Below are 1,153,433 nucleotides of genomic sequence, written 5' to 3' on the forward strand. Positions count from 1 at the left end.
TAGTATAATTGATCAACTTTTGCCTGCAAAAGGCTTCATGCATCATAAGTTGCCACAAGTGCAGTGTACAACAACATTACATTAAGTAGTGTGAAACTCCTAGAACATACCTTCTAAGGACACATAGGTGTTCATTACGTCATTGATGGTAAATCCCGCTTACTGCCGCGGTGACGGCCGCCAACATACCGTTGCAGAAGCGAACATCCGTTCGCCATATTATGACCCACACACCAAACCAACAGACAGAATACTGCCACAAACTCAAATCCACCAGATCAATGGTAAGTGTTAAACTGTCAGTACGAACACCCACACCGTCACGCCAACAAAACAACACTCTCCACATTGTGCCCCCAAATCACCATGGCGGACATTCAACGGTGGTAAACCATATGTGGTACACACCGGCGTGGTCAGAATGGCCACCCAAATACAAAACAACACAACATTGGCCAATACCGAAAACACACACCTAACACTAATACACACACCACACCCACCCACCAACAGCACTATAAAACGCACTCCCACATTACCCAAAACCCTTTACGAACACGAAAAATAGCCACAAGACAGACACGCAAATCACAGACACAACTACACACATCACTAGCACCCGGCAATCCATCAAGCACCTCACACCCCACCACATTATTCAACATGCACTGCACAACATATACCACACAACACCCGTGTCCCCACAAAGGCACCCTCATTTCACCGATAAGGAGTTGAGAGTCATGGTGGAGGAAATAGTCAGGGTAGAGCCACAGCTGTTTGGAGCACAGGTTCAGCAAATATTCATTGCCAGGAAGATGGAGTTATGGCAGATAATTGTGCACCGGGTGATTTGCCATGGGACAGCATCCTAGAACAAGGGACGACATCAGGAAGAGGGGGAACGACCAACGGGGGAAGGTAGGTTCCATGGCAGCATGGCACCAGCTCGCCATCCAGAGAACTGGCGGTGGACACCCACCTCCTCCCCCACAGCTGACAGCATGGGAGGAGCAAGTCTTGGCAATACTGCATCCTGAGGCGAGGAGGTGCCACGGCTACCCAGTCCCCCAGCAGAAGATGCCCCTGGTGATGACAGTAACTCTGGACATCTGGATGAACTTCGTGGCTCACCAGGGACCACTGGTCAGTCTGCCACCACAGCCCACTCCCAGTCCACCACAGAGCCTCCCCCCCTCAGTTTCCAACACCACAGCACCCACACAACTTCCCCACATCTCTGTCCTCAGGACACGCCAATCAGCAGTGCGCCCATATGTACAGGGACCCCAGTCCACACCTCATAGGTAAGACAGTCAGGGTCCTGGGGTCAATGGCAGTGGGCACACCGTTCAGGGGACACAGGCACAGGGGGACAGGGACACTGAGAGGACAGCTGTGCGCCAGGGGGAGGTCAGGCTCAGTGAACCGACTGTCCAGGAGGCTCTCACTAATGTACTAGGGGCTTACCAAAAATCCCAGGACAAAATGGGCCAGATTCTTGACATCATGCAGGAGAACCAGCGGCTGCAGGAGGTAACCCATCAGAAGATCAGGAAAGATTTGCAGGCCATCAACACCACCATGGTCTCCATAGCTGGGGTGCTGGCTGACATGGCCAACATAATGAGGGAATATACAGCAAACCAGTGGGCCCCTTCCACTAGCCGGTCAACTGAACAGCCCACCACATCTGCTGTAGCTAGTAGACAAGAAGCCCTGCCACAGGACCCACTGGCCACCAGAACCCCTCCCCCTGCAGAAGGTGGACCACCCCGCAAACGGTCCCTGTGACCCAGACAGATGCCATAGACACTTGCTAAGACCAAGACCACAGCCAGGAAATTAGACCCTCCTGAATGACCCCCTTGTGTCCCACTCTGTCACCTTGTCCACTATGAACTGCCTTTGTTCCCCTTCCTATGGCCTCTTGGACACTGGGCCTGTGCTACAAACATACTGGACCAATACCCTGGGCTTACCTCTACCATCACCCCCATTCCATTGCACTATTCTGTCTATTAATTTCACTACAATAAACACCCTCGGACACAACTTGAGTGATAGTGTTTTCTGTGAAGAAAATGTGCAATTATAATAACAGTTACATCTTGTGCAATGACCTGAACTCTGTGAGAGCATACAAATAATAACATGTAGCTGTCTGTAGTCATCACATCAGCACATAGTAGTTATAACACCAACATCTGCAAAATGAGAAGGCATAGGTGACAGTCAGTTGAGATGCAAAGGAATTTACTGCCATCATGCTACAGCCACACTGAAAGAATAAATAATCAGAGGAATCGTCAGTTCCACTGTCTCACCAGTGTGTCATTGTAAGTACTGCTGTATAACTGATGCTCTGTTGTCCACATCCTCATCCTCTGCCTCCTCATCCTCACTGTCCTCAGGGACCACTGCTGCCACAGGGCCATTTCCAATATCCTCCTCCTGCATATAAGGCACTTGTTGTCTGAGGGCCAGGTTGTGCAACATGCAGCATGCTACAACTATCTGGCAAACCTTCTCAGGGGGGTAGCGCTGGGATCCACCTGTCAGATGGAGGCACCTGAACCTGGCCTTCAGGAGTCCGAAGGTACGTTCTATGATCCGCCTGCTCATCCATGTGCATCATAATACTGATTCTCAGCCCCTGTCCGGGCATTCCTCACAGGGGTCAGGAGCCACAATAGGTTTGTGTAGCCAAAGTCACCTGCAAGTATTGAGGGACAAACATTAGCCTAATACAATGGTGTGAGGGATGACTCCTGAAGGCATACACTGACATACAGTGGGTGGGGACTCTACTCATCTATTAGCCACATCCTGTGTCTTAGTATTTATGCCATCACATTTGGGATGCTGCTGTTCCTCAGGACAAAGGCATCATGCACCGACCCAGGGTACTTGGGAGTGACGTGCGACATGTACTTGTCAGCCAGGCACACCGCTTGCACATTGAGTGAGTGGAAACTCTTCTGATTCCTGAATACCTGTTCATTGTGCCGAGGGGGGAACAAATGCAATATGTGTTCCGTCAATTGCCCCAATAATATTTGGTACCTGTCCCATTGCATAGAATCCAGCCTTCACAGTGCCCAAATCTTCCACTTGGGGGAAAGCGATGTAGCTGCACATGTGTTTTACCAAGGCAGACAAAACCCTTGCCAGCACTATTGAGAACATTGGCTAGGACATGCCTGCTGCCAAGCACACTGTCGCTTGGAAATAAACAGTTGCCAGGAAATGGAGCACTGATAGAACTTGCATAAGTTGGAGGATCCCAATGGGATGATGGATAGATGATATCAGATCCGGATCCAATTGAGTACACAGCTCTGTGATTGTGGCCCTCTCCAGTCTATAGTTCAGTACTATGTGCCTGTCCTCCAGTGTAGCCAAGTCCACAAGGGGTCTGTAGACCGGGTCTTGTCTCCTCCTCCTTTTCCTCCGCAGTGGTAGGTATCTAAGAGACACAAGAGTGAGTAGGGTGTCGCAATCTGAACAATGGAACCACCACCTCAGTGTACATAGAGCATTTATGTAATCGGAAAATGTGAATGGCAATGTATGTGCAATTTATAGCAATGACACAGTTTACTATTTCTGAATGTTGTCCACCATCATTAACTAGTGACTGCCTGTCCTGTAAGTATTGACAGGTGGAAGTGGTGTAACTCCGCTGGCGTTGGGCAACATGGTGAAGGCGCCATGCTATTCCTCATTGGCTAAAATGGGGGTCTATGGAGTACACTGTCCAATGGGGATCACCGGTGGCGGTGACGGTGTACACCGCTGCAGACGTGACTGCCATTTTCTGTCTAAAACCTCACTTGATTCCTGACTTTTTGCAGGACAACACCTACACTGCATGTGCTGTGACCTGTGTCTGGATCCTGCCATGGGCAGTGTGACAGGGGAAAGGTCCCCTGCCTTCACTTCAGAGGAGTAAGAGCACCTGGTGGATAGGGTCCTACCCCTGTATGGACAGCTGTATGGGCTTCCAGACCAACTGGTGAGTACACCATGGGCATGATGCATGTGACAAGTTGCATGGAGGTGTGTGAGCTAGCAGTGTGTAATTTGGGTGTGGGTATTTCTGGTGGTAGTGTACATGCAGTGCTTCCAGTGATGTGATGAATAATGGAGAAGTAAATTGTATTTTTGGGCCATATGTATGAGAGGCTGGATTGTATGGTTAATGGTGCCCTCCTGTCTGTATTACCTCTGCAGGTCAGCGCCCATCATAAGAAGGGATTGTGGTGTGCCATCACCAAGGACGTGCGGATTCTGGGGGTCTATAGCAGGCGGAGCACCCACTGTAGGAAAAGTTGGGAGACGCCTGGCCCGGAATACCGTGGAGGCCCAGCTGGGGATGGCCTCCCAATGAGGGTGGGGTGCCCGTCGGAACCTGACCACCCAGATGGCCCGTATGCTGGCAGTGGCCTACCCAGATGTGGATGGGCACTTGAGGGCAGCATGGAAGCCACAAGGGAGTGAGTACAGTGAGCGTGACAACAATTATGTTTGGGTGGCCTGGGATCCTGGTGGTGGGTTTCAGTTAGTGGGTGCCCCTTAATGCCAGCTCAACCATTGCTACATGATCCAGCTCAAGGTAAATGGGTGTATAGCAAAATCTGGTAACCTAGATAGGTAGCATTCCATGTCAGACAGGGTTTAGTGGGTCCTATGAGGGGTGCAGTTGGTGGTGGTTGGCTCTCATCTTGCCGTGGCCAATGTAATGCCAGTACGATGTATAGTGCTCAATCCTGATCCCTGTGTGTGATGGTAATGTGGTATTGTTGCTGTAATTGACCCAGTGCTCCCTTTCCTTCTACCCCATTATCTTCTGTCATCCTGACCATGCGTGCATTAGTATCATCTGGTGGAGTAGCAGGGGCCCCCATGACTGAGGGAGCTGCATCCCACAGGACCCAGGAGGCAGAGTCAACCGACGCCGAGGGGAGCAGTGGGATGGAGGGCAAGGGGAGCACCATGGTGGAGACAGGAGGTGACAACACTGACTCTGATTCCTCCTTCGATGGAAGCTCCCTGGTTGTGGTGGACACCTCTGGAACCACCCCAGCAACAGGTACTGCTGCCACCCCCCATACCAGCACTGCCCTCCCAGTAGCCCTTCACCAGGTTGCCCATGCCCGCTCACCCAGGAGGATGGGCATCTCCTTCGCCCTAGGCAACTCAGGCCCTGCCCCAGTGAGCCCTGCTGCCCTCAGTGAGGAGGCTATTGACCTCCTGAGATTCATACCTGTAGGGCAGTCAACCAAAGTGAATGCCATCCAGGGGCTGGCACCACAGATGCAGTAATGCATACCTGGAGGGCATCCATGGTGGGTTGGCGGCCCTACATAGATCGTTTCAGGCTCTGGCCTCCTCTCTGATGGCAGCCAGTGTCCCTGTTCCTACCGTCCCCCCTCTGACTACCACTTCCCAGTCCCAATCTCCTCAATCCCAACCCATCCAAGGCACAGATAAACACAAGCCTGCACACAAAACATCACACAAGAGTAGCACATTCAAACACAGGCAGTACACTTCAGGCCACATGCACTCACACAAACAACAGACACTTCCACGCACAACCACATCCACTGCCTCCACTGTCTCCTCCTCCTACTCCTCCCTCACAGTCACATCCGCACTCACACCTGCATGCACTGCATCAACAGCCACCATCACCATATCATGCAGCACACACACCTCACTTACAGACACCTCCAAAACATCAATCCACGTGTCCCCTTTGTCCTCTCCCACCCTGTCTGCCCCCTCCTAAGAGATGCAAACGCACGCACACGGACACCCAACTGACATTCACCTCACACATGCACACTGTCCATGCACCTGCACCTAAGTCCGCAGATGTACACCTCCGACAACCACTACCTCAACCTCTACTCCCATCCCTTCTCCCACATCCCAGCCCAACACCCCTAAGAAGCTTTTCCTTGCACGTCTTGACCTCTTCCCTAACCCTTCACCCCCCAGTCCTGCAGGTAAGAGCAGGGTCCCAACGACCCAGCCCAGCACCTTAGCCAAACAGTCTGCCATGCTCCCATCAAATCATCAGCTGCTGGCACAAAGGGGCCCCAGAGTGTGACGGCTGCCCCTCCTACTAAGAGCACACCTCCGGCTCAGAAAGGGAGGACTAAGGCGGTGAAAAGCATGGGACATGAGACGGGACTGTGGAGGCACCTCCTAGTCCTGGAGGCAAAGACAGAAGTGACATGTCTGAGGTCAAGGGGACCTGTCAAAAGAGGGGACACGTGGATCCCCCTCCACCACCAATGAAAGTGAAGGTTCCCACTCCACCACCAATAAAAATGGAGGTTCCCACTCAACCACCAATGAAAGGCAAGAGGCCCACTCCACCAGTAGAGAGCAAGGAGCCTTTACCTCCAGCAGAGACACAGCAGCCCTCACCTCCATCATAGGGCATGTAGGCCACCCTCAAAGGGACTGTTTTACAAGGAGCCCCCTCCAGAACCAGTGGGCAAGTTCCCCACTTCTGAGACTGTGGCCTTGAACTCCCCAGCAAATACAAATGGGAATGGAGCCCCCTCCAGAAACAGTGGGGAAGTTCCCCACTTCAGTGACTGTGGCCTTTTACTCCCCAGCAAAGACAAATGGGCATGGGCCCCTCCAGAAACAGTTGGCAAGTTCCCCACTTCAGTGACTGTGACCTTGCACTCCCCAGCAAAGACAAATGTGCATGGAGCCCCCTCCAGAACCAGTGGGCAAGATCCCCACTTCGGAGACTGTGGCCTTGCACTCCCCAGCAAAGACAAATGGGCATTGAGTCCTCTCCAGAACAAGTGGGCAAGTTCCCCACTTCAGTGAGCAAGATCCCCACTTCAGAGACTGTGGCCTTGCGCTCCCCAGCAAAAACAAATGGGCATGGAGCCCCCTCCAAAACCAGTGGGCAAGGTCCCCACTTCAGCTGAGCTGCACTCTCACCCCTCCCCCTTCCCCTTAAGGTGCCTGCCAATATCCAACATGATGCCCCTGAACAGTAGATTCCGGAAGTTGTCAGGAGTCAAGTTGGGCCTTGGACTGTGCCCTGTGGCCACGTGGCACTTTTGTACTTTGGAATGGCCATTGGCCCATTCTGAACATTGTCACCTGCATTTGGAATCGAATGGACAATATGGTGGCTGTTGGCATCAAAGTACAGTGTCTGCTGATTCACATAGCTGTCCTTGTTTTATTTTAACGTGTGTCCTGTGATATTGGTTTAACTCTGCAGCTGGTTCTGTGTATGGTGTGTGTGTGAATGGTGTGTGTTGTGCGTGTGTGTGTGTGTGTCACTCTCCTTTTCCTCCCTCCCTCCCTTGTGTGCTAGGTGGCTGTACTCACCATTGTTGTCTTCATCAGCGTTGGTGTTCCATGAGGGCCATGGCGTAGAATAGCATCGGAAAGACTTGAAGTTCCGGTTCCATGGTGGCGGCGGAGTCCTCTGTGTACCTGTTGGTTAGTCTTTTCATTTCTGTGTTCTGTTTCCGCCAGGCTTTTGATGGTGTTGGTGCCATCCCGGAAATCGTGGCGGTTTGCTATGTCATAATATAGTGGGCTTTTGATGGCTACCGCCGTGGTCAGAGGTGTTATGCCCTGGCGGTTGGTGTGGTACGTTGCCTGTCTATGGGAGGTATCACCGCCATTGTCAGAATTTGGCGGTATTTGCCACCACTTTATCACTCACCACCAATGTCATAATGACCAAAATAGTGCCAAATTTAGGAAAAGTGGTGCTGGTTTATATGCAGCGCCACTTTTCTTATGCCCCTTAGCACCCCCCTAACACCACCATGTGTGTGCTGTATTAAACAGACAGCACACTATGGCGGAGGTTACGGACAATAGCGTCAACATTTTTGGACCAATTTTTGGACTATTGCACCAAAAATGTTGGTGCTAATTCTGCAAAGTACATGAAGACCCATTATAAATAATGGTGTGCCTCCTTTTAACACCTGCTCTGTGCAGGCATGAAAAATGCAGCAAAAAATGGTGCAGTGGAATCTCATAGATTTCACTGTGCCATTTTTGCGGTCACCCTAATGGGGGAATGACTCCCTTGCATACATTATGCCTGGCGCAGGCATGATGTGGCGCAAGGGGTCACAAAGTGGCCCAGTGCATGCTTTACGCCACTTTGTAAATATGACGCAGTGAATTTGGCCTCAATGAGCCAAATTAGCGTCATAAAAAATTATGCTACTGTGGCGCAAGGAGATACTAGGCCCTCTTAAATGTGGGGCATAGAGCGGTGTGACATAGTGCAGGGTGAAAAACAAAAGCCCAAAAAAACAGGCACTGAAAATAGACACGAGTCATGGGGTGTCAGATTGTATCATTCTTCTATTTGCATCATATATATAATTATTTTGATAGTTGCACATATTAAGTGAGTCGCCCAGAGACAGTTGTTCATATGAGTGAATATTGTACTGGATTGTACTCAATAGCTATAAGGAAGTGAGTTATTAATTGGAGTAGAAGTGGGCCCACCACAAGGAAGCAGACCACAAACAGGCTTAACTTAGAAACATTTTTAAACAGAAACAAAGCAGTTAACAATGTAAAATACAACAAACTAAAAAAGCCACAACCAATTTAGAAACATAGAGAACAGTGGAATGAGTAAAATAACATCAAAAAGACAAAAATCCAATTAGGGGAACTAGAGATATGATTGTCTAAAGATTTAAGGCAAAAAGCACCAAGAAAAAGTAAAGCATCAATCAGTAGTCACTGTTGACTGTTGACTGTAACTTTGACAGGATTTCAGGGATTTTAGGGCGAACCCGATGGAGCCCTGGTTGAATACATCAAGTGAGTTTGTCTTGGTTAAAGATTTTACCTTCTGACTTAGAGCCTGATTTAGATATTGGCGGACGCATTACTCTTGCACAACTGTGACAGACATCCCATCCGCAAAAATCTAAATCCCATTGTTTTCTATGGGATTTAGATTTCGGTGGACAGGTATCCGTCACCGTTGATTGAGTAATCCCTCCGCCAATATCTAAATCAGGCCCTTACTCTTTTTATAGATCTCTAAATCCTTCAGCTGGACAAGCCTTTGTTGCAAGGGTCCTGCTAACATTCCAAAGATCATGGAAGTCCAAAACGTTTCTAAGTACCAGCTTTTCAGAGTTTCTGGGGCAGCTCCTATTGGTCACTTTTGAGGCTTCCGGGAACACAATGACAGCACTTAGGGGGCAGTACTCTCACCAGTATCCAGTGGTCACTGGCTAGCTAGGTGATTCAGAAAAAAGACCTGTAGCTACACAGGAGGTTAGCTATATGAACCCTGGAGTCCACTTCATAGTCCTGGATACAAGTGGGAGCAGGTCAAGTCCTTTGGGTCTCCACAAAGATCCCAAACAGCAGGGACAATCCTCTTCTGTTCTTCCAAAGATCCACAGAGTGCTCTGAAGAGCTGCAGATGAGGTGCTAGCTTTGTAGGTTTCACTAGCCACTGGGTAGGAGTGACTCCTTGATACACCATAAAAAATGACAACAAAGTTACCAGAGGCAACCCTGCTAACTTTTCAAGAGATCCTGTTTGCTTTATTGCAAACTATACCACATTGCATCAGTGCTTAATTTGTAAAATGATAAGTGCCAGTTCCTTTTCAGGAAGCCACAGTAAATGGCAGCACCCATTGGTGCAATTGCAGCACCCATTGGCACTGTAAATTTCACCACCCGTTGGCTCCTGCCAGCACTGCCAACAGCAGTACCAGCACAACTACTAACCATCACACTCCTTCAAGTGTGACAATCCAGACTATTCTATGCCATCTGAAGGTTTGAGTGGTCAGGAATTAGTCAATTTTAATGTACACTGAAATAATACACCCGTTGTTGTGTTCATTTATGAATTAGACAAATAGTGCCACCATGGGGTAGACTGTTATAAGTTTCCGTGTTGATAGTTAAGTGCCGCGCTGAGCACCAGAAACCACTGGCCCAAATTAAGCACTGCATTGCACTATTCTGAGGCAAATCCAACTTAGCAGAATCTTTATGCCCCTGGAGGGGGCTTGTGTACCAGCAGGGATGTGTTAAGGAAATGAGCAGTTCCCTCCTCTTCAGCTACAGCAAACAGGTTTTGGAGCCAGCTCTACTTCCTACAATTCTGGTGCCAAACCAATGATAGATGGCCCAGGAACAAAAAACATCCATTTCTCAGGACCCTTTAAACTAAAATATGAATGGGCACATCTGTACCTTTTAACTTAATGAAGTCCTGGACCCTGTCCTACTGTCCTTCCTGGGTATAGGAATCATATTCCTCACCCCACACCTTCTTGTTAAAAGGCCTAAGCCTTTTGTCCTACTCTGGGAGCAGTTTATATTCATTGCAATTATGGGAAACACTGACAGGGCCCAGCAGCTGGCTAATGCCAATTAGCCTACTGGAGGTTCAGGCAGTTATATTTACGAGATACAGTGCATTTGTGTCCTTTCATCCACTGCTGGCATACAATTTGCTGCCTAGTGCCAACACAGGCACCCTTGCACCATGGTGCAAGGGTGTCTGCGTTGTTGGCAGGATTGTTTTTATGCAGAAAGGGACACCTTCCTGTAGAAAAACAATCCATGGAGGCGTTTACCTTTATCTAGGTGTACTGCAGAATGCTGCGCAGATTAAAAGAGGAAAAAATGAGGAGAAAAAAAGATATTTCTCCTTGTCGCGCCTCTCCTGTGGAGGTGTACAGTTTTGAACTCATTCCCAGGTTTACATTGCCTTGTAAATCTGGGAATGCATCAAAACCTATGAGTGTTGCATGGGAAAACCCACTACAATGCCCATGGAACGCCCCCTGATGCAGTGTAAGGCAGCAGAGCAACTTGCGCTGGGATGCCTTACACCATATTTACGAGGCCATGAAAGGCAGCCCAAAGTGGGCTTTGTTTGGCTTCCTACATATGAGTCTGCACTCTCCTGATGGAGCATCATAAAAAAAGATGCACCGGCGACGCAAGCAGCTTGTAAAAAAGATTTTTAGCAAATATATAAAAATAGTGGTTTCATTTCTTCTGTAGCTTATTTCAATCCAAAGTCAGCACACATATTTTTATTCTGAACTTTTTTTCTGAAAGGAAGGCTACAGCCCTTTAAAGTGAGAACAGGTTTTGGAGTCTAGTCACTGTAGGTATATGCTAACATTACATTCTTGCATCTATTAAGTTTAATAACTAAGCATGGCACCTTTGGTATACATGCCCTTCATGGGGTGACATTCAATATTCAAAAGCGGTGTTTTTCGTGTCAAAAGGGTTATTTTGACAGGCCTACCTGCAGATTTAGAAGCTGCAGGAATCAGGCTACCAAGGTAGGTAAGCCTAAAGCCATGTTTTTATCCCACTCTAGTGAATGGCACAACAAGTGCTGTAGTCCGCAGGTAACATTTAACTTTTCATGTTATTGGTGTAGACTCCTCCACAATGTATATGGCCTTGCAGTAAAGTTAAATAGATCAATTGAAGTTAGCCAATTTTATCATGTTTTAGGCGCTAGAACACATGCACTGGGCAGCAGTGCCCCAGTGTTCAGAGTTCAAAAAAGTAATAAAAGTCAGCAAAAAATGGGGTTGTCTACCCAAAAGGTTACTTTATCACATTAACTTACAATATTGAACTTAGCATTACACAAGCACCTATCTGGGAAACCAAAGCAGTTATTCACAGCTAGGGCCTGGTGGTTTATAGTATGACAGCTGTAGAGGTTGAAAAGATGCATGTTATGCTCTCAGTAGGTATTAAATATATTTGAGCTCATTTTGAATCCCTCTGCCATTTGTCTCTACACAATGACAGAAGGGCCAGTCGTTTTCATTATTTTAAATCAGCAAATGGCCAGGCTTCTGTGTGCCAACTGCGTTGCATTTCTCGTGCCATATGCAGAAAATGCTGTTTACAAAATATGGGTCCTTTGGAATAGCTATAACCTTAAATGTCCTGCAAGGTTTGCATTCAAGTAGAAACGTCTGTGGCAGCCCACTTACTCACCTGTTAGGGCCCATTTCTCTTTATCTGTCTACTACCTATTGCCTTATACAAACTGGAAAGCACAACTTATTTTTTTCATGTTCTTGCATGGCCTCTGAGAGCAGAGTTTTCTGTGGATGTGATAGTTCCTTCCTCTACTCTTTGCAGAATGAATATGAGAGGTACCATTGTCTCCTCTTTCCGTCCTATCCATTGTATAATTCTGCTGAGACCTTATATACAACACAATGTCAATATTAGACAAGCATTTGCAATGCAACGGGTCTTGCGTTTGCTCATGTTAGAGCTGATCGCGTTGTAAACTCCTAACCCGACTTTTCACCTATCGGCCAAAAGTGCATTTATGTACATAACCCAAAAAAGTGAAATTCACTATGTAAAGCGATCGACTTCTGCCAAGCGAGATCACGCTCTTAAATTAGAGAAAAAGGAGTCCACGGGCCCGATGGAAAAGAAGCGAGCCTCGCATGTTTTCTGTACTTGGTTGCTGAGCTCGAGGAGGGCTAGCCACCAGAAAAGGCATGACGTATGCGTGCCTTCGACTAATGAAAGCAAGCAGATTTTATTAGGCAAGCCCAAGAACCAATAAAAAATACTGGTGTGAAGTTGACAGGGCTCCGAACCCTTTTCTAAATACTAAAGCGTCTCGCTACGATACGCATGCGCGAGCGCATGCAACGCAGGCTCGACCCTAATAAAAACGATGCTACTGAACAACTTTGATGGGTGTAGTATAAACAAATGTACACATTGGTAACTGTTTGCATACTTTATGTAAGCCATCACTCATACACACTAGAGTCTGATAGCTTCCCTTTAGATCGTGTGAGTGATTTTGTGTATGATTAATTGGACGGCTATGGTTCCATTTTGCTCCTTAAACAGTTGTTTTATATATGGTCCTTTCAACTTTGTCAATGAGAGGTACACAGGACAAACTCAGTGTTTTATAAAAGAAAACCCACACTGGCTTTCATTTTAAACACCAAAATAAATAATCCATCTTCGGTTCAAAAACTCTACCTCAGGTCTCCTTCTCGTTTGGAGCTGAAGATCGTAAGCCCCACCCTACCGAATTATACACGTCTGAACCCACTAAATCATCAATTCAGAAAATTCATACAAAAATATCTATGTAATAATTGTACATTAAAACACCCTGAAGCAACAAAGCAACGCAATGTGCCCTGTAAACTAACTCAATCACTGCATCACCGCTTGACACACAGACAAGAAAGGGCTAACAGGGTTCGCTGGCAAAGTGCTATGCAAATTTGAGATGCTATAAAAAGTGTTATATATAGTGCAAGAGCTTTCCGTTTTTCGCTTATTCTGTTTTGCGGCAGTCAGTGCGGTTTTGTGGCAGTAAATATCAATATCATTTTTGTCTACTAAGGCCGTAGAAGTAAGCAAGTTTGCGGCTGTGTAAAATGAAAGCTGTGGAGTAATGTCTATGGGCCAGATGTATCACCACGGCACATTGCGATTCGGTAAGAGCGATTTTTAAGAAATCGCTATTACCGACTCGCAAAGGGCCATGTATCACATTTATGAATCGGTAATAGCGATTTCTTAAAAATCTCAAATGCTATTACCGAATCGCAAATTGCGATACCGGCCCCATTCGCAGCTATGGGCCTGTTGGCCCATAGCTGCGAATTTTTTGCATTTCCAAAATTGTGATTTCTGAACCAGAAATCACAATTTTGCAAATGCAAAATGCCAGGGTGCTAGGGGCCTAAGGTCCCCTCTCCTGCACCCCAAAATCATTTTTTTCAACATGTAAGGTACACACATGCCAAAAGGGCATGTGTGCTTTACATGTTCAATTTAAAAATGCAGTTTTACTGCATTTTTTAATTTTGCACCAGGTTACCACCTGGTTGCATATCATGGTATTTTGCTAATGCAAAATGCCATTTTTGGAAAAATCGCAATTTGTGATTTTTTCCAGCATAGCCTTGCGACCTGGAAATTGCAAATCGCAAATTGCGACTCGCAATTTTCAGGTCGCAACTCAAGAAATCACTATTTTCGCGATTTCTTATTTGTGGTCTGCGAATGCATTTCATGCATCTCAGCCCACTGTTTTGCACTCGCAAACGGCCGAATTTACCGATTCGCACCGTTTGCGAGTGCAAAACTTTTTAAAACATCTGGCCCTAAGTTTCTAGACCATAGAATCTGAGCACATGGCTTCTAATCCTGGCTTTGGCAATTGACCAACCAATAGGCTGATTTTAGGCAAATCGCTTTGCCATCCTGTCTCTTATTGTGAGCACATGCTAGTTAAATGTGTGTGTTAATTTGTGTAATGCGAAAATGAATCTTTGCATGTCCTTTTTTTGTTGTCTCAATAATAACGTCTAACCTTGTTCTCCATAAAACAGTGTTGTTTTTTTTACCTTGACCTAAGAAGACCCAACAAACACAATACTTTTATTTCGCCCCTTCATGTTCAGTACCTCCTGCTTCTATTGACACGATTTCTGTACGGGTGACTCACTATTATCTGAAGCCAGGTTCACACCATTTCAAATACCTAAAATAAAACGAGAAACATTTGTCAGGAAAGGAGGCAACCGCTAATTGTTTTTGACATACTTTAATACATTGCGAACCTAGCACAAGGAACCAAGGGATTACTTTGCCCAGGTGATTACTTTTGCAATAGTGTTATCTCAAACACAAGGTGCTCTACCTGGAGAAACATAGGTACAGGCACTTGCTACAAGTCTGTAGCACATTATCTGACTTTAAAGAACAATACCAGAACACACTAGAAAGTGCTTTCGTTCCTGGTTTATGGGTAGGAAAGCACTATCAAAATACTGCAATGCAATACATTAGTGTGGAGTATATTTGAAATCATTGTGCGAAAGGAGTGTTTTGGGAGAATATCATCTGGACATTACATAAGGGATAAAGTACCCCCTGCCTTACAGTAGAAGGATATTGCAAGTCACAGAGGGGTCCCTGTATAAAATTAGGGACCTCCGAGGTGGCTTGCAATGTCCTCATCATGTACGCCAGGGTTAATTTATCCCATTTAATGCAGGGTCACACTATCACCTTTACTACAAACTGTTTTAACCTTGGTGCCTAGCTCTTTCATATGAAAGAGTGAGCATGTTTGCAAACATGAAGAACCAAAATAAAACCTGTAGTGCAAAATTAAACACATTAAAAATCTGTTTGCTAATTGTTGCAAATAGATATTAGAAAACGTTCAATAGAAGTCAGTTTAAAAAAAAAAAAAGCTACACTAGCTCGGAATGTGTACAAATATGCAGAAAAATTCTAGCTTTCTTTGTCTGAGGAGTTAAAAAAATAAACATTTCTTCTCTGCTTGCCATTGTAAGCTAAATAAAATAGGGCAGAAGAGTTCTGTGTTTGTTGCTTTAAACAGCTGCTTCAATTATGCTCTGTGACCTGGCCTACCTTTCACGTCGACTGCTGGCTCTGGCAGCAGGCATTGCGATGTCAGAAACCGATTGCAATAACTTATAATAGTCCAGTTCAGACGTCTTTTCTTTGTAATAGGTGACTCGGTGCATCACAAGTCGCAGATTATAAAGATATTAGAGACTGGTATTTATACAGAAACTATAGAATCCCATGAATTATAAAATAATGTGCTTCTATTGAACAGGCTGAGCTCTCAAATGATGTAGTTGAGAGCATGTGGTGTGGTAGGTATGAAAGATGATACAGGAAAGTAAATATGTATATTTCTTTTTTATTTATATATATATATATATATATATAGATAGATAGATATTTATTCTCAAGTTCAAATGATCCCTTATTTTACACAAACGTATTTTTACATCTGGAAGCTTTTTGCATTCCTTGGGCACACCAGCATTTACATTTTTTTACAATTTTTTTGGGGTGCTGCTGTAACTCAAAGACACTTTTCTACATATAAGATAACAATTTCTTCATTGTGATACTTTGAGCCAAAATATGTGCAAGCGTAACAGAAATGTTGCCCTGCCCAAGCGCAGTATGCATGCTGTCCAAAGATAGAGGGTACTCGCTTATTCCACATATCTGGATTTGGGTCATGATGCACAAAATGGCATCATACTAATTCTCAGAGCTCCCTAAGGCCAACTGATCCCCAAGTACCATCACTACCAGATGCCAACTTTTCCCTGTCGTCTAATAAAGGCCTTGTCTGATACAAGTCAATAATACTGAAGCTCTTTACAAGAATGTCACAATACTCAATCTTCTCTAACAAGTCATATGCACTGCACCCAGTTTTAATTTTGTGAAAAATATGAGTTGTACCTAAAGTACAAAAAGGGCTCGCTTTGATTGACACTCCTGCTCCTACCAATGCCTTTTTTCCTGTCACTCTTCTACAGTGGTGGAACAGCCTCACAATAACTCTGCATTGGCTCAGTTTCTCTGACTATACCTATTTAAATACGGCTAACGGTAGTCCATGAGCTGTACATCTGATCCATAGAAGTGCACGGGCCTTCTATAGTGACTCATACATCTATACACATCTGTTTACTTCTGGTAAATCTACAAAGATTTTGCCCAACGTTTCCTCAAGTTTTCCATCAGAAATCAAATATGTCATTTTCAGCCACAATTTCCCTTTTCCTGACATATCAAGTTTTTATGAATATTTTTTCTTAAAAGTTGCTAGCACAAAAATGAATTAATTTGCTGGCGGCTATGAATTAAAACCAGACAACACCCAAAAATAGACATTATACTGAAACATAGGGCAATGCAAGTGAGAGGAAATCAAAAAAGCCAAAACAGCATGCAGATTTTGTCCTGTGAAACTCACGTTTCCCTTTTGAAATTCGGAAAGTATAAATAAACTAAGAAAATGTTAGGTGTCAGGTAGCATTGTCTTTTTACTGGAGGATTCCTGGAGTTTGCTGGGGGATAGAGGATTAACTCCAATTGCTGGAGACCCCAACTACACAAAGGGATCTTGGCATCTTTAAATCTACCTTACTGTGAATACAGCTATCATAGCTTTCAGTTTAGAAAAAACAATAATTTATCTGCTCAAAAACAATCAGCTATGCCAGACTTAATAATGGAGTCTGGCTGCGCCTTGAGATGTCCCAACAGATCAGGTTGTAAGTTAGACACATTCCCGTTTTTTTACTTTATAAGTTTTACACCTGTAACCGGAAGGTACAATAGCACTTATAAAGAACAATTGCACGTGAAATTAGGGGAAAGCAAATATTGGACAAAGAGCACAAAGTGTATAAAACAATAAGAGGAGATGGAATCATAATAAATATAAGGATGATCAAAAGAGACATGAATTGTTTTTCTTTTTTCTTTTTTGTAAGGCACCAGATAACCCTATGCCAGACCTTTACCTTTATTAAAATATTGAGTCTGCTTGATGGTAGTGAAATCATGCTCCATTTGATTTTTTATCAAAGACAAGCAGCCTGCGGAAAGTTGAAGCTGAAGACTTCTTTAAACATCAGTCGATAAAAATGCAGAAAAGCGCAGCAAAATGGGCCTACTGCGCGATTGCTTTCTTATAATATCCGGCTGGGATATTGGAGCTAATTTTCCACGTCCATTGGATCCAAGAAGGACTTTATTCCCTAATTATGCTCCCTGAAAGGAATTTGGTTCAGTGCAAGATTATCCCAGTGATATGCTAATCCCCTTTTCTGCTTGGAGCTGCCTGGAGCCTGTGTCTAACATTTGTTTTTCAACTGCAGGACAATACGAGTTGTGGCAACAAAAGGAATAAATGGGTAGCCAAAGGAGGAAGAGCTGCAGCACATGGCAGGGCAATTTGCTCCTCTCCTTCTGGCTGCTCTTTTGTCAACGCCAGTTTGGGATTCCCAAGTCAATAGCTGAAATCCAGCCACTTTAGCAACTTGCTCTGACACCCAAGGCCCCTTTGCTTCGTATTCATGAATAGTCAGCAAGCAGCGGACAAAACAGAACTAATCTTTTTTGACAGATTTGCTCAGTTTTGGAGACAGCGCTTTTGAGTCGCTCACACTCGCGCGCAAGGAGAAACGACAAGGGGTGCAATCATGTTTCACAAAACAGTACTGTGAGAGGACAAATGACAAAAAATCATATTTTGAAGTGAAACTAACATAAATAAGATGAATGACTCCTCAAATCCATTGGGAGTGACCAAAGGCTCTCTGGAAGCTAAACAAAGAATAACTTTCAATTCCCTCTAGCGATCCCTGTCCATTTATTTCAAATTCTAATCTTAATTTTTTCTAACAATGTAATTGACTATTGATACTGCAATCATGTTTTCAAACATGATCTAAGTAAAACCAAGAAAAGTTACCTCCTTCCTGGTGTGCCATAAAGAAACCATGCACTATGTATACAAAGAGATATGTTTTTTGTGGATAGGTTTCTTAGGACCGAAGCAATATATAGTGACATTTATACCTCATATTAAAAATAGTACCTATGTAACTTGGGACCAAAATCACACTATTATGTCACCATTAACTTTGACAAACCCATAGTTTGGTCGGGATCAGGGTGGGGGTGAGTTGCAGCAGGTACAGCCTTCTTCCAATGCAGGAAACTTGTATTAGCATAAATATGAAAATGCTTCCTGAAATGGTACTCTAATTATGTGGGAACTGCCAACATAATCTGATGTCTACACAAGATGGATAGATGTGTGGAACACACAAGCCTATTAATATGTTCAATATATGACCTATTGTAAACACTCGATGGTGGATCTCTACATCAGTGCCTAATGTGCCTGTGCACTACATCTTCATGTCAAAGTTGGTACATAATTGTTTGGCACTAGATCCAGCTTCTATGTGCTGTTAGAACGCTTGAAGTGGCCTGATCAATGCTCAACACCGATCACAAATTAGTCACTACTGTTGTTGCCTAAATATAACTTTTCAAGCACATTCAACACAAATTCATTTGTAACCCACCCTTAATGTGTGTTGTTAGTGGAGATACAGGCCTTGCCGATTAACGCAGTGATAACTAACCATAGTTTGGGAGGAGGATCGAGACGGTCGTATAAATATACCCGCTTTCTGGGCTAAAGGAGAGGCGAGCAGCGGCGTCCATGCAGCTGCAGAGTTGCATTTAAAATTCAGTTGCTCATAGGAAGAGGGCTAATCCTGCCCCCGTAATTCCCTACAGCCAAAACGCAGCCCCCCTCCCCGAGTGACAGTCCAATGCAAAGACACAAGCACGCTTATCTTGCCGAACCAGATGGCCGGCTTGGATCAATGCACACACGCCACGATCAACGGGAGCGATAAAGAATTAGGAAAACAGTGGTACATGCTCCCAGAAAGCTCGCGCGATGCATAATTATTTCATGATTCTACACATTGCTACATGTGATACTAAAGTTGACTGGCAAAGGATAATTAGAGTGCCAGGAAGACTTCTGTACTGTACTACACTCCGCCGGCTCACTGCGCCGCCAGTGATATAATGAGTGGCGGTCGGGGCCGATGAATTTATAGTGTAAAGCGCCAATGGTTGGGTAGGTTTTGTGTTCTATAAATACAAGCACGACTAAGTGTGTGGAAATGAAAGCAGCACTGCAGTGGAATAGCGCTAAATTATACTCCGTCTTTAAAGGACGTCGTGTTCGCAAAGGACACAGCGTCCACCTCAAGAATGTATGAGGAGTAGATTGCACAAACAACGTTTTTAGTAGAGTAGTGTGTGCTCAATAAAATAGATGCGATAGTGGAATGTTCTATGAAGTTCAAAAAAGTCCATACCAGCCCTTCCCTCCTGCCCTCAAGGCTGCAGAATGTTTGCTACAATGTTTCTAATATCCCCTTCTTCACTAGTTCTCCGGGATATACTGAAATAATGAACCCAATCTTTGACAATTCCAGCTATTTAATGAGGACGATACCATATTGCATGTGTCACACTGACAACAGTCTTCCTTGTGCCTCTCTTTAAAAAAAAATATATTTGCAAAATAAATCTTTTTAGCTTTTTGTGTTTTAAAATATTAGAACATACATGCATCCAAGGTTGTTTCCTTTAATGTTTTTTTCTGCTCATATTTCCTGTTTGCTCACTCTCGTCTGCCCAGCGCTTTCAAGCACAGGGCACTCTATTATTTTGATGGAATGGGCTTGGTGACCCCGCCCCCTTTACCGGCTGTACAGTACCAATATAGACAGCCGCTGATATCTCACCTCACATGGTGCTGATGATTTGAATCACGGGAGAGCTTTATTGCCACCCCATTCTCTTTCTCCTCTCATCTCACTACGGCTCCTCATTCCTTCTTATCTTTTTTCTCCCTTTTCAGCCCTGTTCTCCATCCCCTTGCCCTGGTCGATATGGCGAAGGCTATTTCATTTGTTATGGATAGTCATTTAAACTCTGAGCTCTCCTGTAGAATAAGAGCTATGCTCCCAATCGTGTATTAGTGAGATATCACATATGCAATATTATGATGTTAGTGTTGGCTCGACATTGACCCATCAAGAGTCAGTTAAACAAAATCATTTGTATCTCTTGTTAAGTTTAGCCCTCCGTGGTGTTTATGTTGTACAGATCCGCGCAGGCAGTGCACCTAAAGTGTGTTTATGGTGGTTGGTGGAGGGGCATCCAGCTTTAAACATGCCTGTTGCTCCGTTTTGGGACTGAGGTGGCCACAAGCAGGATGTTTTGGGGCAAAGGTGGTGACATAGTACGTGTATTAAACCCTTTTTAAATCATTTATGTTGTCCACAACGTCATAGGATTCAAGGACACTTTACAAAGGGAAGAATGGGTTCCCATCCCTCATGGGGAAATACCTATTTTAATTCTCTGTTCTGTAGCAACAAAGGATGCATTAACTAACGTATTGAAGAGGCAGCTACGCTGAAAATACAGGTGCTCCCAGTCGTTTGCATTTGTCTGGGCTTCCCATTGCTGGTCTTTATCATCACATACTCCTAAAAAAGATTTCTGGCCTCGCTCTGCATTAACCACAGTAGCAAAGTTATTATTACAAGTTTCTCATTCCTACTGCAGATCAACAGGTTGGTGTGCAAAAAAATGCTTAATTTTCTTTTGCATAAATATGTGAAATATAGATCAAATGATGTGACATTGTGCATAACTATGCGAAAAATGGAATTTTGCACAAAAAATGTATACAATAACACAGGTTATTATTATTATTCAGATTTGTAGAGTGCATGGCTACCAAACTAATGTTTTTCCAGTGCAAGATCACGGTATAGGTACCCATAGACATTCTGAGGGCTGCTCTTCAATCCCATGATTAGAACAACCAGGATTTAGACCTCTTATGGAAGATTGAGAGCGACCTAAATGCTCTCAGAACAAGGGGGGGAGAGTTCCACTGCTTTGGGCCTAGGAGGCTTGGCCTCCTTCCCTGGATCTTGTAACTCTGGTAACTGCAGCTAGATCGACGATATTCGAATGCAAGGATCAGTTGGATGTGTAGAGTTACACCAATGATCTTAAGTATGAGAGGCCAGAGTTTGAAAGACATTTATGTACATAGCATAGTGCCCTGAATCGAACTTGATGCTCAATTGGGAGCCAGTGCAGCTCAAGGAGCAGGCTGGCAGTGGGATGAAATTTGGGGGGGCGAGGTAGGAGTCCAGCAGCTGCATTCTCCACTACCTGGAGTCACCAAAGAAGGTACTTTGAAACACCTAAGTAGAGAATGTTTCCCTAATCAAGCCTTGAGATGACCAGGGCCTGGCTAACTTTTCGCTGGGCCAAGTACTGAAGATGCCCTAGAATTTTTCTAAGCCACCTTAAGATGCCGCCGCAAGTGGCAGACACTTTAGTGATTTGATGTTTCATGAAAAGGTTATCATCCAGCTAGACTCCAATATTCTTGACTACTGCAGCCAGGGGTGGTAAAGTACCCATCACATCTGGCCATAGATGTGGACCCCATGGGTGGCAAAGGTTGCCTAGCAATAGAACCTCTGTCTTCTGTCCGTTTAGCTTCAACAAGTGTGTGTTCATCCAGGTGCAGACTTGTTTGAGGCAGCTATTCAGTGCCTCTGCACTGTAGTTCTCCTGGGAAGATAGGGACACAAAGATCTGAGTATCACCTGCATAAGAAAGTAGAGTGAGGCCACATGTTTCTACAATGTCTACAAGTGGCCTTACATACAAATTGAAAAGAGTTGGTCTGAGAGTGGAACCCTTAGGGACCCCAGATGGTAACTGGTGTGGCTCAGAACAATCCTGATGGGTGTGAACTTGAAAGACACGGTCCCTAAGTAGTTATCAGTGCAGCTGTACCACCATTGTCAAGTTGTTGCCTTTGACATTCTGTTACGGCCAGTAAGGAAGGCTCTGTACTACAGCCGTCTCTAAAGCCTGATTGTTAGAGATGGAGCAGGCCATTGAGGTCTGTGTCCATTGTGAGTTGCTTGTTCTCATGGTTTTCTAGGGCTTTAGACAGGGTGGGCAAGAGAGAAATTGTTCTGTAGTTTGCCCAGATGGAGGGTCTTAGGCTTGTATTTTTGAGTAAGGGCTTGACCATTGCATGATTCCTTCCCCTAGTGACCATTCCCCCTGAAAGTGAGGCATTAAGAAGCTGTGTGAGAAGGGGCATCATAGACGATTCCAATTTGCCAAACAATGAGGGAGGACAGGGTTCAAGAGGTGAGCCCAACTTAATAGAGGTGAGTAGGGATTTGAGAGTTGGGAGGTCCATGAGTTGAAATGAGCTCACTGAGTAGGTGCTGTCATAGAGGACCTGTTGCTAAATATATTCTACTGTGCAATAGGTAGTGACAACACTGTCTGCCAAATTATGATCTGATGTAGAAGAGAGAGTGGTTTGAATATCTGCGACTCCTTTTTAAAAGAAAGAGACTAGAATGTCACCCTGCGGTTGTGAGAGAGAGACCACAAGGGCTATAGTTGCAGGATCAGAAAGTGTTTTGACGATTTAAAATAGCATTTTCGGGCAGGTTTGGCCCGCGCTAATGTTATCAGAGAAGTCGGAGGCTCTAGCAATGTAACACCTTTTTGTGGTGTTCTTATACTTTGCTTTATTGTCTACGCTATAGGATTTATGCCAAACTCCCCCAAGAGATTTGCAATTATTTTTACTATTTCGGAGTATCATTAAACCAGGAAGCTGGTAGAAGGTGGCACAAATAGCAGCCTATCACAATCTGGCTGTACATGTTCCTATATGCACATGCTACATTTTAGTTGCAAACAGTGTAAATACAGAATATGGCATAATAACGAAAATTCCGAATTTCATGTACAAAGACTAAAGCAAAATTATTGAAACTATACAAGATGACGCGTGGGAGATGGACATTTTGCCCTTGCCTGATACTAAATCATAACTGCCTCCTCAATACATGCATGACAAATAGCAAAGGCACATTGCAAAACAAGCAAAACCCTGGTGCAAGAGCCATACATGCTCTGCAAGAATGATCCCAACACTTTTTTTCACATATCCATCATTCGTCTGGCTTGGCCCTGTTCTGTTGGAGCTAACCATGCTGTGGTCTTCCCACACTCAGTTAGTCAAAAATGAATTTACATTTTCACATGGCCATGGTGACTGTGGGCCTTGCCTCGCTAGAGCTCAATGCAGCTCATAATGTTGGCAATAGTGATGTTGCAAGTAGCAGCTAGTGGCACTACCAGATCCTTTGCAAGGTGTCAGACCTAACCAGCTGCTATAGCTGCTGGACCGACACAGGCATGCGCAAGAAACTACTCCTAGTCATGTCACATTTGGAAGGTGTTGATTACCTCTAAGCCTGATATCACCAGCATTAATAGTGATGATGGAGCACTAAGAATTGCTTGGGCAATTAACACACTTTTCCCAGTCTGACTTACATTTTCCCTGGCCTGCCTTGTTTTAGTTAGCAGGGCATGGTATGGATGGAGAGAAGCATGCCCTATACCACCAGTCTGTGGGGACATGGCTAGGGGAGGACTGCAGTCACCGCAGGCTAACTCAAGTTCTCAATTTCCAGCCTCATCCCACCATAGAATCAGGGTTATTGTAGGGACTGCTATTAGCCCATTACTCTGTCAGCAGCATTATGATCTGATCCAGAAGTCCCTGTAGGCAGTGATGCTTTCCATACCAGACCGGTCACAACCTCTGCAACCCACTTATGCTGAGCCCAGAGCAAGGCACATGAGATTTGCAGGTAGAGGGGAGTACTGTCCAAGTGTTCTGTTTTCAAAAAACGAGATCACTGTTTTACTGTAGTCATGCATGCTCACAGAGGCCTCCACTCCATTGTGCCACAAGCACCTGGCTGCAAGACAAACTGCAGATATCAGCAAAAAGCAACAAAAATGAGTGTATATTCCTCAACCAGCTCTTGAATAAATGTACTACTATTTACTTAAGGTCCCCTGCACCTCAGCGTATAATTTTTACAATGCTCTGTAAATTAGTGTCTACCGGTTCAGATGTCAAAGGCACCTCTTGCTTGCTGCCCTGCCTCTAAAATATTAAAATGTGCCACCAATGTGCCTTCAAACTGTTCGTCGCCCTCAAGTAGCTCAGCCAGATGATGCGCAGCACACAGTTTGAGGGCTTCAAGTAGCCTTCAGGGGAACATTTTATTTCAATATTTGACCACAGCTCTCCTTTTATTCTAGAGGTGAGTGAAATTCAACTAATTTTCTTTGTGTAAATTGCATGAAATTTCAGAAAAATTAGGTGAAATTATGCAAAATGGAAATCCAGTGTTTAGGACCCCATTACGAGTTTGGCTGTCCCATGACCCCCATGTTGGCGGTGGCGGTCCGACCGCTAAAATTATGTTTGGCGGTGGTCCACACAGAATACCGCCAGCGTTCCGCCAGCGCCGACAGCCAGCACAGCCAGAACAGGTCATCTGGAGGCACAAACAGTCCAGCTGAGACCATGTTTATGCCCGACCTATTAGGAGGTTGCACAGCGCTAATGTGACCGCAGCGATCTAACCACCATGGAGGAACAGGCAGAAATGAACAGTATAAAAAGAGGCACTCACCTCTAGGAAGCCATACACGTCCGAGGCCGCCATGGAACCAGAACTTGAGGTCATCCCGATGCTTCTGGTCACCGAAAGACAACCTAATCATTGCCGACGAGGACGACAACAACCGCAAGTACACACACTCATCTGTTATATTTGTAAAATGCATACATTTGTAAAGTTACATAACATACCATAGGGACACAGTGACACACAAACTCACATACTGCATGAAGGACACCCACACATACACATCAAGCATACTTCAGCCAGCAAACACACACTGTAGTGTAGCCATTTGTACTATAGCTTCATGCACGCTAGTTTAACACACTAGGCCGCTGTGCACTTTGCCCTAGATATATTTTATTCAGCTTCGCACTGTTATTTTACAACAAACAGTTTCACGGTCTCGTTTTAATTTCTTCTATCACACTGTTTAGCGTAGTTCAGCACTGTGTTCTCAAATAATGCATTCTTGATCGCTCTGTGCTTCAGTCAAGGCTACGGTCTGGTACATTGCCGGTAAACGTGGTAGAAGTTTATTCTCCAGTATTCGTAGAAGATACACATCCTTACGTAGGGATATTTTCTTAGAACATCTGCGTGTTAGTTATAAAAACACTGCCTCGTCCTAGTATAGGTCAAGAGGGAGAGTCCGGCCAGGAACCTACAACTAGATGCTGAATGCCCTGTTGCAGATGCTGATGTAGATTACAGGCCTTTGCTCAGGTATGAGGGTTGATGTCCTCCCGGGGGAACCTGAAAGGCAGGCTTAGAGCTTCACATGCTATGCTCGAAATATAACTTAGAGAGAAAATAATCTAGTGGCACTATGATAGCCTTATTCTTGTGCTTCACTCTCATCGTTACTATTTTAATCTTACTGTGCTGTGTAGTTCTGGTTATTGCAGCTCACGCTTTGCTTTCTAAAATGCAGTCGTTTTATTAAACCAATCTTTAAAACTTAAACTGCTTTTGTCATTTATATATGAGACCGTACTGTGTATGAGAGACCCGGTTGTGACCTGAGTGACCACGACTTCTCTGGGAAGTGCTAAGATGTCATGCGCTCGGCTGCCCAATTGTCTCTTCCATTTGGGAAAGATGAGGCACTGCTAGTTAGCCGGAGCAAAACCCGGATTTAGAGTGACAAGGGTCCTCCACCGTGGGTCAGACTTAGTCCCCCACACTGTGAACGATCTTGCTGCTCAAAATCCAGTAGTCTCATTAGGATAATGAGAGCCTACGCGACATGGCGCCCAATGTTTGGTAAGGCTCTAATTTTCGGGTCCACCGGCATATCTCGGTCTCATATTTATATTATGACCCCTCAGTTCCGTATACGGAGACGTCCGTGGTACTGAGGATTTCCACCACCGCCGTATAGGTAATCCTATTTTTACAGGGGGTGGTTGTTCAAGCTTCAACCTTAAAAGGAAAAAAAACATCTTGGTGTGCCTTCTCTGAACTCTTAGTGCCTTTATAATGGCGAATCCCCAGGCTGTACAAATAGCTCTTAACATGAGACAACCACTTATGACACATTTACTAGCACATGGTCTTCCAGCACAGGGAGGTCCTGTCACATTTGTGGTGGACGCTCACGCACCCTATAGAACAGAGCAGTTTTACTCTTGGGTTACATTTCCAGCAGTTGATGGGAGCACAAATACTTTTCATACATATGCAGTTGCGAACGTGCCTGGGCAGTACAGGGCGTATGCATACTTAGAGATACCTCTATCTTATCAAGAACATAATAATTGGCTTGATGGTGCCCTACCCCATACAATATTACCAGTAAGGTTAGGTCCACTAAGTAATGATAGTCCTACCTGGCCTTTATTGGCCAGATATACACCTCATCCTGTGGTTGAGAATTTGGTGGTAGCTGAGGTTCGATGCTTATATATTGAATTAACAGCAATATATAGACGATTAGTACAATTTGTGATGCAGACACTAAATACAAATCCAGCACGTGCTGCTCCAGCACAACCACATGCAGTAACACCAGGTATAAATCCAGTGACTGTACACTCTATTATGGGTAAAGTCCCAGCCAAATGAGAGGAAACTCCGTTTTGGCTAGCACAAAAAATGAATACGTTGGAGGCAGTATTTCCCCATACGGGACCTCAGGATAAACATAGAATATTAACTATGTGCTTGCCCTTTGGGATGGTTCCTACAGTTGAACACTGTAATACATGGGGCACGGTATTTGCAGCGCTCTATACAACGGCACACGGTACACCGACGATAGCCAACCTACCGGAAATGCTTAAACAAATTCAAGATGAATACTGGGCTGCCCCGGCCCTGGACTTGGGAATGCAACTGATGGGCAACTTTGCCACCGTTTCTTCAATTATCCTAAGTAACCTTAAAGGGGAAGCAGTTGCACTTGCAGTGTGCATGCGTCTGCATGACGTTCCGCAAAAGATCAGTAGCGAGAACTGCCTAAAATAATAGCGGAAACATATTCCAGTATCGGTCGAGATAGCCTTGGGGCTAGACCACAAAAACCTTAATTTCAGGGTAAAATTAATGAAGAAAATACTAAACAACAACCTGAGGGTAATAAGAAACGCTGGGAGAAAAAAACAACAAACGCCTAAAAAAGAATGGGGAGAATCTCCACACACGGAGACCCCACAGAATAGGTATAATCTCAGAAATAGAGAGAATATAAAAATGCCTCATAGATATCAATATACTGATACACGCCAATCTCGTTCCTTTCAGGACTCATCGGAAAAGAGAAATGAGAGAGGTGGGCGATCAGAGCGGAGACCAGAGTACATGAAACCGAGACAGGAATCACAACGCTCTTCAGAGGTTTCTGTTAAGAAGGAAGAGAAACTGGTACAACAAAAACAACAATTTAAAAAGAAAAAAGTGGCAGCTGTCTCAGTTAGACATGCCACTCAGGAAGAGGGTTCTCTTGAAGAACAAGAAATGGTCTCTAGCACTGCTAGACAGCGCGGCAGAGGTCACAATAGTTCGCCGGAATCTTCTAGAGCATCTGGAGGTGAAAGCAACTGATGACTTCATACAAGTAGAAACAGCAGATATGCGTGTTTCAGAACCCGATAGGGTGTATAGAGTAACTCTACAATTAGAAGAAGACATTGAACGCCCAAACAAGCAATCTTCTGGGATCGTGTAGTTAAAATATATGACATTTTGTTGGCTGAACAAGATTGGCCCCCTGATTTTGTCCGCACCTGCCCATATGGAGAGGAGGTTATTAAACCTTCCTTCTCGCCCCTTGTTCTAGAGGAACTTGCTGAGTCCTATTCCATAGAATGGGCTCTAGCACAAGCACCTGCGTTATATAGAAATCACGTAAGGTGGGATAGGGATTCTCCATACCATGTAATTCCCATTAAAGGTGAACCTCAGGCACAACCACAGTGTCCAATAAAGCATGAAGCAAGGGCACTGGTGAGAGAGATACTTACGCAATTAGAATACCAGGGGGTGATTGAACCCTGTGTCTCACCGATGAATAACCCATTATTCCCTGTAGCTAAACCGGACCATTCATACAGAATAGTCTTAGACTACAGACATTTAAACTGACATACACGTACATATGCTATACAAAATTTGCATAGCACAGAACTAATGAGCAACATTGTGCTGAAAAAATATAAAACGACTTTAGATATCTCGAATGGATTTTGCCTCCAGAATATAGCGCCTGAAAGTAGAGATTTAACAAGCTTTAGCGCACTAGGCTCTCAGAAAAATTCTGTTGTTTGCCTCAAGGGTATAAGAACAGCCCAGGACTGTTTGCAGCTTGTGTGACTGCTATTTTACACGAGATAGACCCTGAAGCACTGTCATACATGGACGATATATATCTCACGGATGACGAGTTACTACAACATTTAAAACGGGTAGCCTGCATTGTTGTAGGGTTTGCCGAACTCGGCTACAAATTTAATTAAAAAAAAATCAAAAATTGCCTTCCTCAGCGTCCTGTTCCTGGGATAGGAGCTGTTGAATGAAGGGAAGAGCCTAGCGCCACAATTAAAAAAAAAAAAAAAAACACAATTGCAACCACCGAATACAATTAAAAAACTACAATCATTGTTGGGTTTTCTAAATTTTGGCAGAACATACATTCCTGATTATGCTACATGCATAAAACCTTTATATGAAATAATACGTCCTGATTTTTCAAGCAAATACTGGACAATTGAACACACACATACTGTTCGAGAGTTACAAGCAGACATGCTAGCAGCAAAACACTTACACACACGGGACAATAAGACACATTTGGTCATCAGGGTGATAGCTGGGGCCATTGGTTTTACACATGTCACCTTTAATGAAGGTGAGACAGTCCCGATTGCATACAAATCACACCTGTATTCCGCTGCAAAACAACGCTTTGCACCCACGGAGAAAATTCTCACTGCTGTCCAGATGGCTGTTATTAAAGAAAGACCTCTTGCCCAAGGAATACGCATCATTGTCGTTTCTCCTATTCCGGCCCTTGAGGCTGTTACAAAAGCTAGCGTCCCGAATGCAAAAGCACTTCATTCACGTTGGATACAATGGGCTACGTCTTTAACAGCCACTGATGTAGACTACATCTTCGACCCAAAGTTACAAACTCAAGAATTTCTACAATATGAAGTAGAATATCCAGTTCCCGATGACACCTTGCCTATTGATCAATAACATGTAGTCATGTACACTGATGGCTCTGCGCAACCAGCGATTGGAACCAAACATCAATATTCTGCTGCATGTGCGGTCGTGAGCGGCTATATGGAGGGGGAGAAATTCTGTCCCCAACATACCTATACACAGACCTTAGGGGATTGTACAGCACAATTGGCTGAGCTAAAGGCTCTACTAATCGCACTAGAACACATAGATCCGACACAGTTCACACTGGTGGTTTGTGATTTTTATTATTGCGTCCAGTCTTTTAATGAATACCTGCATTACTGGCGCTTGGATGGGTTCAGAGATTCTAAAGGCAACACCATAAAACACAGACTCCTGTGGGGGAAGGTAGCAGACCTGAAAGAGACGCTACCCAAAGTCCATGTTGTGCATACACTTGGACACCAGCGCGTTGGGATACACGTTGCTGGAAATACTTTGGTTGATGAAGCCGCAAAGTCGGCAGTGGCAGTTGCCACTGTAGCTGCAGTGACTCATTCGAGTTCCAAACCAGACACAGACATTATGGCTGCTGTAAAAGCTACGGTTGATGGTAAGCCTTATCCTAAAGGATTTCCTCATAAATATCAATACTTGATGGGAAGTATGCGGAGCGCTGAAGTTAAAATTCCAGGCGTAGGCGTACGTAACATCCCCAATAAAGATGTAAGATCACAGTTGATTAAAGCAGCGCATGAGGGGGTGGCATCTGCACATGCTGGCGTGGCTGCTACAATTTCACTCTTGCAGGCCTGTTATTGGTGGCCTGGACTCTATAAATAGACTAAGCAGTATGTCCTTTGTTGTGACATCTGTAAACAAATTAAAGTTTCCACAGCTAAGCGCCCGCCGCAGATACCCCTCTTAATCTCAAATAGACCATCACAATGTGTGTACTTGGATCATTGCGGTCCATTAACACCTGATAGTGCATACAAATATATACTAGTAGCTGTTGATTCTTGCTCCAGATTTGTGTGGGTGTGGCCATAACGCTCGGCTGACGCTCGGACTGTTATTAAAGATTTGCGAGTCTTTGTCTGTACATATGCAGTTGCGGCATTCCATTCAGACCAGGGCCCTGCTTTTGCCTCAAGGGCATTCAAGGACACCATGGCTTCATTGGGGGTTCAGCTCCAGTACTCGTCTCCATTTCATCTCAAGGGAAATTCTATCGAGGAGCAATTAAACCGCGATTTAAAGCAATCCTGAATGCCCAGAGTCTTAGGTACGGGTCCTAGGTGGCTAACCCACCTGTATGGAGTTCAGAGAGCACGAAATAACCTGCCTAGAAGGTCCCTGGGGGGGTCGTACTTCATATGAGTGCCTGTTCGGAACACAAATGTTTGTTCCGAATCTTGATGGTCCTGGTGTGGAGGCGGCAGAAACACCTTTTGACATAAATGATCGTGTCACTGTTTTACAGGAATTACAGCAGTTCAGTGAAGATAACTCTTCTAAAAGTGCTGCCTCCCCAGGAATTAAGGATGTGCCAGTAACACCTAACGGTTGGATTCCCAGAGTTGGGGATCTTGTGCGTGAAAAGGTCGCAGTGAAAAAATAATTTGGCCCTTTTTATCGAGCACCAGTCCCTGTGTTGGGGACACACGGTACCAGAACTGTTATTCTACCACCGTTGCCAGGTGCCAAAGAAAACCGCTTTGTTTCCATTGACAATGTCAAGCTACAACATGTGGCCGATTCTACACAGCCGACCAAGAGGAACATCCAGTAGTTCCCGAATCCCTCTCACTACTGGAGAAGAAGTTCTGCTTCAAGTTGTGTACACCAACGCTGATGCCTCTCGGAGCTTGGGGAGGGTGGATGATGATGATCTTACATTGGTTCCACTAACAACAAGCAACTTAGAAACATTTGATCAAGTCACTATGACTACAAGCCAGATGGATGGTGCTATCTACAGTGTACCACCACAGGAAACATCAACTCCTCCACTGACTACGGCAACGCCTTTTGCACAAACTGCCTCTGGTTACTTTCCTGACTACAACGACTGTCTATCGGACTCATTTGCCTCCTCGACTGCTGAACTGTCAGGTGCACGTAAGCTGATACATTGGCTTAAAGATACGTATTTCATTTTTCCATGGAACTATGGTGGTCATTACAACATTGGCGGTAAAAGCCGCTTACCGGCGTGCAGAAGACTGCCAACACACTGCCGCAGCCGCGGAATTCCGCCACAGTTATTATGACCCACAGCTCGAAATCCGACAAAACTCAGACACCCACACAAGTCCGCCACACCAAAGGTCAGTGATAAACTGGCGAAAACAAAACCTCCACCGTCACGCCAACAGAAATACGCCCACGCTATCACGACCCACGAATCCACGGGGCGGTCTTTCAACCGCGGTATTCCATTGGCGGTACACACCGCCGCGCTCAAAATACACACAAATCCCCAAAACGCCGCCACATTGGACAATTCGAAATACACACACCTGATACACATACACACACCACACCCACACACCCAATACAATATAAAACACACACCCACATCACCCACAAACCCCTACTACCACAAATTCAGAAAGAAGGCCAGAGAGAGACACCACCTTCCACAAACTAGCAGCCACAGGCACCCAACACCATCACCCATACAACGTCCACGCACAAAACACCACACACCATTACATATCACCACACTTATCACCACACACATCACCCCACACATCACCCACACCACCCCATGGCACGGCAAAGACACCCCAGGTTCTCGGAGGAGGAGCTCAGGGTCATGGTGGAGGAAATCGTCCGGGTAGAGCCACAGCTATTTGGATCCCAGGTGCAGCACACTTCCATAGCTAGGAAGATGGAGCTATGGCAAAGAATAGTCGACAGGGTCAATGCAGTGGGACAGCACCCAAGAAATTGGGACGACATCAGGAAGAGGTGGAACGACCTACGGGGGAAAGTCCGTTCCGTGGTCTCAAGACACCACATCGCGGTACAGCGGACTGGCAGCGGATCCCCACCTCCTCCCCCACAACTAACAACATGAGAGGAGCAGGTCTGGGCGATTATGCATCCTGAGGGCCTCGCAGGAGTCGGTGGAGGAATGGACTCTGGTAAGTCAAACCTTTAACTATCATATCCCCCACCCTACCTGCATGCTATCACAGACCCCCACCCTCGCCCCCTCCCCTATCACTCCAACTCCTCACAAATGTACTAATAACACAAACCACACATCCCAACACCAAGCCCTGCATGACACAACAAAGCATGGACACCCATCACTAAAGCATGCCCAGTGCACATACCCATAACACCCCCCTCAACCATCATCACACAAGCCCCCACACAGGAATGCTAGCACTGGGGTACACGGTCACTCACCCTTTGCACACCATGACACACACAGATGCAATAATCATGCTTTTACACCCCTGCAGGACCACTACCCAACGTCACCAGACAGGAGGGTCCAGCCATCTCCACCCCACCCACAGAAGAGGCCCACAGTGATGACAGCAGCTCTGTCCAACTGGATCTAGATTACCAGGCCAGACCATCGTGGGCCTCGGGACAGTCGGTTCCCCTCACACAGGCACAGCCCACCACAGACCTTCCACCCTCTGGTAACACCAGCACAGCACCCACCCAGCGGGCCCATACCTCCGTCCCCAGGACACGTCAATCAGCTGTGTGTCCACCACTACAGGGAACCCAGGATAACCCACCACCCCAACAACAACAGGGACCTGGGGGCAGTGGCAGTGGGCACACGGTCCAGGGGACGGAGGCACAGGAACACAGGGGAACTGGGAGGGCTGCCGTGAGACAGGGGGCGGACAGGCCAAGGGAACCCACTCTCCACGAGGCCCTCTCCTCCATCATGGGAGCATACCACCACTCCCAGGAGACGATGGCAACGGTCCTGGCCAGGTTTCAGGAGACCCAGCGCATGCAGGAGGAACAGTATTTGTGGTTCAAGGAGGAACTCAGAACCATCAGCTCCGCCCTGGGCACCATCGTAGGGGTGCTGAAGGAAATACTTAACACCAGGAGGGACACTGTGGCACTACAAGGAGCCCCTGACACTAGCATGGACGATGAACTGCCCACCACCTCCGCCGGCGCTAGTGGACAGGAGGCACCGCCACAGGACCACCACACCAGCACCCCCCCCTGCAGACGGAGAACCACCCCGCAAGCGGTCCCTGAGATCCAGGAACAAGACAGAGCACGATGCCAAGACCCCCGCCAAGAAATGAGACCACCCTGATTGTCAAGCCACTGTCCCACTTTGTAACCCTGTCTATATTGGAACTGCCCCAGCTCTACTTCCGATGCCCATATGGGAAATGCACCTGTGAGACTAATAGACTGGACTCTGCCATGGACATTCCTCCACCATCCCCCCCTCACCAGTTTACTACCCCCTCCAATATTGAGTACTTCAATAAACACCCTTGTAGCACAAAACAATCTGGAGTCAGTCTGTGATTTCGAAATTGTGTATTAGCAATGACAGTGACAAAATGCTTTTTCAAATGTAATGTCAACATACCTATGTCACACATCTCAAGTCCATGAGGAATCTAAGCAGATGACACATGTTGGAAACCACACCTGTGAAACCGTAAGGGAAAAGGACAACTCAGTGACCATACACTGGTTGAAATCAACAGACAGGTTAGAGGTAGAAGTGTTAAAGTACTTGTAGTAGGCAGGAATGTTTTCTCACCTGTGTGTCACTGGAAATATTGCTGGATGACCGAGTCCCTGTTGTCAATGTCTTCTTCCTCTGCTTCCTCCTCATCACTGTCCACAGGCTCCACAGCTGCCACAACACCGCCATCTGGACCATCCTCCTGCAGAAAAGGCACCTGTCGTCGCAAAGCCAAGTTGTGAAGCATACAGCAGGCTACGATGATCTGGTGAGTAGAATAGGGAACCACCTGTCATATGGAGGCACCTGAACCTGGCCTTTAGGAGGCCGAAGGTGCGTTCGATCACCCTCCTAGTCCGCCCATGGGCCTCATTGTAGCGTTCCTCTGCTCTGGTCCTGGGATTCCTCACTGGGGTCAGTAGCCATGACAGGTTGGGGTAACCAGAGTCCCCTAATAGCCACACCCGGTGCCTCTGGAGTTGACCCATCACATAAGGGATGCTGCTATTCCGCAGGATGTAGGCGTCATGCACAGAGCCAGGGAACATAGCATTTACCTGGGAGATGTACTGGTCTGCCAAACATACCATCTGTACATTCATCGAATGATAACTCTTCCGGTTCCTGTACACCTGTTCACTCCTGTGGGGGGGGGGACCAAAGCTACATGGGTCCCATCAATGGCATCTATGATGTTGGGGATATGTCCAAGGGCATAGAAGTCACCTTTCACTATAGGCAAGTCCTCCACCTGAGGGAAAACGATATAGCTCCGCATGTGTTTCAGAAGGGCAGACAACACTCTGGACAACACGTTGGAAAACATAGGCTGGGACATCCCTGATGCCATGGCCACTGTTGTTTGAAATGACCCACTTGCAAGGAAATGGAGCACTGATAGCACCTGCACTTGAGGGGGGATTTCTGTGGGATGGCGGATTGCTGACATCAGGTCAGGCTCAAACTGGGTACACAGTTCCTGGATGGTGGCACGGTCAAACCTGTAGGTGATGATCAAACTTCTTTCCTCCATTGTCGACAGGTGCACCAGTGGTCGGTACACCGGAGGATGCCTCCATCTCCTCACATGTCCCAGCGGACGGTGCCTATGAAGGACAACAGCGACCACAGAGTCAAACAACTCAGAGGTATGTACCCACAGTCTACACAGAACACCATTCATACACAAAATGTGGCCTGTATTTATGTTGTGAGACAAGGCCTAGGTATGTGTGACGCAGTTGGTAATTAGGCTATGTGGGCCCTTGAAATGGCAGCTGCCTGACCTCTAAAGTGGGACAATGGGATGTGAGGTAACGGCGCTGGCGTTGTACACCGTTGCGGTAGGCGGTCGAAGACCGCGGCGCAATGCTGCATTGGTTAACATTGGACCCTATGGGTCCCAGGAGCCAATGACGATGTACGCCGGCAGTGATGGTACGCACCGCCGCGGATGTGACCGCCGCGGAAGTGACCGCCATTTTCTAGCTGTTGAATCACTCAATACTTGATCTTCGACAGGAGAGGACCTACACTGCAAGTGCTGCTGTGACCTCGGTCTGGAAGAGACAATGGCTCGTGCGTCTGGGGAAAGGGCCCCTGCCTTCACTGCAGAGGACTTGGAGAAGCTCGTCGATGGGGTACATGCTACTCTACGGTCCTCCAGACCAACAGGTAGGTACACAGAGAGCATGTTGTATGGGCTATGCCTGTGTGGAGAGGGCTGTTTGTAAGAAGGAAGGGGGCAGAGTTCTGCGTGCATGAAGGACTGTGAATGCATGTGCCACATGGCAAGGGTAGGGATGTGGGCCACTCACTTTGACGGTGCAGTTGGTATTGACTTCTCTTCTTCCCCTGTACATGTCATGTAGGTCAGCGCCCACCAGAAGAAGGATATTTGGCGTGCTATGGGGGTCCACCACAGACGGAGCACCCACTGCCGGAAAAGATGGGAGGACATTCGCCGCTGGAGCAAGAAGACGGCGGAGGCTCAGCTGGGGATGGCCTCCCAACGTGGGAGGGGTGCCCGTCGAACCATGACCCCCCTGATGTTCAGGATCCTGGCGGTGGCCTACCCTGAGTTGGATGGGCGCTTGAGGGCATCACAGCAGACACAAGGGGGTGAGTACACTCTCATTCTGCTGACTTTGCGCGCAGTGAAGGTGTCTGGGTGGGGGAGGAGGGCTGTGGGTTTCCCTAGGCCAGGGCGGGTTCAGTAGGCTAGGCCCCTCCGTAAGGCAGGCCATGTGGCACCCCATCCCACCTCTGTAGAGTGCCAAATACAGGTATTCATGCCCCTGTGTCATCTATGTGTGCAGATGTTGTCCATAGCCTTGTAGGCCATTTCCCAGGAATTGCATCTGTAGAGCCCAACAGCGCGACGTAGTGCAGGGGGCTGCTGTGTGTGTATTGTCTGCCAATGCTAGTGGTAAGCCATGCACTCAACCTGTCTTTCTTCTGTCCCCCCCCCCTTTTTGTGGTCTCCCTGTTCTTGTGTTCATTAGCATCATCAGGCGGAGGTACAGTGGCACTGCAGCACAAGGGAGCTGCATCCCATATGGCCATGGAGGACCACACTACGGACTCAGAATACACCAGTGGGACGGAGGGCGAGGGGAGCACCACGGCGGTCACAGGATCTGCAACCAGCGACACGGACTCATCCTCCGATGGGAGCTCACTTGTGGTGGCGGCAACATCTGTGCCCCCCACTTCTACAGGTACAGCCGCCACCCCCCCTACCAGCACTGCCCTCCCAGCAGCCCCTCAGCCTTCGCCCCGTGCCCGCTCGCCCAGGAGGGTGGGCATCACCTTCGCCCCAGGCACCTCAGCCCCTGCCCCTGTCACCTCTGCTGCCCTCAGTGAGGAGGCCATTGACCTCCTCAGGTCCCTCACTGTTGGGCAGTCTACCATTTTGAATGCCATCCAGGGTGTAGAAAGGGAGTTGCAACACACAAATGCATTCCTGGAGGGCATTCATTCTGGTCAGGCTGCCCTTCATCGAACCCTTCAAACTCTGGCCTCAGCACTGATGGCAGCCATTGTCCCTGTGTCTAGCCTCCCCCCTCCAACTTCCTCCACCCAGACCCAATCCCCTGTACCTCTGCCTATCCCAAGCACACCATCAGACCAGCCTGCACACACCTCACCACACAAGGGAAGCTCAGGCAAACATAAGCACCACACATCCCACAGGCACTCACGCAAGCATCACACACATACAGACACACCAACAGCCACTGCCTCCACTGTGTCCCCCTCCTCCTCGACTCCCTCCTCCCTCCCAGTCTCGTCTACACTCACACCTGCATGCACTACCACTACAGCCACTGCGTCCCGCACCAGCACACCCACCACCACACCCCGCTCACGTGCACTCACCATCCCCACTACCATTTCCACGTCCCCTGTGTCCTCTCCCAGTGTGTCTGTAATGCCCCCTCCGAAGATACACAAACGCAGGCACACACCCACCCAACAGCCATCCACCTCACGAGAGCCTCCAGCCCATGCACCTGCACCCAAATCCACAAAAGTTACACCTCCTACAACCAACACCTCTTTCTCCACTCCCAAACCCCCTCCAGCTACCCGTCCCAGTGTCTCCCAAAAACTTTTCCTGTCCACCCTTAACCTATTTCCCACCACCCCCCGTCCAACTCATAGGTCCCGTTCTAGCACCTCAGCCAAAAAATCTCCGGGACCAGTGGTGCTTGTTGTTACAGGTATGTGGAGTGCACCAGCCACCAGGCCAGCCAGTGTATCATGGAGCCACAGCACAGCCAGGCCCCCCCCCTGTGAAGCACCAGAAGTTGGACAGTGTCCGGCGGGAGAGGAGGAAGACTCCAGCCAGCAAAGCCGCTCACAGGGGTCTCGGGGGGAGTGTCGACTCAGCTGTGACTCCTCCCAAGGTGGGGAAGGGGCAGAAGAAATCTCCAAAGTCTGGGAGGAGCAGCACGGCGGAGAAGACCGCCATCATCCCCGCTGGCCAAGAGGCCACCGCCAGCCCCATCGTCACTGCCTAGGAGGCCACCGCCAGCCTCATCGTCACTGCCCAGGAGGCCACCGCCAGAGTCACTGCCCGGGAGGCCACCGCCAGCCCCATCGTCACTGCCCAGGAGGCCACCGCCAGCCTCATCGTCACTGCCCAGGAGGCCACCACCAGAGTCACTGCCCAGGAGGCCACCGCCAGCCCCATCATCACTGCCCAGGAGGCCACCGCCAGAGTCACTGCCCAGGAGGCCACCGCCAGAGTCACTGCCCAGGAGGCCACCGCCAGCCCCATCGTCACTGCCCAGGAGGCCACCGCCAGCCTCATCGTCACTGCCCAGGAGGCCACCGCCAGCCTCATCGTCACTGCCCAGCAGGCCACCGCCAGAGTCACTGCCCAGGAGGCCACCGCCAGCCCCATCGTCACTGCCCAGGAGGCCACCGCCAGCCACAGCCCAGCTGGCCAGGAGGGCCCCGCAAGCCATAGCCCAGCTGACCCATGAAGGACCGCCAGCCACAGCCCTGCTGGGCAATGAAGGACCGCCTTGGCAAGGACCGCTGAACAGGGCAAAGACTGCCATGGAAAGCACCGCTGAACAGGTCTGACACTGGCAACTCAAGCACCGCTGAACAGGCCAAGGACCGCTGAACAGGGCAAAGACCGCCATGGAAAGCACCGCTGAACAGGTCTGACACTGGCAACTCAAGCACCGCTGAACAGGCCAAGGACCGCTGAACAGGGCAATGACCACCATGGAAAGCACCGCTAGCCCATTTGCGGCAGGGCCAGTGACGCAACTGGGACCGTCACGGGGTGTGTGCTGCACTCTGGGCACCAGTCCCCCTCCAGAACTAGTGGAGAACAGCATCCACTCCGTCTGTCCTTGGCAGGATGAAGCACTCTGGGCACCAGTCGCCCTCCAGAACCAGTGGAGAACAGCATCCACTCCGTCTGTCCTTGGCAGGATGAAGCACTCTGGGCACCAGTCCCCCTCCAGAACCAGTGGAGATTTACATCCGCTCTGTCTGTCCTTGGCAGGATGAAGCACTCTGGGCACCAGTCCCCCTCCAGAATCAGTGGAGAACAGCATCCACTCCGTCTGTCCTGCACAGGATGAAGCACTCTGGGCACCAGTCCCCCTCCAGAACCAGTGGAGATTTACATCCACTCCGTCTGTCTTTGGCAGGATGAAGCACTCTGGGCACCAGTCCCCCTCCAGAACCAGTGGAGAACAGCATCCACTCCGTCTGTCCTGCACAGGATGAAGCACTCTGGGCACCAGTCCCCCTCCAGAACCAGTGGAGATTTACATCCACTCCGTCTGTCCTTGGCAGGATGAAACACTCTGGGCACCAGTTCCCCTCCAGAACCAGTGGAGAACAGCATCCACTCCGTCTGTCCTGCACAGGATGAAGCACTCTGGGCACCAGTCCCCCTCCAGAACCAGTGGAGAACAGCATCCACTCTGTCTGTCCTGTACAGGATGAAGCACTCTGGGCACTAGTCCCCCTCCAGAACCAGTGGAGAACAGCATCCACTTGAGAGACTGTGGCTTTGCACTCCCCAGGATGGTACAGTGGGCAAGCCACCCACTTTAGAGACTTGAGAGACTGTGGCTTTGCACTCCCCAGGATGGTACAGTGGGCAAGCCACCCACTGTAGAGACTTGAGAGACTGTGGCTTTGCACTCCCCAGGATACATCAATGGGCATGGAGCCCCCTCGTGGATCTGGCGTAGTGCACTCATCCGGCTGAGGTGCCCCCCTTCCCTTCCCCCTGAGGTGCCTGTTGTATTTCGATCTGATGCCCCTGCAGTGTTCTCTCTGTTTGGATTGGGTATCTTGTGTGGGCCTCGCCCATGCATTTTGGGCCCAGTGGTCCACGGACTATGAATGGTGCAATACCTGCACTACTAATCGTGGTGTATATTTTGTTTATTTTGTGTATATATATATGTATATATTTGCTTACTGTATTTTGATATATTAAAATGGTTCCGCTCATTTCCTTTTGTCTTTGCATTCTTCCGGAGGGGGTTGGGGGGTGTTACTATAATGTATAGATATGCATCTCCGCAAGATCATCAACCTTTCCTTCAACACCGCTACCTTCCCGGACAGCTGGAAGCACGCAGAAATCCAACCCCTCCTCAAGAAACCTAAGGCTGACCTCAACGACCTCAAAAACTTCCGACCGATCTCCCTCCTCCCTTTCCCAGCGAAAGTCATCGAGAAGATCGTCAACGCATAGCTCTCCCACAACCTCGAAGACAACTCCATCCTAGACCCTTCCCAACCCGGTTTCAGACGCAACCACAGCACAGAGACTGCACTCCTCGCCGCCACAGATGACATCAGGCAACAAATGGACAACGGCGAAACCTCAGCCCTCATCCTCCTAGACCTCTCCGCTGCCTTCGACTCGGTCTGCCACCGCACCCTACTAAATTGCCTCCACGAAGCTGGTATCCAAGACAAAGCCCTCAACTGGATCTCCTCTTTTCTCTCCGGCAGAACCCAGAGAGTCCGACTCTCACCCTTCCGCTGCGAAGCCACCAACCTCATCTGCAGCGTCCCCCAAGGCTCCTCACTAAGCCCAATGCTGTTCAACGTCTACATGGCTCCCCTCGCACAACTGGCCTGCCAGCACAACCTCAGCATCCTCTCCTACGCCGACGACACCCAGCTCATCCTCTCCCTGACCAAAGATCCTCTCACCGCCAAAGCCAACCTCCACGAGGGACTGAAATCCATTGCCGAATGGATGAGCAACAGCCGCCTGAAACTTAACTCCGACAAGATGGAAGTCCTCATCCTTGGTCGCACCCCCTCGGCCTGGAACGACTCTTGGTGGCCCACCGCCCTGGGCCCCCCACCCACCCCAGACAGCCACGCACGAAACCTCGGCTTCATCCTCGACTCTGCTCTCACCATGTCCAAAGAGGTCACCACTGTCTCCTCTTCCTGTTTTAACACCCTCCGCAGGATCTTCAAGTGGATTCCAACAGGAACCAGAAAGATGGTGACCCAAGCCCTCGTCAGTAGCAGACTAGACTACGGCAACGCACTCTACACAGACATCCCAACAAAAGACATCAAACGACTCCAACGCATCCGCCCGCCTGATCCTCGACATACCCCGCCGATGTCACATCTCCCACCACCTGAAGGACCTCCACTGGCTCCCCGTGGACAAAAGGATCACCTTTAAACTCCTCACCCACGCACACAAGGCACTACACGACACCGGACCCACCTACCTGAACACCAGACTCAACTTCTACGTTCCCTCACGCCAACTACGCTCTGCCAACCTTGCCCTCGCCATCGTCCCCCGAATCCAGCGAAAGACCTCTGGCGGCAGATCCTTCTCCCACCTCGCAGCCAAGACCTGGAACTCACTCCCGACCTCACTACGCCAGACCCAGGACCTCCTCACCTTCAGGAGACTCCTCAAGACATGGCTCTTCGAACGATAGCAGCGACCCCCCACTCTCCCCCCCCAAGCGCCTCGAAACCCTAACGGGTACACAGCGCGCTTTATAAATTTAATGATTGATTGATTGATTGATTGATTGTGTTGTAGTGGGTGAGGGTCGGGTGGGGTTTGGGGTGTTGAGTGTGTGTGTCCCTGGGTTTTTGCCTCCCCCCTCCCCTATGTCGTAGGTGCAGTACTCACCGGCATTGATGATCCTCGTAGAGGAGCAGGAAGACTAGCGATGGCAGAATATGGAGTTCCGGCTCCATGGTGCCCTCCTTCCTCGTGGAGTGTGTAGAGGTGAGCGTTTTCCCTTTGAAATGGCTGTTTCCGCCGTGATTTTATCCGCGGTGAAAAGGTGGCGGATTGGTAGGTTGTGATACTGTGGGCAGTACATTGTCTTCCGCCTGTCTGTTGGCGGTGACCGCTGCGCTGTTTGTTTATACCGCCGTGGCGGTCGGAGTGTTAAAGTGTCTGTCTTTGTTGGCTGTTTCCACCATGATCATAATTGCAATTTTTTTACCGCCGGCCTGTTGGCGGTCTTACCGCCACTTTAACACCGTCCGTCAGGGTTGTAATAACCCCCTAAGTGTGGCTTTCCTTGACTGTCCTAGCCTTTTTTCTTTGGATTGGGTTTGTTATTACTTTTTTTATGTTAACACATGGTCATTTTCTTCCCGAGAGATCAGCGGTTGAACAGCTGGAGGAGGTATTGAAACCACATTTTTCATCACATAAGGTTCGAAGAGACTTGTCCTTTGTGAACATTTCTGCAGTGCCAATTCCGGATGGGATTGTGTGGGATAAAGTAGTGTTTGATACATATGGTCCCACTGAAATAATTCAAATACCGTATGTGTTAAAGTTATCTATGAACGATATAGTAATACCAGGCATTGTATCTGATGATTGGGATGTGAAAACAGTTGATTCAATGATGACAGAATTGCAATATTATACTGTCTATGAAAACGAAGATGTTTACCAGTTTAATTATGGTGACTTGTTTTGCTATAATTATTATGGGCACCACTTCATACATAAAGTGAGCAGTCCAAAAACGATATTTGATTATGCACAATGGGATCATTGCCCAACTCCCCCCACAAGGGAGTTCAAAAACTTATTTTGAAAAATTTGCGTATTTTTCTGGGCACCATCAAAAAAATGCTGAATCATATTATTTTAAGATTACTCAGACTAGGGATAAACAAATGTTGTTGACCAACACAAAATTTATGTATTCGGACTCCTTTGTTTCCTGGTTATCAATTGAAGGTTATGAATATTGGTTAAAAAATGTTGATGTGAAAAGTGTTTGGGGAACAAAAAATTGGCAGACCAAGGGTAGAGAAACATTGTTTAGAACATGTCTCATCCCCGTTCAAGTGATTTTTTTAAATGAAACAGTACAACAGACCAGTTGCTTAGGCTTAGCTACAATTAGAGAATTAAACATGCCCAGTATACCTGCCCCTGCAAAATTTAATAACTGGCAAAAGTACACAAATGCTACTTTTAGTGAGCTTAATGAGTGGGTCCAGAATGGTACGTTTAATGCTTCACTGAAACGTCCAGGCGGGTGGGTATTGTGGCCAATAGATACCAACGGGTGTCATCAACATTTTGTCACCTCCTCGGGGGGTTTCCGAACAAGTAGGTCAGACCCTCGCTATATATCACCAGAACAGGCTGAAATAATTACAACATATAGTGTAGGAAAATTGTGCCAACAGTGGCTAAAATCATCCTCATTAGATGCGGTTAAAACACACCTCAGTCTCCTGTCTAACGACACTGACTTACAAGATTTTTTGTCAGGCCCAAAGATACCACGTAGGAAGCGTTTCTTGTATGAGTTATACAATGAAATATGGAAACTTTCCCCAAAAGAGGCTGCAGCCCGGTGAAGGCAGATAGATCAGGAAAATCTGAAAAAGGCATTAGCTGTTGTGGATAATGGGATTCACACCTTGCCCAACCGGATATATACAATTAACAACATTTTTTCTTCTGCTATAGACATTATAAGATCGGATATGTCTTCTTTATATCATGGACAGAGTCAGACCAGGTCCATTATGCAGCTGGGTTGGACACTTCAGACACTGATGGCGGGTCGCGTTCCTTTGCAGCACATCAGTGCCAGGGAAATATTTTTTTCCTTTAATTTGATGCAACAACAACAACTAATGGCTAAAAAGGAAGCGACTTATGTCATGCTTAACATTGACAGACAGGGATGGTATTCGAGTGGTCCCCAATGGGACCACCACCACTAGGGAGTGGCCACTGGAGGACGACTCAGGTGAAGATGTAGGAGATCCGGTCTTCTCTGTAGCACTCTCCTTGCCCTCTGAACACCGGGTCCCTCGGTGTCTGTGGTGTTGTGACTGGAGGTCCCGTGGCCAAAAGCTTTCAGACAACTGTGCTCCATCACCTTCGCTTGCCGGTGCTGATGCTGAAAATATATAGTGAAGTAGAGTCATCACATACACATGATAACACTCCGATCACAAATCAGACAGAAATCACATACCATCATGTCAACTGACCCTCTGCAGGAAGTGCCAGTAAAGTGCCAACATCATATAACAACACAATACTATGGATGTTCCTCAGTTTCACAACTGTCACACACCAGCAAAGCAAGCTAACAGTACCATGAATAAAGTAGACAAATCACACAGACCATACCATGACTAGGTGACTATTCCACTTCATACAGGTGCCCTATTCAGAACAATATAGTCAACCAGTAGACAAGCAATGAATTCCCGTTGTAAGTTAGCTTAACAAATGCACAGACCCAGTCCTTACCACACAAATACATTACCCTGATATCATATACCAGGCAATAACATATGTTGCCAAGTAAAGGCAGGCAACCCTGGTGCAAACAAGCCATACCTTCATCAAGTGACATAGGCCCTCATTACGACCCTGGCGGTCGGTCTTAAAGCGGCGGTTATACAGCCAACAGGACGGCGGTAAAAAAAATGGGATTTGGACCATGGCGGTTACCGCCATCCAAAACCGCCACTTTAACACACCGACCGCCAGGGTGGTAATGGCCGCTGAGCTGGAGACTTCGGTCTTCAGCCCGGCGGCTGCCACAATCCCCCCCTCGGGATTATGACCCAGCCTATTGCCATGGTTTTCGTGACAAACATGCCGCCAAAAAAACATTGCAGTAGGCACCATCAGTGCCAGGGAATCCCTTCCCTAGCACTGATAGAGGTCTCCCCCGGCCCCCTCCCCCTCCCAGGAGTACTCTCCCTCCCTCCCTCTCCCGCTCCTGCCCCCCTCACAAATACACACCCACACTCGCTCCTATATACACACATGCACACACGCATACCCACCACCACCCATGTATGCCCACAGACATACCCACACACTGCAACACACACCAACATACCTTGTCACACACATGCATTCACAAAACACACTTACAATCACTCATTCACGCATGCATCCTAAGCGACTCACACCCGCATGCACGCATACCACTACATACACACTCACCCCGCATACAACACCCCCAACCCCCTCTCCGGTTGGAGAACCTGACTTACCTGCTTGCAGGGGGTCCTCTGGCTGGAAACGGTCCGCGGCGCTGCTGTCAGCAGCAGCATCTGCCAGCAAAACACCGCCAGACCGTATCCTTGCTCCTGATACGGTCGGCAGTGTTTTGCTGGCGTGGCGGTGCTGCTGTCAGCAGCGCCGCCTTACCGCCGCCGCCATGAACGTCAGCGGTGTTCCGATAGAATTCTGCTGCAATACCGTCGGTGGTCACGATACCGGTAGACGGCTGGTAGCCACGGCATGTTGGCAGCCGTCACCATGGCGGTAGGCGGTCGATACCGCCAATGTTGAAATGAGGGCCATAGATTCAACCATATCACTTGCGGACACACACATCATATGACATATCAACATGTCACACCTGCCAACTTTTGGTCAAGGAGGTAGTAGGCATGTCACACACATACACCCTTTGTGATGTAGCAAGGAGTGACAATGAACCCAGGTTCAAGCTATCTATGAAAAATGTCTCCAGAAGACAAATAATAATAGTAATGTAAGGAGCAAGTAAGCTCACACCAATGTCCCACACAATTAGATGTTTACCATATTGTGTATGTCTGAAATAGGCTACTGTACTCTGCAGGAAGGAGGGAAGCAGACCTTGCTAATCCTAACATGAGTCAACCAATTTGGCACAGGATGAGAACCAACATCACTACCCACTCAGCAGACAAGGCAAGCCTGGCATCTGTCTGTGGTGGATTCACAGACGCAGAGCATAATTGATGCCAACATAACTGGTACAACACCATGATGCAAGCCAACAGTCAGGTCACACTTACCAACCTACACACAGGTGTTTATGAACTGCCACAACTGCACCACAAGTGTTATCAAACATGAATTTCCCAAACCCCCTGGCCTCATTTGTCATATCATTCATAGCTACAGCAGGTACATACAATACATTTCAACAGTGAGGCATGACATTTGTCTTCAAAATACACATGATGTTGACACAGTACTGTCTTGTCAATAGCTGTGAGTGGAAAACCATTACCTAGGTATCATACCTATACAAGTATACTTTGGACAAAATAGGTTTCAAATTTCTGCTATCAGGACATCAGCATGGCAAACACATTCTTACATCTGATATCAACATATGTGTCCCTTTGGAAATGTAGCATAGCCACACTGGTAAGCACCATGCATAATGTCAACTCTGATGGGACATCACACATGGGATTGTTCATTCCTCACTTACCAAGGGGAATTACCTTGCAACAGGTGTGAAGATGTTAGCTATTTATGTCATGTGATGTGTCTGCTAGACACCATTGCATCACAGAATGCTGTGACACATCAGAAACCAACAAACACTGTAGATGACTTGCCCCTACCTGACTTCAATTCACACATAGACATACCCCCTGATACATAGCAGAGGACAGAGAGCAAGAACCGACCCACCTTTCTACTGTGACATTAGGGGGGAGTGATCTGTGAACACAGAACAATTATTAACAAGAATTAGGGGGGAGTGATCTGTGAACACAGAAGATCTGTGACACATTACACTTACCACACTGTCAGAGCTAACATCCTGTCCTTCACTCAATCACCTGTTAAAGGGATAAACAAGTGTTTGGTATGTACTTACTCCCTTGTGACTGCTGTGTTGCCCTCAAACGCCCATCCAACTCAGGGTAGGCCACCGCCAAAATGCGGGCCATTTATGGGGGTCATCGTCAGATGGGCAGCCCGTCCTCGTTGGGAGGACAGCCCCTCTTCTGGGCCCAGCATCTCAGGTTCTCCCATCTCTTCTGACAGTGGGCAGTCCACCAGCTGGGGACACCCAGGGACCGCACCTTCTTGGCAATGGCACACCAAATCCCTTTCTTCTGATGGGCATTGACCTGTATGGATGCAAAAGACACGCCAGAAAATCATGTACACAAGTCCCACACAAGAACAGGCAGAATTTATTGCAAGTCAGTCCAACAAGCCAATGACAAACTATCTTTTCCATCCTGTCCACCTATGGCACATAGCGGACACTGGATAGGGGGACATTACTGCTAGCACTCCCCACAAGGGTACCCATCACAACCATCAGCTCAGCCCCTGCACTGACCAGGTACGAGAACAGTGTGTTTTGTGTGACATGAGCAATCCACATGACATTGACCAGGAATATGATATAACATATCACACAAGCTGGCAGCTGACAGCTACACCAAATAGCAAACTTTGCTCACATCCATCCATAAACCCTGACGATCACAAACTGCATATGGACCCCACAGGACACAGCCAGGCTACAGACAGTCCAATATTGCCAGGACAACATACAAGGGGGTCACATGTTGTGCACACAAACATGCAAGCCACTCCACCTATGCACATACAAATGCACTCACATGCCACTTCTGGAAGTGGCAGTCTTTGTGTCATTCCAAACAATTTGTACTATACATCCAAAACATGTATGCACACAAAAACTATGTCTCAGAAAGATGCACCTATCCTTGCATTTGACATGATCCACATCATGTCCAATACACTGGGTCAAATGTCATGGAACATCAGTTCACAACACACTGTTTGTGGAAGTTCAATGCCCAATAAAATAGGAGCATGTACCTTACGCATCACAGCTGGATTAAGGAGCCAACAGGGCAGTGTGATCATGGGACGTTTCAATGACATGTAACACAAATGGTCAGAGTTGTTATGAGCACATCTGTCACAGCTCTCCACCATGCCCCAATGCCATAACAATGGTGAACACTGGGCATAGGCTGAAGTCGATGAACCTTAATAGTGAGGCATGATTTTTAACCATCACATGCTGTATATAAATACAGGGTGGGGCTACAGGCTCACATTTGCAGTGCAAAAGCTATACAATAGTAGTCCAGATGGTAATATTTACAAAACGTGGCAATTGAAAGGCAACTTTCTATGCATGCAGACCACACACATCAACAAAACTACCATGTCCCAAAAGGTAAGATGCATTACAATACTTCATGTATCCATAGCCAATTGGCAAGGGCTGTCATTGTGCAGAGCTTAGGACCATATAGTGTCATTAGCTGGCTTCAATACAACATTACAACAATGCCAGATGTGGCCACACATGTACGTTCAGATACAGTGAGGGCACAAGTATGGTGAGAAACCGGCAAACAAGATGCATCAACACCTCCTGCTGTCATGTTAGCACATATGTCCACACGTCAAGCACATCTGATGTTGGGATTTAGCTGGTAGTGGCTGGCATTACACCTCAGCTCTCCATGTGCAACAATCACAAAGTGGGACAAGGAACACTCATTGCACACTCTCCACAATGTCTCAGGACTCTAAACCTGCCACTTCACATAGGTACATGCCCAGAAACTCAATCATTTAAGCACACTGATAGTCCCAACAGGGCTTTAAGGACACATTCTGACATATTGCCCATAAGCCTAGGGTAAACAAAACAAACCTCAGTCTTAGCTAAAGAAACATATGTGGACATGGTACTCTTATCTACTCCTCTAGTGCACCATAGAGTTGTTCATACATGGGTATGCCCACATCCACCAGCTTCTCCAGCTCTTCTGGTGAGAAGGAAGGTGCCCTTTCACCTGTGGGACGTGGCATGATTGCTCCCAGAGGCAGTACACAGCAGCTCAGGTTGTGGAGGTCTTGCCAGAAGTGTCAGGAGTCAAGTGAGAGATTCATCAGGAAATGGGGGTCATGTCTGCCACATACACGACCGTCACCGACAGTAGACACTGCCATTGGGTCAAGACCGCCACAGGCAGCAATGTGTTCCAATGGCAATGTCTGCCCCGGTAGCATCTACCTACCACCATGATGACTTCCCCCGGTGGCTGCGGTCTTTTCCTATTATCCAGTGTAGTATGTCAGGCAGTAACCATTTTAAAGCCTTTCGATGGTCAGAAAAGTTAAATGTATGATGCGTCACAATGTGGGAAACATTTATAATGCATAATCTTCAGTGCTGGCATTGCCCAAAGATGTACATTTGTCCAGATTGAAGGAACATTGTGTCATGTTGTCCTGCTAAATTTCAGAAATCTTTGGTGGCACAGTCACCACCCTCTCAGCCAAGGGCAAAAATGTACTTTGAGCTTTTATTCATAGGCATTGTTCGATGTCAGTATCACATAGTCTCACTGACACATCCATTTCTATATACATATCTTCACTGAGGCAAGGGGATGACATTTCAATATTGTGCCACTTTTACCATTGGTATGTGCTGTGTATCATGTTTTCACTGTATCAATTGGTGTGTCACATTTTTTATGTGACATATGTAGTGTCACTTACAAGGGACACAATGAGGGAAAGACATAGCTTCTTATTTTCTCTCACATAGTTTCTCTGGAATGAGAGGGTGAGACAACCTCCTGTGTACCATCCACTAGCAGACTTGCAGACCATGGAGGATAGGCATGTCATTCAGATCTTCCACCGTGATAGGCAGACAATCAAGGATCTCTGTCGTCAGTTGGAGCCAGATCTGATGACTGCCATTCGTCACCCAGACAGCATACCACCTATTGTACAAGTCATGTCAGTGCTGCACTTCCTGGACACCGGCTCCTTCCAAAATACAGTGGCACTAACTGCAGGGATGTCCCAGCCTAAGTTCAGTCTGGTCTTGAAAGCTGTATTGTCTGCATTACTGAAACACCTGGACAGCTACATACGATTTCCACAGCGTGAGGATTTCTATGGTTTGGCACACATTCCACATGTAGTGGAAGCCATTGATGGTAACCGTGCAGCCTTGGATCCCCCACATGGCAATGCACAGGTCTGTTGGAATAGAAAGAACTTCCACTCCATAAATGTCCAAGTAGTCTAATTGGCAGACCTCTACATTTCCCGAGTATGTGCACAGTACCCATGTTCAGTCCATAATGCCTTCATCATGCCGAACAGCACTATCCCATAGCTGATGACACAACAGTACTCCGAGAGGGCCTGGCTGGTTGGTAATGTGTGCTTGGATGCTATATCTGCTGCCAAATATGATGACACCCTGGACTCATGTTTGCACATGTCATGATTCCTTACAGGGGACTCTGTCTACCCAAACCATCCCTGGTTGTTGACACCAGTGAGGAATCCAACCAGGCCAGGGGATGTCCACTTCAACGAGGCCCATGGAATGACATGGCGTGGCGTGGAGCAGGCTTTTGGGCTCCTGAAGGAAAGATTCAGCAGCATCGATAAGTCTGGTGGAGCCCTCCTCCACTGATCCGCTAAAGTTTGTCAGATCATTGTGGCCTGCTGCATGCAGGTTGTCTTGCCCTGAGGCGGCGGATCCCATACATCCCAGATGAGGAGGAGCTAGCAGTTCCATTGGGTGAGAATGCAGAAATGCCAAGTGTGGAGGACAGAGAAGTAGGAGACATGTAGCCAGATCTCATCAATCAGTACTTCACCTGGGTGGAAGTATATGATGGTCTGGAATTTCACTGATTCCATGGGGTAGTGTGGGGGTCATGATTGAGAAGTGACTCTGTGTGACCATCAGACAGGTCATTTGATGCTTTGCAGTGTACAGCTCAGGTTCTCAGGCAAGTATAGACTTGATGAGTCATGACTTTTGTGAGGATCTCCTTTGTTTGGGGCAGTCAAAGTACACAATCTGAGAGAGTACAACATTTGCTACAGATTTTTCTAGGTTATGTACGCCCTTATGGCCTAAACTACTTGTTTACCACTTTTTCCTTCGAGGACTCTTAATGCCATCCTTATGTGGACATTTCCGAGTTGTGTCAATGGCAGGTGGCTTTAGCTGGTCTGACATGTGAGGTGGACATGAATTGATACAGCTACTGTGTTACATATTTTGGGGTGTGTGAGTCCCATGCCCAGGCTGTTAGGACAGTGGGATCACAGAGATCTGTTCTACACAGTTGGCTTGTTTATCATGGTATGTTGGTCCAGTGGTGTTGTGTGTGTGATCATGTGTCTGACAAAAGTCATCCTGTGCAATCCATTCACTCAACCTTCACATTGTATTGACAATGATCCTGTTTGACATGTATATAGCTGTCATTGTGTTTCCTCACTGCAGGCCACTGTGGATGTGTGTCAACACAGACATAGGTGAGTAACATGCATGCAGATGCATGATCTTTGGAAGTGGGAGGTTATCTGACTTGGGACTGTTGTACTGTCCTCTGCCTGTATTATGTGGCATGCTGATTTGGTAGGCATGGTATAGATATGTGATAAGGGTTTAGCTGATGAAAATTTCTACCAATATGTAAGCCTATTTGGAGGGACACAGTCTGACATGTTACTTACTGCAGTGGTCAGTGGGATGTTACTTACAAACATCTAGGCAGAAGCAATACATGTTTAGACATACTTGACTATGACATTCCTGACATTTGGTCAGCCTAGGTGATGCACAGTGTAATAAATAGAGATTGGTGTTTGTCCGCTTGTGTCATTCTTTTGGTATTGATTCCCAGCAGGACACTACCTATGACATGTCCCTATGACATGTCCCTCCTCACATTTCCTTCTTATGAGTCAATAATGAGCATGAAATATATATCAGATGAAACTACTAACATAGATGGAAAATTACTATCATACTTAGATAGTGTATTAGTTGTGTTTATTTCACATGTGCAAAGGAGATTAGGATGAATGTGAGCAAAGAAATAATGTTCAAACAGTGAAAGGATCAGTCATGATGGATGTTATCAGTAGGGTAGCTCCCACAACATTTTAAGTCTCAAGTCCAGTGTCCTGCTATCCTGGTAAATTGAAAAGTGGTTGTAGAAATATCAACCGGATGCAACTGAGGCACCGAAAGGGAATCTATCAGTTGGGGGTTACTTTCTGGCAGTGGTTGTTGTCTTGCCATCTGCGCCTCCTGGTTGTTTGGGTGGACGTCCACGCTTGGGGGGGGTTCTTCAGCTATAGAGGCAGGGGTGTCTGAGGCATGTCCTTCCCCTGGCAGAGACTCCATTCCACTGGCTGCCACAGATGTTGAAGGGGCTGGTGTAACTTGACCAATGGAAGGGGTCTGGTGTTGTGGATGCTCAGGGTGGTGTTGATGTCTCTCAGCACCCCTGTTATGGCAGCCAGCTGGTCATTATGGACCTCCCACTGTTGCATGACTTCCTGGTAGTTGTCCCTCTGCAGCTGACTGATCTCCCAAATCATGGGCAAGTATCTGGCCCATCATGTCTTGGGATTGTTGGTAATCTCGCAAGACCTGGGAGATGGTGTCCTGGCCACAACTATCCCTAGCAGCCTCACGCCACTAGCCCACTCTATCCCTCCTACGCATCCTACCCCCACATGTCTGTGCCCTTGGCACAGTTTGCCGACTGCCACTAGTGTCAGGTCAATCATTGTCAGTGATTTCGAGTTGTGACTCTGGTACCTGGACTGGGTGGCCCATAATGGTTGTTACTGTCCTTGGGACACAGGTTTGGGGGCACATGGTTGCCTGGGATGTAGATGCAACAGGGCTGGTAGGAGTTGATGTGGGCAGGATGAGGCTGATAGTTGTCATCTGACCAGATTGCCAAGATGAGCCAGAGCCATCCTCAACGTTCACACACCCAGGAGTGCTCTTCTCACTGAGGGTGTCATCCAGGGGGGAGTGGCTGTCTCAGGGGTTCTTTCCATGGTCCCAGTGGCAGGTAGACCTTTTGAAATTGGGGAACAGACAGTTACAGGTTGTTATGTTACATGCATCACGTAGATAAGTATATAAGTTTTGGGCCATGTACAGTTTGACTTTGCTTGACCCCCTTATATGACAGTGACACCTGCTTTCAATTATGAAGATCTGACATTTAGAGTACAGACCATTCCTTTTTAAGTCACCATGCTACAGGATGCCAGAGTATCTTGGCACTTGGATGTCTGTTCATTGACTCATACCTTGGCAACAGTGTAGCATTATATGTTTCATGGTACCGCCCAGTTAGCAATTCTTCATTGTTGAGTAAACAGACAGCTGCACAACGTCATGTGGACACTGACCTGGCCATCAGATTTGGAGTAACCATTCTACCTGGCCATATGTGACGGGTTGCACCAAGTATAGCACACTGCATATATGTGAGATCCCCCCAGGTGAGTAGTGTCCAATAGATGATGGGAGGTAGGAGAGACAGAGTAGCAGAGGACACAGTTGTAGCTGTGTGTGTGGGGTATGTCAGTGGCAGCTGTCCTTGGCATTCCTGTCAATAGCTGTTCTATGGCAACGAACTATACTATTGTTCTCATCCAGGTGAATACAGTTCTATAGGGGATGGGAGGTAGAAGGGGCAGTTTAGAAGAGGACATAGTGTTAGTGTTATTGTACTAGCAGATGTCCATAGCATTGCTGTCATTCCCACAGACTGTACAGTTGTGAAGCATCCAGGTGAGTATTCTCCATTGTTCAGTTTACATGCAAGGCTATTTTCAATATGGTACACTGTTCTGATTTTCTTAATGGTAGAACAGAGCCTACTGGGAATTTTAGTGCTGTCAGTCCCTGTACTACCCACACCATACATAGATGCTGTGCCCCCAGGTGAGTTAAACTTCACATGTGAGATGCCAGACAGGGGTATTCGGACAGCTGGGCTCAGGGGTGGTAAATGGGTTGACTGTTAAGGTGGCAAAAGGTGCTCAGTAAGCATGCATGACAATACATATTTGTGGCTTTATTGGTGTAGTCACTTACCCTTCCTGATTCACCAAGGTATTCCTGTCAAGCCCTCAGGATGCAGAATGGCCAAGACCTTCTCCTCTCGTGATGTGAACTATGGGGGTGGAGGTGGGAGGCCACCGCCAGACTTGAGTACCTCTAGCTGGTGCCTGGCTGACATGGATGCACCTTCCCCTGAGGTCTTTCCACCTCTTCCTGAAATCCTCCCTTGTGCGTGGGTAGCTGGCTACGGAATTCACCCTGTCAGCTATTCTTTGCCACATTTCCATTTTTCTCGCAATTGTGGTATGCTGGAATTGGGCTCCAAATAAGTGGGGGCTCTTCTCTGATAATTTCATCCACCATGACTCGTCGTCTGTGAAACAGGGATGTTTTTGTGGTGACATTGTGTTGGTGGACAACATTGTAAAAGGATGATGGGATGTAGAAGCTATGTGGTGATGGGGTGATGGTTAGAAAATGATGTGTAGAGGTGCTATTTTGTGTGTTATATGGGGGTGGGATAGTTGCCATGTCAAAGTTGGAGGGGCTCCGAATCTGTGGTACTGTTTCTGATTTTGGGCTCTGGCTTCCATGTGTGGCGTTGTAGATGCAAAGGATTGTGGTGTGTAAAGGGGTGTGTTTTATAGTGCAGTTTGTAGGTGTGTCGGGTGTGTGGATGTGTGTCAGCTGTGTGGATGGATTTTTAATCTATCCAATGTGGTGTTGTATATTACTGCAGTGACCACCAACCGCCATTGTATGACTACCATGGAAGAACTGCCATTGTGATTTGTGAGTCGTAATAAGTTCGGTGGTTGGTTGACGGGCTGGCATTGCTGGTGGTAGGACCGCCTATTTTCCACACTCCAGAGTCCTGGCGGTGTTGATGTTTTAGGTGGGTTTTGGTGGTCCTAGCTGTGTAGGTCGTAATACGATAGTCTGTGAGACTGCCAACATGGCTGTCTTTTGGCAGCTGCCACCATGGCGGTCTGGCATTCAGACCCCCAAACTCGTAATGACCCCCTCAGTACTATATTTTAGTGTGAAATTTATCCTTGTATCTGGTTTGGACTCAAGAATGCATTTCACTCTAATTAAACAGCGCTAAAAACACTAGTATTGCGACAAACGTCCATATGCATTTGAGTCATTTGCATTAATCCCCATTTGGGTTGTTGGTTGAGTGGGGTGTTAAACTTGCTCAAGCAACAGCCATGATCCCTGTCAGGGTGAACCACAAAAGTCACTAAATTAACCAGTGCTTAACCCTCTGGTAGCTTGACACAAAAGCAGTCAGGCTTAACTTAGAAGCAATGGGTAAAGTATTTATGCATCACACAAACAGCAGCAATGTAAAAACACAAACAAGATAAATCCCACACCCATTTAGAAAAATATAGTAATAATTAATAACTTATTTGCCACCAAAATGACAGAAATCCAGTTAGTAGCACTGGAGTTATGAATGTTAAAACTTTAAGGTAAAAACTAGCAACTAAAAGAGCAAAGAACCAACCACAGACATCTAGTCGTGCCAGAAAAGTTCAAAGCTAGAAAATATGGCTGACCTCATTGGGGTGCAGATCGGATACAAAGAGTAGATTGGGCCCGCCACTGCTTATCTTTAAAAAATCTCTGATAAGTTAAAGTTCAGTCAGGCAAAGCTGTAGGCAGTGTCTGAGGAGGAGACATTGTTGTCTGGGAGTCGGTGAATGAAGTCATGGTGAACATTTCTACATTCAGACTTATAGCCAGATTTAGATTTTGGAAGATGGGTTACTCCATCACAACAGTGACGGATATTCCATCTGATGAAATATAAATACCATTATTTCCTATTGGATTTATATTTTGGCGGATGGTGAAATATGTCACCGTTATGATGGAGTAACCCGCCCAAAGAAATCTAAACCAGTCCCCTAGTCTCTTTTTTGGAAGTCAAAAATCTCCAGCAGCACGAGGCACCACCATCAAGGGTCAAGAACTGGAGGGTACCCGCTTGGGGGATAATGGTTCACTCAGGCTTAGTCCAGGTGTGGGTTCAAGATGATTCAAGCTTTTTCTGTCCCTGAAGCTCTGATCAGAAGGACAGCAAACAAGCCCTTGGAGTCACTCTGGATTAAATTAGTTGAACAGAGCTCAGGCAGCACAGCAGGCATCTGAGGGTTTAAGGCAGGTTCCAGGAAGCAAAACAGTCCTTCCAGGTGCAAGAAAGAAGTCTTGTGGAGTGCACAGGAGGCCACAGCAGCAGGCAGTCTTTTGAGAGTCCTTCGGCAGGTCCGGAAACTGAAATGAAGAATATGTTTGAGGGTCTTCATTTTTATACCCGGTGCCTTCCTTGAAGTAAGAGAAGCTTCTAGAGAATTCCCTTTGAAGTGATTGAAGTTTCCTGCTTCTGCTGCCCTGGCTCTTGGCTGTCTGCATGAACAATACATGTGTGACAAGTCCTTTGTGTGAAGGCAGGGCACAGCCTATTTAGTTGTAAGTGGGACTGTGCCCAGCTCCGCCCTCCCCATCCTGTCAGTGATAGCCCATCCAGGCACACCTAATTTCTCTGTTCTGTGGCTGTCTGGGAGGGATAAACAATGTTCATCTGCCAACCACATCCAGCCATGTGAACCAGGAACAGGGTGCAGGCACCAAATAGTTAGGGCCGGAAAATGCCAACTTTCTAAAAGTGGCATTTTCAAAATTGTAAGTTAAAATCTGACTTTACCATTAAAGAGGGGTTTAAATTACAATTTCTTAGGCAAAAGGCAAAAAGTTTGAACAAAGACCTCCCTAAGGCTGACAAGCCTAGCAAGGATTTTTCCACAGTCTCGAATTTCACGACTAGGCATAATGATGTAAATTCTGAAATTTCAAGCTGAACAAGTGCAATGCCAAATGCTGGAATTTAAAAGAGAGTATACCAGTGCAAAAAGAATTTCACACAAGTCTACTTTTTGCCTTAGAGAGATATGCATTGCAGATCCTGGCCTATGTTTAACTGTATGTTCTGAAACCTGAAGCCATGTTTTAACCACAAAAGCAACTACCCAGAATAAATAGTAAAAACAGAAATAGACAAACTATTCACAGCTTTCCTAGGAAATGTACTGAGCTATCATTGGAGGTCCATGACATTATTGAGGTTTCATACTGATGTAGGCAAACATTTACCTTGACATTATAATGTACAAATGGGTGTACATTATCCCATATGTAAATGAGCAACTCTAGTTACAGTGCCTAGGAATAGCACAAGAATTGCAGATAAGAGGGGGCGCTAATGCATGTTTTTGTGTCCAAATTCGAGTACTGAGACACTCTATTTGAAGTATCTAAGGCAGCTAGTTTAATTATCTTACTACATACAGTACTATTATTCTCTCTCAACTCAATAATTAGGACCAAGCAGGTTAAAGATGACTACTTTGCTCATAACAGTATATTTCTTATATTAATCGTCCAATGGATGCCGCAAAAAGTATTCACATTCCGTCCTCTTTTTGTTTTTTACTCAAATGTAAATTGTTGTGTTCTCATAATTTTAGGGAGTGCATGGACAAACAACATGCTCCTATTTTTTATCTGCTAGCACTGAACTTTGTCGTGTGATAGTACAAGTCTGAAAAGAGCCCTGAATTTGCCATTTTAATAGGTATTTATTTGATTCCAAGATGTCCAAGATGCCGAAGACTGACACACCCTCAAACAATTGTAGTTAATTTCTGTTTTAAATTTTCATTCATATGTATTGGCAGAAAGCATCATTAAAAAATGCACAAATCGTAGATTAAGCATACACTTCAAGCTTCACAATTAACTATCTAATCTCACATATATTATTTACCAAAACAAAACCACAATTTTCCCACATACGCACAATTTTACATATTGGCATTCTATCGCAGTTTGTCAAATTTGCTGTTGCAACTCTAGGGGCCTATTCGCAAAGGCATTTTGGAGTATACAAAGTAGTTCTCATGTTGAACACTTTCAGTACTTTTACTTGCCTATTGAATCATATTTAGACAGCGAAAATGGGATTCAAGTGTGAATAATCATGCAATACTCATGAAATTAGTAAAAAAGAATAGATCGGACCCTCCGCACTTTGGTGATAGTGCTTTGACTTTATGGGCCAATACATAGAGGCTTGTAAGAGTACATAAAAAGTACTTATGTTGTATGAACTATTACTTACACTACTCATAAATGCTTTTGTGGCTTGGCCACTTAGAGAGTAGCTTTTAAGCATGTCCTAAATAGGCCTGGGAGAAACATTTTGTTCCACCAACATAATCTTGTGTGGTTTATAGTATTTCACATTAAACTTGGTATGCAAAATTCCAGAAATTATGCCTCCTCACGCAGTTCCAAGGTTTTTTGAGTAAAAATCCTACCACAGGAACAAAGTGAAAAAACGGAACGTCAGGGCAATTAATCATGAGACATTGTACATTTTTTTGCCCTAAAATTCAGATTTGCCTTTCACATAGTTTTGCATAATAATTATTAATTTTTCAAAATTTTGCATGATTATGCAAAATAAATTTGCTCTAATTTCTCAAACCCCCATCTTAAAAAGGCATCAAAGATATTTAATTTATTTAGTGGTTTGCCAAATACTGATTCCACTTTCCGACGAGTAATTTAGCGGCCAGTAAATAATTTTTAAAAAACGTATGTATTAATAGGTTAGTTCTTAAAATTCCAAAACGTAGGGGGATCTGACATTCAACATGGAAATTAACAGTATTAAACCAGAATCCATTCAGAATCCCATTTCATGAGTTGTAAAAAAAAACTTTTCGCACTCCTAAAATGGGATTAATACAAAAGAAAAAGCAATTTAATGTTTGAAATGCCGAATTGGGGCATTTGGGACGGTTAAAATGCATAGTACATCTGACCACTAAATCCCAAATAAAGACCTTTGTGTTCCAAATTATTCTATCCCTTTTCGTTGTTCATGATTGTTTGAATGCTTTTTTTTTTGTTTCATAGTGACACAGTAAAAATGATCAGGCTCTCCAATGCATGCCCTGATAGTTTTCCTTTGTCTTCTATCTGATATTTGGAGCAATACATTTCTCTAACCTATAACTCAATGGCGTTTTACTTTCATTATTTACTAACTAATATGCCGTTGGGTATGAAGTGTTATATTTTAATAAATGTGATTTGTTAGCTGTGTTGTACTGATGATTTGCATGCAGTAACTTTCAGCAGTAGAGCTTCATGTCGGCTTTTAGAATTCATCTTTCATCAAATTCTTTCTGCATCACACACACAGCTGTAAATTTAAGGGAGCAGAAATGCATCTTGTCATCTCTTAGGTGTATGACTTTTAGGCATTCACAAAAGAAGCATCGACAAAGCCAAGAGGCGTGGTCGTTGGCTGGGTCAAAAACAATAAGTTGTCCTACATGCACATAGAACAGCATATCTACAGACAATAACTTCCAAAAAATACAAACAAAAACCCATGTGAGGGACCAACAAACATCGAGTCACAAATGTACAAAGAACAATAGTCATAGGTGCTTTGCTACATACAACACAATATGGAGTGTACCAGGGGAACACTAAGGCCCATATTTATACTTTTTTTGCGCCGCATTTCCGTCATTTTATGACGCAAAAACGGCACAAACGTACAAAAAATAATTGTATTTTCTATGTTTGCGCCGCTTTTGAGTAAAAAAATGTCGCAAATGCGGCGCAAAAAAGGTGTAAATATATGCCTAAATTCTGTGCATCAGGGGGCCAATGAGTATATGTATATAATGAAATACAAATTTGAATAGAGAGTCAGACATCAAGCCAGTTTTTTTATACATTTTTCAGTCTCCTTCATAGACTTTCATCCCTTATACATTTGACTGAAAGATAACTTTCTGGGATTTCTCGCAGGCTGAATGCCCATCTTCCTGCTAAAAACATCAGTAACCTGAAGTTGTTTTTCAAATATCATTATGGACAGCTATTGACACTTAATGCAATGTATTGGAGAAAAGGACCACCAGCCCCTCTTCTGAACCTCGCTCCCGGCGCCTTTGAAGTGTTTTTAAGGGGCCTCAAAGCATGAACGCTACAGATAAATCCTAATTGAATTAATACATGACCGAACAAAGGGCATTGGCAGCCTGGCCTAGGTTCGCCTAATGTTGAAAAATTGGAGCTGAAAGGAAGTGTGAGCGCAGATATGACTCACACGAGGTCTCGAACTCAACCATGCAATAAGCAGAATTATACACTGGAGCTCAATGATCCACTGCTAGTGACTCATTTTTTTTATTTTTTATTTGCTATGTCCCTCGGATTCTTTGACCAAGGGTTCGAAATGTGTTAACCTGTAACTGAATTCTCTTCGGGGCGAGGGAATCATTTGTATGCCTGTAGATATAATCAGCACATGTAAAATAGTCTGTATGCAAATGTGAAATCCAATGTGGTCAATTTTTTCAGTATAAGTACTTTTAAAAAAAGCACTGGGAACAGAAGAGGAAGTGGTGGCATTCCGGGACTTTTAGGCCCATATTTATACTTTTTGATGCAAACCAGCTCCGGCGCTGGTTTGCGTCAAAAAATTTACCGCCGGCTAACACCATTCCTACGCACCATGCGGGCGCCTTATTTAAGGATTGACGTTAGCCGGCGCTGCGGGCTGGTCAGAGTAAAAAAAAATGACTCAAACCAGGCAGTGCCGGCGTATGGGAAAATGGGGGTTGTGCGTCAAAAAATGGTGGAAGTCAGGTTTGAGTCAAAAATCATGGCTCAAACCGGACTTGTGCAATTTTTTGACGCACAACCCCCATTGAAATGACTCCTGTCTTAGCAAAGACAGGAGTCATGCCCCATTGCCCAATGGCCATGCCCAGGGGAAAAATTAAAAAATAATACTTACCTCAACTTACCTGTACTTACATGGGATGGGTCCCCCATCCATGGGTGTCCTCTTGGGGTGGGCGAAGGTGGCAGGGGGTGTCTCTGTGTGCAGAGAAGGGCACCTCTGGACTACTTCCATGATCTGAGACCATGGAAGTGAGCCCGCAGGTCCCTTAACGCCTGCCCTCACCCAGGCGTAAAAAAACGGCACACATCAGGCTGTGTGCCGTTTTTAAGGACCGCCCTCCCCTGTGCGTCAAAATGACGCAGGAGTATAATTAAGGCGCACAGGCCTTAAAGTCATTTTTTGGACGGAAATATCTACCTTGCATGTCATTAACGCAAGGCTGTTTCCCGCATCCCCAAAATTACGCACACAGAGGTTTTTGTACGTCCGCTAGATCTGGTGTCATAGTTTAAATATGGGGCAAGGTTTGCGCCGAATGTGCGTCAAAATGTTTGACGCACATTCGGCACAAACAGAGTATAAATATGCCGAGGAGTTTCACACACACTCCTGAGACCTTACTCCGTGTCTCTTCTATACCTTATACCTCTAGCTTAATTATCTGGGAGCATGACACAGCATCCCCAACACAAGAATTTACCCAAAAGAACTGTTTTGTTTATAGATCGCACCGTAAAAGATTTTGGATCCATACGTGCTGACTTATGAGTACTCCCTTGTGAAGACTCATAGATAATAGTGTTTTGCCCCCGTCAAGTGATTCCCACTACTCTTTCTCTATTGATCGTACATTATCTTGAAGAGTTTTACTTGATTAGGATAAGCCATCTATTCATGTTAACACCTTACTTATATTTTGCCCTGAGGAAGTCAATGAGATTAATTTCTCGGAGACGAAACACGTGTTGGCTGTTGGATGTTGTTGTGATGACCACATATGGAATCTTTCTGATGTGATGAAGATGTATGAAAACCTCGCACAAGAATAAAGACACTGAACTTAAACTCTGTTTGGATTATATATTGATTTTCCGAAGACCAAGAACCTAACTGTACAGACTCTTATCTTATTTCATACGAGTGCCCTGGCCTTTTAAATCAGTTTGTTTTTTCCTATTGGAGAAACACTGGAGGTGCTGGGAGGACCCTCCATTCGGGACCACCGTATTTACTATCTATGTCACGGTTTCGGGAGGGTCTGATCAGGACTTTGGTTGGGACACCCCTTGAGGTCACCGAATATCCTAAAGAGGTAGTACACTGGGGCAGAGGAGCAGCTAAAGGCATACACGGAAAGGACAGCAATGGATAGGCACAGGAAACAGGAAAGTAAAAGCAGAGCAACCCTTGTGTGAACAAACAGGAAACGGATTACCAGTGGACAAACACGCTGGGGTTGTACACAGAGTAAGGTGCAGAACCTCCCACAGTGACAGGGAATCTCAATGCCTCTGTGCAGTTTGCTCTTACAGATAGTCACCCTGCCAGCCCCATAGAAAGGAGGCAGCAGAAGTGATTCTGTCTCTGGACCCTAGAGCACAAACAAGGATAGTACTTACATACACAGGACACGCTCTTGTGGGTCCAGCTCGAAACACAGTGGCGATCCCTGAGAAAACAGCAATAGCACACTGTCACTGTTAGGCACGAAATACAACGTATAACACTGGACAAGGATGGGGGCTGGAATTGCCTCCTGGAAACCAGGAGCCAACCCCAGTACACAGGAGGACACGTATACACTGGTGAAGACTGATAGAACACTTACCAGACACAAAGAACCAAGAAGAAACAGGAACAGAAGGGAACAAACAAAGAGGCAGAGGCAAGAACTAGGAACAGGCTCAGACTGAAGCAAAGGCGGGTCTAGGACTTGAAAACAGGGCGCAAACTTCTGGCTGGAACAGACAGAGACAGGACTGGGAAAGTGAGAACAGGCTCTGGCTGGAACAGGACAGGACTGGAATACAGGGAGTAGGAAATGAGCAGTAAACAGGACTGGGAAACAGAGAGAAGGTTCAGGCTGAAACAAGGCAGGAGCAGGGCAGAGAAACAGGGAGCAGGCTTTGGAAGAAACAAACAGGTACAAGGCTAAGAAGTAGGGAGCAGACTCTGGCTGGAACAATCAGGAGCAGGGCAGAGAAACAGGAAACAGGATCAGGCTGGAATAGAACAGGAACAAAACTGGAACACCATCAAACAAGGGGTCTGTAACACAAAGGAATTGAAGTCAGATGCACGACGGGGAGCTTGAGGAAATGGCTGCTTATAAGCAGTTCCAAGCTGGGCTGCACAGGAGAGGTTTCAGGTGTGTGTGGTTTCGGACACTTGCAAGTCCTGGAGGAGAGGATCCAGTGAAAAGGAGCAACTGGACTTCTCCCATTGAAAACAATGGGAAACAGAATCCGGGTTTTCCTGACTACCAAGCTGTGCATTATGGGATTTGCAGTCCCAAGAAGCAAATGTAGTCCTACACAAGTGTAACATGGAGAAAAGAGAAACAAACAGGAGTCAGCAAGGGACTCTAGATAGGTGTTCAAGGTGATTCCCAGGCTTCTGACAGTCCCCTTACAGCGCCCCCTGGAAATGGGACGACCGAGTCATAACAGTATACCCCCTCCCACCAGTCTGCTCAAGAAGAGAAGGCGATCCTTTGGCTGAAAAAAGTTGAAGAGGAACAGCCACAGCAAGAAAATCCAACACCAACCTTGGTGGATAAGTTTACAGTCCTGCCATAGGTAAAACTTCCAATGAGCAAAGCATGTATTAATACCCATATGGGCTCCGATGTCTTTCCTCTCTATTGTTCGATTGATATGGGAGGAGTGCATGGAGTTGGTTTCTGGTGAAGTAGATTCAGGAGCAAGGAGATCTGGAATGGCATTACGGGCAGTTATCTTTATGACATTAGTTTCCAGTTCAATACTTTCCTCTTTGGAGGAGCTGATTGGTGTATTAGTAACTGTCAGGTCTGTAACACCTTCTGACAAGCAGGATTTGTCTATTTCTGCAGCAGTATTTACATTGATTGTGGTCTGAGGCTTGCAAAGCATAGAGACTTGGGAAACATGGGTAACTGGTGTTCTCAAAGTAAACATGATAAAGTCAGAATTTTCTTTCGTCTTGGATGACTTCGGAGTATCAAGTTCAGGAGCAACAAGAGTTTTTAAGTCTTTAGAAACTGGATTAACATCTGAAAATGTAGAAGTTCCACAAACTAATTCTTTAGGGTGATCTTCAGACAAGACTGGGATTTCTTCATTGCAAGTGCTCTGTGGTGTGTTCGTGGTATCAGAAATGGTTTATTTGCAAGGCGTTTCTCCTACAGGTAGTTGATCTTCAACTCTGTTAACACTGAAAGGTTGTTCTTTGGAAAGAAATGGAACCGGAGTCTCTTAAGAAATCGCCTTTACATTGGTATCTAAATTTTCAGCTCTTGCCTTTGAATTGATGATTGTTTCTTGCAATAAAACACTAAGAACAGTACTTATCATCAGATCTTCGAATACAAGATTCAAATTCAAGTCTTTAGTTTTAGTGGGACATATATCTTTCAGTACTTGAGCTTCAGTTTCAGATTGCTGGTTTTCAGGAGTCTTTAATTTCAGAGACACAGCAGGTGGCATTGGTGTGGCTGATTTTACATCAAAATCAGATACCGGTAGATCAGAGATCTGTTCTTCACTAATCGTGGAGCTGGAAACAGGATACACATTGGCAGGGATCAGCAGGTCAGGATCAGTGGTTGAGGCTGCAACTGTGTCCAGTTCTAGGAGAAGGCTCTCATTTCTTATGACAGGCTGTTTAGTTTCAGATTGCTGGCTTTCTTCCTTGTCTGAAATCTCCACGGTTTGCTTTGACACAGAAGAGATTTTTAAAGTTTCTGAGAAGTCCATTACATTCTCAGTAATTGCGGGTATTTCTTCACAGTCAGAAAAATCCATTAGTTCACTTGAAACAGGAACTGTCTCTTCCTTATCTGAAAATTCTATGATATTGTTTGAAAGGGCATGAGTATCCCCACAATCTGAAAATTCTGGTGTGTGCGCCATTTGAACAGCACTATCTGCAGGTTTGTTCACGGCAAGGCAGGAACCACTGTCATCACTAGATTCAGATTCTTCAACACTGTTGCACAACTTGCCATTAATCTCCAGAAAAGTCATATCTGGGTTTCTTAAGGTGCAGCTATTGGAATCTGTATCATGACTCTCTTCTTCCTTTAGCTTTATTTGTTCTGTTAGAGGGGCTGAGACACTTCCTTCTGAAGACTCTGATCCATCCTTTGAATCAAGAGGTGTCAAATCTCTCAGAGATTCAGTCAATTGTACAGGGATATTCTCTGGAAAACTACTAGCTGAGAGAGATTCCGAAGAAGAGGCTGATATATTTATAACTGGAGCAGTCTTTTGACATTCATTCATAGCAGGGAAAATCTGCTCTATAGTAGTCTTTGGAGAGGCACACAAAGTAGCATACTGTTCTTTCAGCCAAAGCTGGTGATCATTTTCTTTTTTCAGGTTTTCAAATTGCCTTGCAGTAGTTTCCATCATCTGCTCTGTTACTTTTTCTACCTTACAGATAAACAGAATGTCTGGTTCTGGCAACAGTGAAATATGTATTGATGAAAAGAGCCCACGTGCACAATTTCTTGTGTATGTTACAACATATTCATCATAGAAGTCCAATATCTGCCTTTTAATCTGCCAAAACTGCTCTTTTAGTGTGTGTATGTCCATATTGTTATCAAACCCACTCAGAATAGAAAAGGGTTTAGCAGAGCTTTTAGGGATTGCGACTGGTGTATTATCATCCAGTTTGGGAAGAGCACAAGCCTTTTGAGTGGAACTAAGGAATCCCACAGTCTTTACTGATCCATTTGATACAGGTTCTATCCTGCTCACTTGAAAGCACTGAGGGACTGGTAGATCTTTACACGAGTCAGCACAACACTTAGGAATTGAGACTGATGTACTGTCATCCAATTTGGGAGGAGCACAAGCCATTTGAGTTGAACTAAGGAATCCCACAGTCTGTACTGATCCCTTAGATACAGGGTCTAGCCTGCTGACTTGAAAACTCTGAGGGACTGATAGGTCTTTATAAGAGTCAGCACTGCACTTTAAATTCTGAGAAACTGGCCTAGATGGGCTGAAGCACTCAACAGAAAACAAGGGAATCGGTAGTGTGGCTTCTTGAACAGTGTCAGGGTTCTTTGTTTTGGCAGAGTGCTGGAAGTGGTCTTGGGATGCACTAGCATGAGGCAAGGAATTAACCGTCTTTTCTTGAGAGTAAATGTCTTGTGCAGAGGTAGCAAAAGCACTTCCACGGTTACGAACATTCTTACTGGCTTCAGCTAATAGATACTGCAAAAACTCATTATGTCCTTGTAATTCTTCTACAGACAGGGACTGGGGGTCATAGCCACAAATAACAGAATAGTCTATCATTGAAAGATTAGCAAGCCACTCAGTATAGTACTGAACTTGCAAGTTATGGTTTTCTTTAACAAGTCTATCCTTTAAACTAAGGTCTTTTTTAGAGGATTTCAGAGAATGTATAGGCTTAGAAAGGGGTGTCTTAACATGATAGGAAAGCCCTTTAGGTTTGTGTGTGCCTTTACTGCCAGGGGAGCTTGAAATGTTTGGGTCGTGCATTCTGTCACGGTTTCGGGAGGGTCTGATCAGGACTTTGGTTGGGACACCCCTTGAGGTCACCGAATATCCTAAAGAGGTAGTACACTGGGGCAGAGGAGGAGCTAAAGGCATACACGGAAAGGACAGCAATGGATAGTCACAGGAAACAGGAAAGTAAAAGCAGAGCAACCCTTGTGTGAACAAACAGGAAACGGATTACCAGTGGACAAACACGCTGGGGTTGTACACAAAGTAAGGCGCAGAACCTCCCACAGTGACAGGGAATCTCAATGCCTCTGTGCAGTTTGCTCTTACAGATAGTCACCCTGCCAGCCCCATAGAAAGGAGGCAGCAGAAGTGATTCTGTCTCTGGACCCTAGAGCACAAACAAGGATAGTACTTACATACACAGGACACGCTCTTGTGGGTCCAGCTCGAAACACAGTGGCGATCCCTGAGAAAACAGCAATAGCACACTGTCACTGTTAGGCACGAAATACAACGTATAACACTGGACAAGGATGGGGGCTGGAATTGCCTCCTGGAAACCAGGAGCCAACCCCAGTACACAGGAGGACACGCATACACTGGTGAAGACTGATAGAACACTTACCAGACACAAAGAACCAAGAAGAAACAGGAACAGAAGGGAACAAACAAAGAGGCAGAGGCAAGAACTAGGAACAGGCTCAGACTGAAGCAAAGGCGGGTCTAGGACTTGAAAACAGGGTGCAAACTTCTGGCTGGGACAGACAGAGACAGGACTGGGAAAGTGAGAACAGGCTCTGGCTGGAACAGGACAGGACTGGAATACAGGGAGTAGGAAATGAGCAGTAAACAGGACTGGGAAACAGAGAGAAGGTTCAGGCTGAAACAAGGCAGGAGCAGGGCAGAGAAACAGGGAGCAGGCTTTGGAAGAAACAAACAGGTACAAGGCTAAGAAGTAGGGAGCAGACTCTGGCTGGAACAATCAGGAGCAGGGCAGAGAAACAGGAAACAGGATCAGGCTGGAATAGAACAGGAACAAACTGGAACACCATCCGACAAGGGGTCTGTAACACAAAGGAATTGAAGTCAGATGCACGACGGGGAGCTTGAGGAAATGGCTGCTTTTAAGCAGTTCCAAGCTGGGCTGCACAGGAGAGGTTTCAGGTGTGTGTGGTTTCGGACACTTGCAAGTCCTGGAGGAGAGGATCCAGTGAAAAGGAGCAACTGGACTTCTCCCATTGAAAACAATGGGAAACAGAATCCGGGTTTCCCTGACTACCAAGCTGTGCATTATGGGATTTGCAGTCCCAAGAAGCAAATGTAGTCCTACACAAGTGTAACATGGAGAAAAGAGAAACAAACAGGAGTCAGCAAGGGACTCTAGATAGGTCTTCAAGGTGATTCCCAGGCTTCTGACAGTCCCCTTACAGCGCCCCCTGGAAATGGGACGACCGAGTCGTAACAATCTATTGTTAAAGAAATGTTTTGGTGATATTCTGTTAGCGCCTATCCCTATAATTTCCCCCCCTTTTCTTCACAACTTTAGAGTAAAAATATGCCCCCTAGTTTTGCTATCTTCTTATAAACATATGTTTAAAAACCTCGATATCCAAAATGATGCCGACCAAAAACACCTAGACCTGGCTGAAGGTGTCACACATGACATGGGATACAATGTTGTGTTCGCCTAATTTTGCATCAACAGGTGCCCAATTATACCTCATCTGCCACTAAAGCATGCATGCAAAGTGCCAATCATATGCCCCTGAATTTATAATCACCCAGCGCTCCCCATATTCTCAGGTTCACCTTAAGAACCTAACACAGTCCTGAACTGATTCACCGCACCGGGATGCTCCAGTGAGGCACATTATTATTTCACATGCCTTGCTGGGAACAGTGTAGCATTGCCCTTAACTGGGCGACAACATGTAGTTTGCTGGAGGGGGAAGTAATTGTTCACCCCTCACTAACTGAACCCTAATGGTTGGATTGATGCAATGTCAGCCAAATAGTATAAAATGACCTTGTGGGAAACAGACGGGGTCTTTAGAGCGGAGCAAGATACAGTGCAATAAAGTGTTTTCCCTGAACTACGGTGTCCGCGTAGTTATACTGGGTCCACTCTACAGGTAGTGGAATACTTTATGGTCCAAACTATGAAAACAATGAGCATATTATATATCAAGAAATTAGAAGAGATGGAGCAATTGACACAGGCGAGACACATAAATAATCATTAATAGATGAATGGGATCTTCACAAGGTTGTTAGAAATTGAAAGCATATTTGTAAATTGTTATGTCTCGGTACTAAGAATCCTTGTAAATAAAAGTAATAACATAGCAAAGCAAATTTGAACAGGCAGGTTTTCCATAGACTTAAAGAGTTAGGGCCTGATTAGGGGAGGAGGCATTTCTGTCAAAATATATCAAAGCGTGCCAGTGTTTACAAACTGCTGGAGGATGTTTCACAAAGATTCACAGTTTTTTAGGTATGGATTCCAACATCACGGGAATTAAATAGTCCTAAAGCTAACAAAACACAGAGTGGGCTTTGGGTCTACTCCTTTCAACTAATGACTGTTTTCAATCAATCTCTTTCAGTTATTGGTTTGAGACTTTGTCAATCCAGTTTTGGCTCTTCCCAATGGAGTATTCATCCTTCACCTGACATTGTTGGGTGTTTCGGTGCGTACTTCTGCCTCCACTTGACTGTTTCCATTGAACTGTATGAGAGGCTTTTCACCAACGAGAGTACTCGGTGTTCAATTCTGCTGGCTCTCTTCTGTAACGTACTAACTCTGCACTCAGTAGCACATTAGCATTCATATTAATAACAAAAGTACAATAAATGATTTAAGAACATTGATTTATGTGGTGATTAACATACCATATATCTCTAATTGCATACACAAGTTTAATGCAGCTGGGCTATGTCAAGGTCTTTCAATTTCCATTAGTGGTTTCAATTTGAATCTAACCATATGCTGGAGAATCTGCAATTGCTGCCCCTGCAATTATTTAATTAAAAAATGTTTCTGCTTCTATTTTACTCAGTGTTACACTGTGTTAACTCACTGCACTAGTCCATGGCCTTGTGAGGATTTCCATAATGTGGTAATACCCATCTTTGTCAGAAATAGTGCCATATCAGTAAATCTATTGCCTATTTTCCTCTTGCTAGGAGGATGGAAGAGGCCCAGCATGCAAAACTGGGGTTTTAAAAGGTCATGTCTACCAGTCACTCTCTCTACCACTGACACTACCTACCTACTTCCAATAATCCCTTAATAGTGAGCATATTGTGGTAAAGTGGAAGAAACTCACCCACTCTTCTTTACACCTCAGGCATAGAGTGCATTTGCACCTTCAGTGCCCTTGAGCAGGCCTACTACCCTTATGTTATTTCTATGGGATCCCTCTTAAGAGTCCTCTGCCCATTCCATCAGGAAACTAATCCTGTCTGCAAGTTCTTTCACCATAACACGTTATTGGGCCATCCGAGGAAATAGTTGTTCCAGTTGACCCTCCATTACCTTAATTCGGCCTGCAATTTTCTTAGTCATCACTGAGTAGGTATATGTCAACCATATAAGGATATAAGCTTTTTGCAGGTTCCCCTTACCCCACATTTGCCCCCATTTGGACTATTAGCTGCTGTTTTTTCAATTCTGAGAGTGCAGTGAGGCCTGCTGTCCAGACCTTTGAAGAGTAAATGATGATAACACTCAAGAGAAGGCTGCCTTTTGCTCCTGTAGACAGGTTGGAGACAGGACAGAGTCGGAAACCCATGTCCAGCACTGTTTTTCCCCTGGGGGCAAGCCCTTAGGAAGCCACACCTCTGGGGTTGGCTACCATGCTCCTGACAAACAAGGAAAGGTTATGCCATCTTAAAAGGGGCAAGAATGTTGCACTCTTGGATAGCCAGATGCTACATCAAACGTGAACCTCATCATCCAAGAGGAGGGGACCCACTAGCCATTGGCTACTAACTGGTTTGTCCCCCCTCTGGGAACTTTCCTGGGATAAATGTGGCACCCTGGCACCCACGATTTCAGTACACCGTGGATTTGGAGAAAGCACCAAAGAAGGACCATCCTGCTGGCATTGAAAGTGCACAAAGAAATGCTGCACTGTCTAAAGAACAGCACCTCCTGCACTTTGGTCTAGTAAAGTTTAGATCTTGTCCGTGGCTCCTGGCTTGAGGAAAAGTTGATTCTCAGCCCCACACTGAAGCAGTGATGCCAAGGGTCAGTCGACTGGCCCATTGGAACAGCACCAGGGGCATTAAAGCTGGAGGAGCCCAAATCGTCAAGTTGATAGCCACCACAGATGTTTTGCCACTACTGGACACCAGGTACTTCAAGAGACTTATCAGAGATAGTCAAAAGTTGCTCCTGTGTCTGCTGGACCTGTGGGTGTTGTCTGTTCTCAGATTCATCACCCAAGAGGGACATTAACCTCCACCAAAGTTTAGCAGCCTGATCGCTGTGTCGCAAGATCCAAAGGCCTGCCAAAGCAGTTGTTTTACCATTGAAAGAGGAATTCATGAGACCCCAAGATCCACGATCAAAGTCACTCCAACTCACCCATGGACCGAGGACTCACCCAGAATTGACCCCCATTAACCGCACAGCATCAGTAGCATCCTTGAGCATCCTTTGCCTGCATCCCTCAGCATCACGACCACTCCATTATGGTCTATGGCAGTTTCCCCGTAAAGTCTGGATTTTGCTTCAAAGATGCTTTGGTGGGCAGGCAAATGTTCAAAGTATCCTTACTGTCCTCCTAGACCTCTGCCCTGTTGGGATCGTTGCCCAACTCGGGTTGGGGGTTGCCAGACTAACTGTTTCAATCTTTTCAAAAGTTTACAAACTTTTTGATGGCCAATATTTGTTGATATAAAAGTTATCTAATGCATCCCTCTGGTGGACTTTGATAATCAAGGACTCCAAAAATTAATCAGAATATGCTCTATTTTTAAATATTGTTGTTGCATCTCTTTCTTGTTTTGTGACTTTCTCATTCTGTTGTTTGGTGCTGTTAAATGCTTTGCACTCTGTTCCTTTGCCAAGACTTAGTGGTCAAAGCCACAGCTACCCAGGATTGAGTTTAAGATTAAGTAAACATACTTGACTGGACCCACAATGGCATTTGAGAGTGTATTTCATGATAAGGCCCTATAGCCATATGAAATAATACACCCACATCCTCACAAACCAACACTGCACCTATCTTCCTTTCGAGTGCCTGCCTGGTGACAGTGATCACAATTAGCACCTGATCCAGTTTCTCATGAATATAATTGCTCTACATGCACCTTCAGAGATCATGGGGTCTGCAGCGCAATCCCTGGTAAATCACTGCTGTCCCCCACCTTTTCAGTCAGTTTTCAGTCTGCCCTTTATGCTACAATTCTTGCACTTCATGAGGTTTGGGTGGTACGTGCTGTATAATACATACTTTGCCCTATACAAGGGGAATTGTTTGTTAGTCTGCAAGTTAAATCAAGTGACCCAGATACATTGTGATTTCACAGAGCTTAGGAGCAGAACATTGTTAGGTAGCTTTGGTGTTTGAGGTTATTTTGCCCTTCTAGACTAAGTATCAGTACATGGGTCAGGAATGATCTACTGGATTGTCCGCTTTACTCATCTTGGGGCATCACATGTGGGTGGTGTCGCTTGTGACCCCTCTAACTCAGGACTCGTTGTCACTGCAAGTCCAGGATAGCCTTCTCATGGGGCATTCATAGGCCTCACACTAGAAATTAATTTGCAAGTTTTTCACTATCAGGACATGTATAACTTAAAAGTACACGTCCAACATTTTAGTTAGAATGCACCCTGTCCTATTGACTGTCTAGGGCCTAACTAACGGGTGACTGTAATAAAAAGGAAGTTTTAGACTTGGCAAGAGGGTTACTTTGCCAAGTCAAATTGGGAGTTTAAACCTGCATACAGGCTTCAAAGGCTGGCCTGAGACATGTTTTAAGGGGCTGCTAAAGAAGCAGTGGCACAATACGTCTTGCAGGCCCACTAGTAGCATTTAATTAATCAGCCCTGCATATATGATATTTCACTTTTCTAGGGATTTATATGTATATTAAATACGCCATTCAGGTGTAAGCCAATCTTTCCATATTTTAGCAAGTACAAGCACATTAGCAGTCCACAAAGTCCAACAAGCCAACAAAAATAGTTTCAGAAAACAGGAGGGGTGAAGGCTAAAAGTTTGCCGGTGACCCTGAAAAGAGGGCCAAGTCTAATTTACCGTATAACTAGGGGATGTCTGTTAGTTTCTAGGATGAAAATTCATGAACTGACATTCAAACTCTCCAGCAGCTCCCTGTTTTAGTGAAATGGTGGACCCTTCATGAATGGAATTACAGAGGGAGGAAAGAGCTTCCTTAATGTTTCTTCTTTGCAAATGCCAATCTTCTTTGCAGGTAGGAAGAGAATCATACAGCCACATTACTTAACCATGCGATTGGCAAGAATGAAGAGGACTGCTCATAATCAACCGTATCAAAAGCAACATAGAAATTCAGAAATAAGCACTTAGTCATGCAAAAAGAGATCCTCAAAGACTAAAGCTCAAAAAGCATCATCCACCCCCTGAACTGTAACATCCTCAGTGCTGTATAATGTGTTAAATAATGGCACTCATAAACTTTTATAGAGTACTGCGGGTTTTCCAATACAGAGAAGATGTATAATGAGGTAAAATGTGTTGTGGTGTTTCTGGTTAGAACAGAGGTGTTGTTTTAGTAACGAAAGGTAAAATAAAGGTCTTATACAGTTTTATTTGAGTTTTTGTAAAGTCATTTTTCAGTGGTGTGTGAACAGCACTAGTGTTTTTAAATTGCCACCGCTGAGTTTTATAAAAATTTAAATAAGAGTTCAAATGAGTTTAGTTTTGCTTTGTGATCTCTAGTGGATGATGACATGCCAGTTTCATATATAGTTTGCAAATCTGAAGTGTTTGCAGTGTGGTGACAGATGAAATACTCTTCAGTTTAACATATAAAATGTCCACAAGACATTGTTTTAATTGTTGGCCCCGATGTCTAAAGGTGTAAAGATTTTGTGTTAACCAGACTTTCAAAAAGTGGAGAATGGTACAGAAAAAAAAGCAATGTGGAGAGATCCACCAAATTAAATAAGAGAATTATCCCAATAACATTTGTTTGTAGTGTTGGTCAATGGTATGTAGGTATAAAAAAGAAGAATGATTGAAATCATTGCGGAACTCAATCTGCAAATTGATCCGAGGAAAAATCTTTCATGGCCAGCTGGCAATGCAAGAGGTGAATTTGGTCACTCATCATAAAGAATGAGGAAAAATACATTCTACACTGATCCTGTATCATGGATTTAATGACACAATTAAAGCAGGCTTCTAGTTGGTCAAGCAATTTTTATAGGAAGTTAGGGCTTTTGTCTTGTTTGATATTATAAGTACTTACCAGTAAGTTAATTACTTTGAGTCTCCTTTTTTATCCCAGTTCTCACAATCTAAGATGATGTCACACCAATAGACATGACCTGAACTGCAAGACCAAGGGCCTGATTTAGATTTTGGCAGAATCAGTCCAGCCTCCGATTTGCTATTGGACATTCCGCCCGCCGCCTTGGCAGTCTGCCCGCTCAATTTAGATGTTGACTGTCCCATAAACTAAAGTCCTTTGGCGACCATTGTCACTGCCAGTAGTGTATACCCCCATCAACGGTGCCATTGGGAAAGTGGCTGACGGCGTACATTAGTACTGGACAAGTGCATGTTTAAACATACTTGCAAGCAATAATGCAACAATATGCAGTGCATATGTGTGTAATGTGGTATTTTAAAAAACTTAAAGAAATATTCCTCTACATATTATTCACAATCAGAAATTTGGTACAAACTGCCTTCATGCTAATGACACCTGCACAAAAAGGTACATTAATTCCTAATTTGAAATGTGTCCATACAAGTCTGTGCAATAATTTTCCTTAAACTACCATATCAGATATATAAGCAGTACACATCAATGTAATTACAAAAATCCAATATAATGTTGTAATTGCACTACACAATGCAACATGTGTTAAAACAAAATGTACATCCAATGTCACCTCTAACCTTTAAACATGTCATAAATGTATTAAAGTCACATTTTCCCTTGTCTTGTGCAATTTCTGTTAACCATTAGATTTAATCGAACTTTTTAAAGTTTTATTTTCCCTATGTGATGAATATGTATGTATTATTAACACATATCATGTTCAAATAAACACACCTGCGTTCACAAGTTACAAAATATAAACATGTATAATTTTGGTGTAAGTGTCCAGTATCAAGGTTGAACACTTGCATCAAAATTAACATGTTCATTACAAATATCCAACACTAATGGAGACACCATATAAATATGTCAAAAATAAAACCACCTGTGGTTGTCACTGTCAGAAATGAAAATAAGTGCATGTCACACACATCTGCATAAATAACATTGTGACAAATCAATGACCAATAAGTTAAAATTAATGACAGGACAAAGTTAGCGAAAATAAATGCAAATGTATTCAAACAATGAGATATGTCTCACTTCATTTAAATTAAAAAAAGGTAATTGTCTATTGAGTCCAGGAATGGACATGTGGGCTTCAGGCCTAGAACTTGCCCCTTATGACACTGCCAAGTACAACCTCCTCAGTAAGAGGTATCGAGTGGGCAGAGCAGGTTCCATCAATGATCTTTCTTGCAAGTGACAGGTTTGGATTTGGCAGGGGTCAGGGAGAAGGCAAGAGTAAAAGCATCTGGAGTAGAAGGGATAAAAGGGGTGGGAAAGGATGGGGTTTGAGAGGTAGAAGGAACTGGAGTGGGTGTTGTGAGTGTTTTTGTCTGTTGTGCAGGTGCATGTGGGTTTGGTGTGTCTGGTGCATGTTTAGGTGTGCATGTCTTGGAATGCGTGTGGTGTTCAGGTGGGCATGTGCATTGGCATTAGGTGGGTGTTAAGGTGTATATGCCTTTCTGTGAGTGTTTATGTTTGGATGGGTGTGGTCTGGCAGGTGTACTGTGGGAAGGTGATTGTGAGTGAGTGCGTCTGGTATGCGTTGTTTTCCATGTAGGTGTGTGTATGGTTGAGTGTGTGTTTGGATGTGTGAAATGTAGAGGTGGATGTTGTGATTGTGGGGCCTGTGGGTGTGGTGGTGGTTGGGGTTGAAGTGATGGTGGTGGGAGTGCATGTGTCTGTGGTGATGGGTGTTGTGGTTGTGAGTGTGGTGGTTGTTTCAGTGGTAGTGGGTGCTGTGTTTGTGGGTGTGCTGGTTGTGTCTGTAGTGGTGGGTGTTGTGGTGATTGTGTCTGTGGTGCTGGGTGTTGTAGTTGTAGTTGTGGGTGATGTGGTGGGTGTTATGATGCCTATGGGTGGACTGTCATTAGTGTGTGTCTGTCACATGGGTGTATGCTTGAGTTTTTTGGTGTGTTTTTGTTTATGTGTGTGTGCTGCCTTGGTCTGTTGGAGTGGGTGCAGGCAAGAAAGTGAGTGTGCTTGTATTTGGGGTAGGAGGTGGGATTTGGGTTGAGGAAGGGATAGGAGTAGGGCCACAAGGTGGGGCCAGTTGGGGGTCTGCAGTAAGTGCAGAGGTGATCTTCGCAAGTGATCCCTGCATTCCAGACATGAAACTATGAATGGCATCTGAGAATGCAACCATTTGTTGCATTTGGGAACAAAGCCCCTGGATGCCATTCACAATTGCTGTCTGGCTTACAGAGATGGTGTGTAAGAGGTCAAAAACCTCTTCAGTGAGCGCTGCCGGTGGAACGGGGCGGGGGAGGTGCATGCAGCACAGGAGACGCCACCCCTCTTAGGGGGGCTGGTTTTCACCAACTGCAGGGGAGCAAGAGGGAGGGTGGAGATGGTAATATGAGTGTCAGAGAAAGGATGCAGATATTAAGGCCCATATTTATACTTTTTTAGCGCCGCATTTGCGCCGCTTTTTGACCCAAAAACGGCGCAAACGTACAAAATACAATTGTATTTTGTTAGTTTGCCTCGTTTTTGCAGCAAAAAGCGGCGCAAATGTGGCGCTAAAAAAGTATAAATATGGGCCTAAATGTTCTGTCAGGTCTGCCCCCACTAGGAACTGGTCTTTTGTGGAGGCCTTTGAAGAAAATGTGTCGCTGGTAGCCTCCGTGCCTGTCTCCTCAGCCTCCAAACCACTGTGCCCGTCTGTGTCTGATGTTTCTGCACCTGAAACACAGCATTCAGCTGCTTCCCTTTCTTCATGGCCAATGTCTTGTTTGCCTGCTCCTGATGATGCTGAAAGACACAGACAACATTTTTGGGTGTGTTTTGAAAGTGGATTATTGGTAAGGGCAGGTAAGTACCTACACTTAGCAATTAGCCACAAACCCCTACTAGGTCCAGTCAACATCTCAATAAATTAATCCTGGCTCAACATTGATAGCTTTGACACAAGCAGTGAGGCTTAATTTAGGAGACAGGATTCAGAGCATTTAATATCATAAAAATAGTAAATAAGAAAAAACAAAAAACACAATAAAAATCCAACACCAATTCATAACTATAGAGTTATTCTTATCTTTAAAATGACACCAAAACCACAAAATTCCAAAAGAGGGAACTGGAGATGTGAATTTTTAACGATTAAGGCCCATATTTATACTTTTTTTTGTGCCGCTTTTGCATCATTTTTTGATGCAAAAGCGGTGCAAGCTTACAAAATACAATTATATTTTGTAAGTTTGAGCCACTTTTGCATCAAAAAATTACGCAAATGTGGTGCAAAAAAAGTATAAATATGGGCCTAAATGTTTTCTAGCACCTAGAAATCAAAAGCTCCACTCTGGACATCTGGTCGCGCTTGAGCAGGGCAAAATCAAAAGTTGATGCCAACCACGATGGAGCTCTGCTTGGCTACACAGAGCAGGAGGCCTCGGTTAAAGTTTTACCTTCACACTTAGTCGTTTTCTTGAAGATTTTTCCTCAACCGGGACGAAGTCACAAGGTGAGGCTGACCTTGCTGGAGCCCTCTTCTGATATGCTGTGTGGAAGGCCTTGGTCAGGTTTTCTTTGTGCGGACATAAAAACTTTTTTCAGGTCGGAATCCTTCGTCCAGGACCAAGTCGAAAGTAGAAGCCAATCACGCTGGAGCCCTCCTCGGATACACTGCGCGGAGGCCTCCGTCAAACCTTTACCTTCGGACTTCGAATCTTTTCTGGAGCTTTTCTTCCCGATGTCAGATGACCCTCCTCAGAAGCTGATTTCGATGGGATGTCATCAGAGTGCCTTTCCACGAGCCTCCGGTAAAATCCTGGAAGCCTAGGGTGCTGGAGCTTTTCAGCAAACTAACCTGTAAGTCAGTCTGGGTTGTGGTCCAAGTTGCCAGCTTGACTTACAACGTTGGGTCAGACTACTTATGGAGCTATTTTCCAAAGTTGCTCCAAACTTCTCCGAACTTCTGGATCTTCTTCCACAAGTACTTTTAAAGTTCTTCTGGTGTCCACAACTCACCCCAAGGTTCCAGAAGCTCTGAATTGCTCCTTGTGGGTTAGTACTTCAACTCCCAGAGTGCACCTGGTCCTACTCCTAAATTGACTACTAGCCACTGGTCAGCTGGGCTATTTTTGCAGGACCTGATGAAGGGGACTCTGGTCAGCTCCTTTCTACCTGTAACTTACAGGGAATCCATTCTTGAACTGGTAGAAGTAAGGCAGTGTCCTTTTCTTGGTGAAGCCCAAAGTGTGCAGCTGGTGCAGTCCTTCTGAGTGCAGTGTCCAGGTGCAGTCCAGGGGTCCAGCAGAGCAGTCCTTCTTCTTCTTGTCTTGTTCCAGTAGGGATCAGAAGTGGGGTGCAGCTCTGCCACATTTCTCCTTGCTCCTGGAATGGAAATCAGGGAGGTGTTCCTGTCCAATCACATGCAGACTACCATCCTCTTTAGTGACCACTTCCTGGGAAGTGTGTCAAAAATCAATCCCAGGGAGCAACATTCCTCCAAAATCCAAGATGGCACAAATTCAATTTAAGAGTTTAGATATGACTGAGCCCTCCACTGGTGTGGCCACGTTTCCCTTAACACATCCCTTGCCAGCCGTCTCTTAATTTAATCAAGAGCTGCATGAAATAAAGAGAGGTCCAGTTGCTGTCCCAATTGCCCTTTCCTCCTTGAAGTCCAGTTTGGCTGTTTCGCTGCTCTCCACCACCCTGTTCTACCATCTGCTGAGGCAGATCTCCTCCCACCAGATACTCCCTTTTTTCAGCCCAGGCCACTTCACACCCCATGAAGGCAGTCTGGCTCAGACTACCAGAGGCTGACCAATCAGAAAAGGGCAAGTTGTTGGATTTATTATAACTTTTATTGTGATACTAAACTTGTGATATTTATCTCCTTCTTATGGAAAATAAGACTTTAATATTTTAAAATAAAGCCTCTCCATGTTACCCTATGGAGCACATTCACTTCAATGGGGAATAATACATTTGGCTATGTTTCCCTCACCAGGACTTATAAAACATCTTTTATAAAGCCCTGCTTGTAGGTACACTGCACCCAACCCTGGGGCACTTATGGCATACCATAGGGTGGCTTATATGTAACAATAAGGTACCTTCTAGTTCCAAAGTCGAATTTGGGGTTAACTTGAACTTAAAAGCAGCAAGGAAGGCAGGTCTGCTTTCAGAATGACATTGGGCACCACAGCAGTTCACCCATGGGTGTACTATCTTTGCGGGGGGTTCCTAAACCTACATGCCCTACCATATTCTAGGGAATTATAGGTAGGTTGGCACAGCCAATTATAATTAACCTAATTTGAATATTTATTTTTACAGAGAACACTGGCTCTGGGACTGGTTAGCACTGTCCAAGGCACAGTCAGAGTCAATAACCCCCAATGTCAGTCAAAATGTTTGGGCGTGACCAGGGCGAAAAGGAGGACTTTCCTACATAGTATATCTGTCCAAATAAAAATTATCATGAGGTTCGTTAAGAAAACATTCCACACCTTTGTTGTTTCACCTGCTGCAATACATTAAAAATTCATCCTATGCAAATTGAGAACATATCATGGACCCATTTGCTTACAGTTTTGCAAATTATCATCACTACTCCCACCTCATTTTAGATCAATTCAATTAAACACTTCAAATTGTTCACAGAATAGTACATTGCCACTGAATGGGTCAGTAGTTTGTTTTCAATAGAGACCACTTGTCACAAAATTAAATATCAAGCAAGAAAGCTTTGTAACATGTACATTGCCCATCTGCAGAAGTCCCTTTCAATAAACTTTTTCCTTCAATGTTGATTCTTCATCTGGACATAACAAAGGGAACAAAAATGTTGTTTGGGGTATGGGTCACTCTGTCACCAATATGTACACATTCCTGTCCGTTTCAGTTAAAAATGTTTGCCTGCTAAATTAATGTTTGTTGAAACAGACTGGCCTATGTGCACATTTGTGAAGAGTTAAGGCATCATGCCAATCTGGTACTCTCAACATGAACTGGCTTGAATCTTGCAGGGAAAACATTTTTGTCAAATGTGTTTCCTGAGAAATGTTGCCATTGTACTCATGTTTTTAGTCATTTTTGACCAGATGCTTAATATTGTTTGGTCATAATAACAACTCACCAATGTGAAATTAGAAACATACACTGTATCATAAGTGCACTGTATGGCATGTCACCTGTAATATGGTCAAAATGACATAGTCACAATTGTGATGAAGCATCACACCTTACAGAATCCTCAATTGGGGCTTTTGTGGTATAACTGCCCTTCACAACATTGACAAAACATTCAGGTACCTTTTTGTTCTTAGGCAGGGATGTGTCTGCTCAAGACAGTGCCTTGGTTGTGATAAGGAATCCAGTGTCATCTTTAACATAAATCAATCCATGAAACACTTTATCATGCATCCTATGCAAAACCTATGGCTTCTAGGAATCCTCTTGTGTCTTGGATGTGTATCAGCCTTTATGCTGATCCCATAAATCATTGCTGTAACAAAAATAGTTAAGTAACAATAAACTCTCAGTAGACTAACTTACACCCATGACGCTGCTGCTGTTGGGCTCTCAACTGCCCATCAAGGACCAGATAGGCTACTAGGAGGGATCGGGATGCAGTGCATGCACTTCCTACATTGGGAGGACCAGTCAAGCTTGACTCAGTTGACTTACGGGTCCTCCGTCATAGGTCCTCCCACCTCTTGCAACAGTGACACCGCACCTTCTTGGTGATGGACTTCCATAGCTCCCCCTTCTTCTGATGGGCATTGAACTGTATGGGTATGAAAAGTGAAAGAAAAATCTGTTTTGTCAGGTTTAGTTTGTCAATATTGCTTTGACAGAATTTTGTAACATCTCTCACAAGCATTTCTAAAACGTTAGATCAGATTGTTTACCAACTTTTTGATTTTTCTAGGAAATGATAATTTGTAGTGACCTGTTGAGTACCCTCAACACTTTCAAAGTCCTCATGTTACTCATCCAGGCCACAAACATCATCTAGGTCAGGTGTCTGAAACATTCCTGTATTGGGAGATACTTCTGAGCAGTACAAATCATTGAGAGCTACTGAAGGCTAAACAACTTGTACATTACTAGCACACACCCCAATGCACAGCTACATTTGCTTAATGCCTAATGTTTTAGGTCCAGATACTATGGTTTGAACCACTTACAATGACTAAGGAAAGTATGGAAGGGCTGCCATGCGTGTCAGTGATAGTATGGTAGGAAAGGGACATACTGGTATGGGTGATTGAGAGCCTGTGTCATTTGTACTTGCAGCACAGGATAATACTTTTTCCATATGTGGCACAATGCAATGAGTAAAACATACAGATACTCATTTTTCTGAAAATGAGATAAATTTAAAGTGAAAAACATATTCCGACAAGTCCATAATTTGAAAGCTTTTTCTTGCACTTTACATTTCTCTCATTTCAAAATATGACTGTGTTTTTCACTTATGTTACAGTGTCTTCTGACCACTGAAAGTAATGGGCATGCAGTCTGTGAATTGAAATCTTGACTTGTGAGTAAATAGAAATGAAAAGTCACCCTATCCATTCAGATGACTTTTCATTTCAATGTAAATACATTTTAACTATTAGTAAACATCATTATGTCCCCTGTCAAATTATTGAGTTCACCACACTCCAGTCACAACACTTCACTAAGGAACTAAAAGGGAAAAATAAGCCTGTGCATTAAAAAGATTACTTATAAATACAGTTTCTAATCAAACATGTACCTGTTCCTCTATGTTCCTATACAGCTGGCTGAACATGGATAGGACCTCTGTGGTGAGGAGTTCCAATTCCTCACTTGCTTTGCCCGGCATCCTGGCTCCCAGAGTTCAATAATCGCAGCAAAAGTTAGGAGGTGTTGTTGGCTGCAATGTTATGAGCCAAGTTAATTTTTTTCTTAATGCCACATACATGTACGGGAAGTGCACGATCGGTGGCAGAGACTGACATAGCCATTGGCTTTCGTGTATAGCTGTCACACACACTAGCTTATGGCTGTATCAATCATTGAGTGTAACACCTGCTATGCGGTCAACTTCCGCCAGACAGCTGTCAGATTTCCGATGACCTGTTGACAAGGTCAGGTGGTCACCATTTAAGGATGTGAGCCAGTCTATTTTTAAATATTAACTGCACTCAAAATAGTGGTTAGTTTTGTTACTAATGTAAATCAATGATCAATTTAACACATTATAATGTAATGCGTTACCGTTTTTAAAATCAATAGTGACGCTGTGTATTTTATACATCTGTTGATGCAATTTTAGAAATAATAATCAAAATAAATAATGTGTAAATAATACATTTCAAATGTATTTTTTAAACATTATTGTAAAACAAGAGAAATCAGACATGTAAAAACATATATCCTAAGCTGCAACATCAATCTAAAATTGATGTGTCACAAAAACATATGTAATTTTACAAAGACACCAGATGTATATTGATTAACAAAGTTTTGTATGACAAATTTTAATTATTAATTTATTTTTCTTAAATGCAGATATATGACCTCCAAGGAGAGGAAGAAGACGACAGCCTCAAGTGTTCAGACCTTTTCAAGACTTTGCCACCATGGAAGAAAGGGATATAATAAAAAATCAGCTTGAATAGGCAAACTATTCTGGATTTATGCCATGAACTGGAACAAGATCTTCTGCCTCACCGTAGGATTCCCACAGCAATAGCACCAATAGTGAAATTCATGACAGTACTCCATTGTGTGGCCACAGGATCCTTCCAATGCACAGCAGAATTATCTGGAGGCTTGACAGAATCAATTTTCAGTGGTGTTTTACAAGAAGTTCTTTCTTCAATGATGAGACACATCAACAGCTTCATCTAGTTTCCATGACATGAGGATTTTGCAAATGTGAAGGAAATTTGTATGCTTTGGGTGGCATACCACATGTGATTGGAGCACTTGATGGCACACATATTGCCTTGGTGCCACCACACCGAGGATGCTTGTTTCTAATCCAGGGGGGACCTGGACTGGCAGTTCGGGCTGGACTGTTTCCATGGGGAGTGGAGTCAAGACTGATTTGCATATAGCTGGGGCCAAACTGGGGTGGCATGGTGAGCAAAAGAACAATGGATTTGATCATAATCTGTGACTGAGGGTGAGTGTCTGAAAAGTTTCAGCACTCCGTCCTTCATCTTGTTGTGTTGCTCAACATACCTCTGCAATGGAATATCCAAGACATCGCAGAAGATGGAGATCATGAAGAGCCACCAGGTGAGGGTGTTGAAATGGCAAATGAAGATGACCGTGGTGAATAGGAAGGAATTAACATATGTCAAGATGTCATTGACCACTTCTTTGCATGAGTGTATTTATACATAAAGTTACATTCACTGTCAGAACAATTTTTAATGTGATGAGCATATCAGTCTGTTCTGAACAATTTTTAGGAATGGTTAGGTTTGGAAAATTCCCAGGCAAGGCTGTTTGTTGATCAAAGGTTTGATACAATGACTACTGTGTTCATGTACATTGATTATCTCTGATTGATCTAAGTGATTGTGTCCTCATATAATATTATTTGTGAGGTGTCTATTTTTTCAGGAAAAAAAACAATTTCTTCTTGCTCTACTGTTTTAGGATTCTTCACCAAGTTATCTTCATTTGGACGGTTCAATGTCGTGACATTTGTTGTTATGTGCTGCTGTTGTCAAGTGCAAAGGGAACATGTGTTGATCCTGTGAAAGACACACACACTTTGGATGTACAAATCTTGTTCAGCGACAACTTGCACATTGATTGTGTAGGAGTTTTTGGTATTGCAATATTGCATTAGATTTGTTTCATGTTGTATGCTGCCATGAACGAAATATGTGCTGCTTCACTTGCTCTAACTAAATGTGTGATTAGAACTATAGCATACTTAACTCTTTTCACAATTGCTAAATACTCATTCTTTGTTAAATGTATGAGGCTGTTGATGTGCCTCATCACTGTAGGATGAACTTCTTGTAGCACACCACTTTAAGTTGATTGTGATATTTCACCAGTATTGGATCGGTCCTGTGTCCACAAAACTTAGGCCCAGATATACAAGAATGTGGCACATCAGTACTGATGCACCAGATTTCTTGCCCCCCCAACGCCCCCTATCGACACCATGGGTGCGCCATATTTACAATACTGTGCATACAATACTGCTTACGTTAGGCCAATAGCATCAAATTTTTTATGTTCTTGTGGCACTTTGCTCCACTAGCGCCAAACATTTTGACGCTAGTGGAGCAGATTGCAAGCAGGCCCATTGATTTCAATGGGTTCGTCCTTTTAACGTCTGCTTTGAGCAGGCGTTGCAAATGATGCCAAAAATGGTGCAATGAAATCTTGTAGGTTTCATTTGTGCCATTTTTGCGGGCCTCCTAATGCCAGGACATTCCCCTTGCATATATTATGCCTGGCGCAGGCATATTGTGGCACAAGGGGTCGCAGAGTGGCACAATGAATGTAATGTGCCACTTTGTAAATATGGTGCGCTGATTTTTGCCTTGTTGAGCCACATTAGCATCAAAGAATGACACTAATGTGGCACAAAGAGGCACTAGGGCCTTGTTGATCTGGCCCTTGGCTCTGCCATAATTTTGACTATTGGTGTTATTGATGTGGGATTATCTTGTGAGTCAGGATTTCTGGCTCCAGCTGATGAAATAAATCAAGATTCGTTTTCCTATGGAATTTGTTTTGTTGTATCAAATTCCTTTCTTCTTTTGTGTCAAGATCTGGAACTGTGTGTGTAATACTGGCACAGACGATTAGGTTCATAGCAAAATTGTACTTTATTTTATTTTAGTTTGACCAACAAATCTTTATTGCAAATGGATGTAATTGATACATCAAGATTTGTGCTGATGATAATTATGTTACATGTTTGGAAATGGGAGAAACATTACATAAATGTAGCAATTTGTTTCAAATTATCTTTTTTTCTGATTTGTCCCAAAAATGATAGAAGTAAAAATAATGAAAAATATTATACCACAAGAAAAACAACACCAGTCTTTGAATGCGTTTGTAAAGTTTTCATTTTATAAACACACATCAACTCAAACATGATGAAAACAATATACAAATGAAAACCAAAAACAAAACAATTAGTCAAGGAGAATGGAACTATTTTTAAAGAGACAAAATTGTTTGAAGTCCAATGTGCAGAGTACAACTGTCCTCAAAAAGGTAAATGTGCCCACAAACAGTCCACAGAGTGAATGGTAGTCCCACACTGGAGGAAATTAGGTTCTGTGTCGCTTGGTGGTTGTGGTGAAGGTCTTGCCATCCTCTCCTGGTGGTCAAGATCACTGTCCCCTTCTGGGGGTTGTGGGGAGTGGTTTCCACATTTGTAGAGACTGAGTTGGTTGCACGTGTTTCTGCATGTGGCAGGGCTTCCCTTTCTGTGGCTGAGGAGGGTCAAATGTTGTAGGGCCACAGAAAGGGGTAGATGGTGAAGGGAAAGCCCTGCACGCATGGCAGTAAATGTCAAACATAACCCCAGTCAGGGAGCTTGTGTTGAAGTTGTGATTCTGCATTTCTAAATGTGCCCCCTCCCTCTGCAACTGCTTCATGTCCCACAGGTCTGTGGTGACCTGGACAATCATGTCTTGAGACTGATGCATGGCTCCTAAGACTTGGTCAATGGTACTCTGCATGACAGTGTACCCAGTGGTCTCACAGATTTCCTCCCATGACCCCTACGCCTACTACCCAGTGCCCTTGAGCCAGGGTGCCCTATCCCAGTGGGTCCTGGCTGAACTGGAGGTGGTGGTGGTCAGCAGCAGCCAGGATGGGAGGGCCACAATATTTGTCTGATATTACTTTAGACACAGGAAACGGAGTTATCCATCAGCAGAGGTGTTATAACAGCTGGGGTGAGGTTGTAGGTGTGAGCCTAGTAAGACTATCTGGAGCTGTCTGTCGAGACACACTAGATGGACTACGCATCTCACCATCATCCGGATTCGCAGAAGTGGAGTCCTCACTGTAGGTTTGACCCTGGTCTGGAGTGCGGCTGATGGTTGGCCACGTACTGTGGGTGTAGGTCCTAAGATGAACTGCAGGAAATCATGTTGTAAGATTCAGGATTTTTAATGAAATTGCTTTTGAGCTACATATGAAGCAACCAGAAGGGACACCGTTTAACAAATAATGGTATGATTGGACCTTTCGGTGTTTTTGGCAATTTACAAACACATTACAAATTACACTCATGCAAACTTCGGAAAATAACTACATCTGAAGAAATTTTCTGGAAAGTAATACTTACGTAGGAAGGTGACATGTGATATACCACACAGACAACCCAACTCACTACTGAGGGGAAATTAAGGTGAAGGACACCATTCTAAGTCCTGGACTATCATACAACCTGGTAGGATTTCTGGCATTAGTCATCGTATGAACTTTGGTAGGTACAATTACTATCATTGCAAAGTAGGTTCTGCATGCAACATGACTTGTAAGAAAACCTTTTATTCAGCATACTTTGATTTGTGAGACCAATTGCATCAATTCAATGTACTGACAAGCAAGAGACAACATACAATATTGGAAATTATGCCATTTTTATTCATTGCATCCAGTGGGATTTGTCTAATGCATGAGACTTTAACACAGGTTCATATATGTTAAAAAAAAGAGGATTGGAAACATCACAGTGAAAACATGATTTCTAGATACAGAAGCAAAGTGCCATGGTAGTTGTTTAGCATTTTAGCATTACCAACACATTGAAAAATGTTAATTGAACATTCCTAGTGAAATATATGATGTGTAGATGTACACAAATATACAAAAGAATACCAATTGTGCAATATGTTGGTAGCTGAAAAAGCACTTAAAATAACAATACTTTCATGATCTAATAGATGGAGTTTGGAACCTGTAATCCTAAAGTAGAGCAAATACATTCAAACAAACAAACAAACAAGCAATCACATCCAAGTAATGATCAATGAAGAACAACCCACATATTGTCCGCACATATTGCCCGGTAGTAAAACGAGAGATAGTGTCATACTGCTACTATTTTGATGATAACATTAGATTTGTGAATTAAAAATTTGGGCTTATTTGTTTTACAAAGTTGGAAAACACATTGTCAACAGCTAACTTAGGATCAAACACTACATTTCGGTATCTTGAGCCATTGAGAAGTGTAACTTACCAATCTCCAATCCACCATGGATTCCTGTCAAGCTTCAGGATGTAGGACCTGCAAGACCTTCTCCTCCCAGGGAAAACGATGTATGGGGGCCTGGTAGAATCCCCACCACTCCTGGGCCTCCAGGTGATGCTTAGAGGCCAGGGAACACACTGTCCCTTCGGGTAATTCAGCCTCTTCCTCATTTCCTCCTGTGTGCACAGGTTACTACCTACAGCATTCACATCTGTCAAGTATCAGAAATAACCTGACATCTGCGTGGCAAATTCAGCAGCAAAATGGTGTTCTGCAGTAGAATGGCAAAAATCATGGTCTGAAATGGAGTCGGTTCTATAGTGTGATTTGCAGGTGTTCACAATTGGCCAATATAAATCGGGTTTATGCTACTTGCATCCATCCAATAACCACAGCCATTGTACAATATTGAGCGGGTCCTGCAATGGACTCCAACTATAAGGTATCCAACACCAGAACAGCGCCAAAATGGCTGTTAAACCTAAATATACTCAATGCAATCCGCCGCCCTGAAGGTGACGGAGTACAGTTAGCCAGTATTGGAGTCCACCGCGTCGGCAGCGGTAGACCACTTACACAGAGAACTCTACTGTGTTTAAGTGGATGGGGGTTCAGCTGCGATAGATCTAAATATAGCAGTACTTGAAATGCCCGTCAATGCAGGATGACAGATCTCCTGTCATGATCTAAATTAGGCCTACTAGTCTTTTTTCTTTGGATCTGGGAGGAGCATAAAGCATATATTGAACCTTGAATTCCTACTGTGTTAACTACAAGCTGCAATTCAAAGCACCTGAGTTATCCAGTGGTGAGTTCTGTGATGAGGAAGTTGTCTCAAGTGATGAGATTAGCAGTTGGTATTAATCATAACATTAATTTCCTTCTTGCTGTCCTATGTCAACCCAAACTTCCCATCTGAGGACATAAATAACCCACTATATTGTCAGAGGTCTCCTACTAAACCACACTTAAAACAATTTGAATTGCAAAAAAAAAATCACTCACAGGTTTTAATCCCAACCAACTATCTAATTTGACCTATGATTCTAAAGATAGGACTGTGATTCCAAACATTCCTCTGCATCCCCTATCGCTAATCTAAAATAAGATACAAAGATGGAGGCCCTACTTACAGCTTTCCTCTTTGCACAAGTGTGAAGGGCCCAGCCTTAGAAGTGAAACACCTCTGGTGGAAGAGCCTTGTACAATGGACCAGCCTGTCCCATTGTGAGCCATCGGGATGAGGACTGCCTCCATGGCCAAATCTGGAACATTTGTCTGGATCAAAAAAAGCATCCCAAGATTCTGACTGACATGGACAAGAGTGTTACACAGAGCACCTTGGAGAGCCTCAAAATACCATGGCTAGCAGAGTTATAGTCCATTTACAAAGACGTCTTCAGTCTTCATCTCAGTAGAGATGCTGGAGAGCTTACATTTAGAAAGAATTAACCTTCTTTGTCATATTTTGATGTCCAGGAAGGCAATAATCTACATCTAGGTACAATCGAAGACAAGATAGCTTCCATCTTTGCTTGCAAAAAGCTTCCGATGTATCAGACCCACAATATGACAAATCACCTCATGCATGGTGAACTTGCACAGCGCTGATGTGATCATGTTTCCAAGATTTGTTGAAGTACAGAGCTGATATATTCCAGTTTGGCTTTCTAGTCTTTTTTAATGAGAACTGAGAGACAATACAATTCAATAATAATTAAAGAAGTCAGCAAACAGTTGAGACAGTTATGAAATTACAAAAATGTCTCCCCCATGCAAACCAATCAGCAATATTACACCAGAACATGTACAGAATGAATTTATAGCACACAATAGCATAAATAAAACTAACCAAAAGAAATAAATAAATACCTGCATAAAAAATGAAGGTAAATACGTTAAGGCATAAAATGCACCAAACGCTGAGGCATTAACTGAAAATAACTGCAAGGAACATACGAAGCACCTTTCTGATATCAATCAATCTTTGTTAAAAAAAAATACAGAACAAGCACATTTATTCTATGTGTAATAATGAATTATATATTATTCACAGCTCATTGGTCAAATTGCATTCATCTATGTACACAAGAAAACTTCATCCTACAGACATAGAGATTCACAGTATATTCAACAACATAAGTGTATTTTCCAAAAATTATCGGCTACAGACTAAGTGCATTAATAACACAATAATGCTGTTATGCCAGAAGTTTTAAGACACTGTGGACCATATTTATACTTTTTTTAGTGCCGCATTTGCGTCATTTTTTTACTCAAAAGCGGCGCAAAATTACTTTATTTTGTATTTTTGTGCCGCTTTTGCATTAAAAAATGACGCAAATACGGCGCTAAAAAAATATAAATATGGGCCTGTGTATAAATCAAATAAGTACCACAATTGTTTCACATCTCATCTGGCTCAAACAAAAACAATATACATTGTCCTGAGCCATACAAAACAAAAAGCTACCCATAGAAAAAAAAACTTTGAGTTTGCTTTAAAACTCTTCATGAAGTCCCAAATAACCCAATGAAGGGTGGATTTTGCACATACATTCCCATTTCCATTAAAGTCAGTCCTCTTATTCTCTAAGAACTTGTAATTCGATCTCTTTATAGATGTTTAAATGGCCACTCCACCTCCCTCGTGGAACTTTGCCCACACGTTTCGACCATAAAGATATGGGTTCAATTCTTTATAAGAGGTGATCATGAGGGCCTACTATCATTTACCACGTCTGGACACTAAATTTGGCTCATTATTTTCTTATGGGCAGTTCTTTATTTCAAGAAGCAGCCCGCTCCTCGTCTCCTCTGCGCTTGAGACAAAGATGAACACGGATGGACGCAGCTTGTCGGGCTTTCATTCTCTTCACACATGCGATAGATGCCACACGTTATGATCTTGTTTAATCTTCTATTTTCCATACATCAAACTATGGTTCCATTTGACTTGAGATCCGGGCGTATGGGGCTTTCACTTTGCCTACTAGACTTGGGGATAATCCTCATTACCAGCATCTCCATGACGTTTCACTTGTTGTCCATCAGGACTTCAGCTGGAGGGATACGAGGGCAGTCGTCACCAGTGTCCATGTCACACACGTTCATGTGAGAGTTTGGATAGTAATGGCTTAGCAAAGTTTGGATGGCTTATTTCACTGTTTCACATTGTCTTCCTTGAAAATACATATTTATACCATTTTGAAATATTTCCTAGTATGCTTTTGAAGGATGTCTCCCTACTCAATCTCTGTCCAAACCATGCGATGAATCATATAAAAATGTTGAAATTCCAATTAACGATTCTGTGATTTTCTCAGGAAATTACTCTGACATTTATATAAATAGCCCTCATTTGTACTGGATTCTTATTTCAATATATTCACATTTATATTGTTGCCTTACATTCACTTATATTAATCAAAGAATTAAAATCAATCGAAAAATAAAAACAATGTGCGTGATTCATATAAATCCATCATTATCATTATTACATGACTAGCGCATTTATTATTCAAACTGCAAAAAGTGGTTTCTTTAAGGGTCCCATTTGCTCCATCCATTGTCTCAATGCATTTCGTATATTGCATGCTACATTTTCAGGAGTATACATTAACATCTATTGCTCTGTGCTTTACATACAGTCTTTCTCATTTTCCTTCATTCCTTCATTTGGTACTTTTACTTATTACTTTTATAGATGCCCTGTTTGACATCAATGTTTGAGGCTGTCATTTGTTTTGTACAATACCCTAATTGCTGCTTATAAAAAAAGTGGTGTACTTTACACAGATTGCTTATCTCATCTCTTAGAAGGCTCAAGAAGGTGTCCTTAAATGTGTGGAGCAGTGTCTGAAATTTCCTAGTATAAGATTTAATCAACTTCTTGGTGTTTTAAACAGATTTCGATTCAAGTCCCAGCCTAGCTAAGATGTGATCTTGAACCTCTTCTAAGTCCCTTTGACCGCAGACAACCAGAACTTCATTAACAGGTCACTTTTAGCACTTGGTAATATTCACATGGTGTGTGTTGTGAGCTGTAAGCTTGGCTTCAATTGTCAACACATAGTTGATGGTACTAATCTTCTTCTGTGCTGTCCCAGCTACTTGCATATTGTCCAACCCCAGGGGAGTTTATGGGGACCATTACCCAGACCTCTTAACGCTCCTTATATATACTGCCATGAGAATGGTAGTCATATCACAAATCCATTCTCCACTGAGCAAGTAGTTCACTGACAAACAATGTGCACTTCTGGTGTTCCTCCCTGATGGTCAAGATATTGAAAACTAATACATTTGGAAAGCAGGGTCATTCTTTATGAGGAAGGTTTTATTTAGCTTAATGGCACACTGCCTGTCATATCAGCATTCAATTAGCCCAGACGTGTTGTGGTAAATGCAATGCATGATAGTACTCACTTTAGATGAAAGTCTTTAGTATTCACTGTTGTTGGTGCAGGCAGTGATGTGCAGCTTTAGACACATTTCAGGGTCATTGCTTTCTTCAGTACGAGAAACATGTGAAATTTGAGGGTGCAAACATAGCTGTTCACAGTATTTTCAGGTTTCTGTACCACTCTTAGAGAGCTGGGGCATCCCACAGCTGGTCAGCCCAAAAACTCAAAAAGAGGCCACTCACAAAAGGGGGAGGATCACACTGCCTGGCATACCAGCACACAATTAGCCCATATGCACTGTGGTGAATTGGGATTCACCTGTACTCTGGGAGTTTTACAGAAAACCTAGAAGGCTGTGAGCAGCATTGCCAGCACCCCTACATTTTAACTTTTATTTTCAACTGAAGAAGGACAAACATCCTGAAGCACATGTCTAGAGATACACAGAGGTTGCTGCACCAACAAAGGTGAAAACGTAAGACTTTCAACTGAAGTGGGAGTTATCAAGCACTGCATTTACCGCAGTGCATTTGGGCTAATAGTGTGCTGGTATGCTAGGCAGTTTGTTCCCTCCCCCCTTGTTTAGATTGGCTCCTTGCTGAGGTATTGGGCTAAGGAGCTTATAGTAATGCTCTTGCACTCTTGGAGTGGGACAGAACCCCAAGACGACTGCAACCAGCTGTAAGAAATTGGTTTATTGGTTGAGAGTCAGGGAAGACCCACTCGGGCAGCACAAAAGTCACTAAATTAACCCGTGCTTATCTTAGAGGCAATATGTAGAGTATTTAAGCAGCACAAAAACAATACTAAATTGAAAAGACTACACAAGAAAAACCACAAACCTATTTAGAAAAATAGAGTTGTTTTATTACACCAAAATGAACAGAATCCAATCAGTAGAACTGGAGATATTGAATGTTAAAGTTTATTTTGGCAAAATAGCAACAGGAAGCAGAAAGCACCATTCATGGTTATCTGATCATGTTAGAATGGATGAAAGTCACACGTTCAGGCTGACCGTGATGGAGCGCAGGCCAGATGAAGCAACCAGATTATTCCTGCTGAGAAGCTACCTTCTTAAGTCTGGCGTGAAGAGTTCCATTTGTGATAGGCGAGGCCACAGGGTGGGTTTTGGCACAAAGAGCAGGTAAAGCATCTGTGGTTGTCACTGTTGCATGATAACCTGGTCAAGAGTCTCAGGCAGCCATTGCAGTAGAGGGAAGATCTGGTCATCACTGACCTTTGCACTAGTGATTGCTTTGAGTTGTCGTTGCTTAGCACAAAGGGTAGGTCTCGTGTTGTCAGTCATTGTGGACGGTTGCTGTCGGCACAAAGAGCATGTCTTGTTAGAACTTTGCATTGGTGATTGTCATGAGCGTCAGGGTCTTGGCACAAACTAGCCCACTCATGGTCATAAAAGGCCTTAATTTCAGGATTTTCAGGAGTTGGGCACTCTGATTACAACCAAAGGTCCAGGACCTGAGAGGCACCTCTTGGGAATCAGGATTCACTCCACCAGATGCCAGCAACACAGCTCACACAGGTCCTGGCAGGCCAGGGCATCTTCAGTTGCTGATGGTCAGCTGGTCAGTGGCAGGGAGGCTTCTGGATGCTTGTTCAGAAAGTTCAGCAAACAAGAGAGGTGAAGACAGAGGGGGTTATTCCAACTTTGGAGGAGGTGTTAATCCGTCCCAAAAGTGACGGTAAAGTGACGGATATACCACCAGCTGTATTACGAGTTCCATAGGATATAATGGACTCGTAATACGGCTGGTGGTAAATCCGTCACTTTTCCGTCACTTTTGGGACGGATTAACAAAGCCTCCAAAGTTGGAATAACCCCCAGAATGTTTTAGGACTACAAACTAAGGGTATCATGTCTGAAAACAGCAATGCAAGCATCCCTTCATTTGAATTATTACTCTCTACCGAAGAAGAGCAAACATCCTGAAACATATGACTAGAGATACACAAAAAGGTACTGCACTACCAATGGTGAAAACTAAACACTTTCAACTAAAGTGAGTGTTATCAGGCACTGCATCTAAGGCAGTGCATTTGGCCAATTGTGTGTTGGTATGCCAAGATGCGTACTCCTCCCCTCTAGTTTCCATCTTTAAACACATTGAACATTAGCTAGGCCCAGCACAGATTAGTAGAAACGAGAATAAAAATACAATATTCTCCATTTACGGAATGCCTAGGATCATCCTTCCTCAATTCCCTAACTGGTCTCCTATCTTTTCTAAAAAATCATGGCTTACCCATTTCATCCTCTTACTGTGAAAACATTGAGATATCAAATGTAGGATCTTGTTAAACTGTGTACTATCAATATTTAAAGTGCAACACTGGGTGTTGATTACCTTGTGGACCCCACCTTCCTTTGCAATAATCATATCAATCTCCTTCGGTTCTGCAAACTCATGCTGTGCATTGCAATTATTTCTTCAGTAATGTTAACTAAAGTAGTAATGGTGTCAATAGCCAGTCCCCCTTTTAATTGAGCTTGCTTTATTATTCTTACCATGTTTATTGCTGCCCTTGCTGGTAGAACCATCAATAAGAAAAGGTCTAAAATGTCTTCCCCAACATCCCTCCTTTGGCAATAGAAATGTATCTTCTTTAGCTGTTTAGTGGGATAAATAAGTGGAGATAATAGAGCTAGATAACAGGAGCCTACTGACCAAATCGAAATGATAAGTAGGTCGCCTTTCCAGGCAGAGAAATATAGGGCAATGATGGGAAGATCTGCCCAGTGTAAAACACACCTCAAGGTGATAGTTGCCTATTATCACCAACACAACAAACCTCTACAAAAATAGAAAAATGCAGTTTAGTGATATGTCCAAGTAATTTCTTGCTTATTGCTATTATTTTCCTTTTTTTGTTTTGTCTAACACCATTCCTTTTCCCGGTGCAAACAAAAACAAAATGTTTTGACATTGCAAAATGTATTTATACATTATTATCATAAAGTAATTTATTGATAACAAATCCACAAATTCTTAATATGGACAAAGCCACAGCAGTCTTTCTTTAAAACAAATAGAAAGAAAAAACCTTGCTGTGAGAAAAGAAAGGAAAATAACATATGAACATATGACAATAGAAAAGAAAATGGCTTTTGTGCATATGTAGCTTCTTCAGTCAAGGAGATAGGCATATGACTGCACACCCAACAGTAGGACACATTCATATTTGAAAAGTAAGTTTGGATCAGCTGGACTTATCTGTTTGCTCAATACTTGTTTTGGCAATGAGAATGCATTTCTTTTTCATTATTTTCTTTCATCATTTGAAGCATTGCTGGGGAGTGGGGTCTACTGTTTTTAAATGAATGGATCATTTGCATCAGCAATACCAGGATCAGTCCGATTGTGCAGGTGGCAAAAGCGGACCCCCATTATGATCAAAGCTGTTGGGAATGGCCATCTTTTGTGTGGTATACCACAAGATTTTTGCCTGAATACATTATATTGGTTTGGGGACTCTGTCCAATTTATTTCTAACATTAGAAACGTGCTGTGCACTCCCTTAAAAGGGCATAAATTAGCATGCACCCAATTGGCACATTTAATTTAGTTTTAAGTCTCTAGGATATGATACTACAAGTACCCATGGCCTGCAAATTAAACACTACAAATGGGCTGCAGCATTCATTGTGCCACCCATTACAGTTGTACTGTAAAGCATATTTTCATTCCTGCCTCTGCAACCTAGCTGTGCACTTTTTAAACTGCCAATTCAACAGGTCAAAATCACAGTTTTAACAGACTTAAACTGCAATTGTAAATATTTATTTCACCCACAAGAAGGGCCTATCGCCTAATAGGGCACGGTGCATGGTGGTAAATCTTACACCTGTCCAGGTTCAGCACAATCTGTTGCCCACGGTTGGTGCTTCATACTTTTTAATCATATTTTTAAATACAAACTTCAAAAAATCATAACTCAGGTTCTACTTAATGAGACGTTTGTTATTTTACTGTCATCTTATTTATTAAAATATTCTCTATTTTTCTAAATTGATTACAGATTGTTCTTGTATTGTGTTTTCATTTTATTACTGTTTGAGTACTGCATAAATACTTTACATATTGCCTGTAAGTTAAATTTGGCTGTTGTGTACCATAGCTACCACAGGGAGTTGAGCACAAGTTTATTTAGTGACTTTTGTGTGTTACCGTGACAAGGCTTGTGATTATTACTTGAGTTGTGTTCTCACCCCCTCAACTAATTAAATTAGTTCTTACAAGAACTAGTTTCTAGCCCAGACCCCTTTCTTTCCTTCGTTGACTTGTTTCAATGCCCTCTTCCTGTTGGCTTCTTGAGATTCAGCCACTTGCCTTGCTTGTCATTTCCGGCAGTGATCACAGACAGTGGCATCTCATCTTTGAAGTCGCTGGAACTTTGTCACCTTCCTCTGGTGCTTTCAATTTTGTAGTGTGGGATGCTTGTACCGAAGCCGGCATTTCTTCATATTTCGCAGCTTTTTTGTTACCAGTAGGACCTGGTAGGCCTCCTTCCAACAGGGATGTAGAAAGCTTTTACAGATATGATTTTTCACTGGGATCAAGGCCCTCTTTACTAGTTTGGCGGTCGGACCGCCAGACCACTGTTGTGGCGGTAGACAAAAGACAGCCATATTGGCTGTCTTACAGACTGCCGTATTACGAGTTACACAGGCAGGACCACCAACTGCCAGCCAAAAATGCCAGAGTGCCAGCATCATGGAGGGCGGGAAATAGGACGTCCGACCTCCAGCACCGACATCCCATTGACCAACTGTATTACGAGTTCAAAGTCACAGTGGTGGCCACTAATCACATTAATTTGCACTTCCCAACTTCATAAACTCACCGTCATCTGTTTCTTACTATTTTTTAGGATTGCCATGTCACCCCTGACAAATCCCCGTTTCAATGAAGATGAGTTAAGAATCATGGTGGATGAAATCATAGAGTAGAGCCACATTTATTTGGAGTTCAAGTCCAGCACACTACTATTGACAGGAAAATGGATCTGTAGCAAAGGGTAGTCGACAGAGTGAATTCTGTAGGCTCCACACCACACACAAGGAAGGACATCAGGAAGAGGTGAAATTACCTCAGGGGGAAGGTCCATTCCATGGAATCCAGGCACAAGAGTTAGGTCCAGAAGACTGGCGGTGCCCCCCCTCCACCCTTACAACTCGCATCCTGTGAGGAGAAGGTCTTGACCATCCAGAATCCACAGGGCTTGATAGGAATACCTGGGGAAGTGGAGTCTGGTAGGTCACAACACAAAAATATGTCACCAAAATGTATTTTAGTGCATGCTCACTGCTCACCTTTTGTCACCTTCACTGTCACTCCACTCATCACCCCAGTGTCCACCCACCCATAGACCCCTGTCTGTCATCTCACATGTGAAGTGGACTCACCTGAAGGCACAACATCTGTGTATGTTGTGTGTATTACATGACATGAAAAAAAACAAAATCCATTATGCATGCACTTGTTTTTACTCCCTCTTCCCATTTTCCCCCTCCCCTCCATTTCTACCCATAATATGGAAAAACAGGTTTGGCAAATATGCTCGTACCTGTAGAAGCCACTTCCCTCCTGGGAGGTGACGGGTGATGTTGGCGTTTTCGTCGTTGGAGGCGGCTCCGGTGGAGGACTCTGGTTCCCGAGTCCTCTCCGTTGCGGTCGTAGTGGTCTCCTCTGTCCTCCATTCATTGATCCCCTCTATTCCTGGTTCGCTGTCTCCCTCCTCCTCCGCAGACCTCCCTCTTCCTGTTTCTTCACCCATACTTCTGTTTCCTGGAGTCCTCATGCAACCCTCTACTTCTGGGTTTGCGCACTCTACGAGGAAAGGGAGACTATTCCAAGTGCCCCCGGGGTACTCGCTCATTGGCCCCCTTCGAGTGGTGGGGTTGATCGTAACAGCCAACGTATACGCCTCCCCTGGAAGAGGGCTGATCGAGGCCTGACTTCAAAGGATTTCTAGAAAAACAATCTGTGGTGACCAAGTCCTTCCCTAGGCGATGTTGTACCTGAAACAAAAAAGGTTGCAATTCCACAAACCATCTTAAGATCCTCGAGTTCTCATCCTTATTTTTGGCCAGCCATGTAAGAGGAGCATGATCGGTGATAAGAACAAAGGGATGTCCAAGCAAGTAATATTGTAGGGATTCAATGGCCCATTTGCTAGCTAAAAATTCCTTCTCAATTGTTGGATAGTGCATTTCGCGAGGTAATAATTTTCTGCTGATACAGACAATAGGATGATTCATCCCGTCATCATCCTTTTGGGATAATACAGCACCAATATCCACATCAGAAGCATTGGTTTTTCGAAAAATCAGGGCACTGTAACACTGGTTGAGTAGTAAGGCTTTGTTTCAAAGATTCATAACTTTTCAGTTGTGTGGTTGTGAACCCTCTAATTTTAGTGGGTTGCTCTTTTTTAGGAGATTTGTCAAGGGGGTGGCCATGGTGGAATAGTTAGGAATAAATCTGCTGTAGTAACCGACCAATCCCAGAAACAATCAAATGTCTTTTTTCATTTGTGGGGGCGGTACCTTGAGAATAGCCTCTCCTATTTCAAGTTGTGGTAGTATACAACCCCTTTCGATGATATAGCCAAGGTATGAGATGGACTATTTGGCAAGATTACATTTCTCTGGACTTGCAGTTAAACCTGCATCTATCATGGTATGAAAAACTTCCGATAGATGATGTACACGGTCTTTCCAGGTCTCACTATATATGACGATGTCATCTAAATAGGCAGATGCATATCCTGTATGTCCATGTAATAGCTTGTCCATTAGGCATTGGTACGTAGCCGGAGCCCTGTGTAAACCGAATGGGAGAACTGTGAAGTGGAATAATCCTGATGTTGTAGAAAAGGCTGTCTTTTCCTTATCTGTGGGGTTTAAGGGTTTTTGCCAGTACCCTTTTGTTAAGTCTAAAGTGGACATACATCGGGCTTTCCCTAGACGTTCAATTAATTGATCCACTCTGGGTATTGGGTACGTATCAAAGTCAGAGATGTTATTTAATTGCCTAAAATCATTACAAAAATGAACGGTCCCGTTTGGTTTGGAACTAATAACACCAGGGACTGGTGGATGGCTCAATGATACACATTTGTAACATAGATTGTTAATCTTGTTCTACCACTTTTCTACGTGCCTCAGGAATACGATAAGGCCTAAGACTCACCAATTTCCCTTCTTTTGTTTTGATTTTGTGATATATCAAAGAAGTTTTACCAGGTTTTAAGGAAAATAACCTTTTATTCTGCTCAAGGATCTTTAATAATTGTTCTTGTTGTTCAGGGGATGTGTGGGGATTGATGTAAGGAAGCCAATTTTCTGATGTATCTGGCTGGGGACATAAGGTTATGTCTAAGGGTTCTATTTTATTTATACAATACCCAGTGCCTAAACGTGGGAAAGAAATATCTGGTTCCTCCCATTTCTTCAATAGGTTGATATGATAGATCTGGGTTTTCCCAGGCGACTTGGAAATTTTAAGGCGATATGTAACTGGATTTATCTGTTCTATTATTTCATAGGGGCCTTGCCATCTTGCTAAGAGCTTGTTGTCAGAACTAGGTAATAGTACAAGTACCTTCTCTCCCACTTTAATTTCTCGTAATGATGTTCCTTGATTGTAATACTTCTTCTGTCTATCTTGGGCTTCCTCTAGATGTATTCAGACATCCCCCCACACTGTTTGTATTTGACCTTTTAATTGTTGTGTATATTCTAGAATATCTTTATCTTCTGTCTCTTTCTCTTCCCAATGCTCAGCAGCCATATCTAATAAGGTTCGGGGTTGTCGGCCAAAAACAAGTTCAGAGGGACTATGTCCGGTTGAAGCTTGTACGTGTGTTCTTATGGCATATAACAATAGTGGTAGCTTTTTATCCCAGTCACTCCCAAGTGGGTAATGGATTTTTTTAAATATTGTTTTAATGGTTCGGTTGTACCTTTCTACTAAACCATCTGTTTGTGGATGGTATACTGATGTGTGAAGATGTTTTACTCCCAATAGTTGGCATATTTGGGTCATTAGTCAAGACATAAATGGGGTACCCTGATCTGTTAATAATTCTTGGGGAAACCCAACTCAGGAGAAAAACCCGATCATAGCATGTGCCACGTTCTTGGTCGTCATACTGGAAAGAGGGACTGCTTCAGGGTACCTAGTTGCATAATCTACTAACACAAGAATATACATACTTCCCTTTGATGACAGTGTTAAGGGTCCTACAAGATCTATGCCCACTCGGGAAAAAGGGATATCAATGATAGGTAATGGATGTAAGGGAGCTTTCTTGACTGTTCAGGGATTGACTAGTTGACACTTTGGACAGCAAGCACAAAACTTACGGATATCTGAAAAAACTCCAGGCCAATAAAAATGTCTAAGGAAATACTCTTCCATCTTTTCCCTCCCATAATGTCCACCCCCTACTTGACTATGGGCCAAGTGTAATACCTGAGTACGATGATGGGTGGGTACTACTAATCGTTTCCTCTCTTGATCATCATGATGGGTTACTCTATTTAATAACCGTTTTGGGTGATAAAATGTGGACCTACCTGTCTGGTTTTCTCTGTCATTGCTGAGACCCAGGCATTTTGTAAAGTGAGATCATCTCTTTGGCTAGCTCGGAAGGTTGGTAATGTAGCTAGGACTGGTCTCTCTGTCGGGAAAGAAGGCACAGGGGTTAAATGATGTATTCTCTTTTGTTCTCTTTTTTCAGACCTGGATAACTTCACCTTGTATTTGCCTCCCTTAATACTTAACTGACTGAAGGGGGCTTCTATTAGCCATGAATGTAACACTTCTGTTTGTGTTATGTTATTTAATAAATCATAAAAAGCACTGTATTCTGTTCCAATAATCATCTCTTCTACCAGATGTAGTATGACTCCTACTATGAGAGATTCTTCTGTTCCCCTCCATTCTACTTGAACTTCAGCCAGGGGATATGGTCGCATGTCTCCAATAATACAACAGATTGAAACGAGTTCATCAGCTTTTATTTGTTCAGGGTTTACTAAATCCGCTTTAATTTCCGATTGGCTACAGCCAGAGTCAATTACAGCCCTAACATTTCTCTGGTTCACTATCATGTCTTTCATAAAGCGAGTTGTTCCTCGGGCTATACATAGTACCCTTCCCCAGGTAATACCGATTTCCATTGGTTCAGATTTAGACATTTTATGGGGACAATTACGAGCTATATGGCCCCACCCTGCACAATTATAACATTGGGGTGCCTGGTTAGGTTCTTTATCTGGGACAAGTAGACTAGTGTTTTCTTCTGTTTCTTTCATTACCCGTATTTTGAATGAGGGTTTCCCTCCAAGTGAGGGACCCTTTTGATGAATGCCCTTAAATTCTAGAGCTGTATGAAATGCGCAAGCCAGGTCTATGGCTGTGGTGGTATTGATGCTGGGATGTTGTTTTATCCAATTACGCGTTTGTAGGGAAGGGCCTGTAGGTATTGTTCTAATAAAATAATTTGTATGACCTCTTCCCTATCGGTAGCCATTTTAACCCTAGGTCCTGCAATCGATAATAAAGAACCCTCGGGTTTTCCATGGGTATCCACTTTGTTTTGCGGAATTTAATTCTATATTATTCTGTATCATAATCCACTCTAGAATAGCTTTTTTTGATGTCTGTGCAGGGGATTGTACCTCCAGGATTCACAGCCTGGTACGCGGACTGTAAAGTCCTTGTCAAAAGGGGGGCTATATATTGGCTCCATCGCTCTTGGGGACTGTTTGCTGAAGAAGCAACCCTTTCAAAATTAGTAAAAAACACATTGGATCTTCCCTTTCTTGAAATCTTTGTAATACTGAGCTGGGTACATTGGGGTGTACTCTAGTAGTGGCAATGGTGTCTGTGAGCTTTTGTAGAGCACTTTCATGTACCAATTGGTTGTTAGCAATTATGGTTGCTTGACTCTTTAATGCGTTTTGTAGGGTTTCTCTATCACTCTGAGCTTCACAAACTTGTTCTTCCCATACCATCTGAAGATGCCTTTGTTCTTTTGCCAATTGTTGTATCATGTCTTCCAGGGTAGGCTTGGTATCCATATTCATTGTTTTCCTGCGTCTAATGTCCCACTTCTGACACCAATATGTTTTGGGTGTATGTCTGGATTAGAGTCTTAGGGGGTCATTCTGACCCTGGCGGTAAATACCGCCAGGGCCGGGGTCGGCGGTAGCACCGCCAACAGGCTGGCGGTGCTCCGCCGGGCATTCTGACCGCGGCGGTACAGCCACGGCCAGAAGCGGAAAGCCGGCGGTGTACCGCCGACTTTCCGCTGCCCATGTGAATCCGCCATGGCGGCGCAGCTTGCTGCGCCGCCATGGGGATTCTGACACCCCATACCGCCATCCTGTTCCTGGCGGTTCGCCCGCCAGGAACAGGATGGCGGTATGGGGTGTCGTGGGGCACCTGGGGGCCCCTGCAGTGCCCATGCCAATGGCATGGGCACTGCAGGGGCCCCCGTAAGAGGGCCCCACAAAGAATTTCAGTGTCTGCTTTGCAGACACTGAAATTCGCAACGGGTGCAACTGCACCCGTCGCACCTTTCCACTCCGCCGGCTCCATTCGGAGCCGGCTTCCTCGTGGGAAGGGTGTTTCCCACTGGGCTGGCGGGCGGCCTTTTGGCGGTCGCCCGCCAGCCCAGTGGGAAACCCAGAATGACCGCTGCGGTCTTTTGACCGCGGTACGGTCTTCTGGCGGTTCCCGCTTGGCGGGCGGCTCCCGCCGCCCGCCAAGCTTAGAATCAGGGCCTTAGTTTGGGAAAACAGAAATCAAGCACGGCTTTTACTAAATACATTTTTAGTTTTCTTAATTGATCTTGAAGTTTTTGCTTATTTCACTAATTTCGTTGTTCTTCCTTCTTTACAGGCTCTCTTCCTTCTTTTCTTTGCCTCTTTATTCCTGCCAGTCTTTATTTTCCCTCCTAGGTTTCTCTTTCTTTCTTTCTCTCTTTCTCGCTCTCTGTCTCCTACAGTTGTCCTCTCCTGTTATTCATTTTTGATTCTTTTCTCTCTTCTTTCTTACAGGTTCCTCCACTGTAAGCACAATCCTCAGGGGTATGATAAAGGAAAAGAAGGTAGGGAACAGGTAAGTATATAGGATTTAACTTGTATTTTTTTGTATCTGCGGGGGCAGGGGTGTGAGGTTGTGCCTAAGGGTGCAGCTTTTGAGTTTACAGTTTGAGTGTGAAAGTGCTCATGAAAAAAAACAAAATCCTTTATGCATGCACTTGTTTTTACTCCCTCTTCCCTTGTCTTCTTTGCTAGGCTTTCTCCCCTTCCCCTCCCTTTCTACCCATAATATGGTAAAACAGGTTTGGCAAATATGCCTGTACCTGTAGAAGCCATGTCCATCCTGGGATGTGGCGGGTGATGTTGGCGTTTTTGTCCTTGATGGCGGCTCCTGCAGAGGACTATGGTTCCCGAGTCCTCTCCATTGCGCTTGTAGTGGTTTCCTCCGTCCTCCGCTCGTCGGTCCCTACTATTCCCGGTTGGGCGTCTCCTTCCTCTTCCTCCGATGACCTCCCTCTTCCTGTTTCTTCGCACGTACTTCTGTTTCCCATTGTCCTCACGCAACCCTCTACTTCCGGGTTTGCGCACTCTACAAGGGACAGAAGAATATTCCAAGTGCCCCAGGGGTACTCGCTCATCGACCTCTCTTGAGTGGTGGGGTTGATCATAACAGCCAGCCTGTTACAGTTCCTTACCTCTTACATTGTATGTCTGGGCACAGTGGGGATGGTCAATACTGGCTACTGTGTCCGCAAAATTATATCCTCTCTGTACTTTGTCTGACACTCCTAGATATGCTGCACACTTCACAACTGCTATCTAAGATTGCATTTGTAGAACTCACCACAGATAAAATACTCAGAGGCCATTGCATATTGGAGTACCAGTTGATATCATAAACCCATCTGTGACCAAAGCTGCTCATAATCATTCACCACATGAAACACATGGCAAAAACCAGTATAAAATGTTCTCATTTACATTTCTTGTTTTGACCACATGCTGTACGGAGAGCAATCAATTCTGGAAATTGTGCTGACTCCCCATTTGCTAACGTAGGGGCTTCAGGTATTCTTTTGGTGGTGCACACGGCAAATGCAGCCCTTACATGTCCTGCATTATCTCTTAAACATGACTGTTGTGAATGGCCTTTCTGCAGGGTCACCCCCAAACTTTTTGCCTTCCTCCTTCTCTTTTTCTGACCTCATTTTTGCTGGCTTTAGGACTCTGCGCACTTTACCACTGCTAATCAGTGCTAAAGTACATATGCTCTCTCCTTAAAACAAGGTGACATCGGCTCATACCCAATTGGCTTATTTAATTTACTTGTAAGTCCCTAGTCAAGTGTACTACATGTGCCCAGGGCCTGTAAATTAAATGTTACTAGTGGGCTGCAGCATTGGTTGTTCCACCCATATAAGTAGCCTCCTAACCATGTCTCAGGCCTGCCACTGCAGTGCCTGTGTGTGCAGTTTCACTGCCACTTCGACTTGGCATTTAAAAGTACTTGCCAAGCCTTAAACTCCCCTTTTTCTACATATAAGTCACCCCTAAGGTAGGCCCTAGGTAGCCCATAGGGCAGGGTGCTATGTAGGTAAATGGCAGGACATGAACATGTGTGTTCTATATGTCCTGGTAGTGTAAAACTCCTAAATTCATTTTACACTGCTGTGAGGCCTGCTCCATTCATAGAATAGCATTAGGGCTACCCTCATACATTGTTTGAGTGGTAGATCGTGATCTGAAAGGAGTAGCCAGGTCATGTTTAGTGTGGCCAGAACGGTAATACAAAATCCTGTTTAATGGTGAAGTTGGATTTTATATTACTAGTTTAGAAATGCTACTTTTAGAAAGTGAGCATTTCTCTACGCGTAAATCCTTCTGTGCCTTCAAATCCACATCTGGCTAGGTTTAGTTGACAGCTCCCTTGTGCATTCACTCAGACAACCCCAAACACAGGATGCTCAGTCCCACTTGCACACATTTGCATATTGAATGGGTCTTCCTGGGCAGGGAGGGTGGAGGGCCTGACACTTGCATGTCAAAGGACAGTAGCCTGCCCTCACACAAAGGACTGCCACACTCCCTACTGGGACCTTGGCAGACAGGATGGAACTGAAAGGGGACCTTGTGCACTTCTAAGCCACTCTTTGAAGTCTTCCCCACTTCAAAGGCACAATTGGGTATTCAAGTAGGGTCTCTGATCCCACCAGCTCAGACACTTCTGAGGTAGACACTTCTGCTTCACAGACACTTTTGGACAAGATACCACTGGTGAAGAATCCCTGAACTAGAACCTGTAAACTGCCAAGAAGAACTGCCTGGCTGCCCAAAGGACTCACCTGACTGCTTTTCTGCAAAGGACTGCTGCCCTGCTATTGTCCTGCTTCCTTGCTGTCTTCTGCCTGTGCTGTGAAGTGCTCTCCAAGGGCTTGGATAGAGCTTACCTCCTGTTCCCTGCTGTCTTAGGACCAAAAAGACTTCATCTCGGCAGAAGAACTCCTTGTGTGGTGAAAATCAACGCACAACCCGCCTTGCAGTGAGAAAATCACCACACGCTGAACCGGAATGACGTAGCCCGACTTCATGATGAGGAGATCGACGCAGCGCCAGCGTTGCGACCAGAAATTTGATGCACGGCCCACTGGATCGAGGCAAAGCCGAGCCGGAACAATGCAGCCCAACTTCCTGAGAGGAATGGACGCTGCACTTGCCTTGTAGCAGAAATTTCCATGCATCACCCACCGGATTGACGCAGCCCCTGTGACTTCATCCTGCACGCCCAGGATTTTAACGCTGTCCTCTTCTTTCTGGCTGAACCAGGATGGAAGATGGCCAATATGCCCCCCACCTTTGTCCCCCAGATTGCATAGTTTGAATTAGGTTGCCAGTATTTGCAAACGTGGTGCGTTTTGCATCATGAGTATTGGTATTCTTAGCCGAGTGCTCCAATTTTTTATCAGCAGCAGTGGTGTCAGTCGGGTAGTCAAAGTCTTTTCTAATTTCAAGAATTTAGACTAATTTCCTCTAGTCTACGTTTTTGCATGTGGGCAATACTGTTCTGTGTCTTGTCTCACAGTAGCACATTTCAAGCAACCAAGAGAATCATTGGAGAATCAACTGTTTCCTCATTCTCCTTAAAATACATCATAGAGTCAGCCCTGATCTCTGCCCAGATCACCAGATCTCTCAATTCCCAAGCACTTAGTTTCCAACCCCTTCTTCTCTAGTCCCCCTCCCCACTGTCATAGTGAGGGGTGGGTGATCTGAGATCTCCATTCCTAAGAAATATAGCCCTCTCAATGGAGGAATTTTTCCATTTGGATAAATGTGTAGTCTAATTCGGAGTATATTCTGTGTGCCCCAAAGAATTACGAGTATTGTTGTTTGCTGGGGTGATTCAGCCTAAGCATATTAATGAGTTCCATGGCCCGGATGAATTGTGAGTTGTGTGTAGCATGAGGCAAGCTCTACCATTGTGCTAGTTTTCCTGTCTTCATCTGGCGTCATACTATTGTTGAGGTCCCCTACCAGTGGAACAATGACACGATATTGATGCACACAATATTAATTCACAAATATTGGAAAATAAATATTTTTTGCAAATATATCAACTTCTTATGCTTAATAAGCAAAACACAAATGTCGCCAACAAAAATATTGCTGTCATAAATATAGGTTTTTACTAAAATCAATAACAAAAATATCTGAAACAAAATGTTTTTACCTTTAAATGAACATAAGTAAAAATAGTTCAAAATATTGACTACATTAATATTGCCATAATAATAATATTATAAAACAATAAAATAGCAACTTTTTACATCAAATGAAATACGAAAATAAACATTAAACAGCACATTAAATTACTAAAGTAAATATAAATGACCCATAATAAAACTAAGTACATCACTAAATTAATGAAAAATAATATTTGTAATAACTACAAACATTTAAACAATATTTTTATTTTTATATAGATAGATAGATAGATAGATAGATAGATAGATAGATAGATAGATAGATAGATAGATAGATAGATAACCTAGTGGCGGTCGCCACTAGGAAGTTATACTTAGTACCATGTTTCCATAGAAAAAGCATTTTTTGACTTGCTTATATCTTTGGCACTGTTTGATGAATCTTCACAAACTTTTCCCCCAAAAAAGTGTCCTGGTGATTCTTGATGGTCATTGAAAGTTTCGGGGTGAGCCATAAATCGGGGGCCGAGATAAAGGAGGGGTCAAAAAAGTTGCGTTTCCCATGTCAATTTCCACAGGACCTTTAGATACGACTACAGCCCAAACCGCTGGGTGGAATGACTCAAAATTTAGCAGAAAGCTAACTTTTGGTATGCAGATTACCCTTTCGCTTATTTGGTGTAAATCCGTTCAGTAATTTAGGAGATATTGAAGGGAAAACAAATTTGTATAGTTAGGGCAGCAGATCCTTCGCAACGATTTCACAGTGATCGCGGCTAATTTGCAAATGCACGTGACAACAGGAATGCTGTGATTGGCTGGCAGCAACCTGACTAGAAAGTTGCAGCCGCCATCTTAGGGAACGGGTTTACGGCCGGGCAAACCGTCATTTAGTCCCACTATTGCTTTCTTTTCAGAAAAATAAACCGCACTCCAAAGTTGTTATATAATTTTCAAGTTTTAATGCTGAACTCCATTAAACCGTGCAATGACAATTTCCAACCGCCTAACGCGTTTCGGTCATCCTGACCTTGTTCACAGGCATATATATATATATATATATATATATATATATATATATATATATATATATATATATATATATATATATGTGTGTGTAATTATATATATGTATACATATATATATAGATATAGATATAGATATAGATATATACAATACACTACACATATATTTTCACACACTATATAAATATATATATATACAAATATATATATACAGTATATATATATATCTATATATATATATAGACATGCAACTTTAAAATACAAAGTTCATTGCAGTACTGCCAACATCAATGTGACATAGAACCCTAAAACATTCATTAAAAAGGATTAAAAAGGAAAAAGAGAATGCAATACATAGTACTTCGGTGCTGTGACAATTAACATATAGACAAAAACCTCAAAAAGAGTCCTGGAAATGAACTCAAAAAGGGTCCGCTATGCTATTCAGGAGAGCACTGTTAAGACTCAGTAAAGTAAAAAGCGGCTTCGGAAATTATCTTTCTTTGTAAAAATTAAAGTGCATAGTGCACTAAAACACAATTAAAACACAACCCTAAGATTGTTTATTTATTAACAGCAAGCCTGGATCTAGAATGCCAGACTGACTGCAAATAACTTGAAATGGAATAGATATTGCTACTCCTATTGTCTGTCTTACAAATTCTCAGTGCATCATGGGCATGAGAAGCCGGCAAAGGGGGGCAATGCAGCGAGGACACTGCTGTGCATAGGCGCAACAAAAAACAGTAAATGCTCCTCATTCTCAACAGCATGACAGCCCATGGGACATACATTAGCACAATTATCGCTTCTGTTCCATGTGCAGGTAAAAGATGCTATGGGCAAAATCTCTAACCTAAATTTAATGAATCGGGCTCTTGTCTGGGAGAGTACCATATTCCATGAATCCTTCAAATTGCGGGAAACACTTTAAGGACAAAAAAGAATCTACAAGACTACCTGAAGACACAGCAGTGTATCTGGCACTTAAAACACTATTTTAATAACAAGACTTTACAGTTTCTCTGTCCCATTTTGGTATTGCTGTGGGATGCAAGTAGTAATTACACAATTCTAATCCAGTCAAAAAGGCCTTTATGCGGGATAGCCAGGAGATTGTGTGGACAAGTGGTTAGCTAGTATCCCCCTAAGACAGTCTTTTTAAGGTGACAATTCCTCTGTTGTTCACAGCCTGATCCAATATAAAATAGGGTTTAAGCTAGATATATTTGAGATCAGTTTTAATCAAAATCAAACCTAAGTGGAGATAGTGGAGCACTGGTGGGAAGTCTCAATAAAGGATTAAGGAAGGAGTTTTCACTTCTCTCAAGTGAATCAAGCTTACAAAAGCAACACAATTCTGACCCATATAAAGATGCCAGCATGCTTGTACCATGTAAATGTCCAGAGCCAGTGAAATCGGAAATGAGGAATCCTGGTTTTGTAAACCTAATGATGATCCCAGCTCTATGCTTTGAAGTCAGTGAGCTTTTCTTAATCTGGACGGTCCATCTCTGGGGGTCATTGAGCCTCACTGCAGATAGTCAAATTCATAGACCTTTTCCAGTATGGAACCTTCTAGGACTACGTTACCCTTAGCTTTTTCACAAGGACAGATATTTCGTTTTCCGACCATTTATTTCCAGGCCATGCACTTTGGAGAAGAGAGTAAACTTTTCCAAAAGGGTAAACAGCCCCTCGGAGTTTTTAAAAGGAGAAGTTTAATGTCTGCAAATAGTAAACCTGGAGCTTTTAGTCCAGCCATTTTGGGGGAATTGTTCTTGCATTCTGAGAGGTACGTAATACAGTCATTGATGAATAACAAAAAGGGTGTGGGTGCCATGACGCAATCCTGATGAGCACCTCTTCTGACAGGGATGTCCTCCATGTTTTCCCCACCGGGTCCCCACCTCACTCTAGCAAAATTATATGTGTATAGTTGCTGGATCCCAAAGAGTAGACCAGCAGGGACCCCTGTTTAAACTAGTGCCTCCCAAAGTTTTGCCTTTGGGTCAAGGTCAAAAGCAGCTTGTAAATCCACAAATGCCACAAATAGGGAGCTCAGATCTATTTCAACAGCTTTCCATTTTATGGTCAGGAACCATAGAACCTGATTGATCATGCTTATCTTAGCTTTGAGCCCCGCAGGAGGTACGATAGCACGTTCTTTGGAAATAACCACTCCCATACAGTAGTTTTGTCAGGAGTTGCTTACTATAGATCTTCTGGATATTGTCAATTGGGGCATATAGGCCAATAATTACCTGGGGCTCAACTAGTTACCTTTTTGAAGATCGGTATGATTTCAGCACCCTTTCCAGGAATGAGAGATAGGGGCCCCTGCAGCTATGGCATTGGACAGATTGTCTAAGTAAGGTCCCCAGATCAATGGTTCTAAACGATACAGATCAGAGGGATCTTTTCCAGCTTTTTGGGCGTGGATTCCACTTAGGGTTCCTTCCAAGGTGAATACCACTGGGTTTTTTCTATGCCCTTGATGGCAAGGGGGGGATTGTTGTGTTTTTGTTGACCTTCGTGGGGTTTAGATCTGCACAAAGAGGGGGAAAATAATTGTCCTACTCAGCAGCGGAAATATGGCATTCTGGACTAGCATGGTACCTACGTCCATCATGTGTGACCAGATGCCAAAACCCTCTATTATCCTTTCCCTTTGTCGCTTCCAACAGATCCTCCCATAGCTTGGCCTCCCACTGGGACTTACTGACTTTGATCACCTTGGCATATTTTGTCTCCATCTAATGATGTCAGATCTCAATTTGTTTTTTATGGCTTTTGCAAGAACAGTTTTGGCCTCTCTACATAAGTGTTTAAACCATTCATGCTTTTCAGAGAGGTTTTTGTGATTTTCAACATCTTTCACAAAGAGTTTTCTGAAACTTGAGGACAGCTCTCCATGAACAACCAAGATCTGAGGAAGTGTGCAGTACTGGTCCTCTCTGCAGTCAGTGCAGCACTTATAGTTCTATTCACTGAAAAAAAAAAAAACGCTATAGAGATGTTATAGTTAGAAAATAGAATTAAAAAAATAAAAATTCACTTAAAAAAACAAAGGTTACAGGGACGTTATAGTTAGGCTCAACGTTTAAATGTACAAAACCATAGAAATTCACCAGTTATAGTTATAGTAACCTTAAGTAACTATAACTCGTGCACTAAGGTAACTATAACTCGTGCCCCCGCCATGCACAGTTTTTTCATCAAAACTTTTACTGCAAATATTACATTAATATTTTAAATGATGTTATCAAAGATGTCATGAGTGTCGTAATTTGTATGGTGTTTAGCAGTGCATGGCGAGGGTGCGAGTTATAATGACCTTAGTGCATGGCAAGCCCCTTTTGTTTTGTTTTTTAATTACTTTTTTGAGGGGCTCCCAACAGGACTGACAACACTTCCTTGTTGAAGTGTTGTAAGCCATTCAGATCTCAGCACAAGGTCGGTAGGTGTCACAAATCCTATATTTATATGTATATATATATATATATATACAAATTTGGATTTTCTTTAATTTCTCAAAAACTACTGAACGGATTTACACCAAATAATAAAATGAGCTCTTTCTGGACTAAGAGCTACCTTTCTGCCAATTTTGGTGCAAATCAGTCCAGTGGTTTTGGCGCTGTCGCTGTTCAATTCTTCCTATGGAAATTAACTTTGGAAATGCTCTAAATTTCACCCCCCCTTTATGTCAGCCCGCACTTGATGAATCACCCTGAAACTTTGCAGACAGCAGCTCACATGACTGTTGAACTTTTGGGGAAATTTTCGTGAAGATTCGTCAAGTGGCGCCAAAGATATAGGCAAGTAAAATAAACACCTTTTTCTATAGAAATTAGGCCTAACTATAACTACCTAGTGGCAAGAGCCACTAGGCAATATGGTGGTCATTCTGACCCTGGCGGTCTTTGACCGCCAGGGCGGAGGACAGCGGGAGCACCGCCGACAGGCCGGCGGTGCTCCAATGGGGATTCCGACCGCGGCGGTAAAGCCGCGGTCGGACCGGCACCACTGGCGGGGTCCCGCCAGTGTACCGCGGCCCCATTGAATCCTCCGCGGCGGCGCAGCTTGCTGCACCGCCGCGGGGATTCCGACCCCCCCTACCGCCATCCAGATCCCGGCGGTCGGACCGCCGAGATCCGGATGGCGGTAGGGGGGGTCGCGGGGCCCCTGGGGGCCCCTGCAGTGCCCATGCCACTGGCATGGGCATTGCAGGGGCCCCCGTAAGAGGGCCCCTACATGTATTTCACTGTCTGCTGTGCAGACAGTGAAATACGCGACGGGTGCAACTGCACCCGTCGCACAGCTTCCACTCCGCCGGCTCGATTCCGAGCCGGCTTCATCGTGGAAGCCTCTTTCCCGCTGGGCTGGCTGGCGGTCTGAAGGAGACCGCCCGCCAGCCCAGCGGGAAAGTCAGAATTACCGCTGCGGTCTTTCGACCGCGGAACGGTAACCTGACGGCGGGACTTTGGCGGGCGGCCTCCGCCGCCCGCCAAGGTCAGAATGAGGGCCTATATCTCTTTGAAGACATTCTCAGAGTGGGATATATCCACCCATCTCACATTATGTCCATTGTTTGTCAAGACTGTTAAATTTGATGCTAGAGTCTCAGGCCATGTTCTATCCCTGATTTGGGACCCCTTTAATTCAAGTGTGAGAGAGAGATGGTCACTTTCCTGGCAATCAATGACCATCAATTCGGTCATTTTATGCCGGATCCTGACATTGATATATAATCACCCCTTTCAAAGGTCGGTTTGGCTCTAAGATCTGAGATTGAGCGGCCATTGCCCGCCCTTAGGTCATTGGACAGACCTATATCTACTACATGTAAAGCAACCATATTCATCATAATGTTTTTCCTTGAGTTGGATAAGGATGAAACCCCCCCAATCACTCATCCTCAACTCTATTCAGCTCTAAGATTGGAGGGTAGGGCTCAAAATGAGTGTTGAAGTCTCCCGTTATAACCACATGATGCCCTACTTAATCAACTTCTAAGAGTGTATTCAAGACTTTTAGCATCGGAGAGGCCTTATTATGAAGGGACGACCTATTGAAGATATTTACCAAGAAGTAGGGGGTCCCTGACTTCGCGGTCGGCTTATGAACAAGAAGATCTAGAGAGTCAGATGCTATAGTTTCATTACTATACGTAAAATCTGCTTACAGACTTTATTGACAGCCTAGGTTTCTTGAAAAAGGCAAATATGAAATTTGTCAATAAATCCTCCCCAATCCTTGTCATCTAGTTTGCTTCTAATTCCAGCTAAATTCCACTTTACTAATTCTATGTTGGTTACCAAAAGACTAAATTAAGGTTTGCACTCAAGTGTGTATCAAACATATTTGGAACAGTTTTGGGGGCCAGATTGTCTTCTCCAAGGTTGTTCGGGTTACAGAGCTTTGCCACCTTATCAGGGGAAATAGTTGCCTCACTTCCCCCAGTAAACCAATAATTGCCAGGGGCGAAAGCTACAGGGGCTTTTGCTGTCAATTGGTAAGAGGGAGGGTTTTGCATTCAATCAACCTGAACTAGACCACCGTCTACTAGATGAGCTCTGAGGGCTACGGCCTTTGGACCATAATGGCTCCTGCCTGCAGTATTGCCAAAACACTCATCATCATCAGAGACACTTAAAGCACATTTCAGACCCCTCATGAGGGGAGGTTTGCTGGTTTAACATTATCAGGCCCTTTGCCATTTCAGAAGCTACAAGCTTCAGCCCAATGGGCTACAATTGCTCCACATACATAGTATGACATCTTACATGCACAATGTCTGAGTAAACAATCAAATGGCAATGTCTAATATTAATGATCCAATGTAAAACCTTATTTTTCAATGATTCTGTGCCTTCAATGGAGCCAGAATGTCCTATTTGTGATCGTGAGGTGCTCGGTCCAACCATCAGATTATGATCCTGGTGGTCAGACTGCCAGCAGGCCGCTGCCACCGCTAGGATCATGGATCTAGATGGGTTGGCGGCAGTCAAAGTTATGGCCAGCCACGGCAGTGCCTAGTTCAGCACCACCGTGCTGATCACAACTTCTCTTTCCACCAGACTTTTCATGGCGGGCTCCCGCCATGAAAAGGCTGGCAGAAAGTCAGTGCAAAGGGCCTTCCTGCCAGCACCCTCGGAATGTTCACTGTCTGCCAATGCAGAGAGTGTACATTCCGAGGTGCTGTGTGTGACAGTACGAGGCCAATGCCGCCTCACTGTTTGTACCTGCCTAACTGGCAGAAACGTTGTAATATGACGTTTCCGGTCATCAGCCCGGTGGAAACATCATAATCTGACAGGGATGGGGCCACTGGCTTGACGGCAGCCTAATCCCTGCCCTACTGGCGGTCTCTGCAGCAATGCCACCAAGATAGTAATCAGGCCCTAAGTGTATAATATGCTACAAACAGTAAATTTGCCTTCAAAATAAAAAAATATTGCTCAAGCCTTTGTCCCTGTCTCAGAGATAGCTAACCACTACAATTTACTTAAACAAAGGCCTTTATATTAACAAATTTACCCTAAACTATGCCCCCTAGTTGATTGTTTTGAAGGCCATTTGGTTGGCAGACTGATTCGCTCTGGACATAGATGTCACCCCAAATTCCAAATAAGATTGTGGAATGTCTATGATAGCATCATAGCAGAGGAAGTAAAAACAAACAACGTATGCAAGGATGGCACAATGCCTTCTAATCCACACTAGGCAGAATCTAACCTACACTTTATAAATTTATAGAAGCCCTACAAAAAGAATAAAGCTACCAACAGCTTTGAGTGGAACAATCAGTAATCTAAATTAGCCCAGAAATGAGCAAATAAAACACTAGAATTTATGAAGTGCTATTATATAAATTAAAACTCTTTATAAACAAAGGAATACACTCCTTAGAACCAATAGCCAAAACCCTGTTGTAAAATAAATAATAACCTACAAAACCCACAAAAAATGAAAAACAATCCAAACCAGAATAACAAAATAATTTTCAAATAAATAATATAGATATTAATTCAAACATAGCCAAAAAACATAAAGGAAACTACAAGGCTGATGAATATAGATTTTATGTATACTATTTCTGTTAAACATATCAATCTCGCCAACCACAAACCTCAAATAAGACTTAAAGGCCCTCATTATAACATTGGCGGTATATCCCACTTACCGCTACGCCGACTGCTGCCAACATACTGCCGCAGCGGCGGATATCAGTTCACCATATTATGACACACAAACACCAATCCGTCACTATTCAGCCACATACACAATTTCGCCACACCAAAGGTCAGTGTTAAACTGGCGGTATCAAAACTCACACCGTTACGCCAACAGAACAACGCCCACCACATAATGACCCACGAATCACCACAGCAGACATTCAATGGTGGTAAACCATTGGCGGTACATACCGCTGCGCTCAAAATACACACACACAATCAAAGCAACACACATTGGACAATTCAAACAACACACACCTGACACCCATACACACACCACACCCAACCTTTCATACCACTATAAATAACACCCACCCACATTACCCACAACCCTTTACCATTACAAACAATTGCCACCACAGAGAGACAGCAAGACCACAGACACAACCAGAGCCACACACTACTCACACCTGTACACCATTCACGTACCCCACAACACACACCCCAACACATTTCCCAACACACCCTCACCTACACACCTCACACAACACCCATGGCACCACAAAGACACCTCCGATTCACAGAGGATGAGCTAAGGGTCATGGTGGAGGAAATCATCAGGGTAGGGCCTCAGCTATTTGGTGCACAGGTGTAGCAGATATTGATAGCTACGAAGATGGAGCTATGGTGGAGAATCATGGACAGGGACAACGCCGTGGGACAGCACCCTAGAACTAGGGATGACATCAGGAAGTGGTAGATCGACCTACGGGGGAAGGTATGTTCCATAGCAGCAAGACACCAGCTCCCTGCACAGAGGACTGGAGGTGAACCCCCTCCTCCTTCCCCACAACTCACAGCATGGGAGGAGCAAGTCTTGGCAATCATGCATCCTGAGGGCCTGGCCAGAGTAGGAGGAGGACTGGACTCTAATAAGTCAACTCATTACTGCTACTACCCCCCTATCTGCATTCCATCACATACCCCCACCCTCACCCTCACTCCCATGACTCCACCACGTCCCACACACCCCAACATCAAATCTCACTCATCCCAATGCCAAGCCCTTCTTGCCATACCAATGCATGGACACCACTCACAGCCCTGCATGGACACCTATCACTAAAGCATGCACACTAGAGAGAATCAGCTAGCCCACCACATAGCAACTTACACAAGTGAAAGCTGCCAGGGCAAATGCATCCAAAGAGGGCAAGCCATGGATGTACAATATGTCAGACACAGAAACAATAACACATAATTTACATCCCCACAGGCACCCCAGCCAATGTCACCGGAGAGGAGGGGCCAGCACTATCCAGTCCCCCAAATGAAGAGGTCCACAGTGATGACAGCAACTCTGGTCTTCTGAATCTGGATGACCAACCTCGCCCATCAGGGACCTCTGGACAGTCGGTTATCCAGGCCCAGTCACACACCACCACAGATCCTCCCCCATGTGGAAACACCACCAGAGCACCCACCGAGTGTACCCACACCTCTGTCCCCAGGACACATCAATTAGCAGTGTGTCCACCTCTAGAGGGACCCCAGGCCACACCTCATACCCAAGACAATCAGGGAACTGGGGTCAGTGGCAGTGGGCACACGGTTCAGGGGACAGAGGCACAGGCCAACAGGGAAACTGGGAGGACTGCTATGCACCAGGGGGAGGGAAGGCCCAGGGAACCGACTCTCCAGGAGGCACTTGCAGAGATCCTGGGAGCCTATCAACATTCCCAGGACACGATGGGACAGATCCTGGACAATGTGCAGGAGAATAGGCGGCTGCAGGAGGGACAGTACCAGGGGATCAGGAAGGACTTGCAGGCCATCAACACCACCCTGGTCTCCATAGCAGGGGTGCTGGCAGACATGGCCAATATTATGAGGAAGGCAGTAACACAACAGCGGGCCCCTGCCACTAGCCAGACATCTGAACTGACTTCCACCTCTGCTGCCGCTAGTGGACAGGAGGCCCCGTCACAGGACCAATAGGCCACCAGCACCCCTCCCCCTGTAGAAGGAGAACCACCCTGCAAATGTTCCCTGCGATCCAGACAGAAGCCAGAGACACTTGCCAAGACCCCCACCAGGAAATGAGACTCTCCTGATTGTCACCCTTGTGACCCACTCTGTCACCCTATCCATCTTGAACTGCCATTGCTCCCCTACCTATGTCCCCTTGGACAATTTCCTCCATCATCACCCCATCACATTGCACTTGCCCCTCAAAATTTTAGCACTTCAATAAACACCCTTGAAAAAAATAGAAGTATGGAGTATGTCAAATTTTTTAAGTATGTATTTGTTTAACCAGGTTCGAACATTGCAATTCAACTGTACAGTAAATGAGCATATATTAATGACCTGTTGCTGGCTGCAGAGATCACACCAGGAACTATTGTGAGGCACCAACATCTGTAAAATGAATTGCCAAAGGGTACAGTAAGTGGGCATAGAAGTGGGAATTCAAAATAATGACAATGAAATGTGAAGTAACACGGTCTCACCTGTGTGTCATTGGAAGTATTGTCTGATGACTGCTGTTCTGTTGTCCTCATCCTCATCCTCTGCCTCCTCATCCTCACTGTCCATAGGGTCCACTGCTACCACACGGGCATCTCCAGCCTCTTCCTCCTACAGAAAAGGCACATGGAGTCTCAGGGCGTTTGTGTAACATGCAGCATGCAACTATTATCTGGAAGACCTTCTTGGGTGAATAGCACAGGGATCTACCTGTTAGATGGAGGCACCTGAACCTGGCCTTCAGGTCTATAATCCTTCTGGTTTGCCCATGTGCCTCATTGTAATGCTCTTCTGCCGTTGTCCTGGCATTCCTCACAGGGGTAGCTGCCAAGATAGTTTGGGGTAACCAGTCACCTGCAATATTGAGGGACAACATTTAGCCACACACTCTCCCATATGGCCCACACCATACCCATACACCAACATATACTGGGAGGGGACCAGGGCTCACCTATTAACCACACCCTGTGCCTCTATAGTTGGCCCATCGCATTGGGGATGCTGCTATTGCTCGGGACAAAGGCATCATTCACCGACCCAGGATACGTAGAATTGATGTGGGAGATGTACTGGTCCACCAAGCACACCATCTTTACATTCATTGAGTGGAAACTCTTACGCTTTCTGAACACCTGTTCATTTTGACCGGGGAGGGCAAATGCAATATGGGTTCCAACAATCGTCCCAATTATTTCAGGGATATGTCCTATTGCATAGAAGTCAGCCTTCACTATGGCCAGATCTTCAACCTGGGGAAATACAATGTAGCTGCACATGTGTTTACTCAGTGCAGACAACACTCTAGTGAGCACGTTTGAGAACATTGGCTGTGACATTCCTACTGCCAAGCCCACTGTCACTTGGAAAGAACCAGTTTCCAGGAAATGGAGCACAGATAGAACTTGCACAGGAGGCGTTGTGCGCCGTTGCGGGAGGCGGTCGGGAACCGCCGTGCAACTCCTCATTGGTTATAATTGGGCACTAAGGGTTACAGTGGCCAATGGTGATGTACGCCGGCGGTGACGGTATGCTTCGCCTCTGACGTGACCGCCATCTTATATCTGATTCCTCACTTGCTACCTGACCTTCAACAGGAGAGGACCTGTACTGCATGTGCTGCTGTGACCTGTGTCTGGAACACACCATGGCCCGTGTGAGTGGGGAAAGGGCCCCAGCCTTCACTTCGGAAGAATTGGAGAGACTGGTGGATGGGGTCCTACCCCAGTAAAGACTGCTGTATGGGCCTCCAGCCCAATAGGTGAGTACACTGTGGGCACCATGCATGTGGCATGAACGCATGGAGAGGTGTGTGAAGGCCTTGTGTAAGGGGAGTGGGTGGATGTCCTCTGGGCGGCGTATAGGTTGTGTGATGGGCCATGTCTGTGGAAATGGTGATGTGAAGGGGTATGGTGGGCCATAAGTGTAACAGGCAGGACTGTCTGACTAATACTATTTTCCTGTGTGTATTTCCTCTGCAGGTTAGCCCCCATCAAAAGAAGGGTATATGGTGTGTCATCACCAAGGACATGCAGACCCTGGGGGTCTATGACAGGCGGAGCACCCACTGTCGGAAACGGTGGGAGGACCTGAGACGCTGGGCACGGGAGACGGCAGAGGCCCAGCTGGGGATGGCCTCCCAGCGAGGAAGGGGTGCCCGTCAAACCTTGACCCTGCTGATGGCCCACATGCGGGTGGTGGCCTGTCCAGAGCTGGATGGGTGCTTGAGGGCATCACAGCAGCCACAAGGGGGTGAATACAGTGCTCATAATTACTACTAATGCCTGGTGGAGTGGTGTCCAGGTGGTGGATGTGTGTCAGTGGGTGCCCCTAGGCCAGGCCTAACATTGCAGCGTAGGTCCCCTGGTGGCTAGGGTTCTGAAGGGATAATCCTGCTGCCTAGCTCGTAGGCATCCACTACTGGTCAGGGCTGCGTGGGTCCCAGGTGTGCTGGATTTGCCGGTATGTGCCCCTCCCCATGCCTTGGTGGCTAGCAATCTCACTGGTAGTGCAATGCACAGTGCGGAGACCTGTTCCCTGTGTGTGAGGGTGCTGTGTACGCCAACGGTGGTGTTGGTGCAGCCGTTGATCAAGTGTATCCTTTGTCTCTTCCCCCCTTCTGGTTTTGTCACCCTGTCCTTATGTGCATTAGCATCATCTGGTGGAGGAGCAGAGGCACTGGCAACGGAGGGAGCTGCATCTCACAGGACTCAGGAGGCGGAGTTCACCGACGGTGAGGGCACCAGTGGGACGGAGGTTGAGGGGAGCACCACGGTGGACACTGGAGGGGACAGTTCAGACACAGGTATCTCTTCTGATGGAAGCTCCCTGGTACAGGTACAGCCGCCACCCAAATACCAGCAGCGCCCTCCCAGCAGTCCTTCATCGAGTTGCCCGTGCCCGCTCACCCAGGAGGGTGGGCATCTCCTTTGCCCCAGGCACCTCAGGCCCTGCCTCAGTGAGCCCTGCTGCCCTGGGTGACGAGGCTATTGACCTTCTGAGATCCATCCCTGTAGGGCAAGCAACCATTGTGAATGCCATCCAGGGGCTGGCAGCCCAGATGCAACAGACCAATGCATTCCTGGAGGGCATTCAAACTGGCTTGGCAGCCCAACAGAGATCGATCCAGGCTCTGGCCTCCTCTCTGATGGCAGCCATTGTCCCTGTTTCCACCCTCCAACTTCTTCTTCTCAATCCAATTCTCCTCAACCCCAACCTATCCCTAGCACACAGGCAGACGAGCATGCACACAAGACAACACACAAGAGTGGCACAGGCAAACACAAGCACCACACTTCATCCCACAGGCACTCACACAAACACCATCCAGATGCAGACATACCAACATCCACAATTTCCACTGCCTCCCCCTCCTCCTCCTCCTCCTCTTCCACCTCCTTCCCAGTTCCATCTACACTCACACCTGCATGCACTACACCATCATCCACTACCAGCATCACCACCACACCTAGCAGAACACACACCTCACTGGCGGACACCTCCACAACAGCCATGCACAAGCCCCCTGTGTCCTCTCCTGTTGTGTCTGTCCCCCCTCCCAAGATACACAAACGCAAGCACACAGACACCAAACAGCCATCCACCTCACAACTGCATCCAGCCCATTCACCTGCACCCAAAATCAGCCGACAGATACCTCCTACAACCACTCCCTCTTCTTCCACTCCCAAACCTTCTCCCTCTTCCCACCTCAATGTCCCTAAACATCTTTTCCTATCCACCTTTGACCTCTTCCCTACAACCGCACCCTGTACGTCTGGCCAGGGTGGGAAGAACACAGCCAAGCACCTGAGCCACCCAGTCCCCGGGCCAGTCGTCACCAGACCCACCCGTGGTGGAAAAGGATCCAGGGCACATCTCCTGAGGGTGAAGGAGCCTGCACCAGGCAGCCTCAAGGGAAAGGAGCCTGCCACATCTGCTGCCAGGAAGACAAAAGAGCCCACCCCAGCTGATGCCAGGAAGACTAAGGAGCATGACCGAGCTGCCAGGAAGAGCGAGGAGCCAGCACCAGCAGGCAGGAAGGAGCCTGGAGCAGGAACTGTGACGGAGCCCCCACCACCAACCATGTTGTGCTGCCATCCAAGGTTGCAGGGGATGGCCAGGAGCTTCCCCCCACCAGCAGCACCACCACCTCCAGTGGGCAGCCGTCCAAGGCTGCAGGGGATGGGCAGGAGCCTCCCCCTTAGCAGCAGCACCACCACCCTTGAGCAGCTGTCAGCACCGGTGGACAGTATGTAATCCTGCCTCCATGGGCTGCTGTGCAGCCTGCCCCCTGCTAATCCAGTGGGTATGACACCCACCTGAGAGACTGTGACCTTGCACTCCCCTGGATCAAGAGCACAGGGCACGATGCCCCCTGCAGAACCAGTAAGTAAGACACCCACCTACCCCAGCCTCCCCAGGATAAGAGCACAGGGTACGATGCCCCGCCCAGAACCATTGGGTAAGACACCCACCTACCCCAGCCTCCCCAGGATGAAGAGCACAGGGCACAATGCCCCTCTAGAACCAGTGGGGAAGACACCCATTCGAGAGACTGTGGCCTTGCACTCCCCAGGACCAAGCACAGGGCAATTTGCCCCCTCCAGAACAAGTGGAGAAGACAACCACTCGAGAGACTATGGCCTTGCACTCCCCAGGACCAAGCACAGGGCATGTTGCCCCCTCCAGAACATGTGGGCAAGTCACCCACTTGAGAGACTGTGGCCTTGCACTCCCCAGGACCAAGCACAGGGCATGTTGCCCCCTCCAGAGCATGCGGGCAAGTCACCCACTTGAGAGACTGTGGCCTTGCACTCCCTAGGACCAAGCAGAGGGCATGTTGACCCCTCCAGAACCAGTGGTCTTGTTCCATCTGCCGGCTGAGGTGCCCCCCATCTCCCATCCCCCTGAGGTGCCTGCCTATTTCCCAACTGAAGCCCCGGCAGTGTTCTCTCCGTGTTGAGGCTTGTGCCATGTGTGGCCTTGGAATTTGCCATGTGGCCATGTGGACAACGTACATTGTGGACTGGGCTGTGTCCCTTTTTACGTACATATGTATATATCTATTATCATGCCTCACTTATTTATCTTGATGTGTTGCTCTCATTACATTCACTTTTTCTAAAAGGTTTTGTCCTTGCATTATTCATCCGAGGTACGGGGTAAATATGTTTTAGTACTGTAGCTGATTGTGTGTATGTTGTTGGGGGGATGTGTGTGTTGCGTGTGCATGTCACTCTCTTTTTCCTCCCCCTTCCCTTGTGTGCTAGGCGGCTGTACTCACCGTCGTCGTCTTCGCCTGCATTGGTGTTCGTGGCAGAGCAGCTCATAGAAGACCATGGGAAGACATGCAACTCGGGCTCCATGGTGGCACGGTTCTTCTCTGTGTCTCCAATGGTGAGTTGTTTCACCCCTGAGCTCCGTTTCCACCAGGCTTTTGATGTCATTGGTACCGCCCCAGAAAAGATGGCGGTTTCCTAGGTCATTATATGGTGGGCGGAGCATTGACTTCCGCCTGGTTGTAGACGGCTACCGCCGTGGTGCCTGTTGCTTCCGCCCTGGCAGTCGGTGTGGTTAATTGGCTGTCTATCGGAGATCTTTCCACCACGGTCATAATTTGGCAGTAATTACCGCCAGCCTGTTGGCCGTATTACCGCCACTTTTACACCAACTGCCAGTGTTGTAACGAGGGCCAAAATGTATTGCTAAAATTAATTACAACACATAAAATATATTTTAACAAATATCAATCACATCAAACTGTCATATTTAAAAAAACTATAATATTTCCCACCCAGAAAAAATTACTTAGATTGTACTTCTGGCCTTATTACGACATTGAAGGTCCATGGGCTGCCAATGCTGTGGTGGTTGGCCACGGCAGTTTCGGCATTCTGACCACCACATTGCAAGGCTTGGCGGGCAGACCCCCCAACCTACCACAGCCCCGCCAGGATCTTCAATCCTGATGGGCTGATAGCAGTTGCAGGTTGTAATCATCCAGGGCGGTGCTGAAGTCAGCGCCGCCTTGCTGATTACAACCTTGTTCTCTGCCAGTCTTTTCATGGAAGTTAACACCGCCATGAAAACGGTTGGTGGAGAACAGGTGCAGGGGTCTCCCTGACAGGCACCCTCAAAATGTGCACTGTCTGCTGTGCAGACAGTGAGCATTTCGAGGCTGCTGGTGCACCCTGCGTTCAGCAGCATTGCTGCCGGCTCAATTATGACCTTGGTTTCCGCCGGTCAGCCCAGTGGGAAAGTCATAATGGGGCCAGCAGAAAGGTAGCCTGCATGGTGGCCACCACCCCGTCAGAAGTTTGGTGGATGGGTATTCCCATTCGCCAAACTCATAATCAGCCTTTTGGTGTTCAGTAACTACAAATCCTCCTCCATATCCATGTACTCAAAATATATAATCCCCCAAAAATGGAAAAAGAATCTCGAAGAAGTCCAAAAGATTGCAGAAAGAAACTAGTCCAATAGAGATCCATCAAAGCAAAGGCAATCAAAGTACAAAATATTGGATTACTACAAACCAAAATTGAATTCCTTAAAAAATAGCTAACTCCAAATGTCCATAAAAGACATTAGCATTTGAAGACCTGCAAAGTAAAACACAAGGGCCTCATTATGGCTTTGGCGGTCTTTTGTAAAGACCACTGAAGCCACGGGTGCCAGAAGACCACCAATGCTGGCGGTCTTCCGCCCACCATATTATGAGTACTTCAGGATTTCAGCCACATTTTGGGTGGAAATCCTGCAGTAGTCCTGCTGGCAGTCAGAGATGCATGGGCTGTTCCATCACTGGCCCCCCCACCAGAAGGACTCCACCACCTGTATTACAAACTGTAATATGGACAGGCAGTATCCTGATAGCAGGGCACTGCCGGTGGTGGAAGTGACCTTTCCAGTTCCCTGCCGGACTACCTCCTCGCCAGATAATAAGCTGGGCGTCCGACAGGGGAGGAGGCTGGGAACTTAGGGGGGTGTTGTGTGTGCATGTGTGAGTGAGTGCATGTCTGTGTGTGTGTGCATGTATGTGTGAATGCATGTGAGTATGGGTGTTTGTATGGGTGTGTGTATGTATGTGGATATGGGTGTGTGCATGCGTGATTGAATGCGTGTATGAATGTTGAAGTGAATGCATGTATGTCAGTGTTGGTGAATGAGTGTATGCAGGGTGCATGTGGGTGTCTGTTGGCATGTGTGTGTATGCAGGGGACGCTGTACCAGAAAGGAGGGTGGGGGCACTGTACTAGAAGAAGGCATGGGGGTGCTGTACCAGAAGTGGTGTGGGGGAGCAGGCACTGTAACAGGAGGGGCTGGGGGGGCTCTGTAACAGAAGGGGGGTTCTGGTATGAAGGCGGAGTGGGGGTATTGTGCTTGCTGGGGGTTAGTGGGGGAGTCATCTGCCGGTGACAGGGAAGAAATTCCCTGTCACCGGTGGCCTTTCCGCCTAGGTTTTCGTGGCGGTGCTACCGCCGCGGAAACCCAGGTGGAATGCCGGCTCATAATACCGCCGGCGGTGTTCTTGGGACCTCAGGTCAGAGATGCTCAACTATCCTGGCGGTCTGAGCAGGGATGTGGCGGGTTGGCAGAGGCCAACCCACCACACTCATAATGTGGCAGTCTTCACCGCTAGCCTGTTGGCAGTGGGACCGCCAGACTCGTAAAGAAGGCCAATATCCACCTGCAAAATGCGGTGACTTGAAAAATAACATACAAATCACACTTAGGGCCCTAATATGAGTTTGGAGGACTGAGAACCGCCACGCCTTCGGTGGTGATCTCACCGGCTCACTGTTAAGAGTCCAACCACCAGATTACAACACTTGCTGTCAGAACCTCAGAGGACCATCGCCACCACCAGGATTCTTGGATTCTGGTGGGGTGGCGGCAGTTGGAGTCATGGTCAGCCACAACGGTGCCGACCTCTGACCCTGCTTTGAGCAGGTAGGTCGCTTCCTCGCTGCTGCCAGCTGCCTTTTCTTGCCGCCAGTGTCCTGTTTTGGTTCTCCCCGCGCTTCTGGTATTTTTTTCCCATAGCCGCTGCATCACTGCGGCCCCGCTCCCTCCCTCCTCGAGTTTCTCTCCTCCCCTGTGGTTTCCCGCCTGTAGCCCGGCTGCCCCGCCCACCCTGCCCTGCTATTAGTTAATTCCACCCCCTCCTCCCAGCTGCCACTCCCTCCCACCTCCCCTCTTATGCCGGCCACAGCGCAGCGAGGACAGCGACCTCTGACCCTGCTTTGAGCAGGTAGGTCGCTTCCTCGCTCCCTCGCTGCTGCCAGCTGCCTTTTCATGCCGCCAGTGTCCTGTTTTGGTTCTCCCCGCGCTTCTGGTATTTTTTCCCGTAGCCACTGCGCCCCTCTGGCCCACCCCCTCCCTCCTCGAGTTTCTTTTCTCCCCTGTGGTTTCCTGCCTGGAGCCCGGCTGCCCCGCCCCCCCCCTGCTATTGGTTCCTTCCACCCCCTCCTCCCAGCTGCCACTCCCTCCCAACTCCCCTCTTATGCCGGCCGCAGCGCGGCGAGGACAGCGACCTCTGACCCTGCTTTGAGCAGGTAAGTCACTTCCTCGCTCCCTCGATGCTGCCAGCTGCCTTTTCTTGCCGCCAGTGTCCTGTTTTGGTTCTCCCCGCGTTTCTGGTATTTTTTACTGTAGCCGCTGCGGCCCTCTGGCCCCCCCCCTCCCTCCTCGAGTTTCTTTCCTCCCTGTGGTTTCCCGCCTGCCCCGCCCCCCCCTGCTATTGGTTCCTTCCACCCCCTCCTCCCCGCTGCCACTCCATCTCAACTCCCCTCTTATGCCAGCCGCAGCACGGCGAGGACAGCGACCTCTGACCCTGCTTTTGAGCAGGTAGGTCGCTTCCTCGCTCCCTTGCTGCTGCCAGCTGCCTTTTCTTGCTGCCAGTGTCCTGTTTTGTTTCTCCCCGCGCTTCTGGTATTTTTTCCCGTAGCTGCTGCATCCCTGCGGCCCGCCCCCCTCCCTCCTCGAGTTTCTTTCCTCCCCCGTGGTTTCCCGCCTGGAGCCCGGCAGCCCCCGCCCTGCTATTGGTTCCTTCCACCCCCTCTTCCCAGCTGCCACTTCCTCCCACCTCCCCTCTTACGCCGGCCACAGCGCGGCAAGGACAGCGACCTCTGACCCTGCTTTGAGCAGGTAGGTCGCTTCCTCGCTCCCTCGCTGCTGCCAGCTGCCTTTTCTTTCCGCCGGTGTCCTGTTTTGGTTCTCCCCGTGCTTCTGGCATTTTTTCCCATAGCTGCTGCGTCCCTGCGGTCCGCCCCCCTCCCTCCTTGAGTTTCTTTCCTCCTCCGTGGTTTCCTGCCTGGAGCCCGGCTGCCCCGCCCCCCCTGCACTGCTATTGGTTCCTTCCACCCCCTCCTCCCAGCTGCCACTCCCTCCCACCTCCCCTCTTATGCCGGCCGCAGCACGGACGCACGCAGCGGGTGCGCCACTGGCACGCCGGAGGCGCACCAAAGGCAAGCCCGTCTGCGCCCGTCCGTGCCAAGACTGTGCCCAGTGCCAGACCCCTGGCCAACATGCCCCCGCGCCACCATTCACCTAAACCCAGGACGCTCCTCTATCTGCTTCCAGTCCACACCAACACGCACCAGAGGACCCTTCTCCTGCAAAGCCTGCAACTTCACCTGCAACCTAACCACGAACACCATATCAAAACAACAGACAGCCTCCTAAGATGCATCCTGCTGAACACCCGCTCCGTCTACAAACATGCAATTGAACTCTGGGACTTGCTGACCACACACTCGACCGAAATCGCATTCCTCACCGAAACCTGGAACAACCCGGCCTCGGAACCAGCCATAGACATAGCTATACAAGAAAACTACAAGATCACCAGAAGAGACCACAACAACAAACCAGGAGGAGGAATCGCCATAGTCCACAAAAACACCATAAGAGTCTCCACCAACTCCGATGACATCTTCAAGTCCGCCGAGCACCTCCACTTCACAATCTACATTAATGCCAACAACACACTCAGAAGAACACTGGTCTACAGACCCCCTGGCCCTAGACCACAGTTCTGCGATGACATCGCTGATACCATCAGCTCCCAAGCCCTCGCCTCAACGGACTACATCCTCCTCGGCGACCTGAACTTCCACCTGGAGATTAACAACAATACCAACACCACCAACCTAATCGACAACCTCGCCAACCTCGGCCTCAAGCAACTCGTCACTTCACCGACCCACTCCGCAGGCCACACACTCGATCCCATCTTCTCAGCCAGCAACCACATCTCCTTCAGCCACACCACCGAACTCTACTGGACAGACCACCGATGAATCCATTTCTCCTACCAGAAACCAGTCACTCACCACCACCGCACACAACCTCCCTGACGCAACTGGAGCTAAATATCTACGGACCAACTGATCTCCACCCTCGCTCGGACCCCCCCCCACGGGACCCCGGACCCCAACACAGCCGCCACCAACCTGCATCACTGGATAGAAGACTGCACCAACACCCTTGCACCGCTCCAAAAACACCTAAACACCCCCAACAGAATCAAGGCCAGCTGGTTCACCCCAGATCTACAGGAATCCAAACGACTATTCCGCAGAATGGAAAAAACCTGGCACCATGACCATACCATCTCCAATTGCATCGCCTTCAAGGATGCCCTACGCAGACATCACCAACTGATCTGCACCGCCAAAAGGACCCACTTCAAAAACTGCATTGACACCAACGCTCACAACAGCAAAGAGCTCTTCGGCATCATTAAAGAGCTCTCCACCCCCAGGGCCTGCTCCAACGAACCCGCACGATCACAGGAGCCCTGCAACTCACTCGCAACCCACTTCCGTTGAAAGATAAAAGAAATCCACAACAGCTTCAACTCCCAGACCCACCAGCTAGCTACAAACACCTACGAACCCTACGCTCAAAGCAACACCCACCTCCTCCACACCTGGACCCCTGTCAACACAGAAGACAGCGCCAGCACCATGGCCTCCATCCACTCCGGATCACCATCGGACCCCTGCCCACACCATATCTTCAACAAAGCTAACACCATCATCGCTCCCCATCTCTGCAACACCATCAACAGCTCCTTCGAATCAGCCACCTTCCCAGAGAGATGAAAGCACGCAGAAATCAACGCCCTTCTAAAGAAACCAAAGGCAGACCCTGACGACCCCAAGCACTACCGACCGATCTCCCTCCTCCCCTTCCCAGCCAAGGTCATCGACAAAATCGTGAACAATCAACTATCCCGGTTCTTGGAAGACAGCAAGGCACTCGACCCCTCCCAAACCGGATTCCGCAAAAACCACAGCACCGAGACCGCACTCATTGCTGCCACAGACGACATCAGGACCATGCTCGACAAAGGAGAAACAGCAGCACTCTTCCTCCTGTACCTCTCCGCAGCTTTCGACACGGTATGTCATCACACTCTCTGTACACGCCTCCACAACGCTGGAATCCGCGACAAAGCACTGGACTGGATCTCGTCATTTCTCACGGGCAGAACCCAGAGAGTCCGCCTCCCGCCGCTCCTGTCAGAAGCCTCCGGAATCACCTGTGGCGTCCCTCAAGGATCTTCGCTCAGCCCCACACTTTTCAATGTTTACATTGCCCCCCTCACCAACATCGCACAAACATACCATATCAACATAGTCTCCTACGCTGACGATACTCAGCTCATCATTTCCCTCATGAAAGACCCCACTACTGCAAAGGACAACTTCCACAACGGACTCCACGCCATCGCCAGCTGGATGGAATCAAGCCACCTCAGGTTAAACACAGACAAGACAGAAATACTCATCTTCGGCACCAACCCTTCAGCTTGGAACGACTCCTGGTGGCCCACCTCCCTAGGATCCGCACCCTCACCCAGGACCCAGCACGCAACTTGGGCTTCATCTTGAATTCCACACTCAGCATGACTCAGCAGGTCAATGCCATCTCCTCTTCCTGCTACAACACCCTCCGCCTGCTCCGCAAAATCTTCAAGTGGATTCCCATCGAAACCAGGAAAACTGTCACCCATGCCTTGGTCAGTAGCCGATTGGCTACGGAAACACCCTATATGCAGGAATAACAAACAAACTCCAAACAAAGCTGCAAAGAATCCAGAAAGCGCCCGCCCCCCTCATTCTAGACGTCCCACGCTGTGACCACATCTCACCCCACCTCAGAGACCTACACTGGCTACCAGTATCGAAGAGGATCACCTTCAAAATCCTCATCCACGCACACGAGGCCCTCCACAACACAGGTCCTGCCTACCTCAACGACAGACTCACCTTTCACACCCCCACCCACAACCTTCGCTCCGCCAACCGCCCCTCGCCTACGTTCCCCGCATCCGTCGCACCACCGCCGGAGGAAGATCATTCTCTCACCTAGCCGCTAAGACCTGGAACTCCCTATCGCTCCACCTCCGCCTGACCCAAGACCTTCTATCATTCAGGAAACACCTCAAGACTTGGCTTTTCGACCAGTAGCTCTCCCACCCCCCTAGCGCCTTGAGACCCTACCGGGTGAGTTGTGCGCTCTATAAATCCCTGATTGATTGATTGGTTGATTGCTGAGTTCAGCACTGCCTTGTTGATCACAAGTTCCCTTTTCCCCAGCCTTTTCATAGCAGGGTCCACGCCATGAAAAGTCTGGCAGTGCTGGGAGCCACATGGTTGTGGGGATTGCAGGGGCCCCCTGCCCAGCACCCTTGGAAAGCGCAGTGTCTGCTATGGAAGACAGTATGCATTCCGAGGGTGTTGGGGGCATCCTCTGTGCAACGGAATTGGCCTTGGCTCTAAGAGGAGCCGAAGCCAATGCCGCCTTGCCTTTTCCACTGGGCTGATTGGCGGAAACCTCCAAATACTGAGATTTCCAACGGTCAGCCCAGTGAAAACATTGTAATTGGGCCGGGGGGGGGAGACCACCAGCTCCGCAGCGGTCTCCTACTGACAGGACTGGCCGGCTGATGGTCAGCCTGCCAGTCTCGTTATGAGGCCCTTAATCATCAAAAAGCATATTACAGAATATAATGTAACATAACATAACAATATATCACTATCAAACTCTACATACCCCTAGGCCAACACACTAGTGAACGACATTACAAATCTACGAAAATACTAAATGCAACACTATAACTAAAGTTCACAACTCCCCTTATATCCCTACTACTCTCAAAACCCTAAAGAAAACCGTTAAAATGGTTTTGCCTTTTCCAACGAACAGCAGAACCTTCTTGCAACCTCCTTCCACAAAAATAGACTAAAACTGAGACACATAGTGGCTGATTACAAGTTGGCCAGTCTCGTGACAATCATGTTGGCAGAAGCGGTCCGACCGCCAACAGTCAGGTGGAGCAGACGGCCATATTATGAGTTTGGCAGTGTAGCTAACAGAAGACCACCAGCGGTCCGCCACCATCGCCAGGCAGCACAGATCGCTGCAGCCTCTTGGAGGTACAAACAGGCCAGCGGAGATCATGTTTTGGCCAGACCAATTACGAAGTTGCACACCGCCAATATGACCACTGCAGTCCAACCACAACAGAGCACCAGGCGGAAATGAACAGTACGAATGGAGACACTCACCTGCAAACAGCCATATACGTCCAGAGCCACCATGGAGCCATTCCTCAGCATCATGCTGCTGTTCTCGCTCGCCAAAAGACAGCGAAATCAACGCTGACGTGGATGACAACAACCGCAAGTACTAACACCTATCATGATTTTTTTCATTTTTAATAAAATTATACTGCTAGTAAACACATCATGAGGGGGATGCTAAGGCCAGCACCTACATCTTTCATTCATGATACAAACACTCATTTACATCAACATTTACACCCACAGATTCACAACACGCACACTTCAGCCAGCACACACACACTGCATGGCATATCACATATATACGCACGGGGTTTGGGTTTAGGTTAGGGTTTGGGCTTGATGGTCCTTCTTCGGAGGGGCAGACTTCTTCTTGGCAAGGGAAGGGGCATGGCACTTGCAGGGGGGGTCAGGTGAGGATATGGAAGTAGAAGGGATGGCCTAGCAGAAGTCAACAGAATCTTTGGGGGTGGTACAGGGAAGAAAAGGGGTAATTTTAAGTTCACAGAGAAACCATTTTTTAGATGGCCATCAGAAGAGGGTGGGGTTTGGAGGTTCAGGAAGTGGTTGCATGACGTGTAGGTGTGCATGTTTTGGGTGCAGTGTGATGCTATTAATTGTGTTTGACCAATGACTTTGTGTTTCACCACTGCGCATATTAGTTGCTCAATGTTCACCAGTAGCACATTACATGTTGTATTCAGTTTAGCTGCCTATTGGCTTTACCATGACATTAGACATTACATTTGGTATTTAGGTTAGCTGCCTATTGGCTTTAACATGGAGTTAGAGATTGCAGTTGAGACATTGCAGATGAGCTGTGTTTTTCCAAGCTGTGTTTTTCCACATGGTAGACCAAGCACACCAAACCCTAGCTGATAAAAGCGCGTAGATTTTGTGTTTACCTCTCAATCCAGTCTGAGAACTCTCCAGTCTGAGAACTCTCCAAGTTTATTCGGTTCTCACACTGAGTTTGCTTTTAACGATGGCTCTGGGCAACAGCGAGGGAGAAATATCTTGACTTTAGACAGGAACGGACATCAGTTGCCTGTCCCCGTTTGGGTAGAAAATATCTTTCTCGCAGTTGACCCGGAGTCATCAACTTGCAGGCCCCAGAAAGATGAAGCAGAGTGATAGGCCCTAGGGTGATGCAATTTTGACTTTCAGGCTTTGCTTTGAAGTTATGCTATATTATAATCACATGTATTTGCTGTGTGCATTGCAACTGAGAAGTACTTTGATGTATTTTGCTTTCATTGCTGCGACAACTTTTAAACGTGTGCTTCCAACCTACTAATTTCGTCTCTCAGGAACCTCGTGGTGAAGTAATAATAACAATAAATGCCTTCTTTAAACTAAGAAGTGCATTCCAGAGAGGTTTTGTAAGCTGGGTCATAAGATAAGAGAAGGAAAGCAGAACATGCGTGTTTGTGGGAGGTGTGCTAGTGGTTGTGGTGGGTGTCTGTTGGGTGGATGAATGAGGGTGTTTATGTGTTTGAGGGAGGTTGAGGGGGATGGGGGTATTGTGGTGGGTGGGAGGGTGTCAGTTTGGGGTGGTGACTGCAGGTACGATGGATGTGCTGCATTTAGGTATCTTTGTGGTCTGTGGGTATGATAGGTGTGGTAGTTGGATCAGTGACTGTTGGTGCCGTGTCTGCAGGTATGCGAAATGTCATGTGTGTTATGCTAGGGTTGGGGGGGTGTCAGGGAAAGATGTAACTGTTCATGTGTCTGCAGGTGGATGTTTGTGTGAGTGCTGGTGGTGCATCTTGTGGTGCTTGTCTTTGTGTACGCTACCCTTGTCTGTTGAGGTGAATGCATGTGAGTCTGTCTATGTGCTTTGGTTCTGTTGGGGAAGGGGGTTTTGGACTAGAAGGTTGGATGGAAGAGAAGGGGTGACTGGCTGCCGTTAGTGTGGAGGCCAGATCCTGAAATGATCTCTGTAGTCCAGAGATTGCACTGTGATTGCCCTCCAGGAACACATTGCTCTTTTGGATCTGGCTTGCCAGTCACTGGATGGCATTCATGATGGCCTTCTGACCCACACAGATCAACCTCAGGAGGTCACTAGCCTCCTCACTGAGGGCAGCAGGGCTAACAGTCGCTGGGGCAGATGTGCCTGTGGGAAAGGAGATGCCCACTTTCTTGGGTGAGTGGGCATGACCAACTGAGTGGGGAGCAAAATGATGCGGTGTAATAGAATGGGGGGGTGGACAAATATGGTACGAGGTGGCCCCCGATGGCTCCTTCACCACTAGGAAGTGGCCACTGGAGGAATAATCCGTGGATGATGATCATGATCCTGACTCCCCGGTGGCAATCCCCTCACCCTCCAGGCCACTGGATGCCTCGCTGTCGGTGGTCTCGTGACCTGAGGTCCCCTGGCCAGATGCTTCCCCACTTGGCTTGGCCCTGTCTCCTTCGCCTGCCGGTGCCCATGCTGCAAAAAAAAAAAAAAGCAAGGCCATGCCATCTACATGATGACAGTGCAAATACAAATCACAGAGGCAAAAATACCATCATGTCAACTGCCCCCCCCAATGAAGTGACAGCAAAGTGCCACTATCATGTACCAAAACTAAACTATGCATGCCAACCAGATTAACCTAGGTAACAAATGAGCAAATCTTGGTCTCAGATAACTACAATAGCATGAATGAAGTCTAGCAAGCACAATAACCATACCACAACTAGGTGACCATTCCACATCAGACTTGTGCAACATGCAGCATTCCACATGGAACCAATCGCCAAACTATGGATCCCTTTGTAAAGTACTCTAACAATTACACTGACACAAGCCTATATACACATCTAAATTGCACTGATATGATGTCTCAACAACAACTGATGGTGCAAGGAAAGGCAAACAAAAATGCTAAAATCCTGCCATGCCTGGGTTAGGTGACATGGAAACATCCATTTCACTAGGGACACAACAATGTACTGCTCCACAAGTCACACCTTACCAGAATTAGTCAAGGCAAGGCTTACTCAGATATGCCACACATGAGATGTTTCACAACACTACATGGAAGTGAGGTCCCAAATCCCATGGAGAGATGTCTCCTGAATACACACATGAATGGTCTAGTAAGGCCCAGGATAGTCCCCACCAATGTCTCACACCCATGTTCATGTTTACTTCTGAGCATGCTTGTAGTAGACAACTGTACTGTACAGAAAGGAGGGACACAGACCTTGAAATCACTATCCGAAGGATACCAAAGTGTTTTACTATGAAAAAGAACATCACTACCCACATCACAGACATGATAAACATGGTATCTGTCTGTGGAGGAATCCCTGACCCCAAACACATGTCATGCAAACATCACCATAAGTCAATCCCTGATGCAGCCATACAGTCAGGGCACAATTCCCAATCAACATACACGTTCTGTGGACCCACAACCATCATACCACATAAAGGGCACAAATCATCATCAAGTGGATCAACAACCTGCCCCTACCTGTCATGTCCATCATGGCTACTGCTGTTAGACATGACTAATAATATACTATGAGGCATGGTTGTATCTGTCAAACTACATATGATGCTGACACAGTCATGTCTGGGGCTTCACAGTAAATGGACAGCCATTGCAGATGTATCATAATGACAAGAGGACCCTATGAACATATACAAGGGAGATTTGAGACATCATTGCATCTGCATGGCTACCACATGCCTGTATCTCATGCATAGATATGTATCCCATTGGAAATGGAGCACGTAAAGACACGTAGGCACAAGCAATGTTGTCTACACTGCTGACACATCACCCATGACAATGCACAAACCCACTTACCAAGGGGAAGTACCTTGCTACAACTCCCAAGACTTTTGCCATGTAAGTCATGTAACATGTATGATGGACATCCATGCATCATAGTCTGCTGTGAGGCACAAGCACCCAACAAACAATGGAGAAAACCTGCCCCTGGGTTGCAGATGTCAAGCTACATACATCCCCAGACACATGACAGAGGCCATTGGACCACATCCTACTTACCTTTGGACAGTAACATTTGTAAGAAGTGATCAGTTGTTGGAAATTTAAAACCACAAGGGTAGTTAAAAAAATATATGGACACTAAGGCCCTCATTACAACCCTGGTGGTTGGTGGAATAGTGGAGGTATTACCTCCACTATGACAAAGCCAAACCGCCAATGTACCACACTGACCGCCACGGCGGTAATGACCGCCGGGCTGGAGACTACAGTCTCCAGCTTGGCGGCCTTCACTAGGTTACCTATGGCATTTTGACCCAACCAACTGCCATTTTTACAGTGGTTTCTGTACCGCCACTGAAACCATGGCGGAAGGCACTATCAGTGCCAGGGAATTCCTTCCCTGGCACTGATAGGGGTCTCCCCGGTCCCCAGAGTCCTCCCCCACCCTCCCCCTCCAACCACCCGCACATTTACACACATACATGCACATACATACACACCCATACACACACGCATACACACATTCACCCACGCATTCATAAATTCATACATACACAGTAACACCCACAAACATACATCCAGGCACACACACAATCTCACGACACAGCATGCACGTACACTCACACCCACTCATGCACACACGCATTATGTACCCCCCACACACACACACAAAATCCCCTACCCACACCCCCCCACACACACACAAACCCCCCTACCCACCTCTCCTGTCATAGAACCCGATTTACCTGCTTGCAGGGGGTCGTCCGGCAGGAGACGAGATGCGGCAGTGCTGCCAGCAGCAGCGTCTGACAGCAAAACACCAGCAGGCCGTATCATGAAATCATGGAACATGATACTGTAGGCAGTGTTTTGCTTGCGTGGCTCTGCTGCTGGCAGCAGCGCCACCTTACCGCCATCCGCCGCCATGACCGTTGATGGAATTCCGCCAGCCTTCTGGTGGTATTCTGTCTACGGTCATAAAGGCATGGTAGGTCGGTAGCCACGGCGACAGTATGTTGGTGACCATCGCCGTGGCGGTAGGCGGCATTTGCCGCCAATCTCATAATGAGGGCCTAAATACAGTCATATGTGCTCCATGCTGGACAATTATACTGAGGGTTCACCATTGTTTAGTCCTAGGTCCCAGCTCCAAAAGGATGAGCACACTAGTTGGGAACACATGGCCTGTCTACACCAATTTGATGCCAGAAGATGTGTGACACATGACACATGCCACATTGTCAGGGGGAGCAGTCTGTCCCTCACTCAATCACCTGGCAAAGGGTCAAGCATGTCTCATATATATATGTACTCACCCCCTAGTGGCTGCTGTGTTGTCCTCAAACACCCATTAACACCCAGGTTGCCTGGGGTGAGCTGGTCTCGTCCAGGCACACGGTTCTCATGTTCTGGGACAAGACCAGCTCGTCCTGCACCTGGCCCACGGGGGGCGCGCAAGCGCTCCCCCGTGGGCCTCCCTCCCAGACCCCCCAGTTGGGGATGGAAGGGGAATCGCTTCCCCTTCCACCCCGACCCCCTCCCTCGGCAATCTGATGATGTCAGCACGCTCACAGCACACCGATGTCATCAGAAGCTGCTGAGGACGCACTGGAAGCCATTTGCTTCCAGCACGTCGAGAAGAGAGGACTTCATCAGGTAAGTCTCTCTCTTTTTGGGGGTTTTGGGGGGGAACACAGACAAAGGGGGGAAAGAAAGAGTTTTTCCTTTCCCCCTGTGCCTGTTTTCAATGGATTCCCGCTCCACGATCGTGGGCGGGGCCCGCGATCGTGGAGCAGGAATCCCCACTAGGCACCAGGGATTTCCTTTCAATTTTATTTAGGGGAGCGACCCCTTGGGCAAGGGTCACTTCCCTGGGGGACAATCATAAATCCTGTTTCGGGCGCCCCAGGGGGCAGATCGACCGTTTTTTTGGCCTATCTGCCCCCAGGGGGGTTTGAAGCCCACTAGACTACCAGGGATTTTTTTTATTGAAGTATTTGCACAGCGACCCCTTAGGCAAGGGTCGCTGCCCCGGGGGCAATATTTTTTATATGTTTCGACCCACCCTGGGGCTAGATCGGCCATGTTTTTGGCCGATCTCGCCCCCGAAGGGGTCAAAACCCACTAGGCCCCAGGGATTGTGTGATGTGTGTGTGAGTTTTGTGTGTTTGGGGGCACCCCTTGGGCAAGGGTCACCCCCTCAAAGTGGGGAAATTTGTATTGGCCATTTCTGCCCCCCTTGGGGGCAGATGGGCCTATTTCTTTTAGGCCCATCTGCCCCCAATGGGGGCAGAAACCACCAATACGCCGGGGATTTTTTTTTGTTCCCCTTTTTTTGTTTTGTGCTGAGCTGCCACCTTTTGACCCCTTTGGCAAGGGTCGCCCCCTAAAGGGGGCACAGAGCCGTTGGACATTTCTGCCCCCCTTGGGGGCACATCGGCCTATTTTTTTACGTCCATCTGCCCCCAAGGGGGGCAGAATCCACTTAGGAACCAGGGATCTTGTGTGTGTGTGTGTGTGTTTGGTCAGGGGGCAGCCCCTTTGGCAAGGGTTGTCCCCCAAAGGGGAGCACATTACTGATGGCCATTTCTGCTCCTGATGGGGACAGATCTGCCTATTTTTTTTAGGCCCATCTGCCTCCGTGGGGGGCAGAATCCACTTAGGCACCAGGGACAATTTCTAAGTTCTTGGTGGCGGGGTGTTTGTCAACTGGCAAAGTATTTGTGATTCTAAGAGTTTATTTCTTCTTTTTGTTCTAGTTCAAAGCTTTTGCTTCCTTTGCTGTGGATCCTTGCGGTTTTGGCAGTAGTTTTCCTGCGGTTTGCATAGTTGCATGTTTTTGGTAAGTAAAAGCAATTTACTCCAAAGGAGTATTGTTGACATGCATGAATGACATGTTTGTAGGTGGTGTACTAAATGCAGGATTGAGTGTGAAATTGTCCTTAGATTTGAGCACATTGATATTTGTGTTGTCATATGTATAATTAACTTTTTTCTTTTTTCTTTTTAGTGGGATATCATTGGTGATTGCTGTGTCTGTGTGTGCAGAGTGGTTGCTGGTGAGTAGCTTTTTCAGGCAAGTGAGTGGTATAGTTTTTTAGTACATAACTCTTTGTGATAAAGCTACACTTTGTTTATTACTTATTTTAGTACTGGTTGTTGTTGGCAATCCATTTGTTGTTAGAAAGGATCATGGCTAGCTGCAGAGTGACCGCTCAGCAGGTTGTTGGCATGCTTTTTGCATCTGACCATGATTATGAGACTGACTCTGTATCTGAGGCAGAGGACGAAGTGAGAGACTCTGGCAGTGAGGTTTCTGTCCAAGAGGATTCTTCTGATGAGGAAGCCACTCTAAGTGCAGATGAAGGGCCTGTTTTAGAGGAGAACATTGATGTGCCAAGAGTGCAGCAGCCTGGGGCTGAAGGGTTTCCCATTACAAGACCTGACACCTGGATTGCCCCAAACATGGCGCAGCCACAGTTACCTGCATTTACTGGTCTCCCAGGGTGTAGAGTCAATACAGAAAACTTTTTGCCTGTCAATTTCTTTCACTTGTTTATGGACGATGTATTTTTGGAAGAGATTGTGGAGTAGACTAATTTGTATGCGGAGCAATATTTGAGGGACAACGCTGCCAGACTTAGGCCTCAGTCTAAAGCTACTCAGTGGGTTCCCACATATCTGGAAGAGATTAAAAGGTTTTTAGGTTTGACTTTTTTGATGGGGATTAGAAGGAAGCCGTAACTGTCTTCTTATTGGTCTACTAGTCCCTTGATGGCAACGGCTATATTTTCTGCAACTATGGCCTTAGCCTTACCACGAGATCACCCTGATTGTGACCGTCTTTTTAAGATTAGGCCTGTCCTTGATCATTTTGTAGATCGTTTTTCAGAGGTCTATGTTCCAGGCAAAGAGAAATGATCTACGTACAAATGGTGACCTTTGTTAAACAGTTATCTACCAAGTTCCCACACAATCTTCTCGCTAACTCCAAAAGTGGGCGGGCAACCAGGAGGGTCAATACTGGATTTTTGGAGTTAGCAAGAAGATTGTGTGGGAACTTGGTAGACAACTGTTTAACAAAGGTCACCATTTGTCCGTAGATAATTTCTACAGTGGAGTGCATTTGTTCAAGGAGTTGTTTAGAGTGGACACTGTTGCTTGTGGCACAATCCGTTCTAACCGGAAAGGCTATCAAAGGGAGCTTGTCTGTAAAAAACTTAAGAGGGGGCAGTGCCTTGCGAAATAATGAGCTGCTAGCTCTGAAATTTTCAGACAGGAGGCATGTGTACATGCTGTCAACCATCCATGATGAGAGTACTTCCCCTGATACTGTTTGGGGTCAGGTTGCCGAAGTGCGCAAACCTCTGATTTGGCAGTCCAGCTGCTGCTGTCATCTTCATATTCAGGACTTTTGAGGCAATTCTTTTCTTCGTTCCTGTACCAGCTGACACCAGGCATTCCTCCAGCACACCGGAAAAGACTGCAGCTAAGTGACTTGTATTCTCGAGGGAGTTTGTTCTTTGAGCGCTGCGCTTTCCTAGAACAGCTGGTGTATCTTAGACCTCGTATTTTGGAAGAGTGCTTATCTTGAGGAGACAAATGAATTTTTGAACGTTGTGTTTTGGGGCATTTCCTGTTGTGGGCACTAGGCCTACCCACACAAGTGAGGTATCATTTTTATTGGGAGACTTGGGGGAACGCTGGGTGGAAGGAAATTTGAGGCTCCTCTCAGATTCTAGAACTTTCTGTCACTGAAATGTGAGGAAAAAGTGTTTTTTTAGCCATATTTTGAGGTGTGCAAAGGATTCTGGGTAACAGAACCTAGTGAGAACCCCACAAGTCACCCCATCTTGGATTCCCTTAGGTCTGTAGTTTTCAAAAATGCACAGGTTAGGTAGGTTTCCTTTGGTGGCGGCTGAGCTGGAGGCCAAAATCCACAGGTAGGCACATTGCAAAAAACACCTCTGTTTTCTTTGGAAAAATGTGATGTGCCCACATTGTATTTTGGGGCATTTCCTGCTATGGGCACTAGGCCTACCCACACAAGTGAGGCATCATTTTTATCGGGAGACATGGGGGAACGCTGAGTGGAAGGAAATTTGTGGCCCCTCTTCAGATTCCAGACCTTTCTGTCACCGAAATTTAAGGAAAAAGTGTTTTTGTAGACAAATTTTGAGGTTTGCAAAGGATTCTGGGTAACAGGACATGGTGAGAGCCCCATAAGTCTCCCCATCTTGGATTCCCCTAGGTCTCTAGTTTTCAAAAATGCACAGGTTTGGTAGGTTTCCCTAGGTGCCGGCTGAGCTAGAGGGCAAAATCCACAGGTAGGCACTTTGCAAAAAACACATCTGTTTTCTGTGGAAAAATGTGATATGTCCACGTTGTGTTTTGGGCATTTCCTGTCGCGGGCACTAGGCCTACCCACACAAGTGAGATATCATTTTTATCAAGAGACTTGGGGGAACGCTGGGTGGAAGGACATTTGTGGCTCCTCTCAGATTACAGATGTCATATGTGTATGTATGTTATGTCTGCTGTTAGTGAAACTTTACTCTGTATTTATGGTTGCACACATGTCGCATTGTCTTACAGGGGATTATAACTACCCAAATCGTCCCTGGTTGTTGACACCAGTGAGGAACCCAACTATGCCAGGGGAAGTCCGCTTCAACGAGGCACATGGAAGAACACGCCATCTCGTGGAGCGGACTTTTGGGCTTCTGAAGGCAAGTTTCCAGAGCATTCACAAGAAAGGTGGAGCCCTCCTCTATTCACCCACAAAAGTGTGTAAGAGCATTGTGGCCTGCTTCATCCTCCACAACCTTGTCCTGAAGAGAAACATCCCATAAATTCCTGATGAGAGGGAGCTGGCAGTGCCACCGGGTGAGAATCCTGAAATGCCAAGTTGTCCTCTATGTTCATGTCTCTCAGTACCCCTGTTAGGGAGGCCAAGGTGGCATTGTGGGCCTCCCACTGTTGTGAGATTTCCTGGTCGTAATCGTCTGCAGCTGCATTATCTCCCTGAGTTTGGTGAATACCTGGCCCATCATGCCTTGGGACTGTTGATAGGCTCCCAAGACTTGGGTGATGGTGTCCTGGCTAGACCCATCCCTGCAGCCTCACGCCGCTGGCACACACCATCCCTCATACACACCTCCCCCCATGTGCCTGCACCCTTGGCACAGTTTGGCCCTACCACTGGATCCAGTCAATCAATGTCACCTCTTCTAATCTCATGTACAAGGGCTTCCCTGTAGCTCTGTATTGAATGGAAGATTGCTCCCATCACTGGGGGCTGGGCCCCTGTTCCTGATTGTCATTCATATTTCTCACCTTCATGGTGAGTACCACTACCCTGGTTTATTTATCCGTCCTCCCCTGTTTTGGGGCTCAGTGCTCCTCATCTTTGCCCATTAACTTTATTAATGGCCTTCTGATCAGCTTTCGTCTCCTCCCGCTTGTCATTTTCTCTGGTCTGGTGCTGCCAATATTCATATGTCTGCTTATTTGGGCATGGAAAATGATCCCCTCTCCAGTGGAAAATCAATTTTCTTTATTGAATGTGGGAGGGTGGTCTTCCATGTTATATATGTATGGTCCCCAGCATCTCCACTCTATTAATTCTGTACTTCACCTAACCTACGTATCCCTTTCTCTTCTATCTGTTTCTCTTGCTGGGCAGCAGGAGCCGCTGGGCCTCTTTGGTCTGGTAGTCTTCACATATAGCTCAGATATGGCCCTTAAACGGACCCACGTGCCCTCTCAATGGCCATGTTAAAGAAGAATGCAGAATGTAGATTCTGGGTTTGGTGGTATGAGCAGCCCCCTACCTCTTTTGTTGTCCTCATGCAGGGCTGTGGACAGTGGGGGCACAATGGGAAAGACTATGTGGGGCCCTACTCCCGAGCCTCCCTTCCATTATTCACAGCCCCATCTCCTTCAGCTGTCAGTGTGATAATGGGAGAAGAAAGGGGATTAATAGGGGTCCACGGATGAGAGTGTGCAAGGGAGAGATTGGAGCCACACATCTCTACCCTCTATTCCTCAATCACAGCCGCCCATCAGACCACTGTCCTTCTCTACAGGCTCACTATAGCTTCAGTGTGCTTGTGGTACGTGAGGCAATCGGCCCACAAGCGTCCGGCCCTGTTCAGTTTTCAGCCCACTTACTCAGTGCTGCCTTGAGAGCCGAGTTGGTCCGTCTGATTCCAGGCCTTGCCATGGTTCTTTCCCGAGGCCTCAGCTGCCTTGCATGGTATTCTTTGTGAGGCAAACTCCGGAATTCTTTTCTAATGCAGGCGGAACTGTTGTATCGGCTGGACGCAGCGTACACCAATCCCTTCTCACAGCGTCCTCATTCTCCTCTCCGCACAAGCCCTGCCATATTAGGTGGGTGGCACTGCACTGCTCAATGTGGATCTCTGCTGCACTGTTGCTTTATAGATTGTCTCAGTAAAAATATATGTGCCTACACCTTATGCCGTAATGGGTGACAGTCACCAAAATACATTTCTGAGAGTTGATCTAAAAACTATAGGGCTGATATTGACTTTTGAACTCTTTCATAATGTTATCGCTGAATAGTTAAGGAATTGGTCTTCATGTGCTCTGTAGGAGATGGGTAATCATTATTGTATTTGTAATTGGGCTCAGTGGGAGCAGTTTGTGTATTGCTGGTTATAAATGTCTCGGGCAGCCGTTTGTAATATTCCTATTGGTCATATTTACCAAATGTCTTACCAACCATATTATCTGATTTTTCAGATGTTTGCATTCTTTGTTTATAATTAGTTTTATTTATCAAATATCTTACGCAAATTTAAATAGTTACAGATGTGTACTGCTTTGACCTCGTTGTTGAAAGAGATAGTTTGCCACCACATTTATTCACTGCCTAAGGTAATCATTTTCAGCATACCACTCTAACTTATGCAAAGTGTCTGATTTGACATCAATGGCACACCTTAATAAACCCAACCATAAACATACCAAAACAAAAACACATCAAGATTAGATTCTGTTAGTACTAACGATGTTATATGCGCACATATTTTTCAGATGGAAATGCAAGTGCGAGTGGTGAATGATATAAAACACAAATTTCTAAAATTCATTCACACAAAATGAGAAATAGTCTTGGCACAGGAGTTAGGGATTCTCAGTTAATGGAACCCTTGTAGGTTAGCACGTTAATTTAAAATAAATGGCCACACACACAAGAACGACACAGTACACAGTGCAAACACAGTTAGGAAATCATTTTCCATCTCTAATCATCAGAGTGAGAGAAGTCCAGGCAGTGGTCCACTTTTCAAAGCAGAGTCCTAGCCTCCCAAAGCAAATAATCAACTGGTAATGCAACTGGCTGCTGATTTTTCTGCACTGACACTACAGTTTCTATGGGGGCCTCTCTTAGTGCTGGAAATAAATTGCAGAGGCTCCCCCAGCTCAGGGGAGCCGAGTTTATGGCGGGGAGCCGGGCCCAAATGGTCATCGCCGCTCAAGCGGCCTCAGCCTTTGGGGGAATCCGGGGCAGTATTGGTTGGCCAGGGCGTGACACCTAGAAGCACTAAAATGTTTCCAGGGTCGTTCCCAGCAATGTAGTCGGCCCGCCACTTAGAAGGTGCTTTTGCTGCCTTTGCAGGGCAGAAGATGTCCGCAGCATTAAAGATTCACAGGAGAGGCATGTGGCATTGCACGGATGGTGTTTGCTGTGTCGCTGGATTTGCAGGTGAGATGTCCACAACGTCGCAGATACTCAGGAGAGCAACGATGCAGAAGTTCAGCTGGGTCATGGAGACAGCCAGATGACTGGGATCGCTAAAGAGTATCCATTCTCTTCAACCTGTGGGTAAGCCAAGAATTACCTTCTGGTTTGGGTGACATTAAGGTGCAATATACATACCGTTCCCAACTCTGAGATGACAAGGCAATCTGAACGTGCGCTCCCGGGGGGCTACGAGTCAGCTCAAATATCACCACAGTCATGATCAGACAGCCTGAAGGCCCTGGTGGATGTTACTAGCTGTGCTTTTTTGATGCATCACTCAGTGGCCTAGGGCCCTGGTGGACAATTATCAAACCAAGAACATTGTCAAGCCTACAGAGCAATGAGTCCCATGAGCAGCCAGGGAGGCATTGAGATGTGTGCTCAATCCCGCAGGCCCCCCACACACAAGGTACAGGAATAGTGAGAACACAAGGAGGTCAGGTTCATGATAGGATGAATTCCATGGATGAGATCTTTGCCCTGTTGCACCTGCACACCTCGCAAGGGGGGCAGCTTAGGAGAGCTTGTAGCACCAGGGGAGAGGCCGAGGAGGCCAGGGGTTCCACCCAGAGCAGCTTTTCTCCCAGTTAAGAAGAGGGGTGGGGCCAGGGGCCACATAGGGAAGAGAGTGTGAGTACAGGTGTCATCCACAGGTACCACTAGTGGGCAACACCGGTGATGTGGTTGCACAGGGTGGTGTTTCTGTTGTGATGGTGCCAGCAGTGAATGGCAATAGTTGAATGGTGCTTGGAATACAACCAGCAGGGGACCCTGGTCCGCCCCATTTGGTTACAAATTTTGCCAGTGTTTTGCCTTGGCTTTTTAACGTTGGGATGCTGTCTGCTTCTATAATGAGTGATGCTTTAGCTGGCATGGCAGAGGTTGACAATGTTGAAAGGGCTGGAGGCCGTGCCTTGTCAGCTCTTTCAGGCGGCTGCCTAAGAAGGGAAGGGGTTGCAAAAGAGGGGTCCTTTTGGGATTTCAATAAAAGAACTCGTGCAAGACCACCTGGTGAATTCAAATTCAAGCACTGTTGTTTCTTCTGCATCCTGCCTTGGTATTCAGAGTCGAAGTGTTTCAAAAAGGTGAAGGACAGAGGCCCCAAAGAGCAGGATTGATCACCCCCTTCTGATCAAGGCCCCCTCCCCTGTTAACTGGCAGGCAATGAAGTCATGGTCCAATGTTTATAATAAATCCACAGCAGTACAGTCTTTGTATGAGGGTTTTAAGGATGTTTTCAGGATCCCAAAGGCAGGTTGTGTAGGTGTTCCAAAGTGCAAAAACCAGCGGTCACTCAGGTCCAATGATAGCGCTGCCAGATCTTGAAGGAGAAGAATTTGGGGAGCTTGGCGGGTCCCTTTGAGTTCGCCCTGCTTGAGAATTTTGTATGTCCCCTGCTTGAGGTAGTCCCTAAAAAAGAGCCAGGAAAGTACCAGTTGACATACAACCTATCTGCACATAAGGGTCAGTCTGTGAATGAAGCTATTGATGAGGCAATAAGAATAGTCAAGTACGCCTCTCGTAATCAGGCGATTGGGATGCTTCAAGAGCTTAGCCCCGGGACACTGCTAGCAAAGTCAGATATAGAATCCACCTTTCCAGTGCTACCTGTACACCTGTATGATTTCCACCTGCTGGGCTTCCAATTTGAGGATTCATTTTATTTTGGCAAGTGCATGCCCATGGGCTGCTCGGTCTCCTGTGCCTACTTTGAGAAGTACAGCACTTTCCTTCAAGCAGAGGTCAGGGCACCAGTGGATTATGCATTACCTAGATGACTTCCAATGTCTGGGTTCCCCCGGGATGGTGGATTGTGGTAGGGCCTTACAGTCCTATCAAGAGCTGATGGGGATCTTTGGAGTACCCCTGGTGCAGGGTAAGATCTGTGGGACAGCTACTACTATTGAATTCCTGAGGTTTGAATTGGACTCTGTGGCGGATGTGTCTAGGCTCTCTCTGTAAAAAGTTAACGCTTTATCCCAGGCATTGAAGGTATGCCTTTTAGCCAAGAATGTGACCTTGTATCAGTTGCAGGTGGTGGTGCTCTTTGCATCACTCCCATGGGATGCCTGTTTTCCAGGTTGTTAGAAATGGGGTCTTTGGTGGGCAGTCAGGTTACCCCCTCTCCAAGCAAGAACCCTCACTCTAGTCAGGGTAAGTCACACACAATCCAAATTATCCTGTGCCCACCCTCTGGCAGCTTGGCATTGAGCAGTCAGGCTTAACTTAGAAGACAATGTGTAAAGTATTTGTGCAATAAATCATGCAATAACACAGTATAAACACCACAAAAATAGACCACACAGGTTTTAGAAAAATATAAGATATTTATCTGATTAAATGCAGGTTAAAACGATCAAGATTTGGTAAGTGCATGTTGAAATATCACTTTAGAAAATGATAAAAAGAGTCTTAAGTTCTTAAAAAGCAATAAGTGTCTCTTGCAAGCACAAAGCACCTGGTTTGCGTCTAAATTATCCGCAAGGGACCGCAGAGGAGGACATGCGTGGAAAACGGGGAGGTGTGCGCCGATTTCTCCTGGCGCACACAGACGATGCATCAATGTTTTTCCACGCAGCCAGGGCTTTGCGTTGATTTCCGGCATGCAGGCTTGGATCCTCTTTGGGTTGCGGGGTATTTGGGTGCCCGGGGACGATACAGAACAATCCTGGGCATGCAGGATGAAGTCCGGTCCGGTGAGCGATGCAGGGAAATTTCTGTCGACTGCAGGTGCTGCGTCGATTCTTCTTGCAGGAAGTCAGGCTGTGACATTCTGGGTCGGCGATGCGGCAATCCAGTGGGCCGGGCGTCGAAGTTCCGATTACTTTTTGGCCCTGAGACTTTGGGAACAGAAGGCACGCTCAATCCAAGCCCTTGAAGAACACTTCTCAGCAGAGCCAGAGGGTCTCAAGGCGGCAGGGCAACAGCAAGGCAGCAGTACCTTTCAGCAAAGCAGTCAGGTGAGTCCTTTAGGCAGCCAGGCAGCTTCTGTCAGCAGGTTGCAGGTTCTGGTTCAGAGTTCATTTCCCAGGAGGTATCTTGCTAAGAAGTGTCTGAGTTGGTAGGGTCAGAGACCCGGTTCAAATACCCAAATTTGCCTTTGAAGTGGGGGAGACCTCAAAGAGTGGTTTAGAAGTGCACAAGGTCCCCTTGGAGTTCCATCCTGTCCAGGGTCCCAGTAGGGGGTTTAGCACTCCATTGTGTGAGGTCAGGCCACTGTCCTTTGACATGTAAGTGTCAGGCCCTCCACCCTCCCAGCCCAGGAAAAACCATTCAGTATGCAGATGTGTGCAGGTGTGACTGAGCATTCTGTGGGGTTGTCTGAGTGAAATACACAAGGGAGCTGTCAACTAACCAAGCCAGACGTGGACTGTAAGGCACAGAAGGATTTAAGTGTAGAGAAATGCTCACTTTCTAAAAGTGGCATTTCTAGAATAGTAATAATAAATCCAACTTTACCAATAAGCAGGATTTTCTATTCCAATTCTGGCCATACTAAATATGACCTGGTTACTCCTTTCAGATCAGAATCTACCACTTAAACAGTATATGAGGGTAGCCCCAATGCTATCCTATGAAAGGGGCAGGCCTTGCAGCAATGTCAAATTAATTTAGGAGTTTTACACTACCAAGACATATAGAACACACATGTTCATATCCTGCCTTTTACCTACATAGCAGCCTGCCCAAAGGGGTACCCAGGGCCTACCTTAGGTGTGATTTATATGTAGAAAAAAGGGGAGTTTAAGGTTTGGCAATTACTTTTAAATGCGAAGGCGAAGTGGCAGGCCTGAGACATGGTTAAGGGCTACTTATGTGAGTGGCACAACCAGTGCTGCAGGCCCATTAGTAGTATTTCGTTTACAGGCCCTGGGCACATGTAGTGCACTTTGCTAGGGACTTACAAATAAATTAAATATGTCAATTGGGTATGTGCCAATGTCAACATGTTTTAGGGAGAGAGCATATGCACTTTAGCACTGATTAGCAGGTGTAAAGTGCGCAGAGTTGTAAAGTCAGCAAAAATTAGGTCACAAAAAGAGAAGGAGGAAGGCAACATGTTTGGGGGTGACCCTGTAGAAAGGCCATTTCCAACACAGGTCAATTGAACAAGCCATGTTTTGCTTGAAGGCAAAGCACCACCATACCAGGTTGTCGTGTGAGATCTGCCAAGATATGAGGATCTGGGAGGCATTTCTAGGGGATTGCAATGGTACAGTAATATGCCAAGCCTAGCCATGACCAATGAAGAGATAGGCTGGTTTATTGATTCTGTGGGAAGCAAGGGTTTTGGTGCCATTCTAGGTGCCTTATTGTGTGCTCAATGGTAGCCAATGGAGTGGATGGAGGCTGGGTTGGTGGCAAACATTGGCTTTCTCAAACACTTTCCCATCTTGGTGGACCTCACAATTTGGCCAGGGCATTTCCACAGCCAATCAGTAATATTCTGGTCAGACAACATGACTGTGGTGGATTGCATTAGCCAACAAGCAGCCAAGAGCAAGATGATCCTAAGGCTGTTGAAGGAGATTGTTCTACAGTGTTTGAAGTTCAATGTCATTCCTAAATCCAAACATATGCCTTGTGTATTGAACAATGCAGCTGATGCTTTATCTCATTTTAAGATGCAGGCCTTCAGGTACCATCACCCATAAGAAGCGGAGTTCCCTAAAACATTCAACTGTGGCAGCTTGGTGCCCCAGTTTACCACACCTCATGGCAGTCAGCTTAGGGCACAGTATGAGGTGTGCCTATGAGGGGGCATACTGTATGTATTGTAAGGTTCTGGAGTGCGCTAAGGTGAGGGACTGGTTCTCGTCCAATTCAGTAATAGCATTTCTGGGGTCTTTCAGAGAGAAAGGGTGAATTGTATCATATGCCAGGTGCCATATTGCTGTGATATCATTCTTTGCAAAGATGCTGGGATACACGGATGAGACAAAAGCTTTCCTGATCAAGAGAGCATTGATTAGTTGGAAACGGCTAGAGGGTGGCAAGTCACGCTCTAGGCACCCCATTGATGCACTGTAAAGCTAGCAGCTATCATGGAGAGCTTGGTAAACATTTGCAGATCATAAGACTAGGTCCGTCTCTTCAGAGCAGCCTTTTCCCTTGCCCTTTATAGGGTATTGAGGGTAGGGGAATTGGTGGTCAAAAATAAAAGAGAGGCATTTGGGGGTCTGCAGCAAGCAGATATTCAGTGGCCAAATGACTTCCTGGGATCATCGTTACCTGTCCAAAGACCAACCAGATGATTAGGGGCGACCACATTTTGCTACATAGGGCTCCGGAAAATGAATGCTGTCCCCTAGGGACACTGGAGGTGTTTTTGGCCCACCAAGCTCAGGGAACTGTTGGTCCTCTTTGTGATTATTATGGTGGGAGACCTCTCACAAGGTTCTGTAGAGTGCTTAGCAGTTACCTGTTGGGCTGCAGGTTTGGACCCAACTGTGTACGACTATCATTCATTTTGAATTGGGGCCGCCAACACTGTGGCAGAGATGGGGCTAGCGGGGCCAGTGGTGTAAAGGATTGGCAGATAGAAATCCAACTGCTACAAATGGTACGTGAGATTGAATCTTTTGTAGATATCTGCCTCTAACTCCCCCCTTCCTTTTGTATTCTCCTATTGATGCAGTTAGAAGATGTGAGGAGTTGAAACAGCTGCTGAATACATTGCCTCCTCCTGTCGACGTGGGAGAGTAATGGGATACAGAGGTGCTGGTGTTAGGCCAATTTTACATGAGTCATGGAAAGTTTTTCTATTCCACAGGTGGTTATGGAGCCAGGGCGAAGGAAGTGAGGTATCAACTGACTTTCTGTGGCAAAGGAGGGCTGCGGTTGGCCAATTTGAGGACTGTATTGGACAAAATCTCACCCCAGGGATTTACGTTCCCAGTGACTATTTTTGTACATTTTGGTGGCAATGACTTAACTGAGATTGGAAAGAAGGACTTGGTTTAGTCAGTTATCTGAGAGATTGGTTGACTACTGAAAAAGTTTCCCAAGACCATGATCGCATGGTCAAACATTGTACCCAGGTTAAATTGGAGAGGTGGTAAGTCGGTCAGAGCCCTCAATGACTCTGTTAAGTGGTTGATCAATGAGAATGGTAAGTTTCTTAGGACAGCTAGGTTGTCATCTATACCTCACGGTTGCATTAAGGGTGAGTGTTTTTTCTTGCAAGGCGGGGTCCACTTGTCTAAAGAAGGTAACAAAATGTTACTGGAGAATTTGTTGTCATGACAAGTTAATTGTCCACTAAATTGTGGGGGACATATAGCAGGTGAACTATGCTGGCGTGTTGGAGATGAGGTCATGATTGGAGGGGACATTCAGGTCTATGTAAGGCATTCTTTCATACCAAAACAACAGCAGCCTCACTGTAAACTCCAAGGGCTGCTGGCAACAAGTCGAAAGGAAGTTGTAGTGGAGAGGGGAGCTGAGGGCGGTCACTGACACACAGTCCTCACCTGGCAACCACCTACGCAGGTGCAGTTGGCACAAGCTAGCACAGGTCCTTGGGGGAGGAAGATGGGTGTAGGGGGTGCCCGAGGTAGGTATCCTATTGGGCAGATAGGCCCCTTGCACAGGAACTCCTGGTATGGGAGATCGATGGGTAGAGTCCTCTCATAAGGAGGTACCCATCCATGCCCTTTTATGAACAAGGGGTTTTAAGAGGAAGGCTCCTGGAAGCAGTCATGATCTCTCTCGTAATGCTATGTTTTGATGCTCTAATCAAAAGAATAGTAAATGTTGTGTCAATGTAGGACTTTCCAACGTGACAAAAAACTTCCACGATTTTTAGCTTGTATGTACGATGATCACAAATAAATGAAAGCTACCTTTTGTATTCTAATACCTGTTATTTGTTACTATTTTATGGGCATTTTTTGATAGACAGATTTTATTAAGTTTTGCAGATAGTGCACACAGTAAACCACAACAGGACACACATTCATTAGGGCGGAGAAGGCTGAATAGCCATTGAGCACAGCATTAATAAAGACATTTGTCATACAATATTAGGGTGCAGCACTTTTGTCCCTCGCTCACAACAATTCTTATGAGAGCTGTCCTAACCATTTTCCTTAGACCCTACCATAATTGCGAGGGCAGTCCCGGGCCTCGTATACTGGTCTCTCCTGTTGTGCCACCAGTCCACCCTTCGGCGCCACTGGGAAATGGTGGGAGAGGTCAGCTTTCTCCAGTGGGCCACAATGTCCCCCTGGGCCACCACAATCACTGTCACCTGGAAAGTCGTTTCAGCCCTCGTATCCCCAAACCTCTCAAGAACCCCCAATAAAGCCCCAAAGGAGAAAGAGGAACCTTTCATCCAGGACCTCAGTCAACTCCCCTACAACTGCTGACCAACACAATTACATTTTTGGACAGTGCCAGACCACGTGATGGAAGTCTGGGAGTGTTCCCACACAGCGGAGGCAAGTGGGCTCAGGAAGGAGGCCTGTTCAATATATCCAGTCTGAGGAGGGATAGGCTGTGTATAGGTAGTATATCTGTATCAAGCGTACCTTTGAGGATAAAGTAATGTTTCTAAGTGCCATGAGGGCATCTCTCCAATCGTCGACTTTGAGGGGACCCAGCCAGGCCTCCCACTGACTTTAGAGGTGATCTAGGTTGCCTGGGGTATTAACAATCAGGGTACATTATATCTTAGAAACCCCCACTGTGCCGAAGGCGCACATAAGAAGTTCAGCTTCCAGCGGGCTAAATTCTGGGAGGAGGTTGGTTAGGATGGCTTGGGCCTCGGGGCATGTCTTAACTATAGATATTTATAAAATTGTGTCTTGGAGACAGCATAAGTAGTCTGGAGTTCTTGAAAGCCCTGCATATGTGTGCCTGCCCAAACATCACCCAAGTGTGAAATACCAATGAAGTCCCATTTCTCAAACCCCCCTAACAAGGCTATCTCTCGCAACCAGGCACCGTGTCAAAGAGGCGTTTGTTGTGTGAGTGTCGAGATCCATAGTGTATGGCGTAGGGCTGGCCTCCAAGCCAGAAAGGGAAGTTTAGTCACTGGAGGAGTGCTCTGGGGAATTGGGAACCCATAAAGCAAATCCATTCTCTGAAGAAGCCTCAAGCAGGAGAGTTCTAATCGGTAGGCTTGGTCTGGCCACCCCCATTAAACCAGTCATAGATTATTAAGAGGTGACAGGCTAAATAGTACAGATAGAGGCTGACCATACCCCAGCCTCCATTATAGGGGGCCCTCTGACAGTGTGCAAAGGCGAGCCAATGCCTCCAACCATGCCATAGAAAGGCAGCCGTAGCTCCAACCATGGATCCAGGATCGAGGTATGAGGAGAGGTAAGTTTTGGAAGATATACAAAAATCAATTTGTAGAGGGCTATGCACCTCATAACATTTAAAGGAAGAGATTGCCATTTGAGGAGGTCAGTTTTGGCCTTCCTCACCAAAGGCACAAGATTAAGGGACCAGGACAGCTCTGGGTGCAGGGCCACCCCAATACCTAAATATTTGACACTGAGTCAGCTGATGGGAATACTTTCTTGCCAATCAAAGCAGTCCCAAGTTGGACCCAAGGCGAGGATACCAGTACAGATTTGGAGAAGTTTATCCACAGATCAGACACCTCTCCAAAACCACTGCAGGAGAAATAAGCAGCAGGTACCACTCAACAAATGGTGGGCCAGGTCTAAAAGCATGTAATCCACATACAAAGCTATTCGGTCTTCTTCACCCTCATCCCACTTCCAACCGTGGATCTGGGTACTGCAGCGTATGAGGCATGCCAGTGGCTTTATCGCTAGAACAACAGAAGAGGGGACAGATGGCACGTCTGTCTAGTCCCTCAGCTGATACACAAGGCACAGGAGAGGACTCCATTGATTTGGACCTGTGCCGTGGATTGGAGTAAAGGGCCCGGGACATCCTCTAAAAGTGCGGCTCCATCCCTGCATGCTGCAGCACCGACCGAAAGTACTCCAAGTCTACTATGTCAAATGCTTTCCCAAAATCTATAGGCAGCAGAGGTACGGCCATTGGCCAACGATGTCCGTGGACTAGGGCAACATGGAAGCAGCGAAGGTAATGTCTCATGCTGCAAGACGGCATGAAGCCACATGGATTGGGATGTATCAGTGTGTGAAGGTCATTTTGAGGCGGGCCACCAGTAATGTCGCACAGATCTTAACTTCCCTGTCGATGAGAGATATGGGACGGCAGTCGGTGCACACTGTGGAGGAAGGTCATCTTTTTGGGATTACCACAATCGTAGCAGTGTCGATCTCTGGAGGAAAAGCACACTTATGCTCCACCTCCTAATAGAGGGCCAGAAGATGGGGGACCAGGACATCACAGAATTTGGTGTAGTACTCTGTGGGGAGCCCATCAGGTCCAGGAGATTTCCCTGAAGCCATTGAAGACAGGGCCATATTTCCCTCTTCGGCCGTGAAGAGATCATCAAGCATGTGGGCTTTGGTGTGAGATAGCCTGGGCAAGGGTATCTCATCAAGGAACTGGGAGGGGGGGATTGCACCCAACTGGAGGTGCAGTTTATAGACTGTGGTAGTAGCCAGCTAAGGTCTATGTTATACGGGGGGAGGTCAGTGATAAGACTACCGTATGAATCAGTATTTTCAGGCACAATTCTGGTCATCTGGTGGTGTGCAGCTAGCCAATACAATAATTTCCTGTTCTTGTCCCTCCATTCATAAATCCTGGCCGTGGTAGCGTGCCAAAGCTGTTTGAGGTATAATGCCATGTGGATCCATCGTCACTTTATTCTCCAGCTGGAGGGCCTGTGCCTCAAGCTGAGTGATGTGGAGAGATTGGGATTGTTCCTGAGTCCTTATCTGTCCCCGGGCAAATCCTCTTATGGTTGCCTTCTTGCTGCCCACAAGGTTCCGGCTGTAGTAAGGCACCCTTGTCATCACTGAAATAATTCTGGAGTTCTGTGCCAAGTTCACAAACACAATCTGTATCCTGAGGGTACCAGGCACTAAGATACCACAGTGGGTGCAAACCATCCTGTTAGGAGCCAAGATGAAGGAGGAGAAGGGCATGGTCTGCAATTCCACAGGGAGAATCTGGGCCTGGAAAACTGCTCAAGCAGGCATATAGACAACATTGATATGCAGGTGTGTATGGTGTGCTGCAGTGGTGTGTGTAAATTAACGCATCAGGAGTTCCACATCCTCTGTCCATCACAGATGCCCAGGGTCATAGCCCAGCCAATGAGATGGTGGCCCCCTAATTGTGTAAACACAGTGGTAGAGCCAGTGGAATCAATCTCTGGGTCAGGAACTGCATTAAATTCTCCACCTTCTCCACCTATAGTGGTAAGGCAGGCCTTGTGAGCATTTCAATATGGCCCTAGACAGGTCACGCAATAAGATGTAAAGAGTTGATGGGGGAGTCTAGACACTCAATAGGTTAACTCTGTGGCCCTCGAGCACTCAGGTTAGCACAAGAAAATGACCCAAAGGGTCCCGCACCTCATAAGTTATAGTCAGTGGGAAGGATAATAGCCACCACTGGGATCTGCAGGAGTAACCGGAGTGGAAGACCCTGTCATACCCTTTGCCCTCCAGGAATGGGCAATAGTGGCCCAGGAGATGAGTCTCTTGCAGCTGGAGGACCTAAGGAAGATATCGATGAGCGAAGTTTAGGACCGCAGTCCGTTTCACATGGTCAAGGAGACCGTTAACATTCCAAGATAGAATGAGGAAGGGAGCCTTCACTAAGCAATGGGTCTTACTGCAATTGCAATATGAAGTAGGAGCTGCCCCTGGACTTGGGGCTTGACTTGCGTGCTTGTCATGGTATGTATAGGTCTGTGACTTGGCAATAAGTGCATAAAACATGCTGAGTGTATGTGGCCGTGTGCATGAAAACAGAAAACAAAGACAATTCCTAGAACAAAACAGAACATGTACTAAAAATAACAAGAACATCTCAAGAAATCCCCACCCCATACTTCCAACCCAGAAGCATCTGTTGCCCTGAAAAAGAAAACAAAGGTACAAGGGAACACAGAAAAAGAAATCGGAGTCGTGGACCCCTCCATAAGCGAGGATAAATACTAGCCAATCAGACAATGTATAAAGGTTTGCATTGTGAAGCCCTTTCACCCTTGAGGGTGGTGAGTCTTCCTCAGAGGGTGGAACTCTGAGAAAGATCAGTGTCCACTGGTCCCTCAGCATTCAATGGTGGGCCCGTGCCCATACAGCCATCAAGGGCATGACAGCTCATCTGTGCCTCCAGAATGGAGGAGGAGCAGCACGGCAGCGATGAAACGTGACCCCTCCACCCCAAGCAACCCCACAGGGGATTTGGAGCGACCAGTGCGGCATCCTCTCTGTGAATGTGTACGGTACCTCCGAGGTTTAGAAACAGTTGCACTGTGGTCAGGTCCATGTACTATCGAATCCTGTACAAGAGTTTCAGCGGGGGCCTGGAGTGGGCATTCCTCCATGAGTCACAACGAGGCAGATTCTGGGTTGTGTCAAAGAAATTTGTTTTATTTGCATAGACCACACGGGGCCTGGCATGGAAGAGAAGGCAATACTGGAGCCCCATTGCTTTGAGCTTTTGTTCAGATTGATGACATGACCAGAGATTCTGGCCCTTTCTTCCTTCCATAGGAAACCCAAAAGTGATTTATCTGCAGCTTCAAGGAAGGAGGAGGACAGGTTCATGGGGAGCATGTACGTGAGGAAGTTGAACCACGCTAACAGTTGGACACAGGGCATCCAGGATTTGATTTATGTTTCAAGGAAGTCACAACTTGTTGAGGCTCTGTGCCCTCGGAGATGCCAATCACTCGAACATTATTGTGCCTGGAGCGATTGTCAGCATCTTCAGTGCGACAATGTAGTTCCCTTGGTTGCTTACAGAGTTCAGGCATTTGGGATTTGAGGGTGGCAACATCATCCTCAACTATGGAGATCCGAGACTCGGCCTCTGTAATCCTGGATGTACTGTTCTGGAGGTCTTGACAGAGTAGTGCAACATCCACCAGGCCCTCTACAATCTTGGTTTCCAGTGCAGTTTGGGAGGTCTGAATAGCCTGAAGGACTGTGGCATGGTCACATTCGAAATGAAGGGATCCCACTCAGCCCACAAATCAGCCTCTTCCGCCGGAGGCCTAGTGGTGCACTGGTCCATTTTTGTTTGAGAGGCCAGTGGACGGGTGTGCCTATCTTTGCCTATAGCTGTATACGGTCGGTGACCAGTACAATTATGCAACTCTTACAGTGTTGGGGGCTCTACCCACTTGCCACAAGCCTGAAACAGCAATAGCCTCAGGGCTCCCCCCATTCTGTGGAACTTGGGCCCACCTCAAGCAACATCCTGCTCCTTGTGTAGCTATCCCCTCAAAGTGCTCCAGAGGGGGTATATTAATGGCAGGAAATGCCTGCCCAACGAAGAAGGAGGGCCCACCACAGTCCAATGTTTGGAAGGCTCCTGGGCAGCTGAACCTGAGCAGAGGTTCCCGGAGTCCAGAGACGAGATCCAAGTTTTTCATCCCCCAAGGCCACCCGCTCCCCAAGTGACATCAAGGGGGCAGCTCAGCATGGTGCAAAAGAACATCTGTGGTGCTGCAGGGATATATGAAGTGGATGTCCTTAAAAGAAAATGTGTGATGCAAGCTAGTGCTCTTTAGTAATCAGGTGGCTGGACAACACAGAGGGCAAGCAGTGTCTGTGATCCATATGATGGGGACCAGCCACCAGGGGCCCCTCTCCAGAACCGGACCAGGCTGGCTCTAATAAAAGTTAGCCATCCACCACTGTGTGCCCCAACTACCCAGGGCCAGCAGGTAGGCTGCAGAAGGAAGCTCAAGGGCAGCAAGGGCCCATCCCAGTAGGCGCTCCCCAGAAGTCATGTGAAATGGGGGAGGCCACAGAAGCAAGATTGGGCCATCTCCTCCCCATCAGAAAGCCCTCATACACCACCGTGGCACTTCAGGAAGTCAGAGGAATGGGACCCTAAAGCTCCATGTGGCCAGTGCAGTCTCCTCTGCCAGCGCTGCAGTCCCCAGGAACACCAGCCAGCTCTGGTGCGGCCAGGAACAGTATATCTGCACTGCAGCCGCAGGCCTGACATTCTCAGCCTCCGATGATGGCAGCATAGGGGGGTGCACCACCATACTCATCACCCATCTAGATAAGGCCATAGGGTCACCAGGGGGTCTTCAAGTCCTGTCTCCCAGCACAGTAGGCCTTCAACCCCCCGGCTTACCACAGACTGTCCACAGGAGTCAGCCTCTTGAGGTGGGTGGAGGGGACGCGGCCTTCCGCACATGCCACCACACAGAGAATGGCAGTGCTGCTGCGTGCAATGCGGAAGGGGCAGCTCAGGCACTAAGGGGGCTCGGGGCACCAGGAGGCAGACAGGGGTATAATTTGTAGTGGCTGATGGTGGGGAATTTGAGCGAATGACCGGGGCGGTCCGGAGCACTCTTAGAGTGCGATCGCCATCCTGACGCTCAAACCACCATGTGATGGGCTTTTAAAACATACCTCATATTTTGTGATTAGATTCAATAGTCTCAGCATTAACTTCCTAAGTTCAATTGTTGGCTGGAAAAGAGATCCTTAAAGCACTCAGCTGCCAATGATCTAATAATAGACTTGCTTAAAGGTTTAACAAAGTTTATGCATTGTGTTTCAGCCAGAAATTTAAGGACCAAAGACCTAAGTCTAACCTCAATGCCACTATGTCAAGTCCTTGTGAAAGCCTTTCTTAACACTTTACCTTCAAAGTCATCAAAGTTAGAAAGGTTCTCAAGAAACAAACTAGGATCACCCTAGTTTATAGTAGGAAATATATCGGCTTAACTGTTAAAGTAACGTAGCTCAGAGGCTACAACATACCTTCTGTTGACGACATGCTGAACATGAGTATTAAACGTGAGCTTGTTATCAAAGATGACTTCTAAATATTAATAGGACGTTAAATTTTTCAAGCTTTAACCACTCCGTTGCCAAAGGTATGACCCTCTCTGTTTACATGATTGTGTAATGTTAAGCTATTAGATTTGTAATAACTGCCAAGTGCATTCAACTACCTTGGCAGGCCTATGGTAGTTTTGTGTAATAGAACCTTGGTTGTCTGGGTGAAGGTTGGCTTGCAAATTATTCACTGTAGGAAGGCTTGCAGTTGCACTCTCTATAATTACAGTCAAATCAGAGAAAGGTGGTGGGAGAACAGTAATGGAGCTAAGCTACAGTGTTCTTCCAACTCATTACTGACTGAAATTCCCTATGTATTTTCTCCCTAACAATCAATGAACCATTGATCTGATTTATTGATGTAAAATGGGTAGCCCCATTTTATCAATTTTCTCCATACGAGCCTTCTAGTAAACTACTTAATGAACAGATTTGCATACTTCCTTTACATTACTATGCACAAAATGTAGAGGCGCGCAATATATGAAAAACCTAGATTGTCCTGGTCTCAACCCTGCTTGTTCAATTGTGAGAGGCTGGTTATGGTCACCCAGTACTCAGCTCTTTTTAATAAAGAAGAAAAATAATCCCAAGTTGTTGACTACATTCAAATGTAGACACTGCTACTTGGCCAAAAGTTCATTTTAAGTATGACATAAGATATCCTGTTAGGTTCATTTGCTCGACTTTGGTTGTAATCATTTTACAATTTTTGCGCTATCTGTACAAGTAATCTTAGGTAACGACTTATGCACATTACTGGTTACTCCATCAGGGCACTCTCTATATGTACAATCTACAAAGATCAACAATCCACTTGATTAAAATTTGTGTATAGCTTAGTAAAGTTGGTGGGATAGGTCAGTGAATTAAGTGCTCATGTCTGAGGTTTGTGTGGGAGCTCCTGGTTTCTGGTTCATATTTCTGCAAAGTTGCATCTGTCTTTATGCTTCCAGGTCAATAAAATGAAGACCAATTTCGATTGGGTAATAATAATTGCACATAAGAATTTCATATACTGAGTGCTTTTTGAGAACTTCTACAGATATAAGTGTTAGAAATTGGGTCTCTAGTTGGCAGATGTATACACCCTTGTCCAAGTAGGGACCACAATCCTAGTCAGGGTAAGTCACAACACAATCCAAATGATCCTTTTCCCACCCTTTGGTAGCGTAGCACTGAGCAGTCAGGCTTAACTTAGAAGGCAATATGTAAGGTATTTGTGTAATAAATCATACAGTAACACAGTGAAAACAACACAAAAATACACCACACAGGTTTAGAAAAATAGATAGCTTTTTTCTGAATAAAATAAGGTAAAAACAGCAAAAATCCAATAAGCACAATCACTTTTAAAAGGTTTAAAAGAGTCTCAATCCTTAGAAATCAATGGTTGTTTCTTTGTAATACACAGTACCTGGGATGCATCACAAATAACAACGCACGGGGACCGCAGAGGAGAAGATGCGTGGAAAAATAAGGTGTTGCGTTGAATTTTCTGGCACAGCACAGACGATGCGTCATTTTTTTCCACGCTGCAAGGTGATGCGTTGAATTTCAGGAGCACAGCCTTGGTTCCTCACTGCAATACAGTGATATTTTGACACCAGGGACAATGCTTTGAAAATCCTTGACACACTGGTAGAAGGAGCAGACGTTGCGTCGATCTGGTAGCTGAGGCTGCAAAATGTCTGCCACGAGGTGGACACTGCATCAGTTTCTGGTTGCGGGTCCAGCACTGCGTCTTTCCGGTTGGCAGAGCAGCGATTTTCCAGCCACAAAGCAGGCGTTACATCGATTTCTGCAGGCGTTGCATCGATTTTTCAATGCACAAGGATTGCCTGAAGGAGTGAAGTCTTTGTTGGCCCTGAGACTTTAGAAACAGGAGGCAAGCTCAGCGGAGTCAGGAGCACCAGACAACAGGGCAACATGCTGGAATGCAGTCCTTTAGCAAAGCAGTCCAGATTAGTCCTTCTGGCAGTCTGGCAATCTCTCTTACAGAGTCCAGGTATAGCTCCATAAATGTCTGATTTTGTAGGGTCAGAGACCCAGTTTACATATCCAAAAATGCCTTTGAAGTGGGGAAAACTTCAAAGAGTGGTTTAAAAGTGCCCAAGTTCCCTTTTCAGCCCCGTCCTGTCTGCCAGGGTCCCTGTGGGGGGGGGGGGAGCTATCAGTCCTTTATGTGAGGGCAGGCCACTGGCCTTTGAAATGTAAGTGTGAGCTCCTCCACCATTCCAGCCCAGGAAAACTCATACAGTATGCAAATGAATGCAGATGTGACTGAGTGTCCTGTGTTTGTGGCTGGCTGGGTGGAATGCACAAGGGGAGCTATCAACCATCATAGACCAGATGGATTGGAGGCAGGCTGTAAGGCACAGATGGCAGTAAGTGCAGAGAAATGCACACTTTCTAAAAGTGGCATTTCTAAAATAGTTATATTAAATCCAACCTCACCAGTAAGCAGGATTTTCTATTACCATTCTGGCCATCTTAAATATGACCTGGCTACTCCTTCCAGATCAGAATCTAACATTCAAAAGTATATGAGGGCAGTTCTAATGCTAATCTATGAGAGAAGCAGGCCTCACAGTAATGGAAAATGACATTATGAATACATAACATCATCACATTACATCAGGACATGTAAGACACATAGGCATGTGTCCTGCCTTTTACTTACATAGCACCTTGCCTGATGGGTTATCTAGGGCCTACCTTAGGGGTGACTTATATGTGGAAAAGGGGAGTTTAAGGCTTGGCAAGTAGTTTTAAATGCCAAGTTAAAGTGACAGTGAAACTGCACACACAGGCTTTTCAATGGCAGGCCTGAGACATTGTTAAGGAGCTACTTATGTGGGTGGCACAATCAGTGCTGCAGGCACCCAGGGCAACATTTAATCCACAGGCCCTGGGCACATGTAGTGCACTTTACTAGGGACTTATAAGTAAATGAAATATTCCAATCGGGTAGGAACCAATGTTACAGTGATTAGGGGAGAGAGCATATGCACTTTAGCACTGGTTAGCAGTGGTAAAGTGCACACAGTCCTAATACCAGCAAAAACAGTGTCAGAAAAGTGGAGGGAGGCAAGCAAAAAGTTGGGGGATGACCACCCTAAGGCTGTCAGGTCTAACAATAAGAAATTATTATTTGTGTTTCTGGCAGATTTCAATAATTGAGATCATTACCTTTTACTCATTCGGGGCCAGATGTAGCAAGGGTTTTGCGACTCGCAAACGGCCAAAAACGCCGTTTGCGAGTCGCAAAAGCCTTACCGGAATGCAGAAATGCATTTTGCGAGTCGGCTCCGACTCGCAAAATGCATTTCCGACTCGCAAATAGGAAGGGGTGTTCCCTTCCTATTTGCGACTCGCAGTGGGATGCAATTCCATTTGCGACCGCGTACGCGGTCGCAAATGGAGTCACAGTTACCATCCACTTCAAGTGGATGGTAACCCACTCGCAAATTGGAAGGGGTCCCCATGGGACCCCTTCCACTTTGTGAATGGACCCAAAAATATTTTTTCAGGGCAGGGAGTGGTTCAAGGGACCACTCCCTGCCCTGAAAAAATACCGAAACTAAAGGTTTCGTTTTTTTTTTTAAGTGCAGCTCGTTTTCCTTTAAGGAAAACGGGCTACACTTAATAAAAAAAAAAAATGCTTTATTGAAAGCAGTCACGAACTCGGAGGTCTGCTGACTACAGCAGGCCTCCATGTTTGCGAGTGCCTCTACTCGCTATGGGGCCGCAATTTGCGACCCACCTCATGAATATTCATGAGGTGGGTCATTGCGACCCCATAGCGAGTCGCAGTCGATGTCTGAGACACCGTACTGCATTCCAAATTGCGAGTTGCAATTTGCGAGTCGCAGGGACTCGCAAATTGCAAGTCGCAATTTGGAAGATTGCTACATCTGGCCCTCAGTCTTTTCCGCTGCCCCTCCATTTGAACTCAAAACTAGATATAACACAAAAAGTCTACTGTGCAATGGTCCATCTTGTTATTAAAGATCTCTTTCCCTGTCTTTAATCATAATATTTCTGACAGCAACAAACTATCAAGTGTCCTAAGAAACAAACTGATGTCCAAGTCGCTGTAAGAGGGAAGTTTGAGCAGTCAAACAAATGAGCTAGTGACATGAGGGTCACTTTCAGCACCAGTTTGGATTCTTTGATCTATAGTTTTACATTTTCTATGTATTTAAGAGCCTACAAGTCACAGCTTTGAAAAAGGTAGGCCCAGATTTGCAAAAAAGTAAAGTAAAGTTGCTGCGCTGAATTGGATGAAAGAGAGAGAGCAGAACAGCACTGTAGGACTTGCCCTCTCTGCAGGGTCACCCAAGACCTTTTGCCTTCACTCCGCTTATTTTTTGCTGCATTTATTTTTTATGGTCTTTGGGACTCTGTGCAGTTTACCTCTGCTAGCCAGTTCTAAAGTGCTTGTGCTCACTCCCTGAATCATGGTAAAGCCGGCTTACAACTGATTGGCCTATTTAATTTACTTATAGGTCTATAGTAAAATGGTATACCACATACCCAGGGTGGGTAAATTAAATATTTAAGTGGGCTTGTAGCAGTTATTGTGCCATCCATTTAAGTAGCCCATTAAAATATGTCTCAGGCCTGTCATTCCAGCCCGCTAGCCCTTTTGAACTGCCAACTCGAATTGCAAAATAGCCCCTTGCCAAGCCTTAAACTACCCTTTTATTGTACATAAGTCACCCCTAAGGAAAGCCCTAAGGAGTCCATAAGGAACGGTGCATTGTACTCAGAAGATTGAACATGTGCGTTTAAGTTTTACGGGCCTTGGTGGTGAAAAACTCCTAAATTCATTTTTCACTACTGTGAGGCCTACTTCTCCCATAGGGTAATGTTAGGTTGCCTTATTACTTTAAATAAGTGCTACCTTTTGATTAGGAACAGTTAGGAGATTCATGTTTGGTGTATGAGAAATTGTAATTAAAAATCATCTCTAATGGTAAAGTTGGATTTAAGTCACAATTTTGAAAATGCCACTTTTAGAAAGTTAAAGTTTCCCTCCTCTAAATATTTGGTGCCTCCAGCTTATTTCTGGGAGCACAAAAAGGGATTAGGTGTGCCTGAATGGGCAATTGCTGGAAAGAAGGGGGTGTGAAGCTGGGCGCAGCCCCACCTGTAAGTCAACAGGCTGTGTCCTGCCTTCACATAAACAGCTTTGTACTAGTCCATTGTGTCTGCTGCGAGGCTGGGGCCAGGGCAGGGAGGCCTGAAATTACAATCCCTTCAAAGGGAATATCTCTAAACGTCACCTACTTAATTGAAGGCACCAGGTATAAAAAAGGACCCTCAGACCCACTCTTCAGATCACTTCTAGGCCTGTGGACTCTGCTAGGAAGACAGAAAGTCTGCCCTGCTGACTTTCTTGTAGATTAAGAACTGCTTTGGCGCAAAGGCCTGCTGTTGCTGCCCTCCTAAATCCTAAAGGACTGTATAGACCCAGGCTCCAAGGAATCTCCAAGGGTCAATTGACTGGCCCCTTGTTCAAAGCTAAAGGAGTATAGCAGGCTTCTTTACACATTGATGCAATTCTGGGCATCTCGATGAGGCAAGATGCAGCCTCCATCAACTCTGACCCAGCGCGATGCAGCTTACTGTCGATGCCGACACTTCTCATTGTAAGTCCTCACAAGCCACAGTGACTTATTCGACACTGACGCAGTCTAACGTCAACACAGGCCCAGGGCGATGTATCTTGTCCTCTTTACTGACACATCGCAGTTAAAGTTTTCGCCAGCCCAGGCAGCTCCCTCGACTATGACACAAGACCTTGCATCGCAAGCCTCCTCGATGGTCATCGACTGTGCCACTGCGTGACACATCTCAATGCCACACCTCGCATTGCAGGTTCTTGTTGACGGTTCATTGACAGCGGCCTGGGCAGCTCAAAGCATCGACTTCACAAATTGCATGGATTTAGCATCTCGTATTTTCAGAGAACTGAACTCAGTCCTGTATCCGGCCTGGACTCCATCACGGTCGGCCTGAACTTGTGACTTGGACCCTGTTTTCTGTGACCAAATAGATAAGCACGGCTGTCACCTTTAGCTCCCTAGCGATTAATTTTTACAAAACTTTTAAAATAGCATATCTCTGGCTCTACTATTTTGATTTTTGACATTTTGGTGCCAAAAATGTATCATAATAGATTCTATTTTTCTAATTGTTATCAGATTTTTCTTGTGTTGCATTTTCACTTTATTAATGTTGGAATTGCTGCATACATACTTGATATATTGCCTCTCAGTTATGCCTGACTGCTTGTATGCCAAGCTACCAGAAGGTTAACCACAGGTTAATTTGGGGTTTGCTTATGTATCACAGTGACAATGATTGGGGTTGCTGCATGAGTAGGGTTTCCCCCACTCAACCAGTAACTCTATTTTTTTACAAGTACCACATCTACTAAGATATTGTGCTGGTTCCCTCCCTCCCCTTGCTATCCAGTTTTGGCTGTCATGCACCAACACCCACCCACCCTTGCATTATAGTGTGTGAATTGTGTAAAAAATAGCCTTTGTACCGGAAGGGGTCACCTCCATTACAGAAAGTAACGTTTAACTCTTTGGCCCTCATTATGACATTGGTGGTAAATCCCACTTACCGCCATGCTGACTGCCGCCAACATACGGCCGTTGCGGTGGACATCCGTTCACCATATTATGACACACAAACACGAATCCGTCACCATTCAGCCACACACACAAGTCCGCCACGCTAAAGATCAGTGAGAAACTGGCGGTATCCAAACCCACACCGTTGCGCCAACAGAACAACGCCGACCACATTGTGACCCACGTATCACAACGGCTGACATTCAATGGCGGTAAACCATTGGTGCTACATTCAGCGAGAGACAGCAAGACCACTCACACAACCCAAGCCACATAACACTCACACCTATACGCCATTCACACACCCCCACATCACACACCCCAACACATCACCCTACACTCCCTCACCCACACTACTCACACAACACCCACCGCACCACAACGACACCCCAGATTCTCTGAGGAGGAGCTAAGGATCATGGTGGAGGAAATAATCAGGGTAGAACCAGAGCTATTTAGAGCACAGGTTCAGCAGCTATCCATTGCTAGGAAGATGGAGCTATGGTGGAGGATCGTGGACAGGGTCAACGCTGTGGGACAGCACCCCAGAACAAGGGATGACATCAGGAAGAGTTGGAACGACCTACGGTGGAAGGTACGTTCCATTGCTGCAAGACACCAGCTCGCTGTACAGAGGACTGGCAGTGGACCCCCATCTCCTCCCCCACAACTAATTACATGGGCGGACCAAGTCTTGGCAATCATGCATCCTGAGGGCCTGGCAGGAGTAGCAAGAGGACTGGTCTCTGGTAAGTCTACTCTTCACTACTTTCACCACCCTACCTGCATGCCATCACATACCCCCATCCTCACTCTCATCACTCCACCACTACCCACACACCCCACCATCACAACCCACTCATCACAATGCCAAGCCCTGCATGCCATACCAATGCATGGATACCACTCACAGACCTGCATGAACACCTATCACTAAAGCATGCACACTGGAGACAATCAGCTAGCCCACCACATAACAACTCACACAAGGTAAAGCTGCCAGGGCAATTACAACTATAGAGGACAACCCACCCATGCACAATATGTCACACACAGAAACAATAACACTGCATTTACATCCCCACAGGTACCTCAGCCAATGTCACCGGAGAAGAGGTGCCAGTACTATTCAGTCCCTCCACAGAAGAGGCCCACAGTGATGACAGTGACTCTGCTCGCCTGGATCTGGATGACCAACCTGGCCCATCTGGGACCTCCAAACAGTCGGTTACCCAGGCACAGTCACACACCACCACAGAGCCTCCGCCCTCAGGAAACACCACCACACCACCCACCCAGCGGACCCATATCTCTGTCAACAGGACACGTCAATCAGCAGGGTGTCCACCACTACAGGGACATCTCATACCCAAGATAATCAGGGACCTGGGGTCAATGGCAGTGGGCGCACGGTTCAGGGGACAGAGGCACAGGACAACAGGGAAGCTGGGAAGCTGGGAAGACTGCTGTGTGCCAGGGGGAGGACAGGCCCAGGGAACAGACTCTCCAGGAGGGACTCACTGAGGTCCTGGGAGCATACCAACATTCCCAGGATACGCTGGGCCAGATCCTGGACAATGTGCAGGAGAACAGGTGGCTGCAGGAGGGACAGTACCAGGGGATCAGGGAGGATTTGAAGGCCATTAACAACACCCTGGTCTCTATTGCATTGGTGCTGGCAGACATGGCCAACATTATGAGGGAGGCAGTTGTACAATAGCGGGCCCCTGCCACTAGCCAGACTACTGAACTGCCCTCCACCTCCGCTGCAGCTAGTGGACAGGAGGCCCCGCCACCTGACCAACAGGCCCCCAGCACCCCTCCCCCTGCAGAAGGAGAACCACCCCACAAACATTCCGTGCAATCCAGGCAGAAGCCAGAGACTATTGCCAAGACCCCCGCCTGGAAATAAGACTCCCCTGATTGTCACCCTTGTGCCCATCGCAGTCACCCTGTCCACCTTGAACTGTCATTGCTCCCCTTCCTATGCCCCCTTGGACAATGCATCTGTGCTACAAATAGACTGGAACTCTACCCTGGACTTTCCTCCATCATCACCCCAGCCCATTGCACTTCTTCCTTTTGTTCTCAGCACTTCAATAAACACACTTTAAAAAAATGAAAGTACGGAGTATGTCAAATGATTTAAGTATGTAAACATTTAACAAGGATTAAACATTGCAATTCTACTGTACAGTAATGTTTACATAGGAAAGACCTGTAGTTGGCGAACACACCAGGAGCGATAGTGGGGCACCAACATCTGCAAAAAGAGTTGCCAAAGGGTACAGTGAGTGGGCATAGAAGTGCGAATTCACAACATGCCAGTGACAAGGTGAAACACAAAAATGACAATGGATTGTGAAGTCACACTGTCTTACCTGTGTGTCATTGGAAGCATTGTCTAATCACTGCAGTTCTGTTGTCCTCATCCTCTGCCTCCTTATTTTCACTGTCCACGGGGTCCACTGCTGTCACACAGCCATCTCCAGCCTCCTCCTCCTGCAGAAACAGCACATGGCGTCTCAAGGCAAGGTTATGCAACATGCAGCATGCCATGATTATCTGGCAGACCTTCTTGGGTGAGTAGCACAGGGATCCAACTGTTAGATGGAGGCACCGAAACCTGGCCTTCAGGAGGCCAAAGGTACGTTCAATGATCCTTCTTGTTCGCCTATGTGCCTCATTGTAACATTCTACAGCCCTTGTCCTGGGATTCCTCACTGGGGTCAGTAGCCATGGTAGGGTAACCAGAGTCACCTGCAAGTCTTTGGGGACAACAGTTAGCCACACACTATCCCTTATGGCCCACACCATACCCCAACATCCACTGGGTGGGAATCAGGGCTCACCTATTAGCCACACCCTGTGCCTCTGTAGTTAGCCCATCACATTTGGGATGCCGCTATTCCTCAGGATAAAGGCATCATGCACAGACCAAGGATACTTCGCATTGATGTGGGAGATGTACTGGTCTGCCAGGCACACCATCTGGACATTCATCGAGTGAAAACTTTTTCGATTTCTGAAGACCTGTTCATTTTGCTGGGGGGGGGGACCAATGTAATATGTGTGCCATCAATCGCCCCAATGGCGTTGGGGATATGTCCCATTGCATAGAAGTCAGCCTTCACTGTGGCAAAATCCTCCACCTGGGGGAAAACAATATAGCTGCACATGTGTTTAATCAGGGCAGCGAACACTCTGGTCAGCACGTTTGAGAACATTGGCTGTGACATTCCTGCTGCCAAGCCCACTGTCACTTGGAAAGAACCAGTTGCCAAGAAATGGAGCACAGATAGCACTTGCACAAGAGAGGGATCCCAGTGGGGTGACAGATAGCAGATATCAGGTGAGGCTCCAGTTGGGCACACAGCTCCGTGATTATGGCCCTGTCACGTCTATGGGTGAGGATAATGTGCCTGTCTGCCATTGTTACCAAGTCTACCAGGGGTCTGTACACCGGGGGATATCTCCATCACCTATTCATCCTCAGCGTTTGCAATCTATGGGGCAAAAGAGAGAGGAGCAGGTCATAAACTGCACATTGTAGCCACTACAGTTAAATGCATGTTGTGAATGTTAAAAGTATTAGTTGAATTTGTCCTGTATGCACAATTGTGATCTGTGACGCAGATATGATCCATGGCCTGCCCCCTCGAAACGGTGACCGCCTGTCCTGTATGGAGGGACAGGTGGAAGTGAGGTAATTCCGCTGACGTTGTGCGCCGCTGCAGGAGGAGTTCGGGAACCGCAGTGCAACGCCTCATTGGATAATATTGGCCCTATGGAGTACAGTGGCCAATGGTGATGTACACCGGCGGTGACGGTATGCACCGCCGTGGACGTCACCGCCATTTTCTATCTCTTCACGCACTTGCTACCTGACCTTAACAGGAGAGGACCTACACTGCATGTGCTGCTGAGACCTGTGTCTGGAACCTAGCATGGCCCGTGTGACAGGGAAATGGCCTCTGCCTTCACCTCAGCGGAGTTGGAGAAACTAGTGGATGGGGTCCTACCCCAGTACAGACTGCTGTATGGGCCTCCAGACCAACAGGTGAGTACACTGTGAGCACGATGCATGGGGCAGGAATGCGTAGAGTGGCGTGTGTGAATGACTTGTGTAGAGGGGGGTTGGTGGATGGGCCCTGGGTGGCATGCAGCTTGTGTGCTGGGCCATGTCTGTGCAAATGGATGGGAAGGGGTATGGTGGGCCATGAGTGTAACAGCCAAGACGGTCTGACTAATACCTTTCCCTGTGTGTATTTCCTCTGCAGGTCAGCACCCATCAAAAGAAGGGTATATGGCGTGCCATCCCCAAGGATGTGCAGACCCTGGGGGTCTACTGCAGGCGGAGCACCCACTGTTGGAAATAGTGGGAGGACCTAAGACACTGGGCACAGAAGACAGCGGAGGCCTAGCTGGGGATGGCGTACCAACGTGGAAGGTATGCCCGTCGAACCCTGACCCCCGATGGCCCACATACTGGTGGTGGCCTATCCGGAGCTGGATGGGCACTTGAGGGCATTACAGCAGCCACAAGGGGGTGAGTACAGTGCCCATCATTACTACTTAAGCATGGTAGAATGGTATCCGGGTGGGGGATGTGTGTCTGTGGGTGCCCCTAGGCCAGGCCTGACATTGCAGAGTAGGTCCCATGTTGGCAAGGATTCTGATGTGATATTCCTCTAACCTAGCTAGTAGGCATCCACTACTGGGCAGGGCTGTGTGGGTCTCAGGTATGCTGCAGTTGGCGGTTTGTGTCCCTCCCCATGCCCTGGTGACTAGCATTGTTACTGGTAGTGCATTGCATAGTGCGCAGGGCTGTTCCCTGTGTGTGAGTGTGCTGTGTACGCCAACGGGGGTGTAGGTGCAGCCATTGACCAAGTGCACCTTTGTCTCTCCGCCCTTTTTCTTTTGTCATCCTGTCCTTATGTGCATTAGCATCATCTGGCGGAGGAGCAGAGGCACCGGCGACGGAGGGAGCTGCATCCCACAGGACCCAGGAGACAGAGTCCACCGACGTTGAGGGCACCAGTGGGACGGAGGGCGAGGGGAGCACCACGGGAGAGACTGGAGGGGACAGTTCAGACACGGAAACCTCCTCCGATGGAAACTCCCTGGTGGTGGCGGACACCTCTGTGCCCACCCCAGCTACAGGTAGGGCCGCCATCCCCGTACCAGCACCGCCCTCCCAGCAGCCCCTCATCGAGTTGCCCATGCCTGCTCACCCAGGAGGGTGGGCATCTCCTTTGCCCCAGGCACCTCAGGCCTTGCCCCAGTTAGCCCTGCTGCCCTGAGTGAGGAGCTATTGACCTCCTGAGATCCATCTCTGTTGGGCAGTCAACCATTGTGAATGCCATCCAGGGGCTGGCAGCCCAAATGCAACAGACCAATGCATGTCTGGAGGGCATTCACACTGGCTTGGCAGCCCAAAATCCAGGCTCTGGCCTCCTCTCTGATGGCAGCCATTGTCCCTGTTTCCCCCTCCCCCCTCCAACTTCCTTTACCCAATCCCATTTCCCTCAACCCCAACCAATCCCAAGCACACAGGCAGATGAGCATGCACACAGGTCAACACCCAAGAGTGGCACAGGCAAACGCAAGCACCACACTTCATCCCACAGGCACTCAAACAAACACCATAGAGATGCAGACATTCAAACATCTACAATTTCCACTGTGTCACCCTCCTCCTCCTCCTCCACCACCTTCCTCCCAGTTGCGTCTACACTCACACCTGCATGCACTACATCCTCATCCACTACCGTCATCACCAGCACACCTATCAGAACACACACCTCACTGGCAGACACCACCCCAACAGCCATGCACACGTCCCCTGTGTCCTCTCCCACTGTGTCTGTGCCCCCCTCCCAAAGAACACAAACGCAAGCACTAAGACACCCAACAGCCATCCACCTCACAACAGCATCCAGCCCATGCACCTGCACCCAAACACAGCAGACTGACACCTCCTACAACCACTCCCTCTTCCTCCACTCCCAAACCTCCTCCCTCTTCCTGTCCCAATGTCCCTAATAAGCTTTTCCTCTCCACCATTGACCTCTTCCCTACCCCTACCCCCACCCACTGCCCTTCACGTCTGGCCAGGGTAGCTAAAACCCAGGCAAGCACCTCAACCACCCAGTCCACGGGCCCATTAGTGTCCACAGCAATTCATGGTGGGAAAGGATCCCGGCACCAGGCAGCCACATGAAAAGGGTGCCTGTCCCAAGTGCTTCCAGGAAGGGCAAGGCACCCTCCCCAGCTGTTGCCGTGAAGGTCAAGGTGCCACCCCAGCTGCTGCCAGGAAGGGCAAGGAGCAATCCCCAGCTGCTGCCAGGAAGAGCAAGGAGCAATCCCCAGCTGCTGCCAGGAAGTGCAAGGGGCCTGCACCAGCAGGCAGTAAGGTCAAGAGGCCTGGTGCTGAGACTCAGTCTGAGCCCCACCACCAACCATGGTGGTGCGGCCGTCTGAGGCTGCAGGGGATGGGCTGGAGCCTCTCCCCACCACCACCAGCAGCAGCAGCACCACCAGCACCACCAGCACCACCACCAGCAGTGGGAAGCTGTCCAACTCTGCAGGGGATGGGCTGGACCAGCAGCAGCAGCACCACCAGCACCACCACCAGCAGTAGGCAGCCGTTCAAGGCTTCAGGCTATGGGCTGGAGCTTCCCCCCACCACCACCATCAGCAGCAACAGCAGAACCACCAGCACCGCCACCAGCAGTGGGCAGCCGTCCGAGGCTGCAGGGGATGGACTGGAGCTCCCTCTACCACCACCACCACCAATGGCAGCATCAGCAGCAACACCACTGAGCAGCCGTCACCGCCTGTGGACAGTCTGCAGTCCTGCATCCATGGGCTGCTGTGCGGCCTGCCCCCTGCAAATCCTGTGGGTATGACACCCACCTGAGAGACTGTGACCTTGCACTCCCCAAGATCTGTATCACGGGGCTTGATGCCCCCTCCAGAACCAGTAGGTATGGCACCCACTGACCCCATCCTCCCCAGGATAAGGATCACAGAGCACGATGCCCCCGCCAGAACCAGTGGGGAAAACACCCACTCACCCCATCCTCATCAGGATGAAGATCACAGGGCACGATGCCCCCTCCAGAACCAGTGGGGAAAACACCCACTCACCCCATCCTCCCCAGGATGAAGATCAAAAGGCACAATGCCCCCTCTAGGACCAGTGGGCAAGTCACCCACCCGAGAGACTGTGGCCTAGCACTCCCCAGGACCAAGCAGTGGGCAAATCACCCACTTGAGACACTGTGGCCTTGCACTCCTCAGGACCAACCAGTGGGCAAATCACCCACTTAAGAGACTGTGACCTTGCACTCCGCAGGACCAAGCAGTAGGCAATTCACCCAGTTGAGAGACTGTGGCCTTGCACTCCCCAGGACCAAGCAGTGGGCAAATCACCCACTTGAGGGACTGTGGCCTTGCACTCCGCAGGACCAAGCAGTGGGCAAGTCACCCACTTGAAAGACTGTGGCCTTGTACTCCCCAGGACAAAGGGCATAAGGCATGTTGCCCCCTCCAGGAGCAGTGGTGTTGTACCATTTTCCAGCTGAGGTCCCGCCCGTTCCCTGTCCCCCTGAGGTGCCTGCCTATTTTCAAACTGATGCCCCTGCAGTGTTCTCTCCGTGTTGCAGGAGACAAGTTGGGCCTTGGACTTTGTAATGTGGCCCATGCACATTGAGGACTGGGCAGTGTCCCTTGATTTATACATATGTATATAGTTTTGGATTGGATGTAAATATTTTTGATGTATTTAAATTATTACACTCACTTTCATCTATTCGTGTTATCCTTGCATTATTCCTGAGGGGTAGGGGGTAAATATGTTTTCTTACTGCATCTAATTGTGTGTATAGTGTTGAGGGTGGGGGTGTTGCATGTTGTGTGTGTGTGTGTGTCACTCTCTTTTTCCTCCCCCACTCCCCTGTGTGCTAGGCGGCTGTACTCACTGTGGCCGTCTTAGCCATCGTTGGTGTTTGTGGTGGACCAGGATATAGAAAAGGATTAGGAAGATCTGCAGTTCAGGCTCCCTGGCGGTGTGGTTCTTTCCTGAGTCTCCAATGGTGAGTCGTTTCCCTTCTGTGCAGTGTTTCAGCCAGGCTTTTGATGTTGTTGGTACCGCCCCAGAAAAGGTGGCGGATTGGGCTGTCATAATACAGTAGGCGGTACATTGGCTTCTGCCTAGCTGTAGGCGGCTACCGCCGTAGTGGCTGGCCTGGCGGTCGGTGTGATAAAGTGGCTTTCTGTCTGAGCTCTTTCCGCCATGGTCATAATTTGGCGGTATATACCGCCAGCCTGTTGGCGGAATTACCGCCACCTTATCACCGACTGCCAGGGTTGTAATGAGGACCTTTTTCTGCTTTGTCTATGTGCTATACAGTGCAGCACCCATGCAAAGTAGGACAGTTATTCTGGGCCCTTGTGTGTTTGTGCAGGAATATACCCACATCAGTATTGGTTCTCTGTGTCAGTTTTCCTAAGTAAAGATCTCATCATGTCTTATTTCTGTGTCCCTGTGTTAGGGCCCCATTTCAATTTCAGTGTTTCTCAGTCAGCGTCTTTCTGTTTCTGTGGCAGTACCACCTTGCAAGACACCTCCATACACAACACATACCCCACCCTTACCTGCCTTCTCCTTAACACCTTGACACTTGTGAAATACACCATCAAAGACTGGAACCTCCAATATGACTAGTCTCTGGACCTACTCTTCCTCACTGAGACTAACCACACCTGACATCTTCCCTGCACATCACAGTGGGCATCCCCTGGATATAAGCTTGCAACACAGGACAGATCCATCAAACTAGGAAGGATGACTCACCATCACAAAGAAAATATCAACTTCTCCATCTTATCTGCAAAGTCCTGTGATCATCTAGAGCACATGGCCTTCAAGCTTAGCACCTCAAACAATACCACCTGGGGGCCCTTCAACAGCCTCCATGACCCAGATACAACTTCAGGAACACCCTCAAGGATGTAAATGTCCCACTGGATTTCAACTCTGTCTCTTTTATCCTTATCGGCAACCTCAACTGTAAACTAGAGGACAATACAGAACCCCAACACCACAAACCTCATGGAAGACCTGAGCATAATTTAGTGGATCCAATGGATTTATAGCCTCACCCACTCAGCTGCACACCTCCTTGACCTTGTCTTCACCAACTTTACCAGTGTCAAGGTGGGCAAGCCCACCTACCTTACCTGGACAGGTTCAGCCTACACTTGCCCAACCAGTACAGAACCACACTCACAAAAAACCTCCCACCACCACTGGGATAAGATTCCAGACGAAATTTGGAGCGAAGTGTTACAAACTCGAAGCCTATTATGCAAAAATGACCTTACTCACCCCATCATGAACTATCACATGTGGATCAAATCCTGGTCAGACACTCTGGACCTAAACTATCTCCACATCTCGGACTAAGCCACAGGCATGCAGGTACATGGCTGAACTCTCACTCCTGAAGCACCACTGCAAACCTCTGGAACACTAATGGTGACTCACCCTTGACCTCAATGACAGAGACACCTACAGATAATCCCTCCTGATATACCACCAATGACTCAGAATAACCAAGAGCTCAGCACTCACGGAACGGATTCAAAACAACTCCAACAATTCCAAAGAAATCTTCAATATAGTTCACGTCCCCCGCCACCAGCTCCACAACCATCACCCGCAAAAGAAAGCTCTGCAACCAGTTCTCCTAATACTTACCCAACAAAATCAAGATCATCTACAACAATTTCACACCCAGCCTGAGTGCTTCAACTGTACTTTCCTCCAATACGTTTAGAAGAACACTCCAGAATCCATGATCACCTTTCTGGAACCCACCATCACCATTCACTCCATCCACTCAAAAGGCTCCTGGAATATTGTCGCTACTTCAGCATCATCATCAAAAGGCTTAGCCCCATCTGCACAGTCATCACTTAAATTCTTAACAACTCACTCACTATTACATCCTTCTCAGACTTCTGCAAACACGCTACTATCTCATGACTCCTGAACAAAACTTCAGCAGACCTGAAGACACTAGTGAACTGTGTCCCATTACACTCTTCCCCTGCCTGGCCAAAGTTTTGGAAAAACCCATCAACAAATGACTGGCTGAGCACCTCGACACCAAGACAATTTTGATTTAGGCCTAACCTTAGCACTGAGGCAGTTTTAATTGTGTCATCAAAGACATCCTACTAATATTGGAAAAAGGGACACAATGGCACTCATCCTATTTAACCTCTTGGCAGCCTTTGACAGCCTTTGACACTGTCTTCCACCTAACTCTCATCCAATGCCCCCACTGTAACAGAATACATGTCCAGCACTCTGATAGCCTCATACTCTTTCACTCCCTCCATTCTGATCTGCAGCATCCCTCATGCCTCCTCGCTCACCATTACGCTAGTCAATGTCTACAAGCCTCATTTGCCATCTACACCCACGGACTCAACATAATCTCTTACATTGATGACACTAAGTTCATAGTCTTCCTTTCTGATGCTACCCAGATGAAGTTCATCAACTGCATGTTCTTTATGGCAAACTGGATGAGGACACACTGCTTCAAGCTCAACTCTGACAAGACAGAGAGGGTCCTCTTCAAAATAGAAATCACTCTCTTCCTCAGGCTAAAGGCCCTCAGATCTAGGACTGACACCTAGCCTGTCAAACTCAGCCAGGAACCTAGGACTCGAGGATTGTGTGATTGTGAGCGACAATAATCCTTGATGTCCACGTAGATGAACTTAGTTCTCTACTGCTGCTACCACACCCTCAAGTTCCTCAAGAAGATTTTCAAATGGCTCCCATAAACACTTGAAGCACTAACTCTACAAGCCAGAACACCAGCAGACTGGATTACAGAAATGCTCTCTAAGCCACCCTCACTTTGTAACTCACAGAATGACTCCAGGTCATTCAGAACACAGCAACCAGACTTGTGCTCAAACTCCCACTCTTCCACTTAGCTATCCAAACACCTCAAAGATCTCCACTGCCTCCCTATACTATAAATCAAACATGCTCTCTGCAAGCTCCTCACATGTGCCTACACAGAACTACTCAAGCAAGGTATTGCATACATCAGCAGCAGCATCAACTTCCACAAACCAACAAGACACCTCTGCTCAACCAACCCCCTGCTTGTACATATCCCCCACACCTGAAGAGCTGGAAGCTGCATTTTTGCCTACCTGGTTCCTAAAGCATGGGATGGCCTACCTTTATATCAGAGCCATCAACTCCATCTTAGAATTTCACAATCATCTGAAAACCTGGCTTTTTTCAATCAGACCAAATCAGAGCAGCCACTATCTCTTGTTAGACACCAGGATATCTTCCCCAGGTGATATGCGTGCCATACAAATCATCATCAAATAAATAACAAAGTCAGCATCCAAGCATCTGTGTGCCAGTACTACTATCTCATCCCTACGTCAATGCCTGGTATCAGTGTCTGCTTCCCCATGCTGTCTCCCCTTTGTAATTTCCCTGTGTTAAATTGTGTTCCTTTCTTTTGTAGTGCATATGGTGTTCTGGGGCACATTGTCTGTGCTCAGAAACAAAACAAGGGCCAATAGTATATTTAAGAATGATACAAGAGGCTTTAGGGCTGAGGCTGGACACAATATATGATTATCACAGAGAAAAAGGGATAGGGTAATAAAAGTTATTATCTACAGGTGATAAAGGTGCTACATCTTTGTGACCATGATTGAAATGGCCCAATGTGCAGCTTTCTTAAAAGAGTTCTATATTCAATTAGGAGCCATATCGCCAGCACATCTTCATCAAGGGTTAGGAATTCTGTTGGGTGAATAAGGTGCAAACAGTTTAAAAAAATCATATACTTTTTGTTGGTGAAAAGAGAACTTCACATGCAAAAAAGTTTCACAAGTCCCATGCATGCCATTCAGGGATGCTATGCTATGTTTATGTTTATGTTGTGTTATCTTATGTCTATTTGTAAAACACACTATCACCCAATGGGATATCCTGGTGCTGAACAGGTGTGTGTGCTTAGCCCTGCCCATGGTAGGTTGGTTGATTGAAAGGTCAGGTCCTCAGCTTCTCGTGGAATTCAAAAAGGAGAGGACGGAAGCTTTGATGTGAAGTGGTGAAGAGGGAGGTTGTTCCACGCTTTAGGAGCGATGTAAGATTATGCCTATCTCCTGATCTTGTTCTGATATGCCTGTATTGAGTAGGAGTCCTGCAGAGTGGAGGTGTCTGGGTAATTGATAGGAGAGGTGACCGTATATAGGTGGGGCCAGCAGTGTGCAGTGCCTTGAATATGCAATTGCGAGACATTTAAAATGAGTGTTTTAGTGTATTAGGAGTTAATGGAGCTCCATGATGTGTGGTGTGTTATGAGTTCTGTGGCGACTGAGTATGAGTCTGGTTGCTGAGTTCTGGGTGGTTTGTAGTATTTTAGTAAGTTGCTTGGTGATCCAAGCATAGACGATGTTCACGGAGTTGAACTTGCTGGTGAGTAGGGCATAAGTGATGGTTTTTGTAGTGTTTCTTGGGAGCCATCTGAAAATCTTCCTCAGCATCTTCAGAGTGTGAAAGCAGGATGCAGTGATAGCACTGACTTGTGTGATAATATCCAGTTTGCTGATGATGATTATTTTGAGGTTCCTGGTGAGGGTTCAATGTGTGGGTGTGGGTTCGAGCTTGGCTGGCTACGAATTGGAATCCCATGGTGAGATGTCCTTGCATAAGATTGCTACTTCTGTCTTGGTTTTTTTTTGGACCTGGCCCTCTCTTTAGGGTCACCTCTAAACTTTTGCCTTTTACCCTTCACTGTCTGCTGAATTTGTTTTTGTTGACCTTAGGAATCAGTGCACATTACCACTACTAACCAGCGCTAAAGTGTTTGAGCTCTTTGAGATCACCCCCTAAACATGGTTAAATTGGCTTATAACCAATTAATATGGAGCTCCCTGATGTGTGGTGTTATGAGTTCTGTGGCGATTGAGTATGAGTCTGGCTGCTGAGTTCTGGGTGGTTTGTAGTATTTTAGTAAGTTGCTTGGTGATCCAAGCATAGAAGCTGTTCACAGAGTTGAACTTGCTGGTGAGAAGGACATAAGTGATGGTTTTTGTAGTGTTTCTTGGGAGCCATCTGAAAATCTTCCTCAGCATCTTCAGAGTGTGAAAGCAGGATGCAGTGATAGCACTGACTTGTGTGATAATATCCAGTTTGCTGATGATGATTATTTTGAGGTTCCTGGTGAGGGTTCAATGTGTGGGTGTGGGTTCAAGCTTGGCTGGCCACCAATTGGAATCCCATGGTGAGGTGTCCTTGCATAAGATCGCTACTTCTGTCTTGGTTTTTTTTATTGGACCTGGCCCTCTCTTTAGGGTCACCTCTAACCTTTTGCCTTTTACCCTTCACTGTCTGCTGAATTTGTTTTTGTTGACCTTAGGAATCAGTGCACATTACCACTACTATCCAGCGCTAAAGTGTTTGAGCTCTTTGAGATCACTCCCCTAAACATGGTTAGATTGGCATAGAACCAATTAACATATTTAATTCACTTATACTGGGAACAGGTAGCTATGTCATGTTTGGTATGTTTGAAACTGTAATGACAAACCCTATTTAACTGCAAGATCAGGTTTTTCGTTACAATTTTGAAAATGCCACTGTTAGAAAGTTGCCATTTTTCTGTCCTTTTGTGCCGGTTGCCTGCCTTATGTCAAATGACTAGGTGTAACTAACAGTTAGACTTCCTCCCAGCCAGTCACACAATAGAGAGGTTAGGTGCACCCAAATTTGCTATATGCTGGCAGGATGGGGGTTGGAGTTGAGCATAGCCCCGTTTGCAAATGAATGGGGACTGCTCTGCCTTCATACAGAGGGCCTAACACCTCCGCATTGTCACTGCAGCTAACTTGGAACCAGGGCAGGGGAGCCAGAAAACACCATGTACATAAAAACCACAGTATAGAAGCTTCACCCACCTTCCAAAATGGGGGCACCAGTGTATAAAATTAGGACCTCAGATACCAATTCTCCTGTTCACTCCTGGACTTGCACAAGGACTCTCAGAGGACTGCCTGCTTCTGTGGCCTTCTGTACACTCTTCGAGACTGCTTTGCACTATCTGGAAGGACTGGTTTGCTGCCTGGAGCCTGTCTTGAACCTACTGAGGTCAGCCCTGATGTTGAGCCCTCTATCTTCACCTTAACTCAGGACTACCAGAGGGACTCCAAGGGCTAGTTTGCTGACCTCCTGTTCAGAGCCGCAGGGACACACCTGGCACAGCCTGAGTGAGCCCTGAACCCCCAAGTGGTGTCCCACCAGTCCTGGATCCTTGGTTGTGGTGCTAAAAGTGCCCAGATGGCCAAATCCCAAAACTGGGGACATAACATTTTTGGGCCAAAAACTGTCCAGAGAAGAGACTGGGACCAACCTGCTCACCTACCCATTTAAGCTCAGTTTGACTTTGCAGCTTCTCCCGCTACGTTCTTCTCTGTAGCAGCAAATCCTTTTCAGCGGTCCTTCTTCAATAGAATTTCCTAAAGGCTAGCTGTGCAATGCACTTTTGAGGTTGCAAATGGGCCGACTCGCAGAATCAGGGCATGTGCACACTCAAAGATACTTTTAAGTATGTACGAAGCCCGAATTGGCATTTGGTAACTTGTTTGAGTTTCGCAATTCAGTATCTGGAAAGGACGTGCTGAGGCCATCTCTTGCAAATACTGAATCTGAATGGGATATATGAATGTTTTGCAACAAAATTATATATATTTTACCGACTTCTTGAAGGAGGTGGCAGCTCATTTGCAAATGGTCCTCAAGGAACCACTTTCTCTTTTGAGAATGGGAAACAAATATGCTTCTTTAATAGCAAGTAATTGTCCCAAGGACCACTGCCTACTCTTAAAGAGTGAAACTTCAAAATTTCAGTTTTTCGTTTTAAACGCAAATTGCGAACAACCTCATTAATATTCAGGTAGGTCCACTAGGATTCGCAAATGAAACTCAAAAGAGTTTTTTACTTTAGAAGTGGTGATTTCCCAATTGTGATTTGTATGAAATCACAATTGGGAAAACACTATTTCTAATCTTGAAGCATATAGCCTAAAGACGGAATGTAGAAATCTTCACTGCAGCTTCAACACAAGGCTATCTGATGATGTGGCTCCCTGCTCGGACACTTCCTGCACCTTTGCCTTGCTGAACTTTACTTTCCCAGAACATTTTTTCTCAATCCCTTCTTGTATCCAAACTGCCCATGGCTTTCAACATTAACATGGTCTCGCGCGACTAGATGTCCACGGTTGGCACGTTGATTTTTTAGCACTAGTTTTTACTGAAAACTTCATAACTCCGGTTCTACTGATTGGAGTTTTTGTAATTTTGTTGTCAAATAATTTATTAAAATTGACTCTATTTCCCTAAATTTGTGTGGGATTTTTCTTGTGCAGTGTTTTTACTCTATTACTGTTTTTGTGCTGCATAAATACTTTGCACATTGGTTGTGAGTTAAGCCTTTGTGACAAGCTACCCAGGGTTAAGCACAGGTTTATTTAGTGAATTTTTGTGGCTTACCCTGCAAGGGGTTGTGGCTGTTGCGTGACCAGGGCTCACAGCCCAGTCAACCAACAACCCAGTTTCCCACAGTGTTGAGCTTGCTAAAGTTTGCCTTTTATCCAGTTAGCAAATTTGATCATGCAAGCAATGAACTTGTTCCTTGTGTTGGGTGCAAATGAGGATGGCCAGAGGGATGTTGTGGGCTTCTGAGTAGTAAGGTGCCAGTCTGGCAGCTTAAGTTATATCTGTTAAAATGGAGCAGATCCAGTGGAAGGCGTGTCCGTGGATGCCAATCATAGACCACAAGTCAGGGTTTGTTCTTTGACTGTGATGGGAAGTTTAGTTGCAATGGTGATGTGGTCTGGTTAAGGGTTGAAGTTGCTGTATATGGAGGTGATTCCATACGATGATGTATGCAGCATTGTCATTGTATTGCAGAAGATTGATCTCTGCCTCACCATCCCTTTGTTTGGTGGCAGAAAAGAAGAAGTTTTATTAACCCTTTAGTAACGCTCAAAGCGGGACAAGGGAAAGTGTTCTGTTTTGGAAACGCTTCACAGTTCAGAACGAGCCTTGAACTTTAGTTGCTTTCTTCACTGTTCATAGGCAAATGATAAATGAACATGACCTGAGCAGCTCCTTTAAATGCAAACTTTGTTTGACCTGCCGACCCTTCCTAGGTAGAGGGTGGGGATGTAAACCAAATGTATATGGTGGGCTACCTTGGTAGTCCCCCAATGTCTACAGAAGGCACAGGTCTGGGTAGAGAATTTATAGGACCTTTTTCAAGTATTAATTGTTTACCTTGACCAATGATTGTCTTTATTTTTAAATTTCATTGTTGAACATTTTTCCCAAGTGCTGTTTTAATCTGGTTTATGTGCACATAATGAAATTTGGGTGGACCTCGGTTTAGTAGACTTTCTGTTTTTTTTTCTTCTTTCTTGTAAACATGCCTGTGAAATGGGTAAAATAAATTTAATTATGCTTGTAGTCTTCAGAGACACCCAGTAGCAAACCAATATTGAGTTTTAGGTATGCAACCAACCCACTGTGCTTTCTGAAGGTATATATGTATCTCCCATTCATTCAGCGCAGGTATTAGAAGAAAGATGTCCAAATTATGTCCAGAAGGGCCAGATAAGTGCAAGATTTTTTAATCAATCACTGACGGCGCAAAATGTGTTACATTTTGATTACGTATAAAGTTATCTCATGTAGCTAGTATGAAAAGTTTGCTTTGATCCAGGTCTCCTGGATTTACAGTGGACATCCTAGTGTTAGCCAGTCAGAAGTGTGTAATTCCTCAAAGGTCACCTTCTCTCAAATCCCAAAGATATGAAAGCAAAGGGATTGGATAACGGAGAGTAGAAGGCATACAACTGAGGATCATTACCCTGGCTTCTCCATGCTTTGTAGTAGATCATCTTAAATTTAAGAACTGTTAAACCGAGGCTTGAATATGTTTTCCAGGTTGTACCCTGTTAACAATGTCCTACTGAATTATGCAGCAAAGTTGAACCATTTTGTATATCTCTTTCTGCTCTCAAATAAACTTGTTGGATCCATGGAGTGTGATTTACAAAGCATTTTACTCTAAAATAAAAAGGCACAATACATTCAGTTGTGAACTATGATTAAAATGCTGTGCATTGTCTGTAACAAATTTCACACATTGGTGGAAACAGTAAAACAAATGATACAATTTCCACTAAAAGGTGATTATTTTTTAACCTTCAGTAGGCATTCTTCGCGAATCACGTGACAGTAATATAAAACTCGCCTTTCCCAATATTGCAGGGTGCAGTAATTCCGAGGTGCATTGTTACCATCTATTTTGAATTTTGCCTCAGGAAACGGGGAACTGCCGGAGGGGAGTCTGTGTTTTCTCAGCAAACTCTCATGTGTTCTCCTCATGTCGGGCACATTTGCATTTGCGTAATTCACCAGGTTGTCCTGCTGAAATGTGAGGAAAGAAAACATTTGGATGTGAGGTGGCCACTCACTACTATTACAAGCCTCTCGTATTGCAGTCTTTAGTTGCATTTTTCAATGAAACCCATACATAGATGCATTGGGTATGGCTTCAAAGTGTGCTCATGTTTGTTGACAACACAGTGTGAAATGAAGTATAGCGGTAGCACCTGATTCTAGTGTTAAAAGAACCAGTTATTACACCAACCTAAGGTATGTGTTCAAACTTTCCTCATGTGTGAAGGTGTGTTCTTTTCCAAAAATAAACACTTGGAAGGGCAGAAGTGGGGATCATCATGTGCTGTTTTTTAATGAATGCCAGCAACTAAAAATTCACGGCGGAATGCATTGTCCATTAACACCTCCTACATGGAAGTGTAGCAATTACGATTTTTTTTGCATATTTTTCTAGAATTTTTGAATTTCTGGACCTAATTTTCTGTCATTTTGGACTTTTGGCCATTGAGAGTGCAATTGATTTTTCCACTAAATATGGCGCACAATCAGCAATCACCAATTTTGAATTGTTGGTAAGTTAATGGTGAAGCTTCCAAAAACAGACACAAGTGGCATAAACGTCAAGTGTCTACCGTGGGATGCAGTATGACCTTACATCACCCCCATGTGGAACATTAAAAGCATGACAGAGAGGCTGACAATCTGCCCCCAGGTACTGCGGCAGTGTAAACAAGTCCGACTAAATCGTGTGGCTATTTTTAGGTCTACTTCTGATGTTATATAAATCACCTATAAAGTGTGCCCAGTTTTATAATATTCAGAAGGGGAAAATACATTTAACTCATTTTCACGTTCCTGGAAAAGGAGGGATCAAAATAACCATGCATAGGTTGTGAGAATGGTGTAGTGAAAAAGCCTGTGCAGTTTGAACAACCTATGTATGTGTATGTGTATGTGTTAGGAGCAAGGTAACTATTTCATTGTTATGTAATTTCACTGAACATCAAACGACCAATTCAGCTATAAGCATAAACATTTAGAGTGATTTCTAGTAAGGTTGTTATTCTCAGCCTCATGAACCAGTCCAGTTCTAACACAATACTTCCCCAAGATCTGGGTTGGCTCCATTGGGCCTTTCCGGAATTTGGTTGGAGGAGAGGGAATGGAGCATGGGAAGCTTCTGGTGTGAGCCCCCTGAGTGCCTTGTTCCACAATGGCACACTGTAGGAAACTGGGCTGATTTGCAGATGCCCCCCACCCACAAATCTTGCCCCATGTTAGAACTACTAAATGTTGACTTTGGACTCTGAAAGTGCACTGAGTTCTGCTAAACAGACCTCAGTGCCAATACTCTTTCCCTAAAATCAAGGTATGTCTAATTGTTTATAATTGGCACAGGACTTTAGCACCCCTGTAAGTCCCTAGTAAATCTTACCTCTATACCTAGGGCATGGAGACTAAAGAGGGTCCCTAAAGGCTGCAGCACATCTTATGACACTCTAAGGGACCCACACACAAATTGCACACAGCCTGCCATCTAAACTGTGTGCCAGTGTGCAAACCCTGAGTGAAAACACAACATGGCACACTCATTGTGTGCTGTGTCAAAGGGACTGCATCCATTATATGCAAGTCACCCCTACAGCAGGCCTTAAGAGCCCTAAGACAAGGTGCATTATAATAGATGCGAGGACATATCTGCATGAGGAGATACACCCCTGTAATGTCTAGTTGTATTCCTAGACATTGCAAGTGACCGGGCAGCCATTTTAAAGTATGTACTTGTCAGCACGAGTGACCCAGCTACATAATGACTGCACCAAAAATAGTGTTTGGTATCAAACATCTAATTGTAATAAATCCATAGTGATACCAGTATTAGAATTATTATGACATGCACCTATTGGGCACCCTGGCGGTGCTCCTTGAAACTTAGTAGTACTCTGGTGTGCTGGCTGACTGGTATCGACCAGTCTGCCACCACAGACGAGTTCCTGACTCCATGGAGGTGAGAGACTCTGCTCTCGGAGCGCAGAAACATTGCCTGCTCTAGCAGGTGTTGGTATCAACTCCACCAACAGGATGGCTAGTAAATCTGCATACCAAGGCCAGGGACTCCAAAGTCCCTGTTGCCTTTGGTATGCAACCCCAGCTTCCCCCAGTCCTGGTAGAGGAACCCCCTGCCCTTAGGCCTATATGGCACCAGGACAGGTGGGAAAATTAGCCATGCAGGAGGCGTGTTGCACTGCCAAGCTGGACACACGTCTAGGGTATCCAGCCTGAAGTGAACGCAAAACTAGGAACTCCACCATATTGTGTGTGGTGGAATTAGGAATTCTGGGACAGGGCGATGCCCACTCCCCAAAGTAAGTGGTCATCCAGCGGGTGTAGCGACCCCAGAGGTAAGTAGCCGATTGGCTACTACTCCTCACTCGCCTTAATACCCCTAAATTGAGTATTTAGGGGAACCCCTGAAACCAGGACTTCAGATATCGAGAAACAAACAGAAGGAGTGGACAAAGAAGAGTGCTGACCAGAGAAAATCGTGGAAGAAACAGACTCGTCCTGCCACTGTGCAGACCCCACAAAACCCAGAGGGCTGCCAGTGCTTCGCCAATCGCCAGACAATCTTCCTTGGAGTAGAGGAGCTACTCACCTTCAGCCTCAGGCACCAAAGAAGCAAGGTGTAGTTCAACATCCTGATGCTTACTGGGGCTACTGACAAGGCAGTCAACCAGGAAGAGGTCACTCTGCTCCTACAGGTCAGATCCATCCTCCGTCCAAGTATAAGGATGCCAGGATTGACCAAAGCCACAAAGCACTAACACCCAGGGTACCGGACCCCTTGCACTAGCCAAGGCTTGTTGTGTCCAGTCTGGACACCAACACAGAGGAAAAACAACCTGCACATCCAGGGACTTCAGGGACAGTAAGACCCACATCCAGAGTGGCCCAGCTGACCTGCCTGTTCCCTCCAGCAAGACAAAGAGTGAGTTCCCGACTGCTGCCACCTAACACCTCAAAGTGCCTCTTCACCGCTGTCCTATAGTCTGAGTCCAAGGGATGTTACTGTGGCGACAGGGTCCCGAGACACACAAGAGCCAAGCCCAACCTTGGGTCTGTCTAGACTGGACTTCCAGTCACCACCTGCAGCCTCTTTCTGCATGCCCCCTCCAACTGCGAATGACTCCAGCACACAAACCCAATACCAAAAGACACCACTGCATGAGCCCCCTAGTCCAAGGAGAAGTGGACCAACGGGGTCCGTACGTGCCAGAGCATCTCAAAGGTTGAGCCCCACTGCAGGTTTTTCCAACTAACCCCCCAATCCCTGCTTGCAGCGTCTTTCTAACCACACTGATAACATATCTCTGTATCTTGTCGCCAAAGAGCCCCCCGAAGTGACCTGTTGGTATTGGCCTTGTACTTTGCCCCATATTCACCTCAAGTCCTGAAGAACAGTCCTGTAAGTCACTGACAAGTGTCCAAATGCAATAGATGTGTCCCCCCAGGATAACATTACCCTCCCGAAATTGCACTGTGTCAGCTTTTGAAGCATATAAAAATTAATAACTTGAAAAGTATTTACCTGATTCTGATGATCGTGGTAGCTAAATTCATTTAAAATAAGTGGTTTTTTTAATAAACTGGTGTTGGATTTCTTTCTTGAGTGTGTGTTTCTCTTACTGGCTCTGTGTGTACTATACATGCTTAACACTATCCTCTAATAAGCCTAAATGCTTACCCACACTACCTCAAAATAGCTTTTAGGGTTATTATTTTAACCCCTGTCAGCCAATAGGGGTTGCCATGGGATATCTGCAAAGTTTCCCCTTACATTGGTACACTACATAGATAGCCATCTTCCTACACACACTCATTCTGTTTGGCCAACTACAGGCTGATCATGAGTTGCCGGCAGGCCATTATCTGTTTATGGTCGACTGGTGGCTAAGATGAATCGACACTGGCAGATTACTCACATGGAGCCAGAGCAGCCCTCACTGATTCATGCACTTCACACAATAGGCATAGGCCACCGAATGATTCGATTATTTCTGTCAGATTAGTTATACTGTCATAAATGCGCAGATACCATGGTGGGATTCGTGCATGTGGACATGTAACACAGAACAGTTTGCTTGTAATTTGCTTCTAAGATGCTAATATGAAACTCAATAAAAATTGGTTACAAATATGAACCACTCCAGTTCAGGATGCAGAAGAACCTCCTTCATTGAGGGTAATTAGATTTCCTGTAACCCAGAGCACTGCACACATAAGTGTGAGTTACCATAATTGCATCCTCTGCCTAGAGGACAATGGCCCTTTTGGTTAAAAAAACAGTTCCTTGGCTCACTATCAGCAAAAGAAGATACTGTCAATACATGAGCTCATTCTGCCAGGGCACATCTCCCCTGTACTTTTCTGATAGTTCTGAGGGTAAGGCAGAGTTTTGTGGCTGATGCCTGACACTAAGACAGGCAAGGCCGCCTTTCATATTCACTCACATACTACTGGCAGATCACATTGGTAAGAGTCTTTGATGCAGGCTTTGGCATAGATTCTCTGGCTGCTTGTTCCCAGGATGGTCACTGTAAAAGGTACCAGTTTGAGGGGAGTTTTCTTTGATGGAGCGAGGGGGCACATAATTAGAATCAACAAGCAAATTGGTGGGTTTAGGGAGCCCAGACAGCTAAGGACCCCTAGGAATATTCTCGCTCATCCTGAATTAGTGCTTTCTGCAATAGATATAGCCAAAAGTGAAGAAAGTTCTGAAACGTAGATAGGGTGGCAGTATAGGAAATCCAAGTTATAGGTTTAGGTCATTACTAATCAGTACTTGATTACTACTGTAAAGAAAGTTGTCTATAATTTGGGAATCAAAATCCTACTTGATCCTGAAGAAGATCACAGGCTGCTGAAGGCGTACCCTTGTTCCCTCAGGAAGGACTAACCGAGTCCTGCTTGCTCTTGAATGTCAAGAACTGAGAGCCATCTTTCAGTGCAGGTGAACTGCCCTCATAAAAGCTGCTTGAAAGAATAACCAGAAGACCGGGGGCGGAGCTAGCCTGCCAGCAAGATGGCCGGCACCTCGTGAGGCTCTGCTGGGCTTCGGGACTCATTTTAGCATTTATCCTGTTGGGGCGGCACTTACCTGGATCTTCTTGCTGGGCGGCCCTTTGAAGGTGTTGGTGCTGCCGGCTGCTGTGGCGGAGGGTGCGGGGGAGCCCTCGTCGTGCTGATTTTTTGTTGGAGGAGGAGTGCCTGGCCACTCTTGGCTGAGCGGACTGAGGCACGGCACCACGGCCTTTCCTGCCGGCTGACAGGACTTGCGCTGAGCGCGTCATCGCTGGCTGAGGTGCTGATGCCTGCTGGAGAAGGTGAGGGCTCTCTGCGGGGGCCGGATTGGAGGTCGTGTCGGACCACTGCCCCCCACCCCCGCTACCCCCGCTGCTCCCGTGGCTCCCCGGGGCTGGGGGCGGATCGGCGCGCCGTTTTGGTGAGGTGGGCGGCCCAAGCGGGTCGAGGCTTTTTGCGGCCTGCTGGGGGTTTGCATGGCCTGAGGCTGGTGGCGGCTGTCAGGACCCTGGGCGGGGCGGTGGCCCAGGGATTTGCGGGGGTGGCCGCTGGGCCTCCTTTCTTGTGTCCTGGGGGCGCAACTGCGGCTCTGTTGGCCGGGCTGGTGGCCGCTCTGCTGCCTCTAGGCAGGGGAGGCTCTGTGGCAGGCCTGCTGGGTGGCGGCTTCGCCTGCAGGAGTGGGCTGGTGGCACCATTGAGAGAGATACTATGGGCACCATTTTTTGAACAGTTGTGCCGCTCTGCGAGTGGTGTGGCACATTGTGGGGCCCGGCTCCCCTGTCGGCAGGCTGTTCGAATGCTGGCTGTTTGTCCTGGTGGCGCTCCGGACCTGGTGGAGCTGTAAGGTGGATTTTTGCTGCTTTAGAGAGCTTGGCTGCCCTGGGAGACCCGTGGCTTGGGAAGGCCCCTACGGGGGAAGCTCTACACGCCGGATGCGAACTGCGATAAACTGATGAGGTGCCCTCCTTGAGGTGACTCGGCCATTGCAAGAAGGGGGAAAGCAGAACAGTGACAGGCGAAGATTTCCTTCGATGGGGGCCGGAGAAAAGGTGGAGTCTCTGCCTCCCAGTCGGGAGAGGTGCTGGCGGCGGAAGGGCCATCAGACATGTCGGTAAAAGACATGTTTCTAGACTTGAAGAACAGTTTGACAGGTATCGGCGCTAAGCTCGATCACTTAACTGAACAACTGGATCGCATCAAGGCTCGAGTGGACGATCACGATTCTCGATTTGAGAAGCTGGAGGGGCAAACTTCGGAAATGGAAGATCAGCGGCGTGGTGAGCGCGAGCAATTGTTGCAAATTGAGAGGGTGTTGGAAGTCATACGCAATAAAAATGAAGATTTGGAGGCACGCTCGCTCCGCAACAACATTAGATTGATTGGCCTTCCGGAGTCCACGGACATGTGTGGGATGGAGGACTTTGTTGAAGGTATGCTTTCTGAACTTTTTCGTGTCGAGCTTTCGCGCCTGTTGGTGGTGGAGAGTGCGCACCGATCGCTGGGACCTCGGCCTCCGCCTGGGACTCCGCCTCGGCCCATCATCATCCTTCTGCTGAATTATCGCGACAGGGATGCGGTGCTTCGACTGGCTAGAGAACGCCGTCCGGTGATATATAAGAACTCTGCACTGAACTTTTTTCCGGACAACACTCCTGGGGTGCAGGCGGCGCGCAGGGCCTTCGTATTGATTAAGCGCTCCCTTGGACAGACGGATGCTAGGTTTTCTCTTATATATCCTGCGAAACTGAAGGTGCAGTATGGGGGTAAACTGCATTTCTTCACTGAACCAAAGGTGGCGGCTAAATTCGTTAAGACGATTCCTCGAAGCTCTGTAGCCGCGGATTCGAATGGGCCTGGAGCGGAGCACGCGTCTCTCAGTGATAATGATTGAATGGCCATGGACAGTGACGGATCAGTTGGCCGTTTCGATATAGTGCTCACTGCATTAATTGCCGTCTCAACGTTCTTGTTCCTTTTTGGGCCCTATGCCCGCCCTTCCCAGTCCTGGGCGGGACGATGGGTTGGGTGGTTAGCTCTTCGCCCCTTGGATGAGTCCTGTTACTATGACACGGGTTAACGGTTGAGCTTTTGGAGTTAAAGGGGTGTGGCTGCTGGCTTCGACCTGTTCGGGGGGGTCTGTGTGGGTGGGGGTTGGATTTGGTCAAATGTTTGTTTCTCCTTGTCTTTTTACTCCCTTTTCTCTGCTTTCTCTGTTTGAGTGTGAGTGGCAGGCGTGGGGGGGAGGCGGGGTGGCATGGTGCTTCGGTAGGAGTGCAGTGATGACACGGGAGAGGGCGACATTGATTCGTTGCCTTACCTGGAATGTGCAAGGTTTGAACGATGACCATAAGGTGCGACTCATGTCTGCGTACGTTAAGTGCCACAATATAGACATATGCATGTTGCAGGAGACACATTTAGTGGCGGCTACGATGTGCCGATTGAAGGCTGGCTGGATCGGTGAATGTCACGGCGCGGTGTATTCGCGGTATGCCAGGGGTGTTGCGATTTTGATGCGCAAGGGACTGCAATGGCGAACTCAAAGTGTAATAGTGGACCCCAATGGACGATATATGTTGCTGAGTGGACTGCTGTTGGATAGGCCTTGCAGACTTGTGTCTGTGACAAAACAAATGTCAGGGCACTCATGAGTCCATACTTATAACTTAGTAATATATCCAATCTTCATTGTATGATGAAAACAATCTTGAGTAGGTCTCAAAATCCACATTTATTTATGATGTATAAAGTTCAAAAGAAAGATCGTCCTTGAAATTAAAGCATTATGTAGTAGACATGGCCAATAATTTTAATAGCCACCACAGCCACAGCCAACACGTGTTTCATCCTTTGAGAATATGTTGTTTTAGGGACTTCATCAGGGCTGAAAGTAAATAAGAACAACGTCTAACATATAGAGTATAGATCAATGGAATGAGCAGAAAACAACCAACTCAAACGGTGACAATAGTGAGAAAAAAGGAAACATGCTATATTGTGACTTATGTGATATTAATCAAAATAATACAACTATAATCTACCAGTTACAATATATATCAAAATGTACAAACACCCGGGAATATCCAAGTCAATTAAAAAATGGAGCCATATCAATCAGAGCACCATGTGCAATGCCCTTAAGTGCCAAAGGTTCATAAAGTCAAATATGCACGTCCCTAAGGATAGGGGCCAGGTTAATGTGAAAACTTAACAATAGTCCCTCCAAAATGTACAGATAAGTATGACAGGGGAAGATCTAATAGCGACCCATAGTATATCCTCCAATCAATCTTGAAGGACCTACCTTAACTTCAATTTATAGTGTATTGCGCAAATAATCCTCTAATAATAAATGCATGACCTGCAGAGACAGAATTTACATACTAAAATTCTCCAGTATACCTATACCATCCCGAATAAAAGACTGCCACCAAACAGTTAAAAAATAGTTAAAAATCACCCAGGTAGATGAGCCACAACTAACCTTAATATACTATAATCATTCACAATCAATAACGATTTGAAGTCATCACCATGCGTACCTAGAGTAAAGTGAACACGAGAAAAACATCAGTGTGATAAGCCCGAACTACGTAAGTTCGAAAGTCAACATTCTATGTAACAAAACAATCTCAAGGAAACAAAATATAACCAGTTTATAATAATCCCTTAACCCCTCACCTATCAAATCCTGGTTATTTAAACGCTCTGGATGGCTAATTACGGCAAGGTCATGACTTGGCTGGAGGACAGGATTGAGGTGTGGCGCTCGCCGCCACTGTCCTTAATAGGACGCATCGCTATCGCTAAAATGGTAGTGCTACTGAAATTTTTTTGTATTTGTTTGTAAATCTCCCTCTCGTCCTCACAGTGGGTTTTTTGAAACGCCTTCGCTCTGCTATGATTCGGCTGGTTTGGGCAGGTGGCCAGCCTAGAAATGCATGGGAGAAATTGACGTTGCCGTTTGAATTGGGCAGCCTTGCTGCTCCGGACCTGGAGCCTATTATCACTATACGCAAGCTAATTTCATGTGTTACTGGATTAATCCCGTTCAATATATGCCACATCTTGCTCCGGAGAGCGATGCGGTCTGGCCGGATGGATTGATGCACGTCTTAGGGGACTGGTTTGTGGAGGGGCGGCTCATCTCTCCGGAGGTGGCGCTTGGAGACGTGACTGATAATGCGTTGCATCGGTTGTACGTCTTGCGTGTACGTGCAATGCTCCGCGCACGCTGTTCTGGTTCCCCGGAGACCCCACAGATATGCTGGGCCCTGGAGGTACTATAGAGTGCAGAGTCGCCGAGGAAACTCATTACCAAGTTGTATGGATGCTTGCAAGAACAGCGGGTCGAGAGTGCGATGTCTGCTAAGGCAAAGTGGGAAGCGGATGTCAGTGAGGCCATCTCTGATGAGGTATGGAAGAAGTTCTGTGCGTAGATGAGGGAGCTGTTGCCGAACTATAGGCTGCGACTCATTCATTTCAAATTTTTACACCGCCTCTATCACACTCCTCGAGGTTTATGTGCTATGGGGTTGCGTGCGGATGCTAACTGTGAGTGATGTCATGTTCCGGACACTGATTTTCTCCAACTGGCGTGGCACTGCGGGGAGGTACGCAACTTTCGGCTGGAGGTAATGCATGTAATTGAGGGGATCACCGGCTTGAAATTGGCCCCCTCTCTGGTATTGGTGCTGCTTGGATGGGTGGATGGAGTGCCAGTAGCTATGCGGAGACTGGTGGGCATGTTGCTGCTGTTGGCCAAGCGTAGAGTAGCAATATGTTGGGGACGGGCCGAGCTCCTCGTGCTTCTGAATAGCTGCGCGACGCTGTGGTCTGTCAGGAACAACTGACGATTTCCTGGGAACTGATGCCTGAGGGCTCTAGACCTAGAGCTATTTGGGTGCCGCTGCGCTCCTTTTTGGAGACCACTTACTAAGAAATGGGTGCTCATTCCGATTGCTCATGCATCTGGGAATTAGCTTGTGTTACCGACCCTATGTGATGTTGCTGATTGTGGTGGTTGAGTGCTGTGCTGCCTATGCCCCTGCCTGCTTTCCTCTCTCTGTTTTTGCTAGTTTCAGATCTGTTTTCCCCCTTCGGACGTACGCATTTACTGTTAGCGGTTGGACTTACGCCCCTATGGCCTAATTATTCTGGCACTACGGACGGTTCTGATGTATTTGAATTGAGAGGGGGACACTCCTCCGGATAACTTCCTTCTGTGAACTGCTGGAGCGTCCTCGGTGTTGCAAGCTGTGGGGCTATGCATGTGCTAATATTGCATTGCCCCGAAGGGCTTTCTTGTTGTATGTTCATTTAAAACTGAATAAATACATTTGAAAAAAAAAGAATAATCAGAAGACCAATAGGTAGAGCCTTCATTTTAGGACATTCTCATGACTTATTCCTCAATCATCATTCTTTCCTCCTTATCCTTCATACCTTGTTACTTAGTCATAATTCCGCATTTCTCACTCCCCGTTCCTCACTTCTCACCCTCATTTTTAATCTATCAGTTATCATCCCACACTTATGTGCCCCCATTTCACAATCCTCACACCTAAGTCCTTTTCATGCACTCCTCAACCCTCAGTCCTCTCTTATTATTTATCAATTCTTATCCCTCACTTCTCATCCTCACTGGTCACACCCACTTCCTCACTCCACATATCTCATTCTTCATCCCACACTCCTTATCCCTCACCTCTCATTTCTCACTCCTCATCCCTCATTCCTAATTCCTCAGCCCTGATCCTTCCTTCTTTACTCCCAATCCTTCAATTCTCATACCTCATTCTTTGTATTTCACTTCACATCCCACGTTTCTGGCTATTCCTCCATCACTTCTCATCCCATAGTTATAATCCCTTCTTCATCCCTCACTTTGTATCCCTCACTGTCAATCCTCATACCCCACTCCTCGTTCCACATCCCTCACCTCTAAATCTCCATTCCTCATTCATCACACCTCTTTGACCATCTTGCCTCCTTGCTTCAAGATTAATGAGTCAAATAGACAAATGATATCCTAAACTAAATGCTATAGCGTCTTTTTGAGCCATTTTCTTACCCCACTCATCATGTCCCAATTCTTTTTCCTCATCCCCCACTTCTTATCCTCAGGGACAAGGACTTGGTGGGGGGGGGGCAACTGAGTGGTGATGACTGATTGATGAGGAGTTAGGAGTGAAGAATGATAAGTGGGGGTTGGAGAGGAAGGGATGACGAGAGCAGGATGAAAGTTAAGGACTCAAGGATGAAGAGTGAGCGGTGAGGAATAACAAGTAAGATTGAGAAATGATAGATAAGGGACGAGGAGTGGGAGTGAGGAGTGAGGAATAAGGAATGAGGGGTGAGGACTGAGTACTGAGTGATGAAGAATGGAGTGAGGGATGATAAAGCAGGACTAAGGAATAAGAAGTGAGGGATGTGAAGGAGAAGTGAAGAATGAGGAGTGAGGAATGATTGATAAGTAATGATAGATGATGAATAAAGGATGTGATTGTGAAGTGGTGTATAAGGAGTGGGGAATGAGAATTATTTATGAAGAATGAATTTTTAGGGATGAAGAGAGAAATGCCGAAGGTGTGATGAGGATTGGTTGATGAGTGGTGATGGATGAGGAGTAGGGAGTGAAGGATGAAGGCCAGGGGATGAGGAGTAATAATAAAAAGTGACAAATGAGGAGTGGCAGGGGAGAAATGAATGTTGAGTAATGAAGGTTAAGGAGTGAGGAATTATGAGAGAGAGGATTAGGATTGAGAGTGCCCAAAACAGGTGATCTAAGTGGCACTGGATTTTGTCTGGAGCCCTTGCAGAAGAGCCTCCAACTGTAAATTGTAGGTACAGTCTGTACATTGAAATTTGGGGGTTAGCAGGGAGAAACTATTCAACTATTTCTAAATGCGGGACTTTAAAATGTTTCACTTCCTGGAGGATGGGTACCAAGGCTACACAACCTGGGTGTTGGCAGGGGTTACTTACTAGTTCATCCCACTCAGAGGTTTGTGAAGCAAAGTTTGAAGCTACTGTGGAAGTGCTGGAACCTAATATTCAGCCTTGTGGAGCTCTGCCCTGCCATGGCTACAAGCCTTGCCACAATGGTGAATTCTGAACTCTAAAAAAGCAACTAAGTCCCAATATACGGTGTAAGAGGCAAAACAAGGGGACTGCCCTGCTGTGCCAAGGGGACTGTCTTGCTCCCTGAGTCCTGCACTGTTTCCTCAGAGGACTGCCCTGCTGTTTGAGTTATGTTTTTCTACTTTAACCAAAGACTTCCAGGGTGATGCCAAGGGCTAGTTAGCTGGCCTCCTCCTGTTTAAAGCCTCATAGACAGAAAATGCGCCAACTAGCCTGAGTGAGTCATAACCACCATAGTGGTGCGCCTCCAGTCCTTAACCCTTGGAATTGGCACTAAGGTGCTGTAGGAAAGTCCTCCTTTTTGCCCTGGTCACCCCCACACTTTTTGGACAGGTACTGGTGGTTACTGACTCTTGGCTGTGCCCTGGGTACTGCATACCAGTCCCAGGGCCAGTGCTCTGTGTAAAATGGATATGCAAATTAGGCTAATTATAATTGGCTAAGTTAACCTACCTATAAGCCCCTAGTATATGGTAGGGCATGTAGGTTTAGGGACCACAGCATAGGTAGTGCACCCATAGGTGCATTGCTGAGGTGCCCAGTGACATTTTAAAGGCAGGCCTGTCTTGCTGGCTGCTTTTAAATTAAAGTAATATGCAAATTCAACTTTGGAATTAAAAGTAGTTCCAAAGTCTCAAACTACCTTATTTTTACAAATAAGTCACCCCTAAGATGTGCCCTATGTGCCCCTAGGGCTAGGTGCCATGTAACTATAAGCAGGGACTTTATAAAAATAGTTTTATCAGCCCTGGTGAGCTAAAAACAGCCAAATTCGTTTTTCCCTCATTGTAGTAAATGGCCTTCATAGGCTAGAATGGGAGTCTTTATTTTAATTTTTAAAGTCTCCTTAAATGATGCATACCAAGAATTTGGTATCAAATTAATTGTTGTAATAAATCCCACAACTTCCAGTTGTTGGATTTAATATAACTTGTTCAGGTAAAGAGTTTTAAACTTTACCTTAAAAGTTGCCCATTTCAGCCCTGCATTGTTTTTGCTGCTCTGCTCTGATTGGCCAGCCTCTGGTAGCTTGGCCAAGCTGCCTTGATGAGGTGTGAAGTGGCCTGGCTTCACACAAAGGAATGTGCCTGTGGGAGGGAATATCCCCTCAGCAGATGGTGAGGCAGGAAGGGGGAGGGCTGCAAACTGGTCTTCAAAGGCAGAGAAGGACATTTGGAGCAACCAGCAACACCCCCACATCCTGCAACCCCAGACAACTAGGTGCCCCCTTGATTAGATTAGGAGAGGGCAGGAGAGGGGTGTGTTTATGATTTTTAGCCACACCAGTGGGTGGGCTCAGCCAGATGTAACCTCCAAAAATCAGATTCAGCCATGATGGATTTTTAGAGAATGTTGCCTCCTGGGATTGATTTTTGCCACACTTCCCAGGGAGTGGTCATCACAGGGGGAAGGACCCTGCACCTGATTGGAGAACCAGGACCCCCCTGCTTTTCACCCAGGACCAAGGATAAAACTGGCAGACCTGCACCCACACCTCAGATCCCCATCAGATTCCAACAAGGAAGAACCAAAGGAGAAGAAGGACTACTCTGCTGGACCCCTGGCCTGCACCTGGAACCTGCACTCAGAAGGACTGCACCAGCTGCACACTTGGCTTCACCACAAGAAGGACTTTGCCTGGCTTCAACTGGTTCAAGGAGGGACTCCCTGTTTGCTACAGGTGAAAAATTGCTATCCAGAGTCCCCTGCACCAACTCCTGAAGAAAGCGACCTGCTGACCACTGTCCAGTGGCCAAAAAGGAGTTTGCGCCAGGTGCATTCTGGGAGTTGTAGTCTGCACCCCCCAAGGACCATCTCAGAACTTCTGGACCCTTGGGGTGAGCTGTGGACCCCAAAAGAACCTTAAAAGGACATCTGGGAGAAGCCCTAGAAGTTTGGACAACTTTTGAAAAAAAGCTATATAGAGGGACCGACCCGGCGCGGCAACTCTAGCCGGCTTGCCTCAACCGCGACCCGGCCTGATTTGCAGGTTCGTCCCGGTAAAGAAAATCTCAGAAAAAGAGACTAAGGGGGTTATTCTAACTTTGGAGGAGGTGTTAATCCGTCCCAAAAGTGACGGAAAAGTGACGGATTTACCACCAGCCGTATTACGAGTCCATTATATCCTATGGAACTCGTAATACGGCTGGTGGTATATCCGTCACTTTACCGTCACTTTTGGGATGGATTAACACTCCTCCAAAGTTAGAATAACCCCCTAAATCCGAAGGTAAAAAGTTGACCGGGACCTCCCAGCCAGTGTATCCGAGGAGGGCTCCATGGTCGTCGGATCAAGATCCAGGTTTACCCCAGTCGAAGGATTTTCACCTCGAAAAAATGACTAAGTCCGAAGGTAAAAATCTCCACAGAGGATTCCAGCATCGCGTATCCGGAGAAGGGCTCCAGGAGGTCGGATTGGACTGGCAGGTTCGTCCTGCTGAAGAAAATCTTCGAAAAAAAGACTAAGGGGGTGATTCTAATTCCGGCGGGCGGCGGAGGCCGCCCGCCGGAATTCCGCCCCCATTATACCGCTCCGCGGTCAGAAGACCGCAGAGGGTATTATGAGTTTTTCCCTGGGCTGGCGGGTGGTCTCCAAAAGACCGCCCGCCAGCCCAGGGAAAAATTCCCTTCCCACGAGGATGCCGGCTCGTAATCGAGCCGGCGGAGTGGGTAGGTGCGACGGGTGCAGTGGCACCCGTCGCGTATTTCAGTGTCTGCAAGGCAGACACTGAAATACTTTGCGGGGCCCTCTTATGGGGGCCCCTGCCGTGCCCATGCCATTGGCATGGGCACGGCAGGGGCCCCCAGGGGCCCCGCGGCACCCCCTACCGCCATCCTGTTCCTGGCGGGCGAACCGCCAGGAACAGGATGGCGGTAGGGGGTGTCAGAATCCCCCATGGCGGCGCAGCAAGCTGCGCCGCCATGGGGGATTCTAAGGGCAGCGGTAAACCGGCGGGAGACCGCCGGTTTACCCTTTCTGACCGCGGCCAAAGCGCCGCGGTCAGAATGCACTGCGGGGCACCGCCGGCCTGTCGGCGGTGCTCCCGCCGACCCTCGCCCCGGCGGTCGAAGACCGCCGGGGTTAGAATCAGGGCCTAAGTGTGAAGGTAAACTTTTAACCGAGGCCTCCCGCGGTCTGTAGCCGAGCAGGGCTCCATCGCGGTCGGCCTTAAACTTTGACTTTGCCCCGGTCGAGGTGCAACCAGATGACCCGATTGGCGCTTTTTGTTTCCAGGCGCTAAAAAATAATAATTCTTTAAAAATTCATTTCTCCAGTTCCCCTTATCCGATTTTATTCGTTTTGGTGTCATTTTAAAGATAAAAATATAATCTATTTTTATAAATTGGTTTTGGAATTTTAAACTGTTTCCTATGTTTTATTTAATTACTGTTTTGTGATATTTGAATGCTTTACACTCTGTCTCCTAAGTTAAGCCTTGACGCTCGTTGCCAAGCTACCAAGGGTTGAGCTGGGTTTAATTTACTGAGACCTAACTGGACCTTAGTGGAGGTTAGTGGCCTATTGCTAAGTGTAGGTACCTACCTGCCCTTACCAATAACCCATTTTCCAACATTTTTGGTGGCAGCGGTGGGATCCTGTACTTGTGTTCAGTATCACGTTACAGTTTTAAGTAAAACAAATTTAAAATCCTTTAAATTGTCCTAGTGCAAAAATTGTTTTTCATTTTTAATTTGGATTAATTTCAATTGTTGAATTTTTGTGATTTTTCTAAATTCTTGTTTCCAATTTTTGCAAAAAGTTTTTGTTGACACAAAACTAGGGAACCATGGAGCTTGATCTGGCTAGCCTACCCACACTGACAGTAGTCCAGCTTAGGGGGTTGTGTACTGAAAGAGGGTTGCCTGCAACCACTGACCTCAGGAAGCATGTCCTGATCAAATCCCTGACAGCATGGGCTGAGGCCCAGGAGGTAGACCCAGAGGAAGCTCCAGAGGAGGGAGAAGTAGGGGAGGATGCTAGCTCCAACCACTCAGGGGAGGGAGGGCATCTGAGCCTAAGTGAGGATGAGGAAGACCGGTCCTCATTACATACAGTCACTAGGGGCAGACCCAAAGCTAGTTGGGGGAAAGGGGTCCCTTCAGGAGGAGAGAACCTGTCCCTCAGGGAAAGAGAGCTGGAGGCCCAGCTAGCATTCATAGCTTTGGAGGCAGAGAAGCTGGCACTAGAAAAGAAAAAGTGGGCAAGGGAAGAGAAAAGAGATGGTGGCAGCGACAAAGAAGCTGAGATGTCCCTGGGTGGGGGGTTTTGCCCCAGATTACCCAAAGGGGTGGTTCCTGCCTATGTAGAGGGGGATGATATAGATAAGTGGCTGGGGTCCTTTGAGAGGGCCCTCCAGATGAGGAGAGTCAAGCCTCAGTACTGGGGTTCACTTCTTTGGGAGTTGGTTCCCAACTCTGGGAGGGATAGGCTCCTAACCTTGAGGGGGGAGGAGGCAGACTCATACCCCAGTATGAAGAGATGCTTGACTAAAAAGTTTGGTCTGACCCCAGAGCAGTATAGGCTCAAGTTTAGGGACACCCAAAAGACAAGCACCCAGTCCTGGGTGGACTTTGTGGACATTTCAGTAAAAGCACTAGAGGGCTGGATACAGGGCAACAAGGTAAGTACCTTTCAGGGGCTGTACAATTTGATTATGAGGGAGCACCTTCTAACCAATTGTGTCCAAGAGAAGCTCCGCCAGTATCTAGTTGACTCTAAGTTGACCAACCCCAGAGAGCTGGGGGAGGCAGCAGATGACTGGTTAAGAACTAGGGTTAACCAGAAACCCCCAGGGGGTGATCAGAAAAAGGGAGGACATGGTTCTTCTCAGGGGAAGAACCAAGGGAAAGATGATAAAAAGCCCAAGGAGTCCTCACAAAAACTTCTCAGGGTGGGGGAGCCCCGATCCATTCCACTTCTAAGGGGAAAGGGTATCAGGGAAAGAATTATGATCCTGCTAAAGCAGGAAAGTTTCAGGAGCTTGCTAAGGCCGGCAAGTGTTTTGAGTGTCATCAACCTGGACACAAAAGAGGAGATGCTATCTGCTCCAAGAAGCCCCCCACTGGTGGGCAATCCCAGGGGATTGCTAGTGTAGGGTTGGGGGTGGAAGTTGGCCCAGGGCTGGGATCAGGGTACACAGAGGTCACCTTAGTATCCGTGGGTGGGGTGGACATTGCAACTATGGCCACCTTACCTCCCAGCATGGAGAGGTATAGGCAGAGGCCTAAAGTCAATGGGACTGAGGTGGAAGCTCTGAGAGATACAGGAGCCAGTGTGACAATGGTCACAGAGAAGCTGGTTTCTCCAGAACAGGTCTTAACTGGTGTCTTCCACCAAGTGACTTATGCAGATAGCAGAACCAAACTCCATCCCATGGCCATGGTGAGTCTGGAATGAGGAGGTGTGACTGGCCCTAAGAAGGTAGCTGTAGCTCCTGCCCTCCCAGTAGAGTGTCTGCTGGGAAATGATCTTGAAGCATCTGAATGGTCAGAGGTGGAGAGAAGGGTCCATGCACAGATGCTGGACCTCCCTGAATAGGTGTGTGCTGTGACCAGGTCACAGGCAGCACAACAGGGAAGTGCTGGACACTTGGACCCTGGAACAATGGGCCAAGCCTCCAAGAAGAAGAGAAAGGGCACTGGGTCTGGCTTGCCAGCCCCTACAAGTACAGAGGGTCAGGAGGAATCCAACCCTGAGGCGGAGGATCTGACCTCTGAGGGAGGGACACTTACCCTGCAAGCTCTGCCTGACTTGGCAGAACTGCAAGGGGCAGGTGGGCCCACCAGAGAAGAGTTTTGCCAGGGACTAAGAGAGTGTCCCACTCTTGAGGGCCTGAGGCAGACTGCTGCCAGGCAAGAACAAGGGGATACCAGTGGGACCCACAAGGTTTACTGGGAGGATGGAGTTCTCTACACTGAGGCAAGGGCCCTCAAACCAGGGGCCACCAGGAGAGTAGTGGTCCCCCAGAAGTATAGAGAATTCCTCCTTACCTTAAGCCATGATATCCCCTTAGCTGGACATTTGGGATAGACCAAGACCTGGAATAGTCTGGTCAACCATTTTTATTGGCCCCAAATGTCAGAAAACGTCAAGGAGTTTTGCAGCTCCTGTGTCACCTGCCAAGCCAGTGGCAAGACAGGGGGCAAGTCAAAGGCTCCCTTGATACCACTGCCAGTGGTTGGGACTCCCTTTGAGCGGGTGGGGATTGACATTGTTGGTCCCCTAGACCCACCAACTGCCTCAGGTAACAGGTACATTTTGGTGGTTGTGGACCATGCCACCAGGTACCCTGAGGCAATACCCCTCCGGACAGTCACTGCTCCCACAGTGGCTAGGGCCCTACTTGGTGTGTTCACGAGAGTGGGGTTCCCAAAGGAGGTGGTCTCAGATAGGGGCATAAACTTTATGTCAGCCTATCTGAAAGGCATGTGGGATGAGTGTGGTGTTACTTATAAGTTCACCAACCCCTATCACCCACAGACCAATGGTCTGGTGGAAAGATTTAATAAGACCCTGAAGGGCATGATCATGGGTTTGTTTGACAAACTCAGGAGGAGATGGGATGTTCTCCTCCCATGCCTGCTGTTTGCCTACAGAGAGGTGCCACAGAAGGGGGTTGGATTCAGCCCCTTTGAGTTACTGTTTGGGCACCCTGTAAGAGGCCCATTGTGCTTGGTGAGAGAGTCTTGGGAAAAGCCTCTCAGAGAGTCCAAGGAGAATGTGCTAGATTATGTGCTGGGCCTGCGGTCACGCATGGCTGAGTACATGAAGAAGGCAAGCAGAAACCTGGAGGCCAGCCAGGAGCTCATGAAGCTCTGGCATGATCAGAAGGCTACCATGCCTGAGTATCACCCAGGACAGCTGGTGTGGGTTTTGGAGCCCATGGCTCCTAGGGCACTTCAGGCCAAATGGACTGGGCCCTATCCAATTCTGGAGAAAAAGGGTGAGGTAACCTACTTGGTGGACCTTGGCACCCCCAGGAATCCTCATAGGATCCTGCATGTTAACAGGCCGAAACCCCACCAGGACAGGGCAGACATGACCACTGATGACCGCTGATGGTCACTGATGAAGGGAAGGAGGAGGAGAGTGAACCTCTGCCAGACCTCCTGTCCTCAAATGCACAAGATGGGTCAGTGGAGGGAGTGGTACTCTCTCCCAAGTTGACAGACCAGCAACAAAAAGACTGCAAACAAGTTTTGGAACAGTTTGCTAGTCTGTTCTCCCTGACCCCTGGACTCACCAATTGGTGTGTCCATGACGTTGACACTGGTGACAGCTTGCCTGTCAAGAACAAGCTGTACAGGCTGTCTGACCAGGTCAAGGCCAACATCAAAGCTGAAGTGGCTAAGATGTTGGAGCTCAAGGTAATTGAGCCCTCTGACAGTCCTTGGTCCAGTCCAGTGGTACTGGTGCCCAAACCTAATCCCCAAGGTGGGAAGAAAGAATTGAGATTTTGTGTGGACTACAGAGGTCTAAACGCAGTCACTAGGACTGATGCTCACCCCATACCTAGAGCTGATGAGCTCATTGATAGGTTGGGGGCTGCCAAATTCCTGAGCACGTTTGATCTGACCTCAGGATACTGGCAGATTGCCTTAAGTCCAGGAGCTAAGGAGAGGTCAGCATTTTCCACACCAGAGGGCCACTTTCAGTTCAAGGTGATGCCCTTTGGCCTGAAAAATGCTCCTGCCACCTTCCAACGGTTGGTGAATAGAGTCCTGTCTGGGTTGGAATCTTTCAGTGCAGCTTATCTGGATGATATAGCTGTATTTAGTTCCACCTGGGAGGACCACCTGGTCCACCTGAAGGAAGTGCTTCAAGCCCTGCTTCAAGCAGGCCTGACTATCAAGGCAAGCAAGTGCCAGATAGGGCAAAGCTCAGTTGTGTACCTGGGCCACCTTGTTGGTGGAGGCCATGTACAACCTCTCCAGCCCAAGATCCAGACTATCCTGGATTGGGAGGCTCTTAAAACCCAGGCTCAGGTCAGGGCCTTTCTTGGCCTGACTGGGTACTATCGGAGGTTTGTTCAGAATTATGGGACCATAGTGGCCCCTCTGACTGAGCTTACCTCAAAGAAACAGCCCAAGAAGGTCATTTGGACCCTAGAGTGTCAGAAAGCTTTTGACACCCTAAAACAGGCTATGTGTTCAGCACCAGTGTTACTGGCCCCTGACTATAGCAAGGAGTTTATAGTGCAAACAGATGCTTCAGAGGAAGGGATTGGGGCAGTGTTAGCACTAGTTAATGAAGAGGGCCAAGATCAACTAGTTGCCTTCATCAGCAGGCGACTACTCCCCAGAGAGAAAAGATGGAGTGCCATTGAGAGGGAGGCCTTTGCTGTGGTCTGGTCCCTGAAGAAGTTGAGGCCTTACTTGTTTGGCACTCACTTCCGTGTACAAACTGACCACAGACCTCTCAGATGGTTGATGCAGATGAGGGGGGAGAACCCAAAACTGTTAAGGTGGTCCATTTCCCTACAGGGGAAGGACTTCACAGTGGAGCACAGACCTGGGACTGTCCATGCCAATGCAGATGGCCTTTCCAGGTTTTTCCACTTAGCTGATGAGGACTACCAGGGTGTAGGTTAGTACCCATCCCCTTTAATCTGGGGGGGGGGGGCAGTGTAGGAAAGTCCTCCTTTTTGCCCTGGTCACCCCCACACTTTTTGGACAGGTACTGGTGGTTACTGACTCTTGTCTGTGCCCTGGGTACTGCATACCAGTCCCAGGGCCAGTGCTCTGTGTAAAATGGATATGCAAATTAGGCTAATTATAATTGGCTAAATTAATCTACCTATAAGTCCCTAGTATATGGTAGAGCATGTAGGTTTAGGGACCACAGCATAGGTAATGCACCCATAGGTGCATTGCTGAGGTGCCCAGTGTCATTTTAAAGGCAGGCCAGCCTTGCTGGCTGCTTTTAAATTAAAGTTATATGCACATTCGACTTTGGAATTAAAAGTAGTTCCAAAGTCTCAAACTACCTTATTTTTACATATAAGTCATCCCTAAGATGTGCCCTATGTGCCCCTAGGGCTAGGTGCCATGTAACTATAAGCAGGGACTTTATAAAAATAGTTTTATAAGCCCTGGTGAGGTAAAAACAGCCAAATTCGTTTTTCCCTCATTGTAGTAAATGGCCTTCATAGGCTAGAATGGGGAGACTTTATTTTAATTTTTAAAGTCTCCTTAAATGATGCATACCAATAATTTGGTATCAAATTAATTGTTGTAATAAATCCCACAACTTCCAGTTGTTGGATTTAATATAACTTGTTCAGGTAAAGAGTTTTAAACTTTACCTGAAAAGTTGCCCATTCCAGCCCTGCATTGTTTTTGCTGCTGTGCTCTGATTGGCCAGCCTCTGGTAGCTTGGCCAAGCTGCCTTGATGAGGTGTGAAGTGGCCTGGCTTCACACAAAGGAATGTGCCTGTGGGAGGGAATCTCCCCTCAGCAGATGGTGAGGCAGGAAGGGGGAGGGCTGCCAAACTGGTCTTCAAAGGCAGAGAAGGACATTTGGAGCAACCAGCAACACCCCCACATCCTGCAACCCCAGACAACTAGGTGCCCCCTTGATTAGATTAGGAGAGGGCAGGAGAGGGGTGTGTTTATGATTTTTAGCCACACCAGTGGGTGGGCTCAGCCAGATGTAACCTCCAAAAATCAGATTCAGCCATGATGGATTTTTAGAGAATGTTGCCTCCTGGGATTGATTTTTGCCACACTTCCCAGGGAGTGGTCATCACAGGGGGAAGGACCCTGCACCTTATTGGAGAACCAGGACCCCCCTGCTTTTCACCCAGGAGCAAGGATAAAACTGGAAAACCTGCACCCACACCTCAGATCCCCATCAGATTCCAACAAGGAAGAACCAAAGGAGAAGAAGGACTGCTCTGCTGGACCCCTGGCCTGCACCTGGAACCTGCACTCAGAAGGACTGCACCAGCTGCACACTTGGGCTTCACCACAAGAAGGACTTTGCCTGGCTTCAACTGGTTCAAGGAGGGACTCCCTGTTTGCTACAGGTGAAAAATTGCTATCCAGAGTCCCCTGCACCAACTCCTGAAGAAAGCGACCTGCTGACCACTGTCCAGTGGCCAAAAAGGAGTTTGCGCCAGGTGCATTCTGGGAGTTGTAGTCCGCACCCCCCAAGGACCATCTCAGAACTTCTGGACCCTTGGAGTGAGCTGTGGACCCCAAAAGAACCTTAAAAGGACATCTGGGAGAAGCCCCAGAAGTTTGGACAACTTTTGAAAAAAAGCTCCATAGAGGGACCGACCCTCCGCGGCAACTCTAGCCGGCTTGCCTCAACCGCGACCCGGCCTGATTTGCTGGTTCGTCCCGGTAAAGAAAATCTCAGAAAAAGAGACTAAGTCCGAAGGTAAAAAGTTGACCGGGACCTCCCAGCCAGCGTATCCGAGGAGGGCTCCATGGACGTTGGATCAAGATCCAGGTTTACCCCGGTCGAAGGATTTTCACCTCGAAAAAACAACTAAGTCCGAATGTAAAAATCTCCACCGAGGATTCCAGCATCGCGTATCCGGAGAAGGGCTCCAGGAGGTCGGATTGGACTGGCAGGTTCGTCCCGCTGAAGAAAATCTTCGAAAAAAAGACTAAGTGTGAAGGTAAACTTTTAACCGAGGCCTCCTGCGGACTGTAGCCGAGCAGGGCTCCATCGCGGTCGGCCTTAAACTTTGACTTTGCCCCGGTCGAGGTGCAACCAGATGACCTGATTGGTGCTTTTTGTTTCCAGGTGCTAAAAAAAAAAATTCTTTAAAAATTCATTTCTCCGGGTCCCCTTATCCGATTTTATTCGTTTTGGTGTCATTTTAAAGATAAAAATATAATTGGATTTTTAAACTGTTTCCTGTGTTTTATTTAATTACTGTTTTGTGATATTTTAATGTTTTACACTCTGTCTCCTAAGTTAAGCCTTGACGCTTGTTGCCAAGCTACCAAGGGTTGAGCTGGGTTTAATTTACTGAGACCTAACTGGACCTTAGTGGAGGTTAGGGGCTTATTGCTAAGTGTAGGTACCTACCTGCCCTTACCAATAACCCATTTTCCAACAGGTGCCCAGATAGCCCAAATCGAAAACTTGGGGCTTGGAAAAGTTTCTGCCAAAATGTGATCTGAGAACTGAGAGGGGATGGGATCTCCCTACTCACCGTTCCACCCAAGGTGCATCGTCGGTCAGCCTAACTTCGTGGCAGTTCCCATTCTCCACAGCAGCATGTCCTGCTGATCTGCTCCTTTCCAAAGGGGTATCCAGCCTTGTGGATCCCTCATCAGCTACATCCTGCAGCTTCACCCCAATAGAGATTTTTGACTTCCAAAAAAGAAATTAAGTCAGAATGGAAAAATCTTCACAGCGACCTTATCAAACGGCTCCCTGATGATGATGCCTCCTCTTCGGACAGTGCTATACTCTACCTTCTCACATAGTTTTCTTCCAAATGTTTTCTAAGTCCGAAGGTAAGCAGAGAATGGGCCCAATTCATTACATGTATATGAACCACGCTTCATCACGGTCAGTCACAACTTTTGATTTTGCCCTGGTCGCGCAAGAATGGCGAAGTTCTCGGACAATCACGTGAACGCGGCAGCCATATCTAAGGGTGCAAAACGTGGCAGGTTGAGAAAGCCAATTGCGATGAAAGAAAGGAGAAAAAAGGACAATAAAACAAGTACGGGGGAAATATATGAAGATGACCAAAGAAAGCATGAGAACAGTGTATGCAATACAACAGAAAACACAAAATACAGAAAAAGCTAAAGTGAAAAGTGGGTCCAAGCCCCATTGTTTGCTAAAAAGTAATTTTTGAGGAAAAGAGGAAAGAACAAAAAGTTCTTTTTGCATTCAGCTGAGAAAAAAAAAGTTAGACCCGAAGGGCAAGATCTACTCGCTTACATGGAAAAACAACATTAAATAGCTCAGTAATGATCACGCTAAAGAGGTCCATTCTTCCATATGATTAAAGCCAGTGTGGCATGAAAGCACTAGGAAAAATAGCCACTCGTGTTCTGTTATTTCTGTGTGTCTGTGGTAAATTCTTGCTGCGAACTGCATGTAATTATGAGTGATAACCTAACTGCGTAGTTTCAGGAACTTTGCATAGCAGGTGTACTGCAAAATATCCAAATTATTTATATGTTACCCAGGTCTATGTATAGACTGCAGTGAGAAATAAAGTTCTTTGTTAGCACTGACTCTCATATGATTGTGATTCTGAACACATCTCATGAACATCATGGGAAAAATTACCACCTGTTCACCCTTCCATACCAGCTATAAAATAGAATAAAAAGGCAGGGCCTGATTCACCAGGTTAAATGTACACTTTTGCCTAAGTTTACTCTTGTGCTGGTATCCACAAACTATTTGTTAATACTAAGTTTTCTACTGCGGTGACTTCCCAGTTGGGGCAGAAAATTCCACTCATCATAATATAGGGCAGGTTTATCTTTTTTATGTGTGGAGTTCTCTACCCTGACTAAACAGCTATGGATGAAAGTTTGCAGTTGTTTCATTTTATGTGAGTGATTCTATCGTGAGCTATGAGCTCATTTGTTTGCAGTGTTGAATCGCCCCTCGTCTGATGTGTTTGGATTTCCTTCCCTGCCAACATTGAGAAATATTTTTGTACTGCGTCTGCTGTCATCAATTTATGCTGTGAGGTGCAATAAGGCAAAAAGAACAAATGACGGATGAAATGTTGAACAATACTAACTTTTTCCCCCAGTCACAGAGATCTGGGTGCAATCCATTGTTTTTGTGACCACAGCACACCAGTTTGGACCTTACATATGCAAATCAGTCTTGACCCTGTTCCCCATTGGAACAGTCCAGCCCGAACTGCCAGGCCAGGTCCTCCATGGACCGGCAACAAGCATGCTGGGACCGGTTTTCGGATATCACGCCTCATCAGCCAGACTAGCTTGAATCCAGTGGCGCAGTGAATACGGGTCTCACATCTGGGCATACCTTTCCCACTTAGGTTGACAAAGGCAAAAAGTACAAATGAGGGACGGAATACTGAATAATGCAAACATTCACCCCCAGTCACAGAGATCTGGGTTTAATCCATAATTTTATTGCCCACCATGCCACCTGAGTATGGACCCAGCCATATGCAAATCAGTCTTGACTCTGTTCCCCATGGGAGCATTCCAGCCCAAACTGCCAGGCCAGGTCCTCCCTGGACTGGGAACAAGCATCCTGGGACCTGTTTTGGGGTATCACCCCTCATCAGCCAGGGTAGCTTGAATCCAGTGGGGCAGTGAGCACGGGACCCATGTCTGGGCATACCCTTTCCACATAGGGTGACAAAGGCAAAAAGAACAAATGATGGGTGCAAGCTTCACCCCCGTCACTGAGATCTAGGTTTATTCCACCGTTTTTTTTGCCCACCACGCTACTCCAGTTTGAGGTACAATAAGGCAAAAGCACCACAAGCAATAGATATTGTTGTTCTGTTTTCGCATGTGGTGCTTTTTGTGGTACAGTTTTATTGCAACTGGGGACACAAAGTGGTGCAATGGAGCAACACAGGAATTTGGTAAGAAGCAAGAAATGAAATGCCCCTCAATTACACAAATTACAATGTGCAATTTAAATGTAGCCCAGAATTAGGCATAGAAAGCAATAGGCAGTCCAAGAAGGACGATAGTTGAAACATGCAATATAATATTTGAAGTCGTTAAGAGAGGAGTTCAAACACATTTTGGGGAAACACTGAAACAAGAAGAAATACACTGGTATTTCAGAACCATGGATAACGTTCCTGTGATCAAACAGCTCAACCAAGGAAAAGTAGGAATAAATATGTTTTTGGCTGTATCCTGAATGAGAAGAGGGTCGGTTGGGTTCTGACATTTGGAGGCAGAGACAAAAGTGGTCTTGAATCTAGGAACATCAATTCTGAGGTCATTCCGATTTCAATTGTTCCTTTGTCCTCTTGAAATGGGTAGATGAACAGAGAGATATGATGGGTTCTTGTTAGGCAAGACCTCATAAGTGAGGCAGCACAGTTTGAAAGATGGTCAAATCTCCTCAAAGAGGTCACTAACCATGCTATAGCATGGAGTATAGAGTTGCCAAAGTCCAGAGAAGACATGACTGGATTGCTGACAGCTGGTCAGAATTGTTCATTTGGGATGATGTCTATTATTATTTGGGGTAGTGAAGGAAGAAGTGTGTGCTGAGCCCTCACTGTTAATGTTAAATGTTAAAGGAAAGACAAGGATCTAGAGTGGAACAAAGTGAGTTCACATGTGACTTGAGAGGGGGGAGTGAATCCTTCAAATTTGTATTTTTCCAGAAAATAGGAGTTTAGTCTGCTCTTCTCTGAGGGAGATAAGCATATACACACAGTTCTGTTTGGATATAGTGACAAGATGTTTGTAGACATTCCCTCTTGTATCGTGATCAGACATGTTCTATGTAGACTGATGTCATTGATACTGGAAATTTTAGGTGTATGTGCATTTGGTCCATGTATAGGTAGAAAGATGTGCCTGACTGGCTAATTATCTTACTCCACAGCTACAGTCTAGGATAATGCCAGCCATGGGAGTCACAAAGCAGTGTTTACGTAATTATTACATAGAGTGTCTTTAGACAGATTAAGTGGGCTAATAGTTGATAATGAGAGTATTGTTATCATTAAAAGATTAAACACTTGTTAAATAATAATTTACTTAGCAAAATGTTTTTATTGTACCTCCATATCATGTTTGTTTCATAACATCAGCAGGCCTCTCCAAGGTTGAGACAAATTTGGTTGTAGATGAAACATGCTTCAACCTTATTGGTCTGAAAGTGTGACAGAAGGAAGAACAGTATTGCAATCAGTAACTGATCTGAATGATGAAGTTTCTGAAAAGTCTTACATCGAGAACATCAAGAGGACAGATGCCAAAAAGAAGTACAAAACACCTGAAATGGGCATTTCTGAAGTAGATTGAATCAGAAGAAAGAAACATGGATCTCAGAGGCTATCAATTTCTGTTGGAAGAACCTCCGTTAATAGTTTTGAACTGAGAAAGATGGCTCTTAAAATTGAATAATAATAATAACAATAATAATAATAATAATAATAGTAGTAATAGTAATAGTAATAATAATAATAATAATTGAGTAAACTGAATTTTGAACCATGAGAAGAAATATTTAATTTTTGACTTTTTGATTTTTTCCAGAGTGTATCTGCATAATTTACTTGATTAAAGCTGAGTTAGAAGGTTTTTCCTTAAGCCTGAATATCCAGTAACTTATGCCTGCCTGAATAAGATTGATTTGAACCTTAGGTATCCCGCTGAAATAGGTTCTGCTTGCATTGAACCCTGTGACCTGAACTCCTTAATTATGTGCTTGTATCTACTTATATTGGTTCCCTTTGAAAAGTGAAAACTTTTGAAGAACTTGTTTTTAATTTTGAATCTTGTTAGAGATTAGTATTTGGTTTTAAGAGTTTTATTTATATACGAGATGGCTACTTGTAACAAATTGTGCTCTACTCAAAAATAGTGTTTATGATTCCCATTGTATTAATTTTAATTTGCATATTAGTTAGCTTATACACTCCTCTTGTGTATGCTTTTGTACGTAAAGTGACGATATCATGAAAATGCTACAAACTGATGATATCATGAAAATGCTACAAACGTTAGTAGACTAAATTATAGAGATGTTTCTATTGCAAATTTTAAAGAAAAGGCTGATGTTAATTTGCTTGCTGAGTATAGGGAAATAATGAATATGGGCAAATGCCATATCTGTGGTTGCTTTCTTAGTTCTGTTACCAAAGGAATCACATACTTTCACATTCAGGCTAAGCACTTTTGTGAAGTGTTTATTTTTAACATTTTATTGAAGAAGGATTCATTGGTAGAGTTTGAAACGGACTATGAATTGTTATTTGGAGAGTTCCATGGCATTAGAAAATTGATCTCTTCTCATGAAATTATTAGACCCATTATGCACAATCAAATAACTAATATTACTAACAAAAGAATGTGTGTAATCTAAGCGATATGGAGAGTAAATTTGATGGAGAATTTTATGAAAGAGTAGAAATTAGTAGAAATGTTGAAGAAGTGAGAGAATTTCAGTTGCAAGAAGATGTTGAGGTGCGGGTTAGAAATTCAAAAATGCATCCTAGACTTATAATTGATTAGTAGAAGAAGAGAGTTTTTTTATGGTGGGTGAGAATCAAGATGATTGGAAAGTTTCAGAAATTATTGGAATGACTGAGTGTAGTTCTATAGTTACAAGAGATTATGGCTCTCATTAAGTCAATGGTGGTAATGACAGCCTACCGCCACTGCGACGGCTGCCAAAACACCATCGCCGTGGCTACCTACTGTCTGCCATATTATGACTGTAGCCGGAATTCCGCCAGGAGGATAGTGGAATTCCGGCTACGGTCATGGTGGTAGACGATGGTAAGTTGGCTCTGCTGCCAGTAGCAGCGCCATGCCAGTAGACTGCTGCCAACCGTATCATGATCAATGATATGGCCTGGTGGTGTTCTGCTGGCGGATGCTGCAGTTGGCAGCAGCGCCGCGTCCCGTCTCCTGCCGGAGGACCCCCTGCAAGCAGGTAAGTCGGGTGCTCTGAGAGGGGAGGGGTGGGGGATGGTGTGTGTGTGTGTGGGGGGTGTGGGTGTATGTGACTGATTGCGTGCATGCAGGTGTGTGGCATGTGGAATGCGTGTGTGCATGAATGAGTGTGAATGTGCGTGTATGTTGTGTGATGTGAATGTGTGTGTGCTAGAATGTATGTCAGTGTGTGTTGTGTGTGTGAATGAATGTATGCATGCGTGGGTGAATATGGGTATGAGTGTGTGTAGGAAGTTGGCTCTGTATGCACTATTTCAAAGTAAGGAATAGTATGCACAGAGTCCAAGGGTTCCCCTTAGAGGTAAGATAGTGGCAAAAAGAGATAATACTAATGCTCTATTTTGTGGTAGTGTGGTCGAGCAGTAGGCTTATCAAAGGAGTAGTGTTAAGCATTTGTTGTACATACACACAGGCAATAAATGAGGAACACACACTCAGAGACAAATCCAGCCAATAGGTTTTGTTATAGAAAAATATATTTTCTTAGTTTATTTTAAGAACCACAGGTTCAAATTCTACATATAATATCTCATTTGAAAGGTATTGCTGGTAAGTACTTTAGGAACTTTGAATAATTACAGTAGCATATATACTTTTCACATAAAACACAAATAGCTGTTTTAAAAGTGGACACAGTGCAATTTTCACAGTTCCTGGGGGAGGTAAAGTATTGTTAGTTTTAGCAGGTAAGTAAACCACCTACGGGGTTGAGATTGGGGTCCAAGGTAGCCCACCGTTCGGGGTTCAGAGCAACCCCAAAGTCACCACACCAGCAGCTCAGGGCCGGTCAGGTGCAGAGTTCAAAGAGGTGCCCAAAACACATAGGCTTCAATGGAGAGAAGGGGGTGCCCCGGGTCCAGTCTGCCAGCAGGTAAGTACCCGCGTCTTCGGAGGGCAGACCAGGGGGGTTTTGTAGGGCACCGGGGGGGACACAAGTCCACACAGAAAGTACACCCTCAGCAGCGCGGGGGCGGCCGGGTGCAGTGTGTAAACACGCGTCAGGTTTTCAATAGTTTCCTATGAGAGACCAAGGGGTCTCTTCAGCGATGCAGGCAACAAGGGGGGGGCTCCTCGGGGTAGCCACCACCTGGACAAGGGAGAGGGCCTCCTGGGGGTCACTCCTGCCCTGGAGTTCCGATCCTTCAGGTGCTGGGGGCTGCGGGTGCAGGGTCTTTTCCAGCCGTCGGGAAATTAGAGTTCAGGCAGTCGCGGTCAGGGGGAGCCTCGGGATTCCCTCTGCAGGCGTCGCTGTGGGGGCTTAGGGGGGACAACTTTGGTTACTCACGGTCTTGGAGTCGCCGGAGGGTCCTCCCTGAGGTGTTGGTTCTCCACCAGTCGAGTCGGGGCCGCCGGGTGCAGTGTTTCAAGTCTCACGCTTCTTGCGGGGAGTTGCAGGGGTCTCTAAATCTGCTCCTTTGAAACAAAGTTGCAGTCTTTTTGGAGCAGGGCCGCTGTCCTCTGGAGTTTCTTGTCTTTCTTGAAGCAGGGCAGTCCTCTGAGGATTCAGAGGTCGCTGGTCCTTTGGAAAGCGTCGCTGGAGCAGGTTTCTTTGGAAGGCAGGAGACAGGCCGGTAGGACTGGGGCCAAAGCAATTGGTGTCTTCTGTTTTTCTTCTGCAGGGGTTTTTCAGCTCAGCAGTCCTCTTCTTCTTGTAGTTTCAGGAATCTAAATTCTTAGGTTCAGGGAAGCCCTTAAATACTAAATTTAAGGGCGTGTTTAGGTCTGGGGGGTTAGTAGCCAATGGCTACTAGCCCTGAGGATGGGTACACCCTCTTTGTGCCTCCTCCCAAGGGGAGGGGGTCACATTCCTATCCCTATTGGGGGAATCCTCCATCTGCAAGATGGAGGATTTCTAAAAGTTAGAGTCACTTCAGCTCAGGACACCTTAGGGGCTGTCCTGACTGGCCAGTGACTCCTCCTTGTTATTCTCATTATCTACTCCGGCTTTGCCGCCAAAAGTGGGGCCGTGGCCGGAGGGGGCGGGCAACTCCACTAGCTGGAGTGCCCTGCGGTGCTGGAACAAAGGGGGTAAGCCTTTGAGGCTCACCGCCAGGTGTTGCAGCTCCTGCCTGGGGGAGGTGATAGCATCTCCACCCAGTGCAGGCTTTGTTACTGGCCTCAGAGTGACAAAGGCACTCTCCCCATGGGGCCAGCAACATGTCTCGGTTGTGGCAGGCTGCTGGAACCAGTCAGCCTACACAGATAGTCGGTTAAGGTTTCAGGGGGCACCTCTAAGGTGCCCTCTGGGGTGTATTTCACAATAAAATGTACACTGGCATCAGTGTGCATTTATTGTGCTGAGAAGTTTGATACCAAACTTCCCAGTTTTCAGTGTAGCCATTATGGTGCTGTGGAGTCCGTGTTTGACAGACTCCCAGACCATATACTCTTATGGCTACCCTGCACTTACAATGCCCAAGGTTTGGCTTAGACACTGTAGGGGCACAGTACTCATGCACTGGTGCCCTCACCTATGGTATAGTGCACCCTGCCTTATGGCTGTAAGGCCTACTAGAGGGGTGACTTATCTATACTGCATAGGCGGTGTGAGGTTGGCAGGGCACCCTGAGGGGAGTGCCATGTCGACTTACTCGTTTTGTTCTCACCAGCACACACAAGCTGGCAAGCAGTGTGTCTGTGCTGAGTGAGGGGTCCCCAGGGTGGCATAAGATATGCTGCAGCCCTTAGAGACCTTCCCTGGCATCAGGGCCCTTGGTACCAGGAGTACCAGTTACAAGGGACTTACCTGGATGCCAAGGTGTGCCAATTGTGGAATCAAAAGTACAGGTTAGGGAAAGAACACTGGTGCTGGGGCCTGGTTAGCAGGCCTCAGCACACTTTCAATTCAACACATAGCATCAGCAAAGGCAAAAAGTCAGGGGGTAACCAGGCCAAGGAGGCATTTCCTTGCAGTGTGTGTATGCGTGTGTATGTTGGTGCGTGAATGGGCATGTATGTCGGGGTTGGGAGGGGGAGTGTGGGAGAGGGATCTGGGGAGGGGGTGGGGGAGACCCCAATCAATGTCAGGGAACAAATTACCTGGCACTGATAGTGCCCACCGCCATGGTTTTCGTGCTAGTAAGATTGCCACACAAACCATGGCGGTAGGTGGGGTCAAAATCCCGTGGGTGGGACAGTGACAGCCACCTGGCTGGAGACTGAGGTCTCCAGCCCAGCGGCTGTTACCGCCCGGGCGGACGGTGTGGTACATTGGCGGTTTGGCTTGAGCCAAACCACCAATGTCATATTTTGGGGAAAGGTACCGCCAGCCTGTTGGCAGTACCCTTCTCCAAAATACCACCGTCCGCCAGGGACATAATGAGGGCCTATATTTTGAATCATGATCCTAGATTTAGAGAAAGGGAAAACCCAGGGCTTAGGTGTTTTCAATCTCATGAAGATAGGTTGTCAATGAGCAGTAACCATCAAATATGGGTTGATGCATCTGTTCCATGTACAAAGAAATGAACAACATTTCCCTGTTTAGTTCATACACAGCTAGACTCATAGGGCTTTAGCCTATAAGACTTCAACCTATAACCTGTTGTTATGCCACAGGCCCTTCCAGCAGACATCTTGAATTTCCATAAATCTGCCAATCTTACATACACATCCAAAAACCTTGGCATATAAATCATATAAAATCACAATAGCTTCATCAAAAGCACAATTTAAAACAACTTAATTAAATTGCATAAAACATCACAATGCAGTACAGATTTCAACTTTGACTTTAATGCATGTGCCACGCAGATCATAAAACACCATTGACATGACAGCAGGACTTGCACGAGCCACTGAACAATTAACTCACTCCAAACCACGTTTCACAAGATAACATAAGTAAACTATCACAATTTGCAGAGCAAGTCACACAATGCTCGCAGGGCAACTCTCTTCACAATGTGCACTATTCTTGCTCATGTAATGCAAATCTCGAAAACGTCAGTAGATCAGGTGCATCTGGCGTGCTACTGATGCTGCACCTGTAATAATCCACTCTATTGCAGGACCCCTAAATCTGACAATCTTTAAAAGTGCAAATTCTACTTAACATTTTGCACCAGGTGTTCTCCAATTTGCTGAAACAATCCTCTGCTACCAGAATCTACTGGTGCCTTGTACTACTATATTACTAAAGAGACAATTAGGTGATACAGCCATCTGCATCCCAAAGGATGAAGGCCCAGTCAAAAAAAGAAAACTTACACAAGATAAGATTCACAACCATGAAGGTTTATCTAAAATTAAGTATCACTGTAGAAAATAAAAAGGCTCTTGGTCCATTCAAATCAGCATCATTATATATCATAAGTCAAGAAAAAGGTATAGGGGCCTCATTACGAGTTTGGCGGTCTGCCCACCAGACTGTCATGGTGGTGGCCACCAAAAGACTGCTGTTAGAAATAGGGTCTCTAGTTAGCAGTGAGTTTGCACCCTGTCAAAGCACGGACCCTCACTTTGTCAGGGTAGGGAGATACACGCCTAGGGTAACACCTGCTCACCCCTTGGTAGCTTGGCACAAGGCAATGTGTAAAGTATTTGTAACTACACACACAAAGTAACACAGTGAAAACACCACAAAAGGACTCCACACCCGTTTGGAACAATAGCCAATATATATCTAAATCAAACAAGACCAAAATGACAAAAATACAACATACACAAGCCAAGATAAGAATTTTCAAAGTAAGAAGAGTCTTACTCCATAGAAATCAATGGATGCATTGTTTCAGCACAAACTACATGGTATTCATCAGGAATAAAGCCGCATTGGTGAGTGTGAGTCAGAAAAGCAAGTGATGCGTTGATTCTTTACTCGCAAGTTTCGCTGTGAATTAATTTATTTTTTTCACCAGGCAAGCGATGCAGCGATTCTTTTCTCGCAGGGAAGAGATAAGTTGATTTCCAAACAAGCAGTCTCAGGTCAATGAGGTGATGTTGCAGGTTTTGACGCCCAGGGACGTTGCATGGAAAATACGGACATACGGCAGCAAGGAATCCGCGATGCATCGATTTTACAGCTGATGCGTCGTTTTTTCAGCCGCGGTGCAGACGCTGCACCGATTTTTCTGCCGCTCGGCTCTGGTGTGTGGATTTTCTCCTTGGGTTCACCAGATTCTCCTTTCAAGTGTCCAGGGACTGGATGTTACACTACTGGCAGGGTAGGGGTCTTAGCGGGTCTTGGCAAGAGATCCCAGGTGCTAGCAGATGAAGGGGGTCATTCTGCCCCCCGCCCGCCTGGAGGGAACCGCCGAATGACCGCACCGCGGTCAAAAGACCGCGGCGGCCATTCTGGCTTTCCCGCTGGGCCGGCGGGCGACCGCCAGAAGGCCGCCCGCCGGCCCAGCGGGAAACCCCCCTCAACAATGAAGCCGGCTCCGAATGGAGCCGGCGGAGTTGTAGGGGTGCGACGGGTGCAGTGGCACTCGTCGCGATTTTCAGTGTCTGCAAAGCAGACACTGAAAATCATTATGGGGCCCTGTTAGGGGGCCCCTGCACTGCCCATGCCAGTGGCATGGGCAGTGCAGGGGCCCCCAGGGGCCCCACGACACCCGTTCCCGCCATCCTGTTCCTGGCGGTAAAAACCGGCAGGAACAGGATGGCGGGAAGGGGGTCGGAATCCCCATGGAGGATTCCCTGGGCCAGGGGTAAACCGGCGGGAAACCGCCGGTTGCCCTTTTCTGAAAGCCGCGGTCAGAATGGCCCAGGAAGCACCGCCAGCCTGTTGGCGGTGCTTCCGCGGTCCCCGGCCCTGGCGGTCATGGACCGCCAGGGTCGGAATGACCCCCGAAGTCTTTGATGGCCATGAGACTTCAGAACAGGGGGCAAGCTCAGTCCAAGCCCTAGGAAAATCTTCACAAGCAGAATACACAGCAAAGTCCAGTCTTTGTCCTCTTTAAGGCAGATGCAGCAACTGCAGGCCAACCCAGCAGAGCACACACAGCAAAGGGGCAGTACCCCTCCAGCTCCTCTCCTTGGAAGATGTTCCTCTTGATCCAGAAGTATTGTAAAGGTCAGGGGTTTTTGGTCCACTACTTATACTCATTTCTACCTTTGAAGTAGGCAAACTTCAATAGAAAGTCTATGTTGTTCACAAGATCCTGCCTTGCATAGGCTTGGCCCCAGACACACAACAGGGGGTTGGAGATTGCACTGTGTGAGGACAGATACAGCCCTTTCAGGTACAGGTGTCAGCTCATCCCTCCCCACTCTAGCCCAGGAGACTCATCAAGATATGCAAGAGATACCACAGTTCCCTTTGTGTCACTGTCTAGAGGGAATTCACAAACAATCCAACTGCCAGTCTAACCCAGATGTGGATTCCACATGCAGGCAGAGGCACAGAATGGTTAAGCAAGAAAACGCCCACTAAAAGTGTCATTTTCAAACTGACAATCTAAAAACCAACTCTACCAAAAGATGTATTTTTAAAATGTGAGTTCAGAGAGCCCAAACTCCACATATCTATCTGCTCCTAATGGGAAACTGCACTTAAAAGATATTTAAAGGCAGTCTACATGTTAACCTATAGGGGAGATAGGCCTTGCAATAGTGAAAACCACATTTGGCAGGATTTCACTATCAGGACATGTAAAACACCCGAGAACATTCCCTACCTTTTAAATACACTGTACCCTGTCCATGGGCTACCTAGGTCCTACCATAAGGGTGACTTACATGTGTAAAAGGGAAGGTTTGGGGCTAGCAAGTGGGTACACTTGCCAGGTCGAATTGGCAGTGCAAGACTACGCACACTGACACTGCAGTGGCGGGTCTGAGACATGTATACAGGGCTACTCATGTGGGTGGCACAATCAGTGCTGCAAGCTCACTAGTAGCATTTGATCTACAGGCACTGGGCACAACAAGTGCACTTTACTAGGGACTTACTAGTAAATCAAGCATGCCAATCAGGGATAACCAATGATCATTACAATTTATATAGGGAGCGCTTGCACTTTTGCACTGGTCAGCAGTGGTAAAGTGCTCAGAGTACTGAAAACCAGCAAAAACATAGTCCAGCACACAGTCAAAAATACCGGAAGCCATGGCAAAAGACAGGGGAAACCACACCAAGAATGCCAGGTCTAACAATCGCCATGTAGGAGGTCTCACAGACCTCCGTATTACAAGTTGAACAGCCAGAACCACCAAAATACAGGCAAACAAAACACCACCAGGACTCTGGGCGGGAAATAGGTGGTCCAACCACCCGCACTGCTAGGCCATCAACCAATCACTGAAACTATTACGACTCACAAATCACAATGGCGGTTCTTCATTGGTGGTCATCCATTGACAGCAAGAACTGTGGCAGTCGGCGGTCACCACAGTAATACACAACATCACATTCGATGGATTCAAAATCCACACAGCTGACACACATTCACACACCCAACACACCTACAAACAGCACTATAAAACACACCACAATCCTTTGCATCTACAACGCCACACATAGTAGCCAGAGCCCCAAAATCAGACACACAGTACCATAGATTAGGCCCCCCTTCAATTTTCACATAGCAACTATCCCACACCTGCACAACACACCCACCACACAAAATAGCACCTCTACACATAATTTAATAACTGACACCATCTCGCCACACAGCACCTATACCTCATCATCCTTGTTTAGTGTTGTCCACCACCATGTCACCACAAAAACATCCCCATTTGACAGACGATGAGTTAAGAGTCACGGTGGATGAAATAATCAGAGTAGAGCTACACTTATTTGGAGCCCAAGTCCAGCAGACTACAATTGTGAGGAAAATGGAAATGTGGCAAAGAATAGTCGACAGGCTGAATTCTGTAGGTAGCTACCCGTGCCAAAGGGACAACATCAGGAAGAGGTGGAACGACCTAAGAAGGAAAGTGTGTGTTCCATGTCACCCAGGCACTAGCTGGCAGTCCTCAAGACTGGTGGTGGCCCCCACTGCCACCCCACAGTTCACATAATGGGAAGAGCAGGTCTTGGTCATTCTGCATCCTGAGGGCTTGACAGGAGTGCCTAGGGGAGTGGAGTCGGGTAAGTCACTACACCAACAAAAGCCAGCAAAATGTATTGTCATGCATGCTCACTGATCACCTTTGCCACATTAACAGTAAACCCACTCACCACCCTTATGTCCAACTGTCCGAATACCCCTGTCTGGCATCTCAATGTGAAGTTAACTCACCTGGGGGCACAGTATCGGTATGGGGTGGATAGTATGGGGACTGGCAGTACTACAACTCCCAGCAAGCACTGTTCTACCATTAAAAAAACAAGAACAGTGTACCATATAGTCTTACATGTAAACTGAACAATGGAGTATACTCACTTGCATACTCCACAGTTGTACAGTCTGTGGGAATGACAGCAATGCTATGGACATCTGCTAGTCCAATACTACTAACACACAACTACAACTGTGTCCTATACTAAACTATACCTTCTACCTCTCATCACCCGTAGAACTGGACTAACCTAGGGGGATAACAATAGTATAGTGTGTTGCCATTGGACAGCTATTGACAGGAATGCGAAGGACAGCTGCCACTGACATACCCCCCCCCCACACACACCTACAACTGTGTTCCCTGCTACTCTGTCCCTCCTAACTCCCATTGCCTAATGGACTCTACTCACCTTGGGAGATCTCACATATATGCAGTGTACTCTACTCAGTGGAACCTGTGACATATGGCCAGGTAGAATGGTTACTCCAAATCTAATGGCGAGGTCAGTGTCCACATGACATTGTGCAGTTGTCTGTTAACTCAACAATGAAGTATTGCTAACTGGGAGATACCATGAAACAAATAATGCTTCACTGCTGCCAAGATATAAGTTAATGAACAGACATTCAAGTGAAACAATACTCTGCATCCTGTAGCAAGGTGGCTTAAAAAGGAATTGTCTGTATCCCAAATGTCAGGTCTTCATAATTGAAAGCAGGCATCACTGTCATACAAGGGGATCAAGCAAAGCCAAAGCATATCTACCTGTCAAATTTGGTGTTACATGTCACATAACAACCTGTAACTGTCTGTTTCCCATCTTCAACAGGTCTACCTAACAGTGGGACCATGGAAAGCACTCCTGAGACAGCCCCCCCCCCCCTGGATGAAGCCCTCAGTGAGGAGAGCACTCCTGGATGTGTGGATGTTGAGGATGTCTCTGGCACATCTGGACAACCTGGTCAGACAACAACTGTCAGTCTCACCCTGCCCACATCGACTCCTCCCAGCCTTGTTGCATCTATATTCCAGGCAACCAGTCACCCCCAAACCTGTGTCCCAAGGACAGTAACAAGCATCATGTGCCCCCCCAGTCCAGGTACCAGAGCCACAACTCGAAATCCCTGACAATGATGGACTGAGCACCACTGGACGTGGGGCTAGGGTGCATGGGAGGGGTTATGTGGGCCAGTGGCATGAAGCTGCTATGGATAGTTTTAGCCAGGACACCATCAGCCAAGTCCTGGGAGCCTACCAACAATCCCAAGGTGTGATGGCCCAGGTACTTGCCATGATGGGGGAGTGCAAGCAGCTGCAGAGGGACAACCACCAGGAAGTCATGCAAAAGTGGGAGGCCCTCAATGCCTACATGGTCTACATAACAGCGGTGCTGAGAGACATCAACACCACCCTGAGCAGGGAACATCTACAACACCAGATCATTTCCATTGGCCAAGTTACATCAGCCCTTTCAACATCTGTGGCAGCCAGTGGTATGGAGGCCCTGCCAGGAGAGGAACATGCCTCAGATCCTTCTGCCTCTTTAGCTGAAGAACCCCCTGCAAGAATGAATGTCCAACTAAACAAACAGGAGGTGCAGATGGCAAGACAACAACCACTGCCATGAAGTAACCCCCAACTGATAGATTCCCTTTTTTGTGCCTCTGATGCACTATGTTAACCTTTCTAAGACCACTTTTCAATGTCCCAGATTGAGAATAAAAATGTTGTGGCAGCTACTCAAATGATAACATCCACCATGACTGATCCTTTCACTTATTTGAACATTATGTTTTGGCTCACATAGAACCTATTCTCCTGTGCACATGACAATAAACACAACTAATACACCATTTATGTTTGGTAGCCATTTTTTATCTATGTTAGTAGTTTAATCAGAAATATATTTCATGATCATGATTAACTATTAGGAAGGAAATGTGAGGGGGGACATATCACAGATAGCAGCATGCTGGAGTTCACTACCAACACAATGACACAAGTGGAAAGTGACCAATCTCTGTTTATTATCCTGTGTAGCATATAGGCTGGCCAAATGTCTGGACTATCATAGTCAAGTACATCTAAACATTTGTAGCTTCAGCCTAGGTGTCAGTAAATAATGTCCCACTGACCACTGAAGTAAGTGACATGTCAGAATGTGTCCCTCTGAAAGGCCTAACATATTGGTGGAAATTGGCATCAGCTGAACCCTTAATACACACCGATACCATGCCTACCATAACAACATACCCCATAATACAGACAGAGGATAGTAAAACAGCCCCTGGTCAGAGAAACCTCCACTTGCAATGGTTAGTTATATGTAGGCATGTTCATCAACTATGTCAGTGTTGACACACATGCACAGTGGCCTACAATGAAGGAACACAACGACAGTTACATAAAAGTCAAACAGGATCACTGTCAATACAATGTGAAGGTTGAGTGAATGGATTTCACAGGATGACGTGTCAAAGACACATGATCACACACATGACACCATTGGATCCATATACCATGGGAAACCGGTCCATTGTGTAGCACAGATCTCTGCTATCTCACTTGTCTGACAGCCTGGGCATGGAACTCATGCCCCATAAAAATATGTAACTCAGTACCTGGATCAGTCCATGTCAACCTCACAGGTCAGACAACTAAAGCCACTTGCCACTGACACAACTCAGAAATGTCCACATGAAGATGGCATTGTGAAGAGACCTGGAAGGAAAAGTGGTAAACGAGGAGTTTAGGTAGGTAAATGCTTACATGAGCCAGAAAAATCTGTTCCAAATATTTTTGTATCTCAGATTGTGCATGTTGACTGACCCGAACGAAGGAGATCCTCATGAGAGTCACAACTCCAAGTCGAAACTTGACTGAAAACCTGAGCTGTATACTTCAAAGCATCACATGACCCTTCTGATGGTCACAAAGAAGACTAATCTCAACCAATCCTGACCCCCACACTACCCCACAGAGAAATTACAGACCATCACATACTTACACTCAGGTGAAGTACTGGTTGATGAGATCTGCCCGCATGTCCCCACATTCATCCTCATCACTGTCATCCTCACTTGGCATTTCTGCATTCTCACCCAGCAGAACTTCTAGCTCCCCCTTATCTGGGATGTATAGCATCTGTTGCCTCAGGGCAAGGTTGTGGAGCATGGAACAGGCCACAATGATCTGACACACTTTAGTGTGCGAGTAGAGGAGGGCTCATCAATGCTGCAGAATCTTGCCTTCAGGAGCCCAAAAGCCCGCTCCATGACATGCCATGTCCTTCCATGGGCCTCATTGAAGGGGAGTTCCCCTGGCATGGTTGGGTACCTCACTAGTGTCAACAACCAGGGATGGTTTGGGTAGGCAGAGTCCCCAATAGGAAATCGTGACATGTGTGCAAACATGAGTCTAGGGCATCATCACATTTACAGCAGACATAGCATACAAATACACATTACATATGTAACCTACCAACCAGCCAGGCCTTCACTGGGTACTGTTGTGCCATCAGCTGTGGAATAGCGCTTTGCTGCATGGTGAAGGCATCATGGACTGAACCTGGGCACCATGCACATACTTGGGAAATGTAGAGGTCCGCCAAACAGACTACTTGGACATATATGGAGTGGATGTTCTTCCTGTTCCGATAGACCTGTTCATTCCCATGCGGGAGAACCAAGGCTACATGTGTACCATCAATGGCTCCCACTACATGTGGTATGTGTGCCAAACCATAGAACTCTGCCTTCACATGGGTCAGATCTTCACATTGTGGAAATCCGATGTAGCTGTCCAGGTGTTTCAACATTGCAGACAGTACATCCTTTAAAACCAGACTGAATTTAGGCTGGGACTTCCCTGCAGTTAGGGGCACTGTATTTTGGAAGGAGCCTATGGCCAGGAAGTGCAGCCCTGACATGATTTGCACAATGGGTGGTATGCTATTTGAATAACTGAAGTCAGGCATCAGATTTGGCTCCGACTGATGGCAGAAATCCTTGATTGTCTGCCGATCCATGTGGTAAATGTGTATGAAATGTCGATTCTCCATGGTCTTCAAGTCTGCTAGTGGACGGTACACAGGAGGTTGTCTGACCCTTCTCATTCCAGGGTAACTATGTGAGAGAAAATAAGAAGGTATGTCTATCACTCATTGTGTCCCTTGTAAGTGACACTATATTTGTCACATAAAAAATGTGGCATGCCTTTTGATACAGTAAAAACATGATACACATCACATACCAATGGTAAACGTGGCACATTAGTAACATGTCATGCCCTTGCCTCAACTGAGATGTGTATATATAAACGGATGCATCAACAAGACTATGTGACACTTTCATCAAATAATGCCTGTGATTAAAAGCCCCAAAAAGATTTTTGCCCATGGCTGAGAGGGTGGTGACTGTGCCTCCAAAGATTTCTGAATTTAGCTGGACAATATGACAACATGTTCCTTCAGTCAGGAAAAATATAGATCTTTTGACAATGCCAGCAATGAAGATTGTGGGGTAGAAATGTTTACCAGATTGTGACGCATTAAAAAATGTACTTGACTGACCTACTCCACTGGACATTAAGAAACAACCGTGACCACTGGCGGAAGTCATCATGGCGGTAGGAAGATGCTACAGAGGCGGACATTGCTGTTGGAATACATTGCTGCCTATGGCAGTCTTGGGCCACTGGCAGTGTTTGCCGGCAGTGACAGTCCTGTATGTGGTGGACGTGACCGCCATCTCCTGATTAATCTCTCACTTGAGTACTGACACTGTGCAAGCAAGACCTCCAGAACCTGAGCTGATGTGTACTGCCTCTGGGAGAAATCATGCCATGTCCTACAGGTGATAGGGTCCCTGCCTCCTCACCAGAAGAGCTGGAGCAACATGTGGAGGAGGTCCTACCCCTGTATGGCAGCTCTATGGTGCACCAGAGGAGCAGTTAAGAGCACCATGTGCGCATATGTTTCTGTAGCTCAACTAAACTTTACTTTAGTTGTCCTAAGCCTATGGGCAACATGTCAGAATGTGTCCTTAAAGCCCTGTCGGTGCTATCAGTGTACTTAGATGGTTGAGTTCCTGGGCATGTACCTGTGTGAAGTGACAGGTTTAGAGTCCTGGGACATTGTGGAGAGTGTGCAATGAGGGTTCCCTGACCCAACTTGTGACTGTTGCACATGGTTAGCTGAGGTGTCATGACAGCCATCATCAGATAAATCCCATCATCAGATGTGCATGATGTGTCGTCATATATAGTAACATGACAGCAGGAGGTGTTGATGCATGTTGTTTGCCGGTTTCTCACGATACTTGTGCCCTTTCTGTATCTGCACATACATTTATGGCCATATCTGGCATTGTTGTAGTGTGATATTGAAGCCAGCAAATGATACCCTATGGCCCTAAGCTCTGCACATTGACAGCCATTAGGAATAGGCCATGGGATACATAATGTATTGTGATGCATCCAACCTTTTGGGACATGGTATTTTGTGTTGATTTGTGTGGTCTACCTGCAGAGAAAGTTGCCTTTCAATTGCCACTTTCTGTAATTATTGCCAGCTTGACTCTTATTGTATATCTTTTGCACTTCAAGTGTGAGCCTGTAGCCACACCGTTTCCATAAACAGCATGTGAAGACTAAAAATCATGCCTCACTACTAAGGTTCATCGACTTCAGCCTATGCCCAGTGTATACCATTGTCATGGCAATTGGGGCATGGTGGAGAGCTGTGACAGATGTGCTCATGCAACTCTAACCATTTGTGTTCCATATCCTTAATAGGTCCCATAATCATGCTGTCCTGTTGGCTCCTTAATCCAGCTCTGATGCGTACTGTGCATGCTCCTAGTTGATTGGGCATTGAACTTCTGCAAACAGTGTGCTGTGAACTGATGTTCCATGATATTTGACCCAATGTTTTGGACATGATGTGGTACATGTCAAATGCAAGACCAGGTGTATCGTTTTTTGACATAGTGTTTGTGTGCACCCATGTTTTGGAAGTATAGTTCAAGATTTTTGTAATAACACAAAGATCCCCACTTCCTGAAGTAGCATGTGGGTGCATGTGTATGTGCATATCTGCACACATGTAGAGGCTTGCATGTGTTTGGGTGCACAACATGTGACTCCCTTGTAGTGCAATATGGGCCTGTCTTTAGCCTGGTTATGACCTGTGGGAACCATACGCAGCTTGTGATCATCAGCAGTTGTGGATGTTTGTGTGCAGTGTTTGCTATTTGGTGTAGCTGTCACTTGCCATTATGTGTGGTATGTTATATCATGCTCCTGGTCAATGTCATGTGGATTGCTCATGTCACACAAAACACACTGCTCTAGTACCTGGTCAATGCAAGGGATGAGTTGGTGTTTGTGAAGGTTACCCTTGTGGGGAGTGCTAGCAGTAATGTCCTCCTAGCTAATGTCTGTTATGTGCCATAGGTGGACAGAATGGTCAAGACAGATATCATTGCCTTGTTTGACTGACTTGTAGTTCACTCTGCCTGTTCGTGTGTGGGGCTACTGGACATGATTTCCTTTCTTGTCTTTGGCATCCATGCAGGTCAACGCCCAGCAGAAGAAGGGAATGTGGCTTGCCATGGCCAAGAAGGTGTGGACCCTGATGGGACCACAGCCGGTGGAGTGCTCACTGTCAGAAGAGGTGGGAGTACCTGAGACACTGGGCCCGGAAGATCGCAGAGGCCTAGCTGGTGCTGTCCTCCCAACCAGGACGGAGTGCCCGTCGGACCATGACCACATTATTGGCCCACATTTTGGCGGTGACCTACCCTGACTTGGATGGGCTTTTGAGGGGAGCACAGCAGCCACAAGGGGGTGAGTACAGACCTAACTCATGTGTGCCCCTTTACTGGGTGACTGAGTGAGGAACAGAATACTGCTCTGACAATGTGGGAGGTGTCATGTGTCACATTGGTGTACACAGGACTTTTATTGACAACAGATGTGCACATTCATTTTATTTTGAGACATGGTACTCAACTATGGGGAACTTTTAGTCCCATATCACAGAATAGAGCACATATGACTGTGTTTTGTGTTCCAGTAATTTGCTTTTACTACCCTGGTGGGTGTTAGTTCCCACCAACAGATCACTCATCCCTGATGTCACAGTAGAAAGGTGGGTACGTTCTTGCTCTCTGTCCTATGCTATGTATCAGGGGGTATGCCTATGTGTGATTTTAAACGAGTCAGGGACAAGTCATCTCCAGTGTTTTTTGGTTTCTGATGTGTCACAGCATTTTGTGATGCAGTGGTGTCCATCAAACATGTCACATAACATACATAGTTAACATCTTCACACCTGTTGCAAGGTAATTTCTCTTGGTAAGTGAGGAATGCACATTGACATGTGTGATGTCCCATCAGATTTGACCACATTCATGTTGGATACCAGTCTGCATATGCTACATTTCTACTGGGACATATATGTTGGTATCAGATGTAAGAATGTGATTGCCATGCTGATGTCCTGGTAGCAGAAACTTGTCACATATTTTGTCCATGGTATACTTTTGTAGGTATGATACATAGGCAATGGTTGTCAATCCACAGTTATGGCCCAGACAGTACTGTGTCAACATCATGTGTATTCTGAAAACAAAATTCATGCCTCACTGTTGGAATTTATCATGTGTACCTGCTATAGCTATGAAGGATATGACACATGAGGCCAGGGTGTTTGGGAACTTCATGTTTGACGATAAACTTATTTGGTGCATGTTAGAAATGGGGTCTCTAATTGGAAGAGGTATACACCTTTGTCCAAATAGGGATCACAATCCTAGTCAGGGTAAGTCACACACAATCCAAATTATCCTGTGCGCACCCTCTGGTAACTTGGCATTGAGCAGTCAGGCTTAACTTAGAAGGCAATGTGTAAAGTATTTGTGCAGTAATTCATGCAATAACACAGTGAGAACACCACAGAAAGACACCACACAGGTTTAGAAAAATATAGGAGATTTATCTGATTAAATTAAGGTCAAAACGATCAAGATTTGATAATCACAAGTTGAAATATCACCACAATTATCTCTTGCAAGCACAAAGTACCTGGTTTGCATCACAATTACATGCACGAGGACCACAGAGAAGGAAATGCGTGGAAAAAGGTAGGTGTGCATCGGATCTCCAGGCGCACAAACAATGCCTCGATTATTTTCCATGCGGCAAGGGCTTTGTGTCGAAATCCAGCGCACTGCCTTGAATCCTCTTTGTGAGGCATGGTCTTTTGACGCCCTGGGACGATGCGTGGCAATCTTGGGAGTGCGGGCGAAGTCACAGTTGTTCCGTCGATCTGGTGGGTGATGCAGCAAAATTTCTGCTCCATGGCTGGCGCTGCATTGATTCCTTACGCAGGAAGTCGGGCTGCGTCGTTCTGGCTCGGTGATGCGTTGATCCGGTGAGTTGTGCGTTGAAGTTCCGGTTGTAACATTGGCACTGCATTGATCTCCACTCGGGGATCGGAGCTGCATTGTTCTGGTTCGGCGATAAGTTGATTTTCTCACCGCTGGACAGGCTGTGCATCGATTCTGGCAGGCTGTGTGTCGATTTTCACCGCACAAGGAGTTCCTTTGCAGAGATGAAGTCTTTTTGGCCCTGAGACTTCAGGAAACAGGAGGCAAGCTCAATCCAAGCCCTTGGAGAGCACTTCTCAGCAGACCCAGAGGCCAGCAAGGCAGCAGGCAACAGAAAGGCAGCAGTCCTTTACAGCAAAGCAGTCCAGGTGAGTCCTGTAGGCAGCCAGGCAGCTTCTCTTGGCAGATTGCAGGTTCTGGTGCAGAGTGTCTGTCCCAAGAAGTGTGTAAGTTGATTGGGTCAGGGACCCAGTTTATATAACCAAAAGTGCCTTTGAAGTGGGGGAGACTTCAAAGAGTGGTTTTGAAGTGCACGAGGTCCCCTTTCAGTACAGCCCTGTCTGCCAGGGTCCCAGTAGGGGGTTAGCATTCCTTCATGTGAGGGCAGGCCACTGTCCATTGAAATCTGTGAGGCCCTCCACCATTCCAGCCCAGGAAGACCCATTCAGTATGCAGATGTTTGCCAGTGTGACTGAGCATCCTGTGTTCGTGGTTGTCTGGGTGAAATGCACAAGGGAGCCGTCAACCGGCCAAGACCAGACGTGGATTGGAGACAGGCTGTAAAGCACAGAAGGGTTTGAGTGCAGAGAAATGCTCACTTTCTAAAAGTAGCATTTCTCAAATAGTGATATAAAATCCCACCTCACCAGTCAGCAGGATTGTGTATTACCATTCTGGCCATACTAAATATGACCTGTTTACCCCTTTCTAATCAGAATCTACCACTCAAATAGTTTATGAGGGCAGCCTTTATGTTAGCCTATGAAAGGAGCAGACCTCACAGCAGTGGAAAACGAACATAGGAATTTTCCACTACCAGGACATTTAAAACACACAGACATCTGTCCTGCCTTTTACCCACACAGTACCCTGCCCTCTGGGTTATGTATGGCCTACCTCAGGGGTGACTCATATGTAGAAAAAGTGGAGTTTAAGGCTTGGCAAGTACTTTTAAATGCCAAGTCGAAGTGGCAGTGAAACTGCACACACATGCCTTGCAATGGCAGCCTGAGACATGGCTAAGGGGCTACTTATGTGGGTGGCACAACCAGTGCTGCAGGCCCACTAGTAGCATTCAACCTGTAGTGCACTTTACTAGGGACTTGCAAGTAGATCAAATATGCCAATTGGGTAAGAACCAATGTTACCATGTTTTAAGGGAGAGAGGATATGCACTTTAGCACTAGTTAGCAGTGGAAAAGTGTGCAGAGTCCTAAAACCATCAAAACAGTGTCAAAAAGTGGGGGAGGAAGGCAGACAGTTGGGGGTGACCACCCTAAGGCTGTCAGGTCTAATAGTGCAGTTGTGGTAGATAATAAACACCTGTGTGTATGTTGGTAAGTGTGACCTGACTGTTAGCTTGCATCTTGGTTGGCCTACTAGCTTTGTTAGCATCACCTATGCTTTGCCTCTGGGAATCCTCCACAGACAGATGCCATGCTTGCCATGTCTGTTGTGTGGGCAGTGATGTTGCTTCTCATTCTGTGACAAATTAGTTTATTCATGTTAGTGTTTGCAAGGTCTGTTTTCCTCCTTCCTGCACAGTACAGCAGTCTATTTGATACATACACAAAATGGTAAACTTCTAAATGTGTGTGTGACATTGGTGTGAGCTTACTTTGTCCTTACATGACTAATAGTGTTTGAATTCTGGAGTTATTTATCCTAGATATTTTGGACCTGAATCCATTGTCACTCCTAGCTACATCACAATTGGTGCATCTGTGAGACGTATACTACCTCCTTGACTAACATTTGGAAGGTGCAACATGTTGATATGTCATATGATGGTATGTGTCCATAGTAATATGGTTGAATCTATGTCACTCGATGAAGGTATGGTTTGTTTGTGCCAGGGTTGCCTGCCTTCACTTGGCAACATATGGTATTGCCTGGTACATGACATCAGGGTGATCTATTTGTGTGGTAAGGATTGCATCTATGTATTTGGTAAGCTACCTTACAATGGGAATGCATTGCTTGTTGACTGCTTGACTATGTTGTTCTGATTATGGCACCTGTATTAGGTGGGATCGTCACCTAGTCATGGTATGGTCAGTATGATTGATCAACTTAATTCCTGGTATTGTAGTTTTCTGTTAGCTGGCTTTGCTTGTGTATAACAGATGTAAAATTGAGGGACATGCATTGTATTGTCTTGTTACATTATGTTGGCACTTTGCTGGCACTTCCTGCGGGGGTCAGTTGGCATGATGGTATGTGATTTCTTTCTGATTTGTGATGGAAGTTTTATCATGTGTATGTTATGACCCTACTTCACCATCTAGTTTCAGCATCAGCACTGGCAGGCAAAGGACACAGGGCATAGCCAAGTGGGGAGGTTTCTGGCCACAGGACCTCCAGTTACGATACCACTGACACAGAGGGACCCAGTTGCCTGGAGTTTCAGGGGAGTGCCATGGGGGAGACCGAATCTGCAACAACTTCATCTGAGTCCTCCTCCAGTGGCCACTCCGTAGTAGTGGCAGGCCCATCAGGGACCTCTCCAGTGCCATCTCTGTCCAACCCTGCCCATTCTATTACAGGTCTCCCTGTAGCTCCCCACCCAGTTGGCCGTGCCTGCTCATCCAAGAAGTTGGGCATCTCCTTTGCCACAGGCACCTCTGCCCAGCCTCTGTTCCCCCTCAGTGAGGAGTCTATTGATGTCCTGAGAAGCATCTCTGTGGGTCAGTCCACCATCGTAAATGCCATCCAGGGACTGGCAAAGCAGGTCCAACAAAGCAATGCTTTCCTGTATGGCATTCACTGTGCAACAGCTGGCCTCCAGAGATCTTTTCAGGCTCTGACCTCCACAATGAAGACAGCCAGTCACCCCTTGCCTACCGTCCACCCTCCACCTTCCTTTTCCCAGTCCAAATCCCCTTCCCTGACAAAGCCAAAGTACACAAACAGAATGACATGCATTCACCTCAACAGAAAACGGAAGTGCACACAAACATAAGCATCACAAGACACACCCTCAGCATGCACACAAACAACATCCACCTGCAGATAAAGCAACAGTCATGACTTGCCCTGACACCCCACGACTCCCAGCATCACAGACACAACACCTGGCATACCTGCAGACACCACATCAACATTCACTGATCCAGCCACTACAGTCATCCTACCCGCAGACACCACCCCAATAGACCCTCAGGCATCCACCCCAGTCACCACACCCACAGACCCCACAACCACTGACATACCTACATGCAGCACATCCACCATACCTACACTCACCACCCCAACAGACAGCCACCCACCCACCATGGCATCCCCCAGCACCTCCACCTCCCCTCAGCCCAAGACACATAAACAACCTCACTCACCCACCCAACAGACATTCACCATACCAAATCACACTTCCCACAAACACGCACCCAAGACATCCACACCTAATTGTCCGACAACCACTACCTCACCCTCTACACCCAAACACCCTTCTGATGACCACCCTGTGTCTAAAACAAATTTCCTTTCTAACATTGACCTTTTCATTGCTCATCCCCCGTGACACCCCCAAATAAGCTGTTTCCCTACCCAAGGCCATCCCTTCCGATTCCAAGGCCTCTCTACCCCCCTGCCACCACCTATGCCACTCCCCCTGCCAAGAAGTGGTCCACCCCTCTCAAGAAGGTTCCCCCCTCCCAAACCAAAGGCAAAACCTACCCCTCACAAGCCCAAGCCCAAACCCTGCCTCACCCACCACCCCCAATACTCTGTGAGGTGCCTGCCTGCCCCCTTGATGCCCCTACCTGTAGAGGTTACATGGCAGGTAGGAGTTAAGTTGGGGCACCATTTTGTGCCTTTAAATGCAAACATTGAGACTTATGGACTGGCCAATGGCCTTGGACTGTCATATGTTTTGCACTATTAATATATTAAAGCCAACAATTGTTTATCTTTTGGTTACATCTTTGTCCTGCATTTCCTTTCCCAGGTTTGAGTTGTTCCTGGCTGACATTGATTGTATGCCAGTATTTTGCTGTGTCTGCTGCTTCATGTATTGTTTTAGCAGTATGTCTGGTTGCATGCAGTGCTGTTGTCCACCAGGGGTTGGGTATGTGTTGTGTGATGGTTATGTGTAAATAGCTGAAATGTTGGTGTCATGGTATTGTGTTGTGTTTGTAGTGATATGTGTTTGTTGTAGTGATGTGTGATGTGGTCCTGCATGGTGTATGCTTTGTCTCCTGATGTGCCTATTGTGTACATGTTGTGTGTACTGTGCAGTTCTTTCAGTGCAGACATGGAGTGTGGTGAGTTGTGCAAGTGTGCTTTGCTTTTGTGTGCATGTGACTATTTAGGTGTGTGTCCCTCAGAGCTGCTTGGTGTCTTGTATGGTGTTTGGAATGGTATATGCTTTGTAGCCTTGCCCTTCAGTCATATGTGTGACTGTGCATTACATTTGTTGCAGTTATTGCTTGTCCATGAGATCTGATCATCCGTAAGAGCTTGTTCACGTGGCCATGTTTTTGTGGGCCTTGGACAACATGAGATATGTCCTAGTATGGCCTCCTTCCATGTATGGTTTTTCTGCTCCCATCACTACTGTGCCAGTCTTCTTGTGATGTGCTGCTTTTTGTGTTTTGACTGTTTGTGTCTGCGTGCATTGTGCAAGGCTTAATAAGTTTAATGTACTGTGTATATGAGATGTGTGTGTCGACTGTTGGGTTGTATGATGTTGTTGTTTTGTGTGTTCCATTACATGGATGTACAATGTGTTGTATGAGTGTCCAGTCCCTGGCCCTTGTTGGCTGTGAGTGTATGACATGTATTTGTATTTGTGCAGTTGTGTTGTTGTTAGGGGTTTGTATGTTGTATAGTAATCTGTGACCCTGGGCATGTGCTGTGTTGTCATGTGTAAATGTGTGACATTGATGTGTGGTGCGTGTGTGTGCTCTCTGAAGTGTGCGTGATGTGGATGTGGGGTTGTCCTTGATGCAAAATGTGAATGTGTGTGTCACTATGCTGTTATGTGTGAGTGCAGCCCTATGCACCATAACCCCTATGGTATATTATGTAACTCTGCAAATTTATACATATGTAACAGGTGAGTGTGTGTACTTACGGTTGTTGTTTTCCTCATCGGTGATGATTACATTGTCTTTCGGCCAGCACGAGCAGCAGGATTATTTCTAGTTCTGGTTCAATGGTGGCTCCGCCCGTGTATGGCTTCCTGGAGGTGAGGTTTCCTTTTATACTGGGTGCTCCATAGTGGTTGGACCACGGCGGTCACATTGGTGCAACCTTCTAATAGGTCTGGCGGAAACATGGCCTCCGCTGGACTGTTTGTGCCTCCAGATGACCGATGCAGTCTCTACTGCCTGGCAGAGCCGGCGGACCGATGGCGGTCTTCTGTGTGCACCATTGCCAAACTCATAATTTGGGGGTCCACTCCGCCAGCCTGTTGTTGGTCAAACTGCCAATGCCAACATGGTGGTCATAGGACCACCAAATGTGTAATGAGGCCCTTGGGTATATAGTCAAATGACAGGCTTTTATGGAGCGGGCTCACAATGAAAGCAAGGGAAGGTTTGGCACACATCCAAAAAACAGCACAGTTTATAGGTTCAGAAGAGAAGAGAACCACATTGTACACATGATGTGAATTGGTATAATGGACTACAGTAATAAAGATTACATACCAGCAATCAATCAACTTTGCAGTAATTGTGTTGCATAAAACAGGCTTACTCTAAGACCCACCTAAAATTACTAAACAATTATCCCCTTTAACCCACATACAAAGAGAAATGAGATTGCACTACTCAACAAAGAACTATTAAATGATGAATAGGAGCACAGTTGCAGCAGTAGGCAGAATCAGCTATGAACATTCGCAACATTACATGAACGTCACCAGCAGACTTCCTTCCAAGTGTAGTAATTCAGTGCAAATACCCAACACAATGTAAAAGATCACATCTACTTTATGAAAAAAGAAAAACACAGAAAGAGAGAGAAATCATGCATGTAGGTCAACTCTTTAAAGATATATTTCTTCATCTGTCAGTGAAAAACTATACCGGTTTAGTAGACTTAATTATGCAGCCTGGTTACGCAAAGTTAAACACAAAACAATAAACATAATTTTTAGGGGTCGAGCGAACACAAGCGCTCTGGCCCCTGTTGTAATCTCTCTGTGTGCTTTTAACCGTGCCCATCAGTTTGGTTGGTTCGTGGGCTTGCCTTTTAAAATTCACTTGATTTCATTAGTGAAAGGCATGCATACATCTTGCCTTTTCCGATGTTTAGCCCTCCTCTACAGTCCCGGTAAACTAGTGAAAACATACAAGGCTCTGTGTTTTCCAAATAGCTTCTGCACTATTTTTTTTTGCTACACAGCGCGATCTCGCTGGGCAGTAGTCAAACGCTCTGCATGACATCGACCCTGTTACATGGATAATTCTACTTTTGCTGGTTACATGGATAATTCTACTTTTGCCTGTTACATGGATAATTGCACTTTTGCCCATATGTTCCACTGCGAGCAAACTTCTTTTTCCTTTTCTGTGCCTCCTTCACACTCACGGTGACAGTCGGCTCGCATATATGTTTTACTTTTCATTATCAGTTTATGTGGCAAGAAAAGTCAGATTATGAGTTTCCAACGCTAGTAGCTCTAACTGGAGCAGATGCGAGACCCATTCCACTGCAAATGCTTGTTTAAGATGCAATGCAGAATGTTCTCATCAATGATGTCATTTCAGATGTAGCAGTCAATGATGCCATAGAAAATGTCATGAGTAATGTAATATGGGAGGCAATTAGCAGTGTGAAGGACGTATGTTATAGTTACTTTAGGGAAAGAGTTATAGTTACTTGATAGAACGATAACTAGTGAATTTCAGTAGTTTCGTTCTTTTAACACTGTGGCCCTCATTATGACATTGGCAGTAAATCCCCCTTAAAGCCAAACTGATGGCCACCAACATACCACCACGGTGGCGAATATCCGTTCGCCATATTATGACACACAAACACCGATCCGACAGAATACAGCCACATACACAAATCTGCCAGCCCAAAGGTCAGTGCACAAGTGGCGGTACCAACACCCATACTGTTACGCCAACAAAACAACCCCCATCACATTATGACTCACGACTCACCACGGCGTGACATTCAACGGTGGTAAACCATTGGCGGTACGTACCGCCCGCTCAGAATGGGCACCCACATACAAAACAACACCACATTGGCCAATACTAAAAATACACACCTGACACTAATACACACACCACACCCACACACCCAACCCACTATAAAACACACACCCACATTACCCACAACCCTTTACGAATACAAATCATTGCCACCAGACTGATACTAAGACCACTGCAACAACTAGACACACACCACTTACACCCATACATACCTCACTCATCCCACATCACATACCCCACCACATTACTCAACACAGTCTCGCAACACACACCACACAACACCCATGTTCCCACAAAGGCACCCCCGTTTCAGTGAGGAGAAGTTAAGGGTCATTGGTGGAGGAAATTGTCAGGGTAGAGCCATAGCTCTTTGAAGCACAGGTACAGCAGATATCCATTGCAAGGAAGATGGAGCTATGGCAGAGAATCATGGACAGGGTGAACGCCGTGGGACAGCACCCAAGAACAAGGGATGACATCAGGAAGAGGTGGAACAACCTACAGGGGAAGGTGTGTTCCATAGCAGCAAGGCACCAGCTCGCCATACAGAGGACTGGCAGTGGACCCCAGCTCCTCCCCCACAGCTCACAGTATGGGAGGAGAAAGTCTTAGCAATACTGCATCCTGAGGGACTCACTGGCGTTGCTGGAGGACTGGATACTGGGAAGACAACATTTACTACTTATCACCCCCATCCCTGCATGCCATCTCACACCCTCACCCTCACTCCCATCACTCCACCCCATCCCACATACCGCACCTACGCATATGACTAACCCCAATGCCAAGCCCTGCATGCTATACCAATGCATGGACAGCCCTCCCAGCCCTGCATGGACACCCATCTCAAAAGCATGCACAGCTTAGGGAAACTAGCAATCCCACTATACATCACCATACACAAGCAAAAGGTGGCAGGGCAACACCAACGATAGAGGGGAAGCCAGGGATGTACAATATGTCATACACATGAAGCATAATACATCACTTACATCTCCACAGGTACCCCAGCCAATGTAAGTGGAGAGGAGGTGCCACGACTATCCAGTCCCCCAACAGAAGATGCCCCCAGTGATCACAGTAACTCTGGACTTCTGGATCTGGGTGACCTACCAGGCCCATCAGGGACAACTGGACAGCAGGTCACTGAAGCCCACTCACAGCCCACCACAGAGCTTCCCCTGTAAGTATCCAACACCACAGCACCCACCCAGTGTACCCACACCTCTGTCCTCAGGAGACGTCAATCAGCGGTGTGCCCACCTGTACATGGACCCCACTCCACACCTTGCCCCCCAAGACAATCAGGGACCTGGGGTCAGTGGCAGTGGGAGGACTGCTGTGCACCAGGGGAAGGACAGGACCAGGGAACCAACTCTCCAGGAGGCACTCTCCAAGATCCTGGGAGCCTACCAACATTCCTAGGACACGATGGGCCAGATCCTTGACAATGTGCAGGAGAACAGGCAGCTGCAGGAGGGACAGTATCAGAGGATCAGGGAGGACTTGCAGGCCATTAACACCACCCTGATCTCCATAGCAGGGGTGCTGTCAGACATGGGCAACATCATGAGGGAGGCAACTGCACAGAAGCGGGCCCCTAGCCAGTCCATTGACCAGCTCTCCACTTCCGCTGTCACTAGTGGGTAGGAGGCCCCGCCACAGGACCCACAGGCCACCAGCATCCCTCCCCCTGCAGAAGATGAACCACCCTGCAAACGTTCCCTGCGACCCAGACAGAAGCCAGAGACACTTGCCAAGACCCCCGCCAGGAAATGAGACTCCCCTGATTGTCCCCCTTGTGTCCCACTCAGTCACTTTGTCCACTTTGAACTGCTGTTGCTCCCCTTCCTATGGCCCCTTAGACACTGCACCTATGCTACAACCAGACTGGAAAAATACCCTGGACTTTCCTCCATCATCACCCCATTCCATTGCACTTTACCCTCAATTTATTATCACTACAATAAACACCCTTGAACACAACTTGACTACTAGTATTTTATGTGTTGAAAATGTGTATTTATGGAAACAGTCACATCCATTGCAAATGAACTGTACACTGTGAGAGCATAGAAATAATGACCTGTAGCTGGCTGTAGTCAGCACATCAGTATACAGTTGTTATATCACCAACATTTGTAAAATGACAAACCGTAGGTGACAGTAAGTTGAGATAAAAGGAAGTTAATGCCATCATGCTACAGCTTCACAGAATACACCAATAGTCATAGAAATGTGCAGTTGCACTGTCTCACCTGTGTGTCATTGGAAGTACTGACGGATAACTGATGTTCTGTTGTCCTCATCCTCAGCCTCTTTATCCTCACTGTCCTCAAGGTCTACTGCTGCCACAGGGGCATCTCCAGTCTCCTCCTCCTGCAGAAAAGGTACATGGCGTCTGAGGTCTAGGTTCTGCAACATGCAGCATGCCACTACTATCTGGCAGACCTTCTCTGTCCCTGTCCTGGCATTCCTCACAGCTGTTAGCAGCCATGATAGGTTTAGGTAGCCAGAGTCACCTGCAAGTATTGAGGGAGCACATTTAGCCTCACACAATCCTCTGATGTTAACACCAGAAGGCATACACTAACATACAGTGGGTGGGGCCCAAGGCTCACCTATTAGCCTCACCCTGTGCCTCTGTAGTTGGGCCATCACATTTGGGAAGCTGCTATTCCTCAGAACAAAGGCATCATGCACTGACCCAGGTTACTTAGCATTGACGTAGGAGATGTACTAGTCCGCCAGGCACACCATCTGCACGTTCAAGTGAGTGGAAACTCTTACGATTCCTGAACACCTGTTCATTCTGCCGAGGGATGACAAACGCAATATGTGTAATATCAATCGCCCCAATAATATTGGGGATATGTCCCATTCCGTAGAATCCGGCCTTCATAGTGTCCAAATCTTCCACCTGGGCCAAAGAAATGTAGCTGCACATTTATTTTAACTGGACAGACAACACTCTTGCCAGCACGACTGAGAACATTGGCTGTGACATTCCTGCTGCCAAGCCACTGTCACTTGGAAGGAACCAGCTTCCAAGAAATGGAGCACTGATAGCACTTGCACAAGAGGGGGGATCCCAGTTGGATGACGGATAGATGAGATCATGTCTGGCTCCAATTTGGCACACAGCTCTGTGATTGTGGCCCTGTCCATTCTATAGGTGAGGATAAAGTGCCTGTCCTCCAGTGTAGCTAAGTCCACCAGGGGTCTGTACATGGGGCTATGTCTCCACCTCCTATTCATCCGCAGTGGTAGGTATCTAAGGGACACAAGATTGAGTAGGCTGTCACAGTTGGAACATTGAAACCACAACTTCAGTCTACATGGTGCACCTATGTAATGGGACAGTGTTAATGGTGAGGTATGTGCCAATCTAATCTGTGACACAGTTATTCTCGATATTACTCTTTCCTCCCCTGAAATAGCGACTGCCTCTCCTGTATGTAGGGACAGGTGGAAGTGAGGTAATTCCACTGACATTGGGCAGCGTGGGGGAAGGCGGTCTTGCACCGCCGTGCAATTCCTCATTGGATAATATGGGGCTCTATGGAGTACAGTGGCCATGGGGATCTGAGCCTACGGTGATGGTGTACACCATTTTCTATCTGATTCTCACTTGTTTCCTGACCTTCAACAGGAGAACACCTACTCTGCGTGTGCTGCTATGAGCTGTGTCTGGAACCTACCATGGCCGGTTTGACCGGGAAAAGGGCCCCTGCCTTCACTTTGGAGGAGTTGGTGCGACTAGTGGATGGGGTCCTACCCAAGTGCGGACAGCTGTATGGGACTCCTGACCAACAGTTGAGTACACTTTAGGCACAATGCATGTTGGAAGGATGCATGGAGATGTGTGTGCAAGCATCATGTAAGGGGGGTTGGGGGAATTTCTTGTGGCGGTGTACATGGTGTGCACTGGGCGATGTGTGTGCCAATGGTGATGGAAACGGGTATGGTGGGCCATTTGTGTGACAGGCTGGACTGTTTGTTTTGTGGTGTCCTCCTGTCTGTATTGCCTCTGCAGGTCCACACCCATCAAAAGAAGGGAATAAGGCGTGCCATCGCCAAGGACGTGCAGACCCTGGGGGTCTATGGCAGGCAGAGCACCCACTGTCAGAAACGGTAGGAGGACCTAAGACGCTGGGCATGGAAGACCACGGAGGCCCAGCTGGGAATGGCTTCCCAATGAGGAAGGGGTGCCCTGACCCCCTTGATGGCCCGCATAATGGTGGTGGCCTACCCTGAGCTGGATGGGGGCTTGAGGGAATCACAGCAGCCACAAGGGGGTGAGTACAATGGGTATCATTACATATTTTGGCAGGTGGGGTGGTATCCAGGTGGTGGATGTGTGATAGTGGGTGCCTCTAAGGCCAGGACAGACATTGCAGCGTGGGTCAACTGAAGGGAAATGGGTGAATGGCAAATACAGGTAACCTAGCATGTTAGCAATCCATTTCAGGCAGGGCATTTTGGGTCCCAGGAGTGCTGCAGTTAGCGGTGTGTGTGGTCCTCATCTTCCCTTAGTAACTAGCCATATCACTGGTAGTGCAATGCATAGTACTTAAGCCTGTTCCCTGTGTGTGACGGTGATGTGTATGACAAAAGTGGTGTTGGTGCTGACATTGACCCACTGTATCCTTTGTCTCTCTCCCCCCCTTTCTTATTTTGTCATCCTGCCCTTGTGTGCATTAGCATCATCTGGCAGAGGAGCAAGGGCACCGGTGACAGAGGGAGCTGCATCCCACAGGACCCAGGAGGCAGAGTCCCCGGATGCCGAGGGAACCTGTGGGATGGAGGGCGAGGGGAGCACCACGGTGGAGACTTTAGGTGACAACACAGGCCCAGACATCTCCTCCGATGGTAGCTCCCTGGTGGTGGCGGACACCTCTGTGACCACCGCAGCTCCAGGTACCAGCACCGCCCTCCCAGTAGCCCCTCAGCGAGCTGCCCGTGCACGCTCACCCGGGAGGGTGGGCATCTCCTTCGCCCCAGGCACCCCAGGCCCTGCCCCAGTGAGCCCTGCTGCCCTGAGTGAGGAGGCTATTGACCTCCTGAGATCCATCTCCGTAGGGCAATCAACCATTGTGAATTGCATCCAGGGGCTGCATCCCAGATGCAGCAATGCAATGCATTCCTGGAGGGCATTCACTGTGAATTGGTGGCCCAACAGAGATCGATTCAGGCTTTGGCCTCCTCTCTGATGGCAGACATTGTCCCTGTTTCTACCATCCCCCCTCTAACTACCACTTCCCAGTCCCATTCTCCTCAACCCCAACCCATCCCAGGCACACATACAGACGAGCATGCACACAAGACAACACCCAAGAGTGGCACAGGCAAACACAAGCACCACACTTCATCACACAAGCACTCCCGCAAACACCACACAGTTGCAGACACAACAACATCCACTGCATACACAGTCTCCCCCTCCTCCTCCTCCACCTCCCTCCCAGTGATGTCCACACTCACACCTGCATGCACTACATCAACATCCAGCACCAGCATCACCACACCAAGCAGCACACACACCTCACTAGCAGGCGCCTCCACAACAGCCATGCACGCATCCCCTCTGTCCTCTCCCACCCTGTCTGTCCCCCCCCTCCTAAAGGACACAAACGCAAGCACTCACACACTGAACAGCCATCCACCTCACATCTGCATACTGCTCATGCACCTGCACCCAAATCCAGCAGACATACACCTCCTACAGCCACTCCCTCTACCTCCACTCCCATTACTCCTCCCTCCTCCCACCCCATCCCTAAAAAGCTTTTCCTTGCCCAACTTGACCTCTTCCCTCCTCCTCCCCCGTCTTGCTCATTTAAGCAGGGTCCAAAGACCCAACCTGGCACCTCAGCCATGGGGACAGTGGTGGCACCACCTACTCGTGGTGGTAAGGATACCACACCTCCAGGCAAGAAGGGGAAGGACCCTGCACCTCCAGGCAAGAAGGGAAAGGAGCATACACCTCCATCCAAGCAGGGGAAGAAGCCATCCACCCCTGCCAGGAAGTGTAAGGAATCCACACCCCATGTAATGGAGGAGACGAAGCCCTCTACCCCTACGGAGCCTGTCAAGGTGACACCACCACCAGCAGTCACGGGCCCCCATCACCAGCTGAGGAAGTACAGCCATCACCAGCTGAAGAGGCTGCCCAGGAGGCACCTCCATCCACCACCACTCTGCAGCCATCACCAACTGCAGAGGCTACCCAGGAGGCACCTCCATCCACCACCACACTGCAGTCATCACCAACTGCAGAGGCTGCCCAGGAGACACCTCCATCCACCACCACACTGTAGCCGTCTCCACCAGTGGACCACATTTAGCCCACCCTCCAGGGGCTGCTGTACAAGGGGCCCCCTCGAGAACCAGAGGGGAAGTCACCCACCTGAAAGACTGTGGCCTTGCACTCCCCAGGACAGAGCAATGGGCATGTTGCCCCATCCAGAACCAGTGGGGAAGTCACCCACCTGAGAGACTGTGGCCTCGCACTCCCCAGGACAGAGCAATGGGCATGGAGCCCCATTCAGAACCAGTGGGCTTGTTCCCACATCCGGCTGAGGTGCCCCCTCCCTCCCCCTGAGGTGCGTCCGCATCCCCTCAGACAGTAATCTTCCATCACCTTCCTCATTTAATATACCTGAATTCTGGTGTAGTAGACACTATGTGGTATTTTTCATTATATTACTTGGTAACAGGCCCTAGTTGCTACTTGTCTGGGGAATTGTAAAACATCTCCTCAGTCCTCATCCTCCAGGTCTCCCACATCTCTCTGCCACCTAACTCTCAGTGACTCAAATTCTTACTGAGTGTTCCTCATTAAGGTTTGATAGGTAAGGGAGATCACTTTAGTAGGTAGTGGGTCATTAAGAATCTTTTCTCCAAGAGGGAGGCTTCCATATCTTCCTCTTCTGAGGTAATCCTTGCCTGTAGAGCATGCCACAATTGTAAATGCTTGAACATTTGAGAGGGCAGCATCTCATGTATCGTCTGAAGGTGGGTAAATGGCAACATTCCATTAGCATCCTACATGTGGTCCAGGGTGCTAAGCCCTATCAGATTCTATTGTTGGAAACACCCTAGGCTAGCTACTTCTTTCAGCCCCACCCAGAGTGGAGTCCCGGGGTGAGGCACCCCTTCCATCCCATTACTTTTTGGAGCTCATGCCGTAGTGTTACCACCACCTTTGTTGCAGAGGGGTCCTCCTCTTTTAGTTTCCCTCATAGAGAACATGTAAATATCCTTTCTCCCCCATCATCATGTCCATTCTAAATGTTGTGTTCTTCATTGGCGCATACGCCCAATCATTAATTATACTCAATTGTGCCGCCTGATTGTCTCGTTATATATTGGGCAGCACTATCCCTCCTTCATAAGTGAAGCGTTGTAGCATAGAGGGTGCTATTCTTGAGGTACCCCTCTGCCATAGCAACTTCCAGATTATTACATTGACTTCCCTGAAGAATTGTTTAGAGATCCTATATTGCAATATATAAAGTAAAGTGTGGGAGGGCCTCCATTTTGAACAGTGCCGCCTTCCCATTATAGAGAGGGGGCCTCCCCAATGTTTTACAGCTGGCGGTGTGGAGCTACTGATTCCTTATCCACTTTTTCATGTGTTCCTCTAGGTTGGTGTGTAGATTTGATTTGAACCATCTTCCTTTCCCCCCTCCGGGTCAGGGGTGGGGGAAAAGGCCGTATACATATTCCTTAACTGTAGGCTGCGTTCATCTGATATGCAAATATTTCTAGCACCTTTGGCAGAGAAACATGTGTTACGAATCTCTAGGGCCACCACTGACAGGGCTGTGGTCTGTTTCCAGATTCCGACCTCTTGTCTCTATTGCCATCACTGTTCGCTGGGCATGAGCACCCGGTCTTAGACACCATGCAATTCTGTAAACCACAACAGATCCTCTCTAGCAGTGTCAGTCCCCTTTTGCCCAATTCTATTCCTAGTGGAGGTATCCCCTAGCATCAAATATTCCTCATATAGCCCCTCATGCTATCTGGTAGGGCTTTTGGGTGTCCAGTGATTCCCAGAAGCTTCTGATCAAGTGGCGGTGACTGGTTCCCCATCATCACCCCACTATGCTGCCAACAGCTCTGTATGTTGAATTGCGGTCCCCGGGGTCATTAGGCCTCTGTGAATGCTCCACTCTTGCTTTCGACCCCCCAGCTTTCTCAGAGCCTGCAGCAACAAGGGGGTCTGGGGTTGCGTGGAGCAGAAAGGGGCACAACTACTCCCTGTGCCGCAGTGGTTTTATATTTGGCCTGTGGTCCGAGTTTTTATTTTTATAAGACTACTGGGAGAGTGCCAAGCTGATCTCTTCCTCTGTAAAAGCTGTCTCTATTTCCAGTGCTTCCTCCTTATCCAGTTTCCTACAGGGGCAATCTCTAACAAAGGTCCTTATCCCTGATTCCTCTCTCATGTGGCTCCCTATGTAGAACTCTATTAGGGACCCCGCCATGACCTCTGTTATATTATCACTGCCCTGCAGTTATTCCCCTGTGGGTCACTAATGATCAATCAATCAATCAGGAATTTGTAAAGTGCACTACTCACCCGTGAGGGTCTCAAGGCACTGAGGGGGGTGGGGGGACTAAGGGGAGGTGCTGCTACTGCTCGAACAGCCAGTTCTTGAGACGTTTCCTGAAGGTAAGGAGGTCTTTGGTCGGGTGCGGGTGGGTGGGAAGAGTGTTCCACGTTTTGGCGGCGAGGTGCAAGAATGATCCACCACCAGTTGTAGTTCTGCGGACTAGTGGGACGGTTGCGAGGGCGAGGTCGGCGGAGCAGAGATGCCGGGTTGGGGTGTAGAAGGAGAGTCGTCTGTTGAGGTATTCTGGTCCAGTGTTGTGCAGTGCTTTGCGAGCGTGGGTGAGGAGTTTGAAGGTGATTCATTTGTTGACTGGAAGCCAGTGCTGGTTTCTCAGGTGGTCTGTAATGTGGCAGTGGCGAGGGATGTCCAGGATGAGGCGTGCGGAGCAGCCTCTTCTGTAGTTTGGCTGTGGTTCCTGCGTAGAGGGCATTGCCGTAGTCCAGTTTGCTGCTTACGAGGGCTTGGGTGACTGTTCTTCTAGTTTCGGTGGGTATCCATTTGTAGATCTTTCAGAGCATACAGAGGGTGTTGAAGCAGGAGGAGGAGATGGTGTTGACTTGCTGGGTCATTGATAATGAGGAGTCCAAGATGAATCCTAGGGAGCGTGCGTGGTCGGTGGGAGTCAGAGCAGCTCCGAGAGTGGCAGGCCACCAGGAGTCATCCCATGCGGAGGGGGTGGAGCCGAAGATGAGGACTTCCGTCTTGTCGGAATTGAGTTTGAGGCAGCTGCTCTTCATCCATTCAGTGATGGCCTTCCTTCCTTCGTGGAGGTAGGTCTTGGCGGCATCCTTGGTGAGGGAGAGGATCAGCTGGGTGTCGTCGGTGTATGAGATGATGTTGAGGTTGTGGGATCTGGCGATGTTAGCAAGCGGGCCATGTAGACACTGAAGAGGGTCGGGCTGAGGGATGAACCCTGGGGTACGCCGCAGATGATTTTGGTGGCGTCCGAGCAGAATGGGAGGAGGCAGACTCTCCAGGTTCTGCCGGTGAGATAGAAGGTGACCCAGTCCAGGGCTCTGTCGTGGATTACTGCATTGCTGAGATGTGAGCGTAGAGTTCGGTGGCAGATGGTGTTGAACGCTGCCGAGAGGTCCAGGAGGATGAGGGATGCGGTTTTGCCATTGTCCAGTATTGTTCTGATGTCATCGGTGGCAGCAAATGAGGGCGGTTTTGGTACTGTGTTTACTGTGGAATCTGGATTGGGAAGGGTCCAGGGTCCAGTTCTCCTCGAGGAAGCGGGTTAGTTGTCTGTTGACAGCCTTCTCAATGACTTTTGCAGTGATGTGTGATCTTGCTGCTTCCCTGGTTGGCAGCCATTCATGAGTTTTCCTGCCTTATATCCTGCCTCATATATCCCCCTTTGTTTGGCTAAGTGCATCAATGTAACCCTCATTAGTCACCAACGCTTTATACTCTGCCCGTCGTTGGGCTAGGCTTTGAGTTATCTCTTCTGTTTCGAACTGAGGCTGCCTATCTTACGACTGTTGGATCTCTTGCTCTAGTTCTTTGTGCTCCCTCTCTCTCTTCCTTTTATCGCCACTGCACTGGTGAGCATCTCCCCTCTTATAATAACCTTATAAGCTTCCCAAAGGATGAGCTCATCTTTAGCCGTTGTCACATTTGCCTAGAAATATAAGTCCATAAGTTTAGAGAGCCTCTCTACCTCCTCTGGCGAGGTTAAGCGACATGTCGTCATTCACGATTCGCTTAACCCTCTCATCCACAAGGCCTGTAATGTAACTTCTAAAAGGGGGAGATTCGATATTCCCCTTCCCTGAACTATCTGTGCATCTGTAGAGTGTCAGTGTTGGTGTGAAGATATAGTTTATGTGGGAGTGTCTCTTATGAGCTCCTGAGTAGTAAGAAAATGCTTTATCCTGTTTGTGAAGGGAGTGTCAAACATCCACCATCCCCAGTGCCCGAAGAAACCCGCTTAATCTCCCCTTGTGGGCTGCCTGTACTGGTTTAACATACGTCCTATCCAGGGTGGGGTCCATCCTCATCTTAAAATCAACCCCCCCACTAGAGTTGTGGCATGTGGGATCTCTGCTATTATTCGACTTAGCACCTGTAGTGTTTCAATCTGAAGTTAACCAACGCTAAGATTTTCCCCTCCCAGCATCCCATGATCACTGTGTAGCAACAAAGTGAGTCAGTCCATATTTTGGTTGTCTCAAAACGGAGGGATTTGTTAATCAAAGTAGCCACCCCACAGATCCCGTGGTGTATCCAGTTTGTCCTGCCACTTCATATTTCCCCCTGCCCAATGGTGTTGCAGTAGTTCCTTTCATGTGGATTATCTGCAAGAATACTATGTCAGCTGCATATCTGAGGAGGGCTCTTGCTACCAGATCCCTATTTGATGTTATGGCCTAATCTGTTTACTTTCCATGTGAGTACTGACACATTTTTTGTGTTCATGCTAATGTGTCATGGACGAGTTGACTTTTCCATACATCCTTTCTATGCTCGGTGACCTCCCCAATACTATTCTTTCCCAATTAAAGTATAAACATTAAAACCAACCCCCAACTCTTTTCCCTCCTACCTTACTGTTCAGCGGTCGTACAACTGGCTACCTCCCAATTCACTGGAAATTGTTGGTCCCACATACCCAAGTCAAAAGTAAGCTTCATAGGTTGACAAAGGTCCAATGTCGGTAGCACCAAGATGGGGTCTGTGAGGTATGTGAGTGCGGCCCCGGTTCTACTCAAGTCACCTGATTGCTCAAGATAAAAAATATTATTTCCCCCAAACTCATCGGTATCACTACTGGCAGTGGGGTCTCTGCTCCCAAAGTTCCGGACCCCAGTCTCTCATCCTCTGAATCCTCTCCCACCCCCAGAAAAACATCCCAACTTGCTCCCCCTGGTGCTGCCTGCTGTCAAAGTCAGGCCTCCACCACTCTTGCTTTATTCGTAGTCTCAGATTGGTCTAAGGGAGGTTTGTGTGCCGTTCTCCTGTGTGGTCTGCATCGTCCCTTTGTCATTCTCCATTCAGACATGGATCACCCTCTTGGCTGCCCTGTGCTTGTGGGTAACCCCGGTGTTTGAGCCATTCCCATACCTCACTTAGATTGGAAAAGAAGTGCATGTCGTCGTCCAGGACAATGCAAAGTCTCTATGGGAATAACAGAGTATATTGTATATTTATTGTCTGTAGCTGTCTCCTTACTGCTATGAAGGTCTCTCTCTGTCTTTGTACCGTCATTGTACGATCTGGGCAGAGGGATATTGTTGTTCCGTTCACCTGCCAGGGTCCATGGGATCAGGCTCTTTGCAGTATTGCATCCCTGTCTCTGTAATACAGGAACTTGACCACTGTCACCCTGGGAGGAGTCCCTGGTTGCAGTGGTTAACAGTGTCCGGTGGACCCTTTCTAATGTGAACCATTTGGAGGATTTTCCCTCTAGCACCTCTGTGGTCAGCGATTCTTTCATAAACTAGAGTTGATTCAGTCTCTGCCACACTGTCGACCAGTTTCTTATGGTCTGTAGTAGATTTACATCATATACTACGGTCTCTATCTTTCTTCCCAGAGCCTCTTTAGTGTCTTTGATAGCTGCCAGGATTATTGCTGTATGAGATTTCAGACCTCTTCCACTATCAGCTGGGGGTGTGGAGCTACTGCTTCCTGATCCACTTTTTCATGCGTTCCTCGAGGTTGGTGTGTAGATTTGGTGTGAACCATCTTCCTTTCTCTCTCCTGGGCGGGGGGGCGGGGGGGAGAGGCAAAGGCCCGTACAAATTCCTTAACTGTAGGCTGCGTTCGTCTAATATGCATATATTTCTAGCTCCTTTAGCAGAGCAACATGTGTCACGAATCGCAAGGGCTACCACTGACAGAGCTGTAGCCTGTTTCCAGATTCCGAACTCTTGTCTCTTTTGCCATCACTGCTCCTCGGGCATGAGCACCCGGTCTTGGACACCGTGCAATTCTGTAATCCACCACAGATCCTCTCTAGCAGCGTCAGTCCCCTTTTGCCCACTTCTTTTCCAAGTGGAGGTATCCAGTAGTGTCAAATGTTCCTCATAAAGCCCCTCGTGCTAGCCGGTAGGGCTTTGTGTGTCTAGTGATTCCCAGAAGCTTATTATCAGGTGGCGGTGACTGGTTCCTCATCATCACACTATGCAGCCGACAGTTCTGTATGTCCCCCGGGGTCGTTAGGCCTCTGTGAATGCTCCACTCATGCTTTCGGGCCCCCCAACTTTCTTGGAGCCTGCAGCAACAAGGAGGGCCTGGGTGTGCGTGGGGCAGAAAGGGGAACAATTACTCCCTGTGCCGCAGTGGGTTTATATTTGGCCTGTGGTCCGAGTTGTTATTTTTATTTTAAAAAGCACCTCTGTTCTCCCAGGGCCGCCCTGATTGTCACAGTTCTCGGTACTCACAATCAGTGTATGAGTCTGTGTCGGCCTTCTGCTCCGCAGGAGCTTCTTCTGTTATTACAGGGACGAGGTGCGAAAGGAAGGAGACCGCTGTCCCCTCGTCACCTCCACCCGATGTTCAGTTTTTGGGATGGACCTTACCGGTCGATCACACTTGCACCGTCTGTTTCTTCCCTATGGCCTCTGTCACGGCAGCCAGAGTGCCATGCAGGTTTCCTTACCAGCGGCTGAAAGGCGTCCACCTCTCCACATCTGTGGGAGATCTCTTGGCGGTCACAAGTGGAGAACCCATCCTGCATAAGGGGAGCCATTGAGCACCGAACGTGGGCCCAATCCCAGCAGGATAAATGTCTCACAGGACCGTGGCTGTGCCGGAGCTCGGAAGATACATCCTGCCACCATGCTCTGCAGGCCAAGCACCTCCTCCAGGCAAATTTCACTGAGATGTATGTGTACATATGCATGTGGTGAAAGCATTTATATAACTACAAAATCCTTTTCTCAAACAGAAAAGAACATTTTTACAGGAACATATGTTTCCCTTCACAAAGCAAGCAATATTTCCCACGTGATTGTGTTAAAATCTAGGCCTCCATCCTGTAATTTCTTTCAGCCAATCAGTCCATAAAGTTTTCACTGATGGGAGTCCATATGTTCAAAGAGACCAATCACACAGAGGAGAGACTCCACTAGCAACTCCATTGTCTTTTTTTGTGTTTTGTGCCGGAAACATTTTGTTATATTAGGAGCCTAGCAGCTCTCAGTAGGATGGATTGGCACAGATTTACTAGATTTACCCCATCTCAAACTCAGGAGATATAATTGCATATAAGTTTCCTGATTGAAAAAAATCATAAAATAGTTGATCTTCCATATGTCTGAAGGGCATCAGAAAGTTTTGGTACTGGAGGTAACACTGTACTTAGTTTATGAAAGTCTTATCAGTTACCAGCACGTAGTTAGGCAGCGGGGTAATGGAGTAGTCACACTTTAACAGAGGCCCTTCGAGCCCCAGTGAAAGCAACCAAGTGTGAGTTACGTGCTATTTTGGAAGAGAACATGGAGGCTTGATAAGAGTCTTTGGCCACCCATATAGACTGTCTCCACCACACGTACCCATTGACACAGTGAGCTGAAGGTGACAGTGTTGAACCAGGTGGGGCAGTGTTTGCATCTTGCATGTGGACTGATGTACGGTGGATTACAGAACAGGAACCATAAGTGCTGCTTCAGGGATAATGACTGAACTCTTCAGTGGCCATATTACTTGTATGTCAAGACCTGGGACCCAGGTAAAGTTTAGATAATGTCTGGCAGGAAATAAATGGGTAATTATACCCTGATGAAGCAGACTTGCAGCACAGGAAAATTATTCTACCACTTTCATCACATAATTGCATGACAGAAAATGCAACACAAAAGAGAGATCAAAGAAACTCGAAACACTTCGGCTGCTACAAGTAAAGTGGGAAAAACCCATAATCCTGAGCTATATGAGCCTACATTAAAATTTAGAGGAATATCCTAACACTACAGCAGTGCAACATTGTTTCCCGAGTCTTATCTTGGCACAGCGGATGAAAAGTGGTCATACACTATCAGTACTGAGAAATACTGGTATAGAATAGGTTAAAAGTGTTCACAGACACTAAATGAGAGGGGATACAAGAGACAGCTACAAAATCTCTAAAAGAGCTCAAACATATTTGTGGGATGATACAGTACTTCTCCACAAAGAGGGCTCATGGAATGATAGCAGGGAATATAAGTAAGAATACGAGAGCGCTTTATCAAAGAGCTTCTTCAAAACAGACAAAAAAGGCAATGATCACATGCATCACGAATGGAAAAAAAATCTTTAGATTCACAAAGCCAAACTTGGATAAGGTGAAAGTTACTCTGGAATTTCTCATGGAAACAAGTTAGAAATCAGAACAATCAAAGCTGATTTTAAGGCATGCTTAAAAGGATGGAGATTCAACAACCTTGAGAGAACGGTGGCAGACTGGAAGATATGGGGATGATTCTAGCTCTATAGGAGCAAAATAGAGAACTGCAACTTAAGCGCAAGAATTTGGAAAAAAGGTTTCATAGGAACAATATCAGAATATGAGGGATTATGTGGCATAGAAGACAAAGATATTCAAGGGTTTGTACGATGTCTGTTTTATGTGATCAGAGAACCCCTCTTGAGACTAGATTGCACTCACCATGTCAGAAAAGGGTATGCTGGCACCAATGCTCTTCAATACATTCTGACACAGGTCCACTTATTTGACAAAAAAGAAGAACCAATGTCCACAAAAAAATGAATTAACCTTTTGTGACTATAGGTTTCTAATCTATCCTTAGGGTGGGATGAAACCCAGGCAGTAGGATGAAAGAGGGTAGGAAATAGAGTTTAAAGTTAATGTTCAGTGAGAGTTATACATTTCTCTACATCAACTACTGTATCCTTTTAAGGTCTGGTGTATTTTCTTCACATATGTAATGACATACAAATGCATTAAATATGTGTAGATGCATTTACATGATTAGGAGATGCAAATCTTTTACTCCATGCTAATCCGCTCAAATAAGGCTGTACACGTATGGTGTAAATATTGTTGCTTATCATCATGCAAGTTCCAAATCCATCCAGAGATTGTCTACTTCACAATGGAAGGAGAGAGAGAATGTGATTTTCTTTGTACACAAAAGATTTCTTTATCAATAGTGGGTACCCTTTAAGTCTCATCTTTGCTGAAGAGAAAATAAAAATTGTGGTCAGAGCATTGAAAGCAGCAAGTAGTATGTATAATGGTTGACAGAAGACAATTAATTGCGTGGAAATGCTTTTAATTGAAATGGAAATTAAGAGAACAGAAGTTTGAGATAACATATAGTGAAACTTTGTAGAAAACACAGAAACCTTCATCTGAAGACAAAGAAGCACCACAGGCCATCATGTTCCAGCATTTAAGAAGGTTCAGAGGATCGGACATGGAGCTCGGGGAGATAAAGGCTCTCCCTCCGCCCCAGACTCCCCAATAGAAGATGAACATCTAGAACATCCTTCCAGGGTGATGAGAAACCTCACTCTCTGAGAACAGACTGGAGTTTGAGGGGGAGCTGGGAAAAGCTTTATCATTGAAAGGCAAACCGTTTACCTTTTAGGAATTGTGCTCATTTGGGGGTGGATGCTCTGTTATTTTATTGACGAAAGGGCTCCTGTCCATTAAATGGGGTGGATGCAGGAGCTGATAATGGGAGATTATATTTCTACTTAGGTAAGGTCGAATGGGAGACGGACCCACACTGATTTCAGCACAAACCAGATGTATCTCTGGATAGGGAAAAGAGTAGCTGAGTAACATGGCATTGCTCAACACTTCATAGGCTCAGCACCCTGATTTCATGACCCATCCATTCTTTTTAGCTGCCCATAGGACATCCTCTAGTTTCGATTACTTTTTGGGAGGGTTTTTGTTTGCTCACCCCTAGAGTCAAAATACACAGATAGGAATAAATCACTCCCTGATCATGCTGTCAACAAGCAGTCTTTCATCCATTGGGCACCCACCTGATAAATGTTGGAGTCATAGCTAAACCTGGAACAGACACCACTCTGTGCAGCCCGAATAGAGCAATTACATTGCTAAATGTCAATGCAGAAATCTATGCCAATGTATTACCATCTAAATTAAGCCCAATATTAGCTGGCTTCATACACCTGCATCAATCTGTTCTTATCAAAGGGTGTGGCTGTGGAGATAACTCAAAAAGGTTTTACATACCATTAGTAACGTACACAGAACTTGTACGTGACTTTGAGACCGGTGGAATTCCAAGAGAACACATGGCAAAATGAACATTCTGGGAGTTTGAATTGGTGGAGATGAATACTAAAATCATTAAGCATGCTGATGATATCCTACCAATCACAGATCTGGGCAAGTTGGTCCCTGTTAGAAATGGGGTCCTTGGTTGACAGTCAGGTTACCCCCTGTTCAAGCAAAGACCCTCACTCTAGTCAGGGTAAAAGAGAATCACCCTCAGCTAACCCCTGCTTACCCCCTTGGTAGCTTGGCAGAGCAGTAGGCTTAACCTCAGAGTTCTAGGAGTAAAGTATTTGTACCAACACACACAGTAACTCAATGAAAACACTACAACATGACACAACACAGGTTTAGAAAAATAGGAAATATTTATCTAAACAAAACAAGACCAAAACGACAAAAATCCACCATACACAAGTCAAGTTATTAATTAAAAATCAAAAAGAGTCTTTAAGTAGTTTTAAAAACACACTAGCGCTGCTAGAGTGAAAATGTACCTGGTGTGCGTCAAAAATAACCCCGCACGGGCGGGCGTGCGTCGAAAATAACTCCGCACGGCGTTACTCGAGTCAAAAATCCAGCCGCACGATGAGTTGACGATCCAGCCGCGCAGGTTGCGATCTCCCAGCCTCCGTCCGCGATGCTGCGCGTCGTTTCTCCTGCTCCGTGCGTCGATTCTTCGGTCGCGTTTCCTGCGAGCGTCGTTTCTCAGCCGCGGAGCTGGCGGCGCGTCGTTTTTCAGCCGCCGATCGGATTCTCGTCGATATTTTCCCCGCACAGCGCTCTGTGCGTGGATTTTCTTGTCTTTAGGCTGCCAGCTTCTCCTTTCAGGGTCCCAGGACTGGATGGGCACCACAGGGCAGAGTAGGAGTCTCTCCAGAGGCTCCAGGTGCTGGCAGAGAGAAGTCTTTGCTGTCCCTGAGACTTCAAACAACAAGAGGCAAGCCTTTAGATCAAGCCCTTGGAGATTTCTTCTCAAGATGGAAGGCACACAAAGTCCAGTCTTTGCCCTCTTACTCTGGCAGAAGAAGCACTGCAGGAAAGCTCCACAAAGCACAGTCACAGGCAGGGCAGCACTTCCTCCTCAGCTAACAGCTCTTCTCCAGGCACAGGTTCCTCTTGATTCCAGAAGTGTTTCTAAAGTCTGTAGATTTGGGTGCCCTTCTTATACCCATTTTAGTCTTTGAAGTCACCTTTCTTCAAAGGGGACTCACACCTACTTGTGAAATCCTGCCTTGCCCAGGCAAGGCCTCAGACACACACCAGGGGGTTGGAGCCGGCATTGTTAGAGGCAGGCACAGTCCTTTCAGATGAGAGTGACCACTCCACCCCTCCCTCCTAGCAGAGATGGCTAATCAGGAAATGCAGGTTACACCCCAGCTCCCTTTGTGTCACTATCTGGTGTGAGGTGAAAAACAACCCAACTGTCAACTGACCCAGACAGGGAATCCACAAACAAGGCAGAGTCACAGAATGGTTTAAGCAAGAAAATGCTCACTTTCTAAAAGTGGCATTTTCAAACGCACAATCTTAAAATCAACTTTACTAAAAGATGTATTTTTAAATTGTGAGCTCAGGGACCCCAAATTCCACATGTTCATCTACTCTCTAGGGGAATCTACGCTTTAATCATATTTAAAGGTAGCCCCCATATTATCCTATGAGAGAGACAGTCCTTGCAACAGTGAAAAACGAATTTAGCAGTATTTCACTGTCAGGACATATAAACCACATTACTATAAGTCCTACCTTATCCATACACTGCACCCTGCCCTTGGGGTTACCTAGGGCCTACCTTAGGGGTGCCTTACATGTAAGAAAAGGGAAGGTTTAGGCCTGGCAAGTGGGTACACTTGCCAAGTCGAATTTACAGTGTAAAAATACACACACAGACACTGCAGTGGCAGGTCTGAGACATGATTACAGAGCTACTTATGTGGGTGGCACAACCAGTGCTGCAGGCCCACTAGTAGCATTTGATTTACAGGCCCTGGGCACCTCTAGTGCACTTTACTAGGGACTTAACAGTAAAACAAATATGCCAATCATGGAGAACCAATTACGTACATATTTTAAACAGGAGCACTTGCACTTTAGCACTGGTTAGCAGTGGTAAAGTGCCCAGAGTAACAAGCACAATAAAATCAGAGTCCAGCACACATCAACAACCTGGGGAACAGAGGCAAAAAGTTAAGGGAGACCACGCCAAGGATGAAAAGTCTAACAGTCCCCTATGTATTAGACAAGATCAATAAATATATTAATGTGCCAGGATTTGAAGTCAATTTACAAAGTTCTAATTGTTGAACGTTTCAATACTAAGAGATCAAATCATTCTCCTGCTGATCTGGTTCCCCTTCCACTAGGCAAACAATTCTCTAAAGTACCTAGAAATCCAAATCACTTGAACACACATTCTATTCAAGCTAACTATATACCACTGTTGAAAGACATACATAAAGACCTAGAAGCAGGTGAAAGAGGGCTGTCATGGCTGGGAATACAGGATGCAGTGAAAATGACAACGGGGTGAGGATGTGGCATTACGACCAGAGCTGTCAACTTTAGAACTGGGGAACCAGGTTTGAGTCTCGGTGTCTGCGCGACATTCTGTGATTCTGGGCAAATCACTTCATCCATGTGTCTAAAAAAAATGAATGTGATCTTGTGTAATGAAATTGGTCCTCATGTAAAGAGCTTCAATACCTTGGAATTGAGTCTGCTCTACATAAAACTGCAAAACAATCCCACACATACTACTTGTTTTCCAAAAGCTACCTCTGCCAGTGCTGACCTCATTTAGTATGGGCCTGGAAAAATGTCTTGAATAACTATGACACCGAGGACTGGAGTACTGAGCTCCCTGATGTAACAAAATATTATAAAGTGTTGCAAATTTGATACAAAGTGGAAATGTAAATAACTGAGACAGAAAAACAATGGTGCTTCATTGTCCAGACTATCACAGGTGTTAGACATGGCATGCTTTGCATGGTTTCCCCAGTCTTTTTGCCTCTGCTTCCTGTTTTTTTTTACGGTGTGCTGGATTTCATTTTTGCAGTTTTTTTGTACTCTGGGCACTTTACCACTGCTGACCAGTGCTAAAGTGCGAGTGTTCTCTATCTAAATTGTGATTATGATTGGTTATCCCTGATTGGCATATTTGATTTACTAGTATGTTCCCAGTAAAGTGCACTAGAGGTGCTGAAAGCCTGCAAATCAAATGTTACAAGTGGGCCTGCAGCACTGATTGTGCCACCCACATGAGTAGCCCTGTAAACATGCCTCAGACCTGCCATTGTAGAGTCTGTGTGTGCAGTTTTAAACTGCCATGTCAACCTGGCAAGTGTACCCATTTTCTAGGCCCAAACCTTCCCTTTTAGTACACGTAAGGCACCCCTAAGGTAGGCTCTAGGTAGCCCCATGAGCAGAGTGCAGTGTATTTAAAAGGTAGGACATGTACTGATGTGATTTACATGTCCTGATAGTGAAATACCGCCAAACCTGTTTTTCACTGTCCTGCAATAGGGCCTTTCTCTCTCACAGGTTAACATGGAGGTTGCCTTTGATTATCTTTTAAGTGCAGTTTCCCATTGGGAGCAGATAGAGATGTGGAGTTAGGGGTAAGTGAACTCACAATTTAAAAACATATCTTTTGGTAAAGTTGGTTCTTAGATTGCTTGTTTGAAAATGACACTTTTAGAAAGTGGGCATTTTCTTGGTTAACCATTTTGTGCCCCTGCTTGCCTGCTGAATCCACGTGTGGGTCAGCCTGGCAGTTGGGCTGTTTGTGAATTCATTCTAGACAGTGACACAAAAGTAGCTGACGTGCGTCCTGCATATCCTGAGCTAGTATGGTTAGAGAGGAGCTGTCACCTGCACCTGAAAGGGCTGTGTCTGTCCCCTCACAGTAGAGTCTTCAACCCCCTACAGTATGGCTGGGGCAGGGCAAAGAAGAGGCAGGGTCTTGTGCACTACAAAGGCCTTCCTTCAAAGTTTGCCTACTTCAAAGGCAGAAATAAGTATAAGACACTGATTAATTTGAGCCAGTGGTTTCCGGTGTGGGGCACCAGCACTTATTTTTGAGGGCCAGCACTTACTTTTCTGCCTCAAGCATTTACTGCAAGCAAAAGACACATATGGGAAAGATGGATGAAGAGAAAAAGAAACAGCTTCACAAATGGAAAAAGCAGAAAGCTGCAAGAGTGAGCTGAAAGGGTAGGAAGTGGCTATAAATGGATTAAAGAAGTCCAAGATGGCTTTAGGATTAGTCTGCCTCAGTCGTCTGTGTTCACACATTTAATTGCAACAGCCATGTGTTCCAAGGAGAGCTTTGGGCACCGGCACATATTTATTTACAAATTAGGCACTGATATGAGTATTGGACTGCTGACCCCACAACCTTAGAACACTTCTGAATCAAGTAGAACCTCTGCCATGGAGAAGAGCTAAACAGCCGTGAGGGGAGTGCCGCCCCTTCACTGTGTGTGCTTTCCTACTTCTGAATTAGATAGGACAAAGACTGGATTTTGCTGTGCATCCTGCTTGTAAAGGTTCTACAAGGGCTTGGACTGAGCTTGGCTCCTGTTAAGAAGTCTCAGGGACATCAAAGACTTGATCTGTCAGCACCTGGGCCATCTTGCTGAGACCCCTGACTGGCCAAGTGGTGCTACATCCAGTCCCTGGGCCCATGGAAGGAGAAAACCTCAGAGAAAACCCACTCACCGGAGCTGAGCGGAAGAAATACCAGTGCAGCGCCTGCACCACAGCTGACAAATCGATGCAGTGTCCGTGAAGTTGATGCATCGCCAGCTCAGCACAGATCTATTGCTGCCATGCATCTGGATTTTTCATACATCGTCCATTCAACATCACCCCACGAACCTGTTACTGCCTGTCCAGAAATCGACGCATCCTTTCCCTGCAAGGAAACAATTGATGCATTGCGACCAGGTAGAGAAAGAGTTGACACATAGCCTCACTAACAAAGTAAGGAATCGATGCATCACTTGCTTTTCTGTTTCACTCTAACCCCTGCGATTTTATTTTTGAAGCATATTAGGTACTTTGTGCTCGAAACAATGCATCCATTGATTCTTATGGATTTAGGGCCAGATGTAGGTAGGTTTCCTTTTGCGAGGTGCAAATTGCGAGTCCCAGCGACTCGCAATTTGCACCTCGCAAAAGGAAATGCAGAAAGGTGTCTCAGACACCTTCTGTGAGTCGCTATGGGGTCACAAAGACCCACCTCATTAATATTAATGAGGTGGGTCGCAATTTGCGCCCCCATAGCGACTCTGGGCACTCACGGGGATGGAGGCCTGCTGGGAACAGCAGACCTCCATGTCCGTGACTGCTTTTAAATAAAGCAGTTTTTTTTTGCCAAGTGTAGCCCGTTTTCCTTAAAGGAAAACGAGCTGCACTTAGGAAAAAAACGAAACCTTTAGTTTCGGATTTTTTCAGGGCAGGTAGTGGTCCCTTGGACCACTGCCTGCCCTGAAAAAATAATTTTGGGTCCAGTCACAAAGGGGAAGGGGTCGCATGGGGACCCCTTCCCGTTTGCAAGTGGGTTACCATCCATTTCAAGTGGATGGTAACGCGGTCGCAAATGGAATTGCATACCACTGCGACTCGCAAATAGGAAGGGAACACCCCTTCCTATTTGCGACTCGGAAATGCATTTTGCAAGTCGGTTCTGACTCGCAAAATGCATTTCTGCATAGCAAACACGCGTTTGCGACTCGCAAACCGTTTGCTACATCTGGCCCTAAGACTTTTTAAATTTAAAAGTTGATATCTTTACTTGTGTGTTGGATTTTTGTTATTTTGGTCTTGTTTGATTTAGATAAATATTGACTATTTGTAGGTGGAGCACACAAGCGCTCTAGCCTGTTGTAATCTGTCTGTGGGCTTTTAACCACACCCACTGCACGCCCATCACTATCACCAGTTCACTGGCTTGACTTTCAAAAGTCCTCTGCTATCATTGGTAAATGCTCTACATTTGTCCCTCCTTGGGGCAGTTTTGCTGTTGCCTTGGCCATCAAATCTGTTACAGGGATAATTGCACATCTGCCAATACGTTTGACTGTGAGCAAACTTTTTTTTCCGTTTTGTGTCCTTCTTCACACTGATCCTCATGGAGGCCGTGGCACTTTGAATTGGCTTGCTTATGTCAACTGCTTTACTTTTCATTTTCAATATATGTGGCAAGAAAAGTCCAGTTAGGAAATTGCACCGCTAATAGTGCTAACTAGAGTAAACAGGAGACCCATTGCATTGTAAATGCTTGTTCTAAACTGGAGTGGAGTCCTTTTGTGGTGTTTTCACTGTGTTACTGAATGTGTTTGGGCAAATTCTTTACACATTGCCTCTGATATAAAGCTGACTGCTTGTGCCGAGCTGCCAAGGGGGTAAGAAGTGATTGAGCTTTGTATCTCCCTTACCCCGATTAGAGCGTGAGGGCCTACTTGGACATGGTGTAAACTGACTTCCAAATAGAGACCCCATTTCTAGCAACAGGTATACATATATGGAACGTACCATGGATGAACCAGAAACGCTGTTGCTGGGGGTCTATACTCCACCCCATTTAATAGATTAACATTTGCATATGGGACAAACTAGAGGATGGGGCTTTATTTCCACACCTGTCTCCAATCATGTTGATCCTGGAAAATCCAGATTTTGCTCTGGCCATAGAGGTAGAATCCATCAATGAATGGATGGCGAGGGGCTGTGTCATGGTATACTTGACAAAGATGGGATTAAGTTATTCCATATGCCGAGGACCAACCCTCCCTGGGACTGAAAGAATCTGATACAATCAGATCCGACATTGGGTAAGGCATCCATCTATCAAGCCCGTGCAACCCAGACATGCAACAATATTTGAGAGATGATTGCTTACAAATAAGATGGGAAAAACATTGGTTCCAAAACACACATACACTTCTGATACATACTTTTCTGATGTCCAAAGCTCAGAGAAAAAGAGGTGGAAGGAAGAAGCAGGACACAACCAACAAGGGAGGAATTGAAAGGCATATTCACAAGGGAAACACTCTTGAAACATGCACTTTGCTGGTACCATCTCCATGTTAAGCAACACCATTGGTATCCCCAATGTTTGGATAGATGCTGGAGAGGTTAGAATGGACTTGGCACACTTACACATAATCAGTGGGAATTCCCTAACCCCCAGTCATATGTCCAAACATTCTAGAGGCTATTAACAGAATGTTCCAAACAAATCCACTTACATTTCTATCTTACATCCTACTAGACCCATAAACTAAGCAAACCTTATTACTGCCTTCATTTAGAGGAAACCATATCTCTAGCATTTTGTGAAGCTAGGAAAGTAATAACTGCAGTTTGGTGTAATGGTAGGTTCGACTCTCCAACTACTGGGAATTTCAAAACTGTCCATGGCAAAAGAACAGAAAGAAGATTTAATTTCTGACTGGACTCCCTTTCTCCCCTCTCTCCGTAGAATTCAGTGAACATACTTTCCCCAAATATTTGGCAGTGCTTCAAATTATTCCACAAGCAACGTCTCAAATCCCTTGAGTGTTGGAAGGGAAATTATCATGGGAGATTGCATATATATTGACCTAATCATGCAGCTCTACGTAAAAATGTGCACCTTTTCAGCATGAAACTATGCTGATGGATGAAAGGGAAGGGGTTTAGGAGCTTTAGTTAGTTATGTCTGATGTTAATGATTGAACATTTACTTCCCTACATGTCTACTGAGCCAGCCTAGGGATGTCGGCCAATAGCTTGTAAAACAAAATCTCAATTAAATAGAAGTGATCCATAAATTGTCATCAATTTAGGTATCTATTTCAAATATTGGGTGCAGTGACTTGAAGGGGACCCCCTGCAATGTATATCGTGCCCCCTCCACCTCTAGACTCAATCAGGAGCTCCCAGGAGGGGGTGCTGTGCTAAGGTGGCCCCCGGAGCTCGCCCCCGCACCGTAGGGGCTGCAGGGCCTTTGTTACACCACAGAATTATAGTTGTCTTATATGAGTACCAAATTGAATATTGACCACTTTCCAGCCTATTGAGTGAGAGTGCATGATGATCTGACCTTCTTTCAGTGAAGGCCCCAATAACATGGGCTATTTAGAATGTATGGGAGAGTCAATTTAAATAGAGGAGATGGGGCTGAAAAGAGTTTAGCAGGCCTCTGACTCCAGTGAAGGTTACAACCTAAGGGTTCAAGTTATTGCCCCCCTATGTTGTTGCTTAAAGGAACACTGTGATTTATAGGCAGAAGGCACTTATTTTTTCTTTTGGTAAGAGTGTTTTTTCTGTGTTTTATAGATTTACTTTTTTGTGGTCCACTGTACTGTTCAGCACCAAAATTACAACACTAAAAGCAAATTAACAAACATTGCTATTTTGTAAACTTAACAAAATATCAGGTGCCGGAACAGAGTGACAAAGAATGTCACTGACATACCACCTGTTGCTTTAAATTATTTTTTAACAGTTGTGACTAGGCAGTAAAAGGATGTTGCTATTAGGAAGCACTAAAAGAAAGCCATGAAAAATATAATATGTTTGACTTTGTGTAGGCACACAGACGCATGCACAGCATTTAGGCACACAAGCCGACATTCACCCACATAAATTCACACATTTTAGTCACCCTTGCACATACATTGACCCACAATGGTGTGCCTCCTTTTAACGCCTGCTCTGAGCAGGCGTTGAAAGTGCTGAAAAAGAAAATGACTCAAAGAAGTCTCTTAGATTTCCTTGTGCCATTTTCGGCCCCCTTAATGGGGGAATGCCCCCTTTGCATACATTATGCCTGGCACAGGCATAATGTAGCGCAAGGCGTTACAAAGTGGCGCGATGCATGCATTGTACCTTTTTGCAAATGTGGCACAGCGATTTTGGCCTTGTTGGGCCACATTAGCGTAAATAAGAATTACACTAATGTGGCACAAGGAACCGCTAGGGGCTCTTAAACATGCCCCATGGAGATGCACAATCACAGCCAAAACACAAACGTGCCACAAATGACAGACAGTGGCGTAACAAAACTTGAGGAGGGCCTCCTGCAAAGTACCTGGAGGGGGCCCGCTCCTCCCTGGACTCAGTCAGGGGATTGCCGTCCGTGCACTCTGTTCTGTGCTGTGGGGGCTCCCTGGAGCTCAGGGAGCCCCCTGCTCCACGGGGGCTACAGGGCCCTTTGTCATGCCGCTGATGACAGACATACAAGCATACAATGGATTGTAAGAAGGATTAATATACAGACCAAGAACGGACAAACTTGCACACATGCATACTCGCGCACCTACATGTGACCATGCACACAGACCAACAGATTTAAAACTACTATTCCTGTTCAGAAACTAACAGATAGGCATCTATTCATACAGACCGATTGTTATGCAGATGTGCATTCGACAGACCGACAGATGTAAATGTACCCATGCACACAAACAAATATGCATTGTGTCACATGTGCACACAGGCCCGAAACACACAGACAATACAGCTACAGGCATAAATGAATGCCTATATGCTTTCACACATAAGACAGGCACGGCCACCTTAAATAGATAGGTGGTGTCCAGATGCATCGTGGGGGCTAGAGCATTGTCGGTTGCATCATGACCAATTACACTTTAGCCCCTGTGCTGAGGAAATCACTTTTAAGATTGTGAATAAAACTGAAGTGGCAAAGCACATTCAATCTGAAGCAAGTCAAAATACGTTTCCCTATCTCCTCTGAATTGGGTAGCTAGCTCATGGATCACCTGTCTGTGGACAACAGACAAGAATCTTATCAGCACTCCGACTGCGGTAGCTCCCCAGCTTCAGACCTACCAGAGAAGGGCCATTATCTCCCACATTAGGTGCTTGATTCACTGATTCAACATAATCAATCGCGAGGAGGGGCAAATTGGAGAACTCACATTAATCATGATACATGTCATGCAGAAACAACAGCATAAATGTATTACTAAATGTTCATTCACCTTCAAGGAAATATACACCATGATCTCCTCAACGAACAATATGCATCGAAAAACAAATGTAACATATGGAGAACATAAGCATGCTGTTCTGTAATTAGTTCCTTGCAGTGTTTTCTTATTACAGTATATATATTTAGATATTGCAATAAAATTTACAAATACATATATTAAATAACTAGAACTAAATATTTAATTGGAACTAGATGTAATTACATATGACATTAAGTTCACAATAGAAGGAACTAATATATTGCAACATGCATAGTGAAGCTGCATACACCCACATGACCTCTAGTACATTTTCCAACCTGTACCAATAAACGAAATGTACTATTTAGGTAAAAAATTTACTATTTAGGTAAAAAAGTAGGGAGTGATCTCATATTTGTCTAACAGGAAGAACTGAAACCTACTTCCTCCTCTAAATCCCATGCCCATTATCAGAATTTTACATTATGTGAACATTGCTACATAATCAACAAACGTATCCTGGAACACTTTGCTGAAGAGTTGAAGAAAGAGGGTACAGGCCTATCTGCCTGTTCCATTTAGTTATAATTCTTAGACATTCTCCTATGGTGTAATTGCATTCTTGGAGGATTACAATTTTGAAGCTCTTACTGTGAATGTCTTACCTTGCACTGTATACGTTATTTGGAATTAGCTCTCATTTCTCGTATTCTGTGTGCTACCTTGCATCCAGAATGGTCGAAAACATAGTGTAGTGTCTGACCCAGCTCTGAATCATACACATGAACGACGCCACGCGGGAGCTGCATTCAAATGTTACTTTATTCATCAGCATATACTAACATACTGTGCATTACATCATGCTTTCTGTTAACCACACTTTCACACCTCCCATTCCATTACGTACTTCCTGTTCAGAGTCCGCCCAGAACCACAAGGATTCTGGTGTGCATACTAACAAGATGCTACATCTCCCCCTTTGTTAAAGAAAAAGTGATGAACATCACCAAATCACATTTCCTCGATTAATGGGCGAGACATTCACACCTGTCTGCCCGCTTGAGTGGTTTGGGATGGTTGAGGTTCACCCTGATCAGGCGACTGCGCCATAGGCTCAGGCTCTTGAGCTAGATTGTCTAGCAGGGACTTTTTCCGTACAGTTTCAGGACTTGGTGAGTGTCTTGGTAGGTGCTTGAAATGTGATGTGTCCTTAGTGATTGATTGTCCAGGACAATGTGCTGTCACCATGTGTCCTTTGGACGCTACAACCTGAAGAGGATCAGCAGAAAAAGGAGTGTTGGTTTTCCGTTTACATTTCTCCTTAACCAATACCCAGTCTCCTATGTCAAAGGGTGTCTCTTGGGCATGGCGGCACTGATCTACGTATGTTTTCCTTTTCCAAGCTGTGTCAGTGTATCAAACCTTGTCAGTACCTACCTAACTGATCTGGAGTCCAATGAGGTAGTTTCATTCTATGGACTCTCCCAAATAGCAAGGTGGATGGACTCTCACCCATTGTGGAGTGAGGAGTTGATCGATAGGCCCAAAGGGTCTGACACAATGTGACTCACTGATTGACTCTCTTGAGGGTTCCAATGAATCTTTTGACTAGGGCATTGGCTTGGGGCCAGCGAGGTGTACTCTTTTGATGTTTGATATTGAGATGAGCAAGGAATTTTTGGGACTTTTTGCTGTTGAAGGGTGGGTCATTATCGGATTTGAGAATTTTGGGGATGCCCTGTTTTGCAAAAATGTCATCAAGCTGTTCTATGACTTTGTTGTGAGTTGTTGTGGATAGATCTACCACTAAAGGGAAATCTGAATATTCATCTATGACTGCCATAAGATGGTGTCCATTTCCTAAATGCCCAAAAAAGTCAACTGCAACCCTCTCCCAGGCATGGACAGGAAGACATTATTACTGGATGTTGCATTACTTTGGGTGACAGACAGCTGCAAATGTGGCAGGCCTTAAACTCTTTTTCGACTCTCTCATCCAGCAGAGGGAACCACACTTGATTTCTTAGTGCTCTTTTGGTGGCCACAACGCCACAGTGTCCTTCATGGGGCAGCTCTATGACACACTGACTGAGGCTTCCAGGTATGACAATTCTCAAGCCTCTTAAAATCACACCTTCTGGGTGACTGCTAACTCATCTTGTACATTCTTGAAGTTTTGGAATCCAACAGGGTCTTTCTCCTCCAGGATTGCGTTGTGATCAGTACTTTAATTATGTTCATGTCTGCATTGGTCGCAGCAAAGATCTGTTCCACTGATAGGGCTGCTGGTGTCCACAATAAAGTTGAGATATGTTTCTCTTGTCTTGGATGTCTAACTGTGAGGATGTAGCGGCACTCATGAAAAATAGTCTGTTGGATTTTGATCCTTCCCTTGTTTGTGTACAATTTCGTAGTTATATTCTTGAAGTCCTAATCCCACCTCTCTAACAAGAGGGCATTTTACCCTTTGGGTCCCCAAAACGTTTAAGCAACGAATGTGATGAGGGTGAATTATTTTTGATAGAGGAATACATAAAAAAGTGTTTGCAGTCCCACACTACAGCTAGATTCTCCTTTTCTGTATGAGAGTAAGCACGTCTGTATCGGAGAGGCTTCCACTGGCATGTGCCACAGAGCATCTGGATGACCACTGTGTTAAGCAAGGATTGCCCCTAGCCCTACCAGGCGTGCATCACTTGTTATTTCAGTGTGTAACTTGGGGTCAAAGTGGCCCATTTCCATTGCATTCTTAATTGCATGTTTAATGTCTTTGAATTCCTGTTCACTTTCTGGAGACCATTGGAATGGTGCATTTTACTTTGTCAAGTCTGTCAATGGGACACTCACTGTAGCAAAGTTGCAGATATACCTTGAGCAATAACTGCCCATGCCTAAAAAGGACCTCAGTATGGTGGCATTTTGAGGGGGTGGCAAGTGGATAAAAATGCTTGCACCTTGTCTAGATCGGGAGTCAGCAGCTGAAGATACCCCACACCTTAGGCTCTTATACCTGAACAAACCAACATGAGTTGAAAAGAAAGTGATGTGCCTGCAGATTTCCTCCTTCTTGAGTTGATGGCATCCTTTATTCAGGTTGAGGCAGGATAACATTTTGGCTCCACTGAATTGCATGATCATGTCGGCTGTGTGTTGACTAGGATGTCACTCCCTCTAAATGGCTTTGTTTGCCTGGTGCATATCAAGGCAACTGTTCATCCCTCTACTGCTGTCCTTTTTTGGTACTACTACTATGGGTGAAACTCATGTTGTTGGACCTGTGGAGTGTTCGATGATGTCATAGGGCTTCCGATTCTTTCTCTACAGCTTCTTGTAGGAGGAAAGCAACTCTGCAATGTTGCTAAGCAACCAGGTGAATGTCTTCATTGATGTGAAGCTGTACTTTCATTTTTTTGAGTTTTCCCAGGCCACGGAATGATGACGGGACCTGGCTTGTAATTTCTGATAGAACACAGAGGTGGCAGTTAAGGGATGTCAATCCCATGTCAGAAGCAGCGGCAAAGCTGAGAAAGCAAGCACTTGATGAAGTCCCTTGTAGAACATGAACAGTGGCTCACACTGATGTCTTTTTGTATTGCATTGTCTCTACGAAAGCCGTGGCTGTGGGATGGTTCAGAAGCAGCACAAGCATATACCTTCATGCACGATGGAGTGATGCGGGACACAGGGAATAAGCTGTTAAACTTTTCCATTGGCATGATGGTAATCTTTGCACCATTGCTTATGATGAAGGTTATTGGATGATTGTTCACTTTCAACCTGATTTTGGGACAGTATCTAACTGAAGTTTGCCATTCTGTTTTGTGAACTTTCTTTGACTCAGGGTCCTCTTTGCAGATAGCTAACCCCACATGGGCATGCCGTCTTTTGGTGGAAATCGTCAGTGCACATTTATCTCCATCATTAGTGCTTGATAGTGCACATTTATCCTCTTCGCTAGTGCTTGATAGTGATGTTGAAGAAATTTTGTATGATGAGCTCAATGACGGCTGATTTTTCCTGGTTCCTATTTATCATAGCCGTTGCTGCTTTTTGGTTTCATGGGCGTGGCATGCTTTTGGAACATTCTCACAGTCTTTTTTTTCTTACCAGGGTAACACATTTCTTTGGCCTGACACACAGTTATGAAGAGGTTCTCTGTTCCATGACCCCTGTAAACCTGTCCCATGGCTGGACATTAAGCTTCATGGGGAAATTAAAAATTCACATCGGAAGCCTAGTTTTGTTTTCTTTGACGCTATCGATCTGCATGTGCCCTGTTTACTCTTGTGCCTACTTTTCACAGTCAACACCGATTCATGGTGTGCTGTTCCTGCTTCCATATCAGCAGCTTGCTGGTCTACTCATTCTACTGCTCTTGCAGACATCAGCATTTTCTCTAGACCGTGTGTTTCTTTGGCTTATTCATATGTGAAGTGGTAGAGCTTGTAACATTTAGAAAGTGCATTGAATCATTCAACAAACTCATCCATTGTTTCACCAACCTATGTTGTGCTTGGTTGAAGATTTACCTTTCATAGTCAATGGGCCTGATTCACAAAGGTAAACTTAGACCAAAAGTCTAAGTTTAACCCAAAAGTCTAACTTTACTCGTAGTACACTTAGACCAAAAGTCTAACTTTACTCGTAGTACACTTAGACCAAAAGGCTAACTTTACTACAAGTAAAGTTAGACTTTTGTTCTAAGTTTAAATTTGTGGTCTAAACTTAAACCAAAGTCTAAACTTAGACCAAAAGTCCAACTTTACCCATAGTAAAGTTAGACTTTTGGTCTAAATTTAGACTTTTGGTCTAAGTTTACCTTTGTGAATCGGATCCAAAGTTTGGCATTGAATTGAACTTGGCCTCTAAGGCTTCTTCTACCTTTTTGGTATGATTTTGCATCAGTCTTTCAGATTTTCTTTAGCACTTCTTTTACTCCGTTACCTGTTTCAATCTATGCGGCACACCTGGCACTGATGTTCTGCTTCTTAGAAGTGTCGAAAGGCCGGGTCGTGACCCATTAGATGTTCGCTTGTATAGACCATTATCGCTGTTGAATACAGACTGCAAATTACTTGGTAAAATATTAGCCAACCGCTTGCTCCCATGGATCTCGGACCTGATCCACCAAGACCAGGCCGGCTTTATACCAGGCCGCAACACCTTCAGCAATATACAGAATTTGCTACGCCTAATGGCAAACTCCCCAGAGGGTGACTATCTCCAGGTAGCCGTTTCACTCGACATAGAAAAAGCGTTCGACACTCTGGGGTGGCCATTCCTGACAGAAACACTCCGCTGCATGGGCTTCGGACGTACATATATTGACTGGGTAAAGGTGCGCTATGCTAGCCCAATGGCGAGGGTCAAGACAGGCGACACAATTTCCGATCCATTCAACATAGAAAGAGGCACCAGGCAGGGTTGCCCATTATCCCCCTATTATTCGCCTTAGCTATTGAGCCATTAGCCGCTCGACTCCGGACACTGGCCCCATTATGGGGCGTCCGCGACGGTCACACACACCGGATAGTGTCCCTGTACGCGGACGATGCACTAATCTTTCTTCGTAATCACGCAGAGTCCCTGCCCGACCTGCTGAGGTTGCTGCATCGATTCGGCTCGGTAGCCGGGCTTAAGGTGAACTGGTCAAAATCATGCATATTTCCTATGCGCCCGGTCCCGGAAGTACACCTGCTGCAATCCAACCCGACGATCTGAAATGGTGTCACACCACTTTTAAATATCTGGGAATAAATGTGTATCATGATGCCCGGGATCTCAGGGATGGAAACCTTGGTCAAGTGATTATTTCCATCAGGGGCTCTCTGTCCTTTTGGTGCTCCCTTCCACTCTCGCCCATGGGCAGAGTAGCCATAGCAAAGATGATAATATTACCACGCCTTCTGTACTTCTTTATGGCCCTCCCATTGGTACTACCCGCCTCCTTTTTCAAACCCCTGAAGAGCTTACTAAAAGACCTAATTTGGGGCAGCGGACGGCGGCGCGTTGCGTTATCCAAAATTCATCAACCACTTACACTGGGTGGTTTAGGTGCTCCCAGATTCGAATTATATTATGCATCTGCCCAACTGCATTGGATATCTAACTGGCTCGGAAACCCCACCAGCGCAGAAACACAGACAATTCTCTCGGACCTCGGCAATACCGAGGTTCTACACTTCCTCATGAATCGCGATTGCCCTAAAAATTCACAGAATATTCTGTTGAACACAGCGTTTGGGGTTTGGGACCGATATGCACTAGCGGGCGATAAAAACCCACAGTATTCCCCCAAGATTCCACTTTTGGCCATTCCGAAACTCTCTTAAATGGCAACCAAGGTTGGCCTAAATGCATGGCTTGATAAGGGCATACAAGCAGTTGGCGACATATATAACGAAGGACAGCTCCTAACATATGAAACACTGGCTGACAAATATAACTTGAGACAAGGTAGTTTTATAGCTTTTGGAGCAGTAAGACAAGTGGTGCGTTCTCACTGGAAATGCGGGAATTCAGAACCTACTGTGTCCCCCATACTCCACGACTTGTTAGACAATATAAGCGCCCCAGTAAAGGTATCGAGTACATACAGAATCCTAACCTCTCACATTGAACACAGTCAGGAACAAGCTAAAGGTAGGTGGGATAACGTGCTAGCGAAACCACTCTCCCAAAACGCATGGATCCAGGCCATGGAAATGATCCACGCAGTATCACGTAACCCTCGCTTTCGCTACACCCAGTTCAATTATTTACACCAAACATATCTATCACCCCACTGCATAGCATGCATGTTCCCCCATTCACCCCAGTCGTGCCCTAGATGCGGTACCACAGAGGCCACCTTCTTCCACATGACATGGGACTGCCCCCAATCCGACATGCATGGAATGACGTAATAAATTCACTAGCCGAGTGGACAGATGTCTCACTGTCTCCTACACCCGAATTATGCTTACTGGGAATATGCGCGAATCCCAAAAAACGGAAACAAACAAACAGATGTATAGCCCTAGCACTGGTGATGTATAGACGTCTCATAGCCATGCACTGGAAAGCTCCTGGTGCCCGGGATGTAGGCCAATGGAGAGTTGAGTTGTTGCTCTGGGCCAGGGCTGAGGCGCAGGCTTTGCAGCTCCTTTCTGAAAAAGGGATCCCGGTCAAGGGCCTGGACACTTGGGACTCCTTTGTGTTAGCCTTAGAAAGTAAAGATGACAAGCGACCTCCCTGAATATAGTACCTACCGGTCAATGCCTGGCGTTTAAAAGCTGCATGTAGCACACCATCACCTTCGGACAATCCGACAAATACAATAAGCTATAAACCAACATAAACAATTGTGATATGGTCACTGGTGGTTGCCCAGTCATTCCACACAAAATCACGGGGGTTCACTGGTGTGGAACTAACTCAGATGGACAATACTCGGACACACTGTTCACCTTGACTGGGCCCACTCCCGTGGCTCTCTCCCCCGCAGGGTGTTCACCCCTCCCTCGGTCCCCCTCCCTCTGGGGGTTGGTTCCTTGGGCTCACCCGACTCGTTCCCGGGCTGGGGATTGCGACTGATCGGCCTAGGTGTAGAAGCAGGGGCATTAGTTCATGAGTGGCTTCCCCCTTTCCCCTCCCCGGCCCTCCCTGTTTCCCCCCCCCATCCAGCGCGCGCTCGGTCTGACCTTGATCCTACCTTTGCTCCTTTCTTCTTTCCTCACATTTTTTCGGTTATCTGGTTATCTTTCTCTTTTTTTTTTTCCTTTTTGTTTCTCTCTTGTTGTTTCGTTTATTGCATGACAAGCTAATCTTGTGCTCTAACAGTACATTATCCCCCCCAACCTCATCCACCATGGGCGCGTGGGCTCTCCCGTAGCCGCGCGTGCATTGGAGTTGGGGATACCGCAGGGGAATAGCAAATGTAGCAAACAAAGGAAATTTGTATTACCCCCCCACACTGGAGCACAATAGCAATTGCAATTGTTTGTATCCCTTTCCTGCATGGCTTTTTGGTTGAGATAACAATAAAAATATATTTAAAAAAAAATAAATGAAGGGTCGAAAGGCAGTAATGGCTTCAGGAACACAGCCGCATTATATTTTGCACTCCCTTCTGGCAACATTGAGATCACACGCAGTTTAGACAGTGTTTGCCATGCAGAGTGGCACTGAAAACATCTGCAAGCAGAGGTTGTGGGAGGAGTGTGCATCACTGAGTACTTTAATCACCTTTGTCGGTAAGTAAATTTTCTGTGTTACATACCTTGCTGATTAAATTGTTATTTCTTTCTTCTTCTGAAAAATCGTTCTGTCTTTGATGCACTGCGTCTTTATCAACCACCTCCTCTGCAGTTTTGTGGGTGTTTTGAAATGCGCTCCGTTGCAGGGCCCTCTATTTCTTCCACGCCTTTGTTTGGGCTGGAGCAGAGCATTGACTCCACATATGCAGTCCCTGGCCACTCTATCTCAAGCATAAGCAGTTTGTTGTATTGCTGCAAACTTTCTCGTTGCAAGTTGTAGCATCATCCCAGCCTAGGATCACACATATAAATAACTCCACATGGGAGCTGCATTCAAGCGTTATTTTATTCATCAGCATACACTAACATACCATGCATTAAATCATGCTTTTTGTTAAACACACCTTTACACCCCCCATCCATTAAGTACTTCCTCTTCAGAGTCTGCCAAGAATCACAAGAGTTACAAGTGCGCATACCTTCAATATGCTACACATAGGATTCTGGTTCAATTGTGAACTAAAAATCAATATTTAAACCCCAAAGTTTTGGGCGACTTCTTTTCTGCTCCCATGAACGTTGAAGAAAATCTTTCCTTTCATATTTGCGTAGAAAGCACCCGAGTCCATTGATGTTTTCATATTTAGATCATGGCAAGGTATAGAACCTTGAACTACCAGATGCTCAGTTGATGGACGCCCCAGCACATTCGAAACTTGTTGGCAAGAGTCACATTTGGTCTATAGAAATCTGCCTGGGTGTTGGGAGGTTGACGCTCAGCTTCATGGGCTTCCCATTAAGCAGAGAATTAGCTTTAAGGTATTGGGTCTGATGTAAAAGAACATCTAGTGCCTCAGTCCTCAATCTCAATGTTCCTATTTAGGGACTTGAGTGTGAGCAATTGGTCCCTCTTAAATGTGCCCTATTTTAAGGACGCACAATATCGGTGGAAGGGCGTTCAAGTTTCTGGACCATAACTTTGGAACAATCTCCCACTCGACAGCCTTATGACGTTGGAATTGCAAGCCCTTGGAAGATATCTGAAAACTTTTTTAATTCTGCTAAATTGTTAATGTATTTGTCCTTAAACTGTGAGCCCAGCTTCATTCTGTCTACTGGGCCTTTCCCTCCCCGTTTTACCCTGTATCCCTTCCCCAGTTATGCTGATAGGCAGGGCTGGCGCTAAGCAGGGGAAGAATGGGCAGCTGTTCTGGGCCCATGCTCAGCCCACCAACATGGGGCCTCACACCACAGTTCCCCCATAACCTGGGTCTCGCACCAATGGTGCAGGACTGTGAGGCCTAGGGGAGCAGCACCTCTCTCCTGGGCCTCACAGGCTTGTATAGCATTGCAAGGAATAAGGGAAGGGGACCACCTCACCCCCCTGAAGCAAGGGACACCAGCTGCAAAGCCCCAGAGAGGGGCTACGTCACAGTTGAGAGGCCCCATACGATTTTAGCGGGTTTGGCCTGCAATTATTAATCCTATCTGCTGCCCAAAGGCACCACATAATGCCCATTGCCCACATTTTAGTACCTCCAGCACTTTTAACTCTTTCATAGGGCAGGCAACACCCACAATTTCAGCCCTTTATGAGCTATGAAAGAGATGCCTGTCAGTGGAAAGCGGGGAGGCGTTACAGCACTGGGGCGTCCTGCACCATGCAGGTTCAGGAGCACATTCAGCTATTCTTATGTAAACATCCTTGAATGAGTTAGTGGAACCCATTTTTTTATTTATTTTTTTGCAGCTTTATGTTGCACAAACTGGACCTCAAGGTAGTGTAGTGCTTTACATGACCACCAGTTTCATTATGCAAGGATATATTCCCTGGGCACCTGGAATTATGCGTCAAGGCAGAACCAAATTGTGCGCCAAGGTGTACTAAAATATGCGGCAAGGAAATGCAAATTATGCAGAATGATGCAGCATATTTTGAAATAGTTTCAGGTCATTATTTTGTCATTTTGACACGTTAACACTGTGTGGACAAAGGTTTCACCTCATTTTTTCTAGTTTAACATACAAATACATCAATATGAAACTGAAAGGTGAACTGTCAACCTTTGTGGAGTGCCTGCCACTACACTGCAACATGAATCACTACATTTTTTTATAACTTTTGATCTGTTTGAGCTAGAAATATTTTTTTGGGATAAAATCTGCAAATTATGCAGTTTATGATGGATTATGTGGCAAATGCGGTAAATCCATAACTATGCAAAACAAAATGCAGAGGCCACAGAATTGAATAATTCTAGTGGCACTGAATATTCCTGTGCTAGGCACAAGGAGATTAAACGATTTGCCTTGAATCACATGATGTTGTCCCAAACTGAGACTTGAACCTGGTTCCCGAGTTCCAAGTCTGCAGCTCTGGCCATAACATCACCAACTGGAGTCTAATGATTCTGATGGCAAGGAGAAGAGGGTGCCCCTTCCAGGGAATTGTCACTATGTTAGGGGCCCTGCCCAGCTTTAGAACACAGTGTTTATTTTCACCATTTATTTCCTCCAACAAATATCTTCTGATGTCTCTGCACACGCAACATGTCCCCAAATGTGCAGGTGTCTCCAAAGGCAAAATTTGTCCCGAAAAGTGACAATGAAAAATTGGCCACCCTATTTGGCCCTTACAGAAATGGCTTGGACCCTTTACTTCGGAGCCCAGGAAGAGTACTCTCCTGCCCTGGGCCTTCCAGCACCAGACCAGGGCAGGGGACACATCCCATGGATATTGAAGCACTCTACCATAACTATGAGACGCAGAGGATGGGACTACCCTTCCATGAGCCTTGCCCCTTTGAATCAAAGTGGGGTGGTCCAGGGCTACACCACTTTTGCAAGGCCCAGGGAACACGGATCCAATATTCAGGCCTCGCATCATGGTTGTGAGGCCTAGGGGAGTGGAGACTCTTACCCAACACCTCCCTTAAACCTCTCAGTGCTTCACCATAACCGAGAAACTCAGAAGAGGGGTGGGGCGGTGGGGCTCACCTAAACCCATCCGCTGGGCCCAAATGAAATTGTCTCACAGTTCTGTACCATAGCTCTGCGCATGACTGTAACAGAGGAATGCTTGTTTCAAGACGCATAACTTTCCCAGTATACCACATGCTCTACCTGTTAAAGAGGCTAGGGGTCTAATTTAAGACATTATGTTATTGGATGAAAACTCCAAAATGGACTTAGTGGTTTTTGGTATCCTCCATATAAACATCTACTTGGTAAAACCACAAGTGCACTCAGTGTTCTGTTAAGTAATAATACAAAGTTAACTTCTATACCGGGGAGGAAGCCCTGGGGATAGATGAGTGAGGGTGGAGCATGTTCTTGCTTTTTAGAAGTTAGAGAGTGATTCTCATCATAAAAAATTCCCAGCCATGGCACAGTGCTGTGAGGTCCAGGGGAGGAAGGGTCCTGCCCTATGCCTCAAAGTGCTAGAACATGATGGGAAAGGCCGTTCCTCATATAGGGCTCACAGACATAGTCAAGTGCTGCAAGACTCGAGGAAGGGGCTATTCTCCCTTGGACTTCACAGTCCTGGTCAAGCACTGCGAGCCCCAGAGAACTGTGGGCCCTAGGTTTACCTTTGATTACTTCTGAAGTGCAAGTAATAACTTTTCCCAGTGATGTTCCTGTTTGCAAACCAGTGTTAATGCCCTCAGATCCTAGACCATCTGTGAAATAGCTTAATAAATGGATGAATATACTAGCCATGGTGGTAAAATACTGACCAGATGCCCCTTCCCTGGGCTCTGCATCCATAGTCCAGGTTTGTGAGGCCTATGGACATTGGTTGGTAAGTATGCCAAGCTTGCAGCATTATTTAATTGCATTTGAACATGTGCTTTCCAGGTCATCTGCAAAATTGGGAGAAATCATCATATCCAAATAAAAGGAGATGTATCAATAACTGTTAATTGTATCTGCATCATGCAGATTTACAAAATAAAACACACTCTGGAACTATGTAGATGTATTAATAATTAGTATTTGACATTTAAAGGCTTCAGAAGGCATTGGTAGGGGTGTAGACATGGTTCATGGCACATGCTGTTAAACCCTTTTAGTCTACATATAATTGTATTCAGGTAGTTGTTGTTTATAGTGCCTTGGGTGAAGACTTTAATAGAAGTCAAGCTATTTCAAACAGTTTTATTTGCTTTCATATCTCTCTTGCACAGATCTTATCTTGTTCTAGGTATCTGGGAAACAATCTTCCACAATAGCCCTCCTCAAGGGCGTTCTCTGTGCTGCAGTACACCTCACTAGGGAACGAAGAAATGTAATCACATCATTCCATGGCAATGGAACTCCACAGGGTCTACTTGCCAGTCTCCTAATAACCACAAATTCCCTCATTCATTACTAATTACTAATAATAACTTGTTATTATATGGCGTGTTATATTGTTTTGAAATGGAGCAAATAAGAGATGATACTATTATCATCGTATGTACTTGATTTACCTACCTTTAGAAGTCACAGCTAAGTCAACTTTCCCAGGACTCAAACATGTGACCTGTTGATCATCACTTTGTTCCAGTAGCAAATGACTGCTTGCACCATTTTGAAATCCAGCTGCATCATCAACAATGCTGTTACAATGCATTAACAATTCACAAACCAACTGCCTTGCCTTGAACCTGTACAGTGCTGTGCTGCCATTTGGCTAGGTCTGCACTGTAGAAGTACCACATAAACATGATTGTCACCCCACCTACTTGGATGATAATCTTCCCATTACCAGTGGCTCTCCACACACTCGCAGCAAGGACTTCTTCAGACCGAAGTGCCAAAAAAGAAAACAAAGAAAAAGGCCTTTCCAACGAATGCACCAAGGATTTGGAATGATATACCCATGTATACCTGGACAGCCCAAACCCAGGTCCAACTTAGCAAACAGCTAAACACTCAACTGCTTAAAACAACTACATTGTGATGCAGAAACAGTCCACAAACCACCTACTTCTCATATCACATGTTGACTGTGTCTTTGGCTGTGATCCTTTACAACACTTCTCAGCCTTTTGGCTACGTTTGTGCTACATAAATACTGGTTACATACATATATACTTAATGCAATCTGGAAGCAAATTGTAAACATCTAATTAAAGAATAAGTTGTGGAGAGACTTAGGCCAACCCTATATATACTTATTTTATTAATGTTAATATTTTTGTTTTTATTGTTTTCCTGTTATCTGCAGCAAGAAAGTTGCTTTTTGTGAGTCACTTTAACAATAGGCAATCAATGGCACTTCCTGTGATGTAATTTCCCACGGTTTTACTTTGGTTTGCAAAGTAGAGGGACCTCACACATTTCCTTTCTGCCAGGAGCCCCAGAAGTCCTTGAAACTGCCCTACTGATAACTTGGTCCTAGTTTTTACAAATAAATACATTAATAAATGAAATGTCTTTTGATTTTTAGCAATAATGGATTAATGAAACTTATTAACTGAAAATAAAGAATTCCAAGCTTAAGCAATATACTTTCCCCATTAGAAAGCATAACCCAACATTCCAAAGATGGTGCAAACTAATAATTCAGTGCTATTCATGAGATGTTAAAATTTATCACACTTATCACATATAAGGAAGTGTATCAGTCACTTAATATACAATAAAACAATGTATTTAATAACTTTTTAGCGGTATATACTCATTTTAATTGAAAAGTAACCTCTAAATGTCAATGTTAACAGTTGTTTGAACCAAGAAGGGTATAGCTAGATATTCAAGGTGTAACAACAGGATGTATCTCTTTTTATATCAAATTCAATGCAAACATATATAATTTTGAAAAATTAAAAGTACAATTTATAAGTTCAAAAGTGAAGGCCCCAGTTAGACTGGAGAAAGTTGACTGCAGCTTTACGTAAGCATATGATGATAGCCTCAAAGCACCTTATAACAAGGTCCCCAAATCAAGGCACATTAAACCCGGTCCCATTCCCGGGAGTTACTGATACCAGGAGTATAAGAACAAGGGTGTGCAAAGCTAAGGTGGATGAAACCCTGAGGTTCAACTGAGAAATAAGAAACCGCCGACTGAATCAGTAATTCCAGGTCGTATTCCCCAGGTAATAGCCCATTTTGCTCAGACTTTCACAAAGAGATTTCAGTTGCGTTCTCATAATTTTACTGAGGCTGGTAACAGCCACTATATATGAGGATCAAAGCCATGAAGGCGCAGCATCCGTCTTCTTTGAAAACAAAAATGTTTTATTTTTCATTGCTCGCAAAGTTGTTGTACTGAAGGAAATACCTACAAGTTGATATCGCCTACTTTCTGAGTGAAAGGATGTCAGTGTTTGCTGTTCCTGCTGTCTGAGATTGTCTCTGCGTTTTTACCGCTTTGCACTCCTCCTACCCACCCTTTAAGCATTACAGCATGTCGGTTTTATAACTTGAAGCATCCGTTGCTATTATTCTTGCACATTTCTCAAGTGGTGTATGTTTTTATCTCAAAGCACGATGTTATAATGAATACATTTTTGTTCTTACTAAACTTAAACTGTAGTGCCATTATAGGAGAGAGCATACATTGTCGTAACAATTACTACACACGCTCACCCCCTCTCCCAACCAACGCTAGTTAAATGTCTAAAAACAAGGCCGCGGGGCATACATGCATGTTTTGCCATCTTTTGGTAAATACTGACATCTCTGTGTGCATGAAAACTTAAGATATGAAAGTAACACCTAATGTAAACGAACTGTTATTTGTAAGTAACGAAGATGAAAGGTTAGAAACACTCAGATAAATAGCGAGAATCCCTTTAAAGTAGACCTGGGCCCACTGCAAAGCCAATTCAGGAATACACTGTATAGATCAGTGTGTGCAATTACAAGGAGGTGTGTATGTGTGTGTAGGAGACACTAGCACAGTTTAGAAGTATTCTCCTCCGGGAAGTCAATGCTTGGATAGTATGTTTTTTCAAATAACCATATTTTGCAACATTTCCAATAATGGTCTACATTGTGTTTAAATCAACAAAAACATTGATTAAGGTGTAGCACAGCACTTCGTTCTCGATAAGAGAATAACACAACGACGTTGCTCCTTGCCGTAGTAATGTTGGTGATGCAGTTTATAAAAGGTCACAAGTGTGTCCTTTGCAAGAAGTGATGCATCTGCATGCAAAGTGAGCGCGCACCCACTGAGATTAGCGGGGAGGCGGGCATGAGGGGCACAAAGGCAGGGGGCGCCACCACCAGGCTTTAATTTCAACGCTTGTCATTCTGATTGCGCTGGGTTGTAGATCAGAGAGGAGCAGGGAAATCTTCTGACGAGACATCAGACAGTGCAGCAAAAGGGTAATCCATTTATTTTTAGAGAAGTTTCCCTCTCAGAGATCATACACACTGCAGATCACAGAAACACACGCAAGCATGAAATTTAATTTTTAGGAATGCTTTCCTGGGGCTTCCATGTAAACTGGCAGCAAGAGAAACCTATCATCATAATTAGACAATTGAAGAGAGCAGTTTACCATGATCATTAATCTAGGTTTTAAATTAAAAGGCGTAGAGAGTGTGAATATGTAAATGCTGATTTTGCTCGTGCATGTGTGTGCTGATGCCAGTATGGGTCTGTTTCTGTCTTTGTCTTCTGATCTTTAGTGTGTGTGTGTGTGTATGTGTGTGCCGGTGTGTGTGTGTGTATGTGTGCATTTGTATGTTTGTGAATGTCTGTAAACCTTTGGGTCTGTGTGGCACCCTGTTTGCATGTATGAGTTGAGCGTTTTTGTGTTAGGGTGTGTGAGAGAATGTGTACAGTGACGAAAGCAAATATTTAGGGTCTGATTTACAAATGTTTTGTTGTGATTTACTCTCGTAATAAATATGGCCTAGTCCTGACTTTCAGGATAAGGCTAGGGGTACTTATGGCCTTCTCATAAAAATTCGTCAGACTTACTCATAGCAAAATCCTAGTGAATTGAGCCCATGACTGTGACCCTCACAGGGATCCTTTTGTAGTAAAGCATGCTTTGTTGGACTTGTGATAGGGGTTGGGCCTGGTAGTGAACAGATGATGTGCCTAGTTGTTAAATATTCTGTTATTAGATCTGAGCTCAAAAATATAATATTGTTATATGATGGCTAAATGCACAACAGGATTTGGTGAATGTATGTGTGTCTGTAGTGGTGTCTGCGGGTATGGTGCTTGTGGTGGATGTCTGGGGATCTGCTGGGGTGGTATCTGCCAGTATGATGGGTATGGTGGGTGTGTCACTCATTGTTGGTGTGGTGCCAGTGGGTATGCTGGTCATTGTGTGTGCTGCTCCCGGCTGGTGGGGGTGTTAAGGGAAGTTGTGACTGTTGTGTCTGTGGGTGTCTGTTGTTTGCTCGCATGCTGGTGTGTTTTCTGGAGCTTGTGTGTGCTCCCCTTGTGTGCTGATGTGGATGCGTGCAGATCGGTCTGTGTGCTTGGGATAGGTAGGGGAAACAGGGATGTGGAGTGGAAAGAGGGACGTGGAGGGGGGTCGGAAGGTGGGGGTGACTAGATGCTGTCAGTGTGGAGGCCAGAGCCTGAAAAAATCTCTGTAGGCCCCACATTGCAACATGAATGTCTTCCAGGAATGCATTTGTCTGTTTTAGCTGACATGCCAATAGCTGGATGGCATTCACAATGGCTTTCTGACCAACAGAGATACTCTTCAGGAGGTCAATAGCCTCCTCACTGAGGGCAGAAGGGGTAACAGGGGCTGAGACAGAGGTGCCTGTGGCAAAGGACATGCCCACCCTTTTGGGTGAGCAGGTACAGCCAACTGGGTGGAGAGCAGAAGGGAGGGTGATGATGGAATGGGGGGGGTGGCAGACAAGAATGGTATAGGGGGTGTGCCCCGATGGGTCAGCCACCCCTCGGGAGTGTCCAATAGAGGATGAATCCAATGATGATGATGATGTCGCAGTATCCCCAGTGTCACTCCTCTCACCGTCAGACCACTGGGTCCCTCTGTGTTGGTGGAGTCTTCACCCAAGTTCCCATGGCTAGATGCTTCCCCATCTGCTGTGCCCTTTCTGCTTCACTTGTTGATGATGATGCTGCAAGTACAAAGAAAAATAGGGACATCACATGTTCATGATCACACTTGAACAACAGCTCAGATTAGCAAACAGGACGAGGATGTCAAGAAGACTCCAGCAACAAACTCTACCTAAGTGGCATATACATATGCTAAACCATATGCAAGATGCCATCTGAACTATCAACAGATGCCCACAGGAAAATCTGGATCTCAGACAACTGCAATTGCACGGCTGAAGTTGTGGAATCATAATTACTTTTCAACAAGTAGGAGAAACCATCACACACAAATCTTTGCCCCATGGAGCAAACCACAGTCACCTGTTGGCATATAACAGTTGGCCAATGCAAATTGCATTTCCACAGATCCCACACAAGGTTATGCACACATCTATTTGTCACATACATGATGACCAAACAATGAGAAATGATGTTGGAAAGTCATGCCATGTTGATGACAATAGTAAAATATCGTGGAGAAGGTGACATGGAAGTACCCATTTCACAAAGGAAAATTATCAACAATGTACATTCCACCAAGTGAAATTTGTCCCAGTAGAGCAATAGAGGTAAAATTAGTGTTGCTCAGATAGGCCACACATGTGGCATGGAAATGGACACTGTAGAAATCATGTGTAATATGTCATGGGGAACTGCCCCCAAAATTCACAACACAATATATCTGAAAGCCCCAGGGTAATTGCCACTAATGTCTGGTATCCCCTATTATGAAAGCTCTGAGTGCATCAGTATAAGCCATTAGTCCCTTGAAAGTTGGAGATGCCCTGAGACTTTCAAGTACATGTTGAATGCCCTCAACATGTTGCCCAGTTGGAAGCTACATCAATCTCCACATTTTTGTCATGCAAACCCAAATGTCTACCTCTACCCAAATACATGTGATTTATACATAACTGCGAGTCACTCCATGATGCATGCCAACAGTCAGGGCACACATCTTATACATTACCATTGTCCAGTGCACTGTTCCACCTAATGCCACACCAAGGGCAGAGATATTCACATTGTGACACTAAATGTTAAGCCTTCCTGTCATGTTCCTCATTGCTACTGCAGTTGTACATGCCAAATGACATGCTATGATGAGTGAAGGTATGTGTCAGCCAATAAACAATGATGACACACTCCTGTGTGTGGCAAAACAGGACATGTATCCCCATTGTAAATGGCCTATTCCACAAACAGTATGCCATGCACATATATGTGAGGCAATACAGACATCATCCCATCAACATAGGAAGACCATGCATGAAACTGCAGCTCACAAATGTTTCCTAAAGAGAGAGACACATGCTGACATGTAAGCACCAGGAATATTGGCAACAGTGATGACACATACATCATGTCAATGGACATTCCCCACTTACCAATGGAAAGTAGTGATGTAAGTCCTGTCACATGTATGTTGGACATCTTTACATTACAGACTGCAGTGAGGCACCAGCACCCACCATACACTGAAGACAACTAGCTTCTGGGTGGCAGATGCCTACATACACATGGCAGAGGACAGTGATCCACCACTTACTTACCTTTGGCCTGGAACATTTGGGAGTAATGGTGTGTTACATAGAAATTACTCACACTACAAAAACAAACAGTACTTGATTGATCAATGTACACAGTCATATGTTGTCCCCGGAGAGCAAGTGCTTTGTGGTTTCCACCCAGTTGTGTCTTAGGTCCTTTGGACAATAGGCAAGGCACATCAGTGTACAAAATATGAAATGTCTACACAAACAATCACTCATTTACTGTGTGACACATGGCTCAACCCTAATTGTCAGGGGGATCTGTCAGAACCTAACACAATCACTTGGTAATGGGACAGGCAGGAATATGCTCTGTACTCACCCCTTTGTGGCTGCTGTGCTGCCCTCAAATGCCCATCAAGCTCCTGGTAAGCCACAGCCAGAATGTGGGCCATCAGAGGGGTCATGGTCTGACAGGCACCCGCCCACGTTGGGAGGACAGCCCCAACTGGGCCTCTGTGACCTACCAGGCCCAGCGTCTTAGGTCCTCCCAAATTGTTTCTGCTGTAGGTGCTCCGCCAGCTGTGGATCCCCAGGGTCCTTACCTCCTTGGCGATGTCTGTCCATATTCCCTTCTTTTGATGGGTGTTGACCTGCATGGATGCGAAAGACAAATCGAAAGATCATGATCACAATTCTCAAAATGATTGAGCCAAAAAACATGTCAGCAACATCAAGCTCGAACTTTCCTATTTGTCTAGACTCCCCAAATGTGACACATGCAAGCCAATAAGTAAAGGGACATGTCTACAGTCATACATTTCTCAATCTGCAGACCAACCCACCACCGTGGGTAGGCTCTACTATGACTAAGCAAGCTCACTGACATCATGTGAGCCATGCTCTAGCAGCCTGACTGAGATGTGAGCCACTATGCGACACATCACACCTATGTGGCTTCTGAAGGGTAAACTCCTAAGACATAAATGGACAAACACATTCATACTATGTAAGAATGACTCTTTGCATACAGTCACTGCAAGCAACTGCCAGAGTACAAACTCAAACATTACACATGGGTAAAAATGACGGGACTGGCATGGTGGGTACAGAAAGTGTCTGCCATGTTCATGTGTGGATATGTGGCCTAACAAATACAGGCTCATGCCACTTCAGGTGGTGTGGTTCTGTGTCATGTACCTGTACGAGAGAACATGCTTTTGGACATATGTGTCCATCCTACAGAGATGGCATCCAACAAACAAAGGCCTGCGTTGTCCAGTTTCTGCCATGTGACCAAGCTACTTAGTCACATATCATGGCCTTTTCCGGAATCAACACAATGTCTGCACTATGGGACTGTCATTTATGCAATAAACATGCACAGGACAAATTTGACCTGTGTGAAGCTGACAATAGGGATGTGGCAGTAAAGGACCTGTCATGAGTGAAAGACATACTTTGACCATGATGCTAAGTGTACATGTGGACTAGATTAGTAACTTACTTCTGAAACCATTCAGAATCTAATCAAGGAAAAGAGACATTCTGGGTAGGACTTTACACCAAAGCCTCTTAAATGCCCACATGACAGGATCTGCTAGGGTACACAGAGTGGGCACAGTGCCACATTTATATAGCCACTGTGACTCCACCCCAGCAAAGACTAGGACCAATACTGGGAGATATATATGAGAGGTCCTGGTCTCTGCAGGCTGAGCAGAGAGAACATACGTGACACTCCATTACCATCACTTCCATGCATGACAGTACATCATGTAGCAACAGCAAATTTGCATTTGGTGTGTGTTGAAACCTGAAGAGCAGAGGGAGTCAGGACAGCCTTCCAAGCAACAATTCAGCAAGGGCTGATGTGTAAAGAAATCTCTGTGGCACCACACACATTGCTCACATTACTCACAACTCACATGCATGCTCAGCTCATGCAGACATGCACAGACGTACCCATTGTCCCTCCCACTGACGCCACATAGACTCCACCTACAGGCACATGAGTAGTCAACCGGGCACACATGGCCACATTCTAGCCTGTGAGGAGAGAACGGATGGTGGAGTACAGAGAAAACTGTGTGCATGAGGTACTTACTTGCTCCTCTGGTACACCATAGACATGTCCATACAGGGGTAAAACCTCCCCCACTAGCCTCTCCAGCTCCTCTGGAGAAAAGGCAGAGGCACTATCACCTGCTGGACGTGGCATGATTGCTCCCAGAGGCAGGGTTTTGGAGAAGGAAACACTGGTCTGGTGTTTAGAGTTGTAGAACAGTGCCTGCTGGGAGTTGTAGTCATGCAACTGCTTGTAACACAAACACTATACACAGCTGTTATCCCCCTAGGTGAGTTCACTTCAATTGTGAGATGCCAGACAGGGTCTTTGGACAGTTGGGCACTGGTCTAGTGAGTGGAGTGACAGTAAAAGTGGCCAAAGTTGAGCTGTAAGCATGCATGACTTGGCATTTTGTTGACATTTTTAGTGTTGTGACTTACCAGACTCCACTCCCTGGGTATTCCTGTCAAGCCCTCAGGATGCAGGATCGGCAAGACCTTCGCCTCCCAGGATTAGAGTTGTAATGGGGGGTGTGAGGGCCACCACCAGTCTTCTTGGCCTGTAGATGGTGCCTGGAGACCAGGGAACGGACCTTTCCCCTGAGGTAGTTCTACCTCCCTCGTGCGCAGGGTGGTACCTACAGCATTTACTCTGTCGACTATCCTGTTACACATTTCTATTTTCCTACTGAGAGGAGTGTGCTGGACTTGTGCTCCCAACAATTGTGACTCTACTCTTATGATTTCATCCACCATGACTCTTAACTCCTAATCTGTGAAACAGGGATTTTTGGAACATGACATGGAGGGATTTTTTTTTTTAGAAGAGTGACAGTGTCTTCCAAAAGGGGGTAGTGCAGAAGGGTGTGACTGGACAAAAGTATGTGCAGGGTGTTGTATAGGATGGTGAAAAAAGTGGTGCTTAGTATCTGTGCAATGTGTGAAAACATTGCTCTGTCTTTCAGGGTCTTACTGTAAAATGCAAAGGATTGTGGTGTGTGAAGGAGTGTGTTTCATAGTGTCCTTACAGGTGTGTCCAGTGTGGCACTGTGTGTCAGCTGTGTTGTTTTCAAATCCATCCAATGTACTGTTGTGTATTACTTTGGTGACCGCAAACTGCCCTTGGCACGGAATGCCATTGGCTGACCGCCATGGGTGCCCACCACTGCGACTTTGGGCTTGTAATATGGCTAGTGGTTGGTTGCTGGCCCGCTTATTTCCAGACCTCCATGCTGCTGGTGGTCTGCCTTTTTTTGTTGGTGGTTGTCGGTCCTGCATGTGTAACTTGTAATATGGCGGTCGGAATGAGGCCCTTAATCATCAAATAAATAATTAATTGTATTAAAAAATATGCAAATCAATTATACCTAATTAACTTCCCACCCTGTACCCCTACAAACTTCACAACCTGCTACAACACTATTTTACAATTAAATTAAAAATATAAATAACTTACAATTACAAACTATATTTAAACACATTAACAACAATTATACAAACAATATAAAACATAGATAATTAAATTTATTTAAACACATAAAGAAACTTAAGAAATATTTATTACCTTAAAACGTAGATATTTTTGTCAACAATATTTTGGCACATGATATTTCTGTGTCCGGATATTAAAAACTTTATATTTCTGCAACTCAATATTCTTACATCAATATTTTATCTGAACACTGTCTATTATCAATTGTCCATATAAATTAATTACATACAAAATACCCTGATTGCCCATCCAGCGATCTCACATAATGCAAATCAATCACAATGGCATTGTGATCTCTGGACTAAATAGCATACCCTTGGGGACACTGATGACATAGGATCAGCAGACCTCTATGATGATCTGTTCAGATAGACTTTTAAACTGTCTGGAGACTACATGTTTGTTCAACTTGTATTGAACAACAGTGTTCCTGGGACTGTTATAGTTAGGGTTGCCAGAGAAAATAATTCCTCAGATTTTTCACCATTAATAACTTTGCACCTATTTCACGAATCTCCACAAAACGTTACAGATCTATTCTTCCTTCTACATTTGCTGATGATGCAAAGTTTTGCAGTGATTAGTCAAGGAGGCACAAAGATAAAAGGAGGGGGATCCAAAATTCTTATTTTCCACCAATAAATTTCCAAAAGACTTTTCCATCTCGAATAGCGTGAAAACAGCTGAAGAGATTGCCATTACATTTGGAAGGATTGGACATTATGGTATGCATATGATCCTCTTGGTTACTACAGGTGAGTAGGGTATTTTTTAAGTTGTAAGGCATTTTAATATAGTGATATCTGTGCCTGTGTATTTTCATGAAAGTTAGTGGTAGTTTGCAGAGGTTCCACAGTATATAGTGATGACAAATTATTATGTGATCGGCAAATGGCTGCCTTTACAAAAGTTAAAGACAGTCATTATGTTTTTAGGTACACTTTGCCTGTGTTCTGTGATTTGCCCTTAGATGTAGGTAAGTATTAGGTTTGATATGTTCTCCTATCTACTAACACTTTGTAAAAGTGGCAAGAATATATATATATATTTTGTAATGTATGAAGTACTGAGATACTGCCTCAGGAGTGACGTTGTACCAAAAATATATTAAAAATCAAATTAATATGCTATGCTACTTAAACTTAAAATCTTTAAAAAATGTGCAGTTCTCCCTTAACTGCTGTTTAAATCGATAGAAAATAAAAAATACATTTCTCTACTCTACTTATTAACACTTTCATAAAGTGGTAATAGCACGGGAACAACAATAAAACCTACAACTTACCTAAATCTAAGACCCTAATCCAGAAAGCAGTGAAACATAGAACACAGACAAGATGTGGTGACATCAACACAGTGTCAGGGAGACCAGATCCTCGGGCCTGCGCAAGTTCCCAACATGTCCACCACAAGACAGCTCCAAAACTCTGATAGAAATATCACAGAGCCTAAGAGAGTCCAAGTGGGGAAAAGGGGATTAGGTAGGGAACAGCTGGGAAAGAGAACTGTAGGAAGCAAAAGGTTAAACAACACAATATCAAGATATAATCACACTGAGTTTCATAAAAACTCTCTGTTGAATCTAGGGTTCAATGATACTTAGAACATGAAATAACACTCTGTTGAATCTATAACACTCTGTTGAATCTAGGGTTCAATGATGCTCAGAACATGAAATAACACTCTGTTGAATCTAGGGTTCAATGATGCTCGGAACATGAAATAACACTCTGTTGAATCTAGGGTTCAATGATATTCGGAACATGAAATAACACTCTGTTGAATCTAGAGTTCAATGATACTCGGAACATGAAATAACACTCTGTTGAATCTAGGATTCAATGATACTCCGAACATGAAATAACACTCTGTTGAATCTAGGGTTCAATGATGCTCGGAACATGAAATAACACCTAGGCTGAAGGAACATGAATGGCCTAGAACTAGACTCTAACTAGGCCTCAAGAAATCTATGTACCTGGAAAAAAATCAAGAATGGGTTAATACAATGTTTCATATGAGCTTTTCATGAAATGTCACATAATGTTTAGAAATACAAGAACCTTCTAGAATACTGTTTCAGAACAAACACTGCATTTTTAACATGAGGACAAGACAATCTGAAACATTCCCTGGAAAACAATTGGAATTGTACTAGGGACTTAATATGCACAAAGAACGTCACATTTTGAATTTATCATCTTCACAGGAAATCCATAGGCTCAGGATAAATGTGTGCACTTCAACAAACATTACACATCAAAGTTTTTACTTGGCATGAAATGATCGTGCACACTGTTGCCGATCTGAACACCAAGTTTTACATGCGGGAAATGATTCGCGCACACTGCTGATTCTAACAAGAATATGCAAATGCCATGAAATGATCACGCAAGCCTTTGCTGATCTGAACACCAAGATTTACATGCAGTAAATGAATCGCGCTCACTGCCGATTCTAACAAGAATATGCAAATGCCATGGAATGATCGCGCAAGCTGTTGCCGATCTGAACACCAAGATTTACATGCGGTAAATGAATCGCGCTCACTGCTGATTCTAACAAGAATATGTAAATGCCATGAAATGATCGCGCATGCCTTTGCTGATCTGAACACCAAGTTTTACTTGCGGGAAATGAATCGCGCACACTGCCGATTCTAACAAGAATATGTAAATGCCATGAAATGATCACGCAAGCCTTTGCCGATCTGAACACCAAGTTTTTCATGCGGGAAATGAATTGCGCACACTGCCGATTCTAACAAGAATATGTAAATGCTCTGAAATGATCGCGCAAGCCTGTGCTGATCTGAACACCAAGATTTACATCAGAGAAATGATTCTCGTACTCTGAAAGTTCGACGAGTAGGTCCAAAACTCAAGAGTCTTTTAGAACGGGGACAGGGGCCCAGCCCGACCTCCGTCTTACCACCCTGCTCAAGGATCACCAAGATAATGCGGGGCAGACCTGGAACATCAAGGTAGGCCTCCGGAACAGGAGCTCAGGAAATTGCTGCTACTCTGCATCAGGACCTTTGAATAGTGAGCACGTGGAGCTGGGCTGGCTCCCTTATATAGAGTCTGGCCCAGCCCACAAACCACACCCAGTCATGCTGCAGGGAAAGCTTCTAGAAGGTCCTAGAAAGGGACCACACCCTGATACACTCTGTAAGCCTGCAGCAATACCTTGCAAATGAACATTATTTGCAAACATCATTTATAGTGGTTTCAAGGTAAAACTCTGCAATGCAAAAGGTTAACAAACTGCATATAAACACAATGCATGAATCATTCTTGCATAAAGACTGGGTTTTTGCATTGTAGTCACCCGTAGAGCGCGCACTGTCCTGATGTTGACACACAGGCATTTGCAAATCACATACTGCCTTATCATGAGCATGTACCGAAGTATATTGCAAACTTACCCCAGTACACCGCGGCACAATATACAACTAAGGTCTTTATTATGAGTTTGGCGGTCCCACCGCTGGACCGACAAACTCATGAGGAGGATGCCACCACCATGGCGGTGGCGTCCCCACCAAACTTATTACAATGTTCCCGTCGGGATGATCGGCGGGAACATTGTGGTATGTGATTCCTGCTGGGCTGGTGGGTGGGAACAGTCCTATGATACTGGCCTCGGTTCCCTGATCAATACAGGAGCATGCAGCATCCTAAAAATGCACACTGTCTGCAAAGCAGACAGTGTGCATTTCAGCTGTGCCAGACAGGGGGGCCCATGCCATGGGCATGGCAGGGGCCCCCTTGTGACCTCTGGCATTGGCTTTCCACCAGCTTTCTCATGGTGAGAACCCCGCCATGAGAAGGCTGACAGAAAGCTGAGTTGTAATCAGCCAGGCAGCGCTGAACTCAGCATCGCCCTGGCTGAGTACAACTCAGACCACCATCGAACCATCGAGAACCATGTTCCCAATGGAGACGGTGGCTCACTGCCGGGTCCGCCCTCCAGGGTTGTACTGTGGCTGCTGAACTGCCACAATTGCAGCGGTCCGACCGTCACCATGAGGTTGGTGGTCCTTGGACCGCCAGCCTCGTAATGAGGCCGAAAGCATTTTAAAATGCAGAAATTTAACACTACTTACCTATTTACACATACTACCAAAAATTACTATTTACAACAAATGATTTTCCTGCCACAATGCATCTACATTTGTTAAAACACTGTTTGAATTACCACACTCCACTGTACACCACTACTCTCTATGCCACTCCTTTTATGCCACTCCACTCAACGCTATTACATTCTACGCCACTACACTGTTCGCAACTCCACTATATGCCACTCCACTCTATGCTAATTCACTGTATGCTATTTCACTGTATGCAACTGAAGTCTACAACATTCCACTCCATGCTATTCCACTCTATGCCACTCCACTGTATGCCACTTCATTGTACACCATTGCACTGTACGCTGTTCCTTTGTGCGGCGCTGCACTTTACGCCACTTCACTGTACTCCACTCCACTATATGGTAATCCACTCAATGACAGTCCACTATCACTCCATTGTACACCTCCCCATTCTACGCTACTCTACTCTATGCCAATCCACCCTACCATACTACGCTATTCCACTCTATGACACTCCACTTTTCACCACTCTAATCTATGCTATTCCACCATATGACACTCCACCCTACTTCATTACACTCTAAACCAGTAACACTCAGCATTATTCCATTTTACATAACTCCACTGTATGCCATTCCAGTCTATGCCACTCAACTTTAAGCCAGTACATTCTATGCTATTCCATTGTACACCACTCCACATTAGAACACTCCATTTTATGACACTCCACAGTATGCTATTACACTCTACACCACTACAGTCTACCCCACCACACTCTACTCCGCTTCGCTCTACAACACTTCACTCTACAGAATTCCACTCTACACCACACAATTCACTCTTTTGTCCTCATCACCAAACCCACTTGACCAAATCATGAATAATAGCCGCACAAACACTTTCACACAGCCAAGGTGGAGAAGGTGGGCTGTTACTTTCTGCACAAGGTCTCAGGATATTGCTCTGAACCAAACCAGAGAGGAAAGAGCACACAAGTGTTGTTCATAATCATAGGACCTCTCTGTGTCTAACTCACAATCATTAGATCACATGGACGACAAGTCTGCTTTATTCTTGCACTTTCAATTTCCCAAGTACAGTAAATAAACTTTCTTTACTTGCACCAACCAGTTCTCTAACTCAGGAGAAGCAGAGTCAATAATTTTTTTTACAAATGGCACACCGAGCTATTACTTTTAAATAGAAAATTAGATCCTTCTCTTCCAGTTAGTAGGTTTTTCCTCTGTCTATTGGGTTATCACAGACAGAACCAGGTAGGCACTTACCTCCATTTCTTGTTGGTAATGTTTGATATAGCAACACTTATATTCCCCCAGAATATGTTCAATCCAGGGCATTACAGAAACATGTCAAGATGATCAACCCTGGCCAAGATGCGCTTCTTACAGCACCTTTATGGCATACTTGAGATCTTCAACTGTTTATGTGGAGTTCAATAAGCCCTCTATAATGTAAACAAATTATTTCTTTTAGGCACAGCAGAACTGACCACATTATATAAAGTTCAAATGGATACTTGTCATAATGCATCATCTGGTCGCTAGGCAAACATCTATCCCAGATCTTGTTGATCTCGTTTTCATCTGCCACCTTCCCCGAGAGCTGGAAACACGCAGAAGTCAATGCTCTCCTGAAGAACCCTACGGCGGACCCCAGCGACCTGAAGAACTTCCGCCCCATCTTGCTCCTTCCCTTCCCTGCCAAAGTCATCGAGAAGACCGTCAACAAGCAACTGACCAAATTCCTTGAAGACAACAACCTACTCGACCCCTCCCAGTCCGGATTCCGAGCCAACCACAGCACGGAAACCGCCCTCATCGCAGTCACCGATGACATCAGAACTCTGCTGGACAACGGAGAAACAGCCACCCTCATCCTCCTCTACCTCTCGGCCTCCTTTGACACTGTCTGCCACCGCACCCTAACATCCCGCCTCCGCCCCACCGGTATCCTAGGACAGGCCCTGAACTGGATCACCTCTTTCCTCTCTAACCGCTCCCAAAGAGTCTACCTCCCGCCGTTCCGCTCGGACCCCACCGAGATCATCTGCGGCGTCCCACAGGGCTCCTCGCTCAGCCCGACTCTCTTCAATGTCTACATGAGCCCCCTCGCCGACATCGCACGCAAACACAACATCGACATCATCTCCTATGCCGACGACACCCAGCTGATACTTTCCCTCACCAAGGACCCTACCATCGCCAAGACCAACCTGCAGGATGGAATGAAAGACGTCGCAGAATGGATGAAACTCAGCCGCCTGAAGCTGAACTCGGACAAAACGGAAGTCCTCATCCTCGGAAACACCCCGTCCGCCTGGGACAATTCTTGGTGGCCCTCGGCCCTGGGCACCGCACCAACCCCCTCAGACCACGCACGCAACCTCGGATTCATCCTGGACCTGCTTCTCACCATGACAAAACAAGTCAACGCCGTCTCGTCTTCCTGCTTCCTCACTCTCCATATGTTCCGAAAGATCTTCCGCTAGATCCCCGCCGACACGAGAAAACTGTGACCCACGCCCTCGTCACAAGCCGCTTGGACTATGGAAACACCCTATACGCAGGAACCACCGCAAAAATGCAGAAACATCTTCAGCGAATACAAAACGCCTCTGCACGCCTCATCCTCGACATACCCCGCCAGAGCCACATCTCCGCCCACCTGAGACACCTGCACTGGCTACCTGTCAACAAAAGGATCACCTTCAGGCTCCTCACCCACGCACACAAAGCCCTCCACAACAAGGGACCCGAATACCTCAACCGTCGCCTCAGTTTCTACACGCCCACCCGTCAACTTTGCTTCGCCAGCCTCGCACTCGCCGCCGTCCCTTGCATCCGCCGCACCAGAGCAGGTGTGAAATCCTTCTCCTACCTAGCGGCCAAGACATGGAACTCCCTCCTCGCCAACCTCAGGACCACCCAGGACCACCTCGCATTCCGGAGGCAGCTCAAGACCTGGCTCTTCGAGCAGCAGTAACCCCCTCCCCCTAGCGCCTTGAGACCCTCATGGGTGAGTAGCGCACTTTATAAATATTATTGATTGATTATTGATTGATCTTGTAGGATGGTGACAGCTCCAAATCTTCGGCTTGACACATCAGTCAATACCACTTTGCAACTTTTTTCTTGATCACAGGGAGGTGTAGGCTAGCTTCAATACCCCCTATGATTGGCAGTTCATCTTTATGCACTACTGTCCATGAAGCTAAGTGCAAATATTTTAATTTGGACAGATTCTCACCCAATTTATCTTTGAGCTTGGACCAGGATTTTAAAACACTGCTGTCCAATAATTCACCCCTTTTTTGAGCCCCGGCAACTTGCAGCAGAGCACATCGACTGTCCTGTAAGCATTCCGAGGTACCGGGTAAATTCTAGATCAGTACATAAAAAGAAAAAATATGATAATGGCCACATTTTCTGAAGCCTAATCCACAAGGTTATGGTTGATACTAGAATATTGAACCTTACCTTTTTGTCATAATTAGGATCCCCATACTTGTACAGATAACCAACCTCATCAATTTGAGATGCTAGCATAGCACAAAGCATCCTGTGTATATATCCATTACCTGACTCTATCAATGTATTTAGGAAAATACTAAAAACTTATACTGGAACGCCATACAATAGAATTGGATGTCTGGCAACCGTAATCCCCCTTCCAGAGCTTCTGTCCTAGCTTCTTCAGTGATATCCTAGCTTATATTGTCTTGACCTCCAAATAAAGCTATTAATGCTCCACTGTATCTTTTGTTTTAATCCCTTTTGGGATGTTAATGGGATCCAATTAAACAAAAGCATGACCTGAGGGAAAATACTCATTTCAATCAGATTGACTCTGCCCTATATCATGAGTGATATGGTTTGCCAACATTTGAGGGTTTTTATTAATCTCTACAAAGGCTTTACCCAGATTAACCTCTGCTATAGCATCTAGGTTATGGTTAACCAGGATACCTAGATAGGGCAATTCCTTTTTAACTCGAATATTCTGCATTTCTAGGTTCCACACTTTTATCTCACCTTTATACTGGTTAATAACTTAACCTGAGATCTCCCCAAACTCATTAGCCAATTTTGCAAACCTGTTTAGGGTGGTACTGGCTTCAGACATGTATAATATCAAGTCATCTGCATAGCGACAGATCGACTACCCATGGAGTAGAAAAGGAATAATATTGTGATCCTCCCTAACCTTTTGAGCTAGGGATTTAATATAAAAGTTAAACAATAAAGGTGACAGGGGGCACTCCTGTCAGGAGCCTCTAGTTACAGGGAAGCAATCTGTCAAGACCCAGTTAACAAGTACCCTAGCTGATGTCTTTGAATATAATACCCTCAAAGTCTCTCTATATAATTTAGGGATTCCAAAACTCTCTATACAAAGCCACAGATAAAGCCAACTATCCCCGTCAAGTGCCTTGGCTGCATTGAAAGTGAGTATTGCTAAAGGAAGGTTTTTGGTGATACAAAAATCGATTACACCTATTAACAAACGGGATAGGTTGAGCATTTGGCACCCACTGATTCTGTGGATAACTTCATTTGCTACCCTCCCAAGCCTCTTCACCAGCATTACTACCAGGACCTTGTAATTTGTAGTCAGTAATGAGGTGGAGCTGTACAATCTGCATTTTCATGGGTTTTTATTAGGCTTCAGAATTATTGAGATGATTGCCCCGCACCAAGACTGAGGAGGAAATTGCCCTGAAAGTAATATACTGTTAAAGAGTGTTTTTAGATAGGGCTAATCTCCTCATTTATGGTTTTAGAAAGTTCCCCTGGTATCCTATCTGATCCTGCCGCCTTCCCACCAGTGAGTCCTTTGATAGCTTCCCTGACCTCTTCCTCTGTTATTCCCTGCACTAAGGCCACATGTACAAAGATCCGGTATTGCGACTCGCAAACTGCAAGTCTTAGCGACTCGCAATTTGCGAGTTGCAAAAACGGATGTACAACAGTGTACTTTACACTGTTTGCGATTCCCAAAGGGGTCACAAATTACCTACCTCATAAATATTCATGAGGTAGGTCGCAATTTGCGACCCCATTAGGAATGGCCACCCTCACAGGGATGATGGCCTGCTGGAGACAGCAGACCACTGTGACTGCTTTTAAATAAAGCAGTTTTTTTTTTAAATGCAGCCTATTTTCCTTAAAGGAAAATGAGAAGCATTTCAAAATCAAAAATGAAAAGTTTTCTTTTCATTTTTTCAGAGCAGGCAGTGGTCTGTGGGACCACTTCCTGCTCTGAAAAAATATTTTCTCTGCCATTTACAAAGGGGAAGGGGTCCCATAGGGACCACTTCCCATTTGCGAATGGGTTAGCACCAGTTTGAAACTGGTGCTAACTGCAAATGTTTTGCGACCGCATTCGCGGTCACAAAACAATCATACATACCATTTGGATTCGGTATTAGGAAGGGACGCCCTTGACACGCCACTTCCTAATACCGAATTGTAAAAAACCAAACTGCGATTCGGTAACCAGTGACCGAATTGCAGTTTGGGCTTTGCACATCCCAAAAAGCATTTTTCAAGTTGCAAACCGGCCGATTCTGCGAATCAAACCGTTTGTGACTTGAAAAATGCTTTGTACATCTGGCCCTAAGTATGCTCTGAATTCCTCCGAGAGGCTTGGAAGATGTATTGACTCAAGCCACTCTCTGGTATCCTGGGGGTTAGATAGCAAAACATCCTTGTAAAGATCCTGTTAGAATTTGTGAAAGGCGTCTCTGATTTCCTTCACCTGTCTTATTTCTTGCTCCTCCCCAGCTTGTTCTGCAGGATTTACTTAAAGACTTTTGACCACATTATGGGTAGTCTGTGTTCTCACATGCCATGCTAGGAACTTGCCAATCATTTCTCAATCATTACACTGCTTAATCCTCCCAGCTTCCCAGCTCTTTTGTTGTTTCTTTCCCACAAGATTTCTATATTCTTGCCTACAATTTGCTAATTTCTTATTCAAGAATTCATCGTGACTACTCTTAACCAGGTCGCTGATCATACTGCCTAATTATTGAATCTCTACTTGCACGGCTATCTCCAACTTTCATTCTTCCTTTCTCTGATCCTTCACCTATTTGATAATCAAACATCTTAAATAAGCCTTGAAGGAATCCCACACTGTCCTCTCCTCACAACTGCCTCTCTTGATTTCAAAATATTCTTTTGTATGGTCCAGTAGGGTTAGCAGTTTATGTAAATTCTGGGCATGTAAGATACCTTATTTCCAGTGTCCACCACCTCAATCGGTCACCCACCTCATAATATTTACCTTCAACCCCCAAACAGACTATTTTATGATCTGAGAGTGCAGTAGGGATGTATTTAATCTGACTGACTTTCTCCATTTACCTGTGGTCAATTGAGCAATAATCTAGTCTTGAGCTATGTCCATGTATTGAACTATAAAGGAAATATGTCCTTTGACAGCCCATTTGCTCCCTCCAAACATCTTTCACTTCTAAGTCTCTCAACATAGACTTCAATCTATTTGTCATTTTCGGGGAACAGCTATGGGACCAATGAGTGAATCTGTCAATCTTACTATCCGTCAAAATATTTTAATCACCTCCCCATATAATGGAGCTTCTATATTCAAGCAATTTACCAAATAAACTTCTTAAAGGGTCAGTGGTGTCAAGATTTGGGCCATAGTACCCAACACAGAGAAACTTTAAACCATCCAAAAGTAATTTTACCTATTATGCATCTTCCTTTATCATCCATCTCCAATAGCATCACCTGCAACTCTGGGTTAGTGGACACTACAATGGTCACCCCTTTCGATGCACATGCCTGAGTAGTAAAAAATTGCTTCCTGAAACTATCTCTGTTTTGACACAAGCTCTCTCATTTCAGTGCCTGGCAAGTGTGACTCCTGTAACATCACCACATCTGCTCTAAGATCTCTCATCTCCTTTAAGATCATTCTTTGCCACCTTCTAACCTGGAGACCATTTACATTCCATGACATACATTTAATGCATTGCCTATGACTATTCTTGACCCCTATTTGTTCCATACCAGACTGTTTCTACCACACTGTACGTTACTCACTTGTGCTGACATCTGGCGCCTGTAAACTATTCTATTAGTGGTGATGAGGTCTATTTTTTTGGTTTTTCCCATGCTCTCCTCCCACTGCACCCCACCTGCTTCTTCAACAGTGTACTTCCCCACCTCCCTGAGGAACCCTCCACATTTCTCTTGGCTAAAACAGCAATTTGGATGTGTTTGGAGAGGCTTCCTCCCTCCCTCACATATATGATCATGATGCCATCTGAAAATTAGATACCCCCTCCTCCGCCTCCTCCCTTCACTACCCCTAACTGTGCTTTATCTCTTTGTTCCCCTTTGGACCTTGTTCTAGGCTCTTAAGCTTTTGTGTGTCTTGATCTTAACATCTCACATTGCTAACCAAATCTTCTATCAGATATTTATTGTTTTTATCGCGTCTGTTGTATTTGCTGAAGCAGAGCATCTGCCTCTTCTCCGTTATGACCAAGATGCATTTTAGTGTCCCCATGACCTTCAATGTGGCTGGTAATTACAACTGGACAGACAGCATCAACTCTTTGAATTTGGACAACTTAGTCTTCATATTCAACCTCCTTTCTTCGGTAGCTTGACACAGATGTGACTTTATGGAACATGGGGATCCCTCAAACAAGCCAAAGTTTGACTTCAAACAGAATTGCCTCCTTCACCTGGGAAGAGCAAAATGTCACCAGAATTGTCTTAGGCTTTGCCCTTTTCTACCTGATTCTAAATGAGTCCCTATGTATCCTTTGAATTTCAGCATCCAGATCCTCCTGAAATGTCCCCCGAAATAACACCAACTTCTTCAATTTGATGACAAATGCCTTGATGTCTGAGCATTCAGCACCTTCTAGGAAATTTTATAATCATAACATTATTGAGTCTTGCTTGATTTTCTATCCGCTCCAAAACTGCTTGTATTAATTTGTTCTGCATTTTTAGCTCCTCCATTTCCCGGGAATTCCTTCTCACGTCCACTGTCAGCTTTGCCATTGCCTCCTCTAGTACTACAGTTCTTGAGGCCAACTCATCAGCCTTATCTGAAAGCCTTTGACATGTGTCTTGGCTTCCGCTCTGTTCTCCAAAATATCAAACCTACTTCTGACCTCCTTGACTAGATCTAATAAAAGCCTCCCAGTCCCACTTTTAACCTTTATTAACTGAAATGCCTGACCTGACTTAGGCCTTGATAGGGTAATCTGTGGCAGAGTATAGGTATGGGTATGAGTACTTTAAGATTCTTCACTACTTGGCTCAACTAACTGATGCTAATCGTCCACATCAGTGCCTCTGACTCTGCTTCTGAATGTCCCTAAGCATCAGGCTATAACCCATTTGACTCATCTACCTGTTTCAGCTGGGCACAACTATTGCCCACTGTCATTTTCCAGATTTGCACTGCTCACCTGCAGAGCAAATGAGATCTACTTTTCTGGAACTTCTCTGAGATACTTGAAAAAAGGAACAAAGAGAAGTGTATGTTCGACTTAAGAGGCATACAAGGTCGGGCAGCTTTCAACCTCTCTTTCTTGTGCTATCCCAGCAAGGGAACCCTTTCTTTCTCACTCTTGTTAGAGGTGCATGAGTTTATCTTTGCATTGCCTCCATGAATTTGGCTAAAATTGACAAGAAAAAATATGGTTGAGAGCCAGACCTAAGTTGGTATCTTTATTGAACTCTGGTTCCCTCCGAAGACCCCTCCACTTTCTCATTACTCCAGCAGGACACACAGTCTCCCTTAGGCCTTGATGGACTTGGTAAAAATATGTGCAAAATATTTGACAATTGCACAACACATATTGGGGGATGAGACCCACCAGTGAAGCAAAGCTCTTGTCTGGTGTGGCACTTGCCTGTACCCCCAAGCTAGAAGGCTTATCACCTGTGCCTAGGGCCACACTGCCCTGCTCATCCAACCTGCTGGCAGGGGAGCAACAGAGCAAAGCAGACCAAAAAAGGTAAGTGAAATCAAGTACTGGGGAAAAGGAGTGGAGTGTTGTGAGGGGTGAATTAGATGGGCTTCGATAGCCAGGAAGAGAGAGACTCATTCTCCCCACTCAAAGCCGAGGTTCAGCCTGCCCCATGTTCCCCCAAAAGCTTGCTGCCTACAACACTTCACTCTATGCCGCTACACTGAATGCCACTACACTCAACACCACTCCAGTCTGTGCTATTGAACTGTACATCACTACAATGTATCTCACTACACGCTATGCCACTCTACTCTATGCAACTCCATGGTACACCACTCATCTGTTTGCTACTACACTCTACAGCTATCTACTCTACTCCACTCAGATCCCACTCCAGTGCACTCCAATGCACGCTATGCCACTGTATGCTACTTCAATATATGCCACTCCATTCTATGCCACTCATGTCTACTCTATTTCCTTGTATGCCACTACACTGCACTCTACGCCAGTCAACTCTAGAACGCTCCACTGTGTGGCACTCCACTCTATGATTCTCCATTGGATGTCACTTCACTTCATTCTATTCCACTATACACCATTCCGCTCTAACACACTCCACTCTCTTCCACTGCAATTTACACCACTACACTGTACGCTGATCCACTTTACACTATTCCACTGCACACAACTCCACTGTATGGCACTCCACTCTATGCTCTTCCACGCTATACCACTCCACTGGACACCACTTTTATATACAGTATTTCGCTGTACATCATTCCACTGTATGCCACTGCACTCTATCTCACTCTACTCTATTCCAACATACATCAATCCACTCTATCTCACTCTACTCTATGCCACTCAACTTTATGCCACTCCTGTCTATGCTATTGCACTCTACACTAGTTCCCTCTTTGCTACTCCAGTCTCTGCTATTCCACTATACGCAACTCCACTTGCTACTACACACTACGATATTCCAGCCTATGCCATACCATTGTATGTCATTGTACTGAATGCTATTCCACTCTACACTACTACACTCTACAACAGTCCTCTGTATGACACTCCACTATATGCTATTCCACTCTACACCACTTCACAACACTTCACTCTATGCTACTGAACTGTTGACATTACAGTGTCCCTCACACCACTGTGCGTTGCTCCACTTTACACCAGCACACTCTATACTGCTCCACTGTGCATTATTACACTCTACCACACTACACTCTATGCCACTCAACTAATTGCCACTCCACTATATGTAACTCCACTATACTGTACTCCAGTGTACATCACTACACTCTATGCCACTCCACTCTACACCACTCCACTGTACATTAAAATACAAAAACATAAACAATTCTTCAGTTATAGTTACACCTTAAATTTAGATTTATGTACCGCCTTTAAATTAATATAACTTTATTTATTCTTTAGCTACAAACAAAAGTTAAAGTACTGAGCAGTAAAGACCATGTTTCCAAAGGGAAAACAATTTTTTTGTAACAACTTTGGAGCTGTTTGAATATCTTCACAAAAGATCCCAAAGAAAGTTCTCCTACCTTAGCTCCTAACTAGAAGATTTTCAGAGGAGATCCATCAAGCAGAGGTGGAGAAAAAAGGGGGCCCAAAACTTATTTTTCCATAAGAACTTTAGACAAAAGTACAGGCCAGATCGCTGATTGGATTTACACTAAATTTGCAAGAAAGCTAGATCTTGATCCAGAAAGGGTGATTTTGCATAAATCCATTCAGTATTTTTGAGCAATTAATGCTCCAAACATTTTGTCACAAACTACTCGTTGTCTATGTCTGTGGCCCACTGGAAATTTGGCAAGATCTTGGTTCCTATAGGTTCTGCCTTGACCCAAGCAAGGGTGACCCTTTCTGGTAGCCACGGTGCTGCTGATGGAGGGAATGCCAAAGGCAGTCCATGCCCTCCAGGAGGAGTCCCAAAGGGAAAAAACCCAAAAAGTTAAAAAAACCTCTAAGCAGGAACTCCTGGAACAAAAACAAAAAGTAAAAAGTAAATCTGAATAAAAGACAAAATGGCAATGAAAAAAGCTGGAACAGGCTAAGGAAAAAATATAACTGACACAGAAGAAACAGGAGCGAAGATCACCACCCAAAGGAAGTGTTGCAGTGCAAAGAGAACAGGAATCACACACCTTATATACCCAAAGAACAGGAAGGTACCAACAGGAAGTAAAAGACACCATATTGGGTTGGGAATATAGCATAGAAACCTACAGAAAAGTCACCATGTTAAAAAAGGTTTCAAAGGCATGCAGGGAGAAGGAAGGCATGCTGGGAAGGAGAAAGGATCATGGCAACTACAGAAGGGCATTAATACAGGGAGAAACAAAGAAAGCAGAAAAGAAGAAAGAAAAAGGAAGCATAAGGTAAGTGGGGGTGAGTTTGTGTGTGGAGGGAGGCAAGAACTAGCAGGGTTGCGCTGCACCTGTAACTCGTTGAGGCCCCATGCCCAATTTGGGGCGTAGATTAAAATCTGGAATGGCAGGGGCGTGGTACATCCTGCTGCTGCAGATCACGGCCGAGTCCCGAGCCAAATGTTTGGCTCACGTTGCGGCTCGCAACGCAGCAGTGGGTCCCCCCCCCCTCGGGCCCCGGGTTTGTGCGGAAACAGCCTAAAAAACTGACAAATCAAAAGTGGGGCGTGAACAGAAGAGGCATCTTCCCAAGAACATTCACTAAGAGGATAGCCTTTCCAATGAATAAGATATTTGAGATGGTTCCAGAATATACGAGAGTCACATATTTATTGTACTTCATATTCAGGTTCATTATCCACCAACAAAGGCGGAGGACATGTGAAATGTCGGGAAAAGGGATCAGGTGTATAGGGTTTCAATTGAGAGACATGAAATACTGGATGGATCTTCCAGGTTCGAGGTAAACGGAGACAGAAAGATACAGGATACATTTTTTGAAGAATACAAAAGGGTCTGAACTAATGGGGTTTAAACTTATTTTGGGAAAGACGTAGGGGCAAAAATCTTGAAGAAAGCCAGACTTTATCTAGGACGTGATAAGCTGGAGCCTCACTTTGTTTCTTATTGGCCATTCTTTTCATGTATCTTTTAGTGACTAGTAGATCAGATCGAATAGGCCATTGGATTCTATGTAGTTTCTTGGAAAGAGAGGTGATAGCAGGAAGTGTAGAAGAGGTCTTAGGAGTGGCAGGAAAAGATGTGGGATGAAATCCATATGAGTAGAAAAAAGCAGTGACTTTAGAGGCGCTATGGACGGTATTATTGTAAGAAAACTCTGCAATGGGAAGGTAAGTGCTCCAGTTGCTCTAAGTGGAGATATAAAAACAACAAAGATATTGTTCAAGTCCCTGATTTAGGCGTTCTGTCTGCCCATTGGTTTGGGGATGAAATCCAGAAGATAAAGCTACATTGATATTCCAGATCTTACAAAAGTGTTTCCAGAACCGTGATGTGTATTGAGGTCCCCTGTCTGACACAATACTTTTTGGGAGACCATGGAGACAAAAATAAATTTGAATACAGATCTGGCTCAATTCTTGAGAAGTGGGTAATTTCTTCAAGGCAGCAAAATGATCCATCTTAGTAAATGAATCTATTGCCACCATTATAACTCGGTTTCCCGCTGATGGAAGCAAAGAACACATAAAATCAGTTGATATTGTATGCCAGGTGGCTGGTGGAACTGGTAATGGTTGAATTGGTCCTACAGGCCTAGTACGGGGTACTTTCACTTGGGCACAAATGGAACAAGATTCCACGTATCTTTCTGCATGTTTCAATGAAGGCCACCAAAAAGAGCAGAAAAGTAATTCCTGCATGGCTTTAATACCCCGATGACCGGCTACAGGGGAATCATGACACATCTGAAGTGCCTTTTCTTGCACTTTTTTAGAAGGTAGAAATAAGGTGTCATTGTAATAGTAGTATTCTTAATGTTTGCATACTTTGGGACGTAGATCCTTTAGTTTTTGTTCTGAAAGGGTTGAGTATTCAGATTGTACTTCATCGAGGAATGACTGGACCACACCAATTATTTTGTTTGGTTCAAGTAGATATTGTGAAGGGGTATTAGAACTGTCAGGATAATGGCGAGATAGGGCATCGGCCAAAATATTTTGAGATCCTAGAATATAGGTATTATAGAAATCGTATTGACTAAAGAAAAAAGCCCAACGAGCATGTCGACTGTTTCGACACTGAAAATTGCGTAAGCATTGCAGATTACGATGGTCCGTTATTACTTCAAAAGGTTCTTTTGAACCCATGAGGAATTGCCTCCACTCTTGACAGGCTGTTTTTAGAGCCAAAAGTTCTCTTTCCAGTACTGAAAAAGTTTGCTCAGAATCAGAGAGCACATGGAATAGATAAAAGATTGGATGTTCTAATCCATCGTCATCTTGTTGTTGTAGTAATGCTGCCCCAATAGCTCTTTCTGAGGCATCAGTAACAACTATGAATTGCTTATTGGTGTCTGGATGTCTCAGTATGGGTGCTTGGGTGAAGGCCTGTTTTAAGTTTTGGAAAGCAGTCTTAGCCATGTCCGTCCGGATGAAAACCGTTTCGCAAACTCTCTTTTTTGAAAGTTTCTGTGATTTGACTGGTTTGTTTAGCAAAGACCAGGATAAATTGAAGGTAGAAGTTGGCCAGCCCTAAGAAATATGGAGTTTCCTTGATTGAGGAAGGGGATGGCCAATCTAGAATGGCTTGAACTTTTTCTGGATCCATAGAGATACCAATCCGATTAATGTGATAGCCTAAATATTTCACCTCTGTCTTCTCAAATTCGCATTTCTCTGGCTTACAGTAGAGCTGATGTTGCCTAAGTCTATTTAAGACTTGCTTTACCTGTTTAGGATGAAGTTCAGGGCATCTGGACAATATGAGGATATCATCTAAATAAATCACTACAGTGTGATTTAATAAGTCAGAGAATATTGAATCCATAAATCTTTGATAAACTGAGGGGGCATTTGTTAAACCAAAAGGCATTACCTTATATTCGTAATGTCCAAAGGGTGTTCCAAAGGCAGTTTTCCACTCATCTCCCTCCTTGATAGGCAAGAGATGATATGGTCCACGAAGATCTAATTTTGTGAACAATTGTGCCCCTCTGACAGTCTCCAAAATGTCTTTTATTAGGGGTAGTGGATATCGATCTTTTATGGTGATTTTATTTAATCCACGGAAGTCCATACAGGGACGAAGATCTTTCATCTTTTTAGGTACGAATAAGAGGGGAGCCCCCGCAGGAGAAGAAGATGGTGTAATAAGACCACCCTGTAGATTTTCTTGAAGATAGTCCTTTAGAATCTGTTTTTCTGGTTCAGTGAGAGAATACATTCTTCCAAAAGGAACAATCGCTCCAGGTTCGAGGAGAATGGTACAATCATAGTCTATGTTTTTTGAAAAACTTCTATAAATTACAGATATTGACTTGGTACCCCTTGGACTGAGTTTATGGAGTGTCCAAAATTTGGTTCTGAGGATATTATTTTTCCGGGAGACCAATAGGTGTCAGAAGCATAGCAATGATTGTGACAAAACTTAGAAGACAGAGAGATGGTTCTGGTTTCCTAGTTAATATATGGATTATGTCTCATAAACCATGGTATTCCTAGAATTATTGAATGATTGGGAGAGGAAATTAAATCAAAAGAGGCATGTTCCTGATGTTTCCCATGTCTGTGGCCCACTAGAAATGCGGCGAGGTCTTGGTTCCTATAGGTTCTGCCCTGACCCAAGTAGGGGCGCCCCCTTTCTGGTAGCCACGGTGCTGCTGACAGAGGGAACATCAAAGGCAGTCCGTGCCCTCCAGAAAGAGTCCCAGAGGGAAAAAACACAAAAAGGGAAAAAAACCTCTAAGCAGAAACTCCTGGAACAAAAACAAAAAGTAAAAAGTAAATCTGAGCAAATGAAAAAATGACAATGAAAAAAGCTGGAACAGGCTAAGGAAAAACTATAACTGACGCAGAAGAAACAGGAGGGAAGATCACCACCCAAAGGAAGTGTTGCAGCGCAAAGAGAACAGGAATCACACACCATATGTACCCAAAGAACAGGAAGTGACCAACAGGAAGTAAAAGACACCATACTGGGTTGGGAATGTAGCATAGAAACCTCCAGAAAAGTCATCATGTTAAAAAAGGTTCCAAAGTCTTGCAAGGAGAAGGAAGGCATGCTGGGAAGGAGAAAGGATCAATGCAACTAAAGAAGGGCATAAATAGAGGGAGAAACAAGGAAAGCACAAAAGAAGAAAGAAAAAGGAAGCATATGGTAAGTGGAGGTGAGTTTGTGTGTGGAGGGAGGCAAGAACTAGCAAAGGCGGGCCCGTAACTCGTCGAGGCCCCATGCCCCATTTGGGGCGTCGATTAATATATGGAATGGCAGGGGCGCGGCACATCCTGCCGCTGCGGATCGAGCTGCGGTTTGCGCCACAACACGTTTTGTATAGATCACAGAATGGAGGATCTGCCATCACATCAACAGCGATGTGGTGGCAGCCATCTTGGGACTCAGGACTCAGTACTGAGTTGCAACAAAAAAGGTTTTTTTAAAAGACATAAGGGGGCAGGGTAGGGATATCAACAGCTTCTAGGCTTGGTGGTGGAGTGCCAGGGGGACCAGCCTGGGGCAAAAAACTTTTTTATTAAATTGTTTTTTAAAGAAAGCAAAGACTCCCATAGGGTAGGCCAGGCGGATAGTGCAAAATCTTTCTTTTGGACAGTGGGGCACAAGGTCCCCCTCCCTGAGCCACTGTGAAGCCCGGGTACACCATCCCCTATGGCAGAGGTATAAAGTGAAGGGGGGAAGCAGGCAATCCCCCTCCCCAAGCTTTATTAGGCTCTGGGGACCCCATCTCCCAGGGCCAAAATGCAAAATAATAGGGGAAGGGGCCATGTGCCCCCCCTTGCTGAGTCTTAATAGGCCCCATCCCAAGAGAAAGAATTCTAGGAAAAATGGGGACGTGGGCTTCATGGTCCTCCTCCCCAAGCCTTAAAAGGCCCTAGGACCACATGCCTGAGCCAAAATAAACTTAGAAGGGAGAGGTCTCCTAAGGCCCTTGGGACCTGATCCCCCAGGGCCAGCTCACAGACTGTCCCAGAGAGCCCACTGCCTGCATCAGTGAGGGCAGGGAATTATATGTTTGCTGTCACCCAGCTGGAGCATTTTTAAACCTCCTGTCCCAGCCGGGAGCAAAACAGCTGTGGATGGGTAGGAAAGGCAAGTCTGCTCCCGGGCCGGAGGGGGATTTAATAATGCTCCCTGTGGTGGGAGCACTTCTGGTACCCTGCCCACACTCCTACTCACAGTGAAATGGATATTGCTCCCACTCAGAGGAAGCAAGCAGTAACAGCTGCTCCCTCTGGGTGGAAGTAATGCCAGCTTCTGCGTTATGCAGGGACTGCAGGGGCACTGGGGATCCAGTGACCTTCAACCTGCTATTCGGTGGGTGCCCCAAGGTGAGAGGCAGAGCACCTACTTATATTTGGAAAAGCCCCATGGGGTGGTGTCCCCGGGCCACAAAAGGCTTGGGGAGGGGTGGTCTCATGGCCCCTCGCCTTTTTATTGGAATTTGGCCCTAGGGATGGGGTTCCTGGGGCCTATTAAAGATTGGAGATTGGGGGCTCTCTTCCCTTAATTGATCTGTTTTGGCCCCAGAGGATTCAATCCCCATGGCTACTATTGGCTTTGGAAGGAGTGCCATGTGCCTCCCTCCCCCAACCTATATGGTTTGGACCCGGTGAATGGAATACATTAGCTCCCTCGCCATGCATTGTCTACTACCTCACAAATTACATCACTCATGAGATCTACTATGACAGTAATGGCAACTTCACTGCAACTTTTGCAATGAAATTATTGATGCGAAAACTGTGCATGGCGGGGGTGATTTATAGTCATGTTAAGGTAAGAGTTATAGTTACCTGAGATAACTACAGTTGGTGAATTTCAGTTTTTTTTTGTTTCAAATGTTACTTTGTCACTCAAATTCTTACCTAACTATAACGTTACTTTATTCTTTGCATCTATCTATCTATCTATCTATCTATCTATCTATCTATCTATCTATCTATCTATCTATCTATCTCTATATAGCTCTGTGGTGTGGAATTTAATTAAATATCTACTTGTAAATGCGACAGGTTGCTTCTTAAATCTACTGGTCCGATAAAAAAATCTACTTGTCCCTTTGGTGCCATGTAGTGTGGTGACAAATTATGGCAGCAATCTAATTATATTAGAGCTCTGATACTAGCCTCTCTGATTATGCCAGAGCTTGTACAATAGTACGGCTGGAATAGAAGCAATTTCTTTATTTTGCCACCTTTCTGCAAATCTGTATACTGGGACAGGATGTAGCGGTAAGTGATAATTCCAAGTTTGATATGGCTTTTTTAGTCTGTGCAAGTCTACTAACGTACATGTTTTAAGGCGGTGGTTGTCAACCTTTTGACTTCTGTCGACCCCCCACTTTATCATTACTGGAGCCCAGGGACTTCCACTGAATCATTATTGGAATCCAGGGACCCTTGACTGATTCATTACTGGAAGCCGGGGACCCTGGCCTAAACATTGTTGATGATTTGAACCTCAAAACAGTACACACAAAATGCAGAAACAAGCATTTCATCTAGCACATACACAAATGATAACACATTTTATTTAATTTGCAAACAAATATAAATAAAAAATAAATAAAATAATTTTAATAGGAAGTTTGGAGCTTTACTAAATTTAATTGAAGCTACACATTGTCCATACTATATTCTGTGTGATGCTCCTGCACTGATCCCACTAATCAATCTGGGAATACTAATATAATTTCTAGCCTTCAACTTTAAAGTCCTTGACATTTACAGTTTGTTATAAAAAGTTCCAATTGTACATTTACCACTTTATTTATTTAAACTTTATCAATCTGTTTATATTCTTTAAGTTTCTAAGCAGTCACAGACCCCCTGAGGAGGCTTCATGGACTCCCTGGGGTACCTAGACCACAGGTTGGGAATCCCTGTTTTAAGGGGGTTACCAGCTCTTTACTAATCATTTCACATACTGAGAAAGGTTGGAAAGTTACTTTTGACAAGGGTCAGAATTAAAACTTCTTTCAGGGTTGGGAAAAAAGTGGTCAAAGGGAAAGTAAACTTGTAAACGCTCAACAGATTTTCACATGAGCAAATCTATTCCTGCATATATACTCATGCTACAATACAGTGACTAGGACTGCAAATTCCTTATCTACTTCTGTAAATTCGCATGAATTCATGAAATATGGAAACCTGCACTAATACAAAGATATATATATACCATGAGTTCTCTTTTGTAACTTTCTTTAAGAATTAGGCCCCTAATTAGGTCTGGCGTTAACCATGACCTTTTGTTTTATTAAAATAATATATCTCCCCCCTCTATCGGCTGGCTTCATTGTAACTAATCCTACTTGCAGAACCCGCTCCTACTCAGCACCTAGACATTCTCACATGTGATCATTCCACGCTCTACAAATCTGTGTTACATTACACTACAATGATCGTAATCTGCTCAGTCACAAGGAGCATAACGGCACACAAAGTAGCTTTGTTCATTACCAAGAACTACTGTGGCAATGTGTGCTTTTTGTGACAAAAAATATTTTAGATTTTGTTAATATTTGTTACAATGGTGAGGGCCTAGCAGCTCCCACAGCAATAAAGGTTTACTAAAGCCATGCCAAAACAAGACAAGCATTGACCAAAACCAAACGATTGACCACCAATGTTGAACGTATTGGCCTTGCCAGTTCTTGTTTATATTCATGTGTCTCATAATCTTGTTTAAACTGTTACACTGACTTTCCATCCTGAATAGTTTTTGGAAATGCTAGATTCCTAAACACATTTTACTAAATGATGCCACAAAGAAATGGTACGTAAAATTTCACAGTAGTTTAGCAGAAGGTTTTGTTTCCTAGCTTCATTTTTTGTGAACATTTTATTTTGAAAGCAAAACGTAATCAGAGAGAATTCTGAGAGCACTATATGTAGCCTCCTGTTCTAAAATTTACAAACATGTGTACACGTTTTTTTACTGGAGCCACTGTCAATAGGCAGTTCTTATTGAGAACACTCAAAGGCTTTGCATTAATGAACCATAAATACAAGTTCAAACAGCTTTAACATATGGACACAAATATTACCTTAACTCCAGACAATTCCTTTCCATGCTCTGTAATGTGGTTGTGTAAATTGACAGCCTAAAAGGTTTGCGCTGCAGGGGTTGGGTGCACTTGTCTGAAATACAAAATACACATAAAAACTTGCTATCCTTGACCGCAAACAATATGTCCCGGGTGACGGGCTATAGGAATTCCACACCCCTGATATCTATAGCTATATCTGTAGATATAGATATATTATCTACTGGCAGTTACCAGTAGGTAGTTATAGTAGGACCTAATTTTCATAAGAAAAGCATTTTTTGTTTTGCCAATAACTTTAGTGCAGTTTGACAAATCTTTACAATTTTTTCAAAACTAGTAAACTCGTCAGTTCAGCAACTGACTTGAAAGTTTCAGGGTGATTTGTCAAGCGGGGGCAGAGAAAAAGGGGGGGGGGGGCAAAACACACTTTGCCATGTGATTTCCCATAGGAATTTGAACACAACTACAGCCCGAACCACTTGATGGAATTACACAAAGTTTGGGAAAAGATAGCTTTTGGTCCAGAAAGCATGCTTTTTGTTATTCATGTAAATCTCTTCAGTGGTTTTGCAGTTATTAAAGGTTAAAACTATAGATGTCTAGGGATGTGGATGCTTTGTGGATCTCGGAGATCTCATAGTGAGATCTGATTGGCTGCCAACACTTCAACCAGGAACTGCTGGCAGCCACTTTGGGACTTGGTGTTAACAAAGTCTCAAAACAAAATGTAAACAAAGAAAAGAGGTCAGGGTAGGAATACCCTGACCCCCTAGCCTTGGTGCTGGGGTCCCTTGGGACAGCGCCAGGAAAAAAAAAAACATATTCTTTAAATTTTTAGTGAAATTTGTGGAAAACCCATGAATCAGGTGAAAATTTAAAAAAAAACAAGCGCCATCTTCTCACTTGTTCAGTATAGCACCAGGGTGGACCAGGTTCAGGGGGCATTCACCAATTTAAAAGAAACCATGAGTATAACTATAAGTATAACTATAATTGTTGTGTTTCTACGGTTTTGTACAGGAAAAAACCTAACTATAATGTCCCTGTAATCTTTGTTTTTTTTTTGTGAATTTCAGTTTTTTTTTAACACAAGTGTTAATATACCACTTAAACTTGGGAACTACCCAGAGTTCTCTCTTCTTTTTAGCATAATTTATACATCACACTAACCATGATAGGGTTTTGTTTCAACTTATTCTGGGTGTTCCCTTGTGTCTGGACAAAGCTGAACCTCTCTGATGAGCTATAGTAACATGTGTCAGGAGTTGTTTTTGCTCATTTCAGGTTGGGTTGGATGGTATTGAGAGAGCGTAGCTTACATAACCTATATTAAAATGAAATGTTTATATCAATGTGTGATGATGCTGCATAGAAAACTATAATAATAGCAATTTGCTTAAACGTGCACCTGAATTGTGACCATGGTGAATGGCCACCAATGTATACGCAAACTAATAATGATAAATAAAAATGTTTATGTTATGATCAATTAAGCTTATATTTACATTTATACTGCTGAATCTGTATTGAAAATCTTTATAGGCCGTAAGTTAGCGTGAGCTGCGGGTTTTAGCTGCCCAGCTCTCATATTAAATGCATTTTTCTGTTTTTCCAGTGTGCTGACTCGCAAGGGGCCATGACCCTGCAAATCTTCTTTTTCTTCAACTTGGAAAATGAATGTAACCATGTTAAATCCATTCCCAAATGCATATCCGGTGCCTTGGTTTAAAAGTTATGAGTGAATTGAAACAAATGTAGATTAATGAAATGTACAAGGTCACTTAGACCGATGGACAATGAATCTGCTGACCCAAAAGACGTTCCAAGGAATGAAGTAACGCCGGATGTGCCACCTCTGAAGACGTCAATTATTAAGACCAATCAAAGACCTGTGAATTAATGTGGGGAATGTACTACGAAAAAGGGATAAAAATCCATGTCACAAAAGGGTCATTAGAATTAGGTAGGGGATGCTATTGATTTTATCCAGAAACTCTGTCACTCTGTTTGGTGACTTTGAGACTTATTAAAACCATCCTCACCCATAGACTGCCCATTTACACTTTTCCTCCTTGCGAGGGAAGTGCCCCTAGGCCCTTTAGTTGAGCCTTGACTGATGGCGTTTTGACTGATGTCCTGAAGACGAAGACTGAACCTGTGCGCTGACCTAATCTTTGGAGGGTAATTATGACAATGCAATTTGTAATTTGTCTGTTTGCTTTTCCTTTCTAGGTACCAACTGCTTGCTTTTGACAGAGACCATAGCTAGATGTTTTCCAAATTGGTGTTCTAAATTGTTTTGCATGAAGCCCAACATGCCAATGCTAATTAGTGGTTAGGACAGGTGATCATCAAATTGACGCAAATAGACAAACGACTGACATTATGCTATGTTGAGCTGACGCGTATTTGACATTCTGCTATATTTTGATCTATGTTTACGCGGTGCTATGTTCTAATGTTTGTGATTCTCTCGTTAATGAAATTTTATCACAGCTGCCATATCGTGACTATACTCTTATGTTTCTTGGTTTTAAGATTAACTCACTTATTCATAGAATGTAATCAATAGGGAATAAAACCCATAAAATTCTATTAACGGGTGTGGTTATTCATGGCTGAAAGGTCATGGTTGCGTCGTCAATTTGATTAATGACTTTGACTAAAGTGAAATGTATTGTTGTGATAAATATTGATGACATTATTGATATATTGATTGACATATTGATCAGCTATCTCGTCCTACGGTGTCTCTCAACTGGGTCAAAAGATTCATTGGCCTAAAACGAGTCCTAATGTGTAATAAATTAACATAAAAAGACGCGTTAACAGTTCTTTACCAATCCAAAGCTGTAATACTGTGCCTGGAGTGGTGAAAGGCTTTTGTTTTTTTTACAGCTCAGCAAGGATGGCAATATGCCAAAAGTCTGTGAATAGCTTAGTTAGTAGTGTATGGGTGAGTGAGTGGTTGTGTCAGTGGCTATTTGACTGAATGAATGTCTGTATATCACTACTTTTATGCATCTCTGAATAAGTATATGAGTAGATGTGTGTGTGGGCGTATACAAGGGTTTGTATCAGCAAATGCGTTGGTTTATGACTGTGTGGATGATGTAATCAGTGATGTCATAAGAGATGTCATCAGTGATGTCATCAGCTGAGCATGTCATGAGTGATGTAATATGTGAGGTCAGAAGCAGTGCATTACGGGAGTGCCAGTTATAGTTGGCTCAGTTAACTATAACTGCTGAATTTGCATGAGTAAATTCAGGACTTAACTATAACGTCCATGCAACCTTTGTTTTTTCAGTGAATTTCTAAGGTTTTTTTAAAATTCTATTTACTGACTATAGCATCCCTGTAACCTTTGTTTTTTTCAATTGAATTTCTAAGTTTTTTTTTATTCTATGTCCTAACTATAAAGTCCCTGTAACCTTTGTTTTTTTCAGTGATTTATTTTTTAACGTATAGTAATTTTAATTACCGACAGTTAATCCAACCAATGCCATGTGCGGCCTGGCCTCCGCCCAGGACCTAATACCAGCTACCTATAAGCACCCAACTGTGCACATCCTTCACCCTTGCACAGGGGAGGTTGCCCGCAAGACCTGGTCTGCAGCCAGACCCTGAGGCCAACATCCCCAACCACCCAAACCCACGCTGTGCACAGCCCTTTTGCGTGATGGGAATTAGCCACAGCTTCTCTGGCTGTGAGAATAGGTGTGAGAGGGTGTATCTGGTGGTGAGAGTGGCTGTCAGACTGTCTGTCTGGGTGTGAGAGTGCATACATTAATGTTTTAGTGGGTGCAACAGTCTGTGCATGGGTCTGTGAGTGGCTGCATGAGAGTGTCAGTGTGTCTGTGAGTGGGTGCATGAGTGTCTGAGGGGGTCTGTGAGTGGGTGTGAGTGTCTGAGTGGGTCTGTGAGTGGGTGCGTAAGTGTCTAAGTGGGTGTGTGAGTGGGAGAAATTGATTGAAAGAGAGAAAGAAAGTGAGAAAAAGAGAGTTTTGTAGGCTTTAATATCTCATATACATAGAATAAGATATTTCTGTTGGATTATTCAAAAAAATGTATTTGATATATTTAAAAAAGTATAATTTTTTCATTGGAAAAAAAATAGGAAATTAGTTCAGCTGGACTCAAACCCCCCCAGCAAAGTGTGAAGACCTGCGACCTTCACACTGAGATATGGGGATTTTCTTTCTATAGGGGTTCCCTTTGTTGGCTTTGTATTAAAACAATGATTAAAAAAATGATTTAAAAAAAGTAGGGACCACGAGGGAACCCCTCAAGGGCTCTCCCATGAGCCCTACTTTTTTTTTTTAATTAAATTTTTTATAATAAAGCCCTTTGCAGGCTATGTGGGATCCCGAGTGAGCCAAAACGTTTTTTTTTTTTTTTTTTAATACAATGCCCTTACGGGCTTCCTGGCACTGCCGGGGAAGCCCTATGGCTTCCCCAGCAGTGCCAATGCTTCAGCAAGCACGGAGCTGCTTTGACAGCTGCTCCATGCTTGCTGAAGCATTTCATCTCCGTTCCCTGCACGTGTACAGAGGGCAGAGATGAAACTTCGGTTTTTGACAACAGGACCTACTTTAAAGGTCCCGCTGTCAAAACCCAAAGTGTTTGCTTTGGCTTGGCTGCAGCTGGAGTGCTGCAGTCAAGCCACAACAAACAGCTATGTCCTGCGGGTGGGCACCCCTGGGGCATAGCAGTAGCTGGACCAGGGGGGTGGCGATCCCCAGGGCCATGAGATGCTACTAGAGGGGGGCTGCATGGCCCCCTTCCAATGTTTAAATAGTCCCAGGGAGATGGTGGTCCCTGGGGTGTGGGAGTCACATAGGGACCCTCTTTCTTTTTGTGAACATTTGCCCCGGGGGTGGTGGTCCCTGGGTCAGCGGGCCCCTCCCTAAAAAATATAGTGTTGCCCCGGGGGGTGGTGGTCCCTGGGGCAGTGGGCTGGGCACACCCCCTCTTCAAGTAATGTGTTGCCTGGGGGTGGCGGTCCTCGGGGCAGCCGAGGGCCACAGGGCCCCCCACATTAATTAAGAGATCACCTGGGGAGGTGGTAGTCCCCGGCCGCTCCAACTACAGTGTTGTCCCCGGGTTGGTGGTCCCCGGGACAGCGGGGGGAGCCAGACAGTGCCCCCTACATATATCATTAAATCCCTGGGAAGGTAGTGGTCGCCAGGGCAGCTGGGGGGGCCACAGACCCCCAACCCCACTTGATTTTTTTTAAAGACCTGGGACCTGGTCCACCTAGGAGCATTAAACTAACAAAACGCGGGAGACCTCGCTTCGTTTTTTTATTTTTATTTTACCAGCGGGTTTGTGGATCCACTGCATCTCCACTAGTAAAATATATTTAAAAAACGTTTTTATCCCTGGGGGTTACATGTGGGACCCCACCACCAGAGCTAAGGGGTTAGGGTGTTCATACCATGGCCCCTTTTTTTTATTTTATTTTTATTTTACTTTTATGTTGGGTCTTGGCTGAAGGTGAGTCCCAAGATGGCTGACATCGCTTCAACTACATCTGTTGTTGAAGTGTTATCAGCCAATCAGATCCCAGCACAAGATCATTAAGGTTCACGAATCCTTCGCATCTGTAGAGATACAAATTTGTCTTCTTCTTAATTTCTCAAAAACTACTGAATGGAATTACACCAAACCCAAAAAAGCACTCTTTCTGGACCAGGCCCTACTTTCCTGCCAAATTTGGTTTAATTCCATTGAGTAGTTTTTTTTCACTATCGCTGTTCAAAATCCCTATGGAAAAATGAATGGGTAAAACATGTTTTGGGGCCCCCCCATTTTTTTTCAGCCCCCCCCCCAGACAGATTACCCTGAAACTTTCGAGGCAGCAGCTGATGGCACTGCCATTTTTTTTTTAGAAAGTTTCATGAAGATTCGTCAAGCGGTGCTAAAGATATAGGCAAGTTTTTGCATAGAAAAGTGTTCCTACCTATAACTACCTAGTGACAACCGCCACTAGGTAAAGATATATATATATATATATATATATATATATATATATATACACACACACAAAGCCACCTGAATGTGGATGCATCTATATTTATACACACACACGCACACACTAGCACATACATATAATACATATATAAAGCAACCTCAGTGTGGACAATCTCAAAACAGGGCTGGCGTGCATCAGTAGTCTACAGGTATGAGTTTTAAGCAAAGCCAGACTCAGTATATAGAGCATTATTGTGAATGTGGTATATCTCCGCAAAACTGCAGCTCTTCCAATGGACCAAAAATTACTAAATGTTAATTCCTTTCATTCTCTCTTTACTAGTTCTTCGGTGGAACATAGCAGGTATTGAGTGCCAAACTTATAAGCACCATAACATTGAAAGATCGGTGCCTTCTTAGCTGTTTAACAAACAGCATGTTACTGCAACAGCAAATATATGTAAGGCATATAAGCTCACTGAAACTAATAGTTAAAAATGTAGTTATGGTTCTGGCTCAAAGAGTAAAACCAATGAAATTCATAAGTTATGGTTTGAATGCACAACAAACACGCTATAACTCACAGCATCCATGATGCACAAACCACCAATTTGTCTCTGGCACATATAAACAAAAATAGTAAAGAGAGAATTTCATGGCAGAAGCCATGAGTTATGGCATGTGTTGTGTGCTTGCATAATGATAACTGGTTAATTTCAGTGTTTTTGCATGTTTAAGCCCGTACCATAACTCAGCCATGGCTGTTTAAACCTTGCTGCACACAACCTTCAGCCATTTGAAGCAGGGATTGCCTACAGGGCCAGGTGGGGACTGTGGTGCTTCCATGTGTTCCTCATCACAAAAAGTGTTGGGAGCCCGGTTGGCCCAGGGCCCCAATGAAAAAAGACCATGCTGGCTGCTGTGCCAGCACAGGACCCTGTCAGCCAAGTAGGGAGCCAGAAGGCACCGTGGAGGCTCTGGGGCTCCCTCTGTAGCCCCCATCTGCTTAAAAAATAAAATAAAGAAGCCAGCAATTCATTGGGCCCTCAGCACATCAAAGGCAGTACTGCGAGGCAATCAACTGTAGAGGCTTGCTCCATTTGATCCTGAGGTGGGTAAAAAATTTGCATATTCATTCCAGTCCTGTGTGGGTTGGGGAGAACCTGCATTTGGATGAAGGGCTTGGCCTGAAACTAGATCCTCGGGCTAACACCTGTTGTGTAAAAAGAAGCACAGAAACAAACAAAAGCGTGATCGTATTAAGAACATGATCGGTGGTGTGAGTTATGACTTGTGTTGCATGCATTCCTAACGATAACTGGCAAATGTCAGTGGCTTGACAAGGCTGAGCCAGACAATGAATATAAATGTGTGTGTGTATAGCGTTCAGAAGGTGTTCTTCACTGGCGCTGGGCTGGTGTCCACATTAGTGGTCCTACTACACAGACTACAGTTGCCCAAAAACAGCAAGGGGCTCATAGATTTTGGGGCCTTGCCTTTGGTTTCTGCTATCCTTTATTCAAAGTAAAAAAATATATTCTGGAAGAGCCTCCATTGACTGACATATAGACAAATATATATATATTAAAGCACACAATTGTGCCCTCCATGTAAGTTGTGCAACATTCGCTTTCACTGGTGTCAAAGTCGTACTTCAGTCATGAAGAATGTTCCTTAAAATAAGGTAAGGCAGCAGAATTAGAGCTCCAGCCTGTAGTGGCTCAGACTACTAAAAAAGGTAAGACAATTACTATTTTCAGTTCATGGTGAGCACTAGAGTTTGGAGAGTTCTACTTTACTGAGAGCACTGAAAGTCCTTGTACCATTCATGATTCCTAACTGCACTGCCTGCCGTTCTACTATGGCCGAGAAAAGCAAGTGTGCTCCTACATTCTTTTCACTTCATCACCATCAAAATACTCCGGTCTGACCTCAAAAATGAAGCCCCTGGCACTCACCATCCTCATTCTATACTAAAATAGCACAAAATTTAGACCAGGTTCAATGAGTTTGAGCTTACGTTTATTTATTAGTAATTAAAAAACATAAACATTGTTACAAATATACAATTGCATCACAGATAAATTAATTAAAAAGGGAGAAGATAAAAACAATCAACCATGAGGCACCTTAAAACAACCCTGAAAAAACCAGGGGCCATATGTATGAACACATTTTCCCATAGACATAGAATGGGTAAAAACCTTTGATACAGCTGAACCCAAAACCCCTTGACCCATATAGCCTTCATTATTATAGGGCCAGGGTAACTACTTAAAAAAAAAAATCCAAAGTACATTCCTTCTCAAGATCAGCAGTCATCGACCCAGATGTATCATGGCACACACACAATAGCCGCCATGTTCAGATTCATGTGAAAATCTATATACACATAAAGCTAAAGCATCTAACGAATACTCTTTTCATATTACATTTTAGTGATAAATAACCCACAAAGTGCGACAGTGCCAATGGTAGCATGGTAGGATCAGGACCCAATAAAGCGGGATAGAGAGCCGATGGGCCCTCTTGCTATCTAGCAGCCCGCCCCGAAATCACCATGATGTAAGGTGATTTGCATATGGCTGGGTTCAAACTGGGGTGGCATGGTGAGAAAAATAATGGATGGATTAAACCCAGATCTGTGACTGGGGGTGAATGTATGATTGGTTCCGCATTCCGTCCATCTAGTTACGCTATCCCACAGCGTTTGTGTTTTGCTTTGCTTTTGCCGCCCTAAGTGCGCCGGGTATGCCCAGACGTGGGTCCCGGGCTCACTGTGCCACTGGATTCAAGCTAGCCTGGCTGATGAGGGGTGAAACCCCGAAACCGGTCCCAGGATGCTTGTTTCCGGTCCAGGGAGAACCTAGCCTGGCAGTTCGGGCTGGACTGTTCCCATGAGGAACAGGGTCAAGACTGATTTGCATATGGCTGGGTTCAAACTGGGGTGGCACGGTGAGAAAAATAATGGATGTATTAAACCCAGATCTGTGACTGGGGGTGAATGTTTGATTGGTTCCGCATTCCGTCCATCTAGTTACGTGCTTTGCTTTTGCTGCCCTAAGTGTGCCGGGTATGCCCAGACGTGGGTCCCGGGCTCACTGTGCCACTGGATTCAAGCTAGCCTGGCTGATGAGGGGTGAAACTCCGAAACCGGTCCCAGGATGCTTGTTTCCGGTCCAGGGAGAACCTGGCCTGGCAGTTCGGGCTGGACTGTTCCCATGAGGAACAGGGTCAAGACTGATTTGCATATGGCTGGGTTCAAACTGGGGTGGCATGGTGAGAAAAATAATGGATGGATTAAACCCAGATCTGTGACTGGGGGTGAATGTTTGATTGGTTCCGCATTCCGTCCATCTAGTTACGCTAGAATTACTAGGTCCAATACACACAAAACACATTAAGTCCCATATTTATTCTTTTTTTGCTTTTGTGTGAAGAAAAACGACGCAAAAAATGTATAAATATGGGCCTAAATCTTTCCCCTTAAGAGTGCTCGTATGATCAGGTTCAGATTTTCTACTTTTGGGAATTCACTAACATTGGCAGCAGGATGCTTGGGAAAAAAGCCTAGAAAGATGCATAATGCTCAGGTTTTCGAGCACCGTACTCTTAATGTCATGCAACATTTCACCAATGTGGAATTATATGCAGAGTACATTGTAACGGGAAAAGTCAGCTATCTAGTCGATTTGCACATTATTTCCCCTTTTTTCATTGTTTTTGTGGTGAAGCTCCATCCCTTACAACCCCACGAAGTTGGGGGCTCTTCCATTCACCTCCCCACACTGGATCGGTATTAACTTCTGTCCTTTTCTAGAGCAAATAATCTACCAGGTCCGGGGAGGGATAGGGTCTGAGAGGAGTTCCCGAATGTCCTCAGGTTTATGGATGTTCACAAACTCTCCTGCCATGCCAGACCTTGCTCTTCTCGTTTTCCATCTTACTGCTGTAAAGTTGTACGCAGTCATGGAGTGGAATTATACAGTAATAAATGCATTTAGAAGTTTTAAGCATTCTTTTGTGGCTATAGGACAGGCATAAATGGAACCGACGTTAAATAAAGCGGTCCATCTAAAAATGAACTTGTGAATACAGCTAATTCCATATTACATAGCCCAGAAAGGCTCCTGAAACACCCAAAAAGCACACACACAAAGACACGCTTGTGGCTTTCTGTCACAACAGTGGGTTAATGGATTGAATGGTTTATCCTTATGGAAATAGAATTGGTTTACAGCTGATTGCTTGTAAATATGATCCACACAAGTATTTGGTACTACCAACGACATAGTGCTTTCAAGAGGATGATGTATTCAAGTTAGAGGTCGGTTATATAAATAGGTATATTATTATTTGTGGACACGGGGAAAACAGGTGTCTAAAAACACAACGTTTTGTACAAGTGATACATGACGCTTATGCGGATTGAAAGCTTGTTTTTAGCTTTCTCGAACTTTTGTTTGTTGTAGGCATTATAATAAGACCTAATCATAACAGAATTTCCAATCGAAAGATAAAAAAGACGTTCTTGCTTGAGGTTATAAACAGAAGGTGGTATTGAAAAGCTCAAACAGCAGTAAAACGACCCTTAATGCTTATGCATCAGATTAATGGCTGCATAGACACCACAACAAAGGGCTTCGTCAGTTTGTCAAAACTTACACACATCTCGTGGCAGAGAAGAGAGGACATTTTGACAGCTGTGCGCTTGCTCGCGTTACTAATCTTACAGTGGAAGGCCTTCGAGATGACGAGTGAGATGACAGGCGGCTCAATATTTCTGGCAGCTTCATTAGACACCTCTACCCTGACTGACTCAAGTTCACTTAAGACCCACTCAAAGGTTTTCAATCTTTTTGTTCAAATCATATCAAGGTGGTTTCCAAGTGAGTGTGCTCTTGTTTTTTTCACATTTCACTGCCACAATTGCACTTCGTACAATATGATGGTTCACATCCAGGAAAAGGAAACTGCTCAGAAAAAGTATTATGGATGGCATCAATGTGGTCAATTTGTAAATACTCATAAAAATATAAAACCTAAAAGCCTCATTCTGAGTGACGTAAACACAAACGGTATTCTACGTAGTATATAAATTGCATTTTGGAGCACGTCCTCTAATAGTCCTTTAGGTACTTATACAAGTCATTGTGAATTGACCTCAGAACATCTTAAACGGTGAAAAATTGAAATATTAAAAAATATTCATGTGCGATCAGTACAAATAAAACAAATGACTGTGCCCTCTTTGACTCTTTACTAACAGGGAGTTGGGCATTTCAAGGTCAATTCACAAAGGCATGCAATGGTATTTAAAAGAGTAAGCATATAGTATTACTTCCCGTACTCATAAATACCTTTGTGATTCGGTCCTGTTGCTGCAGCAATAGATGTGTTTGCCTCCCTAGAGGTCTAAGGTGCCATGGATTGCACCCAAGTGGCACTTAAGCCAGCTTTTGGAACAGAACCCCATTATGCATCAGACACCGCTGACATTCTATCAATAATCAAGTTGCCTGCAACATGAGGAGCTACTTCACTGGCCTGTACCCTGACTTTAATTGGAACATACACAACAGCTACATTGTTTGACAATTTACTCTTGCACGTCAGTTGGCTACTAGGTGTTTCGGTGACATGTAGCTACTCAGTAAATGTAACTAACCTAAACTTAGAGAATATGTAGACCTAGAGAATGGCATCACAACCATAGTAACTCATCCTTCCCCTATCACAATATACACAAATAACTCCAACAATGATGCACATGTAGAATGTCTGTTACACTGTCAGGATAATTACATCATAACAAATATCAAATGTCTGACGCAGGTGGTGCTCGGTGTGCACTCTCTTTCCTTCTTTTCACCCTCTCCTGACGTTCAAACACACAGCCTTAACAGCAGAATACAGAGCACACATGTTTGTGAGCACAATTCGGGTGACTGTAGCCTGTTTCATTTTACACAACATCACCATGCAACAGGGCTTAGATGTACACCTTACCCCGGACCTACAGCCACATACAAGTTCCCAGAATGGGACCAAGAACAGAGGTCAGTGTCTGCAGATGCATGACATACTAGTGGTCTCTAATTTCACCTGAGCTTCTAGTTCGGTTGCTGTGGTGAGGTTAGTGTGATGGGAGAGGCAAGGACTCCAGTATCCATGCTGCATCTGGCAAGTAAAGGCATTTGTCCTTCCAGTGCCCCCTCAATCCTGTGCAGCAGGAGTCTTTACTTGCCTCCAACCCTTTAAGGCCCAGGACTAAACTCAGAGCTGTCTTAATACAATTCACCCCTACAACGTGCATGGTGGGGTTAGGGTCCTCACCTATGGCAATCGTATGCCTGCAGATCCCTTGCTAGCCCCAGGGCACTAGGGTGGCTTGGAGGGCCCTACTGGTGTGCACAACGAACAGTGGCTTGTCAATCCACACTCGGCTCCTTGAAGTGCACCAGGGTGCTTTGGGGGCCTTTCCAGATGGTAAGCATTGTCAGGACCTGACATTTTTCTGTGCAACCTCCACCCCCGTTTCTTCCATGTTAGGAGCCTCACTCTACGGGAAAAAACAGCAAGTGCCCAGTTGGGTAGAATTTGGACTAATTTTTGGTGAGATTGATGGCCCTAAGAGCTTCCCTTCAGTTTCTGTACTATGAGTAGGTGCACACGTGGAAGCTTGGAAGCCAGTGAGTTAGTCAGCTGGAATTCCTAGAAGTCCACTCACGGGCCCTAGCCACCCCCATCCATATCCTTAGAAATCTCTGATGTCTTCTACCCACTGCAGGGGGAGGAGAAACTATAGGAGAGGACCCTCAATGCCAACTACATCTCAAAGCTCTCTGATGGAAAGTGTATGATTAACACTAGGCACATCTCGCTTACCTGACCTGTGCCTCATTTCATGCAATCCAGGAGTGCATGCCTTGTGGTCCAGCTAACTGCTCTTGATGCTGGGCTTCACCTTTACCAACATCAAAGTCTAAGGTGGTGGAGGACAAGCAGGTAAATATTATGGCAAAACTAGAGAGAATCACACTTTTTCACCCCACAAGACAATTGCTGGAGACCTGATTTTCTTCTCTATCATCTAGTTCCTTCATGCCACACAACCTAATCGAATCAATCATTGTTCATAACAAATAAAGCAGACAAACACAATTGCATTTGCTCCCCAACTCCTGGACCCTAGTCAGGGAGACACAAGAGATATTGCATGTCAGATATCAGACACCCCTCCCTTGTAACAATACTCAATTAAATAAACTAGATGTTGGAGGTGACCATATTTGCATGGTGTGTTCTCAGACTTTTGCCTTGACAGTTTTGGCAGGCTGTGGGCCTATTTGCACTTTAAGCCTCCCAACCATTGGTAAAGTGTGAATCCACCCTCCTTTAACATGATTAACTTGACAAAAACCTAATTGGCATAGTTAGTTTACCTAGAAGTCCCTAGCACTTTGGTCTAGGTGTATCCAGTGCATTAAAAGTAAAATTTCATAAGTGGACTGCATCACCTATTGTGACATCCATTACAGTGACAGTGTAAATATGACTGCAGACACACTCCCTGGAGTCTGGCTGTGAATTTCTAGACTGCAAATTCAACCTGTTATAATTACTCCTTTTGTCAGGTCTACATCTTACTTTTAAATATTATTAAAATACATCCCCAAGAAGGAGTTACTACCCGTGAGGCAGGGTGCATGGTATGTAAAAGTAGAACATGAAAAATTTCAATGTTAAACATGTCATCATAGGGGAAAAGGTCCTAAAAGCCCTTTTCACAGTAGAAAGTTGGCTGCTCTCTAGGAAAGCACTAGGATACAATATTACATTTAACAATGTTATCTCCAGTTAGGAAACAGCTACAAATTTCATGCTTAAACTTTTTGAAATATTTCTTACAAGCGCAATTCACTGCTGAAGTTGGATTTGTAATACATTTGTTGGGAAAGGTAATTTCAGAAAGTAATCTTTTCCCCACCTAAAGCCTCTGGAGGTTCATTTGCATGAGCTCCAGCTGTCAACAAGGAGGTAAATAGTTCCCTTGGTTAAATGTGAACTTGCTCCTAGAGCTGAATCAAAAAGGTCTTCGGTGTGGGGAGGTATTGTTTTTCCATTGAAAGGGTCCCCTGTGGAATAGGCCTAGTACCTTGATTAACCTGAGAAAAGCTGACCCTGTCACAGGCAGATGTAGCTAAGACCTGTGCATGCCACTTCTTTTGTTTCCTGAGTCAGGGAGACACCAATTCCAGTGGGAGAGAAGCTTCCCTCAAAACTGATCTAGAGTGTACACAGAGAAGTGTTGCCCATTTCTCGGGCCAGAACTCTGAGGTGCACACACAGGCTCTGCATAATGGGAGAAGGGTTTCACCATCTTACATTTAGGCAATGAGGGGCATTGTAGGATTGGTTGCAATCGGGCGTATAGGAAGTGCTAACAAAGTGGGTAGGTTTGTCCCTGGGAACTCTGTTAGTTAGGGAAAGGCCAGGAGTTACCTCTACCAAAAAGCCAGTGCCAGGCATAAATGTGGCATCTGTAGTACCCTCCTCAGAACACTTTCTGGCCCTGTGGAAGAACAGAAGCAGGCTTGACCTGTTGTCAGGGACCTGAGAAGAGCCTAGAAGACTTGACCTGCTCTCCCTCTTAAACCCAGGATAAATAATTGATTCCAAGGGTCATAACTCTGACCTCCTGTTCAAGGTACAGGGGCAAAAAAAGCTACTATAAGCCATTTTTTCTGCAACTGCCCAGCTGACCAGTTCCAACTTGACCTGCTGTGAACCCTGCTGTTGCCTCTGCTGAAGCACGTGTTTACCCCCAAATGCTGTCCCCAAGGTCCTGAACCATTTGCTGGTGTCAAAGTGTACTCCTCCTAACTTTTGCTGAAGCCAGGGACTTACAAGTTTTTGGCTTCATAGACCTCCAGAAGACTGGGATAAGCCTACTAATCTGATCCAACAAAGGTGCATGACCACTGGGCCAAAGATTCAGGTTGCTCCCGCTCAGAGCTTTTCTGCAGCAGCATATCCAATTGAGGGAGACCTCTTGGAGAAGTTATCTGGCCTCAAGGAGCTTTCTTCAGCTACAGCTTGTAGCCTTGCCTCACTGGAAGAATCAGAGCTCCAAAAAAGTGACTAAGTCCAAAGTAGAAACTTTCACCAGACAAAGGCACCATAGGTATATTGCTGGGGCGAGACCTTCTCTGCATATAACATTCATATTTCTCCTGCTCTGAGCTTTTGTGTCAAAAGTCTATACTTTCACCAAGACCTAGTCCAGTGGGAATTCAACAACATGAAGCCCACTTCAGCCACAGTCTGTTGCCTTGACCCACTGAGGATTTTTGACTTCCATTTCAAAGACTAAGGGACTGATTACGTCCTTGGCGGAGAGGACTACTCTGTCACAAATGTGACGGATATCCCGGCGTCATATTTCAAGTTCCTTTGGATATAATGGAACTTGTAATATGGCGGGAGGAATATCCGTTACATTTGTGACAGAGTAATCCCCTCTGCCAAGGTCGTAATCAGGCCCTAATTCTGAAGGTAAAACTTCAGACAGGGTCAAACATGGTTTCTTTATTCGACCACGCTCCAATGTGGTCGACCTTAACATGCACCTAGGTATTGGTCAAGTGCAACCAGATGCCCGTTGTTGGAGCTCAGTGCATTTTAGTGCTATTTTTAGAATTACGTTTTAAAAGTCATAACTCCGGTTTCCCTTTTTGGATGTTTGTCATTTTTGTACGATTTTGTTTATTACATTTTTTTCCAAATTGGTTTGGGATTTTTCTAGACCTGGGCAAAACCTGTGGAATTTCACTCCACGGAATCATGCAGAGTTGCATAAAAACTCTATAAGATTCTGCAGAGTTCCACCAATGGGTGGAAAATATACGTCGCCCTGCTTGTGCTACAATTTTATCTCCGGTAGCATGCTCTCCATCAAACAGCAAAAGTATCCAAATGTTCTTTAATTTACTAAATTTTTCACAAACAAATCTTAAAATCCAATGGTATGCACATGCATCAGGGACTGCAGACAAAGAGAGTCATCCTTTTCTTCCAACTAACAAGTCACCAAGGGAGGGACAAATCAGTAGGAGGAGCCAGTCTTTTAAACAGGAAGAGGAAGTTTGAGTCTCTGTGGCACTTCTTTCCTGCTAAAAATATAAAATAAAATTTAGAAAAATGTGTTTCAAGCTAAAAAAAACTACCTGAACTGTCAGTTCAGGTAGAATACTTACCCGAAAAACAGTTTTCTACTTGATTTTGCTGCCGCTCAAATGGCAAATCTACTCAAGAAGCAGCCCTTTGACCAAGAACTCTTGCGACCATCTGTGTTTATAAAATCTTGCCGGAAGTCCTCCTACTGACTGAAAATCACACTAGGGAATGCCAAATCTTGCTCACGCTCGCTAGTTCACATTTTGAAGCCTCGCGTTGTTCCTGTTTTCATTGCGTTGCTCGAAAGGGAAAACATTTCTCCCTGCTACCAATAGCAGATTTTGGCTGCAACTCCAAGTTACAAGAGTAACAAAGTCACCAAAATTTTCCAATTCAGCTTGTAGAAATAAAATTCAGCCCAGTATTATATTTTTCTTGTCTGGTGGTTTGACTTTATCACTGTTTCAGTACTGCATAAATAATTTTAGGTTGCCGCTAAGTTAAGCCTGTTTGCTCTGTGCTATTGCACCCAGGGGGTTGACCTCAGCTTTATTTAGTGACCTTAAAGGTTGACCCTGACAAGGGTTGTGGTTATTGTTTGAAGTGGATGATCAGCCCCCTCAATTAATACCCCAAGGTCATACAGTCTTCGATTGCTTTGCTTTGTTACTGTGAGATAGTCAAGTGCTAAAACTGAGTAATTGGTTCCCGGAAAGAGAAAGCAGCAGAATTACTCCTTGTGAAGGACTGACATAATTCTCAACTAATAACCATAAGTTCTTATATTTTCTTAGAATTCTATAAAAATTTTAAATCAGTAATTTCACAAAAAATTGCTTATGTATGGCTCTGCTTGGGATATCGCTGAATTCCGAGGGAAATCAAATGAGGCGATGCGGCTTCTCTCTCTGAATCTTGACTGCAAGAGTCTGGGGAAGATCCATTCTAATAGGATACATACTGTTCTTCCTAAATTGATCCAGCCAGACAGAGTCGCTTTGTCCCTGGTAGAAGTACCTCCAATTTTTGTCAACTTTTGCATATGATGGACAACAACAACAGTGAGGTGATGGCTTAAATCAACATTGAAACAGGCTTTTACATGCACCACTCAAATTATGTATTTCCGGTGTTGAGAGATATTAGACATGAAACCCTTGCGTGGTACTCCCACAAACATTTTGCCTTCACCCCACCTGAGTTGCTGAATTTGTTTCTGTTGGCTTTAGGACTTTACCATGGCTAACTAGTGCTACATTGCTTGTGCTAGTTCCTTAAAACCTGGTAAAACTGGCCTACACCTTATTGGTCCATTTAAGGTACCTTTATGACCTATGGTTCTATTGGGTTTCTAGTGCCTGTAAGTTAAATGGTGCTAGTGGATCTGTAGCACTCATTGTGACACTCAGTGACAACACTTAAAACAAACATGTCTCTGGACTTACACTGCAGTCTGTAGTGCAGTTCTAAACTGCCATTGCCGCCTGGCAAAATAAACTTTTTGTCATGCCTAAACCTCCCTTTTTATCACTTACAAGTCACCCCTAAGGTAGGCTGTAACAGCACTGAGGGCACAGAGCACATAATTGAAAAAGTAGGACATGGGCTTTTCAGTTTTACATGTCCTGACGGTGAAAAATTCTTAAAGTCATTTTTCACTGTGGCAAGGCATATCTGTTCCATTGACTAACATTAGGTTACCTTATTACAGTGCTAACTTTGAATTGAGAGCAGATATATACTGCTAGCATCCTAAATCACATGACTGTGAATGGCTCTACTGTTAGGGTTGTGTATTCCTCCCAGACCGTGGCACAAAGAGGACTAGGCATGAACAGGATGGGCCATCCTTCCAGGGTGGCTGGGGGTGGAGCAATAGCCTGTGTCACTTACACTTCAAAGTGCGCAAAAAGAACCTGATACCAGCCTTTTGCCATCCGAGATAGTTTGAAGCCTTGATAGGGAAAAAGGAAAAACATTCTGCATATAGATGTGGTGGCAGGATAGGGAGTCCCTCCACTCACAATAGCTGGCACCAGGTATAAATATTGAACCCCGAGACCCACTCTCAAATCATTTCTGGACCTGTGGAAGACTCAGAAGAATGGCTGCAAAGGTGCCCTGCTGCCTTATGGACTGCCCTACTTCCGTGATGCTAGAGGGACTACCCTGTTGTGTAATGGAGATCCAGACCTGCTCCTCGAACCCAGGACCACCAGAGCAACTCCAAGGGGTAGCTGGCTGGCATCTCATGTGAGCTAAAGGTACACAACAAGTTTCAGAGACCCTCAATTTACCTTGCCCACTGTTGCTGGTTCCTGGTGGAGTAAGTCTTAGCCCTCAAGTGGTGAGCCCCAGCTCCTTCAATTATGTTGTACTACTGAAGTGGCCACCTCCCACCAAAAACTAAAACCTGCGCTTGGAAAATATTTCAGCAAAAACTGCTCTGAGATCCAACAGTAGACTTGACCTACCTGCAAGCCAATCCAATGAAATTGCATTTCTGGTGGGAATGACTCCACTGTAGCTCTAACTATGTTCTTCTCCACAGCAAAAAATCCTCTTCAGCAGGACCTCTCGACAATGGTATCTGACAATGGTATCTGGCTTTGGTTACAGCCTCATCTCTCCAGAAAAACGTCTTAGTCTGAAGCAATACATTTTCACCAGGCTCAAAGATGACCAGCACCGCATTGATGACAACATCCTCCTCAGCCTCAAAATCCAGCTTCTCCTGATCTGAGATTTTTCTGTCTTTGGGGGTTATTCTGACCCCCGCGGGCGGCGGTCGCCGCCCGCCTGGAGGGAGCCGCCATATGGCCGCTCCGCGGTCGAAAGACCGCGGAGGCCATTCTGGCTTTCCCGCTGGGCTGGCGGGCGATCGCCAGAAGGCCGCCCGCCAGCCCAGCGGGAAACCCCTCCCCACGAGGAAGCCGGCTCCGAATGGAGCCGGCGGAGTGGGTATGTGTGACGGGTGCAGTGGCACCCGTCGCGTATTTCAGTGTCTGCAAAGCAGACACTGAAATACAAAGTGGGGCCCTCTTACGGGGGCCCCTGCAGTGCCCATGCCATTGGCATGGGCACTGCAGGGGCCCGCAGGGGCCCCACAACACCCCTCACCGCCATCCTGTTCCTGGCGGCCGGAGCCGCCAGGAACAGGATGGCAGTGAGGGGGTCGGAATCCCCCATGGCGGCGCAGCAAGCTGCACCGCCATGGGGGATTCACAGGGCAGCGGAAAACCGGCGGGAGACCGCCGGTTTTCCTCTTCTGACCACGGCCAAACCGCCGCGGTCAGAATGCCCTGCGGGGCACCGCCAGCCCGTTGGCGGTGCTCCCGCATCCCCGGCCCCGGCGGTCCTTGACCGCCGGGGTCGGAATGACCCCCTTTGTCAGCAGCTTTACTGAAACCTCGTCCAGTGGCTCCCTTTTGTTGACGACTCATCCTCAGACACAACCTGGTGCCTTATCCCACTGAGACTCTACCTTCTCAAGAGCCCAAGGTAAGCTAAAATTGGTGCAATCCACCCATTGTACCCATCCTGCACTCCATCGTGTTTGTCCTTAACTTTTGCCTTTGGCCCAGTGTCATGCAACCAGATATCTATGGTTGGCACTTTGTTCTTTTTGGCACCAGATTACACTAAAAACATTAAAAATTCACACCTCCAGCTCTACTAATTGGATTTGTAAATTTTTGTGTCATTTTAGTTATTAAAATGTACTTTATTTATCTAAATTGTTTTGGGTTGTTTCTTGAGTTGCTCTAATCAAGTTCTACTCGTCAATGGAGGAGGGAGGGCCAGGAGCCCAGGTTTTTTGAGGATTATTACCTAGTGGTACAGTTGGATTGGTTGATGGCCTGGTTAAATTCAGTGGGGTCTCCTGAAGAATTCTACATAAAAACAACACTAGGCAAATCAACAGCAACACAGTATATTGTTGGCAAGTAAGCCAATGCCAAATTGGTGCAAGTATTACTGTAACCTGCTGAAGATTGTTGGAATAGAAAGCAAACAGCAGATGATATATAAACTTGACATTCAAGTATGACACATGTCTAAATTCAACATTATTATACAGATACCTAACTGTGTGGCACAGAATACAACCTAGGTAACCCTAGTGGGTCACCTTTGTGATTCAGGAATTCTTGTGTCCTTTGGTAGACTGAATGACAACTATGAAATGCACAATGGTCAGCTTATAACACAGTCCACTTTGCACAATGCAGAAATGACCACCTGGTGGCACAGCAAATCTGAACCAGATAAGAACAAGAACATGCCAATAATACTAATATCAGTCAGGGGTCACCACATGATCCATGTATTTAAAGCACTTATGGAAATACTGTGCCATGAGCTGGGTTCTTTAAAGACTACGTGGGAGCTAGATCTACGCAAAACCCTATCAGGAGCAAAATAACACATTGCTGCAGATATGTGGCAAAAGTAGCCAGAAAAGCAAGATTCAAGTGAATCCAGCTTACACAGCACATATCACAGACCACCAAAGTTACTTAGCATGTTTCCTGCTTTTCCAGACGAATGCCCGAAATGTAAAAACTCCAAGGCCATTTTTTACCACATGGTCAGGTCCTGTACAGTGATAAGTGAATACCTTTGCAGGAAAAAGGAGACCATTTCTGGGATTTTAGGGGTGTACATCATCTTCTTAACGCTAAATCATGCCTCCGAGCTTAATGTCTTGGCCTAGACAGGATAAGATGATAAGTAGGTTTATTGATTCAGCAATAATTATGACAAAGAGAAAACTGTTGACACGCTCATGCCCTTGACATCAACAAACAGCAACTAGTGGTGTACAAGTGAGCACTAGTATAGTATCATGTGAGCAAAAGCATAAGATTCAGGGCAGGTAAAACACTAGACAGTTCAGATTGGTATATAATCCTGGAGAAAGGTAAGTCACAAATAGATGACTAACCCTCATGGAATCAGTATCCAGATACTAAGCTGAATGGTTGCTCACTTGTTTATTTTACTTAACTGGGTTGTTCTTTCCCGGATAGATAACTCAGAACCATGTTCTAGTTGGTAAGTGTTGTAGTCTTTATGATGAGATTGTTCATAAGCTTGAGTTTATGTGCCTTCCCAATATGTTACCTGTTGTGTTTTACTTGCTTTTCTTTCTTTATAGTAGGTTTGCACTCATAATTATACTGATGTAATGCATATAAAAATAAACCTGCAGTACAGTGAAACCTAATAAAGACAACCATGAAAAACATTCACGGTCATCTACTTCTATATCCTCAAATAATTACATTATACGTGGTGGAATTCACAGTCCCCGCTATGTCTGTGATGGAGTTGGAGAAATCAGCTGCCTGGGCAGAGTTCTTTGCAAACTGTGACACACAGGATACTCTTATATACAGAAACAGAAACACACAGAAGCAAGAACTAGGCTATTCCTGAGCCATTTTAACAGCAAAGAATGAACTGAGGGCCATTGAAGGTCCAGCATACATGCCCTTGTCCTGAAGAATTGCCCTGATATTTGTAAGACATTCAAAAAGGCAAGAAAATGTTAAATTATTTCTGGATTATCCCTAGTCATTTTCAATTTTTTACTTTCACTGCACCAATCTACTCACTTTCTAAACACTAAGGGGGTCATTACAACCCTGGCGGACGGTGTTAAAGCGGCGGTAAGACCGCAAACAGGCCGGCGTAAAAAAAAAGGGAATTATGCGGCGGAAACACAGACAGCCACTTTAACACTCCGACCGCCACGGCGGTACAGACAAACAGCGCGGCGGTCACCGCCAACAGACAGGCGGAACACAAAGTACCACCCACAGTATTACAACAGGCCAATCCGCCACCTTTTCCGGGGCGGATTCACCGTGGATAAAAACACGGCGGAAACAGACATTTCAATGGGAAAACGCTCACCTCAACACACTCCACAAGGAAGGAGGACACCATGGACCGGGAACTCCAAATACTCCCTGCGATAGTGTTCCTGCTTCTCTACGAACATCAGCAACGGCGGCGCAGAAGACAACGGTGAGTACTACACCTACGACATAGGGGAGGGGGGAGGCAAACGTCAGGGACCCACAAATGCAACACCCCCACCCCCACCCCCACCCTCGCACACTACAACACACACACCAATGCATTTCCAAACATCACAGTAACAACCCCCATCCCCCCCGGAAGAATGCAAAGACAAAAGGAAATGACTACAACCATTGTAATGTATCAAAATACAGTAAGCTAATATATACAGAAATATTTACAAATGCCAAAATATATACATCACGATCAGTAGTGCAAGTATGCACCATCCAATGTCCGTGGACCACTGGGCCCAAAATGCATGGGCGAGGCCCACACTAGATACCTGTCCAGAAACGGAGAGAACACTGCAGGGGCATCAGATAGAAATACAACAGGCACCTCAGGGGGAAGGGAAGGGGGGGGCACCTCAGCCGGATGACAGCACCACGCCAGATCCACGACGGGGCTCCATGCCCATTGATGTATCCTGGGGAGTGCAAAGCCACAGTCTCACAGGTCTTTGCAGTGGGTGGGTTGCCCACTGGACCATCCTGGGGAGTGCAAAGCCACAGTCTCTCAAGTCTCTATAGTGGGTGGGTTGCCCACTGCCATATCCTGGGGAGTGCAAAGCAACAGTCTCTCAAGTCTCTACAGTGGGTGGGTTGCCCACTGCCATATCCTGGGGAGTGCAAAGCCACAGGGGGTCATTCTGACCTCGGCGGTAAAAGGCCCTTACCGCGGTCAGAAGTCCGCCATTCTACCGCCACGGGTGCGGTAAACCGCCACGTCATTCTGACCCACAACGGCGGAACCGCCAAAATCCTGACATCCAAGGAGGGCCGCCACATCAGCGGGCCGCGGAAAACTGGAGATGACCAAACCTCCACCGTCACGCCAACACAAACACGCCCATGCCATTCTGACCCACGAATCCACGCGGCGGTCTTTCAACCGCGGTATTCCATTGGCGGTACACACCGCCGCGGTCAAAATACACACACAGCTCCAAAACACAGCCACATTGGACAATTTGAAATACACACACCTGACACACATACAAACAACACTCCCACACATCCAACCAACTATAAAACACACACCCACATCACCCACAAACCCCTACGACCGAAGATCATAGACGAAGGAGAGAAAGACACATCACAGAATAGAGAGCTACATCACACAGAGGCACACTACACCATCAGACACACCACATAGAAGCACAAAGCACCACACACCAACACACTCTTCACCATATACACCACCCCACACCTCATCCACACCACCCCATGGCACCCCAAAGGCACCCACGCTTTTCGGACCAATAACTCCGTGTCATGGTGGAGGAGATCATAAGAGTCGAACCCCAGCTCTTCGGCTCACAGGTGCAGCACACCACTATAGCCAGGAAGGCGGAGCTATGGCAGCGGATCGTGGACAGGGTAAACGCGGTGGGACAGCATCCCAGAAATCGAGAGGACATCCGCAAACGTTGGAACGACTTACGGGGAAAGGTGCGCTCGATGGTCTCGCGACACAACATCGCAGTGCAGAAGACTGGCGGGGGACCCCCACCCACACCACCCGAATTCACAGCATGGGAGCAAGAGGTACTAAACATCCTGCATCCTGATGGCCTCGCTGGAGTACACGGAGGAATGGACTCTGGTAAGTACAATCTCAACTACTTCACCCCCCCCAGCATGCCAACCCCCACCACCACCCTCACCCCCAACCCCCCATCACACATCCTCCCTGAGAATGTCTCCCCAGCACAACCCACCCACCACCAACCCCTGCATGCCACCACAAACTATGGACACCCATCACCTAAGCATGACCACTGCACATACCCCCCCCCCCTCAACACCCCCACAACACCTCCCCCAAGGGAATGACAGCACTGGGGGACAAGGGCACCCATAAATCGCACACAATAACACACACAGAAACAATAACCATACTCTCTTACCCCAGGCAGGACCCGAACGCCAACACACCGGCCAGGAGGGTCCAGAAATGTCCATCCCCCCCCCGGAAGAGGCACCCAGTGATGACAGCAGCTCTGTCGACCTGGAACCTGACGACCAGCCCGGACCATCGGGGACCTCTGGACAGTCGGTTCCCCACACACAGGCCACAGCAGACCCAACCCCCTCTGGGAACAACAGCACAGCTCCCACCCAGCGGGCCCATGGCTCTGTCTCTAGGACAGGTCAATCAGCGGTGTGTCTGCCACTACAGGGCCCCCAGGCTAACCCACCACCCCAACAACAACAGGGACCTGGGGGCAGTGGTAGTGGGCACACCGTCCAGGGGACAGAGTCCGGGGGAAACAGGGCAACTCGGAGGGCTGCTGTGCGACAGGGGGGGAGGAGAGGCCCAGGGAACCGACTCTCCAAGAGGCCCTCACCACCATCATGGCAGCCTACCACCGCTCTGAAGAGACAATGGCGACGGTACTGGCCAGGTTCCAGGAGATCCAGGCACAGCAGGAGGAACGCTACATGGGGTTCAACAATCATCTCACCAACATCTCTACCGCCATGGGGAGCCTAGTCCAGGCCCTCCACCGGATAGAAGACACGTTGCGGGACCATGTGGCACCACACAGGGCCCCTGTCACTAGCCCGGACCAGGAACAGCCTACCACCTCCGCCGGCGCTAGTGGACAGGAGGCCCCACCACAACGACAGGCCACCAGAACCCCACCTCCTGCTGAAGAACAACCACCCCGCAAGAGGAGCCTGAGATCAAAAAAATCGACAGAGTAGGATGTCAAGACCCCCGCCAGCATGAGATACCCCCTGAAGTCATCCCACTGTCCCACATTGCCACCCTGTCCAACCTTGAACTGCCCCTGCTCCATCCTTCCACAGGCATATGGACAATGCACCTGTGAGACTGAGAACTGGACTCTGCCATGGCCATTACTCCACCCCCACCCATCACCGTGTTTATATCATGTACCATTATCTAGCACAAAAAATAAATCACTCAATGCACTGAAATCATGCTGGAGTCAGGCTGTATTATTTACAAATGTAAAACACATTACCGATCAATTATGTTCTGTAAACTTTGTGCTGAACACATACCGAGATCAATAAGCATTAGTCCATGGGCTAACCAAGCAGAAATCATGCAGTGGGTCATACAGCACTGAAAAGGGAAGGGAGAATCAAACATCAGTTTCAAATAACTGGGGGGTCATAGACAAAGTTGAGAAAAACGAGGCAGTCAGGAAAATTAAAATGGCGTGTGTGATTCTTACCTGTGTGCTACTGAAAATACTGTTGGATAACTCTATCCCTGTTGTCTGGGTCGTCCTCTCAGTCTTCCTCCTCTTCACTCTCCACAGGCTCTACAGCTGCTTCAACACCACCATCTGGACCATCCTCCTGCAGGAAAGGCACCTGACGTCGCAGGCCACGATGATCTGGCACACCTTCTTTGGTGAGTACATCAGGGATCCCCCTGTCATATGCAGACACCTAAACCTGGCCTTCAGGAGGCCAAAGGTTCTTTCAATGACCCTCCTAGTTCGCCCATGGGCCTCATTGTACCGTTCCTCTGCCCTTGTCCGGGGATTCCTCACTGGGGTCAATAGCCAAGGCAGGTTGGGGTAACCAGAGTCACCTATTAGCCACACACGTTGTCTCTGTAGCTGTTCCATCACAAAAGGGATGCTGCTATTACGCATCACATACGCGTCATGCACTGACCCAGGGAACTTGGCATTCACATGGGAGATGTACTGGTCAGCCAAACAGACCACCTGGACGTTCATAGAATGGTAACTCTTCCTGTTTCTGTACACCTGCTCATCGTCTTTTGGGGGGACTAAGGCTACATGGGTCCCATCAATGGCACCAATTATGTTGGGAATATGTCCAAGGGCATAAAAATCACCCTTCACAGTGGGCAAATCAACCTCCTCTGGGAATATAATGTAACTCCGCATGTGTTTCGTCAGGGCAGACAACACTCTAGACAACACCTTAGAAAACATTGGCTGAGACATTCCAGATGACATGGCCACTGTTGTCTGGAATGAGCCACTTGCAAGAAAATGGAGGACTGACAGCACCTGCACCAGAGGATGGGGGACATCAGGGCTGGCTCCAGCTGGGCACACAGTTCATGGATGGTGGCACGGTCAAGTCGGTATCGTAGTATGATGTGGCGTTCTTCCATTGTCGACAGGTCCACCAGCGGTCGGTACACGCGAGGATTCATCCTTCTCCTCGCAAATCCCAGCGGACGGTGCCTAGGAAGGACAACATGGAGCACAGAGTCAAGATAATCACTGGTACGTTCACCACTGCTTGCATGGCACACAGTTATCTAGGTATTGAAAGGCGTGTATGTGTGGCAATGCCAGGCCTAGGCCTGTGTGTCGCAGTAGAGATTATGCCATGTGGGCCCTTGAAATGGCGGCTGCCTGACCTGTGAAGTGGGACAATGGGATGTGAGGTCACTGCGCTGGCGGAGCACACCGTGGCGGTAGGCGGTCGAAGACCGCTATACGGAGCCGCATTGGATAACATTGAAGCCTATGGGTTTCAGGAGCCAATGACGATGTGCGCCGGCGGTCGCGGTACGCACCGCCGCGGTACGCACCGCCACGGGCGTGACCGCCATTTTCTATCTGCTTAATCACTCGAGACCTGATCATCCACAGGAGAGGACCTATACTGCAAGTGCTGCTGTGAACTCAGTCTGGAAGTGACAATGCCTGCTGCGACTGGGGAAAGGGCCCCTGCCTTCACGTCTGAAGAGTTGGAGAAGCTCGTGGATGGGGTCCTCCCCCAGTATGCGTTACTCTACGGTCCTCCAGACCAACAGGTGAGTACACCGGGTGCACATGGAATGGGCGATGCCTGTGTGGAGTGGGGTGGATGTAAGTTGGTGGGGTGGGGGGCGAATGAGGAGTGCAACGCACGACAGATGAGAGCATGTGCTATATTGCAAGGTTGGGGAGGGGGGACCAATCACATCTAACATGCAGTAAGTTGATGATTGTTTCCTTCCCACCCTGTACATGTCACATAGGTCAGCGCCCATCAGAAAGTCGGGATTTGGCGTGCCATCGCCAAGGAAGTCCGGGCCCTGGGGGTCCACGTCAGACGGGGCACCCACTGCCGCAAGAGGTGGGAGGACATCCGCCGCGGAACCAGGAAGACCGCCGAGTCACTGCTGGGGATGGCCTCCCAACCTAGGAGGGGTGCCAGTCGTACCCTGACCCCCCTGATGTCCCGGATCCTGGCGGTGGCCTACCCGGAGTTGGATGGGCGCTTGAGAGCATCACAGCAGACACAAGGGGGTGAGTATCAGCACATTCAGCTATCTTTCTGCGCAGTGGAGGCATCTGGGTGGGGGAGGAGGGTTGGGGGTGACATTAGGCCAGGGCGCTTTCTGTAGTGTAGTCCTCTCCCTTAGGCATGGCCCTGTGCTCCCGGCCCCCACCTCCGTAGGGTGACAAGTCCAGCTATTGATGGTCCAGCCTCACACATGTGTGCGCTTGTCGTCTCCTGACCGTTGTCCGAGTCAGAAGTACTGAGTAGTGTGCCCCGAATGCGTGGCTTAGTGCATGCGGCTCCTGTGTCTGTCCTTTCCGCCAACGGTGTTGACATTGCATGCACTCAACCAGGTTATCTCTTTCTCCCCCCCACCCTTCTTCTTCATCTTCTTGTGCATGTGTGCATTAGCATCATCAGGCGGAGGAGATTTGGCATCGGAGCACGAGGGAGCTGCAAGCCACAAGGCCCCGGTGGGCACAGGAACAGACACCGAGGGCCCAAGTGAGCCGGAGGGCGAGGAGAGCACCACGACGGGGACCGCTGGTGAGAGCAGCGACAGCGACACGTCCTCGGATGGGAGCTCCCTAGCGGTGGCAGCAACATCCGGGCCCCCCGCCTCTACAGGTACAGCCGCCACCCAGCGCACCAGCCCCGCCCTCCCAGCAGCCCCTCAGCCTACGCTCCGTGCCCGCTCACCCAGGTAGGCGGGCGTCTCCTTCGCCCCAGGCACCTCAGCCCCTGCCCCTGTTACCCCTGCTACCCTCAGTGAGGAGGTCATTGATCTCCTCAGGACACTCATTGTTGGGCAGACTACCCTTTTGAATGCCATCCAGGGGGTAGAAAGGGAGGTGCATCGGAGCAATGCCTACCTGGAGGGCATTCATTCGGGTCAGGCTGCCCATCAACGATCGTTCAATGCTCTGGCCTCAGCACTGACGGCAGCCATTGTCCCTGTTTCCAGCCTCCCTCTTCTGACTGCCTCCACCCTGTCTCTGTCTCCTGTTCCTCAGCCTATCCCATCCACACCATCTGACCAGCCTGCACACACCTCAACACCCAAGGGCAGCTCATCCAGACACAAGCACCACAGATCCCACAAACACTCACCCAAGCAACACACAGATGCAGACATCCCAACAGTCACTACCACCCCTGTGTCCCCCTCCTCCTCGTCTCCATCCTCCCTCCCTGTGACATCTCCACTCACACCTGCATGCACACCAACATCAGCCAGTGCTTCCATCACCACCACACCCTCCTGTACAGTCCGCACGCATGCAGTCACCACCCCCACTGCCATTTACACGTCCCCTGTGTCCTCTCACACTGTGTCTGTCACCACCCCTTCCAAGACACACAAACGCAGGCAGACACCCACCCAACAGACATCCACCTCACAACAGCCTACAGCACCTGCACCTTCACCCAATGACAGCACACCTGACTCTCCTACAACCACATCCTCTTCCTCCACTTCCATCTCCACTTCTCCTACCTTTTACCTTGGCCCTAAAAAACTTTTCCTGGCTAATCTTGACCTCTTCCCCTCCGATGACCTACCCCCTCCATCTGCAAAGAGTCCCAAGAGCACCACAGCCACCACCAGCCCAACTTCGGGTGTCACTGTTGTGCATGGGTTCTGGAGCCCACCCTTTGCCAGCAGTGACACCTCCATCAGCAGCAAGGACACATCCAGCCCCCCCCCGGCAAGAGGACCAGGAAACACAAGGGCCGCCGTGCGAAGACTGACACGGCTGCCCCCAAGGAGCAGAGTTCGCCCACTTCACCAGCCACAACGTCTAGGGGAGGCAAGGGCCCGAGAGCCCCATCTAAGGAGCGTAAGGGCAGCAGGGCGGAGACGTCAGCCAGCAGGAGCGCGGAGCAGGTGGGCCCCACATGCCACATCCCAGCTGTAAAGGAGGACACCAAAGGGCCCAGGACTCCGTCACCGAAGGGCCCAGGTACATCACGGCCGGAGGGCGTCTGAGCACGGAGTCCAGGCCAGGTCTGGCTCCCTTGAACCTACTGGATGAGCACCGCTGAACAGGGCCCGCCATGAAGATAGGCACCGCTGAACAGGGCCCGCCGTGCAGAAGAGCACCGCTGAACAGGGCCCGCCGTGCAGAAGAGCACCGCTGAACAGGGCCCGCCGTGCAGAAGAGCACCGCTGAACAGGGCCCGCCGTGAAGATAGGCACCGCTGAACAGGGCCCGCCGTGCAGAAGAGCACCGCTGAACAGGGCCCGCCGTGCAGAAGAGCACCGCTGAACAGGGCCCGCCGTGAAGATAGGCACCGCTGAACAGGGCCCGCCGTGAAGATAGGCACCGCTGAACAGGGCCCGCCGTGCAGAAGAGCACCGCTGAACAGGGCCCGCTGTGCAGAAGAGCACCGCTGAACAGGGCCCGCCGTGCAGAAGAGCACCGCTGAACAGGGCCCGCCGTGCAGAAGAGCACCGCTGAACAGGGCCCGCCGTGAAGATAGGCACCGCTGAACAGGGCCCGCCATGAAGATAGGCACCGCTGAACAGGGTCCGCCGTGCAGAAGAGCACCGCTGAACAGGGCCCGCCGTGAAGATAGGCACCGCTGAACAGGGCCCGCCGTGCAGAAGAGCACCGCTGAACAGGGCCCGCCGTGAAGATAGGCACCGCTGAACAGGGCCCGCCGTGCAGAAGAGCACCGCTGAACAGGGCCTGCCATGCAGAAGAGCACCGCTGAACAGGGCCCGCCGTGCAGAAGAGCACCGCTGAACAGGGCCCGCCGTGAAGATAGGCACCGCTGAACAGGGCCCGCCGTGAAGATAGGCACCGCTGAACAGGGCCCGCCGTGCAGAAGAGCACCGCTGAACAGGGCCCGCCGTGCAGAAGAGCACCGCTGAACAGGGCCCGCCGTGCAGAAGAGCACCGCTGAACAGGGCCCGCCGTGCAGAAGAGCACCGCTGAACAGGGCCCGCCGTGAAGATAGGCACCGCTGAACAGGGCCCGCCGTGAAGATAGGCACCGCTGAACAGGGCCCGCCGTGCAGAAGAGCACCGCTGAACAGGGCCCGCCGTGAAGATAGGCACCGCTGAACAGGGCCCGCCGTGCAGAAGAGCACCGCTGAACAGGGCCCGCCGTGAAGATAGGCACCGCTGAACAGGGCCCGCCGTGCAGAAGAGCACCGCTCCGCTGGGCCCTTCCTGTCAAGCACCGCTCCGCTGGGCCCCGCCGTCTCAAGCACCGCTCCGCTGGGCCCTTCCTGTCAAGCACCGCTCCGCTGGGCCCCGATGTCTCCAGCACCGCTCCGCTGGGCCCCGCCGTCTCCAGCACCGCTCCGCTGGGCCCCGCCGTCCCCAGCACCGCTCCGCTGGGCCCCGCCGTCTCCAGCACCGCTCCGCTGGGCCCCGCCATCTCAAGCACCGCTCCGCTGGGCCCCTTCATCTCAAGCACCGCTCCGCTGGGCCCCTTCATCTCAAGCACCGCTCCGCTGGGCCCTTCCTGTCAAGCATCGCTCCGCTGGGCCCCGCCGTCTCCAGCACCGCTCCGCTGGGCCCCGCCGTCTCCAGCACAGCTCCGCTGGGCCCCGCCGTCTCAAGCACCGCTCCGCTGGGCCCCTTCATCTCAAGCACCGCTCCGCTGGGCCCCGCCGTCTCAAGCACCGCTCCGCTGGGCCCCTTCATCTCAAGCACCGCTCCGCTGGGCCCTTCCTGTCAAGCACCGCTCCGCTGGGCCCCACCGTCTCCAGCACCGCTCCGCTGGGCCCCGCTGTCTCCAGCACCGCTCCGCTGGGCCCCGCCGTCTCAAGCACCGCTCCGCTGGGCCCCTTCATCTCAAGCACTGTTTATGGTTCACTGTGCCCACCATGCCTCCTCCTTGACCAGTGGAGACTGTTATCCACTTGAGAGACTGTGGCTTTGCACTCCCCAGGATGGCAGAGTGGGCAACCCACCCACTGTAGAGACTTGAGAGACTGTGGCTTTGCACTCCCCAGGATGGCAGAGTGGGCAACCCACCCACTGTAGAGACTTGAGAGACTGTGGCTTTGCATTCCCCAGGATGGCAGAGTGGGCAACCCACCCACTGTAGAGACTTGAGAGACTGTGGCTTTGCACTCCCCAGGATGGTACAGTGGGCAAGCCACCCACTGTAGAGACTTGAGAGACTGTGGCTTTGCACTCCCCAGGATGGTACTGTGGGCAAGCCACCCACTGTAGAGACTTGAGAGGCTGTGGCTTTGCACTCCCCAGGATGGTACAGTGGGCAACCCACCCACTGTAGAGACTTGAGAGACTGTGGCTTTGCACTCCCCAGGATGGTACAGTGGGCAAGCCACCCACTGTAGAGACTTGTGAGACTGTGGCTTTGCACTCCCCAGGATGGCACAGTGGGCATGGTGGCCCCTTCGTGGATCTTGGTCGTGGACTCATGTGGCTGTGGTGCCCCCCCTTCCCTTCCCCCTGAGGTGCCTGTAGTATTTTCATCAGATGCCCCTGCAGTGTTCTCTCCAAAGGACTCAGGTCTCCTGTGTGGGCTTTGCCCTTGTGTCGCTACACTGTAGCCCACGGACTGTTCCATTTGACTTGGATGTAGCGGACTAATTGCCTCGGTTCGCCATGGCAGTGTGTATAGTATTATTTTGTTATGGATATTTTGCATAGTTGCCAATACGTCTCAGAGTCTATTTTTTATATAAAAATTTGGTTCACAATTTAATTATGTCTTTGCATTTTTCAGGGGGGTTTGGGTGGTGTCACTGTGCATTGTTGCTCTGCATTGGTGTGTACATAGTTTGGGGGGTGGGGGTCGCATATGTGTGTGTGCCCGTAACCTTTCCTCCTCCCCCCTCCCGTGTGTCGTAGGTGCAGTACTCACCATTGTCGCCTGCGCCGGAGTTCGTACTCGTGGTAGATGAGCAGGTAGACGAGTGCAGGTAGGATGTTTAATTCGGGTTCCATGCTGTCCTCCGTACTCGTGGAGTGTGTTTTGGTGAGCGTTTTCCCGTCCGTAGTCTGTTTCCGCCGTGTTTTTATCGGCGGGGCTCCCGCCCCGGAAAAGGTGGCGGATTGGTGAGTTGTGATAGTGTGGGCGGTACATTGTCTGCCGCCTGCCTGTTGGCGGTGACCGCCGCGCTGTTTGTCTGTACCGCCGTGGCGGTCGGAGTGTTAATGTGGCGGGCTGTGTTGGCGGTTCCCGCCAGGGTCAGAATTCAATTTTTTGGACCGCCGGCCTGTTGGCGGGTTGGCCGCCGCTTTATCACCGACCGCCAGGGTTAGAATGACCCCCACAGTCTCTCAAGTCTCTACAGTGGGTGGGTTGCCCACTGCCATATCCTGGGGAGTGCAAAGCCACAGTCTCTCAAGTCTCTATAGTGGGTGGGTTGCCCACTGTTCAATCCTGGGGAGTGCAAAGCCACAGTCTCACAAGTCTCTACAGTGGGTGGGTTGCCCACTGGACCATCCTGGGGAGTGCAAAGCCACAGACTCTCAAGTCGATAACAGTCTCCACTGGTTCTGGAGGGGGACTGGTGCCCTGAGTGCTTCATCCTGTGAAGGACAGAGGTAGTGGATGCATGTCTCCACTGGTTCTGGAGGGGGACTGGTGCCCAGAGTGCATCACTCACCCCGTGACGGTCCCAGTTGCATCCCTGCCCCTGCCGCCCATGGGCTAGCGGGGCTTGAGTTGCCGGTCTATGCCCTGTTCAGCGGTGCTTGCCCTGTTCTGCGGTGCTTGCCATGGCGGTTTCTGCCCTGTTCAGCGGTGCTTGCCCTGTTCAGCGGTGCTTGCCATGGCGGTTTTTGCCCTGTTCAGCGGTGTTTGCCCTGTTCAGCGGTGCTTGCCATGGCGGTCTTTGCCCTGTTCAGCGGTGCTTGCCCTGTTTAGCGGTGCTTGCCATGGTGGTTTTTGCCCTGTTCAGCGGTGTTTGCCCTGTTCAGCGGTGCTTGCCATGGCGGTCTTTGCCCTGTTCCGCGGTGTTTGCCCTGTTCAGCGGTGCTTGCCATGGCGGTCTTTGCCCTGTTCAGCTGTGCTTGCCCTGTTCAGCGGTGCTTGCCATGGTGGTCTTTGCCCTGTTCAGCGGTGCTTCACTTTGCTGTCTCTGACCTGTGCAGCAGTGTGTGCCATGGCGGTCCCTCATTGCCCAGCGGGGCTGTGGCTGCCGGGGCCCTCCAGGGCACTGGCGGTGGTCTCCTGACCAGTGACGATAGTGCTGCCCTCCAGGGCACTGACTCTGGCGGTGTCTCCTGACCAGTGACGATTGTGCTGCCCTCCAGGGCACTGACTCTGGCAGTGGTCTCCTGACCAGTGACTATAGTGCTGCCCTCCAGGGCACTGACTCTGGCGGTGGTCTCCTGACCAGTGACGATTGTGCTGCCCTCCAGGGCACTGACTCTGGCGGTGGTCTCCTGACCAGTGATGATAGTGCTGGTGGTGGCGTCCTGAGCAGCGGGGATGATGGCGGCCTTCTCCGCCGTGCTGCTCTTCCCAGACTTTGGCGCTTTCTTCTGCCCCTTCCCCACCTTGGGAGGAGTCACAGCTGACTCGACACTCCCCCCCGGGACCCTTGTGAGCAGCTTTGCCGGCAGGAGTCTTCATCCTCTCCCGTCGGGCACTGTCCAACTTCTGTTGCTTCACGGGGGGGGGGACTGGCTGTGCTTTGGCTCCGTGTCACTCTGGCTGCCCTGGTGCCCGGTGCACTCCACATACCTCTAACAGGCGCCACTGGTACCGGACTTTTTTGGGCTGAGGTGCTACTACGGGACCTATGAATTGGAGGGGGGGTGGTGGGAAAGAGGTCAACGTTGCTCAGGAAAAGTTTCTGACGAACAATGGGACGGGTAGCTGGAGAGGGTCTGGGAGTGGAGGAAGAGAAGGTGGTTGTAGGAGGTGTAACTTTAGGTGATTTGGGTGCAGGTGCATGTTCTGGAGGCTGTCGTGAGGTGGATGGATGTTGGGTGTGTGTGTGCCCGCGTTTGTGTTCTTTGGGAGGGGCGTCACAGACACACTGGGAGAGGACACAGGGGACGTGTAAATGGTAGTGGGGGTGGTGAGTGCAGGTGAGCGGGGTGTGGTGAAGGGTGTTCTGGTGCGAGTCCTAGTGGCTGTAGTGGTAGTGCATGCAGGTGAGAGTGTAGACGACACTGGGAGGGAGACGACGAGGAGGGGGACACAGTGGAGCCAGTGGATGTTGCTGTGTCTGTATGTGGGTGATGCTTGTGTGAGTGCCTGTGGGATGTGTGGTGCCTATGTTTGCCTGAGCTGCCCTTGTGTGTTGAGGTGTGTGCAGGCTGGTCTGATGGTGTGCTTGGGATAGGCAGAGGTACAGGGGATTGGGTCTGGGTGGAGGAAGTTGGAGGGGGGAGGCTAGACACAGGGACAATGGCTGCCATCAGTGCTGAGGCCAGAGATTGCAGGGTTCGATGATGGGCAGCCTGACCAGAATGAATGCCCTCCAGGAATGCATTAGTGTGTTGCAACTCCCTTTCTACACCCTGGATGGCATTCACAATGGTAGGCTGCCCAACAGTGAGTGACCTGAGGAGGTCAATGGCCTCCTCACTGAGGGCAGCAGGGGTGACAGGGGCAGGCGCAGAGGTGCCTGGGGCGAAGGTGATGCCCACCCTCCTGGGTGAGCGGGCACGGGCCGAAGGCTGAGGGGCTGCTGGGAGGGCGGTGCTGGTAGGGGGGGTGGCGGCTGTACCTGTTGAAGTGGGGGGCACAGATGGTGCTGCCACCACAAGGGAGCTCCCATCGGAGGACGAGTCCGTGTCACTGTTTGCAGTTCCGGTGACCGCCGTGAAGCTCCCCTCACCCTCCGTCCCACTGGTGTACTCAGAGTCCATGGTGTGGCCCTCCATGGCCATGTGGGATGCAGCCCCCTCGTGCTCCGGTGCCACTGTACCTCCGCCTGATGATGCTGATGCACACAAGAAAAGGGAGAGCACAAAAAGGGGGGGGACGACAGAAGAAAGACAGGTTGAGTGCATGGCTTACCGCTACCGTTGGCGGACAATACAAACACAGCAGCCCCCTGCACTACGACGCGCTCTTGGCCTCTACAGATGCAGTTCCTGGGATATGGCCTACATGGCTAAGGCCGACATCTGCACACATAGATGACACAGGGGCATGAATACATGTACTTAGCACTCTACAGAGGTGGGGTGGGGTGCCACATGGCCTGCATTACGGAGGGGCCTAGCCTACGGAACTCGCCCTGGCCTAGGGAAACCCACAGCCCTCCTCCCCTACCCAGACCCCTCTACTGCGCGCAAAGTCAGCAGAATGAGAGTGTACTCATCCCCTTGTGTCTGCTGTGATGCCCTCATGCGCCCATCCAACTCAGGGTAGGCCACAGCCAGGATCCGGAACATCAGGGGGGTCATGGTACGACAGGCACCCCTCCCACGTTGGGAGGCCATCCCCAGCTGAGCCTCCGCCGTCTTATTGCTCCAGCAGCGAATGTCCTCCCATCTTTTACGGCAGTGGGTGCTCCGTCTCTGGTGGACCCCCAGGGTCCGGACATCCTTGGCGATGGCACGCCAAATATCCTTCTTCTGGTGGGCGCAGACCTACATGACATGTACAGGGGAAGAAGAGAAGTCATTAACAACTGCACCGTCGAAGTGAGTGGCTCACAACCCTGCCCTTGACATGTGGCACATGCATTCACACTCATTCATGCTCGCTGAACTGTGCCCCCTTCCTTCTTACATCCAGCCCTCTCCACCCAGGCATAGCCCATACAACTTGCACCCTATGTACTCACCTGTTGGTCTCGAGGACCGTAGAGTAGCGTGTACTGGGGGAGGACCCCGTCCACGAGCTTCTCCAACTCCTGTGCAGTGAAGGCAGGGGCCCTTTCCCCAGACGCACCTGCCATTGTCTCTTCCAGACCGAGGTCACAGCAGCACTTGCAGTATAGGTCCTCTCCTGTCGTAGATCAGGTATCGAGTGATTGAACAGATAGAAAATGGCGGTCACGTCCGCGGTGACGTCCGCGGTGGTGCGTGTCATCACCGCCGGCGCACTTCGTCATTGGCTCCTGGGACCCATTGGGGTCCAATGTTAACCAATGCAGCATTGCGCCGCGGTCTACGACCGCCTACCTCGACGGTGTATAACGCCAGCGCAGTTACCTCACATCCCATTGTCCCAGTTTAGAGGTCAGGCATCTGCCATTTAAGGGGCCCACATGGCTTCATTTTCTACTACGTCACACATACCGAGGCCTGGACTACACACACATACAGACAACTTTTTTGGAATTTGTTTCGTGTTCTGTGTAGCTGTGGGTACATACCTCTGAATTGCTTGACTCTGTGGTCGCTGTTGTCCTTCCTAGGCACCGTCAGCTGGGACATGTGAGAAGATGGCGGAATCCTCCGGTGTACCGACTGCTGGTGGACCTGTTGACAATGGAGGAGCGACATTTAATCATCACCTACAGGTTTGACCGTGCCACAATCCAGGAACTGTGTACCCAGTTGGAGCCAGACCTGATGTCACCAATCCGCCATCCCACAGGAATCCCCCCTCAAGTGCAGGTGCTATCAGTGCTCCATTTCCTAGCAAGTGGGTCATTTCAAACCACTGTGGCCATGGTATCAGGGATGTCCCAGCCTATGTTTTCCAACGTGTTGTCCAGAGTGTTGTCTGACCTGCTGAAACACATGAGGAGCTGCATCATTTTCCCTCAGGTGGAGGATTTGGCTACTGTTAAAGGTGACTTCTAAGCCCTGGGACATATCCCTAACATGATAGGTGCCATTGATGGGACCCATGTAGCTCTTGTCCCCCCCCACAGGAGTGAACAGGTGTACAGGAACCGGAAGAGTTATCATTCCATGAATGTACAGATGGTATGTTTGGCAGACCAGTACATCTCCCAGGTAAATGCTATGTTCCCTGGCTCAGTGCATGACACCTACATCCTGCGGAATAGCAGCATCCCTTATGTGATGGGTCAACTCCAGAGGCACCGGGTGTCGCTATTAGGGGACTCTGGTTACCCCAACCTGTCATGGCTACTGACCCCAGTGAGGAATCCCAGGACCAGGGCAGAGGAACGCTACAATGAGGCCCATGGGCGGACTAGGAGGGTGATCGAACGCACCTTCGGCCTCCTGAAGGCCAGGTTCAGGTGCCTCCATATGACAGGTGGTTCCCTATTCTACTCACCAAGGAAGGTGTGCCAGATCATCATCGCCTGCTCCATGCTTCCCAATCTGGCTTTGTGATGCACGGTGCCTTTTCTGCAGGAGGATGGTCCAGATGACGGTGTTGTGGCAGCTGTGGAGCCTGTGGACAGTGATGAGGAGGAAGCAGAGGAAGAAGACATTGACAACAGGGACTCAGTCATACAGCAATATTTCCAGTGACACACAGGTGAGAACACTTTCTTTACTAATACTTTTACTTTCACACTTCTACCTCTATCCTGTCTGCAAATTTCAAGCAGTATTTGGTAACTGAGTTGTACATTTCCATTACGGTTTCACAGGTGTGGTTACCAACGTGTGTCATCTGCTTGCATCCTTCATGGACTTGTGATGTGTGACATAGGTATGTTGACATTACTCTTGAGAACTGATTTTGCCATTGTTATAGCTAATACACATTTTCAATATCACAGACTGACTCCAGATTGTTTTGTGGTTCAAGGGTGTTTATTGCAGTGCTAAATATTGGAGGGGGGTGGTAAAATGGTGATAGGTGATGGTGGAGGAATGTCCATGGCAGAGTCCAGTCTATTAGTCTCACAGGTGCACTGCCATATGGGCATAGGAAGTGGAGCTGGGGCAGTTCCAATATGGACAGGGTGACAAAGTGGGACAGTGGGATGACAATCAGGGTGGTCTTATTTCTTGGCGGGGGTCTTGCCATCGTGCTCTGTCCTGTTCCTGGATCTCAGGGACCACTTGCGGGGTGGTTGTCCGTCTGCAGGGGGTGGGGTGCTGGTGTGGTGGTCCTGTGGCGGGCCGTCCTGTCCACTAGCGCCGGCGGAGGTGCTGGGCAGTTCATCGTCCATGCTAGTGTCAGGGGCCCCTTGGAGTGCCACGGTGTCCCTCATGGTGTTCTGTATGTCCTTCAGCACCCCTACGATGGTGCCCAGGGCGGAGCTGATGGTTCTGCGTTCCTCCCTGAAGCCCAAATACTGTTCCTCCTGCAGGCGCTGGGTCTCCTGAAACTTGGCCAGGACCGTAGCCATCGTCTCCTGGGAGTGGTGGCATTCCCCCATGATGGAGGAGAGGGCCTCGTGGAGAGTGGGTTCCCTTGGCCTGTCCGCCCGCTGTCACACAGCAGCCCTCCCAGTTCCCCTGTGTTCCTGTGCCTCCGTCCCCTGGACCGTGTGCCCACTACCACTGCCCCCAGGTCCCTGTTGTTGTTGGGGTGGTGGGTTATCCTGGGTTCCCTGTAGCGGTGGACACACAGCTGATTGACGTGTCCTGGGGACGGAGGTATGGGCCCGCTGGGTGGGTGCTGTACTGGTGTTTCCAGAGAGTGGAAGGTTAGTGTTGGGCTGTGCCTGTGCGAGGGGAACCGACTGTCCAGAGGCCCACGATGGTCCGGGCTGGTCATCTGGATCCAGTTGGCCAGAGCTGCTGTCATCACTGTGGGCCTCTTCTGTGGGTGGGGTAGATATGTCTGGACCCTCCTGTCTGGTGACGTTAGGTAGTGGTCCTGCATAAAAGCATGATTATTGCATCTGTGTGTGTCATGGTGTGCAATGGGTGGGTGAGCGTGTACCCCAGTGCTAGCATTCCTGTGTGGGGGCTTGTGTGATGATGGTTAGGGATTGTTATGGGTATGTGCTGTGGGCATGCTTTAGTGATGGGTGTCCATGCTTTGTTGTGTCATGCAGGGCTTGGTGTTGGGATGGGTGGTTTGTGTTATTAGTGAGGAGTTGGAGTGATAGGGGATGGGGCGAGGGTGGAGGTGTGTGATAGCATGCAGGTAGGGTGGGGGGTATGATAGTTAAGATTAGACTTACCAGTGTCCATTCCTCCACCGACTCCTCCGAGGCCCTCAGGATGCATGATGGTCAAGACCTGCTCCTCCCATGTTGTTAGTTGTGGGGGAGGAGGTGGGGGTCCGCCGAACCGTGATGTTGTGCCTGGAGACCACGAAACGCACCTTCCCCCGTAGGTCGTTCCACCTCTTCCTGATGTCCTCCCGATTTCTTGGGTGTTGTCCCACTGCGTTGACCCTGTCGACTATTCTTCGCCATAGCTCCATCTTCCTAGCTATAGAGGTGTGCTGCACCTGTGATCCAAATAGCTGTGGCTCTACCCGTACGATTTCCTCCACCATGACCCTGAGCTCCTCGTCCGAAAACCTGGGGTGTCTTTGGTGTGCCATTGGGTGGTGTAGGTGATGTGTGTGGGGTGGTGTAGGTGGTGATGAGTGTGGTGATGTGTAGTGGTGTGTGGTGTTTTGTGCGTGGATGTTGTGTGGGTGAAGGTGTTGTGTGCCTCTGTGTGGTAGGGTTGTCTATTGCTGTGCTCACTCTCTGGCATTCGTCTACAATTTTTGGTCGTAGGGGTTTGTGGGTGATGTGGGTGTGTGTTTTATATTGTGTTGGGTGTGTGGGAGTGGTGTTTGTATGTGTATCAGGTATGTGTAATTCGAATTGTCCAATGTGGCGGTGTTTTGGAGATGTGTGTGTATTTTGAGCGCAGTGGTGTGTACCGCCAATGGAATACCGCGGTTGAAAGATCGCCGCGTGGATTCGTGGGTCGTGATAGCATGGGTGTGTTTTTGTTGGCGTGACGGTGGAGGATTTGTTTTCGCCAGTTTATCACTGACCTTTGGTGTGGCGGACTTGTATGGGTGTCTGAATTTCGGCGGTTACCGAGATGTGGGTCATAATAGCTGTGGCGGGATTCCGCGGCCGCGGCGGTATGTTGGCGGTCTTCTGCATGGCGGTAAGCGGCTTTTACCACCAATGTTGTAATGAGGGCCTAAATTTTCTATGCATCTCAATATTCACATCAGCAATTTGAGGAGATCTCCGGCAAAGAGCCCCTTTGAGGGGCCCGATGGGCATTGCAGGGCTGCACAGTAATGAAGCATGTGAAGTGTGTGTGCACGCATGCACACGTATGTGTGAGAAAATAAGAGAATAAATGGAGGGAGTCAATCATTAATAATGAGCGATAGGAAGAGTGAGAATGAGTGAGAGTGAATGATACTGAGTGAGACCAGTGTGCCACAGTCCAAGTGAGTCAGAGAATGAGTGAGACAAAGTGAATTTGAATGAATGGGTCTATGTAGAATTGAGTGAGACTGAATTAGACTAAGGGAGTCAGGATGAGATTGAGTTCGTAGGTGAGGGAGAGTGAGAATGACTGAGGGAGAATAAGTGAGGGTGAGTGAATCTAACTGAAAATAAGTAAGCCTAAGTGAGTCACAGAGAGATTGAGACCGAATGAGACTGAGTGAGAGTGAGTGAGTCAGAGTGAGATTGACTGAGAGCGAATAAATTAGAATGAGTGAGACTAACTGAGAATGAGTAAGACAGAGGCCCTCATTACGACTCTGGTGGTTTCTGAGCAAGACCGGCATGCAGAATCCCATCACCATACCATCAGTGCTGGTGGTACGGTGGCAGCTATCTTATGAGTCATAAGGTGAAATTCACCCAAAAACTGCCATAAATGCAACACCGCCAGGCCGACCGATGGCATAAGAATGACTGTTGGACCACCAGCCCCACCAAACCGACACCATTCCGTCCAACCTATTACGTGTCAGTTCCTTGGCCAGTGGTCCATGCACGGCGGAGCACGATTGGCTTTGTGCACTGTTGCGGTTCCAAAAGGTACCTCCTATAGTAGGCAACACCACATTGGACAGTTTGAATACCGCATATCTCAGACACATACACAAACCACACACACACTTGCTCACAGCACTACAAAAACACCCCACACACACACCCACAATCTCTTGTGAATCCTACGAACAACATACATAGTGATGACCCATTCACACAGATCCCAAGCACCACAGACATATTCACACTGCACACGCAGCACACAACTGGATGTATTGCACTAGGCACACAGAACACTCACACACCATACCACAACCCACCTGCACCCACATCCAAACACCTCAACCCCACCAAAATGTCACGTCAAAAGCACCCATCTTTCAATGACAATGAGTTGAGTTTCATGGTAGATCAAATCTTCAGGTTAGAGCTACACCTTTTCGGAGCCCAGGTCCAGCAAACATCGATGGCAAGGAAAACGAAGTTATGGCAGGGGATCATTGACAGGGTCAACTCAGTGGGCACACATCCACGCACAAGGGAGGGCATCAGGAAGAGGAGGAACAATATACTTGGGAAGATGCATTCCATGGTGTGTTCCATGGTGTACAGGCACCAGATCACCCAAAACAAGACTGGAGGTGGGCCCCCACCTCCACCCCTTGAGCTAACATCCTGGGAGGAGAAGGTCTTGGACATCATGCATCCTGAGGGCCTGACTGGAATCATCGGAGGGATCAACTCTGGTAAGTCAACAACACCCCCCAAGCATCAGCCACTCCTGCCCAGCATGCGTCCCCTTCACCCATCACTCCCCAATGTACCCCATCCCACACTTCTGCACCCCCAGGCATCCCATACCTCTCCCATGCATGCCACACCACCTCACTGCCAACATACGCACACAGTCACCCCCCTAATGCAGGGATACAAAGCACAATGCCAAGCACCACAACTGCCACAATGAAACACACGCTACACATCAGAGGATCACATTCCCACTTCACAGTGGAACACCTGTATGGAAAATCAAACCACATGCCACACCAACTGGCAGCCTTGACTGCGTTCTAACACATGGCAATGACAGCAATGTTATCCACTATCCTCAACCCTCAATGGCACATGGAAACAATGGCACAATCCACATCACCTAAACAATGTCTGCATCACTGCAGCTGTCATTTCCACCTCTGGGAAGCAAGTCAGGCCACACCATGCATCACACAAGGTGGTCTACAAAATGGAACTCACTCCCTTTCTACCACAGGTCCTGCTGCCACTACCACCTGCCAGTAGATCCCCAGGATGTTGAGCCCAGTGGATGTCTAGACAGTGACAACTTGCCTAGCCCATCAGGGACGACTGGTCAGTCCATACATAGCAGCCCCACCCTGGACACACCAGACTCCTCCTCCCATGTGGCAGCCACACCGCAGCCAACCTTTCCTTCCCAAACCAGTGCCCCAGGGATGGGTCAATCAGAAGTGTGCCCCACAGTACAGGGGCCAGAGTCAAGGGCACACACTCAAGACAATGAAGGTCCTGGTGCTACTGAGTGTGGGCACCCTGTGCCGGGGCACAACCATGCAGGAGAACCAAAGGCTGCAGGGGGAACACCATCAGGAGACCATGCAGCAGTGGCAGGCCCTCAATGCCACCATGGCATCCATTGCAGAGTAGCTCAAGGAACTGACCACCATCCTGCGTGAGTCTTCCCCCACCAGCAAACCCCTTCCACTAGCCATATCCTAACGAGTCCTCCACTACAGCAGAAACTAGTGGAATAGAGGCCCTGCCTGAGGACCCGCAGACCACCAGTACCCCTCCTGCTGTAGCTGAGGGACCCCAATGCCAATACCAAAACCACCGCAAGGAAGTGACCCTCTCCTATATATTCTCCCTTGTCTGCCACTGACACACCCTGTTGACTGTCTACTGTCATGTCTCTATTTTTCGATGGCCCATTGGATACTGGAGCTGGACTACCTACAGCTGGGACAACTACTCTGATGATTTCATCCACCATGACCCCACCCATTACCCTTTTCATGTGACAGTCACAAATAAACGCTATTGAGCACAGCTACTGTTTACGTGCCTTACTATAAGAAGTACCATTTACTGTGGCATTACATGTTTAACTGTGAAGCCATTGTCCTGCCAAAGTGTGTGTAAGTGACAGAAGTGGGAGCAATATGCAGCATGAATGATAGTGGAGCAGGCAGAGGCTGGACACGTGTTAAGGGAGGCAACAAGTGATGCAGGAACCAGAATGCACCACACAAATGACCTGCAAGTAGAACAAGACAGGGACAGCAATTACTATAGGAGTTGAAAAAACCCGTACAACACACATGCATCACAATTAAAACATCCCAAGGGTGAGTTGCCAAGTGTCAGCTCTGGCCATATGCCCATGTTAGACCCACATTTCAAAGACAACCATTCCCAATGGTCCTTCCACCACAGCACACAAAGCTAAACTTAAGGCATGTTCCACAGTCAGTAGATTAATGTTGAAATGCCTCCCAATGTAGACTCTTAGGTGAGGTAGCAATACTGTTGACACCACAATGTATAGCACACATATTGCAGTTGATGTGGCAGTACAGGGAACAATGGAAAAGCACAAACATTTCTCATGTGAAGCAAAACAACAGCAGGGAGAAAAGTGAACTGAAATGGCATTGTAACAACCCCACTGATGGTGAAATGCGATCCCCCAGACCCATCCAGAAGCAGAGCTGCACCCAGTTCCACCAGTGCCAACATACACCAGGAGGATCTATGTCACAAAGCAGGCAGGAGTACAGGGCATAAAACATACATCTGACAGATACCTGTAGCTCAGTGGAAGTATTGTCCTATCAACTCTGCTCTGGAGTCAGCTACATCCTCATCATCTTCATCGTCTTCACTCCCCATGTCGCCATCATCAGCCACTGGTCCAGCTGCCACCTCCCCTCATCCAGCAATGGGATGTGTCATATCAGGGCCAGATTGTGTAGCATGCAGCAGGCAACTATAATCTGGTAGGCTTTCAGTTGTTTGTAGGGTAGGGCACTTCCGGAGATGTGTAGACACCGGAATCTGGCCTTCAGTAGCCCAAAGGCTCCTTCTATCACACGCCTTGTCCTACCGTGGGCCTCATTGCATCGTTTTTTGCATCTTTAGTCAGATGTCTCACTAGTGTCAGTAGCCAGGGAAGGTTTGGATAGCCAAAGTCACCTGTATGCACAGTGGTAGGACCCATGTCAAGACTGGGAGGGATATAGGGCAGGGTGTGAAGAGAGTTGAGTGCAGAGGGGCACACATACAATTGGATACATACTGATGAGCCAGGCCCGAGCCCTCTGTAGTGGTGCCATCATGTGTGGGATGTTGCTGTTCCACAGAATGTAGGAGTCATACACAGAACCAGGGAACTTGGCTGTCACTTGTGAGATACTTTGGCCAGCGAGACACACCACCTGCACATTGATAGAATCAACATTTATTTGGTTCTTGAACACTTGTTCATTTCTCCTGGGGGGCACCAAGGCAATGTGTGGCCCAGATATGGCCCCTATTACATAAGGGACATGTGCCAAATCGTAGAAGGCACCTTAGACAGTGATTAAATCAGCACGCTGGGGGAACCTGAAGAGGCAGGGCAGGTGTCTAAGCAGGGCACACAGTACATCCCTCAAAACGTTACTGAACATCATCTGTGACATCCCTGCTGACAAGCCCACTGTCATCTGGAATGACCCATGGCAAGAAAGTGGAGACTGACAACACCTGTACTGTGGGAGGGATGGAATTGGGATGACGGATGGAAGGCAACAGATCATGCTCCCACTGGGTCACCAGCTCCATGATGGTATGACGGTTCAGGTGATGCACCTGAATAACTTGTCACTCTTCCAGGGTGGAAAGGTCAACTAGGGGCCAGTACACAGGAGCATGTCTCATCCTCAACATTGCACCATATCAGGGAATAGGAGGGGGAGAAGTCATAAAATGCTCATTGACTGTGTGGACACAGTGAAGTTGTGCAATAGTTACAAATTTCACCCATGACGTAGCTAACATTCAGCCCCTATTCACAACAGACACATAAAATGCATGCACAGGACAGATGGAAGTGACCTCATACCGCCGGCGTTAGAAGTCATGGTGGTAAACGGTTGCAACCGCCATGCAACTCTTCATTGGATAACATGGTTATCTATGGGATACTGAAACCAATGGTGATTGCTTCTGGCGGTGACGGTGATGTCCACGTCAGAGGTGACTGCCATTTCATATTGCAAAGCTCACTTGACTCCTGACACTCCTGCATACAAGACCTCCACTGCGTGTGCTGCTGTGTACTAACCCTGGTAGCCAAGATGCCACATCCTGCAGGTGATAGGGCCCCAGCCTTCTCCCAGGAGGAACTTGAGAAGCTTGTGGATGGGGTCTTACCCCTCTATGAACAGTTTTATGGGGCACCAGAGCAGCAGGTGAGTCTAATGTCACCGTCCCGTCTGATAGCAATGTGTATGTGGATGTAAGGCATCGGGACGTGACAGATAGAGTGGATGCATGGAGATGGGTGAGGAGTCTGACTGTTAGTGGCGTGTAGACATGTGAGTGCGGCCATGAGGTGTGTGAGATGTGTGCTGTCCACTGCTGTCCCTTTGAAGCCACTCTACATGACTTTCTCCTTCTGTCAGTGTCTATCAGAAGAAGAGGATTTGGCGGGCCATCCCCAAGCAAGTGTGGACCATGGGGGTCCATGCCCAGTGGAGCACCCACTGCAGAAAGAGGTGGGAGGACCTGAGAACCTGGGCCCAGAAGACCGCAGAGGCCCAGCTGGGGTCGTCCTCCCAACAAGGGAGCGGTGGCCATTGGACCCTGACCTCCGCTAATGGTCCGCATTTTGGCGGTGGCCCACCCTGAGATGGATGAGCGCTTGAGGGCAGCACAGCAGCCACAAGGGGTTAAGTACACACTCTCACCTCGTTAATGTGTTGTTTAGGTGCTGTTGGGTTGTGGACTAGTGGGAAGCTGTAGCATAGGTACTTGGTAGATGCCTGTCCACTATGGGTCTCAGTCACCCTACCAGGATTGGTATCACAGATGTGTGCCCATACCATGCAGTCAGTAACTTATGAGGGCAAGTACTTCTAATGTGTAATTTGTGTGGTCACCTTCAAACAAGTTTTGGAACCCAGCTCCTGCCAACCTCATCAGTAGACCTGAGGTGAATTGTCATCTATGTTTTCCGACTACTGTGCAAAGGGAGATGATTAAGTCCTCATTCTGCTGCCTCATACTGTATGTATAGTGAGGCAGAGTGGAGTAAGATGTCAGTGTCCTAGATGTCAATGGCTTAGTAGGCATGCTACCTACCCATGCAGGATTCAGTTGATACAGGAGTACAGGAATTGTTTCCCTAAATGGCCATATAGAGTTGGCAAGTACTGGGCATGTGTGACTAGTGTGACTCACATTAAGTACTTGGGCACAATTGTATAGGTGAGGGGATGGCGTGGCATGGCATGACAGCAGATATTGCTGTTACATTGTGTGAATGATGTGCTGGCATTGACCCATTGCACCCTGTCTCTCTCTCCCACCCTCCCTCCCTCCATCTCTTCCTCTGTCTTTTTGTGCATCAGCATCATTAGGCGAAGGAGACAGGGCACCAGCGAGTGGGGAAGCTGCAGCCCACGAAACACAGGAGGCTGAATCCAGCAGAGCCGAGGGGACCAGTGGAACAGAGGGAGAGAGGAGTGCCACGGGGGAGACAGGATCGACCAAACCATCTTCCAATTCCTACTTAGATGGTGGCTCCCTGGTGGTGGTGGACCCATCTGGGACCACTGCAGTGACATCCTTGCCTGCCACCCCCGTTTTCAGCACCACCTTCCCTGTAACTCACCCCCCAGTTGCCCATGCCCGCTCACCCAGGAAGATGGTCATCTCCTTCGCTGCAGGCACCTCAGTCAGCCCTGCTGCTGTCAATGAGGAGGTTAGTGACTTCTTGAGGTCCATCTCTGTGGGACAGTCAACCATTGTGAATGCCATCCAGGGACTGGCATCGCAGATGCAGCAGTCCAATGCGTTTGTGGAAGACATCCAGAGTGCACTGGCTGCCCTGCAGAGATCGTTTCAGGCTCTGGCCTTCTCATTGATGGCAGCCAGTGTCCCTACTTCTTCCATCCCTCCTCCAGCTACCTGTTCCCATTCCCACATCCCTCTCCCCTCACCCATCCAAGGCACATTTTCTGACCCACATGCATCCACATCAACAGACACGGTACGCAAGGACAGACATAAACACCACAAATGCCACCACTGCCAGGCACACACAAAACATTCAGATGCAGACATGACAACATCCACTCCCTAAACGACTCCCCCACCACCACCCCCTCACAGCCACTACACTACTCACACCTGCAGTCACCACCTCATCAGTCCTAGCTCCGCCACAAGTGCACTCATTGCCATGTCACAACATCAGACCTGCATCCATGCACCCCATACACCACATGCGCACTCACCACGACTGTCAACACGCCTACATGCAGCACACCCACCCTACCTGCAGACACCACCACAACATTCACTCACACATCCCCCTGCCATCTCCCTGCATCTCCTCCGACTCCTCGCACTACATCTAAACACCCACAGTCACCCACCCAACAGTTACGCAGCACACACATGACATCCAAGCACGCACATGCACACAAATCACCTCCACCTACTCACCTCTCAACCACTCCCTCTACCTCCACTCCCATACCTTTCTGCCATGACCGTCCCCGTGCCCCCAAGAAACGTTTCCTCTATGAATTTTCCCTGTTCCCCACCAGTGAACTTGTCTCTGCCCCGAAGCACCCTGTTACCCTCCCCACACCCCTGCCTTCCACCTCCGAGTCCTCCCCTGGTTGTCACCCTGCACTTGCACCACCTAGGACTTCCACCCCCACCAATTCCACAGTCACCCCCTCCCAAGCCAAAAACCCAAACCCACTCCCCCAGAATTTAAATCTAAGCCCAACTCCCCATCCAAGCCTAAGGACCCCTCCTCAAAACCCAAACCTAAGGACCCCCCCACCAAGCACAAACCACCACCCCCGGGAACCCGCCCCACCCCTGTGATGCCTGCATGCCCCATTGATGCACCTGCTCAGTGGAGGACAGCAGTTTACAGTCAGGAGTCAAACTGGGTCCTCATTCTGTGCCCAGTGTACAAGGGGCACTATGAACATTTTGGACTGGGCCTTCTGCCCCTTTGGACATTGTTATCTATAATGGGTTAATAGTTTTTTATATGTATATACAGCACTGCACCGTTGGTGTTGATGGTAAAAACCTTGTCCTGGCTTTCCTTCCACATGTATGTGTGGTCAATGTGCGATTTGGCATGTGTGAGTGTGTGTATGTGTGTGTGAGTGTGTGTTGGTACGGGTGTTTGTTTGCATGTTTGTGTGGGCGTGGCTTGCTGTGCTATGTGTGTGTACTAATATCCTTCCCTCCAGTGTGTGCTAGGTGGGTGTACTTACGGTTGGTGTCTTCGTCGCTGGTCCTGGAGTTCAATAGCAGGCATGAGCATTGGGAAGACTTGCAATTCATGTGTCATTGTGCCTGCAGACGTGTCTGTGTTCCTGAAGGTGAGTGTTCCCTTTTGAGTGATTTGTTTTTGCCAGGCTTTTTGTGGCGGTGCGACCACCCCGGAAATCCTGAAAGTGTGCAGCCTCGTAATAGGGTCATGGGAAACTGCCTCACTGCCGGCCTGGATATGCTGGCCGCGCCAGTCCCTCTACAGTGGCAGTTCGGGTGGCAACTTGGCTGTGTTCTGTTGATTCTATCCCCATGCTCATAATATGGCTGTCCAATTCACCGGGGCCATAGCAGTGCGGCCGCCACCTCTACTGTGGCAGTCCATGGACCTCCAGACTCATAATGACCACCTGAATCTGAGAGAGATTGAGACCAAATGAGACTGAGTCAGAATGAGTGAGTCAGAGTGAGACTGAGTGAGCTCCTGTCGTGAGGTTATTTTAGTGAGCTTTTTATGGGCATATTATTTTAGCAATAGGCATGCCGCTTGTGCCCTTTAGCCAAATAACAATTTATTTGATTCATTTTAAATTCTGAGCAGAAGCTTCATTCTGCTGTGATGTTTTATTTCTTTTATCACTTACACTTTTAGCCTAGGAACTGTTTTCATTCTTCTTAGTAGGGCATTCTTGTTCTGTACCCAGCTCAAGGCTGTACTCAATATTATTCCCAGTACAAAGCAGGAACAGCACAATCTTTGCCACTTCACAGGAAACATGTGTTCTTACATTAGGACAGTTTTCTCAGAACACCAGCTGCTTTCTCATAAAACATACCTCTGCCCCTATACATTACAGAGAGTTCCATCCAGAAAACTGCCACTGCATGCTGTCACTTCACTGCAATTGTCTGCTGAGACTTGATGTCTTTTTCTGCCTAACCGGGAGAGGACTTGCAGTAGACCAACAGCCCTCTTTGCTATTACCATATTCAGATATGGGGGACGGTGTCTTTTAGGGATCCTGAAGGGTGGATTAGAGCTAACACTGCTGTTCTCTAGTAGTACCATAGTGGCGTAGATAGAAATTCCAACCCATAGCATTCTGACACTATGTTGGGCCTTTTTTTATGTTTCACTTTCCTTGTCACTGCATCAATATTATTAAGATTTATCATTCGAATCATTGCAGTACATGCTATTTTATCTAGAACACAGTTGATTCAATGAAATGTATTGAACCAATTCTTGCTTCTGTTTGTCTTTGCATGAGCGAGACAAATGTAACCGAGAGAAAATGATGATATCTTTTAAACCCCAATTTTCCTGGGAAATCAGAATGTCATTGCACGGCTGCCACAAATCACAGTCACTTTTTTGGTGCTGCTGAGGTACTGCTAGCTGGCTGGAGGGGTTAGGCTGACAGTTGTCACACTGTGTGAAATTGGACTCAGTTCCCCACAACCTGGAGGTGCTGCCACCTGACTCTCACAGTCTCACTGATACGACAGCCAATATGACACTCCCTCCCAGAACCCCCTGAGGAGTTACTCACTGGAATCAAATACAAAGATTATGCCTCACCTTTTTTAAAGGTCACCATCCACCGATGCCTCCCACCCCCCTCTGGTATACCCTAGGTTTTCCCCACTACACAGGACTTTCTTCAAAGAGCTTGGTTAACCCACCTTGCTTAGCTGGAGACCCACAGGCAACGGCAAGGTACAATATAAACAAATTAATATTTTTTGAATTAATACTTTAGCTTGGATTTTTTTTAAATCATGTCTCATGTTTAAAGTGCATGTATTTGTCGTTGGTGTTGTATTGTATTTTGTCCTCTAACTTATGTAAATCAATGACTGTTAGCCACATAAGTATTTGTTAATAATATTGTTGTTTTCCTTTTAGTCTCTTTTGTCCTTTGTTGCATATGTTTTATAGCAATCAGTGTTTTTAACCCTTAGATCACCATTGTCATATAACCTTGTCATAAACAGTAGCTTACTAATATTGTATGTAGTGGCATATTTATCAAGTAATTGTGTCACCCTTGAGCCACGTGAAGTGGCGCAAGGGCGATCAAACTACTAAGTTGGATTTATCAAGCCATGCAAGGCCACCTTTCATGCCCCGAGTGGCTTGATAAATCTAGAGTAACGCAACACAGTGCAAATCGATGCTTTGCATTACTCTGCCCCCTGGAGGTGTTTCAGGGGCAGAGTCTGGGTGTTCCCAAGCATCCACCCATGGATTTTGGCGCCCTCCCAGATTTGCCATAACTGGTAGACCTGGGAATGCGTTAAAATGCTGTGCCTCCCCAGGTGAGATCTAACAAGGCGAAACATCCTAAATTTCTCCTTGTTCTCCCTCTTTCTGTGTGCTACATTCTGCAAACACACATTGAAAGACAAAAATGCCTCAGAGGATTGTTTTTGTGCAGGTAGGTGCCCTTTCATGCACAAAAACAATCCAGTCTGCAACGCAGACACCCTTGCACCAAGGCCCAAGTGTGGCCACATTGGCGCTAGGTAGTGAAAACAGCACCAGCACAATGAATAGACAAGAATGCACTGTCTCATGTTAAATACTGCACATTCCTTTCCCTTTCACACAGTGCATTACAGCAAGGTGACATGGTGCACGTGCTGCATGAAATATTGATAAATGGACCCCTATATGCTCATAACTGATGTAATCTTGGTTAATTCTATTATGTTAGAAAGACACAAATCATTGACATTATGAAACACAAATCTTGCAATTTTAATAAAGTAAGACATAAAATTATCATTGACATGTAATATACATACAAGGGACACTTACAAGTTTTAACTGTCATATGCCTAGATAAAACCCTTGTCGGCTGTGTCAGTCAGCCATCATTTCTTGCCATTCAGATAGTGCATATGCTCCAGTTGTCCTACATAACTGAATGTAAAGTACCATTGTTTTTAGTGAGTCAATTAATTCAATATGCTAAGGGGACACTTCTGTTCCTATATCATAAAGGTTTATTAAGAATTATTGTGTGCTTCAGCTGCACTTGTGTGAATCACCATTAAAATTGGCGTGTGAGAAATATTACTTTACAAGGCAGATAAGATTTGGATAAGCAACATTGTCATTCTTTTTCATACTTAATGTTATAATAATATAGAAAGATGTATTGATTCATTTGAAATAGTGCCCCTCCCAGGCAATTCTGACTTTTCTCATTTCGGTGAAGCGGGCAGCAGTGGCAGCTCTCCCTTTAGGGCTCCCTCCTTGTTTTCTGCCTCGTTTTTACTAGACCAAGAGTGAATAATAATTTATTATTCACTCATGATATAATAAAAAAAATGCCATCCAGCAACAGTCTGAGACAGCAAGAGGCTTCTGTCTGATGGCTGGCACGGGCGCACAAAGGAACCTGCACCAACCATCAAAGATTATCCAGGGCTGGTGAAACCTCCAAACCTAGTCACTCAGGGGGTCATTCCTACATTGGCGGGCGGCGAACCGCCACTTGGCCGCTCCGCGGTCAAAAGACCGCGGAGGCCATTCTGGCTTTTCCGCTGGGCTGCCCGCCAAGGGAGCGCCCACAGGCCCAGCGGGAAAGGCCCTGCAACCCAGAAGCCGGCTCCGAATGGAGCCGGCGGTGTTGCAGGGGTGCGACGGGTGCAGTTGCACCCGTCGCGATTTTCACTGTCTGCTAAGCAGACAGTGAAAATTATGCTGGGGCCAAATCTTGCTGCCCCACAACACCCGTTCCCGCCATCCTGTTCCTGGCGGTAAAAACCGCCAGAAACAGGGTGGCGGGAATGGGGTCGGAATCTCCATGGCGGCGCTGCTTGCAGCGCCGCCATGGAGATTCAGCCCAGACAGGGGAAATCCGGCGGGAAACCGCCGGATCCCCTTTTCTGACCGCGGCTTTACCGCCGCGGTCAGAATGGGCAGGGAAGCACTGCCAGCCTGTTGGCGGTGCTTCCGTCATTTTAGCCCTGGCGGTCGCGGACCGCCAGGGTTAGAATGACCCCCTCAGTCACTCAGGTGTGTCCTGGCACACCTGAGTGACTCCCAACTTGTGACGTCAGAAAGCATCACAGCTAAAAGTAGTCACAGGCGCTGTAGGCTTAAGTTCTGCAGTGTCTGCGCCTACATGCTAAGCAGTCCATCTTGCTTGTTGCTTGACTGTGTGGTCGCTTTTGTCCTTCCTAGGCACCGTCAGCTGGGACATGTGAGGAGATGGCGGAATCCTCCGGTGTACCGACCGCTGGTGGACCTGTTGACAATGGAGGAACGACATTTAATCATCACCTACAGGTTTGACCGTGCCACAATCCAGGAACTGTGTACCCAGTTGGAGCCAGACCTGATGTCAGCAATCCGCTATCCCACAGGGATCCCCCTCAAGTGCAGGTGCTATCAGTGCTCCATTTCCTTGCAAGTGGGTCATTTCAAACAACAGTGGCCATGGCATCAGGGATGTCCCAGCCTATGTTTTCAAACGTGTTGTCCAGAGTGTTGTCTGCCCTCCTGAAACACATGAGGAGCTACATCGTTTTCCCTCAGGTGGAGGATTTGGCTACTGTTAAAGGTGACTTCTATGCCCTTGGACATATCCCTAACATCATAGGTGCCTGTTACAGTGGGGAAGGTGATAAGAAGAACTCTGAGACTCAGGTGAGTGATAGGGTGTATTTATTTACAGGTTCAGATAGTGTCAACAGGGGTACTGGTGTCTTTAGTCCGTAATTTCTCTCTTCTGTCTTTTCTCCCCAGCTCCCTTCTTGACTGGCGACGATCCTCTGATTAGACTCCCCGACGCACCGGAAAGGAACGAAAGGGAAGGTAAGTCAGGGTATGTATTTACATAGACTGTACTACTGATAGACGAGAAGGGGAAGAGAGAGAGAGAGAGAGAGAGAGAGAGAGAGATATAGATCCAGGGTGAGAACGTGATTAGGTAAGAAGGTTTTTTCATGAGTTCAGTCACCCTCTGTGTCTTGCCATATATAAGAATGCTAAACTTATAAGGTCTCTCTTAGGTTAATTCTATAACCAATAGCAGAAGTAGTTCTGATGTCTTATTCCTTCCTTCTCCCCTCTCCAACCCCCTCCTCACTGTCCCTGCCCTCTCCCCTCCTGCCACTTTTCTCCCGTTTTAGTAGTCTGTTGTACTTTAGAAAGGACCGCACCTTGGTCAGCCTCGCCCCTCCTGGGACGTGGCGGCTTCTGAGCGTGTCCTTACTCTGTTCCTGGTCCTCCAGGTGCGCTGCGTCTCTGGAAATGCCGGTGTTTTCGGACCTTCTCTTGGTTTCCTCCCGTTCGCCACTCTCCTCTTCTGTCGATTCCTCCGTCTCCAGGTTCTCCGACTCCTGCTCCTCTGACATGGGCTCTAGCCCGTCCTCGTTCAATCCCCCCGGGACCCGGAAATCCGGGGTCATGGCGCCGGCGCCGGCCTCCTGGTCGTCAGGGCAACGAGGGACACAGATCTCGCGGCCGCGCAAACAGCGCCACTCGGATGCTGGAGCCGCGTTGGAAGACAACCGGCTACACACCCCATCCCAAGATCGGGACTGATACAGTATCGCAGGATCTGGAAAACGGGACAGAAAGTCGGCAGGACCCTGTTGCGATCCCGGGATATGACGGATCTGGAAGGAAAAAGGCTGAAGTTCCATAAACCAGCGAAGCACCCGGGAGTTGGAGTCCTTATGCGAAGCCAACCAAGTCAAGGGGGCATGGTCCGTGAACAGTACAAAAGGGCGGCCCAGGAGGTAATATTTTAGGCTATCCACTGCCCACTTACTGGCCAAGCATTCCCGCTCGATAATGGGATAATTACATTCCCTGGGCAGCAACTTCCTACTGATGTAAACAATAGGGAGGTCCAGACCCTCCTCGCTGGGCTGCGTGAGCACCGCCCCTAGCCCAACATCGGAAGCATCCGTATAGAGATGGAAAGGTTTGGAAAAATCAGGACATCGTAAGACCGGTTCAGAAGTGAGGGAAGTTTTTAGTAGGTGAAAACTAGATAACTGTGTATCGGAGAAGGGAGGCAATTTCGACAGGTACTGTTTCTTAAGGAGATCAGTGAGGGGAGCGGCTAACGTTGAATACAAGGGAATAAAACGACGATAATATCCTACGAGTCCCAAAAAGGAACGCAGCCCTTTCTTAGTAGTGGGAACGGACACCTGTAGAATGGCCTCCACCTTATTTTTTTTGTGGTCGTAGCTGACCCTCACCTATGAAATAACCCAGGTATGCAATGTTATTGTTCCAGAGATTGCATTTCTTAGGATTGGCCGTGAGACCCGCCTGAAGCAAGGCACGGAAGATATAATGGAGGTGTTCTAGATGTTCTTCCCATGTATTACTGAATTGACAATATCATCTAAATAAGCTGCGGAAAAAGATTGGAATGGTTTTAACAGATGGTCCATTAATCGTTGGAACGTTGCAAGAGCCCTGTGTAGGCCGAAAGGAAGAACTGTAAAGTGATAGAGCCCTGACTGAGTGGCAAACGCTGTTTTCTTCTTATCTGCGGGTGCAAGAGGAATTTGCCAATATCCCTTTGTTAGGTCTAGGGTTGACATATATCGTGCTTTCCCCAACTTTTCTAGTAAATCATCGACTCGAGGTATGGGATAGGTGTCAAATAGGGATATTTTGTCCAGTCGACGGAAGTCAATGCAAAAACGTATAGATCCGTCGGGTTTTGGCACTATGGGGGTCATTCTGACCCTGGCGGTCATTGACCGCCAGGGCCAACGACCACGGAAGCACCGCCAACAGGCTGGCGGTGCTTCCTGGCCAATTCTGACCGCGGCGGTAAAGCCGCGGTCAGAAAAGGGAAACCGGCGGTTTCCCGCCGGTTTTCCCCTGGCCAAAGGAATCCTCCATGGCGGCGCTGGTCTAATTGGGTTTTTCCCAATTTTTTAATAAGTTAACGTGATATATCTGGGTTCTTTTGGGGTGTTGGGACAGCTCAATTATGTACGTGACTGGGGATATGGGTTTTAAGATGGTGTATGGGCCTTGCCACCGAGCTAAGAGTTTTTTTATCAGAACAGGGCCTTAATATTAGGATCCTATCGTTTGGTTGGAAAGAGTGAGTTCTGGCTCCTTTATCATAGTATTTCTTTTGATTGATTTGGGCTTTTTCTAAGTGTTTACGGACATCTTCCCACACAGACTGGAGCTGAGATTTTAATTTGTGTACATATTCCAACAGGGGTCTCTTCTCCCCGCCCTCTTCTTCCCAGAGTTCGGCTGCCATATCTAAGAGATTGCGGGTTGTCTCCTGAAGACCAGCTCAAAGGGGCTGTGTCCGGTGGAAGCCTGCTCGTGGGTCCTTATAGCATAGAGGACTAAAGGGAGTTTCTGGTCCCAATCCCTTCCTGTCTCAGAGACCGTCTTCCGGAGTAGTGTTTTGATGGTACGGTTGTAACGTTCGACCAGGCTGTCCGTTTGTGGATGATAAACCAAGGTTTTTAACTGCTTTATCCCCAGGATCTTACAGATATGATTCATTAGAACGGACATAAAAGGTGTTCCCTGATCCGTCAGGATTTCCTGAGGAAATCCCACTCTTCAAAAGAACGTGATCATCGCTTGGGCCACTGCCTTAGTGGTCATGCTAGAGAGGGGAATGGCTTCGGGATATCTCGTAGCATAATCAACTAAGACCAATATATATGTATATCCCTTGGTGGTGGGCAAAAGGGGGCCTACAAGATCCATACCGACCTGGGAGAAGGGAATATCGATAATGTGAAGGGGTTGCAGTGGGGCTTTCCTGTGGGGTCCGGGATCGATCATTTGACACCGAGGGCATTGGGCACAATATTTTCTGAGTTGGCCATAGACCCCGGGCCAATAAAACCTTCTTAGTAGATATTCCTCGGTCTTTTCCCTTCCATAGTGCCCCCCCCCCCCCCTGGTTGGTTATGTGCTAGAAAAAGGACCTGTACGCGATACGGTTCGGGTACAACTAATTGTTTCTTTTCAATGTTGTTGGATTTTAGGACCCTATATAAGAGGTTATTTTGGATAAGAAAGTAGGGACCCACCTCATTCGTGGATTCAGATTTTGCTGTCTTCCACGCATGACGTAGTGTTGGGTCCTCTCGTTGACTTGCTCTAAATGATGGTGAAGGAGTGATGATATTGGCCACTACTTTCTCTATGACTTTCTTTTGTCCGGTGGCCAGAAATTTTTGTTTTGTTTGCCTCTTTTCCCGTCTCGTCAGTTTGTGCGACATGGGCTATTTTCGATATGGCTGTTATGGAAGGGAGCTTCTGTCCACCAGTCAGTGGACAAGGTGAGAGATTTGACCTTGTCTAAAAGCTCGGAGAACCTTATATAGTCCGTTCCCAGAATACACTCTTCCACCTATCGGTCCATGACTCTAACTGGTAAGAGGTCCTTATTCTCTTCCCATTCTACTTGTACTACTGCCAAAGGGTAGTTGTTTTTGTCACCGTGGATGCAACAGATGGATACCCATTGGGTGGTACGTTGGTCTGAGGAATTTAATATCTCTGCTCTCACCACCGATTGACTGCACCCCGAGTCTATAAGAGCTAGGATAACTCGCCCATTTATTTTAATGGTTTGTTTATACTTGGGAGTACCCTTCCCGGTACACAAGACTCTTCCCCTGGTGACCCCGATTTCCATGGGTTCCCCTCTTTCTCCCTTTCTCGGGCACAGTCTGGCTATGTGGCCCCACTCCCCACAGCTGTAACATTGTGGTTGTTGCATGGGAGGTATATCTCCGCTGCGGCCGGGCCCTGCCTCTTCTGGGGATCTTCGGGGAAAGGACTTGAAGGGTACAATAGGTGGTTTGTTTGTTATTTTAGGGCTGGGATTTTGGAAATCGGCTGATCTATGGTAGGCACAGGCCAAATCTACCGCCATGTCTGTGTTCACATTTGGGTGCTGTTTTATCCAACTCCTGGTGGATGAGGGAAGGGAGTCCAGATATTGTTCCAATATTACTGCCTTAATTACATCCTCCCTCTCCGTTCCCAGGGGTCCCAACCATTTCAACCCGAGGTCCTTGACTTTAAAGTAGAAGGTCCGAGGGTCCTCGGTCTGTCCCCACTTGATCTTTCAAAACCTCAACCTATAATATTCGGAGTCATGGCCTACCCTCTCTAATATACTTCTTTTAATCTCCTTATAGGGCGTGGTGCCTCCCGAGTTAGCGGCTTGGTAAGCCGTTTGTAGAATGCCGGTTAAAAGCGGTGCAATGTACTGTCCCCAACGTTCTTCTGGCCATTGGGCAGAGGAGGCCACCCATTCAAAGTTCGTGAAGAACGCGTCTGGATCCTCCCCTTCTTGGAAGTTCTGGAGGGCAGAGCTAGAGATATTGGGGTGAACTTTACTCACGGCGATGGTATCCGTCAGCTTCTGTAGAGCCGTCTCGTGCACTAATTGGTTATTAGCCATGATGGTAGCTTGGCTCTTTAGTGCACTCTGTAAGGCTTCCCGATCTTCCTTCGCCTCCCTCTGGTGTGCCTCCCATACTAGCTGGAGGTGCCTTTGTCCCTCGGCTAGTTGCTGGATCATGTCCTCCAGGGTGGGCTTTTCCCCCATGGTTTTCTTGGTCTCCTTCTTATCACCTTTTAGAATCCCACTTCTGACACCATTGTTACAGTAGGGTAGGTGATAAGAAGAACTCTGAGACTCAGGTGAGTGATAGGGTGTATTTATTTACAGGTTCAGATAGTGTCAACAGGGGTACTGGTGTCTTTAGTCCGTAATTTCTCTCTTCTGTCTTTTCTCCCCAGCTCCCTTCTTGACTGGCGACGATCCTCTGATTAGACTCCCCGACACACTGGAAAGGAACGAAAGGGAAGGTAAGTCAGGGTATGTATTTACATAGACCGTACTACTGATAGACGAGAAGGGGAAGAGAGAGAGAGAGAGAGAGAGAGAGAGAGAGAGAGAGAGAGAGAGAGAGAGAGAGAGAGAGAGAGAAGAGAGAGACAGAGAGAGAGAGAGAAAGAGAGAGAGATATAGATCCCGGGTGAGAACGTGATTAGGTAAGAAGGATTTTTTGTGAGTTCAGTCACCCTCTGTGTCTTGCCATATTTAAGAATGCTAAACTTATAAGGTCTCTCTTAGGTTAATTCTATAACCAATTGCAGAAGTAGTTCTGATGTCTTATTCCTTCCTTCTCCCCTCTCCAACCCCCTCCTCACTGTCCCTGCCCTCTCCCCTCCTGCCACCTTTCTCTTGATTTAGTAGTCTGTTATCCTTTAGGGACGTGGCGGCTTCTGAGCGTGTCCTCACTCCATTCCTGGTCCTCCAACTGGCTACAGTGCCATTGATGGGACCCATGTAGCTCTGGTCCCCAGTGAGGAATCCCAGGACAAGGGCAGAGGAACGCTACAATGAGGCCCATGGGCGGACTAGGAGGGTGATCGAACGCACCTTCGGCCTCCTGAAGGCCAGGTTCAGGTGCATCCATATGAAAGGTGGTTCCCTATTCTACTCATCAAGGAAGGTGTGCCAGATCATCATCGCCTGCTGTATGCTTCACAATCTTGCTTTGCGACGCCAGGTGCCTTTTCTGCAGGAGGATGGTCCAGATGACGGTGTTGTGGCAGCTGTGGAGCCTGTGGATAGTGAGGAGGCGGAAGCAGAGGAAGAAGACATTGACAACATGGACTCAGTCATACAGCAATATTTCCAGTGACACACAGGTGAGAACTCTTTCTTGACTACTACAAGTACTTTCACACTTCTACCTCTATCCTGTCTGTCAATTTCATCCAGTATTTGGTAACTGAGTTGTACATTTCCATTACGGTTTCACAGGTGTGGTTACCAACGTGTGTCATCTGCTTGCATCCTTCATGGACTTGTGATGTGTGACATAGGTATGTTGACATTACTATTGTAAACGGATTTTGTCACTGTCGTAGCTAATACACATTTTCTAAATCACAGACTGACTCCACATTGTTTTGTGGTTCAAGGGTGTTTATTGAAGTGCTAATTATTGGAGGGGGTGGTAAACTGGTGAGGGGTGATGGTGGAGGAAGGTCCATGGCAGAGTCCAGTCTATTAGTCTCACAGGTGCATTGCCCATATGGGCATAGGAAGTGGAGCTGGGGCAGTTCCAATATGGACAGGTTTGCAAAGTGGGACAGTGGGATGACAATCAGGGTGGTCTTATTTCTTGGCGGGGGTCTTGCCATCGTGCTCTATCCTGTTCCTGGATCTCAGTGACCGCTTGCGGGGTGGTTCTCCGTCTGCGGGGGGTGGGGTGCTGGTGTGGTGGTCCTGTGGCGGGCCGTCCTGTCCACTAGCGCCGGCGGAGGTGGTGGGCAGTTCATCGTCCATGCTAGTGTCAGGGGCCCCTTGGAGTGCCACGGTGTCCCTCATGGTGTTCTGTATGTCCTTCAGCACCCCTACGATGGTGCCCAGGGCGGAGCTGATGGTTCTGCATTCCTCCCTGAAGCCCAAATACTGTTCCTCCTGCAGGCGCTGGGTCTCCTGAAACTTGGCCAGGACGGTAGCCATCGTCTCCTGGGAGTGGTGGTATAGTGGGTTCCCTTGGCCTGTCCGCCCGCTGTCGCACGGCAGCCCTCCCAGTTCCCCTGTGTTCCTGGGCCTCCGTCCCCTGGACTGTGTGCCCACTACCACTGTCCCCAGGTCCCTGTTGTTGTTGGGGTGGTGGGTTATCCTGGGTTCCCTGTAGTGGTGGACACACAGCTGATTGACGTGTCCTGGGTATGGAGGTATGGGCCCGCTGGGTGGGTGCTGTGCTGGTGTTTCCAGAGGGTGGAAGGTCTGTGTTGGGCTGTGCCTGTGCGAGGGTAACCGACTGTCCCGAGGCCCACGATGGTCCGGGCTGGTCATCTGGATCCAGTTGGCCAGAGCTACTGTCTTCACTGTGGGCCTCTTCTGTGGGTGGGGTAGAGATGTCTGGACCATCCTGTCTGGTGACGTTAGGTAGTGGTCTTGCAGGGGTGTAAAAGCATGATTATTGCATGTGTGTGTGTAATGGTGTGCAATGGGTGGGTGAGCGTGTACCCCAGTGCTAGCATTCCTGTGTGGGGGCTTGTGTGATGATGGTTGGGTATGTGCAGTGGGCATGCTTTAGTGAGGGGTGTCCATGCTTTGTTGTGGCATGCAGGGCTTGGTGTTGGGATGGGTGGTTTGTGTTATTAGTACATTAGTGAGGAGTTGGAGTGATGGGGGTGAGGGTGGGGGTGTGTGATAGCATGCAGGTAGGGTGGGGATATGATAGTTAAGATTTCACTTACCAGTGTTCATTCCTCCACCGACTCCTCCGAGGCCCTCAGGATGCATAATGGTCAAGACCTGCTCCTCCCATGTTGTTAGTTGTGGGGGAAGAGGTGGGGGTCCGCCGCCAGTCCGCTGTACTGCGATGTTGTGCCTGGAGACCACGGAACACACCTTCCCCCTTAGGTCGTTCCACCTCTTCCTGATGTCGTCCCGATTTCTTGGGTGCTGTCCCACTGCGTTGACCCTGTCGACTATTCTTCTCCATAGCTCCATCTTCCTAGCTATGGAGGTGTGCTGCACCTGTGATCCAAATAGCTGTGGCTCTACCCGTACGATTTCCTCCACCATGACCCTGAGCTCCTCCTCTGAGAACCTGGGGTGTCTTTGGCGTGCCATGGGGTGGTGTAGGTGATGTGTGGGGTGGTGTATGTGGTGATGAGTGTGGTGCTGTGTAGTGGTGTGTGGTGTTTTGTGCGTGGATGTTGTGTGGGTGATGGTGTGGTGTGCCTCTGTGTGGTGGGGTTGTCTATTCTTTGCTCTCTCTCTGCCTTCTTTCAGATTTTTTTGTCGTAGGGGTTTGTGGGTGATGTGGGTGTGTGTTTTATATTGTGTTGGGTGTGTGGGAGTGGTGTGTGTATGTGTATCAGGTGTGTGTAATTCGAATTGTCCAATGTGGCGGTGTTTTGGAGACGTGTGTGTATTTTGAGCGCAGCGGTGTGTACCGCCAATGGAATACCGCAGTTGAAAGACCACCGCGTGGATTCGTGGGTCGTGATAGCATGAGCGTGTTTCTGTTGGCGTGACGGTGGAGGTTTTGTTTTCGCCAGTTTATCACTGACCTTTGGTGTGGCGGACTTGTGTGGGTGTCTGAATTTCGGCGGATTCCGAGCTGTGGGTCATAATAGCTGTGGCAGATTTCCGCGGCCGCGCCGGTGTATTGGCGGTCTTCTGCACGGCGGTAAGCGGCTTTTACCGCCAATGTTGAAATGACCACCTAAATGCTGGGTGTGTATGTATGAGAGTGTGCGTCAGTGACAGAGTGTTTGTATCTGTGAACAAGTCTGTGTGTTTATGTTTGTGTGTGTGTGTGTGTGTGTGAGAGAGTGTGCATGAGTGAACGTAAGAGACTGTCAGTGAAAGAGTGAGTTAAAGTGAGTGAGAATGAGTTGAAGGAAGACTGAGTACAAGTAAAAATGAATTTGAATGACAGAGAATGACAGTGAGTGTAACTGAGTGTTACTGTGCGTGCGAGTAAGTGAGTCATATTCTGACTGAGTCATAGTGAGTCAGAGAATTAATGAGACAGTGAGTTAGCATGGAAATGAGTGAAATTCATCAGGTGAGAATGAGTGAGACTGAGTGAGAATAATTGCGTCTGAGTGAGTCATAGGGATATTGAGTCATAATGAGTGTTAATGTGTGATACTGAGTGAAACTGAATCAGTGGCACTGAGTGAATCAGTCATTATGAGTGAGAGTGAGTGAGATTGACTGAGGCTAACTGTGAATGAGTGATACTGAGTTTGTGACTGAGGAAGTCAGAATGAGTGAGAATGAGTGGTACTGAGCGAGAATGTGTGAGACTGAGTGAGTATTGGTCAGGGACATTGAAATTAAATTAATCAGAATGAGTGAGGCAGATTGACTCAGGGAGAAGGAGTGACTTGGGGAGAGTGAGAGACTAGGTGAGAGTGTGAGACTGAGTGACAATGAATGAATCAGAGAGAGATTTAGTGAAACTTAGTGCGACTAAGTGAGACTGAGTGAGTCACAGTGAGTGAATCAAAAAGAGTGAGAGTGAGTGATTGAACAGGAGTAGGTGAGAAATAGTGAGACTGAGAGAGTCAGAGTGAGAATGGGGGATATTGTGTGAGTCTGTGAGACAGTGAGTCACAGTAGGTAAAAGTGAGTGCAAGTGTGACTGAAAGTAGGTGGATGAGACAGTGAGAATGAGTTAGAGAGCAAGATTGGGTGTAAGTCTGTGTGAGTGAACCCCCTGAACCCTCAAAGTAGAAGTCAGACTAGCCTACTGGACTTTGAGCCAAGGATTTTGGCTTACCACTGGTGGGCAGCCAAGGCCAAAGACCGGCATTTCAGTACTATGATTGAAGGGGAAGATGGACCTCAGATGCTAGGTGAGCATGGGAAGTGAACACTACAGATGAGGAGAGGTCGTCACCAGCAGAAAGGGTGCAGGCACTGGAGAGAAACTCGCTCCCAACCTAAGAGACTCCAAGTGGTGGCAGTGAAGACCACAAAGGGGATAATGGATCTGGACACCACCTAGCAGGGTGAGGCACATAATGGGGCTGATTCAAGCAAAGAACAATATATATATATATATATATATATAAATATATATATATATATATATATATATATTATACTAGGAGTTTTCCCTGCCATCATTAGGGCCATACCTGCTGCCTTCACAACTCAAGTGGCCCATACAATAAAGAGGCCTCCAGTGTCATCCCCTACTCCTAGTAACAATCCTTACTTTCAAAATCTGCAGCTGAAGAAGAGACTTGTCCCTCTGAGCTTGAGCTTTCCTGTAGTGTCCTGTCTCTGACACCTGAGTTTGTGACCATGTCAGTTTTCCAGGCCATCATGAGGCAGCTTGGTGCTCTCTCATGGTCCTGGGAAGGTAGCAGTAGATGTGAAGGCACATTAAGAGACACAGGCCGACCAGCACTGAGCACACTGTTGATTTCTGTCCTACCAAAATGCAGCCATTTCTAAAAGTTATGCTTCCCATCCCTTCTCATCTGCTGTTGTTGTGTCGCCTAGGGTGTCTTCTCACTGTGTGCTTGAACATAACCCTGTGTGTGCAAATTCTCAGGTGGCATCTGGTCCCACTTCACAACCCAAAGTGCCTGCACCTGAGAAGAATCTCCAAGTGGTCCTAACATCTGACATGGATAATGGCCAAGAATGGTGTCCCTCAACTCAGAGTGGCAAATTGAGCACTCCATTTGGGTTGAGTGATGAAAATTAAGTTTCTCCTGGACGCTGAACTTTTACTTAGGATTTAAGAATTACCTTTTGACTTTGAACTTTGATTTAAGCTCGATGTTTTGGACAATTTTACTTTTTTTTTATATTCCAACTGGACATTGTATACAGAGTGTTCCCCTAAGGTTTCCAACATGCTTTTTGATTACCAATCCCCTCCTAGTTGATTCCCCCTCCCTGGATTGAAGCCAATTTTGTCCCATTCCCAACGACTGTTTGCTTTTCCCAGAGATCTGTGTTCCAAATAACTTTACACTTTTTAAAAGAAAATATAAAAACTTTAATTTTTAACACTACAATGGATGTTGTCTTGGGGGCTCATGACGAGTTTTGTGCGGGGGTGAGGCTGCCGTCATACCATCAGCCTCACCTCTGTCGTATTATGATGTTCCCACTGGGCTGACAGGCGGAAACATCGTATTACAGTGCTTCTGCCGGTCAGCCTGGCAGAACAGTAAGACAGCATAGGCCTCTGCTACCTTAAAGGGGCAATGCCATTGCACACCAGCACCCTTGGAATGCAGTGCAAGAGCCCCCCTGTGGCCCCCAGGACTGGCTTTCCACCAACGTTTCCATGGCGATGAAACCATCATGGAAAGACTGGTGGAAAGCCAAGTCGTGATCCGCACTGCGGTGCCGCCATGGGCATTGCAGTGGCTGACCATGACTTCGGCCACTGCCAATCCATCGGGATCTGTGATCCTGGTAGTGGTGGCAGTCTCCTGGTGGTCCAACCGCAGGGTTGTAATCTGGCAGTTAGACCGCCAGGAGTGGGGTGGTCTGAACACCACTGCAAGTCAGACCGCCAAACTTGCAATGAGGCCCTTAGGGGCTCTTTACGAGTTTGGCAGTCTGACCATTGGACTGCCAAACTCATCAGGTTTGAAGCTGCCATCATACTGGCAGCCTTACCTCCCCATCGTTTTAAGGTGTTTCCACTAGGCTTACAGGTGGAAACATTCTGTTAGGACATTTCCACCAGTCAGCCCGGCAGAAACAGTGTGACTGCTTTGGCCTTGGCTCCCTTATCCGTCACACACCAGCACCCCGGGAATGGGCACTGTCTGCAGAGTAGACAGTGTGCACTCCGAGGGTGCTGGCAGGGGGGCCACTGCTCTGCCCATGCCGAAGGGGCCAATGGCAGAGCAGAGAGCGCATATTCTGGGGGTGTTGGCAGTGAACCCCTGCACTGTCCATGCCATGGGCAGTGCAAGAGCTCCACTGTGGCCCCCAGCACTGGCTTTCCGCCAGCCTTTCCATGGCGATGAAACCGTCATGGAAAGACTAGTGGAAAGTGAAGTTGTGATCAGCACGGCAGTACCGCCATGGGCACTGCCATGGCTGACCATGGCTTCGACCACTGCAACCCCGTCGTGACCCTGGCAGTGGCGGTGGTCTCCTGGCGGGCCGACTGCCAGGTTGTAGTCTGGCGGTTGGACCTCCAGGAGTTCGATAGTCTGACCGCCATCACGTGTTTGGCAATCTTTAGACATCCAAAAATGTAATGGGGCCCCTATTCAGTGTGTTTGGAGATGAGTGTTGTAAATATGTTTGAGTGTGTTTCTGTAAAGTTCAATGTTAAATAATCAACAATCTCTATTCCAGTACGTTATCTTCACACACCCATAGTCATGAACATTTGAGATTACACACAGGTGAAAGGCAAGTGCAGTGCTATTTATTGAAAAACGTATCACTAAACATTGTTCTCTGTACATCAATAGCATTGGGATGCGTACTTAGAAAATGTTTGGTGTGTTGATTGAGGTTAAGTCAATGACTGATAGGTAAATGGTTAATTTGGGCAGGATTTTTTGTCCAAGGCCACAAGTGGGGGGGTTGTCTTCATGCCTGGCTATGCAATTCTGGCCCCACATTCTGCTAAGGGAGTAGGTGGCTTGGTCAGGGTGCAGTTGGGCTATTAGTCGGGTATGTGAGAGTGATGATATTTGCAGTTTTCCATTGTTCCCCAGTTAACTGAGGTAATAACTTACTCCACAGTTTGATACAGGCATCTGTGTAATATGGAATGTATGTGCTGAATGGCCAGGGCATAGTGCTTTGCATCCTTCTCCCTGAACACATGGAAATTTTCTCAGTGAAACTTCACCACTTCCAATCATTTCAAGCCTGCAAACCCATCTGTGGAATGCTTCAAGGTTCCTCTTTCATCTCCACACTCTTCAATGCATATATGATCCCTCTTTACAACATCATCTGAGGACACAACATCAACATCCTCTTCTATGCCAATGACATGTAACTGATATTCCCTTCTCGGACAAGACTGACACTGCAAGAAACAAGATGGCCACCTGCATGGCCGAATCCTCTAACTGGATGAAATCCAACTCTCAAGCCAAACACCGACAAACACAAGTAGCGATCTTCGGCAAGAACACCTCACCTTGGGACTCCAACTGATGGATGGCCAAACTCGGGCACACACCCACACCCAGAACCCATACCAGGAGCCTCGAAATAATCAACAACAGCACACTGGACATGACCGCACAAGTCAACGCTGTCACTGCATCCTGCTTTCACACCCTGAAGATGCTACTGGAGATCTTCAAATGGCTCCCAAGCAACACTAGAAAAAGTTTCATTCATGCCTTAGACACCAACATGTTGGACTATGGAGACACCCTTACGCCAGGATCACCAAGTAACTAAAATACTACAAACCACCCAGAACTCAATAACTAAACAAATCCACAACTTCCCACACAGAACTCGTATCACACCACAGGGACACCACTGGCTCCACATAAACACATACAATTCAAACTCCTCAAACACACATTCAAGGCACTGCACAACTCAGGCCCCACCTACCTGATCAGTTGCATTTCCTTCCACCAACCACCCCAACATCTCAGCATGACTCCTACTTGCACACATCCCAGGTATACACACACCTAAATGAGAAGGCTGGGCATTCTCTTACATTGGTCCTAAAGACAGGAATGGTCACCCACTCCACTTCAGAGTCTCTGCCTCTCTTCTTGAAATCTGAAAGAATCTAAAGACCTTTTCAATTACCTAACCTACTATGGGCAGGGCTAGGCACACACACCTGCTCTGCAGCAAGATACCTTTGTGGGTGATAGTGCACTTTACAAATACATGTGATAAAACATTTCTTGCAGTCTTATCTTCAATGTTTAATTTGTAAAAGAATAAGTGCTGGTGCCCAAAGTTTAGCTCAGAAGTATGTAGCTGGTGCTATCAACTGTTGGTGTTGCAGAATACCATGGTTACTTAGCCTCAATTCCACCTCATGCTGCTTCAACTACCACTGGACATCCCTTGTCCCTTTATCTCACTCTTCCAGTCTCTTTTTCAGCCTTGCTTTGCCACTGTTTACAATCTATCACTTTCACCTTCTTTGCCCATTTTTTGTTTTTCTCTTTTGCTCTGGGTCAAAGTCTGAGGAGCAAAAATACTGGTCCCCAAAAATGAGTGCCGTTAGGGCCCACTGGCAACCCCTGGCTCAAAGTAAGCATGGCGTATCTCAATGTATTTGCCTACACAGGGCTACCTCTAAATTAATTTTGAGAATTGTTCCAGGTGGGTTTCAATTTTGCAGAGGGTCTCCCTCATGTGACAAATATGCACCAGTACAAAGAATTATTGTTGGAGAAGCTGAACCTCCCATAGGACAGGATTTGCCCATGCCAGCCCCCACTCCTCATGTGGGCCGTCTGACAAGTCTATTCTATTCTACTGCGGGGATTTGTAAAGTACATGGCTACCCAAAAGGCCTTTCAGCACTGCACAACCAGCAGGGATCTGATCCATCATTAAATTTGAGTTCTTAGCTCATATCAGCGTACCCTAAGTTAGACAAACAACCATGCCTTTGCCATCTTCTTAAAAGTCACTTCATTTTCAGATTTGTGCAGCCGGATTGGTAGAAAGTTCTAAAGTTTAGGTGCCAAATAGAAGAAGAAGCACCTTCCATTTCTCGCCCTGCGAGCTTTTGGGGTAATCATGACGCAGGAGCATATAGACCACAAAGCCCTAACATGCAAATAAGGCTGCAACAGAGATTGTAGCAGTTGAGGGCCTTTTTTATTGTAGGTCCTTTGGGCAATATATAGGGCCTTGAATTTTACCCTTTGTACTATTTGAAGCCACTGTAACAATGCCATGAAGCTTGATATTGAATAATGTCTAGGAACATTCAATAGGAGATGGCAGCTGCATTTTGCAGTACGTGTAGGCTCTTGACGATGCGGGGAGCCTAAGTACAGGGAGTTTCCCTAATCAAAGCAAGGCAGCACTACTGCCTGTATGATTAACCTTGTAGAGGAAAAGATGCAGGATCTGGTACTTTCTGAGCAATCTAAGCATGCCGTAACAGCTCAAAGCAGTTTTCTTAGCTTGGGTTTCCATGGTGAGAGATTTGTCCAACCAGACATGTAAGTTTTATGTTGGTGTTTTAGGGGTTAGAGGATTTCCTAAGGACTCTAGCCAGCTGGGTGAAGGCCGGCTGTTGAAGTTGTTTCCCACCACCATGACTTTAGTTTTTTCACCTTTCAGTTTAGTCAGCACTTAGCCATCCATTCTGCCACTTCTTCAGGTAGAGTCCAATGTGGGGGAATTTTGAGCAGCTTTGTGGAGAAAGGGACAAGACAATGTGATTATTGTCTCCATATGTGACTATTGAGAGGTCAAAAGTTTGTCTGATCTCTGCCAAAGGCCGTAGATACAGAGTGAAAAAAGTTGGACTTAATGAGGAGCCCTGAGGTACTCCGCATTTCAAGGGGCATATAGTCAAGAAACCTGTTTTATCAAGTACTTGGAATCTCTGATTCTCCAAAAATGATGTAAGCCAGTTTGGTGCAGTATAACTTATGCCCACATTCACAAGTCTCTGAATAAGGACTGAGTGAGTATCAAATGCTGCACTTAGATCTAGTAGTATAACTGATGCAGAGTCCCCTTGATCAAGGAGCATTTTAAGTTCTTCATCTACTGCCAGTAGTGCTGTTTCATTGCCATGTAGTAGTCTAAAGCCAGTTTGTGGATGGTACAGGATCTCATTGGTTTCAAAGAGTTGTAATTGTATGTATATAGCGCTTACTACCCCTGAAAAGGCTTCAAAGTGCTTTTCGACAAGTAGCACCAGTGGTTTATTTGTAAAATAAGAAGAGCTGGTGGCCAAAGCACTGATCAGGCACCCTCAGCTGGTGGTATAAAATGTCAAGCGAGAATAGCAAGGGTGTGCAGTCCTGAATCAGCCTCAGGCCTCTTTAATTTACTGCCAGGCACTTCGTGCCCTGTTATCTCCCTCTTACAGGTTTCTCCTCTTTCCCTTGGTGTCTGATTTTCTGTATTTCTTTTTCTCCATCATTTCTTATTGCTTGTTTTTCCCTCTGTTGTTCCCAGGAAATGTCTGATTGGGAGAATTAAGTGCCAGTCTCTACAAATAAGTACCAGTGACCCCACCAGCAACCACATGATAAATTAAGCACTGAGTAGCACGCTACTCCGAAACCCAAAAGGATTAGTGGTGGATTAGTACAGGAAATATGAGTATGGTTTTAGTATTAGCCCAGGGAGGTGTGAGTTCATTTGAGCAGAGGATATGTGAGTAAGTTAGTTGATTTAAAGAATATAATGGAGGGATAGAGGAGGGAAGAATCCTGAAGTGTTAATTGGGAGATCATAGCAGTAAGTTGAAGTTTGGTATGAGTAAAGGAGAGGTGGAGGATGTAAGAATCTGTTGAAAGGTATTAGGGAGATCATGGAAGTTAAATAGGGTTTGGGATGAGTCAAAGGAGAGATAAATGAAGGAGAATTTAGTAGGGTTGTTTGTGAGTTCATGGTCGTAAACTGAGGTTTGTGGTAAATCAAGAGGGTAGAGTAGGGAAGAGTCTGGGAAGGGTTATTTTGGAGATCATAGTAGGGGATGAGTCAGAGAGTTGAGATAGAGGATAGATTGATAGAGGAATAGGGTGATGATTAGAGAGAGTAAAGATTTTGAGAGAGTATTTTTTTTTCTTCTTTTCTACAGTTGGATTAGAGTAGTAAATATATAAATAAATGGTTACACAATCAAGGGAATAAATGTGTAAGGAATCTAATATATTGAGATTTAAAGATGCATTGTATAAACACAGGCATTCAAGGAATACAGTATTTGAAGGTAACTTATTTGTGTTATTTTATAACAGTATTACATCTTTCCTTAATATTTCAGTAGTGAAATGCTTGTAGATAAATAAACATAATATTTATCTATTGTGATAGATAAAATAAAAACAGACTCATAAGCATCTTATCAATCAACTTATATAGACACTATGCAATGACCTATGAACATGTCTTGTTTAGAGTAATGTATATATATATATATATACATATACATATATATATATATATATATATGTATATATATATATATATACATACATAGAAACATACACACATCCATAATATATATATATATATATATACACATACATACACCTACACATATAAATACGTACATATATACATTTAATTGAAGTAAAATATACATTTGTTAAACAGGCCCAAAAAAGCATGTATATATTTTAAGATAAAATAGTTATTATACGTATTTGAAAAAGACATACACATATCTAGTTATATACACATAATCAAATTATAACCTGTTTATGTACACTGGATATTGGATATGCAGTCCATTGCTGTTTGAGTATGGTGGTTATGTAGGAAAGAGCCAACTCTTGAGTAGTCTTCTGAAGATAAGATAGTTCTCCATCGATCTTAGATTTGGGGATAATTAATTCCATATTTTGGCTGCTTGAACAGAAAAGGATGTAGCAGCTGTTGTCTTTTTCTTGTATGGTGGTGTTTTGCGATGGGATGCCAATTTTGAGTGGACGTTACTTTTTGAATGTATTTGGTGATTATATTCCTGATGAAAAACGATCCTGTTCCATGTATTACTTCATGGGTGATACAGAGCAGCTTGAAGGTGGATCTTCTGGCAACTAGTAACCAATGTTGGGCCCTCAAGGCAGGGGAGATGTGGACTAAGGGCTTTACATGCAGGGAGTAGTCTGGCCACCCAATTCTGAATTTGTTGTAGTTTTTCCATAGTAGACGGAGATGATCCATGGTAGAGGCCATTGGTGCAATCTAGTTTAGATAGTACAAGAGAGATAGTAGCCCGCACCTTGTGTGGAAATCGGATGGTGGGGGACTATGCATCACAGAGTTGTTATGGGGATGAAGTTTGGTCTTGCTAATTTGCCCTATTAAGCATTCACTGGAGAGTGGCGTTTCAAAAGCATAGGGGGTGGTGATGTGTTCTGGAAAAGAGTGTGTGTTGTGAGTAAGAGGTGATGGACAAGAATTATGACTGTTTGTGTTAGATTTGATCACTGGAAGAGGTAATATGTGTGGTGGATTAGAGTATAAGGAATCTATAGTTGTGTGCAATTGGTTAAAGGACAAAGAGGGTGTTTGTGGATGGTGTGAAGGAAGGCTGAGTATAGGTTTTGTCATTATAAAAAGCGGTCTGTAATGAGTATGTAGAGGGAAGAGCTGGTGTTTTGTATGAACATGAAGTGTGTGCCTGGATGCATTATAATTTTGTATAATGTGGCTTTGTTTTGTGTTTATAATGTGTTAGTGGTATGGGTCATAACTGTATTTTGTGTGAGAATGAAGGTGCCATAGTGTTGTAGTTGGGGTAGAATTGAGTATAGGTCTGGTGTGTGTGGTTTTGTGGTGTTTGTTGAGACATTGAGATCTGTATGAGGTTTGTTTGTGGTGTATGTATAGAATGCATTTTGTGATATTTTGTTTGGATGTTGAAGGATGTGGAGGGATTAAGGTATTTTTGAAAATTGGAAATTTGGGCAGCATCTCTGGACCTAACAGGCCAAACAGGCAACTGCCCTTGTTCTCTCCACCCTTAGTCTTGACACCCGGGCTAAGACCCCCTGAGACCTAGGCTTGTCCAATGGAGCCCTAGCCCTAACCTATCAAAATCCTAACCATGAACCCAAGAGCCTATGCAGACCTGGCCCTGTTAGCCAATAATACCCCTAGCCCTAACAGCCAATCAGAAGAGTGACCCTAAACCCTTAGCCCAATTGGAACCTTGGCCTTAGTACCAATCAGAACACTATCCTTGACAGTCAATCAGAACAGTAACCCTAAACCCTTAATCCAATATGAACTCTAACCATAGAACCAATCAGAATGCAAACCCTAGACTCTTCATCCAGTAGGAAACCCTAGCCCTAGGGCTAATCAGAACAGAAACCCTAAGCCCTTAAGCCAATAGAAATACTAACCATAACAACCTATCACAACAACAAATGCAACAACCAATAGAAACTTATATGAGGGCAAGGCCCCTTATGCCCAGGCGCCTGTGGAAGGGAGGATGGAGGTGCTTCTCTATTTAGAAGATCCTGGAAACAGACATGCACAATCCAAGCTAGCAGATTCTACTTTTCAGGTAAGGGACAAATTTGAAACCACTGAAACACTGCTTGTCACGGACTCAAATATATGACTTTTTCAAGGCAAAAACAAGTGGTGCATATACTATCTAAACACAGTTTAGACCACAGAGCAGACAACGCAGTCTCCTAAACACACTCTGCTTAGCCACAGAGGTGAATGTAGCCTTTTGTAAAAAATAAATGGGGCAGGGTTGCTCGATACAGTCTCTGTGAAAAACTAGGAAAGAAAATTCAAACAGTCATGGGCAAAAAACAGCAGTTTAAAGGCACCAAGTTTGCAGAAAAACAGGGAGCCAAATGTAAATAGACATGTGTACGGGAAAACACTTTTTTAGAAATAACAAGAATACACAGAAAGTCTGTGGTCTTACTAGCCTTCTAGGACTCTTACTCACTGGGCTGTATTACAACGCAGAGAAGCTGGGCTCCCAAAATGGATATGGCTGTCTTGGGGTTCCCTCCACAAACTTAAAGGCCCAGTACAGGTGTGCGAGGAGGACTCAGGTAGCCTGGGAGCTAGAGAGCCAATCACCAAGCCCAGGCCCCTGTGGAAGGGAGGAGGGACGTGCTCCTCTATTCAGAATATCCTTGGATACAGACAGCCCCAATCCACACTTCCAAGCTAGAAGATTCTACTTTTCAGGTAAGGGACAAATTTGAAACCACTGAAATACTGCTTGTTGAATAGTGATAAGTGTTGGTTGGCATGTTTCCCAACCCCTGATAATAGGGAAATAGGTCTATAGTTTACAAGACGTAGTGGATCCAAAGTAGGTTTTAATGGTTTAACCACAGCATGCTTCCATGAGGGGGCTACTACTCATTTGCCTAGAGAGAGGTTGAGCAGTTCCTGCAACACTGGGAAGAAATGTCTGCCCCCTGTTTCATAACATGAAGCATAGCAGGATCAAGTGATTAGCCGGATTTAACTGCATTAAATAGTGCCACAAAGTCTTCTGCACTATGGGGGAAGCGCAAAAGGGGTCCTTGGGACCCTTAGGTTGCCAAGGGGAAGAAGTTTGCCCTGAGATTCTGGCCTTATTGGAGAGTGCTAAGTAAATGCCAGTAACCTTTTCTTTTAAAGGAGTTGGTCAGGTCAGTACAGCGTGCCTGAGTGGGAGAAGGTAAGGAACTGGCAGGTAAAGGGTTGGTAAGGGATTTAACAATTTGAAAGATTTTTCTGGCTTACCATAAGGCCTTATCTTAGACACATAGGTCCTTATTACGACCTTGACAGAGGAGTTTTCTCCATCACAAATGTAACGGATATCCCGTCCACTGTATTACAATCTCCATTGAATATAATGGGATCATAATACGGGAGGTGGGATATCCTCCACAATTGCGATGGAAAAAATCACTCTGTCAAGGTCGTAATAAGGCCCATAGTAGGTAGCTTGGGCACTTCTGATCTCAAAATGGTCCTCTTTTTTATCACCTTCTTATATTCCAGTTTGGTCATGAAGTCAAAGGACTTTCTCTATTTCCTCTCCAATCTTTTGCATTCCTTTTTAAACATCTATAGGTGGTAATTAAACCATGGGGACCGTCTATCCTGTTGTGGGCATTTGAAGATTTTGAATGGAATGATCTGATCCAGTGGATTTTTACTCCAATGAATAAATTATAATATTGCGAAAGAGAAACTGTCAGCTAGTTCAGACCTACAGTTGCTGAGGATGGCTTTCCAATCCTTAGGATTTAGTTTAGCCCAGCTACATTCTATTCTGATGCCTTGTCCTGAAGGATTACTCATTGCTTGCCCTAGCAGAGTGATTGCTATCAGATAATGGTCTGGACACATAACTGGGAAAGGTTTTAATGCAGACAAATTTGGGAAATTACTAAAAACTGGACCAATGATATGTCCTTTTTTATGGGTAGGACCATCAGCTCGTTGCGTCACCTGTAGAGCTGCTAGTTTAAGTAATAGGTTTTTACCTACAGGGCTGTTTAAATCATCAGAATGAATATTGAAATCTCCCAGAAGGGTAAAGTTAGCTTTATTTACTATCAGTGGCAATTACGTCAGGGAGAGTATAGAGAAACCATAATGGCATCTCTAGTTGCCTCAGTGAATAAAAAAAAAAAAAGTGAGATGTAGTCCACAAACCCCTATCTTTTAACTTTTTAAGCCCCTCTACCCACTTAAGTATCAACATTAAAATACCACGTGAAAACACAGTAATAGTTGTCACAGAGTAAAAACACAGATTCAGGTAAGACATTACGAGTCTGTCCGTGGGCCGTGAGTGCGTCCGCCTCACAGCCTTAATAAGTAGAAAGGCCTGGAGAATAACTAGAGCTCCTACAAAAATGGCATCTCTAGTTGTCTCTGTGAATAAAGATAAAGGGCCTCATTACAAATGTGGCGGTCTCAAGACCATCACACTCGCGATGACGGTCAGACTGCCGCAGACAGGGCAGTCCGACTGCCCTATTATGACCGTGGCGGAGCCACCATGTTCCAACCGCCGGCACCGCCAGGCTGCTGCCAGCCTGCAGCCTGGTGGTCCCAGCAGTTCTAATCCACCAGGGCAGCGTTGCAAGCAGTGCTGCCCTAGGGATTACGAGTCCCCATCCTTCAGCCTTTTCATGGCGGTTTGCACCACCATGGAAAGCCTGATGTAATGAGGGCATCGGGGGGCCCCCATGCACAGCCCTGTCATGCATTTCACTGCCCAAATTACGGGCAGTGAAATGCGCAACAGGTGCTGTCTCACCCGACGCACCACAACATTGCCGTCAGCTCAATTACGAGCCGGCGTCAATGCTGTCATGAGTTTTCCACTGGGCCAGCAGGCGGAAGTGCTGTTTTCACCCACTGGCCCAGCAGAAAACTCCTAATAGGGCAGCAAGCATACCTCCAGCACTGGCGGTATACTGGCTGCATCAGCTTCGGCGGTCTTCATTAAAGACCGCCGAAGTCGTAATGAGGCCCAAAGTGTGGTGCATACCACAAACACATGCCTTTTAACTTTGCAAGCCACTCTCAACTTGAGTATCAATGTTAAAATCTCAAGTTAAAATACAATAATAGTTGCCACAGAATAATAACACAGATTCCGGTAAGAAATTACAAGCCAAGAGGTTGACATTATGTGCAGGGTTCACATCTGGACGAATGTGGGAGGGAGATCGTTTGATGGGAGGGGTGCAGTGTTCACCCCAGGGGCCATTGTTTCACTGAAGATGTGGAGGCAGACATATACAAGGTAAGGAAACATCTCTACCATTATATAGTGAAATACTGTTTATGCTCATTAAATAAATATTCACATAAACATTTCTAGGATCACAGCTAGTGAAATACATTTGTAGTTGTTATTTGTAGCTATACTGGCGTGACTTGAAAGAGTGTTAGGTACTGTGTCAAAAACATATCTGTCAATGATTTTGTGCAATGACATTGGTGGATAGATAGTGTGACAGGAGCCACATGTTACCTATGAAGCTGCGCAGTGAAGGGCATATTTATTGATGTAAGAACAGAGACAATAGGCATATCATTTAACCCATTCCCAAATGGTTAAGATACATGCTGAATATGGGGTCTATATTATCTTATGAAATAATATGTTTAATATCCTGACACTTATGCACAGCGAAATATGGTTATGTAGATTATAATTGATCTGGCTGAAGACCAAGCTCTGCTGTCTGTCTGTTGTACGTGGTCTAGCCACATGCCAGTCCACGGAACGGAGGAGGCAGAGGCACGTGGTAGTGACATATGGAGGGTGGGCAGATGCACAGTAAAAGATGACACATGGACGAATGTGGGAGGGAGATCGTTTGATGGGAGGGGTGCAGTGTTCACCCCAGGGGCCATTGTTTCACTGAAGATGTGGAGGCAGACATATACAAGAAAACTTGTCGTGCCCTTGAGAAGGCCTGGCGCAAGGACCACACCGCGGACAACATGACCGCCCTCAAGAACGCTACACGCGAACACCACCACCTGATCCGCACTGCCAAAAGGAACTTTTTCACCGACAGACTAGACAAAAACAGCCACAACAGCAGAGAACTCTTCAGCATCGTCAAAGAGTTCTCCAACCCCAGCGCCAACGCCGTCACGCCCTCACAGGATTTGTGCGAATCCCTCGCCACTTTCTTCCATCGCAAGATCAGCGACCTCCACGACAGCTTCGGACACCAGACCCAACCATACACCACTGAACCCGCTTCCCCGGACATCACCCTCAACAACTGGACCCACATCAACACGGAAGCAACCAAATCCATCATGAACTCTATCCACTCCGGCGCCCCTTCGGACCCCTGCCCGCACTTCATCTTTAACAAAGCCGACGACATCATCGCCCCGCACCTCCAGACCGTCATCAACTCTTCTTTTTCTTCTGCTACCTTCCCCGAATGCTGGAAGCACGCTGAAGTCAACGCCCTACTAAAGAAACCTACGGCTGACCCAAGCGACCTGAAAAACTTCCGCCCCATCTCTCTTCTACCTTTCCCAGCCAAGGTAATAGAAAAGACCGTCAACAAACAGCTGACCACCTTCCTGGAAGACAACAACCTGCTCGACCCTTCACAAACCGGATTCCGAACCAACCACAGCACGGAAACCGCCCTCATCTCAGTCACAGACGACATCAGAACCCTGATGGACAACGGTGAAACAGTCGCCCTCATTCTCCTCGACCTCTCGGCTGCCTTTGACACCGTCTGTCACCGCACCCTAATCACCCGCCTACGCTCCACCGGGATCCAAGGCCAGGCCCTGGACTGGATCGCCTCCTTCCTCGCTAACCGCTCCCAAAGAGTTTACCTCCCTCCGTTTCGCTCAGAACCCACCAAGATCATCTGCGGCGTACCTCAAGGCTCATCGCTCAGCCCGACACTCTTCAATGTCTACATGAGCCCCCTCGCCGACATCGTACGCAAGCACGACATCATCATCACCTCCTACGCCGACGACACCCAACTTGTACTCTCCCTCACCAAGGACCCCGCCAGCGCCAAGACCAACCTACAAGAGGGTATGAAGGACGTCGCAGATTGGATGAGGCTCAGCCGCCTAAAGCTGAACTCTGAAAAAACGGAAGTCCTCATCCTCGGCAACACCCCGTCCGCCTGGGACGACTCCTGGTGGCCCACGGCCCTCGGCACCGCACCGACCCCCGCAGACCACGCCCGCAACCTCGGCTTCATCTTGGACCCTCTTCTCACCATGACCAAGCAAGTCAACGCCGTGTCCTCCGCCTGCTTCCTCACTCTCCGCATGCTCCGCAAGATCTTCCGCTGGATCCCCGCCGACACCAGAAAAACCGTGACCCACGCCCTTGTCACGAGTCGCCTGGACTACGGCAACACCCTCTACGCCGGGACCACCGCCAAACTCCAAAACCGCCTGCAACGCATCCAAAACGCCTCGGCCCGCCTCATCCTCGACGTACCCCGCAACAGCCACATCTCCGCACACCTGAGACACCTGCATTGGCTCCCAGTCAGCAAAAGGATCACCTTCCGTCTTCTCACCCACGCACACAAAGCCCTCCACAACAAGGGACCGGAATACCTCAACAGACGCCTCAGCTTCTACGTCCCCACCCGCCCCCTCCGCTCCGCTGGCCTCGCACTTGCTGCCGTCCCTCGCACCCGCCGCTCCACGGCGGGTGGGAGATCTTTCTCCTTCCTGGCGGCCAAGACCTGGAACTCCCTCCCCACCAGCCTCAGGACCACCCAGGACCACTCCGCTTTCCGGAGACTCCTAAAGACTTGGCTGTTCGAGCAGCGATAACCCCCCCTTTCCCCCCTAGCGCCTTGAGACCCGCACGGGTGAGTAGCGCGCTTTATAAATGTTAATGATTTGATTTGATTTGACATGATATTGATGAACGCATATGTGAGGCCTTTTCAATTACAAGATAAATATGTATTAAGTACCTTTGATCTCAGCATACATATCGAGGATACCTGTAAGTCAGTTATGAGGTACAACAAACAAAGTCATGCAATTTTCTTTAGTGTACTAGTGACATTGATAACAGTGAGGTATATCTGTGTGGGTAGCAGGGATGCGTTTAGACGTCGGACCTGCCACGATAGAGGTCACATCTCCTCCAACTGTTGCTATCACTGGTGGATTTTTTGTTTTGGGGACAGGACGGTGACATGCGTGGGGAGCTGTAAAATAGTGTGAAGTAATTTGATTTCATCTAAGTTAACTTCAGTTTTGCGTATAGGTAAAACAGATTTGCCAAGGAGGAATGAGAACTCTGGTAAACCCACAAATGCCCACCAGATTAACGTCTCATGATTCCCAGTCTGCATTTTTTTTTTCAGAATCAAACGTCTAAAGCAGGGATTTATTTAACAAAGTGGTGCACACCTGACTAGGAACCTCCAAGAGTGTTTCTGAGAATTCATATGCGTAGGGTGCTGAATGGATATTATTGTACATAGTGCCAAATTTACCAGCTAACAGCACAAAGTAAGGTCTCTGCTGGCGCACTGCTTTTGTTACCATAAGTGAAGTGACATTTTATCATCCGCCATGCGCCGAAGCAACATTTCTGCTCGGAGGAGGCAACTGGGCTAGGAACTCTGTACACAGCAGCCTAGTCTTGCATTTCCTTCGCACGGCACCAAATGAAATGCTTGCTATCACAGTTATCCATGTGTCACGATCGGAGCTGCTTTGCCTTACTTTCCCTTAGGTTGGAGACAACAAATGTTAATGCAAAATTCCATTATATCTCCACACAGCCAGTCTGTCTATTTCTTTTAAAGCCTGCTACATGTTGTTTTGTTTTCTTACAAAGATATACCATGATTGCAACTTTCAATTTTAGCATTAGATGGGTTTGTGGTCATTATTGTTGCACAATGTATCTGAACAAATTGGTACAAACTATTTGTTTCATAACACTGAAAGCATTCATGTTTTTAGAAATGTATTTCATAATCTCAGTATAGTTGATAAAATGTATTTGGCAAGTCATAAATGTTCTACGTATACATTGTGATATTACAAACATTATTAAGATTATTCCATATATAATGTACGTACCTGTGTGCAAACACCCATTCTGGAACCACCAATTAAAATACAATCTTAAATTAGATCTGTTGCAGTCCTTTCGCTAGTGAACGGTTTAGCACATCAAGTATTATACAGAATGCATCATTTTGGTGTTCCTCACTGTTTTGCTAAGCCTAAAACAGGGAATGCAATGATGAGCAAAGCTGTAAAAGTGCAAATCAGGTCTCCGGGCGTCTATGTTTATTGCAGATGCATTCAGTAGCTCTAGTACCATATCCTATACTAAAGTGGACAATACATCGATTATTGTTAAATCATATAATAAATGTTGACTGTGAAACTATTGATGTCTGAATCATTCTCCCTGTTCAATAAGCTGTTGTTCGAATTTACATATGAAAGCTGTAGCCGTTTTATAATATTAATACATTTTATTCTGGGCTATACCTATGTATTAATTTGGTAATTTAATGCATTTTTTAAATATATATTTATTATACCATGCTCAGTAAATCCTTTTGATGTAGTGACATGAAAAAGCAACTTTCTACCGTACACAAAACATGGCGATTTTTATGCGAGTTCCAGTTCATGTTGTGCATGAATGCCATGCAGTGTTAGTGGTGGTCAGTAAGGGCAACACACGCACACGATTACACTCACTCACACCCATGGATTCACAAATGCACACACATACCCATTCACAACATTCACTCACAACAAATTAATACATTTATACATACATGCACAAATGAACAAACATTCAGCTCCATTCAAATGCAGCTCCAGAGAGGAAAATCTCGGGGGGGCCTAGGAGGGTTGGAACTGCTGTCTTATCTCATTGTCTGACCTCGAGTCAGCCAAACAGGGCAGCTAGCAGTCCCTCACTAGCCACAGAGAGGTATGTGATAAAGTGTCACTGACACTCGGCCGTGAGCACATTAGGACTTAAAACTGAAGCGTCCAGGTCTGAGGCAATCAATTACACTTCCCCTCATCACCAAGTGGAGGGCCTCACAGCACGTTTGCCAGGCTGAGGAGGTCAAGCCCAGAGGGTTGTGAAATCCTCATCTTGGCAAAGTACAGCTCAGGTAGCCAGAAGCCTGCGCACTCAGCACATGTCTAACTGCTGAGCTCCTGGCTGCCTGACCTGAGCAAGAAAAGTGTCTGTCAAGCTGACCCCTGCTCAGCCTGACAGCTGTTTTTCTTCTCCAGAAACAGGTGGGGGACATTGCCCTTTCGACCGTATGGAAGGTCTGCTGCTGTGCACAGTGTTGTTATGAGTGATGTAATTTCAGAAGTCATTAGGGATGTTATCAATGCACTCACTGAACATGTCATGAGTGATATAATATATGAAGGTACAAGCAGTGCATGGCAAGATCGTGAGTTATAGTTACTTTAGGTCACCAGTGTTAGTTACTTGAGATAATTATAACTGGTGAATTGCAGGGCTTTTGTGAGTTCAAAACATTTATTTTTAACTGACATTTTCACCTAACTATAATATCCCTTCAGCATTTGTTTTTTCACTGAATTTCTAAGGATTTCTTTTTAAATGTAAAGTGAGATATTATTACCTCACGTAACTATAAATTCACTTTAACCTTTGTTTATTTTAACCTTAAATACCAATGTAAAGGCTGTCATTTCAAATAAGGCATACCTACTGTCTTTGTCAAACTGTGATAAGGCCTATTGACTTTATCAGGGGTTCAGCACATCATCATATATAAAGCAGACCTAGTTGCTTTGTTTACAAATCATAACAGTAATTTATCAATACCTACCATTCAATGTATTTCCATGCACATGGCTACAATTAAAATAATTACTATCACAAATGTATTTTAAATAAAGCATTTTTAGTCCAAACAACCATAAACATGTGTTAATCATCTTTAGGCAACAAAATGTGTTGTCTATAAAACTAACCACAAGGGATCCCCACACTCAAGGTGAAAAGCATCCTACTCCAGCCCAGCGTGCATTAAAAAATGATGCTGAGCTCTCCAGGGGTCAGGTAGTTAATGAATCAGGGAAACACTGGCAGTTTTGTAAATGTTCATCTGCAGGCTGGTGCTCTCCCTTCATCCCACTATAACATTATAAAATGCTTGCTGCTGCTGCTACCACTTCCATGGGACACAACCAGGATCTAAAAACACAAATAAAAAGCCCTTGTAGGCCATCATGGGGCACACCCCTGCAGGAGCAGTGAATTAGAAATTAGTGGCTACTGCAGTCATTTTATATTTATTTTCTTCTCTTGCTGTTTTTTCAATATATTTTTGTAGTCTGGTGCCCCGGTCCCAACCGTAGCTTCCAACAGCTGTAGCAATTGCTGGTGTTGTGGGTGAAGACCAGGACCTCCAAGGCCTCATCAGCTCCTCTGCTATACACCATGCAGTGGGAATTGGCTTTCGTTTAAGTGAATGTCACTGTCCAACCTGGGGCACCCACAACCATTAGTGCCTTTGGGGCTACAGTAAGGACCCATGACCCCTACAGTCTTGCCAACTCCCCATCCAGCACCCATTCAAGGTACTGGTGGGAACTGGCTTGACTAGTTTGCTCCCACCCAGCTGGGACCAGATTTTCTTTTGCTCCCACCAGGCATGAGCAATCTACAGTGTCCCACTAGAATGGGTCCCGAGGACATTTTGTAAATCATTAGGCCCCAGGAGATGGGGTACCTAGGGCCATTCTATGGCTAAGGGAGGGGAGCCACATGTCCCCTCCTCATAAAAAAACACATTGGTCCCTGAGAATGCTTTCCCCAAGCCTTCCAGTGTCAGGGAGGGGGGCATCACACTAACCAATATTGAAGCCCACCCATCACTGCTGACAGATTTGTACCAAACCAGCAAAACTCTGATCCAAAGTAAAGTCTGGTTTTGTATCAAGTCTGGCGTAAATCATTTCAGTAGTGTTGCTGTAGGAGTGAGCAAACTATCTTATGGGAGCTAAAATAGGAAGAACACATCTTTTGTCAACCTCTCTTAAATTATTTCTTTGCACAGATCTGCACACAAATTGATGTGCTAAAACTTAACCTGGTACACCAAGAGACTGTCCACTTTGGTGCAAATCCGTCTATTGAGTCAAATGCTGTTCAAAGAAAAAATATATTTTTCAAAAGAAAGTGTGCCTGAACCATAGCTATGTACACAGTCACTAAAAAACAAAGGTTACAATTACATTGTAGTTAGGTGATAGAATGACACAGGAACTAGCATTTGAAAACTGAAAAATACCTAAATTCCCCAGTTAAAGCTTAGAGTACTGATTATAACTTGTTCTCCCCTCAAACACAGATTAGGACCTCATATATTACATCACTCCTGTCATATCATAGATGGCATCACTAATGACATCTCAAATGACATTAGCCGCCATCGGGGTGGAGACCTCCTTGTGGTAAATTACAGAGAGAAGAAAAGTATATAAAACTGTAAAAAATATCCAAAATATTTTTATGTCAAATAATTATGTAAATTAATATCATATCTTTATTTCAAATGTAGAACAAAATAATGCTACAGCACTATTAACTAAATTTAGAATTAAATATTCTAAGCTGAGGAGGACACATTTATAATTCACTAATTTTTGAGTGCCTTTAATTATGCCAATCATAGTAAACTATGGGGCATGATGATTGAGATGGAAATAGTGCTTCCAATGGGTAACTTCCTAAGAGAGATCTACACAGGTGCAAATGCTGTGGTGAGGTATGGCATTAATGTGGAATGCACACAAGGATTTGTGATCAATAGCATGGTGAGACAGGGCTGTGCTCTAGCTCCATTTTTTACACTTATATAGATATACAACCTGAAAAAGGTAATAGAAGACTAAAGTAAGGAATCCCCTCAGATTGAGCATTGCCTGGTTCCCACACCCTTATGCCTGGATGACACCAGACTTTTGGTGCAAACAAGAAGTCTGCAAATTCTGATCAATATGTTTGGCAAATATGGCTGACTTGGATTTGAGGGTCAATTTAAGTAAGACTTATGTAATGAAATGAGGTTCAAATGCTGACAAAAAATATAAGTTTAAAGTAGGAGAGGTTAATCACTTGAACACCGACTCTTTTTCTTACCTGGGTCTCCTAGTTGACTCTGGTGGGATATAGTCACAGCTAATCACAGCTCGGAAACAACAGCTAGAAAAAAACAATTGATATGACTAATACCTTTTCCGCTAAATTAGAGTAGCGCTACTAAAAAAGATGGGTGTTATTAACAGATCAAAATGTGTTTCTATAACCATTTATGGGACAGGGATATGGCCCGATTTCCAATCTAGAAAAGCCGCAGATAGTGGAAAATGCCTGCCTAAGGAAGCATCTTTTCATACCGCAGAGTGTTTCCACCTATGTCTGCCATAAGGAATTCAGATTCCCTTTTTTGGAAATTCTAATTAGAATTTGTCTGATTTTGCTATGGCATACAAGCTGGACACAGCCAGAGGCAAATCTGAATAAAAAGATGGTTACCAATTGCTTATCCTTGGAATATGCTGAGAAAATACCCTGGGTTATTTACATCAAGGTTTCTGTTCTAGCCTGGGCAAAATGAAAGTTTTAGTGATCCTGTTACCCTTGAAATAGTAAGCAAATAGAAAAAAATATATGTTGCTGAAATTGTTGGAGAAGGAAAATTTTCTAGAGGAGTGCAGGAAACTTAGGCCCTCATTATGACTTCAGCGGTCTTTTCTTAAGACAGCAAAGCCGCGGGCGCCAGGAGTTTGCCCACTATAATATGGGTAATGCCGGATTTCCACCACACTGTGGGTGGAAATCCAGCAGTATCCAAGCTGGCTGTCGGAGGCGCCTGGGTGGTGCTACCACCTGCACCCCCAGCCAGGACACCGCCAGCTTTATTATGACCATTAATACAGCCTGGTGGTGTCCTGCCGGTGGGGCGATGCCGGCGGTAGCAGCACCCCTTCTCATTCCCTGGCAGACGACATCCTCGCCGGACAAGGTAAGTCGGGCGTCTGTAGGGGAGAGGAGTTGGAGGTGGGGGGTGTTGTGTGTGAGTGTGTGGTGTCTGAGTGTGTGTATGAATGTGTGTGAATGCACCTGTGAGTGTTGTGTTATATGCATGTAAGTGAATGCGTGAATGAATGTTGCAGTGAGTGCGTGTATGTATGTCAGTGTGTATGTGTGTAAGTATGTTTGTGAGCATGTTAGTGTGGATGCATGCCTGAATGCGTGTGAGTATGTGTGAGTGAATGCGTGTATGGATGAGTGTGAGTGAATGCATGTATGGATGTGTGTGAGTGAATGCGTGTCTGGAAGTGGAGGTGAATGGGTGTATGCGTGGTGCGTGTGGGTGTGTGTGTGCATGTATGTGGGGAGGGGATGGGGTGCTGTGACTGTAGGGGGGTGGTGGGGTCAGGTGATTGCTGGGGGGTGAGGGTGCTGTGACTGTAGGGGGTAGGGCAGTCAGATGATTGCTGGGGGAGTGCTGTCACTGTAGGGGATAGGGCGATCATGTGATTGCTGGGGGGTTGGGGGAACTGTCTACCAGAGACAGGGAAGGAGTTCCCTGTCACCGGTAGCCCTACTGCAATGGTTTTCGTGGTGGAGCTACCGCTGTGGAATCCATGGCAGTAGGCCAGCTCATAATGCCGCCGGCGGTCTTCTGTTGACCGCCGAGTCGGAGATGAACATCTCCAGCCCGGCGCTTCAAACCACCATGGCGGTATGAGTGGAGATGTGGCCAGTTGGCACACTCATAAGGTGGTGGTATACACCGCCATCCTGTTGGCGGTGATACTGCCACATTAACACTGGCCGTCAGAAGACCACCAGTGTTAAAAAGAGGGCCCTAGTGTTATCCACAAAATGTTGCTAACCATCAGAGGCATCTTATTTTACTTGGAGCATTTACATAACACACAAAATAAAATTGTTTTAGTATGTTTAAGATGCCATATCATCTATTGCATTAGGGGCCATATTTATACTTTTTGACGCAAAACTGCGCTATCGCAGTTTTGCGTCAAAAAAATTTGCGCCGTCTAACGCCATTTGGATGCGCCATTCGGGCGTCAAATTTATACTTTGACGTACGGCGGCGCAACCAACAGGTGGGAGTCATTATTTCGTGACGCACACAGCGTCGGTCTGTCGTAAGGGAAACCCACGTAAAAGTGACGCAAATCACTGTGGGTCGATTTACGACAGCGCAATCGTGAAAACGCCGGTTTTTTTCACGCTATTGCGTGACATTTTTGCACGAAAACTGCACTTACAGGAGAGGAGACCCAAAATGGATCCTAGATGCCCCAACAGACCCCAGGAGGATGAGAGCAGACCAGGAACCAGCCAGGAGGAAGCATACAGGAACCAGGACATGTTAAAGAAAAAAAGAAAGTGTCGCTTCAGTGCAGAGGAGCAGGAAATCCTGGTGAAAGAGGTGACGGAACACCAGCACCAACTTTTCATATCCTCAAAATTGCCACTCAGTAGGAGAGAGGCCATATGGAAACAAATTGTGGACAAGATAAACAGTGTGGCTGAAGAACGCCGGACAGTCACCGAGTGTAAGAAACGCTGGCATGACTGTAAACGTAGGACCAAAGAGAAAATGGCCAGGAACAGGAAGGCAGCAATGCAGACTGGAGGGGGGAGTCCAGCACAACAGGAGGCCCTGGACCACATGGAGGAGATGGTCGCAGCCGTCATCCCGGAGGAGATCGTCACAGGGATACAAGGACTGGACAGCGCAGACTACCAGGACACTACGCACATGCAGGGTAAGTCGCATGGGGAATTACAATGCAATAATGGGGACTGTAAGCAGGGGGGGGATACCTACTACACAATGCATGTAACTTAGCACATATATGAAGTGGCATGGGGAAAGGGGCAAGGCAGGGGGGAATGGCCAGTACTGACCATAGCCGGGGCATGACAAAATACTGCCACCACTACAGTCCCACGGGGACATCCTGTAATTACAACAAGAGAGCCAAGGGAAACCAGTGACAGGTGGGAAGGACACTACCCTGAATCCACATCCAGGCACTTGTTTTGCACAAACTATTCCCCATCAACTAGGTCCCTACCTGTAATGCAGTAGCAAATACAACAACTGCAACTTAACTGCCACCACAGTTGACAATAACACCTCTCATCTCTGGGCAGCTATAGTACCAAATGGCAGGAACCCCACCCTGGAACATACATACCTAAATTAGGGGGTGAGGATGACATCTGCAACTACTCCTAGAAATAAGACAAAGGTACCAGTACACTTAAATGCCGAATGTCCATAACTGACACATACATAAGCCTAAGTAAACAGCAATAGGAGCCACACAGCACTAACGACACACACATGCTGCATACGTCAGGGTCCCTCCCGTGCCTGCCTAACAATGCTACATCACAAATGTCATACTGCTCAGACAACAACATTGACGAGGGGACACAGGCAACTGGTCAATGAAACACATCTGCACAGTCTAACCAAAAAATAGGACATTCATACGATAAACAGGCCAATCCAGTAAGACACACATGAGACCCCATCAGATACAAACATCAACAATGTTTACATCCATACCACATCCTAACATTGACATACATAGGTCATGCCACCTAACATGTACAGATCATGCAATGTGAATAAAAAGTGTATGGTGCAGGGCCTGTGAGGCAAGTGTGCTGGCAGGGCAGTCACAACACCCACAGTCAGTCAAAGTGTAGCGTGGCAAGTGAAACGTATACTTTGCGCAATAGCCTCAGGCTGGAGGCCTTTGTGCATCTTACCCTGAATGTACTTATACTCATTTGCTGACATCTAAGTGCCTCAGAGCACTTTGCACTAAATGAATCTCATTGCCCTTCCTATCAGTTAATGTAGCAAATAGTCAGTCCTAAGGTGTTGGCAATTAGTCAAATCACCCTGTTTTGCCTACTTCTGCACTGGAGTTTGCCAGAACATATTCACTCTGTGCCCCAGTCAAGGATACCGTCTGGTTCGTTGATGATAGATGTGTTAGGGGTTAAGGTTTGCCATTCCTGCGTAGGGAAACTTTGTCATCACAATGACATATGTCTTTTAAATTCACTTCCTCGTCCCAAGACACGCATGGGGGAGTTTACAAACAGAAAATCACATCTAGATGCTGCCTGCCTTGCTGCTGATGCACAACCAGATCCCAGCCCATTCCTCTGATATGAGGGATGATGTCTCCCCTGTGATTCAGACAGCCAAGCTCCAAACTTAACATGCTGTGCTATATATAGAACAAGCAGAGGGAGAGTAGAAACTGTTAGGCACCATGATAGCTGTGTACCAATGTATTACCCTCCTGCGGACTATTTCAGTTCTAACTGTGTGTATTGTTTTGGTTATTGGGGCTCACACCTAAATTCCTACAAGTCAGTTGTACAATGAAACTTCATATCAAACAAATACTGTCTGTGTCATTTGTGTATGGGAACATACCGGAAAAGATAGAAATGTGTAGGACCTGAGTGACCACCACTTCCCTGAGAAGTCCCAAAGATGTCATGGGCTTGGACTTCTAAACATTCCTCTGTTGTGGGAGACCAGAGGCACTGCTAGTCTGTCTGAGCTAAATAGAATATCTGGGTGACAGAGTTATTTACAAGTGGGTCAAACTTAGTCCCCCACACCATTAGCTATCCTGCTGCCTAGAAAGCCAAGAATCACATGTAGGATAATGAGAGCCCACCCAAACAAATGTCCCTCCATAACAATAGTGAAACACCGAGGGAGGAGTAGGACAAAAAAATGCATATTCCGAAATAATTACAAATCAACACCTAGAGATGACCTGGCAGGCATGTCTGATAGCTCCATATCATACATGTGACACACAGGTGGGCCATAGGCCTACAACAATGCCCTATGACGGACAGCAGATACCAAGACAAAATCAGAGTACAAAGTTAAGGCATCCAAAGGCTTGTATCTTAGTGCAAAATGATCTCAACACAGACACACTAATTGTACCCTGTTTCTTTGCAGAGGAACACGGATCTCCTGCCGATATGCCTGTCCATGAGTTCCCTGATGACATGGATGACGAGACCATCAACCTCACACAAGAGACCATTGACATGGTCCTCGAAAGCCTCCAAACCCCCCCTTCAGTAACAAGGAGGAGCCAAGAAGAAGCTGCCACCACAGTAGAACCACCCGCCACCCCAATTGTAAGACCTGCCAGCTCCAACACAGCTGAGGACTCTGACGACTCTGGCACCAGCTTCGAAAGAACAGTCGTTGGGGTCCAGCGGGAGCTGGCCAAGGAGGTGCGGGTGGGGATGCAAACTATGGCAGCCAGCCTTGAGGGGGTGCGTTCGTGCATGCTGTCAACTGCTGATCAGGCAGCTGCAATGCAAGCCAGAACATCGCTGTTGGAGGAACTTTTAGTAACACAGAAGGCAATCTGCACAGCTGTCATCCAGTTGACCAAACAACTCCAACAGCAAGCCAGTCAGCGTGTGCACGAATGCAACATCGAACCCCTCAGGGCCGACCTGGCTGCCTACCATCGGGATGTGGCTGCCATTCTGAAAAACCAGCACGCCCTCCTTGCTGCAGTACTGCCCTTCATAACTGGACAGGGATCAGCCCCCGGGATGTCTGCCTCCATGTCTTCTGACACTGAGGTGTGTGTTGCCCCTTCACAACCAACAACAACAAGGACCCACCAGGCAACACACACATCAGAAGAAGAAGACATGGAACAGATAACATTCACTCGCAAGAGTACCCGGAAGCCCTAGTCCCTGCACCATGCCCTACTCTGACCAAGGTCCTACGTTTTGACACATGCCAGCCTCACTCCAACTACCCTCAATGACTGTTCGGCAATCCACTGTTTAACTTGTCCACATTGGCTGTAAATGTTTCTCTCCTACCATTTGGCAATTCCTGTTCCTCTGCACCGTCTGTGACATCACCCCAGCATGTCAGGAGCATCATCCACACCCTGTAAATAGGATCACCATTTAAGAATGCACCAGAACGGACTCACCTAACATTGTTAATGGACTTTTTGCACTACTCCACCTAAAAATAAATATCACTTGCACACCTATTGTGTCTCTGTGTCATTTCACACTTCAACTGTGCAGTACATAACTCCAAAGTGGCTGTGTGGCAACCATGTCGATTCTCTATACTACTGTCCTGATTTCATGTATACTGAAACATCTGTGCAGTGGCCAGGATTGCATCATAGCTTTACTAGACTGAGGAAAATAACTGATGTAGGGACTAAGCACACACAATCATGCTGTGTTGGACAGAATGAGGCCCCATCCATAGCTATTCTAGACAACTAATGGTGGCTGAGAAATGTAGGCACCTTGCAATACTAAAACAAGAAATTATGCTGTAAAATGAAAGGAATGATAACCAAATTACACTGCATCAATCACCCTTACAGCGTATACTACCATGAAGGAAAGTCATGCTCAAGCAGTACACACATGATGTAGGTCAGCAATGACAGCAACAAGACAAGAGTGTGAACAAATACTCATCTACAAAGCTCTCCCTGAACTTCACAATGCTGTCCGACCTATCTATTTACCTACAAAATCAACTCTGGAAGCACTCTTTGTGAAGTAGGATACATACCAACCCCAAATCTTGATGATCTATGCACACTACCAATGGTGGCTCTCCCACATGGTGGATACTTACCAAGTTAGCACACGGGTAGCTGGCATGTTAAACCTCAATAGCCTGGGGATAGCGAGCATAGGACACAAATGTCATACTAAAACTTTCTGCTACACTGATGTCAAGGCCATGAAAAGGTAGCACCTAACGCATCAGGTAAAGGGTTAACAACATTTTTATTTCCAATAAGTAATAAAAGAGGCAACTAAGGGAAAGATAAACCTACACTAATCTAACCTGACTACTACTAACCCACAACTGTCCCTAACTAACCTAAGCTAAACTTACTCTACACATGTAATGAAACGATCTAAACATCAACCCCCCACCCACCATTATGAGACAAGACACATGCAGGACAACACTTACTAACCTACACACATACTACACTATCCTAAACAAACATATATTTTTTTAATTATTTTTTTTTTATAGATTTTTTTTTTTTTTTTTAAACAGGAATCCCAACATTGCCAGACACAAAAAGATAAGATATAAAGAAGAAGGACCCCCCACCCTCTTACCTAACACTAACTAAGCTAATTTCCTACACTTATCCTATAACTAACCCCCCAAACCCAACAAACAGTATGAAATAGGAAAGAGGTGAGAGGGGAGGGGTAAAAGTTCTGGAGGGCAAAATGTCTACTGATTTGGCCTCCGTAGTGTTCGCCGGATGGAGCGCACCTTCCTCTTCACCTCAGCCATGTCCTCCGTCAGGGTGTCAACTTTTGCAATCAACCTGTCCAATTTCCTTGACAATGCGTGGAAGTCCGCTGGGTTGATCGGAGGGTCAGTGCAGGTCTGGGTGCCGGTGGAGGTGGATTGTGTTGGTGGAGTGGTGTGGGCACGGGACTGCCCTGCTCCCACCACACGGCTGGGTCCAGGTCTGGATGAGGATGCCTGGTCCGTTGCTGGGTCCACTTGGCCAGACCTGGTGGATGTAGTGGCGGGGGTTGTTGGGGGCACCATTGGGGGAGCCTGTGGTGTGGCATACCACGCCCCGGAGGCCCGTTCCGAATTGTATCTGCGGGCCATCCTCCGATACCCACACTGCACCTGCAGGATGTGGCTGTACCTCATTGCCCGGCGCTCAAACTGGTTGCGAGCTGCGGCACTCAGGTTTGCAGCTGTGAAGAGAAAAGGCAAATATTGAGCATAGAATTTACAGTGGGTTGAATACCACAATGGGTAATTTGTCCATTACTAGCAATGTATTGGTTGCAGCAATTGTTACAACATAGTTCACGGGAAGGCTCAGAGGAAGTACATGTGAATCATGCATACTGAAGGGCATATCACATATAGCATATCCATGTCTCTACATGATGGATGACATCACCCTAAACTACTCATACAATTCATACCTAAGGCATTATACATTATGGCACCAGCTCGTCCGCATACTGACTTCACTACATATGTCATTCTATGTGATAAGAATCACACTCCTCACTCAATGGCATTTCGAAATAGTTGTGTGCTAAGATTGAACCCCTGGCCATGAATCATATGTCGACACTATGGGCCAGATGTAGGAATTGATGGGAAATCAACTAGCAAATTGCAAAGCTGAACGGTGTCTCTGACACCGTCTGCGAGTCACTATGGGGTCCCTAAATCCCACCTCATGAACATCAATGATGTGGGTTCCAACTTGCACCACCTTAGCAACTATGGGCACTCACGGGGATGGAGGCCTGCTGGGAACAGCAGAACTCCATAGACGTGACTGCTTTTAAATGAAGCAAGTTATTTTTCACCAAGTGTAGGCCCTTTATCTGAAAGGAAAATGAGCTGCGATTTGTTTAAATTCACAACAATTGATTTTTCGTAATTTACACAATAATTATTGCTCCCCTAGACCACTGGCTGTTTTGTGCAGGAGTATTTTGGTCCACTCACAAAGGTGAAGGTTCACAATGAGGACCCCTTCCAGTCAGCAAGTTGGTTAGCATCCACTTCAAGTGGATGATAACAGCTACTCACTTTGCAACTACGTACTCGTTAGCAAATGGGATTGCCTACCACTGTGATTTGCAAGTAGGGCTGGTAAACTCCTTTATTTTTTTCATTTAGAAAAGCATTTTGCGAATATGTACATGACCACCAAAAACATTTCGGATTAGGAAACAGACGTTTGCAACTCACTAACATCAAATTATGCTATTTGCAATGTGTAGACATTTTGCTACATCTGGACCTAGGTACAAACTCAAGTCACAAAAGGTGTTAAGTACGTGTAACATACTGGTTGCTACAGTCCTAGGTACTCTGTTTCACAGTAACATCCCAGTCTTTGTGGGTGGTGTGGGAAGAACAAACAACAATCCCATGATCAATGCACAACCAGGAGTGTACAGAAAGTTCAACAAGCATGTGCCTTCACACACAACACCTATGAAGGGCTAGCAACACGTTGGAGTCAGCCCAACCTTGTCACATCCCAGGTCCACACATGTCAAAATGATATGACTTAGCCCAACATAACATACTATTAGTGAGGCATGTTTTACAACACACACAGAGGAGGTAGAACACCCATTCACATGATTCAACAGAACACCTATGCCATTGCACTCAAGTCACACACACTTCGAGGTCACCTTGTGGAAGTACTTGCCCCCGGAAGATCCGACCTACAGTGTACACAGTCCATCCTCAACTAGGAAGAAGCACTTGTCATCGAAGCCATGTGCCTAAGCTATCTGGGAGACTGTCAGTCTGATATGCTGACTCAGTTAATGGCAAGTTCCTGACCAAGTCTAACATTGACCAGTGTATTCAAAATGAGTCATGCCATTCCCAATTGTCGCACTAATTGAATGACCTACTGCCCCTCAATCTGAGAGATGACTAGGTATTGCTTTACAGAAACATTATTCCAATTTGATATCACACCAAAACAACAAAGCCATTGAACGGCCAGCACATCAAATCATGAATTATCCTGAACACACAGTAATCCATCATGCTTCATTTCCAAACAATGTAAATAGCACTTAGGCAACACTCACTGTAGGTATCGGGGTCGTCAAAATGGGCCACCTCACCAACGGTGTACGGGGCTGGTCCACCTGTAAAGCATGAAAGGAAGATTATACTCAGACTGGGTGAACAGACAAATAATTTCTGTTACAATGACAGTGTGTGAATATTACATGGTAATGATACACTTTCACACATGCTCATCCTGCCTGGCTGACTTTGTATTCTAGATTATCATTGGATGAGTCTCCTGCTCCAGTGACACACCCTACTACACTCATGCAGTGGCCAGGACAGTCATGTGTCGTCCAAGTTAATCCTCCATTAGTAGGCCCCAACAATCATGTGATCCATACATCTCAGCATGTGCATCCCAGAGAGAAACATTCTACAACTGGTTCCATGAGAACTGCATGACCACTCACAATCAAACAGGCTATGTGGACAGGTTCAACACACAGCAACCAGACACACATGTGACATATGTGTGGACAACATGACTAACTTCATGTGACGTGAAGGCAACACACATGTGTAGCATCATCATGTGTTTGCAATTTTCGGTCTAGCTATAGTGTCTACATATGTAGGTATGTTGTTTCTACATGACGTACTCACTGGCCATTATGACCAGTAGAGTACAAATAGAGCAGTTCACGTGTTGCTTTTCAGACACAAATGCAACAGTACATTCCATGCAGCTACAGCCATCTGGTATGTGTTGCAAAAATGAGGCATCAGCCTGGTAGCATAGGTCTTCATACACATCCTGCAACAAATACACATTTGGACACATATGTATACCTTTGTAGCGCAGCATTTGCATCATTTTGTGATGCAGAGAGGGGGCTACTTAGCAAAATACAAATAGATGTTGCATTTTACTGCTGTTATTGGGTGTACATGTGTAGCAAAAATGGGGATTTATGTGTATACCCATGGGCCTAGGTTTCCCTAGCATAACACGCAGTCAGCTACTTATTTTGCAGATTGGCTACAAATCATCACATGTTCACGCACACATTCCTATTATTCCCATGTAATTGATTAGTACTCACCAACATAGCCGCCAATCCGGAGTCCCAGGTGGTCCAGCAGGTCCTGTTCCCTGCTGATCAGATCTGCCCAGCGGTGCTTGAGTTGATGGATATTCCTCAGACTCCCGTAGACCCGGACCAGGTGATGGCGTACCTTCTCCCAACGGATTTTCCTCGCTTCCGTGTGATACCCCTGTATCACACGGCCCCCAGCCTCCAGCATCAGTGGGAGGAAATGGCTTACGAGCCATATGAAGCCCCCCAATTCGTCCTCACCCATCCTGGACAGGCGAGGCCTACCTGACATGATGAGAGGTGTAAAAAAGTACAAACGAAAAATGAAAGAAAAAGTGGGAAATGGGGAAAGGTAGAGGTGTGAAAGAAAAAGAAGAAGGAGAAAAATAGCCCAACTAACCCCCCAAACTATGCTACCCACAACAGACTCCCACAGACAATACAAACTATCACAGGTATAGACAAAATAACACTAAACAGACTGAGACAATGTTAGACAACAATAAAAGATTGACACAAAGACAAAATACAAGGCACACAGGACACTAAAGCAGTAAAACAGAGGACAACACCTTTCACACAACCACACAGTCTAGATAACTCTGAGACTGCAAAGTGAAAGTGAAAGTCAACTCCCAGTACAGATTTGGTAAACAGGATATCCTATTACATCACTTCCTGCATAAAATGGCCGCCGTTTTTCTTTTCGCGTAATGCGTCATATTTTCACGCATACACAGATGTGCGTCATATTTTTTTGACGCATTACAGTGCACATGATGCGGAGTGTAAAAATATGATATGAATATCAATATTTCAAATTGTACATGAGATGACCAACATATTGTCCATGTAGCGTCATTTTTACCACGCATACATCATGGGCGTCATTTTTTTTACACGTACAGTAGTGCACATGATGCGGAGTGAAAAAAAATGATATGAATATTAATAATTCAAATTGTACATGAAATGACTAATATATTGTGCATGTAGCGTCAATTTCACCACGCATACATCATGGGCGTCATTTTTTTTACACGTACAGTGGTGCACATGATGCTGAGTGAAAAAATATGATATGAATATTAATAATTAATACTGTACATGAAATGACCAACATATTGTCCATGTAGCGTCATTTTTAGCACGCATACATCATGGGCGTCATTTTTTTTACACGTACAGTGGTGCACATGATGCTGAGTGAACAAATATGATATGAATATTAATAATTAATACTGTACATGAAATGACCAATATATTGTGCATGTAGCGTCAATTTCACGACGCATACATCATGGGCGTGGTTTTTTTACACGTACAGTGGTGCACATGATGCGGAGTGAAAAAATATGATATGAATATTAATAATTAATACTGTACATGAAATGACCAACATATTGTCCATGTAGCGTCATTTTTAGCACGCATACATCATGGGCGTCATTTTTTTTACACGTACAGTGGTGCACATGATGCTGAGTGAAAAAATATGATATGAATATTAATAATTAATACTGTACATGAAATGACCAATATATTGTGCATGTAGCGTCAATTTCACGACGCACACATCATGGGCATGTTTTTTTTTACACGTACAGTAGTGCACATGATGCAGAGTCAAAAATATTGTGGATGTAAATAATAATTTGAAGGTGAAATATCAAGACACTTTTGGATACATTTGTATCTGACTCTGCATTGTGTGCACTCATGTACGTGAACAAATTATGACGGCCATGCTGTATGCGTAGAATATGGAGCAAATTTATCCAAATATCTTCATGTGTTTAGCTTTGGAAAGGTGATTTGTCATGGTAAAACGGTGCGATGTGAGACACATTTGTGTTTGTATATGACAAATGTCCGTACTTTTATGTATAGACGGCCTTCACACTGTGATGTTTGGGATACGTTAACTAATGTATTGACCATATTTGACAACATATTTGGTGTAATTGCTGATGGCTATTTTGAAATGATGTTTTTGATACCATTATGTATTCCGTCTCCAAAATGTCCCCACCTTTATGATGGGGATGCTTTTATCTGTAGTCCTAACAGGGAGTGGGAGAGTCACTTTCAGTTTTTATGGGGCTGACCATGTCCCATTATGATTTTGTGTTTCATATTTGTGTAGGACTTGTGACATGGAGGCCACACATGTGCCTTATGCATGTGTTTAGTTCACAAGTACATGATTCTTGTATGTTTTGGGGGTGGTAGAGGTGGAGTTAGGCCCCCAGCACCCTAGGATTTGACCATCCAGAATAGCTACTGTATCCATGGAGTATTTTTATCATATCCTGTCAAACCTGCAGCAGCGGGCGAATGTAAGGCCATATGGTATGAATGACTGTTGACCATTCATTCATCTCATTAGCCCATTTGACGTTTGCAGTAATGATGATTTGGAGCTAAGTTGCATACCATTTTCATATGACTAAGGGGGTCATTCTGACCGCGGCGGTCGGCGGTCGCCGCCCGCCAAGCGGTTCCCGCCGAAAGACCGTGGCGGTCATTCTGGCTTTCCCACTGGGCTGGCGGGCGACCACCAAAAGTCCGCCCGCCAGCCCAGCGGGAAACACCCTTCCCACGAGGACGCCGGCTCAGAATGGAGCCAGCGGAGTGGGAAGGTGCGACGGGTGCAGTTGCACCCGTCGCGAATTTCAGTGTCTGCAAAGCAGACACTGAAATTCTTTGTGGGGCCCTCTTACGGGGGCCCCTGCAGTGCCCATGCCATTGGCATGGGCACTGCAGGGGCCCCCAGGGGCCCCGCGGCACCCCCTACCGCCATCCTGTTCCTGGCGGGAGACCCGCCAGGAACAGGATGGCGGTAGGGGGTGTCAGAATCCCCATGGCGGCGGAGTGCGCTCCGCCGCCATGGCGGATTCTCAAGGGCAGCGGGAAGTCGGCGGTACACCGCCGACTTCCCGTTTCTGGCCGCGGCTGAACCGCCGCGGTCAGAATGCCCATCGGTGCACCGCCAGCCTGTTGGCGGTGCTACCGCCGACCTCCGCCATGGCGGTAATTACCGCCAGGGTCAGAATGACCCCCTAAGTTTGCAAGACTCTCAGCGTTCACGATGTGATAATGCGAAGATTGTTTTGCTTGTCTGTGTCCCTTTCTGCATAAACTGGTTTAGTGTCATGTTACAATCTTCCTGCTAGGTTCAAACTGGGACACAACTGTGATGGTCTACTTTCAAATATTAGGTTGGTTGTATGACATATGTGTACATGTGTGTGGGAATGTGGATCCAGTATGACCTGTCTGTGTGTATGTTGTCACTGTAACTTCAAGGTCTCCTCCTGAGTTAGTGGCAGCTGATGTTGTTGCAATTGTGTATTGCTCACATCATACACTTGAGAGAAGCCATTGATGACATGTTCACGTACACATGGATGGTCCCACCCTGTCTCTGAACACGTGTGATGTGACTTTCAAATGATCTCCAATTTTGGGCTGAATGAGAGACTGTTTTAGTTGTTTGGATCCGGCATGTGTAATTGTCACATTTGTACTCTTGTTGGGCTCTGTGTATGGTAATGTAACATGTCACATCCTACCCTCTGTGCATACAGTTGTGATGTTTATTTTTGGTGTGATTAATTTTAATGGCATTCTTGATCAATGAGACGACATTCATCTTCAGCTATTTCAAACTAAAGGTGGTCAGAAATGAATAGGCCAAAGCATGATGTGGTGTTTGTGATCTGTGTTTATTTACAAGTGTGGAATACAAGTGATTATAATAAGTTAAGTAAAAAAATTGTTCACAAGCTGTTGGCGCCTACGCACTCCTGCTGCGGTGTTAGGTTGTTCCCCCTCCTGTTGCAGGCCAGCATCCTCCTCATCATCATCCTCAGGCATGTCTGGGTCCGGTTCAAGGAGAGGAATGTTCCTTTGTACACAAATATTGTGTAATATGGCACAAGTGAGTATGATTTTGCATACCATCTCTGGGGAGTATAGTAGGCTTCCGCCAGTGATGTCAAGGCAGCGGAACCTTGACTTTAGGATCCCAAAGGTCCTCTCCACAATGCTGCGGGTCCTCTTGTGGGCGTCATTGTATGCCCGCTCAGCAGCAGTATTTGGGTTCCCATATGGTGTCATTAGCCAAGGCTGGATGCCATACCCCTGATCAGCTGAAAGAGAAACACAGAATGGTATCAATTAGATGTAGGAGGCACTGTTGTACGTATCTTTGATGGCAGTAGTTGCGTTGTGTTGTCTGTGACTATTTTGTGTACTAATGTGACAACCTATGTTTGTTGGTGGAAACTTTGGCATTGTTTTTTTTCCTTGGCTGAGCAAGTGTTTGTTGTCTAACTGTTTGTCAGCAGGATGAATTGGTTTCTCAAGTACAGTGTGCCCTCCCTTGCATTGTGACTTGTGACACAGGTGTCCGTGTGTCCTCACTGGGGGTGTGATGATAGTTCCATGCAGAGTTGAAACATGAAAGGGTATTAGAAACGTTCATATGAACATAGCCAGGCCATCCCATCCCTTAAAAGTTATGCATTGTATTAGTGTACAGGTTATTGTGAGACTTCCACTTTGCAAGGTGACATTTAGGCAACCACAGTCATGAATGTCTTCACACTAAGCTGTGGAGTAAATTCAAATGTGTGAGAGGTTCAATGGTGACTTGTGACACATGGCTAGTGATGTGAGTACCTCAGTGTGTTCCTGTCTAGGTGTTGCTATTGTGGTGTATGGGTTGTTTATCCTAGAGGGTTTCTGTGCAGTGAGTATATAAGTAGATTTTTGTCCTTACCAACAAGTAGTCCATTGCCATACCGTCCATCCTGGAAGTGTTGGTTGATGGTGCAGTGACGGAAGATGAATGCATCATGTACACTCCCAGGATATTTAGCCACAATGTTGCTGATCAGTCCTTGGTGATCGACTATGGCCTGCACGTTGATGGAATGTGTGTGCTTCCTGTTGCGGTAGAGGTGTTCACTCGCAGCAGGTGGCACAAGGCGTACGTGTGTGCAGTCGATTGCACCAAGGACGTGCGGAAAGCCACTGATGGCGTAGAACCCCTGTTTTGTTTCCTGCTGCTTCTGCACTGTGTTAGGGAAGCAGATGTTGCGGGGTGTCAGTCCAATGATGGCATCCAGTACTTTAGGCAGGAATGCGGAGAAAGATGGTTGTGAGATTCCACCAACCAGGGCACCAGTTGTCTGAAAGGAGCCACTTGCCAGCAGGTGAAGTACGGCAAGCAGCTTTGTTTCGGTTGGGATAGTGCGTGGAGTCACTAAAGTGGGGGCCAATTGCTGTTCAATATTTGTCAGCAGCTGCTGAATGGCCTGCCAGTTCAACCGGTACCTCTGGATGATGTCTCGTTCCCTGAGGCCATGCAGGGTTGTTCGTGGGCGGAATATCCTCTCCTGCCTTCTGCGCTGTCTTTGGGGTCCCTGCTGTTGTTGTTGTGGCTGCTGTTGTTGCTGCAGGGCTCTGCGTCTACGTGCACGTTGAAGAAAAAGCACCTCCATGTCTCCCTGTTGCTGCTCTGCTGCTCTGCTGCTCTGCTGCTCTGTTGTTTGTTCTGTGTGTTCTGATTAAGTACAGGTGTGTTTGCCCCATTTTAACGCCTGCCCTGACCCAGGCGTTAAAATTTCACGCTATTCGTGCTTTGCGCCATTGTTTTGCGCCGCCTGCCGCGCGGGAGTGATTTTTGCCCTGGAGCATAAATACCACGCACCGCTATGTGCGTCTGTTTTTTGACGGGAACGCCTTCCTTGCATCTCATTAACGCAAGGAAGGCGTTCACGCTAAAAAATGACGCTATTTGCCCATACTTTGGCGCTAGACGCGTCTAACGCCAAAGTATAAATATGGCGTTAGTTTTGCGCTGAATTTGCATCGAAAAAAACTACGCAAATTCGGCGCAAACGGAGTATAAATATGCCCCCAGGTCTTTTCCAAAGAAGAATGAGCGGTCCGACGTACTTGATAGGTGTCCATGTGATGGTGTATCAGAATAATTAACTATGTACTTTTCTATAAATTGTATGTGAATCCTAGGAAGTAAATTCTTCTACCTATTTTGCGAAAGTATAAATTTAGACAACATGGACCATCCTGGATTATTCTCAAACAACTACTCTGCCTCGAGGTATCCACTTTTCTCTGGGACGCTATATTGATTCGTAGGAAAATAAGCTGGCAGTAACGCCAACAGGTTGACTTATTGGTAGGATTTTTAGTAAGTATTTATAAATAGGGAAATACGATCTGTTTTTGTGCAATATTTATACATTTTTTTATAATATGATTTATGGGCCTGAATGAGTTCTTGGCAGTAAGGATACTCTGTGGTAATGGCGACGGAGTATCCTCACTGTCAAGAATGCGGTCTTCCGGCTGCATTTAGATGAGGACAGACCTCTAGGTTAAGCACAGTGGATACTACTCTTCCTTGATTAATCCCCTCCGGCGGCCCTGAAGAGTAAGGCCCCTCTGAGAAATGATTTCATGTCCACCCACCCGATTTGGATGGGATGACATTCAGTCATTTTTTGCTGTTTCTTACTGACAGATGAAACCTGGCTTTAAGGAACGGTAAAACATTTTAAAGCTTCCCACCAGGGGAGAATCCTCCCATGGCAAGGAAAGCATTACTTTTTTCTTTACAAAAAGAAAATCCCATTTTGGGATTCTCCTTTTCAAAAGAAAAAAGATTATTGTTTGTAACATGCCTGTGTCCTTCTGACGCAGCTCTGGAATAACAGTAAAATGCATTGACCGGAACTGCTGTGCAGTGGTTCCTACAGTACCCTTATAAATGAATGTCCGGTAGGTGGTCATTCATAAAATTTGCGGACAGAGTAGTCTCAGCCTGGCAGATGTAAAATCCTAAGCCAGGCCAATGGTGATTGTTCCGTACTCTAAAAATTAAATCGGGCCCTTAGTTATGATTCATTCACAATGTTTTTAAGAACTGGGGCTTCTATAAAAATGCTATTTATGTAAAGTTTTCTTTTGATTTTTAATTGTTAGTGCTTTTATAGTTCGAATGTAGAAACCCCAAAAAGCTTTTGACTGATTGATTGAATTAAATATTCAACTAATTTAAACATATTGAACTAAATTGGAACTATTTTCTGAAGATGTATTTAAAAAAAATAGTCTACCTAAGCTAAAATGTTTATGTTTATTTATTATGAAGAAACAAATTACAAAAGTTTTTGTATAGAAATAATTTAAAAAAATGTCATTTTTCTGTTAAATTACAGTTCTGTTTAAGTAAAAATGTTATTAAAATATTTTGTCCTAAAATAATATTTCATTTTTAATTAGGTTTAAATTGTGCTAACATTATTTCGTTTTACATTTATACTTAAAAAGTTAAAATAAGGTAATTTAATTTAACATTATTTCCCACGGGGCTCTCTAGTAAGTCCCTGCCTCCATTATGTTCTATGGCTGGTTTTATTGTCAGTGGATGGATATGTGTGGTTTTGGACTTACTACTGTGCCCAATAACTTACACTCTTACACTCTTAAGTTTGGCTCCATCCCCTGTTTCTGGAAGTGGAGACATGTCTATAATTTTGAGTAACTTTACACTTGTAAATGGTGAGTAGCCAAAAGTGATAAAGTTGTGAGACTACACTTACATGTGTAACTTACTCACATGTGTAAGAAATCTTGGTGAATAGCTCTGTGAGTTGTTTTATGTCAGCCTGAACTTACGTGATTTGCACAATGTCAACTGTCAACATAATTTTTAGGGTAAGCAGATGTGTTAAGACTAGTAAATGTTCACTTCCCTATGCAGAGTTAATGGTAGTTGATATTTTATATTTGCTATAGTTGCAAGTTGGTATAAATGACTCACTACTTTTACATACCACTGAAAGAACAAATGAGTTGCTGTCCAGCTCAACACAAAAATTGCATGCATGCATCATGCTGCACCACATTTGCATAATAATCTTGCAATAATAATGTGCAATCTTTTCCGATGCACACGTACACTTGCATAATTTCCCTTGACAGATTGCATTGCAAAAGTGATGCTTTACATGCAAAAGCATAGAAGCACAGGCCTTTGGCAAACTTCATGAGGTAAAGTTCTCGTGCACATCCAACAAAAAGCCACCAATACAGTTTTGGTGAGAAGCCACTGATGTTGGTCTTTTGAGGACACACTATGCACACACGGTGCCGGGAAAAAGGCATCTGGACAATGGTCAGACCCTGTGTTCAACATCTTCTGTATACAACTAAAGCACTGGAATGAAGGATAGGTAAACTAGAAAGTTTCAAACAAGGTGAGGGTCCGACGCTCATGTGCACAGCATAAGACTGAATGAAGTGGGTTATATGCATAGAAGGGATGGGTGCAAACCCACTGCTCAATCACTGCTGCTCACAGCTGAAGGTCAGTAGACAAATCCACATGCAGTGGAGTTCAAAGCCTGGCCAGACTATGGGGGTTATTCTAACTTTGGAGGAGTGTTAATCCGTCCCAAAAGTGACGGTAAAGTGACGGATATACCACCAGCCGTATTATGAGTTCCATAGGATATAATGGACTCGTAATACGGCTGGTGGTAAATCCGTCACTTTTCCGTCACTTTTGGGACGGATTAACACCTCCTCCAAAGTTAGAATAACCCCCTATGTGCTGAACCGTAAAGTCCATTGTTGAAGGCTTATATGCTGTGTCAACTCATGGCACAATTACCACTGTGCATAGCTGAAGACTTTAGAATTGTATTATGTCCACATGGAAGCATAATCCCCATTGTATAAGACTGAGGCGGTCATTCTGACCTTGGCGGACGGCGGAGGCCGTCCGCCAAGGTACCGGCGTCAGAACACCGCACCGCGGTCGAAAGACCGCGGCGGTGATTCTGACATTTGCCCTGGGCTGGCGGGCGGCCGCCAAAAGGCCGCCCGCCAGCCCAGGGCAAATCAACCTTCCCACTAGGATGCCGGCTCAGAATTGAGCCGGCGGAGTGGGAAGGTGCGACGGGCGCAGTTGCACCCGTCGCGTATTTCAGTGTCTGCTGGGCAGACACTGAAATACTTTTTGGGGCACTCTTACGGGGGCCCCTGCCGTGCCCATGCCATTGGCATGGGCACGGCAGGGGCCCTCAGGGGCCCCGCGGCACCCCCTACCGCCATCCTGTTCATGGCGGGAGAGCCACCATGAACAGGATGGCGGTAGGGGGTGTCTGAATCCCCATGGCGGCGGAGCGCGCTCCGCCGCCATGGAGGATTCAGACGGGCAGCGGAAAGTCGGCGGTAGCCCGCCGGCTTTCCGCTTCTGGCCGCGGCTGTACCGCCGCGGTCAGAATGCCCGGCGGAGCACCGCCAGCCTGTTGGCGGATGCTACCGCCGACCTCCGCCCTGGCGGTAATTACCGCCAGGGTCAGAATGACCCCCTGAATTTCTTGTGCCACAATCTTCACTGTGCAGTGTAAAATGCCATCAACTGGGGATTATGTTCAGTTTATGTCATGATCCATGGATGATATTGTAGTGTCGCGTAGGCGCTCATTATTCTAATGAGACTACTGGATTTGAGCGGCAGAATCGCCTGCGGCATGGGAGACTGAGCCTAACCCACTACAGGTAACACCTGTCGGCCTAATCCGTGTTTTTGCTCTGGCTAACTAGCAGTGCCTCATCTCTACCCAAGAGCAGGGATGATTGGACAGCCAAGAGCATGACACAATTGACTCCTCAGGGAAATCGTGGTCACTCAGATCTCATCCGTTTCACTCAGTTACATTAGTCTCACATATACAAGGACAAGCAGAGGCAGTATAAGTTTCAATAAGGTTTTAGTGAAGCAACTGCATCTTAGACAATAAAGCATGTATTGCAATAACCAGGATGATAAAACTTGACAGGATTAAAATTGTGACAAGGAGAGTAAAGCCTAGAAATAACACTTCCATATTGTCACAAGAGTCAATAGACAAATTCCTACCTATGCTATACTAGAGCACAGCATGTTAAGCTCTAGTTCTGCCTTTCAGGTTCCCCTGGGAAGACATCATCCCCAATACCTGAGCAAAGGCCTGAAGTCCCCATAAGCAGCTGTAGCGAAGCGTACAGCAATCAGCATATAGTCATGGTCATCTGGCTGGAATCTCCCTCTACCGTGTATGGGGCAGGGAAGTGTTTTGATAATAAAACAGCTGATGTTCTCAGAAAATGTCGCTACGTAAGGATGTGTATGTTTCTATGAATACCAGAGACAAAACGTTACCACATTTACTGGCAACCTATCTTACTGCAGCCTTGGGAGAAGCACAGAGTGAAAGAAATGTCTTGTTTAAGAACACAGTGCTGGCGTAGGCAAAGAACAGCTAGATAGAAAGAAATAAAACAAGACCACAAATGTGGCTATTGTTAAAGTAATAAACGAAGCTGAATAAAATATAGCTAGGTTAAAGTGCACAGCGGCAGGCCTAGTGTGTTAAAATAACGTGCATGGGGCTATAACTAAAATGGCTACATAACAGTAGTAGATGTGAGCCTTGTTCAGTTTGTGATGCTATTCTTGGCAGGGTGCACTTAACATGTTTGTCTTTCCAGACTGCATTTTGTGATACACATGACCATGCAAAAAATATTTATGTAAACAAAGAAAATTTGAGAGTTCCATAATTACAAATTCAACCCGATCATAGAATCAAAGTGTCTCAAAAAGAATCTGACCCAACCTCAATTTTGAAGAAAGGGAGCATGAAAGCTATGTATGAGAGTACAGAAATATTTTAGGTGTCAAAAATTGTTTTGCAATTTTGAAATTTGAAAATTACTTCCTTGACAGTGTAAATCCAAATCAGCGGGGAAGGGGAGGGTGAAATTGCTGCCTAGCACCAATGCATGCACCCTTGCACCATGGTGCAAGGGGTCCTGTGTTGCAGGGATGATTGTTTATGTGCGGGAAGTGGCACCTTCTTGCACATGAACAATCACTAATGGTGTTTTCCTCTTTCTATGTGTGGCTTGTGAATCTGGGAATGCATCGGATTCTGTCAGATTCCATGGGTATTTCGTAGGAAAACCCATAGCAGCATCCATGGAATGTCCCTTTCACGCAGTGTTTTGCATGAAAGGGGTTCATATTTACGAGGCCTTGAAAAGCCATGCAAGGTGGGCACACTGCACCACTGGAGCATCAAACAAAACGACGCTCCAGTGGAGCAGTGTGCTGCTAGGATCTCATAAATGGATCCCGCTGTTTGCAAAAACACCACCTGTTGATGTGCTTTTTCTCAGCATTGACGGCAAGAAGCTAGCAGATTGATCTTCAGTTGCTGCTGGTGCAAGATAAGAATTTCGGTCTGATGATTTTGCTTGATAGTCAGGCCGGCAGTGGGTGCTCTTGCGATCCAGCAGATGACAAGTAGACACATGGAGAGATGTCTGGGCAGCAGAAAGCACTGCACACACTAAGTCCTGGTCATTGATGATGTCTTCAGCTGAATGTGACTGCATTACAAGAATTATTTTGTAACTGGTATACTTACAAACTGTTGCCCTGGTTACACATTATTTCAGCTGTTGACAGGTAATGTGTGTTTGAAGAACTACAATGGTGACTGTGAACCAGCCAAATAAAATGAGGAAACATGCCAGTCAAGGTTGCTGGATGCAGCTGTGATGTGCTAGAGGAACCAGCAAGGAAGTAAGGGCCAGATGTAGCAAACGTTTAGCGAGTCTCAAACGGCAAAATTTGCCGTTTGCGACTCACTAAACGCGTATCCCAATGCAGAAATGCATTTTGCGAGTCGTTACCGACTCGCAAAATGCATTTCAGACTCGCAAACAGGAAGGGGTGTTCCCTTCCTATTTGCGAGTCGCATTGGGATGCAATACCATTTGCGACCGCATATGCGGTCGCAAATGGCATCGCAGTTACCATCCACTTCAAGTGGATGGTAACCCAATCGCAAATTGGAAGGGGTCCCCATGGGACCCCTTCCAGTTTGTGACTAGACCCCAAAATATTTTTTCAGGGCAGGGAGTGGTCCAAGGGACCACTCCCTGCCCTGAAAAAAAACCGAAACTAAAGGTTTCGGTTTTTTTGAAGTGCAGCTCGTTTTCCTGTAAGGAAAACGGGCTACACTTAAAAAAAAAAAAACTGCTTTATTTAAAAGCAGGTCGCGAACATGGAGGTCTGCTGACGTCAGCAGGCCTCCATGTTAGCGAGTGCCCATACTCGCTATGGGGCCGCAATTTGCGACCCACCTCATGAATATTCATGAGGTGGGTCATTGCGACCCCATAGCGAGTTGCAGTCGGTGTCTGAGACACCGTACTGCATTGGGAATTGCGACTTGCAATTTGCGAGTCGCTCCGACTCGCAAATTGCAAGTCGCAATTCACAACTTTCCTACATCTGGCCCTAAGTTTGCAGTAGTTTGGTGGTATGGAGGCAACTGGGTGGAACCAGATATTGACCCAGCACTGCTCTCCATTGCATATCATGTACAGGAAGTAAGTACAGATCACAAAGTGACTGGTGCACTGTGATACGAGTTGATCACCCTGTGACGCACAAGCATGAATGTGAATTTCATCTGCATGCTTTGATTTGTATGTTTGGGAGTGCCTACATGCAAACATTTTGATAACTAATGTGCTCTTCTACCAAGTGATAGCATTCTATGAATTCTGACTGTTTTTTGGAATCTATATAGCTGGAAGAGAAAGCTTTCTAGTCCTCCAGTAATCTACCCGAATCGTTCCGAAGGTGGTAGAGTATTACTATGCTTTTCTTTCGCTCACTGACAGTTCCCCATTTTGCCAGATGCCATTTGGTTTAGCTTACGCTGCATCAGTTCTTCAGTGCACAATGATTTGAATGCTCAAGGATTTCAAGGAAGTCTCTATTTTTCAGGATGACGTATTGATTTATATCACTGATAGGGAGCCTCACAATTGTATTCTAGATCAAGTTTTATCCATTTCTCAAAATTATGTTGTACTTAAAAATTCAAGTGTGCATTTTGGAAGAGGTGTGCCAAATATGTAGGGCATGTTGTTTCAAATGATGGTGTTGAACCCTGCCCTGGTTTGTCAAGGCCATATTAGATTTACTTTCTCCCACTGACAAAAGTGGACGCAAGGAGTTTGTGGTTGTGTGAGTTTTATGCTCGTTTCATTCAAGATCACACAACCTATGCTAGACACTTCACAGACTTACTAAATAATGGAGCATGTGTTGTGTGGAACCAAGTTGTCAGACAGCCTTTGAGTGACTGAATTCTTAGTTAGTTGGCACTGAAGCTTTAAAACCATTTGATCCCACTGTGCTGTGTGTCACCACGGATGCCAGTAATGTGGGTCTTGGTGCAGTTTTAACCTGGAGAAAGAAGATTATAAATTTACTATTGAGTTTACTTCACAGTATTGAAGGATGCAGGGATACACTTCTCAGTAAATGAGGAAGAGTTTTGACTGATCTGTAACCCATCCAAATGTTTAGGAGTTATATATTTGTAAAACGATTAGCCCTTCAAACAGACCACAAGCCGTTGGTTTATATTTTGAGTGGTGAGAGGGTGTGGAACCATTCATCAAAGTTTGGTAGGTTGACTATGGGTTACTGCAGTACCCGTTTTATGTAGTTCACATTCTCAGTGGTAAGAATTCCATTGCAGATTTCCTATCAAGATTTCCAGTGGTGAGCAAGTCTTCAGAAGAGGATGTTGATATTCTGGAGAATTATTTAATTGTAGCCATTGATGGTTGTATGACTGAACCACGCATGACAGAACCACGCATGGCTTAACAATGCAGTTGGAACCACAACCACATCTTTAACCCCCGCCTTTACAACGAATTTTGCTGTAAAAGCATGTTTAGTAAAGTTATATGTGGTACTGCCATGCATGGCTGTGTGATACAACACCCAACCATCTCCCCCGCCCTAATCCTTAAAACCCACCCTGTCCTACAAACTTCCCCATCCTGTCTTAAAAACTGACCTCCCTGCCCTGAGCCCTAAAACCTACCCTGCCCTGTCCTCAAAACTACCCTGACCCTGCCATAAACATTAAAAGCTACCCTGTCCTAAAAACGACCCTACTCTGTCTTAAAAACTACCACACCCTGTCCTAAAAACGACCCGACCCCCCATCCCCACCCTAAACCCTAACCTGTCCAGTCCTAAAAACTACCCTGACCCCAGCCCCTGTCCTAAACCCTCCTACCTACCCCACCATGTCCTAAAATCAACCCTGCCCTGTCCTGAAAGCTACCCCAACCCCACCCTGAATGTTAAAACCTACCCCATCCTATCCTAAAGACTACCTGACTACCTTGCCTCCGCCCTGAACTCTAAAACCTACCCTGTCCTAAAATCTACCCCACCCTGTCCTAAAAACTACCCAGTTCCCCCACTCCTCCATAAACCCAAAAACCTACTCTGCCCTGTCCTAAAAACTACCACGACCCTCTGCCCCCGCCCTAAACCCTAAAGCCTACCCTGTCCTAAAACGTACCCTACCATGTTCCAAAAACTACTCCAACTACCTGCCCCCACCCTAAACCCTAAAACCTACCCTGTCCTAAATACTGCCATGCGATATATTTTTCCATGTAGGACACCTCCTTTGAACTTCTGAGGCGCTGCAAGCTGGGATGGAATTTCTGCCTGCATAGCTTGCGTTCCAAGTCATCGAAGACATTGGTTCACCTTGGTAAGATCTCAATAGCTTTGTCATGAACAAGGTAAAAACTAATCAAGCCAAACAGAAGAGAAGTTTTGGTGACAGGAAAATAGCAAAGATCAGGACAGTCAATGTGGGGGATGGGTGTGTATATAGAAACTGGGTCATGTGAGAATGGGTGGAAACTAGTTTGGCAAACTTGTTTCCGTGGACAGAGTATGTGGCAAAACTAAAGAGTGGTTGATTGGCACTGATGGAATGAAGAGAGCTGTCAGATTGGTGCCACAGAGATTCTTAAAAGGCATAGAGGCAAGCACCAAATATTCATATATTCACCATTGCAACCCCAGGCTCCAACAAACCACCCCGACACACACAGGTGAGAGGCAGTTCAACTGTCACTCATCAATAGAGGTGTCATAAACATTCCATGGAACTTCAGAGTAACATTCCAAAGCCATGGTAATCAAACCCATCTCCCCTAATATACATATAATGCTGCAACCTCTTTAAGCAGTAAATCCAAGAATTGCCAACTATCCGTACATAAATCTCCTGGGAGTCCATCCTTCAGTTAGTCCATGTGAAGTGCAATAAAATCAGTTCACCGTTTTCTTGAAAATCTATTTATCAAACATATCATCTGATTGGCCCAATTTGCAAAAAGTAATGACTTTGTTGCTTTTGAAGGACTGGTGATACTGTGTCTATGTGTACAGTCTCCATTACAAGTACCATAAAAAACTAAAAGCTCTTCTAAGGAATAATATAGATCCTCAAAAACTCAGCCACTTAGATTTAAAAAGTGAAGTTTGAAAGAGCCTACTGTAAACTCGCCTTTTTGACGTATGCATAGATGCCATTTTATAATTGCAAATGTATAAGTCTTTTAGTACATTTTACTGTGAGAATCAAACAGATTGCTGTGACAAAGATAAATGTTAAAACTTGAAAGATACTAAATAAGTGTTCAGACGAACAAAGGTTACTTTATCTAGAGGACATTATTCTTAGAGGATTTCAAAGTGACTCTTTATACCAAGGTACATAGAAGGCAAGAAAACTGAAAGGGCAAAAAGGACAAATGTTAATTCTTATAGTGATTTTTTTTTAAACTCTGCTTTCCTGTAGTAATGCTGTAGTAATGCACAATATCCCAATCAATAATTGACTTTGATTTTGTTTATAGTTTTGCAGTCATGTTTCTTCCTAGTCAATGTTTACTTATGATGTAATTTAATATATGCTGTTTAATATGGTTTGTGACTAATAAACTTGCTATATTACTATGATATGTAGCTGAAAAAAGTCATGTTTGAGGGAATAGCGAGAAGGAGAGGTGGCACAAAGAAAGAAACACGAAAATATCAAAATGTTAGTGTTGTTAATATGAGTGAAATGTGCATATTTTACAACGCAAATGATTGTGCTAAATTTTAATGGCAGAGACAAATTCTGTTTCATATGTAAGCTTCAGTCCTATTCTTCATCCCGCAGTCCTTGTTCTTCTCTTATGCATAACACATTATCACCCTTCTCTCTTTCCTCACACTCCCCCTTACTGCCCATTTTTCATATCTCATCCCTCAATCCTTATTGCTCACATCTACCACATCACAACGTCATGTGTCGTTTTGCATTTATTAGCCCTCACTCCTCACTGGTCAACCTTGTTCCTCATGTCTCATTTGTGTCGCTTCTGAACACTATTTCCTCAGTCCTCAATTGACATCACTCACCCCTCTTACTCCTCATTCCCTTTTCCCTTCTCTCAATCCATAGTCTTCATCCTTCAGTCGTCATCTCATTTTAACACTCTTCATTCCTCATTTCCTAATCCTCACTCATCCATCCTCATTTCTCATCCCTTGTTTTTCATGCCTCGCTGCATTACCTTTGCCCTTAATAACTCACTGCTCATCACTCACTCTCCATAACTAAAACCTCAATTCTCACTAACTGTCCCTCAACCCTAATCCCTCATTTAACGGTCCTCACACTTGATTCCTCACTACTCATTCTTACCTATTCATCCATGACCTCTTATTATCCTTAAGGATCAGGCCCTGCGTGTCACAATCCATGGACCACACTTACCAGACAGGGGAGGAGGTGCACTCCTTCAAACTTCCTGGGAGCATGGGTCTTTCACAACAGAAGAGGTCAGCAGTGCATGAAGAATGTGGTAGCTGATTGGGGATGATTCTCATCGGTGATGTGTGCACTACTAAAAAATGAACAAGTGGTGCCAAGGCAAACTACGAGACCTAGGGCTTCACTGGACTGTCACAAGACTTGCAATGATGAAGGCAATCATAGACTCGTGAGATAAGTTCCTTGTGTTTCATAGTATTCTTTACTACACAAAAAGTCACTTAGGGCCTGATTTAGAGTTTGGCAGATGGATACTCATTAAAGATGAGATAGTGATTCCTTCCGCCCTCTGACATGTGCCATCGACTACAATAAACTTGTAATAAGACATACTGGAAATATGCTGCATTTGTTGCCAGAGTTGGAATCCAAGTGCTATGCATGGAGTTATTGAAGACTTGCTGGATCCAGAAAATTAGTCGGGGCAGAAGTTGCGCGCACAGATTCAGAATTCTGTATTGCACATGATTAGCAGAACTATCCTTGCAAAATGATTATAAATGGTTTTCCTATTCTACGATATGAATCCACAGCTTCTACCACCTCATTGAAGGTGGTTATCAATATGGAAACATTATAGTTCACATTTTGCCCTACATGTATTATAGAGGTTTGATATGTTTCAGCACTTGGAAGTTCCAGAGTTTCAACCACCTCAAAAGAGTCAGAAATACATGGATTTTTTACAAGCTATATCATAAGTCATATTATTAATAGTGAATTGGAATTTAAATAATGAAAAACAGAGATTTCTTCTTTTAGCTATCGCTGCTTCTGCATTGTAGGTTGAGCCAGGAAGTAAGAAAATGCACAGTGAAGATATCCGGTATCTCTTGTATGACTCCCCTATTACCAGGTCTTCTTCTGACAAGTGTACTTTCCTTTGCCTGGTTGTCAGTGGGTTTAGGGAGTAGAGAAAATGTACATCATTATTGTTGGATCTGAATTGCTAGATTAGGGCAAACTTGACACTGTACCAGTGGCGGTTTCTACTTTAGGGCAGGTGAGTGTCGCCCCTCTGCCTTAAAATGCCCCCCAGGGATGAAAAGTAAAATGGTAATAAAGTCCATTTATTACCATTTTATTTTCCATCCTCCTGTCCTGAACTGAGTTTCAGGAAGGGGCGGGCGACTGCTGTGCACTTAAGTTTAAAGTGCGCATGTCTTTTTGGCCAGCTGTCTTGCGGCGGCCAGCCAGACATGCACACTTTAAACTTCTCTAACCCAGCTGTCTCTAACCCAGCTGCACTGGAGGCCTAACCCAGCTGTCTCAAGACAGCTGGGTTAGAGAAAGCTCAGGCCTCTAGTGCTCTTGTGAGCGCTGAGAGGCTGCTCCTTCCAATCCTGATGCTTCTTTCATGCTGGTTACCAGCATGAAAGCAGCACTAGGATTGCTTCAGGGCATTTGCTGGAGCCGGAGAGGAGACCGGAACGAGGATGGCATAAGATGTCATGCAGCAAGCAAGGTGTTTTTTCATTTTATTTACACCACTCACTTTGAATGCACCAACAACACATTTACCCCCCAGAAATTCCCTTAATATTAAAATTGCATTATGGTTACAATAAGAGACCAAAAAAATCAGTGAAAATATATTAGGCATGGGAACCAAAGCAAACTATGGGGGTCATTCCAACCCTGGCGGTCGGTGATAAAGCGGCGGCCAACCCGCCAACAGGCAGGCGGTCCAAAAAAAGGAATTCTGACCCTGGCGGGAACCGCCAACACAGCCCGCCACTTTAACACTCCGACCGCCACGGCGGGACAGACAAACAGCGCGGCGGTCACCGGCAACAGGCAGGCAGCAGACAATGTACCGCCCAGCCTATCACAACTCACCAATCCGCCACCTTTTCCGGGGCGGGAACCCCGCCGATAAAAACACGGCGGAAACAGACTACGAACGGGAAAACGCTCACCTATACACACTCCACGAGGAAGGAGGACAGCATGGAACCCGAATTAAACATCCTACCAGCTATTGTCTACCTGCTCATCTACCAGGAGTACGAACGCCGGCGCAGACGACAACGGTGAGTACTGCACCTACGACACAGGGGAGGGGGGAGGAGGAAAGCTTACGGGCACACACATGCGCCATACACCCACCCTCCCACCACAAATACCTACACCCCAATGCAGAGCAACAATTCAGAGTGACACCCCCCAAACCCACCGGAATAATGCAAAGACACAATTAAAATGATCTATAAAATATATGTATAAATAGCTCCATTGAAGGTATGGGAAATATGCTATATGAAAGATACAAAATAAGGAATGAACATAGTCAAAAATATATACATAGGCAAAAAGTCCTGCACATTCCGTCAAAGTTCCATAGTCCGTGGGCCAATGTGCACAAACACATGGGCAAAGCCCACACAGGAGACCAGATACCATTGGAGAGAACACTGCTGGGGCATCAGATGATAAAACTACAGGCACCTCAGGGGGAAGGGAATGGGGGGCACCTCAGCCACATGAGTCCACGACGCAAGATCCACGAGGGGCCTCCATGCACACTCTCCCATCCTGGGGAGTGCAAAGCCACAGTCTCACAAGTCTCTACAGTGGGTGGCTTGCCCACTGTGCCATCCTGGGGAGTGCAAAGCCACAGTCTCTCAAGTCTCTACAGTGGGTGGGTTGCCCACTGTTCCATCCTGGGAAGTGCCAAGCCACAGTCCATCAGATGGATTACCGACTCCACTGTTAATGGAGGAGGCATGGTGCCCAGAGTGCTTCCTGAAGCCCTGCTCGACACAGAACCGGCACTGTCAATGGGCCAGCGGTGCTTGAGATGAAGGGCCCAGCGGAGCGGTGCTTGACAGGAAGGGCCCAGCGGAGCGGTGCAGAGATGGCGGGGCCCAGCGGAGCGGTGCTTGACAGGAAGGGCCCAGCGGAGCGGTGCTTGACAGGAAGGGCCCAGCGGAGCGGTGCAGAGACGGCGGGGCCCAGCGGAGCGGTGCTTGACAGGAAGGGCCCAGCGGAGCAGTGCTTGAGATGAAGGGCCCAGCGGAGCGGTGCAGAGACAGCGGGCCCAGCGGAGCGGTGCTTGACAGGAAGGGCCCAGCGGAGCGGTGCAGAGACGGCGGGGCCCAGCGGAGCGGTGCTTGACAGGAAGGGCCCAGCGGAGCGGTGCTTGAGATGAAGGGCCCAGCGGAGCGGTGCTTGAGATGAAGGGCCCAGTGGAGCGGTGCATGACAGGAAGGGCCCAGCGGAGCGGTGCTTGACAGGAAGGGCCCAGCGGAGAGGTGCTTGAGATGAAGGGCCCAGCGGAGCGGTGCTTGACAGGAAGGGCCCAGTGGAGCGGTGCAGAGACAGCGGGGCCCAGCGGAGCGGTGCTTGACAGGAAGGGCCCAGTGGAGCGGTGCTTGAGATGAAGGGCCCAGCGGAGCGGTGCTTGAGATGAAGGGCCCAGCGGAGCGGTGCATGACAGGAAGGGCCCAGCGGAGCGGTGCAGAGACGGCGGGGCCCAGCGGAGCGGTGCTTGACAGGAAGGGCCCAGCGGAGCGGTGCTTGAGATGAAGAGCCCAGCGGAGCGGTGCTTGAGATGAAGGGCCCAGCGGAGCGGTGCTTGACAGGAAGGGCCCAGCGGAGCGGTGCTTGAGATGAAGGGCCCAGCGGAGCGGTGCTTGACAGGAAGGGCCCAGTGGAGCGGTGTAGAGACAGCGGGGCCCAGCGGAGCGGTGCTTGACAGGAAGGGCCCAGCGGAGCGGTGCTTGAGATGAAGGGCCCAGCGGAGCGGTGCATGACAGGAAGGGCCCAGCGGAGCAGTGCTTGACAGGAAGGGCCCAGCGGAGCGGTGCTTGAGATGAAGGGCCCAGCGGAGCGGTGCTTGACAGGAAGGGCCCAGTGGAGCGGTGCAGAGACAGCGGGGCCCAGCGGAGCGGTGCTTGACAGGAAGGGCCCAGCGGAGTGGTGCTTGAGATGAAGGGCCCAGCGGAGCGGTGCTTGAGATGAAGGGCCCAGCGGAGCGGTGCTTGACAGGAAGGGCCCAGCGGAGCGGTGCAGAGACGGCGGGGCCCAGCGGAGCGGTGCTTGACAGGAAGGGCCCAGCGGAGCGGTGCTTGAGATGAAGGGCCCAGCGGAGCGGTGCTTGACAGGAAGGGCCCAGCGGAGCAGTGCTTGAGATGAAGGGCCCAGCGGAGCGGTGCTTGACAGGAAGGGCCCAGCGGAGCGGTGCAGAGACGGCGGGGCCCAGCGGAGCGGTGCTTGACAGGAAGGGCCCAGCGGAGCAGTGCTTGAGATGAAGAGCCCAGCGGAGCGGTGCAGAGACAGCGGGGCCCAGCGGAGCGGTGCTTGACAGGAAGGGCCCAGCGGAGCGGTGCAGAGACGGTGGGGTCCAGCGGAGCGGTGCTTGACAGGAAGGGCCCAGCGGAGCGGTGCTTGAGATGAAGGGCCCAGCGGAGCGGTGCAGAGACGGCGGGGCCCAGCGGAGCGGTGCTTGACAGGAAGGGCCCAGCGGAGCGGTCCTTGACATGAAGGGCCCAGCGGAGCGGTGCAGAGACAGCGGGGCCCAGCGGAGCGGTGCTTGACAGGAAGGGCCCAGGGGAGCGGTGCTTGAGATGAAGGGCCCAGCGGAGCGGTGCAGAGACGGCGGGGCCCAGCGGAGCGGTGCTTGACAGGAAGGGCCCAGCGGAGCGGTGCTTGAGATGAAGGGCCCAGCGGAGCGGTGCTTGAGATGAAGGGCCCAGCGGAGCGGTGCTTGAGATGAAGGGCCCAGCGGAGCGGTGCTTGACAGGAAGGGCCCAGCGGAGCAGTGCTTGACAGGAAGGGCCCAGCGGAGCGGTTCTTGTCCCGGCGGGCCCCTGTTCAGTGGTTCTTGTCCCGGCGGGCCCCTGTTCAGCGGTGTTCCTCCCGGCGGGCCCCTGTTCAGCGGTTCTTGTCACGGCGGGCCCCTGTTCAGCGGTTCTTGTCCCGGCGGGCCCCTTTTCAGCGGTTCTTGTCCCGGCGGGCCGCGGGCCCCTGTTCAGCGGTTCTTGTCCCGGCGGGGCCCTGTTCAGCGGTTCTTGTCCCGGCGGGGCCCTGTACAGCGGTGCTTCTCCCGGCGGGCCCCTGTTCAGCGGTGCTTCTTCCGGCGGGCCCCTGTTCAGCGGTGCTCCTCCTGGCGGGGCCCTGTTCAGCGGTGCTCCTCCCGGCGGGGCCCTGTTCAGCGGTGCTCCTCCCGGCAGGCCCCTGTTCAGCGGTGCTCCTCCCGGCGGGGCCCTGTTCAGCGGTGCTTGTCCTGTGTTTCTAGGGAGCCAGACCTGGCCAAGACTTCCCGCTCAGTCGCCATCCGACCTTGCGGTCGCGGGGCCCTCCTGTGATGGAGTCCTGGGCCCGTGGGTGTCGTCCGTCACAACCGGAATGGGGCTGGTGGGGCCCTCTTGGGCAGCTCGCCTGCTGCCTGACTTCTCCGCCCTGCTGCCCTTGGCCTCCTTCGCTGAAGCTCTGTGGCCCTTGCCTCCCTTGGATGATGTGGCAGGTGACGGGGCAAGGCTACTGTCCTTGGTGGCAGCCGTCTCAGTCTTGTCGCACCAGGCCTTTTTTTTTTTTGTCCTCTTCCCAGGGGGTGGGCTGGCTGTCCCCTTGCTGCTGGCCGATGTTCCTGCCCTAGGAGCTGGTGGACTCCAATAGCCCTGCACTATGGTCACAGTAGATGCAGGGCTGGTGGTGGCTGAGGTGCTTTTTTTACTCTTACCAGATGGAGGGGGTGGGTCAGGGATTGGAACGAGCTCAAGGTTGGAAAGGAAAACGACTTGGGAAGGACAGGGACGGGTAGGTGTAGTGGGTATGGGAGTGGAGGAAGAGGATGTGGTTGTAGGAGAGTCAAGTGTGCTGTATTTGGGTGCAGGTGCTTGTGACGGAGGCTGTTGTGAGGTGGATGGCTGTTGGGTGGTTGGCTTCCTGCGTTTGTGTGCTTTGGAAGAGGGGGTGACAGACACTGGGAGGGGACACAGGGGACGTGTAAATGGCAGTGGGGGTGGTGACTGCACGTGTGCGGACTGTAATGGAGGGTGTGCTGGTGATGGAAGTACTGGCTGATGGTGGTGTGCATGATGGTGTGAGTGGAGACGTCACAGGGAGGGAGGAGGGAGATGAGGAGGTGGGGGACACAGAGGTGGTAGTGACTGTTGGCATGTCTGCATCTGGATGTTGCTTGGGTGAATGCTTGTGGGATCTGTGGTGCTTATGTCTGGATGAGCTGCCCTTGGGTGTAGAGGTGTGTGCAGGCTGGTCTGATGGTGTGGATGGGATAGGCAGAGGAACAGGAGACTGGGACTGGGTGGAGGGAGTCAGAAGAGGGAGGCTGGAGACAGGGACAAATGCTGCCGTCAGTGCTGTGGCCAGAGCGTTGAATGATCGCTGATGGGCAGCCTGACCCGAATGAATGCCCTCCAGGTATGCATTGCTCCGATGCACCTCCCTTTCTACACCCTGGATAGCATTCAAAAGGGTAGACTGCCCAACAATGAGTGTCCTGAGGAGGTCAATGACCTCCTCACTGAGGGCAGCAGGGGTAACTGGGGCAGGGCCTGAGGTGCCTGGGGCGAAGGAGATACCCGCCTTCCTGGGCGAGCGGGGACGGAGCGAAGGCTGAGGTGCTGCTGGGAGGGCGGGGCTGGTGCGCTGGGTGGCGGCTGTACCTGTTGTGGCGGTGGGCACGGATGTTGCCGCCACCGCTAGGGAGCTCCCTTCCGAGGACGTGTCGGTGTCGCTGACGTCTCCACGGGTCCCCGTTGTGGAGCTCCACTCGCCCTCCGTCTCACTGGTGTACTCGGAGTCTGTTGTATGGCCCTCCGGGGCCATGTGAGATGCAGCTCCCTCGTGCGCCGATGCCACTTCTCCTCCGCCTGATGATGCTAATGCACACATGAACAGGAAGACAAAGAAAATGGGGGGGGGAGAAATGAAGACAGGTTGAGTGCATGCATTGGCAACACCGTTGTCGGAGAGGACAGACACAGAAGCCCCCTGCACTAGGCCGTGCAATCGGGGTACACTACTCAGTTATTGTGACTAGGCCTACAGGTCTATGGACGACAAATGCACACATGGGTGAGGCCGGACCATGGATAGCTGTACTTGGCACCCTACAGAGGTGGGGGGCGGGGGCACAGGGCCGTGTCTAATGGAGGGGCCTAGCCTACAGAATGCGCCCTGGCCTGGAGATAGCCACAGCCCTCCTCCCCCACCCAGACACCTTCACTGCGCGCAAAGATAGCAGAATGTGCTGATACTCACCCCATTGTGTCTGCTGTGATGTCCTCACGCGCCCATCCAAATCGGGGTAGGCCACCGCCAGGATCCGGGACATCAGGGGGGTCAATTGGCGGCTGGCACCCCTCCTACGTTGGGAGGCCATCCCCAGCAGAGACTCGGCGGTCTTTCTGGTCCCGCGGCGGATGTCCTCCCACCTCTTTCAGCAGTGGGTGCCCCGTCTGTTGTGGACCCCCAGGGCCCGGACGTCCTTGGCGATGGCACGCCAAATGTCGATCTTCTGATGGGCGCTGACCTATGTGTCATGTACAGGGTGGTAAAGGAAATCGCATCAGTTTTCTGCCTGGTCAATGTGAGTGGCCCCCCCTCCCCAACCTTGCCATGTGGCACATGCTCTCATCTTTCGTGCGTTGCACTCCTCATTCGCTCCCCTCCCCACCATCTTACATACACCCCATTCAACACAGGCATAGCCCATTCAACGTGCGCCCTGTGTACTAACCTGTTGGTCTGGAGGACCGTAGAGTAGCGCATACTGGGGGAGGACCCCATCAACAAGTTTCTCCAATTCTTCGGAAGTGAAGGCAGGGGCCCTTTCCCCAGTCGCAGCAGCCATTGTATCTCCCAGACCGAGGTCACAGCAGCACTTGCAGTATAGGTCCTCTCCTGTGGATGATCAGGTTTCGAGTGATTAATCAGATAGAAAATGGCGGTCACGCCCGCGGCGGGGCGTACCGCGGCAGTGCGTACCGCGACCACCGGCGCACATCGTCATTGGCTCCTGAGACCCATCGGGTTCAATGTTAACCAATGCTGCTTTGCGCCGCGGTCTTTGACCGCCTACCGCCACAGTGTGCCATGCCAGCGCAGTGACCTCACATCCCACTGTCACACTTCACAGGTCAGGCAGCCGCCATTTCAAGGGCCCACATGGCATAATTTCTACTGCGTCACACAGGCCTAGGCCTTGCATTGCCACTCATACAAGCCTTTCAATGCATAGCGATTCGTGTACTGTGCAAGCAGTGTGAACGAACCTATGGGTTGCTTGACTCTGTGCTCCATGTTGTCCTTCCTAGGCACCGTCCGCTGGGACTTGCGAGGAGAAGGATGAATCCTCCTGTGTACCGACCGCTGGTGGACCTGTCGACAATGGAAGAACGACATATCATACTTACATACAGGCTTGACAGAGCAACTATACATGAACTATGTGCCCAGCTGGAGCCAGACCTGATGTCCCCCATCCGCCAACCCACAGGGATTCCCCCTCTGGTGCAGGTTCTGTCAGTACTCCATTTTTTGGCAAGTGGGTCTTTTCAGACAACAGTGGCCATATAATCTGGGATGTCTCAGCCTATGTTTTCTAAGGTTTTGTCCAGAGTGTTGTCTGCCCTGATGAAATACATGCAGAGCTACATTATTTTCCCTGAGGTGGGCGAATTGGCTACAGTGAAGGGTGATTTCTATGCCCTTGGACATATCCCCAACATCATTGGTGCCATTGATGGGACCCATGTGGCTTTGGTTCCCCCCTAAGAAAGTGAGCAGGTGTACAGAAACAGAAAAAGTTATAATTCGATGAATGTCCAGGTGGTCTGTTTGGCTGACCAGTACATCTCCCATGTAAATGCCAAGTTCCCTGGGTCAGTGCATGACGTGTATGTCATGCGAAATAGCAGCATCCCTTATGTGATGGAACAGCTACAGAGACACCGTGTGTGGCTAATTGGTGACTCTGGTTACCCCAACCTGTCGTGGCTACTGACCCCAGTGAGGAATCCCCGGACCAGGGCAGAGGAACGGTACAATGAGGCCCATGGGCGAACTAGGAGGATCATAGAAAGGACCTTCGGGGTCCTGAAGGCCAGGTTTAGGTGCCTGCATATGACAGGGGGATCCCTCATGTACTCACCAAAGAAGGTGTGCCAGATCATCGTGGCCTGTTGTATGCTTCACAATCTTGCTTTGCGACGCCAGGTGCCTTTTCTGCAGGAGGATGGTCCAGATGGTGGTGTTGTAGCAGCTGTGGAGCCTGTGGAGAGTGAAGAGGAGGAAGACAACGGGGACGACACGGACAACAGGGATACAGTCATACAACAATATTTTCAGTAGCACACAGGTAAGAATCACCAACGCCATTTTACATTTACTTAAGGCCTCATGCGTCTCCACTGTCTGTGTTTCCCCCCAGTTCCTGTTAACTGATTTGTGACTTTCCCTTCCCTTTTCAGAGCTGTATGACCCACTGCCTGACTTTAGCTTTGTTTGCCCATGGACTAAAGCTTATTGAAATTGGTATGTTGTCATCACAAAGTAACTGGACATTATTGCACCGTTATGTGTAATACATTTGTTAAGAATACAAGCAGACTCCTGTTATTTTAAGTGCAATAAGTGATTTATTTTAAGTGCTACATATAGGTACATGATTGTAAAACGGTGATGGGTGGGGGTGGAGTAATGTCCATGGCAGAGTCCAGTTCTCAGTCGCACAGGTGCATTGTCCATATGCCTGGGGAAGGATGGAGCAGGGGCACTTCAAGGTTGGACAGGGTGACAATGTGGGACAGTGGGATGACATCAGGGGGTATCTTAGGCTGGCGGGGGTCTCGCAATCCTACTCTGTCTTCTTGTGAGATCTCAGGTTCCGCTTGCGGGGTGGTTCTTCTTCTGCAGGAGGTGGGGTTCTGGTGGCCTGTCGTTGTGTGGGGACCTCCTGTCCACTAGCGCCGGCGGAGGTGGTAGGCTGTTCCTGGCATGGGCTAGTGACAGGGGCCCTTTGGGGTGCCACATGGTCCCGCAATGTGGTGACGATCTGGGTAAGGGCCACGACGATGGTCCCCATTGCGGAACCGATGTTCCTCAGTTCCTCCCTGAACCCCATGTACCGTTCCTCCTGCAGTGCCTGGATCTCCTGGAACCGGGCCAGTACCGTCGCCATTGTCTCCTGGGAGCGGTGGTATGCTCCCATGATGGAGGAGAGGGCCTCTTGGAGAGTCGGTTCCCCGGGCCTGTCCCCCCCCTGTCGCACAGAAGCCCTCCCAGTTCCCCTGTGTTCCTGGGCCTCTGTCCCCTGGACGGTGTGCCCACTACCACTGCCCCCAGGTCCCTGTTGTTGTTGGGGTGGTGGGTCAACCTGGGTGCCCTGTAGTGGTGGACACACCGCTGATTGACGTGTCCTGGAGACAGAGGCATGGGCCCGCTGTGTGGGAGCTGTGCTGGTGTTCCCAGAGGGGGTTGGGTCTGGTGTAGCCTGTGGCTGTCTGTGGGGAACCGACTGTCCAGAGGTCCCCGATGGGCCGGGCTGGTCATCTGGCTCCAGGGAGACAGAGCTGCTGTCATCGCTGGGGGCCTCTTCTGGGGGTGGGATGGACATCTCTGGACCCTCCGTGGCGGTGTGGTGGCGTTCGAGTCCTGCAGGGGTATAAAGGTATGGTTATTGCTTCTGTGTGTGGCATTTCGTGTGATGGGTGGGTGTCCGTGTACCCAAGTGCAGGCATTCCCTTGTGGGGGCTTTTGTGAGGGTGGCTTGTGGGGGTGATGTGTGTGTGCAGTGGGCATGCTTTGGTGATGGGTGTCCATGCTTTGTGGTCGCATGCAGCGCTTGGTGTTGGGATGGGTGGGTTGTGATGGTGAGCCTTTTGCTAGGAGTTGGTGTGATGGGGGTGGGGGTGAGGGTGGGGGTATGATTTGGCATGCAGGTGGGGTGGGGGTGGGAAGCAGTAGTGAAGATTTGACTTACCAGAGTCCATTCCTCCGCCTACTCCTGCGAGGCCCTCAGGATGCAGGATGTGCAAGACTTCCTCCTCCCATGCAGTAAATTCTGGGGGAGTAGGTGGGGGTCCGCCGCCAGTCTTCTGCACCGCAATGTTGTGCCTTGATACCATGGAACGCACCTTCCCCCATAGGTCGTTCCATCTCTTCCTTATGTCATCCCGATTGCGTGGATGCTGTCCCACCGCGTTGACCCTGTCCAATATCCTTTGCCATAGCTCCATCTTCCTGGCAATTGTGGTGTGCTGCACATGTGCCCCGAAGAGCTGGGGCTCTACACGGACTATTTCCTCCACCATGACCCTGAGTTCGGCGTCACTGAACCTGGGGTGTCTTTGGGGTGCCATGGGGTGGTGTGGATGAGGTGTGGGGTGGCGTTTGTGGTGATGAGTGTGGTGCGTGTGGTGGTGTGTGGTGTTTGGTGCGTGGATTCTGTGTGGGTGATGGTGTTGTGTGCCTCTGTGTTGTGGGATTGTCTATTCTGTGCTCTGTCTCTAGCCTTCGTCAATAATTTCGGGTCGTAGGGGTTTGTGGGTGATGTGGGTGTGTGTTTTATATTGTGTTGGGTGTGTGGGAGTGGTGTTAGTATGTGTATCAGGTGTGCGTGTTTCAAACTGACCAATGTGGCTGAGTTTTCTATGTGTGTGTGTATTTTGACTGCGGCGGTGTGTACCGCCAATGGAATACCGCATTTGAAAGACCGCCGCGTGGATTTGTGGGTCGGAATGGTATGGGCGTATTTCTGTTGGCGTGACGGTGGAGGTTTGTTCATCGCCATTTTTTCGCTGACCTTTGGTGTGGCGGACTTTTGTGGATGTCGGGTTTTTGCCGGTTTGCCAGTTGCGGGTCAGAATGACCGTGGCGGTTTACCGCGGCCGCGGCGGTGTTATGGCGGTCTTCTGACCGGCGGTAAGCGCCTTTTACCGCCGAGGTCAGAATGACCCCCTATAACTCTTACCCCCTGCTCTACACACTGCTCATGATCTCCCACAAAACATCACTGTTGACATGGACATGTCAGATGATGTCATCACAGGCAACAGTGGTGACATGTCAAATAACAATTTACGACACATCCAGCGAGATCATAATGTGGGTACTGTATCATAACTGCACAAACTGGCGCAGTGCCATATCGCCTGTGCTCTAAATGATGCAGTGCTATGTCACGACTACGGATTTAGAAACAATAGTTTGTATAGTACTTCATGTGCGTAAACAAAGAAACATTCGTTAATCAAATAATACAAACAGGACACAATTTCAAGACCCAATATACCGTGGATACTTTAAAGGAAAATCCTAACAAGCGTACTACAATAAAAGTCAATGATTTATTATTATACACACAATTATATTACATACAGTTATTATACTATTTCAACCAATGACTTACTTAATTGTACACCGATATTTTATTGTTTTTAAAAATACAATGAATAAAGTATGAGACCTTTTAACCCTCTTCCACTGCCATAATTCCACAATTCGCAGCGACCTGGATTTTGACAAATGCAGAAAAAAACATGTCAGTAGGAAAAACAAAACTTCGGAAATACTGGGATTTATTTAAGTAGTCAAATCCTTTTCAGATTCAAATAGCTAAACATCTGATTGCACCAGGCCCATTTAATAGGCTTCTACACTTAATATAGCAGTTCAAAAATAAATATTTATGTATTTTTTTAAAAAGTATGCTCTTATGAAATCCATTCGCAGACAACGAGCGAAGACACATTTTTTAGTTCATAGTGGTCAATGATGTTTACTGTGTTACAAAAAACGAACAAAGGTAAAATACATTTATGCAGATGTTTTTCATTTGTGAGCAATTATTTCGGTCTTTACCTCCTGTTGTCGTAGCAATGGAATATGTTATCTGCTACTGTACGCTGTTGTAAAATAATTATTGCTTAAAATTAGAAACAGTAATTAATTTTGTTGCATCATTACAAGATGGCCATCTGGTCTATTGTGATGCAGAAACAGCCATCAAATTAAAGTAATGACATTTTCTTGAGCTGTTTCACTCTAAATATCCTGGAAATGGTATGCCTTTATTTTCTGCTATCACAAGTAACTCAGACATGCAAGATATGGTAGCATTTAAAAATATTTTAAAATGTTCACCCTTTTGCTCTGTAAATGGCACATTGACAATTGAGGGGATTTTAATGCAGATCCATTGTCAGAAATGGCAGTGACAAGTCTGCAGAAGCTCCCAAGCCGTTTCGTTGATGGCAGGGTCGTTGTTGGTTTTTGCAATCATTCAGGCAGTAGATTATTGAAGGATTGAGATAAAAATAGAAATATTGGTCTACATGGAATAAATTGAGGAAACACAACTCCACTGTTACTGTAGAATATGTATGAAAGCAAAATATCTAAGCAACAGCTTTGCCACCGTGCAATGGAGGCATGATAAATGTGAAGTTATAGTGCTAGTATACACACATAAGAAGAACCCCTGTCAATCTGTATAATTTGCAGCTGTTGGACATGGTATTCTAATAGAATTCCTACATCCATCCTGCATATGCACCCAGGTGAACATCCTTTTGGCGTGCACATTTTGACCAGTTTGTCTCATTGACTTAACTTTCATACTTCATGATACTAATGATAAGGGCCAAATTTACAAAGCCATTTTGTTGTCGCAAATGCTTTGATTAAGAGACTGTGACAGCAAACATTCTTTTTGTAATGTACTACACCCATGTTGGGAGTCTGTAACTATTTTTGACTCCCAAAGTGGGTGTAGAAATAGATACGGACTGCCTGGATTACTTACTGGTAATCTTCATTACTCTGATTCATTACGCCGATTCTCTTATCCTTGTCCCAGTACATACTAAATGAGGTTTATCTCCCCTACCACTTTTTCCCACACCTTGACCAAGCCTTTTTTCTATCTCTATTCTCCTTCCAAACTCCTCCCACAAAACCCTCCCTTATCCCCATCAATTTCTGGGCCCTACCCCAGCATAGTCCAAAAAAGCCCAGATAAGCAGGCAAGGAAACCACGGAGGGAGGGAGGGAGGGTTGTAGGCTTTGGTAGAGGAAGAGGGAATCGGAATAATGAATATTACGGGTAAGTAATCCGAGCATTACCATCCTCATCCTCATCCCAGCCCATAATAAATGAGGAAATACCCAAGCAAAGGGCCTTCTTATTAACACAGAGAGACCAACAGAAAACCAGGGCACTGAGACATGCTGGTCTCAGTAATTTGTATTGAAAATAAAGCACACCATCTTACAAGCCTCAAATCTCCATACTGTAAGAAAGGTCACAGAAGACGCACAGAACAGTTCAATCTGGAATCTTTGAAGCACTCTCAGATAGAACTCCTAAAGCAAACTGAGACTCAGAGCCCTGATCAACCTGCAGCCTATAGTGGGACACAAATGTGGATGGAGAGGCCCATGGAGCTGCAGCGCAAATTGCCACCGACACCCCACCCATTCCGCCAAGGAAGCGGCCATACCCCAAGTAGAATGAGCCTTAACAGACACAGGAAACTAAGAACCAGATTGCTTGTAAGACAAGGAAATTACTCTTTAATCCATTGTGCAGGAGTTGATTTAGAAGGTTTACCACCTCTGTTGCAATTATAAAATTAACAAATAGGGAATCGGACTTCGGAAACAAAGAGGATTTCCTCAAATACACTTCAAGGGTCCTCACCACATCCAAGGAAGAAACCGAAGGGTCAGAGGAGACATCCGCCAAAGATGGAAGGACTATGTCCTGATTTTGGTGAAAAGGAGAGTTAACCTTTGGAGGAAAATCAGGACCCAAAGACAACACAATTCTGTCTTCAAATATTTTCAGGTAAGGATAATGGCACTGAAGAGAGCACAACACTCCCAGTCGCCTGGCCAAAGTGATTGCCACCAAGAAGAAAACCTTCAATGACAGAAACATTTCTGAGGCCTCCTCCAATGGCTCAAAAGGGGGACCATGAAGCAAAAGACAGGGTCAAAAGTAAATCCCATGGATTAAAAAACTACTTGACCTTGGACCTAAGTAGGGAGAAACCCCTAAAAAGCTGATGAACCAGGGAAACAAGACGTTCCAGTTCCCCTCAGGGAGATCTAAAAGCCCTAATAGCTGACGATTGCCATTTAAATGTACAAACAGAAACACGTTTGTCAAAACCCTCCTGAAGGAAATCCAAAATAGTTTCAGGGGAGCAATACAGGCAGGAAAACCCTTTAGTGAGACACCACTTATCAAAAGAGGCCAATGCTGGTTGTAGGCATTCCTGGTGGATTCACATCTAGAGGCCTGTAGAGACGAGGAAACAGACAAGGAGAGACCCTTCCTCAACAGATCCCTTCTCTCAACCTCATCACCGACAACGGAAGACGGCTCGGAGACGGAAGTGACAAGGGTGAAGGAATGATTGGAATGGGGGAAAGAGGAAGAATCCATTCCTTGGAGATTGCCAGGGATCAAAGAAGGGGGAACCATACTCTCTTCAGCCAATATGGGACATTTAGAGTCATATCAAACCCCTTCCTATGGATTCTGAGAAGAACCTTCCAGGTAAGAGGGAAAGGAGGGAAGGTGTATAGGAGATCCCTAGGCCAGGGCTGGAGAAGGGCATCTACCCCTAGGGAGTGACTCTCCTGAGTCAGAAAAAAAACTGAGGAAGCTGAGAATATGACTACTCAGCAAATAGATCTATGATCGGAACTTCTTATTCCTCGTTCGTTAAAGTAAGCCATCACAGAAGCCAGGAGCTTCGTGAACACTTGGGGAGCTATATTGACCCCGAATGGGAAGACCCAAAATTGCAAGTGCTCTGCCCCAACACAGAACCTGAGTAATTGTTGGTTGTTGTCTGGCTGGTTCTGTGGGGCATAGAGGTAAGCATCCTGGAGGTTGATTTTGGTAGGATAATTCCCCTGAGAAAGAAGTGGAATGACCTGCTGGAGGGAACACATTTTGAAATGGATCGTTGGTATGAACCTGTTCAGTAACTTTAGATCAATGATTATTCTGGACTCCCCTGATGGTTTCTGCACGAGGAACACCCAAGAATGCCAACCCTGCTCCTGTTGATATGGTGGGATCAGAATGACGTCCCTCTACCTGAACAAGGTTAACACACTGTCCAGTAAGGCTGCACTCTTGGAGTTGTGGACCAGAAGAGGGATAGACAGGAAATGAGGGAGCCGAAGGCCTGGAGAAAAGGGAATGGTGTAACCATCCTTGATCACCTGAAGAACCCACTTGCCCTGGATCTGGGGGACCCAAAGTCCAGGAGAAAACCAGACAACCTCCTACTGGGTCCTCGGCATAGTCAGGAATGCTGCGGAGAGTTGCCCTTGAATGGCGGGGGGCAGCAGAAGATTAGATTCTAGGCTGGAACCTAGTCCTATTGAAAGAAAAATTGAGCCTCTTGTCCTTGTACTTTCCCACTCCCTTCTTTTTCTTGACGCACTCCCTCTGCCTGTATTTGAAAGGTTGTGTATGTTTCTGGTTCTTGAAGGACTTCCTCAAACAGATTTTTCACAGAAAAAGGCATACAAAAGAGAAAATTCTGTTCAGAAGACTCTACCTTCCAGCCCCTCAGGTGTAAATGATACCTGGCCACCATCACCCTTGCTGATGCTATAGCAGAGGCCATAAGGCTGTCAAAAACCATATCTGAAAGGAATTTCATGTGGACCTCCATCTGTGCGAGGGTATGAGAACAATCCTCACCCTTGAGGATAGCAGAAGACAGGGATTGGAAGTCTTTCATCAAGGACTGGGAAGTGTAAATAGAATACATTTCTGACCTCAAAGAAAGGCTCAGACAAGCATATGCCCACCTCAGAGCCCCCTCAGCCTTTTTTTTCACTGGATCAGACACTTCTACATCTTCAATCAACAGGGCAGTATGCCCAACCAGATTACCCAACAGGGGATCAATAAAGAGACTTTGAAGTAGTTCCAGTTTCCTTGACGCAAAGGATTCAGTCTCCCCAGAAACCTGGGAATAGTAGTTCTATCTAGATCGCTCCATTCCCTCTGCAACAAACTTTGGACTGCCAGAATAACAGGGAGTTTAGGAACTGCCGGTTTCTGAAATTGCCTGATCCAGTCACCAATATAAGATGGCTGCTCCGAATCAGCCGGGAGCTGCAAGTTGGAAGACAGACTGTCCTTGATGAATTTAATTTCTTCCGAATGAACATACTTGCCCCTTGAAGCTGAAGAGTTATCTGGGAACCCCACAACTTCCTCATCATAATCTGGAGAGGCCCAGGACAACACTAAGGATGGAGAGGACACTGAAAACCCAGAGGAATCAGAAACAGGTGGAGACTGGGGAGGGGAGGCCATCCTACCTCAAAAGGGCCTGACAAGGACCTCACCATCTCATGCAAATTCTTGCAAACAACAGGAGAAGAGTGAGTTTTACCCAGAGAAGGTCCCCGGACAGCATACATAACATTTCGTCCTGGAGAGAGAGGGTAAGGAGCATGCTCCTGCTTCTGTTTGCCCATCTTGACCACCATGCAGGAGCTTGCACAATGGATCTTTGGCACCTAGATACCTATATATAGAAGGAGACAAAGTACCCCACAGAGAGGCTAACGAAGCACCTTCCTGGAAGGGTGAAAATCAAGAGCCAGGCAAAATCCCTCAAAAACTCTAAAGGATTCACCATACAAACCAACAAGTGTCTCCAGCACGACGAGTGGAATGGAAATAAGAAGAGAAAAGCAGGATCAGTCTCCTTCTAACTTCCTCTGAAAACAGTCAGATTGGTAGCCACCTAAGGAAGAACAGAAAACCACATCCCCCCGTAGACATACTTCTCGGTAAGGCAACAAAACCCAGCAAAACAGACCGGGGAGAGAGTAAGTAACACTAGCCCACTTGGCTTACCTGGTGTCCAGCATTCTCAAATCCATAGGCCATAGCACTGTGGAATGTTCTCCAAGGGTGTAAAGGAAAGCAGTCCTCCGCTGTGCCACCTGATGCAGAAAACTGAAGAACAGCAAGATGCCTCACACCCCGCTCGTTCCTGGAGTACTACAGATGGTAAGGGGAACCAAAAACGGGAGAAGAATAGGCCATTGCACTGCTAAGTAAGAATCAGGGGGACCAGGACGGCACAACACTCCTCAAATACAGGGCTGCAGGAACCTTGCATATGAAAATAAAAGGTTCCCACAATTAGTGCCGCCAAGCAGAAAGCCCCATTCCTACAGGAGGAAAAAACCCGAGCCAAAATGCATCGGGAAAGCAACCAAGGGTGGGAGCTGAACCTGAAAAGCAGAGGCCAAAAAAAGAAAAAAATGAAAAAGAGGGGTGCCCCGAAATCCCTCCAAACTCGAATGGGATGGGTGCACAAATGGAAAGACAGCAAGTGCTGGGGATTAGGGAGGGTGTTATGGGAGGAGTTTGGAGGGAGAGCAGAAATAGCAAAAAACACTTGGCCAAGGTGTGGGAAAAGGGAGTACAAGAGGTAAACCACATTTAGTAAGGACTGGAATGAGGAAGAGAGAATCAGAGTAATGAAGATCACTAGTAAGTATCCGAACAGTCCCTATCTGTTTCAACACCCACTTTGGGAGTCTAAAATAGCTACACACTCCCAACCTGGGTGTAGTACATTGCAAAAAGAATGTTTGCAGTCACAATCTCAGCTATTTGAAGAGGTATGTTGTAGGTGTCTGATGGAAATGACCCTTTTTGCAGGGTTATCCCCAAACCTTTCACCTTCTTCCTATTTTTACTGATTAGTTTTTGCTGGCTTATTGTCTATGCCCACTTTACCACTGCAGATCATTGCTAAAGTGCAAGTGTTCCTTGTGTAAATTGTATTGTTGATGGCTTTATCCATGATTGGCATATTTTATTTATGAACAGGCCCCTAATAAAGTGCACTATGTGTGCCCAGGACCTGTAAACCAAATGCTACTAGTGGGCCTACAGCACTGCCTGTGCCTCCCACATGAGTTGCTCTGTAAACATGTCTCAGACCTGCCACTGCAATATCTGTATGTGCAGTCTTTCAATTCGACCTGGCCAGTGTAACCATTTGTCAGGCCCAAACCTTCCCTCCTCCTACATGTAGGGCACCCCTAAGGTATGCCCTAACTAGCCCCAGGGTCAGAGTGCAGTATATGTTAAAGGTAGGACATTGATTGATGTGCATTACATGTCCTAACAGTGAAATACTGCCAATTCGGTTTTCACTGTTACAAGGCCTATCCCTCTCATAGGTTAACATGGGGACTGCCTTTAAATATCTTTTAAGTGCAGTTTCCCACTGGGAGCAGATAGAGATTGGAGTTTGGGGTCTCTGAACTCACAATTTAAAAATACACCTTTTGATAAAGCTGGTTTTTAGATTGTCAGTTTAAACATGCCATTTTTAGAAAATGGCATTGTATTCCTTAAACTATTCTGTGTCTCTTCCCGCTTGTGTATTCCACGTCTGGGTCAGAATGACAATTGGCCTGATGTGAATTTCCTCTAGACAGTGACACAAAGGGAACTGGGGTGTAGCCTGCAGATCCTGACAGGATTCCTGGGCTAGAGTGGGGAGGGAAGAGCTGACACTTACACCTGAAAGGGCTGTGCCTGTCCTCACATAATGCAGTCTCTGACCCCACTGGAGTGTGTCTGGGGCCAGGCCTGGGCAAGGCAGGATCTTGTAAACAACAGAGACATTCTTTTGAAGGCTTTCTACTTCAAAGGCAGAAAGGCATATGAGTAGTTGACCCAAAGCCCAGACTTTTAGAACACTTCTGGATCAAGAGAAAACTCTTCCAAGGAGAAGAGCTGAAGAGCTGGAGGAGGAGTACCACCCCTTTGCTGTGTATTCTTTGCTGGTTGGCCTGCAGTTGCTGCTTCTGCCTTAAAGAGGACGAAGACTGAACCTTGCTGTGTATCCTGCTTGTGAAGTTTCTCCAAGGGCTTGAAGTAGAGCTTGCCACCTGTTGGAAGTTTCAGGGATATCAAAGAATTCAGCTTCACTGGGAACTGGGTGTTTTGTGCTGAAACAGAAGAAGAACTACTGCCATCAACAACACTGCTGCCCTGATGACACCATGACCTGATGACACCACATGGAGCCGTGCCCCACTTCACACCGCAACCCTGGCCACACTGATGCCGTCACCTGATGCCATCATCAAGCCGCTGCTTGCACCATGACCTCCAGGGCTCTGCACTCCACATCTCCTTACTCCCACTGCAGCCTTTGCATCTCCGAAGCCACTGCTCCAAGCTGACACCGACGCCGCTGCCTGCACTGTGGCCTGTGGACACTTCTTGTGAGGTACACAATGCACCGTCCTGCACTGCCTTTCCACCAACACCAGCGCCATCGACTCCAGTGTTGTCAACAGACTCCCCTGTGTGCACCGCGACCTGTGAGCACCGCACGGAGTCCGCCCCACGCAGCCTTGAGCCTACCGGCAACAGCACTTCAGCAATGATTATGCCGCTGCTTGCACCGAGGTCTGGCGACACCGCATATCGCACCGCACCCCCTTCACACGGTATCCCTGGTCTCACTGACACCACAGGACACCATCACCGAGCTGCTGCCTGCAGCATGAACTGTGGGCACAGAACGTCTCATCGCAGCCTCGACCCCATCCACACCAGTGCTCCTGACTTCATCATCAGCCCAAAGTTCGATCTGCAATGCATGTGACTTCCAAGGCCCAACGACCCCCAAACCGACTGCCAGAACTAACTCATGCAGCACCAGCAACACCAGCGATTCTGCTCTCTGGATCTCATTGTGAGGATCACAACGGCCTAAATTTCCAAGGTAGGGTTTGCAGGTCTTCCCGGTACTGCAGGTGGCCCGGAACGCCACAGCCGGCCTGAACTGTTAGACTTGTTGTTCACAATGCTGTAATAGCCCCAGAGCGCACTATCAACTTCAAGGAACTGTATTTTTAAATTAATTATTGCAAAATTCATATGTTTAGAATTGAATGTTGGATTATTCTTGTTTTAATCTTGTTGGACTTAGATCAATATTGGGTATTTTTCTAAAACTGGTGTGGTGTTCTTTTGAAATGTTTTCATTGTATTACTGTGTGTTATGTGCAAATGCTTTACACATTGCTTCTGAGATAAGCCTGACTGCCAAGCTACCAATGGAGTGAGTAGGGGTTATCTGAGCTGGGTATCTCCCTTATCCTGCCTAGAGTGAGGGTCCCTACTTGGACAGGGTGCAAACTGACTGCCAACTATAGACCCCATTTCTAACAGTGTCCCTTCCAAATAGCAATTCCTACCCATATGTATCAATGTTTTTACCCCAAAATAGCTGTGGTAAGCCACTGAAAAGTTAGCGACCCCCAGGTCAACGTCAAAACCCATCTGCAAAAGATAAGAGGTTCCATGGGGTCCCCTTCCTCTTTGCGAATGATTAGAAAAAAAGAAAGCAGTGTCCCACATGACCTCTACCCACTTCTAAGCAAGCTGTTAAAAAGCTATCTTTTCTTTTTAAAAACAACCCTTTTCCTTTTATGAAAATGTGCTGCACCGACATGGTGGTACCCCGACCTCAGCAGGCCACCATCCCTGTGAAGGCCTCCAAACTGAGTGAGTCACAATTTGTGAACTACTTCATAAATATTAATGAGATAGGTTGGGTTACAACTCACTCTGAATCTGAATTTTCGGAACTGACCTATTTGTACAAAGGCTGATTTGGAAAATGATTTGAAAATTGTGACCAGTATTTTCCAAACACTAAACAGTACGTCTTGCCCTAGGAACAGACAGAGTGGTATATTGATATTTTTTGGTGCAAAACTGTACTAACACAGTTTTGCACCAAAAGTTTTAGCACCGGCTTGCACCATTCCTGAGCATCAGCTGAGTGCCGTATTTATGGAATGGCACAAGCTAGTGCAAAGGTAAGCGCAAAAAAAAAAAAATGATGTTAGCCGGGTGGGACTGGTGGAATGGGAGAAGGGGTTTTGCACCCAAAAATGACGTTAGACTGGTTAGAGGCAAAAAAGATGAATCTAACCAGCCTAGCGTCATTTTTTGGTGCAAAATAATCCATACCACGTGACTGTTGTCTTAGAAAAGACAGGAGTCATGCCCACCACCCCAATGGACAGCACAGGAGACCAGTGACCTCTGGGCATGGCCACTGTACCATGCAGGGGGCCCCAAGTTGGCCTCCAATGGCACTTCAATTAAAAAAAAAAATTACATACCTATACTTACCATACTTACCTGGGATGCGGTCCCCCATGCTCTGGTGTCCCTCTGGTGTCCCTCTGGTGTGGGTGGGGGAGTTCCTGGGCCTTGAGGAGGGCACCTGTGGACCCATTCCATTGTGTTTAGCCATGGAAATGGGTTCACAGGTCCCTTAACACCTGGTCTGACCCAGGCGTTAAATAATGGTGCAAAGCAAGCGTCATTTTAGCACGGGGGATAAATATGGGGCTATGGGGTGACCACCATTTTTTAGATGGGAACACCTACCTTGCAGCTTATTGACGCAAGGGAGGTTCACGCATCTGAACAATGGTGCAAACTCCAATATTTTGATGTTACACTGGTCAAACGTCAAAATATAAATAAGGAGTTAGTTTTGTGCCAAATTTGCATAAAAGTGATGCAAATTCGGTGCAAATGGTGTTTAAATATGCCCAAGAGTTTTTTACATAAATGGTTTTGCCATTGCAAATTAGGAGTACAACAATTACCAGCTCCACACCCCCACATTTAAAACTAGATAGGATCACAGCCGGTCTAATTGTTTAGTGGCATTATTTGCATTTGTATGGAGTTAGTAGAGTGTGATACCAGTCAAAAGGCTTCTTAGAACTAGAGTTACACAGGCATGGAATGGATAACTTTACTAGAAGTGCAGGTGCATCTAGGTCTTCAACACCTTCTAAAACTTCGACAGATCTTGTTATTGCCACGGCTCAACTAAAAGTGAATTCCAGAGTTGTGGAGCTGCAGATGATAATCCTCTGTCTCCTCGGAGGGATTTTTTTTAGCTCTAAAGATTTGGGACCTGAATGAGTCTGAAGACCACAGACAACAAACTTGGTGATAATGCTTGATGCAGGTGTCAAAAGTCACAGTTTACTTCAATATTGAGCTTTGTGAACCAAGTAGAAATAATTGTGCTGGTTACGTTGACCTGGAAACTAATGAAGTGAAGCCACAGTGGGTGTGACTTCATCTGACTATTTTAATGCCCTTACGAGCAACATCCTTACCTGCACTACTTGAAGCTGGTGGCTTCTAGGGTCAGGCTTTGCAAATGAGTTCTGAAAACAGCCTGCCTTACTCTCCAGAGTGTGGCTCTGTTCATACCCAGGATGATGTACTAGACCAAGCCAAGCCAATCACCAAAGGGGCTGGGAAATGAGTTTGAGAGAGAGAGAGAGAGAGAGAGAGAGAGAGAGAGAGCAAGATTGAAATACACTGAGGTCTTCTTTAGCATGGTTGTCTAAGATGCTATGTTCCTAATTGCAGCATAGGTATACATGGAGACTCTCTGGAAAAAGAATGCCCACTAATGAGAGGAAGCATTGTTTCAGTAATGCTGAAAAGTACACTATGTTCACAATTAGCACCAAGCAAACATATATACTCATTGGCTTTGAAAAGGAAGGCCTCAGTGAAGCTGGAGCTAAGTATAAAACTCAGAAAACGAATCAAGGTTCTTCTGAGCATGGAATGAAAAGGGGAAAACATAGCAATATGACAAAGCCAAAACAAAATCAAAAGAGCAAGGTCTGCAGAACAGGCAAAGAGGCAGAATACTGAAGAACCACAAATGGAAAAAATGGCAATGTTGAGGAACAAGAAACTTTGAATCAACTTGCAACAGGTGGATGGCACATACACAACAGAAAATGTCTAGGTAGCTTCATTAAGTCTTCACAATGTTTAAATACTGCTGCCTGCCATGACCTAGAAGTCTCACTCTTAGCCCAGACTGGCTTGCTACTCATGGAATCCCAGCTGCCACAGGCCAGTCTGACACAGCCTCAAAGAAATACACCTCACAGGTGTTCTCAAGAACATTCTAAAACCACATATAAATTGTTGAACCCTGGCAACTGGATACAGTCTTTTTTCAGCATAGTTCTTTGCCACTAAATTTTCAGAATCACAGTTTCCAGGTCCAAGTCTGCCGTCAGAGCCAGATAGTGGAAATCTCTTCATCTTCTCAGCAGTTTATTGATAAAGGTTGCAGTGGTGCAAATACAGGGTTGGTGAGTTTGCCCAGTTTTGCTAATTGCTTAAAACGATGTGGAGCAAACAAATTTAGCAACGGTCCATTCTGCATAAAGGTTTTGAACCAATGCCAAATTTGAAACATTTAATCTGGAACCGTTGCTAAACACGGGTGACATTAGGGGCCTCATTACAAGTGTGGCAGTCTATAGACCACCACACTAGCGGTGGTGGTCTATACCACTGCCAATGCAGCGGCCCGACAGCCACATTACAACCCTGGCTGTCAGACCGTCGAACCGTCAGGGAACTGCCAGCTGCACCATGATCATGGATTCCAGTGGTCTGGCAGTAGCGGAGATCCTAATCTGCCAGAGCAGCACTGCCCTGGGGATTACAAACTTGTTCATCACCATAGGTTTCATGGCGGTAGCACCGGCATGAAACGGCTGGCAGAGAACGGTCACAGGTGGCCACAGGGAGCCCCTGCACTGCCCATGCACTTGGCCCTGTCCAGCGCCATTACAATGCTCACTGTCAGCAGATAGTGAACATTGCAAGGGTGTTGGTGCACCCTGCAGCCGACAGCATTGTAATCAAGCCGGAGACAATGCTGTAGCCTGTTTCCCTTTAGGCGCATGGGAGGAGGCCACCCTGTCTGGAGTTTGGCTGACAGAGTTTTCAGACTGCCAAACTCTTAATAGGGCCCGAGTGTTTGCTTTTAAATTATTGTGATATATTTCCATGGTATTGATGTTGACCAAAAATTTGTAGAGGTTGCAAAAACTGTATTAGATTTAAGCAGCTCTTCAGATGTGCTGATACATTGCATTTTAGATGAAGGAATTAACATGACATCTAACAAACAGTTAAGCCAACACAGTGGAGAAGTAACATGTGTATTTGACAATTCCAAGGCCTAGTTCTGTACAATACAGGCGAACACACAACTTGATTGTATATGTATCATTAATCATCAAGAGAGCAGTGAAGAGTCAATGGGTTACCTGCCACTTCCAATAGGCTGGAGCAGCTTAATGTGTTACAAATAACTGATGTACGCACTTGGTATGGTGTCATTCATGCCATCAATGGTTTCTTTTATAGATACCACGACAAAATCAAGCTAGGTAGGCAGACATGTTTCTGAGTTAAGCATGATATGTAGATTGCTCAGTCCATGATGAGTGAACATCAATTGTGGCATGGGTAACAAGTGAATATGGGCAAAAGCACAATTGCCTCTTGTTTTGAGTTACAGAAACAGGACCTCATGGTAGTAGTAGTCATGTCACTTTCTCTACTTTCCAACACTTGGCAACTCCATGATGAGTGAACATCAGTTGTGATGTGGGCAACAAGTGAATATGGGCAAGAACACAATGGCCTCTTGTTTTGAATTACAGAAACAGGGCCTCATGGTAGTTATAGTCATGTCAATCACTCTACTTCCCAATGCTTGTCAAATTGTAGACTACATGATGAGTGAACATCAGTTGTGACATGGGTAACAAGTGAATATTTGCCACAGCACAATATCCTCTTTTTCTGAGTTACAGGAACATGGCTTTATGGTAGTTGCAGTCATGTCACTCTCTTAATTTCCCAACACTTGACAAATGGTTAGTCTTAGATACCTGTTCCACACTGCAGTTAAGTTGCACCAAACATTTACATACGGACACTTCCCATTGGTCCTGCGATGATATTTCACTAGTAACACATTTACAGGCCCCATTCCAACATATGGGATGTAAGGGAGATTGATACATGTGTTGTCCTGAACGACAATACAGATTGGCAATCTAACATCTCTGACACTTTGGGTTTTACATGTTAGAAAAGCAGATGGACAAAACAATGGCAAAAGCTAAGATATGAGCATACAGGACATTGACGTTTTGAAACAGTTATTATGTTGTAACTTACCAGACACCACTCCCCCAGCTATTCCTGTCAAGCCCTCAGAATGCAGGATAGCCACAACCTTCTTCTCCATGGAAAGAGTTGTAATGGGACACTGGGAGGACCACCACTAGTCTTCTAGGTCTCCATGTGTTGCCTGGATGCCCGAGAATGCACCTTTCCCCTTAGGTCATTCCACCTCTTCCTAATACCCTCCTTTTTGCTCAAGGTGATGCCTACAACATTCACTCTGTCGACTATCTTTTGCCACATTTCCATTTTCCTACTGAGAGGGGTATGTTGGCCCTGGGCTCCAAATAAATTTTGTCGCCCTACCCTTATGACCTCATCCACCACTCTCAATGCTTCCTCAGTAAAAAGTGTGGAATATTAGAACATGACATAACTGTAAATTAAAGTGGGTGGCAAGGACTGAATAAACAAGACAAGTGATATTGAGAAAATAAATGAGAACAAATATGTGGAAAGTGTTATGTGGAATGGGAAAAAGGGCTACCTTATCTCACAAAAATGTAAACAGTGATGTGTGGTCTCTGTCTTATTGTGCTGCAGTGGAGATGCAAAGAACCATGGTGTGTGATGTGGTGTGTTTTACAGTATGTTTTGCAGGGGTGTCCTCTTGCCCAATGGGTGTCAGCTGTGCTGTTTTTAAATTCATTAAATGGACACTGTTCTGGTGCTTTGCAGGTAGCGTACTGCAACGGCCTACCGCCGCCAGGTAACCACCACAAGGGGACTGCCAGTACAAGTATATTTTTGTAATCAGCTCAGCTGTTAGCTGCGCCCAAGACAGTGATGAAGTATGCACTGCCAATATTGCAGTCCACCATGCCGCTGGAGGCTAGCATTCCATTGATGCGGTCAGCAGTTCAGCCTGCATACATCGCAATTTGGCAAGTGGGCGACCGCCGGTGCAGCAGACTTCTAGGGGCCACAGTGGACTCACAGTCCGACTGCCAAACTCGTAATCAGGTCCGTAGTTTATCTTGAAGTTGAAATAGTACATTTAACCCTTTAGTGTCCAACACCTTCCCTGAGTTAGTTTATATTGGCATGGGAATAATAAATGACCCTTTTATTGTCAAATCCCTTCCCTGAGTCAGTTTATATTGGAGTGGGAATAGTAAATGTAACTGTTTTTATGTCCATCACCTTCCCTGAGTTGGATTTGGGAATAGTAAATGTAACCTTTTTAGTGTCCAACATCTTTCCTGAGTTAAGTTATATTGGAGTGGTATTAGTAATTGTTACCCCTTTAGTGTCCAACATTTTCACTCAGTTAGTTTATATTGGAGTGGGTGTAGTAAATGTTGCCCCTTTAGTGTCCGACACCTTCCCTGAGTTAGTTTATATTGCAATGGAAATAGTCAATGTTACCCCTTTATTGTCCAACACCTTCCCAGAGTTACTTTATATTGGAATGGGAATAGTAAATGTAGCCCTTTAGTGTCCAACACCTTCGCTGTAGAAACTGTTAACCTTTAAGTGTTATAAATATTTGTTCACTTCGTAGTGAAAAGGGAATAGTAAGTGTTATATCTGTAGTGTTAAATAATTTTTAACAGTTTATTTGTATTTCTATTGTAACATATTTTTTACTTATTTTTTATTTTTATACTAATAAGTATAATAATAAAAACACACATACATATCTATTAATATTTTATTTTTAAGCTATCAGTAGTACAAAAGTAGTCAATTGTTATGTTAATACATAACAACATTTTTTATAGTTGTAAATCAAATATAGACAATATTAGTCTAATTTTTTTAAACATTGTACATTTAAAAAAAAAAAAATACTTTAAAACACATTCTGTAAGTGTTAATTAACATTAATATTATTATACATTAAACAATTTTATATATGTATTAACAATTTTAATATATGGTTTAAAATTGTTGTAGTAATTTATCCAACATTGTTTCACATGTGTTATATTTTATACATTTTGTAACATTTTTAAAACATTTTAATAACATTTTTGCCATTTTCCCATTGATTTCTATGGGTAGATAGTCTATTTTTTACTTTTATTAGGCGGCCATTGTTTTCTAATGTTAATTATATTTAGTACTCTATTTATTGTTGTTATTTGGTATCATTTTTGGAACAAAGTCGCGGGTGGATGCTGCTGTTCATTGGTGAAGGTATGTTATTGTTTCGCTTTTTTAAAGGTTTTTCTTAGGTTGGGAGGATGTACAGGGAGTGCAGAATTATTAGGCAAATGAGTATTTTGACCACATCATCCTCTTTATGCATGTTGTCTTACTCCAAGCTGTATAGGCTCGAAAGCCTACTACCAATTAAGCATATTAGGTGATGTGCATCTCTGTAATGAGAAGGGGTGTGGTCTAATGACATCAACACCCTATATCAGGTGTGCATAATTATTAGGCAACTTCCTTTCCTTTGGCAAAATGGGTCAAAAGAAGGACTTGACAGGCTCCGAAAAGTCAAAAATAGTGAGATATCTTGCAGAGGGATGCAGCACTCTTAAAATTGCAAAGCTTCTGAAGCGTGATCATCGAACAATCAAGTGTTTCATTCAAAATAGTCAACAGGGTCGCAAGAAGCGTGTGGAAAAACCAAGGCGCAAAATAACTGCCCATGAACTGAGAAAAGTCAAGCGTGCAGCTGCCACGATGCCACTTGCCACCAGTTTGGCCATATTTCAGAGCTGCAACATCACTGGAGTGCCCAAAAGCACAAGGTGTGCAATACTCAGAGACATGGCCAGGGTAAGAAAGGCTGAAAGACGACCACCACTGAACAAGACACACAAGCTGAAACGTCAAGACTGGGCCAATAAATATCTCAAGACTGATTTTTCTAAGGTTTTATGGACTGATGAAATGAGAGTGAGTCTTGATGGGCCAGATGGATGGGCCCGTGGCTGGATTGGTAAAGGGCAGAGAGCTCCAGTCCGACTCAGACGCCAGCAAGGTGGAGGTGGAGTACTGGTTTGGGCTGGTATCATCAAAGATGAGCTTGTGGGGCCTTTTCGGGTTGAGGATGGAGTCAAGCTCAACTCCCAGTCCTACTGCCAGTTCCTGGAAGACACCTTCTTCAAGCAGTGGTACAGGAAGAAGTGTGCATCCTTCAAGAAAAACATGATTTTCATGCAGGACAATGCTCCATCACACGCGTCCAAGTACTCCACAGCGTGGCTGGCAAGAAAGGGTATAAAAGAAGGAAATCTAATGACATGGCCTCCTTGTTCACCTGATCTGAACCCCATTGAGAACCTGTGGTCCATCATCAAATGTGAGATTTACAAGGAGGGAAAACAGTACACCTCTCTGAACAGTGTCTGGGAGGCTGTGGTTGCTGCTGCACGCAATGTTGATGGTGAACAGATCAAAACACTGACAGAATCCATGGATGGCAGGCTTTTGAGTGTCCTTGCAAAGAAAGGTGGCTATATTGGTCACTGATTTGTTTTTGTTTTGTTTTTGAATGTCAGAAATGTATATTTGTGAATGTTGAGATGTTATATTGGTTTCACTGGTAATAATAAATAATTGAAATGGGTATATATTTTTTTTTTGTTAAGTTGCCTAATAATTATGCACAGTAATAGTCACCTGCACACACAGATATCCCCCTAACATAGCTAAAACTAAAAACAAACTAAAAACTACTTCCAAAAATATTCAGCTTTGATATTAATGAGTTTTTTGGGTTCATTGAGAACATGGTTGTTGTTCAATAATAAAATTAATCCTCAAAAATACAACTTGCCTAATAATTCTGCACTCCCTGTAGTAAATGTATATAAAAGATGTATGTGTTGTTATTGATAATTTCTTTGTCTGTTTTATTGCCTTTTTAATGCTATTTTGGAGTGTGTTGTTTTTTTACTTTTTAATGGAAAGTATATTAGGGACTCATAACTAGTGTGGCGGTTGGACCGCCAGATGGCCACAGTGGCGGCCACCAAAAGACCACCATGTTGGCAGTCATACAGACTGCAATGTTACGAGTTGCACAGACAGGACCGACAAAAGTCTGCCAAATATCCAACACCACCAGTACTTTGGAGGGCAGGGTATAGGCTGTCTGACCACCAGCACTAACAGCCCTTCAACCAACCACCGAACCTATTACAAGCACAAAGTCACAGTGGCGGTCAGCCATGGTGGTCCACCAATGGTGGTCCGATCCACAGAATTGAATAGATTTGAAAACAACACAGCTGACACACATTGCCACACCTGACAAACCTACAAGGCACAGTATAAAACAAACCCCTTCACACACCACAATCCTTTGAATCCACAATGCCAGACACCCAAGCCAGAGCGCATCCAAAAATCACCAAACAAGAGATTAGGCACACCCACAACTTTCCCACATCCTCAACACTGCCCTATTTCCAATCACATCCATTTGCACTATCGAAACCCATCAACTGCCTGTCACGTGTACATTTCCCACCACTTATTTTTTTTAAACTGCACCATGTCACCCCAGAAAAATCCCTGCTTCACTGAAGATGAGTTAAGAGTCATGGTGGATGAAATCATTAGAGTATAGTCACATCTATTTGGAGTACAGGTCCAGCAACCTACTATCACCAAAATGGAAATGTGCCAAAGGATAATCTACAGAGTAAATGCTGTAGACTCCACCTAGCACACAAGAGATTACATCAGGCAGAGGTGGAATGATCTCAGGGGGAAGGTCCGTTTCAAGGCATCCAGGCACCAGCTGCATGTCCAGAAGACTGGCAGTGGGCCCTCACCTCCTCCCTAGCAACTCACATCCTGGGAGGAGAAGGGACACCCCGAGGGCTTGACAGGAATACCTGGGGGAATGATGTCAGGTAAATCACAACACATAAATATCTCACCAATATGTATTGTCATGCATGCTCACTGTTCACCTTTCTCCACCTTCACTGTCACCCCACTTACCAGCCCAGTGTCTACTTGCCCATTGACCCCTGTAGAGCCTCCAACATGTGATCTAGACTCACCTGGGTCTACAACTACTCTGTATAGTTTGTGTAGTACAAGGATTGACAGCACTACAATTCCAAGCAGGCAATGTTTCAGCATCACTAAAACGTGAACAATGTATCCTACTTAAAATTGCCTTGATTGTCATCTCCACATTGAAAGTTACACATCTGCAAGGATGACACCTATTTACTGTGTGGGTAGGACAAGCACTGACAGGTATGCTAAGGGCAGGAGGCACTGCTAATCTCACTCCACTCAGCCACAACAGTGTCCTCTGCTGCAATGACCTTCTCCCTCTACTCAGCCTTTGAACTATACTCACCTCAGAGGATGCCAACTGTTTACTGTGTGGGTAAGACAGTCATTGACAGGAATGCTAAGTCCAGGAGGCACTGCTACTCTCCCTCCAATCAGCAACAACAGTGTCCTCTGCTACAATGACCCTTCTCCCTCTTTTCAGCCTTTGAAGTGTACTCACCTGAGAGGAACCCAACTGTTTGCTGTGTGGGTAGGACTGGCACTGACAGGAATGCTAAGGTCATGAGGCACTGCTACTCTCACTCCACTCAGTCACAACAGAGTCCTCTGCTACAATGACCCTTCTCCCTCCACGCAGCCTCTGAACTGTACTCACCTGAGGACATGGCATCTGTATACTATGTGCAGTACTTGGAGTAACATAACTGTAGATCCCAGCAGGGTCAGTCCCTGTAACTCCTGTTACCAGGCCAGTGTCCATTTGACATTGTGCATCTGTCTGTGTACTCACAAATGAAGATTAGCCACTTGGGAGTGACCAAGGTACAGACCAGGGTATAATCTGGGATGTGGCTAAACACCTAGATCTATCGTGAGCAGCTATGGCAAGAAAACAACATTGTGGACAGGAAGGACAGCTCAACATGTGTGCCAAAAGACATTTGGGACTGATCAAAGGCCCCAAGATGCGTCATATGTATGGTATGGGCAGCAGACACATTCACAGTGCACTCTGACTTTGAACTTCAAATGATTTGTCATTTACAAACTTGATTTCATCCACCAGGACTGACCCCTTCACTTTAATTTATTCGTTGACTCTCACAATTATTTCCTGTACATATGGTAATAAACACACCTATCACAACACACTGCCTACTACCAGTATTTCAACATTTTGAAACGTTGAATTGCAAACCCATGTAATGCACATGAGGAAGACATAAGATGATAATGGAAGGTGGGATGTGTCTCAGGATAGTGTCATGCTGAAGAGTATTAGCAACACAATGACACAAGTGTCTGGTCACATCAAACATTTTATTGCACAGTACAGCACATAGGCTGATAAAATGTCTGGTCAGCCATAGCCAAGAATGGCTGAACCATCTTGAGTCAGACCAGATATGACAAAGCTGCCGTCCCCCAGACCACAGAAGAAAGGGCTTTGTCAGACCTTGTCCCTTCGAATAGGCTAACACATTTGTGTATCTTGTCTCTAGTCTGAGCTTTACCACATACCAAAACCATGTCTGCGAACTTAACATACACCATGGCACAGAAGGCAGTATAACAGTCCCTGATCATAGGTCCACCCTATTACAATGACCAAGCATCTGGAGGCATGACACAAACCTATGTCAGTGTTGTGGCAGAGGCAATGTGGCCTGCAATAAGAAAACACATCAACGGCTACACAAAATTAATGCAGGATCATTGTCAACACAATAACCAGGGAGAATGCATGGATTGCACTGAATGACATGTTTCAAGGACATGTAATCACACACATGAGACAATTGGACCAAATCACCACATCTAACAAGTGTACCGTGCAACTCAGAATTCCGTCCACCCACTGTCCAAGCTTCTTCGGCACAGGACTCATACCCCCCATATCTGTGACCAACATTACCTGGATCAATCCATGTCCACTTCATATGTCAGAACAGCAACAGGCACCTGCCAATGTCACAATTCTGAAATGCCCACATGAGGATGGCATGTTGAAGAGACCTGGATAAAACACAAACCAAGAAGTTTAGGCATGAAAAATCAAATATATGTCCCATACCACATAGCAAACTGTAGTAGATCACATTACAAGGAGACTGACACAACCAAAGTAGATCATCAAGGCTGCAACATTTCCAAGTCTGACTTAGCAAGCAAACTTTGGCTGCATACTGCCTAGCTTCACATTCCCAGTCAATAGGAAACAAATAACCTACTCAACACATCCTGACCCCTACAGATCACCATGCAGTCACAGTAATCACATTACATAACATACTTGCTCTCAAGTGAAGTAGTGATTGTTGAGATCTGCCAACAAGTCTTCACCTTCCTCTTCATCACTGTGATCCTCACTTGGCATTTCAGGATTCTCACCCGGAAGCACTGCTAGCTCACCCTCTTCTGTAATATATGGGATATCTCTCCTCAGGGCAATGTTGTGGAGCATGCAGCTGGCCACAATGATCTTCCTTACTTTTTCGGGTGAGTAGAGGAGGGTTCCACGTGTCTTATCCAGACAGCGAAATCTGGCTTTCAGGAGCCCAAGAGTCCACTCCACGACACACCGAGTTCTTCCATGGGTCTCGCTAACGCAGACTTCCCCTGGCATAGTTGGGTTCCCCAGCGGTGTCAACAACTGTGGACGCTTTGGGTATGCAGAGTCTGCTGCAATCGAATGGGATATATGTGCAACTATGAGTCCGAATTTTTGCAGCACACATTGCATACAAACAAACAGAACATATGTGACTTACCAACCAGCCAGGCCCTCTCTGGGTAGAGGTGTGACTTCATCATTGGAATTGAGCTGCTCTGCATGATGAAGGCATCATGGACTGAACCACAGACCTGGGATATGTAGAGGTCCACCAGACAAACAACTTGGACATTGATGGAATGGAAGTTCTTCCTGTTACGATTAACTTGTTCATTACCATGTGGTGGAACCAATGCAACATGTATACCATCAATGGCACCCACAACATGTGTGCCAAAGCCTTCACATGCACAAAATCCTCACGTTGAGGAAAGTGGATGTAGCTGTCCTGGTGTTTAAACCCCTCCAAACGGGCCATTCCCGCAATGACTTATATAATGCAAAAGTCGGTTATTTTTGGGGGGAAATGTTGGCTGCAGTTTTATTGATGTTGGTTTACAGCATGTCTGCCTGCTGTTACAAGCAATTAGAGGTTGTCATAATCGCAATATCTCCCCCGAGGTTAAAGACCCTGGGTTTGTGATTCACATTTGTGTCATACATCGCTTTGTATCTTAACAACCCTATACTTGACAATAAATTGCTTGTTACATGCCCTTCACTCATTTGTCCCAATCAGTCTAGCATTTTGGTCCTTTGCTGTTATTCCTTTTAATGTAGGAGGGTACTCATTTCCCTTTGGGCTAAACTTGCTACCTTGTTTAGGCCTTGTGTGCAGCTCTCCGGCGGACCCGGGCTGCGAGTGCCGTGTTTCCAAGTACCCCCCCCAACCGCCTTTCCCTGCCGTGAGGCAGCCCAAGGTAAGTAGCCCTGCCACCCTGCTGTGTTGGGTGTGGCCTTTGTTGTCCTTTATCTCTCCTTTCTGCCACACCATCTTTGGGCTACCACTCAAGAGCGGCAAGCGGCTCCCCCACTTTCTGTCTGATTTACTCGCAGCCTGCTAGCCACAAGGCGGCCCATAAGTTATTCCAGAAAACCGCTGTCCCCTGGAGGGACAGGTGTACCCCATCTTTCCAAAGTATTCCGGTCTCTGCAAGTTGACAAGCCCATGTCTGATGCTCTCCCAGCCGTTTTGAACGCAAAACTTTATTGCTGCAACGTTCAATTTTTTCCGTGACTTATCCAATGCCCCCGCTGAAATGGCCCCTCTCCACTTCTGTCTGGGAATGATTTCTGACCATATCAATGCAGCGTTGCCCAGGCACCTTGCCGCCGCCGAGAGGTTCACCCTAATGCTTTCCAGAAATCCTCTCCTGCCGAGTTGTGCCAGGTCGTTGCCCCCCAGTTGTATTATTAACACGTCGGGTCCCGGGTGTTGGGAGGCTAAGAGATCCCCTCGTTTGTTTTGGAAGTGTTCCCATTTCATTCCTGGGAAACCGAACCATTATATGTTCGTCTGCTGCAGGCGCTGTCTGCTCGTGGGGCCACCCGACTCTCACTAGGTTTGGGTTCTCTGCACGAAAGAGTTTCTGATCACCCATGCCATTCTGTGTTCACCTGCATGCAGAAGGAGACTGTGCGGGTCTTGTTATGTTTGTCTCTATGTTGCCTTCTGATGTAACCCTTGTAGGCATTTGAGTTCCACCTCCCAATCGCTTTTATGCTTGCCGCTGACATGCCATGAAGCGCAATCAAAGAGAAGAGGGACCGGGAGTATTCGGGTCCAGTGTACAACCTCCCAACAGTAGTAACAAAAAAAGAGTACACTGTTCCAAGCTAAGCAATAACGCCAGGAGACCTGTGATCTCAGGAGCTAGAACACTCAAGCATCACATTAGATGGCTAGCATCATCATTGGGAATAGCTCCTCAACAGGCTGGCACTGCAATGCCTAGTGGGCACCCCAGTGCGTGGGGGCTCTCAGCCAAAATAACGTGATGCTCAAAGTCACCATCAAAAAGGTGCAAAAAAAGGTTAAAATTGGTTACTCATTCATAAAACACCATCATTTAATCAGACTAAGATAACATGGATGAAGACCAAGATTAAAAAATAAAGAATCGAAAGAAAAATTAGGGTAATGCTCAAAGTCTTTCTAAGGTGAATGATCTAATCAAGGATCCTTGAAACTAAAAGGACCTCAATTTCACTGGTCGACATGTTTCGCGTCTATTGATCCAGCCGGATCCATTGACGCTTCATCAGCACCTATACAGTTCATTAGTGGAGGTGAGTATCACAAACAAGGATACGCAAATATCCGTTAACTTCAATTAAAGTTAACTGGTTGACACAGGTAACCGATCCCTAGTCGAGATCAGGGTCCAATGGGCGGTGCATTTCAAAGACTCAAGGTGACGATAATCGTCCCTGGTTCAGCTTGTTGAACCTAGCTTTGAAAACGCGCGACCCTTCTGAGCACGGCTTTGAACTGGAATATACTCAAGCATTCCCCATTCTTGTGCTTGAATGCTCCTCTGCCCCTCTGGACTCAATTTTAAGAACTTCTGCACGCTGCAAACTGGACATACCTCGTGGTTATCCAGGCATTTTAGCTCTACTTTTGCCCCTCACCACAGTTGATCAGTTTTAAATGTCTTTAGTAAGATTTGCATGCTTCCTTGACCTATCTGGACATTTTGCATTTGGATGACTGCATCTGCGTGTCCGGTTCTGGCCTGGGCCAATCGTTCGATTATTCTATAGGCCCCAAAGAAAGCCAGTGTGAATGCTGCCTTGAAAAGTGTGCTTTCAAAATTGTTTTGGCATATGTTATTGAGCACCCCCACCAGCCTCTTCAGGATACTAAGTTTGATTGGGCTCCGCAGATCCCTCGTGGGCCCTTCCAACCTGCACCACCCCTTCATTGCTGCTCTTATGTAATGGGAGTTGGAGAAATCCCTGCCTGTTATCAGTTTGCTGAAGTGTGCTACTGCGGTCAGGTGTGCTTGTGCCGAGGACTTGTTTTTCTTCTGTGCGAACACCCATTTTATGAATCTCTCCACTGCTCTCTGGGCCTCGTTGTGGTTCTCAAAGGACCTATACCTGTCACCTCTAGCACCGTTCTTGCGCATGCTGAATAGCGTCTTGCCATCTTTGGCGCTAGGGCGTGTTCTATTAGTGTATATAGGTCCACTCCACCAGCCCCCATAGGCTGGGAGGGAATGTCGTCATCTCCTGATCTACTCCCGAGGTTAGGTTCCTGAATTTCCCCATCTGGAATCGAGAGAGGGCATCTGCTTTAGTGTTAACTGCGCCTTGCACGTGTCTCGCCCTTATGTTTAGGTTGCTTTTGAGCTGCATTTTCACCATGTGTCTCAACAAATTTAGGACTAATGCGCACTTTGATGCCCCTCTATTGATGGCCTGTACCACTACCTGGTTATCTGACCATAGTTTGAGTTTCATGTCTTTTAACTGATCTTGGCAGATTGTCAGGGCCACTGCAATAGGAAATAATTCCAATAGTGTGATGTTCTTTGTGATGCCCTGTGCTGCCCATGACTTGGGCCACCTTTTGGCTCACTATTTGTCCTTCAGTAGGGCCCCAAAGCCTAGGCTGCCTGCTGCGTCGGTGTATAATTCAATTTGTTTTGCTGACACCCAGCCTTCTCTCCATAGTAAGGTTCCATTGAAATGTGGTAAGAAGGATTGCCAGGTCTTTGAATCTTGTTTTACCCCAGAGGTCAGCCTGACGTGGTGGAGTTTTTTCTCTAGCCCCCTAGTCTACTGTAAGTTCGCCTAGCAAACACTTTCCCCACCGGGATGACTCTTGTAGCAAAATCCAATTTCCCTATCAACTTGCAATTCTCCTAGTGTGGCCTTCTGTTTGCCCGGTAACATCTGTATGTCTTTCAGCAAGTCCTGCACTTTGTCTTGGGGCATGCTGGACGTGCCTGCTTTGGAGTCCAGTTCTATGCCTAGAAAAACTGATTTGGTGGTTGGGCCTATGGTTTTGCCCTCTGCCAATGGAACCCCCAATTTTGTTGCTAAAGATTGGAAAGACGCTAAAAAGTCTTTACACTCTGACCCGCTGGGTTGTCCCACAAATAGGAAATCGTCTAAGTAGTGCTGCTTCCCACCCTACAGGTGTTGTTTGTGTAATGCCCATTCCAGGAATGTGCTGAAGTTTTCAAAATATGCACAGGAAATGGAGCATCCCATGGGCAGGGCTTTGTCGAAATAAGTTTCCCCTTCAAAGTTGAAACCCAGGAAGTGGTAGCTCTCCGGGTGGACGGGGAGAAGCCAGAAAGAGGATTCTATGTCTGCTTTCACCATCAGCGAGCCCCACCCTTTTGTGCGTAGTAAATCTACTTCGTCTTCAACTGAAGCGTACCCCACCGTGCAGTGGACCGGGTCAATGCCATTGTTTACTGATCTGTCTTAGGGGTAGGACAGGTGTTGAATGAGCCTAAATTTGCCCTGTTCCTTTTTGGGGACCACTCCCAGGGGTGAAATGATTAGGCCAGGTGGGGTGGGGCCCTGGAGACGGCCTTCCACCCTCCCCAGTTACTATTTCTGGGTATTCTTTAGCAGAGCGCAAGTTCTTGGGTTCTGATGTGTGCGTTTCCAGACTAGAAGGTATTCTAAAACCTTGTTCGAAGCCTTTGCATATTAATCTTGCATCCCTTTTGTTGTCATATGCATTGGCCAGTTGCCTCAATCTGCCTGTGTTTATGGGGGATCTAGGCCACTCCACTTCTCTCCCAAGCCAGGCTACCATGTTGGTGTGCCTATTTCTTCTTTTCTTTTTCCCTCTTGAGGCTGCTTCCTCCTCCTTTTTACATTCTGCTGCAGGATTACCCCACCCCGCAAGAGGAGCACACATGTCTGAATCTGCATGCAGCCCCCTAGGTGCACTCGTCCTTGTCAAATTTGTAGCATACTGCTATGGTTGCCTTCCCAGCTTGTGGCTCTTTCCATTGGGTGTATTGCTGCCTCTTGTAGAAGGGCTTCGCCTTCTCATGTCTTCCTTTCTGGTAGCTCCCCTGAAAGGGCAGTTTGCCCTTTTTTGCCCAGCTCTTGGCCTCTCCTGCTATCATCATTTTGTGCATGTACCCTGCTACATCTTCCTCATCCCATTCCATGTCTGGGTGGGCTTGCATTTTTAACCTGAAACCTTTGTCGTAATCTAGCCATGCATCCCCTGTAAATTGCCTCTGTGCCTTGTGTATTTTAGATCTGTAGAGCCATAAACCTTTTGCGCAATGTGGGTATTTTTTCAACTATTATACATGCCATGATTCTAAAGGCATCCAGCCAGTTGTCAAAATTCCTCTCTTTCCTTACTCTGTTTCTTTCTCTCCTCTCTTCCTCTTTTTTGTCCTCCGTGGTCAAATCTAGGCCCTCGAATTGAATCTCTAGTAGTGTGAATATGTTGATAAATTCCCTACACCATATTCGTTCTTTCACAGCTAATGGTATCACGCTTGCCAGCCCTGGTGCTCTTGCTACCATGTAAGGGCTCCCTAGGCTCCCTCTTTTGTATGCCTCTGGGGCTAGACCGTCAGCTGATGGGCTGAGCCGCCTGCGCGCATTCTTATCTGAGTCAGTGCCCATACTTGGGTTGGTGAAGCCATGGCGCTTGTGGATGCTGCCTCCTCCTTCCCTTTTTCGGGTGATGGGCAACGTGTGCACAGCGCTTCTACTCTGTTTGCCTGTGACCCCTTCCCCCGGGTGTCTCTGCTAGCCGTGTCCCCATTGGATTCTGTACCCCTGGGCCCCTTTGTTTTGCACGCTCCCCCAGGATTAGCAAATAACAATGGCGCCATTGATTTTAAACATTCTTGGACAATCATACTGATTTGCTCACCATTATTCGCCTTCGCTCTCTTGCTCGGTCCTGGAACCCCCGCTTCATGGTGCTCGTCTGCGTCTCTCTTGCCCCCTTTTTTTGCTCCTCTGCTTGCGTTCCGCTGATGCTTTTTCACCTCGCTAGGTGGCTCTTCATCGTCTTTGGCAGCGACGCTTGGTCTGTCACTGTTGTGTTCCTCCTGTATCTGACCCTCGACTGCTCCCAGTCCTCTGATTTGATTCAAGATCCAGTCCTTGCTGTGCGTTGCGCCGCTTCCCTTGCTGCTCTGATGATTTCTTCTATGCCAAGCTCTAGGGTGGCGCCGTGGTTCTCCATGTTGACTTGTGTTAATGCCAGTATACCGGGTGGCGTCGCCCTGAGTGGGCTGTCCCCTGTTACTGTTAGTTGCTCTAAACGCGGGTTGCGTCGCCCTTATGGGCTGTCCCTGGCTGCTTTTCCTTGTGGCTGCTACTTCAAAACGCCTTTCGCAGCTTGGGTATTGTTTGTGACCAGGTTGCGTTGCCCAGTGGGCTGTCCCTGGCCTCCTGATCCGCCTAAACTATCTTGCACTGTTTGTCTTTAAAATAAACTTTTATTTTTTTGATGTTTTTTATGTTCTTCTTCTTTTCGCTCCTTTTTTATAGTCCTTCTTCCAAGTAAATGTTCGAGTTACTGCTTTGTTGCCTGATTTTTTCCCCCCTGTGTGGGCCGCCGCTAGATTAAACATTTTTGGTTGCCTGGGGGTTGGGCTTGGTCTTCCTCTTGCCCTCAGATCGCGTTTGCCTTGGAGTTTTTGGTTCTACCACACTAGCTGAGATTTACTGAGCTGGGCAATTGCTCCGCTGTGTTTGCAGAGGGGGCGTGGCCTTGGCGCACTCCCTTCCTCCTTCTAATGTTTTTTGCGGGCCGCGCGGTGAGCTTTGGTGGGCGGCCCGTCGTTTACTGAGGCCTGTGTCATTGCTCACAATTGCGAGGTTCTGTTGGGAGTGTCTGTCACCGTTCTGTAGCCCAGGGGGAGGTGGCACTTCTCCCCGCTTACCTCTGCGCATACTGCTTTCAGCAGCCCGGGTCCACATCAGGGGGGGGTGGCAGGTGTGGGGCAGTGCTGGATTTAGAAAAAGGTATGCCCGTGTGCCGCTCCTTCCTGGCGTTACCGAACGCAAGCCCCCCTTGCCAGTACCTGAGAAATCGGAGATGAAGCCTTCTGGTTCTTGAGGGTCCACTGCTCGTCGGCTGCTTCCACTGATACAGGTACAGGTAGGGCCGTCCTCTGCATGTTCACGGCTGTTGTCCTGAAATGGTGCTGGCGATCTTCTGCTGTGCCTGAGTGCTGCCAGGTTGCTCGGTCGATGCCGGGTTGCTCGGTCGATGCGCACCGTCTCCTGCTGTCCTTCCGGGAAGTCCTCTGCTGCTCCTGCTATCCTTCTTGAGTTTCTGCCCAGCCGCCATGGATACAAATAGGTGTTCTGTGACGGGCAGCCTCTTTTAAAGCCCCACTTCTGCCTTCAGGGCATATTGGGGATATTTAAAAAATACTTCTGACCCTATTGGGCCATATTTCCTTCCTTGCCCCCCCCTTTCCGTTTCAGCCCTGTGCCCAACTTGCGGCAGGGCTGGAAAAGGGGGCAGGGCACTTGCGGGGAGACCACTTCCGGTCCCCCGCCCCTTCTTTGTTTGCGGGCCCCATCCGGCACGCTTTTGCTCGGGGGCCTCGGCGTGGCTTCTGCTCCGGCCCCTCGAGCTGTTACCCATAACATTGCTGAGAGTACATCCTTCAATAATAGACTGAACATAGGCTGGAAAATCCCTGCAGATAGAGCCACTGTATTTTGGAAGGACTATGTGGCCAGGAAGTGCAACACTGCCATGACTTGTATAATGGGTGATATGCTATTTGGATAACAAATGACAGGCATCAGATCTAGCTCAAACTGAAGACAGAGATCCACAATTGTTTGCCTACTCAGATGAGTGGTACCCTATTTGGATGTTGAATGACAGACATCAGATCTGGCTCCAACTGACGGCAGAGAACTACAATTGTTTGCCTATTCAGATGGTAGATCTGGATAATGTGTCTTTCTTCCATGGCCTGGAGGACTGGCAGTGGACAGTAGACAGGAGGATGTCTGAATCTTCGCCTCCCTAGGAACCTATGTAGTACAAGTATTGAGTTTAGCCATCACTCTATTTGTCCCTGGAAACATACATAAGGCATGACAAGTGAAAAACTGTTATAAGGCATGTCATATTTTAAGGACATGATACACACTACACATCCCCACTGTCATTCACACAAAATACACGTTTCCTCCTTGCTTTGCCACAAATGTGTACACATCATCTATCTAGACAGCAAGGATTTGTGTAATATACTTGCCACTCATACAGTGGCTTGGTGTCCCAAAACTTGACATACCGGAGGGAGGAGGAGGCCCATAGCTGCGAATGGGGCCGGCATCGCAATTTGCGATTCGGTAATAGCATTTGCGATTTTTAAGAAATCGCTATTACCGATTCGCAAATGTGATACATGGCCCTTTGCAAGTCGTAATAGCGATTTCTTAAAAATCGATATTACCGAATCGCAAAGGGCCGTGATGATACATCTGGCCCTTAGCTTACTGAGTGTCTTTCCCTGATGAGTATGTAAATTGTTTGAGTAGGCAGACAATGATCTGTGTTTTATGGCATCACTGTTGATGTGTGTTAGCTCAAACTTAACAGGGATAAGACTGTGATTATGTGCTTTGGCCGTAATAATATTCCTTGGAATAACAGCTGCTGGCCTGCAGCCTGTGGAGGCTGCCCACTACCCTGTACCTCTGCAAAAAATCTAGGCATTATATTTGATACTTCTCTTTCCTTCAACCTACAGATCAATCAAACGGTTAAAGTCTACTTTTGGATCTTAAGAACTCTCAGGAAAATTTTGCATCTTTTGGAGGAAGACTTAAGGATGCCGGTCGTGCTGGCTTTAGTCACCTCAAGTCTTGACTATTGTAATGCCCTTTTGTTAAACGCCAATAAAACTTCTCTCCATAAACTACAGTCCATTCAGAATACGGCAGCGCGCCTGATTCTGAATCTTCCCCAGTCTGCATCGGCTAGCAGCAGTCTGAAATCTCTTCATTGGTTACCCATCAATAAGAGAATTATTTTCAAAACTCTCTGCCTGACCCATAGAGCTCTAAAGTCTGTGGGCTGTGAATATTTGAAGTCTACCTTGCAATATTACCAACCCTCTAGAAACTTGAGATCTTCTTCTAAATATTTGATTTCGATTCCTCGATGCAATAAAGCTAGGTGGGGAGATCGTGCTTTTACGGTGGAAGCTGCAAGGCTATGGAATTCCCTGCCTTTTGCGCTCAGCCAAACAGCCACTCACTCCACCTTTAGGAAAAGCCTGAAAACTTGGCTCTTCTCACAATAGGCACTCTCTGTTGGTAGCTTTTGCCTTCCCTTTGTACTTCTTCAGTTTAGCACTTCGATGCGATTCGCCGGAACGCGCTTTATAAATAAGTCAATACAATACAATACTGATCTGACCCCGACAGGCCCCTTACACCCACAGCCCTGTTGACATCACATAGGTCATACTTGTCTTGCATGGGCTTATTACACATATGAAAGTCCCATAGAGCAGACAGTGTGATGAATCCTTAGAACCCATGATATGTGACTCATTGGTTTGCTCACATACCAGATGATGGTCAATGCATGCCTTTGTTTGTTGGATGCCATCTCTGAAGGATGTACACATGTGTGCAGGAACATGTTCAGTGGCACATGTACATGATACAGAACGCCACCCCCTTAGCTGGCATGAGTATGCATTTGTGAGTCCACATGTACACACATGGACAGGTTGGACACCTTCTAAACCCACCAGGCCAGTCCCTTCATCGTCACCCATGTGTAATGTGTGAGTTGTAGTCTGGCAGTAGCCTGTAGGAACTGTATGCAGGGAATATTTCTCACAGAGTGTGAGTATTTCAAAGCCTTCATGCCTTAGGAGTGTACCATTCAGAAGCCACAGAGGTGTGGTGTGCTCCATGGTTCCTCAGCTCTCAGTCAGATTGTTAGAGCACGCAACACAAGATGTCATTTGGCCTACCTAGTCAGTGGAGTGTCTGAGCAGGGTGGTAGATAGGGCTGCAGATTCGAAACTGTATGTAGTCATGTGCCTGTACTCAGTGGGTGGTATGTGGTACACTTAGGAAGACTGGCCGCGAAAAAAAAGAATGTTCATTTCTTTGTGTACTGACATGTGTGTCAGCCAACCATCTTGGATGGGACTTGTGGACATAATTCGTTGTCTTCTCTTTTGCACCCATGCAGGTCAACCCCCATCAGAAAAAGGGGATTTGGCGAGCTTTAGCCAAGAAGGTGTGGACCCTGGGGGTCCACAGCCATCAGAGCTCCCACTGCAGAAAGAGATGGGAGGACCTGAGATGCTGGGCCCGGAAGATCGCAGAGGCCTGCTAGGGCTTTCCACCCAGCGTGGGTTACCTGTCGGATAATGATTCCCCTACTGGCCTGCATTCTAGCGGTGGCCTACCCAGAGCTTTACATTGTTGAAATGGGTTTATTGTGATATGGGTATTTCCACGTCAACTACTTCAGGATGTTTAACTTGCAGGGTTTGTATCTGTGATAGCTGGATTTCATTGGCATTATCTTAAAATGTTGCTACCTCATGTATGTGCAAAAGAGATGTGTGCATAAACCTGTGTGTGAAATATGGGAAGTTACTTTAACAAGAGATTGTACTGTTGGCTACAAGTGAACTGAGGTCTGCTGCATTTGGCTGAGCTGTGGGGATGAAGAGGCCACCTAGTTATTGTATGGTCATTGTGTTTGGAAAACTTCATCCATGCACTTGTAGTTGTCAAGGATCCTCATTAGCCTGTAGTTAACTTTGGCAAGTCCAGATGGCATGCATGCGTATGGTATGGCACCTGAAAGTGCCACTTGGATTAAAAACCTTTCTTGAGCCTACTTGACATGATGGTATGGTTTGTCAATCGGATTTGCGATTGAGGTGTTCTCACATATGAGTTATGATCCTATTTCTCAATATTTTTGCAGCATCAGCACAAGCAGGCAACAGATGTGGGGCATAGCCAAGTGGAGAAGCATCTGGCCACGGGGACCACAGGTCTTGATACCACCGACACAGAGGGACCCAGTGCCCTGGAGGGTGAGGGGAATGCCACAGGGTAGAATGGAACATACTTATCATCAGATTCCTCCGCCAATGGCCACTCCCTAGTGGTGGCGGACCCATCGGGGACCCCCCAGCACCATCCTTGTCTGCCACCTATGTTCTATCACCACCCTCCCTGTTGTTCTCCACCCTGTTGGTTGAAGCCCGCTCACCCAGGAGCATGGGCATCCTTTCTGCTGCAAGCACCCCCGCCCCAGATCCTGTCAACACTGCTGCCCTCAGTGAGGAGGCTGTTGATCTCCTGAGAAGTATCTCTGTAGGTTAGTAAATGCCATCCACGGATTGGCAAGTCAGTTCCAACAGACTAATGCATTCCTGGAAGGCAGTCATGGTTCCATGTCTGGCCTACAGAGATTGTTTCAGGCTCTGACCTCCACACTGATGACAGCCAGTCACCCTCCAGGTTCTGTCTCACTTCCACCTTCCTCTTCCCAATCCAAATCCCCCCTCCTCTTACCTACCCAAAGCACACATATAGCTCCTCATGCATCCACATCAACGCACAAAGATAACACACACAAACACAAGCACCACAAAACACACTGGCACGCACACAAACAACATCCACACAGAGACAAAAGCAACAGTAACACTTGCCCCAGACACCTCCGCCACCCCCAGAATCACACTCATGACATCAAGCCAAGCTACAGACACCGCTGCAACAGTCACTGACACAGCCACCCTACACATATCCTTCCGCCAGACCCTACCCCAGCAGAGCCTCAGACATCCACAAGCACCATACCCACAGACACCACAACTACAGACACACCTACATCTACCACACCCACCATACCTGCAGTCACCACCCCAACAGACACTCACCCATCCAATACAGCATCCCCCAGCACCTCAACCCCCCAAACCCAAGACACACAAACACCCTCACTCACCCACCCAACAGATACCCACTATACACAAGCATACCTCCCATAAGCACACACCCAAGACATCCACCCCTATACAGTCTACAACTACACCCTAAACTTTGAAATCCCGCCCCCATTCTGATGACCGTTCCCTTGTCAAAAACTCTTCCTGTGTGACCTTGCCCTTACCTGTGCTCCCCCCCTCGAACCACACCCAAAGGAACCCACCCAGCTCACAGTCCATCCCCTCCACCTCCAAGGCCTCCCCTGCCCCCACTGCAAATAGCCATTCCTCCACCCGAAAAAGCTCACTCCTCCTAAGAAGAAGCTCCCCTCCCTAGTCCAAGCTGAAAACCAGCCGCCTGCCAAATCAGATCCACCCCACTGATAATCCCTGAGGTGCGTGCCTGCCCTTTGATGCCCCTTCCTGTGGAGGCTACATGGCAGTCAGGAGTCAAGTTGGGGCACTACAATGTGCCATTATTGACATTTCTTATGGATAGGCTAATGGCCTTTGGACAATATTGAGAGTTTTCTATAATAAACCCAACAGTTGATTTGTTTTGGGTACACCTTTGTCCTACAATTCCTTTTCTAGCTTTCTGTTGTCCCTGGGTGACTTTGGTTGTGTGGCTATAGTTGTGTGTGTTTGAGCCTGCTTGCTTCTTCAGTTGCAGCAGTATATGAGTTATGTGCAGTACTGTTGTCCCCCAGGAGAATGGTATATGTTGTGTGTATACGTATGTGTGTGAAAGCAATTGTGGTATCATGGCATTGTGCAGTGTTTGGTATGGTATTTCTTATTGTGATGTCCAAGGTTAACATGTATGGTGTAAGACTTCTCCCCCTGATTTGGCTTATGTCTTATTATGATGTATGGCAGCTGGATTTTGGTTTGACCAGACATGGAATGTGTTACGTTGTGCTAGCTGTGTTGGAATTTGCCTGTGCATGTGTCCATTTAGGTATGTGTCCCATGTAGCTGGTTCCTATAGATGTATGGCCCATGCAATGGGAGTTGTATGTGCTTTGTTGTTCCCTTCATCAGTGTTAGAAATGGGGTCTTTGGTTGGCAGTCAGGTTACCCCCTGTCCAAGCAAGGACCCTCATTCTAGCTAGGGTAAAAGAGAATCACCCTCAGCTAACCCCAGCTCACCCACTTGGTAGCTTGGCATGAGCAGGCAGGCTTAACTTCAGAGACTAGGTGTAAAGTATTTGTACCAACACACACAGTAACTTAATGAAAATACTACAAAATGACACAATACAGATTTGGAAAAATAGGAAATATTTATCTAAACAAAACAAGACAAACATGACAAAAATCCAACATAAACAGTCAAGTTATTAATTTTAAAAGCGAAAGAGTCTTTAATCCATTTGTAAATAGGTAAAACACTGTTAGCATTGAAAAGTACCTGGGTAGCGTCAAAATAACATGCACGGGCTGCATTGATTTCAGCCGCAGAACCGGCAGCGTGTTGTTTCTTCAGCCGCGTCTCAAGGTTGCGTCAGAAATTTCCCTGCAAAGCAGTCTGTGCGTGGATTTTCAATCTTGGTCTGCCAGCTTCACCTGTCAAGGCCCCAGGAACTAGTTAGGGCACTACTTGGCAGGGCAGGAGTCTCAGCAGAGAGTCCAGGGGCTTGCAGGGGAAGTCTTTGATGTCCCTGAGACTACAACAACAGGAGGCAAGCTCAGGACAAGCCCTTGGAGATTTCTTCACAAGCAGGAATGAACAACAAAGTCCAGTCTTTGCCCCCTTTCACCAGGTAAAAGCAGCAGCTGCAGGATAGCTCCACAAAGCACAGTCACAGGCAGGGCAGCACTTCTTCTCAGCTCTTCAGCTCTTCTCCAGGCAGAGATTCCTCTTGGTTTCCAGCAGTGATCTAAAGTCTGTGGTTTTGGGTGCCCTTCTTAAACTGATTTTGGCCTTTGAAGTAGGCCTACTTCAAAAGAAAGTCTCTCTTGTTTGTGAAATCCTGCCTTGCCCAGGCCAGGCCCCAGGCACACACCAGGGGGCTGGAGACTGCATTGTGTAAGGGCAGGCACAGCCCTTTCAGGTGTAAGTGACCACTCCTCCCCCCCCTCCTAGCACAGATGGTTCATCAGGATATGCAGGTTACACCCCAGCTCCCTTTGTGTCACTGTCTAGAGAGAGGTGCAAACAGCCCAACTGTCAAACTGACCCAGACAGTAAATCCACAAACAGGCAGAGTCACAGAATGGTTTAAGCAAAAAAACGCTCACTTTCTAAAAGTGGCATTTTCAAACACACAATCTTAAAACCAACTTTACTAAAAGATGTATTTTTAAATTGTGAGCTCAGAGACCCCAAACTCCACATGTCTATCCGCTCCCAAAGGGAATCTATGCTTTAATCATTTTTAAAGGTAGCCCCATGTTAACCTATGCGAGGGATAGGCCTTGCAACAGTTAAAACCAAATTTGGCAGTATTTCACTGTTAGGACATGTAAAACACATTAGTATATGTCCTACCTAAAACATACACTGCACCCTGCCCATGGGGCTACCCAGGGCCTTCCTTAGGGGTGTCTTACATGTAGGAAAATGGAAGGTTTAGGCCTGGCAAGTGGGTACACTTGCCAAGTCGAATTGGCAGTTTAAAACTGCACACACAGACACTGCAGTGGGAGCTCTGACATATGATTACAGGGCTACGAATGTGGGTGGCACAACCAGTGCTGGTGGCCCACTAGTAGCATTTGATTTACAGGCCCTGGGCACCTCTAGTGCACTGTACTAGAGACTTACCAGTAAATCAAATATGCCAAACATGGAAATCCAATCAACAATACCATTTACACAGAGAGAATATGCACTTTAGCACTGGGTAGCAGTAGTAAAGTGCTCAGAGTTCTAAAGCCAACAACAACAGGTCAGAAACAATAGGAGGCAGGAGGCAAAAAGATTTGGGATGACCCTGCATACGGGAAAAAGTCCAACATGACCATGTAACAGCCTAAAGCCAGGGGACACCAATCAATATCTTGACAGACTTCCCTGATTGGGACGATAGAACAGGGACCCAGGCCCACAACAGCAGGGGGATGTTCCAGTTCTATTCCTTCCTGACTCCAGTTGGATCCCTCTGTCCATACCCTTAGGGATCACTAAGCTAACCCATGGGGATCCCTTCTCCTCATCTGCAGATACCATCTGTGCAGCACCTAACTTTACTTTGCTCACAGATATATCCCAGGGGACAGATAGTACCACCAGGGCCAACACAGTGGTGTTGCTCACTCCACCCCCGGGGTTTGACTCTTGCCCTCCCGCCCCCGGGGCAACTCTGTCCACCATGACAGCAAGTCACAGTTGCGACTGACAGCTGTCAGGGATGAGAGCCAGGCTCCAGGCTTCTCAAGGCTCTCGAACCACTGTGACTGTGGAGAGTGGGGGCAGTAGCCCCAAGTGCCTGGCACACTTTGACTACTCTCCCTTCCACCAGGTCAGGGATGACAGCCTGACCCCAGCCCTCCCCTCTAGGGCTCTATATCCTCCCTTCAGGAGTGGCACCCGCAGAGTCCAAAATTGTCAGGGTGCTTGTAGAAGCAGTCCTACACAATTCTCCCACCAGTGCAGGGATGTTAACCTGCAACTGGTCTTCCAACCTGGAGGCTGTGCCTTCAGGTTGGACCAGGACCAGGGATGAGGCTTCCCTCCCCCTGCCCTCCCTTCTGGGGTCCTGGCACCCCCCAATTAGGAGTGGCCCCCCCAGAAGACAACATGGTAGGGGCACTGTTAGCAGTAGCCCCTCCCTCCAGGTCAGGGGGGACACCCTGAACATGGCCTTCCAATCCAGGGTCTGTACCCTTAGATTGAACTGGGGTCCAGAGTGAGTCTCTCCCTCCCCTGCCCCTACTCCCAGGGTTCTGCAATCCCCTTCAGGGAGAGTACCCCTAGAAATCAAACCAGGGGGGGTGATTGGGCAAACCACCCCCCTCCCCCTTTCAGGTCAGGGTTTACCCCCTGCACCTGATCCTCCAGTCCAGGGTCTGTACCCTCCGATTGGACCACGGCCTGGCAACCCAGGACTTCCTGGGGGGCACACCTACCCCTCACCAGGTCAGAGTTTTACCTATGAACCTGGCCACCCAACCCAGAGTCACCACCCTGCGGTTGAACCACTGCCTGCCACACCAGGACTTTCTTGAGAGCACACCTACTCCCCATCAGGTCAGAATTTACCCCCAGAACCTGATCATCCAACCCAGAGTCACCACCCTTAGGTTGAACCATTGCCTGGCACACCAGGACTTCCTGGGATGCACACTTACCCCCCACAAGGGACACACCATCCCCAAGGCCCACACAAGAGTCTGGCTGGTGCAGGTCTCCTGACCCCTGCCAATCTGGCAGAGTCTGGATTCCGCCAAACGCAGAAATGGTCTCACCAAGGTCATTCTTGGGGGGGGGGGGTCTGCTCCCAGAGCTGTCCCGTGACCCTCCAGGTACTCCAGTGGGTTCCACAACCCCCTCTAAAACCTCTGTCAGGACTGCTTTACCCCCTCACTAGGAGTTGTACTGCCAGACACCAGAACTGGTGGGATGCTGGCTATAGCCACCGCCCCCCATGTTCTCCTGACACTGTGGGGTCTCCCTCAGCAGATGGCCCTACGGTACAGCCTAGGCTCCCCTCCTGGTGTTCCCTCATGGAACCCTCCAGGACCAGGGACTGGATCTCGGGCACCTTGGGCCTCAGCCCATCCCCATTCCCTCTCCTCTGAGACTGGACATGGAGTCCCTCACCCATCCCACTGCACTGGGACCTACCTGGGACACTGCAATCCTCCCCACCTCACCTGGTTGGGAAATACCTAGACCACTCCCCTCAGGAGCACCCCCAAATGCCTCTTCAGACTCTCTGGTGCTCACCCTGAGGTAAGCCTCCAGTGTAAGTTCCCTGGGGTCAGAGCACTCACACTCCACCTGGTTTTGGCATAGCTCTGGAAAATAAGGACTAGACATATGCTCTCCAGCAATTACATCACTCAGCCCCTCACATGAATTAACCAAACTACCCTTCACCCAACCATCCAGTGACTCAGCCTTGAAAAAGTACCCCACATCACCCTCCTGAGACTGGTGAGACAGTACCTGACTGTCCTTGACACTCAACCCACACTCTTCTGGGATGTCTCCACACTCCATAGCCAGGACTTCTACCTGGGGGGGAACCCCTCTCCCTGTCACTCTCACCTAGAGCCAGTAGAGTGTCCCTCCCATCACTAGGACTATGACTCCCCATGCCAGTTTCCCAATCCACCTCAGGGACCCTGTCCATCACTGGAGCTACCTCATACCCCTGAACTTCCTGGTGTGTGTTAACCCCCTCCTACAAGTAGGGCACCACATCTTGGGGCATGTGCACTTCTTCAGCAGCACTGGATACAAGATTTTTGCTGACACCATCTGAACTGGACTCAGCCCTCATGGCTTCCAACTTCAGCTCTTCACAGCTCAGCTCTTGAACTGCCAATGGTTTTCCAGGGCTAAGGCTCTCTCCTCCCCTTGCCCTCTCAAGCTCTGCATCTTGCTCTTCCTGCCTCCGGATTTGAGCTAGGAGCCATTCATCTCTTTCTGTTCTCTCCTCAGGGCCGCTGCTCTCCTCCTCAGAGTAGTCCTCCTCCTCAGAATTATCTGGTAGTGTTGCCAGCCAGCGTTTCAATTGATAACAAACAGGGCTGGCTCAAGATCCTCCCTTCTGGACCTCTTCTTTAGAGCCAGTCCCCTTTCCTTGCAGAATACTTTTAGCTCCCTCATTGTATAGATGAATAGGTGCCAGAAGTTTATTGATATTCTGTCAAGGCCTCACAGGTGCCACCCCTAACCAGAGTCCAAGTATCAACAATATATCCAGGAGGACATCAGAGAACAAAAAGACAAAACTGTATTTGGTCACGTAATGATCTGCACTGAAAACGGTAGTGTACACTTAATCACTATATTTCAAGTAAAAATACAAGTCCAATCCCAACTGCTGATCACCAGTGTTAGAAATGGGGTCTTTGGTTGGCAGTCAGGTTACCCCCTGTCCAAGCAAGGACCCTCACTCTAGTCAGGGTAAAGGAGAATCACCCTCAGCTAACCCCTGCTCACGCCCTAGGCAGCTTGGCACGAGCAGGCAGGCTTAACTTCAGAGTCTAGGTGTAAAGTAATTTTACCAAGACGCACAGTAACTTCATGAAAACACTACAAAATGACACAACACAGGTTTAGAAAAATAGAAAATATTTATATAAAAAAAACAAGTCCAAAACGGCAAAAATCCAACATACATGAGTCAAGTTATGAATATTAAAAGCAAAAGAGTCTTAAATCCTTTTGTAAACAGGTAAAACACTGTTAGCGTTGAAAAGTACTTGGGTAGCATCAAAATAACATGCAGGGGCGAGTGTGCGTCAATTTCTCACCCGCAAGCGAGGTCGTGTGCCGTTTTTCCTTCTCTGGTTGGGTCGACGTGCGCCGGTTTCCCTCTCCACAGGAGAGCAATGCGTCGATCCGGGCAGCACTCAGGTCCGGGCAAGCATTGTGTCATTTTTCCATGTCCAGCAAGGTTTGCATCGAAAATCCTGCTGCATGCTGATAGCAAAACCGCGCTGTGTGGGTTGTGACGTTACCAGCCCCATTAGTGATGCGGCACGTCGTTTCTCCAGCCACGAGCGTCGTTCTTCCAGCCGCGCTGCAAGCACTGCATCGATTTCAGCCCCGGAGCCAGCGGTGTGTCATTTCTTCACAGCGTCTCGAGGTTGCGTCGGAAATTTCCCCGCACAGCAGTCTGTTAGTGGATTTTCAATCTTGGTCTGCCAGCTTCACCTGTCAAGGCCCCAGGACCTGGTTAGGACACCACTTGGCAGGGCAGGAGTCTCAGCAGAGAGTCCAGGTGCTGGCAGGTGAAGTCTTTGATGGCCCTGAGACTTCAACAACAGGAGGCAAGCTCAGGACAAGCCCTTAAAGATCTCTTCACAAGCAGGAATGCACAACAAAGTCCAGTCTTTGTCCCCTTTCACCAGGTAAAAGCAGCAGCTGCAGGAAATCTCCACAAAGCAGTCACAGGCAGGGCAGCACTTATCCTCAGCTCTTCAGCTCTTCAGCTCTTCTCCAGGCAGAGGTTCCTCTTGGTTTCCAGCAGTGATCTGAAGCCTATGGGTTTGGGTGCTCTTCTTATACCCATTTTGGCCTTTGAAGAAGGCCTACTTCAAAGGAAAGTCTCTCTTGTTTGTGAAATCCTGCCTTGCCCAGGCCAGTCCCCAGACATACACCAGGGGGTTGGAGACTGCATTGTGTGAGGCCAGGCACAGCCCTTTCAGGTGTAAGTGACCACTCCTCCCCTCCGTCCTAGCAGAGATGGCTCATAAGGATGTACAGACTACACTCCAAATCCCTTTGTGTCACTGTCTAGAGAGGTGAAAATAGCCCAACTGTCAAACTAACCCAGACTGGGAATCCACAAACAGACACAGTCACAGAATGGTTTAAGCAAGAAAATGCTCACTTTCCAAAAGTTGCATTTTTAAACACATGATCTTAAAACCAACTTTAATAAAAGATGTATTTTTAAATTGTAAGCTCAGAGATCCCACACTCCGGATGTCCATACGCTCCCAAAGGGAATCTACGCTTTATTCATATTTAAAGGCAGCCCCCATGTTAATCTATGAGAGGGACAGGGCTTGCAACAGTGAAAACTGAATTTGGCTGTATTTCACTGTTAGGACTTATAAAACACATTAGTATATGTCCTATCTTAAACATACACTGCACCCTGCCCATGGGACTACCTAGGACCTTCCTTAGGGGTGTCTTACATGTACATGTGGGTACACTTGCCAAGTCGAATTGGCAGTTTAAAACTGCACACACAGACACTGCAGTGGCAGGTCTGAGACATGATTACAGGGCTACGAATGTGGGTGGCACAACCAGTGCTGCAGGCCCACTAGTAGCATTTGATTTAGCGGCCCTGGGCACCTCTAGTGCACTGTACTAGGGACTTACCAGTAAATGAAATATGCCAATCATGGAAATCCAACCAACAATACCATTTACACAGAGAGCATATATGCTTTAGCACAGGTTAGCAGTAGTAAAGTGCTCAGAGTTCTAAAGCCAACAGCAACAGGACAGGGAAAATAGGAGGCAGGAAGCAAAAAGATTGGGGATGACCCTGCATAAGGGAAAAAGTAAAACACTCATTGTTTAGTGTTCCTGACTATTGGTTTTGGCATTGTCTGTCCCAGAGACCAATGTCGGGCCATTTCCTGTGGAGATGTTGTTTGAGGGTCTCGTTCATAATGTAGGCTTGTTCCCTGTGTGTCCCAGATGGCCCCATACCAAATGTGTAGGTAGAGTTGTCATGTTGTTCTTGGTGTATTTGTGTTTCTGCGATTTGTGCTTGCATATGCACTTCCATTGTGCTGTGATGCGTGTGATCTGTGTGTCCCTTGCAGGGCAGTTTACTGGTTGTGTTGTTTGTGTTGCATGTCACATCGATGGCCAGTATGGAATGTGGTTGTGTGATCTGTAAATGTATATGTACTGTAGGTGTGTTGTTGTTGCTGTGTGTGACAATGTTGTGTAGCCTTCAGTGTCCCTGTTCCTTGGCTCTGTGGCCAAGTGTATTTGTGTAGTGTTGAAGTGCAGTGTGAGTGTGCTGGCCAAACTGTATGTATTGTATGTGTGTACGTGTCCATGTTGCAGTATGTCAGTGAGTGTGTACTGTATGATACATGTACCTGCTGCCCGTGGGGTACACCCCTATGATGTGCTTGCTGCTGCTACAAGCTGTTTTTAAAGGTTGATGATACATAGGTAGGTGTGTGTGTACTTACGGTTGTTGGCATCCACGTCGATGTTGATTTTGTGGTCTCTTGACGAGCAGCAACTGCAGCAGGATGTTTGGGAATGGCTCCATGGTGACCCCAGACGTGTAGGTCTGACTGCATGTGAGTGCCCTTGTTTATACTGGCCGTTTCCGACTTCTGGGACCTAGTGGTTGGACTGCCACCAGCTCATTGGTGGTGTGGAGCGTTGTGATGGGTCTGTCGGAAACCCTGTCTCTGCTGGCCTGTTTATGCTTCCTTGTGACCATGGTGGTCTGGAGTGCCTGGGGGTGCGGGTGGACCGCTGGCGTTCATCTGTTTGTACGACCGCCAAACTCGTAATACGGCAGTCTGCTCCACCAGACCGTTGGTGGTTGGACTGCTACCGCCAGTATCGCAGTCACGGGACTGCTAAACTCGTAATCAGGCCCTTATTGTCTAAGTTATGTTTAAGATATGTGTTGCTAACTATCAGTGTACAGTTTAATGGTATGTATGTATGTATTCATTTGGGAATGTAGTGTTTTGTATGGGAGGGTGCTTTATTTGTTACAGGTTTACATTTCCTAGGTGTTTCTAAGGGAAGTTGGACGGTCCTTTATTTTTAAAGGAAATCTGAAATGTTTTTTTTTCAAACAATTTTTTAATATGGATTTCCTTGTTTTTCATGTTTCCTGGCACAGTCCTTTTTAAAATTGTTTTTCTGATTATTTATGGAACCTACAGACTGAAGATTGCTTCAAGAGATTGCATTTCTTTCCTTCATTTTGGCACTTTTTTGAGGGGTTTTTATTATCACTTTCAATTATTTTTGGTGGATTATTATTTTTTACTATGTGGATTTGGACAGAGATCTGCAGCGACAAAATCGTAAGTTTAATCTATTATTTTATTGTGAGTGGGAAATGTGATGTGCTTTAAATAATAGTATACTGATTTATTTAAGATGTTGTTGAAAATATGTGTTGTATTTATTAAATTATGTATAGTGAGCTTGTTAGTTCATTTTATTGGTTTGATAGTTTAATTTTTTAAAATGCTATTATTAATATTTTTAGTATTATTTATTCACTGATATAATAGTAATGCGTTTTTAGTATTTTGAAAAGTATTTATTTTTCTGGTGTAGTGCATTGTAGTTTCTGATGTTTGTGGTAGGTTTTATATATGGTTTATAGGATAGATTTGGCTATTACTTCTAAGTAATCTAGACCTTTGTTATTTATACATTTTTTTATTTGCTTTTCAGCATCTCATACATTTTTCTTTTGTTTGTTTATTTAGTTTAGGGACAATTTTGGTAACTGATTGTTCTATTCTAAGTCCTTGGTAGCTTTGTTCTTTTTGTAAGACTTCTAATAATTTGTATAGTGTAGGTTGAGTTCTAACTAGTGTAGATTGGAAGGCATTTTGCCATCCTTCGTCTCAGTTGTTTGTTTTTTGCTTCCTGTGCCAAGGTGCTATCATAGACATTCCACCATGGTGTCTGGAGTTTTGGTTAGCGTTTGTGTCCTGACCTATGCAGTCTGCCAACTGATATGTCTTCAAAGTAGTCTATTAGGGGAGTAAGATTCACTTCATTCTTTTGATAATAGGGGCTTTCTATTAGGATGTTGTAATGGTTGGCTACTTCTGTGTCAGGGACATAGGCTAGTGCAATTATTTTTTTTACCTCAAAGGCAAACTGGCTGTTGATAGCGTATTTCACACTTAGGGCCTAATTATGAGATTGGTGGTCCAAGGACCGCCAAACCTGCGGTGGCAGTTGGACTGCCACATTCCTGGCGGTCCAACTGCCACATTATGAACTTGGTAGTCGGACTGCCAGGGGACTGATGCCACAGCTAGGATCATGGATCCCAATGGGGTGACAGTGGTCGGAGTCGTAGTCAGCTATGGCAGTGCTTAGTTTAGCGCTGCAATGCTGATCACAAGTCCTCTGCATAAAAATGCTGGTGGAAAGGTAGTGCTGGGGGGGCGCCATGGGGCCCATGCAGACAGTGTGCATTACGAGGGTGCTTTTGTGCGATGGCATTGGCCTCCACTACCTTAAGGGAGGCAAGACCAATGCTGTGGCACTGTTTCTGCTAGACTTACTGGTAGAAAAGTCATAATATGATGTTTCTGCTGGTCAGCCCAATGGAAACATCGTAATACGACCGGGGGGGGAGGCCACTGGCATGACAGCAGCCTCCTTCCCGTGGCTTTGAGGTTCTGGTGATCGGAACGCCAAAGTCGTAATGAGGCCCTTAGTGCAAATTTCTGTAGGTGACGCCATATATGTTGGTTAAAATGGTAATAACATCCTTTTATGGCTGAGTGGGGTTATATGTTTAGGATAGAATGAATCATAGCTTGTTCAAAGTCAATTATAATTATTGGGGGATAATAGTTCTTTGTTGTTTTATATGGTTTAGCACTCCATTTGTAGGTACTCTTTGTTTATTAGGAAGTAGATGTAAAGAAAAGGAATATTGGTGTTCTGAAATTCACAATTTATAATGTATAGTTAATGGAATGGTTCAGGACACATTTTAAATGTCCCATCCATCATCCAATGGTTGCATTGGGACATGTTGAGTATGTTGCTAGAAGTAGAAAATATTATTACTCATTTGTTATTACTGCCCTTGTTACATAGGAGGAAGGGTTCCTCTCTATGTGGTATTGTTAGGTGTGTTGGTATGTCTATGTCCCTGTATGTTTTAGGAGCAGGTGAGGTGTCACTGGTGGCCTTTTTAGTACATGTTATTAGGCTTTTTAAGGTGGGTATTGATAGCAATTGGCCTGTTATATGTTCAAGTAGTTGGGGTAGTATATTTTTTAGTATTTGTGTTGTCGGTTCTTGAGTACTAGTCCTTGCTTCTCATATTTTCTAAAAGTTCTCTCACTGCTATCTCTGTGACATTTGGGGGTTATGCTCTTTTACATTAATTACTACAGTTTCTTTAGTAATCGCCCTCCCACAACATGCATTGGAATAATATTTTGTACATTTCTAATTAATATGATCAGGCGAAGCATTTTATTGGCTGTAGGTGTATCCTATGTAACATAATAACATAATTCACTTTTGTGACAGTATAAATTTGGCGCCTTATGTCGTTAGATGTTTAACTACTATAATAATATAAAAAGAAGTTGTTTAATATAGCTCATTTATTAATATACATGTATTATTTCTTTTTATATTTACTTGTATGTTGTTCAGAGAAGATTTGTGTTGTTCGAGTATTTTCTTTCAGCAAGATTAAGCACGAAACAGGTCTTTTTTCTATTGGAAAAGAAAATGTAGTTTTATAGATTGCATGTGCTGTATTTTTTTTGTTTAATGACAGTAGGTTATTAGCAGTTTTCCGCTATTGATATATGTAATATTAGATATTTTTGGCTCTGATATTTATGTGTTCAATATAAATGACTTTTAGAGGTATGTATGGGGACTCAATATTTTTGTTAACAAAATTAAATGTTCAATGATTTTGGGAGTTGATATTTGTTCTGTCAGTAATCCTTATAAATTATGATTTGGTGGGGTTATTTAATCTCTTAAATATCACATCTTCTAAATTGTGGAAGATAGATAACACACCTCTTGGATTGTGATGGGGCTCTCATTATTTAAGAGGCTGCTATGTCAACATGACACACCACCCATCTTAGACCAGGACATTAGCCTCAAACATTGCCTCTTCCTTAGAAATTGGGAGTTTTAAACAAGGATAAATATTTATGTGAGTTTTTTTGTGTAATTCTAAGACAGGTTTAAGGAGGATGTTTTCCTGGACACTTTAAAGGACCTCAATTGTCCTGGCTGAGGTAATAGGGGAATAATATGCCACAAAAGAAAGCCCTTTCTTCTGTTCCTCCTTTCCTTGGACATAGCTCAGTAAAGTATTGTGAAGTATGGTGAACATAATAGGGCAACCCTATAATCCCCAAGGCATCTTGGTATACAATTCTTTTTTTGTAATGTTTTTATTATATTTGTTTTTGTAGTGTATGTCGATTAACTTCAATACTGTTTTTATCCCGATTGTGTTAACACTGTTTATGACTGCTTCCTCACTATTTATATCGTCCTTATAAAATGTGTGTATATGCTCACAAATTTGAATGATTTTGTTGTACTCATTTTTGCAAGTTTTATTAAAATGTATATGTACCATTTTCAGAAAAGCCCTTATTTTTTTATCCTTTTCTTAACTCACATGCATTATGAATTGAAGTTAGGTGTTATTTATTGTCTGGTATCACTTTAATATGCCCCAGCTAGGAGTACACTTCTGCTGTATATTTAAGAGAAGGACAGCACAGCTATGTGGTTCCTCATCAGAATCCTCCTGCCCCACTTGCCTGCTGGTTGGAGTGTAATCACAGTGTTTGTATCAGAAATCAGGTGGTATGTGTGAGCTACAATCGTTACAGACTATAATAGGCATGACAAAGGTGTGCAGCTTATATTCCAAAACAACAAATGGGGCAAATGTAAACACAACCAAATAGAAACAGAGGTAAAGCTCATACTGTAAATAAAAAATGACTACTTTAACAATTCACACAACACTGTGAATTATCTCCAAATATGTACTTAACAGTTGGAATTGCTATATATTAATACAATATATTCAATACATTTCATTATAAAAGTTTTGTTGCTTCTCTGGGAGTAAATGAATAGGTGAGCTGGCTCTGTATGATGAGAGTACATTTTAGTATGTTCTGCAGGTCATACTCAAACATCTGCAACAAACATTTAAATTATCAATCAAATGTTGCATTTAATTAAACCGAATGACACTCATTTTACTTGCATCTGAATGATGAAAGTCTGACTCAGCCTCCTACCCATGCAGGTTTAATCTTTTGCCTGCATGTTACACTTTTCTCACTGATGCATTGACCAATCCTTTCTGAACTATCTTGCCCACTATATAAATGTAGCTGGGTCTTCGCCTCCTTAATGTCAGGTATTCCCAGCTATTTCTAAATCCTAGGAGACGGATGTTGCCTTCTTTCCGCTTGCAATCATCATGTGTGAGAACAATAGTCACAAATCACACAACACATGCTCATCAAACTGCAAAAACTGCAGGGAATACTTTCAGCTGAGGGGACACACTTTGAAACTAAAATGTAATGCAAATATTTATTTGTAATTGATAATATTTTATAATGAACCAGAAAACCACATGGGTACACGTTTGGCATAAACGATTAGGCATTATGTGGAAACATGCTTTTTGTGAGTAGGGTGGGTTAGGTTAGTCCATCAACAAGGCATGTAGAAGAGGACTGTGTTGTTATAAACTGCAAATATTCGAGTTCGGCCCAGCGACTAATCCAGTCTGGACCTAGGGTCAGCAAGTTGAAAGTAGCCGTCAACATCGCTCTCTTAGGCTTTTTCCACAAACCTGTTCCTCCTATGTAGTTGTGTCGATGTGTGTTTTCCTCAGCTCGGTTGGATTTACCTGGGGATTTTTCTGTCTCTACCACAAATAGATACCTTCCTTTAGCTGGCTTGGACAGCAATGATTAACACTCTCTTTTCCTGGGAGACAGTAGGGCTTTGGCCAAAGGTGAAAGCGGGCTCCTGTTCTAACTCTTCGCTATGACTTGTAGTTGATGGTCTCCCCCACTCATTATGTGAAGCTCGGAGCTTATCATCTAATGGTGACCCTAAGGCCCCCGCTCCCATTCAAACAAAGGTTGTCTCATGGAATCTTGCTGGCATTAAAAATAAATTATCATCCCCAGAATGGTGCAAGTTTGTTGACAAATTTGACCTTTACCTGTTCCAGGAGACTTGGGTGGTCATTCCAACCTCGGCGGTAAAAGGTGCTTACCGCCGTGCAGAAGACTGCCATAACACCGCCGCGGTAAACCGCCACGGTCATTCTGACCCACAACAGGCAAACCGCCAAAATACAGACATCCACAAAAGTCCGCCACACCAAAGGGCAGCGAGAAACTGGCGATGACCAAACCTCCACCGTCACGCCAACAGAAATACGCCCACACTATCACGACACACGAATCCACGCGGCGGTCTTTAAACCGCGGTAGTCCATTGGCGGTACACACCGCCGCGCTCAAAATACACACACTGTTACAAAACACAGCCACATTGGATAATTCGAAATACACACACCTGATACACATACAAACAATACTCCCACACACCCAACACAATATAAAACACACACCCACATCACCCACAAACCCCTACTGCTAGAGATTCGTGAACACGCACAGAGATAAGAGACCCGAGCACCCAGACGCGCAATTCACTGTCACCCAGCAATATTACCACGAACTTCAAACTACACACCAATACACATCACCACACTTAGCACCACACAATCCACCCCACACATCACCCAAACCACCCCATGGCACCGCAAAGACACCCCAGGTTTTCTGACGCTGAACTCAGGGTCATGGTGGAGGAAATTGTACGGGTAGAGCCCCAGCTCTTCGGGACACAGGTGCAGCACACCACCATTGCCAGGAAGATGGAGCTATGGAGCAGAATAGTGGACAGGGTCAACGTTGTGGGACAGCACCCAAGAAATTGGGACGACCTACGGGGGAAGGTGCGTTCCATGGTATCCAGGCACAACATCGCGGTGCAGCGGACCCCCACCTCCTCCCCCAGAATTTACAACATGGGAGGAGCAGGTCTTGGCGATCCTGCATCCTGAGGGCCTCGCAGGAGTAGGCGGAGGAATGGACTCTGGTAAGTCATATCTTAACTACTTCATCCCCCTAACCCCACCAGCATGCCAATTCATACTCCCACCCTCACCCCCACCCCCATCACACCTACTCCTTGCAAATGTCTCACCCTCACAACCCACCATCCCAACACCAAGCCCTGCATGCGACCACAAAGCATGGACACCCATCACCTAAGCATGCCCACTGCACATACCCATCCCCCCCCAAACCACCATCACAAAAGCCCCCACACAGGAATGCAAGCACAGGGGTACACGGGCACCCACCCATTGCACGCCATGGCACACACAGAAGCAATAATCATACTTTTATACCCCTGCAGGACCCGAACGCCACGTCACTGCGCAGGAGGGTCCACAAATGTCCACTCCACCCCCAGAAAAGGCCCACAGTGATGACAGCACCTCTGTCTCCCTGGATCTAGATGACCAGCCCGGCCCATCAGGGACCTCTGGACAGTCGGTTCCCCTCAGACAGCCACAGGCCACAGCAGACCTTCCCCCCTCTGGGAACACCAGCACAGCACCCACCCAGCGGGCCCATATCTCTGTCCCCAGGACACGTCAATCAGTGGTGTGTCCACCACTACAGGGCACCCAGGTTAACCCACCATCCCAACAACAACAGGGACCTGGGGGCAGTGGTAGTGGGCACACGGTCCAGGGGACAGAGGCACAGGGAAACTGGGAGGGCTGCTGTGCAACAGGGGGGGACAGGCCCAGGGAACCCACCCTCCATGAGGCCCTCTCCTCCATCATGGGAGCATACCACCACTCCCAGGAGACGATGGCGACGGTCCTGGCCAGGTTTCAGGAGATCCAGCTTCTGCAGGAGCAACAGTATATGGGGTTCAGGGAAGAACTAAGAAACATCAGTACCGCCATGGGCACCATCGTAGTGGCTCTGAATCAGGTAGTCACCACATTGCGGGACACTGTTGCACCATAAAGGGCCCCTGACACTAGCATAGACCAAGAACTGCCTACCACCTCCTCCGGCGCTAGTGGACAGGAGGCCCCGACACAAGACCAACAGGCCACCAGAACCCCACCCTCTGCAGAAGGAGAACCACCCCGCAAGCGGGCCCTGAGATCCAGGAAGAAGACAGAGTAAGATGCCAAGACCCCCGCCAGCAAAGGATACCTCCCTGATTGTCATCCCACTGTCCCACATTGACACCCTGTCCAAGCTTACACTGCCCCTGCTCCACTTTCCACAGGCATCTGGACAATGCACCTGTGATACTAATAGTCTGGACTCTGCCATGGACAATCCTCCACCATCACACCTCAACGATTTGCAACCACCCACCAATTTAGAGCACTGTAATAAACACACTTATTGCATAAAACAATCTGGAGTCTGGCTGTGATTTTGTACAAATGTATTAGACATTACTGTGCCAAATGGCATATTCACATTGTGATGCCAACATACCAATGTCACACAGCTGTAGTCCATGGGGAAATAAAGCAGATGTCACGCAGTGGGGCCCACATCTCTGAAATCGGAAGGGAAAGTCACAACTCAGTTACCATACACTGGGGGAAAAGGACAGACAATAGAGAGGTAGTAGGGGTTAAGTATATGTAATATGCCGGTGTGTATTCTTACCTGTGTGTCATTGAAAATACTGCTGTATTACAGTGTTCCTGTTCTCTATGTCGTCCTCCTCGCCTTCCTCCTCTTCACTCTCCACAGGCTCCACAGCTGCCACAACACCACCATCTGGACCATCCTCCTGCAGAAAAGGCACCTGGCGTCGCAAAGCCAGGTTGTGAAGCATACAGCAGGCCACGATGATCTGGCACACCTTCTTTGGTGAGTACATTAGGGATCCACCAGTCATATGGAGGCACCTAAACCTGGCCTTCAGGAGGCCGAAGGTCCGCTCGATCACCCTCCTAGTTCTCCCATGGGCCTCATTGTACCGTTCCTCTGCCCTTGTCCTGGGATTGCTCACTGGGGTCAGTAGCCATGACAGGTTGGGGTAACCAGAGTCTCCTAATAGCCACACACGGTGCCTCTGGAGTTGACCCATCAAATAAGGGATGCTGCTATTCCGCATGATGTAAGCGTCATGCACTGACCCAGGGAACTTGGCATTAACATGGGAGATGTACTGGTCAGCCAAACACACCATCTGAACATTCATGGAATGATAACTCTTCCTGTTCCTGTACACCTGTTCACTCCTGCTGGGGGGGAACAAAGCAACATGTGTCCCATCAATGGCACCAATGATGTTGGGTATATGTCCAAAGGCATAGAAATCAGCCTTCACTGTAGCCAAATCCCCCAACTCAGGGAAGACGATGTAGCTCCGCATGTGTTTGAGCAGGGCAGACAACACTCTGGACAACACCTTGGAAAACATGGGCTGGGACATCCCTGATGATATGGCCACTGTTGTTTGAAATGACCCACTTGCTAGGAAATGGAGTACTGACAGCACCTGCACTAGAGGGGGGATCCCTGTGGGTTGGCGGATTGGTGACATCAGGTCTGGCTCCAACTGGGTACATAGTTCCTGTATAGTGGCTCGGTCAAGCCTGTATGTCAGTATGACATGTCTTTCCTCCATTGTCGACAGGTCCACCAGCGGTCTGTAAACGGGAAGATTTCTCCATCTCCTCGCATGTCCCAGCGGACGGTGCCTATGAAGGACAACAGCGAGCACAGAGTCAATCAACCCACAGGTACGTAACCACAGCTTGCACATAACATGATTCCCAATGCATTGAATGGCTTGTATGAGTGTCGATGCAAGGCCTAGGTATGTGTGACGCAGTAGAAAATAAGGCATGTGGGCCCTTGAAATGGCAGCTGCCTGACCTGTGAAGTGCGACAATGGGATGTGAGGTCAATGCGCTGGCGTGGCACACCGTGGCGGAAGGCGGTCGAAGACCTTGGCGCAAAGCTGCATTGGTTAACATTGAACCCTATGGGTCTCAGGAGCCAATGACGATGTGCGCCGGCGGTCGCGGTACGCACCGCCGCGGTACGCACCGCCACGGACGTGACCGCCATTTTCTATCTGCCTAATCACTCGATACCTGATCTTCCACAGGAGAGGACCTACACTGCAAGTGCTGCTGTGACCACGGTCTGGAAGAGACAATGGCTCGTGCGACTGGGGAAAGGGCCCCTGCCTTCACTGCTCAGGAGTTGGAGAAACTCGTGGATGGGGTCCTCCCCCAGTATGCGCTACTCTACGGTCCTCCAGACCAACAGGTAAGTACACTGGGACCATGCTTTGTGGCCAATGCCTGTGTTGAGTCGGGTGGATGAAAGATGGTGGTGAGGGGAGCGATTGAGGCATGCATCAAACGACAGATGATAGCATGTGCCACATGGCAAGGGTGGGGATGGGGGGGCCACTCACATCGAGCATGCAGAAGGTGATGATTATTCTTCTCTCCCTGTACATGTCACATAGGTCAGCGCCCACCAGAAAATCGGTATTTGGCGTGCCATCGCCAAGGACGTCCGGACCCTGGGGGTCCACCAGTGACGGGGCACCCACTGCAGGAAGAGATGGGAGGACATCCGACACTGGAGCAGGAAGACGGCGGAGGCTCAGCTGGAGATGTCCTCCCAACGTGGGATGCCAGTCGTACTTTGACCCCCCTGATGTCCCGGATCCTGGCGGTGGCCTACCCCGAGTTGGAGGGGCGCGTGAGGACATCACAGCAGACACAAGGGGGTGAGTACACTCAAATCCTGGTGACTTTGCGCGCAGTGGAGGTGTCTAGGTGGGGGAGGAGGGCTGTGGGTATCCCTAGGCCAGGGCGATATCTGTAGGCTAGGCCCCTCCGTAAGTCATGGCCCTGTGCCCCCACCCCCCACCTCTGTAGGGTGCCAAGTACAGCTATTCATTGCCCTGTGTCATGTATGTGAGCAGAGGTCGCCCATAGGCTTGTAGGCCATGTCCCACGGATTGCGTAGTCGACCCCAAGTGCGCAGCGTAGTGCAGGGGGCTTCTGTGTCTGTCCTGTCCGCCAAAGGTGTCGCCAATGCATGCACTCAACATTTCTTTATTTTTCCCCACCCCCCTTTTTTGTTGTCTTCCTGTTCATTTGTGCATTAGCATCATCAGGCGGAGGAGAAGTGGCATCGGAGCACGAGGGAGCTGCATCTCAAATGGCCATGGCGGGCCATGCAACTGACTCAGATTTCACCAGTGAGACGGAGGGCGAGGGGAGCTCCACAGCGGGGACTCGTGCGGATGTCAGTGACAGCGACTCGTCCTCTGAAGGGAGCTCCCTTGTGGTGGTGGCAACATCCGTGCCCCCGCTACAAGAGGTACAGCCGCCACCCAGCGCACCAGCACCGCCCTCCCAGCAGCCCCTCAGCGTTTGCCCCGTGCCCGCTCACCCAGGAAGGTGGGCATCTCCTTCGCCCCAAGCACCTCAGGCCCTGCCCCTGTCACCCCTGCTGCCCTCAGTGAGGAGGTCATTGACCTCCTGAGGAAGCTCATTGTTGGGCAGTCTACCCTTTTGAATGCCATCCAGGGTGTAGAAAGGGAGGTGCACCAGAGTAATGCATACCTGGAGGGCATTCATTCGGGTCAGGCTGCCCATCAGCGATCGTTCAACACTCTGGCCTCAGCACTGATGGCAGCAATTGTCCCTGTCTCTAGCCTCCCCCCTCCAACTTCCTCCACCCATACCCAATCCCCTGTACCTCTGCCTATCCCAGACACACCATCAGACCAGCCTGCACACACCTCAACACCCAAGGTAAGCTCATCCAGACATAAGCACCACACATCACACAGGCATTCACACAAGAAACATCCACATGCAGACATACCAACACCCACTGCCTCCACTGTGTCCCCCTCCTCCTCGTCTCCCTCCTCCCTCCCTGTCACGTCTCCACTCAGACCTGCATGCACAACATCTTCAGCCACTACGTCCATCACCAGCACACCCACCAGAACCCCCCGCACACGTGCAGTCACCACCCCCACTACCATTCACACGTCCCCTGTGTCCTCTCCCAGTGTGTCTGTCACCCGCTCTTCCAAGCAACACAAACGCAGGCAGCCACCCACCCAACAGCCATCCACCTCATGACAGCCTCCAGCCCAAGCACCTGCACCCAAAGACACCAGACTTCAAACTCCTACAACCACAACCTCTTCCTCCACTCCCATACCTACTACACATACCCGTCCCTCTCTTCCTAAACTTATTTTCCTTTCCAAACTTGACCTCTTCCCAACAACTCCCCCACCCCGTCCATCTAAAAAGACTCCAGTCAGCACCTCAGCCACCACAACAGCGGGCCCTGTGAAGACAGTCTGCCATGGACTGTGGAGTCCCCCACCCTCAAGGGCAGCCAGCTCAGTAGGGAGCCAAGGCACGGGCAGCCCACCGCCGCAAAAACATGCCAAGATTATCAGCGCCCGGCGCGAGAGGCCTAATACACCTGAGACCAAATTCCCTACCATGGCTCCGGCAGGGAGTGTGGTGCCACCTGGCACACTGCCAAAGGTGGGGAAGGGCCACAGGCGACCAGGGAAGGGCAGCACGCCCGACAGGACCGCCAGCAGCCCAGCTGTGCAGGAGGGCCCCGCATGCCCCATCCCAGGTGGGTAGGAGGACACCAACAGGCCCGGTACTGCAGCCCAGGAGGGCCCCACCAGGCCCATCCCAGGTGGGAGGGAAGGCGCAGCCAGCCACAGGTCAGGTGGCGAATGACCTCCATGCCATGGGCTGATCCGCTGAACTGGGCACTCATCCGAAGCACCGCTGCGCTGGGCCCTTCATCTCAAGCACCGCTCCGTGGGGCACCGCCGTCTCAAGCACTGCTGCGCTGGGCCCTTCATCTCAAGCACTGCTCCGCTGGGCCCTTCATCTCAAGCACCGCTCCGCTGGGTCCTTCATCTCAAGCACCGCTCTGCTGGGCACCGCCGTCTCAAGCACCGCTGCGCTGGGCCATTCATCTCAAGCACTGCTCCGCTGGGCCCTTCATCTCAAGCACCGGTCCGCTGGACCCTTCATCTCAAGCACCGCTCCGCTGGGCACCGCCGTCTCAAGCTCCGCTGCGCTGGGCCCTTCATCTCAAGCACCGCTCCGCTGGGCACCGCCGTCTCAAGCACCACTGCGCTGGGCCCTTCATCTCAAGCACCGCTCCGCTGGGCACCGCCGTCTCAAGCACCGCTGCGCTGGGCCCTCATCTCAAGCACCGCTCCGCTGGGCACCGCCGTCTCAAGCACCGCTGCCCTGGGCCCTTCATCTCAAGCACCGCTCCGCTGGGCACCGCCGTCTCAAAGCACCGCTGCGCTGGGCCCTTCATCTCAAGCACCGCTCCGCTGGGCACCGCCGTCTCAAGCACAGCTGCGCTGGGCCCTTCATCTCAAGCACTGCTCCGCTGGGCCCTTCATCTCAAGCACCGCTCCGCTGGGCACCGCTGTCTCAAGCACCGCTGCGCTGGGCCCTTCATCTCAAGCACCGCTCCGCTGGGCACCGCCGTCTCAAGCACTGCTGCGCTGGGCCCTTCATCTCAAGCACTGCTTCGCTGGGCCCTTCATCTCAAGCACCGCTCCGCTGGGCACCGCTGTCTCAAGCACTGCTGCGCTGGGCCCTTCATCTCAAGCACCGCTCCGCTGGGCACCGCCGTCTCAAGCACCGCTGCGCTGGGCCCTTCATCTCAAGCACTGCTCCGCTGGGCCCTTCATCTCAAGCACCGCTCCGCTGGGCACCGCCGTCTCAAGCACCGCTGCGCTGGGCCCTTCATCTCAAGCACCGCTCCGCTGGGCACCGCCGTCTCAAGCACCGCTGCGCTGGGCACCGCCGTCTCTAGCACTGCTGAACTGGGCCCTTCATCTCAAGCACTGCTCCGCTGGGCCCTTCATCTCAAGCACTGCTCCGCTGGGCCCTTCATCTCAAGCACCGCTCCGCTGGGCACCGCCGTCTCAAGCACCGCTGCGCTGGGCCCTTCATCTCAAGCACCGCTCCGCTGGGCCCTTCATCTCAAGCACCGCTTCGCTGGGCCCTTCATCTCAAGCACCGCTCCGCTGGGCCCTTCATCTCAAGCACCGCTCCGCTGGGCACCGCCGTCTCAAGCACCGCTGCGCTGGGCCCTTCATCTCAAGCACCGCTCTGCTGGGCACCGCCGTCTCAAGCACCGCTGCGCTGGGCCCTTCATCTCAAGCACTGCTCTGCTGGGCCCTTCATCTCAAGCACCGCTCCGCTGGGCACCGCCGTCTCTAGCACCGCTGCGCTGGGCCCTTCATTTCAAGCACCGCTTCGCTGGGCACCACCGTCTCTAGCACCGCTGAACTGGGCCCTTCATCTCAAGCACCGCTGGCCCACTGGCGGAAGGGGCAGGCCCGCATCTGTGTCAGGCAGGGCTGCACGAAGCACTCTGGGCACTAGTCCCCCTCCAGTACCAGTGGAGACTGATATTGATTTGAGAGACTGTGGCTTTGCACTCCCCAGGATGGCACAGTGGGCAAGCCACCCACTGAAGAGACTTGAGAGACTGTGGCTTTGCACTCCCCAGGATGGCACAGTGGGCAACCCCCCCACTGTAGAGACTTGAGAGACTGTGGCTTTGCACTCCCCAGGATGGAACAGTGGCCATGGAGGCCCCTCGTGGATCTGGCGTCGTGGACTCATCTGGCTGAGGTGCACCCCCTTCCCTTCCCCCTGAGGTGCGTGTAGTTTTCCTATCTGATGCCCCTGCAGTGTTCTCTCCGTTGGAGTCAGGTATCCTGTGTGGGCTTTGCCCATGTGATTTGGGCCCAGTGGCCCACAAACAATGCCTGATACACATATCGGACTGAACAATTTATGTATATAAAGTTTTAGATGTGTGATATATTTTATACTCAGTCATACAATATATTCCAAAGTTTATAATCATTTCCTTTTGTCTTTGCATTCTTCCGGGGGGTTTGGGGGGGTAATTGTGATGAGTTGCTATGCATTGATGTGTGTTGTAGTGGGTGAGGGTGAGGGTGGGTGTGTCGCATATGTGTGTCCCTGTAATTTTTTGCCTCCCCCTCCCTGTGTCGTAGGTGCAGTACTCACCGTTGTCTTCTGCGCCGGCGTTCGTGCTCCTGGTAGAGGAGCAGGAAGACAATCGCTGGGAGGATGTGGAGTTCGGGTTCCATGCTGTCCAGATTCCTCGTGGAGTGTATGGAGGTGAGCGTTTTCCGTTTGAAATGGCTGTTTCCGAAGTGTTTTTATCGGCGGGGCTACCGCCCCGGAAAAGGTGGCGGATTGGTGGGCTGTGATAGGGTGGGCGGTACATTGACTCCCGCCTGTCTGTTGGCGGTGACCGCCGCACTGTTTGTTTGTCCTGCCGTGGCGGGCGGTGTGTTGAAGTGGCGGTCTCTGTTGGCGGTTTCCGCCAGGGTCAGAATTGCATTTTTTTTACCGCCAGCCTGTTAGCGGTTTTGCCGCCGCTTTAACACCGACCGCCAGGGTTGGAATGACCCCCTTGGGCTATTTCCTCAAAGTTCTTTTCTGGATTTACTAACTTTGACAGGGCTGCAACTTCATCAGGGAAATGTCACCCTTCAGGGGGTCTTGCAATCAAGAATAAGACTACTTTTCAATGTGCAACCAAAGTTATTGATCTGGCCTCCCCTGATGTCTTGTGTGTCATTCTGCATTTCCCCTCGGTTTCTTCTTACTGAAAATATAATGTTTACTGTAGGCATAGGGGTAGCAAGGGTGACCTATTCATTACTGACTCGATTAATGTCCACCTGATGTCACTCCCTGATTTTTTTAAACAATTGTGGCGGGTGCTTTCAATTGCAATTTTGAGCCCTTAGTATTGACTCTGATATCTTGAATGGAGAGGAGAATGAAGCATGGTCAGTTCCTGCGCTCTCTCCCCCCCCATCTAGAAGGTTTCCACCAGTCACCCGAGTGGAAAACGTGCGGCGGCAATGGACCTGGCTCTGCATGGAGCTGAGTCCAATGCCCTCCCAGTGGGGCCTCCCTAGCACCCTCTGAATATGCACTGTCTGCATAGCAGGCAGTGCACATTCTGACAGTAGTGAGGAGGGGTCCTCCTGCACTTGTTCTCCGTCAGCCTTTTCATATAGGTTGAACGGCTATGAAAAGGATGGCAGAAAACATGGTTGTAAGCAGCATGGCGGTGCTGATTTCAGCGCCACTGTAGCTAATTACAACCACGACCACCGTTATCCCATCAGGATTAAAGATCTCGGCGGAGACAGTGGTCTTTTGGTGGTCCAACCACCAGGGCCGTAATATGGTGGTCAGGGTGCCACAGCAATTCGACCGCCGCCATGATTCTGGCGGTCTTGTGACCGCCAGACTCGTAATAGGTCCTGGTGTTCTTTAATGATTGACATGCAGGTGATCCCCACCAGGATTGCAACAATAACAACTTGGATCACACGTTGAGATCGTTGGTATTGATTATCTAAAGTTACTCGACTCTACTGAACTCTTTGACAGGAGGCTCACACCCACCAGTGTTTTAGCCATAGGCTAAAATGGAGCTTTGTGTTTGATTCCCTGGCAAATCGGAAGCAGATTTATGAAGTTAACTTTTCTGGTCTGGATTCTGTCCAGGCTGTGGCAGCAAACTTCCTGGACCCTGACTCCCTGGCGAGAATTAATTTCATCCACAATCTTTTTGATACTTTTACCTTGTGAACCAGTTCCTGGTTGAGTCTAGGTTTCTCCCAAAGAAGCTAAAAGAGGCATCTTGGTACACTTAATCATGTAGAACTGCAAGGCACACCCTAACTCATGCTATTAAAGATGGGAATACAAATTTAATTCAAGAAGGCAGGTCCTCCTATAAAGCCTCTGTATTAAGTGCCAAAAGAGACTGTTAGGACTCGCACTTACACACGCACGCTTCATGCTGCACCCTCACAAAATAAATCGGCATGTATGAAGAACAGTGAAACATGTCATGAATGTGTTTACTGCACAGCACTTCCCTGTAACTTGTGAGGCACACTACCTTGCATGTTTGTTTATAGTGATAAAAGCAAGTGTTGTTCCATTCGTGAACTGTGGCCAAGTGGTTTATTGAGACATTTGGGGCCAGATGTAGCAAAAAAACAAATAGCGAGTTGCAATTTGCGAGTCCTTCCGACTCGCAAATTGCAACTCGCTATTTGGTATGCAGAACAGTGTCTCAGACACCGTCTGCGAGTCGGTATGGGGTCGAAAAGACCCACCTCATTAATATTAATGAGGTGGGTCGCAAATTGCAGCCCCATAGCGACTATGGGCACTCGCAAACATGGAGGCCTGCTGTAGTCAGCAGACCTCCATGTTCATGAATGCTTATAAATAAAGCAGTTTTTTTTTTTTTTAAGTGTAGCTCGTTTTCCTTAAAGGAAAACGAGATGCACTTAAAAAAAAATCCGAAACCTTTAGTTTCGTTTTTTTTTCATGGCAGGTAGTGGTCCCTTGGACCACTACCTGCCCTGAAAAAATAATTTGTGGTCCATTCACAAAGGGGAAGGGGTCCCATTGGGACCCCTTCCAATTTGCGAGTGGGTTACCATCCACTTCAAGTGGATGGTAACTGCGACACCATTTGCGACCGCATGTGCGGTCGCAAATGGTATTGCATACCACTGCGAATCGCAAATAGGAAGGGAACACCCCTTCCTATTTGCGATTCGGAAATGCATTTTGCGAGTCGGTCCCGACTCGCAAAATGCATTTCTGCATTGGAAACTCACATTTGCGACTCGCAAACGGCATTTTTTGCCGTTTGCGAGTCGCAAAGAGTTTCCTACATCTGGCCCTGAAGTCCTTCATATGAATCATCAGAAGTGTTTGATGACTCATCACCAGCATGTGTCTGATGACTCATCACCAGTCTATAAATAGAACTGCCAAGGTGGCTCCCGTGCTTAGCTTCGAGTCTTCCTTTGCTTGCAGGTGTTCTCGGTTCAGATGGATTTCTGTGATTTTTTCTGGAGTCATTTCAGGGGGAGGCTTCATACCCTCGGAGCTTCCTTCTCTGGAGCTGATTACTTTCGCAGCGGCTGGAGAATTTACGAACAGTATTCCATCTTCCTCAAATAATCAAAAACATTCCAGGAGAAGTTGGTTTGTGAGTAATCCCCCTCTTGCTCCCCTGTTTTCAGCCTTCTCGGAGTTAGTGATCTTTTTGCGCATTATGAAAAACATTTGTCGATGCAGAGAAAATTGTGATACAAGACTATTTTCCAAAGACAGATTGAGAAGAATTTTAAAGGCAGCATTGAAGTTAAGTGAACTCCTGAAAGCATTGCTCGATATCTATGAAAAATGAGACATTTATTCTGATTATTTGTAGAGCAAGTTTATTGTGTGAAAACAAATAACAAAAGACAAATTCATAAGTCTGGTTTTATGACAATTTTGTTACAAGTTACAAAAGCGTGTTTAATAGTTGAGCATTCAAGTGCTAATAATTATTGTGATTTTGCTGAAAGGCTCGGTGATTGCTCAATCGAATGATAATAAAGACATTTGTAGTTCTGTTATTTTTTTATTTGTTTTTGGTCTTAGAAATTCCTGCACCAAACCCTGTAGCAACTTTCTTAGAACAACAGTGACGCTCCTTTGTGAACCAGTGTTTTTGGGCCAGATGTACGGCATGCAAAACGCGAATCGCGATGCACAATCTCATTTTGCGAGTTGGTTTAGACTCGCGAATGGAAATGAGACTCGCAAATAGTAAGGGGTGTTCCCTTCCTATTTGTGATTCGCACCGCAATGCAGAATTGCTTTGCGACCGCAAACGCGGTCCCAAAGCAATTCGCAGTTAACACCTATGTCAAGTGGGTGCTAACTCATTCGCAAAAGGGAGGGGTTCCCCTTTGTGAATGTCGCCATAAATATTTGTTCAGTTTTCATTTTTTCTTTTGCATTGCAACTAGTTTCCCTTTAAGGAAAACGGGCTGCAATGCAAAAAAAAACAAAAAATGCTTTATTAAAAAAGCAGTCACAGACATAGAGGTCTGCTGTCTCTAGCAGGCCACCTTCCCTGTGAGTGCAGGGAATCGCAAGGGGGTTGCAAATTGCAACCCACCTCATTAATATTGATGAGGTGGGCTTTGCGACCCCCTTGCGATTCGCAGAAGTTGTCTGAGACACCATTCTGCATATGATTTTGCAACTCGGAAATTGCGAGTCTCCCCGACTCGCAATTTCCGAGTTGCAAAATCATATCTTACTACATCTGGCCCATAGTTTCTCTTCCCTTCCCTCATCCCTGTTCCCTATCCCTTTGCCTGTTCAGTTCAGATATGATAGAATAGTGTTTAGGGGTGAGAGTTTTATTCTCTTTGCTCCCGCGGAACCTGGAATTCAGGTGAGTGGGCATGGTCTTAACAGAGACTGAGAATTGGCTAAATGAGAGACCATGTTATCAGTGGTCAAAGGCAAAGATTAGTGCTCCTTTTGCTGTATTCTGGCTAATAGGGATTCAGAGGCTATTTCTCTGATGAATAATAATATCTAAGCAGCTGCTTGGGTCACTCAATTTTCCAAACTGTACACATATGATGCGGGTGTGGACCAGTCTGAGTGTGAAGCAGTTGAAATGCCTGTTTCTGGAAAGGATAGCTGTACAACTGATGTCTTCCCAAATATTGAGGGTGCGGTTTGCACCAAATGTGTGCTAGTTGAGTTATCGGTTCCTATGGGGTGTAGAACTATAGTCAGTATCCTCTCTGAAGACTCCATGCCCAGGCAGGATGATCAAGGTATTACACCCATTTTCTTTAGTGAAATTATTAAACCTATTGACAGGTTCATTCCTAATGATGCCCCATGCCTAGATAAGATTCCTGGGGACCTTTTTAAGGCACACAAGGATATATGGTGCCCCCTACTCTCTTCTTTGTATTTTAATGCCTTACATGGTGCCTTATATGGTGGCTCCCCTATGCCTCCTTCTTGGGCCGAGGCAGAGATAATCCTCATTTTTAAAAAGGGATCAAGGTCTCTTTCTTTCAACTATAATCCCCATTTTTAAAAAGGGCTCAAGGTCTGTTTCTTTCACCTATCGGCCAATCAGCTTGACAACTCCCAGGAACTTTTTAGTTCAATTGTGTTGGATAGATTACATGATTCGATGGAAGATGTGGGCAGGCTTCAGGGACGAGACCAGCAACGTAGATCAGGTGTTTTTACCTTCAATTAGTCTACTGGAAATATGTCACCCTGAAGGCGGCCAGTTTTATGTTGTCTTTGTTGACCTTTGTTCAACTTTCAACCTCATACCATTGTTCTAAATACCTTGCTGAAGCTGTTATTAAGCTCCACTCCAATAATTTTGCTCAGGTCAGATGAGGGCCTCCGGGTGAGCTGACAACTCCCATTCCAGTCACTCAATGTGGAAGGCAAGGATGTCTGCTAGCCCTGGCCCTTTTTCTTTCATATAGCAATTATTTGATGGTCAAACTTGGGTTGTGTGATAATGATGCCCCAAGTCTTGTCAACGGAAGGGTTCCATCACCCATTTTTACAGATGACACCCTTTTAATTTCAAAATCCCCAAAGGGTATCCAAAAGCTTCTGAATCAAGTTGGAAACTTCTGCAAGCAGGGAGGCATGGAGATTAATCTTACTAAAACTAAGGATATGGGTCTTTAATCCCTGCCCATAGGCTTCCTCCCACCCAGTTCTAAATGGTGTGCCCCTGTAAATAGTTGCACATTTGATTATTTAGAGGTCACGTTTACAGAGTTTGACTGGTCTCCCCATATCCAGAATTATAAATTTAAGTTAGAGCAATACTCGGGGCTTTGTGAGGGCTTTCCAAGGTTCCACATTTCACCTAGTTTCCCCAGCTCTCTAAATTTACAATCTGCAAGCCCTTGGGGTGTCATTATATGGAGGGGAGCTCTCCACTCATGGAAACGTAAGCAATTTAGAGCTTGTTGAGAATTGATCCTGTGCCTCGTCACTAATCGCCCCATCAGCACTCCACTCATTCCCCTCCGGTTAGATTTGGGTCACATATTTCTTATCAATAAAGGTGCCTTGGACCAGTATTGCATTGGAAGATGGTTTGGGCATCCCAGGACTTGTACCACACCGGTTGGGAGCGGAGAATGTACTGAAAATACCCAGTTCTTCTAAAATCCCATGTTTAAAGGTTTATAAAAAATGCCGACTGACTGAGACGTTATGTGGGAATCTCTGGTCTACCCCTGAGGCCACCTGTGGGATTTTGAAAACAACACTCTAGGGGCTACATTGGTACTTTATAGATGCTTTGATTTCCAGGAATGGGAGAGTGGGTTTCCTTACTGCTGCTTTCCTTGAGATTAAAGATGATTACACCTTGGAAAGTTACCTGGATGAAATCAAACCCCTCATTGTACATGAAATTCCAGTTTGCGACCCTTCCACTTTGTTCAGTCACGGCAAAATAGCAGCGCACTTCCTCAGAGTCAAATGCATTTTGCCTCTTCTATCCCTAGGTGATAGAATCTATCAACCATGTTGTAATTTTCTGTCTATATCACCACAGGTACAGAAGTAAGTGGATCTTGCTGCTTTACAGAAATGTAAGGACGAGGGACTACAGATCATAGATCAGGATTTTGAGAAGCAATATCAGCCAACCTATTGTATTTGTCATCTCCCATTTCTTGTTAACCATGTACAGGACTAGGCAAAAGAAGCTAGACCCTTGCAGGATACTACTGCAAGACAGTTTTTGTCATACGTACTGATGTGGCTGGCAAATATTGTTAGGGGGTTCCATCATTCTGGGCACCTGACTAAACCATGTCCTAGTGCTGATAATGAATGAATTTTATCTAATTCTTACTTATCTTCCCATTCTAGGTACATGACTGTACCTTGTTTCTTATGCTGCTATTGAATGAATTTTATGTAAATTCACTTATTTATTCTATTGACTGTTTTAACAGTTTTTATTGTATTTTATATTTTTTAAGTGGTTTTATGACGGTCACGCTGAATAAAGATTTATGAAATGAGAAATGAAAAAAGGATGTTAAATTTTATGATCAACAGGTTCTGCCAAATGTCAGCAGTAAACGTTTAACTCACAAAGTCACTTCCAGTCTGTTCTACTTAGGTAGCATGAGTACCACATGGAATCTGAGAGTTTAAGGACATCATTATGAGTCTGGCGGTTTGTGGACAGCCAGACTCGCAGTGGCGGTAGGTCCGCTGCGTTCCTGGTGGTCTGACCACCAAATTAAGACCTTGGCTGTCGGACTGCTAGGGGACCGCACCACAGCCAGGAACAAGGGACCAGATGTAGCAATGGTTTTACGCATCACAAACAGCGATTTTTGCTGTTTGTGACACGCAAAACCCACATCGCAATGCCCTATTCCCGTTTTGCGAGTTAGTAACCTGGTTACCGACTCGCAAAACGGGACTGCGAGTCGCAAATAGGAAGGGGTGTTCACTTTGTGAATGGCCTGGAAAACATTTTTTCATTTTGTAATGCATCTCGTTTTCCTTTAAGGAAAACGGGCTGAATTACAAAAAAAAAAAAAACTGCTTTATTTAAAAGCAGTCACAGACATGGTGGTCTGTTGTCTCCAGCAGGCCACCATCCCTGTGAGTGCTGCGAGTCGCAAAGGGGTCGCAAATTGCGACCCACCTCATTAATATTAATGAGGTGGGTCTTTGCGACCCCCTTGCGAGTCGCAGATGGTGTCAGGGACACCATCCTGCATCCTGAATTGTGACTCGCAAATTGTGAGTCGCTCAGACTCACAATTTGCGAGTCTCAATTCAGGATTTTCCCACATCTGGCCCAAGGTTCCGAATGGGTTGGTGGCAGTCGAAGTCGTGCTCAGCCACCGCCATGCTGATCACAATTTCACTTTTTGCCAGCCTTTACATGGCCTGGACCCCACCATAAAAGGGCTGGCAGAAAGCCAATGCTGGGGCCCCCCTGCCCAGCACCTTCAGAATGCAGAATGCAGTACATAATGAAATAGTGCTGCAGCTGTAGGCAGCAAAATGCCTGTCAGAGGCTGGGTAGGGGAGTGGGGTATGGGGATGACACCCCCATTAAAAACAATAAAAGTGAGCAGAAATCAGTGCAGGGCAAACACTGCCATAGAAAGACAGTTGTGAAATATCTGCAAATATGCAGAACTCATAAACGATTAATTGATAAGCCAAATCTTTTATAGCTCATTCACAATACCCAGTGCTGGTAACCCACACAATACCTTCCAAACTCTGTGTCTGGCGTTCACAGGACTTGTAATCTGTGACACAATTTTGGATAGGCCTCTTAAAAATTAGCTACCTTGAGGGCTTGGTGGAGAATATGATTACTAACACACCACAAACACATGTATATACACAGGCTTAGACACCACACAGACATGCATCCTATCTACCACAAACACTCCCAAAACATCACATGCTTCACAAATGCCACCCATATACATGCCATCGGGTAAACAAGGAATGCTTCTTTGGTATGGAATATAACATAGGAACTTTGTGAAAGAAAATGCAGTTTACATTTTTTGCCACAGTCTGGAATATATAAATGGTTGTAAATTGAAGACAGGAGTGGTTCCAACTGTACATCCTGTACATTTTCTAGGACTACAATAGTACTACAAAAGTAGCCCCTGCAGTTTGTTAACAGTTGCCAGAAACTTCAGTTTGGTGGATACATATAACTTACACTTTTGGAGTAAATTTATAATCAGATTTTGTGAATATTGGAAACGCAGTAAATTGCTCAAAAGCCTAAGGTATTCAAAAGTGTAAGTTAGCTTTGTGAATGAGGCCTAACATATTTCTATGTAGCTATGAGTGTGGCAATCATCATGAGGGAATCCCAGTGCCTCTGACCTCGAGGTCCAAGAGTTACTGCTGAGCTTTAAAGTTTAAAGTTAATCAGGACATTGCATGAGTATTCATCCAGTGTAGAATGATTCTTAGTATTCTAGAGCTCGTAGTTTTCTTTATTCCAGCAAGAATTTCCGACTTCGATTACCAGAATTCAATATAAATAAAGGACTCGAAGACTACTGGGAAACCCTTCTTTATCTTTTAACATAAGAATATATAACCACACTTTCAAATAATTTGAAGGAAATATTTGGGATTTTATAGACAGTACCTTATTCGAATAGAACCTGCTCCCATGAAGCAGCAGGGAACAGGAGGAAATAAACGTGTGCTGACACGCCTTTTATGAGTCTGATAATGTGAGCATGCCTTGATGGTACGTTAACACAGTCTATGGGCCTGATTACAACTTTGGAGGAGGTGTTAATCCGTCCCAAAAGTGACGGTAAAGTGACGGATATACCACCAGCGAGTGGTATATCCGGACTCGTAATACGGCTGGTGGTATATCCGTCACTTTACTGTCACTTTTGGGACGGATTACCACCTCCTCCAAAGTTGTAATCAGGCCCAAAGTTTGTTCGGTAATTGGCGCTGAGTATGTGGTTTTATTTAGTTTGTGTGCTTGGCCTGAAAATTAGGCCTCAGAAGGCCCCCGAGGTTTTCTTGATTTATTCTGTCCGAGCTTAAGGAATATGAAATGAACACATATGTTCTGTTTGATGTTACTTCATCAGTTAAGGGGATTTTTCCATTTTCTTGCTGAATATTTTAGGTGGCCATTGAACATGTCTTCTACAAGCTGAACCTTTACAGGTTCGTACTAATTGATACCTCTCAGATAATGTTTTTTTACACCGCTGTTAATACCACACATATTTGTTGTGTGCTATGTACACAACGATGCTGCATTTACCTAAAGGTGGATGACCTACAGAAAGTTTGAGCCAGATGCCTCAGCTAACCCAAAACACGCATTTTTAGGTCAAACCTAGGCAGCGCATATGCATCCTATACCCTCCTTATGACAGTAGCAGCTCAGGTGGTCCTCCATTGTTTTGAATGAACCTGTAATAACAGACCCCTTGTGGCCTTTTTGTCATGTGTAAACAGATGGTGTCTGTAGATGCTAGCTGGCAGCCCAATTTGGGGGGTCCCTGTCCCACCCTGCTGCAGCACCATTGTCAGACGCTACTTATTCAGCACTCTCTCTTCCGCTGCCATATGTCTTGCTGCTTTTAAATTCACTGTTACTCCTGTGAGTATGCTAATTTTTTTAACTTTTGCATCATGGTAAATATACAAGAAGGGCTTAGTAAGCCTTTCCTTTTACCTTTTCCAGGAAAACGTACTATTTTCATGGAAAAGGTATTTCTCAATTTTGACATCTCTCCAAAATGAAGTTCCATAAGCCAAATTTTTGTCAGGTTGACTTTTTCATTTTAAGAATTCGTCAAAATAATGGAATTCCATTTGCATTCCATTATCATTGAAAGGCAAAACTGGTTAACTAAGGATTGTTCCACATAATCTAGTTTTAGATCTTCTTCACCGTTGACTGTCTAGGCAGTGGTAAAAGTGACTTACCACTTCTGCTTTCTAATGATATATTTGTGACAAACGCTTGCATTGTAAAGGCAAAACTTGGTAAAGGCATGGTATGGTCATGCATACATGGTAAAAGCATTACATTGTAATGTCCACATTGTAAAGGATGTTTCCCGATGCTACAGATGCTAAGTAAATGTGCTTCGGCATCTGGCTTCACACTTTAGATCAGTTCTTCAAGGGTTTTAAAAGTTACTTAATAATTTACTATTTATTAAAATATTTCTGTTTCGTACCCACCATTATCCAATTAGGCCCAGTGGAATACTCTTGCAAATGTTTTTCAAGTGCTATCTGAATGATTCTTAGGTCTTGCCTACAGACAGGTGTAGCTATCTGACGAGAGCTTCTGTAATCACACATCACACATCACACAACATAAATATTGATACATATACATAATCATACATTCCAATGGATTTGTTGGCTTTAGGATTTGGCTCATTGGACAGTCCATCAGTGTTAATATTAGCGGAGGACATTTTGCAGTTGTGAAAATTTTAAAAGGAGTGCTTCTCCTCATTCCTGAAAACACACACAAAGGGGCTGATTATGAGTTCGGCGGACGGTTTCCACCCGTTGGCCTAGTGAGAAACAGCCTACTGCATTGTCTCCAGCTCGTAATTGAGGGCACCAGCACCCTCGCAATGTTCACTGTCTGCACTGCAATGGTGCATGCCAGGGGGGGCCAAGCACTGCCCATGTCAAGTGCATGGGCAGTCCACAGGACCCCCTGGGTCCCTCTGCACCCGTTCTCCGCCAGCATTTTCATGGCTTGCAGCACTGCTGTGGTGGATTTGGACTGCCACCACCGCCAGACCACCAAGATCTATGATCCTGGTGGAGCTGGTGGTTCTCTGGTGGCCCGACCGCATTGGTGGCGATCTGACCACCATCCACGAGTCTGAGGTCTAGTGACTGCCAGACTGGTAATGAGGCCCAAAGTCTGCCTGCTCCACCTTCACCCCAACTGCTCGTCCATTGCTCTGACAAAGTCTGCCTGCCTCACCCTCCTGCTCTACTGTTGAGCTTGAGTGCTACCTGCCGTTAACCTCCTGTGGCAGTGCTGATTATATCCATCCCTATCCTGTTTCACAACTTTTATTTAGTTTTTGATATACTGACATAGGCAAAGTGTTACTGACATCAGCAAAGTGTTACCCAGACCATCGCTTTTCATTTATGTGCTCCTGCACACTTTATTTTTCAATTTAATTTACTTTTCCGACATGATTGTTGGCTATTTTGGAACAGTAAAGTAAAAAAAAAAACGGGAGATAGTGTCTGGTGCATCTCAACTTATGCGCTCCTCTAGGGGCTCATGTGTTGTGTTGCATGTGTACACATATCTGGGCATGACAGTCATCTTGGAGTGGTTTTACCGACTATAGCAAAATGTCGGCCCTATGCACATGAGTGCATGTAATCACATTCATTCATTCATGCATCAATGTGCCAAAGAAACCCAGCACTGGCCAAGCCAATAGCTCGGCATTCACCTTTTAAATGTGAGACCTATCTTCTTTTCCAGTGCTTATTTTCTTTTTTTTATTTGGGCTCACCCAGGCATCAAAGTGGATGTGTAATTGATGTTGCTATTGCAGATATGGGTGGACATCTGTCTCCTTCCCTTTGTTGAGGTCAAGCAATTTCCTCTTGGGCTGATTCAAACATAGGTCATTTCAAGGCAATGTAGCCAAGCCGTCTTCACAGAGTAGACCAGCTGAAGACTGCATTACATCATTGTTTTAGCATGTGTCCTATGGAACCTAATGTAGGAAAGAAAAACTGGCCCTTTTTCTCCCATATGAGAAGTACAAGACATCCACAGTTTGGGTACGGTGAGTATCAAAAGCAAAAAGCTCCCAGGCAGCACTACACCAGCCGCACTATTGACTGCCAGGCCTTGTTACCAACACTGCATCTTTGCTGGAAAATATATTGGAGGCATTATCCTAACCTTAGGAACAGTATGCCACATTAGAAATATAGATAATATTTTTCTGATTAAAACAAGGCCAAAACAACAAAAATCTAATCAGTAGAAGATGAGATATCAATTTGTAAAGGTTAAATGGGAAAACTGTGGTTAGTAGTTTATAGTGGTAGAAAGGTTACTGGAGGTCACGGGGGACCGGTGCAAATTCAAAATTCAGGCCAACTGCAATGGAGGGTAGGCCGGCTACAGGACCCTCACAGGTTCTGCTGATAAGTACCTTTGTTGGAGCAATGTGTTGACGGCTCAGAGACGGTGTGTCGATATTTCTGCTGCACTCAAGCAATGCGTTGTCCGTGGGCTCCGTGGAAGTGGATGCGATGCGTCAGCAGCAGGCCGCACAGAGTGCCATTGTCTGGTTGTGCAGTGGTTAAGCCACAGTAAACCAACAAAGCTATGCCGTTGCAGAACGGTATTCCCTCCTGGCAGCACAGCAGTCCTTCTTCCTTGCGGAGTGTCCTTGGTTCCAGTAGAGATCTTACCTGGTGTTGTTTGTGGTCCAGTATTTATACTTTGATGCCCTGATTCTGAAAGGTGTGAGAAACTTTCAGACCTTCCTTTGAGGTCCACAAGGTCCCTGTCTTGCCCTCCCTGGCTGTTGAGCCGGTCCCTTTAGGAGGATGGAGCACAAAGCCCTTTTAGGCTGCACACTGCACCCTGAACGACTGCTCGTCATTCAGAAATTCACACTCACTTCTGCTTCCGTGATTCCTGGCATCCTGCGTTCTCTGCTCTCCACGGTGCCGCAGGCTCTCCCTCAACAGCTCCTGTCCTGCTCCCTTCTTCGTCCTTGTCCCAGCCCTCCACTTCCCAGTGGCCTTCTCATTGGGAGGCAGGTCTGCTGTCTCTTCATTCACGCTCATTGCGTGCTACAAGAAAGAAGATAAACAAACATTGAAAACCTGGCACATTGTCTTCAAGGCAGTGATGCACATATCGAGCTAGTATAATTATTGTTGATACTTATCTGATGTGACTCTTGCGAAATAAAGACCTATCTTCTGAGAGTACCTAAAAAAGTAAAAGAAAGTAGTCATGAACCAGACAATCATGGCAGAAATATAATTCCTTAATGAACCTGATGATTAAGGTTCCATTGCAATTGCTTTGTATACTTCCTGACACAACTTCCTGCGTCTTGTTCTGTTCCCCTGGAGTAGTGTTTCTCACCACTTGCACCAATGTATATGGAATAGGTGTAGAGGGTTTAGGCATATCAATTACCTGTATATATATATATATCACAGCAATATAGCAGAAGGGAGGATGGGACATCCATAAATACATTGCATATTAATAGATGCTCACATAATAGTTAATTAGGCACTAATTCTGTTGCTTACCTTTTAGAAACTGAGAAGAAGATGAGGCAGCTCAGAAGTCCTCCAGTAGCAGTCCGGTGTCCATCAGCTCTTCCCTTCATCCCGGTAGGCCAGGCTGGATCATCGGTATCTGGTCAGATTGGCCAGCAGGAAAGTTGGGAACTTTCTGCGCATCCATTTTACTCCTGCAAAAAATGTAGGATTGTGACACTGACTCCAGACACACTACAGGCAGTATGCATCCCTTTGTGTGAGGAGAGGCATAGACCTAGTCAGGAGTGTCAGCTCTTTCCACCCATCTAGCCTTGGATAACCCATCAGTCTGGTGATGGGCAATCAATATGCAAGTGCCACACCCAAGCAACCTTTGTGTGTGACTGTATAGTGTAAATGCACAATGCCCAGCTGCCATCTACCCCAGATGTGTATTCCAAGCAGGCAGAAGCATAGAATGTTTATAGTAAGAAAATGGCAACTTTCTAAAAGTGGCATTTTCATACTTAATAATTCAAAATTAGGGGTGGGTGAGGAAGTCCACTCCCCCAGCGGACTGTGGATTTCCGAAAAACTCTGCAAAGTGAAGCAGAGCAGAGGTTTTTTCTGTCACTCACCCATGTTAGGTTGGCGAGCGTGAGCAAGATAAATCGTTAAGTTGGTGCGAGCGAGATTTCTGCTGCTCTTGTTGAGGAAGTTGCCGCTCAAGTAGAAAATCTACAGAGGCCGAAAGAAGTTTGCACCCTCTGGGGCTCCGTGTGATACCATTTGCACTAATTTTACAAACCTGGAGAAACTCCTGCAGTGAAAATCAGTGTGAACAGCACAACATACTCAAACTCCGCCACTCGTGGAACTTTGCATAGCGCAGCAGAATTTTTTCGGCACTTCTCAGAGTTCTGCATTGCAGAACTCTGCGAACTCTGCCCAGGTCTATTTAAAATCCAACTTCACCATAAGTTGGGATATTTAAATTGTGAGTCCAGGGACACCAAATACCATATTTCTATATTTTCCCAATTAGAAATTATACTTAAAAGATGTTTTAAGGTAATCCCAATGTTATCCTCTAGGAAAGATAGGACTTGCAATAGCGAAAAACAAATGTAAGAGTTTTTCACTATCTGCACATGTTAAACTTAAACGTACATGCCCAACTTTTTAAATTAACTGCACTCTGGACTTGGGGCTAACTAGGGCCTACCCTAGGGGTGACTTACATGTAATAAAAGGTTTGGGCCGGCAAGTAATTACACTTGCCAGGTTGAAACTGCAGTTTAAAACTTCACACAGGCTCTGAAGTGGCAGGCCTGAGACATGTTTGAAAGACTACTGTAGTGGGTGGCACAGTCAGTGCTGCAGGCCCACTAGTAGTATTTAATTTACAGGTCCTGGGCAAAAACAGTGCACTTTACTAGGGACTTACAGATAAATTAAATGTGCCAATTGTGGAGAAGCCAGTGTTACCATGAACAGCAGTGGTTCCCAGCCTTTGGTCTGGGGACCCTTAGGGGTCCGCGTAGCCTCCTCAGGATGTCCAGGACTGCTTAGAAAATCAAATAATATTAACAGATTAGCTTCCCAGCTTTCAGTCTTGACTCAGTGGGGGGTCCCTGGATTCCAATAATGATTCTGTGAGGATCCCCAGGTTCCAGTAATGATAAAGTGGGGGTCCACAGAAGTCAAAAGGTTGGGATCCACTGATGTACACAACACCTGCACTTTAGCACTGGTCGGCAGTGGTAAAGTACCCAGAATCCTAAATGTCGGTGTTAGAAATAGGGTCTTTGGTTGACAGTCAGGTTACCCCCTGTTCAAGCAAGGACCCTCACTCTAGTCAGGGTAAAAGAGAATCACCCTCAGCTAACCCCTGCTTACCCCCTTGGTAGCTTGGCAGAGCAGTAGGCTTAACTTCAGAGTGCTAGGTGTAAAGTATTTGTACCAATACACACAGTAACTTAATGAAAACACTACAAAATGACCCAACACCAGTTTAGAAAAATATGAAATATTTATCTAAACAAAACAAGACCAAAATGACAAAAATCCACCATACACAAGTCAAGTTATCAATAAAAATGCAAAAAGAGTCTTTAAGTAGTTTTAAACACACACTAGCGCTGCTAAAGTGAAAATGTACCTGGTGTGCGTCAAAAATAACCCAGCACGGGCGGGATGTGCATTAAAAATAACTCCGCACGGCAGTACTTGAGTCAAAAATCCAGCCGCACGATGATCCAAAAATCCTGCAGCGCAGGTTGTGATCTCCCTGCCTCCGTCAGCGATGCTGCGCGTCTCCTTCTCCGTGCATCGATTATTCGGTTGCGTTTCCTGCGAGCGTTGTTTCTTAGCTGCAGAGCCGGCGGCGTGTCGTTTTTCAGCCACATATCAGATTCTCGTCAATCTTTTCCCCGCACGGCGCTCTGTGCGTGGATTTTCCTGTCTTTAGGCTGCCAGCTTCTCCTTTCAGGGTCCCAGGAACTGGATGGGCACCACAGGGCAGAGTAGGAGTCTCTCCAGAGACTCCAGGTGCTGTCAGAGAGAAGTCTTTGCTGTCCCTGAGACTTCAAACAACAGGAGGCAAGCTCTAGATCAAGCCCTTGGAGATTTCTTCTCAAGATGGAAGGCACACAAAGTCCAGTCTTTGCCCTCTTACTCTGACGGAAGCAGCAAATGCAGGATAGCTCCTCAAAGCACAGTCACAGGCAGGCAGCTCTTCTTCCTCAGCTATTCAGCTCTTCTCCAGACAGAGGTTCCTCTTGCTTCCAGAAGTGTTTCTCAAGTCTGTGGTTTTGGGTGCCCTTCTTATACCCAATTTCTCCTTTGAAGTAGCTCTACTTCAAAGTAAAGTCTCTTAGGAATGTGAAATCCTGCCTTGCCCAGGCCAGGCCCCAGACACTCACCAGGGGGTAGGAGACTGTATTGTGTGAAGGCAGGCACAGCCCTTTCAGGTGTGAATGACCACTTCTCCCCTCCCTCCTAGCACAGATGGCTCATCAGGATATGCAGGCTACACCCCAGCTCCCTTTGTGTCACTGTCTAGTGTGAGGTGCAACCAGCCCAACTGTCAAACTGACCCAGACAGGGAATCCACAAACAGGCAGAGTCACAGAAATGGTTTATGTAAGAAAATGCTCACTTTCTAAAAGTGGCATTTTCAAACACACAATCTTAAAATCAACTTTACTAAAAGATGTATTTTTAAATTGTGAGCTCAGAGACCCCAAACGCCACATGTCCATCCGCTCCCAAAGGGAATCTACACTCTAATCAGATTTAAAGGTAGCCCCCATGTTAACCTATGAGAGGGACAGGCCTTGCAACAGTGAAAAACAAATTTAGCAATATTTCACTGTCATGACATATAAAACACAGTACTATGGCCCTCAGTCTGACCCTGGCGGTCAAAGACCGCCAGGGCGGAGGACCGCGGGAGCACCGCCGACAGGCCGGCGGTGCTCCAATGGGGATTCCGACCGCGGCGGTAAAGCCGCGGTCGGACCGGCACCACTGGCGGGCTCCCGCCAGTGTACCGCCGCCCCACTGAATCCTCCACGGCGGCGCAGCTTGCTGCACCGCCGCGGGGATTCCGACCCCCCCTACCGCCATCCAGATCCCGGCGGTCCGACCGCCGGGATCCGGATGGCGGTAGGGGGGGTCGCGGGGCCCCTGGGGGCCCCTGCAGTGCCCATGCCACTGGCATGGGCATTGCAGGGGCCCCCGTAAGAGGGCCCCTACATGTATTTCACTGTCTGCTGTGCAGACAGTGAAATACGCGACGGGTGCAACTGCACCCGTCGCACAGCTTCCACTCCGCCGGCTCGATTCCGAGCCGGCTTCATCGTGGAAGCCTCTTTCCCGCTGGGCTGGCGGGCGGTCTGAAGGCGACCGCCCGCCAGCCCAGCGGGAAAGTCAGAATTACCGCCGCGGTCTTTCGACCGCGGAACGGTAACCTGACGGCGGGACTTTGGCGGGCGGCCTCCGCCGCCCGCCAAGGTCAGAATGAGGGCCTATATGTCCTACCTTAACCATACACTGCACCCTGCCCTTGGGGCTACCTAGGGCCTACCTTAGGGGTGCCTTACATGTACGAAAAGGGAAGATTTAGGCCTGGCAAGTGGGTACACTTGCCAAGTCGAATTTACAGTTAAAACTGCACACAAAGACACTGAAGTGGCAGGTCTGAGACATGATTACAGAGCTACTTATGTGGGTGGCACAACCAGTGCTGCAGGCCCACTAGTAGCATTTGATTTACAGGCCCTGGCACTTCTAGTGCACCTTACTAGGGACTTACTAGCAAATCAAGTATGCCAATCATAGATAAACCAATCAACCATACAATTTACGCAGAGAGCATAGGCACTTTAGCACTGGTTAGCAGTGGTAAAGTGTTCAGAGTTCAAAAACCAACAGCAACTGGTCAGAAAAAATAGGAGGCAGGAGGCAAAAAGAATGGGGATGACCCTGCATAAGCAAAACAATTCAACAGTCGGCAAAAATGAAGACAAACAACAGGAGGTCAGAGGGCAAAATGTGAAAGGAAACCAGGCCAAGGATGCAGGTCTAACAATGAGTTATAGACTTTGAAAAATTCTTAAATGCTTGCTGCACAAAAACAGGTTTTATTTGATTTTGTTGCTGTCTTCATCTGTAGACTTTCAATTATGATTCTAATTTCCAAGTTTTTCTCTATCACTGAACTATTTACCATCATACTTACAACTATTGCAGCATATTGGAGCTCTGATGTAACACAGTCGGAAAGCACCACAAAATGGACAAAGAATAAAATAGGTTGCTGTATTTCGAAATTTTCAACAATTAAGACGTTCACCAATAAAAGTCAGTTTTAAACCTAAACTGATTAACTTCATACGGGAGTACCATAATAATTCAAGCACTTTGGATGTTTCGATGCGGTACTAAGAGTATGCGCTGCTATGACCAAATTTGTCAGCACTTCATTTATCTATCTTTGAAAATTAAATGATAAAGTCAGTCAGCCTAGCTATGATTTACCACATATTTCAGCCGCAAACATTCAACTCACTCAGCACACCTTTCAGCTGAGTTCTTCCATGTTTACGGTTATACTTTAGAGGTAAGTACTTTTATAGGGTGTAGTTACTATAGAGGAAAAATTCCATTGACGCTTCTCCACTTCTCACTGGAACTGTGAATGTCACATGTGAAACTCTGAAGGTGTGTCTTTCCCTTTATGGCTATGGTGTATTCACACCAAAAGGCACACAAAAGAGGCATGCGCTGCTTTGTCTAACAAAATAACACTAAGTGGGAGAGGGTCCAACTTAATTAAAAAACGATGCCTTTAGCCGTGTCCCTTTTTCACAGCACAAAGCTATTTCCCCTTTGGACGATATCATTTCCTTCCAGAGAATGTCTGGAGTATGGATAAGACATGAGCAAGTGTACAATACAAATGCTTGTCTGAGAAGCTAAGTTTCTAGTGGGTGGTAGGTAAGAATTGCTAATCTGATCTGCTTGAGTAAACTTAAAACAAGGATTAGGGTAAGATTCCCGAATATGTTAATCTTCCTTTACAGAAGTAAACTTCAGTCCTGCCATCAACCCCATGGTTTAAAGTTTGAGCGAACAATGAACCAATTAAACTTGAGAAAGAAAAAAATCTCCCACACAAGTTCAGAGATTGTTGTCCAAAATACTGAATCGTTTCCATTCTTAGGTGTTTGGCTCAGTTGCAGAGGTACAGGAAACAGGACAGCATTATGTGTTAGCATGCACCCGTAATGCATTTCCAATTAAAAGCACTTTCGCCAAACTTGGCTTTAAATCTTTCATGCTAAGCCTGTAGAGTTTCAATACCCACAGGATCAAGACACACGAGTGACACAGTGGCAGGGCTTCAGAGTAAAATAAATCTTGAAACTTGAAATTCTTCGTCCATGGTTTACTTCTAAAAGATTTGAAATTGTTTGAAAAATGCAGGTCTTACTATTAGGGTTTGCGGCCACACACGTACTACAAAAACGCACAAGTATGTTACATATTATCCATACGTTTAAAAATGTGTGGTCGTTGAACGTGATTCATAAACCTGGAGTAACACTGCAAGCGCCTGCGGTAAAGGCAAGATTTTATGATGCAGCGATTTGTTACCACATAAAAATGTCATCTCATTAGCACAAGTATAGTCGCCCAGGATTAGCACTTGCCTTTAAAGGATTAAAACCACCCAAGAAGTTCGGTAATCCTCCGAAATGAGCAGCTCTTCGGCCTTCAAAAGACACCATCAAATAGCTGAAATTGATAGCTTTAAATGAAAATCCAGCCTAACAGTATTGACAAACATGCTGGTCTCTGTTGCCACTGCAACGTCACCGTGTTCTTTGTAGGAGCAGTAGTAAGGTGCTAAAACGCCGTCTTTGTTTTGGGTGGTTTCTTTGTGCTAAAGCGCCGTCTTTGTTTTGGGATGGTGTACTGCCGGCTATACTCGGAATCTGCTAGCATGATGTGTTGTGAGTTGTCTGGCTGAAACAGTCGACACATACTGCGAAATTCTCTGGGGGAGAAGGGCTGTTGTTTGTATACCCAGAGAAACAGGGGTGGTACAATTATCTGTATTGAATCAGAAGAGACAGGATTCGATGTAACTGGCAGGTTAATGCCTTTTATGTTTCTAAAAGACTGAGGCCCTCATTATGACATTGGCGGTAAGTCCCACTTACTGCCATGCTGACTGCCGCCAACATACCGCCACCGCAGCGGATATCCGTTCACCATATTATGACACACACACACCAATCCGTCACAATTCCGCCACATACACAATTCCGCCACACACACAATTCCGCCACACCAAAGGTCAGTGATAAACTGGCAGTATCAATACCCACAGCGTTACACCAACAGAACAACGCCCATCACATGATGACCAACGAGTCACCACGGCGGACATTCAATCACAGTAAACCATTGGCAGTACATACCGCCGCGCTCAAAATACACACACATAAAGCAACACCACATTGGACAATTCAAACAACACACACCTGACACCCATACACACACCACAACCACCCACTCACACCACTATAGGACACACACCCACATTACCCACAACCATTTACGAATACAAATTATTGCCAACAGAGAGAGACAGCAAGACAACTGACACAACCAGAGCCACATACCACTCACACCTATACACCACTCACCCACCCCACATCACATACCCCAACACATTACCCTACACACCCTCACCTACACACCTTACACAACAACCATGGCACCACAAAGACACCCCCGATTCTCAGAAGACGAGCTAAGGGTCATGGTGGAGGAAATCATCAGGGTAGAGCCACAGCTATTTGGAGCAAAGATGCAGCAGATATTGATAGCTAGGAAGATGGAGTTATGGCAGAGAATCGTGGACAGGGTCAACGCCATAGGACAGCACCCAAGAACCAGGGATGACATCAGTAAGAGGTGGAACGACCTACGGGGGAAGGTACATTCCATTGCAGCAAGACACCAACTTGGTGTACAGAGGACTTGCGGTGGACCCCCACCTCCTCCCCCACAACTAACAACATGGGAGGAGCAAGTCTTGGCAATCATGCATCCTGAGGGCTTGCCAGTGTAGGAGGAGGACTGGACTCTGGTAAGTCAACTCTATACTACTACTACCCCCCTATCTGCATGCCATCTCATACCCCCACCCTCACCCTCACTCCCATCATTCCACCACCTCCCGCACACCCCACCATCACATCTCACTCATCCCAATATCAAGCCCTGCATGCCATACCAAAGCATGGACACCACTCACAGCTCTGCATGGACTTCAATCACTAGAGCATGCACACAAAAGAGAATCAGCTAGCCCACCACATACCAACTTATACAAGTGAAAGCTGCCAGGGCAAATACAACCAAATAGGGCAACCCACCCATGCACAATATGTCACACACAGAAACAATAACACTGCATTTACATCCCCACAGGTATCCCAGCCAATGGTACCAGAGAAGAGGTGCCAGCACTATCCAGTCCCCCAAATGAAGAGGCCCACAGTGATGACAACAACTCTGGTCGCCTGGATCTGGATGACCAACCTGGTCCATCGGGGACTTATGGACAGTCGGTTACCTAGGCACAGTCACACACCACCACAGAGCCTTCCCCATCTGGAAACACCACAGCACCCACCCAGCGGACCCACACCTCTGTCCCCAGGACACGTCAATCAGCAGTGTGTCCACCTCTAGAGAGACCCCAGGCCACATCTCATACCCAAGACAATCAGGGACCTGGGGTCAGTGGCAGTGGGCACACAGTGCAGGGGGTAGAGGCACAGGACAACAGGGAAACTGGGAAGACTGCTGTGCCCCGAAGGGGTGGGGGGGACAGGTCCAGGGAACCGACTGTCCAGGAAGCACTCACCGAGATCCTGGGAGCATACCAACATTCCCAGGACACGATGGGCCAGATCCTGGAATATGTGCAGGAGAACAGGCGGCTGCAGGAGGGACAGCACCAGGGGATCAGGGAGGACTTGCACGCCATCAATACCACCCTGGTCTCCATTGCAGGGGTGCTGGCAGACATGGCCAACATTATGAGGGAGGCAGTCTCACAACAGCAGGCCCCTTCCACTAGCCAGACATCTGAACTGCCTTCCACCTCCGCTGCCGCTAGTGGACAGGAGGCCCCACCACAGGACCAACAGGCCACCAGCGCCCCTCTCCCTGCAGAAGGAGAACCACCCAGCAAATGTTCCCTGAGATCCAGGCAGAAACCAGAGACTATTACCAAGACCCCCGCCAGGAGATGAGACTCTCCTGATTGTCACCCTTGTGTCCCACTCTGTCACCCTGTCCACCTTGAACTTCCATTGCTCCCCTTCCTATGTCCCCATGGACAATGCACCTGTGCTACAAATAGACTGGAACAATACCCTGGACTCTCCTCCATCATCACCCCATCTCATTGCACTTGCCCCTCTTCATCTTAGCACTTCAATAAACACCCTTGGAATAAATAGACGTATTGAGTATGTAACATTTTTTAAGTATGTATTCGCTTAACCAGGTTCAAACATTGCAATTTAACTGTACAGTAATTGTGCACATAGGAAAGACCTGTATTTGGCTGCAGTGGTCACACTAGGAGCGATAGTGGGGAACCAACATCTGTAAAATTAATTGTTAAAGGGTACAGTAAGTGGGCATAGAAGTGGGAAAAAACAGTATGCCAGTGCCAAACATATACAAATAATTGAGAATGAAATGTGAAGTAACACTGTCTTACCTGTGTGACATTGGAAGCATTGTTGTCTCACTGTTGTTCTGTTGTCCTCATCCTCATCCTCTGCCTCCTCATCCTCACTGTCCACAGCTGTCACAAGGCCATCTCCAGCCCCCTCCTCCTGCAGAAAAGGCACATGGCGTCAAGGCAAGGTTGTGCAACATGCAGCATGCCACGATTATCTGGCAGACCTTCTTGGGTGAGTAGCACAGGGATCCACCTGTTAGATGGAGGCACCTTAACTTGGCCTTCAGGAGGCCAAAGGTTCTTTCGATTATCCGTCTTGTTCGCCCATGGGCCTGATTCTAACTTTGGAGGACGGTGTTAAACCGTCCCAAAAGTGGCGGATATACCACCTACCGTATTACGAGTCCATTATATCCTATGGAACTCGTAATACGGTAGGTGGTATATCCGCCACTTTTGGGACGGTTTAACACCGTCCTCCAAAGTTAGAATCAGGCCCCATGTGCCTCATTGTAACGTTCTTCTGACCTTGTCCTGGCAGTCCTCACAGGGGTCAGCAGCCACAATAGGTTTGGGTAACCACAGTCGCCTGCAATATTGAGGGACAACATTTAGCCACACACTATCCCATATGGCCAACACCATACCCACACACCAACACCTGCTGGGTGGGAACCAGGGCTCACCTATTAGCCACACCCCGTGCCTCTGTAGTTGGGCCATCACATTTGGGATGCTGCTATTCCTCAAGATAAAGGCATCATGCAATCATGCACCGACTCAGGATACTTAGCACTGACATGGGAGATGTACTGGTCCGCCAAGCACACCATCTGTACATTCATGGAGTGAAAACTCTTACAATTTCGGTACACCTGTTCATGGTGACGAGGTGCACAAATGCAATATGAGTTCCATCAGTCGCCCCAATTACGTTGAGGATATGTCCCATTGCATAGAAGTCAGCCTTCACTGTGGCCAAATCCTCCACCTTGGGAAATACAATGTAGCTGCACATGTGTTTAATCAGTGCAGACAACACTCTTGTCAGCACTATTGAGAACATTGGCTGTGGCATTCCTGCTGCCAAGCCCACTGTCACTTGGAAAGAACCAGTTGCCAGGAAATGGAGCACTGACAGAACTTGCACAAGGGGGGGCCCCAGTGGGGTGACGGATATCAGATATCAGGACAGGCTTCAATTGGGCACACAGCTCTGTGATTGTGGCCCTGTCAAGTCTATAGGTGAGGATGATGTGCCTGTCCTCCATTGTTACCAAGTCCACCAGTGGTCTGTACATGGGGGTATGTCTCCATCTCCTATTCATTCACAGCAGTAGCAATCAAGGGATAAAGGAGTGAGGAGCCGGTCACAAACTGAACATTGGAGCCACAACAGTACAATGCATGATATTAATTTGTATTGGGTAAGTGGGATATGTCCTGTATGTACAGATTTTAACTGGGACGCATTTATTATCAAGGGCCCACCCCCCCTAAAATGGCGTCCACCTGTCCTGTATGGAGGGACAGATGGAAGTGAGATAATTCCGCTGACGTTGTGCGCCGTTACAGGAGGCGGCAGGGAACCACCGTGCAACTCCTCATTGGTTAACATTGGGCCCTGTGGGGTACAGTAGCCAATGGTGATGTACACCAGTGGTGATGGTATGCACCGCCGGAGACGTGACTGCCATTTTCTATCTGATTCCTCACTTGCTACCTGACCTTCAACAGGAGAGGACCTACACTGCATGTGCTGCTGTGACCTGTGTATGGAACTTACCATGTCCCATGTGACTGGGGAAAGGGCCCCTGCCTTCCCTTCAGAGGAGTTGGAGAGACTGGTGGATGGGGTCCTACCCCAGTACGCCTCCAGACCAACAGGTGAGTACACTGTTAGCACGATGCATGTGGCATGGATGCATGGGGTGGTGTGTGTGAAGGCCTCGTGTTAGGGAGGTGGGTGGATGTCCTCTGGGCGACGTATTGGTTGTGTGCTGGGCCATGTGTATAGAAATGGTGATGTGAAGGGGTATGGTGGGCCATAAGTATAATAGGCAGGACGGTCTGACTGAAACTATTTTGCTGTGTGTATTCCCTCTGCACGTCAGCGCCCATCAAAAGAAGGACATGTAGACCCTGGGGGTTTACGACAGGCGGAGCACCCACTGTTGGAAACGGTGGGAGAACCTGAGACGCTGTGCACGGAAGACTGTGGAGGCCCAGCTAGGGATGACCCCCCAACGAGGAAGGGGTGCCTGTGGAATCCTGACCCCCCTGATGGCCCGCATACTGGCGGCGGCCTATCCTGAGCTGGATGAGCGCTTGAGGGCATCATAGCAGCCACAAGGGGGTGAGTACAGTTCCCATCATTACAACTTACGCATGGAAGGACGACATCCGGGTGGGAGATGTGTGTCAGTGGGTGCCCTAGGCCAGGCATGACATTGCAGAGTAGGTCCCCTTTTGGCAAGGGTCCTGAAGGGATAATCCTGCTACCTAGCTCATAGGCATCCACTACTGGTCAGGGCTGCGTGGGCCCCAGGTGTGCTGCCTTTGGCGGTGTGTGGCCCTAACCATGCCATGGTGGCTAGCAAAATAACTGGTAGTGCAATGCATAGTGAGTAGCGCTGTTCACTGTGTGTGAGAGTGGTGTGTACACCAACCGTGGTGTTGGTGCAGCCATTGACCAGGTGTATCCTTTGTCTCTTCCCCCCTCCTTTTTGTTATGTCACCCTGTCCTTATGTGCATCAGCATCATCTGGTGGAGGAGCAGATGCACCGCGATGGAGGGAGCTGCATCCAACAGGACCCAGGAGGCAGACTCCACAGATGCTGAGGGCACCAGTGGGACAGAGGGCAAGGGGAGCACCACGGCAGATACTGGAGGGGACAGTTCAGACTCTGATATCTCCTCCGATGGAAGCTCCCTGGTTGTGTAGATACCTCTGTGACCACCCCAGCTACAGGCACCACCCCCCTTACCAGCACCACCCTCCCAGCAGCCCCTCAGTGAGTTGCCTGGTGCCCGCTCACCCAGGAAGGTGGGCATCTCCTTTGCCCCTGGCACCTCAGGCCCTGCCCCAGTTAGCCCTGCTGCCCTGAGTGAGGAGGCTATTGACCTCCGGAGATCCATCAGTCAACCATTGTGAATGCCATCCAGGAGTTGGCGCCCAAATGCAACAAACTAATGCATTTCTGGAGGGCATTCACAATGGCTTGGCAGCCCAACAGATATCGATCCAGGCTCTGGCCTCCTCTCTGATGGCAGCCATTGTCCCTGTTTCCAGCCTCCAACTTCCTCTTCCCAATCCCATTCCCTTCAACCCCAACCTATCCCAAGCACACAGGCAGACGAGCAAGCACACAAGACAACACACAAAAGTGGCACAGACAAACACAAGCACCACACATCATCCCACAGGCACTCACACAAACACCATCCAGATGCAGACATGCCAACATCCACTATTTCCACTGTCTCCCCCTCCTCCTCCTCCACCTCCCTCCCAGTTCTGTCTACACTCACACCTGCATGCACTACATCCTCATCCACTATCAGCATCACAACCACACCTAGCAGAACACACACCTCACTGGCAGACACCTCCACAGCAGCCATGCACACGTCCCCTGTGTCCTCTCCCACTGTGTCTGTCCCCCATCCTAAAGTACACAAACGCTAGCACTAAGACACCGAACAGCCATCCACCTCACAACAGCATCCAGCCCATGCACCTGCACCCAAAATCAGCAGACAGACACCTCCTACAACCACTCCCTCTTCCTCCTCTCCCAAACCTTCTCCCTCTTCCCACCCCAATGTCTCAAAAAACTTTTCCTTGCCCAACTTGACTTCTCCCCCACCTTTCCCCCCGTCCTTCATGTCTGGCCAGGGTGTCAACATCCCAGGCAGGCACCTCAGCCACCCAGTCCATGGGACCAGTAAACTCCACACCCATTCGTGGTGGGAAAGGATCCAGGGCACCTGTGCAGAGGGTGAAGGAGTCTGCACCAGGCAGCATCAAGGAAAGGTTGCCTGCCCCAGCTGCGGGCCGGAAGACCAAGGAGCTAGGCCTTGCTGCTGCCAGGACGGGCAAGGAGCCAGCCCCAGCTGCTGCGGGGAAGGGCAAGGAGCCAGGGGCAGGGACTCAGGCAGAGCCCCCACCACCAACCATGGTTGTGCAGCCGTCCAAGGCTGCAGGGGATGGGCTGAAGCTTCCCACCACCACCACCAGCAGCAGCACCTCCACCACCAGTGGGCAGCCCTACGAGGCTGCAGAGGATGGGCTGGAGCCTCCCACCACCACCAGCAGCAGCAGCACCACTACCACCACTGAGCAACCATCACCGCCGGCGGACGGTATGTAGTCCAGCCTCCATGGGCTGCTCTGCAGCCTGCCCCCTGCAAATCCAGTGGGTATGACACCCACCTGAGAGACTGTGGCCTTGCACTCCCCAGGACAAAGCAATGGGCATGTTGCCCCCTCCAGAACCAGTGGGCAAGTCACCCACCTGAAAGACTGTGGCCTTGAACTCACAGGATCAAGAGCACAGGGTACGATGCACCCTCCAGAACCAGTGGGTAAGACACCCACCAACCCCAGCCTCCACAGGACCAAGAGCACAGGGCACGATGTCCCCTCCAGAACCAGTGGGTAAGACACCAACCAACCCCAGCCTCCACAGGACCAAGAGCACAGGGCACGATACCCCCTCCAGAACCAGTGGGTAAGACACCCACCAACCCCAGCCTCCACAGGACCAAGAGCACAGGGCACAATGCCCCCTCCAGAACCAGTGGGTAAGACACCAACCAACCCCAGCCTCCACAGGACCAAGAGAACAGGGCACGATACCCCCTCCAGAACCAGTGGGTAAGACACCCACCAACCCCAGCCTCCACAGGACCAAGAGCACAGGGCATGATACCCCCTCCAGAACCAGTGGGTAAGACACCCACTGACCCCAGCCTCCTCAGGACAAAGAGCATGTTGCCCCCTCCAGAGCATGTGGGCAAGTCACCCACTTGAGAGACTGTGGCCTTGCACTCCCCAGGATCAAGCACAGGGCATATTGCCCCCTCCAGAACCAGTGGTCTTCTTTCATCTTCCAGCTGAGGTGCCCCCCGTTCGCTGCCCCCTGAGGTGCCTGTCTATTTTCCAAAAGATGCTCCTGCAGTGTTCTCTCTGTGTTGCTGCAGGTGACAGGTGGGGCCTTGGACTTTGGCCTGTGGTCCTGTGGCCCACACACAATGAGGACTTGGCAGTGTCCCTTGAACTGTACATATGTATATAACAGTTACATTGCATTTTCGTATTTCTACTGTGTTGATATTATTACACTCACTTTAGCACATTCCTGTTGTCCTTGCATTATTCATCAGGGGTACGGGGTAAATATGTTTTATTACTGCAGCTGTATGTGTGTATGGTGTTGGGGGTGAGAGGGGTGTGTTGCATGTGTGTGTCACTCTCTTTTTCCTCCCCATCTCCCCTGTGTGCTAGGCGGCTGTACTCTCCGTGGTCGTCTTCGCCGTTGTTGGTGTTCGTGGTGGAGCAGGATGTAAAAAATCATTGGGAATATTTGCAGCTCGTATTCCATGGCGGCGTGGTTCTTCCCAGTGTCTCCAAAGGTGAGCCCTTTCCCTTCTGTGCGGTCTTTCCGCCAGGCTTTTGACTTTGTTGGTACCGCCACGGAAAAGGTGGCGGTTTCCGGTGTCTTAATATGGTGGGCGGAACACTGACTTCAGCCTGGCTGAAGGCGGCTACCGCTGTGCTGCTTGTTGTTTCCGCCCTGGCAGTCGGTGTGGTAAAGTGGCTGTCTATCTGAGTTCTCACCGGCAAGGTCATAATTTGGCGGTAGTTACCGCCAGCCTGTTGGCGTTATTACCGCCACTCTATCACCGACTTCCAGGGTTGTAATGCGGGCCTGAGGGGTATATTTACAAGCCCCTTGCGCTGCTTTAACACGCCTTTGTGTTACTTTTTTGACGCAAAGGCAGCATTAATGTGGAGATTCCACTGTGCCAGATTTAAAAAGTGGCGAAATACATGCATCCCACCACTTTGCAATCCCTTGCACCACATTATGCCTGCACCAGGTATAATGTTTGCATTTGAGCGTTCTGGCATAGGGAGGCCTGAAAAAATGGTGCAGTGAAATTTACTAGATTTCACTGCACCATTTTTCCATCATTTTTAACTCCTGCTCAAGGCAGGAATTAAAATAACGCACCCTTAAAAATCAATGGGCCTCCCTGTGCTTTGCTGCACTTGCGTCAACATTTTTGATGCTAGTGCAGCAAAGTGTCACAACAGAGTCAAACATTCTGACGCTGTTGTGGTAACAACCGCCATGGTGGGCCATATTGTAAATACAGCACAACCATGGTGTCGTGAGGTGGGATAGGGCGATGCAAGAGAAGTGGCACATCGGGACCGATCCGCCACTTTCTCATAAATATCCTCTGAGCATTAATTTTCAGTATTAACAGTTGTGACACCTCCGGTGAAGTCCCTTGGGTTTATTATTTTTAGAAAACCTTTAAAAAATGTTAACACCATCTGACAATTTGTTTAGCCTAAATAGATTGTGTAGTTTGAAGCCCATGATGTTTTTTAGATTAGATATTTGGAGACTGGTAGAAGACTTTAAACACTGGAACCCTTGACGTAGCACTTACCATTTCATTTTCTAAGCATTTATGTGCAAAGTGTTGGTGCGCAAATCTATTTCCCTGTTATTATCCCTATGAGTGCCAACAGCTTAAACTGGGAAGGGTGTAGTCCCTTTCTGGACTTTGGTGGTCTCAAACTGGACCTGTCTCTCTTTTGTAGCTCTTACACATCAGTATACAACTGTAGCATTTTTCTTAAGAATGACAGACAGGGGCTAAAATTTAAAGGGTTTACTTAAAGAATATAAAGCAAAATTACAAAAGATGACCTATCAATCATTTTGTACATGAGTACATATATCACAAGTAGAAAGAACTCAGCAAATTCAATAGAAAATGATGTATAGATTCGCCTTCTAAGTTGAGGACAAAGTGGAACACACAACAGCAAAAAGCAGGTCCTTTTATAGGACTTTAGGCAAATGATTTAATTCACTGTAGAAAAACATGGTTCCTAGGGTATCCATTTGAAGACTCTCTCATAATACTATTACATTAGATTCAGGTGTTCTCAGAGTAAGGTAACATGAGTTGAGACAAAGCATACAATGCAGCCTGGGACATCCAGGTTGTCTTTGGTTATTAACACCTTCAATACGACTGGGAAAGCTCTAGTTGTTCAGTGTGAAAGCACCCAAAGGAAAGCAAAGGCAGCATTGATCATGTGGTGTCTTACAACCTCATTTTCAAAATGGAAGAAAAAATGAAACTGGCCTATGTTAGCGTAAGCTCGATTTCCAATACATGAACACTACAAATCAAAGAAAAATAGTTTCCACAAAAGAAACACAATTTTCTAATATGAGCAAATAAAGTGATGGATTTTCCAAGGCATGGGACTGCATGCTATTAAGCAGAGAAGCAAAACTCACACCATAATGCTAAACAAAAAACTAACTGCAAACCCCAATCAACAAGCATTTGCTATGAAATATGTATCGCATTTGCTTGAGTTAGAGCTATTGGCGTTGTAAATGCATAACTGGACTTTTCTTGCCACATAATTCCAGTGGCACTGCATATACTTAAAGAGCTACAGGCCTACTGGAATATTATTCCAAATAAGGCCCGTAAAACACAAACTACTCCCAGCTGTAAAACAAAAGTTTGAACCATAATAGAGCTTAAAAAGACACTGAATGTTGGGAGAGGTTATTATTTTGGGGTCCCAGTAACCTACTGTGGGGACACAGAGATTATCTAGACAGAAAGAGCATGTTGTGGTGAACGTTTTGAAGGTTGTCTCATTGTGCTAGGACCACCACAGGCTCAGTCATGAGGAGAAATGTTTTGTAAAAGGAATGCCCTGCAAAGTATTATGGGGTGACTTTCAGAGTGCTGTGAATATTGTAGTATGTCGACTGTAATGCTTATAACAGCCACTAGAGGACACCACAATAAAAATATCATTTTTAAGAAACATGCCCATGTAACCATATAGCTAGTCCATAGAAGGCATAACCATATGAGAATAAAATGGCACAAAGTAATGCAGTGTAACCATACATTTAGCCCCAAGAGGGCAAAGTGATTTATACATTTTCAGGGCTAGTAGGCCTACTGCACTTACAAACAAAGCCCTTAAAATACAATCTAGTCCCAGCTGTAAAAGAAACGTTCCAGCCATGAGAGAGCTTCAAAAGACACTGAATGATGATTTCTGTGTATTCTAGTGCATTCCAAGAGATTTTGAAAGGCATAGCGAATGAAGAGGTAAAACAAAAGCAAAATTGAAATGATTCTGATTAGGTAACAGTGTAAACAATGTGACAAGCATTCCAATACCACCGATCGAGTTCACGCTGTTCTCACTCTATGAAACTTCAAAGCTCCACGGCCCCCATGGAGCGCACAGGGGAGAGACAAAAGTAGTTTGCCCTCACTTAAAGCATATTGGCAAGCGTGTAATAATCTATGTAATAGGGTCAGTCTGCGAGGCGTAACAAAAGAGCCACAAGGAAGGACAAATGTAAAGCATTTACCAATTACATCAAGTGATTTTGAAAGGCAGGCCCAGGAACCAATGAAAGTGCTGGGAGTGAGATGGGCATAGTTAAAGCCCACAGAATAGATTACAACATGTGGACCTGCTTTGCTTGATCTAAAAAGGGACGTTTTTATTTTTTCCCTGCAGAGCATAAGAAAGTAAACATGTATCTTTATTACTGCACCTCCCATCCATTTCAGCTCCACATAAACAATTAGTAGCAGGTTTTATCTTATATTTAGTCCCAAAACAACCATAGATTTTCAAAGATGAAACATACATTTTGAGTTAAGAGCCCAAAAATCACAGACTAATTTTAAAGGCACTGACACACATTTACAGTGGCAGCCAGTAATTCTAGCATGAAGGGCGGTGAACGGTACACACATGCACACATACACACTCACACCCATACATTCACGCATGCACACACACACACACACACACATCCATTCACAACAATCACTTCCAAATATTCATACATACATGCAGACTCACTCAGCAAACCTTTTTTTTTTAAATCACACATGCAGAGCTCTGCCTCGGGGGTCCCAGGAGGGTTGGGACTGCTGTCCTCTCACAGGTCCGTCAATGAGTACACATCAAGGCAGTGCTGAAAATACCCTTACTGCTGGCCTATGCAATGCAGTAGGAAGTAGAGAATTAGGAACAATTGTTGCTTCCACAGGGCGGTGAAAGAGGAGGGCTTTGAGAAAACAAAGGAAGACTCAATCCACTTGAAAAATCTGCGGCACACAGTCTTATAGCACACAGACTTGATATGACCGCATCAGGTCCTCCAGTGCCCCTCATAGACAAGGATCCGCTGGCAGCTCTTGTGGGGCAGCACCTGCAGCCTGTGCTGTACTCATTTGAGGTGGAGAGAGCATGTGGTGTTATGATCATAGCCAGATTTTGAACTGGAGAACTGTTGGCTCAACATACTGTAGTACTGGGGAATCACTTAATCTCTCCATGCCTAACAAAAATGAATGTGACCTTGTATAACATAACTGGTGCTCATGTAAAGCACCCCTATACCTTTGGGTACAGTTTGCGCTATATAAAACTACAAAACAATGAGTGTTAATGTTTGCCCTTTAGCAGGAGATGCTGGCATTTGCATCCATAAGGCTATCCCTGCCTTCTCGCCTACCAGGCTGTTTAAGTCGGGTTTGCCCACAAGAAAAAAAGGGAAAAAGTGAGGAACTAAATCCTATATTGCATTCCACATCTCTGCACTTTGGCATTACGAGGTAAGATACCATCAATTATTTTTTTTATTTTTTTCAGCCAACAGTATGGTAAAATTTGCTTTTAATTTCTTTATGACGAAGGACATACAATACAGTTATCTATTTACTTGATGTTTTTTCATTCAACAACACATTGAAGTTTGGCTTTTAACTGATTCGTTTTGGGATCAAAACCCGAGCATGTAAAGTGATGTTGACTGAAATGCCAAAATTGGTTTGAGGTTTTACACATGACATGGAACTGTAGTGTAGCCATTTTTAATATAGCTTCATGCACGTTAGTTTTACATACTAGGCCGCTGTGCACTTTGCCCTAGATATATCTTATTCAGCGTTGCACTGTTATTTTACAATCACCAGTTTTTACGGTCTTGTTTTAATTTCTTCTATCACACTGTTTAGCTTAGTTCAGCACTGTGTTCTCAAATAATGCATTCTGGATCGCCCTATGCTTCAGTCAAGGCTACAGTCTGGTACATTGCCGGTAAACGTGGTAGAAGTTTAGTCTCCAGCATTCGTAGAAAATACACATCCTTACGTAGGGACATTTTCTTAGAACATCTGTGTGTTAGTTATAAAAACACTTTCTAGTCCTAGTACACGTTAAGAGGGAGATTCCAGCCAGGGACCCACAACTGGATGCTGAATGCCCCGTTGCAGATGCTGATGCAGATTACAGGCCTTTGCTCAGGTATGAGGGTCGATGTCCTCCCGGGGGAACCTGAAAGGCAGGCTTAGAGCTTAAGATGCTGTGCTCGAAAATATAACCTAGAGAGAGAATAACCTAGCAGCACTATGGTAGCTTTATTCTTGTGCTTCACTCTCATCGTCACTATTTTAATATTACTGTGTTGTGTAGTTCTGGTTATTGCAGCTCACGCTTTGCTATCTAAAATGCAGATGTTTTATTAAACCAATCATTAAAACTTATTCTGCCTTTTGTCATTTATATATGAGACCGCACTGTGTATGAGGGAGCCAGTTGTGACCTGAGTGACCACAACTTCCCTGAGAAGTATTAAGATGTCATGCGCTCGGCTGCCCAATTGTCTCTACCATTTGGGAGAGATGAGGCACTGCTAGTTAGCCGGAGCAAAACCCGGATTTAGAGTGACAAGTGTCATCCACCGTGGGTCAGACTCAGTTCCCCACACTGTGAATGATCTTGCCGCTCAAAATCCAGTAGTCTCATTAGGATAATGAGAGCCTACGCGACATGGTGCCGCCAACATTTGGTCAGGCTCTAATTTTCGGGTTCACCGGCATATCTCGGTCTCATTTTTATATAATGACCCCTCAGTGCTGTATGCGGAGACGTCCGTGGTACTGAGGATTTCCACCAATGCCGTATAGGTAATCCTATTTTCAGCTGGTGGTTGTTCAAGCTTGAACCTTAAAAGGAAAAAACCCCATCTTGGTGTGCTTTCTCTGAACTCTTAGTGCCTTTATAATGGCGAATCCCCAGGTTGTACAAATAGCTCTTAACATGAGACAACCGCTCACAGCACATTTGCTGGCACATGGCCTTACGGCCCAGGGTGGTCCAGTCACGTTTGTGGTGGACACCCACGCAGCCTATAGAACAGAACTTTTTTACTCTTGGGTCACATTTCCAGCAGTTGATGGGAACACAAATACATTTCATACATATACAGTGGCGAACGCGCCTGGACAATACAGGGCATACGCATATTTAGAGATACCTCTATCTTATCAAGAACATAATAATTGGCTTGATGGCGCCCTACCCAACACAATATTACCAGTAAGGTTAGGTCCACTATGTAATGATGGTCCTACCTGGCCTTTATTGGCCACATATACACCACATCCTTCAGTTGCGAATATGCCGGTAGCTGAGGTCCGACGCTTATACATTGAGTTAACAGCAATATACAGACAATTAGTACAATTTGTGATGCAAACCTTAAATACAAACCCAGCGCGTGCTGCTCCAGCACAACCACATGCAGTAACGCCAGGTATAAATCCGGTGACTGCAAATTCAATTATGGGTAAGGTCCCGGCCAAACGAGAGGAGACTCCGTTTTGGCTAGCACAAAAAATTAATACGCTGGAGGCAGTATTTCCCCATACGGGACCTCGGGATAAACATAGGATATTAACTATGTGCTTGCCCTTTGGGATGGTCCCTACAGTTGAAAACTGTAACACATGGGGCATGGTATTTGCCGCGCTCTATACAACGGCACACGGTACACCGACATTAGCCAATCTACCGGAAGTGCTTAAACAAATTCAAGATGAATACAGGGCTGCTCCGGCCCTAGATTTAGGGATGCAACTGATGGGCAATTTTGCCACAATTTCTTCAATCATATTAAGTAACCTTAAAGGGGAAGCAGTTGCACTCGCAGTGCGCATGCGGCTCTGTGACGTTCCGCACAGGATCAGGAGCGAGAGCTGCCTAAAATAATAGCGGAAACTTATTCAAGTATCGGTCGAGATAGCCATGGGGCTAGAACACAAAAACCTCAATTTCAGGGTAAAATTAATAAAGACAATTCTAAACAACAACCTGAGTGTAATAAGAAATGCTGGGAGAAAAAACAACAAACACCTAGAAAAGAAAGGGGAGAATCTCCACGAGTGGAGACGCCACAGAATAGATATAATCTCAGGAATAGAGATAATATAAAAACGCCTGATAGATATCAATATACTGATACAGGCCAATCTCGTTCTTTTCAGGACTCATCGGAAAAGAGAAATGAGAGAGGTGGGCGATCAGAGCGGAGAACAGAGTACGTGAAACCGAGACAGGAATCACAACGCTCTTCGGAGGTTTCTATTAAGAAGGAAGAGAAACTTGTAAAACAAAAACAACAATTTAAAAAGAAAAAAGTGGCAGCTGTCTCAGTTAGACATGCCACTCAGGAAGAGGGTTCTCTTGAAGAACAAGAACTGGGCTCTAGCACTGCTAGACAGCGCGGCAGAGGTCACAGTAGCTCGCCGTAATCTTCTAGAGCATCTGGAGGTGAAAGCAACTGATGATTTTATACAAGTAGAAACAGCAGACATGCGTGTCTCCGAACCCGATAGGGTGTATAAAGTAACTATACAACTGGAAGGAGACATTGAACGCACTATACACGCAATCTTTTGGGACCGTGTAGTAAAAATATATGAAACTTTGTTGGCCGAACAAGATTGGCCGCCTGATTTTGTTCGCACCTGCCCATATGGAGAAGAGGTTATTAAAACTTCCTACTCGCCCCTTGTTCCAGGGGAACTCGCTGAGTCCTATTCTATAGAATGGGCTCTAGCACAAGCTCCTGCGTTATATAGAAATCACGTAGGGTGGGATAGGGACTCTCTATACCATGTAATTCCCATTGAAGGTGAACCTCAGCCACAACCGCAGTATCCCCTAAAACATGAAGCAAGGGCACCGGTGGGAGAGATACTTACGCAATTAGAATACCAGGGTGTGATTGAACCCTGTGTCTCACCAATGAATATCCCTTTATTCCCTGTAGCTAAGCCGGACCATTCATACAGAATAGTCTTAGACTACAGACATTTAACCGGACATACACATACATATGCTATACAAAACTCACATAGCATTGCACTAATGAGCAACATTATGCGGAAAAAATACAAAACAACTTTAGACATCTCGAATGGGCCCTTCTGCCAGAATATAGCACCTGAAAGCAGGGATTTAACAAGCTTTAGCGCATTAGGCTCCCAGAAAAAATGCTGTTGTTTGCCCTAGGGGTATAAGAACAGCCCAGGACTGTTTGCGGCTCATGTGACTGCTATTTCACACGAGATAGACCCTGAAGCATTGTCATATGTGGATGATATATATCTCACGGATGATGAGTTACTACAACATTTAAGACGGGTAGCCCACATTGTTGTCGGGTTTGCCAAACTTGGCTACAAATTTAACTTTAAAAAGTCAAAAATTGCCATCCTCAGCGTCCTGTTCCTGGGATATGAGCTGTCAAGTGAAGAAAAGAGCCTAGCGCCACAATTTTTAGAAAAATGTGCACAATTGCAACCACCAAATACAATTAAAAAACTTCAATCATTGTTGGGCTTTCTGAATTTTGGCAGAACATACATTCCTGATTATGCAGCACGCATAAAACCTTTATATGAGTTAAAACGTCCTGATTTTTCAAGCAAATTCTCGACGGTTGAACATACACGTACTCTTCGAGAGTTACAGGCAGACATACTAGCAGCAAAACATTTACACACACGGGACAATAAAACACATTTGGTCATCAGGGTAATAGCTGGGGCCATCGGTTTTTACTTATGTCACATTTAATGAAGGTGAGACAGTCCCGATTCCATACAAATCACATTTGTATTCAGCTGCTGAACAACGCTTTGCACCCACAAAGAAAATTCTCACTGCTGTGCAGATGGCTGTTATTAAAGAAAGACCTCTTGCCCAAGGAAAACGCATTATTGTCATTTCTCCTATTCCAGCCCTCTAGGCTGTCACAAAAGCTAGCGTTCCGAACGCAAAAACACTTCATCCACAATGGATACAATGGGCTACGTCTTTAACAGCCACTGATGTAGACTACATTTTCGACCCAAAGTTACAAACTCAAGAATTTCTACAATATGAAGTAGAATACCCAGTTCCCGCTGACACCTTGCCTATTGATCAATATCATGCAGTCATGTACAGTCAGGCTCTGCGCAACCAGCAATTGGAACTAAACATCAATATTCTGCTGCATGCGCAGTCGTGAGCGGCTATATGGAGGGGGAGAGATTCTGCCCCCAACATACCTATACACAGACCCTAGGGGATTGCAAGCACAATTGGCTGAGCTAAAAGCTTTACTGCTGGCACTAGAACATACGGATCCGACACAGTTCACACTGATTGTTTGTGATTCATACTATTGCGTCCAGTCTTTTAATGAATACCTGCCTTACTGGCGTTTGAATGGGTTCAGAGATTCAAAAGGCAACACCATAAAACACAGACTCCTGTGGGGGAAGGTAGCAGACCTGAAAGAGACGCTATCCAAGGTCCATGTTGTGCATACACTTGGACACTAGCGCGTTGGAATACACGTTGCTGGAAATACTTTGGCTGATGAAGCCGCAAAGTCAGCAGTGGCAGTTGCCACTGTAGCTGCGGTGACTCGTTCGAGTTCCAAACCAGACACAGACATTATTGGCTGCCATAAAAGCTACAGTTGATGACACGCCATATCCTAAAGGATTTCCTAACAAATATCAATACTTGATGGGAAGTATGCTGAACGCTGAGGTTAAAATTCCAGGCGTAGGCGTACGCGACATCCCCAATAAAGATGAAAGACCTCAATTGATTAAAGCAGCGTATGAGGGGGTGGCATCTGCACATGCTGGTGTGGCGGCTACAATTTCACTCTTACAGGCCCGTTATTGGTGGCCTGGTCTCTATAAAGAGACTAAGCAGTATGTCCTTTGTTGTGACATCTGTCAACAAATTAAAGTTTCCACGGCCAAGCGCCCGCCGCAGACACCCCTCTTAATTTCAAATAGACCATTACAATGTGTGTACCTGGACCATTGTGGTCCATTAACACCTGATAGTGCATACAAATATATATTAGTCGCTGTTGATTCCTGCTCCAGATTTGTGTGGGTGTGGCCACAACGCTCGGCTGACGCTCGGACTGTTATTAAAGATTTGCGAGTCTTTGTCGGTAGATATGCAGTTGCGGCATTCCATTCGGACCAGGGCCCTGCCTTTGCCTCAAGGGGATTCAGGGACACCATGGCTTCGTTGGGGGTCCAACTCCAGTACTCGTCTCCATTTCATCCCGAGGGAAATAGTGTCGTGGAGCGATTAAACCGCGATTTAAAGCAATCCTTAACAGCCAGAGTCTTAGGTACGGGTCATAGTTGGCTTACCCACCTGTATGGAGTTCAGAGAGCACTAAATAACCTGCCTAGATGGACCCTGGGGGGTCGTACTTCATATGAGTGCCTGTTCGGAACACAAATGTTTTTTCTGGATCTTGGTGGTCCTGGCGTGGAGGCAGCGGAAACACCTTTTGACATAAATGATCGTGTTACTGTTTTACAGGAATTACAGCAGTTCCGTGAAGATAACTCTTCTAAAAGTGCTGCCTCCACAGGAATTAAGGATGTGCCAGTAACACCTACCGGCTGGATTCCTAGGGTTGGGGATCTTGTGCATGAAAAGGTTGCAGTGAAAAAATAATTTGGCCCTTCTCATCGAGCACCAGTCCCTGTGTCGGGGATACACGGTACCAGAACTGTTATTCTACCACCGTTGCCAGGTGCCAAAGAAAATAGCTTTGTTTCCATTGACAATGTCAAACTTCAACATGTGGCCGATTCTACACAGCCGACCAAGAGGAACGTCCAGTAGTTCCCGAATCCCTATCACTACTGGAGAAGAAGTTCTGCTTCAAGTTGTTTATACCAACACTGATACCTCTCCGAGCTTGGGGAGGGTGGAGGATGATCTTGCATTAGTTCCAGTAACAACAAGCAATTTGGAAACATTTGATCAAGTCACTATGACTACAAGCCAGACGGATGGTGCTGTCTAGAGTGTGCAAAAAGAACAAGTGATGGACGGAATGCTGAACAATGTCAAACATTCACCCCCAGTACAGAGATCTGGGCCTAAATCCATCGTTTTTTTGCTGCCCATGCCATTCCAGTTTGGACCCAGCCATATGCAAATCAGTCTTGATCCTGTTCCCCATGGGAACAGTCCAGCCCGAACTGCCAGGCCAGGTCTTCCCTGGACTGGAAACAAGCATCCTGGGACCGATTTTGGGGTTTCACCCCTCATCAGCCAGGCTAGCTTGAATCCAGTGGCATGGGAAGCACGGGACCCACGTCTAGGCATACCCTTCCCACTTAGGGCAACAAATTCAAAAAGAACAAGTGATGGACGGAATGCTGAACAATGTCAAACATTCACCCCCAGTACAGAGATCTGGGCCTAAATCCATCGTTTTTTTGCTGCCCATGCCATTCCAGTTTGGACCCAACCATATGCAAATCAGTCTTGACCCTCTTCCCTATGGGAACAGTCCAGCCCGAACTGCCAGGCCAGGTTTTCCCTGAACTGGAAACAAGCATCCTGGGACCAGTTTCGGGGTTTCACCCCTCATCAGCCAGGCTAGCTTGAATCCAGTGGCATGGGAAGCACGGGACCCACGTCTGGGCAAACCCTTCCCACTTAGGGCAACAAATGCAAAAAGAACAAGTGATGGAAGGAATGCTGAACAATGTCAAACATTCACCCCCAGTACAGAGATCTGGGCCTAAATCCATCGTTTTTTTGCTGCCCATGCCATTCCAGTTTGGACCCAGCCATATGCAAATCAGTTTTGACCCTGTTCCCCATGGGAACAGTCCAGCCCGAACTCCCAGGCCAGGTCTTCCCTGGACTGGAAACAAGCATCCTGGGACAGGTTTCGGGGTTTCACCCCTCATCAGCCAGGCTAGCTTGAATCCAGTGGCATGGGAAGCACGGGACCCAAGTCTGGGCATGCCCTTCTCAATTAGGGCAACACATGCAAAAAGAACAAGTGATGGACGGAATGCTGAACAATGTCAAACATTCACCCCCAGTACAGAGATCTGGGCCTAAATCCATCGTTTTTTTGCTGCCCATGCCATTCCAGTTTGGACCCAGCCATATACAAATCAGTCTTGACCCTGTTCCCCATGGGAACAGTCCAGCCCGAACTGCCAGGCCAGGTCTTCCCTGGACTGGAAATAAGCATCCTGGGACGGGTTTCGGGGTTTCACCCCTCATCAGCCAGGCTAGCTTTAATCCAGTGGCATGGGAAGCAGGATGCTTGTTTCCAGTCCAGGTCCAGATCTGTGACTGGGGGTGAGTGTTTGCATTGTCAGCACTCCGTCATTCATCTTTTTGTATTGCTAAAGTTGCCCTAAGTGGGAAGGGTATGCCCAGGCGTGGGTCCCTTGCTCACTGTGCTACTGGAATCAAGCTAGCCTGGCTGAAGAAGGGTGATATCCTGAAACCGGTCCCAGGATGCTTGTTTCCGGTCCAGGGAGGACCTGGCCTGGCAGTTCAGGCTGGACTGTTCCCATGAGGAACAGGGTCAAGACTGATTTGCATATGGCTGGGTCCAAACTGGGGTGGCATGGTGAGCAAAAGAACAATGGATTAAACCCAGATCTGTGACTGGGGGTGAGTGTTTGCATTGTCAGCATTCCGTCCATTATCTTTTTGTATTGCTAAAGTTGCCCTAAGTGGGAAGGGTATGCCCAGATGTGGGTCCCTTGCTCACTGTGCCACTGGAATCAAGCTAGCCTGGCTGAAGAAGGGTGATATCCTGAAACTGGTCCCAGGTTGCTTGTTTCCGGTTCAGGGAGGACCTGGCCTTGTAGTTCAGGCTGGACTGTTCCCATGAGGAACAGGGTCAAGACTGATTTGCATATGGCTGGGTCCAAACTGGGGTGGCATGGTGAGCAAAAGAACGATGGTTTAAACCCAGATCTGTGACTGGGGGTGAGTGTTTGCATTGTCAGCACTCCGTCCATCATCTTTATGTATTGCTAAAGTTGCCCTAAGTGGGAAGGGTATGCCCAGATGTGGGTCCCTTGCTCACTGTGCCACTGGAATCAAGCTAGCCTGGCTGAAGAAGGGTGATACCCTGAAACCGGTCCCAGGTTGCTTGTTTCCGGTCCAGGGAGGACCTGGCAGTTCAGGCTGGACTGTTCCCATGAGGAACACGGTCAAGACTGATTTGCATATGGCTGGGTCCAAACTGGGGTGGCATGGTGAGCAAAAGAACGATGGATTAAACCCAGATCTGTGACTGGGGGTGAGTGTTTGCATTGTCAGCACTCCGTCCATCATCTTTTTGTGTTGCTAAAGTTGCCCTAAGTGGGAAGGGTATGCCCAGGCGTGGGTCCCTTGCTCACTGTGCTACTGGAATCAAGCTAGCCTGGCTGAAGAAGGGTGATATCCTGAAACCGGTCCCAGGATGCTTGTTTCCAGTCCAGGGAGGACCTGGCCTGGCAGTTCAGGCTGGACTGTTCCCATGAGGAACAGGGTCAAGACTGATTTGCATATGGCTGGGTCCAAACTGGGGTGGCATGGTGAGCAAAAGAACGATGGATTAAACCCAGATCTGTGATTGGGGGTGAGTGTTTGCATTGTCAGCACTCCGTCCATTATCTTTTTGTATTGCTAAAGTTGCCCTAAGTGGCAAGGGTATGCCCAGATGTGGGTCCCTTGCTCACTGTGCCACTGGAATCAAGCTAGCCTAGCTGAAGAAGGGTGATACCCTGAAACTGGTCCCAGGATGCTTGTTTCCGGTCCAGGGAGGACCTGGCCTGGCAGTTCAGGCTGGACTGTTCCCATGAGGAACAGGGTCAAGACTGATTTGCGTATGGCTGGGTCCAAACTGGGGTGGCATGGTGAGCAAAAGAACGATGGTTTAAACCCAGATCTGTGACTGTGGGTGAGTGTTTGCATTGTCAGCACTCCGTTCATCATCTTTTTGTATTGCTAAAGTTGCCCTAAGTGGGAAGGGTATGCCCAGATGTGGGTCCCTTGCTCACTGTGCCACTGGAATCAAGCTAGCCTGGCTGAAGAAGGGTGATACCCTGAAACCGGTCCCAGGTAGCTTATTTCCGGTCCAGGGAGGACCTGGCCTGGCAGTTCAGGCTGGACTGTTCCCATGAGGAACAGGGTCAAGACTGATTTGCATATGGCTGGGTCCAAACTGGGGTGGCATGGTGAGCAAAAGAACGATGGTTTAAACCCAGATCTGTGACTGGGGGTGAGTGTTTGCATTGTCAGCACTCCGTCCATCATCTTTATGTATTGCTAAAGTTGCCCTAAGTGGGAAGGGTATGCCCAGATGTGGGTCCCTTGCTCACTGTGCCACTGGAATCAAGCTAGCCTGGCTGAAGAAGGGTGATACCCTGAAACCAGTCCCAGGTTGCTTGTTTCCGGTCCAGGGAGGACCTGGCCTGGCAGTTCAGGCTGGACTGTTCCCATGAGGAACAGGGTCAAGACTGATTTGCATATGGCTGGGTCCAAACTGGGGTGGCATGGTGAGCATAAGAACAATGGATTAAACCCAGATCTGTGACTGGGGGTGAGTGTTTGCATTGTCAGCATTCTGACCATCATCTTTATGTATTGCTAAAGTTGCCCTAAGTGGGAAGGGTATGCCCAGACGTGGGTCCCTTGCTCACTGTGCCACTGGACTCAAGCTAGCCTGGCTGAAGATGGGTGATACCCTGAAACCGGTCCCAGGATGCTTGTTTCCGGTCCAGGGAGGACCTGGCCTGGCAGTTCAGGCTGGACTGTTCCCATGAGGAACAGGGTCAAGACTGATTTGCACATGACTGGGTCCAAACTGGGGTGGCATGGTTGAGCAAAAGAACGATGGATTAAACCCAGATCTGTGACTGGGGGTGAGTGTTTGCATTGTCAGCACTCCGTCCATCATCTTTTTGTATTGCTAAAGTTGCCCTAAGTGGGAAGGGTATGCACAGACGTGGGTCCCTTGCTCACTGTGCCACTGGAATCAAGCTAGCCTGGCTGAAGAAGGGTGATACCCTGAAACCGGTCCCAGGATGCTTGTTTCTGGTCCAGGGAGGACCTGGCCTGGCAGTTCAGGCTGGACTGTTCCCATGAGGAACAGGGTCAAGACTGATTTGCATATGGCTGGGTCCAAACTGGGGTGGCATGGTGAGCAAAAGAACGATGGATTAAACCCACATCTGTGACTGGGGGTGAGTGTTTGCATTGTCAACACTTCGTCCTTCATCTTTTTGTATTGCTGTCTAGAGTGTACAACCTCAGGAAACACCAACACCACCGTTGGCCACGGCAATGCCATTTGCACGAACAGCCTCTGGTTACTTTGCAGACTACAACAACGGTCTATCGGACTCGTTTGCCTCTTCTGCAGCTGATCTGTCAGGTGCACGTAAGCTAATACATAGGCTTAAAGAAACATATTTCATTTTTCCATGGAAATGTGTGGCTTTCCTTGACTGTCCTAGCCTTGCTGCTTTGGATTGGTTTTGTCATTAGCTTTTTCTTGTTAGTACATGGTCATTTTCTTCCCGAGAGATCAGCGGTTGAACAGGTGGAGGAGGATTTGAAACCACATTTTTCATCACATAAGATTCAAAGAGACTTGTCTTTTGTGAACATTTCTGCAGTGCCAATTCCTGATGGGATTGTGTGGGACAAAGTAATGTTTAATATATATGGTCCCACTAAAATTATTCAAATACCGTATGTGTTAAAACTATCCATGAATGATATACAGGGAGTGCAGAATTATTAGGCAAGTTGTATTTTTGAGGATTAATGTTATTATTGAACAACAACCATGTTCTCAATGAACCCAAAAAACTCATTAATATCAAAGCTGAATATTTTTGCAAGTAGTTTTTAGTTTGTTTTTAGTTTTAGCTATGTTAGGGGGATATCTGTGTGTGCAGGTGACTATTACTGTGCATAATTATTAGGCAACTCAACAAAAAAAAATATATACCCATTTCAATTATTTATTATTACCAGTGAAACCAATATAACATCTCAACATTCACAAATATACATTTCTGACATTCAAAAAAAAAAAAAAAAAAAATCAGTGACCAATATAGCCACCTTTCTTTGCAAGGACACTCAAAAGCCTGCCATCCATGGATTCTGTCAGTGTTTTGATCTGTTCACCATCAACATTGCGTGCAGCAGCAACCACAGCCTCCCAGACACTGTTCAGAGAGGTGTACTGTTTTCCCTCCTTGTAAATCTCACATTTGATGATGGACCACAGGTTCTCAATGGGGTTCAGATCAGGTGAACAAGGAGGCCATGTCATTAGATTTCCTTCTTTTATACCCTTTCTTGCCAGCCACGCTGTGGAGTACTTGGACGCGTGTGATGGAGCATTGTCCTGCATGAAAACCATGTTTTTCTTGAAGGATGCAGACTTCTTCCTGTACCACTGCTTGAAGAAGGTGTCTTCCAGGAACTGGCAGTAGGACTGGGAGTTGAGCTTGACTCCATCCTCAACCCGAAAAGGCCCCACAAGCTCATCTTTGATGATACCAGCCCAAACCAGTACTCCACCTCCACCTTGCTGGCGTCTGAGTCGGACTGGAGCTCTCTGCCCTTTACCAATCCAGCCACGGGCCCATCCATCTGGCCCATCAAGACTCACTCTCATTTCATCAGTCCATAAAACCTTAGAAAAATCAGTCTTGAGATATTTCTTGGCCCAGTCTTGACGTTTCAGCTTGTGTGTCTTGTTCAGTGGTGGTCGTCTTTCAGCCTTTCTTACCTTGGCCATGTCTCTGAGTATTGCACACCTTGTGCTTTTGGGCACTCCAGTGATGTTGCAGCTCTGAAATATGGCCAAACTGGTGGCAAGTGGCATCGTGGCAGCTGCACGCTTGACTTTTCTCAGTTCATGGGCAGTTATTTTGCGCCTTGGTTTTTCCACACGCTTCTTGCGACCCTGTTGACTATTTTGAATGAAACGCTTGATTGTTCGATGATCACGCTTCAGAAGCTTTGCAATTTTAAGAGTGCTGCATCCCTCTGCAAGATATCTCACTATTTTTGACTTTTCTGAGCCTGTCAAGTCCTTCTTTTGACCCATTTTGCCAAAGGAAAGGAAGTTGCCTAATAATTATGCACACCTGATATAGGGTGTTGATGTCATTAGACCACACCCCTTCTCATTACAGAGATGCACATCACCTAATATGCTTAATTGGTAGTAGGCTTTCGAGCCTATACAGCTTGGAGTAAGACAACATGCATAAAGAGGATGATGTGGTCAAAATACTCATTTGCCTAATAATTCTGCACTCCCTGTAGTTATACCAGGCATTGTATCTGATGATTGGGATGTGAAAACAGTTGATTCTATGATGACAGAATTGCAATATTATACTGTCTGTGAAAACGAAGATGTTTACTAGTTTAGAGAGAATTATGGTGATATGTTTTGCTATAATTATTATGGGCACCACTTCATACATAGAGCGAGCAGTCCAAGAACGATATTTAATTATACACAATGGGAACTTTGCACAACTCCCCCACGAGGGATTTCAAAAACGTATACTGAAAAGTTTGCGTATTTTTTTGGCCATCATCAAAAAAATGCTGAGTCATATTATTTTAAGGTAACGCCTACTAAGAATATACATATGTTAATGACCAACACAAAATTTATATATTCGGACGCCTTTGTTTCCCGGTTATCAATTGAAGGTTTTGAATATTGGTCAACATATGTTGATTTGAAAAGTGTTTGGGGAACAAAAAATTGGCAGACCAAGGGTAGAGAATTTTTTTTTAGAGCACGCTTCATCCCTGTTAAAATGATCTTTTTAAATGAAACGGTACAACAAACAAGTTGTTTAGGCTTAGCAACAATTAGAGAATTAAACATGCCCAGTATACCTGCCCCTGCAAAATTTAATAACTGGCAAAAGTACACAAATGCAACTATAAATGAGCTCAATGAGTGGGTCCAGAATGGTACGTTTAATGCTTCACTGACACGTCCCGGCGGGTGGTTATTGTGGCCCATAGATACCAACAGGTGTCATCAACGTTTTGTCACCTCCTTGGGGGGTTTCCGGACGAGTAGGCCAGACCCTTGCTATATATCACCAGAAAATGCTGACATAATTACAACGTATAGTGTAGGAAAATTGTGTCAACAGTGGCTAAAATCATCCTCACTAGATGCGGTTAAGGCACACCTCAATCTTTTGTCTAACAACACTGACTTACAAGATTTCTTGTCAGGCCCCAAGATACCAGGTAGGAAGCGTTTCTTGTATGAGGTATACAATGAAATATGGAAACTTTCCCAACAAGAAGCTGCAGCCCGGTTAAGGCAGATAGATCAGGAAAATTTGAAAAAGGCATTAGCTGTTGTGGATAATGGGATTCACACCTTGTCTGACCAGATATATACAATTACCAACATTGTTTCTTCTGCTATAGACATTATACAATCTGATATGTCTTCTTTATATCATGGACAGAGTCAGACCAGGGCCATTATGCAGTTGGGTTGGACACTTCAGACATTGAAGGCGGGTCGCGTTCTGTGGCAGCACATCAGTGCCAGGGAAATATTTTTTTCCTTTAATTTGACGCGACAACAACAACTTATGGCGAAAAAGGAAGCGACTTATGTCATGCTTAACATTGAAAAAATATAAAGACTGCCTTTTACGGTGGCAGAAATTCCTTCGGCAGAGTGGTTGATACATGGGGTTATTAATCTGCCTATTTCTACATCACAATTCACTTCTTCTTTGAAACACGTTCCGGTAGGCAGATATGAAAAGTTGGGAGATAGTTACATCCATGAGGTGTGGGAGCTTCCCTTCTTGTACAAATGCCTCAATGGCATGAAAGAGGTCTTTCTTAGCGGTAGTAAATGCGAGACTTCCATCAGCCATTTGATGATTTGTAAGCAGCTGTCTTTGCATGGGGCGTGTAATGCCTCGGTTGCGAACTTGGCTTGCTATCTGAAGGGAGTTCCAGTCCCCTTTATTAAAGGCACGTTCCAGGTGCTTTCAAACGGCAGCTATGTCCTCCTCAATAGTGAAGACTGTTGTGGCATGCGGGCTGGAATAGTTTACGTTGTTTCGGTCTCTAAGGTCGTTACATGCTGCGGGAATGTGTTGTTTCCCCCCACTAAATTTAGGGATGTAGCTGATATCTGGCTTCACATTGCTACTTCCAAGATGAATTTTGACAAGTTAAGTAGACTAAAGGCTTTATTGTTTCAGAAGCATGTGGCCCTTACATCTGCACGCAAGACCTATGCACTTCAAGTGACAAGGTCGTCGGCAGAAATACAGTCATTATTAAATACGAACTTTCCGAGACACTTTGGTGAACTCGTGGGATGTATATTTAATGCGTCCAGCACAGCTGGATTAGCACATTTTTTCAAAGCTGTTGGCATTGGTTCTGTTCACACATTTTCCTCTCTATTCGGTTTGATATCTTCGGCTATTCACTCAATTTTCGGAAGCATTTTTGGGGGATTTCCAATAACTTTGGCTTTATTAACCGACATTTTGCTGTTGCTGTTGTTTTTCCGCAATGGCTGTCCCGCAGCAACAAGGACAAATGAAGGCGCTCCCATCAGCGCAGCTGTGTCGTGAACGCATGATGCAGCAGTTTGGAGCAACACTCCTGGAACATTTGGGGTGTGACTGGTCTCTGTCATTCAGACCGGTTTTGGATTGTGTGCAGCCCGTGTTTCGGTGCCGTTGGTGCTCTTTTGAACATGCACTGGAAGTTTGTCTTTCACAGCAACGCTGTAGTGAATCCTACTTTGTTTTAATGGGATAACAGGAGTTAGCTTAGCCTTTGGCTTGCAGACTCGTGCCCCCGTCACCTAGTGACTTTTAACCTACTTAGCTTGCTCTGTCTTAGCACATTTAATTATTTATTTCTTCTAAGATGGCTGCCTTGTTTAGAGTTAGGTCACTTGTTATGGGTTACATTATCAGTGTCACCGTGCTAAGGCGTCAAGATCTAGCACCAAAGGCAAACAAACAGTAGGCCTTCACACTTAGGGATTTTCCCTCTCTATACTTTTGAGGGATAATTGCCGTCCCAAGCATGTCTGTTATCTATTGTTTGGGAACACACTTACGTCAGGGGTCCTTGAAGATCTGTATAAATATATCGCACTTTGGACAGATAATCAGAGGAATTCCGACCAGAGGGCATCGCCACCATCGCTGGTATCGATGTTGCAGTCGTCTTGATGCTGACCCAGTCTTCGTGTCCCTACGGAGTCTGAGATAGAGACCTCATTCCAAGGTAACAAGGGTTGGGGGCTCCTTTCATGGACATGGCATTGGCAGATTAGGTTTAACAAACCCAGCTCTCCTTTCGGTAGGAGGTTCGGTCTTTGTAATAATTCTGTTACTTGCATTATTCATTATCCTAATCATTGCAGCCCATGCAACTTATCGCAAATTGCAGTTATGTTGAATAAAAACTAATGAAACTTTACTGCATCTTTGTCATTGCCTGCGTTTTGATGAGACATGATACATTTGTGAGAAAGAAGATCAGCCAACACGTGTTTCGCCCCCTCTGGCTATATAAGCAGGGGCTTTCTCAAGGCTGAAAAAGAAGAAAAAAGTCAAATTCTCTAATAGAGTTAATCAGGTATGACGGAAAAAGAAAAGATACCATCAGACACCACTAAATGCTGATCTTCTTTTCCCTTGTCATCATTTTGGATATTGCTTCTGTTTAGAAAATAAGTGACCTTTTGAACGTATGAAATCACAACGTCTGTACAACAATGAAATACATTTCTAATTTGATAACTCCAAGAACTTCTTGAGTGGGACTTTACCTTTTGTTTGTATTGCACACCTTTTATTATTGTGTTTCTGGTGAGGTACTGCTAGTGAGCCGGTAAGGTTGGGACAACAGTTGCGACTTGTTGTAGGAGAGATGTAGTCGCCTCCAAACAAAAGTACTGTCATCCTTTAACCAGCAGTCTTGCCTAGAGCAAGAGTCCAAACTACGACAACGCCCCTCAGTGATTGATGCTGATCTGTTGATGTTCTCAATGAGGGTTTATTACCAGACATGCGCGCTGCGGCTGTGTTTGCTCAGAGAAGCTGATTACGAGCTACCCTTCCTGGAGGAAGTTACCATTAACTCGTTAATAGGCTCTGCACGGGATGCCGCCTTGGTTAACACTGGGGCTATGGAACACACCTGCTCCTTAGCGGTTTTTGGCGCGGATTTACCGGTTTTGTCATCTGCCGAAGTGGAGGACCTCCTGCTTTCCATGACTTCTGCTTGATTTCGAACAATCCTAAATTGCCTTTGAATTTGGCTCTTGGCCGCATGCTCATTTTTTAAATTCCCGAGTAGGATGCTTGTGTGTCCTCTTGACTTGTCAGAATTAAGTAGAGTTTTTTAAAATATATTTTAGCTTAGGGCATTTTAGCTTTGGCTTAAACCACTTTCTACCGACAAGGGGAGGGTGTAGTGTAGCCATTTTTAATATAGCTTCATGCACGTTATTTTTACATACAAGGCCGCTGTGCACTTTGCCCTAGATATTTTTTATTCAGCGTCGCACTGTTATTTTACAATCATCAGTTTTTACGGTCTTGTTTTAATTTCTTCTATCACACTGTTTAGCTTAGTTCAGCACTGTGTTCTCAAATAATGCATTCTTGATCGCCCTGTGCTTCAGTCAAGGCTACAGTCTGGTACACGTGGTAGAAGTTTAGTCTCCAGCATTCGTAGAAAATACACATCCTTACGTAGGGACATTTTCTTAGAACATCTGCGTGTTAGTTATAAAAACACATTCTAGTCCTCGTACATGTTAAGAGGGAGATTCCAGCCAGGGACCCACAACTGGATGCTGAATGCCCGTTGCAGATGCTGATGCAGATTACAGGCCTTTGCTCAGGTATGAGGGTTGATGTCCTCCCGGGGGAACCTGAAAGGCAGGCTTAGAGCTTAAGATGCTGTGCTCAAAAATATAACCTAGAGTGAGAATAACCTAGCGGCACTATGATAGCTTTATTCTTGTGCTTCACTCTCATCGTCACTATTTTAATATTACTGTGTTGTGTAGTTCTGGTTATTGCAGCTCACGCTTTGCTATCTAAAATGCTGATGTCTTATTAAACCAATCTTTAAAACTTATACTGCCTTTTGTCATTTATATATGAGACCGCACTGTGTATGAGAGAACCGGTTGTGACCTGAGTGACCACGACTTCCCTGAGAAGTATTAAGATGTCATGCGCTCGGCTGCCCAATTGTCTCTACCATTTGGGAGGATGAGGCACTGCTAGTTAGCCAGAGCAAAACACGGATTTAGAGCGACAAGTTTCATCCACCGTGGGTCAGACTCAGTCCCCCACACTGTGAACGATCTTGCCGCTCAAAATCCAGTAGTCTCATTAGGATAATGAGAGCCTACGCGACAGAACCAACTGTCAGCTAACTTTGAGAATTTAACCAAGTCACTCCATTCCAAAAACTGCTTGTTCTCCTTGCATAGCCAAATGTATACTCCCTCACATACCTTGCGAGGATCCACATATTTACTCACATCATGCGTTGAAGCATGCATTGGTAATGTGGATTTAATTTCTTATTTCAAGTGGAAGGTTTTATACCAAGCTTCACAACATGTTAGAGGTACAACATGGACAGCCACCGGGCAACCTTTCCTAACACAAATACAAAGTTAAGGATAGGTGGCAGCCACAGAAAAAAATCACACAATTCTCTAACACATACAGAATAGGTACAACATAGGTAGCCAACACACTAAAGTGTGAGTGAGTTGTTTAGACAGAATTTTTAATAATTTTCATCACAAATATAAACATATAAAAAAATACAAAACTACTGCAAGAAATAGCCAAATCCATGTTTTGTCATGGTTTCCTTTTTGTTTTCAACTACAGGTATGGTTCAGTTCCTCTAAACTACAGTGGACTGCTGTGAGTATATTCTCACTGCTATGTATGTTTTGTTATAAATTTTGACCAATGAGTTTTTCTTTTTTGGAGAAGATTTATTTAGTCCTGATGAAGCGACAAGTGATCCCTTTGGACGTTGGAAGGCGCGAAACATGTTGACTTTTTCTGGAGTGGTCGAAGTAATGTCTTTCTGAGCACCCTTTCTGATAGAGTGAAGGATCGTTATTCCCATTAACTCTATCTTTGTTTTTAACCTTGACCAGCACTTCCTTGCACTAATAAATTTGGTTTCTCAAGGGAGTGTCAGAGCCAATTTTAAGACCTATTCTTCTCTCTCCAACTTTTCTTTACCCTTCAGATCCGTCGCATAATTTTGTCTAAGTGGCCCCCATAAGGGTTCTGTCAGACATCGCAATACCAGTCTGACGTGGTGCAAGCCCAATGATGATACATGAGGGCCTTTGCTTCTGAATTAACCCATACCTGAGACATTTAGAGTCTTTTCCGTGTTGATACTTATGGAACAGTGTACTTTTTTGATTGATACAGTATGAAAAGGGAGTATGTAAACTGGACCAGTTAAACTCCTAGTCCTTCCTGTTTTTTGAGTTAAGTTCAGTACTAAACATTGGAGCAGCACAATTTAGACTCCATCATTTATTTACAAGTCATCATTGTGCAAAATATGCATTTTCATTTGACACATATTTACTGTTTGCCTTAATAAAATTACCATGTGTGTATACCAAAACATATTGATGAAATGTAACCACTGAAAGACTGAAGCTTTATAAACGTGCATACCAATGATCATTTAAAATGCTTACATGTATTCATTATTTATGTTTTCTATTTACACACTAAGTTGTATTTGTAGAAGAAAACATGTATTCTTCATTCATGTCCTGCATTTATTTAGACAAGTGTATGTGGATGCATATATGATCGTGTATTCGAAATGCACATTCAATGTTGGTTACATTTAGCCTGACTAAAGGCCTTAATCCTAAAATGTATTTTGCTTGGTTAGTGCTTTCTTTCATTTGCAGGTACGATTCAAGGGTTCATTAGTTGGAGGGAAGGAGTATTCTTCTATTAGTTTGCTGATGGTAAGGCCTGAGAAGAATAATCTTGGCAAGAGACATAAAGATTTAATGAGCAGCAGAAGTCTTCTATCCATTGCTTACCAGAAACGAGTGATGTTCAAGGCAGCAGGAACTGTCTGAGTTCTGTGGGATGAGAAATTAAGGTTATGTTGCAATTACACATTATGGAGAAGGGGCTGATTGGCTCTTGGTGGGGATAAAAGAGATTCCATTAATCCTAAAGGTTTTGTTTGTTTAAATGAATGCTTACATTGTTAGAATTACGTGCAAATTCCCATACACTTCGAGGGGTGCAGTCCTCTCTGCTACCTTTATTCTTAAAAGTGTGAAGCTTCAAGCTAAACACAAATACCCTTTCTGGAAGACGTCTACTGCAGCCTTCACTATTTTGCATTTCCAAATTTCCCTAAAACTTAATTCAAACCTACCTCCGTCCTGATTTAGAAATCTGATTAGATGATTTTAGAATCATTTCATTTTACTAGAGAGAGCAGGGGTTTGTTTATGGAACACCTGTTCCTAATTCGCAGTTTCTGTAGTGCTGTAGTTGTTATTGCCTTGCAGCTTCATTTGGTGGGGCTGAACCAATTGAGATATTTTAGCTTATTCAGCTGTGATCCTGTATCGTTTTAACATTTTCATGACATTAATATACAGGGAGTGCAGAATTATTAGGCAAATTAGTATTTTGACCACATCATCCTCTTTATGCATGTTGTCTTACTCCAAGCTGTATAGGCTCGAAAGCCTACTACCAATTAAGCATATTAGGTGATGTGCATCTCTGTAATGAGAAGGGGTGTGGTCTAATGACATCAACACCCTATATCAGGTGTGCATAATTATTAGGCAACTTCTTTTCCTTTGGCAAAATGGGTCAAAAGAAGGACTTGACAGGCTCAGAAAAGTAAAAAATAGTGAGATATCTTGCAGAGGGATGCAGCACTCTTAAAATTGCAAAGCTTCTGAAGCGTGATCATCGAACAATCAAGCGTTTCATTCAAAATAGTCAACAGGGTCGCAAGAAGCGTGTGGAAAAACCAAGGCGCAAAATAACTGCCCATGAACTGAGAAAAGTCAAGCGTGCAGCTGCCACGATGCCACTTGCCACCAGTTTGGCCATATTTCAGAGCTGCAACATCACTGGAGTGCCCAAAAGCACAAGGTGTGCAATACTCAGAGACATGGCCAAGGTAAGAAAGGCTGAAAGACGACCACCACTGAACAAGACACACAAGCTGAAATGTCAAGACTGGGCCAAGAAATATCTCAAGACTGATTTTTCTAAGGTTTTATGGACTGATGAAATGAGAGTGAGTCTTGATGGGCCAGATGGATGGGCCCGTGGCTGGATTGGTAAAGGGCAGAGAGCTCCAGTCCGACTCAGACGCCAGCAAGGTGGAGGTGGAGTACTGGTTTGGGCTGGTATCATCAAAGATGAGCTTGTGGGGCCTTTTCGGGTTGAGGATGGAGTCAAGCTCAACTCCCAGTCCTACTGCCAGTTCCTGGAAGACACCTTCTTCAAGCAGTGGTACAGGAAGAAGTCTGCATCCTTCAAGAAAAACATGATTTTCATGCAGGACAATGCTCCATCACACGCGTCCAAGTACTCCACAGCGTGGCTGGCAAGAAAGGGTATAAAAGAAGGAAATCTAATGACATGGCCTCCTTGTTCACCTGATCTGAACCCCATTGAGAACCTGTGGTCCATCATCAAATGTGAGATTTACAAGGAGGGAAAACAGTACACCTCTCTGAACAGTGTCTGGGAGGCTGTGGTTGCTGCTGCACGCAATGTTGATGGTGAACAGATCAAAACACTGACAGAATCCATGGATGGCAGGCTTTTGAGTGTCCTTGCAAAGAAAGGTGGCTATATTGGTCACTGATTTGTTTTTGTTTTGTTTTTGAATGTCAGAAATGTATATTTGTGAATGTTGAGATGTTATATTGGTTTCACTGGTAATGATAAATAATTGAAATGGGTAAATATTTTTTTTTGTTAAGTTGCCTAATAATTATGCACAGTGATAGTCACCTGCACACACAGATAGCCCCCTAACATAGCTAAAACTAAAAACAAACTAAAAACTACTACCAAAAATATTCAGTTTTGATATTAATGAGGTTTTTGGGTTCATTGGGAACATGGTTGTTGTTCAATAATAAAATTAATCCTCAAAAATACAACTTGCCTAATAATTCTGCACTCCCTGTATATTGGACTGATTATTAATTGGAAATAAACTACTCAATTCTTGGTCCTCATTGAGTGGCCAAATGTGCTTAAGAAAAATCTAAATTGCTTATTATAGTTTATTCCCTTGATGTCTCAATCAACTTAAAAAGATCCATAACATGAGAGATAGTAAATCCGCTCAACATTATCTGGCTCCTCACGGGGACATAGGCACATCTGTGAGTGCCCCAGCAAGGAGTCAACATCTGTTTGGATATTTTCTTAAGGTAAGACAAAATCTAAATATCCTCGGACTCCTTGCCGGAGTATAGGTATGTGTCTTTACCAAATTGAAGGACCGTGTGCTGTTTGATTTTAGGCCTGGCTCATTGTTGAGATACAGATGTGTGTGTATGTGTCACAACAAGGAGACCGATATTGGCTGCATTTATTCTTAGGCTAAGAAAAAAACATGCAGCGTCTGGCATCTTGCTGCGCTGGCCACAGTGAAGTATCAACGTCTGTGGTGTCAAAGTGGGACTGGACACTTTTTCACAACGATATTTTAGAGAATATTAACAAAAGCTTTTAGCAGTTTGAACAATTATTCTGCTGCTATACTCTTTTACGTTGCCTTGTGAATTGTTCCTAAATAACCAAGAAAATATTCACATGCAATTAGTACAAATAGACAGGACTGTTCCTGCTTTGCACTTTTGCTTCTAGGGAGTTGAAAGTTTCGGGTCAATTCACAGAGGCATGTAAAAGTACTAAAATAGTTCTCATGGTGTGTTATTCCCCATGCTCATGAAAGCTTTTGTAAATCGTCCCTTCTGGGTTTTTTCCAATTCCAGGTATGGTGCACCAAGCTTCTGCTAGAAATAGATCTGCATATGGAGCAGCAAGGAGCCATCTCAGTTGTGAGTAGATTGCTCATTAATATTATCCATATTTTTTGTGATAAAGGTGATTAAATACAAATACTAAATTGAGAATAAAAGGACTTAATGTGCCAAAACGTCACATTCAAGTGTCAACACAATCATATGCAAGTAGGATTTCTCAAGACAGATAAATATGATTGTTTTTCACATGGAATTCAAAGGATAGGAATGTTTTGGGTAGACTTAAATCTACTGAAATCATTGTTGGTGTGAAAAATGTCATTCACACCTCCTGTGGCAGTGGTGCGTAGGAAGTGGAAGACATGATACGAGTAGCTCAGGTGTGAGTGAGAAGGGGAAACAAATGACATGAATGAAGGAGGCATTCAATGAAGGCTGTCACCGACCCAGTGAGCTCATTGGAAGTCTTAAAGAAAGGCTAAGGGGAGTGGGGGTTGCTTTCTTAACCAAACATTCACTGTTAGCTGCAAAGACACTGACAGGAAGGCGAAGACATATAGATGAGATGGTAAATTAGGAGATAGAGAAGGGGAACTAATGTGCAAGTGGATTGTGAATGTACCTACATAACAAAAATGTGTAAAAATATTTATACGTTGAACAATTCCACAAAACCCATTCAAAATATTATGTATGAATTAGGTCTCAACTGACAGTGAGCTATTGGAAATGCAATGGAAGTAATTTAGTACAGAGACTAATTAGTTCCATTAGTTCCATTGGTTAAGGGGAATAGCTATATCTAAGGTCTAAAAGCATATGGGGCGTAGAAGAATACAGCATTATGCTTATTGTAAAGAGCATGGGCAAGAGTGAGTAATGAGATGCAAAGGTGTCTGCAGGTCAGCAGTTCAGTTAACAAAAAAGATAAGAGAAAATCCTGTTTGCAATGTGCACTGTATATATTGCCACTAGTAATAGCAGATGGGGTTTGATAATACAAATGAAACTGCGAACCGCCTGCCATCAAAATCTAGGTGTGTCCCTCTCAAGGTTTCATAATATACCATAGACAATGAAAACAAGCATTTGCACTGCAATCTGTCTCGCATTTGTGAAAGTTAGAGCTCTTGACGTTGAAAATGACAATGTTTTTTACTTTTATTTTTTGTATGCAGTGTAGTGATGATATTTGCATAGCGCTATGGCCATTCGTATGACTTTGTGGTGCTGGATGTTGTGGGCACACTAGCACAACCAAGAGCTCAATCACAGTAAGATGGTGTTGCTTGCAGAATTCAGACTTCTTAGGGCAGTGGTTCCCAACCAGTGGTCCAGGGACCCCTGGGGGTCCGCGAACCCTCCTCAGGGGGTCCGCAACTGCTTAGAAAATTAAATAATATTAACAGATTTGGCCCCCAACTTTCAGCAATGACTTAGTAGGGTGGTCCCCGGATTCCAATGATGATTCAGTGGGGGTCCCCGGGTTCCAGTATTGATAAGGTAGGAGTCCACAGAAATCAAAAGGTTGGGAACCACTGTATTAGGGTATATTCATTACTTCCTTGAATATCAATTTTGCAATAACCAATGCTTGATAAAAGTCTCATTTATTATAACCAAAGTTTGTGGATTATGCACATTGTATGCTTGTATAAACCTGTGTCAACTGTAACTGCCAAAACGTGCTCTTCACAATGTGATCTGTACTGAACATGTGCCACAATGAGGAGGATAATTGCTCATTTTCTTAACAAGCAATCAACTGCCAAAAGGCACATGTGCACATTTGATTTTTTAAGGATGCTTGCGAGTCTGAGGCCTTGCATGGCTTCGTACCTATTGCTCTGCTCACCTGTTTCCAGTCAAGTCAAGTACCTCCAGTCAGGTTCCAGTGCAAGTCAAGTTCCTTGTTCCCCAGCCTGCCTCCAGTCGAGTTCCAGTGTTTCTCGTTCTCCGACCAGCTTCCAGTTGAGTTCCAGCATTTCCCGTCCTCTGGACAGCCTCCAGTTGAGTTTTGGCGATCCTCGCCGTCCAGTTGGCTTCCTGAGGAGTCTCGGCTCTCCTCTTCCAACTTCTGCCGACGATCCTGTATTTCCTGTAAAAGAGAGAAAATAAGATAGGTGAAAAAACCCAGTTTGGGTTCTTCTGAAATTTTCAAGCAATTAACTTTATTTCAAGGTAAAGGAAGATTGTTGCTTAAATGAAAGAAAACAGAGACCTGTCTTTTAAATAATTTATGACAATAAGAGTCTCAGCAGAGAGCCCAAGTGCTGGCCGAGGACATATTTGATGGCCCTGAGAATTCAGAACAGGAGTCCAGCTCAGTCCAAGCCCTTGAAGACACTTCACAAGCAGGAATATACCACAAAGTCCAGTCTTTGTCCTCCTTCGGGCAGAAGCAGCAACTGCAGGCCAACCCAGCACAGCACAGCCACAAGCAAAGGGGCAGTACTCCTCCTCCAGCTCTTCAGCTCTTTTCCTTGGCAGAGGTTCCTCTTGAATCCACAAGTAATCTGAAAATCTGGGGGGTTGGATCCACTTCTTATACCCCTTTCTACCCTTGAAGGTGGCAAACTTCAAAGGAAAGTCTCTGTTATTCACAGGATCTTGCCTTGCCCAGACTAGCCCCAGACACACACCAGGGGGTTGGAGTCTGCATTGTGTGAGAGCAGGCACAGCCCTCTGAGGGGTAAGTGACCACTCATCCGTCCACTCTAGCCCAGATGGCCCATCAGGATATGCAGGCTACACCCCAGCTCCCTTTGTGTCACTGTCTAGTGGAGATTCACAAACAGCCCAACTGTCAGGCTGACCCAGGCAGGGAATACAATGGTTTAAGTCATAGAATGGTTTAAGCAAGAAAATATCCACTTTCTAAAAGTGGCATTTTCAAACAGACAATTTAAAAAGCAATGTTACCAAAAGATGTATTTTAAAATTGTGAGTTCAGGGACCCCTAGCTCCAGATCTCTATCTGCTCCCAAAAGGAAACTGCACTTAAAAGTTATTTAAAGGCAGCCCCCATGTTAACCTATGAGAGAGATAGGCCTTCCAACATTGAAAACCGAATTTGGCAGTACTTCACTGTTAGGACATGTAAAACACATAAGTACATGTCCTTGGGCTACCAAGGGGGTACCACAGGGGTGTCTAACATGTGTAAAAAGGGAAGGTGTAAGCCTAGCAAGTGGGTACACTTGCCAGGTCGAATTGGCAGTTTAAAACTGCACACACAGTCACTGCAGTGGCAGGTATGAGCCATGTTTGCAGGGCCACCTATGTGGGTGGCACAATCAGTGGGGCAGAACCACTAGGAATTTGATTACTAGGGACTAAATCAAATATGCCAATCATGGAAAAGCCAATTACACATGCAATTTACGCAGGGAGCACTTGCACTTTTAGCACTGGTCAGCAGTGGTAAAGTGCCAAGAGTACCAAAAACAGCAAAAACCAAGTCCAGCACACAGTCAAACATGGGAAGCAGAGGCAAAAACGATAGGGGAGACTACGCCAGGGATGCTTGGTCCAACAAGTAGTGAGACTAAATCGTTTAGGAGTAAGGAAATCTGAACGTTCTTGGAGTGAACCCAGGGTATTTGTTTTAAAAACAGATAAAAAAGAAATGGAAGAAAAAGCACATGATACAGAACTCATGCACATTGGGAGTCCTGTATCTATTGAAGAAAAGGAGTGGCATCATAAGGCCTATCTGTGCCTATATTGTGGTAAATCCGGGCCCTTCGCACAAGACTGCACAGTTAAACCTAAAAAGAAAAAAGCTGTTGCTAGTTTGAGTGTTCTCGAACTGCAGTTGGAAAGCTAATGCTCTCAGAGAGAATTGGGATCCCCTCTCTGAGATGGCCCCTTTACCAGAACTCCCAATACTGACTAATGTCATAAACCGTGTACCTAGACACCTGATTATTAGAGTAACCCTCATTCTATCCTCTCATAATAGATAAAGGGGGTCATTCCAACCCTGGCGGTCGGTGTTAAAGCGGCGGCCAACCCGCCAACAGGCAGGCGGTAAAACAAATGGAATTCCGACCCTGGCGGGAACCGCCAACACAGCCCGCCACTTTAACACTCCGACCGCCACGGCGGGACAAACAAGCAGCGCGGCGGTCACCGCCAACAGACAGGCGGCAGACAATGTACCGCCCACCCTATCACGACCCACCAATCCGCCACCTTTTCCGGGGCGGGAGCCCCGCCGACAAAAACACAGCGGAAACAGACCACGAACGGGAAAACGCTCACCTCTATACACTCCACGAGGAATCTGGCCAGCATGGAACCCGAATTAAACATCCTACCAGCTATTGTCTACCTGCTCCTCTACCAGGAGCACGAACGCCGCCGCAGGAGACAACAGTGAGTACTGCACCTACGACACAGGGGGGGGGAGGAGAAAAGATTACGGGCACACACATACGCGACACACCCACCCCCCCCCCCAAATCCCCACACACCGATGCAGAGCAACAAGTCAGAGTGACACCCTCCAAACCCCCCGGAATAATGCAAAGACAAAATAAAATGATCATTAAAATTGAAGTATATTAAAGCATATTTGAACTTAAGTGAAATATGAAATTCATAAAATAAATATATTACAACATGAACAATGTATACATAGTCCAAAAGTCCGGCACATATTGGCTACATGCCATTGTTGGTGGGCCAATGTGCATAAACACATGGGCAAAGCCCACACACGAGACCCGATTCCATTGGAGAGAACACTGCTGGGGCATCAGATAATAAAACCACAGGCACCTCAGGGGGAAAGGAAGGGGGGACACCTCAGCCACATGAGTCCACAACGCCAGACCCACGAGGGGCCTCCATGCCCACTGTACCATCCTGGGGAGTGCAAAGCCACAGTCTCTCAAGTCTCTACAGTGGGTGGATTGCCCACTGTACCATCCTGGGGAGTGCAAAGCCACAGTCCATCAGGTGGATTACAGACTCCACTGGTTATGGAGGAGGCATGGTGCCCAGAGTGCTTCGTGAAGCCCGGCCCGACACAGATCCGGCCCTGCCAATGGGCCAGCGGTGCTTGAGATGAAGGGCCCAGCGGAGCGGTGCTTGACAGGAAGTGCCCAGCGAAGCGGTGCTTGACAGGAAGGGCCCAGCGGAGCGGTGCTTGACAGGAGGGGCCCAGCGGAGCGGTGCTTGACAGGAAGGGCCCAGCGGAGCGGTGCAGAGACGGCGGGGCCCAGCGGAACGGTGCTTGAGATGAAGGGCCCAGCGGAGCGGTGCAGAGACGGCGGGGCCCAGCGGAGCGGTGCTTGACAGGAAGGGCCCAGCGGAGCGGTGCTTGAGATGAAGGGCCCAGCGGAGCGGTGCTGAGACGGCGGGGCCCAGCGGAGCGGTGCTTGAGATGAAGGGCCCAGCAGAGCGGTGCTTGAGATGAAGGGCCCAGCGGAGCGGTGCTTGACAGGAGGGGCCCAGCGGAGCGGTGCTTGACAGGAAGGGCCCAGCGGAGCGGTGCAGAGACGGCGGGGCCCAGCGGAGCGGTGCTTGAGATGAAGGGCCCAGCGGAGCGGTGCAGAGACGGCGGGGCCCAGTGGAGCGGTGCTTGACAGGAAGGGCCCAGCGGAGCGGTGCTTGAGATGAAGGGCCCAGCGGAGCGGTGCTTGACAGGAAGGGCCCAGCAGAGCGGTGCTTGAGATGAAGGGCCCAGCGGAGCAGTGCTTCTCACGGCAGGGCCCTGTTCAGCGGTGCTTCTCACGGCGGGGCCCTGTTCAGCGGTGCTTCTCTTGGCGGGGCCCTGTTCAGCGGTGCTTCTCAGGCGGGGCCCTGTTCAGCGGTGCTTCTCACGGCGAGGCCCTGTTCAGCGGTGCTTCTCACGGCGGGGCCCTGTTCAGCGGTGCTTCTCTTGGCGGGGCCTTGTTCAGCGGTGCTTCTCACGGCGGGGCCCTGTTCAGCGGTGCTTCTCTTGGCGGGGCCTTGTTCAGCGGTGCTTCTCACGGCGGGGCCCTGTTCAGCGGTGCTTGTCTTGTTTTCCTAGGGAACCAGATCTGGCCAATTATTCCCGCTCAGTCGCCATCCGACCTTTCGCTTGCGGGGCCCTCCTGTGCTGGAGTCCTGGACCCGTGGGTGTCCTCCGTCACACCCCAAATGGGGCTGGTGGGGCCCTCCTGGGCAGCTCGCCTGCTGCCGGACTTGTCTGCCCTGCTGCCCTTGCCCCCTTGGCCGAATCTCTGGGGCCCTTGCCTCCCTTTGTGGATGGCCCAGGTGACGGTGTAAGGGTGGTGTCCTTGGGGGCAGCCGTCTCAGGCCTGTCGCGCCGGCCCTTCCCTTTTTTGGTTCTTTTCCCAGGGGGTGGGCTGGCTGTCCCCTTGCTGCTGGCGGATGTTCCTGCCCTAGGAGCTGGTGGACTCCAATAGCCCTGAACAATGGTCCTAGTAGGTGCAGGGCTTGTGGTGGCTGAGGTGCTGTTTGGACTCTTACGAGATGGAGGGGGTGGGTCAGATGATGCAAAGAGGTTAATTTTGGAGAGGAAAAGCTTTTTAGGAGCAATGGGAAGGGTAGGTGCAGTGGGTATGGGAGTGGAGGAAGAGGATGTGGTTGTAGGAGAGTCAAGTGTGCTGTCTTTGGGTGCAGGTGCTTGTGCTGGAGGCTGTGGTGAGGTGGATGGCTGTTGGGTGGGTGGCTGCCTGCGTTTGTGTGGTTTGGAAGAGGGAGTGACAGACACACTGGGAGAGGACACAGGGGATGTGTAAATGGCAGTGGGGGTGGTGACTGCACGTGTGCAGACTGTTCTGGTGGGTGTGGTGGTGATGGACGTAGTGGCTGGTGGTGGTGTGCATGCAGGTGTGAGTGGAGACGTCACAGGGAGGGAGGAGGGAGACGAGGAGGAGGGGGACACAGAGGAGGCAGTGGCTGTTGGCATGTCTGCATGTGGATGTTGCTTGGGTGAATGCTTGTGTGATCTGTGGTGCTTATGTCTGGATGAGCTGCCCTTGGGTGTTGAGGTGTGTGCAGGCTGGTCTGTAGGTGTGTCTGGGATAGGCAGAAGAACAGGGGAGTGGGACTGGGTTGAGGAAGTTGAAGGGGGGGGCTAGACACAGGGACAATTGCTGCCGTCAGTGCTGAGGCCAGAGCGTTGAACGATTGCTGATGGGCAGCCTGACCCGAATGAATTCCCTCCAGGTATGCATTGCTCCAATGCACCTCCCTTTCTACCCCCTGGATGGCATTCAAAAGGGTAGACTGCCCAACAATGAGCGTCTGGAGGAGGTCAATGATCTCCGCACTGAGGGCAGCAGGGGTAACTGGGGCAGGACCTGAGGTGCCAGGGGCGAAGGAGATGCCCGGCTTCCTGGCCGAGCAGGCACGGGGCAAAAGCTGAGGGGCTGCTGGGAGGGCGGAGCTGGTGCGCTGGGTGGCGGCTGTACCTGTTGTTGCGGTGGGCACGGATGTTGCCGCCACCACAAGGGAGCTCCCTTCCGAGGACGTGTTGGTGTCGCTGACGTCTCCAAGAATCCCCGTTGTGGAGCCCCCCTCGCCCTCCGTCTCACTGGTTAACTCCGAGTCGGTTGCAGGGCCCTCTGGGGCCATGTGAGATGCAGCTCCCTCGTGCGCCGATGCCACTTCTCCTCCGCCTGATGATGCTAATGCACACATGAACAGGAAAACCAAAAAAAAGGGGGGGGAGAAGAAAGAAAGACATGTTGAGTGCATGCATTGGCGGCACCGTTGGTGGAGAGGACAGACACAGAAGCCCCCTGCACTACGCCGCGCACTCGGGGTACACTACTCAATTATAGTGACTTGGCCTACAAGTCTATGGACGATAAATGCACACATAAATGAGCCCGGGCCATGGATAGCTGTACTTAGCACCCTACAGAGGTGGGGGGCGGGGGCACAGGGCCATGTCTAACGGAGGGGCCTAGCCTACAGAAACCGCCCTGGCCTAGAGATAGCCACAGCCCTCCTCCCCCACCCAGACACCTCCACTGTGCGCTAATATAGCGGAATGTGCTGATACTCACCCCCTTCTGTCTACTGTGATGTCCTCACGCGCCCATCCAAATCGGGGTAGGCCACTGCCAGGATCCGGGACATCAGGGGGGTCAATTGACGACTGGCACCACTCCTACGTTGGGAGGCCATCCCCAGCAGAGCCTTGGCGGTCTTTCTGCTCCCGCGGCGGATGTCCTCCCACCTCTTGCGGCAGTGGGTGCCCCGTCTGTTGTGGACCCCCAGGGCCCGGACGTCCTTGGCGATGGCACACCAAATGTCGATCTTCTGATGGGCGCTGACCCATGTGACATGTACAGGGTGGAAAAAGAAATATCAACACTTTTCTGCATGGTCGATGTGAGTGGCCCCCCCTCCCCAACCTTGCCATGTGGCACATGCTCTCATCTGTCAGGCGTTGCACTCCTCATTCGCTCCCCTCCCCACCATCTTACATCCACCCCACTCAACACAGGCATAGCCCATACTACGTGCTCCCAGTGTACTTACCTGTTGGTCTGGAGGACCGTAGAGTAGCGCATACTGGGGGAGGACCCCATCAACAAGTTTATCCAATTCCTCAGATATGAAGGCAGGGGCCCTTTCCCCAGTCGCAGCAGCCATTGTCTCTTCCAGACCGAGTTCACAGCAGCACTTGCAGTATAGGTCCTCTCCTGTGGATGATCAGGTCTCGAGTGATTAAGCAGTTAGAAAATGGCGGTCACGCCCGCGGCGGTGCGTACCGCGACCGCCGGCGCACATCGTCATTGGCTCCTGAGACCCATAGGGTTCAATGTTAACCAATGCTGCTTTGCGCCGCGGTCTTCGACCGCCTACCGCCACGGTGTGCCACGCCAGCGCATTGACCTCACATCCCATTGTCACACTTCACAGGTCAGGCAGCCGCCATTTCAAGGGCCCACATGGTTGAATTTCTACTGCGTCACACAGGCCTAGGCCTTGCATTGCCACTCATACAAGCCATTCAATGCATAGCGAATCATGTACTGTGCAAGCTGTGGTTACGTTCCTGTGGGTTGCTTGACTCTGTGCTCCATGTTGTCCTTCCTAGGCACCGTCCGTGGGACTTGCGAGGAGATGGAGGAATCCTCCTGTGTACAGACCGCTGGTGGACCTGTCGACAATGGAAGAAAGACATGTCATACTTACATACAGACTTGACCGAGCCAATATACAGGAACTGTGTGCCCAGCTGGAGCCAGACCTGATGTCCCCCATTCGCCAACCCACAGGGATTCCCCCTCTGGTGCAGGTTCTGTCAGTACTCCATTTTTTGGCAAGTGGATCATTCCAAACAACAGTGGCCATATCATCAGGGATGTCTCAGCCTATGTTTTCTAAGGTTTTGTCCAGAGTGTTGTCTGCCCTGATGAAATACATGCGGAGCTACATTGTTTTCCCTGAGGTGGGCGATTTGGCTACAGTGAAGGGTGATTTCTATGCCCTTAGACATATTCCCAACATCATTGGTGCCATTGATGGGACCCATGTGGCCTTGGTTCCCCCCAGTGGAAGTGAGCAGGTGTACAGGAACAGAAAAAGTTATCATTCTATGAATGTCCAGGTGGTCTGTTTGGCTGACCACTACATCTCCAATGTAAATGCCAAGTTCCCTGGGTCAGTGCATGAAGCGTACATCATGCGAAATAGCAGCATCCCTTATGTGATGGAACAGCTACAGAGACACCATGTGTGGCTAATAGGTGACTCTGGTTACCCCAACCTGTCGTGGCTACTTACCCCAGTGAGGAATCCCAGGACAAGGGCAGAGGAACGCTACAATGAGGCCCATGGGCGAACTAGGAAGATTATAGAAAGAACCTTCGGCCTCCTGAAGGCCAGGTTTAGGTGCCTGCATATGACAGGGGGATCCCTAATGTACTCACCAAAGAAGGTGTGCCATATCATCGTGGCCTGCTGTATGCTTCACAACCTGGCTTTGCGACGCCAGGTGCCTTTCCTGCAGGAGGATGGTCCAGATGGTGGTGTTGTAGCAGCTGTGGAGCCTGTGGAGAGTGAAGAGGAGGAGGACGACGGGGACGACACAGATAACAGGGACACAGTGATACAACAGTATTTTCAGTAGCACACAGGTACGAATCAACCACGCCATTTTACATTTACTTAAAGTCTCCTGCCTCTCTACTGTCTGAGTTCCCCCCCAGTTCCTGTTAACTGAGTTGTGACTTTCCCTTCCGTTTTCAGAGCTGTGGGCCCCACTGCGTGACCTCTGCTTTGTTTGCCCATGGACTACAGCTGTGTGACAGTGGTATGTTGTCATCACAATGTAACTGAACATTTTGGCACCGTTATGTCTAATACATTTGTTCAAAATACAAGCAGACACCACATTTTTTTTGTGCAATAAGTGATTTCATTAAAGTGCTAAATTTAGGAACATGATTGTAAAACGGTGATGGGTGATGGTGGAGTAATGTCCATGGCAGAGTCCATTTCTCAGTCGCACAGGTGCATTGTCCACATGCCTGTGGAAGGATGGAGCAGGGGCAGTTCAAGGTTGGACAGGGTGACAATGTGGGACAGTGGGATGACATCAGGGGGTATCGTTTGCTGGCGGGGGTCTTGGCATCCTACTCTGTCTTCTTGTGAGATCTCAGGTTCCGCTTGCGGGGTGGTTCTTCTTCTGCAGGAGGTGGGGTTCTGGTGGCCTGTCGTTGTGTGGGGACCTCCTGTCCACTAGCGCCGGTGGAGGTGGTAGGCTGTTCCTGGTCCAGGCTAGTGACAGGGGCCCTTTGTGGTGCCACATGGTCCCGCAATGTGGTGACTATCTGGTTGAGGGCCACGACGATGGTCCCCATTGCGGAACTAAAGTTCTGCAGTTCATCTCTGAACCCCATGTACTGTTCCTCCTGCAGTACCTGGATCTCCTGGAACTTGGCCAGTACCGTAGCCATCGTCTCCTGGGAGCGGTGGTATGCTCCCATGATGGAAGAGAGGGCCTCTTGGAGAGTCGGTTCCCTGGGCCTGTCCCCCCCCTGTCGCACAGCAGCCCTCCCAGCTCCCCTGTGTTCCTGGGCCTCTGTCCCCTGGACAGTGTGCCCACTACCACTGCCCCCAGGTCCCTGTTGTTGTTGGGGTGGTGGGTCAACCTGGTTGCCCTGTAGTGGTGGACACACCGCTGATTGACGTGTCCTGGAGACAGAGGCATGGGTCCGCTGGGTGGGAGCTGTGCTGGTGTTCCCAGAGGGGGTTAGGTCTGGTGTAGCCTGTGGCTGTCTGTGGGGAACCGACTGTCCCGAGGTCCCCGATGGGCTGGGCTGGTCATCTGGGTCCAGGGAGACAGAGCTGCTGTTATCACTGGGGGCCTCTTCTGGGGGTGCGATGGACATCTCTGGACCCTCCGTGGCGGTGTGGTGGCGTTCGGGTCCTGCAGGGGTATAAGAGTATGGTTATTGCTTCTGTGTGTGGCATTTCGTGTAATGGGTGGGTGGCCGTGTACCCCAGTGCTGGCATTCCCTTGTGGGGGCTTTTGTGACAGTGGCTTGTGGGGGTGATGGGTGTGTGCAGTGGGCATGCTTTGGGGATGGGTGTCCATGCTTTGGGAACGCACGCAGGGCTAGGTTTTGGGATGGGTGGGTTGTGATGGTGAGCCATTTGCAAGGAGTTGGTGTGATGGGGGTGGGGGTGAGGGTGGGGGTATGATTTGGCATGCAGGTGGGGTGGGGGGAATGCAGTAGTGAAGATTTGACTTACCAGAGTCCATTCCTCCGCCTACTCCTGCGAGGCACTCAGGATGCAGGATGTGCAAGACTTCCTCCTCCCATGCTGTGAATTCTGGGGGAGTAGGTGGGGGTCCGCCGCCAGTCTTCTGCACCGCGATGTTGTGCCTTGATACCATGGAACGCACCTTCCCCCGTAGGTCGTTCCACCGCTTCCTGATGTCGTCCCGATTGCGTGGATGCTGTCCCACAGCGTTGACCCTGTCAACTATTCTTTGCCATAGCTCCATCTTCCTGGCAATGGTGGTGTGCTGCACCTGTGCCCCGAAGATCTGGGGCTCTACACAAACTATTTCCTCCACCATGACCCTGAGTTCTGCGTCAGAGAACCTGGGGTGTCTTTGGGGTGCCATGGGGTGGTGTGGATGAGGTGAGGGGTGGTGTATGTGTTGTAGAGTGTGGTGAGTGTGGTGGTGTATGGTGTTTTGTGCGTAGAAATTGTGTGGGTGATGTGATTTGCCTCTGTGTGATGGTGTTCTCTATGCTGTGCTCTCTCTCTCTGTCCTTCACTCGCAATTGTGGTTGTAAGGGTTTGTGGGTGATGTGGGTGTGTGTTTTATATTTAATTTGGTGTGTGGGAGTGGTGTGTGTATGTGTCTCAGGTGTGTGTATTTTGAATTATCCAATGTGGTAGTGTTTTGTAAAGGTGTGTGTATTTTGACCGCGGCGGTGTGTACCGCCAATGGAATACCGCGGTTGAAAGACCGCTGCGGGAATTTGTGGGTCGGAATGGTATGGGCGTATTTCTGTTGGCGTGACGGTGGAGGTTTGGTCATCGCCAGTTTCCCGCTGACCTTTGGTGTGGCAGACTTTTGTTGATGTCGGGTTTTTGGCGGTTTGCCAGTTGCGGGTCAGAATGACCGTGGCGGTTTACCGCGACCGCGGCGGTGTTATGGCGGCCTTCTGACCGGCGGTAAGCGCCTTTTACCGCCGAGGTCAGAATGACCCCCAAAGTTTGTCAGTGCTCATAGACTCAGGTGCTACAGGTAACTTCTTTGATCTGGCCCTAGCATCCAAGCTGAGAGTGTCACGTGTTACCAAGGCAGTACCCGACCCAGTTAGGGCAGTTGATGGCTCAGCTTTGTCTTCTGGCCTTATTCGGTTTCACACTAATCCGTTAACCATAGTATGTGACAGAGATCATACAGAAGATACAACCTTTGACTTAATTGATACCCCTACCTTTGGTGTTATTTTTGGTATTCCCTGGCTGGAACACCATAATCCTAAAATTGATTTGGTTTCTTGAACGGTCACCTTGGACTTCCCCTTCTACATGACCATGTGCTATCAAGAAGCCCGCTGTCCTGTGACACCCCTACATTGTGCAGCAACCAATGAGCCTTCTCTCACAATTCTACCAGAAGAATATCTGAATTTCCAAAATGTCTTTGACTCAGTCAAAGCAACTCAGTTGCCACCCCATTGTGTTTATGATTGTTGGATAGACCTAGGTACTGGAGCAGTCCTTCCTTGCAGTAGAATGTATGCATTACCAGAACCCAAGACTCAATATGTGCACAAGTTTTTGGATGAGTTGTTAGATTTGGGTTTTATAAGACATCTACTTATCCCATTTTGTTGCCTCTTTTCTTTGTGGCAAAAAAATCCAGAGATTTGCAGGCTTGTATTGATTACAGAATGGTTAATACAGCAACCATCAAAAATCGTTACTCCCTTGCCTCTGGTACCGGTCCTGTTGGAACTACTCCTGGGGTCCACCATTTACACCAAGCTAGACTTGCTTGGTTCATATCACCTAATCCGTGTCAAGGAAGGAGATGAATGGAAGACCGCCTTTCTGACAAAGTTTGATTTGTTTGAAAACATTGTGATGCCTTTGGGCTTTGCAACACTCCGGCGGCCTTCCAATACTTTATCAATGATGTATTACATGAGTTCCTAGATGTCTGCGCTATTGTCTATATAGATGACATCTTGATACTCTCTAAAAATAAGCAGGAACACACATTGCACATTAGGGCCATTCTGCAACATCTGCGTGAACACTGCCTGTATGCCAAATTAGAAAAATGTACCTTTAACACTGACTCAGTAGAGTTCCTTGGATATCACTTATCACACAGCAGCATTACCATGGACCCCAAAAAGGTAGACACTATTATTTCATGGTCAATCCCTACATCTGTTAAGGATGTCCTAAAGATTTTTGGTTCCATCAATTTTTATGGGCACTTCATCCCACAATTCTCAAAAATAGTGGTCCCTATAACCACCTTGTTGAATAAGGGACAACCATTTGTCTGGTCTTGAGCAGCGGAACAGGCCTACTCACATCTCAATAGAAGTTTCACCTCTGCTCCCATTTTACGCCACCTTGATCCTGAGCAGCCATTACATGTTGAAGATGATGCTTCTCGATTGTCTTTTGGGAGGTGTGTTATCGCAAAAAGATCCACAAACAGGGCATCTCCATCCTGTAGCCTTTTATTCTAAAAACAACCTCTCAGCTGAAGAAAATTATACCATTGCTTGAAGATAACTATTTGCTATTAAAACAGCATTTACTGAGTGGCAGCATTATTTACTGGGAGCGAAGCACACTGTCACCATCTACTCCGAAGATAGAAAATGTGCAACTCTTTACAAATACGCTGCCTTCATTTCTTCACCGATTTTGATTTTATCATCACATACAGACCAGAGAACAACTTCAGTCAGATATCGTGTCATGTACAGGGCACCCAGAGGGATGATAGTTCTTGTAACCATCCCAGTATAACACCTGCAGACAAAGTGCTAGCTCTAACCACAATAGATACCTTCATGGATAATGTCAAGACAGCATCTCATGAACTCCCCCTTGAACAGTGGCTCAGAAAACCATATAATTCAATCGAACAGAACTATTACCTACATGCAGTGAAAGTGTAGTACATTCCAACGCAGGAATTGCAACATCAAGTACTAGTCTGGAGTAATGATTCCGCTCTGGCTGGACAACCAGATATACAAAAGACTTTAGAAAACTGTTTACAAAAATGTTGGTGGAAAACCATGCACCAAGATGTTTATGACGATGTAATTTCATACCCAACCTTTGCTCTGAATAAATCCTCAAACCTTAATCCTACTGGTCTTCTCCAACCCTTGCCAATTCCCCTTAAACCATGACCCGCAGTCAGCAAGGATTTTATTACAGACTTACCAGAATCTAACAAACATATAAACGTGTTAGTTGTAGTAGACCTCTTGTAAAAAATGGCACATATCGTGCCACTCAAGAAATTACCAAATGCTGCTGAGCTTAGAACTCTGTTCCTACATCATATAGTCAAACTCCTTGGCTTGCCCATGAAAATTATCTCCGATCGTGGAAGTCAATTCACATTGAGATTCTAGAAGGCCTTTCATTCTTCAGTTGGCATAGAAATAGCCCTCTCCACTGCTTACCACTCTCAAACGGATGGTCAAATTTAGAATGTTAACCAGACATTAGAAAAAACACTCAGGTACCTCCTGTTCTCGCTAACTGGGGCTTGAGACCAAGCCCCACCATTGGCAGAATTCACATATAATAAGTGGATCCACTCAGGGTTAGGGTGCTAACTATTTTATTTTCTCACCGGCACCCTGCCCCTTAATCTCCAGGTAACTCTTCAAGACTTAACCCCTTCAGTCCCCTCCATCACTAAACAATTATATATTCTACAGGCCATCCAATGGAAAGCGAAAAGTAAGCTAACTAAACACCAGACCCAATTGAAATTACAAGCAAACAAACACAGAAGCCCTGAACCCACAAATTGGAGGTTTAGTATGGCTGTCTACCCGTAACATCACCCTAGCAGGTTCCAGAAAACTGCAACCACGTTATCTAGGACCATTCAAGATCACACAAGTCTTAGGACTAGTTACGATGAAGCTGCACTTACCTCCTGAATATACGATACACTCAGTATTTCATGTATATCTGTTAAAACCCTACTACCCAAACACCATACTTGACTCACCACCCCCTCCAGTCATTGTCAATGGGATTCAGGAATATGAGGTACGTCGCATTTTAGAGGCTAAATTAATCCATGGTAAATTGCATTATCAGGTAGACTGGGAAGGATATGATCCTTCTGAGCATTCTTGGGAACCTGCATCTTTCGTTCATGCCCCTCGTTTCGTGCAACAATTTAATCTGTTAAATCCAATGAAACCACTCCCAGCACATCAGCCTTTGGGGGGAAAACTGTTGTAGGTACACTAGCACATCCAAGAGCTCAATTACAGTAAGATGCTTACAACATTTAGACTTATTAGGGTGGATTCAACACATTCCTTGAATATCAAGTTTGAAATAACCAATGCTTGTTAAATGTCTCATTTATTAAAACCAATGCTTGTTGGTTATGCACATTGTATCCCACCTAGTAAACTTCTGCAAACTCTAACTGCCTAAACATGTGCTTTTCACAATGTGATCTGTATTGAACATGTGCTACAATCAGGAGGATAATTGTTAATTTCCTTAACAAGCAATACACTGCCAAAAGGCACATGAGCCCATTTACTTATTTAAGTATGCTTGTGAGTCTGAGGCCTTGCTTGGCTTTGTAGCTATTGCTCGCTCACCTTTTTTTCAGTCATGTCAAGTTCCTTGTCCTCTACCCTGCCTCCAGTCGAGTTCCAGTGCAAGTCAAGTTCCTTGTTCTCCAGCCTGCCTCCAGTCGAGTTCCAGTGTTCCTCGATTTCCGACCAGCTTCCAGTCGAGTTCCAGTATTTCTCATCCTCCGGACAGCCTACAGTCCAGTTCCAGCGATCCTTGCCCTTTGGTCGGCTTTCTGTGGTGTCCAGGCTCTCCTCTTCTGTCTTCGGCCGACGAGACAGTATTTCCTGTAAAAGAGAGAAAATAAGAAAGGTGAAAAAACCCAGTTTGGGTTCTTTTGAAATTTTCAAGCAAGTAACTTCATTTGAAGGTAAAGAAAGAAAAAGATGGTCATTACAAGACTGGTGGGTCTGGGTCCTCGCGATGGAGGTCGGACCGCCGCGCAATCAGTGGTCCGACCTCCATAAAATGACCGTGGTGGAGGCACTACGGTCTGACCGCCGGCATCGCCAGGTTGCCGCCAGTCGACAGCCTGGCGGTCTCGCCGGTCGCAATCTGCCAGGGCAGCATTGCAAGCTGTGCTGCACTGTGGATTACAAGTCCCCTTTCTGCCAGCCTTTGCATGGTGGACGGACTGCCATGCAAAGGCTGACAGAAAGGGGGTGCTGGGTGCCCCATGGGGGTCGTTGCACTGCCCATGTGCTTGGCATGGGCAGTGCAGGGACCCCATGGACAGCCCCATTGCGTTTTCACTGCCTGAATTAAGGGCAGTGAAAAGCGCAACAGGTGCTGTCACACCCGATGCACCGCCACATTCCTGCGGCTCAATTAGGAGCCAGCGTCAATGTTAAGGCCCTGTTCCTTGCTGGGCCGGCAGGCGGAAACACTGTTTCTCCCTACCAGCCCAGTGGGGAGCTCTTAATAGGGCTGGCGGGTGGAAGACCGGTGTGGCGGTCTTCTGTGCGAATGAGTTTGGCGGGTGTCTTCAGCCACCCGCCAAACTCATAATGAGGGCCTAAATGCTTAAATGAAACAATACAGAGTTCTATCTTTTAAATAATGTATGACAATAAGAACTAGTGTGATGTATCGTTTGAGTGGGAATCCAAGGTACCGCTAAACAGACATTAAGGAAAGATGTATTTCCTTAACAAGCTCTCCTCTGAGAATTAGGAGATTGGAAATAGAGAAGGTTTATCAAAACTATTACTATTGATTATGACAAAACACAAAAAAGCCCTTTAGTCAAGTTGATTGTTTTTGAGTTTGGACATTGCTTCAGAGACTCTGAAAGTATTGTAAAAACAGGAAGAGACTTGTTCAGTCTTAAAGAAACGTATGCACAATGTGCCAACAATAAATGACATTATGCTATGTACAATAGTTTATGCAAGTTGAATGTATTAATGAAGTAATTATTTTGCAGCACAGAATCCTAAAAACTAAGAAACCAGTAATTTGAGAAATCAGAAGTCCTGACGCCCAACACAACAGACCATCCAAGGTCCAGCACTCTGTTTCTGCAGCCCACGAAGCAGAAGCTGGTATTTTTTTCTCTTCCCAAAACCCCCTTCCTCTTGAGGATTTGCAAAATGGCAATGAACACTTCATCAATGAGTCTTTATGCCTGAAAAGTTAAGAACACAACTATAGGTCCGAGATTTATGATCCATTTGACAGGGGAACAAATAAAAGAAAGGAGAAAAAAAGACATTTGCAGCCAAAGTGTTTCTTTCTTTTTATGATCCATTTCACAGGGAAACAAATAAAGGAAAGGAGAGAAAAGAGAGGGTAGGAGCCATTTGTTGGTCATGGTTTGCAGCAAGTGAGGGTGAATAATGCTGTCAGCTAAGCACAGAATTGCGCGCCGTGCTGATACACGAGCCGAAGAGCAAACATAAAAGAGTGCACAGGAAGGATCATACATAAAACAAGCAGTGTTGTGGGAAGGGTGAGGAGGAGGAGGGAGAAGGCACAGGTAGATTAAGTGACGGCACTGCAAATGAAGTGGTAATTTATATTAACTTAAAAGAAAAAAACAAACAGAGACCACAGAGGGGTGTTGGGAGTAGGCAAACAGTGTTTTGGGAGGAGTGAGGTGGTTGAGGGGATGGCACAGGAAGATTAAGTGACGACACAACAGATGGCTGCACCAGTGATCAGGGAGAAGATGGCCAACAAAACACAAACACAGATTCTAAAGTAAACAAGCTTCTGGGCATTACTGCGTGCCAAAAAGCAGAGTGTAAAGCCCAGCCCCTGCACGGCCCCCACCCTAAAGGCACCGCCCTTTCTTACCGGACCACCAAAAGAAACCATTAGTGAAATCGTCAAGGGAGGGAGACACACAAAGGAGGGAGAATTACATATAATACTCCAATAAAATGAGGGAAGGCACACGGCGAGTAGGCTGCCATGAGAAGGAAACAACCTGCAATGGTGAAAATAAAAGTGGGTGCATCGTTAAAAGGCACAAAACCTGCGATGCAAATGCCGACCCAAAACATGAGACACAGCACAAGGAGAGCAGGGTGCCATGAGCAGGAAACAACCTGCAATGGTGAAAATGAAAGTGGGTGGGTCATTAAAAGGGACATGGCCTCCGAAGTTAAACCTGTGATGTTTATCAAACAGGTAAGACAGCGTGGAGGAGGGAGAGAAGTCTTGGAATGCACATAAAATGTTACCAGATAAGATTTACAACCCTGTTTACAACACAGCTCTGAAAGACAAGCACTCCTCTCCAGTGCTCCAGGTGAAAGATCAAAGTAGTCCTTGAACACATCCTCAAATGGTGAGCAGAATATTTAGATAGTAGTTGGTCTGATATCCTGGTAGGAGACAAAAACAAAAAAAGGTGGGATAAAGAGTAAGATTAGCCAGTAGCAAGGAAGGATTTTTAAAGGACTCTGGCATACACAATCCCAATGCCTGGGTGGAGCTCAATCTCACAAATCATCTACAACAAGTTGCTAAGCGACATCACAAGCACTGTCATAGATTAGCAGTACAGGAGGTCAGAAGGGGTTTATTATGGTATCAGTACAAAATAAAAAATTTCCTTTATGTCCACTTCATCCTTGCCCGCCTTTCTTTGCTTCCCTCCTCCTAATCAAATTGCCTTGTAGTCCACCACCTAAGAGCCCTCATGGTGATGTCAGCCTCTATGAGGTATAAATACCTGTTATATTTGTTAGCTATCCACTTAACCGCTTGTCTGTCCCGCCAAGACAGATTAAACGCTGATGATACACAACTGTATGTGAAAGTGTCCCCTGCTTCAGACATCTAATGCCTCAAACACTGCCTACACTTCATCCAGACCCAATTGTTTAGTGCCTATCTTAATCTTACCCAACCAAGAATTAAATCTTGTTTTTGTCAACAAAAACAACAAGAAACAATACAAACCTGGCTGAATGGCAAGAACCTTGATGGCTTTGAACAAACAAGGCAGCAAGTCTTTTCCAACTATGCACTCAGATCTGTAACAACATTCCCATATCCATTAAGAATGCCCCAGAGCAGCTCTAATGTAGGAAAGAGCCGAAGACACACCTCTCAAAAGAACATTTCATAACACTGTATTGTCAGGTCACAGTCCAGCTACCTTTCCTATCACTCATTGACTTTATCCAGGCTTTTGATCCTGTATGCCGCTCAGCTTCCTTTTGGCTAGATTTGCAAAATGGAAATATCAAATATATACATGTATCCCATGAGAAACAAATATCCAGGATTATGGCATCTCACCTTCAGCTCCAAATTCATCTCCTGCTAGTATAAAACAAGTATGTAGTGTCCTAAACCCCAAAGGCACCTGCCTCATGCTAAACAAATAAAATGAATACTTGTTTCCTGCCCACTTTGCTGTAAAGAAAACAGTGCTTGGAGGAATGTCACAGCACCGGCCAGCAGGTCAGTCTAAATGAGTCCATGGCTTTCTCCGCCGCCTTCCTGTCTGCAATGTTTACTATTTCTTTGAACGGAACAAGGATGGTGTGTTTTAAAGAATTGTGAGCAACATTTTAAGAGGTTGATTGTGGTTGTGTGGGAAACAGTACATATCATGGAGTGTGAAATGTAATGGAGCATTGAGCATGGTGCAGTGGGTGATGTAGTGAGTAGTATGATGTAGGTTTTAGAAAAATATGGAAACATGTTACAGGATATTGAGTATGGGGTGAACAGCAATTTAATGGACTATTGTGGCTAGTGAAGTATGGTAGAGTGCAGAACAGAGCACACTGTGTAGTGTAGGATCGAGTGGAGTGCAGTGTAGTTTTGAATTTTGGATACTATTTTGTGTAGAGGTGATGGGGTGTGGGGATTTGTTGAGTGTAGAGGAGTGATGTACTCTGAAGGGAGTGGTCTATTGGAGAGTGGAGTGCACATGGGTCTGTTGTGTGTTGACTGTGACATAAAGTAGAGTGTGCCATATGGTCTCAATTACTTATACTTACCTACCTGTGCTATTACAGTGTTTGTTTTCTAGCAGTGAGCATACTAATTCTTAAATTAATATACAAATAAGAGTGCAAACATGTGATGTAGAATAAATATGAAATGGAACAATAGAGACTTGTCAGATATAATAAAGAGAATACATGCTACAGGGGACAATAGAGAGTATTTCGCAGAAATAAAGTGTATTTTATTCTTGTTAGGATAGGTTTATATTAATTTGAGAGTATTCTATAGTGCAGCAGTGCTGACAGAGTGGGCCCCTTTGATACACTCCTATCTGATTTCATGTGCTGGAGTGTCCCTTCTTATTCTGAGGCAATCAACAGGCAGGTTTCTTTCCATTCCAAACAGAGTTGGCCATTTAGATCCACACAGTCACACAGGGCAGGTCCAGCAACAGGAGGTCTGCGGATTGGTTCTTGTCCACTTGTAAGAGGAAGTTCTCATAGACTTTGCAGAGCAACATCAAGCCTATGCTTGCTTCTAAAGCTGCACTTAAGGTATAGAGAGTGAGAGCACAGTTAGCATTTTGCTACAAAGAGAGCATTGTAGTGTTGTTTGTGTGAAGAAGTAAAAAAGAGTTACAGCTTTGTCAGTCATCAATATTCAATTTTGTGTGTGTTTGTGTGTGCATGCTTTTGTGTGTGTCTGTTTTACAGCAAAAAAATAGAACCTACAAATAAGCATTGGGGGGACATCAATGTGACAGGGTTAGAGAGAAACTAGGTCTGACCGAGAAACATATAAAAATTGATAAAACCGATAAGAAGTGCATCATCTCAGATGTAGCCAGAGTGTGAGTTATAGGATGATCAATAATGTCCAACACACCAGGAAAGTGCAAGACACATAAAAAGGGAGGACGATTTGTGATAGGAAAGAAAGAAGTGGCAGAGGATGAAAGGGAACAAACAGGGATAAATCAAATCAGGAAAGGTGGACAAATTGGAGGAGGATGTAAGTGAACAGGAAGAGAGGAATCAAATCAGGCAATGAAGAAAAAGAATATGATGAAAGGCAGCAGACAGCAAAGATTTAAATAATGAAACCAAAGATGAGAAGCAGACAGAAAGTGAATAAGTGGACAGGAATAAAGTCAGGAAAGGAAGTCGAATAAGATGAAAGTGAACAGGCAGGGAGCAATCAAATCAGGAAAGGAAGAAGCGTGTGTTAGAAATGGGGTCTCTAGTTAGGACTGGTTTGCACCCTGCCCAAGTAGGGACCCTCACTCTAGTCAGGGTAAGGCAGCAACACAGCTAGGATAAACCCTGCTCACCCCCTTGGTAGCTTGGCTCGAGCAGTCAGGCTTATCTCAGAGGCAATGTGTAAAGTATTAGTATGCACACACATACACAGTAACACTGTGAAAACACTACAATAGGACTCCACGCCAGTCTAGAAAAATAGACAATATTTACCTGAGTAAACCAAGACCAAGACAACAAATATTCAACATTCACAAGTAAAGATATCACTTTTTAAAAGTGGAAATTATTTTTAATCCATGAGACTCAATGATTGTATCTTTTCAGCACAAAGTACCTGGGATGCGTCAAAAACAAAGACGATGCAGGCCGCAGGGGACATGAGGCACCTAAAGGCAAAGAGATGCATCAGTTCCTTACTGTGCAGGGAAGGTGATGCATAATTTTTATCCTCACAGGGGAGGTGATGCGTTGGTTACTTACTGGCAGGGGAGGTGATGCATCAGTTCTTTCCCTACAGGAAAGGCGATGAGCTGATTTCCAGACACACAGCCTCAGTTCCTTACTGCGGTGTGGAGTCAATGAGAAATTGACACCCCCGGGGATGATGCGTGGAAAATCCAGATGCACTGTGTTGATGGAGCTGAGGTAAAAAAGGTGCTGCATTGATTCTGCAGCCGCGAGACAGACACTGAGTCTGATTTCTCCTTCAGGTCGCCAGCTTACACTTCTAAGAGCCCCTAGACTGGAGTTGGCACCACTTGGCAAGTCAGGACTCTCAGTTGAAGAGCACAGATCTGGCAGGTGAAGTCTTCGATGTCCCTGAGAATTCTTAACAGGAGACAAGCTCAGTTCAAGCCCTTGGAGAGCCTTGGAAAGCAGGACGTGGAAAGCAAAGTCCACTCCTTTCACTCCCGGGACAGAAGAAGCAGGCCAGCACAACAAAGAAACAGGCATAGTGACAGTCCATCCTATGGCATCCAGCTCTTCTTCCTGGCAGAATGTCCTTAGTCCAGAAGTGTTCTAAAGTTATGGTTACAGAGGTCCTGTACTTATACTCATTTCTGTCTTTGAAGTAGGCAACCTTCAAAGAAAAATCTTTGTGGTGCACAAGACCCTGCCTTTCCTGCACTCCAGGTAGATGGAGACTTATTTGTGTAAGGACAGGCATAGCCCTATTCAGGTGCAAGTGTCAGCTCCTCTTGCCACTCTAGCCAAGGAATACCCATCAGGACATGCAGGGCACATCTCAGCTCCCTTTGTGTGACTATCTAGAGTGAATTCACAAATAGCTCAATTGTCATCCTGACCCAGAGGTATATTCTACAGACAGTCAGAGGCACAGAATGGTTAAGCAATAAAATGGCCAGTTTCTAAAAATGTTTTTTACAAACTTACAATTTAAAAATCAACTTCACCAAAAGATGTATTTTTAAATTGTGAGTTCAGAGACCCCAAACTCCAAATCCCTATCTGCTCCCAATGGGAAATTACACTTAAAATATATTTCAATGCAATCCTCATATCACCTTAAGAGAGAGATAATCCTTGTAATAGTGAAAAACAAATTTAGCAATTTTTCACTATCATGACATGTGAAACACACCAGTACATGTCCTACCTTTTAAATACACTGCACCCTGCCCATGGGGCTGCCTTGGGCCTACATTAGGGGTGAATTACATGTAAAAAAAGGGAAGGTTTGAGCCTGGCAAGTGGGTGCACTTGCCAGGTCAGGTCGAAATGGCAGTTTAAAACTGCACGCATAGACACTGCAGTGGCAGGTCTGAGACATGTTGTCAGGGCTACTCATGTGGGTGGCACAATCAGTGCCACTAATAGCATTTGATTTACAGGTCCTGGTCAATCATGGTGCACTATACTAGGAACTTATTGGTAAATAAAATATACCAATCATGGATAAACCAATTACCAGTACCATTTAGACAGAGAGCACTTGCACTTTAGCACTGGTCAGAGGAGGTAAAGTGCTAAGAGTCCTAAAGCTAGCAATAACAAAATTCAGCACAGGATCAAAAACAGGAGGTCAGAAGCCAAAAAGACAGGGAAAACCCTGCAGAAAGGATCATTTTCAACAGATTGTTGGAGTGAAATAGAACAGGCAGAGAGCAGTCAAATCAGGGAAGGCAAATTAGGAGTAGGATGAATCTGAACTGGCAGAGTGAATTCAATCAGGAAATGACAAAGTGGAGCAGGCTGAAAGTGAGCAAGAAGAGAGGATTCAGATAGATAAACAAGGGCTTCTGAGACAAGTTGTAGAATTTGATATTTAAATGGGTAATGGAGAAGGTACAAGAAACAAGAAAGAGAGCTGTTCAAATAACCTATAGCACAGAGGAGAAGGAGATGAAAAACTGATGAATTGATTTACTGAGTAACGTCACTGTTAACATAAGAGGGACTGGATCGTTTTTATAAAAGAATGTATGGATAAAAGCAAATGTGCAGCTAGTAAGCAATTATCAGCAATGGGAGAGAAGGAGGAAGAGAGAGAGAAGGAGGAATGAGAGAGAAGAAGAAGAGAGGTTGAAGCTGAGGGAAAAACTTAAATGAAACATAGGAAGCTTTGAGGTAGTATAGTTAGTGATGGAGTGTGTGGACCGGCTTCCATAAATCCTTAGGGGATGGATTGTATTTCATTGAAAAGAAAGATGTAGGGAGTTAGCTCCGAACCTAATCAACATTAATTTGCAGTGTAACCAATGTGGCCATATAATAAGCACCCAAATTGAAAATTATGCAAAGGATTTGATTACAAGTTAACAGTCAGGTTGACATACGCAAATCTCAAAAACATGCTGTAAAGATACAGAATAACAGGATAACCAAATCTCCTGAAGAAGTTCTGGCAAATTAGCATAAGGCAAACCAGACATTTAGGGAGTCATTACAACATTGGTGGTAAAAGCCGCTTACCGCCGTGCAGCAGACCGCCAACACACCACCGCGGAATACCGCCACTGCCATTATGACCCACAGCTTGGAATCTGCCAAAATCTAGACACCCACACAAGTCTGCCACACCAAAGGTCAGTGATAAACTGCCGATAACAAAACCGACACCGTCACGCCAACAGGAATACGCCCACACTATCACGACCCACGAATCCACGCGGCGGTCTTTCAACCGCGGTATTCCATTGGCGGTACACACCGCTGCGCTCAAAATACACATTCACTTACAAAACACAACCACATTGGACAATCTGAAATACACACACTTGATACACATACACACACCAATCCCAAACACTCAGTACACTATAAAACACCCACCCACATCAACCACTAACCCTTACGACAACAATTGCGACTGAAGGCCAGAGAGAGACACCACCAGAAAGGACAATAGCATCCACAGGCACTCAACACCATCACTCACACAACATCCATGCACCTCACACAACACACCTCTAAATATCACCCCACACATCACAACACACACTACCCCACACATCACCCACACCACCCCATGGCACCGCAAAGACACCCCAGGTTTTCTGAGGAGGAGCTCAGGGTCATGGTGAAGGAAATCATCCGGGTAGAGCCACAGCTATTCGGATCACAGGTGCAGCACACCACCATAGCTAGGAAGATGGAGCTATGGCAAAGAATCATGGACAGGGTCAACGCAGTGGGACAGCACACAAGAACTAGGGATGACATCAGGAAGAGGTGGAACGACCTACGGGGGAAGGTTGCGACACCAGATTGCGATTCAGAGGACTGGTGGCGAACCCCCACCTCCTCCCCCAGAACTCACTACATGGGAGGAGCAACTCTTAGCGATCATGCATCCTGATGGCCTCGCAGGAGTAGCTGGAGGAATGGACTCTGGTAAGTCAAACCTTTAACTACTTCATCCCCCACCCACCTGCATGCTATCACATACCCCTACCCTCTCCCTCACCCCCGTCACTCCAACTCCTCACATATGTCTCAATATCACAAACCACACATCCCAAAACCAAGCCCTGCATGTAACACCAAAGCATGGACACCCATCACCAAACCATGGCCACTGCACATACCCATACACCCCCCTAAACCATTATCACACAAGGTCCCACACAAGAATGCAAGCACTGGGCTACAGAGTCACCCACCCTTTGCACACCATGGCACACACAGATGCAATAATCATGCTTTTACACCCCTGCCGGACCCCTACCCAACGTCACCGGACAGGAGGGTCCAGACATGTCCACTCCACCCACAGAAGAGGCCCACAGTGATGACAGCAGCTCTGTCCAACTGGATCTAGATGACCAGCCCGGCCCATCTGGGACCTCGGGACAGTCGGTTCCCCTCACACTGGCACAAGCCACAACAGAGCCTCCTCCCTCTGGAAACACCACCACAGCACCCACCCAGCGGGCCCATACCTCTGTCCCCAGGACACGTCAAGCAGCAGTGTGTACACCACTACAGGGAACCCAGGCTAGCCCACCACCCCAACAACACCAGGGACCTGCGGGTAGTGGTGTTGGGCACATGGTTCAGGGGACAGAGGCCCAGGGAAACAGAGGAACTGGGAGGGCTGCTGTGTGACAGGGGGAGGACAGGCCCAGGGAACCCACTCTCCACGAGGCCCTCTCCAACATAATGGGAGCCTACCACCATTCCAAGGAGACGATGGCAACGGTACTGGCCAAGTTTCAGGAGACCCAGCGGCTGCAGGAGGAACAGTATTTGGGGTTCAGGGAGGAACTCAAATCCATCAATTCCACCCTGGGCACCATAGTAGGGGTGCTGAAGGAACTCGTCAACACCAGGAGGGACACTGTGGCACAACAAGGGGCCCCTGACACTAGCCTGGACGATGAACTGCCCACCACCTCCGCTGGCGCTAGTGGACAGGAGGCACCACCACAGGACCACGACACCAGCACCCCATCATCTGCAGATGGAGAACCACCCCGCAAGCGGTCCCTGAGATCCAGGACAAAGACAGATAACTATGCCAAGGCCCTGCAAAGAAATGAGATCACCCTGATTGTCATCCTTATGTCCCACTTTGTCACCCTGTCCATCCATCAACTGCCCCAGCTCCACTTCCTATGCCCCTTTGGACAATGCACCTGTGAGACTAATAGACTGGACTCTGGCATGGACATTCCTCCACCATCACCCATGAACATTTTACAACCCCCTCCACTATTTTGCACTTAAATAAACACCTTTAAATCACAAAACAATCTGGAGTCAGTCTGTGCTTTCGAAAATGTGTATTAGCAATAACAGTGGCAAAATGCTATATCCAATGTAATGTCAACATACCTATGTCACACAGCTCTAGTCCATGCGGAACAAAAGCAGAGGTCACACAGTGGGACCCACATCTGTGAAATCGAAAGGGAAAGTGGCAACTCAGTGTCCATACACTGGGTGAAAATGACAGACAGATGAGAGGTAGAAGAATTAAATCAGATGTAGCAGGCAGTGTTGTCTTCTTACCTGTGTCTCACTGGAAGTATTGCTGGATCACTGTGTTCCTGCTGTCTATGTCCTCTTCTTCTGCTTCCTCATCTTCACTGTCCACAGGCTCCACAGCTGCCACAACACCTCCATCTGGACCATCCTCCTGCAGAAAAGGCACCTGTCGTCGTAAAACCAAGTTGTGAAGCATACAGCAGGCCACGATGATCTGGCACACCTTCTTTGGTGAGTAGAATAGGGAACCACCTGTCATATGCAGGCACCGGAACCTGGCCTTCAGGAGGCCGAAGGTTCTCTCTATAATCCTCCTAGTCTGCCCATGGGCCTCATTGTAGCGTTCCTCTGCCCTTGTCCTGGTATTCCTCACTGGGGTCAGTAGCCATGACAGGTTGGGGTAACCAGAGTCACCTGCAAATGTCGAGAGACAACTGTTAGACACACTCTAACTTTTAGGGACATCCCCAGACCCAGACACCTAGTCACACTGTATTGGGTCCATGTCCTCACCTAATAGCCACACACGGTGCCTCTGGAGTTGCCCCATCACATAAGGGATGCTGCTATTCCGCAGAATGTAAGCGTCATGCACTGAGCCAGGAAATTTAGCATTCACATGGGAGATGTACTGGTCTGCCAAACACACCATCTGCACATTTATAGAATGGTAACTCTTCCTGTTTCGGTACACCTGTTCACTCCTGCGGGGGGTACCAAAGCCACATGTGTCCCATCAATGGCACCTATGATGTTGGGGATATGTCCCAGGGCATATAAGTCACCTTTCACTGTAGGCAAATCCTCCACGATATACGATATAGCTGCGCATGTGTTTCCGCAGGGCAGACAACACTCTGGACAACACGTTGGAGAACATAGGCTGGGACATCCCTGATGCTATGGCCACTGTGGTCTGAAAAGACCCACTTGCCAGGAAATAGAGTCCTGACAGCACCTGCACTAGAGGGGGGATTACTGTGGGATGGCAGATAGCTGACATTAGATCCACCAGAGGTCTGTACACCGGAGGATGCCGCCATCTCCTCACCTGCCCCAGCGGACGTGCTCTATGGAGGAGAACAGCGAGCAGAGAGTCAACCAACACTGAGGTACGTAAACACAACTTAATCGGAAAATGTTTTAAAATCGACATATGGCTGTATTAGTGTTTAAGCAAGGCCTAGATATGTGTGACACAGTCAAAAATAATGCCATGTGGCCCCCTGAAATGGCGGCTGCCTGACCTGTAATGTGGGACAAGGGGATATGAGGTAACTGCGCTGGCTTTGTACACCGTCGCGGTAGGCGGTCAAAGACCGCAGCGCCATCCTGCATTGGTTAACATTGGACCCTATGGGTCCAAGGAGCCAATGACGATGTACGCCGGCGGTGACGGTACGTACTGCTGCAGACGTCACTGCCATTTTCTGTCAGTTCAATCACTTGATACCTGATCTTCGACAGGAGAGGACCTACACTGCAAGTGCTGCTGTGACCTCAGTCTGGAAGAGACAATGGCTCGTGTATCTGGGGAAAGGGCCCCTGCCTTCAGCACTGAGGAGTTGGAGAAACTAGTGGATGGGGTCCTCCCCCAGTACACGCTACTCGACGGTCCTCCAGACAAATAGGTGAGTACACTGTGAGCATGCTGTATGGGCAATACCTGTTTGGAGTGGTGTGGATGAAAGATAGGGGGGGTAGAATGAGGCGTGCATGAAACGACGGTGAGTGCATGTGCGTCATGGCAAGGTTAGGGATGCGGGCCAATGACTGTGACGGTGCGGACGGTTATATCTTCTCCTTTTCCCCTGTACTATTCCTGTAGGTCAGCGCCCACCAGAAGGATATTTGGTGTGCCATCGCCAAGGAAGTCTGGACCCTGGGGGTCTACCACAGACGGACCACCCACTGCCGGAAAAGATGGGAGGACATTCGCTGCTGGAGCTAGAATACGGCGGAGGCCCTGCTGGGCGTGGCCTCCCAATATGGGAGGGGTGCCCGTCGCACCATGACCCCCCTGATGTTCCGGATCCTGGTGGTTGCGTACCCGGAGTTGGATGGGCGCTTGAGGGCATCACAGCAGCCACAAGAGGGTGAGTACACTCTCATTCAGCTGATTCAGCGCGCATTGTAGGTGTCTGGGTGGGGGAGGTGGGCTGTGGGTTCCCCTAAGCCAGGGCGAGATTAGTAGGGGAAGTCCCTTCTTAAGGCAGGCCCTGTGGCACCCCACCCTGTGGCACCCCACTCTGTGTACAGAGCCAACTACACCTAGTCAGGTTCCTGTGACTTCCATGTGTGCAGCAATCGGGCATAGTCTTGTAACCCATGTCCCTGTGATTGATTAGGGAACTCCAAGTGCACGGCGTAGTGCAGGGGGCTTGTGTGTCTGTAGTGTCCGCCAACGGTAGCGGTATTGGATGCACTCAACATATCTTTCTTCTGTCTCCCCTCCCCTTTTTGTGGTCTCCCTGTGCTTGTGTGCATTAGCATCATTAGGCGGAGGAGCAGTGGCACCGGAGAAGGAGGGAGATGCATCCCACATGGCCCTAGAGGGCGACACAACGGAGTCAGAATTCACCAGTGGGACGGAGGGCGAGGGGAGCTCCACGGCGGGGAGAGGAGCTGAGACCAGCGACATGGACTCCTCCTCTGATGGGAGCTCCCTTGCGGTGGCCGGCCCCGCTGTGCCCCCGCATCTACAGGTACAGCCACCACCCCCCTAACAGCACCGCCCTCCCAGCAGCCCCTCTCGTTTGCCCCGTGGCCGCTCACCCAGGAGGGTGGGCATCTCCTTCGCCCCAGGCACCTCAGGCCCTGCCCCAGTCAGCCCTGCTGCCCTCAGTGAGGAGGCCATTGACCTCCTCAGGTCCCTCACTGTTGGGCAGTCTACCATTTTGAATGCCATCCAGGGTGTAGAGAGGCAGTTGCAACAGACCAATGCATACCTGGAGGGCATTCATTCTGGTCAGGCAGCCCATCAGCGAGCTTTTCAGACTCTGGCCTCAGCACTGATGTCAGCCATTGTCCCTGTCTCCAGCCTCCCCCCTCCAACTTCCTCCTCCCAGACCCAAACCCCGGTACCTCAGCCTATCCCAAGCACACCATCAGACCAGCATGCACACACATCAACACAAAAGGGAAGCTCAGGCAAACATAAGCACCACACATCCCACAGGCAGTCACACAAGCATCATACACATGCAGACATACCAATAGCCACTGCCTCCACTGTGTCCCCCTCCTTCCTCCCAGTCTCGTCTCCACTCACACCTGCATGCACTACATCGTCAGCCACTACCTCCATCACCAGCACACCCACCACCACATCCCGCTCACGTGCAGTCACCACCCCCACTACCATTCACACATCCCCTGTGTCCTCTCCCAGTGTGTCTGTGAGCCCACCTCCCAAGGTGCACAAACGCAGTCACACACCCACACAACAGCCATCCACCTCATGACAGCCTCCAGCCCATGCACCTTTACCCAAAGACAGCAAACGTGCACCTCCTACAACCACTACCTCTTCCTCCACTCCCAAACCCCCTCCATCTACCCGTCCCAGTGTGCCCAAAAAACTTTTCCTGTCCAACCCTGACCTCTTCCCCTCACCTCCCCCACCCCTTCAGTCTCCTAGGGCCCCCTCTCCAGGTCCCAACCCTGCGCCTCAGCCACAACATCAGCGGGAACAGTGGTGCCAGTAGTAACCAGCTTCTGGAGTGCACCAGGCAGCAGGGCAGCCAGTGTGCCAAGGAGCCAGAGCACAGACAGTCCCCCACCTCAAAAGCACAAAAAGTTGGCAGTGCCCGGTGGGAGAGAGGAAAGAAAATCTTCCACCAAAGCCTCTCCCAGGGGTACAGTTGGGAGTGTGGAGACAGCTGCGCCACCTTCCAAGGTGGGGAAGGGGCACAGTAAGACAGGCAAGTCTGGGAAAACCTGCACGGCGGACAAGACCGCCACAAGCACCACTGCAAAGGACACCGCCGCCACAAGCACCACTGCCAAGGACACCGCCGCCACCAGCACCGCTGCCAAGGACACCGCCGCCAAAAGCACCGCTGCCAAGGACACCGCCGCAACAAGCACCGCTGAACAGGACACCGCCACAACAAGCACCGCTGAACAGGACACCACCGCAACAAGCACCGCAGGCCAGTGAGCGCCAAAGATTCCGACACTACTGAGGCCGCCACGAGCAGGATGAAGCACTCTGGGCACAAAGCCCCCTCCAGAACCAGTGGAGATTCACATCCACTGCCTCAGTCCTTGGCAGGAGGAAGCACTCTGGGCACAAAGCCCCCTCCAGAACCAGTAGAAAAAGGCATCCACTACCTCAGTCCTTGGCAGGATGAAGCACTCTGGGCACAAAGCCCCCTCCAGAACCAGTGGAGATTCACATCCACTACCTCAGTCCTTGGCAGGATGACGCGCTCTGGGCACAAAGCCCCCTCCAGAACCAGTAGAGAAAGGCTTCCACTACCTCAGTCCTTGGCAGGATGAAGCACTCTGGGCACAAAGCCCCCTCCAGAACCAGTGGAGATTCACATCCACTACCTCAGTCCTTGGCAGGATGAAGCACTCTGGGACAAAGCCCCCTCCAGAACCAGTGTAGAAAGGCATCCACTTGACAGACTGTGGCTTTGCACTTCCCAAGATAAAGCAGTGGGCAAACCAGCCACTGGAGAGACTTGAGAGACTGTGGCTTTGCACTCCCCAGGATAAAGCAGTGGGCAAACCAGCCACTTGAGAGACTTGAGAGACTGTGGCTTTGCACTCCCCAGGATGCAGCAGTGGGCAAACCACCCACTTGAGGGACTTGAGAGACTGTGGCTTTGCACTCCCCAGGATACATCAATGGGCATGGAGCCCCCTTGTGGATCTGGTGTCGTGCACTCATCCGGCTGATGTGCCCCCCCTTCCCTTCCCCCTGAGGTGCCTGTTGTAGTTCTATCTGATGCTCCAGCAGTGTTCTCTCTGTTTTGATCGGGTATTGAGTGTGGGCCTCGCCCATGCATTTTGGGCCCAGTGGTCCACGGACTATGATGGTGGAATACCTTGGACTTGTATTCTTAGTGTATATATTTGTTTCTAGTGTAAATATATGTATATGAATGTATATATTTTTGATTACTGTTTTTGAATAGATTATAAACGTTCGACTCATTTCCTTTTGTCCTTGCATTCTTCCACGGGGAGTTGGCGGTTGTTAATGTAATGTATCAACATGTACTTGTGTGTGTGTTGTAGTGGGTGAGGGTGGGGGTGGGGGTGGGAGTGTTGCGTGTTGCATGTGTGTGTCACTTTTTCCCTCCCCCCTGTGTCGTAGGTGCAGTACTCACCGTGGTCTTCGCCGCCGTCTTTGTTGTTCCTGGTAGAGAAGCAGGAAGATAAAGGCTGGCAGTATCTGGTGCTCGGGTTCCATGGCGTCCTGATTCCTCGTGGGGTGTGTAGAGGTGAGCGTTTTTCCTTCCAAGTCCTTTTTCTGCCATGTTTTTGTTCGCGGTGAATCCACCCCGGAAAAGGTGGCGGATTGGACTGTTGTAATACAATGGGAGGAAGCTTGTCTTCCGCCTGTCTGTTGGCGGTTACCGCCGCAGTGTTTGTTTGTACCGCCATGGCGGTTGGAGTGTTAAAGTGGCTGTCTATGTTAGCGCTTTCCGCCACGGTCGTGATTCCATTTTTTTTACCGCCGGCCTGTTGGCGGTTTTACCGCCGCTTTAACACCAACCGCCAGGGTTGTAATGACCACCTTAGTTACAGCAATACAAAATATCAGCAATAAAAGTTTATGTTCAGAGAAAAGTCATCGATCTTCCCTCCTACGCATGGGTACAATCCAAGGTCATCTACCTAACTTGATGGGGAAGAATCTCAAAAAGTTGAAAAACTATGGTAAAAAAGGAAACATATATGCAAAAGTATCTCAGTGAGTACCCTCAGTTAGAAGGTAAGTAATATACACAAGTCATATGTACACAAACCCAAAACAGGTAAGTGATAGTAAGAAAAGTAATGCAAACAGTGTAGGATTACAATAGGATGCAATTGGTGAACATAGGTCTAAGGGCAACACAAACCATATACTCCAAAAGTGGAATGCGAATCACGAATGGACCCCAGACCTATGGGAGCTTGTAGAGGATCGCTGGAACTGTAAGAAAACAGTCAGGGTGTCCAAGATACCCCACCCAAGACCCAGAATTAGGAGTAAAGTACCCCTACTACCCCTATAGGACACAATAGTTGGGATAGGGGGATTCTGCAAGAACCACAAACATCAGCAAAGCACTGAAGACGTATTCCTAGACCTGAGGACCTGCAAGGCAAGGGGACCAAGTCCAAGAGTCGCGATAGTGTGCGGGGGGGCAGGAGTGCAGGAAACCCCGGATGAAGGTGCAAGAAGGCTGCCTCATGATGGAAGAAGCCTAGGATTCTGCTACAACGAAGAGAGCTAGGAACTTCTCCTTTGGATGGAAGATGTCCCACGGCGTACTGGAGGTTGCAGTAGTGTTTCCACACAGAAATACCGCAAACAAGCCTTGCTAGCTGCAAAGGTTGCGGTAGAGGTTTTTGGGTGCTGCTGGGGACCAGGAAGGACCAGGATGTCGCCCCTTGGAGGAGGAGACAGAGGGGGCGCTCAGAAACTCAGAGAGCTCCCCACAAAAGCAGGCAGCACCCGAAGAAGTACCAGAGCAGGCACTTAGAAGATTTGTGAACCGGAGCTGGCTCAGAGTCACAAAGGAGGGTCCCACAACGTCGGAGTCCAACTCAGAGGGTTGAGCACTGCAGGACGGAGTGCTGGGGACCAGGCTAGGCTGTGCACAAAGGAATCCTTGGAGAAGTGCACAGAAGCCGGAGCAGCTGCAAATCACGCAGTACACAGGTTTGCAGTCTAGCGCGGGGAGGCAAGGAATTACCTCCACCAAAGTTGGACTGAAGGATCACTGGACTGTGGGGGTCACTTGGACATAGCTCCTGTGTTTCAGGGACCACGCTTGTCAAGATGAGAGGGGACCCAGAGGACTGGTGATGCAGAAGTTTGGTGCCTGCGTTAGCAGGGGGAAGACTCCGTCAACCCACAGGAGATTTCTTCGGGATTTCCAGTGCAGGGTGAAGGCAGACAGCCCTCAGAGCATGCACCACCAGGAAGCAGTCGAGAATGCCGGCAGGATTAGGCGCTACAAGGTTGCTGGTAGTCGTCTTGCTACTTTGTTGCGGTTTTGCAGGCGTCCTGGAGCAGTCAGCAGTCGATCCTTGGCAGAAGTCGAAGAGGGAAGTGCAGAGGAACTCTGGTGAGCTCTTGCATTCGTTATCTGAAGAATACCCCAGAGGAGAGACCCTAAATAGCCAGAAAAGGAGGATTGGCTACCAAGAAAGGAGGATTGGCTACCAAGAGAGGTAAGAGCCTCTCAGAGGGGGTCTCTGACGTCACCTGCTGGCACTGGCCACTCAGAGCAGTCCAGTGTGCCCCCAACACCTCTGTTTCCAAGATGGCAGAGGTCTGGGACACAATGGAGGAGCTCTGGGCACCTCCTCTGGGAGGTACTGGTCAGGGGAGTGGTCACTCCCCTTTCCTTTGTCCAGTTTCACGCCAGAGCGGGGCTAGGGGATCCCTGAACCAGTGTAGACAGGCTTATGCAGAGATGGGTGCCATCTGTGCCCATCAAAGCATTTCCAGAGGCTGGGGGAGGCTACTCCTCCCCAGCCCTTCACACCTATTTCCAAAGGGATAGGGTGTAACACCCTCTCTCAGAGGAAATCCTTGGTTCTGCCTTCCTGGGCCGGGGCTGCCCAGACCCCAGGAGGGCAGAATCCTGCCTGAGGGGTTGGCAGCAGCAGCAGCTGTAGTGGAAACCCCAGAAAGGCAGTTTAGCAGTACCCGGGTTCTGTGCTAGAGACCCGGGGGATCATGGAATTGTATTGCACAGAATGGTATTGCACAGAATGGTATTGGGGTGACAATTCCATGATCTTAGACATGTTACATGCCCATGTTCGGAGTTACCATTGTGACGCTTTACATAGGTAGTGACCTATGTATAGTGCACGCGTGTAATGGTGTCCCCACACTCACAAAGTCCGGGGAATTTGCCCTGAACGATGAGGGGGTACCTTGGCTAGTGCCAGGGTGCCCACACACTAAGTAACTTGGCACCCAACCTTCACCAAGTTATGGTTAGACATATAGGTGACTTATAAGTTACTTATGTGCAGTGAAAAATGGCTGTGAAATAACGTGGACGTAATTTCACTCAGGCTGCAGTGGCAGGCCTGTGTAAGACTTGCCTGAGCTCCCTATGGGTGGCAAAAGAAATGCTGCAGCCCATAGGGAACTCCTGGAACCCCAATGCCCTGGGGACCTAAGTACCATATACAAGGGAATTGTATGGGTGTACCAGTATGCCAATGAGAATTGGTAAATTTAGTCACTAGCCTGCAGTGACAAATTTAGAAAGCAGAGAGAGCATAAACACTGAGGTTCTGGTTAGCAGAGCCTCAGTGATACAGTTAGGCACCACACAGGGAACACATACGGGGCACATACTATGAGCACAGAGGTCCTGCCTAGCAGGATCCCAGTGACACAAGGGCTAAAACAAACATACATACAGTGAAAATAGGGGTAACATGCCAGGCATGATGGTACTTCCCTACACTCGGTCAAGAGTCTTCTAGAAAGAGTTAAGTGTTAGCCTAAGCCACACTCAGCAAAGCATAGGCACACGTGGAAAGTCAGAGGTCTGTACCTCTCAAAGTCAAAATGGATATTGTCCAAAATCAATCTGTGAGAACACTAATTAATACCACATAACCCAGTTAGTTAACACCCATCTCCATGCCGTCAAGAGCTCCATTGTCTTCTCCAGTCTCACTTTGTAAACTGTAACATTCCAGACAAGCCCTGAGAGCGATATTGTCTTTGATTACCTAGACATAGCTGGTAACAATTTGAATAAGGGACTGTCAGCTCTGAATCAGTTTCTCCTGAAGGTCTCTTTCCCAGCCTCGCTATTACTAACACAATAGTCCATCTATTTCCCAAATAACATTTTTATGTGAATGCACCTGAAAAGAAAAGACATGCAAGCAGAAATGGAAAACAGTTTCCCATGTTGAAAGAAACTGAGGTCTAGTTAGATCACCTCTAGGGTATTATTAACTAATGCACATTTAGTTTTGTGTTATTTATGCACATTTAAACTGCAAATAAATATAAATGTCAGTTACACAATCTCAAATAAAACTCCATGTTACAGTTAGAATTAGTGTAATGCATTTGAATACATCAACACAAATGCGACTGAGAACTGCATTCTATCATTGAACTGTAAAACATTAGTGTACACATCTACTGAAGTTGCTCTTGTTTCTAAGGTAAATACACTTATTCAATGTGAGGATGGTTTCCACTACACTTCAAATGTTCAAATTTCATTTAATAAGGTTAAGGTACACAATGTTTATGATTTCCTAGTGTTAGAGTGAATGCACCTCATTAATGAATTAGAGAGCAACACTTTACATTAATACCATAAAACACACATTATGTGATATGTTACATATAGGTTGGAGTGGTGTCCTCAGAGGTGGAGCCAAAATGTACGCTGCACAAATCCCTTCTCTCGTGGTGAACCAAGCCATCACACTAGAGTATAATCTCTTCTCACATTGACCATTCAAAACCTCAGTGGTTGGTTGAGAAAAAATCGTCTGAGTTGCTCTGGCTGTATCATGCCATCATAATGTCTGCTTTACCTAGTTTCAAGTTCTACGTCTGCGTTACTCCTCCTTACTCCCTTCTTCATCAGTACTATCTTGTAACCCTTATACCGTCCCAATACAATTAACCCACAAAGAGAAATTATCAACAGAGGTATCAAGATGCTTCAAACAATTGCACTCCCTAGATTTCCAAATCATCTGCCCGTAGCAGACAATCCATTTCCTATTGTTTCCCATGCACCTGTTGCCTCTAACTGTTAGACGTCTGTCTTCAAGTCAGTAATGTTCTTAATAAAGTTCTTCAAGTTCTTACTTCGATCAGGGATGTAAGTACAGCATTGCTGAACTTTTAACATCAAACGGACTCCGCCCGACGTCTCGAGGAGAACTTCTAATGCAAGTCTGTTTTGCAAAACCATTGATCTAATCGCTACCATCTCAGTATCTATAACTAAAAATGGTCAAGCCGTATTTGTAGACACCTTATCAACTACAGTGGACAACTTTCTAATCTTATGCAAATCAGTATCACTCCAGATGGAATAATTGCACCAAATATGTCTCCCACAATTTCACTAGCACCTCTTTTCTTCCTTGGGTGATCTCTCCCTGTTGGGTTATCAAGATGTCTCACATGATCAATTTTTGGAAAAACTAATCCTACATAGCTTGCTCCATATGATCTCCTGGGTTGCCTATAATAAGCAATTTTTCCCACATTAATGAACCCCAAGAATCACAGGATTTCCACCGCCTAAATATAATCCCCAATTTCCTCTAAGTTCAAAAGTACAATCACATTCACTGTGAATACATGTAATCTCCCATTATGTTGTCAATCCAATGCCATGTCTCCTGCTATATTGTGTTCAAGCTCCTCCTTAGCCTAAATTGATATGCATGTGTGAGTTGCAGTTCTAGCTATTATGTTTCTTCTCTTGTCTTCTACTGAATCTATGAATTACTTTTCCACATCTGTCAGTATGCATGTTATGCTGTGTCCATGTGCATAAGCTATACCTACTGTTTTAGTAATCTTAAAGAAATGTACAGTTGTTACTAATGATTTAGGGCCAGATGTACGTAAGTTTGGGTTTGCTACTCGCAATTTGCGAGTCGCAAACCCAGATGCAGGATGGTGTCCCTGACACCATCTGCGAATCGGAAGGGGGTCGCAAAGACCCACCTCATTAATATTAATGAGGTGGGTCGCAATTTGCGACCCCCTTCCGATTCGCAGCACTCACAGGGATAGTGGCCTGCTGGAGACAGCAGGCCACCATGTCTGTGACTGCTTTTTTAATAAAGCAGTTTTTTTTTTCATTGCAGCCCGTTTTCCTTAAAGGAAAACGAGTTGCAATAGCCACGAAAAAATGAAACGTTTTTGTTTCATTTTTTCAGAGCAGGCAGTGGTCCATAGGACCACTGCCTGCTCTGAAAAAATGTTTTTAGAGCCATTCACAAAGGGGAAGGGGTCCCATGGGGACCCCTTCCCTTTTGCAAATGGGTGAGCGCCCATTTGAAATGGGTGCTAACTGCGAATTGCTTTGCGACCGCAATTCTATATCGCGATGTGAATCGCAAATAGGAAGGGGAACACCCCTTCCTATTTGTGAGTCGCATTCCCATTTAGTCGGTAACCATCACGATGTGCGTTTTGCATGCCGCAAACAGTGAAATTCGCCGTTGGCCCTTAGTATCAGGTTGACGATTCACACGTTTCAGCAGAGGAATATCTGAAAAGACTAAGGCCCTCATGACAATGGCGGTGACTGTTAAAGTGGCAGTAATACCGCCAACAGGCTGGCGGTAATTACTGCCAAATTATGACCATGGCGGAGATAACTCCTATAGCCAGCCAATGTACCACACCAACAGCCAGAGTGTTAACAACACTCACCACGGCAGTAGCCGTCAGCAGCCAGGTGGAAGACAAAGTACCACCCACCATAATATGACGCAGGAAACCACCACGATTTCCGGGGCGGTACCAACACCAGCACAACCCTGACGGAAACACATCACAGAAGGCGAAAGACTCACCATCGGAGACACAGCCTCCATGGAACCGGAACTGCAAGTCTTCCCCATGCTCATCTACGCTATGCTCCACCTGGAACACCAACGCCGTCGAAGACGAAGAAGGTGAGTACAGCTGCCTAGCACACAAGGGAGGGAGGGAGGAAAAGCAGAGTGATACACACACGCACAACACACACCATACACACACACACCATACACACAACCAGCTGCAGATGAAAAACAATGGCACAGGACACATGTCATAATAATGCAAGGACAACAAGAATGCAGTAATGATAATGTATTGAATGTGAACAGCTACCAAATGAACCAATTGTACGAAAAACAAATGTACAAATGTACACAAAGGGCCAATGCCCAGTCCAAACTACTAAGGACCCACATGGCCACAGGGCACAGTCCAAGGCCCAACTCAAATCCTGACTTCATCTGGGTAGAACTCTGCAGGGTCATCAGTTTGCGAATGGGCAGGCACCTCATGGGGATGGGTGGAGTGGGAGGCACCTCAGCTGAATGCGGGAACATACCCACTGGTTCTGGAGGGTCTCCATGCCCATTTCTTTCTGCTGGAGAGTGCAAGGTAGCAGTCTCTCAGGTGGGTGGCTTGCCCATTGCTTCTGGAGGGGGCTTCATGCCCATTTCTCTCTGCTGAGAAGTACAGGGTCACAGTCTCTCAGGTGGGTAACTTGCCCACTGGTTCTGAAAGGGGGCTCCATGCCCATTGCTCTCTGCTGGGGAGTGCAAGTTCACAGTCTCTCAGGTGGGGAACACGCCCACTGCTTCTGGAGGGGGCCCCTTGTACAGCAGTCCCTGGAGGGTGGCCTACATGCCCTCCGCTGATGGTGAGGGCTGCACTGTCTCATCTGGAGGTGAGGGCTGCACTGTGTCAGCAGGTGAAGGTGCCTCCTGGGCAGCCTCAGCTGGCGGTGATGGCTCCATGACCACTGGTGGTGGTGGTGTCACCCCACAGCCTCTGCTGGAGGTGAGGGCTGCACTGTGTCAGCAGGTGAAGGTGCCTGCAGGGCAGCCTCTGCAGGAGGAGTGGGCTGCACTTCTTCAGCAGGCAGTGAGGGCTCCGTGAACACTGGTGGTGGTGGGGTCACCCTGACAGCCTCTGCTGGAGTTGAGGGCTTCTTCCTCTTTGTGACAGAAGGTGTGGGATCCTAACTCTTCCTGGCAGGGGTTGAGGGCTTCTTCCCCTTCATGGCAGGATGTGCGGGCTCCTTACCCTTCCTGGCAGGAGTCAAGGGCTTCTTCCTCTTCAAGGCAGGATGTGCGGCCTCCTTCGTCTTCATGGCAAGAGTTGAGGGATTCTTCCCCTTCATGGCAGGAGGTGTGGGATCCTTATCCTTCCTGGCTGGTAGAGTGGAATCCTTCACTGTCTTGCCACCACGACTAGGAGGTGCCTCCACTGTCCGCGTGGACTGTTTGGCTGAGGTGCTGGGTTGAGTCGTTGGGACCCTGCTCTTACGGGCAGGACAGCGGGGGAGTGGGAGGGAAGAGTTCAAGTTGGGCAAGGAAAAGCTTCTTAGAGACGGTGGGGCAGGATGAGGGAAGTAGGATGGGGGTTGAGGGAGTGGTTGTTAGAGGTGTATGTCTTCTGGACTTGGGGGCAGGTGCAGGTGCATGGGCAGTGTGCCTGTGTGAGGTGGATGGTTGTTGGGTGTCTGAGTGCCTGTGTTTGTGTCCTTTAAGGGGGGGGAGAAATTGTGGGAGAGGACACAGGGTACGCGTGGATTGATGTAGTGGAGGTGTCTGCTAGTGAGGTGTGTGTGCAGCTTGGTGTGGTGATGCTGGTGGTGAATGTTGATGCAGTGCATGCAGGTGTGAGTGTGGACGTGACTGTGAGGGAGGTGGAGGAGGAGGGGGAGACAGTGGAGGCAGTGGATGTGGTTGTGCCTGCAACTGTCTGATGTTTGCGCGAGTGCTTGCGGGATGAAGTTTGGTGGCTGTGTTTGACTGGGCCACTCATGTGTGTTGTCTTGTGGGCATGCTCGTCTGTGTGTGTGCATGGGATGGGTTGGAGTTGAGGAGACTGGGACTGGGAAGTGGTAGATGGTGGGGGGACGGTAGGAACAGGGACAATGGCTGCCATCAGAGAGGAGGCCAGAGCCTGAATCGATCTCTGTTGGGCAGCCAATCCACTGTGGATGCCCTCCAGGAATGCATTGCATTGCTGCATCTGGGATGCCAGCCACTGGATGGCATTCACAATAGTTGACTGCCCTACAGAGATGGATCTCAGGAGGTCAACAGCCTCCTCACTCAGGGTAGCATGGCTCACTGGGGCAGGTTCTGAGGTGCCTGGGGCGAAGGTGATGCCCACCCTCCTGGGTGAGCAGGCACGGAAGACTTGCTGAGGGGCTACTGTGAGGATGGTGCTGGTACAGGGGATGGGGGCTATACCTACAGCTGGGTGGTCACAGAGGTGTCCGCCACCACCAGGGAGCTTCCATCGGAGGAGGTATCTGAGTCTGTGTTGTCACCTCCTGTCTCCGGTGTGGTGCTCCCCTTGCCCTCCATCTCACTGGTTCCCTCGGCGTTGGTGGACTCTGCCTCCAGGGTCCTGTGGGATGCAGCTACCTCTGTTGCCGGTGCCCTTGCTCCTCCGCCAGATGATGCTAATGCACACATGGACAAGATGACAGAAGAAAAAAGGAGGGGACAGAGAGAAAGGAAACACTGGATCAATTACTGCACCAACACAACAGTTGGCATACACAGCACCGTCACACACAAAGATTAGGATTGAGCACTATGCATTGCACTGCTAGTGATTTGGCTAGATGCCACGGCAAGATGAGGGCCACACACTGCCAACTGCACCCCTCCTGGGACCCACAAAGCCCTGACTGACATGGAATGCTAACAAGCTAGGTTACCTGCATTTGACATACACCCATTACCCTTGAGCTGTATCACGCTGCAATGTCTACCATAGACCCCCAGGGTCAGCATGTCCTTGGTGATGGCACGCCATAATCCCTTCTTTTGATAAGCGCTGACCTGCAGAGGTAATACAGACAGGAGGACACTATTACACATTCAATTGAGCCTGTCACACATATGGCCCACCAATCCCGTTTCCATCGCCATTGGCACACACATCGCCTGGCGCACATCATGTACACCACCACAAGACACACCCCGATGACATGATGCTTGCACACACATCTCCATGTATCCTTCACACATGCATTGTGTCCAAGGTGTACTCGCCTGTTGGTCTGGAGGCCTACACAGCAGTCCGTACTGGGGTAGGAACCCATCCACCAATCGCTCCAACTCCTCCGCACTGAAGGCAGGGGCCCTTTCCCCGGTCACACGGGCCATGGTAGGTTCCAGACACAGGTCACAGCAGCAGACGCAGTGTAGGTATTCTCCAAGTGAGGAATCTGATGGAAAATGCCAGTCACGTCCGTGGCGGTGTACACCGTCACCGAAGACGCTGATCCCCATTGGCCACTGTATTCCATAGAGCCCCGTATTATCCAATGAGGAATTGCACAGCGGTGCAAGACCACCTTCCACCACGACGCCCAGCATTGGTGGAGTTACCTCACTTCCACCTGTCCCTACATACAGGACAGGCAGTCGCCATTTCATAGTGGTGGACAACGACCATATCAACCTTTACTGCGTCACAGCCTAGATTAGCACAAACCTCGCCATTCCCACTGTCTCATCACATAAATGTACTGTGGTGGTGGTTCCATTGTTGAAATTGTGAGAGTCTACTAACTCTTGTGTCCCTTAGATACCTACCGCTGCGGATGAATAGGAGGAGGAGACAACCCCCGTGTACAGACCCCTTGTGGACTTGGCTACACTGGAGGACAGGCACATTATACTCACCTATAGACTGGACAGGGTCACAATCACAGAGCTGTGTGCCCAATTGGAGTCTGGCCTGATCTCAGCTATCTGTCATCCGACTGGGATCCCCCCTCTTGTGCAAGTGCTATCAGTGCTCCATTTCCTGGCAACTGGTTCTTTCCAAGTGACAGTGGGCTTGGCAGCAGGAATGTCACAGCCAGTGTTCTCAATCGTGCTGGCAAGAGTTTTGTCTGCCCTGGTGAAACACATGTGCAGCTACATAGCTTTCCCCGAGGTGAAAGATTTGGCCACTGTGAAGGCTGGATTCTATGCAATGGGACATATCACCAATATTGTTGGGGAGACTGACAGGACACATATAGCGTTTGACCTCCCCCCGCCAGAATGAGCAGGTGTTCAGGAATCGTAAGAGTTTCCACTCAATGAATATGCAAATGGTGTGCCTCGTGGACCAGTACATCTCCCACGTCACTGCCAAGTATCCTGGGTCGGTGCATGACGCCTTTGTCCTGAGGAGCATCCCAAATCTGATGGCCCAACTACAGAGGCACAGGGTGTGGCTAATAAGGGACCCAGGATCCCCACCCACTGTATGTTAGTGTATGCCTTCAGGTGTCATCCCCATAGCATTGTGTGAGGCTAAATGTTGTCCCATAATACTTGCAGGTGATTCTGTCTACCCAAACCTATTGTGGCTCCTGACCCTTGTGAGGAATGCCAGGACAGGGGCTGAGACTCGTTACTATAAGGCATATGGATGAACCAGAAGGATCATCGAGAGGACCTTCGGGCTCCTGAAGGCCAGGTTTAAGTGCCTCCATCTGACAGGTGGATCCCTGTGCTACTCACCAGGGAAGGTGTGCCAGATAGTAGCGGCATGCTGCATGTTGCACAACCTGTCCCTCAGACGGCATATACCTTTTCTGCTGGAGGAGGAGACTGGAGATGCCCTTGTGGCAGCAGTGGACCCTGAGGTCAGTGAGGATGAGGAGGCAGAGGATGAGGATGAGGACAACTGAACATCAGTTATACATCAATACTTCCAATGACACACAGGTGAGACAGTGCAACTGACCATTCCTATGAGTATTGATGTTTTCTGTGTGGCTGTAGCATGATGTAATTAACTTCCTTAGCATCTCAACTTACTGTCACCTATGGCTTGTCATTTTACAGATGTTGGTGATATAACAACTGTGTACTGGTGTGATGACTACAGACAGCTACAGGTCATTATTTCTATGCTCTCACAGTGTCCAGATCATTTGCACTAGATGTGACTGTTTCCATAAATGCACATTTTCAACACATAAAATACTAGTAGTCAAGTTGTATTCAAGGGTGTTTATTGTAGTGCTATGAAATTGAGGGAAAAGTGCAATGGAATGGGGTGATGATGGTCTGTTTTAACAAAGGTCCAATGTCCAAGGGGCCATAGGAAGGGGAGCAAAGGTGGCTCAAAGTGGACAAGGTGACTTTGTGGGACACAAGGGGGACAATCAGGAGAGTCTTATTTCCTGGTGGTGGTCTTGGCAAGTGTCTCTGGCTTCTGTCTGGGTCGAAGGTAACGTTTGCGGGGTTGTTCACCTTCTGCAGGGGGAGGGGTTGCTGGTGGCCTGTGGGTCCTGTGGCGGGACCTCCTGCCCACTAGCTGCAGCGGAAGTGGAGGGATGGTCAATTGACTGGCTAGTGATAGGGGCCCGCTGCTGTGCTGTTGCTTCCCTCATGATGTTGGTCGCGTCTGCCAGCACCCCTGCTATGGAGATCAAGGTGGTGTTAATGGCCTGCAAGTGCTCCCTTATCCCCTGATACTGTTTCTCCTGTAGCCGCCTGTTCTCCTGCATGTTGTCAAGGATCTGGCCCATCGTGTCCTGGGAATGTTAGTAGGCTCCCAGGATCTCGGTGAGTGCCTCCTGGAGAGTCGGTTCCCTGGGCCTGTCCTCTCCCTGGCGCACAGAGGTCCTCCCAGTGTCCCTGTTGCCCTGTGCCTCCGTCCCCTGAATAGTGTTCCCACTGCCACTGACCCCAGGTCCCTGATTGTCTTGGGGGCCAGGTGTGGACTGGGGTCCCTGTACAGGAGGGCACACTGCTGATTGACTCGTCCTGGGGATAGAGGTGAGGGTACCCTGGGTGGGTGCTGTAATGTTGGATACTGAGGAGGGAGTCTCTGTGGTTGACTGGGAGTGGGCTGGGGTGACCGACTGTCCAGTGGTCCCTGATGGGCCTGGTTGTTGATCCAGATCCTGAAGTCCAGAGTTACTGTCATCACTGGGGCATCTTCTGTTAGGGGACTGGATAATCGTGGCACCTCCTCTCCGCTGACATTGGCTGGGGCACCTGTGGGGATGTAAGTGATCAATTATGCTTCATGTCTGTGACATATTGTACATCCCTGGCTTCCCCTTTATCGTTGCTGTTGCCTTGCCACCTTTGTTTGTGTATGGTGATAGATTGTGCAATTGTTAGTTTCCCTATGCTGTGCATACTTTAGTGATGGGTGTCCATGCAGGGCTGGGAGGGCTGTCCATGCATTGGTATGGCATGCATGATTAGGCATTGGGGTTAGTCAGATGTGTTGGTGCAGTGTGTGGGATGGTTAGGAGTGATGGGAGTAAGGGTGAGGGGGTGTGATGGCATGCAGGTGTGGGGGATGATAAGTAGTCAATATTGACTCACCAGTGTCCAGTCCTCCGGCTACTCCAACGAGTCCCTCAGGATGCAGTAATGCCAAGACTTGCTCCTCCCATGCTGTGAGCTGTGGAGGAGGAGGTGGGGGTCCACCACCAGTCCTCTGTATGGCGAGCTGGTGCCTTGCTGCCAAGGAATGCACATTCCCCCGTAGGCCGGTCTACATCTTCCTGATGTCGTCCCTTGTTCTTGGGTGCTGTCCCACGGCGTTCACCCTGTCCACGATTCTCCACCACAGCTCCTTCTTCCTGGCAATGGGTATCTGCTGTACCTGTGCTACAAACAGCTGTGGCTCTACCCTGACTATTTCCCCCACCATGACCCTTAACTCCTCATCAGTGAAATAGGGGTGCCTTAGTGGGGACATGGGTGTGGTGTCTGTTGGTGAGAGCATGTTGAGTAATGTGGTGGGGTGTATGATGTGGGTTGCGTGAGGGATGTATGGGTGTATGTGGTGTGTGTGTCTAGTTGTCTTTGTGCTGTTCGTGTCAATCTCCTGGCAGTAATTGTTGTTTGTAACGGGCTGTGGGTAATGTAGGTGTGGTGTGTGTATGAGTGTCAGGTGTGTGTCTTTGGAATTGGCCAATGTAGTGTTGTTTTGTATTTGGGTGTCCATTCTGAGTGCGGCGGTATCTACCGCCAATGGTTTTTTGTAAATGTTTAAATACTCACATCAGTTAAAAAGTGCAATACATCAACTATTTATATATGCAGTGAATATTTATATATGTGCACAGCCATGCCCAATAATTAAGAATAAAAATGCATCACAATGTGGATCAAATCCATTATCATCCTTTCCAACATCAAGCTGGGAAATCCTGAACAGCTGAGACAGGAGAACCTCCGGACGGGATCTGATTGGGCACTGCGTACACTCCCAAAATGAGTTCCTCTGTGTCAGTGTTAAGTTTTCCCACCTTATAAACCTTAAATTAACTCAAGGGGAAGATTTTAGTAATCGACCACCCCCTTTGGTTACTGACTTCAAATTCTGGCTGTACTTAGTCTGTGTCAAAAAGAACTGGCCAGGCCCAATGCGCATTTCTGAGACAGAGCTGTACCTTTCTCTGCTGAAAACATTCCCACCCTGGTACACTCTTACCACCTCAGCATCCCCCACAATATGTTCCCTGCTCTGGTGAGAAGAACAAAAACACGTTCAGTATAGAAAACAAGCTTTGTGGAAAAATATCTGCACCACCACTGTGACAGCACCTAAAACTGAGCACAAAATTAAGTCAGTGGTCAAGATCGAGTTGGTGGTCAAATACAAATAGCATTACAGGGCGGCAAGTATGGCCATCTCATACCGCCTCAATTGAATGTTTCTAAGATGTTGTATCTTAGTACATGTCAACATAATTTCCACAGAGTGGGGAACTAAAACATTCAAAGGATGACCCATAAAAATACTTTCACTCAGCTCAGTGCTGACACCTGTTGCAGCCATTTAAGACAGACGGGAATACAACAGCTACTGGGTCAAGACTAGCTGTAAAAATAGGCAACAGGTCTGTGACCATTCCCATGAAATAGAATTAGCAGTGAGAGACTGCAAACAAAGTAAAACATTGGTTGTTTTCTGGCACTCCCAGCACCCTGAGCACAAAAGAGACTTTTTACTCAGCTCTGAGAAGACACACATGCAAGTGTCATTCAATAGTACCAGATCTAGCACATCTTTATGTGTCAGCCTCTGTAAAGACTTGGCCAGTAGGGAAAAGTTGGGAATCCACTGACAACAGTACCTCACCTTTCCCAAGAACATCCTGACTTCTTTTAAGTGGTTGGCGGATTCATTTTCAGAATCACTAAGATTCTCTCTTCTGACACCTTTCTTTCACCTTTTTTCAATGTGACGTCCAAGGAGAAGAACTTCTCTCTTACAATACTGTTATTTGGTTGGTGCCCATTCTCAGCTAAGTGGTGTTAATGCTGAATTTTTACTAAGGAATATTAATGTATTCTGGGTGTTGAATCTGCATAGAAAAAGAGTTAACGTAGAGAAATAAGACACACATTTGGAATTGTGCCTCTTTGAGAGACCACCAATAATAACAGCATATTAATGTAAAATGCCAAGCTTATGTCTGGATTAATGTAAGTAGTATGTCATATTAATGGTCATGTATTATGTATTTGCTTTATTAATCACAGGCCTTAATTTAGTGAGGTCTTGAGCATAGTTACAAGGCCTCATGTCAAGCTGCATTGCTTAGGCAAATTATAAAATGGCTGCCTAGAGAATTAATCGTGATTTTCCACTGCATGGACCGAATGTTAGTAACTGGAATTCTTTCCCATGAGACCTGCTTGCTAGAATATGTTGTACTTGCTAAGCATACATTTTACAGACTTGTGTGTGTAAAGGCGACCTTCCCAGGAGCAGACAATGGATGCACTGACTGGAGTATAAGCTGATACAAATTTGGCACCTGACGAGCCCAACAACGGGAACAGGAGAAGAGGAGCCAATCATCGACATGTGATCAGTGGTCTAGTGAATTCTTAGATTTGGGGTTCTACTGTCATTGGACTAAACATAAATGTACGATTCTTTGACCAATAGCAATGTGGGAAGTAGTTTTAGAGAGTCTAACTTAGTCAGACTGCACCGAGAGCAGAGGACATTAGCCCTATTCTTTCGAACTGCCCAGAGAGGCCACTTTCCGATTATTCTTTTCTAAACTGCATGAAGAGACTTTACTTTCCTGAACTTTAATTGTGAATTCCGATGCCTTGCTGACCAAACAGATGTCCAATTGACGAAGACTGTCACAGTTTGCTGAACCATAATGAGGCAAGGTATAAGACAATGTTACTGATTCTTATGTATATATTGCTTTTGTCCTTAGGTACCAATTGCTAATTTTGACATAGGCATAGTTAGATGTTTTTCAAAATTTGTGTTGACTAAAATGTTTTGCATGAAGCCCAAACATGCTATACTAATCTAATGATTAGTTAGAATACTCACTGAGGATAATGCACACTACATGAAATAAGAGTTGATGTATTTTCTATGCTGAATCTAAATGTATGTCATTTCTCTTGCGCAGGTATTCTTGTTATTGATTTGTACTATAACCTTAGAATGTGTAGTGGCCCAAGCCTTGACTAAATTGTGATTCTTTAGAAGATTTGGGCAGCCAGTATTGTTTCTGTATGCTCATCATTTGATTTTGAGACTGTTACGTGATATTAGCAGTGTTAATATAGGTAAATAAACATTTTAACTTTTACATAAGGTTTGGTTATTCGTGGCCAAGAGGTCATGGTGTGTGGAAATTACTGACTCCTATAATTATTGATGCTATTGATTGTCATTGCTGTTGATTTGAATTGGTACGGAGTCTCATGGTGGGACATACTCTAAGTGCAGTCAAGAGGTCCATCGAACCTGTAGCGCGTCCCCTTATAAACTAATAATAAATAACCAAAGAAGGTCAGGCGTGCTAGCAGAGGTTCAACAGGGCAGTAGAATCCTGTCTGCAAGTTTCTTTTGTGTTTGAGGCCACCAGTTGGTCGTCAATGTACTAGATTAAGACTGAATGATAGGGCATCACTAGGGTCTCCAGATTCTTTTTAAGGATTTGGTTAAAAATGGAGTGACTCTCGTTATACCCTTGTGGAACTCGGCACCACGTCATACCATGACTGCCAAACCAAATTACAAAAAGGAACTGACTTTCTTCATGCAACAGTATGGAAAAGAATGCTTGGCAAAAGTCAATCACAGTGAATGACTCAGTCTCCCATGGAATCAGAAAGAAAATCACAGCTGGACTTGGTACCACAGGACAACAAGGAACTACGATAGCATTGATCTTTCTCAGGTCCTGCACCATGCAGTACTTGCCATTAGGCTTACGCAGGCCCATAACTGGTGAGTTACATGGACTGCCCACATTCTCCTCAGGTATCTCTTGCTGAATCATAGATTCAATCACAAAATTAATCCCAGCAATACTTTCAGGGGTCAGATTATATTTTGGGATTCTCAAAGACTCTGTTTATGGCTTCACAGCGGTCTGAACAAGTTTGGCACATTTGATGAGGCCTATAACTTTTCTTGAAAATTCCCAGACTTCAGGTAGCACTGTCTCTCTCATTTCTGAAGATAGATCACTTGTTAGCATGGGGTATAGCCTGAGATCTGGTGTTTGATTCACAGTTTTGAATGTGACATCCTCATCACGAGTCTGAAATTGTATGCCTCTTGGAGTACAATAGATGGAACAATTAAGTTGATGCAAGAGATCACGACCAAGCAGACCCAAGGGGCACGAATCACATACCACAAATCGGTGATTCTTTTCAAAGAACCCTGTTTTAACAGGCACAGCTTCTGTTAAAGGGCTAGTAAATTGTTCATTTGCAACCCCTACAACTTGCATTCTTTTTTTGATAGGGGTAGGTTGGGAACCTCTGCCATTCTCACAGTAGAGCGGGTGGCACCAGTGTTGATCAAAAATGATGCAGGGCCATTCACCTCAACATCCATGAATGGACCACTCTTGTCTACCTCTAAGGAGCTAACAATCCTCCTCCCCTCTCTGGCTCTGTTATTGTGACACATCAGAATTGTAATCCTCATCTTTTGGGTATTGTTGAGACATTCCTTGATTCACAAAGGGATTACCATTTGCATTATAAACCTGATTCATGTTAGGTCATGGAACATGTGCCTTTTGTTGGGGCATCAGAGATTGTGGAACCTGCATCGATTGGATTTGGGGCACATTCAAATTTTGAGTTCTCTGTGTATGGTGTTACTGAACAGGATTATTGCTCTGGGTCTGTACAAATCTACCATTCTGTAGCTAGTTCTTATTTGCCGTACTATTTGTATTAAAATGACATTCCTGTTTCCAGTGGCCCATTCTGCCGCAAACATGACAAGGATTAGTCTTTTTCAAAGTAGCCACATAAATCCATGTGCTTTAATCTACTGGGACTCCATGACCTTCATTCAGTTATTGAAATCCATTACCTTCTTGCATCATTGGAACTTCCTGCTGATACACTCCCTGCATAGCACCAATATTACCAACAAACTGTGTATTCTGACTCCGTTGTGCAGCTTTCATCTGCAACAACATCAACTTCTCCTTCACTTTCTTTTGGTTTATCTCCACTTTATCATTGCAATAATTTGCATGTCTCGGAATTTAATCAATTAGCTTTCTCTGCCAACAAATCAAATGTTGTTGAATCCTTGTACTAATTTCAGGTTTCAATCCATGCATAAATCTAAACACGAAATGTCCAATGTCTTTAGTCTCAATAGTCTCCGTGCCACTATGCTGTTTAAACGCCTGTAACAATCTCTCATAACAAGAGTGAATCGACTCTTTAGACACTTGAGTTCATCTGTCAGTCTTAACACAATCAATGACTTTAGGAGACACCTTGGATTTCAAGAATATGATCATCTGATGATACTTCCTCAACACCATTGGAGAAGGCACCTTCGTCTCTGGATTTCTCACAGGTTTGTTTGCAGACCATTCAACAGCTATTTTGCATTCAACCCATAGATAACTTGAAAAAACTATCTTAAACAAGGTATTCAAATCTTCCCATAGGCCTCTTCATATTTTCACAAATCGATCGACCTGTCCGTACCACTCCAGTGGGTACCCCTCAACCTTGGGAAATCATTTGTGAACGACGTAAGATCACTGCTACTCAAGGGCGCTTGAACATATTCTCCACCAGAAGTTTCCCTTATTGGGAGCACTTAGGGCCAGATGTAGGTAGGTTTCAAATTGCGACTTGCAATTTGCGAGTCATAGCGACTCGCAAATTGCAACTCGCAATATGAAATGCAGAAAGGTGTCTCAGACACCTTCTGCGACTCGCTATGGGGTCGCAAAGACCCACCTTATGAATATTTATGAGGTGGGTCGTAGTTTGCGACCCCATAGCGAGTCTAGGCACTCACAGGGATGGTGGCCTGCTGGAGACAGCAGACCACCATGTCCGTGACTGCTTTTTTAATAAAGCAGTTTATTTCTTCTTTTTGCAGCCCGTTTTCCTTGAAGGAAAACGAGCTGCAAAAATAAAAAATACCGAAACCATTTAGCTTCGGTTTTTTCAGAGTAGGCAGAGGTCCATAGGACCACTGCCTGCTCTGAAAAAATATTTTTTGAGGCATTCACAAAGGGGAAGGGGTCCCATGGGGACCCCTTCCCTTTTGCGAATGAGTTACCATCCACTTCAAGTGGATGGTAACTGCGAGTTGGTTTGCGACCGCTTTTGTGGTCACAAAGCAACTCAGCATCGCAATGCGGTCGCAAATAAGAAGGGAACACCCCTTCCTATTTGCGAGTCGGAGTCACATTTTGCAAAATGTGACTCTGCATTGCGATGGTCGTTTTGCATGTCGCAAACTGCGTTTTTCGCAGTTTACGACATGCAAAACGGTTGCTACATCTGGCCCTATGATACCTTCCTCCTCCTCCTCGACTCCAGCCAGAAGCAGACTTAGAGTTACAATTTTTAGTTTTTACTTATTTTTCCACCTTCCTTCCGATCTCTCTAATTCACTCCCTTTTCAAAAATAGCCAATGAATAATACTCTAATATGTAATTTCATTCCTGATGGTCTCATGTTGAATCAATCAATCAATCAATTTTTGTAAAGCGTGGCTACTCACCCGTTAGGGTCTCAAGGCAATGGTGGAAAGGGCCTCATCCAAAGAGCCACGTCTTGGGGTTCTTCTTGAAGATGGTGAGCGACGGGCTTTGTCTGAGGTGCAGGGGGAGGTTGGTCCAGCTCTTTGCTGCAGTGTAGGTGAAGAATCGTCCTTCGGCGGTGGTTTTGCGGATGCGAAGGATGGTGGCCAGGGCCATCTGGGTTGTTGTTTCTAGTTGAGGTGCCGGTGTAGAGGGCGTTGCCGTAATCGAGCTTGCTAGTGACTAAGGTGTGGGTGATTGTCCTGCGACAGTCTGCTGGGATCCATCTGTAGATCTTCCGAAGTTTGCAGAGTGTGTGCCAGGAGGAGAAGGTGAAAAAGTTTACCTGGCAGGTCATGGATAGGGAGGAGTTGAGGATGATTTCTAAGATGCGGGCGTGCTCAGTCGGTGCAGGGGAGGTATTGATGGATGTTAGAAAGGTCTTGATCATTAAAGCTTAAGGGATAATTTCTCTGTAACACCTTGGACTTATTCAAATCAACTTCATATTTGTGAGCTGATTCAGCTAAGGTCTCATGAGCTTGTTCTGCACGTCTAGTGATTTATTTACACATGAACAAGAGTTCATCCTCTTGGTAGGTGTCAATTTGAGATATGTGAAGAGTTCCAAGTATTATTTCATTTAATTCTAATTTAATTTAGCCATGTCTGCTGTCTTTTCTCTCTCTGAGGTTTGAAATTTCTTCCCACTTGATCCTGAACCTTCAACCTATTTGGAAAGTTTATACCCTTGACACCTGGTCAGTGCATTGCTCTGCCTCCCGTGGCTCCACCCTCTGAGTAGAGCCCTTTCCCTGGCTCCTCTGAACTCCTGACCCCTGTCAGGAGTTCGAGCCCCTCATCCACCCGCAGGCTTCTGCCTGCGCCTCATCCCTGGTGTCTAGTGGGAGAGCTCTGCTTTCCTACTAAGCTACCTTCTGCCTTTCTCCTCCTTTTGCTTTGCTTTGCTCTCTGCACCACTACTGTCCCTTAGTGCTTCCTTTCCTCATTTCTCTCTCACTCCGCTCTCTCTCTCACTTTCACTCTCCCCCTCTCTCTCTCCCCTGCCACTGCTGCCCCCGCAGCCCGCCCCCTTACTTTAGCTCCGCCCCCTTTTTCACACCATTTTTCATCCCCCTCCTGCCTCCCTGCTGTCCTTTCCTCCCCCGCACCTCCCTACTTAATGGCGGCTGCTGCGTGGTTGCGCAGCAGATGCGTGCAGTGGGCGTGCCGCTGGCGTACCTTCACCCGTCTACACCTGGACCGCACCCATCGCCAGAACTCCTGCCTCCCGTCCCCCCACCGCCACAACGTACATCTTCACTACGACCCTGCCCAACTCTGCACCCTCAACACCGGCTGCTCTCCCGCCTGCCTTCAAGCCTCCCCACAGACCACCTGCAGACCCTTCTCCTGCCAGAACTGCACCTTCACCGGCCTCCACACCAACAACCCACCCACCAAGGCAGGACGCAACCAACTCAGATGTATCCTCCTCAACACCCGCTCTGTCCACGAGCAGGCAGTAGAGCTATGGAATCTACTCGACTCAGCCTCCCGACACGTCACCTTCCTGACTGAGACCTGGATGAACCCCTCCTCAGCGCCTGACATCGCCATAGCCATCCCGGACGGCTACAAGATCACCCACAGGGACTGCTCCAACAAGCCAGTAGGAGGCATCGCCATCATCCACAAGAACACCCTCAGGATCACCACCAACACCGAAGACACCCTCAGCACCGCCAAACTCCTGCACTTCCAAATCCAAGCTGACCTAAACACCACCCTCCGAGGGACCCTCATCTACAGGCCCCACGGCCCACAACAGCAGTTCAGCGACTCCATTACCAACATCATCCGCACGCACGCTCTCGCATCAACTGACAACATACACCTCGGAGACTTAAACTTCCACCTAGAGAACACCAATGTCAACAACACCGCCACCCGGTTTGGCAACCTCTCCAACCTCAGCCTCAAACAGCTCGTCATGACACCAACCTACTCTGCAGGACATACACTCAACACTATTTTCTCCGCCAGCAATCACATCTCTTTCAGCCACACCACCGAACTCCACTGGACAGACCACCGCTGCATCCACTTCTCCCAAGAAACCCACAACACACCACCACCCACAACGGATCCCCCACCGCAGTTGGAACAAGGTCACGAAGACCAACTTATCACAACCCTCTCCCAGAACCCACCCATCGACAACATTGACACTGATGCAGCTGCCCGCAACTTCAGGCAATAGATCAACACCTGTGTCAATACTCTTGCCCCAATCAAGAATCCCTCCAATAGACGCACCAACAGAAAGGCCTTCTGGTTTACCGTTGACCTCCACGAATCTAAGCAAAGCTGTCGAAGACTCGAAAGAAAGTGGTGCCAGGATCAGACTCTGGACAACCACACAGCCTTCAAAAACACCATCTGCAGACACCACCAACTCATCTGAGCCGCCAAAAGAACCGCCTTTAAAGACCAAATCAACAACAATGCACACAGCCACAAGGAGCTCTTCAACATTGTGAAGGAACTCTCCAACCACAGCTCCAACATCAATGACATCCCGCCTTCCCAAGACCACTGCGACTCCCTAGCCTCCTACTTCCACCGAAAGATTGCAGACATCCACAACAGCTTCAGCACCCAGACCCCCTCGGCAACCACCTACACCACAGATTCACCTCCAACCAACCTCCTGCTCTCCTGGACCCCCGTCAAGTACAATGACACCATCCATATCATGAACACCATCCACTCCAGCTCTCCATCAGAGCCTGCCCTCACCACATCCTCAACAAAGCAAGCTCCGTCATCCAACCCCAACTACGGAAGATCTTCAACAGCTCCTTCGAGTCCGCCACCTTCCCTGAGAGCTGGAAACACGGCAAGATCAACGCCATCCTCAAAAAACCCAAGCCGGACCCAAAGGACCTCAAGAACTTCCGGCCTATCTCCCTGCTCTCCTTCACGGCAAAAGTCATCGAGAAGGCTGTCAACAGACAACTAACGCACTTCCTAGAGGAGAACCGCACCCTCGTCCCTTCCCAATCCGGATTCCGCAGCAACCACAGCACCGAAACCGCCCTTACGCCGCCACCGACATTAGAACCATACTGGACAGTGGCAAAACTGCGGTCCTCATCCTCCTGGACCTCTCGGCCACGTTTGACACCGTCTGCCACCACACCCTACGCTCACGCCTCAGCAATGTTGGAATCCACGACAGAGTCCTGGACTGGGACTCCTTTCTCACCGGCAGAAGCCAGAGAGTGCGCCTCCCCTCATTCCGCTCGGAGGCCACCAAAATCATCTGCGGCGAACCCCAGGGTTCGTCCCTCAGCCCGACCCTCTTTAATGTCTACATGGCCCACTCGCTAACATCGCCCAATCCTGCAACCTCAACATCATCTCATACGCCGACGACACCCAGCTGATCTTCTCCCTCACCAAGGACTCCGCCAAGACCTACCTCCATGAAGGAATGAAGGCCACTGCTGAATGGATGAAGAGCAGCTGCCTCAAACTTAATTCCGACAAGTCGGAAGTCCTCATATTCGGCTCCACCCCTTCCGCATGGGATGACTCCTGGTGGCCTGCCACTCTTGGAACCGCTCCGACTTCCACCGACCACGCACGCAACATAGGATTCATCCTGGACCCCTCACTATCCATGACCCAGCAAGTCAACGCCATTGCCTCCTTCTGCTTCATCACCCTCCGCATGCTCCGAAAGATCTACAAATGGATAGCCACCAAAACCAGAAGAACAGTCACCCAAGCCCTCGTAAGCAGCAAACTGGACTACGGCAATGCCCTCTACGCAGGAACCACGGCCAAACTCCAGAAGAGGCTGCAACGCATCCAGAACGCCTCCGCACGCCTCATCCTGGACATCCCCCGCCACTGCCACATCACAGACCACCTGAAAAACCAGCACTGGCTCCCAGTCAACAAGAGAATCACCTTCAAACTCCTCACCCATGCTCACAAAGCACTGCACAACACTGGAGGAGAATACCTCAACAGATGACTCTCTCGCCACCAAAACATGGAACACTCTTCCCACCCACCTGCACCAGACCAAAGACATCTTTACCTTCAGGAAACTTCTCAAGACTTGGCTGTTTGAGCAGTAGCAGCACCTCCCTCCCCAAATTCTCCCCCCTCCTCTCCTCAGCACCTTGAGACCCTAATGGGTGAGTAGTGCGCTTTACAAATCCCTGATTGATTGATTGATTGTTTGAGACAATCATCTAATTCTTGGGCACTACAACCTGGTTGTTCAGCTGGAGTATTAATCTTTATCTCCCCTAGAGAAGTATTTGGATTTACATTGTTTGGTGTTTCACAATGGACATTGCAGGGTTTGGCAAATTCAAAGGTGTGCCTGTCCTAAGAGTACTACAATTGGCATTTGTAATGGTATTTGGTTTAGGTATAAAAAAGATGAAGATCCCTGAGGAACCCTTGCATTCGGGAAAAATCAAGTTTGGCTCATTGTTGGATCGGTACTTGTGATGCGTGTGGTATTCTTTGGTATCAGGACTGAAGGAAGCCTTCTCATGTCAAACCCCCTGAATTGTTTCCCAAGACACTCTTTTCTGTAAGAACAGACAGTGTGTGTGTGTAGTACTCCCTGGCATTCCCAATCCATAAAATGGAACTACAGGACCAATTGTAACAGGAACAGTTAGTGCATCTGGGGTAGCTAAGATAGCTGGACTCTGAGGAGCCGTCATCCCTAAAACACAAATTTATCACACACGAAATAGGAGCTAACCTAAGAAAGCTGAATAGTTGCTACATTTTTGACATGGTCAACTTAATCATATGGCATAGTACAACAAGCTCAAACAGCTGCTCTGAGAAAACAGCCTACATGTAGTCTATTCTTGGCATCTGGCATTAGTAGCAAGAAACTGAAGGCTGGCCTGAAATCTCTAATATTGTGTTTTTTTGATGAGCAGGAATAAAAAAGTGCTTCATATACCTCAGATAAAATTTACAAAAAAGTGCATGGTCTGGCTCGATCTCCCATCACAAGGGCAGGGATACGCCTCAAGGTTCATTTGGAAGCCCAGTGGAAAGCATAATGAGAACTTTAGTGTGCTAGCCCTAAACCGAAACATCCAACTCCATTCCCAGTGCCACCTCTCTGTAAATGAAGAGCTGGTAGAAAGGCTTGCTGCAACCATATTCGGATAAGTTCCCACAGTTGACTTCCCCCCCATCCTCATTCAATCTGATGCAGTTCACAAAATTAAACATCGTTTGCTGCACACATTTTCAGGGTCTGTGAAGATATGTTGTAAACTAATCTTTTGAAAGAGAGACTCCACACTGGCTAACCACGGGATTTGGTGGACCCTAACACACTCAACGCAGTCCATGATGCTGTCCCTGGTCAAAGTTGCCTCTGCATTTCTCCATACTGCTAACCACAGTAATGCAGGGCATGCTCTAATGTAGTCTTTGATGTAGGGTAAGCCCAGTTCTTCATGGCAGATCACATAACAAGATGATATAGGGACCGACAGCACCTTCCTACAAAACCTGTCCTTCAGTCTGAATAGCATCACAGTTAGTGAAACCTCATATCCCAGCTCCATATGTTGCCATAAGAGAACATGGGGTTTTATAAGTATGTAGCTAAGGACACCCCCTCCAGGAGGCTGGGGTAGGTTACATAATGAGCCAACTGCCCTAGACAACTTAGACCTACTCTGAGTGATATGAGGCGTCCAAGATCATGATGCAGCAAAGGTGACCCCAAAGTAGGAAAAAGTGCTGGTGCATCTTAAACTGTTCATGACTACTGAAAGGTTTGCTAACTGCTTACTCTTTCGGCCACATGCCATGATATAGAATTTGGCAAAATTAGTCTGTAATCCAGGGTACCCTCGAAGTCCAAAAAGACATGCACCAACAGACACCAGCACAGTGACATTGGCGTAAAGGAGAAAAAGTAGGATGGCCATTTGATTTTGGCACGTTTGGAGTAGCAGCAGTTAAAAATGGGTGGCGCTTATTAAAGTATAAAAATGAATTAAAGAGAGGCCAAAACACACCTTTGTCTCACCCCTGTGAAATTATTATGTCATTGGACTCCTTTCCATCCCAGCTAATTCTAACTCTGGCCTTCATGTTTCTGTGCAAATGTGCCAAAAAGTGCACCAGTGCTTTGTCCATCCCATCAGAGAGAAGGTTTTCCCACAGTTTGGAGCAACTGACACAGTCAAACGCTGAAGTCAGGTCCATAAATGCCAAGTATAAGGGGGATCGTTTAGCGACTGTATATTTACCAATAATCAATGACAGATTAAGAGATTACTCAACAGTCCCCACCTGATCTCTAAAGCTGTAATGTTAAAGGTACAAAATAGACATATCCTGTGCCCAATCCTTAATCCTGTTATAAGGTACCCTTCCTAAAATTTTGACAGATGTGTCTATTAATAGAAATGGGCCTGTAGCACCCGGGGTGAGAACCATCTCTCTTCTTAAAGGTGGGCACAATGAAGAAAGTTTTAGTCAGGCACTGGGGAGTTAGCAAGATTATTAAAAACATTAATTAATAAAGGTGCCCAAAATTTTAAATTGCACTTTATAGGATTGATCGGTACCCCGTCCGCGAGCCTTATCACAGATACTTTGGCTAATAGCAACCTCTACTTACCCTCATGTTTACCAAGAATACCTTAGCAATTATTGTTATCCTGAATAGGCTCAGTATCAGTGGACGTGGGAGCATAAAGTTTTGGAAAATGTGCCTCCCAAGGGGATATGAGAATAGATTTAACTCATGGTCAAATCCATTCTGCGCATTTCAGACACAGCAGACCAGAAGTGTTTACTGTTCTTGTCACCTGCCACTACAACAGAATGCCATTGCTATAATATCACTTCCACCCGGTGCTTAAGAGTGACAGCTTTATAATGCCTTTGCAGTATGGCCACCACCTCAGGGACCATTGGCTTTGCCACTAATGCTTGAGGTAATAATTGATTAGCGACAGAGTATTCGTGGTTAAACTACCTGGGTAGATACAGGGTGTGAAGGTCTCAAAAGGGCTTTCCAGACATTAGTGCAGAGGTTGGTAAAAGCTGTCACCACCTTATGGTCTGTATCTTCAGCTACTAAACAGGCCTCTACAAGCCCTAGATTCTCCTAGATCATTTTAAGAATTGGGCAGGCCTGTGTAATCTCCATACCAATCCAGAGTTATTTGGTGAGGGTTGAAGGTTACTCGCCCCACTATCTACTCTACATTGAGGTTTTGGGGATGTCAAGAGTGCTACTTCGATGGGGTTGTGGTCTTCAAAGTTTGAGGGGACTACTTTCCCGTACACAATGTGCTCTATTAAAGGTGACTAAATAAAAATGTAGTCAATAGTTGAGGAACAAGCTTTACCTCTATAGGTTGGCACTGGACAATTATTTGCACATGCCACATCCTTTACACTACTCAAGTCTTTGGAGGCTAGGTAAGTCGACAGCTCAAAGACTTTTGAGTCGGGATTTACCAAAGTGTACACTAACAGGCTGGCCAGAATACTCATAGCAGCATCATGTGAGCTAGACTGCAGTGGGAGTTTAGTGTTAAAATCACCAGCTAAGCACAATAGGGCATCATGCCCCTTATTGACAAGATTACTCAATAGTGAATCAATATAACCAAATAAAACTGAAAAAAATTGATATAGGAATATTAATAAAATCCTTGTCATAAAAACGAACTAGGTGCAGGTTCATTCTACTCTGATACCTCACTACTAAAAAGCTGTTGTTAGGGGACTTAAAGGCACTAACACAGCCACCTGCAGCTAAGTTCACCCAAATATCTAGCCTCCCGGATGCACGACGTGAGCGGGATAGAGAAGCTAAGACACTATGACACAGGAACCCATCAATTTCCACTGTCTGGGTATCCCAGGTTTCCTGAAGCATAACAATATCAAAGTGTCTCACAAAAGTTTGCCACTCAGACAGCAAGATCTTCCAATGGAGTCCTGCAGGTTCCAGTTCAATATCTTTAGTGTACTGTCAGAACGACCAGAAACATTATCTAGGAGTGACATAATAACAGGTTGGTAAGGTATCACTGAACAATTGGGAGATGACTTCTTAATGTTTGCTGGTCTGCCTCCCAGTCAGACGCCATCTGCTAAGTCACTTAGCACAGAAAACCTATTCTAATGTGATAGCATATGGCCAGATTTTAGTGGGTCAAAAGTACGCTGAGAGACATTCAGCACTTTTGGTTTATAAAAATAGCCAAGGGGGAGTGGTATAATTCTAGATCCATTACAGATGCTTACATTTTATACCTTTCTAAAATGCCTCATACAGGAGGGATTACGAACGTTTACCACAATACAAATCCCACCGATATCCTTTCTTGAGCCTCCCACCTATCTCACCTGTCGCACTATTAAAATCTCATTTACACCCCAAGTGTTTATGTATTTATGATTGCCCAGCCAGTGAGCAGTTCTGTTACGAAACTCCACCCACAATTCCGTTTTGCCAAGTCTGAGAGAAAGCACTCCTGCTAAAACCAAAACATAGAGGCAAACTGAGGGCGCAAGTTCAGAATCTCTGAATTAGGGATTGGATTTGCTTCCAAAAGACTTGCACTACTTTCTCTAGTTTCTCTGCCTGCAGGTGGTTCTCAACCATTTGAAACTATATTGATGGTCTTGCGAGTTCCATTAATGGGCCCTGGCACTATGGGATGAACGAAGATCTGACAACCTTCCTGTGTTGCTGCTCCAGCCCTAGCAGGTTCCTGTGTATTATTATTATCCCAGGTGAATTGACCAATATTAATTACTTACTGTGATGAAACATTCCCAACAGAAATACAGGAGGGTGCTTTCAATAAATCTTCCACCTTTGCACTTAATATGTTCGAGGCACTCCGAAATTTCCCCTCTAAAATGCTGCTCACTTTATCACATGAAACATAGTTCTTAGGGTCCAAAGTCAGAGAGAAATATGTCTGAACTAGCTGGTACTGTTTCTGGGCTTGTAACCAAGGAAAAAGTTGGTACTGTTGCAGGTCAGTTTTTTTTCCTTTGTGCCATAGGGGCTTTTCCCTCCGGCTACTTCCTCTTAGTGGTTGGAACTCAGAGGGACTCGGTGGCCCTGTCTCAGTTTCTGCATTTAGGCTCACTGAGCCACAGTCTATGGTTGACGTCACAGGCCCTGGTTCGAGGGGACAAGAGGCTCCATTTCTGAGGTAAGGGCAAGCATTGAATTCTTTCATCCCAGGACACTGTTCCAGAGATAGCCAACGCTCAGTCAATGCAATTTCAGTGTCCATTGACACTGTTGCACGAGAGGTGGTGGTTGCCCCCAAAGCCAACTGCAAGTTTTGCAGTTAACCATATTAAAATTAAAAAATTGTGCTCCGCTACACTGATCACAATGCATACTGCCAACGTTTTTACCCATTCGGTATGCCAAAAAAGGTAGGCCCAGGCCAGCTCGACCACCCGCGGATGGGCTATGACAGGCCTGCTCTAGAACTGGTCTTTGCCCAGGCATATGCCCGGGTGTGTCCCATGTAGCAAAATCCCCAGAGCGCTTTTGGCACAGTGTCAGGCCAGCCCCTCCTTTCTGCAGTAGAGTCTGGAGGATGAAGTCCAACCCCAGATACAATGTCAGTCACAGATTGCGGGCAGTGAAACAGTCTAGGAGCACTACTGTGTAGTTTTCCGGTTTACTAGTATTTCTGCTTTCTGCTTTCTCCTCTGGTCCCTTCCCATTGTTCCTAGATTCTTCTCTGTCTTGTGATATCCCTCAGGGAACCAAAGACATGCCTTAGTGGTCTGGTCTCAATATGCAATACAATCCATCACCTACACCCTTATGAACAACCTATAATGCAAGGTGGCTTTCAATGTGACTGAAATACCAATTCCCCTCAAACGTGATTCCAGAGACGTGGGTTATAAAAACCGACAATTTATCTTTTGATAGTAAATCAGCAAGCAATCCTTTGTCCTTTCCCACCTGTACTGCATAACCCTCTGGTTGTGGTAATCAGGACAACCCATATGTGTTTCCCACCGCCATTGTACAGCCCCACAAGATAGCCCCAATAAATTGCCCACCACACAACTGCTTGGGAGCTGTGTTTAACAACTGATCTGAAGCCACTACTCTACTGTAGAATGGCGGCAGCCTGGTCCTTAGTGCCTTACCCAGGGCTGGAGCACATGCTGTCTCCCCCTCCTCCACCAGCTGGCTGCATCCCAATCAGTAGGCTGGCGTTGTGCTGCTCTTGCAGCAGCATTGTCTCCTCCTCTGCATGGTTGTTTCTGTCTGGATTCTCCACCCCATTTTCTCTGTCCTCCTTTTTTTCGACCTGCAGTACGCCTCCTTCGCCCGCCAATGTCCTGTCTATACCTTAGCTCTCCGGAATGTTTTGTTTTCATTTGTCAGACTCAATCCTGTCTCAACCCGGTCAGGTACTGAGGCAAGCCTGGTCCTGAATTAGCAGTGGGTCTGGCAGGCTCTCAGGTACTCAAGTGCTGTACAGGAGCAGTAGAAACTCCTATTTGTCTGCTGCAAATCCAGGGACTCCACTCAAGTGATAAACCCAGGCTTAAATGTGCAGACTTGTACTGAATTTATATATACTGGTGCTTGAGGTACATCAGAATTTTCATTACCAATTACCATACTTGTTCCTCCTACTTGGGTCATATTATATGGAGGTGGATGATTCAACAATAACTCATTTAAGAAATCCTTGTCAGGATCACTATCACTCTCCTCACCTCTATTCTCAATGTGTTATGTCTCAAGCTTTTTTACTTTCATTTGCATTTATTTTTCCCCTCTTCTTCACTCGATAAGGCGGGATATAACCAATTTCCCTCAATCATTTCTGTTCTCCAATTCTTTTGTTGCTGATTCCATCAAGCATCTGCACAAGTGTGTTTTGCTTTCTTGACATTTCCCTTATATCTCTCCTTCTGTCTCTGCTGGGCTATGTGTTCAGAAAGCATTAAGTGCTTCATATTGTGCAGGTCTAGTAGGTGGTTTCATTTCATACAACATTCTTCTCAAATGGTCAATGACTCTCAAACTGACAGTGCACTCTCTTTCTCAGTGATCTTATGCCATTGTACAAGCCAAATCCATGTATGAAGACCCACATTTATTGCCATATAGTGACCAGTTGTACCTTTGAGAGGCGCTTCTTCTCCAACTCTAACAGGTAAAGTCACATCTCCCTTTATCAAACTTCAAACTGCTTAAAGAATTCAAATTTCCATTCAAATTAGTTTTCACAAAGATTTTTCATTTACAACCAGGAAATCATTTTTACCCACAATCCACTGTTGATGTTCACAACCCATACCAACATGTCTCTTTCATTTAGTCTACCAAGAACAGCGTGTCGCTACACCAACCAACCAATAACAGTGCAGCACTCAGTGACATCAATCTCACTCCTCGCAGCGTCTCACCCTCCTTTACAATTTTTCCCAAACACTCTCGTTCTCTCTCTCAACTATTTAAGTGCAAAAACAAATGCAAGCAATTTCAGCAACTAACTTTGTCTGCACCTCTAAAGGGTTCAGGATATTTTATCACTCGTGAAATGGTCCAGAATAACGCTTTCTGACCTACTCTCACACACTCTTGAATGCAGCCCTGACCAGTGGGGGTCTTACTCGGATTAATACAGTTCCTCCCTGCACACCGAGATTCCCTATACCAACCATAACACATCATGGAAAGGAAGGTCCCTATCCAATAGCATTATAGACAACATCTCATGCCTACTACCACAATACACCAGACAAGAACAAGACTGTGTATTCTACATTTTCTCCTATATCACGGGATCCTAAGCCACAATGGGCCCAATAACCACTTCAATTTCTTTGCAATAAGTGCCACATTCACACAGCAATTTAAAATGTCTCTGCAAAACACTTCACAATCAGCGCAAAACATCGCAACCTAAGCATAAGCAATTTGAAATGCACAACCTAATAATACTCTTTGTACACTTTTGCCGTTACAACTCGTTCCTGAACATCTGGTACTCCATTAATCCTACAAATGAAACAGGAGCTTAGAATTTTGGCCTGGATTTGGGCAATTTCTTAATGGGACAAAGTAACTTCCTCACGTCTTTGATGAAACTCTCCTCTGCTACCAGCATGATGGAGCGTTTGGACCGGTTTTAATAAATCCTTAGTCAATGTGTCTTGTTTCATTGAAAAGAAAGATGTAAGGAGTTAGCTCTCAACCATATCAACATTAATTTGCAGACTAACCAATGTGGCCATATAATAAGGACCACAATTCGAAATAATGTTAAGTAGTTCATCAAAAGTTAACAGCCTGAAATAAACAAATCTCAAAAACATGCTGTAAAGATAAAGAATAACAATGGGATAACCAAACCTCCTGAAGAAGTTTATATAAATTAGCATAAGGCAAACCAGAAGTTCAGTTACAGCAATACAAAATATCAGTAATTAGATTTGATGTTCAGAGAAAAGTCTTCTGTCTTCCCTTCTATATATGGGTACAATCTAAGGTCATCTACCTAAAATAACCTAAAACTTTATGGGGATGAATCTGAAAAAGTTGAGAAACTATGTCAACAAAGGAAAAAATATATGCATAGGCATATAAGAAAACGTAGAAGGTGTCAGCATTTCAGAGGCTCAGTTAAGAGTCTTCTAAAGAGAGTTAAGTGTTATCCTAGCCACACCCCGCAAAACATAGGGGCAAGGGGAAAGTCTGAGTTCTGTACCTCTCAAAGTCTACAGGAATAGTGTCTGAAATTAATCTGTGAGAACACTAGTTATTACCACCAAGTCCAGTTAAGTAACACCCATCACATTGCCATCATGAGCTCCATTGTCTTCTCCAGTCTCACACTGTAAAGTGTAACATTCGTGGATAACCCCAGACAAGCCATGTGAACGATATTGTCCTTGGTTAACTAGAAGGGACTGTCAGTTTACAATTGGTTTCTATGTGTTCTTCCATAAAGGTCTTTTCCCCAGACTTTCTATTACTAACACAGTAGCACATCTATTTCCAAACTGATGTTTTCATGTGAATGTCCCTATGAAGAAAAGACACACAAGCAGAAATGGAAAACAATTTCTCATGCTGAAAGAAATAGAGGCTGAGCTAGGTCAACTTTAGAGTATTATTCACTAATGCACATTTAATTCTGTGTTATTTGTGCACATTGTAATTGCAAATGAATACAAATGTCAGTTACATGATCTCAAATAACTCTATATTACAGTTAGAACAAATGCAATGCATCTGAATACATGAACACAAATGTGACTGAAAACGACATTCTTGCATTGAACTGTAAAACATTAGTGCACATGTCCATAGAAATTCCTCTTGTTTCTAAGGTTAATACCAGAGGCTGTTCCTCTTTTATGGAGCTGGGGTATTGTCACACTATATTTGTGCCCCCTAGCTCCTATTTATGCCCCCAACCCCTCTATTAAATGTAATTATGTAATAGATTTTTTGCTGGCCGCAGCTGTCACCATTTTTCAGTCACAGGCCAGTTGCTTGCTTTACGTTCTGAATCCTGGGGAGTGTGGGAGTGAAGTTATAAGTAATTAACAGTAGCTCTGGTTCAACCTCACCTTAGCAACCGTAGTCACCTGCTTTCTTTAAAGTGTGCATGTTGGGTTGGATGGCTGTCTTTCTGTGGCCAGCCCAATATGCGCACTAGAGGCCTCACACTCTGCTCAGTTAGTGAGCCGGGGGAATAAAAGCTGCAGCCCCTGGTTTCGTAATGAGCACTAACCTCACCTACCCAAATCAATCCTAGCACTGCTCTCATACTGTGTTGGTACCAAAACAGCAAGAGAGCAGTCAGGCTTGGCTCAAGAAACTAGGTTAGTCCTCTTTTGCAGATGAGGCAGCCAGGGATGGGAGGTTCAGGTCAACGGAGCAAATGACCAATCACTGTATGGCTTTATTATGAAGCCATGCAGTGATTGGCCTTCTGCCCTTGCTCTCTCAGTATCTTGTCTCGACTCGTCTTCTCTCTTCTTTCGCCCAGCATTTGCCACTAGTAGTACAACACTTATGGCGGACATGGAGCGAAGTGGTAGAGACGAGACTTGACTTATAAGAGAGGTATTCCTCCATCACCTCTCCCTCTCTCATGTATTCCGGCTGGGCCTGGGTGAAAAGGCAGCAGCACTTGGAGTGGGAGTGGAGATGCCGTACAAAACCAATACAATTGGAGGAAAAATAAATGGCTTAGAAAATTGTAAGTTGAGTGCTTTAATTTTTACTATGGTTGTGAACCAGAATCAAGAGTTTAGTGTGTTACTTAGTTTGCCTCAGGTCGCAATAACTGCCTCGCTTGCCACTGGCACAATCTCAATTAGTTTTGAAAAACGGGTGACCAAGCATTTATTTGTTAAGTGCTTTATGCAGGGTGAACCATAATTTAACAAGCATTTGCAGTGCAATAGGTCTCTTATCTGTGAGAGTTAGAGCTATTGGCGTTGTAAATGACAATGTCTGTTAACCTATGTGTTTTGGTTTGGAGTGTAGTGGATGTATGAACAGAGACGCAATTGCAGTACTGTCTAGAGGACAAAGAATGGGCAACAGGGAACAGAGAAACAGCTGCAGCACCTCTAGCGGACTTAGAATGGAGGAGTTACCAATGGTACCAGAGAAGGAGCTGTAGCACTGTCTAGGGGACTAAGAATGAGGATTTGATACTGGGAACAGAGACACACCTGCAACACTCCTTAGAGGACTTAGAATGGAGGAGTTACTGACAGGAACAATGAAGCAGCTAACAGCAGTGTCTAGAGGGTTAAGAAAGTGAAATTACCACTGGGAACAGAGAGATAGCTGCAGCATTGCCTACAGGATTTAGAATGGTGCAGTTACTGATGGGACCAGAGAAGAAACTAGCAGCTCTGCCTAGAGGACTAAGAATGAAGAATTACCACTGTGACCAGAGACACAGTGACAGAACTGTCTAGAGGACTAAGAATGGGGGAGTAACTGACAGGACCAGAGAAGAAGATAGCAGCACTGTCTGGAGGACTAAGAATGAGGAATTACCACTGGGACCAGAGAAGAAGCTAACAGCACTGCCTAGAGGGCTTAGAATGAGGAATTACCAAAGGGACCAGAGAAGCAGCTACCAGTACTGTCTAGAGGACTCAGAATGAGGCATTACCGACAGGACCAGAGAAGCAGCTTTATCCTATGATAAAACCCATGGTAATGTCTTCCCTTGGAGTTGATGGGGTTGGAAGAGGTAGCAGAATTCCTTTAGGTTTACTATGATCTGATTTATTTTTGGCACATGTTTCACATTCCTGAATCAATTGTGTAACATATATTTTCAATGATGGCCACCAGAAATATCTGGTCATTATTTCTACAGTTTTTAGTGGTCTTGGATATACTGCTATCGGATTTACATGTAGCCATTGAAAGGCTAGTTTTGTAAGTTCTTGTGTGGAAAGGCATCCTTTAGACTCACGGGTAGGTAATCCTTGAACTACTGATTTTTTTGCATCCTTTATCCAGTCAGACCACTTGGTAATTGGAAACTGTTTTTGAATGTCTTCTAAAAATGTTTCAACTGTGGATATACAAATCACTTTACTAGGAGAGATGATAGACTGTGGTTCATCAGTGGTGTGGATTGTTATGGAATTTTGTCGGGACAGGGCGTACGATTTTTGATTTTCTTGACCAGCTCTGAAAGTCACGTTTATATCATATTAGCCAAAAATAACATCCAACGGAGTTGCCTGGGTGGTAATAGCGGAGCTAAACTCATGAATTGCAGATTCCTATGATCTGTGTAAATAGTTACTGCATGTTTAGCCCCCATCAAATAATGCCTCCATTCTCAAAAAAGCGTCTCTGATCGCTAATAGTTCCTTCTCTGTGATAGTATAATTTTGTTCTGTCTTGTTTAATTTGCGGGACATGTAAGCTGCAGGATGTAGCTGCACAGATTCACTGTGCCTTTGTGACAATGTGCCTCCGATGGCTATATCTAAAGCATCCGCTTCTACAATAAAAGGTTTTTCAGAATCTGGATGTGCTAAAATCAGAGCAGAAGTGAAAGCCTCTTTGAGTTGTTGGAATGCATTTTCAGCTTCTTCTAACCATTCAAATGTAACTTTTTTGTGCAATAGTTTAGTAATTGATGCTTCAGGTTTGGAGAATTTTTCAATAAATCAACTATAAAAATTTGCAAACCCAAGGAAATATTGCACATCCCTAACTGTTGTTGGCGTTGGCCAATCAGACACTGCTTGAATTTTTCATTCAGCCATTTGCATACCGGAAGGGGTTAGAATGACTACCAAAAACTCAACTTTCGTGACATGAAATTCACATTTACTAAGCTTACAGTATAGTTGGTGTTTCCGTAAACTGTTTAATACTTTTGTTACATGAGTTTCATGGATGTTCTCAGGATATCGGAATATATAAAAATACCATTGATGTAAACTATAACAATATTGTTGAAAAAGAATTTGAATGCGGCAGGCGCGTTGCAAAGACCAAAGGGCATTACAAGATATTCAAGGAGCCCATATCGAGTTTTAAATGCCGTGTTCCACTCGTCCCGTTCTTTGATTCTGACCAAGTGAAAAGCCCCTCTTAGATCCAATTTTGTGTAGATTACAGCAGATGTTACTTGATCTAAAAAGACTGATATCAGCGACAAAGGATATTTATGTTCAATTGTAAGCTTGTTCAATGCCCTGTAATCAATACATGACCGTAACGCCCCACAAGGAGATGCTGCTGGTGATTTAGAATGACGTATGAATCCATTAGCTAAATATTTGTCAAGATGTTGAGGTAAGTGCTGATTTTCTTTCTCTGATAATGCATAAATGCAACAATTTGGTATATTTGACCTTGGAACATAATCAATTTCACAGTCATAGGACCTGTGTGGGAGTAAAAATGCTGCTTTTGTTTTGCTAAATACGTCTAAAAACTGTTCGCATGGTATTGGTAATTCAATGTCCTTTTCTGCCACAGTGGCTATTTGATCTGTGTAAGAAATGGGGTCTTTGGTTGGCAGTCAGGTTACACCCTGTCCAAGCAAGGACCCTCACTCTAGTCAGGGTATGTCACACACAATCCAAATTATCCTGTGCCCACCCTCTGGTAGCTTGGCACTGAGCAGTCAGGGTTAACTTAGAAGGCAATGTGTAAAGTATTTGTGCAATAAATCATACAATAACACAATATAGCACCACAAAAATACACCACACAGTGTTTAGAAAAATATATAATATTTATCTGGATATTTGCAGGTCAAAACGATCAAAGATGCAAAAAGTAAATGTAGAGATATCACTGAAAAGTGAAATAAAGGGGGTCATTCTGACCCTGGCGGTCCAACGACCGCGGAAGCACCGCCAACAGGCTGGCGGTGCTTCCTGGCCAATTCTGACCGCGGCGGTAAAGCCGCGGTCAGAAAAGGAAAACCAGCGGTTTCCCGCCGGTTTTCCCCTGGCCATAGGAATCCTCCATGGGGATTCCGACCCCCTTCCCGCCATCCTGTTCCTGGCGGTTCTTACCGCCAGGAACAGGATGGCGGGAACGGGTGTCGTGGGGCCCCTGGGGGCCCCTGCACTGCCCATGCCACTGGCATGGGCAGTGCAGGGGCCCCCTAACAGGGTCCCATAATGATTTTCAGTGTCTGCTTAGCAGACACTGAAAATCGCGACGGGTGCCACTGCACCCGTCGCACCCCAGCAACTCCGCCGGCTCCATTCGGAGCCGGCTTCATCGTTGCTGGGTCTTTCCCGCTGGGCGGGCTGGCGGCCTTTTGGCGGTCGCCCGCCCGCCCAGCGGGAAAGTCAGAATGACCGCCGCGGTCAGTTGGAATGACCCCCAAAATGTCTTAAGTCTTTTTTAAAGCAAACAAAAGGGGTCATTACAACCCTGGCGGACGGTGTTAAAGGTGCAGTAATACCGCAAACAGGCCGGCGGACAAAAAAAGGGAATTATGACCGTGGTGGAAACCGCCAACATAGACAGCCACTTTAACACTCCGACCGCCACGGCGGTACAGACAAGCAGCGCGGCGGTCACCGCCAACAGACAGGCGGAAGACAATGTACCACCCACAGTATCACAACCCGCCAATCCGCCACCTTTTCCGGGGCGGATTTACCGTGGATAAAAACACGGCGGAAACAGCTTTTGCAATGGGAAAACGCTCACCTCAACACACTCCACAAGGAAGGAGGACACCATGGAGCCGGAATTACAAATACTCCCTGCCCTTGTCTTCCTGCTCATCTACGAACACCAGCAACGGCGGCGCCGAAGACAACGGTGAGTACTGCACCTATGACATAGGGGAGGGAGGAGGCAAAAATCAGGGACACACACACGCAACACCCCCACCCCCACCCTTGCACATTACAACACACACACCAATGCATTTCCAAACATCACAGTAACAACCTACAACACCCCCGGGAGAATGCAAAGACAAAAGGAAATCAGTTCAAACATTGTAATGTATCAAAATACAGTTACAAATATATACAGATATATATAGACATTCAAAACATATACATTACGAGAAGTAGTGCAGGTATGCACATATCAATGTCCGTGCACCACAGGTCCAAAAATGCATGGGAGAGGCCCACACTAGATGCCTGTCCACAAACAGAGAGAACACTGCAGGGGCATCAGATAGAAATACAACAGGCACCTCAGGGGGAAGGGAAGGGGGGGGGGCACCTCAGGCAGATTACAGCACCACGCCAGATCCACGACGGGGCTCCATGCCCATTGATGTATCCTGGGGAGTGCAAAGCCACAGTCTCTCAAGTCTCTACAGTGGGTGGTTTGCCCACTGTACCATCCTGGGGAGTGCAAAGTCACAGTCTCTCAAGTCTCTACAGTGGGTGGTTTGCCCACTGTACCATCCTGGGGAGTGCAAAGCCACAGTCTCTCAAGTGGATAACAGTCTCCACTGGTTCTGGAGGGGGACTGGTGCCCAGAGTGCTTCATCCTGTTAAGGACAGACTGAGTGGATGCATGTCTCCACTGGTTCTGGAGGGGGACTGGTGCCCAGAGTGCTTCATCCTGTTAAGGACTGACGGAGTGGATGCATGTCTCCACTGGTTCTGGAGGGGGAATGGTGCCCAGACTGCATCAGGCTCCCTGTGACGGTTCCTGTTCTGTCACTGTCCCAGCTGCACATTGGATAACGATGCTTGATGTGGCGGTGTTTTCCTTGTTCAGCGGTGCTTTGCCCTGTTCAGCGGTGCTTTGCCATGGCGGTCTCCGACCTGTTCAGCGGTGCTTTGCCCTGTTCAGCGGTGCTTTGCCATGGCGGTCTCTGACCTGTTCAGCGGTGCTTTGCCCTGTTCAGCGGTGCTTTGCCATGGCGGTCTCTGACCTGTGCATTGGTGTGTGGCATGACGGTCCCTCATTGCCCAGCGGGGCTGTGGCTGCCAGGTCCCTCCTGGGCACTGACTCTGGCGGTGGTCTCCTGACCAGTGACGATACTGCTGCCCTCCTGGGCACTGACTCTGGCGGTGGTCTCCTGACCAGTGACAACGGTGCTGGCGGTGGCGTCTCGGCCACCGGGGAGGATGGCGCCCTTCTCCGCTGTGCTGCTCTTACCAGACTGTGCAGACTTCTTCTGGCCCCTCACCACCTTTGGAGGACTCACAGCTGACTCTGCAATCCCCCTGTGACCCTTGTGAGCAGTTTTGCCGCCAGGAGTCTTCACCCTGTCCCGTCGGCCACTTTCCAACTTGAGGTGCTTTACAGGGGGTGGACTGGTAGTGCTTTGGCTCCGTGTCACACTGGCTGCACTGGTGGCCGGTGCACTCCACACACCTTGAACACGCACCACAGGTCCTGTTTTTTTTTTTGGCTGAGGTGCTACTACGTGACTTATGAATTGGAGGGGTGGGTGTGGGGCCAAAGAGGTCAACGTTGCCGAGGAAGAGTTGCTGACGAAGACTGGGATGGGTAGCTGGAGGGGGTCTGGGAGTGGAGGAAGAGGAGGTGCTTGTAGGAGGTGTAACTTTAGGTGTTTTGGGTGCAGGTGCAGGTACTGGAGGCTGTTGTGAGGTGGATGGATGTTGGGTGTGTGGGTGCCCGCGTTTGTGTACATTGGGAGGGGGCGTCACAGACACACTGGGAGTGGACACAGGGGACGTGTAAATGGTAGTGGGGGTGGTGAGTGCAGGTGAGCGGGGTGTGGTGCTGGGTGTTCTGGTGCGAGTCCAAGTGCCTGTAGATGTAGTGCATGCAGGTGAGAGTGTAGACGACACTGGGAGGGAGGAGGGAGACGACGAGGAGGGGGACACAGTGGAGGCAGTGGATGTTGCTGTGTCTGTAAGTGGGTGATGCTTGCGTGAGTGCCTCTGGGTTGTGTGGTGCCTATGTTTGCCTGAGCTACTTGTGTGTGTTGAGATGTATGCATGCTTTTTTGATGGTGTGCTTGGGATAGGCTGGGGTACAGGGGATTGTGTCTGGGTGGAGGAAGTTGGAGGGGGGAGGCTAGACACAGGGACAATGGCTGCCATCAGTGCTGAGGCCAGAGATTGCAGGGTTCGATGATGGGCAGCCTGACCAGAATGAATGCCCTCCAGGAATGCATTAGTGTGTTGCAACTCCCTTTCTACACCCTGGATGGCATTCACAATGGTAGACTGCCCAACAGTGAGTGACCTGAGGAGGTCAATGGCCTCCTCACTGAGGGCAGCAGGGGTGACAGGGGCAGGGGCTGAGGTGCCTGGGGCGAAGGTTATGCCCACCCTCCTGGGTGAGCGGGCACGGGGCGAACGCTGAGGGGCTGCTGGGAGGGCGGTGCTGGTAGGGGAGGTGGCGGCTGTACCTGTAGAAGTGGGGGGCACAGATGGTGCCGCCACCACAAGGGAGCTCCCATCGGCGGACGAGTCCGTGTCGCTGGTTGGTGATCCGGTGACCGACGTGAAGCTCCCCTCGCCCTCCGTCCCACTGGTGTATTCTGAGTCCGTGGTGTGGCCCTCCATGGCCATGTGGGATGCAGCTCCCTCGTGCTCCGGTGCCACTGTACCTCTGCCTGATGATGCTGATGCACAAAAGAACAGGGAGAGCAGAAAAAGGGGGGGGGGGGGGGGGCGACAGAAGAAAGACATGTTGAGTGCATGGCTTACCACTACCGTTTGCGGACAATACAGACACAGCAGCCCCCTGCACTATGCCGTGCTCTTGGCCACTACAGATGCAATTCCTGGGATCTGGCCTACATGGCTATGGTGGACATCTGCACACATGGATGCCACAGGGGCATGTATACCTGTACTTGGCCCTCTACTGAGGTGGGGTGGAGTGGCACATGGCCTGCATTACGGCGGGGCCTAGCCTACATAAGTCGCCCTGGCCTAGGGAAACCCACATCCCTCCTCCCCCACCCTGACCCCTCCACTGCGTGCAAAGTCCCCAGAATGAGAGTGTACTCACCCCCTTGTGTCTGCTGTGATGCCCTCAAGCGCCCATCCAACTCCGGGTAGGCCACCGCCAGGATCCGGAACATCAGGGGGGTCATGGTGCGACGGGCACCCCTCCCACGTTGGGAGGCCATCCCCAGCTGAGCCTCCGCCGTCTTCTTGCTCCAGCGGCGAATGTCCTCCCATCTTTTCCGGCAGTGGGTGCCCCGTCTCTGGTGGACCCCCAGGGTCTGGACGTCCTTGGCGATGGCATGCCAAATGTCCTTCTTCTGGTGGGCGCTGACCTACATGACATGCATGGGGAAGAAGAAAAGTCATTACCAACTGTACCGTCGATGTGAGTGGCCCCCATCCCTACCCTTGCCATGTGGCACATGTATTCATAGTCCTTCATGTTCCCTGAACTCTGCCCCCTTCCTTCTTGCAACCAGCCCTCTCCACCCAGGCATAGCCCATACAACGTGCTCCCTGTGACCTTACCTGTTGGTCTGGAGGAACGTAGAGTAGCGTGTACTGGGGGAGGACCCCGTTCACAAGCTTCTCCAACTCCTGAGCAGTGAAGGCAGGGGCCCTTTCCCCAGACGCAGCAGCCATTGTCTCTTCCAGTCCGAGGTCACAGCAGCACTTGCAGTGTAGGTCCTCTCCTGTCGAAGATCAGGTATCGAGTGATTGAACAGATAGAAAATGACGGTCACGTCCGCGGCGGTGACGTCCGCGGCGGTGCCTATCATCACCGCCGGCGCACTTCATCGTTGGCTCCTGGGACCCATAGGGTCCAATGTTAACCAATGCAGCATTGCGCCGCGGTCTACGACCGCCTACCGCAACGGGGTACAACGCCAGCGCAGATACCTCACATTCCATTGTCCCAGTTTAGAGGTCAGGCAGCCGCCATTTCAGGGGCCCACATGGCTTCATTTACTACTGCGTCACACATACCTAGGCCTACACTCAACACACATACAGGAAGAGTTTTGTGTTTGGTGTCGTGTTCTGTGTATCTGTGGGTACATACCTGGAAATTTGTTGACTCTGTGGTCGCTGTTGTCCTTCCTAGGCACCGTCAGCTTGGACATTTGAGAAGATGGCGGAATCCTCCGGTGTACCGACCGCTGGTGGACCTGTTGACAATGGAGGAGCGACATTTATTCATCACCTACAGGTTTGACCGTGCCACTATCCAGGAACTATGTACCCAGTTGGAGCCAGACCTGATGTCACCAATCCGCCATTCCACTGGAATCCCCCCTGACGTGCAGGTGCTGTCAGTTCTCCATTTCCTTGCAAGTGGTTCTTTTCAGACAACAGTGGCCATGGCATCAGGGATGTCCCAGCCTATGTTTTCCAACGTGTTGTCCAGAGTGTTGTCTGCCCTGCTCAAACACGTAAGGAGCTACATCGTTTTCCCTCAGGTGGAGGATTTGGCTACAGTTAAAGGTGACTTCTATGCCCTTGGACATATCCCCAACATCATAGGTGCTATTGATGGCACCCATGTAGCTCTGGTCCCCCCCCACAGGAGTGAACAGGTGTACAGGAACCGGAAGAGTTATCATTCTATGAATGTACAGATGGTATGTTTGGCAGACCAGTACATCTCCCAGGTAAATGCTATGTTCCCTGGCTCTGTGCATGACGCCTACATCCTGCGGAATAGCATTATCCCGTATCTGATGGGTCAACTCCAGAGGCACCGTGTGTGGCTATTAGGGGACTCTGGTTACCCCAACCTGTCCTGGCTATTGACCCCAGGGAGGAATCCCAGGACCAGGGCAGAGGAACGCTACAATAAGGCCGATGGGCGGACTAGGAGGGTGATCGAACGCACCTTCGGCCTCCTGAAGGCCAGGTTCAGGTGCCTCCATATGACAGGTGGTTCCCTATTCTACTCACCGAAGAAGGTGTGCCAGATCATCATCGCCTGCTCGATGCTTCACAATCTTGCTTTGCGACGACAGGTGCCTTTTCTGCAGGAGGATGGTCCAGATGGCGGTGTTGTGGCAGCTGTGGAGCCTGTGGAGCCTGTGGACAGTGATGAGGAGGAAGCTGAGGAAGAAGACATAGACAACAGGGAGTCAGTCATACAGCAATATTTCCAGTGACACACAGGTGAGAACATTTCTTTTTTACCATTACATTCACTTTCACACTTCTACCTCTATCATGTCTGTCATTCCATGGCACTATTTGGTCACTGAGTTGTACCTTTCCATTACGGTTTCACAGGTGTGGTTACCAACGTGTGTCATCTGCTTGCATCCTTCAAGGACTTGTGATGTGTGACATAGGAATGTTGGGTTTACAATTGAAAACGCATTTTGACACTGTCATTGATAATACAAATTTACCAAATCATAGACTGACTCCAGATTGTTTTGTGGTTCAAGGGTGTTTATTTAAGTGCTCAAAAATGGAGGGGGGTTGTAAAATGGTGATGGGGGACGGTGGAGGAATGTCCATGGCAGAGTCCAGTCTATTGGTCACACAGGTGCACTGCCCATATGGGCATAGGAAGTGGAGCTGGGGCAGTTAAAGTATGGACAGGGTAACAAAGTGTGAAAAAAACAGTGGGAGGACAATCAGGGGGGTCTCATTTCCTGGCGGGGGTCTTGCCATCTTGCTCTGTCCTTTTCCTGGATCTCAGGGACCGCTTGCGTGGTGGTTGTCCGTCTGCAGGGGGTGGGGTGCTGGTGTGATGGTCCTGTGGTGGGGCATCCTGTCCACTACCGCCGGCGGAGGTGGTGGGCAGTTCATCATCCAGGCTAGTGTCAGGGGCCCCTTGGAGTGCCACGGTGTCCCTCATGGTCTTTTGTATGTCCTTCAGCACCCCTACGATGGTGCCCAGGGCGGAGCTGATGGTTCTGAGCTCCTCCCTGAACCCCAAATACTGCTCCTCCTGCAGGTGCTGGGTCTCCTGAAACTTGGCCAGGACCGTCGCCATCGTCTCCTGGGAGTGGTGGTATGCTCCCATGATGGAGGAGAGGGCCTCGTGGAAAGTGGGTTCCCTTGGCCTGTCCGCCCCCTGTCGCACAGCAGCCCTCCCAGTTCCCCTGTGTTCCTGTGCCTCCGTCCCCTGGACCGTGTGCCCACTACCACAGGTAGGGTGGGGGATATGATAGTTAAGATTTGACTTACCAGTGTCCATTCCTCCACCGACTCCTCCGAGGCCCTCTGGATGCATGATGGTCAAGACTCCCATGTTGTTAGTTGTGGGGGAGGAGGTGGGGGTCCGCCGCCAGTCCGCTGTAACGCAATGTTGTGCCTGGAGACCACAGAACGCACCTTTCCCCGTAGGTCGTTCCACCTCTTCCTGATGTCCTCCCAATTTCTTTGATGCTGTCCCACAGCGTTGACCCTGTCCAAGATTCTGCGCCATAGCTCCATCTTCCTGGCTGTGGAGGTGTGCTGCACCTGTGAGCCAAATAGCTGTGGCTCTACCCGTAGGATTTCCTCCACCATGACCCTGAGCTCCTACTCGGAAAACCGGGGGTGTCTTTGGCGTGATATGGGGTGGTGTGGGTGATGTGTGGGGTGGTGTAAGTGTTGATGTGTGTGGTGATGTGTAGTGGTGTGTGGTGTTTTGTGCGTGGAATGTTGTATGGGTGATGGTTTTGTGTGCCTCTGTGTGGTCGGGTTCTCAATTGCTGTGCTCTCTGTCTCTCTGGCCTTCGTTCGTGAATTATGGTCGTAGGGGTTTGTGGGTGATGTGGGTGGGTGTTTTATTTTGAATTGGGTGTGTGGGAGAGGTGTTTGTATGTGTGTCAGGTGTGTGTATTTGGAATTGTCCAATGTGGCGGTGTTTTGGAGATGTGTGTGTATTTTGAGCGCGGCGGTGTGTACCCCCAATGGAATACCGCGGTTGACAGACCACCGCGTGGATTCGTGGGTCGTGATAGCATGGGCGCGTTTCTGTTGGCATGACGGTGGAGGAATTGTTTTCGCCAGTTTAACACTGACCTTTGGTGTGGCGGAGTTGTGTGGGTGTCTGGACTTCGGCGGATTCCAAGATATGTGTCATAATAGCTGTGGAGGAATTCCGCTGCCGCGGCGGTGTTTTGGCGGTCTTCCGCACGGCGGTAAGCGGCTTTTACCGCCAATGTTGTAATGACCCCCAAAGTCTCTTTTTAGCACAAAGTAGCTGGTTCGCGTGGAAAATCTCCTCAATGGGCCGCAGAGGAGGAGAAGCATCGAAACAAAGGATGTGTGCGTCGATTTCTCTGGCCACACACAATGATGCATTGTTTAGTTTCCACACAAGGATGGCTGTACGTTGCTTTCCGGCGCTCGGTCGTGGATCTTCTTCGGGTTGCGGGGTTTTCCGACGCCCCTGGGTCTGAGCGTGGAATCCTGGGCTTGTGGAGCAAAGTCACAAGCGCTGCGTCGTTCCGGTTCAGTGTGCAGTGAATTTTTCACCGTGGGGCAGGCCGTGCGTCGTTTTTAGCAAGCTGTGCGTCAAATTTTCGCTGCACAAGGAGTCCAGTTGCAAGAGAGATATCTTTTTGGTCCTGAGACTTCAGGGAACAGGAGGCAAGCTCTATCCAAGCCCTTGGAGAGCACTTCTTCACCACAGCCAGGGAGCAGCAAGCAGCAGGGCAACAGCAAGGCAGCAGTCCTTCACAGAAAGCAGTCAGGTGAGTCCTTTGGGCAGCCAGGCAGTTCTTTTTGGGAGGATGCAGGTTCTGGTTACAAGTTTCTTCTCCAGGAAATGTCTGAGTTGGAAAGGGCAGAGGCCCTGTTTAAAATGTGCCTTTGAAGTGGGGGAGACTTCAAAGAGTGGCTTAGAAGTGCACCAGGTCCCCTTTCAGTTCAGTCCTGTCTACCAGGGTCCCAGTAGGGGGTGTGGCAGTCCTTTGTGTGAGAGCAGGCACTCCACCCTCCCAGCCCAGGAAGACCCATTCAAAATGCAGATGTATGCAAGTGAGGCTGAGTATTCTGTGTTTGGGGACTGTCTGAGTGAATGCCAAGGAGCTGTCAACTAAACCCAGCCAGACGTGGATTGTAAGGCACAGAAAGATTTAAGTGCAGAGAAATGCTCACTTTCTAAAAGTGACATTTCTAAAATAGTAATATTAAATCCAACTTCCTCAGTCAGCAGGATTTTATATCACCATTCTGGCCATACTAAATATGACCTCCCTACTCCTTTCAGATCAGCAGGTACCACTCAAACAATATATGAGGGCAGCCCCAATGTTAGCCTATGAAGGGAGCAGGCCTCACAGCAGTGTAAAAACGATTTTGGGAGTTTTACACTACCAGGTCATGTAAACTGCCTAGGTACATGCCCTACCTTTTGCCTACACAGCACCCTGCCCTATGGGTTACCTAGGGCATACCTTAGGGGTGTCTTATATGTCGAAAAAGGGGAGTTTTAGGCTTGGCAAGTACTTTTAAATGCCAAGTCGAATTGGCAGCGAAACTGCACACACAGGCCTTGCAATGACAGGCCTGAGACAAGGTTAAGGGGCTACTTAAGTGGGTGGCACAACCAGTGCTGCAGACCCACTAGTAGGATTTAATCTACAGGCCCTGGGCACATATAGTGCACAGTACTAGGGACTTATAAGTAAATTAAATAGTCCAATTGGATATGATCCAATGTTACCATGTTTAAAGGGAGAGAGCATATGCACTTTAGCACTGGTTAGCAGTGGTAAAGTCTGCAGTCTAAAAACCAGCAAAAACATTGTCCAAAAAGTGGAGGGTGGCAGGCAAAAAGTTAAGAGGTGACCACCCTAAGGCTGTCAGGTCTAACAACCTGTAGAAACAGTTTCTAACTAAGTGTTGTCTGACGTCCCTAGGCAATGCATAAGACAGGTTGAATAGGTAAACGTTAGCATCTGTGTTTGCCAATCTATGATGGGGTTATGCTGTACTAGTCAAGGCATCCCAAGGATGAAGCCATATTGAGGGGCTTAAGCTACATCGAATTGGATGCTCTCTGTATGTTTTTTCTTTCTCTGGTCTTCATAAACCATGGCAATAGGGATAGTTTACATAGTTACTGGGTCACCAGAGAGCATTTTTCCATCAACAGTTTGTACAAATTCTGGTTTTTTTTTCTGTACACAAAGAATATGCACCGCTGCTTTCACAGTCCACATAATTCCCTGTGGCACCTGAATCCACTAGGGCTTGACCAGCGTGTTTGTGACCTTCCAGTGAGACGGAAAAGACAAATGAAAATGAGGCTTAAAAGTAGTAGCACATGAGTTGTGTGAAAGGTAAGCAAGAGAACCCAAGAGGGCCCCTTCTCTGCTTCTTGGGTTTTTTAGTTTTCCACTCCGGATTCTAACACAGTTGCGTTCTTTTTTGGGACCAAGACCTTAGTTTTTGGTTTAGTAGGACAATTTTTTACGAAATGACCTTTTCGACCGCCATATAAACACTGTCCATTGCATCTTCGAGTTTCTTTTTTTTTCATTGGAAAAAGGTTGATGGATTGTACCTATTTCCATAGGTTCTACAGAGGGTTTGATCGAAACAGTTTTCACTCTGGGTTTTACAGAAAGAATAATCTCCACAATCATTAAACTCAGAAATGTCTTTGTAAAACAGAAATATCCTTTTTAAAAGACAGAATAGTCTCCACTTATTTTGTCCAACACAAAACATTCAGCAATAAGAACAAGCACTTCATTCAATTCAACAATTTTCCTTCTGTTATCTGAAATCATACGTTCACCTCAGTAAAAGGAAATGAAGATTCTCGTGTTTCTGGCAGACTGCCAGCAAAATATCGGTAAATGCTCTTTATCTCTAAAATAGAATGTGATCAAGAAACTCTCACTGCAAAGAGCACGGGCTGCTCCTAATGAACGTGCTAACAGCGAGTTCAGGATCAACCCAGGGAAACACTCTCTTTGGGCTCAGAGACAGTGATGCTGAAAACGCGATGCCGCTCCTGAAATCCATCTGCCAGAAGAGAGAGGAGGAAAAGACTTGGGAGGGTCCAGGGGAACATTGAGCACCTGAGTACTGGGCGTGGCAGGCTTTTATAAACCTGGACACACCCCAAAATGGCTGCCAGAGGAACATCTAAAAAGGGCAACAACAAGCACAAGATCATGCAAAGTAGTGTCAATAGCAACAAAAAGCACACGCTCATGCAAAAGCAATGTTCATGAATGCAGCCAAGATTATTTGCTGAGTACAATCAAGAAGGCACTTTTGGTGCGTAAAAATGGCTGAAAGATCCCACAGTCTATTTAACTCAGATAATGACAATGCCACCACCAACGTGCCCTGAGTGTGGCCCCATGTGCCTTACCGCAATGATGTCTCAAGCATGTGACTTTACATTTTCGTAACGCTCCTACAGAATTGGTCGGGACAGGCCCTAGACAGCGCACCATCCTGGTTCTGACAGGAGGGGACATCACACGCTGTAACAGGAAGATGCATGAACATGCATGAACGCATGGTGATGGCCAACAAAAATGTTCTCTTGGTGAAATTGCCTGGGAGGGAACTAAGCACACACAGGAGGGACATTTATAAAAATGAACCAATAAAAAGGAAGCATTTAAGACAAGCACAACAAAGAACGAATAGCAATAGTGGGCTTGGTTACAGCCCATAGACTGAATACAGTGTGTCTTACAGAGAGCACATGAGCGCTGCCTAGGCTCAACCTAACAAGACCTGCTGTGAATGAGTGGCTCCCATGGAATGTGGGTAATTTATTTGACCTGTGTTGAAGAACCAATAATGGGCCTGAGTCCTTTAACAGTTTTTACCTTTAGTATAACAACATTTATCATCTGCTTGCTTTGAGCAGGCCAGGGGTGTGGGAGCGGAAAATGCTTCTGCTGCATTGTTATCTGATCACCTCCTGTAGTATAGGAGGGGTCCAGCATTTATATTTTTTGCAACATCAGGCCTATTGTAGATGCAGGGAATTGTATTCCCTCAGAGCATTCCACTCTAACAAGGCTCGTAATGAGCATGATTTGTCACCCTAAAAACTACAAATAAAAGGTGGATAAAGATGAGACGAGAGGCAATTGTTTTGAACTACTATTTGTCATAATCATATAAGGCAACTTTTGGAATTTAGAGGCACTCAGTGGCATGTGATGGCTTGCTCGATCCCAGTGGTAATACTCATTACTATAACTCAAAAACAGGCCAAACTGGTTATGAGTACAGGAGAAGAAACTTTCAAAAGAAAGAGGTGTCTAAGATAAACGTCATCATAGTGAAACCAAACATTGTATGTAAATACTTCGAGGTGTTTTCTTTTCTTATACAGGGATAATCAAGTCTGCCTCTTTTTGGAGTTGAACCTCACACTTTCTATGAGCTGCGATGAAGAAAGTGGACAAGGTGGTATAGGCATATTATTTAGGTTTACATTTCATAATAAACCTTGAAGGTCTTAGGGATGTTTCTGTACTTGCTTGCTACTGTGACTAATTAGATGAAAGAAAAAAGAGTATTTGTGGCATGTGGACAATAGATACAAAACTCCTACCTCGCCTGGGAAGAACAGCCTGCTATTCAGAAGCTGAATGGGCTGTGGAGGGAAGGAACTCAATTCTCTGCTGATACTAGCTCATAATAAAGGCCGCGTCCGCGTCCGCGTCCGCATCCCCTTCCCAATCCCAGTAATTTTTGAGTAAATTGATATCAGACAACCACCTATAAACTGTATCATGCACAAGCATTTTTTTAAATGTGTTTTAATATTTTAAGCCTACACTTTCACAATTGCTTTATTAACCTTCTTGCTTGCTCATATTTCCTTGAAAATGCACCATTTGCCCACTGTTTTTCAAACATTTCCTGGGGGAGACCTCCCCGCGACGTCCTTTATAATGGATGGGCTCACTCGCCACAGGCCTCTCATCTTAAACCTTTACGCTCCATCATGTTCAAATGTCAACACTGGTGAATACATTTTTCATTAAGGCGAGGATGGGTTCCAATTCACTTCTAATGGCTAAATTTCATTTAATAAGGTAAAGGCACACAATGTATATGATTCCCTAGTTCTACAATGAATACACCTCATCACTGAATTACAGTGGATCACTTTACATTAACAATGTTAAAACACACACTATTTGAAATGTTACGTATCCATATAGGTTGAGTTGTAACGTTAGGGGTGGAGCCAAAATGTACTTTGCACCAATAGCAAAACTATAGGGCAAGAGTGGAAATTAGAGTAAGGGAACAGGATGATAAGAGGAAGAGGAGGAGGTTTCAATTGAATACATAATTTCAATAGGGTTTAAACCTTAAAATTATTATGTGCTTGCTATTTAACTACCTTTTTAAATAATATACGGAGCTCTGGATTTATAAGTGATGGAGTACACTTACTATCTGATGAACACTTACTGCTCAATATTTCAGTTACGGGGAAGAACCCAGGTGACATATATTCAATATTTTATGTTATAAAACCCTTAAAACTTAAGGTTAGCTGTACTAGAAGTTCTTGTGCTTGCAAACAGCACAATTCACAAAATGATAGTTTGGAACTGCAAAATCCCTTTTTTATATGTATTCATCTCATTTTGCAAACCACAAAAGGTTTTTCCCAATTGCAAAATGCTTTTTCCGACCCATGCCTGATTGCAATTTAGAAGGCCTGTGTAAGGAGCATTTCTTCCAAATTTTTGAGTCAGTAAGTATGTATCAATGGCTTTTTAATGGCAATCCAGGTCACAAACAATGGATCTATTACCGACTCCCAAGTTCGGGTCATAACTGATTTGGAAAGCAGAATGGGCCACCTTTGGACCTCTTCCCCTTTGGGATTTTGGATGGCAATTTCAGTGGGAGTAGGCAGAGGTCCAGGAGAACGATGCCTTCTGTCATTTAAGTTTTCTAAAATGAGAAACAAATTGCAGAGCACTGGTGTGCTTTAAAGAATATTTTCCATTCCGGAATTCAGTCACAGAAACAGTCACCTGTTGTTCTTTGAAGGCCGCTATCCTATGATTGTAGCAAATTGCAAGGGGTTGCAATCTGCTTAATGAATTTTAATTAGGCTAGTCATTTTGCAACCCCCTGTGATTCCCTATTTTACAAACCAACATATTAGTGTATAGATCGACTTGCAAATTCTGATTTGATACACAGCCACTTTTTGTGAATCAAATCTTAGTACATCTGGTCCTTATTGCATAAACATTTAAAAACCTTTGTTGTCCAAATACCTTAACTGTACAACATAAAGTACACATGTTATCATATAATTATCCACTGCTTTTATTTACAGAAGTTTTTATTGTTATGCTCTTGAAGAACTTTAGTACTTATACAGCCAAAAGTCACATTCATATACATCAGAAATATGTAATAGTTTTCTGATTCCAAAATCCTTTACTTAAGGGATATCTAATTTGGAGTATTTACCATATGCCCAAATCACTCACATACACAATGCTTCATTCATTTGTCTGAAATTGGAATATAATCTGACATTATATTATATGGGACTAAACCTTTCACTCCCAGGAGTGGGTGTTGCATTGTGAAAATGAAGGAAAATAAACTTGTGTGCTTGCGGATAGTCACAAATCTTTACAATCGGCATTCCCATCATGGTTATAACCAGAGATTAACTCCTATACATGACTAAGGCCCTCATTATGACATTGGCGGTAAATTCCGAATACCACTGCGGGGGCTGCTGCCAGCATACAGCTGTGGAGGCGAACATCCGTCCACCAGATTGTGACACATACACACAAAACCGACAGAACACAGCCACAACCACAAATCCGCCAGACCCACTGAACGTGATAAACTGTCGGAACTACCACCCATACCGTTACGCCACCAATACTACGCCCTCCAAAAAATGATTCACGAATCTCCACAGCGGACATTCAACGATGGTAAACCATTGGCGGTGCCAACTGCAAAGGCGGATATTGCCACCCAAATACAAAACAAGACATTGGCCAGAACAAAAAACCCACACCTGACACAAATACACCCACGCCACCCACCCACCAACAGCACTATAAAACACACACCCACATCACCCACTATCCTTTGCTAACATGACAAGATGGCTACACTTTGCTACGCTAATCCAAAAGAGAACTGCACATATATATCACAACTATTAATTCATCCAACATGCACCACACACCACACACCCCACACCCCACAACATCACACATCACCCTCTGCACAACGTACACACCCCACACAACACCCATGTCCCCACAAAGGCACCCCTGTATCGCCGATGAGGAGTTGCGGGTCATGGTTGAGGAAATAGTCAGGGTAGAGCCACAGCTCTTTAGAGCACAGGTACAGCAGATTTTGCCATTGCCAGGAAGATGGAGCTATGGAGGAGGATCGTGGACAGGGTGAATGTAGTGGGAATACATCCAGGCACAAAGAACCACATACAGAAGAGGTGGAACGACCTACGGGGGAAGGTGCGTTCCTTTGCAGCAAGGCACCAGTTTGCTATCAGGAGGACTGGCGGTGGACCCCTACCTCCTCCCCACAGCTGACAGCATGGGAGGAGCAAATCCTGTCAATCCTGCATCCTTAGGGTCTCATTGGAGTAGCTGGAGGACTGGACACTGGTGAGTCAACATTTACTACCTATCACCCCCCATGCCTGCATGCCATTTCGACCCCTCACCCTGACTACCATCACCCCACTTCATCCCACACAGTGCACCACCCCAATTAACAAACCTAAATGCCAAGCCCTGCATACCATACCCACTGCATGCACATCCCTTCCAGCCCTGCATGTACACCCACCACCAATGCATGCACAGCATGAAGAACTAACAATCCCACAATACATCTCCATACACAAACAAAGGTGGCAGGGCAACAGCAATAATACAGGGGAAGCTAGTGATTCAGAATATGTCACAGACATGTAGCATAATACACCACTTACACCCCCCACAGGTGCCCCAGCCAATCTCAGCAGCGAGGCGGTGCCACGGCTACCCAGTCCCCCACCAGAAGATGCCCCCAGTGATGACAACAACTCTGGAGTTCTGGATCTGGATGAACTCCCTGGCCCATCAGGGACCACTGGTCAGTTGACTGCCCCAATCCACACCCAGTCCACTACAGAGCCTCCCCCCTCAGACTCCAACACCACAGTAGCCACCCAACGTCCCCAGACCTCTGTCCCCAGGACACATCAATCAGTAGTGCATCCACCTGTACAGGGACCTCAGTCCACACCTCAAAGGCAAGACAATGAGGGTCCTGGGGTCAGTGGGAGTGGGCACACCGTTCAGGGGACACAGGCATAGGGGGCCAGGGACAGTCGAAGGACAACTGTGTGCCAGGGGGAGGACAGGCCCAGGGAACCAACTGCCCAGGAGGCACTCACTAATGTCCTGGGGGCTTACCAACAATCCCAGGACAAGATGGGTCAGGTGATAAACATCATGCAGGAGAACCAGTGGCTGCAGGGGGAATACCACCAGCGGATCAAGTAAGAATTGCAGGCCCTGAACAACACCATGGTCTTCATTGCACGGGTGCTGGGTGACATGGCCAACTTCATGAGGGACTACACAGCACACCAGTGGGCCCCTTCCACTAGCCAGTGTACTGGCCAGCCCTTCACATCTGCTGCAGCTAGTGTCAAAGCCCAGCTCACCTGAGTCCTTGTTCAGTTCTGATGGAGGTTGAAGACAATCCGACCCCACCCTGAAACTGCTTGTTCCAGCACACTAGTTTTTAAAACAGTGCACTAAGAACAGAAGCTCAAGGGAAGGGGGGAAGTGGATAAAATAAAATAAAGAGACAACACCGTTCTTGCGTTTCCACTGTTGAAGTGCTGCACAAATCTGCGGACCTCTCTGACTTCTGTAGAAACTGGTGCCTAATGAAACATAAACAAAGAACAGATAAGTATAACCTATTCCTAACTGGGTTCCTGACTATCCCTTTATTTATTAGACATTTTCTTCTAAAAGTACCTCTTGGATCCTGGTCTCTAGTTTCCAGGTTTGGAATGTGTTACTGCTCTGGGATGTGCTTTCTATTACTCTAAAGCTTCTAAAACATTAAACAAATACCGTTATCAGAATTACTAATATCAAACATTCATCTTAATATAACTAAAGCCTAAATTCCCAATAGCAGACTCACTTTTCCCATATTTCCAGAATGTTTTATAAAACAAATACTGTACTTTTACGTCAAAATACAGCATGTAATTTGTGCAAGTCCTTGATTTACTGTTTGCCTTGCTGTTAATGGTTTCCACGGTTCGATTCTTAAAAGTTCCATAAAAAAATGTTTGCTTCACAAAGTTCCGTAAAGTATTCTTGTAACAAAGAGTTTGAATCACAATGTTCGTGGAAGGTATCTTGTTTCCAGAAATTGTTGTCAAAGTTCTTTCAGGTAATAAAAGTTTTGCACTTACTTGTTGCTGGCAAGAGATACTGATCAGTCTAACCTTGTCTTCTTTCTCTTTTGCAGGTTGCTTGTAGGAGAGAGGCTGAGGCAAGGAGGAACCGGAAACCGGAAGAAGGAAGAACCAGCAGCTGCGCCCATTGAAGCCAATGAAAGTCTGTAGAGAGCAGGAGTGCCAGCGCCGAGGGATCTGTCCTCAGGTAAGCGGGAGGTAGACGAGCACAAGCACTGGGTGAGGCTCGGGGGCTGCCTTTTATAGACAGGGCTGGGTGTGGTCCTCACATGCTGCACATGTTCTTGAAAGGTGTGCAGAGCTGGGTGTGGTTTGAAGAGCTGGGTGTGGTCCTCACATGCTGCACATGTTCTTGAAAGGTGTGCAGAGTTTCAGTTATTATGCAAATGAGTTAAATTAACACATGGCCTAGAGAGGAGTGTTTTAAAGAAGCCTTGGTAAAAGCAAGGCCCAATGTGTAAACAAAACAGCACATTAAACAACATACACAGAAGCCTGGGGGGGGGGAAGGTGAGATAACAAGAAAGGCTTTCAATAGTAAGTTTAAAAGGGAGCTATTACAGAACCCACTAGTGCAGTGAGAGGGGACATGCTCTTTGCTGTGCACAAACCCTAACAGTTGCCCCCCTCAAAGGCCCTCCTACAGGACAGGGTTTTCCTGGATTTTTTAAATAAAACCGTCTAATCAGCTGTGGGGCATGTACAAATGATGCTGGTTCCCATGAATTCTCAGATTCATCATATCCTTTCCATTCTACTAAATAAAACAGACGTCCACTAATTCTTTTTGAGTCTTTTATGCTTTTCACTTCATATTCTAGATTTCCCTTAATTGGTATGGGTGGAGGTGGTGGTTCAGGTCGGGTTTTTGGATTGTACGGCTTAAGCAAGGACACATGGAATGTAGTATGTACTGGATATTCTTTTGGTAAATCTAATTTTACTGTTACCGGGTTTACTATGGCAGTTATACTAAAGGGTCCAATGAAACGTGGTTGCAGCTTTCGGGATCCCTCTATGTTTAGGTTCTTTGTGGAGAGCCATACCTTGTCACCGATTTTATACATTGGGGCCTCAGATCTGTGTTTGTCTGCTTGTCTTTTCATGCTTTCCTTGTACTTTAATAAATGTTTCCTGGCTTTGTCTTGTATGTCACCTAACCTCGTTAGTCTATCCGTTACTGTAGGTAACAGAGAATCTTCTAACAAAATGGGTATAGCTCTTGGATGATACCCCTGCAAGAAATAGAATGGTGAGCAAAGTAGAGCTGAATGCTCAGTATTATTATAAACAAACTCCGCTACAGGGAGAGCTTCCAACCATTCACTAGAATAATCAGCCAATAAACAACGTAGCGTTTGAAGTAAGGTTTGGTTCAGTCGTTGAGTCTGTCTATCTGTCTCTGGGTGGAAAGCAGTGGATAATGCCACATCTATTTTCAGTTTTTTACATAATTTTTTCCAAAATTTAGAGTTGAACTGGCTCCCTCGGTCTGACACCACTTTGCTTGGCAAACCATGTAAACGCACAATTTCCCTTATAAAAATATCGGCAAATTCTGTCGCCGTGGGTAATTTCCGTAATGGTACAAAATGTGCCATTTTAGATTAAAAATCCATTATAACCAACACTGTTGTGAAAGATTTTACAGGTGGTAAACCTACAATAAAGTCTACGCTCACAGTGTGCCAAGGTTGCTTGGGTGTTGGCATTGGTATTAACAAGCCATCAGGGGCCTTATGAGAAGATTTATGTCTTGCACAAATTGGACAGGTAGTGACAAATTGCTTAATTTCCTTTCTTATAGTGTCCCACCAAAAGTGTTTTTGCACATTTTCCAGGGTTTTTACCCAATCAGGATGACCTGCTAACGGTGAGGCGTGATGCCAAATTATCACCTGTGTTTGTAATTCAGAGGTGGGCACTAACAGCATATTGTCGTGATACAATAAACCTCGTTGTATTGTGTTATGGGAATCCTTTAATCAATCCTGAGGTGCTTTTGCATGTGTGCATTATATAGATCTGTGATGAAATCCTTCTGTTGTACTGGTGCCAAAAACTTTTGGAGAGGAATAATGGGTTCTCCTATTTTATCTTGTTTCATGTCTGAAGTATGTCCGTATCTAGATAACACATCAGATTGAATTTGTTGTGCACCTGGTCTATAGGTTATTACAAAGTCAAATGTGCTAAAAAAAAATAACCAGCGCATCTGACGTGGTGTTAGTGCTTTAAGTGATCCAAAAAACTGTAGGTTCCTATGGTCAGAAAAGATTGTAACTGGGTACTTGGCTCCCATTAAATGGTGCCTCCATTCTGAAAAGGCTACTTTGATAGCTAGTAGTTCCCTTTCAGCCACAGTGTAATTTTGTTCAGCTGGTAATAACTTTTTGGAATAGAAGGCTATAGGATGTAACTGGTCATCTACTGCATCTCGTTGAGAGAGAACTCCTCCTAAAGCTACTTGTGAAGCATCCGCTTCAACAAAAAAAGGCAAGTCAGGATCAGGATGTTTCAGAATTGGGGCTGAAGTGAACTTTTGTTTTAGGAGTTGAAAGGCGTGTGCCGCCTCATCAGTCCAAAGAAATCATTGCCCTTTCCGCAACAAGGTAGTTATTGGGGCCGCAATGTCTGCAAAATGTGCAATAAACCTCCTATAAAAATTGGCGAAACCCAGAAATTTCTGAATATCTTTTACAGAGGATGGTTCTGGCCAATCAGCAATAGCACTGATTTTCTTTACATCCATAGTTATTCCTTGGGGTGACAGGCAGTATCCTAAAAAGTCCACCTTGCTGACATTAAAAGTACACTTTTCTAACTTAGCAAAAAGATGATTTTCTTTTAACTTTGATAATACTGCACGAACATGTTGGGTATGTTCTTCTGAGTTCTTAGAGTAAATGAGGATGTCGTCTATGTATACTGTGACACGAACGTCCAGGAATTCGTGTAGGACCTCATTTATAAAGAACTGAAAGGCCGCAGGGGCATTACATAACCCAAAGGGCATTACTGTGTACTCAAATAAACCAAACTTTGTCTTGAAAGCTGTCTTCCACTCATCCCCCTCTTTTACTCGGACCAGGTGGTAAGCTCCCCGCAGATCTAGTTTAGTGTATACAGTAGAATGTCTTAATTGATCCAACAACACAGGTATTAGAGGAAGAGGATATTTATTCTTTATTGTAGCCTTATTTAGTCCTCTATAATCGATACACGCGCGCAGGGATTTATCCGGCTTCAGGATAAAAAAGAGTGGAGATGACACCGGAGATGTGGAATGACGGATGAACCCAGACTATAGTAGGTCATCTAGGTAGGTTCTTAAGTATTTGGTTTCTTCGTCAGTCAAAGCATATACTCTGTTATTAGGTAAAGGGGCCCCTGGGATAAGATCTATACGACAGTCATAAGACCTATGTGGGGGCAGCACACTAGCCTTTACTGGATCAAAGACGTCTTTAAAGTCAGAATATTCAGGAGGGAGACTTGGTTCATCTTGTATAACACTAGCACAGTGTAATACTGTGCTCTGTTCTGTACCTGCTTCTTGATAGCAATTGGTTCTACAGAAAGAGGAATCCAAAGTGACATTTCTATTCACCCAATCAATTTTTGGGTTATGAGTTGTTAACCAGGGTACCCCGAGAATCAAACCAAAATTAGGAGTATCTATCAGATCAAAGCTAATCACCTCTGTGTGCCCGTTCTGACAGACCATAACAAGTGGACTTGTTTGTTTTGTGATTAATCCAGAGGTCAATTCTGACCCATCCACTGCACATACTGCTTCTGGACAAGGCTTTAGGCACATATGAAGTCCTAAGTTTTCAGCTAACTTATTATCCACAACATTTCCTGTCGCGCCTGAGTCCAGTAGGACAGGGAGAGAATGCCTCACTTGGGTAGTAACAATTAAAACGACCTGAATTATGAAATGTCTAGGTATGTGCGGTACCATGAAGGCTGCAGCATTAGAGGTTTGATTAAGATGTTTTCTCGAACAAGTAACCTCTCCCCTTGTCGAGCTTAATTGTTTCCCGATTCAGTTGAGGAGGTGGAGGAAACAGCACCCTTTCGTGGATTTTTAGGCTTTACTGGACATTCTCTGGCAAAGTGACCTGCCCTTCCACAATATAAACATAATTGAAGTTTTCTCCTTCTTTCTTTTTCCTCTGATGTGAGTGGACCTCTGAGTGTCCCTATTTGCATAGGCTCAGGTTCAGGGAGTTTATTATCTGGGTCTTTCTTCTTGTGTCTAATAAAAGTTAACCGTGATTCCAGTTTGTATTTATCTCCCTTTCTTTCTCCTAGTCTATGTTCTAATTTCACAACTAAATCTACAAAGTCTGAATAATCTTCTGGCAAATCAACGATATGAGCCAGCGCGTCTTTTAACTCGTCTCTCAAACCTTTATAGAAAAGGGAGACACGCTTTTCTTCTGGCCACTGTGTCTCGGTGAGTAAACGATTAAAACTAGTGAGATAGGTCAATAAATCCTTGTTACCTTGTTTAAGATTTAAAAGCTCATTATCACTTGCCTGCATGAAAGTGTGTTTTGCAAAAAGGCTGGTCATGGTACGTTTAAATTGATTCCAATTATGGAGGATGGGATCATCTCTCTCCACGAAAGGAATTGACCAATTGGCTGCTGTGCCACCCAAATAAGACAAGACAAATGCCACTTTCGTAGCATCAGTAGGGAACTGTTGTGGCTTACAAACGAAGTGTAATTGACATTGATTGATAAAAACATGGAATTTGTTACTATCTCCATGAAAACGTTCAGGTGCTGCTAAGGGCACAGCATTAGGAACATTAACAGTGACCTCAACTGGGGGAGGCAAAGTTGTATGTTTTGATGGCGCCCCTGTCTCTGAGGAGGTTTTAAACAAAGGCGTAAAAGCTGTGTTCCACTGAGATACCCTAAATTTATACCTGCTTAAATCCTGTTTTAAAGAGGTATTCTCCATCTTTAATCTCTCTATTTCCTCTTGCATATGTTGCAAGATGCCAGACACTGATTCATTATGAGCCAAGTCCTCATTTAGGGCCTGCGCCATATCCGTGACGTCAATGCCCTCTATTTCTTCCCCGATATTCATCGTCCACCAGAACTGAATTTTTTTTTTTTAAGGCTTGTGCTTCTGTCAAAGCCCAGCTCACCTGAGTCCTTGTTCAGTTCTGATGGAGGTTGAAGACAATCCGACCCCACCCTGAAACTGCTTGTTCCAGCACACTAGTTTTTAAAACAGTGCACTAAGAACAGAAGCTCAAGGGAAGGGAGGAAGTGGATAAAATAAAATAAAGAGACAACACCGTTCTTGCGTTTCCACTGTTGAAGTGCTGCACAAATCTGCGGCCCTCTCTGACTTCTGTAGAAACTGGTGCCTAATGAAACATAAACAAAGAACAGATAAGTACAACCTATTCCTAACTGGGTTCCTGACTATCCCTTTATTTATTAGACATTTTCTTCTAAAAGTACCTCTTGGATCCTGGTCTCTAGTTTCCAGGTTTGGAATGTGTTACTGCTCTGGGATGTGCTTTCTATTACTCTAAAGCTTCTAAAACATTAAACAAATACCGTTATCAGAATTACTAATATCAAACATTCATCTTAATATAACTAAAGCCTAAATTCCCAATAGCAGACTCACTTTTCCCATATTTCCAGAATGTTTTATAAAACAAATACTGTACTTTTACGTCAAAATACAGCATGTAATTTGTGCAAGTCCTTGATTTACTGTTTGCCTTGCTGTTAATGGTTTCCACGGTTCGATTCTTAAAAGTTCCATAAAAAAATGTTTGCTTCACAAAGTTCCGCAAAGTATTCTTGTAACAAAGAGTTTGAATGACAATGTTCGTGGAAGGTATCTTGTTTCCAGAAATTGTTGTCAAAGTTCTTTCAGGTAATAAAAGTTTTGTACTTACTTGTTGCTGGCAAGAGATACTGATCGGTCTAACCGTGTCTTCTTTCTCTTTTGCAGGTTGCTTGTAGGAGAGAGGCTGAGGCAAGGAGGAACCGGAAACCGGAAGAAGGAAGAACCAGCAGCTGCACCCATTGAAGCCAATGAAAGTCTGTAGAGAGCAGGAGTGCTAGCGCCGAGGGATCTGTCCTCAGGTAAGCGGGAGGTAGACGAGCACAAGCACTGGGTGAGGCTCGGGGGCTGCCTTTTATAGACAGGGCTGGGTGTGGTCCTCACATGCTGCACATGTTCTTGAAAGGTGTGCAGAGCTGGGTGTGGTTTAAAGAGCTGGGTGTGGTCCTCACATGCTGCACATGTTCTTGAAAGGTGTGCAGAGTTTCAGTTATTATGCAAATGAGTTAAATTAACACATGGCCTAGAGAGGAGTGTTTTAAAGAAGCCTTGGTAAAAGCAAGGCCCAATGTGTAAACAAAACACCACATTAAACAACATACACAGAAGCCTAGGGGGGGGGGAAGGTGAGATAACAAGAAAGGCTTTCAATAGTAAGTTTAAAAGGGAGCTATTACAGAACCCACTAGTGCAGTGAGAGGGGACATGCTCTTTGCTGTGCACAAACCCTAACAGCTAGTGGACAGGAGGCCCTGCCACAGGACCCACATGCCATCAGCACCCCCCCGCAGAAGGTGAACCACCCCGCAAATGGTCCTTGTGACCCAGACAGACAACAGAGACAGTTGCCAAGACCCAGACCATCACCAGGAAATGAGCCCCTCCTGAATGTCCGCCTTTTGTTCCACTGTGTCACTTTGTCCACTTTGAACTGCCATTGGTCCCCTTCCTATGGCCCCTTGGACACTGGACCTGTGCTACATACAGTCTGGACCACTACACTGGAATATTCCCACCCATCACCCCGCTCTATTGCACTTTGCATTGTATACAAATTTGTAATAAACACCCTTGGACACAACTTGAATACTAGTGTTTTATCTGAAGGTAATGTACAATGTATTGAACTGTAATGAACTGCATGACCCTGTGTAAATGTCCAGTAATATGTTGATCCATCCCACAAATATGTATCAGCAGTCTGTACACACCACAGCAGTACACTGTTGTAACCACAGCAACATCTGCAATAAGGGAAGGCATAGGAGACAGTCATCTGGGATGCAAAGGTAATGACTAGCATTATGCTACAGCCACACAGCACAACACTGAAATGGAGAAATGTTTATTTCAACAGTCTTGCCCAAGTGTCATTTTAAGTACTGCTGGATCATATGTGTCTTGCTGTCCACATCCTCCTCCTCTTCCTTCTCCTCACTGTCCTCAGGATCCACTGCTGCCACAGCTGCATTGTCACCCCCCATCCTGCAGATAGGGCACATGCCGTCTGACGGCCAAATTATGCAACATGCAGCACACAACAGCAATCCTGCAGACCTTCTCAGGGGAGTAGCATAGGGATCCACCTGTCAGATGGGGGCACCTGAACCTAGCCTTGAGGAGCCCAAAGCTCCTTTCAACAATCCTCCTGGTATGCCCATGTGCATCATTGTACCTATTCTCATCCCTTGTTCTCGGATTCCTAACAGGGGTCAGGACAGGTTTGGGTAGCCAGAATCACCTGCAAAAAGTAAGGCACACACATTAGCCCTGCACAATGGCATGGGTATGACTCCTGAAGGCATACACTGACATACATTGGGTGGGGACTCAGGCTTACCTATTAGCCACACTCTGTGCCTCTGTACTTGTGCCATCATCTGTGGGACACTGCTATTCCGCAGGACAAAGGCAACATGCACCGACCCAGGATACTTGGCAGTGACAGGGGAGATGTACTGTTCTGCAAGGCACACCATCTGGACACTGAGTGAGTGGAAACTCTTCCTACTCCTGTACACTTGTTCATTGGCCCAGGGATGATTAAAGCAATATGGGTCCCGTCAATGGTCCCAATAACATGTGGTATATGTCCCATTGCATAGAATCCAGCCTTCACAGTGGGTAAATCATCAACGTGGGGGAATGCGATGTAGCTGCACGTTTAAGCAAGGCTGCCAAAACCCTTGGCTGTGACATTCCTGCAGCCAAGCCTACTGTCACCTGGAGAGAGCCAGTTGCCAGGAAATGGAGCACTGAGAGTACCTGCACAAGATGGGTATTACTGTGGTGCAACGGATAGCAGGTAGCAGATCAGACTCCACCGTGCAGTTCCTCATTGGCTAACATGGACCTCTATGGAGTGTGGGAACCAAGGATGATCAACGCAGGTGGTGACCCCCAGCCTTCACGTTGGAGGAGTTGGAGAGGCTCGTGGGTGGGGTCCTGCCCCTGTATGGGCAGTTGTATGGGCCTCCAGACCAACAGGTGAGTACACCGTGGGTACATTGCATGTTACATGGCTGCATGGAGATGTCGGTGTGTGCTGGCAGTGTGTCATTTGGGGGGTACAGCTGGTGGCAGGGTGAATGTAGGGGTATGGGTCATGTGTGTGCCTGATGAGGGGCTAATGCAGTTTGTAGGCCATATGTGTGACAGGCTGGATAGTCTGGTTCATGGTGTCCTGAGACGCTGGGCCCAGAAGACCGCAGAGGCCCAGCTGAGGACGGCCTCCCAATGAGGGAGGGGTGCCCGTCGGAACCTGACCCCCTGATGGCCCGCATACTGGCAGTGGCCTACCCAGGACTGTATGGGCACTTGAAGGCATCTCAGCAGCCACAATGGGGTGAGTACAGTGTGTTTGACAACCATCTCTGTGGTGTAGGGTACTAGACATTGCTGTGTGGTCCAGGTTGGGTTTCTAGGGAGAAATGCATGTTTATGATAGCTAGGTAGCTGGCTTTCCATGTCAGACAGGGTTTAGTTGGTCCCAGTTGGTGTGTAGCTGGCAGTGTTTGGCTCCTACCTGCTGTGTTACTTAGCCAATGGTATGCAAGTGTGGTCTATACTGCCCATTCTCAATCTCAGTGTGTGACAGTGATGTGTATGTCATCTGTGCTGTTGGTGCTGTGATTGACCCTGTGCTCCCTTTCTTTAACCCCCTTCTCTCTCCTTTTGTCATCCTGTCCATATGTGCATTAGCATCATCTTGCGTGGGTGCAGGGGCACCGACGAGCGAGGGAGCTGCAACCCGTGGGACCCAGGAAGCAGAGTCCATTGACGGTGAGGGAACTAATGGGACGGAGGGCGAGGGGAGCACCACGGCTGGGACAGGAGCTGATACCACTAACTCTGATTCCTCCTCCGATGGAAGCTCCTTGGTGGTGGTGGACCCCTCTGGGACCACCCCAGCTACAGGTTCTACCACCACCCCCCTACCAGCACTGCTCTCCCAGTAGCCCCCCACTGAGTTGCCCCTGCCCGCTGACCCAGGAGGGTGTGCATCTCCTTTGCCCCAGGCACCTCAGGCCCTGCCCCAGTCAGCCCTGCTGCCCTCAGTGAGGAGGCTATTGACCTCCTGAGATCCATCTCTGTAGGGCAGTCAACCATAGTGAATGCCATCCATGGGCTGGCATCCCAGATGCAACAATGTAATTCATTGCTGGAGGGCATTCACAGTGGCTTGGTGGCCCTACAGAGATCGTTTCAGGCTCAGGCTTCCTCTCTGATGGCAGCCAGCATCCCTGTTTCTTCCGTCCCCCTCTAACTACCACTTCCCAGTCCCAGTCTCCTCACCCCCAACCCATCCCATGCACATATTCAGACAAGCATGTACACAAAACATCACACTAGACTCACACAGACAAACACAGGCAGCACACTTCAGTCCATAAGCACTCACACAGCCAACATCCAGATCCACCCACAACATCATCCAGACATGCACCCCACACACCACAGGCGCGGTCCCCACCATCACCATCACCACATCATGCAGCACACCCACCTCAATTGCAGACACCACCACAACATCCATCCACACGCCCTGTTTGTCCTCCCCCACCCTGTCAGCCTCCCCTCCAAAGACAAACGCTCGCACTCAGACCCCAACAGCCATCCACCTCACACACGCACACTGTCCATGCACCTGCACCCAAGTACAGCACACCTCCTCCTACAACCACTCCCACTACCTCCACTTCACCCCTCCTCTCACATCTTGCCCAATCGATCCTAAGAAGCTTTTCCTAGCCCGCCTTGACCTCTTCCTTTCCGCCACTGTCCTGCCCGTAAGAGGAAGATCCCACCCTCCCAGCCCAGTATCTCAAGCACCCAGTCTGACACAGTTCCACTCCAAAGTCTCCAGCTGCCACTAAGGGGCACATGAGCGTGACGCAGGCCCCCCCCCGCCCCAAGGACTCTCCTCCGCCCCCAAAACTGAGGGCTAAAGTGCCACCCTCTCCAAACAGACAACCAAGACCATGGAGCCACCTCCAAAATCTAGGGCCAAGGAGACCCCTCCCAAGACCAAGGCCAAGGAAGCCTCTCCCAAAACCAAGGCCAAGGAGACCCCTCCCAAGAAAAAGGCCAAGGTGGCCCCTCCCGAAACCAAGGCGGCCAAGGAGGCCCATCCCAAAACCAAGGCTAAGGAGACGCCTCCCAAAATCAAGGCTCAGGAGGTCCCTCACAAAACCAAGGCCAAGGAGGCCACTCACAAACCTGAGCCCAAGGAGCCCCATCCCAAACCTGAGACTAAGGAGGCTCCTCACAAAACTGAGCTCTTGGAACCCCATCCCAAAACAGAGGGCAAGAAGGCCCCTCCCAAAACTGAGCCTAAGGAGTCCCATCATGAACCACAAGCCAAGGAGGCCCCTCACATGACTAAGCCCAAGGAGCCCCATCCGGACCAGAGGGCAGGGAGCCCCCTCCATCACCAGAGGGCAAGGGGCCCCCTCAGTAACCAGTGGGCAAGGAGCCCCCTCAGTAACCAGTGGGCAAGGAGGCTCCTCCAGAACCAGTGGACAAGGAGCCCCTTCAGTAACCAGTGGGCCAGAACTCCCCCCAGAACCAGTGGGCAAGGAGCCCCCTCAGTAACCAGTGGGCAAGGACCCCCTTTAGAACAGTGGGCAAGGAGCCCCCTCAGTAACCAGTTAGCAAGGAGCCCCTTCAGAACCAGTGGGCAAGGAGCACCCTCCAGAACAAGTGGGCTAAGAGTCCCCTCCAATGAGATGCCCCCACAACCCACCTCACCTCGCCCCCTCAGTAACCAGTGGGCAAGGAGGCTCCTCCAGAACCAGTGGGCAAGGAGCCCCTTCAGTAACCAGTGGGCCAGAACTCCCTCCAGAACCAGTGGGCAAGGAGCCCCCTCAGTAACCAGTGGGCAAGGACCCCCTTTAGAACAGTGGGCAAGGAGCCCCCTCAGTAACCAGTGAGCAAGGAGCCCCTTCAGAACCAGTGGGCAAGGAGCACCCTCCAGAACAAGTGGGCAAAGAGTCCCCTCCAATGAGATGCCCCCACAACCCACCTCACCTCGCCCCCTGAGGTGCCTACCCATTTCCAACATGATGTCTGTGAAGAGTGGAGTCTTGATGTTATCAGGAGTCAAGTTGGGGCTTGGACTTTGCTCTGTGGGCATTAGAGACTTTGGACTGGCCTTTGAGCCTGCATGTATATATGTAGTTGTGTATGTTTTGGGATTTTGAATATTCATCCAACAAGATTACAGTTGTTGGAACAGAGGTATGTGTCCTGGCTTTCTTTGCTCCTGGGTACTGTTACAGTCGATTTACTCTGCAGCTGGTTCTGGGAGTGTGTGTAGTGTGTGTTATGTGTGTGTGTTACTCTCCCCTCCCTTCCTCCCTCCTTTGTGTGCTAGGCAGCTGTACTCACCGTCGTCGTCTTCGTCGGCGTTGGTGCTCTAGGACGGCCATAGCGTGGTACAGCATCGGGAAGACTTGCAGTTCTGGTTCTATGGTGGCCGCGGACTCCTCTGTGTACCTGGAGGTGAGCATCTCCTTTTATATGATGTGTTTCCGCCAGGCTTTTGATGTTGTTGCTATCGCCCCGGAAATCTTGACGGTGTGCTATGTCATAATATAGTAGGCGGAACCTTGTCTTCCGCCTGCCTGTAGGTGGCTAACGCCGTGTTCAGTAGTTGTACCGCGATGACGGTTGGTGTGATACATTGGCTACCCATGGGAGGGTTCACCACCATGGTCATTATTTGGCATCATTACCGCCGGCCTGGCGACAGTACTACTGCCATTGCCGGCGTGGCGGTGACCTGACCACCAAGGTCATAATGACCACCTAAATGTACAGCAACTCCATTTCCTACTCTTAACCTCTATGAGTCTCTTGAGAACAGTATGCTCAGCATGAACAGCACTGAGTAGCTGGACATACAGCAAGTGCTAGGGCCTGTCCATTGAGGCCTTGTGTTACTCCCTGCCCACATTATTCTTCTCTCACACTGAGTGCACTGGCACATCAGGTCCCTCCAGTCATGGATTATATCAGATCATTGGCAGTCATGCAACACATGTCACATGGCACACTGGCAGTGTAAGTGAGAACCCTTAGATCACTTCAAAGAACAGGGCACCATCCAATGCTAACACTGATTGCGGAGTTTACAGTAGACTGCAGTTGATGATTCTTCTCATTGCCATGCACCATAGTTGCACAATAGGGAATGGGTTGACCAGATAAATGTGGCCGCAGGTCCTTTTTGGTGCAACGTGCCTCTGGGAGGCAGGGTGGCAGGGTGAACCACTTCAGATTAAGGGTCAACTCATGCACTGTCCGATTGGCAATTCCACACTAGATAATGCTTCAATCACTCCCAGGCTTGGGGAATCCAATGAACACTTAAGGCCAGTGAGGGTAACTTGGGGTGTGCACTACTGCAACAGGGCACTTCATCAGCTCCAGTCAGTGCTGTCAATGTAGGTGTGGGTTATGTTTGCTTGTGTAAAGTCCATTGTGCTTCTTTTGAGAAGCACCTCCACTAGGCCATTGTTACTGGGCTTTCCCGCCTGGCAGACTTCCTCTGGAATTGATGCCACTCTGATCAGACAGATATACTCATTTTCAAGGCAATCCTACAGTTCCCCTCCAACAAGTTCTTGCAGCCCTCTTCAGGTGCTGCCCCCTCACTTCTTAGAGACTAGCTGTCAGCGACACAAGCGGTAGATCTCAGACGTTTTGCTGACACTCTGTAGAAGGTCACCTACATCAGACAATGAGAAGTCTTGGAACACTTTGGCTCTCAGTACAAACCTGGCAGTTGGTGATAAAGTGGCGGTAACTACCGTCAAATTATGACCATGGCAGAAAGATCTCCGATAGACAGCCAATGTACCACACTGACCGCCAGGGCGGAAACAACAGCCACCACGGTGGTAGCCGCCTACAGCCAGGCGGAAGTCAAAGTTCCGTCCACCATATCATGACACCACAATCCGCCACCTTTTCCAGGTTGGTACGAATGACATCAAAAGCTTGGCGGAAACTGAGCTCAGAAGGGAAAGGACTCACCACTGGAGACACAGGGAACAACCACGCCGCCATGGAACCTGAACTGCACGACTTCCCCATGATCTACGTTGTGCTCCACCACGAACACCAACGCCGGAGTAGACGACGACGGTGAGTACAGATGCCTAGCACACAAGGGAGGAGGGGAGGAAAAAGAGAGTGACACACACACGGACAACACACACCCCACACACACACACCATACACACAACCAGATGTATTATAAAAAAAAAATTGCCCCATCACTCGGCTGAATAATGCAAGGACAAAACGATTTCGCAAAAGTGAATGTAATGAGATCCACACAGTATGAAAAATAAGTTAGGCAAGATAATATATATATACATATGTACAGAAAAAGGGACACAGCCCAGTCCACAATGTTCGTAGGCCACATGGCCACAGGTCAAAGTCCAAGGCCACACGTCACCTGCTTCAACACGGAGAGAACACTGCATGGGACATAAGTTGGTAAATAGGCAGGCAGCTCAGGGGGAGATGTTACAAGACCACTGGTTCTGGAGGGGGCACGTGCCCTGTGCTTGATCCTGGGGAGTGATGGGCATGTGGGTGTCATACCCACTGGTTCTGGAGGGGGGCAACGTGTCCTGTGCTTGATCCTGGGGAGTGATGGGCCACAGTCTCTAAGGTGGGTTTTAGAGGGGGCAACATGCCCTGTGCTTGATCCTGTGGAGTGCAAGGCCACAGCCTCTCAGCTGGGTGTCATACCCACTGGCTTTGGAGGGGGCAGGCCGCCCAGTAGCCCATGGAGGCAGGATTACATACCATCCACTGGCGGTGATGGCTGCACAGTGGTGGTGCCGCTGTTGGGGGGAGGCTCCTGCCCATCCCCTGCAACCTAGGATGGCTGCACACCCATGGTTGGAGGTGGGGGCTCCGTCACCTTTCCTGCCCCAGGCCCCTTGGTCGTCCTACCTGCTGGTGCAGGATCCTTGGTCTTCCTGGCAGCTGGGGTAGGCTCCTTTCCCTTCTTGACTTCTGGTGCAGGCTTCTTAGTCTTCCTGGCAGCTTGGGCAGGCTCCTTTCCCTTGAAGCTGCCTGATGCAGGCTCCTTCACCTTCAGGACATGTGACCTGGATCCCTTTCCCCACGAGTGGGTGTGGTGATGACTGGGCCTGTGGACTGTGTGGCTGAGGTGCTTGGCTGGGTTCTCCCTACCCTGCCCGTATGTGCAGGACAGAGGGGAGGGGTAGGGAAGAGGTTAATGGTAGATAGGAACAGCTTTTTAGGGACATTGGGGTGGGAAGAGGGAGAAGGAATGGGAGTGGAGGATGAGGGAATGGTTGTTGGAGGTGTCTGTCTGCTGGTGCAGGTGCATGGACTGTATGCTGTTGTGAGGTGGATGGCTGATGGGTGTCTGAGTGCTTGCGTTTGTGTACTTTAGGAGGGGGGACAGACACAGTGGGAGAGGACACAGGGGACGTGTGCATGGCTGTTGTTGAGGTGTCTGCCAGTGAGGTGTGTGTTCTGCTTGGTGTGGTGATGCTGGTAGTGGATGATTATCTAGTGCATGCAGGTGTGATTGTGGACGTAACTGGGTGGGAGGTGGAAGAGGAGGAGAGGGAGACAGTGTAAATAGGGGATGTTGGTGTGTCTGCAACTCAATGGTGTTTGTGTAAGTGCCTGTGGGATGAAGTATGGTGATTGTGTTTGCCTGTGCCACTCTTGGGTGTTGTCTGGTGTGCATGCTTGTCTGCCTGTGTGCTTGGGATGGGTTGGGGTTGAGGAGCATGGGACTGGGCAGTGGCAGTTGGAGGGGGGAGGGTAGAAACAGGGACAATGGCTGCCATTGGAGAGGAGGCTAGAGCCTGAATCGATCTCTGTTGGGCCGCCAATCCAGTGTAAATGCCCTCCAGGAATGCATTAGATTGTTGCATCTGGGCTGCCAGCCCCTGGATGGCATTCACAATGGTTGACTGCCCTACAGAGATAGATCTCAGGAGGTCAATAGCCTCCTCACTCAGGGCCTCAGGGCTAACTGGGGCAGGCCCTGTGGTCCCTGGGGTGAAGGAGATGCCCACCCTCCTGGGTGAGCGGGCACGGGCAACTCGATGAGGGACTGCTGGGAGGGTGGTGCTGGTACGGGGATGGCGGAAGTACCTGTAGCTGGGATGGTCACAGAAGTGTCCACCACCACCAGGGAGATTCCACCGGAGGAGGTATCTGTGTCAGAACTGTCCCCTCTGTGGTGCTCCCCTCACCCTCCATTGCACTGGTGCCCGCAGCATCAGTGGACTCTGCCTCCTGTGTCCTGTGGGATGCAGCTCCCTCCGTCGCCGGTGCCTCTGCTCCTCCATCAGCTGATGCTAATGCACATAAGGAAAGGATGACAAAACAAAAACAGGGGGGGAGAAACAAAGGATACACTTGGTCAATGGCTGCACCAACACCACAGTTGGCGTACACAGCACCCTCACACACAAGGAACAGCCCTACGCAATATGCCATAGCACTACCAGAGAAATAGTTAGCGGCCAAGGCATGGGGAGGGGCACACACCACCAAATGTAGCACACATGGGACCCACGCAGCCCTGACCAGTAGTGGATGCCTACGAGCTAGGTAGCAAGATTTTCCATTCTGAACCCTAGCCACCAGGGGACCTATGCTGCAATGTCAGGCCTCGCCTAGGGCACCCACTGACACACATCCACCACCCAGATACCACCCTACCATGCGTAAGTTGTAATGATGGGTACTGTACTCACCCCCTTGTGGCTGCTGTGATGCCCTAAAGCGCCCATCCAGCTCTGGATAGGCCACCGCCAGCAGGCGGGCCATCAGGGGGATCAGGGTTTGACGGGCACTCCATCCTCATTGGGAGGCTATCCCCAGCTGGGCCTCCGCCGTCTTCCATGCCCACCGTCTCAGGTCCTCCCACTGTTTGCGACAGTGGGAGCTCCACCTGCCAGAGACCCTCAGGGTCCACACGTCCTTGGCGATGGCACGCCATATACTCTTCTTTGATGGGCGCTGACCTGCAGAGGCAATACACACAGAAAAATAGATTTAGACAAACAATCCTGCCTGTTAAACATATGACCCACCATACCTGTTTCCATCACCATTTACACACACATGGCCCAGCACACAACCTGTACGCCGCCCAGAGGACATCCACCCACCCCCCTTACACAAGGCCTTCACACACACAACTCCATTCATTCATGCCACATGCATCGCACCCACACTGTACTCACCTGTTGGTCTGGAGGCTCATAGAGCACCCCATCCACTAGTCTCTCCAAATCTCCAACTCCTCCGAAGTGAAGGCTGGGGCCCTTTCCCCGGGTCACATGGGCCATGGTAGGTTCCAGACACAGGTCACAGCAGCACATACAGTGTAGGTCCTCTCCTGTGGAAGGTCAGGTAGCAAGTGAGGAATCAGATAGAAAATGACAGTCACTTCCGCGGCGGTGCATACCGTCACCGACGGCGTAGCTCACCATTGGCCATTGTAACCCATAGGGCCCAATTATAACCAATGAGGATTGCACGGGGGTTCCAGACTGGCTCCCGCACCTGCGCACAACGTCAGCGGAATTACCTCACTTCCACCTGTCCCTCCACACAGGACAGGTGGATGCCATTTCGGGGGGGGGGGCAGGCCCTTGAAAACTGCTGCATCACTAGTGATATTAGGACATACTGGACAAATTACACTGACCCATTACAAGTTAACAGGATGCAATGTTCAGTTGTAGCTACATTGCTCAGTTTGAGACCAGCTCCTCACTCTTTTGTCCCTTTGATTCCTACCGCTGTGGATGAATAGGAGATAGAGACATACCCCCATGTACAAACCCCTGGTGGACTTGGCAACACTGGAGGACAGGCACATTATCCTCACCTATAGACTTGACAAGGCCACAATCACAGAGTTGTGTGCCCAATTGGAGCCTGACCTGATATCTGCTATCCGGCACCCCATTGGTATCCCCCCTCTTGTGCAAGTGCTATCAGTGCTCCATTTCCTTGCAACTGGTTCTTTCCAAGTGACAGTGGGCTTGGTAGCAGGAATGTCACAGCCAATGTTCTCAATAGTGCTGACAAGAGTGTTGTCTGCCCTGATTAAACACATGTGCAGCTACATTATTTTCCCCCAGGTTTAAGATTTGGCCACAGTGAAGGCTGAGTTCTATGCAATGAGACATATCCCCAACATAATTGGGGAGATTGATGGAACACACATAGCATTTGTCCCCCCGCCAGAATGAACAGGTGTTCAGAAATAGGAAGAGTTTCCACTCTATGAATGTACAGATGGTGTGCCTTGCGGACCAGTACATCTCCCTCGTAAATGCTAAGTATCAAGGTTCGGTGCATGATGCATTTGTCCTGAGAAATAGCAGCATCCCAAATGTGATGGCCCAACTACAGAGGCACACGGTGTGGCTAGTAGGTGAGCCCTGGTTCCTAGCCAGTATATGTTGGTGTATGGGTATGGTGTGGGCCATATGGGATAGTGTGTAGCTAAATATTGTTCCTCAATATTTCAGTTGACTCTGGTTACCCCAACATATCATGGCTGCTGACCCCTGTGAGGAATGCCAGGACAAGGGCAGTAGAACGTTTTAATGAGGCCCATGGGCGAACCAGAAGGATAATTGAAAGGACCTTTGGCCTCCTGAAGGCCAGGTTCCGGTGCCATCTGACAGGTGGATCCCTGTGCTACTCACCCAAGAAGGTCTGCCAGATAGTGGTGGCATGCTGCATGTTGCATAACCTGGCCCTCAGGCGCCATGTCCCATTGCTGCAGGCGGAGGAGGCTGGAGATGCCTGTGTGCCAGCAGTGGACCCTGTGGACAGTGAGGAGGAGGAGGCAGAGGATGAGGATGAGGACAACAGAACATCTGTGATCAGACAATACTTCCAATGACACACAGGTAGGACAGTGTTACTTCACATTTCAATGACATTTGTCTGAATTTGTGTGGCACTGGTATGCTGAGATTTCCCACTTCTATGTCCACTTACTGTTCCCTGTGCCAATTCATTTTGCAGATGTTGGTGAGCTCACATATACTCCTGGTGTGATCACTGCATCCAGCTACAGGTCATTAATCTATGCTCATTCTATGTACAGTTCATTTGCAATGTTTGCACCTGTTTAAAAAAAATACATATTTGAAATACATGACATACTCCAAATAGATTTTTGTCAAAGGGTGTTTATTGAAGTGCTAACATATAGGGGGAAAGTTCAATGGGATGGGGTGATGTTACCCCTTGTTCAAGCAAGGACCCTCACTCTAGTCAGGGTAAAAGAGAATCAACCTCAGCTAACCCCTGCTTACCCCCTTGGTAGCTTGGCAGAGCAGTAGGCTTAACTTCAGACTGCTAGGTATAAAGCATTTGTACCAACACACACAGTAACTTAATGAAAACACTACAAAATGACACAACACAGGTTTAGAAAAATAGGAAATATTTATCTAAACAAAACAAGACCACAACGACAAACATCCACAATACACAAGTCACGTTATAAATTTTTAAAGATTAAATTCAAAAATAGCGCTTAGAAACACAAAGTGCTTCGATGAGGTGTTAACACGGTGTCGTGACGGAGTCGTTCCCAACAATCCGACACCAACGGCGCCGACCACGGAGTTATGCGGACCCCCAGGTACAGTACCTTGGTGAAGAATGAAAACAAGCTGCGTCTGTGCGAAATGTTGAATCTGCGCACTTGGAGCGGCGTCAGTCACGACGTGGTGCGGCGACTTCCACAAAGTCGCTGACTTCGGCGGGGCTGCAGCGGTGTCGGGCGTGCGAAGGTCATCGTGTTCTAGCAAAGATCACGGAGTAGGTTGCAGGCGACGACACTGGATTCAGCGGCAGCGGAGGTCTGGAGTTGTCCGAAGTCGATTCCCTTGAATTTTCAACAGCTTTTCCTTTCAAGGGCCCAGGGACTGGATAGGGCACCACTTGTCAGGGCAGGAGTCTCAGCAGAGAGTCCAGGTGCTGGTAAGGGAAGTCTTTGATGGCCCTGAGACTTCAAAACAGGGGGCAAGCTCAGTCCAAGCCCTTGGAGAGTTCTTCTCAAGCAGGAATGTACCAAAAAGTCCAGTCTTTGTACCCTTGCACAGGCAGAAGCAGCAACTGCAGGACAGCTTCACAAAGCACAGTCCCAGGCAGGGCAGCACTCCTCCTCAGCTCTTCAGCTCTTTTCCAGGCAGAGGTTCCTCTTGATTTCCAAAGTGATCTAAAGTCTGTGGTTTTGGGTGCCCTTAGTATACCCAATTTCTCCTTTGAAGTAGGCCTACTTCAAAGTAAAGTCTCTTTTGAATGTGAAATCCTACCTTGCCCAGGCCAGGCCCCAGACACTCAACAGGGGGTTAGAGACTGCATTGTGTGAGGGCAGGCACAGCCCTTTCAGGTGTGAGCGACCACTCATCCCCTCCCTCCTAGCACAGATGGCTCATCAGGAAATGCAGACTACACCCCAGCTCCCTTTGTGTCACTGTCTAGTGTGAGGTGCAACCAGCCCAACTGTCAAACTGACCCAGACACGGAAATGGTATAAGCAAGAGAATGCTCACTTTCTAAAAGTAGCATTTTCAAACACACATACTAAAAGATGTATTTTTAAATTGTGAGCTCAGAGACCCCAAACTCTACATGTCCATCCGCTCCCAAAAGGAATCTACACTTTAATCAGATTTAAAGTAGCCCCCATGTTAACCTATGAGAGGGACAGGCCTTGCAACAGTGAAAAACAAATTTAGCAATATTTCACTGTCAGGAGATATAAAACACATTACTATGGTGGTCATTACAACCCTGGCGATCGGTGTTAAAGCGGCGGTAAAACCGCCAATAGGCCAGCGAAAAAAAAAAATGGAATTACGACCATGGCGGAAACCGCCAACATAGACAGCCACTTTAACACTCCGACCGCCACGGCGGTACAAACAAACACCGCGGCAGTAACCGCCAACAGACAGGCGGAAGACAATGTACCGCCCACATTATTGCAAGCCACCAATCCGCCACCTTTTCCGGGGCGGATACACCGCGAACAAAAACACAGCTGAAACAGGACTTGGAGGGGAAAACGCTCACCTCTACACATCCCACGAGGAACCAGGACGCCATGGAACCAGAACTTCAGATTCCTCCAGCCCTTATCTTTCTGCTCCTCTACCGGGAGCACGAACGCCGGCGGCGAAGCCACGGGGAGTACTGCATCTACGACACAGGGGACGGGGGGAAAAACAGTGACACACATGCAACACACAACAACCCCACCCCCACCCTCACACACAACAACACACACACTAATACATCATGACACATCACAGTTACACCCCTCAACCCCCCCTGGAAGAATGCAAGGACAAAAGGAAATGAGTCGAATGATTGTAACATATACTAAGACAGTAATCAAACATATATACATGTATTAAGATATTCACACTATAAACAAATATATACACCAAGAATACAAGTCCAAGGTATTCCACTATCATAGTCTGTGGACCACTGGGCCCAAAAGGCATAGGCGAGGCCCACACTCAATACCCGAACAAGACGGAGAGAACACTGCTGGGGCATCAGATAGAAATAAAGCAGGCACCTCAGGGGGAAGGGAAGGGGGGCACCTCAGCCGGATGAGTGCACGACGCCAGATCCACGAGGGGGCTCCATGCCCACTGTTCAATCCTGGGGAGTGCAAAGCAACAGTCTCTCAAGTCTCTACAGTGGGTGGGTTGCCCACTGCTATATCCTGGGGAGTTCAAAGCCACAGTCTCTCAAGTCTCTACAGTGGGTGGGTTGCCCACTGCTATATCTTGGGGAGTGCAAAGCCACAGTCTCTCAAGTCTCTACAGTGGGTGGGTTGTCCACTGCTATATCCTGGGGAGTGCAAAGCCACAGTCTCTCAAGTGGATAACATTCTCCACTGGTTTCTGGAGGGGGCTTTGTGCCCAGAGTGCTTCATCCTGCCAAGGACTGGGGTAGTGGATGCTGTTCTCCACTGGTTCTGGAGTGGGCTTGATGCCCACAGTGCTTCATCCTGCCAAGGACTGAGGTAGTGGATGTGATACTCCACTGGTTCTGGAGGGGGCTTTGTGCCCAGAGTGCTTCATCCTGCCAAGGACTGATGTAGTGGATGTGATACTCCACTGGTTCTGGAGGGGGCTTTGTGCCCAGAGTGCTTCATCCTACCAAGAACTGAGGTAGTGGATGTGATACTCCACTGGTTCTGGAGGGGGCTTGGTGCCCAGAGTGCTTCATCTTGCCAAGGACTGAGGTAGTGGATGTGATACTCCACTGGTTCTGGAGGGGGCTTTGTGCCCAGAGTGTTTCATCCTGCCAAAGACTGGGGTAGTGGATGCTGTTCTCCACTGGTTCTGGAGGGGGCTGGGTGCCCAGAGTGCTTCATCCTGCCCGTGGCGACCTCAGTAGCGTCGGAATCATTGGCGCTCACTGGCCTGCGGTGCTGCTGGCGGCGGTGTCCTGGGCAGCAGGGATGGTGGTGGCGGTGTCCTGTTCAGCGGAGCTGCTGGCGGCAGTGTCCTGGGCAGCGGTGCTGCTGGCGGCGGTGTCCTGGGCAGCGGGGCTGGTGGCGGCGGTGTCCTGGGCAGCGGTGCTGCTGGCGGCGGTGTCGTGGCAAGCGGTGCTGCTGGCGGCAGTATCCTGGTCAGCGGTGCTGCTGGCGGTCTTGTCCGCCGTGCAGATCTTCCCAGACTTGCCGGTTTTACTGTGCCCCTTCCCCACCTTGGATGGTGGCACAGCTGTCTCCACACCCCCAACTGTACCCCTGGGAGCGGCTTTGGTGGCTGATTTCTTTCCCCTCTCCCGCCGGGCACTGGACAACTTTTTATGCTTTACAGGTGGGGGACTGTCCGTGCTCTGGCTCCTTGCCACACTGGCTGCCCTGCTGCCTGGCACACTCCAGAAGCCGGTTACTACTGGCACCACTGGTCCCGCAGATGTTGTGGCAGAGGTGCTGGGTTGGGAACTGGAGAGTCGGGCCCTAGGAGACTGAAGGGGTGGGGGAGGTGAGGGAAAGAGGTCAAGGTTGGACAGGAAAAGTTTCTTAGGAACACTGGGACGGGTAGATGGAGGGGGTTTGGGAGTGGAGGAAGAGGTAGTGGTTGTAGGAGGTGTACGTTTGGTGACTTTGGGTAAAGGTGCATGGGCTGGAGGCTGTCGTGAGGTGGATGGCTGTCGGGTGGGTGAGTGGCTGCTTTTGTGTACCTTGGGAGGTGGCCTCACAGACACACTGGGAGAGGACACAGGGGACATGTGAATGGTAGTGGGGGTGATGTCTGCACGTGAGCGGGGTGTGGTGGTGGGTGTGCTGGTGATGGACGTAGTGGCTGAGGATGTAGTGCATGCAGGTGTGAGTGGAGACGAGACAGGGAGGGAGGAGGGAGACGAGGAGGAGGGGAACACAGTGGAGGCAGTGGACGTTGGTGTGTCTGCATGTGTGTGATGCTTGCGTGAGTGCCTGTGGGATGTGTGGTGCTTATGTTTGCCAGAGCTTCCCTTGTGTATTGAGGTGTGTGCATGCTGGTATGATGGTGTGCTTGGGATAGGCTGAGGTACAGGGGTTTGGGTCTGGGTGGAGGAAGTTGGAGGGGGAGGCTAGAGACAGGGACAATGGCTGCCATCAGTGCTGAGGCCAGAGTCTGAAAAGCTTGCTGATGGGCTGCCTGACCAGAGTGAATGCCCTCCAGGTATGCATTGGTTTGTTGCAACTGCCTCTCTACACCCTGGATGGCATTCAAAATGGTAGGCTGCCCAACAGTGAGGGACCTGAGGAGGTCAATGGCCTCCTCACTGAGGGCAGCAGGGGTGACAGGGGCAGGGGCTGAGGTGCCTGGGGCGAAGGAGATGCCCACCTCCCTGGGTGAGCAGCACGGGGCAAACGTTGAGGGGCTGCTGGGAGGGCGGTGCTGGTAGGGGGGGTGGCGGCTATACCTGTAGATGCGGGGGGCACAGATGGGCCCGCCACCGCAAGGGAGCTCCCATCAGAGTAGGAGTCCGTTTTGGTGGTGTCAGCTCCTGTCCCTGCTGTGGAGCTCCCCTCGCCCTCCGTCATACTAGTAAATTCAGACTCCGTAGTGTCGCCCTCCAGGGCCATGTGGGAGGCAGCTCCCTTCTGCTCCGGTGCTACTGCTGCTCTGCCTGATGATGCTAATGCACACAAGAACAGGGAGACCACAAAAAGGGGGGGGGGGGCGACAGAAGAAAGATATGTTGAGTGCGTGCAATACCGCTACTGTTGGCGGACACTACAGACATAGAAGCCCCCTGCACTACGCCGCGCACTTGGAGTTCCCTATTCATTCCCAGGGACATGGGTTACAAGGCTATGCACGATTACTGCACACATGGATGTCACAGGAGCCTGACTACGTGTAGTTGACAATGTACACAGGTGGGGTGGGGTGCCACAGGGCCTGCCTTAAGAAGGGTCCTTGCCTACTAAACTCGCCCTGGCCTAGGGGAACCCACAGCCCACCTCCCCTTTGACACCTACAATGTGCGCTGAATCAGCAGAATGAGAGTGTACTCACCCCCTTTTGGCTGCTGTGATGCCCTCAAGCGCCCATCCAACTCCGTATGCGCCATCGCCAGGATCCTGAACATCAGGGGGGTCATGGTGCGATGGGCACCCCTCCCACGTTGGGAGGCCATCCCCAGCTGGGCTTCCGCCGTCTTCTTGCTCCAGCGGCGAATGTCCTCCCATCTTTTCTGGCAGTGGGTGCTCCGTCTGTGGTAGACCCCCAGGGTCCGGACTTCCGTGGCGATGGCACGCCAAATGTCCTTCTTCTGGTGGGCGCTGACCTACAGGAATAGTATAGGGAAAAAAGAGAAGTTATTACCGTCCGCACCGTCACAGTCATTGGCCCGCATCCCTACCCTTGCCATGACACACATGCACTCACCGTCGTTTCATGCGCGCCTCATTCTCACCCCCCCTATCTTTCATCCACACCACTCCACACAGGCATTGCCCATACAGCATGCTCACAGTGTACTTACCTGTTTGTCTGGAGGACCGTAGAGTAGCGTGTACTGGGGAAGGACCCCATCTACGAGTTTCTCCAACTCCTCCGTGCTGAAGACAGGGGCCCTTTCCCCAGACACACGAGCCATTGTCTCTTCCAGACTGAAGTCACAGCAGCACTTGCAGTGTAGGTCCTCTCCTGTCGAAGATCAGGACTCAAGTGATTGAACAGAGAGAAAATGACGGTCATGTCTGCGGCGGTGCGTACCGTCACCGCCGGCGTACATCGTCATTGGCTCCTGTGATCCATAGGGTCCAATGTTAACCAATGCAGGATTGCGCCGGGGTCTTCGACCGCCTACCGCGACGGTGTACAACGCCAGCGCAGTTACCTCATATACCATTGTTCCACTTTACAGGTCAGGCAGCTGCCATTTAATGGGCCCACATGGCATTATTTTGGACTGCGTCACACATATCTAGGCCTTGCCTAAACACTCATACAGGCATATGTCGATTCGCTAATATTTCTGAGTATGCTGTGTTTACGGACCTCAGAGTTGGTTGACTCTCTACTCGCTGTTCTCCTCCATAGGCACCGTCCGCTGGGGCATGTGAGGAGATGGCGGCATCCTCCGGTGTACAGACCGCTGGTGGACCTGTCGACAATGGAGGAGCGACATGTGATCATCACCTACAGGCTTGATTGTGCCGCAATCCAGGAACTGTGTGCCCAGTTGGAGCCAGACCTGATGTCAGCTATCCGCCATCCCACAGGAATCCCCCCTCAAGTGCAGGTGCTGTCAGTACTCCATTTCCTAGCAAGTAGGTCATTTCAAACTACAGTGGCCATTGCATCAGGGATGTCCCAGTCTATGTTTTCCAACGTATTGTCTGCCCTGCTGAAACACATGCAGAGCTACATTGTTTTCCCTTAGGTGGAGGATTTGCCTACAGTGAAAGGTGATTTATATGCCCTGGGACATATCCCCAACATCATAGGTGTCATTGATGGGACACATGTGGCCTTGGCCCCCCCCACAGGAGTGAACAGGTGTACAGAAACCGGAAGAGTTACCATTCGATGTATGTGCAGATGGTGTGTTTGGCAGACCAGTACATCTCCCATGTGAACGCCAAATTCCCTGGCTCAATGCATGACGCTTACATTTTGATAAATAGCAGCATCCCTTATGTGATGGGGCAACTCCAGAGGCACCGTGTGTTGCTATTAGGTGAGGACATGGACCCTATACAGTGTGACTAGGTGTCTGGGTCTGGGGTTGTCCCTAAGGGTTAGTGTGTGTCTAACAGTTGTCCCTCAACATTTGCAGGTGACTCTGGCTACCCCAACCTGTCATGGTTACTGACCCCAGTGAGGAATCCCAGGACAAGAGCAGAGGAACGCTACAATGAGGCCCATGGGTGAACTAGGAGGGTTATAGAGAGGACCTTCGGCCTCCTGAAGGCCAGGTTCCGGTGCCAGGTGGTTCCCTATTCTACTCACCAAAGAAGGTGCGCCAGATCATCGTGGCCTGCTGTATGCTTCACAACTTGGCTTTGCGACGACAGGTGCCTTTTCTGCAGGAGGATGGTCCAGATGGAGGTGTTGTGGCAGCTGTGGAGCCTGTGGACAGTGAAGACGAGGAAGCTGAAGAAGAGGACTTAGATAACACGAACACGGTGATCCTGCAATACTACCAGTGAGACACAGGTAAGAAGACAACACAGCCTGCTACATCTGATTTAATTCTACTACCTCTCATCTGTCTGTTTTTTTTCACCCATTGTATGGTCACTGAGCTGTCACTTTCCCTTATGATTTCACAGATGTGGGTCCCACTGTGTGACATCTGCTTTGTTTCCGCATGGACTAGTGCTGTGTGAAATAGGTATGTTGACATTACATTTGATATAGCATTTTGCCACTGTTATTGGAAATACACATTTTCGAAAGCACAGACTGACTCCAGATTGTTTTTTGATTTAAGGGTGTTTATTTAAGTGCTCAATAGTGGAGGGGGTTGTAAAATGGTCAGGGGTGATGGTGGAGGAATGTCCATGGCAGAGTCCAGACTATTAGTCTCACAGGTGCATTGTCCAAAGGGGCATAGGAAGTGGAGCTGGGGCAGTTTAAGTATGGACAGGGTGACAAAGTGGGACAGAAAGATGACAATCAGCTTGGTCTCATTTCTTGGCGGGGTCTTGGCATTGTTCTCTGTCTTTGTCCTGGATCTCAGGGACCGTTTGCAGGGTGGTCCTCCATCTGCAGGGGGTGGGGTGCTGGTGTGGTGGTCCTGTGGCGGTGCCTCCTGTCCACTAGCACCGGCGGAGGTGGTGGGCAGTTCATCGTCTAGGCTAGTGTCAGGGGCCCCTTGCTGTGCCACAGTGTCCCTCCTGGTGTTGACGAGTTCCTTCAGCACAACTACAATGGTGCCCAGGGTGGAATTGATGGATTTTAGTTCCTCCCTGAACCCCATATGCTGTTCCTCCTGCAGCCGCTGGGTCTCCTGAAACTTGGCCAGTACTGTTGCCATCGTCTCCTGGGAATGGTGGTAGGCTCCCATGATGTTGGAGAGGGCCTCGTGGAGAGTGGGTTCCCTGGGTCTGTCCTCCTCCTGTCGCACAGCAGCCCTCCCAGTTCCCCTGTGTTCCTGGGCCTCTGCCTCCTGAACCGTCTGCCCACTACCACTGCCCACAGGTCCCTGGTGTTGTTGGGGTGGTGGGTTAGCCTGGGTTCCCTGTAGTGGTGGACACACTGCTGATTGAAGTGTCCTGGGGACAGAGGTATGGGCCCGCTGGGTGGGTGCTGCGCTAGTGTTTCCAGAAGGGGCAAGCTCTGTAGTGGCCTGTGTCAGGGGAACTGACTGTCCCGAGGTCACAGATGGGCCGGGCTGGTCATCTAGATCCAGTTGGACAGAGCTGCTGTCATCACTGTGGGCCTCTTCTGTGGGTGGAGTGGACATATCTGGACCCTCCTGTCCGGTGACGTTGGGTAGAGGTCCTGCAGGGGTGTAAAGGCATGATTATTGCATCTCTGAGTGCCATGGTGTGCAATGGGTGGGTGACCGTGTACCCCAGTGCTTGCATTCCTGTGTAGGACCTTGTGTGATAATGGTTTAGGGGGGTGTATGGGTATGTGTAGTGGCCATGCATTGGTGATGGGTGTCCATGCTTTGGTGTTACTTGCAGGGCTTGAGTTTGGGATGTGTGGTTTGTGATATTGGGACATACGTGAGGAGTTGGAGTGATGGGGGTGTGGGCGAGGGTGGGGGTATGTGATAGCATGCTGGTGGGTGGGGAATGTAATAGTTAAGATCTGACTTACCAGAGTACATTCCTCCAGCTACTCCTGCGAGGCCCTCAGGATGCAGTATAGCCAAGACCGGCTCCTCCCATGTTGTTAGTTGTGGGGGAGGAGGTGGGGGTCCGCCGCCAGTCCTCTGAACCGCGATGTGGCGTCTTGAGACCACAGAACGCACCTTCCCCCGTAGGTCGTTCCACCTCTTCCTGATGTCATCCCTAGTTCTTCGGTGCTGTCCCACTCTGTTGACCCTGTCCACGATTCTTCGCCATAGCTCCATCTTCCTAGCTATGGTGGTGTGCTGCACCTGTGATCCGAATAGCTGTGGTTCTACCCAGATGATTTCCTCCACCATGACCCTGAGCTCCTCCTCAGAGAACCTGGGGTGTCTTTGCGGTGCCATGGGGTAGTGTGGGTGATGTGTGGGGTGGTGTGTGTTGTGATGTGTGGGGTGATATTTAGAGGTGTGTTGTGTGAGGTGCGTGGATGTTGTGTGAGTGATGGTGTTGAGTGCCTGTGGATGCTAGTTTGTAGATGGTGGTGTCTCTCTCTGGCCCTCAGTCGCAATTGTGGTCGTAAGGGTTTGTGGGTGATGTGGGTGTGTGTTTTAAATTGTATTGGATGTGTGGGAGTGGTGTGTGTATGTGTATCAGGTGTGTGTGTTTGGAATTGTCCAATGTGGTTGTGTTTTGTATATGTGTGTGTATTTTGAGTGGATTCGTGGCTCATGATAGTGTGGGCGTATTACTGTTGGCGTGACGCTGGAGGTTTTGTTATCGCTAGTTTATCACTGACCTTTGGTGTGGCGGACTTGTGTGTGTGTTTGGATTTTGGCGGATTCCGAGCTGTGGGTCATAATGACCGTGGCGGAATTCCGCGGCGGTGTGATGGTGGTGTTCTGCGCGGCGGTAAGCGGCTTTTACCGCCAATGTTGCAATGACCCCCTATATGTCCTACCTTAACCATAAGCTGCAGCCTGCCCTTGGGGCTACCTAGGGCCTACCTTAGGGGTGTCTGACATGTAAGAAAAGGGAAGGTTTAGGCCTGGCATGTGGGTACACTTGCCAAGTCGAATTTACAGTTAAAACTGCTCACACAGACACTGCAGTGGCAGGTCTGAGACACGATTACAGAGCTACTTATGTGGGTGGCACAACCAGTGCTGCAGGCCCACTAGTAGCATTTGATTTACAGGCCCTGGCACCTCTAGTGTGCTTTACTAGGGACTTACTAGTAAATCAAATATGCCAATCGAGGATAAACCAATCAACATTACAAGTACACAGAGAGTATATGCACTTTAGCACTGGTTAGCAGTGGTAAAGGGCTTAGAGTTCGAAAGCCAACAGCAACAGGTCAGAAAAAATAGGAGGCAGGAGGCAAAAAGATTGGGGATGACCCTGCATAAGCAAAAAAGTCCAACACTACCTGTTTAAAAAAAATACATATTTGAAATACATGACATACTCCAAATAGATTTTTGTCAAAGGGTGTTTATTGAAGTGCTAACATATAGGGGAAAGTGCAATGGGATGGGGTGATGATGGAGGAAAGTCCAGGGTATTGTTCCAGTCTGTTTGTAGCACAGGCGCATTGTCCAAAGGGGACATAGGAAGGAGAGCAACCGCTGTTTAAGGTGGACAGGGTGACTGAGTAGGACACAAGGGGGACAATCAGGAGAGTCTCATTTCCTGGTGGGGGTCTTGGCAAGTGTCTCTGGCTTCTGTCTGGATCGCAGTGAACGTTTGCGGGGTGGTTCACCTTCTGTAGGGGGAGGGGTGCTGGTGGCCTGTGAGTCCTGTGGTGGGGCCTCCTGTCCACTAGCAGTAGCGGAGGTGGAAGGCTGTTCAGATGTCTGGCTAGTGACAGGGGCCCACTGTTGTGTGACTGTCTCCCTCATAATATTGGCCATATCTGCCAGCACCCCTGCTATGGAGATCAGGGTGTTGTTGATGGCCTGCAAGTCCTCCCTGATCCCCTTGTACTGTCCCTCCTGCAGCCACCTGTTCTCCTGCACATTGTCCAGGATCTGGACCATCATGTCCTGGGAATGTTGGTAGGCTCCCAGGATCTCTGCACGTGCCTCCTGGAGAGTTGGTTCCCTGGGCCTGTCCTCCCCCTGGGGCACAGCAGTCCTCCCAGTTTCCCTCTATCTCTGTCCCCTGAACTGTGTGCCCACTGCCACTGACCTCAGGTCCCTGATTGTCTTGGGGGTGAGGTGTGCCCTGGGGACCCAATAGAGGTGAACACACTGCTGATTGACGTGTCCTGGGGACAGAGGTGTGGGTACGCTGGGTGGGTGCTGTGGTGGTGTTTCCTGATGGGAAGGCTCTGTGGTGGTGTGTGACTGGGCCTGGGTAACCGGCTGTCCAGAGGTCCCTGATGTGCCGGGTAGGTCATCCAGATCCTGAAGACCAGAGTTGCTGTCATCACTGTGGGTCTCTTCTGTTGGGGGACTGGATATTGCTGGCTCCTCCTCTCTGCTGACATTGGCTGGGGTACCTGTGGGGATGTAAATGATGTGTTATGGTTTCCGTGACTGACATATTGTGCATCCGTGGCTTGCCCTCTTTGGTTGTATTTGGACTGGCAGCTTTCGCTTGTGTACGCTGGTGTATGGTGGGATGATTAGTTCTCTATAGTGTGCATGCTTTAGTGATGAGTGCCCATGCAGGGCTGTGAGGGGTGTCTATGCATTGGCAAAGAATGCAGGGCTTGATATTGGGATGAGTGAGATGTGATGGTGGGGTGTGTGGGAAGTGGTGGGGTGATGGGAGTGAGGGGAGGGTGGGGGTATGTGATGGCATGCAGGTAGAGGGGTTTGAGTAGTAGATAGTGGACTTACCAGAGTCCAGTCCTCCTCCTACTCCAGCTAGGCCCTCAGGATGCAGGATTGCCAAGACTTGATCCTCCCATGCTGTTAGTTGTGGGGGAGGAGGTGGGGGTCCACTGCCAGTCCTCTGTACAGCGAGCTGTTGTCTTGCTGCAATGGAACGTACCTTCCACCCGTAGGTCGTTCCACCTCTTCCTGATGTCATCCCTAGTTCTTGGGTGATGTCCCACAGCACTGACCCTGTCCACGATTCTCTGCCATAGCTCCATCTTCCTAGCTATCAATATCTGCTGCATCTGTGCTCCAAATAACTGTGGCTCTACCCTGATAATTTCCTCCACCATGACCCTTAGCTCCTCCCCTGTGAAACAGGGGTGTCTTTGTGGTGCCATGGGTATTGTGTGAGGTGTGTTGGTGCGGGTGTGTTGGGTAATGTGTTGGGTGTGTGATGTGGGGTGCGTGAGTAGTGTATAGGTGTGAATAGTGTGTGGCTCTAGTTGTGTCAGTGGTCTTGGTGTCAGTCTCCTTGCAGTAATTGTTTGTAAAGGGTTGTGGGTAATGTGGGTGTGTGTTTTATAGTGGTGAGGGTGTGTGTATGGGTGTCAGGTGTGTGTTGTTTGAATTGTCCAGTGTGGTGTTGTTTTGTTTGTGTGTGTCCATTTTGAGTGCGGCGGTATGTACCGTCAATGGTTTACCACCGTTGAATGTCTGCCTTGGTGATTCGTGTGTCATAATGTGGTGGGCGTTGTTCTGTTGGTGTAGCGTTGCGGGTTTTGATACTGCCAGTTTAGCACTGACCTTTGGGCTGGCGGATTTGTGCATGTGGCTGAATACTGACGGACTGGTGTGAGTGTGTCATAATATGGTGAACGGATATCTGCTGCGGCAGCGGTTAAGTTGGTGGCAGTCAGCATGGCGGTAAGTGCGATTTACCGCCAATGTCATAATGAGGGCCTTAGTGTCTGGTTTAGTCCTCCTCGTTTACTACTTTCCCATACATGGATTATTAATTAGCCACAATCTCTTCTGGTATCAGTTTGAACAGGTTCTCTTACTTTGTTTATCCATTCTCTTCAGTGCAGACACAGTCTTTGTCTTCAAGTGATGGTTCAGCAGCAGGGGGCTGACAATGGGAGTCTGCAAGGAGAGTATCCATAACACAAGCACAAAGAGGGTTATAGCCATCACACCTGACAGCTTTCTGCCTTTTGGGAGCAGCACCTCTGTGCTGACAAAAGGCAGACTCAGACCTGAAAGGTGCACCCTGTCTTACAAAAGAAGCCACTGGCTCTATTTCCCCACACATCCATCCAGAGTAATCGGACTGCTCCAGAAAGGTACAAAAGGCAGGATCACACTAAATTGTCACTTCTGCACTTCTGTTGGGAACTATTTCACAGACCTCCAATGATTCATAGCATGTTGCTTCATAAATGTCTCAGGAATGCTACTAATGCATAACTAATAGCAAAAATGGATTCCACTGACAGATACTCCTACAGTGCCTACATTCCACTGTCTCATGGTACCATCCACCTGTTGCCTCACAATGTACTAATCATGCAGAACTCTAGGGACAAAGGCCGGTAGCCCACTTACCAGTGCAGAGAAAAGGTAATAAGGCCTGCCCATATCTGTGATTCAAAAGTGAGCTGCCACGCTTAAGTCAGCCAGCACAAGGACATTAGTCTCATGGCCAAGGAAGATACAGTTTAAGTGGACCTCAAAACCACAGAACCCTGCTCAGGGTGTTCATTACCAATCCCTAAACCTTAGTCTCAACACACACACAAATACACACACACACACACACACACATGCATTATTGTCACAAGTGGAGGCCTAAAAAATTACAGCATACCTTAGAGGTTAGCAGAACATTTTGTTTACTTGGTGCTTATCTAGAAAGACACCTATTGCAGTATTTAAGCTCCCACATGCACTACCACACATACAATAGGGAAGGTACACCAACATATATCTATGACTTTAAATGGGTTATAGGCTATTGCTGGACAGTTGGTGAGAAATTTGGTATAACAGGTATGTTATTTTAAGAGTCAGCTGATGCAATCTATCCTTGGTTTGCCTTTCCTTAATTTCCCATTTGCAGTATATTTTGGGATACAAATACATTGAACATCTCATTTCATGTATTTGGTTGTATAAGGAAATGTTTCTTTTTACATCATCACCGCCAAAGTTTTGGACTGATGCTGCTGGTGTTTTGACTCTAAGAGTGCACGAAGACCTGCTAACCTGACCACAGTGCCAGTGTTCTAAACCATTACAAAATGAATGCTGAATTGGCTACCCCAATTGGCATAAATGCCTTACTTGTAAGTCTATAGTATTTGGTACCAAGGGTACTAAGGGCATGTAAGACAGAGGGGGTTATTCTAACTTTGGAGGAGTGTTAATCCGTCCCAAAAGTGACGGTAAAGTGACGGATATACCACCAGCCGTATTACGAGTTCCATAGGATATAATGGACTTGTAATACGGCTGGTGGTAAATCCGTCACTTTTCCGTCACTCGTCACTTTTGGGACGGATTAACACCTCCTCCAAAGTTAGAATAACCCCCAGAGTGTTCATATTACAAAATGGCTCCCAGCCAGCCACTGCAGCCTGGAAGAGCAGTTTTAAAACTGTTAGTTCATCTTTGCCATTTAAACCAATTGCAAAGCCCCTCTTTCCTTAACAATGTATACTTAAGTGGCCCCTAAGAATAGCCTATGGAGCCCTAAGTCAGGGAGCTATATATTATTAATCCTGTCGCTGCCAGGCCTTTTCCACCTCAGGTGCCAGGCCTTTTTTTGAACATTTAGGCAGTTCGCGCCTAGGCCCTCAAAACTTTTTGTCCACATAAGCTACCCACGCCAAAGTTGCGTCCTTCTTTCCCAACATCCTAGGGATTCTAGAGGTACCCAGAACTTGTGGGTTTCCTTGAAGGAGACAAAGAAATTAGCAAAAATACTGCTAGTATATATATATATATTTATATATATATATATATATATATATATATATATATATATATATATATATATATATATATATATATATATATATATATATATATATATAAATATATTTTTATGGGAAGAAGGGCTGCAGAAGAAAGCTTGTGTTCTTTTACCTGAAAATGGGATCAACAATGGGTTACAGTGCTAAAATCACCATCTTCCCAGCTTTCAGGAACAGGCAGACTTGAATCAGAAAACCACATTTTTTAAAACAATGTTGGCATTTTATTGGGACATACCAAATGTTTACTATTTTTTGGGCTTTTAGCCTCATTCCAGTAAGTGACAGAAATGGGTGTGAAACCAATGCTGGATCCTAGACAGCTAAACATTTCTGAAAGGTAGACAAAATTATGAATTCAACAAGGGGTAATTTGTGTAGATCCTAAAAGGTTGTCCTACAGAAAATAACAGCTGAAACAAATATTGAAATTGAGGCAAAAAAACAGCCATTACTCTCCATGTTTTACTCTTTAACTTTTTCCTGCCATGTCAGATTTTCAAAAGCAATATACCGTTACATCTGCTGGACTCTTCTGGTTGCGGGGATATATAGGGCTTTTAGGTTCATCAACAACTCTAAGTGCCCAGAGCCAATAAATGAGGTGCACCATGCAGTGGGTTTTCAGGTATACAGCAATTTATTTGGTACAATATAAAGAGTCAAAAATAGGTATCAGGGAAACCTTTGTATTTCCAAAATGGCCACTAGTTAAGGTGTTAAGAAGCAGTGGTTATTTGCACATCTCTGAATTCCGGGGTCCCCATACTAGCATGTGAATTACAGGGCATTTCTCAAACAGACGTCTGTTGGAAATTGGGTTTCTGGTTGGCTAGGGTATGCACCAAATCCAGGTAGAACCCACCCACTCTAGGCAGGGTAAGGGAGTTACACATACAAGATAACCCCTGCTCACCCCCATTGGCACGAGCAGTCAGGCCTAACCCGGGGCAATTGTGTAAAGCGTTTGCACAATACACACAATACACGTGACGCAATATATACACCACAAAGTAAACACAACACTGAACTATGTAAAGATAAACTGTATTGCAAAAACATAATTAGACCAAACCTTATATGTCAGAAATACCCTGCCACCTTAGCAGTTGTCAGAATATTACAGAGGTTACTAATATTCTGCAAGAATAAGTAGTAGTCACATTAGAACACGTAAGTAGTCAGAATTCTGCACCATAAGCAGTAATCAGGAATCACATTATAAAACCAATAAACTTATCATGCTATTACCATGAATGCCCATAAGAGGAACATTAGAAAGCATAGGTTATGTCCTAAAACACACAGGTGACCATATCAGGCCCAAAATGCCCACAGCAGGAACATTAGAAAAGGATGGGTAGTCTGTGAAAAGTACCTGTTTCCGTATGAAGGGCACCTCCTGTGCCAAAAAGATTTATATTGGGGCCCCCTGGGCTCCTATGCGCAAAACCGGGGCCGTATAGATCAGGGGGAGGGGAGCGGCATGTACCCCCTCTGTTTCTTCTATCGGGACCCCTCATGGAGCCCGTCCCCAAATGGGTTCTCCACCCCGGGCCACTACAGCACACAAGAATCATGACCCTGCCAAGGGGGGAAGAACCTGGCGATGCAGGGGCCTCCGATGAGGTGTCCGTCCGCCATCTATGGTGCTGGAAGGGAGGCGGGAAGCCTCCGTTGAGGACTCCCTTCCCGCCTCTAGTTCCTCTGGTGCTGGCTCCCTAATACAGGGGGACAGGGGAGGAGGTGCACAGTGATCTCTCTTGAGCCCGGCGCCTCCCTCCCTCCGCATGCCTGCACTTGATCCTGCTGCACAAACTCCTCCCGGGCCGTGACGATGACTTGGCCCAGAAGCGAAGTCTGGATGGTGTCCCGGGAGTGCTCTATAGAGCATGCTTCTCCCCGGGGGCACGGTAGGAGTACGCTTGCTCCTTCTTTGATCTCAGTGGTGCCCCTGGAATCCCAGGGGCAGCGCAACTCCTGTAAACTTCCCAACAAAGCCGGGCTTCAGCAGTGAGATCGGAAAAGCACTGGGGTAACTTTAATGAGTCCGGGTTGTGGCGATGAATCTCCTTCACAGCGACTGCACGCAAAAGCGCAGGAGGGCACAGAAAAATGCTCTCCAGGTGCTCTATGTGCAGAACAGAAGCACACCTCGTGCTTTGGTGAGTTGCAGGGGTCAGGGCACCTAGAGACAGAAAAGGGGGGAAGAATCACAGGGTTGCATCTAGGGAAACCTACCAAACCTGTGCATTTTTTTAAACTAGACACCCAGGGGAATCCAGGATGGGGTGACTTGTGGGGCTCTCACCAGGTTCTGTTACCCAGAATCCTTTGCAAACCTCAACATTTTGAAAAAAAAAAAACACTTTCTTCTCACATTTTGGTGATAGAAAGTTCTGGAATCTGAGGGGAACCACAAACTTTCTTCTACCCAGCGTTCCCACAAGTCTTCTGAAAACAATGGTACCTCATTTGTTTGGGTAGGCCTAGTGCCCACGAAAGGAAATGCCCCAAAACACAATGTGGACACATCACATTTTCCCAAAGAAAACTGACCTGTTTTTTTGTAAAGTGCCTAGCTATGGATTTTGACCTCTAGCTCAGCCGGCACCTAGGGAAACCTACCAAACCTGGACATTTCTGAAAACTAGACACCTAGGGGAATTCAGAATGGGGTGACTTGTGGGGTTCTCACCAGGTTCTGTTACCCAAAATCCTTTGCGAACCCCAAAATATGGCACAAAAAAAATACTTTTTCCTCCCATTTCGGTGTATGGAAAGTTCTGGCATCTCAGAGGAGCCACAAATTTGCTTCCACCCAGCATTCCAACCAAGTCTCCCGATAAAAATGGTACCTCACTTGTGTGGGTAGGCCTGGTGCCCGTGACAGGAAATGCCCCAAAACCCAATGTGGACACATCACATTTTACCAAAGAAAACTGACCTATTTTTTTTGCAGAGTGCCTAGCTGTAGATTTTGGCCTCTAGCTCAGCCAGCACCTAGGAAAATCTAGCAACCCTGGACATTTCTGAAAACTAGCCACCTAGGGTAATTCATAATAGGGTGACTTGTGGGGCTCTCACCAGTTTCTGTTACCCAGAAACCTTTGCAAACCTCAAAATTTGGCAAAAAAACATGTTTTTCTCACATTTCAGTAATGGAAAGTTCTTTAATCTGAGAGAAGCCACAAATTTCCTTCCACCCAGCATTCCCCCCAAGTCTCCCGATAAAAATGGTACCTCACTTGAGTGGGTAGGCCTAGTGTCTGCATCAGGATATGCCCCAAAACACAATGTGGATACATCAAAATGATCTATTACAAAACTATCTGTTTTTGCGGGGGGACCTGCCTTTTTGGTCCCAGGTGCGGCGGTCATTGAGGGAAACCTACCAAACCCAGACATTTTTGAAAACTAGATACCCGGAGGAGTCCAGGGAGGTGTGGCTTGCGTGAATCCCCCAACATTTTCTTGCCCAGACTCCTCTGCAAAGCTCAAATATAACTAAATAAAATCACATTTTTCACACTTTTCTTTGTAGGATCACTGTGCCAGTACAAATTTACTACCACCAAATGTTCCCCTCGGTCTACCGATAAAAATGATACCTTACTTTTGTAGGTGGCCAAGGTGCCTGGAAAAGACCAAAAACCAATAGAGATTGGCAGGATAGCACAGCGAGTTGATAAGCGCAATTTTTTAAATACATTTTTACTCTGACTCTGCTTTGGGGACCCACACAAGTGAAGTATCATTTTACTTGGGAGACTGAGGGTAACGTTGAGTAGGAAATTTGTGCGGGTCCTGTGATCCTAAAAAGAATAAGTGAGGTAAAAAAGCTTTTTTTAAGCAAATTCTGAGGTTTGCAGGGAGTATGAATAAGAAAATGTTGGGGGATCCAGGCAAGCCACAACTCCCTGGACTCCACCCGGTGTCTAGTTTTAAAAAATGTATGGTTTTGGTAGGTTTCCCTAGATAACCGGTGCACCTGGGACCAAAAATGCAGGTGTCCCCCTGCAAAAACAGTTAGTTTTGTAATAGTTCATTTTGATGTATCCACATCCTTCTGTGATGTTCCAAACACTAAAATTGTGAAAAGAAATGCACTTAGGTTATGTTAAAAAGACCCCTCACCCACCAACCAAGTTGGTGGCATGCTTCATCATCGGGGTCCCACCCAAGACACCTAGCATGTCACGGGTGTGCTGTAACGCCTGATTACAGCGGAGTAGGTTTTGTCTTTTTTACCAAACATATTGGTTGGATTTGGCACGAGGGTGAGTGATGGTTCAGTAGACAAAAGTCTATGAACAAGAGAGTTCACATAAAATGAAATGCACTGTTAATAACTGAAAGGCCAAAAGAATAAACCAAGGACGCACAGCTCATGAGCTGTAAAGCCGCGTCAAGGCACCAACCACTTTACAGTCCATTCACACACCTTTCATACATGACATGTGCAAGACCATTCACGCCGCCAGCCGCGGACCCAGCACATTACAATACTCGCATCAACTGACAGCGCCATTCAACGGTCCATCACTGTCATACGCCCACATACCTGATACAGCAATCATACCAGCTGATGGGAGTGTGTGGACTGGCGTTTGCCTGGCAGTGTGTTGCAGTGGCCAACAGCAAGTCAATATCTACACCGCCAGCCAAGCGCCACTCCACGCACACCACTAGCCAAGCACCACTCCATGCACACCGCCAGCCAAGTGCCACTCCATGCACACCGCCATCACTTTTTTCAAACAACAAAGTAACCACTAACTAATTGTAAATAAGTACAAAACTACAAACACAAAAGCTCTAACTGAATACATGACAGTAATGCCAACCGTGAAACTGAACTTATGAAAATATAAAACAGGCAGTTTATGCTCACAGTAGTTCCCAGTAATTCTTTTTGGTGTGGTAACTCATGAAACAGCCAGCCACACTCAGCCCAGGCTTTGAAGGACAGTCCGGGCGGTACCTCTGGCTCTCCCTCTGGATACCTCTTCGGGCACAGACTCTACATTTATTAGTGGGCAATTCATTTTTGGGAGTGGGAGGAATGTGATAAAGAAAGTGGAGATCTTTCAATCTAGCCACATCCTCCCCCACTGCTACTCTAGATACTCTTGCCTGTTACACCACAATAAGGCTCTCTATCACTGAGTCCTGAAATTAAAAAAAATTTATCCTTGACTCAGGGGAGCAATCCATGAACACAATAAAAACATTAAAAGTTGCTAAATGAAACAAATGGATGGCCAACTTTTTATACCACATGTGAGACTTAAAAAGAGCAGTGTAAGTTTCCAGCCTCTGATCTACTCTATCAACACCACCCATGTGCTTATTGTAGTACAAAATGCATGCAGTTTTGTAAACTTCTGCAACCTGATCCCAAACAGTCACAGGGGGAATACTCTCATCATGGATAGTAGTTAGCATGTACACATCCCTCCTGCCTACAAATTTCAGAGCTAGCAGCTCATTATTAGGCAAGGCACTGCACTGTCCCCTCTCAAGTTCTTTACAGACAAGCTCCCTTAAATAGCGTTTGCGGTTAGAACGGATTGTGCCACAAGCAACAGTGTCCACCCTAAACAATTCCTTGAACAACTGCACTCCAGTGTAGAAGTTATCTATGTACAAACGGTGACCTTTGTTAAACAGTCGTCTACCAAGTCCCCACAAAATTTTCTCACTAACTCCAAAAGTGGGTGGACAGGTGGACAACCCCGGGGGGGTGGGTCAATACTGGAATGGAATCCTACCAGTGTATACCCGGAAATTATACACATATCCTGCACTACTTTCAGACAGCATATACATCTTAATTCCATAATGTCCCCTCTTGCTAGGAATGTACTGCTTAAAAACCAAACATCCCTTGAACACGACCAGAGACTCATTTGCAGATATTTCTTTTCCTGGAGCATAGACCTCTGAAAACAGATCTACAAAATGATCAAGAACAGGCCTAATCTTAAAAAAACGGTCACCATCAGGGTGATCTTGTAGCAAGCCTAAAGCATTGTCAACAAAATGCAGCATCAAAAGAAGAAGCAAATACCGATTATGGTTCATGGTTGCAGGAAATATAGCGGTTGCCATCAAAGGACTAGTAGACCAATAAGAAGCCAGTGATGGCTTCCTTCTCCACCCCATCCAAAAAGTCAAACCCAGGAAATTTTTCAACTCTTCCAGATCTGTGGGAATCCACTGTGTAGCTCTAGACTGAGGCCTAAGTCTGGCAGCCTTGTCCCTCAAATACTGCTCCGCATACAAATTAGTCTGCTCAACAATCTCTTCCAAAAATAAATCGTTCATAAACAACTCAAAGAAATTGACAGGCAAAAAGTTGTCTGTATTCACTCTACACTGTGGGAGCCCAGTAAAGGCAGGCAACTCCAGCCGCTCCTTATCTGGGACAACCCAGAGTTCAGGTCTTCCAATGGGAAACCTTCCAGCCCCAGGCTGCTACACTATTGGCGCAGCAGTGGTGACCTCCTCTAAATCAGGCCCTTCATCTGCACTGAGAATGTCATCCTCATCAGAAGCTTCTTCTTGGACAGAAAACTTACTGCCAGAATCTCTCACTTCCTCCTCTGCCTCAGATGCAGAGTTAGTCTCATAATCATGGTCAGACGACGACTCAAAAATCATGCCAACAACTTGCTAAGCGGTCACTCTGCGGCTAGCCATGATCCTTTCTAAGAAGTGTAACTTGACAAATGCATCAACAACAACCAGCACTTTCTAAAATAAGTAATAAACAAAGTGTGGCTTTATCACAAAGGGTTATATACTCAAAAACTATAACACTCACTTGCCTGGAAAAGCTAGACTCACCAGCAACTACTCTGCACAAACACAGCAATCACCAATGATATCCCACTAAAAAGAAAAAGAGAAAAGAAAATTAGACATAAGACAACACAAATATCACACACAATCCTGCATTCAGTACACCACCTACAAACATGTCATTCATGCATGGCAACAATACTCCTTTGGAGTAATTTTTTTTACTCACCTAAAACATGCAACTATGCATACCGAAGGTCAACCACTGCCAAAACCACAAGGAGCCACCGCAAAGGAAACAAAAGCTTTGAACTAGAACAAAAAGGAGAAATAAACTGGTATAATCACAAATTCAAATACTTCGCCAGTTGACAAACACCCTGCCACAAAGCCTTTAGAATTTTTCCCTGGTGCCTAAGTGGATTCTGTTCCCCCTGGGGGCAGATGGGCCAACAAAATATAGGTGGATCTGCCTCCAGGGTGGGCAGAAATGGCCAACAGTAATGTGCCCCGTTTGGGGGGGGGTGACCCTTGCCAAAGGGGCCGCTACCCCACACAAAACACACACACACACACACTAGATCCCTGGTGCCTAAGTGGATTCTGCCCCCCTTGGGGGCAGATGGGTATAAAAAACATAGGCCAATCTTCCCCCAAGAAGGGCAGAAATGATCAACAGTTCTGTGCCCCGTTTGGGGGGTGACCAGTGCCAAAGGGCCCCCCAACACAAACAAAACAAAGAAAAAAAAATCCCTGGCATCAGCATGACTTCTGCCCCCCTTGGGGCCAGATGGCCCTAAAAATAATAGGCCGATCTGCCCCCATGCGGGGCAGAAATGGCGTACAACAATATGGCCCTATAAGGGGAGCAACCCTTACCAAGGGATTCCCCCCAACAAACAAAAAACACACACACAAACAACAATCCTTGGTATCTAATGGGTTTCAAGCCCACCGGGGGCCAGATCGGCCAAATAAATGGCTGATCTAGCCCCAGGGAGGGGCCAAAACAGATTAAAATATTATGCTCCCAGGGCAGCGACTCTTGCCGAAGGGGTCGCTGCCCTAAGATAAAATAATAACTCATCCCTGATGCCTAGTGGGTTTCAACCCTACCCCAGGAGACAGATTGGCTGAACAAATGGACGCTCTTGCCCCCAGGGGGGCCAAAACACTGATCGATAATTGCCCCCCAGGAAGCAACCCTGGCCTAAGAGGTTGCTTCCCAAAAAAACAAAAAAAATATCCCTGGTGTCTAGTGGCCTCGCCCGCAATCGTGGAGCAGGATTCCATTCAAAACAGGCAGGGGGGAAGGGAAAACTCTTTCCTTTCACCCTGTGTCTGTTTTTTCCCCTAAACCCCTCCCCAGGAGAAGGACTTACTTGAAAAGGGTCCTCTCTCCCCGGCAGTATTTGATGACGACAGTTCACTGTGAGTGCACTGATGTCATCAGATCGCCGAGGGGGAGGTCAGGGTGGAAGGGAAAGTGATTCCCCTTACATCAATGATGAAGGGGTGTGGGAGGCCCATGGGGGAGCATTCCCTTTATGGGCCAGGTGCAGGACGTGCTGGTCTTGCCCTCGGCACACAGGAACCGTGGTCGAGGACAAGACCAGCTCGTACCAGGCACCCTGGGGTTAAGTAGTCCATGTGCTTTTAACATGTTCTAACAGCAAAACATCCAAATAGCATTGTTTGCTATGGAGAAGTTAGTAGCCCCATTGGCTAACACAGAGTTACCAATTGACCTCTCAGCCCAGCTAACTTCTGAATAAGACTACTAAAATGGACATGTCAAGGTATCAATTGTGGCATTAAACCCGACTTGATGCCCAAGTAGAATTTAATGTCATTTTTAAGGAAAGACAACTTTTGTCCTTCTGCTGCCCAGTTTGTCCAGTGGCCTCTCGCAGTTGCTGGCCTAAACAGCCTTCTGCCCTACTGGGGAGTAGTGTGAACTACTTCCAGGCTCAGGAACAATAGTAGCTTGCAACAGAGGAAGGTGTTACTGCCCCTTTGCCTTAAGTCACTCAGAGTGTTCGCCCTTTGGTGCCTTTGGTGGGTAAATGGCGATCACACTCCTGAAGGGCTGCCCCTTTATTAGGGTAGACAAATTGGTGGTGGAAACAGAGAGGAAAGACCAGTGTCCAAACTGGTTTTCCCATGGGTGTGTAACCCACAAGTATCCACACTTTTAGGGTCAGCTACCAAGCTGCTAACATCCAAAGAAGGGTTCAGACATCTTGAAAATTTCACACAAATATAATCTATATTTATAAATTGGTGTCACATTTCTTCTGGGTTCAGTGACTTTCATATTTCTTCATTTGGTGTTTCTAAATGCTTTACACTTGTTCCTTTGTTTAAGCCTTGCCGCTCAATGCCATAGCTACCTCGGTTTGAGCTAGAGGTTTTACAAATGAGCCTGACTGGACTCAAGACAATGTAGCGGAGTGTATGACATGATAAGGTCGTACATCCATGCTATGTAATGCATCACAATCTTCACAGGTTGACTTTGCTAGAAAAACTGTACACTGAGCCATTGATCATCCTGGGTGCAAACATTTTCTCTTCTTCTTTACTGTTTTGCTTACATTGCCTTTCTATTCTCCTGTCAACCATGGTGTGATGGTGTGTTGCCCTGGCTAAAATTCTTCATAATTTATTTGATGATTCAATACAATCAGTAATGTTTTCCAGGTAAGGAGTGAAGGGTGTTACTGTTTACACAAACAGGAGCCCAGGTTTTGTATGCTTTTTTTAATGTAATTGAGTTGTACTTTAAGGATGACTTTAAACAAAGACTAATGTACAGACAGGCTTGAGATTGGCAGTTGAAATGTCTAATTTTATAATTCAAGTATCTAGAGAAGATATTTTCTATGACTTGCAGTCAATATATGTTCTGTGTAGTTAGATGACTTTAGATGCTCAGCTAAAGTAAGACCACAGCGTTGGACAGGACTGAAATCCCTCAGGTTATGTCCTTTATGATTGATAACATTTATCTGTGATAGTCTATCCAAATATCCACATACATAAAGGAGGCTCAGATTTTGGTGGTCTATAAATATGTTGTGCGGCAAAGTTGCTGCACCTATGGGCCTGATGTGAAAAGATAATGCTTCAATTAATTGGTAGCAGTAATTATGATAGGACGTTTTCTTAAATCAGTGTGTAAATGCTGTACTAGGAGAGGGGCTACTATTACCTTAAAGTGCCATCTAGTTTTATCTCTATCAACACTAAATACTCAATTTCCCTTTGTTCGTTGAGGAATTGATAGGATTGCAACTGGGCAAATTACTTTAACAAATCCGGAGCATAGGAGTGTGCTTTGCTATGTTGGTCTTTTATGCATACTCTATTGGATATGATGATTTACAAGCTTATGAAATACAAAGAGGCTGGTTGACAAAATCAATTAATAGTATAGGAAGTAATACTCTTGTGGTTCTCTTTACATACTTTTAAATGCCTTTGTTAATTAACCCAGAAACATCCAACTCCCTATTCATACCGGTGCAAAGAGGCACCAGTCCTTTCTATTGGTACTAATTCTATATGACTATTCCTATTTCATTCCCATTTCATATGTTTCATGGCAAATACACAAAGACATGTAAAAGTATTTAAAAGCGTACTACAAGAGTACTACTTTACATACTCGAAAATGTATTTTTGAATAGACCCCAGAGTGTTCTGTGGTTTGTATATGCTTTCAGAAAAATATCAAAGCATTATGGCCCCATTATGACACTGGCCAACATACCGCTGCCGCAGCAGATTACCGCTACCCATATTTTGACACACACATAGCAATCCATCACTTTACAGCCACACACACAAGTCCACCAGCCCAAAGGTCAGTGATAAACTGGCGGTATCCAAACCCACACCGTTACGCCAACAGAACTAAGCCCACAACATTATCACCCACGAATCACCGCAGTGGATATTCAATGGCCGTAAACCATTGGTGCTACATAACGCCACGCTCAAAATACATACATAAAACAACACTACATTGGACAATTCAAATAACACACACCTGACACCCATACACACACCACACCAAAACACCCTCACCACTATAAAACACCCACCCACATTACCCACAACCCTTTATGACTACAAACAAGTGCCACAAGAGAGATAGCAAGACCACAGACAAGACCACAGCCACACACCACCATCACCTAAATATCATCCATGCACCTAACATCACACACCCCAACACATCACCCCACACACCCTCACCCACACCACTCGCACTACACCCATGGCACCACAACGACACACCCGGTTCACAGAGGAGGAGCTAAGGGTCAATGTGGAGGCAATCATCCGGGTAGAGCCACAGCTATTCGGATCACCGGTGCAGCAGACATCCATTGCTAGGAAGAGGGAGCTATGGCGGAGAATTGTGGACAGGGTCAATGCCATGGGACAGCACCCCAGAACAAGGGATGACATCAGGAAGAAGTGTAATGACCTACGGGGGAAGGTGAGTTCTGTGGCAGCAAGACACCAAATAGCTGTACAGAGGACTGGCGGTGGACCCCTACCTCCTCCACCTCCTCCCCCAAAACTAACTATATGGGAGGAGCAAGTCTTAGAAATCATGCATCCTGAGGGCCTGGCAGGAGTAGGAGGAGGACTGGACTCTGATAAGTGAAATCTCTATTACTATCACCCCCCCTACCTGCATGCCATCACATACCCCCACCCTTACCCTCACTTCCATCACTCCACCACCTCCCACACACCCCACCATCACAATCCACCCCTCCCAATACCAAGCCCTGCATGCTCTACCAATGCATGGACCCCCATCACAGACCTGCGTGGACCCCCATCACTAAAGCATGCAAACTAGAGGGAAAAAGCAAGCCCACCAAGTAACTACTCACACAAGGCAAAGCTGCCAGGCCAATAACAAACATAGAGGGCAACACACCTATGCACAAGATGTCACATGCAGAAACAATAACACTGCATTTACTGTATATCCCCACGGGTCCCCCAGCCAACGTCACCGGAGAGGAGGTTCCAGCAACATCCAGTCCCCTCCCAGAATAGGCCCACAGTGATGACAGCAGCTCTGGACGCCTGGATCTGGATGACCAACCTGGTCCTTCAGGAATTTCCGGACAGTCGGTAACCCAGGCACAGTCCCATACCACCACAGAGCCTCCCCCCTCAGGAAACACTGACACAGTACCCACCCAGCGGGCCCATACCTCTGTCCCCAGGACACATCAATCAGCAGTGTGTCCACCTCTACAGGGACCCAAGGCCACCCCACAAACACAGGACGATGAGGGACCTGGGGTCAGTGGCAGTGGGCACACGGTTCAGGGGACAGAGGCACAGGACAATAGGGAAGCTGGGAGGACTGCTGTGCGACAGGGGGAGGACAGGCCCAGGGAACCGACTTTCCAGGAGGCACTCACCAAGATCCTGGGAGCATACCACCATTCCCAGGAGACGATTGGCCAGATACTGGACAAAATGCAGGACAACCAGCGGCTGCAGGAGGGACAGTAACTGGGGATCAGGGAGGACTTGAAGTACATAAACACCACCCTGGTCACCACTGCAGGGGTGCTGGCAGACATGGGCAACACTATGAGGGAGGCAGTGGCACACCACCGGGCCCCTACCACTAGCCAAACCCATGAACAGCCCTCCACCTCCGCTGCCGCTAGTGGACAGGAGGCCCCACCACAGGACCAACAGGCCACCAGCACCCCTCCCCCTGCAGAAGGAGAACCACCCCACAAATGTTCCCTGCGATCCAGGCAGAAGCCAGAGACTATTGCCAAGACCCCGCCACAAAATAAGACTCTCCTGATTGTCACCCTTGCATCCCACCCTGTCACCCTGTTCACCTTGAACTGCCCTTGCTCCACTTCCTATGCCCACTTGGACAATGCACCTTTGATCCACATAGACTGGACTCTATCCTGGACTTTCCTCCACCATCACCCCAGCCCATTGCACATCCCTCTCTACTTATTAGCACTTAAATAGACACCATTTGTAAAAATACAAGGATGGAGTCTGTCAAATGATTGAACTATGCATTTGTTTAACAAGCTTTAAACACTGCAATACAACTGTACAGTAATGTATACATATGAATGGCTGCAGTCAACAAACCAGGAACAATAGTGGGGCACAAATATCTGCATATAGAGATGCCAAAGGGTACAGTAAGTGGCCATAGAAGTGGGAAAATCAGCCTACCAGTAACAATGTCAAACACAAAACTGTCAATTAAAAGTGAAGTTACACTCTCTTACCTGTGTGTCATTGGAAGTAATGACAAATTACTGCACTTCTGTTGTCCTCATCCTCATCCTCTGCCTCCTCATCTTCACTGTCCACAGGGTCCACTGCTGCCACATGCCCACCTCCAGCCACATCCTCCTGCAGAAAAGGCACCTAGCGACCTAAGGCAAGGTTGTGCAACATACAGCATGCCACGATGATCTGGAAGACCTTCTTGGGTGAGTAACACAGGGAACCACCTGTCAGATAAAGGCAACGAAACCTAGCCTTCAGGAGGCCGAATGTCCTCTCTATGATTCCACTTGTTCGCCCATATGCCTCATTGTAACAATCCTCTGCCCTTATCCTGGGATTCCGCACAGGGGTCAGTAGCCATGAGAAGTTGGGATAACCAGAGTCACCTGCAAATATCGAGGGACAACTGTTAGACACACACTAACCCTTAGGGACCACACCATACCCAGACACCAACACCCCCTGCGTGGGAACCAGGGTTCACCTATTAGCCACACCTGGTGCCTCTGGAGTTGAGCCATCACATATGGGATGCTGTTATTCCTCAGGATAAAGGCATCATGCACAGACCCAGGATACTTTGCATTGACATGGGAGATGTACTGGTCCACCAGGCACACTGTCTGCACATTCATTGAGTGAAAGGTCTTTTGATTTCTGAACACCTGTTCATTTCTCCGGTGGGGGGGGGGGAAGTGCAATATGTGTACCATGAATAGCCCCAATAATGTTGGGGATATGTCCCATTGCACAGAAATCAGCTTTCACTGGGGGAAAACGATGTAGCTGCGCATGTGTTTAATCAGGGCAGACAACACTCTGGTCAGCACTATTGAGAACATTGGCTGTGACATTCCTGCTGCCAAGCCCACTGTCACTTGGAAGGAGCCAGTTGCCAGGAAATGGAGCGCAGATAGGACTTGCACAAGAGGGGGGATCCCGGTGGGGTGACAAATAGCAGATATCAGGTCAGGGTCCAATAGGGCACACAGCACTGTGATTGTGGCCCTGTCCAGTCTATAGGTGAGGATAATATGCCTGTCCTCCATTGTTGCCAAGTCCACCAGGGGCCTGTATACGGGGGGATGGCTCCATCTCCTATTCATCCACAGCAGTTGCAATCTAGGAGGCAAAACGGTGAGCAGCTGATCAGTATCCCATATTTCCAAACACTACACTTCATTGCATGTTGTGACTGTAACAGTATATTGTTGGATAGGCCCAAATGGTGCTTATGTGTACTGTGACGCAGTTAGGTGCCATGGCCTGCACCCACCCCCTGAAATGGCGTCCGCCTGTCCAGTTAGGAGGGACATGTGGAAATGAGGTAATTCCGCTGACGTTGTGCGCCACTGAGGGGAGGCGGTCGAGAACCTCCGTGCAACTTCCCATTGATTACCATTGGGCCCTATGGGTTACAGTGGCCAATGGTGTTGTACGCCGGCAGTGACGGTACACACTGCTGCGGACGTGACCACCATTTTCTCTCTGTTCACTCACTTGCTACCTGACCTTCAACAGGGGAGGACCTACACTGCATGTGCTGCTGTGACCTGTGTCTGGAACCTACCATGGCTTGTGTCACTGGGGAAAGGGCCCCTGCCTTCACCGCGGCCGAGTTGGAGAGACTGGTGGATGGGGTCCTACTCCAGTACCAAATGCTGTATGGGCCTCCAGACCAACAGGTGAGTACACTGTGAGCACGATGCATGGAGCATGAATGCATGGAGTGGTGTGAGTGAAGGCCTTGTGTGGGGGAGGGTTCGTGAAAGGGCCTTGGGCAGTGTGCAGCATGTATGGTGGGCCATGTCTGTGCGTAAGGGGATGTGAGGGCTATGGTGGGCCATGAGTGTAACAGGCAGGACGGTCTGACTGATACCTTTTCCTATGTGTATTTCTCTGCAGGTCAGCTCCCATCAGAAAAAGGGTATATGGCGTGCCATCGCCAAGGAAGTGTGGACCCTGGGGCTCTACAGCAGGCAGAGCACTCACTGTCGGAAACGGTGGGAGGACCTGAGATGCTGGGCATGGAAGACCGCGGAGGCCCAGCTGGGGATGGCCTCCCAACAAGGAAGAGGTGCCTGTCGAATCCTGACCCCCCTGATGGCCCGCATACTGGGGGTGACTCATCCGGAGCTGGATTGGCGCTTGGGGGCATCACAGAAGCCACAATGGGGTGAGTACAGTGCCCCAATATACTACTTGCGGGTGGTGGGGTGGCATCCGGGTGTTGGATGTGGGTGCCCCCTAGGCCAGGCCGGACATTGCAGGGTCTTATGTTGGGCAGGGTCTGATGTAAACTTCTTCCAACCAAGCTAGTAGGCATCCACTATTGGGCAGAGGTCTGTGGGTCTCAGGTATGCTGCAATAGGTGTTAGGTATCACTGTCCATGGGCTGGTGACTCGCATTGTGATTGTTAGTACATTGCCTAGTGCGTAGGGCTGTTCCCTGTGTTTGTGTTTCGTACACGCCAATGGTGGTGTTGTTGCCGCCATTGACCAAGTGTATCCTCTGTCTTCCCCCCTTCTTGTTTTCTCACCTTGTCCTTATGTGCATTAGCATCATCTGGCGGAGGAGCAGAGGCACCGACGACGGGGAGAGCTGCATCCCACAGGGTCCAAGAGGCCAAATCCACCAACGGTGAGGGCACCAGTGGGACGGAGGGCGAGGGGAGCACCACAGCAGAGACTGGAGGGGACTATTCAGACAGTGATACCTCCTCTGATGGAAGCTCCCTGGTGGTGATAGACACCTCTGTGCCCACCCCAACTACAGGTACAGCCGCCACCCCCATACCAGCACCGCCCTCCCAGCAGCCCCTCAGCGTGTTTCCCGTGCCCCTCACCCAGGAGGATGGGCCTCTCCTTTGCCCCAGGCACCTCAGACCCTGCCCCAGTTAGCCCTGCTGCTCTGAGTGAGGAGGCTATTGACCTCCTGCGATCCATCTCTGTTGGGCAGTCAACCATTGTGAATGCCATCCAGGGGCTGGCAGCCCATTTGCTACAGACAAGTGCATTCCTGGAGGCATTCACTCTGGCATGGCGGCCCAACAGAGATCAATCCAGGCTCCAGAACCAGTGGAAGAAGCCATCCACTCACCCCAACTTTCCCAGGATGAAGCACACTGGGCACAATGCCCCCTCCAGAACCAGTGGAAGAAGTCATCCACTCACCCCATCCTTCCCAGGATGAAGCACACTGGGCACAATGCCCCATCCAGAACCAGTGGAAGAAGCCATCCACTCACCCCATCCTTCCCAGGATGAAGTACACTGGACACAATGCCCCCTCCAGAACCAGTGGAAGAAGCTAACCACTCATCCCATCCTTCTCAGGATGAAGCACACTGGGCACAATGCCCCACCCAGAACCAGTGAAAGTAGCCACCCACTAGAGAGACTGTGGCCTTGCACTCCCCAGGACCAAGCAGTGGGCAAACCACCCACTAGAGAGACAGTGGCCTTGCACTCCCCAGGACCAAGCAGTGGGAAGACCACCCACTTGAGAGACTGTGGCCTTGCACTCCCTGGACCAAGCAGTGGGCAAACCACCCACTACAGAGATTGTGGCCTTGCACTCCCCAGGACCAAGCAGTGGGCAGACCACCCATTTGGGAGACTGTGGCCTTGCACTCCCCAGGACCAAGCAGTGGGCAAACCACCCACTAGAGAGATTGTGGCCTTACACTCCCCAGGACCAAGCAGTGGGCAGACCACCCACTTGAGAGTCTATGGCCTTGCACTCCCCAGGACCAAGCAGTGGGCAAACCACCCACTAGAGAGGCTGTGGCCTTGCACTCCCCAGGACCAAGCACTGGGCAGAACACACCCACTTGAGAGACTGTGGCCTTGCACTCCCCAGGACCAGGCAGTGGGCATGTAGCCCCATCCAGGACCAGCGGCGTTATACCATCTTCCGACTGGGGTGTCCCCCCCATTCCCCATCCCCCTGAGGTGCCTGTCTATTTTCGACCTGATGCCCCTCCAGTGTTCTCTCCGTGTTTTTGCAGGAGTGAGGTGGGGCCTTGGCCTATGTGTTGTGGCCCTGTGGCCCACGGACATGGAGGTCTGGGCAGGGTCCTTACATTTGTAAATATGTATATATCTTTGGATTTTGATGCACTTATTCATAGTATTATATCGAATTACACTCACTTTCTTCAAATCATTTTGTCCTTACATTATTCCTGAGGGGTATGGGGTGAATATGTAATGTTACTGCATCTGGTTGTGTGTATGGTGTTGGGGGGGTGCTGTGTGTTGTGTGTGTGTGTGTGTCACTCTCTTTTTCCTCCCACCTCCCTTGTGGGCTAGGCGGCAGTACTCACTGTGGTCATCTTCACCGGCGTTGATGTCCATTATGCAGCAAAGGGTAGACAAGCATGGGGAATATGTGCAGCTCGGGCTCCATGGCGTCATGGTTGTTTCCTGAGTCCCCACAGGTGAGTCCTTTGAGTTCTGAGATCTGTTTCCGCCAGGCTTTCGATGTCGTTGGTACCGCCCTCAAAAAGGTGGCGGATAGGCCAGTCATAATAGTGTGGGCGGTACATTGTCTTCTGCCTAGCTGTTGGCGGTTACCGCCGTGGTGCTTGTTGATTCCGCTGTGGCGGTTGGTGTGTTAAAGTGGCTGTCTGTCTGAGCGGTTTCCACCGGGGTCATAATTCCAGTTTTGTTACCGCCGGCTTGTTGACGGTATTACAGCTGCTTTATCACTCACCGCCAGGGTTGTAATGAGGGCCTATGTTTGTAAGCAAACTCTGGTAAACAAATGTCTGAGAGAGCAAGGTACTTAATCTCAATCTTATGTGAATAGACAATACCATTACTGCACAGATTTTGTACTTGCTTGTGTATGTTTTGTGATTTACCTCCAAACACTACCACAGATCACTCCTGCCAGGTCCCCATGTTCCAAGGGAGAGGTCAGCACCATGCTACATATCTTAAAACAAAGCATTCCATAACCAAACCAGAGCACCCCGTCACTCTCTCAAACACTATGTACAAAAGAAACAAAATGAGTTAAATCAAATAAATGTGTTCTTACACAGGAGACATCTAAATGTACTTTCTCATATGATAGCCCAAAACTGTGAATGATATTTACCAAGCTATGCACGGCCACCTTGTGCGGCCTTGCATTGCTTGGCAAATGTAGAGTAATGCAAGACAGTGCAAATCGCTGTGTTACATTACTCTGCCCCTAGACAGGCATTACATGTGTGAAGCGTGGGTGTTCCTTTCTGGAGGCATTTTTGCAAAACTGTCCCCGGCATTACAAAATGATTGTGGCAGGTGACTTTAACGTCACATTTGAACCTCGCGACTGGGATGATCTTGGGTCCACTCACGAGGAGGATCGGGTATGGTTTATCCCTTCCCTGGATATCCCGCCCATTAAAAGGTGGTCCCAAGTTGCTGTTCAAGCAAAATCATTGACTATGGAATTTGGACTTAGGACACTAAATGGCAGGACCAAATCAGATGTAAAGGGCTGTCACACGGTCAATAAAGTTAACCATAACAGTAGAATTGACTTTGTCTAGTCGACGTAAGATGATTGACATGATGGTTGTCGAGAGATCAGAAAGTGACCATAATCCTCTTTCAGCCCACTTGTCAGCTTTGAGCAGCCACCTGCCCATAATCAACACCTCAGCTAAAGCACCAAAGGGGATCAGTCTGGTCAATGACAAATGCCACCTAAAGTGGAACCAGGTTCCGGCTTGACCAACACTCACTGACGTTGCTAACGACACCTTAAGGACCACATTGACGGGCCTAGAGGGGGGCCCCACATACACTAACGAGGAAATAAGCTTAACTCACACTACATGTTTCAAGGGTATTGCGACCCTCTTCTCGGCTGACACAGCCCCTGATAGTAAGAGGCTCAAGGGGAGGCATCGCTGGTGTAACAAAGAGTGCCGCTCCTCAAGCAAGCATTTAATCCAAGCTATCAAATCCAAGGATGTAAAAGCAATTAGCTTAGCCAGAAATTCTTACAAACCTGCTATTGACAAACGTGAACAGACACATTTTGGTCCCTGGCAGCGCGCAGCCCTGCAAACAGCAATCTGAACATTACAACTGATATTGCACCAAATGACTAAGTAGACCACTTTGGTGGGTTATATCCTTACAACTATGATAGTTCTACCACTCAACAGAAGGACACTTGCTCATCTATTACTCTCACACCTACCCCTCCAGTGTTGCAACTATTTTCCCAAGCAGACATAGCATACTCTTCAGGCTCCCTAAAGTGCGGTAGGGCACCTGGTGCGGATGGTGCCCCAGAAGACCTGTTCTTAACCGATATAGCAATCTGGTCAAGATATATCACCAACATTGTGAATGCAATAGCATCTGGGGAGCCAATCCCTGAGTCTTGGAAGGGGGCCATTGTTATCCCAATTTTTAAAAAGGGCGACAGAAGCCTCCCCAGCAATTATAGGCCTATTAGCTTAATAGACTGTGTGCGGAAAGTGTTCTGTCATTGCCTTCCGAACAAGATTCAAGACTGGATGATAGAACGCAACATCCTTAGTCCCCTTCAGGCAGGGTTTCGCAATAAAATATATACCATTGAGCAAGCCCTTAGGTTCCTGCTCTTATACTGGAAAACCGTTTTTATTGGTAAAGGGAACCTGTATGTTGCTCTTGTAGACTTGAAATCCACATTCGATTTAGTACCCGGTAACAAGCTGTGGGAAGCTCTTTCCCTAATGGGAATCCCTGAGCACATTCTTGTTTTACTAACTCGGCTCCACAAGGGTAACTATCCACGTGTCAGGTGGGATGATAGGGGGCAGTTAACTGACAGAATTCAGGTGTCAAGGGGTGTGCTGCAAGGGTGTGCCCTTGCCCCCACCCTGTTCTCCCTGTACATAAATTATATTGTCCCCTCTTTACTCAGACTGGAGGCTGATGGACCATCATTAGACACACAGAAAATTCCGGTTCTGCTCTTTGCAGACGATACATTGCTGATATCCAAGACCCCAAGAGGATTACGTAAACTCCTCGCGTGTTTTGAGGAATTTTGATCCACATGGGGACTTGAAATCAATGCCTCTAAAATTAAACTGATGACACTTAATCCACACAGATCGTTTAGAGGAAAGTTCTCTCTCGAGGGAACTCCACTTGAAAAGGTTGACACTTTAGTTACCTGGGCATAATGTTAACTGAAAAAATGCTTTGGAATTCCCACATTGCAAAGCAAGCACTCAAGTTAAATCAAACAACAGGGCTCTTAATAAAGGACTTTAACCTTTCATATACCAAACCAATATGCCCTGCAATCAGGATATACGAAACCAAGGCAGTAAGCTCAGCCCTCTATGGGGCTGAACTTTGGGGCTATGCCAAAGCCCAAGAAATAAAGGTGTCTGAAAATAATTTCTTACGGAATCTAGTGACCCTCCCGTCGGGTACTCCACTGTTTCCTCTTTTTAAAGATCTGGGCATGAAACGCATTGACCACAAAGCCCGACTACGCCCCCTCTTGTATTGGCGGCGCCTTTGGACCACCCCGGAGCTCGCCTCCTTTACCACAGCCCTACAGGTCATCTTAGAAGCTGACCATTCTCATTGTATCCCCTGGTTTAGACACGTCAAGGGGCTACTTTACTCTCTTGGGCTCAGAGAACTTTGGGATTCCCCAACCACTACTTCTTTGCCTTCAAAAAGTGATCTTAAAAAACTGTATTGGCACATGGTAGACTCTGAACACACGAGATTCGCTCTTCATTCTATACTATCACGTGACTTCACCAACCTAAAAGAGACGTGTAAATATGAGGGTTTCTGGGACATAATCACGGTGTCAAGAGAGAGGAAGTTGTACTTCCAGTTCCATATTGGCACCCTGCCATTAAGACTATTTACTAGTCTCTGGTCACATGACGAAACAACAATCTGCTCAGCTTGTAAAGCAACCACTGAAAACCTCCCTCACGTCCTATTTGTCTGCCCTGCATTCACTGCTTCACGCAGGAAATGGTTGACCCCGGCTTGTAGACTGCTGGGAGTTCGCAGATCCGACTTAGCTCTTCGAATTCTTAGATCAGACACTCGGCCTATGCTAGTGATTGCTGTTGCCAAATTCCTTGGGGCAAGTTGGATTGTCAGAGGGAAACTTTTGTCTGTGTAATGGTGTTAGCAAGAATGTATAGACTCACTCCGGGAGGGCACTTAATTTTTATTTAATTCTATTATTTTATCCAAACACATGTAATGTATATATTTTATATATATATATATATATATATATATATATATTATTTAATCCTGTGTAATTATTTATTGTTGCTGTGCTTTTGTGGCTCCTGTAGCCGAAATAAAGTTCTTTGACTGACTGAGTCGATCATTTACTACCTCAAAATTTATCTACCTAATTTTCTGTGTATACCACCTCCAAACTGTCTTATCATCATCATCATCAAACAGACTTTATTCGGCTTTCAACAGGCCATAAAAGTAACAAGTAATAGTACATTAATAAATATGTATAAGAAAAATTATAAATAAATAGGGAAGATAATAAAACACATCATAATTCATTCAAGGACAGGTATATAAAACTTGATAAATTTACATCAGTGCAAAATCGAGTTCAATTACAGTATTTTCTGGAGAGTGGGGAGTTTACCGGAAATTCCAAATTTCCAAATAAAATTAGTTCAGTAGGCCCATAGACTTCCTTACAGAGAGTACTGTACATAAAAAGTTTGCTAAAATTCCACACATTTCAATAGAGGATAAAATCTGTAAGCTAAAATACGCGTCGCGGCACTGACGCAAATTAGTCGATCTTAAAAAAGGCAATAAAATACGTTTTCTTGGAATATCATAAAATTTACAAAAGAGGACCACATGCATTGTAGATTGGGGAGCTTTTGCATCACATGAACATACTCTTAAAACTGTACTCCAGTCGCACATAATCGGAAAGGTTACTAGCCGATGGAAGATATTTAAGCGGAATCTTGTAAGGACAAATCGATGTCGGGGATTTGCCACGCTTACTAAATAGGGCTGGACTGCATCCGTCGACAGAATTAGTTGGTTAGACATTACTGTAGATTTTTTTGATTCCACTTCCCAACTCTGTTCATCCAGGTGCTTCAAGGTCAGGGCCCTCAAATCTCTTCTGGTTATTTTTTCCAGTAATTGTGGGTTTTGGTAATATGCTTCGCAGCCCATATTTAAAAAAAAGGTCATAATATATCTTAGCCAGGGAACTCTAAGCGAGTATGTTAGATTCATGCAGTCGGATAGTATGGCCTGGTTTAATCCGGTGTGCTCAGAGGTCCACACTTTATGCCATAATAATAGGGGCTGTATCTTAATTAGATCAGTTACAAAGTGGACCCCTTGTTCCGAATGGCTAATATATGATGACGTGCTATTTGGTGCCATTAGCAGGTATCTCAGGAAGTCATTTTCCACCAACTGAATCGCATGGCAATTCGTATATCCCCAGATACATGCTCCATAAGTAGCCGCCGGGATACATTTGGCTTGTAGATTTTTACCATGTTTGACGGGGAGATCCGCCCTAGTTTTTTGGAAAAAATCTTCAAGGCCGCCGTTGTTTTAATAATCTGGTCTTTTTTTGTTTTAACGCAGTGTGCCCAGGTGGCCTGTTTATCGAACATTATACCCAAATATGAGAAGGTGGGAGCTATCTTCACCTTGTCCTCGTTAATGGTGATTTTATAGGACTTGCTCAGTTTCCTGCCACAGTTCATTATGAACGTTTTCGAACGGTTAACTGTGAGGCCCAGGGCTGTCATGTAATTTATACAAGTGGTTAGGAGTTTCTGGAGGGCTAGCGGTGTCCTGCCATGAGTACTGCATCGTCTGCGTATAGGAGTGCAGGGACGGGGCGATTGCCTATTTGTGGAAGGTCTTTACAATTGCTTATCAATTCACTTTCTAGATTGTTTATGTATAATGAAAATAGAAGTGGTGCGAGAACGCAGCCTTGACGCACCCCTCTGTATATGCCAAAAGACTTAGTGCATTTCCCTCTCATCCCGTACCTTACACTTGCTCTGCACCCAGTATACAGATCTCTTATGAAATGGACTATCGTTAGTTCGACCCCCATGCTTATTAGAATATCCCATAACTTTTCATGCAAAACACAGTCAAATGCTGAGGACAAATCTATAAAGGCCAGGTGCAAATTGCCCTCTCTGGTCTTCGTATACTTCCCCACTAGGATGGTTAAGTTCAGAGCCTGTTCCACTGTACCTAATCCTGTGCGGAAGCCATACTGCACTGGGGATAGAATGTTATTTTCTTCCGACCATATTTGGAGTCTATTTAGGATTATTCTCCCCACTAATTTGGCTGATGTATCGAGGAGAGAAATTGGCCTATAACAGGCTGGGTTAAGGCGATCCCCCTTTTTGTATATGGGTATGATGATAGAATGGCGCCATGTTGATGGTGGGCCTTGTGTGCAAGTGGCCCTCAGTACCTGCGTCAATAGGGGGCCCCATAAATCGGTGTTGGTTTTATATAGGTCAATTGGAACACCATCGGGCCCTGGCTCTTTCCCGGCTTTGCTTGTGTTTATAGCTTCTACTACCTCCTCTAAGGTAAACTGAGGTAATACTGCTAAGTGTCGATCTTCCTCAGGGTCTGGGGCTTTTAGAAGGTCCAGAGGAACTCTGTCGTTGGGTTGACAGTATATCTTAGAAAAGTATGTGATCCAGTCCTCTTCCGAGATAGCAATTTCCATTCTAGGGGTATTATTGTCCCCTAGAACGGGAGTATTTATTATTTTCCAGAAGAGGGCATTGTCTTTCGTCAGACTAGCTCTGTGTAGATTGTCCCATAGCTTCCCTCTCAAAGCGAGTTTCCTCTTTTTTGTGGCTGTCTTGTATGCCAATCTACAGGTACGTATTTCGGTCTGACATCTTATGGGGGCACTTAGGGCTTTTTTTAGTCTTGTGTGCGCTTTCGTACAATCGTGGTCAAACCAGCCGGTTTCCCTTTTCTTGCCCCCTGCCCCTCCTGTCCTAGACATGAGGGCTTTTTTTACGGCATAGGTTATCTGTTGGAAAGCACTTAGACATTGTCCTGGGGCCGTGTCATCACTAAGGCAATCAAGGAACACTTGGGTATGTTCACGTAATATATCTTTTAATAATGCCTGAGGGTCAGTCTGAGTCCATCTCAGTATATAACCATTGCCCGGGGCTAGTACAATATCATTTACCATCGTTGCCTCTCTGGCTTTGGCCTGTGTGGCAGGGATTAATGAGAGTTCCAGGCTTTGAGGGAAATGGTCGCTTATTGCGATGTCGTGGATTATGTAATTAGTAAAATAGTGAACAAAATGTGTTGACATTAAAATATAGTCAATAACTGTATTTGCGCCCCTTTCATTAAAAGTTGGTTTAAGCTGTAGTTCTTTGGGAAGTAATTCATTTACAAGAGACAAATTATATTTTTGGGCCACTGAATTCATTGCCTCTCCTTGAATGGTATGTGAAAAGTGCGGTCCTACGCCGATGTCTTCGGTATCCCAACCACACACCTTTCCTGTGGGTTCCTTGCAAAGATGTACATTAAAGTCGCCCCCCCATATAATAAGAGTCTCACGTCTGTTGCTCGCACATATTTCCTCTAGGTCCTCCCCCATCTCTGTTAAAATTTTGGGGACTTCTCTATGCGTTGCATTATTATAGAAGTTGATGAGTGCTAGGTGCGTGTTCTGATCCAAATTGCATTCAATCATTTGATAATAGGTTTTTGTGATTTGCATTTTTGGGTTACGTAGCCATGCCTTGTTTGAGATATATGTGCATAAGCCTCAAATCAAATCAAATCAAATCATTAACATTTATAAAGCGCGCTACTCACCCGTGCGGGTCTCAAGGCGCTAGGGGGGAAAGGGGGGGTTATCGCTGCTCAAACAGCCAAGTCTTTAGGAGTTTCCGGAAAGCGGAGTGGTCCTGGGTGGTCCTGAGGCTGGTGGGGAGGGAGTTCCAGGTCTTGGCCGCCAGGAAGGAGAAAGATCTCCCACCCGCCGTGGAGCGGCGGGTGCGAGGGACGGCAGCAAGTGCGAGGCCAGCGGAGCGGAGGGGGCGGGTGGGGACGTAGAAGCTGAGGCGTCTGTTGAGGTATTCCGGTCCCTTGTTGTGGAGGGCTTTGTGTGCGTGGGTGAGAAGACGGAAGGTGATCCTTTTGCTGACTGGGAGCCAATGCAGGTGTCTCAGGTGGGCGGAGATGTGGCTGTTGCGGGGTACGTCGAGGATGAGGCGGACCGAGGCGTTTTGGATGCGTTGCAGGCGGTTTTGGAGTTTGGCTGTGGTCCCGGCGTAGAGGGTGTTGCCGTAGTCCAGGCGGCTCGTGACGAGGGCGTGGGTCACGGTTTTTCTGGTGTCGGCGGGGATCCAGCGGAAGATCTTACGGAGCATGCGGAGAGTGAGGAAGCAGGCGGAGGACACGGCGTTGACTTGCTTGGTCATGGTGAGAAGAGGGTCCAAGATGAAGCCGAGGTTGCGGGCGTGGTCTGCGGGGGTCGGTGCGGTGCCGAGGGCCGTGGGCCACCAGGAGTCGTCCCAGGCGGACGGGGTGTTGCCGAGGATGAGGACTTCCGTTTTTTCAGAGTTCAGCTTTAGGCGGCTGAGCCTCATCCAATCTGCGACGTCCTTCATACCCTCCTGTAGGTTGGTCTTGGCGCTGGCGGGGTCCTTGGTGAGGGAGAGTACAAGTTGGGTGTCGTCGGCGTAGGAGGTGATGATGATGTCGTGCTTGCGTACGATGTCGGCGAGGGGGCTCATGTAGACATTGAAGAGTGTCGGGCTGAGCGATGAGCCTTGAGGTACGCCGCAGATGATCTTGGTGGGTTCTGAGCGAAACGGAGGGAGGTAAACTCTTTGGGAGCGGTTAGCGAGGAAGGAGGCAATCCAGTCCAGGGCCTGGCCTTGGATCCCGGTGGAGCGTAGGCGGGTGATTAGGGTGCGGTGACAGACGGTGTCAAAGGCAGCCGAGAGGTCGAGGAGAATGAGGGCGACTGTTTCACCGTTGTCCATCAGGGTTCTGATGTCGTCTGTGACTGAGATGAGGGCGGTTTCCGTGCTGTGGTTGGTTCGGAATCCGGTTTGTGAGGGGTCGAGCAGGTTGTTGTCTTCCAGGAAGGTGGTCAGCTGTTTGTTGACGGTCTTTTCTATTACCTTGGCTGGGAAAGATAGAAGAGAGATGGGGCGGAAGTTTTTCAGGTCGCTTGGGTCAGCCGTAGGTTTCTTTAGTAGGGCGTTGACTTCAGCGTGCTTCCAGCATTCGGGGAAGGTAGCAGAAGAAAAAGAAGAGTTGATGACGGTCTGGAGGTGCGGGGCGATGATGTAGTCGGCTTTGTTAAAGATGAAGTGCGGGCAGGGGTCCGAAGGGGCGCCGGAGTGGATAGAGTTCATGATGGATTTGGTTTCTTCCGTGTTGATGTGGGTCCAGTTGTTGAGGGTGATGTCCGGGGAAGCGGGTTCAGTGGTGTATGGTTGGGTCTGGTGTCCGAAGCTGTCGTGGAGGTCGCTGATCTTGCGATGGAAGAAAGTGGCGAGGGATTCGCACAAATCCTGTGAGGGCGTGACGGCGTTGGCGCTGGCGCTGGGGTTGGAGAACTCTTTGACGATGCTGAAGAGTTCTCTGCTGTTGTGGCTGTTTTTGTCTAGTCTGTCGGTGAAAAAGTTCCTTTTGGCAGTGCGGATCAGGTGGTGGTGTTCGCGTGTAGCGTTCTTGAGGGCGGTCATGTTGTCAGCGGTGTGGTCCTTGCGCCAGGCCTTCTCAAGGGCACGACAAGTTTTCTTTGATTCTTTGAGGGTGTCAGAGAACCAGAGAGGTTTTTTGGTGTTGGTCTGTCGATGCGTGCGTTTGAGGGGAGCAAGGTTGTCAGCGCAGTTGGAGATCCAGTTTGTGAGGTTGAGAGCTGCGTCGTTGGGGTCGGTGGTGAGGGTGGGTTGGTTGGCGGCGAGAGCGGAGAAGAGTTGCTCTTCAGGGATCTTGTTCCACTGTCGATGAGGGATGGGTTGAGTGCGGAGGTGGGAGGTCTCGCGTCGGAATGTGAAGTGGACGCAGCTGTGGTCGGTCCAGTGTAGGGCAGAGGTGTGGCTGAAGAAGACGTGTTTGCTGGCGGAGAAGATAGGGTCGAGCGTGTGTCCGGCGATGTGGGTGGCGGTGTTCACCAGTTGTTTGAGGCCGAGGTTGGCGAGGTTGTCGAGCAGGGTGGTGGTGTTGGGGTCGTTGTTTTGTTCCAGATGGAAGTTGAGGTCACCTAGGAGGATGTAGTCCGGTGAGGCGAGGGCGTGCGGGGAGATGAAGTCGGCGATGGCGTCGCTGAAAGAGGCGCGAGGTCCGGGAGGACGGTAGACGAGGGATCCTCTGAGGGTGGTCCTTGGGTCGGTGCGAATCTGAAAATGCAGGTGTTCAGCGGCGAGGGGGGGTCTTCGGTGGAGGTGGTGACGCTGATGGAGTCTTTGAAGATGATGGCGACACCTCCTCCTACTTGGTTGGTGCGGTCTTTTCTGGAGATCTTGTAGCCTTCGGGGATGGCGGGTAGCGATGTCTGGAGCAGAGGAGGCGTTCATCCATGTCTCCGTGATGAAGGCGACGTCCGGGGCTGTGGAGTCCAGGAGGTCCCAAAGTTCAACGGCGTGCTTGTGGACGGAACGAGCGTTGATCAGGATGCACTTGAGGTGGTTGATGGCGCGTGGGCTTGTGGTCGTGGTAGTTGCGTGGTGGAAGATGCGTTTGCAGGAGTTGCAGGCGAAAGGTCCATGGGTGCGTTTGGGGTGAGCTAGGAAGCAGGTTTTGGAGCGCCCTGGGTTGAGGGCGTGGAGGGTGGTGGGGTCGTAGCGGATCAGCGGGGTTTGGGGGAGCTGGGGACCAGGGGTCGTGGCGCTGGGCGCGGGCCAGGCGCGGACGGGCGCAGACGGGCTTGCCTCTGGCGCGCCTCCGGCGCGCCAGCGGCGTGCCCGCTGCGCGCGCCCGGTGCGCAGTCGCGCAGCGGCCGCCATAAGAGGTAGGAGGGGGGGGAGGGGTCAGCTGGGGGCGAATGGGAGCTGGGGGGCGGGGGCGTGCAGGAGGTCGCGGCGGGAAAGCGCGAGGGAGGGGGGGGGACAGGTAGAGTGAGAGGAGCTGGGGGAGGGGGTTTAGGGTGGAGGAGGGTGAGTGTTAGGAGGTTTGGAGATTAGGGAGAGAGATAGGAGTAGGGTTGTGAAGATAGGGGAGGGGGGGTTGTAGAGGTGGGTGAGGGAGAGAGGTAGAGTGAGAGGATAGGGAGATAGGTAGTAGAGGGGGGTGGCGGGAGGGGGGGAGAGATAGAGAAATAGATAGAGAAAATAGATAGAGAAGTCGATAGATAGGGAAATAGATAGATAGACAGATAGGTAGGTAGGAGGAGGTGGAGAGTGGGGGAGTTAGATAGTGAGATAGGGAGCTAGAGAGATAGGAAGATAGGAGGAGTGAGGGAGGTAGATAGCGAACGGGTTAGCTAGGGGTGAGAGAGGGGGAGGCGAGTGAGGGAGGGGGATGAGGAAGGAGCAGGAGGGCAGGCTCGGGGGAAGAAGACGGAGGAGGTAGAAGAGCCGAAGACAGGAGAACAGAAGACAGAAGAACAGAAGACAGAAGAACAGAAGACCGGAAGAGCAGAAGACAGAAGAACAGAAGAACAGAAGAACAGAAGAACAGAAGACAGAAGCACAGAAGATCGGAAGAGCAGAAGAACAGAGAAGAACAGAGAAGAACACAGAAGAACACAGAAGAACCGAGAAGAAGAACACAGAAGCACCGAGAAGAACAGAGAAGAAGAACACAGAAGACCGGAAGAACACAGAAGAACAGAAGGGAAGAACAGAAGAACAGAAGAACAGAAGAGAAGAACAGAAGAACACAGAAGAAGATTGCAGAGGGGGAGCGAGGAGGAAGAGACAGAGAGGAGGAAAAGAAGCAGGAGAGAAGGTGAGTGGCGCGGGGCAGGGCGAGGGGCTGGGAGGAGGGGGGTACTTACAGTTAGGTGGGTCTCAGGAACACAGGAACTCGGGAACTTGGAGGAGCTGCAGCGGCAGGGGGAGCGACCTACCCTTGGGTCAAGGGTCACTACCACTGTCGCGCAGCGGCCGCCATAAGAGGTAGGAGGGGGGGGAGGGGTCAGCTGGGGGCGAATGGGAGCTGGGGGGCGGGGGCGTGCAGGAGGTCGCGGCGGGAAAGCGCGAGGGAGGGGGGGGGACAGGTAGAGTGAGAGGAGCTGGGGGAGGGGGTTTAGGGTGGAGGAGGGTGAGTGTTAGGAGGTTTGGAGATTAGGGAGAGAGATAGGAGTAGGGTTGTGAAGATAGGGGAGGGGGGATTGTAGAGGTGGGTGAGGGAGAGAGGTAGAATGAGAGGATAGGGAGATAGGTAGTAGAGGGGGTGGCGGGAGGGGGGGAGAGATAGAGAAATAGATAGAGAAAATAGATAGAGAAGTCGATAGATAGGGAAATAGATAGATAGACAGATAGGTAGGTAGGAGGAGGTGGAGAGTGGGGGAGTTAGATAGTGAGATAGGGAGCTAGAGAGATAGGAAGATAGGAGGAGTGAGGGAGGTAGATAGCGAACGGGTTAGCTAGGGGTGAGAGAGGGGGAGGCGAGTGAGGGAGGGGGATGAGGAAGGAGCAGGAGGGCAGGCTCGGGGGAAGAAGACGGAGGAGGTAGAAGAGCCGAAGACAGGAGAACAGAAGACAGAAGAACAGAAGACAGAAGAACAGAAGACCGGAAGAGCAGAAGACAGAAGAACAGAAGAACAGAAGAACAGAAGAACAGAAGAACAGAAGACAGAAGCACAGAAGATCGGAAGAGCAGAAGAACAGAGAAGAACAGAGAAGAACAGAGAAGAACACAGAAGAACCGAGAAGAAGAACACAGAAGCACCGAGAAGAACAGAGAAGAAGAACACAGAAGACCGGAAGAACACAGAAGAACAGAAGGGAAGAACAGAAGAACAGAAGAGAAGAACAGAAGAACACAGAAGAAGATTGCAGAGGGGGAGCGAGGAGGAAGAGACAGAGAGGAGGAAAAGGAGCAGGAGCAGGAGAGAAGGTGAGTGGCGCGGGGCAGGGCGAGGGGCTGGGAGGAGGGGGGTACTTACAGTTAGGTGGGTCTCAGGAACACAGGAACTCGGGAACTTGGAGGAGCTGCAGCGGCAGGGGGAGCGACCTACCCTTGGGTCAAGGGTCGCTACCACTGTCGCGCAGCGGCCGCCATAAGAGGTAGGAGGGGGGGGGGAGGGGTCAGCTGGGGGCGAATGGGAGCTGGGGGGCGGGGGCGTGCAGGAGGTCGCGGCGGGAAAGCGCGAGGGAGGGGGGGGGACAGGTAGAGTGAGAGGAGCTGGGGGAGGGGGTTTAGGGTGGAGGAGGGTGAGTGTTAGGAGGTTTGGAGATTAGGGAGAGAGATAGGAGTAGGGTTGTGAAGATAGGGGAGGGGGTGTTGTAGAGGTGGGTGAGGGAGAGCGGTAGAGTGAGAGGATAGGGAGATAGGTAGTAGAGGGGGTGGCGGGAGGGGGGAGAGATAGAGAAATAGATAGAGAAAATAGATAGAGAAGTCGATAGATAGGGAAATAGATAGATAGACAGATAGGTAGGTAGGAGGAGGTGGAGAGTGGGGGAGTTAGATAGTGAGATAGGGAGCTAGAGAGATAGGAAGATAGGAGGAGTGAGGGAGGTAGATAGCGAACGGGTTAGCTAGGGGTGAGAGAGGGGGAGGCGAGTGAGGGAGGGGGATGAGGAAGGAGCAGGAGGGCAGGCTCGGGGGAAGAAGACGGAGGAGGTAGAAGAGCCGAAGACAGGAGAACAGAAGACAGAAGAACAGAAGACAGAAGAACAGAAGACCGGAAGAGCAGAAGACAGAAGAACAGAAGAACAGAAGAACAGAAGAACAGAAGACAGAAGCACAGAAGATCGGAAGAGCAGAAGAACAGAGAAGAACAGAGAAGAACAGAGAAGAACACAGAAGAACCGAGAAGAAGAACACAGAAGCACCGAGAAGAACAGAGAAGAAGAACACAGAAGACCGGAAGAACACAGAAGAACAGAAGGGAAGAACAGAAGAACAGAAGAGAAGAACAGAAGAACACAGAAGAAGATTGCAGAGGGGGAGCGAGGAGGAAGAGACAGAGAGGAGGAAAAGAAGCAGGAGCAGGAGAGAAGGTGAGTGGCGCGGGGCAGGGCGAGGGGCTGGGAGGAGGGGGGTACTTACAGTTAGGTGGGTCTCAGGAACACAGGAACACAGGAACTCGGGAACTTGGAGGAGCTGCAGCGGCAGGGGGAGCGACCTACCCTTTGGCCTGCCGTGATTGGCCTGTACAGCTGGTGTATGGAATGTCTTGTACCCATTTATGTGGACTGGATTTAATGTCCAAGTCTCCTGAAGACAGATACAAGGAAAATCCCCAGTGAAATTCACCCAAAGATCGTTATTGATCTTGTTAGTTAGGCCTGCCACATTCCAGTAAAGTATAGTTGTTCCCATATATTGATAGGGTTGGGGGTGAACCTCCTCTATAGATGGTAAGGGTGGTACATCATCTTGAGTATAGATTATTGGGGGGAGTTGGTTTCCCTGATTCAAACGGATGTCTATGATGTTCCTATCAAGTACCTTCTCACGGAGTACATCTCCCCTATTCTCGGTAGACCTTACTTTATTTATATCCAGGGCAGGATCATATGAAAAATCTATCCTGTTCCTGTTTAGTCAATCCAAATCTTCTAGCGTTGTAAGAGGTTGAAATCTATTACTAAGGGGATTGTGGACCAGGGTATTTGGTACTTGTTCATTTACAGGTTGTAGATTCCTACCATTGCGCCCCAGAGATCTTGGATAAAAGAAACCCAAGGGTAGCAGTGAAATTCCTTGGCAAGTGGCTTGTCTAGCACCTAATTGGTGGATGATATTATGCACCAAGTCTGGGGTCTTGAATGAAAGAACCACACAGTCTCCTTCCACTACTTTTTCCCTGTTTCCTATCCACTTGACTCTTCTTACCATTTTTATATCGTTAAATAGGACCCCCACCACCCCAGGAACCAAACGTGTTCCTATCCAATTCAGGGCCTTATTCCTCAATGCCGGCCACGTTTCCCGGTGTTGGTCACCTATAGGGGGAACATTTGTCAGGACCACAACGTATGGAGTTACCTCCGGAGGAAGATGTAAATGGTCACTAGGTATGTATGTAGGGTTCGAGGGTCTTGTTTCAATGAAATGAGACCTTCCTTTGTCTGTTTGGGGCATATTTGTCCTAGTTAGTGAGGGGGTATTGGTCAATGTGGGAACTTGTTTTAGATTAGTAGTTGGTACTGGTGGGAATGATTGTATACTGGTTAGAGGCTTGTGAGTGGAGTGTGTATGGCTAGTACTTGCTGATATGAATGATACCTGTGGTTTAATCAAGAGCTTTGGGAATGAGTGTGGGTCATTAACCTTATCTAGGGGTATGGATTGGGAATTTCGCTCGAAATTCGAATTTGGCAATATTAGGCTTGGGTTTAGTTTTGGGTCGTGTAAGGCCTCTGGGTGTAAGGACTTTACAAATCCCATGCCTGCCTCGACCCTGCACTCCACTACTTTTAAGCGTTCCAACAGGGAATCCAATTTGGCCCCGAATGATGATTTCATGCTATTTATTAGGTCACAGAGGTTGGCTAGGAGAGATCTAGTCGTATCAGCTGGTTTAATTGGAAGTTTCTTCCGAGATGACTTCCTTAGGGGCTTTCTATCGAGTGTGGGTACCGAATCATTCTTAAGAGATTTTTTAGGGGTGTTATCTGTCTTCTCTGGCGCCGGCTTCCTTTGGCGTTTAGCTACAGGTGAAAGGTCATCTAATGAGAGAATTGAGTCTGAGATATTTTGAATGCATCCATTTTTATCTGTTGCATCTCTGTTCAGTGCTTCATTATTACACCTTGTAGAGTCATCAGTTATCACCACGTCCGTTGGAGATTGGGTGTTATGTTCTTTAGATGTCAGAATTTTCCCCTCTACATTGGCAATTAGTTCATCAATCATACCCATGGCCCCTGAAATGTATTTTAAAATAGAGGTACTGTCTTTTAAGCTTGGGGGGTGACTCAATTTTGAGTGCTTCCTTTTCCCCATATTTTATGTGATGTCACTCTAAATCCGGTATGAGGAAAATGGGGTATTTATATATAAGGTAAGTTACACTTAATTAATTGTGTGAACCAAAATAGCACCACCTCATCTAAGATAATTAAACGAATTGGCAGAAAGTAAACGTATAGAGAACACTTTGCCGACAGGTAGCAATCTGTTTGAGTATAAGTTAGAATTTAAAAAGAAAGAAAATAGAAAAAGGTAAAAAGATAAAAGGATAAATTGTCACTTGTTTGTCCCGCGTATGGTAGCTCCCGGGATATTCCTACTCTTGGTGTCCGACCGGGGCTGAAGGCGAATCCCACGAAGCCACTGGCTGGGTCAAGATGGACGATAGTTCCTTTGTCTTCTCAATTCCGGTTAGTATTTCTCTTTCCTTTATAAGCTAGGGCCCTCGGAAAGCAGATGAAAGAGGGGGGCCCAGCCCAGCCTCTTCCTGGCAATGACGGACAAGGACGGGCCCGCCCTTGGCCTGGGCTTTGCCCGGGCGCCGCCCGCGCGCGTCCCGCGACGGCGGGAGCGCGAAGGAAATTTTAAAGGGCTCCTGCCCTTTCCAAGTCACCTGGCTGCAAAGCACTTCCCGCGACGGCGGGAGCGCGAAGGAAATTTTAAAGGGCTCCTGCCCTTTCCAAGTCACCCGGCTGCAAATCGCTTTCCGCGACGGCGGGAGCGCGAAGGAAATTTTAAAGGGCTCCTGCCCTTTCCAAGTCACCCGGCTGCAAAGCGCTTCCCTAACTGTCTTATCATATCTTGGGTCAGCACAAGATCCTTTCAAAACAAACTAATACACCACAATTCCGCTAATTTAACATTTCTAATAATGCATGAAATTAGACTTTCGATTCCCTCTTCTCGAGAACTGCACTCGGATTAGTCGACTATCTCTTCCAGAACTTCTAGTATTGATATGCTCTTTGTGATTATTTAAATAAAAATGTATCAAGACACACCTGAACTCTCTGTGGTACTGTCCGCTGCCATCTAAACCACAGTTTATGATTTATTCATAGTTATTTGTAATATAGCTGCAGAAATCCATTGTTACCCACCAATAGTAGTTGCTCGTTTCTTCATTTGTATGCACTCCAGTCAATAGTTCGTAGAGGGGTTACGTCGGCAAGCCTAACACCGAAAGTGTTCTGCTTGTTTAAATTCACTTCTATGTGTTCTCGGTAGCCAATTCATGTTTTTCCAATAATGGAGTGTTGTCTGCCTCTCTCACTGCTGTAACTACAACATTTTCGGCTCAGTACGTGCACTCTTTGGATGCAGTGCATACACAGTGCTTAATTTGTGAAACAAAAAAAACCTTAAGCATAGGGACCCGAAATTCATCTTAAGACCCCCAACACTGGCACTGCTGAATGCCAAGGTTTTAATGGTTCACCATGGGTATAGGGAAATAGATAGAACTATTTGTGGACTGACAATCCAACCACATTTCCAAAATTTTCAAGTTTATCTTGTATGCCATGGTGTCATGCGCAATCTGAATATTCCAGGAGCACCCAAACTTACTTTTGCTTGGGTCAGCACCATGTAGGATATTCTCTTCTTCATCTTGTTTGGAAGTATCTGTGCATGGAAATATTATCTGGATTGCATATCTCAGAGTGTAGCTCTCTATAAATTGTCATAACTTAGAAGTTTCCGCCTTTTCCAGAATTGTAGTGACTGAATCAATGGTAATTACTGAGAGTTTGTAGGAAACCTAGCACAAAGGCCTTCCTAAGGTGCAGGGGTGGGAGAATCCAGGGCTATTTGTCCCCGGCTCCCCTCACCCCTAAATATTTTTATATATTGCAAAAGCAAGCTTTGTTGGGCTCTGTGATGTGTTCATGCAGAGACAGATACCATCAGCTGCTACTCTTAGGTGGCATATGCTGGAGCTGCCTCCAAATGTGTCCCTCTTTCTAGCAAACCAGAGCAACCCAAATGTTCATGCGAACATGAATATAAACACTACAGCATGGAACACTGTTCATGTGAAACTTCTTTCTAATGTACATATAATAAAGCAGAAAGTCCTGCATAGATTCAGTATGCATTTTGTCAGACATTAATCCATAGCTAACAAAGCAACCATTTGAACAGATCTCTGTGCTGTTCATCTCACATAGAAACTATCCTGTGTGCACATTTGCATTTTAAACATTTGTGACTGTCTGAATACTGTGCACCAATATACCAAACATTTCACAATATTGAATGCCTCTTCTTGTCTTTGGTTTTGGTTTGTTTCACTTGGGGTTCACTTACCACTATCTTACTGCTTCACCACTTAAAAAAACTTTTTTCTCTTTCGCATTTACGAATAAAAACGTGTTTAATGCTGACTTCAAGTACTGATTGCTTTGTTAATTATGGATTGATGTCTGACAGAATGAATACTGTCTTGATGGTAAATCATTTTTATGGATTGATTCTATGCAGGACTTTCTGTTTTATTTTATGTACGTAAAAAATTTGATTTTTGGGAAGCAGATGACCCTGGGAAGTCTCCCTATTGGAATTATTGAGGAATTGGAGCAGTCTGCAACTGCTCAGGCTGCTTGATTTTATTCCAGGAGAGCAGGTGTCAGCGTTTCTGGGTTGGAAATTGATTTAGTTGTAATGGAGGCTCACCTACTGGCTGAGAAGAAAGTGGTGATGATAATGCTTTTGCCAAGATTTTGGGGAGAGACAAAGTCAAAGTAAGGGAAATATAAGTGCTTTGGGACATTTGAACTTCACATCCAAGTAGTGAGGAGAGGGAGGATATTTTTCAGGTGACTGGGGTTGTCTTTGGCAGGCAGGCGGTTACCACTCCGTCATGTGAGGCTGACAGCAGGGGTGAAGGAGGACGTTCAGATGCGGCGACTCGTTTTGGGTGCCTTTAATGGTATATCTTTGAGGGCATGGCATGAGTTTGAATAGGATGCTCAAATCCACTCCGATGCTGCAGGACGGACAGGTTTTAGGATATACTGGCAGGGTAGATAGTGCGCATAGGAGTGAACCTGGGGCTGGAAGTGGGGTGGCCGGAGTATTGCCTTCTTGGAGTTTTCCGCCTGGTCGGCGCAGTGATGTTATGGGGGCGGAGTTGGCACACAAGAGAGTCCTTTTCAGAATTAACAACATGGCCGTGGTACATGTGGTCAACAGACAATCAGCCAGGGATAAGCAGGTAGCCAAGTTACTGACAGTTTTTGTGCTGCTTTGCCCATGCCATGACATAGCTCTTAGAGCAAAGCATGTGGCAGGTGTAGACAATGACACTGCAGATGCTTTATCTCATTCACAGTGGGAGAGGTTCCATGGGCTGGCCGATGATGCAGAGTCCAGGAAGACCGTGATGCCACCAGAATTATGGACAGTAGGAGACAGAGAATGCTTCAACTGGTGTTAAACTTGTTATTAGTCTCTACATGGTGAGCATACACGCAAGCCCGGCTGGAATTTTTTAATAATGAGGCTCGCAAGTGGTGGGCAAGAGTGGAAGAGGTGGTGCAGTACATTTTGATGCTGATTGAAAAAGGGTAATCCAAGGTGACGATAACAGGAAAGCTTGCGGAGATCACTTTTATGGGAAGACTGGTCTGGAGTACGCCCCCTCTGCAGGGGAGTTGGACAAGCGAATGTTGGAAGGGTAACTAGGGAGGTGAGTAGGGCGGAGCCAGCCAGGAGACCTGTGACCTTAGGCCTGCTCATGGACGTTGTACTTCTCTTGCCCACTGTATGCTCTACCCATGATGAAGAAATGCTATTCAGTGTGCTGATGTTTTGGATGTTCTTCGGGGCATTTAGAGTTTCAGAATTACCGGGGGTAGAGAAGGACAGGGCCTATTGTGAGAAGACACACAGTTGACTGCAGGGGAAAACAGATATGGCTTTACAGGTCCAAATCAGATCAGATGGGGCCAGGCAGAAGCATTCGTTTAAGAGCGTATCTGGTGGAGGGTGTGTGTCCCTTGCGTTCAGGCAGGGCTTTAAGGGCCCTAGTGGGAGCAGCATCAGAGAGGGTGTTTGCACATAGGGACAAGAAGCTGGTGACTGCTTTGCAGCTGCTGGCAGTATTGAGGAAAGTATTCAAGGACCTGGGTCTGGATGCTTCAGCGTTAGGGACTCATTCATTTAGAACAGGTATGGCTGCACAAGAGAGTAAGAGGGTTTGGAGTAGGGAGTGCATTTTCAGAGTTGGGAAAGGGGGTTCTGTTTCCAGAGATATGTGCGCCAAAGGAAGGAAAATATTTGAGTTGGCTCAGGTGTTTATTTTCTTTGTTTGTGTTCTGCAGGTTCAGTATTGAGGTCCGGAGAGTGAGGGTTTGTCGATAAGACTAGCAGGCCATTCCTTTATCAAGCGAGCGCAGAGACAAGCATGTCAGAGCAGCCAGGGAAGTAACCTGGGCCTTGACTCCTCCATATAGCGAGTGCAGTGGCTCGAAAGGGGAGGATGTGTTAGCAGTAGTTGTGACCGTACTTGAATAAGGTAATAGTGAGGAGACAGTGCCCTGATATTTTGTTGGTTCATTTATGGGAAAATGACATGGTGAGTGAGAAAGGCTTGAATATCCTAAAAGGCATGAAGAAGAACCTGAGGGAGATCCATCAGCAGTGGGCAGGATACTACATAGTGTGGACAGCCTTTGTGCTGCAGAGGACTTGGCATGGGGCGCTGACAGAGGGAGCCATTGAGCATGCAAGAATAAGATAAATAAGGAGATGCAAGGTTTTTGTAGCGATAGGGATATTACCGTATTGGAACACGTTGATCTCAGGTTTGAGGATGCAGAATTCTTTAGGGGGGATGGTGCATAGCTATCCTTTATGGGAATGGAGTTGTACCTGCTACAAATTAAGAGCAGCCACTACACAATGAATGTGCATTAGGTTGCACCTAGCCAGTGGGGAGGGGGTGGGAAAAGTCTAGTGGGAGCCTTTCTCTGGGTAGTGGAGGCATGTCAAGTTGACATGGTTTTCAGAAGTTTAGGGTTGCTGAAAGCAGAAGTCCAGATGAAAATGGGATGGGTATACAGGATCCTGCCTGGACAAACCAGGAAGTAAAAGGTTGGGGATGAATTTATGTTAGTCAGAGGTTCAGAGTTATACTAAACTGGAAGGAAATTTAAAAGCCACCAATCACTCAAATCTGCACAGGGTAAATTACAGGATTGCAATAGTAGAATTGAGAGGAGAGGGGAGGGTATGGGTAGGGGTTGATTAACATCAGTAAACTCTTTGTACAGTGAGGTTGGTAGTTTTGTGAGGCAAAGGCCTAAGTCTGTTACGGTTAAGTTTACCTGTTTTCAATAAAGCAGCCTTTTTCACACAGCCTGGTGCCGGTCTCTGTAATGCTTCCCAACTGCCCAAATGAGTTTAAGGAGAACAGTGTTCTATGCTGTAGTCCAAATGTGTCACTGCAGAACTTTATTTGAGATGGTGGTTGCAGGTGCGGCCCAGAGGGGAACATTATTGGGCACCGGCACTTATTTTTCATTAACAATCTTTGATCCAGAGTAAGAGAGAGAAAAACACAAAAGGGGGCAAAGGATGAGAAAAAAAGACAGAAAAACTGTTACAAAGGAATAAAGGTGGCCTAAAAAGAAACTGCAAGAGAGACATAAAGAGGCAGGGAGAGTCTGGTGGTCGATTAACCCCTTTGCTGCCAGGCCATTTCCCCTCAGGTGCTGAGCCTGTTTTTTATATTTGGGGCAGTTCACGCATACGCCCTCATAAATTTTTGTACACAGAAGCTATCCACGCCAAATTTGCATCCTTTTTTCCAACATCCTAGGGATTCTAGAGGGACCCAGAGTTTGTGGGCTCCCCTGGAGAGGACAAAGAAATTAGCCAAATACAGTTAAAATGTAATGTTCTTTTTTTTTTAATGGGAAAGAGGGTGGCAGAAGAAAGCTTGTGGGTTTTTTCCCTGAAAATGGCATTAACAAAGGGTTTGTGGTGCTAAAATCACCATCTTCCCACCTTTCGGGAACTTGAATCAGAAAACCACATTTTTCAGCACAATTTTGGCATTATACTGGGACATACCCCATTTTTACTATTTTTTGTGCTTTCAGCCTCCTTCCAGTTAGTGACTGAAATGGGTGTAAAACCATGCTGGATCCTGGACAGCTAAACATTTCTAAAAAGTAGACAAAAATCTGAATTCAGCAAGGGGTCATTTGTGTAGATCCTAGAAGGTTTTCCTACAGAAAGTAACAGCTAAAATAAAAAAATCTTGAAATTGAGATGAAAAAAGACCATTTCTAACCACGTTTTCATCTATAACTTTTTCCAGCTATGGCAGATTTTTGAAAGCAATATACCATTATGTCTGGTGGACTCTTCTAGTTGGCAAGATATATAGGGCTTGTAGGTTCATCAAGAACCCTAGGTACCCAGAGCCAATAAAGGAGCTGCACCTTTCAATGGGTTTTCATTGTATACTGGGTATACAGCAATTCATTTGGTGAAATAAAATTAGTGAAAAATAGGTATCAAGGAAACCTTTGTATTTCCATAATGGGCACAAGATAAGGTGTTGAGAAGCAGTAGTTATTGGCACATGTCTGAATTCTGGGGTCCCCATACTTGCATAGGAATTACAGGGCATTTCTCAAATAGATGTATTTTTTTCTCAATGTCTTACATTTGGAAGGAAAAAAGACAAGGGGCAATAACACTTGTTCTTCCATTCTGTGTTCCCCCAAGTCTTCCAAAACAAATGGTACCTCACTTATGTGGGTAGGCCTAACGCCCACGACAGGAAATGCAACATGGACACATCACATTTTTATAATGTAATCTGACGAGTCTTTTAGAAAGTGCCTAGTGTATATTTTAGCCTTTAGCTCAGCCGGCACCTAGGGAAAACTTACCAAACCTGTGGATTTTTGAAAACTAGATACCAATGGAAATCCAGGATGGGGTGACTTGTGGGGCTCTCACCAGGTTCTGTTAAACAGAATCCTTTGCAAACCTCAAAATGTGGCAAACAAGCACCTTTTCCTCACATTTCGGTGATGGAAAGTTCTGGAATCTGAGGGGAACCACAAACTTTCTGCTACCCATTATTCCCTCAGATCGCTTGATAAAAATGGTACCTCACTTGTGAGGGTAGGCTTAGTGCCTGCGCCAGGAAATGCCCCAAAACACAACATGGACACATCACATTTTCCCAAAGAAAACTGACCTGTTTTTTGCAAAGTGCCTAGCTGTGGATTTTGGCCTCTAGCTCAGCCGGTACCTAGAGAAACCTAGCAAACCTATACATTTTTGAAAACTAGACACCTAGAGAAATCCAGAATCGGGTGACTTGTGGAGTTCTCACCAGGTTCTGTTACCCAGAATCCTTTGCAAACCTCAAAATTTGGCAAAAAAAAACTTTTTCCTCACATTTCAGTGATGGAAAGTTCTGGAATCTGAAGGGAGCCACAAACTTCCTTCAATCCAGCGTATCCCCAGGTCTTCCCAATAAAAGTGGTACCTCAATTGTGTGGGTAGGCCTGGTGCTCGTGAGAGGAAATGCCCTAAAACACAAAATGGGCACATAACATTTTCTCAAAGAAAACTGACCTATTTTTTGCAAAGTGCATAACTGTGGATTTTGGCTTCTAGCTCAACCGGCATCTAGGAAGACATAGCAAACCTGGACATTTCTAAAAAGTAGACTTCTAGGAAAACCTAGGATGGAATGGCTTGTGGGGCTGTCACCAGGTTCTGTTACCCAGAATCCTTTGCATACCTCAAAATCTGGCAAAAAAACACCTTTTCCTCACATTTTGGTGTTGGAAAGGTCTGGAATCTGAGGAGAGCCACAAACTTCCTTCTACACAGCATTCCCAGAGGTCTCCCGATAAAAGTGGTACCTCACTTTTGTGGGTAGGCCTAGTGACAGCGACAGGAAAAGCCCCAAAATACAACAGGACACATCACATTTTTCCAAAGAAAACAGACCTGTTTTTTGCAAAGTGCTTAGCTGTGGATTTTAGCCTCTAGCTCAGCCGGCATCTAAGAAAATCTAGCAAACCTGGACATTTCTGAAAACTAGACACCTCGGGAAATGCAGAATGGGGTGACATGTGGGGCTCTCACCAGGTTCTGTTACCCAGAATTCTTTGCAAACCTCAACATTTGGCAAAAAAAACCCACCTTTTCCTCATATTTCGGTGATGGAAGGTTCTGGAATCTGAGGGGAACCACAAACTTCCTTCTACCGCCGTCGCTCCATCTGCTCCTCTGCAGGCACAGGTTCCCAGCCTCCCCTGCGCCAATCCTGACGCTGCTCAAAGGCAGACTGGAAGCCTGTGCAGGCTCTCGAGAGAGAGAGGCCACAGCACATGTGTGTTTGCGCTCTGAGGGGAGTGCTCTGTGCACTCCCATCAAGTGCTCATCAGAGCCTGTGGCCCAGCCCTTTTCAAGAAAACAATAATAAAACACAGTTTATTATCGTTTTCTTAAAAAGATTTGCAGCTGCTGCTGCTGGCGGGTGGTAGGGGCACGCTCATCTGCGCTCCTGGAGGAGACGCCCCTGCAGACACCCTGAAAGAGACACGTTAATTTACATCATGGAAACAAGTTGTTGAAAGTACAGGAGTCCTCTTGAAGCAGGAAGAGTGCTGAAGTCTTCAAGATTTCTCTGATTCTATCGAGTTTTTGTAATAGATTGGTACATTGTGATTATTAATTAGAGTTTGCTTAATGCAGTCTCACATTATTTCCGAGCGTTCCTTTCAAGCAGTTTTAAACTCTTGTAATGTCATGTTCTTGAGAGTTCAAACAGGTGCACTCCTGAGTTGTGATCAAACCTCGCTGATTCAGGATGAAACATAACTTTACATAACTCAGCTGTACAGAAGGAATTATGGAGCCTTCTGGGACTCAAACACGAGCCCTTTTTGCTCTTCTCCTTGGTTCAGCTAATTATTATGTATATACACAAGTTTGGGACAAACGCTTATAGCTCATACATTTTAATGAATGGTATCTCTTTTAACATCATCACTTCATGTGATGATTAACGTTGTAACTAAACAAATTACAATTGTACTGTCTTCGCTCAATTAGACAAAGCCATTACTGAAATAGAATAATTGATCAAAAGGTTGTTTTTTCTCTTCCTGGCAATTTCAGTTTATTGACTCTCTCTCTCTCGCACTTTCTCTCTCATAGTAACACCTGTTATTTATAGTTCTACCTTAGGTGACTATCCTGCCTCTAGGAAAGATGTTTACCAGGTGTTCTAGGTGCTTTCTATACTGAGCTTTCAACGTTGATATTAGGCATAGATTGTGGAATTAACGAACAGAAATATTTGTAAATACAATTCTAGACATTTAACCCCTATAAACAATGTCATTCTTCCAGATGAAAATCGCAGAGGTTCAGTTTTTACTGCAAGACTATGAATTCCAGTCCCTCTGGAAATTCCTGTTTGTGCAAGAGTTTGAATTCCACAAATTCAGCCCATATTTATACTTTTTTAACGCCGCATTTGTATTGTTTTTTGACGCAAAATCAGCGCAAACTTACAAAATATAATTGTATTTTGTAAGTTTGCGCTGCTTTTGCGTCAAAAAATGACCCAAATGCGGCGCTAAAAAAGTATAAATATGGGCCTCAGAATCAGGAACATAATGAATAAAAATGGCAAAAAGCTACCCAATCTAAGGCCCATATTTATACTTTTTTAGCACCGCATTTGCGCCGCTTTTTGATGCAAAAGGAGAGCAAACTCACAAAATACAATTGTATTTTGTGAGTTTGCACTGCTTTTGCGTCAAAAAATGACGCAAATGCGGCGCTAAAAAAGTATAAATATGGGCCTATGTTATGTGTTCATGGAACCGTGAGCGGTTTTGGCATTCGTGAGTGACAGGTTCTAGGTAGAAGTCACGCATGTGTGAGACCACCCAGCACAGAATAGCAGTGACCACCTGGCAGCTAACCCTACTAATTTTAGTTTGTTTTTATCCACAAGTTGGCAGTAAAATGTGTCTGAAATAGTGTGTTTTTTATGTTTTACGTGGTACTGATATTTTTTAGGAGTATGCTCATAATAGGAAGGGTTAAGGCTCGATCTTGAAATCAGGGTCCACAGGGCCAGCCCAGTCTTTATTACCACAGCATGGAGCAGGGAAGGGACATTTTCCCGACGTGTGTTCGTAGTACCTTGGAGAGAGTTACGAGCTATGTCATTAGAGAGAGAGAATGCCAATACAGAGGTCAAGGATGCATACACACCTGTGTGTGTACTTGGTTAGATACGTGAGGGCAACAGAGCAGATAATTGTCCCCATTATAGGAGTAGCTCCATTGAAGCTAGACTGAAAGCGACCACTTCATCGGTTCTGAGCGGGGTAGCTAATCTGTATTTTTCTGATCGTGTTACACGCGGGCTGACTGAATCTGTTGTAATTAGGATGATTGTGCAAACAAGCAGGGTGCCAACAGTACTGGAAAAATACCTAGATGTGGCACAATAAGAAGAATGAGCATTACAGGATAGTGAAGCATCAGCCCATGAGTGACAACCCACTCCCTTAATGAAACATCAGGCATCTAACATCAGCCAGGTCTCTGAAGTTGGTTCAGAGCACTAAGTAGGGGTGTAACTGGGTAACTAGTCAAAGCACCTACCATTTCCTCCTAATGTACTATGGATGAGAATAGTAGGCTGGCTCCATTATCCATTATCAGTCCTCTATGTTTTTCCCAGTGCCCCAGAATCTCAGGGTTCTCGTAGATTCAATAAGATGGAGGAGAATGGCAGGCCACCTAAAAGCACCCTCACACCTCATTCTGAAGAATAGGGACAGATTGGAATCATCAGGAAAACAGTGTAAGAGTATTAAAATGTGCTCTTATCAATGCATTTTCTATTTGTGCCTGTAGAATAACCAAGAGTGACGGGATAGCCTGTAGCGTTGCAAGGATGCCAAGGGCTCTGGGGCAAGCAAAGAAACTGGCCCCATTGACTGCTGTTGGGGCAGTAAAATACATAAGTCGGCAAGGTTCAATGGGCCCTTCAGGGCTCTAGGCCTTGGTGCACTGCACCTGCAGCACCAGTAGTAGCTACTCCCCTATGGATAATGGAGGAGGATCTTAGTTCACTTTTTATAACCAAGACTTTAGGATAAGCATGACAGGAGAATTGAATTAACATTCTCACTATTTCTCATTCTGCACCTGATGGTGAAAATCTCCTACTTCCAAGCGGAAACGTTTATGGTTGCTCAGAGGGTTGAACAGAGGGTTCCAAGCTGGTCTGCTGTACCTTACAGTTTCCAATGTGGTACATCAAAGCCAATTGATTATTTTATTATAATGTTACCAGTGGTACGGGTTTGGGGGTGGGTGTAACAGCAGGTGAGTTTTTGCTGATGTAGACATAACGAGGGAAAGCAACGTATCAAGCCTTCAACCCAAAATCAGGGACCTGTTTTAGATTGGCTTTCTAGCCAAACTAAGGTGAGAAGGGTCACAATAAAAGAAATGGATTGCTCAGATGATATAGCAATATTGTTTGAGAGTGTAGTCAACTCTTCCATGATTGCAGTGATAACTGAAACATAAACAAAACACAGAACCGTGAAGAATCATACAACCCAGACAGACTAAACAAATTCATGCTAGCCACTCCTCTAATTAATAACCAAGGATCCACTCTCTCGGAGCTGGTGACACAGAATAATAATAATCCCTATCATTTCTGTGAGAAATATAATTCTGAGAAGGTTAAGTGTAGCAATAACAGAAAAAAATAATAAATGATTTGAAGGAATTAAGCAATCCTTGGAATGTGAGGTGAAGTATGCCCAAGAAGTCAACAGAAGACCACTTAAGAGATTATAAAAATCCCTTCAGGAGCTAAGAGGGCAATGCGAATGATCTATTCAGGAGGCAAAACAGTCTTCCTCTCAGGGCAATCTAGATTACTCAGACTACTACACATGAATTGTTTACAGGACTGAAAATATGGATACATCATCCTTAGGAGACAGTGGAGCTCACCAGGATGCTGATTGGTACCAGAGGCTTCATGATTTTTTGACAGAATATTTTGTTCACTGGCAAGCAACTACAAATTGAATGAATATCTGTAAATTACGTAAATTGCACATCCGGTAGAGCCATTTTTACCCTGTTAGAGGAGTCTCAGCTAGCCTCCATGGCTGATATTTGTAGGACTCCTACTTGGTCTATTCCTTCAACATTTGTCACCAACTGCTGAAAAGTAAAGGACATCTGGGCTCTGGTGTGTGGCACTAATGTGTTGTCATTAGTTCTGTTCATGTAATTTTGGTGTGAGTCACAAATTTCATTTACATACTTGTGACCAGTATCCATCACAGTCATTATGAGTTTCTTCCCTGAAGGCCCAGATTTATGCCAAAGTGGTGCAGCGCATCGCTGCGCCAAAAATAACAGTGCTGTGCACTTTTGGAATGCAGGGGCGCACCATATTTAGAGGAATACTTTGTACCACTGTGTTTCCCCCTGCGCTGGAGCTGAATTAAGCTGCCAAGCGCCAACGCCAATATCCTTGCACCGTAGTGCAAGGGTGTCTGTGTTGAGGGAATAGATTGTTTATGTGCAGGAAGGTGCACTTCTATGGCATTTTTATGTGTGCTGCAAAACGCAGCACACATAGAAGTACCAAAGCATCATTTTGAATGATTGTTTATGTGCAGGAAGATGTCCATGGCATGCAGCACACATACAAAAAAGCAAAAAACGAGGAGGAATTAAAGCATTCCTCCTCGTTTTGCCGGCGTTAGTTTTTGGCGTTACCTCAGGTTTACGAAAACTCATAAATCTTAGGCAGTGTCAAAAGTAATGGGTGTTCCAGTGGAACGCCCACCGCAACACCACAGCACGGCACTCTGACATAGAAAACTGCGTCGGAGGGGTCCATCATTACAAGGAGGCGTAACACCACAAAAAGTGCTGTTACACCTCCTTGTAAATATGGAGCAGTGCTTACTGCCACAGGAGCATCACAAAAGGTGAAGCTCTGGTGGCACTAGGGGCTATTAAATTTGACCCATAGTCCCTCATTACCAATGCCCTCTTAATTCTGATGGAGCCAGTAAAAGGAGTTACTGCTATCCACTGTGTTTCTGTATATCGTTTTTTTCCACAGATATATCTGGGACACATGGGGAACTAGCAGATGAATAAAACCCAAAATAATGAAGGCCCTCATTACAACCCTGGCGGTCGGTGTTAAAGCGGCGGTAATACCGCAAACAGGCCTGCGAAAAAAAAAATGGAATTACGACCGTGGTGGAAACCGCCAACATAGACAGCCACTTTAACACTCCGACCGCCACAGCGGTACAAACAAACAGCGCGGCGGACACCGCCAACAGACAGGGGGAAGACAATGTACCGCCCACCCTATTACAACAGGCCTATCCGCCACCTTTTCCGGGGCGGAACCAATGCAAACAAAAACCCGGCGGAAACAGTACACACAATGGAAAACACTCACCTCTCCACACCCCACGAGGAACCAGGATGCCATGGAGCCCGAATTGCAGATACTGCCGATGATGGTCTTCCTCCTCTTCTATTAGGAGCACTAACGACGGCGGCGACGACCACAGTGAGTACTGTACCTACAACACAGAGGAGAGGGAGGGAAAAGAGAGTGACACACACGCAATACCTCCACCCACAACACCATACACACAAATACATGCAGCAACAGTACACATACACGCCCTCCCCCATCCCCTGGAAGAACGCAAGGACAAATGGAATTGATTTGAACGAGTGTAATCATGTGAAATCTCATTATCAAAGTTCAAAATCAAGTAAACGCAATTATGTTCACCAACTACACAAGTCCGGATAGTGCACCAATCATTATCCCTGGACCACTGAGCCCAAAATGCATGGGAAAAGCCCACACATGACACCTGACTGTAAACGGAGAGAACACTGCAGGGGCATCAGATCAAAATGAAACAGGCACCTCAGGGGGAAGGGGAGGAGTGGCACCTCAGCCAGATGAACGCACGATGCCACTGCTGCACGAGGGGGCTCCATGCCCACTGCTTTATCTTGAGGAATGCAAAGCCACAGTCTCTCAAGTCTCTCAAGTGGGTGGGTTGCCCACTGCTTTATCCTGGGGAGTGCAAAGCCACAGTCTCTCAAGTCTCTCAAGTGGGTGGGTTGCCCACTGCTTTATCCTGGGGAGTGCAAAGCCACAGTTTCTCAAGTCCCTCAAGTGGGTGGGTTGCCCACTGCTTTATCCTGGGGAGTGCAAAGCCACAGTCTCTCAAGTCTCTCAAGTGGGTGGGTTGCCCACTGCTTTATCCAGGGGAGTGCAAAGCCACAGTCTCTCAAGTATCTCCAGTGGGTGGGTTGCCCACTGCTTTATCCTGGGGAGTGCAAAGCCACAGTCTCTCAAGTGGATAGCAGTCTCCACTGGTTCTGGAGGGGGCCTTGTGCCCAGAGTGCTTCATCCTGCCAAGGACTGAGGTAGTGGATGCTTTTCTCCACTGGTTCTGGAGGGGGCTTGGTGCCCAGAGTGCTTCATCCTGCCAAGGACTGAGGTAGTGGATGTGATACTCCACTGGTTCTGGAGGGGGCTTGGTGCCCAGAGTGCTTCATCCTGCCAAGGACTGAGGTAGTGGATGTGATACTCCACTGGTTCTGGAGGGGGCTTGGTGCTCAGAGTGCTTCATCTGCCAAGGACTGAGGTAGTGGATGTGATTCTCCACTGGTTCTGGAGGGGGCTTGGTGCTCAGAGTGCTCCACGTGCAGTGTGGCCGGTACAATTCCCTCACCTGGGTGTGTGTGCCACGAGATTGCCGAGGCACAGGTAGCATGATACGCTATGGAGGCTGCAACATACCCCACACTGCTGCGGCTTCGCATTCCACCAGCAGGTGACAACTGTGATGTCTGTAATGCTTCATGGAAGCTGCCCAGGGTCCTGGAACGCACCACCAGCCTCGGACGACTGACCACTGGGGATGGTAGGCATGTCTGCGGTGGTGCCACTGTCCGAGGACGTCGCGGAGCCGCCGGCGGTGCTTGTGGCGGTGTCAGTCGTGGCGGTGCTTGCGGCGGTGTCAGTCGTGGGGGTGCTGGCTGGGGGGTCTGTGGCGGCGGTGCTGGCTGCGTGGTCTGTGGCGGCGGTGCTGGCGGTCAGGGTCTGTGGCGGCGGGGTCCGTGGCGGTGGTTCTGGCGGCAGAATCCGTGGTGGCGGGGCATGTGTCAGCACCTGCTGACGGAGAAAGCTGGGTGTCTCCTGCAGCCTCGGACGGCTGCCCACCAGGGAAGAATCTGGGGACAGTTGCAGCGGCTGTAGACGTGCCGGAGACGGTGCAGGTGGTGGTGCAGCTGGCGGTGCAGGTGGCGGTGTTCGCCGCCGTACAGGTTGGCGTGGACGTGGAAAGAAGGTGTGACACTGGTCCCTCAGTCTGTGCCACAATGCCCTCTCCTGACCTGCCCTTCATTTTTTGGCCCTTCACCACCTTTGATGGTGGAGCTGTTGTCTTGCCACTATCCCCTTTCGTTTTCGCTGACCCCTTGGTGGCAGGTGTTTTCGGCTTCTCCCTCCGGGATGTGGGCAACTTTTTAACCTTGGCAGGTGGCGGAATTCCTTGCCCTCGCTCCGTGGCACACTGGCAGCCCTGATTGTTGGCGCACTCCATGACCCAGCAGTTGCTCGCACCACTGTTCCTGGGGATGCGGTGGCTGAGGTGCTGGGCTAGGACCTGGAAAGCCTGGCCCTAGGGGAAGGACGGGGGGGAAGGTGTAGGGAAGAGGTCAATGTTAGCCAGGAAACGTTTTTTAGACACACTGGGACGGGTAGATGGAGGGGGTTTGGGAGTGGAGGAAGAGGTAGTGGTTGTAGGAGGTGTATGTCTGCTGAATTTGGGTGAAGGTGCATGGGCTGGAGGCTGTTGTGAGGTTGATGGCTCATTTGTGTGCCTGCATTTGTGTACTTTGGGAGGAGGGCTCACTGAGACACTGGGAGAGGACACTGGAGATGTGTGAATGGTAGTGGGGTGGTGAGTGCACGTGAGCGGTGTGTGGTGATGGGTGTGCTGGTGATGGAGGTAGTGGCTAAGGATGTAGTGCATGCAGATGTGAGTGGAGACGTGACTGGGAGGGATGAGGGAGATGTGGAGGAGGGGGATACAGTGGAGGAAGTGGATGTTGGTATGTGTGCATGGGTATGTTGCTTGTGTGAGTGCCTGTGGGATGTGTGGTGCTTATGTTTGCCATGTCCACTCTTGTGTGTTGATGTGTGTGCATGCTGGTCTGATGGTGTGCTTGGGATAGGCTGAGGTACAGGGGATTGGATCTGGGTGGAGGAGGTTGGAGGGGGGGAGGCTGGACACAGGGACAATGGCTGCCATCAGTACTGAGGCCAGAGCCTGAAATCCTCTCTGTTGGGCTGCCTGGCCAGAATGAATGCCCTCCAGGTATGCATTTGTTTGTTGCAAATGCCTCTCATCACCCTGGATGGCATTTTGAATGGTAGACTGCCCAACAGTGAGGGATCTCAGGAGGTCAATAGCCTCCTCACTGAGGGCAGCAGGGCTGACTGGGGAAGGGCCTGAGGTGCCTGGGGCGAAGGAGATACCCACCCTCCTGGGTGAGCAGGCACAAGACACACGCTGAGAGGCTGCTATGAGGACGGTGCTGGTAGGGGTGGTGGCGGCTGTACCTGTTGATGCGATGGCCACAGAGGGGCCGGCCACCGCAAGGGAGCTCCCATCAGAGGAGGAGTCGCTGTCGCTGGTCTCTGCTCCTGTCCCCGCCGTGGAGCTCCCCTCACCCTCCGTCCCATTGGTGGCTTCAGACTCCGTTGCTTCACCCTCCAGGGCCAAGTGGGATGCAGCTCCCTCCTGCTCCGGTGCCAATGCTCCGCCGCCTGATGATGCTAGTGCACACAAGAACAGGGAGACCACAAAAAGGGGGGGAAGACAGAAGAAAGATATGTTCAGTGCATGCAACACCACTACCGTTGGTAGACACAACACACAGGGAGCAGCCCTCTGCACTACGCCATGCACTAACAGTTCCTAGAAATTTCAGCTGACCATGGGGTACGAGGCCTAAGCCCAATTGCTGCACACCTGGAAGTCACAGGAGCCTGACTAGGTGTAGATTGCTCTAACCACTAGTGGGGTTGGGGTGCCACATAGCCTGCCTCACAAGGGACCTTGCCTACCAAGATCACCCTGGCCTAGGGGAACCCACTGGTCACCTCCCCCTCCCAGACACCTCGTAATGCGCACAAAGTCAGCTGAATGAGAGTGTACTCACCGCCTTGTGGCTGCTGTGATGCCCTCAAGTGCCCATCCAACTGCGGATACGCCACCGCCAGGATCCGGAACATCAGGGGGGTCATGGTGCGATGGGCACCCCTCCCACGTTGGGAGGCCATCCCCAGCTGAGCCTCCGCCATCTTCTTGCTCCAGCGGTGCAGGTCCTCCCATCTTTTCCGGCAGTGGGTGCTGCGTCTGTGGTGACCCCCAGGGTCCGGACGTCCTTAGCGATGGCACGCCAAATACCCTTCTTCTGGTGGGCGCTGACCTAGAGGGTAGAGGATATTACTTACCCGTCTGGACCATCATACTCATTGCCCCCCGTTCCCACCCTTGCCCTGACGAACATACACTCCCATCTGCACATGCAGGCCTCAGCCCCCCCATGTATCTCCCATCCACACCACTCACAACAGGCATGGCCCATGCAGCATGCTCACAGTATACTCACCTGTTTGTCTGGAGGACTGTACAGTTGCGTGTACTGGGGGAGGACCCCATCCACTAGTCTCTCCAACTCCTCCGAAGCGAAGGCAGGGGCCCTTTCCCCAGACACATGAGCCATCGTCGCTTCCAGACACAGGTCACAGCAGCACTTGCAGTGTAGGTCCTCTCCTGTTGAAGGTCAGGTATCAAGTGAGTGAACAGACAGAAAATGGCGGTCACATCTGCGGCGGTGTGTACCGTCACCGCTGGCGTACATCGGCATTGGCTCCTGGGACCCATAGGGCCCTATGTTAACCAATGCTGAATAGCGCCGAGGTCTTCGACCGCCCACCGCGATGGTGTAGAACGCCAGCGCAGTTACCTCATATCCCCTTGTCCCACCTTACAGGTCAGGTAGCCGCCATTTCAGGGGGCCACATGGCATTAATAATAACTGTGTCACACCTATGTAGGCCTGGAATACTCACAGTTATAGGCACATTGCGTATTAATAAATTTGTGCAAATTACATTTTGGGATACCTCAGTGTTGGCTGACTCTCTGCTCGCTGTTCTCCTCCATACGGCACATCTGCTGGGACAGGTGATGAGATGGCGGCATTCTCCGGTGTACAGACCCCTGGTGGACCTGTCATCAATGGAAGAGAGACACGTAATTATCACATACAGACTTGATTGTGCAACAATTTAGGAACTGTGTGCCCAGTTGTAGCCAGACCTGATGTCAGCTATCCGCCATCCTACAGGGATACCTCCTCTAGTGCAGGTCCTGTCAGTATTCCATTTCCTGGCAAGTGGTTCATTTCAAACAACAGTGGCCATTGCATCAGGGATGTCCCAGCCAATGTTCTCTAACGTGTTGTCCAGAGTGTTGTCTGCCCTGCTGAAACACATGCGCAGCTACATCGTGTTCCATAAGGTGAAGGATTTGCCAACAGTGAAAGGTGACTTCTATGCCCTGGGACATATCCCCAACATCATTGGTGCCATTGATGGGACACATGTGGCATTGGTACCCCCCGTGCAGGAGTGAATAGGTGTACAAAAACTGGAAGAGCTACCATTCTATGAATGTGCAGATGGTGTGTTTGGCAGACCAGTACATCTCCCATGTCAATGCCAAGTTTCCTAGCTCAGTGCATAACGCCTACATTTTGAGGAATAGCAGCATCACTTATGTGATGGGGCAAATCCAGAGGCACCGGGTGTGGCTAATAGGTGAGGCCAAGGACCCAATACAGTGTGAATAGGTGTCTGGGTATGGGGTTATCCCTAAGGGTTAGTGTGTGTCTAAAAGTTGTCCCTCGATATTTGCAGGTGACTCTGGTTACCCCAACCTGTCATGGCTACTGACCCCACTGAGGAATCCCAGGACAAGGGCAGAAGAACACTACAATGAGGCACATGGGTGAACTAGGAGGGTGATCGAATTAACCTTCGGCCTCCTGAAGGCCAGATTCCGGTGCCTCCCTATGACAGGTGGTTCTCTCTACTACTCACCGAAGAAGGTGTGCCAGATAATCGTGGCCTGCTATATGGTGCACAACCTGGGTTTGCGACGCCAGGTGCCTTTTCTGCAGGAGGATGGTCCAGCTGGTGGTCTAGTGGCAGCTATGGAGCCTGTGTACAGTGAAGAAGAGGAGGCAGAAGAAGAGGATATTGACAACCGAAACAACATAATCATGCAATACTTCTAGTGAGACACAGGTAAGAACATGTCACTGCTTCCCACATCTCATACAATTTCTGGAGCTAGCATAAGTCTGTCATTTTCACTCAGTGTATGGACCCTGACTTGTCACTTTGCCTTTCCATTTCACAGATGTGGGTCCCACTTTGTGCCCTCTACTATATTTCTTCCAGGCCTACAGCAGTGTTACATCGGTATGTGCACAAGTAAATTGACATTGCTATATTCCATGGTTATTGCAATTACACGTTTGTGAAAGCACAGACTGACTCCAGATTGTTTTGTGATTGAAGTGTGTTTATTTCTGTGCAAATAAGTGGAGGGGGTTGTAAAATGGGCTGGGGGGATGGCAGAGGAATGTCCATGGCAGAGTCCAGTCTATTTGTTTCACAGGTACATTGTTGAAAGGGGCATAGGAAGTGGAGCAATGGCAGCTGAAGGATGGACAGAGTGACAAAGTGGGACAGAAGGGTGACGTTCAGGGGGTCTCATATCCTGATGGGGGTCTTGGCAATGGTCTCTGTCTTGTTCCTGGATCTCAGGGACCATTTGCGGGGTGGTTCTATATCTGCATGGGGTGGGGAGATGGTGTTGTGCTCCTGTGGCGGTGCTTCCTGTCCACTAGCGCCGGCGGAGGTGGAGGGCTGTTCATCGTCCAGGCTAGTGTCAGGGGCCCCTTGTTGTGCCACTGTGTCCCTCCTGGTGTTGACAAGGTCTTGCAGCATCCCTGTAATGGTGACCAGGGTGTTGTTAATGGATTTCAAGTCCTCCCTGATCCCAAGGTAGTGTTCCTCCTGCAGCCGCTGGGTCTCCTGAAACTTGGCCATTACCGTTGCCATCGTCTCCTGGGAATGATGGTAAGCTCCCATGATGTTGGAGAGTGCCTCGTGGAGAGTGGAATCCCTGGGCCTGTCCTCCCCCTGTCGCACAGCAGTCCTCCCAGCTTCCCTGTTTTCCTGTGCCTCTGTCCCCTGAACCGTGTGCCTACTGCCCCCAGGTCCCTGATTTTCTTGGGTTTGTGGGGTTGCCTGGGTTCCCTGTAGTGGTGGACACACTGCTGATTGACGTGTCCTGGGGACAGAGGGATGGGCCTGCTGGGTGGGTGCTGTGCTGGTGTTACCTGCGGGGGAGGTTAGGTGGTGGTTTGTGACGGTGTCAGGGGAACCGACTGTCCTGAGGTCCCTGATGGGCCGGGCTGGTCATCTTGATCCAGTTGTGCAGAGCTGCTGTCATCACTGTTGGTCTCTTCTGTGGGGGGACTGGCTATGTCTGGCACCTCCTGTCCGGTGACGTTGGGTAGGGGTCCTGTAGGGGTGTAAAGGCATGATTATTGCATCTGTGTGTGCCATCGTGTGCAATGGGTGAGTGACCCTGTACTCCAGTGCTTGCATTCTTGGCTTGGTCCTTGTGTGATAGTTGGTTTGGGGTCTGTGTGGGTATCTGTAGTGGACATGCTTTGGTAATAGGTGTCCATGCTTTGGTGTTGCATGCAGGGCTTGGTATTGGGATGTGTGGGTTGTGATCATGGGGCATATGTGAGGTGTTGGAGTGATGGGGGTGAGGGTGAGGGTGGGGGTATGTGATGGCATGCAGGTGGGATGGGGGGATAAAGTAGTAAAGATTTGCCTTACCAGAGTCCAGTCCTCCTGCTACTCCTGCGAGGCCCTCAGGATGCAGTATTGCCAAGACTTGCTCCTCCCATGTTGTTAGTTGTGGGGGAGGAGGTGGGGGTCCACCACCAGTCCTCTGTACAGCAATCTGGTCTGGAGACCACGGAACGCACCTTTCTCCGGAGGTTGTTCCACCTCTTCCTGATGTCATCCCGTGTTCTTGGATGCTGTCCCACTGCATTGACCCTGTCAACAATTCTGCGCCAAAGCTATATCTTCCTTGCAATGGAGGTGGGCTGCACCTGTGATCCGAATAGCTGTGGCTCTACCCGGACGATTTCCTCCACCACGACCCTGAGCTCCTCCTCAGAGAACCTGGGGTGCCATGATGTGGTGTGGGTGATGTGTGAGTTGGTGTGTGTTGTGATGTGTGAGGGGATGTGTTGTGTGTTGTTTGAGGTGCGTGGATGTTGTGTAAGTGATGGTGTTGTGTGTCTGTGGATGCTGGTGTTGTTTTAGGTAGTGTATCTCTCTGGCCTGCTTTCAAATTTCTGGTAGTAAGGGTTTGTGGGTAATGTGGGTGTGTGTTTTATAGTGTTGCGAGTGTGTGGGAGTGGTGTGTGTATGTGTATCAGGTGTGTGTATTTCTAATTGTCCAATGTGGTTGTGTTTTGTAAGTGTGTGTGTATTTTGAGTGCGGCGGTGTGTACCGCCAATGGATTACCGCAGTTGAAAGACTGCTGTGTTGATTCGTGGGTCGTGATAGTGTGGGCATATTCCTGTTAGCATGATGGTGTCGGTTTTGTTATCGCCAGTTTATCACTGACCTTTGGTGTGGCGGACTTGTGTGGGTGTCTGTAGTATGGCGATTTCCGAGCTGTGGGTGGTAATAGCTGTAGCGGAATTCTGCGGCCGCAGCAGTATGTTGGCAGTCTTCTGCACGGTGGTAAGCAGCATTTACCGCCAGGGTTGTAATGAGGGCCTAAGTCTCACAGTAAATCCTCATTTCCAACTGGACGTTTATGGTCCCACTTGTAATTTTCTACACCCTCTGTGGAGTGGGGAAAATCCAGGTCATTTCTCAGGCCACACCTAAAGAGGTCCTTGGCCTTGATGGCTTGGATAAAACCTGAGAGGTAAAGAAGGCCTCAGATGAGGAGGATAATTGGGGAGATAATGTCTCCATTGGTCCAATAATTTCATTACTCCTTCTAATTGCGACACTCCTCTTTCCCGTTCGAGGAAGGCTTGTGACCACAAATGTAATGGTCTTCAACAGTCTTCACAAAAGGTCCTTAGAAGATGAACATTTGTGTCATGCCCATATGTAGTGCTGGGGCTTTGTATTTGTGGCTGACCTACCTTGAACTGTTGTAGCTGCAGCGCCTACCGCGCCTGTCTTATAGGATGGGCTCATCTCATACCTCACAAAGGGTTGGGATGGAAATTGAATCATTGTAATAAGATAACCAATAAATGATCCAGATATTCAGATTTAGTGCACTGTTAACTCATTGAATATTCCCATGTTTATGTTGCCTGTATTTTGATTTAAGTATGACCAGGATAAGCATGAGCAGAATCAATGTGAAGGTATAATTTGCAGTTCTGTTTCGTTTGGTTAACTGGATGGATTTATCCATGTATGCATGGATGTATGGAGGTATTTGTAGAGCGCATTCCGGCCCGCGGGCATCGAAGTGCTGACTAAGGGAGAGCGCCAATGTCAGAGAAAGAAATCAGACAATTATCGAGGAAACAGCCAAGTCTTGACCCGTTTCCTAAAGATCAGATAGTTATGCTCCTTCCTCAGCTCCAGCGGAAGAGAATTCCAAGTCCTCGCAGCCGCTATAGTGAAGGCTTTATCCCCCCACTTCACCTTCTTAGTGCGGGGCACCTGGATGAGAAAGGTATTGGCTGACCGCAGCAACCGTGTGGGTCGGTGCCAATGAAGTTTAGTAGTAAGATACTTGGGCCCAATCCCGTGCACGGCTTTATGGGAAATACAGAGCGCCTTAAAGGATATCCGTTGGGCTATTGGAAGCCAATGAAGATTTTTAAGGCTTTCCTTAGCAGAGGCACATCGTGGCAGATTCAGAATTAGTCAAGCAGCTGTGTTCTGTATCAGCTGCAGTCTTTTAAGAGATTTTTTATCCAAGTTAAGCAGAAGGGCATTACCATAGTCCAATCTGGATCCGACCAACGCCAAAGTAGCCGTCACTCTCCATTCTTTAGTTAGAAAAGGGAACATTTTCTTCAGCTTCCTCAACGTCCACAAGCAGGTTTTTATAGTCAGATTAACTTGCGGTTGGAAAGACAAATGATCGTCGAAAAGAAATCCTAGGTTTCTGGATGTGGAACCCAGTAGGGGCAGAGTGCCGCACTCTTTAGGCCACCAACTAGGGGACCATAGTGCCTTACTTGTCACAAAACAGAGAACTTCTGTCTTCTCACAGTTCAATTTCAGCCAGTTGGCATTCATCCAACTGCTTACCGCTGACATACAGGTGTTAAACCGAGCCGCGACTATCTCCCCATCATTGTTGATAAAAAATAATAATCTGCGTGTCGTCTGCATATAAGGTGGGGGTGAAACCAAAAGAACATATAAGTTCTGCCAGAGGGGCCACATAAACATTAAACAAAGTGGGCTAAGTGAGGATCCCTGAGGGACCCCACAGGGCAAAAGGTAGGCCGGGGAACTAAAGTCTCCGCAACTTACGATAGACCACCTGTCCGTGAGGAATGACTCGAGCAGCTTCAGAGCCTGGTCCCTGATCCCCATATAATGTAGGCGTTCTAACAGGATGTGGGGGGCAATGGTGTCAAACGCCGCAGAAAGGTCTAGTAGAACCAGCACAACACCCTGTCCCTCATCAACCAACCTCCGAATATTATCAGATGAGGAGATGAGGGCCGATTCCGTGCTATGGAATTTCCGAAATCCATGTTGAGACGTATCAAAACCCTCTGAAACTGACAGAAAATTGACCAGTTCTTTATTGATAAATTTCTCAAATATTTTAGCCAGCAAGGGAAGCAAAGCTATAGGACGAAGATTGGTAAGATCATCATGTTTCCCCATTTCCTTCTTTTTTAAAGGAATAATAGTAGTTTCCCTCCATGCAGATGGATAAATGCAGGAAGTAAGAACTTCTTGGAAAACAGGGATTAGCGCAGATACTGTCAGTTCCGGGACCAGATGCAAGATGGCCGGCGGGCATGGGTCCAGTGGCGACCCCAATTTGCATTCGCGGAGCAGCTTACCGAGCATATCTTGAGATGGCATGTTGAACTTGGACAGTAGCCTCCGGTTGTTAAGTGCGGCCAAGCATTGACCAGGAGAGACCCCGGCCGCGGTGTTGGGCGGAGAGGGGGACCCCTGAGTCTTAGCTAAGGTAAAGCTAGAATGGATGTTTAGAATTTAACTTTCAAAAAAATCTGCAACTTTGTTGCAGAATTCTTGTGAGTTGTCCAGCTTAGGCGCAGAAGGCGGGGTGGTCAGGACATTGATAACTCTAAACAACTCTCTAGAGGAATTAGCTGCGTTCCTAATTTTACTCGTAAAATATTCTGATTTAGCTTTAAGACAAGCCTCCTTATAACAATTTAAGGCCGTTTTTAAATCAGATTTCTCACTGCGGTCCGGCTTAAGCCTCCAGCGCCGCTCCTATTGCCTGTATTTCCTCTGAAGTGTTTTAAGATCCTGGGAAAACCAAGGTTGACTAGGTTTTTTCCCAAGTCGTGGTGCATGTACCTTCTGAGGGGCTAAAGAGTTAATCGCCACCGAGATTCCCTGATTAAAATGGGCCAATGGCGGTAATACGGACAACTTAGGATCGTTCCAGCTGTTGTTTAGTGCTGTTTCCAGGGGTTTTGCCTTAATACTTTTCCATTGTCTAATAAGTTTATTCGAGGGTGTACGTGTCGGAAAAAAACGTGTATGTGCGAAGTGAAAAGTCAAAAGAGAGTGATCCGTCCACGCAACCGGGGTCGTAGTAAGTTGTATATCCACCTCAGGGCGGGTAAAAATACCATCGAGGGTGTGGCCAGCTACATGAGTGGCCGAGCCTTCCTTTAGAATCCAATCTAAGGAAACCATCAGATTGAGGAATTCCATAACCAGCCGGTTGCTACTGTCGTCGAAATGAATGTTAAAATCCCCCAATATAATTGCCTTTGCTGCCATGACCAGCGGTTCCAGCAGGTCTGTGCACTCAGCAAGGAAATTAGGGAGAGGGAAAGGAGGACGATATACTAAGAGCGCTTCTGCGACTAAAGAATAGCCATCAAAAAGTTTAAAGGCCATCATTTCACATACCTCCGAGAAAGTGCTCCCACCAGTCAAAATACAGGTGAGATCCGACCTACAAATGATGGCCAATCCCCCCCCTCTGCCCATAGTTCTATCAGCTCTGTAGTACGAGTAGTCCGCAGGGGAGGCCTCAATGAAGTCAGGGTCCAAGTCAGGTCTAGCCCATGTTTCCGTAATAAAAAGGCAATCAATATCAGTGGAAATAATAAGTTCACTAATTTCCAACTTATGCTTGGGCAGGGATCTGGCATTAATAAGAGCGAAAGATCCCCTCGCCCTGTCGTCCCTAGTACCCCCGTACCTCGTCTGATTGGTCTTGTTCCCCGCCTCCCTCAGAGACCTATGCTCCTCACTGTTAGGGATTTCGGCACAGACCAGTTGCAACATGTGCATTTCCAGGGGGTCGAAATCCCCGGGGCAAACTTATGAGGACAGGGACTACCTGCCCCACTACCGCTGTCAAATGGGGTAAGCTGGCCTTTTTTGATCAAAAATGTAAGGTTCCTGGCCCTCTGGCCCGAAACTGGCACGGACTGGCACAGACGGGCGCAGACGGGCGCAGACGGGCGCAGACACCGTCCCTTCCACAGTGTAGTTTCATTTTCAGTTTTAGTCTACAGCGCTGACTCAACTCTTCATCCTTTCAGACCAGCACACTGGGAATCATTGAGATGGGTAATGGAAAGTTCTGTTATCTGCAGGGCTATCAAGTAGCAAACCTATGATTGTGTGAGAGAACAGGATGTTATTATGATCATTATTATTAGCAGGACTAGTATTGGAAGTAGTTATAATAGAACAAGAAGAAAGGACACAAGTAGTGGACGTAGTTATAGAACAAGAAGAAAGAACACAAGTAAAAATAAGCAGGCTCTTCTCCCTATATCGAACACTAAAATCCGTGTCCTTTGCGTGTTGTGCGGCCCTCACCTTCACTACTGATTCAGGAAAACCATTGAGAAGATTGTGAAGAGGAAACAATAATTTGGGTGACAAGGATTATATGATTTCAGAATGACACCTGATGAAGTTCAAACAGAGTGAACGAAACGTGTTGGCTGTTTTTATATTGATGAAATAAAGGAAATGAAAATATTCTGGCCTATTGGAATTATTGGACTCTTGAACACTGGGGTGCACCTTCCCATATTGTATGTTACGGTTTGTTCTCTACGATTGGTTGCAGCGCCACACAACGGCTTTTCAGGGAAATAGGTGCACCTATACAAACTTTATGGAACTTAAAAGAAAGTGCAGTTAAGAGTGTCCATCATCGTGCCAACATTTATTGTGAATATCATTTAGTGCCTGTATTGGGTCCCCTGACATTCCATAAAATAAGTTTATACAGCATCTTTGGTACCATTATGTCAAAAGGTCTTCTATCTCCATTAGCAAATCACCAGCATGCTGTGATGGCTCAAACCCTATCATAACTATACAACCACATTGTCTATTGTACAATGTAAAAATAAAACTTCCCTCAACCCTCCTTCCAAGGGCAACCATAGTACCAACATGAGTCTATCGGAGCCCACCCCCAACCATGTCATGATGCACACGGTACCCTAGCAGGTTCCATACGAACCTCCCAGAGAACATTACCTTTCTCCACTCTTTCGGCATCGTTTGAAGGAGGAGGCACCTCTGCATGGCATTTTGAGACTGTTAGAAAGCATCAGTACCTCTACCAGTAGGACATGTTAGTCTCCTCATTACATTCAGATAAATGTTATAACAAAAAGTAAACTATATGGAGGCAGTACCGTAGAATTACATCATGTTGTGTATCTATTTATCTGCCTTTACCAGTAGTAGAGTAAATCAGATTGCGCTCCGGTCATGTCCCTTCATTCCTCTCCAGTTTTGTTCACCATAAGGGCTGTATCTGGGACCACCTCCGATGTGGGGCTCGGGTTGTAGACGTTGAGTTCTCTGTTCATATTTGCTCAGGTGAAAAGTCTTCCCCTTCCAGGGACTCCAGTTCCTTTAGGTGCATTGCTCCGTCGCTTCCGATCTCCACCCTCTCCAGGCCCTCTAGAGACAAATTCAGAATGTTCTTTCAAATGCGTGTTTTTTCTGTGGCATCACATGATTGGAGTCATATTTTTTTGTCAGCTGCAAGACCCATTTTCTGGAGTAGTAGTCACCTGCCACAGGTCGAGCCATTCCCACATATCCTCAGGCCGATCAAAAAAGTGGGCTGTGCCATTACGCAGTACTTTCAGCTTAGCCGAGTACAGCCACATGTTCTGCAAACCTATAGCTCTCAGTTTCTGCTTCGCTGCCATGAAGGATTTATGCTGCTCCTGCACAAGCTTTGTGTAATACGGGAATATAGCAATGTTACAGTTCTCAAAGGTGGGGGCTTCTTGTTTGCGTGCCGCTCTCAGGATGCAATTTCTGCCCCTATAATTGAGTACTTTAACTATAATAGCCCTAGGGAGGTTCCCAGGGGAGGAAGGGAGACCAAGGCTCTGTGGGCCCTTTCTTTTATAAAAAATGTTTGAGAGGTCGCGCAGTTTTAGCATCGTTCCGATCCAGTCTTCTAGAAAGTGTTCAGTAGCTAGGCCCTCCACTTTTTCTGGAAATCCTAGCACATGAATATTGTTGCCTCTGGAGCGCTCCCCATTACCCCCCTCCCCCCAGCATTCTCCGCCCTTCTACCCAGATCTGCGACAGTGGTAGTCATAGTGACCATCTGATGTTTCTATGTCATTACCCCTCCTTGTAGGATTTCAATGTTAGTCTCAGCATTGATCACTTAATCAGTGACTTTTCTTAGGTCATCTCATAGTAGGATGACATCTATCGAGACGGCCGCTAGTTGGTGTTCTGCTGCAGTTCTAGATCCCTGAATGGCAGCCAACAGGTCCACCCTGGTGGGCTCTGCGGCACGTCTAACAGTGTTCTCAGCATCCACAGCACCTGACTGATACGTCAGTGTATGGGTGGGCTGTTGTGGGGTGGTATATTGTGCTATTGTATTTGTCCCCCCTGTCCATGCTAACTTGTGCTTACCTATGTTGTCTGTTGCTTGAAGGTGCACTCCTCTCGGTGCGGTGTTGGTTAAATATGGCCTTTCCACTCTTACGGGGTTAGCTGGGCCTCCCCATATGCCATTAACTTAACAGCAAGTCTGATAGGTTCAGGGCCAGTGAAATGGAGAGCATAAGGTGGAAGATTCCCTCAGTGCCCAGATCCTGTAACTCCCCTCCAGTGACCCCCGAATTTACCACCTGTGCATTTAATTGATCCGTTTACCTCCTTAAGGGGTCCAAGGTGCATCAGGCCCATTGGAATCAGCAGGTTCCAACTCACCTAGGGGATTCACAGTTGCAGACCCCGCAAGGGTCACAGTTGCATCATGCAGTTCAGAGTCACTGTATATGTTGACTGATGTTGCCAATTTCTTATCTCCATGCATGCGCCATGGCCTGGGTGGGTCACCCTGAACCGAAGATGATATTCTCCTTTTAATAACAGGGGGCGGTCGGGATCTTAATTTTTTCATAATGCCTGCTCAAGGTGTTTGGTCTGGCGCACGGAGCCCCGTTGGACACTGGCATTATTGCACACTCGTTTAGGCCGTCACTCACCATTGCTCCCGTTTTCCTTCAGGCAACCTCCTGGCCGCCTGCCACAGCCTCCCCGGTCCCTCGACCTCCATGCCGGGGCTCCACCAGTTCAGGCACACTCACCCGTTTGCCGTCACCATGGGTAGGGATCCCTGGAGAGTCTACGCCTTCCACCTGATGGGGCACTGTTTTTACCACTTCTTCAGGCTGTTTTCATCGGCCGCACAGATTCGATGACTCCCCCTCTCCGCGAGGCCCATCTATCTGCAGTGTTCGATTCCATAGCTCAGAGGCCGCAAGCCTCAGTCCCTGATCCCTCCTCTGGGTCCCCAGAGCCCCTGCCGTGAACCAAGGGGTAAACGGAGGGTCCCCGGGCCACAGGGGTGGGGTTGCTCCTTCACCACACTCATGCACAGCACCCACGGCCCTCAGAAGCAATCAGGCCCTGCAGGCTACGGCACAGATTACGTCCTTTGTCCTACAGCTAGCTGGTTTCACGCATATTAAAACAGGATTTTATTACAAGACAGGAGGCTCATATTATGCTTTTCTTTTCATGCTTTATTTTAACAGCAGCCAAGAAACTACAAATCCCAGAATCCCTGGGGAAAAAAACTACCAAACTGCGTCACAGTGGGGTCCACCAATCACATGACGAGCTCCATAATAACTATCTTGACTGAGAGCAACAAGCCCTCTTTTCTTGCTGCTCGCAGTCAAGATAAGTACACTGCTCGCTTTATATATATTTTGTCTATCGCATTATAATGCAGTTATATGGTGTTTATATGTTTCTATCTTTTATTATCTCATTATTTCTTTGTGGGGGCTATATCTTTGTTAAAGTGCCCTCCGTGGTTTATTTTCCCTTTAATAGCGCTCGCGCGCTCCATTGCGCATTTTTCGGGCTGGCAGGCCGACTGTCAGAACGTTCGGTCAACGTTCTGACAGCCGCGCCTCAAGCAACGGCATTCCGGACATTCTTCTTCACATGCGGCTGTTACAGCGTGTGCTCAGGCTCCTTCACGCTCGATTTATTTACGAGCGTTTGGCTTATATTTCTTCCGCTTCATAAAGCGGCCGACACAGCGTGTGGTTAGACTCCTTTACGCTCGATTGATTTTACGAGCGTTTGGTTTCTATTTCTTCTGCCTCAGTGAACGGCCCCCAGGCGTGTTCAGCTACACGCTTGACTGCCCAGCTCAATTTTATTGACCTTTATTAGGAATTCCTCCGTTGTTTTCACACGCTTTCCAGTGCTTCAAACGCGTTTCCCTCAAGGTTAGTGGCACAACCCCTCATAACCCCGACCAGCCTCCCCAAGCCATTTAACCCTTTCCCAACTATATTCCTTTAGTTAAACAGGATATTTTCCTGCTTCTTCTCCTTTTTATTAATTTTAACTATTGTTTTTTCCCCACTATGTCAGAAGACGACCAAACCCAGTCCATGAAGGACAATTTGAAATCCTTTATCAAGGATTCAGTCCAACACGCTGTTTCAGTGTCTATGTTGGACGTTTCAAAAAATTTGGAAGCCTCTATATCGAAAATGCTTTACGCACCCAAAGTGAGCCCTCTTTTGAGAGGCAAGAAACGTGTGTCCTATTCCAAGGACAGTTCAAAAGGAGTTTCTCATAAATTTGGGCCTCCAACCCGAGAGGCGAAATCTTCGGGTCTCCCCTCCTCCCCCCTCAATATCCTTCATTTAGGGGACACGGATAGTGATGGGGACGATGATGTCTTACAAGACACTCTAGATGATGATTATTTTGATGGGCCTCCGGAGAAAAGGCGAAAAATTACTCCTCATGAGTAGTCCCCTAACTTAGTGCCCGAGGACCTGGTGGATCCGGTTGGCGAACCCTTATTTAACCCTACTTCCATCCATCATCCCAACTCCTCGGGATGGTTCCCCTCCGATCACGTTTCGGATTATGTCTCTTTTTATCTCCGACATCCCCTGGATAAATCATCCAGAAATAAATTGAAATCTGAATGTCCCAGACCTTCCCTCCCCTGTAAAGTTACAGATACCCCCGCCATTGATCTCAATATGCTCCTTTTCTTCACGAAATTTGGAAAAGACCCTAAGAAGGGAGTTGACCGGGCCTGGTCAAATTGTCAGGACAGGCTCCTAGATTTGGTGGGTCCCCTCACCAGGATTTTCGACCTTGCTGAGGACGCCAAGTTGGAGGGCTCGCAAGTGGATCCCGACACCCTCTCCAACTGGGCTCAACGGGCAATTTGTATGCTGGGCAACGCCAACTCCTATATTTCCACAGAACATCGCAAAAGTCTCCTCCTCAGGATTGATCCAAAACTCAGCACTCTTGCTTCTAAGGAGGAAGGCCTTAATGCTGATGGTCTTCTCTTTGGAGACTCTTTCATAAAAGAGATGGGCAAGTACGTCTCTACCTTTAATTCTCGGGACAAAGCCCATTATTCAATGAAGAGAATTTTTTCCAATCATGTTTTTGGAAGGGCCGGCAAAGGAAGGAGCCGTTTTGCAGGCCGCTTCTCAGCAAGAGGTCAATCCCTCAACAGAGGCTCCTACAACCAGTCCAACCAGCTTGAATTGTATCAAGGATACAAGCCCCAATTCTACCCCCGCAGGTTCCGCGGCGGCCGCAACAGGGGTTACAGAGCCAAAGGAGAACAACTTGCAGGTAAGAACTTTCAGTTCTGGCCTTCCTCCAGTAGAAGGCAGTCTAGCTTTGTGTTTAAACGCCTGGTTGTCAATAACTTCCGACCCTTGGGTAATCCAAACCGTCCAAGGCTATTGCATAGGACTTTACCAGACCCCTCTTCATCCCTTCCTTCCTCGCCCTCTTCAGTTTTCCCACGATCAATCTCGCCTCATTCGAGACGAGATACAAGGTTTATTGTCAAAGCAAGCTATCGAAGAAGTGGTGTTCGACGCTTCGGGGTTTCTCAGCAATATCTTTCTGGTTCAAAAGAAAAACAAAAAACATCGCCCGGTCATAAACTTAAAGGAGTTCAACAATTTCGTAGTGTATCACGACTTCAAGATGGAATCTATTCTCCATCTCAGGGATATTCTTCTTCACAACGACTGGTTAGTTCGCATAGATCTCCAGGATGCCTATCTTTCAGTACCGGTGCACCCTTCATTCAGAAAATTCCTTCAGTTTCGGTAGGAACACACTTTCTTTTGTTTCAAAACTCTTCCCTTCGTGTCAGAGTCACCAGATCCTCGGGGTCTGTGCACGTTCCCAACACTTCCACCACAAGACAGCTCCAATACTCTGATTAGATTTATCACAGAGTCTAAGAGAGTCCAAGTGGGGAAAAGGGGATTAGGACGGGAACAGCTGGGAAGGAGACCTGTAGGAAGCAAAGGTTAAAACACAACATCAAAATTACATCTCATGAAATCAGTACCATGCTACAACTCTAAGCTTCGTCTTTTCCGAAAACAAAACATGAACAACCCTAGAATAGTCCTAAAACTGACTAGGCTTTAGATGACCGAATACCTGAGGAGGAAACAGGAAAAGTTAAATAGGACTTTCAGATTCAAGTACTTTCTTTAGCATGAGAATCAGGAAAGACTCTGAGCAATTTCTAAACAACCATATGAATCTCCTTTTAAGAATACATATCAGGAACACACAGCATTACATCTATAACTCTGGTGTTGTTGTGTTCATCTCAGAAAAAACATTGGAACGTGAATTGCGCACATTGCAGATTTTTATATGAGTGTTAAACACCATAAAGGATTGTGCACCATGAAATCACACAACGTAGATTCAAGGAATAAATCACGCGACGTGTCAACTTGAAATGCTACCAAGAAAATGTCTTAGAATGGTAGCGCACAGTAATTTACATTATTTATACACGAGGAAAGAATTGCGCGTCTTGCCGATTCAAATGCCACCATACAAATGCCAAGAAATGGTAGCGCACAATGAACAACATGAAAAGCACTCAGGGAAAAAATCGCGCGTCTTGTCGATTCAAATGCCACCATGCAAAAGCCAAGAAATGGTAGCGCACAATGAATAACATGAAAAAACACTCAAGGAAAGAATCGCGCGTGTTGCCGATTTGAATGCCACCATGTAAATGCCAGAAAATGGTAGAGCACAATGAACAACAAAATTAAATGCTCATGAAACGAGTTGCACGTCTTGCCAACTCGTAAAACATCATGTAAATGTCAAGAAATATCAGCGCGCAATGAACAACAATGTAATAACGAAGTCAAATCTTTATGGAATAAATTGCGCGTCCTCCCTATTTGCAAACCACCATACAAATGTCAAAAAATGGCAGCGCACAAGTAATCTGTTATTCATTTAAGAATTAAAATCAAGAATATGAAAATTCTCAATTACGGTGTTGGGAAAATGTCCAAACACCGTCTTACCGCCTGGAAACAGTGATCACCAATGAGAGATGAGTGCAGAAGACTGGAAAATCCAAACAGGCCGCCGGGACAGGAGCTCAGGAAGAAGCTGCTGCTCTGCACCGGGACCTCTGAATAGTGAGCACTGGAAGTTGGGCTGACTCTCTTTTATAGAGTCTTGGCCCAGCCTAGAACCACGCCCAGGCATGTTGCAGGGAAAGTCTCTAGAAGGCCCTGGAAAGGGACCACACCCTAACACACTCTGAATGTCTGCAGCAATACATTGCAAATGTACAGTATTTATAAGCACCTTAAAAATGAATCTTTTGGATGGAATTCTGCAATGCAAAAGGTTAAACAATAACATATCATCACAATGCATAAATTACATTATCTTGCGAGTGTTGTTTTTTTGCTTTCTAGATGCCCGTAGAGCGTGCACTGTCCTGGTGTTGACAGTACTCCCCTCTCCCAGGCACGCTCTAGGGCCTGGTTTATCTGGATTGAGACGATGAAAGCGTCTCACAAATACTGGAGCATGAACATCAGATGCGGAAACCCATTAATTACATTCAGGGCCATAACCTTTCCATGAGATTAAGTACCATAGGTTACGCCCTCTCAGTTTAGAGTCCAACACTTTCTTGACTTCATATTCTTCTTCCCCCTGTACTAGAACAGGAGCTGGATGAGGGCGGACCTTCTGGACTGCCTTTTTTAAGAGGGAAGTATGGAACACTGGATGAATCCGTAATGATTTTGGCAATTGTAGTTTGTAGGTCACAGGATTGATTTGCTGAAGAACAGTGTAAGGACCTATAAATTTGGGATTGAACATGTGCTTTTTCTTGAAGTCTATATGTTTTGTGGAAAGCCACACTTTGTCACCAGGTTGATACTGCGGTCCCTCACAATGTTTCTTGTCATAATGCTTTTTGTATTTTTGTTTGGCTCTTTCTAAATGTTGTTGAATCGATTTCTGAGTTTGATGCAAATGTTGAATGATTTCTGACACAGCTGGAGTGAGAGAACTTTCTTGAGGAATTGTGATGGGCAAGGTGTCAGGATGATAGCCAAACAAACCAAAGAAGGGTGTAACACCAGTAGAAGTGTGGAAGGAGTTGTTGTAGGCTAACTCAGCTAACCAGAGCATTGATGTCCATGTATTAAGTGCTTTTTCAGCGTAGGCATGTAGGTATTGCTTCAAAGTCTGATTTAGTCTCTCCGTTTGACCATCTGTTTGAGGATGGTGGCTAGTAGATAGGGTAGATGTCACTTGGAGTGTTTTACACCATGTCTTCCAGAAGTTGGAGGCAAATTGTGATCCCCGATCGGAGAGGATCACTTTTGGCAGTCCATGATAACGAACCACTCTATTCAGTAAGATAGTTGCCAGTTCACTAGAGGTGGGTAATTTCTTACAGGCAATGAAATGTCCATATTTCGTGAAACTATCTACTACCACCAGAATTACTGAATGCTGTTGAACCACTGGCAGACCTGTAATAAAGTCTAAAGAGATGTGTTCCCACGGATGACTTGGGGTTGGGAGTGGGTGTAACAACCCTTTCGGTTTTGAATGACTTGTTTTTGTGCGAGCACAGACTTCGCAGTTGTTTACCATTGTTTTTACATCCTTTGTTAAGGTAGGCCACCAAAAATAGCGTTGGATTAATTCAAGAGTTTTAGGAGTACCAGGGTGACCTGCTGTAGGTATAACATGCAAACAATGAAACACTATCTTGCGAAGTTTGGTAGTGGGCACGAACAAACGAGCATCGTGAAAGGGTAATCCTTGCTTGATTGATCTTTTTGGATCTGCTTGGGCCCACGCCTGCCATTTTTCAACAGTGAATGAATTGCGGATGTCTTCAAAGAAATCTTCTGTTTTTATGATACATAGGACCTTGTCAGGAGCAATGATAGCTCTGCAGGTTTGAACTGCAGGCAATGTGGTAGACTCTTGGCGGGACAAGGCGTCAGCTTTGCGATTATCTTTATTAGGCCGGAAGGTTACCACAAAATCAAACTCTGCAAAAAACAGCATCCAGCGTAATTGCCGAGGAGTCAAAAGTCTGGCAGAACTCATGAATTGAAGATTGCGATGATCAGTATATACTGTGACAGTATATTTAGCTCCCAACAAATGATGTCTCCATTCTTTAAAGGCGTCACAAATCGCCAGAAGCTCTTTTTCAGCAATGACATAGTTCTGTTAGGCTTCGTTCAACTTCCGAGACATGTAAGCTACAGGATGAAGCTGACCAGTGTCTTTGTTTCGTTGTGACAAGACTGCTCCTATCGCCACATCTGAAGCATCAGCTTCCACTATGAAAGGTCGATCCACATCTGGATGAGTCAAGACTGGGGCAGTAGAGAAAGCTTCTTTCAAAGTTGAAAAGGCTTGGTCTGCTTCTGGGGACCATACAAATTTTTCTTTCTTTCTTAATAACTTAGTAATTGGAGCCACTGTCCGGGAGAAATGATTGATGAACCTCCGATAAAAATTTGCAAAGCCCAGGAAACATTGTACATCACGAACAGTCTTTGGGATGGGCCATTCAGATACGGCTTTTACTTTCATTTCTGCCATCACCATACCTTGAGGGGTAAGGATAACCCCTAAAAACTCAACTGTGGTAACATGAAACTCACACTTGGTTAGCTTGCAATATAAATGGTGTTTACGAAGGGCTGCCAACATTTTCTTGACATGTTGAACATGTTCATTCTCATTGTTTGAGTAGATCAAAATGTCATCAATGTAAACTATGGCAAAGATATCGAGGTATTCTCTAAAAACGTCATTTAAGAAAAATTGAAATGCTGCTGGAGCATTGCACAGACCAAAAGGCATGACGGTGTATTCAAAAAGGCCATATCTTGTTTTGAATGCCGTTTTCCATTCGTCACTCTCTCTCATTCTGACCAAATGGTAAGCACCTCGAAGATCAAGCTTCGTGTAGATTTTTGCTTTCTTTACTTGTTCCAGTAAGACCGGAATTAGAGGCAAAGGATATTTGTTCTTGATGGTGATTTTATTCAAGCCCCTATAGTCGATACAAGTTCGAAGCTCTCCGTTCGCTTTTGGAACAAAAAACAAAGGAGAAGCTGTGGGAGACTTAGAGGGGCGGATGAAACCATTCTCTAAGAATTGATCCAAGTATTTTCGTAAATGTTGATTTTCATGTTCTGACAGGGCATACACACGACAGTTGGGAAGTATCCCCCCTAGGACTAGATCAATTTGACAGTCATAAGGTCTATGAGGAGGTAAGTTCTCTGCTTCCTTCTCATCAAATACATCTTCATAAGACGAATACTGTTTGGGCAACTGAACTTCTTTCTCTGCGGCGGTAGCTATGTAAGAATGGCGAACTTCCGATTTTTGAGTCCTTTGGAGACAATGTTCTTTACATAGCACTGATGAGAACACGATCTTTCGTTCTGCCCAATTAATCTCTGGATTGTGTTGAGTTAACCATGGCAAACCAAGGATGATCCCATACTGGGGAGCATGGATCACGTCAAGGATGAGTTCCTCTTTATGTTTCTTTCTTTGATTTTTACCTTCACAAATTATTGTCAAGGGGACAGTCTGAAGAGTTATCGGACCTCCTGTCAAGAGTTTTCCATCAACTGCCTGGATGGTTTCTGGGGTCTTCTTTTCAATACATGGGATCCCCCATGCACGAACCAATTGGGCGTCAACAAAGTTTCCGGTAGCCCCAGAGTCGACAAAAGCCTTCTTGAAATAGGTCTTTTTGTTGACCTAAACTCTTATTCCCAATTTTAGATGTTTGGATTGTGAAGGATCCACGGTGACACCCAAGAGCAACCCTTCTCTGCAACTTGGGTGCTTTAGATTTTCCGACTCGACTGATGCATTGGTTGCAACTTTCTGAACTGGGCCTCGCTTGCTCTTTGTTTTGATTGGACAATCTTTGGCGAAATGACCTTTCCGCCCACAATAGAGACATTGCCTATTTTTTCTGCGTAGGTCCTTTTCATCTTTGGTCAAAGGTCTCCTGATAGTTCCAATTTCCATCAGTTCTGGCGTTCTTTCTCTCTGAGTTCTTAAGTCTTTGTTATCATGAGCATGCCAAGAAGGTTTTTCAGTCTTTTTACGCGTTCCTTTTCGTTCATTTAAACGATGATCAAGCCTCAAGACAAGGTTTATTAAATCTTGCCAGTTTGCAGGTTGTGGGTCGATTTGCGCTAAGATGTCTTTCAGCTCCTCTTTGAGTCCCCTGTAAAACAAGGGCGCTTGTTTTTCTTCAGGCCAGGATGTCTCAGCGACCAGCCCATTGAAGTTGGCTAAATATGACACTAAGGGGGTCATTCCGACCCCGGCGGGCGGCGGGTGCCGCCCGCCGGGCGGAAACCGGCCAAACACCGCCCCACAGTCAGATGACCGCGGGGGGCATTCCGACTTTCCCGCTGGGCCGGCGGGCGATCTGCAAAAGATCGACCGCCGGCCCAGCTGGAAAGCCCCAGCAAAGATGAAGCCGGCTCCGAATGGAGCCGGCGGATTTGCTGAGGTGCGACGGGTGCAGTGGCACCCATCGCGATTTTCAGTGTCTGCCAAGCAGACACTGAAAATCTTGCTGGGGCCCTGTTAGGGGGCCCCTGCACTGTCCATGCCAGTGGCATGGGCAGTGCAGGGGCCCCCAGGGGCCCCACGACACCCGTTCCCGCCAGCCTCTTCCTGGCGGTGTAAACCGCCAGGAACAGGCTAGCGGGAAGGGGGTCAGAATCCCCATGGCGGCGCTGCTTGCAGCGCCGCCATGGAGGATTCCTTTGGCCAGGGGAAAACCAGCGGGAAACCGCCGGTTTCCCTTTTCTGACCGCGGCTTTACCGCCACGGTCAGAATTGGCCAGGAAGCACCGCCAGCCTGTTGGCGGTGCTTCCGTGGTCGTTGGCAATGACCCCCTAAGTCCTGATTCCCCTGGCGTAAGTCTAATAATTCACGATCTGCTGACTGTGTTACAGTTCTACGATCGAAAACTCTCTCAAATTCACGAACAAAATGTTTCCAGTTGTACAACAGGGGACTATTTTTACGCACAAGAGGAATAGCCCAGGTAGCTGCATCTCCAGACAGATATGACAACAAGAAAGCTACTTTAGACTGGGCATCGGGGAAAGTATGTGGTCTGCAGGTGAAGTGAAGTTCCACTTGAACCAGAAAAGATTGCGCTTTCAAGGGATCACCTGCGAAGCGTTCTGGGGGAGCTAAAGGAGTGGCGGAAGGAACATTGAGGGAAATGTTAGTCGGATTACCTCCAGAAGTCTGAGAAGAAGTACCTGGCCAAGACACACCTGTGGGACTTTGTTCTTTCTTCTCAACCTTATTCTGTAACTGACTCACCCTCTCAGCAAGACTATTTGTCAAATCCTTTGATGATACCACTTCTGACTGGAGCTGGGTGATAGCCTTGACTAGCTCGTCCAGTGTGGCCATGCTGAGAACATACACAAACCAGGAGGATAATAATTTGTGGGCTCACTATTCTGTCAGAGTCACCAGATCCTCGGGGTCTGTGCACGTTCCCAACACTTCCACCACAAGACAGCTCCAATACTCTGATTAGATTTATCACAGAGTCTAAGAGAGTCCAAGTGGGGAAAAGGGGATTAGGACGGGAACAGCTGGGAAGGAGACCTGTAGGAAGCAAAGGTTAAAACACAACATCAAAATTACATCTCATAAAATCAGTACCATGCTACAACTCTAAGCTTCGTCTTTTCCGAAAACAAAACATGAACAACCCTAGAATAGTCCTAAAACTGACTAGGCTTTAGATGACTGAATACCTGAGGAGGAAACAGGAAAAGTTAAATAGGACTTTCAGATTCAAGTACTTTCTTTAGCATGAGAATCAGGAAAGACTCTGAGCAATTTCTAAACAACCATATGAATCTCCTTTTAAGAATACATATCAGGAACACACAGCATTACATCTAGAACTCTGGTATTGTTGTGTTCATCTCAGAAAAAACATTGGAAAGTGAATTGCGCACATTGCAGATTTTTATATGAGTGTTAAACACCATAAAGGATTGTGCACCATGAAATCACACAACGTAGATTCAAGGAATAAATCACGCGACGTGTCAACTTGAAATGCTACCAAGAAAATGTCTTAGAATGGTAGCGCACAGTAATTTACATTATTTATACACGAGGAAAGAATTGCGCGTCTTGCCGATTCAAATGCCACCATACAAATGCCAAGAAATGGTAGCGCACAATGAACAACATGAAAAGCACTCAGGGAAAAAATCGCGCGTCTTGTCGATTCAAATGCCACCATGCAAATGCCAAGAAATGGTAGCGCACAATGAATAACATGAAAAAACACTCAAGGAAAGAATCGCGCGTGTTGCCGATTTGAATGCCACCATGTAAATGCCAGAAAATGGTAGAGCGCAATGAACAACAAAATTAAATGCTCATGAAACGAGTTGCACGTCTTGCGAACTCGTAAAACATCATGTAAATGTCAAGAAATATCAGCGCGCAATGAACAACAATGTAATAACGAAGTCAAATCTTTATGGAATAAATTGCGCGTCCTCCCTATTTGCAATCCACCATACAAATGTCAAAAAATGGCAGCGCACAAGTAATCTATTATTCATTTAAGAATTAAAATCAAGGATATGAAAATTCTCAATTACGGTGTTGGGAAAATGTCCAAACACCGTCTTACCGCCTGGAAACAGTGATCACCAATGAGAGATGAGTACAGAAGACTGGAAAATCCAAACAGGCCGCCGGGACAGGAGCTCAGGAAGAAGCTGCTGCTCTGCACCGGGACCTCTGAATAGTGAGCACTGGAAGTTGGGCTGACTTTCTTTTATAGAGTCTTGGCCCAGCCTAGAACCACGCCCAGGCATGTTGCAGGGAAAGTCTCTAGAAGGCCCTGGAAAGGGACCACACCCTAACACACTCTGAATGTCTGCAGCAATACATTGCAAATGTACAGTATTTATAAGCACCTTAAAAATTAATCTTTTGGATAGAATTCTGCAATGCAAAAGGTTAAACAATAACATATCATCACAATGCATAAATTACATTATCTTGCGAGTGTTGTTTTTTTGCATTCTAGATGCCCGTAGAGCGCACACTGTCCTGGTGTTGACACTTCGGTCTTTCTTCTGCCCCTTGGTGCTTCACCAAGATACTCAAACCCGTGGTGTCCTTTCTCAGGGCTCAAGGAATACGCCTTATCGTCTATCTCGACGACTTCCTTCTCATGGCCCAAGACAAGTCTTCCCTGACATCCCATTTAAACATTTGTCAGGATCTCCTCTCTCAGTTGGGGTTCCTTATAAACTTCCAAAAGTCATCTCTGGTTCCTTCTCAAACTCTCGAGTTCCTTGGATTCTTCGTCAACACCATTGAGTCGATTCTCCAACTTCCTCAGGACAAAGTTTTGTTGATAAAGAAAGAAATTCGTCATGCCTTGTCTCTCCCTTCTACTTCCCTCAGGGCACTGGCTCCGCTAGTAGGCCTTCTTTCCTCTTCCATCCAGGCCATCTTTCCGGGCCCTCTTCATTACAGAGCCCTTCAGAGGCTCAAGATCCGTCACCTTCAACAGGGACTGTCATATTCAGATCAGGTTGTCCTCGACGCGGACTCCAGGGAAGAACTCACATGGTGGATGAGTCATTTAGACGCCTGGAACAGGAGAACGATTTTCTCTGCCGCCCCAGATCTTGTCTTAGAATCAGATGCAAGTCTGACAGGATGGGGCGCAAGATGTGGTCCACACTCAACTGGCGGACCATGGTCCGTTCAGGAGTCGTCAATGCACATAAACTGTTTAGAGATGCTTGCAGGTTCCTTTGCCATCCAGTCCTTTACCAAAGACCGAGTAAAATGTTCCATTCTTCTCAGAATGGACAATCTATCTGCAGTAACTTACATAAACCGCCTGGGCGGGACTCGATCCAAACCTTTAGCCCTCTTGGCCAAGAGTCTTTGGGAGTTTTGTCTTCACAAAAATATTTCGGTCAGAGTGGAATACCTCCCAGGCAGTCTCAATGTTGTGGCCGATTGGTTCTCGAGACACTCCCGCGACTCAAGCGATTGGCGACTTCACCCTTCTATATTCAAGCGTCTTTCTTTGATCTTCGGTACAATGTCCATAGACCCCTTTGCCTCAAGACTAAATTCCCATCTTCCCAAATTCTTCAGCTGGAGACCAGATCCCTTAGCCTTGGCTTCCGACGCCTTTCTCCAACCGTGGCCTCCTTCCCTTCTGTACGCCTTTCCCCCTTCCTCTTTATTGCTTGGGTCCCAGCACATGTTCGCCGGCAGGGTTCCTCACTAGTTTTATTCACCCCATTCTGGCAGTCCAAACCCTGGTTTCCGACCCTTTTAGAACTCTCGTCAGATCTTCCAGTTCTGATCTCCCCTTTTCCAGACCTTCTTCTGAATCCCCAAGGACATCCTCACAACCTCATAGTACATGGTTCTCTATATCTCATAGCTTGGAGAGTTTCGGGGCTTCCTGGAGAACCCCAGGAATTTCACAACAGGCTGTCCAATTCATCCAACAATCCTGGGCTCCGGGTACCTCAAAGGTCTATCGAGCGGCTTGGTCAGTATGGTGCAGCTGGTGTATGGACAGGGATTCCGATCCCGTTTCAGCAGACGTTACCTTAATTGTAAACTTTCTATCTTCCTTAGCCTCTCAGGGCAAGGCGTACCACACCGTCAATACCTATAGATCAGCAGTATCTTCTGAACATGTCAGGGTGGATGGTACACCAGTGGGAGAACACCCCTTAGTTTGCCGCCTACTAAAAGGAATACGTTTTTCCAAACCCCCAACTCTCAAATATAATTCTATGTGGGATGTGGATTCCGTCCTTCGTCTTCTCCTTTCTTGGCCCGATAATTCGGACCTCTCGTTAAAATATTTGTCTGCTAAACTCACTATGCTCCTCTGTTTGGTCTCTATCAAACGAGTTTCTGATGTTAAAGCTCTGGATGTTTCCTCCTTTCATTTCTCTGCCTTCGGTGTGTGTTTTAATGTGGCTAGGCGTACTAAGACCAATTTGTCTTCTGTGCTTTATCCCTTTTTTCCCTCCCAACCTAAGTTGTGTGTGGCTAACTGCTTGAAAACGTACGTTTCACGAACTGCAGATCTCAGGACAGCCTCTTCTTCTCAGTTGCTGATTTCCTACCAGAAGCCCCACAAACCTGTGTCATCACCCACTTTAGCCCTCTGGCTCAAGTGGCTGATGGATTTGCCTGGTGTCCCTACTGACATTTATGGTGCCCATTCTGTTAGAGGAGCTACGGCTTCTAAGGCCTTTTTTGCAGGGACTAGTTTACAGGATATCCTCAGATCTGCAGATTGGTCTAACGTCAATACGTTTAGAACGTTCTATTGTAAACCGGTTGATCATCCTCTGCAAAAAGTTGTTTCATTGCTTTGAACAAGCATAATATGAGCCTCCTGTCTTGTAATAAAATTGAGATTTTCCTAGCCTTGGTGTCAGAAAGGCTAAATTTGATTAAAGACAAGGAGGCGAGTATTATCCCGCCTCTTCTAACCCTCCCTGTTCTTTTATTATAGTTGCCTCAACTGCAACCAATAGCAATGCTGCCGTCTGACCAGCTTTCTTCAGCTCCTCCTTCTGGACCTTCTCTTCAACCAACTGGTTCTTCACAGGATTACCCTTTCCTACCAGAAGCCCCACAAACCTGTGTCATCACCCACTTTAGCCCTCTGGCTCAAGTGGCTGATGGATTTGCCTGGTGTCCCTACTGACATTTATGGTGCCCATTCTGTTAGAGGAGCTACGGCTTCTAAGGCCTTTTTTGCAGGGACTAGTTTACAGGATATCCTCAGATCTGCAGATTGGTCTAACGTCAATACGTTTAGAACGTTCTATTGTAAACCGGTTGATCATCCTCTGCAAAAAGTTATTTCATTGCTTTGAACAAGCATAATATGAGCCTCCTGTCTTGTAATAAAATAGATATTTTCCTAGCCTTGGTGTCAGAAAGGCTAAATTTTATTAAAGACAAGGAGGCGAGTATTATCCCGCCTCTTCTAACCCTCCCTGTTCTTTTATTATAGTTGCCTCAACTGCAACCAATAGCAACGCTGCCGTCTGACCAGCTTTCTTCAGCTCCTCCTTCTGGACCTTCTCTTCAACCAACTGGTTCTTCACAGGATTACCCTTTCCTCAAGGCCTTCTGCATAGACGTCCTCTCAGCATTTTTGACTCTTTATGGTTTACTGTTGTTTTTCTCGCACAGTTCTATTGACTGACTTTCGCAAGAAAAGAGGGCTTGTTGCTCTCAGTCAAGATAGTTATTATGGAGCTCGTCATGTGATTGGTGGACCCCATTGTGACGCAGTTTGGTAGTTTTTTTCCCCAGGGATTCTGGGATTTGTAGTTTCTTGGCTGCTGTTAAAATAAAGCATGAAAAGAAAAGCATAATACTCGCCTCCTTGTCTTTAATAAAATCTAGCCTTTCTGACACCAAGGCTAGGAAAATCTAAATTCTACAAGATTATGGGGAAATTATTTCCCAGTTGGGCGAAAGGGTTGAAACCCATCATGGCATGTGACACGTGTCACGCTTGCTTGTGGCATATGCCACAACTCATTTGACACGTGTCACAGATTTCTGACATGCTGCTTTATGCCTAACTGCAAATCGTGCTTGTGGGTGATGCAGATATTGCTTGGGAGTGATTTCCAAATGATCCTCTTTCGTTTGGATAAAATAAAAAAATAAACATAGAAAAACATTGCAAGTAAAAAATTCTTAAGAAGGGGAATTGAACTCTTGACTTAGGGAAACACAAACTCAATGGCTTTACCCACTAGACTAATCATCAAACAGCTGACTCTAGGCTTGCTAAAAGGTATTTTATCATGGACGTATTGTGGCTGTCCCTCTTCTATTTCTATTGTCATTTATCTGTTGCATGCCACAAATTCACAGTTGCTTTTCACACTTCAGAAACAAATAACCCTTACTCTCTTTCACCCTGGTACTAGCCCCATGCATTTATCTTTACTATACAAGATTCCTCTATCTCTCATTCCACAGAATAAGGGATTTCTTTCACTGCAAACCTTGCTACCCCTTCTACATGCCACAGCATGTCACACATTTCTAGCATGCACTGCCATGACTAAAAAGGCCACACATCGTCCAGACAGTGCCAGGAGTTGATTTACAATGGGACCTCTTTCATTTGGCTAACTTAAAAAAAAAAAAAAAAACAACTTCAAAAACGATTTTTCTCCAGGTGAGGTTTGAACCCTAGTCAAAAAGGAATACTAACCCATGCAGCTATCCACTCAACTAAGTAGTGTCACAATACTTTTATGACAAGACCGGAGGCTCATATTATGCAGTATTTCCGTGCTTTAATTTTCAACAGCAGCCAAGAAGAAAAACTAAATTTCCCAACAAAAAAACTACAAAGTGACATCATAAGGGAAACCATCCAATAGGACGTCGTATGCCACTATTAGTATCCTGACTGCGAACAACAAGTCCTCTTTTCTTGATGCTCGCAGTCAAGATAAGTACCATTATTCTTTCGTCCTTCATAAAAATGTTGCATGTATTGTTTATTAATTAGGTATTTTATCTTGTATTTCTGTGTTTAGGACACACTTTCTTTGCTGCGCGCACCGTCTATTTTCCTAGTTTTATTCTCTTTGCCAGCACGTCTTATAGCGGTCGGTTTCCACCGTTATATGCACACGTGTATGCGCGCGCAGCCGGCGTGTCATCCGTTTTCCTTATGACAGCTGGCAGCATTCCTCAAATACTTCGGCTTGCGTCTTTTCCTGACACGTTTCTTTGTTTGTTCTGAGCGGGTCTATTAGCGGTTTGCTTTACCGTTATAGACGCGCGCCTGTGCTGCATTCTTCGGATGTTTTACCTCGCGTCTTTCTCCAGACGCGTTTAATTGGTGAGGTAGAGCGCGCTTTTATCGCGCATCAATTAAAAATCTTTTTTTCTTACGGGCGCCCGAGGAAAAGCCCCTTCTTTCTGCCCTTGCCAAATTTTAATAAGGATTTCTCTCTGCCCTCAATTTTCTCAAAATTTCGTTATTATATATATTTTAAGGGCTCTTCATAATGGCTGAAGAGGATGACTCCCAATTTCTTCAAGAATCCCTGAAGTCCTTTATTACAGATTCTGTTCAAAAGGCAGTTTCTGTTTCTATGATGGACGTATCAAAGAACTTAGAAGCCTCTCTCTCCAAGATTATTTCTGCTTCTCATATGCCTTCTACGAAAGGCAAGAAACGTGCGGATTCCCTTCCGGGACCCTCAAAAGGCGTTTCTGCTGGTCCTTCCACCCAAGAGGTATCCAAATCGGGACCCCCTCTTTCTCCGCTCCACATTACTCATGTAAGAGACACTAATGATGACAATGATGACTCTCCCAGTCATGCAGATGATATGGACGGATCTTTGGATCCTTTTTGTTATGGGCCTCCGGAGAAAAGGCATAGAATTTCTCCCAGTGACGGTGGTGACGTTCCCCCGGTGTCTCAGATTTTGGTGGACCATTCTGGTGAACCCTTGTTTGATCCTTCCCTAATGGTTCATCCAAACTCAAAAGAATGGTATCCTGCTGACCACGTTGCAGACTATGTTTCCTCTTTCCAACGCCATTATTTAGACAAAGTTACTCGCAACAAGCTTAAATCCGAATGTCCCAGTCCCTCCTTGCCTGATAATATCACTGCTACACCGACGATTGACCCTAACATGCTCATGTTTTTCACTAAATTTGGTAAAGACCCTAAAAAAAGTGTCGATAGAGCTTGGTCAGGCTGCCAGGATAAACTTTTAGATTTGGTGGGTCCTCTCACCAGGATTTTTGATATGGCAGAAGAAGCCATGATGGACAATACTCCAATTGATCCGGTGGTCCTTTCTAACTGGGCGCAACGCGCCATCTGTATGCTGGGCAATGCAAACTCCCAATTGTCCATCGAACGAAAGAAAAGTCTCCTGCTCAAGATTGACCCTAAACTGACTTCATTGGCCTCTAAAGATGAGGGTCCTTCAGCTAAAGGCCTATTATTTGGAGACTTCTTTATTAAGGAGCTGGGCAAATATGTCTCCACCTTTGCCTCCCTTGACAAGGCTCAGGTTTCTATTAAAAAGATTTTTTCATCTCTGGTTTTTGGCAGGACTGGCAAAGGCAGGAGTCGCTTTGCCGGCCGTTCCCTCAGAGGTCAGTATGCCAATCGAGACTCCTACAATCAACAAACCCAGCTTGACACCTACTCAGGATACAAGCCACGTTTCTACCCCCGCCGCTCAAGAGGCTACATCAATAAAGGAGAAAAAGTCTCTGGTAAGTGGTTCCAATTCTTGCCTTCCTCCAGTAGGATGCAGACTAGATCTTTTTCTAGACTCATGGCGTTTTCTCACCTCAGATCCCTGGATAATTCAATCCATTCAAGGTTACCTCTTAGAGTTTTATCAACCCCCATCTCAGTCCCTCTTTCCTCTTTCCCTGGTGTTTTCTCAAGAACAAAATCAACTTCTCCACAACGAGATTCAATCTCTCCTTGCCAAACTGGCCATAGAGCCAGTTGTATTCGACGCTTCAGGTTTTCTCAGCACCATTTTCCTGGTGCAAAAGAAAAATCTGAAGTTTCGACTAGTTCAAAACATAAAACATTTCAACAATTTTGTGGTTTACCGACACTTCAAGATGGAGACCATTCTTCATCTCAGAGATATATTACTTCAAGGCGACTGGTTGGTCAGACTGGACCTTCAGGATGCTTACCTCACGGTCCCAATTCACCCCTCACACAGAAAATGTCTTCAATTCCAATGGCACAACTCTGCTCAAGATTGACCCTAAACTGACTTCCTTGGCCTCTAAAGATGAGGGTCCTTTAGCTAAAGGCCTATTATTTGGAGACTCCTTTATTAAGGAGCTGGGCAAATATGTCTCCATCTTTACCTCCCTTGACAAGGCTCAGGTTTCTATGAAAAAGATTTTTTCATCTTGGGTTTTTGGCAGGGCTGGCAAAGGCAGGAGTCGCTTTGCCAGCCGTTCCCTCAGAGGTCAGTATGCCAATCGAGACTCCTACAATCAACAAACCCAGCTTGACACCTACTCAAGATACAAGCCACGTTTCTAGCCCCGCCGCTCAAGAGGCTATCGTCAGAGAGGCTACATCAATAAAGGAAAAAAAGTATCCGGTAAGTGTTTCCAATTCTGGCCTTCCTCCAGTAGGAGGCAGACTAGCTCTTTTTCTAGACTCATGGCGTTTTCTCACCTCAGATCCCTGGATAATTCAATCCATTCAAGGTTACCTCTTAGAGTTTTATCAACCCCCATCTCAGTCCCTCTTTCCTCTTCCCCTGGTGTTTTCTCAAGAACAAAATCAACTGCTCCACAACGAGATTCAATCTCTCCTCGCCAAACAGGCCATAGAGCCAGTTCTATTCGACGCTTCAGCTTTTCTCAGCACCATTTTCCTGGTGCAAAAGAAAAATCTGAAGTTTCGACTAGTTCTAAACTTGAAAAATGTCAACAATTTTGTGGTTTACCGACACTTCAAGATGGAGACCATTCTTCATCTCAGAGATATATTACTTCAAGGCGACTGGTTGGTCAGACTGGACCTTCAGGATGCTTACCTCACGTCCCAATTCACCCCTCACCCAGAAAATGTCTTCAATTCCAATGGCACAACTCTTTCTACCAATTCAAAGTTCTTCCTTTCGGGCTCTCTTCGGCCCCTTGGTGTTTCACCAAGATTCTCAAACCTGTTGCAGCCTTTCTCCGCTCCCACGGTGTTCGTCTGATTCTTTATCTAGACGATTTTCTCTTGATGGCACAAGACAAACGCCTTCTCCTAGTTCACTTACAGTTCTGTCAAGATCTTCTTCTCAAATTGAGTTTCCTCATAAATTTTCAGAAATCAGCCTTGGTTCCAACTCAAAAGTTGGAATTCCTTGGTTTTCTCATAGACACTACTCATTCAATTCTTCAACTTCCCCAGCACAAGGTCTCCTTAATCAAAAAAGAGATTCGTCAATCCCTCTCCCTTCCTCACATCTGCCTCAGAACTCTGGCTCGTTTAGTGGGACTCCTCGCCTCCTCTATCCAAGCCATTTTCCCGGGTCTGCTACATTACTGCGCCCTTCAAAGGTTGAAGATCCGCCATCTTCACAAGGGTCTGGCCTATTCCGATCCTTTGGTTCTGGATTCCGAGTCCAAAGAAGAGCTTCTATGGTGGTTGACTCACCTAGACGCCTGGAACGGAAGAACTATTTTCTCTGCATCCCCAGATCTTGTGTTAGAGTCCGATGCAAGTCAGACAGGTTAGGGCGCAAGATGTGGTCAGTTCTCGACTGGAGGCGCATGGTCTCTGAAGGAGTCATACTTGCACATATACAGTTTAGAGATGCTTGCAGGTTCCTTTGCCATCCGCTCCTTTACAAAGGACAAAGTAAGCTGCACCATTCTTCTCAGAATGGACAACCTAACCGCCGTCAGATGTATCAACCATCTAGGGGGCACCAGGTCCAAGATCCTGTCTACCCTGGCAAAGCATCTTTGGGAATATTGTCTCTCTCGACAAATCTCGGTCAGAGCGGTTTACCTGCCGGGCACTCTGAATACAGTTGCGAATTGGTATTCCAGACATCTTCACGACTCCAGCGACTGGCAGTTGCACCCTTCAATATTCAATCATCTTACTTCCCTCTTTGGTGTAATGTCCATAGACCTTTTTGCCTCTCGTCTCAATTCTCACCTTCCTTCCTTTTTCAGTTGGAGACTGGATCCCCAGGCTCTCGCCACAGACGCTTTCCTTCAGATCTGGCCATCGTCCCGTCTTTACGCTTTACCTCCCTTCCTTCTCATCCCTCGAGTCCTTGCACATGTACGCAGACACCAATCCATACTGGTTCTAATAACTCCATTTTGGCAGGCTCAACCTTGGTATCCAACCTTGTTGGAATTAACAACCAACCGTCCTGTATGGCTTCCTCACTTTCCCGACCTCCTCTTAGATCCAAAAGGTCGGCAACATCACCTAGTTCTCAACAAGTCCTTGTTTCTCATTGCTTGGAAGATTTCGGGTCGTCCTGGAGAACCCCAGGCATTTCGGAGGATGCTCTCAGACTCATCCAACAGGCCAGGGCCCCTGGTACCTCAAAGGCTTACAAATCCGCATGGGCCATTTGGTCCACTGGTGTTTGGACAGGAATTCAGATCCCTTTTCAGCTGATGTAGTGTTGGTTGTGAATTTCCTTGCTTCCTTAGCCTCCCAGGGTAAGGCTTATTGTACTATCAACACTTACAGGTCTGCCATTTCCGCTGAACATTATAGAGTTAACGGCAGACCAATTGGTGAACATCCTCTCATCTGTCAACTTTTAAAGGGAGTAAGATGTGTTTTTCCTCCATCTCCTAAATATAACGCTATGTGGGATGTCAATCTAGTGTTGAAATTTATTACAACTTGGCCAGATAATGAATTTCTTTCCCTTAAGCAACTTTCTGCAAAATTGACTATGCTTTTGTGTCTAATTTCACTTAAACGTGTTTCAGATGTTAAAGCCCTGGATGTTACCTCCTTTTTCTTCTCTCCTCTTGGTGTTTCTTTTCAGGTCAGAAGACGTACTAAAACTAATTTGGCATCGGTTAACTATCCATTTTTTCCCTCTCAACCCAAGTTGTGTGTTGGTAATTGTCTTAAAGCTTATGTGACTCGTACTGCAGATTTGAGGTCATCCTCTTCCTCCCAATTGCTTATTTCCTTCCAGAAACCCCATAAACCTGCCTCTGCTCCTACCCTAGCTCGTTGGGTCAAATGGATCATGTCGCTAGCTGGGATTGATATAAATTCTTTTGGAGCCCATTCTGCCAGAGGGGCTATGGCTTCTCGGGCTTTTTGGGCAGGAACCTCTTTACAGGATATCCTCAAATCTGCAGACTGGTCGAATGAAAGTACCTTTAGAACCTTTTACTGTAAACCAATTTCTCATGTTTCGGATTCTGTTATTGCTATGCTTTAAACATACATAATATGAGCCTCCGGTCTTGTAATAAAATTGAGATTTTCCAAGCCTTGGTGTCTGAAAGGCTAGATTTTATTAAAGGCACGGAGGCGAGTATTATCCCACCACTGGTTTAACCCTTCATGTTCCTTTATTTCAGTTCCAACTCCTTCTTCCAACGTTGGCTCTTCATGATCTACGTAACAAACTTCCTCCAACACTGAACTCTGTCATCAGCGGATATCCTTCCCGGATTCCTCTCTACACTCGCCATCTTCAGGATTGCCTTCTAGACTTTGTGACTTTGATTTCTGTTTTTTATGTCATTTTTTTGGTTACTTCTCCTCTTTAGTTGTTCGCATCAAGAAAAGAGGACTTGTTGTTCGCAGTCAGGATACTAATAGTGGCATACAACGTCCTATTGGATGGTTTCCCTTATGATGTCACTTTGTAGTTCTTTTGTTGGGAAATGTAGTTTTTCTTCTTGGCTGCTGTTGAAAATTAAAGCAAGAAAAGACTGCATAATACTCGCCTCCGTGTCTTTAATAAAAATCTAGCCTTTCAGACACCAAGGCTAGGAAAATCTCAATTGTAGCTGGCAAAAGGTGTTGCAATCAGAGAGAAAGTGAGGACGTCCTTCTTTTATGTCCATGGCAATTTTTTAGCTTATATGCCACAAATTCACAGTTGCTTTTCACACTTCAGAAACAAATAACCCTTACTCTCTTTCACCCTGAAACTGGCCCTATGCATTTATTTTTACTATACAAGCTTCCTCTATCTCTCAATCCACAGATAAAGGGATTTCTTTCAATTGAAACCTTGCTCCCCCTTCTACATGCCAAAGCATGTCACAAATTTCTAGCATGCACTGCCATGACGAAATAGGCCACAAATCGTACAGACAGTGCCAGAGGTAGATTTACAATGGGACCTCTTTCATTTGGCTAACATTTAAAAAAAAAATGAAAAACAACTTCAAAAAAGATTTTTCTGCAGGTGAGGTTTGAACCCTGGCCAGAAGCAATGCTAATCAAAGCTGCTTATCACTAAACCAAGCACTGTAGAAGTGACTTATACTGGCAAAAGATTTTGTAATCAGTGAGTCAGTGATGAAGACCGTCTTTTATTTCTATGGCGATTGTTAGCTTACATGCCATAAATGTAGATTTTCCTAGTCTATGACGGAAAGTCTTAATTTTATTAAGGACACGGAGGCGAGTATTTTGCGTTTCTTTTCTTACTTTAATCAATAGCAGCAGTCAAGAACGTACTACAAATCCCATGAGACAAACAATGAAGAGCCAATGGGATTGAAAACGTAGTACTAAGACATGAACCAATATGGATGAACACATGGTATTTTATGTCAAGCACGGAGGCTCCTATTATGCTTCTCTAACTTGCTTTAATCAGAATAGCAACAGTCAAGAACTACAACTCCCATCAGGCCTAAAAGAAAAAAGACCAATGGGAGCAAAACACGTAACCAACAACACACCAATCAAAATAGCAGGGAACATGTAATCACTAAGCCTGACTGCAACCAGCCCTCTTTCTTGCTGCTCGCAGTCAAGATAAGTAACGTCTTTATTGCATTCCTCCTTGTTATGCTATTGAATAGTGTATTTGTTTTTGTTTGCTGTAATTAGTGTGCCGCTTCGTTTTAATTTGCTATTTGTTTTTCTCATTGTGGTTTCCCTTACACCCAGCGCTCCGTGGGACTTTATTCCTCACTTTATTTTTCATGCCCGTTCGAGCGACGTGCTCGCGCGCGTCTGAGGCAGCTTTTGCTGCCTCAGAAGGGTTCTAACGGTCGCGCTCGGCTCGAGCGGCTTCCGTTTCCCCTCAGCTGTCATTCACAGTTCCTCTACCGGCTGAACAAAGCTTTCCTCACCTTCTTATCTTCTGTTGTCATCGCGCTGCACTTCAAACGGCTTCAGGTTACAGGCATTTCATTTCCTCTGGATTTCTCTTTCCAAATACCTTCAACCACACCTCTGGGGGCGTGTTTAGAGGTTGGGCAATCTCTGCCTTTAGGAACAACCCTTTCAACTGGGGTTTCGGCTCTCCCCATTTTTTTCATACTTGTTCTTGATTTTTCTGAGCATATTTACCATGGAGAGGCAAGATTCCTTTGCTAATTTTACAGAAAATAAAGAAATTGGAGCCTTTATTAATGAGGCTGTGACAAAGGCTGTTTCAGCCACAATGAATAAAATGTCTAAAAACATTGAAACTTCTGTACAAAATATGGTGTACAAATCCTTTATGGCCCAATCTGCGGTGGATTGCAGAAAAAGAAAACACAAGGATTTGTCTATTGAGAAACCATCAGATGGCGCTTTTCTGATTAGTGAAGTTTCTTTACACATGACCGAGGATGAAATTCCTCCCAGGCCTCTTTCCCAGGAGGGGAGCTCTAAGAGCAATTTTGGGAAATGTAAGTCTAAGACTAAAAATATTGCAGCGCCAAAACAGATCGTGATATCACACATATCAGACACTGATGATGATGTCGGAGACATTGATGATGGTGATGACGATTCTGATGTCTGGGGTTCGCTGTCTCAAGCTTCCCCCTCAAAGAAGCCTAAGTTGGAGGTTACGGATCCTTTTGCAGCAAAGGTGGTTTTGGACTCAGAGGGTAACCCCATGTTTGACCCTTCCTTCCTCTATCACCCTAATTCTACGGAATGGACCACATGTGGGTCAGTATATTGCTTCCAGGCTCAGGCTTCCCCTGGAAAAACAAACGAGAGCCAAATTGAAATTGGAGTGTCCCAGACCCTTCCTTTTTTCCAGTATTACTACAACCCCGGTGATTGACCAATCATTGTTAACTTTTTTCTCGAAATTTGGAAAGGATCCCCGCAAAGGGGTGGACAAAGCCTGGTCAAGTTGCCAGGACAAACTCCTGGATTTAGTGGGTCCTCTGGCTCGGATTCTAGACGTGGCAGAGTCAGCCAAAATGGAAAATGACGACATTGCCCCATCCGAACTTTCTCTTGTGGACTCAAAGAGCTTTCTGTCTGTTGGGTAATGCCAACACTCCCATTACCCATGAAAGGAGGAAAGGGTTACTACTTAAGCTGGACCCAAAATTATCCAACCTAGCCTCCATGGATCCGGGGGTAAAAGCGGAAAGCCGTCTCTTTGGGGATTCATTTATTAAGGATTTGGGAAAGTTCGTATCGACTTTTTCATCCATTGATAAAGCGCAACAGAACATCAAAAAAGTGTTTAACCAGCGGGTTTTCGCCAGGGCCTGTACAGGCAGGGGCTGCTTTACCGGCCGGTCCAGGCATCCTCAGGGATCCAGAGGCTCCGCTTATTCCAGTTATGGATACCAATCCTACAAACCCCAGTTTTACCCACAAAGAAGCAGAGGGTACAGAGGTCGTGGACAGCGTGGTTTCAGATCCGACAATAACACCCAAGGTAAGCCCTATCTCTGGCCCTCCTCCAATAGGGGGTCGGCTTTGTTTTTTCATTCACAATGGCAGTCTTTGACTTCCGATCCATGGATTCTAAGTACTGTCCAAGGTTACCGAATAGAGTTGTATTCAGATCCTCACCAGGACTATCTTCCTCCACCTCTAAAATTTTCAGCAGAGATGTCTCTCCTTGTGTCAGAGGAGGTCCGTTCTCTCCTCTCGAAGCAAGCCATTCAGCTGTCGTCCCCGGATCCTTCCGGGTTTCTCAGTTCGCTCTTTCTGGTACAAAAGAAGAACAAAAAGTTCAGACCAGTCATAAATCTAAAAAATTTAAACCAATTTGTTCTGTATTGGCATTTCAAAATGGAGACGATTCTCCATTTACGGGACATTCTTCTTCCCTTAGATTTTATGGTACGTCTGGATCTTCAAGATGCGTACCTTTCAGTTCCCATTCATTCAAGCCATCGCAAATACCTCCAGTTTTAATGGCTTGGTCAGACTTACCAGTTTTCTTCCCTTCCATTCGGCCTATCGTAAGCACCTTGGTGCTTCACAAAGCTGTTAAAACCGGTGATTGCGCATCTCAGGGCTTTAGGCATCAGACTTTTGATTTATCTGGATGATATTCTGATATTACATCAGAGCCGCGTCACTCTTCAATCCCATTTACAAGTAACTTGTGCCCTTCTTTCCCAGTTGGGTTTTCTAGTCAACAACGAAAAGTCGAGCATTATTCCTTCTCAAAGGATAGAATTCCTAGGGTTTGAAATAGACTCTTCTTTTTCCACTCTCCATCTTCCTCAAAAGAAAGTACATTCCATCAAATTGGAGATCTTGCGGACTCTTCGCAAATCTCAAATTTCGTTGAGATCTCTAGCCAGGACTGTGGGCCTTTTGGCCTCTTCAATTCAGGCAATCTTGCCCGGTCCTCTGCATTATTGTGCGGTCCAACGGCTGAAGATTCGCCATCTCAGGAGAGGGCTAGCCTATTTGGAGCTAATCTCCCTGGATCAAGAATCCTGCCTAGAACTCCAGTGGTGGATAGACCATTTAGATGCCTGGAACGGCAGAGCTATCTTTACATCAGCCCCAGATCTTGTATTAGAGTCCGATGCAAGTCTGACGGGTTGGGGCGCCTGTTGTGGTCCAGTCTCGACTGACGGTACATGGTCGTTAAGGGAGTCCAAATTGCACATCAATTATTTAGAGATGCTTGCAGGCTCCTTTACAATAAAGAGCCTGGCAAAAGACAAGGGGCCAGATGTAGCAAACGTTTGCGACTCGCAAACGGGCCGATTCGCAATTTGCGACAGTGCAAAATCGGAAATGGGATGCAAAAAGCCCATTTCCGACTCGCAAAAAGCGATGGGACCCGTTTGCGAGTCGCATCCGTTGCGACCCCATTTTGCGACCCGCAAATTGCAAGTCGCAATTTGCGAGTCGCAAACCTTATGCAATTGCAACTGGCAAATTGCGACTAGTCGCAAAAAGCCCAGTTTGCATGTCCCATTTACCACTAACTCAGAGCAGGTGGTAACCATTACCAAAGTATAAAAGGGGACCCAGAAGGCATCTGGGTTACTCAAGATGGCGGAGATATACCTGATAGCAGTGTGGAGGAGAGTCTACGCAGCCCAGCAGAGGAGGAGGAGGGGCCACAGACAGGAGAAGATATATAGAACCAGGCAGACTCTTTTTCAGCAAACTGAAGAGGAGATCTATGACAAATACCGCCTTAGCAGCGCAGCCATTCTAGAATTAATAGATTTACTGAAACCACAGCTAGAACACAAGACTCTGCGTGGCTGCGCCATCCCTACGCATGTGCAAGTGCTATGCGCACTGCACCTCTTGGCCTCAGGGAGCTATCAGGGGGTCATTGCCGTGGGAGGTGGGGTATCCCAAAGTGCAGTGTCAAGGTTCCTCAGGGCATTCCTAGATGCCTTAGTCACGCACATGTCTCACTTCATATACTTACCAAGGAATGAGGCAGAAATTAACAGCACCAAGCTGGACTTTTACCGCATTGTCCACTTTCCTCATGTCATAGGGTGTGTAGATGGGACACACATTCAAATATGCCCCCCTGCTAATCTGGAACACATTTTCCGCAACAGGAAGTGTACCCACTCACTCAACATACAGGTTGTTTGTGATGCCCATTATGTCATCACGGACATCGTAGCTAAGTTTCCTGGCAGTACCCATGACTCATACATTTTTAGGCATAGTGGGATACATCAACGCCTGGAACGTGGGGAATTTGGAGACGGTTACCTCCTAGGTAGAGCCACAGACACTTGCAGACATACACACAGGTCACTGTGCACGACAATCTGGACTTCCTAACGGTGTACTTTTGTGCCCAACAGGTGACAGTGCATATGCTCTCAGGCCTTGGATCATGACTCCGTTTTTAACACCCAGAACTGAATCAGAGAGGCAATACAACAGTGCGCATAAGAGGACCAGGAACCTGATCGAGCGCACCTTCGGACTGCTGAAGGCAAGATTCAGATGCCTCCACCGCAGTGGAGGCGCCCTCCAATACACCCCCATTACCGCTTTCAAAATTGTGGTTGCATGTGCCATCCTCCACAACATAGCCACCCGACGTGGGCTACCTCTCACCCCTGCAGACCCAGATCCTGATGATGAAGAGCAAGAACAACCACATCGCCATCATGGGGATAGGAGTCTAGCTAATCAAGGCAGACTGAGAAGGGACCACATTGCAACGCAATATTTTGGACGGTACGTGTCAACTCCCACCATACTCACCTATTAACCATTTGTTAAGTGGAACAAAAATAACTGTTTTATTAATGTCATGAAGAAACTATATACAAGTTGAAATTGTCCATGGGCAGGAAAATGCCAACCAGTCATGTGGCACATTAACGCCATGTGCCACATGAATCTGTCCTCGCTGTTATCTATGATCTCCTGCCCCTCCTGCCAGCCTGGCTGGTCCCTGCTGCGTCCATGGTGCTGTGCCTACCACTCCTCAGCACCCTACTGTGAGTGGCAGAGACACTGCTCACTGTTGAGCCCTCCTCCCAGGTGTATTTGTTAACTTCCTGGCTGTGATGTCATCATCATGTGCCAGGAAGTGTCTCCAGGGTGTTCTGGTATGCTTTCTGGAGTGTTCTGCTGCATCTGCAAGCAATTTTGAAAGTATTCGCAATTTGCGACACCCACTCGCTAATTGCGAGTTCGTTTTTTGCACACTCGCAAACTGCGGACTCGCACACAGCATTGCGAGTCCGGCTGCGAGTCGCAAAATCGGATCGCTTTTTTTTCTGGCATTCCAATTTGCGACTCGCATTTTGCGAGTCGCATCAACTCGCAAAATGCGAGTCGCAATTTTTATTTTTGCTACATCTGGCCCAAGGTGCGGTGTACCATCCTCCTCCGGATGGACAATGTTTCGGCTGTTCATTACATAAACCATCTGGGAGGAACCAAATCAAAACCGTTAGCCGACCTAGCAAAAAGTCCCTGGGAATATTGTCTGTGAAACAACATATCTCTCTCTGCGGAATATCTTCCGGGTTTCCTCAATCAAACGGCAGATTGGCACTCTTGTTACCTCAGGGATTACAGTGACTGGAAGCTTCATCCCTCAGTTTTTCAGACCATCCTCCACAAATGGGGCCCCTTCGGTATAGACCTCTTTGCCTCTCGCCTCAACGCCCAGTTACCTCTCTTTTTCAGTTGGTGTCCAGATCCTTCGGCTTTAGCCTCCAATGCTTTTCTTCAGGATTGGTCACAGATGATCAATTATGCTTTTCCTCCATTTATAATGATCACCAGGGTTCTGGCTCAAGTCAGGCGGCAGAAGGCGACAGTGGTCTAATTGGTGCCATTTTGGCAATCGCAGATCTGCTTTCCCCCTCTTTTGGAATTGGCTATCGACTATCCTATCCTTCTTCCTCTGTTTCCTTCCCTTCTGCTGGATCCCTTAGGGAATCCTCATCCCTTAGTACTCAACAAAACTCTTACCCTCTCGGGCTGGAAGGTTTCAGGACTTCCTCATCTAGCATCCCAATTTCGGAGGAAGCTGTTGACTTCATCAATAAGGCCTGGGCCCCCGGCACCAGAAAAGCATATTCTTCTGCGTCGTCTCTTTGGTCAAGCTGGTGTTTAGGAGGGGACTTCGATCCAATTTCAGCAGATAAAAACTAGGTAGTTAATTTTTTAGCAGCGCAAGCTAGTGCAGGTAAGTCCTTTAGGACGATTAATTTGTATAGGTCTGCTATTTCTATGCATAATGCTTATGTCAACGGAAAACCTGTGGGGGAATACCCTCTAATTTGCTGTCTGTTAAAGGGAGTAAAATTTTCCATTCCTCCTTTGCCTAAATATTCAAAGTTGTGGGATGTTAATGTAGTTTTGAATTTGTTTCTGTCCTGGCAGGATAATTCTGACTTGTCGTTAAAGATGCTTTCAGCTAAACTTACCATGTTACTTTGTTTAATTTCCATTAAGAGTTTATCGGATATTAGAGCACTGGATGTTACTTCTCGACTGTTTGCTCCCACGGCGGTTTTGTTTTCTGTTACCAAACGTACCAAGACTAATTTACGTACAGTTTTCTATCTGTATTCCCCAGACCAACCCAAATTGTGTGTGGGACAATGTCTCAAATGTTATGAAGAACATACGGCTGATCTCAGAACGTCCTTGTCCCCTCAACTACTCATTTCTTTCCAGAAACCACATAATCCAGTCTCTTCAGTGACTCTGGCCAGATGGGTTCGTTGGGTAATGTCCTTAGCGGGTATAAACACTTCCGTCTCTGGAGCTCATTCAGCTAGGGCGGCCATGGCCTCCAAGGCCTTTTGGGTTGGATCCAGGTTAGAGGACATTCTGAGATCGTCTGATTCGTCCAATGACAATGTTTTTAGGACATTCTATTGTAAGCCAGTCCATTCTGCTACGTCAATGGTGATTAATATGCTTTAAAACAGCATAATAGGAGCCTCCGTCCTTGTCATAAAATGTAGATTTTCCTAGTATGTAATGACGGAAAGTCTTAATTTTATTAAAGACACGGAGGCGAGTATTATCCCACCTCAACAAGGTAATATTGCTGATTTTGTCTTGTATTCCCTCCCTTGCAGCAACCTCTACTCCAGCTCAGTCCTCCACCTAATTGAAGGATGGTTCTGTTGGATTCCTATATCTCCGCTGGAATAACGGATTTCTCCCGCGACAGCTTCACGGCTTCCGGTCGAATGTCTCCTTCACTACGTTTCTGCCTGGATCTGATTCAAGACATTTGTTCATTGACTTTAGCAGTTGCAATCATTTTAACTATTTTGCCGTTATTTTCTCGTACTCAATATCCTTCCCGCATCAAGAAAGAGGGCTGGTCGCAGTCAAGCTTAGTGATTACATGTTCCCTGCTATTTTGATTGGTGTGTTGTTGATTACGTGTTTTGCTCCCATTGGCCTTTTTTCTTTTAGGCCTGATGGGAGTTGTAGTTCTTAACTGCTGCTATTCTGATTAAAGCAAGTTAGAGAAGCATAATACCTCCCTGTCTTTAATAAAATTAAGACTTTCCGTCATAACATACTAGGAAAATCTACATTATGACATCACAATACTGCGAACAGCCCTCTTTTCTTGCGAAACAAATCAAACAGAATGAAATAGAGGAAAAATGGAACAAAGAATAAAAATCGCCAAAATAAAAGCAATTAAGTCAGAACAAAAGTCCAAAAATCAGTTGAGATGTGGAAGATCTGGAAATCCAGGAACTGCAGACCATGAAACTGTAGAGGTAGACAAAGCAGAATGAAGTCTGGCATTGGAGACGAAGGATGAAGGATTAGGAGGAAGTTTGGTTGGCGGATGATGTTGACAGAAAAAGGGAGGGAGAAAATATTAAAGAGGTGGGATAATATTCGCCTCCGTGTCTTTAATAAAATGTAAACTTTCCATCATAGACTAGGAAAATCTACATTTTATGTCAAGACCGGAGGCTCCTATTATTCGAGTTTAAAGCATATTAATTTAATGCTTTCTTTGGAAATGTTATCTGCTAAGCTAACAATGTTGTTATGTCTGATTTCTATCAAACGTTTGTCTGATGTCAAAGCTTTGGACATTTCCAACCGCCAATTCACTCCATTTGGGAGTGTTATTTACAGGAGTACGTAGAACCAAAACTAATTTAACTTCAGTTTTCTATCCTTATTTTCCACAGCACCCGAAGTTATGTGTTGGACAATGTTTGAAAATATATGAACAAAAGACTGCAGATTTGAGAACACCCTCTGTATCCCAACTCCTTATTTCTTTCAGGAAACCCTATAATCCTTTTTCCGCTGTCACTTTGGCTCGTTGGGTCAAATGGATTATGTCCCTGGCGGGTATTGACACTTCAATGTTTGGGGCTCATTCTTCTAGAGGAACTATGGCTTCCAAAGCTTTTTGGGCTGGTTCCTGTCTCGAGGATATTCTTAAATCTGCAGACTGGTCTAACAATAATGTATTTAAAGTATTTTATTGCAAACCAGTTGATAAGGTCTCATTGAATGTAATTATCAAGCAATGGCAAATGTAATTTTAAAACAACATTGACATCCCAAAATTGACTGTATTTGGGCATAGGAGGCTTAGAAAACTTTACTCCCTTCAAAAGTCGGCAGACTAGAGGATGTTCTCCCACTGGTTTTCCATTCACGTAGGCATGATTCAAGGATAAAGCTGATCTTTAAAGGTTAATGGTGCGAAAGGCTTTGTCTTTGCTGGCTTCTGCAGCAAGGAAATTGACTATAAAGATCACATCTGCTGAAAAGGAATCAATGTGTTTTCCCAAACACCAGCTGTGCCATAAAGACCAGGCTGATTTGTAAGCCTTCTTGGTGCCTTGGGCCCAGGAATGTGAAATGTATTGTGAAGCTTCTGACGAAATGATAGGGAGAGACTGGGAAGTCCTGAGATTTTCCATGCCGATAGGGTCAGGAGATTGTCCAAAATAAGGAAGTGGGGACACTGAAGAGGGTCTAACAACAGATTTGGGAAAGAAGGAAAGAGAAAAGGGAAGTCCACAGAAAGTTCCAAAAGGGTAGGAAACCAGACTTGGGATTGCCAAAAGGGGGCTATAAGAACCAAGGTGGCTTGTTGACGACTGAGCTGTGCTAGTACCCTGCTGATCATGATAAAAGGAGGGAAAGTGTAATTGAGGGAGAGAGACCAATCTTGTACAAAGGCATCTGATGCCAAGGCTAACAGATCTGGGGGCCAACTGTAAAATTCAGGAAGCTGAGTGTTTAGGCAGGATGCAAACAGATCTAATATAAAAGGCCCCCATTTGTTCTGAATTTTTTGAAAAATTGAAGAATGAAGCTTTCAGTCACTGGAGTCTTGAAGATGACGGGAATGCCAATCTGCTACTGAGTTGAAAGAATCTGGAAGATACTCTGCATGAACCGAAAGATGGTTTGAAAGGCAAAATTCCCAGAAGCTTTTGTCCAGTTCTGCTAAGGGTTTGGATTTTGTGCCCCTGAGGTGATTTCTATAGCAGACCGCTGAAATATTGTCCATCCTGAGAAGGATAGCGCAATGGACCTTGTTCTTTGCTAGGCTTCTGATTGCAAAGAAGCCAGCAAGCATCTCTTAGCAATTGATATGCAACTTGGACTCCTCTGAAGACCAAGTACCTCCAGTCGAGACTGGACCACAATGGGCCCCCAGCCTAAGCGGCTTGCATCTGATTCTAACACAAGATCTGGGGCTGATGCAAAGATACTTCTTCTGTTCCAAGCGTCTAAATGGTCTATCCACCATTGAAGTTCTGTACGTGAGTCCAGATCTAGAGGGATAATATCTGAAGACAGACCTTTCCTCAAATGTTGGATCTTCAGTCTTTGAAGAGCACGATAGTGCAGGGGACCTGGGAATCTTGCCTGAGTGGAGGAAGAAAGGAGGCCCACTATTCGAACCAGAGATTTGAGGGAGATGAGTGAGCTGCGTAACATATGAAGGATTTCTGATTTTATGGATTTGATTTTTGAAGCCGGGAGAAGGAGGGTAGCCGAAGAGAATTTATTTGGAAGCCTAAAAATTCGAATGAGAATAGATTTTTCTTTGTTGATGATAAAATCTAGGTCGGCTAGAAGAGAACAGGTCAGAGCTAAGTGCGCAAGAAGAGACTGGGAAGACTGGCTCAATATGAGAATGTAGTCTAGATAAATTATGAGTCTTACCCCCTGAGCCCTCAAAAAGGCTACTATCGGTTTCATGAGCTTGGTGAAGCACCAAGGCGCTGATGATAGACCGAAGGGTAGAGAGGTAAAATGAAATAGTTGGTCTAGCCACTGAAATTGGAGATATTTTCTGAAGTCTGGATGAATTGGAACCATGAGATATGCATCTTGGAGGTCTAGACGGACCATTCAATCTTTTCGAAGTAGCGTATCTCTGAGGTGAAGGATGGTCTCCATTTTGAAATGACGATAGACTACAAACCGATTGAAATGTTTGAGATTGATTACTGGCCTCATCTTTTTGTTTTTCTTTTGCACTATGAAAATGGGGCTGGTAAATCCTGAAGGATGTGGATGGGTAAGAGAGATGTCTTGTTTTTGAATAAGAGATCGGTCATTTCTGCGGAAAAACGAGGAGAGGGAGGTAACTCTTTTTTAAATAGGAGTTGAATAAAGGTCTATCATGTAACCTTGAACTGTGTTGAGAGTCCAAGGATCTGAAGTAATTGACAACTATTTTGGAAGAAAATAACAAAGACGACCTCCTATCGGAAAGGATCCGAAAGGTGGGCTTACCTGCTTGGTTAAAGGATCTGGAATTCCTGTAGGCTCTGGAACGGATGCCTCTGCCTCTCTGGGGATAAAATTATGGCCTATATTCCTGGTGGGACGCATTATAGAATCAACTGGAACCTTGGTTAGAGTATCCGCGGCTGTCAAAGCGGTTCCTGCCTCTGCCGGCCCTGGCAAAAACACGTTGGGTGAACATTTTCTTGAGGGATTGCTGAGCCTTGTCAAGTGATGTGAAAGTGACCAAGTTTTTGCTCAGTTCTTTAATGAACGAATCCCCGAAAAGTTACTCAGTTTTGATGTGAGGATGAACAGTTGCTAAATTAACCAATTTCGGGTCCAGCTTCAGAAGAAGGCCTTTCCTCCTCTCATGAATAAGGGCAGAATTGGCATTTCCAAGGAGGCAGCAAGAGCGTTGAACCCACAAAGAGAGTTCCTCAGGGTCGATACATGTGCCATCCATTCTGGCTGCCTCAGCTAAGTCAAAAATCCGAATAAGGGGACCGATTACATCTAAAAGTTTGTCCTGGCAGGAAGGCCATGCCTTGTCAACCCCTTTCTGAGGATCTTTACCAAGCTTTGTGAAAAAGGTGAGTAAAGGTTGATCGATGGAGGGCGTAATAGTGGATTTATGAGGAAGGGAAGGACGAGGGCATTTGGATTTCAACTTAGCCCTGGTTTGCTTGTCCAAAGGGGAAGACAGTTTGGCAGCAACATATTCACCCACATGGTCTGCAGGAGTCCATTCGGTAGAGTTGGGATGAAGGATGTGATAAGGGTCAAACATGGGTAAATCTTCCGCATCAAAAAGGGGTTTGGAAGAGTTAAAAGACGAAATCTTAGGTTTCTTAGAAGGAGGAGAAGGTAGTGAACTATCGTCATCCCTGTCAGATAAATAGGTATCTGAATCTATGTCAGGCATGTTATCATCCGTATCAGGGAAGGAAGAAATCACAATAGGAGGAATAATATTTGTTTATTTTGATTTTTGTTTTAAAGATGTTTTGACAGAATCCATATTTTTATTCTCCTTGGAAGGAGCCTTGTGAGGAACCGCGTCCTCTGCCAGGTGTGAGGAAACCTCACTGTCCTTTTGCGCCAAATGTAGAGATTTTGTGGGTGAGAGGGCCTGACTGCATTCCCCAGCAGTTTGGGCCGAAATAGATTTGGAAATTAAATTAGAAAAAGAAGTTTCCAAATTCTTTGATAATTTCTGAATGGATCAAGCGACAGCTTCTTGCACAGAACCTTTAATAAAGGAGGTAAGCTCCTGTCTAATTTGATCCAGATCATGAGGGACGTCGTGTCCCAAAGGAGAATCATCTGTTGCATTTTGAAAACAAAAGGAATGAAGCTGAGTGAAAGGTTTCTGAAAAACCAGCACAAACAGGGTTAAATGGGAGAGGGAGGGCTTGAGAAAACAAAACTTCACCTGTGGGCGGTGTTACCAGGTTATGCGACGTGCGGACGCTGCCTGGATCGGAAGAAGGCAGAGGAAAGCAGTTGCGTCGCAGAAAACAGGAAATGGTAAGTTTTTAAAACAAAAAATGCGAAATATGGGCAGAGAAGATGATTGCCGAAGCTTTGGTGCCTTAGGCACGGTGAAAATGGCAACCGCTATCTGAGGCAACAAGAGAGAACATCGAAATTCGGAGCGCGAGGAGGAGCTCTCTGAGCTGAGGTGCGGCAACTTGCCAACTAGAAATGAAGGGAAAACGCGCTACAGAGCGGCGCAATAGTAGGCAAATTAAATATATATAACAACAATAATAATATCACAGTATCCTAACAAGGAAATAATAAAATGTGAGAAAAACGGTGAAAGTGTACTTAACTGGACTTCAAGCAGCAAGAAAAGAGGGCTGTTCGCAGTCAAGTGATGTCATAATACCATGGGTTCATCCTTATTGGTTCATGTGTTAGGACTACAATTTAAATCCAATTGGCTCTTTGTTGTTTGCCTCATGGGAGTTGTAGTATGTTCTTGACTGCTGCTATTGATTAAAGTAAGAAAAGAAACGCATAATGGGAGCCTCCGGTCTTGACATAAAATTCACAGTTGCTTTTCACACTTCAGAAACAAATAACCCTTACTTTCTTTCACCCTGGCACCAGCCCCATGCATTTATTTTTATTATACAAGCCTCCGCTCTATCTCATTCCACAAACTAAGAGGTTTCTTTCATAGTAAACTAGCCCACCTTCCACATGCCACAGCATGTCACCAATTTTTGACATGCACTGCCATGAGTAAATAGGCCACACATCTCTCAGACAGTGCTAGGGGTTGATTTACAGTGGGACTTTTTTCATTTGGGCAACATATTTTTTTTTTTAAAACAACGTAAACATGAATTTCTCCAGGTGGTGTTTGAACCCTGGTCAAAAGGGATATGTACCCACTATACCAACAAAAGCATTGATTATATCCTGTGGCAAAATCCCTTGCAATCATAGAAATGGTATGGAGGTCCTTATTTTATGTACATTATGACTTTATGTTACATGCCACAAATTGAGATTTTCCTAGCCATGGTGTCTGAAAGGTTACATTTTATTAAAGACGCAGAGGTGATTATTGTGCTTTCTTTTCTTGCTTTAATAAACACGGGAGTCAAGAAAACACTTGATTACCCAGAAAACCCTGGAAAAGAACTACTAAGTTGCATCACAATGGAAAAATACATTTTATTATAAGACCCAGAAGCTTATACTATGCCTGTTCAAAGCAATGAAATAACAGATTCAGACGGATGATCAATGTTTTTAAAACAAAAGGTTCTAAACCTATTAATGTTTGAACAATCTGCATATCTGAGAATATCATGTAAACTTGTACCCCTTCCCAGAAGGCATGAGAGGCCATAGCCCCTTTGACTGAATGAGTGCCAAAAGAATCGATAGAAATGCCAACCAAAGACATGACCACCTAACTCAATGGGCTGAAGTAGGAGCAAACACTCGCCTATGGGGTTTTTGAAAGGAAATAAGGAGTTGGAAGTGGAGGAGCTTCTGAGATCTGCAGTTCATGAAACGTAAGTCTTCAAACAATTGTCAATACACAATTTAGGTTAAGAGTGAAAAACAGGGTAATGGATTGATGATAATTTAGTTTTGGAATATCTATTTACCTGAAAATAAATCACTAAGAAGGAATAATGGAAAGAGGAGACATCTATGGCCAGATTTACAAGGCCCTAGCGCCTCTTAGCGGCAAACTTGCATAATTTCTTTATGCCAATGTTAAGTTAAGGAGGCCATTCTCCTTCACCATATTTACACAGTGGCACAAAGCATGCATTGCACCACTTTGTAACCCCTTGTGCCACATTATGCCTGTGGCAGGTATAATGTATGCAAGGGGGTAGTCCCTATGCCGGCAGGCATGTTAAAATGGCGCAGTGATTTTTTCATTTCACTGTGCCATTTTTAGCTTCATTTTTAGTGCCTTGTTAGGGAAGGCTTTAAAATGACGCACCCATTACTTTCAATGGGCCCCCCTTTACTTTGCAGGGTTAGCTCCACAATTTAATCCTGCAGAGTACCACAATAGCATCCAAAATCTTGGATGCTATTGTCCTAACATGCGCTATGGTGTGCCGTATTGTCAATATGGCACAATCATTGTGTCAGTAGGGGGGCACAGGGATCACAAGAAAAGTGGCACACCAAAGTTGATGCACCACTTTCTTGTAAATATGGCCCCTAATACTTTAACATCAGAGACACATTTGATAGAGACCAAACACAAAAGCATAGCTCTTAGACCTGACAGCCTTAGGGTGGTTATCCCCCAGTTGTTGGCCTCCCTCCCTCCACTTTTCTTACACTGGTTTTGCTGGTTTTAGGACTCCACACAGTTTACCACTGCTAACCAATGATAAAAAATGCATATGCTCTCTCCCTTAAACATGATAACATTAGTTCATCCCCAATTGTCATATTTGATTTACTTATAAGTCCCTAGTACAATGCACTACATGTGCTCAGGGTCTGTAAATGAAATGCTACCAGAGGGTCTGTATCACTGATTGTGCCACCCACATATGTAGCCCCTTAACCATTCTCCGGCCTGCCATTGCAAGGCCTGTGTGTGCAGGTTCACTGCCACTTAGACTTGGCATTTAAAGGTGATTGCAAAGCCTTAAACTCCCCCTTTTCTACATATAAGTCACCCCTAAGGAAGCCCCTAGGTAATCCCTAGGACAGGGTGCCATGTAGGTAAAAAGCAGGAGATGTACATATGTGTTTATATGTCCTGGCAGCGAAAAATTCCTAAACTCATTTTTCATCACTGTGAGGCCTGCTTTTTTCATAGACTAGCATTAGGACTGCCCTCATATACTTTTTCAGTAGTAGATTCTGATCTGAAAGGGGTAACTGTGTCATATTTAGTATGGCCAGAATGGTAATGGAAAATCCTGCTTACTGGTGAGGTAGGATTTTATATTATTTTTTAGAAATGCCACTTTTAGAAAGTGGGCATTTCTCTGCACTTAAAACCATCTGTGCTCCAGTCAACATCTGGTATGTGCTGGTTGACAGCTCCCTTGTGCATTTCACCCAGACAATCACAAACACAGGACACTCAGTCACATCTTCATTTATCTGTATACTGAGTGGGTCTTCCTGGGCTGGAAGGGTGGAGGGCCCAACACTTACATTTCAAAAGCCAGTGGCCTGCCCTCACACAAAGGACTGATAAACCTCCACGGAACCCTCACAGGACTGGGCTGAAAGGGAACTTAAGCACTTCAAAACCACTCTTTGAAGTCTTCCCCACTTCAAAGGCATTTTTAGGTACATAAATTGGGTCTCTGACCCCACCAACTCAGACACTTCTGGACCTACACCTGCACCCTGTCAGAGGAGCTACGTAGGCTTCTCAAAGGACTCATCTGGCCTGCTTTGCTGCAAAGGACTGCTGCCCTGCTGCCCCGCAGGCCTCTGATTTTGCTGGAAGGACTTTGCCTTCCCCTGCGGTGCTCTCCAAGGGCTTGGATCGAGCTTACCTCCTGTTTCTGAAGTTTCAGGGCCAACAAAGACTTCACCTCTTCAAGAAACTCCTTGTGTGTCGAAAATTGATGCAATGCCTGCATTGCAGCTGAGAAATCGCCATATAGCCGACCAGAACAATGCAGCACCGACTTCCCAACTGGAAATTCGATGCAGCGCATGCTTTGCGATGGAAAATTTGACACATCACATACTGGATCGACGCAGTGCCTGCTCATTCTTCCAGTGCATCAAGGATTTTCAACTCATCGTCCCTGGGTGTCAAAATATTCCCACTTCGCGGTGAGGAACCAAGACTGCACACCAAAAAACGATGCAAACCCTTTGTAACGTGGAAAGAAATGACGCATTGTTTGCCCCACATCGGAAAATCTAATGCAACACCGTATTTTTTCACGCTTCGCCTCCTCTGCGGTCTCCGTGTGTTGTTATTTTTCATGCATTCCAGGCACTGTGTGTAACAATGAAAGAACTGCTTATTTCTAAGGATTGAGACTTTTTTAAACCCTTTGAAAGTTGTGTTTGTTGGATTTTTGTCATTTTTACCTTCTTTTATTCAGATAAATATTATCTATCTTTCTAAACGTGTGGTATATTTTTGTGGTGTTTTCACTTTGTTACTGTATGATTTATTGCACAAATACTTTACACATTGCCTTCTAGGTTAGACCTGACTGCTCAGTGCCAAGCTACCAGAGGCTGGGCACAGGATAATTTGAATTGTGTTGTGACTTACCCTGACTAGGATTGTGGTCCCTACTTGGATAAGGGTGTATACTTCTGCCAAGAGACCCCATATTTAACAATAGTGAATTTAACTGATAAATGCTTGGTAGATGAGGCAACATTGCCTGGGCATGAAATAAACACACATAGTACCAAGTTAACATTCCACATAGCAGTACACTTGGTAACAGGAGGTTTAGCAAAACATACTCCCTTTAACATATGACAAACCAGTTGGTGTTCAAAGATAGGTTTTCCATCCACTCTGATATATTCTGCAGATATTGTTGATCTGTAAATGTTAATGGTCTGATAAACTTTTCCTGGAAATGCAAGGGAAGCTAGAAAATTCAATAACAGGGTTACATGTACTGAAATGAGATCGGAATCCCTGTCCAAACACCAGCTACATCAGAGCAATCAGGCTGAACTGTAAACTTTTGCTGTGCCCGGGGCCCAGGATTGTTGGCTAAATTGGACAGCCTCCTCCAAATTTCCTGTGGTTCTCCAGGATGCCCCAAAATACTCCAAGCTATGAGGTAAAAGGAGCCCTGTAGAATGAGATTGGGATGAAGACCCTAAGGATTGAGGATCAAATTGGGAAATTGAGGAATTCACACTGGAAGGTCTGGAGACAGTTCCAATAATGTTGGGTACCATGGTTGGAATTGCCAATACGGGGTTATTAGAACAAGAGATGATTGTTGTCTGCAGGCTTGAGAAAGGACTCAGGCAATGAAAAGGAACAGGGGAAGGCATAAAGGAGGGACTGATTCCAAGACTGAAGGGACACATCTGTACCAAAAGCTAGAGGATCTGGTCTTCAATGGAAAAACAGAAGGTAGTTGAGAATTGGTATGGGAAGCAGAGGTCAATTGGCATGGCTCCAAAGATTGAAGAACGATGATTGAATACTGAAGGATGAAGCCTCCAGTTGCTCAAATCGCAAAGAAGTCTGAAATACAAGTCGGCCACCATGTTCAATTTGCCTGGAAGATACTCTTCTTTGACGGAGATGCTCCCTTAAAGAGTAAATTCCCAAAGACTCTTCCCAACGATTGCCCAATGTTTGGACCTTGTACCTCCAAGACTGTTTATGTACCTGCAGCCGACAGATTGTCCACGTGTAAAAGGACTGTGCATTTTACTGTCTTTTATAAACGACTGGATGGTAAAGTAACCTGCAAGCATCTCTAAACAATTGATGTGCAGTGAATACTCACGAAGAGACCACATACCTCCAGTTAAAGTTGACTATATCTTGTGCCCCAACCTGTCCGACTTGCATCTGACTCTAACACAAGATCTGGTGCAGCAGAGTAAATTGTTTTCCCGTTCCAAGTATCTAAATGACTCAGCCACCAGAGGAGTTCTTCCCTGGATTCTGAATCCAAACTTACAGGATCCAAATACCAACCCCCTGGATTCTGAATCCAAACTTACCGGATCCAAATACCAACCCTTTGAGCAGATGTCTAATCTTCAATCTTTACAGGCCTCTGTAAAGGAGAGGGCTTGGAAAAATGGCGTAAATTAAGGAAGTTAGAAGAAAGGGCATGTCAAATCTCCTTCTTTATTAAATCCACTTTTTTTTGTTTAACTGGAGCATTGACCGGGAAGTGTCTATGATGAAACCTAAAAATTCCAGATGTTGGGATGGGATCAGAAAAGACCTTTGAACATTTATTAGGAATCCTAACCTTAATGAAAGATCTTGACATAGATTTAGATTGGCTAGAAGGCAAGGCTGGTCCTGGGCCATGCTTAAGAAATCGTCTAGGTAGACAATGAGTCTTACACCTTGACTTCTGAGGAAGGATACCACCAGTTTCAGAATTTTCGTGAAACACCAAGGGGTAGAAGAGAGATGGAAAGGAAGAGTTATGAAACTGAAAAAGGATTGACCCCACTGAAATTAAAGATATTTCTTGTAGGAAGTATGAACAGGAGCTGTCAAGTAAGCGTCTTGAAAAAGTTGTGGAATAGTTTTTGGTTGTTGAGTGGACAATGCTTCTTATTCTTTTTGAGAACTAGATAAATGGTGCTGATAAAACCAGATGGGTCAAAAGGAGTCTGTTCTATAGCATGTTTTGAAAGAAGGCATTGCACTTCCTTTCGGAAAAGGCCGGACTGTTCCTGTGAGAACTGTAGAGTTTAGGGTAGACGACTCTGGTACTGGAATCTGGTATAGCTCTATGCAATAACCCTGAATATGCTGAATCACCCAAGGATCTGACATTAGAGACAACAATCTGCCTCCTTCGGGAGGAAGGCCAAAATTGGAAGTTCTTACCTGAGGATTGGTCGCCTTTGGCCCTGTATCCCTTGTTCTGGAATCCACAGGGTTTATACTCTTGATAATAGTCTAGTTGGTGGCCTTGACTGTAGAAGCCTCTAAGGGGATGACCCCATGAGGAATAACAGCCAGCAAAGTGACCCTTTCCTATGCCAGTCCTGCCAAAAATCCGAGAATAGAAAATCTTTTTCATGCAAAACTGGTCTTTGTATATGGTTGAAAATGTTGGGACATATTTGTCATTTCTTTTATAAAAGAATCTTCAAACAAGAGCCCATTAGCCTGAGGTTCCTTCTCCTTAGTTGTCATTATATTGAGCTTCATGTCTATTTTTAATAATATATAAAAATATATTTTTAATAAAAGGCTCTTCCGCCTTTCTCAAGAAATGTAGGCATTTGTAATCTCCAACATACAAACTGCATGTTGTGTCCAATTAGAATGGGTTTCAGGGTCTACTTGTTCCACTTCCATCTTTGCCTCCTAGGCCAGATCTATTATCTTGGTCAATGGACCCACCAAGTTCAAAATTCTACCCCAGCAGTTAGATCAGGCTCTATCTACTCCTTTATTGTGGTCCTGTTTTGAAAAAAACAGTTACATGTTTGGATCTAATCAAATCAAATCAAAATCAGCTTTATTCAATTTTTTGTTAAAATCATAAAAGTGCATGATAAAAAACTATAATAAATAGTTTTTTATTTTTTTATTTCTTTATTCATGCTTTACAACACAAGTTAATACAGGAAGTGATTGCACCATCGTGCAACATAATATCCACATAGCCCACGCAGTCAAATATTGTCTTCCATAGCCTTCACTTATTTTGGCAATAAATACAACAAATGTCAGTCCCATTCAACTTGGACCCTCTCCCGTCTCTCCCCACACCTACCCACCGAGGAAAATAATATGTTGCAGCTTCCTACGGGCCACAAGGAACCACGAAACTGTCACAGCATGTATTTAGGGGTTATTGATCGTCCCATCTTCAAGATCTTCTCCCTCCAGCTCACCCATTTCTTTGCCAATCAGGTATTTTTGAGATAGAGGAAGCTTGTATAGTAAAGATAAATGCATGGGGCTAGTACCAGGGTGAAAGAGAGTAAGGGTTATTTGTTTCTGAAGTGTGAAAAGCAACTTTGAATATGTGGCCTGTAAGCTAAAAAATCGCCATGGACATAAAAGAAGGACGTCCTCACTTTCCCTCTGATTACAAGGCCTTTTGCCAGCCATAGTTATTGTGATAGTGTTTGGCTTAGTGGATAGCAACATGGGTTGATGTCATTTTTTTACCAGGGTTCAAACCCCACCTGGAGAAAAATCGTTTTTGAAGTTGTTTTTTTATTTTTTTATGTTAGCCAAATGAAAGAGGTCCCATTGTAAATCACCCCCTGGCACTGTCTGTACGATTTGTGGCCTATTTAGTCATGGCAGTGCATGCTAGAAATGTGTGACATGCTGTGGCATGTAGAAGGGGGAGCAAGGTTTGCAGTGAAAGAAATCCCTTATTCTGTGGGATGAGAGATAGAGGAAGCTTTTATAGTAAAGATAAAGGCATGGGGCTAGCACCAGGGTGAAAGAGAGTAAGGGTTATTTGTTTCTGAAGTGTGAAAAGCAACTGTGAATTTGTGGCATGTAAGCTAAAAAATCACCACGGACATGACAGGAGGACATACTCACTTTCTCTCTGATTACAAAGACTTTTGCCAGCTACAATTATTGTGATGGTGCTTGGTTTAGTGGATAGCAGCATGGGTTTGTGTCCCTTTTTGACTATGGCTCAAACCTCACCTGGAGAAAAATCGTTTCTTTTTTTTTTTAAATGTTAGCCAAATGAAAGAGGTCCCATTTTAAATCACCCCCTGGCACTGTCTGTACGATTTGTGGCCTATTTAGTCATGGCAGTGCATGCTAGAAATGTGTGACATGCTGTGGCATGTAGGAGGGGGAGCAAGGTTTGCAGTGAAAGAAATCCTTTAATCTGTGAAATGAGAGATAGAGGAAGCTTGTATAGTAAAAATAAATGCATGGGGCTAGTACCAGAGTGAAAGAGAGTAAGGGTTATTTGTTTCGGAAGTGTGAAAAGCAACTTTGAATATGTGGCATGTAAGGTAAAAAATCGCCATGGACATAAAAGAAGGATGTCCTCACTTTCCCTCTGATTACAAGGCCTTTTGCCAGCCATAGTTATTGTGATAGTGTTTGGCTTTGTGGATAGCAACATGGGCTACTGTTATTTTTTGACCAGGGTTCAAACCCCACCTGGAGAAAAATCGTTTTTGAAGTTGTTTTTTTATTTTTTTATGTTAGCCAAATGAAAGAGGTCCCATTGTAAATCACCCCCTGGCACTGTCTGTACGATTTGTGGCCTATTTAGTCATGGCAGTGCATGCTAGAAATGTGTGACATGCTGTGGCATGTAGAAGGGGGAGCAAGGTTTGCAGTGAAAGAAATCCCTCATTCTGTGGGATGAGAGATAGAGGAAGCTTTTATAGTAAAGATAAAGGCATGGGGCTGGCACCAGGGTGAAAGAGAGTAAGGGTTATTTGTTTCTGAAGTGTGAAAAGCAACTGTGAATTTGTGGCATGTAAGCTAAAAAATCACCACGGACATGACAGGAGGACATACTCACTTTCTCTCTGATTACAAAGACTTTTGCCAGCTACAATTATTGTGATGGTGCTTGCTTTAGTGGATAGCAGCATGGGTTTGTGACCTTTTTTGACTATGGCTCAAACCTCACCTGGAGAAAAATAGTTTTTTTTTTTTTTTTTATGTTAGCCAAATGAAAGAGGTCCCATTGTAAATCACCCCCTGGCACTGTCTGTACGATTTGTGGCCTATTTAGTCATGGCAGTGCATGCTAGAAATGTGTGACATGCTGTGGCATGTAGAAGGGTGAGCAAGGTTTGCAGTGAAAGAAATCCTTTAATCTGTGGAATGAGAGATAGAGGAAGCTTGTATAGTAAAGATAAATGCATGGGGCTGGTACCAGGGTGAAAGAGAGTAAGGGTTATTTGTTTCTGAAGTGTGAAAAGCAACTTTGAATTTGTGGCATGTAAGCTAAAAAATCGCCATGGACATAAAAGAAGGACATCCTCACGTTCTCTCTGATTACAAGGCCTTTTGCCAGCCACACTTATTATGATCATACTTGGTTTAGTGGGTAGTAGCATGGGTTAGCTCCCTTTATTGACCAGGGTTCAAACCTCACCTGGAGAAAAATTGTTTTTGATGTTTTTTTTTTTTTTTTTTTAATGTTAGCCAAATGAAAGCGGTCCCATTGTAAATCACCCCCTGGCACTGTCTGTACGATTTGTGGCCTATTTAGTCATGGCAGTGCATGCTAGAAATGTGTGACATGCTGTGGCATGTAGAAGAGGGAGCAAGGTTTGCAGTAAAAGAAATCCCTTAATCTGTGGAATGAGAGCTAGAGGAAGCTTGTATAGTAAAAAATAAATACATGGGGCTAGTACCAGGGTGAAAGAGAGTAAGGGTTATTTGTTTCGGAAGTGTGAAAAGCAACTTTGAATATGTGGCATGTAAGCTAAAAAATCGCCATGGACATGACAGGGGGACATACTCACTTTCTCTCTGATTACAAAGACTTTTGCCAGCTACAATTATTGTGATGGTGCTTGCTTTAGTGGATAGCAGCATGGGTTTGTGACCCTTTTTGACTATGGCTCAAACCTCACCTGGAGAAAAATCGTTTTTTTTATTTTTTTTATGTTAGCCCAATGAAAGAGGTCCCATTGTAAATCACCCCCTGGCACTGTCTGTACGATTTGTGGCCTATTTAGTCATGGCAGTGCATGCTAGAAATGTGTGACATGCTGTGGCATGTAGAAGGGGGAGCAAGGTTTGCAGTGAAAGAAATCCTTTAATCTGTGGAATGAGAGATAGAGGAAGCTTGTATAGTAAAGATAAATGCATGGGGCTGGTACCAGGGTGAAAAAGAGTAAGGGTTATTTGTTTCTGAAGTGTGAAAAGCAACTTTGAATTTGTGGCATGTAAGCTAAAAAATCGCCATGGACATAAAAGAAGGACATCCTCACGTTCTCTCTGATTACAAGGCCTTTTGCCAGCCACACTTATTATGATCATACTTGGTTTAGTGGGTAGTAGCATGGGTTAGCTCCCTTTATTGACAAGGGTTCAAACCTCACCTGGAGAAAAATCGTTTTTGATGTTTTTTTTGTTTTTTTTTTAATGTTAGCCAAATGAAAGCGGTCCCATTGTAAATCACCCCCTGGCACTGTCTGTACGATTTGTGGCCTATTTAGTCATGGCAGTGCATGCTAGAAATGTGTGACATGCTGTGGCATGTAGAAGAGGGAGCAAGGTTTGCAGTAAAAGAAATCCCTTAATCTGTGGAATGAGAGCTAGAGGAAGCTTGTATAGTAAAAAATAAATGCATGGGGCTAGTACCAGGGTGAAAGAGAGTAAGGGTTATTTGTTTCTGAAGTGTGAAAAGCAACTTTGAATATGTGGCATGTAAGCTAAAAAATCGCCATGGACATAAAAGAAGGACGTCCTCACTTTCCCTCTGATTACAAGGCCTTTTGCCAGCCATAGTTATTGTGATAGTGTTTGGCTTAGTGGATAGCAACATGGGCTGATGTCATTTTTTGACCAGGGTTCAAACCCCACCTGGAGAAAAATCGTTTTTGAAGTTGTTTTTTTATTTTTTTATGTTAGCCAAATGAAAGAGGTGCCATTGTAAATCACCCCCTGGCACTGTCTGTACGATTTGTGGCCTATTTAGTCATGGCAGTGCATGCTAGAAATGTGTGACATGCTGTGGCATGTAGAAGGGGGAGCAAGGTTTGCAGTGAAAGAAATCCCTTATTCTGTGGGATGAGAGATAGAGGAAGCTTTTATAGTAAAGATAAAGGCATGGGGCTAGCACCAGGGTGAAAGAGAGTAAGGGTTATTTGTTTCTGAAGTGTGAAAAGCAACTGTGAATTTGTGGCATGTAAGCTAAAAAATCACCATGGACATGACAGGAGGACATACTCACTTTCTCTCTGATTACAAAGACTTTTGCCAGCCACAATTATTGTGATGGTGCTTGGTTTAGTGGATAGCAGCATGGGTTTGTGTCCCTTTTTGACTATGGCTCAAACCTCACCTGAAGAAAAATCGTTTTTTGTTTTTTTTATGTTAGCCAAATGAAAGCGGTCCCATTGTAAATCACCCCCTGGCACTGTCTGTATGATTTGTGGCCTATTTAGTCATGGCAGTGCATGCTAGAAATGTGTGACATGCTGTGGCATGTAGAAGAGGGAGCAAGGTTTGCAGTAAAAGAAATCCCTTAATCTGTGGAATGAGAGCTAGAGGAAGCTTGTATAGTAAAAATAAATTCATGGGGCTAGTACCAGGGTGAAAGAGAGTAAGGGTTATTTGTTTCTGAAGTGTAAAAAGCACTTTTTTTTTGTTTTCCTTTATTTAGTTTACGTAACAGAAAAAGAGCCCTTTGGAACACACACACTAACACTATATGCAATTATTCACAAAAGAGCATGTCAGAAAACTTTGACATGTTGTGGCATATGTCACAAGAGTTGTGGCATATGCCTCACGCGAGCATGGCACGTGTCACATGGCAGACTTGGGCTCCAACCCCTTCGAGCTCGGGGAATCACGTCCTGGCAGCCATGTTTTCAGGCCACGTCCCCCAGTATTATTATAATAATAGTATAGTAGTAGACAACCCTCATTATTGTATTATTATTAATAGTAATACAAATATTAATAATCATCATCACAATAATCATAATAATAATCATAATAATACAAGGTCAGCTGTTATTATTACTATTACTAGCAAGAATTGTAATACTACTATTTACATGACATCTACTACTATTAGCATAAAAAGCATAATAATAATAATAAAATTAACAATAATAATAGCTAGTCTTCATTAATAGTATTATTATTAGCATATATCGCTCCTTCATTTTGGTTATTTTTATAAATATATTTTAGTACACCAAAGAAAGAACCACAAAATAAACTTATGGTTTAGAAAGATGAAAGGTGCCTTCAATAAATACTGTGCCCTTCGTTTTAGATCAAAACGAATGTCGGCCTTGAAAAAAAAATACACATTTGTCAAAAATGTAAACTTTTGCACATTGCCATGCACCACCATGAGAAAATGCAGAATTTGCCATGTTCTGCTGTGCAGAATCAATATGCAAATACAGTTTTTAGAAATCCAATCTCATTGAAATTGAAATGAAAAGGCAACACTGCTTCTTCAATATGGTTCACTAACCCCTTTCACGCTGAGTTACTGACGCTCAGTAGGACTCCGCCGAAGAAAGCTCCAGTCAACCCCTCATGATTATATATGATTTAATTATAATTGGAAATGCAAAAAAATCTAATCCAGAAATCAATTTTGTATGGAATATAATGATACGTAGAGGTTCAAAATTATATATTCAGCAAAGGGAAATAAATTAGCCAGAAAGCCACTGGGGCAAAGCAACACAAACAATACGCTACCATAAAAATTGTTTGGCCCTGCTGTTTAATTTACTTTGTTGACGCTTAATGGCATTGTATTTGATCAACCATATTCGTTATACAAATAATACTGTCTCCAAGAAACACAGACATTGCACAAATACGTATTGAATCTGCACAACCTTATATCTATGTTCCTTTACCTCTGGTTTTATTTCACACATTTGAGTTTCATTTTTTTGTTTCCATGCGTCATTGCTCAGTAATTTCACTTCAGTCTGCAGCACGTGGAGCAAAAAACTGTGATGGAAAATCAGCTTTACTTAGTCAATAATTATCCTAAAAGGATGATCAACACAAAAAAATGTGAAACAACTTTCTATACAGCGCTTGCTACCGCATTTTTTGCCAATCGGTAGCAAGATAAACAACATACAATATTGTTTCCCAACTCCATCAGTCTCAATTAATCGATCTCAGAAGGATGAACAGTTTTGTACACCTCGTTAGGCGTCAAATCTGTTACCTGCAAGTTTGGACCTAGTCCTCAGCCGCGATGCCACACCAACGCCGAGTTACCTTTACAAGCTGTCATTGCCCAGTATGATTCACCTGACTGCACGTGTGGGTGCGGAGAGCTCCTCTCAAATCTGCACACGCTACATACTGGGTCGGATTGGCCTTTAGGACAGACAGTACGAGAAAGGCTGGTCTAACAGGTCAGTGAGTGGGGCGTTATCTGGTTGTTTCTGGGCCTCTTTCATGGTCTGCTCGGCTGTTTTCTTGGGTTGATTTTCTTGATAACACAAATATTGGCTGCAGCAAACACAAGTTCAGTTTTCCATTTGTGGATTACTTTTTTGTAGATATCTTAGTCGCTAATGGGGTCCACTTTAGTTATAATGCCCGAGCACATTCCTTCTGAGAGATCAAATTTTACTAATAAACTAGTGGCATAGAAGTAGCAAATGTTGAGGAATTAACCTACATATAAAGGCGTAACAGAGGAAATAACGTGAGTTGTAAATTCTGCAGGTTTGAAATATGGTGAATCATGTGGCCACCATTCATAATGTGCACCACGTTTTAGCATGAGCATTTTGCATCGATATTAAATGAAGGACTAATGTGGATTAATGTTAAGAGTATTTTATTAAATGCAGATTAATAATTGAAGTGTTACATCGAATATGAATTAACCATAATTATATTGATTTGAATGAATGTTATTATTGCAAGTTATAAATGTGCATACAAATAAATGCACATTTAAATTAGTCCAACATGTTATAAATAATGTTTGTAATTAAATAATTTGCTTTGCATGTATGAATTGTAAGGTGCGCAATAGGTTAATTAATGTATTAAATGTATGAATGTGTATTAAAGCTTCCTTGGCTTGACTAGTCCTAAGGAGATTCATTTTGCAGCAATGATGGAAAATTATTTGCTTATTCCGTCCCCTCTGACCTGAATTCTTTCCCTAGGCCGTTAATGTGAATGTTGAATGTCCTATTTTATTGTAGACAAGAGACATGTTTTAGATGCAACAAAGTAAAACTATTTGTTCTAGCTGTTGATCAAGACAGAAAATCTATTGTTCTTATGTGAAACAAATTAGTTTAGTTTATTGTGTACGGTGTGAAAAGGATCTCAAGTATCAAATAACTAGAAAATGTAATATTTTGTTAGTCATATGTTAAGTCAGTCGATGACAATGCACTTTTGCTGAGAAGATTCTTAAAAGTAACAGAATTTGCTGGTGCCACCTGCAATGATTGGATGCTGAAAATGACACCCAAAATGTGCCCACTTGAAGGAACAATGAAAGGATTGTGCATACTTTTAATTAGTGAAGAACTCTGGAACTGAATTCAGTCTGTCCTGAGAAAGTCTTAGAGTTACTTCTCTTTCTGTCTTGAAGCTGTCCAGAATGCTGTTTAAATCTGCTGTCCTATTACTTGAGTCCCCTGATGAGTTTCCTCATTCTAGTCTTAACTGCCCTATTGTGTTATGTGGTTCAGTACTAATAAGGCCAACTAATTCTGAACTGCTGATCTGTCTTATTTGCAGCCTGTGTTCTGCACTGTCTTGATGCTGATGTCAAGTGATGCTAGAAGAAAGTGAACGTCCTGCCTGATTAATTACTACTGTCTGCTGTCCCATGAGGAGAGGTATAACTAAATGTGGTTTCTTGTTCCTTTTCTAGTTAGTCACTTACACCAGCATATTTTTAAAGTGAGTTATTTTAGTTATTTTTGTTTTTGCCCGCATGTGTTAGCCCATTCCCACACATGCAAGTCCAAATTCGTGTTAGTGACAGAAATGGCTCAGTTTTGAAACCTGAAATCTGAAATAGAATGTTTAAATTGTGTTTTGATGATTTATTGATGTCGCCATCACCTGCTTTGAATTCTAACAATAATGTGCCTCTTGTATTGTTGCTAATCTACATTATGCTTTTAGAGTGTCTAACAGTAATGATGTTCAGTATGTTAAATCTTTTCAAACATTTTGGTCAGCCTATGGTTTTCCAATGTTTATAACTTAGTTTTGCACATCATATATGTGACATTGATTTTGGGATTGTAATAAAGCTTTGAAACTTTATTCGGTTTTGAGTTTTGAGTTTGATTTATTGTTTAAAATTGTTTATGGTGTTTAGTACTGTTTATGGTATAATGTCATTAATTTGTGACACTCTTCGCCAAGTCCAAAGGCTCAGTCGACGTGTAGGGTGGTGAGATTGTTGACGGTATCCCACCCGTTTATGAACTGGAATGGGGAGAAGGACATTTTCCATGGGCACCAGCATGTCAAAAGTTTGGTAGCAGAGTTACGGTTTTGTTTTGTGGGGAGGAGAATCAGAACTTAACCACATTGTGAATTGTTCTTGGTGGAGTGTAAGGGCTGATGAAATTCCAGTGTTGTGTTACAAGTTTATGATATGTGTATGAGAAGGGTTTGCGCTTGCAGCGCTTGGGTTAAATCGCAGTGAAGTGTGATGTATGAGGTGAAGTGGGGAGTGTGCGTACTCCTAGGTAAATGAGTAGGGAGTTTGCACACTCCAAGTAAGAGAGTGTGGAGTTGGCATACTCCAAGTGAATGTTATGCTTTGTGCTCAAATATTGCCCATGTGGTTGTTGTTGTATTGGGTCCTGCGAGCCCTAAGACACCGTAGTATTTTACAAGTGTATAGAGACACTTGGTTAATTTATTGTCTGCAAGGTAAGATGTTGGTTGATTGAGCGCTGTCGACAATACCAGTAGTATTTCCCTTGAGTGTGTGTTGTTGGTTGGTTTTAGGTGAATCCTAAGTGCACATAGAGGATCTGTGCTAATCGGAGTGAGGTTTGTGGGTCAAATCGCACTTGTGTTTGCGAGAAACCCATAGCTAGAAGAGTAGCTGTTTGTGCAAAAGGCCACAGTAGAAATTTCTGTACTGCTTCTGAGGCATTTGAGCCCTACCCATAGAGAACAGAGAGGTTTTGTTTTACGTGCTTGCAATATTTGCATTTAGGTTTTGCGTGACAGGTGTCTAAGACAGAACTGAAGTGAGTCACAGCTGCTGAATGGAGTGAGTGTGACGTCATTTGGTCCCCCCTGGGACAAGCCAGTTAGTGAGGAAAGCCACACAGGAATTGGTGGCCAGACTGTGCTGTTGTAGGTTGAGAACAGCTTGTGAAAAGGATTGTGGGATTGAAAATTACTTCCTGGTTTCGTAGATTTTGTGTTAGTAAATTAGATTTGTGTAAAAATTAAGTTTTTCAAAGCTTTAAGGAGCATGCTGAGAGAAGATGCTTTTATTTCAGTTAGGGAGGGTGAGTCTATTCCACCTGAGGGTACACTAGCATTTGAGGTGATGGAAGAGAGACTAGCTTCAGCATATCTTTGGGTAAATTAATGGTGCAAAATAACAGAGAAGGAGGGTTCCTTAACTTTTCCCTGTTATGGATCTTTTAATTTGCAAATTATGAAGAATCTGAGGAGAGTGATGTATGAATCAAAGCCCCTTCCTAGACCTGCACAATTTGAAGCACTTGCTATTTAGGAAATAGTTGCAAGACAACAGGAGAATGAGGAAAACAGAATACGCTAGCTGAAGCTAGGTGGGATGCAGGGCAGAGAATGTGGAGAGCAGATACATTACACACAGTAAAGTTGTTTTCAGCAATTACACAGGAAAGTGATGGAAGTGTTAAGCCTAAAGCCAAAAATAAATCTGAGGAAGATTCAAAACGGAAATTGGGTGAAGATAAAAGAGTAGCAGATGTCAAGTGATTCAGGTGATAAATTTATAACTCAGTTGTTGCAGAATCGTCCCCCAACGTATAATGAAGTCACATCAGTAAACTAGAATGTAGTCCTGAATGTTGCCACAGCCCTTGTTGCACAAAGGCAAGTTCAGATAGTTCCAAATGTACCTTCTGCAAATGTTGCACAGGTGCCAGCAGTTTATCCATCAGTTCCAAATATTAATACAGTTCAGAATGTTCCAGTTCAGGGTATGTCACAGCCAATTCAGAATGCAGGAATGACTCAGTGTGAGTCTGTACCTAATGTAAAGACACCTGCACAATTTGTGAATCAGATACAGACCATGCCAATGTATTCCCCAGTAATGACACAGCTGAATGTTGTCGCAAATCAGTTGAATTTGACAGTACCTGAAGAGTTAACAGTCCCAGTAACCACAGGTCCAGTTGTCCCATTGTATGCCCAGGGTAACAACAAGAGTGGTCCCCAGATTTGAAATCCAGTATTAGCAATGAATTCACCCTTTGGAGCTAATGTAGGAATGGGGTGACTGAGAACTACTGTGCCAGCCATGACCTCTATGAATTATTTTCACCTAATAGAGTTGGTCCACTGATTGATGTGATGTTCCCCCATACTCCATGAGATCATCTGTGATGGCACAAGAGTAGGTTATGCGGGCCCAAGCAATGTACCACAGTTTATGCCCCTGAGATAGAGGAATTAACATGAGCTTACAAGGATTATCAGCACAACAACTGACTGAATGGTTAGATAATTTGAGTGGAACATCAGTTATAGGAAACATGTGAGAGGGAGAAAGGACATTAAACATGGCTAGATTAAAATAAATTGGAATTAAATGAAATGATTGAGGGAAACCTTGAATTTAATAAATTAGATTCTTGCAATGAAAATAAATTGCACTTCATGTGCAAGGATGGTACTATTAGAACAGGACATGTTTATGAGAAATTAACTAATTTGGCTGAGAAATGTGAAATCAAAATGAATGAATCCAAAAAGTTGAAGAAGAGTTACAGTTTAGAATTTGACACAAGAGACACGGCAAACATGAGATCACCTGGAATGAAAATTCACATCAAAGAGTTGATTCAGAACATTCAAACATGGGAAGCATTAGATAAATGAGAAGAAGATGGGCAAAGAAAAGAGAACAGAAGAAAAAGCCGACTGCATATTCATATGATGTATAGCAGGCTGAAGGAGCTGTAAAAATGATGCCAATGGGAGACATCCCAGGAGGTAATTTTGTTCATGTCCTTGGAGCAGAAGTGACACACTGCCATTTACAAATGATTACCCAAAGTTGAGGGAGAAACCAATGGAATGGTACTAGCAAATAGAGAGGTTTGTCAAGCTTGCTAACTGTTTGTGGGAAGATCTGAACACTTTATTTGAGATTGTGGTTCTAGGAGATTTGTGGGATGTGTGTAACAGGAGCTTTGATTGGCCAATGCGTGAGCTGCTGAGAGATGCAGTAACAGGTGCACCATCTGAAGAGGTGATGAAAAACTGTTACATGGTAATTGAGTTTTTGAAAAGTAGAGTTGGCCCCAAAGATATTGATTGGCAAAGAATTGACGGGACATCTCAAGAAATGAAGGAGTCTGTTCATGCTCATAATGAGAGACTGCTGAAAGCTTTCAGAGAACTTAGTGGCACAGAAATTATTGAGCTAAGAGAACATTGGTTCTTTCTTTGTTTAGACTTGTTCAAGGATTGAACCCTGAAATTAGCAATATGATTAATAATCATTTGATTTGCTGGCAAGGAAAGCCAATTGATGAAGTGTTGCAATACACAAAATACTGTAGTGATGAGATTGATTTGAAGCAGAGAAGGTTGAAGGAAAAGGCAGTAGTGATGTAGGTTAAGTCTGCCCAAGCAGCAGGTATGCAGGGTCCGCAAGGAATGGTGAGTGCAGGAGGAATGCAGGGAACACAACAGCAAGACAATATGGTGCCTCAGTATAGAGGTAGAGGTTGTGGAATTCGAGTAGATACAAATGCGAATGTGGCAGATGTTCAGAACATGAAGAAAATGCTTCCTTGTCAAGCGTGCAGCAACGTCTAACATTGGAAACTGGAGTGTCCCTTTAATAATGTAAAAAATTTGGCGCAAGGTGGTGGTGTTGCACAGATGGTTGCCAATAGTAAATGTCAAAATCAGGGAGTTCAAAGCCCACAAGATCAAAGCATGAATGTTTCCAATGGAGCAGTGCAAATGTAGGTTCCCCAGCAACAAGTACAATTTCTTCATCAGCAAATTCATGTCCTTAGCAAATGCAGATACCACAAGCCCCGATTGCACAGCAACAGGTAGTGGTTCCTCAGGAGAACATGAACTAAAGAACAAATGCAAATGTAAATCATTTAATCACACAATATCCATCAATTGATTTCAGTGATGATGAGATGAGCGAGGCCCTATGTGAATGCAAGTGTTATGGGTGATGTTGTTTAATTCCTGGTTGGCACTGGAGCAACTCGTACCACTGTCAGATCTGCAGAAGTCCCCATTGTGCCCCTTTCAGGAAGAACAGCTCAGGTTGTAGGAGTAGCAAATCAACATTTGGTAAACCCCATTACAGAGCCCATTACAGTTAAAATAGGAAACTTTAAGGGTCTTCACCAATTTGTAGGTTGTGATTCAAGTCCCGTTAGTCTGTTAGGAAGTGACTTACTATGCAAATTAAAATGTTTTATCACATGTAAACATGAAAGATAGCAAATCAGACCAACAGAGATGATGAGACTTCCAGTCAAACAGATTAGGTGTATCCTTTCATTACATTGTTTCCTGCCATGACAGTTAAAGACTTGCCTGATGAATTACAAGAGACAGTAAAGGTGAGAGTTTGGGATCTCTCTGGAAAAGATATTTGACTTATTTGAGGTGTTGATCCAGTCAAAGTGACACTTAAACCAAATGCAGTTTTCCTTTGAATGCCACGGTATCATATGACCTCAGAAGTGATTGAATGTATTGCCCGAGTAATTGCAGATTTTGTTGAGCAGGGACGGTTGAAAGAAGTGATGGGCAGCCCATGTGATTCACCAATTATGGGATTGTAAAAACCAAGTGGGAAATATTGCACACTTCAGGATTTAAGACAGGTGAACAAAAATGTAGTATCCTGTTGGTGCGTAGTGCCAAATCCAGCAGTGATTTTTTTTTCAGATCCCATGTGAAGCAGAATGGTTTTCAGTTATTGATTTGTCCTAAGCTTTTTTCTCAGTGCCCTTGCACGAGGATAGTCAGTTCCTCTTTTGTTTCCTATTCAGCAACCATATGTATGCATTGTGTTGTACTCCACAGGTTTTTTTTTCAGAATCTCCGTCCAGTTTTTAATCAGATTCCAAAAAAGGATTTAGAATCTTTTAACATGCCATTTCAGTCTGCTTTAGTGCTGTACATTGATGACCTGATGGTTGCATCTACTGTAGTACACTTGAAGCTTGCAGACAAGATACCATAGCGTTATTGAATCATTTGGGTGAGAACAGACACAAAGTTTACCCTGCTAAGTTACAGTATTGTCAGGAAGAAGTGAGATATTTGGGTGACCAATTTGAGAAACTTGCGAGGAAAGTGTCCCAAGAAAGAGTTGCAGCAATCATGCAAATCAATCACACAGAGAGATGTCAGAATATTTTTGGGCACAGTGAGTTACTGTCGCCAATGGATTCTGAATTTTTCTGTAAATTCTAAACAGTTGCAGAAGTTGACACATAAAGAAGTTTCAGATCCAGACCCTTTCAATGAAGAGTGCATGAAACATTTCACTGAGTGGAGAGCTCTAGCTTTGGGAGTGCCTGATTATACAAAAGGTTTTTCACTGTTTTGCCATGAACGTGATGGTTGTGCTCTTTCTGTTTTGATACAGTCACATGGAGGAATGAACAGGCCAGTGGCATATTTTTCCACCACATTGGATCCAGTCACTGCTGCTTTGCCCGGCTGCTTGAAAGCTGTGTCCAGTGCTGGGGTGAGTATCAGTCAATGCAAAGGCATTGTGATGGGACACCCTTTAGCTGTTTCAGTTGAAGTGCTCCTAACTCAGTCCAAAACCCAATACTTGACAAATGCCTGTATTACTCATCATGATTTATTGATCCTTGAATCTGCAAATGTAACAGTTAAGAGGTGTGCGGTCCTATACCCCGCCATACTAATGCCTGTAAATGTTGATGACTAAATTGATTTTAATGAAATGGAACATGACTGCCTCGATGTCACTTAACTGTGCATCAAACCCAGACCTGATATTCAGGATACACCTTTAGAGGAGAATGACCAAGTTGTTTTTGTTTAAGAGACAATGAAGGTACTCTGAGAGTAGGTTATGCAGTTTGCACCCTCTCAGGAGTTGTCTAAGCCTCAAGGCTTCAAGGACTCATTTCTGTACAAGTAGCAGAATTAGTTGCTTTTACAAGAGCGTGCTGCATATCAGAGCAGCTCAAAGCGAAAATATTCACAGATAATCAATATGGATTTTGTTTTGTCCATAATTTTGGGCAGTTATGGCACCAACGAGGTTTCATGACCTCTTCTGCATCACCCATTCGAAATGGTGAGAGAATTCATGATTTGTTAAATGCCTTACAGTTACCCAAGAAGATTGCTGTTGATATGTGTGTGTCCCACTAGAGGTCAAATGACTATGTAACGTTGGGCAATGCTTATGTTGACCAAATTGCCAGATATTGTGCCCTCCATTGCATCACTTTCTATGAAGAGTGGAATAATGAAAGTGACACCAGTGAGACGAATCATCATTTCTTGATGTCAGTGGTTGATACCGTGGATGAAATTAATAGGTTGCAGGAAGAAGCAACAGAGGAAGAACACAGAGGTTAGATAAAAGCAGGTTGTGCTCAAAGAGAGGGAGATGACATCTGGATTTCAAATGAAGGGAAATTTGTGTTGCCATATTGTTTGCTGAACTCAAGGGCTAGATATTATCAAGGTCAGTGTTAGAAATGGGGTCTCTAGTTGGCAGAGGTATACACTCTTGTCCAAGTAGGGACCACAATCCTAGTCAGGGTAAGTCACACACAATCCAAATTATACAGTGCCCACCCTCTGGTAGCTTGGCACTGAGCAGTCAGGCTTAACTTAGAAGGCAGTGCGTAAAGTATTTGTGCACTAAATCATGCAATAACTCAGTGAAAACACCACAAAAAGCACCACACAGGTTTAGAAAAATATAACATATTTATCTGAATGAATTCAGGTCAAAACGATCAAGATTTGATAAGTACAAGTTGAAATATCACTTTTGTAATGATAAGAAGAGTGTTAAGTCATTAAGAAGCAACAAGTGTCTCTTGCAAGAACAAAGTACCTGGTATGCGTCAAACTTACATGCACGGAAACCGCAGAGGATGAGATGTGTGGAAAACATAAGGGTGTGCATCGTATTTCCAGGCGCACACAGACAATGTGTTGATTCTTTTCCAAACGGCAAGAAATCCTCTTTGCGATGCAGGGTCTTTTGACACCCAGGGACGATGCATAAAAATCTGGGTGTGTGGACAAAGTCACAGGTGCTGCATCAATCTGGTGGGCGATGCGTCAGAGTTTCTGTCACACAGCAGGTGCTACGTTGATTCCTCCTGCAGGAAGTCAGGCTGCATTGTTCTGGCTCGGCGATGCGTCGATCCAGTGGGCTGTGCGTCGAAGTTCCAGTCACAACGCTTGTGCTGCATTGATCTCCACTCAGGAAGCAAGGCTGCGTTGTTCCAGTTTGGCGATGCGGTGATTCTTTCACCACTAGACAGGCTGTGCATCGTATCTGGCAGGCTGTGCATCGACTTTCGCTGCACACAGAGTTCCTTTGCAGAGGTGAAGTCTTTATGGCCCTGAGACTTCAAAAAACAGGATGCAAGCTCAATCCAAGCCCTAGGAGAGCACTTCTCAGCAGAGCCAAAGACCAGCAAGGCAACAGGGCAACAGCAAGGCAGCAGTCCTTCACAGCAAAGCAGTCCAGGTGAGCCCTTTGGGCAGCTGGGCAGCTCTTCCCGGCAGGTTACAGGGTCTGGTTCAGAGTATCTGTCCCAGGAAGTTGGTAGAGTCAAGGACCCAGTTTATGTACCTAAAAGTGCCTTTGAAGTGGGGGAGAATTCAAAGAGTGGTTTTGAAGTGCACAAGGTCCCCTTTCAGTACAGGTCTGCCTGCCAGGTTTGGCAGTCTACTGAGAGATGGCAGGCCACTAGCCTTTGAAATGAAAGTGTCAGGCCTCTCCACCCTTCCAGCCCAGGAAGACCCATTCAGTATGCTGATGAGTGCAGGTGTGACTGACTATCCTGTGTCTGTGGTTGTCTCGGTGAAATGCACAAGGGACCTGTCAACCAGCCCAGCCAGATGTGGATTGGAGACAGGTTGTAAGGCACAGAGGGATTTTAGGTGCAGAGAAATGTTCCCTTTCTAAAAGTGACATTTCTCAAATAGTACTATCAAATCCAACTTTACCAATAAGCAGGAGTTTCTATTACCATTCTGGTCAAACTAAACATGACTTGTTTACCCCTTTCTGATCAGAAACTACCACTCAAACAGTTTATGAGGGTAGCCTTAATGCTATTCTCTGAAAGGAGCAGGCCTCACAGCAGTGGAAAATGAATTTAGGAGTTTTCCACTACCAGGACATATAAAACACACAGGTATATGTCCTGCCTTTTACCTACACAGCACCCTGCCCTATTGGTTACCTAGGGCACACCTTAGGGGTGACCTATATGTAGAAAAAGGGGAGTTTAAGGCTTGGCAAGTACTTTTAAATACAGAGTCGAAGTGGCAGTGAAACATGGTTAAGAGGCTATTTGTGTGGGTGGCACAACCAGTGCTGCAGGCCCACTAGTAGCATTCAATCTAAAGGCCCTGGGCACATGTAGTGAACTTCACTAGGGCCTTACAAGTAGATCAAATATGCCAATTGGGTATGAACCAATGTTACCATGTTTTAAGGGAGAGAGCATACACACTTTAGAACTAGTTAGCAGAGTCCTAAAGCCAGCAAAATGAGGTCTGAAAAAGAGAAGGAGGAAGGCAAAAAGTTTGGGGATGACCCTGCAGAGATGCCATTTCCAACAGTCAGGTTCATCTCAGTAGAGATGCAATGATTCACACTTTCAAACAGACATGGTACACCCCCAGATTTACATTGGTTGCAGAAGCAGTTTGTCACAGATCTGTTACATGCTGACAAATGAATGTAGGAAAATGCACTGTGGTTAATTTGAGCCACATAGGTAGATTGGGAAGTCCATTTAACAGAATGCAACTTGATTGTATTGAAATGTAATCGATTGAAGTATGAGTTGGTCATTGTATGTGTGTTTTCCAGGTGGGTGGAGGCTTATCCAACACGTAGGAATGATAGTCTCACTGAAGCTAAGCTATTGCTCTGGGGAATTAATACCAAGGTATGGATTGCCGACTTATTTGGAATGAGATCGAGGAACTCATTTCAATAATAAGATCATAAAGTTGCTGTGTGCAACAGTGAGCATTGAGCAACAATTGCACTGCAGTTACAGACCTGAGGCATCTGGATTGATGGAGCAAATGAATGAAATACAGAAAGCTCAACTGGCAAAGGCTTGTGCCTCTATAGCATAGAAATGGCCTGGTGCATTACCACTTGTCCCGATAAGCATGTGTAGCACCCCTGATAGGAAGACAGGACCGTGTCCCCGTAAAACTATGATGGGTTGTGCAGTGAGGCTACCAGCAGTACCCGCAAATGTACTTGTGAACATAACTGATTAATTAGTGCTGGATTATTGCAAAGGTCTGACTCATGTGTTTCACTCTTTGCTTCATCAGGTTGAAGCAGCAACAGTTCAAACAGCCCAAAAACAATGTCACAGCCTGAAGGCTGGTGACTGGATTCTCATTAAAAACACATGAGAACGACTTGCTTGGAACCAAGGTGGAAAGAACTGTTCCAAGTTATCTTGGTGACGACAACAGCTGTAAAGTGTGCTGGTCTTCCGAACTGGATTCATGCAAGCCACACACACAAAGTTCTGTGTCCTCTTGAAAACACAGAGTCTGATCCTGCAAGAGTGAATGCTGATGAAGAAGGGGCTCGACTGGACCAAGCTGTAAGGACAGATCCAGTGGCTGAAGCAGAAAATGTGCAAAGTGGTGAAGGCACAAACAGCCTGCATACAGACAAAGGGGCAGGAGAGCAAAGTCAAAGTCAACTGATTCCTGCCAGTGCAGCAAATGTTGTGAAAGCAGTGGTACCCGCAAAGAGAACTGTGAAAGTAAACAAATGGCCAGCAGTTGCATATGAACTGGTTGCTGATAAACTTGCATCAATAACAGAAGCAGTAGAAGATTCAAATCAGAGTGAAGATGAAGATGGTGCTGTAAGGAGAACAAAAAGGAAAAGAGTGCCAAGTTGCAGATACTCTTCACCTGAATGGATCTGTCTTGTCACAAATGAATGGGTGTGCACGTTTATGGCCTTTTGTTATGACAGTGAGAATTCAGTTGAACATTCTGGAACTTGTAATTGCATTTGAACTGAGCTTTGAGATAACCTTGCAAATTGTTCAACAAAAACATTATACTCTGGAAGTAATTACTAGCGATCTTCAGAATGTGTGTTCTATTGAAAACGAAAATTGAACTGTTTTTGAGCGCTTTTAGTTGAATCTTGAAGAACTTTCTTGAAGATCGAGAACTGCTGTGAATAATGCAAAGGCTTTGAAAGCTGAATTGTTCTAGATTTTTGCTCGCTTTTGCATTTAATTTTTTTCTTTTTCTCCTCTGATTCTACAGAAGCCATGAGTCCTGGACAGGGCAAACACAGTACATGTAAATATGTGTGCATTGGTTTGATGATAGTATGTAAGATGGCTTGCATTTTATTAATTACAGGAATAATTGTTTCAGTGAAAGGAGAGGTGCAACTTACAGCAATTCCAGTGCTCAGAATGCCAACATCTAAGCAGCATAAATTTTATGAGGATGAGGGATTGCTTAATTTAGGTGACACAAAGGGAGACTTATCTTCCAATGTCTATTATAGTTTGTTGTATGAGTATGTGGATACAATGAATGTGCATTATTGTTGTGTGTGTACACAAATTCCTTCATCAGTACAAGAAAGAATCACTTACCACTAACCAGTGGGATTGGTTGCAATTTATTATTGACACGTTTGTATAATCAAGAGTACATACAGTATTTGTATTCTAATTATGATGTAGTCTTTTCTTTTGTTCCCATTAATCAGCATTTGAAAGGCATTGCAAAGGCTAGGAACATAGATATAGAGGAAGGTTTCTTTGACCTGCACTGACTTTTGGCACAGCATGTGTACACTGGTATAACCTAACTTGTATTCTCACACAGGTAGAAAAGCAGTCACTAATCAGGAAGATGATAGGAGAAAAACAGTGAAATTAAGGATAGCTAAGGGCATACTTAGCAAGAAGAAACCAGTTCACAACATACCTGATATACAGGTAAGCTTAGCTTTAAATTGGCAACATGTAGAAAAGCTTTGTAAATATAGGCTGCAAGAACAAGTGAATGCAGACATGTGTTCCTATTCAAGAATGTATGGGATTTTTTGCTAAATGGACAAGACCCCACTGTACCTGGTGTTTGTTATCTGTGGTAAGAAAACTTATTACAAATTGCCAAAAGGTTGGTGTGGTACATGTTATTTGGGAGTGGTTTTCCCGAATATATACCAAGTGGTCTACATTGACAATCCAGCAAGGGCTGAGAAACCTAAAATGAAATTTAAAAGAGAAGCAAGTAGTTCAGAAATTACAGGAGATATTTTTGGAGCATTTATTCCATCAGTGAGTGTGATCTTGAATGACATAAAGATAAAAAAGTTATCAACGATTGCAGATAAGTTGTCAACTGATTTTTCAGGTACAATGCTCCTGATGAAAACGTAAATGGTCGTGGCAAGGTCAATGATTCTTCAGAATCACCTTGCGTTAAACATCCTTTTAGCAAATGAGGGCGGAGTCTAGCAAGTTTTGAAATCACAATAAGTAAACAGTGCACCACTCTCCTATTAATTAAATAAAGCAAATTATTCTAAAAAAAAAAAAACAAATAATATTCAAACATTTATTAATCCAAACACGAGTACATGTGTATATATATATATATATATATATATATATACATAATTTTTTCTAAAATAAATCAACAACCCCTATCTGCTCTTTAACTCTCACACAGACCGCCTTCACACATAAACATATAACTCAACACACAAACAACCATAGACTAATGACTACAAATAAAATCTACATATAGACAAAAACAAGACGCCGGAAAGACAAACAATTACAGACACAACAATATTTCACAACTGAAAAGTATCAATCATCACAAATTTAAATGTCAAATAAATGATGAATTAAGACATCACCCCCATGTATATATGATTCATAATTTCTCTCCAATAATAAACTTTAAATCAGTCCATTGCACAATTACAGTAATTATTATCACAAAAGTCCATACTCATAATAGACACATAAATTCAAGCTCTCATGGCTACATCTAGAAAGTTTTTAGATGCAGCTTCTCATCAACAAAATTTCTTCTTCAATGAGTCAATTGTTGCTAAATCCAGTGCTTCTTAAATACAAGTTCTCATAAACAAGATGGCTTCATCAATTAATAAATCCTCCTAGCTGCCAGATGATAGATGATCCTTTTTGACTTAATGGATTATCAGAGATGCCGGAACTGCCTTTGATGACGCACGTTTCGGTAGACTTATGCTTTTAAATGTGTTCATGATACTCACGGCCACCTTCATCAGGGCACAATCCGATATTGCACACTGCATCAGTTTTTTAATTCCATATATAAGTTGAAAACATAATTACCTTTATACCAAAGATATTGAATTTTGCAAGTACATAAATTGCATCAGTTGCCATGCTTGGGGGCCCATTTGGGTGAGTGTGGGGACCAAACACAAAACCAAACACACAAAGTGTCAATGCAATATATAATAATAAAAGAGACCATAACAGGCCATGTGATGTGAATAGAAAAAGTAGAGAACTTCAGCCCATACATGCATAGAAATCCCCAAAAAACTATTATTGCATGAAGGGAGATTCTATGTTTACCTGATGGTTGTAAGTAAAACACAACAAGGACTTCCGCATAACCAGCGGGTCCAGGAACCAAAAACGCTGAAGCTTTAAGAAGAAACATCTTTCAACAAACTCAGCGCGGGAGGGCACTTTGCTGTAGGGTTAAAACACCGCATTTCTCAAGTCATTTAAACTCGTGAAAAATACCTTCAAAAGACTTCTGAAGAATCGAATGAACTTCTCTGTCTGAGCATACCGGCTTGCACTCTTACCAAGACGCGGCACCGCAGCGCGTTATTAAATTGCCCGGTCTTCCTCATAGAAAAATATAGAAATAGAAAAAGGACCACCATCACAACTTGCTAAGCTGCACTAATCGAATGAAACATGGCGGCCATCTAAGAAAAGTATAGTTAAGTTACAGATGGCACAAGTAATTGAATAGAGAGAGGTACTAAAAATCAGGGAAACGACAAGATATACAGTCCTAAAATGGATATACAACCACACTGCAGACAGGAAGCCTGTAACCGTGGGGAAAAACAAGATTGAGAAACTCATCAGTAACCACTTAATAAACCCTAAAACTAGCTGGACATCAATAAATTGTAAACTACTCAGAGGGCATTGTACCAGGGGATATCTTCGTTTAAGCCCCCTTTGTAGGTCTCCAATAGAAAGATCCAAAATACCTCTTTCTTTTTTCTAAGTTTTTCAGAAAGCAAATCGTCCCTCTAGGTTATTTTTTCTAGGATGGTCCATCTGATCTCATCTTCTTTATGGTATAACGTGGCCCAGTGTGCAACCAAGGGGGCATTCGGCTTCCTTGTTCTAATGGAAGACTTATGTTCAGACAGTCTCACCCTGAACTCCCTCCATGTCTCACCAACATTTCCTAGATCACACGGACATAGGATAAGGTAGATCACATTTGTAGATCTACAATTTGTCATGGTATTCAGGGCAATCGTTTTACCGTTATAAATTACATTTTTTGAAACTATAGCCACTTCACAGGCATGACAATTGCCACATTGAAAATTGCCTTTAATTGGATCAATCCCTGTAATCAATCTCTGCATCAATTCCAGTGAACAAGACACTGCAGATCTAACCAGGATGTTACGCAAATTCTTGTTTCTCTTAAAAGCAAATAGAGGTTTCTCTAGATGCATAGAATCTTTACTGGTTCTCAAAATATGCCACTCTGAGTTAATGATCATCCGAATCCTATCATTCAAACTTGAATGATGAATAACACATGCCAGCTTGTGATTGTTGGTTTGTTTCTTCCCCTGATAGTATTTCACTCTTTTCAGCGAATCTTTGATCACTTTTGCAGGGTAACCTCTCTGCCGCAATTTGTCGGAAAGGGCCTCTGCATGTTTAAAAAAATCTTTCATCGCTGTGCAATTCCTTCTCAAACGCAAAAACTGAGAGAAAGGGATGGCCTGTCTTTGACTCCTAGGGTGGAAACTATCATAATGTAGAAGAGTATTACGTGCTGTGGGTTTAGTAAACAGGGACACTAGAAGGCGTCCATCCAGATGTTTAATATATACATCTAAAAACTCTACCTGATTATAATCCCACTTCATAGTAAATTTCAGATTGTTATCACATAGGTTCAACCATAGAAAGAACTCATTAAGTTCCTGTTCACCTCCTCTCCAGATAAAGAAAACATCATCTATGTATCTACACCATAAGTGGATATTTTCAAAAAATGAAGCGATTTCATTGTAAATATGTATTTTTTCAAATGCTCCAACATATAAATTAGCCACGCTGGGAGCACAGGCAGCACCCATACTAACTCCCTTGATTTGTTGGTAAACTGTTCCATTAAATTCAAAATAATTGTTAAATATAACAGTCCTTAGACATTCTAAAATTAATGTATGTAAGGGATCAGGGCCCAGGTCGGAAAACAAAGCCTCAACGCAATCTAGTGCCTGTTGTTGTGGAATGTTCGTATACAGGGACTTAAGGTCCATTGTAATCAATATTTCCTGTTTAGGATTGAAGTCTGATCCTTCAAGTTTAGAGATGAAATGTCCTGTATCTCGAACGTAAGAGGGGAGCTGCATCACTAAGGGTTTCAGGAAAGTATCACATATTGAGATAACGGTTCTGTAGCTGAACCAATAGTGGAGACAATAGGGCGTAACAGAGGATCCAAGGTGTTCTTATGTACCTTGGGAAGTCCATATGTAATAGGAAATCTAGTATGTTTCGGAGTCAGAAACTCAAACTCTTTCTTACAGATCAGACCTGACTCTAGTGGAATGTTGTTCTTAGCTTTGATCTCTCTCCTAATACCGGGCTCCAGGTCACCAGATATTACTCTATAGAATTCAGGACACATGAGGTTGTTTGGCATCTTCTCAATGTAGTATGTAGTGTCTAAAACCGCAATGCCACCTCCTTTGTCACATGGTTTTATCGTAATCTTGCTGTTATCTTTTAATTTGCATAAGGCTGCATTTTCTTCTTTGCTTAAATTAAATTTAGATTTAGGGATATGTTTAAACATATTCTCAAATTTATGTACCACAGCTTTCTCAAAGATAGCTACTAAAATCACAACACTGTTGTACTTACATACCCAATAAAAGCAGAGAGATATGGAGATATTTATTTAATCTGGCAAGTCTGAAAAATGACTTAAATTACCTAAAAGAGACAAATGTTTGGAAGACAATAGGTGAAGGATTCTCTAAGGTAAGATCTTGGTTTGGGAACTTGGACAAAACAAAGAGTAAAGAATAAGCAGAGGAGGGAAGAAATGGTAATAGAAAATTTAAGTGAGAGATATTATCAGCCGATAAAGAGAAATGACAATTACCGCAAACCTAGATCTATGCGCTATAAAACTGCAAGCTTTTGACTTGTCTCATTGTAAATAAGAAATGTTCTTTTGTAATGGCATAGATTGCCGTCAGAGGAGGGAGTGAGAGAGATCAAAGTTTACTAATAAACTAGTGGCATAAACGTTAGCAGATGGCCAAGAATTAATCTACATATAAAGGCAGAAGAGGGAAAATAATATGAGTTGTAAATTGTGCATGTTTCAAATATGGTGAACCATGTGGCCACCATTTGTATTGTGCACCACATTTTAACATGTGAATTTTGCATTCCTATTAGCATAGGGTAAGCATTAATGTGGATTAATGTTAAGAGTATTTTATTAAATGTAGAATAATAATTGAAGTATTAAAATGAATATGAATTAATCATACTTATATTGATTTAAATGAATTTTATTATTGCAAGTTATACATGTGCAGAAAACTAAATTCACATTTAAATTAGTTCTAACATGTTAAAAATAATGTTTGCCATTCAAAGTTTGCTTTGCATATATGAATTGTAAGGTGCTCAATAGGTCATTAATGTATTAAATGTATTAATGTGTATTAAGGCGTCCTTGGCTTGACTAGGCCTGAGGAGATTTATTTTGCTGCAATAATGGAAAATGATTTGTTTATTCTGTCCCCTCTGACTTGAATTCTTTCCCTAGGCTGTTAATGTAAATTTTGAATGGCCTATTGTATTGCAGGCAAGAGACATGTTTTAGATGCAACAAAGTAACACTATTTGTTCTGGCTGTCGAACAGGACAGAAAATCTGTAGTTCTCATGTGAAATGAATTAGTTTAGTTTATTGTGTATCATGAGAAAAGGATCTCAAGTAGCAAATAACTAGAGAATGTAATATTTTTTTAATCACATGTTAAGTCAGTCAATGACAATGCACGTTTGCTGAGAAGATTCTTAAAAGTAACAGAAAATGGTGGTGCCATCAGCAGCGATTGGACGCTGAAACTGATGCTGAAAGTGTGCCCACCTGAAGGACCAATTGCGCATACTTTTAATTAGTGAAGAACTTTGGAAATTAAGTCAGTTTGTCCTGAGTAAGTCTTAAAGTTAGTTCTCTTTCTGTCTTGAAAGTGTCCAGAACGCTGTTTAAATCTGCTGTCCTATTTCCTGAGCTGCCTGAGGAGTTTTCTCATTATACTCTTAACTGTCCTATTCTGTTATGGGGTTCAGTACTAATAATGCAAACTAATTCTGAACTGTCTTATGTGCAGCCGGTGTTCTGCACCATCTTTATGCTGGAGTCAACTGACGTCATTCTTGATGAATTACTACTGTCTGTTGTCCCTTGAGGAGAGGTATAACTAAATGTGGTTTCTTGTTTCTTCTTTAGTTAGTCACTTACACCAGTGTATTTTTATAGTGAGTTATTTTAGCTAGATGTTTTTCTGAATTATTATATATATATATATATATTTATTTTTTTAGCCCACATGTGTTAGCCCGTTCCCACACATGCAAGTCCAAATTCGTGTTAGTGATAGAAATGGCCCAGTTTTGAAATCTGAAATCTGAAAATTAATGTTAAATTGTATTTTGATGATTTACTGATGTTGCCATCACCTGCTTTGAATTTTAACAATAATGTGCCTATGTATTGTTGCTAATCTACATTATTATTTTGGAGTGTCTAACATTATTGATGTCTAATAGGTTAAATCTTTTCAGACATTTTGGTCAGCCTAAGGTTTTCATGTATGTTTATAACTTAATTTTGCACACCATATATGTGACATTGATTTTGGGATTGTAATAAAGCTTTGAAACTTGATTCAGTTTGGAGTTTGATTTAGTGTTTAAAATTCTTTATGGTGCTAGTACTGTTTATGGCATAATGTCATTGATTTGTGATTGAATGATCCTGACTACTACACTCTTCACCAAGTCCAAAGGTTCTGTTCTAGGGGGATGAGATTGGTGATGTTATCCCACCTGTGTGCTGGTGATTTATGAGCCAGAACCTGGGGAGAAGGAAATTTTTCCTGGGCCCGAGCGCGTCAGCACTTCTTACGGGGGGCTCAGTTCTGCCCAAGGCTATGACCATCTTTGAGAAATGGAGGAGTCACACTTCAACACATTTCCCAAAGGCTGCTGAATCATTTTGCCTTATGCCACTGTCCATTGTCAATTCTCACACGGTCACTGCAATTTTAATATTACGCCATGGAGAAGTTTACTTGTAAATATTTATCAGAAGTGATTCACAAAAGTTTTAAATGACCTGGCATCTATTTGTTTATCAATTAAAATATCATTTTATGTAGTAAGGTGAAATTGGGCATAGCTAAAAGATGATCCAAACCGTTTTGGCATTGCACCACAACATCTACAAGCCCCTACTGGAAACTGCAAGGAGGAGGGATACCAGTGCTATAAAGGAGGACACACACAGGCTGTGCTCTGGGTGACGACTGGGGCAAAATTGGCATATATGAACCCTTATGAGACCCTCAGAGCGCAGAGGAGGCTGGACTGGGCTACCCCCCTTGGCTCTTGGACTCTTTAACACCAGATCAGTGAATCGTTTTGTAAAGGAGAAGAGGAATTCTACATAAGGGGCAGGGTGTAGCAGGGCTATTACTTCCATTGGAAACTTTGGGGCTCATTTACAATCCCTTGCACTGCATTAGCATCATATTTTTTTATGCAAAGATGGTTCAAAACAGTCCTCGACCTCAGGCCTTAATTACAAATTAGCGCAATGTCACCATTGCACCAGTTTGTAAAGCCTTATGCCAGGTGTAGTGTATGCAAGGTAGGCGTTCTCCCGTAACAAGCCCTGTAAAAATGGTGCAGTGAAATCTACATCATTTCACTGGGCCATGCTGTGCCAGCATAGCTTCATTTTTTTAATGCCTGCCAAGGGCAGGTGTTAAAAATGAGGCTGTGCTGATTCCTATGTGCCCCCCTTAGCATTTCTGGACTAGCGTCAACATTTTGAAGCTAGTCTAGCAATGTTAAGGGTTATCGCCACAACAGCATCATAATTTCTGACGCTTTTGTTGACACTTTTGCAGCATGGAGGACTGTCTTGTAAATACAGTGCTCCCATGGCATTATTAGGGGGCACAGGGTGACGCAAGAAAAGTGGTGCATCAGAGCTGATGTGCCACATTCCTTGTAAATGAGACCCTTTATACCTTATAGTTAGGTTCAGAACCTACATGGACAAAATCATAGAAATTCAGTTTTTAGAAGTTAGAGTTGTTTCAAGTAACTGCAGCTCATGCCCTAAGGTAACTATAACACTCTGGAAGTCCTCGTCAAGCACATTTTGCTCATCAATAATTTTACTACAAATGTTACAGTGATATTACCAATGATGTCATAGAAGATGTCATGAGTGATGTGATATTTGTGGTAATTAGCAGTGCATGATGAGGGTGAAAGTTATAGTTACCTTAGGGCACGAGTTCCAGTTACATGAAATAACTCTAAGAGCAGAATTTCTATTTATGTAAAATCTGAACCTAACTATAACGTCCCTGTAACCTATCTTTTTTAGTGAATTTCTAATTTCTTTTTACATCCTATTTCCTAACTATAGCGTTCTTGTAACCTTTGTTTTTTTCAGTGAATATATATATATATATATATATATATATATATATATATATACACACACACACATCTATATTTATCTCTCTCTCTCTATAAATATATATATATATCTATATATACGTATATATCTGTATATGTATACATATATATATATATATATATATATATATATATATATATATATATACGCATATATACATATATATATATATAGATATATGTGTGTTCAACTAAAAAAAACAAAGGTTACAGGGTCGTTATAGATAGGCTTACATTTTAAATGTTCAAAGCCATAGAAATTCACCTGTAATACTTAGAGTTATCTCAAGTACCTATAACTCATGCCCTAAGGTAACTATGACTCGCGCCCCCGCCATGCACATTGTTTTCATGAAAAATGTTATTGCTAAAATTACATTGATATTATCAATCAAAGATGTCATGAGTGCTGTAATTTGTAGGGTAATTAACAGTGCATGGCAGAGGCACGAGCTATAGTTACCTTTGGGCACAAGATATAGCTACTTGAGATACCTCTTATTATGATAAGTGAATTTCTATGGTTTTGGACGTTTAAAATGTGAGCCTAACTATAACGTAGTCATAACCTGTGTTTTTTTACGCAAATTTCACTGTTTTTTAAAATTCTATTTCCTCACCATAACGTCCCTGTAACCTTAATTTTTTTCAGTGAATTTCACAGTTTTTAAAAATTCCATTTCCTAACTATAACGTCCTTGTAACCTTTGTTTTTTCAGTGAAATTCAATTTTTTGTAACATTAAGCAATATTAATTGCTATGGTGGTAGTGGTGGTTTGCCGCTCGCCGTATTATGACTGTTGGCTGCTCTCCGTCCTTTTTCTGACGGAGAGCCACCAACAGCCATACTGGCGGGCGGCGGGGAAGTGGAGGTTGCTCCACCTTCACCGCCACGCCAACAGAACACCGCCCACCGAATCACGTCCTGTGATTCGGCGAGGCGGTGTTCTGTTGGCGGTGTGGTGTCGGCGGAGCAGCCCCCATGGCTCCTGTCCCCTCCCGGAGGATCGACGGAACAGGTAAGTCGATCGTCCGTTAGGGGAGAGGGGTGGGGGGGTGTTGTCTGGGTGCATGGGGGTGTACGTCTGTGTATGTAGAGGGTGTGTGTGAGTGCGTGTATGCTTGCGGGGGTGTTGCGTGTTTTGGGAATGAGTGAGTGTATGTCTGTGGGTATGTCTGTATGGATGTGTGCGTGTATGTTTGTATGTGGGTGTGCATGTCTGACTGTGTGTGTGGATGTTGCCATGTATGTCGGTGTGTGCGCATGTGTGTTGGTGGTGCCTGCATGCGTGTCGTGTGTGTGTGAGTTATGTGATGTTGGGGGTCGGGTGGGGAGGGGGGCCCTGCCACCTTTGGGGGGTGGCAGGGGTGGTGGGCGGTGTAGGGGAGGGAGTTGGGATGGGGGTGGGAGTGGGTGAGACCCCTATCAGTGCCAGGGAAGGAATTCCCTGGCACTGATATTGCTTACCGCCATGGATTTCATGGCAGTTGCAACCGCAGGAAATCCACGGCGGTAAGCCAGGTCAAAATACCGCTGGCGGTATAGTGACGGCCGCCGGGCTGGAGACCCAGGTCTCCAGCCCGGCGGAACGGAAAACCGGCGGATGACCATGGTGGTAACCGCCATGGTCATAATACAAAAAAAATTACCGCCAGCCTGTTGGCGGTCTTACCGCCGCTTCTCCGCCTTCCGCCAGGGTCATAATGACCCCCTATATGTTAATTCAAGCACCGCCGCGCATGGCCTTCGGTGCAGTGGGGTGTGGCCAGTCCCTGCAGCCAACCCCTTATAATCACCAACCCACTCCATGCACATTCATCATTTTGTGAAAAATGTCTAGCCAACTGGAATCATTTATAGTGGCTTTTAAAAATAAAAGTTGTTGAGACCATGGGGGAAGCCTTAAGGCCCCTGTGGTCCCAGCTGGTTACCGACTCCGGTGAGAGCCAGGATTGCTCCCGCAACCAGGGAGCTGCTTTAAATAGCAGCTCTGAGCTCACAGGAGCAATGTTTTCATCTGTTTCCCTGCACGCATATTTCATATTTGCGTGGAGGGAAACATATGAGAACTCTGCTTTCTACTAGTGGGAGTTGTTTGACAGCTCATGCTTGCAGAAAGCGGAGTTATGTTTGCTTTCTCTTGGTGAGCTTCCAGCAAAAAATAAACAAACAGCTACCTCCTGAGGGTGGGCACCTCAGGAGGTAGCAGGAGCCGATCCTGGGGGTAGGAAAGCCTCCATTGTTTAATTTCAGCCCCTGGGAGGTAGTGGTCTCCGGGGGTCTACAACGGACCCCTTCATTATTTTATTTCAGCCCAGGGGCGATAGCGGTCCCTGGGGTGTGGGGGGCCACGCAGCCCCCCATAATTTATGTATATTGCTCTGGGGACGTGACGGTCCCAGGGCTTGTGTGGGGGGGGGGTGTGGGCCCTTGCTTTCTTTTAAGATCCTTTGCCCCTGGGAGGTGGCAGCCCCTGGGGTGTGTGCAGGCCCATTGAACGCACCTGCAACCATATTCTTCAGTGCCTCAGGTAGGTGGCGGTCCCTGAGGCTTCGGAGGGGGTGCGCAGGCCCCCATATTAATTTATAAATTTTGACCCCAGGTAGATGACACACCGCATGCTTAAATAGCAGTGCCGCGGTGAGGTGGTGGTCCCCGAGGCTTTGATAAGCACTAGGAGGGAGGCCCAATGCACTCACCTTCTATTTTCTGGCAATGGCCCGGGGGCCAAAATAAAAGCAAGCAAGGAAGACCATGCTTGCTAATTGTAAAAAACAATTATAAGGTGAAATTTGTGAATAATCACTATTTTCACTGCATTGGTTTAAAAGAAAATGCTTTCTAGCCCTGGGTGGATCGCTGGGGGACCCCTACATCAAGGCTAGTGGGGTAGGGTAAAGATGCCCTTCCCCCTTTTCTTTTTTTATGTTTATTTTTGAGACTTGGCTGAAGCCATGTCTCAAAATGGCTGCCAACACTTCCTGGTTGAAGTGTTGGCAGCCAATCAGATCTCTGCATGAGATTGTCAGCATTCGCTAAGTTGTTGCGACCCTAGATATCCAAATTTGGATTTCCTTTAATTTCTCCTAAATTACTATACAGATTTACCCCATATAAGAAAAAGGCTTCTCTGTGGACCAAGAGTTAACTTTCCTCCAAATTTGGTGTAATTCCGTCCAGCGGTTAGGGCTGCAGAAATTAACATTGAAAACACATGGTTTTTGACACCCCTTTTTCTCAGACCCTGCATGACGGATCACCCTGAAACTTTCCATGCACAACAAAGTTCTAGGGAGCACTTTTTAAAAAAAAATGGTGAAGATTTGTCCAGCAGTGCCAAAGATATAGGCAACTAAAAAAAACGCTTTTTCAAGTGAAACTAGGTCCTAACTATAACTACTTACTGGCGATCACCCATAGGGAATATATATATATATATATATATATATATATATATATATGCACATACATATAAATAAATAATTTTTATGTGGCCCCACTACATTGCATGCCCCTCTCCCTAAAAAACACTTTTGCCTATTCTTCCTAGAGCAGGTGGTAAACATATGAGGTCCAACTGCAAACATAAACCTCACACAGTAATTCCCCATTCTATGCATGGTACTAGGGCCTTTTTCCTTGGCAGTGACAGTAAAATTGCATGCAATTTTACTTCAGCCTTAGTACCGTGCAGTTCAGAATCAGGGCCATATTTGAGTCTGCAATTCATGCATAGTTAGAAAAATAACTCCAAAAGCTTGTTTCCACTTTCACAGCGAAGGAAGAATTTACAATATATTTGAATAACATTATCGAGGATGACTAAGCAGCATGATGGTAGCTATCAGCAGCGCCTCTTGGATTAAAATGAATTACCATGTTTCATTAATTTAACATTTAGGGCTAATTAGTTATATTAACCAAAGATTGTTATCACTTTTTGTTGATAATGGGGTGATGATGAGTAACCAATTCATTCATTCTGTTTGTAATATGTTTTACTGAAGCAAGAAGAGACATTCATTCAGGAAACATTACACATATAGAAGTTCATTTTAAAGGCATTCCAGTCTAAAAAGTTACTGAGTTAAATGGTTGGTTTAAAATTGTGAACATGAAAAAATTGTAATGGTTCGAAGGAGCATCTGAGTGTAAATGCTTAGAACTAGATATTGAGATTCGAATATTTGGAAGTTGACTTTCATTCATCCCGTCATAGTCAGCATATGGTAGGAATAATTACTGTCAAAAATACATATTTTTGTTACAAGTTCCACATTTAAGTATCCCTATCCAAGGAACGGAATAACATGCACGGTGTATAGGGAGTTCCTTCAAAAAAGTGAATCTTAGACACAATGACCAGTGCACGGCTCTTCTTTAATCTCAGTATTAATTCAAAACAGATTGCTTATTATTGTGCATTCGTGTTTACACTTAGATTCAGGTATGTTCATGCGAATGCAATGTGTGCTGTTTCTCATGGAGCATTCCATTGCCAACTAGAGATGCAAAATGACTGTGATGTCATTACAGAAGTTTGGGGTTGGAACTCAATGAAAGATGTTTGTGAGAAACAAATTTAGGGGTTGTTGATTTAAAGACTAACCCAATATCCCTCTTATATAATATGGTGATGAGAGATGGGGGCCAGTGATTACAAGGTTAGGGGTAAAACCTCAGGATTCCAAATTAAGGAGCTTTAAAAAAGTTATTATTCCAAAGAAGCAGACTGATGAGCAATTATTTAGATCAGTAGGTGTGAGAGACTGGATTGCGGAGGTCCCGCCATGAGTACGGTCCCCCTCCAAGAGTGCGGGCCCCTCCACCATGACTTTGGAGTCTCTGCTGTGACTGTGGAGGCCCTTTGTGATTCGGGCTCTCCGTGTTTTAAGAACCATGCTTGTAATATCCAGAGTGACACATTGAAGCAAGGAGGGTCTTATTGAGTTCATGAGTTTTCATTGAGGGTCTCCCTGTGACAAAAGGCACTACCATCAGTTTATTTCACTTCTATTGAGGTGGATGTTATTGTGGTACGTTGCTCAGATAGTAGCATTTCATGGAGAATGAGCACAAGTAGTATTTTATGCATGCAAAGGCATAGTTTTAGATAAGGATATGTTTTGAGGTTGCATTAGAGACCAGAGACCTACCATTCAGGAATGTAGCTTTGATAGATGTGTAGGTGATTGGTCACTGGTTTGAGAGAAAGTGATTCTTCTGAGGATTTCTCGGCTGATTGATCTGTGGTTGTGATACAGACATCTAGTTCTGAAGAGTTTGGTAACAGAATATCCTCAGGAATCTATGGAAACCTAGTATTGGGTGTTTCATGCATTTAAAGTGATAGGCCTGGGGGGATGTTCTGAAGCATTGTGGTGATGTACATGCTGGGATCTTTAGGAGTAGGTGTGTCACATGAGGTGTAACAGGGACAGGGACATTATGAGTGCGGACACTAAGGGGAGATTATTTGTAGGAAAGAGATGGAGAGTAGTGTGCAAACTTTGGGCCTTATTTGGGGCTTGGCAGGATGGGAGGAACACTGTCCTCCTGTCTGACAACAGCATGGTTCCACTGCTATCCTTAGAGCCAGGGAAACCCTTGGGTTTCTGTTAAAAGAAGCAAGAGGTACCTACTGACCCTTCATAACAGGATTGCTGGGTCTCAGTAACGGTAGTCCTGCTCTACTGAGGGCTAGGTGATAATCACTCATGTTGATCACATGGCAGATGATGGCAGGAACATTTTTAAATGGGCCCCACATGTAGAGAAAATCTCCCTGCACACTGGACAGAATTTACTTCCTGTTTAAATAAAGTCAACTCCTGATTTGGGAGTTTGTTTTGTTTTTTCTGAACAAAAGGATTTTGCATGGTAGCAGCTTTAAACCTAGCATCTACTCAGTGAATTTCATAGCTCTGAAGTTAGCTGTCATGGTGATGGCTTCCTTCACAGCAAGGAGATCCTTGCCAGGCAGGAGGTCTTCTTTAAATATGGGGCATTGTCTTGCACAAGGGAGACAGACATGACCCTTGCCACCCTGGGAGGATGGCAGATCACAGGCCAAGGCTGAATTGTATTATCTCAAACAGAGGATTCATCTTCAATTTGATGTCACACAGTTCATTTTAGGTAATGATCAAAAGAGTTTGTCTCTGGTCCTTAGTGGGTGGCTGTAATGAAGTACGAAGCAAGTAGTCACACTTTTCAAATGGACAATGCCTCTTGTGGTTGAGTCAGTTTGTGCAGAGTCATTTTGTGTGTATTTGGATTTGTATAGCTGGACTGTACCAGGAGGTTTGTTGATAGAGGCTGATTCAAGAGGCGGTGACAGTGGGTTTGTTTCAAAGTACTGTGCTAGTGCTACCAGCCCTGACCTGGAACTGCCTGTCCTTGGCCCTCTGTGCCTCTGAGTGGAGGAGCCCACAGGTGACTATCCTTCACAGACTCCAATTCTTTACTGCGTTTAGGGTGTTTCTGAGAGAGAATAACATTTTCTTACACTTGTATATTCTCTTTGATGAAATCCTGATTATGTCTTGCTGAGATCTATTGTCTTTCATTCCAGCATCTGCTCCCAGCTTTCTCTCCATCATAACTTTGTTGCTTTGAACTTTTTCTTCAATTTTCCTGGGGATTGTATATCTGATGTCGTCCTGATTGGTCTTGCTGATCGATCCCCCTTTCAGTTGTCTCTTTCCCTTGGCAATCCCTTCTGTGGAGTTTTGTTACACTGACGCTGTATGGGAAGCACTCAACTAACTAGCACCAGTGAAGGTAGATCTACATATTTGTTGCTATTGATATTTATTTTTAAGTAAATTAAAGCAAAGCTCCCATTTTTCAATTTTTCCTTATCTATGCAGGTAAATCCAGATGTACTTACTAATGTTTCTAAGTATGTATCTATTTATTAAATATCCAACACAGGACGGTTAAACTCATGGGGAGGACGCTACCGCCATGGCGGAGACTTCCCTTGAGTGTATTACAATGTTACCGCCAGGCTGCCTGGCGGGAACAATGCTAGGATACTGGCCTCAGCTCTTCTAAGGGAGCCAAAGTCTATATTCTAGCACTCCAGCACCACTGGAATGCGCACTGTGCAGTGCAGACAGTGCGCATTCTGACTTTGTTGGACAGGGGGGCCTCTGTACTGCGCATGCCAGGGCATGGGCAGTGCAGGGCCCCCCGTGGTCCCCAGCACTGGGTTTCCACCAGCCTTTTCATGGTTGGGAACCCCACCATGAAAAGGCTGGTGTAAAGTGGGGTTGTAATTAAACAGCCGGCGCTGAGTTCACCCGTCACCCCATCCGGATCCATGATCCTGGTGGGGACGGCAGTCCTTAGGCGGGTCCACCCATCAAAGTTGTTATTGGGAGGTCGGACTGCCTGGAGTGTGGTGGTCCGACCATCAACACAAGTGTGACAGTCCTTGGACCGCCACACTCGTAATGAGACCCCAAGTCTATTTTGAGTAATTCTCAATTAAGCCAATCTTGACTGTTGACCACGCCAATGCATGTCCACACAACAGAAGCAAACAACAAGGTGATGGAATGAATTCTTGAATGAATCTCACTTCTTGCAATCACTTGGGCAGTATTCCAGCCCATCATTTGTCAAACATCAGGCCACTCTAGACAAAGGCCTGCCTTATACAAATGAGCACTGACCCTGCTCGGAGGTATACAATTACATAGAAAAGCATTTTATGGAGTACCATTACTGAGAAACCACTTCACCAAAAGGTTTTCTTTAAATTGGCAGGATCAATGTGATCTACCATTTCACTTTAACAAATTCATAGAATGTGTTTTATTTTTTCAAATTGTTTTTGCCTACTCCATTGGTTGCAGGACTCACTTTCAGAAACATTTTTGTTGGAGGTATTAATTTCTGTGCTGTAATTCGGAGGAATACAGCTTTATATCTGCTATGTTGTCAAACAGTTACTTCAGGTGCTTTTAATCCCCTGATCTGTGATCACCTGTAAAACACCATCCATCCTTGACCGCCTCACAACCCATAAACTCCAACCATCCTTGCTCCCTAAAAACTTTTCATCAAGCCCAAACTACACCCATACCCAACCCCTAAAGTCCACTCACCCCTGCCCATAAAAAACATTTTTCCCCTTTAACTCTACCTATGCCTGAACCACAAAAACCCCTCACTACCCCTAAACCTCAATGACTCCTGAACATTAAAATCAACTTTCTATGCCTAAGCCCCACAAATCCCTGAATCATTACAACCCTCCAGCACCCCTAAACTCAACCCATCCGAGACCCCTAAAAAAATCCATCCATGAGCTGTAAAAACCCTTTCTACCTCCATGTTCTACCTATCCCAGTCTTTAGTAATCTTTTCTATCCCTAAACTCCATCCATCCATCTTCACCCCTAAACACCACCTGAACTATTAAAACTCCTTTCTGTATCTAAATTCCATAAGTCCTCTCAGTCCCCTAATGCCACTAATTCCTGAGCCCTAGAACCCTTCACCACCCATAAACTCTACCCCTGACTAAAAGCTATAACCTCCTCACAGCCTTAAACTCCACCCATCCATCAACCATAAAACCCCTCAACACCCCATACTCCAGCCATCCTTGAACCCTGAACACCTCTGAACTCCACTTATTATTCAACCATAAAAAACTCTCACCACCCCTAAACTAAACTCAAGCCTGATCCCTAAAACACCTCACCCCAAATTTCCACCTATCCCTGAAACCTAAGTACCCTTTCCTACGCCAGAACTCTGCCTGTCCCTGACCCATATAAGTCCCTCATCAACCCTAAACATCACCCTTCCCTGAACCCAAAAACCCTCTCTAACCCTAAACTTCAGCCAATTTTATTGTAATTTTGGATCTTTCCTTTGAATACGTCCTTTAATTTTCTCGTTTTTGAATTTCCTTAAAATTGTCTTTCCTTAAGATACGTTTTCCATTATTTGGTGTCCTCCAGTGTGGTTCCTTAGTTTTTGTTTTTCTATTAATTCATATACATCACTGCTCCTAAAATGGGCTGCAAGCAACCTTGGACCAGTATTGGCCTATTTGGGCCTCTTCAGTAGGGTGGTGCTTGAGTCCTATGCTACAGTGAGTATGAGAACCACATCTGGACATACCCTTCACACTTAGGGCATCAACTGCAGAAAACAACTAGATGTGGATGGAATTAATCTCAAACTCTGATGATCGCTTAGGGAAGCATTTATGTCCACCTTTTTCACCCACCTTGCCACTCTAGACAAATGCATACCTTATGAAAATCAGAACTGACCCTGCTCCTCATGGCAACAGTCCATCTTGAACTGCCAGGCAAGGCCGCCTCCACATGGGGTGGCATCAGGCTGATTTCAGCCTAATTGGGCCTCTTCAGAATGATAGGCAGGTTAGTGGAAAAGGGTGTTCTAATGAAGCTTTAACTAACTAAGCATATTGCACATACATATTGAAGCCTATAGATTTTTCACCAGTACCAATGTGTTGCCAAAACATACTTTTGAACATTCAAATGGTTTAAGCAAGGATATACATTACAGTGCAGAGAAAAACAATTGTTATCTACATGCATGCTGAGGTAAAAGACTTTAACTTTGTTTATTGTAGTAGATCTTTCCGCGGGTGAGGTTTCACATAGTTACAGATGCTCTCTCCTCTAGGATAACATGGAGAGCAGAGGCAGTTGAACATATCTTGTATAGGAGAATTTTAAACAGAAAACAGTTTAACAATGTCAGTTGTGTGGGAGAGAAGCTTAGCAGCATCCACTGTGCAATGATTAGCATAGGGCAGCAGCAGCTTTTGCAAAGTGTGCTGAAAGACAAAAAAGCTGCTATGGAGTGAGGCAGGCACATGAGGACTTGTGACTGCACATACAGCATTTAGATAACCTGCCAGAGAATGTGGGGAATCAATTAGCAAAGAGAGACATGGCATCTAGCATCCTGCATGTGTTTGCCTGTTCTGTGTGAGCCACTCGCCTGAATTCCAGGCATTCCAATGGGGCGATGACAATTCCCCAATCCTGGTGAGGACTAACATGACTGGGATGAAGAGTACATTGCCCTCTCACTAGTCCTCAAGGGGAAGGGGGTTTTGGGAAGAGAAAAAGAGAAAATACCTACTTCTGCTTCGTGGACTGCAGAATCGGACTGCTGGATCCTGGACTGCGTGTAGTGTTGGGCGTCAGGACTTCTTATTTTTCAAAATACTGGGTTCTTGGTTTTTATGATTCTGGGCTGCAAAAGAGTTACTTCATTAATACATTGAACTGGCATAAACTATTGTACATTTAATTATTTCAGTTATTGTTAACACATTGTGCATATGTTTCTATAAGGCTGAACAAGTCTTTTCCTCTTTTTACAATACTTTCAGAGTCCCTGAAGCAATGTCCAAACTCAGTCATGAAATTTGTAAAGCGCACTACTTACCTGTGAGGGTCTGAACGCATTGGGGGGGGGGGGGGGGGAGCTGCTACTGCTCGAACAGCCAAGTCTTGAGACCTCTCCTGAAGGTAAGGAGGTCCGGTGGGAAGAGTGTTCCACTTCTTGGTGGCGAAGTGCGAGAATGATCTGTCGCAGGTTGTAGTTCTGTGGATGCGTGGGACCGTTGTGAGGGCGAGGTCGGCGAAGCGGGGATGTCGATTCGGGGTGTAGAAGGAGAGCCGTCTGTTGAGGTGTTCTGGTCCGTTGTTGTGCAGTGCTTTGTGAGCGCGGGTCAAAAACAATCAACTTGACTTAATGGCTTGTTTGTGTTCTGACATAATCTCTTGCTGATTATATGCTCTATTTCTAATCTCCTGATTCTCAGGGGAGCGCTTTTTACAGGAAATACATCTTTCGTTAATGTCTGTTTAGCAGTATCTTGAATTCCCACCCGAGCAATAAATCATGCTAGTTGTTATTGTCATAAATTATCTGAACGATAGAGCTCTGTATTGTTTCATTTAACCGATTAATCTTTCTTTACCTTGAAACGAAGTTACTTGCTTGAAAATTTCAGAGGAACCAAAACTGGATTTTTTTCACCTTTCTTATTTTCTCTCTTTTACAGGAAATACGGGATTGTTAGGAGAAGATGGAAGAGGAGAGCCAAGACTCTGCAGGAAGCCAATCGAAGGACGAGGATCACCGGGGCTTGACTGGAGGTTGTCACAAGCACGAGAAATGCTGGAACTCAACTGGAAGCTGGTCGGAGAACGAGGAACACTGGAACTCGACTGTAGGCATGCTGGAGAACAAGGAGCTTGACTCGCACTGGAACTCAACTGGAGGTAGGCTGGAGGACAAGGACCTCGACTTGACTGGAAACAGGTGAGCAGAGCAATAGGTATGAAGCCAAGCAAGGCCTCAGACTCACAAGCATCCTTAAATAATAAAATGTGCACATGTGCCTTTTGGCAGTTGATGGCTTGTTAAGGAAATGAACAATTAACCTCCTGATTGTGGCACATGTTCAATACAGATCACATTTTGAAGAGCACATGTTTTGGCAGTTACAGTTGGAGCAGGTGAAAAGACAATTAAAGACCCTAAAAGCACCCGTATTCCATTTAATATACAAACGAAGAATTGCGAGTCCCAGGATATATTCCAAAATATTCTTCTTTATTATTTCTTCACTTTCACTCCAGCCAAGACGTGTTTCGTCTGGGTTAAATCTCCCCTTGACTTCCTCAGGACTTTTAAGGTTGTACAAAGATATACAACAATGGTGGTCAATACAACCCTGGCAATCGGTGTTAAAGCGGCGGTAAAACCGCCAACAGGCCGGAGGAAAAAAAAATGGAATTACGACCGTGGCGGAAACCGCCAACATAGACAGCCACTTTAACACTCCGACTGCCACGGCGGTACAAACAAACACCGCAGCGGTAACCGCCAACAGACAGGCGGAGGACTATGTACCGCCCACATTATTACAAGCCACCAATCCGCCACCTTTTCCGGGGGCAGATTCACCGGGAACAAAAACACTGCGGAAACAGGACTTGGAAGGGAAAACGTTCACCTCTACACATCCCACGAGGAACCAGGTCGCCATGGAACCGGAACTTCAGATTCTTCCGGCTCTTATCTTCCTGCTCCTCTACCAGGGGCACGAACGCCTGCGGCGAAGAACTCAGTGAGTACTGCATCTACGATACAGGGGAGGGGAGAGGGAAAAAAACAGTGACACACACATGCAACACACAAAACCCCCACCCACAACAACACACCCACTAATACATCATGATACATCACAGTTACACCCCCCAAATCCCACTGGAAGAATGCAAGGACAAAAGGAAATGGGTCGAATGATTGTAATATATACGAAGACAGTAATCATAAATATATACATATATTAAGATATTCACACTATAAACAAATATATACACCAAGAATACAAGTCCAAGGTATTCCACTATCATAGTCCGTGGACCACAGGGCCAAAAAGGCATGGGCGAGGCCCACATTCAATACCCGAACAAGACGGCGAGAACACTGCAGGGGCATCAGATAGAAATACAACAGGCACCTCAGGGGGAAGGGAATGGGGGGCACCTCAGCCGGATGAGTGCACAACGCCAGATCCACGAGGGGGCTCCATGTCCATTGATGTATCCTGGGGAGTGCAAAGCCACAGTCTCTCAAGTCTCTCAAGTGGGTGGTTTGCCCACTGCTTTAACCTGGGGAATGCAAAGCCACAGTCTCCCAAGTCTCCCCAGTGGGTGGTTTGCCCACTGCTACATCCTGGGGAGTGCAAAGCCACAGTCTCTCAAGTCTCTACAGTGGGTGGTTTGCCCACTGTTCAATCCTGGGGCGTGCAAAGCCACAGTCTCTCAAGTCTCTACAGTGGGTGGTCTGCCCACTGTTCAATCCTGGGGAGTGCAAAGCCACAGTCTCTCAAGTCTCTCCAGTGGGTGGTCTGCCCACTGCTTTATCCTGGGGAATGCAATGCCACAGTCTCTCAAGTCTCTCCAGTGCGTGGTTTGCCCACTGCTTTATCCTGGGGAGTGCAAAGCCACAGTCTCTCAAGTCTCTCCAGTGGGTGGTTTGCCCACTGCTTTATCCTGGGGAGTGCAAAGCCACAGTTGCTCAAATCTCTCCAGTGGGTGGTTTGCCCACTGCTACATCCTGGGTAGTGCAAAGCCGCAGACTCTCAAGTCTCTACAGTGGGTGGTTTGCCCAATGTTCAATCCTGGGGAGTGCAAAACCACAGTCTCTCAAGTGGATAACATTCTCCACTGGTTTCTGGAAGGGGCTTTGTGCCCAGAGTGCTTCATCCTGCCAAGGACAGAGGTAGTGGATGTGATACTCTACTGGTTCTGGAGGGGGCTTTGTACGCAGAGTGCTTCATCCTGCCAAGGACAGAGGTAGTGGATGCCTTTCTCCACTGGTTCTAGAGGGGGCTGTGTGCCCAGAGTGCTTCATCCTGCCAAGGACAGAGGTAGTGGATGTGATACTCCACTGGTTCTGGAGGGGGCTTTATGCCCAGGGTGCTTCATCCTGCCTGTGGCGGCCTCAGTAGCGTTGGAATCATTGGCGCTCACTGGCCTGCAATGCTGCTGGCGGTGGTGTCTTGGGCAGCGGTGCTGCTGGCGGCAGTGTCTTGAGAAGCGGTGCTGCTGGCGGCATTGTCTTGGGCAGCGGGGCTGGTGACGGCGGTGTCCTTGGCAGCCGGATGATGGCGGCGGTGTCCTGGGCAGTGGTGCTGCTCGCAGCGGTGTCCTGGGCAGCGGTGCTGCTGGCGGCGGTGTCCTGGGCAGCGGTGCTGCTGGCGTCGGTGTCTTGGGCAGCGTGCTGCGGGCGGCGGTGTCTTGGGAAGCGGTGCTGCTGGCGGCGGTGTCTTGGGCAGCGGGGCTGGTGGCGGCGGTGTCCTTGGCAGCGGGGATGGTGGCGGTGGTGTCCTGGGCCGCGGTGCTGCTGGCGGCGGTGTCCTGGGCAGCGGTGCTGCTGGCGGCAGTGTCTTAAGCAGTGGGGATGGTGGCGGCGGTGTCCTTGGCAGCGGGGATGGTGGCAGCGGTGTCCTGGGCAGCGGTGCTGCTGGCGGCGGTGTCTTGGGAAGCGGGGATGGTGGCGGCGGTGTCCTGGGCAGCGGGGATGGTGGCGGTCTTGTCTGCCGTGCAGATCTTCTCAGACTTGCCGGTTTTACTGGGCCCCTTCCCCAACTTGGATGGTGGCGCAGCTGTCTCCACACCCACAAATGTACCTCTGGGAGCGACTTTGGTGGCTGATTTCTTTCCCCTCTCCCGCCGGGCACTGGCCAACATTTTATGCTTTACAGGTGGGGGACTGTCCGGGCTCTGGCTCCTTGCCACACTGGCTGCCCTGCTGCCTGGCGCACTCCAGAAGCCGGTTACTACTGGCACCACTGGTCCCGCAGATGTTGTGGCTGAGGTGCTGGGTTGGGACCTGGAGAGTCGGGCCCTAGGAGACTGAAGGGGTGGGGGAGGTGAGGGAAAGAGGTCAAGGTTGGACAGGAAAAGTTTCTTAAGAACACTGGGACGGGTAGATGGAGGGGGTTTGGGAGTGGAGGAAGAGGTAGTGGTTGTAGAAGGTGTACGTTTGGTGACTTTGGGTGAAGGTGCATGGGCTGGAGGCTGTCGTGAGGTGGATGGCTGTTGGGTGGGTGTGTGGCTGCGTTTGTGTACCTTGGGAGGTGGCCTCACAGACACACGGGAGAGGACAGAGGGGACGTGTGAATGGTAGTGGGGGTGGTGACTGCACGTGAGCAGGGTGTGGTGGTGGGTGTGCTGGTGATGGACGTAGTGGCTGAGGATGTAGTCCATGCAGGTGTGAGTGGAGACGAGACAGGGAGGGAGGAGGGAGACGAGGAGGAGGGGGACACAGTGGAGGCAGTGGATGTTGGTGTGTCTGCATGTGTGTGATGCTTGCGTGAGTGCCTGTGGGATGTGTGGTGCTTATGTTTGCCAGAGCTTCCCTTGTGTGTTGAGGTGTGTGCATGCTGGTCTGATGTGGTGCTTGGGATAGGCTGAGGTACAGGGGTTTGGGTCTGGGTGGAGGAAGTTGGAGGGGGGAGGCTAGAGACAGGGGCAATGGCTGCCATCAGTGCTGAGGCCAGAGTCTGAAAAGCTCACTGATGGGCTGCCTGACCAGAATAAATGCCCTCCAGGTATGCATTGGTTTGTTGCAACTGCCTCTCTACACCCTGGATGGCATTCAAAATGGTAGACTACCCAACTTTGAGGGACCTGAGGAGGTCAATGGCCTCCTCACTGAGGGCAGCAGGGCTGACAGGGGCAGGGGCTGAGGTGCCTGGGGCAAAGGAGATGCCCACCCTCCTGGATGAGCAGGCACGGGCCAAAAAAACTGAGGGGCTGTTGGGAGGGCGGTGCTGGTAGGGCGGGTGGCGGCTGTACCTGTAGCTGCAGAGGACACAGATGGGCCTGCCACCACAAAGGAGCTCCCATCAAAGGAGGAGTACGTATCACTGGTGTCAGCTCCTGTCCCCGCCATAGAGCTCCCCTCGCCCTCCGTCCCACTGATAAATTTAGACTCTGTGGTGTAGCCCTCGAGGGCCATGTGGGATGCAGCTCCCTCCTGCTCCGGTGCCACTGCTCCTCCGCCTGATGATGCTAATGCACACAAGAACAGGGAGACCACAAAAAGGGGGCGGAAGACAGAAGAAAGACATGTTGAGTGCATGTAATACCACTACCATTGGCGGACAATACAGACACAGAAGCCCCCTGCACTACGCCGTGCACTCGGAGTTCCCTATTCAATCCCAGGGACATGGGTTACAAGGCTATGCCAGATTGCTGCACACATGGATGTCACAGGAGCCTGACTAGGTGTAGTTGGCACTGTACACAGGTGGGGTGGAGTGCCACAGGGCCTGTCTTAAGAAGGGTCCTTGCCTACTAAACTCGCCCTGGCCTAGGGGAACCCACAGCCCACCTCCCCCACCCAGACACCTACAATGTGCGCTGAATCAGCAGAATGAGAGTGTACTCACCCCCTTGTGGCTGCTTTGATGCCCTCAAGCGCCCATCCAACTCCGGATACGCCACCGCCAGGATCCTGAACATCAAGGGGGTCATGGTGTGACAGGCACCCCTCCCACGTTGGGAGGCCATCCCCAGCTGGGCCGCCGCCGTCTTCTTGCTCCAGATGTCCTCCCATCTTTTCCGGTAGTGGGTGCTCCTCCTGTGGTAGACCCCCAGGGTCCGGACTTCCTTGGCGATGGCACGCCAAATGTCCTTCTTCTGGTGGGCTCTGACCTACAGGAATAGTGCAGGGGAAAAAGATAAGTTATTACTGTCCGCACCGTCACAGTAATTGGCCCACATCCCTACCCTTGGCATGACGCACATGCACTCACCGTCGTTTCATGTACGCCTCATTCTCCCCCCCCATCTTTCATCCACACCACCATACACAGGCATTGCCCATACAGCATGCTCACAGTGTACTTACCTGTTTTTCTGGAGAACTGTAGAGTAGCGTGTACTGGGGGAGGACCCCATCCACGAGTTTCTCCAACTCCTCCGTGGTGAAGGCAGGGGCCCTTTCCCCAGACACACGAGCCATTGTCTATTCCAGACTGAGGTCACAGAAGCACTTGCAGTGTAGGTCCTCTCCTGTCGAAGATCAGGTATCAAGTGATTGAACAGAGAGAAAATGGCGGTCACGTCCACAGCGGTGCGTACCGTCACCGCCGGCGTACATCATCATTGGCTCCTAGGACCCATAGGGTCCAATGTTAACCAATGCAGGATTACACCGCGGTCTTCAACCGCCTACCGTGACGATGTACAACGCCAGCTCAGTTACCTCATATCTCATTGTCCCACTTTACAGGTCAGACAGCCGCCATTTCATGGGCCCACATGCCATTATTTTGGACTGCGTCACACATATCTAGGCCTTGCCTAAACACTCATACAGGCATAAGTCGATTTGCTAATATTTCTGAGTATACTGTGTTTACGTACCTCAGAGTTAGTTGACTCTCTGCTCGCTGTTCTCCTCCATAGGGCACGTCCGCTGGGCATGTGAGGAGATGGCGGCATCCTCCGGTGTACAGACCGCTGGTGGACCTGTCGACAATGGAGGAGCGACATGTGATCATCACCTACAGACTTGATCGTGCCACAATCCAGGAACTGTGTGCCCAGTTGGAGCCAGACCTGATGTCAGCTATCCGCCATCCCACAGGAATCCCCCCTCAAGTGCTGTCAGTACTCCATTTCCTAGCAAGTGGGTCATTTCAAACAACAGTGGCCATAGCATCAGGGATGTCCCAGCCTATGTTTTCCAACGTGTTGTTCAGAGTGTTGTCTGCCCTGCTGAAACACATGCGGAGCTAAATCGTTTTCCCTCAGGTGGAGGAGTTGCCTACAGTGAAAGGTGATTTCTATGCCCTGGGACATATCCCCAACATCATAGGTGCCATTGATGGGACACATGTGGCCTTGGTCCCCCCCCCCAGCAGGAGTGAACAGGTTTACAGAAACCGGAAGAGTTACCATTCAATGAATGTGCAGATGGTGTGTTTGGCCGACCAGTACATCTCCCATGTGAATGCCAAGTGTCCTGGCTCAGTGCATGGCGCTTACATTCTGCGGAATAACAACATCCCTTATGTGATGGGGCAACTCCAGAGGCACCGTGTGTGGCTATTAGGTGAGGACATGGACCCTATACAGTGTGGATAGTTGTCTGGGTCTGGGGTTGTCCCTAAGGGTTAGTGTGTGTCTAACAGTTGTCCCTCGACATTTGCAGGTGACTCTGGCTAACTCAACCTGACATGGCTACTGACCCCTGTGAGGAATCCCAGGACAAGGGCAGAGGAACGCTACAATGAGGCCCATGGGCGAACTAGGAGGGTTATAGAGAGGACCTTCGGCCTCCTGCAGGCCAGGTTCCAGTGCCTCCATATGACAGGTGGTTCCCTATTCTACTCACCAAAGAAGGTATGCCAGATCATTGTGGCCTGCCTTATGCTTCACAACTTGGCTTTTGCAACGACAGGTGCCTTTTCTGCAGGAGGATGGTCCAGATGGATGTGTTGTGGCAGCTGTGGAGCCTGTGGACAGTGAAGACGAGGAAGCTGAAGAAGAGGACATAGACAACAGGAATACGGTGATCCTGCAATACTTCCAGTGAGACACAGGTAAGAAGACAACACATCCTGCTACATTTGATTTAATTCTTCTACCTCTCATCTGTCTGTCATTTTCACCCAGTGTATGGTCACTGAGTTGTCACTTTCCCTTACGATTTCACAGATGTGGGTCCCACTGTGTGACATCTGCTTTGTTTACGCATGGACTAGTGCTGTGTGACATAGGTATGTTGACATTACATTTGATATAGCATTTTGCCACTGTAATTGCAAATACACATTTTCGAAAGCACAGACTGACTCCATATTGTTTTTTGATGTAATGGTGTTTATTTAAGTGCTCAATAGTAGAGGGGGTTGTAAAATGGTCAGGGCTGATGGTAGAGGAATTTCCATGGCAGACGCCAGTCTATTAGTTTCACAGGGGCATAGGAAGTGGAGCTGGGGCAGTTTAAGTATGGACAGGGTGGATGACAATCAGGGTGGTCTCATTTATTGGTGGGGTCTTGGCATTGTTCTCTGTCTCTGTCCTGGATCTCAGGGACCGTTTGCGGGGTGGTTCTCCATCTGCAGGGAGTGGGGTGCTGGTGTGGTGGTCCTGTGGCGGTGCCTCCTGTCCACTGGCGCCGGCGGAGGTGGTGGGCAGTTCATCGTCCAGGCTAGTGTCGGGGGCCCCTTGTTGTGCCACAGTGTCCCTCCTGGTGTTGACGAGTTCCTTCAGCACCCCTACAATGGTGCCCAGGGTGGAATTGATGGATTTGAGTTAGTCCCTGAACCCCAAATTCTGTTCCTCCTGCAGCCGCTGGGTCTCCTGAAACTTGGCCAGTACCGTTGCCATCGTCTCCTGGGAATGGTGGTAGGCTCCCATGATGTTGTAGAGGGCCTCGTGGAGAGTGGGTTCCCTGGGCCTGTCCTCCCCCTGTCGCACAGCAGCCCTCCCAGTTTCCCAGTTCCCCTGTGTTCCTGGGCCTCTGTCCCCTGAACCGTGTGCCCACTACCACTGCCCCCAGGTCCCTGGTGTTGTTGGGGTGGTGGGTTAGCCTTGGTTCCCTGTAGTGGTGGACACACTGCAGATTTACGTGTCCTGGGGACGGAGGTATGGGCCCGCTGGGTGGGTGCTGCGCTGGTGTTTCCAGAGGGGGGAAGCTCTGTAGTGGCCTGTGCCAGTGTGAGGGGAACCAACTGTCCAGAGGTCCCAGATGGGCCGGGCTGGTCATCTTGATCCAGTTGGACAGAGGTGCTGTCATCACTTTGGGCCTCTTCTGTGGGGGGAGTGGACATGTCTGACCCTCCTGTCCTGTGACTTTGGGTAGAGGTCCTGCAGGGGTGTAAAGGCATGATTATTGCATCTGTGTGTGCCATGGTGTGCAATGGGTGGGTGACCATGTACCCCAGTGCTTACTTTATTTATTTGCTTACTTTCTGAGGCATTTGATTTTATATTACAGGATACGTGTCAGAGTCACCGGATCCTCGGGGTCTGCGCACGTTCCCAACACGTCCACCACTGAACAGCTCCAAGACTCTGATAAATAAATCACAGAGGCTAAGAGAGTTCAAGAGGGGAAGAGGGGATTAGAAAGGGAACAGCTGGGAAGGAGACCTATAGTAAGAAAAGCGGTTAAAACACACAATATCAAAAATTACTTCTCATGAAATCAATACTAGACTATGACTCTAAGCATTGTCATTCTGAAAACATGAACAACCTAAGAATTAGGCTTAAAATTACTACGTTTCAAGATGACCGGATAGCTGTAAAGGAATCAAGATGGATTAAATGAAACTTTCAAATTCAAGTATTTTCCTTTACATGAGAATCAGGAAAATATTCTGAATAAGTTCTAAACCAGTCATATGAATCCTTTTTTAGAATGTATATTAGGACCATACAATAGTGCATCTAAAAACTCTGGCCTTTTGTGTTCTCTTGAAAGGTTTCAACACGAATTTCGCACATTACGGATTTTCGTATATACATATATATATAGAAATCACCATGGAAGGATTGTGCACCATGAATAACACAATATGGATTCAAGAAATAAATCACACAATTTGCCAAGTCGAATACTTCCAAATAAATGTCTTAAAATAGTGGCATACAATGAACAACATGAATTAAGCTCGAAGAGAGAATCGTGCGACTTGCCGATTCGTAAGCCACCATGTAAATGTCAAGAAATGGTAGCGGGCAATGAATAGCAGGGTTAAATCAACATAAAATGAATCGTGCATCTTGCCGATTCAGAAATCACCATGTAAATATCAAGAAATGGTAGTGCGCAATGAATAGCAGGGTTAAATCAACATGAAACGAATCGCGCGTCTTGCCGATTCGGAAACCACCATGTAAATGTCCAGAAATGGTAGCGCGTAATGAACAGCAGGGTTAAGTCAACATGAAACGGATCGTGCGTCTTGCAGATTCGGAAACCACCATGTAAATGTCCAGAAATGATAGCGCGCAATGAATAGCAGGGTTAAGTTAACATAAAACGAATCGCGTGTCTTGCCCATTCGGAAGCCACTATGTAAATGCCACAAAACACTCAAGCGCACATTTCACACGCGCAAGGCAGTCTGCCAACCACAAAAGAATTAGGTCCAAGAACATGAGACCTTTCAACAACGGCGTTGGGGGGGTCCAGCCCAACCAACGTCTTACCGCCCAGAACAAGGATCACCAATGAAGGATGAAGGGCAGAGGCCTGGAAGATCAAATAGGCCACCGGGATAGGAGCTCAAGAATTAGCCGCTGCTCTGCACCGGGACCTCTGAATAGTGAGCACCTGGAGCTGGGCTGGCTACCTTTTATTGAGTCTTGGCCCAGCCCACAACCACACCCAAGCATGCTGCAGGGAAAGTCCCTAGAAGGCCTTGGAAAGGGACCACACCCTAACACACTCTGAAAGCCTGCAGCAATACATTGCAAATGAACAGTATTTGTAAGCACATTAAAAATAAGTCTTCAGGATTTAATTCTGCAATGCAAAAGGTTAAACAACAACATATCAACACAATGCATAAATTATGTTGTTTTGAGAGTGCTGGGTTTTTGCATTCTAGTCGCCAATAAAGCGAGCACTGCCCTGGTGTTGACAATACACTCGAAAGTTTGCATCCAGACTAAATATTAATAACATTAAGACCAATAATTAATAAGGAGGTAAGCAAATGAAGAAAGTTAAATAGTAGAATTAGAGTTAGTGAATATTAGTAGAGATAATAATCTATGAAATAACTTGTTTCACTATTATATATGAATGATACTGGAACAGGAGAAATTGAATTTACGATGGAATTGATCATATAGAGAAAAAGGAGTTTGGGAATTCCATTTGAGCAGGTACAATTCTATTCATGGCACTCTAATTATAAGGAGCACTACACGAACGGACACAAATTAGATTGGGTTGAGAGACTTGTGTGTGCATGTTTTGGAACACATGGAGTTTCGACACGTCACTAAGGAGTTTGATCTCTATACATTGGAGAATAACAGGTGTTTCATAGCAATTTGTGTAGATCACGAGTGTGCATGATTTCCACCTGGCACTATATAATTAGATTGTATGTACCACTGTGTATTTTTACATTTGTTTATGTACGAAGTATAACAAGAGAGTAAGAAGAGATATAATAGATATTTTTGTATATTTTTGTGTACACTGTTGACAGCCTTAAAAGTCCTGAGGAAGTCAAGGGGAGATATAACCCAGACGAAACACATGTTGTCTTGGCTGGAGTGAAAGTGTAGAAATAATAAAGAATATTTTGGCATATATCCTGGGACTCTCAAGTCTTTGTTTGTATATTAAATGGAATACATGTGCTTTTAGGGTCTTTAATTGTATTTGAAAACAATCAAATGATTGTTTTTACACAAGATTTTCTAGGGGAGGTACCTTGTAAAAGCACCATATAGTCTACTAAGATTACACTTATGGTGAGAGCCATGGCCACTTAATGCCACCCCTTCCTAGTAGTTAGATTGACAGGTGAAACAGCAGTTGGTTGCTTGTTAAGGAAATGAGCAATTATCCTCCTGATTTTGGCACATGTTCAATACAGATCACATTGTGAAGAGCACATGTTTTGGCAGTTAAAGTTGGAGCAGGTGGAATACAGTGTGCATAATCAACAAGCATTGGTTATAGTAAATGAGACATTTAACAACCATTGGTTATTGCAAACTTGATACTGAAGGATGTAATGAATACACCCAAATAAGTCTGAATGTTGCAAGCAATAACATTTTACCTTAATCAAGCTCTTGGATGTTCTAGTGTACCCCCAACATTGCCTATGAGAGGAAGGGAGATGCAGGGGTAGGTATCTGCTACTGGGTGCGGCAATTGATGATTGGGAGATACCATGTTAAATTAAACTTTCTTAGTATACTGCTGTGTTTCTGGAGAGGAGGCTGTCATCTTTCGGCTGGGCCTGGAACCTCACTAAGAGCTCGACCCAGCTCAGCGATAGAGGGTTTTTCTGGAGTTTCCTGATTTTTTCTGAGTAACTTTGTCTCAGGTTCAGGCCAAAAGACTAGTTCGGAGTGCCTTGCAGAAACATGGAAAGTACAGCAGACTTCTAGAGATGTGGTATGAAATGCTTTGCCAGTAAAAGAGTAGTGTCCAGCAAGACGTCAAAGCTTTTTATTTTTTCGAGCACTCAGGCAAGTCCAAGGTGCATGTACCTGAAGTTGTTATTACATGTTAAGTGGTTCAAACAGAGTGCTGGTAGCCAGCTGCATGGGATGCATATGGGGTACACCTGGGGATATGCCCTGGTGAAGACCGGGCCAAGAATGGGCCCATATACCCCCGTCAGAGCCTGAAAGAGGCTGGGCTTGGCCCTGGTTGTGGTCCCTCCATAGAGGTGTTTGAGTCAGCTGAGATGGCAATTGACTTCTTAGGTGTTGTGACGGGGGTTGTATCTAAGGAGGTATTTAATGCTTTTATTCAGTCTATAAAGTGCTCTACGCTATGTATATTTGACCAGATGTACTTTATTTGTACGCAATACAGAGTTCTAATGCTTTCTTAGACTATGTTGGGACTATGAATTTGTACTATGTCTCTTGTTGCCTTCCCCATGTGACAATTTCTTTGTTCTCTCCTTAGGACATCAGGAATTCTTCTGACTTCCACTCCCAAACAACCAGCGAAAGAAGGGGAGACAATCAAATGAAAATCCGTTGTCAGGTAAGTGGTTTCTCTTCTTTTAGTTTCTGTTTTATTTAATTTTTTCCAACTTGGGGTGATTAGGGGGTAGGGGAATCCTCTTTGTGAACATACAAGGGGTTTTGTATTTAGTGCTGTCCAAGGGCCCGGGGTTGGTTTCAGGTGTTTGGGTTTCTTTGATTTTATTTCTTTATATTCTTTCTGTATATTGTTTTGAGTTGGTTCAGTTTACAGAACGGAGCAGAACAATAAAAATAATGATATTAATAAAAAAAGATCTATGGTGCTAATAGCATGCCTTCCCCAATTATGTTCTTGCTCACGAGGCCTGAGCCAGGAAATCCCAGGCAGAAAGAGTCCGACCATTCAGCTTAATTCAGGTGACAGGAGTAGGGGCACATTATGTTTCCAGGACTATTGTATGGGTTCATCCAAGGAGAACAACATCATTATTAACCTGCCTCTGGAAGCTTGCCCTTATGTAGTCGTTTTGGCTAACGTGCCAGTGCTTGCACCTGCTGTCATAGAGACAACTGCACAGTTAAAAAAAATAAGGTCTGTCATTGTCTTAACCTGAATGGAAATTTCAGTGTGGCTTACTTTAATACCATCTTCTGTGTTAGAAGGGTGAGCTGCATAGGTCCCCTCAGAAAGAGTTTTAGGGGGGGCTGTGTGGTAATCGATTTTAAATACCCCACCCTAGTTTGACACACACTTTCCTCTAGAGAGAACTATATGCAGAAGGGTAAGCTGATCATTCCCCTGCTTCTTAGTTTTGTATACAAACATTTTATGCCAGCTATGGGCACACAACAGCAGAATATTTTCACGACCCTCAGGTCTCAGTATTAACTGGGAATCATTTTGTATTACCTTCTGGATTAGATAAAACAGATTGACAAACTGATCAAGTGGTGGTCCCCAAGACCAAATAATCTGGGAAAATAGAAAATGTGTTTGCTGACCCACAATAACCATTGAGCTCTGGTGGAGTAAAGCGTGGGATGTAGGTTTCAGCTCTTTCTGCAGGAATTACAGGCTACCTATTTACTTGGTGCTATCTGGTTTCTTTAAATGCAAACCTGCACTTCACTTTCTTACAGTCCCTGAGAAACCAAGAGGTAAGTTGCTTGGCTGGCTCATTTGCTGCTGTACGGCTACGATAGACAATGTTTTTTTTATTGTGGGGGACAAGGATGCATGCTATAAATGAAAATATCTTTTTTGGTGCTTTAACTTGTTAACTTATAAATTGTTCAGATTTTTATCCAGTGCATTTTAATGTGGAAGTTTGTCACCAAGTTGTTTTGTACTTTTATGGCTAAAAGATATTAGCTGAATAAAGATTTCATGAATTCATTGAAACAGTTCAGTCGCTCATTTCCCACCTCCCAGAAAGAGGCCAATGCGGGGCACATCCAGGACAGATGCAGCATATCTGCACCAGGCAGTCAGCATCAAAGGCTCTGAGCACTGGCACCTAGAAAGTAAGTAACTTTATCTCAGGTTCCGAGCAGACTTTATGCAGTAGAAAAAAATGTTAAATATTTCACAGCTCAATACCTACGCAGGACAAGCCATTATATGTGCACCCATTCAGTGTCATTGAGTGTCTGTGAGAAAATGGGTTGTTGGTTGAGAGGGTAGAAACTCTACTCAAGCAGCACCCACAGTCCTTGTCAGTGTGAAACACAAAAGGTCACAAAAGCAGTCAGGCTTAAATTTGAGGCAATAAGTAAAGTATTAATGCAGCACTTCAAATAGTATTAAAGCGAAACACAACACAAGAACATTTCCACACCAATTTAGGAAAATAGAGTAGCATCTAATAATGTATTTGACACCAAAAGAACCAGAAATATACTATTTTAAAGATTTGACAGATTTAGCACCTAAAAGCATACATCACCACTCAGGTTATCTGATCATGCAAGACCGGGTGAAAGTGTCAAAACAGACTTTGTGAACTCTTACCTCATAGCTTGCAGTATAGCCTTGCAGAGACAATATGGGCCGAACTCCTTTTCCTGACCGTTCCTGCTCCTGAGACACAATATGCAGCCAGAAGTATTGGTCAGGATTAGGAAGGAGGATTTTGTTTTTGGTTGGTGCCTCTGGCAATCTACCAAACCTTTACACATTGAAGGTAAGCTCTTTCTGTCATTAAGGCAGGCCTTCCACAATGTGTTCCCTGAAATACCTGTAAGTGAGCTTGCTTGGAAATCAGCACCAAGGTGAGGGTCAGAATACCTGAAAGTGGTGCATGGAGATTGGCTTCCTTCTGCACTTGTAATCAGTAATTGTGAAACCTAAGCCTCAATGAGTTTAAAAGATACACTGTTGTTACAATGATATTATCAATCATCAAACAAGTTGTACAGCATTACTTTACAAACTTCTAAATGCAATACTTGGATGCTCTCATAAATGTAACACCACATTCATTTTCTATACGTTTCTTGTCCTTCATACAATGCCTTATAGAAGATTCACATTTTTTCTTAAATGATTCAACTAAGTTCAACAAGAATGAGGGAATAGTCATGTGGTACCTTATACGGCTTTTGTCCTTTGCAGGGCTGCAGGTGCACATTAGACATGATATCTTGCCTTTGTCCTTGGGAGATCTGTGAGTGCACGCTGGATTTTTAAATTAATTTGTCTTTCTGTTGCATGTACCTGAAGTTGGCCACTGTCGATAGTTATACAGGCGTGGACACTGACAAGACCCAAAGACGTCACGAAATCCAGAGCAGGTAAGTTTTCTTGAGGCAAGGGGTGTCCTCTCCTCTTGGAAGCCATGGAGCAAAGCAAAGCTTCAGGTCTTGGGCGTAGTTTAAATACATTACTATGCTAAAGACAGTTGCTGAGATTTGTCGAGATCTTGCAAGACCTCTGCAAAGAAATGCTGTTTTTAAATAAACATGCACATTAAACCGCTGGCTGGAGGAACCGAGTAGAAACAGTAAGAAGCAGGTTAGAGGATATTGATTGTGTAATGTGAGGACTCAGAGATCTGAGATACTTTCAGAGTGGCACAGTATTCAGGGGCTTAGGATATTGATGGAAGACAGGGTGCTCGGGGGCTGATATCTCAGGATCATAACTGATGTGGCATGAGCGAGTAATGTGGTGAGGTGTCTCTATGTGTAGCACTAGAACACCTGCAAATGAAACATGACAGAAAGTCACAAGCTCAGGCTAACCCTGGTGGAGCACAGGCGAGTTACAGTGTCAGGATTCTTTTGGTTGGTTCTCAGGAGCAGTATCCTCAAGAAGCCCACCTTCTGGCAGCCCTGACTCTGATTCTATGTACACAGAGGGGCATATTTATACTCCGTCTGCGCTGATTGTGCGTCAAAATATTTGATGCACAATCAGCGCAAACGTTGCCCCGTATTTAAACTTTGACGCCCGAGCCCGTGGACGACAAAATTCCGCTGTGTGCGTCATTTTTGGGATGCGGCAACCCGCCTTGTGTTAATTATATGCAATGTAGGCGTTCCCGTCCAAAAAATGGCTTAAAGGGGCGTGCGTCGTATTTATGCTTTTGGGCAAAAATGACGCACGGCCGGGAGGCGGAGCCAGAAAATGATGCACAGCCCGATTTGCGTCCAAAATTAACGCCTGGGTCAGGGCAGGCGTTAAATTGGGGCAAATACACCTGTATTTAATCAGAACACACAGAACAAACAGCAGAGCAGCAACAGGGAGCCATGGAGGTGATTCTAATCCAGCATGCACGCAGACGCAGAGCCCAGCAGCAACAACAGCAGCTACAACAACACCAGCAGGGACCCTAAAGGCAGCGCAGAAGGCAGGAGAGAATATTCCGTCCAAGAACAACCCTTCAGGGCCTCAGGGAACACGACATCATAGAGAGGTACCGGTTGAACTGGCAGGCCATTCAGCAGCTGCTGCGAAACATTGAACCGCAGTTGGCTCCCACTTTGGTGACACCCCGCACCATCCCAACAGAAACAAAGCTGCTTGCTGTACTTCACATGCTGGCAAGTGGCTCTTTTCAAACAACTGGTGCCATGGTTGGCGGAATATCACAACCATCATTCTCCGCCTTTTTGCCCAAAGTAATGGACGCCATCATTCAACTGACACCCCGCCAAATCTGCTTCCCTAACACACTGCAGAAGCAGCAGGAAACTAAACAGGGGTTCTACGCAATCAGTGGCTTCCCACACGTCCTTGGTGCAATCGACTGCACACATGTACGCCTTGTGCCACCTGCTGCAACTGAACACCTCTACCGCAACAGGAAGCACACACATTCCATCAACGTGCAGGCCATTGTCAATCACCAAGGATTGATCACCAACATCGTGGCTAAATATCCTGGGAGTGTACATGACTCATACATCTTCCGTCACTGCACCATCAATCAACACTTCCAGGATGGATGGTATGGCAATGGACTACTTGTTGGTAAGTACAAAAACCTACATATATATACACTGCACAGGAACCCACTGGGACACACAACACATACACCACAACAGCAACATGTCAACAGGAACACACTGAGGTCGTGACATCACTAGCCATGTTTCTTAACTCACCATTGAACCTGTCACACATTGGAATTTACTGTACAGCCTAATGTGAAGACGTCAGTGAGTGTGGTTGTCTAAATGTCACCTTGCAAATTGTAAGTGTCCCAATGACCTTTACATTAATACATTGCGGAAGTCTAAAGGTATGGGATGTCCAGGGTACTTTCATATGAACGTGTTAACAACACTTTCAATTTTAACTGTGCATGGAACTATCATCTCACCCCCAGTGAAGACACACGGACACCTGTATCACAAGTCACAATGCTAGGGAGGGCACACTGTACTGAAAATCCCAAAACATACTGCTGAGAAACGGTTAGCAGGCAAACACTCATTCAGCCAAGGAAACAACACAATGCAGATGGTACAGCCTACAAGCATAGATTGTCACATTAGTACACAAAAGAGTCACAGACAACACAAGACAACTACTGCCATTAAAGGTCTTTTCAATAGTGCCATCTACATCAACATGATCCCATTCATTTTCTCTTGCAGCTGATCAGGGGTATGGCATCCAGCCATGGATTATGACACCATTTAGCAACCCGAGTACAGCTGCAGAGCGTGCATACAACAAGGCCCATAGGAGGACACGCAGCATTGTCGAGCGGACCTTATGCATCCTCAAGTCAAGGTTCCGCTGCCTCGACATCACTGGTGGTAGCCTCCTATATTCCCCCGAGATGGTCTGTAGGATCATCCTCACATGTGCAATATTGCACAACATTTGTATCAGAAGAAACATTCCCCTCCTGGAACCAGAGTCACACATGCCTGAAGAGGAGGAAGAGGAGGATGCTGGCCTGCAACAGGAGGTGGAACTACAGAACACAGCTGCTGGTATACGCAGGCGGCAACAGATTGTAAATAATTTCTTCTGAATATGATCACCTTCACCACTTTAGTTAACTAATGTAAATAAACACCTATTATAATCACCATATCATGGTCTGGCTATTCCTTTTTACACACCTCCATCTCTACTTATCAGAATAAGAGTGTTGCCTCATCGAGCATTGCTGAGATACTGAGTAGGACACGGAACATCCCAGAGCTAATGTGATGCCTAACATACAATGGTCACATACACACACACTCTTAATGACATATATCATGTACATATCTCCTTTGAAGGCCTATAGCAGAGGACCACAACTATTTCACACATACATGTTGAAAGCAAGGTCCAACGCAGCATATGGCTCACAACTATGACACCATCACTCAATAAGGGGGAAAACAAGGCTCATACATGAGGATGTCAATGTGCTTTGGCATCACTAACAGGAATGTCTGACAAGACCCTTGACAGCAATTAGTCCAACTGCATCCAACATTTGCAAGGAATATCTGTGACTAGAGTTCCATAAAAGCAGAACATAGACAGCACAAGTGCCACACATATGACATGCATTGCGCACATGACATTCCATGTACATGTCAGCCCATTTCCTAACTCCTGACACACCCATGCACCTGGTCACAACCCACCTGTCGGAAGAGGTCCCTGGAATACTAAGATGTGTACCCTGATAATACCTCCTCTACAAACACAGACCAACATTAGCAAACCAGTGTGCTAAACCCTTTCCTAAGGTGTGCCATTGTCAAAGAACATCTGACTGCATGGACGTCAGGTCAATTTATACTCTGTCTTCTAATTTCAAAGCCCTGTTAGCACATGTAGATTGCTTCCCCTTGTGAAAATGTCTGTTGGCCCTTAGAATGCAAGTCTCACCTACAGGACTGGTGAGAAACAGATGCAGCCCACACCTGTGATCACCTCCATGCACACCACCCGTTACAAAAAGCACTGCCCCTGATGATGCCTGGAACAGCATAGGAGTTGCCATTATGTCAAATACATCGTCAACCATTGATAGTAATTAAGCCGTGTAACACAGCCCTTGGGTTCATTTGTCACCTTTAAAAACACAGGACATACACAGATTGACATGTCCACTGTCTAGTTTGTCCTCCAAACAGTCTCAGTCAGACCACTGATTATGTAACTTGTCCAGTAGCTGGCTCCTGAATCAACTTGCATTCTGTCAGCCTGACTGGAAACTGTCTGTGCGTCACACTAAAGTATCCCTGTGTCTACATATGTACCACACTTGCGTTAGCAAACCTGCCATTCATCAGGGGGCATTGGGCATGGGCTTCTACCATGCATACACAAATACATTGTATAGCATCATCTGCCTTTTAACTGTACCATTTGAGTTACATCCTCTTGGAAATGCAAAATTCATGGCCCATCCCTTTTCTGGGTTGCATTTATGCATGAATGACAAAGTGTGACAGTGTCCCAGGGTCATAGGCAGGGATTGGGTACGGGGCTTTCAGCACAACCAGCAACCTCTGATAATGTACATGACTAATACACAAATGTCAGAACCATGACAGTTCACACACAGCATCACAGTGCGCACAACATAGTGATGGGCCATGTGTGGTGAATAGCTGCGAGAATAAACAGCACAGAGGCTATGATGTTCCCAGATGCAGTGGGAAGGGCAGCGGCCAACCTGTGTACAAATGTTGCAATGACACCTGCCGGAACATGACAATTGAGACATTATCTCACTCAGAACACCAAGGTTGCCCTGTTGACTGTCTCATTACACGTCTTTAGTGACAGGGTGGGACCATCCACATGTTGGTTCACCTGTCCACATCTACTTTACTCACATTGATCAACAAAGGACACTCAGTAGTTACAGGAATAGCTGCCACTGACTCATGATGAGTCCTGGTCCGAACTGTGACAACTTACATCCCATAAGATCTACTGGATCATCATTGGACCACACACATGAACAAGACACCTATGTGCAATTGATACCTGGAAATATGTGGACACGTGCTGTCTTGTATGCTGGTCCACCACAGCCACTTGATAGTTGGGGCTTACTTCTATGGCCTCAACTGTGGTGTCATCATACATATGAGATTGACCCTTGTTTGTCTGTGCAAACAACATGGTACCCACTTCCTCAATGCATGTGTATGACTCACTGTGGGATTCATCAACTAGTGCCTAGGAAGCTCTTACCAATACTCTAGGACATAGGATGTAGAAATTGTGGACCTTTGACATGAACATGTGTCTGCCATCCATCTGGTGCATGCTATGTCACATGTGGTGTCTACGTGACCCTAAAACTTGGAAGTATACTTTGTGGGTGTTGTTACATGTATGACTAACACATGCCCTTGCTCATTCCAATTTTTACTTGCATCTTAGGGTTGGACACATGGACGTCACATTCATACAACCAAATGTACAATAATGCTTCATGTGATGTACACACACACACCTGGTCAACCAACAAATTAGTTGTCAAAGCACACACTTTGAGCCAAAGGCAATTAGGTATTGTACATATGTGCGTCACATTGCTATCCTCTCCTTATGGCAAACATGCACAATTTGTGCCACACATATATGTAGGCCACACTTATGACCATCTATGACGTCAGTCAACTGTAAACATACTGTGAAGGGTGTAGTGGATGATGTTCCACTGCAGTATGATGTCACACATGTGAACATACACCATCAACACCATACTGTCTTCAATTAGCCAATCTCTGATGTGTTCCAAAGGTAAAATAACCAAAAAAGAAGTACAAATGCCCCAAACCAGTTAATGCACTGTCATTTTGACGTCCCTAGCGGTGTGCGTCATTTTTTGTTTCCCAAAACTGTATTTGTGTCATTTATTTTGACGCACAGGAGTGAAATATAGCCCGCATCCAGATATTTGTAGAGTCCATGTATCACCATGTGGATGCGGGTTAATATTCACGTCTGTGTGTTAAAAAAAATGACGCAAATACAGTTTTGTGCAACAAAAAATTACGCATAACGCGAAAAAGGCGGGACTTTTCATTCAGGAATGATGTAATAGGATATCCTGTTTACAGATCATGTACAGTGGGTGTACTTTCACTTTCACTTTGCAGTCTATGATCCTTCTAGACTGTGTGGCTGTGTGGAGAGTGTTGTCCAGAGATTTTGTGCTGTATTTGTCCTGTGTGCTATCTGTAAAGTCCTTTTGTGAAATACATTTTGTTTGTGTATACTGTAGTACTATGTTTTGTCTACATTTGACATTTATCTTGTGTATTTCTTATTAGTGGGAGTCTGTTGTGGGTAGTGTTAATTTGGGGATAGTTGGGCTCTTTTAGTGTTTAGGTTTACTTTTTTTCTGTCTTTTTACCCCTACTTTTACCCATTTCCCCTTTCTATTTCTTTTACCCCTATTCCTTCTATTCAATTAGAAGTATGTCTGGTAGGCCACGTCTTGGCAGGATGGGGGAAGAGGAGTTGGGGGGCTTCATCTGGCTGGTGACACATTTCTTGCCGCTCATGATCCAGGCAGGGGGCAGGGTCATACAGGGGTACCCTACAGAGGCGTGCAGAATCCGGTGGGGAAAGGTGCCGCATCACCTGCAGCGTGTGTATGCCAGCCAGAGGAGTGACCACCAGCTGAAGCACCGGTGGGCTGACCTCATCACCAGAGAGCAGGATCTCTTGGACCACCTGGGAATCATGATTGGTGGCACTGTTGGTGAGTACGACTATTGTTATTGTGCACAAATGAATAATCTGTAGTGACATCAGTTGATTAGTGCAATGTCTGCCAGTTAACTTGATGACTGTGTGTAATTTTGGGGACATATAGGGGGATCATTGATGCACTATGGCAAGGATCACAATTGCTAGCTGTCAGGTAGCACGTGCTCAGCAAACTTACAGGTAACTTTACCATGTAGGAAATTGGTGCGGCCTTTCTGTCAGCACAGCTAACAAAATAGGAGCCAATCATGTCTATATAGGGTACTATTGACAGAGAAGTACAGATGTACCAACATTTAGGCCAACTATGTTGACGCAATTGCTAGACTGACTTTAGAATCACTACATGATGCTGAAAATGAGTGCTGCCTTCACGACAATTTATAATAGCAAAGTGGCTCAAACATTGGTCTCATGTGAGTCTGGTGAGTTTGGAAGGAAAGTGTTCACAGAAGTACTATGAATGTGTGGGATTATTGTGTTTCTTAATCTTTTTGGATAAATGTCAGTTCATGATTTGAATACATCGTGTAAAGGTGTAAGGTGCCCTCAGCTAACATTGTAAGATGTTTGTTGGAATCGGTTGAGCCACAATCCAAATATGGATGGCATTCCCAGTGTATGCACATGGCTTTACATCTCCATGGTTGGTGCAAATCACCATAGCTGGGCCACATCAATTGACTATACTGTAACAACAGGATGGCTTACAGGAGTCCCTGCCCCTCCCTCTGTACATTGGGCCTATGTGCACTAAATGTGTCATGGCCACAAGACATGTTTGACTGGTAATGCAGTCCTCAAGTAACCAGGCGTTGGATGTTTCTCTTGGATGCACATGATGAGACGATTACACTCCATATTTTTTAGTGCTCACCAATTATGGGGAAAGTTTGCAACCACATGATAGTTAGGGCCAATGTATGTGTGCAGATATGTGTGTAACTGTCACAGGAGACCCATGCTATGTACAAGTTGGCCGTGAAATATCAGATGCAGTACCATCATGTCTGAATGGCTGCCATTTACTTATTCAGCCTACACATTGTAAATGATACTGAAAATGTTGCACTGTGCACAGATTTTGAGCACATTTCTTCCTTCCATACCTTACAGGTGGACCGGCAACCTACACTGTGGGAGAAGTGGCGACATTTGAGGACCCTGACCACTACAGTAAGTGTTGATATGTCTGTTATGTGTTGTGTTTGCTGGTTATGGACTCGTGTGAGTTGGACGCATAGCAAGGTGTGATGCTGTGGGCAAGTTTTTCACTTGTTCCATGAGTGGGAATGCAGTTTTCACATGTTTTGAGTTAGGCAATGCGTATCCAATGGTATCATGTAGGGATTGTAGGACATCCATGAGACCCACTGTGAGTACAGGGGATAGTCATGTCTCTGACACTTGTATCACCAAGAGTCGCAATGGAAGTCATCCCCTATTTAGTCAGCCTGTCAGACCCACATTCTCTAAGATTGGTGGAGCTAATAGCTTCCCAATAGACATCTGCTTCACTATTTACCTACATAATTTTGAAACAGTAGGCAGAACCTCCTAGCATCATGTACTTCCACATGTAGTGCATCAAGTCTGTGGAACCTGAGTGTAATGGCCTAGGTGTGCATGCAAATCATGATCATGGGTGTTCTAGCAACTCTGTGTCTGATGTAAGTCAGGCCTCACTGGAAGTATATGTTGTGTACTAAGTTCTGATTTTCCTGACATGTCTGACCCTATGAGTGCTCTAGGGTTTGCTGACTCCAAAATGTATATAGACCTTACCTGTGGTGTGTCTGTAGAGACAAACATGTGTGGATTAGCCTATACACTCCTAGGTGTACATGTTGTTGGCAAATTATAGTTGTGTATCCACCGCCCCCCTCAAACACGGTCATGGGTTTGTGAATGGGGTACCTAGTATTGATGCTACCAGTATGTTACACAAACCTGTGAAGAAGTGACGGTTTGGTTGCATACTAGTATACACACTCAGGTTTGGCCCTTGGTACCATACTGGAAAGTCCAGTTACAACTTGCAGACCATGTGGCTTTAGTTTTGCTTTCAGTACACTGACATTTGTTGCCCAGCTCTTGGTGGAGGATATGCAGCATGATTCTTAGATGTTAACTGTCAGAACTCAGATTGCAAGACAAGGCCAGTTGTTACCCATCTTGTGGGTTATGAATGTGCTTTGTGTGATGTGACCTTTGTTGTCTGGCCTGCCATGTACTTCCTCAGGGACATTCGATGCTCTGTATCGTGATATGAGCTGTTAGAAGTACAGTAGATGTAATGTCTGATTAACTTGCTGTGCTGTTTCACACAATGCAGTTACTAATGTGGCATATCTGCATTTGTCTTCACTGCAGCTAACATGACTCCAGACCAGGTCTGTGAATTTCAGCGTCGGGCCATGCGATACCAGCACATCCTGCTGGTGGAGTCAGGGTTCAAGAGGATGGCCTCCGGGGCATGGCAAGCCTTCCCACAAGGTGGGCCTACTGTGCCCACCACAGCCACCACAGAAACAACCACCAATCTGAACCAGGTGGCCCCACCCACAGCTGCCTCTGTTCAGTCTACATCTGCTGGACTTCCTGGCCCCAGCATTGCCACCGGTGCAGGACAGCCCACACAGACCTCCTCCACCGGTACCCAGACTGCCACTGATCCAGCTGTTGACCCTGCAGCCTTCAATAGACTTGAAAACAAGATGGACAAAGTGCTGCGCAAGGTGAGCCACCTGAGCCGGGACGTGCGGCACATTAAACGGCGGGTCAAGGATATCAAGAGGACCCTCCGGAGGGCCAACCTCTAGACAGTTGAATAGATGGACATGATACCCTCCCCTCCCTCCATTTTTATTGTTCTTATACTTAGTGGGCTTAGGGGGCTCAGTGTTAGGTTAGTATAGATGTTAGTTTAGTCAGTGTTAGTGGGTGGGGGTTAGGGGGTCCTGCTTCTTTCTTTTTTTACTTATTACATGTGTGGGTGGGGGGCTATGTTGGGGTTATTGTGTGTAAACAAATTTAAAAAAGCAAAAAAAGCAAAAAACATTAAAAGAAATTACCAAAAAAATACATATTTGTTTAGGATAGTATAGTATGTGTTAAGGTTAGTATGTGTTGTCCTCAATGTGTCCCGTCTCATAAAGGGGGTGGGGGGTAGATATTTAGAACGTTTCATTACATGTGATAAGTAAGTGTAACTTAGGTTAGTTAGGGACAGTTGTGGGTAATGAGTAGTCAGGGTAGATTAGGGTAGGTAAGATTTTTCCCTCAGTTTCCTCATCTATGGTTAGCTTTTAATAAATATTTGGTTACCCCTTAATAGTATGTGTTGAATGGTACTTGATCGTGGGTTTGGATTCCGTGTTCATCTCTTTTGTACTATAACATCTGTGTACAATGCTACACACAAATCCCAACTGAGCTGTACGATTGGCAGCTAACCCAGAGCTACCTTGCAAAGTGTCTACCCTTTGTTGCAACCACCAATCACAGTTAATATGGATGACAATGTGTTTCTGTTGATAAGTGTGTTTTCAAAGTCACTAACAGTGCTTCCAGAATTGATATTGGGGAAACAGTTTTAGGTCTGACTGCAGTGTGATGATCATGCACACCCTAATAAGATGAGTTCTCATTGGCAATCTTGTATTCTTGTCTTCATGACCCTCATACATCATTTGTGACACAGTGCGGCATGACTACCTATTTGTATGTTAACTCAGACACCTTCAGTTGTGCAGTTTTTTTAGTGTTTACTTAGATTAGTGTGGCATGTTTATTGTGTTATTTTTGCACGTTGACAACATTTAGCGGGCACTATTTGATGACTTAGTTATCCCCTGAGGAAGCATTCTTCTGTCCAACATAGCATGGTGGTGTATGGTTTCTCACTTCATCAGATTATTCCCTCAGGATGGGCAGAGTATGATGCAATCATGGTCACTGTGCAGATTTCTCTAACTACATAATATCTGGACAGTTGTATTGACAAGCTACGGTTTTTGACAGTAGGGACATTTCAATTATCTACTGCGCAGTTGATATGTCACATTACCCAGAGACAGATTGGTTGTGTAAGTGCTATTTATTGACAAGTGCTGTAGTGCTATATGTACATTGTCCATGATTGTGAGTCCATAATAGTGATTTCTTCCATTGTGATGCAACACAAAGGTTTACCAAAATGCTTTTGTCATGCTGGGGTTGCTGTTTCAGACAGTGCAGAGGGACAGACTTAGCCAATGAGTAGAAGAGAGACAATCACTGGGCTGGGTGACAAGTTATACAGTGGTTAGCAGAACAGTGCTTGAGTACAGTTGTTGAAAGACTGTCATGGTTCAAAACGCAGGACTTTGGTAATAGTTGGCCATGTGGCAGGGACTAGTGCTTCTGGGTACATTTCCGTGTGAATGTGATCTGTTCCATGTCTTCTTCTTCTGATGTGTGTGTTGCCTGCTTTGTCCTTGTTGTTGTTGGTTGTGAAGGGGCAACACACACCTCAGTGTTAGAAGACGTGGAGTCAGACATCCCGGTGGCTGCTCCCTGTGAAGGTCTTAAGGGCAGTACTGCTGCAAGGAGGGCCGGCTGGTTCTTGAGAATAGCAGCCACATCACGATGGTAGGCAGCCAGGTCTGCCCTGAGGGGTTCAATGTTGCATTTGTGCACGCGTTGACAGGATTGCTGTTGTAGGTGTTGGGTCAACTGTATTACAGCTGTGCCGATTTCTTTCTGGGTTTTCTACAGTTCCTGCAAGATAGATGTTAGGGCTTGCATAGCTGCTGCCTGATCTGCAGATGACATCATGCACAAACGCACCCCCTCAAGGCTGGCTGCCATATTTTGCATCCCCACCCGTATATTCTTGGCCAGCTCCCGATGTACTCCAACTACAGTTCTCTCAAAGCTGGTGCCTGTGTCGTCTGAGTCCTCAGCTGTATTGGAGCTGGCAGGTCTTACAATTGGGGTGGTGGGTGGATCCTCTGATATGGCTGCTTGTTCTGTGCTCCTCCTTGTGACTGAAGGTGGGCTCTGGAGGGTTTCAAGGACCTTTTGGATAGTCTCCTGGGGAATGTTTATCGGCTCGTCATCCATGTCATCAGGGAAATCTGGGACAGGCATATCAGCAGGAGATCCATCTTCCTCTGCAATGAAACAAGGGTAAAATTAGTGTGTCTGTGTTGTGACAATTTTGACGTGACGTGCCTGCCTTTTGATGAATTCACTTTGTGATCTTGTTTTGTATTAATATCTGCAGTCCTTCAGATGGGCACTGTTTCAGGCCTATGGCCCACCTGTGTGTCACATGTATGTTATTGAGTTATCAGACTTGTCAGCCTCATTGCCTCTAGGTGTTGCTTTATGCCAAATAGAGAATTGCCACCTTCTTTTCCTACTCGACCCTCCGTGTATATCCATTCTCATGGTGAGACCTTTCACTGGCTGTGGGTGTTCTGATGGCCCTGGCAGCACACTTAACTATCAGGACCTGCCCCAATCCCTGATCGTTCACATCGACTTAAATGTAATTGACATGTTGCATATCCTATGCATGGCATAGTTATGATCTGATATGGATGTTGACATTGTTAATGTGTCCTGCTGATGTTGGGTAATGTGTGTTACATTGGATTGCCCTGATAGTCGTATCAGTGTCCTATTTCGTCCTCTGACTGTGCAGGTGTATTTCAGTGACCAGTTACATGTGTCCCCTCCTCAATGCTGTTGTCTGAGCAGTATGACATTTGTGATGTTGCCTTGTTACCCAGGCACAGGATGGACCCTGACATATGCAGCATGGGTGTGTCCTTAGTGCTGTGTCGCTCCTATTGTTGTTTACTTTGGCTGATGTTTGTGACAACTATGGGCATTGACATTTGAGTGTACTGGGGCCTTTGTCTTGTTTCAGGAGATTGTTGCAGATGTCATCCACACCCCCTAATTTAGGTATGTATGTTCCATGGGGAGGTTACTGCCATTGGCTACTTGAGCTGCACACAGATCAGAGGTGGTAGTGGCAACTGTTGTCGCAGTTACATTGCAGTTTTCGGTTTGGCTAGAGGATTGCTAATAGGGCCCTAGTTAATGTAGGAGGTATGTTGGCTGACGAGTGCCAGGATGTCAGTTTGACATAGTGGCCTTCCCTCCTGTCGTGGCTTTCCCTTTGCTCCATCGTTGGCATGACAGCATGCCCCCATGGGACTGTTGTTGGTGTTGTGTAATGGTGTGCCCCAGGTCTTCTCAGAACGGGCCATGCCCCCCTGCCGTGCCCCCTTACCCATGCCACTCCATGTATTAGATGACTTCCATGCAATGTGTAGTAGGTATTCCCCCCCCCCCGGTTGCAGTTGACATTAGTGCATTTCAATTCCCCATGTGACTTACCCTGCATGTGCGTTGTGTCCTGGTAGTCTGCGCTGTCCTGTCCTTGAATCCCTGTGACAATCTCCTCAGGGATGACGGCTGCGACCATCTCCTCCATGTGGTCCAGGGCCTCCTGGTGTGCTGGACTCCCACCTCCAGTCTGCATTGCTGCCTTCCTGTTCCTGGCCAACTTTTCCTTCGTCCTGCATTTGCAGTCATGCCAGCGTTTCTTGCACTCGATGACTGTTCTGCGTACTTCAGCCACACTGTTAATCTTGTCGACAATTTGTTGCCATATAGCCTCTCTCCTACTGATTGGCAACTTTGATGTGACAAACAGTTGGTGCTGGTGTTCCGTCACCTCTTTAACCAGGATTTGCTGCTCCTCTGTACTAAAGCGACACTTTCTTTTCTTCTTAAAAGTGTCCTTTTAAGAAGAAAAGTGTCCTGGTTCTTGTGTGGGTCCTCCTGGCTGGTTCCTGGTCTGCTGTCATCTTCCTGGGGTCTGTATTGGCATCTGGGATCTATTTTGGCTCTCCTCTGGTGAAATGGCTGTGTTTGCTGTGTTTTTTGACGCTACTGCGTCAAAAAAAACAGCGCATATACAGTTTGTGGTGTCGTAAATCGACCCACAGTCATTTCCGCCGCGTTAACGTCGTTTTCCTTTACGACTTGACGCCGCGGTGTGCGTCAAAAATAATGACTCCCACCTGTTGTTTGCACCGCCGTGCGTCAAAGTATAAATATGACGCCCGCACCGCGCACCAAAATGGCGTTAGCCGGCGGTAATATTTTTGACGCAAAACTGCGCCGGCGCAGTTTTGCGTCAAAAATTATAAATATGGGCCCGAGTATCAGACTGGCCAGACTGCGGGAAGGGAAATTAGGGAGGGTACTGCGGGGAGGGAGACCTGGAAATAGAGTGATGGCATTATTACAAAGTTTTTCTTTCAAAATAACACTTGTTCTTAAAACCCAGAGAATATAGCTAGCAGAACCTGTGAAATAAATATTAATCTTAAGTACTCAGGGGATATAGTAATACAAGCAAATGATGATAGAACTCTGGAAACACGTTATTGACTTTCTACCTCAACCTTCTTCACACAATGTTCACTCTTTGGCCCTTATTACAACACTGACGGTAAACGGCGCTTACCGCCGCGCTGACGGCCGGCAACATACTGTGACCACAGCGGTAATCCGCCACGGGTATTATTACCCACCCATAGAAATCCGCCACTATGCAGACACACACACACAAGTCTGCCACACCAAAGGTCAGTGATAAACTGGCGATAGCAAAACCCACAGCGTTAGGCCAACAGGAATACACCCACAGTATCATGACCCATGAATCAAGGCGGCGGTCTTTCAGCCGCGGTAAACCATTGGCGGTACACACCACCACTCTCAAAATACACACACATGTACAAAACTACACCGCATTGGACAATTAAAAAAACAAACACCTGACATACATACACGCACCACACCCACACACCCACAATACAATAAAACACCCACCCACATTACCCACAACCCTTTACGAGGAAAAAAAAGATTGCCAACAGAGAGAGACACAAGCCAGGAGGACCCACTCAATCTGAGCCACAGAACACCATCACCCATACACCATCCACGCACCTCACAGAGCACCCCACAACACAGCACCCCACACCTCACCCCACACATCCTCACACATATCACTCACACCACATCCATGGCACCTCAACGACACCCCAGGTTCTCTGATGAGGAGCTCAGGGTCATGGTGGAGGAAATCATCCGGGTAGAGCTGCATCTATTCGGATCACAGGTGCAGCAGACATCCATTGCAAGGAAGATGGAGCTATGGCGGAGAATCGTGGACAGGGTCAACGCCGTGGGACAGCATCCAAGAACAAGGGATGACATCAGGAAGAGGTGGAATGACCTATGGGGAAGGTGCGTTCTGTGGTTTCAAGACACCAGAATGCTGTTCAGAGGACTGGCGGTGGACCCCCACCTCCTCCCCCACAACTAACAACATGGGAGGAGCAAGTCTTGGCAATACTGCATCCTGAGGGCCTCGCAGGAGTCGCAGGGGGACTGGGCTCTGGTAAGACATATCTTTATTACCATATCCCCCACCCCACCTGCATGCCATCACATACCCCCACCCTCACCCCATCACTTCAACACCTCACATATGCCCCACGATCACAACCCAGCCATCCCAATACCAAGCCCTGCATGCACCACCAAAGCATGGACACCCATTACCAAAGCATGTCCACTACAGATACCCACACAGACCCCAAACCAACTATCACACAAGGACCAAGCCAAGAATGCAAGCACTGGAGTACAGGGTCACTAACCCATTGCACACAATGGCACACACAGATGCAATAATCATGCCTTTACACCCCTACAGGACTCCTACCCAACGTCACTGGACAGGAGGTGTCAGACATAGCCAGTCCCCCCACAGAAGAGACCCACAGTGATGACAGCAGCTCTGCACAACTGGATTATGATGACCAGCCTGGCCCATCAGGGACCCCCTGCAGATGGAGAACCACCTCGCAAATGGTCCCTGAGATCCAGGAACAAGACAGAGAACATTGCCAAGACCCCCACCAGGAAATGAGACCACCCTGAATGTCACCCTTCTGTCCCACTATGTCACCCTGTCCATCCTTCAACTGCCATTTCTCCACTTCCTATGCCCCTTTGGACAATGCCCCGGTGAAACAAATAGACTGGACTCTGCCATGGACATTCCTCCACCATCCCCCCAGCCCATTTTACAACCCCCTACACTTATTTGCACTGAAATAAACACACTTCAAGCACAAAACAATCTGGAGTCAGTCTGTGCTTTCACAAACGTGTAATTGCAATAACCATGGAATATAGCAATGTCAATTTACTTGTGCACATACCGATGTAACACAGCTGTAGGCCTGGAGGAAATATAGCAGAGGGCACAAAGTGGGACCCACATCTGTGAAATGGAAAGGCAAAGTGACAGTTCAGGGTCCATACACTGAGTGAAAATGATAGACGTATGCTAGCTCCAGAAATTGTATGAGATGTGGGAGTCAGTGACATGTTCTTACCTGTGTCTCACTGGAAGTATTGCATGATTATGTTGTTTCGTTTTGTCGATATCCTCTTCTTCTGCCTCCTCTTCTTCACTGTCCACAGGCTCCACAGCTGCCATAGTAGCGTGCCTCATTGTAGAGTTCCTCTGCCCTTGTCCTGGGATTCCTCACTGGGGTCAGTAGCCATGACAGGTTGGGGTAACCAGAGTCACCTGCAAATATGTAAAGACAACTTTTAGACACACACTAACCCTTAGGGACAACCCCATACCCAGACACCTATTCACACTGTATTGGGTCCTTGGCCTCACCTATTAGCCACACCCAGTGCCTCTGGAGTTGCCCCATCACATAAGGGATGCTGCTATTCCTCAAAATGTAGGCGTCATGCACTGAGCCAGGAAACTTGGCATTGACATGGGAGATGTACTGGTCTGCCAAACACACCATCTGCACAGTCATAGAATGGTAGCTCTTCCGGTTTCTGTACACCTGTTAACTCCTGCGGGGGGTACCAATGCCACACGTGTCCCATCAATGGCACCAATGATGTTGGGGTTATGTCCCAGGGCATAGAAGTCACCTTTCACTGTAGGTAAATCCTCCACCTGAGGGAACATGATGTAGCTGCGCATGTGTTTCAGCAGGGCAGACAACACTCTGGACAACACGTTAGAGAACATTGGGTGGGACATTCCTGATGCAGTGGCCACTGTTGTTTGAAAGGAACCACTTGTCAGGAAATGGAGTACTGACAGGACCTGCACTAGAGGGGGTATCCCTGTGGGATGGCGGATAGCTGATATCAGGTCTGGCTCCAACTGGGCACACAGTTCATGGATTGTTGCACAATCAAGTCTGTATGTGATAATTATGTGTCTATCTTCCATTGTGGACAGGTCCACCAGGGGTCTGTACACCAGAGGATGCCGCCATCTCATCACCTGCCCCAGCAGACGTTTCCTATGGAGGAGAACAGCGAGATGAGAGTCAGCCAACACTGAGGTATCCCAAAATGTAATTTGCACAAATGTATTAATCCGCAATGTGCCTGTAACTGTCAGTATTCCAGGCCTACATAGGTGTGACGCAGTTATTATTAATGCCATGTGGCCCCCTAAAATGGCGGCTGCCTGACCTGTAAGGTGGGACAAGTGGATATGAGGTAACTGTGCTGGCGTTCTACACCGTTGCGGTTGGCGGTTGAAGACCGCAGCGCTATTCTGCATTGGTTAACATTGGGCCCTATGGGTCAGAGGAGCCAATGACGATGTACGCTGGCCGTGAAGGTACGCACCGCCGCGGACGTGACCGCTATTTTCTGTCTGTTCACTCACTTGATACCTGACCTTCAACAGGAGAGGACCTACATTGCGAGTGCTGCTGTGGCCTGTGTCTGGAAGCGACGATGGCTCATGTGTCTGGGGAAAGGGCCCCTGCCTTCACTTTGGAGGAGTTGGAGAGGTTAGTGGATGGGGTCCTCCCCCAGTACCCAGTACACGCATCTGTACGGTCCTCCAGACAAACAGGTGAGCACACTGTGAGCATGCTGCATGGGCAATGCCTGTTTTGAGTGGTGTGGATGGAAGATACATGTGGGTGGCTGAGGCCTGCATGTGCGGATGGGGAGTGTATGTGTGTCAGGGCAAGGGTGGGAACGGGGGGCAATGAGTATGACAGTCCGGACGGGTAAGTAATGTCCTTTCCCCCTGTACCATACCATTAGGTCAGCGCCCACCAGAAGAAGGGTATTTGGCGTGCCATCGCCAAGGACATCCGGACCCTGGGGGTCCACGACAGACGGACCTGCACCTCTCGAGCAAGAAGACGGCGGAGGCCCAGCTGGGGATGGCCCCCCAACGTGGGAGGGGTGCCCGTCGCACCATGACCCCCCTGATGTTCCGGTTCCTGGTGGTGGCATATCCGGAGTTAGATGGGCGCTTGAGAGCATCACAGCAGCCACAAGGGGGTGAGTACACTCTCATTCAGCTGACTTTGCGTGCATTACGTGGTGTCTGGGCGGGGGAGATGGGCAGTGGGTTCCCCTAGGCCAGGGCGATCTTGGTAGACAAGGTCCCTTGTGAGGCAGGCTATGTGGCACCCCAACCCCACTAGTGGTTAGAGCAATCTACACCTAGTCAGGCTTCTGTAACTTCCAGGTGTGCAGCAATTGGGCTTAGGCCTCATACACCATGGGCATTTGATTAATCTAGGAACTATAAGTGCATGGCGTAGTGCAGAGGGCTGCTCACTGTCTGTTGTGTCCGCCAATGGTGGTGGTGTTGCATGCACTGAACATGTCTTTCTTCTGTCTCCCCCCTCCCCTTTTTGTGGTCTCCCTGTTCTTGTGTGCATTAGCATCATCAGGCGGAGGAGCATTGGCACCGGAGTAGGAGGGAGCTGCATCCCACATGGCCCTGGAGGGTGAAGCATCGGAGTCTGAAGCCACCAGTGGGACGGAGACCGAGGGGAGCTCCACGGCGGGGACAGGAGCAGAGACCAGCGACAGCGACTCCTCCTCTGATGGGAGCTCCCTTGCGATGGCGGCCCCTCTGTGCCCACCGCATCAACAGGTACAGCTTCCACCACCCTACCAGCACCACCCTCTCAGCAGCCCCTCAGCGTCTGTCCCGTGCCCACTCACCCAGGAGGGTGGGCATCTCCTTCGCCCCAGGCACCTCAGGCCCTGCCCTAGTCAGCCCTGCTGCCCTCAGTGAGGAGGCTATTGACCTCCTGAGATCCCTCACTGTTGGGCAGTCTACCATTATGAATGCCATCCAGGATGTTGAGAGGCATTTGCAACAAACAAATGCATACCTGGAGGGCATTCATTCTGGCCAGGCAGCCCAACAGAGAGCATTTCAGGCTCTGGCCTCAGCACTGATGGCAGCCATTGTCCTTGTGTCCAGCCACCCCCCCAACCTCCTCCACCCAGACCCAATCCCCTGTACCTCAGCCTATCCCAAGCACACCATCAGACCAGCATGCACACACATCAACACACAAGAGTGGCTCAGGCAAACATAAGCACCACACAACCCACAGGCACTCACACAAGCATCATACCCATGCACACATACCAACATCCACTTACTCCAGTGTGTCCGCCTCCTCCACGTCTCCATCCTCCCTCCCAGACTCTTCTCCACTCACACCTGCATGCACTACATCCTCAGCCACTACCTCCATCACCAGCACGCCCATCACCACACACCACTCATGTGCACTCACCACCCCCACTACCATTCACACATCCCCAGTGTCCTCTCCCAGTGTGTCAGTGAGCCCTCCTCCCAAAGTACACAAACGCAGGCACACACCCACCCAACAGACATCCACCTCACAACAGCCTCCAGCCCATGCACCTTCACCCAAATTCAGGAGACGTACACCACCTACAACCACTACCTCTTCCTCCACTCCCAAACCCCCTCCATCTACCCGTCCCAGTGTGTCTAAAAATCTTTTTCTGGCTATCATGGACCTCTTCCCTACACCTCCCCATCCGTCCTTCCCTTAGGGCCAAGCTTTCCAGGTCCCAGCCCAGCACCTCATCCACCACATCCCCAGGCACAGTGGTGCCAGGAACTGCGGGGTCATGGAGTGCGCCAACCATCAGGGCTGCCAGTGTGCCACGGAGCGAGGGCAAGGACATTTCGCCACCTGCCTAGGTTAAAAAGTTGCCCACATCCCCGGAGGGAGAAGCCGAAAACACCTGCCACCAAGGGGTCCACGAAAACGATAGGGGATAGTGGCAAGACACCTGCACCACCATCAAAAGTGGGGAAGGGCCAAAAACTGAAGGGCAGGTCCAGGAGTGGCATGGTGGCACCGACTGAGGGACCAGTGTCACACCTTCTGTCCACGCCAACCCGTACAGTGGCGAACACTGCCACCTGCACCACCGCCTCCGGCATGTCTACAGCTGCTGTGACAGTCTCCAGCCTCTTCCCCTGTGGGCAGCCATCCGAGGCTGCAGGAGACATCCAGCTTTCTCCCTCAGCAGGTGCTGACACATGCCCTGACCCACAGACCCCGCAGCCAGCACCGCCGCCACAGACCCCGCAGCCAGCACCACCGCCACAGACGCCGCCACCAGCGCCGCCGCCACAGACCCCGCCGTCAGCACCACCACGACTGACACCGCCGCATGCACCGCCATGACTGACACCGCCGCAAGCACTGCCAGCGGCCCTGCGACATCCTCGGACAGTGGCACCACCGCAGACATGCCTACCATCCACAGTGGTCAGTCGTCCGAGGCTGGTGGTGAGTTCCAGGACCCTGGGAAACTTCCATGAAGCATTACTGTCATCATAGTTGTCACCTGCAGGTGGAATGCGAAGCCGCAGCAGTGTGGGGTATGTCGCAGCCTGCATGGCGTATCATACTACCTGTACCTCGGCAATCTCATGGCACACACACCCAGGTGAGGGAATTGTCCCGGCCACACTGCACGTGGAGCACTCTGGGCACCAAGCCCCCTCCAGAACCAGTGGAGTATCACATCCTCTACCTCAGGCCTTGGCAGGATGAAGCACTCTGGGCACCAAGCCCCCACCAGAACCAGAGGAGTATCACATCCACTACCTCAGTCCTTGGCAGGATGAGGCACTCTGGGCACCATGCCCCCTCCTGAACCAGTGGAGTATCACATCCACTACCTCAGTCCTTGGTAGGATAAAGCACTCTGGGCACCAAGCCCCCTCCAGAACCAGTTGAGAAAGGCATCCACTACCTCAGTCCTTGGCAGGATGAAGCACTCTGGGCACCAAGCCCCCTCTAGAACCAGTGGAGTATCACATCCACTACCTCAGTCCTTGGCAGGATGAAGCACTGGTCACCAAGCCCCCTCCAGAACCAGTGGAGTATCACATCCACTACCTCAGTCCTTGGCAGGATGAAGCACTGGTCACCAATCCCCCACCAGAACCAGTGGAGAAAGGCATTCACTATCTCAGTCCTTGGCAGGATGAAGCACTCTGGGCACCAAGCCCCCTTCAGAACCAGTGGAGAAAGGCATCCACTACCTCAGTCCTTGGCAGGATGAAGCACTCTGGGCACTAAGCCCCCTCCAGAACCAGTGGAGACTGTTATCCACTTGAGAGACTGTGGCTTTGCACTCCCCAGGATAAAGTGTGTGGCAAACCACCCACTTGAGGGACTTGAGAGACCGTGGCTTTGCACTCCCAGGATAAAGCAGTGGGCAAACCACCCACTGGAGAGACTTGAGAGACTGTGGCTTTGCACTCCCCAAGATATAGCAGTGGGCAGACCACCAACTTGAGAGACTGTGGCTTTGCACTCCCCAGGATAAAGCAGTGGGCAAACCACCCACTTGAGAGACTGTGGCTTTGCACTCCCCAGGATAAAGCAGTGGGCAACACACCAACTTGAGAGACTTGAGAGACTGTGGCTTTGCACTCCCCAGGATAAAGCAGTGGGCAACCCACCCACTTGAGAGACTTGAGAGACTGTGGCTTTGCACTCCACAGGATAATGCAGTGGGCAAACCACCCACTGGAGAGACTTGAGAGACTGTGGCTTTGCACTCCCCAGGATAAAGCAGTGGGCATGGAGCCCCCTTGTGCAGCAGTGGCGTGGTACGTTCATCTGGCTGAGGTGCCCCCCTCCTCCTGAGGTGCCTGTTTCATTTTGATCTGATGCCCCTGCAATGTTCTCTCCGTTTCCAGTCAGGTGTCATGTGTGGGCTTCACCCATGCATTTTTGGCCCAGTGGTCCACGGACAATGATTGGTGCACTATCCGGAGTTGTGTAGTTGGTGTACATAATTGCGTTTACTGGATTTTGAACTTTGATAGTGATATTTCACATGATTACATTTGTTCAAATCAATTCCTTTCGTCCTTGCGTTCTTCCAGGGGGTGGGAGGGTGTATGTGTGCTGTTGCTGCATGTATTTGTGTGCATGGTGTTGTGGGTGGAGGTGGGGGTGTTGCGTGTGTGTGTCACTCTCTTTTCCCTCCCCCCTCCCCTGTGTTGTAGGTGCAGTACTCATCGTGGTCGTCGCCGCCGTCGTTGGCGCTCCTGATAGAAGAGGAGGAAGACTATCATTGGCAGCATCTGCAATTTGGGCTCCATGGTGTCCTGGTTCCTCGTGGGGTGTGGAGAGGTGAGTGTTTTCCCTTCTGTGTACTGTTTCCGCCGTGTTTTTGTTCGCGTTGGTTCCACCCCGGAAAAGGTGACGGATAGGCATCTTGTGATAGGGTGGGCGGTACATTGTCTTCCAACTCTCTGTTGGTGGTGTCCGCCGCGCTGATTGTTTGTACAGCCGTGGCCGTCGGAGTGTTAAAGTGGCTGTCTATGTTGGCGGTTTCCGCCACTGTCATAATCCCATTTTTTTTCCGCCAGCCTGTTTGCGGTATTACCACCGCTTTAACACCGACCGCCAGGGTTGTAATGAGGGCCATAGACTGTTGTTTGCAATGAGCTTAAGTTTAAGGTTGTGACATACAGGGACCAGATTAGTCCCACTAAAAAAGTTACCTTCTCCAAGTCCAGCACAAAGAGTCCACTTAATGGTGGAGGAGCCTGCGAGGAGCAGGAAGAGTGTTGCAGATGGTCATCGCTGTGGTGCGAAGAGCAGGCTGGGCATCACAAACATCATCACTGTAGCACACAAATCCTGTTGGGTGAAGCTGATGGTTATTGCTAGATCGCAAATGATGCCACATGAAGGATCCAGGACCTGGGAGGTACCTTTTAGGGATCAGGAAATCACGCCAGCAGAAACCTGACGGGCTCAGGGAGGTCCAGTTGCAGGTCTAGTGCAGTAGGTTAGCTGGGCAATTGGTGGAGGGCCTCTGGAACATGTTGTGTCGCTCTTGCTCAGAACAAGAGGCTTGCTAACTATCTCTTGGAGTCACTCAGGTAGCCTGAGATGAAGCAAGCAAGCCGATTCTTCCTTCTCCGACAGCAGTGCAGGCCTCAGGTAGCAGAACAGTCTTCCAGTAGCAGGGCAGTCCTTCTTATATAATATTCAGAGGTCCAGGTGTGTACTGAAGAGTGGGTCTGAGCTTTATACCTTGTGCCAGCTTTGAAGCAGAAGAAACTTCAGGAGTTCCACTCCCCCCCACAGAAGTGCCTGGAATGTGTTGCCTCTCTGCCCCAGCCCCAGAATGTCAGAGTCACAATAGGCTAGTGTTAAGTACATTGAGTGGGTGCTGTGGCAGTGGATTTGAAGTGCGAGTGGGGTTGTGCACATCTGCTTCCTCCTTGGAATAATGTCCATCTTGCCAACACCCAGTCCCTCTATTTTGTGGATGTCTGGGAGGACCACACAATGGCCAACTGCCAACCATGCCTAGTTATGTGTCCCAGAAAACAGGCAGCAGGCACTAAATGGTTTAAACACAAAAATGCCAACTTTCTAAAAGGATTGTGACTAAAAATCAGACTTGACCATTTAAGAGGATTGTAAATTACCATTCCTTAGACACCAAACATGAAATTCCTACCTGCTCCTGACCCCAAACAAAAGTTATCACATACACATTTTAATAAGGTAGCCCAATGTTACCCTGTGGGAGGGGTATGCCTCTTAGTAGGGAAAAACAAATATGTTTGTTTCTCACTACAAGAACATGAAAAACTTAAAGATTTCTAAATATAATGCACCTTTCCTCATGGGCTGATTGGTGCTTACCTTAGGGGTGACATATGTAATAAAAAGGGAGCCTTTGGTTTTGCAAGGAGTTCATTTGGCCAAGTTGAATTGGCAGTTTAAAACTGAATTCAGACTGCAATGACAGGCCTGAGACATGTTTGAATGCTTAACTTTAATGAGGTGTGATTCCTGCTTTCAGCGCCAGAACAATAGTAAGGCCATGTGACAGGATGCACTGTGATGAGGTTTAAGGATCTTCAATACTTGAAAGGGGCAGAGGTGAGGCCTGTCCATTCATAGTTTTGTGAAAGGAAAGATCTGGTAGGGGGGAACTCTTTGATACCAACACACACAGTAGTAAACCTCCCACTTACTACTGGCCTGTAGAAAACTAGACCACATCATCACCTCCTCAGGACACTCCCTGGACCTGTGGAAAAACAGAAAATGACTGAACCTGCCGTGTGATACCTGTGGGGAGACCTAAAGGACTGGGCTTTCTCCCACTTGTACCCAGGACTATGATGTGGTCTCTTTGGTCAGTTGGCTGACCTCATGTGTGGCTACAGGGACAAAAACCTGCTGCAAGAGGCCTTTTTTCTGCAGTTTCCTTTTGACCAGCAGCACCTGGAACAGGCTGAATCCTGATGGCAACCTCTGCTGGAGGGAATCCTGGCCCTTAAGCACTCTTCCTCAGATCCTGCACACCTTAGACGTGACCAAGAGGAGTTGCTCCAGAAACTCTGAAAAATTGTTACTTAAAAAATGTTGAACTTCCAAGACCTCTAGAGCATCAATGGGACCTCATGGCAAAACTGTCCAGTTTTGATGCAACTTTGTCAGATACTACCGAAAGCTTACTCGACTGGCGGACTATGAGTTCCATCAAAAAGGTGACGGATACCCATATGCCGAAATGTAAATATCTTCCTGGGGATTTCGATTTTGGCAAATAGAATATCTGTCACCATTGTGATGTAGTAACATCTCCACCTATATCTAAATCAGGCCCTAAGTCCAAAGGAAGAAATCATGGCCAGACAAAGGTGAAAAGAGTATCTGCAATCATCAAGGACTTTGTCAGCTGCAAAATTTAAATTTCTTACCACTTGAGCTCCACTGACTGTTCAGCTTTGAAAGGACTTCAGCGAATAAAGCCTGCAACTTTGCACCAATGGGAAGTTTTTACTTCTATTTCAGAGACTAAGTCAGAAGGGGAAATTTTTGACGTGGAAGAACCTGCTAGTGTGATCCACCCTCCATCATGGTTGGCCTGAAATCATGCCTAGGTCCTGCCCAGCCGTGAACAGTGTCTACTGATTGGCACTTTACTTTTTCAATGTGTTTTTTCTCCTAATTTTAAAATAAATCGAATCTTCGTTTTTTATTTTGATATCAATATGTTTATTAACGTTTTCCCAATATCTATATGTTGTTTGTTTGACTTGGGAACGGTTTTTACACACCCTGTCAAATCAGTGTCATACCTACCAGGGGTTTAAATTAATGAAACTTTGCCTGGAACTAACAGGTTAGTGACTTTATTACTTGTGGTAGACTACTATCCACCCATTAAAGTAGAGGGGAAGAGAGGATTTTAATCGGTCCAGCACACCACCTCCCTAGTGTCATAATCAAAGCTCTGTAGTGCAGTTTCAAGGAGGTTGCACTATCCATTTTGGTAATTGGACCATATGGAGGTCAAATAAGCATTAATGTTTAGGAACAAGAGCAATCACCCACCAATTGGTGCCATGCTTCATCGTTGGGCTTATGCTGCTCGTCAAGCTAGCACTACAGTGCCCCATGGGCCCTTATGGGGGCTCTTTCTTTGGGATCTTTTCTTTTGTTTTAAATTAGCCATAATGTCCAAATTTGTAAGCTTGATGTGTGTGCAAAGTAGAGTGGCTAAACAAATGGGTGAAGGAAAGATAAATTACCTAAAGAAACCTATTTGTCTTGAGGAGGGTCCCCACTTTGTGCCTAGCTGTCTCTGTGGATCATGAGTACCAATGACTCAGGGCTCTTTTTAAGTTCTAGGTCTGCACTCGATGCAGCATATTGTCAAAAAGTAGAAATCCACTAGTTAAAGTAAAGTTATAGTTGGCATTGGTTATAAAGCCTTAATAAATGTTTAAAAATACCTCTGAAATTCACTTTCAAATCAACTGTTAGCATGAGATTTTGATTATTACAAAATAAAACCTAAAAAACACAGAAATTTGCAAGTTATGGTAAGCTTTGTAACATATAACTCTCACAACGGACAAATCATAACTCACACTACATTCAATGTGTATGACCTCATAATATTTATGACAACATGTAAAAGCAACTTCATTAAATGAAACCGCATACTGAAACCACTAAATAATACTGGGTTTTATCCACTTTCTCCCCCAATTCACCAGCCTTGTGTTGGAGGTGTTCCCACTACAGTTGGCCTGGCGGGATGGCACTTATAAATCAGCAAGGTGGTAACAGCGGCTGCAGTCCTGCCGTCATCCACTGTTTCCTATTGTGCCGTCAACACGGGTTGAGATTCCTGGCAGAGTAGGCAGGACTGCGGCAGTCTGGTGGCTCTGGTCCCACCAACATCAAAATCGGGGGAGCAGACCACCAGGCTGGCAAACGGGAAAAGCGCTAAAAAAGCAATGGCGGGACTGTTACCACCAACACTTAAATCAGGCCGAAGTTGATAAGTCCCTGGATGTCCTTTTAGTTTTTTCTTACTTGATAGTTTTTGTGTTTATGCTCTGTGTACATTTTCACCCAGTTGCTGTACAGCACTCCAAAAGTTTCCTTGGCAAAGTCTACTCTTTATAGAAACAATATTAAGAAAATAGGCATCTGGGTAATCTGAACATGCCTCTCTGCGGGGCTCTTGTAGAAACAGAGCAGGTTTATGGTGATTAACCTTTTAAGTGTGGATGTCAGCCAATGACACCCTCACTACCTCTTGAGAGCATGTGCCGGCCATTGGCCAAATCTGGGGAGTTATGTAAAGGCCACTCTGGTGCTGTTCACCAGAGGGAGTCTTTTATTTTTTTCATTTCACTTCAGACTTGTCGGGAAGAGCTTTTTTTACTGCAGAGACGATCGGCACGCAGGGAGCGCTGACATCATTGTAGTAAATTGAAAGTAAAAAGAGCTGATGGGCTTGTTTTACATTCACTGAATCATTGCTCTAGCCCATCCCCCGAGCACTGTTGTTAATGGGAGAGGTTTTATTGGAAAGGGGAGAATCACCCCCTTTCCAATAGTACCTCTGCCCAGTGGATCTCTGCTTGGGGATCGCCAGAAGAGTGTGATCCTCAAGCATGATTCCACCCATTAGGCACCAGGGATAGGGGAAGTGGCCCCTTGGGCAGGCTTATGCTCCTTCTTAGCAATATTTATATATAAGTCTTTCTGCTCCAGGGAATATAGGTGCAATTACCCCTGATCTGTCCCCGAGTGGCAGAAATCCACCACCAGCGTTATTTAATTTGACAGGAGTTTAGAGATGGGGGCTACCCAGCAGGGGCGTGGCCATGCTCCTACCCCAAATAAATGGGCAAACAGTCTTTGTGCCCCCGAGGGCCAGGTGGGGATAATTACCTTGATCTGCCCCAGGGGGGTGGGGACACAAAGCCTACTAGGTGCCATGGAATCAAAATAATTATATATAGGGATGAGGGCTGCCCAGCTTGGGCAAGGCTATGCCCCCACCCCAAGTAAATGGGGCAACAGTCTTTCTGCCACCTTCGGGGACACATGTGTCAACATCAGGACAGTGCGCGCTCTACGGGCGACAAAAATGCAAAAAACCCAGTCTGTATGCAAGAGCATAATTAGTGCATTGTGTTTATATGCAGTATGTTAACCTTTTGCATTGCAGAGTTTAACCTTGAAAAGAACTATTAATGGTGTTTGCAATAACTGTTCATTTGCAAGGTATTGCTGCAGGCTTACTGAGCGTGTTAGGGCGTGGTCCCTTTCTAGGACCTTCTAGAAGCTTTACCTGCAGCTTTACTGGGTGTGGTTTGTGGGCTGGGCTTGACTCTATATAAGGGAGCCAGCCCAGCTCCACGTGCTCACTATTCAGAGGTCCCGTTGCAGAGCGGAAGCAACTTCCTGAGTTCCTGTTCCAGAGGCCTTCCTTGATATTCCAGGCCTGCCCTCATTATATTGGAGATCCTTGAGCAGGGCGGTAAGGCGGAGGTCGGGCTGGGCCCCCGACCCCCATTCTCGAAGACATTCGAGTTTTGGGCCTAGTTGTGAAACTCCTTGTGTGCGTGAGTGCCATTTCATGGCATATGCATATTCTTGTTCGAATCGTCAGAGTGCGCGATTCATTTCTAACATGTAAACCTTGGCATTCAGTTCGGCAACAGTGTGCGTGATAATTTCGTGGCATTTGCATATTCTTGTTCGAATCGGCAGAGTGTGCGATTCAACCCTGGCATAAAACGCTTGGCTTTTAGATCGCCAGTGTGTGCGATCATTTCATGACATTGAAAACTTTGGTGTGCCGTGTTTGTTGAGGTGCACACATTTATCCTGAGCTTTTCGATTTCTTTGAAACGCTTAATTCAAAGTGCGACATTCTTTGTGCATATTAAGTTCCTAATACAATTCCTGTTGTTTCCTGGGAATGTTCAGATAGCCTTTGTCCTCATGTAAAAATGCAATGTTTATTCTGAAACATTATTGATGAAGGTTCTTGTATTCTAGACAGTATGTGATATTTCCTGAAAAGCTCATAAGAAACATTGTATTAACCCATTCTTGATTTTTTCAGGTACCTAGATTTCTTGAGGTCTAATTATAGTAATTTCTTAGGTTATCCATGATTACAGTATAAGAACTCTTAGAACCATAGTCTATTGAAAGTCAATGTGATTATATCTTGACATTGTGTTGTTTAACCTCTTGCTTCCTGCATGTCTCCTTCCCAGCTGTCCTCTACCTAATCCCCTTTTCCCCCAATTGGACTCTCTCAGGCTCTGTGGTATATCTATCGGAGCTTTGGAGCTGCCTAGTGTTGGACATGTTGGGAACGTGCGCAGGCCCCGAGGATCTGGTCTCCCTGACAACATGTGGGTAATTATCCCTGATCTACACACGAGGGGTGGCAGAAAGCCCACCAGACTCCAGGGAAAGTTTTGTTTTAAATATAGGTCTGGGGCTGCCCAACTAAAGGGGGCAACTGTCTTTCTGCCCCGCAGGAGGACATGTTGGGTTAATTACTCCCAACCTGCCCCTTCATGGGGACAGAAGGCCCACAAGACTGCAGGGAGATTTTTTAAATGTAGTGGTACAGGTTGCCCAGCATGGGAATGGGCATGGTCATTCCTCCACCCCAAGTAAATGGGGCAACAGTCTTTCTGCCCCCTGCGGTCAGATGGAGTATCTACCCCTGAACTGTCCCATGGGGGAGCGGAAAGCCCACTGTATGGTAGCAATATATATTTTTAATAAACTAATATGGTGGTTTGTTTCCAGCCTAACATTAGGACCCACTCTCACACCTAAAACCTCAACAGTCTTTCTGCTCCCCTGCAGTCTAAAGCATCCCATCCCAATGGCAAGCGAGAGGACATTTGATTCTTTTGGGTGTGTGGCTTCCTCCTGCTATTGTCCCACTTGCAAGGGTGAACTGTGGCACTTTTTGGGCTTTGGTAGGCTGCCACATTGAAAAACCTAACAGATGCCCTGTAAACTTCAAACTTTGTCTGAAATCATACATTTTCCTTACACTTCCGTGATGGAAACTTCGAAAGCCACAGGAATAGACAACATTTCTACCAACTAGCATTTCCCCACTTGGGTTGATAAAAGCGCAGCACCACTTGTGTGGTTGGCCAGTGCCCGCGACAGGAACGGCTCAAACGTAATGGCTCCCATTGACCAGGGCAAAAAAAAGGTCAGTTTTGAGTGGAAAAATGTGATGTATCATGTTGCGTTTTGGCCCATTTCGTGTCATGGCCACTAGGTCTACCCACACAAGTGAGGTATCATTTCATCAAAAGACTTATGGGAATGCTTGGTGGAAGAAAGTTTGTGGCTCCTCATGGACTCCAGGACTTTCCATCACAGAAATTGAGGAAAATATGTTTTTTAATCAAAGTTAGAGGTTTGCAAGGGATTCTAGGTAAAACAACCTGGTGAGAGCCACATAAGTCACCCCATCCTGGATTCCCGTAGATATCTAGTTTAGAAAAACATACACATTTCTAAGTTTCCCCACGGGCCAATTTCCTGTTGCAGGCACTATGCCTACCCAAACAAGAAATGTACCATTTCTATCAGAAGGCAAGTGGAAGCATGGAATAGTAGAATATTTGTTATTATACAAATGGATTTTCCCTGCATTCATGCCTTCCAAGTGTCAGACAGTATGCAAGAAAGAAAACATTTTAAAAAATACCCTCTAAATCATATGCTCGTACATGAACCCACAAATTCAGAGATGTACAAATAACCCTTACTCCTAAACTTCATACCCTGTGGCCATTTCAGAAATAGATATGTTACCCTATTTTCCACTCTACATATTTTACCATATGAATTAGTCTATGCTCAGTACACAAAGAAAAAGCATTGTATGGTGCAGCTCAGTTGTTGGCAAAAAACCTGTATCAATACAACCAAAAGGGTCTATCAAACATAATAGTACATTGCTTTTATAAATCGGCCATCATGACAAAAAGTTACAGATGAAAACAATGAAGCAAATAGCTTTTTTTTCCTACTCACTTTCAGAATTTCTTTATTTTAACAGTTAGTTTCTTTGGGAAAACCTTGAGGGATCTACACATATGAACCCTTGCTTAATTTGGGATTAGGTCTACTTTTCAGAAATATGTAGCTTTCTTGAATGACCCATGGGTTTCACACTGGTTTCCCCCACAGAGTGGAAGTAAAATAAAAGAAAACATTGGTTACAGCTTTGAAAAATGCCAAAACTGTGGTAAAACATTATTTTTTTTTTATTCAGCTCTGTGTGTTACTGAAAGCTGGGAAGATGGTGACTTTAAAATTTTTTTGTTGATGCTATGTTTATAAAAAATGACACTTTTATCCACTGCACTTTTCTTTTATATTTCCCAAAAAACGCACAATTTAACTATATTTTGGCTATTTTCTCAGACCGTTCCAGTGGAAGTCACAAACCCCAAGTACCTTTAGAATCCTTAGGATGTTAGAAAAAAGGATGCAAATTTGGCGTGGATACCTTATGTGGACAGGAAGAAACGGAGGCCTAAGCATAAACTACCCTAACAGCCGAAAAAGGGCTCAGCACTGGTGGGAGGGAGACCAGCAATTAAAGGGTTAAGTGAGATAATTCTGAGTAACAAGAGCTTAAGCTCATCAACCTCAAGGGTGTAAATGGTGCAGTGGGGTATGAGCAAGGTTAATTTAGGATTTTCAGAATAGGGGTAATAATAAATGCTTTCAGAGTAAGCTGTATGTCTTAACTCTGGTTCAGGGTTCTGAGAGGGCACATAACATCTCTGGGACTATAGGGTCTTGGTGTACCACCTGCAGAAGGAGAAATAGGAGTAAGCATACAGCATAAGCAGTAGTCATATACCTCATTAGCACTATCAGTGAGGAAATATACCCAATACTTCTTGCAAACAAACATATTATAACTATAGCCATTGTCCTAGTAGTGTCAAGTGGATTAAGTGCTCCCTAGAAGTTTACTGAAATCCACTAGCTGACATCTCACTGTAGACAGGTTTAGGAAAAAATAGGTTGTTGTCTACGAAGCTAAGGAAGGTTGCATTGTTTATGGCCCTAAAAAGGCTGACCCAATGGGGAAATGTTGCTGAGCAGGTATCAGCTGTGATATAAAATAACAGATCACAGCCTAGTGTGAAGTGGCAGGCTAAAATTGTGGGGTCAGAGGCATTTGATTAGGCAGGTTGGCTGTCAAACAGCACTAACCTTGTAATCTGGATCCAGTGGAAGCGATAAGCATTTGCACACTTCTCTGTAGCAAAGCCAACCTTGCACTGTAGCAGTAAATTGGTTAACCCAAGACCCAGGGAAAGAGGGATGGGATATCAGATAAAACAGAGACACTTGATATCTCTTCTGGTACAAGAGGATTATATTTAGTACCTGCCAACCATGTTGAGCCATCTCTCTTTGCTATAGCAGTGACAGAAGGTCAAAGTATTTATTGAGAACTATGATATTCCTGAAACTACAGCACAAAATATTTATTATTAAACAATTGTGATTTCATATTTTTAACATAAGAACAAAAAGCTATCTATTGTTTTGTTAATACAGCCTCTATGATGATGATATATGTTCAGGTTGTTGTTTCATAAGCTCCAACACAACAAATGTTCATCGAAATTATATAACTCAACCTGATAACAGTAATCACTTCCTTAGCACTTGTTGCTACCTTAACTAATATATGTGCATTGTAAGTGTAACAGTTTTTGAAAATGAAAAGGATTCTATCTGTTTCTTTGCATAGTTAATGTTAGAAATGGGGTCTTTGGTTGGCAGTCAGGTTACCCCCTGTCCAAGCAAGGATCATCACTCTAGTCAGGGTAAAGAAGAATCACACTCAGTTAACCCCTGCCTATTCCCTTGGTAACCTGGCACGAGTAAGTAGGCTTAACTTCAGGAGCAAAGTGTAAAGTATTTGTACCAACACACACAGTAACGTTGAAAACACTACAAAATGGACACTGCACCAGTTTAGAAAGATAGGTGATATTTATCTAAATCTCACAAGATCAAAATGACAGAAATCCAACATACACAAGTCAAGATATGAATTTTCAAAAGAATAAGAGTCTTAATCCTTAGAAAACAGTGAGAATGCTGTTGTTACACAAAGTACTTGGTTAGCGTCAAAAATAAAGCCGCACAGGAGAGCATGCGTTTGAAAAAGTCAGCGATGAGTTGATTCCTTACTCGCATGTGAGGCCATGCGCCATTTCCTTCTCTGCTCAGGACAGTGGTACATTGTTTATCTCCCTCGCAAGAGAGCGATGCGTCAATTTCTGAATGGGGCACCTCGGGTCCACGCAGAGTCGGGTTGACTTTGACACCCAGGGACGATGCGTGGAAAATCCGGTCGCACGATTTCAGAAAACTGCGCTGTATAGAGTTTGCATCATTATCAGCCTCCGTAGGCGGGTGTTGCACATCGTTTCTCCAGCTGTGATGTGTCGATCTCCCAGCTGCGATACAGGTGGAGCGTCAGTTACAGCCGCAAAGCCGGCGGCACATCGTTTATCAGTCACGTTGCGGAATGTACATCGAAAATGTCCCTGCATGGCATCCTGTACTTGGATTTTCAGTTCTTGTCTACCAACTTCACCTTTCAAGGACCCAGGGACTGGCTAGGGCACCACTTGGTAGGGCAGGAGTCTCAGCAGAGAGTCCAGGTGCTGGCCGGGGAAGTCTTTGATGGCCCTGAGACTTCAACAACAGGAGGCAAGCTCAATTCAAGCCCTTGGAGATTCTTCTCAGGCAGGAATGCACAACAAAGTCCAGTCTTTCTCCCCTTTCACAGGCAGAAGGAGCAACTGCATGATAGCCCAACAAAGCACAGTCTCAGGCAAGGGCAGGACTTCTCCTCAGCTCTTTAGCTCTTCTCCTTGGCAGAGATTCCTCTTGAATCCAGAAGTGATGTAATTTTCAGGGCTTTTGAGTCCACTACTTATACCCCTTTCTGCCTTTGAAGTAGGCAAACTTCAAAGGAAAGTCTCTCTTGTTTGTAAGGTCCTGCCTTCTCCAGGCCAGGCCCCAAACACACACTAGGGGTTTGAAGACTGCATTGTGTGAGGGCAGGCACAGCCCTTTCAGGTGTGAGTGACCACTCCTCCCCTCCCTCACAGCACAGATGGCTCATCTGGGAAATTCAGGCTACACCCCAGCTCCCTTTGTGTCACTTTCTAGAGGAGAGGTGCAAACAGCCCAACTGTCACACTGACCCAGGCAGGGAATCCACAAACAGGCAGAGTCACAGAATGGTTTAAGCATGAAAATGCCTACTTTCTAAAAGTGGCATTTTCTATCACACAGTCCAGAAACAACCTTTACCAGAAGACGTATTTTAAAATTGTGAGTTCAGAGACCCTAAACTCCATGTTTCTATCTGTTCCCAAAGGGAATCTGCACTTTAATAATATTTAAAGGCAGCCCGCATATTAACGTATGAGAGAGATAGGCCTTGCACAGTGAAAAGTGAATTTGGCAGTATTTCACTATTAGAACATATAAAACACATTACTATGGGGGTGATTCCTACCCTGGCGGTCCGAGACCACCAGGGTAGGGGACGGAGGAAGCATCGCCAACAGGCTGGCGGTGCTTCTGGGGCAATTCTGACCACGGCGGTAAAGCCGCGGTCAGAAAAGGGAAGCCGGCAGTTTCCCGCCGGTTTCCCGCTGCCCCTGTGAATCCTCCACGGCGGCGCTGCAAGCAGCACCGCCATGGGGATTCCGACCCCCTTCCCGCCAGCCTGGTTCTGGCGGTTTTCACCGCCAGAACCAGGCTGGCGGGAACGGGTGTCGTGGGGCCCCTGGGGGCCCCTGCAGTGCCCATGCCACTGGCATGGGCACTGCAGGGGCCCCCTAACAGGGCCCCACATTGATTTTCAGTGTCTGCTTAGCAGACACTGAAAATCGCAACGGGTGCAACTGCACCCGTCGCACACCAGCAACTCCGCCGGCTCCATTCGGAGCCGGCTTCCTCGTTGCTGGTGCTTTCCCGCTGGGCGGGCGGGCGGCCGTTTGGCGGTCGCCCGCCAGCCCAGCGGGAAAGTCAGAATGACGGTACGGTCTTCTGGCGGTTCCCGTGTCGCCACCCGCCAAAGTAGGAATCAGCCCCTATATGTCCTAACTTAAACATACACTGCACCCTGCCCATGAGGCTACTTAGGGCCTACCTTAGGGGTGCCTTACATGTATGAAAAGTGAGGGTTTAGGTCTGGCATGTGGGTATACTTGCCAAGTCGAATTGGCAGTTTGAAACTGCACACACAGACACTGCAGTGGCAGGTATGATCCATGTTTACAGGGCTACTAATGTGGGTGGCACAACCAGTGCTGCAGGCCCACTAGTAGCATTTGATTTACAGGTCCTGGGAGTCCTGGTGCACTGCATTAGGGAATTACTAGTAAATCAAATATGTCAATCATGGAAAGCCAATTACAGATACATTTTACATATGAGCACCTGCACTTTAGCATGGGTTAGCAGTGGTAAAGTGCCCAGAATATCAAAAACAACAAAGTCCAGCACACATCAACAACCTGGGAAACAGAGGCAAAACGTTAGGGGAGACCACACCAAGGATGTCAAGTCTAACAGTTAAGATCCAAAAAATGTTCAACAATGTGCCATACCAAAGCACAATTTAAATCCATAGAATATACCTTTGTATACAAACTCACTTCCAAAACTCCATGGCTTCCGCAGTTTCCAGTACCAAGGTCCTGGCTGCTGCAACAAAGTATCCTGATTGCCTAGCCAAGGCTCCATGAATCACAGAAAATGTATAACTGATGGCCCCCAACATTTTCAAAAATGAGAGTTCAGCAGACTTCTGGGAATTGTAGTTTGGTGTCTGGTGCCAGTGAGCCCTTCAAAGACGCAAAACCTTTCAGTAGGGAAAGCCAATATTACGAGACCAATGCTAGCCTTTCCCTCCGCAGAACAAACTCAAGGCAAGTAAGTTTGAAGTAAGTTGCTCACGAACCACAGAGTACTACTGGAAGGTAAGCCACAGATCATGACACTGGCAAAATGATCTGGAAACAGCAGCCCATCAAATAATGTTTCAGGTAAACGCAACAGTGTGATATTCTGAGGGTTATGGGGAAACGTTCCAAGAAAGATTAACTATCCTCTCACAAACGAGACAAGAAGTTCCCTCTCACCCCTCTTCGGTGATACAAAAGGAAGTCAAGAATTTCTTCCAGTATCTGCATATGCTGAACCTAAATACACGCCATATTTGTAGGACAGTATGCACAGCAGCACATACTTAAGGTGAAGCAGGTGGGCTCGTCTGAGTAATTTCACCTCACAATCATTGCTGTCCTGCTTTTCCCATGCACCCTCCATGATCCTGAAGTGGCGACACAAGGCAGGTGTCCAGGTCTACCGAGGAGCAGTATAGGAGCACACCTTCACTTTGAGGTGAGGTAGTTCCTTGTAATATGACTCATAGGTTCTGCTCCACCTAAGCCCCATGACAGTAGTTATAATTATTCCATACGTGAGAAAGGCCTTTCTGTATGTGGAGTCCCTCTACACTTCAGGGAGCTCCGTCCCTCTTTTTCTCTCTCCAGAACTGGTGTTCAATGTGGTTTTAGTCGAAATGACCCTTTCTCAGTCCACGACCTCAGGCAGACGTCCTGTCCAGAGAGAGTGTCAGAGTACACGCAGTACCTCAAAAGATATTTGGGATAACCCCCCTTCCGGATAGTCCTTGCTCATATATAAGAGGACTGAAAATTTGATTGGTTAAAAACACAGTATCATTGTTGTAACTACACTGCTAAACGGCTAACGATGTGTATCAGCTGACAAGATATCACTATATTTCAACAATCGTTACATATAGGTGAATGCTTTAGGCCATAAAGTCACTCACGAGTGCATATGGTGCATTATAGCGTAGGACCCACTAGTACCATAAAAAAGCTACCATAGACAAAGGCACGTGCGCTGAGCTAAGGTTAAGGTTACACTGGCTAGAAAATCACTTCAAATATATTTATTAATAATGACCTAACCTGTATATTTAAGGGTGGTGCACTTTAGAAAAAAGGCTTCCTCAAAAGTATTGAAGTTATTATTAATATCATCATCGCGACTTCTGGTCACCCTATATTTTCTCTTAAGCAGTTATACCCTGAAGAAAGCTAATTACAACACTCGTGACAATTATGTTTTCTTATTTTTTTGCAAAGGTTTATGATACATTTTGTTATTAATCTGCAAAACAAGTCCACAAGAAGAAGGCTAGAATTCATGCACAGACGTGGGGAAGGAGAACATATTGATTTGGTAGCATGTTGTATAGAAAATAATTGCAGAAAAGTGGATGGCAAAATAAGAAATGTGTCAAGAGCATGAGCCTTGAGAAGTGTGCTGTAAAACATACACATTCAGCTGCTTTGTTTAAGAACCTGTGCTGCAGCATTTCAATTAAGAAAGTAGGATGGTTTACCTGATAAAATGCTCCCTGCGTGAGTGTAATTACATATGTATGTCCCACAGAGATTTTTTAATTTCTGTTCAGTTTGTTTGCCTTGAAAGTATTTGTCAGCGAAAATGGTATTGATGTGTAATTTTAAGGCAGTGAAGGCACACTGTGTGCTTTGTTTTCATTTTAGATTCATTACAGTAAGGTGTTTTTTACAATGAGCATTTCCCTTCAAAACTTATGTCAGCTGGCAACGCTTGGAAGGGAAAATTCAAAATGAGGCATTTTATTGCCCTTCCTAAAATCCCATGGAAATAAACCAGAATTTCCAATACTGAAAGTACACGCAATCTCCTCTTTCACACTTTTGAACAACTGTGAGCTACGTTTACAAACAGTAAACAGGGGATGCAAGCATATCAGTAGTTAGTATTAGTTGTGGGGATATATATGTTATATATAACCTTCTATGAGCTGCATACCTATTCACTAATCGTCATGTGCTGCGCAATTAAAATATTTAGGACTATCCTAATATTTATTGCTTATGAAAACACGTATTGTGTCTGCTTATCTTGTTTGCCCTGCTGCAAATTTCTCACCGCCATTCAATTTGCAAACTCATTAAATGAACAGAATATTCATAAAGCACGTGTAACGATAAATACAGATGTCTACTGTGTCAATGAGCTTAAAACAGCAGGTTAAATATACCGTGTCCTAAGGATTTTAAAATGTATAACGGCATTATACTGCTTTCGGAAACACCCTTGCAGGGTTCTCACTTTAAAAAAAAAAAAATAGCAATTATATACCGTCAGATGATGCGGTAACCTTGAACAAATTAATAAATGCACCTTCACTGAATGCATGCACCAGCAATCAATTTTCATAGTTCGTGACAAAAATAAAAAATGAAAAACAGTAGGTGGGCGCAGATACAGGACTGAGCTTTTTTTAAATTAAAATGTCGTCAAATTAATTAAAATGTATTTAAATGATGGACAAAGAGAGCGACATTGAATAAAATAGTTATATAGATAGTCCGGAAAAAACAAGACTGTTAAAAAAAATGCGATGTCAGAAACGGATCTCTTTGCAATGGGTCAAAGTTCAGTCCACAGAGGGCAACCTTTAATTGAGAGGTGACTGTGCTCACCTTGAGTATCTTTGGACAGAAACAGGTACACATTATAGAAAGAGCATACAGGTGCTGTGTTCTACAAAGCAACATTACAACAGTGTATTAAGAAATGATGGAGCTCAATGTCCACAACTAGAAGTAACAGATTAGAATTAAATTTAAACACAAGAGAAACATTGGGCAAACTGCTAAAAGGTTCACGTCCTATAGTCAAAATTAAAAATTAAAAAATTAACTGATAAAATGACATTCCATTCCAAATTATTGGAAAATCAAAAATATTGAAAAGCCAAAAAAATAAAAATAAATAATAAAAGGGCTGCATCATGGATCAAAAGAAGAAACAAAAATAGCAAAAAAAGACGTCAGTGAGAATTAATGGTAAAGAAAGCTGCACTAAAATCAAAAGGATCCAATAAACATCACTGTGAAAGCAAACGATAGAAAAGTAATAAGAACTGAAACGTATAAAAATTGAGTTACAACTATGTTGCCTTAATAAATCATCAGAAAACACAATGGTTAACAACATCCCACTGAAAACTAATGTTAAAAATGTTACATCCAAAAGAACAGCAGAAAATATTATTAGTGAAAACAGGACTTGCATAAGTTGAACATGACCTAGGAACTCCCTGTGGACTACTTCGAATCACTCATTATTATGTAGAAGGCAGTGAACATTTACATCAGTCTTCGAAACCTTTATACCACCAATAATCTTGACTTAGGCAAACCTAGATGTCCACAATTTGGTTACAGAGTCAAATAGCCCCACTGTAGTTGTGTGTGCGAATATGGTATACATCATTAATATTGGCTGTCATATGTAGCACGTCCTAAATATTGTTCACAAAAGTATTATCCCATTGGATGTCCTTTTTCCAGTATGAGATCCGAAAGGCCAATATTTTTGGTAAACAATATTTACGACAGAATGTTTTGTCTGATGATTTTCTGACAATGATACTCTGGCACTAAACCAATTGTGTGAGGTGTTGATAAACCAAAAGCCTTAATCTGAAATACCAAGCCACGCCTGAGAGCAGCAGCTCGTTTTCGACTCTAGTAGCTCAGATGTTTCTCAGGATTTCAGGCAATCACAGCTGCCTAGCAGTTCCATATCACAATTCTGGCTCCCCTTTGCAAAAGGTCTGGCTGTTTGATTTTCTGGGTTATTATCTGTCTACATACGAATGTTAAAGTTTAGATTTAAACACAAAACTACAAATATGGTGTCTTCTTCATCAATATCTGACAAATCTTCAGGCCACATTTGCAGCCACCCTTTACATTTGTAAGCAAAATGATGAGGTGTCCCTCAACAGACAACAGTTCCCACAAGTAAACATGGTGCTACGAGTTACAGTCCGTTCTAGTGCACTACAGCACTATTTATTTGCACATAAAACTCAGGTCATCTACCTCGTCTGTACACACAAGACAGTCTTCAAACCACCACTTTCAGTAGCAGAAGAAGGCACCAGCCGGAAAAAAGTCATAGTGGAAATAGGCTGTATATCTTTTTCTTACTCTGAAACCTGTCTGAAAACAGTGCTGGTGAAGTCCTTTCCCGAAAGAGAATTGAAGTGTTTTATCTGGCAAAAGACACAATTTCCCCTGGATGGGTCCAGATGGTTTCCTACTTTACAGTGTTCTTCTTTGAGGTTTGAATGTCCAAAGGCAGTTGTGCTAAGGCTCCTGTTCTCACACCAGACTTTGCCCCTTCCCAGCACTATGAACATCTGCTGGACTTGTAAACCAGCGCTATAAATGCTAATCAGACCTCAGTTTATAATCCATGGTGATAGAAGGCTTTCTAAAACAAGAAATGTATGAAAACGATTAGCAGACTCTTCTGTTTACACCCAGGAAAACAAAGACGTGTCACATGTATTATGACTTAAACTACCGATCACACCTAAATTTCCTTTAAGAAAATAAGTCCCAGTCGTACCTCTTGGATGTTTGGAGCAAAACTCTGTAACAGCAAAGTGTTAATACTTCAAAACTCGAGCTTTAACAACGTAGACCACAATTTAATTGTTTACCATAGTTTTGGTTGACAAGGCTTTGTTATTAAAACTCTGCATCCCACCAAGTCTGGTTACTGTCTTCTTAGGATACACAAGTGAGCTAAACAGTTTTGTATCACACTTTTTTATGCACTGTGTAATCACATTCTATGCTGACTAATTCTTCTGTAATAATGTTCATATGATTCATAATACAACTAATCTTTGATACCAAACCTCTTATTTTCATGAATTATCAAAGTTATGTCCATCTGTCTCACAACCAGTATAGATGGGAGCTATGAATGACATCTGGGGGCACAGTGCTGGTCTGATTTCTGAGGACCCAGGACATTTTTGATTGCTGGTCATATCCTGGAATAACCTGTGGGAAACCAGAAACACATGCCTTACTCACTGTTGGAAAATGGGTTATTGGTAAGGGCAGGTAGGTACCTACACCTAGCAACAAGCCACTAACCTCCACTTAGGTCCAGTTAGGTCTCAGTAAATTAGCCCCAGCTCAACCCTTGGTAGCTTGGCAACGAGCGTCAAGGCTTATCTTAGGAGACAATGTGTAAAGCATTCAAATATCACAAAACAGTAATTAAATAAAACACAGGAAACAGTTTAAAAATCCAAAACCAATTTATAAAAATAGTTTATATTTTTATCTTTAAAATGACACAAAAACGAATAAAATCGGATAAGGGGAACCGGAGATATGAATTTTTAAAGAATTATTATTTTTCTAGCGCTTAGAAACAAAAAGCGCCAATCGGGTCATCTGGTTGCACCTCGACCGGGGCAAAGTCAAAGTTTCAGGCCGACCGCGATGGAGCCCTGCTCGGTTAAAAAGTTACCTTCTGACTTAGTCTTTATTTTGAAGATTTTCTTCAGCGGGACGAACCTGCCAGTCCTATCCGACCTCCTGGAGCCCTTCTCCAGATACGCGATGCTGGATTCCTCGGTGGAGATTTTTACCTTCGGACTTAGTCATTTTTTCGAGGTAAAAATCCTTCAACCGGGGTAAACCTGGATCTTGATCCGACGTCCATGGAGCCCTTCTCGGATACGATGGCTGGGAGGTCCCGGTCAACTTTTTACCTTCGGACTTAGTCTCTTTTTCTGAGATTTTTCTTTACCGGGACGAACCACCAAGTCAGGCCGGGTCGCGGTTGAGGCAAGCGGGCTAGAATTTCCGCGGCGGGTCGGTCCCTCTATGGAGCTTTTTTACAAAAATTCTCAGGGAACCCCAGTATTGAGGCCTAGCCCTTCTCATTTGGAGTGCCCTCTCAAAGGCCTCCAACCATTTGTCTATATCATCCCCCTCTACATAAGCAGGAACCACCCCCTTGGGTAATCTGGGGCAAACTCCCCCACCCATGGACACCTCAACTTCTCTGTCGCTGCCACCATCTTTTTTTTTCTTTCTTTGCCCACTTATTCTTTTCTAGGGCCAGCTTGTCTGCTTCCAAAGCTATGTATGCTAGCTGGGCCTCCAGCTCTCTTTCCCTTATGGATGGGTTCTCTCCTCCTGAAAGGACCCCCTTCCCACCACTAGCTTTGGGTCTGCCCCTAGTGACTGTATGTACTGAGGACCGTTCTTCCTTATCCTCACTTAGGCTCAGATGCCCTCCCTCCCCTGAGTGGTTAGAGCTAGCACCCTCCCCTGTTTCTTCCTCCTCTGGAGCTTCCCCTAGGTCTACCTCTTGGGCCTCAGCCCATGCTGTCAGGGATTTGATCAGGACTTGCTTCCTGAGTTCAGTGGTTGCAGGCAACCCTCTTTCAGTACACAACCCCCTAAGCTGGACTACTGTCCGTGTGGGTAGGCTAGCCAGATCAAGCTCCATGGTTCCCTGGTTTTGTGTCAACAAAAACTTTTTCCAAAAATTGGAAACAATAATTTAGAAAAATTACAAAAATTCAATAATAGAAATTAATCCAAATTAAAAATGTAAATGTTTTTTTTTTTTTTTAAACAATTTTTGCACTAAGACAATTTAAAGGATTTTTAATTTGTTTTACTTAAAACTGTAACGTGATACTGAACACAAGTACAGGATCCCACCGCTACCACCAAAAATTTTGGAAAATGGGTTATTGGTAAGGGCAGGTAGGTACCTACACCTAGCAACAAGCCACTAACCTCCACTTAGGTCCAGTTAGGTCTCAGTAAATTAGCCCCAGCTCAACCCTTGGTAGCTTGGCAACGAGCGTCAAGGCTTAACTTAGGAGACGATGTGTAAAGCATTCAAATATCACAAAACAGTAATTAAATAAAACACAGGAAACAGTTTAAAAATCCAAAACCAATTTATAAAAATAGTTTATATTTTTATCTTTAAAATGACACAAAAATGAATAAAATCGGATAAGGGGAACCGGAGATATGAATTTTTAAAGAATTATTATTTTTCTAGCGCTTAGAAACAAAAAGCGCCAATCGGGTCATCTGGTTGCACCTCGACCGGGGCAAAGTCAAAGTTTCAGGCCGACCGCGATGGAGCCCTGCTCGGCTACAGGTCGCGGGAGGCCTCGGTTAAAAAAAGTTACCTTCTGACTTAGGCCCTGATTCTAAGCTTGGCGGGCGGCGGTAGCCGCCCGCCAAGCGGGAACCGCCAGAAGACCGTACCGTGGGTTTTCCACTGGGCTGGCGGGCGACCGCCGAAAGTCCGCCCGCCAGCCCAGCGGGAAACACCCTTCCCACGAGGAAGCCGGCTCAGAATGGAGCCGGCGGAGTGGGAAGGTGCGACGGGTGCAGTTGCACCCGTCGCGAATTTCAGTGTCTGCAAAGCAGACACTGAAATTCTTTGTGGGGCCCTCTTACGGGGGCCCCTGCAGTGCCCATGCCATTGGCATGGGCACTGCAGGGGTCCCCAGGGGCCCCACGACACCCCATACCGCCATCCTGTTCCTGGCGGGCGAACCGCCAGGAACAGGATGGCGGTATGGGGTGTCAGAATCCCCATGGCGGCGCAGCAAGCTGCGCCGCCATGGCGGATTCTCATGGGCAGCGGAAAGTCGGCGGTACACCGCCGGCTTTCCACTTCTGGCCGCGGCTGTACCGCCGCGGTCAGAATGCCCGGCGGAGCACCGCCAGCCTGTTGGCGGTGCTACCGCCAACCTCCGCCATGGCGGTATTTACCGCCAGGGTCAGAATGACCCCCTTAGTCTTTATTTTGAAGATTTTCTTCAGCGGGACGAACCTGCCAGTCCTATCCCACCTCCTGGAGCCCTTCTCCGGATACGCGATGCTGGATTCCTCGGTGGAGATTTTTACCTTCGGACTTAGTCGTTTTTTGGAGGTGAAAATCCTTCGACCGGGGTAAACCTGGATCTTGATCCGACGTCCATGGAGCCCTTCTCGGATACGATGGCTGGGAGGTACCGGTCAACTTTTTACCTTCGGACTTAGGCCCTCATTCTGACCCTGGCGGTCGGCGGAGAGACGGCGGTCGGACCGCGAACAGACCGGCGGTATTAAAAATGGCATTCTGACCGCGGCGGTCCCCGCCGCGACCGACCGCTACTTCTCCACTCCGACCGCCACGGCGGTCATGACCGCGGGGCTGGAGTTTGCGCACTCCGGCCCGGCGGTCGTCCCAAGACCGCCAAGGGTATTATGACCCTGCCTACCGCCGCGGTTTCTTGCGGGCGGGAACCGCCGTGCGAACCATGGCGGTAAGCACTATCGGGGCCAGGGAATTCCTTCCCTGGCACTGATAGGGGTCTCCCCCACCCCCCACTACCCACCCGAGTCCTCCCCCCACACCCTCCACCCCCCTGCCACCCCCCAGAGGTGGTACGAACCCCCTCCCCACCCCCACCCCGACATGCACATACATGTACCCCGACATTCACACACCCCCAACATGCACATATACACACCCCCTACACACACATACACAACGGGGACACATACCCGCACACATACATGCCGACATGCGCACCTGCCGAACAGCACACATTACCCATAGACACAGCAGCACCCCCCGCCCGCATGCACGCACTCACACACCCCCTCTACACACTCACACGCACACCCCCATGCACGCCCACATCACACAACACCCCCCCACCCCCTCCCCTCACGGACGATCAACTTACCTTGTGCGTTGGTCCTCCGGGAGGCGACGGGAGCCATAGGGACGTGACCGCCAACAGAAGACCGCCAACAGAAGACCGCCACACGGAAATGTGGGTCGTAATTCTGTGGGCGGTGTTCTGCTGGCGTGGCGGTGGAGGTTGACCAGTCTCCACTTTCCCGCCGACCGCCAGTGTGGCTGCTGGCGGTTTTCCGGCGGAACGCTCCCAGCGGTCAGAATGCGCACAGCGGCACACCGCCGCGGTCGGCGGTCTTCACCGCGGCGGTAACTCAGCGGTCTTGCGAAAAGACCGCCAAGGTCAGAATGAGGGCCTTAGTCTCTTTTTCTGAGATTTTTCTTTACCGGGACGAACCACCAAGTCAGGCCGGGTCGCGGTTGAGGCATGCCGGCTAGAATTTCCGCGGCGGGTCGGTCCCTCTATGGAGCTTTTTAACAAAAATTCTCAAATCTTCTCCAAACTTCTGGGGCTTCACCCAGATGTTCTTTTAAGGTTCTTTTGGGGTCCACAGCTCACCACAAGGGTCCAGAAGTTCTGAGATGGTCCTTGGGGGGTGCGGACTACCACTCCCAGAATGCACCTGGCGCAAACTCCTTTTTGGCCACTGGACAGTGGTCAGCTGGTCACTTTCTTCAGGAGTTGGTGCAGGGGACTCTGGATAGCAATTTTTCACCTGTAGCAAACAGGGAGTCCCTCCTTGAACCAGTTGAAGCCAGGCAAAGTTCTTCTTGTGGTGAAGCCCAAGTGTGCAGCTGGTGCAGTCCTTCTGAGTGCAGATTCCAGGTGCAGGCCAGGGTGCCAACAGGGCAGTCCTTCTTCTCCTTTAGTTCTTTTCTTGTTGAAATCTGGTGGGGATCTGAGGTGTGGGTGCAGGTCTGCCAGTTTTATCCTTGCTCCTGGGTGAAAAGCAGGGGGGTCCTGGTTCTCCAATCAGGTGCAGGGTCATTCCCCCTGCGATGACCACTTCCTGGGAAGTGTGGCAAAAATCCATCCCAGAGGGCAACATTCTCTAAAAATCCAACATGGCTGAATCTGATTTTTGGAGGTTACATCTGGCTGAGCCCACCCACTGGTGTGGCTAAAAATCATAAACACACCCCTCTCCTGCCCTCTCCTAATCTAATTAAGGGGGCACCTAGTTGTCTGGGGTTGCAGGATGTGGGGGTGTTGCTGGTTTCTCCAAATGTCCTTCTCTGCCTTTGAAGACCAGTTTGGCAGCCCTCCCCCTTCCTGCCTCACCATCTGCTGTGTGAAGCCAGGCCACTTCACACCTCATCAAGGCAGCTTGGCTAAGCTGTTGCAGGCTGGCCAATCAGAGCACAGCAGCAAAAACAATGCAGGGCTGAAATTGGCAACTTTTTAAGTAAAGTCTAAAACTTTTTACCTGAACAAGTTATATTAAATCCAACAACTGGAAGTTGTGGAATTTATTACAACAATTAATTTGATACCAAATTCTTGGTATGCAACATTTAAGGAGACTTTAAAATTTAAAATAAAGTCTCCCCATTCTAGCCTATGAAGGCCATTTACTACAATGAGGGAAAAACGAATTTGGCTGTTTTTACCTCACCAGGGCTTATAAAACTATTTTTATAAAGTCCCTGCTTATAGTTACATGGCACCCAGCCCTAGGGGCACATAGGGCACACCTTAGGGGTGACTTATATGTAAAAATAAGGTAGTTTAAGACTTTGGAAGTACTTTTAATTCCAAAGTCGAATTTGCATATAACTTTAATTTAAAAGCAGCCAGCAAGGCAGGCCTGCCTTTAAAATGACACTGGGCACCTCAGCAGTGCACCTATGGGTGCACTACCTATGCTGTGGTCCCTAAACCTACATGCCCTACCATATACTAGAGACTTATAGGTAGGTTAACTTAGCCAATTATAATTAGCCTAATTTGCATATTGATTTTACACAGAGCACAGGCCCTGGGACTGGTTAGCAGTACCCAGGGCACCATCAGAGTCAGGAAAACACCATAAAAAAGTGGAAAATGGGGGCAAAAAGTTAGGGGGCCTCTGCAATCAGCCCTGTTTTCTCACACTCACTTCTCCTGCTGCTGTGGGAGTGGCAAAGGACGCCAAAAGGGAGGTGAGCCACAGGCAACATGTGAACATCCTTGTTTGTATGACAGTGGTTCAGATTGTCCAAAAATGACTGTTCACACTGCTCACTACTCATGGTGCACTTCGGAATACATGTCTATCTCTATGGTTGTCCATTAGAATGCAAAAGGTATGATGGGCCAAGCTCTGAGTTTGCTCTGGGTGTGCATTACGCCTCCATTCCTTGAAATAAGTATAAATGAAAGAAGAGGGAGATGAAATACCTCCGTATCCCATGACCCCAACCAAAAAGAGTCTGGCTACTGCTCTGGGACCTATCTGAGCTTCAGATGGAGGTGAAACTGATGCAGCAGGATGCTTGATATTTGAAACCCTTTAAGACTTTTAGATTATTGCAGACAGTGTGAAAATGAAGTTGATATTTAATGAGATGGTTTTGCTAGCCACAAACAGTTAAATGGAGCGGAATCAATAATGCAAGAAGTATCTGTAAAATGACGACACTGAAATGATGGGGTGTGGAAATAGTGACAGTTGAAAAATGACATAATCAAAAAGACAACAGGGTTGAGCCCATTTACCTCTCTAGAGCCCGGGCTTCCAATAAATACTGTATAAAGCAAAGCTAGCTCTAACAGGAGTGATCCAAATAACATTAGTCAGCAATAGCAACACTTGAATTGTCATCGGCTGGATGATTATCATAGCACTATGGTGCTTTCATTAATTATATGACCTGCATATCACTTTTTTTGCACCCTTTATCATGTGCGATACTACACTTATTGATGCAAAATTTTGTGATTTATCACATATGTATGGTTAATTACTCATCCAGCTACTTGAAAATGATTCAAGAAAATCACCATATATCTTCAATGCTGCACTGTCCTTGCCAAAACATAATATTTGCAAGAAATTGCAGTTATTCCAGATTTTCAAACTCAGAGCCACCAAAAGATAGTTCACTCAAGAACAAAACTGGCTATAAGGGGTATTTGTTCAATGTCACTAGTCATTTAAAATAACAATCTTAAAATCAATTGTGTCTTTTAGATCTTATCCAGTGGGGTCCTTCTGTCTACCGGTTGGACTCATTCTTGTGAGAGTGATAATCACAAGGGCCAGCACTTTGAGACTGGAGGTAGGCAGTTACTTGTAAATATGCATACTCTTATGCCGTCCTGAAGAGTTCTTGAATAAATATGCTGAAGTGGCTCGACATCATCACAAGGATCCTGCTGGACATTGAACACATAACCCATAGTCCTGTTCTTAAGTGGACTATCTTTTGACAGCTGAGAGATCAGGGCTTTTTGTGCCATTCTGAGATTCTTGTTGACAAAGTCAGGGTGGCCATTTTCTATTGTATAAATTAGTATCTCGCTTTGAGTTGAAGTCTTCTTCATTGGAAAATGGCTGTCGGTGTTGGAGTAGACTAAAGTGTAATGGATTATATTTAATAGACGCAGATGCACACATGCATATGCAGATGCACATGCAGAGACACTGAGCCACCATGGGAGGAGCCACAACATCAGGTTCCACGGCTGCTGCATAGATTCCGCACCCACGTGGCCCAGTTGCTGCTCTGCATAGCACTTGGTGTTCTGAAAGGCTCAAGCCTTAACTCCTTGGCCCATTTGGACCCCGCTTCATCCCACCCGCTGACTGTTCCTCCTGCTGCCCATCGCCACCTCTCTCGCCCGTTCCACTGATCTCTTGCAGACCAGTTGGGGGAGGTGGGCTTTCTGCAGAGGGGGCGATCAGAGAGAGGGCCTGAGAGGGTTTGGAGGGCTCAGGTAGTGCCTCCCACGGGATTTTGCCCATGACCTCATGGGTCACTTTCTTTTTCTGTGGCCAGAGGATCGAGCCCCTACTGACACCAGGGTGCTCAGTTACTCTCATGGGGCAGGTCGGCCCAAGGCGAGATGTGGAGGGGATTAGGAGCAGAAAATCACACAGCATGTGGGGATTGAGTTGGTGGTTGTACTCAACCACTGCAAGTGTGAGCCCAGGATCACATGGAGGTGGCCTAGCTAGGAATGAGTGCGGCTTGTGGGACTTCCTGGAAAGTTCACTCTCAACCCCCTCCCCTTGCTGTCCTCGCTGGTAGCACTCAAAAGAATACCCATCCTGCCCCAATTTACTCCCTCCCTCCCTCCCTCCTGCTCACTTTTCTGGGATATCAGCAGACTGCAAAGGAGAAGACAGCAAAACGGAGGTGGGGTGATGAAAGTGTGAGCGTGGGGCAGTAAGAGTGGGGAGAGGTGAGAAGTTCTGCTGCATTAAGCCTGCTAGTGAGCAGCTGCACGGAGGATGAGGGGTTAAAACCAGTGTCTTTGATACTCCACCCAGCTGTGAAGCTGAATAATCCCACCCCGAAGGGCCCCTGAGGAAAAACAGACCTGCATTAGTCAAAAGAAATCAAGATTTAATGCCTAAATGGAAAATGCCGTCCGGAAAAAAGACCAGGTAGACATACCACCCTCCTCTCTACCCCACCATCACCATTGCCACCAGACTCCTGCACATCTCGCACACTAGAGGCTGATGATCTGGTGCTGAAAAGGTGATGCCAAAGCAGAACACCTACAGCTAATCCACCTTCCCGAAATGAATTGATAAGGCATTTCCTCCACAAAATTAGTGACCATGCATCGCTTGGGGTCAGCCACTACTTCCACACAGTACTCTGTCAACTTAGACACTAGTACTTGTACTGCTAGCCAACAAGTCCCAACATCTACAGGACAAAACGCCATCAGGGAAGACTCATGCCCAAGACTGAGCCTGAAGGAATCAAAAAATCGAGTTGCTGCCCCAAACCCACTCACCCCTCATATACGACGAGAACCATAAATGTGGAACTGTCAGTGAAAGGCTCCGAGGCCATTGCTTCCATCATCCCAGTTTCCACATGCACACCACCAGCAGAAACCAGGCAAAATAAGCAGCTGGTAGTTGCTCAAGTCCACGCAAGGCCAACAAGACCTCTCGGGCAGTCAGAGGGTTACGAGACCACTACACCTCCTAAACAACTACGCCACTGCAAATTAGGAGGGAAAGCATAAAAGACTAAGAACTGGGTAAACTCTCAGACCGTTTTATCACTTCAATTGAAGACCAAATTAAAGAGAACCTGATCCAAACCCCCTTATTCACCAGAAATTAATTAGAATAGGGTCACTGACCCAGCTCAAGGTCTTATGTCCCCCATTACTAGTTCCACACTGGCTTCCATCAGTGCCTCACAGGACCCGGTCAGAGGACACTTTTCTGGCAATCAAAGAAGATGGCGCTGTAGATAGACTCAATACAATCACCACCTGGCTATTCTGGGGTTCAATATAAGCACTCTGGAGGAGCAAGTTGGGGGCCCTGGGAAGAAAAAAACAGGTCTCAGTTCTCCCATAATACACAGGTTAAGCTGCCTGCCAGAGATGTTAGGCACTTTAGTGTAAAGTACAAAGATCAATGCATGTAGAGGTGGAACCAATACCCAGGAAGTAATCCTCATTACGAACTGACCTCTTATCACACCAAACTACCCTCAGAACCAGCAAACATCACAACGGATCCATCTGGTTTAGTGAGGGACATCAATACCTCGCCCACACCCTTTGCCTGCCTTGCGGAGAAAGAGCCTTCTCTGAGCCTGCCTAATTGTGACATGTCAGAGTCTGCGGCACCTCAGGAGATCCAGGGGCATCCAGCTTCTCTGTGGCGCATGTCGGGCATGCCCAACCAACATTTCCCCTTATTTGCCCCACAAACAAAGCCAAAGTCCCGTGTTAGAAATGGGGTCTTTGATTGGCAGTCAGGTTACCCCCTGTCCAAGCAAGGACCCTCACTCTAGTCAGAGTAAAAGAGAATCACCTTCAGCTAACCCCTGCTTACCCCCTAGGTAGCCGGGCACGACCAGTAGGCTTAACTTCAGAGTGCTAGACACAGTAACTTAATGAAAAGGGCTTGCGATGCGTCGATTTCACTCACGAGCGAGACCTTGCGTCGTTTCTCCATTGGTTGGGTTGGGCACGTCGTTTCTTCTCTCTGCAGGAGAGCGATGCGTCGATCCGGTCAGCACTCTCAGGTCCGGGCAGGCCTTGCGTTGTTTTCACACGCCCAGCGGTACTTGATGATCCAAAAACCACGCAGCCTCCGTCAGTGATGCTGCACGTCATTTCCCCAACTCCGTGCATCAATTCTTTGGTCGCGTTACAGGCGGTCGTCGATTTTCAGCCGCGAAGCCGGCGGCGCGTGATTTTCCAGCTGCAGATCGGAGTCGCATCGATCTTTTCCCCGCACGGCGTCCTGTGCGTGGATTTCTTCCTCTTAGGCTTCCAGCTTCTCCTTTCAGGGTCCCAGGAACTGGATGGGCATCATTTGGAAGAGTAGGAGTTTCTCCAAAGACTCCAGGTGCTAGCAGAGAGAAGTCTTTGCTGTCGCTGAGACTTCAAACAATAGGAGGCAAGCTCTAATTAAGCCCTTTGAGATCTTCACAAGATGGAAGGCACACAAAGCCCAGTCTTTGCCCTCTTACTCTGGCAGAAGCAGCAACTGCAGGATAGCTCCACAAAGCATCGTCACAGGCAGGGCAGCTCTTCTTCCTCAGCTCTTCAGCTCTTCTCCAGGCAGAGGTTCCTCTTGGTTTCCAGAAGTGTTCTAAAGTCTGTGGTTTTGGGTGCCCTTCTTATACCCAATTTCTCCTTTGAAGTAGGACTACTTCAAAGTGAAGTCTCTTTTGAATGTGAAATCCTGCCTTGCCCAGGCCAGGCCCCAGACACTCACCATGGGGTTGGAGACTGCATTGTGTAAGGGCAGGCACAGCCCTTTCAGGTATTAGTGATCACTCCTCCCCTCCCTCCTACCACAGATGGCTCATCAGGAAATGTAGACTAAACCACAGCTCCCTTTGTGTCACTGTCTAGTGTGAGGTGCAACCAGCCCAACTGTCAAACTGACCCAAACAGGGAATCCATAAACAGTCACAGAAATGGTATAAGCAAGATAATGCTCACTTTCTAAAAGTGGCATTTTCAAACACACAATCTTAAAATCAACTTTACTAAAAGATGTATTTTTAAATTGTCACCTCAGAGACACCAAACTCTGCATGTCCATCTGCTCCCAAAGGGAATTTACACTTTAATCAGATTTAAAGGTTGCCCCTATGTTAACCTATGAGAGAGACAGACCTTGCAACAGTGAAAAACAAATTTAGCAATATTTCACTGTCAGGACATATGAAACACATTACTATATGCCCTACCTTAATCATACACTGCACCCTGCCCTTTGGGGCTACATAGGGCCTACCTTAGGGGTGCCTTACATGTAAGAAAAGGAATGTTTAATCCTGGCAAGTGGGTACACTTGCCAAGTCGAATTTACAGTTAAAACTGCACACACAGACACTGCAGTGGCAGGTCTGAGACATGATTACAGAGCTACTTATGTGGGTGGCACAACCAGTGCTGCAGGCCCACTAGTAGCATTAGATTTACAGGCCTTGGGCACCTCTAGTGCACTGTTACTTATGGACTTACTAATAAACCAAATATGCCAATCATGGATAAGCCAATTACATACACATTTTGTAAAGGAGCACTTGCACTTTAGCACTGGTTCGCAGTGGTAAAGTGCCCAGAGTAACAAAAACAGCAAAATCAGAGTCCAGCACACATCAACAACCTAGGAAACAGAGGCAAAAAGTTAAGGGAGACCACGCCAAGGATGAAAAGTCTAACACCCCTCATTTGAAAAACTCTAAACGAGGGGATCAAAGAAGTAAAACAAATGAACTGTACCACTGAGAACACTATGACTGGATCGAGCACAGACGTGGAGACAGTGGGGACTCTAGTTAGAGCTCTATCAAATACCAGCATGAGTCATCAGGGTGACAATGGGCCACAGACGAACACAGCCAACACTGAGGCACTTGTGGTCGGCCCTAAAGCCTCTTTCATTCAGGGAAACTGACAGCGGATATAGCCACACAGTCAGACTGCCTGCACCTTGACTTAACATGTAGGCCCCAACATGGCCAAAAGATTAGGTCGTCATCACTGAACCGAGCCAGCACTATGCCTCTTTTCATTAATAGACACCAAAATGGTAAAATGACCAATGGCTCCCTCCTAAGCTCTCACCCACCGCTGAGTCTTCTTCAGATAATACAAGATATGTTCCAGTCGATATTAGGCCCTCGGAGTCTGTACACCATAGAGACCCAGAGTTGTCACCACAGATACCAGGTGAAGTTAACAACATGGAATCCCTAGAGTGCTTTGCTCTATCTTTTCCATCATATCCCTTTGCTGAAAGAGCTCACATCACAAGATCTAGGATGGGTAAAGTTATTATCCTTGCACTCAAGTGGAAATATGGAAGCTACTCTAACAACCCGGATGAGGGAGGACCACAGGGATGCCGTCCTGGTTGAACCGAAAGTGTTTGAAGATTAGGGATTCAAGCTCCTAGAACCTCAGTCACCAAAAGATCCACACATGCTATTTCCATATGTGTTATCTAGATAAAATAAAAGTATACTGAGGGGTGTGACCGACGGCAACCATGATAAATCACCAAGAGTAACCAAGAATGCAACCACCTTAATAAAATGTTCACAAATCAGAGGAACATGTGTTGTGATAGAACAACCAAGGAGTATAACAACTAGAGATGGTTAGCACTTTCCCTAACAAGGGGAACTGAAGCATAATTTCTATCACCATAACAGTCCAACAACACTGACCTTCGAAGACAAATGATGTGTCACATCTGACAATAACATCATGGAATGTGGCTGGCTGTAAGAGCATCAGGACAAGTAATAAAAGCTACTTTCTTTGTCTGCAAGACACTTGGGCTCTCTCACCATCATTGATATAATGATTCTATGAAATATTCATGCCAGCCTCCTGTTGCAGTCTCTTTGGTCGTACCTCAGGAGGCCTGCCCATGTGCAAGCTAGAAGCCACCCCAATCAAGTTCAACTCTACAGTCTTACAAGCAGTCTTAATCACAGGAATAAAAATCAAGCACAAAACAACACCTCTGCTGCTTCTAAATCTCAAGGCACCAAAAAATCTGAAGGTATCCCTGGTAGAAGAGCTATGTGACAGCTTGAAAGATCTTCTCACGGACTACCCAACCCACGAAATCCTGCTGGCAGGTGACTTCAACATCCACGTGCTAAGGAAAATAAAGGAACCTCTTGCATGCTCTAAACAACGAGAAAGGATGAAGGATTTTCTGATAGCTCACAAATTGCCCTTGATACAACAACAGTTCAAAGTACGAGCTTTCTTCCACCTGTAAGGGAATATGGAAAACTGACTACATTTTTATGTCAGAGCACTTAGTGAGGTGGCTTGCCAACTTCAAGATGCTAACAGACCAGAAAGTGATCACAACCCATTGAGTCTCACTTTGGAGCTAACAACATCCAAGTGAGGAAGAAGTAACCATGTGGGCTCCTCCTCATGTGGGTGGAATCAGAAACACTTGTATGGAGAGTCAATTCAAAGGTCACCACCTGGTTAGGAAAGCAGGATGCAGAGGAAGTCAATAACTGCCAATCGGGCACACTCCCTCATAGGTGACCTGAGAGTTTTCCTACTAGACCACGTCAACACACTGACTTGTCCAAGGAACGGCTGCAGAGGAGACCACAATACCAGCACAACAAAACAATTGTGTCTACTTGAAGATCCTTACAGAGCCCTTACAAGCTCACAAATATAACCCCATAGTAAGGGCAGCCGCAACAGTTACAAACTCACGGCAGCTGCACAAAAAACAATATTGGAGCAAAAGAACACCTCGGACCAAAAGGAATGGGTAATGGTCTTCCAAATGTTAAGGATAAAAAGCAGGCTCACTTCTGGGAAATTATTACCAAATGAAAAACCATCAAATGCTCTAGGGATAACTGTGTCTAGGAGGGAGCCTGGATAAATTACATGGAGAAGCTACACACAGAACAGCCCTACTTCCTCGCCAAATAGTTATGCCTGGGGCTGTAGAACCACATCAAGGCTTACCACCCAGAATTAAGGTCCACAGACTGGGTCTGTAAAAAGATCGGGCTAATGAAAAAAGATGACGTGCATGGTCCCAATCGCCTCCCACCCAGTATATTTAAATGCACTCCAGAAGCATGGTCAAAGTTGCTAATCCCTCTCTCCAACCACGCCTTCCTAGCAGGTCAACTACCAGAGGGGACCAGACAAAAACCCTCAAATTATCGTCCAATAGCCCTCCTGGACCTGGAGTCAAAAGCCTTTGCTCGAGCCCTACTCCAACAATTAGAGACCAAGCTAACAGAACATTAAGTCCTGCCTTTCTTTCAGACATGTTTTAGGTTTCGCAATACTTTATATGTATTTAACAAAGTGAAACATGAGGCAAAATATTTTGTTTCTCAAAAACATGGCTAAAAATAACAAAGTATTCCGTAATTGTCTTGTTTTCCACTTTCAGTTAACTGCATTTAAATAATGCAGAAATCTTAAATGAGAAATAAATACAAGTTAAGCTAAGGCGTTGCAATATACTGTTTTATACTATAACATTTCTCTGGGTTAATGCAATCGCTGCAGATGTAGGGAACAGTGTTTGCCAAAATCTAAATCCCATTATTTCCTATGGGATTTAGATTTCAGCAGATGGGATATCCGTCACCGTCATGAAAGAGTAGTCCGTCCACCAATATCTAACTCAGGCCCTTAGTGTTTTAAGATAAAGCCAGTGTTTTCAAGGTATATATTTTAGTACTAGGTAAACTGTGTATGAAGCAAATATTTTATAGTGTCTATTTAAAAAAGTACACTTTCTAGAACTCATAACACCCAGACATTACCGCTTAAAAGCAAAAATAACTTGTCATCATGAAGCTTCAAGTGGCTCAATCAATTAAAGCCTATACTGGCTCCCAAGCAGACTTTACATTTGTTGATTAACCAACTGCATATATTTACATTTATTTCATGTAGCAGGCACCCTGGTGAGAAGGCCTACTTCTTCCTTAGCTCTCTGTCCCTCCCTGGGATCCACAGCAGAGGGAAACCCCTCCCCAACCCACCCATATCCTCCCCTCCCTTTCACACAGAGGCACCTCAAGGGTCACATTAAGTATTCAGAGATGGTTGCTGTTTTTTTTAACAAAAGTGATGGGAACTGCTTTGGTAAAATTAAAAAAAGCATGACATGTGCATCCCCATATATCCTGCCCACTTTGATGTCTGTTTGCATTAAGATGTCCTTCAAGGTGAATCCTGGGGGTAACAGGGAGAAGGCCAGCAGGGTCACATTCAGAAGCACGACTCTGATCATCTGGGCCCCTTTGGCCTCAGAGTAATTGTCTAGGAGAAAGAGGAAAGTAGTGAGATACTTGAATAACATCATAGAGATGATCCAGAGGAAGTGGCATTATGTGGGGGCCAATTTTTTAGTTTACGAATGACAGAGACAGCTTATTCAGGGAGGTGCCTTGAGGAAGGTGGGGAGCCAATGGAGATCTTTTTTGAAAGGGCTATTAGTGCGGCAGGTGCAGTGGCACTGAGGCCAGGGTTGTGAGGAGACACTGTGCCACACGTTTAGCTGTCTTAATACCAAAAACAGGATGAATTTTATTTTTCCTTGCTTGCATTAGGGGCAAGGTCATCCTTGTGCACGGGAATCATGGCCCAAGCAACATGGGAAAAGAGTATAGACATTTTCCCCTTCTCTTTTTAATAGAAAGGGGCAGACAGCCTGCTTTGGGCCTCACAACTAGGACTAATAGCCCAGTGCAGTCGGCAGAGGACACAGCCACTAACTTTTGAGGCATAATAATGATAATAATGGCAGATGTGCACTATACAAATACTGAAAACTAGCTAGAGATTTGTCTTGTAAATGTGTCCTTTAACTTGTTTTGTATTGTGTGCAGCTCAGATGCTTGATTGCTTAGTAACAGTTCAACACCACTTGAGATATATGGCAAGTGACTTACCAAAACACACCAACCTTGACAGTGTTTTGATGACCTTCCTGCAATGTTAAAGCATGGGAAAGTGCTATCAGAGAGGCCCTGAGCTTCGTTGCTGTGGACATGAAATATGAAAGAGCAGCCTAAATAGCTTCAGCCCCTGTAGCATTGAGGCCTGGTGATTACAGTATGCCGGATGCCCAGTGGAGTAGAAATGTTGTTCAAGTCCTCCTGCACTCTTCCTCAAGTTTAATCTAACACACTTGCTGTATCTGCTGCATTTGTCTTCTAATATAGGTTAGGGAGAATTATGTATTTGTTATGCATATCTAGCGCTGAGCCTCAATGACAAAAATGGCAGATTCTAAATCTGGTAATTCACTGCATGAAGTAGCAATGGTGGGTATCAAAAAGTATTACCCATTCTTACTACATCATAAAGGAATTTGAGGCTGCATTTTCAGGGCTGTAATGGAGCCCGTCAGAGTAGCACTTAGTGCTGCCAAGGCAGAGAGCACATCAGAAGGGGAAGGGAGAGGATGGGTAAAGAAGGAACAGAGGAACAGAGGGTGGTGGAGTGAATAGTAGGAAGCCAGGCTTTTTTGCAACAGGGAGAAGAGACCATGTTATATAAAACTCCCACATCACTTCTTTTTCCTATATAGAACTTCAAGGCAGGGGGAGGTGATTTGAGTAGCCCATACAAAACATAAAATAATAGAATAATAGATGGATAATACTGAATAATGTGGATTTTTTTCACCTTAGGTTCTGAGTGCCTTGATAGACAACTTGAGCTTCACTCTTGTCTTTTTGATACCATTCAAAATTTCTTGGTGAAAAACATTACCAACTGATATATCCATATATAATCTTGTTTGATTGCTACGTATGTGTTTCGACATCAGACTTGTCTATAATAATACATTTAATCCTTGATTGTTATAATTTATTACAAACAAGTAGTGAGGCCACACTAATACTTCCCTGTATTTTATGACTGCAAACAGTCAACAACTGTCTCCACTAAGAAACTGTGAAAGAAGAAGGCATGAGCCACCCAAGCCAATCTGTGCACTGACAGCAGAGAGAAAAATGCAAAGTTCTACTTCATTTAGAACAGAAATATCTGTTTGGGTAGGTGATTGTGGAACATTGGCTTCACATATTCTAAGGGAAGGTGATGCCTCCATCTCATCCCTAGGTTCCATGGAAGTAACTATGTGTGGCAAGAGATACTCTTCTTCTCCATAGAGGGCCGTGTTTCAACTCTGGCTCAACCCCGACAGACATTGCAGCGAACCAACATGATGAAGCTGAAAAAGGAAGGATCCCCTCACAAACTGTTACTTTAAATTATTTAAGTCATTAAATTACTTCTTCAACCACAAATCAGATTTATACTTTGGCCAAGGAAGACTTTTGATCTTGCTTGGAAACAGTTGTTATTTGCTATCATGAGGCCCTTTGAGAAACGAGAGACCATCAGCCAGTTCTTTCTTCTAGCCAACAGTAGATTACATTCTGGACTTGTAATTGGAAATTTAGATTAACAAATCCTATTATGCAAAAAACCCATGACTAAAACGCTAGGACAGGCTGATGGTATCAAACATGGCATGGGCCCATTTGGAAGGTATCTTGGAATGGAAACAACAGCCAATGCAGCAAGAAATACAATACCTCCACCATACATGAAAAGGAAACTGCATGTCCACTCAGAGTTAGGTGAACTTTAGCCTCATGCCTCCATACGATCACGGATGTCCTCTGCAACTTGGAATATTCTTGTACTGTACGATTGCAAAACTTTACCCACAGATATTACAGGTCTGCAAAATTTCATAAAATGTCTTTGTGACATTTTCACACATTTATAGCAGAATGTGGTTTGCCGCCACCGCATGGGATTTTTCATGTGAGGGCATATATTGTTAGAAGTCACACGAGAGACCAATGGACGACTGGCCCACATAGAAAATAACTTAGCAAGACATTTTCTATGTAAACTGGTCTCTCATAGATATAAGCGGAAATTTCGAGAGATTCATCATCATGATTTCATGATTTTCACATCATGCAAAGTTAATATGAATTTTCGCACAATTAAAATGTCATCCAAGTATAAATATTATCCTGATATTCGCTGTTTCTCACGCACACATGCAAGTTTTTCTTACCATCCTCCATGAAACGAGTGGGAAAAGAGAGCTTTCTTCCAGATGATTTCCACAAAAGCTGGTGTCTCCATAAACATAATACCATATTCTCAGTTGTCCGAATACTACTATAACATGAGTGAAGGGGATGTCTGTAGAGTTTGAAGCAGTGGTGTGTGAAATTCTTGTAAAGTACCCTAGCCATAAGTATGCTAAATTCCACCAAAATTCAGAGAAAATGCCTGAAATGTAAAACTGCAGTTTAGCGCAATATTTTGGCACAGAGGGCCTGATTTAGACTTTTTTAGCGCCGCATTTGCGTCATTTTCTTTACGCAAAAGCGGCGCAAATTTACAAAATATAAATGAATTTTGTAAGTTTGCGCCGCTTTTGCGTCAGAAAATGACGCAAATGCGGTGCTAAAAAAATCATAAATCAGGCCCAGAATGCGTTCATGCGTCCATATTGGGTGTGGGAACACATTTTTGCATAAAAAAAATAGCGCAAAAAAACACAACTGTAGCAAACAGCAGCCGTTCGGTCATTTATGTTGTTACCATGTTCTTGTGCTAAAATCGTGCAGTGTAATTAAGCCACGTTTCAAAATGGCTTTATTTCAGGTAACAAGCTAATACAAAATTCATGAAATCACACCAGCATAATGGAAATTTCTCCTAGGCCTAGTATAAAGCAGTTCACTTTTTCTGTTTAATGTAGAGGGAGGACTGATGTGCTGACAGAGTCATGTTTGATGTGATTTCTTTCCAAATTGCCTGTACTTATCAGTGGCATATTTACGAGTGCCACAGGAACATTTTTTAAATAGATACCTTCTGCAGTATATCAAGGTCAGGCCTGTTACTTGATGTGCTTAACCAACCATGTAAAATATTACACCAGCACGCCCAGGAGGCACTTGGAGATAGATTTCCATTTGCATAATGTCCTCTGTAAGTTACTCTGCAGTCCTTAAGGGTGTTTAGAATAACGGCATGCAAGAATATACTTAATCCAATCTCATTTCCGCTTTTGCACTTTTAAGATTTTAAACTGAATAAATCCCCCTGATACTCCAAATTACCATGGGCCTTTACAATCATAACTTGGGAACTTTAACCCATTTACGAGCACAGCCTACAGGCGTGTGTACTAATGAAAAAGTAATAACATTAGAAGTTTAAAGATGGCCCTTTTATGAAGTAATGTAAGAAAATCCTGTTAGCTGGATCGAGTACAAAAGTGCGATTCCTTAAAAAATAGAAAATCCTCAACGAAATGACTTGTAATTACAATAACCAAAGGATACAAAGCCGGAATATTTTAAAGATTTCTACATCATTTAAATGTGTACTTCATTTCTCGTATGAACGTGGAGTGAATACATGCGTAGATGAATTGGAGATAGTGTGCTAATATGGACAGAAATTACAGAAATATAATCTAAAGGAAAAGCATTTGTAATACTTTACCTCTTCACTAGGTAATGGTGCATGTTACTGTATTAAAAGTACAGGTACAATGTCAGACAAATGACACTAATGACACGATGCCACTGTGATGTATTCTCCTCATTTTCAAGTGTGAAAACATACAAACATACAGTATTTTTACGCTGATGTCGACAAGGTTTCATGCATCTAGTAAGACTGATTTTCGCGAGATAAATATTTAAAATGAAATTATAGGGAAGCTTGGGCTGAGTTTCTCCTAAAACGTGTGTAGTTAGCGTTTGCAAGACATAGTCTAAAAAATCTGGTGCACGAGTACATGAATTGCTCCTTTGACATTTTGCGCTGGTGACCGGGCAGTTTTGCAAAGGCCTTTGACTCTCAGATAACCATTAAATGACATTTGAACTGGTCAATCAGTGGAACGTACGACAAACTTTGGCCCTTATTTATACTTTTTTATACTTTTATACTTTTTTAGTGCCGCATTTGCGCCACTTCTTTACGCAAAAGCGGCGCAAACGTAATTGTATTTTGTGAGTCTGCGCCGCTTTTGTGTAAAAAAGCAGCGCTAATGCGGCGCTAAAAAAGTATAACTATGGGCCTTTGTGACTAAGAATAACATTTTACCGTGATCAGAAGGTGCAAATCTTTCCAAGATTGTCCTGATCCTGGTGAAAATGATTGTAAATTAGTGGTGTTAATCAAGCGATACAATGCCAACGGGTAGGATGAACTATACTCTCTCCACATAATAATAAAAGTACAAATGTGGAACTTTGCACGGGCAGTGCAGGGGCTCCGGTGCAGTGCCCCGTCGCAAAGGTCACTGACTGCGCAACTGCACCTGCCACACAGAGGAATTGACGGCGGCTCCATGTGGTGCCACCGTCAATGTACCGGCCGGGCCTTTCTGTGAGCCGGCAGGCGGAAACAATGTTTCCACCCGCCGGTCCACAGAAATGTTCATAATTTGGCCAGCAGGGTTCCAGGTTCGCTGGCGGTCAGTGTTTTGACCGCCAGCATGAACACAGCGGTTGTTACCGCCATGTTAATAATGACCACCTAAGTGAAACGCAAAAGCAGTTCCTGGCCAAAATCTGTACTCCAACATTTTTTGTGTTTGAAAGAGAAGCAGACATAGTGCTCTGATGCACTGCTCATTTAGTGGCGCAGCAAAAAAAACATAATCCCTATAGAAAGCAAAGGAATGACCCCCTGAACACTGGTCGAGTAATAAAATATAGCTCTAATCAGGGTTCAACAGGTTCCTCTGGCATCTGGGCCCCAGTGTCACTGTACTTTCTGCACCGTTGAAATGATAAAGCCACACTCCACGCAAAATGGTCCAATTAACACCGAATTTTGAAAAAAAATATTATCAGCTACAAAGTGTGAATGTGGAAAGCAGGGCTGTGACTCTGATTTTGAGCCGATCTCTGCTTGAAAAAAGTAATGTGCCAGCCCTTTGGGTAGGTTCTGTGCTGAGTAATAAAGCCCAGAAGAAAACTTCAAGTACAGTTCCCTTCCCTGCAGTTCAGTGTTCAATGCCGTAGCAAAGGCACCTCCTATATGCTGCTGTGGTTAGGTACGAAATAGGGAAACCACCTCCCACCAGGTCATTATGACACTGTTTCCAGTGCTTTAAGTGGGCAGGTACTCACAGGTACTGTACTTCTCAGCACAAGTGCAATACTTATAATGAGAGAGCAAGAAGGTACTAATCGGTAGTAAATAGCTGTACTTCTACTTTTCCATTTAAATCACTCACTTTTTTATATTACTATTAGAGTAACACATCGACGTTCAATGATTTGTAGGTGAAAACTTAATAGTTAGCGACAGTGTTGTTCAAGACCTGGACTTCTTAGGTAAGGAAAAGACAAAATGTATGAATGGTGCATCACAAGGGTACCACCTGATGGAACCAGGGATATTGAAAATTAGGTGTGAAAAAAAAATATTGGAAAATAAATATTACACAAACAATTATTAGAATATTTATACTTACTCCAGAATGAACCACATGGACGTTCTGCATGCTATAGAGCTTTTACATACCCCTAACATTTCACTATTTAACTCTTCAAACACATTTTTGAACTATCTCATCCATCATGTTCTCTGTTTACTATCTTTTCCGTATTCCACCATTGTTTTTCCAGAATCTTTACTGCATTCCCACTCACTTCTTCCACTCTTGAAGGAGCGCTACACTTGGAATTACATTTGGCAGGCTCCAAAGGATTGATTACTTGCACCAAATCTCCCACTTTAATCTGTCCTACTCCCCAATTAGCCAGTCGCAACTCGTGGGAGGGAAAAGGTGTGTGGTGGCGCAGCGTGTTGCTAGGACAAAAAATAATATATAATGATTAAAAAAAAAAACTTACCTTTCTTGTCACTCCGATTCGCTCCTCCGTCCTCCACTGCAGGCACAGGATCCCAGCCTGCCCTGCATCCAATCATAACGCTGCTTTCATGCCAGCAAAAGCAGCGTTAGGATTGGAAGGATCTGCCAGCCAGGGTGCTCCGAGGCAGAGTCTCTACCTGCTGTCTCCAACCCGAAACACAGTGCAGATTTGGAGAGATCTTAGTGCGCATCTGTGTTTGGCCGGCCCGAGATGGCCAACCAAACATACATTGGCACTGAAGAGGAGTGCTGTGCACTCCCCCTCCGCCCCAGTCATCGCTCGTGGCCCCACCCCTTTTACAAGAACACGGTAATAAATATAGTTTATTATTGTTTACTTGTGAAAGTTTTGTAGTTGCTGCTGGATGGGGGTGGGTGACGCTCCTCCGCCATAGCGGAGGAACCGTCCCCCCCCATTTAGCTCTGTGTCTATACAATCATAGTATTTCTTTGCCTTTTCCCTGCATTTTCTCTATCTTTGGGCGAGAATCACTTTCCATTGATCCTGTGTTCTCAACCCATTGATGCCACTTTCTGTCCAAGCTAGACATAATTTCTATTTTAGGCACCTCAAAGGACTAAATCCTGTGACTAAGTGAGAATTAGTTCAATATGACCACAACATGCTCTTCATTGTTTTTTTGGCTGTCAACTTTCCAACTTTTGAATAAATTCAACCAATTTTCTGTTTATAAACTCAATAGTAACATTGACAGTGCAATTCTATTATATTTGTTACATTCTTCTAAAAATTCAGCCGTTTGCTTGGATATAGTTATCTTTGAAACCCCCCCTTATAAAGTTTTTCTCGAAAATGTGTTTTAAAAATGTGCATTTATTTCAGACACAAATTGAATTTTCCACCATTTACTGTGAAAATCTGCTAAAACCAAAGCATAGCTCTTCTAGAGGCCTAATTCATTGAATGGTCCCTCAAAATCTATAGCTAATTTTTCCCCTGGTTTGACAGGCTTGCGAGGAGGCATAAATGTTTTTAATTCCTTGTTATAACCTGCACAGATGACACAGTTTCTGACTATGGCATTGATCTGTTTGCCTATCCATGGTCGTCAAAACTCAGAACACAGTTGGTGTTTAATCAAAGTCTGGCCTAAGTGACCTTCATGCCTTAATCATATAATTTTATTCCTAAACATGGCCTTCATGTCTTAAGCATATAATAGTATAATTATATTTCCAAGTCACAAGCAGAACATTTTTGTCACAACCTATTACCATGCTGCCACCTTCCATACATAACTCATCTTTGACTTTGACATAGTCCTGCACTTCAATTGATCTTTCCTGCAGCCAGGGGATTGATTCGCCAAAATTCTAGGCGTAGCGGAAGTGACATCACATAACTTTGACCCAGGGGCATAGTTTGGTCAGTAAGATTGGGGTGGGGAAGCCTCAGAATTTCCAAACAATCATGCTGGCAGTGTTAAAATAATCATACATGGGCAGGGCAAATGAGAGGGGTTCAAGGGTCAATGGAAATGGCAAGGAATGCAGATTGGTAGAGGTACTAAGTGAGGAAAAACACAGTGTTTTGGAAACTTACCAACATTTTTTAAAGACTTTCAAACCAGAGAAAGGGAGAGAGTGTGTGCGCGTTTTTGTCTGTGTGTATGTAAAAATTTGTCGTGAAATTCGACAGACACCTCCCCAAACCTGACTGAAAGCACCTCTGCCCAACTATTTACTAGATAAGAAATGTTTTACATCGGTGTAACACCCCAAACACCCTCCTGAAGCTAGGTCACTGCTTTGGCCTTAATGGAATCACAAAAAAGTACATACAACCCTTACATACAACTGTGATTTCTTTTCTAGGAAGGCATACCACATAACCCTAACATCACAACAACTGACATGGCTGAAGTTAATACCTGCATATTTATTATAACTACATAGAACAGACAATTGTCTATATTAGATACCACCTATACGATGGTGCTGACTAGATCTTTGAAAGTTCTGTGGCATTATATTTGCCCTAGAATTTCCTCAAGTATGCCAATATTTTTCTGTGGGTGTCACATATATCAAGAATTACCTCTTGTGTGCCCATGCCAGTATTTTGTCACAGATGTTTGCTAAAAAGTGCCTAACATATGCATGCATGTTGACCTATGTGTCTCTATAAGACAATAATTGTTTTCATTATGACAGACCGAATTGCAAATTTGATAGCATAACATCACATTCTCATTCCCAATCTGTCATTCAAATGCATTCTCTGTCAGTTACTCATTTGTGGTACATTTTTTATTATGTGCATGGTAAATAATTGAATATTATTAACAATTAGTATAATAAAAAGTGGCAGAAATGAAGGAATGCACACTGTCCTCTGTTTCATGGCACTGATCAAGCAAGGGGGTCGCATTTGCAAAAAAAAACTTCAGGATTGACATGGTTGAGAAACATGAGAGATGAAGGGACAGAAAATTTAAATTGAGGAAATTGGAGTCTTAATTCATTCTATTGTTTGAAACTCATCAACCTCCAGAATTAAATAGCAATGAACAGTTCTATATACATCTACTGTTAATTTGATGCTTGCCTCATAATTATACAATCTTTATGTTGTATATACTGGATCCTGTAATTCTAATTCTTCGAGTTTGTTTTTCCCTCTTTTTCCCCTGCAGAGCTGTACATGATGACCGGTTGGCATTATGACATTACAATATGGTGTAACATTAGGAGACAATGGAGTAATATCGTAACAATGAAGAATTATACTCTGATGTGTGGTATACCTCTGATGTAATTTTTGCCCACTTAGGACCACAAGTTAATTATTGCCTTGGATATTTAGTAACGGAATTGGCAGAATTTTGGTCACTCCATATTACTCTTCAATGCGGAGTTCTGGCAAAATTCTGGTAATCGCGCATGGCAGAATATTTCTCCCATGAGGTTCCAGAAAATGCAAGGTGGCAAGCAAGATTTGACATCCCCTAGTGCGACTTTCTAATGCGGGCAGTTGCAAACAGTTGAAGTCAAAGGGCGGATGCTTGAGTAGATTTGCTACCGCACAGGTACATTTTCTACTCGAGTGGCAGCAAAATCCACTTGAATGGCTACGCACTCTTGCACAACACATGGTGCCATTCGTGCTGACTTGTCCGCAGCTGCTCTCATTACTGGCACTAAATTGCAGAGTGAGCCGCATGTGCGGCATATTTTCCACCCGGTAGTGGGAATCAGCGGATTCACTCTGAGTTTTTTTGTAACTCTGCAGAATGCGGAGTGAAATTCTGCAAGTTCAGACTGCCCCTAGAATTTAGCAATGTAGGTGACCACTTGGTCAAGCATTAAAGAAGGAAATTCTTCCAGAATAGGCTCTTCCAAACCGCCAACTCAAAACGTTTATTACAGGCAAGAACGTAGGTCTGTCTTAATGCTTTCATAAATGAACTCAACTTTAGTGATGAAACACAGAGCTTTTAACCTGAGAACATGTATGTCATCTCTATATTTCTTATTACCCCTACAAGCCTGTAATGTGCAAGGTACGAGGTGTGCGGAGTAGGTGGGGGTGGATTCAGGAATGAGAGCATCAAAATATGCTGATTTACAAACTCAGCATTGCAAACCAATTGCTATGGTACCACCTAGCTCTTCTCATCGTAGAATAAGCTGCCATCCAAAACCAGGGTAAATCTGCAGGTAATTATGTTCAATTCATCATTACGACCAGTGTTGCAGGTGGAATTGTTGACTTTGCCAACTTCATCATCCTTCAGCAGTGGAGTTAGGCTTCTCTGTGATGTGTCTCCTATGTGTTTTTTAGGTTACCATTGGTAAACTCTCAGAAAGAAATCCAGTCTTCACAGAAATAATTTAGGTACGGTAGCACGTTGTCGGACCAAGGTGCAGCAAGATTTTTACATATTGGTGTTCCCATTCAAATAATTTATTGAAAGGTCCACTCACTCCCTGCTAAAAACACTGGTTTTGAAAATTAGATGAGCAGATTATATGAAAACAAGAGAAGGGTAAATTAAGACCCTTTGCGTTTGATCAGAATGCTGGACACTAACAAAACACAAATAACATTTTTTATAGTAGTACGGCAATGACTTCTTAGATTTTCAACATCGAAAAGAGGAAAGCTATGTTTTTTACATTTTCAGTCTGTTCGTTCATGTGAATAGTTGGCGTGTGCTCTGTGTCATATGTGACACGCTCATCCAGTCCTGACTTTATAGGCACAGGTCTAGAGCATATATATTGGATTGTCAAGCGCCTTATGGCAACAGTTCACCCAGAAAAGCAAGAGTGAGGCATATTTTCATCCTTTTGTAGAAACTATGTCGGAAAACAAAATATAATGCTAATGAGCTAGCTTCAAAGCAAAGATGATGTGGTACTCCATTTGATGCCAGATTTGAATTCATTAGTGAGAAATGTAAATATAAAAGCAAATGTGTATGACTCCTTTTCATTTTAGCATTCTTTTCAAATCTGGCTTGGACTTTATTTTCTTACCCATATGTTCTAAAGTTGTGCTTCAGGTGCTCAATTAAAAAGCCTATTAAGTGCTGCCAAATTAATTCTCTATAGCCCGTGGTCAAGAGGAATGTTTTTCAATTTTTTTCTGCCCGGTCACTTTTGGACAGACATTTTAATTAGATGTAAATGTCATGTTCCCACCGATTTGAATGACAGCATCTGAAGAGAAACAACTGTTCCAAACAATTTTGGCAACATATCTCAGCAAGTTAACAGTGTGTTACAAGGGCCCGCATCCAGCTAGCTGTCTAATTTTTTTGCACAAGCGGAACTCTAAATCCCACATCTTGAATGGCTCACTGTGCCGGGTGCACTCTACAGCACATTCCAGGCCTTGATGCTGGCGACTGTTCCTGTGAGCTGCACAGTGTGTGTGTCTGACTGGATCTTCTGAAGGCTTTACAAAGTCATTTGGCTTGGAGAGAAAAAGGCGTTTTAAGTTGCAATGTATATGTAACAAATTTGCAGTATGCACTTTATTCACGATAGTTTAAAAGGAAATTAAAAAATGAGTTGAAAATCGTTCATAGTGCGTTAAAGATACGATTTTAAAGTAGGGGATTTTCGGTGAACTCAATAAGGGGGATTTTGAGAGGAAATAGAGAAAAAAGCATTGAAAGAGCCAATATGCTTCTCCCTTAATAGGAAGTGGTATTAGAAAATGGAGTGTTATTGGATTTGCCAGTGCTTGTTTGCTTTGCCATATTTTATGGAGCAATCCATTGGAAGATGGCCACAAGTGAGTTCACTTGCAAATGCACAGTGCACGTATGGGTAGGCAAACTGGAGAGATTTCTGTCAGAATATTCTAACAGTCATTCCAAGACGACAATATGATCATGCCCATCAACATGCACACACATCAACAATTGTATTATTATTATTATTATTATTATTATTATTATTATTATTATTATTATTATCATTGTTCTATAATCATAATAATAATAAGTCACTGCATGGCGGCTGACAGACATTTTGGTACAGTAAATTTAAAATAAAGTGTGAGCAGGATGCATATCAGTTGCAGCGACCTGCGCAGTAGCATAATGAGAGAAGCTACCAGACCCTCGGAAAAAAAGTCGAGAAAGAGCAGAAACTGGGAAAGGATGAAAATTCTCTAAGCAAACCCAGACTCGGAGCTCCTGAAGCAAGCTTGCAGCTCTGCTTCAGCCACTCTGCTCCTATCAAGCGACAGAAAATTAATGGCCACACTAAAATCAGAGCAAAAGGGTATTGACATGACACATGAAAAAATACACCCTATTAAAAACTGGTCGTGGGGGAACTCTGGTCATGCAGATTGCGCACTTGGGCACATATTTATACTTTTTAGCACCGCATTTGCGTAATTTGTTATGCAAAAGCGGCACAAACTTGTAAAATACAAATGTATTTTGTAAGTTTGTGCCATTTTTGCGTCAAAAAGCGGCACAAATGCGGCGCTAAAAAAGTATAAATATGGGCCTTTGTCTTGGAGCACTGACATTGGATTTGTAGGTCCCCTCTAAATCTAGGATTTTCATCCAACCTCATGCGTGCGTTTATCACTGCAGGCTCCTCTACATGTATCTCAAGTTTGTGCTAAACTGGTAATCCAAATCCAGCAGGAGCATTTCTAATATCCACATCTCCCTGAACCCACTGACAACCATGCAAAGGTTATACTGGTCAGCAGTAGGCCCTGGGATAGGGGAATGAGACCAGGGAGAGAGAAACAGAGACAGGTATTAGCTTCACTTTTCCTGTTTGATCAACAGAGCTCAACTTGCAGTGCAGAAGCATTGATATCTACAAGAAATAACTCTTATAGCATTTTATCGTTTGTATTACAATTAATTATTTCTAATATGACATACCATATATTTTATTACAGTCTAACTGTCTATGGTTTGACGCTCTATGACATTCTAGAGATGAAATAAAAATTAAAACTTAATGCTAAATTTACTAAATAACTTGAACTGTAATAATTTCTAAATAAAAAGCTACCTTCAGGGTTTGTAAATCAAGTCTGAGATACAAGGGATTCATTCACAACGTACCAAGTTCATAATCTAGAAGGCAATGAATACACATTAGTATTGTGCTTTTCCTCCTAATAGTATACATTAACATCCCCCACTGACAATGCCATAAAGTCATACACGACCCTTAAGTAATATAAATAAAGTCTGCAGAAGTTGAGAGTTCCACTTGTGAAATAATAAGTGCAATAGAGTTTGTAATCCTAGGAAAGGCTGACTCAAATTCTAGATTGCAAATCAATACTCAATATGTGATCACCAGTGTTATTCCAGATTATGGCGGTCATTCTGACCGCGGCGGGCGGCGGTCGCCGCCCGCCATGCGGTTACCGCCGAATGACCGCACCGCGGTCAAAAGACCGCGGCGGTCATTCCAACTTTCCCGCTGGGCCGGACGGGCGACCGCCAAAAGGCCGCCCGCCGGCCCAGCGGGAAAGCCCCTGCAACGAGGAAGCCGGCTCGGAATGGAGCCGGCGGAGTTGCAGGGGTGCGACGGGTGCAGTGGCAACCGTCGCGATTTTCACTGTCTGCTTGAAAATCTTTGTGGGGCCCTGTTAGGGGGCCCCTGCACTGCCCATGCCAGTGGCATGGGCAGTGCAGGGGCCCCCAGGGGCCCCACGGCACCCGTTCCCGCCATCCTGGTTCTGGCGGTGGACACCGCCAGAAACAATGCTGGCGGGAAGGGGGTCGGAATCCCCATGGCGGTGCTGCAAGCAGCGCCGCCATGGCGGATTCCCTGGGCCAGGGGAAAACCGGCGGGAAACCGCCGGTTCCCCTTTTCTGACCGCGGCTTTACCGCCGCGGTCAGAATAGCCCAGGAAGCACCGCCAGCCTGTTGGCGGTGCTTCCGCCGCCCTCCGCAATGGCGGTCATGGACCGCCAGGGTCAGAATGACCCCCTATGTCTCTGCATCCAATAAGCTTTTGATAACTCCAAATGAGTGCCAAGAAGTTACAATCTCATGACGACAAGGGTATGGCTGCAATAACTAAGTATACCACGATTGCTTGTTAAGGAATGCTCTAAAACATGAACAACTTACACTCCATCAATCCAAGAAGGCTACCACTATTGCAAGTCTTGTGACAACCCTGTGAATCTGTGGGACATGAAGTAGTTCTTAACTCAATTTGTTTGCTTTGCATGTTACAAACATCGCAGCTGCAATCTCTCACACCAAGCTGTACCCACACTGCTGACCTCCTCTGCAAATGAAGCATCTCAAGCAACTACGTAATTCAGAGGAGTGCCTCTCCATGCCTCCCTGGTTTATAGGCAATTCTGCGAATGATTACAGCGCAAGCCATTGTACATGTCTGCTACTTTATGCACTGTTGTTGTCTAGTCTGAAGTTATTCTCAGGCGTGTGGCTTTTGTCTTGTCAAAATAGGTAATTTTTTCTGCAAATGAGATTTATTTTCCTCATACTCATCATCACTGAGGTCCCAATGGCAGCCTTCTGCTTCAATGGATTCGCTTGTGATGCTGACGAAGAGAGTAACTTTATGGTTCAAGCTCCATTTGGGGTTGCTCTGAGTGAGGGTTCATATTACGTTTCTTCTGAGGATGAACATGACCTTTCTTTCCACTGTAGGGCACAGTATTCTGTGAGTTATTAATGGACAGTGCAGGGTATACCTCACCATCTGTGCCCTCCCTCTTTCTGAAGTATTGCCACTGAATGGCAGCTGGGTTTCCCCTTCATGTTAACATCAAGAAGGTTAATGTGATAGAATTGTTAAACTAAGGGCGTTTGAGGTTCTCCTAAGGTTTAGGTCATAAGGCTGGAATGAAACAGAGGCCTATCATTTGGTGATTTTACAGGTGGTTTTCTGTTTGATTGACAAATCCTCTGTGGTATCTGTTGAAAATTTGCCTTCTGTTCCTATTGATAAATATATAGAGAGTTAATGGAAAAAAGATAATGTCAGCCTCTTCCTGGTCTTAAGTGCTTCTACCAACTCTGCTTACATGTCTCAGTCCTTTCTAAAGCACTTTTAAAACACATTCCTTTTACTTTCATAATGACCTGCATGGTTCTTAATTGGCAAGTCAGGGTCAGTTATCATCCGACATGGATTATCAGGATAAAAGCATTGATAGCTGCTGCCTCTTTTACCACTGGCAGACATTTGTGGTTTGAAGTGGTGGGAAGAATCTATTAATAAGGACCGGCTGGTTCATGGTCTTCAGTTACTTGGGCAACAACTCTTCAAGTATAACATGCAAAAGAGAAGGATGTTTTACAAACGTGTAAAGAATTTTTAACAAGAGGGCAAAAGCTCCACGAGACATCAATGTTCCCAAATTTGTGATGTTAAATAGGAGGAGGACTAGGTAATCATAGAAGCTCAAATGAGAGAGATTTGTGCAGGTCTCCAATGTCTTTGACAACACTGAAGGAGATCCATTTGGACAGTAAGTGCATTCTAACTCACACTAGATGCTTATTTCCAGTATTTGCTATCAAATATTAGGCAGAGTGCAAGATATACAACGTGATATTTTCCCATGTGCATGTACTGGAGGCATTATCCTTATACTGTTTTACCGGCATAGTTCACAGAGGCTCTAACGTTCTACAACAGCAAAAAATAGGGGAAAGCCGACAGTCTTTCAATGTCCAGCATTTAAGAGGCCAGAACCATTTAGGGAGGTTAAATATTAAATTGTACCATTATGTGTTCTAACTAGTCTCAGTAGGTGATGACAGGCTAGAAACATTATTGTTTCATTATAAAGAGGATTTTTCGTGACCATTTCAGATTTGTGAAGTATTCTGTATTTAAAATCAAATGGAAGAAAATGGGAGTGCATGCAAGGCGAAACATCAGGAATGCACTGGTGTTGGTTCTTCACTGTGGGTTTCCCTGTAGTTGTTGCTAAAAAAGAAAACATGACATGTATGTTATTGTGAGGACGTGAACATTTTGAAGGAGGATGTTGAGGTTTATTTTCTCCCTTTGTAAAAACCATACAAGAAACAGTTGCTACATTATTCGCAGCAAGGTACTTCTCAATCATAGTCATAAAGGTGGCATATTATCAAGTCAAATCGATGCAGCAGTCAAGGTCTTTAACCATGTTTGTCACAACCAATGGGACTTTTTGGTACATTCACTTCTCTTTTAGACTAGTCTCAATTTAAGCTGTAGAGGAGAAATATAAAATGTGTATTTATTTGGAGAGAGCAAAGGCCATCAAGTCGTCAATCTCACAGAGGGCTGTGAGCTGGGAGGTTGTTGAAGGGGAAGAGCTCCTCCTCACCAAGGATGGTCTTGCCCTCAGATGACTGAAAGAAGGACAGAGATGTACCTTCATGGAAGGAGTGTGTAGGACTGAGGTACCTGTAGGTTGTAGACACTGGGGAGGTGAGTCCTGCATAGCAGAGAAAGGATTTGTAGCTACTCAGCTAGTGGATTGGAACTAGAAATCATCTAGAGAGATGTTGGAGGAAGACTACTGCCCAGGAGGTGGTCTTGGTTAATGATTTCTGTGTAGGGGCAATAATGTCCCCCTATTTCTCCTCTTCCTCATCCTACTGCTTCTGCTCCTCAAATATCTCCTGCTCCTCTCGATCATCTGCAATGTCAAAATTTTAGCTACCTGCCTGTACGAGGATGTAACTTTCACCTGGTATGCTCTGTTCTCCACCACTTGTGGATGGTGCGTAATAATAGTCATGCTCAATGTCTACAGTAACTGAAGAGGAATATAAAAAAATGTAAAATACATAAAATAGAGTTTCTCCTCAATACGTGTACAAACTTGTTTCACAATAGTTTTCTGAAAGAAGTCACAATTAAGTCATGAGAATGTACTCAGACATATGAAGGTAAGGGTGGATCCTAGCATGCAATTGCTACATATATACAATAGCAACTCATCTGCGCCAGCCACAAAGGCTTGATTTGTAGATGGACCCCTTGGCATCAGCCGCTGGACCAGTGACCTTGAAGCTATTATTGGTAAGGTATTCCCTGATCAAGCAACTGGAGCAACCATTAATGTGGAATGTGAGACACAGAGCAATAAATAAATGGATAACATTAGTATGTGACACAAGTGATGTCAATGCAGAGATATAAACAACAAACAACGGAAAATGAGGGGCTGTGAGAGGGGTGGGAGGTTCGGAAACAATTCCTGGTCCTGTGTGTACGTCTCCCAACAATGTCTTAATCAATAAGATAGTTGTTTGGGGAGTTTAAACATTGTTTTATTTTCTCCCCCCTTTTTGTTTTTAACCATGGCAGAGGTCAGACATTCTAATAAATTGCGTTTTACCTCTAGTAATTTTTAACAGTTTTCGTACCAATCCGAGATTAATATTTTGGCTGACTGGCTTTGTTTCACAAAAGAAGATCTCCGGCAAAGAGCCCCCTAGTGGGGCCCGTCAGACATTGCAGCGCCGGCCTGACGAGGAGCATAGCCCTATGATGAAGCATGTCACCGTGAGGTGAGTGAGGGCTCTTGCTCCAAATATTTCATATTTCTAGTAACCTGTTATTTCCAGAGACACTTTGGGGGTCATTCCGACCCTGGCGGTCATGGACCGCCAGGGCCGGGGACCGCGGAAGCACCGCCAACAGGCTGGCGGTGCTTCCTGGGCCATTCTGACCGCGGCGGTAATGCCACGGTCAGAAAAGGGCAGGTTTACCCCTGGCCCAAGGAATCCCAAAGCAGACACTGAAAATCGCGACTGGTGCCACTGCACCCGTCGCACACCAGCAACTCCGCCGGCTCCATTCGGAGCCGGCTTCATCGTTGCTGGGCCTTTCCCGCTGGGCCGGCAGGCGGCCTTTTGGCGGTCGCCCGCCGGCCCAGCGGGAAAGCCAGAATGGCCGCTGCGGTCTTTTGACCGCGGTGCGGTCATTCGGCGGTAACCGCATGGCGGGCGGCTACTGCCGCCCGCCGCGGTTGGAATGACCGCCTTTATGTGGAACTGTGTGTATCTTATTGATTAAGACAATGCAGAGATATATACATGAAAGATAAGCAACAATGCATAGTAAAAAGGGATTAAAAAAACAGAATTTAAAACAACATATATAAGATGTTCAGAAAGTGCAAATGATACAACATAGTAGTAGAATTCAAATGTTCACAGACTTACCTGATCTACAGATGGTAGACGGCTGAATTTCTACTGCCGACTGATATCATTTGCAGTGTTGGTTGCAGTATGGAAACCAGGGGCTGCTGTCTCACTTTAGTTGACAAAAGAGGTATACACAGAGTAAGAAGACATTCAAAAACATATATTGTGATTGTAGAATGATGGTCCGGATACACAGTATAACAAACACAGAAGATCCTCTCTTAGATGTCATCAACTGGCTTAAAAAAAGATTCTTGTACTTCCATTTCAATGCCATTTCACAGCATTAGGAAAAATGACAAAGGATATCATAGTCAATAACTGAATACAATGTGAAAATGGGTGAATATAAGGATGTGGGATGATAGAATACATTTATCCTGTCACCACAAAAGGGATTTGCTTGACCAAACCAAAAGGAACAGATGGTAGATACCGACTAGTCTCTGTTCTGAGTACCACTTCTGCTTTTATTGCAGCACTAGGAGCAGAAGTAGCCGGACTGTGGTATGTGGTTGATTGGACAACAACAAAGGTCCTTACAAGTGGAATAAAACAAAACCTGAATGAGCATATCATTGACAAAATAAACATGTCAATATACATTATAACTGAGTAAAGTTGTTCATCAAAAAGAAACAACAGAAAAAATAAAACTAATAGTGTTCAGCAAAGATATAAATCCCCTATAGTGTGTTAATGACATTGATAACTTAGTGGCATACCTGTGTGTGTTGTAGGGTTGCATTAGGGACAGGCCCTGTGTGTTCCCCTACTACATTATGAAGTACTGCTGCCCCAATTGTAGTAACAAAATTACTCGGTATGTTGCTGTGACTGAAAAGAAGGATGTAAAAGGAAATTAATATAAATGTTATCATATATAAGATGGTGCATGTTAGAGGCTGTGTGTGAGAGATGTATGTGAGATGTTCACATGACAGTGTAAGGTGGGGAAGGACAGAGTTGTGTGAGTGTTTGTAGAATAACTTTTAGGGATAGATTTAGGGGCACATTTATAGGCCCCTAGCGCCAGCTTGCGCCACATTAACGTCATTTATTTTTACATTAATGTGTCCCAAAGAGGCCAAAATCCCCACACCATATTTACAGAGTGGTGCAATGCATTCATTGTGCCACTCTGTGACCCTTTGCAGTAAATTAATACCTGCAAAGGGGGCGTTCCCCCATTAGGGGAGCAGGAAAAATGGCGTAAAAAATCTATGAGATTTCCTTGCGCCATTTATTATGGCACTTTTATTGCCTGCTCAAGAGCCTGTGAGAGGAGCTATGGCCTCCGAGGCTTTTTTTTGCGAGGTTGCTTAGAGGACATTCTCAATGCAGCAGACTGATCCTCTGATTGAACATTTAAGAGATTTTATTTTAAACCAGTATCAAATCTGCCTCCGTTATGACTCCGAGACCCTCCTCCGCCTCAACACCGGACATCTCAACAACTGCTGCACCATCTCCCCCAACGACACCCACGGACCTTTCATCTGCAGGAACTGCAACTTCAGCACCAACTTAAACAAACCGAAGTTACTCTCCGCACAGAAAGATATCAACAACCTCCACAACTCCATCAACTGCCTGCTCCTAAACATCCGCTTCCTCCACAAACATGCCACCAAACTCTGGGACCTGATCAACACCACCTGACCGGACATCGCCTTCCTCACCGAGACCTGGACCAACCCAACCTCAGGTCCAGACATCGCCATTCCTGACGGTTACAGCATCCTAAGGAGAGACCGGCCCTCCCGCCCAGGTGGAGGACTCGCCATCGTACACAAGTCCTCACTACGTGTCAAGGCTGTCCAAGAAGATCACTGCACCACTGTGGAACACCTTCACTTCCTGGTCCACTCCAACCACAACTCCTCCATCCATGGCACCCTGGTGTACAGGCCCCCTGGCCCCCCCAGCTTTCATAGATGACATCATAGGCAATGCTACCCCCCAGGCCCTGGCGTCAGTTGACTACCTCCTCCTTGGCGACCTGAACTTACGCCTCGAGGACCGCACCAACCCAATCACCATCACTCTACTGGACAACCTTGCCACCCTTGGCCTCAGACAGCTGGTCTCCACCCCCACACACATCGCAGGACACACACTGGACTCCATCTTCACCTCAAGTGACCGGATCACCATTGACACCATCTCCATCCCAGACTGGACCAACCACCGATGCATACACTTCACAGTCACCACACCCAGCAGCCGCTCCCCCGGGACCCTCCACAGGAAATGGAACTAAATCACCAACGAGCAACTCACCCCATTCCTCGCCAAATTCCTCCCTCCACCCTCTGACGATGCCAACACAGCAGTGTGCAACCTCAACGCATGGATCACCGAATGCAGCAACACTCTAGTCCCTCTCCGGCTGACATTGACCAAACGCATACCTAAGAAGGCCAGCTGGTTCACCACCGAACTCCAAGAATCAAAGCGTACCTAGACGATCAAAGCAAAAAAAAACAGTCCAAATATAATAAGAGCATAAAAAGGAATAATATAAAGACAAGATTATAAGCATATATAAAAAAAAACAGAAATTAGAATACTATACACATGATACTAATTCATGAAAAACCACCATTTAAAAACTCTTCTTGTGTGCCATGTGGTCACAAGGATTTGCTAATACAAATATAAAATACTGAACAGTTATCTGTTTTATGGATGCCCTACCTATGCAAAGAACTGAATTAGATGAGCCATTCGTAGTAGAAGAGATTCATACGGCACTGGTACTTAAGGCCCACCACAAAACCCCTGGAATAGATGGTCTCCTGGTAGAATACTTCTCATCATATGCTGCATATCTCACCCAACCCTTGCAAGGGGTGTTTCATGAAGCGAGAGAACAAGGCCAACCCTCAGAATCCCAGCCTGAGGTACTTATAGTAGTCCAGCCTAAACCTAGACGTGATACCCTTGATGCACGCTCATATAGATCGCTATCATTATTGAATTTAGACTGCAGGATATTGGGTAAGATACTAGCAAATAGGCTCCTCCCTTTGATCACCCAGCTGATACATGAAGATCAGTCAGGTTTCATTCCCGGTGCCAGCACATTTTTTAATATTAGGCGCCCTCTAAGGCTCCTTTATGATCATCCCCATGACCACCATGATGCAGTAGAAATCTCACTTGATATCAAAAAAGCTTTTTATACCCATGGCTGGATATACCTCACAGAAACCATGAGGGTTTGGTCCTGGCTTTTTAAGCTGGATACACACTTTTTATTCTAACCCAATGGCCAGAGTAAAGACAGGAAATATAGGCCCTCATTATGACATTGGCAGTAAATCCCACTTACCCGTTCACCATATTATGACACACACACACCAATCCGTCACTATTCAGCCACAGACACAAGTCAGCCACACCAAGGCCAGTGATAAACTGGCGGTATCCAAACCCACACGGTGACACCAACAGAACTACACCCACCACATTATGACCCACGAATTTGCGGTACATACCGCCGCGCTCACAATGGACACCCACATGCAAAACAACACCATATTGGACAAATCAAACAACACACACCTGACACCCATACACACACCACACCCACCCACTCACACCACTATAAAACACACACCCATAGTACCCACAACACCTTACGACTACAAACCACTGGCACGAGACAGACACCACGACCTCAGACAAAACCAGAGCCAAACACTACCTACAGCCATACATCACCCACGCACCCCACATCACACACCCCAACACATCACCCTACACACCCTCACCTAAACAACTCACTCAACACACATGGCACCGCAAAGACACCCCAGATTCTCAGAGGAGGAGCTAAGGGTGATGGTGGAGGAAATCATCAGGGTAGAGCCTCAGCTATTTGGAGCACCGGTGCAGCAGATATCCATTGCTAGTAAGATGGAGCTATGGCGGAGGATCGTGGAGAGGGTCAACTCTGTGGGACAGCACCCAAGAACAAGGGACAACATCAGGAAGTAGTGGAATGACCTACGGGGAAGGTACGTTCCCTTGCAGCAAGATACCAGCTCGCTATCCAGAGGACTGGCGGTGGACCCCCACCTCCTCCCCCACATCTAACAACATGGGAGGAGCAAGTCTTGGCAATCATGCATCCTGAGGGCCTGATCGCAGTAGTAGGAGGACTGGACTCTGGTAAGTCAACTCTCTACTACTACTACCCCCTACCTGCATGCCATCAAATTCCTCCACCCTCCCCTCACTCCCATCACTCCACCACCTCCCACACACCCCGCCCTCACATTCCACTCATTCCAATGCCAAGCCATGCATGCACTACCAATGCACGGACATCACTCACAGCCCTGCATGGACATCTATCACCAAAGCATGCACACTAGAGAGAATCAGCTAGCCCACCACATACCAACTTACACAAGTTAAAGCTGACAGGGCAAATACAACCAAATAGGGCAACCTACCGATGCACAATATGTCACACACAGAAACAATAATGCAGCATTTAAATCACCACAGGTATCCCAGCCAATGTCAGCGGAGAAGAGGTGCCAGCACTATCCAGTCCCCCAAATGAAGAGGCCCACAGTAATGACAGCAACTCTGGTCGCCTGGATCTGGATGTCCAACCTGGCCCATCAGGGACCTCTGGACAGTCAGTTACACAGGCCCAGTCACACACCACCACAGAGCCTCCGCCATCGGGAAACACGACCACAGGACCCACCCAGCATACCCATACATCTGTCCCCAGGACACGGCAATCAGCAGTGTGTCCACCTCTACATGGACCCCAGGGCACACCTCATACCCAAGACAATCAGGGACCTGGGGTCAGTGGCAGTGGGCACACCGTTCAGGGGACAGAGGCACAGGGGAACAGGGAAACTGGGAGGACTGCTGTGCACCAGGGGGAGGACAGGCCAAGTGTATTGACTCTCCAGGAGGTACTCACTGAGATCCTGGAAGCCTACCAACATTCCCAGGACACGATGGGTCAGATCCTGGACAATGTGCAGGAGAACAGGCGGTTGCAGGAAGGACAGTACCTGTGGATCAGGGAGGACTTGCAGGCCATCAACACCACCCTGGTATCCGTTCCAGGGGTGCTGGCAGACATGGCCAACATCATGAGGGAGGCAACAGCACACCAGCAGGCCCCTGCCACTAGCCAGACATCTTAACTGCCTCACCTCCGCAGCCGCAAGTGGACAGTAGGCCCCGCCACAGGGCCAACAGGCCACCAGCACCCCTCCCCCTTCAGAAGGTGAACCACCCCGCAAACGTTCCCTGCGATCCAGGCAGAAGCCAGAGACTATTGCCAAGACCTCTGCCAGGAAATGAGACTCTCCTGATTGTCACCCTTGTGTCCCACTCTGTAATCCTGTCCACCTTGAACTGCCATTGCTCCCCTTCCTATGTCCCCTTGCACAATGCACCTATGGCTACAAATAGACAGGAACAATACCCTGGACATTCCTCCATCATCACCCAATCCCAATGGACTTGCCCTTCTTCTTCTTAGGACTTCAATAAACACCCTTGGAAAAAATACAATTTTGGAGTATTTTACATTTTTAAAGTATGTATTTGTTTAACCAGGTTCAAACGTTGCAATTCAACTGTACAGTAATTGTTCACAGAGGAAAGACCTGTAGTTTCCTGCACACCAGGAGCGATAGTGGGGCACCAACATCTGCAAAATGAATTGACAAACGGTACAGTAAGTGGGCATAGACGTGGGAAATAACACCATGCCAGTGCCTACGATAATCTAAATAATGACAATGAAATGTGAAGTAACACTGTCTTACCTGTGTGTCATTGGCAGTATTGTCGTATCACTGCTGTTCTGTTGTCCTCATCCTCTGCCTCCTCATCCTCCCCGTCCACAGGGTCCACTACTGACACACAGGCATCTCCAGCCTCCTCCTCCTGCAGAAAAGGTACCTGGCGTCTGAGGGCAAGGTTGTGCAACATGCAGCATGCCATGATTATCTGGCAGACCTTCTTGGGTGAGTAGCACAGGGATCCCCCTGTTAGATGGAGGCACCTGAACCTGGCCTTCAGGAGGCCAAAGGTTCATTCGATTATCCTTCTTGTTCGCCCATGTGCCTCATTGTAACATTCTTCTGCCCTTGTCCTGGCATTCATCACAGGGGTCAGTAGCCATGATAAGTTGGGGTAACCTGAGTCACCTGCAATATTGAGGGACAACATTTAGCCACACACTATCCCATATGGCCCACACCATACCCATACACCAACATCTACTGGGTGGGAACCAGCGTTCACCTATTAGCCACACCCGGTGCCTCTGTAGTTGGGTCATAACATTTGGGATGCTGCTATTCCTCAGGATAAAGGCATCATGCACAGACCCACGATACTTTGCATTGACATAGGAGATGTACTGCTCCGCCAAGCACACCATCTGGACATTCATTGAGTGGAAACTCTTACGATTTCTGAACACCTGTTCATTTTGACGGGGAGGGACAAATGCAATATGTGTTCCATCAATCACCCCAATTATGTTGCAGATATGTCCCATTGCATAGAAGTCAGCCTTCACTGTGGCCAAATCCTCCACCTGAGGGAAAACAATGTAGCTGGACATGTGTTTAATCAGGGCAGACAACACTCTTGTCAGCACTATTGAGAACACTGGCTGTGACATTCCTGCTGCCAAGCCCACTGTCACTTGGAAAGAACCAGTTGCCAGGAAATGGAGCACAGATAGGACTTGCACAATAGGGGGGACTCCCAGTGGGGTGATGGATAGCAGATATCAGGTCAGGCTCCAATTGGGCACACAGCTCTGTGATTGTGGCCCTGTCAAGTCTCTAGCCGAGGATGATGTGCCTGTCCTCCATTGTTGCCAAGTCCACCAGGGGTCTGTACATGGAGGTATGTCTCCATCTCCTATTCATCCACAGCAAAAGAGTGAGGAGCCGGTCACAAACTGAACAATGGAGCCACAACAGTACAATGTATGATGTCAATTTGTAATGTGTAAGTGGAATTTGTCCTGTATGTCCGAATTTTAACTGTGACACAGTTATCATCCAGTGCCTGCGCCCCCCCTGAAATGGCATCAGCCTATTCTGTGTGGAGGGACAGCTGGAAGTGAGGTAATTCCGCTGACATTTTCTGCCAATGGGGATGTACGTCGGCGGTGACAATATGCACCGCTGCGGACGTGACCCCCATTTTCTCTCTGTTCAATCACTTGATACCTGATCTTCGACAGGAGAGGACCTACACTGCATGTGCTGCTGTTTCCTGTGTCTGGAACATACCATGACCATGTGACTGGGGAAAGGGCCCCTGCCTTCACCTCGGCGGAGTTAAAGCGACTGGTGGCTTCGGTCCTACCCCAGTACGGACTGTTGTATGGGCCTCCAGACCAACAGGTGAGTACACTGTGGGCACAATGCATGCGGCATTAATGCATAGAGTGGTGTGTGTGAAGGCCTTGTGTAGGGGGGTGGGTGGATGTCCCTTGGGCGGCATACACATTGTGTGCTTGGCCATGTGTGTGTAAATGGTGATGTGAAGGGGTATGGTGGGCCAAAAGTGTAACAGGCAGGACTGTCTGACTGATACTATTTTCCTGTGTGAATTTCCTCTGTCGATCAGTGCCCATCAAAAGAAGGGTATATGGTGTGCCATCGGCAAGGACGTGCAGACCCTGGGGGTCTATGGCAGGCGGAGCACCTACTGTCGGAAACAGTGGGAGGACCTGAGATGCTGGGCACGGAAGACGGCATAGGCCCACCTGGGGATGGCCTCCCAACGACGAAGGGGTGCCCGTCGAACCCTGACCCCCTGATGGCCCACATACTGGCGGTGGCCTATCCTGAGCTGGATGGGCGCATGAGGGCATCACAGCAGCCACCAGGGGGTGAGAACAGTTCCCATCATTACAACTTACGCATGGTAGGGTTGTATCCAGGTGGGGGGATGTGTGTCAGTGGGTGCCCCTAGGCCAGGCCTGACATTGCAGAGTAGGTCCCATGGGGGCCAGGGTTCTGAAGTGATAATCCTGCTACCTAGCTCGTAGGCATCCACTACTGGTCAGGGCTGCGTGGGTCCCAGGTGTGCTGCAGTTGGCGGTGTGTGCCCCTCCCCATGCCTTGGTGGCTAGCAATATAACTTGTAGTGCAATGCATAGTGCGTAGGGCTGTTCCCTGTGTGTGAGAGTGGTGTGTACGCCAACGGTGGTGTTGGTGCAGCCATTGACCCGGTGTATCCTTTGTCTCTCACCCACCCTTTTTGTTTTGTCACCCTGTCCTTATGTGCATTAGCATCAACTGGTGGAGGAGCAGAGGCACCGGTGACAGAGGGAGCTGCATCCCACAGGACCCAGGAGGCAGAGTCCACCGATGGTAAGGGCACCAGTGGGATGGAGGGCGAGGGGAGCACCACAGCGGAGACTGGAGGGGACAGTTCAGACTCAGATACTTCCTCTGATGGAAGCTCCCCGGTTGTGGCGGACACCTCTGTGACCACCCCAGCTACAGGTACACCATCCACCCCAGTACCAGCACTGCCCTCCCAGCAGCCCCTCATCGAGTTGCCTGTGCCCACTCACCCAGGAGGGTGGGCATCTCCTTCGTCCCAGGCACCTCAGGCCTTGCCCCAGTGAGCCCTGCTGCCCTGAGTGAGGGGAACTCTTGAGATCCATCTCTGTAAGGCAGTCAACCATTGTGAATGCCATCCAGAAGCTGGCAGCCCAAATGCAACAGACTAATGCATTCCTGGAGGGCATTCACACTGGCTCGGCGGCCCAACAGAGATCAATCCAGGCTCTGGCCTCCTCTCTGATGGCAGTCATTGTCCCTGTTTCCACCCTCCCCCTCCAACTTCCTCTTCTCAATCCCATTCCCATCAGCACCAACCTATCCAAAGCACACAGGGAGACAAGCATGCGCACAAGACAACACACAAGAGTGGCACAGGCAAACACAAGCACCACAAATCATTCCACAGGCACTCACACAAACACCATTCATATGCAGACATGCCAACATCCACAATTTTCACTGCCCCCCTTCCTCCTCCTCCACCTCCCTCCCAGTTCAGTCTACACTCACATCTGCGTGCACTACACCATCATCCATTACCAGCATCACCACCACACCTAGCAGAACACACACCTCACTGGCAGACATCTCCACAACAGTCATGCAAACGTCCCCTGTGTCCTCTCCCACTGTGTCTGTCCCCCCTCCTAAAGTATACAAACGCAAGCACTCAGACACTCAACAGCCATCCACCTCACAACAGCATCCAGCCCATGCACCTGCACCCAAACTCAGCAGACACGCACCTCATACAACCACTCCCTCTTCCTCCACTCCCAAACCTTCTCCCTCTTCCCACCCAATGTCCCTAAGAAGGTTTCCCTCTCCACCATTGAACTCTTCCCTAACCCTCCCCATCCTAAACGTCTGGCCAGGGTGGCAAAAACCCAGGCAAGCACCTCAGACAACCAGTCCATGGGCCCAGTAGTCACCACACCCACTCGTGGTGGGAAAGGATCCAGGACGCATGTCCAGAGGGTGAAGGAGTCTGCACCAGACAGCATCAAGGAAAGGGTGCCTGCTCCAGCTGTGGCCCGGAAGACCAAGGAGCCAGCCCCAGCTTCTGCCAGGAAGGGCAAGGAGCCAGCCCCAGCTGCTATCAGGAAGGGCAAGGAGCCAGCCCCAGCTGCTGCCAGGAAGAGCAAGGAGCCAGCCCCAGCTGCAGAAGGGCAAGGAGCCAGCCCCAGCTGCTGTGAGGAAGGGCAAGGAGCCTGCCCCAGCTGCTGCCAAGAAGGGCAAGGAGCCAGCCCCAGCTGCTGCCAGGAAGGGCAAGGAGTCAGCTACAGCAGGCAGGAAGGACAAGGGGCCTGGTGAAGGGACTTAGATGGAGCCCCCACCACCCACCATAGTTGTGCAGTCATCCAAGGCTGCAGGGGATGGACTGGAGCCTCCCCCACCAGCAGCAGCACCACCACCACCAGTGGGCAGTCGTCCGAGGCTGCAGGGGATGGGCTGGAGCCTCCCCCCACCAGCAGCAGCAGCATTACCACCACCACCAGATGGCAGCTGTCCGAGGCTGCAGTGGATGGGCTGGAGCCCGCCCACCAGCAGCAGCACCACCAGTGGGCAGCCGTCCAAGGCTGCAGGGGATGGGCTGGAGCCTCCCCCCACCAGCAGCAGCACCACCACCACTACCACCACTGTGCAGCCGTCACCGCCGGCGGACGATATGTAGTCCTGCTTCCATGGGCTGCTGTGCAGCATGCCCCCTGCAAATCCAGTGGGTACAACACCCACCTGAGAGACTGTGACCTTGCACTCCCCAGGGTCAAGAGCACAGGGCACGCTGCCCCCTCCAGAACCAGTGCCTAAGACACCCACCAACCCCAGCCTCCCCAGGATCAAGAGCACAGGGCATGATGCCCCCTCCATAACCAGTGGGTAAGACACCCACCAACCACAGCCTCCCCAGGATCAAGAGCACAGGGCATGATGCCCCCACCAGAACCAGTGGGTAAGACACCCACCAGCCCCAGCCTCCCCAGGATCAAGAGCACAGGGCACAATGCCCCCTCCAGAACCAGTGGGGAAGTCACCCACTTGAGAGACTATGGCCTTGCACTCCCCAGGACCAAGCACAGGGCATGTTGCCCCCTCAAGAACCAGTGGTCTTGTTTCATCTCCAGGCTGAGGTGCCCCCCGTTCCCTGTCCCCCTGAGGTGCCTGCCTATTTTCCAACTGATGATCCTGCAATGTTCTCTCCGTGTTGATGTAGGTGACAAGTGGGGCCTTGGACTTTGGCCTGTGGCCCTGTGGCCCACACACATTGACGACTTGGCAGTGTCCCTTGAACGGTAAATTTGTATATACTAGTTATATTGCATGTTTCTTATTTATACTGTGATGCTCTCATTACATTTACTTTTGCCAAAACGTGTTGTCCTTGCATTAGTCATCCGAGGGACGGGGTAAATATGTTTTATTACTGCAGCTGATAGTGTGTATGGTGTTGGGGGTGGGGGGGTGTGTGTTGCGTGTGTGTGTCAATCTCTTTTTCCTCCCTCCCACCCCTATGTGCTAGGCGACTGTACTCACTGTCGTCGTCTTCGCTATTGTTGGTGTTCGTGGTGAGCAGGACTTAGAAAATCATTGGGAAGACATGCAGCTCGGGCTCCGTGGCGACGTGGTTGTTCCCTGTGTCTCCAAAGCTGAGTCCTTTCCCTTCTGTGCAGTGCTTCGCCAGGCTTTTGATGTTGTTGGTACCACCCTGGAAAAGGTGGCGGTTTCCTGCGTCTTAATACAGTGGGAGGAACATTCGCTTCCGCCTGGCTGTAGGTGGCTACCGCCGTGGTGGCAGTTGTTTCCACACTGGCAGTTGGTGTGGTAAAGTGGCTGTCTCTCTGATTTCTCAACGCCATGGTTATAATTTAGCGGTACTTACCGCCACTTTATCAGCGACCACCAGGGTTGTAATGAGGGCCATAATCTCTTATAGCTTTCCCATAAATAGGGGCACCAGACAAGGGTGTCTGCTCTCACCATTGCTATTCGTATTTGCGATGGAACCACTAGACTCTCGCCTATGAAAGTAGGCACAGCAATGGAGGATTCCAGACTTGCAGATGCATCACATTAGATCTCTCTACGCCAATGATGCGTTAATATATCCAAGTGACCACACAGTTGTCCCAGAGGTAATGTCCCTATCGGACTCCTTTGGTGTAATATCAGGGTTAAGATGGAATTGGTCCGAATCCTGCCTTTTTCCTTTGGCTCAAATCTCACCACATGCACAACATACCCTACTCATTTACCGGTTGCCGTGGTGCCATACTACATTTTAATACCTTGGAATACAAATATATCATTCCATGATCGACCTCAGGGAAGGCAACCTGGATGGAGCAGTCCACTCTATCTGGGGATCACTCCTCTTTTGGAGCTCTCTGCCCCTTTTCCCCATTGGACGTGTGGCAATACCCAAAATGTTAATACTTCCTAGACAACTATACTATTTTGCAGCTTTGCCCATCGTTCTCCCACGTTCTGTTTTTAACACTTTGCACAGTCTATTGATAGATCTACTTTGGGGAAAGGACAGACACCTCGATGCTTTAATCACAATGCAAAACTCGCAAGAAAGGGGCAGATTGGTCATGCCTAACCTAGAGTTGCACTATGCTGCTACCCAACTGCAATGGCCATTTCTCTGGCTGAAGTAATCTCCACACTCAGAGAAGACAGCCTTATTCATTTGTTTGGGTCCAACGCCTGCACATACCTGACTAATGGACAGGACACCCTCCCCTCCAAAGGGCACCAAACTTGATGAATACAGCATGAATCTGCTGGCACAGATTTCTACACAGTAAATCCCCACTAATCCCCATAGCACACATATGTTGAAGTTAAGGATCTGCAGCCCTGATTAAATCAGGTTGAATGCTTTGGCTGGTAGTTCAGCAGCACGGTGAACCTGGATTCACTGTGCTGCTGAACTACCAGCCAAGGCATTTAACCTGATTAAATCAGGGCTGCAGATCCTTAACTTTAACTTTAACATAGGACCACGCCAACAAGTTTTAAAAAGGACTTTAAACACTTGGCTCATTTTCATGGAACGATCTAAGACCTTCCTGAAGCCATTAGATGGCAAAGTAAAAAAGTGGTATTATGAACAACACACCAGGGCTACACGAGATGGAAGGCAAATTAGTATAGTTTTATTGTTAACACGACTAGGATGTGTCCGAGTACAATCAAATAGGGGTGCTTCTTATTTCAATATTCTGTCCTGATGATGACCCGCCTGAATTAATTTCTTTGATTGGGGTCAAAACATCGACATTGTATTAGAAATTGTAGATTTACTTTTGAAGAATTCAGCAGGCTCACAGTACCTATGGTTATAGGTGCTTATTTGAAATCTCATGCTTTTAACCACAGTTTGGTTTTAGTTTTCATGTAAATAGCACTGCAACGCTTATACTAACACATAATTCACTCACACTGCACCCTTATACAGGAGCACCTCGATTACTTTACTTTAAATTGTTGAATTTCAGTTTCTAATAAATGTGATATATTACTCACAAACTTCATCAGTACAGAAAGTTCTTTATGGTACAACTACTGTCGTGGAGGGTAATTCATATCCTTCCCCCAGAGGGACCAAAACACTTTTTATTATATTATTCACTTACACCAGGTCCCAAGGTACTGGGTTGCCCCATTTTTGAAAAAATATGAACCCATGGAAGGCAACAAACTTAACAAAAGGTGACTTCTTCAAAGACGGAGCCCTACTGACTTTTGAGGAAATCACAACAACAAGTGACATAAACGCAGGACAATTCCTAACATACTGCGCGATATGGCAATTAATGCATAACATTTGGCACAACGACAATACTGAACCACCCTTATCATATATACTTACTTTGCTACTATCATCAGTGGGAACTAGGAAGGCGATCTCCATGTTATATGGGGTCCTGAACACCAACATCTGCACTGGACTTGAGAGCGCACTCGCTGGGTGGAGTACTTCCCACCCCCTTGTGTCAAAACTCTTGGCCGAAAGACCTACATAATGTTAAGGGAATATCCCATAACCCTAAATTTAGATTTATTCAATTGGATTACCTTCACCAAGCCTACCTCTCTACCTACTGCATCAAACATATGTTCCCAATGACTACACCAGAATGCCCATGATGAGAGTTACCCAAAGCAAGTTTCTACCACATGGTGTGGGAATGTCTCCCTCCTGCAGCATTCCTGGCAACAGGTAACTGAGAAAACAGCAGAACTAGTAAATCATGATCTACCCACCATCCCTGACTCCTGTCTTCTAGAATTATGTACTAAAGCCAATGGGGACAAACATCTCCATAGGTTCATAGACTTGGCATTTGTATTATTCAAATGCTCCATTGCAATGCAATGGAAGGCATCCACCACTCCGAACATCACTAAATGGTTACAAACCCTGTTACAACAGGCCCGCACAGAAGCCTGTGTTCTCGTGCACTCAGAGACAAAGGCCTGGCATGTGGATGGTGTGAAATATGGGACTCATTTATTACAAAGATAGAAGGCAAAAATGATACACGACCTCCCTAGCTACAGTGCTGTACCCCCACAGAGCATTTGACCGGTCTACAAATGTTCTGGTGCCCATACCAACCTAAGATATAACTCATGCATAAAGGTCCAAAATACACCCGATTTGAACCTTTTAATGAGCTCCATTACTCCCCTACTAACTCTTAATATCATTATGACATACCTGTCTGTTCCCCTCCTTGCCAAACATGACAACCTCATGTTCCGACAATCATAATACTTACACTCCATAAAGGGTAATTAATTACATACTTATGTTATTTACCTTACCTATGGTCATACGTATATCATAAATCTGATGTGTTATCTATTTCATCCATGTAAGAGTTATGTAACCACGGATATATGCTTTGAGACTTTTTTTATCTCCTAAGATGCTCCTACTATGTACTCCCAATATACCATCCCCTGACCCCTTCCTCCGACCGCAGCTCCGCCTGGTCCCACTGCAGCTGTTCATTGTTGCTAGTTACGAATCAAATACCAATAAAAAGATATTAAAAAAATGATTGAAGAACATTCAAACATGCTGAACTGGTATATCCTCTGTCCACGGTCATAAAAATAACTCTATAAGTGCTATAATGACAATCATTATAATACTAGGTCGCACCGAGTAGAAAAGGGACCAAAGTGCCTTTTAAACAATTTGAGAACTCTTTTAAAATAGCTTTTTCTTCAAAACCTTGTACTCTTTTGAAATTAAATCTTTTGATTGCTCATATGATAGCATCTGCTATATATTTAACAGTCAAGAGAATTATCCAATCCTCTGACAAAATGATTCTGAATACATTTCAGAATGGATGTCCTTCATTAGGGGGATATCTATGACATAAAAATATACATGCTCACAAACGGCCTGTTTACGAGTGTGGCGGTCCAAGGACCGCCACATGTGGTGACGGTCAGACTGTCACACTCCAGGAGGTCTGACCACCACATTACAACCCTGGCGGGCGGACCCGCCAGGGGACCGCCATCAATGCCAGGGACATTGTTCCAGATGGGCTGATGGCGGTCTGAGTTGCACTCAGCGCCACCATGCTGATTACAACTCAGCTTTCAGCCAGCCTTTCCATGGACATCACCCCACCACAGAAAGGCTGGAAGAAAGCCTGTGCCGGGGAGACTGTGCTCATTCCGATGGTGCTGGTGTGCTACGGTATTGGCCTTGGATCCCTCAAGAGAGAAGAGACCAATATCGCAGCACTGCTCCCGTCGTTCAGCCCATCAGGAATGCATAATACAATGTTCCCACCGGTCAGCCCGGCTGACCATCAAACTTATAATGAGGCCCTAAGTTTGGCTGTGTGCAGAGGGCGGGGGGTTGGCCAAAGAGCCTGGCCCTGGGGACCACATTCCACATGACTGTTTTCTTTAGTTAAATGGGAGGGCATCACATGGCCCCCTTGATCTGTTACCCGCCCTGGGGATCTGATCTCCCGGGGCTACTTATTTAAACAAAGGAGAAGAAGGCCATGTGGCCCCCGTTCCCAAGCCTTGTTAGGCCTTGGGAACCCCATTCCCCAGGCCCACTCTTTTATCCCCATCACCAGGGGCCCGGCGTGCTTGATTGGGGGAGGGAAGCAGGTGCCCCCTATCCCCAGGCCGATTTTGGCCCTACCGAACCCTTCTCCCATGGCCTGGTTTTCTTGTTTGGGGAGGGAGCATGAGGCTCCCCTCATCAGACCAATTTAGGCCCCAGGAACCCCATCCCCTCGGTCACAGCTCCATTTTTATGGAGAAGGGAGCACACAGTCCTCCCTCGCCAATTTCAGACCCAGTGACCCTATTCCCCAAGCCTTGGTACAATGTTGAAGGGACAGTGGGGCATGCAGCCCCCTCCCCAGGCCAATTTCAGCACCAGGGACCCCATCCTCCAGTGCCCTGCACCAGTTTGATAGGGTGGGGCAACCAGTCCTACTCTTGGGGCCTATTTCAACCCTGAAAACCCCCCAGAGCCTGGCACCATTTTGAAGAGGGAAAGGGCTATGCTGCCTTCCTCCCCGGGCTGATTTCAGCCCCAGGAACCCCATCCCCAAGGTTTACCAGTATGGTAAAAGGAGGGGGCATGCAGCACCACTCCAGGTGCCACTTTAAGCCCCTGGGGCCCTATCCCACAGGACCTGGTGACATGTAAAAGGGGATGAGAATTGTGGTCTCCCTTTGCAGGCTGACTTTGGCCACAGGGACTCCATCCCCCTGGTCCTGGCTCAACAAACGTTGGGTGCCCTGATGCCCACCAAGGACACCCCCCATATCCACACTGGTGGCCGTGGGGTATGCCACAAGGCCCCCGCATCCAGCAGGAGCTGGCACTGTTCCTGCCTGCAGGGATCACCTAATAATGCTGCTCCTTGCAGTTGGTAACACTATTTAGATCTGTTTCCTTGCTGCAGGAACAGAACTAAAATCCACTTCCTTTGGGAGGGTGCATTTTTTAAGCTGTTGCTAGCTGGGAGCAGACTTAGGGGCATATTTATGATGCCCCTAGTGCCACCTTGCGCCACATTCGCATAATTTTTTTTATGCAAATGTGGCATCAAGGTGGCATTTCCCATGCACCATATTTACAAAGTGGCGCATTGCAAGCATTGCGCCACATTGGAAATTAATGTATGCAAAGAGGTCATTCCCACATAGGGAGGTCCAGAAAAATAGCTTAGTAAAATTTACCAGGTTTCACTGCGCCATTTTTAGCATCATTATATGACGCTCCCATTGAAAACAATGAACCTCCCTGTGCTTTGCTGCATTAGTGCAAAGATTAATGGTGCTAATCCAGCAAAGCGCCACATTAGTACCATCAATTATGATGCTAATGTGTACACGACCGCCATGGTGCGCCGTATTGTAAATATGGTGCACACGTGGTGTCGTTAGGGGGACTCAATTGAGAGCTAGAAAAGTGGCTGATCATGAATGATGCACCACTTTCCCATAAATATGCTCCTTAGTGTTTTCTCGTACTTGGCAGGAAATTAAAAATTGCTCCTGCCAAGTGAGGGCAAACATGAGTTTCCCTGACCACACTGCTGTGGGCTGGGAAACTGCTATATTCCAGAGGTGGGCAGTCCGGGACTTGACTCCATTGCTCCGTGGGTGGCCTCCCCATGGGCTATTAATAGGTCAGAGAGTGGGGCCACGCAGCCTCCTTTCCTTAAGGGAATCGTTCCCGGAGGTAGGTTCACTGGGGCCCTTTCAGGCTTGGGAGGTGAAGGGGCCTCTCCTACTCATTTTCTGACATTTTGCTCCTTGGGTGGGCTCCCTGGGGTCTTTAGAGACTCAGCGAGGGCCCCTAACACATAAAAAGTAATGTTGGCCCCAGGGGTGGGCTCTACAGGGCCTCTTGAAGCACGGGGAGGGGGAAAAGTGCCTCCCCTCCATAGACAGGGCCTCTGGAGTTATGCTATTGTGTGGCCAATGCAATTTTCACATAAATATAAATTTGCCACATTTGCCATGCAATCCATCACCTGTCGGATAATCTGCAGATTTAAAAACAAAATTGCTTCTAGCTCAAAGAGTTTGAACGTTGCTAAAAATATGACAAAACATGTTGCTGTCCAGTTGATGGCCCTTTGCAAAGGTGGATTGGTCATGTTTCTGCTGCTTATTGCTATATTTGTGAGATAAACCTGTGCTAATGAGGTGAAACCAATGCCCAGAGAGTGTTACCAAGTTTAGAAATTACAAAATAATGAAGTAATACTATGACAAAATGTGTAATAATTAACTCATCCCAATTTGCCCCTTTTCCCTGCTGCATAATTCCAGTGGCCCTGTTCAAAAATACTAAGATCAGCCCTGGAGGTGGGCTCCCGGTGCCTCTTGAAGCTTGAGGAGGGGGGGGGTCCTGTGCCCCCATCCCATTATTAATAAGATCAGCCTTTGAGAGTTTTGCAAGATTGCAGACTTTTTTGCCATTTTATATTTATTTTTTCCCCCCCAGAGGGTCCTTCTGGGTCCCCCCAGTGAGGTCTAGGAGATCAGGGGACCCTTACCCTTTTCCATATAGCTTTTATTTACAACTTCAGGACAAGTGGTTAAGTCCCTGACACTTGTAATGGCTGCCAGAAACATGTTGTTGGCAGCCAATCAGAGAGCTTGCTCTTGCTGGAGTCTGACTTCTGTGAGAGTGAGATGTTCCAAGGGAAATATAGCTCCCTGGGCCAATCAGAACTCTCTATTTTTAATTTGGCTCTCCTGGGAGAGTCTCAGAAACTCTTGCAAGCCCAACTGCCAAAATATAAAATTATTTTTGACCCTTCATTTCTCAAAGAATACTGAACAGATTTATACCAAATCAGAAAATCCACAATCTGCGACTTAAGATCTAGCTTCCTTGAGAATTTGGTGTAATTCCATTCAACAGTCTTTGCTGTAACCTGTCTTAATGAAGTATATGGAAAATGCATGAGGATTTTGCATTTTGTGCCCCCCCTCTTTTTTCTTAGCCCTCACTTGATAGATCACCCCTAAACCTTCCAGGAAGGACGTGAGGTTGATAAAAAAAATGTTTTTTAAAGTTTCATGAAGATTCATCAAATGGGGCCAAAGCTATTACCAAACCCAAAAAAAATCTTTCTATGGAAAAGCAAACCTAACTATAACTACTTAATTATATATAAATACAAACATGTTTAAGAACAACTGTTATAGTAAAGTGGCATGCAGAGCATGGGCAGCACACTGCTGCTGACAAAAAAGATTTATCTTTTCAGATGACCATGACTTCAGCTGTAAATAATTCCCAGTACTCTTCTTCAAATCTGCAATCTCACCTTAAGTACGTCATGAATTAAGCAACAGGTTTCTCCTTCATGGCTACTTAGCAGCTTTAGTATGTTGCGCTTTACCCACTGCCTGCCTCGTGCACTCTTTTTCTGCCAGTTGCTAATGTTGTTATTAGTAATAGCAAGGTTCTTATTAAAAAAGGAATTCTATTTAATAGTTAACATCACAGAAAACTATCAAAAGCATGCGCTTACAATATATCTTAATTGTGCATTATCACAGGCTGTTCCACATTCCAAAAGGTAATTGTTTTAAAAAAGTTTTTAAAACTTTATAATTTGTAAACCTTCTACCGCCCTTAACACATTCCTCCCTTTCATACAACTAAGTTACATGTATTTCTCCACTTTAATCGAAAGAATTTTCCATGATCAAGGACCATGAAAGTACAGTCTTGTTTTTCAGCTCTTCAGAACACTAAATAGCATTGTCGGTTTCTCCATGAGGGCGGTGCTGCGTCACGCCCCCACCCGCTGCACGCCACACATGAAAAAATAAAATGGCAATGAAATGATTTGGTATTGGTATTTTATTTTTCACCAATGTGTGCGCTGCAGTGTCCCCGAGTCAAATCACAAGTGAGGTGTGTCCTCTATTGCCAAATGGCAGACAGAGGCCTGGAGCAGTGGATGGCCAGATGCTCCAAAGTGTGCATGTCAGTTTAGCCATCTGTCTTGCGACGGCCAGCCTGACACGCGCACTTTGAAGCTCTCCATTCTGAGCTGTCTTAAACTGCTGGGTGGAGAGCAAGCACGGTCCTCCAGGGCATGAGGGAGCGTTCCGCCAACCTGCTCCATAAAATCCTGGTGCTTCTCTCATGCTGGTTAGTAGCATGAAAGCACCGTCTGGACGGGTTAGGGGATCTGCACAGCAGACTGCAGTTTTCGAACACTGAGGAGGACGTGCAGCAGTTGGTAAATAAGTTTTTTCTAATTTTACTTAGTTTAAATGTTAGTGTAGTTGTATTTTGGGCTTTTGGGGGGAGCGGTTGTTTTGCTGTAGGCTTTTGGAGGGTGGTATATTTTATTTGGGCTTTTGGAGGGAAAGAGTATTTTACTTTGTGTTTTTTTCCAAGCTATGGGGCACTTCGCTTGCCCCACCACTTTCAAAGGTTACAAACTCCCCCTGCTAAATATGGAGCTGTTGAGGGTCTAAGTATTGGGCAAAATGACAGTCCTATAATATCATCCATGGTCTAAGGGTGTGTGATGTTACTTCCCTTTATCCTCAAACTTCCGTTAATCCACGTCAAAGCAAGGACCTTGAAAATATTATTTCACAAGCAAATGGTTGAGAGATACATTCGAAGCGTTTTTGGAATCGTTTACACCAATAAAAAAAAATGTTAAAAAAGGAAAATGTATCTTGAGATGCAAAGAGGTTAGAAAATTATAAATATTCATCTACATTCTAAAATAATACAGCAAATTCCTCAAGAATAATTCAACCAGTGGAAGAAACATGACACAGCGCATATCACATTCCATGTTGTTCGTGCATCATATGTTCCACTGTTGGCATCTGGGTTGGATCCGATACCATGGTTCTGTGCGGAGAAACCAAACTGCAAGGATTATCGTGTGCATCTGGCAACGCGAGCCGCTTTCTGGCGTCAGCCCATTAGAGTGAGACAAGAAATCAAGCCAAGAAATCAAGCTGGCAAGATGTCTGTGAACAAGCCAGAGGAGGCATACCATTTTCTCTCCTCCAGCGGGTTTTGTATTGTTTTAATCGAAAACTGTTGATGATCCGCATCCTGGCACGAGGGTTTATTCAGTGCCTGGGAGCTGAGCTTGAAAACAAGTTTGATTGCTTCAGCTAAAGAATTTGATGTAATTTCTTCTGACTATTAACCATACACAGGAGAAATTGAAAAAACTAATCTTGACTCTATTTTACTTTAAGGTAAATTGCTACATCTACAAACCATTGTTTTCCTACTTAAAGCTAATGTGTTGTGCTAAATGTGAAAATGGTCGAGTACAGACAGAGACAAATATATATGAAACCGCACGTTCTATTGTCCATTAAAAGCAATAATAATGCTCTATTTTGTTATGCGCAGAAAAGGGTTACCTTATTAAAGCGAATGCAATGTCAGAATGTTTATTAAAGTCATGTTGGACTATGAAGGTAGTTTCCTTCCTTTCACAATCATTTTTTCTCTCACAGATTATAGGGAACCTGTTAGTTATCCCCAGGTAGAGTGAGAGATAAGAGTAACATTTGGGGGACATGGCCAAGATGGCAACGAGGAAATAACTCGTCCGCAGTACTTCGACAGATGAGGCCACTTTGTAGGATGAACAACCCACATAGAGGTAACTAGAGTGATCAGCTAGGCCAAAGCAGAGACAGTTTAGAAAAGACTGTGGTAATGGAGGAAAACAGCAGGTTGAGGGTGGACAATAGCCCCACAGTACCTGTAGAAGGTGTCTGAAGAAGAGACGTGGCCTTCTTGCCGCATGACAGACGACCTCCAGCCAGGTCCCGGAGTCAGTAATACCCTGGAATGCCTTCTCAGAGAGTAGGGGGTAGGTAGATGCCAGGATGAATCATGAAAAGGGAGAAGGGTAGATTTCTGAAGTGAGGAGGGTGTAGTTTCGCTTGCATGGCACGTTCAAACAGAAAGAGAAACTGAATCGCTGAGATGTAACATGATAGCCATCTTGTAAAGACATGAAATAAAGGGGAGGCAACTATAAACTCTCAAATTGCACCTTACTGGTGTCTAACACAAGATGGCCAATACAATTAGAAACCCACGAAGGACAGAGGAAATACCAACTTCTTATTGCCACTAATACCCCAGCTCGGAAACACGAAAAATAAAGAAGTGAATTAGCCCCCATTTAGGCCTTGCTGGATATTTTCTCTCATAATGAAATGTGACTGAGATGCTACAGTAGATAGATCATTATACTTCAATGCTCCTCATGAAATTTGATAAACTACAGGAAACCATGACAGATTCCAGTTAAAAGTGGTACAACTAGAGAAGTAGGTATACTCCTCTGCAGAGTGTACATAGAAGTTCAAAACAGTTCAAAACAGAGATTGCAGCCTTGCGGAAAAATATTGTGATGACACTGCAATACCAATGCCAGTTTGAAAGTTGAACGGAATACATATAAATACCCAGTGAGCCAAGAACGTAAGGACACTGGGTATACTGGAGATGGAGGCTGTGGGAGACCTAAATTACAAACTGTAAGAAGAGATTACCGAAAGAAGGGATTCGCACTGATGCCAAAAATCATCATACTGGATCCCTCTGGTGCTATCACTTGAAGTCAGGAAGGCCAGTTGCATCAAAGGGGACCATAGGCTACATAGTTATGCTGACATTGTAAGATGAGAAGCTAAAGTACAGATTACGGGACACACCCACCTGCAGGACAACGTTTTTTATGAGGTTCCCTGATTCACCTCTTTCCCAACATACAATAGATCACAGAAAAGTGGAGGAGGGTGTTTTAGAACCTTACGAGATAATTGAAGGCCAAATGTACTAATTAATGATTCTCAGTTTGCAAAATTTAAGAAATCTCAAATCTCAAATTGCGAATTGCTAATTCATATATTGCAATTCATTGCCTTTTGAATTAATGATTCTACATTTTAAGGAATCCTAAAATAGCGCATCACTAATAAATACAATCGGAACGATTCTCAAATTGTGAATGTTGCATTGAAGGCCACTGATAATATTACAAACATTAAATATTTTGTCTAGAGCACATTGCATGCTTGGAGAGCAGGGAAAGCAGGGATGCTGAAACAGTTTGCAGTGCTGTAGACATGGCAAGCGAAAACTCACTGGAAGAGGATAGTGGAAGGAAAAGGAAACAGAGGGTTTCACTTGCAGTGTTGAAAAGTCTTAGAGGAGTGTGTTTTACACACTGAAATGTTGTATGGGAGGAAGTCTCTTTCCGTCCCAGAATCAATTAAAAGGAAAATATGAGAAGCGGATCAAGAAAATAATAAATGCTGTGGGAGTTAAAAAACTGAGCATAGAAGAGAGTTGCAAGCCCTTGTATAACCTCAGAGCCAGAACATAGAAAACATTTTAGCAGAAGAAAGGAGGCTCCAGGAACTGATGGAGGGCATTATACAGAAGCTCCTGCAACGCCAAGAGAAAGTATTATTGAACCCACCCTGAAGCTCAGATCATTGGCATGAGACAGTAACACTGGTACATCCGCCAACCAACCTAGAGACACAGGAAAGCCATTTTTCAAAAACGTCTGTATATTAGTTGAACAATAATTGCCCGTTCATTGGCTAAGATACAGAGACATTAATATTCATTAGAATGGGTTTCCTCTCCCTTGGATATTTTTTTGTGTAAAGATCAAAAGTAGAGCCACCTACTAAAAACCTTCTACCTCCCCTTCTTAAATTGTCAGTCTAGTATCACATAGTTAACTTTGCCCATTTCTACTGCATCTCGACGATTGTGTCGTCCATTTCAACAACCTCAATAGATAAAACCAACAATTTCACCAACCATTCGGGGAAATTGAAGAGCACATTTCTAGCACCTAAACCTCCCAAAACAGAATTGATTAGAACTAATTAGAAGGCCTAAACGAGTTTGACGAGAAGAGGTTGCTGTCCCATCACTAACTGAGTTTAGAGTACTTGAAGGTTTAATGCTAGAAGTGCAAAACAAGAATTAGGGGTAACGCATTACATGGGTAGGCAAGTTGGTGCTTTGGAAAAAATGAGGAGGCATTCAAAGCATTGGGGACAGTCTGCTATCTCTAATAGGTTTAATGCGCTAACTAAACCAGTTACTGAGTTATTTTGTGGTCTGAAGGAAGACTCTCAACATCAAAAATAGAGGCAAAGTCATAATTTTGACAGCCTGGAGGAGTTTGTCAGGGCAGTTGAGAGATTAGCAACTTCTACAGAAGTTTGGACATGAAGAACAATGAATTTACACATTGAAATGAAGCACTTTATTTAGGATGTGGCAAACGGGTTATGACAGATCTCAACAGCAACAGAATTTAATCAGATCATTCAGACTCAAAGGCATGAGCAAGCGGGGAGGAAACCTCAGGTAGTAGAATGTTTGTTTGCTGAAAAATCTCATGTATTGTGCATAATAAGCCCGGACACTTCAGATGAAGGAGCAAGTGGAGTTGCAGGAGTTAAAAAATGAAGAAAGAGACAAAAGTAGTGATGCTAAAAACTTTCATGACGAATAATAAAGAAAATATCACTTTTTGATCCCCAATTTATTTGAAAAAAACAAAACTCAAGTTGTACATGATGTTCCTGTGCAATGTTTCTTCATTTTTCCCTTCAGCCTGAGAAAAAAAAGAAATATGTTGGTGTTCTTCTTCAAAATATTGTACCATATTTCATTAGGAGTGCATAAATATAGAACATGTTTTTCTCATGTAAAAGTGATTGTTTATGTCAGTTCCACATGCCCTTCAGTGTGCCTCTGTTGTTGCTTCAACGTCTGAGTGTTTATGAGTTGGCTTAGATCTTCATCATCTGAATCATCATTGTTGGAGTGAATCACTTTTTGTAGCAGTGATCCACAATATTACAGAGCAAGCAATGATTGGGGGGTATCTCTTTTGGTAGCAGTAATCTATAATATTACAGAGCAAGCAATGATTTTGCAGAAGGTCCTAGAGATTTATTAACGTGCCAAACAACCTTCATGAAGACAAAGGAATCTTGCTGAATTTATGCTCTACTACATACTGGTCCTGATTACAACTTTGGAGGAGGTGTTAATCCGTCCCGAATGTGACGGATATACCACCAGCCGTATTACGAGTTCCATAGGATATAATGGACTCATAATACGGCTGATGGTATATCCGTCACGTTACCGTCACTTTTGGGACGGGTTAACACCTCCTCCAAAGTTGTAATCAGGCCCAATGTGTTTTCCTGTACAAAATGTTGCATTTCCCCTAATTTCTGAAGGTTCAGGTATGGAGATAGCAGCCAGGGACGTATGGTGTACACCCTGTCTCCTTTACAAATGCAATATTTATTTTAATAAATGAGGTGTAGAATAGTATTACACTTTTAAAGGGACTCCTAAAAAATCCTTCTCTAACAATATCCTTCTTCAAACTGTCTACATGACAAACGCTCATAAAGGCCACAATAGCAGAACATTAAGGAATCGTGGTTACTGCTTGGGTATTTTGCAATAAGGACTGTGATTAGGCACTACAAATTACAGACTATCTGAATATTGACTTTTGTGATCTCTATCAAAAATCCTGCCCGGTGGTGGACGTATTAATTAAATGAGTACTATCTATGCATTCAAGTACTTGGTGAAAGTGAGCTATTCTGTAAAATCTCACTATGGTGATATGCAATCCCCATGTGAAATTTCGGAAAGAAATTTCCACATGAATTCTGATTAGGAGAGCCTCAAGAACGTTTCTAAAAACACGGGAAAGAGCACTTTGAGAAATGTCTCCTGCTACATTATCTATTATCTGAAAGAACTGAGGCCAACTTGAGCACATGGGAGTGAAGGGATATTGTCTGACTTTGCAGATTTCGTCTAGCTCAACAAATGTTTTAATGAGTCTACTGAATCAATTGAAACCTGCTTACTCAATCTGTAGGTTCCATAAGTTTCCTCCTTTAATTGTTTCAAGAGTTTAACACGCTGCCTAAATACCAGCTCCTTTCTCTTCCTCCCCCTTTGTTGAGCTACAAATATTTGCATCCTGCTCGCAGTCACATACAAGGCTGTCACTGTGAAACATTAAACTACATTATGGATATTTTCTTATACTTTGCACCTGGTTACTAGCTGCTTTCACCCGGTCATTATCTGCACATGCAAAATGACTATTCTAAGAATTTTCGCTAATTGTTAATCCTTTGTACATTTGCAAAACCCAAATAAGGATTTGCTATTTGAAAATTTCTAATAAGCAATTCACTATTTTACTGAATCGCTATTTAGATCGTTTGAATGGCCTTTTGTACAGACCAAAAGACCCTTTTTGTGGTCAGCATTCGGTTTGTGACTGCATACCTTCGTGCGCCTGCTGCTTATTGATATGAAGAAGCATGCTAAGATCCTGTTTCCGTAAAACCTGAGTATTTTGCTGGGAGAGAAAGAAGAAATACTTCATCAGGAACAAATGTGAAGCTCAAGAATTACCGGTCTCACTAAAGAGAAAGATGCCTTCTAACTCACAGACAGGGGACCTTTGCATCCTCTGGAAAAGCATGGTGGCATGCAGTAAATGAAGATGACTACATCTAGATGTGAAAGGCCCAAAAGGGCAAATACGAACATGTGAGGGCTTACCAAAAACGTAAGGGATCTTTGTAAGACTATGATCTCACACTTGTATTATTGCATACCTTACATTTCCGTCTGAGGGCCTAGAAGATTTGGCACCTCAAGAGACTGATCCGAGTGAAAATGTGGTAGTCTCTCTAAAGTTGAAAGCATGAGAATAAGCCTGCGGAGATACTTTCTCCACAAGGTAGCCGCGACTATGATTTCTTTAAAGCACACCTTCTGATAGGGCCGTGGCTCTTAACATTCATCACAGTTTCCCACAACTAATGACCGTTCAGAATCAGTTCTTCTTATTTACCTTGAATTTACCCTGAGGTTTTGTAGCACGAACATACTAAAACCAGGCCTACTAGTTACTGTTCCACCCAAAGTTTGTAAGAAGCCTATATTCAAGGAGAAGCCCTTCTACTCTGCCAGGCCTAGAAGATGAACTAGTAGACTCCTTAGCAAGAAGCTTTGCTGACATGGAGAACAAGCTCAGGAAGGATTGTCGACTGAGACCCACATAAAAAACAACTCAAATGGGCCCCAATCATCTCCCCCTGTACATCAGCCCTGCTGCCACTACTGATCCCCGTCCCAAGACTAGGGACATCCTAAATCCATGCCACAAATTTTCCTATTGAGTTTGAGTATTTTCAGCAGAGTTTGAGTACTTTCGATCTCTCTATAGCTTTTTTACCTCGTACTTTATTTATGTGACTCTTCAGGGGGGCATTTTTCTTTTTCTTTTCTTCCTGACCCAATGTTGACTAACTACTGACCATGCAGTTCTGGGTGGATAAATAGCAATTGCAATAGAGGTCAGGTTAACTTTCACAAAAATAAAATCAGAACTGAAAAGTATTCCTAAACTGGACCAGTGACACAATATTGTGGTAAACAATATTGTTGTCAAAAATGTTGTGTCAAAGATATTGCTTACCACAATGATTATAATGGAAATGACTGAACTATCAAAAATAAAATATTGTGGGCATTAATATCATCAAAAAGACAAGAATATTGTTTTTCTAGAATATGTATTTTAAAGTAGCAAATGCTCAAATATTTTAGTAATTACAATTAATACAATGGAAAGTAATACTATATATACATATATATATATATATATATATATATATATATATATATATATATAATATACTGATTTGAAATGTTGTGTAATCAGCTAAAGTGTTTAGTGGCTCTTTTTCCTCTTTTCAGCACCGTTTCGCATGACTTCAATTTGGAGCTTTACTTTAGGTATACTTGGGGGGATGCACCTTTGGGTGCCTAGCCACCAGCCCAGCTCTGATTCATTTGAAACTTTAGATATACTCAGGGTTACGCCTTTTAATGCCTAACTTCCAGGCCAGCTCTGATTTTATATCTATCTATCTATATTTGTATATATATATATATATATATATATATATAACCTCTGATATGATAATCGCTTCTGATGTTGTCTTGAAAGTTTCGGTGTGATCCGTCAAGCAGGGACAGAGAAAAAGAGGGTCGTCCCAATTTGTGTTTTCCCCATGCATTTTCCCATACAGCCCCACCTGCAGGACAGAATTACACCAAATTTGGTCGAAAGCTAGCTTTTGGTCCAGAAAGTGTGCTTTTTGTGATTTGTTGTAAATCCGTTCAGTAGTTTTAGAGATATTAAAGGTAAAATAATACATAATATAAATATCTAACTATAACTCGCACCCTCGCCATGCACTGCTAATTACCCCAGATATTACATCACTCATAACATCTTCTTTGACATCATTGATAATATCACTGTAACATTTACAATAAAATTATTGATGAGAAAACTGTGCATGGTGAGGGCGCAAGTTATAGTTACTTGAATACAACCCTATCTATAACAGCTGAATTTTTATGGTTTTGTACATTCAAAATGTGATCCTAACTTTAACGTACCTTTAACCTTTGGCTTTTTAAGTGAATTTCTATGTTTTTTTATTTTTATTTCATAACTATAAAGTCCCTAACCTTTGTTGTTTTCAGTAAAAAAAAAAAAAAAAAAAATACATATATATATATATATATATATATATATATATATATATGTATGTATATATATATATATATATATATATATATATATATATATATATATATTGGGTATTGGGCCAAAAGCCCACAGCTCACACCCATATGTGCAGGTACCCTACTATCGTTGGTCATATAAATTGTGCATGATCTGGTTCATCTGAGGAAGTCCACATCCATTAGTCCATGTGTCAAGGCGGATTTCCTTTATTGTTATATGTCTCTTGAAATACTGCAGAGAATCAAATCTCATGTATACACAGCAATAAGCAGCCAAAAATTGTAGAACATCGAATCTTGCGTATACACAGCAATAAACAGCCAACACTTGTTTCGAGACATAGACACAGAACCCTCAGCTCTGGTGCTGGGGTCCTTAGCGCAAAAGCATTTGTTTTTTTAATTTTCGGCAGGAGACATGGCAGATCCAGGCAGGGAAACAGAACTGCCTTGTGGTTAACCCCTGCTGCACGTAGCCAAAGGCGGTGCACACCGTGGGGTTTTGTGGTTATAGGGAATGGCCAGAGGGCCTAGCGGTGGTGGATTAACATACTGTAAGAAAAATTGCTTTACTTTAAAAAAGCCTTACAAATTAACTGAAAAAAAACAAATGTTACAGAGACAGTATAGTTAGGAAATGGTATTGGAAAAAATTGAAATTCACTTTAAAAAAACAAAGTTTACAGGAAGGTTATAGTTAGGCTCATATTTTAAACATACCAAACCATAGAAATTCACTTGTTATAGTTAGAGCTATCTCAAGTAACTATAACTCATGCCCTCATCATGCACTGAAATGACCCCTCAAAATACGGCACTCAGGACATCTTTGATAACATCATAGATAATATCAATGTAATGTTTGCAGTAAAAGCTCTGACAAATTTCTTTTTTAATTAATTCTATTTCCTAACTATAACATACCTGTCACCTTTGGGTTTTTCTGTGAAAATATATGTATGTGTGTGTGTGTGTGTGTGTGTATATATATATATATAATATATATATATATATATACATATATATACATATATATCCGACCAAATATTTTTGTGACTGGGGTGCCTATGATGTTATTTCAACGTTATTGAGATTAAGCATTCCGGAAACAGACACACAGATATTGAATAGTGCATTGTGGGAATTGTATTCTAACTATGAAGTCACATGACTGAGAATTTAAAAGCACTGGTGATTAAATGTTTGCCTTTACTCACCTGTGAACAAGGCAATGTATGTCGAAACGCGTCAGGGAAATGGACAAATATATTGCTTTACAGCCTGACTAAATGCTCAGACTTACGTGGATTGGTGCCTTGGTTTTCTTCGTGTCAGTTCAATATTTCAATGGGAAGCTTCACCCCTGCAACCAAGGCCGCCCTGCAGGATCTGTGGCCCTCGTGTGAAGTAGATGAACTTGGATTTAAACTTGCAAGGGCCCGATTCGTTCACTCCCGGGAAAAATGGCATTTATCCAAAATAACGATGGAAGTGAGCAAGGGATGGGATAAAGGCATTTTTCCTCTCTTCCAGCTTTTCACGGAGTCTGTGGCAGCGGCAGTAATCAAGTTGAGCAGCACCAGTACAAGTATGTGGAATACTAATTAGAGACATTTGTTTTACGACCAAATATTTTTGTGACTGGGGTGCCTATGATGTTATTTCAACGTTATTGAGATTAAGCATTACGGAAACAGAGACACAGATATTGAATAGTGCATTGTGGGAATTGTATTCTAACTATGAAGTCACATGACTGAGAATTTAAAAGCACTGGTGATTAAATGTTTGCCTTTACTCACCTGTGAACAAGGCAATGTATGTCGAAACGCATCAGGGAAATGGACAAATATACTGCTTTACAGCCTGAATAAATGCTCAGACTTACGTGGATTGGTGCCTTGGTTTTCTTCGTGTCAGTTCAATATTTCAATGGGAAGCTTCACCCCTGCAACCAAGGCCGCCCTGCAGGATCTGTGGCCCTCGTGTGAAGTAGATGAACTTGGATATATATATATATATACATTTATATATATATATATATATATATATATATATATATATATATATATGCTTTACCCGAGCCTTGAAAATCTTTTCCTTGGCAGGTGTTCAGTGACACCACAGTTCATATGCACTGTGACAAGGTGGTACTTTAATTGATTACTTTTTTAATTATTTGGAAAGGTTCTGTTGAAGTAATTATTAACTTTGTAGTGATCGTAAACAACAATGCCTACAATTTGAATTTTGCCTTGACCGACAGAAGCATTAGTATTGAGATTTTGAACGTAATAGTTGAAGTACAGCATAGTGAATTACAAATCCGCTTATTCAAAAAACCTACAGCAGGCAACAGCCTTTTGCACACCCTTAGTGGTCACCCAGAAAATCTTAAGTGGATTATACCATATGGTGAACTACTAAGGGTGGAACGAAATTGTAGTACAGAAACTGCCTTTAATATTGAAAGGAAGGTGATGTTACAACATTTCAAGGATAGAGGCTATTCCAATTTGGATCCTGAGAGGGCCAGCGCGAAGGTAGATGGTATTACATGGGATGAGATTCTTTTTACAAATGCGTCTCATACCCATACTCATAATGATTTCAACATACTACAGTAGTTCAAAAACAGTACAGAGAATTCTGAACAAACATTGGGGGATCATTAAAAGTGATATTACTGTTGAAAACAAAATAACATCAAGATTGTGCATAATATATCGCAAAGCGAAATCTTTGAGTGATACTCTGATACACAGTGACAGTACTTTGACTAATGTGGACAGGAGGCTGGGTTTACAAGGCTTTTTTTACCTTGTGGGTGCTACAAAGCGTGCAAACACAGTCAAATGAGAAAAGAATACACTACCGTAGGCAGTTATAAATGCCCTATTAGACTATTTTTGACATTCAGCACACAATCTGTCATTTATGTACTAGAGTGCCCGTGTTCATTGAGGTATGTGAGAGCCCTGTATGCTCAGTTAAGAAGCAAATATTAGATCATATGCGGGCTATTGAACACTGTGACCAAAAATATCCAGAAGCGAGGCATTTTCAGGCTGCTCACTTTCAGGATCGTACCAAGCTATCCCTTTATGCTGTTGAACAGATCAACATGAACACTAGAGGAGGGAACCACACTTTATATTTGAGAAAGAGAGAATCTGAATTGATTACTGATCTCCAAACACTAACCCCAATGGTTTGAATTGTGACAAAGAACCGAGTATACACCTACAAAGAGATTACGGGCCTCATTAAGAGTGTGGCGATCCGAGGACAGCCACACTTGTGATGACAGTCAGACCGCCACACTCCATGTGGCCTGACAGCCACATTACAACTCTGGCGGGAGGACCAACTGTCACCACTAGGAACATCATTCATGTTGGGCTGACGGCAGTCTGAGTTGTACTCAGCCATGGCAGCACTAAACTCAGCACTGTCGTGCTGATTACAACTTACAGCTTTTCAACAGCCTTTCCACAGTAGTTACCTGGCCATGTGAAGGTTAGCAGAAAGCCAGTGTTGGGGGTCCCACAGGGGCCCCTGCACTGCTCATGGCATGAGCAGTGCAGGGGCCACCCAGCACAACCATTGGAATGCGCACTGTCTGCTTTGCAGACAGTTGGCATTCTGATGGTGCTTGTGTGCTACGGTATTGGCCTCGGCTCCGCCCGCCTTGCACTCCTCTTCCTGGTCCCAACAGCTTTAGAGACTCTCTGTGCAATTCCTGCACTGCTCTCATGCTATTACCAATCATGAGAGCAGCATTGGGACTGGCCTGAGCGGGCTGGATTACCACTCCCTCAGGGATAGGGAGTCTGTGCTGTTTCTCCAACCTAGGTTGGTGAAACCTAAGTGTGCGTGTCTGTTTGCATGTCTATTTGGCCGGCCTAAGATGGCTGGCTACACTGACATTTGCACTTAGGTGCACTCCACTCCTCCTCCCCTCTCCCATGGCCCAGCTGTGCCCCTCCCTGCATATTGTTTTATTTTTCAGCTGCTGGCTCTGAGCCAGTGGGGAGGTACTCCTCTGCCATTGTGGAGGAGCCGGGTCTGCCAAAGCCACGGGGAATGCACCGCCATCAAGCCAGCGGCCTCACCCCATGTCATATTATGATGTTTCCACCAGGCTGACTGGTGAAAAAATCTGCAGCAGCATTGACCTCGGCTCCCTCCAATGCCGTTGCACCCCAGCACCCTCGGAATTCTGGCAACTGCCGCCCAGGACATGGTCGTGGAGAGTGCAGGGTCCCCCTGTGGCCCCAGAACTGTCTTTGCATTTCAACTGCCATGGAAATGCTGGCAGAAAGTGGAGTTGTGATCAACATGGCAGTGCTGCTATGGGTACCGCTGTGGCTGACCATGTCTACAACCACTGCCAACCTGTTGGGATCTCTGAACCCGGCAGAGTCAGCGGTCTCCTGGTGGTCCGACCGCCAGGATCATAATCTGGCGGTTGGACTGCCAGAATTGATGCAGTCCGACTGCCATCGCGGTTTTGGCAGTACTCAGACCGACAAAATCATAATCGGGCCCATAAAAACTAAAACACATACAAAATTAAAATAAATAGTACAAGAATTACACAGTCAATTTTAAATTAGATAATTTGCATAATTAATAATTAAATTATGTATATTTTTTTATTAGCATTACATTTAATTTTATTTAACTTCCCACCCTATTTAACTATAAACGCAGCAACCTGCAAATAAAATATAACTTTAAAAAATCAATGCAAATTACTTACGTAATTAACAATCACGGACATTATAAACTACATTTTAAAAAGTAAATAGCAATTATATCAACAATACTAACAAATAAAATGTATATTTTGACTAAAACACAATAAAATAATTTAAAAGGATATTTTTACTACTAGATTATTGAAAAGGATATTAAACAATGATATTCTTGAAAATGATATTATTTATAAATAAAACAATATTCTTGACAACAACAGTCTATTACTCGATATTTGTGACTCACAATAATTTTCTTTTCCAATATTTCTGTTTTCAAAATCTTTACCTTGATATTTTATCCAAACACCCCAAAACTAAATAAGGATTTAGCTAAAAGAATACTGAAAAAGCCTTTGTGTGTTTTTGAAATGCAGTGTCTGAATTTCTTTTCAAAATGTACTCCTGTCTGGTGAATTTGCATTGCAAATGACTTTAAACCAAACTGTGCAGTACAGTGTGTTTTTCAAATGCAGTCTCTAATTTTGCTGCACCTTTGTCCAATTAATTTGCATTGGAAATTAGAAGTAACATATATTCTCAAACGCATTTGTTTAATTACATATTTTACAGTTTCTCCATATTTAAAAGCAAGAAAAATGGAGAGTTAAACAATATCACTCATAAAAGATATTTCATGATAGAACAGCTCCATTGCTCATTGAAAGAAAAATCCAGGGACCTTTGTTAGACTTTTCCTCACAATACGGTGCTGCAAAGTTCTAGAATCTGAGGGGAGCCACAAACTTCCATCTACACAGCATTCCTCACATCTCCCAATAGAAATGGTACCTCACTTGAGAGACCTAGTACCCGCGGCAGGAAATGCTCCAAAATAGAACATAGACACATCACATTTTCCCAAAGAAAACTGACCTGTTTTTTGCAAAGTGCCTAGCTGTGAATTATGGCCTCTAGCTCATCCAGCACCTAAAAAAACCTAGCAAACCTGGACATTTCTGAAAACTAGACACCTAGGGGAACCCAGGATGTGATAACTTGTGGCGCTCTCACGAGGTTCTGTTACCCAGAATCCTTTGCAAACCTCAAAATTTAGCAAAAAAAAACACTTTTTCCTCACATTTCGGTGCTGCAAAGTTCTGGAATCTGAGGGGAGCCAGAAACTTCCTTCTACACAGCATTCCCCACATCCCCTGTTATTTCTGAAAACTAGACACCAGAGGGAACCCAGGGAGATGTGACTTGCGGGATCTCCCAGTGTTTTCTTACCCAGAATCCTCAACAAACCTCAAATTTAGCTAAAAAAATCACATTTTCCCCACATGTTTATGTGGGACCACCGCATCGGCACAAATTTCCTACCACCGAACCTTCCCCTTAGTCTGCCAATAAAAATAATACCTCACTTGTGTAGGTGGACCAAGTGCCTGTGAGAGGGAAGAGCCAAAAACATGTCGAAATTGAGGGGGAATCAAAGCGGGTCCAAAAGGGCAGCTTGAAAAAAAAAGTTTTTAGGCTGACAAGTAGGGCAGAATGTATATCGGTATAGATGCGACAATGCTGGGTGGTAGAAATTTTGTGGATTCCTGCGGATTCCAGAAGGTTCCATCACAAAAATGTGGGGAAAATGTGTGATTTCAAGCAAAGTTGGAGGTTTGCAGTGCATTGTGGGTAAGAACATGGTGCTGGTGCATGTGAAGCACACTACCCGGGACTCACCCAGATGTTTAGTTTTCAGATGTGTCTAGGTCTCATAGATTTTTCAAGATGGCAGAGTTCCAGAGTCCAAAAAGTGCAGCCCTCACCATTCCAAGTGGGAAGATTTTGAGAGTTAGCAAAGCTCTCATGGCCCAAATGTAAAATCAAAACCCAAAATAATCAAATGTCCTCTCACTTGCCACTGGGATGAGATCTTTTAGTGTGCGAGGGGGAGAGCTGAAAGACGGTTACTGCCTTCAGTTGGGGTGGGGGGCATAACCATGCCCATATTGGTTGGAAGCCACCACCCCAAATACATACATATTTTTTAAATTCCCTGGCATCTAGTAGGCTTTCAGCCCCCCGGCGAGTGGATCAGGGGTAATTGACCCATCTGCTCACCGTTGGGCAGAACAACTTTGTCCCTATTTATTTGGGGTGGGGTTATCGTCATACCTCCACCCTCTTTTAAAAAAAACAAAATCTTCCCTGGTGTCTAGGGGGCCAACAGTAATTTGCCCCCATGGGGTGCGACACTTGCCCAAGGGGCTGACCCCTCAAACAAAACACACATACAAACACCAATCCCTGGTGCCTATATGATTTCTGTCCTCCTTGGGGGCAGATGGGCCTCATAGAAATAGGACGATCTGCCCCCAAGGGGGGCAGAAATGGCCTAAAATAATTTGCCCCCATGGGGAATAACCCTTACCCAAGGGGCTGCTCTCCTTACGTAAAAAAAGTACAGAAAAAAAATCCCTGGCATCTCGTGGTTTCTGCTCCCCTTGGGGCAGATTGGCCTAATAAAAGTAGGCTAAGGGGGGCAGAAGTGGCCTAAAATAAAATTGACCCCCAGGGGGGTGACCCTTGCCTAAGGGGTCGCTCCCCTTACTTGTTTACACAAAGTAAACAAAATCCCTGCTGTCCCTGGTGTTTAGTGGGCATTCCTGCAGTACGCTCTCTATGCAATCATGCTGCATAAATGCTCAGAGAGACCTGAAAAAGAAAAGAAAAGCTTGTCCTTTCCTTTTCATACCTCTGTGACCTCCCTTGCCCCGTACCGAGGAGAGATCGCCCTGGAAGCCATGCTTCCAGCCCGATGGAAGCAACCTCAGATGAGGTCAGCTCACAATTGCACACAGACGTCATCAGATGTCACTGGGCAGGCTCGGGGGGGGGGGTCGGAATGGTAGGGAAAGCAATTCCCCTTCCATCCCTGCCTAATGGTTATGTCCTTGGCACTCGAGCGCCGTGGCTGAGGATGTAACCGTTACATCCAAGGCACCCAAGGGGTTATTAAATAGGCTAAGTTTATTAGACCACTGTATTTCTTTCTCTTAACAAGGATTGACAAAATTGGTAGTTTTAGATTCAGAATAGTGAAACAGCCATTTCACTAACACACATCACCAGTACAGCATGGGCTGGACCAGTACCAGTATCTTCAAAACAAAGATAAGTGCAAACCGTGCTTAATTTGAGCCATTGGTTGCCAGTGGGGGCCACCAGGGTTCACATTTGGAGTCTGGCATATCGTTTTCTGCATCAGACACTTAATGAGAGGAAGAGATGGAAAACAAACAAAGCAGAAAGATGTAGGAAGAGAAAGGCGGAAAAAAACTGTCAAGGGGAAAGCAGAAACCCGCAAGAGTGTGATAAAAGGACAGGGAATGTATAGTGGTAAATTAAAGATGGAGGAGGTGGATTTAAGACTACGCAGCCTTGGTATTGGGTGTGTTGATATTTAATTGCACCAGTCAGGCTTCTGAGCAGAGCTTTGGGCACTAGCACTCATTTCTTTTTTACAAAGTAAGCACTGAGTACATAGTAAGTTGAAAAAACAGTAGAGTAAGATTCCCTACAACACACACAGGGGCATATTTAAGAAGAGTGGCGCTGCACTGTGTGCAGCGCCACTTTTCTTGCTCCCTTTACTGCCCCTACCGCCACCATGTGTGTGGTGTATTTAAAATACAGCGCACCATGGCGCTAGCTTGGGGGCAATAGCGTAATTTTTCATGATGCTATTGATGTACTCTGCAGGAGTAGCACCAAAATATTGGTGTTACTCCTGCAGAGTACATAGGGGCCCATTATAAATAATGGAAGCTCCCTTCGAATGCCTGCTCTGAGCAGGTGTTAAAAGTGAGGCATAAAATGACGCAAGGAAATCTTAAATTTGCTTACGCCATTTTTTCGGTCCCCCTACCTGGTGCAGGCATAATGTAACGCAAAGGGTTACAAAGTGGCGCAATGCATGCATTGCGTCACTTTGTAAATGTGGCGCGAGGATTTTGGCCTTGTTGTGCCACATAAGCATAAAAAATGACACTAATGTGGCTCAAGGTGGCACAAGGGCTTATAAATATGCCCAACTGTAGGTACAAAAAATTGACATCGATGCATGCTTACACACTGACCCAGAATACAGCATATGCAGCAGCAGTGCAATCTTCTTTAGGAAGCAAAGACCAATAATAGTATTTGGCAGTGGTAGCGCATGCCTCCTCACTTAATATGATCAAAATGAGCAGCAGTAATACAAGATCAATATTTCACTCCATTTCCAATGCAGTTGCAGAGTGGTGTGCTGCAAGAGATGGTAATTCATGGATGCTGTAGCTTGTAGGAAACAAATGCACATAAGTGTGTGTCTCATTTGCTGTCAGATTAGCTTTTGACACTATACTTCTAATAGGTCTAGAGCAGCAGTCTTCAAACGCTTCAGTTCTGCAGCCTCCTTATGCAAAAACAATTACATGGAATGCCAACCATATTGTCTCACAATTCTAAAAAAGCTTGCAGCTCTGAACATATTTCACAAGTCAAACTTCACAGTTATATTCAGTTACCCCATTGAAACATGCAATCACATACAACAATCTATTGATCAAATCAACATTTTGTTTGCAAAAAGTGTAAAGGAATCAGTACACACAAGGTGGTCCGTAATCATAAATATGGTAAAGGACCTTTGCAGGTAATTTGGAACCCTCAAACAGTTTGACACCCACTATCTATTTCCATTTCCATTTCCATTTATTTATTTGTTGTCAGCCTATCCGGCCATAACAATTACACACAATAAATACCAATCCATCATACTCTGTAAAAATAATCACATTAAATAAAACATCTCAGTAATAAAAACTGCACTTGAATCTTTGGTTTGACGTGTGCCAAAATGTACCCAATTTACCCTGCATTGTCATAAAACGTGATCTATAACCATAATTTACATAGCACTCTTTACTTATTCTAAAAAGACATTATAAATCTAAAATTTAGATTTCTTATTCTGGCACTAATCATTTGGGACTTTACGGTGCCAACCACCAGTTTAATAGTAACCCAGGACCTGGCCCCATTTTACAGCAACCTGCACCGGCTTCCCAAGCTAGTGGCAGCTATGGGACAACACAAGCAATTATACTTGTGCCAGCTGCAGGTGCATTGATAGACGTAACTTCCAAGCCTCCTGTATGTAAGTTGAGACCGTTGTCACAATATGTTCTTCATCTGATCGCATACATAACACTTCTGCCTCTTTGCACTTCCTGACTCTGTGTGATCTAAAAAGTGGACGTAAATACAATTTGCGGATTTTGAGCGTGAAATGGCATAATAAAAGGAAGTGGAATTGTGTTTCTTGGCCACCATGAAGACATGGACAACATTCTAATCTACCCGGAGGGACGGGTTGCCATCTATTGGTCACCGCCATCACTGGTAGTGTGCCCATACGAAATTTAAAATAGAGAGCCCTTTTTTCTTCCGGATAAATACTATCTATGAAAAAAGCTGGTTTGAGCTCTTGATTAAAGAAAATGTAACGCTTAAATAAAGGGCTAAGTGTCTCACACATGCTCTGTGTCTTTTGGTCCCAGTATGCCTTAGGCCTTCTGATTTTTTCTGGATGGAGCCAGAGATCTTCCTGGCCTATAGCAGCCAGGATGGTTGAGATGTGTTTGAACCAGGGCAATTTCCGATGACTTTGTAGCTTCATGATGTCCATCAATACATCTCTATATGGTTTGAGTTCCTCTTTTGCCCAAATACGGATCCAGTATCTTATTGGAGCCAATGCAATGTAGTCCTCAATCTTCCTCATTTGTAGATCAATTCTTATTGCGTTCATTGGTGTGGCATTGCCTAAGCAAAGTAATCGGCGTAAAAATGTATTCTCGGTTACTTGTATTGATGGAGTCTTTCTAAATCCCCAGATCTCTGCGCCATATAGTGCTGCAGCCCTTTCTTTTGTTTTACATGCAAGCAGTGCAGAACTCACAGAATGATTGCCTGTAGCTTTTGCGAATCTGAGTACTGCTCCAGCTTGTTGGTACAAGGAGATGTTGCTTTTATAAATTTGCGGTTTCCATGTCAGTTTTTCGTCCAGCCTACAGCCCAGGTGGTCATAAGTAGCCACTTGGGCCAAAGGCTTGTTGTTTACCCTATAAGTCGACACCCACTATCAGCCAGGAGTGACAAAAGACTTTCCTGATGGTCGATAACAGAGTGGCTTACTGCCACTCTGGTTACTTTCACAAAAATGCTCTTCTTGGCCTGATGCCCACCTAGGATTATGTAAGGACCTCCAGGGAGGCCAGGCCCCCCAGTTTGAGACCTCTAGACTAGAAGTTATAATAAGGAAATATTGGTATCCAAATCCTCTCCCAGCGGGAGTGGACTGTAATGCTATCAATGCTGTGGTGTGGAGTAAGGTGGGGGTGGGTGGACAGTAAACTTATGGGTTCTATTCTACATCCCTGTGATCTTTTCTCCGAGTGCAACACACCTCCTGTCAGGTGTACTCCATTAGCAAAGCAAGACTTTGTGTTGCATCCCGAGCATCTAACAGGTCACCATGGATAGTTTTGAGCCCTGCAAGAAGGAACAGTTTTAAATGGGTTAGAGTCCAACTGGATAAAAAGGTAGTTCCTTAATCTGGCAATCTTCAATCAGTCTCCAGGGACTGATGGGTCTAATTGAATGGACCCATACAAGGTCAGTTTTCAAGAGTTTACAGAATTGTACGTAGATGCATTCAGATTAAAGCAGAGAGCTCAGAATTTTTCAAAGAACGTGTACCATGCAGATCACAAAACTGTGGGTGAACTATGAGTAGCGCTTCACAAAGAAAAATAAATATATGTCAAAGAGGAGGTATGGAGAGGTGAGGAGCACTGTTGGAGAGTGGTAGTGAGGGAATGCATGGATAAGGGAGTCATAGGGGGCGCCAAAGAAGACTGTTGCACGAGGCACCACCAGTGCTGAAGCCAGCTCTGTGTGGGGGGCCCTTCATGTATTTTGCAGGGGAGCCCCCTCAATTTTGTTATAGCACTGGTTCTCCTCAAGGCCTCTGATTTGTTCAGAAGAAGTAAAGTACAGCATGGTTTGCCTTAGACACCAGGGGCCTGATTACAACTTTGGAGGAAGGTGTTAATCCGTCCCAAATGTGATGGATATACCACCAGCCGTATTACGAGTCCATTATATCCTATGGAACTCGTAATACGGCTGGTGGTATATCCGTCACATTTGGGACGGATTAACATCACCTCCAAAGTTGTAATCAGGCCCCAAGTATTAACAGCAAAAATGATTATAGTTCTAAACTCAATAAACCATGTTTGAGAGGAAAGCCTCTTCTTGATAGCAATACTTGGTGGAGGCAATCTTTAGTGAAAAAGGACAGTCTGAGATGAAGTACCCCAAGAGGTAGAGTAACAATGGAAAGATACAATAGCAGAAAATTAATTTCTTCCAACTGAAGCTCGGAGTGGTGCTTTTGGTGGTGAGGAAAGGTCATCTATTCATCTGTCTCCAGGTTCTCGTTCAGACGATTATGGTTGATTGCAGTTACTGGATGTGGCAAGAAAACGTAGCTATTAGTGACAAAGATGACCATGCTTTGATTCACAGGTGATTAGAAGTGAAATCGCTGAAGATGAGGGTACCATAGACCAAACAGTGACTGAAGTACCACTACATTGCTGAAGAAAACAAAACCAGTATAACTTAAACATCAAATACAGACTCTGTCCCTACCCTCCATAACATTCAAGCAGTGAGTCGCCAGTCTCAATCACTTCTATTGGCCATCTAACAAGGGATGTGCCACGTAGTGTGGCCAAGGCAGCTTAGATAGCTGATACAACCTGCTAACCCTCCATCTGTCGGCCTGCATATCGCTGTTCATCCTGGCCAGGAGCCTTGTGGCAAGAAGATTAAGGCGCTAGGATCACCTCCTGGATGCCCTGATTTGCCATTTGCTGACTCTGGCTACTCCCCGTCACTCCCGCCTACCTTGTGGCCTCATGGCTGCGAGGCTTCATCAGCCCCGGACCGTGTGGATCTGAGGAAGGGCCACTGAGCAGGTCGGCGCCAGGCCAGAGAAGCCTGCTGTTCTCTCTGGAGCCTCTCCGGTCGTCCCAGGAGATGGTCCAATCCTCCCTGAGGCCCATCGGCGAGTCCCAAGTTACCGGGACACACTGTGACACCAGCAGACTGCCAGAGAGCCTCTGCAAATCCCAGGTGGACCGCCACGACAGGGATTGCAGAACCGGCGACCTTCCCCAGCTTTGAATGCTGTCCCCTGCGTCTGCCTGAACATCACACAACTAGGCCCCCTCCATCGGTGTTCACTTCGGGGCGCATGTGGGCGTGCCCTTCACTTCCTTTGTCAGGAGGGGGGCCTGCAACAAGGGGGCTGCTCATCAGCCGGTGTCCCCCTGCATTCAGTGCACCACCCCCAGGCATGGAAATCACTGCAACTAGGTCCCCTCCTCAGCATCACCATCGGGACATGCGGGGGAAGCCCCAAGCTCACCACCACCTGCAAGAGGGGAACAAGCCTCCACATCATGAGGCATCCCCTTAAAACCCAGAACAATAGGCCTACAAATGCCGAGGTGGGATCCCCCAAATCCTGACATTAGCAATGTGGTGCTCTCCAGGAGGCACCTGTAGATGGCCAGAGACCTGGTGATTCATACTGAGAGGCTTGCCTGCCTCTCGTGACTGTTGAGTCTTGCTGAGCTGGTGCTTCGACCTATGCCATCCTACACAAATACTCCCCCGCTTTGGTGCTCATACGTGCTGTGCAAACGTCATCTTACCTGCCGCTATTTCCACCTAGACTAGGAACCCCCTGGCATGAGAAACCTCCTCCGCCCCTGCCACAACTTACAAATGCCCCAACCCACCACATTAAAAACTCAGCAACACTGTGCTATTGGAAGAACTGTGACTGTCGGATGCGGCCTCCCTGTGACACTCCAAGCATCACACATAGCTTGCAACATCAGGATTTTTCCCCTGCCCTATTGTGCCTGACCCACTTTCTCCACCTTAACCCCAGTTATGTGACTGGGGTGAATGGTTGATTTGTTCCACATCCTGTCCATCATCTGTTCTTTTTGCTTGTGTCGCCCTCAGTGGGAAGGGTATGACCTGAAGTGGGTCCCGTGCTCACTGTGCCACTGGTTTCAAGGTAGCTTGGCTAATGAGGCATGATACCCTGAAACCGGTCCATGATGCTTGTTTCCAGTCCAAGGAGGACCTGGTTTGATAGTTCGGGCCAGGATGTTCCCATGGAGAGCAGGGTCACGACTGATTTGCATATGGCTGGGTCCAATCTGGGATGGCATGGAGAGCAAAAATCTAATGGATTAAACCCATATCTGTGACTTGGGGTGAATGTTTGAATTGTTCCACATTTTGTCCATCATCTGTTCTTTTTTCCACTTCTCATCCTTAGCACCAAACTTTGAGATGCGCAAAAACGAGTCAGTAGCGCCAGACCCACAGAGCCGGGCACCTTGATTCTGTGGTTGAAACCACCGCTCAAGTGACCTTGAGGACTACCACTTTGCCTCACTGCAGCTACCGGCAGTATCAACCGATCTGCTTCATCTGTCCAGAGACAACTAAAGCCAATTTCTGCAGAACCCCACACCATGGTTAAACTCTGCTCCCTAGCGATCGTAATTCCACCCTCAGCCTTCTCAGACACACCTCAACAGGACCCACTTCATTGATCAGACAAGCAGGATCAAGTGTTGGCCACCATTGAACACTCATGGGTCTCCATGAAGACACATCTCAGTACGCTGATGAGCTAATTCAATTTCCTCCTCGACAATCACCGTAAACTCTTGGACAAAGTTACAGACAGAGAGAGAGTTCTGGTCAGACTGCAACCCATTGTGACAGACAATTAGTGTGCCATCCAGGACTTACAGCAGCAGGTCTACCACTTAGAGAACAGGAAGAGAACATTGAAGGCTGCTCACTGCAGAGCAATATATTGGAATCTTGGGCCTGCCAGAGGAGGCGGAGGGCCAAGACCCAATCACATACCCAGAAGGTTGGTTCAAGCCTTTGCCTCCACATTGGAACTCACTCTCTTCTTCACCTTGGAATTATCACATGATGTGCCTGTCCACCGCACCCCCACCAGGACCATCCCCACACCCTAGGTTAGCCAAGCTCCTGCACTTCAAAGACCAAGAAGCTTTCCTCTGTGCAGCTCAATGTGCCGACCCCCCATAAGTAGAGGACAAAGCGGTCATGCTGTTCCCTGACTACACCCAAGCGGTGCAGCGACAGCACTCCTCTTTCCTGGAGGTCAAATGACACCTACATCAACTAGTAGTCCAATACTCATGACTGTTTACAGAATGCCTTAAGGTCATGTCTGAAGGAACCACACTCTTCTTCGCTGACCCGAAGGATGCCAGGGATTGGGCAGATCAACACCATGGCATGGTGGCATCGGATCGCCCCTGACCCTTCTCTAACTCCATCCAAACCACACTGTAATCGACAGAATAAACTTCCAGTAGGAGCTGCACTATGACCATCCCAGACAACACCTCCAAATCTTGAGCAGCTAATAAAAAACAGACAGTGGGACCTGCAGGCAGCAGCCGACCTAGGGAAAAACATTGTCACCAGTGATGATGAAATGGGCCTGCACATCTTCATGACCAATGACAATACCCTCGTCTCTGACAATTCACAATAAGGCTCACAAACTCCTCCAAGTGTGACACCTCAAACCAGGAACACATTTAGAACATTCTGCCAACACTACTACTGATCGAGTACTCTGCTCGTATATAAACTGATGATTGACTTGATGCCATACTGTTCTCAGCATTACTTCTGATTGACACTGTAATCCTCATCTCCCCAACACACATTGATAACACCCTCACTCACTTCTTCTACACTTCTCCAGTAGATGTGCAGTATGGCATTCACGTGTGACCCCCAACCTGGGCCTTGACCCCAACATTTCACGCCTCAATATCATACATCTCATCTGGCACCTCCCTTTGGTCCCTTGCAGGACACCCTGAGCTTTCTCGTCAGCGCACTAGGTCCCATAAGACACAGCGCTACAACCCAGATCTTGGTCACCCCCACAACACACTAAGGTCTTCATTCTTAGACTCCACCCTCACAGGCCAGATTCGGCAAACCACAGACATGCAGCTCATGTCCTAAAGGCTGGCTGGACTGAAGAGCTGATACGCAAACCGAGAGACCTCCCCCTTACTCACTGCCAACACTAAACACCATGCTGCCCACAAACTACCTTTTACCTCCTTACACTGAACATGAGGGGCATGCACAATGCACTGAAGCAATAAGCAGTATATTCTTACATAAAGTACCAGCGAGCACAAATAGTTCTCTTACAAGAGACACACACAACAAGAGAGGAACCGCAGCGCTTGCGTAAACACTGGAGAGGCAGTCTCCATGCAACCACCTACTCAGCATATGCACGCAGTGCCATAAATTGAATCAGACTTGGCCTCCCCTTTAAGGCAGTGGAAAACAAGAAAGGGCGCTACATGCTCCTGGCAGGTTGCCTGGACGACCAGCCCTTACTCCTCGGGAGCATCTACACTCCCAACTCAGATCAGGGAACTTTCTCGGGTACCATCGCTGCCATTCTGGCCCATAAATTTGCTCTCCCCTGGATACTCAGTTGGGACTACAATTGCCTCGTAGACCCTGGCCTTGACAGGTCACAACCTCCCTACCTCACTCCCCCCATAAGAAGGTGGTGTGCCTCCGGTGCTCGACACATCACTGATCTCAGATTGATGCTTGTTGATCCCACAATCCTGGTGGTAAATTATATACATTTTTCTTGGCACCCCACAGATTCCATGTATGTCTTGACCGATTCCTGTGTTCAGCCCCGGTGAAACTGTTACAACACTTTGGCACTCATTACAACCCTGGCGGTCGGTGATAAAGCAGTGGTAATAACGCCAACGGGCCGGTGGTAAATAAATTGGAATCATGACCACGGCGGAAACCGTCAACACATACAGCCACTTTAACACTCTGACCGCCACGGCGATAGCAACAAACACCGATGCGGTAACTGCCAACAGACAGGCAGAAGACAATGTACCGCCCACTGCATTACCACACGCCCATCCGCCAACTTTTCCGGCCATCAAAAGCACAGCGGAAACAGAACACAGACGGGAAACGACTCACCTCTCGACACACAAGGAAGAACCAGGACGCCATGGAGCCCGAACTGCAGGTGTTCCCCATACTGGTGTAACTTCTCATAGACCAGGAGCATGAATGCCGGCGAAGACGACCACGGTGACTACTGCACCTAGCACACATGGGAGGGGGGAGGAAAAACAGAGTGACACACACACGCAACACGCAGGACCCCCACCCTCAACACCATACACACAAAGACATGCAACAACATTGCATATACACCCCATAACCCTCAGGAATACTGCAAGGACAAAAGGAATGGAGTAAAATGAGTGTAATATTAGAAATTTTGAGAAGCATGTTCATATATAAATAAACAGTATGTACAATATATACAATATATACAAAAGGAGGGACAATGCCCACTCAAAAATGTCCGTGGCCCACTGGCCCAAAACACATAGGCTGACGCCACACTTGACTCCTGCCTCAATACGGAGAGAACACTGCAGGGGCATCAGGTCAAAACACACAGGCACCTCAGGTGGACGGGGAATGAGGGGGCCACCTCAGCCGGAAGATGGAATAATGCTACTGGCCTGGAGGGGGCTCCGTGCCCACTGCTTGGTCCTGGGGAGTTCAAAGGCACAGTCTCTCAAGTGGGTGGTTTGCCTACTGCCTGGTTCTGGGGAGTGCAAAGCCACAGTCTCACAGGTGGGTGGTTTGCCCACTGCTTGGTCCTCGGGAGTGCAAGGCCAGTTTTCCACTGGTTCTGGAGGGGGCTTTGTGCCAAGTGTGTTTCATCCTGGCAAGGAGGGGCTGAGTGGATGGCGTCTTCCACTGGTTCTCGAGGGGACTTTGTGCCCAGTGTGCTTCATGCTGGCAAGGAGGGGCTGAGTGGATGGCTTCTTCCACTGGTTCTGGAGGGGGCATGGTGCCCAGTGTACTTCGTCCTGGCATGGAGGGGCTGAGTGTATGGCTTCTTCCACTGGTTCTGGAGAGGGCATGGTGCCCAGTGTGCTTCATTTTGGATGGTGCAAGGTCACAGTCTCTCACCTGGGTGTCACACCGACAGGTGTTGCAGGGTCCAGGACGCACTGCAACCCATGGAGTCACCACTACACACTGTTCTTCGGCAGTGACGGCTGCTCAGTGGATGCCAGTTGCGCTGCAGGCAGTGGTGATGGTAGCCTCCAGGTCATCACCTGCAGCCTCGGACGGCTGCCCATTGGGGCTGCTGCTGCTGGCAGTGGTGCTGCTGGTGGCGGTGCAGGTGGCGGTGCTGGCCGCGGTGCAGGTGGCGGTGCTGGCCGCAATGCAGGTGGATGTGCAGGCAGTGGTGGTGGCAGCCTCCAGGCCTTCACCCGCAGCCTCGGACGGCTGCCCACTGGGGCTGCTGTTGCTGGCAGTGGTGCTGCTGGCGGTGGGGCAGGTGGCGGTGCTGGCCGCGGTGCAGGTGGCGGTGCTAGCCGCAGTGCAGGTGGCGGTGCTGGCCGCGGTTGTGGTAGCCTCCAGGCCTTCACCTGCAGCCTCGGACCACTGAACTGTCATTGCTGGTGTTCTGTGCCCCTTCCTGCCCTGGGCAGATGGTGGTGCCTCCTTGCTTCTGCCAGCTGGAGTCTTTGTCTTGCCCTTGCTGGCTGGTTGTGCCTCCTTCCCCTTGCTGGCTGGTGTCCCCTTCTTGCCCTTGCCAGGTGGCGGACCCTTCTTGGTCTTGGCAGGTGGTGCTGGTACACTGGCTGGGCTGACAGGTGCCTCCTTGGAGCCTCTCACACCTGCAGAAACCACAGCAGTGGCTGTGAACTGGGTGGCTGAGGTGCTGGGCTGGGTTCTGGCCAACCTGGCCCGAGGTGAAGGACGGGGGAGGGGTAGGGAATAGGTCAAGGGTGGCGGGGAAAGGCTTCTAAGGTACACTGGGGCGGGAAGAGGGTGAAGGTTTGGGAGTGGAGGAAGAGGGAGTGGTTGTAGGAGGTGTCAGTCTGCTGTGTTTGGGTGCAGGTGCATGGGCTGGATGCTGTTGTGAGGGGGATGCCTGTTGGGTGTCTGTGTGCTTGCGTTTGTGTACTTTGGGAGGAGGGGTCACAGACACAGTGGGAGAGGACACAGGGGACGTGTGCATGGATGTGGGGGTGGTGACTGACAGTGAGGGGCGTGTGCTGATAGGCGTGCTGGTGATGGAGGTAGTGGATGAGGATGTGGTCCATGCAGGTGTGAGTGGAGATACTACTGGGAGGGAGGTGGACAAGGAGGAGGAGAGGGACACAGTGGAGGCAGTGGATGTTGGTGTGTCTGCATGTGAATGGTGCTTGTGTGAGTGCCTGTGAGATGAAGTGTGGTGCTTGTGTTTGCCTGAGCCACTTCTGTGTGTTGATTTGGGTGATTGCTGGTCTGAAGGTGTGCTTCGGATAGGCTGGGGTTGAGGAGATTGGGACTGGGTAGAGGAAGTTGGAGGGGGGAGGCTGGAGACAGGAACAATGGCTGCCATCGGTGCGGAGGCCAGTGCCTGGAATGCTCTCTGTTGGGCCGCCACGCCAGAGTGAATGCCCTCCAGGTATGCATTTGTTTGTTGCAATTGCCCTGCTACACCCTGGATTTCATTCAGTATGGTTGACTGCCCAACAGAGAGGGATCTCAGGAGGCCAATAGCCTCCTCACTCAGGGCAGTAGGGCTGACTGGGGCAGGGCCTGATGTGCCTGGGGCGAAGGAGATGCCCACCCTCTTGGGTGAGCGGGCACGGGAAACACGCTGAGGGGCTGCTGGGAGGGCGCTGCTGGTACAGGGGTGGGGGCTGTACCTGTTGTTGGGGTGGGCACAGAGGTGTCGGCCACCGCCATGGAGCTGCCATCAGAGGAGGAGTCGCTGTCGATAGTGTCCCCTCCTGTCTCTGTCGTGGTGGTCCCCTCGCCCTCTGTCCCACTGGTGCCCTCACCGTCGGTGGATTCGGCCTCCAGGCCCATGTGGGATGCAGCTCCCTCCATCGCCGGTGCCTCTGCTCCTCCGCCAGATGATGCTAATGCACACATGGACAGGGTGACAAAACAAAAAGGGGGGAGAGACAGAGGATACACTTGGTCAATGCCACCACCAACACTACTGTTGGCGTACACAACATACAGGGAACAGCCCTATGCACTAGGCCATGCACTACCAGTTACAATGCTAGTCACCAACCCATGGGGTACAATGCCTAACGCCATTAGCTGCACAGCTGAAACCCACAGGACCCTGTCCAGTAGTAGATGCCTACTAACACTATTGGGGTTGGAGTGCATCTGAGCTTGCCCATCATTGAACCTACCCTGCCATGCTCTCCCTGGCCTAGGGGCACCCACAGCCCACATCCCCCACCCAGGTAAAACCTTAACATGTGCAAAGTCATGATCCTGAATCTGTACTTACCCCCTTGTGGCTGCTGTGATGCCTTCAAGCGCCCATCCAACTTCCAATAGGCCATCGCCAGGATGCGGAACATCAGGGGGGCCAGGGTACGATGGGCACCCCTTCCTCGTTGGGAGGCCAGCCCCAGCTGGGCCTCCACCGTCTTTCTTGCCCAGCGGTGCAGGTCCTCTCACCGTTTGCGGCAGTGGGTGCTCCGCCTGTCAAAGACCCCCAGGGTTCGCACCTCCTTGGTGATGGCACACCAAATACCCTTTTTCTGATGGGCGCTGACCTGCAGAAAAAATACAGCAGAAAAGGGATTAGTCATACCATCCGGACTGTCATACTCATGGCCCACCATATCCTTCCTATCCCCCTACACACATACATTGACCACCACACATGCAGCACTCTGCCCAGGACCCCTCAGACCCCACCCTACACGGGGCTTACACACACAGCACTCCATACATTCATGGCCCACGCATCATGCTCACAGTGTACTCACCTGTTTGTCTGGGGGACCATAGAGTAAAGTTTACTGGGGTAGGACCCCATCCACTAGTCTCTCCAACTCCTCAGAAGTGAAGGCAGGGGCCCTTTCCCCAGACACTCGAGCCATTGTCGCTTCCAGACGCAGGTCACAGCAGCACTTCAAGTGTAGGTCCTCTCCTGTTGAAGGTCAGGTAGCAAGTGACTGCACAGATAGGAAATGGCGGTCACGTCCGCGGCGGTGCATACCGTCAGCACCGGCGTACATCGCCATTGGCTCCTGGAACCCATAGGGCCCAATAATAACCAATGCGATGTTGATCTGCGGTCATCGACCGCTGACCGCAACGGCGCACAACACCAGCGGAATGACCTAATTTCCACTTGTCTCTCCTCACAGGTCAGGCAGCCGCCATTTCAGGGGGGCACAGGCCATGGCACCAACTGCGTCACAGAGGACATTGGCACATCAACTGAGTCACGAGTTCACATACTGTTTCTGTGGAGAAGTGTGGCTCAATGGTTAGAGCAGCAGACCCTGATGCAGAAATCTGGCCCGGGACCAGGGTTCAATTCCCGCCTCGGTGGGTCTTGGGCTCAATTTCCTCGGACCTGATAATTCTCGCATCGGTGCCTAATCTAATTCATGGGTCCCACTCTGGGCAATAGCTTGCTTAATCTCCACCACGACCCTAACAGTGCTGGGATGCCTGGCTTCACCTTGGAGGTTGCCCAGGAGTGGGTACCTCACAGGGAAAAGCCAGGAGGGGTTCCACAGTGGTATGTGTACAGCGCCTTGAGACCCTAATGGGTGAGTAGTGTGCTATACAAGTACGAAGTTTACAGGAAGAAATGCATATTAATATTGACATATGTGTGAATATGACCTGCTCACTGTTTTTCACCCTAGAGATCAACCGCTGAGGATGAATAGGAGATGGAGACATCCCCCCATGTATAGACCCCTGGTGGACCTGGCGACAATGGAGGACAGGCACATTATCCTGACCTACAAACTTGATAGGGCCACAATCCAAGAACTGTGTGCCCAATTGGAGCCAAACCTGATTTCAGATATCCGCCACCCCACAGGTATCCCCCCTCTAGTGCAGGTCCAGTCAGTGCTCCATTTCCTAGCAAGTGGTTCCTTCCAAGCGACAGTGGCCATGGTATCAGGGATGTCTCAGCCAATGTTCTCAGACGTGCCGACCAGAGTGTTGTCTGCCCTACTGAAACACATGCGCAGCTACATCGTATCCCCCCAGGTGGAGGATTTGGCCACAGTGAAGGCTGACTTTTATTAACTAGGACATATCCCCAACATCATTGGTACCTTTGATGGTACACATATTGCATTTGTACCCCCCAGGAGAAATGAAAAGTGTTCAGAAATAGGAAAAGCTTTCACTCTCTAAATGTGCAGATGGTGTTGTTGTGGACCAGTACATCTCCCATGTGAATGCCAAGTATCCTGGCTCTGTGCATGATACCTTTATCTTGAGGAATAGCAGCATTCCATATGTGATGTCTCAACTCCAGAGGCACAGGGTGTGGATAATGGGTGAGCCCATGGTCCCCACCCAGTTGATGTAGATATATGGGTGTGGGTTTGGCCCTAAGGGTGAGTGTGTGGCTAACAGGTATCCCTCGAATATTTGCAGGTGACTCGGTTACCCCAACCTCTCATGGCTACTGACCCCAGTGAGGAATGCCAGGACAAGGGCAGAGGAACGTGACAATGAGGCACATGGGCGAACAAGGAGGATCATTGAGAGAACCTTTGGCCTCCTGAAGGCCACATTCCGGTGCCTCCATCTGACAGGTGGATCCCTGTACTACTCACCCAAGAAGGTGTGCCAGATCATCGTTCCATGCTGCATGTTGCACAACCTGGCCTTGAGACGCCAGGTGCCTTTTCTGCAGGAGGATGAGCCTGGGGATGGTCGTGTGGCAGTGGTGGAGCCTGTGGACAGTAACAAAGAGGAGGCAGAGGACGAAGATGTGGGCAACAGAAGTACACTAATTCAACAGTACTTCCAGTGACACACAACCACCCTTCCATTGCAGTTTTGTGTTTGACATTGAACATGGCAGCCTGATTTCCCTATTTCTATGGCCACTTACTGTACCCTTTGGCATCTCTATTTTCAGATCTCTGTGCCCTACTCTGGCTCCTGGTGTGTTTACTGCTACCCACTACTGGTCCTACCTATGTACATATTACAGTACATTTCAATTGCAATGCTTACAGTTTGTTAAAGTAATACATATGTCAAACAATTGACAGACTCCATTCTTGAATTTGTTCCAAGGGTGTTTACTTATGTGCTAATAAGTGGAGGGGGGATTGCAATGGGCTGGGTTGCTGATGGAGGAAAGTCCAGGGTAGAGTCTAGTCTATTTGTATCACAGGTGCATTGTCCAAGGGGGCATAGGAAGGGGAGCAATGGCAGTTCAAGGTGGACAGGGTGACAGAGTGGACAGAAGGGTGACAACCAGGAGAGTCTTATTTCCTGGCGGGGGTCTTGGCGATGTTCTCTGGCTGCTGCCTGGATTGCAGGGACCGTTTGTAGGGTGGTTCTCCTTCTGCAGGGGGTGGGGTGCTGGCGACCTGTGGCAGGGCCTCCTGTCCACTTGCGCCGGCAGAGGTGGTGGGCTGTTCATCGGTTTGGCTAGTGTCAGGGACCCGTTGGTGTGCCACTGCCTCCCTCATGATGTTGGCCATGTCTGCCAGCACCCCTGGAATGGTGACCAGGGTGGTGTGAATGCCCTTCAGGTCCTCCCTGATCCCCAGGTACTGTCCCTCCTGCAGCCGCTTGGTCTCCTGCAACTGGGCCAATATCTGGCCCATGGTCTCCTGGGAATGGTGGTATGCTCCCAGGATGTTGGTGAGTGTCTCGTGGAGAGTTGGTTCCCTGGGTCTGTCCTCCCCCGTCACACAGCAGTCTTCCCAGCTTCCCTGTTGTCCTGTGCCTTTGTCCCCTGAATCATGTGCCCACTGCCACTGACCCCACATCCATGATCGTCCTGTGTTTGTGGGGTTGCCTGGGGTCTCTGTAGTGGTGGACACACTCCTGATTGATGTGTCCTGGGGACAGAGGTATGGGCCAGTTGGGTGGGTGCTGTGCTAGTGTTTCCTGAGGGGGAGGCTCTGTGGTGGGTTGGGACTGTGGCTGGGTCACCAACTGTCCAGAGGTCCCTGATGGGCCAGGTTGGTTGTCGTGATCCAGGCGTGCAGAGCTGCTGTCATCACTGTGGGCCTCTTCAGGGGGGGGACTGGATGTGGCTGGCACCTCCTCTCCATGGGGGTCCTGTGGGGATGTAAATGCAGTGTTATTGTATCTGTGTGTGCCATCTTGTGCAGGGATATGTTTCCCTCTATGGTTGTTATTAGCAAAGGCACCTTTGGCTTGTGTTAGTTGTGCTTGGTTTGGCTAAGTGCTTGTCACTAGTGTGCATGCTGTGGTGATGAGTGTCCATGCAGGTCTGTAATGGGGGTCCACGCATTGTTGTTGCTTGCAGGGCTTGGTTTTGGGATGGGTGAGTTGTGATGGTGGGGTCTATGTGAGGTGGTGGGGTGATGGGGATGACGGTAGGGGTTGTTGTTTGTGATGGCATGCAGGTAGGGTGGGGGATAATGTAGTAAAGATTTGACTTACCAGAGTTCCGTCCTCCTGCTACTCCTGCGAGGCCCTTAGGATGCATGATCGGCAAGACTTGCTTCTCCCATGTTGTTAGTTGTGGGGGAGGAGGTGGGGATCCACCGCCAGTCCTCTGTACAGCTACCTGGTGTCTTGCAACCACAGAACGCATCTTCCACTGTCGCGTGGGCTCTCATTATTCTAAAAGAGACTACTGGATTTCTAGGCAGCAGGATCTATAACGGTGTGGGGGACTGAGTCTGACCCACGTGTAAAGAACTCTGTCACCCTAAATCCGGTTTTTGCTCCGGCTAACTAGCAGTGCTTCATTTCTCCCATGTGGAAGGAATGATTCGGCAGCCGAGCGCATGACATCTCTGGAACTTCTCAGGGAAGTCGTGGTTACTCAGATCCAAACCAACTCTCTTATTTCCAATATGATCTCATATACAAATGACAAAGACAGTATAAGTTTTATATAATGTTTTTAATAAAACGACTGTATTTTAGATATTAAGGCATGAGCCGCAATAACCAGAACGATACAACACAGTAGGATTGAAATAGTCACCAGGAGAGTAAAACATAAGAACAAAGCTATCATATTGTCTAACAGTTTCTACTCTCCCTCTGCTTGTTCTATTTAGAGCACAGCATGTTAAGCTTCTAGCTTGCCTATTAGAATCACTGTGGAGACATCAGCCCTCATACCTGAGCAAAGAACTGTGATCTTGGTTCAGCATCTGCAACGAGGCAGTCAGCGTCTAGTTGTGGTTCCCTGGTCGGAATCTCCCTCTTGCGTGTATTGGGACAAGGAAGTGATTTTATAACTAACATGTCATCGTGATCACAAAATGTCCCTACGCAGGAATGCCAAGTCTAAACTCCTACCACGTCTATCGGCAATGTACCAGACTGTATCCTTGACTGAAGCACAGAGTAAATATGTTATGGAGAACTCCATTGCTGAAGTAGGCAAAACAGTGTGATATGAATAAAAAAACAACACCGTAGAACTGGCTATTTGAAAAATAACAGTACAAAGCCTAATAAAAAGCGTGTAGAGCAAAGTGCACAGAGGCTCTAAGCTGTCAGCAAATGAATAAAATATATTCAGGGCAAAGTGCACAAAGGCCTAAAGCCTGAAGCTAAAGCGCAATGAATACGTAAAACTAACCACACTACACCCTCCCCTTGTCGGTAGCAAGTGGTTCCAATAATATAAAACGATGCCCTAAATATAAAAAATACCTAAAACAATTATTTCGACAAGGTGAGAAGACAACAAAGTCATAAATTTAGGTAACATGTGATCATAAAGCCAAATTCAATATAGTGTCAATTTCGTTGATCATGCCCAGAAAAATATGCAAATTTATCATAATACGTTTTCAAACTCCCTTGTGGAGGAGTCGAGCAATGTTCCCATTGCACATAATTAAACATGGACTTAGGGCTACTAGCTTTATGAATAAAGTGGTGTCCATAATAGTTGTAACAAAACATGTCACCATGATTATCTCTAAACTGGTAAGCATCTTCATCGTCATAGACAGTATAATATTGCAAATCCGTTAGCATAGAATCTACTGTCTTCACATCCCAATCATCAGAAACAATGCCAGGTATAACAATATCATTCATTGATAACTTGAGGACATACGGTATTTGAATCAATTCAGTGGGACCATATATATCAAACATTACTTTATCCCACACAATCCCATCCGGAATTGGTATTGCAGAAATGTTTACAGTGGACAAGTCTCTTCGAACCATATGAGACGAAAAATGCAGTTTTAACACAGTCTCCACGTGCTCAATGTCAGATCGATCAGGAAGAAAATGACCATGTATTATCAGAAAAAAAGTAACCACAAATCCCAACCATAAAAAAAGAGTCATCACGGTCAAAAACAGCCAAAAATAGTTCCAAGGAAAAACAAAATATGTGCGTTTAAGCCAACCCAGCAGCCGTCGTGGACCGTGGACAGAAGACATCGAGGACGAGGAGCCGGACACATCATTATCAGCGTCGTTGAAGCAGCCAGAAGCAGTTCTAGCAAAAGGTGCAACTGTGAACAAAGAAGCAGATGGAGGCTCTCGCCGTGGCACGCTGTAAACCACATGTTCAGAAACATCAGTAGAACGTACAGCAATTTGATCAAAAGATTCCATATTAATCACCGTCGGTGGAACAATCGCAAGATCATCATCCACCCTCCCCAAGCTCGGAGAGGAAACAGTGTCGGTGAAAATCACCTGCAGCGGGACTTCTTCCCCAGTAGTGAGAGGGATTTCGGAACTACTGGGTGTCCCTCTTGGTCTGCTGTGCAGAATCGGCCACATGTTGTAACTTGACATTATCAATGGAAACAAAGCGATTTCCTTTGGCCCCTCGCAGCGGCGGTAAAATCACAGTTCTCGTGCCGCTCACCCCCAACACAGGGACAGGTTCTCGATAAGAAGGACCAAATTCTTTTTTAACTGCGACCTTTTCACGCACTAGATCCCCAATCCTGGGTATCCAACCAGTAGGTGTTACTGGCTCATCCTTAATTCCTGAGGAGGCAGCACTGGCAGAAGAGTTATCTTCACGGAATTGTTGTAAATCCTGCAAAACAGTGACACAATCATTTATGTCAAAGGGCATATCTGCCGCCTCCACACCAGGACCATCTAGATCAGGAACATACATTTGTGTTCCAAACAGGCACTCATATGAAGTACGACCCCCAGTGACCTTCTAGGCAAGTTATTAAGTGCTCTCTGTACTCCATATAGGTGGGCTAGCCAACCACGACCCGTACCTATAAATCTGGCCGTTAAGGACTGCTTTAAATCACGATTTAAACGTTCCACGACAGAATTTCCCTCGGGATGAAATGGAGACGAGAATTGGAGTTGGACCCCCAACGAAGCCATGGTGTCCCTGAATGCCTTAGAGGCAAAAGCAGGGCCCTGGTCCGAATGAAAAGCCGCAACTGCAAATATATCGACAAAGGTGCGCAAATCTTTAATAACAGTTCGAGCGTCAGCCGAGCGTTGTGGCCAGACCCACACAAATCTGGAGCACGAATCTACAGCAACCAATATATATTTGTATGCACTATCTGGTGTCAGCGGACCACAATGATCCAAGTACACACACTGTAATGGTCTATTTGAAATCAGAAGGGGCGTCTGCTGCGGGCGTCTAGCCGACGATGCTTTAATTTGTTGACAAACGTCACAACAAAGGACATATTGCTTCGTCTCTTTATAGAGACCAGGCCACCAGTAACGAGCCTGTAAAAGTGAAATCGTGGCAGCCACCCCAGCATGTGTAGAAGCCACCCCCTCATGTGCTGCAGAAATCAATCGAGGTCTCTCAATTTTATTGGGAATTTCACGTACACCAATGCCTGGAATTGTAACAGTAGCATTCAGCGCACCATTCAAGCAGTAACTATATTTTGAAGGAAATCCTTTAGGAAAGGGCGTGCCATCAACCGTAGCTTTTATGGCAGCCAAAATGTCTGTGTCTGGTTTGGAACTCGAACGAGTCACTGCGGCCACAGTGGCGACAGCCACTGCTGATTTCGCGGCTTCATCAGCCAAAGAATTCCCAGCAACGTGTATTCCAACGCGCTGGTGTCCAAGTGTATGCACAACATGGACTTTAGGAAGCGTTTCCTTCAGATCCGCAACCTTACCCCACAACATTTTATGCTTAATGGTGTTGCCTTTAGAAGCTCTGAACCCATTCATCTTCCAATAGTGTAGATATTCATTGAAAGACTGAACACAGTAGTAGGAGTCACAGACCAGCAAGGTTAAAGTTGCCGGATCCGCGTACTCCAATGCTAACAATAGAGCTTTGAGCTCAGCCAGCTGTGCCGTGCAATCTCCCAAGGTTTTAGTATAAGTATGTCGGGGGCAGAACACGTCCCCCTCCATAGTGCCGCTCACCACCGCACATGCAGCAGAATACTGTTGTTTAGTCCCAACCGCTGGTTGCGCAGAGCCATCGGTATACATGACCACCTGATATTGGTCAATAGGCAACGTACCAGTAGGAACAGGGTATTCCATTTCATATTGAAGAAATTCTTGAGTCTGCAGTTTAGGGTCAAATACATAATCTACATCAGTGGCTGTCAAAGACGTAGCCCATTGTATCCATCGCGGGTGTAAAGCTTTCGAATTTGGAACACTCGCTTTTGTAACTGCCTCTAAGGCCGGAATAGGGGAAATGACAACGATGCGTTGACCCTGGGCCAGCGGTCTTTCTTTAATAACAGCCATCTGTACTGCTGTGAGAATTTTCTCAGTCTGTGCAAAACGTTGTTCTACAGCAGAATACAAGTGAGACTTGTATGCAATCGGGACTGTCTCCCCCTCATTAAAGGTGACATAAGTTAACCCAACAGCCCCAGGTATCACCCTGATGACCAAATGTGTCTTATTGTCCCGTGTGTGTAAGTGTTTAACTGCTAAGAGATCACTTTGTAATTCTCGTAGTATGTGTGTATGTTCAATCGTCCAAAATCTACTCGAAAAATTCGGACGAATCAACTCGTATAAGGGTTTTATACGCGTCGCATAATCAGGAATGTAAGTTCTGCCAAAATTCAGAAACCCCAACAGTGACTGGAGCTTCCGAACCGTATTAGGAGGCTGCAATAAAGCACATTTCTCCAAAAAATGTGGCGCTAAGCTCTTGCCCTCACTCGACAACTCATATCCCAGGAAAATGACGCTGAGGAAGGCAATCTTTGATTTCTTAAAATTAAACTTATAGCCAATATCAGCAAACCCCACAACAATGCGCGATACACGCCTTAGATGTTGCAGAATCTCATTGTCTGTCAGATATATGTCATCAACATATGATAATGCTTCAGGGTCGAACTCATGCAGTATTTCAGTTACACAAGCCGAAAACAGTCCTGGGCTATTCTTATACCCCTGAGGCAAACGACAAAAAAATTTCTGAGAGCCAAACGCACTGAAACAGGTATAGTCCCGACTCTCGGGCGCTATATTCTGGCAGAAAAATCCATTCGAGATATCTAATGTTGTCTTGTATTTTTTACGCACTATATTATTCATAAGCCCTGCGCTGTGTGAATTCTGTATTGCATATGTGCGTGTATGACTATTCAAATGTCTATAATCCACCACGTTCCTATATGAATGGTCCGGTTTAGCAACCGGAAATAAGGGATTATTCATCGGCGAGACACAGGGCTCAAGTACACCCTGATACTCCAATTGTGTAATAATTTTTCTAACCGATGCCATTGCTTCAAATTTGATAGGATACTGCGGTTGCGGCTGAGGTTCGCCCTTTATCGGAATTACATGATAAGGTGATTGTCTGTCCCACCCCACGTTATTTCTATACAAGGCGGGAGCCTGTGCTAGAGCCCATGATTTACTATAGGACTCCGCTAGTTCTCTTGGAACAAGTGGTGAGAAGGAAGGTGTAATAACCTCCTCCCCAACCAGACAGTTGCGAACAAAGTCAGGTGGCCAATCCTGTTCGGCCAGCAGAACATCATATGATTTTACCACATGGTCCCAAAAAATGGCGTTTATAATACGGTCAATGTCCCCTTCCAATCGCAGAGTCACTTCATATACTCTATCAGGATCAGAGACTCGCATATCCGCCGTCTCGACTTGTATGAAGTCATCAGTTGCTTTCACCTCCAGATGCTCTAGAAGACTCCAGCGAACTATTGTGACCTCTGCCGCGCTGTCTAACAGTGCTAACGCCCATGTCTTGTTCGTCAAGAGAACTCTCTTCTTGAGCGGCATGTCTAACTGAGACTGCTGCCACTTTCTTCTTTTTAAATTGCTGTTTTTGTTGCAGCGGTTTCTCTTCTTGTTTAATAGAAACCTCCACCGAGCGTTGTGAATCCTGTCTCGGTTTCACGTACTCCGTCCTCCGCTCTGACCGGCCACCTCTCTCACTTCTCTTTTCCGAGGAGTCCTGAAAGGAACGAGATTGGCGTGTATCAGTATATTGATATCTATCAGGCGTCTTCAAAGTATCCCTATTCCTGAGATTATACTTATTCTGTGGGGTCTCCGGTTGCGGAGACTGCCCACCATCTTTTTTAGGTGTTTGCTGTTTCTTTTCCCAGCGCTTTTTTGAACCCTCAGGTTGTTGCTGTTTAGCATTATCTTTATTATTTTTACCCTGTAACTGGGGTTTTTGTGGTCTAGCCCCTAGGCTATCACGACCAATACTAGAATATGTTTCCGCTATTATTCTCGGAAGCTCCCGCTCCTGATTAAGCAGCGGAACATCCCGAAGACGCATTCGCACTGCTGGTGCTACTGCCTCTCCTTTGAGATTACTCAAAATAATAGAAGAAACTGTGGCAAAATTGCCCAGCAACTGCATGCCCAAATCTAAGGCAGGGGCAGCCCCATATTCATCCTGAATCTGTTTAAGCACGTCCGGTAAATTAGCTAATGTCGGTGTACCGTGTGCGGTGTGTAGAGCGCGGCAAACACCGTGCCCCAGGTATTACAAAGGTCCACCGGAGGAACCATCCCGTATGGCAAACACATCGTCAAAATTCTATGTTTATCCTGAGGTCCCGTATGGGGAAATACTGCTTCCAGCGTATACGTTTTTTGCGCCAGCCAAAATGGAGTCTCCTCTCGTTTAGCCGGTACTTTACCCATAACTGAGTGCACAGTGGCCGGATTAATACCCGGAACCACAGCCTGTGGGTGCGCTGGAGCAGCACGCGCTGCATTCGTATTTAGTGTCTGCCTGACAAACTGAACTAATCGTCTATATGTAGCCGTTAATTCTGTATATAAAAACGACGAACTTCAACCACTGCCAATTGGGCAACCACAGGATGAGGTGTATATGTAGCCAATAAAGGCCAGGTAGGGCCATCATTACTCAGTGGACCTAACCTCACTTGTGCTACTGAGTGTGGGAGGGCGCCATCAAGCCAATTATGGTGTTCTTGATAAGATAGAGGTATTTCTAAATAAGCGTAAGCCCTGTATTGTCCAGGGACATTCGCAACAGTGTATTCGTGAAAAGTATTTGTTCCCCCATCCACTGCTGGAAATCCGACCCAAGAATAAAAAAGTTCTGTTCTATAGGCTGCATGGGCGTCCACCACAAAAGTGACTGGACCCCCCTGGACTGTCAGTCCATGTGTCAACAGATGTCCCGTGAGCGGGTGACGCATATTAATTGCTATATTCACTACATTAGGATTCGCCATTTTATAAAAAATAGCTCCAGGTCAGAGAAGGCACACCAATATCGGGGTTTTCCTTTCAAAGTTCAAGCTTGAACAACCAACCACTAAACAATAGGAAGCACCTATGCCGTGGCGGCAGAAACCCTCAGCCCCACGGACGTCTCCGTATACGGAACCGAGGAGTCAAAATATATATGAGACCAAGAGAGTCAGTCGGACCTAATCATTAGAGCCAGACCAAAAGTTGGCGGCGCCATGTCGCGTGGGCTCTCATTATTCTAAATGAGACTACTGGACTTCTAGGCAGCAGGATCTATAACGGTGTGGGGGACTGAGTCTGACCCACGTGTAAAGAACTCTGTCACCCTAAATCCGGTTTTTGCTCCGGCTAACTAGCAGTGCCTCATTTCTCCCATGTGGAAGGAATGATTCGGCAGCCGAGCGCATGACATCTCTGGAACTTCTCAGGGAAGTCGTGGTTACTCAGATCCAAACCAACTCTCTTATTTCCAATATGATCTCATATACAAATGACAAAGACAGTATAAGTTTTATATAATGTTTTTAATAAAACGACTGTATTTTAGATATTAAGGCGTGAGCCGCAATAACCAGAACGATACAACACAGTAGGATTGAAATAGTCACCAGGAGAGTAAAACATAAGAACAAAGCTATCATATTGTCTAACAGTTTCTACTCTCCCTCTGCTTGTTCTATTTAGAGCACAGCATGTTAAGCTTCTAGCTTGCCTATTAGAATCACTGTGGAGACATCAGCCCTCATACCTGAGCAAAGACCTGTGATCTTGGTTCAGCATCTGCAACGAGGCAGTCAGCGTCTAGTTGTGGTTCCCTGGTCGGAATCTCCCTCTTGCGTGTATTGGGACAAGGAAGTGATTTTATAACTAACATGTCATCGTGATCACAAAATGTCCCTACGCAGGAATGCCAAGTCTAAACTCCTACCACGTCTATCGGCAATGTACCAGACTGTATCCTTGACTGAAGCACAGAGTAAATATGTTATGGAGAACTCCAGTGCTGAAGTAGGCAAAACAGTGTGATATGAATAAAAAACAATACCGTAGAACTGGCTATTTGAAAAATAACAGTACGAAGCCTAATAAAAAGCATGTAGAGCAAAGTGCACAGAGGCTCTAAGCTGTCAGCAAATGAATAAAATATATTCAGAGCAAAGTGCACAAAGGCCTAAAGCCTGAAGCTAAAGCGCAATGAATACGTAAAACTAACCACACTACACCACCATAGGTCGTTCCACCTCTTCCTGATGTCATCCCTTGGTTTTGGGTGCTGTCCCACGGCGTTGACCCTGTCCACGATTCTCTGCCATAGCTCCATCTTCCTTGCAATAGATGTCTGCTGCACCTGTGTTCTGAATAGCTGTGGCTCTACCCGGATGATTTCCTCCACCATGACCCTTAGCTCTTCCTCACAGACCCTGGGGTGTCTTTGTGGTGCCATGGGTGTAGTGTGAGTGGTATGTGTAAGGGTGTGTGGGGTGATGTGTTGGGGTGTGTGCTGTGAGGTACGTGGATGGTGTATAGATGATGGTGTTTTGTGGCTCAGATTCAGTGGGTGCTCCTGGCTTGTCTCTCTCTCACTTGCCAAAATGTTTGGGTTGTAAAGTGTTGTCGGTAGTGTGGGTGTGTTGTGTGTATGTGTGTGTCAGGTGTGTGTAGTTTGAATTGTCCAATGTGGTGCTGTTTTGTTAGTGTGTGTGTATTTTGAGCGCGGCTGTGTGTACCGCCAATGGTTTACCGCGGCTAAATGTCCGCCGCAGTGATTCGTGGGTCATGATGCTGTGGGCGTAGTTCTGTTGGCGTAATGGTGTGGGTTTTGGTACCGCCAGTTTATCACTGACCTTTGGGCTGGCGGACTTGTGTGTATGTCTGTATAGTGGCAGATTTCTATGTATGGGTCATAATACCCATAGCGGTATACCGCTGCGGTCACGGTATGTTGGCGGCAGTCAGCATGGCGGTAAGCAGCACTTACCGCTAACTTTGTAATGAGGGCCTTAGACTACTTAGACAGCACCATCTCAGATTACAACTCACACATTAGTGTGACCCCTAGACCACCTACACAGCATCTCTAGCATGACTAGTTTTCTGTGAGGAGCAAGAAAATCACATTTAACACTACGGTTCCAAGAAAGTAGCTAGCTCACTCATATAAGGAATCAATATTGTAAGAGTGCCTCAATTTAGAATCAATAATGAAGCTTTGAATCCTTGCATTCCGTTAGAAGTACATTTATTAGTGATGATAAAGCTTAAGTGTCTTAGTGTTCCATGTAGAGTTCTTGAGCATATAGAAGAAAAACAGCCGACACGTGTTTCTCCCACTTGTGTTTAGTTCACCTAGGGCTTTTTGAAGGCTGCAAATGATAAGTAATAGTTAAGTCAGGTAGTTCAGCAATAAAATAGTAAAAGTAAGTGCAAAGTTGAAAAGCCGGCTTGAGATGGACCCATTGTTCCAATAGTGGAAGAAAGGAAAGAATGTCAAGAGAAAAAATAATTGTCCCAGGATCCTTGGCCTATGTGGCAAGCTGACCTGAAAGCGGGTGTCACTAAGGAAAAAGGAGTACATGCTTGTAAGAATGTGACTTTATTTAAGGGAAGCAAGACAGGTCCTAGCAAAAGCGAAAAGAAAAGAAAAGAAAAGAAAAGAAAAGAAAAGAAAAGAAAAGGGTGAATTCAATCCCTTTAGTATATATATATATATATATATATTGGTGAAAGTGTACAGAAAGAAATACATATTGTGATGAATAAAGTAAATATAAAAGGGTGTTGTACCAAAGGTGTGTTCATAATAGACCGTCCATTCTTAAACAAATGTGATCAATCTAGGTAAAAACATTAAGGTGGTCATGACAACCCTGGCGGTCGGTGTTAAAGCGGCGGTAAGACCGCCAACAGGCCGGTGGTAAAAAATGTGCAATTACGACCGTGGAGGAAACCGACAACAAAGACAGCCACTTTAACACTCCGACCGCCACGGCGGTACAAACAAACAGCCTGGCGGTCACCGCCAACAGACAGGCGGGAGACAATGTACTGCCCACACTATTATGACAGGTCAATCCACCACCTTTTCCGGGGCGGATTCACCACGGATAAAAACATGGCGGAAACAGGAATCCCGAAGGGAAAACGCTCACCTCTACACACCCCACGAGGAACGAGGACGCCATGGACCCAGAACTCCAAATTCTACCTGCAATAGTGTTCCTGCTCCTCTACCAGGAGCACGAACACCAGCGGCGAAGACCACGGTGAGTACTGCACCTACGACACAGGGGAGGGGGGAGGGAAAAAACAGGGACACACACATGCAAAACACCCCCACCCTCACCCACTACAACACACACACTCATCAATACATCACAGTTACACCCACCAAACCCCCCGGAAGAATGCAAAGACAATAGAAAATGAGTGTAACCATTGTAATATATTAAAAGCAAGTAGGCAGAAATATATATATACACCATGTACATAATATATACAAAGCATAGTAGTCCAGGTAGTGCTCTAAGAAAGTCTGTGGAACATTGGGAGCACACGGTATGTGCGAGGCCCACACAAGATCCCTGACCATGACGGAGAGAATACTGCAGGGGCATCAGAGAGCAACTAAACAGGCACCTCAGGGGGAGGGAAAGGGGGGGCACCTCAGCCGCTTAAGTGCACGACGCCAAATCTACGAGGGGGCTACATGCCCACTGTTACATCCTGGGGAGTGCAAAGCCACAGTCTCTCAAGTCTCTACAGTGGGTGGGTTGCCCACTGTTCCATCCTGGGGAGTGCAAAGCCACAGTCTCTCAAGTCTCTACAGTGGGTGGTTTTCCCACTGTTCAATCCTGGGGAGTGCAAAGCCACAGTCTCTCAAGTCTCTACAGTGGGTGGGTTGCCCACTGTTCAATCCTGGGGAGTGCAAAGCCACAGTCTCTCAAGTCTCTACAGTGGGTGGGTTGCCCACTGTTCAATCCTGTGGAGTGCAAAGCCACAGTCTCCCAAGTCTCTACAGTGGGTGGGTTGCCCACTGCCATATCCTGGGGAGTGCAAAGCCACAATCTCTCAAGTCTCTACAGTGGGTGGGTTGCCCACTGTTCCATCCTGGGGAGTGCAAAGCCACAGTCTCTCAAGTCTCTACAGTGGGTGGGTTGCCCACTGCCATATCCTGGGGAGTGCAAAGCCACAGTCTCTCAAGTCTCTACAGTGGGTGGGTTGCCCACTGTTCCATCCTGGAGAGTGCAAAGCCACAGTCTCTCAAGTCTCTAAAGTGGGTGGGTTGCCCACTGCCATATCCTGGGGAGTGCAAAGCCACAGTCTCACAAGTGGATGACAGTCTCCACTGGTTCTGGAGGGGGCATGATGCCGAGAGTGCTTCATCCTGCCAAGGATTGGGGTAGTGGATGCTTTTCTCCACTGGTTCTGGAGGGGGCATGGTGCACAGAGTGCTTCATCCTGCTAAGGACAGAGGCAGTGGATGACAGTCTCCACTGGTTCTGGAGGGGACATGGTGCCCAGAGTGCTTCATCCTGCTAAGGACAGAGGTAGTGGATGACAGTCTCCACTGGTTCTGGAGGGGGCATGGTGCCCAGAGTGCATCATTCACCCTGTGACGGACTCAGTTGCGTCAGTGCCCTTGCCGCTCATGGGCCAGCGGTGCTTGAGACGGCGGTGCCCTGTTCAGTGGTGCTTGAGACGGCGGTGCCCTGTTCAGCGGTGCTTGAGATGGCAGTGTCCTGTTCAGCGGTGCTTGAGTTGGCGGTGCCCTGTGCAGCGGTGCTTGAGTTGGCGGTGTTGGCGTGCCCTGTTCAGCGGTGCTTGAGACGGCGGTGCCCTGTTCAGCGGTGCTTGAGTTGGCAGTGCCCTGTTCAGCGGTGCTTGAGATGGCGGTGCCCTGTTCAGGGGTGCTTGAGTTGGTGGTGCCCTGTTCAGCGGTGCTTGAGACGGTGGTGCCCTGTTCAGCGGTGCTTGAGATGGCGGTGTCCTGTTCAGCAGTGCTTGAGACGGCGGTGCCCTCCTCAGCGGTGCCTGTGTTGGAGGTGCCCTGTTCAGCGGTGCTTGAGTTGGCGGTGCCCTGTGTAGCGGTGCTTGAGTTGGCGGTGCCCTGTTCAGCGGTGCTTGAGACGGCGGTGCCCTGTTCAGCGGTGCTTGAGATGGCGGTCTCCATTGCAGGGTCTCAGCTGCTGGCGGTCCTTCATGGCCCAGCGGGCATGGTGCTGGCAGTCCTTCATGGCCCAGCGGGGCTTGTGCTGGCGGTCCTTCATGGCCCAGCGGGCCTTTTGCTGGTGGTCCTTCATGGCCCAGCGGGGCTAGTGCTGGCGGTGGACTCCTAGGCAGGTGGGCTGGTGCTGGCGGTGGCCTCCTGGGCAGCTGGGCTGGTGCTGGCGGGCCCCTCCTGGGCAGGTCGGCTAGTGCTGGCGGTCCTGTCCTGGGCAGCTGGGCTTGTGCTGGAGGTGGGCTTCGGGGCATCGGGGATGATGGCGGTCTTCTCCGGCGTGCTGCTCTTCCCAGACTTTCTAGGTTTCTTGTGGCCCTTCCCCACCTTGGAAGGTGTCACAGCTGACTCCACACTCCCACCGGGACCCCTGGGAGCGGGTTTGGTGGCTGGAGTCTTCCCCCTCTCCGGCCGGGCACTGGCCAACTTCTGATGCTTCACAGGTGGGAGACTGTCTGTGCTGTGGCTCTGTGCCACACTGGCTGCCCTGGTGGCCGGTGCACTCCAGATTCCGGTGACTACAGGCACCACTGGTCCCGGAGATGTTGTGGCTGAGGTGCTAGTTCGGGACCTAGCAGACGGACGGGTGGGGGAGGTGTGGGAAAGAGGTCAGGGGTGGACAGGAAATGTTTTTGGGAGACACTGGGACGGGTAGCTGGAGGGGGTTTGGGAGTGGAGGAAGAGGTGGTGGTTGTAGGAGGTGTACGTTTGGTGACTTTGGGTGAAGGTGCATGCGCTGGAGGCTGTCGTGAGGTGGATGGCTGTTGGGTGGCTGTGTGCCTGCGTTTGTGTATCTTGGGAGGGGGCGTCACAGACACACTGGGAGAGGACACAGGGACGTGTGAATGGTAGTGGGGGTGGTGACTGCACGTGAGCGGGGTGTGGTGGTGGGTGTGCTGGAAAGGGACGTAGTGGCTGTAGAGGTAGTGCATGCAGGTGTGAGTGTAGACGAGACTGGTAGGGAGGAGGGAGACGACGAGGAGGGGGACACAGTGGAGGCAGTGGATGTTGGTGTGTCTGCATGTGTCTGATGCTTGCGTGAGAGCCTGTGGGATGTGTGGTGCTTATGTTTGCCAGAGCTTCCCTTGTGTGTTGACGTGTGTGCATGCTGGTCTGTAGGTGTGCTTGGGATAGGCTGAGGTACAGGGGATTGGGTCTGGGTGGAGGAAGTTGGAAGGTGGGAGGCTAGACACAGGGACAATGGCTGCCATCAGTGCTGAGGCCAGAGTCTGAAAAGCTTGCTGAAGGGCCGCCTGACCAGAATGAATGCCCTCCAGGAATGCATTTGTTTGTTGCAACTGCCTTTCCACACCCTGGATGGCATTCAAAATGGTAGACTGCCCAACAGTGAGGGACCTGAGGAGGTCAATGGCCTCCTCACTGAGGGCAGCAGGGGTGACTGGGGCAGGACCTGAGGTGCCTGGGGCGAAGGTGATGCCCACCCTCCTGGGTGAGCGGGCACGGGCAAAGGCTGAGGGGCTGCTGGGAGGGCAGTGCTGGAAGGGAGGGTGGCGGCTGTACCTGTAGATGCAGGGGGCACAGATGTTGCCCCCACCACAAGGGAGCTCCCATCAGAGGACGAGTCCGTGTTGCTGGTCTCAGCTCCTGTCCCCGCCGTGGAGCTCCCCTCGCCCTCCGTCCCACTGGTGAACTCTGAGTCTGTAGTCTCGCCCTCCAGGGCCATGTGGGATGCAGCTCCCTCGTGCTCCGGTGCCACTGCTCCTCCGCCTTATGATGCTAATGCACACAAGAACAGGGAGACCACAAAAAGGGGGGGGGGGGCGACAGAAGAAAGACATGTTGAGTGCATGCATTACCGCTACCGTTGGCGGACACGACAGACACAGAAGCCCCCTGCACTACTCTGCGCTCTTAGGCTCCACTGTTCAATTCCTGGGAAATGGCCTGCTAGGCTATGGATGACATCTGCACACATAGATGACACAGGGGCATCACTAGGTGTACTTGGCACTCTACAGAGGTGGGGTGGGGTGCCACATGGCCTGCCTCACGGAGGGGCCTTGCCTACGGAACTTGCCCTGGCCTAGGGAATCCCACAGCCCACCTCCCCCACCCAGACACCTACACTGCACGCAAAGTCAGCAGAATGAGAGTGTACTCACCCCTTGTGGCTGCTGTGATGCCCTCAAGCGCCCATCCAACTCCGGGTAGGCCACCGCCAGGATCCTGAACATCAGGGGGGTCATGGTGCGACGGGCACCCCTCCCACGTTGGGAGGCCATCCCCAGCTGAGCCTCCGCCCTCTTCTTGCTCCAGCGGCGAATGTCATCCAATCTTTTACGGCAGTGGGTGCTCCGTCTGTGGTAGACCCCCAGGGTCCGGACGTCCTTGGCGATGGCACGCCAAATATATTTTTTCTGGTGGGCGCTGACCTACATGAAATGTACAGGGGAAAAAGAGAAGTTATTACCAACTGCACCATCAAACTAATTGGCCCCCATCCCTACCCTTGCCATGTGGCACATGCATTCACCGTCTTTCATGCATGCAGCACTCTCCCCCTTCCTTCTTACATCCAGCCCTCTCCACACAGGCATAGCCCATACAACATGCTCCCTGTGTACTTAACTGTTTGTCTGGAGGACCGTAGAGTAGCGTGTACTGGGGGAGGACCCCATCCACGAGTTTCTCCAACTCCTCCGATGTGAAGACAGGGGCCCTTTCCCCAGACACTCGAGCCATTGTCCCTTCCAGACCAAGGTCACAGCAGCACTTGCAGTGTAGGTCCTCTCCTGTCGAAGGTCAGGTATTGATTGATTGAACAGATAGAAAATGGCGGTCACGTCCGCGGCGGTGCGTACCGTCACCGCAGGCGTACATCGTCATTGGCTCCTGGGACCCATAGGGTCCAATGTTAACCAATGCAGCATTGCGCCGCGGTCTACAACCGCCTACCGCAACGGTGTACAACGCCAGCACAGTTACCTCACATCCCATTGTCCCACTTTACAGGTCAGGCAGCCGCCATTTCTGGGGCCCACATGGCTTCATTTTCAACTGCGTCACACATACGTAGGCCTAGACTCTACACACATACAGGCCATCTTTTGTGTATGAATGGTGTTCTGTGTAAACTGTGGGTACGTACCTCTGAGTTGTTTGACTCTGTGCTCGCTGTTGTCCTTCATAGGCACCGTGCGCTGGAACATGTGAGGAGATGGCGGCATCCTCCGGTGTACCGACCGTTGCTGGACCTGTCGACAAAGTAGGAGCGACATGTGATTATCACATACAGGCTTGACCGTGCCACAATCCAGGAACTGTGTACCAAGTTGGAGCCAGACCTCATGTCAGCAATCCGCCATCCCACAGGAATCCCCCCTCAAGTGCAGGTGCTGTCAGTGCTCCATTTCCTTGCAAGTGGGTCTTTTCAAACAACAGTGGCCATATCATCAGGGATGTCCCAGCCTATGTTTTCCAACGTATTGTCCAGAGTGTTGTCTGCCCTTCTGAAACAGATGCGGCGCTACATCGTTTTTCCTCAGGTGGAGGATTTGCCTACATCATAGGTGCCATTGATGGGACCCATGTGGCTTTGGTCCCCCCCCCCCCCACAGGAGTGAACAGGTGTACAGAAACCGGAAGAGTTATCATTCGATGAATGTACAGATGGTATGTTTGGCAGACCAGTACATCTCCCATGTGAATGCCATGTTCCCTGGCTCAGTGCATGACGCCTACATCCTGCGGAAAAGCAGCATCCCTTATGTGATGGGTCAACTCCAGAGGCACTGTGTGTGGCTATTAGGTGAGCACCTGGAAACAAGTCAGTGGGAATGGTTGTCTGGGTCTGGGGTTATCCCTCCAGGTTAGTGCGTGTCTAACAGTTGTCCCTCACCATTTGCAGGTGACTCTGGTTACCCCAACCTGTCATGGCTACTGACCCCAGTGAGGAATCACAGGACAAGGGCAGAGGAACGCTACAATGAGGCCCATGGGCGAACTAGGAGGGTGATCAAGCGGACCTTCGGCCTCCTGAAGGCCAGGTTCAGGTGCCTCCATATGGCAGGTGGATCCCTATTCTACTCACCAAAGAAGGTGTGCCAGATCATCGTGGCCTGCTGTATGCTTCACAACTTGGCTTTGCAACAACAGGTGCCTTTTCTGCAGGAGGATGGTCCAGATGGCGGTGTTGTGGCAGCTGTAAAGCCTGTGGACAGTGAAGACAAGGAAGCAGAGGAAAAAGACATGAACAACAGGGACTCAGTGATCCAGCAATATTTCCAGTGAGACACAGGTAAGAGTACAGACCTGCCTACTACATGTACTTTAACACTACTACCCCTCTACTGTCTGTTGTTTTCACCCAGTGTATGGTCACTGAGTTGTCACTTTCCCTTACGATTTCACAGATGTGGGTCCCACTGTGTGACATCTGCTTAGATTCCTCATGGACTAGAGCCGTGTGACATAGGTGTGTTGGCATTACATTTGAAAGAGCATTTTTTCACTGTAATTGCTAATACACTAATTCGAAATCACAGACAGACTCCAGATTGTTTTGTGCTTTAAGTGTGTTTATTTAAGTGCTCAATATTGGAGGGGGTAGTGAAATGGTGAGGGGTGATGGCGGAGGAATGTCCATGGCAGAGTCCAGTCTATTAGTCTCACAGGTGCATTGCCCATATGAGCATAGGAAGTGGAGCTGGGTCAGTTTAAGTACGGACAGGGTGACAAAGTGGGACAGTAGGATGACAATCAGGGTGGTCTCATTTCTTGGCGGGGTCTTGGCAGTGTGCTCTGTCTTTGTCCTGGATCTCAGGGACCGTTTGCGGGGTGGTTCTCCCTCTGCAGGGGGTGGGGTGCTGGTGTGGTGGTCCTATGGCGGGGCGTCCTGTCCACTAGCGCCAGCGGAGGTGGTGGGCAGTTCATCGTCCATGCTAGTGTCAGGGACCCCTTGTAGTGCCACAGTGTCCCCCCTGGTGTTGAGTACTTCCTTCAGCACCCCTACGATGGTGCCCAGGGTGGAGCTGATGGTTCTGAGTTCCTCCCTGAAGCCCATATACTGTTCCTCCTGCAGGCGCTGGGTCTCCTGAAACTTGGCCAGTACCGTTGCCATCGTCTCCTGGGAGTGGTGGTAGGCTCCCATGATGGAGGAGAGGTCCTCGTGGAGAGTGGGTTCCCTTGGCCTGTCCGCCCCCTGTCGCACAGCAGCCCTCCCAGTTCCTCTGTGTTCCAAGGGCATCCGTCCCCTGGACCGTGTGCCCACTGCCACTGCCCCCAGGTCCCTGTTGTTTTTGGGGTGGTGGGTTATCCTGGGTTCCCTGTAGTGGTGGACACACAGCTGATTGACGTGTCCTGGGGACGGAGGTATGGGCCCGCTGGGTGGGTGCTGTGCTGGTGTTTCCAGAGGGGGGAAGGTCTGTGGTGGCCTGTGACTGTGTGAGGGGAACCGACTGTCCCGAGGTCCCCGATGGGCCGGGCTGGTCATCTAGATCCAATTGGACAGAGCTGCTGTCATCGCTGTCGGCCTCTTCTGTTGGTGGTGTGGACATGTGTGGACCCTCCTGTCCGGTGACGTTGGGTAGGGGTCCTGCAGGGGTATAAAAGGATGGTTATTACATATGTGTGTGTCATGGTGTGCAATGGGTGGGTGACCGTGTACCCCAGTGCTTGTGTTATGATGGTTTAGGGGGTTGTATGGGTTTGTGCAGTGGGCATGCTTTAGTGATGGGTGTCCATGCTTTGTTGTTGCATGCAGGGCTTGGTGTTGGGATGGGTGGTTTGTGAAGTTGGGACATATGTGAGGAGTTGGGGTGCTGGGGGTGAGGGTGAGGGTGGGGGTATGTGCTGGCATGCAGGTAGGGTGGGGGATGTAATAATTAAGATTTGTCTTACCAGAGTCCATTCCCCCAGCTACTCCTGCGAGGCCCTCAGGATGCAGAATCGCCAAGACCTGCTCCTCCCATGTTGTTAGTTGTGGGGGAGGAGGTGGGGGTCCGCCACCAGTCCGCTGAACCGCCAGGTGGTGTCTTGAGACCACGGAACGCACCTTCCCTGTAGGTCGTTCCACCTCTTCCTGATTTCCTCCCGATTTCTTGGGTGCTGTCCCACTGCGTTGACTCTGTCCACTATTCTTCGCCATAGCTCCATCTTCCTTGCAATTGAGGTGTGCTGCACCTGTGATCCGAATAGCTGTTGCTCTACCCAGACGATTTCCTCCACCATGACCCTGAGCTCCTCCTCCGAGAACCTGGGGTGTCTTTGCCGTGCCATGGGGTGGTGTAGGTGATGTGTGGGGTGGAGTGTGTGGTGATAAGTGTGCTGATATGTAGTGGGGTGTTGTCTGAGGTGTTGTGTGAGGTGCGTGGAAGTTCTGTGGGTGATGGTGATGGTGTTGTGTGCCTGTGGATGCTGTTGTTCTTGCTGGTGCTGTCTCTCTCTGGCCTTCTTTTGGAATTTTTTGTCATAGGGGTTTGTGGGTGATGTGGGTGTGTGTTTTATATTGTATTGGGTGTGTGGGAGTGGTGTGTGTATGTGTATCAGGTGTGTGTATTTCGAATTGTCCAATGTGGCTGTGTTTTGTAAGAGTGTGTGTATTTTGAGCGTGGCGATGTGTACCGCCAATGGAATACCGCGGTTGAAAGACCGCTGCGTGGATTCGTGTGTCGTGATTGTGTTGCTGTATTTCTGTTGGCGTGACGGTGGAGGTATTGTTATCGCCAGTTTATCACTGACCTTTGGTGTGGCGGACTTGTGTGGGTGTCTGAATTTTGGCGGATTCCGAACGGTGTGTTGGCGGTCTTCTGCACGGCGGTAAGCGGCTTTTACCGGCAATGTTGTAATGACCGCCTAAGCCATGATTATGAATTCCCCTCATTCTTAAGTATGCACAAATGTATTACAGTATATGTGGTGATACAATTTGCATTTGAGCAGAAGAATCAAATTTTGCAAAGAATATATAATTTACCCTACTAAGACACTTATGTAACCTTAAAAGATGTTGTAATGTGCCTAGCTATTTGTGTTAGCAAAATCAGTGGATCAATAAGAGGCTAAATAAATTAAATTTAATTCTCAGAAGAACGCAAAGGAATAGTCCTTAATTAACATTTTTGGAGCAGCATTGCTTTAATCAATGGTGGTCACTGCGGCTGATGAGGTATTAGCTGGATGTGTGGGGAAAAAATATATAGGAGGCAGCAAGAAAGTACGATGTGTATTAGGTTGTGAAACCTCTGTTTGTTCGATAAATAAACATGTCTCTATAAAATTGTAAAAGAATAGTAATACATTGGGATATTTTGGTGTAAGTTTGTAGGTATCCAGAAGGATACACTCACCAATTTAGTAAAGAAGCCGGGTCGGGGGACAGAAGAAATATAGGAAAATTCCGTCGCCCATCTCAAGACAATCGCGTTTATTTATGGGAGAAACCTGTATTAAATAAAAGGTGGCTATTGAGTCCTTATCCGAATTTAATTTAGCAATCAAATATTCCAATTATTTACTTAGCGCAGAGGGAGTCAAAAAGGAATGTGTAAAAAATTGCTTCGGTCAAGTTTGGTCGGTCATGTTGGTCTACGGAAGGGCCCCCAGTAGCAGAATACATGGATACTATAATATACAGGAACTACTAGTTTACTTTTAAACCAATGTGTACTGTATAAGACATGACTAGTAGTTCAGGTGTCAGAATTATTATTAATAGATAATTATTAGTAAATTGCCGTTGAGTGTTGTGTTGCACGTGATTAAAGTCTTAAAGGACTCGTCCTGGGTCATAATAAGACTCTAAAGTAACTTAGACAATTCATAAGGTGTATGGATGATGAGTTTGTTAAAGATGAACAGGCTAAAAGTAGTTGTTCGCGGCCTGGTGGGTCAAAACCTATTAACTAATTTCACGACTTATTGGCATATAGAATATAGAGTGTTAACTTGGCAATGTTGGTATTGTAGAGTTTAGGGCTTTTTCAAAAAAATTGCTATGAGTCCATTAGGATATGGTTCTGATCACCAGTTTGTACCAATAGGGGTAATCAGTGAAGCCAATAGTGCCATTCTGGATACTTGTAAAGACCTTGTCGGACAGTATCTTAACGAATGATATGTTTATTTTCATTTTGTCGCAGTTTGAGTTCAAGGTTGCCTCCCCGGGGATATTGTGTAAGTTTGATCAACCCACAACAGGTAAAGGATCGTGTATATTGATGACATTTCACAAAATGTTCAACTAGAGGGAATTTGAGATCGTCGTTCTGTATGTTGCGATAATGTTCCTGGGTGGGTTTTTTAAGTGCTCTAGTAGTGCTGCCTACATAAGCCTTGTTACACGGTAGTTGATAAGATATGCTGTGTTGGTACTTTCACAATTGATGAAGTCTGGTATCTTGAATTGTTGGTCATTAATTGTGATGTTTATGGAGTTAGTCCAAATTTACAGATAGAGCAGTTTGTGCAGGTATAGAAGCCACTTGAGGGTCTCATGTAATGTTGGGTGGGTATTGTTTCTTGATAAAAGGAGGAGCATAGTTTGTCACAAAGGTTTGGGGCTCTTTTAAAGCCCATCTGTGGGACAGAAGGAATGTATTGAGAGATGGAGGGATTTTTGTTAAGTAAGTACCAATGCTTATGCAAAAGTTTGCGAATGTATTTTTGGCCATTATGAAAGCCTATAATAAAATGGATAGGGGTGAACTGTATGGTAGTTTTATTTTTATTGAGGATTGTTGTACGATCAATTTTGGCAAATTGATCCTTTATATTTTTCACGTTCGAGGATGCATATCCTCTTAAAGAAAGTTGTTCTATGATTTCAGAGGATACAGTCTCATAATCCTCTAAATTGCTACAATTGAGTCTGGCTCGTCTAAATTCTCCGGCTGGTATATTGTGAATCATACTATGTGGATGACAACTTGATGCATGGAAGATGGAGTTAGCTGCTGTACTTTTTCTATTGAAAACAGGTATGTAGTGAGTTCCTATCATCAATGTATAGGGTAAGGTCCAAATATTCTAGTGTGGTTTTAGAGATTTGGTATGTCACCTCAATATTCCATTTAGCCGGTGTGAGAGAGTCAAGGAAACACTGGAGAAGTGATTCTTGACCCTGCCAAATGAGAAGAATGTCGTCTATGTAATGGCCCCAGAAGATAATCCGGCCTGGCGGGAACCGCCAGAAGACCGTACCGCGGTCAAAAGACCACGGCGGTCATTCTGAGTTTCCCGCTGGGCTGGCGGGCGACCGCCAGAAGGCCGCCCGCCCGCCCAGCGGGAAACCCCCTTCCACGAGGATGCCGGCTCCGAATGGAGCCGGCGGAGTGGAAAGGGTGCGACGGGTGCAGTTGCACCCGTCGTGATTTTCAGTGTTTGCCACGCAGACACTGAAAATCTATGTGGGGCCCTGTTAGGGGGCCCCTGCACTGCCCATGCCAGTGGCATGGGCACTACAGGGGCCCCCAGGGGCCCCACGACACCCGTTCCCGCCAGCCAGATTCTGGCGGTGAAAACCGCCAGAACCAGGCTGGCGGGAAGGGGGTCGGAATCCCCATGGCGGCGCTGCTTGCAGCGCTGCCGTGGAGGATTCCCTGGGGCAGCGGGAAGCCGGCGGGAAACCGCCGGCTTCCCTTTTCTGACCACGGCTTTACCGCCGCGGTCAGAATGCCCCCGGAAGCACCGCCAGCCTGTTGGCGGTGCTTCCGCGATCGCTGGCCCTGGCGGTCCATGACCGCCAGGGTCAGAATGGCCCCCTAAGACATTTAAGCTTTATCATCACTAATAAATGTACTTCTAACTGAATGCAAGGATTTGAAGCTTCATTATTGATTCCAAATTGAAGCACACTTACAATATTGATTCCTTATATGAGTGGGCTATCTACTTTCTTGGAACCTGATTCATGACTTGGGGCAAACTGCATCCAACAGATAGTAGCCATCCACAAAACCCTAGATAGAGAAATCACAGAAGCCAAAAATCATCTCATGTAGCTAGGGAAGGTGGCAGACAGCAATCCTACACTGGTCACGACCACCAAAACATTGTGGTCTTATGCACACTCCTAGAATGCCTCCTGCACTTTAATTTCACTGCTCATGTGGCAAAGGTTTATAAGGAGGGAGAAAAGTCAGATCGCCTCCTGGCCTGGCTGACAAGGCCGGACCATGCAATAGCCTCATCCCTGAGCTGGTTACACCCACAGGAGTCACAGTTCACATGCAGGAGGAATTCTACAGTCATTTTATACCTATTAATCCTCAGTAAATCAAGCCCCACCTGACTCCTCAGAGGAACACTCTTGCTTGTTCCTTCAAGGGGTTGAGCTATCCTACATCCCCACCCCATCAAACTTGCTCTTTACACTAAAATAATGATCGTCAATCTAGCCCAGGCTTTTTGAGCTCTAGCCCATAACAAAACTCTGGGACTAGACGGCCTGCCACTCGAATACTACAACACCTTTTCTGCACTCCTAGCACCCAGCCTGGCAGAAATTCTCTGCGAGAATCACTTCTGTTAGCGCATCTAAACTTATCTGGCTTTTTATCTTTAATTCATAAGGGGACACGTTAGAGGTTCAATGGACCTTTTGACTGCGCTTAGAGTAATTCTCACCATAGGACTCAATTTCAATACCAATCAATAACAATATCAATCAATAGAATCAATAATCTTGGGAGTCAGTAATTCCACACACCATGACCCCTTTGGCCATGAATAACCACACCTTTATGTAAAAGGTAGAATGTTTATTTCCTTATATAACAAATTCTAATATCACATAACTGAATCTCAAAATCAAATGATGAACCTACAGAAACAACACCAGTTGAACAAATCTTCTAAAAAATCCCAGTTTATTCAAAGCATGTATGGTTATGCATTCTAGAATCATAGTACAAATAAATAGTAAGAATAACTGTGCAATAGAAATAGAATACATTTAGATTCAGCAAAGAAATGTCATCAACTGTTGTTAGTAATTAGCAAACATCTTCTGTGAGTCTTCTAGCTAACCTTATGATTATAATAGCATGTTTGGGCTCAATGCAAAACAATTTAGTCAACACAAATTTGGAAAAATGTCTAGCTATGACTCTATCAAAATTAGCAGTTGGTACCTAGGAACAAAAGACAAATTACATCAATAATAACATTTGGCAAGTACCTCTCCTTGATATGGATCAGTAAGCTGCGACTGTCTTTGTCAAATGGACATCTGTTCCGTCAGAAATACATTTCAGGATAGAATTCTCTATGTAAAGAATCAAGGCGAGTACACCTCATTGGTGAAGAACGAAAACGGGAAAATGTCTCAGGAATGGGAATGATCGGAAGAACGCTTCTCAGCAAAGGATTAAGAAAAAATTATCTCTCCTCTCTCTGTGCAGTTGGGCTAAATAAAAGTTCTCTTGGACTCTTCCCACGATCCTATTGGTCCTAGAATCGTACGTTTACATTTAGTCCAATGAAAGTAGAACTTCAAATCTAAGATATAACTAAACTGTCTTTCACATGTCGATGATTGGCTCCTCTTCTCCTGTTCCCATCATCAGACTGGTCAGGCAACAATTTTGTATCTTTTTGTCCTCCAGTCAGTGCATCCATTGTTAGCTTCACACACTAAACTCTACAATGTATCGATAGGTAATACAGCATATTCTAGCAAGCAGTTCTCATGGGAAAGAAAATAGTTTACTAGTGTTTGGTCAAAAAAGTGGAATAACACGTATTCATTGTCTACAGCCATCTTATGTGAATTATTTAAGCGGTGCAACTTAACATGAGGCTATGCAACTAGGCCCAAGACCTACAATTTAATAAAGCAAATACAAAATACGTAATCATTAATATAACATACTACTACATTAATCTAAACACGGGCATGTAATTTCATGTTAATAAGCAATTAAAAGGGACACTTTGTGATTACTGACAGCCACTTAAGTAGGCACATTTTCAAAGTTGAATATTATTTGTCTAAATTAATTCATTTTCTATTCAGATTCAACATTTAGAAATTCATGAATAATTATTAGTAAAATTCATCATTAACACTTCTAGTCTCTATTCCCAAACTGGGGAGGGAATCCGTGCAACTATTGTCATACCACCCCATAGCAATATTAAGAGCAGGTGACAAAATTCTTGGAGAACTCATGGCAGACTGGTATACCCATGTCCTCCTGAAACTCATCTATATAGACCAAAATTAATTTGGTCCAAAGTTCACCACCTCCCAAAATATTCATCACCTCTCCTGCGTATAGGACCGCATTCAGGGGCAACTCCCACAGGTAGCCTGTTTAATATTAGGCTTAGAGAAGGTGTTTGACACTATCTTTTCCTGGTTTTCACACCCATTGGCTTCAGACAAGGACTCCTAGCCTATAACAGGCTACTTAACGTCAAGCCAACCTCTAGGATACCCCTGGACCCCTCATCTCCGCCTCCTTCCCTGTAAACCCCGGGACCAGGCAAGAGTGCCCTCTTTCATATTTTTTTTTTTTTGCTTGCAGTGGAACCCCTGGCAATCTGTCTGAGGAAAAAGGGTCGGAAATGGGGAATGCCACTAGAAAACTATATGCATGTGGTATCCCTGCAGGCCGATGACCTACTGCTATACTTGGGTGATGTTGCATCAGATCTCTCTCCATTAGGGAACACACTGGCTGAGTTCACTGAAGCCTCTGGGCTCCGAGTGAACTGGGAAAAATCAGCAATATACCCACTCAGCACTGACTGAGGCCAATATTATCTGGGTGAGACCCTCCTCCTTTTTCAGGGAGTGGCAGTCCTCTATTTGGGAATTTGTCTGTACCACACCACATTGGACATATATGTGGGAACCTCCGAGCGACCATGCCAGGCATCAGAGCAAAAATCCACTTTTGACAACCACTTCCCCTTGCCTCTATTGGAAAAATAGCCTTGGCAAAGATGGCCCTTCTACCCCACCTCTGTTTTGTGTTACCAACCTTCTTATTATTAGACCACATCCTTTTTTCAGACTTAATTAGGCAATGTCATCTGTGGCACTAAATGATGCCCTGTAGCCCTCTGGAAACTGCCGCTGCCAGTTGACCGAGCAGGATTGGGAGCTATGTCTATCGAGGCATACTACCTGGCAGCCCAGTTGCAGTGGCTGTCGTGATGGACTGCTGGACGATACATGTGTGAGACCTGGTGCAACAAGGGTACCCTAGCAAAACTAATTATCTGCAGGCTCCTATTACTGAAGATCCTACTCTCTTCTTTGCAAATGGCGGTGGCCCATGCATGTATGTCCTGGGTACATTGCTTGTCACAGAAGACACCAATATATGCTCCAGCACTACCCTCTGTCCCTATGTTTCTACACATGGCGAGACATGGCACCCTGGGCAGCGCACTTTATCCACACCCTGGGTGATCTCTTTGTAGACTGCCAGCACTTCCCTTTCGAGCAACTGACAAGTGATTAGAGTCTCCCACCAGGGCAGTGTCTTCTTTACAGGCAGCTCATCAATGCACACCACACCCTGTGGAACACCACAGAGGCAGAACCAGTAACACACCCAGTCCTGCAAACCATACTCATAATGGGTGAAGGCCAACATTGTAACACTTGGCTGTACAAAGCCATTAATTACCTTACAACAGTTTCCCATGACACGCTTTGACAGAAGTGGGAGGATGAGTACGGACGAGTATTACACAACAAGGAATGAGCACAAGCACTTGCGTTCCCTCAGCAGGTATCCTGTAACTCTTGCTTTAAGAACATACAACCTTTTTTTATTACACAAAGCATACCTCACCCTAGCCCAGATAAACCACTACTACTTCCCTAATGCAAGTGTGGGCTGCTAGCACTGCCAGACCCTAGACGCGGTCCTGGCACATGTGCTTTGGTCCTGTCCTGCCCTGCACCACTCCTGAAAAACAGTACACAACATCCTACAAGAAGTCACAGAGCTACCTGACATTCACACCTGGAAAGCATGAACACTAGTCATTTTCAAAAATTGAAAACAGCATAAGGTACACACTTGCTTCGCCTCACTTGTGCTCCTCCTTGTCAAACGTGCACTCACCCTACACTGAAGCTACCCTATGGTTCCACCACTTGCACCCTGGCATGGAGCAGTATGCAAGTGTTGGACGGCCAAAGAAGATGCCCTCTGCTACGAGGAAGTGCGTAACTGACCCATGTCCTCCCACTGGATTACCCTCTTATCACAGCTCCTACACCAGAATGGAAACGATGACCTCCCCCGTGACACACACAGTCCCAGCAGCCTATCGCTACTGTACGATAATCTTTCCATATCCCATATCTCTCGAAATACACACCACCACATTCCCCCTCGCCAGGCCTCCCAATCCATGTCACTCATGCATTCACATCACACCCATGTGCAGATCTGACCTGCCGCACTCTCTCTCTTCGTTCACACCTATCCAGTGTACAAAGTGTTCCCAATTTTTATCATCACTGCAGTGAACTGCCATTTCCACAGCAGCTTCCGCGAACACACCTTTATCCATTACATGACTTTCTATTACATACATAAACAAGTATGATCGTTAAAGAATAACACTTACAATTTACACCACTGTGTTTGACTTACTTGTGAGCACTGCTAAGTGTAACTATTGATGATTCTATCAAACCCAATGAAAATATTTAATAAAGAAAAATGGATGTAAAAAAAGCTTTAAAAGCTAAACTCAGACGATCCTTATATCCTGGATGTTGGCTAAAATAGACCACTTTTTGATACTTCCCTTTATAGGACCCCTGCCTGAGTTAGCATCCAAAAACACTACCTTCTGAGTAATTCTGGATCCAGTTTTTTGCCTGAATCAGCAACTCCGTGGAATTAAAGTCTTATTGTTTTTTTGGTTACATGTTCCCTGCCAAAAGAACATCATTCTCTCAAGACTTGATTACAGCAATGCTCTCAATCTAGGACTTCCAGACTGTGAGCCAGGAAAGAATTAGCAAATTCCATTTGTTGCGAGCCTATAGCCTTTCAGCTGAAAGAATTGATCATGTGTCTTCTGCTCACTGAGCCTTGTATCAGCTTCTTATTTATCAATGTGTTCTTTTTAAAATGTGTGGCTTGGTACATAGAATCTGCAGTAATTCCCACCTTTTGACAAAATGCCCCGGCTCCATATAGAGGAAAATGCAAATGTTTGTTAGGACATTGTATAATGCCCAACATGTGTCTTTAATGTTATATCCAAGTAGATTGGACCTAGCTTGTATATTTTGGAACTCATGGCTTGAAGGTATGCTATTTTCTCTTCATTTGTTTGCGTAGACATGTTTTGCATTTCTATGATAAATGCATGCTTAATACCTAATATTATTTAGGCACATCCATGATCCAGAAGGTTTCAATAACGAACATCAGGTAACCCCATTCTTGTCATATTCAACCACCAACAAAAAGACCCCACTAAGAAAAGCGTTAGAAATCAGGAGAGAGTGATTTGCAGCTGGTTGTGTATTAAATAGTTTAATTCTAAAGGGCTGATTTAAGAGCTCCTAGCGCCTCCTTGTACCACATTAGCATCATTTTTTTAATGCTATTGTGGCCCAACGAAGCCATAATCCGCACGCCACTTTGAAACCCTTTGCGCTACATTATGCCTGTGCCAGGCATAATGTATGCAAAGGTGGCATTCCCCTTTTATGGGGACCAATAAAATGGGTGAGTCAATTTTTTGGGCACTTTTAACACCTGCTCAGAGCAGGCATTAAAAGAAGGCACACCATTGCTTACAATGGGCCTCAATGAGCTTTGCAGGACTAGCGTCAATTTGACGCTAGTCCTGCAAAGCTCCAAACCTGCATCAAAAATATAGATGCTAGTTTCCCTAACTACCACCATGGTGTGCCGTAACTTAGATATGATGCACACATAGTGGCGTTAGGGGAGCACTAAGGGGTGTAAGAAAAGTGTTGCTGCAGTACGTGCAGCAACACTTTTCTTGAATCAGGCCCTAAGTGCCAATGTGTTACGGTGCAATAAAACCACCTGGGAAAATACAGCTACTATACAAAGTTTTTTCAACACTGCGGGTGTTAAGCCCTCATTCTCTATGATGGCCAACCTGTCCAGTCTTACCTGTGATAATTTCTTCAGTTTTTTTCATGGCAATATCTATTTGTGGAAAACTCTCAGATATGCGTCAATGCGTTAATGTGTTAATGCAGAATCGAGTGCCTACCCTATAGTTTTGCCTAGTTCAGAATTATGAAGTAAATCATGATAAAGCCCAAATCGTTAAAATACCAAAGCCAAACCAACAAAGGCTTATAGTGAGGCTTAAAGCGTAAAAGAATCGACCCAACCTGTGGGCTTCCACAAGTCGTGCTAAACATATATTCCCACCACTATTTCGGCTGGTAAAGGTGTTTCCTTGTAAAGCATTAGACTGATTTTAAAATATATTTAACCCATACATCTGAGGAAGAAAAATCAAAGCTTGACGTTTTGCACTGTTACCATATTTGAAATAATTATGCGAAAAACATTGCAGCAATTGGTTAATTGTTACAAAGCCATTATACGTGGCACTCTCGTTTAGCAGACTAACAAACTCGCCACCTGCAGTGGCTCTTAGCAATCAGGACACCATCAGAGTAAAATCAGGACACCATCAGACTGGAGACAAAGTAGAAAAAATAATTAAAAAAGTTATACAAAAGGATAAAACTATAAGAATAAAAGGGCACAAAGGAATTAAACAAAGCAATAGGATTTCTTCATTTATGCACGTAGGATTTATAATGGCATTCCACCATCTATCAGAAGCTCAGAACTTTGCTCCGAATTAGGAAAGGGCTGAAGATGCATCTCCTATAACAAAAATGTAACCATCCACTTTCCCTATCAGAATCCAGCTTCCCTCTACTCATTAGTTTTATTCATCTTTGCTTTTCACCCCTAACAGGGCTCTGTTACCCTTTCCAAGGTTTAGGCCGCATACATACTGCACAGATGCATACATATATAAACATGCATGCATAATTGAGGTATTAATTGCTGAGTTTAATTCTTTTTTTAAATAGTCAAATGTCATAGGAGCAAAAAGCCATCATATAAATTCAGACAGAGACATTTCTAAGATCTGCTATTGAAGGTGGTGGCTGTGACCGAACTAAGTACACCTGTGCCTTTGTATTGATTCAGTATGACATACTAACAACTGATTCACAAAGTTAGAATTAATGCTTTAGCAATGTACACCATGTTGTGTCCTATTGATCACCTGGGACACACTCTAAAACAAACACACTTTACAGTATGCCCCAGGTGATCAATAGGACACAGCAGGATGTACTTTGCTGAACCATTAATTCTCACATTCTATTATTTGCACTGAGGTGAAAAACCAAGTGACTTTTGCACTGCAGGACATGGTGATATAGATCCATAGAGGTTAGCATATTGGTTCTATAAAAAGATACATGGAAAATGTCTATCCAGGATTTATGAGTTTCTGTTTGTCAAAAATTGCTTTTGTTTCTTTTACTCATTGGTGTTTTATGCAGGTGCCCTCAACACATCCAGCCATTGCTTATCAGCAACAAATTTCACCGGTCAAATTCAGTTTATCAGTGGACCTGCAAAGATTTCCAATTTATGAGGTCAAATGACATGACCAAGAAACAGGGGACAGCGGATTATTGGTATTCTCTTATTTTTCAAATATGATTTTACATTAATAAATCATTATCATGGCAACTTTTGCTACAAAGGGAAATACTTTGGGGTCAATTGACAAAGACATTTTGAGCCCTACACGCTCATGGATGAAAAGGTATTTACGCCTGCCAGGAACTCACAGAATGATATCTGGCAAGTGCAAACTGCATTTTTCTCCATCACTGGTGTGGAAATCTGAGCAATATTAGAACATTTGAATGTTGAGAGAGCCACTGAAGGCAATGGAGCAGCAGCAACCTATTTAAACTGGTACGGACCCGCTGCTCTTGTTAACGCTGAATTTTTCTAATGAATATTCATGTATTTTGAGTGTTGGATTTGAGTAGAAAATGTAATAACTTAAAGAAAAATAATGCACTCATTTGAAGGTGCGCCCACCAGAGTGGCCGTCAATGTTCACAAAGTGTACTTATTAATGGTTTATTAATGTAAAATGTTGAGCTTATGTTTGATTAATGTAGTGATATGTCATATCAAAAGGTTGTGAATTATATATTAGCTTTATTAATCGTAGGCCTTAACTTAGCGAGGTCTTGGCCTAGTTCCACTGCCTCCTGTCAAGCTGCATTTTCCTAGGGGACTGATAAAATGGATGCTTAGAGAATGAAATTGTGATTTTCCACTGTACTGACCATTTGCTCGTAGCTGAAGTTAGTTCTCATGAGAAACTGCTTGCTAGAAGATGCTGTACTAACTAGAGAAACATTGTATTTCATAGTATGTGTAAGAGTGACCTTCCCGGGAGAAGACAATGGATGCACTGACTGGAGTATAAGCTGCAATAATATTGATACCTGATGAGCGCAATGACGAGAGCGGGAGAAGAGAAGCTAATCATAGACATGTGAACCATGTAGTAGTAAAATTGTAGATTTGGGGTTTTATTTTCTTTGGACTAAGTGTAAGCATGCGATTCTTTGACCAATAAGGATGTGGGAAGTAGTTTTAGGAAATCTAACTTAGCCAGACTGCACCGAGGGGAGAGAGGCCATTAGCTATTTTCTTCCTAACAGTCCTGAGGGACCATTACGTGATATTCTTCTTAACTGTCTTGAGTGTTTAGCTATCCTTTCCGAACTGCATGAAGAGACTTTGCTTTTTCTGAACTTTGATGCCGAATCCTGATGTCTTGCTGACCGAACAGCTTGCTGAACCATACTGAGGCAAGGTATAAGACAATGTTATTGATTAGTATGTCTATTTGCTTTTGTTTCTAGGTACCAACTGCTATTTTGATAGATCCATAATTAGATGTTTTTCCAAATTTGTGACTAAATTGTTTTGCATGAAGTCCAAACATGCGATTCTGATCTGATGTTCGTTAGGGTTCTCACTGATGAAGTTCGCTACATGTCATAACAGTTGTTGTCTTTCCTTTGCTGAATCTAAAGGTCATTTCGTTTGAGCAATTATTAATGCTATTTATGTTTATTGTAAACCTAAAATGTGTAGTAGCTCAAGCCTTGATTAGATTGCGATTCTTTCACCGCTTTGGTCAGCCAGTATTGTTTTTGTATGTTTATCATTTGATTTTTAGACTTAGTTACGTGACATTAGCATTGTTAATATAGGTAATAAACATTCTAACTTTCACATAAAGGTGTGGTTATTCATGGCCGAGAGGTCATGGTGTGTGGAAATTACTGACTCCCATTGATTATTCACATCATAGAGGCCCGGTACAGGTTTGCCTCTGTAAGAGTCCATCATACAGTCCACAGATAGGTAGAAGTGTGTGTGGTCCCAGAAATGATAAGTGAGGAACAACAGGTATTGCCAGAGATGGCAGTGGGGTAAAGGTTAATATCTCACAAAAAGCAAAATCATTTGCAGATTTGAAGAATTAGTGAAATTTGTGGTTTTTCAGATTCGATGATACAAAGTGGAAAGAAAATGTGCTCCTAAGTGCTTAAAATTACTTTCACAGAATCTTGGAGCTAGCCAATGATTGTTCGAGGATGTTCTCGGCATTCTAGTGACGGTGTAAATGAAGTAGGTTTTGCGCTTGCACAGCTTATGTAAATCACAGGTGGTTTGTGATGTTTGTGAGGGTTTAGGGAGTTTGCATACTCCAAATGAAGTTGTAGAAGGAGTGTGCGTACTCCGAAGTGTGAGAGTAGAGAAGTGGCTGAACTTCCCATGTGTGTGGCACTTTGTGCTAAAAAATTGTCCACGTGGTTGTTGGTATACGGACCCTGCGTGGTCTAAGATTTCGGACTATAGTGAAAAAGTGTGTGAGACACTTGGGGGCTCATTCTGAGCCCGGCGGGCGGCGGTCGCCACCCGCCTGGAGGGAGCCGCCAAATGGCCGCTCCGCGGTCGAAAGACCGCAGAGGCCATTCTGGCTTTCCCGCTGGGCTGGCGGGCGACCGCCAGAAGGCCGCCCGCCAGCCCAGCGGGAAACCCCTCCCCACGAGGAAGCCGGCTCCGAATGGAGCCGGCGGAGTGGGTATGTGCGACGGGTGCAGTGGCACCCGTCGCGTATTTCAGTGTCTGCAAAGCAGACACTGAAATACAAAGTGGGGCCCTCTTACGGGGGCCCCTGCAGTGCCCATGCCATTGGCATGGGCACTGCAGGGGCCCCCAGGGGCCCCATGACACCCCTCACCGCCATCCTGTTCCTGGCGGTCGGAGCCGCCAGGAACAGGATGGCGGTGAGGGGGTCGGAATCCCCCATGGCGGCGCAGCAAGCTGCGCCGCCATGGGGGATTCCCAGGGCTGCGGAAAACCGGCGGGAGACCGCCGGTTTTCCTTGTCTGACCGCGGCCAAACCGCCGCGGTCAGAATGCCCTGCGGGGCACCGCCAGCCTGTTGGCGGTGCTCCCGCATCCCCGGCCCCGGCGGTCAGAATGACCCCCTTGGTCTTGTTGTAATTTGTCTAGTTTAACAGGTCGGTCAGGCAAGGTTGGGCAAGAAATTTCGACTGAGATCTGGCGAGTCCTATGTGCACCAGGACAGACCCACTGATCAGTTGAGAGTGAAATTTGTGGGTCGAATTTTGCTTGCAAATCAGAGAAACTGAGATAGGAATAGCTGTTAGAGCGTAACACCCTCAGTGAAAAATCCATAAAGTTTCTGAAGCAATTGTTTTACCCTACCTGTAGTAAATGGACAAATTGGGTTTTGATTTTGTTTAGTGCGCACAATAAGTTGCTTTAGTTTCGTGTGAATTTGAGTTTGGAAGGACAAGCCTCAAGGCTTTGTCACCCGCTGTACATGTGAGTGTGACGTAATTTGAGCCACGCTGGGATAGGTTAGTTAGTGAGAAGGGTCACACACGGATTGGCAGCCGTCCGTGAAGCACAATTGGTTGAGAAGGTGGGTGAAGAGAATTCTGGGATTAAAAGTCACTTCCTGATTTGATTTGAATAACAGAAGTCACAAAGATTACATTTTTCAAAGCTTTAAAGAGTGTATTAAGGGGAGATACATACATTACAACAAGCATAGGGGATATTGCACTGCCAGAAAGTACACCAACTTACATTGTAATCGAAGAGCAGGGTGTTGCGCCATGTCTTTGGCTGAAACAATGGTGCAAAGTGACAGAGAAAGATGGGAATTTAGGGTTTCCAGCCCACTGAACATTTAATTTGAATGAACCTAGAGAATCAGAGGAGAGTACTGTATGTTATGAAACGTCCTCCGAGACCAGCACAGTTTGAGGCATTAGCAATCTGGGAGTTAGTAGCCAGACTCCAACAGCAACAGAAAATTTAAAGTAGGATGAGAAAGGCTGAAAAGACATTAGCGGAGGCTAGATGGGACAGTGATCAGAAATTGTGGAGAACAGAGACTTTACAGGGGATTAAACTGTTTCCTTCAATCACCTAAGACAGCGACAGAGAAGGAAGGAAAGCTACCAGAAAAACAAACAGGAGAACTTCCGAGAGTAGGGAGCAAAGATCAAAAGAGACTAGAGGATCTTTTACGCTCGAGGAAGAGTCAGACAATAACAAGTTCATTTTGCAGTTTTTGAGAAATCGTCCCCCACCATATGCAGCACAATAGAGTGGTCCGAGCACCAGTGTAAATCCTTCAGCTCCGACACAGGTTAACGTAACAATGAGTCCAGTGTAGGTTAATCCTAGCATGACACAGAGCCCTATGCAGAGCAGTCCTAATGCACCTATTACTCCGGTAGCACAAAATCAGGTGCCACAGTCAAATGTCCCAAGAATTTACCCTGATGTACCTATAGTGGAAACTGCCACAAACCTAATAGTGTCAACAGGACAGGTTTTCCCAAAACCGATGTTGGTTCAGACAGAGCCAACTCCACTTTTACTGCCTCAAGTCACAAGCAGTGTCAACATACGCAATGATAATAGAGACACAGTCAGACAGGTCTGTACTGATGAGCCAGAATACGGTAACTATGCACCCACAGAATTTGAGTATCAGACCAAGCCCAGATGCTGTATCTGTACCTGTCACCATTTGCTCGCTCAAGAGAATACCAGTGCAAATGGACAGGGAGTCCAGAGTCAAAATTCAATGAGGGGACGACTTATGAAAATGTCCGAGTAGTCTCTCCTATGGGACAGGCCGTTCATGGATCGAGATCATTGCTAGATCTTAGCCCATTCGGAGTTCCTCCGGACACTGTCATAGGTTCGAATGTTGGTCAGAGCCTGAAATTACTGACACCGCAGTGCCCGAATACAGTGGTGCAACAAGTGCTACATGCCCACTGCAAGGTTTGACTGCCCAACAGTTGACTGAACGGTTAGACAAGCTGAATATCCCACAGAGTGCTCCTAGGGGAGAGAAGGACTAGAACTATACGAGATTAGGAATGGAAGCGGGTGAGCTCATTGAGGGAACTATGGGTGTGAACAGACTAGAGTCTTACACAGAAGAAAAACTAAGATATCTGTGCCCCAAGATTACGAGGGAAGTGATCAACGTGCATCAAAGGCTAGCAGACCTGGCAGAGAAGTACGGCATAGAAATAGAGAAAACAAAGCATTTGAAAAGGAGTTGTAGGGTAGATTTTGACACAAAAGACTTTGAACACATTAGATCGGCAGGAATGAAGACACATCTTAGGGAGTTACTCCAAAGTGTCCAGACATGGGGAGCATTAGACAAATGGGAAGGCAGAAGAATAGAGATCATAGATAGACCTTAGCCCATTCGGAGTTCCTCCGGATACTGCCATAGGGTCGAATGTTAGTCAGAGCTTGAAATTACTGACACTTCAGTCCCCAAATACAGTGGTGCAACAAGTGCCACATGCCCAGGCCCACAATATTTATCTGCAAGGTTTGACTGCCCAACAGTTGACTGAATGGTTAGACAAGCTGAATACCCCACAGAGTGTTCCTAGGGGAGAGGAGTACTTGAACTATACGAGATTAGGAATGGATGTGGGTGAGCTCATTGAGGGAACTATGGGTGTGAAAAGACTAGAGTTCTACACAGAAACAGAACTGAGATATCAGTGTCCGAAGATAACGAGGGAAGTGAGCAACGTGCATCAAAGGCCAGCAGACCTGGCAGAGAAGTATGGCATAGAAATAGAGAAAACAAAGCATTTGAAAAGGAGTTACAGGTTAGATTTTGACACAAAAAACTTTGAACACATGAGATCTGCAGGAATGAAGGCACACCTTAGAGAGTTACTCTAGAGTGTCCAGACATGGGGAGCATTAGACAAATGGGAAGGCAGATGGACGATGAAAAGAGATAAAAGAAAAAAAGGGATTCTGCAGAGCTGACTGCAAATGTGCAGCAGGGCAAGGATCAAGTGAAAATTTTACCAATGAGAGAGATTCCAGGAGGGAATTTTGTTCATATCCCTTGGAGTAGAAGTGACATTCTATCTTTTACAAATGACTATGCCAGGTTGAGAGAGAAGCCAGTAGAATGGTACCAGCAGACAGACAGGTTTGTGAAACTTGCAAAGTGCCTGTGGGAAGTCTTGAACACTCTTTTAGAGATAGTAGTCCCAGCTGATCTGTGGATAGAGTGTAAGAGGAGTATACATTGGCTGACAAAAGAACCAGAGAGAGATCCTGCTACAGGTGCGCCATCTCCTGAAGTGATGAAATATTACTATAAAGTGAATGAATTTTTGAAAACGATAATTTTGCACAAAAACATTGACTGGCAGAGAATTGATAGAACAGCTAAGGAAGCGAAGGAGTCGATACATGCATATTATGAGAGATTGTTGCAGGCATTTAAGCATTACAGTGGTACAGAGACAATTGAGCTGAAAGATATGATTCATTTTGTGCTCAGATTTGTGGAAGGATTGAGACCTGAAATTAGCCAGATGATTAAGAGTCATTTTATTTGCTGGCAAGCAAAGCCGATTGATGAGGTGTTGCAGCATGCTAAGTACTGTAGTGACACAATTGAGTTGAAGCAGAGAAAGGTGAAGGAAAAGGAAATGGTGATGCAGATTAAAGCGGCACAAACAGGGGTGCAGGGAAATTTTCCACAGCAGCAGCAGGGAAATGTGGTGTTTCAAAACCAGATGACAGGTAGAGCTCACGGAGAATTTGGTATTGTAAACCATAGTCCCGATCTGAGTACTGTAGTGGTCCAGAATGATGTGCAGGGAATGAAGAGATTGTTACTTTGTCACGCTTGCGAAGCGGTTGGACATTGGAAGCGGAGTGTTAGATGATGGTGCAGGAAGGTGCTGTTCAGCAAACAGGTGACATCAGCTCGTTCCAAAACATGAGAGGACCAAGACTGAGATGACATAATCCGCCTTTTCATAAAAATGTGAATCAAATACAGAATTCTCAACCCATGTAGCAGGTGCAAATGCCACGTGTACAAATGACACAATTTCAGCCATTGCAACAGCAGGTCCAAGTGGTACCTAGGCAGCAAATTCAAATACCTCAAGCCCCAATGGAACAGCAGCAGATGATGCTTCCTCAACAGGTCAAGGGTCAGAAGTTTAATCAAAGTAATAACACAGTTCACCAATTCCCGTTACATAGTGAGAATGGAGTAAACGATGATTGGGTGAGCCAGAGTTCAGATGAAGAGGAATGTATGCTTGCAGCTTCTTTATAGGTAGATCTGAAAGGCCCATATGTGAAGGTTTAGGTAATGAGTCACAAGGCTTCATTCTTGGTTGACACAGGAGCTACACGCTCTACAGTGAGAATTGCAGAAGTACCAGACTTGCCCCTTTCAGGAAAGACAGTTCAGATTGTAGGAGTAGCGAATCAGTATTTGACTAACCCAATTATAGAACCAGTTCAAGTTAAAAATGGCAACTTTAAAAGGTTGCACAAATTCGCAGTCTGTGATTCGAGTCCGGTATCCCTACTGAGAAGGGACTTGCTGTGTAAAACCAGGTGCTCGATTACTTGTTCAAATGATGGAATCGAGATACAGAGAAATAGTGATGATGAGGATGTCCCAGCTCCAGAGACTGCGTGTGAGACCATAAATGAGGAGTACCGCTGATTAATTTCTTTCCAGTATTGACAGTGAAGGAGCTTCCTCCTGATTTACAGGGAACTGTTAAAGAGAAAGTGTGGGATTTGACAGGGAAAGAGATAGGTCTGATAAAGGGAGTTGAGCCAGTTAAAGTTCCTGTAAAGCCGAATGCAATTTTTCCTCAGATTCCCCAGTACCACATGCAGGGACATCCTTATGAAGGTTGCTCACATAATTGTAGAATTTGTAAACCAAGGGGTTTTGAAAGAAGTGTTGAGCAGCCCATATAATTCACCAATAAAGGGATTGAAAAAGCCCTGTGGGAAAGTTCGAATTGTCCAGGATTTGCGAAAAATAAATTACATTGTGATCAAATGTCCCGTGGTGCCAAAGATTTGTCAAAAGCCTTCTTTTCTGTGCCTCTTCATGAGGATAGCCAATTTCTCTTTTGTTTCAAATTTTTAGACCGTGTTTACTGTTGGTGTCGAATTCCTCAAGGGTTTTCTGAGTCACCCTCCATATTCAATCAGATCTTGAAAAAGAATTTGGAGTTGTTGGAATTGCTTTTCCAATCGACATTGAAACAGAACATTGATGATTTGCTGATTGCATCCAAAATGAAGGAAGAGTGCAGATCAAGTCGCAAGGTTTTGCACATTGAACTGTACATCACTCAAAGATAAGTGGAAATTGTTACCTGAAGATGATGAAACATGTTCAAGATATGCATTGCATGTAAAAGATACATTGGAAGAATTGAGAACACTGCAGAATAATGTTGACAGGGAGGACAAGCGATTACAGAGCAAAATGAATTGTGAACAGCGACAGGATGAATTGTGGGTTTCAGAAGAGGGTCAGTTGGTTTTGCCGAACAGTTTGCTGACCCAAATGGCTAGGTATTATCATGGTCAAGCACATGTTTTTTTCTTTTTTTTCTTTTTTGTCCTCATCTTGCTCATCCATGCCAGTTAAGGAAGGATCCACTACTCATTAACCACCAGGTGAATAGCCCCACAATATCAACGGGCCACTCCACCTGCCACTCTCTTCCGTGGATCCCCCTGTATCCTTGGCAAATCCTCCCCAACTATCTGTCTGGTACCATAACTGGACAATACACCTAGACACACGGAAGGGGGGATCAGGTATAATCATCGGACTTCATAACCAAACTGAGCACCACCAATCAAGTAAGCATTTGGCAAACATTTTCCCATCCCAGCCAAAAAATATCTGTTTTGCTAATAGGCCCGGCTCTGTCCAACTTATATAATCGATCTACCGAGTTCTGCCACTCCTGCACTGTAGGAGGTGATGAGCATACCCATTTATAGCAGATTTGCCGCCGGGCAATAAGCATCAAAACAAACAAAATACATTGCTGTGTTTGGGCTTTCAAATCACAAACCCCAAATAAAACTAAAACAGGGTTCAATGTTATTCCTTCACCAAATATCTTGTTTAGGACTTTCTGCACGGCTTCCCAGAAATTTGCCAGCCAGGAGCAATTCCAAAACATATGAATATCATCCGCATTTGGGTCATCACATCGTGGACAGTTTTTCTGAATTTTCTCAATGCAGGACAACCTTGCTGGAGTCCAATACAGTCTATGCAAAGTAAACAGATGGTTCCCCCTCCTTGCTGCTGATTTTACAGTGGACCAAAGATTTGAACATGACCTTTGCCACAACGATATTACATCAATGGTTGGAAAGACCTCTCCCCACTTCTGGAGCGGGAGGGGGGGATCCTCCTCAGCTGCCTCCAACAAGGCTTGATACCAAAACGCGATTTCCTTAAGTAAAGGTCTCTGAGTTAATTTCTCCTCCCAACTAGATCTACCAAGTTCTCCTACTTGTAACGATTTAATCCAACTAGCCAACTGATAATATTTAAATTTAGAAACGGACCCCTCCGCTCTCTCCAAAAATGTGGTCCAAGGAATCAACTCCACATCCTCTATGATCTGTCCCCACCATAGTACCCCACTCACTTTCAGCGGGATTGATAGCTTATCAAGAAGACATACCGGGGTACCTTGTGAATCCCAAATTGGGGCTAATCCAGAATAGTAGGCCATCCCTAGTAGGTTACGAATCTGTAGCCAGACCTTACAGGCCTGCCGTGGAATCTTAAGTCTGACTTTTTTTTTAAACCTTGGATGACCAAATTTATTTTAAAAAAACTCGCCCCCTTCCTCCGCGTGTGCTGTCAAAGCTTCCCACATTGGGGTATACTCAGACTTTTTACTTAAAAGAATTCTTCTATTCTTAAATTGAAAAGCCAAATAATACTTATAGAAATCTGGTGCGGCTATCCCCCCCACTCCTTCTTCTTACACAGCTTCTTCCAAGATATCCTTATTCCCTTATGTGCCCAGACAAATGAAGACAAATCTCCCTGCAGTTTTGTAAACCACTTAACCTTGAATTCCAAGGGGATAGCGTTAAATAAAACCGTAAATTTTGGCAAAATTATCATCTTCAAAATGTTAGATCTGCCTATTAAAGAGAGAGGGAGAGCCGCCCATGCTCTAAGGAGTTTCTTAGTCTCAAAATGGACTTTCTCAAAATTTATCTTTGCTACCTCCCCCAGATATTTTATAATCTGAACTCCTAAATATATGATCTATTGTTTAACTAACGGGGATTCATATACAATATTCCAGCACATAATCTCTGTCTTCTCAACATTAACATTATAGCCCGACATTCTACCAAAACCTTCTATCACCGAGTTTATAGAGGGAAGTGGAAAAGAAAGATCCGTAGTGTAAATCATCAGATCATCTGCATGCAATGCAACTTTCTTCTCCCATCCCTTACTCTGAAAGGAGAGAATTTCCCCGTTATTTCTAAGCGATATCACAAGAGGCTCAATATATAAATCAAATAGTAGAGGGGATAAGGGACAACCCTGACGTGCTCCTCTAAAAATGCCTACTTCCTGTGATAGCACATCGTTAATCAAAATTCTCGCTGTTGGTGACCTATATAGCTCTTTAACTGCTCTAATAAAAGTGCTCCCTAATCCAAATAGGTCCATTACAACCTGCAAAAATAGCCAATTCACCTGATCAAATGCCTTGGCTGCGTCAAAAGTTATTATTGCCAGAGGGAGCCTCTCATCTAAGGCCAGGTCCATTGCAGCCAGCAAGTCATGCACTAATTCCTGTAGCTGCCTACCTTTAATAAACCCTTTCTGATCTGGATGGACCAGACCAGAAATGACTTTCCCCAACCTTTTAGATAACAAGCTTGTGTAAATTTTATAATCTGAGTTAAGTAGTGAAATAGGCCGATAAGAAGAGCATTGTGTAGGATCTTTACAGGCTTTAAAATCAAACAAATTACAGCCTCAGCCCAAGATCTCGGTGCATAGGCCCCTTCCAGAAGCATAAAGTTGAACACTTTCAATGAAACCGGGAATAATTCTTCCCTCAGTACAAAGTACAGCTCACTCGGGAGGTTATCTGGACCAGATGCCTTCCCTCTCTTCACACCCTTAAAAACTTCAATTAGTTCTATCTCAGTTAACTCTCCTTCTAATAAATGTTGTGCTGAGTTCTCCAGGCCAGGCAATCTAACCTTAGTCAGGAAGTCCCTAATCTGCTCCTCAGAGTTCTGAGGCTCATCTGAATACAAGGTTTGAAAAAAGGAAACAAAAGCATCTTCTATTTCTGTGCTTTCTACACAGATTTGCCGTTACCCTCAGACCTTATTGAAGAAATATATTTCTTTGAACGATCTGACTTTGTTTTCCAGGCTAATAATTTACTGCATCCTTCCCCGTATTCAGAATGCGCATACTGGCTAGCTTCCCATTTCTTCCTTTCTTGCCTTTCTAAAAAGCACTCCAAGTTCAAATGTGCTTTTTCATACTGCTGCTCAAGTATCCTTAATTGAACCTTATTCTCCATTTTCTGTGCAGCCTGTATGGACTCCTGCAAAGTTGCCATTCTGGTCTCAATATTACCTAACTCCCCTCTTTCCTCACTACGCCTATATGCGGCCAAACTAATCAATCTCCCCCTTATATAGGCTTTGTATGCATTCCATATTATTCGCAAGCTAGCTGAACCCTGATTCAACTCAAAGAATACTCTTGTGTCTTTTCTTAATATCTCAATTATCAAGTTATCCAATAATAATGAACGACTTATTGTACACCAAACCCTAGGGACTTGCATCGTAAAGGAAAGATACAACTTCACACCAGCATGATCTGAGAGGTGTGCCGGGGCATGAGCTACATAAGAAACGTTTCCAAGCAGGCTATTTTGCAATAAAAAGAAATGTATTCTGGACTTATGCCCATATTTCTTATTATGAAAGGTGAATCTGGGCCCTTCCCCCCCTTAACCTGCCAAACATCCGCAAGCCCCAAATCAATCATGGCCTGTTTAACCACTGACCTACTTCTAGGGGAGTTAACCGTCGCCTGGGTGGTGGATTTGTCCAACTCCAAATTAAACAATATGTTGAAATCCCCTCCTAACACAACCGGATACTTAGTTTTCAAGAGAAGGTTATAAAGTTCTGTTAAGGGGGTAAAATCATCCACATTGGGGCCATAATAGCCTGCAATCGTAAGCCATAGCCCCAAAAAACAAACCTCAACCACCACCCATCTACCCTTTGAATCTACCTGCACATCACCTATCCGTAACCCCTTAGTTTTTTTCTCTTTAAAAAGAATAGCGACGCCTTTAATCGGGCACAATTGATTAGTCATTATCCCACGGGAGATCCACCGTGTGTTTCTAAGCACCTTTTCCCATTCTTCTCGTGAGAGATGCATCTCCTGTAAAATAATCACATCCACTTCTGCCTGTCTGAGAAACTCCAGAATCTTTCTTCTTCTACGCTCGACCCTTAACCCGTTGATATTCCATGAAATTATTTTTAAGAGTAAACCCTCCTGCTTACCCATCTTCTAGAGAGACTTCTTGGGTCCTTCCCTTCTCCAATTGTAACAAAACCCTCCTGAGGACTTTTATATTTTTATCTTTTCTACCCCCCCCATGCTCCCACACCCAAAACAACACACTCCCCACACCACACAAACCACCCTCATACCCATGGCCCACCCACCCGTGGGAACCCTCCTTTCTTTTAACGGGACAACCATAATTACCCCGTAGATCACTCCATACACCGGACTATATCCAATCATACCATCATTACAACATTATTGCGACGCCTTCATCTGTTCTATAAGGACCCTATCCTCCTCTGGATCTCTTATGTTATGAGCTTTATTCTGCCACATAATCCGTAGGGCCGCTGGGAATCTCAGCTGCACTGTTGCCCCCAAGGAACGAAGCTCTTGTATTAGTTTCCCCAGCTCCCACTGTCTGTCCAAGGTCGCTCTGGAGACATCTGACCGTATTCTAAAAGACCAGTCACCTTTGACAAAATTTCCCACCTTCAAATCCTCGGACAGGATCTTCTCTTTTATTGAATAAGTAGCAATATTCACTAGGATTCTTCTGTGGGATTTCCTACCCGCGTTCTTTTTGAACGGATCTCAATGTATTCTTTGAATATCGTCCTCCAATTTCAAATGTGCTAAACCTGGCATTGTGGCTGTCATTCCAACTTTGGCGGGCGGCGGTAGCCGCCCGCCAGGCGGGAACCGCCAATCGGCCGCCATGCGGCAAAAGACCGCTGCCGGCATTCCAACATTCCCGCTGGGCCGGCGGGAATGAGGCCGCAACACAGATGCCGGCTCCGAATGGCGGTGTTGCGGCCGTGCGACGGGTGCAGTTGCACCTGTCGCGCTTTTCACTGTCTGCTAGGCAGACAGTGAAAAGCTGGCCGGGGCCCTGTTAGGGGACCCCTGCACTGCCCATGCCTATGGCATGGGCAGTGCAGGGGCCCCCAGGGGCCCCAGGACACCCCTTACCGCCAGCCTCTTCCTGGCAGTGAAAACCGCCAGAAACAGGCTGGCGGTAAGGGGGTCAGAATCCCCAGGGCAGCGTTGCTTGCAGCGCTGCCCTGGTGGATTTGCCCAGCCGGGGCAAAAACGGCAGGAAACCGCCGCGGTCAGAATGGGCTTTGAAGCACCACCAGCCTGTTGGCGGTGCTTCCGTCATTCTGCGCCCTGGCGGTCCAAGACCGCCAGGGTCAGAATGACCCCCTGTGTCTTTTATCAATGAGATCATGTATCCCTAAAGATCCACCCCTTCTGTCCCCTCTGGGACTCCTAGAACCCTAATATTATTTCTTCTCATATTGTTCTCCAAAAATTCTAATTTATCCTGTAGGTTTCTCTCCCCACGTTTAAGCTGCAAGATATCTTGAGTGTTGGCCAACACCCAGCCTTTTTGTTCTTCCACGGCCTCCTCCACCTTACCAACCCGATCTGTCAACTGATTAATCTTGGTCTCCAAAAGCATACACGCTTCCTGTATCTTAGCTTGGTTACTCTCAGAGATCTCAAACTTTTCCCGAATCTCTTTCGTGAGGGAAACCAAAAGTTCGTAAACAACCCCATTACTAGGCTCTGTGGGGGCTGAGGTATTGGGCTCAAAAGGAGGGGCCTGTAAGAGCAAGGAGTCCTCCCTGCTCCCTGAAAGACCACTCCTTGTTTGAGACATCTGGGACATCTGAGCCTCACGCCTCTCCAGAGACTCCTGTTTCAATGCCTCCGATCCCCCTAAGGCCAGTTGTGCTTCCATAGGTAAAGGAGAGATCTCATTTGCCTCCTCCATCCCTGGCTGAAAATATTTAGTTATTGAACCTAGGGTAGCACTTTTCCCCCCAGAGTCACCAGTACCACCCGTATAGTTCTCCAACTCTCCCAGACTCCCCTTTATTCGAGATTGGCCCGTTCTTTTGGTTAAGCATACATTGTCCACAGTTGTAATATTTTTCGATCCCTGAGAGCCGGGCTTACCTTTTCGCGTCCCCCCTAGCTTGATAGCGCCTACCTGGGGACCTTTCAAATAGTGCTTAACCGGTGACATTAATGCTGGTCCAGATGTCTCTTCTCCTTGCTTCTCTGCTTCTGTTAAGCCAGCCCCAGGAAATGTTCTTGGGCCTCGAAGGCTGCACCTGGAGGTGTAGCATCTTCCCCGACGCACACCCCTTACAGCCTCGTTCCACACTCCCGAGGTTGAGTGAGACCTCCAACGTCTCTCTGCACATGTATCTTTAATTGTGCTTCTACCTGCTGCTGCAGCGGCTCCAGCGTAGATATGGGCCAGAACTCCCAAAATGCTTTGCAGCGGTTTACAGCCTACCCGCTGCCGCCTGGGAAAGAAAGAGAAAAAAAAAGAAGAAAAAAAAAGGGAAAATGCGAACCCCCAAAAAACGGGCTCGCATCGGAGTTGCCACAATCTCAGGGGCTACAGTCTTGCTTAATGCTTTCAAATCTTGAGCAAAACATGAAATTGGGACTTTTTCACAGGTAGGGTTGAAAATATTTGCAGGGGATATATTTCCTTCAATATCCCTGCAGCAGAATAGCTCAAATACCTGGTAGCCGATAGCCGGTTTGCCTTGGTATTAAGAATGAAGTTAAGAAAAAAGAAAGGAGAAACGTGGTTCCAAAAACAAAAAACAAAAAAATGGGTTTGCTGACTCAGCGCGCCCGGCAAGCCCCTCCTCCTCCGTCTGCGTCGCATTGCTCAGCCCTCCGTACGGAGCATTCGCGGCTCACCAGCTTAGCTGACCGCCATGTTCCCCTCTTTTTTTGACTCCGGTCAAGCACATGTTGGGAGGGATGCCATGATTCACCTTTTTAAGCAGAATTGGTTCAATCCGAGTTTTAGACAAGTTGCTGGAGCAGTTTGCCAAGGTTGCATCATTTGTCAACAAATGAACGTGAGAAAAAGGACGAGTGGTTAATTTGAGTCACATTGGAAGAACAAGAGGTCCATTCAGCAGAATGCAAATGGATTTTATTGAGATGCCTGTGTGTGGAGGATTGAGATACGTGTTGGTGATTGTCTGCATCTTCAGTCATTGGATTGAAGCGTACCCTGCACGAAGAAATGACAGCCTCACAGTAGCAAAATTACTGCTTAGGGAACTGATACCACGTTTTGGGTTTCCGATCTCTTTAGAATCAGATAGAGAAAGTCACTTCAACAATGAAGTAATTAAATAACTATGTGCAGCCTTGACCATTGAGCAGAAGTTGCATTGTAGTTACCACCCTGGAGCATCAGGACTAGTGGAAGAGATGAATGGTATCCGTAAAAGAGTTTGATAACCTGATTTGACAAGCTGCTAAATCGATTTTGACAAAGGATCCTGGGAATGAGGCTGAAAGATGTAAATAACGGCTGAAAGAAGATTGAAGATTTTTGTTTTTGATTTTTGCTGCATAATTACTAAATTCTTCTCTTCTACTTTCTGATTCTTTACAGATCATGGGTAAAATTAGTCAGCAGGGTAGGAAGAACAGGTGCTGCAAATACATGAGTATTGGTTTGGCAATTGTGTGTGTGATATTGTGCTTGATATTGATTGTGGGTATGACTGTTCTTGACAGGAGTAAAGCAACCATACTTCAGCTTTAGAGACAACTACTGCATTAACAGAGATAGAGAGGTTTAGGTTGGATGAGAAGTGTCTGCACGCAGACAATGCACAAGGGGAACTTTCTTCTAATGTCTTCTATCGCTTATTCAGTGAGTATGTTGAGACGATGGATGCAAGGAATTTTTATGTGTGCACGCAGATTCCTTCTTGAGTTGCAAAAGGGGTTACCTATCATAGTGTGCCTCTTACTTATGGGATAAGTTGTAGTTTGTTACTAACAAGATTCTATAACCAGGAGCACATTCAGTATTTGTACTCTTACCACAATGTTGTGTTTTGTTTGTCCACATACCTGATTAGAGTAGCTAAGGACAATGACATAGTAGTAGTAAGGGGTTTCTTTGAGCCCACATTAACTTTTGGCACTGCATACGTGCACAAGAATAACCTGACATGCGTGCTTACACCATTAGAAAAGAGCTTTTTAGATCAGACAGATGACAGGAGAAAAGCATTGAAGGGGAATTTAGAGAAGGGTATGGAGAAAAGGACTTTTAGAAATGATTATGCTTTTAGTGCAGTAAAGACACAAGGGAAATTAGCTTCAGATGTGCAAAACGTAGAAAAGCTTTGTGTATATAGACCTAAATCTAGTACTGCCACTTTGTTTGTGGGAAGGGATGAATGTAAGCATGTGTTTTTGTTTCAGAGTAAATGGACATTTATGCTGAATGGAGACGATCCAGCAATTCTTGGTATATATTACGTTTGTGGACCTAATGCTTGTTACTGTCTTCCAAGGGGATGGAATGGCACATGTTATTTGGGGATAGTTTTCCCAAAGATATTCCAACTTGATGACTTGAAAAGATTACCAAATTTGACTGAGTTACATCACAGTAGAGAAAGGAGAGAGTCTCCTTCTGGTATAGTAGGAGATATATTTGGGGCAATATCTCCTTCAGTAGGAGTTGTTCTGAATTCTATAAAGATTCAAAAGTTGTCTACTATGGAGGATAACATGCTGACCTTTTTTTCAGGAGCCATGATGCTGGTAGATACAGAATTGGCTGCGGAAAGAGCTATGACTCTTCAGAACTGCCTTGCATTAGACATTCTTTTAGCAAAGCCTCGTGGAGCTTGCAAAATGCTTAATTCGAAGCATTGCTGCTCGTATATTCTTGATAATAGTAAAGAAATTAGAAGCTTGCTACTAATCTGACCAATGAAAGTGCTGATCTGAAACAGTTGAAAGTACCAGTTGGGAGAAAGTTGGCAAAGGATTTGTTTCAGTGGGAAATTGGTATTGATGGACTTGAGTTCCACCCTGAACCCCAAATACTGTTCCTCCTGCAGCCTCTGGGTCTCCTGAAACTTGGCCAGTACCGTTGCCATCGTCTCCTGGGAATGATGGTAGGCTCCCATGATGTTGGAGAGGGCCTCGTAGAGAGTGGGTTCCCTGGGCCTGTCCTCCCCCTGTCGCACAGCAACCCTCCCAGTTCCCCTATGTTCCTGGGCCTCTGTCCCCTGAACCGTGTGCCCACTACCACTGCCCCCAGGTCCCTGATGTTCTCGGGGTGTTGGGTGAGCCTGGGTTCCCTGTAGTGGTGGACACACTCTGCTTGAGGTGTCCTGGGGACAGAGGTATGGGCCCGCTGGGTGGGTGCTGTGCTGGTGTTTCCTGAGTGGGGAGGCTCTGTGGTGGCCTGTGCCAGTGTGAGGGGAACCAACTGTCCCGAGGTCCCAGATAAGCCGGGCTGGTCATCTAGATCCAGTTGGACAGAGCTGCTGTCATCACTGTGGGCCTCTTCTGTGGGGGGAGTGGACATGTCTGGAACCTTCTGTCCGGTGACATTGGGTAGGGGTCCTGCAGGGGTTTAAATGCATAGTTTTAGTATCTGTGTGTGCCATGGTGTGCAATGGGTGGGTGACCCTGTACCCCAGTGCTTCCATTCCTGTGTAGGAGCTTGTGTGATAATTGTTTAGGGGTCTGTGTGGGTATGTGTAGTGGGCATGCATTGGTGATGGGTGTCGATGCTTTGATGTTGCATGCAGGGCTTGGTGTTGGGATGTGTGGTTTGTGCTAGTGGAACATATGTGAGGAGTTGGAGTGACGGGGGTGAGGGCGAAGGTGGGGGTATGTGACAGCATGCAGGTAGGGTGGGGGATGAAGTAGTTAAAGATTTAACTTACCAGATTCCATTCCTCCAGCTACTCCTGCGAGGCCCTCAGGATGCAGTATAGCCAAGACCTGCTCGTCCCATGTTGTTAGTTGTGGGGGAGGAGGTGGGGGTCCGCCGCCAGTTCTCTGAACCGCAATGTGGTGTCCTGAGACCACGGAACGCACCTTCCCCCGTAGGTCGTTCCACCTCTGCCTGTTGTCATCCCTGGTTCTTGGGTGCTGTCCCACTGTATTGACCCTGTCCACGATTCTGCGCCATAGCTCCATCTTCCTAGCTATGGTGGTGTGCTGCACCTGTGATCCGAATAGCTGTGGCTCTACCCAGATGATTTCCTCCACCATGACCCTGAACTCCTCCTCAGAAAACCTGGGGTGTCTTTGCGGTGCCATGGTGTGGTGTGAGTGATGTGTGAGGTGGTGTGTTTTGTGATGTGTGGGGTGATGTTTAGGGGTGTGTAGTGTTTTGTGTGTGGATATGTATTTGTGATGGTGTTGTGTGCCTCTGTATGCTGGTGTTGTCTTTGCTTTGCTGTCTCTCTGGCCTTCTTCGGATTTTTGTGTAGTAAGGGTTTGTGCGTAATGTGGGTGTGTGTTTTATATTGTATTGGGTGTGTGGGAGTGGTGTGTGTATGTGTATCAGGTGTGTGTATTTCGAATTGTCCAATGTGGTAGTGTTTTGTAAATGTGTGTGTATTGTGAGCGCGGCGGTGTGTACCGCCAATGGAATACCGCGGTTGAAAGACCGCCATGTGGATTCGTGGGTCGTGATAGTGTGGGCGTATTCCTGTTGGCGTGACCGTGGAAATTTTGTTATCGCCAGTTTGTCACTGACCTTTGGTGTGGCGGACTTGTGTGGGTGTCTAGATTTTGGCAGTTTTTGTGCAGTGGGTCGTAATAGCTGTAGCGGAATTCCGCGGCCGCGACGGTGTGTTGGCGGTCTTCTGCACGGCAGTAAGAAGCTTTTACCGCCAATGTTGTAATGAGGGCCATAATCTCCTCTTTTTAACGATAGGTGTTCTGCTCTCAGTGTGGTATACTTCATTTGGGTCTCTCTTCGCTTCTCATTCACACTTTGCAAAACTTCATCAGAAATAATATTCCTCTTCATCCATTGTTGATTCATCTTTGATTCAGGCAATCTTCCTTTTAATGACACAAAAGGGGAAACCTTGTTCTCTACATTAGGTGTAGTGTGGAGAGCCCAGTCTAAATTCCTTACTTATTTCATCCAATCTAAACCATTTACGGTTGACAATTGTATGTTTTCCTTAATTACTTCATTGCGAAGTCCTACCAAACCATTGCTCCTAGAATGACATTGTTGTGTAGGCATTTTAGTTATAGCTCCATGCACGTTATTTTAATATACTAGGCCGCTCTGCACCTTAACATAGATATATTTTATTCGGCTTCGCATTATTATTCTTACAATAACCACGGTCTTGTTTTATTTTCATTTATCTAACTGTTTTTGCTTAGCCCAGCACTGAGTTCTCAAACAAGACATTCTTGATCACTCAGTGCTTTATTCAAGGCTACAGATTGGTACATTGCCGGTGAACGTGGTAGAAGTTTAGTCTCCAACATTCATAGAAAATACACACCCTTAGTAGGGACATTTTCCTCAGACCATCAGCTGTGTTATTATAAAAACACTTCCTAGTCCCATTATACTTTAAGAGGGAGATTCCAGCCAGGGAACCACGACTGTATGCTGATTGCTGAATGCTTCACTACAGATGCTAATGCATACTTCAGGCCTTTGCTCAGGTATGATGGTTGATGTCTCCCCGGGGAAACCTGGAATGCAGATTTAGAGCTCAACATGCTGTGCTCAGATTATGACTTAGATAGGAAATAGTCCATCGATCATAGTGACAATATGATAGCGTTATTCTTATGCTTCATTCTTCTCGTCACCATTTTAATACTGTCATGTTGTGTCGTTCTGGTTATTGCAGCTCACGCTTTGCTATCTAAGATGCAGTCGTTTTATTAAACCAATCATTGAAACATATACTGCTTCTGTTTGTCATTTATATATGAGACTGAATTGTGAATGAGAGAACCGGATGCGACCTGAGTGACCACGACTTCCCTGAGAAGCCTAATATGTCATGCGCTCGGCTGCCTAATCATCCCTATCCCTTGGTAGAGATGAGGCACTGCTAGTTAGCCGGAGCAAAACCCGGATTTGGAGTGACAGGGGTCACCCACAGTGGGTCAGACTCAGTCTCCCACACCGTGGATGATCTTGCTGCTCAAAATCCAGTAGTCTCATTAGAATAATGAGAGCCTACGCGACAACATAATGAAGTGGTAATGTGCTTCATTCTTAAATCAGATAGAAAAACCTTAAACTCCTGAAAAGTAAACTGAGGGCCATTAACTGTAACAATCTCCTCTGGAACCCCTTCTCAGAAAAAAGTTTTTTTCAAATCATCCTCAACCACAGAAGAGGTGATATTATTCACAAAAACCACTTCCAACCACCTACAATAATAATCAACTACCACAGTATCATACTTAACATGGCCATTGCTCACACCCACAGGACCAATTATGTCAATGGCCAATTTAGACCAGGCATTCTCGGGAACAGAAACAGCAGTACCATAACTTGTGTTTTATCACTTGCAAAGCATGACTTGCATTCCCGCATATACTGCTCAACATCCTTGTCCACCCCAGCCACAAAAACAACTCACTCACACTTCTTTCATAGCTCTCATGCTAACATGTCATGTTATGCTATATGGAAAATAGATTTGCCCAGGAAGCAAATGTGGTAATGGCTAGATATACGTGTTATATCCAACCACAACATTCTGGGCAATCAATTGATTAATTTTTTCAAGATGAAGGAGGTCATTCCGACTTCGGTGGAACTTTCATAGGACTGCCGAAGCCACTGCAGGCAAAAGACTGCCAGTACTGGAGGTCTTTTGCCTGACATATATGGAGTGTTCCGCTGGGCCAGCGGGCGAAAACAGCATTTCCGCCCGCTGGGCCAGCGGAACACTCACCACAACATTGACGCCAACTCCTAATTGAGCCGGCGGCAATGTTGTGGTGCGTCGGGTGCGACAGCACTGTCGCGCATTTCACTGCCTGTAATTTGGCCAGTGAAATGTGCAATAGGGCTGTGCATGGGGGCCCCTGCACTGCCCCTGCCAAGCGCAGCGGCAGTGAAGGGGCCCCAAAGGGCCCCCTGGTGCCTCCATTCCACGAGCCTTTCCATGGTGGTGTTCACCGCAGAGAAAGGCTGGCAGATGGTGACTCGTAATCCAGAGGGCAGAGCTGCCTGCAGCGCTGCCCCGGCAGATTACAACCGGTTGGTGTGGCGGTGTCGGCGGTTGGACCATGGTGACTCCACCAGGGTCGTAATGAGCCCCTAAGAGAGTTGTCTATGAAAAGTCAATTTGGTGGTATGGGAGATGAGTTGATATGGAATCAATTAATTGTCAATGTAAAAGTATGAAGATCCAAGAACAACTGTGGGATGCAAAAAAACATATTTTAAAGGACGCTATTGATATGGCAAAAGTGGTTGAAGAATCAGAATACTTCATGAAGGAAATGAGCAAACGAGCATGTACAGTGTTGAAGGGAATAAGATCAGATTGAGGCTATTGGGGATTTAGACAGGACAAATAATAGTGTGTGGTTTGTGAACAAAGGTGTGGTAGTAATTTCCAAGAAAGCAATTCTAGATCTTGCTACGCTAATGGTAAATATTGTAGGAAGTATATACGCAAGGGGCATTTTGCACCTATGTGTAAGGATTTGACTAAATCAAGTATGGCTGTCATGGAGGAGAATTTTGGGAAATGGATTTGATTGTATGATGAGTCTTGGTGAGGGTGAGAGTTGTGAAAGGAGAAAAAACAGACCTAAAGCTTTGTTCACTGTGTTGGGAAGACATATTGAGCTGATGGTGGACACAGGTTTGAGGTACACCATTATTCCAGAGGATATGTTTAAAAAATAATGGTCTAATATCAAGCTGCTTCCCAAGGACATTTGTCCAGGGGGATATCAAGGGAAAGTAAATGATATAGTAGGACATTTCATTACCACCATTGAGTTCAAGACCAGAAAAACTGAAAGAAAGGTTCATGTTGCAGAAAGAGGACTTCCAGTCCCCTGATGGATGCATCACTACGACTTACATATAATTGTGAGTCCCAGGACCCATGAGCAAGTGATGATTGTGGATGAAATGAGTATTGATGATGTTTTGAAGGGTGCAAAGGAAATGTTTCAAGATGGATTGTGTGAATTGAGGGGGTATGTGCATGAGCTCAGGGTTAACCCAGTGGCAGTACTTCTCAAACATAAAGTTAGAAAGGTTCCCTTAGTGGTCAGGGATTAAGTCACACTGATGTTAAATGAAATTATGAAGGAGGGAATAATAGAACCAGTGGAGGCATCTAATTATATATCACCGGTTGTCATTACACAAAAAAATGATGTCCGGTTAAGATTCTGTGTTGACTTGTGTAGTGTGAACCAAATTATTGCCACTAACAACTTTCTCTTACTCTGCATAAGTAAATTGTTGTCAAATGGTGGGAAGTACTTTTCAAAGTTGGACCTGAGGAGTGCTCATTACTGGATTCATCTGCAAAAGATCTCTATGGATATCACGGCATTAATTATCATGGAGGGTACTTTTCATTGCTACAGAATGCCATTTGGATTATCATCGGCGGCTAGCATCTTTCAGCAGATGATGCCCCAAGTGTTTAAAGGTCTTTCAAATGTAATTTATTTTCAGGATTACATTCTTGTCTATCAGGCAATGGCGGAACAGCACAATCAAGTGTTGAAACAAGTGTTAGAAAAGGTGTTAAAGTTGGGTCCTATACTACACAAAGAAAAATGTGTTTCTTTAAAAAAAGAGATTGAATATTTAGGCCACACAATATCAAGTGAAGGGGTGAAGCCAAAGAAACATTTATTGGAGGCCATTAAATCAGCTCCCCCACATGAAGACAAAGACCAATTATGGTCATTTACGGGGGTTGATCCAATACTATGCCAAGTTTGGAAAGAATTGTGCTATTAAGACTGGAGATTTGAAAATTGTATTGAAAAAGTGGTGTACATTCAGGTGGGGTGAGGAGCAGCAAAGGCGTTTTGATTTTACCAAAAAAGAAATATGTTCATCCAGAATTTTGGTTCCTTTTTATGTGAAATTTGGTCCCATTTTGACAGTGGATACCAGCAGCATAGGATGTAGTGTTGTTTTGTCACAGTTGTCAATGCTGTGGAGAAGACAGTAACCTTTGCTTCACGTTCATTGACAGATACAGAAAACAATATACTGTCATTGAGCATGAAGCAGTGGCTGCAGCTTGGAGCACTGATTATTTTAGGATTTACTTGTGGAGAGTGAGTTTCAAGTTAAGGACTGCGTTTAAACACTAGGTAAATGTCTGACACAGGGGGGTGGGCTGGCAAGGGCTCTGTGAGATTGGCAATGTTGGCAGCCTGACTGAAAGATTTTCAGTACTTCCTGGAATACATTCCTGGTTGGTGAAATGCACAAGCAGATGGTCTTTCTCAGTTGCCATTAGATTGGCATGTTGTAGACAGGGAGGCAGTGATAAACAAAGGGAAGGAGGGCGCAGAGGCCTGGTTGGGTGATGTAATTCAAAGTGGTGTGGGGTGTATTTTCTAAGGAAGCATGAGTGCATAAGATGGAAATGGATGAAGTATTAAAGGAAGTGTGTTGTATGGTGGTAGAGGGTGTACGTGAGGAGAGTGATGTTGTTCCTTCTGTAAGACATTCCTTCAAAATTTTGAATGAGTGAGTGGGAAGAGTGTATTGATGAGGGGTGGCAGATATATCCCACCAGAGAATTTGAGGAGGAGAATTATCCAAATGGAGCATGAGGGGCACTTAGGCCACACTATGACAAAGAGGAGAGTAAAAGAAAAGTTTTGGTGGCGAGGGACTGACTGAGTAGAGAGATTTTTGGAGTGCAAGGAAAGCAATAAGTGGCTCATATTAGGATTGCAATCTGAGAATGGAGACTGGGGATAAATAGTAATAAATCAAATATAGCTTTGTATCAGTAAGGAGGGGAGTGTGAAACTTTTGACGCAGAAAGAAGTGGTGGATGCAGCAGCTTTATGCTAATGGGAGATGAGGAACTGAGTATGGGTTTAAGATGCAATACTCATTTTGAAAGGGAAGTAGATAGATATTTGCCATCAGCTTCTGGAGGAGGGGATTCTAGAAGTGAAGTAAAAAATAGGTGTGCAGAAAATGGAGTATGAAAGGGGGCTAAAACTGCAATGAGCCTGCAGGTTTTCCTGGACTCCTTTGCTGCATTCATGGGAGACTTGGATTTATTGGTTAACATTTGTAAATCGTATGTGATGATTATATGTCCCATTCATCAAAAACAAAATATTTTACATTGGAAGCTCACACATTGCACAAGACCAGTGTGTTTTCATATTTATCTATATTGTTTGACTCTTCCCTAAGTTGGCATCCTCTGGAAGATGGGAAAAAAGCTGATCTTATTAGGGCCAATGCAGCTGTTTTTAATTTTGTTACCAGGTTGGCCAGAAGACCCATCAAGTCACTATTGCAGGTTTACTACAAAAATGTGTCTCTAAAGTGATCTATGGGAGCAAGATGTGGGGGTACACGAATCAGATGCAGATAGTTGAAAATACTTTTTTAGGATTACTTTTATGTGTTTCCCAAAGTGTCTGAACCTTTGCACTGCACCAGGAACTGGGAGCAGGGTACATAACTGACATAATAGCTCTCGACCCACTTCTTCTCTGTTCAGACATTTGGACCAGGAATGAAACCAAGCTAAAGAAAGAGATCTTGAAAGATTGTTTTGCCCTGGTTCACTCCCATTATAAGCCTGGCGCCCTGATATACCTCTGTAAAAATTGTTGCCCACAGATTTTCTCTTTCGATTTGTGTTTTTGGATCATTAAAGAACTAATTTAGCTTGGGTAGATATTGCTGATCCGGGACGAATTTTCCTGGATGGCATTTTTAAAAATGGCGGATGTGTTGCAGTGATGATGTCATATTTCAGGAACCATGAGACCTATATACTTCTCTTCCTTTTTGTGTCAAAACTTAAGTTTTGGTGGTCAAGTAGTCTTATAAAGACAAAAATAACTCCTCAGAGCATCCCTTCCACAATTTCACAAAAATGGCGGCTATAACAGAGGAAGAAGAGACATATATAGTAATGAAACAAATTATAATGGTTTTTAATCCTTTTACGTATTCACCATGGTTTATGCTATGAATATGAAAAAAATAATGTTTATCACTCCTGTTTTAGACACATTTTCATAGCTCACTTTATTTATTTGTTTTGGCAATCGCTCATGGTAAGTTTGCAGAATGTTGTACATTTGAGAAGAACATATCAACAAGGACATCTTTTTGAAGCACAGGTTTTGCAAGCACATATAGGTGTAAGTTCTGTGAGTGAAGGCTTTAGACATTTCGTAGGTCTTAGCACCCTATCAATATCTTCCAACCAAATTCACATGGATCTTTCTCTACATATGCATGATTGAAAACATGTACACATCTTCTGATCAATTAGAAGGCTCTTTTAAGATGTCCATGCACAGAATATGACCTTGGAGAAAGGTCACTTAGTGGGACTGATCTCTTGAACTCACTGTACTGAAGATCACAAAATATGTGACAGTCAGAACTCGTTTTCCACACAAGCACAAGGTATTTTTCTACATCTTTAAAGTCACATTCTTCTTTTGTCTCTGCAAATCCTTAAAAAAACTTCACAGGTTCAGCAGTTAAGCTCCAAGCATGAATCATAATGAGGGCCTAAGTCATGTCAAAGGGGTTTTCTTGCTGCTATATGAAATGAAGAAGGCTGTCAACATGTGTATTAAAGCATTCCCCTCTCTTTTCCACAAGTTTGTGTGAAGGAACAGTTTCATGATGATCCATTAATTTTGAATTTGTCATCTCTCTGAAAACTTTACAAATATAAAGGACATCATTGTAAACTAGCTGCCATTTAGCAACATAGTCACTTTTACGTGTCTGACCAACAAATCCCTTGGAACTTTTCTGTGATCTCTGGATCGCCTGTTCCAGTTTCATATCAGGAGCCACAGCATTGAACATCCCTCTCTTTCTTTCACCACAAAATGACTTTAGATGAATTGTCTCAGGGTATGGTTTTTCCACCTCTAGCTTCTTCACTCTTTCCAAATATTAGGACCCATCTCAAGTAGTTTATGCAATCTAATTTGTGAAACATAGTAATCAGTGACACCACAGTCTTCATGTGCGCATCCCAATCATGTTCCCGATCAGCATGTACCAAGTTTTTCACTAGAGCTATCATGTGTAAAACATTTCCCCAGTACTTGCAAAGTTATGATTTTTCTTCACATTCTTTGACAAACTCTATGAACTTGGTTTTCGGATTCTGAACTGAGTGTATTGAACATTGCTTGGCTTTGCATTATGTCTTTTAAGTAAAGTGCACCCTGTGCCTTGTTCACTTCTGAGATAAAATACCCAAAACCTAATTTGTCATTCTTGTTTCAGAAAGCATTCCAATACAATGTTTTTCTATAGCCTCAGATATGATAAGCATACTTTAAAAGAACAAACATAACGAGTTCCACTCAGTACTGACTGGTCAGTTTTGCTTTAAAAAATGTCAGCCTCAATAAGTGCTTCTTCTATGCCACATCCACTGAGGTAACTTCCTGAAAACCACAACTCAACCTTTGTCATGTGGAAAATGTGCACCATTGGATAAATATAATCAAAATTCTACTGGATTTCTCATAAAAATGTCAGCTACAATATGGAAAACATCTTCATCCCAGAAAATTGGCAGGAGAGGCTGGTCTCCAAGCTAAGCATGCACATTTTGGACATTTTTCAGAACTGTGTATACTGTTGCGTAGTTTGTGACTGGAGATGGTATTACTGGTAAAAACCCAACCTTCTTCAGTGGGATGGTATTCTGGGAGATCAGAGCATGAATTTCAGTGCACAGAGGAACTGGCTTTTCTTCATCCTTCAGTCTGCACCAAATGAGCAATATGATAAATTCAGTTGAATCAGCTTCGCAGACCGCAGCATCAGGTAGAAGAAGATTCAAGTCCTCAGCCACTTTGAAACTTTCAGGTAGGCTGGACGTGGTGATAGCTTGTAGTGATTTTTGCACACATTGGCATGGACGTTTTTTGTATACGTTTGCAGCTTTGTTTGTTTATGCATACAGCTGACACAGCTTGCTTTCCAGCAGCTACTTCATTGGTACAGTCTTGAAAAAGCAACATGGCAGTTTTGTGTGCTAGATGTTCCAGACAAAGAAGAGCTGTCTTCAAAATGAAAACTATTGAGAGCAGCAATTGTAAATCCCTTCCTAGTAAAATGACTTGGAAGTGGTGTGCTGTCAGATTCAATAGATTTTAAAGCATGAGCTGCTAACAACTTCCTGCTCCCTACTATGTCATTATAACTTATTGATACACCAATCCTATTAATTGAAGTGATTAGCTCTCTAGTTTTGCACTTGTCATAGATTGTGTAGGCAGTCATTATGTGTAGCTGAGTTTTCTTTTTGCTGTAATGTAATTGATAAAACATGATTTTGAAAAGACAGTATATTTGCACAGCATAAGACTGTTGGCCTATGGGATTCACTTCCACTTCTTCGCTTTTATCTTCAAAGCCATCATCAATGTTGTCAGCTTCTGTTCTGAACTCAGGAACTTTAGTTTGTACACTTTTGCTGATATTAAACAATGATGTAATAATATGTTAGGACAACATCTGGCATTCTTGTTGACTCCCATGATTTGCGGAGCTCTGGGACATCATAAAACTTGTCAATAAGTCTAACATCTAGATCTTTCAGGACATTTCTTAAAATGGTTCCTGCTGATTTTACTGCATCCTGTGATCTTATTTTGCCAGCAAGAACTTCAAGAGTCAAATCAGCTGAGAACATCATAAGTGGCTCATTCTTTTTGTTAGAATAGCAAAACAAATTGTGTCATTGTACATTCTCACCGGAAAAATCTTGATTTCATTATTATGGATCAAGACAGTTTTATTAATGTTGGTCATTATTTCTCTGATCTCACTGGGTGTAAACCCGCGCCAGCACTCGAGTGGCTTTAAAACTTCATTTGCTTTTTTCAAAGAGTGCAAACGTAACTGAAGACTGGCGGTTACGTTGCTGCCGGGAGCTCATTGTACATTCATATTTTCAAATGTATGGTTGAATACAGTTCGGGTGGGCATGCAAATCTGCTGCAAATACATTTACCCCACTGTTTAGATCAGCTACTCGGCTGAAAACGTCCTCTTGGAAGAAATTAGCTGCAGATAAAAACATCTTTTCCCTTTGAGACTCACATACACTGGACTTTGTTCTTTTGTCAATCCCTTTGGCCCTTGTTCTGGCTACACCACAGATAACACATTGGAGATCCTCTGCTTTCTGATCAGTTGTTGGAGGTGAATGAGTGGTAGCCATCGATCTTCTAAGTGGATGGGCACTGGGTTTGGTTTTTGATTCTTTCTCAGTAGACTCTAATTCTTGTTGTGATTCACTGGTTTCTGCTATTTTTTGATGATTTGTTTCCAGGCTTTTTGCCATTGTGTACGACTTGTAGCACTTGGTGTTACAATGATAAAATATTCGATCCTCTTCACCCATCAGTTTCACACTTTTGTGAAGTTTGTCTTGCTGTATTTCTGCAGTATCTCGAGCTGTCTTCTGTCCAGTCACGGTTGATGTTAGCTTTTCTTTCGGATTAGTTTGGCAAATTACACATTTTCTTTGTTGAAGGAGTTCTCATATTTTGAGGTCATCAACACTCTATCAGGAGATAAAGATCCTCTGCTCTTACCTGCTTCGTTCATGTTTATGAATTTGAATCAACGGAAAACCTGAAACAAAAACAATATTAAAATAAATTACCAATATGATGGCTAAAACACATGATTATAGAGCTGCCATTTTTTAAAATGACGGAAAAGTTGTTCCGAGGAGTTATTTTCTATATCTATAAAACTACTTGACCCCCAAAACCTATGTTTTGACACCAAAATGAAGTATATTGATCTCATGGTTCCTGAAATATTACATCATCACTGCAACACATCTGTCATTTAAAAAAAAAAAAAAATGTCGTTCAGAACAAATAGGCCCGGATTAGAAATGCCTACCCAAGCTACATTAGTTCTCTATTGATACAAAAACACAAATTAAAAAATAAAAGTCTCTGGACTTATGGGGATATATCAAGGGGCCAGGACTATTTCATTCCCTGGCCCAAGTGTGCTGAGGAATCTTTGCTGAGTTTAAGTAGGGAGGAATTATTCTCTACCCCTGAGAGCAAAGCTAAGGCTGATCGCAACTGAATAATAGAAAATGTTATAATACAAAGGGGCAACATCAGAGAAGACCCTGCCCTTCAGATGCCCTGGGTGCATAGATTTATTTTGTTGAAATCAGTTCATGAAATAATACCCTACCTTTCAATTACAAAGAGTAATTTTGATTATTTTCTACTCACTTGACTTAGGTTGGACCTATTGCATCACTTATTGGCTTTCCCCTTGGTTTGAAAAGATACTCATACCATTGATCCCTGCGGCTGCAACCATGTGCCTCCACTGGACACTTTGCATTTTAATATGTTTTGTAACTTTTATGCTGCTCTGAGAAAAACCTACATTATTCCCTTGTTAAAATGTGCAAAGTTTACACAAGGGCGTCCAGCTCTTTTGTATCTACAATTGCTGTTGGTAGACATTATCTACAACATGGTCTGTTTTTTTTAAACTGCAACAAGGCTGAGAAATAGCTGTGTTTTGTGAACCTGTGTATGAATTTTAGTTGAGGACTCAGGGTATTTCACAAGTTTTTTATGTAAATATTTTCCATATTTTTACATGTGCATTTTAACTTTTATACTGTCTGATTTTTTATACTGTGTTGCTTTTATGGTTTAAAAAAATTAATAAAGTGTGTTGATGATGATGAGAAGGGGTTGAGCAAGGAGAGAAAATACCTCTCACATATCTGGAGGATTATGTCCAAGACTATATTCTATACCTTGTTTTGCTTTAATAATAGTTTGCAACCTTTTATGGTTGTATGCAATTTTGTGGCTTCATATGATATTGCTATTTATTTCATTTTTTGGTTTATTTTACTGTGAAAGGGTAAGGCTATATGTACATTCTGTACATTCTTTGATATATATATATATATATATATATAGATATATATATATATATATATATATATATGAGTATATATGTATATATATATATAATGTTTTACTATAGCTTTAAATTATCTAAAAAAAAAATATGCAATATTGTATTTGGTTCAAGGTGAAAGGGGAAGGATGTGTTGCTTTCGTGACGTATGTAGAATATTATATGAGGGGTTCTAATAGGAATGTTTGATGTGGGGCATTCTGATAATGTCACTTGAGAAATGGGGCTGGTATTTACATACAACACAACACTATTCCTCACTTCACTCTGAAAATCTGTGTTCCACTTCATGTTCACTCACACTACTCACCACCTTTGATTTACCACTTGTCTTTCTAGCCTTGCACACTTTTACTAAATATCCCTTCTTCTTACACCCAGTACATATGTTATCATGGGCAAGACATAACAATGAGTTTTCTAAATGGTTAGAACTTCCACACCTATTGCATGATAACATCTTCGTTTTGCACTTATTTTCAACCTTTTTCTCTTTGTCACACATGCATATGTCAGCAATCAGTTCTTTGGTTGATACAGATATACATGCAATGGACATTTGAGACATCAAAGAAGCAGTGCTTTCAATACCTGCTGATAAATCCACAACCTTATTCAATGTAAGATTAGGTGTGGTCAATAAAACTTCTTGAATTTTTTTGAAGTTGGTTTGTTCTACAATTTGGTCCCTTATTTGTGCATCTTCAAATTTCTTGTGCTCACATGTAGACACTAGTGTTCTTAAGGCACCAACATAACTTTCAACAGACACTCCCGTAAGTTGATGTCACCTATAAAATGTACATTTCTGTGCAGCTTAAGTCTTGTGTCGAACATTCTTAACACAGAAGCATAATCATCCACCACATCACCCTCCCCTATAATAGATTGTTGAGGTGAGTATTTTAAGATTTCCCTCTCTAAAGCACCTAGATAATGCCATAACAATGCATGCTTCTTCTTATTGGTAAAATCTTCACCATCTATAGCCTCCATGCATGCTCTGAAACTTTCTTTCCACTGCCCCCAACCAATAATGGAATTTTTCGGGCTTGGTAAAAATGATGGTGGAGGTACTATACTCTAACACATGGTAATACTGTTTAACTTTAATCTTACGCACAAGAATCACTCAGCAAACTATACAGTTATAAACACAATAAGCGCGATAAACACTCCCCAATTATCATTTTTAATTAACAAATGTGTAGAGATCTTTTCCTTGGCACAATGATGTATAATAAGAAGGTGTATGTCACCCGTGTCAATTCCATCACGCAGTTGAAATTTGCTTTCAATGTGAAGAAAAGTCTAAGAAGTGTGTATCACCATTTTACTGACACACTGAAGAACACAAGCAGGAAAGTGTGTGTCACCAATGAACACCGTTTCTCATGCAGTTAAAAACTGACCTCAAAATGCATAAAACTTGTATTCATCATCATTCCTTGAAACAAAAAGACATCGCCCATTTGACCTGTATAGTTGAATGGACAAGAACCACACTCCCAGCGTGTGAGAAAATTAAACTCAACAAACTGATTCAAAATGGCCATTGATTTTGACATAAAGGCCAGGCACTGTCTCTATTGTTATGCCTGGAAACAAAAGGCAAAATGGCCACACCAAAAATGGTTCTGCCTTGCATAAAATGGCCATGAATTTTTACTCTTCCAAATCAAATATGGCGGCCAAAGTACATGCGTACAGCACCGCATAGCATCCTATAAACGGATATCCTCGATGGCTGCCAAAGTACTGATGAACATCACAGCATAGCATCAAAAAGTCCACACCAAAATTTTCCTCCTGACTTAAAATGGCCACTGAATTGCTGCTATTACCTGATTAAAGATGGCTGTCAAAGTACAGACGCACGGCACAGTGCAGCGTCCAACCAGTGGATATTTAAAAAATAACCAGGGCAAAAAGAGGGTCTCCTTGCGCTAGAGGTACTGTTGCAAACCACTCACCTGAACTCCAGGTGGCTCTGATGGGGTGACGATAATCCCTGAATCCCAATGAGAACTGGCAGGGCAGCAATGATGGACACACTGCAACTCTAGGAGTTTTCAAGGAGAAAGGAGAAGGGGGTTTGGGATGAGAGAGAAATACCAGGACTTCTGCGTACTCAGATTTCTCTACTCTGGGAATTGCTAGGCTCAGGGATATCTGGATTATGGTTCTGGATTCAGGATAATCGCAATCTGGATTATTCAGATACAAGGGTCTGGGCTCAGATTTCCCTGTAATGAGACCTCACTTTAAAACAGGAAAAACTAAACATATTGTTGGCATTAATTAACATCAAATCAACATCCCAATAATTCACACTAGAAACATTCCCCAGTGTGATTCAAGAATTATCCAGGAATAATCATAAACTGGAATTATCAGGTACAAGGATTTCACTGAGAGAAAATAACTGGCTTAAGCACAATAAAACTACTTCACGTTCTTCAGTAGTTCAAGAGTCTCATGGGTTCAAGATTCATATGCAAATATACAATGGCAATCAGATTATAGTTCTCAATTGCACCAACCAACATCAGATTCTGATCAAGAAAACACAGACTGAAAAACAACTATGAGCACAACATCCAAGAAGGCGCACTTATTTACAAGAAATACACTTTTCTATAATGACTTTCGGTCACTAGATTGATCTGAATATTATTGCTGGCTTTAGATAAGTTTGAATAATCAGCGCTGATCAAGATCCCAAATTAAACAGAAAAACTTGTGTTATCTTCTTCCGGATGACTTGTGTCTTTTTGCCAGCGCAAAAAAGCACGAAGCGAGAGATGAATTGCAAGCTGCCCACCTTTTACAGGTACTGTGGTAACCACAGAAAAAATCGGAAATACTAGGTCAGAACTCAGGAAGCATGTCGCTGCAAGGGGAAAGCCTGTCACTGTGAAGGTATGGCTGCTGCGAAGAGAGGATTGCCACTGCGAAGGAAAGGCTGCCAAAGGCTGGAGACAGGTAACCGTTGCTTCCAAGTTAAACGAGGCTAAGCAGGGTTTAGTCTGAAATGTCGGCTTTAAGAGCTGGCCCAAACCAGGTGCAAGGAAACACATGAGAAAAACAGAGGAAATCATTAGTCATTATTGTAATTGAACATGTTTCTCAACTGTCTTTTTTCATTAAGAGGATCATTTAAAGAACCGGCAGTTGTTGACAGTTGACATGTGCTTCCTGGATTACCTGGGTGAGGCCCTGGTGGTTGTAGACAATTAAATATGCTTTCTTGATTACCTGGGTGAGGCCCAAATGTTCAGAAGTTATCTTGAGAACAAGCTTTGGTCTAGATCTGCTTTAAACATTGCCATTATGTTAATAACTGAGTTGAAGCGTTACACAAGGATTCAAACTGGTACTGTGATGAAAAGAAAATAACAACATCTCTGATATCACTCATAAGGGTGGAATAAGGCATAACTAAGGCATGATTAACCCTGCTCACAACTGGGACCATGACAGGTACAGGTAAGTATCTTGGGGTGCTACACTTGATTCTCAAATGTCTGTGACCGGCATGCGAGTATGTCAGCATGCCCAAGGTGTCATTTCCTCCATCTATAACAAAAAGACAAAGTGCTCTCAAAGCATCACGACAGTCAGAATCAGAAGATACACAGGTTCAGGATTGCCACCAGTCATCTCATTGCAAATGAAAATATGCCAGGAATACAATTTCAGTTCTAACCAGGTAAGGTTTATTCAGCATCTATTTACACGACCGGCAGCGCAGGCAGGAACCTTCAACTGCTCCACAGTTCAAGTGTATACATTCAAGACACATCTTACATTCTAACTCTAAATCAGAAGGCAGACTAAGCATGAAACACACAAAAACTTATCTTGCTCTGTGTGGAAGAAGTGTCAACCAAACCCTTCAATGCTATTTCAACATCGGTTTACAGATTTCTTCTTATCAACACTATAATATAAATTTGACTTATTTACTTCTTTTACATCTGATTTCTACATTAATAAAGTAGTCCTCTTTGATCGGAAGGTAAATAAGCTAGCAATACACTATGCAAGAAATATGGAGGTTACAGCTATGGCCTCTGTTTATTCGCTGAATGTGCATTCCTTCAGCTATCAGTACTCATAGCTTATTATACTTCATTATCCATACATTTTTACAGCTTATTTACAGCTTACCCTCTTAGATGTACATCCCAAAATAAACTTGATTTCAGAAAATGAATCCACTTGTTTCTAATAATGCACATGTTTTTGCCTCTGGTGTTATGTGCTCTTCTTATCATTTGGCTCGTTCCTCTCATCTTTTGATACACTTGGTTTTTATTGGCTAAATGAACAAAACCTCTTGTTGACATTGAGGAAAATAACCACAATTCATTCACCAACAACATGACGATTGGTGCAGCGAAGAAATGGCTGCTACCTTTGCCGTCACAATGTTGATTTATACGTGACCATAATGTAAACCTAATGTGTGAACTAATGTAAAAACTAATGTCAAATAGTGCACATGAAGTTCATATTGAAGCGCATTCACTGTAGTGTTAGGGAAATTGTATCATGTGGTATAACCATATTAATTGAAACGTAACCACTAATTGTGATTTTTCAATTGTCCTTGTGTTATTTTGACATCATTTCTCTTTCAAACGATAATGATTTTTATAACATGTGTACTAATGTTGTTGATTTATGTTGCAAAATGTAGTTTTCCATCATATTTACTTGCATGTATTAACAGTTTGATTTGTTTATATCAGGTGTGACATGAACTGAAATTATACAGAGAGTTCAACATCTAAATTTGTGCAATTAACACTGTGAAGCTCAATGTAAAATAAAAAGAACCTTATTAAATATTAGCATTATTAGGCATTTGTTTCATAAGATGAGAACCAGTTTTCCATTTCTGCTAATGTGTCATTTCATTGCAGGTGTTTTCACATGCAATGTTAGTTTGGAAATAGATGTGCTATTGTCTAATTCTTAGAGGGACCAAGAAAACAACCTTTGACAGGTTACATAGAGAGACCAAGAGTGTGAAGATTGTCTCTATTGATGATGTTGCAAAGCTGTACAGGAGACCAAGGATACCTACCATCCCAGAATGGTCTTTGGAATGCAAAAGAATATTACAAGTTTGTCATACGATGTGAGGAGACTGAACCACATGATGGCCTGTTTTTTGCACGTTGCCAAATGGACTAATCACTGCATTAACTAGGACCTTCACTGACTGATTTTAGACTTGGAGGGATACAGGCCTCTTTCCCTTGCCCCATATTTTCCCCAATGCTTGCTGAGAGAATTTAGATTTATGCCTGACCCAATGAGAAGACTCTTCACCAAATGTCTGAGATGCTGACACCTTCCCTTTTTGCATGCTTTTGGCATTCTTTCGTTAGCTTCTTTTTGTCCCAGATGTCGTTTTCCAGGTTCTTTTTGTTCTCTACTTGATCTCTAACTTTTGTTCTCATGCTCCGTAGTTTGAGAAACTTCGACTATTACTAAAGTGTAGGGAAGATTCACATGGGCCGTAGCTAATTTAGTTAAACTATATTGAGTCACACTAATGTGTAAGAGAATTGACCAATGATTGTTTTCAGATTACCAAAATCTTTATTGATATTCTGTATCGCAGTCACAGAATGTTTGGTATGCCTTATGCTGTCTTGATTACAGTTCTTTCACTACTTTGGCTACCCTACGGTGATATTGTATCTTTACAGTGTTGTCCAGAGATTTGTTCACATTAATCTGTGTGTTAACTGGTGATAAAACCCTCTACCTTTGGTTCCTATTTAGCTATTCATTTTGAGGCTAATTTAGTCATGCTGTGAAGTAATTGTTGATAAATGTCATGTATAATTGACCATTATCCCCTGCTAGAATGCCAAGATCTGTTGATCTCAAATTAGAGCACACAGAAGATGGTCCACCACAATCTATTAACACTTCATTCTGCACATCTCTACAGAACATCTACATCTGCGTTGTTGCCCTGTCACCTAAAACAATAGTTTCTGCTATGTGGATTGTGGCATTTTATATTAATGATTTCATATTAGTAACCAGTCGGAAAGATTTTGTGAATAAATAAACTCCAGATTCAAAATCAAATTGCTCACTGCTCCGTTAAAGTGGTTAATATCAAGTTTTGTTTCTACTGCTCTTATGAAAGTGTAGTGAAAAATGTGATGCTATAGTCCTCCGCTGAATGCTGATTTTTCAGCTCCTCTCCTCCACATCCCCGCTCTTAAGATGCACAATATAATAACAGTGAATAATCAAATTAGGAACACAGTATTCAGGTGAGTGAACTCCTTTTGAAGCCAGACACAATATGTAGAATCATAGGTGCATAGCTGTCTCTAATGGAAAGTTTTCCACCTCTGGATTCCAAGTGACATCATAGACATCTTGAGCATTTCACTTCTTGTGTATGGGCTACTTGGAATCCCAAAGATTCTTGAGGTAGTACTCCATCCCATCTATTTTGTTGCTCATTGTTCTATTGCAGAGTGTTACGGAACACATGAAACCATGCTTAATTATCAGCACCCGCTCTTTTGGCAGTCCACCACATGGTGGCGCTCCTTGTCTAATTGCTAGATGAGCACAACAACAGTGTTTAATAATTCATTAAACATTAAAAATGAGAAATACTTGCTGCTCACATCTTTATTATAGCTTTGGGTGGACTGGAGTAGTCTGAGTTGCCATATTGGTAGGAGTGTGATGGCTAGTAGTTGTGTTGCTACTGTCATTGGCAGCGCAGGCAGGGGCAAAGGGTATTGCAGGGTGCCTTCCGAGATTGGCCCTGGCACTTTCTTTTTTTCAAATTAGGTACTGCATGTAACTTAGGGCCTGATTTATAATTTGGCAGATGAGTTACTCCACCACAAACATGACGGATATCCTGTCCTCCTTATTACGATTTTCCATAGGCTATAATGGAATCATACAGTGGGTAGGAATCTGTCATCTTTATGACGGAGTAATCTCATCCACCAGGCTCTAAATCAGGCCCTAAGTCTTAGGCTTACCCAGAAAGGGACAATGAAGACTGAGTTGTGAGGTTAGTCACCTCGGATTGTGAATATAAGTAATTTCAGACCAATGTTATCCTTACCTCCCTCAGTCAGGAAGGCTACATACATCTAAAAGGCAGCTAGGCATTAGCTTTCATGAGCTGGCTTTGTTGTTATACAAGCAGTCACCCACGCTGTGATACAGGACTACAGGTGCAGAACAATCAAAACAACTCCATGCAATTTGTTTTCGTTCTGCACTTCTCCATGTGCGGGCTTCAGACTGTACAAACATTATTAAATTTCCCCAATCATATCTTCAGAATGAACATTCTAGCCCACAGTGTATTGTGGTGTAGGGGAGATAGCTAATGCTTTATGATGTATTATTCTCCAACAAGGCAGGCCGTATATTGCTGAAAAATAAAATATAGTAAGGGTAGGAAGTCGAAACAGATTACAATTACAATAAATCTATGGTCTATGATTGTTTTGTTCTGTTAGTTTATTAATCGTGAGTCAAAGATTTCCTGTATATAGGCCAGCCTGTTTCAACGTGATTCAAAGTATTTTTTTCAAAAAGCCAGCCAACATGTGTTGGTATTTTTTTCAAAAAGCCAGCCAACATGTGTTTTACTCCTTATGCGGTGCACAGGCCTGGGGCTTTCTCAAGGCTAAAGAGTATCTAGCCATTGAGGGAAAGGTATAAGTGGTGCTCACAGAGAAGCAAAGCATTTCAATTTTCAAGACGTTCGTCATTCGGTTCCTGTTATCGTCATGCCCAGAGTGTTCATCCTTCAGTTGGTAGCAGGGTCTAAGAAGAAGTCACTGGATTCCGCTAAAACAAGAAAGACACATAAATGCCTGGTGATCCATACATTGCTCTAATCTACCATGACTGACTACTAGGCACTTTGCCCATTTTTTGTCATTCACCTACCACAATGAAAGTCTTTTTTAAATTAACAAAAAGGTTCTTCGGTCATTCTCCTGAGGAGGATGCTAAGTATGTCAAGGGGCTGAAACATGTCAAACAGATATTTTTGAGAGGCCTCAATTGAAAAGAATGAAAATAAGAACATTCATGATATGACTGAATCTTTAGATATGAAACAGTGTAATTAATACAACCCCTAACAAATGCATCTAGCAGAAATTTAAGTCACTGGAATTTCAGTGCATCGGTTCCTCTGAAATAATATAAGGACTGCTGATGCACACATTTGACTAATAATACATTTGTATGGAGATGTAACATATGATCTTTGGGGAATTAAAATGATTTTTATTGACATGAAAGGTATTCTTATAAGTTCTGCAAACAGGAGGAAATAGAATTCATGTTTCTGTATGTGTGGTTTGGTTGAATATGAATAACCTGTGCACATTCCTCCTTTTTAAGAGTTACACGATATATTACCACATGGAATGATTGAGTACAGTGACTGTGGTAGTACTGTACTCATACAAAATGTCATAGTGTTAAATTGAGACAACTCACTCAGGGCAATGGACTGTTTTACTTCATACAAGATGACGTCTATCACGGCAACCAGGTTCCTTTTGTGACTCTCTAAATTAATGCTCCAACTGAAGTAATACTGACCGTTTAGCTTTCATAAGTATTTCGGTCCTTTTGTTTTTTTTCATTTGTCTGATTTTACCATAGTGCTGGGTATTGTAATGGGTCTTTTTATTTGTAAATAACAACATGTATCGGTCCCCTAGTTTAAGCGTAGATCCACTTTAGTAAATACTTGCTATCTATGTATTACCTACTGGCACTCATACCCTAAGGTAACTATAACTTGTGTCCCCGCCATGCACAGTTCTCTCCTCAAAACTTCACTTCCAATATTTCATTCATATTCTCAATGATGTAACAAATAAGTCATGAGTGTTGCAATATGTGGGATAATAAGCAGTGCATGGCAAGGGTGCTAGTAGTTCTCACTTTAGGGCACAAGTTATACTATACCTGCTGAATTTCTTTGGTTTTGTATGTTTGCAATGAATTTCTATGTGTTTTAAAATTCTATTTCCTAACTATAACATTCCTGAATCTTTTGCTTTTTTCAGTGAATTTCTATAGTTTTTTTAATGTAAACTAATTTTAATTACTACACGTTAATCCAACCACTGCTGCGAATGGCAGAGGGCCTGCGGCAACCCCCTATAACCACCAACCCTGCACCACGCACAGCCTTTGGCCGTGCACGGCCAGGGTTGGCTCTCAACACCAGTTGACAAGAAAGAACCTACTCGTCGCAGTCACTACTTGAGATACTGTGCTCAAAAAAAGCAAGGACGCAAACACCACCATCAAGGTTTACAGATAACTTCTCAAGGTGAAAATGCAAATATAAAAAAACGCTTGATTTGCCTTGACCATGCAGAAGAAATTAGGATGATTAGCATTTTACAGAAGTGGACCTTGAACTTGGGCACCTACTTTATTTCTATCTGTAAGTGCTTCCCGTTGATGTTTGATTTCTGTCAAATGAGCATCATGCCAGAATCAATCCGGCCCTGCATATTTATCCAACAAGATGCTACAGTTTTGTGCAGAATGTCTACCCAACTGGAGTACTTTCTATTGGCTTCTTAGTAAGTGCTACCTCATTGGGTATATATATAGTGCATCTGCTACACTACAGCTGCTTGAAGGACATTGTGGTAATTTCTCTAGTGAACTTGTGTGAGTAACTTTGCCAATATTATTCTTCCTTGAGTGTCTTCATCAGATAACTATTCAAGGTGGAACTGCATGTGTGCAGTTCCACCTTGAAAATATACCAATTTTTTTTTATCTGGAGAAACTGCTAGAGGAGCCTCAAGGTCCCTGCGGTCCCAGCTGGCTCCCATCTCTTGCGGGAGCCAGCACTGCTCTCGCAAGCAGGGAGATACTTTAAATAGCAGTCCCCTGCTTGCAGGAGCAAAGATTTCATCTCTTTCCCTGCATGCATGTTTGTGTGTAGGGAAAGAGATGAAAACTCCACTTTCAGAAAGCGTGAGCTGTTTGATAGCTCCCACTTGCTGAAAGCAGAGTTATGTTCGCTTTTGCTTGGTGCAAAAGGTTGAAAGAGCCGGCTCTGGGGAGGGGGGCGGGGCAGTTCCCATGGCCATCTATGGCTCCACAAGGGGGGCCACGTGGCCCCCTCCTTCATTTCAATTTTGCCCCAGGGATGTAGTGGTCCTGGGAGCAGGGAGTCTGTAATGGACCTCCTCCTTTAGAGTTATTTAGCCCCAGCGAGGTAGCAGTCCCCGGGAACAGGGGGTACACAAGAACCCCTCCCTATTATTATAAAATAATTTTACCCCAAGGAGATGGTGGTCCCTGTGGACCACGCAGCCGTCCTGCATACTATCAAATGTTAGCCCCAGGGAGGTGGTGGTTCCCAGGGTCTGGGAGGGGCAGCACAGCCCCCACCTAATTTCTTTAAAAATATTGCCTCAGGGACACGAGGGTCGAGAATCCCCTGCATATTTTATAAACATAGCTGCAGGGAGGTGGTGGTCCCTGGGGCTCCTGAAAGCCCTCCTTCTTTCCCCCAAAATTCCCCACGGGCCTGGTCCACCCAAGGGCTACAAAACAGAGAAACACGAGAGACAGCATTTGTTTTAAATCACAGCAAAATTCACTCATCTGCCATGATTTTCCTGTGTTTAACAAATATATTTTTAAATCTGGGTGGGCAGGTGGACCTGTGCACCACGGCTATGGGGTTTGGGTAAACATCTTTATTATTTACATTTCTTTTTGAGACTCCGCTTGGCTGGTTGAAGGGTTGGCAGCCAATCAGATCTCTTCACAAGATCAGGAGTATTTGTGAAACGTTCAAGCCTCCAGATATACAAACTTGGTTTTCTTTTATTATTTCAAAACCTACTGAATAGATCCACACCAAATAACAATAAACACTTTTTCTGGACCAAGAGCTACCTTCCTGCCAAATTTGGTGTAATTCTGTTCAGCAGTTCGGGCTGTAGTTGTGTCTAAAATCTCTATGCGAATTAAAATAGGAAATGTACTTTTTTTTACCCCCTGTCTTTCTCGGCCCCTGCATGATAGTGCACCCTAAAACTTCACATGCACAACAAGCTTCTTGGGCCCACTTTTTTGGGAAAAGTTTGTTAAGATTCATCAAACAGTGGCATATATATAGGCAACTCACTAAAACATTTTTCCCATGGAAACTACGTCCTAACTATAATATGTACTTCAACGCCAATTATAAATTCAGAAGAAAAGCTCTGACACAGCAACAGCAATGTAGCTGTATTTCAACAGTTAATTTATTGCCTTACCGCCTCACAACGTATTTCGTCTGTTCACCCGGCCTTGTTTACATAGCGAGTGCCATTTAATTTCAGTGATTTATGGTATGATGTACCAGTGTGCTCAACATAAAAACAATACTATGGATTTTAAGTGAACAGTGCTTTGAGGATGCAGAGAGAAACTGAGGTGTGAACAATGAAGACACAAATAAATGCCATCATATGTGCCTGATAAAGAACACTGCAAAAAAAAAAATATATTAACAAGAAAACAAAAGAACAAAAATACAATGGGCACTAATTTTGGGCAATATATACTTGCTATCAAAACCTATTGTTTCATTTATACACAATTTACCATTCCATAATGTTTAAGCAAATTCTTTACACAACCTAAAGATATATACTTGTTGCTAGCACATAGCAGCACCATAAATCTTGTTGCAACACCCTGCCCCAGTGGGCAATACATGAGCTATGAAGAAATAATGAATTAATAAGTTTTACTTTGTTTAGCCCAAAACCACATATCGATCTCAAGTGGGCTCGATCTGTTCTCAGAATTACAGCATAAATAAACAAAACAATAACACAAACTAAAATACAGACACTGTTGTGCATATCTCAAAAAGTTGAGCATAATGAGAGTAAACCAAAAATAATTAATTTTTCATCAATGACAATTGCCCTGCGGCTTCAGGAGAAAGCAGGTATTAAAAATGTACAAATAATTCTTCTACGGTACTTAAACTAATTGGAATTTTTCTATTCAGGTTTAAGATGTTCTGAGACTCCAATCTCCTTAACTGTTGTTCCCTATTTCCACCTCTGATGGTTCTGGGCACAGAATCAATGACAAAATAACTGAGATCAAGGTCACTGCTATTATTCACTTCCACAAAGTGTGTAGCTACAGGATAGCTTTGGTCCTTTTTATATAGCACTCTCATGTTGGAGGACTCTTTTGTGTACTCTCAAGATTGTACTTCCTACATACAATTTAGGGCATGAACATTTAAGAACATACACAACAAACTCACTCTTACAACGGTAATCACTGCGTATTTTAAATGGATTATTCATCAATGGCAGCATGACTTCAGTTGTATTAACCCTATATTGGACAGCCTTGCATTTGTGACATTTAAAAAAAGCATATTTCTGGTAACCAATTGTTTGCTATTTTCATCTCAGAGCTATTGCTTACCACTTCTTGTCGCATGATTTAGCCCTTCTAAATGTCAACTGTGGTTTATTGTGTATGGTGTGCCCAGTAATAGGATCACTCTTGACTAAGTGTCAGTGCTTGGTTAGTATCTTCCTGACCTTCTGGTATTCTACATAGTACCCTGTGATCATCCTAAACTCACGTTCCTGATGTACTTGTTGAACTTTTTGCAAAAATAACAATGTTTCTCTGTTTTTTTGTATTGCCCTTGTGTTGGGCTGCCTGAATGACAACTTTACTGTCTCCCCTCTCTGAAAATCTATCTGACAATTCAATTTGTACCAATCTTCAATGTTCTTCATTGCTACAATTCCACCGCATGTGCAGATTTTCAGTATAAGGGATATTGTATTTGAGTTTGTCGGGGTGAACGCTCTCTCTGTTTAATGCGGTGTTACTAGCAGTGGGCTTTCTGTATGTGTTTGTATGTATCATATCACCCTTCACATACAATCTCAGATCGAAGAAGTAGACTTCTTGTGTACTGATGACACCGCCAAAGTGTAGGTTCAAATTGTTTTCTTTTATCTTCCTTGTGAAAAGCTTGGCAGAGCTCTGAATTCCCTCCATATGGTGAATAAGTCATTGATATATCATGTCCATAAAACCTAATTTTCTGTCCGTTCTGCAGCAAATTGTTGTACAAGCACCTGCGCGTCCCAGCAGCCTATATGCAGATTAGCATAGCTGGGGGCAAGCAGATGTCCATAGTTGTGCCCCTAGCTTGCCTGTATATTTGTCAAACTGAAAAATATTTTTGTGTAGGCACCAATGTATCATGGACAACAGCATTTGTGTGTGTTTATAAAATGCCACTGGCCTGACAGTGAGAACATATTCTATAGCTCTTAAACCATCTTCACGAGAAATGCCAGTATATAAATATGTCACATCAATAGTTATTAGCACAAAATTACTCTCCCAGGGTACATTATAAAATGTTCTTAGAAAGTCACCTATGTCCTGAATGTAAGAAGACAAATTACGGACATGATCCTGCAAGAAAAAAAATCTATACACCTACAGTGGCTGATCTAATCGACATGCCTGGGGATAATGGCATTCTTATGTATCTTTGGAATGAGCTATAAAAATTAGTATTGTATAGAGATCATTTCTCCAAAAATTTATTCTTCCCATGTGAGCAAGCCTTCCCCATGCTACTGTGACAATTCTATATGATATTCAACCCTAATGTCAGTGATGTCTGAAGGGGACATTTTACAATAACAGTTCACATCATTTCACTGTCTGATCACTTCTGCTTTGTACATCGACATGGCCACAGCAAAATCTTTCCTCCTTTTTCCGACGGCCAGATGACCACATCTTGCCTTTTCTTCAATTTATTCATTAGACTGAAGGATTTTGCATGTTGGCCAACAAGACTACTTCCACTTTTCTCACTTGTGCTGATTTGCAGGGTTTTTAGATCATGCACCACAAATTCTGAGAAAATGTCAATAGAGTCCCTACGCATAGTCAGTATAAAAGATGAAGATGGTTTAAAGGGCCTAGGTGTGCTTAAATACACATCAAGTTCCTCAACATTGAACAAATCCTGTTCAGTTAGACTTTCATGAGTACATGAGATCTTGTTATCAGTTTTAACACATCAGCTCCTATATTTCACTTTTTAAAAGCAAGCCTGTTTATGTTTTATGTTATAAGTGAGTGAGTAGTGTATTTTTCAGGCTAACCTTTGAGCGGCACCCACATTTTCGTCATCTATCTTAGATGACATCTTTGTGTAAGTAAACAAGTGTGTTTTTCAACAGTGTTCTTCATTAGCCAATTCAAGGTCAGATAAGTTTATAATGGTTTGGGTATCATGTAGACTCATTTCTGGGTGTACCTCTTCTGCCTGGGCTTGACCGATTGTTTCTGGTCTGCGCCATCTGTTTTTCCTTTTCCTCCTCCTTTCGATTCCTTTTGTGATTTGGTCTGGGTCTGAGGTGTAATGGCCTGTGAACGTAAAAAAACATAGCTCTTCAACAACTGAGGGGACAACTTTGCTCAGTCCTGCACTCCCTCATTCGGATCAGTTTTGACTTCTGAACTAAATTCCGAGCTAGATTGTGATTGGCTGAGCTGAAGGCTTTGCTGGGAACTACCAAACAACTTCTATCTGCGCATATTATTAAGGTCTGGAAAATGTGAATATTTGACCTCCTTCATAGTTCAATATGTCAAGAATTTTTTTATGGTATCCGGTCTTTAAGTGACTGCTCATACTTTACCAGTCTCCCTTTCATCTCAGTTTCAAAACTGTTGGTTAGTTTTTGTTCAGAACTGTTCTTTCCCGAGAGACTCCATTTCCTCTAACAAACTCCTGTGATCAGTGTCAGCACACTTGACTAATATTTCCATCATTTTTGAGATGCAGCTTCATAGTTCTCAGCCCACCCTCTAAGCATATCTAGGTTGGGGGTTCTCGTAAATGAGTGCAATCAATATGCTCAAACCTCTGGGTACATGGCCTACTTCCAGATATTTCTGGAGAGACTAGCTCTCCTACCGTTTTGAAATGTCATTCCTATTTAGTTTTTCAAGTTTCTTCAGCTTTGTACGGACATCTCCAGTGAGACTGAATCCACCACTTGCTCCTCCTTGCTTTGCAATGTTAGTCACCTCTGTTTCCTTGCTGAACACAAGTTTAACGGCATCCTCCCTCTCCTCTAGCCAATCGGCGGTCATAACACTGCCTCGACGTGTTGCAATAAATCCCGAGATCACATATATTTCAAAATTATGCTTGAGGAGAAAAAATAGCATTGAAAGTGTGTCCACTGTGGGATCATTCACATCATATAAATAAATGATCGTTATCAGTTTTAACAAATCCGTGCTTATATTTCACCTTTTAAAAGCAATACTGTTTCATTATGGTTGAGCTCAAAGTGCACCGTCCATTCTGTAATCTCTCTTTGGGCTTTAAACCACTCCCATGCCACGTCACTCACTTACATTGGTTCGTGGGCTTGCCTTTTAAAATTTGGTTGCTTTCATTTGTGAAAGGCATGCAAACATCATGCCTTTTCCGGTGTTTAGCCCACCTACACAGCACCGGTAAAGTACCAAAAGCATACCAGGCTCGATGTTTTCAGCCTGGAGTCCGGACTACTTTATCTGTTTATGTTACGCGCAGCGCGATTGCGCTGCCTTTTTTTATTGCTTTACAACGTTAATAGCTCTAACTCGAACAAATGCGAGACCCGTTGCATTGAAAATGCTTGTTTTTATGTTATGGGTGGTTAAGCAGTGTGCCTTGCAGGCTAACCTTTGAAAGGCACCTGCATTTTCGTAATCTATCCTAAGCAGCATCTTTGTGTACGGAAGCAAGTGTGTGTTCAGAAAGCTGTTGTCCGTCAACAGATGCACTTTAAAGTTTCTGCCATCAAAAACATGATAAGCATTAATTGTGATGACAGGTAATGTCAACTGCTCGTCATACAAGAGCATCAAACTCACAATGTTCTTAGGTTAATGCCAGTTACACAGTACCTACACTGCATTTCTTGAACTACTTCCCACCAAAACGGTCCACATTCTGAATAGGAAATGTACTCTATTGGTCCACGTTCATTTAACCATCTCACCTTCAACATCGGAGTACTTTCTTCTCCTATTTAGACCTTTCAACTTTTAAATATTTATATTACTGTTTGAAACAGATTTTTCTCTTTCGTCCATCTTTTTGTGAAATGCTTCATTGCCACATTTATTAGAAATGTAGTACAATAAACAAACTAAAGTACTCAGTAAATAAGCATAACTTGGGTAAAACTTTGATACAGTCAGTTGTACTTATTTTATGCCCACCTATCTGAGGCCATACATCAAAGTCCATTTTGAAATATCATTTGTACTAATAAGAACAGCATGTTAATTGGCAGGTAACCAGTTAAAGGTAGGGCACGAGAGCCCACGAAGACAGGTGTACAAGGAGAAGATGGGGAATGGGACAACAGAGAATACGAGATTACATCTTCAGAACTTTAACTCATTTCTGCAGCCTGAGCCACAAGTAGGGACGCTCCCCACAGGTACACTTCCAGGTCATTAGTGCCATACGTGTACAAAGGCAAGTTATCTGGAAACATTGGTTGTTGTGATCTCTCAGAACACACCAGAGTTTGTACCGAGTTATCCTCTTCCTCGACTTTGTTATTTTCTCTCTCTTCAGTTCCCTCGACCCCTTTTGCATTCTTGACTTGTGTTTTACCTGTTACCTACATTTCAGCATCGTTTGTTAGTCTTCCCTCTACCTGCCTCTGTCCTTTCCATTGTTGCAGTGGTATTTCATCTATGTTTGGTTCCTGAGAGGGACTCCAGGTGTACCCACTGATTAGTTATAACTCATCTGCTATTTCCATCGAGAAGGTCCATACACATCTCCTGTGTGTATGCTATTGTCTTTCGGGTAGGCCCCTTTACTGACATGTGTCCTCTGATCCACATGTCAAGACTTGATCAACCCTCACGTGCTGTGTGTTTACCAGTCCGGATTTTCTGACAAACAACTTGCAGGAGCGTGTCTCTTCTTCTCTCTCCTAGTCTCGTTTTCCCCTAAAAGTGGGTCTCTTTACTGCCTTTGACATTTATCAGAAAAGTAGCTGAACTCATAAGTGAGAGAAAGAGGGAATGACCTCGACTTCCACCCATCAAAGTTCAGAGGTCATGACATTCATGACTATGGGGAGTTAGTCGTTTTAAAAAACTGATGCAGGGGCTGGTTTAGACTCTGGGCCTGATAAAGATATTGGCAGATGAGTTACTCCGTCACAACAGTGATGGATATCCCGACGCCGAAATCTAAATCCCATAGGATATAATGGGTTTTAGATTTCAGCAGATGGCACATCCTCACCATTGTGACAGAGTAACTCTTCCGCCAATATCTAAATCTGGCCCTCTGTCTAGCGTTACCGTAAATGTGCTGATTTAATGAAGTAGTGAGTCTACCTGAGGGAGAATCCTTTAGCAGCAGTTTTTCTGCCACCAGGATAAAAAGGCAAAACTAGAGCAGAACACACCACCTCATGAACTATCGTAAACCTAAACCGACCTGACTGATTTATGTTGATATATAAATTTCTATTCCTAAAACTTTACTAATATTGTATTATAATTGAATCTATATAGCGATTGCAGCATTGAAGCATCCATATGAAATAAAATGAGTTATTGCTGCATGTCTGTGAGGATTGTTTATCTACTTACAGTACATCTAAGGACAGTGCAGTCAAACATATGAAACTGACAGAATTGCAGCATGTTTAAGAGAAGGTGTTTTGTTATTAGAAACGCATTAGCACAAGTGAATATTACAAATATAAACTAATGGAATTCACCTAAAATAATATTAAGAACTAACAAAAGCCTTAATTTGAATTTCTGGCACTTTGGTAGAAATATACATACTCTAAAGACCTCATACCTCTCCTTACGTTAGTGACGGTCATCGATCCATTGTTGATGATTGATGAGCAGGGCACTCTGGTGACTAAAACAGTATATCACCCAAAAATCGAGACATTCCTCCTCGAGCAGCTAGACCTTGCTTGGGGTCTGTACATTGTTTCCCTTTAAAACCAAGAGAACGGTCGCTGTTACCTCCCACATCAGGCATCCAGAATGCAGTGAGCGAAACTATCCTTGCGAAGGCTAATGCAAATCATGCATCAAAGACTGTGCTCTTAAAGAGGTGCAATAACATTCTTTCACATAATATTGCTAAATGTAAGCAATAGTGAAACAATAATAAGGTTAATTCATATTCTCATTTTGTGTTTGCAAGCAAATCATATTCAAATATTAAATAATACAGTTTGAATTCATTAGGAAATAAATATTTAATTTCACACTACAAGGACACATTGATTACAGGTCAAAGCTCACAAACAGTGATCTTTGATGCTTATGACATTATGGAATCTTTAGGAACTTGCCAAATTAATTATTTAACATTGATTAGAACATTGGAATGCTGGGGGCTCCATTGAAAACAATGGAGTGCTGCGGGCTTTTACAGGCCGGTAAAAGCCCGCAGCGCCAACATTCCAATGTTCGCTTTGTTCACAGCAACAGCTGTGAACAAAGCCTCACGGAGCCCGAGGGGATTTTAATCCCCTCGGGTTCCGTGAACATTTTTTTTTTTTAATAGAACATTCTGCCCTGTGTGGCAGAATGTTCTAATAGCCTTAGAACCTGCCGTAGCGGGCTCTACCGGCTATTAAAGTCCCTCTCCCTTGTTAAATGCCCTCGCCTTTGGCTCGGGCATTTAACGCAGGGAGCGGGCCTTTAATAGCCGGTAGAGCCCGCTACGGCGGGTTCTAAGGCTATATTCTACAGATTGACAAAAGAGCTCTTCCAGGAACCTTTCAGTTTAAGGAGGCAATCAAAATAAATTGGGGCACCAATGAATAGCCAGCAATCATTTGCTTTATAATTAGTCTGCAATTAATTCAATTTTCATTTATCCCTGCATCATTACACGCTGATGCAGGACAACACATGGAATATTAGAACATTGGAATGTTGCTAGCTCCATTGAAAACAATGGAGTGCTGCGGGCTTTTACAGGCCGGTAAAAGCCCACAGTGCCAACATTCCAATGTTCGCTTTGTTCACAGCAACAGCTGTGAACAAAGCCTCACGGAGCCCGAGGGGATTTTAATCCCCTCGGGTTCCGTGAACATTTTTTTTTTTAATAGAACATTCTGCCCTGTGTGGCAGAATGTTCTAATAGCCTTAGAACCTGCCGTAGCGGGCTCTACCGGCTATTAAAGTCCCTCTCCCTTGTTAAATGCCCTCGCCTTTGGCTCGGGCATTTAACGCGGGGAGCGGGCCTTTAATAGCCGGTAGAGCCCGCTACAGCGGGTTCTAAGGCTATATTCTACAGATTGACAAAAGAGCTCTTCCAGGAACCTTTCAGTTTAAGGAGGCAATCAAAATAAATTGGGGCACCAATGAATAGACAGCAATCATTTGCTTTATAATTAGTCTGCAATTAATTCCATTTTCATTTATCCCTGCATCATTACACGCTGATGCAGGACAACACATGGAATATTAGAACATTGGAATGTTGCTAGCTCCATTGAAAACAATGGAGTGCTGCGGGCTTTTACAGGCCGGTAAAAGCCCACAGTGCCAACATTCCAATGTTCGCTTTGTTCACAGCAACAGCTGTGAACAAAGCCTCACGGAGCCCGAGGGGATTTTAATCCCCTCGGGCTCCGTGAAATTTTATTTTTTTTAATAGAACATTCTGCCCTGAGTGGCAGAATGTTCTAATAGCCTTAGAACCCGCCGTAGCGGGCTCTACCGGCTATTAAAGTCCCTCTCCCTTGTTAAATGCCCTCGCCTTCGGCTCGGGCATTTAACGCGGGGAGCGGGCCTTTAATAGCCGGTAGAGCCCGCTACGGCGGGTTCTAAGGCTATAGTGACATCGAAACATGCTAAACAATGCTGTATTACTTGTTTTTTGACTTATGAATTAGATTTGATTTATATATATCGATCAATCAATTATACTTTATTGGGCTCAACAGGTGGCTATAAAAGGTTCATAAAATACAACATACAATAGAATAAAGTGCATCCATCATAGCGGCCTGGTATTTTGGCAAGTGCATGAACAATGAAGTGCATAGGATACGACCACATAACAATGAATCCAAGAAATATAACCTCGACTGAACAGTGATGACAATAAAATTAAAGAATATACATGTAACAAGATAGCATGGAAAAAGCTAATTAGCAGAGCGCAAATGCCAATGTGCATACAACAAAACTCATCCTTAATGACTAAACTTCAAACTGTGCAAGTAAACATAAGCAAAGAGCTCAAACCAAGCTTCTACTCGCTTAGCCCTCCATCGATTCCCAGTACCTCACAAACTCTATGGTAGACAGCAAGACTACCTCACAAATGGAAGTGCAGTAGTGCAACTCTGTATTTATGAAACCCTAAAAACTTTAAAACAGGTTTTAAAAAGGACCGGAAGCAAAATCTATAAAATTTGCACACAAAAAATAGAGTTTGTTCTGACAACTCACCACAAGGGCAGTCATCTGCGTGGCTTCCCTGAGAATCATAAGGTTCTGAGAAACACAAAAGGCGTCATACGGAACCGGCCATGAAACAAATTAAAAGCGACCTCTCCAACGTGGGAGTATCCAAGGTCAAATACATAGAAGGAACAGACGGAGCCAGGAAGGTGTAATAGGTTCTTATTCAGCTTTTGGAAAGTTCCATACCCATTCTGTGGGATTGGCAAAGCTCAGGGAAACTATATGTTATATATTGTGGTGTCCTGTTTTTAATAAATGTAGCTAGGTTGGAATGTTGTGCCTACAGTATTCTCTGTAAGGGCTCTTTGGAATAATTCCACGTTAGAATGTTATGTTTTGATTATGAAGGTTAACAGATGTGGTAAGCAAAAGAGCTCTGGTCTGGGCTCTGCTACTGTGCAGCTGATGAAACTATAAATAAATCTTATCTTTTAAATCCTTTGCCTCCGCATAATTACTACACCATGCTTGACTTTTTACTTTATCATTCTTTTTAAAAGTGCCAGTTGCAGTAAACATTTTGAGCAGGGACAAATCCTTTAGGGTTTTTAAAGCAAAGCCCATTCAGGGGGTGCAAAGGCCCTTGTCCATACTGAGAAAATCTAAAATGATAACCTGTTTAAGCCAGATTCTGGGTTAGCCTAAATGCTAATCCAAAGCATAAGTGGGGCCAACATAGCTTTATCAGCTTTGTACTCCAGATTTAACTCTGAGTGGATAACGAAATGAGAACTGGAAGGGATGGGCGGACAAAGGGACAGCCTGCATATACAGTTTTCCTCAACCTGTAGGGTGACAACATTATGATAACCCCAAACCCCAGCATCATACAGAGTTACAGTAACGCATAGGGTCCTATATATGTTCAAATGAGGGAAGATCGGACTGAGGTAACTGGGAGAATATTCCTGCCACCCCACTGAGCTTCAAGTTAGAACTTTTAACCTGTGGCTGCCATGATCCTATAGAACCAAAGACAATCCTTAGATAGCTAAAATCACATGCTGTCCAGAGATTAACCACTGACCAGTAACTTCGGGATGTTTCTCCTCCCTGGGCTGCACGTCATAATACATGACTTCCCAAAATTAGTGTACAGGTCCACGGTATTCGTAAAAGTCAAGAATGACTCCACTTACACGTGATAAATAATTTCTTTTCTTAAGGTTATGCTTTAAACAAGGTCTATAAATCTTTTCACCCAGCATGAAGGGGTGAAAAAATTGTTTAATCAAGATCCCTTCAAACAACACAATTTAAATGTCAGTATGACCCATGTGGCCACACAAGGAAAACTTCAGTCTGAAATAAAGTTAAGAGTTGTATTACAATCTCAGACTCAAAGTCATGTAGACAATTCTCTAAAAATGTGGTACTTGTAACATTCAAAATAAGAATTCAACATTAAGAGGTTTTGTCAGTGCTCATATTACAGTTGAGTTAAAATGAAATAACTCTGCTAATACATTGCTTTAACTATAGTGTAGAACTGTATTATTTTTTACTTTTGCATGTAACATATAAAAAAATTATCTTCAGAAATCTATTGTCGTTTTAGTGCAACTATCAATTAAAATCATAAAGAATCATATGGAATTGAATTAATTGATTATACATGAAGCTGTAGGGCTATACCGCCTAACTTTAGTTCTCTATTCTACAATGAACAGACATTAATTTCACTTTCAGTGCACAACTTTACAACAAATCTATTAGTACTTCAATTAACAAAATGCAAAGATTGTCACATATAGATGATTATTATGATATCAAAAGTAGCACTAATATTTCTGGTATATAACATATGAGGAGCCCTTGGTGTCCATGCGATAAGTACCACTTCGTTAGCATATACCAGTCATCCTTTTGTTGCTGACTATAGGCAAGAAATAAAGATTCAACTTTTCTATAGCACTTGTTCTGTGATGTTTTGAATAGATTACTTTTTTTTTACTATTGATAAATTTAAACATGAGAGTGCTTCTTCCTCATTTGTTGTTGACAGATTGGCAATTATTGGGGTATCCCTGAAAGTATCAGCAAAGGACTCAAATTGCTGATATAAGTACTAAACAACAATGGAACCAGGATGCACCCCTGACACACACCTCTGTCAAGCAAGAAGGTGTCTGACATTTCGCCTGCTGGGCGAAAATGAACCCTCGCAGCTGCGTTCTCATGAAGGTTATACAGAAAATTTTCCAGTGCCAACTCAACCACCAAATCTAACAGCATCAACAAAAGCTTGGTTCTGTTTCCACAATCAAATGCTGTAGATAAGTCCATAAAAGTCAGTTACAAAAGACAGCGCTAGACGATGGTGTACTTTCTACCAGTGATGTAAATTCAAGCACTGCTTCGTGGTACCCAGTCCTGGACAAAAAACAAATTGATGGGGATCCATAATGTTATTTAGATTTGCCCAGGATTTTAATCGATTAATTATCACAGTTCCACTTATTTATACTCTACTGTCTAAAGGTCCAAAAACAAGGGATCTTTTCACACAAAGAGTTATTGAACATGTTCATGATAACGGTACCCCACAGTTTAACATACATTTGATGAGGTAAATTTGGACCTCATCTGGTCCTGGGCCTTTATCATCAGAACTTTGCCTCATGACTTCCACTACCTCTAATAAGTTGAATGACAATGCGGATTAATTTTCTAATTTGCTCTGAAATAATACCCCTAAACCTTCCTCTGGAGCCACATAATAAATGGCACTGAAATGTGAGACCCAATCAGGACCCAATATGTTGTATTGCAAGAAGGGGTTAGCTGAAGCTTTCCTTTGCCTAAGTTTCTTCACCATATCTCAAAACACTTTTCTATTTTTCAAGAGTTCTGAGTTTTCTAACACTGCCCAGTCCCTCTTGTTCAAGGCACACTTCCTAGCCTTTAAGGTAATTTTATAAATATATACAGATATTGAGGCTTCTAGGCCCAGATTTGTCATTTTTCATGCAACACAATGCAGCAAGACAACTTGCTGCACAGCATGAAAGGGAGACATTAAGAATATTCCATATCTACAAGATATGGCACATTCTTGCTCTCTGCCTTCACTGGCACACTTGTGGCTGCCAAAGCCAAAACAGGCACACTTGCAATAGGTTGCAAGTGTGCCTGTGTTTTAGACAAGATTGTTTTTGTGCAAGAAGGGACCCCATTCTCCATAACAACAACCTTTAGATGCAGGTTCCTTATCGCTCCCCTTAAGGACCTTTCAGCAGTAGTAGAAACCACAATCAAATCAGTATGAAACTATGCAACTCATTCTAACCCAGGATGCCTGAACATCAAATCATTTGAACCTAAGTGATCCAGAAAACGTCAGCAGGACTTACGAGTAGGATGTCGCTGTCACTCAAATAATGATATTGGCTCCCCTTAGCTCCCTCAGCTCCCTATCCTTTTAAGGCCTTGTACTTCCCCCACAAAGAAATCTCCAGAAATGGCTCAAATGCTTATATAGTGACAACAAACTACAACATTGCAGAGTTTACTCTGTGTCTAAAACCCTTCATTTCATCCCACAGACATGCTGCAGCTCAAAAGGAGACTATGATCAGCATTAAAATGACCTTAGCTATGGCACTCTTTCCGAGTGACCATTGCAAATAAAGCTGTCTCTTCAGTACACCTATCTGACACACTTGCCCATGTACTAGGAAGCTCCTTCAGGAATTGTGTTTGCAGAGTCATATTAAACAAGGAATATCATCTTTCTACAAGTAGATTTTTCATAGCAGTTAGACAACAGTATTCAGTAGCACTGTGTGACATACATATAGGGGGTCATTATGAATTTGGCGAAGGGAAAAGACCGTCTGCCAAACTTTTGCGGTTAGGTTGCCGCCAGTGCGGCCGACTTCCTGTGGGCCCCATTTGGAGTTTCAGCCCGATGAGCCGGTGGCAATGCTGCAGTGCGTAGGGTGCCCATGCCAAGTGTATGGGCAGTGCAGGGGTCCCCTTGGGACCCGCTGCACCCCGTCTCTGCCACCCTTTACATGACGGTGCTACAGCCATGTAAAAGCTGGTAGAGTGGGATGTCGTAATCCCCAGGGCTGCCCTGGCGGATTAGGACTACCAGTACCGCCAGTCCCTCCTGTGGAGGTAAACTGGCAGTGCTGGTGGTCTGACCACGGCGCAAACGCCACAGTCATAATGTGGTGGTCAGACATCCGCCAAAGTGGTCAGACCATTGATTTGGCAGCGGTGAGACCGCCACCACAACCCTGGCAGTCTGAAGACCGCCATGGTCGTAATGACCCCCATAGTTTCCTTAATAATAATTTCAAAACTATTCTCCTATTAGTAGTACATTTTCTCTTAATAACTCCATTGTGATGATATTTATGTAGGCCAATATTCTGACTATGACATTCTGGTACCACACCAAGTCAGCTGCAGGGCATCCATTTACATTAAATGAATCATCACCGAAAACTGTATTGTTACTATCAATAATCCAGATTTAAGGCAGTGTTTTTACCTTACAGTAAGCTTTTATTGACACTCTTGTTAATAGTTATGTCAGGAGATTAGTAGTCAATTTCCTTCACAGACATTTGTGCAGTTATCAGGTTGAGCTCTTTTAAATCCATTAAAAGTAATTCCTGGTCAATTACTAGATTGGAGCAGAGAACAATATGACTGTCTACTCAAGCTCCAAACTTCCTACCACCACCTCAAGAGCTCCTAAAAGAACACTCACAAGGACTTTATGTCATTTTTCTATAGAGAGAGAGCCAAGCCTGTGTATTGCACAAATATATGGGCCACTGCATTCCTGTCAAACATGCTTTGCATTCTACAGTTTTGTCCAATAGCATGGCTGTCACATAATAGGGTGGAGATGGGTGAGAGAGCGGAACCATTGTTTGCTAGCTGTTCACAGTTTTCAACATCAGATTTGTGAGATATTCATGATGGGGTGAGCAGCGCAGGCTGGCCATTATGCAGTATATTGGAGATGCCGCCATATGTTCATTTTTATGGTTTGCCTCGACAGCGCAACTGTTGCCAGACAATTAAGTGAGCATCACTAGAAAGGGGCTTTGGCGCTGCCCAAATGTTTGGAGTCACTCAGAGCTTAATTTGAACTTTTGGTTGCAGGAGGGGGCAGGAAGCACTAATTTTTGGAGCCCAGCAGTTACCAAATAAGCACCTGAACCAGGAGTACATTTTGTAAGTGGGCATAAATTGTGTGCTTCCACAAAAAAGTGCTTGCCCTCCACGCATTTTTAAAATGTTTTTATTCTATTTTATACATGTAAATAAGTGGTTACATTGTAGCAAATATAATGGCATAGTTATGCAAGACTGTCATTTTAAGTTGCTGACAGAGTTGTCAGTGTCTATAGGTTGACAATTTCTATATGGCACCCCAGGGCTCTGTAGGTTGGCCTGCCAATCATGAAGCAGGGCTGCGTGTAGTCTACTACTGATACAACTTGTATTAAACCATCAACAGTAAACTGTGAACTAGTCCTGCCCATAAATGAGTTATTGCTGAATGCCTCTGGCATCAATGTCCTCTCACACAGGTGCACTAACATTGCATTGGAGAGGTGTAAGGGGAGTCTCAGAGGTTGGTGTGAAAGTGCCCAAACCATCATTTCAATACCTAAATAGTTGTCCTAAGGTATCATGCCTCTGGATGGGGAGGCCAGTGTGGGCCATCCCCATCCTGTGACTCAAAAAAGGCTGAAAGCACCTCAAGCCATTGCTCTGCCAAGGGCACCCTGCAGAGGCCCCTTCTATCTCTTCCTTCCTTAATATCACCCCTCAGCCACTGTCTTCCATCAGTTGTGCGGTGGTCCCTCTGGGAATTTCCAGTGTCACGCTATGTCTCTGCGGGCGGTACCCAAACCAAGGTCTACAAACCAGTTTTCTGCCTTCCTCTCAGGTTACCTAGAGTAGACACCCATCAGGCAGATTTTGGCAGTACACATCCCATGTTGCTGTAATGTCCTCTCTATGTTCACTGTCACCTCCAGCCAAAGGCAGACTACCATGGGGCAGTGTCACACCATATGTGCAAAGTCAGCATCCTCCTGGTGACACCTAGTGCAACCATGGGCGTGTGTCTGAAGCCTTATATTCAGTCTAAGTGGTGTGAGATATGTCATGTGCAGATAGTTAAGTTGGGTGTATTTAAATCTGTTGCCTGAAACCTTTTAAATATCCTGCAGTGTTCATCTCCACTCCTTGTCTGAGGTCCGTTCAGGAGTCCTTCCCACCTGGCTCAAAGGCATAGCAGGCCAAAAAAGTCTCTAGGCTCAGCATTTGATGCACCAAGATAATCAACAATCATTAACCCCAATGGTAAGTAGGCTCTGCAGTGTGCCATTAGTCTCAGAATCAGCGTATATCTCTCCCATGAGGTTTCTCAGAGCATGCTTCAGTGCCCCATATGTTAAGAGCTGAGCTTCCAGCAGCACAATGTCAGCGATCAAACTCTCTAGGTTTCTCAGGGTGCCCCCGACATATAGGTCCCCTAAGGTATCAGTGCTTGCCTCTAGCCAGGTCACATTTGTGGTCTCATGAAGTAGCCCCCACGCTGCATGGGCAGCCCCGCTATGGGCAGCGCAGGACCCTATATCCTGTTTCCCCTGCTCCTGTGCAGCGCCCACCTCAAACAGCATAGTCCAATAGACAGATGTTTAGGCATCTTAAATGAGTTAAATTTAACCCCCATCATTAGCACCACCAAGCAGTACAGCTCATCATTAGGTGCTACCACGCCTCCACATTGAGTGGGGAGCTGGAGTGTGCAGATACCCTCCTTGCAGTTGTGATCATTTTGCTTAATTTTCCCGCTGTCTGAGCATGAATTTTCAGGGGCATACACATGACATGGCAAAGCTATTAAAGTATCTTTGAAAACTACATAATTTGTGGTGTTTATCTCTGATGGCAGCACAGATGAAATGAGAGAAGTCATTAATCTACATCGATGTTTTGGTCTGGCTTGACAGTGCAACTGCCACCAGACCATTTAACCTACACCAATATTTTTCTACAGTTCTTTGCTTCAACACAAATACATACTGATTCCCATGCCATCTACTTGTAATGCTTCACATTACTATACAACACTCCTTCAAAGCCAGACCTACTGGCATTGCCAATTCTTGTTTCTACTTTGAATAAGATCCTTGTGCTGCAGGAAAATCAAAGGGTGCCTGCCAAGTGTTTGTTACACAGGCACAACAAAATACTCTGGAACGCCTTTCTGATGGTTTTATCATTTAACAAATGTGTCACAGATCAACAGCATATAGCAATTGTTGGAGTAGTCATCTCTTTTCAGGCCCTTTGCTTCATTTTCCCACAATGCCAAGGACCTGGCTTTTGTGGCATTCAGTCTGTATACACTAAATAGCACAATATTTGAAGAGATTTCCGATATTCTCCGTGAGAGTTCTTTAAAACTAAGGGGCATATTTATAAGTCCCTAGCGCCACCTTGCGCCACATTAGCATCATTTTTTTTTATGCTAATGTGGCCATAATAGGCCAAAATCCTAGTACCATATTTACAAAGTGGCACAACGCATGTATTGCGCCGCTTTGTAACCCTTTGCGCTACTTTATGCCTGCACCAGGCATAATGTATGCAAAGGGGGCATTCCCTGTTAAGGGGGGCGAAAAATGGCGCAAGAAAATCTAAAAGATATACTTGCGTCATTTTGTACGGCACTTTTAACACCTCCTCAGAGCAGGCGTTAAAAGGGGGCTTCCAATATTTATAACGGGGCCCTATGTACTATGCAGGAGTAGCACCAATACTTTGGTGCTACTCCTGCAGAGTATGTCAATAGCATCATGAAAAAATTGCCCCCTACCCAGCGCCATGGTGCGTCGTATTTTAAATACAGCGCACACATGGTAGTGGTAGGGGGGGCGCTAAGGGGCGCAAGGAAAGTGGTGCTGCACTCGGTTCAGTGGCACTCTCCATAAACCTGCCCCTAAATGTATAGCTCCATTCTCAGAAAAAGCGTTGATTAAGCAGTGAAAGAGGCAGGAAGTCGCTGAAAACCTTTTTTTAGTTTTTAGTTTTTGCTCTACCTAATAACTGTTTTCGACTGCCCTTTAGTATGCCACAACTTCTAAATAATTAACAAATATTAACAAAAGTGACCTGGTGTATCTGCTGTGAGTAATGTGGCTGAGGATACTGGCGACAGGCTCCTCATCTACGTCAATGTCCTTTTAGTTTAGATATATATCGCCTAGCATAGGGTTTTCTGAATGAGACTGTGAAGAATAAATCAGAGTAAGATGTTTGCACTGGGTACAGAACTATCATTTCCAAGCTCAGCCCAGAATGAATTATAACTGGTGATTACTACAACACGTGTTCCTTTCTCTTAGAAAAGAGGGTGATAACAGATGCTGGTTCACCAGAGAGTGAGTTATTGGGACTGGTGATGACGACTGTTTCAATGTTTTAATGGATGGATTAGATTACAAATCTATTACCTGAAGATTTTTTCAATACATCGGTGGTTGGGGGTAGTACGGTGATAGGTTTAAATAAACTTTGACCAAAACCTCAGTTTCTCTTTGGGCAAAACACATGTAGATATATGATTATGATAATACTACAGAACACTTAAAAAGTTACTTCAAACATAGGAGAATCCCAATTGAATTACATTTCTTGTAATTCTACTGTATATTCAAAACATACACGAGTATATTTGTTTATTTAAAAATATTTACCCGACTTTTTCCTCTATTTTTCTCCACAGACAAAGATGTTCCTCTTAAGAGAAACATCTAAATTGGGAGTTTGTGTCATGCCCACTCCCCCTGTGGAAACAGATTTACACCTGCCATCGGCAGGACTAAATATCTGACTGTTTCGAGAATGAGATTGGGTACAAATCACAGTCTTGGAGATGTGAGCACATTTTGGGGGCATCCTTGCTCTGGTACGCTCATCGCTCACACATAGGCCCATATTTATACTTTTTTAGCGCCGCAATTGAGTCATTTTTTGACACAAAAGCGGCGCAAACTTACAAAATACAATTGTATTTTGTAAGTTTTCACCACTTTTGCGTCAATAAGCGGCGCTAAAAAAGTATAAATATGGGCCATAGTGAGCAGACTTAATCCAACGCAATGTTACAGCATGGTGGCGGAATATTGCATGCGAGTAATTTACCAGTATATATTTTTGACTTTTTAAATACAAAACTTGTATTTGCACTTGTAAAATAAGCTGTTTGCACATGTACGTTGTACTTACACAAACAAATGGCTTTAAATATGTTGTGGTATGGTAGTGCACTAGTGGGGTTGATTTGTTGTGCTTTGATCTGCAGTATTGTGTTATGTTCTGCAGCGTGCTACCATAAGAAATGTCTCGTTCCATTGTTAAAAAGCAGAAGGACTCGCGTTTCATCTTTTCTGGTGACAACATCCAACAGGCAACGGACACTACTGATTTTTACGACAGTTTCGATCTTCTTTCACTGTTTCAGGCCTTCGGGGGAGTATGGTGGCGTCTTAACTATCTGAGACTTTTTCACCTCAAGGTACAACCCTCATGCGCACTCATTGTGGCTCCAACGTTACCATCTTTTACGAGACCTATGTGGAGCGTGGGGTAGCTGCTATTGCACTTACCTAGTCGCTGGTTTCAGCTAGCAGGTTTCTTGGTATTTAGGTGTGTTTCTGGCAATCTAGGACGCTAAACACTGAACTCCTCTCATAATTTAATTGAGGCAGTTCTGCTAGGTCTGTAAATTCTAATGTTAGATGTGCAGCAATGAAATGCGGCTGCATCGTCCCTTTAGAGCAAGAGTAAGTGGATGTGAAACACTACTCCGTTTGGCACAGTGCTTTTTTCTGCCTTATTTTGTAAAATGTGGCATAAATACTGCGTGCACAGTGGGAGCTACAAGGAAACAAACCACACGTCTAATGAAGAGACGCAACTATATGTGTTTTTCTGTGTGCAAACGTTCAGTCACAAACAGCAGCTAAGGAACTACTGTTTGGCCGCTTGCTGCCATTTCAAATCTACACCAACATTTCCAGAATTTTCCCGTGCAGTTTTTTACACCAACGTTTGAACCAACCATCCGGTAAAAAAATGTCATTTTAAAACTGTTTGGTAGTGCAAATGTCATCTCTGAACTGGCTAGTCAGTGCATGCCCAAGTCGGCACAAAGGAAATGCACTAGTTGAATCCCCATAAAGTAAGGAGGTACATCCAGGCCAACATTAACCAGTTCCGGGTCAACATCCTGTGGCCTCGTAATCGATCCAGAAAGAATGTCTGAGAGGATACATGAGTTGCATTTGTGAAATCGGATTATTACCATCTCGAATGGCTTTTGCCTGCACTGTGATCTGAAGTATGTGAATATCGACACCCTACTCTTGTTCCTATGCAACCAAAAGCATTTTAATTGCACATTCTGCTTCCGGGAGAGGGATCCTTAAATCACAAAGACTTACATTTAGTGTTTACTATTTTGTGAATAAACCACCATACAAGGAACCGTCTCGGAAGTGGGGCACCAAAGCGAGTGTCGCCCACTTCGTTTTACTTGAATAAAGCTATGCGGCATACACAAATAACATCAAACTTGCCAGATTAGAGAGGGCACCACATATGCTAAATCTCGGTTGTCAATCATCGCCTAGGATTAAGGGATATAGTTTGAAAACCTAAAAGCCAGCACTTCCTTTCAGCGTTTGCCTACTGTGCTTTTTGGATTGTCGCCCAGAAAGAGTATTACTTGAAACACGACTGCCTCCCCTCTACCATTTAAGAGAATTGCATTGTTACCATCTGTTCCACTTTGTTTTGAGTGAAATCAGCAAGACGCACAATTTAGCCGTAAGATCCCTCTGTTGACAGTTGTTATAGTTATGATCCACTTTTCATATGCAAATTGGGTTTACGTTTTTTATAATAAGTGTTTGCTAAACATAATAGTCATTTGTGTCACAGGGATGAAAAGCAGCTCAACACAAAGCCTCTATTCTCATTGTAGAAACGTATTATTTCTATGTTCATATTTCACTAGAGACTCGTCAGGGTTTGATTTGAGCTTTTAGACTTCTGTGTTGTTTAACACGTCCAAGCGATGCCTGCTAGAGAGCTCTACTTATTGTGTTAGATATTTTGTTTAATTTAGGTATTTGATAAAGCTCTGACAAACCAGGAGGTTTACAATGAACATTCTTTTGAATCAGGGCCATCTCAAACATTGGGCTGCGTAAGCTTAAAAAACACACTTTTGTGTGAGTTGGGGCTTAGAAGGGGGTGGGGCTTTGACCAAGAACTACCTAAAAGGGACCTATGCTCCTCCCCACCCTAAAATAGAAAAAAGCTTGCTGAGGCTGCAATGGACGTGTTAGTGCATCTGACCTTAATAAGTAAACTTACAAGGGGACGCAAATAGGTCGATGAACCTTTTGACTCGCAATTAAGATGATCCCAGCATAACTCCAGTACATGCAGATCAATGATCAATAATCGGTACACAATATCAATAGTCATCAATAATCAATTAAATTAATAGTCAATAGAGTCAGTAACTGTCACACACCATGACCTTTCAGTCATGAATAACCACACCTTTTAGTAAAAGTTAGAATATTTATTTCCCTATATTAACAATGCTAAAGTCATGTAAATTAACCTAAAAATTAAATGATAAAAATACAGAAACAACACTGGCTGTCCAAAGTGACGGAAGAAACATAATCTAATCAAAGCTTGAACTATTACACATTCTAAGGGTACGGTACAAATTAATAATAGAACAGTTGCGCAAATGAGATCACATACCTTTAGATTCAGCAAAGAAACTTATCAAGCATCTTCCCTTATTAGCAGATTTTCATTAGTGAGGATCCTTAACTAACACCAGATTAGCATCAGCATGTTGGGCTTCATGCAAAACAATTTAGTAACACGATTTTAGAAAAACATCTAACTGTGGCTCTCTCAAAACAGTGCGGTTGGTACTAGAAAGAAAAGGCAAATATGCATATCAAATACATAGGTACGATAATACCTCTCCTCAATTGGTTCGGCAAGTCAAGATAGTCTTCGTCATCAGGACATCAGTCAATCAGCAAGGCATCAGGATTCAGCATCAAAGTTCCGAAAATGCAAAGTTTTTAAGCAACTTGAAAGAATAGAGGTAAACCCTCAAGAAGAATAGAAAGAATAGCGTATCATCTCTTGGTGCAGTCATGTTAAGTTAAATTCACTAAAACTCCCTCCCAAATCCCTATTGGTCAAGGGATCGCATGTTCACACTTTGTTCAATAAAACTAAAACTCCAAATCTTTGAATTCTATCACTACTCGGTTCACATGTCGCTGATTGTTTTCTCCTGCAATGTTCTCATCATCCGGCTCGTCAGGTAACAACACTGTTGCAGCTTCTTTTACAGTCAGTGTCTCCATTGTTCTCCTCCTGAAAAAGTCAGCCTTACACACATTGCACACATAATGTTACACTTAGCAAGAACAGCATCTTCTAGCAGTCGGTTCTCATGAGAAAACATTCTCAGTTGCGAGCACATTTACTCAATACAATGGAAACTCACAGTTTAACTCTCTAGGACAGCCATTTAGTAAACATTAAGAAATACAGCTTGAAATGAGGCCTGGCAACTAGGCCAAGACCTTCGCTAAGATAAGACCTACAATTAATAAAGTTGACACATAATGCATAACCTTTAATATGACATATTACTACATTAGTCAAACATGTGCTCAATATTTCATAGCATTAGTCTATTCAAAAGAACACTTAATGAACATCGTGATCACATTTTCAAATGCATGCATTATTTTTTTACGTTATTATATTTTCTACACAAGTCCATTACTCAGAATACATGACCCACAATGCGCTAGAAGATGTTGTGGGGTGTTTTGAAAACGCATAACAGAATCCAGCTTGTCAGAGCTTCCAAGAAAGAGTTGGCAACACACTCTGTGTGGGGATTCCAGCTAGCCCTCTCTGCCACATGTGACATTGGTTCTTCAGCAGGTGACCGCACAAAGGCAGCTGATCTTGTGTTGTCAGGATATGTCAAGAAACATAACTTCAGTGAAAGTTTAAGAATGATAAATAAAATGGGGCAATACAATTTATAATTTATTCTAGCATGCAGACAACTATGTACTTAGAACCACACATGACCAACCCCAGCAGGAATGTAACCCAGGACTTTGCAGCCCATATGCTGCAGGGAGCTCCACTAACACTCAAAGGGCCCACAAATCTTTAGGGGGCACCAATTGAACCGAATGCAAAGGAATACCTGCAAGATATGGGAAACCTAGAGGCCTCCATCCCATTCTACAGGTTGGCCTTGTCATTTTGTGATATGTGACTGAAGCCCAGCCTTATCAATCTAACAAATGAACCAAGACTTGAGGGGTAGATCTAGTAAAGCAGCAAAGGGTCTGCAAATCAACCAAATCACAGTTCAACCCCAAAACTCCCACATCTTCAAAGATAAGTTACAACAGCAATACTTCAGGCCAAAAAATGGTGCAATGTTAATACCAAGCAGTCCTAAAAGCATTGTAATACAACTGAATGATACTATTATATGAAGACATGTGCAATATAATCACAAACAGCAGGGGACCCATGGGTGGGAGAACATGGATCAAATGAATATTGAGGACTAAATACCAGAGGGCAAGTTTGCTTTTATACATGTATTGGACATGGCCCTCTCTGAAGGGGCAGCCCCAAACTGTTTGCTTTTTCTCTCTACTTTTTGCTGAAAATGTTTTACTGCCCTTGGGGCGCTGTGCACTTCACCACTGCTAATCAGTGCTATGTGCTTGTGCTCTCTCCTTAAAACCTGGCTTATTTGGCATATACCCAATAGGCATATTTAATTTACTTATAAGTCCCTAGTAAAATGCACTACATTTGCCCAGGGCCTGTAAATTGAATGCTACTAGTGTGCCAGCAGCACTGCTAATGCCACCCACTTAAGTAGCTCCTTAAAATATGTCATAGGCCTGCCATTGCTGCCTAAATGATGTGTTACACTGCAATGTCAACTTGGCATTTCAAACCCCTTGCCGAGCCTTAAACTCCTCTTTTATTACACATTTTCACCCCAAAGGCAGGTCCTAGGTAACCCATAGGACAGGTTGTTATGTAATTAAAAGGCAGTATATACATTGTTAAGTTTTACATCTCCTGGTAATGAAAAACTCTCAAAATTGTTTTTCACTACTGAGGCCTACTCTTCACATAGGATAACATTGGGGATTCCTTATTGCATTTAATAACCTGTAAGTCCTGACTGGGAAGTGGTAGGTCTGTCATGTTTAGTACCTATGGGATTGTGATGATAAATCCTCTTTAATGGTAAAGTTTGATTTATTATTAGAACTTTGAAAATGCCAATTTTAGAAAGTTGTCATTTTTCTGCTGTTAGCCCTATGGGCCTGCAGCCTGTCTCCAATACACATATGGGGTGGGGTGACAGCTGGGCTTGTGCAGTCCCTCTAGAAAGCCACACACAAAGAGAGCTAAGGCGGGACTAATGGGCCATCAACATCATGATGGGCCATTCTGGACAGGATGGGAGAGAGGAGCTGGCCACATACTCGCACTTACACTTGACTAGCCTGTGTCTTGACCCCACACAAACGACTGCTTAACCCTCTGTAAAGAGTATGGAGCCTGGGAAGGAAGTGAAGACCTCTGTGCACTTAAAAGCCCTTAGTTGAAGTCAGCTCCACGTCAAAGGCACTACTGGGTAAATGACCTAGACTTCTGACCTTACCAACTCAGTGCACTTCTGGACCTGTGGGTACTCTGCCAGGAAGAAGCACTGCTGTGCTCCTACGAGGACTGCTATTCTGCTGGACTACTGCTGTGGAAGACCTATTTTTTTGCTGTGTTGACCTGCTGCCCTCCTTGCCTGAGTGAGAAGGACTGGACCCACAACACTTGAACCCAGAACCAGAGTGACTCAAGGGCTTGCTAGCTTGCGTCCTATTCTTCTGAAGTCTCAGGGACACAAAATACTTCAAATTCATCTCTTAGAGCAACTGGACACGGTCATCCAAGGGACCTGCCCTGCCAAATGGTGCCAATCCAGTCCTGGGCCCGTAGTAGTGGGTACAAAATGCTGCAACTGTCAAAATCCAAGCATTGACACTGTTACCCCAATCAGAATCGGCACATCTCCATTGATGCCGCCGCATTGATGATGTTTCAAGCATAGAGGACAGCACATTGCTGTCGACACTGCGCATCACCACTGGGTCGAGGATCAGCAACATTGCATCATTGACTGCGCAGTGCATCAATTCCACTCCCAATGCATCCCCAACTGTGCACAGCTCAGAGCCGATGCATCGTATCCATCTTCAGAATCAACGCATGGCCCCCTATGCTCCTCACATCTTGTTCTTGACATCGACTCAACCACAAACCAAGGTGCTATTTTCAGTGGGCCAAGGCTGATCCCTGTATCTGACCAGCGCTCCATTGCAGTCGGCCTGACTTTTCGGATTTGCCCGGTCTAGCATGAGCAGATAGCCCCAGCTGGCGCTTTTTTACTTTTAAGCACTAAATTTCAGTTTATTATTTAAACATTCATAACTCAAGTTCTACTTATTGGATTTTAGTATTGTTCTGTTAATTACATTAAACTCTATTTTTGTAACCAGGTGCAGTATCTTTTTGTGTGGTGTTTTCGCTGTTTTACTGTTTGAAGTGTTGCACAAATACTTAACATGTTGCCTCTTGAGTTAAGCCCGGCTGCTTTGTGCCAAGCTACCAGGGGGTGAGCCCAGGCTAATTTAGGGTGCGTTTTTGACTTACCCTGACTAGGATTGTGGTTCCTGCTTGAACAGGGTGCATACCTCTACCAATCAGAAACCCAATTTCTAACAAAATTCATGCTCCTTATCACACTTGCAAGGGCATTTACCAGTTAGGGAGCCACTGAGGGAAATTACCAAATAAGGGGTCCTCTTTTGGCAGGAAGAGGACAAAGTAAGAAGGCCAAGAAGAGGTGGCACTGGTTCAGTACCCGCATCATGTTTTTGATCTATCATAAACTATTCTTTAAAATAAAATATGGAAGTGTTTGTCCTCAACATTTTATTTAATTGTGCAAAGTAGTCATATCATGTTACAAAAATAGTTTTAGTCTCCTATTTTAAAAGCAGGAATAGAAAAAGATGTGTGAGAGAGAATCATAATTCTGAACTAGAGACACAAGCATTGATGAAGTCAATATGTAAGGACATTTTTATAGTTGAAGTTCTTGGTAGCAGTTGTACTCGCAGTGCAGGGGCCCCCCTGGCCAGCACCATCGCTTTGCAGACAGTGAACATTGTGAGGGTGCTGGTGCACCCTTCAGGCTACAGCATTGCCACTGGCTCGATTATGAGCTGGAGACAATGCTGTAGCCTGTTTCCCCTAGGTCAGCGGCCAGAAACTCAGGTTACTGCCCACTGACTTAGTGGGAAACTCTTGAGAACTCCAGCGGGGAGGTCACCGCATAGGCGACAGCTGCCCTGTCGGGAGTTTGGCGGATTCAGATTTCAATCCGCCAAACTCAAAATCAGGCCCATAGTTTTGTTTTGTGATCATATACTTACTACCAATATTTAATTTGATTTAAGTTTGTCTTTTCACTGTTAAAAAAAGGAGCATAGAAATAGGTTCAAAAAGTGATTACCCAAGAGTGCACAATTTGTCAGACGAGTAGGCCGAGATAAGTTAAAAAAAAAAGTCTTCTGGTTCCATGGTTTCTATCTTGCTCATTGCGCAACTGATGCCTGAATGGTTCTGATAGTGAGACTCAGGGACTACCCTCACCAAAAAATGGCAGTATACTGTGGAACCTACTCAGACTTTAAAAATAGAGTTCATAACCAACATATTTTGGTGAAGTGGTAAAGCCAAGATTGAACAGCAAGACTCCAAGTGCCATGGCTAAATCTTAACCACTGTCCCATATCTAGTAGTGGAGGTTTTGGTGTATCTGTCTGCCCACCTCAGTAAATTGCACACCTAGTTGGGGAATCTTAGTCACATACTTTTTATTGCACTCGCTACCTTAACCAATCCCATTTCTAAGTGCTCCCATTGCTTATAGATCAGAGACAAAAGGTCTGAGGAGATTGTGAGGCCTAAGTTTCTATGTCATTCCAATCCAATAATCATGTGTCTTCTTTTGTACACTTGACTCATTAGACATAGCTATACCATAGGTAAGGCTTACCACAGGGTGCAGCTCAGGGATAGCAACTCACATTCAGGATAATACACTATTGTCAAGTATATGACTCTTCCAGAGACTAGGGACTTTATTTGGACAGCAGTATTGAATGAAACCTCAAATGAACTCCCTGTCTCTGTGTCCAAACAATGTACATGTTACACTTTCCTATGTCCACATTACACCTCTCCAGTCCCCACTCAGCTGTCCCCTGGAAAAATGTTTGTGAGAGGCCCATGAGCTACGACATTTAACCAGCAAGCACTTAAAATATAAAAAATACATAAATAAGTACCTAAGCTGTCATTGTGTCAGTAAAGTAAAGACATCCAGACCATTCTCTGGGTTTCAAGCTACATGTCACATCTGCCACCTACGAAGAAGACTACTTTATCTCTCCATCAGCAATAATTAATGTGATCACTAATGGGACAATGTATCCATCCTCAACATACCATGACCTTGCTGCACATCTCATTCAGCAATGTTAACAAGATATATGGAAGCCAATGGCTGAAGAGGGGAGCCAAAACCCACTCCCTCTGTACCTCATCTTATTGTACTTTTTTAAAATATTGCTAATATTTGATTTGATTTATTTCGCAAAGCACGGCATTTGCTAGAGGGCGTCATGGCTCGAAGAGTCTACAGACAAAGTGCTACACAACCACAATCAAGACTACAGTGGATCAGCAAAAAGACAGGTTTTCAACTATTTTATGAAAATCTGCAATTTGAATTGGCTTCTCAGATGTTCTGGCATATGATTCCAGAGCTTGGAGGTGTGATAAACAAAACGTCTACCACCCCAAGAGGCCTTGTAAATTCTAGGTACCACCACTTTTTTAGAGCCTGCAGATCGTAAATACCTATTTGGTAAATACTGCAAAAACCATCTTTTGAGGTATTCTGAGGCATACAATTAAGAGCCTTATGTGCTATACACAGCACTTTAAAAGGGACCTATTTGTTTAACCAGTAGCCAATGTAATTCCTCCCAAACATTTGAAACAGAGTTGATTTTTTTTTAATTTTTAAGCTGCGTTTCTGATCCTATGCAACTTTTCTTACACCCCTTGCTGCAAGCCCAAATAAAGAGAATTGCAATAATCCAGTCTAAAAAAAAACAGGCGAATGATAAAGGTTTTCCTAAGATCATGAGGAGTATATGGTAAGGTCTTTAGTGTTTTTAGCAGAAAAAAGCAGGCCAAGATAAACTGATTGGTCTGGTCCATGAAGGTAAGTTTTTAATCAAACATGATTCGCAGATTTCTCACCTTTGATATAGGAGGTAGAAGAGGGCCCAGAATCAGTGGCCACCAGGGGTTCATTCCAAAAGGAGATATTGTTTCCAAAAATGAGCATCTCTGTCTTCTCATAGTTTAACTTAAGGCAGTGGCTGCTCATCTAATCCACTATGGCTCCTATACAGTTATTGAAATGATTGGCCACCTCCCCAATGTTGTTAGTAATGGATACTACTAATTGAGAATTGTCAGCATAGGAGATGGTTGAGAAACCAAGGCCCAGATTTAAGAAGCACTACCACAACATTAGTGTCACTTTTTTGATGCTAAAATTCCCACGCCAGATTTACAAAGTGGTGCAATGCATGCATTGTGCCACTTTGTAACCATTTGTGCCACATTATGCATGCGCCATGCATAATGTATGCAAAGGGGGCATTCCCCCATTAGGGGGCACCACAAAAATTTTGCAGTGGAATCTAAGAGATTTCACTGCATTATTTTTTGCAGCTACTTCTAACGCTTGCTCAGATTAGGTGTTAAAAGGGGGCACATCATTGGTTACAACGGATCCCCATGTACTGTTCAGAGTTATCGCCACAATTTTTGCACTAACCCTGAACAGTACATGAATAGCATAAAAATGTTGATGCTATTTCTCCCTACCCCGTGCCATAGTGCACCATATTTTAAATACGGCGCACACATGGTGGCAGTATGGGGGTGCTGAGGGAAGCAAGAAAAGTGGCACTGCACTTGGCGCAGTGCCACTTTTCTTAAATCTGCCCCCAAATGTTCTTATCAGTTTCACTAAATAGAGCAAGAAATGATAATGTTGCAATTTAGCATTCTAATTTAAATCTGCCACGCTATTTCCAATAGAATACCACTTTCACCACCCCACCATCAGAGTTGCTGGCTGGCTAACACCATTCCCCAAAAAAAGACACAAGGCAGCCACAGAGGAGCAATAAACTAGAAGGGTCACCCAAACATATCAAGAGTGTTCAAACAGTCATAGCATACTAATGATGTTAAGTTGGCCTGCATTATGGACAATTCTAATAAGGAGAGATAATTAAAACATATGCAAGTATCATATAAACCTTTATTAGAAATAAACTTTTAGCATTAGACTTAATGCTCAAAAGAGCCCCTAGAGGACACCATCACAAAAATTTCATTTGGTAGAGACATGGTAATGTAACCATATTGTTGGCCTCTAGAGGGCATAACCCCATGAAAAAACACAGGAGAAAGTAATGCAGTGCAACCATATACTTAGCCCCTAGATGGCATTTTTAGGGCCTGCAGGCCTACTACAATGGTATTACAAACAAGGCCTTTAAAGCAAAACTTCTCCCTGCTGTAAAACACAATTTCTAGCCATGAGAACACTTAAAAGATACTGAATGGTGGGAGGGGTTAATATTTTGTGGTCCCCACTAACGTAGTGTGGGAACCCAGAGATGATGTAGACAGAAAGAGCATTTAGAAAGTGGTCCCATTGCCCTAGGACCACCAGAGGCTGTTATGAGCAAAACTCTTTTTGTGCCACAATTACTATAGTATATTGACTGCAATGCTAAGAACAGCCCCTAGAGGACACAGCAATAAAAATAGCAGTTGGAAGAAACATGGTCATGTAACCACACAGTCAGCACTTGGAGAACATAAACACATGAAAAAAGAACAAGAAGACATAATGCAGTGTAACCATATATTTAGCCTCTAGCTGTTGCAATGCATTACACATTTTCAAGGCCAGCAGAACTATTGCAATGATATCACAAACAAGGCCCATAAAACATAACTTCTTCCAGCTGTAAAACAAAAGTTCAAACCATGGGAGAGCTTAAAAAGATAATGAATGGTGGCGGGGTTTTATTTTGGAGTCCTCACTAACATAATGTGGGGATCCAGAGATGATGTAGACAGAAAAAACACATTGTGGTCTATGTATTGAAGGTGGTCCCCTTGTCCCACAACCATCACATACTGAGTTATGAGCAAAACTGTTTTGTAAAACTTATGCCCTGCAAAGCGTTATGAGACATGTTTCCATGCCACAAATATTTTAATATGTTGATATGAGTGTAATGCTTAGAAAAGCCCCTAAAGGACACCACAATAACAATAGTATTTGTAAGAAACATTTTCATCTAACTATATAATTAATCCCTGGAGGCCATAAACACACAAAAAAGAAAACAGCAATAAATAATGTGGTATAACCAATTCTTTAGCCCTTAGAGATCATAGAGAATTACATATTTTCAGAGATAGCAGGCCTATAGCAATGATATAACAACCTTAAAACACAAGCTATTCCCAGATGTAAAACAAAAGTTTCAGCCATGAGAGTGCTTAAAGAGACACTAACATAGTGTGGGGACCCAAAGATGACCTAGACAGAAAGAGCACGTATTGGTAAATGTTTTTTAGATGGTCTCATTGTCCTAGGACCACCACGAACTGAGTTATGATAAACAATGTTCTGTAAAATTAATGACCTGCATTGCATTATGGGGTGAGTTTCCTGAGTACAGAGAATATTGTAGTATGGCTCTCCCGCTGTGCCGGGAGAGCAGCTTTCGCTTTGAGGATTTCTGTTTTACATAAAGCATTTACCAATTTCAAGCGTTTTAAGGGGAGAGCCACAATAAATGACTCTGATTAGGTAACTGGGAGCAATGTGACCAGCACTGCAATACCGCCGATCAAGTTCACGCTGTTGTGCCTGTTCGTGCTGTGAGCGCTATGACTGCCATGCAGCACGAAGGGGAGAGACAAGAAAATAGTTTGCCCTTGCTGAAGCATATCGGCAATCGGGCAATAATTCATGTAACAGGGGGAGTCTGCAAGGCGTGATAAAAACAGCCTCAAGGTGGGGCAAACGTAAAGCATTTACTAATGACATCAAGTGATTTTTGAAAGGCAAGCCCACGAATGAGTGAAAATGATGGGTGTGACATTGGAGTGGTTAAAAACCCAATAGTTAGAGCAGTTCAAAGCGCTTGCGTGCTCGACAAATAAAGGCAAAGAAAGGCATGTTAAATTGGGCAACAGGCTGCTAGAATATAGGTTCCAAACTCTACTCATTGTCGAATCGTCAACACATATGCTCTTATAATAGCAACATAATGGTGCCAGTCATCAAAGATTACTACTGAAGGTTTATTCAATAATCAGTAGTGGGGTCGTGGGGCGCAGAAGGGGCGGGGCTGCACGCAGATGGGGGAAGGGGAGAATAAACATTAATTTAATTTTTAAAAAACACTTACTTTCACCTGTCATCTCTCCACTCCTCCGTCGCAGCCTGCAAGCACAGGCTCCCAGCTGCTTATAGCAGTGTCAGGATTGTCTGGGAGTGCCAAGCCTGGGCACTCCCAGGCAGACTGGGAGCCTATACATGCTCTCTCCAGCCCGGCAACTATGTTGCTGGGCTGGAGAGAGCCTACTGCGCATGTGTGTTTGGCCGGCCTGAGACAGCCGGCCAAACACACATGTGCTCTGAGTGGGAGTGCTGTGCACTCCTCTTTACTGCTCGTCACCTGTGTGGCCCGCCCCTTTACAAGAAACTGATAATAATCACAATTTATTATTGTTTTCTTGCAAAGGCTTTGCAGCTGCGCTGCTGGTACAAGGGGTATCAGAGGGGTGACGCTCCTAATCCCTAAAGGAGAAGCCCCCCCTGTCAATAATTGATGTCTTAATTACACAGTGCCCTATGCATTGACGTGCATTTTCAAAGCTGTTTGTAAATGCTCCACTGAATTCCAACATCACTTTGGGGTCTCCCATCAAATAGCTAGAACAAATTAGATAAATCAATGAATGCTCAGGATTACATAAAAGTTAGATTAATCTATTATTTCCAACACAACTAGGCAATATTACAGGCAATATGAATTTCTTCTAGTATGTAGTTATGGTGAGTGGCTAGACAAGAACTCATTTCTCACCAGTGTTGTACTTTTCATCTTTCTAAGGTAATTTGTGCGCACATTTAGACATATATAAAATTGCCTGCCGCTCCTGAATCAACTAAGGTCGAACTTGTTTAGGCTGAATTAGAATCTTACGCTGAACTCCAACCAAACGTCGTTTTAATGAAAGCTTCACATGTCAGAAATATTGGCATCTCTCTGCACTTTATCCTTCCCACCTCTGAGGCCTGAAATTTCCGAAATGTATATCCTAGAGCACTTTTTTACAAAATTAGAATTTACTGTCTCGTGTCTTTGTGGTGAAGGCTGATCTCTTGCTTTGCTATGAATCAGTTGTTTTTGGATGCTGTCTACATTGGAAGAGAAGCATTAAACTCTAGTTTGGAAGTTAGCACATGTAAACATTGAACAGTAGGATTTAGAGGAACACTAGTTGGAATATGCATGGTACTTTGTGTGCCAATGAATCATCCAACCTGCTGTACACTGCTGGATTTTGTCATGGATGAAACAGCAGAGCCTTTTCGAGGATGTGTGAGACATGATTATCCAGTTGAGGATTTACAGTATATTTGCATGATTCATGGTGCCATAGTCTGAAGAGAGTTTGAGGAGTATATTGGAAGCTTCCCTTCCTTTAATTAGGGTGGTGAAGGAATCTTCCTTGAGTTTTTCAAGTGCAGTTCTCTATACGAACCTAAAACGAGGCTGTTTGTTATGTTGGGGGTTATTTTCTCAAAATCTTCCTGTACATGTCTTATCACCTCTATCGTCAGAATTGTGATGAATTTGTCATTTTACACATTGATTTTCTTGTGATGCCATTGGACCACAGAACATGCTTTAACCACTACATTTGGTGGCATATTTATCAGCCTTTAAAGCTGTGCAATGTAGCAAGCCACCTTGTTGTGCTGCATTGTGTGAAAGGCAGGAATGCTCAATATTTATTATACAGTGCATTCCTGTCCTTTCCTAGCTCTGGCACACTTTTGGCTGCTAGCTCCAATGGAGGCACCCTTGCGTCATGTTGCAAGGGTGCCTGCTTTGTAGGCAGGGTTGTTTTTCTGCAGTAAGGGGCACCTTGCTGCACAAAATCAATACTGAGAGGCATTTTTCTCTTTATGAAGAGAGAGGAAAAAAACGAGGAGAAATAAAGATATTTCTCCTTGTTACACCTCGCCTGAGGAGGCATAGCATTTTGACGTATTCCCAGGTCTACTACTAATGGTAAATCGAGGAATGTGGCAAAATCCATGGATGGACGCATGAGAACACCCATGCTCTACCTAGGGAATGCCTCCCTGCTGCAGAGTAACGCACGGCAGCGATTTGCGCTGCCTTGCTTTGCGATACATATATCAAGCCATATAGATAGACACAAGGTGGCCTTGCATGGTTTGATAAATGTCATTTAAGGTTAATGTCACCCTTCTGCCCCCTTCAGTGGGCAAAGGCAACACAAAACATAGATAAATATGCTCCTTGATTTTGTTTTCCCTCAGATAGAGCCTAATTGAACCAGTATTGATCAGGGTTAGAATGACTTCTCATAATTGCATAAAATAGGTTCCGCAACATTTTATATTTTGGTCTCAGAGAAAGACAAAAGGTCCTAGCAAACGCTGCGGGGTGAGAATAGGTGTTCTTTCAGATTTTTAGGTTGGTAATTTACTGGTAGATGCTAAAAAGTCCTTTATTTGATTTGCTGACTCATTGATGCATTTGGTGATGTCTGCCTTTTGACAGCTTTTTGGTCGTCACTTCTGAGTCACTTGCAGCTTATACTATCAGCGTTCCAGAGCTCCAGACCTTGTCACTTTTGTTTAATCTTACTGGATTCTAAATGAAGAAAGTCAATTGTGCTCCATCTGACCACTGTACATCAGTTACCAATATTATTGAAACAATCTAAATCAATATCCAACCAGTGTTGGAGTTGACATCTATGCAAAATCTCTTTGAGTGCCCTTTTCAACTGACAATAATTTTAAATTAGTCAAGCAGACAGTAGTATGAACATGACCAACAAATTACTCGGGCTATCAGGCATTTAATTTAAGTGAAATGCACAATTTTCTTAAATCACACCTTATGAAAAAACATTACACATGTTCTTGAAATTGCAGAATGCATATTGACATTTCACATACATTTTGCCTAGAGGGCTAGTTAACATAGACAATGTGTTGCCAAGAGGAATTTTCTGTTCTTACCATCCTATTGCCTGTATTTGCAAGTCTTGTGTTTATGCCAAGGAAGGTTGTATTAAAAAATGCTTTTGCGTAATTTCCCAAAATTTTCATGGATTTGCACAAAATATAGTTTTGCACATTCCTGCAAATGACATCCCTACCCGGATTAGAAACAAGAAATTTAACATTAACATGATTATTAGAAATTGTTTAGGGTCAGTTATTCAAGTAACTATAACTCACACCCTAAGGCACCTATAACCCATGCCCCTGCCTTGTCAGTTTTCTCACCAATAATTTGTTTGCAAATGTTGCAGTAATGATACCAATGATGCCATAGAAGGTGTCATCAGTGATGAAATATGTGAAGTAATTAGGTGTGCATGGCGAAGGCTCAAGTTATGATTACCTTAGGGCAAGTTATAGTTACTTGAGTTAACCATAACTATAACTGCTGAATTTCTATGGTTCAGAACCTAACTATAAAGTCCCTGTAACCTTAGTTTATTTCAGTGAATTTCTATGTTTTTTTTAGCTTGCACAGACATAAATATAACCCGCGCCTCTCACAGCCTTCACCTCTGTGTGGCTGGGTTGGCTGCCAGGCCTCGCCTATGGCCCGGCCTGGCAGCCAAACCTCCTGCATGCACCCAAACCCAAACTGTGCTTGGCCTTCAGCCATGCACGGCATGAGGTTGGATGGAGTGGGTGGTTTTTCTTTACATTTTTCTCTGGGTGGATCCACAGGTTCGTGGATCCATGGATCTGCAGATCAGAAGGAAAAAAAACTGGCCAATTTTTTGATCACGAGGGGTCCCCAAGGCCGCAAACATAGCACCACTGCGGTGGATAAACGCCAAGCATTATGACACACACATATCAAGCTGTCACTATACAGCCACACACACAAGTTCGCCAGCCCAAAGGTCAGTGATATACTGGTGGTAGCAAAACCCACACCGTTACGCCAACAGAACAACACCCACAGCATTATGACCCACGAATCACTGCGGCGTACACTCAATGGTGGTAACCCATTGGCGGGACATGCTGTCGCACTCAAAATACACACACCCAAACAAAACAACACCACATTGGACAATTCAAACTACACACACCTGACACACATACAGACACCACACCCACGCACCCACACCACTATAAAACACACACCCACATTATCCACAACCCTTTACGACTAGAAAGAATTGAGACCAGAGAGAGAGAGAGCAAGAACACACACACAACCAGAGCAACATAACATCATCACCTATGCACGACACACACACTCTACATTCCAACACATCACCCCACACACCCTCACCCACACCACTCACACCACACCCATTGCACCCCACCGGCACGCCAGATTCTCTGAGGAGGAGCTGAGGGTCATGGTGGAGGAAATCATCTAGGTAGAGCCATAGCTATTTGGATCACAGGAGCAGCAGACATCCATTGCTAGTAAGATGGAACTATGGCGGAAAATCGTGGACAGGGTCAACACCGTGGGACAGCACCCAAGAACTAGGGATGACATCAGGCAGAGGTGAAATGACCTACGGGGAAGGTACGTTCCACAGCAGCAAGACACCAACTAGCTGTACAGAGGACTGGCGGTGGACCCCCACCTCCTCCCCCACAACTAACAACATGGGAGGAGCAAGTCTTGGCAATCATGCATCCTGAGGGCATGGCAAGAGTAGGAGGACTGGACTCTGGTAAGTCAAATCTCTAATACTATCACACCCCTACCTGCGTGCCATAACAGACCCCACCCCTACCCTCACTCCCATCACTTAACAACCTCCCACATACCCCACCATCACAACCCACTCATCCCAATACCAAGCCCTGCATGTAATACCAATGCATGGACACCCCTCACAGACCTGCATGGACACCTATCACCACTGCATGCACACTGGAGAGAATCAACTAGCCCAACAAATAGCTACTCACTCAAAGGCAAATCTGCCAGGGCAACAACAACCATAGAGGGCAACACACCCATGCACATGATGTCACATGCAGAAACAATAACACTGCATTTACATCCCCACAGGTCCCCCAGCCAATGTCACTGGAGAAGAGGTGCCAGTAACATCCAGTCCCCCACAGAAGAGGCCCACAGTGATGACAGCAGCTCCGCTCACCTGGATCTGGATGATCAACCTGGCCCATCAGGGATCTTCGGAGAGTCGGTTACCCAGGCACACTCTCACACCACCACAGAGCCTCCCCCCTCAGGAAACACCACCACAGGAACCACACAGCGGGCCCATACCTCTGTCCCCAGGACACGTCAATCAGCAGTGTGTCCACCACTACAGGGACCCCAGGCCACCGCACAAACACAGGACGATCAGGGACCTGGGGTCAGTGGCAGTGGGCACAAGGTTCAGGGGATAGAGGCATAGGACAACAAGGAAGCTGGGAGGACTGCTGTGCGACAGGGGGAGTACAGGCCCAGGGAACCGACTCTCCAGGAGGCACTCACCGCGATCCTGGGAGCATACTACCATTCCTAGGAGATGATGGGCCAGATACTGGACAAGTTGCAGGAGAACATGCGGCTGCAGGAGGGACAGTACCTGGGGATCAGGGAGGACTTTAGGACATCAACAACACCCTGGTCTCCATTGCAGGGGTGCTGGCAGACATGGCCAACACGATGAGGGAGGCAGTGGCACTCCACCAGGCCTCTGTCACTAGCCAAACCGATGAACAGCCCTCCACCTCCGCGGCCGCTAATGGACAGGAGACCCCGCCACAGGACCAACAGGTCACCAGCACCCCCTACCTCTGCAGAAGGAGAACCACCCCACAAACGATCCCTGCAATCTAGGCAGAAGCCAGAGACTATTGCCAAGACCCCCGCCAGGAAATAAGACTCTCCTGATTGTCACCCTTGTGTCCCACTCTGTCATCCTGTCCACCTTGAACTGCTATTGCTCCCCTTCCTATGCCCCCTTGGACAATGCATCTGTGATACAAATAGATGGGTCTCCAACCTGGACTTTCCTCCATCATCCCCCCAGCCCATTGCCTCTACCTTCTACCTCTGAGCACTTAAATGAACACCCTTTGAAAAAAGACAAATATGGAGCATGTCAAATGGTTTAAGTATGTATTAGTTTAACAAGGTTTAAACACTGAAAATGAACTGTACAGAAATGTATACATAGGAATGACCTGTAGTTGGCTGCAGTCAACACACCAGGAGCGATAATGGGGCACAAATATCTGCAAATAGAGATGCCAAAGGGTACAGTGAGTGCCCATAGAAGTGGAAAATCAGCCTGCCAGTGACAATGTCAAACACAAAACTGACAATTAAATGTGAAGTTACACTGTCTTACCTGTGTGTCATTGGAAGTATTGACAAATTATTGCACGTCTGTTGTCCTCATCCTCGTCCTCTGCCTCCTCATCTTCACTGTCCACAGGGTCCCCAGCTGCCACACAACCATCTCCAGCCTCCCCCACCTGCAGAAAAGGAACCTGGCAACGTAAGGCAAGGTTGTGCAACATACAGCATGCCACGATGATTTGGCAGACCTTCTTGGGGTGAGTAGTACAGGGATTCACCTTTTAGAGGAGGCCAAAGGTCCTCTCTATAATTCTTCTTGTTCGCCCATGTGCCTCATTGTAACGTTCCTCTGCCCTTGTCCTGGAATTCCTCACAGGGGTCAGTAGCCATGAGAGGTTGAGGTAACCAGTGTCACCTGCAAATATTGAGGGACAACTGTTAGCCACACACCAACCCTTATGGCCCACACCAAACCCATACACCAACATCCACTTGGTGGGAACCAAGGCTCACCTATTAGCCATGCACTGTGCCTCTGGAGTTGAGCCATCACATATGGGATGCTGCTATTCCTCAGGATAAAGGCATCATGCTCAGACCCAGGAAATTTTGCATTGACGTGGGAGATGTACTTGTCTGCCAGGCACACCATCTGCACATTCATCGAGTGAAAGCTCTTTCTATTTCTGAACACCTGTTCATTTTGCCGGGGGGTGGAACAAATGCTATATGTGTACCATCAATTGCCCCAATAATGTTGGGGATATGTCCCATTGCCCCATTTAATAGAAATCAGTTTTCACTGTGGCCACATCCTACACCTGGGGGAAAACGATGTAGCTGCGCATGTCTTTAATCAAGGCATACAACACTCTGATCGGTACTATTGAGAACATTGGCTAAGACATTCCTGCTGCCAAGCCCACTGTCACTTGGAAGGAGCCAGTTGCCAGGAAATGGAGCACTGATAGCACTTGCACAAGAGGGTAGATCCCAGTGGGGTGACAGATAGCAGAGATTAGGTCAGGCTCCAATTGGGCCCACAGCTCTGTGATTGTGGCCCTGTCCAGTCTATAGGTGAGGATAATGTGCCTGTCCTCCATTGTTGCCAAGTCCACCAGGGGTCTGTACACAGGTGTATGTCTCCATCCCCTATTCATCCGCAGCCGTTGCAATCTATGGGGCAGAATGGTGAGCAGCTGGTCAGTATCTCTTATTTCCAAACACTACGATTCAATTCATGTTGTGATTGTAACAGTATTTTGTTGGAGAGGCCCAAATGGTGCATATGTGTACTGCGATGCAGTTAGGAGCCATGGCCTGCACCCCCCCCCCCAATGAAATGGTGTCCGCCTGTCCTGTTTGGAGGGACAGGTGGAAATTAGATAATTCTGCTGACGTTGTGTGCCATTGCGGGAGGCGGTCGAAAACCGCAGTGCAACTCCTCATTGGTTAACTTTGGGCCCTATGAGGTACAGTGGCCAATGGTGATGAACGCCAGCGGTGACGGTATGCACTGCCACGGACGTCACTGCCATTTTCTATCTGTTAACTGACCTTCAACAGGAGAGGACCTACGCTGCAAGTGCTGCTGTGACCTGTGTCTGGAACTGACCATGGCTTGTGTCATTGGGAAAGGTGCCCCTGCCTTAACCTCACCGGAGTTGGAGCGACTAGTGGATGGGGTCCTAACCCAGTAACGAATTATGTATGGGCCTCCAGACCAACAGGTGAGTACACCGTGAGTACGATGCATGGGGCGTGAATGCATGGTGTGCTGTGTGTGAAGGCCTTATGTAGGGGGGGTGGATGGGCCCTGGGCAGCATGCTGCATGTATGCTGGGCCATGTCTGTGCTAATGAGGATGGGAAGGGGCATGGTGGGCCATGAGTGTAAGAGGCAGGATGGTCGGACTAATCTCTTTTCCTGTGTCCATTTCTCTGCAGGTCAGCGCCCATCAGAAAAAGAGAATATGGCGTGCCATCACCAAGGACGTGCGGACCCTGGAGGTCTACGGCAGGGTGAGCACCCACTGTTGCAAACGGTGGGAGGACCTGAGACGCTGGGCACGGAAGACGGTGGAGGCCCAGCAGCCTCCCAACGAGGAAGGGGTGCCCGTTGAACCTTACTCCCCTGATGGCCCACATACTGGCTGTGGCCTATCCGGAGCTGGGTGGGCGCTTTGGGGCATCCCAGCAGCCACAAGCGGGTGAGTATAGTGCCCCAATATACAACTTGCACATGGTGGGGTGGTATCCCGGTGGGGAATGTGCGTCTGTGGGTGCCACTAGGCCAGGACTGACATTGCAGAGTAGGTCCCATGTTGGGCAGGGTTCTGATGTAAAATATCTCCAACAAGCTAGTAGGCATCCACTACTGGGCAGGGGTCTGTGGGTCTCAGGTATGCTGCAAGTGGCATTAGGTGTCACTGTCCATCGTCTGGTGACTAGCATTGTGACTGGTAGTGCATTGCATAGTGGTAGTGCTGTTCCCTGTGTGTGTGTGTGTGTATCGTGTACGCCAACGGTGGTGTTGTTGCCACCATTGACCAAGTGTATCCTTTGTCTCTCCCCCCCTTTTTGTTTTGTCACCCTGTCCTTATGTGCATTAGCATCATCTGGCGGAGCAGCTGAGGCACTGGCGATGGAGAGAACTGCATCCCACAGGGCCCAGGAGGCCAAATACACCAACGGTGAGGGCACCAGTTGGACGGAGGGCGAGGGGAGCACCACGGCGGAGACTGGAGGGGACAGTTTGGACGTGGATTACTCCTCAGATGGAAGCTCCCTGGTGGTGGACGACACATCTGTGCCCACAACAGCTAAAGGTACAGCCGCCACCCCCATACCAGCACTGCCCTCCCAGCAGCCCTTCAGCGTGTTTCCCATGCCTGCTCACCCAGGAGGGTGGGCATCTCCTTCACCCGAGGCACCTCAGGCCCTGCCCCAGTGAGCCCTGCTTGCATGAGTGAGGAGGCTATTGACCTCCTGCGATCCATCTCTGTTGGGCAGTTAACCATTGTGAATGCCATCCAGGGGCTGGCAGCCCAAATGCAACAGACAAATGCATTCCTGGAGGGCATTCACACTGGCATGGCAGCCCAACATAGATCAATCCAGGCTCTGGCCCCCTATCTGATGGCAGCCATTGTCCCTGTTTTTAGCCTCCCCCCCTCCAACTTCCTATACCCAATCCCATTCACCTCAACCCCAACCTATCCCAAGCACACAGTCAGACGAGCAGGCACCCAGGACAACACACAAGAGTGGACATGGTAAACACAAGCACCACACTTCATCCCACAGGCACTCACACAAACACCATCCAGATGCAGACATAACAACATCCACTGCCTCCACTGTGGCCCCTCCTCCTCATCGTCCACCTCCCTCCCAGTTGCATCTACACTCACACCTGCATGCACTACATCCTCATCCACTACCCCACCACCAGCACACCTATCAGCACACGCCCCTCACTGGCAGTCAGCACCCCCACTTCCATGCACAAGTCCCCTGTGTCCTCTCCCACTGTGTCTGTGCCCCCTCCTTCAAAAGTACACAAACGCAAGCACTCAGACACCCAACAGCGATCCACCTCACAACAGCATCCAGCCCATGCACCTGCACCCAAACACAGCAGACAGACACCTCCTACAATCACTCCTTCTACCTCCACTCCCAAACCATCTCCCTCTTCCCCCCCCAATGTCCTTAAGAAGCTTTTCCTCTCCACCTTTGACCTCTTCCCTAGCCCTCCTTCCCTAGCCCTCCCCCGTCCCTCACGTCAGGCCAGGGTAGTCAGAACCCAGCCAAGCACCTCAGCCACCCAGTCCAGGGGCACAGTACTGTCCACAGCTACACCTGGTGAGAGAGGATCCCGGGCACCAGGCAGCCACACTGATAGGGTGCCTGCACCAAGTGCTGCAAGGAAGGGCAAGGAAGCAACCCCAGCTGCTGCAAAGAAGGGCAAGGAGGCACCCCCAGCTGCTGCAAAGAAGGGCAAGGAGGCACCCCCAGCTGGTAAAAGGAAGGGCAAGGAGCAGTCCCCAGCTGCTGCCAGGAGGAGCAAGGGGCCATCCCAAGCTGCTGGCAGGAAGGGCAAGGGGCCTGCACCAGCAGGCAAAAAGGACAAGAGGCCTGGTGCTGGGACTCAGTTGGAGCTCCCACCACCAACCCTGGTGGTTCAGCCGTCCGAGGCTGCAGGGGATGGGCTGGAGCCTCCCCCCACCGCTGCCAGTACCGCCACCAGTACTGCCACCAGCACCACTGCCAGCAGCAGCAGCCCCAGTGGGCAGCCATCCGAAGCTGCAGGGGATGGGCTGGAGCCTCCCCCCACCACTGTCAGCACCGCCACCACTGAGCAGCTGTCACCGCCAGAGGACAGTGTGTAGTCATCAGTCCATGGGCTGTTGTGCTGCCTAGCCCCTGCAAATCCTGTGGTTCTGACACCCAGGTGAGAGACTGTGACCTTGCACTCCCCAAGATCTGCATCACAGGGCACAATGCCCCCTCCAGAACCAGTGGAAGAAGCCATCCACTCTCCCCATCCTTCCCAGAATGAAGCACACTGGGCAAACTGCCCCCTCCAGAACCAGTTGGGAAGCCATCCACTAGAGAGACTGTGGCCCTGCACTCCCCAGGACCAAGCAGTGGGCAAGTCACCCACTTGAGAGCCTGTGGCCTTGCACTCCCCAGGACCAAGCAGTGGGCAAATCACCCACTTGAGAGACTGTGGCCTTGCACTCCCCAGGACCAAGCACAGGGCATGTTGCCCCCTCCAGGACCAGTAGCGTTGTACCATCTTCCGGCTGAGGTGCCCCCCCATTTCCCGTCCCCCTGAGGTTCCTGACTATTTTCGACCTGATGCCCCTGCAGTGTTCTCCCCGTGTTGTTGCAGGCGTGAGTTTGGGTCTTGGACTTTGTGATGTGGCCCTGTGGCCCACGGACATTGAGGACTGGGCAGTGTCCCTTGCATTGTAAATATGTATATACTTTTTGATTTGGCTGGACGAATTTCACCTATATTTATCTTATTACAGCCTTTTTACACTATAGTAGTTGTCCTTGCATTATTCCTGAGGGGTACAGGGTGTATATGTTATGTTAGTGCATCTGGTTGTGTGTGTGTGGTGTTGGGGGTGGGGGTGTTGCGTGTTGCATGTGTGTGTCACTCTCTTTTTCCTCCCTCCCTCCCCTGTGTGCTAGGCAGCAGTACTCACCATGGTCGTCTTCGCCTGGATTTGTGTTCGTAGGGGAGCAGAAGGTAGACAATAATGGGGAAGACATGCAACTCAGGCTCCATGGCAGTATGGTTCTTCCTTGAGTGTCCAGAGGTGAGTCATTTTCCTTCTGTGCAGTGTTTCCGCCAGGCTTTTGATGTCGTTGGTGCCACCCCGGAAATGTGGCGGATAGGTGGGTCACATTACTGTCAGCGGTACATTGTCTTCCACCTAGCTGTTGGCGGTTACCGCTGTGGTGCCTGTTGGTTTCGCCCTGGCGGTCGGTGTGTTAAAGTGGCTGTCTGCTTGAGCGGTTTCCGCCATGGTATTAATTTCATATTTATTACCGCCGGCCTGTTGGCAGTATTACCGCCGCTTTATCACCGACCGCCAGGGTTGTAATGAGGGCCTTTATATCACTTTTACAGTGATATCTCAACATATACTTATTGCATTTTAATTGTTTTGACCTGCATCTTATCAGATAAATATTATAGATTTTTCTAAACACTGTGTGGTGTAGTTTTGTGGTGCTATACTGTGTTATTGCATGATTTATTGCACAAATACTATACAAATTGCCTTCTAAGTTAAGTCTGACTGCTCAGTGCCAAGCTACCACAGGGTGGGCACAAGATAATTTGGATTGTGTGTGACTTACCCTGACTAGAGTGAGGGTCCTTTACACATTCATAACAAGGAAGTGGTTAATGCTTTTGTCGCACATCTGAAACCAAACAGATTTAAAGTCGCGTAGCCTGTATTTGTGCGCGGTGCCAACCTGGTCAGAGAAACCCAACCACAAAGGGTTTCATAAATGCACAGGTTTCGTAGATGGAGCCCCAGTAGGGACCACCCAAGGACTGTGCTGTGAAATACAATTTGAGAAAGAAACAGGGACCAGGGCACTCTGAGTCTCTATAGTAAATATAAAGTCCGAGATGAGTAGAGTTGCAAGAAGTATTTAATCCAAGAACAGACAACAGCCAACACGTGTTTCGTCCTAGCGGACTTTTTCAAGGCTCATAGATTCAGTGCCGGATGAAGACTAGTTTCACTAGGGCTGCTGTAGCCCCTAAGGTATAGCATTGGTTCTTAAATCTTCCAGTTACTGTACGTGGAGTCATGTGTCCATCAGTGCGGAAAAGCGCGAGGGCAGCGCGTGATAACGCTGTCTTGTTGTCGGTATGCTTGGACAGGGGGTAACCTGACTTCCAACTAAAGACCCCATTTCTAACATTGCCTTAACATCACTTTAAACTTTGTTTAGTGAATGTCTCCGTTTTTTTTGTAAAGATCTCATTAGCACACCTAAGTATAATTTCATTTTAACCTTTGGTTTTGTTCAGGAAATTTTGAGGGTTTAGGAAAAGTAAAGTAAAGTCTTAATACCATACCTGACTATAACATCAATTTAACAAGTATTTTTTCAGTGCATTTATAGGTTTTTGTTATCATATTCACCCAACACCCCCCCACACCAGCCGAACCTCCCTCCAGACGGCCAACCTCCCACTGTGCACAGCCTGCGGGCAGGCCCTGCAGTAACCCCCCTTCAACCAAGCATGCATGGCACCTGTGGCCAGCCCCGCAACCAAACCACCCCACCCAGTGTCAGCCAAACCCCCACATTGTGGCCAAACCCCACTGAAGGTCAACCACCCATAGACCACCAACCTACCTTTTACTTATTTTTTTGTTTTTTATATTTTTGCTTTGCTGCAGCCCTCAGTGGTACAGCAGCTGAAGCACCAACATTTGTACCTGCAAGACCTCACAATCTTCATCTGTTAATGCCTGCATGGTCTAGATGTACCACTGCTCCTTCGGAAGTCTTATGGTACTACACAGAAATCCAGCTGGGTGCTTAGGAGTACTTTAGGACCTGTGGAACTAAATATTTTTAGCATTTGTTATTGTCCAAGCTTTTGTCATTGAATATGTGTCAAAGATTGTTCAAGAAGAACCACAATTATAGACATTGATTGAAATATTTACATTTCTAGCGTTGCTCTGAACATTTTAAGAGGCTGCAATATTTTGCGTAATCCTGCCAAGTGTATTCGGAAATGTAGGTCATAACTGTGAATACCTATTAAATCTTTGTTGGCTTAATCCCCAACCAAAACTATTTTCATAGGCACCTATTCCAAGTCCTGGAGTCAGAGCATGACATGTTTTCAGCCTACCAACCTGTTTTCACTTTTTCAAAATGAAGGGGCCCGCGGAGAGAGAGACGCAGTCTAGTCTCTCCGCGGGCAGTTTCGGGATAGAGGAAGTGGCGCGCAGGGCGCCCTATTGGGTAAAAGGTAAGCGGGGGCGGGTTTTAGGTTTGGTAATAAAAAGGGGGTGGAGGGTGTAGTCGGCCTCTTCACCGCACCGACTTAGCGTGGGAGGGTCGAGTTATTTTAGGAGGTTGTAGGTAAGGAGTTTTGTTAGTTAGGCCATCGGTCAGGGCTGAGGGGATTTTTTCCTCGTGGCAGGCACACCGGCTCGCTGGGCTGTTGGAGTTTTCTAGGCACCGGCGGAGGGGGAGGCCGGCTTCTTGGGCATTGAGAGCACGTCGTTTGGACGGGGGAAGCGGCTCCTTTGGGCATAATAAAAAAAAAATAATTTTAAAAAAATAAGAAGAAGAGGAAATATTTAATCTCCGAGAACCGTCACAGGAATCGGAGAAGGCCAGCCCCGCTTAACATATTTTTGTGTAGCACGCAGAGCCGCGCGCTTGCAGGAGGCGGCCCCCGGGGGTTTTCTAAAGTGCACAACATCATTGGGAGACGCGGCACTAAACAGCAGGCACAGGCCTTGCTGCCGCGGAGACGCCCACCCTCCCCCCCTGCGCACGGGCCCCCCCCCCGGGGCAGTTAAGGAACGCCAGGCCACAGTTAAGGGCCCTTCGGGAAAAAAAAATGCTTTTTTTTTTTTTTTTTTTTTTTTCTCTTAAGAACTTTCATAAAGTCTGGGCGGAATTTTAATAGACAGCTGGACACCGCCCCAAGGCAGGGAACAGCACAGGTTACACCCAGTGAGGGTGCCAGATAGTTTGTGGCACAACAAGGTGCTAAAAAAAAGGGAAAAAAAAGGGAAACCTCTGAGAATTATATTAGAGACACATAAGCAGACAATAAGCCCATGGTAGCTACAACAACCGAGGTCTCGGCCCTCAACATGGCCACCGGCCATGACGCGGAGGCAGTAAGGGCCGCACTACGTGTTTTAGGTGAAGCAGGCAGGGCGGATTTACTGAGACCTGGGGTCCTAGACCAGGCCTGGGTGGGGATGACACGCCCCAGCAGGGCTGCATCGGGCTGGGTGGCTGCCGCAATAGCGGCGTGCGAGTCTCAGGACTCTGATAGGGAGAGGGATGGCGATTGCGCAGCAAGTTCTTCACGGGACCCAGAGCCCGCTGATGTTTGGAGGGGAGACACAGGCCACCCAGGTCGCAGCGACAGCCAGCTCGCTAACAGGGGGGGACCCAGCAAGCAGCGGGGGACACACGGCGGTGGAGGCCGGGGACGACAGGCATAGCAAGGATGCAGAGCAACCCACACAGGGGCCCACTGGGGATTTCGCCCCTTTAGATTTGTCATACCACAGGGGGGAGGGCCCCAGCTCTGGGTTTTTTGGGGCGCCCGTAAAGAAAAGAGGCAAATATGCCGGAAGACACAGGGGAGGGCCAGGAAGGGCCAAGGCAGCGCCACGCCAGGCCAGGGGAGGGAAAGTCAAGGCAGTACAGGAAGCAGGTACCGGGGGGGACCGGAGCCCACACAGGCAGGGGGCCTGGGACCAGGCAGAGACGTGGGATTTAGAGGCCAGAATAAGGGAACAGCGCAAGGCAGTGGCAGAAACAGAGGCCAGGTGGGCGCAGCTCTGCAAGGACAGGGACGAGGCACAGGCCCGCAGTGAGACAACCACAAAACCCAGAGAGGCCAAGGGGCAGGCGGGGTCACAGCAACCAGGGCAGGGAAGTGGAACCTGGGTATGGGTGCCACAGGCAAGGGGAGAACAGCGACAAGAGGCTCTAGCGGCCGAAGGGGCAGTAGGCGCGGTGAAACCCGGTGACGCAGACGGTCACGGGGGCAGAAGGGTAGCAATGTCAACGGCAGAGGTTGGCAAGAGACGGAACACGCCGACTGGGCGCAATACGGCCCAAACGCGTTGGCACGAAGTTCTGGAGGGGTCTGCGGCGGCCTTCTCCACACCGAGGGATCACGGACACCGTCCCGATGACACGCGTCATGCGGGTTTGGAAGCAAGTGCGAGTACATCAACTAATACTAGAGATTTCGGCCAGCGCAAAGGCCAATGGGAAGGAGATGATGAACTTGAACTGGACTATGAGGAGGAAGGGGACGAATGGGAGGATGGCGAAATACGTGATTGGGAGGTGAACACGGTAACAAAAGGGGGCGGGCGAGGGCGCAAGAGCGGCGCAACCTCTTCGTGCTCTGTTTTACAGGTGGCAGCTCCGCTGGAATGCCCCACGGGTGGTCGGCAAGTTACGCCGCGCGGCAGAAGCCTAAAAAGAATACCGAGGAGTCTGGGAGACAACGCTGGAGGTAAGAATTGGTGGTCAGTGTGGGTCGAAGGGAGCGGGATAATAAAGGAGGCTAACACAAGAAGGTCCATTGGGGTAGGAGACGGGTCAGTTTTAGAGAAGGCAGATGATAGCGACATTCAGAGGACGGTTGAGAACAAAGATAAAGAAGGCACCGCCACGAGTGGTACGGCCACAACGGGGAAGGCGGATACGGGAGAAAAGACGGTAGACGACAAGGAAGGGGGAGGTCACAGGAAGAGACTGCCGTACATGGGTTTAGCCATGCCACTAGGTTCACATGTGGCCGAAAAAACGAAAAACAAAATATGGAAACACGAATATGTAGATGTGTTTAAACTGTTACATAGGGACATACAGGCAAAAGAGGGGTCCAAAGAGGAAGAATGGGAACTAGCACATAGGCCTCGGGTGCCGATAACAATGGATAACTGGACATCAGCCTTTTTGATATTCGCCAGTATATACTTTGAGAAATACCCGGACAGTGCCATTGCACTTTTTAAATACATGTATATAATTAGGAAGGCCCAAATGCATTTTGGAGGGTTCGCATGGCTCAGTTACGATGAAGAATTCAGGGCCCGGGTGAGCGTCAATCCGGAGAAACCGTGGGGTGACGTGGACCCCGAATTGTGGATGCAATGGATGGCATCGGCGCAGACAGCGGCGTCCACTCACACTGCGAGTGGCCTGCCAGTGACGTACAAGCCCTTTCAAGCTCGCCCCGCCCAGGGAGGGGCGGGCAATACCACTAAGACAACAGGGACAACGGCAGGGGCTTGTTGGAACTTTAACAAAGGTTTTTGTTCCAGGGCACAATGCAGGTTCAAGCACAACTGCTCCAAGTGCGGGGCCGTCATCCAGTCACCCAATGTTTCTCCTTGTCCAGCCCAGCTGAACAGTGGAGGGCTGCTAGAGGGAGAGGGGGGCATGGCACTCCTGCGCCAAAAGGGGCCTACACCAGTTAGACTGGAATTCCTGTTACCATGGTTGCATAGATACCCAGACATGGATAAAGCGCGTCTACTCGAATGGGGTTTTAGAGAAGGTTTTAGAATAGGTTACCAAGGCTCTCGGCAACAGAGATGGGCTGACAATTTGCGGTCAGCCAAAGAACGCCCGCAGATAGTGCATGACAAATTGGCAAAAGAGGTAGCGTTAGGCAGAATAGCAGGCCTATTCTCCGGGTGGCCAAGTGACACCCTGATGATATCCCCCTTGGGAGTGGTACCCAAGAAAGCACAAGGGGAATTCCGGTTGATTCATCATTTGTCTTGGCCGGAAGGGACGTCTGTCAACGATTTTATTGCCCAAGAGGACTCTAAAGTAATTTACGCGTCAGTCGATGATGCGATAAAGTTAGTTTTAAAATGTGGCAGGATGGCGGAATTGGCAAAATGCGACATTCAATCAGCTTTTAGACTGCTCCCTATTCATCCAGCAGATTTTGACCTCTTGGGCATGCAGCTGGACGGCAACATATACGTGGACAGGGTGCTGCCCATGGGCTGCTCGATATCATGTGCTCTGTTCGAGACTTTCAGCACCTTTTTACAATGGGTCTTTGTAAGAGTGAGTGGACATAGGTGGGTGACGCATTACCTAGATGATTTTCTATTTGTGGGGCCAGCGGCATCTGGGGCGTGTGGGCGGGCTCTGGACGCTTTCCAGAAGCTGACACAACAGGCAGGTGTGCCTTTGGCTCCAGAAAAAAACAGAAGGCCCGTGCCGATTCTAACCTTTTTGGGCATTGAACTGGATACGAAAGAATTGGTCGCCATGTTGCCAGCGGCAAAAGTGGGTGAAATGCTAGATTGCCTGGCGGAGGTGCGCACTTTGCGCAAGATGGACCTGAGAGTGGCTCAGAGGCTATTAGGCTACCTTAATTTTGCGTGCAGAGTAGTTAGGGGAGGTAGAACTTTTTGTAGGCGTTTGGGACTTTCCATGTCAGGTGCTGTACTTACGCACCACAGGATAAGAGTATCATTGACGTTACGAGAAGACATTAGAGTATGGTAGATCTTTCTGAGACATTTCAATGGAGTGCCGATGTCTTTTGGGGAGTCGGACACGGTATGGCAAGTACACATTTTTTCAGACGCAGCAGGAGCATCAGGTTTTGGTTTGTATTGGGACGGGAGGTGGTGTGCGGAGACATGGCCGGCATCTTGGATGGAGCAAGGGAGAAGCATTGCGTTTTTGGAGTTTTTTTACATTGATTTTTCAGATAGACAATATGGCAGTGGTAAAATTGGTCAATAGACAGAGAGCAAGGGACCTCAGAGTTTTGCGCTTGTTGCGCCAGTTCATGTTGTTATGCCTGTCTTTGAATGTTATTTTTAAAGCTGCACATATACCGGGGATTTACAACGAGATTGCAGACTCACTATCTCGTTCACAGTGGCAGCGTTTCCGCGAATTGGCACCTGGAGCGGATCAGAACAAGACTGTGGTCCCGGCAGACATCTGGGAATGGGGGGCATGATGATCACGGGCTGGTGGAGATGTCATTAGCAGTATCCATGCGGCGTAATTACAGAATGGCATGGTTGGAGTTTCAATCTTTTGAACAATTTTGGGGCAATTTCTGGGCTCAAAGCCTGCCAATGCTTGAAGCCAGGACTAGACGTTTCGTGCTGTTTCTGATCGGGGAGGGTTTATCTCCAGCTACAATTGGGGGGAAACTGGCTGGTGTGTCTTTTTATGGCAAATTGTTTTTCGGTTATGACCCAGCGCGCAATGATTTATTGGGTAAAATGCTGAGGGGATGGAGCAAGGTTAGAGCGAGCGGAGACAAGCCAGCAAGGGAACCCATTACGTTCGAAATGTTGGTAGAGATGGTACAGGTGCTACCTGTTTGTTGTAGGGATGAATACGAGGTGAGTTTATTTGAGCTATGTATGTTGTGGATGTTTTTTGGTGCATTTAAAGTATCAGAGTTGTTGGGGGTGGGGAAAGAAATCGGGGTAAGGAGAAAAGAGGTATGCGTGCATAGAGACAGGTTGGGGATATGGCTAAGACGGTCAAAAACTGACCAGCTGGGGAAAGGCAAGTCGATATGGTTGAAAAAAGGGGGTGTGGATTTAGCTTGTCCGGTGGAGGAATGGGTAATTTTCAAAGATAGATGGCCAGGGGCAGGTGAAACAGGGGTTTTCATACATGCGTCAGGGAAGAAACTAACGAGTTACCAACTTTTACAAGTTATGAGGATGGCCCTAGGAAGGATAGGGCGGTGCGCAGGTGACTACGGAACGCACTCATTTAGGATTGGCGCGGCAACGGATGCGGCACACTTGGGATGGGATTGGGCTAAGATCAAGGCCATAGGGAGATGGAAGTCTAGGTGCTGTGAGAGATATGTTAGGCCTTGAAGAATACGGAACAGATAGAAGAGGAGAGATATGGGGGGGGGGGTTTGAGTATCCAGGCATTTGTTACAATGTTTTTTCTTTGCAGGCTGCGTGGCTGGGCCGGAGACGGGAAAGATGACGACATGGTTGGTCGGCCAATCGTTTGTTCATTGGGTGGCGAAATTTGCAGAGAAGCAAATATACGGCAGATCCTTGGGACTGCCCAGCAGAAGCCATGAAGTGCGTTGGTGGGGCAAGAGTGGTATGAGGTGGGGGAGCCTGCTTCCATTTATCACGAGTAACTTGCCTCAGTGGGGATGCCCAGATTTGTTATTGATACATCTGGGGGAGAATGATCTGATGAAGCTATCGGGGCTCACTTTGATTCAATTGATGCAGAAGGATTTGGAACTTTTAAAACAAAAACTATACGGAACATGCTTGATATGGACGGAATTTGTGCCGAGAAGGGCTTGGAGAGGGGCTATCAATCATGGATCCATAGAGCGGGCTCAGAAAAAATTTAACAGAGCTATGAGAGTTTTTTGTTGGGCCCAGGGGATCAAAGTGTTGAGACACGGGGACATAAAAGAACAAGAGCAAGTTTTGTTTCGAGACGATGGGGTTCATTTATCACAGTTGGGCAATGTGTATTATATCACAGAACTGAGACTGATGCTAGAAAGCGTATGGGGTACAAATTTGTGTACCCTGAAGTAAAGAGGGTGGGGCAGTGAAACGCCTCACGGGTTTCTCTGGTTGGCAGGAGATGGGGGAGGGTGGAGAGCCAGGTGCAGGCTTGTCCACCCTTCCAGGGAGAAAAACAAGGAATTGAAGGATCAGAGCGGGGAGGGGTAGGCTACAGGCAGGGAAGGCATGGGAGGAATAGGGGAGCATATACGGTAGGAAAATTGAAGGGAGATATTTTAAGGAGAAAATAAAGGATAGGGAATTGTTAAGTTAAAGTCTGTTTAAAGGAGATACAGTTAAATGTTTAAGTAATGATGTTTAAAACCTGTTCTAATAAATGACCTTTTACACCAACAAGAGTGTCACGTATGTATGTCCCAATGAAGGGGCCCGCGGAGAGAGAGACGCAGTCTAGTCTCTCCGCGGGCAGTTTCGGGATAGAGGAAGTGGCGCGCAGGGCGCCCTATTGGGTAAAAGGTAAGTGTGGGCGGGTTTTAGGTTAGGTAATAAAAGGGGGGTGGAGGGTGGGGTCGGCCTCTTCACCGCGCCGACTTAGCGTGGGAGGGTCGAGTTATTTTAGGACCACCCACCCACCCAGCTTTAGGAGGGCAGAGGGACGAGAGGATAGGTAGGTAGGAAAGGGGGGTCAGGTACGGGGGGTTAATAGTCATTTAGGACAGGTGAATTTGAGAGTGATGGCAGGAGATGGGGGAGGGTGGAGAGCCAGGTGCGGGCTTGTCCACCCTTCCAGGGGGAAAAACAAGGAATTGAAGGATCAGAGCGGGGAGGGGTAGGCTACAGGCAGGGAAGGCATGGGAGGAATAGGGGAGCATATACGGTAGGAAAATTGAAGGGGGATATTTTAAGGAGAAAATAAAGGATAGGGAATTGTTAAGTTAAAGTCTGTTTAAAGGAGATACAGTTAAATGTTTAAGTAATGATGTTTAAAACCTGTTCTAATAAATGACCTTTTACACCAACAAGAGTGTCACGTATGTATGTCCCGATGTGTGAATCTGTCCACGAATCAACAAACCCAAAATGGTGGATAACCAAAAGTAATCCCAGTCCGCTACAGCCAGTTTACGATCTGAACTGAAGGTTCGGCTCTCTAAACATCAACTTTGTATACATATACATCTTCTTGCTCTGAATTTGTTGGGAATATTTTTTTTCTTCTGATATTCTTAGAGCAATGTTTTCTTCCATTGACAAAGTTCTACCACTTACCAAAAAGTAGCACTTAAATTGAAGACCAAACTTTAAGGCCCTCATTATGAGTGCCCTTTTAATGCCGCAGTGGTCGGTAGCTGATCTCTCCAGGCCCATCAGAGTTACGTGTCCCACTAGAACACCACCGATGACCTTCAGGTAAACGCATTCGCACTGTCTGGTTAAAACTCAGGGGACAGTGGGGATAACCATAGGAGTAGGAATTGGTATTGCTGATTCCCACTGAAATTTCCCATTTGCGACAGACCAATGAAGTATCAACTTGTGATCCGCAGTATTCCCCTCCACCGCCCTCCCATCCCCCGAAGTTACAGAGCCGATTTATGGCCATTTTGAATGAACCACTAAATAGAGTGATTATGGCCATCCAGGGCTCTCTGATATTTATATTGATAATATAATTTACATACTTGAAGTGTAACTTAGTAAAGCATACACATTTATTATTTATAAGTGTCAGGTTCAAACCATGCAATTTGTTTGTAAATGGCCATATATTAGGGAAAACACAAAGGTAAAGAGACAGAAGCTAGACTTAAGAGGACGGAGTAGATATGTTATGTTATACTATACTACATTAAAATATGTAATGTTGGAGAGCTTATAAATACAGCTAATATCCTTTCTGAGCTTCTTGGCGCTAAATTGCCTAAACAAACTGCAGAACCACAATCCTTTCGGCGCAGTATGCTTACTGTAAGCGTGGGAGGCTAACTAGGTGCGAGCATTCAATTAATTATATTGAAGCACACCCTACGTAATGTATCGTTCAGAAATAAACTTTTTAAAAATCTTCCAAAATATTCTTGCTTAAGAATAGCTTAGATTTACTAATCTAGAAACATCCTACAGATTTTCAAAGCAAGAAATAATTTATGATTAACTCATTTAGCCATTCTTGTAAAGGCATTTAAAGCATTTAAATGTAATAAATAATGTTGCCCTGGTTTCCATAGTTTCTTTTTAAGTATTAGTGCCGGTAGAAACAGGAAGCCATTCGTCTTTATTCTCTTTAGGTCCCACCCACACACTCCAGCTGTCAATGTGCATGAAGAGGACAAGGATTTGCATACATAAAGCAGCCTATACATTTAATATTCTTTGTCAAAACATTTTTGGCAACTAATTTAGCATAACCCCAGCATAACACAAATGGTGTCAAAATCACACCGAAACTATAAACAAAAAACATTTTTCTGTAGGAAAGTTTTAAACACCAGTAAACTGTTACATTGTACCTCTTAAAGTAGACGATATAGCAGAGACATTTTTATTTTGTTCATTTAATTGGTGCACAAGTACATTTCAAAATCTAACTCTTTTTTCCTAGGGAAAGCTTTTAATTCCATAGAAGAATATGAATCATGTTCATTAGAAAATATGGCAATTCGTTAATTATCTTGTGAGCACATGAAATACTTGTGACATACATAATAAATGTATCTCTTTTCCATTGTTGCTACTGAACCACAATATGAGTTGTTATTTAAAAGCCCTTGAGAGTAAACACACACCGTCCAGGAACTTCTAACTAAAATTCTTCAATATTCCAATATCAGCTAGTTTAGTGATCCTACTTCAGCCCACCCCTGCCAGGACGCATCCGGGATGTCAACCTTACAATACATACATCGCCTCCAGGATCCACTTCCAGCTTTTAAATCACACCCTGCGCCTCCCACTCCCCTCCCTCTGTAGTGAATCCTATTGAGCTTGAATGGGAATGAGGAGTTTAGCTTATCCTTCTGGCTTGCAGGCCTGTGCCCCCATCACCCAGTGACTTTTAACCTACTTAGCTTTCTCTGTTTTACCACATTTATTTAATTATTTCTTCCAAGATTGCTGCTATGTTTATAGTTAGGAAGATGTTTTAGTTTCACGCTATCATTCCCGCTCTGTAAAGGTGTCACTATAAAGGAGATACTTAGGTATTCACATTATGTTCTTTCCCACTTTCGAGTGACAGTAATATGATGTACCTGTTCAGGGAATTGTTTATATAATTGCCGCCCCAAGCATGCCTTCTTATCTATTGTTTGGGAACATACCTGCATCAGGGGTCCTACAAGATCTGTATAAACACATCTCACACAGACAAGATTATCAGACGGATTCCTACCAGATGCCATCAATGCTATCTATGGTACACGTCACCTTGATGCAGACCCAGCCTTTGTGTCACCAAGGAGTCTGATCTAGAGACCTCATTCCAAGATATCAAGGGTTGTGGGGCCCATTTAATGGACATGGTAGGGGTAGATTAACACACCTTGCTTTCTTTAGGTTAGAGATCATGCTAGGGTATTAGGGTTTATTTCACACTTGTTTTGTATCTCATGTTATTGCACGATGGTGGGGATCTTTGTATTCATGACTCTCATTTTTACAATTCTGTTTCTTACATTGTTAACCTAATCGGTGCAGCCCATGCTATTTACAGTAGACTGTAGTCTTGTTAATAAAATCTATTGAAAACTTTTCTACATCTCCAAAACAACCCTCAGATGTCGCACTCTTGAGTCCATGCGTAAAGGCTCCACAAATCACCTTTAACTGTTTGGGATTTTGGTGAGGTACTGTTTGTGAGCCGGGAGATTTGGGCTGACAGTTGCGACTTGTTGTAGGATTGGCCTAGTCACCTACAGACAAGTGCTGTCATCCCTAAACCAGCAGTCTTGCCTAGAGCAAAAGTCAAGCTACGACACCCCCACCCTTCCAGAAGGCAACCTAACATTATGTGCCTCCTGGAATAGTAAACCTTAACCACACAGTTAGTCAAATTATTCCACAAGAGACAATAAAACACAACAAGTCACACTGACGTCCTTGCCACAGCCGGCACTCGCTTCCATCTTATGAATGTGGGTGAGTGGAGCATAAACTAGGTAGTGCTTTACTCAGCTGAGGGACTTTGTGGCCTTCCTCCTTCTGCCCATGCTTGTGCCCTCCGACGTTTTGGGCCAGGAACATGGAAGCATGCCTTCTGCTTCTGACTTGTGTCAGCTGACATGACAAAGCTCATGAAGGGAGGGTGGATCCAGCTGGTGTTGGTTCAGGTAGCCCAATGCAAACGCAGGGCTGCCTGTAATTCCCTGCACAGTGTTTCTACATTCGACCAATGATGATTGAGCATTTATTATATCAAGACTATGGAACACTCACAAAATCTTCCTTTCATAATGGCTTCTCATTCCAGTCCTGGATGATTCCCAATACGTTGCTTATGTTTTGTTTGTAACTATAGCCCAAACCCCCCTGATAGTGCCTTCTCTAGCTTTAGTCCATAGAGCCAAGGCCCCTTTTAGGAATCTGGGTGCTCAATAAACTGCAAAAAAGAATACAATCAAAATAAATAAATACAAATGCAAAATGTTTTTAAAATTGTAAATAAATTACAACTCCTGTTAACGCGGAATTCACTAAGGATTATTCATGTATGAGTGTTGAATTTGCACAGAAAATGAATTAACTTAGAGAAAAATAATGCACGCATTTGAAAGTGCGACTACCTGAGTTTTCGCCAATGTTCACGAAACATACTTATTAATATGAAATATTGAGCTTTTGTTTGATTAATGTAGTATTATGTCATATTGAGGGTTGTGCATTATGTATTAGCTGTTAATCGTAGGACTTAACTTAGCGAGGTATTGGCCTAGTTGTACGGCCTCATGTCAAGCTCCATTTCTTAATCGACTTATAAAAATGTCTGCTAAGAGCATTAAATTGTGATTTTCCACTGTGCTGACCAAGTGCCCATAGCTAAAAGCCTTTCTCATAAGAACTGCTTGCAAGAAGATGCTGTACTTGCTAGTGAAACAATGTATATTGTAATGTGTGTAAGACTGACCTTCCCAGGATAAGACAATGGATGCACTGACTAGCGTATAAACTGCAACAATATTGATACCTGACAAGCCAAACTATAGGAACAGGAGAAGAGGAGCCAATCATAGGCATGTGAACCATATGCTAGTAAAAGTGTACAGTTAGGATTTTATTTTTATTGGACTAAATGCAAAAATGCAATTCTTGGACCTATAGGGTCATGGGAAGTAGTTTTAGGAAATCTAACTTAGCCAAACTGCACCAAGAGGAGATACCGCCATTATTTTCTTGACCGTCCCGAGATGAGACATGCTTAACTTTATTGCTTCAAGAGACTTTGCTTTTTCTGAACTTTGATGCTGAACCTGATGCCTTGCTAACTAAACTGATGCCCTATTGACGAAGACCGTCACAGCTTGCCGAACCATATTGAGTACAGGTATAAAGACTATGTTACTGAGTGTTACGCTTGCTGAACAATATTGAGTACAGGTATAAAGAGTATGTTACTGAGTGTTATGTGTATTTGCTTTTGTTTCTAGGTACCAACCACTGTTTCCCAAATTTGTTGATTAAATTCTTTTGCATGAAGTCCAGACATGCCATTCTAATTTGATGTTAGTTAGGGTTCTCACTGATGATGTTCGCTACATGTTATAACAGTTGATGTCTTTTTCTTGCTGAATCTAAATGTATGTTATTTCGTTTGTGCAGTTATTCTTTCTTTTCATTTGTAGTGTAAACTTAGAATGTGTAGGCTCAAGCTTTGATTAGATTGTGATTCTTTCGCCACTTTGGTCAGCCAGTGTTGTTTCTGTATGTTTATCATTTGATTTTGAGATTAAGTTACTTGACTTTGGCATTGTTAATATAGGGAAATAAATATTCTAACTTTTACCTAAAGGTGTGGTTATTCATAGCCGGAAGGTCATGGTGTGTGGAAATTACGGACTCCTATTGATTATTGATGTTATTGATTGTTATGGTTATTGATTTGTATTGGTACAGGGTTACATGGTGGGAAAGAACTCAAAGCAAAGTCAAAAGGTCAATCAGCCTATTCGCATCTCACTTATAAGTTTACTCAATCTGATGCGCTAATAGAGATGGTAGTATAGATTGATGGTTTGTCTCCATAAGAGCCCATCATAAAAGCCCAGTACATGGTTTGTGTCATGATGAAAAGAGATAAAAGATTATTTGTTCCCAGAGGTAGTAACCGAGGAATAACAGGTGTTCCCAGAGATGATAGTGGGGTAAGGGTTAGTCTCCTACAAAGTGCAAAGTAATTAGCAAATTTGGGAAAATTGGATTTTTAGATTTGATGATACAAATTGGAAAAAAAATGTGCCCCTATGTTCTTAAAATGACTTTCCCAGAATCTTGGAGCTTGCCAATGATTGTTTGAGAATGTTCTTGGCATTCTAGTGACAGGGTGAATAAAGCAGGTTTTGCACTTGCACAACTTATACAAATCACAGGTGAATTGTGATGTTTGTGAGAGTTTAGGGAGGTGCCTACTCCAAATGAAGTTGTTGAAGGAGTTTGCGTACTCCGAAGTGTGAGAGTAGGGAAGTCGTCGAACTTCATATATGTGTGGTGCTTTTTGCTAAAAAATTGTCCACATGGTTGTTGATATACGGACCCTGCATGGTCTAAGACTCCGGAGTATATAGAAAAGTGTATGAGACACTTGTGCCCGTATTTATACTTTTTTAGCGCCGCATTGTGCCACTTTTTGACGCAAAAGCAGCGCAAACTTACAAAATACAATTGAATTTTGTACGTTTGCGCTGCTTTTGCATCAAAAAATGATGCAAATGCAGCGCTAAAAAAGTATCAATATGGGCCTTGGTTTTTCTTGTAATTTGTCTGGTTTAATAGGCCAATCGGGTGTGGTTGACAAGTCAAAGTGTGACTCCAAGTGAGTGAAAGGATTTTTCGACTGAGATCTGGCAAGTCCTATGTGCACCAGGACAGCCCCACTGATCAGTTGAGAGTGAAATTTGTGGGTCGAATTCTGCTTGCGAATCAGGGAAACTGAGAAAGAAGCAGTAGCTGTTAGAGCAAAACGCCATCAGTAAAAAATCCGTAAAGTTTTTGAAGTGATTGTGCTGCCTTACCTGTAGTAAAGGGACAAATTGGGTTTTTGGTTTTGTTTAGTGCTCGAAATAATTTTACATTAGTGGTGTGAATCTGAGTTGGGAGGACAAGCAGCAAGACTTTTTCAGCCGAATTACGTGAGAGAGTGACTTCATTGGAGTCACGCTGGGATAGGTTGATTAGTGAGAAGGGTTTGGCAGCTGTCTGTGAAGCGCAATTGGTTGAGAAGGTGAGTGAAGAGAATTCTGGAATTAAAAGTCACTTCCTGATTTGACTTCGAAAAACTTAAAGGTTGAAAAATTTAATTTTTCAAGGCTTTAAAGAGTGCTTTAAGGGGAGACACTTACATCACAATGAGTATAGGTGATATTGCACCACCAGAAGGTATATTATAATACCAGCTTATGTTGTAATAGAAGAAAAAGGTACTGCGCTGTGCCTTTGGCTGAAGCAATGGTGCAAAGTGACATAGAAAGATGGGAGTTTATCGTTTCCTGCCCAAGGAACATTAAATTTGAGGAGCTTAGAGAATCTGAGGAGGGTGCTGTATGATCTGAAACCCCCTCTGAGACCAGCACAGTTTGAGGCAGTAGCGATCTGGGAGTTAGTAGCCAGACAATAACAGCAACAGAAATTTGAGAGGAGAATGAGAAAGGCAGAAAAGACACTAGCAGAAGCTAGATGGGACAGTGATCAGAGGATTTGGAGAACTGAGACTTCACAGGGGATTAAATTGTTTCCAGTGATTACACAGGACAGTGAAAAAGAAGGAAGAAACGCCACTAGAAAGACAAGCAGAAGCCCTTCAGAGAGAAGGGAGTGGAGATCAAGGGAGACTAGGAAATCTTTGACACTTGAGGAAGAGTCAGACGATGATGAGTTTATTTTGCAGTTATTGAGAAATCGTTCCCCACCATGTGCAGCACAAGAGAGTGGTCCGAGTACTTGTGTTGCTCCTTCAGCTCCGACAAAGGTTAGTGGGACAACAAGAACAGTGCAGGTTAATCCTAGTCTGACACAGAGCCTAATGTAGAGCAGTCTTAATTTACCTGCTACTCCAGTACCACAAACTCAGATACCACAGTCAAATGTCCTAAGAATTTACCCTGATCTACCTATTGTGCAAACTGACACAAACTTAACAGTGCCAACAGGACAGGTTTTCCCAATACCGATATTGATTCAGACAGAAACAACTCCACGTTTACTGCCTTGAGTGCAGTGTCAAGCAATGCCAAAATACACTCCGATAATAGGGACACAGTCTGATAGGCCAGTACTGATGAGCCAGAATACAGGAATTATGCATCTGCAGAACTTGAGTGTCAGACCGAGCCCAGATGCTGTATCCGTACCGCTCACTAATGGTCCAATTGTACCTTTGTTGGCACAAGAGATTAACAGTGCCAATGGACAAGGAGTTCTGAGTCAGAATGCAATGAGGGGAGGACTTAAATACTCGAGTAGTCTCTCCTATGGGACAGACCTTTGATTGATCGAGATCTTTGCTAGACCTTAATCCATTCTGAGTTCCTCCGGACACTGTCATAGGGTTGAATCTTAGTCAGGGCCTGAAATTACTGACACCGCAGACCGCAAATACAGTTGTGCAACAGACACCACATGCCCAGGCCAGCAACATTTTGTTGCAGGGTTCGACTGCCCAGCAATTGACCGAATGGTTAGACGAGTTTAATACCCTGCAGAGTGCTCCTAGGGGAGAGGAGTACATGAACTATACAAGACTAGGAATGGAAGCGGGTGAGCTCCTTGTAGGAACTATGGGTGTGAACAGATTAGAATCCTACACAGAAGCCGAATTGAGATATCTGTGCCCGAAAATTACGAGGGAAGTGAGCAATGTGCATCAAAAGCTAGCAGATTTGGCAGAGAAGTACGGCATAGAAATAGAGAAAACTAATCATTTGAAAAGGAGTTACAGGTTAGATTTTGACACAAAAGACTTCAAACACATGAGATCTGCAGGAATGAAGGCACACCTTAGGGAGTTACTCCAAAATGTCCAGACATGGGGAGCATTACACAAATGGGAAGGCAGATGGGTAAAGAAAAGATATAAGAGAAAAAGGGATTCTGTGGAGCTTACTGCAAATGTGCAGCAAAGCAAGGATCCGGTGAAAATCTTACGAATGAGAGAGATTATAGGAGGGAATTTTGTTCATGTCCCTTGGAGCAGAAGTGACATTCTGTCATTTACAAATGATTATCCGAGGTTGAGAGAGAAGCCAGTAGAATGGTACCAGTAGGCAGACAGGTTTGTGAAACTTGCAAAATGCCTGTGGGAAGACATGAACACTCTTTTAGAGATAGTAATTTCAGCTGATCTGAGGATGGAGTGTAAGAGGAGTCTAGATTGGCCAACAAAAGAACCAGAGAGAGATCAGGCTACAAGTGCGCCATCTCCTGAGGCAAGGAAATATTATTACAAAGTAATTGAATTCCTGAAGATGAGAATTTCACCCAAAAACATTGACGGGTAGAGAATAGACAGGACAGCTCAAGAAGCAAAGGAGTCAATACATGCGTGTTATGAGAGATTGTTGCAGGCGTTTAAGCATTACATTGGTACAGAAACATTTGAACCAAAAGACATGATTAATTTTGTGTTTAGATTTGTGGTTGGGTTGACACCTGAAATTAGCCAGATGATTAAGAGTCATTTGATTTGCTGGCAAGCAAAACCGATTGATGAGGTGTTGGAGTATGCAAAGTATTGTAGTGATGACATTGAGTTGAAACAGAGAATGCTGAAAGAAAAGGCGATGGTGATGCAGAATAAAGCGGCACAAACAGGCATGCAGGGAAATTTTCCACAGCAGCAGCAACCACAGCAACAGCAGGGAAATATGGTATTTCAAAATCAGTTGAGCGGAAGAGGTCGCAGAGGTAATGTAAACCGTAGTCCCAACTTGGGTGCTGTAGGGGTTCAAAATTATGTGCATGGAATTAAGAAATTGTTGCCTTGTCACGCTTGTGGAGCAGTCAGACATTGGAAGCGGGAGTATCCCATAATGGTACAGGAAGGTGTTGATCAGCAAACAGGTGACATCAATTCGTTCCTAAACATGAGAGGACCGGGAATGAGAGGTCAGAATCCAAATTTCCATAACAATGTGTGTTAGACCTGACATGCTTTAGGGTGGTCACCCCTAACTTTTCTCCTGCCTCCCTCCATTTTTTGGACTCTGTTTTTGCTGGCTTTTAGACTCTGCACACTTTACCACTGCTAACCAGTGCTGAAGTGCATATGCTCTCTCCCTTTAAACACGGTAACCTTGGATCATACCTGATTGGACTATTTAAACTACTTATAAGTACTTAGTAAGGTGCACTATATCTGCCCAGGGCCTGTAGATTAAATGCTACTAGTGGGCCTGCAGCACTGGTTCTGCCACCCACTTAAGTAGCCCCTTTACCTTGTCTCACGCCTGCCATTTGCAAGGCCTGTGTGTGCAGTTTCACTGCCACCTCGACTTGGCATTTAAAAGTACCTGCCAAGCCTAAAACTCCCCTTTTTCTACACATAAGCCACCTCTAATGTGTGCCCTAGGTAACCCCTAGAGAAGGGTGCTCTGTGGGTAAAAGGCAGGACATGTACCTGTGTAGTTTACATGTCCTGGTAGTGTAAAACTCCTAAATTCATTTTTACACTACTGTGAGGCATGCTCCCTTCATAGGCTAACATTGGGGCTGCCCTCATACAGTATTGAAGTGGTATCTGCTGATCTGAAAGGAATAGGAAGGTCATATGTAGTATGGCCAGAATGGTAATACCAAATCCTGCTGACTGGTGAAGTTGGATTTAATATTACTATTCTAGAAATGCCACTTTTAGAAAGTGAGCATTTCTTTGCACTTAAATATTTCTGTGCCTTACAATCCACGTCTGGCTGGGCTTAGTTGACAGCTCCTTGTGCATTCACTCAGACACACCCCAAACACAGGGTACTCAGCCTCACTTGCATACATCTGCATTTGGAATGGGTCTTCCTGGGCTGGGAGGGTGGAGGGCCTGCTCTCACACAAAGGACTGCCACACCCCCTACTGGGACCCTGGCAGACAGGATTGAACTGAAAGGGGACCTGGTGCACTTCTTAGCCACTCTCTGAAGTCTCCCCCACTTCTAAGGCACATTTGGGTATACAACAGGGCCTCTGCCCTACCTCATCAGACACTTGCTGGAGAAGAAACCTGAACCAGAATCTGCATCCTGCCAAGAAGAACTGCCTGGCTGCCTAAATGACTCACCTGACTGCTTTCTACAAAGCACTGCTGCCTTGCTGTTGCCCTGCTGCCTTGCTGAACTCTTGTCTGGCTGTAAAGGTGCTCTCCAAGGGCTTGGATAGAGCTTGCCTACTGTTCCCTGAAGTCTCAGGACCAAAAAGACTTCTCTTTTTCATTTGGACTCTTCGTGCGGCGAAAATTTCGACGCACAGCTTGCTCCCCGGCGAGAAAATCACCACACACCGACGCTGATCGACGCGACACCTCCGTGGCGACCGGAACTTTGGCGCACGGCCTCGCAAGGCCAACGCTGCCCGACTTCCAGAGGAGAAATTGACGCGACGCCTGCTGTGAGACCGAGAATTCCACGCACAGCCTCCCGGAACGACGCGCAGCCAGAAAACAAGCCGAAGAATCCACGCACAGACCCCGGGACATCTGATAATCCAGCGACCCACAGAAAGAGACTGTCCGCGCGCCGGAAAACGACGCACGACTTCCCCGCGTGAAAAATAACGAAGCAAGTCCGTGTGTGCAGAGGAGAAACCGACGCACACACCATTTTTCCACGTATCTCTTCTTCTGCGGCCCTTTGCAGAGATTTTCCACTTTAAACCAGGTACTTTGTGCTTGAAAGAGACTTTGTTTGCTTTTTAAAGGCTTAAGACACTTTATATCACTTTTCAGTGATATCTCTACAATTTCACATTGCATCTTTATTCGTTTTGACCTACAATTATCCTGATAAATATTATATATTTTTCTAAACACTGTGTGGTATATTTTTGTGGTGCTATATTGTGTTATTGTATGATTTATTTCACAAATACTTTACACATTGCCTTCTAAGTTAAGCCTGACTGCTCGTGCCAAGCTACCAGAGGGTGGGCACAGGATAATTTTGGATTGTGAGTGACTTACCCTGACTAGAATGAGGGTTCTTGCTTGGACAGAGGGTAACCTGACTGCCAACCAAAAACCCAATTTCTAACAATGTGAATCAAATGCAAAGTTTTCAACCCATGCAGCAGGTGCAAATGCCATGTGTACAGATGACACAGTTGCAGCAAATGCAACAGCAGGATCAAATTGTACTTAGACAGCAAATTAAAATACCCCAAGTGCCAATGGAACTGCAGCAGGTGATGCTTCCTCAACAGGTCACAGGTCAGAAGTTTAACCAAACTAATAACACAGTACACCAATTCCTGTTACACAGTGAGGATGGAATAAATGATGATTGGATGAGTGAGAGTTCAGATGAAGAGAAATGTGTGCATGCAGCTTCCTTAGAATTAGATCAGAAAGGCGCTATGTGAAGGGAAAAGTCATGGGTCACAGAGTTTAATTTTTTGGTTGGCACAGGAGCTACACGCTCTACAGTGAGAACTGCAGAAGTTCCGAATTTGCCCCTTTCAGGAAAGACAGTCCAGATTGTAGGAGTAGCGAATCAGTATTTGACAAACCCAATTACAGAACCAGTTCAGGTTACAATTGACAACTTTAAAGGATTGCACAAATTTGTAGTCTGTGATTCAAGTCCGGTATTCCTTCTGGGAAAAGATTTGCTGTGTAAAACCAGGTGCTCATGACTTGTTCAAATGACGAAATCGAGATACAGACGAAAAGTGATGATGAGGATGACCTGGCTCCAGAAACAGAATGTGAGACTATAAAAGAGGAGTACCTCCTGATTAATTTCTTTCCAGTGTTCACAATGAAGGAGTGTCCTCCTGATTTACAGGGAACGGTTAAAGAGAGAGGGTGGGATCTGACAGGGAAAGAGATTGGTCTGATAAAGGGAGTTGAGCAAGTTAAAGTTCCTGTAAACCCGAATGCAATTTTTCCCCAGATTCCCCAGTACCAAATGCCACAGGATATCCTTATGAAGGTTGCTCAAATAATTGCAGAATTTGCAAATCAAGGGGTCTTAAAAGAAGTGTTGAGCAGCCCATGTAATTCACCGATAATGGGATTGAAAAAGCCCTGTGGGAAAGTGCAAATTGTCCAGGACTTGAGAAAAATAAACAACATTGTGATCAAATGTGGTCCCGTAGTGCCAAATCCAGCTGTGATAATGTTTCAGATTCCATGTGGTGCTGAATGGTTCACTGTCATAGACTTGTCACTTGTCACTGTCCAAACTTTTGGATCAAGTTTACTGTTGGTGTAGAATTCCTCAAGGGTTTTAAGAGTCACCGTCCATATTCAATCAGATCTTGAAAAACAATATGGAGTCATTGGAATTGCCTTTCCAATCGACATTGGTACAGTACATTGATGACTTATTGATTGCATCCAAAATGAAGGAAAACTGCAATTATGACACGCTTGCCTTACTGAACCATTTGGGTCATAAAAGGTCACCACTTAAACTGCAATACTGTCAGAAAGAGGTGAAATACTTGGGTCACCAGATTGAGAAGAGATCAAGGACAATATCCAGACAAAGGGTCACAACCATACTTCAGATGAGTCCCCCAGCTGCACAGAGAGATGGCAGGGTGTTTTTAAGGATGGTAGGCTACTGTCGCCAATGGATTCCCAATTTTTCAGTCATTTCCAAACCCTCGCAGAAGCTGACCCACAAGGAGGTCACCAATCCCCTAGTGTTAGACCAGGCTTGCATGAAAACTTTTTCTGATTTGAGAGTGAATCTGTGCAAAACGCCGGCTTCAGGTATGCCCGATTACACGAAGTCTTTCACAGAACACACCCAACAGGAAGACAGGATTGTCACCGCACAAAATCCTCATGGGCAGAGCAATGAGGTTGCCAGCGGTTCCTGCAAATGCCCTTGTGAACATAAAAGATGATATGATGTTGACCTACTGCAAAGTTCTGGCTGATGTGGTTCGCTCTTTCTCTCAGCAGGTGGAAGCCACCACACTGCCACTTATCCAAGATCAAGGACACACCCTGAGAGCGGTAATGTCTTCTTTTGCTTATGGAGTGATTATGTTGAGAAGATGGATGCAAAGAATTGTTATGTGTGCATGCAGATCCCTTCATCAGTTGAAGAAGGAGTTACCTATCATAGTGTGCCCCTTACTTATGGGATATGTTGTAGTCTGTTACTAACAAGGTTCTCTAACCAGGAGTATATTCAATATTTCTATTCCAACCATGACGTGATGTTTTTGTTTGTCCCCATAATGAGATACCTGAGTAGAGTAGCTAAGGACAATGTCATAGTATTAGTGAGAGGTTTCTTTGAACCTACATTAACTTTTGGCACAGCTTATGCGCACAGGAACAACCTGACATGCTTGCTTACACCATTAGAAAAGAGCTTCTCAGATCAACACAGATTTCAGGAGAAAGGCATTGAAGGAGAAATTAAAAAAGGGTTTAGAGAAAAGGGCTTTTAGAAATGATTATGCTTTTAGTGAAATAAAAACACAAGGAAATTAGCTTTAAATGCACAACACATAGGGAATCTTTGTGTGTATAGAGCTAAATCTTGCACTGACACTTTATTGGTGGGAACAAGTGAAGGCAGACATGTGTTTCTGTTTCTGAGTAAATTGACATTTATGTTGAATGGACAGGATCCAGCGATTCCTGGTATATATTACATTTGTGGACCTAATGCTTATTACCGTCTTTCAAGAGGATGGTATGTCACGTTGTTTGGGAATAGTTTTCCCAAAAATATTTCAACTTGGTGACCAGAAAAGGTTTACGAAAGTGACTGAATTACATCACATTAAAGAGAGAAGAAAGTCTCTTTCTGATAGAATAGGAGATATATTTGGAGCATTGATTCCTTCAGTAGGAGATGTTCTGAATTTGATAAAGATTCAAAAGTTGTCTACTATTGTGGATAACATGCTGACAGTTTTTTCAGGAGCCATGATCCTGATAGATACAGAATTAGCTGCTGAAAGAGTCATCACTCTTCAGAACCACCTTGTGTTAGACATTCTTTTAGCAAAGGATGGTGGAGTTTGGAAAATGCTTAATTCGCGGCATTGCTGCTCATTTATTCCAGGTAATAGTAAAGAAATTAGAATCTTACTTACTAATTTGACTAATGAAAGTGCTGATTTGAAAGAATTGAAAGAACCAGGTGTTTGGGAGAAAGTTGGAAAATGATTTGTTTCAGTGGGAATTTGGCTCAGCAACACCGGGAAAGGGATACTATTGAAAATAATACAATGGATATTGATTATTGTGGTTTGCATAATTGGAGCAAGGGGAATGTGTAAATTGTGTAGGAGGATCAAAATAAGGAAATTGAAAAATAATCAGAGGCGGTAAGAAATGGTAAGAAATTAAAAGAGAACATTTGTTTAGAAGGAATTTGAAAAGGGAACAAAGATTTGAATGGGAAGAGATGACAGAATTTTAAGCTGAAGCGAAAATTTGTGTGGGTAGACTTAGGGGGTCATTCCAACTTCGGCGGGCGGCGGAGGCCGCCCGCCAAAGTTCCGCCGCCATAAGACCGCACCGCGGTCAAATGACCGCAGCGGTCATTCTGACTTTCCCGCTGGGCGGGCGGGCGGGCGACCGCCAAAAGGCCGCCTGCCCGCCCAGCGGGAAAGACCCAGCAACGATGAAGCCGGCTCCGAATGGAGCCGGCGGAGTTGCTGGGGTGCGACGGGTGCAGTGGCACCCGTCGCGATTTTCAGTGTCTGCTCAGCAGACACTGAAAATCATTATGGGGCCCTGTTAGGGGGCCCCACGACACCCGTTCCCGCCATCCTGTTCCTGGCGGTAAGAACCGCCAGGAACAGGATGGCGGGAAGGGGGTCGGAATCCCCATGGCGGCACTGCTTGCAGCGCCGCCATGGAGGATTCCTATGGCCAGGGGAAAACCGGCGGGAAACCGCCGGTTTCCCTTTTCTGACCGCGGCTTTACCGCTGCGGTCAGAATTGGCCAGGAAGCACGCCAGATGTTGACGGTGCTTCCGCGGTCGTTGGCCCTGGCGGTCCATGACCGCCAGGGTCAGAATGACCCCCTTAGTGTGATGACACATTAAGTCATCAGAGGAGAGATTGTTAATGCGGAATTCACTAATGATTATTCATGTATTCTGAGTGTTCAATTTGCATAGAAAATGAATTACCTTAGAGAAAAATAATGCACGCATTAGGAGGTGCGACTACCTGAGTGGCCGCCAATGTTCACGAATTGTACTTATTAATATGAAATATTGAGCTTTTGTTTGATTATTGTAGTAATATGTCATATTGAGGGTTGTGCCTTATGTATTAGCTTTGTTAATCATAGACCTTAACTTAGCGAAGTCTTTGCCTAGTTGCAGGCCTCATGTCAAGCTGCTTTTCTTAATTGACTTATAAAAATGTCTGCTTAGAGAATTAAATTGTGATTATCCACTGTGCTGACCAAGTGCTTGTAGCTAAAAGCCTTTCTCATCAGAACTGCTTGCTAGAAGATGCTGTACTTGCTAGTGAAACAATGTATATTGTAATGTGTTTAAGACTGATCTTCCCAGGATAAGACAATGGATATACTAACTGGAGTATAAGCTGCAACAATATTGATACCTGACAAGCCAAACTATGGTAACAGGAGAAGAAGAGCCAATTATCGGCATATGAACCACATGCTAGTAAAAGTGTAGATTTAGGATTTTATTTTCATTGGACTAAATTCAAACATGCAATTCTTGTACCTATGGGTTCATGGGAAGTAGTTTTAGGAAATCTAACTTAGCCAGGCTGCATCAAGAGGAGATTCTGCCATTATTTTCTTGACCGTCCCAAGAAGAGACGTGCTTAACTTTATTGCTGAAAGAGACTTTGCTTTTTCTGAACTTTTATGCTGAACCTGATACCCTGCTAACTGAACTGATGTCCTCTTGACGAAGACTGTCACAGCTTGCTGAACCATATTGAGTACAGGTACCAACCGCTAATTTTGATAGAGCTGTAGTTAGATGTTTTCCAAATCTGTTGACTGAATTCTTTTGCATGAAGTCCAACGTGCTATTCTAATCTGATGCTAGTTAGGGTTCTCACTGATGATGTTCGCTACATGTAATAACAGTTGATGTCTTTTCCTTGCTGAATCTAAATGTATGTTATTTAGTTTGCGCAGTTATTCTTGCTTTTAATTTGTACTGAAACTTTAGAATGTGTAGTGGCTCAAGCTTTGATTAGATTGCGATTCTTTTGCCGCTTTGGTCAGCCAGTGTTGTTTCTGTATGTTTATCATTTGATTATGAGGTTCAGTTACCTGTCTTTAGCATTGTTAATATAGGGAAATAAACATCCTAACTTTTATATAAAGGTGTGGTTATTCATGGCCGCAAGGTGATAGTGTTTGGAAATTCCTGTCTCCTATTGATTATTGATGTTATTGATTGTTATGATTATTGATTTGTAGTGGTACGGGATTATATGGTAGGAAAAAACTTGAAGCGCAGTCAAAAGGTCCATCGGCCTATTCGCGTCTCACTTGTAAGTTTACTCAATAAGGTCTGACGTGCTAACACTCCCTGCTGCTAATAAATGTTAATGTAAAGAAGAAGCTACAGTTTAGCTGTTTACAGTGCTGAACACGTTAGCTCATAAACCAAAGATGGGAAAATTATGACCCTCTCTGTACTGTAACAATTGGCTGCTCCAGTTGTAGCGAGAGCTCGGGAGGTACTGACTGGGTTAATCATTCCATATGTACACCTCACTTCCTATGTACCTTTTCCCATACATGTTATCCATTCCACCCCTGCTGAACATGTGCAAGGCAGATTATTCAAGCCCAAAATATATATGGCTGCAGATTCTGCAAGAAGGATGGAGTGGATTGTCAGTTAACCATGAACTGTTCTGGCAAAGTCTCAGGGAAACACCCAATGCATTTGTCAAAGAGAATATTGTGGCCCAAGCACATGTATACAAGTGCAGTGATTGTTGGTGCTAGGAGCACTAGTGCTTCAAGTTTGCACATTTTGGGAGCATTTTAATGAATTGTTACTTTTAAAATTTAGACTATTTTAACTGTGCACATTACTAGCGCAGGTGTTTTAATAAAATATTTTAATGAGTATTCATGTATTCTGAATAATGGATTTGTGTAGAAAATATAGTAACGTAGAAAAATAATGCACACTTTTGAAAATGTGATTACAATGAGTAGCCGCCAATGTTCACAAAGTGTACTTACTAATAGTCTAATACTATGAAATGTTGAGCATATGTTTGATTAATGTGGGAATATGTCATATTAAAGGTTATGCATAATGCATTAGCTTTATTAGTTGTAGGCCATAATTTAGCAAAGGTCTTGGCCTACTTGCCAGGCCACAAGTTAAGCTGTATTTCTTAACATTTAATAAATGGCTGTCCCAGAGAGTTAAACTGTGATTTTCGATTGTATTGTGTAAATGTGCTCTCAGCTGAGAATCTTTTCTCATGAGAACCGACTACTAAAAGATGCTGTTCTTGCTAAATGTAACATTATGGCCCTCATTCTGACCCTGGCGGTCGGTGATAAAGCGGCGGCCAAGCCGCCAACAGGCCGGCGGTCTAAAATATGCAATTCTGACCCTGGCCGGAACCGCCAACACAGCCCGCCAACTTAACACTCCGACCGCCACAGCGGTACAAACAAACAGCGCGGCGGTTCCCGCCAACAGCCCGGCGGCAGACAAAGTACCGCCCACCCTATTACGACCCACCAATCTGCCACCTTTTCCGGGGCGGGAGCACCGCCGATAAGAACACGGCGGAAACAGACTACGAACGGGAAAACGCTCACCTCTACGCACTCCACGCGAGATTCCGGCAGTATGGAGCCAGAGTTACAGGTCATCCCCGCACTCCTATTCCTCCTCATATACCAGGAGCACGCCCGGCGGCGCGGAAGACATCGGTGAGTACTGCACCTACGACACAGGGGAGGGAAAAGATTACCGGCACACACCCACCCACCCACACCCACTACAACACACACATCAATGCATTCCCACAGATCACTGTCACAACCCACAAACCACCCCCCTCCGAAATAATGCAAAGACCAAAAGAAGAGATCATAAACGGGCAGATATATTGAAATATGTACGCCATTAATCCCAATAAATAAATAAACTATGTACAAAATATATACAGCTACTAAATGTAGTCCAACCACTGTCCGTGGATCACAGGGGTCCTGTGCAAAGGGGCAAGGCCCAGTCCCACGACAAGAACTCCACGGAGAGAACACTGCAGGGGCATCAGAAAGAAAATAGGACAGGCACCTCAGGGGGAAGGGAAGGGGGGGCACCTCAGCCACTTGAGTACACGACGCCAGATCCACGAGGGGACTCCATGACCACTGGGCCATCCTGGGGAGAGCAAAGCCACAGTCCATACAGTCCATACAGTGGGTGGCATGCCCACTGGGCCATCCTGGGGAGAGCAAAGCCACAGTCCATACAGTCCATACAGTGGGTGGCCTGCCCACTGGGCCATCCTGGGGAGAGCAAAGCCACAGTCCAAACAGTCCATACAGTGGGTGGCCTGCCCACTGGGCCATCCTGGGGAGAGCAAAGCCACAGTCCATACAGTCCATACAGTGGGTGGCCTGCCCACTGGGCCATCCTGGGGAGAGCAAAGCCACAGTCCATACAGTCCATACAGTGGGTGGCCTGCCCACTGGGCCATCCTGGGGAGAGCAAAGCCACAGTCCAAACAGTCCATACAGTGGGTGGCCTGCCCACTGGGCCATCCTGGGGAGAGCAAAGCCACAGTCCAAACAGTCCATACAGTGGGTGGCCTGCCCACTGGGCCATCCTGGGGAGAGCAAAGCCACAGTCCAAACAGTCCATACAGTGGGTGGCCTGCCCACTGGGCCATCCTGGGAGAGCAAAGCCACAGTCCATACAGTCCATACAGTGGGTGGCCTGCCCACTGGGCCATCCTGGGGAGAGCAAAGCCACAGTCCATACAGTCCATACAGTGGGTGACCTGCCCACTGGGCCATCCTGGGGAGAGCAAAGCCACAGTCCATACAGTCCATACAGTGGGTGGCCTGCCCACTGGGCCATCCTGGGGAGAGCAAAGCCACAGTCCAAACAGTCCATACAGTGGGTGGCCTGCCCACTGGCCCATCCTGGGGAGAGCAAAGCCACAGTCCATACAGTCCATACAGTGGGTGGCCTGCCCACTGGGCCATCCTGGGGAGAGCAAAGCCACAGTCCAAACAGTCCATACAGTGGGTGGCCTGCCCACTGGGCCATCCTGGGGAGAGCAAAGCCACAGTCCATACAGTCCATAACAGACCCCACTGCCACTGGAGGAGGCAAGTTGGCCAGAGGACATCCTGCAGCCCTGCCCGAGATAGATCCTGCCCTGCCACGTCTGCCAAAGGGCCAGCGGTTCTTGCCCTGAAGGGCCCAGTTCAGCGGTTCATGAGACGGCGGGGCCCAGTTCAGCGGTTCTTGAGACGGCGGGGCCCAGTTCAGCGGTTCTTGAGACGGCGGGGCCCAGTTCAGCGGTTCTTGCCTTGAAGGGCCCAGTTCAGCGGTTCTTGAGACGGCGGGGCCCAGTTCAGCGGTTCTTGAGACGGCGGGGCCCAGTTCAGCGGTTCTTGAGACGGCGGGGCCCAGTTCAGCGGTTCTTGAGACGGCGGGGCCCAGTTCAGCGGTTCTTGCCTTGAAGGGCCCAGTTCAGCGGTTCTTGCCTTGAAGGGCCCAGTTCAGCGGTTCTTGAGACGGCGGGGCCCAGTTCAGCGGTTCTTGCCTTGAAGGGCCCAGTTCAGCGGTTCTTGCCTTGAAGGGCCCAGTTCAGCGGTTCTTGAGACGGCGGGGCCCAGTTCAGCGGTTCTTGCCTTGAAGGGCCCAGTTCAGCGGTTCTTGCCTTGAAGGGCCCAGTTCAGCGGTTCTTGAGACGGCGGGGCCCAGTTCAGCGGTTCTTGCCTTGAAGGGCCCAGTTCAGCGGTTCTTGAGACGGCGGGGCCCAGTTCAGCGGTTCTTGCCTTGAAGGGCCCAGTTCAGCGGTTCTTGCCTTGAAGGGCCCAGTTCAGCGGTTCTTGAGACGGCGGACGGTCTATGGCCAACTGCTAAATGCCTGGTGGTGCCCTCCTGGGCAGCGGGGATGGTGCTCCTTCACTGCCCACCTGGGCTGTGGGTGGTGGGGCCCTCCTGGCCAGCTGGGCTGGGTCCTCCCTGGGCAGCGGCTATGGGGCTGGTGGGCTCTCCCGGGGCAGCTGTGCCGGTTCCTCCCGGGGCAGCGGCTATGGGGGTTGTGGGCTCCTCCTGGGCAGCAGGCCTGCTGCCTGACCTCTCCAACTTGCTGCCCTTGCCCTCCTTAGTCGTCGGCCTGTGGCCCTTTCCTCCCTTTGGAGCTGTGGCTGGTGACTGTCTCTGGGTGGTGTCCGGGGGGGATGTAGAAGGCGGGCTCCTGCGGCGCCCCTTCCGCCTTCTGCTCCTCTTCCCAGGGGGTGGGCTGGCTGTCCCCCTGCTGCTGGGCGAAGATCCAGACATGCGGGCTGGCGGGCTCCAATACCCCTGCACCCTTGTCAAGGGGGCTGCAGGGCTGGTGGTGGCTGAGGTGCTCTTCTTACCCCGACGAGAAGGAGGGGGGGGCTCAGGGTCAGGAAAGAAGTTAGTAGTGGCGAGGAAGAGCTTCTTGGGACAATGGAGAGTGGTAGGTACAGTGGGAATGGGAGTGGAGGGAGAGGATGTGGTTGTAGGTGAGTCACGTTTGCTGTCTTTGGGTGCAGGTGCAGGAGGGATAGGCTGTCGTGAGGTGGATGGCTGTTGGGTGGGTGGGTGGCTGCGTTTGTGTGGTGTGGAAGAGGGGGTGACAGACACAGTGGGAGAGGACACAGGGGACGTGTAAATGGCAGTGGGGGTGGTGACTGCACGTGTGCGGACTGGAGTGGAGGGTGTGCTGGTGATGGAAACACTGGCTGATGGTGAGGTGAATGGAGGTGTGAGTGTAGACGTCACAGGGAGGGAGGAGGGAGACGAGGAGGTGGGGGTCACAGAGGTGGTAGTGACTGTTGGCATGTCTGCATCGGAATGTTGCGTGTGTGAATGTCTGCGTGATCTGTGGTGCTTATGTTTGGATGAGCTTCTCTTGGGTGTTGAGGTGTGTGCAGGCTGGTCTGATGGTGTGGGTGGGACAGGCAGAGGAACAGGAGACTGGGAGGAGGGAGTTAGTAGAGGCAGGCAGGAGACAGGGACAATGGCTGCCGTCAGTGCTGAGGCCAGAGCCTGGAACGATCGCTGATGGGCAGCCTGACCCGAATGAATGCCCTCCAGGTACGCATTGCTGCGATGAACCTCCCTCTCCACCCCCTGGATGGCATTCAAAAGGGTAGTCTGCCCAACAATGAGCGTTCGGAGGAGGTCAATGACCTCCTCACTGAGGGCAGCGGGGGTAACAGGGGCAGGGCCTGAGGTGCCTGGGGCGAAGGAGATGCCCGGCTTCCTGGCAGAGCGGGCACGGGGCGAACGCGGAGGGGCTGCTGGGAGGGCGGAGATGGTGCGCTGGGTGGCGGCTGTACCTGTAATGGCGGGGGGCACGGATGGTGCCACCCCCGCAAGGGAGCCCCCTTCCGAGGACGTGTCCGTGTCGCTGCAGGCTCCAGTCGTCCCCGTCGTGGAGCTCCCCTCGCCCTCCGTCTCACTGGTCCAGTCTGACTCTGTGGCATGGCCCTCCTGGGCCATGTGAGATGCAGCTCCCTCCTGCCCCGATGCCACTTCTCCTCCGCCTGATGATGCTGATGCACACAAGCACAGAAAGACAAACAAAAAGGGGGGGGGAGAGAGAAATAAAGGGATATTGAGTACATGGATCTCCGGTACAGTTAGCGGACATGACAGACACAGATGCCCCCTGCACTAAGTTGCGCACTTGGGGTACGCTACGCATTCCGTGGAACATGCCCTACACGCCTAGAGTTGACAACTGCACCCATGGATGACACGGCCCAGGGATGGCTGTACTGACAAACTACTGAGGGTGGTGGCTGGGGACACAGGGGCTTACGGGGGTGCCCAGCCTACAGATATCGCCCTGGCCTAGGGGGACCCCCAGCCCTCCTCCCCCACCCAGACACCTCCACTGCGCGACAACAGAGTAGATAATGCTTGTACTCACCCCCTTGTGTCTGCTGTGCTGCTCTCACGCGCCCATCCAAATCAGGGTAGGCCACCGCCAGGATCCGGAACATCAGGGGGCTCAGTTGACGGCAGGCACCCCGCCTACGTTGGGAGGCCATCCCCAGCAGAGACTCGGCGGTCTTCTTGGTCCCGCGGCGGATGTCCTCCCACCTCTTGCGGCAGTGGGTGCCCCGTCGATGGTGGACCCCCAGGGCCCGGACTTCCTTGGCGATGGCACGCCAAATCCCGATCTTCTCATGGGCGCGGACCTATGTGACACGTACAGGGAGGGAGAAATACCACGTTCAAGTTACTCAGCATTTTCCTTTCCAGTGGCCCAACGCCCCCCATCCCCGCCAGGCCCCCCGCCATGCCCCCCGCCATGCCCAACATGCCCCCCATCCCCGCCAGGCCCCCCGCCAGGCCCAACATGCCCCCCATCCCCGCCAGGCCCCCCGCCAGGCCCAACATGCCCCCCATCCCCGCCAGGCCCCCGCCATGCCCCCCGCCATGCCCAACATGCCCCCCATCCCCGCCAGGCCCCCCGCCAGGCCCAACATGCCCCCCATCCCCGCCAGGCCCCCCGCCATGCCCCCCGCCATGCCCAACATGCCCCCCATCCCCGCCAGGCCCCCCGCCATGCCCAACATGCCCCCCATCCCCGCCAGGCCCCCCGCCAGGCCCAACATGCCCCCCATCCCCGCCATGCCCCCCGCCATGCCCAACATGCCCCCCATCCCCGCCAGGCCCCCCGCCAGGCCCCCCGCCAGCCCCAACATGCCCCCCATCCCCGCCAGGCCCCCAAGCCAGCCAGTGGCCCCAAATCCATATTGAATTAAACTCACTTGTTGGTCTGGAGGACCGTAGAGTAGCGCATACTGGGGGAGGACCCCATCCACAAGTTTCTCCAACTCCTCTCCAGTGAAGGCAGGGGCCCTTTCCCCAGTCGCAGCAGCCATTGTCCCTTCCAGACCGAGGTCACAGCAACACTTGCAGTATAGGTCCTCTCCTGTGAAAGTTCAAGTCGCAAGTGGATAAGTAGATAGAAAATGGCGGTCACGTCCGCGGCGGTGCGTACCGCGGCGGTGCGTCCCGCCACCGCCGGCGCCCTTCGCCATTGGCTCCTGAAACCCATAGGCTTCAATGTTAACCAATGCGCCTTCGCGCCGCGGTCTTGGCCCGCCGCCCGCCGCGGTGTGCCACGCCAGCGCATTGACCTCACATCCCATTGTCACACTTCACAGGTCAGGCAGCCGCCATTTCCAGGGCCCACATGGCTCAATTTCAACTGCGTCACACAGGCCTAGGCCTTGCATAGCCACTCAGACACGCCATTCACTGCATAGAGAATCGTATACTGTGCTAGCTGTGAGTACGTACCTGTGGGTTGCTTGACTGTGTGCTCCATGTTGTCCTTCCTAGGCACCGTCCGCTGGGTTGGGCGAGGAGACGGATGAATCCTCCCGTGTACCGACCGCTGGTGGACCTGTCGACAATGGAAGAACGCCACATTATCCTGACCTACCGTCTTAACCGTGCCACTATCCATGAACTGTGTGCCCGGCTGGAGCCCGACCTGATGTCCCCCATCCGCCAACCCACAGGGATTCCCCCTCTGGTGCAGGTCATGTCAGTACTACATTTCTTGGCAAGTGGGTCATTTCAGACAACCGTGGGAATTGCTTCTGGGATGTCTCAGCCCATGTTTTCGAAGGTGTTATCCAGAGTGTTGTCTGCCCTGATGAAATCCGTGAGGAACTACATCATTTTCCCTGAGGTGGGCGAATTGGCTACAGTGAAGGGTGATTTCTACGCCCTTGGACATATTCCCAACGTAATTGGTGCCATTGATGGGACCCATGTGGCTTTGGTTCCCCCAAGAGACAGGGAGCAGGTGTACAGGAACAGAAAAAATTACCATTCAATGAACATCCAGGTGGTGTGTTTGGCTGACCAGTACATCTCGCATGTAAATGCCAAATTCCCAGGGTCAGTGCATGACGCCTACATCCTCAGGAATAGCAGCATCCCTTACGTGATGGAACAGCTACAGAGACACCGTGTCTGGCTAGTGGGGGACTCTGGGTACCCCAACCTGTCGTGGCTACTGACCCCAGTAAGGAATCCCCGGACCAGGGCAGAGGAACGGTACAATGAGGCCCATGGGCGTACTAGGAGGGTGATCGAACGCACCTTTGGCCTCCTGAAGGCCAGGTTTAGGTGCCTGCATATGACAGGTGGATCCCTAATGTACTCACCTAAGAAGGTGTGTCACATCATCGTGGCCTGCTGCATGCTTCACAACCTGGCTTTGCGCCGCCAGGTGCCTTTCCTGCAGGAGGATGGTCGAGACGGTGGTGTTGTGGCAGCGGTGGAACCTGAGGAGAGTGACGAGGAGGAAGACGACGGGGCTGAAACAGACAACAGGGACAGAATCATTGAACAGTACTTCCAATAGGACACAGGTAACATTTCAAAGATAATTTAGTAAATGTTAACTACTCTGCTGCATCTCTGCTGCCTGTCTATTTGCCCCAGTGTATGATGACTGAGTTTTGGCTTTTCCCTCCCTATTTCAGATCTGGGGTCCCCACTACGAGTCCTGTGCTTCGTTTCCCCATGGACTACAGCTTTGTGGCAGCTGTTTGTTGACTTCACCATGTACAAGGACATATTTGCACTGTCATGTCAATTACAATCTATTGAAATCACAGCCAGACTCCTGATATTTTGGTGCAAAATAGGTGTTTATTGAAGTGCTCAAAATGGGATGGGTGGTTTCAAGTGGGTGGGGGCTATGGTGAAGGAATGTCCATGGCAGAGTCCAGAGTAACAGTCACACAGGTGCATTGTCCAGAGGCCTGTGGAGAGATGGAGCATGGGCAGTTCAAGGATGGACAGGGTGACAATGTGGGACAGTGGGATGACATCAGGTGGTATCCATTGCTGGCGGGGGTCTTGACATCCTACTCTGTCTTCTTGCGAGATCTCAGGGCCCTCTTGCGGGGTGGTTCTTCTCCTGCAGGAGGTGGGGGTCTGGTGGGCTGCTGCTGTGCGGGGGCCTCCTGTCCACTAGCGCCGGCGGAGGTGGATGGCTGTTCTTGGTCCAGGCTAGTGGCAGGGGCCCTTGGGTGTTGTTCAGTGTCCGCCCTGCTGTTTACGAGGTCCTGCAGCAGCCCTACCATGGTAACCAGGGTGGTGTTGATGGCTCTGATGTCCTCCCTGTACCCCCGATAGTGTTCCTCCTGCAGCACCTGGATCTCCTGGAACCGGGCCAGTACCGTCGCCATCGTCTCCTGGGAGCGGTTGTATGCTCCCATGATGGTGGTGAGGACCTCGTGGAGAGTGGGTTCCCTGGGCCTCTCCTCCCCCCCCTGTCGCACAGCTGCCCGCCGAGTTGCCCTGTTTCCCTGGGCCTCTGCCCCCTGGCCGGTGTGCCCACTACCACTGCCCCCAGGTCCCTGTTGTTGTTGGGGTGGTGGGTTATCCTGGGTGCCCTGTAGTGGTAGACACACCGCAGATTGACGCGCCCTGGAGACAGAGGCATGGGCCCGCTGGGTGGGAGCTGTGCTGGTGTTCCCAGAGGGGTTAGGGTCTGTAGTGGCCTGGGCCTGTGTGAGGGGAACCGACTGTCCAGAGGTCCCCGATGGTCCGGGCTGGTCATCGGTGTCCAGGTCGACAGAGCTGCTGTCATCGCTGACGGCCTCTTGGGTGGGGGGTGTGGAGAATTCTGGCCCCTCCGCCGCGGTGTGTTGACGGTCGGGTCCTGCAGGGGTATAGAGGTATGGTTATAGTTTCAATGTGTGGCATATGGGTGTATCTGTGGGTTCTCGTGTCCCCAAGTGCTGGCATTCGTGTGTGGGGGCTTTGGTGAGGGTGGCTTGTGAGGGGGATGTGTATATGCATTGGGCATGCTTTGGTGATGGGTGTCCATGCTTAGTGGACGCATGCAGGCCTAGGTTTTGGGATGTGTGGGTTGTGATGGTGAGACATTGGCGGGGAATAGGTGTGCTGGGGGTGGGGGTGAGGATGGTGGTGGGGGTGAGGATGGTGGTGGGGGTGAGGGTGGGGGTGAGGATGGGGGTGGGGGTGAGGGTGGGGTTCGAGGATGGGGGTGAGGGTTGGGGTCTGATTTGGCATGCAGGTGGGGGGGAAGCAGTATTGAAGCTTCAACTTACCAGTATCCATTCCTCCGCCGACTCCTGCGAGGCCGTCAGGATGCAGGATGTTCAAGACTTCCTCCTCCCATGATGTGAATTGTGGGGGTTGAAGTGGGGGTCCTCCGCCAGTCTTCTGCACGGCGATGTTGTGCCTGGATACCATGGAACGCACCTTCCCCCGTAGGTCGTTCCATCGCTTCCTGATGTCTTCCCGATTTCTGGGGTGCTGTCCCACTGCGTTCACCCTGTCGACAATCCTCTGCCATAGCTCCGTCCTCCGGGCAATGCTGGTGTATTGTATCTGTGTGCCGAACAGCTGGGGCTCTACCCGAACGATTTCCTCCACCATGACCCTGAGTTCTTCGTCTGTGAAGCGGGGTTGTCTTTGGGGTGCCATGGGGTGGTGTGTATGATGTGTGGGGTGGAGTATGTGTATTTAAGTGAGTTGAGTGTGGTGGTGTGTGTTGTTTTGTGTGTGGATAGTGTGTGGGTGATGGTGTTGAGTGGCTGTGGCTGTTATGTTTTGGATGCTGGTGTCTCGCTCTTGTCTTCTTTACGAATTTTTAAGCGTAGGGGTTTGTGGGTGATGTGGGTGGGTGTTTTATATTGTATTGTGTGTGTGGGAGTGGTGTGTGTATGTGTATCAGGTGTGTGGGATTCAAATCGTCCAATGTGGGTGAGTTTTGTTCGTTTGTGTGTATTCTGACCGCGCCGGTGTGTCCCGCCAATGGAATACCGCGTTTGAATGACCGCCGCGTGGATTCGTGGGTCGTAATGGCATGGGCGTATTTCTGTTGGCGTGGCGGTGGAGGTTTGGTCACCTCCACCTTTCCGCCGACCGCTGGTCTGGCGGTCTGTTGTGGCGGTCGGATTTTCGGAGGTTTGCCTTCTGCGGGTCAGAATGACCGTGGCGGGTTTCCGCGACCGCGGCGGGATTATGGAGGATTTCTGACCGGCGGTAGGCGCCTTTTACCGCCGAGGTCAGAATGACCACCTATGTGTGTAATGTGTGTAAGATTGACTTTCTCAGGAGGAGAACAATGGAGACAATGACTGGAGTAGAAGTTGCAACAATATTGTTACCTGACGAGCCGGATGAAGAGGACATTGCAGGAAACCAATCAGCGACATGTAAACGGAGTAATGGTAGAATTCATAGATTTGGAGTTTTAGCTTTATTGGACAAAGTGTGAATATGCGATCCCTTGACCAATATGGATTTGGGAAATAGATTTAGTGAATTCCACTTAACGTGACTGCACTGAGAAGAAACCAGCACTTGCCATAGCCCATTGCCCATTTTCTTGCTGGCTGAAAGGTCAATATTTTCTTGTACGTCTTGACAAGAGACGTGCTTAACCTTATTGCTTGAATACTTTGCGTTTCCTGAACTTTGATGCTAAATCCTGATGCCTTGTTGATCGGCTGATGTCCTGATGACGAAGACTATCTTGTCTTGCCGATCCAATTGAGGAGACGTATAAATCGTTCCTATGTGTCTATTATGCATATTTGCTTTTTCTTTCTAGGTACCAACCGCACCGTATTGATAGAGCCATAGTTAAATGTTTTTCCAAATTCGTGTTACTAAATTGTTTTGCATGAAGCCCTACATGCTGATGCTAATCTGGTGTTAGTTAAGGATCCTCACTAATGAAAATCTGCTCATAGGGAATAATGCTTGATGAGTTTTTTTTAAATCTAATTTTATGTGATCTTGTAGCGAAATTGTTCTTGTTATTAAGTTGCACTACAACCTTAGAATGTGTAATAATTCAAGCTTAGATTACGTTTTTCTGTTGCTTTGGACAGCCAGTGTTGTTTCTGAACGCCCCCTCAATTAGATGGCCCTTGGGTTACCTGGCCCTCTATCTCATTCAGATCCTTGATCAAGATCAGACATGTCTCTGACTTAATACCTGCATCTGACACAAAGTGTTAGAATGTGACTTTTCAGAGGACCTCGTTCTGCGTATTTTTTTTTTCATAAATATTCCATTTGTCAGTTGATGCTGAATATCCCTATAGGAAGGCGCTAATATTGAATGGTTGCATGAATGTTTGTATGCATTAAAATAATAATAAACACTTGTTAAAAAAAATACATTAAATAAATAAGTGAAAGAAGGCAGTGTCATCAGATCTATATTGCGTGTTGAACTGCTGCCCATCTATTGGTTTGCTCCTCACAATGCCAAAGATAAGACTGATAATTTTCTCTTCAGTTATTTCCCCAATGTGCATTCAAAACATCAGCCAAATAGTCTGCACAAACTGTCCCCTAATGTGAAACATGCACAATGATAACATTAACTCCACTGCTTTGACATACTGATGCATAAACTTTCAATACAACACAACGAAAGCAAATCAGCTGTCTCCTATTAAATGGGTCTATTATTAAAAATATACAAAACCTTCTAAAACAAATCCTAAAAAAAGAAAGAACAAGTTTTGGCAATGCTACTAGGTCTATCTTGGACTTATTGGTTTTGTCAATACTGTCTGCCGATGCTATGTTGCATGACAAAGAGCAAAACAGGCTCCAGAGGGTAGATGAAAAGCAGATTAGAGAAAGAAGGGCACACAAGGGAGAGAGCACACAAAGCACGAAGAGACAGAGGGGACCCACTCAAGAGAGAAAGAACAACTCAGGACGACAGGTACTTGGGGGAAGGAAGCATTACACAAAGTGGAGAAGTACAAACAAATTGCACTTTCATGAAGTGCTTAAAGAAAAAAAGTAGTTCCCTAAAAGTGAACAGTGGGAGGAGAGAAGCTAGTCAAGCAAATGGATGCAAGAAAAGTCAAGACATTGAATAAGAAGCAAACAAATGAGAATCAATAAAGCCAACTAGTGGTATGCAATGGAGAGGCTCTAACACAACTGTTTTTGGTAAGCCCACAATAGGGCTTTTGCACAGCTTTCACTGTCTGGCAGGCAAGACCTAAAAAGGATTGGTGGAAGATAAGAACCAGAGGGAGCACAAAGATGCCTTTGTTAAAATTAAATAAGAAATGGAAAAGAGAAGGAATAAGGTGGTAAGGTGGCACTCCAATTAAGAAAACATGAGTTAGGAGGAAAGGAGGTTGACTGGTATAGGAGACACAGTGACTATTAGGAGCAAGCTGACAGGGCTGCATTAAAGTAATCATTGGAGCAAATAGAGCGATCAGAAGAAAGATAGGTTGGGGTAAAGGGAGCAAAGTAATAAAAGGCTGATATTAATATATAATATAATAAAATATGTGTAGGGCATGCATTACACATTGTGTATCCACATCTACTGATAGCCGTAAACATTTTACAGGAAGGACGCATTTTGCTATTGCACGTATTAAATACTTTAAATTCAGATACACTGAATGTGTTGCTCTATAACCTTTTAAAGCACCATATAGCCCCCTGATCTGCCGGTTGCCTAGCTAATTCCGTAAGTGCTCACTTCTGCCTGTTGGCACCCTGTTGGAAATTGGGTTACTGGTTGGCAGTCGCTGTGTGCGAAGAGTGGGGTTCACCACAGCTTCACGTCGGTGGGCAGTGCAGGGGGCAAGACCTTTGAGCACACAGGTCCATTTGCGAATAGCCCAAACTTTAGAGCTCCACTTATACAATACCAATGGTTCAGGACATATGGGACACCTCATGGGGATCAGGAACTCATTCCAGCAGAGGCCAGCATGGTTCAGGAAAGTCCAGGTGCAGGTCCAGGCAGCCGGTCAGCTGTGCAGATGCAGGAAGTCCTCTGGGCTCCTGTAGCTCAGAACAGAAGGTCGGTCAGCTGACCCTTGTAGACACTTCAGTCTGGGTGAAGGGTGCAGGTCCAGTATTCCTTCTCAGCAAGCAACAGGGTAGCAGTCCTTCTGGCAGCAGAGCAGCACAGCAGTCCATTTGTAGTATCCACAGAGCAGAGGTGTACTTCAAAGTTGGGCCCAAGGTTTCAGTACTTATACCTAGTGCCCACTTATAAGTAGGAGAAGGTTTTGGAGGTTTCCATCCCCAGGGTGCTTGGAATTGCCTTCCTTCTTGCCCTGGCACCAGCTTGTCTCAGGACACAAAAAACTAGTGTTAAACCCTTTGAGAGGGTGCTCAGGCAGAGGCTTTGTGATGTACAAGTGTGGTATGTAACAGCTCTACCCTCTAATCAAGTCCGAGATGCCCCATCCAGCCAACACCTATTCCCCCATTATCTCACTGTCCCCAAGCAATAAACAATGAAAAACTGCCAGCTTAGACCCAGGATTCAGGCTACAGGTACCAAAGGGTGGGGGCAAGAAAATGTGAACTTTCTTAAAGTGTTTTTTAGAACCAACTTTACCTTTAAAGAGGGTTTTAAATTACAATCATTTAGACACTAAACTAGACATTCCTACCTGCTCCCAATTGAATGTCATAAACTATTAAATGTAATACATTAACCCAATGTTATCCTATGAGAAAGGCCAGCATTGTAGTAGTGAAAAACTCATTTAAGAGTTTTTTCACTACTAGGAAATGTAAATGTTAAAAGTGAATGTCCAGCTTTTTAAATACACTGCACCCTGCCCTCTGGACTAGTTAAGGCCTACAATGGGGGTGACTTAGATGCATTAAAAGAGAGGTTTAGGCCTGGGAAAAGCTTTTTTTTGCAAGGTCAAAATGTCAGTTTTAAACTGCACACACAGCCTGCAATGCCAGGCCCGTGACACGCGGGGACTTGACCATACTGTTAGAAATGGGGTCTCTGGTTTGCAGTCAGTTTGCACTCTGTCCAAGCAGGGATCCCCACTCTAGTCAGGGCAATGGAGATACACATTTAGATAACCCCTGCTCACCCCCTTGGTAGCTTTGCACAAGCAGTCAGGCTCATCTCAAAGGCAATGTGTGAAGTATTTGTACCAACACACTCAGTAATACAGTGAAAACACGTCAACATGGGCACCACTCCAGTTTAGTAAAATAACCAATATTTATCTAAATCAAACAAGACCAGAACTACAAAAATCCAACATACACAAGTCAAGATATGAATTTTCAAAAAAATAAGAGTCTTACTCCATAAAAAACAATGGAAACGTTGTTGTTATACAAAGTACCCAGGTTGCGTCAAATATAAAGCCACACGGGCGGGCGTTCATCAGAAAAGTCAGCGATGTGTTGATTCCTTACTCGCAAGTGAGCCCGTGCGTCGTTTCTTCTCCGGTCGGGTCAGTGATGCATCGTTTTCCTCTCCCGCAAGAGAGCGTTGTGTCAATTTCTGGACAGGGCAACTCGGATCGGCGCAGGTTCAAGATGACTTTGACACCCACCGATGTGTGAGCAATCAGGTCACATGGTGTTGGAAAACGACACTGCATGGGGTTTACGTTCTTATCAGCAGCCACAAGCGGATGTTGTGTTGTTTCTCCAGGTGCTAGCATTGATCTCCCAGCCGCAATGCAGGTGGAGCTCCAATTGTAGCCACGAAGAGGGTGGTGCGTCATTTGTCAGCCGCGTTGCAGGTGGTGTGTCGAAATTTTCTCAGCACGGTGTTCTGTGCATGTATTTCAGTCCTTGTTTTTCCAACTTCACTTCTCAAGGGCCCAGAGACTGGCTAGGGCACCACTTGGCAGGGCATGAGCCTCAGCAGAGAGTCCAGGTGCTGGCAGAGGAAGTCTTTGATGGCCCTGAGACTTCAAAACAGGAGCAAGCTCAATCCAAGCCCTTGGAGATTCTTTACAAGCAGGAATATACCAGAGTCCAGTCCTTGTCCTCTTTCAGGCAGAAGCAGCAACTGCAGGCCAATACTGCAAAGCACTGTCACAGGCAAAGGGCAGTATTCCTCCTCCTCTTGACTGCAGAAGTAATCTAAATATCTGGGGGTTTGGGTCCACTACTTATACCCCATTCTGTCTTTGAAGAAGGCAAACTTCAAAGGAAAGTCTCTGTTGTTCACAAGATCCTGCGTTGCCCAGGCCTGGCTCCAGACTCACACCAGGGAGTTGGAGACTGCATTGTGTGAGGGCAGGCACAGCCCATTCAGGTGGAAGTAACCACTACTCCCTCTTCTCCAGCTCTGATGGCCCATCAGGATATGCAGGATACACACAGCTCCCTTTGTGTCACTGTCTAGAGGGGATTCACAAACAGCTCAACTGTCAGTCTGACCCAGACAGGGAATGCACAAGCAAGCAGAGTCACAGAATGGTTTAAGCAAGAATATGGCCACTTTTTAAAAGTGGTATTTACAAACAGACAATTTAGAAACCAACTTTACCAAAGGATCTAGTTTTAAATTGTGAGTTCAGAGACACAACTCTGTATTTCTGCTCTCAAAGGGTAACTGCACTTAAAAGATATTTAAAGTCAGTCCCCAAGTTAACATGTGAGAGAGATAGGCCTTGCAACAGTGAAAAACGAATTTGGAAGTATCTCACTGTTAGGACATGGAAACATGTCACACTGCACCCTCCCCATGGGGCTACCTAGAGCCTACCCAGGTTAAACCTGCAACATAGACACCAAAGGGGCAGGTCTGAGCAATGTTAACAGGGCTACTCATGTGGGTGACACAATCAGTGCTGCATGTCCCCTAGCAGCATTTGATTTACAGGCCCGGGGCACCTCTAGAGCAGGACTCATGGAAAAGCCAATTACACATACATTTTACACAGGGAGCACTGTAGTAAAGTACCCTGAGTACCAGAAACAGCAAAAACAGAGTCCATTACACAGTCAAAACATGGGAGGCAGAAGCAAAAAAGAAAGGGGAGGCCACGCCAAGGATGCCAGGTCTAACAAATACTAAACCAGTCAGTGGAGCCAGTTATATTTAATCGTCAATATAAGGCAACAAAACTTCCTTTTGGATGGAATAACCAAGAGCTGACTGTAGTTGCCCTAAAACTATTTTCAAACATTTATTTTCATCAAACTGGGAGGGGCAGAGTTGATATAGTCCATATACAGCCCCCATGGGTAGCAGAAGGTCGGCTTTTTGATTCTATACTTTCAACATCACCTTCATGTATTTCCACCTCTTCATGTAGCAATTAGATGAGATTCCTATTGCTGGTTCTACCCCAACCTCCATTGAGGACTTTAATGGTGCCCAAGTCAAGTTGCTACCTGCACAGTATGGAGGACATGAACATCACATTTTCCTAGTGGGTTCTGGTGGAAATTTCTGATCCCTGCACATGGGGCTGCCCCCATTTGTCACCTGCTAGTAACTAAAGTGCTTTTGCATTGTCCCCTGGTCCCTACTACATACACACATAGGGTTGATGGCATCAGCATGTCAGATGCATGCCAGCATCATCATTGTGGAGAAAGACATGGCTGCTGGAAACTGGAAGGTTTCACGGTCCACGGTGGGAGAAACCAACACCTGCCCTGGTACCTCCCATCCCTGGCCGGCACCATTAGAAAGGAGAGAGTCCCCCCTTTTTTCAAAAGTGCTTCTTCTGCAAGGAATCCTGCTTGGAGATTGTGGCCAGGCCATGATCCCTAAGCAGAAATCCCAACTAGGATTTATATATTGGACAAGATGAAACCACCCCTTATGGGCATAAAATTAATTCAGCTATTTTACCTTCTTTTGAGTGGCTGATTGAGCTCCAACCCTCCTTAACTACCAAGCCCAGAGAAGGGAAAATTTATTTTACCACTTTGTTTTCTCGGTACTGTAAACTTAGAATATTTGAAGAAACCTTCTTTTGAGTGGCTGATTGAGCTCCAACACTCCTTGATCACCAAGTCCAGATCAGGGAAAATGTCTTTCACCACTTTGTTTTCTCAGTACTATAAACTCAGGGGCCTCGCACTGCCCCTTGGAACATTTGAAGAAAAGAGGGCACTATTGTAAAGGGGGGGAGTCTCATCTTTTTTATGGGGTTCCTCACCAAAGGATTCTTCTGAGAGATGTGAATCCCCATTAAGCCCCAGATTTGTTTTTTTTTGTGGGCGGGATACTCCTTGTACAGGGCTGAACTCCAGGGACTTATATTGAAGTTTGATATTTTCCATCCTAGGGAGAGCCTTTCAGGTCCAAACTCTCCTCACTTGGTCCACCCAGGGAAGACAATATGGCAGGAGCCATTTGGTGCTTTGTGTCCTGTGTATCTGAGGGACTTGTGCTGTCCCTGGTGCACATTTGAAGAAAAGAGGGCAAGCCATCATTGGAAATAGGAGAGTCTTCACTTGTGGAAAAAGTACACTCATTTTGCCTGGATATCTATTGTGGAAACATATTATCGCTAAGAACAAACTGCCCAGTTAAGCACATCCCTGGAAGTGTTTCCCGACCTACCCCAACTCCAAATGAATGAACTCTGTCAAGGCACTAGACTTAAGATACAAAAAGAAAACTTTCATTGTGTGCAACTTAACCTCGGCCAGCAGAGTCAAATCCTGAAACTGATGACATTGAAGAATATACAATAAAATAGAAAGTATTTTTGCAAATGAAGGCTTTAGTTTACCCAGGGTGTTGAAAAACTACAGCAATCATGAACCAATGGAAGTTGCCATTGGCTATTGATCGGAACAACAGAGAGCCAATACAGATTGGTACCAAGCAGTGTTCCAAGACGCATGTACTCATTACATTTTTTTTTCATAGTGCCATTAAATACCCAAGGCAACATTTTAGATATCTTTATAGGAGCAAACAAATCACATTTTGTAGGTTAATGTGCAAAACTGTATATTCTCTGAATAAGTGTTCTAAGCTGTCAATTGTTTCTGTAGACCAATATGAATCAGGTCCACAAAGACAATATCATATTCTTACATGAGAAGTATACTGCTCAGAGAAGGAGGAAAAAATGAACCTGTGCCATGTGGGCTGGTAGGTCATCTGACTAGATATGTGACAGGAATCCCAGATGTGAATTTGGCCTGATACCTCATGAAGAGAAATAACCAATCATTGTTGTGCAACCCATTATGGACCTTAATTTGGACCAACCTCTGTATTGGACAACCCTATCAAAAGCACTGAAGCAATCAAAGTACAAGGCATGGACCATCTATTTCTTGGTTGATACATTGTCAAAAATATTTTACGTGCTATGGTGATGGTAATGATTGAGAAATTACCTCTAAATCCCCTTGCTCAAAAGGAATCAGTTTTTTATATTCTCCATGTCTAACAAGTGAATCGGAATTGCCTTTGCAAAGAGTTTTCCTCTAGATTCCCAAAGGCAACAGGCTGGTAACTCCCTGGGTCTTATCTAGGCCTTATCTCATTAATGGATAAATCAAACTTCATCACTGTGAGGCAATCATTTGTGAAGTTACTAAGCAGGAATTAAACACAAGGAAAATATATTAGCCCAAATTTCATGGTCTTCCTGGTACACTGTGATAAAAATTCCATCTGGTCCTTTGGTCCAAGATGACATTGAGCTATGAAGAAGTATCTTCAGGATCTTCTCACTAAAGTAAATGTTCATCTGCATTAAGCTCTCCTACCCACAGCTGTAATGTAATAATGAGTAATTATCATTGACATTGTACAGTGAAGCAAAGTATGACTTCAATGTATTTTTCCCTATTTGGGTCAACTTTGCCACTCAGGACCAGAAGTTGCATATGTCCCCTTTAATTATGGGATCACAAGTCACACATAAAAAATAAGACATGAAGACATGTGAACATGAATTTCATCTATTATTTTCTCTCTAACTGACCCCTAGAGGGACTTATCTTGAAAGTTTAAACTACTTAAATGACTCCTCGGATCAAATAGAGGTTGACACACTTGAGGCCCAGCTATCTGTTTAAAAACCAACTCATTCAAAAGTAAGAACCAGGCAGGGTCCCCTAACTTTGAGACCCAAACCTACTCTTCTACCATTGAGGACCAACAAGCCAAATCCTCAGAATACAAGGACATTCTGTTTAATAACACACTATTTGAAACCATAGCGTAACCCAGTGGCTATGGGGCACTTTCTAGAAAGTGGGGGAAAAATATCATTGTGGTCACTGTGAGGTTTAGCAAGCTGTTTTAGGGAATTGTATCATAAATTGAATAGGTTATGGGCACCTAATTAGTATTAGATTGAGTGCCACCCTAATTCCAAGGAGACCAAGAATATCACCCACATTTCTACCTCTGAGAATCACTATATCATGTATCTGGACACAGAATAAGTAAAGCGCTGACTTACTTGTCTGACACATAAGTCACTTCTCCATGTTGTTTTGCACCACACCGCCCACCTATGGCCATTCCTCTTTATGTTCCTTTTATCTGTGCTGCCTCTTTTCTGTGATTAATTTCTTGTTTCCTGCTTCCACATTTAAGGCTGCATTAGAGTTATAGGCAGACCACTATGACTCTAAACTTTTTCACACTTCCATTGTCTTTTACCTAGTGGTTCTCTAGGCAAAACATTTCCACATAGCCTTTTTATTATTTTTTTAAGAAACTATATTAAGATTTGGTGCAGTTCATTCTTTCTTCAATGTCTGACCTGGAATTTAGAACTGGGTCCATGAAGTTTAACTTATTTCATTTCAAATATTTTCTAAGTAGTTTGGTCTTGCTCAGTACAAGGTTTGTTTATGAAACGTTTATTTAGCCTTGTAGAACTGATGGCTCCATGCCCCTGCTCCTACACATGTATCTATTTTGGAACATTTCCTCAGCTTTATTTATGTTATTTTTATTTAGCATTGTTCCATAGCACAGCTGCACCATGCACCTAGCTGCACTGGCACGTGCTACATTGTAGCATGAACATTATAAAGATTAAGTAATTAGCGGAAAACATAGCATCTCATGACATGACACAATAATTGGGAAATACCTTAAAGATTATGCAAAGAATGGCTTTTGATATGGAGTTCACCATGAATTTAGGTGTTTCTTCATAGGATGGCTACTGTTGATGTGAAAGAAGTTGAAGGGGAAAATTGTTGGATTGCCTGAATTGTTTCCAGAAGTGACTTGTCTCAATACCTTTCTAAAGGAAAGGAGAGTAGATTGAGTTCTGAGTTTGGAGTAACCACTGAGAAGGACTGTTGGAAAGCAGGAGATGCTTTACACTGCACAGTTTCCAACAAGAAAGATTCTTTGATTCTCAGACATCTTTGTGCTCTGGAAATAATAAAGAGATTTGCTTCATAAGGTAGTTTATTTCTTTTGGACAACGTTATAAGCTATGTTGCACACTTTAAATATGATCCTTTCCTCTTGTGTAAGCCAGCGTAGATCTTTCAGGACTGGTGAAATGTGATTGAATTTTCTCCCAGTTTATGTAATCCTACCTTTAGCGTGACATACAACTTTCAATGAAAATATGAATGATTGGGGTGATTAGGGGATGCTAGACACAATAGAATTGCTGCAGTCCATTTAGGAAATGACCACAGCATATGCTGCAGAATTCAGTTGGGTCGTGGACAAGAATGTTTTGATCTTTTTTAGAGAGTAAAGGTACAAGTCGGTGAATATGGCTAGCTTGTTTATGGGAGGGTATAGAGATACAGCTCTATTGATGGCCCAGTGAATTTATTTCAGAACTGGAGTTGGGATGAAATGATCCACTTTAAGTTCTGTCAATAGAGCTGGGATTAATTTGCTTTGAAATTTGTGGGTGATGGGCATGAATTCAGTTTTCAATGCATTTAGCATTAGTAGATAATCTGTCATCAATGCCTGGATTGTCATTGGCAAGTGTGCACTGTTAGTATGACCTTCATGGAAACATCTTTAGATAGAGTAGGTCACATATTGGTAGATTGTAACTCTTTTGATTCTACCATTGATAGAGTGATTGTTTCAGGGTGGAGTTTGAACAATATAAGGAACTGTATTAAGCCTTGCAGAATACTGTATAAAATAGGACCAGTTCATCATTTGTGCAACCCCATTTTTACTATCTGCTCTCTCTGAGATATGAATAAGAGGAACCACTGCAAAACTTGATCTCTGAAGCCAATTCTGTTTTCAGCCAATAAGCCTGAAGATCAGTACCATTTAAGACTGTTGAGAAATTCAGTAAGACCATTAAGTAGGCACATGTTACTCTTGTCTATGAATATCTTGTGGCACTTTTAAAGTTGCTGTTTTGGTGTTAAATTCGCTTTAAACCATAACTGGCAGTTCGTTAGAAGATCTTTTTTTGTTGCTGTAGGTTGTTAACTAAGACAGAACAGATTTTTCAGTTGTTTTCCCAAGCCCTAATAAGTTGTATATTGGTCTCTAGAGCAACAAGTGTTATGGTCTAAGTCAGGTTTCTCAAGTATTAGAGGTGTTTAGCTGCTTTTTTTGAGTTTTCAGAAAAGTTCAAATGGGAAAGCATTGAACAACAGGCACCCGGACTGTTCAATAAGAACGTATGTACACATAACAAGGTATGATGACTTAATGCCTTGATGATTCCCTCGTACACATCCCCAGCATCAACGGAAGCAACAGTGGAGGACGTTCCTTCTCCCACCTCGCAGCAAAATCCTGGAACGACCTCCCACTTCACCTAGGGACCTCATCCTCTCTTCTTGCATTCAGGAAAGGACCCAAGACCTGGCTGTTCAAATGAACCTCTTAGCAGGTATTTTCTCAGCACCTGCATACCCTGGTGATTAGCCACGCTCTACAAATCGTGTTTGATTGATTGAATGTGTTCGTCTTTGAAGTAATTAGTTGTCTGAGTTGCTTGGCTATTGTGGCTAAGGTTTCTATGGTGATCAGGAAAACATTGTTCTCTCTTTTGGATTTTTGGGGAGAAGTTGTTTGACAGGCTTGTGATTTTTTTGAAGTCTTATCTGACAATGTGGACTATGTTGTCGCGTGGGCTCTCATTATCCTAAATGAGACTACTGGATTTCTAGGCAGCATCATCGATAACGGTGTGGGGGACTGAGTCTGACCCACGTGTAAGGAACTCTGTCACCCTAAATCCGTTTTTTGCTCCGGCTAACTAGCAGTGCCTCATTAATCCCACGGGGAAGAGATGATTGGGCAGCCGAGCGCATGACATCTTTGGAACTTCTCAGGGAAGTGGTGGTCACTCAGATCCAAACCAACTCTCTCATTTACAGTATGATCTCATATACAAAATGACAAAGACAGTATAAGTTTTATATAATGTTTTAATAAAACGACTGTATTTTAGATAATAAGGCGTGAGCCGCAATAACCAGAACCATACAACACAGTAGGATTGAAATAGTCACCAGGAGAGTAAAACATAAGAACAAAGCGATCATTGTGTCTAATAGTTTCTACTCTCCCTCTGCTTGTTCTATTTCGAGCACAGCATGTTAAGCTTCTAACTTGCCTTTCTGAGTCACTGGGGAGACATCAGCCCTCATACCTGAGCAAAGGCCTGTGATCTTGGTTCAGCATCTGCAACGAGGCAGTCAGCGTCTAGTTGTGGTTCCCTGGTCGGAATCTCCCTCTTGCGTGTATTGGGACAAGGAAGTGTTTTTATAACTAACATGTCAGCGTGATCACAAAATGTCCCTATGCAGAAATGCCAAAGACTAAACTCCTACCACGTCTATCGGCAATGTACCAGACTGTATCCTTGACTGAAGCACAGAGTGAATGTGTTATGGAGAACTCCAGTGCTGAAGTAGGCTAAACAGTGTGATATGAATATAAAACAAGACCGTAGAACTGGCTATTTGAAAAATAACAGTACGGAGCCTAATAAAAAGTATTTAGAGCAAAGTGCACAGAGGCTCTAAGCTGCAAGCAAATGAATAAAATATATCCAGGGCAAAGTGCACAAAGGCCTAAAGCCTGAAAGCTAATGCGCAAAGGATACGTAAAACTAACCACACTACACCCTCCCCTTGTGGTAGCAAGTGGTTCCAATAACATAAATGTATGCCCCAGATATAAACAATACCTAAAATATATATTTCGACAAGGTCAGAGGACAACAAAGTCATACATTTGGGAAGCATGTGACGACAAAGCCAAATTAAAAAAATGACAATTTTCGAGAAAAAAAAAAAATCCAATCGTCAGACAGAAGCAATAGAAAGCAGGAGCTCCTCCACTTCGATATATGTCAATATCGGAAGATCCACGCCAAAAAAGTACCATGGAGCAGGTGTGTTCCAAAGCCCCAAAACCATTTAGGGCGGCACCCCGTGCAGGGCCTATAAATGAGACAATACCATCTTCCTCCAGGAAGGGAATCTCATAAACTGCCTCACGAAGCAAACGCAACCGTAGTACACAAGCCTGGGAATGAGCCCTAATCGGGAACATCAACAGATCAGTATCAACCACCGGAGGGCGCTGCAGTGAGAGACAGAGAGCCAGTGCATGTTCAAACGAGCACCAAAGGCACAGAAACACGGGTTGCACACAATCCAAAACTGGTCGGAATGACAGAGACCAGTCACACTCCAAATGTCCCAGGAGTGTTGCTCCAAAATGCTGCATCATGCGTTCACGACACAGCTGCGCTGACGGGAGCAGCAACATAGGATCTCGTCGTGGCGGGACAGCCACTGCGGAAGAACAGCAGCAATAACAAGACTCCAGCCAATAAAGCCAAAGTAATCGGGAAACCCCCAAAAATGCTTCCGAAAATAGAGTGTATAGCCGAAGGTATTAAACCGAACATGGAAGAGAAGGTGTGAGCAAAACCAACACCAACGGCTTTGAAAAAATGTGCAATTCCAGCAGTGCTGGACGCATTAAATATACGTCCCACAAGTTCACCAAAATGACTCGGAAAGTTAGTATTCAAAAGGGACTGTATTTCCGCTGATGACCTTGCCACCTGTAGTGCGTAGGTCTCGCTAGCAGATGTAAGGGCCACATGCTTTTGAAACAATAAAGCCTTCAGTCGACTCAACTTGTCGAAATTAACCTTGGAAGTAGCAATATGAGGCCAGATGTCCGCTACCTCCCTAATTTGAGTGGGGGGAAACAACACATTCAAGGTATGAAGAGTCCAACCCAGCTGCATGATGGACCGCGTCTGACTCTGCCCATGATATAAAGAAGACATATCTGATTTAATAATGTCTATAGCAGAGGAAACAATGCTGTCAATTGTGTAAACACGGTCAGAAAGGGTATGCATGCCATTATCTACAACAGACAAAGCCTGCATCAGGTTTTCCTGATCAATTTGCCTCAACCGGGCCGCTGCCTCCTGCTGTGAAAGCTTCCAAATCTCATTATATACTTCGTATAAAAACCGTTTCTTCCGTGGTACCTTAGGTCCTGACAAAAAATCTTGTAAGTCAGTATCATTAGACAGTAACGTGAGATGTGATTTAACTGCATCCAGCATGGACGACTTCAACCATTGCTGACAAAGCTTTCCCACGCTGTATGTAGTTATGATATCAGCATGTCCTGGTGAAATGTAACGAGGGTCTGCCCTACTAGTCCTGAACCCCCCTGAAGAGGTGACAAAACGTTGATGACACTTATTAGTGTCTACAGGCCATAATAACCACCCGCCCGGATGTACCAATGAAGTGTTAAGCGTACCATTCTGGACCCAGTGTGTAAACTCACTAAACGTAACATTAACATATCGCTGCCAATTGTTCAATTTGGAAGGGACAGGTATACTTGGCAAATTTAACTCTCTAATCATTGCCAAGCACAAACAGCTAGTCTGTTGTACCGTGTCATTGAGGAAAATCATCTGCACAGGGATAATACATGCTCTAAATAATGTGTCCCTGCCCTGCATTTGCCAATTTTTCGTTCCCCAGACACTTTTCAAATCAACAGTCTTAAACCAATATTCATACCCCTCAACCGAAAGTTTAGACACAAACAAATTTGAATACAGTAATTTAGTATCGGTCAATAACATTTGCTTATTAGCATAAGGAGTAACTTTAAAATAGTAAGACTCAGCATTTTGTTGATTATGCCCAGAAAAGTATGCAAATTTATCATAATACATTTTTGAACTCCCCTGTGGAGGAGTTGGGCAATGTTCCCATTGCACGTAATCAAATATGGACTCAGGGCTACTTGCCTTATGAATAAAGTGGTGTCCATAATAGTTGTTGCAAAACATGTCACCGTGATTATCTCTAAATAGGTAAGCTTCTTCATCGTCATAGACAGTATAATATTGCAAATCTGTCAGCATAGAATCTACTGTCTTCACATCCCAATCATCAGAAACAATGCCTGGTATAACAATATCATTCATTGATAACTTGAGGACATACAGTATTTGAATCAATTCAGTGGGACCATAAATATCAAACATTACTTTATCCCACACAATCCCATCCGGAATCGGTATTGCAGAAATGTTTACATTGGACAAGTCTCTTCGAACCATATAAGACGAAAAATGTGGTTTTAACACTGTCTCCACGTGCTCAATGTCAGATCGTTCAGGAAGAAAATGACCATGTATTACTAGAAAAAAAGTAACCACAAATCCCAACCACAAAAAAAGAGTCATTACAGCCATAAAAAGCCACAAATAGTTCCAAGGAAAAACAAAATATGTGCGTTTAAGCCAACACAGCAGCTTACATGGACCTCGGACTGAAGACATCGAGGACGAGGAGCCGGACACTGCATCATCAGCGTCGTTGAAGCAGCCAGAGGTAGTTCTTGCAAAAGGTGCAACTGTGAACAAAGAAGCAGATGGAGGCTGTCGCCTTGGCACACTATAAACCACATGTTCAGAAACATCAGTAGAACGTACAGCAACTTGATCAAAAGATTCCAAATTAATCGTTGTCTGTGGAACAATCGCAAGATCATCTTCCACCCTCCCCAAGCTCGGAGAGGAAACAGCGTCGGTGTAAATCACCTGCAGCGGGACTTCTTCCCCAGTAGTGAGAGGGATTCCGGAACTACTGGGTGTCCCTCTTGGTCTGCTGTGCAGAATCGGCCACATGTTGTAACTTGACATTATCAATGGAAACAAAGTGATTTTCTTTGGCCCCTTGCAGCGGCGGTAAAATCACAGTTCTCGTGCCGCTAACCCCTAACACAGGGACAGGTGCTCGATAAGAAGGACCAAATTATTTCTTTACTGTGACCTTTTCACGCACTAGATCCCCAATCCTGGGTATCCAACCAGTAGGAGTCACTGGCTCATCCTTAATTCCTGAGGAGGCAGCACTTGCAGAAGAGTTATCTTCACAGAATTGTTGTAAATCCTGCAAAACAGTGACAAAATAATTTATGTCAAAGGGCGTATCAGCCGCCTCCACACCAGGACCATCTAGATCAGGAACATACATTTGTGTTCCAAACAGGCACTCATATGAAGTACGACCCCCCCAGTGACCTTCTAGGCAAGTTATTAAGTGATCTCTGTACTCCATACAGGTGGGCTAGCCAACTACGACCCGTACCTATAACTCTGGCTGTTAAGGATTGCTTTAAATCACGATTTAAACGCTCCACAACAGAATTTCCCTCGGGATGAAATGGAGATGAGAATTGGAGTTGGACCCCCAACGAAGCCATGGTGTCCCTGAATGCCTTAGAGGCAAAAGCACGGCCCTGGTCCGAATGAAAAGCCGCAACTGCAAATGTATCGACAAAGATGCGCAAATCTTTAATAACAGTTCGAGCGTCAGCCGAGCGCTGTGGCCAGACCCACACAAATCTGGAGCACGAATCTACAGCAACCAAAATATATTTGTGTGCACTATCTGGTGTCAGCGGACCACAATGATCCAAGTACACACACTGTAAAGGTTTATTTGAAATCAGAAGGGGCGTCTGCTGCGGGCGTCTAGCCGACGAAGCTTTAATTTGTTGACAAACGTCACAACAAAGGACATACTGCTTTGTCTCTTTATAGAGACCAGGCCACCAGTAACGAGCCTGTAAAAGTGAAATCGTGGCAGCCACACCAGCATGTGCAGATGCCGCCCCCTCATGTGCTGCAGAAATTAATCGAGGTCTCTCAATTTTATTGGGCATTTCACGTACACCAATGCCTGGAATATTAACAACAGCATTCAGCGCACTATTCAAGCAGTAACTATATTTAGAAGGAAATCCTTTAGGAAAGGGCGTGCCATGAGCCGTAGCCCTTATGGCAGCCAAAATCTCTGTGTCTGGTTTGGTACTCGAACGAGTCACTGCGGCCACAGTGGCGACAGCCACTGCCGACTTCGCAGCTTCATCAGCCAAAGTATTCCCAGCAACGTGTATCCCAACGCGCTGGTGTCCAAGTGTATGCACAACATGGACCTTAGGAAGCGTTTCCTTCAGATCCGCAACCTTACCTCACACCATTTTGTGTTTAATGGTGTTGCCTTTAGAATCTCTGAACCCATTCAACTTCCAATAGTGTAGATATTCATTGAAAGACTGTACACAGTAGTAGGAGTCACAGACCAGCAAGGTTAAAATCGCCGGATCCGCATGCTCCAACGCCAACAATAGAGCTTTGAGCTCAGCCAGCTGTGCCGTGCAATCTCCCAAGGTTTTAGTATAAGTATGTCGGGGGCAGAACACTTCCCCCCTCCATCGTGCCGCTCACCACCGCACATGCAGCAGAATACTGTTGTTTAGTCCCAACCGCTGGTTGCGCAGAGCCATCGGTATACATGACCACCTTATATTGGTCAATAGGCAATGTGCCAGCAGGGACTGGGTACTCCATTTCATATTGAAGAAATTCTTGAGTTTGCAGTTTAGGGTCAAATATGTAATCTACATCAGTGGCCGTCAAAGACATAGCCCATTGTATCCATCGCGGGTGTAAAGCTTTCGAATTAGGAACACTCGCTTTTGTAACAGCCTCTAAGGCCAGAATCGGGGAAACTACAATAATGCGTTGGCCCTGGGCAAGCGGTCTTTCTTTAATCACAGCCATCTGTACGGCAGTGAGTATTTTCTCAATTTGCGCAAATCGTTGTTCTGCAGCAGAATACAAGTGGGACTTGTATGCAATCGGGACTGTCTCACCCTCATTAAAGGTGACATATGTAAACCCAACAGCCCCAGGTATCACCCTGATGACTAAATGCGTTTTATTGTCCCGTGTGTGTAAATGTTTAACTGCTAAGAGATCAGTTTGCAAATCTCGTAGTATATCTGTATGCTCAATCGTCCAAAATCTACTCGAAAAATTCGGACGAATCAACTCGTATAAGGGTTTTATACGCGTAGCATAATCAGGAATGTAAGTTCTGCCAAAATTCAGAAACCCCAACAATGACTGGAGCTTCCGAACCGTATTAGGAGGCTGCAATAAAGCACATTTCTCCAAAAAATGTGGCGCTAAGCTCTTGCCCTCACTCGACAACTCATATCCCAGGAAAATGACGCTGAGGAAGGCAATCTTCGATTTCTTAAAATTAAACTTATAGCCAATTTCCGCAAACCCCACAACAATGCGCGATACACGCCGCAGAATCTCATCGTCTGTCAGATATATATCATCAACATAAGATAACGCTTCAGGGTCCAACTCGTGCAGCATTTCAGTCACACGAGCCGAAAACAGTCCTGGGCTATTCTTATACCCCTGAGGCAAACGACAAAACTTTTTCTGAGAGCCAAACGCACTGAAACTGGTATAGTCCCAACTTTCGGGCGCTATATTTTGGCAGAAAAATCCATTCAAGATATCTAACGTTGTTTTGTATTTCTTACGCACTATATTATTCATAAGCGCTGCGCTATGTGAATTCTGTGTTGCATATGTGCGTGTATGACCATTTAAATGTCTGTAATCCACCACTATCCTATATGAATGGTCCGGTTTAGCAACCGGAAATAAGGGATTATTCATCGGCGAGACACAGGGCTCAATTACACCCTGGTACTCCAATTGTGTAAGAATTTTCCTAACCGCTGCCCTTACCTCAAATTTGATAGGATACTGCGGCTGTGGCTGAAGTTCGCCCTTTATTGGAAATACATGATAAGGTGATTGTCTATCCCACCCCACGTTATTTCTATATAGGGCGGGAGCCTGTGCTAGAGCCCATGTTTTACTATAGGACTCCGCTAGTTCTCTCGGAACAAGTGGTGAGAAGGAAGGTGTAATAACCTCCTCCCCAACCGGACAGTCGCAAACAAAGTCAGGTGGCCAATCCTGTTCGGCCAGCAGAACATCATATGATTTTAACACATGGTCCCAAAAGATGGCGTGTACAATGCGGTCAATGTCCCCTTCTAATCGCAGAGTCACGTTATATACTCTATCAGGATCAGAGACTCGCATATCCGCCGTTTCGACTTGTATGAAGTCATCAGTTGCTTTCACCTCCAGATGCTCTAGAAGACTCCGGTGAACTATTGTGACCTCTGCCGCGCTGTCTAACAGTGCCAACGCCCATGTCTTGTTCGTCAAGAGAACTCTCTTCTTAAGCGGCATGTCTAACTGAGACTGCTGCCACTTTCTTCTTTTTAAATTGCTGTTTTTGTTGCAGCGGTTTCTCTTCTTGTTTAATAGAAACCGCCGTTGAGCGTTGTGAATCCTATCTTGGTTTCACGTACTCCGTTCTCCGCTCTGACCGCCCACCTCTCTCACTTCTCTTCTCTGAGGAGTCCTGAAAGGAACGAGATTGGCGTGTATCAGTATATTGATATCTATCAGGGGTCTTCAAATTATCCCTATTCCTGAGATTATACCTATTCTGCGGGGTCTCCGGTTGCGGAGACTGTCCCCCATCTTTCTTAGGTGTTTGCTGTTTCTTTTCCCAGCGCTTTTTAGTACCCTCAGGTTGCTGTTGTTTAGCATTGTCTTTATTATTTTTACCCTGTAATTGGGGTTTTTGCGGTCTAGCCCCTAGGCTATCGCGACCAATACTGGAATATGTCTCTGCTATTATTCTCTGAAGTTCCCGCTCCTGATTAATCTGCGGAACGTCCCGAAGACGCATTCGCACTGCTAGTGCTACTGCCTCTCCCTTGAGATTACTCAAAATAATAGAAGAAACTGCGGAAAAATTGCCCATTAACTGCATGCCCAAATCTAAGGCAGGGGCAGCCCCATATTCATCCTGAATTTGTTTAAGCACTTCCGGTAAATTAGCTAATGTCGGTGTACCGTGTGCCGTAGTGTAGAGCGCGGCAAACACCGTGCCCCAGGTATTACAAAGGTCCACCGGAGGAACCATCCCATACGGCAAACACATCGTCAATATTCTATGTTTATCCTGAGGTCCCGTATGGGGAAATACTGCTTCCAGCGTATTAATTTTTTGCACCAGCCAAAATGGAGTTTCCTCACGTTTAGCCGGTACCTTACCCATAACTGAGTGTACAGTGGCCGGATTGATACCCGGAACCACCGCCTGTGGGTGCGCCGGAGCAGCATGTGCTGCGTTTGTATTTAGTGTCTGCATGACAAACTGGACTAATCGTCTATATGTAGCCGTTAAGTCTATATATAAACGACGAACTTCAACCACTGTCAATTGAGCAGCCGCAGGATGAGGTGTATATGTAGCCAATAAAGGCCAGATAGGACCATCATTACTCAGTGGACCTAACCTAACTTGTGCTACTGTGTGTGGGAGGGCGCCATCAAGCCAATTATGGTGTTCTTGATAAGATAAAGGTATCTCTAAGTATGCATAAGCCCTGTATTGTCCAGGGACATTCGCAACAGTGTATTCGTGAAAAGTGTTTGTACCCCCATCAACTGCTGGAAATACGACCCAAGAATAAAAAAGTTCTGTTCTATAGGCTGCATGGGCGTCCACCACAAAAGTGACCGGACCCCCCTGGACCGTCAGTCCATGTGCTATCAGATGTCCTGTGAGCGGGTGTCGCATATTAAGCGCTACTTGCACCACTACCGGATTCGCCATCTAGAGAAAAACAGCACCTGGGTAGAGAAGGCACACCAATAACGGGGTTTTTTCTTTCAAAGTTCAAGCTTGAACAACCAGCCACTAAGTAATAGGATGTACCTATCCCGTGGTGGCGGAAACCCTCAGCCCCACGGACGTCTCCGCTTACGGAACTGAGGAGTCAAAATATATATGAGACCGAGAGAGTCAGTCGGACCTAAATATTAGAGCCAGGCCCCACGTTGGGCACCATGTCGCGTGGGCTCTCATTATCCTAAAAGAGACTACTAGATTTCTAGGCAGCAGGATCGATAACAGTGTGGGGGACTGAGTCTGACCCACGTGTAAGGAACTCTGTCAATCTAAATCCGGTTTTTGCTCCGGCTAACTAGCAGTGCCTCATTTCTCCCATGGGGAAGAGATGAATGGGCAGCCAAGCGCATGATATCTTTGGAACTTCTCAGGGAAGTCGTGGTCACTCAGATCCAAACCAACTCTCTCATTTACAGTATGATCTCATATACAAAATGACAAAGACAGTATAAGTTTTATATAATGTTTTAATAAAACGTATTTTAGATAATAAGGCGTGAGCCGCAATAACCAGAACCATCCAACACAGTAGGATTGAAATAGTCACCAGGAGAGTAAAACATAAGAACAAAGCGATCATTGTGTCTAATAGTTTCTACTCTCCCTCTGCTTGTTCTATTTCGAGCACAGCATGTTAAGCTTCTAACTTGCCTTTCTGAGTCACTGGGGAGACATCAGCCCTCATACCTGAGCAAAGGCCTGTGATCTTGGTTCAGCATCTGCAACGAGGCAGTCAGCGTCTAGTTGTGGTTCCCTGGTTGGAATCTCCCTCTTGCGTGTATTGGGACAAGGAAGTGTTTTTATAACTAACATGTCAGCGTGATCACAAAATGTCCCTATGCAGAAATGCCAAAGACTAAACTCCGACCACGTCTATCGGCAATGTACCAGACTGTATCCTTGACTGAAGCACAGAGTGAATGTGTTATGGAGAACTCCAGTGCTGAAGTAGGCTAAACAGTGTGATATGAATATAAAACAAGACCGTAGAACTGGCTATTTGAAAAATAACAGTACGAAGCCTAATAAAAGTATTTAGAGCAAAGTGCACAGAGGCTCTAAGCTGCAAGCAAATGAATAAAATATATCCAGGGCAAAGTGCACAAAGGCCTAAAGCCTGAAAGCTAATGCCGAAAGGATACGTAAAACTAACCACACTACAATGTACTTGAAAAAATCAGTCAATGCATCTGTATAGAGTAGGTATACGTCTTACGTTTTGAAGATATATTTGCAGGAATGTGGTTGAAAAAAAGAATTCATAAGGTTTGAGACAGACAAGATTAATTGGTGAATGCAAGTTGCTTTGGTACTTTAAATGGGTAATTTTGTAATCTTTCCTTAAGGATGTCATGTTTTTGATATAATGGGGGATTTTTAAGCTTGCTGTAGCTTTCACGATTCCAATTAGTTGTTTTATTATTGTAGATAGAATAGTCGAACCGTGGTGACTGTTTGGACCATATCAGCAAAACGAGTTACATTGTATGGCCTAATCTGTAATGTATCTTTTGGTTTGATTTAATAGTTATCTGAAAAACATGGCTCACAAGACAATATAAAGTGTTACCAGATAGATAGTAAATGTTTTCCACAGACAGCAGCTTTGAAAAAGTTTCCTCGGTCACAAAACATAGGCAAAACTTTTCAGCATTCGTGCATTATTTTAACTATGACACTGGTAATTGGACATTCTTCAACCATGCATGCATTGCGCCACTTTGTAAATTGGCGTGCCATTTTTGGCCTCTTTGGGCCACAATTGCTTCAAAAAATCGATGCAATATGGGGCAAGGAGGCACTAGTGGATCTTAAATATGCCCCTAAATATTAGAGTATTCACGGGTGATTGTGTTTGACTGTGAAGTCAATGGGGCAGATTTATAAAAAATGGTGCTACACCTAGTGCAGTGCCACTTTTCCTGCACCCCTTAGTGCCCACCTAAGGCCACCATGCGTACACCATATTTAAAATAAGACAGGCCATGGCGGTAGTTAGGGAACTAGCATCAAATTATTTGATGCTAGTTCGGTGCTTTGCAGAACTAGTGTCATAAATGTTGACGCTAAACCTGCAACGCACCCAGAGGCCCATTGAAACCAATAGGATCCTCCTTTTAACACCTGCTCTGAGCAGGAATTAAAAATCCCAGAAAAAAATGTCTTTGCACCCTTTTTTTGGCACTGGAACGTCCCCTTTGCATACATTATGCCTGTCACAGGCATTAATTGAGGCAAGGGGTAACAAAGGGGTACCACTTTGTAAATATGGCACAAAGTTTTTGCCATTCGAACACCACATTAGCTTAAAAAAATGACGCTAATGTGGCGCTGGAATGGCGCTAGGCTCTCTTAAATCTGGGCCAATGTGTTTGTAGGTTTTAGTTCTATTGTACACCTTGGGTTAATAATAGTGCATCAGCCAGTAACATAAGAGAGGAAACAAGACTTCTGCTTAGGGGATTTGCATGATGGATGACATGCCATTGCATAAAAAATTTGCATCAAAGTAAAAATCCAAAGTTTGGTAGTAGAGGTACTTCAGAACCAGTACGTATGTGCATCCCTATAAAAAGTCTAAAAACACCCCAGTTATCGTAAAATTTCCATATCCCTTTCTGTAGAAAATTGTTTCCATACCTTGCATCATTAAATATGTCATGAGTGAAGTAACGTGAGGTCCAAAGCAGTGCATGGCAGGGACCCAGATTAGACCATCTCGGAAAAGTATAATTTTTGAATTTCAGTGTTTTTTTCGGTTTCTAAACATTAGTAATTACTAATTTCAACTCCTAAATATAATGTCACTTTAACTATTGTTTTTTCGTGAATTTTGTGTTTTTATGGTAACTTAATATCTTATGAACACATTTAACTATAATGCTTTTAACCTTTCATTTTTATCATTGAATTATGGGGGATTTCAGTAATATTCAAACATGAGCATACATAAAACCCCATCAGGCAAACTTCAACCATACCCCGGCTGCCCACGGCTTCAATGTTTGGTCTCAGATGAGGTATGGCATCCAACCCACTGAGGTGCCCAACCATAAAGCCCCCCAACACACATTTTCTTTTCTTTTTTTATAAAACTCTTTTTGCAGTACAGTGTCCCTTTTGCTGTACCCGTCATACAAGTTTCCACCTCATGGTACCACAGTAGCATGCAAGCTTCCTTGCAGAGTGCCACAGTACCATTTCTTTTGACAAATAATGCCACTGCTGCTCTGCGCGCACACTCACCAAACATCACTGCAACCCTTCTTCTTTCAGTCTTAGAGAGCCCTCTTACTTTAATGTTGCAATATATCCGCTTCCAGTTTCTTCCACTTTGTATGATACTGGCTGTACATCAATCACTGAAATCCAAAAAATGACTTACCCTCTTTGGCTGTAATGTTGATATTGGCAAAACACAAGCAGAGAGGAGGATGAGAAATGAGCAAACATCCCTCTAACCTTTGTTTTTTATCAGTGAATTTCTATTGTTTTTAATGGTGTTTATTAACTTTAAAGTCCCTGTAAACTATGGTCTACATGGTGCGTTATGAAGGCCAGTTTTTAAAGATTATATAAGAACCTCCTGTTAAAAATAGTATATTGAAATAGTTGTTACTGTAGTTAAATGAACTCATTAGTAATTCTGTATTATCTGTGGATGCAGAAGATGTCACTTTTTTACCTGAGACTGTTAAGAACTTGTATACACAATTACTTATCTATGTTAAGTTGTATTTGTGAAATGCATATTTTTAAAAAAACACCACACACCAATGGAAGCCCTTGGGTACAATATAAGAGATTAAAGAGGCCTGTCATGCAAATCAGCGAGGCCAGCATACTAGAAAGAAATCTATTCGACTGAATAACATTGCAATAGATCTGTTTCATGGATTAATATCAACAATTCATGGCAGGGTTTCCATACAGAGTCTAGTTCTTACACCTTTTTGAGAAGGGAAGTGGGAAATGGCCATACAAGTGAGCAAAAGTTGTTTTTTTTTGTAGATTTGTTTTTAAATTGGTGAGTCGCTGATATGTTGCAAACCATCCTGTCACGTAATTCTGAATCCACGGGAAGTCCATGGACCTGGTGCGATTTTTTGACAGTAGCTTAAAACATATTTCGAGACTTAATAAATATTATTTGAGGTTAGAACTTTTCTATAATAGTAGTAAAACTTTCAAAATATCAGTTAAAAAAAGTAAAAACGTTTGTCTTAATATTTTTCCAGAATTCGTGATGACGTTATCACTCTGTTGCAAATCCCTTGTGACCCAGAAACAAAATAATTTTATTGGTTTAAACAGCTTTCATTCACTTTAATAGGAAGTACCCGCCTTCTTTTTTGATTCTTTGGGTGTGCTTTTTATTTTTCACACTTTCCAATACAGAGCTTCAATTTTTTTTTTTTTGTTGGTGTTATCTTTTGTTTTACACATGTTCTAAAGAATAGCATCAGCTGCAGAAAATCCTACAACTGCTTCTGGAAGTCAAAATCCTCCACTGGAAGAAAGCAGCTTTTCTTCTGATGAAGATGGTCCTGCAAAGAAAGAAAGCATAGTGTGGATAATTTTTTTTCCTCAGCTTCTGGAGCGAAGAAGGTGAATGCACAGAAGGTATAATGCATGCTGTGCAGCAAGGTACTACCACGAGAAACTAACAAGGAGTATAAAGAGTATAAGGAATACTCTTGTGGTACTTCCAGCATGAGAAAACATTTGAACACTATACACCCAAGACATCTTGCACAAGCTGAGCGGGAGCGTGATGCTCGGGATACTTCTTCAGCTGTAGTGAGAGAAGTGCTGCCTGGTACTTCAATATCTTCAAGAGCAACATCGGATGCACGGAGCCTAGCACTGCAGTTTGCTATGTTAGGCCAATTCCGTTTGAGATGCAAAAAAAGTACTAAGCATGGGGGAACTGTCAATCCCTCCCCTTATTAAACTGTGTTAATTTTTTTGCGCAGTGTTTCTACCAGTTAATGCACAATTTGTGTGCTTTTTTAAATAAAGAAAACATTTTTTGGCTGTGTCAGTGTATGCATTAGTGTGTGCAGGAATGTGTCAGTTGTTGAGTCTGTGTGTGCATTGCTGTGTCACTGTCTATTTCAGTATGTGTCTGGGTAAGTTGATGTATAGATCAGGGTATGCCTGGGTGTGTCAGTGTCTGCATCAGTCCATGCCTGCATTTGACAGTGTACGTATTCCTGTGTACCTTGGTATGTGAGTGTATGCAAGAATGTATTTCTGGATGTATCAGTGTATGTCTGGGTATGTCAGTGCATGCATAAGTACGTGCCTGGTTGTGATAGTGTACGTATTCCTGTGTGCCTGGTTTTGTTAGTGAATATGCACGTGTGTGCCAGGGTGAGGTAGTGTAAGCATGAGTGTAGCTGGGTGTGTCAGTGTAGGCAAAAGTGTTTTTTTGGCTGTGTCAGTGTACATCTGAGTGTGTGCCTGTGTATGTTAACATGTGCATCAGTGTGTCCCTGGGTATGTGTCAGGGTATGCATGAGTGTTTTACTTTGTTGGTGCATGTAGAAGTGTCCCTGTGCATATATTACTGTTTTCATTAGGCTATTTCGGTGTGTTAGTGTAAGCACCAATGTCTGCTTTGCTGTATTTATGTATTTATTATGAACGTAGAAAGATGTAATTAGTTACTTACATTGCCGCTATGAATGGGTCCTTTGTCTCATGTAAAAAGAGAAAAAATATAAATAGAAGTTTAAATTACATATTACAAATTTGCTCAAAATTGTTTTAGGATCTACAATGAAACAGGTCATGTTAATAATAAAGCATGACAGATCTGAAGCACTGTAAAGGAATAATACATATAATTTAAGCATTGTTTACACTTTTTTACTGTTCTCAGCTTCCATACTTTTATACCATAAATAATGTGTTGCATAAAGACTCACCATTGAACAGTGGGGGGAAACAATCATGTAGATTGTACAAAGAACCCCATAACTGCATAGTATGTCAATGTAAAATGGCAACACTATGCATTACATTCACTACAATTAATTTACAATTGTCTAAGCTATATTTTTTACAACTAATGTAATGAAACATATGTTTAAGATAACTGTTTAAAAGACATTACCCCTTGTAGGCCGTATGATGTTGTAGAAACTGTTAATCCATTATCTAGCACTAGAGTATTTCAGTGTTCGAAATCTAAAACATTTTGTAACTTTGTAGCTGATATTCCAATATCTGGTTGCTTGTTCCAGTTTCTTATAATATTGTGTTCATCCCGTTTTACTTTTCAAAAGCAAGTTTAATATCCATAATAATAGTTCATTTGTTCTGCAAGGTAATACCTTTAGCAGTATTTGTTGTTCCATAAAATAGTTGATTTGAATGACTAATTATATTTTTAATTTAGAGGTGTCTGTGTTGTATTGTTCCATGAGTAACTGAATATCAATATTAGCAATCTCTTAGATAGACATCACCTCTGGAAGGCCATATGATGTCTTAAATTATTGTATTTGAAGTGCAACAGGTATAATGTTTCATCTTTTCAGTTGTATTCCTTCTCAGAATTTCGGTTCAAGAAACAGAAGGTAGGAATTTGGTAGTTTATAAGGTAATCTTTGCTTGAACAAAAGGTTGCTGTCATTACACTCTGTCCATCAAGTTGTATTTCCTTAAGTAGATGGTGTAGTGTCCAGATGTAATAGTTAGTCCTTTATGAAAAAGAGTACCTCTACAGGTATATGTTTTACCAGGAGTAGAGATTTGTCCAGCTTCAAAATTTGTGATTTGTGTGTCTAATTTACTTCCATCTGGTGTGCATCCCTGTAGCATGATGTATTTGCCACTTCTTCCTACATTCAAAGTTCATCTGATTGGCAAGTTGGACATTTTTTATTCTGTGATGCTTTTTAAACAACCTGTCAGAATTGACAGTTTCACAGTGTGGTTGAGTTAAATATATAAATCTTTCTGAATCTATTTCTGTTTTTAATGAAAAAGAACAGTTTTCACACTCATGTTGCTATGAGTAACTAAAACCCTGATTCAGATGTTGGTGGTAACGGTCCTGCCAACATCTTTTCAACTGGAAACCCATCCGCCACCATGATGGTTCACCTGCCAAACTTAGACTTTGGCAGGTGAAACCCTGCATTCAAACCTCCACCTCCGCCAAAAACGTCCGCCTGCATCAATGGCGGAAGAGGGAAAAGGGGATGCCGCCGTAACCCAGACACTCTTTCCGCCGTGCAGACTTGGATGTGCCGTACCGGCAAGAAAAAAAAGGTGGTCCGACCTCAATGTCCGAGTTGACAAATTGGAGAGAAAGACGGTGAAAATGTACCCTTTTTCCCTCTTCCACCCCTCTCTTCGACGGGACATGACTGGACAATGCCTACCGCTACTGTTACCACCGACCCACAGAGAAAACTCAAAGATAGGGATGCTGCATTGCCAGGGTACATTGGGTGGGCGTTGCAAGGGAGGTCAGGATTACTGCAGGCATGTACATGTCACAGTAATTTTTTTAAATCACTGTGACATGCATATGTTGGGGACAGAAGTGGGTCAGACATTGATGGGGACACACTGGTACACAACACATATTGCAGAAATAAAGAACTGTCATTATTGTGCCAGTATTCATTGGCAAATGAATGCTGGCACCACAATGGTGGTACATTCACACTTGTCAGCTGTGTCCAGGTGTGCACATTGCCAGGAGACTTGTCATGTTGTGCTGCGAGTTGTGCGTGTGAGTCAACATGTGCATGTGTGTAGGCAATGTAATTGCCGAGGTGAGGGGGAGGAAGCTGGAGTGGATGATGTGATTGTGTATATATGTGTGTCACTTGCACGTGAGCCCGATATTGTTGTGTATGCCTTGTGATACATTCAGGTGAGTGAAATTGTTGTGTGGCGGACATTGTCATGATATGTGTAGTTATACGTGTATGTGAGTGTGTTTGTGTAACTGAGTGTGTAGTTTTGTTGGTTATTGTGGTTGTGTCACTTAAGGGTGCAGTGTCAATGGTGTGTGTATGTTGTGGCATGGATGTATGTCAATGTGTGTTTTCGGCAAGTATTGGTTGTGTTGTGTCAGAATGGCAATGGGTTGTTGGGTGAATGTGGTCTGTTGTGTAGTGTGTAATGCAGGGCTACACCTATGGCTAAGGGACAGTTTGTGTGTGTCACTTACCTCTTTTCCATATCCCTACCCATTGTACAAAGTCCTTTGGGTCCTGCCACTATCTCCCTCCGTAAGCAATCCATCACCAATCCACTTGCAGAGCTGTAACATCTACATTCGGCAGGTGGAAGACTCAACTTGACAGTCTTCTGGGGTCCAGGACAGGCACGACTTGGCCGTACGACTGCCTAGATCTAAATCAGGCCCTAAATCCGGATAGGTCATCAATAGGTACCATCTCTTCCTCTAAAATACCAAGCACTACCATCAAGAATTCTTGTGCATCTTCGGAAGTGTTTTGTGTGACATGTACAGATCCATTTCACACATCAACAAGATCTCTTATATGAGATGCAGAATATGTTTTACTTCTATCACTGCACAACAAAGCATAGCACAACTTTTTCTCTATTCGATTGCATGAACCAGATGAGGTAAAGACAACACTGCATTGAGAAGCACATTGCAACTGTAGTTGACTCCAGAGAGGTTTAACTACTGGTAACCAACAATATCACCTGCATTCTTAGTATTCTTTTTCTTTTGTTCTCTTTCTTGCATTTTTTCTGAGGAATGTCACTAAGATCCTTTGAAACCTTTCACTTCGGAAAGATAGTAGGCTCTTCGTAATCTAGATACTGTCCAAAATGAGGAACATAAACAATTTTCAAACGGTTGTACTCTTTGACACAACTTCAATCGGCATTTACTTTACTATCATCAAAGTATAAGCGATACACGTTATTAGGCTACATACGACATACTTTCCTTAAAGACTGTACTACCAATATTAATAAATGGTGCGTCTACACTTAAACATTGAGATTTACGGATTGTTACAGCACATGCTTGAGACACTGAGAACTGGTTCCTCTGAACAGACAAGTCTTTTACAAGCAAGAAATGAGCAACAGGCTATCTGTTTTACAACGTCAACCCAATCAAATTTAACTGCCTGGTATTTAACCTCATTCCTGTTCAGAAACAAAATGAAATTAATTATATTTCCAATGGCACCATTAACAAATCCCTCTTCAACATTTAAATTATGCCACAAAACTATCCTACAGTTTTTGCAAACACTTAAATACTTTTCTAATCCTACACTTCTCGAAACAGACTTCTCCAATGAATCCAATTTTGAGTGTAGTGTTTCGGTTAGCAGTATTGTGACCCCCTGGTGTTCCATTTTATTAAATGCTGTAAGGTCTATGATTTCTTCTTTCTCCAGTTTTAGTTTTGCAGTTTGTCACTGGAACATTCCTGAAGTGTGGACATTAGGCACACAATGGATTTTCCTTCTTCAATAAAATTGAACATTGGTTGTGCTGCAGAATTCTTTGCAGAAAATAGGTCCTTTAAGAGTCGACTCTCTAACTAACGTTTTCCCTGTTTTGTGAAAACTCCTACTCTAATATCCCTGAAAACATTTCTGTATTCCATGTCAGATGCTTGACACTTATGTGTAATTAGTTTGTTGCATTGGAAGTTTGACTGTTGTTTACATTTCAAATACTTCCCAAAGAATTTTGAGTTTCTTCATGTTGAAGTGTCTTGAACACAGGCTGTCCTTTCAAAGGGGTAAGCTGTAGTAGATCACCGAATACAATTAAGGGCCTGATTTAGATCTTGGTGGTAATGGTCCAACTGCAAGTTTTCCATCAGAAAATCAGTCTGCCACCTTGATGGGCCACCCGCCTGATTTAGATGTTGGTGGGACCATAGGCGAAAGAGTGCCCAAGTCCCGCCCACTCCACCAAGAATCTCCAGTCACTTCAACAGTGGCATTGAGAATTGGGTCTGACGGTGGAACTCCTGCCACCTTTACCACCAAGCAGATTTAGATGTGCTTTATGGACAAGCCAACTGTGGTGGTCCGACCTCCACAACTGAGTTGGCGGATTGGGGAAAATTAGGGAAAAACCTACCTTTTTCCACCATTTCACTTCCGTTTTGGAGTGGACTCAACTTCTGTTGCTGCTGCCATTGGACCATAGGGAAAACATGTCTCCCCCGACACCGGACTGAAAGCTAGGTAACCCGTATTGGCTGTGACAATTGTGTGGTCACCGCATATGGGCACAGGATCATGGCATTCATGGCACCTTGGTACATGACATATAGCACATATTGCTAAATGAATTTCGACACCACAGTGATGTTACATTCACACCCGTCGACAATGTCCATGTGTGCACATTGCAACGGAAGCTGTACCTGTGATGTTGTACTACTACTTATGTCTGTGAGTCAGTATGTTTACGTTTGTGTGCAATGCGCTTGCCTGGTTGCTATGAAGAGAGTTGAAGTGGGTGGTGTGGTTGTGTATGTACTTGTGCCACTTGAATGTGGGTTCAATGTTGCTGTGTATGTTGTGTTTTTGTGTGTAACATTCAGATGAGTGTTGTTGTGTGGTTGTCGTTATGATGTGTGTAGTTGTGCTTGCGTGTGAATGTGTTTTTGAAGATGAGGGTGTAGTTGTGTTGATTGTTGTGGATGTGCCATGTTTGGGCGCAGTGTCAACAATGTGTGTGCGTTGTGTCATTGATGTATGCCAATATGTGTTTCTAGCTTGTTCATGTTATGTTGTGGTGGAATGGCAATGAATATAAGTGTGCATGTAGTGTGCTGTGTAGTACAGGAAAACACATATAGCTAAGGTATAGTGTGTTCATGTGACTTACCTCTATTCCATGGCCAGTACCATTGTCCGCAATCTGCCACCAGTACACTGCCTGCAGGACTGTAACATCTAAATAGGGTCTATGAGAACCCTCTAGCCTGACGGCTGGGAAGAGCACTCCATTGTAGCGTTCTTTGGCTCAGCCGCAATAGATTTAAATTCAGCGGATGGAACACTGTCGACTTGATGGTCTTTTCGGGTCTGCCACTGCAGGGGATTGGTAGTAAGACTGCCAAGATCTAAGTCAGGCCTAAATGTTTTCCTCCTGTCAGAAATAAGGCCGCACGCGGTCCAGGTCTCGCCCGAAACACCATTGCGTGGCTTTGCAGCGCTTAATGCGCACCGCTTGTCATCCCCTCTTGTTCCAAAGGTGGCCATCAGCGTTGTCTGCCCTGTGGCAAAGCTCACAGAGCTGCAGGTTCAGGACATTGGTGGACAAGATGCACTTATCAGTGCTATTCCATAAAGGGACTACAATTCCCATGTTTTTAGAGGCAGCAGCCATCTTGGGGTGTGGCAGGCCTATAAAGCCCAGCCACACCCAAGCACGTTGCTCACTATTTTGAAGACTTCGATGCAGTCAGACCTTGTGGGGGTTCCTCTGAAGAGCAGATTTCTTGCATGGCAGATGGACGGCAAATAGGAGTATCCTTGTTTCCATGGTGAATTCCGATACGAGTAGATTGTACTCGTAGCGTTAAGGTCTTGATGAGCCAAATCTTGAAGGGAGTTGTTACTTCCAAAAGGTAAAGCGCCCCTTAGCACAACGAGCAAAGCGCTTCAGGACACACATGTAAAGCACCCTTGGCACGGCAATCAAAGCGCTTCAGTCCACCTGAGGAAAGCATCCTTGGCACGGTAATCAAAGCGCTTCAGTCCACATGAGGAAAGCGTCCTTGACACGGTAATCAAAACGCTTCAGTCCACATGAGGAAAGCGCCCTTGGCACGGTAATTAAATCGCTTCAGTCCACATGAGTAAAGCGCCCTTGGCACAGCAATTAAAGTGCTTCAGACCACATGAGTAAAGCACCCTTGGCACAGCAATCAAAATGCTTCAGTCCACAGGAGTAAAGCGCCCTTGGCACAGCAATCAAAGTGCTTCAGTTCACATGAGTAAAGCGCCCTTGGCACAGCAATTAAAGCGCTTCAGTCCACATGAGTAAAGCGCACTTGGTACGGCAATCAAAGCGCTTCAGTCCACATGAGGAAAGTGCCCTTGGCACAGCAATCAAAGCGCTTCAATCCACATGCATAAAAACCCCTTGGCACAACAATCAAAGTGATTCAGGCCACATGAGTAAGGCGCCCCTTAGCATAACGAGTGTAGCGCTTCAGATGAAACAAATGAAAGCGATATCTGCCATAAGTTCAAGTTCAATGAGTAAACACTTTCTGGCCTTATAGATGTGAATGTGAAAGCATTTTTGGAGATAAGCAAATTATAGTTTTCATTGTTTTTTGGAAAGCATAATACGTGAAAAGCACATTTAATTCTTTGAGATTTTCTAGGCCATGATCAAAGGTTTATGTTATGAATGCATAGATGTTACAGGAGTGATGTTCAGAGTATGGTCATAGTCCAAAGCTCTTGCCATCTCTTGGTTCTGAGGTTGTAGTTTGTTCTTGCTCCATGATTCAAGAAGGGGCTTTGCCCTCACTGCAAAAGGGGTCTCAATCTGATATCACAGAGACGCCTTTAGTCAAGAGTCTATTGATGAGTTATACTGCTATGAATGAGTAAGTGCATATTTGTTCTAACCTTTTCTTTACAGATCTCTCTCCCTGCTGTTCCCTACCCTAATTCCCTTCCCCCGACTGGCTTCATCATAACTCTGTGCTATAATAGCTTTCTGAGTTGGTGACGCCGGGAGGTGGACCTTTTTTTCAGCAACGTGCAGATCCCGAGGAAAGGACACTGTGACACCTCCACACGGTATGTCATAGTCTGTCTTGAGATTCTTCTGCATTCTCAAGTGGACAAAGGCAAGCATTAAGTCTGAGACCATGTTCACCTCATCGATAATTAAAAGTTTCAATTTCTTCAGCACTCTGGGAACCTCAAGGCAAGCTTCTCTAGATGTCAATGCTGTATTTTATAGTATTGAAAGAATCTTCGTAGCAGTCATACTGTCCGAGTAACTCAGTTTCATAACGGCAAGGCTTGAACAGTTACAGAAGTGCTAATGAGGCCTAGACTTGCCCAAACAATTCTTCCAGAGTTAAAGTACAAACTGTCTGAGCTCAACCTGTCACAGCTCTCATGGAAATGTATCTCTCCACGTAAAGCATTTTCAAGCTAAAGCTGTCTATTGTCTTGGTTAGAGATTTTCTTCTTCAGAAATCTCCTCCCACATATCTTTTATCTCTGTCTTCTCTGATTTTGTAATGTATAAACTGACATGATGAGCAACAGCATTGGAGGTGTCTGCAACAAACTATATTTCCATATTTGCATTGCACAATTTCAGAATGACAGGATTATAGTCATTAATATATTTGGAGGCCTCTGTTCTTCTCAGATTATATATAGCTTTTGATGATTTTCATATCAGTGCATGTCTGACTGCAGATAAAAAGCTGTTCACTCCTCCTTTGGAAATGATAGGCCTTGGAAATTCAAAACAATACGTTGTATAAAATGTTCCTTCAAATCTGAATTTTAAATGACCATACTTTCCACATCTATATGTTTAGAAGCTTCAAACTTGTTGTCTTATGCCTTTAGCACCATTGTCTTTTGGGATGGCACAAAAATCTGTAACTTCACCAAGAGTGACTTGAAATTTGTGATTCAAATACATACTAACATTAGTAGGATGCAAAGAGCAACATTCTCCTGCTGTCCTCAAATTGATGTCCTTAATGTTAGAATTTGCTTCACTTATAAACTCAAGTTAATCATCCCTCGCAAACTCAGTGCAACTAAGTGTGATAAACCAATTAGGTGCACCTAAGTTTCGCAGCATACATTTAAGTTCTCCATGATGACGATACTAATACTCATTGGTACGACATTGACATGCCATCAAACTAATCAAGTTGTATTCCAGCTTTTCATCCTTACCTTGATCTTTGTCACCAAATTTAATTGAAGAGAGATTTTGCAGATTAACTCCCGCCTTTAGAATATGGTTTATGGCATAGGATAGTCCTGACAAGTCACTCTCAAATAATAGTTGGAATATATAGGGAATTCACTGATGAAATCTAGGGTCCTCTGAATATAGTCTAGTTGAACTGTACTCAGCTGCTAGTATTTGTACAGGCCGGTCATCATACCAACCACCGACTCCAGTAGGATATAGGTGTAGAAAACAGAAAACCTCTAAACTTTTTTCCCGCACACTCAATTGAGCTCCTTTTGCTTGTTTCATCTGAAAGTGATCAATGGACCACTAAGAGCTTCTTTGGAATGAAGTGGATGGCTACTGTTGTGCTCATTTATAGTGTCTGATTTCTGTCTATCCACCTTTTCAATATGTGATGGTAATGATTCATCATCGATACAACTTACATCTCCAACAACATCAACATTACTTTTTTGTTATTTCTCCAAACTAAATCATGTGTACTCACATTTATCTCATTACAACTTCCTACTTTTAGGCATCAGAACATTTACACAATCCAAACAAATTTGTTCTTTTGAATTTTAGGTGCTTTCCTCCTTTGTAACTGCTTTTCATTTGAAATTTGTCTCATTCAGCTGCAGCCTTCTCCCATGTGCTAATCCAGCTTCCCTCCAAAATGCTCAGAATGTGGACTGTGGGCCATAGTTTTGTGGTTTGGCCAGAGAGAGTACTAGAAAATGGGGAATCAACAAGGACCTGAGTTTATCTAATGTGGATATAACTTGGGTTGGCCAGAGAGGGTTCAAGTCTAAACACATACAGGGGCTATCCAACCTACTTCTCCCAAGTCTTGTGCAACACTTAAACAATAACAATACATCAAAACGTTTGAGGGATGAATTATGACATATTCATTACATCAACAATAATACATTAGTTATTATTGGATCTGTGATAGATTTTTCAACATATTTTATTCTAGATTCAAGCTTATGTCTGGCCAAATCAAGATACAAAATCAGCACATCATACGTGGTTTGGGGAAAATTGTGAAATATGCCTGAATTAGTGAAATGCCACTCAATCAAACAACCAAAAATGCACACTTGTGTCAGTGAATAAATAAAACAATCCCATCAAGTCTAGAAAGAAAACAAAATGCACACTAGTCCTCATATAAACAATATTCAGAGATCATTGTGTTCTGACCGACTGACATGGCTGCTGAACTCTGACTCTGGTGGAGGTGAGAGAGGTGATTCCAAGAAGCAGACTAGGACCCCCCTCATCACCGGGACGCACAGACATACATCCAAATTGGAGTGGATTAGCTGTGAGAACCAGATGGTCTCACCGCCACAGAGAATAAAGACCCACTTGGACAGGACTCCTAAGACAAGCAGTAGATAGAGTAAAGCACTCATAAAGCAACTGACATACATGTTTCCAAAGCATAGAATCTCTGTCTCACCCAGTCACAGAGCGGCTCATAGACTTTTACATTCATCACATTCAGAGAACGTTCTTGTGTATGCAGCAGTAGCAAATATAATTGGAGACAAAGCCACATACTGCTATATTCTCTTGATAGGCAGTGAGGTATTTGTTCAGCTACTTACATACCTGTTTAGAAAGCCATAGAGGTACTAAAACAGGGAGGGATACATACTGGTACATTTACTGAAATATTGAATTGGCATTTCTATAGGTGGACCCCTACATTCAACAAGAAATATAAGCAAGAAGTGACATAGGGGGTCATTCCGACCCTGGCAGTAAAAGACCGCCAGGGCCGCGAATGACGGAAGCACCGCCAACAGGCTGGCGGTGCTTCCCTGCCCATTCTGACCGCGGCAGTAAAGCTGCGGTCAGAAAACCGGGGCCGGCGGTTTCCTGCCGGATTGCCCCCGGCTGGGCGAATCCGATTGGATTCTGACCCCCTTCCCGCCAGCCTGTTTCTGACGGTTTACACTGCCAGGAAGAGGCTGGCGGGAATGGGTGTCCTGGGGCCCCTGGGGGCCCCTGCACTGCCCATGCCACTGGCATGGGCAGCGCAGGGGCCCATTAACAGGGCCCCAGCCTGCTTTTCACTGTCTGCCTAGCAGACAGTGAAAAGCGCGACGGGTGCAACTGCACCCGTCGCACACCTGCAACACCGCCGGCTCCATTCGGAGTCGGCTTCAATGTTGCAGGCCCCCTTCCCGCTGGGCCGGTAGGCGCTAACATTGTTAGCGCCCGCTGGCCCAGCGGGAAGGTCGGAATGCCGCCAGCGGTCTTTTGATCGCGGAGCGGTCAAATGGCGGTTCCCGCCAGGCGGGCGGCGACCGCCGCCCGCCGGGGTCAGAATGACCCCCATAATGTTGTTATGTATGCAGATAAGTACTGATTTTATCAAAGATGAGGCCTACTACTGCAGAGACGGTGTGTGTACTCTCGCTGCCCATGCTTTAGTAGAAATATCTCACTTCTGAGATATGCAGCAGGTATGCCATCAAGTATGGTACTTTGTTCTTTAGTGCTTGAGAGTTATCCTTTTCAGTTTTAGAATCTTACTTATGTTCTTCAAGACTTCTTAGCCAAGTACTACATAGAGTATAACACTTATAAAGGAACAGACATACATGTTTCCAAATTATAGATCTCTCTCATCCACTCACAGAGTGACACAGAGACTTGTACATTCACTCACGTACTCAAAATTAGTTATGCCTACAGCAGTATCATAGGCAATTGCAGACACACCCACATATTCCTATTTTCCCTAAAATATGCACTGAGTTATTCGTTCAGCCAGTTACATACACATTTAGAGAGCCACACAGGGAACTAAATCAGACAGACTCCTACTGGCACAATGACTAAAACATCTCATGTGTCAGAGCACCTTGGTTTGATTTGCTAAGGAGCAGAAGATAAATCCTCAGTCCCAACCCAGACTACTCGCAACGAGATAGGATCTCTGTTTTGAGCACCCTGGAGGGGGAAAGGGAATGGGATTTAGAGAGACTGCCTCAGAGATGGTGTATCATCTAATACTCAGTCTGCCATTCACTTCTTAACCGGATAACAGCACCTACAAAATTACAATTACAATTACTAGGGACACACTATTGTAACTATATCATTCATTTACATTTGCTAATATTTAGGTTCGCTGAACAATTATTTCTCACTGTCTTACCCTGAGCTCCCTCAGGATTTCTACTGTTGAATGTTGATTAATAATTTTTAGTATTACTTGTCTTAAAAGTTGTTCTCCGTTTTTTGTAAGTGAAGATTAGCTTACTTCTCAACCTTCATGCTGATATATATATATATATACATATATATATACATATATATATATATATATATATATATATATATATATATATATATATATATATTGAGTTCATTTGGCTACACGTTCTTAAATAATTTTGAAAAGTTGCAAAATGTATATATTATATATAAATATATATGTATATATATATATATATATATATATATATATATAGATGAAAGTCAAGTATGACAGGATAATGCGTGAAGATTGTATTTCCTGTTGTCTGTTTTATGTTTATCTTTTCTCTTAAGAATAATCTATAGACTTCTTTAACTCGTCGTGTTTATATTCTCCAGTAAACCTTTCAAACTCTGATTGATAGTATTTTTATATTCTTTGGATGTTCACAAGAAATGGTTCAAGCCAGAAACTCATTCATAAGCTGCAAAAACCTTCTGTCACTCCCTCTACTTCTAAGCAATTAAATATTATCTGTGGTTACCTCGAATAGTCTGTGAAATGCATGTGAAGCCAAGTTTGCCTCAGAAGACGTTAACCTCACAATGAGTGCTCTCTCAACACATCTGGATTCCGGTCACAGTTGAAGTGTGAAGCTCTCTAGTGGCGCGTGTATCATAGCAACGAAATTGAGTGGAACACTAGAATGACAACTTAACGTTTTAACTTCTCGTCTGCCATTTTGGATTCCTTTCTTCCGCATTTTCCTTGCAACGTGAGTAGCACGTCTCGACAAACCTTTCTCCAGGAAGGACATCACTTTTTCCACTGTGGATACTTTTTTACCAGCACTCCTATAGCTTTTCCTGTACGTTTCGCTGTTATTACATGGCAAGTTTGAAGGTTCTTGACATCATGGCACTACTATGGGTGGACTCCTACGGTTTACGCTCACTCAGATATATAGGCAAGTAGTGACAGTCTTGTCACGTATCCAGACAAATACTCCTTTAATCATGTGTGAGGCCTTCTAGTGCAGAGCCTGTGTATGCACTCTTACTGTTTACTCAAGTTGGTGTTTAAAACCCCTTTATCAATTCTTAAATCAATGTTTTAGTACAAATCAAATCAAATCAAATCAAATCAAATCATTAACATTTATAAAGCGCGCTACTCACCCGTGCGGGTCTCAAGGCGCTAGGGGGGAAAGGGGGGGTTATCGCTGCTCGAACAGCCAAGTCTTTAGGAGTCTCCGGAAAGCGGAGTGGTCCTGGGTGGTCCTGAGGCTGGTGGGGAGGGAGTTCCAGGTCTTGGCCGCCAGGAAGGAGAAAGATCTCCCACCCGCCGTGGAGCGGCGGGTGCGAGGGACGGCAGCAAGTGCGAGGCCAGCGGAGCGGAGGGGGCGGGTGGGGACGTAGAAGCTGAGGCGTCTGTTGAGGTATTCCGGTCCCTTGTTGTGGAGGGCTTTGTGTGCGTGGGTGAGAAGACGGAAGGTGATCCTTTTGCTGACTGGGAGCCAATGCAGGTGTCTCAGGTGTGCGGAGATGTGGCTGTTGCGGGGTACGTCGAGGATGAGGCGGGCCGAGGCGTTTTGGATGCGTTGCAGGCGGTTTTGGAGTTTGGCGGTGGTCCCGGCGTAGAGGGTATTGCCGTAGTCCAGGCGACTCGTGACAAGGGCGTGGGTCACGGTTTTTCTGGTGTCGGCGGGGATCCAGCGGAAGATCTTGCGGAGCATGCGGAGAGTGAGGAAGCAGGCGGAGGACACGGCGTTGACTTGCTTGGTCATGGTGAGAAGAGGGTCCAAGATGAAGCCGAGGTTGCGGGCGTGGTCTGCGGGGGTCGGTGCGGTGCCGAGGGCCGTGGGCCACCAGGAGTCGTCCCAGGCGGACGGGGTGTTGCCGAGGATGAGGACTTCCGTTTTTTCAGAGTTCAGCTTTAGGCGGCTGAGCCTCATCCAATCTGCGACGTCCTTCATACCCTCTTGTAGGTTGGTCTTGGCGCTGGCGGGGTCCTTGGTGAGGGAGAGTACAAGTTGGGTGTCGTCGGCGTAGGAGGTGATGATGATGTCGTGCTTGCGTACGATGTCGGCGAGGGGGCTCATGTAGACATTGAAGAGTGTCGGGCTGAGCGATGAGCCTTGAGGTACGCCGCAGATGATCTTGGTGGGTTCTGAGCGAAACGGAGGGAGGTAAACTCTTTGGGAGCGGTTAGCGAGGAAGGAGGCGATCCAGTCCAGGGCCTGGCCTTGGATCCCGGTGGAGCGTAGGCGGGTGATTAGGGTGCGGTGACAGACGGTGTCAAAGGCAGCCGAGAGGTCGAGGAGAATGAGGGCGACTGTTTCACCGTTGTCCATCAGGGTTCTGATGTCGTCTGTGACTGAGATGAGGGCGGTTTCCGTGCTGTGGTTGGTTCGGAATCCGGTTTGTGAAGGGTCGAGCAGGTTGTTGTCTTCCAGGAAGGTGGTCAGCTGTTTGTTGACGGTCTTTTCTATTACCTTGGCTGGGAAAGGTAGAAGAGAGATGGGGCGGAAGTTTTTCAGGTCGCTTGGGTCAGCCGTAGGTTTCTTTAGTAGGGCGTTGACTTCAGCGTGCTTCCAGCATTCGGGGAAGGTAGCAGAAGAAAAAGAAGAGTTGATGACGGTCTGGAGGTGCGGGGCGATGATGTCGTCGGCTTTGTTAAAGATGAAGTGCGGGCAGGGGTCCGAAGGGGCGCCGGAGTGGATAGAGTTCATGATGGATTTGGTTTCTTCCGTGTTGATGTGGGTCCAGTTGTTGAGGGTGATGTCCGGGGAAGCGGGTTCAGTGGTGTATGGTTGGGTCTGGTGTCCGAAGCTGTCGTGGAGGTCGCTGATCTTGCGATGGAAGAAAGTGGCGAGGGATTCGCACAAATCCTGTGAGGGCGTGACGGCGTTGGCGCTGGCGCTGGGGTTGGAGAACTCTTTGACGATGCTGAAGAGTTCTCTGCTGTTGTGGCTGTTTTTGTCTAGTCTGTCGGTGAAAAATTTCCTTTTGGCAGTGCGGATCAGGTGGTGGTGTTCGCGTGTAGCGTTCTTGAGGGCGGTCATGTTGTCAGCGGTGTGGTCCTTGCGCCAGGCCTTCTCAAGGGCACGACAAGTTTTCTTTGATTCTTTGAGGGTGTCAGAGAACCAGAGAGGTTTTTTGGTGTTGGTCTGTCGATGCGTGCGTTTGAGGGGAGCAAGGTTGTCAGCGCAGTTGGAGATCCAGTTTGTGAGGTTGAGAGCTGCGTCGTTGGGGTCGGTGGTGAGGGTGGGTTGGTTGGCGGCGAGAGCGGAGAAGAGTTGCTCTTCAGGGATCTTGTTCCACTGTCGACGAGGGATGGGTTGAGTGCGGAGGTGGGAGGTCTCGCGTCGGAATGTGAAGTGGACGCAGCTGTGGTCGGTCCAGTGTAGGGCAGAGGTGTGGCTGAAGAAGACGTGTTTGCTGGCGGAGAAGATAGGGTCGAGCGTGTGTCCGGCGATGTGGGTGGCGGTGTTCACCAGTTGTTTGAGGCCGAGGTTGGCGAGGTTGTCGAGCAGGGTGGTGGTGTTGGGGTCGTTGTTTTGTTCCAGATGGAAGTTGAGGTCGCCTAGGAGGATGTAGTCCGGTGAGGCGAGGGCGTGCGGGGAGATGAAGTCGGCGATGGCGTCGCTGAAAGAGGCGCGAGGTCCGGGAGGACGGTAGACGAGGGATCCTCTGAGGGTGGTCCTTGGGTCGGTGCGAATCTGAAAATGCAGGTGTTCAGCGGCGAGGGGGGGGGTCTTCGGTGGAGGTGGTGACGCTGATGGAGTCTTTGAAGATGATGGCGACACCTCCTCCTACTTGGTTGGTGCGGTCTTTTCTGGAGATCTTGTAGCCTTCGGGGATGGCGGTAGCGATGTCTGGAGCAGAGGAGGCGTTCATCCATGTCTCCGTGATGAAGGCGACGTCCGGGGCTGTGGAGTCCAGGAGGTCCCAAAGTTCAACGGCGTGCTTGTGGACGGAACGAGCGTTGACCAGGATGCACTTGAGGTGGTTGATGGCGCGTGGGCTTGTGGTCGTGGTAGTTGCGTGGTGGAAGACGCGTTTGCAGGAGTTGCAGGCGAAGGGTCCATGGGTGCGTTTGGGGTGAGCTAGGAAGCAGGTTTTGGAGCGCCCTGGGTTGAGGGCGTAGAGGGTGGTGGGGTCGTAGCGGATCAGCGGGGCTTGGGGGAGCTGGGGACCAGGGGTCGTGGCGCTGGGCGCGGGCCAGGCGCGGACGGGCGCAGACGGGCTTGCCTCTGGCGCGCCTCCGGCGCGCCAGCGGCGTGCCCGCTGCGCGCGCCCGCTGCGCAGTCGCGCAGCGGCCGCCATAAGAGGTAGGAGGGGGGGGGAGGGGTCAGCTGGGGGTGAATGGGAGCTGGGGGGCGGGGGCGTGCAGGAGGTCGCGGCGGGAAAGCGCGAGGGAGGGGGGGGACAGGTAGAGTGAGAGGAGCTGGGGGAGGGGGTTTAGGGTGGAGGAGGGTGAGTGTTAGGAGGTTTGGAGATTAGGGAGAGAGATAGGAGTAGGGTTGTGAAGATAGGGGAGGGGGGGTTGTAGAGGTGGGTGAGGGAGAGAGGTAGAGTGAGAGGATAGGGAGATAGGTAGTAGAGGGGGTGGCGGGAGGGGGGAGAGATAGAGAAATAGATAGAGAAAATAGATAGAGAAGTCGATAGATAGGGAAATAGATAGATAGACAGATAGGTAGGTAGGAGGAGGCGGAGAGTGGGGGAGTTAGATAGTGAGATAGGGAGCTAGAGAGATAGGAAGATAGGAGGAGTGAGGGAGGTAGATAGCGAACGGGTTAGCTAGGGGTGAGAGAGGGGGAGGCGAGTGAGGGAGGGGGATGAGGAAGGAGCAGGAGGGCAGGCTCGGGGGAAGAAGACGGAGGAGGTAGAAGAGCCGAAGACAGGAGAACAGAAGACAGAAGAACAGAAGACAGAAGAACAGAAGACAGAAGAACAGAAGACAGAAGAACAGAAGACCGGAAGAGCAGAAGACCGGAAGAGCAGAAGACCAGAGAAGAACAGAGAAGAACAGAGAAGAACACAGAAGAACACAGAAGAACACAGAAGAACACAGAAGAACCGAGAAGAAGAACACAGAAGCACAGAGAAGAACAGAAGAACACAGAAGAACAGAAGGGAAGAACAGAAGAACAGAAGGGAAGAACAGAAGAACACAGAAGAAGATTGCAGAGGGGGAGCGAGGAGGAAGAGACAGAGAGGAGGAAAAGAAGCAGGAGCAGGAGAGAAGGTGAGTGGCGCGGGGCAGGGCGAGGGGCTGGGAGGAGGGGGGTACTTACAGTTAGGTGGGTCTCAGGAACACAGGAACTCGGGAACTTGGAGGAGCTGCAGCGGCAGGGGGAGCGACCTACCCTTGGGTCAAGGGTCGCTACCACTGTCGCGCAGCGGCCGCCATAAGAGGTAGGAGGGGGGGGAGGGGTCAGCTGGGGGCGAATGGGAGCTGGGGGGCGGGGGCGTGCAGGAGGTCGCGGCGGGAAAGCGCGAGGGAGGGGGGGGGACAGGTAGAGTGAGAGGAGCTGGGGGAGGGGGTTTAGGGTGGAGGAGGGTGAGTGTTAGGAGGTTTGGAGATTAGGGAGAGAGATAGGAGTAGGGTTGTGAAGATAGGGGAGGGGGGGTTGTAGAGGTGGGTGAGGGAGAGAGGTAGAGTGAGAGGATAGGGAGATAGGTAGTAGAGGGGGTGGCGGGAGGGGGGAGAGATAGAGAAATAGATAGAGAAAATAGATAGAGAAGTCGATAGATAGGGAAATAGATAGATAGACAGATAGGTAGGTAGGAGGAGGCGGAGAGTGGGGGAGTTAGATAGTGAGATAGGGAGCTAGAGAGATAGGAAGATAGGAGGAGTGAGGGAGGTAGATAGCGAACGGGTTAGCTAGGGGTGAGAGAGGGGGAGGCGAGTGAGGGAGGGGGATGAGGAAGGAGCAGGAGGGCAGGCTCGGGGGAAGAAGACGGAGGAGGTAGAAGAGCCGAAGACAGGAGAACAGAAGACAGAAGAACAGAAGACAGAAGAACAGAAGACAGAAGAACAGAAGACAGAAGAACAGAAGACCGGAAGAGCAGAAGACCGGAAGAGCAGAAGACCGGAAGAGCAGAAGAACAGAGAAGAACAGAGAAGAACAGAGAAGAACACAGAAGAAGAACACAGAAGCACAGAGAAGAACAGAAGAACACAGAAGAACAGAAGGGAAGAACAGAAGAACAGAAGGGAAGAACAGAAGAACACAGAAGAAGATTGCAGAGGGGGAGCGAGGAGGAAGAGACAGAGAGGAGGAAAAGAAGCAGGAGCAGGAGAGAAGGTGAGTGGCGCGGGGCAGGGCGAGGGGCTGGGAGGAGGGGGGTACTTACAGTTAGGTGGGTCTCAGGAACACAGGAACTCGGGAACTTGGAGGAGCTGCAGCGGCAGGGGGAGCGACCTACAAATAAGTCATCTTTGAGATATTTTGTAGGTATGCTGCAAAGCGTGGTGCTCTGTGTGTAAGTGATTGAGACATGTGCTTTTCAGTTTTAGAAACTTACTCATGCAGTTGCATGCCCCTATGGCAACCACTACATAGAGCATACCACTCATAAGCCATAGATACTCTGCCTCACCCCATCACAGAGTAATCGGAGTAACACAGATAATTCTACATTCAAGTCTTAAACCAATGTTTTAGTAGAAATAACTGTGATAACTGTTTATATTGCTACTTAAATAATTCAAAAATTTAATTTGAAACACCATATAACTATAACATAAATGCACCTTTTTTGTCACTTTTCAGATATACCTTCTACCTAACTATACAGCGTGACAATGACATCAAAAAGCGAGCAAAGACAGAGACAGAGACAATAATACTATCTCCTAACAACTAAGAAACAGAAGGGGCAGAATGCAGAAAAAGTTCGGAAAGAGAAAAGAGCTGCTGGTAAGAGAACAAAAACATTTCTTATATTTTTTCTTAAAATTGTATATGCTCAAATTGAAAGACAGCAAACTGGAGTAAATGAAAACACTGTGTGAGATCAACTAAGAAAGGAGTAAAATAATGTGATATAAGAAGTAAAACATCCTACAATGAAGGACAGAGTTTAACTACAAGGCAGTGCCACTTCAAGGGAATCAGAGTTAGAATGTTTTGTACCAGAGTAATTCAAAATCTAATGATACACATTAATAAGTATAAAAGGAGGAGAGATATTGTCGCACAAAAAGAACGTGTTGAGGGTGTAGTTGGTAAGGCCTTTGCTCTAAAAAAGGAAGCTATTTATTTTGATTGTAAACATAATTAAAACACTAGATAAATAGTGTTGAATATGAGGAGAAAATGTCAAAACAAAGGATAATTCAATAGAACTAACTTTTGCAAGGTTTTCAGTGGTGAATGAAAGCATACTTCTATTACTGAACCTTTCTTCAATGAAGAGAGCTACTTGCAAGCGACCACACTAGTGCATGCAGTTGATGAATCTAGACAATGTTATGAAATGAAAGATAGTTCTCATATTGAAAGATGAGTGCCTAGAAATGTAGAGGAAGTCATAGCTGAAAAGGTTCAGGGAAAGCGTAGACAAGCCCCTGTATTTAAGTGGATTTGCAGAAGTATTTGTAGTGTTCAGAAGCAATCAATTGACATATTGGGAAATTTGCTATGTAACTTTCCATGCAAAGGTCTTAAGCAGAAAACATGAATTTTGAAAGGATTAGATCCATGCAACGTAAGGAAATATACAAACCTACAGAGACATTCACTAGCAAACCAAAGTACCTTTTATAATTTTAGAATGTTAATAGTACACCACTCTGAAATGTGAACTTCAGTTAGGAGGCTTTACCATGTGAAGACTCCTGCACTATGTTTAGAACAAATAAATAGAGCTATTTTGCATGGTACAGTGGCAGAGATAGAAAAGGTTTGTGATGATGTACAATTTTGTTTCTTTGGTCCTGAAGAGGAGTGTAGGGAAAATGAAAACTTGACACCTGCAGGTGTAGCAGAACTAGAGACAGGGATTACTATTGATAACTTTCATGAAGGGATTAGAAAGCTTAAAATAGTCTGTTTAGAGAAACTCGACTGTGTTTGTATATGTTGTCGATGCACTAAATACAAAAGTCAAACTCGTTATCTTACTGTGTCTTCAAAAACTGAAGCAGAGAATGGAGATAAGTGGCAAGAACGTAGAGCTTATTTAATTACTGAGGAATGCTTTGATTGTTTCACACACCAAACCATATGAAAATATTGTTATAATACGTTTGAGGGGAATAAAATGCCAGCGACAGCAATGTATAACAAATTAGAACTGGTTTTCCAATTCCACAGGAACTTCAAGATTTGAATGATTGAACTGATACAATGTGTACATCCCTTTTAAGCTATGGTCTGTATGGAGCCAAACACTAGAAAATTACCTCCAACTGAGATCCAGAAAGGTAGGTAGAGTTGTGTACTTGCCATTAGATTTCAAGCAGAATATTGAAACTGTAGGGGTGCAGAGAGATTTGGAAGAAGGACTTGTAGTTATAGTCAATGGTGTCCCTACCAAAAGCAACATGAAATAGCAAGAATTAGTGGATGTTAGTAAAGTAATAAAAGCAACATTATATCTGGTGTAAAATAATATTTGCTATAAAAATGTAGATGATCTTTAGATATTATAGATGTCACAATTCCATATAGAGGTCAAATTAAAAAGATAGATCGATCCAGATCAGAAGAATTTGATGAACACTACAGTATTTATTCTTTACATCCAAGGAGATTATTGTGGATGCTATTATTCTCATTCAGACGAAAGATGCTAAAGGTGCTCCCTTAAGTGATTGGGAGAAAAGCTTAGAAGTGTCCTGTTTTCCACATCTGTTTCCTACTGGAGTAGGTGGTAGATATGATGACCGACCTATACAAATACCAGCAGCACCATACAGATCAACAGGACTTTACACAGAGAATCTGAGATTTCGCCAGTGTATTCCCTATGTATTTAATCTTTGTAAAGAAATGGCTCCCTGTTGCAGTTACCCCCCACTTTTTGCCTGATACTGATGCTGACTTGACTGAGAAGTGTGCTGGGACCCTGCTAACCAGGCCCCAGCACCAGTGTTCCTTCACCTAAAATGTACCATTGTATCCACAATTGGCACACCCTGGCATTCAGATAAGTCCCTTGTAACTGGTACTTCTAGTACCAAGGGCCCTGATGCCAAGGAAGGTCTCTAAGGGCTGCAGCATGTCTTATGCCACCCTAGAGACCCCTCACTCAGCACAGACACACTGCTTACAAGCCTGTGTGTGCTAGTGAGAACACAATGAGTAAGTCGACATGGCACTCCCCTCAGGGTGCCATGCCAGCCTCTCACTGCCTATGCAGTATAGGTAAGACACCCCTCTAGCAGGCCTTACAGCCCTAAGGCAGGGTGCACTATACCATAGGTGAGGGTACCAGTGCATGAGCATGGTACCCCTACAGTGTCTAAACAAAACCTTAGACATTGTAAGTGCAGGGTAGCCATAAGAGTATATGGTCTGGGAGTTTGTCAAACACGAACTCCACAGCACCATAATGGCTACACTGAAAACTGGGAAGTTTGGTATCAAACTTCTCAGCACAATAAATGCACCCTGATGCCAGTGTACATTTTATTGTAAAATACACCACAGAGGGCACCTTAGAGGTGCCCCCTGAAACTTAACCGACTATCTGTGTAGGCTGACTAGTTTTAGCAGCCTGCCACAAACCGAGACATGTTGCTGGCCCCATGGGGAGAGTGCCTTTGTCACTCTGAGGCCAGTAACAAAGCCTGCACTGGGTGGAGATGCTAACACCTCTCCCAGGCAGGAATTGTCACACCTGGCGGTGAGCCTCAAAGGCTCACCTCCTTTATGCCAACCCAGCAGGACACTCCAGCTAGTGGAGTTGCCCGCCCCCTCCGGCCAGGCCCCACTTTTGGCGGCAAGGCCGGAGAAAATAATGAGAATAACAAGGAGGAGTCACTGGCCAGTCAGGACAGCCCCTAAGGTGTCCTGAGCTGAGGTGACTCTAACTTTTAGAAATCCTCCATCTTGCAGATGGAGGATTCCCCCAATAGGGTTAGGATTGTGACCCCCTCCCCTTGGGAGGAGGCACAAAGAGGGTGTACCCACCCTCAGGGCTAGTAGCCATTGGCTACTAACCCCCCAGACCTAAACACGCCCTTAAATTTAGTATTTAAGGGCTACCCTGAACCCTAGAAAACTAGATTCCTGCAACAAGAAGAAGGACTGCCCAGCTGAAAACCCCTGCAGCGGAAGACCAGAAGACGACAACTGCCTTGGCTCCAGAAACTCACCGGCCTGTCTCCTGCCTTCCAAAGATCCTGCTCCAGCGACGCCTTCCGAAGGGACCAGCGACCTCGACATCCTCTGAGGACTGCCCCTGCTTCGAAAAGACAAGAAACTCCCGAGGACAGCGGACCTGCTCCAAGAAAAGCTGCAACTTTGTTTCCAGCAACTTTAAAGAACCCTGCAAGCTCCCCGCAAGAAGCGTGAGACTTGCAACACTGCACCCGGCGACCCCGACTCGGCTGGTGGCGATCCGACACCTCAGGAGGGACCCCAGGACTACTCTGATTCTGTGAGTACCAAAACCTGTCCCCCCTGAGCCCCCACAGCGCCGCCTGCAGAGGGAATCCCGAGGCTTCCCCTGACCGCGACTCTTTGAACCTAAAGTCCCGACGCCTGGGAGAGACCCTGCACCCGCAGCCCCCAGGACCTGAAGGACCGGACTTTCACTGGAGAAGTGACCCCCAGGAGTCCCTCTCCCTTGCCCAAGTGGAGGTTTCCCCGAGGAACCCCCCCCTTGCCTGCCTGCAGCGCTGAAGAGATCCCGAGATCTCTCGTAGACTAACATTGCGAACCCGACGCTTGTTTCTACACTGCACCCGGCCGCCCCCGCGCCGCTGAGGGTGAAATTTCTGTGTGGACTCGTGTCCCCCCCGGTGCCCTACAAAACCCCCCTGGTCTGCCCTCCGAAGACGCGGGTACTTACCTGCAAGCAGACCGGAACCGGGGCACCCCCTTCTCTCCATTCTAGCCTATGTGTTTTGGGCACCACCTTGAACTCTGCACCTGACCGGCCCTGAGCTGCTGGTGTGGTGACTTTGGGGTTGCTCTGAACCCCCAACGGTGGGCTACCTTGGACCAAGAACTGAACCCTGTAAGTGTCTTACTTACCTGGTAAAACTAATCAAAACTTACCTCCCCTAGGAACTGTGAAAATTGCACTAAGTGTCCACTTTTAAAACAGCTATTTGTCAATAACTTGAAAAGTATACATGCAATTTTGATGATTTGAAGTTCCTAAAGTACTTACCTGCAATACCTTTCGAATGAGATATTACATGTAGAATTTGAACCTGTGGTTCTTAAAATAAACTAAGAAAAGATATTTTTCTATATAAAAACCTATTGGCTGGATTTGTCTCTGAGTGTGTGTACCTCATTTATTGTCTATGTGTATGTACAACAAATGCTTAACACTACTCCTTGGATAAGCCTACTGCTCGACCACACTACCACAAAATAGAGCATTAGTATTATCTATTTTTACCACTATTTTACCTCTAAGGGGAACCCTTGGACTCTGTGCATGCTATTCCTTACTTTGAAATAGCACATACAGAGCCAACTTCCTACATTGGTGGATCAGCGGTGGGGTACAAGACTTTGCATTTGCTGGACCACTCAGCCAATACCTGATCACACGACAAATTCCAAAATTGTCATTAGAAATTGATTTTTGCAATTTGAAAAGTTTTCTAAATTCTTAAAAGACCTGCTAGGGCCTTGTGTTAGATCCTGTTTAGCATTTCTTTTAGAGTTTAAAAGTTTGTAAAAGTTTGAATTAGATTCTAGAACCAGTTTTAGTTTCTTAAAAAGTATTCCAACTTTTAGAAGCATAATGTCTAGCACAGATGTGAATGTGGTGGAACTCGACACCACACCTTACCTCCATCTTAAGATGAGGGAGCTAAGGTCACTCTGTAAAATAAAGAAAATAACAATGGGCCCCAAACCTACCAAAATACAGCTCCAGGAGCTTTTGGCAGAGTTTGAAAAGGCCAACCCCTCTGAGGGTGGCAACTCAGAGGAAGAGGATAGTGACTTGGAGGACAATTCCCCCCTACCAGTCCTATCTAGGGAGAACAGGGTCCCTCAAACCCTGACTCCAAAAATAATAGTCAGAGATGCTGGTTCCCTCACAGGAGAGACCAACACCTCTGAAATCACTGAGGATAACCCCAGTGAAGAGGACATCCAGTTAGCCAGGATGGCCAAAAGATTGGCTTTGGAAAAGCAGCTCCTAGCCATAGAAAGGGAAAGAAAAGAGATGGGCCTAGGTCCCATCAATGGTGGCAGCAACTTAAATAGGGTCAGAGATTCTCCTGACATCCTAAAAATCCCCAAAGGGATTGTAACAAAATATGAAGATGGTGATGACATCACCAAATGGTTCACAGCTTTTGAGAGGGCTTGTGTAACCAGAAAAGTAAACAGATCTCACTGGGGTGCTCTCCTTTGGGAAATGTTCACTGGAAAGTGTAGGGATAGACTCCTCACACTCTCTGGAAAAGATGCAGAATCTTATGACCTCATGAAGGGTACCCTGATTGAGGGCTTTGGATTCTCCACTGAGGAGTATAGAATTAGATTCAGGGGGGCTCAAAAATCCTCGAGCCAGACCTGGGTTGATTTTGTAGACTACTCAGTAAAAACACTAGATGGTTGGTTAACTGGAAATGAAGTGTGTGACTATGTTGGGCTTTATAATTTGTTTATGAAAGAACACATTTTAAGTAACTGCTTCAATGAAAAGTTGCATCAGTATCTGGTAGACCTAGGTCCAATTTCTCCCCAAGAATTGGGAAAGAAGGCAGACCACTGGGTCAAGACTAGGGTAACCAAAACTTCCACTGGGGGTGACCAAAAGAAAGGGGTTACAAAAACTCCCCAGGAGAAAGTGGGTGACACTAGAAACAAAGAAAAAGAGTCCTCTGTAGGCCCCCAAAAACCAGAACAGGTGGGTGGGCCCCAAGACACAACCCAAAACAAAGGTGGGTACCAGGGTAAGAACTGGGATGCCACTAAGGCATGGTGCCACAACTGTAAACAGTCTGGGCACCACACCAAGGACACTTCTTGTCCCAAAAACAAACCCCAGAACAAGATTCCAGGGGTAACCAGTGTAGCCATGGGAGATGACTCCTCAGATGAGGAGGTCTTCATAGCCTTCAACTGGAAACAGGGCCCAACAGGTGGGTTGGAGATTCCAGAGGGAAGTAGACATTTCCACCACCTACTGGTGAATGGAATCCCAACCACTGCCCTGAGAGACACTTGTGCCAGTCACACTATTGTGCATGACAGGCTGGTGCTCTCAAACCAGTACATCCCAGGTGAGACTGCCAGGGTAAGAGTTAGCCTAGACAGGGTCACTAAGAGGCCTGTGGCTTTAGTGCCCATAGAAGTGGGTGGCACTCTTAGCTGGAGAAGGGTAGTAGTCAGTACAGACCTCCCCCTTGATTGTCTCCTTGGAAATGACTACCCAGAGGTTAGTCAGAGCCCAAGAGAGGAACTGGTCCAGTGCCAGTCCTCTCCCAAGGATTCTGGAAGTCCTGCCTCTGCAGTAAATGCAAGCAGACCCCAGAAGAAGAAAAAAAGAAAACAGAGTAGGAAGGGTGGACAACCTTTAGCCAAGGTTACAGCAAGCCAAGGAGATTCTGCTCCAGTAGGGGAGAACTCCAAAAATGGCCCTGATAAAGTCCAACCTGACCCACAAGAAGTCCTGGCTAGTCCGGCAACTGTTAAACCTGAGTGGGTGGCTCCTCAGCTAACAGAAGAAAGAGTGGAAGAAGGGTGTTTACTACAAGATGTGGTAACCCCCCACTCTAATACAGCAGACAGGCAACCTGAACCCAAAGAAGCCTGTAACTTAGCCCCTTCCCTTTTAGGTGAAGAGCTAAAGGTGTGGTTCTGGGCACTGACAGCTGTCAGTGGCCTCTGCTGGGTGTTAGCCTTTATGGCTGCACTATCCTTGGCATGGTGGTCTGACCCCATGCCAAATAACAAGTTAGGCCCCCTGACCCTGTTGGTCATGGTGGGGTTACTCCAGCTCTGGGTAACCTCTTTGGGTAAGCTAGGGGTGACCCTGGCTAAGATAAGATTAGCAGAGGTGGATACCTCTGACCTCAAAATAGAGAGAATGGGTGAAGACATAAAAAGCACAGACAAGAGGCAGTTCAGACTAGGTCCTATCACTGTAGAAGTGGGTCAGTTCCCCAGAGGGAATGACCTGAACAGGAGGATGTAAGGCAGAGTAGGCCCTGCAACAAACCAGCCATTTCCTCTACTCTTCCTCGCCTGACAGACTAGGAAGACTCTTCCAGCGTTGGCTGAGTCTCCTGGCCTGTGGGCTGGGGGGGGCTTGTGTAAAGAAATGGCTCCCTGTTGCAGTTACCCCCCACTTTTTGCCTGATACTGATGCTGACTTGACTGAGAAGTGTGCTGGGACCCTGCTAACCAGGCCCCAGCACCAGTGTTCCTTCACCTAAAATGTACCATTGTATCCACAATTGGCACACCCTGGCATTCAGATAAGTCCCTTGTAACTGGTACTTCTAGTACCAAGGGCCCTGATGCCAAGGAAGGTCTCTAAGGGCTGCAGCATGTCTTATGCCACCCTAGAGACCCCTCACTCAGCACAGACACACTGCTTACAAGCCTGTGTGTGCTAGTGAGAACACAATGAGTAAGTCGACATGGCACTCCCCTCAGGGTGCCATGCCAGCCTCTCACTGCCTATGCAGTATAGGTAAGACACCCCTCTAGCAGGCCTTACAGCCCTAAGGCAGGGTGCACTATACCATAGGTGAGGGTACCAGTGCATGAGCATGGTACCCCTACAGTGTCTAAACAAAACCTTAGACATTGTAAGTGCAGGGTAGCCATAAGAGTATATGGTCTGGGAGTTTGTCAAACACGAACTCCACAGCACCATAATGGCTACACTGAAAACTGGGAAGTTTGGTATCAAACTTCTCAGCACAATAAATGCACCCTGATGCCAGTGTACATTTTATTGTAAAATACACCACAGAGGGCACCTTAGAGGTGCCCCCTGAAACTTAACCGACTATCTGTGTAGGCTGACTAGTTTTAGCAGCCTGCCACAAACCGAGACATGTTGCTGGCCCCATGGGGAGAGTGCCTTTGTCACTCTGAGGCCAGTAACAAAGCCTGCACTGGGTGGAGATGCTAACACCTCTCCCAGGCAGGAATTGTCACACCTGGCGGTGAGCCTCAAAGGCTCACCTCCTTTATGCCAACCCAGCAGGACACTCCAGCTAGTGGAGTTGCCCGCCCCCTCCGGCCAGGCCCCACTTTTGGCGGCAAGGCCGGAGAAAATAATGAGAATAACAAGGAGGAGTCACTGGCCAGTCAGGACAGCCCCTAAGGTGTCCTGAGCTGAGGTGACTCTAACTTTTAGAAATCCTCCATCTTGCAGATGGAGGATTCCCCCAATAGGGTTAGGATTGTGACCCCCTCCCCTTGGGAGGAGGCACAAAGAGGGTGTACCCACCCTCAGGGCTAGTAGCCATTGGCTACTAACCCCCCAGACCTAAACACGCCCTTAAATTTAGTATTTAAGGGCTACCCTGAACCCTAGAAAACTAGATTCCTGCAACAAGAAGAAGGACTGCCCAGCTGAAAACCCCTGCAGCGGAAGACCAGAAGACGACAACTGCCTTGGCTCCAGAAACTCACCGGCCTGTCTCCTGCCTTCCAAAGATCCTGCTCCAGCGACGCCTTCCGAAGGGACCAGCGACCTCGACATCCTCTGAGGACTGCCCCTGCTTCGAAAAGACAAGAAACTCCCGAGGACAGCGGACCTGCTCCAAGAAAAGCTGCAACTTTGTTTCCAGCAACTTTAAAGAACCCTGCAAGCTCCCCGCAAGAAGCGTGAGACTTGCAACACTGCACCCGGCGACCCCGACTCGGCTGGTGGCGA

This window comes from Pleurodeles waltl, chromosome 9, assembly GCF_031143425.1.
Source record: "Pleurodeles waltl isolate 20211129_DDA chromosome 9, aPleWal1.hap1.20221129, whole genome shotgun sequence".
Taxonomy (NCBI): domain Eukaryota; kingdom Metazoa; phylum Chordata; class Amphibia; order Caudata; family Salamandridae; genus Pleurodeles; species Pleurodeles waltl.